The sequence below is a fragment of the Oikopleura dioica genome, chromosome PAR (genome assembly GCF_907165135.1).
Source record: "Oikopleura dioica chromosome PAR, OKI2018_I68_1.0, whole genome shotgun sequence".
Classification (NCBI taxonomy): domain Eukaryota; kingdom Metazoa; phylum Chordata; class Appendicularia; order Copelata; family Oikopleuridae; genus Oikopleura; species Oikopleura dioica.
In genome coordinates this window covers 9,199,322-10,175,602 of record NC_137293.1, presented here as the reverse complement: position 1 = coordinate 10,175,602, position 976,281 = coordinate 9,199,322, and the positions used below count along the sequence as shown (strand labels likewise).

The 976,281-nt window shown below is 41.4% G+C and overlaps 291 protein-coding genes, 14 long non-coding RNA genes and 4 other non-coding genes across 360 annotated transcripts in view; 154 read left to right on the top strand and 155 right to left on the bottom strand.

Moving 5' to 3' along the window:
* LOC145702758 (dedicator of cytokinesis protein 7-like) overlaps positions 1-5,301 on the top strand; it is a 6,854-nt gene extending 1,553 nt beyond the window's left edge. The window contains exons 3-6 of the mRNA XM_081780023.1: positions 1-3,410; positions 3,454-3,839; positions 3,884-4,108; positions 4,152-5,301. The exon at positions 1-3,410 is cut by the window's left edge and continues 956 nt beyond it. Of these exons, the coding sequence (XP_081636149.1) occupies positions 1-3,410; positions 3,454-3,839; positions 3,884-4,108; positions 4,152-4,382 (4,252 nt within the window). The 3' untranslated portion in view covers positions 4,383-5,301. The remainder of the gene's footprint in view (positions 3,411-3,453; positions 3,840-3,883; positions 4,109-4,151) is intronic.
* Positions 5,302-5,451: 150 nt separating this feature from the next.
* LOC145702219 (uncharacterized) lies at positions 5,452-10,812 on the top strand. 3 transcript variants are annotated; one of them, XM_081779433.1, is made up of 9 exons: positions 5,452-5,751; positions 5,795-6,042; positions 6,119-6,598; positions 6,802-8,864; positions 8,948-9,004; positions 9,047-9,880; positions 9,923-10,080; positions 10,475-10,528; positions 10,684-10,812. In XM_081779433.1, exons 1-9 carry the CDS (start codon positions 5,643-5,645, stop codon positions 10,791-10,793), a joined length of 4,113 nt encoding a protein of 1,370 aa, XP_081635559.1. In that variant the 5' UTR covers positions 5,452-5,642; the 3' UTR covers positions 10,794-10,812. The 3 variants fall into 3 exon arrangements, with proteins under 3 accessions (XP_081635559.1, XP_081635561.1, XP_081635560.1); XM_081779435.1 differs by lacking the exon at positions 8,948-9,004; XM_081779434.1 differs by lacking the exon at positions 10,475-10,528 and having other exon boundaries at positions 10,684-10,811.
* A 34-nt stretch (positions 10,813-10,846) lies between these two features.
* LOC145703957 (uncharacterized) lies at positions 10,847-11,798 on the bottom strand. The gene is made up of 3 exons (XM_081781373.1): positions 11,391-11,798; positions 11,045-11,348; positions 10,847-11,005 (listed from the first exon to the last, which is right to left on the bottom strand). Exons 1-3 carry the CDS (start codon positions 11,724-11,726, stop codon positions 10,887-10,889), a joined length of 759 nt encoding a protein of 252 aa, XP_081637499.1. The 5' UTR covers positions 11,727-11,798; the 3' UTR covers positions 10,847-10,886.
* Positions 11,774-17,136, bottom strand: LOC145701743 (uncharacterized). Its single transcript, XM_081778962.1, has 5 exons — positions 17,031-17,136; positions 16,910-16,982; positions 14,286-16,865; positions 11,854-12,148; positions 11,774-11,797 (listed from the first exon to the last, which is right to left on the bottom strand). Exons 1-5 carry the CDS (start codon positions 17,134-17,136, stop codon positions 11,774-11,776), a joined length of 3,078 nt encoding a protein of 1,025 aa, XP_081635088.1.
* Positions 17,137-17,214: 78 nt separating this feature from the next.
* LOC145703225 (uncharacterized) lies at positions 17,215-18,854 on the bottom strand. Its single transcript, XM_081780554.1, has 5 exons — positions 18,623-18,854; positions 18,265-18,576; positions 18,033-18,222; positions 17,818-17,990; positions 17,215-17,772 (listed from the first exon to the last, which is right to left on the bottom strand). Exons 1-5 carry the CDS (start codon positions 18,831-18,833, stop codon positions 17,657-17,659), a joined length of 1,002 nt encoding a protein of 333 aa, XP_081636680.1. The 5' UTR covers positions 18,834-18,854; the 3' UTR covers positions 17,215-17,656.
* Positions 18,855-18,889: 35 nt separating this feature from the next.
* On the bottom strand, positions 18,890-20,826 carry LOC145701742 (dolichyl pyrophosphate Man9GlcNAc2 alpha-1,3-glucosyltransferase-like). The gene is made up of 8 exons (XM_081778961.1): positions 20,611-20,826; positions 20,319-20,568; positions 19,895-20,277; positions 19,662-19,851; positions 19,620-19,624; positions 19,427-19,563; positions 19,151-19,387; positions 18,890-19,108 (listed from the first exon to the last, which is right to left on the bottom strand). The coding sequence occupies exons 1-8, from the start codon at positions 20,788-20,790 to the stop codon at positions 18,928-18,930; spliced, it is 1,563 nt and encodes a 520-aa protein (XP_081635087.1). The 5' UTR covers positions 20,791-20,826; the 3' UTR covers positions 18,890-18,927.
* LOC145705111 (cysteine-rich hydrophobic domain-containing protein 2-like) lies at positions 20,820-22,038 on the bottom strand. The gene is made up of 3 exons (XM_081782564.1): positions 21,797-22,038; positions 21,677-21,747; positions 20,820-21,457 (listed from the first exon to the last, which is right to left on the bottom strand). Exons 1-3 carry the CDS (start codon positions 22,028-22,030, stop codon positions 21,277-21,279), a joined length of 486 nt encoding a protein of 161 aa, XP_081638690.1. The 5' UTR covers positions 22,031-22,038; the 3' UTR covers positions 20,820-21,276.
* A 32-nt stretch (positions 22,039-22,070) lies between these two features.
* Positions 22,071-22,891, bottom strand: LOC145706155 (vesicle transport through interaction with t-SNAREs homolog 1B-like). The gene is made up of 4 exons (XM_081783678.1): positions 22,784-22,891; positions 22,655-22,739; positions 22,378-22,609; positions 22,071-22,338 (listed from the first exon to the last, which is right to left on the bottom strand). Exons 1-4 carry the CDS (start codon positions 22,855-22,857, stop codon positions 22,208-22,210), a joined length of 522 nt encoding a protein of 173 aa, XP_081639804.1. The 5' UTR covers positions 22,858-22,891; the 3' UTR covers positions 22,071-22,207.
* Positions 22,891-24,356, bottom strand: LOC145706154 (long-chain specific acyl-CoA dehydrogenase, mitochondrial-like). The gene is made up of 3 exons (XM_081783676.1): positions 23,853-24,356; positions 23,375-23,809; positions 22,891-23,329 (listed from the first exon to the last, which is right to left on the bottom strand). Exons 1-3 carry the CDS (start codon positions 24,348-24,350, stop codon positions 23,018-23,020), a joined length of 1,245 nt encoding a protein of 414 aa, XP_081639802.1. The 5' UTR covers positions 24,351-24,356; the 3' UTR covers positions 22,891-23,017.
* A 42-nt stretch (positions 24,357-24,398) lies between these two features.
* On the bottom strand, positions 24,399-28,289 carry LOC145705105 (equilibrative nucleobase transporter 1-like). The gene is made up of 6 exons (XM_081782557.1): positions 26,133-28,289; positions 25,943-26,087; positions 25,640-25,899; positions 25,092-25,526; positions 24,817-25,046; positions 24,399-24,772 (listed from the first exon to the last, which is right to left on the bottom strand). The coding sequence occupies exons 1-6, from the start codon at positions 26,368-26,370 to the stop codon at positions 24,614-24,616; spliced, it is 1,467 nt and encodes a 488-aa protein (XP_081638683.1). The 5' UTR covers positions 26,371-28,289; the 3' UTR covers positions 24,399-24,613.
* On the top strand, positions 26,802-28,417 carry LOC145705106 (uncharacterized). Of its 2 annotated transcripts, none has more exons than XM_081782559.1 (3): positions 26,802-27,085; positions 27,205-27,339; positions 27,384-28,417. In XM_081782559.1, the coding sequence occupies exons 2-3, from the start codon at positions 27,228-27,230 to the stop codon at positions 28,406-28,408; spliced, it is 1,137 nt and encodes a 378-aa protein (XP_081638685.1). In that variant the 5' UTR covers positions 26,802-27,085; positions 27,205-27,227; the 3' UTR covers positions 28,409-28,417. The 2 variants fall into 2 exon arrangements, with proteins under 2 accessions (XP_081638685.1, XP_081638684.1); XM_081782558.1 differs by having other exon boundaries at positions 26,803-27,085; positions 27,193-27,339.
* Positions 28,418-28,560: 143 nt separating this feature from the next.
* Positions 28,561-29,792, top strand: LOC145705107 (uncharacterized). Its single transcript, XM_081782560.1, has 3 exons — positions 28,561-28,703; positions 28,754-29,288; positions 29,333-29,792. Exons 1-3 carry the CDS (start codon positions 28,625-28,627, stop codon positions 29,790-29,792), a joined length of 1,074 nt encoding a protein of 357 aa, XP_081638686.1. The 5' UTR covers positions 28,561-28,624.
* Positions 29,793-29,831: 39 nt separating this feature from the next.
* Positions 29,832-30,783, top strand: LOC145705108 (cytosolic Fe-S cluster assembly factor NUBP2 homolog). Its single transcript, XM_081782561.1, has 3 exons — positions 29,832-30,126; positions 30,167-30,533; positions 30,579-30,783. The coding sequence occupies exons 1-3, from the start codon at positions 29,890-29,892 to the stop codon at positions 30,752-30,754; spliced, it is 780 nt and encodes a 259-aa protein (XP_081638687.1). The 5' UTR covers positions 29,832-29,889; the 3' UTR covers positions 30,755-30,783.
* A 24-nt stretch (positions 30,784-30,807) lies between these two features.
* On the top strand, positions 30,808-31,422 carry LOC145705112 (U6 snRNA-associated Sm-like protein LSm3). The gene is made up of 2 exons (XM_081782565.1): positions 30,808-30,991; positions 31,120-31,422. The coding sequence occupies exons 1-2, from the start codon at positions 30,823-30,825 to the stop codon at positions 31,260-31,262; spliced, it is 312 nt and encodes a 103-aa protein (XP_081638691.1). The 5' UTR covers positions 30,808-30,822; the 3' UTR covers positions 31,263-31,422.
* Positions 31,423-31,436: 14 nt separating this feature from the next.
* LOC145705109 (carbohydrate sulfotransferase 12-like) lies at positions 31,437-35,311 on the top strand. Of its 2 annotated transcripts, XR_014134554.1 has the most exons (7): positions 31,437-31,657; positions 31,726-32,105; positions 33,307-33,558; positions 33,608-33,751; positions 33,793-33,947; positions 33,993-34,271; positions 34,954-35,311. XR_014134554.1 is itself a non-coding variant. In XM_081782562.1 (6 exons), the coding sequence occupies exons 3-6, from the start codon at positions 33,474-33,476 to the stop codon at positions 34,212-34,214; spliced, it is 606 nt and encodes a 201-aa protein (XP_081638688.1). In that variant the 5' UTR covers positions 31,437-31,657; positions 31,726-32,105; positions 33,307-33,473; the 3' UTR covers positions 34,215-34,946. The 2 variants fall into 2 exon arrangements, 1 of the variants encoding a protein (XP_081638688.1); XM_081782562.1 differs by lacking the exon at positions 34,954-35,311 and having other exon boundaries at positions 33,993-34,946.
* A 44-nt stretch (positions 35,312-35,355) lies between these two features.
* LOC145705301 (mediator of RNA polymerase II transcription subunit 24-like) lies at positions 35,356-37,166 on the top strand. Its single transcript, XM_081782758.1, has 3 exons — positions 35,356-36,194; positions 36,237-36,553; positions 36,598-37,166. Exons 1-3 carry the CDS (start codon positions 35,371-35,373, stop codon positions 37,149-37,151), a joined length of 1,695 nt encoding a protein of 564 aa, XP_081638884.1. The 5' UTR covers positions 35,356-35,370; the 3' UTR covers positions 37,152-37,166.
* A 32-nt stretch (positions 37,167-37,198) lies between these two features.
* LOC145705302 (uncharacterized) lies at positions 37,199-38,477 on the top strand. Its single transcript, XM_081782759.1, has 4 exons — positions 37,199-37,924; positions 37,963-38,038; positions 38,081-38,253; positions 38,299-38,477. Exons 1-4 carry the CDS (start codon positions 37,280-37,282, stop codon positions 38,455-38,457), a joined length of 1,053 nt encoding a protein of 350 aa, XP_081638885.1. The 5' UTR covers positions 37,199-37,279; the 3' UTR covers positions 38,458-38,477.
* A 24-nt stretch (positions 38,478-38,501) lies between these two features.
* Positions 38,502-41,752, top strand: LOC145701741 (phosphorylase b kinase regulatory subunit beta-like). Its single transcript, XM_081778957.1, has 3 exons — positions 38,502-40,525; positions 40,583-41,173; positions 41,218-41,752. The coding sequence occupies exons 1-3, from the start codon at positions 38,503-38,505 to the stop codon at positions 41,709-41,711; spliced, it is 3,108 nt and encodes a 1,035-aa protein (XP_081635083.1). The 5' UTR covers position 38,502; the 3' UTR covers positions 41,712-41,752.
* An 18-nt stretch (positions 41,753-41,770) lies between these two features.
* Positions 41,771-43,033, top strand: LOC145705299 (U3 small nucleolar ribonucleoprotein IMP4-like). The gene is made up of 5 exons (XM_081782754.1): positions 41,771-41,878; positions 41,921-42,070; positions 42,112-42,310; positions 42,350-42,587; positions 42,853-43,033. Exons 1-5 carry the CDS (start codon positions 41,780-41,782, stop codon positions 43,028-43,030), a joined length of 864 nt encoding a protein of 287 aa, XP_081638880.1. The 5' UTR covers positions 41,771-41,779; the 3' UTR covers positions 43,031-43,033.
* A 55-nt stretch (positions 43,034-43,088) lies between these two features.
* LOC145705300 (plasmanylethanolamine desaturase 1-like) lies at positions 43,089-46,544 on the top strand. 2 transcript variants are annotated; one of them, XM_081782755.1, is made up of 9 exons: positions 44,039-44,167; positions 44,211-44,332; positions 44,373-44,968; positions 45,014-45,171; positions 45,214-45,588; positions 45,633-45,877; positions 45,921-46,140; positions 46,187-46,337; positions 46,383-46,544. In XM_081782755.1, exons 5-9 carry the CDS (start codon positions 45,532-45,534, stop codon positions 46,487-46,489), a joined length of 780 nt encoding a protein of 259 aa, XP_081638881.1. In that variant the 5' UTR covers positions 44,039-44,167; positions 44,211-44,332; positions 44,373-44,968; positions 45,014-45,171; positions 45,214-45,531; the 3' UTR covers positions 46,490-46,544. The 2 variants fall into 2 exon arrangements, with proteins under 2 accessions (XP_081638882.1, XP_081638881.1); XM_081782756.1 differs by lacking the exons at positions 45,214-45,588; positions 45,633-45,877; positions 45,921-46,140; positions 46,187-46,337; positions 46,383-46,544 and adding exons at positions 43,089-43,377; positions 43,420-43,593; positions 43,638-43,807 and having other exon boundaries at positions 43,854-44,167; positions 45,014-45,104.
* Positions 46,545-46,572: 28 nt separating this feature from the next.
* LOC145704681 (uncharacterized) lies at positions 46,573-50,019 on the top strand. The gene is made up of 8 exons (XM_081782153.1): positions 46,573-46,722; positions 46,764-46,851; positions 47,081-47,437; positions 47,477-47,824; positions 47,869-48,773; positions 48,815-48,976; positions 49,019-49,645; positions 49,737-50,019. Exons 1-8 carry the CDS (start codon positions 46,573-46,575, stop codon positions 49,854-49,856), a joined length of 2,757 nt encoding a protein of 918 aa, XP_081638279.1. The 3' UTR covers positions 49,857-50,019.
* A 39-nt stretch (positions 50,020-50,058) lies between these two features.
* LOC145704684 (DNA-directed RNA polymerases I, II, and III subunit RPABC4-like) lies at positions 50,059-50,404 on the top strand. The gene is made up of 2 exons (XM_081782156.1): positions 50,059-50,203; positions 50,250-50,404. Exons 1-2 carry the CDS (start codon positions 50,090-50,092, stop codon positions 50,331-50,333), a joined length of 198 nt encoding a protein of 65 aa, XP_081638282.1. The 5' UTR covers positions 50,059-50,089; the 3' UTR covers positions 50,334-50,404.
* Positions 50,405-50,440: 36 nt separating this feature from the next.
* Positions 50,441-51,974, top strand: LOC145701117 (uncharacterized). The gene is made up of 5 exons (XM_081778345.1): positions 50,441-50,658; positions 50,709-50,904; positions 50,944-51,200; positions 51,244-51,558; positions 51,726-51,974. Exons 1-5 carry the CDS (start codon positions 50,444-50,446, stop codon positions 51,805-51,807), a joined length of 1,065 nt encoding a protein of 354 aa, XP_081634471.1. The 5' UTR covers positions 50,441-50,443; the 3' UTR covers positions 51,808-51,974.
* A 228-nt stretch (positions 51,975-52,202) lies between these two features.
* LOC145701116 (cleavage and polyadenylation specificity factor subunit 3-like) lies at positions 52,203-55,010 on the top strand. Its single transcript, XM_081778344.1, has 9 exons — positions 52,203-52,417; positions 52,842-53,441; positions 53,483-53,629; positions 53,681-53,809; positions 53,854-54,071; positions 54,115-54,319; positions 54,362-54,552; positions 54,602-54,722; positions 54,779-55,010. The coding sequence occupies exons 1-9, from the start codon at positions 52,246-52,248 to the stop codon at positions 54,937-54,939; spliced, it is 1,944 nt and encodes a 647-aa protein (XP_081634470.1). The 5' UTR covers positions 52,203-52,245; the 3' UTR covers positions 54,940-55,010.
* Positions 55,011-55,505: 495 nt separating this feature from the next.
* On the top strand, positions 55,506-58,860 carry LOC145701740 (heat shock 70 kDa protein 4-like). The gene is made up of 9 exons (XM_081778956.1): positions 55,506-55,615; positions 55,659-57,003; positions 57,080-57,096; positions 57,140-57,308; positions 57,353-57,673; positions 57,716-57,843; positions 57,915-58,064; positions 58,113-58,268; positions 58,312-58,860. Exons 1-9 carry the CDS (start codon positions 55,520-55,522, stop codon positions 58,360-58,362), a joined length of 2,433 nt encoding a protein of 810 aa, XP_081635082.1. The 5' UTR covers positions 55,506-55,519; the 3' UTR covers positions 58,363-58,860.
* A 141-nt stretch (positions 58,861-59,001) lies between these two features.
* On the top strand, positions 59,002-60,310 carry LOC145705986 (uncharacterized). Of its 2 annotated transcripts, none has more exons than XM_081783492.1 (4): positions 59,002-59,299; positions 59,341-59,608; positions 59,653-59,767; positions 59,810-60,310. In XM_081783492.1, exons 1-4 carry the CDS (start codon positions 59,185-59,187, stop codon positions 60,269-60,271), a joined length of 960 nt encoding a protein of 319 aa, XP_081639618.1. In that variant the 5' UTR covers positions 59,002-59,184; the 3' UTR covers positions 60,272-60,310. The 2 variants fall into 2 exon arrangements, with proteins under 2 accessions (XP_081639618.1, XP_081639617.1); XM_081783491.1 differs by having other exon boundaries at positions 59,002-59,303; positions 59,345-59,608.
* A 62-nt stretch (positions 60,311-60,372) lies between these two features.
* Positions 60,373-60,929, top strand: LOC145704499 (uncharacterized). Its single transcript, XM_081781951.1, has 2 exons — positions 60,373-60,617; positions 60,657-60,929. Exons 1-2 carry the CDS (start codon positions 60,375-60,377, stop codon positions 60,900-60,902), a joined length of 489 nt encoding a protein of 162 aa, XP_081638077.1. The 5' UTR covers positions 60,373-60,374; the 3' UTR covers positions 60,903-60,929.
* A 3,532-nt stretch (positions 60,930-64,461) lies between these two features.
* Positions 64,462-66,312, bottom strand: LOC145701739 (uncharacterized). Its single transcript, XM_081778955.1, has 3 exons — positions 66,090-66,312; positions 64,906-66,047; positions 64,462-64,674 (listed from the first exon to the last, which is right to left on the bottom strand). Exons 1-3 carry the CDS (start codon positions 66,310-66,312, stop codon positions 64,462-64,464), a joined length of 1,578 nt encoding a protein of 525 aa, XP_081635081.1.
* Positions 66,313-76,760: 10,448 nt separating this feature from the next.
* Positions 76,761-78,046, top strand: LOC145701737 (oxidoreductase NAD-binding domain-containing protein 1-like; the record flags this gene model as incomplete). The annotated part of the gene is made up of 4 exons (XM_081778954.1): positions 76,761-76,982; positions 77,262-77,398; positions 77,527-77,718; positions 77,759-78,046. Coding segments are annotated over 4 exons (693 nt in total), but the record flags the coding sequence as incomplete, so codon positions are not given.
* On the top strand, positions 78,040-78,445 carry LOC145704683 (small ribosomal subunit protein eS21-like). Its single transcript, XM_081782155.1, has 2 exons — positions 78,040-78,176; positions 78,223-78,445. The coding sequence occupies exons 1-2, from the start codon at positions 78,060-78,062 to the stop codon at positions 78,382-78,384; spliced, it is 279 nt and encodes a 92-aa protein (XP_081638281.1). The 5' UTR covers positions 78,040-78,059; the 3' UTR covers positions 78,385-78,445.
* A 6,611-nt stretch (positions 78,446-85,056) lies between these two features.
* LOC145702305 (putative transcription factor Ovo-like 1) lies at positions 85,057-86,358 on the top strand. The gene is made up of 4 exons (XM_081779522.1): positions 85,057-85,215; positions 85,313-85,833; positions 85,884-86,052; positions 86,122-86,358. The coding sequence occupies exons 1-4, from the start codon at positions 85,136-85,138 to the stop codon at positions 86,195-86,197; spliced, it is 846 nt and encodes a 281-aa protein (XP_081635648.1). The 5' UTR covers positions 85,057-85,135; the 3' UTR covers positions 86,198-86,358.
* A 265-nt stretch (positions 86,359-86,623) lies between these two features.
* On the top strand, positions 86,624-89,260 carry LOC145701736 (uncharacterized). The gene is made up of 4 exons (XM_081778953.1): positions 86,624-86,631; positions 86,693-88,749; positions 88,795-89,024; positions 89,105-89,260. Exons 1-4 carry the CDS (start codon positions 86,624-86,626, stop codon positions 89,207-89,209), a joined length of 2,400 nt encoding a protein of 799 aa, XP_081635079.1. The 3' UTR covers positions 89,210-89,260.
* Positions 89,261-91,523: 2,263 nt separating this feature from the next.
* Positions 91,524-93,920, top strand: LOC145703110 (aurora kinase C-like). Its single transcript, XM_081780422.1, has 6 exons — positions 91,524-91,712; positions 91,764-91,822; positions 91,868-92,015; positions 93,092-93,306; positions 93,350-93,571; positions 93,616-93,920. The coding sequence occupies exons 1-6, from the start codon at positions 91,589-91,591 to the stop codon at positions 93,766-93,768; spliced, it is 921 nt and encodes a 306-aa protein (XP_081636548.1). The 5' UTR covers positions 91,524-91,588; the 3' UTR covers positions 93,769-93,920.
* Positions 93,921-93,949: 29 nt separating this feature from the next.
* On the top strand, positions 93,950-95,168 carry LOC145705591 (small ribosomal subunit protein RACK1-like). Its single transcript, XM_081783075.1, has one exon. It carries the CDS (start codon positions 93,950-93,952, stop codon positions 95,138-95,140), a length of 1,191 nt encoding a protein of 396 aa, XP_081639201.1. The 3' UTR covers positions 95,141-95,168.
* A 19-nt stretch (positions 95,169-95,187) lies between these two features.
* On the top strand, positions 95,188-96,173 carry LOC145705594 (katanin p80 WD40 repeat-containing subunit B1-like). The gene is made up of 4 exons (XM_081783078.1): positions 95,188-95,459; positions 95,497-95,657; positions 95,702-95,833; positions 95,909-96,173. The coding sequence occupies exons 1-4, from the start codon at positions 95,224-95,226 to the stop codon at positions 96,067-96,069; spliced, it is 690 nt and encodes a 229-aa protein (XP_081639204.1). The 5' UTR covers positions 95,188-95,223; the 3' UTR covers positions 96,070-96,173.
* A 44-nt stretch (positions 96,174-96,217) lies between these two features.
* On the top strand, positions 96,218-97,712 carry LOC145705592 (trans-1,2-dihydrobenzene-1,2-diol dehydrogenase-like). The gene is made up of 6 exons (XM_081783076.1): positions 96,218-96,363; positions 96,436-96,508; positions 96,655-96,839; positions 96,918-97,075; positions 97,141-97,309; positions 97,351-97,712. The coding sequence occupies exons 1-6, from the start codon at positions 96,238-96,240 to the stop codon at positions 97,567-97,569; spliced, it is 930 nt and encodes a 309-aa protein (XP_081639202.1). The 5' UTR covers positions 96,218-96,237; the 3' UTR covers positions 97,570-97,712.
* Positions 97,713-97,781: 69 nt separating this feature from the next.
* Positions 97,782-99,191, bottom strand: LOC145705593 (uncharacterized). Its single transcript, XM_081783077.1, has 4 exons — positions 99,041-99,191; positions 98,652-98,979; positions 98,133-98,272; positions 97,782-98,087 (listed from the first exon to the last, which is right to left on the bottom strand). The coding sequence occupies exons 1-4, from the start codon at positions 99,183-99,185 to the stop codon at positions 97,963-97,965; spliced, it is 738 nt and encodes a 245-aa protein (XP_081639203.1). The 5' UTR covers positions 99,186-99,191; the 3' UTR covers positions 97,782-97,962.
* Positions 99,192-100,918: 1,727 nt separating this feature from the next.
* Positions 100,919-105,769, bottom strand: LOC145703013 (cilia- and flagella-associated protein 74-like). Its single transcript, XM_081780319.1, has 4 exons — positions 105,551-105,769; positions 105,166-105,402; positions 104,575-105,088; positions 100,919-104,529 (listed from the first exon to the last, which is right to left on the bottom strand). Exons 1-4 carry the CDS (start codon positions 105,749-105,751, stop codon positions 100,961-100,963), a joined length of 4,521 nt encoding a protein of 1,506 aa, XP_081636445.1. The 5' UTR covers positions 105,752-105,769; the 3' UTR covers positions 100,919-100,960.
* Positions 105,770-108,519: 2,750 nt separating this feature from the next.
* Positions 108,520-110,049, bottom strand: LOC145703970 (ubiquitin-conjugating enzyme E2 2-like). The gene is made up of 6 exons (XM_081781386.1): positions 109,882-110,049; positions 109,762-109,839; positions 109,472-109,706; positions 109,332-109,427; positions 108,874-109,290; positions 108,520-108,598 (listed from the first exon to the last, which is right to left on the bottom strand). The coding sequence occupies exons 1-5, from the start codon at positions 109,951-109,953 to the stop codon at positions 109,253-109,255; spliced, it is 519 nt and encodes a 172-aa protein (XP_081637512.1). The 5' UTR covers positions 109,954-110,049; the 3' UTR covers positions 108,520-108,598; positions 108,874-109,252.
* Positions 110,050-116,065: 6,016 nt separating this feature from the next.
* On the top strand, positions 116,066-128,823 carry LOC145705595 (galactose-3-O-sulfotransferase 3-like). 2 transcript variants are annotated; one of them, XM_081783080.1, is made up of 5 exons: positions 116,066-116,199; positions 120,208-120,249; positions 125,226-125,330; positions 127,962-128,140; positions 128,495-128,789. In XM_081783080.1, the coding sequence occupies exons 2-5, from the start codon at positions 120,209-120,211 to the stop codon at positions 128,641-128,643; spliced, it is 474 nt and encodes a 157-aa protein (XP_081639206.1). In that variant the 5' UTR covers positions 116,066-116,199; position 120,208; the 3' UTR covers positions 128,644-128,789. The 2 variants fall into 2 exon arrangements, with proteins under 2 accessions (XP_081639206.1, XP_081639205.1); XM_081783079.1 differs by lacking the exons at positions 116,066-116,199; positions 120,208-120,249 and adding an exon at positions 124,914-125,093 and having other exon boundaries at positions 128,495-128,823.
* A 1,307-nt stretch (positions 128,824-130,130) lies between these two features.
* Positions 130,131-132,415, top strand: LOC145705596 (galactosylceramide sulfotransferase-like). The gene is made up of 4 exons (XM_081783081.1): positions 130,131-130,371; positions 131,222-131,307; positions 131,646-131,751; positions 132,332-132,415. The coding sequence occupies exons 1-4, from the start codon at positions 130,177-130,179 to the stop codon at positions 132,404-132,406; spliced, it is 462 nt and encodes a 153-aa protein (XP_081639207.1). The 5' UTR covers positions 130,131-130,176; the 3' UTR covers positions 132,407-132,415.
* Positions 132,416-133,969: 1,554 nt separating this feature from the next.
* Positions 133,970-178,366, top strand: LOC145705586 (BRO1 domain-containing protein BROX-like). The gene is made up of 6 exons (XM_081783069.1): positions 133,970-133,973; positions 176,758-176,990; positions 177,031-177,332; positions 177,380-177,723; positions 177,768-177,970; positions 178,017-178,366. Exons 2-6 carry the CDS (start codon positions 176,761-176,763, stop codon positions 178,174-178,176), a joined length of 1,239 nt encoding a protein of 412 aa, XP_081639195.1. The 5' UTR covers positions 133,970-133,973; positions 176,758-176,760; the 3' UTR covers positions 178,177-178,366.
* LOC145701735 (ubiquitin-protein ligase E3B-like) lies at positions 135,164-139,424 on the bottom strand. Its single transcript, XM_081778952.1, has 8 exons — positions 138,197-139,424; positions 137,336-138,137; positions 137,025-137,273; positions 136,680-136,981; positions 136,475-136,613; positions 136,022-136,178; positions 135,394-135,665; positions 135,164-135,278 (listed from the first exon to the last, which is right to left on the bottom strand). Exons 1-8 carry the CDS (start codon positions 139,393-139,395, stop codon positions 135,195-135,197), a joined length of 3,204 nt encoding a protein of 1,067 aa, XP_081635078.1. The 5' UTR covers positions 139,396-139,424; the 3' UTR covers positions 135,164-135,194.
* LOC145701734 (uncharacterized) lies at positions 139,419-143,930 on the bottom strand. Its single transcript, XM_081778951.1, has 9 exons — positions 143,793-143,930; positions 143,349-143,517; positions 142,735-143,073; positions 142,299-142,504; positions 141,461-141,656; positions 140,732-140,848; positions 140,581-140,687; positions 140,088-140,432; positions 139,419-139,544 (listed from the first exon to the last, which is right to left on the bottom strand). Exons 1-9 carry the CDS (start codon positions 143,928-143,930, stop codon positions 139,482-139,484), a joined length of 1,680 nt encoding a protein of 559 aa, XP_081635077.1. The 3' UTR covers positions 139,419-139,481.
* LOC145702598 (uncharacterized protein F54F2.9-like) lies at positions 143,774-146,948 on the bottom strand. Its single transcript, XM_081779836.1, has 7 exons — positions 146,783-146,948; positions 146,251-146,552; positions 145,658-145,900; positions 145,334-145,470; positions 145,068-145,251; positions 144,382-144,679; positions 143,774-144,311 (listed from the first exon to the last, which is right to left on the bottom strand). The coding sequence occupies exons 1-7, from the start codon at positions 146,912-146,914 to the stop codon at positions 144,261-144,263; spliced, it is 1,347 nt and encodes a 448-aa protein (XP_081635962.1). The 5' UTR covers positions 146,915-146,948; the 3' UTR covers positions 143,774-144,260.
* Positions 146,953-147,849, bottom strand: LOC145702599 (V-type proton ATPase subunit G 3-like). The gene is made up of 4 exons (XM_081779837.1): positions 147,734-147,849; positions 147,601-147,686; positions 147,323-147,436; positions 146,953-147,209 (listed from the first exon to the last, which is right to left on the bottom strand). Exons 1-4 carry the CDS (start codon positions 147,813-147,815, stop codon positions 147,141-147,143), a joined length of 351 nt encoding a protein of 116 aa, XP_081635963.1. The 5' UTR covers positions 147,816-147,849; the 3' UTR covers positions 146,953-147,140.
* Positions 148,133-149,788, bottom strand: LOC145704258 (uncharacterized). The gene is made up of 4 exons (XM_081781706.1): positions 149,145-149,788; positions 148,941-149,047; positions 148,436-148,568; positions 148,133-148,365 (listed from the first exon to the last, which is right to left on the bottom strand). The coding sequence occupies exons 1-4, from the start codon at positions 149,182-149,184 to the stop codon at positions 148,250-148,252; spliced, it is 396 nt and encodes a 131-aa protein (XP_081637832.1). The 5' UTR covers positions 149,185-149,788; the 3' UTR covers positions 148,133-148,249.
* On the bottom strand, positions 151,818-153,069 carry LOC145701733 (uncharacterized). Its single transcript, XM_081778950.1, has 3 exons — positions 152,833-153,069; positions 152,535-152,680; positions 151,818-152,059 (listed from the first exon to the last, which is right to left on the bottom strand). Exons 1-3 carry the CDS (start codon positions 152,901-152,903, stop codon positions 151,818-151,820), a joined length of 459 nt encoding a protein of 152 aa, XP_081635076.1. The 5' UTR covers positions 152,904-153,069.
* Positions 155,924-161,696, bottom strand: LOC145706110 (serine/threonine-protein kinase ULK4-like). Of its 2 annotated transcripts, none has more exons than XM_081783629.1 (9): positions 158,794-161,696; positions 158,575-158,753; positions 158,275-158,532; positions 158,082-158,229; positions 157,859-158,035; positions 157,618-157,814; positions 157,194-157,509; positions 156,555-157,148; positions 155,924-156,491 (listed from the first exon to the last, which is right to left on the bottom strand). In XM_081783629.1, the coding sequence occupies exons 1-7, from the start codon at positions 161,678-161,680 to the stop codon at positions 157,435-157,437; spliced, it is 3,921 nt and encodes a 1,306-aa protein (XP_081639755.1). In that variant the 5' UTR covers positions 161,681-161,696; the 3' UTR covers positions 155,924-156,491; positions 156,555-157,148; positions 157,194-157,434. The 2 variants fall into 2 exon arrangements, with proteins under 2 accessions (XP_081639755.1, XP_081639756.1); XM_081783630.1 differs by having other exon boundaries at positions 157,199-157,509.
* LOC145705585 (uncharacterized) lies at positions 161,734-163,389 on the bottom strand. Of its 2 annotated transcripts, XM_081783068.1 has the most exons (3): positions 162,163-163,389; positions 161,958-162,099; positions 161,734-161,911 (listed from the first exon to the last, which is right to left on the bottom strand). In XM_081783068.1, exons 1-3 carry the CDS (start codon positions 163,138-163,140, stop codon positions 161,820-161,822), a joined length of 1,212 nt encoding a protein of 403 aa, XP_081639194.1. In that variant the 5' UTR covers positions 163,141-163,389; the 3' UTR covers positions 161,734-161,819. The 2 variants fall into 2 exon arrangements, with proteins under 2 accessions (XP_081639194.1, XP_081639193.1); XM_081783067.1 differs by having other exon boundaries at positions 161,958-163,389.
* LOC145701732 (tRNA:m(4)X modification enzyme TRM13 homolog) lies at positions 163,423-164,728 on the bottom strand. The gene is made up of 3 exons (XM_081778949.1): positions 164,113-164,728; positions 163,792-164,053; positions 163,423-163,750 (listed from the first exon to the last, which is right to left on the bottom strand). The coding sequence occupies exons 1-3, from the start codon at positions 164,714-164,716 to the stop codon at positions 163,423-163,425; spliced, it is 1,194 nt and encodes a 397-aa protein (XP_081635075.1). The 5' UTR covers positions 164,717-164,728.
* LOC145701731 (histone-lysine N-methyltransferase EZH1-like) lies at positions 164,751-168,002 on the bottom strand. The gene is made up of 11 exons (XM_081778948.1): positions 167,852-168,002; positions 167,457-167,606; positions 167,202-167,414; positions 166,697-167,153; positions 166,354-166,619; positions 165,961-166,308; positions 165,738-165,918; positions 165,513-165,694; positions 165,320-165,472; positions 165,176-165,277; positions 164,751-165,131 (listed from the first exon to the last, which is right to left on the bottom strand). The coding sequence occupies exons 1-11, from the start codon at positions 167,996-167,998 to the stop codon at positions 164,889-164,891; spliced, it is 2,442 nt and encodes an 813-aa protein (XP_081635074.1). The 5' UTR covers positions 167,999-168,002; the 3' UTR covers positions 164,751-164,888.
* LOC145705579 (protein unc-45 homolog B-like) lies at positions 170,682-174,180 on the top strand. Its single transcript, XM_081783061.1, has 7 exons — positions 170,682-172,653; positions 172,693-172,955; positions 173,001-173,139; positions 173,184-173,321; positions 173,369-173,508; positions 173,552-173,794; positions 173,838-174,180. The coding sequence occupies exons 1-7, from the start codon at positions 170,743-170,745 to the stop codon at positions 173,911-173,913; spliced, it is 2,910 nt and encodes a 969-aa protein (XP_081639187.1). The 5' UTR covers positions 170,682-170,742; the 3' UTR covers positions 173,914-174,180.
* LOC145705589 (uncharacterized) lies at positions 172,614-256,984 on the bottom strand. Its single transcript, XM_081783071.1, has 8 exons — positions 256,708-256,984; positions 256,100-256,198; positions 255,961-255,993; positions 255,683-255,902; positions 255,447-255,602; positions 255,189-255,398; positions 254,863-255,148; positions 172,614-172,624 (listed from the first exon to the last, which is right to left on the bottom strand). The coding sequence occupies exons 1-7, from the start codon at positions 256,890-256,892 to the stop codon at positions 254,867-254,869; spliced, it is 1,185 nt and encodes a 394-aa protein (XP_081639197.1). The 5' UTR covers positions 256,893-256,984; the 3' UTR covers positions 172,614-172,624; positions 254,863-254,866.
* LOC145705584 (beta-1,3-glucosyltransferase-like) lies at positions 174,182-176,727 on the top strand. Its single transcript, XM_081783066.1, has 5 exons — positions 174,182-174,710; positions 174,753-174,919; positions 175,818-176,112; positions 176,157-176,432; positions 176,475-176,727. The coding sequence occupies exons 1-5, from the start codon at positions 174,190-174,192 to the stop codon at positions 176,635-176,637; spliced, it is 1,422 nt and encodes a 473-aa protein (XP_081639192.1). The 5' UTR covers positions 174,182-174,189; the 3' UTR covers positions 176,638-176,727.
* On the top strand, positions 178,411-181,092 carry LOC145701730 (uncharacterized). Its single transcript, XM_081778946.1, has 6 exons — positions 178,411-178,552; positions 178,596-179,627; positions 179,675-180,121; positions 180,163-180,390; positions 180,434-180,815; positions 180,859-181,092. Exons 1-6 carry the CDS (start codon positions 178,450-178,452, stop codon positions 181,076-181,078), a joined length of 2,412 nt encoding a protein of 803 aa, XP_081635072.1. The 5' UTR covers positions 178,411-178,449; the 3' UTR covers positions 181,079-181,092.
* LOC145705215 (SANT and BTB domain regulator of class switch recombination-like) lies at positions 181,138-184,619 on the top strand. The gene is made up of 6 exons (XM_081782669.1): positions 181,138-181,726; positions 181,769-182,226; positions 182,985-183,216; positions 183,262-183,319; positions 183,359-184,428; positions 184,478-184,619. The coding sequence occupies exons 1-5, from the start codon at positions 181,243-181,245 to the stop codon at positions 183,501-183,503; spliced, it is 1,377 nt and encodes a 458-aa protein (XP_081638795.1). The 5' UTR covers positions 181,138-181,242; the 3' UTR covers positions 183,504-184,428; positions 184,478-184,619.
* On the bottom strand, positions 182,322-182,403 carry TRNAS-AGA (transfer RNA serine (anticodon AGA)). The gene has a single exon. It is a non-coding gene; the product is annotated as a tRNA-Ser (tRNA).
* On the top strand, positions 182,497-182,578 carry TRNAS-AGA (transfer RNA serine (anticodon AGA)). Its single transcript has one exon. It is a non-coding gene; the product is annotated as a tRNA-Ser (tRNA).
* LOC145705214 (uncharacterized) lies at positions 184,648-188,052 on the top strand. Its single transcript, XM_081782667.1, has 4 exons — positions 184,648-186,748; positions 186,795-187,550; positions 187,591-187,709; positions 187,777-188,052. The coding sequence occupies exons 1-2, from the start codon at positions 185,173-185,175 to the stop codon at positions 186,848-186,850; spliced, it is 1,632 nt and encodes a 543-aa protein (XP_081638793.1). The 5' UTR covers positions 184,648-185,172; the 3' UTR covers positions 186,851-187,550; positions 187,591-187,709; positions 187,777-188,052.
* On the top strand, positions 189,577-192,746 carry LOC145705213 (SRSF protein kinase 3-like). The gene is made up of 12 exons (XM_081782666.1): positions 189,577-189,704; positions 189,759-189,954; positions 190,004-190,139; positions 190,181-190,386; positions 190,433-190,587; positions 190,631-190,847; positions 190,891-191,100; positions 191,142-191,234; positions 191,278-191,494; positions 191,544-191,761; positions 191,809-191,921; positions 191,967-192,746. Exons 1-12 carry the CDS (start codon positions 189,592-189,594, stop codon positions 191,977-191,979), a joined length of 1,887 nt encoding a protein of 628 aa, XP_081638792.1. The 5' UTR covers positions 189,577-189,591; the 3' UTR covers positions 191,980-192,746.
* LOC145703187 (apelin receptor A-like) lies at positions 193,357-198,720 on the top strand. The gene is made up of 9 exons (XM_081780511.1): positions 193,357-193,664; positions 195,769-195,851; positions 196,733-196,838; positions 196,975-197,050; positions 197,178-197,265; positions 197,390-197,645; positions 197,738-197,913; positions 197,963-198,084; positions 198,129-198,720. Exons 2-9 carry the CDS (start codon positions 195,784-195,786, stop codon positions 198,365-198,367), a joined length of 1,131 nt encoding a protein of 376 aa, XP_081636637.1. The 5' UTR covers positions 193,357-193,664; positions 195,769-195,783; the 3' UTR covers positions 198,368-198,720.
* Positions 199,548-200,699, top strand: LOC145703496 (uncharacterized). Its single transcript, XM_081780860.1, has 3 exons — positions 199,548-200,082; positions 200,126-200,279; positions 200,325-200,699. The coding sequence occupies exons 1-3, from the start codon at positions 199,576-199,578 to the stop codon at positions 200,585-200,587; spliced, it is 924 nt and encodes a 307-aa protein (XP_081636986.1). The 5' UTR covers positions 199,548-199,575; the 3' UTR covers positions 200,588-200,699.
* On the bottom strand, positions 200,769-202,730 carry LOC145701729 (uncharacterized). The gene is made up of 5 exons (XM_081778945.1): positions 202,727-202,730; positions 202,058-202,236; positions 201,933-202,016; positions 201,059-201,309; positions 200,769-201,015 (listed from the first exon to the last, which is right to left on the bottom strand). Exons 1-5 carry the CDS (start codon positions 202,728-202,730, stop codon positions 200,769-200,771), a joined length of 765 nt encoding a protein of 254 aa, XP_081635071.1.
* LOC145701728 (alpha-galactosidase MYORG-like) lies at positions 203,115-205,476 on the top strand. The gene is made up of 5 exons (XM_081778944.1): positions 203,115-203,629; positions 203,675-204,146; positions 204,189-204,407; positions 204,979-205,122; positions 205,193-205,476. The coding sequence occupies exons 1-5, from the start codon at positions 203,115-203,117 to the stop codon at positions 205,442-205,444; spliced, it is 1,602 nt and encodes a 533-aa protein (XP_081635070.1). The 3' UTR covers positions 205,445-205,476.
* On the top strand, positions 207,420-208,610 carry LOC145701726 (uncharacterized). Its single transcript, XM_081778943.1, has 3 exons — positions 207,420-208,206; positions 208,249-208,359; positions 208,465-208,610. Exons 1-3 carry the CDS (start codon positions 207,465-207,467, stop codon positions 208,608-208,610), a joined length of 999 nt encoding a protein of 332 aa, XP_081635069.1. The 5' UTR covers positions 207,420-207,464.
* Positions 209,963-213,965, top strand: LOC145705723 (uncharacterized). The gene is made up of 3 exons (XM_081783206.1): positions 209,963-210,051; positions 210,555-210,947; positions 213,032-213,965. Exons 1-3 carry the CDS (start codon positions 209,991-209,993, stop codon positions 213,607-213,609), a joined length of 1,032 nt encoding a protein of 343 aa, XP_081639332.1. The 5' UTR covers positions 209,963-209,990; the 3' UTR covers positions 213,610-213,965.
* Positions 214,044-216,663, bottom strand: LOC145705722 (uncharacterized). Its single transcript, XM_081783205.1, has 6 exons — positions 216,318-216,663; positions 215,789-216,108; positions 215,125-215,459; positions 214,443-215,043; positions 214,225-214,397; positions 214,044-214,159 (listed from the first exon to the last, which is right to left on the bottom strand). Exons 1-6 carry the CDS (start codon positions 216,426-216,428, stop codon positions 214,083-214,085), a joined length of 1,617 nt encoding a protein of 538 aa, XP_081639331.1. The 5' UTR covers positions 216,429-216,663; the 3' UTR covers positions 214,044-214,082.
* LOC145705721 (uncharacterized) lies at positions 217,329-221,681 on the top strand. The gene is made up of 6 exons (XM_081783204.1): positions 217,329-217,610; positions 217,652-217,734; positions 217,777-218,874; positions 218,913-220,441; positions 220,555-221,434; positions 221,499-221,681. Exons 1-6 carry the CDS (start codon positions 217,340-217,342, stop codon positions 221,550-221,552), a joined length of 3,915 nt encoding a protein of 1,304 aa, XP_081639330.1. The 5' UTR covers positions 217,329-217,339; the 3' UTR covers positions 221,553-221,681.
* Positions 224,334-225,919, top strand: LOC145702274 (phospholipase A1-like). The gene is made up of 3 exons (XM_081779491.1): positions 224,334-224,758; positions 224,800-225,496; positions 225,540-225,919. The coding sequence occupies exons 1-3, from the start codon at positions 224,647-224,649 to the stop codon at positions 225,727-225,729; spliced, it is 999 nt and encodes a 332-aa protein (XP_081635617.1). The 5' UTR covers positions 224,334-224,646; the 3' UTR covers positions 225,730-225,919.
* LOC145702272 (uncharacterized) lies at positions 225,946-226,758 on the top strand. The gene is made up of 3 exons (XM_081779490.1): positions 225,946-226,046; positions 226,091-226,355; positions 226,402-226,758. The coding sequence occupies exons 1-3, from the start codon at positions 226,005-226,007 to the stop codon at positions 226,710-226,712; spliced, it is 618 nt and encodes a 205-aa protein (XP_081635616.1). The 5' UTR covers positions 225,946-226,004; the 3' UTR covers positions 226,713-226,758.
* Positions 226,816-229,125, bottom strand: LOC145703062 (uncharacterized). The gene is made up of 5 exons (XM_081780375.1): positions 228,391-229,125; positions 227,734-228,329; positions 227,374-227,692; positions 227,044-227,324; positions 226,816-227,005 (listed from the first exon to the last, which is right to left on the bottom strand). Exons 1-3 carry the CDS (start codon positions 229,099-229,101, stop codon positions 227,443-227,445), a joined length of 1,557 nt encoding a protein of 518 aa, XP_081636501.1. The 5' UTR covers positions 229,102-229,125; the 3' UTR covers positions 226,816-227,005; positions 227,044-227,324; positions 227,374-227,442.
* Positions 232,075-234,367, top strand: LOC145702169 (uncharacterized). 2 transcript variants are annotated; one of them, XM_081779378.1, is made up of 10 exons: positions 232,076-232,493; positions 232,752-232,868; positions 232,962-233,108; positions 233,247-233,282; positions 233,362-233,415; positions 233,518-233,603; positions 233,646-233,705; positions 233,757-233,866; positions 234,110-234,194; positions 234,242-234,367. In XM_081779378.1, exons 1-10 carry the CDS (start codon positions 232,468-232,470, stop codon positions 234,301-234,303), a joined length of 783 nt encoding a protein of 260 aa, XP_081635504.1. In that variant the 5' UTR covers positions 232,076-232,467; the 3' UTR covers positions 234,304-234,367. The 2 variants fall into 2 exon arrangements, with proteins under 2 accessions (XP_081635505.1, XP_081635504.1); XM_081779379.1 differs by lacking the exon at positions 232,752-232,868 and having other exon boundaries at positions 232,075-232,493.
* LOC145702168 (uncharacterized) lies at positions 234,341-236,278 on the bottom strand. The gene is made up of 5 exons (XM_081779377.1): positions 235,654-236,278; positions 235,518-235,591; positions 235,321-235,423; positions 234,702-235,281; positions 234,341-234,657 (listed from the first exon to the last, which is right to left on the bottom strand). The coding sequence occupies exons 1-5, from the start codon at positions 236,138-236,140 to the stop codon at positions 234,384-234,386; spliced, it is 1,518 nt and encodes a 505-aa protein (XP_081635503.1). The 5' UTR covers positions 236,141-236,278; the 3' UTR covers positions 234,341-234,383.
* Positions 238,158-239,711, bottom strand: LOC145701725 (uncharacterized). Its single transcript, XM_081778942.1, has 7 exons — positions 239,666-239,711; positions 239,234-239,402; positions 238,993-239,188; positions 238,817-238,951; positions 238,422-238,731; positions 238,313-238,379; positions 238,158-238,266 (listed from the first exon to the last, which is right to left on the bottom strand). The coding sequence occupies exons 1-7, from the start codon at positions 239,709-239,711 to the stop codon at positions 238,176-238,178; spliced, it is 1,014 nt and encodes a 337-aa protein (XP_081635068.1). The 3' UTR covers positions 238,158-238,175.
* Positions 239,335-241,486, bottom strand: LOC145705217 (uncharacterized). Of its 2 annotated transcripts, XR_014134566.1 has the most exons (5): positions 241,143-241,486; positions 240,662-240,758; positions 239,964-240,067; positions 239,666-239,885; positions 239,347-239,620 (listed from the first exon to the last, which is right to left on the bottom strand). XR_014134566.1 is itself a non-coding variant. In XM_081782670.1 (4 exons), the coding sequence occupies exons 1-4, from the start codon at positions 241,269-241,271 to the stop codon at positions 239,730-239,732; spliced, it is 486 nt and encodes a 161-aa protein (XP_081638796.1). In that variant the 5' UTR covers positions 241,272-241,486; the 3' UTR covers positions 239,335-239,729. The 2 variants fall into 2 exon arrangements, 1 of the variants encoding a protein (XP_081638796.1); XM_081782670.1 differs by having other exon boundaries at positions 239,335-239,885.
* LOC145704854 (tubulin beta chain) lies at positions 242,200-244,370 on the bottom strand. The gene is made up of 6 exons (XM_081782323.1): positions 244,292-244,370; positions 243,875-244,052; positions 243,582-243,801; positions 242,975-243,507; positions 242,617-242,888; positions 242,200-242,540 (listed from the first exon to the last, which is right to left on the bottom strand). The coding sequence occupies exons 2-6, from the start codon at positions 244,045-244,047 to the stop codon at positions 242,404-242,406; spliced, it is 1,335 nt and encodes a 444-aa protein (XP_081638449.1). The 5' UTR covers positions 244,048-244,052; positions 244,292-244,370; the 3' UTR covers positions 242,200-242,403.
* LOC145704601 (uncharacterized) lies at positions 244,857-245,591 on the bottom strand. Of its 2 annotated transcripts, none has more exons than XM_081782061.1 (4): positions 245,457-245,591; positions 245,167-245,336; positions 245,070-245,118; positions 244,857-244,967 (listed from the first exon to the last, which is right to left on the bottom strand). In XM_081782061.1, exons 1-4 carry the CDS (start codon positions 245,471-245,473, stop codon positions 244,898-244,900), a joined length of 306 nt encoding a protein of 101 aa, XP_081638187.1. In that variant the 5' UTR covers positions 245,474-245,591; the 3' UTR covers positions 244,857-244,897. The 2 variants fall into 2 exon arrangements, with proteins under 2 accessions (XP_081638187.1, XP_081638185.1); XM_081782059.1 differs by having other exon boundaries at positions 244,858-244,968; positions 245,033-245,118; positions 245,457-245,589.
* On the bottom strand, positions 245,738-247,648 carry LOC145705583 (uncharacterized). The gene is made up of 6 exons (XM_081783065.1): positions 247,397-247,648; positions 246,836-247,356; positions 246,497-246,788; positions 246,142-246,455; positions 245,929-246,100; positions 245,738-245,886 (listed from the first exon to the last, which is right to left on the bottom strand). The coding sequence occupies exons 1-6, from the start codon at positions 247,579-247,581 to the stop codon at positions 245,751-245,753; spliced, it is 1,620 nt and encodes a 539-aa protein (XP_081639191.1). The 5' UTR covers positions 247,582-247,648; the 3' UTR covers positions 245,738-245,750.
* On the top strand, positions 247,625-250,748 carry LOC145705582 (putative pre-mRNA-splicing factor ATP-dependent RNA helicase PRP1). Its single transcript, XM_081783064.1, has 10 exons — positions 247,625-247,737; positions 247,841-248,621; positions 248,666-248,884; positions 249,248-249,558; positions 249,599-249,782; positions 249,832-249,943; positions 249,991-250,059; positions 250,109-250,253; positions 250,298-250,447; positions 250,508-250,748. Exons 1-10 carry the CDS (start codon positions 247,723-247,725, stop codon positions 250,631-250,633), a joined length of 2,112 nt encoding a protein of 703 aa, XP_081639190.1. The 5' UTR covers positions 247,625-247,722; the 3' UTR covers positions 250,634-250,748.
* On the top strand, positions 250,966-254,712 carry LOC145702958 (replication factor C subunit 1-like). Its single transcript, XM_081780259.1, has 9 exons — positions 250,966-251,947; positions 251,989-252,647; positions 252,685-252,822; positions 252,867-253,102; positions 253,149-253,371; positions 253,415-253,589; positions 253,647-253,868; positions 253,913-254,319; positions 254,357-254,712. The coding sequence occupies exons 1-8, from the start codon at positions 250,974-250,976 to the stop codon at positions 254,016-254,018; spliced, it is 2,733 nt and encodes a 910-aa protein (XP_081636385.1). The 5' UTR covers positions 250,966-250,973; the 3' UTR covers positions 254,019-254,319; positions 254,357-254,712.
* Positions 256,985-257,331: 347 nt separating the features above from the next.
* Positions 257,332-260,611, bottom strand: LOC145703692 (DNA polymerase kappa-like). Its single transcript, XM_081781077.1, is given in 5 exon segments — positions 257,332-257,629; positions 257,671-258,276; positions 258,318-258,789; positions 258,791-259,506; positions 260,325-260,611. Coding segments are annotated over 5 exon segments (2,286 nt in total). The 5' UTR covers positions 260,593-260,611; the 3' UTR covers positions 257,332-257,405.
* Positions 260,612-261,589: 978 nt separating this feature from the next.
* On the top strand, positions 261,590-262,123 carry LOC145703847 (paired mesoderm homeobox protein 2-like). The gene has a single exon (XM_081781245.1). It carries the CDS (start codon positions 261,629-261,631, stop codon positions 262,055-262,057), a length of 429 nt encoding a protein of 142 aa, XP_081637371.1. The 5' UTR covers positions 261,590-261,628; the 3' UTR covers positions 262,058-262,123.
* Positions 262,124-262,146: 23 nt separating this feature from the next.
* On the bottom strand, positions 262,147-265,212 carry LOC145703849 (uncharacterized). Its single transcript, XM_081781247.1, is given in 9 exon segments — positions 262,147-262,383; positions 262,461-262,710; positions 262,773-263,208; positions 263,250-263,362; positions 263,558-263,918; positions 264,156-264,226; positions 264,268-264,409; positions 264,536-264,630; positions 264,793-265,212. Coding segments are annotated over 9 exon segments (1,923 nt in total). The 5' UTR covers positions 265,188-265,212; the 3' UTR covers positions 262,147-262,323.
* Positions 265,213-265,223: 11 nt separating this feature from the next.
* On the bottom strand, positions 265,224-266,130 carry LOC145703848 (pyroglutamyl-peptidase 1-like). Its single transcript, XM_081781246.1, has 3 exons — positions 265,557-266,130; positions 265,434-265,500; positions 265,224-265,350 (listed from the first exon to the last, which is right to left on the bottom strand). Exons 1-3 carry the CDS (start codon positions 265,775-265,777, stop codon positions 265,264-265,266), a joined length of 375 nt encoding a protein of 124 aa, XP_081637372.1. The 5' UTR covers positions 265,778-266,130; the 3' UTR covers positions 265,224-265,263.
* Positions 266,131-266,220: 90 nt separating this feature from the next.
* Positions 266,221-269,871, bottom strand: LOC145705587 (cAMP-dependent protein kinase type II regulatory subunit-like). The gene is made up of 12 exons (XM_081783070.1): positions 269,687-269,871; positions 269,372-269,443; positions 269,014-269,093; positions 268,785-268,904; positions 268,602-268,740; positions 268,418-268,558; positions 268,292-268,375; positions 268,155-268,238; positions 268,011-268,103; positions 267,871-267,962; positions 267,659-267,760; positions 266,221-267,123 (listed from the first exon to the last, which is right to left on the bottom strand). The coding sequence occupies exons 1-12, from the start codon at positions 269,819-269,821 to the stop codon at positions 267,066-267,068; spliced, it is 1,200 nt and encodes a 399-aa protein (XP_081639196.1). The 5' UTR covers positions 269,822-269,871; the 3' UTR covers positions 266,221-267,065.
* A 3,870-nt stretch (positions 269,872-273,741) lies between these two features.
* On the top strand, positions 273,742-275,268 carry LOC145703596 (putative tRNA(His) guanylyltransferase). The gene is made up of 6 exons (XM_081780978.1): positions 273,742-273,896; positions 273,963-274,084; positions 274,153-274,216; positions 274,353-274,436; positions 274,580-274,617; positions 274,775-275,268. Exons 1-6 carry the CDS (start codon positions 273,844-273,846, stop codon positions 274,909-274,911), a joined length of 498 nt encoding a protein of 165 aa, XP_081637104.1. The 5' UTR covers positions 273,742-273,843; the 3' UTR covers positions 274,912-275,268.
* A 104-nt stretch (positions 275,269-275,372) lies between these two features.
* Positions 275,373-277,422, top strand: LOC145703595 (calcium uniporter protein, mitochondrial-like). Of its 2 annotated transcripts, none has more exons than XM_081780976.1 (8): positions 275,373-275,510; positions 276,009-276,189; positions 276,231-276,358; positions 276,404-276,550; positions 276,593-276,692; positions 276,744-276,997; positions 277,042-277,179; positions 277,226-277,422. In XM_081780976.1, the coding sequence occupies exons 2-8, from the start codon at positions 276,090-276,092 to the stop codon at positions 277,292-277,294; spliced, it is 936 nt and encodes a 311-aa protein (XP_081637102.1). In that variant the 5' UTR covers positions 275,373-275,510; positions 276,009-276,089; the 3' UTR covers positions 277,295-277,422. The 2 variants fall into 2 exon arrangements, with proteins under 2 accessions (XP_081637102.1, XP_081637103.1); XM_081780977.1 differs by lacking the exon at positions 275,373-275,510 and adding an exon at positions 275,760-275,775.
* Positions 277,423-277,801: 379 nt separating this feature from the next.
* On the top strand, positions 277,802-279,823 carry LOC145704054 (uncharacterized). Its single transcript, XM_081781477.1, has 6 exons — positions 277,802-277,912; positions 278,077-278,687; positions 278,767-278,905; positions 278,949-279,032; positions 279,078-279,179; positions 279,225-279,823. Exons 1-6 carry the CDS (start codon positions 277,907-277,909, stop codon positions 279,372-279,374), a joined length of 1,092 nt encoding a protein of 363 aa, XP_081637603.1. The 5' UTR covers positions 277,802-277,906; the 3' UTR covers positions 279,375-279,823.
* Positions 279,824-280,968: 1,145 nt separating this feature from the next.
* LOC145703745 (uncharacterized) lies at positions 280,969-282,613 on the bottom strand. The gene is made up of 5 exons (XM_081781137.1): positions 282,429-282,613; positions 281,868-282,086; positions 281,648-281,751; positions 281,323-281,604; positions 280,969-281,173 (listed from the first exon to the last, which is right to left on the bottom strand). The coding sequence occupies exons 1-5, from the start codon at positions 282,539-282,541 to the stop codon at positions 281,034-281,036; spliced, it is 858 nt and encodes a 285-aa protein (XP_081637263.1). The 5' UTR covers positions 282,542-282,613; the 3' UTR covers positions 280,969-281,033.
* Positions 282,614-284,561: 1,948 nt separating this feature from the next.
* Positions 284,562-285,636, bottom strand: LOC145701724 (potassium channel subfamily K member 10-like). Its single transcript, XM_081778941.1, has 4 exons — positions 285,605-285,636; positions 285,227-285,558; positions 284,688-284,806; positions 284,562-284,630 (listed from the first exon to the last, which is right to left on the bottom strand). Exons 1-4 carry the CDS (start codon positions 285,634-285,636, stop codon positions 284,562-284,564), a joined length of 552 nt encoding a protein of 183 aa, XP_081635067.1.
* Positions 285,637-297,914: 12,278 nt separating this feature from the next.
* LOC145701723 (acid-sensing ion channel 1-like) lies at positions 297,915-300,755 on the top strand. Its single transcript, XM_081778940.1, has 9 exons — positions 297,915-298,014; positions 298,447-298,617; positions 298,994-299,314; positions 299,356-299,407; positions 299,564-299,663; positions 300,198-300,240; positions 300,302-300,349; positions 300,405-300,466; positions 300,599-300,755. Exons 1-9 carry the CDS (start codon positions 297,933-297,935, stop codon positions 300,713-300,715), a joined length of 996 nt encoding a protein of 331 aa, XP_081635066.1. The 5' UTR covers positions 297,915-297,932; the 3' UTR covers positions 300,716-300,755.
* Positions 300,756-300,989: 234 nt separating this feature from the next.
* LOC145705599 (uncharacterized) lies at positions 300,990-301,283 on the top strand. The gene is made up of 2 exons (XR_014134613.1): positions 300,990-301,098; positions 301,141-301,283. It is a non-coding gene; the product is annotated as an uncharacterized LOC145705599 (long non-coding RNA).
* A 1,397-nt stretch (positions 301,284-302,680) lies between these two features.
* Positions 302,681-303,855, bottom strand: LOC145701722 (uncharacterized). The gene is made up of 3 exons (XM_081778939.1): positions 303,800-303,855; positions 303,522-303,755; positions 302,681-303,309 (listed from the first exon to the last, which is right to left on the bottom strand). Exons 1-3 carry the CDS (start codon positions 303,853-303,855, stop codon positions 302,976-302,978), a joined length of 624 nt encoding a protein of 207 aa, XP_081635065.1. The 3' UTR covers positions 302,681-302,975.
* Positions 303,856-304,436: 581 nt separating this feature from the next.
* Positions 304,437-306,582, bottom strand: LOC145705590 (uncharacterized). Of its 2 annotated transcripts, XM_081783072.1 has the most exons (7): positions 306,368-306,582; positions 305,829-306,318; positions 305,665-305,756; positions 305,540-305,605; positions 305,068-305,407; positions 304,901-305,018; positions 304,437-304,855 (listed from the first exon to the last, which is right to left on the bottom strand). In XM_081783072.1, the coding sequence occupies exons 2-7, from the start codon at positions 306,259-306,261 to the stop codon at positions 304,774-304,776; spliced, it is 1,131 nt and encodes a 376-aa protein (XP_081639198.1). In that variant the 5' UTR covers positions 306,262-306,318; positions 306,368-306,582; the 3' UTR covers positions 304,437-304,773. The 2 variants fall into 2 exon arrangements, with proteins under 2 accessions (XP_081639198.1, XP_081639199.1); XM_081783073.1 differs by lacking the exon at positions 305,540-305,605 and having other exon boundaries at positions 304,438-304,855; positions 306,368-306,579.
* A 287-nt stretch (positions 306,583-306,869) lies between these two features.
* LOC145705580 (transcription elongation regulator 1-like) lies at positions 306,870-309,709 on the bottom strand. The gene is made up of 9 exons (XM_081783063.1): positions 309,273-309,709; positions 309,171-309,228; positions 308,680-309,126; positions 308,410-308,636; positions 307,954-308,360; positions 307,702-307,911; positions 307,501-307,652; positions 307,204-307,452; positions 306,870-307,158 (listed from the first exon to the last, which is right to left on the bottom strand). Exons 1-9 carry the CDS (start codon positions 309,702-309,704, stop codon positions 306,905-306,907), a joined length of 2,436 nt encoding a protein of 811 aa, XP_081639189.1. The 5' UTR covers positions 309,705-309,709; the 3' UTR covers positions 306,870-306,904.
* A 24-nt stretch (positions 309,710-309,733) lies between these two features.
* On the bottom strand, positions 309,734-315,630 carry LOC145705598 (5'-3' exoribonuclease 1-like). Its single transcript, XM_081783082.1, is given in 14 exon segments — positions 309,734-310,003; positions 310,047-311,102; positions 311,147-311,488; positions 311,528-311,765; positions 311,807-312,241; positions 312,282-312,734; positions 312,775-313,923; positions 313,966-314,183; positions 314,226-314,434; positions 314,474-314,736; positions 314,817-315,088; positions 315,132-315,286; positions 315,330-315,379; positions 315,382-315,630. Coding segments are annotated over 14 exon segments (5,139 nt in total). The 5' UTR covers positions 315,617-315,630; the 3' UTR covers positions 309,734-309,939.
* A 19-nt stretch (positions 315,631-315,649) lies between these two features.
* LOC145705577 (uncharacterized) lies at positions 315,650-318,004 on the bottom strand. Its single transcript, XM_081783059.1, has 5 exons — positions 317,907-318,004; positions 317,732-317,864; positions 317,280-317,689; positions 317,033-317,226; positions 315,650-316,004 (listed from the first exon to the last, which is right to left on the bottom strand). The coding sequence occupies exons 1-5, from the start codon at positions 317,972-317,974 to the stop codon at positions 315,802-315,804; spliced, it is 1,008 nt and encodes a 335-aa protein (XP_081639185.1). The 5' UTR covers positions 317,975-318,004; the 3' UTR covers positions 315,650-315,801.
* Positions 316,194-317,028, top strand: LOC145705578 (uncharacterized). The gene is made up of 4 exons (XM_081783060.1): positions 316,194-316,443; positions 316,485-316,639; positions 316,685-316,833; positions 316,881-317,028. Exons 1-4 carry the CDS (start codon positions 316,288-316,290, stop codon positions 317,018-317,020), a joined length of 600 nt encoding a protein of 199 aa, XP_081639186.1. The 5' UTR covers positions 316,194-316,287; the 3' UTR covers positions 317,021-317,028.
* Positions 318,005-318,058: 54 nt separating the features above from the next.
* Positions 318,059-320,400, bottom strand: LOC145705575 (uncharacterized). The gene is made up of 4 exons (XM_081783058.1): positions 320,060-320,400; positions 319,744-320,018; positions 319,597-319,700; positions 318,059-318,698 (listed from the first exon to the last, which is right to left on the bottom strand). The coding sequence occupies exons 1-4, from the start codon at positions 320,395-320,397 to the stop codon at positions 318,234-318,236; spliced, it is 1,182 nt and encodes a 393-aa protein (XP_081639184.1). The 5' UTR covers positions 320,398-320,400; the 3' UTR covers positions 318,059-318,233.
* A 24-nt stretch (positions 320,401-320,424) lies between these two features.
* Positions 320,425-320,983, bottom strand: LOC145705574 (gamma-secretase subunit pen-2-like). The gene is made up of 3 exons (XM_081783057.1): positions 320,802-320,983; positions 320,641-320,756; positions 320,425-320,577 (listed from the first exon to the last, which is right to left on the bottom strand). Exons 1-3 carry the CDS (start codon positions 320,969-320,971, stop codon positions 320,552-320,554), a joined length of 312 nt encoding a protein of 103 aa, XP_081639183.1. The 5' UTR covers positions 320,972-320,983; the 3' UTR covers positions 320,425-320,551.
* A 27-nt stretch (positions 320,984-321,010) lies between these two features.
* On the bottom strand, positions 321,011-322,025 carry LOC145702175 (peptidyl-prolyl cis-trans isomerase A-like). The gene is made up of 3 exons (XM_081779386.1): positions 321,776-322,025; positions 321,491-321,732; positions 321,011-321,367 (listed from the first exon to the last, which is right to left on the bottom strand). Exons 1-3 carry the CDS (start codon positions 321,979-321,981, stop codon positions 321,216-321,218), a joined length of 600 nt encoding a protein of 199 aa, XP_081635512.1. The 5' UTR covers positions 321,982-322,025; the 3' UTR covers positions 321,011-321,215.
* Positions 322,026-322,132: 107 nt separating this feature from the next.
* LOC145702176 (uncharacterized) lies at positions 322,133-322,983 on the bottom strand. Its single transcript, XM_081779387.1, has 4 exons — positions 322,860-322,983; positions 322,612-322,760; positions 322,309-322,550; positions 322,133-322,267 (listed from the first exon to the last, which is right to left on the bottom strand). Exons 1-4 carry the CDS (start codon positions 322,914-322,916, stop codon positions 322,134-322,136), a joined length of 582 nt encoding a protein of 193 aa, XP_081635513.1. The 5' UTR covers positions 322,917-322,983; the 3' UTR covers position 322,133.
* A 47-nt stretch (positions 322,984-323,030) lies between these two features.
* Positions 323,031-324,553, top strand: LOC145702173 (E3 ubiquitin-protein ligase parkin-like). 2 transcript variants are annotated; one of them, XM_081779385.1, is made up of 5 exons: positions 323,031-323,231; positions 323,281-323,414; positions 323,499-323,849; positions 323,894-324,325; positions 324,370-324,553. In XM_081779385.1, the coding sequence occupies exons 1-5, from the start codon at positions 323,105-323,107 to the stop codon at positions 324,538-324,540; spliced, it is 1,215 nt and encodes a 404-aa protein (XP_081635511.1). In that variant the 5' UTR covers positions 323,031-323,104; the 3' UTR covers positions 324,541-324,553. The 2 variants fall into 2 exon arrangements, with proteins under 2 accessions (XP_081635511.1, XP_081635510.1); XM_081779384.1 differs by having other exon boundaries at positions 323,281-323,447.
* Positions 324,554-324,753: 200 nt separating this feature from the next.
* Positions 324,754-325,901, top strand: LOC145703140 (hyaluronidase-2-like). Its single transcript, XM_081780456.1, is given in 4 exon segments — positions 324,754-325,103; positions 325,144-325,444; positions 325,484-325,686; positions 325,688-325,901. Coding segments are annotated over 4 exon segments (1,038 nt in total). The 5' UTR covers positions 324,754-324,774; the 3' UTR covers positions 325,893-325,901.
* Positions 325,902-325,953: 52 nt separating this feature from the next.
* Positions 325,954-327,343, top strand: LOC145703977 (D-serine dehydratase-like). Its single transcript, XM_081781395.1, has 5 exons — positions 325,954-326,068; positions 326,107-326,404; positions 326,448-326,722; positions 326,761-327,007; positions 327,050-327,343. Exons 1-5 carry the CDS (start codon positions 325,995-325,997, stop codon positions 327,182-327,184), a joined length of 1,029 nt encoding a protein of 342 aa, XP_081637521.1. The 5' UTR covers positions 325,954-325,994; the 3' UTR covers positions 327,185-327,343.
* A 2,611-nt stretch (positions 327,344-329,954) lies between these two features.
* On the top strand, positions 329,955-331,439 carry LOC145705841 (uncharacterized). Its single transcript, XM_081783338.1, has 3 exons — positions 329,955-330,426; positions 330,470-330,781; positions 330,877-331,439. The coding sequence occupies exons 1-3, from the start codon at positions 329,955-329,957 to the stop codon at positions 331,287-331,289; spliced, it is 1,197 nt and encodes a 398-aa protein (XP_081639464.1). The 3' UTR covers positions 331,290-331,439.
* Positions 331,440-331,566: 127 nt separating this feature from the next.
* Positions 331,567-332,979, top strand: LOC145705843 (uncharacterized). Its single transcript, XM_081783340.1, has 5 exons — positions 331,567-331,687; positions 331,734-331,895; positions 332,123-332,417; positions 332,462-332,757; positions 332,845-332,979. Exons 1-4 carry the CDS (start codon positions 331,648-331,650, stop codon positions 332,754-332,756), a joined length of 792 nt encoding a protein of 263 aa, XP_081639466.1. The 5' UTR covers positions 331,567-331,647; the 3' UTR covers position 332,757; positions 332,845-332,979.
* LOC145701721 (uncharacterized) lies at positions 332,780-336,717 on the top strand. Its single transcript, XM_081778938.1, has 6 exons — positions 332,780-332,783; positions 332,845-333,358; positions 334,181-335,505; positions 335,548-335,818; positions 335,859-336,012; positions 336,055-336,717. The coding sequence occupies exons 1-6, from the start codon at positions 332,780-332,782 to the stop codon at positions 336,205-336,207; spliced, it is 2,421 nt and encodes an 806-aa protein (XP_081635064.1). The 3' UTR covers positions 336,208-336,717.
* Positions 336,718-336,802: 85 nt separating this feature from the next.
* On the bottom strand, positions 336,803-338,198 carry LOC145705842 (uncharacterized). Its single transcript, XM_081783339.1, has 4 exons — positions 337,936-338,198; positions 337,360-337,889; positions 337,230-337,305; positions 336,803-337,106 (listed from the first exon to the last, which is right to left on the bottom strand). Exons 1-4 carry the CDS (start codon positions 338,109-338,111, stop codon positions 336,989-336,991), a joined length of 900 nt encoding a protein of 299 aa, XP_081639465.1. The 5' UTR covers positions 338,112-338,198; the 3' UTR covers positions 336,803-336,988.
* On the bottom strand, positions 338,158-340,173 carry LOC145705840 (protein Smaug homolog 2-like). The gene is made up of 8 exons (XM_081783336.1): positions 340,089-340,173; positions 339,432-340,040; positions 339,276-339,388; positions 339,036-339,227; positions 338,775-338,989; positions 338,486-338,730; positions 338,382-338,442; positions 338,158-338,337 (listed from the first exon to the last, which is right to left on the bottom strand). Exons 1-8 carry the CDS (start codon positions 340,097-340,099, stop codon positions 338,236-338,238), a joined length of 1,548 nt encoding a protein of 515 aa, XP_081639462.1. The 5' UTR covers positions 340,100-340,173; the 3' UTR covers positions 338,158-338,235.
* Positions 340,174-340,211: 38 nt separating this feature from the next.
* Positions 340,212-341,430, bottom strand: LOC145705971 (uncharacterized). Its single transcript, XM_081783476.1, has 4 exons — positions 341,197-341,430; positions 341,066-341,132; positions 340,448-341,018; positions 340,212-340,403 (listed from the first exon to the last, which is right to left on the bottom strand). Exons 1-3 carry the CDS (start codon positions 341,371-341,373, stop codon positions 340,747-340,749), a joined length of 516 nt encoding a protein of 171 aa, XP_081639602.1. The 5' UTR covers positions 341,374-341,430; the 3' UTR covers positions 340,212-340,403; positions 340,448-340,746.
* Positions 341,431-341,459: 29 nt separating this feature from the next.
* Positions 341,460-343,799, bottom strand: LOC145705969 (transketolase-like protein 2). The gene is made up of 6 exons (XM_081783474.1): positions 343,632-343,799; positions 343,140-343,582; positions 342,252-343,096; positions 342,069-342,208; positions 341,913-342,023; positions 341,460-341,865 (listed from the first exon to the last, which is right to left on the bottom strand). Exons 1-6 carry the CDS (start codon positions 343,650-343,652, stop codon positions 341,698-341,700), a joined length of 1,728 nt encoding a protein of 575 aa, XP_081639600.1. The 5' UTR covers positions 343,653-343,799; the 3' UTR covers positions 341,460-341,697.
* Positions 343,800-343,827: 28 nt separating this feature from the next.
* LOC145705970 (CDAN1-interacting nuclease 1-like) lies at positions 343,828-344,836 on the bottom strand. Its single transcript, XM_081783475.1, has 3 exons — positions 344,630-344,836; positions 344,206-344,582; positions 343,828-344,158 (listed from the first exon to the last, which is right to left on the bottom strand). Exons 1-3 carry the CDS (start codon positions 344,823-344,825, stop codon positions 343,853-343,855), a joined length of 879 nt encoding a protein of 292 aa, XP_081639601.1. The 5' UTR covers positions 344,826-344,836; the 3' UTR covers positions 343,828-343,852.
* Positions 344,837-344,875: 39 nt separating this feature from the next.
* LOC145704089 (uncharacterized) lies at positions 344,876-345,872 on the bottom strand. The gene is made up of 3 exons (XM_081781523.1): positions 345,360-345,872; positions 345,181-345,311; positions 344,876-345,140 (listed from the first exon to the last, which is right to left on the bottom strand). Exons 1-3 carry the CDS (start codon positions 345,507-345,509, stop codon positions 345,041-345,043), a joined length of 381 nt encoding a protein of 126 aa, XP_081637649.1. The 5' UTR covers positions 345,510-345,872; the 3' UTR covers positions 344,876-345,040.
* Positions 345,873-346,420: 548 nt separating this feature from the next.
* LOC145704087 (kinesin-like protein KIF3B) lies at positions 346,421-349,619 on the top strand. The gene is given in 9 exon segments (XM_081781521.1): positions 346,421-347,015; positions 347,160-347,303; positions 347,343-347,533; positions 347,581-347,660; positions 347,766-348,116; positions 348,410-348,525; positions 348,608-348,793; positions 348,834-349,022; positions 349,067-349,619. Coding segments are annotated over 9 exon segments (2,199 nt in total). The 5' UTR covers positions 346,421-346,472; the 3' UTR covers positions 349,466-349,619.
* A 28-nt stretch (positions 349,620-349,647) lies between these two features.
* LOC145704086 (serine/threonine-protein kinase MRCK alpha-like) lies at positions 349,648-357,110 on the top strand. Its single transcript, XM_081781520.1, has 14 exons — positions 349,648-349,773; positions 349,818-351,923; positions 351,974-352,130; positions 352,210-352,653; positions 352,696-353,054; positions 353,099-353,281; positions 353,323-353,668; positions 353,709-353,983; positions 354,029-354,128; positions 354,172-354,385; positions 354,476-354,656; positions 354,701-354,909; positions 354,962-356,582; positions 356,628-357,110. The coding sequence occupies exons 1-13, from the start codon at positions 349,702-349,704 to the stop codon at positions 355,113-355,115; spliced, it is 4,800 nt and encodes a 1,599-aa protein (XP_081637646.1). The 5' UTR covers positions 349,648-349,701; the 3' UTR covers positions 355,116-356,582; positions 356,628-357,110.
* A 1,179-nt stretch (positions 357,111-358,289) lies between these two features.
* LOC145704088 (small ribosomal subunit protein uS3A-like) lies at positions 358,290-360,073 on the top strand. Its single transcript, XM_081781522.1, has 4 exons — positions 358,290-358,486; positions 359,141-359,404; positions 359,501-359,695; positions 359,906-360,073. The coding sequence occupies exons 1-4, from the start codon at positions 358,346-358,348 to the stop codon at positions 360,014-360,016; spliced, it is 711 nt and encodes a 236-aa protein (XP_081637648.1). The 5' UTR covers positions 358,290-358,345; the 3' UTR covers positions 360,017-360,073.
* A 22-nt stretch (positions 360,074-360,095) lies between these two features.
* On the bottom strand, positions 360,096-360,972 carry LOC145701720 (uncharacterized). Its single transcript, XR_014134280.1, has 3 exons — positions 360,957-360,972; positions 360,819-360,915; positions 360,096-360,262 (listed from the first exon to the last, which is right to left on the bottom strand). It is a non-coding gene; the product is annotated as an uncharacterized LOC145701720 (long non-coding RNA).
* Positions 360,973-361,444: 472 nt separating this feature from the next.
* LOC145705504 (uncharacterized) lies at positions 361,445-362,465 on the bottom strand. Its single transcript, XR_014134599.1, has 3 exons — positions 362,379-362,465; positions 361,803-361,947; positions 361,445-361,758 (listed from the first exon to the last, which is right to left on the bottom strand). It is a non-coding gene; the product is annotated as an uncharacterized LOC145705504 (long non-coding RNA).
* Positions 362,466-362,662: 197 nt separating this feature from the next.
* Positions 362,663-363,111, bottom strand: LOC145705695 (uncharacterized). Its single transcript, XR_014134626.1, has 3 exons — positions 363,001-363,111; positions 362,863-362,938; positions 362,663-362,742 (listed from the first exon to the last, which is right to left on the bottom strand). It is a non-coding gene; the product is annotated as an uncharacterized LOC145705695 (long non-coding RNA).
* Positions 363,112-365,216: 2,105 nt separating this feature from the next.
* On the top strand, positions 365,217-371,257 carry LOC145704084 (uncharacterized). 2 transcript variants are annotated; one of them, XM_081781517.1, is made up of 10 exons: positions 365,217-365,607; positions 365,975-366,027; positions 366,998-367,459; positions 367,531-367,657; positions 368,464-368,705; positions 368,867-368,938; positions 369,149-369,328; positions 369,687-369,771; positions 370,649-370,878; positions 370,922-371,257. In XM_081781517.1, exons 3-10 carry the CDS (start codon positions 367,196-367,198, stop codon positions 371,000-371,002), a joined length of 1,281 nt encoding a protein of 426 aa, XP_081637643.1. In that variant the 5' UTR covers positions 365,217-365,607; positions 365,975-366,027; positions 366,998-367,195; the 3' UTR covers positions 371,003-371,257. The 2 variants fall into 2 exon arrangements, with proteins under 2 accessions (XP_081637643.1, XP_081637642.1); XM_081781516.1 differs by lacking the exon at positions 365,217-365,607 and having other exon boundaries at positions 365,708-366,027.
* Positions 371,258-371,520: 263 nt separating this feature from the next.
* On the bottom strand, positions 371,521-372,239 carry LOC145704234 (uncharacterized). Its single transcript, XM_081781678.1, has 3 exons — positions 372,013-372,239; positions 371,819-371,969; positions 371,521-371,766 (listed from the first exon to the last, which is right to left on the bottom strand). Exons 1-3 carry the CDS (start codon positions 372,196-372,198, stop codon positions 371,645-371,647), a joined length of 459 nt encoding a protein of 152 aa, XP_081637804.1. The 5' UTR covers positions 372,199-372,239; the 3' UTR covers positions 371,521-371,644.
* Positions 372,240-372,574: 335 nt separating this feature from the next.
* LOC145701719 (uncharacterized) lies at positions 372,575-377,136 on the bottom strand. Its single transcript, XM_081778936.1, has 18 exons — positions 377,124-377,136; positions 376,882-377,013; positions 376,449-376,583; positions 375,523-375,810; positions 375,400-375,446; positions 375,230-375,289; positions 374,964-375,167; positions 374,809-374,908; positions 374,424-374,524; positions 374,291-374,367; positions 374,103-374,227; positions 373,952-374,010; positions 373,738-373,816; positions 373,460-373,545; positions 373,223-373,338; positions 372,903-373,183; positions 372,796-372,859; positions 372,575-372,738 (listed from the first exon to the last, which is right to left on the bottom strand). The coding sequence occupies exons 1-16, from the start codon at positions 377,134-377,136 to the stop codon at positions 373,051-373,053; spliced, it is 1,755 nt and encodes a 584-aa protein (XP_081635062.1). The 3' UTR covers positions 372,575-372,738; positions 372,796-372,859; positions 372,903-373,050.
* Positions 377,137-381,163: 4,027 nt separating this feature from the next.
* On the top strand, positions 381,164-382,467 carry LOC145705949 (uncharacterized). 2 transcript variants are annotated; one of them, XM_081783454.1, is made up of 5 exons: positions 381,164-381,370; positions 381,499-381,701; positions 381,750-381,849; positions 381,895-382,043; positions 382,085-382,467. In XM_081783454.1, the coding sequence occupies exons 1-5, from the start codon at positions 381,235-381,237 to the stop codon at positions 382,184-382,186; spliced, it is 690 nt and encodes a 229-aa protein (XP_081639580.1). In that variant the 5' UTR covers positions 381,164-381,234; the 3' UTR covers positions 382,187-382,467. The 2 variants fall into 2 exon arrangements, with proteins under 2 accessions (XP_081639580.1, XP_081639579.1); XM_081783453.1 differs by having other exon boundaries at positions 381,490-381,701.
* LOC145705940 (peptidylprolyl isomerase domain and WD repeat-containing protein 1-like) lies at positions 382,429-384,715 on the top strand. Its single transcript, XM_081783443.1, has 7 exons — positions 382,429-383,612; positions 383,678-383,800; positions 383,843-383,979; positions 384,021-384,105; positions 384,151-384,329; positions 384,374-384,475; positions 384,522-384,715. Exons 1-7 carry the CDS (start codon positions 382,487-382,489, stop codon positions 384,648-384,650), a joined length of 1,881 nt encoding a protein of 626 aa, XP_081639569.1. The 5' UTR covers positions 382,429-382,486; the 3' UTR covers positions 384,651-384,715.
* On the top strand, positions 384,716-385,675 carry LOC145705951 (ceramide-1-phosphate transfer protein-like). The gene is made up of 4 exons (XM_081783456.1): positions 384,716-384,868; positions 384,912-384,968; positions 385,011-385,279; positions 385,324-385,675. The coding sequence occupies exons 1-4, from the start codon at positions 384,727-384,729 to the stop codon at positions 385,429-385,431; spliced, it is 576 nt and encodes a 191-aa protein (XP_081639582.1). The 5' UTR covers positions 384,716-384,726; the 3' UTR covers positions 385,432-385,675.
* Positions 385,625-387,259, top strand: LOC145705947 (obg-like ATPase 1). The gene is given in 7 exon segments (XM_081783451.1): positions 385,625-385,783; positions 385,827-385,959; positions 386,003-386,301; positions 386,348-386,367; positions 386,369-386,584; positions 386,628-386,822; positions 386,869-387,259. Coding segments are annotated over 7 exon segments (1,179 nt in total). The 5' UTR covers positions 385,625-385,707; the 3' UTR covers positions 387,109-387,259.
* A 12-nt stretch (positions 387,260-387,271) lies between these two features.
* LOC145705943 (T-complex protein 1 subunit alpha-like) lies at positions 387,272-390,404 on the top strand. Its single transcript, XM_081783445.1, has 10 exons — positions 387,272-387,547; positions 387,590-387,793; positions 387,838-387,933; positions 387,978-388,206; positions 388,248-388,436; positions 389,222-389,352; positions 389,394-389,575; positions 389,622-389,733; positions 389,783-389,888; positions 389,929-390,404. The coding sequence occupies exons 1-10, from the start codon at positions 387,287-387,289 to the stop codon at positions 390,087-390,089; spliced, it is 1,671 nt and encodes a 556-aa protein (XP_081639571.1). The 5' UTR covers positions 387,272-387,286; the 3' UTR covers positions 390,090-390,404.
* A 508-nt stretch (positions 390,405-390,912) lies between these two features.
* LOC145705291 (uncharacterized) lies at positions 390,913-392,022 on the top strand. The gene is made up of 3 exons (XM_081782747.1): positions 390,913-391,446; positions 391,496-391,660; positions 391,703-392,022. Exons 1-3 carry the CDS (start codon positions 390,993-390,995, stop codon positions 392,020-392,022), a joined length of 939 nt encoding a protein of 312 aa, XP_081638873.1. The 5' UTR covers positions 390,913-390,992.
* Positions 392,023-395,071: 3,049 nt separating this feature from the next.
* LOC145705945 (transmembrane protein 161B-like) lies at positions 395,072-397,196 on the top strand. The gene is made up of 7 exons (XM_081783447.1): positions 395,072-395,626; positions 395,674-395,813; positions 395,857-395,998; positions 396,042-396,263; positions 396,305-396,424; positions 396,468-396,676; positions 396,724-397,196. The coding sequence occupies exons 1-7, from the start codon at positions 395,402-395,404 to the stop codon at positions 396,986-396,988; spliced, it is 1,323 nt and encodes a 440-aa protein (XP_081639573.1). The 5' UTR covers positions 395,072-395,401; the 3' UTR covers positions 396,989-397,196.
* Positions 397,197-397,224: 28 nt separating this feature from the next.
* Positions 397,225-401,642, top strand: LOC145705280 (Golgi apparatus protein 1-like). The gene is made up of 9 exons (XM_081782736.1): positions 397,225-397,266; positions 397,383-397,589; positions 397,636-399,574; positions 399,633-399,884; positions 399,928-400,004; positions 400,103-400,204; positions 400,246-400,394; positions 400,437-400,563; positions 400,605-401,642. Exons 1-9 carry the CDS (start codon positions 397,225-397,227, stop codon positions 401,235-401,237), a joined length of 3,528 nt encoding a protein of 1,175 aa, XP_081638862.1. The 3' UTR covers positions 401,238-401,642.
* A 1-nt stretch (position 401,643) lies between these two features.
* On the top strand, positions 401,644-404,077 carry LOC145705941 (transmembrane 9 superfamily member 4-like). Its single transcript, XM_081783444.1, has 10 exons — positions 401,644-401,844; positions 401,889-401,955; positions 402,001-402,156; positions 402,202-402,471; positions 402,513-402,660; positions 402,705-402,940; positions 402,988-403,464; positions 403,505-403,586; positions 403,634-403,752; positions 403,802-404,077. The coding sequence occupies exons 1-10, from the start codon at positions 401,659-401,661 to the stop codon at positions 403,909-403,911; spliced, it is 1,851 nt and encodes a 616-aa protein (XP_081639570.1). The 5' UTR covers positions 401,644-401,658; the 3' UTR covers positions 403,912-404,077.
* Positions 404,078-405,661: 1,584 nt separating this feature from the next.
* Positions 405,662-410,360, top strand: LOC145705948 (guanine nucleotide-binding protein G(I)/G(S)/G(T) subunit beta-1-like). The gene is made up of 9 exons (XM_081783452.1): positions 405,662-406,123; positions 406,564-406,633; positions 406,948-407,092; positions 407,374-407,523; positions 407,598-407,688; positions 407,740-407,835; positions 408,141-408,356; positions 408,403-408,555; positions 408,604-410,360. Exons 1-9 carry the CDS (start codon positions 406,077-406,079, stop codon positions 408,677-408,679), a joined length of 1,044 nt encoding a protein of 347 aa, XP_081639578.1. The 5' UTR covers positions 405,662-406,076; the 3' UTR covers positions 408,680-410,360.
* Positions 410,361-410,383: 23 nt separating this feature from the next.
* Positions 410,384-413,630, top strand: LOC145705938 (centrosomal protein of 120 kDa-like). The gene is made up of 9 exons (XM_081783441.1): positions 410,384-410,478; positions 410,528-410,641; positions 410,689-411,908; positions 411,951-412,043; positions 412,110-412,671; positions 412,718-412,965; positions 413,012-413,155; positions 413,194-413,266; positions 413,310-413,630. Exons 1-9 carry the CDS (start codon positions 410,436-410,438, stop codon positions 413,432-413,434), a joined length of 2,622 nt encoding a protein of 873 aa, XP_081639567.1. The 5' UTR covers positions 410,384-410,435; the 3' UTR covers positions 413,435-413,630.
* Positions 413,596-415,337, bottom strand: LOC145705946 (uncharacterized). 2 transcript variants are annotated; one of them, XM_081783449.1, is made up of 7 exons: positions 415,119-415,337; positions 414,914-415,024; positions 414,567-414,798; positions 414,406-414,520; positions 414,110-414,359; positions 413,831-414,068; positions 413,596-413,785 (listed from the first exon to the last, which is right to left on the bottom strand). In XM_081783449.1, exons 1-7 carry the CDS (start codon positions 415,303-415,305, stop codon positions 413,650-413,652), a joined length of 1,269 nt encoding a protein of 422 aa, XP_081639575.1. In that variant the 5' UTR covers positions 415,306-415,337; the 3' UTR covers positions 413,596-413,649. The 2 variants fall into 2 exon arrangements, with proteins under 2 accessions (XP_081639575.1, XP_081639576.1); XM_081783450.1 differs by having other exon boundaries at positions 414,567-414,636; positions 414,950-415,024.
* Positions 415,338-416,533: 1,196 nt separating this feature from the next.
* LOC145705954 (exosome complex component 10-like) lies at positions 416,534-419,749 on the top strand. Its single transcript, XM_081783458.1, has 8 exons — positions 416,534-416,613; positions 416,679-417,361; positions 417,404-417,753; positions 417,848-418,002; positions 418,051-418,165; positions 418,207-418,514; positions 418,567-419,425; positions 419,559-419,749. Exons 2-7 carry the CDS (start codon positions 416,803-416,805, stop codon positions 419,255-419,257), a joined length of 2,178 nt encoding a protein of 725 aa, XP_081639584.1. The 5' UTR covers positions 416,534-416,613; positions 416,679-416,802; the 3' UTR covers positions 419,258-419,425; positions 419,559-419,749.
* Positions 419,750-419,801: 52 nt separating this feature from the next.
* On the top strand, positions 419,802-420,277 carry LOC145705953 (mitochondrial import inner membrane translocase subunit TIM14-like). The gene is made up of 2 exons (XM_081783457.1): positions 419,802-420,119; positions 420,173-420,277. Exons 1-2 carry the CDS (start codon positions 419,802-419,804, stop codon positions 420,236-420,238), a joined length of 384 nt encoding a protein of 127 aa, XP_081639583.1. The 3' UTR covers positions 420,239-420,277.
* A 34-nt stretch (positions 420,278-420,311) lies between these two features.
* On the top strand, positions 420,312-423,745 carry LOC145705939 (rho GTPase-activating protein 12-like). The gene is made up of 10 exons (XM_081783442.1): positions 420,312-420,479; positions 420,522-420,606; positions 420,657-421,198; positions 421,247-421,292; positions 421,656-421,960; positions 422,005-422,171; positions 422,216-422,363; positions 422,406-422,852; positions 422,954-423,146; positions 423,245-423,745. Exons 1-10 carry the CDS (start codon positions 420,318-420,320, stop codon positions 423,427-423,429), a joined length of 2,280 nt encoding a protein of 759 aa, XP_081639568.1. The 5' UTR covers positions 420,312-420,317; the 3' UTR covers positions 423,430-423,745.
* A 32-nt stretch (positions 423,746-423,777) lies between these two features.
* LOC145705950 (protein YIPF4-like) lies at positions 423,778-424,614 on the top strand. The gene is made up of 3 exons (XM_081783455.1): positions 423,778-424,012; positions 424,052-424,289; positions 424,337-424,614. Exons 1-3 carry the CDS (start codon positions 423,782-423,784, stop codon positions 424,543-424,545), a joined length of 678 nt encoding a protein of 225 aa, XP_081639581.1. The 5' UTR covers positions 423,778-423,781; the 3' UTR covers positions 424,546-424,614.
* Positions 424,615-424,616: 2 nt separating this feature from the next.
* On the top strand, positions 424,617-426,924 carry LOC145705944 (prolyl 3-hydroxylase OGFOD1-like). Its single transcript, XM_081783446.1, is given in 9 exon segments — positions 424,617-424,776; positions 424,816-424,990; positions 425,036-425,092; positions 425,139-425,300; positions 425,346-425,546; positions 426,017-426,170; positions 426,215-426,461; positions 426,464-426,649; positions 426,695-426,924. Coding segments are annotated over 9 exon segments (1,527 nt in total). The 5' UTR covers positions 424,617-424,643; the 3' UTR covers positions 426,907-426,924.
* Positions 426,925-427,302: 378 nt separating this feature from the next.
* On the top strand, positions 427,303-433,733 carry LOC145705278 (cGMP-dependent protein kinase 1-like). Its single transcript, XM_081782733.1, has 7 exons — positions 427,303-427,435; positions 431,263-431,780; positions 431,820-432,160; positions 432,202-432,942; positions 432,998-433,179; positions 433,216-433,394; positions 433,439-433,733. The coding sequence occupies exons 1-7, from the start codon at positions 427,376-427,378 to the stop codon at positions 433,731-433,733; spliced, it is 2,316 nt and encodes a 771-aa protein (XP_081638859.1). The 5' UTR covers positions 427,303-427,375.
* Positions 433,734-434,567: 834 nt separating this feature from the next.
* Positions 434,568-435,570, bottom strand: LOC145705252 (uncharacterized). The gene is made up of 2 exons (XR_014134567.1): positions 435,494-435,570; positions 434,568-435,126 (listed from the first exon to the last, which is right to left on the bottom strand). It is a non-coding gene; the product is annotated as an uncharacterized LOC145705252 (long non-coding RNA).
* LOC145705249 (RNA/RNP complex-1-interacting phosphatase homolog) lies at positions 435,519-437,123 on the top strand. 2 transcript variants are annotated; one of them, XM_081782710.1, is made up of 5 exons: positions 435,519-435,696; positions 435,824-435,985; positions 436,325-436,422; positions 436,468-436,713; positions 436,756-437,123. In XM_081782710.1, the coding sequence occupies exons 1-5, from the start codon at positions 435,674-435,676 to the stop codon at positions 437,049-437,051; spliced, it is 825 nt and encodes a 274-aa protein (XP_081638836.1). In that variant the 5' UTR covers positions 435,519-435,673; the 3' UTR covers positions 437,052-437,123. The 2 variants fall into 2 exon arrangements, with proteins under 2 accessions (XP_081638836.1, XP_081638835.1); XM_081782709.1 differs by having other exon boundaries at positions 435,618-435,779.
* A 382-nt stretch (positions 437,124-437,505) lies between these two features.
* Positions 437,506-441,451, top strand: LOC145705248 (uncharacterized). Its single transcript, XM_081782708.1, has 7 exons — positions 437,506-437,843; positions 438,368-438,490; positions 438,539-438,668; positions 438,859-439,162; positions 439,328-439,385; positions 439,453-439,591; positions 440,481-441,451. Exons 1-7 carry the CDS (start codon positions 437,826-437,828, stop codon positions 440,666-440,668), a joined length of 960 nt encoding a protein of 319 aa, XP_081638834.1. The 5' UTR covers positions 437,506-437,825; the 3' UTR covers positions 440,669-441,451.
* Positions 441,452-441,912: 461 nt separating this feature from the next.
* On the top strand, positions 441,913-444,164 carry LOC145705250 (abscission/NoCut checkpoint regulator-like). Of its 2 annotated transcripts, none has more exons than XM_081782712.1 (6): positions 441,913-442,016; positions 442,077-442,400; positions 442,546-442,717; positions 443,109-443,231; positions 443,616-443,705; positions 443,980-444,164. In XM_081782712.1, exons 2-6 carry the CDS (start codon positions 442,273-442,275, stop codon positions 444,016-444,018), a joined length of 552 nt encoding a protein of 183 aa, XP_081638838.1. In that variant the 5' UTR covers positions 441,913-442,016; positions 442,077-442,272; the 3' UTR covers positions 444,019-444,164. The 2 variants fall into 2 exon arrangements, with proteins under 2 accessions (XP_081638838.1, XP_081638837.1); XM_081782711.1 differs by having other exon boundaries at positions 441,915-442,023; positions 442,148-442,400.
* A 35-nt stretch (positions 444,165-444,199) lies between these two features.
* LOC145705251 (ras-related protein Rap-2a-like) lies at positions 444,200-445,232 on the top strand. Its single transcript, XM_081782713.1, has 4 exons — positions 444,200-444,468; positions 444,556-444,672; positions 444,724-444,880; positions 444,926-445,232. The coding sequence occupies exons 1-4, from the start codon at positions 444,351-444,353 to the stop codon at positions 445,086-445,088; spliced, it is 555 nt and encodes a 184-aa protein (XP_081638839.1). The 5' UTR covers positions 444,200-444,350; the 3' UTR covers positions 445,089-445,232.
* A 142-nt stretch (positions 445,233-445,374) lies between these two features.
* On the top strand, positions 445,375-447,873 carry LOC145701718 (DDB1- and CUL4-associated factor 8-like). The gene is made up of 7 exons (XM_081778935.1): positions 445,375-446,145; positions 446,224-446,595; positions 446,630-446,888; positions 446,931-447,295; positions 447,335-447,494; positions 447,541-447,656; positions 447,701-447,873. Exons 1-7 carry the CDS (start codon positions 445,720-445,722, stop codon positions 447,794-447,796), a joined length of 1,794 nt encoding a protein of 597 aa, XP_081635061.1. The 5' UTR covers positions 445,375-445,719; the 3' UTR covers positions 447,797-447,873.
* A 34-nt stretch (positions 447,874-447,907) lies between these two features.
* LOC145705240 (uncharacterized) lies at positions 447,908-449,341 on the bottom strand. The gene is made up of 4 exons (XM_081782700.1): positions 449,052-449,341; positions 448,544-449,008; positions 448,205-448,498; positions 447,908-448,162 (listed from the first exon to the last, which is right to left on the bottom strand). The coding sequence occupies exons 1-4, from the start codon at positions 449,262-449,264 to the stop codon at positions 448,025-448,027; spliced, it is 1,110 nt and encodes a 369-aa protein (XP_081638826.1). The 5' UTR covers positions 449,265-449,341; the 3' UTR covers positions 447,908-448,024.
* A 366-nt stretch (positions 449,342-449,707) lies between these two features.
* Positions 449,708-451,325, top strand: LOC145705241 (regulation of nuclear pre-mRNA domain-containing protein 1A-like). The gene is made up of 8 exons (XM_081782701.1): positions 449,708-449,901; positions 449,944-450,105; positions 450,154-450,285; positions 450,336-450,636; positions 450,687-450,749; positions 450,790-450,898; positions 450,984-451,035; positions 451,082-451,325. The coding sequence occupies exons 1-8, from the start codon at positions 449,758-449,760 to the stop codon at positions 451,175-451,177; spliced, it is 1,059 nt and encodes a 352-aa protein (XP_081638827.1). The 5' UTR covers positions 449,708-449,757; the 3' UTR covers positions 451,178-451,325.
* Positions 451,326-451,383: 58 nt separating this feature from the next.
* LOC145705243 (exosome complex component MTR3-like) lies at positions 451,384-452,621 on the top strand. Its single transcript, XM_081782703.1, has 4 exons — positions 451,384-451,589; positions 451,631-451,972; positions 452,184-452,436; positions 452,481-452,621. Exons 1-3 carry the CDS (start codon positions 451,418-451,420, stop codon positions 452,345-452,347), a joined length of 678 nt encoding a protein of 225 aa, XP_081638829.1. The 5' UTR covers positions 451,384-451,417; the 3' UTR covers positions 452,348-452,436; positions 452,481-452,621.
* Positions 452,622-452,666: 45 nt separating this feature from the next.
* LOC145705239 (PAN2-PAN3 deadenylation complex subunit pan3-like) lies at positions 452,667-455,845 on the top strand. 2 transcript variants are annotated; one of them, XM_081782698.1, is made up of 13 exons: positions 452,667-452,780; positions 452,844-452,910; positions 452,955-453,032; positions 453,080-453,265; positions 453,311-453,753; positions 453,801-453,912; positions 453,955-454,055; positions 454,098-454,264; positions 454,310-454,533; positions 454,574-454,670; positions 454,717-454,821; positions 454,861-454,974; positions 455,018-455,845. In XM_081782698.1, exons 2-13 carry the CDS (start codon positions 452,847-452,849, stop codon positions 455,229-455,231), a joined length of 1,905 nt encoding a protein of 634 aa, XP_081638824.1. In that variant the 5' UTR covers positions 452,667-452,780; positions 452,844-452,846; the 3' UTR covers positions 455,232-455,845. The 2 variants fall into 2 exon arrangements, with proteins under 2 accessions (XP_081638824.1, XP_081638825.1); XM_081782699.1 differs by having other exon boundaries at positions 452,671-452,780; positions 452,847-452,910.
* Positions 455,846-455,921: 76 nt separating this feature from the next.
* Positions 455,922-456,958, bottom strand: LOC145705246 (uncharacterized). The gene is made up of 4 exons (XM_081782705.1): positions 456,729-456,958; positions 456,514-456,684; positions 456,186-456,399; positions 455,922-456,142 (listed from the first exon to the last, which is right to left on the bottom strand). Exons 2-4 carry the CDS (start codon positions 456,536-456,538, stop codon positions 456,046-456,048), a joined length of 336 nt encoding a protein of 111 aa, XP_081638831.1. The 5' UTR covers positions 456,539-456,684; positions 456,729-456,958; the 3' UTR covers positions 455,922-456,045.
* A 1,148-nt stretch (positions 456,959-458,106) lies between these two features.
* LOC145702807 (uncharacterized) lies at positions 458,107-460,147 on the bottom strand. Of its 4 annotated transcripts, none has more exons than XM_081780080.1 (8): positions 459,828-460,147; positions 459,566-459,784; positions 459,374-459,522; positions 458,842-459,330; positions 458,704-458,774; positions 458,503-458,663; positions 458,331-458,463; positions 458,107-458,289 (listed from the first exon to the last, which is right to left on the bottom strand). In XM_081780080.1, exons 4-8 carry the CDS (start codon positions 459,102-459,104, stop codon positions 458,198-458,200), a joined length of 720 nt encoding a protein of 239 aa, XP_081636206.1. In that variant the 5' UTR covers positions 459,105-459,330; positions 459,374-459,522; positions 459,566-459,784; positions 459,828-460,147; the 3' UTR covers positions 458,107-458,197. The 4 variants fall into 4 exon arrangements, with proteins under 4 accessions (XP_081636206.1, XP_081636205.1, XP_081636204.1 ...); XM_081780079.1 differs by having other exon boundaries at positions 458,109-458,289; positions 458,331-458,441; positions 458,475-458,663; XM_081780078.1 differs by having other exon boundaries at positions 458,110-458,289; positions 458,331-458,663.
* A 283-nt stretch (positions 460,148-460,430) lies between these two features.
* LOC145705173 (uncharacterized) lies at positions 460,431-461,338 on the bottom strand. Its single transcript, XM_081782628.1, has 4 exons — positions 461,079-461,338; positions 460,818-461,039; positions 460,609-460,773; positions 460,431-460,565 (listed from the first exon to the last, which is right to left on the bottom strand). Exons 1-4 carry the CDS (start codon positions 461,296-461,298, stop codon positions 460,486-460,488), a joined length of 687 nt encoding a protein of 228 aa, XP_081638754.1. The 5' UTR covers positions 461,299-461,338; the 3' UTR covers positions 460,431-460,485.
* Positions 461,339-461,640: 302 nt separating this feature from the next.
* Positions 461,641-463,321, bottom strand: LOC145703114 (uncharacterized). The gene is made up of 4 exons (XM_081780426.1): positions 462,408-463,321; positions 462,032-462,234; positions 461,836-461,987; positions 461,641-461,793 (listed from the first exon to the last, which is right to left on the bottom strand). Exons 1-4 carry the CDS (start codon positions 463,313-463,315, stop codon positions 461,674-461,676), a joined length of 1,383 nt encoding a protein of 460 aa, XP_081636552.1. The 5' UTR covers positions 463,316-463,321; the 3' UTR covers positions 461,641-461,673.
* A 436-nt stretch (positions 463,322-463,757) lies between these two features.
* LOC145702285 (palmitoyltransferase ZDHHC3-like) lies at positions 463,758-464,928 on the bottom strand. The gene is made up of 5 exons (XM_081779503.1): positions 464,756-464,928; positions 464,542-464,690; positions 464,382-464,500; positions 464,094-464,298; positions 463,758-464,051 (listed from the first exon to the last, which is right to left on the bottom strand). Exons 1-5 carry the CDS (start codon positions 464,889-464,891, stop codon positions 463,881-463,883), a joined length of 780 nt encoding a protein of 259 aa, XP_081635629.1. The 5' UTR covers positions 464,892-464,928; the 3' UTR covers positions 463,758-463,880.
* Positions 464,929-464,951: 23 nt separating this feature from the next.
* LOC145702286 (DNA topoisomerase 3-beta-1-like) lies at positions 464,952-468,133 on the bottom strand. The gene is given in 7 exon segments (XM_081779504.1): positions 464,952-465,401; positions 465,478-465,589; positions 465,634-465,864; positions 465,958-466,384; positions 466,449-466,871; positions 466,964-467,835; positions 468,002-468,133. Coding segments are annotated over 7 exon segments (2,589 nt in total). The 5' UTR covers positions 468,118-468,133; the 3' UTR covers positions 464,952-464,993.
* An 816-nt stretch (positions 468,134-468,949) lies between these two features.
* On the bottom strand, positions 468,950-477,572 carry LOC145703217 (uncharacterized). Of its 2 annotated transcripts, none has more exons than XM_081780545.1 (18): positions 477,278-477,572; positions 476,211-476,378; positions 476,099-476,165; positions 475,746-475,911; positions 475,656-475,706; positions 475,449-475,613; positions 475,113-475,312; positions 474,577-475,021; positions 472,513-472,562; positions 472,109-472,217; positions 471,791-471,940; positions 471,359-471,595; positions 471,219-471,275; positions 470,902-471,176; positions 470,678-470,849; positions 470,269-470,636; positions 470,064-470,225; positions 468,950-469,888 (listed from the first exon to the last, which is right to left on the bottom strand). In XM_081780545.1, exons 1-18 carry the CDS (start codon positions 477,297-477,299, stop codon positions 469,756-469,758), a joined length of 2,997 nt encoding a protein of 998 aa, XP_081636671.1. In that variant the 5' UTR covers positions 477,300-477,572; the 3' UTR covers positions 468,950-469,755. The 2 variants fall into 2 exon arrangements, with proteins under 2 accessions (XP_081636671.1, XP_081636670.1); XM_081780544.1 differs by having other exon boundaries at positions 468,954-469,888; positions 471,326-471,595; positions 477,278-477,571.
* Positions 477,573-480,013: 2,441 nt separating this feature from the next.
* On the bottom strand, positions 480,014-482,955 carry LOC145702329 (uncharacterized). Its single transcript, XM_081779551.1, has 4 exons — positions 482,862-482,955; positions 482,609-482,816; positions 482,115-482,565; positions 480,014-482,071 (listed from the first exon to the last, which is right to left on the bottom strand). The coding sequence occupies exons 1-4, from the start codon at positions 482,925-482,927 to the stop codon at positions 480,094-480,096; spliced, it is 2,703 nt and encodes a 900-aa protein (XP_081635677.1). The 5' UTR covers positions 482,928-482,955; the 3' UTR covers positions 480,014-480,093.
* Positions 482,956-484,259: 1,304 nt separating this feature from the next.
* Positions 484,260-486,619, bottom strand: LOC145702714 (uncharacterized). The gene is made up of 5 exons (XM_081779976.1): positions 486,492-486,619; positions 486,251-486,399; positions 486,041-486,208; positions 485,018-485,401; positions 484,260-484,598 (listed from the first exon to the last, which is right to left on the bottom strand). The coding sequence occupies exons 1-5, from the start codon at positions 486,614-486,616 to the stop codon at positions 484,291-484,293; spliced, it is 1,134 nt and encodes a 377-aa protein (XP_081636102.1). The 5' UTR covers positions 486,617-486,619; the 3' UTR covers positions 484,260-484,290.
* Positions 486,620-487,464: 845 nt separating this feature from the next.
* Positions 487,465-492,179, top strand: LOC145705275 (uncharacterized). The gene is made up of 11 exons (XM_081782731.1): positions 487,465-487,789; positions 487,839-488,368; positions 488,889-489,040; positions 489,086-489,185; positions 489,663-490,593; positions 490,631-490,850; positions 490,894-491,206; positions 491,248-491,569; positions 491,613-491,781; positions 491,823-491,921; positions 491,963-492,179. Exons 1-11 carry the CDS (start codon positions 487,465-487,467, stop codon positions 492,087-492,089), a joined length of 3,288 nt encoding a protein of 1,095 aa, XP_081638857.1. The 3' UTR covers positions 492,090-492,179.
* Positions 492,180-495,212: 3,033 nt separating this feature from the next.
* LOC145703718 (heparan sulfate glucosamine 3-O-sulfotransferase 3B1-like) lies at positions 495,213-495,983 on the top strand. The gene is made up of 2 exons (XM_081781113.1): positions 495,213-495,540; positions 495,582-495,983. Exons 1-2 carry the CDS (start codon positions 495,245-495,247, stop codon positions 495,946-495,948), a joined length of 663 nt encoding a protein of 220 aa, XP_081637239.1. The 5' UTR covers positions 495,213-495,244; the 3' UTR covers positions 495,949-495,983.
* Positions 495,984-496,008: 25 nt separating this feature from the next.
* LOC145705272 (uncharacterized) lies at positions 496,009-500,106 on the bottom strand. The gene is made up of 8 exons (XM_081782729.1): positions 499,690-500,106; positions 499,400-499,636; positions 498,244-499,344; positions 498,058-498,200; positions 497,811-497,985; positions 496,952-497,301; positions 496,465-496,910; positions 496,009-496,396 (listed from the first exon to the last, which is right to left on the bottom strand). Exons 1-8 carry the CDS (start codon positions 500,093-500,095, stop codon positions 496,009-496,011), a joined length of 3,246 nt encoding a protein of 1,081 aa, XP_081638855.1. The 5' UTR covers positions 500,096-500,106.
* A 366-nt stretch (positions 500,107-500,472) lies between these two features.
* LOC145703973 (uncharacterized) lies at positions 500,473-501,176 on the bottom strand. The gene is made up of 3 exons (XM_081781388.1): positions 500,844-501,176; positions 500,731-500,790; positions 500,473-500,660 (listed from the first exon to the last, which is right to left on the bottom strand). The coding sequence occupies exons 1-3, from the start codon at positions 501,157-501,159 to the stop codon at positions 500,569-500,571; spliced, it is 468 nt and encodes a 155-aa protein (XP_081637514.1). The 5' UTR covers positions 501,160-501,176; the 3' UTR covers positions 500,473-500,568.
* Positions 501,177-503,466: 2,290 nt separating this feature from the next.
* Positions 503,467-507,039, top strand: LOC145703690 (kelch-like protein 26). Its single transcript, XM_081781075.1, has 11 exons — positions 503,467-503,678; positions 503,730-503,798; positions 503,844-504,582; positions 504,626-504,902; positions 504,944-505,283; positions 505,323-505,644; positions 505,685-505,956; positions 506,003-506,365; positions 506,408-506,599; positions 506,643-506,766; positions 506,815-507,039. Exons 1-11 carry the CDS (start codon positions 503,652-503,654, stop codon positions 506,961-506,963), a joined length of 2,874 nt encoding a protein of 957 aa, XP_081637201.1. The 5' UTR covers positions 503,467-503,651; the 3' UTR covers positions 506,964-507,039.
* A 157-nt stretch (positions 507,040-507,196) lies between these two features.
* On the top strand, positions 507,197-507,731 carry LOC145705260 (uncharacterized). The gene is made up of 3 exons (XM_081782719.1): positions 507,197-507,351; positions 507,436-507,525; positions 507,566-507,731. The coding sequence occupies exons 1-3, from the start codon at positions 507,197-507,199 to the stop codon at positions 507,729-507,731; spliced, it is 411 nt and encodes a 136-aa protein (XP_081638845.1).
* A 136-nt stretch (positions 507,732-507,867) lies between these two features.
* LOC145705259 (transmembrane protease serine 9-like) lies at positions 507,868-510,248 on the top strand. The gene is made up of 2 exons (XM_081782718.1): positions 507,868-509,761; positions 510,241-510,248. Exons 1-2 carry the CDS (start codon positions 507,871-507,873, stop codon positions 510,246-510,248), a joined length of 1,899 nt encoding a protein of 632 aa, XP_081638844.1. The 5' UTR covers positions 507,868-507,870.
* Positions 509,807-510,988, bottom strand: LOC145703301 (uncharacterized). 2 transcript variants are annotated; one of them, XR_014134355.1, is made up of 6 exons: positions 510,891-510,988; positions 510,581-510,732; positions 510,413-510,540; positions 510,256-510,367; positions 510,165-510,211; positions 509,807-510,098 (listed from the first exon to the last, which is right to left on the bottom strand). XR_014134355.1 is itself a non-coding variant. In XM_081780641.1 (5 exons), the coding sequence occupies exons 1-4, from the start codon at positions 510,956-510,958 to the stop codon at positions 510,260-510,262; spliced, it is 456 nt and encodes a 151-aa protein (XP_081636767.1). In that variant the 5' UTR covers positions 510,959-510,988; the 3' UTR covers positions 509,807-510,211; positions 510,256-510,259. The 2 variants fall into 2 exon arrangements, 1 of the variants encoding a protein (XP_081636767.1); XM_081780641.1 differs by having other exon boundaries at positions 509,807-510,211.
* Positions 510,989-517,149: 6,161 nt separating this feature from the next.
* LOC145703438 (phospholipase D2-like) lies at positions 517,150-521,952 on the bottom strand. Of its 3 annotated transcripts, none has more exons than XM_081780795.1 (11): positions 521,829-521,952; positions 520,641-520,694; positions 520,375-520,533; positions 520,188-520,329; positions 519,972-520,140; positions 518,685-519,926; positions 518,380-518,603; positions 518,002-518,336; positions 517,673-517,961; positions 517,451-517,632; positions 517,150-517,409 (listed from the first exon to the last, which is right to left on the bottom strand). In XM_081780795.1, the coding sequence occupies exons 1-11, from the start codon at positions 521,940-521,942 to the stop codon at positions 517,194-517,196; spliced, it is 3,126 nt and encodes a 1,041-aa protein (XP_081636921.1). In that variant the 5' UTR covers positions 521,943-521,952; the 3' UTR covers positions 517,150-517,193. The 3 variants fall into 3 exon arrangements, with proteins under 3 accessions (XP_081636921.1, XP_081636922.1, XP_081636923.1); XM_081780796.1 differs by lacking the exon at positions 521,829-521,952 and adding an exon at positions 521,212-521,590; XM_081780797.1 differs by lacking the exon at positions 521,829-521,952 and adding an exon at positions 520,827-520,889.
* Positions 521,953-522,399: 447 nt separating this feature from the next.
* LOC145704064 (uncharacterized) lies at positions 522,400-523,025 on the bottom strand. Its single transcript, XM_081781496.1, has 2 exons — positions 522,598-523,025; positions 522,400-522,558 (listed from the first exon to the last, which is right to left on the bottom strand). The coding sequence occupies exons 1-2, from the start codon at positions 522,856-522,858 to the stop codon at positions 522,427-522,429; spliced, it is 393 nt and encodes a 130-aa protein (XP_081637622.1). The 5' UTR covers positions 522,859-523,025; the 3' UTR covers positions 522,400-522,426.
* An 806-nt stretch (positions 523,026-523,831) lies between these two features.
* LOC145703407 (phospholipid scramblase 2-like) lies at positions 523,832-525,406 on the top strand. Its single transcript, XM_081780766.1, has 6 exons — positions 523,832-524,021; positions 524,299-524,455; positions 524,494-524,837; positions 524,878-525,062; positions 525,105-525,171; positions 525,209-525,406. The coding sequence occupies exons 1-6, from the start codon at positions 523,988-523,990 to the stop codon at positions 525,343-525,345; spliced, it is 924 nt and encodes a 307-aa protein (XP_081636892.1). The 5' UTR covers positions 523,832-523,987; the 3' UTR covers positions 525,346-525,406.
* Positions 525,407-525,587: 181 nt separating this feature from the next.
* Positions 525,588-526,871, top strand: LOC145703787 (uncharacterized). Its single transcript, XM_081781176.1, has 5 exons — positions 525,588-525,867; positions 525,949-526,319; positions 526,364-526,548; positions 526,598-526,664; positions 526,709-526,871. The coding sequence occupies exons 1-5, from the start codon at positions 525,695-525,697 to the stop codon at positions 526,840-526,842; spliced, it is 930 nt and encodes a 309-aa protein (XP_081637302.1). The 5' UTR covers positions 525,588-525,694; the 3' UTR covers positions 526,843-526,871.
* A 135-nt stretch (positions 526,872-527,006) lies between these two features.
* On the top strand, positions 527,007-528,115 carry LOC145702957 (type II iodothyronine deiodinase-like). Its single transcript, XM_081780258.1, has 4 exons — positions 527,007-527,179; positions 527,221-527,374; positions 527,440-527,666; positions 527,712-528,115. The coding sequence occupies exons 1-4, from the start codon at positions 527,066-527,068 to the stop codon at positions 527,946-527,948; spliced, it is 732 nt and encodes a 243-aa protein (XP_081636384.1). The 5' UTR covers positions 527,007-527,065; the 3' UTR covers positions 527,949-528,115.
* A 757-nt stretch (positions 528,116-528,872) lies between these two features.
* On the bottom strand, positions 528,873-530,189 carry LOC145703608 (uncharacterized). Its single transcript, XM_081780990.1, has 7 exons — positions 529,966-530,189; positions 529,761-529,925; positions 529,649-529,714; positions 529,392-529,601; positions 529,288-529,346; positions 529,124-529,238; positions 528,873-529,062 (listed from the first exon to the last, which is right to left on the bottom strand). Exons 1-7 carry the CDS (start codon positions 530,147-530,149, stop codon positions 528,914-528,916), a joined length of 948 nt encoding a protein of 315 aa, XP_081637116.1. The 5' UTR covers positions 530,150-530,189; the 3' UTR covers positions 528,873-528,913.
* Positions 530,190-535,482: 5,293 nt separating this feature from the next.
* LOC145702711 (uncharacterized) lies at positions 535,483-537,814 on the top strand. Its single transcript, XM_081779971.1, has 6 exons — positions 535,483-535,652; positions 535,972-536,157; positions 536,457-536,587; positions 536,736-536,940; positions 536,983-537,117; positions 537,347-537,814. The coding sequence occupies exons 1-6, from the start codon at positions 535,602-535,604 to the stop codon at positions 537,578-537,580; spliced, it is 942 nt and encodes a 313-aa protein (XP_081636097.1). The 5' UTR covers positions 535,483-535,601; the 3' UTR covers positions 537,581-537,814.
* Positions 537,815-538,530: 716 nt separating this feature from the next.
* Positions 538,531-540,518, top strand: LOC145703117 (uncharacterized). The gene is made up of 5 exons (XM_081780429.1): positions 538,531-538,665; positions 538,914-539,510; positions 539,581-540,139; positions 540,177-540,367; positions 540,413-540,518. Exons 2-3 carry the CDS (start codon positions 539,316-539,318, stop codon positions 539,920-539,922), a joined length of 537 nt encoding a protein of 178 aa, XP_081636555.1. The 5' UTR covers positions 538,531-538,665; positions 538,914-539,315; the 3' UTR covers positions 539,923-540,139; positions 540,177-540,367; positions 540,413-540,518.
* On the bottom strand, positions 540,505-541,876 carry LOC145703115 (gap junction beta-6 protein-like). Its single transcript, XM_081780427.1, has 5 exons — positions 541,488-541,876; positions 541,271-541,443; positions 540,981-541,230; positions 540,832-540,937; positions 540,505-540,788 (listed from the first exon to the last, which is right to left on the bottom strand). Exons 1-5 carry the CDS (start codon positions 541,838-541,840, stop codon positions 540,558-540,560), a joined length of 1,113 nt encoding a protein of 370 aa, XP_081636553.1. The 5' UTR covers positions 541,841-541,876; the 3' UTR covers positions 540,505-540,557.
* Positions 541,877-546,277: 4,401 nt separating this feature from the next.
* LOC145705245 (uncharacterized) lies at positions 546,278-547,663 on the bottom strand. The gene is made up of 3 exons (XM_081782704.1): positions 547,588-547,663; positions 547,430-547,538; positions 546,278-546,484 (listed from the first exon to the last, which is right to left on the bottom strand). The coding sequence occupies exons 1-3, from the start codon at positions 547,623-547,625 to the stop codon at positions 546,290-546,292; spliced, it is 342 nt and encodes a 113-aa protein (XP_081638830.1). The 5' UTR covers positions 547,626-547,663; the 3' UTR covers positions 546,278-546,289.
* A 2,924-nt stretch (positions 547,664-550,587) lies between these two features.
* On the top strand, positions 550,588-551,578 carry LOC145705242 (protein Wnt-16-like). The gene has a single exon (XM_081782702.1). The coding sequence runs from the start codon at positions 550,596-550,598 to the stop codon at positions 551,523-551,525; it is 930 nt and encodes a 309-aa protein (XP_081638828.1). The 5' UTR covers positions 550,588-550,595; the 3' UTR covers positions 551,526-551,578.
* A 658-nt stretch (positions 551,579-552,236) lies between these two features.
* On the bottom strand, positions 552,237-554,091 carry LOC145702840 (uncharacterized). The gene is made up of 4 exons (XM_081780125.1): positions 554,014-554,091; positions 553,008-553,146; positions 552,726-552,907; positions 552,237-552,660 (listed from the first exon to the last, which is right to left on the bottom strand). The coding sequence occupies exons 1-4, from the start codon at positions 554,039-554,041 to the stop codon at positions 552,617-552,619; spliced, it is 393 nt and encodes a 130-aa protein (XP_081636251.1). The 5' UTR covers positions 554,042-554,091; the 3' UTR covers positions 552,237-552,616.
* A 1,962-nt stretch (positions 554,092-556,053) lies between these two features.
* LOC145705973 (protein bicaudal D homolog) lies at positions 556,054-559,524 on the bottom strand. Its single transcript, XM_081783478.1, has 10 exons — positions 559,408-559,524; positions 559,008-559,337; positions 558,674-558,964; positions 558,519-558,627; positions 558,391-558,476; positions 558,258-558,327; positions 557,994-558,210; positions 557,502-557,735; positions 557,236-557,458; positions 556,054-557,194 (listed from the first exon to the last, which is right to left on the bottom strand). Exons 1-10 carry the CDS (start codon positions 559,475-559,477, stop codon positions 556,872-556,874), a joined length of 1,953 nt encoding a protein of 650 aa, XP_081639604.1. The 5' UTR covers positions 559,478-559,524; the 3' UTR covers positions 556,054-556,871.
* Positions 559,525-559,556: 32 nt separating this feature from the next.
* LOC145705975 (tyrosine-protein phosphatase non-receptor type 6-like) lies at positions 559,557-561,704 on the bottom strand. Its single transcript, XM_081783479.1, has 7 exons — positions 561,574-561,704; positions 561,146-561,521; positions 560,830-561,101; positions 560,536-560,785; positions 560,239-560,491; positions 559,844-560,039; positions 559,557-559,795 (listed from the first exon to the last, which is right to left on the bottom strand). Exons 1-7 carry the CDS (start codon positions 561,611-561,613, stop codon positions 559,758-559,760), a joined length of 1,425 nt encoding a protein of 474 aa, XP_081639605.1. The 5' UTR covers positions 561,614-561,704; the 3' UTR covers positions 559,557-559,757.
* Positions 561,705-561,786: 82 nt separating this feature from the next.
* On the bottom strand, positions 561,787-565,153 carry LOC145705972 (uncharacterized). Its single transcript, XM_081783477.1, has 9 exons — positions 564,522-565,153; positions 564,205-564,480; positions 563,731-564,156; positions 563,559-563,687; positions 563,191-563,508; positions 562,916-563,147; positions 562,538-562,869; positions 561,998-562,495; positions 561,787-561,951 (listed from the first exon to the last, which is right to left on the bottom strand). Exons 1-9 carry the CDS (start codon positions 565,005-565,007, stop codon positions 561,868-561,870), a joined length of 2,781 nt encoding a protein of 926 aa, XP_081639603.1. The 5' UTR covers positions 565,008-565,153; the 3' UTR covers positions 561,787-561,867.
* A 485-nt stretch (positions 565,154-565,638) lies between these two features.
* On the bottom strand, positions 565,639-567,812 carry LOC145701717 (serine/threonine-protein kinase Nek8-like). The gene is given in 6 exon segments (XM_081778934.1): positions 565,639-565,811; positions 565,853-566,239; positions 566,282-566,582; positions 566,626-566,972; positions 566,975-567,167; positions 567,212-567,812. Coding segments are annotated over 6 exon segments (1,881 nt in total). The 5' UTR covers positions 567,692-567,812.
* Positions 567,813-567,826: 14 nt separating this feature from the next.
* LOC145701716 (uncharacterized) lies at positions 567,827-568,309 on the bottom strand. Its single transcript, XM_081778933.1, has 3 exons — positions 568,148-568,309; positions 568,004-568,103; positions 567,827-567,950 (listed from the first exon to the last, which is right to left on the bottom strand). The coding sequence occupies exons 1-3, from the start codon at positions 568,305-568,307 to the stop codon at positions 567,827-567,829; spliced, it is 384 nt and encodes a 127-aa protein (XP_081635059.1). The 5' UTR covers positions 568,308-568,309.
* Positions 568,310-568,342: 33 nt separating this feature from the next.
* Positions 568,343-570,307, bottom strand: LOC145705293 (noelin-2-like). Its single transcript, XM_081782749.1, has 4 exons — positions 570,076-570,307; positions 569,675-570,032; positions 569,118-569,627; positions 568,343-569,009 (listed from the first exon to the last, which is right to left on the bottom strand). Exons 1-4 carry the CDS (start codon positions 570,220-570,222, stop codon positions 568,645-568,647), a joined length of 1,380 nt encoding a protein of 459 aa, XP_081638875.1. The 5' UTR covers positions 570,223-570,307; the 3' UTR covers positions 568,343-568,644.
* LOC145705296 (DNA repair and recombination protein RAD54-like) lies at positions 570,301-572,945 on the bottom strand. Its single transcript, XM_081782752.1, has 5 exons — positions 572,315-572,945; positions 571,481-572,224; positions 570,784-571,407; positions 570,552-570,741; positions 570,301-570,502 (listed from the first exon to the last, which is right to left on the bottom strand). The coding sequence occupies exons 1-5, from the start codon at positions 572,909-572,911 to the stop codon at positions 570,396-570,398; spliced, it is 2,262 nt and encodes a 753-aa protein (XP_081638878.1). The 5' UTR covers positions 572,912-572,945; the 3' UTR covers positions 570,301-570,395.
* Positions 572,946-573,003: 58 nt separating this feature from the next.
* Positions 573,004-574,349, bottom strand: LOC145705294 (TIP41-like protein). The gene is made up of 4 exons (XM_081782750.1): positions 574,078-574,349; positions 573,963-574,025; positions 573,274-573,493; positions 573,004-573,225 (listed from the first exon to the last, which is right to left on the bottom strand). Exons 1-4 carry the CDS (start codon positions 574,342-574,344, stop codon positions 573,020-573,022), a joined length of 756 nt encoding a protein of 251 aa, XP_081638876.1. The 5' UTR covers positions 574,345-574,349; the 3' UTR covers positions 573,004-573,019.
* Positions 574,350-574,380: 31 nt separating this feature from the next.
* On the bottom strand, positions 574,381-575,111 carry LOC145705295 (microsomal glutathione S-transferase 1-like). Its single transcript, XM_081782751.1, has 2 exons — positions 574,632-575,111; positions 574,381-574,592 (listed from the first exon to the last, which is right to left on the bottom strand). The coding sequence occupies exons 1-2, from the start codon at positions 574,948-574,950 to the stop codon at positions 574,459-574,461; spliced, it is 453 nt and encodes a 150-aa protein (XP_081638877.1). The 5' UTR covers positions 574,951-575,111; the 3' UTR covers positions 574,381-574,458.
* A 15-nt stretch (positions 575,112-575,126) lies between these two features.
* On the bottom strand, positions 575,127-578,012 carry LOC145705297 (helicase POLQ-like). The gene is given in 5 exon segments (XM_081782753.1): positions 575,127-575,436; positions 575,479-575,748; positions 575,790-577,112; positions 577,115-577,343; positions 577,404-578,012. Coding segments are annotated over 5 exon segments (2,694 nt in total). The 5' UTR covers positions 577,992-578,012; the 3' UTR covers positions 575,127-575,152.
* Positions 578,013-580,942: 2,930 nt separating this feature from the next.
* Positions 580,943-582,672, bottom strand: LOC145702361 (DNL-type zinc finger protein-like). Its single transcript, XM_081779582.1, has 5 exons — positions 582,564-582,672; positions 582,386-582,516; positions 582,120-582,299; positions 581,271-582,074; positions 580,943-581,204 (listed from the first exon to the last, which is right to left on the bottom strand). Exons 1-4 carry the CDS (start codon positions 582,573-582,575, stop codon positions 581,954-581,956), a joined length of 444 nt encoding a protein of 147 aa, XP_081635708.1. The 5' UTR covers positions 582,576-582,672; the 3' UTR covers positions 580,943-581,204; positions 581,271-581,953.
* A 2,784-nt stretch (positions 582,673-585,456) lies between these two features.
* On the top strand, positions 585,457-592,596 carry LOC145702886 (unconventional myosin-Id-like). The gene is made up of 10 exons (XM_081780179.1): positions 585,457-585,760; positions 585,808-586,647; positions 586,719-586,886; positions 586,926-587,399; positions 587,447-587,608; positions 587,649-587,778; positions 587,821-588,067; positions 588,111-588,397; positions 588,440-588,607; positions 588,668-592,596. Exons 1-10 carry the CDS (start codon positions 585,491-585,493, stop codon positions 588,895-588,897), a joined length of 2,976 nt encoding a protein of 991 aa, XP_081636305.1. The 5' UTR covers positions 585,457-585,490; the 3' UTR covers positions 588,898-592,596.
* LOC145702891 (doublecortin domain-containing protein 2-like) lies at positions 592,365-594,609 on the bottom strand. Of its 2 annotated transcripts, none has more exons than XM_081780186.1 (8): positions 594,506-594,609; positions 594,192-594,462; positions 594,025-594,152; positions 593,815-593,979; positions 593,572-593,668; positions 593,433-593,526; positions 593,235-593,391; positions 592,365-593,107 (listed from the first exon to the last, which is right to left on the bottom strand). In XM_081780186.1, exons 1-8 carry the CDS (start codon positions 594,521-594,523, stop codon positions 592,934-592,936), a joined length of 1,104 nt encoding a protein of 367 aa, XP_081636312.1. In that variant the 5' UTR covers positions 594,524-594,609; the 3' UTR covers positions 592,365-592,933. The 2 variants fall into 2 exon arrangements, with proteins under 2 accessions (XP_081636312.1, XP_081636313.1); XM_081780187.1 differs by having other exon boundaries at positions 593,439-593,526.
* Positions 594,610-594,642: 33 nt separating this feature from the next.
* Positions 594,643-595,320, top strand: LOC145702895 (uncharacterized). Its single transcript, XM_081780190.1, has 4 exons — positions 594,643-594,787; positions 594,828-595,000; positions 595,042-595,139; positions 595,217-595,320. The coding sequence occupies exons 1-4, from the start codon at positions 594,670-594,672 to the stop codon at positions 595,278-595,280; spliced, it is 453 nt and encodes a 150-aa protein (XP_081636316.1). The 5' UTR covers positions 594,643-594,669; the 3' UTR covers positions 595,281-595,320.
* A 43-nt stretch (positions 595,321-595,363) lies between these two features.
* LOC145703481 (uncharacterized) lies at positions 595,364-595,996 on the top strand. Its single transcript, XM_081780843.1, has 3 exons — positions 595,364-595,523; positions 595,568-595,742; positions 595,783-595,996. The coding sequence occupies exons 1-3, from the start codon at positions 595,364-595,366 to the stop codon at positions 595,904-595,906; spliced, it is 459 nt and encodes a 152-aa protein (XP_081636969.1). The 3' UTR covers positions 595,907-595,996.
* Position 595,997: 1 nt separating this feature from the next.
* On the top strand, positions 595,998-596,620 carry LOC145703480 (uncharacterized). Its single transcript, XM_081780842.1, has 3 exons — positions 595,998-596,158; positions 596,200-596,363; positions 596,408-596,620. The coding sequence occupies exons 1-3, from the start codon at positions 596,023-596,025 to the stop codon at positions 596,540-596,542; spliced, it is 435 nt and encodes a 144-aa protein (XP_081636968.1). The 5' UTR covers positions 595,998-596,022; the 3' UTR covers positions 596,543-596,620.
* A 5,054-nt stretch (positions 596,621-601,674) lies between these two features.
* LOC145706149 (uncharacterized) lies at positions 601,675-602,045 on the top strand. The gene is made up of 3 exons (XR_014134656.1): positions 601,675-601,732; positions 601,814-601,843; positions 601,971-602,045. It is a non-coding gene; the product is annotated as an uncharacterized LOC145706149 (long non-coding RNA).
* Positions 602,046-603,093: 1,048 nt separating this feature from the next.
* On the top strand, positions 603,094-632,910 carry LOC145702888 (uncharacterized). Of its 2 annotated transcripts, XM_081780183.1 has the most exons (15): positions 603,094-603,098; positions 629,373-629,442; positions 629,522-630,085; positions 630,190-630,365; positions 630,454-630,683; positions 630,729-630,912; positions 630,953-631,133; positions 631,228-631,322; positions 631,365-631,662; positions 631,708-631,934; positions 631,981-632,061; positions 632,109-632,321; positions 632,366-632,456; positions 632,528-632,723; positions 632,769-632,910. In XM_081780183.1, the coding sequence occupies exons 2-15, from the start codon at positions 629,393-629,395 to the stop codon at positions 632,817-632,819; spliced, it is 2,637 nt and encodes an 878-aa protein (XP_081636309.1). In that variant the 5' UTR covers positions 603,094-603,098; positions 629,373-629,392; the 3' UTR covers positions 632,820-632,910. The 2 variants fall into 2 exon arrangements, with proteins under 2 accessions (XP_081636309.1, XP_081636308.1); XM_081780182.1 differs by lacking the exon at positions 603,094-603,098 and having other exon boundaries at positions 629,338-629,442.
* LOC145702625 (vang-like protein 2) lies at positions 606,342-609,461 on the bottom strand. 2 transcript variants are annotated; one of them, XM_081779875.1, is made up of 9 exons: positions 609,394-609,461; positions 608,758-608,913; positions 607,842-608,571; positions 607,491-607,661; positions 607,307-607,420; positions 607,062-607,258; positions 606,886-607,015; positions 606,740-606,837; positions 606,342-606,599 (listed from the first exon to the last, which is right to left on the bottom strand). In XM_081779875.1, the coding sequence occupies exons 2-9, from the start codon at positions 608,856-608,858 to the stop codon at positions 606,488-606,490; spliced, it is 1,653 nt and encodes a 550-aa protein (XP_081636001.1). In that variant the 5' UTR covers positions 608,859-608,913; positions 609,394-609,461; the 3' UTR covers positions 606,342-606,487. The 2 variants fall into 2 exon arrangements, with proteins under 2 accessions (XP_081636001.1, XP_081636000.1); XM_081779874.1 differs by lacking the exon at positions 609,394-609,461 and adding an exon at positions 609,032-609,164.
* LOC145702399 (poly(A) polymerase type 3-like) lies at positions 609,494-614,015 on the bottom strand. The gene is made up of 17 exons (XM_081779621.1): positions 613,998-614,015; positions 613,864-613,944; positions 613,537-613,631; positions 613,209-613,492; positions 612,891-613,119; positions 612,716-612,849; positions 612,424-612,672; positions 612,204-612,379; positions 612,038-612,160; positions 611,939-611,996; positions 611,810-611,890; positions 611,591-611,704; positions 611,445-611,549; positions 611,229-611,396; positions 610,541-610,594; positions 610,438-610,490; positions 609,494-609,765 (listed from the first exon to the last, which is right to left on the bottom strand). Exons 2-17 carry the CDS (start codon positions 613,866-613,868, stop codon positions 609,753-609,755), a joined length of 1,941 nt encoding a protein of 646 aa, XP_081635747.1. The 5' UTR covers positions 613,869-613,944; positions 613,998-614,015; the 3' UTR covers positions 609,494-609,752.
* On the top strand, positions 615,572-618,133 carry LOC145701715 (1,4-alpha-glucan-branching enzyme-like). The gene is given in 8 exon segments (XM_081778932.1): positions 615,572-615,583; positions 615,660-615,815; positions 615,887-616,112; positions 616,115-616,285; positions 616,382-616,981; positions 617,024-617,469; positions 617,548-617,757; positions 617,795-618,133. Coding segments are annotated over 8 exon segments (2,025 nt in total). The 3' UTR covers positions 617,999-618,133.
* Positions 618,153-620,034, top strand: LOC145705279 (enolase-like). The gene is made up of 6 exons (XM_081782734.1): positions 618,153-618,348; positions 618,393-618,643; positions 618,685-618,900; positions 618,942-619,107; positions 619,155-619,298; positions 619,343-620,034. The coding sequence occupies exons 1-6, from the start codon at positions 618,171-618,173 to the stop codon at positions 619,738-619,740; spliced, it is 1,353 nt and encodes a 450-aa protein (XP_081638860.1). The 5' UTR covers positions 618,153-618,170; the 3' UTR covers positions 619,741-620,034.
* LOC145702887 (uncharacterized) lies at positions 620,097-629,264 on the top strand. Its single transcript, XM_081780181.1, has 12 exons — positions 620,097-620,161; positions 620,371-620,546; positions 620,593-620,711; positions 625,159-625,360; positions 625,515-625,554; positions 625,604-625,856; positions 625,896-626,510; positions 626,549-627,024; positions 627,073-627,160; positions 627,219-627,480; positions 627,555-627,828; positions 627,875-629,264. Exons 1-12 carry the CDS (start codon positions 620,118-620,120, stop codon positions 628,209-628,211), a joined length of 2,886 nt encoding a protein of 961 aa, XP_081636307.1. The 5' UTR covers positions 620,097-620,117; the 3' UTR covers positions 628,212-629,264.
* Positions 632,911-634,379: 1,469 nt separating the features above from the next.
* On the top strand, positions 634,380-635,904 carry LOC145702892 (ATPase GET3-like). The gene is made up of 7 exons (XM_081780188.1): positions 634,380-634,555; positions 634,676-634,744; positions 634,789-634,905; positions 634,980-635,231; positions 635,314-635,484; positions 635,533-635,633; positions 635,679-635,904. Exons 1-7 carry the CDS (start codon positions 634,406-634,408, stop codon positions 635,833-635,835), a joined length of 1,017 nt encoding a protein of 338 aa, XP_081636314.1. The 5' UTR covers positions 634,380-634,405; the 3' UTR covers positions 635,836-635,904.
* A 30-nt stretch (positions 635,905-635,934) lies between these two features.
* LOC145702897 (ORM1-like protein 2) lies at positions 635,935-637,198 on the top strand. Its single transcript, XM_081780192.1, has 4 exons — positions 635,935-636,106; positions 636,172-636,315; positions 636,489-636,543; positions 637,066-637,198. Exons 1-4 carry the CDS (start codon positions 635,963-635,965, stop codon positions 637,188-637,190), a joined length of 468 nt encoding a protein of 155 aa, XP_081636318.1. The 5' UTR covers positions 635,935-635,962; the 3' UTR covers positions 637,191-637,198.
* A 394-nt stretch (positions 637,199-637,592) lies between these two features.
* On the top strand, positions 637,593-639,597 carry LOC145701714 (N-acetyl-D-glucosamine kinase-like). Its single transcript, XM_081778931.1, is given in 6 exon segments — positions 637,593-637,774; positions 637,853-638,067; positions 638,157-638,287; positions 638,289-638,361; positions 638,559-638,931; positions 638,976-639,597. Coding segments are annotated over 6 exon segments (1,005 nt in total). The 5' UTR covers positions 637,593-637,719; the 3' UTR covers positions 639,134-639,597.
* Positions 639,598-639,605: 8 nt separating this feature from the next.
* LOC145702894 (uncharacterized) lies at positions 639,606-640,687 on the top strand. Its single transcript, XM_081780189.1, has 5 exons — positions 639,606-639,721; positions 639,773-640,049; positions 640,090-640,196; positions 640,241-640,350; positions 640,391-640,687. Exons 1-5 carry the CDS (start codon positions 639,631-639,633, stop codon positions 640,583-640,585), a joined length of 780 nt encoding a protein of 259 aa, XP_081636315.1. The 5' UTR covers positions 639,606-639,630; the 3' UTR covers positions 640,586-640,687.
* A 77-nt stretch (positions 640,688-640,764) lies between these two features.
* LOC145702889 (choline dehydrogenase, mitochondrial-like) lies at positions 640,765-642,991 on the top strand. The gene is made up of 4 exons (XM_081780184.1): positions 640,765-641,859; positions 641,903-642,207; positions 642,251-642,653; positions 642,696-642,991. Exons 1-4 carry the CDS (start codon positions 640,765-640,767, stop codon positions 642,744-642,746), a joined length of 1,854 nt encoding a protein of 617 aa, XP_081636310.1. The 3' UTR covers positions 642,747-642,991.
* Positions 642,992-643,100: 109 nt separating this feature from the next.
* LOC145702896 (uncharacterized) lies at positions 643,101-643,798 on the top strand. Its single transcript, XR_014134340.1, has 2 exons — positions 643,101-643,217; positions 643,603-643,798. It is a non-coding gene; the product is annotated as an uncharacterized LOC145702896 (long non-coding RNA).
* Positions 643,799-643,974: 176 nt separating this feature from the next.
* LOC145702890 (uncharacterized) lies at positions 643,975-647,346 on the top strand. Its single transcript, XM_081780185.1, has 5 exons — positions 643,975-644,923; positions 644,968-645,079; positions 645,868-646,126; positions 646,778-647,101; positions 647,145-647,346. Exons 1-5 carry the CDS (start codon positions 644,120-644,122, stop codon positions 647,176-647,178), a joined length of 1,533 nt encoding a protein of 510 aa, XP_081636311.1. The 5' UTR covers positions 643,975-644,119; the 3' UTR covers positions 647,179-647,346.
* A 1,000-nt stretch (positions 647,347-648,346) lies between these two features.
* LOC145705428 (small conductance calcium-activated potassium channel protein 2-like) lies at positions 648,347-649,995 on the bottom strand. Of its 2 annotated transcripts, XM_081782906.1 has the most exons (7): positions 649,863-649,995; positions 649,199-649,340; positions 649,018-649,128; positions 648,843-648,970; positions 648,731-648,800; positions 648,605-648,691; positions 648,354-648,560 (listed from the first exon to the last, which is right to left on the bottom strand). In XM_081782906.1, the coding sequence occupies exons 1-7, from the start codon at positions 649,958-649,960 to the stop codon at positions 648,444-648,446; spliced, it is 753 nt and encodes a 250-aa protein (XP_081639032.1). In that variant the 5' UTR covers positions 649,961-649,995; the 3' UTR covers positions 648,354-648,443. The 2 variants fall into 2 exon arrangements, with proteins under 2 accessions (XP_081639031.1, XP_081639032.1); XM_081782905.1 differs by having other exon boundaries at positions 648,347-648,560; positions 648,731-648,970.
* Positions 649,996-650,619: 624 nt separating this feature from the next.
* On the bottom strand, positions 650,620-651,258 carry LOC145705433 (small conductance calcium-activated potassium channel protein 1-like). Its single transcript, XM_081782910.1, has 3 exons — positions 651,156-651,258; positions 651,012-651,107; positions 650,620-650,882 (listed from the first exon to the last, which is right to left on the bottom strand). Exons 1-3 carry the CDS (start codon positions 651,216-651,218, stop codon positions 650,706-650,708), a joined length of 336 nt encoding a protein of 111 aa, XP_081639036.1. The 5' UTR covers positions 651,219-651,258; the 3' UTR covers positions 650,620-650,705.
* Positions 651,259-654,660: 3,402 nt separating this feature from the next.
* Positions 654,661-657,284, bottom strand: LOC145701713 (uncharacterized). The gene is made up of 10 exons (XM_081778930.1): positions 657,154-657,284; positions 656,605-657,064; positions 656,363-656,549; positions 656,018-656,118; positions 655,933-655,981; positions 655,705-655,887; positions 655,501-655,630; positions 655,309-655,382; positions 654,907-655,055; positions 654,661-654,865 (listed from the first exon to the last, which is right to left on the bottom strand). The coding sequence occupies exons 1-10, from the start codon at positions 657,282-657,284 to the stop codon at positions 654,722-654,724; spliced, it is 1,608 nt and encodes a 535-aa protein (XP_081635056.1). The 3' UTR covers positions 654,661-654,721.
* Positions 657,285-657,975: 691 nt separating this feature from the next.
* Positions 657,976-659,108, top strand: LOC145704494 (uncharacterized). The gene is made up of 4 exons (XM_081781947.1): positions 657,976-658,106; positions 658,262-658,369; positions 658,419-658,561; positions 658,607-659,108. The coding sequence occupies exons 1-4, from the start codon at positions 658,058-658,060 to the stop codon at positions 658,772-658,774; spliced, it is 468 nt and encodes a 155-aa protein (XP_081638073.1). The 5' UTR covers positions 657,976-658,057; the 3' UTR covers positions 658,775-659,108.
* Positions 659,109-659,275: 167 nt separating this feature from the next.
* Positions 659,276-661,397, top strand: LOC145702448 (lysosome membrane protein 2-like). Its single transcript, XM_081779674.1, has 5 exons — positions 659,276-660,682; positions 660,721-660,809; positions 660,849-660,955; positions 661,002-661,071; positions 661,117-661,397. Exons 1-5 carry the CDS (start codon positions 659,335-659,337, stop codon positions 661,345-661,347), a joined length of 1,845 nt encoding a protein of 614 aa, XP_081635800.1. The 5' UTR covers positions 659,276-659,334; the 3' UTR covers positions 661,348-661,397.
* Positions 661,398-661,456: 59 nt separating this feature from the next.
* LOC145704875 (alanine--tRNA ligase, cytoplasmic-like) lies at positions 661,457-665,381 on the bottom strand. The gene is made up of 8 exons (XM_081782342.1): positions 665,172-665,381; positions 662,908-665,017; positions 662,686-662,867; positions 662,370-662,645; positions 662,214-662,299; positions 662,055-662,154; positions 661,785-662,009; positions 661,457-661,745 (listed from the first exon to the last, which is right to left on the bottom strand). Exons 1-8 carry the CDS (start codon positions 665,364-665,366, stop codon positions 661,584-661,586), a joined length of 3,336 nt encoding a protein of 1,111 aa, XP_081638468.1. The 5' UTR covers positions 665,367-665,381; the 3' UTR covers positions 661,457-661,583.
* Positions 665,382-665,391: 10 nt separating this feature from the next.
* On the bottom strand, positions 665,392-669,276 carry LOC145704876 (DENN domain-containing protein 5B-like). The gene is made up of 8 exons (XM_081782343.1): positions 667,207-669,276; positions 666,970-667,166; positions 666,696-666,927; positions 666,450-666,652; positions 666,149-666,311; positions 665,904-666,106; positions 665,671-665,859; positions 665,392-665,621 (listed from the first exon to the last, which is right to left on the bottom strand). The coding sequence occupies exons 1-8, from the start codon at positions 669,248-669,250 to the stop codon at positions 665,532-665,534; spliced, it is 3,321 nt and encodes a 1,106-aa protein (XP_081638469.1). The 5' UTR covers positions 669,251-669,276; the 3' UTR covers positions 665,392-665,531.
* LOC145701712 (cyclin-K-like) lies at positions 669,263-671,185 on the bottom strand. The gene is made up of 9 exons (XM_081778928.1): positions 671,026-671,185; positions 670,671-670,978; positions 670,559-670,625; positions 670,235-670,489; positions 670,077-670,190; positions 669,931-670,031; positions 669,713-669,883; positions 669,385-669,669; positions 669,263-669,274 (listed from the first exon to the last, which is right to left on the bottom strand). Exons 1-9 carry the CDS (start codon positions 671,180-671,182, stop codon positions 669,263-669,265), a joined length of 1,470 nt encoding a protein of 489 aa, XP_081635054.1. The 5' UTR covers positions 671,183-671,185.
* Positions 671,186-671,244: 59 nt separating this feature from the next.
* On the bottom strand, positions 671,245-672,461 carry LOC145705429 (COP9 signalosome complex subunit 7b-like). Its single transcript, XM_081782907.1, has 4 exons — positions 672,175-672,461; positions 671,914-672,122; positions 671,689-671,868; positions 671,245-671,648 (listed from the first exon to the last, which is right to left on the bottom strand). Exons 1-4 carry the CDS (start codon positions 672,441-672,443, stop codon positions 671,563-671,565), a joined length of 744 nt encoding a protein of 247 aa, XP_081639033.1. The 5' UTR covers positions 672,444-672,461; the 3' UTR covers positions 671,245-671,562.
* A 34-nt stretch (positions 672,462-672,495) lies between these two features.
* On the bottom strand, positions 672,496-675,732 carry LOC145705413 (ATP-dependent 6-phosphofructokinase, liver type-like). 3 transcript variants are annotated; one of them, XM_081782878.1, is made up of 8 exons: positions 675,536-675,668; positions 675,191-675,260; positions 674,476-675,143; positions 673,379-674,432; positions 673,018-673,338; positions 672,922-672,974; positions 672,768-672,878; positions 672,496-672,725 (listed from the first exon to the last, which is right to left on the bottom strand). In XM_081782878.1, exons 1-8 carry the CDS (start codon positions 675,565-675,567, stop codon positions 672,599-672,601), a joined length of 2,436 nt encoding a protein of 811 aa, XP_081639004.1. In that variant the 5' UTR covers positions 675,568-675,668; the 3' UTR covers positions 672,496-672,598. The 3 variants fall into 3 exon arrangements, with proteins under 3 accessions (XP_081639004.1, XP_081639006.1, XP_081639005.1); XM_081782880.1 differs by having other exon boundaries at positions 672,497-672,725; positions 675,191-675,313; positions 675,622-675,732; XM_081782879.1 differs by having other exon boundaries at positions 672,497-672,719.
* Positions 675,733-675,843: 111 nt separating this feature from the next.
* On the bottom strand, positions 675,844-677,113 carry LOC145705425 (uncharacterized). The gene is made up of 4 exons (XM_081782901.1): positions 676,910-677,113; positions 676,629-676,861; positions 676,338-676,587; positions 675,844-676,297 (listed from the first exon to the last, which is right to left on the bottom strand). Exons 1-4 carry the CDS (start codon positions 676,970-676,972, stop codon positions 675,932-675,934), a joined length of 912 nt encoding a protein of 303 aa, XP_081639027.1. The 5' UTR covers positions 676,973-677,113; the 3' UTR covers positions 675,844-675,931.
* LOC145705421 (uncharacterized) lies at positions 677,047-678,975 on the bottom strand. The gene is made up of 3 exons (XM_081782895.1): positions 677,663-678,975; positions 677,226-677,615; positions 677,047-677,186 (listed from the first exon to the last, which is right to left on the bottom strand). The coding sequence occupies exons 1-3, from the start codon at positions 678,516-678,518 to the stop codon at positions 677,047-677,049; spliced, it is 1,386 nt and encodes a 461-aa protein (XP_081639021.1). The 5' UTR covers positions 678,519-678,975.
* On the top strand, positions 678,767-680,652 carry LOC145705423 (histone deacetylase 8-like). Its single transcript, XM_081782896.1, has 5 exons — positions 678,767-679,137; positions 679,186-679,260; positions 679,306-679,380; positions 679,422-680,110; positions 680,157-680,652. The coding sequence occupies exons 1-5, from the start codon at positions 679,096-679,098 to the stop codon at positions 680,542-680,544; spliced, it is 1,269 nt and encodes a 422-aa protein (XP_081639022.1). The 5' UTR covers positions 678,767-679,095; the 3' UTR covers positions 680,545-680,652.
* A 1,302-nt stretch (positions 680,653-681,954) lies between these two features.
* Positions 681,955-687,068, top strand: LOC145705410 (E3 ubiquitin-protein ligase listerin-like). The gene is given in 6 exon segments (XM_081782874.1): positions 681,955-682,253; positions 682,255-685,802; positions 685,854-686,185; positions 686,258-686,581; positions 686,624-686,803; positions 686,849-687,068. Coding segments are annotated over 6 exon segments (4,683 nt in total). The 5' UTR covers positions 681,955-682,091; the 3' UTR covers positions 686,986-687,068.
* Positions 687,069-687,086: 18 nt separating this feature from the next.
* LOC145705416 (uncharacterized) lies at positions 687,087-692,646 on the top strand. Its single transcript, XM_081782883.1, has 12 exons — positions 687,087-687,211; positions 687,273-687,398; positions 687,444-687,692; positions 687,732-688,433; positions 688,777-689,170; positions 689,220-689,349; positions 689,412-689,529; positions 689,574-689,691; positions 689,740-690,007; positions 690,052-690,429; positions 690,472-691,107; positions 691,873-692,646. The coding sequence occupies exons 4-11, from the start codon at positions 688,163-688,165 to the stop codon at positions 690,859-690,861; spliced, it is 2,067 nt and encodes a 688-aa protein (XP_081639009.1). The 5' UTR covers positions 687,087-687,211; positions 687,273-687,398; positions 687,444-687,692; positions 687,732-688,162; the 3' UTR covers positions 690,862-691,107; positions 691,873-692,646.
* On the top strand, positions 692,609-699,155 carry LOC145701711 (unconventional myosin-Ia-like). Its single transcript, XM_081778927.1, is given in 13 exon segments — positions 692,609-692,724; positions 693,498-693,777; positions 693,861-693,940; positions 694,091-694,535; positions 694,612-694,797; positions 695,044-695,522; positions 696,276-696,569; positions 696,815-697,091; positions 697,133-697,877; positions 697,880-698,017; positions 698,226-698,513; positions 698,678-698,734; positions 698,825-699,155. Coding segments are annotated over 12 exon segments (3,327 nt in total). The 5' UTR covers positions 692,609-692,724; positions 693,498-693,547; the 3' UTR covers positions 698,933-699,155.
* Positions 699,156-699,176: 21 nt separating this feature from the next.
* LOC145705417 (procollagen galactosyltransferase 1-like) lies at positions 699,177-703,758 on the top strand. Of its 2 annotated transcripts, XM_081782887.1 has the most exons (8): positions 699,177-699,482; positions 699,529-699,723; positions 699,766-700,092; positions 700,137-700,372; positions 700,425-700,525; positions 700,569-700,957; positions 701,032-701,599; positions 701,645-701,763. In XM_081782887.1, exons 1-7 carry the CDS (start codon positions 699,216-699,218, stop codon positions 701,263-701,265), a joined length of 1,749 nt encoding a protein of 582 aa, XP_081639013.1. In that variant the 5' UTR covers positions 699,177-699,215; the 3' UTR covers positions 701,266-701,599; positions 701,645-701,763. The 2 variants fall into 2 exon arrangements, with proteins under 2 accessions (XP_081639013.1, XP_081639010.1); XM_081782884.1 differs by lacking the exons at positions 699,177-699,482; positions 699,529-699,723; positions 699,766-700,092; ... (1 more) ...; positions 700,425-700,525; positions 700,569-700,957 and adding exons at positions 701,809-701,974; positions 702,293-702,415; positions 702,462-703,335; positions 703,381-703,758 and having other exon boundaries at positions 701,263-701,599.
* Positions 702,014-702,085, top strand: TRNAW-CCA (transfer RNA tryptophan (anticodon CCA)). The gene has a single exon. It is a non-coding gene; the product is annotated as a tRNA-Trp (tRNA).
* Positions 702,168-702,239, bottom strand: TRNAW-CCA (transfer RNA tryptophan (anticodon CCA)). The gene has a single exon. It is a non-coding gene; the product is annotated as a tRNA-Trp (tRNA).
* A 248-nt stretch (positions 703,759-704,006) lies between the features above and the next one.
* On the top strand, positions 704,007-704,814 carry LOC145705431 (rab-like protein 3). The gene is made up of 2 exons (XM_081782908.1): positions 704,007-704,574; positions 704,617-704,814. Exons 1-2 carry the CDS (start codon positions 704,007-704,009, stop codon positions 704,742-704,744), a joined length of 696 nt encoding a protein of 231 aa, XP_081639034.1. The 3' UTR covers positions 704,745-704,814.
* A 51-nt stretch (positions 704,815-704,865) lies between these two features.
* Positions 704,866-709,328, bottom strand: LOC145705418 (SMAD family member 3-like). Of its 3 annotated transcripts, none has more exons than XM_081782888.1 (11): positions 709,198-709,328; positions 707,711-707,796; positions 707,401-707,531; positions 707,246-707,354; positions 706,593-706,697; positions 706,212-706,492; positions 705,801-706,028; positions 705,696-705,753; positions 705,433-705,646; positions 705,142-705,383; positions 704,866-705,096 (listed from the first exon to the last, which is right to left on the bottom strand). In XM_081782888.1, exons 1-11 carry the CDS (start codon positions 709,258-709,260, stop codon positions 705,075-705,077), a joined length of 1,539 nt encoding a protein of 512 aa, XP_081639014.1. In that variant the 5' UTR covers positions 709,261-709,328; the 3' UTR covers positions 704,866-705,074. The 3 variants fall into 3 exon arrangements, with proteins under 3 accessions (XP_081639014.1, XP_081639015.1, XP_081639016.1); XM_081782889.1 differs by lacking the exon at positions 709,198-709,328 and adding an exon at positions 708,389-708,472; XM_081782890.1 differs by lacking the exon at positions 709,198-709,328 and adding an exon at positions 708,051-708,210.
* Positions 709,329-713,547: 4,219 nt separating this feature from the next.
* On the top strand, positions 713,548-715,620 carry LOC145705424 (glutamine amidotransferase-like class 1 domain-containing protein 3, mitochondrial). 3 transcript variants are annotated; one of them, XM_081782900.1, is made up of 7 exons: positions 713,548-713,725; positions 713,801-713,988; positions 714,030-714,754; positions 714,793-715,009; positions 715,049-715,192; positions 715,242-715,385; positions 715,432-715,620. In XM_081782900.1, exons 3-7 carry the CDS (start codon positions 714,617-714,619, stop codon positions 715,494-715,496), a joined length of 708 nt encoding a protein of 235 aa, XP_081639026.1. In that variant the 5' UTR covers positions 713,548-713,725; positions 713,801-713,988; positions 714,030-714,616; the 3' UTR covers positions 715,497-715,620. The 3 variants fall into 3 exon arrangements, with proteins under 3 accessions (XP_081639026.1, XP_081639024.1, XP_081639023.1); XM_081782898.1 differs by having other exon boundaries at positions 713,548-713,739; XM_081782897.1 differs by lacking the exons at positions 714,793-715,009; positions 715,049-715,192; positions 715,242-715,385; positions 715,432-715,620 and having other exon boundaries at positions 713,548-713,739; positions 714,030-714,597.
* Positions 715,621-715,636: 16 nt separating this feature from the next.
* On the top strand, positions 715,637-716,641 carry LOC145701710 (uncharacterized). The gene is made up of 3 exons (XM_081778926.1): positions 715,637-716,140; positions 716,238-716,503; positions 716,549-716,641. The coding sequence occupies exons 1-3, from the start codon at positions 716,041-716,043 to the stop codon at positions 716,639-716,641; spliced, it is 459 nt and encodes a 152-aa protein (XP_081635052.1). The 5' UTR covers positions 715,637-716,040.
* An 84-nt stretch (positions 716,642-716,725) lies between these two features.
* LOC145704948 (uncharacterized) lies at positions 716,726-717,178 on the bottom strand. Its single transcript, XR_014134528.1, has 3 exons — positions 717,069-717,178; positions 716,939-717,030; positions 716,726-716,892 (listed from the first exon to the last, which is right to left on the bottom strand). It is a non-coding gene; the product is annotated as an uncharacterized LOC145704948 (long non-coding RNA).
* Positions 717,179-717,490: 312 nt separating this feature from the next.
* On the top strand, positions 717,491-718,711 carry LOC145705427 (uncharacterized). Of its 2 annotated transcripts, none has more exons than XM_081782903.1 (6): positions 717,491-717,615; positions 717,657-717,923; positions 717,991-718,073; positions 718,116-718,242; positions 718,340-718,455; positions 718,496-718,711. In XM_081782903.1, the coding sequence occupies exons 1-6, from the start codon at positions 717,552-717,554 to the stop codon at positions 718,688-718,690; spliced, it is 852 nt and encodes a 283-aa protein (XP_081639029.1). In that variant the 5' UTR covers positions 717,491-717,551; the 3' UTR covers positions 718,691-718,711. The 2 variants fall into 2 exon arrangements, with proteins under 2 accessions (XP_081639029.1, XP_081639030.1); XM_081782904.1 differs by having other exon boundaries at positions 718,116-718,176; positions 718,496-718,709.
* Positions 718,712-718,731: 20 nt separating this feature from the next.
* Positions 718,732-719,329, bottom strand: LOC145705432 (uncharacterized). Its single transcript, XM_081782909.1, has 2 exons — positions 719,189-719,329; positions 718,732-719,077 (listed from the first exon to the last, which is right to left on the bottom strand). The coding sequence occupies exons 1-2, from the start codon at positions 719,282-719,284 to the stop codon at positions 718,787-718,789; spliced, it is 387 nt and encodes a 128-aa protein (XP_081639035.1). The 5' UTR covers positions 719,285-719,329; the 3' UTR covers positions 718,732-718,786.
* Positions 719,330-719,500: 171 nt separating this feature from the next.
* Positions 719,501-720,909, bottom strand: LOC145703592 (tartrate-resistant acid phosphatase type 5-like). The gene is made up of 5 exons (XM_081780972.1): positions 720,821-720,909; positions 720,628-720,778; positions 720,382-720,585; positions 719,955-720,345; positions 719,501-719,916 (listed from the first exon to the last, which is right to left on the bottom strand). The coding sequence occupies exons 1-5, from the start codon at positions 720,907-720,909 to the stop codon at positions 719,504-719,506; spliced, it is 1,248 nt and encodes a 415-aa protein (XP_081637098.1). The 3' UTR covers positions 719,501-719,503.
* A 527-nt stretch (positions 720,910-721,436) lies between these two features.
* LOC145701708 (ligand-gated ion channel 4-like) lies at positions 721,437-722,426 on the top strand. Its single transcript, XM_081778925.1, has 2 exons — positions 721,437-721,879; positions 721,925-722,426. The coding sequence occupies exons 1-2, from the start codon at positions 721,437-721,439 to the stop codon at positions 722,424-722,426; spliced, it is 945 nt and encodes a 314-aa protein (XP_081635051.1).
* A 2,202-nt stretch (positions 722,427-724,628) lies between these two features.
* Positions 724,629-725,630, bottom strand: LOC145704171 (uncharacterized). The gene is made up of 3 exons (XM_081781612.1): positions 725,461-725,630; positions 725,045-725,416; positions 724,629-724,847 (listed from the first exon to the last, which is right to left on the bottom strand). The coding sequence occupies exons 2-3, from the start codon at positions 725,314-725,316 to the stop codon at positions 724,673-724,675; spliced, it is 447 nt and encodes a 148-aa protein (XP_081637738.1). The 5' UTR covers positions 725,317-725,416; positions 725,461-725,630; the 3' UTR covers positions 724,629-724,672.
* A 1,520-nt stretch (positions 725,631-727,150) lies between these two features.
* Positions 727,151-728,322, top strand: LOC145705426 (testis-specific serine/threonine-protein kinase 6-like). The gene is made up of 4 exons (XM_081782902.1): positions 727,151-727,317; positions 727,362-727,548; positions 727,626-727,955; positions 728,113-728,322. Exons 1-4 carry the CDS (start codon positions 727,167-727,169, stop codon positions 728,303-728,305), a joined length of 861 nt encoding a protein of 286 aa, XP_081639028.1. The 5' UTR covers positions 727,151-727,166; the 3' UTR covers positions 728,306-728,322.
* Positions 728,323-731,193: 2,871 nt separating this feature from the next.
* On the top strand, positions 731,194-732,083 carry LOC145704946 (uncharacterized). Its single transcript, XR_014134527.1, has 3 exons — positions 731,194-731,289; positions 731,335-731,461; positions 731,994-732,083. It is a non-coding gene; the product is annotated as an uncharacterized LOC145704946 (long non-coding RNA).
* Positions 732,084-739,648: 7,565 nt separating this feature from the next.
* Positions 739,649-742,985, bottom strand: LOC145703331 (uncharacterized). The gene is made up of 7 exons (XM_081780677.1): positions 742,801-742,985; positions 742,182-742,350; positions 741,576-741,794; positions 740,240-740,315; positions 740,036-740,187; positions 739,839-739,954; positions 739,649-739,792 (listed from the first exon to the last, which is right to left on the bottom strand). Exons 2-7 carry the CDS (start codon positions 742,323-742,325, stop codon positions 739,753-739,755), a joined length of 747 nt encoding a protein of 248 aa, XP_081636803.1. The 5' UTR covers positions 742,326-742,350; positions 742,801-742,985; the 3' UTR covers positions 739,649-739,752.
* Positions 742,986-746,406: 3,421 nt separating this feature from the next.
* Positions 746,407-747,508, top strand: LOC145704253 (uncharacterized). The gene is made up of 4 exons (XM_081781701.1): positions 746,407-746,543; positions 746,579-746,802; positions 746,849-747,100; positions 747,148-747,508. Exons 1-4 carry the CDS (start codon positions 746,461-746,463, stop codon positions 747,360-747,362), a joined length of 774 nt encoding a protein of 257 aa, XP_081637827.1. The 5' UTR covers positions 746,407-746,460; the 3' UTR covers positions 747,363-747,508.
* Positions 747,509-748,799: 1,291 nt separating this feature from the next.
* LOC145702876 (uncharacterized) lies at positions 748,800-758,269 on the bottom strand. The gene is made up of 17 exons (XM_081780166.1): positions 758,240-758,269; positions 758,095-758,158; positions 757,607-757,648; positions 757,299-757,325; positions 754,526-754,620; positions 754,265-754,346; positions 753,910-753,961; positions 753,797-753,831; positions 752,848-752,927; positions 752,661-752,739; positions 752,175-752,274; positions 751,851-751,891; positions 750,943-750,995; positions 750,530-750,689; positions 750,392-750,480; positions 750,093-750,196; positions 748,800-749,016 (listed from the first exon to the last, which is right to left on the bottom strand). Exons 1-17 carry the CDS (start codon positions 758,240-758,242, stop codon positions 748,878-748,880), a joined length of 1,245 nt encoding a protein of 414 aa, XP_081636292.1. The 5' UTR covers positions 758,243-758,269; the 3' UTR covers positions 748,800-748,877.
* Positions 758,270-763,568: 5,299 nt separating this feature from the next.
* Positions 763,569-768,081, bottom strand: LOC145701707 (sushi, von Willebrand factor type A, EGF and pentraxin domain-containing protein 1-like). Its single transcript, XM_081778924.1, has 13 exons — positions 767,946-768,081; positions 767,385-767,781; positions 767,003-767,314; positions 766,242-766,941; positions 765,659-766,040; positions 765,228-765,536; positions 765,103-765,151; positions 764,841-765,032; positions 764,500-764,766; positions 764,355-764,457; positions 764,135-764,286; positions 763,937-764,052; positions 763,569-763,882 (listed from the first exon to the last, which is right to left on the bottom strand). Exons 1-13 carry the CDS (start codon positions 768,024-768,026, stop codon positions 763,625-763,627), a joined length of 3,318 nt encoding a protein of 1,105 aa, XP_081635050.1. The 5' UTR covers positions 768,027-768,081; the 3' UTR covers positions 763,569-763,624.
* Positions 768,082-772,936: 4,855 nt separating this feature from the next.
* Positions 772,937-776,226, top strand: LOC145701706 (sucrase-isomaltase, intestinal-like). Its single transcript, XM_081778923.1, has one exon. The coding sequence runs from the start codon at positions 772,945-772,947 to the stop codon at positions 776,224-776,226; it is 3,282 nt and encodes a 1,093-aa protein (XP_081635049.1). The 5' UTR covers positions 772,937-772,944.
* A 366-nt stretch (positions 776,227-776,592) lies between these two features.
* On the top strand, positions 776,593-777,523 carry LOC145703838 (serine/threonine-protein kinase pim-3-like). The gene has a single exon (XM_081781236.1). It carries the CDS (start codon positions 776,599-776,601, stop codon positions 777,442-777,444), a length of 846 nt encoding a protein of 281 aa, XP_081637362.1. The 5' UTR covers positions 776,593-776,598; the 3' UTR covers positions 777,445-777,523.
* A 432-nt stretch (positions 777,524-777,955) lies between these two features.
* Positions 777,956-778,910, top strand: LOC145703547 (apolipoprotein D-like). The gene is made up of 5 exons (XM_081780917.1): positions 777,956-778,151; positions 778,196-778,382; positions 778,426-778,555; positions 778,605-778,705; positions 778,748-778,910. The coding sequence occupies exons 1-5, from the start codon at positions 778,039-778,041 to the stop codon at positions 778,853-778,855; spliced, it is 639 nt and encodes a 212-aa protein (XP_081637043.1). The 5' UTR covers positions 777,956-778,038; the 3' UTR covers positions 778,856-778,910.
* An 853-nt stretch (positions 778,911-779,763) lies between these two features.
* LOC145704376 (apolipoprotein D-like) lies at positions 779,764-781,300 on the top strand. Its single transcript, XM_081781828.1, has 3 exons — positions 779,764-780,602; positions 780,645-780,831; positions 780,876-781,300. The coding sequence occupies exons 1-3, from the start codon at positions 780,490-780,492 to the stop codon at positions 781,023-781,025; spliced, it is 450 nt and encodes a 149-aa protein (XP_081637954.1). The 5' UTR covers positions 779,764-780,489; the 3' UTR covers positions 781,026-781,300.
* Positions 781,301-781,392: 92 nt separating this feature from the next.
* Positions 781,393-786,878, bottom strand: LOC145705411 (uncharacterized). Of its 2 annotated transcripts, none has more exons than XM_081782875.1 (13): positions 786,038-786,878; positions 784,241-785,698; positions 784,082-784,192; positions 783,926-784,040; positions 783,788-783,880; positions 783,459-783,737; positions 783,286-783,405; positions 783,119-783,243; positions 782,689-783,068; positions 782,287-782,637; positions 781,929-782,174; positions 781,559-781,867; positions 781,393-781,513 (listed from the first exon to the last, which is right to left on the bottom strand). In XM_081782875.1, exons 1-13 carry the CDS (start codon positions 786,797-786,799, stop codon positions 781,498-781,500), a joined length of 4,365 nt encoding a protein of 1,454 aa, XP_081639001.1. In that variant the 5' UTR covers positions 786,800-786,878; the 3' UTR covers positions 781,393-781,497. The 2 variants fall into 2 exon arrangements, with proteins under 2 accessions (XP_081639001.1, XP_081639002.1); XM_081782876.1 differs by lacking the exon at positions 786,038-786,878 and adding an exon at positions 785,963-785,983.
* An 86-nt stretch (positions 786,879-786,964) lies between these two features.
* Positions 786,965-792,506, bottom strand: LOC145705412 (uncharacterized). The gene is made up of 15 exons (XM_081782877.1): positions 792,001-792,506; positions 791,663-791,769; positions 791,456-791,622; positions 791,130-791,219; positions 790,975-791,080; positions 790,826-790,926; positions 790,610-790,779; positions 790,151-790,396; positions 790,015-790,100; positions 789,124-789,670; positions 788,719-788,996; positions 788,470-788,675; positions 788,009-788,134; positions 787,765-787,954; positions 786,965-787,719 (listed from the first exon to the last, which is right to left on the bottom strand). The coding sequence occupies exons 1-15, from the start codon at positions 792,099-792,101 to the stop codon at positions 787,673-787,675; spliced, it is 2,568 nt and encodes an 855-aa protein (XP_081639003.1). The 5' UTR covers positions 792,102-792,506; the 3' UTR covers positions 786,965-787,672.
* A 738-nt stretch (positions 792,507-793,244) lies between these two features.
* Positions 793,245-797,642, bottom strand: LOC145705419 (ADP-dependent glucokinase-like). The gene is made up of 9 exons (XM_081782891.1): positions 797,274-797,642; positions 797,018-797,160; positions 796,367-796,477; positions 795,732-795,843; positions 795,355-795,455; positions 794,618-794,870; positions 794,007-794,237; positions 793,759-793,849; positions 793,245-793,711 (listed from the first exon to the last, which is right to left on the bottom strand). The coding sequence occupies exons 1-9, from the start codon at positions 797,606-797,608 to the stop codon at positions 793,592-793,594; spliced, it is 1,497 nt and encodes a 498-aa protein (XP_081639017.1). The 5' UTR covers positions 797,609-797,642; the 3' UTR covers positions 793,245-793,591.
* Positions 797,643-797,645: 3 nt separating this feature from the next.
* Positions 797,646-802,582, bottom strand: LOC145705414 (ATP-dependent RNA helicase DDX1-like). 2 transcript variants are annotated; one of them, XM_081782882.1, is made up of 7 exons: positions 801,291-802,582; positions 801,154-801,242; positions 800,978-801,103; positions 800,686-800,931; positions 800,474-800,529; positions 798,031-798,230; positions 797,646-797,972 (listed from the first exon to the last, which is right to left on the bottom strand). In XM_081782882.1, the coding sequence occupies exons 1-7, from the start codon at positions 802,573-802,575 to the stop codon at positions 797,752-797,754; spliced, it is 2,223 nt and encodes a 740-aa protein (XP_081639008.1). In that variant the 5' UTR covers positions 802,576-802,582; the 3' UTR covers positions 797,646-797,751. The 2 variants fall into 2 exon arrangements, with proteins under 2 accessions (XP_081639008.1, XP_081639007.1); XM_081782881.1 differs by having other exon boundaries at positions 798,031-798,239; positions 800,480-800,529.
* A 1,582-nt stretch (positions 802,583-804,164) lies between these two features.
* On the bottom strand, positions 804,165-806,832 carry LOC145702844 (uncharacterized). Of its 2 annotated transcripts, XM_081780129.1 has the most exons (4): positions 805,673-805,920; positions 804,948-805,607; positions 804,517-804,897; positions 804,165-804,466 (listed from the first exon to the last, which is right to left on the bottom strand). In XM_081780129.1, the coding sequence occupies exons 3-4, from the start codon at positions 804,870-804,872 to the stop codon at positions 804,298-804,300; spliced, it is 525 nt and encodes a 174-aa protein (XP_081636255.1). In that variant the 5' UTR covers positions 804,873-804,897; positions 804,948-805,607; positions 805,673-805,920; the 3' UTR covers positions 804,165-804,297. The 2 variants fall into 2 exon arrangements, with proteins under 2 accessions (XP_081636255.1, XP_081636254.1); XM_081780128.1 differs by lacking the exons at positions 804,165-804,466; positions 804,517-804,897 and adding an exon at positions 806,705-806,832 and having other exon boundaries at positions 804,966-805,607; positions 805,673-805,925.
* A 51-nt stretch (positions 806,833-806,883) lies between these two features.
* LOC145703940 (uncharacterized) lies at positions 806,884-807,704 on the bottom strand. Its single transcript, XR_014134397.1, has 3 exons — positions 807,394-807,704; positions 807,140-807,332; positions 806,884-807,094 (listed from the first exon to the last, which is right to left on the bottom strand). It is a non-coding gene; the product is annotated as an uncharacterized LOC145703940 (long non-coding RNA).
* A 933-nt stretch (positions 807,705-808,637) lies between these two features.
* Positions 808,638-811,259, top strand: LOC145702327 (uncharacterized). Its single transcript, XM_081779548.1, has 6 exons — positions 808,638-808,997; positions 809,166-809,432; positions 809,568-809,902; positions 809,946-810,247; positions 810,294-810,575; positions 810,628-811,259. Exons 1-6 carry the CDS (start codon positions 808,901-808,903, stop codon positions 810,890-810,892), a joined length of 1,548 nt encoding a protein of 515 aa, XP_081635674.1. The 5' UTR covers positions 808,638-808,900; the 3' UTR covers positions 810,893-811,259.
* A 1,229-nt stretch (positions 811,260-812,488) lies between these two features.
* On the top strand, positions 812,489-813,634 carry LOC145703318 (uncharacterized). The gene is made up of 4 exons (XM_081780663.1): positions 812,489-812,741; positions 812,841-813,218; positions 813,261-813,344; positions 813,391-813,634. The coding sequence occupies exons 1-4, from the start codon at positions 812,632-812,634 to the stop codon at positions 813,617-813,619; spliced, it is 801 nt and encodes a 266-aa protein (XP_081636789.1). The 5' UTR covers positions 812,489-812,631; the 3' UTR covers positions 813,620-813,634.
* Positions 813,635-813,686: 52 nt separating this feature from the next.
* LOC145703319 (uncharacterized) lies at positions 813,687-814,584 on the top strand. The gene is made up of 6 exons (XM_081780664.1): positions 813,687-813,778; positions 813,841-813,912; positions 814,018-814,076; positions 814,118-814,314; positions 814,359-814,390; positions 814,436-814,584. Exons 3-6 carry the CDS (start codon positions 814,062-814,064, stop codon positions 814,582-814,584), a joined length of 393 nt encoding a protein of 130 aa, XP_081636790.1. The 5' UTR covers positions 813,687-813,778; positions 813,841-813,912; positions 814,018-814,061.
* Positions 814,585-814,801: 217 nt separating this feature from the next.
* Positions 814,802-816,028, top strand: LOC145705253 (uncharacterized). Its single transcript, XM_081782714.1, has 4 exons — positions 814,802-815,540; positions 815,591-815,754; positions 815,803-815,877; positions 815,924-816,028. Exons 1-4 carry the CDS (start codon positions 814,808-814,810, stop codon positions 816,026-816,028), a joined length of 1,077 nt encoding a protein of 358 aa, XP_081638840.1. The 5' UTR covers positions 814,802-814,807.
* Positions 816,029-816,485: 457 nt separating this feature from the next.
* On the bottom strand, positions 816,486-817,850 carry LOC145705247 (somatostatin receptor type 5-like). Its single transcript, XM_081782706.1, has 5 exons — positions 817,673-817,850; positions 817,410-817,628; positions 816,994-817,221; positions 816,784-816,954; positions 816,486-816,720 (listed from the first exon to the last, which is right to left on the bottom strand). Exons 1-5 carry the CDS (start codon positions 817,750-817,752, stop codon positions 816,486-816,488), a joined length of 933 nt encoding a protein of 310 aa, XP_081638832.1. The 5' UTR covers positions 817,753-817,850.
* Positions 817,851-817,993: 143 nt separating this feature from the next.
* LOC145704883 (uncharacterized) lies at positions 817,994-818,454 on the top strand. The gene is made up of 3 exons (XR_014134514.1): positions 817,994-818,173; positions 818,228-818,319; positions 818,365-818,454. It is a non-coding gene; the product is annotated as an uncharacterized LOC145704883 (long non-coding RNA).
* A 478-nt stretch (positions 818,455-818,932) lies between these two features.
* LOC145702717 (PHD finger protein 1-like) lies at positions 818,933-822,152 on the bottom strand. 2 transcript variants are annotated; one of them, XM_081779981.1, is made up of 10 exons: positions 821,825-822,152; positions 821,639-821,711; positions 821,381-821,561; positions 821,198-821,330; positions 820,895-821,149; positions 820,569-820,796; positions 820,336-820,522; positions 820,111-820,293; positions 819,941-820,026; positions 818,933-819,894 (listed from the first exon to the last, which is right to left on the bottom strand). In XM_081779981.1, exons 1-8 carry the CDS (start codon positions 821,897-821,899, stop codon positions 820,244-820,246), a joined length of 1,182 nt encoding a protein of 393 aa, XP_081636107.1. In that variant the 5' UTR covers positions 821,900-822,152; the 3' UTR covers positions 818,933-819,894; positions 819,941-820,026; positions 820,111-820,243. The 2 variants fall into 2 exon arrangements, with proteins under 2 accessions (XP_081636107.1, XP_081636106.1); XM_081779980.1 differs by having other exon boundaries at positions 818,934-819,894; positions 819,941-820,065.
* A 304-nt stretch (positions 822,153-822,456) lies between these two features.
* LOC145702718 (uncharacterized) lies at positions 822,457-825,582 on the top strand. Its single transcript, XM_081779982.1, has 7 exons — positions 822,457-822,659; positions 822,830-823,748; positions 823,871-824,110; positions 824,454-824,578; positions 824,663-824,811; positions 824,858-825,143; positions 825,189-825,582. Exons 3-7 carry the CDS (start codon positions 823,984-823,986, stop codon positions 825,513-825,515), a joined length of 1,014 nt encoding a protein of 337 aa, XP_081636108.1. The 5' UTR covers positions 822,457-822,659; positions 822,830-823,748; positions 823,871-823,983; the 3' UTR covers positions 825,516-825,582.
* Positions 825,583-826,274: 692 nt separating this feature from the next.
* Positions 826,275-828,836, top strand: LOC145703440 (uncharacterized). Its single transcript, XM_081780800.1, has 4 exons — positions 826,275-826,331; positions 826,395-828,158; positions 828,220-828,381; positions 828,422-828,836. The coding sequence occupies exons 1-4, from the start codon at positions 826,299-826,301 to the stop codon at positions 828,728-828,730; spliced, it is 2,268 nt and encodes a 755-aa protein (XP_081636926.1). The 5' UTR covers positions 826,275-826,298; the 3' UTR covers positions 828,731-828,836.
* Positions 828,837-829,999: 1,163 nt separating this feature from the next.
* On the bottom strand, positions 830,000-831,344 carry LOC145705238 (uncharacterized). The gene is made up of 9 exons (XM_081782697.1): positions 831,174-831,344; positions 831,058-831,109; positions 830,957-831,018; positions 830,748-830,916; positions 830,646-830,709; positions 830,468-830,601; positions 830,307-830,425; positions 830,201-830,264; positions 830,000-830,158 (listed from the first exon to the last, which is right to left on the bottom strand). The coding sequence occupies exons 1-9, from the start codon at positions 831,245-831,247 to the stop codon at positions 830,000-830,002; spliced, it is 897 nt and encodes a 298-aa protein (XP_081638823.1). The 5' UTR covers positions 831,248-831,344.
* A 176-nt stretch (positions 831,345-831,520) lies between these two features.
* LOC145705381 (uncharacterized) lies at positions 831,521-831,918 on the bottom strand. The gene is made up of 2 exons (XR_014134586.1): positions 831,855-831,918; positions 831,521-831,811 (listed from the first exon to the last, which is right to left on the bottom strand). It is a non-coding gene; the product is annotated as an uncharacterized LOC145705381 (long non-coding RNA).
* Positions 831,919-831,997: 79 nt separating this feature from the next.
* On the bottom strand, positions 831,998-836,048 carry LOC145706094 (condensin complex subunit 1-like). Its single transcript, XM_081783611.1, has 11 exons — positions 835,789-836,048; positions 835,461-835,740; positions 835,153-835,423; positions 834,177-835,106; positions 833,808-834,114; positions 833,653-833,744; positions 833,477-833,601; positions 833,309-833,436; positions 832,916-833,267; positions 832,224-832,872; positions 831,998-832,179 (listed from the first exon to the last, which is right to left on the bottom strand). Exons 1-11 carry the CDS (start codon positions 836,034-836,036, stop codon positions 832,124-832,126), a joined length of 3,438 nt encoding a protein of 1,145 aa, XP_081639737.1. The 5' UTR covers positions 836,037-836,048; the 3' UTR covers positions 831,998-832,123.
* LOC145706095 (uncharacterized) lies at positions 836,048-837,991 on the bottom strand. Its single transcript, XM_081783613.1, has 8 exons — positions 837,801-837,991; positions 837,291-837,756; positions 837,022-837,234; positions 836,813-836,974; positions 836,685-836,770; positions 836,538-836,643; positions 836,240-836,490; positions 836,048-836,194 (listed from the first exon to the last, which is right to left on the bottom strand). The coding sequence occupies exons 1-8, from the start codon at positions 837,839-837,841 to the stop codon at positions 836,119-836,121; spliced, it is 1,401 nt and encodes a 466-aa protein (XP_081639739.1). The 5' UTR covers positions 837,842-837,991; the 3' UTR covers positions 836,048-836,118.
* A 3,951-nt stretch (positions 837,992-841,942) lies between these two features.
* Positions 841,943-844,236, top strand: LOC145703249 (dual specificity mitogen-activated protein kinase kinase 6-like). The gene is made up of 8 exons (XM_081780585.1): positions 841,943-842,052; positions 842,101-842,236; positions 842,314-842,575; positions 842,621-842,867; positions 843,111-843,256; positions 843,300-843,497; positions 843,542-843,884; positions 843,940-844,236. The coding sequence occupies exons 1-8, from the start codon at positions 841,983-841,985 to the stop codon at positions 844,125-844,127; spliced, it is 1,590 nt and encodes a 529-aa protein (XP_081636711.1). The 5' UTR covers positions 841,943-841,982; the 3' UTR covers positions 844,128-844,236.
* A 397-nt stretch (positions 844,237-844,633) lies between these two features.
* LOC145703935 (uncharacterized) lies at positions 844,634-846,236 on the bottom strand. Of its 2 annotated transcripts, none has more exons than XM_081781350.1 (5): positions 845,944-846,236; positions 845,611-845,902; positions 845,341-845,567; positions 845,008-845,295; positions 844,634-844,863 (listed from the first exon to the last, which is right to left on the bottom strand). In XM_081781350.1, exons 2-5 carry the CDS (start codon positions 845,621-845,623, stop codon positions 844,672-844,674), a joined length of 720 nt encoding a protein of 239 aa, XP_081637476.1. In that variant the 5' UTR covers positions 845,624-845,902; positions 845,944-846,236; the 3' UTR covers positions 844,634-844,671. The 2 variants fall into 2 exon arrangements, with proteins under 2 accessions (XP_081637476.1, XP_081637477.1); XM_081781351.1 differs by having other exon boundaries at positions 844,634-844,812.
* Positions 846,237-846,814: 578 nt separating this feature from the next.
* On the bottom strand, positions 846,815-849,143 carry LOC145705420 (poly(rC)-binding protein 2-like). Of its 3 annotated transcripts, none has more exons than XM_081782892.1 (10): positions 849,110-849,143; positions 848,500-849,067; positions 848,319-848,451; positions 848,195-848,268; positions 847,881-848,147; positions 847,691-847,840; positions 847,511-847,646; positions 847,344-847,468; positions 847,168-847,304; positions 846,815-847,122 (listed from the first exon to the last, which is right to left on the bottom strand). In XM_081782892.1, the coding sequence occupies exons 2-10, from the start codon at positions 848,806-848,808 to the stop codon at positions 846,999-847,001; spliced, it is 1,455 nt and encodes a 484-aa protein (XP_081639018.1). In that variant the 5' UTR covers positions 848,809-849,067; positions 849,110-849,143; the 3' UTR covers positions 846,815-846,998. The 3 variants fall into 3 exon arrangements, with proteins under 3 accessions (XP_081639018.1, XP_081639020.1, XP_081639019.1); XM_081782894.1 differs by having other exon boundaries at positions 847,168-847,298; XM_081782893.1 differs by having other exon boundaries at positions 848,500-848,825; positions 849,110-849,130.
* A 22-nt stretch (positions 849,144-849,165) lies between these two features.
* Positions 849,166-855,373, bottom strand: LOC145703168 (interferon-related developmental regulator 2-like). Its single transcript, XM_081780486.1, has 11 exons — positions 855,065-855,373; positions 854,831-855,012; positions 851,242-851,302; positions 851,039-851,162; positions 850,870-850,989; positions 850,728-850,830; positions 850,489-850,597; positions 850,264-850,440; positions 849,939-850,040; positions 849,731-849,862; positions 849,166-849,686 (listed from the first exon to the last, which is right to left on the bottom strand). Exons 1-11 carry the CDS (start codon positions 855,125-855,127, stop codon positions 849,582-849,584), a joined length of 1,278 nt encoding a protein of 425 aa, XP_081636612.1. The 5' UTR covers positions 855,128-855,373; the 3' UTR covers positions 849,166-849,581.
* A 40-nt stretch (positions 855,374-855,413) lies between these two features.
* On the bottom strand, positions 855,414-856,905 carry LOC145703170 (uncharacterized). The gene is made up of 5 exons (XM_081780490.1): positions 856,356-856,905; positions 856,004-856,308; positions 855,899-855,955; positions 855,672-855,796; positions 855,414-855,627 (listed from the first exon to the last, which is right to left on the bottom strand). Exons 1-5 carry the CDS (start codon positions 856,798-856,800, stop codon positions 855,510-855,512), a joined length of 1,050 nt encoding a protein of 349 aa, XP_081636616.1. The 5' UTR covers positions 856,801-856,905; the 3' UTR covers positions 855,414-855,509.
* Positions 856,906-856,979: 74 nt separating this feature from the next.
* LOC145701705 (membrane-associated phosphatidylinositol transfer protein 1-like) lies at positions 856,980-862,570 on the bottom strand. The gene is made up of 17 exons (XM_081778922.1): positions 862,479-862,570; positions 861,795-861,884; positions 861,513-861,687; positions 861,272-861,467; positions 860,991-861,225; positions 860,760-860,946; positions 860,395-860,586; positions 860,023-860,316; positions 859,307-859,795; positions 858,891-859,208; positions 858,466-858,587; positions 858,262-858,414; positions 858,026-858,218; positions 857,846-857,986; positions 857,623-857,800; positions 857,384-857,576; positions 856,980-857,340 (listed from the first exon to the last, which is right to left on the bottom strand). Exons 2-17 carry the CDS (start codon positions 861,858-861,860, stop codon positions 857,215-857,217), a joined length of 3,258 nt encoding a protein of 1,085 aa, XP_081635048.1. The 5' UTR covers positions 861,861-861,884; positions 862,479-862,570; the 3' UTR covers positions 856,980-857,214.
* A 1,237-nt stretch (positions 862,571-863,807) lies between these two features.
* LOC145703172 (dnaJ homolog subfamily C member 27-like) lies at positions 863,808-865,742 on the bottom strand. The gene is made up of 3 exons (XM_081780492.1): positions 865,477-865,742; positions 864,763-865,159; positions 863,808-864,717 (listed from the first exon to the last, which is right to left on the bottom strand). The coding sequence occupies exons 1-3, from the start codon at positions 865,738-865,740 to the stop codon at positions 864,575-864,577; spliced, it is 804 nt and encodes a 267-aa protein (XP_081636618.1). The 5' UTR covers positions 865,741-865,742; the 3' UTR covers positions 863,808-864,574.
* Positions 865,743-865,815: 73 nt separating this feature from the next.
* LOC145703166 (carboxylesterase 1E-like) lies at positions 865,816-867,775 on the bottom strand. The gene is given in 6 exon segments (XM_081780485.1): positions 865,816-866,180; positions 866,183-867,103; positions 867,154-867,319; positions 867,366-867,422; positions 867,470-867,652; positions 867,697-867,775. Coding segments are annotated over 6 exon segments (1,617 nt in total). The 5' UTR covers positions 867,712-867,775; the 3' UTR covers positions 865,816-865,905.
* Positions 867,776-867,969: 194 nt separating this feature from the next.
* On the bottom strand, positions 867,970-872,530 carry LOC145703164 (ubiquitin-like modifier-activating enzyme 1). The gene is made up of 11 exons (XM_081780481.1): positions 872,388-872,530; positions 871,498-871,632; positions 869,938-871,439; positions 869,687-869,892; positions 869,309-869,643; positions 869,099-869,268; positions 868,968-869,053; positions 868,782-868,925; positions 868,558-868,737; positions 868,295-868,515; positions 867,970-868,246 (listed from the first exon to the last, which is right to left on the bottom strand). Exons 1-11 carry the CDS (start codon positions 872,435-872,437, stop codon positions 868,111-868,113), a joined length of 3,165 nt encoding a protein of 1,054 aa, XP_081636607.1. The 5' UTR covers positions 872,438-872,530; the 3' UTR covers positions 867,970-868,110.
* Positions 872,531-872,532: 2 nt separating this feature from the next.
* On the bottom strand, positions 872,533-874,061 carry LOC145703169 (uncharacterized). 2 transcript variants are annotated; one of them, XM_081780487.1, is made up of 5 exons: positions 873,681-874,061; positions 873,434-873,640; positions 873,259-873,393; positions 872,908-873,084; positions 872,533-872,857 (listed from the first exon to the last, which is right to left on the bottom strand). In XM_081780487.1, the coding sequence occupies exons 1-5, from the start codon at positions 874,059-874,061 to the stop codon at positions 872,678-872,680; spliced, it is 1,080 nt and encodes a 359-aa protein (XP_081636613.1). In that variant the 3' UTR covers positions 872,533-872,677. The 2 variants fall into 2 exon arrangements, with proteins under 2 accessions (XP_081636613.1, XP_081636614.1); XM_081780488.1 differs by having other exon boundaries at positions 873,259-873,384.
* Positions 874,062-874,241: 180 nt separating this feature from the next.
* Positions 874,242-875,558, bottom strand: LOC145703171 (N-acetyltaurine hydrolase-like). Its single transcript, XM_081780491.1, has 4 exons — positions 875,480-875,558; positions 874,969-875,327; positions 874,493-874,924; positions 874,242-874,454 (listed from the first exon to the last, which is right to left on the bottom strand). The coding sequence occupies exons 2-4, from the start codon at positions 875,314-875,316 to the stop codon at positions 874,251-874,253; spliced, it is 984 nt and encodes a 327-aa protein (XP_081636617.1). The 5' UTR covers positions 875,317-875,327; positions 875,480-875,558; the 3' UTR covers positions 874,242-874,250.
* Positions 875,559-875,577: 19 nt separating this feature from the next.
* LOC145703165 (serine/threonine-protein phosphatase 4 regulatory subunit 1-like) lies at positions 875,578-881,216 on the bottom strand. 3 transcript variants are annotated; one of them, XM_081780484.1, is made up of 15 exons: positions 881,055-881,216; positions 880,441-880,694; positions 879,762-880,279; positions 879,239-879,526; positions 879,018-879,196; positions 878,501-878,766; positions 878,325-878,456; positions 878,154-878,282; positions 878,003-878,109; positions 877,815-877,927; positions 877,649-877,773; positions 877,292-877,604; positions 877,173-877,247; positions 876,788-876,936; positions 875,578-876,745 (listed from the first exon to the last, which is right to left on the bottom strand). In XM_081780484.1, the coding sequence occupies exons 1-15, from the start codon at positions 881,083-881,085 to the stop codon at positions 876,548-876,550; spliced, it is 2,877 nt and encodes a 958-aa protein (XP_081636610.1). In that variant the 5' UTR covers positions 881,086-881,216; the 3' UTR covers positions 875,578-876,547. The 3 variants fall into 3 exon arrangements, with proteins under 3 accessions (XP_081636610.1, XP_081636608.1, XP_081636609.1); XM_081780482.1 differs by having other exon boundaries at positions 878,501-878,793; positions 881,055-881,215; XM_081780483.1 differs by having other exon boundaries at positions 876,788-876,927; positions 878,501-878,793; positions 881,055-881,215.
* Positions 881,217-882,030: 814 nt separating this feature from the next.
* On the bottom strand, positions 882,031-884,121 carry LOC145701704 (formyl peptide receptor-related sequence 6-like). The gene is made up of 6 exons (XM_081778921.1): positions 883,847-884,121; positions 883,330-883,730; positions 883,010-883,283; positions 882,732-882,965; positions 882,246-882,683; positions 882,031-882,204 (listed from the first exon to the last, which is right to left on the bottom strand). Exons 1-6 carry the CDS (start codon positions 883,874-883,876, stop codon positions 882,148-882,150), a joined length of 1,434 nt encoding a protein of 477 aa, XP_081635047.1. The 5' UTR covers positions 883,877-884,121; the 3' UTR covers positions 882,031-882,147.
* Positions 884,122-887,281: 3,160 nt separating this feature from the next.
* Positions 887,282-888,753, bottom strand: LOC145701703 (acyl-coenzyme A thioesterase 1-like). Its single transcript, XM_081778920.1, has 3 exons — positions 888,565-888,753; positions 888,048-888,523; positions 887,282-888,005 (listed from the first exon to the last, which is right to left on the bottom strand). Exons 1-3 carry the CDS (start codon positions 888,658-888,660, stop codon positions 887,282-887,284), a joined length of 1,296 nt encoding a protein of 431 aa, XP_081635046.1. The 5' UTR covers positions 888,661-888,753.
* Positions 888,754-889,522: 769 nt separating this feature from the next.
* Positions 889,523-890,408, top strand: LOC145701702 (uncharacterized). The gene is made up of 4 exons (XM_081778919.1): positions 889,523-889,675; positions 889,912-890,032; positions 890,074-890,162; positions 890,208-890,408. Exons 1-4 carry the CDS (start codon positions 889,523-889,525, stop codon positions 890,406-890,408), a joined length of 564 nt encoding a protein of 187 aa, XP_081635045.1.
* Positions 890,409-890,567: 159 nt separating this feature from the next.
* LOC145706183 (homogentisate 1,2-dioxygenase-like) lies at positions 890,568-892,416 on the top strand. Its single transcript, XM_081783706.1, has 8 exons — positions 890,568-890,669; positions 890,761-891,171; positions 891,260-891,338; positions 891,381-891,833; positions 891,885-891,943; positions 891,988-892,070; positions 892,117-892,248; positions 892,288-892,416. The coding sequence occupies exons 1-8, from the start codon at positions 890,597-890,599 to the stop codon at positions 892,360-892,362; spliced, it is 1,365 nt and encodes a 454-aa protein (XP_081639832.1). The 5' UTR covers positions 890,568-890,596; the 3' UTR covers positions 892,363-892,416.
* On the bottom strand, positions 892,231-895,434 carry LOC145706182 (furin-like). Its single transcript, XM_081783705.1, has 10 exons — positions 895,092-895,434; positions 894,820-895,028; positions 894,369-894,749; positions 894,255-894,325; positions 893,902-894,139; positions 893,607-893,862; positions 893,234-893,565; positions 892,993-893,163; positions 892,725-892,951; positions 892,231-892,571 (listed from the first exon to the last, which is right to left on the bottom strand). The coding sequence occupies exons 1-9, from the start codon at positions 895,298-895,300 to the stop codon at positions 892,734-892,736; spliced, it is 2,085 nt and encodes a 694-aa protein (XP_081639831.1). The 5' UTR covers positions 895,301-895,434; the 3' UTR covers positions 892,231-892,571; positions 892,725-892,733.
* Positions 895,435-895,673: 239 nt separating this feature from the next.
* LOC145705255 (uncharacterized) lies at positions 895,674-903,079 on the bottom strand. The gene is given in 10 exon segments (XM_081782715.1): positions 895,674-896,045; positions 896,295-896,578; positions 896,629-896,726; positions 896,771-896,943; positions 896,989-897,047; positions 897,109-897,217; positions 897,266-897,399; positions 897,443-897,765; positions 897,768-902,858; positions 902,937-903,079. Coding segments are annotated over 9 exon segments (6,384 nt in total). The 5' UTR covers positions 902,835-902,858; positions 902,937-903,079; the 3' UTR covers positions 895,674-895,908.
* A 1,462-nt stretch (positions 903,080-904,541) lies between these two features.
* On the bottom strand, positions 904,542-906,311 carry LOC145702856 (uncharacterized). Its single transcript, XM_081780147.1, has 6 exons — positions 906,227-906,311; positions 906,050-906,100; positions 905,219-905,339; positions 904,920-905,121; positions 904,805-904,872; positions 904,542-904,760 (listed from the first exon to the last, which is right to left on the bottom strand). Exons 1-6 carry the CDS (start codon positions 906,241-906,243, stop codon positions 904,677-904,679), a joined length of 543 nt encoding a protein of 180 aa, XP_081636273.1. The 5' UTR covers positions 906,244-906,311; the 3' UTR covers positions 904,542-904,676.
* Positions 906,312-906,348: 37 nt separating this feature from the next.
* Positions 906,349-907,363, bottom strand: LOC145702854 (uncharacterized). Its single transcript, XM_081780145.1, has 3 exons — positions 907,228-907,363; positions 906,966-907,183; positions 906,349-906,923 (listed from the first exon to the last, which is right to left on the bottom strand). The coding sequence occupies exons 1-3, from the start codon at positions 907,300-907,302 to the stop codon at positions 906,482-906,484; spliced, it is 735 nt and encodes a 244-aa protein (XP_081636271.1). The 5' UTR covers positions 907,303-907,363; the 3' UTR covers positions 906,349-906,481.
* Positions 907,364-907,384: 21 nt separating this feature from the next.
* On the bottom strand, positions 907,385-908,360 carry LOC145702855 (ubiquitin-conjugating enzyme E2 2-like). The gene is made up of 4 exons (XM_081780146.1): positions 908,233-908,360; positions 907,942-908,186; positions 907,674-907,902; positions 907,385-907,616 (listed from the first exon to the last, which is right to left on the bottom strand). Exons 1-4 carry the CDS (start codon positions 908,287-908,289, stop codon positions 907,440-907,442), a joined length of 708 nt encoding a protein of 235 aa, XP_081636272.1. The 5' UTR covers positions 908,290-908,360; the 3' UTR covers positions 907,385-907,439.
* Positions 908,361-908,413: 53 nt separating this feature from the next.
* LOC145701701 (uncharacterized) lies at positions 908,414-910,509 on the bottom strand. The gene is made up of 10 exons (XM_081778917.1): positions 910,498-910,509; positions 910,138-910,348; positions 910,013-910,095; positions 909,818-909,923; positions 909,329-909,447; positions 909,036-909,225; positions 908,890-908,992; positions 908,779-908,849; positions 908,594-908,736; positions 908,414-908,546 (listed from the first exon to the last, which is right to left on the bottom strand). The coding sequence occupies exons 1-10, from the start codon at positions 910,507-910,509 to the stop codon at positions 908,427-908,429; spliced, it is 1,158 nt and encodes a 385-aa protein (XP_081635043.1). The 3' UTR covers positions 908,414-908,426.
* A 261-nt stretch (positions 910,510-910,770) lies between these two features.
* LOC145704937 (uncharacterized) lies at positions 910,771-911,431 on the bottom strand. The gene is made up of 3 exons (XR_014134525.1): positions 911,142-911,431; positions 910,934-911,022; positions 910,771-910,814 (listed from the first exon to the last, which is right to left on the bottom strand). It is a non-coding gene; the product is annotated as an uncharacterized LOC145704937 (long non-coding RNA).
* A 1,346-nt stretch (positions 911,432-912,777) lies between these two features.
* Positions 912,778-913,863, top strand: LOC145704326 (uncharacterized). The gene is made up of 4 exons (XM_081781774.1): positions 912,778-913,094; positions 913,136-913,353; positions 913,396-913,680; positions 913,731-913,863. Exons 1-4 carry the CDS (start codon positions 912,912-912,914, stop codon positions 913,801-913,803), a joined length of 759 nt encoding a protein of 252 aa, XP_081637900.1. The 5' UTR covers positions 912,778-912,911; the 3' UTR covers positions 913,804-913,863.
* A 511-nt stretch (positions 913,864-914,374) lies between these two features.
* LOC145701700 (uncharacterized) lies at positions 914,375-916,307 on the bottom strand. Its single transcript, XM_081778916.1, has 5 exons — positions 916,237-916,307; positions 915,873-916,169; positions 915,654-915,829; positions 915,251-915,612; positions 914,375-914,593 (listed from the first exon to the last, which is right to left on the bottom strand). Exons 1-5 carry the CDS (start codon positions 916,281-916,283, stop codon positions 914,375-914,377), a joined length of 1,101 nt encoding a protein of 366 aa, XP_081635042.1. The 5' UTR covers positions 916,284-916,307.
* A 417-nt stretch (positions 916,308-916,724) lies between these two features.
* LOC145703317 (homeobox protein ceh-30-like) lies at positions 916,725-918,621 on the bottom strand. Its single transcript, XM_081780662.1, has 5 exons — positions 918,452-918,621; positions 918,173-918,232; positions 917,900-918,051; positions 917,386-917,632; positions 916,725-916,900 (listed from the first exon to the last, which is right to left on the bottom strand). The coding sequence occupies exons 1-5, from the start codon at positions 918,516-918,518 to the stop codon at positions 916,803-916,805; spliced, it is 624 nt and encodes a 207-aa protein (XP_081636788.1). The 5' UTR covers positions 918,519-918,621; the 3' UTR covers positions 916,725-916,802.
* Positions 918,622-923,334: 4,713 nt separating this feature from the next.
* LOC145703061 (uncharacterized) lies at positions 923,335-926,979 on the bottom strand. Its single transcript, XM_081780374.1, has 7 exons — positions 926,741-926,979; positions 926,450-926,533; positions 926,185-926,404; positions 925,141-925,382; positions 923,936-924,028; positions 923,659-923,889; positions 923,335-923,612 (listed from the first exon to the last, which is right to left on the bottom strand). The coding sequence occupies exons 1-7, from the start codon at positions 926,915-926,917 to the stop codon at positions 923,364-923,366; spliced, it is 1,296 nt and encodes a 431-aa protein (XP_081636500.1). The 5' UTR covers positions 926,918-926,979; the 3' UTR covers positions 923,335-923,363.
* A 222-nt stretch (positions 926,980-927,201) lies between these two features.
* On the bottom strand, positions 927,202-927,663 carry LOC145705011 (uncharacterized). The gene is made up of 3 exons (XR_014134541.1): positions 927,457-927,663; positions 927,338-927,414; positions 927,202-927,297 (listed from the first exon to the last, which is right to left on the bottom strand). It is a non-coding gene; the product is annotated as an uncharacterized LOC145705011 (long non-coding RNA).
* A 159-nt stretch (positions 927,664-927,822) lies between these two features.
* On the bottom strand, positions 927,823-928,443 carry LOC145704732 (uncharacterized). Its single transcript, XM_081782201.1, has 3 exons — positions 928,295-928,443; positions 928,177-928,253; positions 927,823-928,136 (listed from the first exon to the last, which is right to left on the bottom strand). The coding sequence occupies exons 1-3, from the start codon at positions 928,420-928,422 to the stop codon at positions 928,009-928,011; spliced, it is 333 nt and encodes a 110-aa protein (XP_081638327.1). The 5' UTR covers positions 928,423-928,443; the 3' UTR covers positions 927,823-928,008.
* Positions 928,444-929,735: 1,292 nt separating this feature from the next.
* LOC145701699 (uncharacterized) lies at positions 929,736-934,164 on the top strand. The gene is made up of 5 exons (XM_081778915.1): positions 929,736-929,856; positions 929,940-930,153; positions 930,204-933,075; positions 933,117-933,941; positions 933,988-934,164. Exons 1-4 carry the CDS (start codon positions 929,736-929,738, stop codon positions 933,486-933,488), a joined length of 3,579 nt encoding a protein of 1,192 aa, XP_081635041.1. The 3' UTR covers positions 933,489-933,941; positions 933,988-934,164.
* Positions 934,165-934,171: 7 nt separating this feature from the next.
* On the bottom strand, positions 934,172-936,835 carry LOC145700965 (calpain-9-like). The gene is given in 11 exon segments (XM_081778188.1): positions 934,172-934,339; positions 934,382-934,572; positions 934,620-934,820; positions 934,867-935,134; positions 935,171-935,353; positions 935,397-935,681; positions 935,721-936,040; positions 936,083-936,232; positions 936,292-936,411; positions 936,493-936,679; positions 936,731-936,835. Coding segments are annotated over 11 exon segments (2,136 nt in total). The 5' UTR covers positions 936,806-936,835; the 3' UTR covers positions 934,172-934,183.
* A 4,433-nt stretch (positions 936,836-941,268) lies between these two features.
* Positions 941,269-942,272, top strand: LOC145703312 (enoyl-CoA delta isomerase 2-like). The gene is made up of 5 exons (XM_081780655.1): positions 941,269-941,522; positions 941,566-941,663; positions 941,708-941,803; positions 941,847-942,079; positions 942,130-942,272. The coding sequence occupies exons 1-5, from the start codon at positions 941,269-941,271 to the stop codon at positions 942,244-942,246; spliced, it is 798 nt and encodes a 265-aa protein (XP_081636781.1). The 3' UTR covers positions 942,247-942,272.
* A 1,303-nt stretch (positions 942,273-943,575) lies between these two features.
* On the top strand, positions 943,576-944,678 carry LOC145703173 (uncharacterized). 2 transcript variants are annotated; one of them, XM_081780494.1, is made up of 4 exons: positions 943,578-943,709; positions 943,778-943,920; positions 943,968-944,229; positions 944,278-944,678. In XM_081780494.1, the coding sequence occupies exons 2-4, from the start codon at positions 943,792-943,794 to the stop codon at positions 944,589-944,591; spliced, it is 705 nt and encodes a 234-aa protein (XP_081636620.1). In that variant the 5' UTR covers positions 943,578-943,709; positions 943,778-943,791; the 3' UTR covers positions 944,592-944,678. The 2 variants fall into 2 exon arrangements, with proteins under 2 accessions (XP_081636619.1, XP_081636620.1); XM_081780493.1 differs by having other exon boundaries at positions 943,576-943,920.
* Positions 944,679-945,099: 421 nt separating this feature from the next.
* Positions 945,100-945,850, top strand: LOC145701698 (uncharacterized). The gene is made up of 3 exons (XM_081778914.1): positions 945,100-945,123; positions 945,257-945,470; positions 945,520-945,850. The coding sequence occupies exons 1-3, from the start codon at positions 945,100-945,102 to the stop codon at positions 945,771-945,773; spliced, it is 492 nt and encodes a 163-aa protein (XP_081635040.1). The 3' UTR covers positions 945,774-945,850.
* Positions 945,851-954,909: 9,059 nt separating this feature from the next.
* On the bottom strand, positions 954,910-955,268 carry LOC145702190 (histone H4). The gene has a single exon (XM_081779402.1). The coding sequence runs from the start codon at positions 955,241-955,243 to the stop codon at positions 954,932-954,934; it is 312 nt and encodes a 103-aa protein (XP_081635528.1). The 5' UTR covers positions 955,244-955,268; the 3' UTR covers positions 954,910-954,931.
* Positions 955,269-955,964: 696 nt separating this feature from the next.
* On the bottom strand, positions 955,965-956,378 carry LOC145702189 (late histone H2B.2.1-like). The gene has a single exon (XM_081779401.1). It carries the CDS (start codon positions 956,354-956,356, stop codon positions 955,994-955,996), a length of 363 nt encoding a protein of 120 aa, XP_081635527.1. The 5' UTR covers positions 956,357-956,378; the 3' UTR covers positions 955,965-955,993.
* Positions 956,379-956,546: 168 nt separating this feature from the next.
* LOC145705930 (late histone H2A.3, gonadal) lies at positions 956,547-956,987 on the top strand. The gene has a single exon (XM_081783433.1). It carries the CDS (start codon positions 956,585-956,587, stop codon positions 956,954-956,956), a length of 372 nt encoding a protein of 123 aa, XP_081639559.1. The 5' UTR covers positions 956,547-956,584; the 3' UTR covers positions 956,957-956,987.
* Positions 956,988-957,042: 55 nt separating this feature from the next.
* On the top strand, positions 957,043-959,620 carry LOC145705928 (TBC1 domain family member 15-like). The gene is made up of 9 exons (XM_081783431.1): positions 957,043-957,357; positions 957,401-957,479; positions 957,550-958,183; positions 958,235-958,508; positions 958,559-958,712; positions 958,753-958,943; positions 958,984-959,133; positions 959,177-959,276; positions 959,320-959,620. Exons 3-9 carry the CDS (start codon positions 957,980-957,982, stop codon positions 959,462-959,464), a joined length of 1,218 nt encoding a protein of 405 aa, XP_081639557.1. The 5' UTR covers positions 957,043-957,357; positions 957,401-957,479; positions 957,550-957,979; the 3' UTR covers positions 959,465-959,620.
* Positions 959,621-960,777: 1,157 nt separating this feature from the next.
* On the bottom strand, positions 960,778-962,710 carry LOC145705929 (uncharacterized). Its single transcript, XM_081783432.1, has 9 exons — positions 962,405-962,710; positions 962,277-962,367; positions 962,009-962,076; positions 961,886-961,929; positions 961,449-961,777; positions 961,245-961,408; positions 961,114-961,198; positions 960,919-961,019; positions 960,778-960,874 (listed from the first exon to the last, which is right to left on the bottom strand). Exons 2-9 carry the CDS (start codon positions 962,289-962,291, stop codon positions 960,838-960,840), a joined length of 843 nt encoding a protein of 280 aa, XP_081639558.1. The 5' UTR covers positions 962,292-962,367; positions 962,405-962,710; the 3' UTR covers positions 960,778-960,837.
* A 2,319-nt stretch (positions 962,711-965,029) lies between these two features.
* LOC145705651 (uncharacterized) lies at positions 965,030-975,391 on the bottom strand. Its single transcript, XM_081783133.1, has 15 exons — positions 974,963-975,391; positions 974,303-974,552; positions 972,615-972,803; positions 972,396-972,563; positions 971,887-972,112; positions 971,610-971,809; positions 971,248-971,559; positions 970,892-971,203; positions 970,668-970,847; positions 966,956-969,743; positions 966,807-966,912; positions 966,295-966,723; positions 965,614-966,215; positions 965,241-965,567; positions 965,030-965,196 (listed from the first exon to the last, which is right to left on the bottom strand). Exons 1-14 carry the CDS (start codon positions 974,996-974,998, stop codon positions 965,288-965,290), a joined length of 6,078 nt encoding a protein of 2,025 aa, XP_081639259.1. The 5' UTR covers positions 974,999-975,391; the 3' UTR covers positions 965,030-965,196; positions 965,241-965,287.
* Between the last annotated feature and the right edge of the window lie 890 nt (positions 975,392-976,281).

Genomic DNA, 976,281 nt, shown 5'->3' with positions numbered 1-976,281 from the left:
GAACTTTTCAAATCATCAACGAGCGCGTAATATCGCCGTGCAAATTGAAATCAGAAACGAGTTCGAAACTTTGCCGGCGATTTTTGGCGAAGACGGAATCATGAAATCACACCATGTCTCGAGCGTCGCCTATCATCGCAGCCATCCGACCTTTCTCGACGAAATCAAGGTCGAAGTTCCTTCAAATCTAACTCCTGACCACCATCTTTACTTTACCTTCTTCCACATTTCCGTCAAAGAAGGCCGACAACTCCCCGTCGGTTTCAGTTGGCTCCCACTGATGAATGCTAATCAACACCTGATGAATCAACAGGCTAATTTACCCGTCTGCTCTCACCCACCACCAAGTGGCTATGGAAGAATCAGCCCCGATGCAAATTTGCCCGGCGTCAAATGGCTTGAAAACAGGAAATCTCTTTTCAAAGTAAACGTCTTGATCGATTCAAACGTCCATATTGAAGACAGAAATGTGCATTACTTTCTCAAATGCGTTTTGGCTGCAGAAAAGCTTGAAGCTGAAGACACATTTACGACCGTTGCGGGGAGGAGAATGCCAGTCGAGCAGCTTCATGAAGATCTTCTGTGCTCAATTCGATCGCTAGCGCAAAATTCTGCTATGAGCTCGGTCATTAAACATTTGCACACAGTTTTCAATCGAATAGTCTGGCTCATCGTAAATCCACCTTTGACGGAGCGAATTGTTATTGCTCAAGCAGCCTTCAACACTCTTGTTTCTCTCGTCTCAAGAATTCATGAAGATCATTCGTTGAAGAGGGACGCCCATGGGCGAAATCGCTATTTGGAGCAATACGTTTACTTTGTCCTGCGAGAAGGAATAATGGACGAAAGCTCATACGATCAAAATGTCCCAACTTTAGGGCGAAAAGACTGGATTCGCCACACAATGAAATCGAAAAATACCAGTTCCAAGCCAAGTGGTGCATCAATCAACCGCCATTCCAGCTATTCCGAAACTTTAGGACTTTCCAGGATGAATCCATCCGCTTCAAATCCTGATTTGACCCCGAAGAAAAAATCGACGATGAAAACATCCCCATCGACGATGAATCCTTCTAAAGATGAGATAAAACGACCGTTGTTCGAAGAACTCGCTTTTCAAATGGTCGTTTGCTCGAATTCCTCGAAGGAAAAAGTGCTTGAAAATGTCTGGTTCTTTTTGGAATTCATCACTAAATCGGCTACTGAGCATAAATTACAGCTCTCCAGCGAGAAGGGTAAATCGAACACAATTTCTGAACGCTTTTTCGATTATCTGAAAAGCATCGTGACATGGATCACTCAAGAAATCGCCAAAAGAAGTGGCAATAGATTTGAAGATGCGCGCCGAATGAACTCTTCGTTCGGATTCTTTATCCGAGATTTAGTCGAAATTCTCAGCAAGGAACAACTCTTTGACCTGATCAAACAATACAACGATATAACTAAAGACGTCTCCAGAGGATCTGTAGGAGACGATCAGCAGACGCATTCAATGAACATTCTCCGTGCTCGATTCTTCCGTCTCATCGTCTTCCACGGATCGTATTTTGAACTGATCGACGAGAAAAAAGCTTCAATAGATTATCTCGGGGAAGATCCTCTTTCGCAAATCATGTCTGATGTTATCAAGATTATGAGTACCAAGAGTCCTTTGGACGTACATGGACTAAATTACAATTTATGCTCGCTCATGAAGATTCAATCGGCCATTGACGCGGATAATCGTTACGATGACATGAGCGAAGAAATAGCTCGCCTTTTCCTTCCTTTTGTCAAATCAACTCTTCACAGGATACATTTATTCACAGACGATACGAAAGAAAAGCATCAATATAAGATGCCTGTCACGTCTGCGCAGATCCTCTTAGTAGTAAATTTGTGGGTGATTCGAAAGATCTGCAACAGCAAAGCGACATTTCCATATTTCATCAACGCAATGGACAAAAAAGACCTCATTCTGTTCAACCAAATGCTTTTGTCCATCACGACACTCCTGAAATATTCACCTGAAGCCGTTCTTGATAGGAAACGAAACCCATCGAATTCGAAGAAAAACATCGACCAACTGGATCTGATGAATAAAGGCGCTGGATCAGCTGTAAATTTACTGAAGCAGAAATCAGCGTCGCTAGGAAGATCTCCTGATCAGGCTCCTGAAAGTAGTTTCAGATCGTGGAAACAAATAAAAACTCGTGGATTGACAGCCACTTCGGGTTCTGGAAGAGCATCTGCATCGTCCATTTTCGACATCGATAAGACGCACCAAGGAATTATTCTTGATCTGGATAGCTCGACCGAGATATTCCAGTCCGTCATTGACATTCTCGAACAAATCTACGAACTGAAAGAAAAAGACGATGGCGATTACTGGCACCGTTCCTATTGCCAAGTCATGATTCATATCTTGACTTGTGACGGGACAGCTATCTGTTCATTGACTCGACTTATGAAGGTTTTGCGAAATCAGATGCCAAAGTTCCTCCCCTGTCTTATTTACACTCCGTTACTTTCCGCCATGTGTATCAAAATCGCAAATTTACTGAGCTCTGGCAACTTGGAGGTCTCAAAATCAGCTCAATTGACGATGATGAAAGTACTTTCCGATCATTATGTCCGATTTTCAACCCTCTCCTTGCCTGCTTACTGGATCAACGTCGGAGTTTGTAATCTTCTCGGGCTGAGAAGGTATCAGAGCTTTTCTGAACTGAGAACCGTCAATTGTGGCAATTTGTATTTCCATTTGAAAGAGCTGTCGTCTTTCGGATACTCGCAAAACGATTCACCCGAGTTTCGTCAACACTACGTCGAGTTTACTGAAAGAATCTTGAGTCTGGTAGAAGCTGTCGACAATTTCATCGATTTGAACTCGAAGAACATCTCTTCAAATTTCACTTTGATGCAAATCGCAGATTTACTCGCCTATTGCCCGCTATCAAGGATTGATGCGCTCACTGCTCTAGCCGAGGAACAAAAAGAAACCCATCCAGTTGAAGCAGGATTTTGCCACCTTCACAAAGCTGCAATCATTTTAGAAATCATCCGGTACGCTCCATCACCGGATAGTGACAATCTTCCTAAATCAGCAGCTCTCTTTTCACGAGATCTTGGCTTGAGGAGTTTAGAAAGCGAAGCATTTGTTTCGGACTGGATCAATAGAACTCTCGATTCCGCCGTGACTGAGCCTGCTAAACTCCGCTTGTCGGTCGGTCACGTTACCGCAGTTATGTTTGCGCAAGAGAGAGATACAAGAGTTTCACTAGACGGATTCAAGCAGTCCTTGGAGGCTGCTGCAAAAAGCTTCTCGAAGGGAAAGATTTCCGAGATATCCATTCGTTGTTACCAGACTCTGTTGAATCTTCTTTCGGGGGATGTAAATTCCATGAGAAATGTCACAGAAAAGCTTCTTCAAGGTATTCATGCATTGTCTTTTTGACAAGCTAAACATTTACTCAGCACAGCAAGAAGCAATCGAACAAGACGATCGCTACGGTGATGAACGATTCGGTTGCTATTTCAAAGTGCATTACCGAGGACCGGCCTTTCCTGTCACTCTCGCGAATAAAGATTTCATCATTCGAGAGCCCATGGCTTCAAAATTATCGGAAGTCTCAGATCGTGTTCGAAAATCAGCTTCCGCTCTTATTGGAGAGGATGTAGAACTCGTTATGGAAAGCGTTTCGCCAACTGGAAACAGTAATTCGGTGCAGGTAACCTTTCTAAAGGTTCATAGAAGAGAATGGCAGAAACCATTCAAGAACTGGCAAGATTTCGTTAATTTAACGAATTTCGTCTACGCAACTCCGTTTACTGCGTCTGGGGAAGCTCATGGAGATGTAAAGGTGACGCTTTACCATTGTAAGCGATCGCGTTAATTTGAGTTCAGGTTCAATACAAACGTAAAACATTCCTACAAGTCAGAACACGGATGCCTTACATTCTTGGACAAGCAGAAGTCAAGAGAAGCTGGACAGAGGAGCTCAATCCCTTGCAAGTTGCAAAAGAGGATATCACCACAAAGACTTTGGCGTTGTATGACTCGCTTAAATCTGACGATACGAGGATCATACAACTGCAATTACAGGGATCTATTCAAGCGACGGTCAATCAGGTAAGATTTATCTTGAAAAAAAACGTTAGTAAAATATTTCAAGGGCCCTTTGCACCTCGCGAGAGAGCTTCTCGGTCAAAAACCAGTCACCGAACAAGAAATACTCGACTGGGAAGACCTCCGTGATGCTTTTATCGACTTCATGCATGTCTGCCGCTGTGCCATTTCCAGAAACAAAGAACTAATGATCAATTCTCGCTCAGAATATCACCTCAACTTAGAACAGAATTTTGCCCAAATCCAAAAGGATATTCGGCCTCTATTATTAACCTAATTTATCTAGCTCTATATATATTTACCTTACTGTACTGTCTTACATTCCAATTCTCGCATGCCTTCAGTTACGCAAAAAATCAGTGTCCTTCCTTTTCAACTTTCCCTTCAGTGATTGATCTTCCGAGACCTCTCACATCTCAAAATGACTTTTCTTTGATGGCCATTTCCCGGAATGACTATCAGCGCATCTTATCAGTTCCATCAGCGGGTATCTATGTAATCAATGTTTTACCTTTGCAGGAAGCATGCTGTTTCTCAATCAGCTGTTCACGAACGATCCCAGATGGCCGATGGAGCTCTCTCGAGCACTGTAAATACGCGTGTGATTCTTCACATTTCATTCATTCACAAATACACAATCAAAAAAGCAAATACGAAAATGACTTTTTTCAACCTTCCTCTCTCCGCTGATATTGCTGTTTTCTCCAGCATTGTCTTCGCCTGCCTATTTCTCCTCATTTCCGGCATCCTTCTCGCTGCTTATTGCCTCCACAAGCATCGAGCTCGCCGTGAACGAGTCACTCGACCGATTCCTCAAATTTTCTCAGTCTCGGGAGCTCCATCGATGATGTCTGCAATTTCCACTTCCACACCAAAGACAAAGCGAAATCGAAACAACTCCTGCTTCGTTCATTGCCCCTCTCCTAACAACACCCCGACCAAACCCGCTTCCGCTTTCGGAACTATTAACCCAGCATTCCAAGACGATTTTGTTTCTGTCATCGTTGATTTTTAATTTGTTCTCATTGCACTACATGTAAAATAAAAAGATAAAAGATTAAATGTGTGTAATTAATTCTCTGATTTCCTTTCAAGCATTTATTTTTCCAATATCATACAGAGGACCTTTGATGTCTTATGATCTAATCGCTAAAAAAAAGAGGTCAGACGCAAGATTTCCGCAAATTATCTTACAATTCCGGAGCCATTATCATAAAACCGACTGATCAGCTGTATCAAGGTTTGTTATCGCGTGTAGATTTGATGGTTATCATGGTCAATAAAAAACTGCGGTCGTATATAAATGCCCTAGAGACCTGCTGAAGCTAAACCATTCTTTTCAGAAAACTTGGCATCGATTTCGGGTTTCTGTCTCTCGCGTGATCAATAGCGAGCGTGGGTGCTCGAAAATTCATCCCCACAAGAGAGCCGTTCAGATCGTCTCTAGATCCAAGAGAACAAAACAAAGATAGCTGAAAAGAAGAATCAACAGGAGGAATCTAAGAAGATCTCACTGGAGATTCTTCAGTGAAGATCAATGGGAGTCGTGAAAAATACAGGTTTTGATCTGACCTCCGTCAAAAGCTCCAATTCTGCCATTTTCCTACGAATAGAGCAAGGGAAAATCGATGAGGTCAAAATTCTAGGTAAATAAAATCGATATTCAACTAATTGAATTTCTTGCTTCAGCTAAAGAGCCCGAATCGTGCCTCGGAGTCAACGAAGAAGGTCAAACACCGCTTCATTTTTCAATCGAAAAGCAACAACATGAGATCTCGTTGTTTCTACTTAGACTTGGACATGAAGTCAATACGGTCGACAGATCCCAGTGGACGCCGTTGATTTCAGCATCCAAATTTGGTAATGTTGAAGTTGTGAGGGAGTTGCTCAAGAGAGGTGCGAAACAGAAGTCAAAAGATGATGACATTTGCGAAATGGTAATTTATCGTCAAATTCTTTAGTTCTTACAATTATAAAACATAGCCGAACATGATATTAATTTTGTAAATTCAGGGCGAATGGTCTGCTATAACATGGGCTGCTTATCGCGGGCACGGAAGAGTTCTCGAAGCTCTTTTGGAAAACCCAGCTACTCGTGGCGATCCAAATTTCAATGGCCTCGACCAGGGCGCATCTTACGGCGTGACCCCTCTTCTCTGGGCTGCGGGCCGAGGACATATTGATGCAGTAGATGTGCTCCTGCAAGATGGAAATGGCGTTGATGTCAATAAGACCGATAAATTCGGTTGCAATGCTCTTTTCTGGGCCTGTAGAAAGGGCGAAGCTGGGGTCGTCAAGCGATTGCTCAAAGCTGGAATTGACATCAATGCTATCGGTGCTCATGGCCAGAGCGCGCTTATTGTTGCGACTAGAAATATGCACGAAGAAGTCGTTGAGATGCTGTTAAGTGCGAACTTGAAAGGAAGCGATCCTGTCAATGTCAGTCATGTAGACTCGGATAACAATACTGCGCTCAACTTTGCTGCTGATAAGGTTAGACATTTTTATGAAATTTTATCCAATAAATTGTGTATTCAAACATGGGCACAAATGATCTAAGCACAAATAAAGTTTTAGACTAAAACTTTTAGTTCACATTTGATTTTCTCGAGTTTCTCGCCATCTTCTAGTATGTCAATTAATTTTTTTGAATGAACAACTAAATATTATTTACGCGTCGTTAATCCTCTTTTTAGGGCCTGACTGCCACGGTTCGTATACTTTTGGAAGCTGGAGCATCAAAGAACCATCAAAATAAGAAAAAACAAACTCCTCTCATTCTCGCCGTAAAGAAAGGTCATTTAGAAATTGTCCGACTTTTGCTCAACCACGATGTCAACGTCAATTTACTCGACAAAGAAAATCGATCCGCGCTGTATCTCGCTGTCAAAGAATCGACAATGGGAGGAAAGAATCCGCATAAAGAAATAATCAAGCTTCTTGTCAAGCGAAAGGACATTTATCTCGAAGCTTTCACCAAGATCAACGACAACAAGAAGATTATAACTGAAACCGCTTTATTGAAAGCTGTCCGGAATCGAAACGCATCAATTGTCAATATTCTTCTCAAGGCTGGCGCTTCTGTCGATGTCCGTGACCAAGACTGGAACAATCCTCTTCATCTTTCTATTCGATTTCGGGACAAGACTATCACCGAAATGCTCCTTCGAAATCCCAAAAACTCCAACCTGGTTTACAAGAAGAACAAGGAAAATGAAACTCCCCACGAGATCGATCTCGAAAACCCAGTTTCAATCCTTACCAAAATCTGGGGCGAGAAAATGGTAACTTCATCCACCAAGGGTCTCGCTGATGATATGAGCCAGTACGAGCTGTACACAAACTCTCTTGCCGATATTCTGGCTGAGCCAGAGTTGAAACTTCCAATCACTGTTGGTATTTTTGCAAAGTGGGGATCTGGAAAAGATTTTCTCCTCCTCACTCTGGCGAAAGTCATGGGCTCATTTGTTGGTGATGAAGGTGATGTTCATTACAAACCGCCATTTTCCGTCCACGTAACTTTTTTGATTATTCTTGGCTGGCTCTGCACTCTCATTACCGGCCTTGCTTATCCGAACACGTCTAATCTGGCCATCATCATCCCTTGCATCGGTGGGGCTATCTTGCTTTTCTACGGAATAATAATGGCTCTGGCAACTTATGGAAATGTCAAGTATATCGAAAATGATCGCAAGAAAAAGTGGCGCTTTTGCAATAGCATCGCAAAAGCTCTCACTAGATTTGGAACTCGCTTGAAGCTAGTGATGGCGATGCTTTTCAAGACTGGTGTGCCTAATCCGGATGCTTCCAAAACTAAGCCTGTCAAATTTCTGTTTGCGAATCAAGCTAGACTCAACATCGGTGCTTCTGAAAACTCCCTTGCAGAAGTTATTGGAGCTTTGAGCAAAACAGCTGAAGAAGCGTATGGATTTCTCCCTGTCAGAATTTACCGAGCAATGAAGCCAAGAAAAGAGTCTGTCGAAACTCGATCGTTTTGTTGTTTGCCTCTTCAGTCGATTTTCATCCTCTTCTGGTTGGACATCTTCTGTTTAACCTGCTGTCTCGCTTTTGGAAAGGACAACTTTCCAACACCAGCTCATTTCCAAACAGCAGCAATTTTGACAGGAGTTGTCGGTGGAATTCTTCTGGCCATTCTCACTGCTCATTACTGGCAAATTATCAAGCACATGATTGAGTCTCCCTATTCTCGAGTTTTGAAAGAAGCAAACAAGATTAAAGAAGGCGAGAAATCAGGACGAGAACAGCTCAAGAGAGAAGTGGACTACCTAGCTGCGATGGTCAAGGCATTTGATCAGTATGGAAGTCATCAAACTCGAATGGTTATCGTCGTCAATGGCTTGGACAGTTACAAGCAAGACGATGTCCTCAAGATTTTGGAACTTGTCAACTCTCTTTTCACCCAATCGCCTTACATCGTCATCTTCGCAGTTGATGATAACCTCATTCGAAAAGCTGTCGACAAGGATCGAAAAGACACCTGGGAGATCAGCGGCCGAGACTACCTTCAAAATATGATCCACCTTCCCTTCTACATGCATCAGCAATCCAATGACTTGACTCTCCGTCGTCGAAAGATTCTCCCAAGCGACAGTGACTCTCACTTCGACATGATCAGTCTAAGACCCTTTGATGATAGACATGGCTCTGTTGCTGGTTCTACCAAATCTATCTATGCACCGCAAGAGAGTCGCGACTCGCTTTTCAGCCCACAAGATGATCAGGGTCTTATTCGAAGACGGTAAGTTTGAGTGATCTGTTTTTAATGATCAGTTTTTGAATAGTTTTTTTACGTTTTCGAGTGTTTGTGACGTGTGGTTTTAGTGGTCGTGAGGGACGACGTAACACCTTGTTTGATGAAAATGGAGTGAAACTTACAGAGTAAGAATATTTAGAAAATCCGTCTTCTTTACAATAATTTAGCTCAACGCGAAAGTCACGATTCGAAAAGAGCAAGAATAACGAAGCAGAAATGCTCCTTGATGAAGATTGGCTCAGTTCCATCTCTCCCCAGATAATGAAGCGCATTCTCAACTCAAAATCTTTGACTGGACGACTTCTCCGTGCCAATTTCATCCCTGTTTCTTCCGATCGACTCTCTCGTTGGATAAAGTTGACTGAATTGGCTCCTTACCGAACATCCTGGATCATCTGGTATATCGAAGAGAACGAAGACCTCGACTTGCATCTACCTCTAAAATCAGTCTACCAAAAGATTCTGCCGTCCATTCCGAACTCAACTCAGGAGGACAAAGTCCTCGCGATTGATTCTGTCGACTCCCGAGACATGGAAGTGCTACTTTCCGCCCGAGATCCCAAGGACGCGTTGACTGTAAAAGACGTCGTCATGTTCCTTCCCAACACTGTCAATCTCGATCCTAACCTACGAGAATGGATCGACGATGTCTTCCACACTCGCCAGCTGAAGCTTCAGAGCCCAAACCAAATGCCACCTTCCGGTTCAAACCTCCTTCTTCAGCCGCTGACGAAAGTTTCCGAAACAACTGAAAGCTCATCCGAAACTCCGCAAATTTCAGCCCACGGAAACTTGAGTAATATGATGTCTCTAAGCAGCGTTCCGCCTGCCTCTCAAGTGTCTGTCTGCTTTGACATGAACTCTGAAGAAGTCGCGAACTGGGTTTTGAGCATTGAAAATATGACTGCCGGTGGAAAAGCGCGACTGGAAAAATATGTTCTTGAACAAAACATTACAGGGAATTTCCTAATGAAAATGCGAAACAAGCTCCAAGTCATCAAGTAAGAAGCAAAATTTCGCATTGATTTTTATAAAAATTCTAGGGCGGATACTCAGCTAAACCTCGGCGATTTCTTCCTGCTGGAAGAAGCGATTGCAAACATCAAACCGACAAATCGTCAAAACACAACAACTACCAGCTCGACTGGTTTTACTCCTCGATCAGAACGCCACGAGCCGCTAGGCGAAACGACGGAGAAAGGTTCCAAAGAGCGAAAGCTCTCTGTCAATTTTGATGTTCCACCGTAATTTCATTCCGTTAATTTTATAGAACAATTGATTCAACAACTGAAATATCATTATCAAAGATTAATCAATATTAATCTTTGTTTTTTATGTTGTGTGCTTGTTTTTTAAAAACCAAAGGTTGATTTTCATTAATGCTTCTTCTTTTAACTAAGCAGCTAAAGGAGGATCGACGATGCTTCCTGCACCGCGTAACAGTATCTTTAAACGGCAAAATTTGCAACCCGTTCTTGAGTAAGCGCTTTTTGCTTTTTTGGCTTTTGTTTGCTTCTTTCGCAAAAGGGAAATTTCGAAAGGCATACATCTGAAATTTCTTATGATTTGAATTTTCGTTGAACAAGTTCTTTTAGGAGAAAGTGTGATGAAAAAAGGCATTCCCATTATGACTTTGACTCCACCTGAAGGTTAAAGTAATTCCTCTTTCTATAAATTTTGTAAGTGAATTTTCCGCAGTGAACATTCCCTTGACAACTTTTAACCTATTCCGATCATTTTCCATAAATTATTGTTGTCCGCGTGCGTGTGCCTTACTGTAGTCTTTGCTTTTACAAAAACTTAGATACGAACTCAGCGGAACACCTCCCAATCAGTGAGTACCGCCAGGCACTAGCTGATTATTGGCGAATTACTGCTCTTGAAGATGAAAAGTATGAAGTTCTCAAAATTTGAATAAAGATTACAACAAATCTTGAAAGCAAATTACCATTAAATATTTATAGGCATATTTATTGGACTCACATGTGTCCTGTCAGGTTAAAAGGATCAGCAGGAGAGTTTTAGTTTTGATATCTGATGAGGCTCAAAGTCGCTTTGGGAACATTTTGTTCCAAACAGAATGATCTCTTGGAGAGTAGGAATGGTTTGAAGTAGATTTTGAACAACTAAAAAGATAAATTTGCGCTGACGAAGGTGAAACTTACTGTTTGAGGTTATTTCTCGGTTGTTGGAAAAATTAAGCACTTCTAGCTGACAATTTGATTCGAGATCGTCGAGGTTGTCCTCTATGTATTCTTGTTTGATATTGTTCTTGGAGATGTTCAGATGTTTGAGGTCTTGGACGGTGTCGAGGAAAAGTTTTGTCAAAGGCGTGACTATATCCTCAGAAGTGGTGATTTGCGCTGCTTCAAGGGTGTGTAACGAGAAAGAATCGCCAAGGCTCATTCTTATATTTTCCAGTCCCATCTGGCCGATCTTGAGGTTTTGCGAGATGTCGAGGTTGGTCAACTAACGTCGTTTATAAAAAAAGTCAAGACTTAGTTACGCTACCTGGCTCAAATCCATCCTAGTTTCAAAGGTAAGATCGGTCAGTTTCATCCGGCAGAGTTTCAGGTCCCTCAATTCTTTGAAATTCTCAATGATTTTCGACAGTTGTGGGCCGATGTCGCCAGTGACGTTTGCTTGAATGTCCAATGATCGCAGTGTCGGATGAGTCGAGTTTGCAAGCATATCTAGGCTTGACTTTGTCAGACGGCATTTTGCGAGCTGGAGACAAGCGAGAGATTGAAGCTCTGGCAAAGCTAGTGTGATCTTATCAAAGATCGGTTCCAAGTTTTGTGCGGATAAATTCAAGTCGACAAGAGATGGTCCAGAAAAAATGTTCATTATGGCAGTTATATGCGCACTGGGATTTGATTGAAAAACAACACCAGTCAGCGAGATCGATTTTGTTGTTTCTGATAAACGTTTTTAAATAAGTTCTTGGGCCTTTACAAGAAGGTAGATTAAAAACGATTCCTGATAATTGCAGGGCATTAATGCAATCCTCAGAGGGCTCTGCACCTGCTTTGCGCACAATATCACGATATTCCTCAATTGCCGTCGATGTACTAAATCCTGTTGACCATTCATGAATTTTGACAAAAATTATGTCTCCTTCATTCTTGTCGAAGTCTATTGAATCAGAAACGACTTCAGAGGGAGTAAGCTCCACACGGTCGTTTACATCTTCACCAACATAAATTGAAATCTGAGGTGTGTCGTGCTTCCGATCTTCTTTGCGTATAATTTCTTTGATGATTTTGTGTCTAAGACGAGTGATAGAGAAACTTACTTTGAATTCAAGTCAGTGTTGGAAAAAACCCGCCCGCGAACCCCGCGGGGGCGGCGGGCGGGGGCTGCGGGCGCCCGCGCCCCCCGAACCCGCAAAAAATTTCGGATTTGGCCCCCGCGCCCGCCCGCGACCGCAAACAATTTCTGATTTGGCCCCCGCGCCCGCCCGCGCCCGTACAAAATTTTTTCAACCGCCCGGGGCCCCCGGGCGTTGTTATAATTCTCTTCCCTCGCCTTGAATTGAGCTTGACGGCCCAAATGGCCAATTCCCCCCTTTTTCTCCCTCCTTGGTTTTTGAATTTAAGGGATCCCCCCTGTTTTTTCAACTCTTTATCACAGGTCTCATAGCATGTAAACCTTACGACGAAAAACCAAAATTTCACCCGCCGACGACAATTGTGCCATATATGGCACATGGACTTTAATGCCATCGTTTGACCAATAGAATTCCGAAAACCAAACCTTAACCCAAACCGAAACACAGCCCGAAACCTAAACTCGAACATGAACCTAGTGTCAATCCCAGACTAGTGACCAAAAATGAATGAAATAGAGTAACCGAAGTGATCGAAGAGAGAAAATGGGCGTTTAAAGTTTTTGTGCCATATATGGCACACTTGTCGTCGTAAGGTAAAGATTCCCTGTTTTATGAGAATCATTTTGATGTATCACACTATCCCTTAACAAACATCTTAACCCGAAATTTTGGCAAACGTAAAAATGCATATAAATAGTACTAAGCGTGAAAATCGCATTTTTCCGCTTTTCAATGTAAATGAAAAAACAAAGATCTTTCGATAGCTTTGAATCAAAGGAAAAAGAATATGCACTAGAATTTCGTCTTAGCCCTGTTCCATGATTTTTGAATTTAAGGGGCTTGACGGCCCTTCGGGCCGTCTCAGCCCTGTTCCATGATTTTTGAATTTAAGGGGCTTGACGGCCCTTCGGGCCGTCTCAGCCCTGTTCCATGATTTTTGAATTTAAGGGCTTGACGGCCCTTCGGGCCGTCTCAGCCCTGTTCCATGATTTTTGAATTTAAGGGCTTGACGGCCCTTCGGGCCGTCTCAGCCCTGTTCCATGATTTTGAATTTAAGGGCTTGACGGCCCTTCGGGCCGTCTCAGCCCTGTTCCATGATTTTTGAATTTAAGGGCTTGACGGCCCTTCGGGCCGTCTCAGCCCTGTTCCATGATTTTTGAATTTAAGGGCTTGACGGCCCTTCGGGCCGTCTCAGCCCTGTTCCATGATTTTTGAATTTAAGGGCTTGACGGCCCTTCGGGCCGTCTCAGCCCTGTTCCATGATTTTTGAATTTAAGGGCTTGACGGCCCTTCGGGCCGTCTCAGCCCTGTTCCATGATTTTGAATTTAAGGGCTTGACGGCCCTTCGGGCCGTCTCAGCCCTGTTCCATGATTTTTGAATTTAAGGGCTTGACGGCCCTTCGGGCCGTCTCAGCCCTGTTCCATGATTTTTGAATTTAAGGGCTTGACGGCCCTTCGGGCCGTCTCAGCCCTGTTCCATGATTTTGAATTTAAGGGCTTGACGGCCCTTCGGGCCGTCTCAGCCCTGTTCCATGATTTTGAATTTTAGGGGCTTGACGGCCCTTCGGGCCGTCTCAGCCCTGTTCCATGATTTTTGAATTTAAGGGCTTGACGGCCCTTCGGGCCGTCTCAGCCCTGTTCCATGATTTTTGAATTTAAGGGGCTTGGCTGGGAACTCTAAGTTGATCAATCTCAGTTTTGTCCCCAACCCCACCCACACCCATCGTTTGAAAAATTCAAATTATCTTAGTTTATCACTCTATTATGGTTTTTATCAAAAATTATTTTTTTTATTTGCTGATTTCTGAACCCGCGGGGCTTGCGGGCGCGAGGGTTACGGGCGCCCTCAACCCCCCGGGCGCCCGCGGGCGCGAAAATCTGCGGGGCCCCCGCCCGCGCCCGCCCGGCCCCGCACGAAATTTTTGAGTTGGCCCCCGCGCCCGCCCGGACCCGCAGGAAATTTAGGAATCGGCCCCCGCGCCCGCCCGCAACCGCGGAAAATTTTGAAATCGGCCCCCGCGCCCGCCCGCGCCCGCGGGAAATGTTGCGGGTTTTCCAACACTGATTCAAGTTACCTGAGGATTTCGATGGTGACACAATCTTCGATTGTGATCCGAAGTCTTCGCCGAGCATAATCCTCATTCAAATATGAGACCGTCAGTCGTCTCTTCTTGCTCGTGGAAGAAATATTCATGCTACTTGTTATTTCTGATGGCTTTGGATCACTATTGAGCGTTAGAGAAGATAGATGACTTCGGGAATCCTCATCTTCAGAGCTTACTATTTGAATCCTTTTTGAGTCTCGAACTTCTCTCTGTGGCGAGCTTTGTCTTCTTTTTCGACTTCCAGAAGAGCTTACTCTCGGAGAATTCCCTCCATTTGATTGATGTAAAGAACCGTAATCACTAGAACCACCAGAGCTTATCGATCCAGCACGCTTTACTTTTTTGAGAAAATGCTTCATTGGATTCTTTGCCTCTCGTTCATCCCTTTCTTGCTCATCATCATCCTCGTCGTGCATAAGTCTGCTAACTCCTTGAAGTCTTCTCGGTGCAACTTCGATCGCTTCCTCTGGCGTGGTCGGCCTCGGTGGTGGTCTTCGAGTACTAGTTGGCGTTGCAGTCGCTCCAGCTTTCCCTGATTTCGCGGCTTCTGCTATCATCCGAGGATTATCACGCTGAGCTTGAGTGAGCTGATACAAGGATGTCTGGACCGAATCGAGTTTGTTTTTCAAATCATCTGTAAGAGCAGATTTGTATTGGTACTGAATACTTTCCTTGATTCTGTTGTACGATTTCAAAGCAGTTTCATTCTTTGAGTTCTTTCTTAGAACATTTGGCCCGTATTCGACAATAACTTGAATGAACTCCAGTTTTTTAAGTTGAATATCAGATGATTCTCCAACCAGTGATTCAATTGCATCTTGAAGTGGTGTTATTGAACCCTCTTTCGTGCCTTCGCCAGACTCCTCTTTTTCGAATTCCATATTTGAGTGTGTTAAAGCATTGACCATTGCCCCATTTTTGAGCAGGATCTTCGCAACCTTAGGAAGGCCCCAATTGGCGGCTTCGTGGAGCGGAGTAAGACCAGTATTGTCCCAAACATTGACTGGATGCTTCTGGACAGTAATCAGCTGCTCGATTTCTGTTAACTTCGCTCTTGGCTCGTCAGTGAGTTTTAGATCAATCACTTTTCTCTGCAAAAGAGTTTCCCCGAGACGATTTCGATCAAGATCCCACCAGGGTTTGTTCGAGTTCGTTTGCTTCATTGGCTTGGGCAACTTCACTGATTTTATTCTGTCCTTGATGTCAGTGGGAGTAGCTTCTTCGTTGTCTTCAAGTGAGTCCAACTCACGCACAGACTGAGAGCTTGAAGACTCAAGCTGATCAAGCTCTTCTGTAACCTCAAAAATCATATCTTCACTGGAAGCAATAGTACTACTGTTATCGCTAAGAAACTCTTTCATTTGTTTCAGGACACCAATTTTCAACGCGGCAGAAGAATCGAAAATAGTCTTCACATCCTCGAAAAACTCAACGATACAACTGTTTGATTTCTTCGCATCCTGCATCGAAGTAACAGCTTCGTCCAGGAACTTGTAGCGCTTTTCAAGAGGAGTGGATTCTGCCTCCATAGCCAGCCTGTAGTGATCAATTTCACTTTCATGATCTCCTAGCTCGTTGTGGACAGTGGCTAATGTAACGTGAGCTGAAGCTACTTTTTCGGAATTCGCCTCTGTAAGAGCAGTTAATCGTTCTGTGTAACGAGCCAAGGCGCCAACGAGAAGGGTGCTTTTTGACACTCGGTTTGAAAATTTATCATGGAAGAAGAAGCAGATGTCGCCCATAATATCCTTCATTCGTGCGATCTCCTCGAAATCCACAGGATCCACAGCCTCTAACTCTTTCTTCTGGCAATCATTGAGATACAATACTTTATATATTTCTTTGCATTCCTGGTTTTTCGGGTAAATCGCATGAGCATCGCGATAGAGCTCCATCGCTTTCTGGAATTTATACTGGTAGATGTACATACTGCCCCAGCAGGTGAATAGTTCAAATTTTTTCTCGTTCACAACGTCTTTTTCTTTCAAGTGATCAATAGACGCCATCGCTTCCTTGAACTTCGTTTCTGCTGAAGAGTAGCACCCACGATTAGCCTCTTCTGCAGCGATGATATTGAACCAGTCGAACTTGTCTTCGTAAAGATTGTGCTCTTTGGATATTCTGATAGCGTTATTCAGTCTTGATTGACTCTTGTGCTTATCTCCTTCTTGATTGCGCTTTGTATAAATCATCGCAAGCAGTCCTTCACATTTGAAACGCATTCTGTGCATTTCTTCCTCTTTCTTCTTTGAGCACCCAAAAGCAGCAACACCTCCTTTTGCTTGAACAGAAATTTGCTTCAGCGCTTCCTTTACATCTGGCATTGCTTGATTTATAAACCCATTATCGAAGAAATGTTTTCCACGGGTGTAATATGCTTCGGATCGCTTCTGAAAATCGACGCAACTTGTATTCGCTTCATCCACAAGTTTGTGAAAGAAAGAGAGAGCTTCATTGAAATCCCCCAGCCGGTCATATGCTTCCCCAATGTAACGCAACTGAGCTGCGATTTTAACACCAAATTCTGAACCTTGTTCTAAAATATTTTTCCTATAAAGAAGCTTGATCAATAGAGATATAAAATGAAGACTGACCTCAACTCGATTTCCCGTTCAGAAAAGTCCTCTATGTCTTCAGTAGAATATTTGCCACTTTGTGTTGTTGCATCTTAATTTGATTTTAATTAGTTGAGCTTAGAATATAAAATATGCTTACAATATGCGTAGATATCTGCTTGCTCGAGTTGAATCTCTATGCGTTCTCTTTGTGTTCGACATTTAGTCTTTTTCAGCCTTTCGATGTCTTTTAATTTAGTTGGCATTCTAAATCCTCATATTTCACATTGAGAAAAATAGAGGAGCCTTGTTAAAAACAAGGATTCCTCCATAAAAATCGAATTCGAATTGTCTTTATTCTGGACTTCAAGGAATGGCAGCGCTTGTAGTGGTAGAGATGATCAAGTGAGGTAATTTTACATAAATGAGTTTTCTGCAATTTCTTTAGAGATTTATACAACTGTATGGTTTGTAAAGAGTTCATTATACAACTTAAATTTATATATTTACAATCTATCAGAACATGTGTGGCTTTAAATAATAGTGAAGGCAATGAGTGATGGATCCGTTCATTTTGAACGGGAAAAGTGACGCTACAAGGGGGCTACTCTAGATTTAAGTAGGAGATTTTTAGTTGAGGTGAACGCTAAATTTATTGTTTCATGTATTCCAATGCTGTTAAAAAGAAGTCAAAAAGAGGGAAACTGGAGATTGAAATAAGGCAGTTTGAAAATGAATACGAGGAAGAGATATTTTTAGGAAAAAAGAGCAGGTAATTTTTAAAAGTTACTCTTCGACGACCACTTCTGCACCTAGTCTGATTGCAAGAGCCTCAAACAAAGAAGTATCGCTAGCTGGAATGATTAGGGTAGAGCCTTTCTTTGATTTCTTGAAGAGGAGCTCTATAAGTAAAAGCTTAAAACTGTTATAGGAAAAATGAATCTTACTCTTTGAGTGATCGCTCTTGAAAGAGTTGGCATCACAGATTGCCAAAGCAGTGCGTCGACCAGAAATGCGCTTTGATCGAGCTCGAGTCGGTTGGGTGGGGTAGCCGACGAATTTCTCGAATTCTCTTTTCACATTGCTACCAACTTTTAGCGTGACTCTCTGCTTCTTTGTCCTTGAAATATTTGTAAACAAGGATAACGGGAAAGTGTTTTACTTTGGGTTCTTGTTTCCATCAAGAACTTGAATATCCATCGTGATGATTGGAGAAACTCCACGGTTCTGCATTCTGTCGACGATCAGCGGCTTGAAACAAGAGGTGTTGTGCTTGAAGCTGAGTTTGAGCTCCATCTTGCTTCCCATCAAGTAGTTATTGAGCACGAACTCCTCATTCACTCCACCGTAAACTAACTCAAAAGTAAATAATTTTCTCATAAAGCGGGCCTGACCTTGGTGTCCTTCCTTTCCGTTGATAATCACAAAGCCCGATTGCTCACTGCAAGAGCAACTGATAAGCTTCTCATGTCGGGTTTGAAGAGGAATATTCTTGTATCCGAAGGAAAACAGGAGGGTATCTCCCGCTTGAATACAATCATGAGAAATTTCGACCGTAGTGTGCTTGTTTTTCTCGACGAACAAGACGATCCCAGTTCTCTCAGTATCGGTGTGCTGCATCACGGAAGCAGCTGCTCGGGAGAGGATTGTGAATTGTGGAGGATCAAAAAGCTGGTGAGCTGGTGTCATAGGATAGGTGAGCTGAACTAGAATAGAGTACTTTAATTTCATTGTCTGACTTTAGATTCTTACGTGGGTAGGATTGTTCATACTGCATTTGTTGGGGAGCAGGACTTTCATAGATTTCCAAGGCTTGGGTATCAACGCTACTAATCGGTGAGAATGCTGGTGGTGTGGAGACCTCGGACATTCGCTCTCCCATGTTCGGGACCTGGAAGTCTTGATATGACGCCCAGGCGGCAAGGTTTTCAGCTTTGATGTTTTGTGGTGTCATTGCGTCCATAATTTCCGATCCGTTTCAATTTTTCTGAAGAGGATAAAATTGGGTGTGTGTTAGGTCAGAAGTACTTTGTGAACATTGGAAACTATCATGGAAGCTATTCAGTTTTCTTTAGGTTTCGGTTCTTTTGCCTCATGGCTAGGACTTTTTGCGACATCGCATCGACCTTTTGAACCTTCTCAGTTCTCAATGAGAAGTAAAAGAGAATTAAATATAGAATAACAAAGACACCGCAGCAGAAAGAAGAGATAATTACTGGCCACATGTCGGGGAATTTTCTAAAAGACTAGCTTATTGAAATCAACGAAGATTGATCTTACTTTGGAGGCACCACTGTATGCGTGACGTAAAGCATAATCTCCTGAAACATGAAATAGGCTCCGAAGATGGGCGCTAGTCCTCCGTTTCTCCCGCTGAGCATACCGGGTACAACATTGTTTATTCTCGTAAAGTCTCGTTTCATCTCGGTTCTTAGGAGGATAATCACCCCATAAGACATCAGTCGGAGCGCGAAGTAGTAGCCAACATTACTGTCTTTGACAGATAGTGGGAGTAAACTAGCGAAGTTTTTTTCATGATGGTCAAAGGTCAATTACCTGAAGAATGCTGTATGTGTAAGTATAAGGGTGAAATTGAGATTCGTATCCGCTAGAAGGAGCGCTTTCGAAGGTTGGAGAAATAGTGCGCCAGTGGGGCGCCAAACAGGCTGAACCCGGATCTGCGACCAGGTGGTCTTGATTCATCTCTAACACTCGCGAACAGGGAAAAAAAATCATTACAACTTCCAACCAATCCTGGGAGAACGAAGAGCAAGCATTGCTTTTCATGGACTTGGAAGCTCAGTAAAAAAGAACGCAAGCGCTGATCCAGTCATCGCATTTGCCATTGACTTCGCAGATTGATCCCATAAAAGACGAAGACATGGAAGAGTCGCACAAATGAGGGTCAAAAGAGCGGCGAGTTGAAGCTGGTTTTCAGGGGGAATCACATTTTTGACTTTGAAAAGAGTGTGTAAAAGGCACTAAACAATCTTATAGAACGTTGATATCGCTTCAGAATCACACCCAGACGTTGGCAACTTTGTCTTCAAACAGTCCCCTGGCGAAAGGAAAAAGGCGGTGAGCGATTTGACCAAGTTGAACTGCAGGAGTACTCGTATACAATAGAAACGGCGAAAGAATAACACTTGACGTAACAATAACAGAAGTTCCGTAGAGACCAACTTCTGTGAATTTTCCTAATAGAGTCTTCTGTTTAGTAGCTTGTCCAAGAAGAATGAAGAAAAATGGCAGTGCGTGGTATAGTTGCATTTGCTTGTAAAAGAGGGAGAGGGTGAAGAAGATTGCACCAAAGAGTCGTTTTGAGAGGCTGGCTTCAGTTACAAGACAGGCGGCAATTATTGCGAAAGATAAACTGATTGAATTGTACTGGTAGTGTCCGTGGTCGACTAGAAAAAAAATATCGCTAGAATCTAACCAACGAATGTACCTAAAATAAGACAGGGATTGAATAAAAGACCAAGATATGCAAGTTTTCCAAATTTTTTCTTGACAAGAAGAGCGGCAGGCACCAGAAGAAGTAAGTCACCAATAAGAACTGTTAATCTCATAAACACTTGATGCTCAAAAGATTCAAATCCTCGGGAGGAATGGTCAGCAACCCAAGATGGATTGAACAGTTGAGCGACTTTGCCACAGAGGAACATGTGGTATGCTGTTAGAGGAGGATAATCAAGGCCCTAGAGAATGTGTAACCATAGGATATTTTGTTCTTAATTTACCCAATATTCTAGGTCGAAGAAATACCACTTTGAAAGGGGGTGATGAACCGTGAGCTCCATCCAATGTCTCTGAGCTTCATAATCTCCATACATTGGCGGGGTATTCTTTCCAGAGTAGGGTCCCAGACTTACTACCCATCTTAGTAAAAACGACGCTCCTACGATTACAAAGTCCAACATTCTTATAATTTTCTTTTTTTTTCAAAAAATCATCGTGCACGGAGATAAATTTCGCAAGCAAACGGGAAAAATCAGTGCATAGAGATTTGGAGATTACGAGATAAGAAAAACGATTCAAAATGATGCTTTACAAATCAGTCCTTGTTCAGTTGTTTCTCATGCATTTTTCCTGCGTTATTTCAATTAATTCATTTGCAAAAGATGAAACACTGATTGATAAGACATCGAAAAGGTATATTTGAGCGAGAAAAAATCGGAAATTCTGTCCAGCAGTAAATACAACTCAAGTACGTAAAATGTGATAAAGCGGTAAATAATCTCTTTCGAGAGTTTTAAGTGGTAATAATAAAAGGAAAAACAGACAGCATACAGGTAAAGAAAGGGAACATTAAAGTGTTTTCTGAGATACCGAATTAAAATTTTTTCAATTTCAACGAAGGAGGAAATTTGAAGAAAAAAAGTTATAAACATGCCAAGAGAAATTTGCTAATCAGGATACGTGAGATGGATTTTAGGCAAGTATTCAATTTTAATTACATATTCAAACATTGGCGAGTCTTCGATTTGAAGGGTAACCAAGCCCCATCGGAGGCCCAGCTTGTGATACAGTCTGTGGTTCTCGTAGTCGATCAGCTTTTGGATTCGTAACCGAGTTCGTTTCGACAAGCTAAATAAGAAAAGTTCAAGTTTATTTTTATACGCGTCATAAGACCACCAGAGGAGAAATGACTGGATTATCTCTTGATATGAGGTGATAGCTATTAGCATTTTAGCAAGGAATTGTCAAAATCAACCTTCCAATGGTCGCCAGTCTGGCGCGACAAGTTATTCGATAATGATAATCTTATAATGATAGAAATAGCCAATATTTCCATTAACAACATACCATACAACTGGTAAAAATGAGCATCCAGCGCTGCAAACACAAAGGGCAAATCCAGCCACGAGCCATCGTAGCTAGAAAGGATCGTAATTGATGGTCTTCTATCATGAATAATATATTTACTTGAGAGGCCATGCTTCGCTTGAGCGCGGAGTTGATGCGATTGATCATCTTTGAAAACTCCTCGGGAGCGAGGCGACCGGATAGTTGGTGGGGAAACTCGTTGTCATATTTACAGCAAAGTCCGAAGATTGTCACTTCGCCGGTTCCTTTGAGGATGATTGGTGGCGGCACTTCTTGTGAGGGGAAACGAGACGAGGAGGTATCGGAGCCTTCTACTTCTTCTATTTCGTCCATTCAATCTGAGAACAGTATCTTTCAGGTTGTGAAACTAGAATTCTAGCTATTTAGCATTTGTATTGAATTGGAAGTTGTCAATGAGCGCAGAAATAGAATAAAAGTATAAAGAAGATTCTTTCCAGAGGTAAAGCACATGATTGGGGCAAAGAAGGAGGGTGAATAGATTCAGAGGCATTAGTTTCTGAACCACTTGATGTAGACAATCATTCCGATGATTAAAAGCTCGCCGATGATGATTCCGATGAGAAAAAGCTTGTTCCCTGTTAGACCCATCCAGATTCCGCGTATCAAACGCGAAGTTGACGCTAAAAATGGTTAGATTTTGGAGAAAGGCTCGTAACTACTGAGTTCAGTATTGGCTTCTTCAAGTCGATCGCGCGCGCCTTCAAGCCGCTCTCGTTGGATCGCCAAATCTTCCATCGTTTCTTGCCCGAGTCGCTCACTCTCTAACGCAATCGCCGTCGATCTCTGCAGGGAAGCGTCGACTCTGCTAAGACTCATGCGAGCCTCGCTTGGCAAATTGTCCAAGTTCTCGAACTGATTTCGGTAGTCTGCTACATCTGCAAGCATACCCGTCTAAAAGCAGATAATGGCTTTGTTTAATGCTAATGAACTTCTTACTCTGTACTGATATGGAGCGACGGAGGCTTCTTGATGAAGTGCACTGAGTACTTTTTCGACTTTTGTGACGTCCCTTGGTGTTATTCTATTAGAGGTGATTAAAAATTGAAACTTGAAGAATAGACTCACTGGTTTTTGAATCTGATATCATTGAACAAGTCTTCAAACTCATCCTTCAAGTTTTCAAACTTGAGTGAGCTCATTTTTACTCTAGAAAAATCTCATTTCGGAGAGGATTTTTGAACAAACGTTGATTTGAAATTTGAAAAGGTAAGGACGTGGCTACAAACTAACGAGATATCTGTACAGAAATGTCAGTACGGAGAAAATAAATAAGAATGAAAGGAGGGTTTCTTTTCATCTTCAGACAATTGATCGGGCGATAAGCTCCTTCATGATTTCGTTTGATCCGCCATAGATGGAGTAAACTCTCGAGTCAGCGAACATTCTCGCGATGGGGTATTCCCACATGTATCCCCAACCACCGAACATTTGGAGCATCTTGGAAACGTTTTCGTTGTTCTTTTCAGTCACCCAGTATTTGCCCATGGAGGCGGTGTTGTAGTCGAGGATGCCATCTTCATACATTTGAATGGAGGTATCGGTAAAGTTTCGTGACATGGCGATGTCGGTTTTGATGGCAGCAAGTTCGTGCTGGATCGTCTGCAATTTTGACTAAAATGAAGTTATTTTTTCGAAAACTGCTTCTCTCATTCTTACCAAAGTCTTGCCAAACGCCTTTCTTTCCTTGACGTATTCTCGAGTGCACTCGAAAGCGTATTCCATTGTGGCGCAAGCTTGGACAGTAATCAAAAGTCGCTCTCGTGGAAGCTCATGCATCAACATGCCAAAGCCTCGGTTCAAGCCTTTCTCTCCACCGAGAATGGCCGAAGTAGGAACTCGGAGATCATCAAAGAAAAGCTCAGCGGTGTCCTGGCCCTTGAGGCCGATCTTGTTGAGTTTTCGGCCCTTGTTGAATCCTGGCATACCGTCTTCGATGAGGAAGAGAGAGATTCCCTTGGCGGCAGATTTCGCAGTTGGGTCAGTGATTGCGCAGACGATTACCATGTCCGCGTGCCAGCCGTTGGTGATGAAGACTTTAGAGCCGTTGATGATCCAGTCATCGCCATCTCGCTTGGCGAAAGTTTTCATTCCCTAGAAACGAATAATAGATGCTTGATAGTGTGAGTAAGTGAACCTGGAGATCAGAGCCAGCTCCAGGCTCTGTCATGGCGATAGCAGTAATACATTCGCCAGAAATCATCTTTGGAATGAACTTTTCCCTCTGCTCAGGGGTACCGTACTGCGAAACGTAAGGGATAACGATGTCAGAATGCAGTCCCCAGCCAATGGAGCTGTTGGCGATGTAGCACTGCTCCTCCATAACGACCATGGATGATTTAAAGTCGCCACAGATGCCCCCGAGATCTTCGTCCATGCAGTTGACGCCGAGGAGACCCATTTCACCGGCGCGAAGCCAGATTTCTCGAGGAACATGGCCGACTTTGTCCCAGTCTTGCTGCACGGGCTCGACTTCTTCTTTGAAGAATCGTCGGACAGACTCTCGAAACATATCGTGATCTTCGTTGAAGATTGATCGAGTGCCAATTTCCAAGAGAGAACCTTCAGATCCCCAATTTGGTCGACGAGCTCCGGCAACGCGGGCAGAGGTGGAAAAACAACGTTTCATTGCCATTCTATTTCTATTCGTGAAATAAACCTTTTTAAGATAGATAAATATTATTTAGATCAGCTGAGCGAAAAAAAAACTTTGCTACAGAAAATTTGAAAATGATATTTTACCATTTCTACGATAAGCAAGTAAAGCGAGTATGAATTTAACGTTATCGAAAGTATGGCAACTGGAATATTGGATTTTGTCATGGTAACACTGTAAAACGAAAAAATATACTGATAGGCTAAAGAGAATTTTCTTATCCGGATTAGTCAGAAATAGTTTTAATTAGGATTCTTTCGGATGAGGTACAGAAATAAGCAGAAATGGAAGAGCGAGATAATTTCTAAATAGAAGAGAATTCGGTTTGCTTCCACGAAGCTGTTTGCGTTGGCGTATGAGAAGAGCCAGTCGGTAGCCTGAGCAGAGATAATCGTGAAGATCTAGAAAATGTTATGTAACGTTAAGATAAGAAGTGATTTCTTACCTGAGTCGTTCCGTAAAGCTTTCCAAAGTGCTCGTTTCGGAATGAAAGGCCGATAACAGTAGCGTTGATTCCGAAAGTAAATGATCGGTGAAGAACAGATAAGAAGAAAGAGGCGTACTGTAAAGTTGTGTTTGCGATGAGCGTTAGAGCGGTAAAAGAAATTCCCAAAATCGTTGTCAAAAAGACTCCAGCGGCGAGAGCTTTATTTTTTTCGCCAGTTTTGGCGAGAGCTGAAAAAGAGAATGAAAATCGACGGAAAGAGCTTTCGAACTGACTTGAATCAACGACCATGCCGTTCAAAAAAGCATATCCAACACCACCGAATTGAAAAATAGCAAAGTTCGTCATCATCGTTCCGGTAATCGATCCTGCTTCTTCCTGAGTACAGTTTTGATCGAGTTGAACAAGCTCTTTCGTTCCAGGAGCGATGCCACCGAGATAAAAGTACACTCGCGTCACTTGAATGATGAAAAACAACATCGTTGAAATAAAGAGCGGGGAGAGAGCAACTTCAGAGCTAAAAAATGCTGGAACTTCCTTCTCATTTTCCTCAGCTTCTTTCTTTTCCTCTTCGGAATGGGGGCTCTTTTCTTCGTCATCCAGGAGTTCTACGTTGTTCTTGTTTTCATCAGTTCCAGATTCAGGCTTTGAACTGAGCGATTTGTAAGCAGGGACAGTTTTATAATCGGCAGGAAGAGGCTTCACAAATGGTTCAATTAACTTATTTGGTTATTTGGTTACGAAGGCTCTTTTGTAAAAATATAAATTTAAATAATAATAATATTTTTAGGTTAATTCATTTGGAACCATAAATAAGGAATAGCGTCGATTGGAAGCAAGAAGAAGGTTCTAAAAATGATAAGAGCGGAGAGAGCAGCATAAATCGTCCATGTCATGGAATATCCAAGAGCGTTGTAGATTGTCAGGAAGAGCAGCGCAGAGCAAGAGCTTGAATCCATTGCACCATTGAAAACGCAGAGAACTCGGCCACGGGCAGCTTCGTAGTAGTTGGCCACTTGAAATTGAGTGACGAGCAGAAAGATACCCGCACAGCAGATTGATGTCCAGCCGTATTTTAAATAGCTTCAAGAAGAAATAAAATAAGCCTTCAATATGAAATTCCTACTCATCACTTTCGCCAGGAGTTGCAATAGTGACCATCATCGACCCAGCAAGGAAAAGAACAAGCCCGACAAGTCGAGTTTTCATCGATCCATAGCTGTCCATCAGAAAGCCAGCAAGAAATGCTGCAACGGCGAATAACGTCGTTGCTAGAATTCGCTTGATTCATTCCCGATTCAATTCGATTCACTTACCAAGAGTAAAAATAGCGGTAAATGCGGCGTCCTGAATCTCTTGGGCGCTTTTCTCATCTTCTTTGGCTGGTTCTTCTGGCGCTTCTGTAATCGCGAGAGAAATGTTCCCAGTCTCTGTCCAGTAGAAACCTTCTTTTTTCAAGATCTTGAGCAAGTTTGGCCAGCCGAAGATGGTGCCACAACAGAGGAAAATCTCTAACACTGTGAGCAACGTTTGCCCATTGTGGCCGAGCTGCATTTTCAATTTCAACTGAAAAAGGTATATTTTAGTATCTAAAAGAAGACACGGTCAAATGTATGCTTTTATTGCCAGGGAAAGGATCTGGGCGTTGCCAATATTTCAAAGTCAATATTAGTGATCGGTACGACCAGAGAAAATATTTTTACAACTTTATTGTTGGTTCAGACGCGGAAGACTTTGATTTTTGATCGTTAACATAATTATGACACCAGGTGTCCCAAATAAAGCAAAAAAATATCAAATTGGATTTTGTCAGATTCAGGAGCAGGTTCTTAGAAAAAATTAAGCTAAGAGGTTTATTTTATATCATGTAAAAAATCAACATAAGTGGCTATCTTCTTGAAGACTCTCTTTGCGTTTCATCCCTTTCTTTCTCTGACCCTTTCTCTGCGCCCGGGGCGGGTCAATGCGCTTCGATTGGCCGCGACCCGCTCTAACGCTCCTGAAATTAAAATTCTCAAGCTGTTGGAGAAAAAACAACCTGGACGACGCTGCTGTTGTGAGAAAGAAAAACCGCTATCGTTATCGTCTGAGAATGCTTAATAAATTGTTGATGCTGATGGGATTTTTATTTTTGCTGGAACCTGATAGATTGTCAAGAATCCGAGATTCTCAGGCTAATTAATTTTTTTCCTACCGGCAAATTATTCGTGAAAACGAATACTGTGGCCAAAATCTACATTTCTGAAATTAAATCCGTCTTCCGACAAAGGTCAGTCAATGTCCTAATTCTGAGGGCCAAGGTTATTTATTTCATAGTATGAAATTCATACTCTGCCTATTCTTTTGAAAAGAAAACATTGACTTAACACCTCTTAGAATTTGATTCAGCTTCATAATTTGCCACAAAGAAAATGTCAGATCAGGAAGAAGACGAGAAAAAATCGATCGCGTCTGTGAATAACGAGATAGTACCACTGAAAAATGTTCCAAAAATAACTGTTCGATTTCACAATAATACTCAAGGTACAGTTTTAAGGATAGTTGAACGTTATGAACAGTAAATTAAGTGTCTGTTATTGTGCACCTCTCGTCGATTGGCAGTTTTGTTCACGAGCAACGATCAGTTCCTTCCAATGCAAGCGTCGAATTTGAAATTGCTGAAGGTCTCGCTTTCGTCGTTCTGGCCGTCTCTTCTGAAAATGCGCCAGCTTCCATCAGGGAAACTTTGGAGAATCCTCTTCCTGAAATCGCTGATCGAATAAATCATCGAAGAATGATCACGACTTCGAGAAATAATAGACTGTTTCAAATTTTTGGCGGCCCGATTCAAGACGAAGCAGAGGAAAACTGGATGAAATTGTTCATTTGCTCCACTTATGACAGTTTCAACGACTTTCCGCGAATAAGAGCACTGCCAGAAACGAAAAATAAAGACGCTTCCGCTGGCGATAAGGCTCTCCGATTCGCGAAGAACAACAAGACTGCTCTTATCGCTGGAACTGCTTGTGCTGCTGCTGGTGCTCTTTTTCTTCCAGTCGCACTTCCTCTCCTCGGCTTCACCGCTTCGGGCATCGCGGCCGGTTCAGTCGCTGCCTCTGCCCAGTCCTTTTTCTACGGCGCTTTTACTGGAGGAATTTTCAGCGTTTTCCAATCCATGGGCGCTGTCGGTGTTTCCGCGGGAGTAACTGCCACCATGGCTATGTTTGGTTTTGCCACTGGGGCGGGAATAGGAAAGCTTGTTCAAGCAGAAATAATTCACCAAATTCCTGTCTTTCATCGAATAACTGGCGAAACGCGGATTTTGGTGGATCATCCCTTGTTCCGAAATCTCAGGTCGATCACCATTCTCATTCGCGAAGACGGAAATGAAACACGTCGAATTGGCTTCATTTGCTCATTCACTCGGTCGAATCAAATCTATCGCTACCGATTTCAATTTTCCAAAGCTCGCTTCGACTTCGAACTCCAAGTGCCGCGAGTGACTGGGGAAGAATGGCAGGAGTTCATCTGGCTTGATTTCGCGAATTTTGACGGACAGCAACTTGAGTATGTTTATGTTCTCAAACCTCGTCAGAAAAAAGAAGATAAATGAATAGTTATCCTGTGCCTACGAAAAAAAATACATTTGCACTTATGATTCAGCCCTGTGTTTAAAAAAATGGGTGGGCACAGCAGGTGTCCAGGTGACTCAACTTTCCCTTTTGTTATATAAACCGATTGGCTCTCCTCAAATCTTACAAGATTTTCCTCGTAAAACGGAAAAGCAAACAGAGGTGACGTTGACTTTCAGCAGCAACTTAGAAAAGCAATGAGTGGTCAAATAGTAGTTCCCGTCATGACAGCAGAATCACAGAGATATTCCGTCGAGTTCAAGAGCTCCTGTGAAGGTAAAAAGCCTAAATCTCACACTTCGGAAAACTATTATTACTTGTTTTAGCCCATATTATCGTTCACGTGACTTTCACTGGGGAGGAAACTCAACCAACTTTCGTGGCCCCTGGCGAGACAATTACACTTCTTCTTCCCTGTGGTCTTGCTGGTGTACAACTCGTAGCAACTGATTTGGGCAATCCAGATTTCAAGAAAATCCTCGAAAATCCTCCCGTGGAGCTTGTTTCTCGAATCAATCATCGGAATGTGATTTCTATTGAAAAGCAGGGTCACCGATTTCAACTCTCTGGAGGACCAACTGCCGGTGTTGCGGCTTCTGAATGGAAAGCCTTGAAGATCGACTCGAACTTTGACTTTTCTGCCAAGATCCATCTTCTTCCGAGAATGGTCAGTCACACCCCAGATGCTGGCGACAAAATCGCACGTTTTGCGCGAAACAATAAAGCTGTCCTGATCACTTCTGCTGTTTTTGGGGTTGCTGGAGCAGTTCTTCTTCCAATCGCCCTGCCCTTGCTTGGCTTCGGTGCTGGTGGAGTTGTTGCGGGATCTATCGCTGCTGGAGCGCAATCAGCAATTTACGGGTATTTATTGATCAATTCGTATTTTTTTTCAAACGGAAATTCAGTGGCTTCACTGGAGGAATCTTTAGCGTTCTTCAATCAATGGGAGCTGCCGGCGTTTCCGCTGGAGCCACGGCGATGATGACTGCTTTTGGCGTGGCCACTGGAGCGGGAATCGGAGCACTCATCAAAGAAGAAATCCTCCACACCATCCCGATCAGTCGAATCATCAAGGGAGAGACTAAAATTGAAATCAACTACAAGACGTTCCAAATCCTTGAATCCGTCACCATCGTCACTGGAAAAGACGGAGAAGGAAAGCGCAAGGCCATCTTCATTTCTACCTTTGGTCGCTCCGAGAAAATCTACCGCTATCGATTCGAGTTCACTAAATCTGCCAACGATTTTGAAATCCAAGTGCCTCAGACGTCAGCTGATAACTGGCGAGAGTTCTTTCCCATCGACTTCGACAAAATAAACGGGCAAGAACTTGAGAATATCTACGTACTCAAGCCTCGCTCTTGAATCATGAAATCCTGACTGTTTCGTTTGTTTCCTGAATAAAAGTTCACACCCGAATTTGTTTCTTGTTTTGGAAAATTTAAAACGATAGCTTCAGAAAATGGGTATAGAAAATGTAAAAACAATCGTGGCGGTTCTCTCGGGCAAAGGAGGAGTTGGCAAAAGTAGTGTCTCAGTTCAACTCGCTCAGGGATTCGCTGCGGATGGATTGAAAGTTGGAATTCTCGATTTGGATATTTGCGGCCCTTCGATTCCGCGAATGCTGGGCCAAGAAGGAGAGAATCTTCACGAATCGGAAGAGGGGCTCGTTCCAGTCATGCTTGGAGAAGGTCTTTCTGTAAGAACAACTGTGATGCCACGTATTGATATTTCTGTAGCTAGTTTCTGTGGGATTTTTGGCGGAAGCAGAAGAAGCGATTATTTGGCGAGGCCCAAAGAAGAAAGCTATCGTCTCACAACTAATTAATGATGTTCTTTGGGGAGCATTGGATGTTCTCGTCATTGACACTCCTCCAGGAACATCTGATGAACACATTGGTCTCGTTTCGACGCTCAAAGAGCTAGGAAGAAGAGATTCTGTTCGAGCGATTCTCGTGACGACGCCGCAAATGGCCTCCCTTCAAGATGTAACCAGGGAGATAAACTTTTGTAAAAAGACGGAACTGCCAATGAGCGGAATTATCGAGAACATGTCTGGGTTCGTTTGTCCGCATTGTTCAGAATGCACGAATATATTCAATAAAGGCATGTTTTGTTCGATCGAGGTTTTTAGAGATTGATCATTTTTAGGAAATGCTGCAAAGTTGGCAGAAAAGTATGAAACGAAAGTATTGGGCACAATACCGATTGATCCAAATTTCGGTTCCACGTTAGACGAAGGCAGAGATTTCATGAAGGCCTTTGAAAATTCTGCAACTGCGAGTTCAATCAAATCAATAGTGCAAGAAATCCGTTCGACCTTGTAATCGAAGGTCTTCTGCTGTAATTCAACAACCAGTAATTCTACATATTTCTTTCAGTTTTTCTTTTTAGAATGGCTGCTGTTGATTCCTTAGGCGACGCTGTTGTCCAAGCTTTGGTCGAGGAACCTCTTGATTTGCTTCGACTGTCGCTTGATGAGCGGATTTTCGTCAAGCTCCGCAATGAGCGAGAACTTACTGGTCGTCTTCACGCTTTCGATCAGCATTTGAACATGATTCTAGGTAATTCAAAACCCAATAAATCAATCCTCAACCTTATTCCTACAACATGCTCGGTCGTTTTTATTCAGTAATAAGCCAAATATTATTTTTCGCGCAAGGTGTAGAACAGGGATTAATAATAAATTAAGGAGACGTTGAAGAAACGGTGACCAACGTGGAAATCGACGACGAAACATACGAAGAGATTTACCGACAAGTGAAGCGCTCGATTCCGATGCTTTTTGTCCGAGGCGACGGAGTCATTCTCGTTGCGCCACCGCTGCGAAAATAGATGAAATTTAAAGCGTTTTAGTGGGTTAAAACAACCAACAACTTGACTTCGACTGCCCGTGATAGCAATATTATTAAGCTCACGTTTTTGTTAGAGAAACTTCATTACTTGGCGAATCTCTTTCTTTTCCCGTGCAAACAATAAATTTCCAATAGATCGATGGTGGATGCTCATGGCTGGTTTTCTTTAGAATGACGAGAGAGACGTAAAACTTTAAATCCAAGATATCAATTCTTCCAATTTTGAATAATTAGCAAAAATGCTCCAGAAAGGACTGTTTTTCGGAATCGTAGTCGTTTTTATCTTCAGCTGCGGTTATTATCTCGGCGTTTCGCAAAATGCACGAATAGAGAATGGACCATTACCTGCGGTCACGTCCATAGAAGATTTTAAAGGCATGGTTGATTCGGTTAGGATGAAATATTTCTAGTTTTGGGAACATTACAAATCAACCGTTGATCAGCCGATTATGTTCGTAAAGAAATTGCTTCACTGCGCCTTGAGTCGGAGAAAAATTCAAGTCCGAAAGAAGAAAGAATCAACAAAGATGATGAAGTTTTAGTTCCGCCAAGCCCCAAAGAAATAATACTATCGGAAGAGGATCTTATCGTCGACAAAAAGAAGAGCCAATTAAAGAAATTGTCGAAAACGAAAATGAAGCTCCGGCCATTGAAAATACTTACGATGCAAAGGCGGAGATCCAGAAACGATTAGAGGGATACAATAAGTACTGTGAAGGAAGGCGTAGAAGTCTGATTGGCGTTTCCTTTATCACTGGATACATTTCTCGATATGGAGTGTCTACTGGAGATGTTCATTTCTGGACCTGTTTTCTCCCAAAGGGTAAGATCTTTTATATAAAGACAGGTGGACTGAATGAATAGGGAAACTCGACGAAAAATGAGCTTTTTTTTGGGCTTAGTAGGGAGGGAGTATAATACATGTTTAGAAAGCCCAGGAGCTGGGGATCATTCTGACTATTGACAGTAAGGGGTTTGACTCATGCCCCGGGGCACTTTTGGCCTTCCAAAGAGGCAAAAATCCGGTACTCTCGGGATAAGGGACCGTAGCTTCTAGTATCCCGGGTCTGTGGATATGAAACCTATATCAGGTTGTAGAAGAGGCTCTGAAGATTCAGAATATGTGTAGAAAACCATCGTTAGGCCCACTCTGGAGGGCGCTAGAGGCTCTAGAACTTGAGGAAGTTGGCCGAAAATCGGCACTCTTGGTCCCAAAAAGTACGAAACTGTTATTCATTCGACTGAAATAAGTTTAAGGACGTTTTTTATCGATGAAAATATGTAAGAAAAGTATTTCTGGGTCATATGAGATATTCCGGGGTGAGTTACTACGAAAATCTCTTTTTTGTAAAATATGACCCCAAGTGACCTTAAATGACCCCAAAATACGTTTCCGACATATTATTGAAGGTTTAAAACGTTCTTAAATATATTTTACTCGAATAAAATATCAGTTTCGTACTTTTTGGGACCAAGAGTGCCGATTTTCGGCCAACTTCCTCAAGTTCTAGAGCCTCTAGCGCCCTCCAGAGTGGGCCTAACGATGATTTTCTACACATATTCTGAATCTTCAGAGCCTCTTCTACAACCTGATATAGGTTTCATATCCACAGACCCGGGATACTAGAAGCTACGGTCCCTTATCCCGAGAGTACCGGATTTTTGCCTCTTTGGAAGGCCAAAATAGCCCCGGGGCATGAGTCAAACCCCTTACTGTCAATAGTGAGAATGATCCCCAGCTCCTGGGCTTTCTAAACATGTATTATACTCCCTCCCTACTAAGCCCAAAAAAAAGCTCATTTTTCGTCGAGTTTCCCTATGAATGAAGCATTCAATTTCTTCTAATCTTATTTTATAGTTTCACAGCAAGTGTTTCAGGTAGCTAATTTCAGTAATTCTCTTCTTTCTAACATTGCTTTTGTACAGTATTTGTACAAAAAGCAGAGAAAAAATAGGTTTTATTTTTTAATTTTAACAAGTAGCTTTTTGGACGTTTTAGACAACTAATTAATTAAAAATTTAAGCGGCCAGTAGTTCGCTGTCAGTAACAACTCTTTTGGCAACTGGTTACATTCCGCTTGAGCACAAAAACACCGTCGAAACGAAGACTTGGGACGAAGGGCGCAACAAATGCAATGACAGACCTCTAGGGAAGGGGGAATTGTCTAATTGCCTGCACAAATACGCGGCAATGCCACAGAAGTACCGATACATGGGTGCTAATTTGGAGCCAGGCGATAAATTTGCATCCATTATTGTTGGACGAGAACCCATGTGTAAGAACATTCTGCATTTATTCAAACCCTAATCTTCCAATAACTTCAGCTCGACTTGTTTCTGCCTGGAAGGACAAGATCTATCGCGGCTCTGATCGAACTTTTTACTACAAAAAAGTGAAGACGGCTTTTTCTCAGACAAAAAACCCGAAATGCGCCAACTATGCTACTTCTGAAGCTGCCTGGGAAGCCGGTAACTGCCGTTTTTTCATTCGAGAAATGAAGATTTTATAGGTTGCCGGTTGGAATTCAAAGATTTCGCGAATTGGGTAGCTCGAGGAAATTTTGCTGCTGATGAGCATTGGAGACCAGCTGCTGATCTTTGTGCCATGTGTGCTTTGAACCTGTCATTTATTGGCCACTCTGAGCATTACGGAGAAGATGCACAGGTAAATGAACAAAAGTGACGTTCTCGTTGATAATTTAACTCACAGGTGCTTGCGGAACAATTGAATATCCCGAAATCTTATCTTCCTGACGACTATTCAAAGTCAAATGAACATGCTGCCGCGCTGAATGCAAATGCAAGAAAAGCCTCGCTCGACGAAATGTTCGCCGATATACCTCGGGAAACGCTTATCAGCTTGAGAAGGATATATGAGCCAGATTATATCATGCTTGGCTACGAAATGCCAGAGTGGCTTGCTAACGCCTAAATATCCTATCTTCCGGTTTACTTTTTGTACTGATAAAAGAAATGATGTGCAATCTATGTTAACCTTACGACGACAAACGAGAATTTCCCCCCACGACGACAATGTGTCGTATATGACACATTGCCTTTACTGCCCTCTAGAGGCGATTATAGAAGTCAAAGAAGGGCATTATGCCACATTGGAACCAAAATTAAACTCTGAAACAAAATTCAAGCCTCAACTCTAACCCGAACTCGAACCGAAATCCCCGAAAAAATGTATAATTTTGCCGGCGGAATATATCCTACCGACGACAATGTGTCGTATATGACACATCGCCTCTACCGCCTTCTAGAGGCCATTTCATAGGCCGAACTCCGGTCTAAATACAAGCTTTAGCCAAAATCAAAATCTGGGACGGAACTTAGACCCAGACAGATACCCAAACCCGACCCACAACCCAAAAATTCAATTTCTTCTCCGGCGGAAAAAAGTCCTACCGACGACAATGTGTCATATATGACACAATTTCAATGCATTCGTGTGTCATATACGACACACTAGTAGCGAAGCGAAATTCGCTATTCTCATCCATTTCTAGCGAAGCAGCGCCCATAAATTTGATACCACGTGAAAGCTTAAGCTAAAGCGAAAAGTAGGGGCATAAAGGGGGGTCAGCGAAATTCTCAGACCATGTTACAAATGAGTTACGGGCGTTTGAAACTCTTGGTGTCATATATGACACACTTGGCGTCGTAAGGTTAATAGCAGTCTTTTACTTCATGTATTCATGTGTGAATTCTGGTGAAATAAATTCTGTATGTCCTACTGTACTATTTTGATTTTCGCACTTTGAGATTAGATGAATCCTCTTTTATTTTTCTTTATACCGAGAGGCTCAAGCGTTTACTCCGAAAAACATAAAGATTTTGATACTTTCGGTATAAAAGCTTGATATTCTCGGCATTTCCCTTTTTCTGTTTCGCAATATTTGACTCGTATGATTCTTCAAACTCTCGTTTTAAAAGTTAGTTCCAGTTTCAAGTCTTAATAATTTCATAATTCAATTTCTTCCAGCCTCTTTGATACCAAAAATCATTTTTGAATGGAATACAAAAAAATTTTTAATGACAATTTAACTATATTTCGTAAATTAAGTATGTGCAACTGACAAAAAATGGCGACGGAAGTGATTATGAACTTGATTTACGATGCGACATCGAAACGACAGCCAGATTTTCTAGTCGCCACTCATCTAAAGAACATCATCAACAACAATAGAGATAAAGAATATGTCATTCTCGAAGTCGCCTCAGTTCTACTCGAGCAAGCGTTCCAGGGAACAATTACGAACAGTTATGTCCTATCATATCTCAAGTACTGTCTTCGAGCTCAGCTGATAACTCCTTGTTCGGTTTTTGGAAGCCTACCAGCGTTCAAAGCATTTGATGCCCCAGAAACATTGAATGTTCTCCTGGCTCTACTGGGCGATCAAATCACTGAATTCTCGCAGCAACGAGCCGATGATCCCGTTCCAAGATTATTTCAAAGCGTCATCACACTCGTTAACTGGCTGGTAAATGCGGTCAGACACCTTCTTCAGCGACTACAGGAGCAACCAGAGCTCTGGAATCGTTTGGGTGAAAATTACTCAATGATAGTTTCTTACCTTGCGATCATTTGCGAGAGCAAGAAGTTCTGTAGCCTTCTTTACATTGGAAGCATCGACGAGCCAGAAATGTGGAAAGGGATGACTCAATCTGTTGAGCAGCTGAAGTCTGAACTCGCTAGAATCGCGGAGACGATGCAGCGGCAGCAGTTTCACTTTGACCTCGATAATGTGCTGAACATGATGATTTCTAGCTTCCCACTTTTTGAAGAGCCCGTGCAGAATCTCAGTAGGATGCTTTGCCAGAGTGTCAATCATGATTCTAGTAGTGTCTCTATTCTCATGCCTCTTGAGATGATGCTTTGTGCTCCAAACTCGGTTCTATATAACAGGTGAAGCTTAGATTAACGACTAGAAGTCAACTTTTTCTTTAGCTCAAGCATCGAGAACTCCTTCCAATTTCTCCGTGAGATCCAAAATGTCCTGAATGTCAGCTCAGAAGACGTTCTAAAGACAATTTTCACTGTTGGAATGACCTCCGTCCCCTTAGACAGCTCAAATCTATTCCGATGCTCTGCTGTTATGCTGATTCGTGTTCCTCAGCTGATTAGTCTCTACCTGACAAAAACTGGAGAAAGCATCAATCTCTTTCCCTTGGTTGTTTCGTTTTACAATACTCACTGTAATAAACTGAAACGCAGCCAAGAAATGCAGATATTATTTGTTTCTTTCCTCCACGTTCTTGTCAATCGTAAGTTAAAATCAAAAAGGACCCGCATTGAAATGAATTCGTAGAAAATTCGATTTCTCATCAAGATGCAGCAAAGCTTGGCTACCAAGGGCAAACTGACATGTCAAAAAATCTCGCTGTTGTTCACGCTCTCTTCGAAAAAATAACGAATGAGAAGAAACCTTTGAAAGTCATCGATTATCTCGATAAAATGACGATCGACTTCGATACTCTTCTTTACGTCGGAGCGGCGGGAGGAAACTTGAATAAACTAGTGGCTCTTCTTATAAGCGTCTCGCAGCAGGAGACGACAAAAGATGCTATTTTCGGAAGCTGCTTTTTGGTCCTTTTTCGAATTCAATGCCTGTTCGGAAACGAGCCCTTTAGGATTATTTCCATGCAAACGCCAATTACCAAATGGTTGTCGACATTCTTCCTTGATACCAAATTAAAAAGATATCACGAAGAGCCAACTCAGCAGCAGCAGGAATTCATCGACCTTGTACTCACAAAACTCAACGATATCCCGAAAAAAGGTGTTGATCACGCAGGCCCAGCATCATCTATCTTGGAAATTTCTTACTCGCTGATAACAACAATTATAACAGGAGAGGATTAACTTGAACAAAAAAACTTTTGAACCGGGTTTTGTTTATTCTTTAAAAAGCGACTTCGCAAGGACTCTGCCCAGAAGAAAATGCTCACCAACTGTTCAGCAACCTGCGGGACCACTCTCGTACTGGATTCATGGCTTGTTTCCTTGTTCTCGCGCAAATCGCATCGGAGGGAAACTCTTCAACTGCCCTTATCGCCACGAAGATGATTCCACTTTACAAGTCCGCTAAACTAAAATCAAAACTAGCATCAAATTTGTATCAGAAAAACTGTCAGTGGATGGAAGATTATTTTCAAGTTAATTTGAAAGAAGACCCAAAGGAAAAACTTGAAGATTTAATCAAGAAACTCTCTATTTCTCTACGTTCATCTCAGCAACAAATGCACGATATCAAGCGATGCGCGGATGAGCTCGGAACTGATTTGTTTACGAAGATTCTAACCGGCTCAATTATGAAGCAAACGCGAAAGGATTTATCAGAACGAGCTTGCGCTGTGGCAATCGGAGCCAGTTCTGTCGATTGGGTAGGCGTTCCATTGTCGCTAATTTGGTACCAAGTTCCTGAAGTCATGTGCGCTGTTGAACATGCCTCTGTTGCTGATCCTTTCGCGCTATTTCTAGCTACGTCTCTTCACTTTTTATCAATTTATCAACGAAACAAGGGCTTTAATGTGATTCATGCTCCAACCGATCTTCAAAAAATGTTCATCGAAGTTGCTGGAAAGGAGCGCAGTCATTTCCATGGGCGGATGGGTGATCAACGAATGCTTTATACAGTAAGACTCATTATCATTCGCTATAATTACAGTTTGAGGATGCCAATAAAGTCATATTCGATCGCCTGGAGTCCCTTGCTTCCATCAGATTCCCTCCTGCCGCCACCACCAACGGTTTTCTCAATAACTCTTCTAATTAATATTAATCTCACTTAGATCCGCTGTTTATCATGAACGCATTTCATTCCCTGGGTCGAACCCTACATCTTTCTCTGACAAACAGTGGTCCTCATCTGCCTGTTGATTTTTGCATGACTCTTCTTGACAAAATCATTCGACGGAGCTTATCTAATAATATCAACATTGACAATGTTTTAAACATCCTTCAGGTAACAATCGACCATGCATTTTCATCTTTATAAATTAATTTTCAGTACCTTCCTTTCTCCTTTCTCAATGTTCTGCTGCAAATTTCTGGGATCAATTCTAACATCCCTGCAGTTCTTCTTTCTGTCGTCGATTTACAACTCCCAAATGTGCGCACTAAAGTAGCGCGACTAATTGCTCTCGGCGAAGCTCGCCCTCTGCCATAAATGTTCTTTTCAAAGTTCAATCCATCTCGCATTTCCAATAATAGAATGAAATCGAACTCGAAAGAATCCACGCTTCAGAACTATTACAAAACGGTCAGTGAGCTTCTTTTCTCTTCGATATCTCCTTGTAGCGGACTTGTTGGAGATGGAAAAGTTGCTTTTATTCGGGACTCGATTTACTCGGCGGCGGCGATTTGGACGCTCTCAATCGCGTACAAGTCGGTTTCCTCAGATAACGGCATACAATTCGAGCTGGAGCAAAAGGCGATCAAAATTATGAGAGGCGTGCTGACGAGCTTCATGTACCAGTCTGAACGAATAGAAGACTACAAACGAGATCCATGTCCAGCTCATGCGATTCGAGCTTATTTTGACTGGACTACTGGTCAAGAATGCGCTATTCCCGCCGAGGTCCGTTCCTACAATTCTCAGCATCATCTTCAACTTCACGCTGTCGCGCTTTTCCTCAACTATTTAGCACAAATGATCAAAGCAAAGCTAAAAATCATCTTTACCAAGTCCGAAATTTCACTTGTTCAAAACTTGGTCTATTACATTGAAAGATCTTACCGAACTCCCGACTTCGGAATCTGGGGTCGCGGAAGTCGACACAACAATGGAACTTCGGAACTTTCTGCATCATCTGTTGGCGCTGTGAAATCTGCGCTTTTCGCAATTGACGGTGTAAACTTACTCGGCCCAGAATGCGCATCTTGGAGCTCAATCTATGTCGACCGAGATGCCTTTTCGCGAAATCGAAGAACCCTTGAAGAAATTTTACCGAAAGAGTCAAAATCAAAATCAACCGACAGCGCGCTCATTTCAACGCTCTCTTATCCTTTCTTTTCGATTGCTTATTCAAGCTCCATTTATCAAGAGACCATGCAAAAAGTGCGCTCTGAATTGGAACGTCCCAACGGATACATTCGTTTCAGCAAAGACGGCTTTGGAACATGTGTTGAAGACAAAACTAGAGGTCACTATGAGCCAAACGAGCTTAGAAACTTTGACAAAATCGAATGCCAGTGGCCTGTGTTTGATGCTCAAATGCTGATAGCTTCACATTTTACCGGGAATCAAGAAGATATGGAATATTTTCGATCACGCTTCAGAAATCACTTGAATAGTAGCTCAATTTTCTTTCCAACTTTTTATTTTTTCGACGAGTCTTCTATTGATGCTGCTAGAGGAGGCAAAAATGGTATTAAAATGCATCCAAAACTCTTGGCAAATCATCAATGGGTTCAATCAGTGGCAATAATTGCTCTACTTCTTGACGATGGATTCGTGCGCGCTTCGGACATTGATCCCTTGCGAACCTACGATCGCGTTCGCGATGAATTCTCGCAGAATCCTGATAATGAAATTCGAGTATCACTTATTTCCGAAAACAGTAAGCTTCGCACAATGCTCTCTACCTTCGCTGTTGAATCTGAAACACCTCAACAACTAGAGCCTATCGTAGTCTGGCCCACGCAAGAACTACAGAAAGCTTTCGCACTGATTGGAGAAGATCGCGCGATGGGGCTATCAGGGCGACCGAAAAGACCTATCGGAGTATTGGGATCATCCTGTGTTTACAGGATAATGGGCCGAACGATCGTCACTTACCCACTTGTTTTTGATGTCTCAGATTTTTACATTTCATCTGATACCGACACACTCATTGAAAATGTTTGGTATTCTTTGGACTTTCTCCGACAACATCATGAAGACAAAGATCCAATTTTTCTGTTCGTTCTTCGTGAAGAGCTTTTCAAAGAACGCGCTCTTGGCGCCATCCTCGATGTATTGGCTTGCTTTCGGCGAGGAAATTGGCGAGGAATAAGAATTCGCCTTGGACGTTTGAACTCATTTGTAGTTAATTCGCGGCACAGACCTCTTTCTCTTGTCCACAATCTGCAGGAGAAGAACTCATTGATTCTTGGCTCCGAAGGAATTTTCAGAAATAATGAAAACAGAGGCAAACTATTCCGAGCCACTTCTGCAGCATCATTGTATTCGCAAAGCTCAAATCACGATAAAAACTTTGACGTGGTTGACGAAGAAGTTAACGCATTCGGAAAGGATTAATTTTTTATCAGATAAATAGGTTTTGCGTATTCTTTTTTGATCCTTTTGAAAGAATCAATGGAAGCCATTCACGATCTAAAAGAGTTCTACTCTGAAACCGACTCGCTTCACACTAAAAATCTCATATTGATGAAGCTCTCCAAACTTTATGGAAATGATTTCACTATGAATGACAATGTTACTGTGCGAGAAAAGCTCAACGGAATCCTCCGAATTTACACGAAACGCAAGGACTGGTGCAATGTTCGACTAATCGCCGCCTATTGTGAAAAAATTGTCGACTCGCTTGCTCCATCTGTCACTACTATTCTTTGCCATCAAAAGCACTTATCACTCGGAGTCTTCGGAGAAGATGATGTCATAATTTCATCGCCATTACCGCCTTCTGAGATCCAGAAAATTCTCTTTTCGAATGTCTTCCCTCACAGTCCTCAGGAAGCGGTGCTCCAGCAGGAGATCGTTCTCAATTTGGGCATGCGGATTCTTGTTTCAAAGCCACACTTGCTCGATGGAATACTCTTCTTGCGCGTTGGCTGGATCGTCAAAGCAATGAAGCTTCAGCTTGAATTTACTGGACATTCTGAGAGCGATATTTTTAGCCTTTCGCCATCAGAGGCTATGAAATTATTGGAAGAAGTTCTCGGTAAAAATTTAATCAAGAGCTATTTATGCTTACTTTTTCTCTAGCTCCTATGAATACAACGAACTCGTTGCATATCCGAAGACTTGATGGCGCTTTACAACGAGCACCAGTTTGCTTTTTCGAGCGATTCTGGATTCTCCTCCTTCGATCTCCTCAGATTCAACTTGGGAATGACCTGATCGATAGCAAGACAATAACTAATCAGCTCGATCCAAGTGATACCGCCTATAATCTTTTGGTCGAAAAACACTTACAAAACGCTCGAAAGCCAGAAAAGCGCTCGATCATGATAGAAACTTGCATGCTCATGGCGACTCTCCTGGAGCGAAATCCAGAGCTAGAATTCACTTCCACTTGCAATATTGATCAGATTATAACCCGAGCTCAAGAGGACTTCGCTCGAGACTGCCCGACAGAAGACTTCTACGCTGCTAGACCAGAAGACACCCTGAAATACCTTTCACATTCAATAACAGTTTTACTTGTGAGCGATGGGGAGATTTCCCTCGCGAACACTGCCGGTTGTAGAGTTCAGTAGACACGACGAATTTTACCTGCTAAATTAATATCTAATTTATTCAATTTATCGAAATTTTGAAATTAAGAATGTTGAAGCGACAGATTAGAGAACGACGAGAGTACCTCTACAGAAAGCACAAGGAAGAGGCAGAAGGCCGAATCAGGGATCGAAAAGAAAAGCTCAAGGTAATCACCTATTTGAAGATATAGAGGACTAACCCATCTCAGAGAGCTCTCGATGAAAACAAACCGATTCCCACAGAGCTCCGTGAAGATGCACTAAAGCTCCAAGAAGCGATTGAATACGACGATGCCGGAGGACAGACCTTCTCCTCGATTGATGATGAGTACAAATATGCGGGTGTTGAAGACCCCAAGGTATTTTAATCCTTCATTTTGCGTTCCTACCTTTTACTTAGATAATGGTGACAACTTCTCACGATCCGTCGGTAAAACTCAAGCAGTTTGCCAAAGAAATGAAGTTGATCTTCCCCAACTCGAAACGAATCAACAGAGGAAACACAGAAATGCCAGCACTGATAAATGAATGCCGAAAGAATAATTTCACGGACTTGGTTGTCTTTCATGAGACGCGAGGAAAGCCGGACGGAATGATTGGTACTATTTTCGAGAAATAAAATTTTGAATGCATTTTAGTCTGCCACTTGCCATACGGACCGACTGCGTATTTCAACCTGTCGCATGTTGTTATGCGGCATGATATCGAAGATTGCGAGAAAATGTCGGAAGCGTTTCCTCATCTGATATTTCATGGCTTCTCAACGAAACTCGGGGAGAGAGTAACTAACATCCTCAAGTACCTCTTTCCAGTGCCAAAGAAGGAGTCGAAGCGAATCATGACATTTGCTAACACTGATGACTTGATATCTTACAGGTTTACAATTTTTCTTTTTATTAGATTTTTTGAGCAGAATATTTAGTAAAATTCGAAATCGAATTTTTCCGTAATACGGAAAAAAATTTTCGATTATCGAAACATTCAAAAGCATATGCTATAGGGATGATAATAGCACGATACAACGCTTTTTATAGCCCAGAAGATGGCGCTTTTTATCAGATTAAATTTCAGCAGATGCTATTCTTTGCTTATGCAACCTACGAGGCTGCCATTCTTTGCAATTCTGACAGTTGTTTTCTAGGCATCATGTGTACAGAAAAGACGAGAATGGCAAGATCGAACTGAAAGAAGTCGGCCCCAGGATGGAAATTAAAATGTTTATGATTCGCCAAGGAACGCTGGACAAAGAGGAAACATCGAATGTCGAATTCAGAATCCATCCATTTATGAACACTGCGAAGAAGCGAAAATATCTCTAAATGGCTCACTGTTTCGAATCGAATGTGGCATAAATATGTAGCAAATAGTAGAAACAGTCTCTATTTTCAGATTAGTCAAATGTCGGACTCGTTGACGTTCGCTATCAAGTTTGACGAGAAATCCGAAGGCGGGCATACTTTGTTCATCCGAGAGCACAAAACAAGAGTCGAAGAGGCTCATAGGCCCACTGGGCGTACTATCATTGTCTGCAATATTCCCCCATGGTGCCCAAAGAATAGCATCAAAGCCAATTTCGTGCGATTTGGAAAGATCCAAGACATTCAACTTCAACTCAAGCCGGGAAAGAAACCTGAAGAGGAGGAAGATACGCGAAATAGATTTTCAGGTCTGTAAAGCATTTATTCGATAGAATTTGATCGTTTTGTAGTGGCATATATTGTCTACGCTGAAGAGGCGTCGATAGAAAAGCTCAAGAAAACCGCGAATGCTAAGAAGACGAAGACAATGTACGCGAGTACAGTCGAGCATACTGTAATTACTGGTTACCCACTTTTCTGCGCAGAGTACAACCAGTCTTTCCCTGATATAAAGAAGCTTCAAAGTATGGAAAATATTTTTTCATTCAAAAAGTAAGAGCTTTTTAAGCTGAAATTAACGAGTTCATGGCAAATTTCGACGAAAAAAAGACCGAAGAGGAGATGGAAGCAGAAGATGGCTGGCAAGTCGCTGGCAAAAAGAAATTCGTGCGTTTGACTGAAGCGGAGCAAAATGAGATGAAAAAGAAGGTCGCTAAAAAGCGAAAGAAGGATCAACAGGTGAATTGGATTTCGCTTTGGTCAGTCGTAACATTTGCTCTTTCAGTTGAATTTTTACTCTTTCCAAATACGCGAGAGCAAGAAAAACAAGATCGTGGAAATGAGGAAAAAGTTCGAGGAAGATAAGAAGAAGATCAACAGAATGAAGCAGGAGCGAAAGTTTAAGCCTGTGGCATCATAAATTTGCCATTGTAAATTTACATTTCTCAATGTAGCTTTATTTCTTTTCAGAAAAAATGGTTATCGATAGTTTGTCCAAGCTAGCGAGAAAGGCTTCTGAAGCCGCTGATGATCTTGCTGATAGAATCGACGACGAAATTAGCAACGCAATGGATAAGCCAGTAGAGCCGCTGCCCCTTGGTAAGACTTTTTAAACGTCATCGAATTTCTAATGACCATTTAGAGCAGCAGCTTCTCGTTGGAATTCCATGTGGAGCTTTACTAGGAGCAGTTGTTGGTCGTCAGTCGAAACAGACAATGATACTCGTTGGAGGCACCCTTATAATCGCTACCGCCGCTAATCAGGTTCGTGTGCTTTGCAATAATATTTCTCAAAGCTGATAAGGGCGGATTTCTCGATGACGTTGACAAAAAACAGCTCAAACGCGACGCTCGATCCGCCCGTCGTCAGCTCGACGATGAACTCCGTCGTCGCGATCTTCCCACAACAAACCAGATGAACCAGTTTTTCAAAGTGAATAAATCGATGAGCTTATCAGGGCTTGGAGCCTTCCTCGTTGGGGCCGCAATCTTCTTTAAATAAAAACCATGACCATACAGACTTTTTTCATCTTTGCCTAGACTACTACAAATTTGTTCTTCAGAACTTCACTTATTTTTTATTACCAACTTATTGAAATACTGTTTTTATTTAATTAATTAACTTATTGTCCACTTGACTAAAATACATAATTTTGATTTTCCAAAAGAATGCTAGCAAATTTGAACCGGGGAGTTGGTTATCAAATGCGTCATTTGCGCTTGAAAAAGTACAATGTTTCAGTCAAGCCGAGCCAGAAAGTCACATTGAAATACTTACAATCCTACGACAGTGAAGATTCGATGATGTACGGAGCGACACGGTCAGATCTTCTCGTTTTGGAAAAGTCCTTCCCGAATTTGTACAAAGAATATATTAATACAGACCTTGTCTTCGACGAGGTAATCCTAGTCAAATAATTGTCGGCTTGAAATCCTGTATTTTAGACGAAAGAGGCGATCATTCAATATTTGAAGACAGGCGAAGTTCAAAAGACGACGGGCGCGGGTCTCAATCCTGTGGACAAGTTTATGGCAAGGAACATAAATGAACTTTCAATTCTGCTCATTGCTTTGATGATTCCGATTTGCGTCGTGCCATTTTTGTAAGCAAAACAAGCAGACTTCATTTCTGAAGCTCATTTTAGAGTTTTGCGAGAATGGTTCGTAGAAAAGCAAAAAGTTATAATGCGCGAAATCCAGAAAGAAATGAGAGAGCTAAAGCGTGAAAAAGCTCTCATTTTATCAAACATGGAGCTGAATAAAGCAACTATTTCTATGCTAGAAAGTTCGTGAGAGCGCAATTAAACCAGTTCTTTACTAATATTCAGCAAATAGTGGTGTGATGGTTACCAAATTCAGAATGCAAATAAATCGAGCAAAGAGCGGCCAAACATGTCTCCGTCGCATTTTCTGGCTGAGTCACGGACCGCGGATGACCTAGTTGATTTTTTGAAAGAGAGATAATGGAAGAATATCGACCTGAAAAATTGAATGTTGTTGAACGAAAGAAGCAGTTGAAGGTGAGAGAGGCTCCTTATCTCTCTAGTTTTACGATTATTCTAAGGAACTATACACACCGGCGAAAAGACGACAGGAAATAATTGGACTGGCTCTTGCTTGCAGTCTTATAGGAATCCAGGCTTACTTTACCTTTTCAACGTTGGCCGAACAAAATTGGGACACTTCATTCTTGATCAAAAATGTCTTCGCGGTTATAACAGGCATTGTTATTGCGGATTTCTTTTCCGGCCTTGTTCACTGGGGTGCTGATACGTACTTCAGCGTTGATACTCCTGTCCTTGGTCCAGCGTAAGAGATTATTAATTTATCTCGAAATTGAATATAATATAAGGTTGATTCGCCCGTTTCGCGAGCATCACATCGATGCTACTGCCATGTGTCAGCATGATTTTGTTGAAACCAATGCGGACACTTTCAGTCTCATGATTCCGACGCTTTCTATCAGTTTCTTCAATTTTATGATGGGAAACAAACCCGATATTGATGGAGCGTTCGATCTGATGCATTTGACGATGGCAGTGTTTGTTGGATTCACAAATGAATTTCACAAAGTATACTCGCTTCAAAGACTCTGAAGAAAAATAACCATTTTTTCAGCTCTCTCATACTCATCGGGGCGTGTCTTCTTTTGTCCGATTTCTCCAAAAATGTTGGCTTATTCTACCACCGAATCATCATCGAATTCATCATGTTCGCCCCCACTCCAATTACTACTGTATCACTGTCGGATGGTTAGATCCGCTATTTGGTAAGATATCGTTCGTCACTTGAAAGTTATTATGACACAACTTAGAGCACATTCAATTCTGGCGGAAGGTCGAGAAAGTCATCTTCAATCTCACCGGAGCTATCCCGCGCTACGACGATCAGAAATGGTCAAAAATGTCGACTTCATCCTGATCAACTTCCTGCATTACACATGTTAAATTATTCCTCAAATAAAAAAGCGTTTCAGCACATATTATTTATATAATTCATAAGAAATGACTGTCGGGGGGAAGTTAATTGTCCTTCATGATTACGAGCCGCAGCAGGTCGATGAGCTTTCCATGAAAAAGGGAGACTTGATTCTTCTCAAAGAAGAAATTGAGGATGGTTGGGCCATTGGAGTCAAAATTAAAAGAAATGGAGAGGTAGGATTCCCTTCTCTTCCTTGATATCAACAAGAAATAAGGAATACGGTCCAACGAATTGCTTCCCGACAAACTTCACAAAGCCATACACTGGCGGCGTATCAGACGAAACAGAAGGTAGCATCAAAAGTAAGAAAAGCTCGAAAGTGCACTACACTCCTGGTGGCTTTCATAAATATGTCGAAATGATGAAGAGCCGTCCAAAAGCAGCTGGAAAGCGGCGAAAGCCATCGCGCGCTCATAGGAAACTTAAGAATCGACTAAAGTGGGGCGAAAACTCGTGGCAGTTTTTTGAGCCATGGAAGTCGTTTAGATTCAAGGAACAGGGGTACAAAGGATCATTAACATACGGCTTTAGGTGACTCTGAAACATTGACATTGACAAGCCAATCAGAATCTGGGGACGAGGATCTCTCTCTTTCAGAAGACGATACGGAGGGTATAAGTGAAGCTAATTTTGCACCCCCGGAACAGGATAAAAATCAGATCAAACGAAGCTCGGGCGCTTGGACGGGCTCTCTCACGTCCATCTTACGAAATCCAAGCCCAGATCGAAAGGGTGCAAATCGTCTAAGCGTCGCAGATGACAAGGCGAAACCAAAGGATCCAACAAATCGTGTTCCGAAACCCTTTTCACCTCTCGTTACTGAAGAAACACGAGGCAGATCTACAGAAAAGAAGTCATCTCAAGACAAGAAACGATTCGTATCATCAGGTTTAAAGATCTTTTGTAAGCTTCGATAGCATTCTCTAGTGACGATTCCGTCACTGTCCCCAGAAAGAAAGCCGTCCCTCCCCGAGGAACGAAAGCCAGCGAACCCTCCGCCAGCTCAAAAAACTGTTTCTATTTCTCGATCTGAAGAATCCATGCCGTCACGTCGCGAGACGCGGACTCCATCACCAGATCGACGTGATCAAGATCATTTTTACAATGACGACGAGTACTTCCGAGATCAGGGTCGAGTAGCAAGCCCATCACTTCCGAGTAAGCCGCCAGTGACGCCAGCGATGAAGATGGAAGAATTGAACCAGTATTATGAGTTTGCTGAAGATGATTCAATTCTTGAAGACTTTGAAGAGGTCGATGAAAATTTTCACCTAGGTAACATGATCATCATTTTGTCTTTTCTTTAATTTTATTAATAGACGAGACGAATTCCTTTCATTTTCGCGATCAGTACGTTCCAGACGATTATGAAGAGTACAATTCCGAAGGAGAAGAATATCCAATGGACGAGATCGAGCAGTACGAATACGAAATGAATCAAGCTCATTACGAGGAAGAATACGACGATGAGTATGCTGACGAGATCGAGCCACTTCCAGACTTACAATATCGACGCAGCAGCAATAACAACAACACTTATCGGTCAGAGCCCGATTATTCTGAGCTCTCCCGACGAGGACTTACTACCAAAAGCGATGCGATAACAGAATATGAAAACCGCAAAATTATCAAAGAACCCGGTCCTCGCTGGGCGAAACCGGTCATCGAAGGCCACAAAGGGTCAGTTCCAGCAAAGTGGGGCAAGCCTGTGATGGAGGAAATGACTTTTCCTTGGAATAAGAAGGACGCCAAGAATCCTAAAACGAAGGGCCATGGATTTCAGAAAAATGACCATGTCCACAAGCTCCCAAGCTGGATCTCAGAAAAAGGCAAACCGAAGCGAATCATTGCCCCGCTGCCAAAATCGCAAAAACCGATCTACAAGATACCCGACAAGCCTGTCAGGAGATCCGAGCCAGTAATCCCACGAAGACCAACCCAGTATGTGCCAAATCGATCAGTTCATTCCACAGTCAACAGATCCACTTTGAAATCGAATCGTTCGACTGGAACAATCGTAGACAAGTCGGCCAAGATCGACCCGAGTCAGTTCACAGGAATAAAATTCATTCGTAAAAATGGAAAGCTTTACATTCCTCGTCATCTCAAAGAAGAGTTCGCTCGACAAAAAGCGATTCAAACGATGGACCCGAGAAGGCGTCTAGTTTCTGATTCAACGATGAGATCAATGAAGTCAATTCAGTCCCAAGGAGAGCTGCCAAAAGTGATATTATTTTGATTGATATTTGATCAATACATTTTTAGAGCTCAACTCCAAAGAAGAAAATTGATCCTTCAAAGCCCATGTCAAGGGCGGAGAAAATTGAGTTTGTGAAACAGCAAACCGAGCTAGCCAAAAAAGTAGCGCTTCGTCCTCATCTAGCAGAATCAGATGTTTTGGCCGCGATTCTTGATCTGAACGACAAGGTAGAAATAATTTGAAAATAAAAGTTTCAACAACGAATTTAGCCCCCAGAGGCCGTGGCACCTAAAAAAGCGGCAACGCCATCTGATGACGCCGCTCTTCAAAATCATCCAATCTTCCAGCTCTATCCCTTATCCGCAGCGTGTCGAGCAAAGCTCGTGGAAATCGAGCTTTCGAACCCGACCATTCTCTACTCTCAGACATTTTACTCCATCGGTCACTTACTCAACACACACAAAGAAACACTGTCCATGGCTGACTGCAACTCAATTATCGCCAGCATTATCGTTATGAGACTTGTCTTGGCCGCAATACTTCGCGCTAGCGAATGTGGCGCTTCAAACGGAAATACTTCCAAACCAGATTCACTTCTTTCGTCAGAGCTAACCACCGTCCACGCTTTCAAAGAAATCTTGCCGAATTTTCTCAGCCCTCCCTCGAAAAAAGACTTCCAACGGCTCTCCCTTCCTACTCGAAAGTTCTTGGCAGACAAGAGTCTTTCCGATTTGAAAAAGCTCACGTGCGTCGCGGACCAGAAACAATTCCGCAACGCCTTGCGAAAATCGATGAATGCTGAAAATATGACATTTGGTGAACAAGCGAAGCTAGAGTTACTCTTTCAAAATATTTCGCTCGAGATGCTAGAAGAATCCGCACAAAGACTCAAAAAGGTAATCAATAACGAATAAGTTATTTTCCTCCTTGATTGCAAAGCGCGATGATGTTAATTCTGATTCTGATTGGCTGATTTTTATTTTTCAGGAGTTCCGTCTCGAGTTCAACAAGCCTAAAGGAGTGAAACCGAAGACGTTCCACTTGAACAAGGGAGAAATTGACAAACTCGTCGCTCAGCAGATGCTCAAATGCATGCAGAACAGCTAAAAACTAGAAACCCCTCGCATGCTAAATCCTGTCTTTATCTTTGTGCCTTTTAAATCCGAATTTTGCCTATTATAATCCATTTTACCTCTTCTTCTCTATTTTCTGTCTGCAAGCCCTTTCTTTCATAATAATATTTTCTGTTTCTTACTGATATTTTTCAACTGGTTCAATATAACTTATATTGGATTGATTACCATCTCCAAATTATTTTTGCTGACTTTTTAACAATAAGAATGTCGATGCAAGGTGGGGCCACCCCCGGCCGCGGGTTAACCCTTGACGAAGGGCCTCGAACGATGGAATACATTTGCGGTGAATGTCACTTCAACCAGGAAGTCAAGCCAAAGGTAATAATGTCTCTCTCTAATCTCTAGAACTATGGTTTTCTTTCAGGACCCCGTCCGATGCCGAGAATGCGGCTACCGAATCCTCTACAAAAAGCGAACCCGACGATTGATCGTCTTCGACGGCCGATAGAGAAGAAAACTCCCTTTTGCGCCTGCTCAGATTGATAGAGCTTATTTTCCCTGTCGGATCACTGCTCCCGTGAATAATGCGTCGTCTATTTTTCCGTTTTTAGAGCCGAAATGTCGAATAGTGCTATGTTAGAGACACTCGCGAAAGAGGCGGATGCGCTGAGGATGAGAGCATTGGCAAATGAGGAGCGAATGGCCTCGCTGAAACGAAAGGCGTCTGAGAATTTCAAGAATGTGCCTACCCCTGCGCCCAGACAGAGCAAATTGAGCATCACGGATGAAGATCGAACCCTGGAGCCAACTGCTCCAGCGGACAGCAGAACCAGGTTAGCATGAGTATCAATAAAGAAAAGGGACCAACAAATGATTTCACTAGCTTCAATGATCACGCAAATCTGACAAAAGAGGAACTCATTGAGCGTCTGGTGCAAATCGAAAACATGAACAGAGACTGGGTTGCTTACAATGATCAGCGAGAAATATTTGTTCAAGAACTTACGGCAAAATATCACTCAACTACAAATGAACTTAGCAACGCCGTAGCAAGTATCGAAACACTCAAAAACAATCAGGTAAAGACCAACACCCTTCCTTATCTCATTTTTTTCAAGAAACAATTAGCAGAAGAAACACAAAGAAAAGCGGACGTGCATCTTGCAAATGCTCGAAATGAAATCAAACGAAAAGAAGAACTCAATGAAGATTTACTAGCGCGACTCAAGGAAGCTCAAGAGCAACTCAAGCTCGAGCAAAAATTGCTATACAACGCGAATCAGAAAAATGAAAAACTCGAGGTTGAAATATCGAACTTAGAAACGGTGAATCAGAATTTGAACAGATTTCTTGAACATGATCGCTCCTCAAAATGGTAAGAATGTAATTCTGGAACTGTTTGCTTATTATTTTTGAAGGAATCAAACTGCTCCGGAGCCAACGGCGATCGAAGAAAAAATGGACAAAATGTCTCGCAAACTCGACAAGATCACCATTCAATCTGGTCAAAACACAGCACGAAGTACATCATCAAACGCGACAGATACATCAAAAGTGACAACACGCAGAAGCAAGGCAAAAAGAGCACCTCCGATCCCACCCCTGCCAAATCGTGCAAAAATCAATGATCGTCGATCGCTCGGTGTGGAAGTTTATAGACCAGATACGATTCTGAAGCCGCTTGATCCAAAGAGCACTAAATCGAGAAGATCTGTTGACACGACTGCGATCAGGTTAGTTCTATTGATTTTTCTTGATTGAGGGGCAGCAGAAAGCAGATTATGTCCATAAAAAAGTAGGCCAGTGCAGACCTTATAAGCGGGGTTTTTCATAACATAATTACATTTGATAAAATGAAAAGTAATCATCTGAATATGTTCAAAAATATGTAATTCTTCAGCTGCGAAAACTGTGGGAAGAAATGGCCGGTCTCTCAGCACGCTCTACTTCTCAAGCACTTGGACGAATGTGATGTCATCTAAGAATGAACCACTTCTATCATCATCCCATCACTATTTTCTCCACCATTTTTCCTTTTTTTATCACTCCCTGCCTTCTAGCTTGCAACATTCCATTTAGTTCGAAAAAGCAACCTCAATTTCCTCTCTATATTTATGTGATTTTCAAATACCGTATCGTATTCGTAAAACTGGTGAGAATAAAGGAAATAATTATAGAAAAAAATGGCTGATAATAATCCAGATGAAGAGCTGGTTATTACCATGTTGGGAGCTGGGCAAGAAGTCGGCCGCTCCTGTCATTTGATTGAATTCAAGGGCAAGAAAATTTTATTAGTTAGAGTTCTAGCAGCATTCTAATAAAACAAGGAGTTGAATATGTTCTCAAAGAAGCATTTTTCGAACTCATGAAAAGACATGGGCATCCACCCAGGCATCAACGGATTGAACGGTCTGCCATTCATGGATTATACAGAACCAGACAAAATCGATATTCTGTTAATCAGTCATTTTCATTTGGACCATTGTGGTGGTTTGCCGTGGTTTTTGACAAAAACGCAGTTCAAAGGGCGTGTTTTCATGACTTACGCGACAAAAGCTATCTACAGGTGGCTTCTGTCAGATTATATTAAAGGCAAAGGGTTGAAAATAATCATTTTGGCTACTTTAAAATCGAAATTTAATAAAACCTTTGAAAGTAACAGGCTTCAAATAAGTCGGACATACGATGTCTGTAACTTTTGATTGGGTTAAGATAATTACGATCTGTAACTTGCAGACTGTAGCCGGATATAAGTTTACATATTTTAAGAAGAATTGGTGTCAATAACATTTATGGTGGTGGAGTTATGACGTCATGAAAATGCATTATAGAAGGGCACTATCAACTTTGTGACGTCATTACACCACCTCCACATATTCAAATGACACCAAAATCTTATTTAACACACATCAGACCCTCCCCAACATGGTGCAAAAGAGAGAATCGAAATATCTCGACTCTAACACTTTCAAAATCGCTCCACCAATTTATGTCCGACTTATTTGAAACCTGTTAGTGTCAAATGTTGGAGTAGAAGAACTTCTCTTCACAGAAAAAGATCTTGAAGAAACTCTTGATAGAATCGAAACAGTGAAGTTTCACGCAGAAAAAAATGTCAACGGCATAAAATTCTGCGCTTACCATGCTGGCCACGTCCTTGGCGCCGCGCAGTTTATGGTTGAAATTGCCGGAGTCAAGGTTCTATTCACTGGTGATTTTTCGAGGGAAGAAGACAGACATCTTATGGCTGCGGAAGTGCCGCCACAAAAGCCTGATATTTTGATCATGGAAAGTACATACGGGACGCATTTGCACGAAAAGCGAGAAGAAAGAGAACATAGATTTACCTCCGTCATTCACGACATCATCAACAGAGGTGGTCGATGTCTGATTCCAGTCTTCGCCCTCGGAAGAGCTCAAGAGCTGTTGTTGATTTTGGACGACTACTGGGCACAGCACTCGGAGCTGCACGATATTCCAATTTACTACGCCTCGACTTTGGCAAAGAAGTGCATGAGTGTATATCAGACATACACAAACGCGATGAATTCGAAAATTCAAAAAGCAATAACAACGAGGAATCCTTTTCAGTTTAGACATATTTCGAATTTGAAAGGTATTTTCTCATATGGCCAAAAAAGAGCTCATCTGGTTTAGGAATGGAACAATTCGATGATGATATCGGCCCATCTGTAGTTCTAGCGTCGCCTGGAATGATGCAGTCTGGCCTCAGTCGCGAACTGTTTGAAAAGTGGTGTACGAACAAAAGAAACGGGGTTATTCTCGCGGGCTACGCGGTTGAAGGTAATATCCGGCCGACTCAACACCGCATAATCTATTAATTTCGTCTATTAGGAACGCTCGCTCATCAAATTAAAACTGAACCTGATGAAATTACGACCCTTTCCGGCCAAAAGCTGCCGCTGAAAATGCAAGTTGAATACATGTCATTTTCAGCTCACGCTGATTACAGGCAAATTTCGGGTATGAAATTTTTAAGCTTTAGTTTTGAGCTAAAACGCTGATAGAATTCGTGCGTGAAATAAAACCGCCACATATCGTGCTGGTACACGGAGAAGCAAATGAAATGGGAAGGCTAAAACGACAGCTGGATATTGAATACGAACACGATGCAGAAACGGATATTACGATTCACATGCCAAGAAATGCGGAGAAAGTGAAGTTCCACTTCAGAGGAGAGAAAAACGCAAAAGTCGTTGGATCACTAGCTCATTACTTGCCAAAGGTTTTGGCTTATCCGAAGCTTATCTGAGTAACATCAATTGTAGCAAGAAGACGAGATCGAAGGAATTCTAGTCAAGAAAAATTTCAACTACAAAATCGTCGCTGCTAACGATTTAAAAACGCACGCTGAATTGGAAACAACTCAAGTGAAGCAAAGATTGTCCGTCGACTTCCATGCGCCAGCGGATTTGCTCAAATTTTACTTGGAACAGTTGAGCTACGATGTGAAAGAATTCGGCAATCCATGCGGTTTGTTTTTCTGGCACAAGATCAGGACTAGTTGATTTTTAGATCGAAAGAAAGTGAAGCGCGGGGATGGGAAATGCGGTTTCATAGTTTTCCGCTGCATCAGAATAGTCTTCGACGAAGCGAATAACATGGTCATTCTTGAGTGGAAATCAACTCCAACAGCCGATGCTTACGCTGATTCTGTCCTAGCCATGGTCATTCGAGTTGATACAGAAGCAAAGGTCACTGCCAAGGTGAGAAAAGGCAGCAAAAGAAAATAAGCTAAAACCGACCTCTTTCTAGCCTCAAATTATCCATCCAGAAGGGGGAGAAAAGTTTCTTCAAGAGAAATTCGAAATGAAGTGCAGAATTTTATTAGAAACGATGTATGGAGACGGAGCAGTGGAGGAAACGAAAGATAGTGGTATGATTTTCAGAGAGAAAGATCATCGTTGTTGATTTGACTTTTTCTGTTTTTAGATGTGATTATTTTGCACGCAGACAACAAAAAAGTAGAGATCAATGTGAAACAACTCACGGTTGAATGCGAGGAAGACGAGAAACTCATGGAAATGGTTCTTGAAACGGTACACAGACTGTACACTGCTGTAATGCCCATTCCTACGCAGGCGCTCTGCTGAATCTGATGATTTCTAGATGAATTTTTGTTCACTTCAAAACTGCCAAGAAAATTAATAAAAAATATTCATGTGATGTTACGTAATAATCATGGAATTAAAGTTACCGTTCGAAATTTCTGAAATAATGCCACAGTGACTGTATCGATCTCCCCAGGGCATGACTTTATTATTCAAAAAACAACGTCGATTTAAACTTTTACGATTTGAAATTACGAAAATAATCATCTCACGAAAGGACCATATTTATCTTCAATATTCTCGGGCTTACTGGAACTTTCCAGAAAATTTATAAACGCCCAATCAGCGGTGAGATTTACTTTTCTCTCTCTTGTCTGACTCATTTTGGAGCAATTTCATCGTTCTGATCTGCTCGAGCTATTGATTTTTTGGTGCTGGGTGAGAGATTTTCAGAAAAAAAAATTGGACAGAGAGGTTCTTAAAAAAATTATTGCAAAGTCTGCATTTTAGAGGGTTTTTAAGAGATTCCAATTGACACATTGCATATAATCCGGGCGAATATATGCCATTTACTCTAATCTTCGTTCATAAAAAAAATTTCAAGTAATCAATTTTAGAAAAAATGTCCGTAGTCGGATTTGATTTCGGTAGTCAGACCTCATTCTGCGCCATCGCCAGACAAGGAGGAATTGAAGTCGTCGCCAATGAATACTCCAAGGTACTGTTTCTATTCTTTTTTCCTTTATTTAAAACAGTTATAGCGAGCCACAGAAACCGTTGTCTCTTTGGGCGACAAGCAGCGATTCATGGGAACAGCCGGAAATGAAAAGCGAATCTCAAAGATCAAATCCACCGTTCTCAATTTCAAACGACTCATTGGCCTCCCATTCGAGCATCCTGAAGTTCAAGAGCTCGTCACTGGCAAATTTCCCGCCGCCTACAAGATTGTCAAGGATGAAGCCACCGGTCTTGCTGCCGTAGATATCCCAGGCGAGGGGACTTACACGATCACGCAAGTAGCCGCCATGTTCCTCGGAAAAATGAAAGAAATCTCCGACACCAACCTTGGCCGAAGCACGGAAGATTGTGTCATCACTTGCCCCGTCTTTTACGGAGAAGAGCAGCGACGAGCACTCCAAGATGCCGCCGCCATCGCCGGTCTCCGCCCTCTCCAGATCATGTCCGAAACCACCGCCGCCGCCCTCGCCTACGGTATTTACAAGCAAGATCTTCCCGAAGCCGCCGATCCAAGCAGAAACGTCGTCTTCGTTGATTTCGGCTTCAACTCGCTCCAAGTCACCACTGCCGCCATGAACAAAGGCAAGCTCACCATCCTTGGATCCGCTTACGACAAGACCCTCGGTGGAAGCAACTTCGATAAGGTCATCTGGCAGTACATGAATGATGCATTCGTCGAAAAATACAAAGTCGATACGACCAAGAACATCCGAGCCCTTGTCAAACTCGTTGAAGCTTGCGAAAAGACGAAGAAAACCATGTCCGCCAACGCGATCGACATTCCTTTGAACCTTGAGTGTCTGATGGATGATAAGGACGTCAACGGCAAAATCAACCGGGATCAATTCCACGAGCTCGCGGCCCCGCTTCTCGAGCGAATCAAGGCCACTCTTGTCCAAGGTCTCGCTGCTTCCGGTCTCAAAAAAGAAGATCTCTACTCCGTTGAAATCATCGGAGGCGCCAGCCGAATGCCATGCTTCAAAGACGCTGTCAAAGCTGTCTTTGGTCTTGATCCCTCTACTACGCTCAACACCGATGAAGCCGCCGCGCGAGGTGCTGCGCTCAAATGCGCCATTCTCTCTCCTACTTTCCGTGTCCGCGAGTTCAACATCGTTGATAGTGTCATCAACGAAATCACCATCGCTTGGGCAAACGATGCCACTGGCACTGGTGGCGGAGACCTCAAGATCTTTGCCGAAAAGAACCCGTTCCCTTACACCAAGGCTTTGACCATCCATCGAAAGAGTACCGAGAAGTTCGAGATCTCGGCGAAGCTGACTGGCGCTGAGGGTGCAAACAGAGACCTTGGCAAGTATGAAGTCAGCGGCGTCAACGACCTTACCCCGAAGAGCAGGAGAAAGGAAAAAGGTTAAACTTTACTTCCGAATGGACGGAAGTGCTCTTTTCCAGCTTTCTGCTGCCGAGCAGCTTGAGCGATACGAAGAGTGGGTTGAGGAACCTGTGAGTAAAACGTCATTCGTTTAGAAATTAATCGTTTGTTTAGGTTGAACCAGTGAAGGGTGAGGAGAAGCCTGCTGAAGAGAAGCCAAAGGAAGATGCTCCAAAAGAAGCTGGTGACGAAAAGATGGACACCGATAAGGATGCTAATACTTCCCAGGATGGCGAAAAGATGGAGACTGACACGCCTAAAGAAGAAGGTGATGCTCCCAAAGGTTCAAAACCATCTTATTAGCAAAATCATTACCGCCTGTTTTAGAGCCTGAAATGCAGAAGGTCAGAAAAGTTCGACAGCGAAAGCTCGCTCTCGCTATCAATACCCCCTTCCAGCTCGGAAGTCTCCCAACTGCAGTGCTCAACAAGTACCTCGAGATCGAGTGCGAACTTAGATCCAAGGACAAGGAAGAGCGAGACAAGTCTGACGCTCGAAACGCTCTTGAAGAGCTTGGCTATGCCATCAGAGACCGACTCTACGCCAGATACGACGGCTACGTCCAGGAAGAAGAAAAATCGAACCTCTCCAAGACATGTGACGAGCTCGAAGACTGGCTTTATGGCGATGGAGAAGATGAAGCCAAAGGTACGAAAAAAATCAATTTCTTAGGATCTTAGGGTCATTTAGGAGTCTACGTCGAGCGAAAGAACGTTCTCGAAGCTCTCGTCCAGCCCATCGAAAACCGTGTTGTTGAATTCACGAAAAGACCTGCTGCCCTTGAGAAGCTGACAGCCACCCTCAACAAGTATCAAAAGGTAATAAAGCACGATCGATAAGAATCCGACGGATCTAGTTGATATTGAACCGAGTCTGAAATTTAATTAAGATCTGTGGTGAGGTCGAGGCTCAGGTTCCCGAGAGCAAATATCTCCATCTCGCCCCCGAGGACATCAAAAAGATGAACGATGCTCTTGCCGAGGGCTGGGGATTCTTCAACAGGACGCAGTCCGCACTGAAAGGCGTTGAAAAACACCAGGTATAGCCTTGAAGCCTTTCCAAGATCTGGTCATTATCGATCGTTCAGGACGCTTCTGTTACTTCCTTCGACATCGAATCGAAAAGCAATTATATTGAAAATCTTTGCAAACCAATTGCAAGCAAGAAGCCGCCAAAAGTCGAGCCGCCAAAGGAAGAAGAAAAGAAGGAGGAGGCTCCCGCCGCTGAGGAGAAGAAGGAAGAGGTAAAGTGAAAATACTTAGATTGATTTTATTCGATTTCTTTAGAAAATGGAGGCCGATCCAGCACCCGCTAGTACGAACGACGATCTGGATTAAAAAGTCGGCACTTCTCCTCGCTTAAATCATCGGTTACCGTATTAAAAATCAAGAAATACCTTTGATTACTCTCATCTCTGAACATTTAAATGCTTTGATGTTTATTGTTTCGATTAGTCAAATTTCATTTCTCTATTTAGTATATTTATCAACTTCTTGCTTCAAAGATTACCATTTCTCGCTCAATTTAAGTTGTAACTTTTCCTAAAAACCGAGATTCCCAACCCCGAATGACCCCATGAGAGGACTGGGTGAGGAGTGGTAGATAAGTGTGCCCATGTGCGGTCGTCCGGTTAGGCTTTTTCTAATGACTTATTAACTTCCTACTATTTCCTTGTTTTAATGATGAATCCTGTGCAAAATCCTTTAGTAGAAAACTTATTATTCATCCTTTTTTGTTTCTATTTTTTTGTTCAACAAATACAGTCAAAGCATGTCGATCTTACTTTGTCGATCCTAATTTTGGAATCAAAATACACGAAAAAGATATCTCTTCAATTGAATTGAGTACCAAGCAAAATCCCTGACAAAAAATACAGCCAGTTGTTAGCTAAAGACCAAGAATCAAAGTTACCATGTACACCAAATTTCTTCCTGATTTCTATCCTGGAAAGTAATCCTTTATGTCAGTGCGCTGAGGAAAATTTCGGAAATGGTGATTCATTATTTGAGCATCAATCGAACTTCATCCTCCTTAGTCTAAATTTATCAATCTTTCCTTCATTAAACACATGTCCTGCTCAGTGAATATGAAATATATATTATCGTAATTTTAAAATTAATTTTGCGTGTGAAATAAAACAAGTTTTTGGTTTCAGAGCAATGCTTCTTCAATCACTTCGGTATTGCTCCAGACCTGTGCGTTGTCTTTCTCTTCTTCAAAAAGGAACTAGAACTAGTGTTAGTCAAAAATGGACTCAGCAGAATCTCGTTTCAGGCAGGTTTCGTTTTTGCATGTAAAATATTCGAAATTATTAGTGAGATTTCGCCGAGGTACGCAAAGAAATAATAACCAAAACGCAGCTTTTCCTGTTGGTCATTATCTTCTCCATGGTTTTGCTCCGTTCATTCTCGCAACTATCGGTCTTACAGAAGGATTTAAATGGCTAAGGGAGAACAAGATCTCCCTGGGAGACGCTAGAATCGCCTGGTACGCCCTCGCCGGCTCGTGTTTAGGAGTCTATCTTGGCTGGCATTACGGGGCTTCCGCACTTATGTCTAGGTGGTTTCAAGTGTATGCCACAAGGTAATTTGTTCCTCCAAATTAATAATTGGAGCTACGGTATTAAGAGGAGCATTTACTGGCTGGCCAACTTGGATTCTATCCGGTTTCAGTCATATAAGTTTACTTCATATGGCGGTAAATTTGTTTGTTGGACATTCATTTATTCAAGGATTTAACAAGGTAACAATCTGATAGCGAAACAAATAGGGAATTTATTTATAGGCTAATAATTGGCTTGAACCTTTTCTTATCGGGGCAGTTTGGTCTGGATTCTTTTGCGTTCTCTACGGTTGCTTCAGGACGATAAACGCAGTAGGAGCGTCTGGAGGAATTTGCGGCATCATGGGCTATTTGTCCTACTTCATGTGGAACAACGAGCGCAAAGTCATCGCGCCAATGTTCCCCTTCAATCTCGTCCTGGAGCTGCCTCATCAACTGATTGAATCGACAGGGAGTCAGTACAACATCCCGACGGCTTTTTCAATGAAAGAAGCGACCCTGTTAATGATCGCTACGTCCCTGTTTTTCGGATTCAGACAAATTCAAACAGGAAGAGGTCTTTTTGCTCATGCTGGTCATTTGGGGGGCATTCTTGGCGGGCTCTTCACTGCTTATAATCGAGATATGGCAGATAGACATAAACTGAGGGAAAATAATCAAATTGCCAAGTTTCTGTTCAATTAAAAACATTATTCTTCTTTCAATAATAACGGATACATGATTTATACGGTATAAATTATACCTACTAAGGTACTAAGGTTATCACTTTTTGTTTTATTCAGAAAGAATGATCCTGTGGCGGCGAAATCTGAAAAAGTGCTATTACTCAGAAAACTCGGGGCCGCTACTCGCTGATTTGGGATTTCTAGCGCGTGTTGGAGCAACTGTAATATGCGTGCTTCTTCCGCTTGTTCTCGCGCTTCTGTCCGGCAGACTTGTGGAAGATTTTGACGTCAGACATATTGAAATGGACGCTCGATTTATTGAAGGAGTTTTGGTTGTTCATTCAAGCTCATCTCCGAGCATAGAGGTACAAAAAAGCATGAGGAAACGTTGAAGATAATTCTAGGTCTTTGAATTTTCACGAAATCACAAAACAATCAGCGATTCTTTCTCGTCTTCCAGCTTCACCGCCGCCAATTTTTCTGACCGCTTGGAAGTGACTCTTTCTACAGATTCAACAGACGTAACCGGATTCGACGTGTTCAGCTACATCCAGGCGCCGACAATTTCCAAAACCAGCCAGTTGATTTACTCTCAGTCTAAAATCGCCACAACTGCCGACGAAGCAGAAATTCACTACAACATACGGTAGGAATTCTCTTTCTAATGAGAGCGAAGATTTCACACCAGAGTCGTTAATTCCTAATTTTTAAAATGCTTGAGCGGGGTCATTCTGGCCGGCAGCCATTTTTCCCGCCGCCGATTCTCATTCTTTTTTTTTCCAATTTTACCTAATATTTTCAGACTTAGTATAGTAATCACGCATTAATAAATATGGTAACAGGAATATTCCCGAGCACGCGCAATTACTATACTATGGAAGACTCTGATTCGGAGAGTCGTGGTTATGGTGAGGGTAGTATGTAAGCGTGTGCTCGTTTTACCTACATACTATCGTTTCATTCTAGGGATGGAGGGTGGGTGAGTTTTTTGAGAGTTGTTCGAATTCTCGGCTGCGCGAGTTTGGAGGCTCTCAATAATTCTCTTAACCTTCCCTATAGATATTATAGCCTAGGGCTATAATTTTTGGAACTGAATTGCGTGATTCTCTGCAGCTTCTTTTTGTCACTCGCTCTCTTACGCCTGTGTCACCTTCCGCTTCTGGAAGTAGGTCATGGCGCTCCTGCTTCCTTAGCTGCTAATCCGAGCTCGCCGAGCCATGCAACTGCTAATCCGAATCCGATATTCGTATAGTAATCACGCATTAATAAATATGGTAACAGGAATATTCCCTCCCTACCATTTTTGTTATTCTCATCATTTGGAAAAAGTGGCTTACTTTTTATTTTTGAACTGATTAAAAAAGGAAAATTAGGCAGCTTTTGGATTCTTTAACCTTGAAGGCTTCAGTTTTCGTGCTGAATCGTGTCCGCACTTTCGTTTTTGCTGCTGCCGAGGCTGCTGTCTGTTCGTGTCTAGGTGGACGTTTTTGAACGACTTTCTTACCTATATTCTTACCTTTTTGGCGGGGACTTCGGCCTCCTCGTCATCACTGGGCACTGGAGTGCTTGCAGGGTTGGTGATGCGTCTCTTTGCTGCTCTTGCTTCTGCGATGGCTGCTGGTGCTCCGTCTTCCGCGCACTCGAGCCAGCATCGCTCGTAGTAGTCTGGCATCGTGCTTCCCGGTGCCCAGCGCATTGTGTGGGTGAGCGTTGTCTGGGTTTGGCCGGCTCGGCGGCCTTCGATGTAGAAACTGACGCGGCCTGAGTGTGCTGAAACCTGGCGGCGTTGTGTTTTTTTTTTTTATTTTGACTCCGCTACCTTTTTGCCGATTCCTACTTTGTCGCTGTAGCGTCTGAGGTAGTCGCCTGCGATGCTGGTTTTTTCTTCGAGCAGCGGGAAGAGCAGCCCTAGAAGAAAAATTGTGGCCATTGATGGTTTTTGGTGAATTTTGGATTTACCTGAGTCTTTGTCCCGGACTAGGTGTCGCAGTTCTTGCGCAAGTGGGACCCCGTGTTTTATATCCATTGGGATGTTGATTGTTTCCATTCGTTTACAGAATGGGTCGGTCTTGCTGCTTCTAATATGGAAACGCCAGAATTCTTTGGCGGCTTCCTTCATGATGCTTCTGTCTTCGATTCTGAGGCTGAGAGCTTCCCCCATTCTTGCCCCTGTGACGTAGGTGACGAAGAAGGCGATGGCTACTTCTCGCGGCTTGGGCTTATCCGTGTCCATTAGCCCCTTCCAGAGCTTCACCGCTTCCGGTTCGTCAAGTATCTCGGCTTGCTTAATGAGGTTGTGAGAGTTAGTTCTTTTTTTTTTAATTTCTGGTAACCTTGGGGTACTGAAGGGATTCTTTGGCCGATTCTCTTGCTCTTCGTTCGCACCAGAGCTTTATTTGTCTTTTGAGCTTCGAAGTGAGCGGCTTTTTGAGCTTCGCAGCTGCTACGTCCTGGATGATAACTACGCCTTTGCCATAGGCGTAGGCTTTGAGCTTCGGTTTGTCTAAGAGTCTGTCGAGGAAATTCTGGATGATTGATTCGTCATCCTTTTCTTCCTCGTTAGGGTTTGAGAGTGCCTCTGTGACGTCCCAGATTTCTTTAAGATGCTCAAATTCTAACCATGTCATGTCTAAAAAGATAAAAAATGTTAACTCTTGCATCCGAGATGGTTGGAGCGGCTTTCGGAAATATTTTGTTGTTTATAAGCTTTTTTTTTTGAAAAAGAAAAAGGAGGAGAGGCGCCTTGGCATGGGCCTGTTTTTAGAATAGATTAGCAGCTTTTAAAGATCTAATGATTGAGCGGCTTATGAGCGGCTTATTTTTTTTTTTGGTTGTTCTTTTACTCGACTCCTCCCTGGTCTTGGGGCTTCTTGGTGCCGCCGTTGGGATTGCTTCCGCCTCCTCGGCCACGTCCACGGCCTCGGCCACGACCTCTTCCGCGTCCTCTTGAGCTTTTGCCCTTTTGTTCCTCCGAGCTGTCAGATTTCTGACTGCTGCTTTGCTCCGTCTTCTGCTTTTTGTGCGTTCCGTAGTCGTTGTAGCCGCCTCGGCGACCCTTTCTGCTGCTTCCGTCTTTGCCGGTGTGACGCCAGTCTTCTGAACCGTCCATGGCCGCTTGCATCCACTTTTTGTGGTGCGGGGTTGTCCAGTTCATGCTAAGCATGTAGTCGAAATCGTGCTGGGTAGAAGCTGTCATAAGAGATGCGCATCTGAGCAGCGCGTTTCGTCTTGGCATGTCGGGCATTCTGATAAGGGTGTCGATAATGGCTGAGACGACCGGCTTCGCCGAGTGCTCTGGGCCCATGGCTTCTTTATAGCGTCGGAGAAGCTCGAGAAGCTCGGATCCCTTGAAGCTTCGTTGCTTCTTTGGGTCCGTGACAAACTGGCGGAATAAGCGGCCCATATCGTCGATGTTCTCGCCCTCGTGTTGGTTGAGGTCAACGGCCGCTACCTGGGTCTGTAAGAAAGGTGTTAGATTAGCCGCATGTTCTTTTTTTTTGAACTTACCTTGTAGTAGGATATTTTGCCCGTAATGGGGTCGACTTCTTTGTGAGTTGCTGCTGTTTCCCCTCTTTTGAAGGTGAGATCGGCGATTTCTGCTTCGCGAATCTTGATGGCTTTGAGCATACCGGATTTCGCGTTGTAGCGTTCCATTTTCTTGCTGCTTAGCTTCTCCAGAACTTCGCCGATCTCCTTCGGATTGTTCTTGTCGTAGAACTGGTTGTCCTCTGCTGAACGCTTCCTTGCGTTAGGTTCAGCAGCTTTAATGGCGATGCTTCTTTCGCGGTTTTCTGCGAGCGTCTTCATCTCGGCCTTGGGATAATATTTGTAAATTTATATGATAAAATAAGACTCGTTGGCTTACGATGAGTTCATCGGTGATAGAATCGTGCATTGCCAGGTCGCCGCGGATATCGTCGATTTCAAGTTGCAGCCGTTTGATATCGCCCGAGGTCTCTGGAGCTGTTTTTTCGGCCTCGTAGTCAGCTTGCGTGATGGCGAAACGGGCCGCTCTTGTCTTCGTATCGTGCTGCGTTGATGCTAGGTGCTCTTTCACCATGGACAACACATTTTGGCGTTCTGCCATTCTAGCTGCTTTGGCTCGATTCTGAAAAAAGGGGCTTCTTTTTAGCATCGACTTTTGTACGAAAAGAAAAAACAAATTTTAGATTTTGGATGGAAATTATAGTAATCAGAGCAGCTTATTTTTTAGAGTCTGTACGATATAGCTTTTACAGTTGAGATGTTTGATGCTGTTTTCCAGTATCCGGATGCTGTTTTGACTTTTGTGGGGGTGAGGATGGAATCTGCTGGAAGATCAAAGATTCTTAAACCTTTAGATCTGGCTGCTGTGATGACTGGAATCTCAGCTTCGTAGATTGCCACCAGAAGCACCCAGGGTGTTGGGATTTCCAACAGCCTCTTGAAGAATCTGTAAACGACTGCTTGCGGAGGGAAAGCGTATAGATTCTTTCCTATTAGTTTGTGGATCGGGAAGCTGAGGAAATCTGCCCCGATGGCTCCTTGTGATTCTCTGCGGCTTATGAAATCTTTGCATTTCGTATTAAGAATCTGAAAAATCTGGTTTTTCTCTCTTCGCCTTTTGGTTTTATTTTTAATGACGCGTTTGCGCTCTCTCTTTTTTTTGCTTACCGTTGCTGCCACGTCGACATCAAGCGCTTCTGAGAGATGAGATTGAAGATATGCGAAGCCGTTGGCCGTAAGGCGCTGCTCTCTTGAGTCGATGATTCTTGACGGCGCATCTGCTAGCTGCTTTTTGGTGCTAACCCAGTCGCATTTCAGGTCGATGCTGAATTTTTGTGCTGCTTCCCAGATTCTGACCAGGATGTCGTTCATTTCTAGGTCTTTACTTCCTGCGATTATTCCCTGGACTACTGAGTCGTTGTCGCAGAGGAAAAGAACTCGTTTGTTTTCGAGCTTTGGGCCGTACCATTCCACGGCGTAGAGGATCGCCAGTGCTTCTTTGATGCATATGTGTTTATCGGCCGCTTCCTCGTCCCAGGCGAATTTTTCTTCGAGCGCCCATTGTTCGATTACTATTGCCCCTGCATGTGATGACGCGTCGGTGTAAATGATTATACCCGTGTCTTGGCGGCTGTGCTGCGTCCAGATTCTTGAGAGGCCCTTTTCTTCTAGCTTCCGCCACCTGTTCCATTCCGCCTTGATTTGGCGCGTGAGCTGGATCTTCTCTTGGTTCTTGTTGTCGGCCTGCTTTATCAGAAGCGTCGTCTGTCTTATGAGAAGCCTCATGTTGGGAAAAACCTCCGCCATACTTGCCATTGTTCCCCTGATTCTTTCTAGCAGCTTCATTTCCACTAGCTGCTTTTCCAGGGCCTCGTTCATCAGTGAAATTAGCGCGTTCCATCTTTGCGGCGGGATTTCCACTGTTTCCTTGACTGTGTCAAGAATGAAGCCGAGGAATTCTATTCGCTGAGTCGGTAGAAAGGTACTCTTTTCGATGTTTACGTAGCCGCCCAGAGCTACTAGAGTTGCTGCTGTTGCCCAGACTTCTCTGCTGGTTTGTTTCCCTTCCAGGAGCTGCTTTCTTTCTTTATCTGATGCTGGTGTGACGATTAGGAGTCTATCGTCCAAGTAGAGCGTGATTTTGATGCCATTTTTCCGCAGGAAATTTACGCCGCAGAGATTCATTAATTGGTAGATGCCTGGAGCTGCCGGGAGTCCGAATGCCAGGATGTTGTTTCTAAATCTTTGGCCTCCCCATTCGAAGCATGCCATTTTTCTACTCTCCTCGGAGAGTGGCAGCTGATGGAAACCTGAATATCGGCGCTAGGTAATCTTCTTTTTCCAATAATTACCTTTTTTGTCATCGAACTTGTAGAGCAGATCTCCTTTCTTGAGCATCTGAATTGCCGTCCCCACTGCTTCTAGCTTGCATGGAAACGTGTACAGCTGTAGCGGCTTTAGGATTCCTCCATTGAGGCATACTCTTGTCTCCCTGCCCGGTTTATCTACCAGGATAAAGCCTGATTGAAGCCAGCAGTTCGTTGATGCTTCCGAGAGTCTGGAAATTGATCCCATTCTGCACCATTTTGTGATTTGGTCCACGATTTCGTCGTTTCTTTCTCTGACTGCTTCTTGACTAGCGACTTGAAGCTTCTTGAATCTTTTTCCAATTTTTTCGTAAGGTTTTGGCACAAATTTCGACAGCCGCAGGCGACCGTTGTACCAGGTTTTATGATTGCCGCCCAGCTTCTTCAGTGCTTCTGAGTTCGCATGATTCCTCTTCCATCTCGTTACCAGCTTCTTTTTCTTGAATTCAACTGGCTTCGTGTGGGGGATCGGCTTCAAATTTAGAAAAGGTCGGCTCCATTCATCACGAAGTGATAGATGAGCGGCTTTATTTTCTCTGGCATCTGCTGGATGAGTGCACGCCAGTTATCTTTGTTGTGTGTCCAGATTCCCGCGACAAAGTCTGATTCCTTTTTGAAAAATAAGGTGGACCAGTCCGGTTTTTCTCGATTGTTCAAGACGTCGAGGACTCTATGTAGCAGCTTTGATTCGTATAATTTCCATTCCTGGAGTGACCTTGGTCCTTTATGGGGTGATTCTATAATTGTGACGGGTGTGATGATGTTGAGGTTGATTTTTTCGAAAGTGCCTTTAGCTGCTAAAGCCGTCATTTCCGTCTTGATGTTCGTCCATGATGGCGGCTTCTTCGTTTTCTTCTCTCTTTCTCTTTCTTTGACGCTGGAATCCATTGTTCTCGTAGCTTCGTGGAATCGGAATGCGCCAGAATAGCTTCTCGTATGTTGTTCCGTTCAAAGATGCTGGAACCTCGATGCCTAATTCGATCCTATCATCGATCCCGCCCAGATTAAGGATCCTGTATTCTGCCTCGGGGATGTTTGAGCGATTAGGCCAAATTTTTCTTAGCGATAGAATCGCTTCCCAGGCCGTGAAGTTTGGGTTGGAATCGATGTTTATTAGGAAGACTTTCAGGCTGCTGCTGAGTGGGTTTGATTCGCCCAACATGATGTTGAGATGCGTCCACGCTGATCTCGCCGCGCTTGCTAGCAGCCTTGGGAAGATGCAGCGGGTGTTGGTGATTTGGAAAAGTATGTCTCCAAAGAGTGCCTTCGTGATAGCTGCTGCTAATTGCTGCTCGTTAGCAAAGGATGCTTCTCTTTCATTTTCCTGTCTTCTAAGTATCTGCTTGAATCTTATGTTCCAGATGTGGGCGAACATGACGAATCTTGGGGATGTTTTAGAGGCTATTTCTGGGATTTTCTCGCATTTCGCAAGAGCCATTCTGAGGATTGCTGTGGCTGAATTGCCCCAGAGTTTTTCCAGAATCCAAATGACAGCTTCTTCCAGTTTGATGAATTCTTCTTTGTCGACTGAATCTTGTTCCGTGGGCTCCATCATTTTTGCCCAGAATACTAGCTCCTTCGAGCAGAAGACTTGAGACTTGTGGACTTGCTTCATCAGGTTTTCTACCACCGGCCGCACCTTATTCTGCAGCATGCTTTGGCCTTCTTCGATTTCGATTTTGTTTGTTGAAGCGAGTCGGCGATTTATCTTAATTGAGATGCTGTGCGAGATGATCGCTATTGTTTGGAAGGCTTCTATCGTTTCAGCTGCTTCGGTATCTTCTTCTTCCATTTGGGCCAGGATTTTTCGCACCTGATTCGATGCTTCTTGAGACTCGGAAATTATTTTGGTGGCTTCTTTGACTAGATTTGTCATTTTTTCTGCCACTGTGTCACCGTAGCAAGCGATTCTTTTGGGTGGTACCGCAGCATTTGTGTTGAGGCTATTTTGAATGTCCCAGACCAGACTTTTGAGGATTTCTAGCTTGAGGCTGGATTTCCTGGCTGTCGTGTCCGCGACGTGAGCCTCAAGAGGGGGCTCATCATTGGTTGCTTCGAGGTCTTTATCGGAACCAATGGAGGCATTGCTGTCAAGAGATTCTTCTAAGTTTGAGGCTTTGTTTATTATATTTTCCTTTTCTATCAAAAAAAAAAAAAAATCATAACCCGAAGTTTTATGAGGTTGGGTCTCTTTTGAGTTTTGCCGCTCGGGTTTTGAAGAAACTGATGAAATGCAAAAACTAGAATCAGTCCTAATTTCAAAATTATCTCCTATAAAGGATTCTATTATAACCGATGCTAAGTAGCCTTTTCCTGAAGCTGAAGGCATTTGAAACTCAGCTGCTTCTGAGTCCTTTGCTGCTTCCATTTCCGAAACTAGGGTACGTTATTCGGCTTCTAAAATTACTGCTTCTTGAAACTTTGTTTTGTAATAAAGCTGCTTATTATTATATTTCTTTTTTTTTTTGGAAAAGAAAAGGCATTTGTCTTCTAGTGAGACTTGCTTATTTATTCTGGAACAGCTGGCTTTTGCCAATGAAAGGAAAAGAGTTTTTTTTTTTTCAATGAGTAAAGGATAAAAAGGATGCTAAAAATCTGAGGCAGATTTCAGAAAGTAGACAATTTCTGTCTGTAGATGCTTTTGCTGCTTTGGCTGCTTTAGTAGTCGGCTGATGGTGCTGCTTCGATGTTGATGCCTGGCAGCTGGATGTTGTGGTCGTGGAAGCATCGGACGAACATGTGGCGGATGAACTTGACTAGCTTCCCGCCGACGATCTTCATCGTGAAGACCATGAGGATGTCCAGACGCTGAGGGTCGATGAGGCCGGCATCTAAAATTAAGTGTTATTTCTGAGGAAATTTCCAAGGCTTGTTGACTTACCGTAAGCTTCTTTGAATCGCCGCTTGATGCCTCGATAATTGACGAATTCAAAGATATAATGGCACATCCGGATCTCGTGCTTGCGGATGAGGCTGGAGGCGTTGAAGGGTGGCTCGTCCTTGATTCGCCAGCCGCTTGGTCGGTGGTACTTGGCGAACTTGTGGTCAGGCTTCTGCGAGTTGGAGAACTTCTCGAAGCTGAGGCTGCTGAACCAGGCTTCCTTTGCTGCTTGTCGCTCTTCCGCGCTGAGCTTGTCGTTTTCGCTTCGTCGATGGTTGAGTGCTTCTCGAATGGCGGCTTTGTCCATGAGCTTGGCTTTTTCAAGGGTTAAACTTTATTGTTTTTGGAGGCTATTAGTCTTTCTTTATAATTTAGAGTTTTAAAGTTTTTCCCTTTCCTTGTTTCTTTGTGAGGTAGTAGTAGTTTCCACGCTCTCCGGTTTCGGCCACTTGGAAGATGCTGATGCGAGGGGATCTGAGTGGCTTGTCTTCTCCGGTGGCGGCTTCTGCGGCTTTGTCGGCTTTTTCGAGCAGCTTCTGTTGAGTCTCCAGGCGTCGCTTGGCCTCTCGTTCTTCTCGTTCTTTCTGCGCGAAGTATTCCTGGCGGATTCTTGTGTTTTCTTCCACTTGGCGCCGCGCTGCTGCTTTCGCTTCCAACTTCGCCTTTTCCTTTCTTGCCTCTTCCAGCTTCCGCTCGAGTTCCTGCTTCTCGGCTTCTTCCTTCTGCTTCAGGAACTCCTGGCGCTGCTTTCTTTCCTGCTCCTCTCGCCGCTGGCGGTTGATGGCTTCTTGGCGGCGTTGGGCTTCGGCTGCCTGGCTTTCGAGCAGGTTCTGGAGGCTTTCTTCATGTAGGCCGCTTCGTCGGTTGACTCGATTCATCTTTCGTCGAAGCTGGATTTTTTCTCGGAAGCTGGACGAATCGGACTTCTTTGGCTGCTCTTTTTCGCCGATAAAACCCTCTGGTTTGGGCTCTGATCCGAGGGGTTAAATTACTTGAGCTTTTATTTCTATATTGAAATTTTTGAGGAAAGGATTTCTGTTTCAAATTGAGAGTTCAGACTTTTAATTTTTGCTTCAAGTTTGTTTCTACCCCTTTCCTTCGATGTCCTCGTCGTCCTCCGAAGCTTCCTCGCTGCTGCTGGCCTCTGAAGCTGGTCTGAGTAGCTCTGGGTCGTAGGCCACTGGGGCGTCGAATTGTCGGATGTCTTTTGTTGAGGATTAAAGGATGTTTCTAATTTATTTCGAAAGCGTTTTTCCTTTGATCCTTTCCTGACTGGGCATTGTAGGATTCCTCCTCTTCGCTGCTGGAGACATCTCCGTCGCCCTCGGTGGTCTCCCCGTCGTGGAGAGTGTCGACGCCGCTGCTGTCCTCTTCTTCAGCTTTTTGGTTCGCTGGCTTTGCTGACTCAGCTTCCGTTTGCGCTGCTTTCTCTTCTTTTTAAGGTTTATCCTTTGTTTTTCGAGCAAGTCAGATTTCAGTTTTTTGAGCCTATTTTATCTTTTAACGTGGATAAGCCTTTCCTGAGTCTGTTTGGCAGGCCTGCTGCTGATGCTGAGCTGCTGTGGTTTGGGTCGCCTTGTCCTCTGGCAGGTTGAGGAGGTACTTGACTGCGTATGAGTTCGCTTTCGCGTACTCCCAGCCTTTTTCCCTCATCAGCTGCTTTCTGTTGGATCTTCTTGCCTCTCTTCTTTCGTCCTTGGAGAGCGGCTTGTCTTGCAAGAAGACGAAGTCCCGTCTGGCCCTGACGTCGGCGATTTTTTCCCAATAGCGGGGCATGGCTGCTTCTTCCTCTTCGTTTTCTTCGAGGTAGACGAGGCTGATGATCCATGGAATGTCCACATGGCCTCTGGTGACGTTCATGGCCGAGTAGAAGAGGGCTTCTGGGGTGAGGTGGTGGTGTTCTTCCTCCAGGTCTTCGTAGGAGTCTCTGACCATCTTCGACAGGATCACCGAAGCTTTGGTGATCGCATCCATGTGCTGCTGGAGCGAGAGGCTGACGCTGTCGCGCACGAGACCTTTTTGGAGGGTTTTAAAGCCTTTTATTTTAAAAGGATATATTATTCTTTTAGTTTTTTCTTTTTCATTTTAAACCCTGTTCCTTCTACGAGCCTCTCTGTCAGCGCTGTGAACTGCTGGACCACCTTCGCTCGATGCTGTTTGAAGATCTTGCCTTGTTCTTCGTCGATTTCCTCCTCCGGGTCGCCCCTTGCCTTCTTGAGGATGGATTTTGGCTGCTTGCTGCTATCTTTGCTGCTCATAATTTCGGTCTAGAAAGTAAAAATCTTTAGGATTTTGTCTAGGGCAAAAGTAATTTTTTCGTTTTATGGCAGCTTGAGTGTTTTTGCAGCTTAAAGAATCCTTTTTGTTAATTTACACGAGACCTAATTTATAAAGAAAGCAGCTCAAATAAAATTTTGGGAGGAATTTTTTGCAAAGAAACTTTTTTTTTTGAAATTTTGGTGAAGAATAAAAAATTTTGCAGCTTTTAACGGCCTGAGAGGCTTCAGTTTTTTCTCCGGGAGAGATTTTCTCTTTTCTCCGGCTCGCCGCTGCTTTTATTTCTCTGAATCTCTTTTTTGAGGAGTTTTTTCTCTTTTTGCTCAAGTTTTTTTGATTTCTGGCTCTGTTTCTCCTTTTCCTTTTTTCGCTTCTTTGCTGTGGCGCCGCGCGCTGATTGGCCCTCGCGCCGCCCAATGGCTTTCGCTCTGCTGCTTTTTGGTGAAAATGGCGGATTCTTTGATTTAGCTGCTGAATCTTGGTTGGAAATCCCTTTCTTTTTGGAAAATGGCTCGAATTAATTTAGATTAATGAATGGATATTGATTTCCTTCCTGAATACTAGTGTGAATGAGGCTTTTGGCGTCTTTTTTGTTTTAGTTGAGGAGGCGAGTGAGTCTTTCTTCCAGCGTCTTAAGATAGAGTCTTGGATGCAGCTAGAATTTCCTAATTTCAAGCTTCTGAAAACTTAATTAATTTTTTTCTTTGACTCTTTTCCTGCAGAGCTGGCGTCCAAATATTTGGGAAGAAGTTTTCGGGTTCAGCTGCAGGGAGGTTTTCTTTAGCTGCTCGATGGCCTGCTGCTTTGACTGCGTCCATGAGGATATCTCTGATGTGGGTCGTGAATGGGCCCCCGATGCTGATGTCGAGTCTTTTCGCCGCTGTCTCTTCCCATGAAGTGTTGTTGCTTCTGAGCTGTATTTTCGCTGCAGCGCTGATTGACCAGTTTTCCGAAGCTTGGCCGTTGCAGATTTTGAACATCAATTCTGCCACTTTTGGGTGTGCCCAACATGGCAGAAGGATAGATTCGTATTCTCCGTCGCAAGCTACAGATGCGACGTTCCAGGTGCCCGTGATTCTTTTCTCGCCGCTTTTGAATCTCGTGAAAGGCCCTTCGTTCTCGGCTAAGGACACTAGTTTTGCATTGTAGATTTTCTGGCAAAGCTGCTTTCGGAGGCTCTCCGCATCCTCTGTATTTGGAAGGACGATGATGATGTCTTCTAGAGTGGCCGCTGTGAGGCCTATCAGCGTCGCCACTTGCTGCCAGTCGCCGCTTTTGATCTTCGTGATGCTTTCTGCCAGGATTTTGAGTGGCTCGTTAAGCACATTCGCGCGATGTCCGATGGGGAACGCTGCGAATCCGTTTCTGGTGTATTGGAGGCCTTTGTGGTAGATAACTAGGCCCTTGAGGAACGGGTTCTCAGTTCTTTCGCGGCTTCTGACTTGTGCGTCTGAAGCTTCGTATTTTTCTGCAAAGTCTGATATTTTCTCCTTGCTGCTTCCGAGGAGGATTTCTGTGGATTTCAGGCTTCTATGATTGAATCGAAACCCTCTACTTCTGTTTCCTGGAGTTTTTCGATCAGAGTTGAGGATGCGGCTGCTGGCGAGTTTCCTTTGAAGATTTGTGACAGCTCTTGGTGAAGCTTCTGCCACTCCACACCGGTGATTTTAATTGTTTTCCGTTGAGGCTTCACATTCGCGATTGCAGCGGCTTTTTCTTCGTGGAGGACCTGGCAGTCTTGTTTTCTTTTTCCATCAATTTCAAGCTTTGAGCTGTGCTTTGTACACCAGGCTTCCTTCTTGCAGAGTGGCCAACTGCAATTCCAGCGTTTTTTAGCATCCGCGTCAGCCTCCACGGATAGTCTAGCATCTTCTGCTGCTTTCGTTCTGTGGAATAGCCACGCTTCTGTGAATCTTTCGATGATGGGCGAAGGGCTGAATTTTCCTCCAGCTGCCCACTTCCAGCCTGTAGTAAGGATCTTGAGGTGATGGGTGACTTCCCTCGGGATTTCCGGGTGCAGCTTGAGAGTCCTTACCACTCTAACCATCGTGTCTAGCAGCTGCAGTTGGATGTTCAGTGGTCTTGAGGAGCTGACCATGCATCTGTCATTTCTCCAGTAGTTTTTTGGGTTATTGAAGCTTTGAATGCATTCTTCGCAGCTGTTTTTCGTCCATTCCTTGGCCGCCAGTTTCTTGAGACTCTCCGATTCTTTGGAGTTCAGCGCCGGATGCTCTGCTAGCGCGAGGAGGGCTTTCTCGCGCTTGTTTGATGCTTCTCCGCCGTAGTACAGGATCCAGAGTTGCGGTGCCGCTTTATGAGGGATCCAGATGGTCCAGGTTTTTGTTCCTTCTCCTACTTTTTTAATTCGGAGGGTGGAATCCATCGGCGTGTATTTCCTAGCTGCTGCTTCAAGCCATGGCTTCAATGATCTTGCTTCCGTCAGTTCTTTCCACGCTGCGTGCCACTGGGTGGTCATTTCGCTGCAGTCGCCGTCTTGGCCGATGATGCTATCGTTATTGAGCTGCGTATGTGCGAGGTGGAGGATTAGCTGCGAAAGTATTTTCGTGAGCGGTGTCGAGCTTGGTATTTTGGCGTCTTGCTGCTTAAATTCCCCAATCACTTCCGGGATCCATGCTTTGTTGTTTTTTGGTGGCTCTCTGGCCCATTCTGTGTCACTGCCGTTTTTCAGAGTGATCCACGCGTTCTCTCGGTGGCAGATGCTGTGCCAGGCTCTCGAGGCTTTGAGCATTTGCAGCTTTGCGAGCATTTCCGCCGGGCTTGGTTGGGCTTCGATCTTGTAGATGGCATTGAAGATTTCCTCGGTCCCTTTGGTTATGAGCTTCCCGAGCCAGGAGCGGCTGTTGAAGCTTTGATGCTCGTAGTCTGCTTGCGCTTTTGAAGGGTTTTCTTTTACTATCTGGTAGCAGACGTCGTGCCAAAATCCCTGGTCAAGGATTTGATCGTGGTCGAGGTTGTCCCAGGCTGTGAACCATTCCTCCGAGCGCAAGGTTTGTCTTTTTGCGAATTCTTCTAGGACCGCCGTCGGGAACAGCCTGCTTGCTTCTTCGGGGCTCGGATCCGACGAGAGGCGGAGCTTGTCGTTTCTTCTGCTGCTGGGCGGCTTGAGAAGCTTTCGAGCTACTATTTTTAGCGGGACTTCCCTCTTTTCTTCTTCTCTTATTTCTTTCAGCAAGTCTGAGAAGGTCGGAAGTTTCTCGAGGTCCAGGCTCGGATGCAAGTCCTGTTCTCCTTTCATGACTAGCTTCGTTGGGCTTACTGCGGGGTTGAAGGGGTTCGGGGCTGATTCTAGCTGCCAGTCTTCCAGGGTTTTGCCTTCCGCCGCCGCTATGTTTTCCGAGATACGGTTTAATATCTCTGCTGGATTGCTTCGTTTCGGAGTAAGCCAGAGCGATTGTTTTCCGCTTGTGGAGCAGAATATTATCTTGCACCAGGACGAGAGTTCCTCGAATTGAAGCTTCGCTTTTTCCGGCGTCTTCTTATTGAAGACTAGATTCTGATTTGCGAGGAGGCTGTGAACGTCGGAGAGAACGAAGAGTCTAATGAGCTGCACATCTTCGTGTCCCGAGAGGAAAATCGTTCTTGAAATCCTTGTCCAGTCAATGATTGCATCTAGGATGAGGTCATTTCTTTTGGAGGTTTAGACTTTTTTTTTTTAGAGTCAAATGTAAATATTCAGGAAATTAATGTATCTAGGTTTTCCTTTTTGTCTGCAGAAACCTTTCCTGGAGATCGTCTTTCCAAGCTTCTGAAGCTGCTTAGCGGCGTAATCGAGTGGCTCTTTAGGTTTTGAATCCGACGCCAGTCCCCATTTTGGAGCATAGTTTCGAGCAGCTATTTCAAATGCTTCGCCAAACATTCACTGAAAGAGATTTTCGTTTAGCAGCTGCTTTCCGGTTTTAAGAAGGGGTTGAAACAGGGGCTCAAGGTCAGTTAGGTATGGGAGCTTGAGGGCAGTGAAATAGAGGCGTAATGTTCCAGTCGTAAATGATTCTTGGAAGCTTTTTTTTCTCTTTCGGAATCTCGAGAGAATGCTTTGTTCCCCTTTTTTCCTTTTGGGGGCTCTTTCGCCATTGGCTCCTGCTCCGCCGCGCGCGCTTTTCAAATTTGAAATAGCTGCTGAAGCTGCGGCGTCTCGGCGTGAGACTTCTTAGGCTGCTGATTAGTAAGCCCGCCCCCCCTTTTTATTTGGCTTAAAACTTTTTGGCTTTAGTTTTGAGCGGCTCAATCTCCTGTACTGCGCACTTGGGCGATATTTGTAGAAGGAAACGAGTATAGGGGCTGCTTTGTGTACGGAAGAAACCGAAGCAGTGAAATTATAGTCTGATGCTTTCTTAGCTTCTAAAGTGTATAGAAGCTGGCGACTAGAATGTTTATAGTCCTTGGACTTTGAAGAAATTTTTAGCTTCTGAGAAGCTTATTTATAGTCTTAGAGACTGGTAGTTTATAGTCTTTAACGGACTCGGGATGGTGGTAAGAATCCAAATGATGGTCTACCTTAAGAGTTTTTTGAGAGTTGTTCGAATTCTCGGCTGCGCGAGTTTGGAGGCTCTCAATAATTCTCTTAACCTTCCCTATAGATATTATAGCCTAGGGCTATAATTTTTGGAACTGAATTGCGTGATTCTCTGCAGCTTCTTTTTGTCACTCGCTCTCTTACGCCTGTGTCACCTTCCGCTTCTGGAAGTAGGTCATGGCGCTCCTGCTTCCTTAGCTGCTAATCCGAGCTCGCCGAGCCATGCAACTGCTAATCCGAATCCGATATTCCACAACGAAACAACGCTTTCTGGTTGAACCCAGCTCACGTGACCAGCGATGGGGACTACAGTTACCTCCCAAGTAAATTCCAAAACGTCTGGGACCCTGATCAAGCAATCAAAAACGCAACCGATCAGCTCGTTAGACTGACAGCTTCCGACAGGGTCAAGTGGTCGTTTAATGGTTCCGGCGCCGAGGGGTTCAATCTAAAGATGATTTTCTGGCACGGCGGCCGAATGCTTACCATGGCCGAGCCGACTACTGCCAGTCAGCTGTACAGAATTGTCATTCAGTTTATTTACTTTTGCATTCGTAAGTCAAATACCTAGAGAAAGGAGGCTAAAATTGTTTTAAGCTATTTCATGGCTGAGTATGAAAATTCTCGACATTTGCTTCGACAGCGGCTTGTTTAGCGCAAATTGCAAGATCGAAAAAATCAACTGAGAGATGCTCGAAAAGAGAAGATTTTTCCTGAGACTGCCAAAATTTTGATTGCTTTGTTTTCTACTTTTTTAATTCAGATTTTAACTTTTGTATCAACTCTTTTTTTAATTTTGATTTATTATAAGAATGTCGTTAGTTCGATGTCGGATAAAGCGGCTCGCCCAGCTTACATCGTCGGTAAAACAAGTTACACTCGAGGAAAATGTTCCAGAGACCCATTTTAGAGCCAGATCTGCAGGATCAAGGATAAGCTTTGGAACGTTGAATTGTAGGCTACAGGGGACGAACGCTTTAACTTTCAACCCGGCCAGTGGGTTGATTTCTTTCCACCAAATTTTCTCAATCCAGGAGGTTACTCGATTTCCTCGTCGCCGAAGGATGAGGAAATGGAATTGGCAATAAGAGAGGCTCACCACCCGGTGGTCAGGTGGATTTATGAAGAAGCAGAGGTTGGAGATAAAGTTTCGGAAAGGATGCTCAAACTGTCGATAAAATTAAAAGCATTATTTAAAAGTCGATTTTAATATTTTCTCTACTCTGTTATAAATTCAAGAAAATTGTCAAGAAGAAAATTCTGCTCCGTTTACTGACGATTCTGGTAGCAGAAGTCATCGCATGTGCGCAAAATTACTCATCATAAAAAAGTAGTGACTCAGCCCTGAGAGCGCCGTTCTTTCCACGAGCCAACCAGAGGCGCGGATTTACACGTGAATTAGAGAAATGGGAAATTCCTGCCTTATCGTTACGATGAGCGCTCAATTTTGCATCCTGAAGGTTAGGTTCAAGTCGGTGGCGATTGGTTCTTGAAGAAAAGAAAGAATGGACAGAAGAATCTGCTGCTAATCGCCGGGGGAGTTGGAATTAATCCGATTCTTTCGATGCTCAGGAAATTTGATAAAATCGGTCCTTACGGGGCATTTTTGAAATAGAAAAGTTTACTTATTTGATGCTCTTTTCATTCCAAAATAGATTACTGTCGATTTACTTGACGAAATCGTTTTTTAGTAGTTTTTTAAAATTTTGATTTTCATCAAATTCTAAAAGACATTTATCCTCCGACGACGATGGCTGGGAAAGCATCACATTACTGTATTCGGGGCGTCACTGGGACGATGTTTTGTATAAAGACGAGTCGCTTTTGTGCTTGGAAAGTCTGCCACAACTCAACATTAAAATATTTTTGTCAAATCAACAATCACTTGGAAACTTGGCCGATTCTCGTCGCGTTTCTTTTAGGTTCGCCATCTTTTTAGATGTTTTGATGACTTATTTTTAGATTGGGAAGAATATCGGAAAAAGAGGTGAAAGAATTCGACAACAGGGAAACAGTATCGTATCTCTGCGGACCTCCAGCGATGAGCGACGAAGTCAGTTCTTGGATAAACCTGGCAGAAGTCAATTACGAAAAGTGGTGGTGAAAACAACAAAGATTTAAGATCAATGATGAAGATTCTAAATGAACTAGACTATTTCAAATTATCAAATTTCTCTTTTTTGAATTCTTGATTTCCAAACTTTTTTTTCTGAAAAACTGTTTCTTCAGCAATTTTTCCTCTCAATTCAAGATTCCCTCATTGATGAAAATAATTCAGACCAGATTCGGACAAATTAAAATGCAGAACGACGAAGGACGCGTTGTCGATCTTTACATCCCCCGAAAGTGCACCGCCTCCAACCGACTCATCGGCGCCAAGGTACGCTCCACCCTTATCACTCCCTTTATCAACCCGCTTTGTTTAGGACAAGTCCTCTATCCAGATCAACTTCTGCGATGTCGATCCCGGTACTGGCGTCATGTTGAAGACCAACACCACCTTCGCCATTTGCGGAGCTCTCCGCCGAATGGGCGAATCCGATGACTCCATCTACCGACTCGCTCGAGAACAAGGTCTTGCCAAGTAAATTTGGCCCTTTTCTGTCCCTTCATTTCCATCATAAAATGAAATAAAAGAAAAAAGACCAATCTCTGGAAAAGTTGAATTATGAAGTTCTTCTCCCTTGGAGATTCTATAATTTAATGAGGTGATTAATTTCTGATTTGAGTTTTCCTAAATGCTTCCGCCTTGAACATGATAGACCGCAAAGGGGATAATATCGACCCGTTAAATTTTCGCAAATTGCACTTTGATCGTTTGATGGTCGACTTTAGACTGTTCTTCTGTCATCAAATGTGAACATTTCAAATTTATTTGAGCAGGCGCTGACTTCTGCAAATGGGAACTTTAAGATTTTTCCTACGGCTCCTCTCACAGTAGGCAAGAATGAGGACGACAGCTATCTGCTGGAGGTTGCTTCCCAGTCCCTAAGATCCGCACATGGGACATCTACGAGGTGTTATTTATGTGACATAAATAAATTATGTCCAGGTTCTGATTCTCAATTAAAAATAAGTGAAAAAGGCCAACTCAATCAAAAATATTTTATATGAAACTACGTCCCCGTTGTATCCGACTTACATTCCCGAAGACTTTTGTTTTCTTAAATAAATGATCGGATAAATAAAAAAGTCCACGGTGAGCTGTCAAAAATATAAAGAAAATATCCAAGTTTGACCACTATTTCAGGAAGCTATTCTCTCAAGCGGTGGCTTTTCCTGCCGCAAATGAGTTTTTTTGGGTGGGATAATGCTGTGAAACCGTTTAGGTGTAATATCAAAAGTGTAATTAGGCGATTCTGTGGCGTCGGTTTTCATGCCTCGCAAAAGGAAAGCAAAGAGCAGCAGAAACCGAGCGACTCTTCGGCATTCACTCGGCAATTAATAATGTTAAGAGCGTCAAGGTCGAGGCCTTTTCTAAATGAGTATAATTGATCTATAATGTCACTAATGGTTCACATTCAACTCTTCGGCATAGCGGACAGCTCAATTAGGGGAACCACTAGTTGACTTTCACCCACTCGTTTTTGGCACAGCAGGCAAATCGAAACCTCTCCCAAAAGGATGTTCAATTCGATTTCACGAGGACTGGCAAAAGTGGCTATATTCTGTCTGTGACTGAATGCTTATTTCTGAAAAATGAGGCATCGCTACAGACGTTAGCAATTGATAATTTGCTGAAGTTTCGAATGAAACGTTTCCAGTGACGAAATCATTGAAACTCATGTAAAATCAAATTAACTCTTCTCTGTGGCAAATGCGTAGTAAGGATTTCCTTTTCGGCAAATGCAGCCGAAAAGAAAATCATTTTGAAGGCATAATTGTGATTTACTTTTCGGCACACTGCCGAAAAGTATAACCATGTTTCACCTATTTATTGGAAAAGCTTTTCGGCACTTTGCCGAAATAGAAATCAGAATTGATTCATGTTAGAGGGAAAGTTTTTCGGCAGATCTGCCGAAAAAATTTACTTTATTTCATTCGTTTTTCGGAAAAGCTTTTCGGCACTTTTTAAACAAAGAATTCAAAAGACTAGAAAGAAGAAGACAGTATGTCCTTCTTGAAATTAAGAGTGGTGCATTAATATTTTAAGAAAAATTTAAATTTCCCAAGAAAGAATTAATAAGCATTATAGTTTTTACTGAAATAAAGGTTAGGGTTAGGGGAACTGGGCAAAATGACAGAACAACCTCACCCGAGGGGGATAGGCTAGGGTTAGTTAGGGTTACCGAAGGTAACCCTAAGTAACCATAGACTAGACCCCGGCATCTTAGGACCTAGGGGGCGGAGCCCCCAGGTAGGGGACGCGTGAATTTGAAAATTTTCTACTGTAAAGAAGAGCCTTTCGTGAAAATTTGAATAAAAAGGTCTGCCGAAAAGTTAATCCCAAAAAATGATTTTCATTTCGGCACTTTGCCGAAAAGCATTCATAAAATTACGATTTTCATTTCGGCATTTAGCCGAAAAGCTTTCCCAAAAAAGTGATTTCCTTTTCGGCACTGTGCCGAAAAGCTTTCTTGAAAATAGGCTTCAAACTGGAAATGCTTTTCGGCAAAGTGCCGAAAAGGAAATCAGAAAAAACCATCGAAGTTTTCGGCATTTTTGCCGAAAAGGAAATCCCTACTACCGGCAAATGGCAAGTTCAGCCATCATGAAAAACGCAGATTCGGCGGTTAGAAACTGGACTTTTGCCTGGAAAGACAAGTGTCATATTGACCTCTTCCGGAAGTGAACCTCGCACGGCGGTCAGTAGTGGTTGCTACCAATCTAATTGATTTCATTGCGATTCGCGTTTTTGAATAATTATTTCTTATTCTCAGAGTCTATTTGCCACATTTTAGGGGCAGTGGAGCAGAAGAACTTGAAATTGATGCAAATGAATTAAACGCGCACTTCGAGCTCAGGATCTCTGGCTATTAAGAGTTTATTAGCAGTTAAAAGAGAGGATTTCATTGCAGGTTATCATGCGTAATAAGACCATATGGTCGTATTTTGAATAAGCAAATTTAGAAGCTGATTGAAAGAAATATGTCCATCTTCTCTTTGATCTAAAATCTTGTAGAGTTTGTCCGGAGCTTCGATCATTGGTGACGATTCAAAAGTCACTGAAACGTTGGTTGATAAGATTTTAAGCTTATGATTGCTAACCTACAATCAGTTGTTTCAATTCTTCCTTAGGAAGTTTTCCACCCTCACCAGCATTCTCCTTGAATACTTTTAAAAGTGTCAGGAAAGGACCTCTAAGTGATGGCATAAGTCTTATATAATTTATGATGCGAAGGGCGACAGGACGATTGCTTACCACATTTACTTCCTGTCTTGTGTATCTCTCCAATGGGGAGTCCCCATGAATTTGTGCTAGTTGATAAGTGCTCGCGAGCCCAACAAGCATTATTTATGTCTCCAAGGCTCATAAATGAACTGTTATTTGAAATTATTTTCTGTATTAAAAAATAACAGTCTCGCTGGGGTCTAATTCAGAAGTCTCCGAATCGCGCCTTGGCATTAGGTGGGGCTAAATTTGCATGCTTAACTGTGCTTAAACAGGTGGTATTTGAGGACTCGGCGAAGAGCACCTCGGTGGCTCTCCAGGTCGCACGGTGGTGATTTTCGGCTTTGGCTGAGATCGACAACGGGTTGTTTGCGTTGTCGTTTAGTTGAACGCGGTGCGAGCGCAGGTTAACCCTCGTGCGCGCGGCTGAGCCGATAATGGCTGCCGTCAGTTTAGACGAAATAATCGGTAACGTGCAGGAACAAAGAGTACACGTTGTTTTCAATAACAATCAATCTCTGTTTTGAAACATTATTTTTTACGAAAGATTTTAGTTCACAGCTTATCCTCCTTGATTTTCTTTTACACTTCTTCAAGATTTAGCTGTTTTCTAGCGCGCCTTTTTAGGAAAGTTTCTAATCAATTTCCCTTGATAATAGCTCTAAAATCACTGATCAAAACTCTTCTCCGTGTGAAACTAATCATTTTTCAATTTGAAAAGTCAGTTTCATACATTCAATGTCAATTCCGCGCAGCTCCTGATTAGATTATTCGAAACATGGACCCACTCTCAATCAGGGCGATAAATGGAAAGGAGCAGAAAATCAGAGTTTCGGTTTTTTTAACACCACGAGACTTGAACCGGTGGCTCTAATTAAAAGCGACAGATTTGACAGCTTCTGCTAATACTCCGCGCCTGTTGGGAAAACGGAGCCGAATTATTTTTAGAGGGAGTTTTTCACATTTATTTGGTAAGAGTTTGTTGATGAAATTGGGCGCGTGACATTTTCTGTATACAATAATACCGCGTCTTACGGTTTCTAACGTGTATCATGATCAAATTCAATAAACTTTAACCCATGTCAAGGTCTCGCCACTATTTAGCCCTTCAACAAGATGACTACTATTTAGAATCTAGTGTTGATTATAGCATCAATCATTCGCGTTCAAAGTTTAAACTTCGAACCTTGGTTGTTTAAGTTTAATCGTCTTCGTGATTTTAGAAGAAATTTCTTTACCTCAGCAAATTTTGATTTTTGAGGGGCATAACATATTTGGCAATAGTGAGGGTAAACCGGAAGCTGATCCCGCTACGGCGGTGGATGGTGTTGATTGGGGCCTTAATCAATTTCATTGCGAGTTTTGAAATCTGTGCTGGGTCAGATACAAGGTGCCACCACCTCCACCACCATGACTTTGCTGCGGCTCGCCGCTTTCAGTTCAACTGGCGCTTTCTGCTTCAACTTGCCATAATTTCATTTTTACACGGGCTCGTTCTTTGATAATTAATGCCCCAGCTATCCTTTCGCGCATAATTTTCATTATAGAGTTCAGAGAAAACTTTATCATTATATTAGGATGACTTTGTTTTGTCGGATGAGAATTTTATTTACAGATTATAAGAAACCAGAGCATAATCAAATGGTGAACTCGAGTCAAGAAAGGAAGCATCTAAAACAGGCAAAGGAAGAGCAGGATTGACAAAACCGGTCGACATCTCTTCGTGATCGAGGATATGCTCGATGAGGCGATCTCGGAAGGAGAAGGCGGTCGAGTTGCAGATGTAGCATTTCATGAAGCCGTAGTCGTTTCTTTCGTGGTTGAGGAGGTGGGCTTTCAATCCGCCAGGTTGAGCGTAGGAGCTTTCACAGCCGGGAATGATGCAAGGATGGCGGGAGTGTTTAGGCCGAATTCTTAGTTCGAAACGGGCTGTGATGCATTCAGCGCAGGGGCAGTATTTCGATTTCTTGACTGGAGCTTTCTTTTTCTTCTTCGCTTTGCCAGCGTTTGATTTCCTTTTATCGCTAACTTGGAAGGACTGAGTTGGAAACGGAGGGGAAGGAATTGAAGCAGGAGAAGAGCCGATGGAGTTTGAAACAAATTCTGGAGAAGAAAAGCAGGGCGACTTGGTAATGGTGATCGGCGTAGAGCAGACGAGAATCTTGAATCGTGGTACTGGAGTCATCTCTGCAGGAGGATATGGAGAAAATGCTGGAGATGAGTACGCAGCCGGAGAAGAATGTGCAGAGTGATACCCAGGGGACGATGGATGAGGAGGATAGTAGTTGTTTCCAGGAGAAGTTTCGCGAGTCAGAAGATTGGCGATTGTCTCAAGATCAGCAAGAAGGCCGTTAGTTGCAATGTTCTCAAACATTTTTGGTTTTTGTTTGTTTTTTTCTGATTACTTGGAAATTTCCGACGACTTATACTTCCTGGAAAAGCTGTCGGAAGCTTATGCATCTGGTACCCATCTTCTTGATCAGAGAGATCTTTAGATGACTCTGATGAGCCCCAGGTGGGCGAATCAAAAGCTAATTGATCTCCACTTTAGATGAGGAAATACAGATTTCGAGACTGGGCTAATAATGATGATAATTGAATTGATAATGGTCCCACTAGAATATTTCCATGTAAAGGTGCTTCGTTAATCGATCCCTTTTACGGTCTTTACTTGTCCAAAAATAATTCAAAAATATTTAGTATACTTGTTTAATGTTTTTGTCGCTGGCGTGCTCTAAACGACATTTTTCAAATTCATTTTTAGAGTGTTTTCGCGACGCTTTCTGGAATTAGAACATCATTTATTATGGGCAGCGCGTTGGGCAGTCCATATTTTAAATGAAAAAATCAGGAAATAGTGTTTAGTGTAAAGCGCGCCGTTTGATATGGTCTGCGTAACGAACGGAACATCGACAAGAAACATCATTCGACTTCTAAAATACCGTTTCCATGATGTCAACACAAGCACTCAATTCATGCTTACTTTTTGACGTATTTTATAACGTGGGAAATACGATTTTTAATCAGTTATTTTTTAATTTAAAGCTTTCTTTTTTATCTCTACTCTTGCCTTTTTGATGGAAATAATGAATTTTAGGTCAGCAATAATGCGATTTGTCTGTCACTCCCAAATTATAATATTTGCTGGAAAATTTCTGTTGGATTCGGTGAACAAGCACGCAGTCTGAAACCGGTGACTGAGACCTTGCGCCCGATTTGCTCGGCGGTTTCACGCCTTTCCAAGGCCGTGATTAGAATAATCAACTAAAACAATATATATGTGTCCCTGTGGCACTTCGAAAGCCGCATTTTAGCGATAATAGAACGACGCCTGAAATTGACAACTTGTTTTTCTCCGAAAATGTTTTTGGATGATCTGCTCTTTGTTCATTTTCGAGGAAATGAGCTTTTCTTTTGGAAAATTTTTGTAAAGAAGCCTGTATTTTCCTGCACAGTTTCCTTTTACTGGTTTTTACTTTATAAATTATATTATAGATCCATTATATTTAGAGAAAGTTTCCTAAAGACCACGAAATGAGTGTTCTCATCTTTTGTAATATCTACAGAGCGGATACTGTCCTTGAGATACATTAGCTCCTGTATAATTTATAAGTTACCTTTCTTTCATGAAAATTCCCGCAAAATATCATCTCAGAAATATCTTCGCAACATAAAAATGGTGATAAGAATAGTCCAAAGTAACTGACATGACTAAACATTAGAGAGCTTATCTAAAATAAGACCTATATTTATTATTCATTGTCAAATGTTGCCTTGTTGAACTTTTTGAAGCTCAAGAAAGCTCGCTCTGCATAAATCCCTAGGTAGCGCGCTGATGATAACGTGAGCTTGCAATTTCTAGGTGGCGCTGTTCAAATTCGGAGAGCTCCCGCCGAGTCCTCCGAAATTCATTCAATCAATTTGATAAACCAAGAAAGCTATTTCTAAGAAAATCGTCTCCGAAAAAACATCAAAAAGAAGAAAGAGAAAAGAACTTTTGCAAAAAAATGTGTCCGAAGAATGGAAAACCCGTCCCGTTCTATCTAAATGGGATCGAGACAGAAGAAGAACCGACCTTTGTTGACAGGCAATGGTTATTTACTTTAACGATTTTACCGATTTGAAAAGATTCTGATCACTTTGTCAATTATCAAAATACGTGTCCATATTATAACCAGGGATAGCTTTCACATATCATCTTCCACCGAAGACTCTGGATGCGGGGGCTCATCATCGTCCGATGTGGACATTGAAGAAATCGACGTAGAATCGACCTCGAATTCCTCGACCTCGTCTAACTCGCTCAAAAGCTGCAATTTCTCCATTTCAAATATTCTCAAGGAAGAAAAGCCCAAACAGACCCTCTCTCCCTTTACGAACCCAGTTTATTCGCAATTCCTCCCCATGTTCAACCCACTAGCGCTTTCTCTCCAAAACTTCCCCGTACATTCCCAAAGTCCCTTCCAAGTCCACATGCCTGCGCAACTCCCCCGAACCTTCCCTGAAATCAAGAAAGAACCCTGTATCGGTGGCAACAGCGAAAAATCTCTGAGCTGCGAGGTCTGTGGCAAAACTTTCAAACACCTGAGAATGCTCAATCGCCATCGACGCAATCACAGTCCCTACAAGAAGTACAAGTGCGAGTTCTGTGGCAAAGGATTCAACGACTCCTTTGACCTGAAGCGTCACGTTCGAACTCATACAGGCATTATTCAGAATTGTTTTTGTTTTCGTGTCTGTAACACAAATTTTCAGGGGTGAAGCCGTACAAGTGCAGTGAGTGCGATAAGTCGTTTACGCAGAGGTGCAGCTTGGAAAGCCATCTGGACAAGATCCACGGAGTCAAGCACAAGTTCAATTACAAGCAGAGGAGAGAGAAGATTTATGTCTGCGAGGATTGTGGACACTCGACTCATGATGTGAGGTGAGTATCTTTTCTCGACGGCGAACAAAGCATGAAAGCATGAAAATTATTTTTATTATCATTATTCAGAGAACACTACAAGCATTCAAGAGAGCATCAAGCTGCGCGAAACAATCTAAAAAGCCAAGTCCCAATTATGGCTTAATTGAGCTTATACTGCCGCAAAGATGAAAACTGCTGACAGCATCCGGCTGTAAAATGAAAGTATTTGCCATGGAGTGAATATTTTGATTCACGAATTCCATGAAGATAGCGAGCCGTGGTGTTACTTACTGTACATAAACGTTTAAATAAATTTTAAATATGAAATAACGCGTCCAATCCAGTTTTTTTTGGCAAGCGATGAAGAAGGATTGAGGCAATGACCTTTTCGATCATGTGTGAGTTGGCCTGGTGCGGCGGATGGACCGTAACTCTGTCACGATTTAGGTTGATCGAGCCCCGGCGTTGCCCGTAATTAGCAAATACCTCCCGGCCTCTTTGATATTTTTTATTTCCTAACCTCGTAAAAACCATCAAAGTACTTGAAAACGACCAGCTTGGGTGTTCATTTCCAGACTAGAGCACGAAAATGAAGCTGTAAGTATTATTTTCGTTTTTTCAATTTTTTTCGTAGCAAATTTTCAACCCTTTTTTCTAGCGCACCGAGCTTATTGGCGCTAGCCAGTGGCTATAGCCGGTACAATGCACCCAGCTTCAACCTTAGTAGAGGATCTCGACAGTTTGATGCTGACTTCTCTCAGTGGCTCAAAGCACCCCAGGGTGGCTACACACAAGCCTCATGCAAGTGTGAGATTGAGTGCACTCCTGACAACATTGACGAGATCTGCGGTGCCGATGTCGTTATTGCCATCGATATGACCAAGTGCGAAGACGCCGATGACCTCAAAAGATACACCTCCTTTGTCGACTCTGTCATCAACAACCTCGAGACCGAACTTGGCCTCGGTGGCGACAGATCTACTGCTCGAGTCTCAGTCGGTCTTTTCGGTGCTGAACTCGTCCCAGTCATGAAACTCAGCGAGTGGAATGTCGATATCGCTGATCTTGACAGCGCTAAACGAAGCTTTAACTCTGAGATGAGGAAGTTCACCGAGGGAGGCAGCTGGACTATCTTCAATGGTGCCCAGCTCGATTTCAACACTGCGTTTGACTTTGCTTTGGAGGAATTTGACCGGACCGCACGAAACCCAGGTATCGACCAGGAAATGAGCGATCTTGGCTTTGAATCCACCAAGCTCTTCGTCATCTTATCCGATGGAGTGGTCTCCCAGAACACCATGAATACTGCTGCCAAGCGTGACCTCGAATACGCAAAGACCGAGATCAACAGCCTCGGCGGTAAGATTGTCACTGTTACGCAATCTTCTAGCGATGACATCCGATGCCTCCACGGTCAATCCATGGGATGCCCTCACCGAGAGTTCCTCCTTGAAGTTGGTGATGTTTTTATTGATGGTGCCAACGGAGTAAAGGCTTCTCGAGAAGTCGCTGCGATTGTCAACAGCAAGAAGTGCATCAAGCGAGGAGAATGCAAGCCGTGCAACTGCGAGTGCGAGATGCCCCGAGGTCCAGCTGGTCCAGAAGGTAACCTTGGTTGCGATGGTCCAGAGGGTCCCTGTGGTGAGCCAGGTATCCCCGGCAAAGATGGTGTCAACGGTGTTCCCGGAGAGAAGGGTCCCCAAGGACCTCAGGGTCCAGAGGGTCCATGCGGTGAGCCTGGCTACCCTGGTGAGCGAGGTCCCCCTGGTGAGCCTGCAACTCGAGGCGGAGATGCTGAAGAGGGACCAGTTGGTCTCCCTGGCTGCAGAGGTGAAGCTGGTGATGAAGGAGAAGTCGGAGACAAAGGTGTTCCCGGCTGTGATGGTCCCGTTGGTGATACTGGTGATGTCGGTGAGAAGGGTGAAACTGGTGAAGCTGGACAACCCGGTCCCCCTGGTGATCTTCTCCTACGAATCGGACATGCTACAGAACTCCAGACACCAGAAAATGTTGCTGCTAACATCCGTGAGATCGTAAAAGAATGGCTTGCTGATGAAAAGAACCGTGAATCTATCCTTTGCATCACCGAATGCGAGCCTGGAAGCTCTTTGAAGGAGTTGCCAGCTGAAAAGGCTCCAGAATGCGGACCAAACGAACTTCTTGACGAAGATAAGTGCCGCGGCGACACAAGCAACTGTAACCCATGCGTTCCAAAGCCCGATCTTGATGCTTGCCAAGAGCCTTTGGATATCATCTTCATGGTTGATGGTTCTGACAGTATCCGAGAAGAGGATTGGCCAAAGGTCAGCGACTGGATTTCAAAGTTGATGGAAATGATCAAACCAACTGAGCGAGCTCAGGATACCGCTGTTCTCTACCAGCAATACTCCGACTCTGCCGATTTCCCTCCATCCATCTTCGAGACGATCAAGTCAAAGACCGACCCCAACTCTGCCCAGTTCTTCTACGACGATTTGATGGACCGAATCCGAAACGAACGACAGCGATCATCTTCCACTCATACTTACCACGCCCTCGATCAGATCAACAAAGCTCTTTCCAACAACCTCAGAAGTACCGAAAACGGGCTCAACTTCCGACAGAATGGTTTCGATGAAATCACAACTATCCTTATCCATTTAACCGATGGTATGGCCCGAGATCCTGAAAACCGAAAACAAGCCGTCATTGATCAGCTCATCCAACGTGTTGACAGTAAGACATTCATCAACAATTTCATTTTCTTAATAAAAATCCTAGTTCGAGCCGCTGTTGCAGTAGGAGAATCAATCCACAGTTCTTTCAAGAACCAGCTCCTCGAAATGGCCGCTGATGAGGACCACATCTTCGAGTACCAAGACTACAGCAAACTCGGAGACTTCGCTCATGAGATCATCGAACTTATCAAGCAAGATTGCCAGGCGCTCAATTCCGACTCAATCTTCCCTCAGCGACGAAGCCAGCTTCCGGTCGGACGAGTGTTTGAGCACGTAAGTGATTTCATTTTACTATCTTTATTAATGGGTCTCTTCGACAACAAACTATTTACGATGCTCATTCTTCATTTTAGATGGACTCCAGCTCTTCGTTCTCATTCGAAGACGATTTGATGAGCCAGGACTTCCTCTCCTACGACAAATACCTTCCACGAAACGACAACCGTCACCGAAACTAATTTCAATTTCACTTTACCAATAAAAATAAGCTTTTGCCAGCATTTCCAATAAATTCGATGCTTGAGAAAAAAAAACTTTCAGCGTCTTTCACCTAAATTTCCAGTGTTTTGCAAGATAAATTTATACGACTTCGAGACTTTGAAGATTCTTAAGATTTTTGACTGAATCTTTTTCTGCCTATTACCGGTAGCTCACTGTCGAATTGATTATCAAAAAACGCCAAAAAACTAAAAAGCAAGCATCACCTATGAAACAAATGCTGGTGCAGGGACAATACTGTCAGTTGTTCAGAACAAATTATTTAACGTACCCCCCCCCCTAGCTCGCTCACATTTTGTGAGCATTTTTCCCTTGCTCGCTTAGTTAAATTTTATCAAAGTCCCCTTGCTCGCTCTCATTCTTGTTTCAGCGCGCTCCATTAGTCGCCATCCTTCTTTTTACCTCGCGCGCCCTTGTTCGCTCCTCCTCACCCATTTATCCCTTATTCGCCGCGAGACCGCCAAAGCCTAGCTCGGCTTGGGTCGCTCTTATAGCTCTTACTGTACTTTCGACTCAAGCTTTTCATAGGGAACTATATTTTCATTTTCATGAATATTTTGACAGTAACTAAACTTCATTTCCTCTTTTTAAAGCGTCCAGTTAAATTTTTATATCTTGTAGCAACGCTGTATTATGCCGTAAACTTGATAGTTTGACTTTATATGTACATTTATACTCAAAATAGTCGAATCTTCATGTTGACACTGGTTCCAGAGTTGCAAATTTGCTGAGCTGAGTGAGCTGAGCAGTCGCTCAGCTCAGTGATTTTGGAAAATGATCTGATCTGCTCAGCTCAGCTCAGACAATTTTCACTCAGCTCAGCTCAGCTCCATTATTTTCGAACATGATCTGTTCTGCTCAGCTCAGCTCAGCTCAGACGATTATCACTTAGCTAAGCTCAGCTCAGCTCAATGATTTAAATACAATTTTACTACCAAAAAACAGTAAAAAACAGCTCAGCTCAGCTCTAATTAGGGTCCGCTCAGCTCAGCTCAGCTCAACTCTCTTAAGCAAAAGGTCTGCTCAGCTCAGCTCAGCTCAATGACCTCTGAAAAAGGCCAGCTCAGCTCAGAAACCTCCGAAGTAGGCCAGCTCAGCTCAGCTCAGCTCAGAGAAATTTTTTCGCAGGTCAGCTCAGCTCGGAAAAATTAATCAAAATTTGCAACTCTCGAGGAAAATGGCATTTGATTTTTTATAAAAACAGTCTCAAAGTTTCAATCCATGTATTTCGAGTACTTATGTTTACTTAAAATGGAGTGTCCAAATTTCTTCTTATTAAAAAGATATAAAAATTTGACAAAATGGACGTGAAAGAGCATAAAAAAATAAGTTTGCTTAGAAAAAATCATGAAAATCGAATTTTAAGACCATTCTACGAGTTAAAAAGCCTTTTAAAAGTGAAAAAGAAAATGAGCTACGCGTTATAAAGCGTTCTCGCGGGGCTTCAGGAGCGAACAAGGGATAAATGACGGAGAAAGGCGGGCGAGCAAAGGTGCGCCGTCGAAACCAAGGAGGGCGAACAAGGGGTCGTAGGATGCAAAAGAAGAAAAGCGACCAACGGATCTTGGTAACAAAAAGCGAGCGACCAAGGGGGGTCTTGTTGGAGTTTAACTAAGCGAAAAAGGGAAAAATGTTCACAAAATGTGAGCGAGCTAGGGGGGGGGGGTACGTTATTCCATTACGAACTTAGGATGAGCATTTAGACGTAATAGGTACTTTCTTCTATTCAAAGCATTCATTATTAAACACGCATTTTGGAATGATAATTCTTTCAAAACTAGGTCAGCAGATGAAACATCAGTATGAACTTGTAAATTAACAGGATGTCTGCCATATTTCGTCGAAATAAGAGCTTCAAACAACGGAGTTTCTGACAAATGATTATCGAAATGCAAATATCCTTTATTTTATTTTCGGGCATAACTGGAGCATTTATCTTCAGTGGCTTTTACGATGCAATTTGCTGCAAAAAAGGCAGGAGAGGATATTTAATAAGCACGTGATTATATGATTCTAGCGTACCGCGAGCGATACCCATCAGACTGTACCCCACTGAAGCTTACTTACTGTCACCAACCTAGAACTGATGTTGATAATTTCTATTGAATAAAACAACATATTGTTTATTGTAAACAAAATGAACTGGAAACGGCAGATTTCGGGGAAAATCAGATTTTAGGTGGTTCATTCTTTCCAACGGGTTTTCTGAGTCACTCGAGCGCTCATTGGCTGATTCGCTTTTCGATTGGAAGCGGGCGTTATTTTCAAGCGCCTTTTTCAGCGCGCAAACTTGACGACACACCGATTTTTATAAAAGTAAAAACGGCACCAGCAAAAATATGCAGGCGGAAAACAAAGAGAACGCAGATCCAACTACGAGTGAAAAGAAAGAGACAAGAGATGAGTGGTCGCTAGCGAAATTTGACATTGGAAAGCCACTTGGCAAAGGAAAATTCGGATCCGGTAAAAATTCAGTTCTAACTTTTGTTGCAGTAGGATAATAAACAATTGTAGTTTATTTGGCTCGAACAAAGAAGGAACATTACATCGTGGCCGTGAAAATTCTCTTCAAGGTAACTTTTCCTAGGAATATCTTCAAAAACCACTCATTTTCTCAGTCGCAACTGGTCAACGGAGGGGTAGAATCGCAGCTGCGAAGAGAAATCGAAATCCAGTCGCATTTGCGTCATCCCCACATTTTGCGACTTTTCGGCTGGTTCCATGATGAAAAGAAGATCTTCCTCGTCCTCGAATACGCAGCTCAAGGTAAAGAAAAAACCATTCTAGTGCTTATTCTATAGCTAGAATAGTTTGTAATAGAAAAGTTCAGTTCAAATTCAATATTCATGCATTTTACAGTTTTATATCTTTCTGAACGAAAAAAGAGCCCTAGAAAACCAAGTACAGTCAGGTCTTGCAATTACGCGGTTTTTATTTTTGGGATTTTCGCCAAAAACCACGTAATTGCAAGCCCTAAAATGCACTAAATAGTGCAAATTGTGTATCGGATTTTCCCCAAAAACCGCGCAATTGCAGGTCGCGCAATTGCAAGACCTGACTGTACCCAGAGTTCAAAAATTTTCGGCTCCCGGGCAGGGGAGCGGCGGCCGGCCGGGCGCGGGCACGCTGCCCGCCTGCGCCCCCGGGCCTCGCGGCCTCAAGCGCCCGAGCCAGTCAGGGCCGCGGCCAGTTTTTATGATTACACCGTGCCCGCCTGAGCCCCCGGGCCTCGCGGCCTCAGGCGCCCGAGCCCGTCAGGGCCGCGGCCAGTTTTCGTAAAAGAAGAAGAAATTTTCGCCGAAAACTTTGAAAATTTAAATAAAAATTGAGACTTTTTTCGGTAACCCGTAAAAGAATTTTCTTCGAGAAAGACTCCAAAAATTGGCTCAAAATTTGGTCTAAAATCAAGATTCTCGCGAATTTCCGTACTTTTTTACCATTTTCGCTTATTTTTTGACGGCAAACTTATTCAAGTCATCGAATTGAAGCTGAAAATACCGATTGAAAGTAGGTCCCTCTGTGCTCGCGGGCGCGGCCGGGCGCGAGCAGGAGGGCAAGGGCCCGCGCCCGCGTGAGCCCGCGGGCACCTTCAATTTTTTGCCCGCGCCCGCGTAAGCCCGCGGGCACCTTCAGTTTCGGGCCCGTGCCCACCTGAGCCCCCGAGCTTCATCAATTTTGTGCCCGCGCCCGCCTGAGCCCCGACCATTTTTCCATTCCGAGCCCGCGCCCGCCTGTGCCCGGGCAAATCGCGGGGTTTTTGAACTCTGACTGTACCTACTTTGCTTGAATTCTTCCTTTCCAAAATTGTTAATGATAAGTGGTACTTTACTTTTATATTTCAGGCGAACTCTACAAAGAGCTGATGAAGAAGGGCAAGCTGAGTGAGTTCCGAACTGCCACAATCACGCACGAAGTGTCGGACGCGCTCAAGTACTGTCACGCGAACAAGATCATCCACAGAGACTTGAAGCCGGAAAACGTCCTCATCGGTCTCCAGGGCGAGGCCAAGCTCGCCGATTTTGGCTGGTCAGTTCGCACGCCCAGTAGACGACGAGAGGTAAAGAAAAGAAAGTAAAAAATTCAGTCTAAAAGATTTTCAGACCATGTGCGGCACTTTGGACTACTTGCCGCCAGAGATGGTTGAGCAGACCGACTACGACTTCACCGTCGATAACTGGACAGTCGGAGTCCTCTGCTACGAGCTGCTAACTGGAAGGCCCCCATTCGAGCACGACGATAAGAACGTGACTTATCAGCGAATTGTGAACACGCAATTCAGCTTTCCAAGTTTCGTCAAGGAAGGCGCTCGTGATTTGATCACGGTAAGAAAGGGCATTTTTTCTCTTTTCCTAACTATTGGTTCCAGCGATTGTTGCAATACAGAGGCAAGAATCGAATTCCCCTGGACCAGCTGCAGCGACACGCTTGGATCCGTGAGCATGCTGTCCCTCACCGATGGACTAAAGATCACTTCCCAGTCCGCGGGTACCCAAACTACGCCGACCAGCCGGAGAACTGAGTCTGGAAGCACCGTACCAACACTAGCACCACTTTCAACTGTTCAAATTTTACTTTTCACATTCCGGCAACAATTTATTCTCACCCTGCCCTACCGATTTTATTAAACACTATTCAAAATAAAACTCATCAATGATGACATTTTTAACTTGACCAGAATCGTTTATTTGCAAATTTTAAGCATGGGCGGTAACGGGAGAGACGTTTGTATTTTCCACGGTTCTGATCGTCTTCTGTCAGCAGTTTTTACCGGAAATGGGAAATTCTGCGCTACGGGAGGGGATGGACGACTCGCTACAGTTTGGGACACCTCTTGTGGCGAAGCAATTATGAAAATGCCCCCACATCTGAGTCCAGTTACCAAACTCGCGTTCAACAGCACAAATACTCTTCTCGCGTCTGGAGATGCTGACGGTCTTGTCAAAATCTGGGATTTGAAGGAAGCTCGACTAATGCGCAATCTCGAGGGACATCGCCTCGGAATTACATGTCTGGCGTTTTATCCAAACGAAGAAACAGTCGTTTGCGCTAGCGGGAGCAAAGATGGCAGGCTCCGACTATGGGACATCAAGCGCAAGGGCTTCTTTCGAACATTCGGGCGAAAAGGAGGAGCTGTCATTCTAAGCTGCGCCTTTTCTCCTGATGGTAGGTTGATTGCAGTCGCAGATGAGGAGAGTATCAAAGTCTACGATGTGAATTCTGAGGGAGCTCCGCTCGTAAATTTATCTTGTCAGAATCCTGGAAATGTTCAATTTCACCAACGAGAAATGATCATGGTTTATTCGACCTTTTCTGGTGGAGTCATTCCTGGCAATTCTTGCGTCAATATCTTCGACTTAGAAACGAAAGAAACAACGTCAAGCGTAATCAGTCCAAGCCGCGTCGAGTCGATAGCCTTCCATCCCGTAAAACCAGTGTGCTTTGCGCTGACAGAAGACGGATTAAAAGTTGTCGGGCTCGAGTCCAACCGCATCTACGATTCAGTTAATTCTCCTTTCCGACGCGTACACAGTGCATTCGCTCTTGAGAGCGAACTCCTCGTGATTTGTGATGACGCAAAAGCGCCGGGAAAATTAATGCAATTCGACATCATGAAACTTTGCTTGGAGCAGCCTGATACGCCGCAAACTGCTGGATCGTCGAGGGGTATTTTCGAGCAATCGAGGCCTGGGACGATGGAAAGTATGTACAACGTGGACTCGCCGTTCTCCGATGACGCTACTGGTGCCAAAATCGAAATAAAGGATATGCAGAAGTTCGCTGCGTTGTTCGACAAAAAAGCAAATGTAAAAACAGCTGGAGAAACATATGTTGTCCCACCAAGACAAGGAGATTTTAAGAATTTACCGAAAGTGTCAAAAAGGAACGGATAAAATTTAGACCTCATTATCTTTTGCGTTCTCTTCTATGTTATCAAGTATTGATTTTATCCGGAAATAGCGATTTCAATAACGTAATGAAACCGCAAATTGTCCAGCGCTCGATGATTGATATTCCGTCGTCGCGAGAACAAAGATTCGAAGAACCCTATCGACGAGAGAAAAGCGATGTCAGTGTAAGAAGCTCGGTTCCTGCGACTCGACCTCAAAAGAATCGAGAAGTTCCTCATGTTCCGCACGTACGCGGACGGGGAAGAGTAGATCTTGAAAAATTGGTGGACGGCTCTATCGGAGATATCTTAAGAAATAGAAGGTTCGTCTTGCTTCCTTATTTTTCTTACATTATTTAGAGAGAATCTGGTCTCAGCTTGCGAATCCTGGCCAGATGTCGAATCAGTGTTGGATAACACCATCGCACTCGAAGATGAAACCGTCCTCATTGACATCCTCAATGTTATAAATCGCCGAATCAACGTCTGGAATCTTTCCATGTGCCATAAACTCTTGTCAGGTTGGGTAAAACGCTGTTTCATTTGATCAAAAAGTCTTATTCAGAAATAAAACCGTCTCTACTTTCCCTTATAATGTCGAAAGAGGAGTCGACACTTGAGACAGTTCTTGATGGACTGTGTCTAATAGGACGTCATTTTGGCAATATCATACTGGAAAATCTGCAACAGGCTCCAGGTATCTTTCTTTAATTTTTCATAAGTTTATTGAGTCGCCTTATACGCATTTTAATATTAACAATTTTGAAATTAGGCGCACTCGACATTCAAGCGAGCGAAAGATACGAGAGGGCATTAACATGCTCCAACGGATTACGTCAGGCCAGCTCAATTCTCAAAAGTCGACAAGCAACCTTTCCTCCATCAATTTCTTCCAAAGTTCGATCTGCTATCATGGAACTCAAAGTCTTCTGATCTTCAATTAGCCTTACAGACATTCTTTTCTCATTCTTCATGACCTGGAATGCCGCGCACTTGTTTTCTTTCACGAATCTTTGCACTTATATTTTTCTATTCTATGATTATGTATTTTCCATTTAAAACCAATCCAGAATCTAAGTTATTAATTGTGAGAATTAAAGAATGCCCGAAAAGCCGCTAAAATGGGGAATCCTATCAGCTGCGAAGATCTGCAATGATTTTCTCGCGGCCATGACTACCTTGCCCGCTGGCGAGAATCTACCAGTCGCAATAGCGGCCCGTTCGAAGGTGATTACGAGTTTATCCCGCATTTTTTCAATTTGGATAATTAGAAATAGACTTTGACAAATCTTTCTATAGAAATCTGCTCAAGAGATGGCAGACAAGTTTAATATTCCGACTGTCTACGAGGGTTACGATGCTTTAGTAGAAGGTAGGTTCATTTTAATATCTAACATTATCGTTGGAAGCTTTTCAATGGAGAGTTTTAAAAAGTTAGAGAATCGCTGTTTTATTTACACTTGACTCCTAATTCAACCGTTCAAAAGATTGTGGAAGAAAGCCTTATTAAAAATTAAGACCCAAATGTGGAAATAGTGTACATTGGTACTTTGAACAATTTCCACTACGAATGGATCAAAACTATCCTCAACGCTGGAAAGCACGTCTTTTGCGAGAAAACCCTTTGCCTCAACGCTGACCAGGCGAAGGAGGTCTTTGCTCTCGCTCAATCAAAAAAGCTGTTTCTCGCTGAAGCTATGTGGGTAAGTCTGTCTGCTATCAATCATTTGGAAAGACAGGGAATTCAAAAGAGTCAAGTTAGCTTGACGATTTATCTTTAGAGCCGCTATAATCCGAACATAAATAAAATGCGCGAGATAATAAGATCCGGCTCGCTTGGAGCGGTCAAGACTGTCGAAGCTAATCTTGGAATCGACATCATCAACGTGCCAAGAATAAAAAAGAAGGAGTTTGGAGGAGGAGCTCTATTAGACCTCGGGTAAGAGATAACCTGCGTAATAAAGGTTTATTTAAAGGTTATCACTGCTTATTGTCTATTTTTAGCGTGTATGCTGTAATGGGTGTTTTAACTGGCTTCAACGATGAGAAACCGAGCAAAATGACTGTAACTGGTTCAACGGATAAAGACACTGGAGTGGATGACAAAGTGGAGATACAAATGGAGTTTTCGGATGGCCGAACAGGCATCGCGAAGACTTCTACTTTAGAGCAGGTAACTTCGATCATCCTCTTCAAATTTATATTTTCTTTCAGTACGATCAGACTTGTACAGTCACGCTCGAGCAAGGAAAAATTGTTCTTCCTGATTTCTGGAGCGGCTACAAGGTTGAAATTCATAAAAACGACAAGCCTGAAGATGTCGAAAAGTTAGAATTCCCCCACCAGAAGCAGAACAGCCGTTCAACTTTACCCACTCTGCTAATATGCGTCACGAAATTGCCGGCGTTAGAAGAGCACTTCAACAAGGCCTAACAGAACCTGTTGAATGGGACTCGCGAATGTCGATTTTGACGGCAGAAATCCTCACACAGGCGCGTCACGACTTGGGATACAAGTTCGACTTTGAAAAGTAAAATTCTTGATAGTTCAAAATTCGTTTAATGTTAATGTTCAATGTTTAAATTTCTGTATGATCTGATCTGCCCCTGATTCAATAAAAAGCCTTCGAAATTCGATAATTAAATAGACAAATAATTTATTTAAAAAGTGTTCTATAAAACAGGAAGCAGCGGACAGTACGGTTCAATTTCTCAAGAAACAAAGTTGTGGCAGTATGAGGTACAGTACGAGTTCCACGGTGAAATGTCAATTTACAATTTAGTGGATGGGTTGAATGACTGATGAGTGCTTGAAGTACAGTTTCTTTTATTCGCGGGGTATCGTCGTGTCTGAGAAAGTTCCATCCGAATGTGAGTTTTTCAGAAGGTGCGATCTTTCGCTAAGAGGTGACCCGACAGTTGAGTTTTCCGTCCGTCTCGGTGCATATTTTTCTAATAATTCTTTATTCACTTGCTAATAAAATATCTTCTACTTACGTTTAGTGACGCAAAAGGCATAAAGTGAGGCTGTCAAGAGCATGATAAGGCCACTGAGGAAGAACCATGGCGCCAATGTCGCGAAGAATTCAGAAGGTTCGCGGCAGTTTACCCTCGTCTTGATTTGATCCTTGTCCAGCCTGAAAAAACAGAATCATCAACTTGATAAGCTCATCATAAAATGATTAGGTTCTTTTTATGAGTACGCATCAAAGAATTTAAATTAATAATAGTTCAGGAATTCTATTGTGTATTTGTTATGACTATCAGCAGATAATAACTCAAGTTAAACTGTTGACACCTCGCTAGATTGACACCTGGGCTACTTTTATTACTTATTGTTTCGGATATTAACTCCTCTCGTGATGATTTACTAAAAGGTTTACGCACGAGGTCAATTAATTTTAACTTTGGCATTTTCATTATTCTGAACGGCTACTTTTTGAATAAAAAGAGATTCTTCTATAGAAGATTGAGGCTCTCTGTAACAATGATAGTATTTGCTGAGGATAAACTTACGTTAGCTCTGTATGAGCGAGGCGACACTGTTCATTGTACGACAGTTTTCGGTTCATTTCATCCAAGACTCCATCGTAGTCTTTCGACAGAATCAAGTCTTCGTCATTCATTGTTCCAGATATTGCGATATTGTCAAGTACTGAATCGACGATGGCTTGCTTCTGATTGTTTGAAGGGCTGTGATCTCTGCCACATTGTTGCTCGAGACATTTATCAGAAGATGTTGGGAACATTTGGACAGCTTTTCCGAACTGGCAACCGCCTGAGCAGAGGAAAAGGTGTTTGCAGAAGATCATCGATCTGTGATCTAATGAGTTGAAGTGATAGCCTACAAAAGGTATGAGTTTAAAATCCTTTCTTCACTTGATCTGATGAAATTTTAGACTTACCCATCGCACAAGTATTACAAGCTTTAGCTCTATATTCAGAGCTACAAAGATCTTTGCTCATTTCATATCTTCTCTCTCTTCTTATAGAGGCTTTAATCTCTCCGAATAGTAAAATAAATGTAAAAATAGATTGCAATTTCAACATATTTTATCAGTGTTAAAGTTTGGCATCTGGTCTGTAGACATACCTTTATGAACCAAGACTCACAACAGCGACATTCAGAGAGAGAGGGCGCCTCAGGCATCAGGCTCTCCTTGTAACAAATGCAATGAACATTGTACAGAGAATACTCTAGTCACATTTACCCCGCTAATCATGTGGTTAGAAGCTATGTTTAATAAAAACTGACGCCATTAGGAGCCGGGAATCTTCTCTGCAAAGAAATGTATATAAAAAAGGAGCTGGCTAATCCAAGATATCTGCATTCGACATGGCAGGTCTTGACCGTCAAGATAGAAGGCGATTTTAGATTCGTAGATATTAATCTGCTCGGACTTCGCTTGCTGCATATCAAAGAAATTATTCCGGTATATATGAGTCAAACTTTGTCAAAGAACTAATTATACGCTCTTTGAGGGAAGAATTTTAAGAACGAGCGTTTCTTCCGCTGATAAAGAGCGCAGAAGATTCTAGTTTTTTTTGGAAAGAATGTTAATAATAATTTAAGGAACTCGCCATATTTGGCAAAAGAATCGAGAAAGAGCGGAAGGAACGGCGGAAGAAAGAGCGGTGTCTCTTTGAAGATTGCGTATGTAGTAGGTGAGGTCATTTTTACGAGGCACGCACAATGGAACGCATGAATCCACAACCCTCAGAAAATGCTCAGTATCATTCATCAAGGCCTTTTACTGCGACGTGAAAGAAAGTTTGCTTTATATGATTCCCATGGCTTTATGAAAGGGACTTCAAGGGGACTTTGTTTCGTAAAATTTAATTATGCCTCGGTAAAAGAGAATTTCGATAGTTTTGAATCTCTGAAGCATTGATTCAGCTAGTGATTGTATGAACTTGTTGAACGTTGATAAGTTTGAGTGCGTTGATTTTACAATGAGCCGTCAAGTATTCTTCAAAACTATTTCAATGGAACGAAAATCTGCTAAATAAACCATCAAAAAATCAATTATTAGCATCCACGTGAACATGTTCATTATTCAGACCAGGAAGCAATTCATATTCGCAGGGGAAGTCCGGGATAAACAATATTAATAATGGACTAGTTTGGAAATCAAGGGGCTTACAGAGCTCGAGCAAATACACATGGACGAGTTGAATATAAAAGAATCTGTTTTGAATCAAAGGCATGTGATGCGCATTGAAAAGTTTAGAATCTAAACTTTGACGTGATAACCTCCATTATTAGTATCCCATTATAACCGTCCAAAAAGGAGAGTCCTACGTGCATTCCAACTTTAAATAATCAGGTAGTCTTGTCAAAGAATCTCAGACAATACCTGGAATTTGAAGAAATTCTTATTTTTGTTAAAATAGAATAGTGACGTTTTAGAAAAATCGTTGCCTAAGAATCCTCAGCATGATATTTCCATAAAGCATAAATTAAAGCTCTTGCTAAAAACAAGATAATCATGTTGCATGAGAATTTGACACGAATGCAACAGATGCCTAATAAGTCAATCTAGTCAGTACTTCTGAAAATTGCCAATCATCAATGAAAAACGTGATTAACTTGACGGGAAAAAGATGCCATCAATCCAACCTTTGACCGTTTCATCGTCTAAAATTAGATAGATGCGCTTCATAGGATTTAGACTCGGATCGCCTCGGTCAAAGCCAGCAAATGCTTCCGATTCTCAGAGCTCCGCCTTTTTCATTCCAATTGAACCGAAGAAGAAATAAAAAACACATAAATTATAAAAATAAATACGATTATATTATACAAAAATAAAAATAGATATATACAGTTATAAGAACAAAGAATTGGCAGGCAGCGCATCCCAGCTTCTGTCCATGTCTTCAGTGGCAAAGACGAGATTGTACTCACTGAGCTTGTCTCCTTTCAATCGAATCATGAACTTGTCGAAAGGCAACTTGATAATTCCGTCGAACTTGAAGAAGATTTCGAGATCGTTGCCAGACTCTACTTCTCCAGTGACGCCAGGGGTGATCGTAATTGGGTAGTCATCGAAAGTCTTGTCCTTGTCGACGCAAAAGATCTCGAATGTCGTCTTCGGCTTGTGAGATAGTGGAATTGCTCGAATCACAATTTTACCAACGTACTCCGTTATCACCTGATCTGGGATAGCTTCAAGCTTGACTAAGACAGGCTCAAGAATCTTCTGGTCGTTTCCAATATCGGCCTTTGAAAAACCAACTCCGGCTCCTTTTCGTTGACTGGAGTATCCGACGTTATCAAGGAAGGCTGAATTCAAAATCGCCATTCCATGGATGTGGACTTTTCCGTACTCTCTTCCGAAGAGGCGAAGGTTAAGTACATCTTTAAACACACCCATGTGATCGGGTGTGAATGAAATATTTAGCTTGATCTCATCTGCCATCGACAGAATTCCAAACGAAGGGGCGCAATTGAACAACACTCGTCCAGATCGGTTATTTGCGAGGAATTGATCGTTGTCGGAATCAAGGGAGATTCTGAACTTGATCGGGAACTCGGAGGTGTTACGGATGGTGATTGTTGTCTTGGCCTCTTGATTCGGTTGAACGATTCCCATGTTGATGGTCGGATCGCTGGGAAGAGTTATGCCGTTGTGAATCAGCGAGCAAGTCGGACGAAGACCTGTGCCAGTCATGGAGATGTCGAGAGTCGCCACATGTTCACAGTCTTCTTGAGTTTGATGCACTTGAAGAACTTCATGATAGGGCTTGTCTCTGATCGGACTGAAGGTCAATAGCAAAAAGTGCGTTTCGCCAGGTTCGAGCTCGCCTAAAGGATTGAGTAGCTGGAAGGGCCCATGAGGATCCAACAAGGAGGATTTCATTTCCACCGTTTGATCGGAAATATTTTCCACCAGCAATGTTCGCTTTTCAGTCTCGCCAATCGGTGCCGATCCAAAATCAACTGCTGGTTTTCCGTTGAAATTCTTGACGACTATCCAGGGTCGAAGTCTGCGAACGCGGACGTGCACCCAGAGACAGTTTTCATAGCGACACTGATCAGACGAGAGCGTCAATTCGGAAGTGGAACCTGGCGTTATAAAGCAAGGAACGGGGATGAAATCGTTGGTGGAATTGTAGCAGCGCGTTAGTTTGTCTCGTGCTACCCAATATAAAGGATTTCCTTTGTTAGCTTGGAAAGAATCTTTCGCAGCCTCTGTTCTGCTCTGTTTTCTTCCGATCTTGCCAACTTGTGCCATAGAACGCTTTCTGCCCAAATTATTTCGACTCTGCGTTTTGCCCAGTCCGCTTCCATCATCGCCAGTTTTTTCCATATGTAAAGCACGCATCATGGCAATAATATCGTTCTCCATCAACGTCGGGTTGCACATTATCGTGACGAACTGTCTTTCACCCGGATAGATTGTTCCAACCGCGGGAGAAAATATCAAGCCGCATGATTCCGGATACGTGAAGCAAAATGAGATCGGCCCAACGGGAAAGTAATCTTCTTTTCCAATGCGTGGAATGGATTGATGGAATTCGGCGATTTCAGTGTGATTGTTGTAGATGTAGAACGATTCTCGGTGCGTGCCATGGAGTGGCGTGGTGAAGTCAATATGTTGCTTGGACAATTCTAGCGGAGGATGAACAGCAATTCCTTGACATTCGATGACACCTTTGAAGCCTCTAATAGTTTCTATGACAACTTCAAATTTGTACTCGCCAGCTGTGGATGGCATGAAACTGATGTCGACATCGAGGTTTTCTTCCGGTGTGATCGAGCCAAATCCTAAATCAGGCCGAACTGATATAAAGTCGGGAATGTTCGGGAAACCAAAGTCTTGAATCAGCAGTGTCGGATTTGTTATTGTTACAGTGTGGTACACGCTTTCGTGAATCGTACAATAGCCGAAATCAATCTTGTGCGTGCTCAGCTTGAGTTCCATATCTGTTACGATTCCATACACGTAAAGCTCGAGTGGGCGTGTTTGCTCTGCTACCTTCAGTAGAACAGGAACCTCGATGATGAAATTCTCCGGATCGTAGAATGGCGATTCTTGCTCTTCGAGCTCAAGTACTGTATTTGCATCTGGCTGGAATCTGACATGAGCTTGCATCGAAGACTTGCCTTGGACATAACCAGTTTTTGGGTACATTTCTACCATTGACTCGAATTCTTTGGGCACGACGAAACTGACCACTCTGGCAGCGTTGGCTGTGTTGTGAACCGTGAATTGTTCTTGAAACATGAATCCGTATGTCATCACTCCGAGATCAAATTCGCTATTGGAAACCGAAACTGGTAGATCAATCGAAGATGCGTTGACAGCTACTATGAATTCTTCCACAAAGAGTGCCCCAACATCTTTTGAATCGTTGCTCTTCGTCTTGAATACTTTGATCTTCAGCTCGGCCGTTGTAGACCCAGGCATTTTCGGCGAGTATGTGAGCGTAATTTCTGCGTCTGAGCCAGCGTGAAGCAGCCCACCGTGCTCTGGGTACATGCTGATTTCGTCTATGATGCCAATGTGGTCAGGATCGTTGTCGGAGTCAGGATCGTTATCATCGTCTTGATGAAGAAGAGCTCTTTGTTCGTCGCCTTCGAACTGCAATTTGCACGTGAATTCGCCGCCCATGGCACCAATATTAGTAAGCGTGACTACGCGTTCGACAACTTCTCCGACAACTGTCTTTCCGAATTGAATTCCTTCTGGGCCGACGTCGATCTTTGGCTGGACGCGAGGAGGAATGCATTCTACTGGAATCGTCAAGCTTCCAAGAGGAGTTGTAAAGACGATAGATCCAGTTATAACTTGGATCAGAGCAGGGCGGAAAGTCAGCTTGAAAGAAGTAGCCATTCCAGGCGAGAGAGGCGCGCAAGGCTCGTATTCCACTGAGCAGAAGTCTGATAATGTCGTCGACAACGAATGATAACGAATAGAAGATGTATTGTGCGAAACGTTGATGAGCTGCACGACGACGGTGTAACCTTCTTTCTGGTCTAGCTTGAAGTCTACGAATTTAATGACATCAGGCTTAGAAACGAAGTCGGTCGCTTCGATGACTTTTGTTTCATTATCGCGATCTCCAAAGTCGAAGTCGTCAAAGTCGCCGGACGCTTTAGTTCCCGCGCCCCAAAGGCCATCGAATTCAGGCTGGATCAATATTCGCCCTTCATCTTCCGCTCGTTTCGCAGCTAGAGCTTTTTGACGCTCCTCTTCTTCCTCGTCCATTTCTTCTTCATCAGAACTGTCAGAATCATTTTGGCAGATTGTAACAGGTCGACCACCGAGTTTATTCATCATATTAATTTTTCCGACGCCCCATCTTGTGTAGCTCTTTACTCGTTGTACCCCACCGGCTTTTAATGGATTCAGTTGGGACGATGAGTCTTTATCTGATCCAATGTCTCCGACTATAACAAAAGTAAAATTTCAGTTCTACTAAACTTTGTACTCACGTGATCCAAAATCAAGCTGTTCTATCGGAGCCTCGACGTCAACTGCTGCAGTTTCTGAGTTATTTGACTGGGTCTCCTTCGCGAGCAATGGCTTGAGTAATTTTGGTCGAGAGAGATTCGAAATTTTTTCATCTTCTTTCCTCTTTTTCTCGCGGAAAAGCTGAATTTGCGCCGCTCTTTCGGTCAAACCGCTGGCCATGAGTTCTTTTATTCTGTTCTGTTCTTTCTCAATCTGCTTTCGCCTTCGTTCGCCACGTTTGCCCTCATTGGCTGTGATATCATCACGACTTGCAGAGATCGCTGACTTTAGCTTCATAATTTCATCTCTTCTACGAGTGTCAAAGTTTTGCTCCGCCAGCTTGGCGTTTCTTTTCTGCTGGCTGACAAGGTGAGCTGTGTCTTTTAAAAATGGCTCCAGTCTTTGGTGAGTAGTCAGGGCTCCGTCGATTTCGGTCATTATCTGATGAGTTTGCTCGTCCTTGTCTGCTTCTTGTATTCGACGGTTTTTATGCAGCTAAAAGAAAATATTGAGGTTCAAGAATTAACTGCGGAAATCAAGGAAGAGAACGTTGTTTTAAAATTTTGACTTACCATATGTATTGCTTTTTTCGCAGCATATTTTTCCTTGTTCAACCTCTTGTCGCGAATTCCATCGAGTTCTGCCTGCTGCATCAGCTCGAAGGGCTCATTTTGTTTCTGCAGATCTTCGAGTTTCGACAGCTCAATGCGCGCTTTTTCGAGCTCCAGTGTGATCACATCGTGGTCGAGTGCAAGTTTTTCTTCTTTCGCTACCTCGCCACTGAGCTCGGTCGACAGACATGTTCGTCCCTGAAAATTATCTCTAGAACAAACTTATTTTTTTTATAAAATCATGAGTTCTCTACCAAAAGCTGAAAATTGAAGGTCAAAATGACGTTAAAATATGGTTTTGTAAGGGTTTTTTAATAGTTTTTAGTCCTATTAAACCAATAGTTACCTTTATAAGTCTGTCGAGAATATGCTTTGGCGCGTTATTGTGCAGTTGCTTGTCGATGATTTCAATTTCGTCTTGAATACTTTTGATTCTGCATTTGATCTGTGTCTGCTCTTTCAGCACATTCTTCAATCTTTCTTCGCATTTGTGAACAATATTCTGCGAGTAGCTGGTCTGCCCTTTGTATTTTTCGGAGTTCAGCATTTTCTAAACGGTTCCGTTCAAACTGATTTCAAAATGAGATCAACATCGGTTCTAGGGATGCGTTCTAGAGAATTTCACCGTTTTTGTGAATTTTTGATAACATCGAGATAAGTTAATTTCGATTTTAATTCTTAGTATGCAGTTGTTTTACCGTTACATATGACCTCATGAAATCTCCAATTATTTGTTCTTCTGCGATTTTTATTTGATTAAAACTCAGTTGAAGCTGGCCCACTCCTCCAACTGAGGTCCTTTTTTAATGCCGCGTGCATGGATAAAGAGATACTTCTTTTGCGAATATTGTCAACTTCGACAGACAACAACTGCTCGTAAACAAACGGAAATCGAATGTAAGAGTTGTGGAACTATTTTGTATGAGATCGGAGACAAAAGAGAATACGGCGGAGATGGAAATCTCTTTGGTTACTTTGAATGCGTTTGTGGAAAATGGTGGGAGAGTGCCTATGCTCATGCAAATTACTGGCAAAGATGTCTTGAGTGTAACCGAGAGGTGTATCCAGATTGGATGAATGAGCTTGAATACAGTGGTGAACCTGATCTCAACAAACCTCATGAAAAAGCTTTATGTCAGAGATGTTTACTGGGAAAAACATGTGGTTATAAAGAACCTTCTAGTCGATCAACGAATACCGGTCGAAAATCTAAAACTTCAAAACAAACAACGAAGAATAATAAAAGTTCTCCCAAGATCTTCAGCGGGGACGGTTACTACATAGAAATTCCATCAAATTTGTCAATTCAGCCATCAATCACTGTGAATAATCGTTCTGTTGACTTGACGAACGATTTTAATGGCAATTTTCCTCCCTTAACTCAACGATCAGATGCCCAAGCTGTCAAGCCTAAGCCGAAGACAAAATCAGAGTCAAAAAAACCATCAAGCACAAAAAGAAACGCCACTTCATCGCGTTCAGTAAGAAAGGTTGGTAAAACAACAGCCAAATACGATGATCAGCTGACGACACAATCCGATAAAATTAATCAAAATAGACCAGTCCAGAAACTATCTGTTAGTTATGGCAGTGTCCACACTCGCACAATAGACGACTACAATCGATACAGAAGGTATCCGCCAAAAGAAAAGAAATCTGAAGAGCTTGAATTTCCGTGGATTCCGGTTATTGGTGTTACCATTATCGGCAGCTTCATTTTGTATAATCTGATGAAATAGATCACTAAAAAATCTATTGTCATAAAAAAACTCAATCAAAAATTCATTATTTATTTTCTAAAATTACCATAATTATGGATGGCACATTTTTCGAAATAAAAACTCTGAGAGAGATCGACGATTGACTGTTTCGCGCATTTTTCCCAAAGCGGAAGGTAAATCAACGCCTATCTTATCTTCTGTCAGTAGATGTGTAGCATAAAGATTTATTCGTTCAATAATCTTGAAATTTGAATTGTACGATTTTGCAGGCACCGAATTTAAGTAAAACGACGAAAGCCACCAGGGCAACAAGAATATCGAAGGTGTAAGAGGCGAGAATACGTTCAGGAAGCGTCGTGAAGAAAAGCTTGAGACGGCTCTCGGTGATCTTGAGCTTCGGTCTGCGTCTTTCAAGGGTGTCTTTCTTAGGTTCGTATAAACTAATAAGGGCTTCACCGCAAGATACCCGCCTTAGAATCGTTCTGCGAGGACTGCCATTTATTGAATTATTTTGTCCATACAGAGGACCGTGAGAAGCATCATCTGTCTGAGCACAGGGTTGAAAATGAAGAGACCGGAAAGATATCCGGAGATTTGATGAATATCCGTCTTGATATCCTTTTTAAGCACGTCGATCACAGAAGGTTAAGCTTGCATGTCAAGAGTAATTAATTGACATCAACGTGAGTCAGAAAGCGGCTTCTAAGGTCACTTGACATTTAAACCGTTGGTTTCTACTTTCTTTTCTATGAAACTTGTCTTCTTCATTTTCAACCCTTATTCTGATGATCACTTTCCGACTGGTACAGGACAACTGTTTCGTCTTCTGTTCCGGAGGCATCTGCAGAGAAAGGTTCTAATTATTCACCTTCCCTGGCGATAAAAACTCACTCTACGCGCCTTATCCGCCCCCTAGTTAGTCCGCCCTTATCGCCCAAAACGAGCACTTTCAATAATCATTTGAACCGTTTCGCCAACCGCCATGTGCTATTTTACATTTCCACTAGCACCAGGGCTAGATAAAAAACAAGTCGCGGTAAAGTTTCAACGCTACGTGATAACCACAGGGTTCAGAGGCAATCGCGCTAAATATGACATGAATGTTGCCAAAACTGAGTAAATATTGAGTGAACGAAAAAGACGAGGAATAAATTTCTAGCAAGCGAAAAATAAATAAATTTGAACCATTTCCTAAAGGCTCCTCCGCCAGTGGTCCAGCGGCGCGCGCTACCATATCGCTAAGAGCATCCCCAACATTGGCTGCTGCAGCGAAGAGCCTATTCCCAAGAGTGGCTCCTTCCTCTGGCGTTTTGGCACCCTTGAAGTTGAAGAAAGCGGCGGACGGATCTGGCGCGTTCTTGGCGTTGCGCTTTTTCTTCGCGTTGTGAGCTCTTTTAGACGAGCTTGAAAAAGAGCCTGGCTGAGTAGAAGTAAGCTGCGATTTGCCCCATCAAGGGACAAGTGGAAAAGGGCTTTTTCCAAGCTCGAAAACGTTCCTGAGATCAGTATAATTCGCCATGCCAAAACGAACTTTATTTCGGATTTTCAAACTTCCATGTACGCGATAAATGCGACAGACTTTTTGAATCCTCTCCTGGAGTCTTTTCAGCTGATCGAATGAGTCTTTCAAGCATTTGTATCTGCTGGTTGGCCTCAGAAATAGCCTTCTTATTCTGAAAATCAATGATGAAAAAATAAATCGAGTCCACTAAAGTTCTCCGAGTTAACGTGTTGGCACCTTTTAAAATGAATCTAGTTATAATCATATCCAGAAAGATGCTGTATCTGAGGAAAAACGCAGTTTCGAAAAACGAATTGGAAGAAAAACAACTCGCTGCGGGTAAACAGCAGCGGAGAACATGGAAAAATGTCCAAGTTGAACTGGTTGCCCTGTTTTTGTAGAGCTTGCAAGTTTCGCAAAAATTATGTGAGTGAAGGGTTTGCTTACAGATTTGCTGCATTTATTTGAAACGGCTGGTGTGGTGTATCTCCGCGCCGCGTTACGGTACTCTTTCAGCTTTTTTAGCATCAGCTGGGCATCTCTGATGCGCTGATCGAGCGTGTGCACTTCGGTGTAGCCCATTTTTAAAACTGAACACTTGCAAATAAATTCCTGCAATAAATATGGCAGTTCTAGAAAAATGCATTTCGCTTTTATTTGTTAATCAAAAAGGAATCATCATCATTTTTTAATGGGAGTAGAACGGTACTACTCGTAACAATCTGATACAAAGTTGGTAAAGTTAACAGATTCTGCTGTGGAAAAGAGTGGTAAAAGGAGGAATGTTCGTTGCGAAAGGTGATTTTTTCGATAGAAGGGAAAGGGATTAGCTGCTGTTCATCGAATTTTCGGCATATTGTTTGGCTAAAAAATCGTAAAACTCTCTCTAAGAGGTTAAATCTTACTGTAAAGTTCAGCATGCTTTGATTGTGTGGCATGAAGTCGGGTGTATTCTCGGGCTTTTTGGTTAAATCTTTCACGGTCAGACACAAACATGGCGACTTAAAAATTTCAGATGCGAAACAAGTCGATATAAATAACAAACCGATTTTCGCGTTACGTTCTCTCCATAGCAGGCCCTTGGGATCGTATAGAGTAGATACAAGTAGGTGAAGCTTTTTTTCCAGCCTCATGCACGGTTCACCATCATTAATCGTACTTGGGCAAATATTCCCTGCACTATCGATCCCAGGGTGTAATATTGGCGTCAAAAACGTCATTTTTACACAGTCAAATGGATAGTCTTTGTTGACCTTGATATCGAGCAAGAAATGACCTCCCTATAAGTATTTAGAATTACTTTATGTTGTTTTAATAAGCCGATGGAAAATTTACCTCATACAGGGATCCCTCTAGGCCATGGATTGTTGCGGTGAAATGGTAAAAATTGTCATTGATAGGACGCAGCGTAAACTTAATGTTCTTGATTTTATCCGTTCTCAGATATAAACTTACGAATTCAGATGGTTCTTTTAATAAAGAATGAAAATCCTTCACAAGTAATCTTTGGTACCTAGAGTTTGCCATTTCTCTGATCTTTAGCTATCTGTTTCTTTTCTCGTGTTATTGATATTCTAGGAAAACTGCGAGATATTTATACCTCGGTTTGCTACGACTCCTAGAATTTGAGACTTAGCGCCTACAAAAGTACCGGAAGGGTCCTTCTTCACTGACCGACTTTCCAGTCTAATCAGCGTGAAAAGTCTAAGTGGAGCGGAAACATTAAATCAACCTCTTTGTTTATTTGTATGTTTGTTTGATTGTTTGTTGGTGCATGCTTTTAAAATTTCTCCTACAAGAATTCATCGGGCCCCTTCTATTTCTCATTGGTACCCAATAAAAGCTTTAAAAGATATATTCACTTGGAATTTTCATCCGCACATAGAAAGACGAATCACCAGCAAGGAATGCATTCCAGTTGCGGTTCTTTCGTACAAGTTCTGAAAAAGCCATGGCTCGAGTACCAGAGCTAAACGTGAAAGTCATTTTTTCCCATGTTCACGGCCGTGTTTTTGAATCTTGGCGATTTCCGCATTTGTGGAAGAAAATAAAGATTAGCGTTTTTGTCTTGGATGCAAATTTGTACAAAGAAAGGAACAACTCTTCTGTATCATGTTTTACGCATATCATTTTCTTACATAGCTATGCAGCCCCACGGAACTTGCGGCGAAGAATAAGTTACTTTATGAGTTGTTTTCTAATCAGCTTTTGTGGGGTCGAAATTCGTTCCAGCTCATTTAGCTGGCTGCTCTTCCCGTACCGTGGTTTTTGGAGAACTACAGCGAGTTGCTTTGAATTATAAAATTTCCTTTCAGCACAAATTCAAATTACATCGTCATCTGCTCAGTCTACTTCAGAACCCAATTTCAAGGTAAGTTGCTACTAATCGAGTCAATTGCATATGAAATTTGTTATGTTAGTTACCTCTAGGTGAAATATTTTCTCATTACAGAAATCTGAACATGCGGCTTATCAAATTGGAAATGTGGCTTTTACTGCGGATGTACGTTGGTTACATCTCGCGCGCTCTCTCTCTCTCCCAACATGCTACTAATTGGTGAACATAGTTTATTTGGAAATATCTTGGGCAATTTAGCAAGCAAATTCAATTAAAAGAACGTGTCTATTGAGAACCAGTCGTCTTCCCTCACCTGTAGGCAATTATTTACTACATAATTAATTGTGATAATTACTCATAAATAATTGCTCAAATTAATATTAAATGATTCCATTAACGCTCACATGCTTTTCTAATAGTAGAAAAAGGATAGAATTAGCAACCCAAGTTCTCCACGCAAGGTCTTCATATCTCGGTGCTAATGGTTTATACGGCCCTGTGCTATCATAATTTGAGGTAATTGGCAAGTCTCCAGGTACTTTAAAAAACCAAAGAGCAAGACGAAAAGTACTAAAAAGTTCGACTCGGGTAATCCAGTAGGGTGCGATTCCCAGGCCCGAGAAATTTTCTAAAAATGAGAAGATCTCTGGATTACAGAATTTCTTCATCAGCGCCGCATTTCGAGGGCCTATTTCATACAAAGCCGCCCACAATTCTTGAGTCTGACAAATTCACAAAACTCTGCGGGTTTAATTTGACACTCTAAGGGTTGACTTGTCAATGTTCATTTTTAGTTTTACCCAGAAACAAACACTTTTATAAATAATATCAAGGTCGAGATTTGGGTAAGAGATTCCGGGTTTTGCAAAATACTGTAAAAGTTCTCTTCCATTAGCAAATACTTAGCATACTAATTCACACAGCCAAAATAGAGAAACAGCTACTTTTTTCTTTATGAAGGTGCATTATTCGCCTCTGCGAGATGCAAAGGTACGTGTAACGTTCGAACGAGTACTTTGATCGAGCACTGTCTCATTGCATCATGTCTGCGAATGCCGCCATTCAATCCGTTTCGATCAGGAAAAGAAGCTGCTCCATCAAGTTCAAAATTTCATGAGCGAGCAGACTCTCAATGCAGCAGACTCTAAAAATCATGCTCAAATTAATCGAAATGGTCTCGTTTCTAGGTCATGTTCAGAATTCTTTCCGCTATAAATAAATTTACCAGTTCACCAGGAATGCAAATACCAAAAATACCACTCGGCGGGTTTCTGGAAAACGTTGAAATTTGCATACAAGCGATATGGAAAATAATGGCCAAAACGCGTGTACTCATACATAAATTTACGAATATCACAACAAACAGTACGACCCCAAGAGCCCTTACGACGAGATTTGATAGAGAGACTGTAGCTTTCTTCCAGCGACTATTGTCAACATGGCTGTTATCTCGGGATCATCATCGTTTAGTTTTGATATACCGAAATCTCTCGGAGTCTCAGGATTGTAACCCTTACTTCTGCTTGCCTAAATGTCTTTTCCTTACGCAGAAAATTTTACTGATTGCGAATTTTTCGAAACTAACTCGATTTTCAGCCAAAACTCTTTATATATTTTATAAACAGTTTATTATTACTCAACAGGGATATTGAGCAAGGGTTGTGTCTTCGTCAGAACAACTTGGATAGATGTTTCGCTCAGGTTTCTAGCGTCAGTGAGCCAAGCCCGTGGAGATGATCTACATAAAACACGTAAATTGTTGATCACATTACAAAGCCTCTCAGAACCGGCGTAAGCGGCGCAATACCGTATGAAACAAATCTGGACCGCAGAAATTTCATTCCCCAGGTCAGCTTTATTTTCGGCAGCAACTCTTATTACCTTGGCAACTTACTAGTTGTAGGTCAAAAACACAGATAACATTTCGATATCAACCACTGATAGGGAGAACCTCACGTTCACGACACTCTAGAACGCGAATTTTTACGCCAGCTTATCTCACATGAAAGAGACTGTTTCTGATGCTGAGATATTCGACCGAGACGACTCAAAAAAGGCTTGTTATTTGGACGAACTTCTTCATGAGAATTCTCCTTTGAATCCCTGAGGTTTCTGGACAATTCTAGCGATTCGCACATCGACATCTCCAGCGAGATTTTTGCATTACTGGCAAATTGACTTGAGGTCGTAATCGACGAAAATATGAGTAACAACTATTTGAACTGCGAATTTTGGAAGAAACGTAGCTTTGTCTAATGCATTGAGTGCCGAACTGACCGCCGTATAAGTGCGAAATTATCTCGAGTATAAACGAGAAAAGATAAAAATAGACGCCGATTCTGGGTATTGTGAAAAGTACATAACGTGATTATCATTATTTAAATAACTCCTCGAACTTGAATGAAAGAATTCTGGGTCATTTTTATCCGCTGGATAATCGGCAGAGTTCCATAAAGACGACTAGTTTATTAGTCGCTAGAAAGCAGGGCGACCAAAAGGGGGTTGAATTTCGACACTCGCGGCTTGAAAAGTTGACAAGCTGTAAAATTCGGAGGAAGAGATTCGGTAAGACTAGGCTCCCAAGCAGTTCCCCGATTGCCGCAAATGTGAAAAGATTTTAATCCGTTCAAGGAGGGAGGAATTTTTTGAAGGGAACCGCCCGAATGTAAAGACGTGGAGAATACACATGTTTTCACAACCTGCTTTTGGAGAAGCCCGTCTAAGGGAGAATTCATTTACCAACGATTTTATCAACTTCTGTAGAATTTTTACAAAGCCCGTTATTTATCTTATTTTACAAGTTTGCGAGAAAATCGCTCTTGAAAAGAGCAGCAAGAGAGAGAACGTGATAATTTGAATAGAAATCTTCACTCGCACTCTGTTTGAAAGCTGATTATGTGCCGTATTTGCGCCGCAGAAATCTCCCCAGAATAACAATTTTGCGGGCGATTGGCTTCGGCGGCCTCCTCCGCTCAGGAACCAAGATCCTCCTTAGATTGTTTTTAAAAGTCACACAAACGTTCCATTGAACTGGTAAAATTTTGACTGAGCTGGAAATTGCCGTTTTCGTAATTCCTTGCTTCCAGGGGATCATTCAAGCTGGATAAGCCGCGTTATCTCAATTTTAGCTGCAAGTTTTAATGAAATGATTTAAGACGGAATAAGTGGCTTAAAATGAAAGATAAAAGCCTCATCAGAGATTTTAATTAAGAAATTGAGCAATTTTGGATTTCAATAAAAAAACTTTTCATGTATTTTTAAAACAGGGGCCGAATGAAGTTTGTAAAAGGGATGATGTTGATTCCAGGCAGTCGTTCGACAAGGGTGGATAAATTTTCGGCTGGTTGAGCGATCCGCGTTTCCGCTTGCTAAATAGACTACGCCTCAATGTATCCAGTGCTCCAGTATCCGAATGAGACTTGATCCAGTTTTAGATGGTGCTTCGGAAAATGAAAGATGAGTGAAATTCTGTTCCTCGATTTGATGATTTCAATGTTTTCGGCTTTGAATTACAAAAACCTGAAATTGAGCTGACACTCGCTATTCGCCGGACAGGATCAATGTCTGTAAGACTTTGCCATTAGAACTGCTTCAATTCTCCTTTTCGACTGAGTAATTTTGAGAATCTCAGAATTTTTCACTTATTGCAAAAAACTAATGTTTAGGGCGCGTCATTATTTGCCAAGTTGGATATTCAACATTACGTGGTGCATAATATTTATCTTCCGAAAATTAATCGAATCTGAATCTGAAAGCGATGAATCCGCGAGAAATCGACGCTGAAAAGACAAAAGTTCGAAATGAAATTGAAAAAGAGCAAAAACTCGTGCTCTTCAAGTCCTCCTTTTGACGCTTTCGGAAAAAGAGCTTGAGAAAAACTTGGAAAAATCGCTCTTTGTGGTGATTTCCCGGAAATTGGCTATCCAGTGGGTACTTTGAAGAAAGAGGCGGCGACGCTAAAAGAGGATATTGAGGAAAGAAGGTATTTTATAAAATTCTTGCGCGGAAATAGTTTTCAAGATCATCAATTATATTAACCTTCTAAAGAGAAACAGGAAAGGCCTTCAAAAGAGCGAGCAAAAACTGAACGAACTAAAAGCTGAATTGAAAGATTTAGAAGAATTGTACGACATGGCCAGAAAGACGGAGAAAGAAAAGAAGGAGAAAGAAGAAGAGGAAAGAAGAGATGACGAGAAGACCTGCTCAGTTTGTTACGAACAGTACGATGAGAGGGAGCACTGGAAATGTGTTCTTACTGTGTGTGGGCATCAGTTTGGGGAGTCATGCTTATTAAGAATTTCCGAATCTCCTAATCGCGCCTGCTAGGGATTTCGACTAACCCTAACCCTAAGCTAGAATAAAGAAATTTCCTCGAAACAATTTAAAAAATCCCGATCAAGTCCAAAATGCAACAAAGACATGAACGAAGGCTGTATTCTCCGACTTTATTAACGAAAAAGCTGCTTGCATGAATAAAAACACCACTGTCTATGTATACACTCATGTTTGAAAGAAGCTCTTTAACTATTCAGTTTTTGTTTCATTTTGTTTTAGCGTTGAGCTTGTTCTGACTTGAAAATTTGCATCCGCGTGGAACACGGCGCGCAAAATTCAGTAGACAAGTCGCCAATTAGTAGAATCTCTGGGGCACACGTTGGATCGATTCTAGTTAAAAGCATGGATCCGGAAGGGTGAATATAGTAGTGATGTTTTATTCGTTTGGAAAAGAAGAACATATCGCGCAAGTCAAGTTTTTGGGGATAATGAACCTTAACCGCTTATTTTTCGTTGATTTTGACGGCACTAGTTACAGTCTACAAAGACAGTTAGTGCACTTGAGATAACGGAAGGGCGATCAACCGACTTTGCATTGGTCTTATCAGCACTTAGTAGATGATAAAAAACGTCTGAATAAACGTGAGCTTGACGGAAGATTATTACTTACGCATGGATTTTATCGAAGTAAACTGCTTGTTTCTTGTATATTTACATTTCAAGTTCTCATTTCTTCGCTTTTTTGGATCGTTTTTCTTCGAAAAAGAAGGTATAATAAATAAAGATCGCTTACTCATACATTTGACTTTTTCAAAAAGCCCGAAATGAAATTTCCAAAGAAGTTATTTCTCATAAACTTGGCAGTTCACAGAAATCACCAGTGCAAATATCGCACGGTTACAAGAGCGCTCGCGATCTTAGCCGCGCTTTTCGCTTTCCGCGCGTTTCTCAAACAGCGCCGCGAAAATCGCGCTCTTTCAGGAGGCGCTCGCGAGTCGCAGGCGCGCAATGGGTGACTCTGCTGAAGATTGGATCTGCTGAGAATCTGAAATTGGAAAATTGATAATTTTTTTTAACTTGATATAGAGATTTATTTACGAAGATACGAAGAATCCGTGAATGCAGTTATAAAGCGTGTTTTTATTTGTATAGAGAAAAAGGTATATTTTTTGAATTTTCAAAAATCGAAAAAGATAGGAAAATGGGGCTTTTTTGACCCTTTTTCATCAAATATTTCAATCAAAAAATTTTCTACAATTTTTTAAAAATCATGTTTACCCATAAACAGCATTAAAAGTCTAAAAAGATACTCATAATATTAATTATAATGAGAAAGCTCTCTTGCTACGAAAAAGCTAATTGTTTGATATTACAGCGGTTTACACAAAATACTGATCAGGGTTTAGCTAATAAAGTTAAAATCTGAACTCAAATTAATATTTCTAAAACCCCTTATTTTAACACCTTGTTTTGCCACAACTTATTTTCCCATAACTCTTGGAACGCGAAAATATCTTCTTTCGGAAAGCCTCTTTTATAATAATTTAACTTAGTTTTATGCGGAAAATCTTTGATCAATCTAAGACGAGCTGACGAGCTTGACGGACTCAGCTCGAGAGCCATCAATTATTGAATTTTCGAAATTTTTGATGTAATCATTTTTCGAGTTTTCTGAAGACAATTCATTTTCCAAGGCATATTTTCTTACTAACCAAGCCTTAAAAAGACACATTTCTTTGTTGATATCAAATAGGGTACTTATTTCAGAACTTTTTTGGGAAAATCTGAAAGAACCACTTTTACAAAAGAATCGTATTTAGAAATGCGATATCGTCTCTCTTTTAGAAGCACTGGTCTGTTTCCAATCCAGTTTTGTCCGTCTTTTTTCGTAGATCGAAAAGTGCCCCTCTCTGTTTGACAAATTGAGGGGTGGGTATAATTAGGTTCACTCAAAATTTTGTAAAAGAATATCTCTCGTCTAACGTTGAAAGACACAGGACATGCGCCCGAGAAAATAGCTATTATGCTTACTCTCGCGAATAAGCGCAATTTTCGGACTGCAAGATTCTGAAGAAAAATAGCTGATTTTTCGGTTAAAAATAAACATATCACTTTATTTTTCTGAAGAAAAATTCTTCCATTTGATTTTCCGTGCTTTTAAACTTAACTGTAAAAATTGAGTTGCTGAATGAAATTTCACTGTAAAAAGTCTTTCTTGAATAAGACCGCCTTATCTCACGTTTTCGATCACATAGTATTAGACGCGTTTAAAAAGGTTCAGAGTTATCAAAAGCGAAAACGCTGAGATTAAAGATTCGCCACTGGGTTAGGAGCTTTTTCGAAACGCGCTTATCATAAAAGGCCGTTTTCTGTAAATAACCTGTTCAAGTGAAATCTTGCCCTGGATCTTCGTCGTTTAAGAATTGGTGGATCAAAGCCATTGAAATTTTTTTCTAAAACTTTTCGAGATCTTTTCATCAAGACGTAATAAAAAATCGAGTCTGCAATACACGTAAAACTGAAAGTTTATTACAAACTAAGGATTTCGCGGTTAGTAAGAGTCGAAAAAGCTATTTGCTTCGAAAATGGAGATGATCCTCTCAGAAGACCTTGAGCAAACAATTTATCTAAAAATGACCAAAATCGACCACTGGATCATCAAAACAATTATTTTTGTGCAGTCACTGCGTGTCCCCAGTGCTCGATGGTTTTTTCTCCTCCGTGGTTGGTTTTGGTTGAGCTAGAATTTTGTTTTCAACAGTTTCTTAGCAAAACACCGATTCATTTTTTTAAATTCTATCAAATGAATTTTCTCATTTTTCACTTTCAAGAAATGAAAGTTGAAACTTGCTTCAAGGTCGTTTTAGAGGTGGAACTTGCAAGTTGCAAAATTTCCAAACTGGTGACATAATTTCATCTTACTAAACGGCAATTTTATTTATCACGTTCTTGGCTTATCATTTCTCGAAATTATGATAATATATACTTGTCCAACAAGGTGGCCACGGGAAAATATTTTTACACTACAAGACGTTAATCCTCATTTCAACGCCAATTTTTAGACTAAAACAAGTCAAAAGAACACCGTTAGAAAACAACAAAAAAAGAACCACAATTCAAAATTGTCAGTGGAGAATCGCAGCATCTCATGTTTTCGCTTTTAAACCCTTTTAGATATCGAGATAAGTAAGGCTTGAGATTGAATTTCGCCTCTGAGAAACAACCCACACGTAGATGAAATACTGTATTCTCAGAATACGGACTGGGGAGAGGACTTAGAAACAAACCCGCCTGTAGCTTAAAAACTTTGGAAAGAAAGGAAAGTTCATCGAAATCATGGATCTTCAAGACGACTTTTATCATTGATTTAGCTGTGTGACACCCTTAATTTTTGTCGGCAAAAGCTGATCTTTGTTCGTTTTCTTTACAAAGTCCCAAATATAGCAGGGTTTTTCTATATCCTCGAACTAAATGAATATGGGGAAAATTTTCGTGTTAGAATTTCTGAATCTTAGAATGTTTTTTCTTCTCCGAGAAGCGGCTTATCTTTTTTTTTCACCTTCATTTTTTTTCTTGCAAAAAGTGTCTTTTACGGTGCTTGGTCGAAAATCGTATTACATTGCGGCTGGAGACAAAACGTTCCTTTACGCAATTAAAATGCCTTCTTTTTTTCTTCCGGAGCTCTTTTCGCAGATGTTTTCGCGTTCCTTCAATTTTCGTAATTTTCAACTTTTCATAATTTTATTTTTCGCGCAAAAGGTCGAAGAGGATGAGCTGGGGATGAAGCGGCGCGGCTTGCGCAAGAAGGTTTCGGCGTTCAGCGCGCCGACGGGTTAAAAGCCGCTGTAATGCTGTAACCTCCAAACTTGTATTGATCCGATCGCCTCAAGTACGACTCTAGCCATCATTCACCAGGCCACGTTCTGCTCTTTACCCAGCCATCTAAAATTTCAACTGATCAATTCGCTAATCTTCTCGATATTATTAAAAAAAGTTCTTAACCAGTTGGTTAAGAAGTTCATTTTAACTTGAGCCTGCGTTTTTTCATTATCGCGGATTAAGATGACCGAGTAGCTTGAGTTTTATCGTTAGTTACTTCTAATTCTCTGCGTTTTTTTTGTAGAAAAGCACTTGTTACGAACGTTTTTATCCGTTTGATCCTTTTTCAGGGCAAATCTGAAAGATGAACTTCAAACTCAAAGCATGTCTTTTAATAATTGAGTTGCTTTCAAAAGTTCTCCGGCTGAATTGACAATTGACCAAATTGTTATTAGCCTACAAACGTTTTCTATTTCTAGTGTTTATTTTACACAACAAAATAATCCGATGATTTCATGTCATTAATAATTAATCATTTATAATTAACCACTTGTTATTTGCAATAGCGTCAACGCAATAATTATTGCCTTCGGGTTAATATTATATATTGCTGTTGGGCTTGCTAACAAATCTTCATTCGTTTCAACTCGTGCTAGTGCTTGTCCTTTTTCATTATTAAATTAATCAATCCCTATTATTCCCGTATCAAATCATAATAACAGAATGCAGCGGACGATAATTACGATGGCACTGCATTGTTTTTATCGAGTTTTGATCGTATCGCAGAAGATTTAATTAACATGTTTAACAACAGTTTTTTGTCTTATCGGAGTCACCATTAACTTGTTCCATTATAGCTCCCTATCGAAAAGTAATTTTCTGATACTAGGGATAAAAATTTCTGTTGCATAAAAGAGAGAAAATAAACTCTTAATTAAACCTTGATTCGCGGCGGGGATGTTCGTTGATTATTTTCCCATCCTGCTCCGGATTGAAAATATCCGAGACATGACGAGGGTGGTTAGAAGGTTCTTCGGATCATTTAGGATACGGAAACTTGATTTTTTTAATCTCGCTAGGGGAAATTGATACTGATCTTGTGAAAATTTTGAAAACATAAAGGACTATTCAATTCAGGACTTTGACAGCTACGCTTGATTTTTAAATAAACTACTTCGATGAAAAAAATGTTTCAAAGAAAATCGACAATTTAAAATTAACGATAATATATAATTAAATAATTGGTAAGCTTATGTAGCATATTTTGTCTATAGTCCTTGAATTAGCGACTGGATTGGGGGTCCTTAATCAGATCGGAAAAGATGAACTTAATTAATGCTTATTTTCAGAATGTGGTGGACCTCATGGCTGCTGCTGTCCTCAAGTCAAGTGTAAGTAAAGTTTATCAACAGAGTATTTAATACTCTTATGTGATAACGAACGACCAAGTTGTCATGTGACCGGCAACGTGAATTCCTCCAGGAGATGTACTTGCATATTTTCTGTTTTTATCCGGCGCATATTGAGAGCGCCAACAGATAAATGCGCAATTCTGCGATCGATTGATTGTCGAAACTTGCCCGAGAAAATGACATTGATTCTGATTGAGAAAGAGGGGTTCTATTTACTATGATAAATTATACCGTTAGCTCGTCACTTAGCTAAGAATTATCTCCACGTTGAGAACGTTAGTTTGCGGTATTCACACTCTCATTAAAATTTTTAAAATGCTTCGTTGTTGTAAAAATCGAATTGCTAGAAGATGATTAAACCTTTTTGCATCTTTCTATTTCGTCCGAAAAATTGACCATTAATTTTTATCAACAGCAAAAAGACCGATCAAAAGGAGGAGAAGCCGCGCGGCTTATCTATATTTTTATCAAAGCCACAAGCGGCTTTTCGGTTGTCTTATAATCTCTATCGTCTGTCTTATAATATATATTATATCTGTCTTATAACCTCTATAAGAGTTGTTCAACTCATCCTCTTATTGACTATAAAGTTGATCTGGTGAAAATGCCACTTAAAATTCTGCTTCTCCCCTTTCGCTTTCTCTGGTTTTGTCTCAATGATTTGTGCAATGAACCGTTTTAGAAACTCTTTGTCTGCTTGAGATTCAGCAAGAGGATTCTTGAGAGAGTTGAGCGGCTGGAACATGTTTCGAAACAGGAAGTACCGGAAACGGCGCTTTTTGTTCCTCTGGCGCAATCTTCAAAGGGGATCCCGGAGAAAAGCCTTTTATGAAGCAGCTTCTGCATAAGTCGCTATAACTGAGTTTTCTTATCGGCTCTGGACACAAAAGCCACGACAGCTGGAGCGAGAGAGAGGGAGAGAAACTCGAGGAAAGACATGGGAATGAGGGAAGATAGGCTTCTTCCACGTGGAGTTATCACGTGATTATTTGCGACAACGAAAATCTTCGTTGAACCATTTTGAGAGAACATGCGCTGCGAAAATATACTTTACACGAGATTGTCGGATACGCCCTTAATTCAACACAGTCTTCGATTTCATATTAGAAAGAGGTTCATCCTCGAGTGTTTGTCGTCTGGCGGAAGAATAAAGCGTCTTTTTATTGACAAAATTAAGGTTAAAAAATTTGAGGGAATCATCAACAAAGTACTGCGTTCACTGAATGAACTACCAAATACATTCTGTGACAATTTTTCGCAAACATATATAAAATTTCGCTTAGAAGAGTTTATTCAATGAACTTTCGCGAAACCGTAAATTTTGATAAAGAACTTTATCAACTCAGATAAATGCCTCTTTTATGGAGGCTCTATCTTTAGATAATTCTATCTCTTAAGTATTAATTCAATATATAATCAGCATTAAACTCACTTTACTGATAAATTGAGTATTTGCATCGAGCATGATGATGATGCCACCATTGCTAGGTCGAAAAGTAACTAGAAATTCAGAAAAAACAGCAACTGTTGATAACTAAAAATGATCAAGGGTATTCTGGGGTGTGTTCCCTTAAGTTCCTTCTCTTCCCAGTAAAGCATCATTTAGGTGTTGCGATTATGAAGCCCACGAGTTGGATTTGGTGCGGCTAATCCGCGCCTCGCCCTCGTGCTGCCTAATAAACTCTTAGAGAGCCCTGAAATCAAACATTTCCTCCCAAAAGAGGAAAGGTGCTAAAACACACTCGGCGGACGTACGTGGCGGTAGATTTCAGAAGAAGTTAAAACATTTTTACTCTCAATAATCGGACACCTTCCATAATATTAACAAGCACAATATTGTTGAACTAGCTTTCTAGGTTCGCATTTGTAGATTTACAACTCCAAGTCCAAAATTAATCAGAAAGATTTTGATTAAGATCTATAATTTATGGATAAATTCGTTGTCTTCACAACATTTTTGTAAATCTCCTGGGCCAATCAAAATACTCAAAAACTGCCTCCAGCCTATCAGAACCGCTGGCTATCTAAATATTGAAATGGAAGCATTTTGAAAAGCCATTAATTTTTTGATTGACTTTTCTAGGGCTCGAAAAGGGAATGACGACCTAGGTCTAGGATTAGGGGTGACCGTTGGTGATCCAAAATAATTTGCTCAGGATGGATCACCAAAAAATGGTGATCGGGTTCTCCGATCACCAGAGGTTGGTGATCGAGGCCAGATGTGAAAATCAGTGCCTGTTATTTCTTCGATCAGCTTAATTGATAGGCTTATTTTGCCCAATATATAATAATAAGACCTTTTGCGTTAAAACTAGCAAATCTGCAATAATTTTCTGCTAACAATCACCAGCGGATCACCAGGATCGAGTCTCGATCACCAAGCTCTGGTGATCCGAGAAACCCGATCACCACCTTTTGGTGATTCATCCCGAGCAACTTTTTTGGATCACCATCGGTCACCCCCAATCCTAGACCTAGATGACGACTAGGTTCGTGAGGACTAGGTTCGTGTGACTTGGTTCGTGGTGGGTTCTGCCAGAGTATTGAAATCGGCCTATATTTTGGGGCAGTAAGGGAAATGGGTTGATGACTAGGTTCGTGTGACTAGGTTCGTGAAATTTTAAATAGAAAAATTTTGGGGCAGTAAGGGAAATGGGTTGATGACTAGGCTCGTGTGACTAGGTTCTTGAAATTTTAAATAGGAAAAATTTTGGGGCAGTAAGGAAATGGGTTGATGACTAGGTTCGTGTGACTAGGTTCGTGAAATTTTAAATAGAAAAATTTTCGGCAGTAAGGAAATGGCTTGATGACTAGGTTCGTGTGACTAGGTTCGTGAAATTTTAAATAGAAAAATTTTGGGGCAGTAAAGGAAACGGGTTGATGACTAGGTTCGTGTGACTAGATTCGTGAAATTTAAAAAATGAAAAAATGTGGGACTATATTTGCCAAATAAGTATCCCCCACCCCCGTATAAGCCGCTAGGCTCTCACAATGTTTTATTAAAATTTTTAATTTTAAAGCATAACCCTAACAAACAAAAAATAAACATATAAAAATCCAAATTCCACGAACCTAGTCTTCACGAACCTTGTCCTCACGAACCTAGTCACACGAACCTAGTCACACGAACCTAGTCTTCACGAACTTAGTCTTCACGAACCTAGTCACGCGAACCTAGTCATCAACCCATTCCCCTTACTGCCCCAAAATTTTCCTATTTAAAATTTCACGAACCTAGTCACACGAACCTTGTCATCAAGCCATTTCCTTACTGCCCCAAAATGGTGAAGATACAAAAATACATATAAAAATCCAAATTTCACGAACCTAGTCACACGAACCTAGTCTTAACGAACCTAGTCTTCACGAACCTAGTCACACGAACCTAGTCTTCACGAACTTAGTCTTCACGAACCTAGTCACACGAACCTAGTCATCAACCCATTTCCCTTACTGCCCCAAAATTTTTCATTTTAAAATTTCACGAACCTAGTCACACGAACCTAGTCATCAACCCATTTCCCTTACTGCCCCAAAATGGTGAGATACAAAAACATACAAATGAAAATCCAAATTTCACGAACCTAGTCACACGAACCTAGTCATCAACCCATTTCCCTTACTGCCCCAAAATGGTGAGATACAAAAAATACAAATGAAAATCCAAATTTCACGAACCTAGTCACACGAACCAATTTTTCCAACATGGCACCCACGAACCTAGTCACACGAACCTAGTCCTCACGAACCTAGTCATGGGTCTCCTCGAAAAGGACAACTTTGCTTTATTCGTTTTCTTGAGTTGGATAGAGCCTGTTTACAAGAGGTATATCATCGAGCCCCCTGTGTTCGAAATTCACGAGAACGGTGCCTTTCACCGCCATAATGTCTCGCGCAGCAGCCAGGTTTTAATAAATGGAATGATGAATTTGAAGTGTTTGAGTGATATGACGTACCAGTAAATTGTCTTGTACGACGCATTCTAAGTATCTAAGAAGTTTGTTCGTTCGATGAGACACTTTTCTTGCAGCCAAAGTTTAAATAATTTCCACAAACTTGGCAAATCTTTCAAGCCAACTTAGTTTCACTAGATTTGACTCTGTTTAAATTGATTTGATTGTTCTTCTTTCTCACATTTTGAATCGCGATCCATGCAAAATGTCATCACAGCGGGGGCTTATCAGCAAGCGATAATTACGTAACATTGTAACCTCTTTAAATTATGAGAAAGCGCGGGCAGAAATCGGGAAATTGACCATGGCGTTATCATCTTATTTGTTTAAGAAATTCGATTTCCACTCGAGCCCGAGCGCGCCAGCGGGATGAAATTTTGACAAACGGAGGTATTACCGGCTGGTGGTATTTTCAGCATTTCTAATAGACTCACACGCTTAGACATGCTGCTGAAAGTTAAGAAGGATGAGCGGGTGATCGGCAAAAGTTACCGAAAATTCGTCGATTTGAGTAAAAGACTCTCTGTAGAAATCTGACCTGATTCTGGTACCGAAAATGCTCGGAACAAAAATTAACGATTATTTTGATAAATACGAAGGTTTTATTGTCAGTAATGATTAATCATCACTCTCCCGAAAGAAAATGAGTTTGAGCAGCGTCATTAAAATCTTATTACCCCCATTTTTTATGTGAAGACTTTTCGGATCGGCATTTTGAGGGGAAATGAGAAAATGCGGACAATTACCTTATATAACTATTTTGGCTTTTATCGCGCTTTGGTACGGAGAAAATTATATTTTCAAAGTTGAATTTGCTTTGAGAGAAAGAAAAAAATTTGCAAAAGAAGAAAATGTCGGAGAAAATGAAAAGTAAATCATGGTATTTTCTCGTGAGAAAAAACGGGACCAACATCTTCTCTGGAATTCACGGCGGCGTGATTAAAATAATTCTTGATTGCAATAGATTCAAAAGTTAAAATTTGTTAACATAAACTTTTTCAGTATTGGAAGTAAAATAAGTGGAAAGCAATGCAACGCCCACAAGAATATTTTCTTCTTGAAGACGCACAAAGCCGGCAGCACAACTCTTCAAAATGTCCTTTTACGGTAAGTCCAAGTTGCCCAATGCATAAAACAAAGAAAGAGTAACAGAAATAAAGAATTAGAGAAAGATTTTTTCAAACGAGTTTACTTTTTTTGGTCCCGCCTTTCTCGCCGAGAAGCAGAAGGAAAGAAAGGAAACCGCAAAAAACGGGAGCGCACGTGGAGAATCATCCTCAAAGATTTTCCAGCGGATATTCAAAATGCATTCAGCTCCTCCAAGACATCTCAAATTTCATTTACTCTTGTTCCATTTTGGTCAAGGGGAACTTAGTTCATTTAATTTTTTTGAGTTTTGTAAATCTTCAAAAAAAATAATAGCTTTATTGAAAAAAAAAATAATTTCACTCGATGTCGCTATTTCTTGCCTAAAATAAATCATCGCCGAATTTTAGATAGAAATAAAACTTGTTCTGTAACAAGCAGCTTGTTCGAAAAACCTACCTTACGTTTATCACCCTGCCTTACCCGCGAAAATAAACGTGATTGAACCTTGTGAATATTCTTTTGACGACATGCGATAATACTACAAAACACGTTCGAAAATGTCCATGTATGCGATAAGGAGCTCCCGCTGAGCGACGCTCGGCGGGGGACAAAGGAGCTCAAGAAAAATTACTCGATCAGATAAGCTTTATACTACTTCCTCGAATAAACCCTTCGAAGTCGGGGCACTGCTAAACAACGTGTTAACATAGTCGAATCATTCCTTCCAGATAAATTTCAAATTGATAAGAGAGGGAGAAAGAGAGCTCGAAAGCTATTAGATCATTGTTATTGTTATCAGCGTAGCATTCTAGCTTTAGTTATCGAAATACGATTATGCACAATTAAACATATTCCATGGCTAGTCATGATTTAACCTGCTACAGCCTCAAAGCCTAAATTGTGCATTAGACACTTTTTTCCATAAATTATCAATTTTAGAGTACAAAGAGTTGATTCCATATGGTCGTAAATTGCTTAGACAGAAATCTCATTGTCTTTTTCCTTGTGGAGGAACATGAAAAGATAATTACATCAAACGACCCCGAATGGATCAAATTGAAGATCACAATGTGTTGATCAGTACCATCTTCTGTTTTCGCAACAAGCCAATTTTTAGAAGATGAGCTGGCTTTCAAAATAGCTAATTTCTCCCTAACATGACACGCCGCTTTTTGTCAAAAGAAGGGGGGAAATTTCGAGAGCTCTGTAATTGTTTTTGAAGCCGCAGAGCTAGTTATAAAACTATTGCGGTGTTCGCTTCACAATTTTTCTCGGTTTCGTGAAAATTGAAGCCACTCACAAATTGCGGGATAAGCATTTGATACGGCAGCTGCATCCTAAAAGGGGAGAGATATACAAAGAGTGCGTGATACTTTTCGCGTAAGAGGGAAATTACAAGAGTTATCACTTAGTAACGTTATTTAACCGGCTGTGAGTGCTTGGGAGACCCTTTTGGAGGGTTAAAGTTGATGTTCATCATCGTATATGCAGCACTGGTTCCAAATTAAGCGCTGAAGCAGCGGAAATTTCGTGCGTCAAAAACAAAAACTTCGTGAAAATGGGACGATTAAGTCTGGCTCGGAACGTGTTCCGCCAACACATACTTTAATCTCTCGTCAATTCGCTCTTCCGCGCTAAATCGAGTTCTTTCCTTCGAGATGCTCATTTCACGTGGCCTCGATTTTCATTAGATTTCGCCGATTTAGATTTATGAAGCGAGCGTCGCGAGGCAGTTAATCACGCCGTTCTCTCTCAAAATCGGTTTCTCACAATTAGAAACGCTTCCGAGAGCTGGCTCAGCTTCCACGTTCATTTTCCGCTTGTTTTCTAAACATCTTGAGGTCGTTTTTAACGCCGGCTTAGGGTCAGCTTTTGTCTGTGCGCTTCCGAGATTTTGCTTCCTCAAGCAATACCAACCTCTTTCGCCCTTTTGATTACTGTATTATATTAGCACCTGGGCAGCAGTTTCATAACCAGCCAAAAACTACTGTAGAAGCAGTTCCTGGATCAAATGCTCCGCGCAACAATATTGCCATTTCCAGTGTAAAGAAAATATTCCCCGAAAAGCACGTTCGAGCCTTACGCGTGTCTCCCTTCAAAGTCGGCTTTTGTTAAAGCAAATAGTATCCAAACTATACTGCGTTCCCAATTTTGAGTCGCATTTTGATTTGAGCTAAGATGGACTTTTCAGAGGGCCGGAGAGGGCCGCTTTTTGACCTCGTAGATTTAACGCGTATTTTAAAATTTAGAAATTGAGCATTTTTTGGTTGACCATGAAATTTCAACATGTCATAAGAATATCCGCTAGAAAGCCTCTAACAATCATTCTCGTCATCAACAATGTTTTTAAACAAGGAATCGCAACCACCGTGTTTCCTGATTCAATGCCCCCGTAGACAAGATCAAGCCAGCTTGCTCAATACCCCGATCCGGGAGCAACTATCTGCTGCGCGAGCAGACTTCCGCGTGTCCCAAATATATCCGAGTACGGAAAAACAATACGGAATGGAACTCGTCATTACTGTTTGTGATTACAACCCGGCTCTAATTAATTTTATAATCGGCGATCATAAACAACAGTTTTCGTTTTCTGTTAGAAACGAAATTGAACTTTGCCAGAATCATAACGCGTTCGTAATTGTTCTTTAGGTACGGAGAAGCGAATTCGTTGACATTCGCGCTTCCGAAACAGCCGGGAGCTCATGTATTCAACTACAACTTGAAGTTCAACTCCGATCTCGTCCGGCCAAGTCCATCAGGTTCATACAACATTCTCTGCAATCACCTTCACTTCGACGAAAAAGGTGTCAAAGAGACGATGCCCAAAGGAACGGACTATCAATGCATTGAACAAATCTAGCCTTAGATGACCCCATAAAAGAAATAATTAACGGAAACTAAAGGGATCTGTACGGGTGGCAAAGGATATAAAGATCAAACTTGATGAGATCGTTTGAGCAAAAAGGTTACTTGACAGTACCTCCTGGAAGAGTTCACATTTTTTTGAAAGTGAAACTTTTGAAAAGTTAACATAAATGCTACTAAGAGGAATTATGTTTAACAAAAAGTTTTGCATTTTTTCCCTTTTTTCAGTTAGTTATTTAGACTTGTGTTTATCGAATAATTTGAAAATAAAGAACTAGAATTATGCCTGTTCAACAAATTGATGGCCCCAACGAAAGATACAAAATATATTGCGATCGTGCGAAATCCTCTCGATCTGTTTGAATCGATAATGAGTTACTACACCGAAGAGGTAAGAGCTTTTCAGAGGGTTCCGGGGAGGGATATTCAGAGTAGGATGAAGAATTTCCTCGATGAGCCAAGCTAGAGTTTCAATCTCATTTAAATTTGATATCTAAATTTCCACTAAATTTGCATTTGAATATCTTTCTTCAGCAAAAGGATAACACGAGTTCGTGAAAAAATGTTTCCAAAACAGATTTTGAGCGATTCTGGCGCCAAGCAGTAAAAATTTCTTGCATAACATTTTCTAGTAAAATATTTAACTCAAAGTATTTAACAAAAATAGCTCTGAAAGTGAATTCACGTTCTCGCTTTTGAACGAGAAATTTAAATCTTCGAAATTTTCATAATTAACATTTTGCTCGATGCAAATCATTTTTGAAACTCTTTGATCAGTAAGTACTACGGCTTTGACGCGGCACACTACGAGCGCTTTGCCCGGAATGCTATGATGTGGGACTTTGGCTTCGTGAAGGATTTCGAAATGAATGTGACGCGCCGCAGCTGCTATGCCGTTTTGAACCTGAGCCCCATCGTTCGAGGTCAATTCGCGCGGTCACTCAAACATAGGCAAAATCGCTAATTGAGTCAATTTCTACGTTTTTGACCGACTTACCCGTTTTTGAGGTTCATCCTGTTTTTGCTCATGTCTAGAACGAATAGAAACCTTATCAATTGTAAGACCACAACTTCCAATTTTCGCTTTGGAATGCGTTTATCAACCTCCCACTTGGAGATTGTCATAAACTTTCTTTCCAAGAGACCTGTCATTTAGATTGACAACAATAGCGACTTCTATTCTAAACTTGAAATTTTTCACAATGAAATCCACAAACAGACAACGACGAAACAGACGAGCGCACCATCAAGCGGTGGATTGAGCGGTTGGATCAGATATTTGACTTAGGAATGTGTTCCGAATGACAGAGGTTAATCAGATGCATAACGGGCAGTTATTAGAGCAGCATGGATACGGCATAAATTTGGAACTCGTGCTCCATTCGAACTCGAAATTGGACGGGTTGGAATGTCAAAAGCAGCCATAGAGGGACACGTAGCTTCTAATTCATCCATTCGTTTTCAAATTGATAGTTACAGGCAGACACTGTTAGTTCAAGATAGCAAGCCAAATTCAGTTTTAACTCACGAAAACAAAATCACCTAACACTAGATGACAAATAGTCTCTCCAAGAGCAATCAGCTGCTCCTATTTTTGCCACTCAAAGCAAAGCCTAAGAGGAGCAGCTCTGGGGTGTTTTTACATTTGTCGAAAAAATTCAAATGAGCCCCTCATCTTCAGCTGGTTATCGCCACTTAGAGCGGACAGCAGCTCTGAAGCTTAGCTGTTCCTCGAAAATTGGTGAATTTTACAGATTTTTCGGCTACCTGGAGGGGAGATACACAAGTTGAGTAAATAAAAATGAGCTGGAGACTTGTGATAAGAATTTGGTTCAACTGTAAGTCCAGCAGTTTTCTTGCAAAGACTTGAAATCTTAGAAAAAAAAGATACAGAAAAGAAAGCTATTTTTTCACCAGTAAATAGTAGGTGATTTGCTACCGCGAATATTCTGTCGAACACGAATTAAAAGTCCTAATCACCGACTTCTTCGATGAATCGATGATTTTGCTCAAGGAGGAGCTCTGCTGGACGACAGAAGACATTACATTCATTAAGTCGAATTCGCGAAAGCTGGAGAAATCAAAATCATCCACCGCGGACTGGCTCAGCGACGAGTACCAACAGAAGCTTATCGACTGGAACAAGGCGGATTGGATGCTTTACCAGCATTTCAACACCACCTTCGCTAACAAAGTAAGTCAACAAATGTAGCAAACACTTACTGAAACATATTCACACTGAGTGTACTCGTAAATTAAAAGTAAGCGCCAATAAGTGAATGATCCTCAAGTTTATTTTGCATCGGAATATTATCACCTGAACCGAAATAAATTCAAATTCGCGTTAACATAAAATTTTACCACAAATAACATAATCCCTTTTTACGATTTTACAGTTTTTCAAGTTTACTAACTCAAAAAAACAGCATGAAAAAAGCTGTATCCAGCATGCAGCTTGTTGCTTTCAAGTTGAAAAGTTGAAAAGTTTCAACACAAAATAAAAATCGAAGAGGAATGAGTTGATCATGTGACTTCGAGAAACGGGAGCCTACAGTGACATGATGTTATTCTTCAACTTTTTCGCAGACAAAAAATCCCAGAAATCCCGATCAGCAGCTTCTAAAAAGCTTACGCGTGGCCGCAATTTGTCCTCTTAGGAAGTTATTAGAAGGTGGTGGCGACACCCTTAATATTTTGAATGCGCGGTTCTTCCTGTTGTCAAACTTGTCCTCCCACTCGATTTTTCTTTGGTCAGAGCACACGTTCGTGGATGCGGCTTAGGAAGTCTGAAATGTTTCTAAATAGCAACAAGCCACAAGCGGGAACACATAAGGGGATGCGCCCACAAAAAAACACTCGCCAATTTACTAATCGCTTGTAACCTTGTTGAAAAATTACCGTCTCGACTTTTTCTTAGAGCCCCGCAATCATCAATCAACCCGTTGACCTCCAATTATTGTATTACACCTGATATAACTTTGTGAATGATGTGTCCGTAATAATTACTTTCACAATTAACCTTTGAATTAACAATCGTCATCTAGGTGGAGAACTTTGGCCGCGAAAGGATGGACAACGAAATCAAATTGCTCAACGAAGCAAATCAAAAAATCGCAGATGATTGTCTGAGGTAAGCATTTTTCTATCCTTCTTCAAAGAATAAATCAACTCTCAGCTGGGTGATTGATAATTGAATCCAAATCTTTCGTGTGGTTCTTTTTAGCCGCAAAAATTTTTTCTCTAAACTCGATTTCGCACGTCTCCAGGATTTAATCCAATTCCCTAAAAAACTCTGATTCCAATTTGTGCGATTACGGCTCCCGAAGAAATTTGAACATGATGCAAAATCCCTAAAAAGGAGTTTTCTCTGAGTCTTGGTTTCCAATATGTATTTTTTCGCAAGAAAAAGAAATATTTAAAGTTCGTCGGAAAGAGGAAATTTTCTCGTTGGCTAAGTGAAATTTTTAGGGAAGAAACAACGACGAGTTACTTTCACTCTGTCCCGATCCAGCGCTACAAATTGAAGGATAAAAACGACAACTTCTGCTCTAATTATGTCCGCTCGGAACGTCAGGTATGTCCTTAACACCTTGCAGATTGAGAATGGCCTGACTGTTCATCACGTGGACGATTGTCGCGGCAAAATTACATACAAATTTTTCATTTTATCAAAGAAAAGTCACGGTCACTATTAACTTTCAAGAGCACTTTCGGAGAATAATTGACTTGAAAAATTGCTTACGATTGCAGCTGGAATTTGCACTTTTGATAAGTCAAAAGCTCAAAAATGATTAGAGGATAATCTCACATTTTACTCTTGCATCAAGAATTTAAGTTATTGTACTGAAAACTGAACGGAAGGATTGGAGCTCTCCGGGGCTTTGCGAAGATCCGGATGTTCCAACCTTTTTAGAATCTGCGGATTATCTTGCTTATATTCTTTGTTTAAAATATTACAGCGGAGCAAAATGCTAGTATAAAAGTATATTTTCGTCATTTCTTCCGGGAAAGTCAGCCTTCCCCAACTCAAAATAAAACAAACTCAAACAGATAAATCCCCTCGCCGCGATTATCTTCTAAAATCTCATTCTGGATCGAATTGAACTTTTGTGCTTATTTTTAGAAGGCATTCAACTAACCACTTGCTTATTTAGTATTTGAACAAAATTAATCAGCGACAAGAAGAAATGCTCAATCTGCTGCGCACCCAAACTTCGAACAAGCTGTAAAAACTTAAAACAATACTATGCAAAAGGAAGAAGAAGACGAAATACTCGTCAGACAAAAATTTTGATATGAAAAATTTTAATTTTCAAAAATACTTTTAAACACTGCTCTGTAGAAATTTATAAAGAAAACCCAACGCTGTACAAAGTAACAACCCTGCTATACTAGTAAATGTGTATGATATTAACGGAGTTCCAAGAAACTTTGAACAAACTGTATAAAATTGATTGAATAAACCGAAACTGCATCGTTGTGGACGGAGAAATGAACGTCCAGATGCATTTTACTGCAAAAACAAAACAAAGATGTGTCGTCATTAGTGTTCATAAGCATGAAAATTGAGGATAGCTTTCGGGGGCGTCTTGGTTTGGTGGACCAAGACGTGGCTGGACGCTTCATGATAAGTCCGACTATGGCGTTCGATTCCCGACAGCAACTCGAGATTCAGGTCGCCGACCTTTAAAACTGTCCAACCGAATAACCAAGTACGAATAACCAAGGTAGATAGAAGAGATAGACGGCTAGTACTAATGCAACGATGCATTGGTATCTAACGGAGGTAGCTCCCTCGAGGGAGTCTTCGTATAAAAACCGCAAATGACGAAGAGTCTCACCAACTCTGGAGGTTCTTTCGGGTCCCCCAGCTATAGACGATTCTAGATAAGTCTATAGAAAGAGGATAAATGGTCTTGACACTGCCTGGACAACAGTGAAAAGCCTAGGGATTCCTGCCGCCGCCCGAAAGTTTTTTTTTGAATTAATGATTTATGAGATAGAGGTACATGAATAGCTGGATATGGTAATTTCCATATCTCAAAGAAACACGTTGATGAGAAGAGAAACTGTTCACAAAATTCTCGCGGTGTGCTATCAAGTCCTTTTGATAAGGAGCACTTCCTAATTGGCGGATTTTCTTTAGGCAGACTAAGAGTTCCGAGATTCTCATGAAGAAACGCCGCAGAAGCGGATTCGATCAAAACACACGATTTCTTAGATTGCCGAGATCCTTGGTATCAAGTGGACAAATTGTCAGCACTTTCGAATTCTTTATTCCTCAAAATTGTAGAAACTAAATTTTCTTTGAAAAATTTTCGTGAACCCGCAAGGACCACTTCTAACCGGAGCTAAGTGGTGATTCAATATTCAGTACCGGCAATTGTCTTCCCTAAAAAGGGCTAGAAAGCGTCTCAAGAGCAAGATGACGATGCAAAATATTTCCGCTGAGACGCTCATCTTCTAGTAAGAATCTAGTTATAGTTGAACTCCACGTTAAACCGATCAGGACGCGTTTTAACGCGAATTTCTAGCGCTAGAAACGCTGTTCGCGAGGAGGTTTAGGCTGAGCTTGGGCCGTGGAGATTGTTTTGGACGAAGCTTTTTTGTTGAAATCTGTTTACGGGGGATGGTATGTAGCGTCAATATTTATCAACACTTGGGAAGCCTTGGAGTAATGGACAGGAAATTGATCAAGGTTCATGGAAGAAATAAAAAGGTGATCACAATGATTGAGAGTAGAACATTCAAAGAAAGAAGTTGGTAATTTAATAATTGTTGATCTGACGTTTTTGTGTGATAGATAGTCTCCCTGATCGTCCGGTCAATTAATAACATAAGACGTCGTCCTGTCAACTCGCATAAATAAGGGGCGACTAGAAATTGACGTGTCTCCTATTTTCCAAAAAGTTTTATGCGACAAGCTCGATGCAACGATGATTTGAACATGTAATAACCCGACGAAGGTCAAACAAAATTCGTTAGAAAGGTATAACTTCCAAGTTGAGAGATGATTTTTATCTTCGAAGATCTTCTAAAATCAAAATTAAAATTCATTCGGAATTTGTTGAGTTCGAACTTTCCATGGCCTTATGGCCATATGCCAACTTCAAGGAATCAAAATGGTTGGAAAACGATGATAAGCTCTATCTCGGTGCGTAAGGTTGCATCTATGGTCAGGCATCTCGCGTTTTCCGGGCTATATATTGGATTTTGGAAACTCAGACCGTTTTATCACTTCCTTAGCTTGGTCAGTGATGTCACCGTGCGGTCAACCACCTCAAGCACCTATCGTCGCCACTTGGAAACTATTTTCTAAAAGTAACGTTTACTATCTCCGCGACAAGAGCCACTACGTAAATACCCTCCAATATTGTTATTTGATAGTCCACGATCCCACTATTCCAAGTACCGGCATGAGTACCTATCTCCTTTTCCTAAATCGAAGAAAATACTGTTGCTAAAATTATCAAGGAATTTTCAAGACGAGTTTCTTACGAAATCAGCGAAAAACCAGAGGGTTCAACAAAGCCACACCTGTATTGATGATCATCATCGAAAAAGTCTGAAAACAAATACAATGACGAGGTTGTTACCACAAGATTTTACCCTGAGTACTATTTGCCCTTGTCGTGTTTTTTCTTGTTTCTAGTTCCAGAAAGCAAAGACTAAACAAGGCGAAGTGATCATGGGAAACTGGAGGCAGAATGGGCTCGATTGATGGCTAAATTATTATGAATTAGCGCGGTAAGACGAGGAAGCGCAAGTATTTTCCGACGACTCCGAATTTAAAAGGAACAGCCTAACTCAGTTAGTTGGGGCCCACTGTTATATTTGCTTTGATTGAGAAGTTCATGCGACGCATCTGCTCCATTGATGCGCTTGTTGTGAGACAGTAGTTGATCAATTAAAAGCCTAGTAAACCACCTGCTGCATTTAAGAGCTGACTTAGTTGAGCTGCGAATCAACGCGATAAAAACGATACGTTTTATTGAATGACAGAAATTTATTACGGAATCACGACAGTTCAAAGCCTGTATTCATGGTTATTGCAAGTCGAAGCTTTTCTCGGAGAATGGATTTTTTCGAATAGTTTGGCAGCTGAAAATTAAAAGTTAAGGCAAAGTTCGAGGAGGCTTATAAACACAAGAAATTCTTATGCTGGCCGATTTGATTCAAAGCTGAAAACAAGGTCTAAGGTGAAAATTGCTCATACCTTGAGCAAATTAAAACACGTGGAAGCAGTCGGCAAGCGACCCTGAACGACTTTCGTCTTTCGAACAGACAGAAAGCCTCGAAGAACGCTTCCAAGAGTGTCTCCTCGATCATCGTCATCGCCAACTTCTACGCATCGAATGGAGAATGGGGGTTGAAGATGGGCAAATCCAAGAAGCGGAGGGCAAGAGCAAGATGTTACAAATTTTAGGAAAGCGGATCGTTCATCCTTTTTGAAATCGTTCTCGAGAATATCCCAGAGCCAGACAATCACTAAAAACTTCAATAACTATGAGTAAAAACTTGATATAAATCATGACTGAAGAAAACTCCCATCACTGCGTTTTCTAAAGTCTCTACTTGGACATTCATTAGAGGGCAATTTTGAAAGAGCGAGAAAAAACGTGACGAAACTAGAGCCCTAATGGCCTGGGAAATAGAAGGATACCGATCTCAAGTAATTTTCATTCGCGCTGGAATATTATCGATTAGAATCGCCATGTAGTGCATCATTATTTTAAAGTTAGGTTTGCGTGGAAAGTGAAAATCTAATTTAACAGAAAACGGAGAACTCGTGAGGTTCTAAAATCAGCTGGGCGAAGAAATTGAAAGAAAAATAGAAAGAATACCTCGATGGCGGCCGTGAAAGCCGCCAAAGTAGAGCACGTGCTTCCTCAAATCGGCAAAGTCAATATCGCCGTCGTTGTTCCCGGAAATGAGTCGCTGCAGCTCAGAAGTAGAAAACATGGAGAGCCAGTCGCGGTTGATTAATTGATGAAATCCGGACTTAACAAATCGTTAGATGAACAAATTCATTGTTAAATAAGAATTGCATGTCAAATTAGATAAACGACTGGTATCATCGAGAAAAAAACACATTTTCCTTTTTTTTTTCAAAAAAATCATGATAAGAAAACCTAAAAACGGATGTACTTTAAGTTTTTATCGTGTGGATTAAAACCACGTCAGCACATTTTTCTGGTGATATTCAAAAAATCTGAACATGAAAAATGATAGCTCGCCGCAACTCGACCAGCTGCGGTTCAATGGGCGAAGGCTGACTGTAAGGTGTTTTTACTCACCGAGAATGCCGCGGATTGAGCCTTAATCTGCCTAAAGAGCCGGAAATGCGCCACACTATGGATATAAGAAATCCTATTTTGGTTTGTGACAGCGATGTCGCGCCCGCCAGTGCGGAGCTCGTAGCTTTTCATCTGGCCTGGTCGAGGTTGGATTAATCTAACCCTATTAAACTAAGTCAACAAAAATAATCAACAACCCGCTCCTAGAATATCTTCCGTCCACTCAAAATTTAGCCCCAAGTCTGCTGCATCTTCACAGTGCTTGACATATGCCAAGTTCTTCGCTAGTTCTGGGTCAAAAGCTGGCAAGTCGTCAATTGAGGAGTACAACGCATTCGCCGAGTGGTGGGAAAGATGTCGCAAGAAGAAAGGGGCAAAGTGGACGTCCAAAACAATACCTTCGTAAACTGCTTTTCCGAGCAGCTTTCCGATGTAATTGAAAAGCTCGAGGTCGGAGGAAGAAGATGCCATATGACTCGGGTACAAAGAATTGCCGAGTTTAGTTGCCTAGATAAATATGTCAACGATCTATTTTTGTTAGGAAGCTCACCTGGAAAAGGTTGAACTGAACATCAAATATCTTCGCCACTGTTTCTTCCAAAAACTCTTTGAACACACCATCCTGATCAATACCCGCTTCGGCAAGTCCTAAGTCATTGTAAAATTTTACACGGACAGTTGACTTCAGTTGATTAGCTCTCAGCCGGCTGAGTTGGTTAAAACCGTCTTCGATAAGTCGTGTTCGCTTGATAACGATATGATGCGGGATGTTGCCCGCGTCGTAGCCCCTGTTAGCGCCCTTTTAATAAGTTCGATAAAGTAGCTTTAGAAGTTTCGAAAGAGGTTTATTTTATGGTGAACCCGGTCCTTTTGGTCCGCCTGGATGAGCTTTCTAAAGCAGCTAACACGGTTATCAAAAGGTATGAGAAAAGGCATCTGCTCGAGGATTAAACGTGCGCGCGGTTTCCCTTTGTCAAATTCCCCCATAATCGTCGCCGGTTTCACCAATTTGATAAGCCAATGTCCCTTATCAGTAAAACTTCGCCGCGTGTCCTTATCATAGAACAGTACAAGGAGATCTAGGCCATGTCGATGGATCGCTGTAAAATTGTTTCGTTCCGTTCCGCCAACGACCCCTTTCCAGACGAGTTTGAACAAGAAATTCTTCAGAAACAACGATATCGTTTTCGATTCCTCCAGTGAGAACGGGTGCTGTTTTTCGAAGAACTCGTCCTCGTCGGCTATGGAAAGCAGCAAAGCGGAACACTGGCAGAAAAGAGATAGAACAGCCAAATACGGCGCATTAGCCTGTCTTAACTCGGGAGTATCCTCTTCCGCGATTTTTTCAAAAACATTGAGTCCTCCCGAAGGTCCCATTTCACAAATGAAGACCCAAAGGCGCTTCAGAAACGTTTCCACGCCAAACAGTCCCGTCAGAATATCCAGCTTTATTTTCTCCACGAATACAGACATGCAGAGTGTGTACAGATAACATGCTTTCGTAGTCATCACGACTTCTGGGTAGTTCAAATGTCTCCCGCCGACTTGTTTCATAGAAGTAGGAATGCCTCCGATCGCCCGTTGAATGAAACTGCCAACGGAAGTTTTTCCGAAAGAAGTCTTGCTTATCTTTTCTTTCGTCCGCTGAGCCATTATATCCGCACTTAAAAACGAGGTGCCAACTTGACCTACTAAAAAGTTCATGTCTAAAAGGCAGCCCCTTTCCTAGAAGGCTCCTTGAACGTCATGCCGTTCTCTAAACGCTCCATGTTGAGTACATCAAAGAAAAACATCGCGACTAGATTCTTCTTCCACATACACCCGAGCTGTTCCTGAATGAGAGCTAATTGCTCCGAGTCTGGTTGCGTCTCGTTCGAATCAACGCAGTAGCCAAGAATCGGATGCCAGGACATGTTGGACGCTTTGGAATGGTCAGTGTTTTCTTGGATGTGTTCCAACATCCGAATGAATAGTTCCAGGATCGGTTGTTGGATCGTGTAGTCTTTTTTGAGTGATAGGATGTAGAGAGAATTAGCGTAGATAGACAGAGCTGATGTTCCGGAGTACTTTGAAAAATCGGTAGAAAGATCAGGTAGCCAAATCTCGTCCCAGTGAACACTCGATTCAGGAGATTTTCTTGTGACAGAAAGCGTAACCCCAGGAATTGTCAAAATCTTCTCGAGATACAGAACTTTATCCTTTGCGCATCTTCTGATCAATACAGAAGCTGCGTTCAGCGTAGCATTTGAGAAAAGACCAGACGCTCGGGTCTGCCATAGAATCAGAATGCTCTTGATAGCGTCTAAGATTTCTTCCCTGACTTGAGCGAGATTTCGATCGATCATCGCAACGACGGCGGGTTTGACTTTTTCAAACTTCTTCAAACCCCAAAGCAGCCAGTTGCTTCCATCGGATAGAACCGCGAGAAGAGATAACGCGGCAGAAACACGAGATGACTGTCGAGATGTGGAGATCCTACTAAGCATGCTTCCAACAGAAATTATCAGCTCTCTCGCTTGTTTCAGGAATAACTTGGCGTACTTTGGATGGAGACACAGAGAAATATACCATGTTTTCTCGTTTCCTTTTGGATTCAAGATATTTTTCGAGAGAAGTCTGCTAATTTTCTCCAAAGAATCATCAAAAACTGACGAATAATTAAACGTCAAGCCACGAAGTGCCATAAGAATAACTGTGCTGTCGATATTATCCCATTCTGGGTGCTGTTCTATAAACTTTTCTATGGCTTGAAGGCGCGAACGTCGAAATCTTCGACGGTCGAGAAATCCTCGAGCGACCTTTTGGATGGTGATGGCATTTTCCGTCAAATGGCGAGACGTTTCGCGCTCAGAACGTTCGATGGCACGTTTTTTTAGGAACGTCTCCTTTTCCGACTTGGGCAACTCAGCATCTTCGAACATTAATCTTAAACAGCTTTGAGAAGTGATGAAATCAAAACTTTCAAAAGGCAATCAGGTCGTATCTTTTACAATTTACAGAAACTGACTCAGTTGCCGAATTTTTTCTTCTTTCTCGTAGGTCCTTCTTCCAATCTGCCTTTCTTTCCAAACTAAAAATAACAATGACTTGCATGAAGGTTTTTAAAATAAGCGAATTAGTTACAAACTAGACAAGTGGCCTTGAAAAAAAAATTTCTAAAAGATTTGCGGTAGATTCCGCTCACAACATGCACATTGTCCTTGTACTTGTTAATGTTACATAGAGGATCACCGCGAGGACAAGAATCGCTCGCGTTGTCCTCAAGGACCACTTGGTCGAGTTCCGTATTTGTACTTGGCGATGTTTGAAATATACCGAAAGCGGTGAATCCTACAACAGAGCTCGAGAGGCTGCGGTTGAACAGATTTCATCAAAATGTGAACGGCTGTCTAAAATGGAACTCTTCCTGGTACAGAACGTATTCGCGTAAAACAAAACAACGTCTGCTTCAATCTAAGCCTTCAGATTTCCTCTTCAAAGTAGATAAAAAATGCTAGAGCAACGACTATCCTACAAACAAGGTCAAAACTATTGCATCGCCTTTTTAGAAAAAAAAGTAAATTGCCAGTAACTGATGGCTATTTCCGGGCGCGTATAAAATTGATTTAGATACCTTGTCATTTGACGAGTTGTTTTGATTCTGCATCCACCTGTCTTTATTGCGGACAAATTCAGTGACTCTCAACTTCGCGTTCACATGGCGCCCAAATTGCGATTGTCCGAGCTCTTGGTGCACCTCGGCCAGGCATTCGCAGAGCACTTGTGTTACCTTCAGATTCTTTTTCTTCCAAATGCTTTCGACGGCGCGCGAACCAAAGCGTCCAAAAGCGATATCCGATATTGGCAGTGTTCTCAGCATTTCGCAGAATTTTTTATCGGGAATATTGTTGGACATGCTTTCTAACAAATAACTTCCAGCTGATGAGTCGAATATCGTTTTCAACTTATCGCTTTCAACCTGAAACAAACGCGTCTGAGTCAGCTAATTCGGCTTTATCGCTTTGATTTATTTCTTTGTCCGAACTTCGGATTAGAAAAGAAGAAAAACGGAATAGAAAATTCTTCGATCCATCAATGCTAGGGTCAACCATGAGGTGTTAATTTACCTTTACTAAATCGTCGATCAAAATTTTTCTTGCTCGTCCCTTGTATTCCATTACAGCCTGGGCGATTATACTCCCCTGGTAATTTACTTTTAATTCTCCATATTTATCTAAAACAAGCATTTTAGACGAGCTACTAATTAAACTCCCTCACTTTCTAATAACAAGTCTTCAACAAAATTGTCTGAGCTCGTGACCGCGAGTTGCAGCGTTTTCATCATTTCGATTTGCTTTTCTTCTTCCATGCTTCCGCATTTGCTCACTATCCTCGCTAAGAAAAAAAAATTGAATTGAGCGCAAATTGCAATTACGCAAGGCACTACGAAAAAACAGAAAATAGTATGTTTAGTATATTTTCCCCGCTTGTCAGAAGTGTATTATGAAAACAAATTCTCCTTTTAGCATTTTTAATCAAGTCGTGTTGAGATGAACTTAGAGCGACTCGGTGCCACGATAGTCGTGCTTTGATTTCAACTAGATATGATGTTATATTGTTTGGTGTTACTGGCATATTTTTATATTTAACTTTTGCGACCGTGGAATGATAAACCACGATAGGTAGGGGCAAACGACTACGTAGCTATTACGGTTTATTGTGCAAGTAAGGCCGTGAACTTCGCCCATCAAATTGAGCTATTTTCTAAATGCAAGACTAACGGAGATTTTTTTAAGTAGCCTAGTTATGATAATTATGAAATACTCGAATCATATATTTTCTATAATATATTTTTCTATAATAACAACATCGAGTAGATTGATTTTAAAGAAGTTTACGAATAAAAAGAAGTCCAGTATTTAAAATCCTTCATATTAATTTTCAGTGTTATTTGTTAGTGCGAATTTTTTTCTGTGAAGGCAACACTGCTTTGAATATTTTACGAACCTATTATGCCACCCTTTCCGTTGATCCATGCTTGTTTGAGTGATCCAAGCGCGTTCAGCTGGTTCATAATCAGCTTGAAAAGCGCGAGACTGGAATGCGTAATCACCCGTTGCAAAACAAAATTCCCATTCTGGTGTAAGACGAGCTCTTCAAGACGTCCTCGCATCCAGGTGTTGTAGAACTCTTTCAGCAGCTCCTTATTCGAGGGTTGATGACTCTGTTTAAAGTTCGTCCGAAGATCATTGTTTTTATTTGATAAAATAGACCCGAATAAAGTGAAATCTTCAGGAAGCTTACAAAGTGTTTGTTATTTTAGTTCATACTTTATAAAAGCCCTTTTTTCTATTTTTACGATAGACATCAGTTTTGGTAACAGTATTCTCCTTCTTTGTAACAGCACATCTTACACTGTATTGACTCGCAGTATTGAAACATTGAATAATATTCCGATAAACAGAGAAAAATATAAATACGGTAGAAAGAATGAGCGCCCTACTTTATAAGTTACTGTTTACTAAGTACTGTCGACGGATTTCTCCTAATCGAATAACATTGATAGTATCAATTGATACCTCTTAAAGTCCCTGCATCAATCATAACATTATGTAATAATAAGGAAATATAAAGAAATGTACCGTGATGTCTATCAAACACGCTACATAATAAAAAGGATAATTGCCTTCCTAAGTTTCTTAATAAGGTCATCTGAAAGGAACTTACAATATTTTTTCACAAAAGTAGTAAGAAAAACGTCTTATTCGTAAAAATCAAGTACCCTGGAAGCTGGAAATAAATTAAAAAACGTGTAAGAAAAAGTTCTAAAAGAGTGAGCCCTCGCCTCGTTCATTGCATAAATCAAACGTTCCAAGAAGTGGCTGGCAGCTGCCGATTTCAAATAAGAGTTGACAACTTCTTTCGAAGGCGTGAAGTGTTTTACAATTTCCGCTATCCAGTCTTCCCTAGACTCCTTGACGACAATTAACATTTCGCCAAGAGCGGGCGACGCTTTTTCGCACATTGCCAGGTCCGGTAAATTTTCCACAGCTTTTGAACGTTCAAAACTGCTAATTAAAATGTCCTCCATTATTTTCAAATGCATCACAACTCTTTGAAAAGCTTCATTTAGAGAGGATAATTTCAAGCTTTTTAAGGGTTGATAAAATTTTCATCCCTCTGATCTCTGAGAAACGCGAGCCTCTCTTGACAGCTCTATCTCAAATAAAAATCAGATGAGAACGAAAGTTAACGTGAAATTATCAGTTTTAGAACGGAGCCTAAAATCGCCGCGCAAATATCTCCGAATTGCTTCCTATTCGACTTTGAGAGTTCCTTGACGCGGCATTCGATTTCCGGTATTCCGTCGGGGCTTTTCTCGGCAGCGATAAGCACCCCACAATGTGCCTGTATCAAGTCGCGAAAGAGTAGCGATGAGTATTTATTTCGAAGTTTTTTGATGATGTCTTCTGAGTAGAGCTTCGTTAGCGGCTTCATCGACTTGGCGCATTTTTTCAACTCCTCGTCTTCTGCCGAGTTGAGGGAGGCGCAGAGGGAGACAAATTGCCGAAGAGCGGCGCGGATTACAAAGTAAGAGTGTTCACCGTTCACCAATTCGCCTGAATTATTTTACGTTTACGCACTCTGACCGCAGATTACAGCGCTTTATAAATTATAATCATGTTTGTTGAAGATAACCTATTCAACAGAATTTTATACGCGAACGTTTTTCGTCATCAAAAATCACTTGGACAGCTACTGGTATTCCAATTTGAAATTTATAAAACTACCAATTTCGTTGAAAGAATGTTCTTGAGTCGATTTTTCTAATGTTTCTTATTTTCGACGTATATTTTTGAGAATGAAAATTCATTGAAAAAACATAGGAACTGACCGAACAGATCTTCCTCGGCGGCGGAAATAGAATCGAGAAATGATGCGATTGCGTTGAATTTCGCGTCCTGGATCAGCCTCTCCACCACAAACGACAACTTGCGCCACTTGACGAGGCCTTTGATGTGTGGCCCAAGTTCCTGGATGCACGTTTCAACCCGCAGGGTTAGCTAACCGTCGCGTATGATAGTACCGTTTTTATCAGGCGTCGAAGTAAATTTGTAAAACGAATATTATTCTACGCCAATATTAATTATTTTTCGCATCAGTAAATAAGCTCTGACAGAACATGCCAATTCGGGTGCCCAAAATATTTTGTCCTATTCCCGGGAAATGGAATCATCCAAATTGGCATATCTTCAAGGAAACGAAAGAATTTAAATGTGAAAATCAAGCAAAAAGTGTTAGAATTCTCTAACCCCTTGCCTATGAGTGTTTGCTTAGCGTCGTCGTCTGTCTCCGCAATGATGTTTTCTGAAAGCTCGGAGAGATATTTCATCAACTGGTCGAGCTCTGGGTCGCGGTTGCGCCCGTTGTCTCCCCGCGTTTCATCAACCACTACCGGTCCTTCATCCTCAGGCATTCTTCAATTTAACTAATCTTACAGACAAATGGCTCAAGTTAATTTTGTGAGCCCTAAAACGTGTTGGCATCTTTTAAAACATTCTTCAAAACATCCGAAAAACAGACAGGCATTCTTCAGCTTGTTTCGTTCGAATATTAACAGATTCCACACTTATTCAGCGTGAGAACTTGAGTTACGAAATTTCAGGTGATTATGCCATTAAGACCCCTGTGAAGATGAAAAAACAACGAGAATTTTAAGAAAGAAGAATATGGTAATCGACTGTTTTTTATTGCACAAGAGATAAAGGGAGTGAACTGTAAGTGTAATTTGTAAAGCGAAAGACTTTTACTGGACTTTTTGGGTCTTTACTTGTTGAGCTTTGAGATTGTTTATCATGTTGTTTCTTTGATAAAATTTTGAAATGTTTAAAATTGACAAACCAAGTTCCTATAAATTTGTATCTAAGCATGCATTGCCTCTTCGTTTTCCCCTCAACTGTCTCGGCGATTTTATCCCATCGATTTTCCTCGTCTTTTCCGAACTTTTTCAGCGCGACTTCTAGGAGTTTCTGCTGCGTTTGACTCCACTCATTTACTTCTGGCTTTTCCTCTTTGTTCGTCTCTTCAGACTTGCCTTTTCTTTGGGTAACTACTGTAGAGCTACTGTACATGCTCGCGCCAGAAGTGTACTGATGCATCTTTTTCTGCGCTTCTTTGGTCTTTTTCGTGATTTCCGGAACTGTTCTGTCCATTTCGTCAGCGATTCTGAAAAACTCGTTTGTTCCAACAACAACGGTATCAACAAGAAAAAGTTCATCCCGTGAGCAATTCACAAATTGCGTTTTAAAATATTTTGAGCGCAATTTTATACGTTACTCGCATACTGCTAGCACTAACTGGCAAACCACTTTCTGGTATCTTTGTACGTTGCTAATTCAGCGTATGGGAAATTCCGAGAAAATATTCATGCCACAAAGCAGTCCACAAATATTCAGTATTTTTGCTTTCTGCAAAATGTGAGAACGGGGTTTAACAGCACGAAAAAGAATCTTTTCGGTGAAACAAGAATCTTTGAGATTCTTGAAAAGCCAGAGAAAAATATGAATAATGCAAACACTACTTGATAAATCCCTCTTATATCAGGCGAGCGAACCTGTCCCATCTATTAGAAGTTCCCCCGGGAAACTTAGCAAGCAATCTCGTCAGAGTGACCATATCTTCCTCCGTCCAAGGGCGCGGCCCGTCGCTTTTTCTTTTTTTAGTCGAGTCTCCGTAGAGATCCTCTTCCAACTCATCATAATCATCCTCTTCTTCCTCTTTCCTCCGCGCCTGCAGCTCTTAAAAATAAGATAAAAGGTGCGTCTAAGAAAAAACATCAACGGGTCTCAAGATCCGAGATCTTTGGTCAAGAGGAGGTACCTTGGATTTCTTTGAGTTGCTGAGCTCGACGCTCCATCTCAACCGCCTTTCTCTTCTTTTCTTTTTCCAGACGTTCTTTTTTCGCCTTTTCGCGTCGCACTTTTTCCTCTGCGATTTCTTTTTTCTCATTTTCAAGACTGAATAGATAGGATTATCAATGGCACTGATGGAAAATTAGAGGGTTGAAAATGGACTTTTGCTCTCGAAAAAGGACATAAAAGGTATTGAACTTAGACTAAACTACAGGACCTTTTGTCTGAGTCTCGTTTTAGAGCGTCCTTTGAGGTGGGGGTTTAAGGACAAAACCACGTGGTTAGAACATACGCTTCTTTCTCAGCTAGGACGCGTGCAGCCTCTTGCGCTTTGAGGTCACGAGCAGTCTTGATCGCCTCTGGAATTGCCTTGAAAAAAGCCACCGTTCCTCGGAGCATCAAAAACGGCAGCAAATTTCCCAGCGATGGGTACGGAATTGAAGAATGCGCTTGCTCCAGATGTTTCACCGCGTCTTTTTGCTTTTTGCGTTTCGATACGGCGTCGATTTGGTCCGCCAGGATCATTTTCTTCTCCCTTCAAAATTACAAATGACGAAATTGCTTGGGTGAATGTTTTTTTGCGAAATCGGAAATATTGTTACGTCTAAACTATTTTTTTACGTAAACATTAAAATCTGTTTTACAAATTCAATAAAATTTGAAATGAAGCTAAAGTTCTTGTAAAAGCGTCATTTTATTATGATACAAATTATTAGGCTCTGAAAATGAATAATTTGATTAGACAAGCATCAGTAATTGAACACATTTTTTCTAAAAATCGATCAATCACATTAGAACTCAATCACGACTGAAGAAATAGTGACCCTTTGAAAACTCACATCATCATCGAATCAATGATAATTTGCAAGAATATTGGCTTCTTACCAGTAACTTCCCCACATGGTGCAATAATGAATAATCGTGGCAATGCTAGTTAGCAAGATAGAAATTTCGAGCATCGACATCTTTCGCATTTTACGCATGTAGAATGCGGCTGATTTCCAATTAGGGAGGCCTTCAACTAGAACTCGGTTGTAACGCTCCCGCAATTCCTCGTTCTTCAGCACTTCGACGATTTGGGCCAGCTTGCGGAAATTCTCCGTCGCTCCCTCGGTAGAGTTCTTGTCCGGATGCCATGTCAGAGACAATTTGCGGTATTTAGACTTGATTTCTTTCGTAGTAGCGGTCTGAAAATTAGCTGATAAAAGGAAGCCTCTATTGCTAGAATGACAACTAGGAGAGCGAATTGACGAATTAGCGAAATCGAACGAAATCGAACGCTTAGAGTCACAGCATTTTTGGCGAGAAATGCCATGACTAAGATTTTGATGAAAATTGATCAGTTCCTTAATCCATGGAAAAGACATTTTTCCCAAAAATTCTTCCCTAGTTCATAATTTAATAATGTAAGACTAACCTGTTCTACACCAAGAAAATCGTAGAAATTAGCGTTGACGTCCTCAACAAGATCGAACAGATCCAATTCTTCTTGGCTCGCGCCGAATTGCCCGTACACGATTCCGAGAAGAATGAAAAACGCGTTTCTCATTCTAGTTAATTGAACTTTGAAACTTCAAGATTTTCGAAATAAAGAATTTATTGCACACACTTGTTTGATATAACAACGGACGTAGCGTAAATGAGTCTGTATATTAATAATAAGATGGGCACGGAGACATGTATGTATCTATTTGAAACCAATTAGTAGTAGAAGAAATTGAAGCCCAACGAGCCTGGGCGGGTCGCATTTTTTTTATAAATTTGGACATCAATGATCATCCACGGAAATTTCTTGGGAGCTGCGGCTGAATGTCTTGGACCGCGCTGACCAAATCGTGAATCACCTACGAACATGTTTCAATTCTGTAAATGTCGAGTTCCATCACGGGAAAATGTAGCTTGTTAATTAGCTGGATTCTCCGAGAATTTCAGCGAAAAAGTGTTAAAATGCACTGACCTGAGCTTGATACTGATTGACACGAGCGGCCATTTCGTCGATTTGTCCTTTCGTTTGTTCGGCGATCCAGCGTTGCAGCTCTTCTCGACCGCCCATTACTTCCGCTTCCTTCGCCTAAATCAACCTCATTAGCCGGGAAGTTTCAGTTCTCAACTTTAGAACTCCTTCCAACAATCCAAACAACATCCAGATTTTGGACGATAAACAGACAATTTAGAGGCCCATAGTTTCAGAAGTGCGTCTATTATTTTAAGCAAATTAGGAGCAAAGTGGCTAACCTTAAATTGCGCTTCACGTTCTTTGTTAAATTGTTGGATCTCGACTTTTGCCTCTTCTTTGGCTTGTTTGAGCTTTTTCGCCTTCACTAAGCAGAAAGAAATAGAGCCTTTTCGGAGTGCTGTTTATTTTTACCTCTTCGAGCGGCATCAACCTCCTTTTGGGCCTCTTTCTCGGCCTCAAGAAGTTTTTGGATCCCCTCGGACTGCGAAGCCATTTAGAAAAACTATCTAAATATATCAAAATCGTAAACAAAAATTTAAAGAATCTATCAGAACGCTAATTAACTTTAATACCATATCCGTGAAATTCTAAACCAATAAAATGAAACATAAAAGATTGAAGGTACAAGTTTTGATTATTGAAAACGAGATTTATCAGTAAGTTTTCGTCTACATGTTTTTGAGCTCTTCTTGCACATTTTCCTCTACTTCCATCCAGCTAACAACTTTAGAAAGGTTCATTTATTTATTTCTATTGAAAAACGAAAACAGTGTTCATTTGTGAACAATAAAATTGAACCTGTTCCTATATCTCTGAGTTTTTCCCAGTTTCCAACAGCTCTTGTATTCCGCAAAACGTCGATATACACCTCAAGCACTAGAATACGCCTATCTGAAGACATGCTTTCGGAGATATCGGCCAGGGCTGTCAGGCACTTTTCTTTGTAGCTAGCGTTTCCGGATTTCGATTCCCGATCAGCAAGTTTACATAATCGACAAAGGTTGGATCATCCTCTGCAAGCTGGCTTAACAAGCCAACAGCCTTTATTCTCGTTCAAAAAGTCAAAACCCCTTAATTACTCTAAAACAGAAATTTTCTTTAGAACAAGTTCCTCGAGCAGCTTCTCTTTTCCGTTGAAAAATCGTTGATCCAAGGCAAAGTGAACGGACTTGATCAATCTTCTAGGAACAACTTGCCTACTTTCAGTAGCGGCGCAGAGAGCTTCGATCCCCTGAGCACGAAAGTTCTAAAAATCAATTAAAATTTTCAATCTTGAAATATTCATGTTTCGGCATTCGAATGTTTGATCTTTTAAGAGAAGTTGTAAGTCGAAATTCCTTAGAAAATATCATTCGAAGTGAGAAAGCTTAATCTGTAAATCTTAGCGCGAAAATTGTTGATCAACAATTTTGTTTTAATTTTTGCATTCTTGAAAATTTTTTGCAAATGTGCCCCCTTGACGCCAGTAGGTGACCACTAAATATTTTATCCGTCCAGCGCATCATGAAGCGCAGCCGCTCGGTTTTACCAAGTGTGTGATCCAGCACCGATTTTACATCGGCGATGGGAGACCTTGCCTCCCGAAAATGGCCGACCGCAGAAGCACGTTCGAACTTACCCATGATGGTGAACGGGCGGCTTTGCTTGCTAGGTCGAATATTTCTTCGGCATATGGGCGAACTTGATATTCTCCGTTGTCCCAGCCATTTTCAAAAGAAGTTCCCTTCATCGAAGTTGAAGAATATCATTCAACAAAACGGTAATAAAATTCTAAGACTCCAAAAATTTCCCGTCACTAAATTCGATTTCAACTCTCTGTCCTGTGCCTTATCGAATCGGCCCAGCCAGCACAAAGCGGCCATCTGGGGCCGCTGATCCTCGCTGAGCTTCTTTACGGAAGACGCGATTGCCGAGCCAAGAGAAGATTCTGTGCCTGCCTCCGCGTATTCGAAGTAGTTTTCTCCACTCTGCTGCAGAAATTCGATTTTGTTTTGTCACTCGCGGCGCCGATCATGAACGGGACTGAAGAAGCTGCCTCGATTCTCAGTGCATTAGAATCGCTAGCAAGCAGAGCAAGGGTCGGAGCGAGAAGCTTTCCAACACCATCAGAAAGCGCTGTTTTCCATTTTAAACAAAGCCTTGCACCAAAGTTCAAGGCGACTCCTCTAGCATTGACTCCAACTCCCGTACGAATAATTGTCCCAACTCTGTTGCAGATTTCTTTCAAATCGACAACGGGGAAGTTGTCGTTGTCGACGATTTTGTATCCAACACGAAGGAACTCAGAGTGTTTAGTTTTCTCGAGTGTTTCTTGTTCGACTTCGGCGTAGTTTTGACTTCGTGTAGCTCCTTTGGAGATGTTTACTTGCTCGCTGACTGCGCATTTCTGGATTAGAATCGGGATCAGTTTCGTTGCATATGGGAACAAGAGCTGTTTTAGAGTTCAAGAAATTAAGGATATAAACGGGTAAACTGATGGTTGAAAGGCTCGGTAATCAAAATCTGCTGATGAATTTGAAAGTATAGCTTGTGCAACACCTTGGCGGTGCTCGAAAGTGAAGTGGCTAAGATTGCAAAAGGAAACATTCAAGAACTCTGGCGGAAGGCCGCGTTTGGATTCAGCCCACCGTGACACGAGAGACATACCGATCACCACGTTTGTTGTTGTTGCAGAGTCAAGATATTCATCAACAATAATGTCAAGCATGGGCTTGATCCAGTTCGGAATGACGCTGGCTTCATTAACAACGCGAATGGTGAATTTCATCAGTTCTAAACAGCTCGTAGTGGCGACGGCCTATAACGTGGACTTGCACAAATGATAGCGTGATGCCTTGAAATCACGCGTTTCCGGGGTGATTTTCTGGTTAATGCAATTTCGCGAGAATCGTCGCCAACCGTTGCCTAGGCATAATTAGTCATTAAAAGTTCAACTCATCAAAAATTCACGCCTTTGATGAAAATTCCACCTTTACCCCGGAGAATTTCTCGTTAGATTTTATCAATTTGTTGCTTTAAATTTGGCCTTAACATGCGATCGAGGTGTTTTCACGAGAGCGAAGGATTTCCTACTGTTGGGATTATTAGAAGATTTAATTAGCAGCCATGAAACCTCGAGCATAATTAAAGAAAATAAAGACGTGATTCTGGATCCTAACTCGTTTTTCACGAAGACGAGACTTTTCAGAAAACGTACTCATCTTTGACAAACTGTTCTTTTCTTCAAAAACGCGAGGAGGGTCTTTATTAAAGACACGGTTACTGTATAAAAAAATCACGTTGAGATAAATTCAGTTTTAAAAAACAAGAACGATATTTGGTGAAAACGAGCTTGAGGTTGTGATTAAAATTTTACGCGCGTTCTATTCAGCCCAGAGTCAATTTATCATCGGAAAGGTGGAGACGAGTTCTTTCTCGAAAAATGGGGATTATGAAGGCGGGATTAGTATTTCATCTAAAAAGGTTCCTCTTCAACTAAAACACGTCTGCATATAAAAAACTAGTCCGAAAAAGATACGGAAGATTGTCTCATCGCTAGGGTAAATCACTAATAATTAAGCTTTTTTTTCTAGCTTAGAAGAGTGAGGTTATAATACAGATTTAGAATCCCCAGAAGCTGGGGATCATTTTGACTATTGATAGTGAGGGGTCAACTCGTACCCTGAGGGCATTTAGGCACCTCTGAAGTCCCAAAATCCGGCCAACTTCGGAAATTGGAATTTTTGAACGCCCAGACCGCCCCTTTAGAGCCAGCGACTGTGCTAGAATTGTAGCCCAGGCTCTGACGGTCATTTTGAGATATAGAAAAGTACTGAGACCCAGGGGTTCCTGAGGAGCTAGAGGCCCTTGAAGTTCGAGAACTCGACAAAAATTGAGTACTTTTTCACAAAAAGTACACCATTTGTGTCACAAATGCCTCCAAAAGACTCTTTATCTATGGTTCTTCATTAAAATTGTTTAAGAAATCATTTGGGGTCATCCGAGGTCACTCTAGGTCAGAAATTATCAAAAATTTAAAAAATATCATGAGTGACCTCGGATGACCCCAAATAATTTCTTAAACATTTTTAATGAAGAACCATAGATAAAGAGTCTTTTGGAGGCATTTGTGACACAAATGGTGTACTTTTTGTGAAAAAGTACTCAATTTTTGTCGAGTTCTCGAACTTCAAGGGCCTCTAGCTCCTCAGGAACCCCTGGGTCTCAGTACTTTTCTATATCTCAAAATGACCGTCAGAGCCTGGGCTACAATTCTAGCACAGTCGCTGGCTCTAAAGGGGCGGTCTGGGCGTTCAAAAATTCCAATTTCCGAAGTTGGCCGGATTTTGGGACTTCAGAGGTGCCTAAATGCCCTCAGGGTACGAGTTGACCCCTCACTATCAATAGTCAAAATGATCCCCAGCTTCTGGGGATTCTAAATCTGTATTATAACCTCACTCTTCTAAGCTAGAAAAAAAGCTTAATTATTTGTGATTTCCCCTACTCATCGCCCCGCTCACAACAGATGTAAAGTCCCTTCCTTGACATTATCGCGTGTATCATCACAACATCTGAGCACGCAGTTCCAGAGGTCGATAAACCTTTCCGGCGGGAGTACATTGACATCCGCGCTCAAGTGTTGCAACAGGACAGGAAGTGTTCGATTCGCAGCCTCGCGGTAGTCCCCGTCGAATCCCTGTATCCGCTCTAGACACTTATCCAGACAATTTTTGAGCAAACTGTCAATTCTTTTTGATACTTCGAATGCTTACAGACGCGGTTGATGATGCGGCCGGTATGTCTGAGCTGACATTTTTTAGACTTGTGCAATAATTACTGTCTTAGTTTATTTTTTAGAGTGATAGCCTAAACAGATTCTTCGATCATCATTGGCATTTCTATGAAATAAATGAATAGCACGATCAAAATGAAGAAAGAAATTTGACAAATGAACGAGAAAGAACAGTAGTTTAAAACATTTCTGGACTGGGGGAGTTCTAATTCTCGTTTAGTTTACTACTGAAAGTACGTATTAGATACCGCACTAAGTCAGTAACTGCCCGGTTGTGTGAAAACCGCAGTCTTCCGGGCCTGGACACTCATCCTAACATCTTTCCATTAAACTGTCAGTTCTATCGGGCGAGCTGAAAGGCCGACGCGGGGTGATAAGAGCTGGCTTAATTTTATCAGCTCAAACAAGGCTCAATTTTAAATATAATTTCCGTGAACTGACAACCGTCTCCTTGAAAGATATTTTTGCCGATGCTTCTAATCGAGTCATTTTTATGGTTGACCATGAGAAGCAGATCGGGGGCGAGAAGTTTGATGCTCTTCTCATCGATATTCTTCACTGCGGTCAAGTCACCAGTCAGACCAAGGCTAAAAAATGAAAGCTTATTATCCAGACACTGGAAGATCTCTAAAATACACCGTAAATTGGATCAACACATTAGAAAATTAAACTTCTACGAGTAAACTTTGAGCGTCAAGAAAAGCCACCCTATCTTACTAATTTTCCCGTCGATAAGTACCTTAGTAGATCAAAGACGTGATCATTAATCTTCAATTCCAAAATGATCTTCAACAAGTCCTTCAAGCCCATAGCATCTTCTAAAGGAATCTTTCTTTCGGCAAGCTTTCCATCCTTTTCTGGCACTTTTCCGTGTGCGATGACGAGATTGAGAATATTCGAAAACGTCCTCCTCTGCTCCTCGGAAGAGACAGCGTGGAATTTTCGGAGACCTGTTTTGAGTTCAAGAGCTGGGAAAAATTGCCGTCAACACGAAACATTCAAGTTCTCAGGTTTGATTTAATTTTTCCCGCGCAGAATGTGAAGAATCTGAGTAGCCACGCTTATTTTATAAATACAAATCATCGTAGGTCTTACAAAAAATCTTCCTCGCGCAAAATTTTTGTCAATTTCAAAATTTTCATTTTGGCAGGGAGACGCTCTTACTAATTAGCGAAATTTGCTCTCTGTTTGAAACCACAATTTTAATGGAATAAGATATATGCTCTAAAAATATACAAGTCGACCCTGTTACCACCTCTTGATTTACATAACGTGATCCCAATTACAACTACTCTTCTGAAGATGTTGATAAAATCTGAATCATTCAATTAACATTGGTAAATTCGTGCGTATAGTTATGATGAGCTTTAGAAATAACTTCTAAAAGTAATTTTTCATAAAAACAAGATCTATTCAATGACAGGATTTTGAGGTAATTACTTTCAATTAAAAATGTAGCGACCGTAAACTGTATAATAAATCAGAACCTCATCACATCATTGATGAGCCTATCATCCAAAAAAGATGGTCCAATGTACAATACCACTAAAATTTTCCAAGAAACATTGAGAGTTGAAATCAGAACGAATTCTCTCTACAAATAGCTTGAACTCATTCCTTTGGCACAATAAGTGGATTCTTCAGAACTAAGTAAGAGTCTATTTAGCAGACCACAAAATAGCTGCTTGTTGAGTTCCTCTGACAGCTCACTCGTTTTTCCCGCGTCGCACAACGCGGCCAGCCAAATCCCAGTTCCTTTTTGCTTCCCCTTTGCCTTGTGGAATGTCCGATCCAGGATCGCTTCGACGATTCGCGGTCGGACACGGAGATCAGCACTTTCGATGTCAAAACCGTCACTTTCAACGGGGTGGGCAATTTAGTAACCAAATCATTTTTCCATGACTTGAAGAAGTCAATTCAAAGAAAGACTGTTTCAGTAGATTAGGTTGCTGAATCATTCAAACTCAAGATTATCGTTTATTTTAATTTCAACATCTATAATTCTTCGCTTAGCTATTAGGTAGTCATTCGCGAAAATAATCCACCCGCGCTTGGGGGAGCTCCGGTGGCCAAGGACACCACAGTAACACTAACAGCTAGTTGAGCTCGGGCTGAGTCGACGTTTTCGAGGCTGAGAAGTGTGTCTACCTTCGGGTTAATAAATATTATCGGCATTCTTGTATCTATGGTTGTACGTAGAACAAGGCCTTCGATAACCCGTGTCTAACAACAGCTCGACCGTGTCATCATCTTGCATGAAGGGGGAGCCCGAAAAGTGCGCCAGCGCGCGAATGGCGGCAATTTTGACCTTTTCATGTTCATGTGAGAGACATTTGCCAGTCTGCTCCACCAGGCTTTTTTCAATCTGAACACGGGAGGAAACGTAGCCCAAGCATGTTAACAGGCGCTCGAGAACAACGCCAGAGTGACTCGTCCACGGGTTGTCCATCATACTCTGGATTAATTCGATCGACCGTAACATACTCTCGTCATCCTTTTTCCGAATAAGAAATGTCACAACTCAGACTTCGACCGAAAATTCGACTGTTATCTTTAGTGAAATTAAGGTACTGGAAAGTCACGTGTAGTTTTACGTGACAACTAGTCACCCGAATTCCTTATCAACTGAAAAAGTTATATTCAATCTCGCGATAAAAAAGACTGGATCCCAATTAGCGGTTCATGCAACGCACGATTTCTTGAAAAAGGAATCGAAAAATTCTTATCTCAGTTCCTGCATGCGACCGCAGTAGACCGCCAAGGCCATTTGAAAAGCGGATTTTCGTGCCCCATCCACCTTCTCGTCGAATTCGAATAACGGCGCGTATGTGGCGAAATCCGTCTTTTTCATTTGCGTCGCGAGTAGTGACGAGGCCGCCATGTTGATAGCGAACGAGTGGCCTTGGAGGAACTGACAGATCTTCTCTGGGCGGAAAGTATTGACGGTTTTGACGATGAATTCAGAGGACTCAAGTGGGCGCTTTGCTCGAACTGTGCATTCCAGAAGCTCCAGCTGGCTCAGAATCTGCTCTGAGCTGGTCAGAGTGTTTCCAATCTGACTGAAGTTGAGGAGAATTTTCTGCAAGCTAACAATCATCCCTTCTTCATATGCTTTTAACGACTCAATAAAAACGCCTTTCCAATTATCCTTCTCAATCACACTCGGCATCAGCGAGGGTCCTTCACTCCCGCGAGAATTGACTTTTTCATGAGCGAAAGGAGTTCCAAAGAGGGAACAATGCTATCTCGCGTCGATAAGAAAGCAATAATGGGCTCAAACTTGACGATTCCGAGCAACTTGGCGGCCAATTCGCGCGATTCCGCAGGGACTCTAACATCGCAGATAGTGTCCAACAAGAAGAGTCGGTGTGGCCCCACGTCTGGATCAAACGGAACAAGAATCGCAACAGCTTCCAAAAGACAATTTAGAAACCATTTATTACCAGCAGGCGGCGATTGTCCATTTATCTTCATTAACAGCCGCTCACGATGTGGATCCGCAGACCCAATTTTACACAGTGCAAGAATCGGTGCTGTTTATCAAGTTTGAAAACACGTCATTCAAGTCGACAATTCGACTAAGTAAGGGCGAACAAGTACTTCAAGGACTTGGTTTTTCAAGTTTATTGAGAAACATTTAGAGTGCGTTATGACATCCAACGATGTCTACCGGTAATTAAATTTGGGCAACTACCATTAGTATCAAGTACTCTTAGTGTTGGTTACGTACTTAGAGAAAGAATTTACTTTCCGTTACTTTTTCTGTTGTTTTTGAAAACTGAGTTGTCAAATTTTTCAGCGAAAAATTCCATTTGACCTAACCGCTATTTGTTGAATTCGACGCTGTCAAAACTATTTCCTGTGACGGACGGGGTCCGATGTAATCCCTTCAGCAAAATATCCACAAGGTCAAGAATCTTTGAAGAGAATGCGGCGGCATTTAACTCGATCAAATACGGAATGAGATTCAAGAGCCGATCATCGTCAGTGGAGTCCTCTGCAGCGAGGATTTTGTAAATTCTTTCGAGAAGAATTGGAACGATCTTAGGGTTTATCGCGGACTCGGCTTTCAGATGATGGAGCCAGTCGTAGGCTACTCCTCGAGCTTGGGATTTTAGGTCGTCTCTCAGCAGTTCGAAAGTGACTTGCAGCGAGGCGGGAAACGTTTTGGCGGCGGAAGATGATCGTAATAACATCTTGGCAATGCTTATTTTGAGACGATCAGGTGCTTTGGCGTGGATCTGTGTCTTATCAGAAACGGGGTTCAATTCGCCCAAGAAAAGCTGATACAGGATGTTGACCATCTTTTGATCTTCTATCGAGTAATTGAGGCATCTGAGAGCGCTTTCTGAGTTTCCCTTTGGATGAAGAAAGTCGATGATTTTCAGAAGAGGAAGACTGAATTCTGAGAAAGGGAGGAAACTCGATATTTTTATAAAGCTCGATCTACGTGTAGTCGACCCTTTTCCTGCAGGTAATTGCTCGCTTCCAGAAATATAAGTCCAGTGGATTATGAAATGACAGATGGTCGATTTCTCTTTAATTTTTTGATCTGACGTGATCTCATCCTTGCGCGTAATTTGATTGAGCCGGGATTGAGCAATCTCCATCTTTTCTTTCGGCGATAAAATACAAAGAGGGCTCAAGTCGGAAACAAGGATAAATTTGATAAAGGTCGCGAATCGAGTGAGAAATGTAGGCCAGTCTTCGTCTGAGAACTTTCCTCTGAGCTTGGACACGTGCTTTTGAATGATCTTGCAGGACTCTTCTTTTCCCGTTGTGTTCAAAATTCTATGAAAGTTCAGTGACCACTGACTCATGAAGGGAAGATCTTTTGAAGTAGGCATCTGATAATGACATTTTCCAGCTCTTCCATGCTCTGCATTCGAGCAATGCCGATCTTCAAAAACATAGAAGAAAACATTTTCACAGGCGGCGAAGATGTACTTTCGAACAAGTCAAAAAGCGGCGCGACGGGCAGTTGAACTGTTTCCAGTGATTTTACGCGACTTCTTATGTGAGAAATGATCTCGAGTGCTTTTTCTTGTCGTACAACTTTTGAAGAGAAATATCAATTGACCCTTTGCATAAACTGAGTACCTTACTGATGTCGTTTATGATATCGACGAGATATTTGTCGAGGATCGCTTCAAACTTTTCATTTGTATCACACATGGTGATCTTGAGAAAGAGTTCTTCCCCAACCACGACCATGATGATTAACTTTTTCGACTTCTAAAACCTCTTTGATCGAGATTTATTTTTTAGAAAAATAAATTTTTCGAATAAAGAATTATAAAAGTTTTGGATACAGCATAAACAGGTTGAAAGGTCACTTTTGCTAAAGAAGGGTGTGTAATATCTCGCTAGCCAGTAGTTGAATATCTTGAGTGGATGAGGCAGATAGAGTTTTTATCTAAAAAGAAGACTTAAAATTCTGCCGAGCTTGCATAAAACAATTTCTCGCTTCTAGGATCAATTCAAGTGCCTTAGTGACAAAATATATCTTGGGTATAAAACTTACTTGGGAGACAGTTTTCGAATGTGCAGCGATTTTCGCCTGGGCAGATTTATTTTGAATTGACTTCCGGAGAAGCTTGAGAACCAGTCTTTGATTTCTCGTGTTTCCAACTTCGAGCAAAATCACCAGCTGGTCGAGATTCTCTTTATTGTAAAGGTTTTGGCAGCTCTCTGCGCCCCACATGTGAACAGTGAGTGAGACTGAAATCAAGGATGACTACCGGGATATCCAGCGGGATTTTTACCTGTTGAGCAAGCTAGACTGACTAGTTCTGAAGATTTTTCTCTATCATCTTTTACTGTTTCTATTGAAGAGGCAACAGGTGGGAACTCAAAATTTTGAAGAATAAAGGGAATAAGGCCTTCAAGTGTGGCACAGCGGTGAAGAAGGAAGTCAGCCATTTTTCCTGTCGATCGTAAGACTAAAAGACCGCTTTTGTTTATGCCTTAAAACGGAAACTACAGTACCTTGAGCTGGGGCATTTTGATTTTTCGCTTTCAATGCCACTTTTACGAATTCGGACACAGCCTGGACCATCGCTCGACACGTCCTAAAGATCTCAAGAAGCAAATCGTAATCGAAATCCTCGACGGAAGTGACGAACTTGATTGTATGCTAAAATTGATTACAATACTTCCATTTGGCATTGCTTGACCATACCTCGAGGATATCATTATCCAATAATGTTCTTACAATTGCTTCCGAATGAAAATTCCAGATCTGTGTGAGAATCGACATGAGTGCTTTTTGCAAGGATTGCTCGGCTTTCTCTGTCATTTGAATTTCCGTCAGAGTGACGAGTACTTCCAACACTCCAGACCGTGGTAGGATTTTAACGAATTCGTTTGGAGAGATTATTGCCAGGTGGTGAAGCGATTTTAGTGTCAGAAGAGGCAAAGGAGTGTCAGAAAGCAAAAACTAGATGAAAAAATTTGATAAAATCTATAAAATTGGACCTACTTGGGGAAAGCTATCAACAAGTTTTTCCAACTTTTCATAACTGATGTCAATTTCGCCTTCATTTTCTCCATGATCGATTAGATCAGCTCGAATGGCCAAAATTTCCGATAATAGTTTCATGTAGAGCATTTTGGAGTTGTCTTCTGTAAGTATCATCATTATCAGCATGGGAATCGCGGCTAAACGAAAACTTATACCAAAGTCGAGTTAAAGATATACCTTGAATGATGGAATGATTTGAAGACAACAATTCAGGTCGAGCGCAAGTCACTTCGAATACGGAAATGATCGAATCCAGAAGAGGCTTCCAGATATCATCCCCAAGCGAGTTTTCTATGCGATTATCGCCCGAGCAGAGAGTCGCCAAACGGCAAATATTATCCAAAAATTCTTCTCTTATCAAAGAAGGTCTGAAAACGCTGGACGACATCAAATGCGGTAGAACAGAAAGTCCTGGTAGTTTTTCTCGGAGCGATTTTAACTGCCCCGTTGATGGGTGTTTTCGAGCAGCAGCATCTTCCAGAGCTTCAGTGCAGTAGGAGACGATAACAGGGATCAGCGCATTGGCTTGTTCGATCAGATTGGCAAGGCAGAAATGAGAGAATGTCTTTTCTTCCGCGTCGATTCCTCCGATTCGTTTTGCTTCGCGCTCAACCACAGCAACTAGTTTCATTTTGCACATGTTCTGCAGATTTTCTGGCTGATTTTGGAGCATCAAAGACATGCAGAGAAACGCTTTCGCTCTTACAAGCCAGGAAGGACTGTCAGCAAGTCGGATCAACTTGCTGTGAATGTCACGATGCTGACAGACTCGATTCGCCATGGCTCGTGAACTCGCCCTCGGATTTGGGAGAAAGACGACGCCGATAATCGTCATCATGAGCGACTGGCACTTCTGAGGCGCTGCATACAAGGTGTCGAAGAACTTTGGAAGGCCGATTTTTTCAAGAATTGAGTTCGCTTGAAGCGGCGTTCTCGAACAAACTTGAGCAAGGGCACTGAATCCGAAACTCTTTATTGTATCCGAAGATGAACGGGTAGCCATTGACCACAGTTGAAGACCAGCTTCAGTCCCAGAGTGGCAAAACCGTGAGCGTGGGCTCAAGAATACATGATTTTCGATTATTTGTGCTGCAGCGGATTGAACCTGGCTCTCTTCCCCAACGCTCAAGCAACGAGTGACCAAGGAATAACAAGGTGGTGGGCAAAGAACTGGAGCTGTAGCTGTTTCTGAATTCGGACGTTCAATACTTTCGATTTTTGCGGTTATCAGAAGCATCTGTCCGAGAGGTGAAAGAAGCTGCAATTTTTGCTTGCCATTTCTCGAAAACTGCTCTCTCAAGGAATCAGCAAGAGATAAAAGCGCATCTTTGAAGTTCTTTTCTGTTGTGGAATCTTCAAAATCTAGTCGACTCTCAGCTGAAATCGCAGCTACTGCAAATACTCTTGCAAATCGACCTCTGTGCTCATTTGATTGTCTGATATTTTTGGAGAAAGTGCTGATTAGTTGAGCTTCAAGCCAAAATCGACGAGAGAATTCTGTCGATTTCGGAAGTTCGTTGGACAACCAATTCAGAGTTGCGATGAGAACTTTTGCCGAGGATTCTTGAACCGTGTTATTGATCAAAGAAAAGATGCTCTTCCATTGTTTTTCTTCGGAAACTTCTTCCAAATCGAGCTTCGAGATATCCTCTGGTAAATATTTCGTATCAGCTGTTGCAGAGTTCGTTTTGCGCTGCTTGTTCAAGAACGATTCGGGATCTGGGTTTTCTGATTTATGAATCATCATCTCAGAAAGAGAAGGTTTTTCATTCATGTTAAAGACGGACTTGTTCAGGGGCTGGCCTGCGCTTAGGGTTCTCTTTTTCGCCGGCATATTTTCCATGATTGAGATTTCTGTTTCATCGAGATTCTGGGATGACATCGCGGAAATTCTTGTAAGCGACTGGGTAGGAACAGTAGCTGATTCTTGTATTCCCATGTCCACAACCGACGCAGATACGAGGGACTTTGAAGCTCTCCTAGAATTGACACTCTTTAGTAACTCTGTTTTCTGTCTCCTTAGACTGTTTTCTGGCTGAATATCGATGCTTCTGTCCATCATGCTTTGAGTCAATGTCTTTTCAGCATCAGTTTCATCTCTCTTCGCGGTTTCTTGAGGATTTTTCGATCCCTTCGGCGTACCGAAGTCGGATTTACTTGTTGAAGACAACGAATTTTCGTTTTCTTTTTTGGCAACTTTTTTTCCCCAAAACGGATGATCAAGGACCGTTTCGATCGTCGGTCGTTTCTCGATATCATATTGAAGAAGTGATAAAAGAAGATGTTTGAAGTTTTCGAATTCTTCGGGCTTCGCGTTTTCGTCAAGATTTTTCAAAGCATCGATTTTCGATTTTGGTGATTCTTTTTTTATTTGCATGAGAACATCGTCTATTTCTTCGCCCTGGTACATCAGTTGCCCAGCAAACATTCTATACAGAATCGAGCCCAAGCTCCAAATGTCTGCTGGCAATGTCACGTGACCAACGAGAGCTTGGGGCGAGTGATGAGCGATGTTACGGATAGGATTGGTAAAAGCGCTGTCACCTCCTTCATCGAGAGAATCTGCTTCAATTCCCTGAGTGATTTCATCAACAACGCTTTGGTAAATTGCCTCGATTTCTTCGCTTTCAAAATGAGCGCAGGAAAGATTATTGAGCTTGACAACTCCTGGTCCGTCCAGAAGAAGTCGACTTGGAGAAAGATCGCCAACGCAAATGTCGTTTTTATGAAGCTGATGAACGCCACGGCAAATGTCAAGTGCCATTTTCTTGATTTCGGACAACGGTAGCCTTTCGTCCTGATCGAGAATGTCTTGAAGCGATCCACCAGTGCATAGCTCGAGAACTAGCCAGAGATGATTTGTGGTTTCGTACCACTCGTGAAACTGGACGACATACTCGTCGGATATTTGATGTGCGATTCTGACCCAGTTTGTGACCGCTGCCCTTCGAGATTTTTGAATTGACAAGACAGCGACAAAATTGATCGTTTCTTTTCTTCGACCCTTGTAGACTGTCGTCGCCTCGCCTTTGCCGATTTCCTCGTAAATTATATAATTCTCCATGTTTCAATTTGCATTCATTTCTTAATTTAATCGAATGTAAGTTAACAAGGTAGTGACAGACAATTATAATTAAAGCTCGGCAGTCTGAAGTCTAGTCTAGTGATTTTTCAGTGAACTTTCCAGTAGATGAAGAATAAAGTTAGATAAATATTTCTATCTTTTCTCCAATAGCACGTCCAATCTTCGATCGAGATTCGACCCAAAATGTTCTTTCTTCTACAACGGAGAGGCCTTATAAAAACAAGATAAATTAAGTAATCATTTATTGAGAGCTTACCGCTGTGGATGATGGGCTTCTTTACAACGATGCCATCTATTTTTTTCGTAGTATATATTTTTTTCTCGTTTTCATCATTGATAAATTCCTTTATATCCTGAAAGCTTATTGCCCAATTTTTCAGTGTCTTTTCGTTTCTCCACTGAATACCGTCATACCATGCCGCAATAGAGTGTTTTCCATCATCATAGAGAAAGCAAATTACCTCTATGTTCTCGTTCTCTTCACCAGTAAAAGCTCCGATGATGTCATAAGAACCATTGTCAACTTTAAATTTCATTCCAAGACGCTCTCCAAACATGAAAAAACTGACTCTCTCCACTGAAGTTCGTCGAGCATAATGAATTACTTTTTGTTTTGACAGAATGATGTGCCAAATATGGAACAGGTGCCCTTCTTTTTCTTTGACCATCAAAACATAGTTATCGGGATCCAATAGACTGAGCAGTTCAGAATCTTCCGAAATTCCATAAGGCACATACAGTTTTTTCTTCCAAACAACCTTCATCGATGATCTTCCGAAGCGAATACACTCAATAAAAATGCTCGATTGACTGGGGTCTTTCCAGATAGCTGGAAAGAGGACGCTTTCACGAAGTTTTCCATTTACACGATTATCGGTCCTGTAACTTGGACACCAGAGAAAACTGAACCCATTAGCTTCTTTTCCATCAGCTTCTTTGCTGATCTTCATTGCACTTGCAGCGCTGCGATTCGCAAATTCACTTGGTTCCAGAAGATTGAAAACACGAAAGTTCGCTGAATCACATAAATCTGCAATAAGAAACGGTTCCAAGAAGATAAAATTATGTGAAACGTATGGAAACTCCAACTGCTTTAAGGTGATGCCATTTGATCGTAAAATCTTATAAACATTCATCCTCGCAGCATCTACAAGGATGGATAGATGCGATTCGAACCATGCCCTCGTGCCTACGGCATGGTTGCAGACATTTTCGCCATCAATGATTGAGTCGGATACAATCCAGTCACTTCCTAGTTTGATATATTGACCGGGTTTTGGTTGAAAGTGAAAACTCGCTTTAGGAACCAAGGATTCTTCATTTATTTTTTCAAGATCGGCAAGAATTCTGACAATGTCAGACAAGCTTTGAGGTTCATTCTTGTATCTTCGCTTGAACTCATCTTTCAGCAGATCGATTACGTAATTTTCCCTTGCCATCACTCTTAAGATCCTCTTGCAAGCTGGCGCTTCTAGCAAAAAATCGAAAGGCCCGTATTCGTCGCCCTCTCTTTTTGGAAGCAGTTGATTTTTCGCCGATAGAAAAACAGCTGCATCTGCGCGCTCGAGTACAAGCTGGGCAAGGACGGTCCCTTTTGGATGAGCTGAAATGGCAGTGAGAGTCTTCTCGCGAGTCGGCGCGTTTACATTTTTTTCATACAGCTCATAGAGCTCTTCAAGCAGCTCTTTCATTCTTAACAAAAACGATTTGAATCAACAGTATTAAGAGAGAACGATAGCAGAACTTTCCAAACTTGTCTCAAGGCTACAGTACTGAAGAGTTTTCGCAGTCAGATGAGGAAACGTTTTCAACAAATAATCCCTCCTCGCATTATCAATAACAGCTTTTGCCAAGGCTCCAACTTCGATTTTCTCGTCAACTGTCAGTCCATACTTGTCTTTTTCAGAAGTATCATCGCTTTTCTGAAACCCACAGGTGAACCAGGAACTCAGAAGAGTCAGCAAGCGGAATCTCTTTGAAGATTTAAAATTTTCGTGAAGCAACTCGCGTGAGGAAAAACTCTGCCAAGCACATTTATGATGACAGCAGCTATAAAACATAACTTATATATAAGAAGGTCGAAAACTGACCTTGCAACAAGAATACCGCCGAAATTTTCAATCCTCGTGGCGCACTCAATCGCCAAATCGGTGGCCGAGCCGCAGAGATGTTTTGCGATGGAGATAGTAAGACTTTGAGAATTTTCGTCTGAAGATTTGGGAAGGAGCTTTGGATCAAAGTCAGCGATATCTCCCTTCACTCGTTCAAAAGCATTCCGCCCGTCATTGAGAAATGCGTTTTCTTTTTTCTTCCTGAAGCTTCCTCGATCAACGATGATGAATTTTGACTTATCTTCAAATAGAACATGTGAAACTCCCTATAGGATAAGATATCTTATTCAAAATAATCACCTAGTGCTTCAGCCACTTTCTCTGACAATCCTCCTGTCCCTGCTCCAAGCTCAATGAAGCAATTTCCATTAGTAAGAAGACCCTCTTTATCCATAATCTCCAATAATGAACTTTGCTGCATCAGATGCTTGAGAACTTTCGCATTACCTTTATTCGCTTCGATTTCCTCCTCCAGATTTTTGAAAAAGCTCGGTTGAAAGTTTTCCCTTCTCGAAAAATTTTCGACTTTTCCGTCTTTCAAGAGCTCAACGATTTTCTTGACATCTTCGACTTCAAAATCAGTCAGCTTCATATTCGCATGTTTCAAATCTTCCTCTGTTAGTTTGGTCTTGTCGAGGTTGACTTTTTCGTTGTAGTATTTTGGTTTGACGAGACTTTGAGTGTAGATGTTGCACTTTTTCATGTGTTTTGCCATGCGCGAGTCTTCAATCATACTCTTGCAATACACGCACTTCCGCCTCAAATTATCTTGCATGTGCTGGCCGCAGAACTCCGCTCCTTCCTTCGCAACCATTTTACAAAAGCGTTTTTTCTTTTCCGTCCAGAATCGACAACCGTTTGGCCCGACCCCTTCTACTCTTGCTACCTCACTTTTTACGCTCATCTCTATTCTGAAAGACAAGGGACTTGAATAAATAGTTCTTTATTTGGCAGTTTTAAATTTTAATTAAAAGTGAAGTGAAAAGTTGGCAGTTGTGTTTATCTGTAAAATTTCTAGTGATTTTTCTTTTGATAGATTTAAAATTCGCCTATTTGTTATACAATTTATATAAAAATCAATTTTCGTGCTTTCGTTTTCGCGAAGTCGGTTGAGCCGCTGCAACATTGCCATTCTTGCCAGTTGATGCTTTCTTCGCTGGGCGAGAGGACTTCTTCGCCGCGCCGCCATTAGCTCCTCCTCCGCCTTTCGCTCCTTTCTTGTTTTTATTTTTGCCGACGCGTTCGACACCGACGTACTTGGCGTTGTCTTCCTCGCTGTAGCGGTAGTTGAAGAAAAGTTCTTCTCCAAGTTTGATATCCTGCAAATCATTTGATGATTTTTCTTATAAGTTTTTGTTCTTACCTTTTTTGCAAAGATACCAATTCGGTGGTCGCCATTCACTCGCATGATTCGACACTCGCAGTTTGGATACAAGCTGTGATTTGCGTATCGAATCTTGTTTCCCTAAAATCCTCTATACAAATCATCAAAAACAAGGAAAACTACCTTTCTAGCGGCATCAACGCAATAGTCACTGTTGAGATCGAAAAGAAATGAGCACGATTTCTTATCGTAGAGCTTTCCTCGTCGATCGCCTTCGTATTGGGTGATGATTTCGCCACAGTACTCGGAAATCAAGTCGCCTTTTTCGGCAGTATCCTAACAAAGGTTTAGACGGATCGTTTCGTTGACGTTAAACCTTTAGGAAACATCCCCAGCCAGCAACATCAGATGGCGCCGCGAGAAGATGCTTTTTGAAGCCTTGTTGAAGCGAGACATTTCGACAGTTTCCGTTTCGAACCTCGGTCATTGGCATATACGACTTGCAAGAGAAGCAAATGTCGGGATCGCATTCTCGCTGAGCAGCAAAACATGGGCACGCTAAAATGAAATTAGATATTGAAAAAAATGGGGTTCGGTTTACATTTTGTTCCACAGTCAGTTTTGCAATTGCAGCCGGGAAAGCGATGGTGACACTTTGAATCGCAAATGCAAAATTTCTCGCAGAAGTTGCCTCTTTGGACACAAGTGCATCTAGCAGCAGTGCAGGGGTATCCTGGATGGTCGCACGGCTCGTAATGGTGTTGGTTCACTTGATTCTTGTGCTACAACAAGCTCGATATAAAGAAAATGAACGGAAAACGTACCTTCATGACTTTTTTCCTAGCTGGGCCGGCGGATTTCCTCTTTACCGGCGAAAAATCTTTGATACTTTCCAAATTGGCAATCACAATCTTTTCCCCGTCGCTAGCTGGAGCCGTACACATCTTCAGAACCTGCACGCAAACATCCAGGCAGGTTTTCCTGCTACCAATCAACATTTGCGCCATCGAACAAAAGTTTGTTTTGTACATTTCTTTCAGCTTCGCGAGTATGATTAAATCGTTGTCTTTCCACGGAGGCGAGTTTTCTTGAGATTTGAGGAATTCCATCGCGAAGTTGACCGATTCTTTGTACTCTTCTTCCTCTTCCATTGTCATGGACTTTTTCTTTCCCTTGAATTTTTCCTCAAATGAGAGTTTCAGCCATTTTGTCCTTACCCGTTGAATATTAGAAACGCATTTTCCGAGCCCCTCAACATGCAAAAAGCAGTCTTCTCCACATGCTTCTTCCGCGATTCTATTGAATCCTCGATCACTTAATTTATTCTCCTTGTTCGACTTTTCCATGAGATGCTCAATTTCAGGCTTTTGCTCGCCGCTGTGAAGAAAGCAGTCGTATTTTGAGCAGCGATAGCAGAAAATTTCGCGAAAGGAAGACATCAGTCCGGCCGGGCCGATTTGTTTTTCGGAGAAATTGTCATTGTCTTAGTTTTGCTTCAAAATGGATATACATGATTTGTGATCGGAGAAACCGCTTGCGGCTTTCGATTATTTTTGGAGCAATTTCCTATTGAAGGTAAGTTTTTGAGCTTCGTATCTAGTCTGGCCGTTTCTATCACCGATTTAATCTTCTCATCTGTGCAGCCGAGAATTTTGCCTATCAGCAGCATCAAGTTCTCATTCCGAACGTCCTCAAGATCTGCATGTTCGAAGCTGACTTTTTCTTGTTCAAAGACTTTTTTGATTATGGCCAGAATTTCGACGTCTCTGTGAAGTGTCTGGAAAGTGGTATTTACATTGCCGTGGATAGCGATTAGATCTTCGACGAATTCGTAGTCCAGATTGTCGCCCATGTAGGGGATGTGCGTGATGCCTTGCGAGTCCTCGCTCTTGAAGTTGTGCGACAAGGGAAGCCAGTTGATCGAGTTCGGAAGGCTCTTCAACTCGGGAAGCTGCTGATGCCGAGTTCGATCGGTGATTTTGTTCGTTAGCGTGCTTCGGAACAGACTCGGCCGCGCCTAAAAATAGTCAAGTCAGCTTTCATCGCATCACTTTCTGGATCTTACATTTTCATTGACAGGTAACATGTAACCGTCATTTAGTTTGTGATGAGGATGATGCGACGATCTATCCTCTTTTTTCATCATTTCTCTCGACCTGGCGCACTTTCGTTTATTCTTTTGAATTTTCCGAGCGAAATTCTTTTCCAGACTTTGCTCCGCCGAGGCTTTGAATTCATCGTGCACCTCCTCTATTCTCCGAAGACATTTTTTCTGCTCCTGAAAAAGATATAACGCATTGACAAGTGATTTTCTCCTTACAGGTGTAAATTTATTATCGGCGGAATCGGTCGACTCTTCCAGATTCTCTGAATCATCGCTGCCATGTTCCACGCCATTTTCGACGTCCTCATCTTCGTGTTTTTTCTCCTTGTTCTCATCGATTTTCATTTCTGAGGGATTCAGACTCTTCTGAAAAATAAAAACTGAAAGGCGAAAATTTCCAAAAGTGCCGCGCCAGCTCCGTTTTGGGCAAAATAAGTGACGTTTTGGTTCAATTGGAGATTCGAAAACTGATTTTATCAAAAAAAAAATCGCACAAAAAACCGTTAATATTTCATAGCCAAGTTATTGCAAGTCGTTATTGAAAGAAATTATTTCACGAAATATTACTATTTTTCAGAAATGCAAGTTTTATCGGGTTTTAAGTAAGTTACCGGGGCAAAATCGCGAAGAATGATTCTTCCCTCCTTCATGTCCTTTTTGACTTTTTTATGAAACTCGGCTAGAGTTCGCATTCGTCTGTGTTTAGCTAGATATCTCTGTAAAAAGCGGATTTTTTTAACTTTTGATATTCTTCCCATTTTTGCCGAAATGAGAGGCGACGAGATATCTAGACAAAATCTAGAAAGATGGTTTTCCGAAATTCTAGAAATTTATCATTTTTTTCTAAGAAACTACCCAGACCAGTAAGATGTGCAGAAAACCTGAGTCAGGGTCCTGAGTCAGGTTTTTTTAATAAAAGCCGCGAATATAAAAATATGAAAAAATTAAGCCAGTTTTATGAACGATTCGAGATTTTATTTGAACATGAATTTCGTAAACAATAAAGAATTATGAGAATTAATTTTTACGATGACAGGCTCGATGTGAGAGGGTCCATTAATTTTAAACGGTTCTGTTTTGTGCCCGGCCGTTATAAAGCCAAAACAAAAAAGCCTCGATACTCGTTTTTCTTTCTTTTCTCATCAAGCCGTAAAGATTCGGAGTTGAGCGCATAGGAGAGCGCTCTTTTGTGTTTTTTCTTTTAGTTTGAGGCCGGAGATGACCAAGCAAGGGAATACTTTTTATTTCAATAGAAATTTTCTCCCCTTTGCGAAGCGGGAAAGGACCGTGGGTATTCCTACTCAGTACACAAGAGCAAACACAGGCAGAGACATGAATAAACGCGGTGGAAGACCTTACACTTTTTACTGTAAGTTTTGTAAAAAGGAGATTCAAATTTTGAATTGAGCTTTGAACTATTTTATCGACCTCTTTAGCTTTTTTAGCTAAGCTAAAATTTGTCTTAGTGGCAGTATTCTTCATGATGACCAGTGCATTTCTATACTTCTCGAATTCCAGCCTCAAAGCCGAACTCGACCAAAGATCCGATGAAATATCAGATTTGAACAACGCCAAGCTCCAAAAAATGCAGGCAATTGATGTTCTTCAAGCCGAGGTGGGAAAAATAAAAATTGAAGATTTCACAAGTGGCTATGATTTTTACTAGCTTGAAAAGACTCAGCACGAGCGGAACATCGTCAAGAATGACCTTGATGAGGCAAATGAAAATATCGAAACGCGGAATTCGCAGATTGAAAATTTAAAATTCGACATTGGAAAACTGGAAAGCGAGAAAAGCAATTTGGAGAGCGAAAGGGACAATTTGAAGGATGACAAGCTCTATGCTGAAAATCAGCTGGATGATTTGGAGGAATTGAGAGCGAAGAAAAATGAACTGGAGAATATTGTCGAGGAAAATAAATTGGAAATGGAGAGCAAAAACGCGGAAATTGAAAAGCTCAAAAAAGATCTTGAAGATGCCGAAACGCTGTAAGTCTTTATAAGATTTTCGTTGAACAGAGATCAGTACCTAATCTACTGTAGTATTGCGAACATTGAAGGTCTCGCAACAAATGCGAAAGAAACGCTTCGCAAAAAGTAAGCGCTGATGATCAGCGGCTGACCTGAAATCAACGAAGAGAAAAAACTACCAATTTTGACCATCATAAACTTGTATCGTAAACTAACTTCGTTACAAACTTTCTGCTACAAAACCCATCAATAATTATGTTTTTATAGCGCGGCGGAAAACGTTGCCAAGGCCGCCGCCGCCCCAGCTCCAAAAATCGTCTCCCTAGAAGCCAAACCAGCTGAGCTTCAAGCTCCTGCTACAGCTGCTCCAGTTATCCAGGATGTGAATGAAATTTCTGATGAAGACGATGAGGAAGATAATGAAACAGTCTCGGAGAGCACTAGCACAGAAGTTCAAAAAGAAACCAGCACAGAAAAGAATTCAATCACAACAATGAGCGAAGCAGATCAATCTGATGATGATGAGGATGAATCTGATTTCAGTCTGCTGGACGAAAACGGCGATCTCAAGGATTTCGGTAATAATTGAACATCATTTAATCTATCTTTATAAATGAGGATTAGATGATGAGGAGGAACAAAACGACGATTTTCCATGAACTTATCTTGTCAAAAAACTCAGAAGCCGCGAGATTGAAAAACTTTGGACAAGACCTTCTTTATTAAATATTATTAGCCAAAATAGTCTGTGCAATACTCTATCTTACCTGGCCTTCCCCCTATCAACATTCTTTATGCAAAATATCAATACAAATTATTTGAAACTGTATACCTGAAATAAAACCCAAAAACAAGCAAGTACAGTAACTTAAAGTGTGAAAAGAAGCTTGAACTTTGAGACTGACGAAAAGTTACAGTAGCGAAACATTTCTCAACTCTTCGGCGATAAGTTTTCGATCTCTCTTTTTTTCATCCCTTCGCGAGAAATCTCCTATTTTCTGGATTCTTCTCGACCCTGGATTGGCCGCGCGGAGCGTGCGCGTTTTCCCCCGCGCGTGCTATTCACAGCGGTGAATGTGCTTCTTTATTTGGCTGCCCGCGGAGGAGCTTTTATCGCACAAGTCCGCGGACCAGTTGGAAAGATAGAGAGACAAGAAAGGGATGAATCAACTGACTCACTCGGCAAGGGACTGAAGAGCAGAGTGACACCTACCGAGCCAACTTTTGAAACAGCTGGAGCGATTTATAAATAGACCTCCGGGAGCAAAGAAATTTGTGAAAATTTTCGAGGAACACGAGCAAGAGATTTTAAAGAAGCTTTTTGACGAAAAAATATAAGAAAAATTGAGAAAATGCCGGCAACAGTTGATGCAGGAAAATGTCCATTATGAGGATATCATAGTAGTTGCGTGAGATGAGTTTAAATTAACAAAGTTATTTTGAATTTAACTTTTTTTCATAAAAATATCATTTTGGACATTCGAAAACAGGATGGAACCAAAAGCAGGAAGATGGAGACGGAGTCCGAGCGATGGAAGTCCAAGTGCCCGACTGCGACGAAGAAAACTCGATGAGTTGCAAAGAGCGCGGAAACTGGCATTTCAAGCGCGCAGAATACGAAGATGCTCTCTGCTTCTACACAAAGGCGATCAAGCTCAACCAGGGCGGCAAAGCTGCTCTCAATACTTTCCACAAGAACCGAGCTGCGTGCTATATCAAAATGGAAGACTACGATTCCGCAATTAAAGATTCCGTCGTTGCTCTTGGATACAACCCGAACGACTCCAAAGCTCTTTTCCGAAAAGTTCAAGCGCTTGAGCTCAAAAACGACCTTGCCGGCGCCTATGTTGAGTGCAAAAGACTCTTTCAAATGGACAGGTCGAACAAGGCGATTCAGCAGATGATCACTCGTCTCCGAGATCGAGTTGAACTGACGCACATTCAAGAACGATCAACGGAAAACAAGGTCAACAAAATGTTCGATATCGCCTTCGACACTAAAAACATGGACAAGAGCAAGAAGAAGATCGCTTTGAACAACCTGATTTATCTTTCCAGAGACGAAGCTGGCGCAGAAAGAATCTTCCAAGAAGGCGGTCTCAACGCTCTCAATGAACTCCTTCAAGACAATGATGAAGACTATGCTCTCCCAGCGATTCGTGCTCTCGACGGCGTTCTTGGAAATCACAAGGCACGATGCCACCAGGCTTTGTTGATCATTGGCCACGAACGAATCCGTACTCTCCTAGCTTCCAACAATGAAGATCTTTCCAATGCTACGATGTCCACCGCTCACAGAATTGTCCAATCTCTCAAATCTGATGTCGATCCGATTGTTCGTCACATGAACGAATCTGTTCTCCCTGAAGTTTCCAACGATTTGGCTAAATTCTACAACATGTTTATCGACATGATGCTCGACCGACAAGTCTCGAAATACGGGCGAGATAATGTCCTGACCCTCCTGGCTAAGAACGTTCCTCGAGACGATGTCAAAGGAGCTACCAACGAACGAGTACTAAAATTCATGGAACTGAAGGGTATCGAAAGATTGCTCTCCCTCGCATCTAGAACTTACAATGTGGAGAAGTCACCAGTTCCAATTTCTCCTAATACTCGATCGAACTGCGCTGTTTGCCTGGCGAAATTCTACGATGACATGGGTGGTGATCAGGCTCGACTTGAATACACCACTAGAGCCGAGAAATACATGAAAGCTCTTTTCGCCGAGGTCAATCTCGAAACCAACATGCGAGCGATGGCCCTTATCACTACCTGCCTCACTGGCCCATTCGATGTTGGATACAAACTCCTCGGTACTGCTGGTGTGATGGAGTCAATGGTTGCTATGACTTCTTCCGAAGAAGAAGAGGTGCAAAAAGCTGCGATTGAAGCAATCCTCAGTTGCATCAACAAAGCGTCAAATGTCACATTCGTGGTTGAAAACGGTACGGCGCTACTCAAAGAGATCTACAAAAACACCAAGAGCGACAGTATTAAAGTCCGCGCGCTTGTTGGATTGTGTAAGTTGGGCGCTTCGCACGGTACTGATGTCTCCCGCCGAGTGTTCGCAGAGGGTTCCACTGTCAAGCTAGCCCGCCAGTGTCGAAAATTCTTGGCGAATGAAAAGAAAGATCAGGACTTGCGAAAATGGGCCATTGAAGGTCTTTCCTATCTTTCTTTGGACGCAGATGTGAAGGAAGAATTGGCTGATGACACGATTGCCCTTTCGGCGCTTTATGACCTGTGTAAATCAGTTGATAAGAGTTGCACCTATTCCGTCGTGATGACTTTTGTCAACGTTGTCAATGCGTATGATAAGAAAGAGGACCCAATGGAGGAAATGAAGCAGCTGGCTTCTTTTGCCAAGCACCACGTCCCGGAAGAGCATCCCAAGGATAAGCCTGAATGTGCTGCAGAACGAGCCCACAAACTTCTCAAGGTAAGATATCTATTGAATTATATATTCATATTATTTAAGCACGGTGCATGTGCTGCTTTGGTCAATCTTACCCTCCAAGAAACCGCTCTCCTCACAACTTCTATCCGAGAACTGATTGCTCGATCCATTCTGGCCATGTCTCACCGATCTGATGATCGTGGAATGATCATTCAGCAGGGTGGTGTGAAAATGTTGATGGGATTTGCTCGAGAAGGATCTGTCGAGGGCATGCGACAAGCTGCCCAATGCGTTGCTCGAGTCGGCATCCAGACAAATCCTTCGCTGACTTTCCCGGGTCAACGGTAAGTTATTCCGAAATTGAATTCCATCTTATTTTGCGTTCCAAGATCCTTGGAAATTCCAAAACTGATCAAGATCTTGATGCACATCGACTGCTCTGCTATTCAAAACTACGAAGCTATGTGCTGCCTGACCAACTTGGCCTCGCTTGATGAAGAGCATCGACGAAGAATTTTCAAAGAAAAGGTACATCTTCGATAAAAAATGAAGTGACTAAGCATCGACTTTAGTACATGCACGAAATCGAGAGCTACATGATGGAAGAGCACTGGGAGCTTCGACAAGCAGCCACCGAGCTCATGTGCAACATGTGCCTGTATTCCGAAACTGTCAAGTGGTTCGAGGATGAGAAATACGATCGACTCAAGGTAACAGAAAATCCTGAAATTATCAGAACCTCATTGATTTTATTCAGCTTATGAACCTCCTTTGCGCGGAAGACAACGAAAAGACTCGACTCGCCGCTGCTGGTGCTTTGGCAATCATGTGCTCTGCTTCTGAAAAGATTTGCAAGCGAATTCGAAACTGCTGCAAATCTTGGCTCCAGAACTTGAGGTAATAAACAACTCCCCAAACAGCCTCTAAAACGCTTTTACAGCTACATCGCGTTGGATGAAATGCACGAAATCAAGCACCGAGCGATGGTCGTCCTCATTAACGTTATTACACACGACAAATTCGCTGCCGAAGAAATCGTCAAATCTGAAATTTTCGATATTATCACCGGATACGCCTCGCAAAAAGCCCCTGCCACTCCTGTTGTTGTTGACCTTGCGCTGGAAATTCTGCAGTTGCTCGTTACTGAGAAGTTTGTTGAAGAGACCGACAACCCCACCCCAAGGTACAGTTAGAATTACACCATGAAAATTTAATTATTATCATAGACGTGGTGGTGTTTTCACTGGAACCGTCGACGAAGAAATCGGAGATGATGACCATGATGATGGCCTTTTAGCCTAATTTAATAATTTTAATTAATTTCTATTGCCAATTAGGATTTCCTAACTTTTAACAACTATTGACCTGTCTTTTCTGATTATTTCTAGTCCGAAATTGCCTTGCACCAAAATTTATGTGCCTTCTTACTTCTTATGTTTATAGCTACGATTTTTACTGTAATTCTTCACACTTCTGAAATCACAAAATCAACCCATGTGCTTCAAAATTGAGTTTTTACCTGTAATGACCTTGTACAAAGTAGATACAAAATAAATGTCGAAAATAAGAGTTTAGACAATGAAGTTGTTGATTTGCCTCTATCACCTACTTATACAGTTGCAATTGTGCAGTTCTGAAAAGCCCAAGCTACATTTTTTCTTCCGCACCGCTCATCCCGACGTGAAATTTCACCAAAAACGCCTTGCCGCTGCTAAAGAGTCGGTGTTAACTCAAGCTAAAAAGCTGTCTGCAGAAAGTCGAGTCTTTGCGGATGATTTGGAAGACAGGAAAGACTATTACAGTCATTTTCTCATTGTGAATGCACTTCCGTTTGTCAAAGAACGATTGAAAGAAAATGCTGGATGGATATTTATCGGCGAAGAGACAACCAGAGTTGAGCTAGAATTTCTTCTGCCTTATATTGACGAATTGGAGAAATCTGAAGAGCCAGTGATTATTGGGCGCCCTTTGTTCGATCAAGAAATGACGATAATCCATCATTTCTTTGGTGCAAACGGGAGAGAGTACAAGACATTCGGATACCCTGATTACGAAGCTGGTTTCTTGATGAACATTCCTTTGATGAATGCTCTAATAAGGTGATTTTCAGCTTTATCTGGCATTTAAAACAGTAGTTTTAGCCGTTACAGCGACTGGGAAAATGACCACAATTTCAATATTGACCCAAAGCATGAGTTCATGAAGTTCGTCAAGACGCATTTAAATATTGAGCTGACCCCTTCGAAACATTTTTGCGGTGGAAACTGGCACCGTAGTCCGAAAACCTGTTATACGCGTTCGCACAAAGGTAATTTTCTAAATATTTATTTACATTTTTTTTGTACAGGGGAAATTATTTTTAAACAACATAATGAGAAGTTTTGGGAATGCTTCCTGCTGGTTTTGCTCGTGTGTGAGTTCGAGGACTGGGCGTGGGCATCTGGGGCTTTTTGTACTTTCTGTAGGCGCGGGCGACTTGAGCGTTCATCAGGCGATCTCCCTCTTCCGTAAAGCTGATTCTGGAGATTTCTTGAAGACCTGGAAAGTATCGATTTTTCTTGACAACGGTTGGGATTTCGGGGTACATCGTAGAGTGGATAATTTCTTCGTCATCTCGCGTTGATCGAGCTCGACCGCGGCGAGGATCCCTTTCGGGACCGATGATCTTGGCTCGGTATTTGTCACGTGATGCGATTCGATCACCGGGGATGAAGAAAGCTTCCAGATCTCGTGGAGCGTAGTTGTCGTAGTCAGTAGACTCAGTGTTTTCAGATGAGTTGGACTTTGTTCGCGCTCGGAAGTTGTCGTAAGAATCGGAAATTTTCTGGTAGCAGCAGGTCGGAGGGAAGAGGACAGCAAGAAGGACGATTAATGTCAGGGCGAAAATGAAGGAAGCTAGCATGAGGAAAACCTCGAGGCCGACAAGAGGAGTGAGATCGATGCTGAATTGAGACATTGTCTGTTTTGATGAGTTCTCCGAATGCCTGTCCGAATATATACTCGGGCAAGTAAGTGGATAGTGGCGCTAGAGCGAAAATCGAGAAGTACTTACCGGGCGATATCTCGCGACACTTTCACCAAGATCGTGAACTGATAAGGGCACGCAGCTGGGGGCTAAACAAGCGAGTCTTGATCATTATCTTCGGATCATGCTCCCACAATATCCCAGCTAAATTGAGCTATTTAGGTTGACAAAAATTTTTTAGAACTGCCAGATTGTGGACTCACAGAAAAAGAAAAACTGTTCGTTGGAGTTAAGACAACGCAAATGTTTCACAAAGATCGTCTGAAAGTTGTCAAGCGAACATGGGGACCGAAATTCGACAATATTATCTACTACTCAAATGTTACTGATCCTGATATTCCAACTGAACGATCCGGACCGAATACTGAGCGTGGGCATTGTCAGAAATTGTATCACATTATGGACGAATTCTTGAAGATGAATGGATATGACTGGCTCTATGTCGCCGATGATGATACAATTGTGTCTGCTTATAGGTAAATAGTGTCAGATGATTCAGACGAGTAAATAATAAAAATAGAATTCATCGCCTCAGTGCTTGTTATGACCCGACCGAGCCCGTTTTCATCGGCGAAAGATATGGCTACAACTTGAATAGCAGAGGGTACCCTTACATTACTGGCGGCGGCGGGATGCTGTTTTCAAGAGCAGCCGTTGAAAAATGGAAGAAATTGGGGTGCAAGTGCCCTGCGCCAGATACTCCCGACGACATGATGATTGGACTGTGCTATCATAATGGGGACGTGCCCATCGTTCATTTGAATAACTTTCACCAAGCTAGGCCGGATGACTACAGGTAACTCTCCAACTCAAGATTGCTTGTATAAATTTCTATAAGCGAGGGATATCTGGACAACAATACGCCCGTTTCTTTCCACAAGCACTGGAATTGCGATCCGCTGCAAATTTACGCTAATTGGTTCGGCATTGATGATACTAAATGGTGGGCCACGCGGGCGCACGATTTCAACGACCATGAGTTCAAGCATGACGAGCTTTAGATACATTTCGCATTTAACCTAAACCAATTTACTGCTGCTTTCGAAATTATGATTCTTTCTGTAGTGCAATAATGATAACAACTTCACTCGTTAAAATGTGCCATCCCTATTTTTCTTAAGAAAATGTCGCACTGGTTTCACAGAAATAAGCTAAAAGGCACGATTGCTCAGAAATTCGATGGAAAGGGGATCGCCGTCAAAACTCCCGCGGAAAAAATGCTGCAAGATCTGAGAACAAACAGGGCGAATCTTCTAGCGCTGTTCACAGATGAAGTTGCCAATCCAGCTACTGTAATGGAAAAAGCAAATTCGTATTTCGAACTGCTTGTCGGTTTATCTGATGTTACATCCAGGTTTAGACGATTTCAGAGGCAGAAATTTATCTTTTTCTAGCGACAACAAACTTCGATATTCTTTCCGTTTCAAATGGTCAGATACCTTGGTCATGGACGGAAAGCCAGAAGTCCATCAAGACGCCCAATTTGAACTCGCATCAATGATGCTCGAAGTTGCGATCTGGCTCTCAAAGTACGGAGCGAGAGTTTCAGCGAAAGAATCCATATCAGAAGACGACGCGAAAGAGGTCTTGAAGATGTTCAAAAAAGCTGCGGGAATTTTCCAGGCAATTCCGTCTCAAGCGGAAAGGCTCCTCGACAAGCCAGATCCAGGGACTGATCTTGATCATCATATTCTCGGTAAACATTTTCCTTATCTCAAGCATCTTTTTTCATCATCATTTTAGACTGTTACATGTTGCAGTCGAAAGCAGAAGCTCAAGAAGTCACTATCGCCCGCGCTGTCCAGCTAAAGCACAAAAGCTCTCTGATCGCGGCGCTGGCGAATGATACCAAACACTTCTTCGAGCAAGCGGATAAACAACTTGCCGCGATCAAAAACGACGAAATAGTTGGCAAATGGCGGAAATACCTGCAACTTAAGATCGCCTTTTACGACAGTTACACTTGGTGTTATCAGGGAGCTGCTGAATTGGAAAAGGAAGAGTGCGGAACTGCCGTCAAATGTCTCCAATACGCCAGAGATCAGTTTATCCACTGTGGTAAAGTCTGTGAGCAGTACAAAAAACAGGTATTTAGTATATGTCGATACTTTGAAATTTGATTATTCTTCAGAGTGGCGCTGGAAATACTGTTCATCCAGATAAAGCGATCTTCTTCCTGAACTACGGCAAAGAGCTCAAAAGACTACTTGAAAAAGCTGAGCGGGAAAATGGCTTTATTTACCATCAAAAAATTCCGGACAAGCTTCCTGAACTGAATCTAAAAGCTACACATGGCCTTGCTGAACCCGAAGCATACTCACTGCCTGAGAAAAGGTACCGTATGAAAGTGTAAATACAGTTTTCTAATAATCGTTTTTAGCTCAAGATGGGGACCCGAGCTCATGGGAGCTTTTGATCTATCGGAAATTTCAAAGCGCGAAGAACGAAAAGAAAAACGCTCCGACAATCGAGAAAAAGTCCCGGATATTAAAGAACCCGATGTAAAAGTCACAAAAGATAATGCCTGCTCGATTATGTAAATGTTTATTCTTCTTATTCTGCTCTTTTCTTTCAACATTCTAACCTGTTTCTGATACTTATTCTTATCTAATGTTCATTGTACTTTTTTCGAATATTTCTTCATGGAAAACTCCCTCCTCCCTTCGTCATTTTCATCTTCTTCATAAAAATCAATTTGCAAATGAATGAAAATAAAATTACTTCGTTGTATCTGCATGTTGGATCTTTTTCGCACTTATTTGACAAGAGTCTTATGCAGAGCAGGATTTCACAGGGCAGATAAATTGGTAGAGATGGCCTCTGTCGTGCCACTAGAGAATTCTAATCAAGATGGGAATGATGGATTTATTGAAGACGAGTACATTTATGAAACGAGAAATGACACAATCCTGCCGGGTAAATATCTTCCTCGAATTTTTCGCTCATATAAATTCTAAAGTTGCGGAGTCGCAGAAAAAGAAAGCCAGTGATTTAACTGACCAAGATATGACTGACTTGATGGTCGCAACGACTCTTGTTCAAGATGCAGTAAATCGGCGTTGTATTGAAATATACGAAGACAAAGACTCATTTATCGCGTGGAGGAATTACAACAACCCTGGTCTACTCTTCCTTCATCAACTTTGCTTGTTAGTTATTTTTTTGCTGCTTCTGGTTGAGGATCCCGCGGTGAAGAGACTAGACATCGAGCCGTATTATTATATTCCAATGTCGATCGAAGTTATCATCTTGCTTTTCTTTTGTTTTCGTCTTGATCAATTGCGAAGAGCTCAAGGTTATGAAAGATGGAAAAATCCGAAAAATTTAGTCTTCTCTTTGGCGATTGCATTAACTTTCATCGACATCATTGTTTACATAATACTCCGAGAAGTTGAAGGAGTCTCCGTTCGACCAGACACTGATGGCTTGGAACGACGGGAAATTTTTCGATTCATGCGAGCTCTAAGGCCTTTTTTTATCATTTGTTCTGAAGAAAAAGAATCTATACGACGTGCAATCACGAATATTTGGAAGACAATTCCCGATATTTTCTCTGTTCTCCTGCTTTTGATTTGTTCTATTCTTCTTTTCGCTCTCATGGCTTTGAAGCTTTTCGGCGAGCGAGATATGACGGAGAACGGAGCTCCAAGCTACTATTTCAAAGACTACTGGAACAGTTTCTACGATCTCTATGTTCTGATGACCACAGCTAACTCTCCAGACGTTTTCATGCCTGCGTACAACGACAATGACGGATGGATGATCTTTTTCATGATTTTCATCATCCTTGATACCTATATCTTCATGAACCTTTTCCTTGCAGTCATCTATAACAATTACAAGAACAACGTAAAGACTGATGTTGAATATATTCTTGGAATGAAGGAGAAGAAGTTGAGAAGAGCTTTTAGAATTTTTCAGCGAGTTTTTGGCCAAGTTGATTACGCGACGTTCAAATGGTTGATGGAACAGACTTCAAGTGATAGGAAAGGTTCCGTTATTTTAGAATTCGTTCTGATTTAAGCTTTTGCTAAACCTTATGGAGCAAAAACATCATTGCAGCTCGATGGTTGATTCTATCAGATGGAAGCGAAATCATTGAAGAGGAAGAGTTTCTATCAATCGCTGAGTTATTAAGCATCACTATCTTAGAAAAGAATCCCGATGCTTCTTTCTCCCTAGTTGAGCAGTTTTTCCCTCGTGTTTACAATAGTACGATTTCTCTCTGGTTCATCAGACTCTGCAAAGATGAACCGTTCAAAACATGGTTCCAGCGTTTCTTTGATCTGGCTATTCTTGTGAATGCAATTTGCATCGGCCTTGATCAGTATAAAGCCGAGTATTTCTTCTTGAGCCTGTTTTGTTTTGAGATTTTCTGGAGAATTTACGCTTATGGATCGGGCGAATACTTTTCAATTCATCGCATGTGGAATTGGTTTGATTTTCTTATCATCTTGGCTACTGTTATTGCGACTATTTTTACAGGTATAGTTTAGAGTGCAACATATTTTTTACGATTCTGAAAGGAATTGGGCCAGTTGCGGACGAGCCAAGAAACGCAGCGTTGGATATTTTGCTCATTCTTCGGTGTTTGCGACTTATCAGGATCTTCAATTCCGTTCCGTCCTTCAGAATCATTCTTCTGACAATTCGAAATATTCTTCCAAGTCTTGGAACTTACTGTGTGATAATCGTCTGTCTATACACAGTATTTGCTATTATCGGGATGGAAGCTTTCCAGGGTCTTGTTCGAGGTAAAACTTCCGTCTTTTCTGTTTCGTAAAATTGAACTCGTAGCTGATCAAAAGCATAACACTGAAGATGGTCGACTCGAGTACAAATGCGGCAATCCTGCTCTCGCTGATGATGACTTCGTAAAAGCGAACTACTGCAAGAACAACTTCAACGATTTCATCTCCGCTTTCGTCACCCTCTTCGAGCTGACCGTTGTCAATCAGTGGCATATTATCACACGTGGATATGTTAAAGTGAGCAATGGCGGCGCTTTCATTTACTTCATCCTCTTCCACATGCTTCAAGTTTTGCTCGTGATGAACATTGTCGTCGCATTTACCCTGGAAGCGTTCTTGTTGGAATATGAATCGCAAAAGACTAATTTGGAATCGCGAACTGCAAGAATGATCAAGAAATATGGATTGGAAAGCAAGAAGGGAATCAGGTTAATTCAAATTATTTCAGCTTATTTGATAAAAAAAATTCAGCACGACAATCTTCGACCGCGAGACAGACGAGATCGCTTCCTCTGTGCAGCTCAAGCTAGTCCGAGGAATGACTGGTATTGACGATCTGCTCGAGCGGATGTTCAACGAAGGACAAATCCAACTTTCTGAGAAAGAGGAAGTTCTTTCAACAGCGTCTATTCTTTCTGAAAAATCTCTGGCATTTTCAGATCAGCTAGAAACCGCGAAAGAGCCTGTATAAACCCCATAGAATATTCAAATGAACCAGTCCAAAATTCAACTTTTCTTTTCTTTAGAATGTCAGACAAGACCGCATTGCAGGAGCGAATCCTAGAAGATGTGCTCTTCGCGCTTATAAAAAATGACGAAATCTTTGACTTTGAGAAGCTTTGTAAGCTCTTTCCGATGCTTGAGCGAAGCTATATCCAGAAGCGCTATGAAGTTGCAAAATCGCGAACTGGTCTGTTGGACGAAATTCTTTCCAAGCCACCTAGAGTGAAAAAAGCGACAGTTCAAGAAGTTCAAACAGTTCTTTCTCAAGAAGAAAGCATTTCCCGGAGAAAGAGCTTTACGGAAAACTCGCCTAAATCAACAGACAAGCCGATTGTAACAATTCATGTCAGCGACGATAATCGGGAAAAAGTGACAGATTTCTCTTGCGGAGTCGATTTGCTCGTTCAAGAAATGCCGTATTTTGACGAATTGATACCAAGAAACGAAGACGAACTCAACGAGCTGGACATCAGTGTTCAATGTGATACGGACATCTTCTCGATTCTGATGCAATGGGTCAAGCGAAGGGAGTTGGATAAGCCTTTTGATATCACGAAGCCGAATATTGTTTCCGTCTTGATTTCCGCTAATTATCTTGGAATGACCTCTCTCATCGGTAAAAGTCCTCTAAAAAGCCATTTTAATCCTTTTGTTTCAGATATTGCTGCCCAAAAAGCTGCTGGATTCTACAACTCGATCAACTTGAACCCTCTTTCGAAATCCCGCGAAAAAGGATCCAAGGACTTACTGAAGAAAGTTCAACTCTACGTTTCTGCGCACGAAGCGCAAAATCTCCCCGATGGTTCAGCAAAAGAAGATGTTTTCCGCCGTCATGTGGCAAAGCTCATTGCGGAAACTAAATTCATCAAGTGCAAGTCTTGCGCGAAGATACTCCCCTGGAAACATCGATATGCACTGCCCTGTATTCCGAATAAGGCGCAAATTGATAGAAATGGAGATGTGCGATGGAATCACATGATCGAATTTGGATGGGACTTTGTCGAGAGCGAACTTCCATCGTTGCAGAGCAAGTTTGAAACGAAACAGCGTCTTTACTGGGGAATTTGGGGACTGGCGAATGTCTTTTGCTGTAGCGTGTGCAATATACAGTTTCAGGTCAGTTCAAAATTCTGTATTTCGTCCGCCAAACTTTAACGAGCTGATCATGCGTCTGTTTTCAAGGCATTACTGTAAAAAAAACGAAAAAGGATCGCTGCGAACAGGATTCGAACCTGCGCGGGGAGACCCCAAGAGATTTCTAATCTCTCGCCTTAACCACTCGGCCATCGCAGCACGACATCTGCTCTATAAAAGCGCTTGTTATCAAATTTGTACTTCGTAACATACGTAACACTTCAGATAGCACTTGAAAAGTGGGCGAGACGTGCTGCGATGGCCGAGTGGTTAAGGCGAGAGATTAGAAATCTCTTGGGGTCTCCCCGCGCAGGTTCGAATCCTGTTCGCAGCGTTCTTTTTTTCGTTTTTACGATAATTCCACAGACGCCCTCGATTATTGAGTCCCCATCCCGGATGGCCCATCCGCTCCTCTGATTTGATCATAAGGCGAGCCTCAACGCGTAATCGGTTATTTACAGGCCTGGACTAATTTTGAGTCGCGATAGGCGACGTCATAGCAGCGCCTCAGCCAGCTATCGAGAATTCCTATCATCTGGCCCACAAATCAGAAGGCTCACATTTGCGCGCGTTTTAAACTTCATCCTTGGGCCGGACGATAGGAATTCTTGATAGCTGGCTGAGGCGCTGCTATGACGTTGCCTATCGCGACTCAAAATTAGTCCAGGCCTGTAGATTGTCAAATCAGAGGGGCCGTCTGTGATAAAGCAAGGGAATAATTGTAATTGTTTTCTCTTCAGGCAGCGGACATACAAAACTGTATGTACCACCCAAAAGAAGACATCGGAGGCACTTATCTATGCTGCAAGCGGAAGAAACAGCACTTCCGGTCGCTGATGGCTCATAATGGATGTACTCACAGAGCGCACAAAATTGAGGATGAGAAGATTCAAGAGTACATGGAATTTATTGGCGTAGAAAGAAATTTTAAAGTCGGACCAATCGGCCCTGTCTGGAAAGAACCAGAAGAAGGTAAAGTGAAGATAAGCCGAAAAAGAGTGATTTCTCCTATTTCAGTACAGCAATCTCCCTGGCAAAGCAGCAAATCAAAACGGTGGAATCTCGACAATATCCGGTAGTTTGGCTCTCTCTTCATCCCTAATTCTTTTTCAAGAGATTCAGAGCGACAAATGTTCAAATCTGAGTCGGAAAGTTGTGCGTTTGGAACTGTAACGAACGTCCCTGCCTCTGGAATCTACACTGTTCTTGAAAAAGAGCGCGGTGCGAAATATCAGTCTTCCAAAAAGAAAAATTCTTAGAACCTTTTCAAAATCTACCATAGATCTATTTTTATACTTCAAATATATTTTCATACATTAAATCTTTCTCTATTCAATTTGTCATCAGAATGTATAGAAACGGTATCGGATTCGGAGATAACGACGCGGGGGTTGTTGCCAAAATCGAGAACAATGGACAGCAATCTTCATATGTAGAAGACCCGGCGGTAGATACCAAGGGACCTCAAAACTTCTTCATTACCGATGCTCAAGGAAATGTAAAACAAGTCTTTCTCGATAATACCGGTCCCGCTACTACTGCTCCTCGTGTTCCAATTCTTCCGGATGCCCTCTTACCAATCAAAGCGATCCCTCCAACTCTCCAGGGAAGAAGAAAATACAAGAAAGCTAACAAGACGAAAGCCAAGAAAGTTTCACCTCGGACGAAGATCTCTCTTGAGAAGAAAGTAGAAATCACTCTCTACCGAGAAGCGAATCCTCAGTGCAAGAATAAAGAAATCGGCCGCAGATTTGGAATTACCGGCTCGAGAGTGGAATCGATCATGAGAAGTGTTCGTTTTGGAAAAGCGCGAGTAACTCTACCGGAGAAACTAGAAATCATCCAATTCTGGGAAAAACTAACTGCCACAAATCAAAATATAAGCCGGGCGAAGGTTTCAGACGCAATAGGCGTAAGCAACGCTGCTTTAGATACTATAATCAGTCAAGCAGACGTGATCAAACGCGTTTTTGACTCCACATCCAAAAGCAGAGCCTGGAAAAGCGACAGATTTGGAGCTGAGTATGACAATCGGAGAAGTTTCAAAACTCGTTGCAAACGTTCTAAGTCACTGCGCATTCGATGCTTCTGAGCAACTCCGTTTCGTAACGAGTTTTCGAGAGCTGGTTGAAACGACCAAGGCACTTCCTCAGTTCATCACAGCATCATTCTTGCAGGATTCTGGTAAAATATAAATTTTCAATCGCGTTAAAACCTATTGAAATCTTTTCAGATTCTCAACAAAAAGAAAAGACTGAAGAAGAAGACAATATAGATATAACTCGTGACCCGACTTGGGTCCCCAAGTGATGATGACGGCTGTGAATGTTGACTGTAAAAATGATTGATGCACTGCCTGTAGCGGAATAAATGGATAAAAATCAATCTTTGTTGTCTAGGTCTCGGATTTGGTGTGACCCGCTGTGCGCTAAAATGAGTCCCCTGAAATGGCGCACAAAATGTTGTGCGCAGGATTCGCGGATCACAGAAAAGGCTGTGATTCAGTCGAGCACACCGCCAAATTTGCTGTGGCCGATCACAGCTCTCAATCACAAAATTCGTGTGATCCAAATGTTAGGGATGGGAATTCAGGCTTTCATTATGAGGGATTGATGAATCATCTCTGAGGTCGCAGCCGCGTTATCAAAAATTCCTATCATCCGGCCCTGGGATGAATAGTTTTCCTAATGAAATTCAGTGATAAATTCATGTGGCAGGCGAAAGAAATTCTGGATCACAGAAAATCTGTGATCCAAATAAGCCTTAATTTCTACTCTGTGATCGAGCCTCGATCACAGTTCCTCTGTGATCGAATAAACCTGCGCACATCTTTTTGTGCGCCTTTTCAGGGGACATATTTTCGTGCACAGCGGATCACACCAAATTCGAGACCTTGTTTGTTGTTGATTATAACTAGAATATCATAGAATGGATAGAAAAGGCATCGGAATCGGGAATAATTACGCGCGAATCCGGCCTAAAATTGCCCCAAAAGTCGATGATGAACAAAAACAATTGGCTAATTTGGGGCAGACGAATATCTATCCCCAGCATCTGAATCATCAAGAGGATTTTAAAAAAGTCTCGATTGTCGCTCCAATTCTCCTTGATACCCAAGGTACAGCCCAAGATGAGGTAGATAAACAACCGCAGGCAACAATTCCAGGAAAGAAGCAACTCACTCTTCAACAGCAACTTCATGTGGATCTTATTCTTTGGAAAGAAGCGCACAAAAATGAATCTTGGGAAAATGTCGCAAATAGATTCGGTATTCCGCGAAATCAAGCTCAAAGTATATACTACAAAAGAAAAGAACTAATGGCTTCGATAAAGCATGGAGAATTTTACAAAACTGAGAGAAAACAGACAAAGAAACCCAAAGCGAGCATTGATGTCAAATTGAGCTCAAAAAGTCAAGTCATCAAATTGAATGTCTCAAGTTGTTATGCACCAATCGCGCCTAAAATTGCTCCGAAAATCCAGAATGATGGAAATTATTCGGTACAATCCACACAGTCGAATGTCAGTCACCAATATTATCTTGATGCTGAAGGAATTATGCAAAAAGCCTCTGTAGGTCATCCCATTTTTGTTGGTCCCGATGGCAAAGTACTCCAAGAAACAAAGGATAAAGAACCCAGACCTCACGGCGGAAAACGGAATCGTCTGACCGTACAACAGAAACTGGACATTCTCCTTTGGAAAGACGAACATCCAGAAGATAATGCAGCGATGATCGCAAGAAGATTTGACATTCCTTCATCCACTGTACACTGCATTTTCAAACAAAGAGCGAAAATTATGGAATCGATGAAACATCCTACATTCGGAAGTCTCAAAAAACTTCTTCCTGAAACCAGCATCAAAATGAAAAAAGCGAGAATAAAAGCGAATTTGCCTGTTGCTGATCATGTAAAACAAGAAGTTGAAGAATTCCAAGCGAAAAGAAGAGAACGCGAAAGAAAGAAAGGCCCAAGAACATGTGTTCGTGACGGTCGAAGGAGAATAACGCTAGCTGAAAAAGCTGAAATGATAAAATTTTGGGAAGAAGAAAAGGCGAAAGACCCGAATTTAACCCACCAAATGGCGGGGAAAATGTTGGGTCTAAACAATGCTACGTTGAGAAGCATGATCATCATCAAAGACGAAATCAAACGCGCTCTTCTCATTCCCGAAACAGCAGACATGATTTCCATTCCCCAAGAAAAACGCCTCCGTCAAATGTTTGAAGATGCGGAAGTCGAATTCCCTCCTTTGCCCGAGAAAGAGCCTGAGCCAGAACCTGACATTCCACTCGACTATGAATTCACAATATCAGCCGCTGATATATCGAAGCTAATTACGCAGGTCCTGAGCAAATCCGAATTCGATGCTGCAGCGCAAATGCACTTTGTGATGAATTTTCGGGAGCTCGTCGAAACTACCAATAAAATTCCAGTCCCTTCTGGAGAGAAGTTTCTTCCAAAATTTATTCAGAAGACGAGTCGAGATGTTGCTGATCTAGGTAAGACTAAAAATCTATAATCTTGAAGACTAATTCTTATGTTTAGATATGATGGACCTCGAAGACGATGAAATTGTTTCTTGTGACGAAGATGACTTCTAAAAGACCAAATTTTTCTGAAATGAATAATTTTATTGAGCGTGGCTTCTTATTGAAATAAAAGCTTTTTTTCACATTGTGTCAGAAAACCCACTGCCTGTACATATTTATAATAAAGAAAAACATAAACTACTACTGTGTCTTTGGTTGACTTTTAGTTGTCCACCGCGCGGTTCATCCCTCGGGGCGATGTAAAAGGTTTGCAGGGAAATGCGAAAAAGATAGGGATTCTTCCTTAACTCATGAGAAATGAAGTTAGGACTCTGACTTTTGTTTGTGTCTTATTTGTTTTTTCAATATGTATAGTTTATTTTATATTTTTAATCAAGCCGCTTGAGCTAGAATTTGGAAAACAACCGATCGGAACTCAAGAGAGTATAGATACTTCAAAGCAATTTGGTTGTAATGCTTACGTTTCCAACTCGAACTCATCCGGAAATGCGCTGGAAGAGTTGAAATCAATGAAAACCCAAGTCTACAACAATTGTCCACAAAGCATACTATCCCTTTCCAAACCCGTCCACTCGATGTGGGTGCAAGATCTTCAACTAGATCTTCTCATCTGCGCTCCGTACAAATCTGCCTCAAGTGCTGTTCGTTTCTGGTGGTGGAGGCACTATCATATGCATCAAAATCCACACGACTTCTGGACAAAAGCGGAGGATCATGATTGGGGACAGACGAGAAATGCTCTTCTTCAGCGGTAAAGGGGAGATTTTAAGCATATTTCTACATTCCTTTAGGTTCAACAGTGGAAAGCCCGCGTTGAGACTGCTGAACTCACCATCAACAACTCGAATTGTTGTTGCTAGGCACCCGATAATACGATTCTGGAGCGCGTGGAATCAAAAATTCCTCAAAGGTCTATGGTTACGGAAACAACCAAAATTAACGGGTTACTGAACAAACCAAGCCCTAACCAACTCAAGGCCAACAAATCGGTGGACTAATTTGCAAACAAAGCCGTTTGCTTGAGCCAATTTGCCGGAGAAATCTGGAAGAATCGGAAGGCACTCACTTATGCTCGTTTCAAGAGTGGGCTGATGCATTTGTTGAGGAAAGGGAAAGATGGAAAACGATGAAGAACTCGGTGCCAGATCCTCATTTCGCAAGGCAACTGGATCTTTGCCCGTTTTGCCAGATGAAGGATGCGTTCGTTGTGAAAGTGGAAAATATAAATGAAGAGATGGAGGCGATTTTCAATGATTTAGGAAGGTTTTGAAACCAGAATGGTTAATTTTCTTCGATTGGTTACCAAATATTGAATTTTAAAAAACCTGGCAAAGTTGGGCTAAACGAGACTTTCTCATGTGTTGGCGCGGCTCCTGGAGGAACCCTGAAGGTATCTGTTTTTATTAGTTTAATAGGAATAATTTAAACATGTTCAAAGGGTTCAAACTCGGCAGCGGAAACTGTGGAAAAGGCGTTTGAAGACGTGCCCGTCTCGCAGCGAGAGAAAATTGCCGAATTTTATGCAGAAGATTTGAAACTTTATGGCTATAAATGGTCGCCCAGAGAGAATAAAATTGAGCCTTGAAGCTCCAGCGCTAATTTTAGTCGTTGTTGCTTCTGAGAGAATTTCTTCACTTCTTCAATTATCATTCTTACAAATTTGAAAATGAGTTGTTGCGAAAAGGATGAGATAAGCTGCAGCGAATTAATCATTTTTCATCCCCCGCCGCGCTGCCCCTGAAAATATGCTTATGCTTCAGAAAAAGTGCGAAGAGTAAAATTTTCAGAGGAATTCTGAAAATCAGAAATCTTCCCAAAGCGACACTCGCCGGCCAATCGATTCTTGGAGACAAGATGAGTCATTTCACTTCAACCAGGATTTTCAACACTTTGACAATTGATTTTTCGGAATTAGTACTTTTATCCCCAGAGATTACTTGTTCATCCTTGACTTCGTGCTTCCAGAAATTAGCTTCAATTGATACAGATGCGCGAAAACAGCTTTTTCGGGTCGAAAACTTCAATTTCCCTCTATTCTATTTTAGTTATCGTAAAGAGATAAAAAGGTGATAAGGCTTTTTTTGCGATTTGATTTTCAATGCCAGTAATAAAATGAGCCTATCTGATCTTTCTCTAGTCCTAAAAACAGCTCGTTTTCAGACCGATCATACTAACATCAGCAGCATCTTGTGACTTCCTTGTGACTCTCTATCGTGTGTAAATTCTTATGTAAAACTGCACCGTGCCAAGTTTTATTGAAAAGATTATAAGATTACTATTGCTAGAATTCTAGATTCTCGACGTCGTAGAGAATGAGTTCGCGGAAAGTGATGGCCATCCAGGCGCGTAAAAAGCGAAAAACGAAGCCAAAGAAGCCCGCGACTAAGAAACGAACGGAAAAGGAAATTGAGTTACAGACAGGGAGACAGTTAAAGTTCCTCACGTGAGAGTCCCGCAATATTTTTCGTTCATGAATTTTTGATGCGTCCAAATAACCCATCTCTCTGGCCCATGCTCTCTCACGTCATCAATCAATCCTCCATTTTTATTGTCTTTTTTGTATTCAACATTGAGCTTCAACTTTGAAAGATTGATCTAAAAGGCTCAAGCTTAAGATCTATCACACTAGTCTCAATACAGGGCGCTTATCACGTATTCTGTGACATTTATAGACAGGTCGTGATGCCACCAACAGCTAGAAAATTGGGCTAGGTGTATTTTTCAGCCCAGCTTTGTTAATTGACCTGATTGAAAATTGACTTTCCTTGTTTTTTCTTCGATTTTTTCTAGTTATGTTTATTGAGCTTGTCTACAGAGTCGTTGGTGTTATTACCACGCTCTCTGTAGCGATGAGGGATGAGAGACACTTTGCGAGAGTGATTGAAAACATTATTGGATCAGCAGGGTACAGTCTTTTACAGTCTTATAAGAAAAGAATGATGACGGAAGAATATTTTAGCTCTCTTTTTAAAAATGCTCTCTCTCGCAACTCTCAACAGCCACAGAAGATAAAAGACGAAGAGAAAAAGAAGGAGTACCACGAGGAAGAGCCCGAGGAGGAATACAACGATACGGACTCGGCTGGAGATTTGGACGGGGAGGAAATTCTCGGCTCGGACGATGACGAGCAAGAGAATCCAAAGGACTACAAGAAGGTAATTTTTCGAGCGCAGATTTTATTGAATTTTCAACACGTTAATTTAGGGCGGTTATCACCCCGTCAAAGTTGGTGATCTTTACAACAACCGCTACCATGTGATTCGAAAGCTTGGCTGGGGCCACTTCTCCACCGTCTGGCTCTGCTGGGATCTAACTGAACGAAGGTTTGTCGCCCTCAAAGGTACAGACACTCTATATGATCAAAAATAACCCCCTGCGTAGTCGTCAAATCGGCAGAGCATTATACAGACACGGCTGTGGACGAAATCAAGCTGTTGAAATGCGTGCGCGAGGGCGACCCAGAAGATCCCTTCAGAGAGAAGTGCGTCCAACTGCTCGATGATTTCAAAATTCATGGAGTCAATGGAACACATGTCGTCATGGTCTTCGAAGTTCTAGGTCATCATCTCCTCAAGTGGATCATCAAGGTTAGTTTTAGCTCTTTTCGTGACGCTATTTACGTTCTTATTTTAGTCTGATTACCGAGGACTCCCTGTTGGTTGCGTGAAATCCATCATTCGACAAACTCTTGAAGGACTCAAGTACATGCACGAGACTTGCAAGATCATCCACACAGACATCAAGCCCGAGAACATTCTCCTCTGTGTAAGTGACGATTATATCCGAAGGTAATAAAATAGGTCTCTATTTGATTTTTAATTTTCGCCTTAGAATCGCAGCAGACGCTCACGATTGGCAGCAAAATGGAAGTGCTCCGCCGGCCGGCAGCCATGTTTCAACTGCTCCAACTGCACCGCCCAAGCCTCTGTCAAAGAATGCGAAGAAAAAACTGAAACAGAAAGCGAAGAAGCAGGCGGCACTTTTGAAAAAGGTTGAGGAACAGATGATTGAGAAGGACAACGAGCTGCCCAACGGAGAGGAGCGTCTGGTAAGCTTTCCTTCTTATAGAAAATCGAGTAACTTTTTGCAAGAACGGGGAAGACGGCGACAAAAAGGATGGAGCACCAGATGATAAGACGGTAGAAACTACGCCTATCAGTATCGAGAAGACTCCCGCAGAAACGCCTGTCTATCAAAATGGCGATTTCATGCGCCAAAGACACGATACCGCGACTAGCAACGCTTCCGAAGAGTGGCGAAACAAGACCGCCAACGATTTGCTCATCGATCTCCTTGATCCTGTAAGATTTATCATCAACCTTTTTATGAAGCATTTTTTAAGGCAAACGCGGACAAATTCGTCGCTAAAATCGCTGATCTCGGAAACGCTTGCTGGACCAATCGTCACTTTACAGATGATATTCAAACGCGACAGGTTCGTCTCTTGTTTTTCAAAGTTATTTGATGATTGGTTTCAGTATCGCTCGCTGGAAGTGCTTATCGGGGCTGGCTACGATTGCTCCGCAGATATTTGGTCTACGGCGTGCATGGCCTTCGAATTGCTGACTGGCGACTACCTCTTCGACCCTCACAGTGGCGACAACTGGAGCAGAGACGAGGATCACATTGCACTCATCACCGAGCTCATCGGCACCCTGCCCAAAAGAATCGTTCTCAGCGGAAAGTACAGTCGAGGTAACACTTTTCATCTTCTTCCCCGCTTTTTTCAATTGGCATTTTCAAGAGTTCTTCAAAAAAGACGGAACCTTACGGCGAATCAGCAAACTCAAGCCATGGCCACTGAAGGATGTCTTGGTCGAAAAATATGAATGGGACGAGACTGAGGCCGAAGAGCTGGCTAGCTTTCTCCTGCCGATGCTGAAGGCAGACTGCTCAAGACGAGCAACTGCCGCCGAATGTTTAATGCACCCTTGGCTCAATCCTGACGCAGTCTATGTTCCCGTGAGTTTTATTTTGAAAATTTTTGATTCGTGATTGTTTGGGTTTAGGTGGAACAGCAAGACGAAGAAGTCGAGGAGCTCGCGTCAGATGAAGAAGATTACGGAGTATCTGATGACGAGGTCGTCGACGATGTCGCTGATCCCGCTGCCGAGCCATCCGAGTACGTGTAATTTTGTCCTAAAAGTCCAAAACCAAAATCACTCAGTATCACAATTTAATATCTCAAGAAAGAAAAGACGACTGAGTCAGCCATGTATCTCCTCCTGATTTATTGAAAAAACAAGCACTGAAAAGTGATCACTTACAAAAAATTTGGATTTTTAGCGACACTCCCTCTAACCAGGCGCACCCCTAAAATCAGTTTCCTGAAAGTTTAATTATCGTCCTACCCAAGCTTCATTCCATTGCGTTCACTCTCTTATCGAATGGCCGAGGGTGAGATTAACAAAATTCAAAAATGTGTAAAAATGTTAGTTGCGTTTTATTATTACTTTTTTCCTCTCTAATTTGCACCCGCCTTATATAAAAAACGGAAAACGATGGTTCCAAAATTTTAAACACAAGTCGTTGTTCCCTCTAGTTTCAGAGTTTTGCCATCGAATTGAAAATATACCTTGCCATTCACCTTCTTTTTTTAAACTCGAAATATCTCATTTTGCTTCGTCTAGCTTATACAATATTTCCTTCGCGAATAAATCTGTATTTAACCCAATTCGTTTGATTCTTTTTCCATTTGTACCGACCTGCAGCGCACTCAGACCATCAGAAAACTTCCGAAAAACGAAACTATTAACCAAACTTTTCAACAATTCCATTTCCCCATGTATTCATAAAAAAAGTCCAAATTTACAAGAAAAGAACTTGTGCCCACAAAACCAAAGAAATCACGGAAATGTAGCAAAAGTAGTGATGAACCGACTTGCGCAAACCTCGATAATGTTCTTGAGTGTTTACATCGTTGAAAAAATAAACTTTTTGAAGAATATTCTACTAGAGCATTATCTGTATAAGTCTTTATTCAAGACCCTACAGATTTTTGGATGACTTTGGATATCGATTTTTATGGTTGAAAATTATATACGTTCCCAGTTTTGGATAGCAGATGCCAGGCATTTCAAATTTTGAGCTCTTTGCATAGCAACCTTTTTTTAAATTGGGTTAATGATATTTAAGGACAAGATCGTCTCCCCAATTAGCCTAGATTCAGTTCATGAACTTTTTCGGTTGCCCAGTCGAACTTGTAGACGTCTAAGAAATCAAATAAACTTGAACTAGGTACGCCCAAACAAAATACTTTCATCATTACTAGCTCTTTAAAAATAAAGGGCTGGCATAACTGTCTTTTATAAAGGTTGGAAAGTGGGAAAAATAAGCCTGGTTTTATATTCTGACAGGAAATTAACATGCACTACACTTGGCAGGAATCAGATAAAGGTCTTTTCACAATCGTGTAAAAATTGATTTCAGATAGATCCACCATCAAAGCATCGTGACCAAGGTTAACTTTTTCATCCCTTTTTTGCAGATCAAGCAGCATGACCTAAAGGCAAGCTATGAGAAAAAACTTCCTCTGAAACCTCTGAAACATTTTTTACGTTAAAATGTTCTAAATTGATTGTTTCGAAAGCTCTCTAAAACAGATGGTTACTGAAAACTAGAGCTAGAGAATTTCAAACCAGGGGCGTCAATATTTGCCGATCGGTGGTTACTGGAAGTTTATTGCCAGCCGCAAACACAAATTCTAAAGCCGTGATCGAGATTCGCCAGCGAGAAAAATAGTACAAAGAGGAGCTTTACTGATTTTTCAATGAAAAGAGAGTGAAGTCAACCAGGAAGTCGCAAAAAGAAAGGGGAGATCGCTAAGTTCAGGGTAAAAAGAAGAAATTAAAAGAGCTGTAGAACGGTAAGTTAGGGAAAACACGAGTTCCTTGAAAATTTTTCCAAAGAGAATGATGCAGCAATTGGTCCCATGGTTTTTATCGAGTTAACTTTGGTTTATTGCCAAACGGGTTGTTCAAAAAACAGAGTCATGTGAATAATTAAATTTTCAGATTCTGGAAGGATCTTCAATAGCACGTGATTCCACGTTATGCTTACAGCGTTCTGTCTCTAAGACAGCCAATAATTTTAATGAACTTCCATTACAATTTTCGATCATGGTTTCTTCATCGAAATCAGGCCAAAATATCTTTTAAATTCTGTTCAAGCAAGTTCAGTACTTTCCCCTTTTAAATATTTGATGGGCTTACAGTATCACCCAGTCATTTGCCATGTGAGTCCGGGACCGAACAGGGCGAAAAGGTGGAACATTAACATTTACGGACTGCTCCAAATTAGACAGTTCGATCGAATTTATTTCTACTCAGGAAATAGATTTCGTTCCTCTTTCTCCCTAATCCTATTAAAATTGATCATCCCCTTTTTTCTGAAAATATAAACTACCATTTCAACGAGACACGAAAACAGATTTCCAAAATAAGAAAATAAGAGACAGAATGGCGCATCCGAATCCGTGTGCAATGATGGTAAAGTTAACCCTTAGTTAAATCCTTCAGCTTACCCCTTTAGCTTGTTTATAAGTTATAAATTATAACTTTATTTGCGATCATGAGACTCCGGGAATTGCTTCAGCGATGAACGGTTAGAGCCGTCAATTAAAGAGACTCTTATTGACCTTCAAAAAGTCCTTCAATTTTGCGTTCAAATAAACAGCTCTTTTATCCACGAAAATGACCGAGGATAAGCCATTGTCTGCTCAAAACCTACAGACACTTTGAAGAGGAAGTTTTTAACCTAATGAGATGCTGAGTTTTTTTTTATGCGAAAGAGTTATCATTCCCTTGAGTTCCTTATTTTTGGATTAACTAATTGGACAAGTCAACTTTTGTGATGCACGAGGAAAGCCTGAGAGCTTCATTGGCCGTGTCTTTTCAATTTCTTTCCCACAGTTTTAGAAGTTACATAAAAAGTGCCAATTCTGATTGGCCTACGTTTGATTGGAATAAATCCAGATTTTATTATTAGAGAAGGCTGCAGAAGTCTTGGTCCGTGATTTTTATTAAAATGACTCAAATTTGAACTGTTTTATTTGCAATTTGAATTTCACTAAAAATTAACGCAATAAGTTCGCCAAGAAAAACAGCTCAACCCTTTGCGAGACAACTTGCGCCCCAAAAAAGAAGCTGGAAGTCGAAAATAATTAATTCGCTCTTTGATCTGATGCGCGAGAAAGAGAGCCTGTGGATACACAAGGAATTATTGTCTTATTTAAAATGCATAAAGTTAATAGCTCAGAGAGCTCTGATGGCTGCCCAAGCAGCGATCCGCGTGAAATTCAAATTAAAAAAGGGTCGACTGCGCAGAGTCCCCAAATGCATCAAATATCATAGCTGGTTATGTGAACGCGTGCTTGTTTGCGAATTCTTGTTCGCGCTGGCTTCATTAAAAATTAATTTTTTATTCGATACAGTGAGAAACCGATTTCAAATGCGAGTGATAACTCTCAACAGACTAGAGACATACGTTCAGCTGCTCGATTTTGAAGTCGACGGAACGGGGACTAAGATGGATGAATATTGCCATGTTCGTATTTTACTCTTATGAAATCCCCATTTTTACGGGTAAAATCCGTTATATTGGATAATCGCTAATTCATAAATGAGGAATTTTCATGGTGAAATTTTACGAACTCCAATCAATTTTTTTGCCACGTGAAAACATATTTTTGAAGGTCTTTTTTGTCCAACAGTGATTAAATATTTTATACCAAAATACAGTGATGCTTTTGGACACAAAAGATTAAACTGGGCTTGAAGCTGTTCTTTTGAAAAGGGCTTTTATGAGTGACAAGGGTAGATTTCCCTCTCCGCTTGACAGGAGATGTTTTTGAAATCCAGACGCGCGCTTTTGTCTGGGGATTGTCCTCCTTGATATCAAATTATGCTCGTGCCACTTCCAGGCTTGACCGTGCGAGAAAAGTGATTTAATAAAACTAAGTGCATGTTCAGAATGACGACTGCTCGATGACTGAAATTGACGGAGAACTTCAGAATTCAACAACAAAGACGTTTCAAAAGCTCCACCCTGAATGGTAAGTCGAATTTGAACAAGTCGATTTCTAAGATCATCATTAACGAGCAAGTTTATTAATTAACTGAATAATTATTGTTTTGATAAACTTGACACATTGAGAACATCGCGGCTGACAGGCGTCTTCGTTAATAATAATTACTTATTGTCCCAGTTTTTTCGTTGCCGTCAAGTTTTCCACCCTCAAACCTCACTTTCATTTTCGGAGAGAAATCAAGTTTACCTCTTCTTTAGCCTTGATTTCTTATCGTATGATTTTACTTGCGAAAACTGACCCGGATTATCTTTTATTTCCCCGCCTTTGAGAGACTGTTAGCCTGCAACATACAGTAATTAACCTGGTTAGCAGTATAAAGCTACGTCAGAAATACTCCGAATTCATATCTAGTTCATGCTAATATGATGCATTAATCAGCTCAAAAGAGGCATCTTTCGTTTATTCTATATTTTATTCAGTTGCAAAGAGTATAAATAGAATTTTTGCCCTCAAAAATAGCCAGTTTACGTAGCGTCGAGTTTAAGTATTATTATTAGAAAGGTTCGAGATGACAGGCTAATCAGTGATGCCGTCGATCTTCGACATAAGAGAGGGGGCTGAATTAGAATTTTAATGGCGGCACAACTACTTTTGTGATGATAATTTTGAGTGGCAGAGCATTTTGATTTATAATTCCGCCGACATTCTGCGCTTTGTCAAACGGACAAGCGAACAAGTAGAATAGGGCTAATCAAGAGATAATCTGATTTCTTTCAACCTGTCAGAAGAAACATAGCTGATCAGCTCTGACTCCCCGTTTTTCCATGCTCAAACATGATTGAACCGCTTTACAACAACACACTGTATAGAGAAATTTAAAAAGAAGAAAGCTAACAGTTCTTTAGGTTCTTCAATCTTGTCGGAGCGCTGTATATGATTATCTTTACTGTTGGAGCTGTTGGAAACATTATTGTTATTTATGGTTTCAAAAGTAATAAGAAATTACGCCAGGAAAGGGATTTCAAGTAGATGTTGTTAAACAACTTGGCAAATAGAGAACAAGGAAGCACTTGAGATTCTCGGATGCTTTTTAAATGTTCGCTAGCAAGTTTTCTCCTCTAACATCGCTCGGCATCCCCCACAAAAGCAAAGCGAAAGTAACAAATATATTTGGCACTTGGCAATAACAGATTTGATATTTGTCTGCACCCTTCCATTCTTTGGTAAGCTATGTTCTCATTCTGAATTTGTGAAAAGAATCCACAGAAAGACAGGATATTTTCCAAGCTGCTATTTTGCGTGATTTTTTGGCGTTTAATAAGACAGCAAGAGACCTTAAAATGCATTTAGCTGTCGATTATTTCCACAAACACGTCTGGATTTTTGGGACATACTGGTGCAAAATATGTCGTTTTGTCTCCAAGGTCAATATGTACAGGTACTATATCACAGTAAATAACGTCTATAGGTAGTAGAGTATGACTTTTTGTTGTCGTTATTGCAGATTTAAAGACCTAAAAGATGCAATATCTGACAATAAGCAATTAATATCTTCTCCCTAGCTCGATTTTCTTCCTAACCGCATTGTCTGTCGATCGAATGATAGCAGTAACAAGACCGACGTCCTCTCTGTGGATTCGAAAAGCAAGAGGAATTTTTGTAACAAGCATTGCAATCTGGTGCTCCTCACTTGCCATGGCTCTTCCGGAAGCGATTTATTCAACAGACACGTGGCCAATGTTCAATCATACGATTTGCGGCATGAGCTTCCCAAAGAATTCTAGCTCGGAGGAATCGATCACGCGCTGGTACAATTTGGTAAGATTGGTTCAGTTATCATTAATTCAAACTGTAATGACGAACATTGACAAAGTCAATTTGTCGATGCTGTCAATCAACGATTCTTTCAGATGGGGATGTACGAGTTGACAAAATGTGTCTTCGGCTTCTTTGGGCCGATCTGCATCATCCTCTATTCGTATGCCGCCATACTTTACACTGTTCAATGGAAGCTAATCGGCAGCAAAGATGGGAAATCCCGCGCAACTAAACTGGCATTTCTCATCGTGCTTACTTTTATAATTTGGTGAGATTCTCAGTCTTTCAAGTTCGAGCTTAACACTATCCATATTTAGCTGGTTGCCGTTCCAGGCTTTGTCGCTTCAGTCGGCGTTAGGTGGATTTCTCGACGTAATTTACATGAGCGATAGCGCGCATGGGTTTTTTCGCAAAGCCATGCCGTATGCAATCTTTCTCGGTAAAGATCAAAGGAAGACGAGTTCACTCACGCGACCTTTTTAGCATATTCGAACTCGGCGCTAAATCCCATTCTTTACGCCTTCACGCTTCGCCCCTTCCGAGATGGTTTTTCGGGGGGCAAGTCCTTCTGGCTGAGGCAAAAGTCGGAGAAACAGAAACTTCTTACACCGCCAGCTCAAGCACCACAGTTAATAGTCAACAGTAGGATGAGTTCACAGAACGACACTGAGCTTACATCGCTCGGACTCGAACGAAATTCAGTCCGAGAATCAAACACCTAAAATCATTTTAATTTATATCAACCGATTTGTGCTTATATTTGAGAAGGAATTCTCGAGAATCCTTGAGATACCCTTAGACGAGCATCAACGAGAACAATCGTTGTTGATTCCATCAGACTTGATTCGCATGAGATAGTAGAATGAACTCTCTCGTAGCATCAATCACTGCAATAGTATGAACACGAACTCGACTTCTCTCACAGCTGAGGCAAAATCGTCCTCAATCAAACGAATCGTTTGAAAAAAACATCTCCATTCTTGACAAAATGTCCATCACATCAATTATAGAATTCTACTGTACATAAACTGTCAACTACCTGATGCCCACTTATTTATTTCCAATAAATTTTGAATATTTATGGCTGCGGAGTATTTCTATCTGGCAGTTGGAAAGCATCTGCGTATTTTGTGGATACGTTTGGCTTGAACACCTGTCTAGTTACCAACCATTTGGCAGAACTTCGATTTCGGTCCCATGCAAAGATCTGAAGCCACCCGCCCGGCTGCTGGAAATTTCGAAAATAGATGGGGGAGAAATTTTGCCAAAAAGGGAAAATCTTGAACGTAACTGCCGAGTGCCGTAAAATGCCAAATTAGGGATTGATCAAGTTCATGCAAAGTTCAGCCTTGAGCTTAGTGCTAATATGATCCCAGATTTCATTGTTATTATTAGTAAAAAGCAGTTTGCTTATCGTATAGGCAATAAGGCTTTTGCGCCTCACTGGTTCACAATGCATCCAGACAAATGTCCTCCTTTTTTTGGGACAAGTCAAGATATAAAAAGTTGCTGTGGGCATAATACTTTTGTTATTTCGTACACTGCTTTTGGTTTGAAAAAATGACAATCAAGAGAAGTGATTAGCGTAAAAAACTCTTCGAGAGCTCTTCTGATTCTTTTTTCAAATTTGAAGTTGTCTTACAAGTGCCTGAGACATGTGCAGCAGTTTCAATTCTGCGCTCGTCAACTTTTGACAGATATGGCCTGTAAAAGAATCATAACGAGAGGAAGGTAAACTAAGCGTTCGTATCCTGCCAGGTGGTGAGAGAAAATATCCCGCTGCGCTGGTTTCCACGCTGGGGGACAAACCAAATTTCGCGCGCATTAGACCGCCCCTAGAGGCGCCCCAGGAAAGGCATAAAATTGGCTGGAGGGGAAATCAAATCACTACCCATAAAATCACAAACGCATAAAAATACAGCATTTCGAAATGAAACCCACAAGCCAAAACAAGTTCAAGATGATTGACCTTTTTAACCCAATGCCACTGAAGACAAAGAAACGCAAATTGGAAGAAAGTGATCCCAAAGAACGAAAGAAGAGCAAGACGAAACATCATCAAGTTCTTTCTTCAGCTGCGCTGGAAGAAAAGATGAGGTTGAAGCAAGAGCGAAAGGAGCGACGACGAAGGGAGGAAGAACAAAGAGAGCAAGAACGACGAGTCCAAAAGCAAAAGGAGATGAAACGGAAGGCACTGGAGGAGAGAAAACAACAATTACTGGAGCAGGAACACCGCTTCCGTCAGAATCAAGAGAAATCCAAGAACTACTTAAAAGAACGAAGACAGAGCAAGCAGCAACGCCGCAAAGAAGAGAAACGACCTAAGAAAACACCCATGAAGCCGGCAATAAAACAATCTCGTGAAAGTGAGAAGCCATCATTTCAAGACGACGCTCCAATCTGGGATCATGATCCCGAAATCGAGTGGGAAGTTGAGGTAAGATTTTGTTTTTAGTTATTTTTTTAACTTGTTTATTTAGTATCTCGGGCCGATTTTCCTTGAATGGGGTCAGAAGCAGATCACGACATCGACTGGACAAAAGAAAACTGAATTCTACATCAAGTCCGACGATCATCATCGCATTTGGATAAAGTGGAAAGTTGATGATACTTGCTGGTCTGCCGAAGGACAAGGTAAACTTTTCTTTATAAAATACTCATGCTTATTTATGCTTTTAGAGAACCTGGTTGGAATTGACAGCGACCAAATCAGAAAAGTCCTCAGAAGAAAGAAAATCTGGCCAATGCCCTCTTCTGATGATGGCCTACCAAACTGGAAGGAACGTCTCCACAAAGTGATGCTTGCCGGATACACCGAATGGAAACATCCTTGCGAGAACAAAAACAACGTCAAATTTCATCAGGGCTCGCAAGTCGTGCAATCGACCAACGAAGTGATCATCGATGAAGAAAGCGACTACGAAACTGAGGAAGAGGACTAAATTGTGTAAAATTAAGGCTGCAAATACCATATCTTTCTGTTTATATTTTAAAACAATCGCACTGCCTTCTTACTTATGATTGTATAATTTCTTACTGCCTCAGAGATTTAAAAAGTACAAAAAAAAAATAAAAAAATACTAATTCAAAGCGCTTTGTTTATTGACAATATTTATATTATTGTCAGAAGAATCGGATACCTTCCAGCTGATATAGATGTTGCGACAGGACACAGGGCTCGCACCAGCAAACTGCGCAGCAAGTGCAGCAGCAGTCAGTGTCAGGGATGTGATATCTTGCGCGAATTCGATTCCGCTCGTCACAGAGCATGCAGCATGAAATGCAGGGGCAGAACAATTGCATAATGAAGCCAAAGCAGTAGCCCCCTCCCATCTTTTCTGAGGACTCTCCTCGTGCACAGGGCGTGCAACTTATAATTACGCGTTAGAATTTTTGATGAAAGTTAGGCTTACAAAATAGCATAGCATGTTTTGCCATCGCAACAAACGCTTCCCATGCTTCTTGTCCATCGTCCTTGCATAAAGCCGACGGGTTGAGTTAATACTGGCACAACTGGAGGTGGAGCAGGAGCTGCCGCTGGTGGAAGGTGAACATTTATTTGCTGCGTTGTTTGTTGGTTGTTGTAATTTGTTGGTGGCGGAGCACCAGGGGCTGGTTGAGCTGGCGGGGGATATTGAGCAACTTGACTCTGATTTTGAGCAGGCTATAAACATAAATACAGTGAAACCCCAACTTAAGGCCCAGCAACTTAAGGCCACTTTTTTGAAAAACCCCCGAAATCTGTCATCCAAAAAAAATCCAACTTTAGGCCACATTTTTTCAATTTTTATTCACCGTAAGTAAATCGCAGGAAAACAGGCGAGAAATCGGAAGGATAAGATATTTTTCGTAAAAATTTTCTTGGAATTTCTTTCAAATGTGTTATAAAGAAGCTTTTATAGTTGTAACTGTCTGTAGACATGATAATAACGAGAAAAAAATTCTAAATTTTGATTCATCAAGGAAAAATTAAAACCGTGAAATTTGAGTTTACGGGCCTGCAAAGCCTGTGAAACATAAAACAGGACCTGTTCCTGTGTTTTTTATCCTATCCTGTTTCCTGTTTCGCAGATGGGCCAAAAATAAAATCCCTGTTCCTGTGTACAGGATTCCGAGGCCAGATTCAGTCCCTTGCTCCAGAAATAGAAAAATTTTAGCGTCATCCAACTTAGTTGGAGAATCACCCAACTTAAGGCCACTTTTCAAATTAGCTGTCATCCAAAAAGTGGCCTTAAGTTGGGGTTTCACTGTAGGATAGAATCTAGCTTCTAGGTTTACTGAACACACCTGTGGAGTATACGGCGGTGGTTGAGCAGTGACCGGTATTTGCCCTGGTTGAGCCTGAGTTGGAGTCGGTTGAACCAGTTGAGGCTTCAATAAAATCAATGACCAGAAATAAGCATTTTTATAACCTGCTGGTAATACGGGGGTTGCTGAACAGGGACAGGGGCCGGTGCAGGAACTGGTTGAATAGGAACAGTTCCTGATTGAACTTGAACAGGAGGAACGACTGGTTGGACTTGAATAGGTTGAGCTGGAGGCTGAATTTGATTAGGATCAGGAGGAACCTGAACTGGAACTATTGGAGCAGCTTTAGAGAGTTCTCTTTTTATATTCAATTTAATCTTTTTATTTCGTTTTTGAAACTCTTTCCATGGTTAAAATAGAGTCTGAAAGTCAGACTTTAGAATTCTGAATGTGAGTTAAATTTGTTCCGGTTAGCCCAATAAATGCATTTTGTTTTCTTCTTGAGATTTCGGTATCGATGGAAACGATAATGATAATGACAAACATCTGAGGTAAATGAAGGCGCGTAAACATTCCTACCATTTCTTATAAAAACATATTTGATGAGCTTATTTTGGGGAGAAAACTGGTTATTGCTGATTCCGCTTGTAGGGACAGAAAAATCAAGGGAGTTAATCTTTGCTCGTTTTTACTGCCATGCAAATCTATTTGCAATCGCATTTCTTAGTGCAGCCGGTAAGTATTGAGTTCTAAAAAATGATCTTTCTTTTTTATTTCTTCTCTCTGATATCATCACAAGAGATAGCAGAAATCAACCTGATTGAATCAGTCACCCATTTTATAACATTTGAAGCAAGATACAAGGACAACAGTGTCTTCAGGATCCTGACAAACTTTCAACAGTTCGTTGACCCTGAGATTGTCCAGAATGGGAATACGACGTCTTACACCTTCATTGACCTTTATGGCACTAGAACATCATCTGCTCATGTGACCCGCCTGTCAGAAAGCGACTTTTCTTTCGAGTTCAAATCAGAAAAAGAAGCAGTTTGGGAAGATTCAATTGTGACGAATTGTTTTATTCCTTCTCACGATGCGTACACTTGGGGAGGGTCGACATCATTCAAAAAGGTTAACCAAGTTTGATCGTGCACCGAAAATGTAATCCTAAAGGAATTCTTATTCGTTTTTTTCTAAGATTCGTTTTAACCATATAAAAGCATGCCTGGTGGAGTTTCCGAATATGATATCATGCACAAGGCCGCCTTTGCTCCCAAAGATACCACTCGGTGGCGCGAAGTAAATGGAAATATTCTTCATCCTTACTGGATAACTCAATCAGCTGTTGGTTCGTATTCGATCTCAGTCGACCCAGATCGAATCATTCCTCTCGTCAATGAAGTTAAAGTGCGAGAAGCAAATGAATTCTGCCTCAGTTTCTACTTCGAAAATTCTGAGCTTCGAAAAACTCCAAGACCAACGATGGAAACTCTTCTTTATAAAATCTCCATCAAAGATACCGCCATTGAATTGCAAAAAAACTTTCTCGCGGAGACTTCTCGCCCAGTTGGTCTTCCGGATATGGAAATTCTCTACAAGCCGATTTTCTCTACGTGGGCAATTTTTAAAAGAAATATTACTCAGGATAAACTCCTGGAGTATTTTGAGGATATTGTTTCAAACGGATACTTGCCCAGTAATTTTGAGATTGATGATGGCTACGAAGAGCACTACGGGTAGATTTTCAATGCATTTTCGATAATTATTGAAACTTGTTTTAGCGATCATTCTTTCGACAAAGAAAAATTTCCGAATATGACCGACCTGATCAGTAGAATCCATGAATATGGTAGCAGAGTGACCATTTGGATCACACCGTTTATCAATATTTTTTCGACTAATTTCGACGAGTTCTCCGATAATAACTGCTTTGTGAAAGGAATCGATAGAAATGGTGAGGTCTTCGAAATCATCCCATGGTGGGATGGCCTTGGTGGCATGGTCGATTTTACATCTGATGAATGTTCTGATGCGTTCCATTCTGATCTGCGAGTCTTTATGGAGAGTAATGATTTTGATGGGTTCAAATTCGACGCTGGAGAAACGACTTACATGCCAAGTGATTTTATTACCAACGGAAATGTTTCAAGATCGGTAGACTGGACATCAGCTTACATAAACAGCATCAGCAAAAGCTCTTATGAGAGTGTTGAGATCAGATCTTCTTGGGCAGGCCAACACCATCCTCTTTGGGTAAGAGCTGTAAGCATATATTTGAAAGTTTTGTTTTTCTAGTTGCGAATGATGGACAAAGACTCAGTTTGGGGAACCGAAAATGGACTCCAAAGTCTCATTCCACATCTTATAACCGCTTCCCTGCTGGGTTATCACTATATTCTGCCGGATATGGTTGGGGGAAACGCGAATGAAGAGTGTTTTGGATGCACTTATGTCCCTGAAGAAGAACTTTACATTCGATGGATTGAGCTTACTGCATTCATGCCAGCAATACAGGTGCTTTTTTTGGGTTGAATCTTCCAACCTTTCGGGATCCCGAATGTTTCGGGATTTCCCGAAACGTTCGCAGTAAAAAAGGGCCTTTTTGTCTTCGAACCTTTCGGGGATGATTTTCAATAATTTTTGTCCAAGAAAATATTTAAAGCCAAACATTAACGTCAAAGTACATCTTTATTGAAGCAAATGGAGGCGGAAAATTAACTCGAAAAAATAGATCTATATCTCATAAAGTTCTCTATAAAACAGGCGCGGAGCGCACACATTCTCTTTGACTACAAATTCAACATTTATAAAAGGTCTGGCCTTCTTAGACCATCGAATTCGACGAAGGCAGATAGAGTTATCTTTTTGATTAGTGAAATGCTTTAATTAGGCACTTATGCCACTTTTTTTTAACGTTATCCTCAACAAAACTCCCGAAAGATTCGGGCGATCCCGAAAGGTTCGGGAAATCCCGAAAGATTCGGGAGTAATCCCGAAACATTCGGGAAATCCCGAAACATTCGGGATCCCGAAAGGTTGGAAGTGACAACCCTTTTTTGTTTGATGATCATAGTCAAGTGATTAGTTTTCTCTGGCACCCTGGCAATATGAATCCGAGGAAACAAGAAGGATCTGTAAGTACTGGACGGATTTTCATCATGATGTCATTGCTCCAATTTACGAAGATATTTGGAGAAAATTGATCAACGGCTCTGATATTTTACCAATTGCTCCGGAAAGGCTCATTTGATTCTACAAAAAAAGCAAAATATTTGCCAGTATAATGACCCTAGTAAAAGACATCTTATCTAGCTTCAGAAAGTGAAATTCTATCCCCCGCAATTTATAGGGAGAACCAGCAGTTTATAATTGGCGAAAAGTACCTCGTCGCACCAATAACAGAGCGAAATCAACGACAGAGACAAATTTATCTCCCCGGAAGAGCGAATATTTGGATGAATTACTTCACAAATGAGATTTTGCAAGGAGGAATTTATGTGACCCAGAACATTGAACTTGACGAAGTTTCATTTTGGGTGCTGGTCGACTAGTTTACTGCATTTACTTGTCGAATAAAATTGAATTCAAGTTATTCAAATCAAGCATTTTAATGTAAATGAACCAAAGTAGGAGTTCATGACGTCAAAATCGTGAGAATGACCTACTGATAGTCGAGATCCGTAGTGGCGCCTGGCTTCTTTGATAGAAATACTGATTCCAAAAACATTGAATTCTCACATGGTCGATGAGAACGGTCCGAAATTCCGCGCGAGATGAAAAGGTAGGAGTCAGAGGGAGGTCTGTCGACTTCCTTATCACCAGCTTTGTAGCGCCACTCGCTCTATAAAATCAGCTTTTCTAACCATGCGAGAAACAAGAAAAATCATCCAAACCCTCAATAAAAATATCAAAATTGACTTTTTGAAAATGATGTTTTTCAACCTCGCCAAAGAAAAGACTCTTGAATTCACTGTGGAAGAGCTTCCTGACGGAAAGTTCCGCATCAAGACCAATTACGACGACGAAATGAAGTTCGACAAGGAAGTGCTGGAAAAGTACTCGCCTGAATTTGTCGCGAAAAACCTCCGAATGCTCAAAGCCTTCATGAAAATCAAGGAAGAGAAGATCAAAAAAGGATCGCAGTAACACAAAGCCTACAGCTCAAAAGCGAAAACGGAAAAAGCTAATTCTCTAAAATTCTGTTTCGCCTTTTCTTATGTTATGAAGTTTTCTGCTTATCTATTCAATTATCGCCATTCTTTGCCTGTACTAACACCCCTGTAAAATAAATAGTTGCTCGGAAAAATGGCTGACACATTTAGCAAATATTACGAAAGCGCAGTCTTTGCAATCAAAACTTCCTCAAAAATGCGAGAATTTTTAATCTTGATACTTTTTTCAAATGTTCAAGCAGAAGGACCTTGTAATGCATGCTCAGCACCACCAATTACAAGGGGGATTCATACGAAAGACAGAGACTTTGTCGTTACGGATTCGTAAAATGCCTTGAAAAGCACTTGACTTTTGTGTCATTCAAGCCGATAATATATCTTTTGAAGAGAAACTGACACTTTCATTTGACGTTCATCTTATGATTAAACTTCTAAATTCTACAATTTAAACTACTACTCAGTCTTTACAAAGAACTCAGTCATATCGTGACTCTCTTAGTCTACGTAAATCAATTAGTTATCGTTAAAAATAATTTTGTGATTGTCTATCTGGCTAGAATCATCCTTTTTATCGTAAATAATCACCTGCAATTGACGTTATTCGTCTTCCTTCAGGGGAATGCATGTTTGGGAAAACAAATTAGCCCGCGAGTCTAAGATTTGCGTCATTTTGCGTCAACCTTCGTGCTTTTCTTACCGACCCTTGTCAACCTTTCCCTTGACGGTTAGACCCTTTGTTATGTCATTCTTACCTAGTCTCCGAGGCAAACTTGTTTCAGGTGAGTTTACAAGATTGCTAATCCGCTCTAAAGATTGGAGGGATTTAACTCAAAATAAACTGGTCCATGCTGTCAAACAGGAGTCCGCAATTACCATGCTTCGTGCCTACCTGACATTTAATAAGGGAACAACTCAGGTTTATATAATCCTTGAAATTATAACTGACGCATTTTAGGGGCATATTCTCCATAACTTCGATGTAACCCAGGCATGAGTTCAAAATACTAATACGGCTGATGCTATGAAATCATAGACGAATAAAGGCGCATTATCAAGACTCAACATAAAGGCGATCGACAAGCTAAACCTATTAACAGTTTGCGAGAAGAGATCTCTCTTCGTTTTGGTAGATGTAGCGTCTATCGTTTACATGGATAAATATGGGAAGTCATTTGCCGACACTCTGCCATTATTTGTATATCAGCTTATATTTCAGGCTTGGATAGAGCGGATTCTATAACACCCGAGGGAGGCTTTTAATTTGCTTTAGGAAGTTATATATTTTCTCATTTATTTTTGAAATCAAAAGACAGTATACTCATCCGATAAAAAGCGAATGTCACTCCTTCTTGATTTCGAATTCCGCGTGGCAGTTGCTCTCTATGGCAAAAACGTTAGAATGCTGGTTGATGCAACTTTGACGAGCGCAGAAGACATCGACGAAGTGATGGGACCCCTGGCAGATAGAGAATACATTCAAAAGATTTACGATACAATCCGAGAATCAAAAAGTTCCCTCACAGTTGAGAGCATGTCAGAAGCTCTTACAGAAGTTCTACCAGTACTGGAATCAACGCATGGAGATTTGCCGCCCTTTCATACTGTTCTTATTGCTGGCATGACGATTCATAGGCCTGAGTATTTCTTTCAAAATGGAATCGCCAGTCTCTCAAATATGATAATCTTCAGCAACTATACTGTGGTCCACAGAAGCTTCAGCCCAAAGGCGAAAATGAGAGAGCTAATAATTGATCAAGGCGCCGCGAATCTGACTGATTTCGAAGAAAGTACTGTTGCGTGGAACGTAGAGACTGAAGCTGGTTTCTGCGCTCCAGACCCAGAAAAACTCGCATATTTTGGATACGGAGCATACTATAACGATTCTATTCCTCTGCTTCGAGACAGACGAGACTTGATCAAGGCGAAGAAGCGCTGGATTCCAACAGTGCAGCTTTTCGGCGAAACAGCTGTCCCGAAATATAAGAAACCGAACTCCCCAAGGCTCTTTCATAGTGTCGTCTTGCCCTCTGATTATCCGATGCTTCGAGCTGGCTCTCACAGTAGTGCTATAGACTTGAACTACAGAAAACCAAATGGCGATCTACTTATCTCAGGAGGAGTCCTAACTAGGAAAGGGAAAGGTAAAAGTAGAACAACGGAATTGTAGGATAATAATTGTTTAGATTTATATAGTTCGCAGCGCGGAATAGCTGGAACCTTTGTTCAACGATCGAGTATTTTCCAGCGATCCTATATTCACCTACAGGAAGAAGCTTTCAAAGCTCACGGCAGAGGTAAAAGTTATTTCAGCGTTTCAAACTTCGACAATGATTATTGAAAGTTTTTCTAAACTGATTTTTTCATATAACATATTGATAGAGCTGTCAGAACCAATTAAGATCCTACATCGAAAGTGACGATAAACGGTCAAACATTTGAAAACACGGCTGCATACTCGACAAAATTCGCGACGGAGACAACCAGTGGACTTTATACTTGGGAAAGCGGATTTTTTATACAGCAGCCTTCTGAACCTGATAAATAAATGAAAAGACAATATCTGAATGCGATTGCAATACAGTCTTGAAGACATTTGGTGTCATGGTTACTGTATTCACGTCAATTTTGATAGTGATATCTGCGTTGAAGATAATGAGAGCATGATACACGCGTGCATGGCTTTTTCGCTGATGAGCTAGAAGTTATTTTCAAAAACGACTGTTAAATAAGACGGGCTAACTTGGGTTTCCTTCTTTCACCTCCAAAATGATGGTCCATTTTTTCACCCAGTCTTCGTTCATAAACTACGCCTTTCTATGATTTAGGAACATATTCATTTAAGAATTAATGTTCATATATTTACGGATTTGAATTGATATTCATAACGATCAAGGCAACACTCATAGGTATGTGATCTGTTTTTAGTGTTTCCGCCAATCGTAAAAATAAGCAAGTGATTATCTTCATAAAATTTTCCCTTTACTGAGATTTTATGAATTGCTTAGACGTCATCTCTTAAATTGAGCAAATAGATAAGATTGATTAAATCATAAAAAATATTTGTACAATGATTTTTAGTCTGCATAGTCTCCTATCATTCCTGAGTAAGTTTCGACAGCATCTCTGAGTAGTTTCTGAAGCCAAGATTCAGACATTTGGGCCTTGACGAAAGAAAAAATTGTGAAATAAAGAAAAATGAAAAACTTCATTTTGAATTTTTGAAGAAACTTATAAAACAACTAGTTCTTCATTTTTGAATACAGTCAATATGTCTGCTTGTTTTAAGGAGTAAGCGCGATAGCGCCTTTTCTCAATTGCTCCACCATCTTTATAAATACAGCTAGCTAACATGTCAAAATTACCGCGTATTTAATACGCAAAGTGGTTTTGTAAAGAATCTTAGGCCAATTTTATGCTTGTAATTATTTTTTGCAAGTTGCTATTATCATCAAACATTATGAGGTGTTAATGTAAATAATGAAAGGTGAAACGTGCAAACACATTTAACTTTCCTTTTTAGAGGTCAAGTTGTTTTCTTGAAGTAACTTTGTCGAGTTCTTCTTTGATAGTCACTCACATGGTACGCCGGGTACTACGCCCAGTCAATGTTACGCCCAAAGCTATCAAATATTTGCTAACTTTCCCTTTTTTCTTTAGTAAAAAGGGATTTTCTAGGAAAAATGACTATTTATTCGGGAGTGGTCTTGATCAAAATTTTATTGAATTTCAAGTAGTCCTCTTATCCCTTTTTGACAAGCATCAATACTAGCGCATTTGCGCTTATTCTGCTCGAGGCTAGTAATTGGTTGTGAGTGTTTGAAATGCCACGCGATTTTCCTTTTCTTCCATATAAACGGAGCTCCGCGCTCGCGAGCTCAGACCCAAATAGATCTAAAAGAGAAAATTTCTAATTTTAGCCCGGGCAATGTCTAGCAAAAATGAGGGTGGTTGTGATGTTGAGCCAGTAGCAGATGATGTTCTACGATGTAAGTTTATAATAATCAAATGATCAAACCTTCAGAAAGCAATTTTTTTAAATACAGTTATTTTCCTCTTTTGTGGACATTTTTTGTCCCAAATTTTCTCAAAAATGTCCACAAAAGTGGGCAAGAGTCTCAAAAAAAATGTCCCACCGTAGAGGCTTAAAATTTTTCGGTCCCATTAGTTTCTACGTAAAAATAGCAAATTTCATCCTTGAAACGCATTTTCTTTCTTATTTATTTTACTAAAGTCGGTTAAATGATCCTCAAAAGCCATCATTGTCTTAGAAAAAACAAAGGATTTTTGAAAAAATACGCTGTTTTTACCTCTAAATTTTTTTCACCAGGGAAAATGTCCACAAAAGTGGAACATCATCTTTGCAAAAGTGTCCCACATAAACCCCTTAAAATGAAGAAAATGCCCACAAAATTGGGGTCCACAAAAGAGGAAAAAAACTGTATTAAACGTCAAGACAATGAAGAAAATACAAAATTTATACATATTTTAGTCAAGATTGCTGGTTCAAAACTCAAGCATTCTTGCTTTCGCGTGGCATTGCCCGGGAAATCTCGGTTCTCGGGCAACGCCAAAGTCAATAGATCTGACGCTGACGTGACCTTTGCTTTTCATGTGTTGGACTACCTCTATGTGGTTATTCTTACTCTTGTAAGCGAAAGCCTACTGACTGTGGATATCGACTTTGGCGTTGATCATAATTTCGAAGAGACTGGTAAAGCTGAGTTCGTTGATGCTATTGATACTGACACTGCCAAGAAAATTAAATCAAACAAACCAAATAATAGTTTGTTGAAGGAGAAAAGTGGAAGGCTATTTTTTGAAATGAAAACAGTTAGCGACAACAGAATCAAAATTCCATACGACCCAGAACTCACGATAAAAGGTTTAAACTATTTTCAATAAGTATTTTTGAGTAAAATCTTGTTCGAATTGCTGGGTAACCTGTCTTTCTTTTTATAATTAACACAGCTTCTTTATAAAACTTTTGAAGAAAACAGGTGCGCGTTCATTATTTAGTAAAATTAACAAATCTAATGCGATGCGATTTTTTTGTAAGCTCCATTTTGGGCCGTCAACCACTTCAAGTCTAAAGTTATTGAATTGCAACCTAAAAAAACGCGTCTTAGGATTCCATATCACGAGGTCAATCTAGACCGCTACGACTTCATGGACGCGCTTTTTTTAAGGTTGGCCAATTTATTTCACCCACTTCTTGATTTTAATCCTGGAACACCATACGTATTTGGAATCAGCGGAAAAAATCTAGAATCAAGACCTTTCTAAAAAACTACTTCCGGTTACTATTCTAGGGCCGGAAGTTGGCGAAATTTTGCAAATAAAGTGTGACCTATATTGAAGCCCAGAAAATTCTGAGTCATTTCAGATCTCTGTTAGCAGCCAGACTGTGAACTGTTCTGCATGAATCGCAATGAGCAATAACTGAGTTAGGAATAACTGTCCAGCTTTTTGGACGCATGATCAAAGGTAAAATTTGATTACAAATGTCGAATTAGTATAAATCACATCTTTCCTGAAAATTTTTGAGCAAAAATGCTCATGATCCTCCGAAAAGTGAACCTTGTGCAGATAAGCTAGACCGTTGCAACAACCCTCTAATCATGATTTTCCTCGATAGATAAGCGATTAACCACTGAGCCTCGCTGTTTCCCGCAGAGTTGGGAAGTTCGGCCGTGTTGGCTTGTCACCCGCTTGGTCCGGTCATTTTTGTCGCCCGCCGGATTGGGGGGCAGGCGAATCCCTCTTACCCCATTTCATAATCAATTCATTAGAAAAATCAGTCTCAACCCTGGTCAGATCGACCGGTAAAATCATGAAAAGAGGCATAAATTACTGAAATTTTCTTCATTTTTTTCGGGTTAGTTTGTACGCAAATCGGTTGAATTCCGTTTCTAAATGACTAGAAATTTTCTAAGCTTTAATTTGATATGTCACACGCATGCATTTCTTAAAAATTATACAAATTTCCGGTTCTAGAATCGCAACCGGAAATGATTTTTAAGAAACAAAAGAGGTCTTGATTCTAGATTTTTTCCGCTGATTCCAAATATGTATGGTGTTCCAGGGTTTAAAATCAAGAAGAGGGTGAAATAACTTGGCCAACCTTAAGGGTACCTAGGTCGAGTTTTGGTACCCCCTAAAACCATTTTCTGACCATAGAATCGGATTCTTCAGATTCTGAGGAACAAAAAACTCTATAATGACCCTATAGCTATCTAAACGTTTTCACCATCAAAACCACTTTAAAGTTTAAAATCTACAGGAAATGCTAACAGCTCAAATTTGGGTGAGAAATTTTTTATCTCCAATTTTTCTGATGAAGGGCTTGAATGAAAGCTTATGGCCTGGTAAACATCGTGGTGACGCTTAAAATTGCCCGAGAAAATAAAATTCATTTCGAAATCGAGGTAAATGGACGCTTACCGAGCAAAAATCCGAGATTCGCGAAGGAGAGTCCATACTTTTTAAAATTTTGATAAAAACATCTTCGAAATCGAAAATTCTGCTCTGTCACGATTGTAGAGGAGGCTTTAAACTTTATAATTTCAAAAAGAAAAAAATACTTCGAATGAAAATTTTCGCCTGAATTTAGCGTTGAAGTTTGCAATTTTAGGCCGAGACGCCAACTTTGACGACATTTTTTCTGAAAAATCTTTTTGAAATTGAAAAAAGTGCTCTGTCACGATCCGAGATCTAGGATAGATCTATCGAATGAGCTCTTACAAAGCTTCTTTTGTTAGGAATAAAGGTTAGTAATTTACCCTCAAAGACGGCCAACTCGACCCAGGTAGCCTTAAAAAAGCGCGTCATGGCTTCACTCGCGTATTTTCGCGCGTTTTCAAACGTATTTTCTAATAAAAATAGGGCTGCCCGGATTTTACTCAAGAATTTTTATTGAAAATCTTCAAACTTATGAAAAGATTTTGATTTATTACTGATTATTTATAGACTTGAAGCTGCTGGTTCTTTGCTTCGCCCTTCACCGGGACTGGGAGTTTAACAATGCGTTTCACCTTTTCTTTATGGCGGCGGAACTTACCGACGATTTCCAGAAGCTTTCTCAAATCCCTCGATTTGGCCCTAACTCAGTGATTCATATCACCAACACTGGCGGACAAGGCGGTAGAACTTTCATGACCCCGTATTTGGAAAACTTGAATAACATGGAAATCTTGCTCCGAAATGCTAATGAATGCAACAATTTTGCTAAAAGAAATCAAAACGCATTGGAGCGCGACAGATTCAGCGAGCCCGTTTTTGGTACTGAATTGAATGATTCTTTCCCTTGTTTTGGTGATATAACGGAACGAATTGGAGAGCTTATGGTTTCTTATTCTACGCAGTTGAATAGACTTGCGGATGTTTTAGACAAAGACGAAAGACTCGTTCAAAATACCCAGAAATATGAGGAGACCAAACAAATAATTCAAAACAATCTCGACACCGCTAGATACGCCGGCCCGTTGATGAAGAATCTTACGTCTGTTAGAGTTTGCCTTACAAATAATCGACTCAATGCTTCTTGATAAATTTTGAATACTACGCGAAGGATCGTGGCTTGGATGGATGCTGAGATTTTTTCATTCGTAACTCGACTGGAAATTGGCATGTATATAAATTATATTATATAATTTATAGTTGTTTTCTTTTTAATCTATAGAGTTCTTATTTTTTTTTTTGATTTTTCTTTAATATTTACCTAATTATGTTCATTATAACTTTACTTATGGGTGGTCGCCAAGAACTGACTTTAACGAAGATTCAATGAAAACATACAGTGTGATTATTGTAACTCAGCCAAATGCATTCTTGATAAGAAAATTATGGTCTGGTTCATGTACCTTGAAAATCTTTATTGTCATCATCATTATTTTTTTGCTTTTTTTTAATAAAATACAACTTACGAAAAAATGGCTCAGTTGTCTTGAATATCGTTGGAAAACAGATGCAATTATCAACAAAATTTTATTTTGGCAAAATTCTAACATTGAAGATTTGATCATTTGAGCTTTAAATTTACAGCATTTGTGTCTTGGAGCGTCTTCTTGAACTGTTCTTCATCCGTTACGGGTTCATCTAAGAATCAAAATTACCTTCAGTTTCATAATAATTATGCAATTGCATTATGCAATTGTATTTACCATTGTGTAATAAGCAAGGAGATGTTGAATTGGAACTAACAACAGAAGCCATGCTGTGAATTCTGTCTCTTATTCTTAGCATAATCGAGTCTAAGTCGATATTTCGGTCGACCTCAAGGTCGAGATCAAGCTGGACATTGACACAAAGCCTCACCCTTTCGTTCAGACCGTTGCTATAAGAAGATGATCAGTAGAAAATCCAAGTGAAATCGTTTTACCTTTCTGGTGGAATCTTGACTTCCAATCGCTTCTCATCTTTTTTGTCGTTACATTGAATTTTTTGATCGCCCGAGCCTTCCGGAAACGGAGCTGATTTTTCATCGGACAATTTCGTCTTTGAAGAAGATTTCTTTGATTTCTTGCTTTTATCTGACTTGACACTTTTAACACTCGGCGCTTTGAGCTCTTCTTTCCGCGCCAGTGGACTGCCGTCAGCTACAGTATTATTCATAAGCGTTGTTTTCTTTGCTTCTTTGTCGAGTTTTTGAGTACTTGAGCCTCTTGAATCCAGGGATTTCGCTGATTTCGTCACGGGTGAACTCGATTCGAGCTTTGAACTCTTTGGAGAGAGTTTTGGTGAAGGCTTTCCTCCACTGGAGCCTCTAGAATTTTCCCGAGCTAGGGGAGGCGGCCGGGATGGCGGGGCGGGGCTCGAATTCATTCCCGCCGCTCCTGTAATACCAGCTCGGCGACCAGCAGCGTCTACGCCCGGTAAAGTGATTCCAGATTGAGCGAGCAGCGCCGAAATTGACGGAGAGGTTGATCGACCTTTGCTAATTGATCGCTCCGTTTCTTTTCGTGCCACGCTTTGTAGCTTAGCTTAAAATCAGTTTATAAAGCTGAAAAGTGATATTGCTGAGAATCCCTGGTAAAGCTCCCTGGTGAATATTTTTATCGTACCTGATAAGGGGGCCTCCGTCATATCCGAGGCGCGAAAATGTTTGGGAATCACTGGCGCTGCGACCGGAGTAAATCCCGCTTCACCATCTCCACCAACAGCCTTGGCAGTCGCCTTCTTTATCGGATTCGAATTCAAACTTGCCTTCACCTTTTGCGAAACACGGAAAACCGCAAATGGCGAAATTTCAATTAATGGGAATTTCGTCAATGGTATTTGATTTAACGGCGATTCCCGCAGAGCTTCAAGGTGGCGAATGTCGCGATGTCGCTCGATTTCTTCGGCGTTTTCAAGGGCGATTTCGATGAATTTCACAAAGTTTTCGGAACTGCCGTTTCTTAAAGAGAAGTCGTTGAGGAAACTGATTAATGAGCACTTGTCACGGCTAAACGCGCTGTTATTTTGGTCAACCACAAATGCGCAGAGATCGAGCCAGATTATCCAAAGAAACGACTCTTTTTTATTTCATAAACCGTAGCTTTATTCTCTCAAGGGAGATTCAATTTGGTGAATAAATTTTATGTCTAGACTCATAAAATTACCGCTTTGTTATCCTCAAAGTTGTCTAGTTGTCGAAAAATTGTTCTATGTTAGCATTTTCTTAAAACCTTCCGCGTTTTCAAGCAAGAACACTTTTCGAAAAAGGATTACTGGTTAGAAAGTTACCTGACCGCGGCGACTGCAAGGTTGTAAGCCACATCTGACACCCTTAGCGTAACAGCCAGTTGCAGAGGTCGGTAATCCACCAGTTCGTTCCCTCTCAAACTATCGAATGCCTTTTCATAGTTCTTCTCCGCCTCGTTGTACTGTCCTTGTTGATAAAGCAGCGTGGCAAGATGAAAGAATCCAATGGCGGATGTTTTGTCTTTGTTCACGAAAGTTCTGAGCGACTCGATGGCGCCATCTTTGTTTGAATTTTTCAAATGAAATCGAGATTGATTGAAGAAATGAATTCCCATCCAGTTGGCGGGAGCGATCTCATCGAGCTGAAGATTTTATTTAATGATAAAAATCGGATAAGAGTTTATGAGCTTGATATCTAGATAATTACGCCGGTGTCAACAAGAACCCCCGTAAATTGAGGCTAATAATAGCTTGTCCAAAACATCTTGGAAAACGTTGAAAAATGCAAATCTACGACTTGTGAAGTCAATTTCCTTGTAAATGTCAAATCACCCTCAAATCTCAAACTGACCTTTTCTAGTGCTTTCTGATACTCTCCTTTGTCAAAGAGCTCATTTGCTTGTAGTTGTATGCGCATATTCGCCATTTTCAACTTTTTCGATTTTTTCGACTTCTCTCCCATTTTGCTTGTTCTCTTGGAATTTTGAAGGAATAAAAAAGGCAAAAAAAGAAAAGGTGTAGAACGGAGATAGATTAAGGATCTGGTGGGATTTCCGAGGAAGAAATTCCTCAGCTTTCTCGATCAATTCACTGTTTAAAACGTGGACGACATACGATGCCCAGCGGGCGAATACTCAAAAACCCTAGTTAACTCCGGAATAAAAATACAAACCCTCTGAATAAATTCAATGACCGGGTTTTTACAGCAAGAATTAATATCGGTTTCTCATTCATTGAGTTCAACGTCGAAAAAACCTTCCTGAGAACTTCTTTGAGCCATTTTCTCCGTTTTTGTTTCTTTTATTCTCTCTTGAATTATGAAAGAAGTTAACAATGTTTGATTTCGTCCTTGAGTTTTACCAATCAGCTGGTGGCGTCTCGAGTATTTATAAAGCCATAAAAAAGCGATGATATCAGCGCGGAGATTTACGCAATTACAGAACGTAAAGGCGTTTTAAATTTGGACGTCAATTCCGATGACGCTCATCATTTTGGCAGGGTTTCATTAGATTACAATTTTTACGAGGTCAGCTTTACTCCGGATAATGATTGATCCAGAAATCAATTGGTTTATTGTTCTCCGAAGGTCACAGACTTGTGTCCATTACTAATAATTTTTAATGATCATTTAATTATCAACTTTAGATGGTTAGTCATTTCCGCCATGTAGAATTATGACTTTGATTTCTGGCAAACCGGTCAAATTCCAATCAACAGAAAATCACATTCGTAATCTGTTTTCAAAAAGCCGGCGTTTTCCGATGTAGATTGCAAAGAAAACTTTCCTGTTATTTCAAGAGCGGATGAACTCGTGCGGTTGATTCTGGGTTGTCAAAATCTCTTTCATCTTCTTACAGATTTTTTCACCGAGAGATGAAGTTGCTCGCCGCGTTTTTGGCGCAGGGCGTTCTCTCGAATGAAGAAGTCACGAGAATAAGAGTCGATGAGGGAGGGACGGTCACGCTTCCTTGCCAAATTCCTGCTGATGCAGTGTCGCCTGTAGTAGAGTGGTACCAGTCTGATGCTCGGATCGCAAAGAGGCTTGAAGAGCGAGTCAAACTTGTACGATCATCCCCACTTGTTGAGAGAGTCAAAGTCAGCCTCGTTCCTGGATCAGCTGATCTAACCCTCTCTGATGCATCAGGTAAGCAGAAAAAGAAATATTCGCCTTCAAATATTTTCTAGCTATTGATGAGGGAATATACAAGTGCGAAATATATTCTGCGATAACTGGACAAGTAGAAATCATCAACAATATTAATCTTGAGGTAAAGAGCTTTACTAAAATTTATTCGAAACATTTGCCATAGGTTTCAGTACAAGAGTCTTCTGGACAGTTTGATCCGTTGGACATGATAATTGAAGGCTCTGGAATGATGATGGAGTCATCTGGTTCAGACGACGTTCCAGTTGTTGAAATAAGCGAAGATGCCTTGGACGAAAGCTCTGGTGACGCTACCGTCATTCTTGAAGATGAACTCGAGCCTGACGTTGAAAATAGAGGTGAAACTCCAATAATCATTGGCGAAGAAAGCTGTGCCACAGCATGCAACATGAACGAGATCTTCTATAATGGAGAATGTCACGTTGTTGACCTTTGCAGTGTGCTTGGTATTTGCGACGAAAACTCCACTTGTCAAAATAACAAAAATGGTCCCCCCACTTGTCTTCCATTCGACCCATGTTCCGGAAATCCTTGCTCATCAATCGAAGGCTCAACCTGTGTTGGTAAAGGATCAGACTTTTCCTGCATCTGTGAAGACGGTGCAAAGGCAGAAAATGACACATGTGATCGAAATCCTTGCGACAACCTCTCTTGCCAGTCATGTGAGTCTTGCTACAATTTCGAATCTGGTGCGCGCTGCGTGAAAAAATCCGGTTTTGATCATTCCTCACCAACCTGCTCTGATATCGATGAATGCGAACTAGGGTATGATCGATGTGATGTCAAATCTAATTGTATCAATCTTATTGGAAACTATTGGTGTCAGTGTCATGTTGGTTATGCTAAAAACAATGGAAAATGTGCTGATGTCGATGAGTGCGCTGGTGAAAATGACTGCGATCACATTTGCGAGAACACAATCGGCAGCTACTCCTGCTCCTGCAACTCTGGCTACGCTCTTCAATCCGACGGCCGCACTTGTGAAGACATAGACGAATGCGCTGCTGGCATTTGTGGAGACAACGCGAGCTGCGAAAATATTCCTGGAAGCTACGTCTGTGAGTGCGATGAGTTTTACGAGCAAGATTTGGAGAAAGACTTCTTTCACTGTCTTGACGTCGACGAGTGCGCGTTTGACGAGCCTTACTGTGGTGTGAACTCTGACTGCCTTAACAATATCGGCTTTGAACCAACCTGCACATGTCATTCTGGCTACTCGAGTGAAGATGGAAAGAACTGTCAGGTATTTGTTATCGTAGATTGAGTCGTCAATTTTTTTAGGATATTGATGAATGCGCGCTTGTTGGTACATGCATGTGCCGACATGAAAACTGCCAAAACACGATTGGATCATTTGAATGCGTCTGTGATGCTGGCTACGAGTATGATGACCTTGGAAACTGTATCGAAATCGACGAGTGCCTTCTTGAACAATACAAATGCGCTGGAAGCCAAATTTGCGTTGATCATGTTGGATTCGCTGAATGTGTCTGCCCGGTCGGTTACACAGTTGAAGAGCACGGATGTGATGATATCGATGAATGTGCAGAGGAGCCTTGTGCGGAACACGAAATCTGCTTGAACAGCCCTGGTTCATTCAAATGCAAATGTGAGCATGGGTATGAAAAAGTATGCGACGACAACTCTGATGAAGAGGGTTCTGGATCTTGCCCCTGTGAGGATATTGATGAGTGCTCACGAGAAGGACCAAAAATCTGTTCCAGAAGACTCGGACCAAACTCAAATTGCATCAACAGTGATGGCGGTTTTGACTGTGAATGCAAAGCTGGATTTGAGTTAATTGATGGTAAATGCACGGATGTGAACGAATGTGCTGACGAGGACAAAAATAATTGCAGCGAGAATGCAAATTGCTCAAATTCGAAGGGAAGTTTTTCTTGTTCCTGCCAAGGCGGTTATGAAGGCGACGGAATTTCGTGTTCAGATATTGATGAGTGCGCCGTCGAAAACAAATGCCATGCAAATGCGAGCTGCCAAAATGAAAACGGATCTTTCAGCTGCACCTGTGAGTGGGGATATGAGGGCGACGGATTCATGTGCGAGGATATTGACGAATGTGCCTCTGGTGAACACATCTGTGGAACTAACGAAGTCTGCCTCAATATTGTGGGCTCTTACAGGTGTGAATGCCCTGATGGTTTTGATTACACTGACCTTGATGAATGTGTTGACGTGGATGAATGCAGTGTCGGAGACGATAATTGCAGAGACAACTCAAGATGCGTCAATACTATTGGAGGCTTCGAATGTCCTTGTTTGGTTGGTTTTGCTGACGAGAATGGCAAAAATTGTGTAAATATTAACGAGTGTTTGACTGATGCTTGTCCTCCAAATGCACATTGCATCGATACTGAAGGATCTTTCATCTGCGAGTGCAACGATGGCTTTACTGAAGGCGATGCAAATGACTGTGTTGATGTAGATGAGTGCCTTGATGACCCATGCAATCTTTTTGCCGATTGTAAAAATACCGTCGGCAGCTTTTCTTGCGACTGCAGCTCCGGATTCCGCCGCGCTTCTGACGGAATGTGCGAAGATGTCGATGAGTGCGCAACTTCGCCCTGTGATCCCCACGCAAGCTGCTTTAACAAAATGGGCAGCTTTATTTGCATGTGTGACCAAGGATTTGAAGGCGATGGAAAGACCTGCGCTGACATTGACGACTGCGCGACGGTTGACTGTGGGGAAAACACGGAATGCATAAACGTTATCGGATCTTACGAATGCTCATGCTTAGGCGGATTCGAAATCGGCGAAAATGGCTGCGAAAATATCGATGAATGCGCACGGTATGTAAAATTCTCGGATCGGGAGAATTGTGAAAACTCGAATTTCTTTAGCCAAGAGTTCTAAAAAATCATTTCCTGGATAGTTCTCTGACAGTCTTTGAACTCTTATTTAGATCTCCATGTGATGCTAATGAGGTTTGTGTCGATAGCGATGGAAGCTATTCTTGCAACTGCGCGGACGGTTTCATAAGAGAAGATGATGATGAAGAATGCCGAGACATTGATGAATGTGAGAATGATCCATGTGGAGAGAATTCTGTTTGCCGAAACTTTGACGGTAGCTTCAGTTGTTCCTGTCTTGATGGGTACGCTAAGTCGGAGAATAGTGAAGATTGCCTCGATGTAGATGAATGTGCCGATGAAGATGTTTGCAGCAAAAAATCAAATAGTTTCTGCGTCAACAATGAAGGCAGTTTCGTCTGTGACTGCAATCTTGGCTTCACAGAGGTTCTTGGACAGTGCGAAGATAATGATGAATGCTCAACCAACCCTTGTGACGCAAATGCCGAGTGTAAAAACTCAGTAGGAACGTTCGAATGCGAGTGTAGTGAAGGCTTCGAAGGCGACGGCTTCACATGTTCTGATATCGATGAGTGTACGGTCGGAGTATGTGCAGAAGATGTCGAGTGTAGTAACTCTTCTGGATCGTATGAATGTTTCTGTCTTGAGGGCTTTGCGCTTTCTGATGATGAGCAAAACTGTGTCGATGTCGACGAATGTGCAACTGGAGAATCTACCTGCGGAAATAACCAAATCTGTGAAAATGCAGAAGGAAGGTTTTTCTGTGAGTGTGAAAATGGTTATGCCCCAGAAGATGACAACTCCTGTATTGATATTGACGAGTGCCTGAGCGAGAACAAGTGTCACGAACATGCAGTTTGCCTGAACACAGATGGGGACTACGACTGCGAGTGCAAAGAGGGATTTAAAGGTGATGGCGTTGTCTGCAATGACATCAAAGAATGCGAAACGAATCCTTGCGGGGAAAATCAGGCAGAGTTTAAAATATAATTTCAAATTTAATCACTTATTGAATTGATAATTTTGAACTCTGAAGATTTGCATAGAAGAAACAGGCGGATTCAATTGCGAATGCGCCCTTGGATTTTGAATCTGAAGGTGTTTGTGTAGACTTCCCAGAATGTGATGAGAGAATGACTCAAAGTGGCAAAGCCATCTGTTTTGGAACTCATCAAACATGCGTTGAGACGGAAGGCTCATTTGAGTGCGCTTGTGCTGAGGGTTTCTCGATGGAATCGGGAAAATGTGTTGACATTGATGAGTGCGAAAACGATGTCTGCCCAGACCTCTGCGTGAATTTTGTTGGGGGCTATCGGTGCGAATGCAATGTTGGCTTCGGTGTTGTCAACAATAACGAGTGCGCTGATATTGACGAATGTCTCCAAGATGTAGACTCTTCTCTTTGCGTCAAAGACAGCAGCTGTGTCAATGGTATTGGCAGTTACGAGTGTGCTTGCAATCAAGGCTACGAAAAGAATGAAGAAGGTAATTGTATAAACATCGATGAATGTAAGACCGATTTGCACAAATGCTCGCAAAAATGTGTGGACACTGTTGGCTCCTACATTTGCGCTTGCGCTGAAGGATTCACTTTGGCCGAAGATGGAAAGACTTGCGTCGATATTGACGAGTGCGCCGATAGTGGATATTGCGGCGAGAGCGAATGCAAGAATTCGATTGGAAGTTATGAATGTTACTGCCTTGATGGATTCAGACTCAACGCGGGAAGCTGTGAAGATATCGACGAATGCGCACTTTCCCCGTGTGATGATAACGCTGCGTGCAAGAACTACGATGGAAAATTTACATGCACGTGCTTCGAAGGATTTCATGGGGATGGTTTCTCTTGCGAGAAATCTGCGAGTATGGAAAGAGCAGAAATACCGGAAGCACCAGTTTTATGTGAAGATATTTCAAGCTCATCGTCATCTTCTAGGTTTGAGAATACTTTAAAATCAGTATTTCAAGTTTTTCAGTGTGAGCTGTCCTCATGGTTGGTCACCAATCGGAGACGAATGCTTCAAATATTTCAACGAACAGTCAACTTACCACAAGGCTAAGTCAGTTTGCCACCGCTACGGTGCAAAATTGATTCAAGAATGTCCAATCTATGGAACGGTCGTTGATCGACTCAGGCTCAAAAATGAGATTTGGATTGGTCTTGAACGTCTTGATAATGGTAATATAATATTACTAATATTGATCTGAGTCGTTTTATTTTGACATTTTAATTCAGGAAACTGGACTTGGAGCGATGGCGCCGGGAACAAAGATGTTCGTTGGGCGAAGGGGTGGCCGCGAACTGATTCCCGTAGCATGACTGACGATGCTGCAGAGCGAGATTGCGGAGTTCTAGTGATGCGCAATGCTATCATGAACATGGAGTGCGATTTGACCTTCTCTTACATCTGCCAGGCGCCAGCATTAGAATGCGCTCTGCCGCAACAAGATACGTGGCCAGCCGGAGCAGTGGCTCAAACTTCGAATAAACATGCTTTTGCACTCAAGGAAAGCGTCACTTTTGAATGCCCAGAAGGCACAGTTCTCGTCGGGGAAAGGTCCATCACATGCGAAACTGATGGAGAATTCACACCCATTAGCTTTTCATGTGTTAAAGCATGTGATCCACTCCCTTCGGTTCTTGATGCGAAACCTTTGTTACGAGTTTTTGATAATCAAAAATAACTAGTTTCAGATTCTTGAGAATAGAATTCTATTAAAAACTCCGAAAAGTCGTTTGGCGAGGATCTTGGAGTCGGCACAGTAGTCGCCTTCGCATGCTTGAATTTCAACATTAAACCTGTTGGTAATCCAACTATTCGATGCCAAGAGGATGGTACTTGGACAAAGGCTGATTTTAGCTGTTCTTCTGTTTGCCACAGGCCAAATGAACTCCCAAACTCTCTGCAGTATCAGGTAATTGATGTTTCCTGCAGCTAATCTCAATATGAATGAAGCTTATCGGAAAAGATGAGGTTGCTCTGGACACCTCTGCTGATCGATTCAAAGCTGGAGACAAAATCATCTTCCGTTGCAAAGAAGGCTTCAAGATGAAAAACCCAGACCGTCTGTATACTGCGACATGTGAAAAATCCGGCTTCTGGAGCAACCGAAATGTCAAATCTTGCATGCGAGGCTGTCACGCGCATGATGTGCCAGATGTTCCTAACAGTAGAATGTTTGGAAAGAGCAAGAACAGAAGCAGAAGCAATCGAGTACACAAGATTGGGGAAAAGATTCATTTCTTGTGCAAAAAGGGTTACTTTGCTTTATCGCCCAAAGGTGCTCCAGCGCAACCTCCAACGCTCGAGTGCACGAAAAACGGATGGCGACATCAGCACAACTCGGAATGCGTAAGAAGAAATTCAGTAAATAATGAATGATGTGACATTTTTTAGTTCATTAATAATCCAAATCGAAGAAAAGGGAGAAAAGGTCGACAAGGTCGACAAGGCTAAAACTTACTTCTCATGACACTGGATAAAACGGACTTATGGCAACGGAAAACCTGTAAAACTTCATCAACTGACAACTGAATCTCGATAGATTCTGAGTTCAACCCTTCCTTTCTTTATTTTCTTTTTCTTTATTTCAACTGCAATTGGTAATAAATTACCACAAAAACTCAATCACGACCAAAAATTGTCGCCATTAAAATAATAAGACCCTTCTTTTATTCTGTGCTCAAGGGAATTAGCTCCTCTGTTCTGTTACTTGAAAGATAGATTCGAGAATTTGAGGAGGTAAGGCTTGTTTTTGAAAATTTTTATATGCATTTGAATCCAGATTCAACATCCCTGAATAAATAAAACCGAGTGGATCCTCGCCTGGTCATTTCGCGTTTTAAATTACTTTGACCTCGAGCCTCGGGGGTATTACCTCGTTGTGTAACGCCTCTGCGCTGAAAAAAAACCTTTTTCAATTTTGAAGAGAAAGACTTTCAGGAAGAAAGAAAGGAAAATGGGCGCCCTTGAAATCTGCAAATTTGTTTAGATCCCGCCCGCGAGAGAAACTATACAGACTGATGGATGAGAACGACGTTAATATGCCGCTGCTGAGTCCTAGGAAAGTCCAATTTAATTTAAATACATCGCGATAAAGCTTTATATCCATATAAAATTCATTGAACATTGAACAGTTCCCAAAGTGATGAGGAAAGAGGAGAAAGAAAAAGTGAAGAAAATATGTGCAAAAGATACATATTGACTCTGGGAAAGCAATTTTCAAAACACAGGAAGATCATAATAATAATATCATGCGTATTTACCTTCGTCGGCGCATTTCTTGCAATATTCTGTAAGAAATTTACATTTTATTTTTTATAAAAAATATCTTAGTCGTATCATTCCTGAACTACCACTGCCTAAACCTAGAAACCCACGATGTGGATTTGACTGCTTCGTTAAAATTTTACGACGGCGGATCGAACCTTACATTACTCAACTTTCCAGAGCAATACAACGATGAACAAAATTGCAGTATTGGAACACTTATCGGCATTCACGGATACGGAGATGCTTACAATACAGATTGGCTTGCCTACACAGCCGTGACGTTTTTTAATGAGACGGAAAACGAGGGATGGTGTTTTTTCTCCATGGACTGGGATGAAATCGCGCAGTACAACTACATAGCCTCCGCGAAGAAAGTACGATCTCTTGGCTTCTGGCTTTCTGAAACCATCCAAAAGCATAACCAAATATTTGATCCATCCTCTATCCAAATTATCGGTCATTCATTGGGCGCGCATATAGCCGGTTTTACCGGGAAAGAATTCTTCGCCGCTACTGGAATCAAGATCTCAAAAATATCGGGCTTGGACCCAGCTGGACCGCTTTTCCAAACGTGTGACGACCATCATCGATTGTCAACTCAGGATGCTGATCATGTACTCACCGTCATCACCAATTCTGGCTACTTGTTTCATAATGGATTGGTACAGTCCTTGCAAGTAGGTAAATCAAATCTGATCGTTAATGGCGGAGTAAGACAACCAGGATGCGGCTACTTCGAAAACGCATGTTCCCACAATAGGTAGCTAGAATTATTCAAGACAGTAATCTTCATACGTATTCAGAGCTCCTTGGGCTTGGCTCTTGAATGCTCAGTTCGGCTGCGTTCTGGAGCAAGATGATGGACCGCTGGTTGATGGAAAGTTCTTTGGACCCAACAAGCTGAAAATTTTGCTTGGAGATTTTACTCTCCAGACAAGAGAAGAAGATAGTTTAATTTACTGTGACCTATATGAAGATTATTTTCCACCTTGACGGCTTCAATCAAAACATTTTAACTATTAATAAAACGCTCTTGTTGCGAAATCGTTCGAAATTCATTGTTGAGAAATTTTAATACGCCGTCTAAACAAACAACTCAACCTTGGCCTCTCCAAAACATGCATTCTGCGCGACTCAAGCCGCAGTTTTCAAACTATTTATAGACTTAGTCTGCCAAAATATGTACTTGCCAAGGTTGTGCGTTGGTAGTAGACTATAAAAATGACGGTTTCTTGCTGCTCAATACCAACGGTGTCGTTTTTATCGAAATGAAGCTTGCACTTTTTGTTTTGGGAGCAGTTGCTGCTCAGGTAAGATACCATTCCTCGTGGATCGCCGTTTGAACCTTGTTAAGTACGAGTATGACGACTTTGGATACAAAAAGAAGAAGAACGGCGCATCCAACCCCTTCCACTGGAAGAATGGAGAGACAGATCCCTGTGGATGCACCAATACTCCCCGAAACTCTCCCGATGCCTTCGGCGTTTGCAACATGACTGCGACTGAACTCGCCAACCTCCCTTCAAACAAGCAGAAGGTCCAAAGGGCCCATGTCCGAATCTGGTGGACCTGCCCACGAACTGCTGAGCAAGGTGGCGATGTCAGTGTCCTCTACACTGGTAAGTTTGGCAATAATAAAACTCTGCAAACTTTCTTCAATTTCAGATCGATGCAAACGACTGAAGAAAAGACCTCTTTCCACCACCTTCCCGGAATGGCCTAGCCCATGCGGAGACATTTCCGGCAGTTGCAAGTGCCAAAACGGTATGACAACTTTGATGAGCGAGGCCGCTTGGGCTGGTGCATCATTTGAGTGCATTGATGATGGACGAAAGCACTCGACTTACAGAATTACCTGCGCTGATGGAACCACATCTGCTGAAGGTCGAGTCAAGTGCAAGAACAATTTTGTTCGCCGAATGAATGGAGATCTCCGCAACTTCTCATGTGCTGGAAGAGGAAATAAGAGAGGATAATGACTGCGTTCTTCGAAATGAATAAATTCTGGTGTTCAAAATTTGATCATTTTTATTCAAACAAAATTCTATACATAATGTACAAGGTTTTTAATTCTTATTTTTTACAAATTGCCCTCTAGTTCATTTGCTTCTTCGGCCCATTTGTTTGGTTTCGATCCACCGGAACTGCTTCCTGTTCCAGTTCCTGTAGCCTCTCCATTTGTCGATCCGGAATCTGTTGAAGTTGAGCTTGATGTTTCTTTTCCGTTGTTTTTGTCGGTCTGGACGAACTCAGGCCGGAAGATTTGAATCTTAGAATGATGAATTCGTGAAGATCTTTAAAGACTACCTTAGCTTGATATGTAATTCCTCCATCAGTCATGCACTCTCCATTCGATCGGATTGTCCCATCTTCTTCGCAGCAATTCTTCGAAGCGTAGTACATCTTGTAGAATCCATCGTGATCGCCGCAACAATGAGGATCCTCGGGAAACTCTGTGGCATTACGCCTCTCGCACCTTGTGTCTCTATAATTTTGGTACTTGGGCCTAATTGTAAAATTTTTCAAAGTGTTAGCGAGCTTCTTATCGCACTCGCAAATGGAGCGCTCCAGTGTGCCGACGTCGTTTGCTAAATTGTTCGCGTTAGAATTTTGATAAGTATGTTATTGTTAGATTACCGCAGGTCTGTGTATCTACGTCGTAGAAATATTTGGGCAGTTCAAGGTCCCCTACTTCGGACAGGCTAGTCAGATCGACATCCTTTCAAAGTTCAATTTATACTTCGAAATAAGGAATAATTTGGGGCACTTTGGCGTGTTTTGTTTGAACCTTTCCTTTGCGCATCTTATGCATGTTTTCCATCTAGAGAGAGCCTTGTCAGTGAGATCAACTGGTTTTCCAATATTGCTATGGAAAGGATCGAGAAGATTTCGCCCAGCACAGCCGTAATCAGTCAGTTCTCGATGACCGAATTCCGGGGCGATGAGATTCAACATACTAAAAGATTCATAAAATGTGATCTACCAAGTATCGGTCACCTGAAAACATCATCGACGTAATCGGACATCTTTAGAGAAATGCATCTTCGTTCAGTTTGTCTACCAGCTTTGTCAATCGCCAAGAAACAGAAGCCATGAAGTTTTTGCTCTCGCTGTTTCAGTGTTGGAGTCCAGGTACATGAAGCACGTCCAGTTGTTTTGTCAATATCAGTGCAGACCATTCCTTGCGGCGAGTTGAACTGGAAACGGCTCAGATCGTACTTTGGTTCAAGATCTTGGTAGTAAAATGCTCGCACGTCGATTTTGACCGTTCCGGTGACGTTGATCTGCGCTCCTGCTTCTGGCGATGGTGGAATGAGCTGTGGAGGCTCGTCGCAGTAGTAGAAATTGCCGGTATCAGGATTTATTCCTGGGACCTCTCGTCGCTCTCTCACCAACTCGTGGTGATCATCATGGCCGTGGAAAACATCGCCCCAGAAAAATGCTTCTGATTGTTCAATTTCTTCGTCAAAAATTCCCATCGATCGACCAGTCACTTCGACGTAGCTTCCTGAATATTGAGGCTCCCAGACTGAAGCAAGAAATTGAACTGGGATCGAAGACTTGATATTTTCGTTTTCGTCGAAATCCTCGACCTAAAATACAAATTTATAAAACTTAAAGTTAAAAAATGATAAAGAAGATATTCCAAGGTACCTGGATCGCGATTGGTTTTACTCCGGATGTGGTTGTGTCAATTGTTCCATCATAGTTGAGGACGCATGTTTCCTCATCAAGACTCAAGGAAGTGTAGTCTCCTTTGAAGTAATTTGCACTTTTTGCCTCGGCCTCAGTACTCCATCTGCATCGAATCGTGTCATTGTCTTTGTCCTCCGGATTCAGCGCCAGTGATTGATTTGGGCAGCCGGTCATGACTCGCCAGATTGGGGGAACCTTGACCTGTGGAGAATTGTTTTCTGTATCGTAATATCTTGCGTAGAGCTTGAATGGGCCGTCTTCGATAACTTCTCCTTTGTCATCCTTCAAGTCGACCCAGCAACAGTTTTGGAAGTAGTACTCGAACGATTCAGCTGGCTTCGGAATAGGCTCATCGATCGTACCATAACACCACTGCGAGTTGAGATGCCCCTGATTTTCTATATCTGTTACGACGTAAGTAGCATTCTGGATAGATACAGTTGTATTTGTAGAGGTGATAATGGAGTGCTCGTATTCCATCGTCGACGATTGTTTTCCCTTTCTCACGTGCCAGAAGTTGCAAGCCGGATCGTAGCCGGAAAATCCTCGTCGGTAATTCAAAGTTCTCGATAGGACCAACTCGGAATCATCCTTTTGTGAGAACTGAAAACTCCCGGATCGGAAGTGACTTGCACTAGCTGTTAGCACTAGAGACGACTTTAGTAACATCTTCTTTCTTTATCTTTTTAAAATGTTAAATAATTGGTAGTTTTGATTTGGTGAAGGGAGATGATTTTAGCGGGTTTATATGCGCGCTTTTTTCGAGAGCGCGCAGGGGGCGCTCTTAGTCGAGCGCGAAAATATTTCTAGCACAAGTTGTATAAGCGTTGAACTATACGATTTTATAGTGTCAGGAGGATTTTTGACGAGAATATATACAATCAAAATGACTAAGATGCATCTTGGTGCAATTATCTACTCTCAACATAGATTTCATTAGATTCGTGATATTTTCTAAAAATATTACCTCACACTTGCACTCCAACTCTTGGAATGTACTACGAGCATGTTTTCAATTGATCAATTGACCGATGAAAGACGTCTTACTAAAACTTGTGAAGAAGTACGGTGGTCTTTTTGCACATTGATCAATTCATAGTTTTTCTTAATATAAGAAGTTTCTCTAAAATTTAAAGATGAAGCAAGCATAACAATGATGCATCTCGTAGTAGCTGAAATTCACATGTTTCTGACGTGAAAACAAGCATCCGATACCTGGGCGTGAGAAGAAAATATTTTCACGAGAATTTTCTTTGATCGGATATAAAAGAATATCGTTGAAGAAATAACATTTTCGCCCGTCTTTGATGAACGTTCAATCCGATTATGATCAAGCTGGACAAAAAATCATTGTTTCTCTGTCTAAAAATTATTGTGCCGGGTACTTGTTCGCGCAAAATTGGTCTGTTTACAAACACCATGTTCAACTTTGATAGAACCGTTCACCCTACACACGTAAATCGACATATATTATAAACGTTCTCACAAGATGCGTGATAACTTGTCTATAAATTTTGGTAAAAATCATCGCATTTTGGGCTTAACGCAGATTTCAATTCGATGTTTGGGGGAAACGGGTTATTTCTATTTACTACAGGAGAGAATTTTCTTAATGTTGAAGCAGTACTTTTTCTGGTAAATCTCATTTCCCTTCTCCTTACCATGTTGGATTGAGGTAATCTTTCAGATGATTCGTCTAAAACGTGATTTAGTATAAATGAAACCACAACCACAACATCCTTCAGTACCGCAACTACCTGGTCCACACCAGAATGGTACGAAAACGTGGGTATAGAGGAAGAAGTGGTTGAAAAACCGACGCATGAATGCCTTTACCATGACTCGACCGCTCTTGCTCGACAGTTAAATATTCGTCTTCCGGGAGCCGGGTATGTTTGGAGCGATTGGAGTTGTACGGAAAATGCCTGTCGTAAAGATTTGAAAGATTGGATAAAAATTGCAATTGAACGAATTTACATTATTTGCCCTAAATTCTATAAGAATCGATTAACTACCGCTTGACTGAAACAAACTTTCTTCTGAAGTTACTTGCAGATGTCGCTTCTTACGTTTTGGGGGATGTAAAAGGGATGTAGTAGGGTCTTTGGAGTGAGCTGTGAGCGGAATTCGAGAATGTTTGGGTTTTAGAAAGTCAAAATTCGCGGCGGTCTTGAACCCAAATCAGGATGTTTTTGGTCTCGCCCCGGCCTAAGTAGAGCGTAACGATCCAGAAGTATGAAAATGAGAATTGATAATGATTCAATTCGCCCTTCCGTCGCATTTTTCGACACCTCACAAATTTGCCCAAGGATCAGAACCGTCGAAAGTGAACTCTGATTGAAGTCTGAAGCCGCCGGCCTGGATGATGATTTACGGTCGATAAATTCAAACACAAATTAGCGAGCTGCGCAAACTGTCCTTGTTGTTGAAACGCTGTCAGCGGAGATTCTTTTCGGCATGTTCGGAGAGTACTTAGAGCACGTTTGGTTGATAACTGCTTACGTAGGATAAGCTACCACTTTTCCTTTCAAATAAAAATTTTGACGAAACGCAAATATCCGTTTCAAGAGTTCATTTAATGAACTCAATAGTTCAAACTTTTCAGTTGCAAACTGAAAAATCTAAATTGAATTAATTTGGGAAACTTTTATGGGAAACTATGAAGATTAAATTTGAGTCCATCAGCTTTTTGTATTTGATTTGAAATTTTGAAGTGGCTTAGATTGATCCGATTCGACTACAATAATCTTTCCCCAAACTTGTTATGAACCAAGAAAATCGTACTTTTGATGAATTTTTCTTCCCCCATCATTTTTTTAAAGCCTGAGAAAAGAACTGATTTATGGGATAGATTCTTTATCAACTCGGTGACACACAAATTTGCTTTTAACAGTCCTGCTGTCAGTTCAGGCGTTAGGACAAATATGAATTTTGGAGATGCGGGGAAGCGATATCGCTAAGGAACGTAGACGCCTTAATTTTCTTATAAAAGTGAGAAAAAAATCGAATAATTTAAATTCACCATTTTGTCACCGGAAGAAACTAGAAAGCTGGCGACTTCAAGTCCATAATCAGAGAAAGATGGTGCCAAAAATGACAAGAGCGAAAACAGTCAGAACCGGAACTGATCAAAGAAAAACTCCACAGAGTTAGAATTGCGACTCTCACTATTACAGTCAACAAAGAGATTTCCCAAGAAAATGTTACTTCAGAGATGATGTGAAAGCTGAGAAAAATTATTCGTTTCGTAAGTTTAAAAAATCAACACTTCTCTAAATTAAATTATTCAAATTTCATCTAAATTTAAATGGTTCTGAAGATTCGTTCAAAGACTAGTTTTTGGCTTAGTTTTCTAGCTTAGATTTAACAGCTATTCTGATCAAATAATCTTTTATATAAAGGATTCTCAGCCGTGTAATCGTAAAATTTTTGGTTATGAAATTTTAGATGAACGCCGAAAAAGTTCATCAAACTCAAAAATCATTTAGATCAGTTAGTTTTAATCAAGGATCATAAACTTAATTTTCATGTTCATCAAACTCATCGCAACCAAGAACGATCCAGCTTCATAGAAACCGACCAGAGACCACGAAAACGCATCAAATTCAATTCCAACTTCAGCAACTTTCGATTTGCAGCCTTGTCAAAATTCAGGATTAGTGAAGTAACAAATTTACGTTTTTGGCTCCAGAAAAATCAACACAGCGCTCGATCTGTTTCTATCTCTTGCAGTACGAGAGTTAGCTGCGTTTTGATAGCGTCTAAACAAAATCTGGGGCAATTGAAAGACAGTAGCTCTGGCATTCTTCGTCTTATCGTCCCCGGCCCAAATTTGCTCATATTTTTGTTCTAGCTGGCCAAATTGTAACTGTGACGGGCGAGATAACGCTGTGCATGTTTATTCGACAATCTGTCCACTTTGACGTTACTGATTCTGTCTACATTTCCTTTTCAGAACTTTTCTTTTTCGAATTTTGCGAGATTTTTTGCTTGAAACAAACAAATTTGGGTCATTGACGCCGCTTTACCGGGAAAATGCGGCTGCGATTTTTGGACGAAAGGTACGTTCCAACGGGCAATTACTGTAATGAGGGGCTTAGATCTCATTGAGGGCATTTTCAAGGAGTACAAAAATACAGACCTCCTAAGGTTCATCTCGTCCTTGCACGTTTTTCGCCTCAATATCAAATAGATTGTGATTTTTGAGGAAAACCGTGAAATATATTTTCCCTGCCACTCAAAATCACAAGTTGTCAAAACCACAATTTGAGCCTTTTTTGTGAACGTGTTGATTTTTGTGGGGCGAGCAAGTGTTTTAGGCTACGCGCTCAAAACGCAGAAGAGGCCCGTAAATTACCGGATATTAAAGATGGGGCTTCGGAGAAATCGACAGAGTATAAACCCGCTTCGAAAAGAAGGGCTACTGTTGGAGAAGCGTAAGTATGACTGAGTTTTTTCATCATTTTTTATTGTTTTTTTTAAATTTTTGTTCATTTTGTTTTCAAAATTTCGATGATTTCCATTTTCAGCTTGTTAAAATCCGGCGACAACGAGAATCAAGATCCAAAGAAAGAAGGCGAAGATAGTGTGCCCGAAATCAAAACTGAAAGACGCAAAAGTATTTACAGAGATGGACAGGGCAGACTCTCCCTGCGTCGACTTTCACTGATCATGCAGTAAGTACCACTTGAAGTGAACACCTGTGTTCTCATAAAAATCAAGATCGTATTTATTTCCGCGAGAGTGGAATTGGTTTTACACTTGTGAAAAATAGCTAAAATGGACGAATTTTTGGATAATTTGGATATTTTTAGAGATGAGATCAACCAGCGAAAGAGAATTACAGTCAGGAAAGATTTTCTATAGACGATTTACAAGCTGGCTCAAGGAATATTTATGAAAAAAGTCACTTGAAAAATCGAAAATAAGACTCACCGAGTACCACAAAGAATTCGCCATGGACACTAAGTTTGCCGAGTACAGGTTGGTACAAATATCGCTTATCGTCCCATTTCCTCAAGCCGTTGACAAGTCCTGGAGATTAGAGCTATCCCAGGAAACAAGTTCCTCACAGTGAATATTTAGGCAGCGGCGACAATCGCAAATTCCTTTTGACATAAGAGTTGGAATCAAAAAGACTCAGGAGCGAGTTGAACCGACTTTTAAAATGGGTAAAAAATTTGGTTTTGTTTAAATTTCATTCTAGTTTTCAGAGCCTGATGAAAAGCCGGATATAAAGGCAATAAAATTTATGATGAGCCGGATCCTAAAAAGTAAGTGCTTTCAGGTTCAATATGCCACAGTTATTGTAATAACCCATTCAGAAAAATGCACCAGCATGAGCCGTACAAACCCAACGCCGCTAAGAGCCAACGAAGAGTTACACAACCAAATTAAGAATATCCTGCCAACACGATACCGACTCATTGTGCAGGTAAAACAAAATGCCTGAATATTTTTCGCTGCCTTGCACAAATTGCGATGCGTGGTACTTTGCATAATGGGGAGAACAGATCACAAATTTCTCGCATATTTGAGGACACATTGTGGCTTGTGTAGACATACTTACTGTTATTAAATTTGAGGGGTCCGTCATAAGTTGTCTTATTTGGCTTATTTTGGATTGGTTTGGAAAACAACTACCTTATAAAATAGTTTTTTTAATAACTGTTATTAGGTAATATCAGTTCGTGATGAAGGACAAACGTTCCGAAGTGCCTCCAATTTTCTGTGGAATCCAAAATACGACTATTACGTCTCAGGTAGGACTGATAAGACTGACAAGAGGACAACAAGAGTACTTCTTTAGTCGAGGTCAAACATGGAAATCTTATTTTGCACGGAAGCTGCTTCCTCATTTACTTGGAGTAAACAACAAACATATGCATTTTTTTATCTCTACTGCAAATTTATAAATAACAAATTGCTTCTTTTTTTTTGATTTAATTTCTTTAGCATCTGAGACTGTTTTGTCGTTTCTTGGTGAGCTTCGGCTTCCAGTTTCCTTTTGCACATTTGAATGTCGTATTGATCTTTCTGGGTTTGTTTGGGTTCGATGTTGGACAGTAGAAGTTGCAGTAATTGATGTTGAACCAATTATCAGGGTAACAGAAAGCAATTTCGTTAGAAAAACTTCTGAATTGATTCTTGTCCCCCACAAAGCTTCCGAAATCTGACATCGTTCTTTCTGACCTTCCACAGTCCAAATATGGGTTGTCTTCCTCTCTGAAATAATGAAATGACTTTTATATCACAACCTGTATTTGTACCTGTATTCGCTCCAAGAGATAGACTTGAAAACAGTATCTTCTGGGATGGCCTGTCTTCCGAACGACCATTTACCTCTGCTGCACTTGGGAAACTTGAAAGGCCAGACAATATCATCACCATCTGCTGGATGAAGCTCACACTTGTAATTAGAGCATTCAGCTCTGATTCCAGCTTCCAAGGCGGTCGGCCACGCTTCGTAAAAATTACCACAATTGGCTGTTGATCCTTTTGGGTAAGCAATGAGTTTGTTTCCTTGATAGTTCGGGCGATTTCCTTGGCACCAGATCCTTTTCGGAAAAACTTCGTGCCTCGACGGGTCTTTTGCTTCTAAATTGCAAGTGTTTCCAGAGCAGTTGAAATCAATATTGTCTGTATCGACTTCATTATAAAAATCGGTCAACGCCCCGCAGTTCGTGAAAACTCCTGTGTCTTCGGCACAGGTGATGACGGTGCCGCTCAAGAAAGGATTCCAGTTCCGTCGGCGAACATCGCAGTTAACTTCGCTCACGGAAGGAGTGAGTCCTGGTTGAGTACAGTGAACGGTACACATTTCCCAACTGCAGTCCAGAACGGCCCCACCTTTTGATAAAAATCATTCATTTATATTTCATATAATACCTTGAATTATGAAATAGTTCTCTGGGTCGGGGCATTGTGGATTCACGAATGTTGATTTGTCTTGGATTGTGCTCTGGATCCAGTCGACAAAAGCGCTTGTTCTTTTCCGTGATGCATAAGGTTCGCGCACATATTAAATTTATAATTTTTGTTATAATTTAATTTATAATTACATATTAAAGTCAGTCACGGTTCCTAGCATAGACACCTGGACGGCCTTCACGTCCACATCCTTCTCCCCAGGAGACGACTCCTCGAAGTACTTTATCGAGTTAACCACTGACTCAATTATCAATATATTTCATTTTCGATCGCAACTCTTTCCTGGATTAGTATGGCCATTGACGGTTGTCGATTTCTCCAAGCAAATCATAGGTCCGCCTGAGTCCCCTTGGCATGCATCGATTCCACCCTCAAGATGACCGAAGCAGCTCATCACATCGCGCCGGTAATACTCATTGATTCGTCCGTGAACTTCTCTAGTATATGCAGCCTCGCATGTTTCGTTTTTCAGAGCGTTGACTTTTGCGTCTTGAAGAATCGTCGGCAAGCTCATGTACCAGCCTTCTTGGCGATATCCCCATCCGGCGACAAAACAGTCATTGTTGTCTCCTTGTTCATTTCCGACGAAATCTGGGTAAAGAGACTCGAGAGATTCTCCTTGTTTTGGGAGACATGCAGGTTGGACAGTTTCTCCGTAGCTCAGCCTTTTCTTCAGTCGGAGGAGGCAGATGTCGTTGAGGACTGTTTCCGAACGATCGTAACCTGGGTGCGGAATGATTTCAGCAATCTCAGAGCATTGCTCAAAATCGTCCTTCATGTTTTTCACGTCTCGGCCAAAGCACAGCTCTTTGCCGTCAAAGTACTCAACCGGAATAGTACAGCAATGCGCTGCAGTCAAAGCCCAATCAGAAGCAATCAATGTCGAACCGCAACCATAAAAGTATCCGATCCAGCGCCAAGCATTCACTTGCGCATTCTCTCCGCCAATAATTCGGCTTTGCGGCTCATTTACTTGAACACCTCGACGAAATGAGGGTGAATCGAGGGTTTGGTCGTCGCACCAGTAGCCTCCATCGAGCCAACCCTTGTCTCGGACACTGCTGTCTCCGCTCAAAGTTAGGCTTTCACTTCCGATATCCCATGTGGCTTTCAGTGGATTTTTGAGAGCCTTATCTTATTTTTGGTCAATAATATTTTTCTTAGACATGATGAAAATCGAAAGAATTCATCTTGAATCATAATTTTTGGCCATTCCGTAAGCCCTAGTAAACTCTTTTTTCTCCTTCTTGTTCTTCCCTGCTGCCACGAAGCCAGCAATCACAAAGCTCTAAAGTTCAGAATCAATCTCTGTTATTAAAAATATTTATTTATACCAGCTTCATCTTGTGGAAACGTTTTTGATGGAAAACTATTTTGGGGACATTTGATGCTGGGTGTAGAATTCTTATCGGGAAAAGGCATGTGCAGCAGGTGAGAGCAGTCAGCTTTCTTCTAAATGATAGTCAAACATTATCAGCCTATTTTCTAAAACGAGTTCAATTTCGCACGTGTCTGACATGCATTCTGCGCATTTTAAGTCCGAGATTTCTTTCAGCGTATTTTAAGCACCTAGAAGAGTTGCTAAAAGCATCAGTATTAATTCGCGAAACAGTATTAAAAATGACAGGGGGCATGAGTGGGCAGCCTGTGCGTGAATGATAAATGAGCATTAATTTGCGTTAGTTTCACCAGTTACTTACTGAAGATTTCATATCTTTTTTTATTTAGAGGATGAAACTAAGTCTTGGGTAAGTTTTAAAACTAAGAAAGAGTTTTTAAACTCTAAGTTACTGTTTAAAAATCATGAAAAGATTTGAACAGCAATCAAAAATATATGCAAAACGGTCAATAGAGTTTAAAGCTGACATAACGTCGAACATGGAAGATAGATATGCAATGTCGATAGTGATAATTTTTCTCAATACACAGTTATTTAAAATGTCTGTCTTCCCGACAAACAGCCATTTAAGCAGGACAAGTTCCATGTATAATATCTTCGGAAACTCAGAAGAAGAGTAAGTCCGCTAATTATATTTTCATTCAAACAAAGAAGCATACTTTTTGAGTCTTTGAGTGCCCCCATCTAAACTTACTTTATTTTCGTCAGAGCTCAATTAGTCCGCATAAAGAATTCTGTTCAGAGAAAAGTAGATAAGAAGCAAACTGGCAACTTTAACAAAAGATATCCGATTTTGAATTCAGAGGAGGATTTTTTACAATGAATATGTTCAGTAACAGTGAAGACATAGAAGATGCACGTCACTGGATGGGCAGTTCCGCGGGTCGAGAGAACCATTGCTTGAAATTGGCTATTTTGCTCATTAGTCTGATCATTATGACGGCTGCGCCAGGGATCGTGCTTTTGATCATTGAAGAGGCGAAACTTACAAGTAAGATTCAATCTTTAATTTATTCTCGACGACATTACTCAGAGTAATTTACTCTGGTCGTTTTGTTCCTTTTACTTCTTGTCATCATCATGGCTGCAGGGCGAGAAGGTCATGTATAATACAGTATGTTATCTGTTATACAGACGTATGGTTCAATTTGACCTGATAAAGTGCGCATAAGCTACTGAGTGATGACCCAAATTTATGACTGAATATTCACTTGACAGAAGTTTTAATAATTTATTCAAGAAAAGGAAGATTTCCGCGAAACGGACACCTTCAAATGCCTCCAAAACGTCAACAATATGAGCTGCCTCACAAATAAATGAAAATCTGCAGCACGATCAAAGCTGCGCCCAAATCATCTTATCTGCTGTATACAAGAACATAATAAATCGAATATCTCAAATATTTAGTGCATGTTTATTCACAAAGAACGGCGAGTGGGATTTTCGATGGAATTTGCGCCACTGGCGGGCGCTGAGGTATTGCTGGCACAGCTAATGGAGATGTCCTAAAACAGTTTGAAGAGAGAGAATTTTTTTAACATTGATTGGTACCTGAGACCACCATTTGGTCGATCAGGTTGGTCCGCGGCTGACATAGACGTGTGTCTTGGAATTTTGACTAAAACGATTTTAAGCGCTTGTAAAATGCATCAAAGCTGACCTTGGAGACGATCAACGACTTCCGGTCGCTTAGGGGTAGAAACTGAGAGCGCTCGGCTAGCAGGGTTGTTCGTTTTAAGCGTAGAGCTGCTCACGTCAATGAAGAAAACATCATCATCTTCCTTCTCCGCGTTGGAGTTGTTTCTGGCGTAGTCTTCTAAAATAATCATGCGTTTGGGAGACCACTCGTCGACTGAATTCTCGACGGCAGGCTTTGAGGTAGCTATATTCTTGAGCAGAGCGTTTTGAGGCGGCTTGTACATCTTCTGTTGGTGATAGTCGAAGATGTGTGTTTGCGTGATAAACATTAGCTAGAAAATAAGGGTTGGGCGGTGATTTAACAAAATCCGTATTGTAAAAATAAATTTGCAAGAAATTAACTACTGTAGTTCTTACCAAATAACGAGCACGTTTGTGCGAGAGGCAAGAAAATACGAGTTTTCGGCAGGCAGGTTGATCTTCTTGGCGGAGCACGAATTTCTTATTTGAAATTCGGAAAGAGCATATTTGCGACCATTTGAAGTCAAAAAGCTAAAATTGAAATCTGAAGAAAATAAAAAGAGTTCCTTTACCTTTGTAGGAATTGAGTTTCGAGGAGTTGGTTTGAAAAATCGGATCCCGCCTAAGGCAATGTCGATTCTTGCTGCGGGGACTTTGCCGAGTTTGTTTTTGTATAAGAGGTAGCTGTTGCCTGTAGTATCTTCAATCTTGGAGGCAGCTTCGATGAAATCAAGTTGAGCTTGAAATTTGCTCTTTCCGCGTAAATTTCTGAACAGTTCATTTTCAGCTTAGAAGTGTTTTGATAACACTTACCTGTGCAAATGGCCGAGACACTTGCGCAGGAATCGCTCGCGCCCGAGTTCTAGCACTTTTTGATCGGAGAAGACCCAGGGAGGGAGGAAGTGAGCCAAACGAAAATAAGCACTCCCGGGACGCTTTAGATACGGCTCAGCGCTGTTTTTATTAGATAAGCAGACATTTACTTACTAAAATGGGAACTTTTTCCTTGTTACTAGGAATTTAAGAGTTCTGAAAAATGATTGAACATCATCGATTCCGGATTGTACGTCGCGAGGATCTCAAGAATCTCCCCGGAAGTTGTTCCATTTTGTTTAGCGCTAAATATGCGCCGCGCATTTCCGGCGAAAATCTCTGAGCCGCTGCCTGGAACTTGCTGGGATCCTGGTCGCCATACTCCGACTATAATTTCAACATTCCAGAGCTAATGAGACCCAATCAACAAACCTGCAGCGCGAAGGCAACCGTCTCCATAATTTGCTCTAATGGCCATATTACATTTGACTCAGACTCAGTTCAGAAAAAAAGAATGAAAGGTAGAGAGTAGAACTTTAAGAAAAGAAATGAACCGTTTCTTGGCGAGTTTATTCTTTATGGAGAGATAATAGTATCTGCGGCTTCCAGCGTCAAGCAGCTGCATTTCTGGATGCACGACAAAAAATTGCACCTAAACCAATCTCTCTAACGAATTTTCAAATAACGAAACCAACAATTTTGTCGAGCTATCTTTATAAGATAATTTTACCTTGAGATGAACGTCAAAAGGCTTTGGGTCTTTCCCATCTTTCCAGCCCTTAGGTGCCTCGTCTCCGATCGCCTTGTCTTTCTGCAGAAAATACAACTCTCCGTCTAAAATTCTCAAATTATCATAGCTCGCCAATTCCAATATCTTATCACTCTTACTCTCTAAGATAGCAAGATAAGCCGATAGGCACTAGAGTTTTCGATATCACAGGAGCATGTGCGTTTAATCCCCCAAAAGCCGGGTTGAGCTTTTTAAAATTCAACAGCGTGGAGAGTGTTTCTGCTTCTGAGATTTATTTACCGCAAGCAATGGCGACACAGTTATCAGATATTCAAAAAGTCGAATGCAAAGAAAATCGTTTGATCTTCAAAGCATTCTGTCTCACAGACAGGAAATTCTTCTACCATCGCTTGCATTACCGTAGCTGCGAAAATCTTCATGAACATTTATTTAAGCCCAAACAGAGCTTTTAAACTTTGCTCAATCTTGTTTTACACGATCCGCTCAAAATTCAAATCATGTTTAACCCGACACTGGATAATTACGTTTTTCACTTGTGGCGCATAAATTATGCAGCTGTCTATTCTTTTTTTTATAAAGTTTACGAAAGATCGTCTATTGCGGCTCATCTCCTATGTTGCGGCAATAGCAAAAGATCAAAGGAAGAAATGGGAAATGCATTGGTCACGGAGATTTACCTTTCTCTTTTGCCAATCCGAAAATGTAATTTTGGCGAATCTCCAGATCAGGAACTCGGCAGATCTCAAGCAGCACGGTTTTGACCGTCCATCTGGGCTGAATTCAGAATATTTACGAACAAGTTATTTATTCGACAAGGTGCGTGGTGGGGCAGAGAAATAAGTACGTGTGAATTTTTGGCCGCAATTATCCGACACCGCCTTGTTTCGAAGAGTCGCTTGTTCGCATCTCAATCAATTTTATGCTAATTAAATCAAGTCCCGAATATAATTGCAGTATAAGCTCTATTGAGGACTGAGTCTGACGTCTAAATTATTATGGATTGATGCATTGACTACATCCGATCTTGACAAACGATTAAGAAACTTGATCTTCAAACCACTCGAAAAATCGAGTTTCAAACTGTGTTATAACTCATTTTCCCCAGCTAGCAAGACAAGAACCCCTTGGTATTTCACTCCGAAAGCCTGAAAAACTCACATCAACCGTCAAAGTCGCCGTCCTGCTCCCATCAATCGTCGCTTCTAATTCAATTCTTATCGTGCGCCGTTCCACCCGTTTGCGCATCTTGTCTCTACTGAAAAACATTCTCTTTGCCTTTTCCAACATTTTTCATCTTCCCAACTCTCTCTGAAGAAAAAAAAGTTTTCCAAATTTCTGAGTCGGCCTCGAAAGGGTTTTCTCCGACTGAGAATTTTTCAACTGAAATATAGCGGAGTAGGGAGGACATGCCCACAAGCGGGGATAAAGCTAAACCAACAGAGAGTCCAGCTATATCACACAAAGCTCCTTTCAAACAACCTTAAACACTGTACAGTACCCGGCAGCATTAAGTTCTAAGACGACGGCTTATGCCCAAGCAGAAATTTATTTACGCCCGGATCAATTTAAATACCTAAAATGCGCCGCGTTTCGCGCGGTCTCACGACCTTTTAGAACGTGCGACTAATCAAATTAATCAAAAACAATAAATTTCACCGAAAAATTATTCAATTGAAAATTTCAACATTCATGTCATTTCATTTTTTACGATTCCATTTGAATAAATAGTAGTTGAAATCAATGATTTGCTGTCAAAAAATCCAATTTTACCGTAATCTATGTAATGAACATCTAATTTTCACATCAGAGGCGTACAGTAAAATTACCGTGACTTCTGATTCTGTCGTCATTTCCTCAAGCGATGACCTCAAAAAGTCGCACGCACTTACTAACCTGTCCGACGCCTGTCAACTGACTAATCTTCTAAGTTTGTTATCAGCCTGACGCGCCGCTCCAAACAGATTAATTACTCTGATCAGATACACGCTCCTGTTCAAATCTGTCCCGGGTTCAACTCTTACTGACGACAAGTACCGCGACTAGAGGTCTGTGATAAGAACGATGTAAATTAACAATTCCGCGGGCGGAAAGATAAAAGCTATCACAACGCGAAAGGTGTTCTAGCGGTTTTCTGATAACTCTCGTACTACCTATCAACCAAGACTACAATCAACTACCGACACGACCGGAATAAAATGACAAGTGACACAAAGGATAGTTTTAATTTAATTTATTAACACCTCCAAGCCGAAGCTAGGAGGGGGCAATAAAACTGCAGCTGAACTGTTGCAGATTTGAGGTTGGTGGTGGTTTTTGTACAGGGCACTTGGCTGGTACCCAGGCGCCTTGAAGAAGTGGTTTGCCTTCAGTGGGAAGGTTACCCCCCCACTGAAGGACTTTAGGTGTCGTCGCTCTGGATTTATGCGTCTTCGCCTTCTTCCTCGTCGAACTCGCCTTCTTCCTCAGCGGTGGCATCCTGGTACTGCTGGTACTCGGAGACGAGATCGTTCATGTTGGACTCAGCCTCGGTGAACTCCATCTCGTCCATACCCTCACCTGAAATTCAGAGTTAGAACTTGATTGAAAGAATTGATTCTAGTTATTCTAAGATAGAAATATCTAAGGGACTTACCAGTGTACCAGTGGAGGAAAGCCTTTCGTCGGAACATAGCAGTGAACTGCTCGGAGACTCGCTTGAAGAGCTCCTGGATGGCGGTGGAGTTACCGACGAAGGTGGCGGACATCTTGAGTCCTCGTGGGGGGATGTCACAGACGGCGGTCTTGACGTTGTTGGGGATCCACTCAACGAAGTAAGAGGAGTTCTTGTTCTGGGTGTTGAGCATCTGCTCATCGACCTCCTTCATGGACATTCGTCCTCGGAACATGGTGGCGACGGTGAGGTATCTATAAGTATACATTAGAGAAAAATTTCGTGATCGAAGATAATGAGACTATTATAAGGCCAAGCGTATTTTGAATGTTGAACTTACCGGCCGTGTCGGGGATCGCAGGCAGCCATCATGTTCTTGGCGTCGAACATCTGCTGGGTGAGCTCGGGGACGGTGAGGGCTCGGTACTGCTGGGATCCTCGGGAGGTGAGGGGAGCGAAACCGGGCATGAAGAAGTGGAGTCGGGGGAAGGGGACCATGTTGACGGAGAGCTTTCGGAGATCAGCGTTGAGCTGACCGGGGAATCGAAGGCAGGTGGTGACACCGGACATGGTGGCGGAGACGAGGTGGTTCAAGTCACCGTAGGTGGGGGTGGTGAGCTTGAGGGTTCGGAAGCAGATGTCGTAGAGAGCTTCGTTATCGATGCAGTAGGTCTGATCGGTGTTCTCGACGAGCTGGTGAACGGAGAGGGTGGCGTTGTAGGGCTCGACAACGGTGTCGGAGACCTTGGGGGAGGGGACGACAGAGAAGGTGTTCATGATTCTGTCGGGGTACTCTTCTCGGATCTTGGAGATGAGGAGGGTTCCCATACCGGCGCCAGTACCACCACCGAGAGAGTGGGTGAGCTGGAATCCCTGAAAAAATTATAAGTAAAGCTGTTCGTGCTTTTTTCTAGAACGAAAATGTTTTGCTAGATTTTTGGACGTACCTGGAGGCAATCGCAGGATTCAGCTTCCTTTCGGGTGACATCGAGGACAGAGTCGACGAGTTCAGCACCCTCGGTGTAGTGACCTTTAGCCCAGTTGTTACCGGCACCAGACTGTCCGAAGACGAAGTTGTCGGGTCGGAAGATCTGGCCCATGGGTCCGGATCGGACGGAGTCCATGGTACCGGGCTCGAGGTCGACGAGGACAGCTCGGGGGACGTATCTGAAAAAGGTCGGTTAGTTTCTAGAACCTCGATTGTTTTGGATAGTTTAAATCTATCTTGGTGTGCACTTACTTGCCGCCGGTAGCCTCGTTGTAGTAGACGTTGATGCGTTCAAGCTGGAGGTCGGAGTCGCCATGGTAGGTTCCGGTGGGGTCAATACCGTGTTCGTCGGAGATGACTTCCCAGAACTTGGCACCGATCTGGTTACCGCACTGACCGGCCTGGAGATGGACAATCTCTCGCATCTTTCGTGTGTTTACTGAAAGTCATACGTTAGATAAGGTTCTCTTCCATGATTGCATACGTAACCCAGACCCAGGTCAGGTTTAGAAAAAAAATGCTAAGTAAAAATTTCATAAGTAAAATTGAAGAGACCTCCGGTCCCCTACAGTAACTCTCTCATGTTAGGCATTAGTCTCTCTAACAAAAAATTTCGAAAAAAAATTTCAAAAAAAAAATTTGGCGAGGGCTCCGCATTTTCAAAAATAGCTCTTACCTGGTCGGTGTTTTCGACAAGAATGAGGAAAATCGGCGCGGAGGACGTTCTAAGGGATCAGTTCTAGAAAATTTCGAAACTTGAAAACACCCCGCGCCGGTCGACTTTTAAACCGGCGGTGATCAATTTTTCAACGGGAAAATGAGGGAATGCATGCTGGCGGTAGACTTGAATGCGTAATGGATGCACTTGAGTCTGCTCTTTCTAGCCATCTGAATAAAAAATTGATCGGCGAAATATTCGACGAGCTAGACGCATTTGAAACCATATTTCCATGAAAAATGGGTGTAATTTTGCCTTTTTCATTTTAAATTGCAGCTCTTCTGTAAAAGCATCAGGTTCTCGTGATTCGCAAGAAATTACAACAGATTTTATCCGGTACAGACTTCGTAATTACGATTTCCGTCCGTTTTTAGGCAAAATTTTGGTGGTCGAGTGGTTCTTTTTACATTTGATCTCGAGAACACGGACCTAGAATTTTCAAAACAACAAATTTGAAAACAGCAAAAAATCGATTTTTTGGCTTTTTGCTTAAAAAAGGATGAAATCTAATCATAAATTTAAAAATGTAATGGTTTATTGCGTGCTTGGTTAAACAGTTAGATCAAGAACTTCCAAAGAAACCTCCAAAGAATCCCTTCTTCTTCGGGCTCTCTTGGACACAGTCGTCTTCAAAAAGTTTAAAGATTTGTTCAACTGAAAAGTAAAGGCTTTAAATCTTTTAAACCCTTGTCAAAAGGATTCGCTGCGTTGGGGTCTTTCATTCCATACTTCGTTCTAATCGACTCGTATCTTTTCTGACGATTTTCATCGAAATTATCTGAAAAGTAGAAACTTTCGAGAAATTTTCGAATTTAATCAAGGAAACCTTCGCGGATTTTCAACCCTTTTGCGGCAGCAGCTTCCTTCTTGTACTTGTCTTTCTTTTCTTCCAAAGATTTTATCTTTTCTTCTTGATTCCTGATCTTGTCCTCGAGCTTTTCGATCTTCTTCTTTAGCTCGGAGTTCTCAAGAAGAGTGTCTTCCAGCATCGTGTCCCTACGAAGCCATTTTAGCGTCGAAAGAAAAGTTTTTAAGATTTTTGATTTAGTCATTTAGATAGAGAATCTTTCACTCAATCTTCTGAGTCCCTAAGTAATCAATTCCAGCCTCAATTACCTTCTCACTGAAGACATAACTCAACCAAGGCGCCTTCTTCACAACTTCCTGGATCTCTTCCAGCCAACTTTCAGTCAAAACAAACAAATTGTTCTAGAGACAGCGCTTTCAACTCTAACAAAAGCTCAATCGATGGTCAGGCAGCTTGTTACGGCTTTCTTCGATTTTACCTTTTGAATTAACGATTACTCATTCATCTCGTAATTACTACGTCTTTTTATAATCTCCTGCTTTTGCGTGCGACAAAAAACTGCTGTTGAAACTGCTTTTTGAAAGGATTAATTTATTAAACTTTCATTTTTCAGTCTTTTTCTTCAGAACTTGAGTATTTTTGAACTTGTTAGCAGTGGCTAAGTCATAATTTCGCATATGAAGATACGGCTTTGTCTTCGGGTAGGCTTTCTGTGCTTCTTTTTCAAAGAAATTATCACTTAAACATCGTCAATGGCCTGTTAATTTCAGGGATACTTACAGTGGCAGTGATAAGTTAGCGCAAATAAAGCAATTTATGTCTAACTCTTTCAGTTCTTCTAGCGTCAAGTCCGAGTGAATCAGAATTTCTCCTTTAGCCAAATCAACGTCCATGATCCAAGCGAACCCGTAGCAAGACTCAAAGCCATTATCGTACGATATCCTTCTAAAACCTAAAAATACATTCAAGTCTGTTTTAAAAAAGTTAAATTACCATCTCGATCTAATCTTGGAAAGTAATTTCTTTCAATTCTTCCCAATCCAACAAGCGAATGCTTCAGCAATGCAAATATATCCCTCACATTTCTATTCAAAATATTGAAGACGCAATCATTCAAGCTGATTCTACAGGGACTCATGTAATCCGGGTCGTTGAAAATTCGGTGGAAATAGATCGAATACAACGCGTCTCGTTTGTCCCGCGCGTGCCATTCTCGCTGAGAGCCTTTAGTGATTCGTTTTCGGTCAATAGCAGCTTTGACAGTGACGCTCAGGTCTTCTACGATTTTTACTCGGCCGTCATCAGGACTAAAGAGGATAAGGATTAGGTTTGTGAATGCATAACTTACGTTGGATAAGATAGATAACCCCTCGTAGCTAATAAGGCTTGTGGATCCATTCCATCAGGCAGATCATTCGAAGAATTCGCTTTCAGATAATAAACCAGTTCTACATTGCAATCTCTGATGATATCCTGTGTAAGGGCGAGGCCAAGTGCTCGGATCCAGCCCATGCCGTTGTAAATAACGGGAAGGCCCGAGTTTCGATAATGAAGTTTCAACTGTGATTGGAGAAAATTGACACATTGCATGTATCGTCGCGGATTTTGACCTGGAGAAACGTCGCCAAGAAATGTTCGAGCTACAAGCAATACCTAATGGAATTATGTCTTGGATAAGAAATGTTACCTCTTGTTTTGTAATATGCTTGACCTAATGTACAGTAACTAGGGCCGATTCGAGGTAGATGAACTTCAGTCAGGCTCATGAATCCGGGAACATCGAATTCTGGCTGTCCAGGATCGCATTCCACCCAAATCACTTTCCCATACTTCTTCAACATCATGTTGCAGGCATATCGGTTCGCAGACGACTTCCCAGACCCTTTTCCTCCGATGATCATGATATTTCTGAAGTGGCAGTCTTTGATGGACGAAATGACACCATTGAGCTCCTTTGGAACTACAAAGCCGTCTTCTCTCGTTTGATACAGCCCAGAAATAATTTCTTCTCCGTCAACTTTGTCTTTTACCGGAAACATGCCACTTTCCAACTCAGAAAAGGTCTTGACACGAGTTCCTCGGAAAAACTCGACAGTGGCGTCAGAACCAAGAGGAAAAATTTCAACGGCGTGGTGACCAGTTGGGGCGTAAATTTGAAACGCTTCGGAATCGGAGTCGAACTCGTACCCTTCGCAAAGCACTTTACCTCTAAAATAACATCATTCGTGTTTTATTAACTGTACTGTACTTGACTACTCTGCATTTTCCGAATCCTCTTACTGTAATTGATCTTCTCAGCTCTCTAACAACTCCTTCTCCAGAAACTTTTGAAATCTCATCTATCTTCATAGCCTCTTTTCTCAATTTTGTTTCGTACGCATAAACTTCTTCTCTTCTCGCAGAAATCTCAGTGTCCATCTTTTCTTCTTTCATCTTGTGCGAAATTTAGAAAAGAGTAAATTTTCCCCTTCAGAAAATTCGGGCGAAATCTCATTGGCCGCGCCGCCAGGCTTTTGAACGATTTTCGTTTCTCCCTCTTTATTGCCAATTTTAGAGGAGATTTTTCGTGAAAAAATGGGGGACTCTCAGGTATAGTCTTTTGTTAAAAATAAGCAAAAATACGTTCTGAAAAAAAAACGGATAAAAACATACTTCTATTCTCAAAAACTAATCATTCAATATCTTTTTACAGAGGAGAGGACATGGCATCGGCAAGAACCGGCAAGATTTGATCAACCCAATGACTGGCAATCCGTACACTCCACGGTACTACGAACTGCTCAAGAGCCGCCTAAAACTGCCGATCGCAACTTACAAGCAGAAATTCGACGAGTTGATGGAACGGCCCGAAGTTCCGGTAATCTGCATCACTGGCGAAACTGGCTGTGGGAAATCAACGCAAGTTTCGCAATGGTGCATGGATTATGTGAATAGAACTGCGTTGACTGGCGCTAGAAAGATGGTGGGGCACATTTTGCCCCGACGAGTGGCTGCGATGACTGTTGCTCAGCGAGTAGCAGACGAAGTGGATGTACAAATCGGACAGCAAGTCGGCTACCACATTAGATTCGAAGAAATGTTCAGCAAAATGACGCAGCTGAAGTTTCTTACCGACGGAATGCTTCTTCGCGAGATCATTTCCGACCCCTTCTTTGAGAAATACTCGGTCATCATCATGGACGAGATTCACGAGCGAACCCTCGCCACGGACATTCTCCTGGGCTGTTTGAAAGAGATTCTGAGGCAGCGAGACGACTTGAAGCTGATCGTTATGTCGGCAACGCTCGATGCTGGCAAGTTTTCCAAATACTTCAACGACGCTCCTTTGATTGCTGTTCCTGGAAAGACCTATCCCGTCGATATCTTTTACGTTCCAGAGCCGGAGAAGGATTATGTCGAGGCAGCAGTGAGGACGGTTGTGCAGATTCATTTGACAGCAGAAGAACCGGGGGATATTCTCGTCTTTCTCACTGGTAAACCATTTTCTTTGTCGCTTCTTTTTCATCGCGATTTTAAGGATTGGATGAGATCGAAGACACATGCAAGCGGATAAAAGAAGAAGTTGACAAAATGGGAGACGACGTTGGAGACATAAAAGTCTTCCCTCTCTACTCAACCCTTCCAATCAACCAGCAAGCTAAGCTTTTCGAGAGTAGACCGCCAGATAAAGCGAACGGCGCCAGGGGTAGAAAAGTTATTGTCTCGACGAATATTGCAGAAACTTCGATTACGATAGGCAGGGTTAGCTCAATACTGGGGACTGTTGTGCTAAAGTTATTCTTGTAAATCGGTCCGGGAATAAGAAGCGATATTGACAAGAATACTCTGACATCACAGTATTCTAATATCTTAAATAAGAGCAAAAATTTATCTAGTAGATAATATCTACTTGTATGCAATATAAATTGATACATCCACATGAAAGCCTCAAATATATTTCGATATAAAAGAGAAACACATAAATATTTACATTATTATAAATTATAAAAATTATAATTTATAATAATGTAAAACAAACCCAAAAATAATATTATCTCGTGATCGATCGGAGAAACATAATAACTGAATCACTCCCCGATTTTGCTAACCCTGCTTTTTGACGGAATCGCGTTCGTTGTCGACCCCGGCTTTTCAAAGTTGAAAGTTTACAATCCGCGAATCCGGGTTGAATCGCTACTCATTTCCTCTATTTCAAAAGCAAACGCGCAGCAACGAGCCGGAAGAGCTGGAAGGACTGGTCCTGGAAAGTGCTTCCGCTTGTTTACGGAAAAGGCGTACCAGTCGGAAATGCAGGATTTTGTCTACCCGGAAATTCTGAGATCTAACCTGGGAAGTGTTATTTTGAATATGAAGAAGCTCGGAATTGATGATCTTATTCACTTTGATTTTGTCGATCCTCCGTCTCCGCAGGTATGAAAAATCTTTCTGAAAAGTGGGGTCATTTTTGTAGTCGTTGTTTACCGCCATGGAAACTTTGAACTATCTTGCTGCGATCAACGACGATGGAGATATAACAGAACTTGGCTCAATGATGGCTGAATTCCCACTAGATCCTCAACTGGCAAAGATGGTCATCGCTTCCTGCGAGTACAACTGCAGTAACGAGATTCTATCCATTTGCTGTATGCTTACGGGTAGCTACTTTAGCATTAAAGACTTTTAGTAACCATCTCTATTCCTTAGTTCCTCAAGTATTCGTTCGACCGGCAGAAGCGAGAAGAGCTGCTGACGAGAGTAAAATCCAATTCGCGCATCTTGATGGCGATCATTTGACGCTACTCAATGTTTATCACGCGTAAGAAGAATTAATTATCGTACATTTGCCCTAAAAACCATCCTTAGATTCAAGCAACATGGGGACTCACCGCAGTGGTGTTACGAAAATTTCATCAATTTCCGTTCAGTTCAATCGTGAGTACCGTCATTAACACGACACAGTCCGTAACACACACATGTTCAGAGCTGATGGAATCAGACAACAGTTGTCCAGGATCATGGATCGATTCTCACTGCCTCGAAGGAGCTGTGATTTTACCTCAAAGGACTATTATACCAATATTCGAAAGGCACTCGTCGCCGGCTTTTTTATGCAAGTTGCGCATAAGGTACCCTTTTTTATCGCCAAAGAATTGTTATAAGTTTAATTTAGGAAAAATCTGGTCATTATTTGACGATAAAAGATCAGCAAATCGTTCAACTACATCCATCAACCTGTCTTGATCACAAGCCAGATTGGGTACTGTACAACGAATTCGTTGTTACAGCCAAAAATTACGTCAGAACAACGACCGACATCAAGGTAAATCCGGGATTTGAAACCCTTCTTCAATTTTCTCAAGCTCTTAAACTCACTTTGTAGGTCGATTGGGTCGTGGAAATCGCCCCTGCTTACTTTCAATCGGAAAATCTGCCCAACTGTGAGGCTAAGAGAATTTTGGAGAAGGTCAGAGCCAAACTCATCGCCAGAGGTCGCCTGAAAGCGTAGAAAGTTCTTTGAAGCGTCAACCTTTAGTCAAAATTTATGTGATCACTGCTACGGATAATTATGATCTATCAAACTGCCCCTTTTACATGCAATAACAAGTTTATGTTTAAAAGTTCGTTCCTTTTTTTGGTTTTTGATTGACTTAGATAAATGGTACTTATCTGAGAGTAGTCGATCCTGGAACAAAAATAATTCAGAGAGATAATTATCGGATAACTATTGAATTAAGTACGTAACTAGTGTTGATAAAAGCACGTGCATTCACGTACATCAGCAAGGTTGAAGCTAAATTAATTTTTAGCTCAATAAATCAATCAATAAAGCTTGATTCTTTTTCAGAATGGATATACGAAAATGGTTGAATAAGGGGATGACCCCTGAGTTCAAAGCCGAGGCTAAAAAGAATAAAAAAGCTCGAAAAGCGCTTGACTCGTCCGATGAAGAACCAGAGAAGGAAAATCCTAATCCAAAGGCACAGGCGAAGGCAGCAAAGCCAGCTGTGGAGAAAGTCGCAGTGAGCCCCAAAGACTTTTTCAAAAAGAAAAATAAAGCGGCTGAAAATTCGAAGAAACGAAAAGCATCTGGTGAAGCAGAACTCGTCGATCTAACACAGGCTCCGACGAAAAAGACTAAAGTAAGCTCGCCAGAAGTGACAAAACGAAAATCAACGGATAACGAAAGTCAGGAAGTGCAGAAAAAAGAATCTCCCAAAAAGAATCTGCCAAAGCCAGATCTTCCGAAGCCGGTCGAGAAAGAAAGGTCTTTGCCGAATGTTAAAGCTTTAGAAATCAAGAAGAATGCTTCTGAAGAATCGATGGAAACGGAGGCGCCGAAAACGCCGGCCGAAATTCGAAAGGCAAATTACTTGAAGTTCAAAGCGAAGCAGGGAGCCGGCGGTCCGAGAAATCCTGGTTCGAAAGAAATCCCCGTCGGCGCAGAAAACTGTTTGGAAGGGCTCACCTTCGTCGCTACTGGAGATGGAGACTCTTTGGGTCGAGAGGAGTTGAAATCGTTGATTCAACGATATGGAGGCAAATTTACAACCAGCGTTTCTGGGAAAACAAGCTACGTTGTCGTGGGTGAAGAACCCGGACAGTCCAAGTTGAACAAGGCGAAGGAGAAGGGGGTGAAGCTCGTCGATGAAGACTTCGTTCTTGAGCTCATCCGATCGAAACCGGCTAAGAAGTCAAAATATGAAATTCAAGCCGAGGAAGAAGCAAAACAAGAGGCGAAGAAAGCAAAGAAAGCCACGCCAAAGAAGCATGTTTCGCCGAAGAAAGAGGCCAAAAAGGAAGTCAAACAAGAAGCAAAAAGGTGAAACTTTCGTTCATTATCAAAATTTACCCGTTTTCTAGCGCGCCTTCTGCACCTACTTCGCAACCAAAGGATGAAAATGCTAATCCAGCTGTTATGTGGGTGGAAAAATACAAGCCTGCTGATATGAAAAAGATCGTCGGGCAAAATGGAAATGCTTCGTGTGCGAATAAGTTGCTAGTCTGGCTGAAGGATTGGGAGAAGCATCAAGCTTGTCCGAAAGGCCAGCGACCAAAGCCCAAGTTTTCCGGTGCTAAGGGAGCTATTGATCCGACTGGCATGACGTTTCGCGCTGCTCTTCTATCTGGACCGCCAGGGATTGGGAAGACGACGACGGCTCACTTAGTCGCGAAGTCTTTGGGTTTCGAGTTGATCGAATTCAACGCTTCTGATACACGAAACAAGAAGTCTCTCAGCTCCGTTGTCAAGGGAGTCATCACAAATAGCGCGGTAGATCAAGCCTTCCGAACCGAAGCAAAGAAGGTCGTTAGCGGCAAATATATTTGCATCATGGACGAGGTCGACGGAATGGCAGGAAATGAAGATCGAGGAGGAATCGCTGAGCTCATTGGGCTGATCAAGATTAGTAGCATTCCTATCATCTGTATTTGCAACGACAGAATGCACCCGAAAATGCGATCCTTGGCGAATTATGTCTTTGACTTGCGATTTATGAAGCCCAGAGTCGAGCAAATCACCGGTAAGATCCTTTATAATGATTCGATGGAAATTTTAAGGGGCGATGATGTCGATATGCTTCAAAGAAAAGTTCAAGATTGCCCCTGCTGCTGTTCAAGAAATCATCAGAAGTTGCAACCAGGATATTCGCCAAACCATCAATACTTTGAATATGATGGCGGTCAACAAAAAAGATGGTTGTTCGTTACTACATCGCTCTGTTTTTGAACTTTGTATTCAGATACAAAAGTTGAATACGACGACGCAAAATCAACCGCTGATGGCGCCAAGAAAGACTTGAAAATAGGTCCCTTTGATGCTCTACCTCGCATTTTCCGTATTGATCGGTCGAAACCACAACCTCAAATTATCGAGAAGCAGGAACTCTTTTTCCAAGACTACAGTCTCATGCCAAAAATGGTCTTTGAAAATTACATCAAATCAAAACCAGCTTCTATCAGCCACGGAGAAAATACGGTTTGTTAATATCTTTTTTGTACGTGTTTTATCGAAAATTTTTTAGAAACATCTCCAACTTATCGCCAAATCTGCCTCCGCTCTTTCTTACTCCGAGCTTGCCGAACGAAAAATCATGTCGAAACAAGCCTGGAGTCTACTTCCAACCGTGGCTACCTTTTCTACCGTCATCCCAGGCTCTCTCATGGGAGGAGGGTTAACCGAGCGAATCGACTTTCCAAGAGAGTTGGGCAAAATATCAACCACTAACAAAAACGCCAGAATTGCAGGTAAGCCATTTTTCTTCGACCTCCATCGTCACGATTTTTTAAGATCAGCTGAAGATGCACACTCGTCTACAATCAAAATGTGATCGATGGCAAATGGTGTCTACCCACGGGCCCACTTTTAGGGAGCGTCTTAGCCAGCCACTTATTCGCCAGACGAAGGGAGAACTTGGAGCTGGAGAAGGAGTCGAACAAGTGCTTCAATTCATGAACGACTACAGGTAACGGCGTATCCGTAACGTTACAGTCCGCGACTAGGTAAAATAATGAGTTTCAAGCTTGACGAAAGATGACATGGACAACATTTTCGACTTGACGCAGTGGGTAGGCAAAAAGGAGCCACTTGCAGGTGTTGAGTCCAAAGTCAAAGCAGCTCTCACCAGGGCGTACAATAAATCCAGCGCTCCAGTTCCTTTTGCCGTCGAAATGAAGGTCAAAAAGAAGAAAAAGACGGCAAACGTAGAAGGCGAAGAAGACGAAGAGGAAAGCGGAGAAGAAGAGTAGGAAATTTTTTCGAATTAATAATGACGGTCATTAATTGTAGCGAGGAAGCGATCATCGCAGCGATGAAAAAGGCCAAACCGGCGAAAAAAGCGGCAGCGAAGAAGGCGCCTGCGAAGAAGACCGCTGCAAAGAAAACAAAGAAATAGATGATTATGCTAGAGCTACATGTAGATATCGAGTGATTCTGCACTGCCACTTACTGAAAAAAGTTCAATTACAAAAATACACATTTAATTCCAAATCGCTCGTCATTTTTGTTGGAGCACACCTGTTACATTTATATTTTCAGATTTGTTCTTTTGCATAAAAATGGGTTCTAAGAGCAGATATCAACAGAGAAGAAAAGCAAGAGCAAAAAGTAAATTTAGAGGATGGAAAAAGAAGGACTCCAAGAAGAAACAGGCATCTTCGAATGAAGAAATCCCGGAGGTCGAATCTATCCCAACGGTTGGTGCTCAAGAATCTCCTTTTTTAATATCTTTAGGGGAGCGGCATAAATGCGATTGACCATCTCGATCAGCTCTTGTCTACACAATCAAAATTCAAGGAACCTGAAATCAAACAAGAATCACCGTCTCCACCACCAACACCAGCTTATGCTAGTCCTACAAGACAAACTCCTTGCAGTCCCTCAAAAAAAGAAGTGAAACTTGACAGTCACTTCCCGATAGATTTCCAGACCATAAGAGCTGTCACCAGAGCTTACAACAGAATGCTCACAAAGAAAACCGCTACAACAAAGTCAAAGAAATATTTCGAAAAATAGACAAGAGCGAGAGATGTAAATATCTACCTGGTAGATTCTACCAATTTTCGACTGCCACTTACTGTACTGTTCCATTTCAAAATATATCAAATTACATACAAATCGACGCACGATTGTGAAGAGTTCGACCGTTCTTTATTTGTGAGTTTCTTGTTTTTTGTGCAGAATGGCAATTTTACAGAAAGTTTATGTTTTTGGGATGGCCTGAATGTAACTACAAGCACTTGCTTACCAAAGCGAATCTACAGTAGCTGAGGAAATATCCGATTGCGGGCTGGAAAGAGAATCTTCTAGGGAGCTCGTTTCTCCCTTCAAATTGGGAATTATGTCTCCATGTTTTTGGAGAAAATCGTCAATAATTTCGTTTGTCGGGGGAACATCGAGTAGTTTTTCGATTATCTCCAAGTCTGTCGTCATTGAACGAAGCTCTCTTTCAAGCTGGAGCTTTTTGTGGAGGAGCTCGTTTAGCTTCGGATCGGAGGAAAGGTTTTCTGCGCGTCTTTTCATTGTCTAGGAAAGTTTCAGGAAGGATAGTCGCAGCACTTTCTACCTGTTTGCGAGTAAGGCCAGAAGTAATATCGACGACATCAACGAGCCTCATGATGTCCGATGTCGTGCTTTTTGACTTTTGCATTTGCGCGTTCTTCCGGAAGAGGGTTTCTTCTCTTGAAATCTTCATTTGAACAAGTGACATGTCGCTCAGGAGATCGTCTTCTTTAGAAGAAATCGATTGTCCGTCACTTCCAATTGACGCATTTTGCTTTAAAAAATTACGTTTATTCATTTCATTAGCATTGTTTCAATAAACTTTGAATACTTTTCTTCCACGGTTCATCCGAATCGAGCATGAATTGTATCTATTTTTTTTTATTCCAATAGTTTTGCATTCGTCAGCATCGTAGCCTATTGACGCGAGGGAGACCGCGTTCATCCAGCGGAACAGATCCTCTTTATCTTTACAACTTACGATAGCTCTAACGATTTCGAAGTTCTTTACGATAATTATAAATTATACAACTGCGCGTTTACAGTTTGAGCTTTCCTGAAAAGAAGATGTGTATGTGCCCCTTTTACGCAGAAGGAATGTTTCTTTCTTGTATAAGTTTCTCCCGGAGCGACAATATTCCCGATCAAGGAAGTCTCCATTACAGGATTAACGTCGTATTTCTCCGAGTAAAGCATAATTGTATCCTGGTGAAGAATCGCATAGTGGCGTTTCCAGCCCGTATCTCCAAATTTCACCCGCATGTAGCCTTTTATACTTATCAGGGTTGAAATGAAGCTTTCTACGATATTCTCTCTTTCTTATTTTAACCTTCCTTTTCAGCTGTGATACATCGGACATTGCAGAAAAACTAAAAAACGTTCAAGTAATTTTGAAGGTCCCGCAAATTCGCGTTCTCCAATGAGCGGCGCGCGGTACTTTCAAAAACGCCCCCTGCGCACGCTAATTTGAATTACCTCGATGTGGAGGTCCGGGTTTTGCTCATTCTGCCGAGCGAGAAGGAGGATTTGACTCGCAACAGTGGATTATCTCGTTTCTTGAATTCGCTCAGCGATCTAAAGCAACTGTCCGCGAAGATTTCACGCTAACGCAAAATTGCGTTGAAAAATATTTTTCTAGTGACGCTTGGGGCGAGGTATTTTGGTGATTAGACTGAGATTAAAATTGTTTCAATATTTGCATCTCTCATAATGAATTTCCCAAATTGTTTTCTTACATAATTAATAGGTGAACTGAAGGTTGTCAGACAAAAGTGATCATAAAAATAACTTGATATAAGTTATATGATATAATTATGATCTTTATAAGATATTTTAGATCTTTATAACACATAAAATATGTGACATATTATGCTCAATTTTAAATGTATTTTGACTATAAAAGAAAAAACTACCATTCTAAAATTTATATAAGAATTAATAGCCGTTCGTAAGAGAAACATTTTACTTGGTATTTATTTAAAGTCTATATAAAATAATTAGCCTCATATTCTCCAAGCAAAGACGAGCGCAAAAATTGCGCAAAGAACTATCGTAAATAAGCATCGATGAACCGCAGAACAAACCTATTCTGCGTAATCGAATTATTCTGAGCTTCTTGGCAGTCCATAAAACTGACGCTATAAATATGTGCATCAGTGGAGTAGCTTCTATTGATGTTCAAGCTCTGCGTTCTCTTGCTCACCCTTTCTTCGCTCTTCCGCATCTTCCTGAAAGAATTGCGGAAGTTCTTTGTTAAATCAGAAAACATCCTTTGGAAGGTCTATTTTTTCGATGAAATTTTGAAAAGTGAAACTGAGTTTTTCGCTGTCTCCAAGTCAGATAAGTTTTCGAGCGCCCTTGAGTAAGAAGACGATGAAAAAAATAACAAAAAAAAAGCCGTTGCGATGAAAAAAATCTGACAAAAAAGTAGCTCCGGGCCTACTTGACATTTCGCAGCTGACTTGATCGTTGCTCTTGCTAAAATTGCTCAGCTTGGGCTTGATATTCTTCTACATACTTATATGAGAACTTTAGGTCTTTCAAAATTACAAGATCTAATTAAGCACTTATCCTTTAGTTGCTTGATATTCACATAAAAGTCATAAACATGCTTAGAAAAGCTTTCTAAAAACCCGCTTCATTTTCACAGAGATTTCAACATAGGCTGAGTTTTTCAAAATTGAAATGCTCATAATCCCGTTTTTGAATATAATTTGAATTTTATTATCAGTTGGGAAAATGTAAAGAAAAAGTTATCGAAAAGTGTTGAATAATGAAAGAATCAGGATAAGATTTCAATGGTAGATGAATTGTGAGGTTTCTTGTTTTGAGTCAAGTTGGCTTCGTCGGATTTTCGCTTTTGAGCTTTTTGGAACATTTTGGAAATTGCACTGTCCTTTATGGAAGTTTTTGGGAGGGTTTTCTTTGTACTGGGACTCTTCTTTGTGGCTTTTCTTGAAGTTGGTTTTGGCTTGGATTTTTTTGATTGATCAGTTTTTGGTTTTACTAAATAGATTTTAACTCCTGGTCAATCAAAACTTGTTTACCGTAAATGGTCGGCTTGGGAGCTTCGTTTTGAAATTTTCTTAACTCCTCTAGCTCTTCTGGGCAAATAATATCTTCCAGGCGAGTTTGTAAGGCTTCTTCTCCCATATTTTGGTACTCTTCAACGAGCTTTGGCACTTCTCTGCTCATCGTTGTTCTTTTTTTGATCAGCAATGTTGACGAGCATGAAGAAAGATTTGATATTGTGGAGCTCCTTGAATCATCAGAAATATAGTCAATCTCGACGGCTCTAGCATTGCTGGTGGAAGGACCAGGCTCGTCAGCTTGATTTTCATGCGGCAAGTTCCAAAAATTCGGTCGTCCGCCAGTTGAAATGGTTGAACCTCGAGAATCGTCAGAGAAATCCTCAAGATCAATAACTCTTGACGGCCCTGGCTTTGACGATAAGGGCAAATTCGTTCTTCTGACGAACTTTGCTGGCGATTTTTTAGGGCTATTAGTTTTTCGCGTTGCTTTTGAAGATACATTTTCATCGTTCTCGGGAAGATTCCAAAAATTCGGCCTGCTTTCTTTCAAAGGAACGCGCTCATTTGCCGCTTGTTGTGGTGAAGTTTTCGTCCAAAATACAGCTTCATCCTTTTCTTTCTCTAAAAATAGATGTAACCATGTTCTCCAGCATTGCTAATACCTTTGTTTTTATTTTCAGAAGCTTCGAAAAACGACGTTATCATTCTATTATCACTCTTCTCCTTAAAATCTTTCAGCGAAACTCCAAGAAGTCTGTATTTTCGGCCTTCCCCGCCAAACTCTTTCATAAACATCTTCTCTGCAATCTTGAATATCTCTTCCCCGTCGTTGATGGCTCTCGGCAAATTCTTTGATCGCGTGAAAAGATCGAATTTGTCAGTTTTGACTTTGAGCGTGAAACCAGCTCCGGAGACTTCAGCCTTTTTGCAATGATCGCCGAGCTGTTCAGATAGCTCGCGGAGGATTTTAAGAAGTGTATCAACATCACTTTTTGGGAGTTCATGATTTTGCTTCAACAAAATGAAAAAAGAAGAATATTGAACTCTTTCTTGTTGCCTGAAAAGAGCTCTCTTTCCCTCTCGATTTTTGAGGTCCACTCTGTGGCACAAACGCACTACTATATCCGGCAATAACACTTGCAAGAAAGCCATGAGAGCTGCCACCGTCTTCATGCAAAAATGGAAGAAAATGTTGCTTATCCACCAAATCTCCAACAGTATTTATATCTAACGCAGTTTTCAGGAGCAAGTTTTGTCGTTTCCCTATTCCGGGAATTTTTCTAATGGCAAGGGGCCGTAGAAACTCAAGAACTGAGTTTTCATCATGTGCAACTGCGAATTGACCATTTGGTTTGTTCATATCAGACGCAATTTTCGACACCATCACGTTTGGCCCGTATCCAGCGGAGCAGGTCAAGCCTGTCGCTAAAAACACACGATGTCTCATTTCTTTAACTGCTGATTCGATGTCGTTCCCGTAGAGAACATTATCGAAGGTTTTTTGTTCATCAGTCATCGTCAGTCGAGCTTCTAAGTGCTCGGTGAAATCCATGTACGCTTCGTCAAGAGACATCATCGCGAAGTTCGAATCGTACTGTCCAAAAACTTCCTGCGCCTGCTTCGAAACCTCAGCGTATCGATCATGCCGGGTCGGCACAAGATGAAGCTTTTCTTTTGCCAACTTTTCAGCGAGCTTTGCTCCGATAAAGCCAGGCATTCCAGCGCGAATTCCGTATTTACGCGCCCTGTAGTTCGAAGTGCAGAGCATTCCCATAGAACCAACGGCGAATATCTTTTCTTTCAATGTTGGATCATCGAGCTCTTCAACTGCTGCAAAGAACATGTCCATATCTTCAAAGGATAGATGTTGTAAAATTTTGAAGGTAATAATTATCTCTTTAAATTATCAGGGTGTCTAATTTGGACGGACAAAATTGGATTGGATAGTTGGATTGGCCTATTTTGGAAAATAGCCGGAAATTGGTTGGATCTGGCCCCGGTTTTTGTTGGATATTTCGGATTATTGGGCATTATTGGATAGTTGGGATAAATTGGAAATCGGGGCTAAAATGGGCAAATTGGCGGCGAAAATATATTGGAATACTGGAAAATTGTTGGGCAACCAGCCGAATCAGCCGTTTTGATCAAATTTTAACCAAAATACTCCTAAATTTTACCGAATAATGGCTACAATTAGTGGAATAAGTGTACGTTTGGGTCCAAAGAGCAATTTTTAAAGTCTTTTCTTTAGTTTGTTAGAGAAGAAATATGATTATATAAATCGGAAAAATTTTTGGGAGGTAATTTTTGTCGGATTTTTATCGGATTCGGATTTTTATTGGAATCGGAAAATAATTGGAAAATTGGCTAGATTGGTGAATATTATAATTGGCTAATTATTGGATTATTGGGCTAAATTGGAATTGGATTGGATTTTGGCCGGTTCAAACCCGAAAAAAAATTATTGGCCGGAAAATGGTCGGCCAGACCCGGAAATTTTGTCCAATTTAGACACCCTGAAATTATGATCTACATTCTGATATTTTACTTTGATCCACCTGCACGTAAAAATGTCTATCTACATTTCTACTTATATCAATCCTGATCAAAGGTTCGTAAATAATAACGTTTTGAACATAAAAATATACATAACATATTTCTATCCTTGCCCACATGAACCAGCACTCTACTAAAGTCCAAGCCCTCTCTCGCTCGTTTAACCGCTTCTTGCATAGTTTTTCGTGCACTCTCGATTTCATCGGGGCTAGCAATTTCAACTCGTTGTTTTACAATTAGAGCATAATCGATATATTTTTGTTCTTGCTCTTTTTGTTTCTTTGTAAAATCGCTATTTTTTGTGCACTCTTCGTAAATACGGTTTATTTCTTCTTTCGGAGCTCCTTCCATTCCGGCCTTGTTCATATTCACACCCGTCATTTTTCGATGTCCTTCACGAATTTCTTAAAAATTATAAATTAGGTTATGCAAATGACAAGCATCCCGACAGGTGAGCAGAAAGAGAAAAGTAAAGAAGGCCCTGTGAACTAGTTTCGGAGCAGCTGATAGTAATCTGCAATTTGTAAACGAACAAAAATCACGAATTTGCATCACTTCCAAGCCCAGGTGATCGCTGATTGCAATCGCGCTTCGCATCGATTTCTGATCTACCTGCGCATAATGCATCTTAGAGTACTTCACACGGTCACGCCAATTATTTGATCTTCCCTGGACATTTTTAGTGAAGAAAATGTCCCCATCAGATATTTCTCAAACAATATCTCTTTGAATAATGCGACATTATTAATGCCCCTTGACTAAAAATACGGAAATTGAAGTTTTGGGGATTCAAAACCTCGGGCCTATTGCCGATAGGCAATTGGCCTATTGGGCCTCTCTCCTCTGAAGTTTAGAGACTTTCGAAAGCAGTTCCCTCGAAACGACTCTGGTTTGTCAAAACTTATTAGTAAGAACATAAATTTTGTTACATTATGTTCTTACATTATGTTCTTTGTATGTCTATTAGGCATAGCTATCGAAATGGGATTGATAAGAAATTACGAGAACTCTTTACTATTTTCTTGTTGTTGTTTATTATTTTATAAGATACATTAAAATTAGAAATTCAAATTACCATCCTAAGGAGCTCGGAGCATCTACCGCGATGACGCAAAAACTACAGAACTACAACAAGAATGATGGAAATATAACGAGTTCAAGGTGTGAAGATCAGAGACAAGTGATATGGATCTACCGACTGGCTGCAACGAGTGGCGGTGATCAGCGTCAATGCAAATTGGGCCATCTGGTGTAGCAGATAGTTCAATTTTGGCGCCGCCTGTCCCACCCTCCTTCGCAATTTGGCGCCATCATCTGAGCGCCGCGAGATCGTATAAAGTCACCGTCGACAACCGTAACATCACAATCAAAACTTAAACAGCTCGAATAGTAAATTAAACATCCAACCAATCCAAAAATGGTCAACTCTATCGAACTCGCCTTCGGAATCGACCGAATCCTCCGATGGGAGGAAATCAAATACGCCGCTGCTGTGCCTCTCATAACCATTCCCTGTCTCGCTCGACAACTCATCAAATCTGTGGATGTTCCTCTCCAACAAAAGCAAGAATCAATTTCGCCAAAAGAAAACCTTCAAAATTCACTCAACAGTCGAAACCGCCGCACTCAATTCAACTCGCTCCAGCTCAACCACCTGGAAGAAGTCTTCAAGACGACCAAGTACCCTGACCGACATCTCCGCGTCAAACTCGCTCAAATGATGAAGCTTGATGCTAAATCAATCCAGTACTGGTTCCAAAACCGACGAATCAAGCTCAGAAAGGCTCGAGAGCAAGCCGCTTCTGAGCACTCGAACATTTCTAGTGATGAATTTTCCGACTGCTAAATCACTTTCTCTCTCTGTTTCCATTACTCTAACTAATTTAAAACTGTACATTTTCTTCAAACGAATAATAAAACGACTAAAAATTCAAATTTCCGATATTTTCCGCTTATGTTTTAATTATCGTTGGAATCAAGGATGAAGAATATGGTAAATATATGGCAGAGTTTCAAAATTGCACAATGATTCGAATTTCTTGATGAATATTATAATTTATAAATATTCCCGCTACAGAATAAAGGTAAGAGTTGACTAGAAAGAAGCTTATGCTAATCCATGCTGGCTTCAGGAAAGTGGGGAATTATTTGTACATAAACATATCCATGTTTCTAAAATATATTGATTAGAGGCAACTAAAATATATACTACTTTTGTAAAGACTAATGTAAAGAAATGTAACAATCACCTGATATGTTTCTTTCATTTCAATCTCCCGCTGCTTCTCTAGTAAAAGTCCGACAATCGCTCCACCAGAGCCGGAAAACTTAGCTGAGGCGCCAAATTTTCTTGCGATTGAGATCATGTTCAAATTATCGTCGCCCAAACAAGCATCGCCGTACAACTTTCGTCTTTGCTCAAAGTTTTGATTCATCAGTTTTTGTAATTCCTCCCAGTTTTCGGACTCGATCGCCTTCCTTGCATTTGTTGTGAAGTTTCTAGAGCAAAGTATAAGCGAACGAATGATTACTTTTTCAATTTGTTGTTTATTGCTACTGACCTGAAATTGTTCATCCCATCGATGACTTCCTGATCGCCGGAGAGCCAACGATGCTTGACGTTCGAATGAATCTTCCCAGAATCAGACGGGTTTGGACAATAAACAAGAAAGAATGTAGGCAGATTTTGAACATGCAAATTTTCATAATTCCCATATCCTTGTTTCTCCACAAGTTCCTTCGCAAAATCCATGTCAACCAGGCCTTCATAAGTCTGAACGACTCTGTCTTGGAGGCCAGCTTGGATGAACAGCTCGGATGTTTCTACGTCCAATGCTAATGATGCTCGTTTTGGTTTTGGTAGATCGCTGTCAGTGAGATTGAAGAAGTTCATCAGACATTTGAGGGTTGAAGTTACGATTGCAGAAGACCCAGCGAGGCCGACTTGGCGAGGGATATTTGTATCGTAGCTCAAGGTGAAGTTCTTTCGGGAAAGGGCTCCAATAGATGTTCAATTGAATCGAATTCAGTTCACTTACCTATTCCGTTTCGATGGCAGTAGCTGTAAAAGCTTTTGCATGTGGCCTGCAGAAGCCGCAGCCCGCCAAAGTACCCTTCTCGGCAGCTTATAGCATGGAGATCTGCCATTGATCTAACAAGTGGGATAAAATTGTAAAAAAAGACTATTTACTACGTATCAAAGATTAAAATTAATAATTATTGCTGGTTAGAAGATTATGACATTCATAAATCAGCTTAGATAATCGACAAAAAGAGAAAACGACAAGAGATGATTGGCAATAAATGTATTATTTTATAATGCTCTAACTAACCGGTCTATCCCTGCCCAAACGATGTAGGATCATTCAAAGGATGAGGAATAAGATTCAGCGTTGGGGATTCTCGAATACTCGCACTCGCCCAAAAGTTTTTAATCGACAACGCAATTGTCTTTCCAAAGAAGCCATCGGACGGATTTCCCATCAACCCAACACGCGCATATGTCCTTGCCGTGAAGCTTTGATTACTCGTTGCATCGTTCTTCTTATTCTGAAAATAGGCGACCCATTCTTGATATTCAGCAAGGCCAACGTTTTTTCCTATAAGGCTGAATCGCGTTGGGATCTTTAGTCCGTAGAAAGCGCTTTTTTCTTGCGAAATTAACCAGGATAAGTAGTTTCCAAAGCTTTTAGAATCGGGCGTTGTCGCTTTTCTTAATTGGACTTTCAATTATGAAATATCTTTGAAGACGCCCTAGTTCTTTTCTTTCAAAGAGAACAAGTTATACTCAAGTACATGATTTCTTATTCTTGGACAATATAAAACAAATTCAGCAGTTTGTTTTACATTAAAGAATAAGTTTCATAGATTGTATAATAACATTTCAGTATGTAAGAACTTTCCTTATAAATTATAAGTTATAAATTATAACTTATAATAAAGACCATTCCTGAGATACTCTGGTAATGAATTCAGAGTTTTTCTTGAGAAAACGTAGAAGACAACTGAAGCAAGTCTAAAAAATCATAAATTCAAAACTTTCTCCAGTTTCCGAACCTCGAGGAAGTTTCAGTTTGAGAAGGTTTCTCGGCCAATTTCGTGATTCTCCCAGAATCGTCTACTTCGATAATCCCTCGAGTCTGGGTACTTTCGTTCTTTCCCATTTCATAATACATCGATAAGTTGGTGGGTTTGTCTGGTTCTTTAGATTTCTCGCAGAGCTGCGTCTCTTATTTGGTTCAATACATTTCGTCGATTTTCCGTCCGCGAAATTCCATGATTTCTTGGAATGTAGACTTGCATTAATTAAAATTAAAGAACCTTCAATAAAATCGAATGATTTGTGCCATATCTACCGATTTCTCTTCGAAAAGCATATCTCCAGCCACAACTAGTACGTCTTCCGAGATTTCGACAGTACTGAAATTATTTTAAATTATTCCGTCGATGACGAAAGATATCGCAGATTTCACGTCAAAATGAGAACAAAGCAGCCCAAGTCTGCATCCGAACACCCGTGTTTTGCGTCAATTAAGCTCATCAGTATGCGTTATTTGATGAAAATTTCACATTTTCACTCACTTGAGCACAAGCTGGAGGTCTTCTACTGCTCCAAGTGCGTTTTGGGATGAGGTGCTGCCGTCATTGATGATATTGCTGACTGGAAAGTCGTTTGCGGTAGCCCATCGTTCGTAATATTTGTACTCAAGTCAATTCTACAAAAAATTCTTCAAAAAAAAAAGATCTTCTTAAGATTCTATATTTTGCGAACATTCCTTATCGGCATTCGTGACCAAATAAACGTCGGAAAAGAGCGTTCGCTGGTTGACGATTTTCCACCAAATATCGAGAATCTTTTTCTTTCCAACAGCGGGCAGCAACGCTTTTGGAATTCCAACGAGCTCTTTCGGTCCTTTTTCTCGAATTTCATTCTCAAGTAGAGTTCCATGCCCAGCTACAAGGATCACGCATTTCATTCTCAATCAATTTTAGTCGCCTACTGACAGGGTAGATTCATAACATAAAGAGAAATGGGAATGATGAAAAGAGGAATCACAGAATCGTATCCAGATGAGTAGTAATAATCGACTCGAGGCACTTTGAAACTTCTTCAGAAGTAATTGCTTCAATTTTCGGGACTTTTATCGGCTGTGTATTTTGTACAAAAGAATTTTGACTACGCATTTTTCACTGTCTATTTATAGGAGTATCTGAGCCGTCCCGTGTACAAAAACACATGTTGCTTTCATTTCTAAGCTTTTCCGCAGGCTGGAATAGTAAATGTACTCGCTACAAAAATAAAATTTAGAGAGTTGAAAATTGGAGATGCTCGCTCGCAATTATACCATAAATACAATCCAGCATCGTCTGATGTTTCCAAGCGAGAATTCTGTGCTATTTCGATACATTTCTCATAGTCGAGACTCGTCTTGATCTCTTTTTGTCCATCGACAAATGGGCCCTGCGGTCGTTTCTTTTTCAAAACATCGAGTTTGTCATACGGTCCGTTTTTTGCCTTTGTCTCGATGGATATATTTGGTCTGCATCCGGCTACGCCAACATGCATCACGAAAAGGGGCTCTTCTGGGCTCTGCCAGATCTCTTCTACGCATGCGTCAACTGCTTCGTAGCTTACTTTTCAGGGTTAAAAAGATTCCTCTCTTATATTCATTCTGACTCTCTTTTTCCTCCTTTTCCTTCTACTTCGCGAATCTTCAACTGAATGTCCTGTCGATCCCAGATTTTTGGCAGAAGTTTCACTGCTTCCCAAAACAGGGCTCATCATTTTTACTTCCTTCAGAAAATATCCTGCGTTCCAAATGTTGGAGCCCTGCCCATGAAGGATTTATGTCAAACTGCGTTGCCTTATCTTCTGCTTTCGAGCAAAACGGCCCGTACCCTGTGACAACAACATGCTTCATTCTGAAGTGAGGCTTTTTTGGCGACAATGGAGACTCATTTGTTTTTCGATTTACATAATTTTTGAACGTATATTTTAAAAAATAAATACAGTTTATAATTGGGACTCGTCGACTCTTCAGGCAACGAAGACTTGGTAAGAATACTTGGCCGTAATTGGCATGGTCGATTTTTTTCTCATCAAAAAACATAATAATAATAGTAACGCAGTAGTTAAAAGAAGAGTTATTTGAAACGCCATTATTTTTATTTCGGCAGTTTCAAATTCGCGAGAATGGAACTAAAAGCAGTAAAAAGGGAGAAATCTGCAAAGTAAGAGGGTTGAAAAAATGGAGGGTTTCAAAATATACAACTTATGGAATCTTTGGAATTTTTAGGGGTTTTTTCTTTCGAATTTCTCAGAGGGAGTCTTTGAACAGAGGATTTTTGTTTAGTGCCTATCATGCGGGAAGGTTGGTCTTTGTTGATTTACTCCTGATTCTTTTTTTCAATTGTGGATTAATTGATTAGTTCATCATTTGTATTTGAAGAGTGGATTTGGTTCGGAGGTGTAAATTTTTTTCGTTAAAAATTAAGTTTACTAGGAATGAAGAGCAAACTTATAAATAATTTCATTTTCTAAAATTCATTCATTTTGAGGTTTTGTAGAGCAAGAAAGTTTATCCTCAATCTTTCTTTTATAAGAGCTGATTGATAAACTCTCGAATTAGAATATAACGAATTGCAAACTAGCTATTAGCTACGAGCAATAACTAGTAGCATGGCTACTGTAAGAGTAGTTAAGTATGCTGATATACAAAGTCAATAGTAGTAATAGTAATAATAAAAGTAATAATAATCTTGAAGTAGCAGAGTTTTTTGTAGTTTTTGTTGTGCTGTATATTTTTTGTTATTTTGTCGATTGGCTGGTGCTTGAATAATTATAGACCGTTAGGTTAGTCGCTTGTCTCGGGAGCATCAGAAGCTTCGGAAGCTTCTGCTGGTGGCTTGGAGCTAGAATAGATAGATCCAGCGGGAGTTTCTTGTTGAAAAAAAACGCCACGCGGGTTCAAGACAGAGAGATATGAAGAAAAATATCTTTCTGTCCAATGCTGAACCTCAAAAAAACTCAAAGCATGCAAGGAAAACGGAGGAAAGGGGTAGTTGGACAAGGTTTGTTATGCATAGAACTTGAATGTATTCAGATTTGCTAATGAATCTGAATCGCAAATACTATTGAGTATTTTTATCTATTCAAGGACCAAAAAATAAAATGACGAAAATTTATGTTCCCGCGCGGTTAGGGTGTCTTTACTTTGAAAATTTTACTATTTACAACTCTCGCCGAGCGGGATTCAGGAAGGCAAAATGAGTGAATAACTGTAATACTGTAATTGTTGGGTAAATTCGTTTGATAAGTGAGTGTTTGTGTGTGGGGTGATGTTTATGTGTTTGTGTGGAACTTTTTTGTCAGTTTCATAAAAAGGAACGGCAAAAGACGTTATTGAACGCGCACAGTTGTGTAAAAATTCATTCCAGAGAGACTTACGACACTTGCTCAAGTTCTTTGGCATAAAGATCGACATTTCGCTTCATAATCTCCTTGCAGGGACCGAGGAGACGCTCAAAGGCTTGCACATCCAGACAGCCGCTAGAAAAAATAGTGTTTCATTGTTGATTTAGCGATTTTATGAGTATCCAGTGACGTAAAATCCATGTCAAGGGTGTCAGGGGCTCTATAAATAAATTTCTTTGACTCACCATTTGGTAGCGCCGACAGCTGCGACCGTGACAGCTCTTGGTTTGTCCTGGATCAGCGCCAGTTCGCCGAAGTAACCACCAGTTGAGTCTCGCTGAAGATTTTAGGTTCCATCAGCTCATTCTTTTTGGAAATTTCTTACCTTGATTTCTTTCTCGACGCCATCATCGTCTGTAAGAACATATTTGACCTCGCCCTCCATCACAAAGTAAAAATAGTCGAGCTTAGTGTCGCCCTAAAATAGTCGCGTAATTATCAGAAATGATTTACAATCGTTTAGCAGCACCTGCTGAATGATGATCTCGCCATCTTCGAAGTCTTTTGGCTCCATGGCGTCTGCGACCTTCTGTCGTTCGAATTCTTCCAGCGTCTAGCGAGAAAAAGAAGTAATTAAGACGGAGCTTTTCGGACGGCCTTTCTTACTTGTAAAATATGGACTTGAGAAAGGAATTGTTCATATAGTCTTCTCTTTTTGGCGTTGGCACGTACAATAATTCTAACATAAGTCTGAAATATTTCGTTAGAATAGTTCTTGAAAAGGTCTTGTACCTGTCTGTCAAGGGCCCAAAGGGTTCCTCCGTCAACAGAGGACACTGTGGCAGCACGAGGGGCATTGTACATTAAAGCAAGCTCACCAAAGGAGCCCTGGTTGTCGTAAGAAGCGACTTTCAAATTGTCGCCGTTGATCAACTAAAACTATTGTCAACAGAAGAAAAAAAACCTCTTTCTCAACCTTGTAAACGTCATAATTTCCAGATTCAATAACATAGAAGTTGTCTCCATCATCGCCTTCGTTGATGACGTTTTCGCCTGGCTGGCAGACATGTTCGAACATGGCATCGAGAACTTGGTTGAATTGGTCTTTATCCAGTCTTAAATTTGACTTTAGCTTGAGGAGTCCATCATCGCGTCTTACCTGTTGAAGAGGAGGACTTTTTGGCAGGCGGCGATGAGTCGGTTTCGCTGTTCATCGGATTTGGGATTAACTATTCTTTCTTCGGCATCATCGTCCTCGTCATCTTTATCTGGATCATAACTAAAACAGCCGATTACAGTTTATATAAGCGGGTAGCACCAGAACTCTACGTAAGCTTGTGCGAAGTAATTTACTAATATCTACAATTAAAGTAGTTTTAAACACTCACCCTTCGGCAGAAACTGACTTTCTTCGGCCGTACTTTTGCTTCTCTCTCATTCTTCTGAGGAATTCTTCGTCTTCTGGCATCTAAAAACGGAATAAAAATGGATAAATATAGCTCCCTCGTGATTCTAAGATCATAAAACAGAGCGCTCAACCATGAAACGCCGAGATGATCCTAGATTGAGATAACATCCCCTCAAAGAACCGCCTTTAGCGCTTATCAATTAATTGTGGGCATCAGAACTAAGCACTTCTATAATCCGTCTTTGTATGAATCTTTCAAAAATAGACGAATACGATGGTTATTCTTTGATTTTCTGGCTAATATCGTTCATATAATGGTAATAAGGGGCCGAACTTACGTCTTCGTCGTCTTCGTCCTCTGGCTGCTCGAAATTAACCTTCGATCCGGAGCTCATTTCTTCTCTACTTTCCTAAAAGCCTCTGTAATAAGTATTTACTTCCAAACGCTCGGCTACTTTCGCCGCTCGGCTTATTATAAGTATCTAATTCTCGCTGGATTCTACATAGAGCCGACGTGTGTGCTACACTCAGTCTAGCTCCGAAATCCATCAGCCGATTCGGGATCGTCATGAATAATATATACAAAAATACACCGATTTAAATAGAATGCTGGCCAAGAAGAATAACACAGAAAATTATTGATGAAAACGAACCTTGAGCTTTGTGAAGTACTCAGCAGCCATGCCGACGACATCATCGGGCTGTTCTCGTAGGACTGTGACGACAAAATCTTGCATCAGCTGCTGGAGCCCTTGCGGGATCGGAATGTCTGGTCGTGGATCACCCATTTCGAATCAATTTCTGAACAGAATTTTTTTTAACCGACGGTTCGAAACGGTAAAAGCGCGAAGATTTCCAGGAAAGAATTTATCTAGAGAGCGCTGTTATTTTTTCTTTCTCGAAAAGTTCTTCTCACTAGAATAAAAAATGACGAGCTGAGTGACAAAGACGGTCATTCTGATGGACACAAAGGGTGGAATCGATGCACAATGGACCTTGTCTCAAGTGGACAAGTGCTAAGATAAGCTCCAAGCGCTTGTATCGATTTTCATAATTTAAAAACAAAGATAAAGATAACCCCCCTTTTAATGAAAGTCTTATATAAACTGTTCTATTTTGCTCTAATCTACGGGGCGTTATTTGGTCAGTCCCACGGGCGTTCGATAAAGGGTTAGCTACGTTTGCCCAACAATTATCCTTTTTTCTTCAAATTTCAACCGTTTTACCATCTTCCGGCGGTTCGAGTATTTGCTCTAGCGCAGTAAAAGTGACCCAGAGGCTCTGGGCCAGAGCGCGTGTACTCAAACATCAACGGGGCATCATCTTCCAGCTGGTCAAATTTGAACAGTATCTTACAACATATCTTAACATGATATCTAGGGTTATATATTTTCCTAGAATCTGAAATGAAAATTTCCCAAGTCGCCAAAATCAATGCTCCTCCTTGATTGCACCTTTTTAGATTTGATACACGCGAAATCGATTTGAGCCCGTTTGATTCTGTATCCCAAGTCTGTAATTATTCAAGAGCCCCAGTTTATCGTTTCTTCTTCCTATATCTATATTTTCTCTTTTGTAAAAAAGGAAAATGAAATCAATTTCGGGAATGAAAAGAAGGGAGAAAAACCGCTCGAGGAGGCCAGCTTTAGGCAGAAATAAACTCTGAATAATGAAATTTACATCCACTAATTGGCGGCGTTCGACAAGTGCAGCGACACCAGCCGGAGGCAAATTGCATCCTCTTTTCGCCAGTTATCAGACTGAATACTATTCGAACTCAAATTTGAAGTCCTCCCCGGAGTTCGCAAAGAAAGAAAAATGCCCGGCGCGCACTGCATTAAAAATAATTCTCACTCGCCTCGGGAGAAAAGACCTCCGGCTGGTGCTTACGCAGACGCCTTTGAAATAATTTTCTCTCTCTCAGAAGCAGAGGGATGAAAAGATTATCGAGCATTAGGAGATGAATGGCGAGAGAGCTAATCCCTCGCCGTTGGATTCATTCTGGGTTCTATAGAACGCATTATTTTTTCATGCAGTCATGTTTTTCCAATCGGCCAAAGCACTTTTTCGCCATCAAAAATGACTTTTTAGGGTTTTTTTTAAGAGTCTCATATTGATAAGTTTACTCTAATTGGGAAGAATGTCATTATCGGATGACATGGAAAATTCATGATCTTAAAAATAAATTAACCGATCGACAGATATCTCTAATTTTATACAGACTGTACTAACACTATACGTCTGCGTATGAGTTTTTTCTATATAAAAAGTACCGATGGGAAGATTCTTTATTCAGGACTTCTTTAGTAGAATCTCTTTAGTGTGAATATTTCTCTGCAAGAATAATTAGTTTTTGATATGGAAAAACGAGTGAAGGAAAAAATGACAGCTTCTTTTTGGAAATTCGTTGATTTTTTAGTGCGTTGAATGACTATTTACAAATGAAGGTGAAATGACGTCGTGCTCAAATGCCGCGGGTCAGGGGCCACTTGGGACTGGCGGAATAATACTGACGCTTTTCTTGCAACGAGCGAGAGCGCGCGCGCCCGGGGCAAGAAGCGCACGAGCCTTAGGCGGCTCCTTGTCGCTCTCTGCAGCAATCAGCAATCAAAATGACCACACGCGCAAATTGAGGGCTTTTATCGCTCATTTTCAGAAGTTTAATAGGACCACCTTTTCAAATACGAAAAATACTCTTTACTCCAAGCCAGAAAAGAATCTGTATTTTGTATTTAAAAATAATGGAAGTCGCCAGAAATAACGGACCAAGAAAACGTCAAATTAAGGGAATGGTTAAAGATAAGGCTACTTAAACTACAGAGGAATTTGTGTGCCCAATTCAAGTGCTTGGGCAAACAAGTATAAATGTTCCTGAATCGATCTTAATTCTGTAGAAATCGGACTCGATGAAAGAAGTCTTCCAGACTCTCTTTTCTTGTCGAGATTAAAATGAACAGTATTTGTAAATGGCTTGATATTTGAGCTGGAATCTCTGAAGTGCTTTGCGAAATTGTCAGAGCTGTCAATAGCTGGATTTGGCTCATCTTTTTAGAACGAGCTCAATATTTGCCTAGCCATGCTTCGTGAAATTCGAACAATCGAATTGACCGAAGATAGTGCTGAACACAAGTAAAAGTGTTTCAGTTACGCGTTTTTTCAGGGGGATACTCTGTAAATTTGACTACTTATTTGGCTGGGAAAGGCTAAAAGAACTTTCAGGACCCAGGCTGACTCAGGTTTTCTACACATTTCTCCAGCCCCAGATAGCGTTTTTTAAGCTTGAAAATACAAGGCTATCACTATTCCTTAAAAAATTAAATCCAATTTTTCATATAAATAGATGGAATGAAGCATTATCAATTGTTAGAATTGATAAAATAATCAATAATAATTGATAAGTATTTTTTCTTATTTTCTTTCTGTTCGCGAAGGCTTCTTTTTATCTCTATCAAAGCTGTTGAGAATTAATAAAAATCAGCATTTTCAGTTCATGTTCACTGAGTTTCAGTTTCGGTCTTTTTTCAATTTTTCTCTGTGGATTGGGCGCGCCGCTGGTCAACGCTCTGCGCCGCTTGGCCAATCAATTTTTTACTTTTTTACTTGTTTCACTCCCTCCTCTCCATTCAAGCCCAAATTATAAAATATTTATATCGTTAGATCAAAGATCACAGAGATAAAGAAATAAACCCTTCAGCCGCCCGAGGCGCGAAAAAAGCGCGAAACGAAGAAACAAAAGAAAAAAGCGTGAAAGAAAAATCATGGCCAAGTCCAGGTTCGAATACGTCCGCGATTTTGAAGAAAATGACCAAGTTCTGAAGCAATGCTACATTGGTAAGCAGTAATAGAGATGATATTTAGGACCTAGACTCAGGTTTTCTTAGCTAAGCTAACTAATCAATTGATAGATGAAAATGACTTCTGCGGAGCAAAATCGGGACCCCAATATTTTTTGTGCTGATCTTGTAGCGCAGGTTCTGAGGAGTCGATTGGTATAATTTTTATGTGTCCAAGCAACGAAATATCTCTAATTCTAGTGCTTAAAGTACCTGAAAATGTCAGGTCATGTCCCCCTGTATCTCCGAAAATTCTCAGAAATATAAAGAGATTTTGGTATCGTTGGAAAGCTCAGCTCAAACTGATTATGAGCACTAGTTGCGCAATTAAAAATTCCGAAAAAAATTTTTTTGAGAAAAGTTTTTGTCCCAAAAAATTTTTTTTTCGTCGAAATTTTTTCTTGCACACCTTGTGCTCATAGCCAGTTTGAGCTGGGCTTTCTAACGATGCCAAAATCTCCATATATTTCTGAAAATTTTCGGAGATACAGGGGGACATGCCCATTTTTCAAAGGGGGGCCTTATGACGTCATAGATGATGACTCAGACCCTTAAAACTATACCATTCGACTCCTTAGGAGTTGCTCTATCTAATGAGCACAAGAAATATGGGGGTTAGAATTTTGCTCCGCAGAAGTGATTTTCACGTATCAATTACTGAATAGATTAAAAATTAATAAAAACCATTGTAAAATTATAAATTAACCTCCTGCGCGTAAATTGTGTACTTGTGCGTATAAACTACTCTCAAAAAGTATTATCGCAAATTACACAGCTTTATTGGATGTTTTATAGTACTACGTATCGATGGCTCCAACTTCCATCGTTTCTCCGAAAAGCATCATTTTACGAAACCAAATGACGAGCGAGCCCTCAGAATACGGGAATAAACAACTATTTCTCTGAAGTAAAAGACGCTATTTTCTCGTTTGCGTATCCCCAATTAAAGATTGGCTAATCGAGCTGCCTTGGGAGTTATGCAAATCTTGCCCGACTGTACGATCGCGTATGGGCAATCTGACGAGTACAGGCAGGGCTTAATCAAGACGCTCATAATGGCGCGTTAATTAATGGTAGAAAAAAGCCAACTAAAAAGTTTCGTGCTCCGGCCGGACACGTCAGTTCACGGCCGTCGTCGACAAAAACTCGTTTCATTAGCCGTCTCCAAGTTCACCGCTGTCTATCAGTTCTACTGGGCGCACTTCTTCCCCAACACAGGTTGGGACAACCTTATTCAATTAACAGAAAGCGTATATCTGTGTAGCTAAATGCTGTCCCCTGGAAAGCGCTACTGTACCCAGCTGTCTTTGATGGGCGACTGGTCCTCTACCCGACTGAGAAAATACTAAGGTAATGAATTGATAATTACGATTCTGCTTCGCCGCTGGGTTGAAATTTACTCTCTCTTTTGGGGGAATAAACGCTGGGGCGTTGAAAATGACCTCCCCCAGGAACGCAGTAGGGTGTGAATCCATTTTGTATTTAGAGATTATCTCGCGTGGAGACAGGTCGATTGTCACATCAACAACCTTTACAACACCACCTTCCATGCGCTGATCCAGAAACAAGGAAAGTTCCTCTATCTATTCTTCATAAAATTGCCCATCGTTTCGGGCCGGTTGCTCTAAAAATTGACCTTTCTGAGGATTATATTTTTCTCGAGTTTTCTATTTTCTCTATTAAAGAATTCCCTTTGAAGAACTTGTGAACAGGTTTGACGCCGAGCGAGTCTGAAAAGCGCCTCTCAAAAACTCTCTCAAAGGGATCAGGTCTCTAAAATCGTTGGACAAAAAAGGAAGAGCTGTTGAATGTCTGACTTTTTACTCCATGAGAGCGTGTTATAGTCGTAAAGCGCGTAGCTGATGGTCCGAGTAAACTCGGGCTGCAACAATGCCAATGTTTATTGACCTGTGAAAAAGGAAAAGAATGAGATCCTGTTCCAATTAGGGATCAATTATAATGACGAGAAGGAAATATTCAAAAAGGGATCGGTTCTTATTGGAGCTGAAAATAGAAAGGACCGTTTGAAACATGAAAACTCGTAGCGACTCGTAAAGAGGCTTGCTCGGGATATTGATTGATTAATCCTTTGATGAGATGTTTCAAACATTATCAGGAGGATGAAGGAGAAATAGACTCTTGGGAAGCCCATACGAGCGAAGAAAAGAAGCACTTGCAGAAGCGTCAAGTTCTAGTGCTGCACGTCGACATCATAAAAGACTCATTTTGGGAGAGATATCCGAACCTGTTATTGCCGTTAGATGAGGTCAAGAAAGCCAGAAAAAGACAGTTAGGAGCTGCAAATGACTGTAATAAAAATGAATGACGTAAAATTACGTTTTTAAGGGTCTTCCTTGATTGCATTTTTACTGGACTAAAGCCCCCTTTTTTCGAATAATCAGCATTTCTGTAGCAATTTAAGCTCGAGCAAATCAATCAACTCGCCGGGAATTACAGTTATTCCTCGAGGCAAGCTTCGAACGTCAAAAACTTGATAGAGATCATCGATCGATCCAATTATATTTTCACATCTTTGTTCCAGCCACAGCTACTCGCCTTGCAGCTTGACACTTACCTTATCACTTATTTTTAAGGCTTGTATAGAGACCAGCTAGTTTAAGAGGATATTAACACGATAGTTAAGGTAATTCTAGATCAGAGTTTTTAATACAGATTTATTTACGATTTATGAAAGAAGAGAATACCAATAGTAAAAGAAAGTTAGTCGTTACTTCGTTCAACGGTCCGTTTGCAGAAACATAAAGCTTCATCTTGTCCGCATATTTACTTAATTACCAGCGCGTGTGTATTTTCAGACAAGAGCTCTTTCATTCACCTAAAAGCTTTTATCCATTCCAGCGAGAACTGATCCCGAAATTGCCTTTTTTTCTTTATCTTTTAATACACAGGTACTTATTAAGCCGCTCTTATTATTTGAAAGACCTGCCTAGTGAATCATTTGATTACTTGAGTCAAGTTTTTTTTATTACACTTGATAATTGTTGTTAAAATTGTTGAAACAGCGCGAATAAACTTTTTTCAATATTGAACTCATTGATAATTTAGCACATTTCGCCCCCGCTCTCAAAGTGAAGACAAAAAAGAAACTCCCGTAGTTCTTCTTCTTTACAATCGTTTTTAGTCATCCTACCCCAACACAAGCGCACAAAAAATCACAAAAGAAAGGAATTCGCCAAGAAAACATAGAGGAAACTAAAAGAAAATGAGGCCGTCAATTTTGGCAAGAAGAATCAATTTTTTGCAAAAGTCGGGAAGAAATTTAGCTGAATTAAATTTTCGCCACGGTCTTCCAGTAATCACAGGTAGAAACCAGTCTTTCTTCAGTCGTAAAACCTGTATTTAGTAAGCTTGCCATCTCGAAACGAGCCGGTAAGCTTCACCTGTCGCCCTGTGACGGGAACCATTGGAGACCTTCTTGAGCAAATCAAGGAAGAAGATCGTGGCGTAGATCACGCTGCTATTTATGCTCAGGTTCGTCATTTTCGTCATTCCTTCTTTTCTAATTAAATATATTAGGGCGAGATTCGTCTAGCCTCCGCAACGACTATCAGCCAGCTCCTGACGATGGGCGACTTCCAGCTTCGAATCAACGACATCCGTCATCAAATTCAGCTCCCAGATGATCAAATCGCCCGGTTGCTACTTGTCAATGAAGACAACGAGGTAAGTCTTCCCTCGAACAACTCCTCATAATGATGAGCTTAGATGGCAGCTATCAAGCAACTTGTCCACTCGCTTCACTCATCGCTCGGAATCGCCGAATTCCAGTTCCAACACCATAAGAAGCTTACTGCCAAACGAGATGGTAATGAAAGATATTTCATCTAAAACAAGTAGATGCTAATTTTAACATTAGAAATCATGGAAAAGTTGAAGAAGTGCCAACTCGTCAAGCAAAAAATCGACGAGGATGCGATTATATTCTCGAGCAGAATGCACACCGGAGCAATGATTGGAATGAGCGTTCTCTGGGGAATCATGGCCAGATTGACTTGGTGGGAGTATTCTTGGGACGTGATCGAACCCGTAACGTTTTTCGTCACTTATGGTGGAGCGATTTGCTGTTATACCTTTTATCTGGCGACAAAGACACTACCTGACTATGAAGACGTAAGAAATCGCCTTTTCACACGCGCTCTTCAATTATATCTTAGATGACGAATAGATGGCAACTTTTGAAAACCCATAAGCTTTCAAAGAAGCGTGGTTTTTCAATTGAAGAATATAACACTCTATCTCACGAATATGCTCTTGTATGTGAGCAAATTGACCGTCTTGAAGACGAGTTACAGGTATATGAAGACCATTATTCATTCAGTTTCAAACTTATCATTTTAGCTTTTACTGACAGAAGAAGCCGAGTACGAAGACGATGCCGAAGCAACGGACTCATTCCTCGACTTTTAACGACTTTATGAGTCTTAATTCTGTATATTTCCCGACATGAATTTCCAGAGATGCTTCCATCTGAAAACACTAGAATCGAATGGCACAAAGCTTGTTCTAATAAAATATTTTTATTGCAATTAAAAAAATTGTTTGATTGATTCTCAGCTGTAGAAAATGCGTTCTTAAAAATAAATAACAGAAGGCTGCTCTATGAGCTGTTCTACAAAGAGCCTCTTCGATGTTATAAAAACAATAACGAAATCAACCTGACTCAAAGAAAAATAATCCGTTGATATAAATTGATACAAATTTTGAGCTGATCTTTGCGTCATATTCAAAATATCTTTGACACATATTCAGAACATCATACTCTCGTCAATTGCGATCTCGTAAACGCTTACAAGCTAACACGTAAACATGTACAAATATCGTCTGAATTTCCCCTCTCAAAAATAGTACTTTTGATCGTAATGAATATTTGGCGCTAGCGAGCTATTCTTGGTGGTGGTGGAGCGCGGCGTTGTGCGGCGCGTTCGCGCTCTGAAAGTCATCCCTCGGCGTAAAGTTAATCGTCATAACGCCAACTGCGACTAAATCGAGAAGAGCAGGAAAAAACAGAGCGAAGTTACGATGAAGGTAATTTTATTCAGAGACTTAAAAAATAGAACAGAGCATTTGCTGTATTTGTTTTGTTTTGTTTTAACGTGTTAATCTGAAACGAATTTAAATAACAGAATCCAGAAATTATTGATATTAGTTGCATTTTTTAGATTTTCGACCAATTTTATCAATTTTTCTAGTTACTCGCCCCGTTAATAGCATCATCAGCAGTAGTACACGCAAATTTCTGGGATGGAGTCGAAGAACAGAATCACAGCACCTGGTATTCGGAAACAAACGTTGGTTTTTCCTCTGAAAACGACCCGGAAATGATCGCAGAAGCGACCCTAGACAGTGAACCCGACGATTTCCTCTCTACAGCTCTCATGGCGCGAGGAAAACGACAAAAGAAACCAAAGGGTTACTTGATTGATCAAGCCTGGTCGGACTACGATCTCAAAGCAGAACTTCTTCTTTCACAAATCTACCCAGGCTACGAAGCTGATCCAGATTTCCAAATGAACAAAGCCGAAATCCAGGCGGAAGATGCTCGAATCTGCAGTGCGGGTGTTGATCCTGTTAAGGGCCAGCCCGTTAAATGCTCGACCGACGAGAGAATGGGATTGAGTGCGCCGGTGACACCATTCCAGACCGCACCACGAAAATTCAGACAGCTGAAGCTGATGGTAATCTTCCTCCAGAAAGAGCCCGGATTCGGAAAATACTGCTACTACGGATGCTACTGCTTGCCAGAAGGTGCCCACGATCTCAGTGGCGGCGGATATGGAGAACCTGTCGATAGAATTGACAGGTAAAAATTTCTTCCGAAAAATATTGTCTAAATCATTTTAAATATTCACGAGTCCCTTGATTAATAACATTGATTTCAGAACATGCAAACAATTCAACCAGTGCTACTCATGTGCCAAACTTGGAAACGGAAAGCTTGAAGGAACCAGTGAAGAATGTATTGGAGAGTACACAAAGTACAGATTCAAGCTTCTCGAAGATGAAGAAACTGGCGAAAAGGTACCTGGAATTGTAAATATAATTTATGCAACGATTTTCTTAGACCATCCAATGCCGAAACAAACCCGGATCGTGCGCACGGCACATTTGCGAGTGCGACAAACGAATGGCCGAAGATTTGTCAAGGGTAAGTTGTTATCGTTATCTGTCAGTTTTGTATACGGAAACATAGTACGAAGACGAGTGGGATGTTACTTACCACACAGGAAGAAACAATGGCGAGTGGAAGTACGCTGACAACTGCAGAAAGAAGGGTCTTGGAAGATACACAAAGGTAGAGACACGTTTTTAAGTTGACAGGGATTAAGTAACTGTTCAGCCTGAAACATGCTGCGGCGATGAGTTTCCAGACATGCGACCAAAGCAGGGAGGGAAAGAGTGCTGCGGAAGCCAGCCCTGGGATCCCTCTCGCCAGTTGGATCGCCAGTGCTGTCCAGATGGACGTGTCCGCCCGAACGGATATTGCTAAGCATATATTTGAGAAGAGTTATCATAAGTAACTCTGATGCCTTTGACCGCTCATTGGCCTAAAGAAGAGCGGTAACTGGTAGTCAAGTGACTTTTGATGCTTGTTTTTTCAAAAAAATCGCTCGCCGATATTTTTATACGTCCAAAAAAGCGGCGTTCGATTTTCTCAAATACCTGTAATCATGAAGTCCTCGAGGACTTTTGAAAATTTGCACACTTTTGTATAGACTAGCACTTTGCACAAAAACTAGAACCGTTTTAAACCAAAATAACAAGCTGCAATGGCCCCTGGAACAATTTGCCGGAGCCAAGTCGCCGAAAAAATGACGAAGCAACATCATTTGCGATCAAAAAAACACAACGACGCTGCCCAAAAAATTTTTGAATCATCACTTTCATTCTATGCACTGTACATTTTGTCTAAAGTTGAATAAATATTTTAATTTTTAACTCGTGGAGAATTCTTGACAATTTGCAGGTATTTTATTGAGGGGAGGAATGTTGTCGAAAAGATGTTGATGACGAGAGTAATAAGGGTGGAAACGGTACGGAATATCCATCGTGGTTTGTGGAGTTGGAGACGAGAGTCTGCGGAATGTTCTCTTGGTATGAACAGGGAAACCAAAGAAGAATTCGCTTGGTCTTTGATGCTGTCTCATTTTTCGTCAGTGGTTACGGTTTTAATCTAAAACTTGAAGATCTTGAGAAGTTACCGTTGCAGCATCACTCCAAATAACAATACAGAATTTGGGTCAGTAAATTAAAAACGCGTCTTTTCAGCCACAAATTTATGCCCGAGAAAGTGCGTCTTATCCACGTGTTATTGAAATTTTTGAATTTCTGGAGGGTCGATTTTCCTGAGAGCAAGAATGAAATCATCAAGCCAATTTTGTGGAATTTCACTGGGTCAAAATTGGCGTTGCAATTTCAAACTTGCTATTCAGCAAGTTGTTAATGAAAATCAACGGGGCGACGTAAAATTGGCGGCGACGCAAAGTGTCAAGAGAGAACCTATCATTCAGAGCTATGAGTTCATGATAGATACCGTCTTGACCACCTCGAGTCCCGATTTACTTGTTTCATTGCCTCTTTGCCTCTATCTAGGTCTCCCTAGAACACGCCAACGATAATATTTGCTGGCTATCGATCTAAGCGGCACTGGGTGCGAAAATTAATGAAACGATTTTGCTTCAACATTTTGTTAATTTCTATCAATTTTTCAATAAAATCGAAGGAACAAGATACAGTTACCGACCTCGTAATTTACAAATTCCATTCGTCAGAAAATTGCTGAGAGAATGCAGTAAATGGGAGTTATCAGTAAATGCCCACTGCGTGTCCAATGTAGGAGATTGTCAAGTGTCTCATTGTCGATAAGCCTAAGCACGAACGTGCTTGATGGCCTTGCTGACCCAACTCAGTCGCCTAAGCCGGCTTCTAACGTTTTTCCAAGATAAACACACTGCATCTGTCAAAAGTTTAAAAAATTCTCGAGAACATAATAACACGTTACTTATCAAAATAAACTTCCAATGCTCGAAAAAATTCAACGAAAAAAAGGTTCTATAAAACGAATTTTATTTTTCTAGCAGTTAAAAGTGCAGTTCTGATTTCGCCTGCAAAGGTGATCACATGTCGATTGTTTTCAGTTGCAAGAAAATCAGGAGGAAAGAATCAATCGAGAAAGAGCTTCAGTAGGATCCGGAAAGTCGTGTTTCTCGGCCAAGATATCGTCCTCTTCATCTTCCCAGGTGGAGAAATCGGACTCGATACTGGTGCGGTCGTCAGCAGTGATGTCTCCTAAAAATTCATCTTGATTATCAAAAATTTCACAGCTTTCATAAATTCGGAACCGCCTCTTGTATATATTGACGCGATAGTGGGCAGTGAGATCGAGGGCTTTTAGTCAAAGTCGTAAAGTTTAGAACTTCTTTTGGTTTTTTACTCACCATCCGCAAAGGAATCGTAACCAGACTCAATGCCAGAGTGATCGATTTTAGAAACTCCTTCGTCTTCTGGAATCTTCGATTCTTCATTTTCCTCTTGCTTGGGCTCTCCAGGTTCCGTTTTAGATTCAACATCTTGTTCTGGAGGAACTGAGAAAGCACCGAAGACAGGAATGGTCACTTCAGTCGGAACACAAGCAGTTCCATTTTCTTCTGGATCGATAGAAACAACATTGCCCTCTTTGTCAAAGATAGGGTTTCTGTTGATAAAGCTCCTGAATTCATCTAAAAGCAAAACTACAGTAGAAATATTAACGATTCAACGCACCGTTGTTAACTGGCACCAGCCTTGTCGATGCTTTGTCCATGTCGTAAGTAACCTCTTTGATCTCGACTTGGTTAATGATCGACAGGTTTGCGGTCAGCACGAATCTTAAAAAGTTTTATTTTTCGGAAATTGTCCTCGTGACCTTTTAAAATTTTACACACGTTCAATTGATTAAATTAAAAGCTCGATTCTGCTCATTTTTGCTCGAAAAAGACCTTACCGTGTCTGCAAATTCATGAAAAGCTGCCCCTCTTCCCAGTAAAATCTTCTTGTCGTCTTCAATTCGGTAGTCTTCAAGTTCTGCAGATCAGATCTAGTCGAGCCAGGGCAAGAAACTTGTGGCTGAGCTTCAGAAGTGATCGTCATCGCTGGTTCTTCATTCCCGAATCCTTGAAGCGAGTAAACTTGCTCAGAGAAGAGAGGAACTTCCAACGTGAATCTGAATTTTCTTTTCAAGTAAACTGGATTTGAAGGGTTCTAGCGGACGTTGATTTTGATAGTTGCAATAAATTTAACTTCGGTAATAACTTTCGATCATAATTTTAATCCGCGGTCTATAATAAAATTCAAGCACTAAGTAGTTAAAGCTGATTGACAGCCATGACTCACAGGAGTTCCGACCAAATAAGGAAAAAACACCCCCAAAATGTAAAAAAGAACTATTAAAATATTAGTGTTTCAGATCTCCTTTGTCTCCCTCAAAATAATCATCTACGGTTTTCTGAAGAATAAATGTATATCTTTCTAAATGTGTATTTCCCCAATAAATATCCTAACTTACCGCAATGATTGAACGGGCTTTCCATCTTCGAACTTGATCTCTGGTTGTCCAGCCTGGCAGATTTTGAACTCGCCATTAGACTGCTTCGAGCTTATCAGCTTTAAGCTCTTCATTATTCTCGGCTCTATTTTTTCTGTCGAGTAAGCTCTCTGGTACTTGAGTAAGTTAGACTGGTGAGCAAGAGAGTAAAATGAAACGAGAGCCGTAAAATTCCATTTCGGTAAATCGTGGGCGGTTGTTAAATGGACAATTGCCCGACAGTGAAGATTTCCGGCCAAGCCCTGGCTTTTGCGGGAAAACTGCCACGCTAGTTTTCATTTTATGAATAACTGCGAACACGGTACTAGTTCGAACCCGTTACGAAAATGATCACATGTCAACGTCGGGGGAAAACCGTGTTTCAAAATAATGTTACATCTGTTTCCAACATAATGCTAACTATCGGCCCGTAATTGCCCTTATTAGCTTGGGTAGTAGATTTATTAGTAGTCAGCAAACGTGGATCTGTTGTTTTTATTGACAATTTGAAATTGCAGGCTAGGTGAAAATTGATGGCAAAAAAATCAAAAAAGGAGGCTCAAGGAGGATTTTCTTTTGATGAATGGTGATCCGTTAATGACACGTAGGGAGAGCCAAGGCACCATCGGAGTAAGCTCGTCTTTGCTTGGGACATCTGTAGGCAACTCACAGAATATTCACGAAAAGTGAGTTGAAGCTCAATAAGACGAACAGTAGAAATCATATTTGGAGTAAAAATAAATGTTACGACTGAGGGAGCCGCACCGGTATGACCGCAACAAGGAAGAAATATAAATTAATGAATAAGAAACATTTAAACAACTTAAAAATTACGTGTTGCTGTTACAGAAGTTAGTTGCCAATATGAAGGGAATTATTTTAGTCATAAAAAATGAGTTGCCTTCCTGTTTGGCACTTTTCTACTGATCCGGAGCTGCCCACGAATACTCTCACATCGGCTACGTCGGCTCCACGGGATTTCATTGAGCTTTTTGAGGGCTAAGCAACGGGCAGGGTTAGCAAAATTGTTGACACGAAAATAAACCACCTGCTTGTACAGTCTCGACCGTCTCCAGATTTGCCAGCCGTCTGCGATTTCTTTTTTCACCAGGTTGAAGAAAATAGTTGACAAAATTCTTTAAACCAGTTTGCATAGTTGCTCGCCCGTTAGCACCAAGAAAAGCGCATAAACGAACTTCTCAGAGTATCTAATACATGTTCGAGCTCATAAAAAAGGTGCTTAGCTAGCAATATTCTTCATCCCGGGTCCTGAAGTAGTCAAGAGCGAGGGAAATGATTCCTCCAAGCCACAGCAGTCCGAAAAGAATCCAGAAGAAAATCAACATTCGGTAGATGTGAAATACGTTATTCACCTAAAAAATGAGTTTTCTGAGAAGCTACTGGCATTGAGATTAAACTTACACGCTCCGCCCATGTATTGGGCGCGCACTTGGATGCCTCGACGTTCTGTGGATTGAAACCACCACTAAATTAATATTCTTTAAAATCTGGGCCGAGTGGGTTGAAGATTAGAATCTCCATTCCTCGACATGAAATATTCCAACGGGTTTAGAAAAATTCTCAGCTGCTCCAAAATGATATTCAGCACGAATGTTTTTCCTTTATGAAAGAATTTAGAACAACCTTGGTACTGGATTGATGAGCTCTGCCAAGCAAGCAGTGTCGTTCATGACATTCAAGGCCGACCAGAGTGGCGGTGTAGTTCGCGGTGTTAGGTCACCTAATCCTATTGATAGTGGATTTTCAATTTGCCCAGCTAGGCTTTCAGGTTTAAATTCAGGTTTTTGAAAATCTTGCCTATTGTTGAAAGCGAACTTTTTGAGAGGATGAAATATCTTTAACGAAAAAATAATTTAGTAAAATTGATAAACTGATATAATACCAGTGATATTTCATCCCTAAATAAGAGAAAAATAGATCGAGTCAAAAATCGACCAGCTTTCTATGTAATTGAAAATGAAGGAAGGAATCAAAATCAGCGAAACAACGCCGCACCCGATATAGATCCACTGGGCAATGTACTTTGGGCAGATGTGAAATCGTCGCCTGAAATTCGGATTCTTCCAGAAACTCAGGACAATTTTTATACGGAAGTTAGAATCCGTAGCTGATTTGGTCCTTGATGCTATTGACTGCTCTTTTGATATCTTCCGAAAGAACACGCTTACAAAGGGTTGTTTGAATTTTGCGACAGGATTTTTAGACTTCTCAAAATTCAACCCAACACGTTAAAATTCCAAAATAAGGAATTCCGATCAAGCTGAAAACGAGAGTGAAGACCTTTCCAGTATTCGTCGATGGAGCTATATTCCCGTAGCCAATCGTTGTTGCTACAGTTCCTGAGATAGAGCTGAAACATGAATGCGGGAATTATCCGACCTGAGAAGAAAAAGGCAGACTCAAAATCCCAGCGCGTCTCGCACGCTTCGTTCAGTTTCTGATAGTGATGTATGCCGAACTGAGCACTTTGTTTCAAAATTTTTCGCAGAGTCCTTGTTTGGATCTAACGTGCGCTCTAAAACCACGAGAATCGGGAAATTGCTACTATTGTGTTTTTTAGTTCATCGGAGTTCAAGCACTATTATCGTCAGATCCGTTCCTGCCAGATATCGTGAATACTTCTTCGTCGAACTTTGGCTTCATATCTCCTACGGCCATGATTGATTTATAAAAGTCGGATAGTTGGGGCGCTACTCGTGGACAGAAATGATGGTTTTACATCTTGTTAAGAAATAAAAAAAAATTTTTAAATAAAAAACCATTTCCAACGAGCTTCAACTCGTCCGTCAAGTGATTAAATGCGGCAAAGGTGCATCCAGACTCGAACCACTCCTCGAAAATCTCCACGAGCTCGGGATCGAAATACCCTGCCTGCCTATTAGCGGCCGCTACTCTTGGTATTCCGGAGCAGTACTTCAAGTTCAAGCCCAGATCGAAAATGTACTCGTTTCCAAAACGGTGCGTCTCTTTGATAAGTTCGTTCTTTGCGATTTCGCATTTTTGGTTTTCTTCTTGGTGCTCAACCTTTTTGAAGATAAGCGCTCCAATAATTATGTACACAACATAGCCAATAAAAAGACAAAGACTTCGCCTTAAATCCGTTTAGATTCAAACTATCTCAATCAAAAAATAATTACCTTTGCCTCAGCTGTCGCTTCAAAAATCTCATTCTTCTGTTTTTTTCTCTTGTAATGGCCTTTCATATTCTACGATGACCACATTCACTCGCCGCAAACTGCAATTTCAGCACTCAGCAGAACCACAATTTCTATCATTTGCGTTGATTTTATTCGCGTTCAAGAAATGTATATAATATGTAAGAATATTCAGCCTGAAATCATTCAGCTTCGGTAAATGGTGGCGATGATTCTTTTCGTCTCTCCTCTTCTGTTACTGTAGCTTTTCTAACCAGTGCCTGAAAAAGCGTTTTGATATTCTAACGAGATTCACTGAATGCGCGTCAGTTTTAAACTTTAATAAAGTTTGGTGAGTTTACTTCAACTCGAAATCTCAAAGTTAGAGATTCAAGTGGAGCCTTCAAACTTAAAAGTTCATCATTTTTGATGAAAATCCTATAAATAGGCGTGTTTTTACATAAAAATGACACAACAGTCTTCTGGCAAAAACTCCATCTTTCTAACCTGCAGATGTCCTTTCCTTCCTCCCTCAGGATTTTGCAACTGCCTTGAATCATTTCACCCAGTCGACACGCACTTCCACCGAGGCCATCTCGAGCTTCCATGTCCTGAATCGTCGAAATATTCAACCTCGATTCAACTCAATTAGAGAAAAATGCTCTTACGTGCCTGGAGAGTCTGCCAAAATAACTCTTTGACTGTTGCAAATGTTTGTTTCTTGATAAAATTCAGGGTGTCCAAATCTGTCATTTGCGCTGCGCTGTTTAACCCTCGGACAAAATCGGCTTTTTCAAGAAGTTGGGACTCGTTTTTCGCATCTGAGACTAACCAGACAACAAACGTGATCAATTTCGGATGAATGAGCTCCTTCGTGGCACTAGAAATGAACTTTTTGTTGAGTTTTTCGAAAGAAAATTTACCAAAGAAGATTGTCAGTGGCTTCAAAGTCGAAGAAGTTTTCGATGTTCGAGGCGTAGATGCTTCTGGAAAGCTCTATTTTCTCATCAAAGGTACTTTTCCATCGGTTTTAGATCTGCTGGTCAATGAGCCTGATAATTACAAGCTTATTGAAACCGCGAACCGATCCTCTTAGTAACACCAGCGATGGTAAAACAAGCGTCTGCGACCTGGCGCTGGCTGAAGACAACGCGATTTGGTTGCAAATCACCATCACTTCTAAAAAAAATCAAATCGAGCCGGATATTTTTTTTAGAACCCAAGACAGAAGCCATATTCGAGCAGCAGGTCATCATCAGGGCGCGAGCCATAGGAAATGAACAGTTGCTCCCCAGCTTTGATCGGACTGCTTTTTGGGTGAATAAAAGTCTTTCAACGAGAGTCTTATTATCCAGAGACCAAATCCTGATGCACGTGACTAAAAGTCGTCCTGTATTGTGATCGAATTCGAATTCAGCATTGTTGGACCGACTTAATCAGGAATCAATAAATTATGCCAATAAATTAAGCGCCGAATATTTCACCTTTTTCCTCAATTTGAAATTTCTAACAGAGAAAGTGTAAACTTGAATAAATGCTACGTGTTATGAATGCTTTGAATAACTACGATCGGTTTTGTGAAAAGCTGCGTTCCACGTGTCGTACCTGTGGTTGAGCATATCGAACCAGGGTGCTCAAAGGATTCGATAATTGCACTTGCAAAATTCGAGTAATTAATCCAATTACCAAATCACCACATTGTTTCAGAATCACAAATCCTTGCCTAGTGCCGCGCGGTCAAATTCCGTCCCTCGCTTTTTTGGGGTTGATTTCTTTCTGACTGTTTTTATTGCTATTTTCGGAAATTACAACGAGAATTTTGACGCTCTTTTTTGAACTTGAAGATCTGATTAGTCGAATAAGCGAGTTTCAAATTCATGGTCAACCAACTCGATCTGTTAATGATTGTTTTTGTTGAATTTCTAGCCATTTCACGAAAATAATGAAGGGTTCCGAAAATGTTACGTGCTTAGCTAGTGATGGCTCAACAAGGATGATGGTGATTTGGGAAACCCACGTTCTATGTTTGTACTAAAAACCGCGCGCCCGAAAAAGTTCATTAAACAACTCTAGTTCGAACACAGTTTCAGAAACATTTGGAAGTTCCAAATTGAAGTAAATCGCAATCGATTTCAACCCCTTTCCTCAAGCCAGCGGTAGTTTTTGTACTCTTGAATTTTTAACCCATCTGCGCAGAAAAAACGAGTTCTAATTGAGGATGATCTCAGAGAGCCCCGTCAAAGTTAACCCTGCTTTATATTTTTAGCTTCTATAAGAACACAGGATCATCTTCTCATCCTCAGACTTATAATTGCTGTCGCCCAGAGCCAGTCCTTTTTCAAATTTAACAAATTGATATAATATTTGTGTTCATGAAATTATGCAATTTCATCTCTTTGAACTCAAAAAATAGATCTTCTTTAAACTTTTCCTTCCAGTTAAGCGTTATAGGCAGACTCTGCCTTGCCTTTGCAACAAGCTGAGCCACCACACTTGGTTTTGAAAGCATATTTCACACTGCTACCGAGCGGTAACCCTAACGTGTTGCTGGCTTCCTTTCCTTTGACAAATTTTCGGCGTGTTTCGGCTCTTTCTAAAGGGACTCTAAAGACCTTTAAAATTGGTACTTATCAATCTTCTGACTATCCCATTCATCCTTAAAAGCGATCCAAATTAACGGAAAACACGTTTTCATGTTTTCTGTACGAAAAAGTTGCGTTTTGGCAACATGTTCCGCTCCACCCGCTTTAATAATATGCCCTTGTTTTTTCACTAAATTTAGGTCGTTAGCTGTCTCCTTTTCCTATCTTTCGCTGCTCGTTCCCGCACCTGCAGTGGAAGATATTGAAGCTACAATAATAATAGTGAAACAATAATACTAATAATGATGGTTGCATACCAAAGAAGGAGGAAATGTTAACGGAATCGTAAAATTTTTCGGCAATGTTTCTTTGCTTGGATCTATTACTCAACAAGAGATAAATTGCAAAAAGCCGCGGAATGTTTCGAACCCGCATTTCAAACTTGTTTCAACCCGTTTTTGCTTTTGGAAGGAAATTTCAAGATCCCATTGCCAGGAAATCGTAAAAATTAGAACTCTCTCCAGCCGCGCGCTGCATCATCAGCCAAAGAATCAGCAAATCTTGGACATCGACTTTTTCCGTTCTTTCGCTGGGTGGGATGGATTCGAAAGCTCCGGCGATGGAAGGGCAGTTTTCAAGAACATAAACTCCAGTAATGATGAGCGAGGGAGGAATGATGATGACTTTTTCGGAAACAACGACGGATTTTGAACAACCAATGCCTCGTCCAGTCGCCGGAAAGTTAACCAACTCGAGACGTGGGCATATCAAACCGCCTTTCTTTAGGTTCTCCCTTCGTAGAAAATAAACTTAAGAGAAAAAAGAGCAAAGTGAACTTTCTTGAGCGGCAATTACAGACCGCAGCTTTTTCTCCGCCCTATCAACTCCAATTCCACTCACCATCTTCTGACAATTTCTCTAAAATAAAAATGCGAACTGCATAATTTAACAAAAGACATAAATAAATCGACTGCCCAAAATTGCCCACCTGAAGTGATAAGCCCCGTGAGAAACAAAGGAAAAAAGGGCGAGTCAAATAAGTTCGCAAATGCAAAATCTGCGGAAATTTACTCATCGAAAATTACAGCACACGTTCCACTATGTTTTCGCTCTGGCGACACAGTGTTTTTTCAAAGGGCAACCAGGCTTGTTGAATTCGAAAGAATGGTGTTCCACGCGAGTCTAGACCTCTCATGTTCGTCAAAAATACTCTTATTTAGGCGCCAAGTTGGAATTGTAAAGTTGCTTCTTTCGACTTTTCAACTAAAGTTCATCAAAATCGAGTTCAAAACAGACGTAGCTTTTGTAGCTTTGTGGCTTTCTTTTACATGAAGATTTGCCGGAGCAAGAAGATCTCCTGTAAGAACCCAAAAGTCTGGTTTCTAAATTTTGTTCAACAAAAAAGTTTGGCTTTTTAGAAAGCCTCGGAATTTCTCAACATTTGGCGATATTATCTCAAAAGGAAGTAGACTGCGCTGGGTCGGTTCCATAAGCCGATTCCGCAACACCAAAATTCAGATCATCTCGGATATTTGGCCGATGTCTGATAAAAAGAAATCGACAGGTCCCGCGAATTCTGGCTGCAAGTGCCACGTGCAGGTGGATAGACGATTTTTCGGGGATATAAATGGATACCATAGAACATACAATTTCGTGAACGTCGTTAATCCAGAGACTGCACTAATTAAACTATTCTAGATCAATAAGGGTTGAATGAAAAGGGGAATGAAACCGAATTCTTGCAAATTTTGAGATGCCAAGTTCGATAATGTCAATTTCCGATAATTAACGTATCTCGCGTGGATTAGAGTTTGCATTCCCCCTCGGACTCTTAAATCGTCCCTAGGAGCCAGCTCACTTTTGATACCTTCGGCAGAAAGAAAGAGACAAAGAAGTGATGAAAGAGATACGTTTTCATGAGCTGTAGGACGTTGCTTCGTTGATCCCTTGTTTTATGTTCTCCTCGATGTCCAACTCCAGTGCTTGGATGCAAAGTATGTCCACCACGACAAGTAAGCTTGAGGTTTTTAAACAGTCAGAAATTTTTGTTAACGCAGCGACAGATGACAGCTCGGAGTCAACAAAAAGGTAATCGACATAAATAAAGTGCAAGCAACAAAAGACTCCAAAAATTCGCTTGAGAAAAATAGCCGTCTGAAAGAACTTCTCGTCATTTTGGCAGAAAGAAGAAGCTTTTTAGACAGTTTTTTAAATCAAAAAAGCTGTCTGAGAAGCGAAATTGACGCTAAAATGACGACTGCTTCTATAATATTTATAGATCAGCTTGATATAGGTTCAATTTTAAGGAACTTAAATGCTATGTCACAAAGCCTGTATCGCTTAGAACGGAGAATAAACTTAAAAATTAATCGCTCAATTGATTTCTATCCATTTTTGTCGGCGATGAATCGGCCAACCCTCGGATGATTTACGAGAGCGAATATACAAAAACCCCTTCTGAAGGAGGTCACTTAACAAAGTAGATTTGGAAAATCTATTTTGGAAAAAATCCCTTGGGCACACGCCGCGAGCAATTTTACAAGGGAAGTGGCTTAGCGAATTGGTTATTTACCAATTTGCGTTTTTAACATTTCCCAAACGGAGAAAGAGATTTTGTCGAGAAGAGATGACTTCTCAGAAACATCGGTACTCTTCGCTGGATAAAAGGCACATGTTCAGAAGGAACCTCCTAAGGGAGCGGGTAAGGAAATCGAGACCGCAGACAGTGTCTTCTAACAGAAGTTAATCTTTTTCTGACACAATTTAAAACGGAAAATAACGGTAACTCGCAGGCGGATTCGGCTGCCAAGTGAAATTAGATCAAAGTCACAAGTTCGTTCGAATGAAGTTTCATGAAGAACAGCAAAATTACTTCTGACAGTCTAAATCTAAATTGAGAGCAAAAATCATCAATCAATGAGTTTGAAAGCTCTGATCTTGAACATGCAAAATGAGTCAATATCATATTGGCAATGTGCTTTTGGTTATTCTTGCTCAAGATTAAAGCTTTCACGATATTTATTAAGAAGTCTGCATTCTGAACAGTTTCTCCATATTGCATGTAGTACAACATACTGTAGTATAGGGTTTGCTAGACTCTCGCCCACGTTATCATTATCTGATCGAGCGCAACTCCGGTCGAGCCCGATCAGAAGTGGCATTCGTAACTTTTACCTCCTCCGAGCAACTCGTTATTTATTTCCAACTTTTCTCTACAAAATATACAGCAACGATTACTCTACTACCGACTCTTCCTTGTTGTCCTTAGAGATTAGCAGGCATTCTTCCAGTGGGAAAAGGCAGTATAGCAGACTCCTTACAGTGGTGTCAAGAAGACCCAGATTCTGGAAAAGTGACGACTTCTCCGACGAGTAAATTTCGCCGTTTCGACCAATCAGAGACCGCGGATTACGAATCAACTCCTAATTTTCCTTGGAACCGCTAGAAACGCCGTTTCAAGAGAAAATTACGAAAATTACGAAAACAGAAATTCCCGCCGCGCACAAAAATTCCGTTGGCCCTGATCACCGCCATCCGAAATCGCCGCGAGAATAAAACAACAAACCCACGCACCGAGCAACGGAACACGCCCGCGCTACTCCTTCGCTCACCACACACACACCTCCAACACCTCGCGCGCGCCACCACGCCGCCGCCTAGGCCCCGCCGCGGACAAGTGACGCAACGCCCACCTACACACGCGAAAACGAAACACCACTCACTCTGAAAATAATCAGAAGACACAAAGCCGCGGAAACTAAAACAAAAACACAGAAGACAGAGAATTTTACGAAAACACTTCCAGCAAGAGAAAATTTGCCAAGAGAAGACAAGAACTCCGAGATCGACAACGCGTACATCGGCACCTCAGCGTCATTGTCAGTAACCGTAAAAAGTTGCTGGCTATTTCTGAGGGCCCAAAAGGTAAAACTTTTGATCAAGATCTCGTGACTTCGCACATTTTGAGCTATGACCGACAACGATCCGGGATCAATATACGAAGCGGGCGTCCGAATCTCACTACTTCTGGACATGAACCGCGACCTTGAGAGTCAGATACAAGCTGACCCGGCGAAAGAGCCAGTCTTGCGTCCGATTATCAACAAAAACATCTTGGAACGGGACCGGATAAACCAAATGATGGGAACCCTCTGCAAACACGAACTCAACCGTTCCCAGTCTTTCGCCCAAGGTCACCAAACAACCGCGGATTATCGAGAAGAAGCTCACATCACAGCCACATTTACACGATACATGACAGACACCTCCAAACTCGATGGAAGTTCACACGCAGAATTTACGAACTTCCTGGGCCGACTTTCAATATTTTACAAAGCACACGTCGAAGGTCACGCAAGCAGACTACAACCATTCTTGAACTGCGTTTACTCACACCTCGATATCTCCATCGAACGACAGATCGGTGAAGAAATCCTCCAGTGCTCAACCTGGGAAGACGCAAAGACAATTCTAGAAAAAATTTCGGCGATAGAAGCCACTTCTTCCTCTCCTTATCCGAAGTATGGGACATCGAATTCGACCCTACGAAGCCAACCGCGCACTACGCCGCGGAAGTCCAGAAAAAGATGAGAGAGGCGAGAGGGGCGATTAAAGCCGCTTTCAAATCTCACAAAAATCGAGACCTAGAAGCCGATGATGTCTTCGAAGTCATAGAAGCCATGCTGCTCTATCTTCAGTTACGATCCAACGAGCCTGAAGTTTTCAATCAGATTTCTCCTTCGCTGAGTAACGTCTTCTCAATAAAGGAACTTGCTCGCCTGGCACAACAAACGATCCAAAACAGAGTTGACACTTCTGTCTCCGTCAACTTCCAAAAGAAGAAAGGCGGGAGATGGAACAGGCGAAAGAAGAGCCCGAAAGGCGGAAACTCGAATAGCGAAGATACCGACTGCGACGACAAATCCGAAAAGAAAGTGATGAAGACGACAATTGAAGAACAACTGGAACCATTCCAATACTATCAACTGAAGTCGAAGAATTCAATCAAGACTAACTTCGCAGCTACAACCATCACGGTGGACTCTAAAAGTTTTGACACCATGATGGAGGTAGACAGCGGAGCTGCTTCTTCTACAGTTTCAGTCGATTGCGTACCCGACCAAATTCTCAAACAACTCCAACCCTGCCCATTCGACATTTCTGGATTCGACCCCAAGTCACCGCCGCAAAGGCCACTTGGTTTACTGGATTGCCGGTTCTCCTTCAACGATGGACCACAAATCAAGGTCGAGCTGGTGGTTACGCCCGCCGGTTTTCCGAATCTACTGGGCAGAGACGTTCTCGACAACGCAGCGATAGACGGACTCGCTGTCGACAACAAGTTAAGAACTCTTACGTTGTATTTCGACAACTCTTTTACGAAGACAAAGTCCCAAACGATAAAACTCAAGGGTGTGGCTCATAGTAGAGTCAAGTGCTTCCGAATCACCCACAATGAGCGATCTAAAGCTACCAACGTTACCGCGGACAACAAAAAGTTTACGTTAGCTGCATCACCGAATTCCCGTGACCAAGGATGCCCAGCGAAGCGAGTAAAAGAGGTGCTACACATCACATTTCCGGACAAGAGCGACAAGTCACACCAGGTAGATGAGGCTTCGCTGATTCGGAATGGTCAACCGGGAAAATTTCCGTTCGGGGCGGAAACAAAAGTACCCCTCCAACAACCGGCGAGACTCCTTGGCCGAGACATCACGCAGTCTGAGGCTAGGCCAGGCCCAGAAAATCTGTTGAAACCGCGGATGATGGAACCCCCAGGGAACTTAAAGGAACTCACGTCGGTAATTGAACCCCTTTCGGTTCGACCATTTTTTGAAACGACAGTGGGAGAAAAGAGCGCAACAGACAGCTTTTCTCATCGCATTGTGCCACTTTACTCAGTCAGAAACTCGGCGACTGACACAGCCGTTTCCAAATGGTCACAAAACGCGAATCTCGCGCTACAGGAGCTACAAATGCGATTGGCTCGCCCTCCAAAATGGGCATATTGGTTAGCCGCGGATTCCAACACTCACAAAGAACACTTTGCGATTGAATGGGGATGCGAGTGTCCGGAGATGATGCTAAATGGACGCCACTTCTACCTGCATTCCGATCGTCGCCATCTGCTCTTTCTACAAAACGGTAAGATGCTGGATTTAGCTTTGGCCAGCATCACCGAGCACAGTGGTCACGCTTCTCGACGACTCGACAATTTGAGATTCATCGACGATTTCGAAATGGACCGTAGTTTCCCTCACCTCACCTCGACTATCAAGTCGAAGGCTCATCAAATAGCTCAACCGCGAATTCCACCTCCAAAGAAATCAACTCAATCGGGTTCATCGTCTCAGGGGGAGAGGAGTTATACGCCCGTCAAAAGGTCTCAGGTTCAGACTATCAACCCAGATATCTCGCCTGTGAAATATGCCGCGGATGTTACTACTGGTGGAACCACCTGGGAAATCACCATCTCCGAATCAGCCCATTCTCAAGCTCTATCTACCCAGAACTTAGATGTCAAGTCGCGTGATGTGGCAGATCTAAATAATTCGTCAGAAAATGTCGCATCACAAAAGAGACCCACTCCAGTGCAAAAACGACGTCAAAAGCGAACTCGACCCGAAGCTTCTCCGAACAGTACAGTTGTCGAACTGCATCCGAAAGCGCCGCGGACATCATCTCGAGTGAAAACCCAAGTTCAACCGATGAACATCAATAGCTCCAGCAGCAAGAGCTACAACTATGCGAAAAATGCCGCCCCTTCAGGTCCAACAGAGCTCGCTCTGTATCATCGACCGGGGCCTGAAAAGGTTAGACTTTATCACTACAGACCGTCGCCGACCATTTATTGAGCACAATCCCTGATCCAGCCGATTCGCCCGCTCGCCATCGCTAGAAGAGCTACTCAACATATTCTGGTCTAGATTCATGCTTTTTCTCCCACGTGGTTTTTTAACGCAGAATCGAACCCAGAATGTAGCATTTTCTCAAGATCCTGTTCATTAGATGCGTCAAAGTCTTTTCCTGCCACTATTCTTATCATATGCTCAAGTCTCAGGGGGAGTATAGGGTTTGCTAGACTCTCGCCCACGTTATCATTATCTGATCGAGCGCAACTCCGGTCGAGCCCGATCAGAAGTGGCATTCGTAACTTTTACCTCCTCCGAGCAACTCGTTATTTATTTCCAACTTTTCTCTACAAAATATACAGCAACGATTACTCTACTACCGACTCTTCCTTGTTGTCCTTAGAGATTAGCAGGCATTCTTCCAGTGGGAAAAGGCAGTATAGCAGACTCCTTACAGTAGCATATTTTAAATTTATACAAAAGTAACGTTTCTGGAAGAAATCTTCTTTTGATGTAACTTTCCTGAACATCGTCCCAAAGACCTCACTCAGTGCAAGCTCATTTATCAAGCGCTCCTCCGTGCACTTTTCTCGACTTTGAACTTAGGGATGAAGCCGCTTCGAATGTACAGTACGAGCGGCGATGTTCCTGTCAACACGATCTTCCAGAACCCGACTACGACCACGTGTACCTTCCAAGGCATTTGTTACGCTCATTTTAGATGTCTCTGAGTTCGTATTCGTTTTAGACAACTGCCCTCTTTTTCCAAAGTCAAGTGGACAAATTTGGCCATGTGTAATTATCAGTCGTAACTCGGTTAGAGCACGAACAAGTGGCGAACTTCTTTATCAGCAGCAACAGGGGCTCGTTTAATAACTCAAGTACCGCATTTATCTAATTTAGCACTCTTACTAAGTGTAGCAATATTTCGCTTTTACTAATCACAATCAAGAGTAAAAAAAATAGACGGTACTTTGCTTACCACGTTTTATGCGTCAATCTTTGAACGCAAGTTTTTTTTCTGGAAAAGTCGGTATTTTTATAGATCAACATATTATCAAGCGGCCATCGAAATTACTAATCCCTGCTCAGAAAACATATCCATCTTCTTACGCAGTTCCAGCAAACGACTATTTTTTCAAAGCAAGCCCGCATTTTGAACACAAGGAACTGGCTTCAAAATCAACAAAGAGAACAACTTTTTCTTATTATAAAAAGCCAGTTGAAGATTGTAAATGAGCAGATAGGCCGAATTGGAAGAAATCAGCGTGATGTTGGTACACTAACAACCCCAGGTAAGAATTCATTAGAGCATATTTTTATCTTTGGTTTGGCTTTTGGCCTGGTGCTGATTTATTATTTTGAGAAGTGGCAGAGTCGGTTGCAAGCTCAGACGAAGAAAAACGAGACAACATTTGGCTAGGTGGCCACTATCGGTGATATTGTGATATTGATCACAAAAATGTAAAACCTAATCCGTAGATTAATCGGGGGCTTATTCCAAACAGGAACAAAGTGAATATTTTTCTGCCAATTTCAAATACATTTACAACCTTTTTAATATTTCTCGGTCGAATGATAGAGAAGCTTTTGCGTTACAATAAGAGAAAAAGTGTACTGTAAAGAGCTTTTCAAAGGAGATTTTAAAGCATCATCATTGATAAGAATTTAACCATTTTTAAGATTTTCAAAAATGAATTTATTTGAAAAAGCTAATCGAAGTCGCGCACATTTCGAGCTGCTTTCGGAAGACATTCTAGTGGAAAAATAGGCAGAAAGGCATCTCCAAATGCTCCTCTAGAATTTCGTTATCGTCTAAAATTTGATAAGGCTGTGTTTACTATTGCTGTAGTTGAGCTATTTTTTCTTGAATAGTTTGGGGAGCCCGATCAAAGGGCGTCAAAGAGAAAGAAAATTATTGTCTTGAAAAATAGCTCGGCGGGGGCTTATCATCGCTTGTCCATCGGGTAAAGATAACAACGTTGTACGAGTGCTCGAGTAGCTCGACGCTGCACGGCATTTCGAATATTTGTTACGCCGGACGCATAGACCTCAAGAAGACAGTATGGGCAGTTGTCTTCATGGCAGCTGTGGGCTTTTTCGCGACGCACACGCTCGAAGCAATCCAGCGGTTTAGGGAGTAAGTTAATCATTTAACCAAACCAAAATTTCTTTTACAAAACCAAGTTTAATTGGCGAATAAAGACGATAACAATAAGATTGATGTTCAGATTTGATTTTGGGGTTCGTTTTCTTTCAATTGATATATTCTTTTTTATCTAATATTTTTATTAGACGACCTCATACAACCATAATTGATGAGCTGGAGAGCGAGGAGCCAATGGATTTTCCCTCGCTGACGATTTGCAATTTAAACTCGAACCGCCTGTCGAAATTGACCGTTGATGATATCTTCCATATCGGGTTCATCAACGGCTTAATCACGAAGAACAGAACGTACTCTCCTTTTCTACAGGATAATACTGGCAAGACTCTCTCAGGAACATGTTTAAAAGAAAACTGATCGACCTTGCGTAAAGGCAAAAGTGGCTATTTCCCGACTTGAGATAACAAAAGTACCCTTTTTGTTTGTCTATGAATAATTATTCAGATGCACGTTGTGGCATCGCCTTTATTTTGAGATTATCTAAACATCTCCAAAGCCAACCTAAAGGAGAAAATCGCAAAAGTCGTCAATGGGTACCAAAGATAGCGGTTTCATAAATAAATACTTAGTCAACGAAGTCATAATTGCTTTGGGACAAAGCCCTTGACTCTAATTCGTCAATAATTAACCACGTTGGCCTTGACTTTAATAACAAGTTATTATTGATAACTTAAAGTTGAACTTGTGCTTCTCGAAGTGAACCGTCTCAAAGTCCAGCTGCCCAATTTGACATGTTCGAATATGCAGATCGGACTGGACACGAACTGAACTCTGTAATCGTCGACTGCAAATATCGCGGTGAGACTTGCAAAGGTACAGTTTTTAACTATCTGATTGCAACTTCCAACTTTTCCAGGGTAAATGATTAAGGACCCCCGTCAACAATTTTCCTCAAAAAATCGAAAATTTTTAAACAGCCATTTTTGGCTTCTGAGTGTACCTTGAAGTTTAATACATCATATAAACTTGTTCGGAGCAATTTTCGACCAAGAAAAATCTGATTTTCTAGCAAAAATAGGCCATTTTCATCACTTTTCGTCAAATAGTCCAATTTTTTAAGGCGATTTTGAGGTTGAAGGAGTCGAGATAGACCCCCAAAAAATGAAGCCTCAAAATCGTTTTTTCACCCGTAGAATCTATTTCCGGGGTCAAAATTTTGAAATTCCGAAAATAGATTTTTCGAAAATTGTTGACGGGGGGGTCCTTAATGAAAAGCAATCGATTCGGGAAAGAGGATTAATTTAGGAAGCGAGTTCTGGACTACTATTTTCACGCGCCATGGAAAATGCCTAACTTTCAACAATCCAGCTGATCCTTCAAAAATTCTCAAAACGCTCAAAGGTGGAATCGACAATGGCTTGGAAGTTCTTCTCAATTTAGAGCAAGAAGAATATATCCCCGTGTGGTCTGACAATGGTAACTATTTTTTTTTATTCAAAAGATTTAATAAGAGTTTAATAAAGGGCACAATTCGTTTTGAGGTTAATCAAAAATAAGCTTATCTGATTGAGGCAAAATATTATTCAAAATCGACAAATTTGAAAATAGGTGCTAGGGTTGATTTCGTCTAAGAGGGACAACATCAATTATCATTTGGGAACAAGGGTCGTGTCCTCCACTGCTCCCTTCCATTTATAACATAATCTTTTTCCCGCGATGACAGTAATTCATAATAAACTTGGCCAGTGCTCGTTGGATCTAAACGAACTTGAATTTTGACATCTTTTCTAATCAGTTATGATTTAATATGTTTGAGATGAAGCGGTTTTGAATAATTTCCATGAACCTTTAGATGAGTTGTCCGTTGAAGCGGGATTCAAAATCCAGCTCCATTCTCAACTGGAACCGCCGTTTCTTCACGAGCTCGGTTTTGGAATAGTTCCTGGCTTTCAAACTCTAGTAGCGACTCAAGAGCAGCGAGTGAAATTTCTACCGCCTCCATGGGGAGTCTGCAAGGAAAACAACAACAAAGAGGACCACAAGTATTTTGATAATTATTCAATATCAGGGCGGGATCCTAATCAGATGCATGATAAAATTCTCCACCCAATCGACCTCAGACACCTTTCACTTTTATTGAATTTGTTAGTAGCAACTCTTGGCCACGCTAGCCGCAAGAATAAAAGTTATCTAAAACAGATCCCATCTGATAAGCATGCCGGATCACGTGCGAAACAAAACAGGTGCTTGCGAAATGCGGTTGTAGGTGAGTCGTAATATTTATTCCGAGCTTATTCAAAAATACACGCCCTAAACAAAAATCGTTTGTTGCATCCTTTTAAGGAGTTATTGGGTCAATTTTAATTGATAAAATGACTGATTCTAAAAAATTATCGCTTGCTTCTGATTAATAATAATTTAGAATGGTTCATATGCCCTTCTTGCCCGATGAACCTCCACGCTTTTGTCAACCAAATAAATGGGAATGTGCTGATCAAGAACTTGATAGTCTTACTTCAAAGGTAATTTCTGTCAAAAGAAGTTTAGAGGTTGTGAAGTAGAAACGTTTTATATAATTATATCCACGTTGATTTTTTTGGCATAAAATCGTTTGATTATTTTGAAAGACGGGCTCCGCTCATCGGATTATGGGCGTTCAAAACACTTTTAACATCTCAGTAACTAAAAATCATAGTCTGAAAAATTTTACCGAAACATAGACGATGGCGAGGTAAATGAACAATTTTTTTCATCTCCATTCAGTCTTCACCAAATAATGCTGATTTTTAATTAACATTTAAAAAAGATAAAATAAGTGATTCTTAAGTTTGCATATCATATTTTAGATGTTCCACTCTGAGTGTTATTTGAATGCAAGGGTCAAAACTGGGAAGCGAATAACTTGAATTCAATTATTTGCTTCGCCATTACGTTTGTTTTGACAGAACCCCTAGCATTTTCTTTGTGTTTCAGATATGAACCAAATGTGGGCATGGATTTGAATAAGTGGAAGTGAACGTAGAGTTCATTTTTCTGGAATATAAAGCAATTTTCAGGACAACTCAAAGTGCGTATGCGCCACTCCATGTGATGTCCGTCGTTATTCAAAGGAACGGGTTTATTTTCTTGCGAGTCGTTTCCTTTTCTTCAAAATGTTGAGCCCTAGAAAAGGAAATTTCGTTGCTGAAACTACCGTCGAACGCGTCAGGTGGGAGCATCTTCTATTTTGTCATCGACCAAAGGAGAAACAACAATTATTTTAGTCGAATATTTGTCGGCGAAATACAAGAAGCCGCAGAACTACATCAGAAAAAATTTCGCAAAGGTAGACACTAGCCCTTCCCAGCCTCACTAAAATCCACTGATTGCCACGTGCGTTTGTTGATGCTTTCGCAAAGTAGGACAAATCCAACGCAGAAATAATACGGCGTAAATTATTGTTAGCTATTCCATTTAGTTGAACGTCTTCTTCGAAGCGCTCAACTACGAAAAGATTGAGCAGAAGAAGGCATATGAGTTCGGAGCGCTTCTGGGTGATATTGGTGGACAAATGGGCCTCTTTATTGGCAAGTGAAACAACTTTTTATTTTTTGTAATTTAAATTCAAAACGTGGCGCGTAACGCGGACCTCTAGAACAATAATTAACACTTAATTACTCTCCATTTTTGGTGATGATGCTTTCTTATCATCTAATTATAAAAAATGCTACAGTAACATTGAAATTAACTATCTTTTATGGTCGTTGAAGCTTATTAACGAAACACTCAAAGAAAACCATCCAGACATGTTTATAATTTATAGACGATTCAGTACGAAATGCCAATTCATTGACAACAATCATACTTTAGGCGGCTCGATTCTCACCTTGCTAGAAATCTTCAATTACTTTCATGACATCGTCAAGGACAAAACAAGGAGAAGGAAGTCTTCCACCGCCTCGACAAAAAGCGTTTCTAGTTTGTTAACATATTCAGACAAGAATATCAAGAGTCTTTCAGCAAATGAAAGGGAGTTTTTACGATTCGCCAGACCAGTTCCTTCTATTCCAAGCTGCAACCGCCACTGCATCGTCACTGACATCAACTGAGCCTTCGCTATTCAAACTGCGGTCAAGACTATTCAATAAAAATGATCTTCACAAGTTCATGTCTGATTTGATAAATTATGCTATCGTGGAGTTAAACTTTTTATTTCAAAATTGCTACGAAATCATTTGCTGACCCACTTCAGGCTCTCGAATTTCAAACTCTGGAAACAAAGATCTTTTATTAAACCAACACTATAAAACTCAACAAAAATTACTGCATCTGCAAATGTCAAATGTCTGACTAGTGTTTTGAAGTTCAAAAGATCCCGAAAGCAAAAGTTCTATAAAAATGGAAAATAAAGGAGAAGCTAAACGTCGCTATTTTGTATCGGAAATCGAAACAACCAAAAGAGCCGTAAAAGATCTTCAGGAGAATCTCGTCAACTCAAGGAAAGGAAGAAAAATCTCGAATTTTTAAACGTGCTCGGATTTTTCGGCCCTCAAAAAAGGCAACGGCTTGAAAGTTTGGAAGTCGGACTCGTGGAAGCTGAGGTACGTTGAGCCACTAGTACTGCTGATGTTTATCTTTAATCGAAGCTGGAAGCGAGCAAGGAGCGACTTGAAGAGCTCGAGCTTTTGGTTTTGCAGAAAGAAAAGCAAATCCTCCTGCTTCGTATTGAAACGCAGGAGGCAAAAGAGCAACTTGAAGAGGAAAAGTCTGTCTTTTGCCAAGCAAAAAAGAAATGGATTAAAATCGTTTCGAATTTCTTTAACCCTTCGCAAGTTGAGCTTCTTCGGGCTTTTCTAGTAGTAAAGATTTAGCGTGTCTGAAATTTAAGACAGTATGCACTCGAATACATAAGAATTCAAAGAAAACCATGACCGCAATGAGTCTCCTTATTAACCCAGTAAAGAGACTCGACCAATTAATTGAGGACCCACCAACCGAAATTGATAAGGGCTGTACTCAATGTCCGGAAGTCACAAAGACCACCGTGCCGAATGTACGCCCAAAGTCAGCCGTTAAATTCGATCTTGCCCAACTTGGCTTACGTAAGTTTATCTCTTCAATGAGCAGGTATAAATTAAGTCTTATCAAAGGACGGAAGCGCTATGAAAATAATACTGGTTACTTTGAAGACTTTGGCAGGCTTGAAGGTCTTCTGCAAAAAGAGCTCAAAGTTGGTAGAAATTTATTGAGGGAAAATACCGAGCAATACCTCCACGTGTGCCAGGCATACATCTCGAAGGAAAAGTGAGGAATAATTATTAAAAAAGCGCAAGGTGCGAACTTAGTCTTAATTTGCCGATGCAAAAGATATAAATCCGTGAATTCGTGTGAGTTTTCATTCAATTAACGTCTAATTAGGAGATTATCTCAGAGAGAAATTGCCTTTGGGTCTCTGTTTGTAGCGAAACATCAACATAATTACGTTCCTTTTTACAGTGCAAGCTCGCAGAATTAACGGAAGAAAAAGAAGGCAAAATTAATCGCTCAAAAGAAGCTCAGGAAAAAATTGCGCTTGTTGAAGAAGAAATGCAAAGTATCAAAAAAAGGATCGTCACTGTTTGAGTTTCGCCTGCAATCAACAAGGACAAAGAAGAAATGTGAAGTTTTTACATTTCTGTTGTTTATAAAACTTGTATTTTATTGATTATCTTTAATTTCGGAAAGGTGTTGAAGTTCAGATAATGAGTATCAATTGTAGGCACAATGAAGGAATGCGCATGTTTTTATGGTCAGTGTGCGGAAAATTTCCAGAAAAACTAGTCATTGAGAAGGTATCTGTGCGCGTCGTAAGATTCTTAGTCGCTCAGAAGCTGAGTGTAGTTCTTGGGTTGATCCTGGCTGTCATTATACTGTGGAAAGGCGAAGATCTGGGCTGTTGAGGTTGGCATGTTCGCGGCAGCCGTCAGTGGAGAGCCGACAAACTGCAATGTCGGAGAGATCAATCCATACGGAGTCATGTAAGAAGAATGCTCAGTTGGAACGACCTGGATGTTGTCAGAAGCACTGAGTTTTCGCATCATCTGGATCATTGAGTGTTCTTCCTTTTCATCGCCTTTGTTGCCCTTCTGGTAATTCTGAAGCTGTTTCCGAAGTTTCTGATTCTCCGTCTTTTCGGATTCGAGTGCTTTTCTGAAATATAATTTTGAGGGAATATATTTATGAGCAGTTCAAATATTGCGATATTTTTATACATCCATTACGTCTTTATAAAATTTTATTGACTTCCAGAACCAAAGAAAAACAGAAAAAATGACGTTTCGAGAAAAAGCGATGATTATGCGCTTGGAAACAAAGGGAAAATACACATATGAATACGTAATAATCTTATTTATACAACTCACTTGGCGCTGTCAAGTTCTCGCTCCAAATCTTGAACCCTTTGAATTCTTCTCGCACGGACTCGTTTCGCTGCTTCTCGGTTTCTCGCTCGTTTCAATTCTCTTGCTGCAAGCTCTTCTGGTTTCAGTTCTTCGTCGGGGATCCTCGGCGCTCGACCAGGACGTTGGACTTGTCGATACTCTCGGAAATCTTCGTCAAGAACTGGCTCAAGCTTGACATCTGTTGGGACGTAGAATCTAAAGAATCGGTTAAACGAGATCCTCGGAATCGGCTTTTTTACCTGTCTACAACTCCGTTTATCTCTGCCTGATGCATTGAGTAGTTTTCGTAAGTCATCTTCGTTGTTGATTTCTTATCAAGAGTACAGAGTTTTTTCTCTTTTCTCGTATTTCTCGGAAAATGAATTTTCCGAATGACGATAAAATGTTTACTCCCGGAGTGAATAGGCCGCCTTCGGTGAGACAGTGCGCTTTTATAGAGGCGCTATGTCATCTGGAGACATCGTGAATCACTCTCACGTAGGTCAACTTTCCCAATTTTATCGTCACAGACAACATAAGCCCACGACTTTTTCCCTTATCAACGAAGGTGTTAAGTCATGGGAAGATATTTCTCCAAAGACGGCCATCTGGCGTGGCTAAAAATACTCAGCGTGCATCAAAGAGCGCTAGGATTAGCACCACCAGAATTTCGGAACGATGTTAAATGACGACGTTTATCCTACTACTGGGGCTTAGGAATTGATGGGAACGAATGTTGCAAAGTAAGTTCAATTCAAATGCCACCAGATTCTCCTCTAAGTACGAAACTGAGAATATCTATCGTATAATTATATTTTTTACGATGCTGATTTCTCTATGCCAGATGGAGCAAATTAAAAAACAATTTCGAAGATTAATAGTCGCTTTACTAAGAGAATACGAATTTCATTTTTGGCAAATTTATTATCATAATAATTGGAAAGTGGCGAAGCAACAAACAAAATTTTATAGACTTGAAATTTAACCCGTAAACAGTACGAGTGCAATTGAAAGGAACAATGGAGACTTTTAGGTAAACAAAAAAGCGCTGAGATGATAAAAATATTTAACTGTAATAAATTTAAGAACGCGAAAAGATGATTAGAAAGAACTTTTCAGTAGCGTAGATATCAACGAAAAAGCAAAGAGTTGTAAAGAGCAAGTAGGGTCGAAAATCTTCGAACTTGTGAATTTTAGGGTCAGTTTCTGAAGTTTTCATGAGCTCATCTGGAATTTACATCGTAACATCGAAGACGTCTGGCATTCCAAGAAGTGGTCGGAGCTTTTCGCATCCGATGGGAATCCTGTAGATGCCGCTGAACAGATTTGTTACGAATATGAATTAAATCGAATGTTTTTACCGGTTTGAGAAGAGGCTGCTTGTTTTCTTGATGAGATCTCGAACTTTCTTCTCGTAGTTTTCTTCTTCATCTGGGACTCCGCGAAGAGAGGATACTTTCATGCCCCATTTGGATTCGGCTATAAAGAAATACAGGTATCAGAATTGAAAAGAACGAATATTGTATACCTAGATCGAAGTCCTCAGGTGTGTATTCCTGGATCACGAAGCACTTCTGCTTTCCAGATTTGGTTTTGGACATGACCACTTCATGCGCCAAGGCGTGGAGGAAGATGTAGCCTTGTCGCTCTTCCGTGATTCGATCTACGTCCCCTTTCTTCTCGATGAAGACGTCATGCTTATCGCTGCGGGTGTAGAACTGGACAAGAATCGAATCGCCACTGTGAGACTTGGTCTTCTTTGTGACTAAACCGTAGTATGGCTTTTCGTACATGGCGGCGATGAAGTCTCCTTCATTGATATCCTCGATTCTGTGGATGGAATCCTGGTATTTCACGACGACTGCATCCTAAAATCAATGTCAGTTTGTAATCGAAAAATCCTAGTCGACAAAATTTTTAGTGAGAAACATGCAATTTACGAACGGATCAAAATAATCACTGGTTATTCCGGAAGATCATTTTTGTAAAAAAAGATTTACCTCGTCCGACTGGGTATCGGACTCCGGCTCAGAATCTGATATTTCGATGGCATTGAGATCGGTAAGCTATAGAATAATTAACGGAACGCCAGAAAAAAATATTTTTTCATAAAAGGATTACTCACCTCGGGTATGTCTTCGAGCACCTGTGTTGCTTTGGTTGGGCTGCTGTCTACTCTCACTCGAGAAATTGACTTTCTGCCCTTCTTACGCGGAGCTAAAATATTTAAATAAAAATTCATCCTTGATTCTTCATAAGAGCTTCAAAATAAAAAAAGGAAATACTTACGAAGTCTGTCCCAAGCAGTTTCATTTGCCACCTCATCTGATTGATGTCGGAACCAGGCGTGAGCCATTTGAGAATGTCGTTCCGACCATGCAATACCGCTGTTTCCTTCGCCGAATTGGAAGTTGATGAAAGTGTTCTTGCGAGATTCTTCCATTGCTCGCTTGACTTGAGGATTTGCGCCGAATTCATCACGATGTTCCTCAAATTCGAACAGGTCTTTCTGTGGCAGCCAGGAGATTTGATGGCTCCCGTAGAAGAAGATGGGCCAGTGGAAGTCAGGATCAGTGTGGGGTGTTGGTAGATTCTCCTGTTCTCGCACATTGCATCTGCTAGGGCGGATCATGTCGATTCGAGCTGGCCATGGAGGGAATCCCTTCATCTTGGCGAAGACAATGTCGCCACAGCCGAAGGGTCTTCCTGGTGTCACTGGCATGGTTTTCTTTTTTCGTGTAGCTTGGCGTTCTCGATTTTAACAACTAGCTTTTGTGATCTAAAAATTAATGTTCATATGATCGGCTAAATATTCTCTGATCACTCACACGCTCCTTAGTGAAACGGATAGGAACTAGAGTCAATGGAGCGTGAACAGTGAGTTAAATCTAGAGGCCTTATGAGTTACAATTTTACTGGAGAGAAACTAGAAATTAGAAAAGGAACTAGTGATTCTCGAACAAATAAACAGCTCTACTCTGTCTGAAGGACAAGCGGGTAAAGACACTTTGGGAGGGAAGAAAAGAGTTTGCAAATCTCTCTCGCTGGGAAATGATTTTGTGAGAACGAGTTTGGATTTATTTCCCATAAGCGGAACACACGTTTGCCACCGCGTGGTCTGACGTAGGTTAGGCACATGCCGAGCAAGACTGTATGAGACTTCACGGGTCACTGCAAACAGCTGCTTGTTACGCTTGGTCTGCCTATCAGCGTAACAATCTTTATAGACTTCAAAGGGTGCCCTAAAGCCTAAAATGCCTATTTGCATATCTCGCCGTGCACTAGAAAATGTCTTCGACATCCTCGTCTGATTCCCATTCCTGTAAAATCAGACAGCTCAGTTGCGTATTTTCAGAAATAATGGTTTATTTGAAAGGTTGTAAGTTGTGAAGTTCAGGTTTTTTAACGTTGCTTGTTGAGCGGTGCACCGATAGGATTTCGCTGCGAGGCAGTGATGGGGGCAGGGGACCAGCACGATGCTTTTCACGGATGTAACCTCGGGTCATGTGCTTGCGCTCGGTGCCTAAACTCGCCAGTGCTTTCCAGCGAGTGTCGACTTTGAGCACTTCGACGATTTCGTTGAGGATTTTTCCAGGTTCGTTTTCATCGCGAATAGCTTCTACAAACGAAACTTTTAGCAACAAATACAACTGTTCATCATTACCTTCTGTTTCATAAGTTATCAGGCGACATTCTTCAAGCATTTCCTGGAACTCTTGGCGAGCTTTTGTGCCAAGTGAGTCGATATACTCGTTGAATTCTCGCTCTTTTTTTCTCTCTGAAGAAGAGAACTTTTGATAACGGATGTCTTCTTTGATTTTTCTTCTAATGTCTTTCCAGCTCGATGTCGTGTTGACTTTGGTTTCTGCTAATAATTGATGGAATGCCTTCTTTCTTTTTTCTTTTAAACTATCTACAAAAAAATAAATTTAAATCAACAGCCGAAGGAGTTTTCAAGTACCCATATGCTCATGAAACAACGCTTCCATTTCGCCTCTGTCGAGATCCGAAACTTGGCTCCAGCGTGATTCTTTTTTGAGTTTCGATTTTGCGTCGTCCCAATTATAATCTGTGCTTCTTATTTTTTCAGACAACATGGTCATAAAAGTATCCCTAAAAATGAACGTAAAGGATCCCTAAGATCTTCAATATCATTGCTTACTTGGCTGCTTCAGTTTGATGCTTTTTCCTTTCAGTATCCATTTGACGGCCGAGGGCCCCACGAGCTTCATCAGCTTCCCTTTTACGCTTTTCAATCGCTTCCTGCATGCGTCGCTTTTTCTCTTCAGCTTCGTGTTGTTTCAACGCTATTTTCGCATCTTCATCCTGCTCAAGAGCCAGTGTTTTGAGGAAGCCCACATACCAGGAACGCCTGAAAAAATTTCTTGATTTAGTCAAGGAGAATATTTCTAACCTTTCTTCTTCAGGTGCAGCTTTGAATTCTGAAGTGTCCTTCAGCTTTTCCTCGACCTCCTCCCAGTTTTTCAGTGTCTGACACTTCTTCTTGTCCAGAATGTCCATGAAATCAAGTTTGATATCTTCTTTCTTCTTTTTACTGTCATTGAGCGACTTGTCCTTTAATTTCTTTTTGTAAGAAAAGAAGAGCGTTTCTCTCTCCTTCATCTTGTCAAAGGCAAGAAATCGCTTATCACGAGCAAAACGAGCTGCGAATTCGGAGAATCTGTTTCCCTTCCAATTTTCGCACATTTCCTCGAACTTGGCAATCTTCTCGTCTTTTTGAGCCTTTCTCAATTTCACTTCTAGCTGCGCTTTGTCTGCTAGAAAATCGTCGAACGCTTGTCTTCTTGCTGTCGGGAGAAGCTAGAATATACCAATATCAAGAAAACAGTTCAAATTAATGATGTCTTACCAGGAGGAATCGATCATCTTTGTCGAGTTTACGCTCTTCTCGTTCATATGTTGAAAAGGCGGAAATATTATTCTCCCGCAATAAATCGTAGAATTTTTCTAATCTAACTTCCAGAGGCAGTTCTTCGATGAGCTTCGCTGCTTTCATCTCTCTATTTTTTCGTGCTACGTCGAAGTAGATATCGAGCTTCTCCTCGTTTTCTTTTTGCTTCTTCGCTGGCGGCTCACCTAACGAAATATTTCCATAAACGAAAAATAAGCATGACTTTACCTGTGGACTCATCGGGAATACTAACTGGAGTAGGGCCTGTTTTTTCTTGTGAAACTGCTGGCATCTCCTGCTCTTCTTCATCGTCTTTTTCTTGTTCTGGGCCATTTGGACCATCGTTGATCAATTTTTCGATATCAGATCTAGACTTCAGCTCTTCTGGCACTTCCCAGAGCGAGAGCTTCGCCGAAGGGTTGAAGAAGAAGTGTCGTCCGTCTCCAGTCCAAACAATCGCCCAAGGTGTTCCAGGGACGGCTACTTTTCCGACAGGTTTTCTTTTAGCCTTTTGTTCTTCCATGAATCTTTGAGCTTTTTCCGCTTCAAGTAGGGCCTGTGGTTTCGTCCAGCTGCTTTCTAGTGTTCGTTTGTTGTAGTAGTAGACTTTTCCATCGGCAGTTGTTTGTTGAACCCAATCATCACCTCTTGATGCGCCCATTCCAACGATACCCGCTATAAATGACTTTGAAATGAGATTTTGGAAAGATGTTCGGTACCTGCTGCCGGCGCCATCTGCATCAACATCGCTGGCATTGCCGCTGGAGCCTGAAAGCTCTAAGAAAAAACTTGTTGAATAGATTCGTACAAAGCTAGATTACCCCTGCTCCAGAGTTTCCAGTCGCTTTGGATGTTTGAGAAATCGCTAGTGCAAGGAATTGTTGCTGTGAGATAACTTGAGCTTTGCTCGGGCGCGACCATGCCGTTTTCCTTGTTTTAGCGTTGTAAAAGTAGACCTTTCCAGCCGGTGATCTTGTTTCCACCCAAAGCTCTTTGTTCGGATCTATCGATGGCGCGTTACCGGGGTTGTCGACGGTTCCATCAGCCAAGCGCGCCTTTTCTGCGTCGATTTTCGAGCGCATTCCCTGTGGAAGAACGCCCCGTGGTTGTTTTAACCTCTCGTCAGGATCTTCTTGGTCTGGCATAACGATTTCTGGCTTGTCTTTTTTCTTTGGAGCATTTTTGCCAGTTCGGAAAGCGGCGGTCATCGGGTTCCCACCATCGTGGAGTTCCCCGAATCCGAACGCCGACATTCTAACAAACGTTACTTTATTTTGACAACTCTTTTTGACGACTCGAAATTTAACCGTAGAGCGCGAAAACGTACAGTAACTTGAATCGCGCTGAATGAAAGTTAAGTAAAATTAAATGAAGAGAATTGAACCCATGATGCAGCAGTGAGGTGAGCTATTAATTTTTATACAGTTGTATATAAATAAAAAACGTAGCTCTTGATTCAAGATCCCATTCGATCATCCTTCGACTTTTTTACTTCTTCATGCCACCAAAATTCGCCGCCATCTTTCTGCGTGGGGCAGACTTCTTTTGACCCCTGAAATCACTAGTGAGAATAGATAAATCTGATTCTAACATACTTTTTGGTAGAAGAGTTTCCCTCCTCCTCAGTCGCAATTTTCAAATCAGCCTCAGAAAACTTATCGAAGCCATCCAAGCCTTTGCCATTCAATAAGTCCTTCTCAGAAGTTGAAGCAAGTGGCTGAGAAGCACTCTCCAGACGTTTTTTCGCCTCTTCTTTTTGCTTCCATTCAAGCCCGAGCTTGTCACTTTTCTTAACGAGTTCCATCAAGTAGTCAACAGCAGCTTGTGGATCTTCCTGCACCAACTTCTGATTTCTCTGTCGTTCCTCCTCCGTGGGCAGCGGCATCCAAGGCGGGCAGAAGCTGTCTTCATGCGCCTTGCGCGATGCTGGAGATCTTGGCTGAGGCTTGACGACTTCTTCCGAACCACTGCTAGACCACTCATCATCCTGGTCGTCAGTTGCACCGCGCATAATATCTTTCAATTCTTCTGATGCAGTGCCTGTCGAAGATGTATCTTGATTGGCCTCATCTCCGTCGTTTGGAACCGCCTGAGCATCGACCTCATTTGCCTCTTCCGTAATCTTTCTTTCTTCTTGAGCAGGTGCTTCCGGCTCTCCCACTACTCCAGCTCTCTCTCTTGCTTCTCTTTGCTTGAGAGCAATGTATTGCTGAATCATTTCAGGCAAGGGTTCGCCAGCTTCCCAATATCCTCGTTTAGTTTCTTCCTTCGCAGTTTGATCATCAATGTTTTCAGCTCCATGTGTTTCAGATCTGGGCGATCGAATGAATGCTTTTTTGAAACCCTTTGTAGTGTTATCAGGAGGACCAATGGGGAGGCGCTCGACGTTTTCTTTCACTTCTCTTGGTCGATTTGTTTCTGACCCGTTGGCCTCAACATTAGCTGTTGGAGTTGAGTTCCTTGATCCATTGTTTGAGGCTGCTGGAGACTCGAAGGGGCTACCAGAGCTTCGTCCAATTTTTAAGACACTTTTCAGAGCGTTTTCAGCGATTTTTGAGCTTGCCTGGCTTCTGTTTCCTGGGTTGTAGACTTGTCGATCTGGTCGTTTGTTTCCATTTTTATTCGCGGACTTATTCATCCCCATCATTTGCCTTATGTTTTTGCGTTAACTTGGATTTATGAACAAAAGAATTACCGAGAGTTGAGGTTCGCCATGATCTGAGTTGGCACCATTGCTGGTCCTCGTGGTTGGTTCATCACTTGAGGTGGGATGGTCTTCTGGTGATGCATCACTCCTTGAGGGGAAACGAGTGGATTGATCGGCATTCGGACCTGCTGGTTCTGGAAAACATTAGTCGGCGGCATCTGTTGGGAACTGATGATGCTCGGATCAACATGTGGAGCTGGTTTGATAGGTTCAGGTTTGAGGACAGCCTGTTTTTGGCCACTTTCCATGCGAGCGTTGGGAACAATCTGCTTCAGCTTCGACATGAAGTCGGCGGGCATTGTAGAGAATCCATCTCCGCTCTCACTAGGGCTGAGAATCATGAATATTGCCGTGAAAGTTATGTCTTACCGTTTATGGATTTGAACTTTTTTCTTTTCGGTGCCCTTGCGAGTCTTCTGTTCCCGATTTTGAGCTTGTCTCTTTTTGTTCAAATTGAGAAGACAGAACTCTGGAAGGCGGTATCCTCTTCTGGGAGGGCACATGCCGTTGAGATTTGATCCGCCCATGAATGGTTTGTCCCAAAGAATGTTGCACATTGGCGACTGAATTGAAGAGCCTACACCTGTTGTAGCTGCCTTCTCAGGAACTAAAACAGATTATTGTTCATCGTTTTCAGCCTGAGCTTACTTGTCCCAATGACAGTTCCTTGCCAACCAAGAGGAACAGCTGTATCGCCGCGACAATTCACGACCCGATCCCACAGAGTAAACTTCGTCTTCCCATCTGGATCAGTTCTGCCTACTCCATCAACGTGCGCGTACAAAAGCTTCGGGGAAAAGTTCTTCTTTAGGACAACTTTAGTTTCATTCGCCTTAGCATGGTCAACGAGTTTGACGAGAGCGTCGATTTCCGTCTTCGAAAGGCGCTCAATGCCACATTCAACAGTCGGTGACTGAGAGCACTCCAGGGTTTTTATAAATTTAGCCAATTCGTCAATGTTTTTGTTCACATTCTCGGAGTCTGGGAAGATGTCACTGGCAGTGATCTCGACTGAAGAGTTGTTTCTTCCGTCACCTGCATCGAATTTGTCGTGCAGAATGTCGAAAACTTCTCTGTATTCATCTAAATAATTTGATTTATCTGATCCTGGTTTTGATCGTACCGATATATTTATTCAAGCAATCAATAAGCGCCGACGAATACAGCCATTCAATGCGATTATCTTCCTCTTCCTTCTTCATTGTAAATCCTGGAGCTTCCATCCCTTTGCCTTTGTTCGATCGCAAGCTAAGTCCAATGTTTCGACGCTGATTCTTCTCGCCTGGCATATCAACATAGAAATGGCCAGTTATTCTGGAAACCATGTAAGAACTTATTCCAGTAGCTTGGGCCGCTCTCCAACCAGGAAACCATTTCAGCTCCCCCTCAGGGGTGGCTGATTGCCGTGCAACTTCGACATCGATGTGTTCGTGCTGTGTAACTTCGACGGAAACGAGACCGTCTTCGTTGATTCCCGTTACTAATGCGGAACAACCATAGAATTTAGGGGACAGACAGAAAACTCTCTTATCCGCTGTAAAGAGACCACCAACATCGTGGATCTTTTTATATGGTTCTAAAAAGCCATATAATCGCCGTTCATGATTTTACAATACCTTCAGTAGTCAATTCGCGGACACAAGTTTGCAGCGGGTACACTTGAACATCGCCGAAAACCTTTTCCACCTTAGGCTTAGATCCTGAATAGACCACTTTTCGTCCGATCAATGGCTTCGCATGGATCAGATAATCAGTCTCTCCGAGTGAAATCCCCCATCTCTCCTTCAGCGCGTCTTCAACGATGCCAAGCTGTTGCTCGAATCCAAATTTATTGTTATCAGAAATACCAACAACGTTCTTCCTTTCATCCGTGTTCTTGAAATAGGCGCGGTGCTTGACACTTGAAACTTCTACAACTTTTGCGCTGTAGCAGTGAGGCCAGCCAACAGCGACGTTCTTTCCAAGCCATTTTTTGCACATATCTTGCATTGTTTTTGGTATGTTCTTGCACCAGTCGGAATCAGGAAGATGCTTTCCAATGTAGAGCATCATGTTTTCTCCTCTCGAAGCCATATTGAAAATTTTGACGCCATTGCGCTCGAGCTCTGCGTAGTGCTCGATATGAAAAAGTGTTGGGAAACCAGGACGAAGAAGCTCCATCGACGGCTTTAGGAGGCCATAACGAACAGCTTCCAAGTTCAATTTCCAGATGCCTTCATGAGTGGGGACTTCATACGACTTTGATCTGCAAGCTTCCAAATGGGGAAAACTCTCGGGAATCGGAGACGGGTAATGGTAAGGTTCAATTTTCGGGTCATATTCGAACACATTGCACGGGCTGTGAATGTTTCTGCATTTGTCGAAAGGACTTAATTTTGCCAGTGCAGGCTTCATCGCTTCGTACAGTCGATTCTCGTCGATGAAAGGAATGAGAACGACTGCTTCCCAATCTTGCATTTTCCCGTTGAGGTCCGTTTCGAACTCAGTCGGATAAAAGTCAATAATTGGCGAAGAAGGACTATCCATCAAACTATGGAAGACTTCCGGCAAGGCAACTTTTCCCGATGACGCTGGTAAGACAGCCAGAAGTTGCTCGAAAGGAAGGAAGGGTTTACCGTAATCGTATTTGAGATTACATTCTTTCAAGTTAACAAGATCAGAAATAAATGGCGAGTAGTGGAAAGGAAAGTACCAGCCCCACGATTGAACACCATTGTAGTAGTAGTGCATGATCCACTGAAGAGCTCGGATGTACTCATTTTTCACTAGAAAAAGTAAGAATTGTATATTGATGACTTCAAAGTTACTGGTAAATTGGAAGTCCTTCGTCAATCGTTTGTTAAACTTCGCGTGATAATACGAGTTTCTATAGTCAACGAACTCCTGCTTCGTAACGTCGTCCCAGATGCCGAAGTCAGTGCCGATTTCTCGAGCGTCGATCGGAACCAAATCACCTTGCGTCGTGTCCCCCTCGAAGAGCCCCTCCTCTTCTTGCTCTAATGCTAGTGCTTCCAATTCATCTAACCTAGTAGAGTTCAGTATGGAATCTAAATTGCACGAGTCATACTTTTTCTGGATACGAGGACCGTGAGCAGTCGCACCGCTACCATGGCTTTCTTTCATCATGGATCTTTTACCGGCTAAGTATTTATCATCAGCCTGAGAATTTTCGAATTGTTCCCGCTCATTCTCAGCGAGTTCAAAGAAGAACTCTTCCAGTACATCCAGATCAATTGAGCCTCTCTCAGTTAGATATTTTCCCAGTTTCGGTACAACCTTCAAATTTTTATATGACTGCTATTTTTCGAAAATTACCTTTGTGTAACATCTATACAGAACAGGCAAGTGATCTTGTTTGATGTGCATGTTCGGTAAATGCGGAACAAAGTCATTTCCAACAAGAAAACCCATTAGAACCCAATCATCGATAAGTCGTTCCAAGTCGTACTCGATCTGTATTTCTCCGGCTTCTTTTCTGGATGCAAGAGAGCTCCGCAGATTCTTGAACTCATGATGGATATAGTCGCGCATCACTGATAAATGCAGGAGATGGAAGGTTATGTCTTCTGGGCGATTCTGTCTACCGGCACTGATTTTGGGGATCACAGATCAATTCAAAGTAAGAATTCCATAAATCAAAGAAGAGATAATCTCTGATCCCAACTTTTATCCTTCGATTTAGTGAACTGAATTTCCTCTCGTAAGAGAGAAAAGTTCGGTTCATGAGTAGCCAAGCCAAGCATGATCAAATCCGCATCAAGTCCGTAGAGACAATGACGAGTTCGAGGATCATGCTCAGGAAGAGTACGCTGGTGACGAATGTATTCCATGATTTTGTGCTCTCCTTCTCCAGGAGTCTCGTGTCCCGATAGAAAGACTTTGATGCCTCGCCAAGCATCATCGTGGGTGATTTTGTTGTTAATAAAATACCTACGGCTGGATTGAGGGGAAGGATAATCTCAAGATCTCAAACCTCAGCTGTTTGTCAAGTCTAACCATGAAGCCAGTTCCAGGAGTGATCACATTTGAATCGAACTTTCCTTCTTTAGGAAGAGCTTCTCCCTTCTCTCTCGCTTTTTTTTCATTCTCCTCAGCTTCTTTAGCTGATCGAAAACGTCGACTACGTTGCTACAGGATGGATTTTAAAACAAGTTGTGACTATAAAACCGACTTGATTCATTTTAGCTCGCGGTGCAACTCCATCAACTGCCATGAAAAAACTTTTCGGGGTCGAATTATTCGAAAAAGACACTCGATGTAGTGAAAGATGTCTTTGAAGATCTGCTCTTCCGTAATCCGAAAGTGGGGATCATCATCGTTTGGATGCGAGCAAGGGTGGATAATACCGTTCATGTCGAGGTATAAATTGTCAAACTCTGGAATTTGATGCTCCTTGATCACTTGCGAGAGGCAAGGATACCTCTCGGACATATAGCGATAAAATTTCGGGACTCCCATTTTTAGCTGAAATCAACTCGTGATGAAAATGAGTGAAAATGAATTGACTTGTATTATTCTTTACAAAAAGCGAGAATCAGGTGCAAATGGATGTTCGTGGAATATTGGAAGTGAGAAGAAGGTAGATACAGCTGACGTACAGAGAGGGGAAATGATGGATAAAGAAGCAAATTCGGTTTATAGAACTATTGAACTTGACACTTTTCGGTAGCGTGGGAAGCGTGTAGATCAAGGATTGTTTTTCGAATTGCTGAAATTTGGTCCATAAGCATCGGTAAAGTTTTGTGATCGCGATCGCGGATTGTCATGTGCAGTTCGCTGATTTCAGAGTCGGAGTCGTCGTGCTCAACTGTCAAGTCGATCACAGATTGAAGTTCCTCGATGGCGACTAAATAGGAATTTAAATGTGGGAACCGCTAGCGATTATCAGTGAACGCTATCACATCGTGAATAATGTGAGAATATGGCATTACGCTGGTTCGTTCGGGGGAATTTGTGATAAGTCTTCAATAGCGCCCCCAAATTTGCGGCGGATAAAAACTGCTTGATAGAGGGAGACATTCATCCGCCACATAAACCCACCAACCAAACAGATAGACAGTAAAAAAGCAAGAAGAACCAAAACTTTAAACTTTTTCGAATTGACTTAGAATATAAGCTCTATATTGAAAATGGGAGGCTGCTTTAGCGCTGAGCAAAAGGCCAACAAGAAACTCGTACAATACGAGAAGACTGCTGTTAACCGGGAAAGAGAGATCAAAAAATTGCGAATGGAGAAGCGGAAGCTAAAAAGTCTGCTCATGTGCCACTGCAAGAATAACCATGAGGTAAAGCACTAAACTTTGAAATTTTCGATTTTACTGATTAGAACACTTTCGTCCGCCTCGACTCTTGTGGCCACAAAATCTGCCGAAAATGCAAACGATTGCCAGACATGGGCGAATGCCCATTCTGCATCGTGAGTGAGAATGGACCACGGCTGAAATTCGACCGCGAAGTCAGCATCTCATGCTTTGCGTTTCCGTAAGTTATTCAAAATTGATATCACTGAATATAAATTTCGCTTAGAAAAAGAGCGATAAACCATCCCGTCCCAGCGGCAACGAGAAATCAACCAAACGCCCCATCCCTGAAACAAGCTGCTCCTCGACCGCCAATACCTAGCAGAGCAACAAGGATCCAAGAGGAAAAGCCCGTCCCAAGTGCACCAGAACAAGGTAAAGTTGTCTGTCAGCCACAGAATCATATTTTAAAAATTTCCTAGTTCCGATGGCCAAAGACCGTTGCTGGGGACCTCCTCCATCGAAACCGAACCGGATAGTTCGGGAATTCCCGCTCTCACAAAACGACCCAGCCACTCCAATGCCAACAATTCCCTCGATCGAAGAGGAGGAAAATATGTAAAACAAAACTCACTTGTAAGTTCTTCCTTGATCGCTTCCGGACAATTGCTTCCCGTCAAGGTTTCAATGTCTCTCCTTAGTTTTTCTATCAGCGCGTCTTTTTCGTATATATCAGCTTTTGATACTTCGACTTCATTATTTTTCTCTTTCAGAGCGTCCATCATCAGCTGGAGCGACTTCGACTGCTGACTTATCTCCGACTCGTATCTATTATTGTAAATATTCAACTGAAAAACAAGAACCGGAATAAATACTCTTACTTTTGAACCTCATCGTGTCTTTCTTGTCGTTCTCTTTTGAGTCTAGCCATGAGATTGGTCTCTATCAGCCTTTGTTGCTCGATTTTCTCTTCAAGAATCTCTTGGGAGTTGTTTTCTTTATTATCTATACTCGTCACATTCGTGCAGCAAAGCTTGTCTTCCAGCTCGCTTTTAGCTTGATAAAGATCGCGGATTTCCTTCTCCAGTTGATGCTTTTCGGTCGACATTGTCTGGACTTTTTCGATGTACGGTCCGAGTTTCTCTTTGATTTCACGAAAGTTGACTGTTAGTTCTTTATTCTCGCATTCTAGACGATCGCGCTCGGAGGTGACTTGGTGGAACTCGTCCATTGTAGGCAGCTTTTTCAGATACGCGTTGAGATCTTTGAATCGCTTGTCTCTTTTCGCAACCTAAATTTCTTTGAAAACATTTCTTTCTTGACAAATCTTAACCTGTGCTTTGAGCTTTTCCACAATTTGATCTTGGTCAATCGCGTCATTGAGTCTTTTCTCAAGTCTGCGGACTCTCTTGACAAGTTCCTTCTCTTTTGTCTCTCGTGATTTCAATTCCAACTGAAGGGCGTCTCTAGAAAAGCCATGAGCTTATTATCAATGAGCTTGGCCGAACCTTTCTCTTCGCATCTGTGTGAGTCCTGGATCGTAGCGGACTTGCATTCCATCCCCATGTGCTTGCATAACTGAGTCTACAAAAAATATAAAAATGACCTAAAGGATTATATTGACAATGGGCGATCGCACGGTACAGTTGAATCAATAGAGACAAGTTCTAGAAGATTTTATTTCGTCCAGTTTTAAAATACAATTGAAGCTGCTATTTTAACTCAGTGCTAGTAATCTGAACTGTTTCTTCTTCTTCACTATCGTCGGCAGTTGTTTCTGGAGCGGTCTGTTTGCTCGTCTCGTTTTTATCTGCTTTGGAGGGATTCAGAAAAAATTATAAAAAAAACATAAACGTACATGAAGCCCTCACAAAAACTTGTTTCTCACTGTCGAACCATTTCTCCGTCTCACTCCAGTTCGACTCCGTTTTCGGGGTGATCACTTCAACCTCAGTCACATCTGGCTTACTTTCGACCATTTCCTCGTCACCGTGTACCTCTTCATCCTCGTTCATGGGTTCAACTTCATTAACGATTTCCACTTCCGGCTGAGCTTCCATTTTTATATTGTTGATCTGCTCCAAAATATCGCTTATGTCTCCAAGATCGCCGAGATAAGAGTCCATTACAGTACAATTCACTCTTGGAATACGACCCTTCTTTCGTTGCTTGTCATCTTTTTTGATTGCCGTTTCTATCAGCTCTTGCAGATCCTTCACCTTATTTGCAGCAATCTTGGTACAGGAAAGAATTTGCGAGCTATCCAACTCGCGATTACCAGAGACTCGCATCGCGCAGATCTGAATCAAGAATTAAACTGACTGACTTCGAAATAAAATGATATTTCGAACAACATCCGGGCCCAGGTATAAAAGGCAGGGATCAACTCAAAGAAGATCACAATCAAGCTCATTAGATTTCTTTTCAAAAATGGAATTGATTAAACGATCCTTGGAAGTAAAGCGTTTTCTTTTCAAGAAAAAACAAGAGGAGAAAGAGAAAATCTTCAACAAAAAACTAGCAGAACGCGAGGCTTTGCTCAAGAAAAAAATGTCCTCACTTGATGCCCTGAAAGAAAAACAGCAACAGACAAGCCTTGATGTCAATAATCTTAACAATGCCATTGAAGCTATGCAAAAGATCACCAAAAGTTGTGAAGAAATCGAATCAAATAGCATAATTAACGAAGATGAAACACTCATCGCTGCTGAATATGGGAATCCTCAAGCTCCAATCATTCAATCATTTAGGGTCCATCTTAAATCATTTGTAATAATTCAAAAGAAAAAGATTGTTTCTCTCGAGAAAAGTGTCAAAGACAAAAAGGCATTAGAAATTGTCGCAAAGAAAGAAATCGAAAAAGCCGAGAAAGAAGTCAAGGAGATCCTGGCAGCCGACATTCCCGAAACATCAGACGCTGCTGATGATAATATACGTCATGCACCTTACCCTAACCCGTGGACTTTCAAACAACGACACCAAAAGAAGACCAAAGTAGAAAACTATCGCACTAACGAAGACATGGCTGAGGATGTTGTTCTTAACCCGTTAACAGGCGCGTGGCCGTCTCACGGCCACGCGTGGAAACGAGTAGCCAATCGCATGCCCGAATCCATGATTTCACTCAATCACAAACAGGCGTAGGCGAAATCGACCACCCTGTTAACGGGTTAAAAACCGCTATTTGAACTGACTTACCTCTCTATGCTTGTTGATAGCTATTGAAATTATTCCCGACAACACTTGTTCCTCCTGCCTCACTGGATCCAGGACCAAAATCTTTTGTCTATCTCCATCCGATTCTAAAATTTTCTCATCTTCAAATTTATCTTCTGCTAAATTCACCTGTTCGATCATCCTCAATATATCCAATCGTAACACAGAATGGTTTATGATGAAGGGTCAATCTTGTTGGTTCTTTTTCATCGGCAGTATGAATTTTTACATCGTGCCCATCTACAGTCACTTCTGGTCGCTTGAAATGCATGAGAGCGCCCATAGCAGCCAGACAAAGAGCATCGGAAAGGTTTCCTTCGTGATTTAGCGCAGTCACTTCTACTCGCAGGGTCCAGCATTGTTCCCCAGCTCGCACGCACAGTTCTTCGATATCAATGCAACGGCTAAACACAATTCAAGCCTCAGCAGGTCGATTTATTTTTACCTTTGAACAATAGCCTTTTCTAACAACCGGTTTAAGTCAATCGCAAAAGCAGACTTCTTATTTAGATCAAAACTGGGGGATGCTAGGGGCGGCAGCTCAACTTTGAAGACAATTTTTCCCTCTGACGGTCGAACCTCACTAGGCCTGTCCAAAGAGCAAGAAACATGCGCTAGGGCTCGTGTATTTCCTATACTAGCGACACAGGTGCCGAATTCCTGCCCAAATTCAATCGAACACTTGCGCATCTCAAGGTAGCTCCTGCCATCGAGTCTGTTGCCCTCGAAAATCGCACATTTGGCAAAGTTTTCTTCGGCTTTTGAAAATGCTGGCTCTCGCATTCTAGCAGCAATTTAACTTATTGAGGCTCATGTGGAATGAGTTTATTGGAGGGAAATTAAAGGCTCGAGTATTTTTCTGTACAGAAGAAAGTTTTGACATTGAAAATGAGTATTTTTTTGATGAAGAGTCACGCTGAGCTTCTTTTGCGGTATTCTATGGGATTCCGACGGGAATGTAGGCTAAAAATTAGCATAAGTTATGCAGCATAACTGACCATGCAAGGATAGAGATGGGGATATTACCTGATAAAACGTCGCCAGTTGCACCCCAAGACGCACGATTCATCTGAAAGACGCAGTTCCAGGCGGTCAGTCCCGCTATCCAAACCGTAGCGCCAATTATTGAGTACATTACATATCTAAAATTTAAGATACCGCAAATACCTAATAACTCGGTTTCTTACTTTCGAATTCTGATCTGCTCGTCGAAGGGCTCTTTGAAATACGCTTCTCGGAAGAACCAAACGCCGTTGACAAGCCAGAGCCAGGGCAGGAGTGCGAAACCGCCGAAGAAAAACTTGCGACAGATTTCAAGTTTATCCGAGTTTTTAACTTTTGGATCAGTCAAATCCATCCCGAGTTTATTCTGAAATTGAGAAATGCATTAAAAATGGGCTTTGGAAAGTTGGAACACCAGTTGGCATCAGAAAAAATAGAGTCACAGAAATCGGGTTAGAATAATAGGAACAAATTTGAGATGAATTATAGAATGGAGCTTCTTACTAAAAGATAGCTCTTGAATATATTGCACTGATAAATTTATAAATACACAATTTATAACTATCAAGAAGTTGGTCATGGAACCTGAGTTAGGAAATTTACAAGTTGCTGGAGTCAAGAGTGTACGAATGGTCTGGATCTCGGCAGCTAGATCTAGCGATTTTGACTTCTTTTCTTGGCGAATCTCGTCCTCTGGCACCGCCAGTCTCGACAGCTTCCATTGACTTTACAACGTCGAATCCAGAACTCACTAAAAAGATGAATCAACATTTAACTACTGAATGTAAGCCCCCTTTAGACTTTCTATGACCAGTTTTAACATGAAAAATTGATCAAGAAACAAGTGTTTTAGATGATTTATTTATCAAAGAACCTTTTCCAAAGACCACGTGTTTTCCATTGAGCCAAGGCGTAGGAGCGGTACAGATGAAGAACTGTGAACCATTTGTGTTTGGCCCTGCATTAGCCATTGAAATCATTCCAATAGCATGAGGAATGGAGAAGTTCTCGTCTTCGAATTTGTTCCCGTAGATGGATTTGCCCCCTGTTCCGTCTCCACGGGTGAAATCACCGCCCTGGATCATGAAGTTTTTGATGATTCGATGGAAAGTCGACCTAAAGTCATTTTGCTTTCTCGCACACGATTAGATGCACTTACCCTTCGTAAGTTCCAACTTCATGACCTGCAGAAAGCTGGCAAAAGTTGTCGACAGTTCTTGGTACATCCTCACCAAAGAGACCGATAACGACTTGTCCGGCAGTTTGACCGTCAATTGTTACGTCGAAAACTGCTTCTTTCGTGACTCGAAAAGATTGGTTTGCGCTGGCCAAACCAGCGAGAAAGAGAGACTTCAGGAATTTCATTTCTGAATGTTTATTTGAGTTTTCTGAATCGAGGGTTTTAGATATTTTGCTCAGTTTAGATAGCTTTTCTAGTGTAAAACAAAAGATGAAAGGTTAATAAAGTGGGCATAAAGAACAGAAGAGGAAAAGGAGAAAAACTAGGGAAAACGATGTTACTCTTCGCCGTTTATATCGATTTCGTATTGATCTTCGTTGAAAATTTCTCGGCAACTTGCTCTTTCGATTCTGAAGGTGTCGTATTTTCCATAGCGCTCCACTGTCTTCACGACATCCCAGCCGTCGACAACTATAAAAGGCTAGAAAAGCGAACAATAATAAAATTCTAACCTTTTCCGAAAACAACATGTTTACCATCCAGCCAGGATGTTTTCACAGTAGTGATGAAAAACTGGGACGAATTTGTATCTGGGCCTCTGTTGGCCATCGAAACGACTCCAGTGCTGTGAGGAATGGCGAAGCTCTCATCGGGAAAAGTGCGCCCGTAAATGGAGTAGCCTCCTTGTCCGTTGTGTCGGGTAAAATCGCCGCCTTGGATCATGAAATTCTCGATCACTCGGTGGAACTTGGATCTTAAGAGAATGTTAGTAAGAATGCCAGAGTGCTGTAAAATCTATCACCACGTACATTTACCCTGCGTATTTTCCGACTCTTGCTGACCCTGAAGCGAGTTTGCAAAAGTTCTTGGCCGTTTTCGGGACTACCTCGCCAAAGAGACCAATTTTGATATCGCCCACTTTTCTCCAGCGGTTGTAAATGACGAATGTTACTTCCTCAGTCACCTAAAAACAAGAAATTAAGGATGAAAGTGAGGAATTAAAAAATAAAAGCGTCATTTTTTGGTAAATTATTACAACTGCATGATAATTATGGCCTCTTACTGTATAACTTTCAGCAGCAACTGCAGCTAGAAGTCCCAAGGTCTTGAAAATCTTCATTTCTGGCGTTTTTCTCTTTCTGGCTCAAGTTTGGCGAGTTGTTCTCCATTTTTAGTTCAAGTCCGAGCGCCCGGGGAGGAGCTGAGTGACTCACAACTTGGGAAAATCGTGGGCGCTACGTCGAATTCTCAGAAATCTCTTGATGGGCGATCGCTGCTGATAAGAGAGTCTGGAGAAGAAAGGTGGAGATGGATGAAGAGCGGAAGTTGGTTAGGGAGAGAGTTCTTTGCTCGCTTCTGAAAAAAGAAAATGGGAAAAGGATCGATTTGGAAATTGAGCGAAACTGTTCCGTGAAAGATATTCTTGATTTGTGCCGTATGTTCACATTTTTGATCCTTCTTCTTCACCCATACACATCTTTCAGAAGCACCAGATTCACGGCTCATCCTTACAGGAGTCGAATTGACTCCAACGACCGTTCTATCCGATCTCTTCTCCTTGGAGCATTTTGAATTCATCCTCTTCCCGCCTGAATCTCGAGGACATATCCTTTCAACGGTAAAATTACCTTGCCCCGTACTGATTTTTAAAGTATGTCGTTTGATTTCCCTCAAAATGTCCATTTGTAACGTACTCTTTCAGTATTTGAATTCGATTGTCTTTGGCAAATCCGTTGAGCACCATCCTCACTTTCCTGAAATCAACTTCGCCATTTGCAAAGAATGCGTCAAAACCACTCGAAGCCCAACCCCTGCATATCCCAAAATCACCTGCTCTCAATGTCAAAGCTACCTCATCTCTTCAAAGCCCAGATGCTCCTGCGAAGTTCCAAATCCTTCGAAAAATTCAATTTGTACAGAACACGATCGTGACCAAATCATCATTCCACAACTTCGTCTTCCCGAGAACATCCGGCTTCAAGGAGGCGGTTCTTCAAATTTGTGCTGCATTTGTTTCGATGAAATAAGACTAGAACCCGTCGTTGTTTTCCAGGTAAACACGCTTAATTTCTTCCTTGATTTCAGTTCCATTTTTAGAAATCTGGACTGCCCTGTCACGTCACATGTCTTCCCTGCTACGAGCGTTACGCCGAACACTCAATCAAAGAACGAAAAAGCCCAGCATTATCCTTCAATTCCTCCGGCGTGATGCTCGCCTGTCCGGCCTGTCATTCAGTTCCTGATAAAACCTGGAAACCCCAGATTCTTCGACTCTTTGGAGATGAAATTTACGATCTCTACGGAACAATGTCGACAGAATTCTTCCTTTCCAAGCAAGAAAATAGGCTCTTTTGCCCAAAGCAAAGCTGTGGAAGTGTATTTCTTGTGGAGACAAAAGAAGGCGGCATTATAACTTGCCCAGTTTGCTACTACCAGTTCTGTGCTAATTGTAACGAAGAGGCTCATCAAGGCGAATGTTCGAATGCACCGAGTAATGATAATTCTAAGTCATTGATTGCAAAAATGAAGGTACAAGTTGGTCCGAAAAAGATTTCTGTTAAAACTTTTTTTAGAAATGCCCAGATTGTCAAACCCCAGCGGAGAAAATTTCCGGCTGCAACCACATGACCTGCCAGGCACCATTTTGTGATACAGAATGGTGCTGGATCTGTTGCCGTGTTTGGTCTCTTCAATGTCAATTGGAACACTGGGGACTTCATGATCCTGGCACAGAGATTGATTAACCGTTAAACAATAAAGTAGCACCTCTGTAAGTTCCAATACTGTATTGGTAATATAGTTATCTTAATAAAAATATTAACATAAAATCATATGTATATGCTCTAGCATCGTCAGTCGAAGCAATATTACATGATTTATGCAGGTGTTAATCGCTCAACCAACGCTAAGATCTAAACAAGCAAAACCATCTCGTATCGAAGGAAATCTCGGCAAATAACTAGATACTGCATTTTCGAATGAGAGAAATTCTAAAGTTTTTTGGGTTCCTTGGAGCCATCGAAGACCCGTCTTTTCGAGTTTTTTGGAACACCCCCTCAGAGAACTGTCCGAAGCATGGCATAGACTTGCAATTGGAAAAATACGGAATTGAAGCGAATGAGAATCAATCGTGGAATGGCTCTGTCGTAAATATTCTCTACTCGCATGTGATTGGAACGTGGCCTTACTTTGATGCAAATAGTAATGCTGTCAATGGAGGGCTCCCACAACTTGGCGATTTGGATAGACACCTTGATAGTGTCGCTAGAGTTGTTACCGAAATGATTCCAAATAAAGAGTTCAATGGGTAAATTGTCAAATATAAACCAGAAAAATGAGACTTTCAGCATCGCAATTTTGGACTGGGAGCAATGGGATCCACTTTGGGAGCGTAACTGGGACAGTCGACAAATCTATCGAGACCAGAGTCTTCTTCTAGCAAAGAAGATGTATCCAAATGCGACCGAAGATGAACAGTTAGATTATTCTCATCGTGATTTCAATGATGCTGCAAGAGAATTTATGCTGAAGACATTGAAAACTTGTCAGAAGCTTAGACCCGGAGGAAAGTGGGGATATTATAGATTTCCTGATTGCCATAATCAATTCAATGGAGAGATGAACTGTGATGGGAGAGCAGTGACATGGGTACTTTCAAGATAAATATTGATCGTATAAATCTTCTAGGATGACGAAACCGACTGGTTGTGGTATGAATCCACCGCCATTTTTCCTTCAAGTTATATTCCGCTTGCTCAAAAAAATTCTCCAAACATCACAGCGTATACGTTCTCAAGAACAGGCGAAGCAATCCGTGTTCGGGACAAATTTACACTGTCATCTCCAGTGTTTCATTATCAACGAGTACAGTATGCTATCATATCATAGCATTGCTATGAAACCAGAGTTTCTCACAAAAGATGACCTTGAACATGCTTTCTATGGCATAAAAGACCGAGGTGGAGACGGAATAGTACTTTGGAATAGCAACTTGGAAGACTTTCAATTGAAAACTGGGCCAACCTGTGAAGCAATGAAGAATTATATTGAAACGACCCTAGGGCCTCTTGTTTTAGAACTGAAAAGTTTGAAATAAACCGACAAAATCTTTATGCTTTTATTGCCAATAAATCGTGACTCAGAATCTTCTTTTTTTTAGCAAATATTGATGTTGGGTGAAAGATCGTAAGAGATAAAAATGAAAGCGTTTAATTTTGAAGATTTATCAACTCCTGCGTTTATCGTCGATTTAGATGTTGTCAAACGAAATTGGTAGATACAACTTGACATTTTTTGTAAAAAAAATTAAGTCAAAATATGATCGACATGGCGAAAAAGTATGACTGTGTTTTGCGTCCGCATATGAAAACTCACAAAACGCTTGAAATTGGAGAATTGATGGCTCCAAGTAAAAAGAAAATTTCAGTCTCGACTCTAGCAGAACTAGAGTTTTTCGCAAATGGTGGTTTTGATGACATCCTCTTTGCGATACCGATTACTGAGGACAAATTGAAGAGGGTGAAGGCTATTCATGAGCAGAAAGACGTGTCGATTTTGGTGAACACTGTTGAGGTTCTCGAGATTTTGGAAGATTGTAACAAGCCATGGGTAAACAGCGATATTACTGGATAATTTGATGACGAAACTTTAGAAAGTGCTAATCGAGGTGAGCACTGGCTATGAACGAAGCGGAATCAACGTCGAAGAGGAAGCTAAAATTTCCAAAATACTTTCACGATTATTAGCAGCGCCAGATCGGTTCACCTTCATGGGCATTTACAATCATTGCGGACATACTTATTTGAGGAATAAGGATTCGACAGTCGAGAAAATTGAAGAGATGAACAAAGAAACTGTGGCCAAGCTGAAAAAACTAAGAGATCACTTGGAAGATCAATTCGAAGATGCTGCGCCTATATTCATCGGGTACAAGACCAGTATTTGTAGGTTTTATCTTCTCGTAGCACTGGATCTACTCCAGGTTGTGGACAGCCCGTAGACGAATTCGGAGAGCTCGACGAACTACACCCTGGAAACTACTGTTTCTACGACTACTGCCAAGAAACTCTAGGAAGTTGTAAAGAGGCCGACATCGGCGCCTTCGTTCTATCTCGAGTTAACTCTGTGTTCGAGAGCTACATCGTCATTGACGCCGGATTTTTAGCAATTTCAAAGGATTCTCCCGAGCTCGATTTCGGAAAAGTTCTAGCGGTAGCATTTTTCTGATAGAAAGGACACTCTAAGATTTATTAGCCTAATGATGATATGTTCATATCTGGAATGAGCCAAGAAGCCGGAAAGCTCAAACTAAAATCTGGGGACTTTGACCTCAGGAAAGATTTCAACAACCAATTTTTTCACCCCCAAATTTATTATGACATGCTTTAAAATCATGCCAAAAGAACACGCTTCAAAGTCGGTGACTTCATTCGAATTGCTCCAGCGCACAGTTGTTTTACTGCAGCTCTTCATCCTGAGTATTGTCTTTTTGAAGAAGGAAAGTTCGCGAAGAAAATTTCGCCCTGCCGCGGCTGGTGAAGATAATTCTGAGAAAACAAAATTGTTTTGTCATCAGTCTTTAATATAGCTTTCGTAGATCTCTATCATTTTGTTGTGGGAAATTGGCAATTGCTTTCAAGTCAATACCATGACGACTAAAAGAGAAGCTTTACGATCACTTTGTTTCGTTTCTAATTATGAATTTCGTCAGAATCAATTATACCGCATGAATAAGTCGGAATTTCAAAGGTCTTAGATTTTCAATTCAATGACCTTATTTTGTCTTAACGGATCAGAAGTCGGTGCTGAAAATGGGCCATATTCACGAGTGACTTTTTAAGAGAGAAATTTTCCAACATTACCTCAAGCAAGAGAAATAAGCATGCTTACGTTCGATTTAACTTCAGGTATTTTAGACAATGGTTTCGGTTATAAAATGGGCCTTGAATGCCAAGCTCATATTTGGGGCGACGGTAACGTGGAGCTCTATAAAGCCAGATTGCGTTGCTGACTCTACTCAAGCGTGTTGTCCAGACACTGCTTGTGTTCTTCCAGCAGGAGACACTTACATTCTTGATGAATCGATGACCGTTGGAACACTCGATATTGAAGGTGATTTCAAATGGGACACATCTAAAGATGGGCTTGTCTTGAGCAGTTGTTGGGTTCTGGTCAAGCCGGGCGCAACGTTCGAGCTTGGAACAGAGGCAGACCCGATGGAAAATAATGCAGAAATTTATATTCGAAAACCAACCCCGGATTGGCATCCGATCAATAGCGACTCGACTGGATTTGGATTCCACGATGACTACGGCAGCAGATTTTTCGTAGCAGAAGAAAATACTGCTGTCTACATGCACGGAAGGAAACTCGACCGAACTTGGACTTTACTTTCAACCGATGCAGCTAAGGACACTAATGAGCTCTTACTACGAGATGATCCAACGACAATGGGCTGGAAAGTTGGTGATGAACTCGCAGTCGCCATGACCAACAGAGATCGAGGATCTAGAGGCATTATCACGGCAATTGACGGACGCACTGTTACTCTTGACACACCACTAGCAAGTACTCATTGGGGAGGAATGCGAGATATTCAAGGATACATGCTAGAAATGGCTGCAGAAGTCATTAATCTGTCACGAAATATCAAAATCCACGGACCCGACGAGAACTTCATGAACCAAACTCACCCTGATTGGCATAACGGATTTCATTTCGGAACATTTAATGCTGACAACCATGATGACTCTGTATTCGATATTAGATACGTAAGAACGCAAAACTGTGGCCAATTTGACGTAATGGGACGATACTGTTTCCATTTTCATTTGAAAAAACAATGTCCTCGATGCAAATGGATCGGCAACTCCGTCTTCAACGCTGTTCAAGGAGCGATGGTTATCCACGGTACTCATCAGTCGCTTCTCGAAGAGAACGTCATGTGGAACACAGCCTCAGTGGGAATATACACAGAAGACGGGAATGAAATGAACAACACCTTTACACGAAACGTCATGCTATGCGAAGATATTGCAATTTGTCGATACTCTCATCATCAGTGGCAAGGAGAGTCTGGTGTCAAAGAAGGTGGCTTGTTTTGGTTTGGCATGACAAACAACGCTATTGAAAACCGCGTAGCAGGACATGAGCACGGTCATTGGACTCGAAACACTGGAAATGGAAAGGGGCAAGCAGCCGGAAAAGTTTGCACGCAAAGTGCTCCATTCGGGATTTACGAGCGAAATACTTTCCACGATAATGGTCGATTCGGGGTTTACCCTGATAACCAGCATCCAAGACAACTTTCACGTGATGAGGACGGTTATGTTGATGATTTCAAGACATGCAACAGATTTAAACCTGATGGGTCCGACAATGGTCACGTGAGCTACATTGATGACCAGTTCGACTGGCACAACATTTTCAGCGGCCAGTACGACGCGCGCGATATCTCTTACCGAAGATTTGTATCAGTCGACGTCAACAGCGCCATCTACTGGAAACGCTCGAAAAACATGGCTGATCCAACCGCCTATCACATTGAGGACAGTCTTTACTTGAGCGAGGACTATCTTCACCATTCTCTTATTCCAGGAATGAATCATGTATTCCGAATTAAAAACACTACATTTTCTGGTCAGAAACAGCATGGTGGGGGTGGAGCTTTAGAAGCGCCACAACACTGCGGACTTGGAATGAAACAACATGGTTATTGCCTTGTGCATATTCTACTTGAAGAAGTCTCTTTCAACTCTCCTCGTCATGTTAAATTTGGTGCATCAGGTGGCTACCCTGTTGCTCCTAGTTACATCACAAATGATGATTCTCTCGGCGGATACTCTCAAGTAACTGCGCCTCAGATGAACGGTTACGGAGAATTTGCAGGATGTACCAACGAGGTTCCGGAATTCGTCGGAGGATATGCTTGCGATAATTCGGTGAAAAGCCGTATCATGATGATCTGGTCACCTGACATGGGAGAGTTAACTCTCTCTGGACCAGGATATGATCCGAACCTTCCGTGTGATGATAATGTGGGATGCATAAACAACGGTAAAATAATGTGGACAAACGATGGGGAACTCCTGGAGACTTGAAGTACGGAACTGGTTACGGTGCCTGGGTTAAAAACGGAGAAACGTACCATCTTCATGGCATGAGCTGGCAGGGGGATATCTACGTTATCTACTCAGATCCACTTCTTGCTACTTCAACTGGCGCTACTCCTGAGCAAGAATACATCGACCTTGTTCTCCATATTGGAGATCAAAATATAACGTGCCGCGCTTCTGCTTCAGACGATCGTGCTTTTGTTGCTCAGAACGGCGTCGCTCACGGCATCGTTGGTGGAGACTGTACCGATAAATTCTGGACACTTGCTCAAATGTCCGGAGTCACTACGACAACAACAACTACGACAACCACTACGCCAGTTACTTGGCACGAGTGTCCCTGTGGAAACACATTTTTCGATGCGAGATGTGAATTCGGAGGAATCGGATGTCATCACTGCAAATCTCATTGCAGAATTTGTGATGAAGATGAATCCGTTAATGACTCTATTTACATTCCCTGCTCGGACATCCCATACTGGCCTGACGGCCCAAATGGTCCAACAACGACTACAGGTTAAAAATTCCATGACACCACATTACGCGACATCTTATTTAGGAACTGGAACATCAACTACAACAACCGTTACTACAACAACGACTACTTTTGTGCCACCGCCACCAGAATACTCTTGTGACGAATGCGGTAACACCAAGTATGACTATCGATGCTGGGAAGGTAGCGTTGACGATCCTTTCGGTGGACTCGGTTGCAACCATTGCGGCCTTCCAAAGTGCCGACTATGTTACGATGGAGAAGCCGGAACGAAGCCAGACAATAATCCATATGTTTATTGTTTCCAAATTCCAGATGCACCTGGAGGCACAACTACCACGGTGTCTTCAACGACAACAACAGTAACCACAACAAGTAAGCTGACCATTTTTATAGTTCCAGCGCTATCTAGTCCGTTTCTCGATTAAAAATTTACAATTGATTTCGAACTACTATTTGATTTTTGTAAGCTCCCGAAGGACCAACAACACCACCTACAACTACCACCACTTCAACATCAACTTCTACCACCACAACAACTACAGTCGATCCACCTGAGTACACATGCGACGATTGCGGAGGCACAAAATATGATGCTCGATGCTGGAGTGGTTCTGATCCTTTCGGGGACTTGGTTGCAACCACTGTGGAAAACCTCACTGCAGAATTTGCTATAGCGGTGCCCCGGGAACAAAGCCAGAATCGAATCCATACATTTATTGCACTGAAATTCCAGATGCTCCCACGACAACGACAACAACATCCACGACAACTACAACTACGACGACGACAACAACAACAACGACTACAACAAGTACGTATAGATAGATCGGTGATCATCCACCACCAACAGCGACAAGTTATTCATATCAGAAAATTGTAATGTCAATGACATTATTCCAGAACTTGATAGATGTTTATAAATATGAATTTTTAATATTTTATCAAAGCCATTTTACGATTTAATTTCATGCGATTATAATCATCAAGATATATTTTTTAACAGGTAAGTTTAGTCAGAACAAAAATTTCAGGAGTACTTGAAATGTAGTTGCAAGTACAGTAAGATAAATCTTGGAAAAAAATCTCGGAAACTGTCTCCGGGATGTCGGACATTTCAAGTGCGCGCTGTCATCTACGACTGAAATGAGCGGAAATATATCTCAAGTGCTAGTCTATAAAAGAAAAAAAGGTTCAACCGAACTGCATCAAAAGAAATCCTACAAGATTGAACAAAATCGATGAGGATAGCGAGTTATTCCTCAGTCTTTTGTGGAGTAGGTAAGTTAGAGACATTCTGATGCCTGTTTTTTAACTTTTTTTAAAGCTCACGCGACTGCATCAGGTGGTATTGCTGGAAGAAGCGGTTCCGAGGCTGATGACCCCTTGCAGACATGTGCAGATATGGGAACAAAATGGGCCCCCGACGATACGGGATTGTCTTCAAGATCTGCTTCCCGACTCGGGAGAATCGACACAACCTTCGAAGGTTCAGGTTCAAATCTTTTTCAGTAAAACTCTCTATAGAGGTTAAAAGACTTCTTTAAAAATGTATTTTTTCTGCTTTTGAATGTATAATACGTGAGTTAAAAAAGCTCTATCAAAAATCTTGGAGTTTAGGACCTAAAATTTAGGGTTGAACCATAAAAATTTTTTGGCGGTAGAAAGTTGCGACTAGTGACATAAAATATTATATTTATTTAATATGATTTTTAGGAACTGTCTTAGAATTGCCAGACCGAGAAACATTCATGCTTCAAGATGTCTATCTTCCTCAATCACTTTCTCTTTACTCGGAATGGGAGGAAGAACCAGAGGAGCCAGATGAAGATCTGCTTCTTAGCAAAAAAGAGAAGAAAAAATTCTACAAAACGATGGTTCGTTCAACACGTGTTGCCAAAAAGAAAAAGAAAAAGGGCAAATACGAAGAGGAAGAGGAACAAGAAGAACGTGTCATCGGAGGTAAAAATGCTGTCGAAGATCGATGGACATGGCTTGTTCGATTCCCAAAGTAAGATTAACAGCGACTTTGTTTTGTGAACAACTATTATTTAGACTTGGCTGCTCTGGTTCAATTCTTTCGGAAAACTGGGTACTTACTGCAGCCCAGTGCTGCCAAGGCCCAAATCCTCACGCTTATGAAACCGTCACGAACGACTACGACCAGTATCTGGATACTGGAGATGAAAAAACCTACTATCCAGACCAAATTTTGAAGCATAAGGACTTCATGCGAACAGAGGAAGGAGAATTTGAGAATGACTTCTGCTTACTTCGCTACAAAACAGACTCATTGGATCTTAGTGACAGAAATATTACAGCGCCGATTTGTCTTCCAGCTCAGGAATGAGGTGTTCCCTAGTAAAAGCTTTTATGAGTTTTATTTTCTCAGAATTTTATACGACCTGAACTGTATTATAACCTCAAAAAGGATGAAGCATTAGACACGAACACTACTACTGCAGACTGCTACGTCGCTGGCTGGGGTCTTACTGATGCGACTGATTCTTCTTCTTTCGAAGGTAGACTTCAAGAAGCGCATGTCGATATCTTCGAGGATGCCTATTGCAACAGTACTACGAGATACAACAGAACGATACACGATTCCTTATTCTGCGCTGGAAACGGCGACGGAACAATCGATACTTGCAAGGGTGACAGCGGGGGTTCACTGATTTGCGTTGAGGGCGAGTCGCCAAAATTGGTCGGAGTTATCTCTGGCACAGGCTGTGGGGACGAGGACAAACCAGGACTCTATGCAAAAATTGCTTCTGTGCGAGATTGGATCGACGATATGATCAATGGCAACTGGACTGACGACACTGATTACACTGAGCAAACTACTAACATAGCTTGTGGCGGAGACGTTATTGGCTATGATGGAACGATTACGATCGGGAATGAGTTCACGAACAACGAGACTTCTTTTTACCATGATCATCTTCAGTGCACGTGGACAATCACTAGGCTTATTAGATGAAAATTCGGGTCATTTTTATAAGTTAGTTTAGGGGTTAAATGACACAGTTTTGGAAAGCCCAAAATCTGAGCTTTCATTTGGGCACCAAATCAAGGGGTCTGGTTTATGCCCGCAAGGCAATTCATGAGACCGGAAGTTCCGAAATCGGCACTAGATCTCTTCAATCGAATTTTTCAGTACCGGTAGTCACTCGAAATGTCTCCAGAATAGGCGCGTTAGAAAGCCTAGTGTCTGAGCTTTCCAAAACGCAAATAAAATCTAGCTGCCCTGCTACCTAGTGGCCGCTAGGGGCGCTAGAATAGTGAATTTTAAGGATTTCTAGGAAGAAAACGGGATAATCTTGGTCTCAACCGGTTGGTTTTGTCACTGTTAAACGTCACTTCTGAGATGTTTACGTCTTTATTAACGAATTCAAACCTTTAATTTCGACCAAATAAGCAAGTTCTAGTGCAAGAAATCCCATTTACGGTGCCAAATTTGAGTTTCTAGCGCCCCTAGCGGCCACTATGTAGCAGGGCAGCTAGATTTTATTTGCGTTTTGGAAAGCTCAGACACTAGGCTTTCTAACGCGCCTATTCTGGAGACATTTCGAGTGACTACCGGTACTGAAAAATTCGATTGAAGAGATCTAGTGCCGATTTCGGAACTTCCGGTCTCATGAATTGCCTTGCGGGCATAAACCAGACCCCTTGATTTGGTGCCCAAATGAAAGCTCAGATTTTGGGCTTTCTAAATCTGTAACATATGACCCCTAAACTAAGCTAGAAAAATGGGCCAAGTTTTCATCTAATAAGCCTAACAATCACTGTTCCAGAGGGATCTCAAGTTGAATTGGAGTTCACCGATTTTGACATCGAGGAGCACGAGAACTGCATATTCGATCGGGTACAAATTCTTGATGGCATTCATAAAAAGTGGATCGGAAGCGGCACAGACTCTGGATCAAATGGAAGATCGTTGAGATATGATGAAGACTACGATAACTGGGTTGATGAAGACGAAGACTTCGTTATTGCTGGAGGTCTTTGCGGAAATCAAACACGTGAGCTCCCTTATCAATCTTCAGGAAACACCATGACGGTCATCTTCACCTCCGATCTTTCTGATGGAGGCCTTGGTTTCAATGCAACCTGGAGAGTCGCTGAAAACAAACAAGATGACAATTGCGGAGTAACAGTTGCAAACGGAGTGACTGGTTCTTTCCCCTCTCCAATGGGCCCAATGAAACCGGGACAGCCGGCAGTTTACAAAAGCAATGCAGACTGCCAATGGACAATCGACGTTGGCGAACTCCAAGAAGGACAAGTCGTTCAAGTTTGGTTCGACAATGGTTTTGAACTGGAAGAATCAGAAAACTGTCAATATGATAGTGTCAAAATAAGCTCGGAAGACTCTTCTCTCAGCCCGCCCTCTGATCCAACAGAAGACAGAATTATCTGTGGCAAGAAACCTGAGATTTATACATTCACGAGAAAGACCCTAAAGATCCAGTTCACGTCAGATGCTCGAACAGAGTTTGCTGGGTTCAGGCTCAACTGGGCTGTCAAAGACACTATGTTCCACTTGACAGATCCTACCCTTGGTATGTCGTGGACAATTTTCACTCGCCCAAGAACTTACCAAGAAGCCGTTGCAGACTGCGAGGGGATTGACAAACAACTTGCCAAGATCGACAGTGATGTTCAACGAAAAGCTCTGATGACGGAGCTCGCTCGAACCGGTATCAATGGCGACTTTTATTTGGGTCTCAAGAGAGCCGAACAAATTCCGACACTTTTTCAATGGGCTGATGGTCAACCAATTTCCGGCAAATACTACAGCAACTGGCACTCATCAGAGCCAACAAAGCCATCAGAAGAGGCACTGAACTGCGCTTACTTTGGAACTGCCAGTGCAAAGGGATATCAACCAGGAAAATGGATATCTGCTAAATGTCAAGAGCAAAGAGGCTACATCTGTGGAAGGAAAACGATCGCGCAGAAGGATTGCACCGAAGACCAACTTCCTGAAAACACAGGACTTGTTGTTAAGAGCTGTCGAGGAAATCTTCCTGGGTTCAGAGGGTCAAGTTGCCTCATCGCATGTTCAGAAGGAATGTTTTTGCGCCCCACTATTCCTGGTAAGAAGTTCGATTAGATAGTTACCTTTAACTATTCTATAGGAGGCAAGCTGCCGAAAAAAATTAAGGCTACATGCACGCCACTTTCAAAGAAAATCCCAGACAACTTCCGGTGGAACATGAAAGGTCTCGGAACATTCATGTGCTCACCAGATTGTCCCTACGCATCACCACAGCCAAAAGGAATGGTTCAATTTGTTGAACGAGATATTGACAACACAACTTCAACAACCGACTCTGCACTTCTTGTTCGATTTCAGTACCCAATGAAGCTCCCAAGCAACGGCTGGTCTGTTGTGCTCAACTTTTCGAGGTAGACTAAACACTCAAATATTATCTAAAATTATTCCCAGAAATATCACGATGGCAACATTTTCAAGTGAAGTTGCTGAAATTGCCAAGATCGACTCGAGTAAATCAAGAGTTGTTCTGACGAACAAAGATTACAACTCAACTCCAGTCACTTCAAAAGTTCGCGGCTTTTCCTTCATCGTTCGGGTCTCTCAGGTGAAATTTTAGCTGAAATTCTTATCTTATTATTTTGTCTAGCCTCTGAGTGATCTGGAACATCCTGATATCCTGCTGGACAAACTTGATCCTGCTCAGAGTGCAGAACCTGTAAATCTTGAAGAACACTTGATTTCAACCAAGTTTATCGAGGGGCACGTAACATCAAGCGTGAACATGACTTGCATTGACTGAATGCTCAGCCTTCGAATTGATTTCGAACAAACTCACTAACAATTTACTAACCCTACTAACAATCTACTAACACAACTAACCCCACCAGCTTTACTAATTTGTACAAACTAACAGCACGACTAACCCTACTAAGCTATTCCACTAACACTCGAGCATCTGGAGAAGCGCATGCTTGTATATTTATCATTTATGTGTATATAAGTTCTTTCTTTCTACTTCTACCAATTTGGTAGTACCAAACTCTATCTTTTTTCACTTTCTTCTCTTCTACAGTACAAAACCACTTCTATCACAAAATTACTCTCAGACAAACCAACAACTCACTTGCACACAAAACTACTCACACTACAGAACTACAAAACAACACAAAAACCACCACCTCCATCACCACTCCACACAAACATACATCCAAAACACACTACAACAGAAACACAAACATCACTTTTTACAGACGACACAGACTTTTCCTGATCTGCGAATGAAAACAATAAATCAAACTTATTGAACAAACGTATTTTTTTCGAAGAAAAATAGTTGAGATGAGAGAGAAAAACCAGTGCCTAACTTAGCAAGGCTTTGATCTTCTCGCTATAAATTTTGATGGTTTGTCTTTTATTTTTTAAATATCGTGCACTGTAATCGTTAAAATAAGTTTACTTCTTGAATGAATTTTATCCATTTTGAACGAAGCCTTCAAGTCAGCTAGTCTTATAAGGAACGCGCTAGAGCAACAAAAAAAAGAACGAGTCACAACTTGGAGCTGATACGAGCAGGGGATCTTTTAGTTCAAGAGCAAATTTTTGTATTTCTTGGGATCGAGTCGCTCGATGACAACTGAGCACTGTCTCATTCGCCTGAATTTCCGACTACTGATGCCAGCTGGAAGCTTGAGTTTTTTCCTGAAGGTAGACATAAATTGCAGCTTTAAATTCTGACAAAAAGTGACAACGAAGAAGCAAGATGTTCGTAGATGAAGATAATTTATTAAGTGTAGCAGTGATAAAGGTAAAGAAGAAACTTACTTTAATTTAACCTTTTTAGATCTGTTGATAACCGATATCCGTTCGGCGGCTTTTTCTCCGGAAGCTCTCTTTCGTTCTTGATTTTTTGTTAAAAATAGTGATTGTAATGGATATCCAGTTTGTTTCTTACGGTGATTAGCTTTGTCGGGTATTTGCTTCAGCGGGGGGTTCTTGGGCCGTCTCCTCGTTAAATTTTCACTTCTCGACCCCTTTCCGTTTAATTTTCCAGGAATCATCGTAATTTCCATGTCCTCCTCTTTTTTAGTAATCGACCTGGGCATAATCTCGAGGGACATAAAGAGTGGGAGATCGCCGGCTTCTTTCCTCAATTCTCTTAGATCTTTACGAGGGTCTTTCTTCATCTCCGGTTGAAGGCGAATACAATTGTTCGGTTTGTTGACGGGGAAATCTTTGTGGAACTTCTGTTTCTTGCGCATATTGAGCATGCCCATCATCGTGGGGAAATTGGGCGTCTGGCAAGTGAGAAGATGGTCGACGAGAAAGATCGCTCCCTCTCGGCGCGAGAAGCGAGAGTACGCATCGGATTTGTTCAGAGTATGATTTAGTAATTGGAAGGACTGTTTGATAGCCTTAAAAGTGTCGTTTGGCTTCGCTGTTAGCCGAGTCTCCTCGATAATATACTCGTCGTCTTCGTCAGGACTAAAATATGCTTGAATAAATGAATAGTGCTAATGAATGAAAGTACCTATACTCTCTGAATTTCATGTTATCGAATAGCCCGACGAGATCAGCGAGCGCTTGCGAAATGGAGTCTGCATCGTCGAAGTAATCGTTTATCCGACGTACTGTAGCAAGTGGGCCATTTCCAAGAGTAAATTTACGTCCAACAAAACCACTTGCTCTACTCGATTCGCTAGTCATCGCCGCATTTTTGGTTCCGCTCCAATTTGTCCAAAAATATTCAAGTTCTGAAAACGAAATGGCGTAAATGGCTTGTCAACCCATTTGACTTGAATGGTGCACAAACATGAACTTTCTTTTCTTTCTAGCTTGGAAGATAGAGATATGAGTTGGAAATGTTCGAATCAGGATCATATCTGTTGCTGAAATCTCCAGTAAGAGACGCTGTCGAGCTTTGAAGGGATGGCTAAAAACAACGTCACAAATATCAATCAGTGGCATGAGTCTTACATGAGGACGAGTTAGTGACTGCTGTGAACTGTGTTGGATTAGGGACTCTTGAGACTGATGACTAGAAAACCCGGTTAAAAATTCTTTAAATTTGCTATTGGAACCTTGTTGAATGGTGAACCATGTGGGTGACATCGAGACTAGAAGCTCTTTTGTGGAATATTTTTGGTGACATGGAGCCAGAGGCGTTGTTGAAATTATTGTATGGGTTGGTCCAAGGAAGAGATTGATTCTGTCCTTGCGTTGCTGGCTGGCTAATTCCTCGCATATGCCGAGACTTTCCACGAGAATTCGACCCTCCTCGAGACGGGATTCGGCGATTTTGGAGCGAAGACATTTTTGGCTTCCGCTGAAATTAAGAGCTGAGATTCAGTCAACTTTTTTCTTGTTTACCTTTGGCATGTGCTGATAGATAGCGTAAATCTTTTCGTACCAATTTCGAATCTGTTCACGCTGCGCTTCAGTCAGACAAGCTTTTCTCATTGCATCTTCTGCGATTCCAACGAATGTTTTCAAGTTCTCTTCGTCGCTTTCATAGAAATGGATGTTTGCGTAGAGTTTTCCAAGGGCACTTGTAAATTGACCAGGCAAATCTTCTTCATTCGCAACTTAATAAATCGAAAAATAATAAAATAGCGAGATGAAATACGCTACCAGGTCGCTTTAGTGGGGTTTCGATAATCTCCTTCATTTCTTTCAGCCTTTCCCGAAGCTTTCCAGCTGATAGCGCCGAACCATATGTTGGAATGTCTTTTTCGATTTCTCGGAGCTTATTTGAGCGCTGCCGGAGCTTGGCAACTGAAGAAGCAATTTTCTTCCTCGCGCCTTTTGTCACATTTTGTTCCGCTGAAATGAGAAGTATTACAAAATATTAAGAAATCAGGTTGCACTCACCTAGTCTATCTTCTGTCAACGCCAACATATCTTCGTAAGTCAGCTTCGCAAAAAGATATTGGTATTTATGCAGGCGCAACGACTTCAGCCAGTTCGGTACGTCTTCCATTCCGCTAATTTTTCTGTTAAAATAATGCTTTTTGATTAAAATGATACCTGTCCGGATCGAGGAATGTATTGATATGATCGAGATGAGCGAACTCATTTGGGTCATCCGAGTCGCTGGAGCTAATAAAATTATCAGAGAGAAACTCTTCTTCTGAGAATTCGTCCGAGCTCGTCACTTCGATCTTTTCCTCCCTCTGCTCGCGGAATATCATCTTGCTCTGGAGAAGAGCAGCGAACTTCTCGAGGTCGCGTTGGTCGTTTTTGAACATTGGGTGAATAATGGCGATGGAGAGAATCTGACGAGACTCTTCAAGCAGTTTCTCTTCCTTGATTGCAAATTTGAGCACTTTGCTCACAAGATCCATGTAGCGTTGCGAAAGTGAATTTCCTTTCACTAAGGGGAGGTGATCAATAAGAGCAGACGCAATTTTCGGCGCATCTTCTTGCAGAAGCCGCTCTGACCAAAGTGAGTTATTCGCTGCGCCCTCCAAGCTTCTCGTATCTTCGTCGACATTGTTAGCCAATTCGGACAAGATCGTAATCACGAATTTCTTGTCGATATCTCTGGTGAGTAACTGCGCCAGAGAATAAATAGCGCAAACTTGCTCAGAACTTCCCCAGCGCGAGTTCCAGTTCTTGAGCGTCTGAATCTGCTCTCTACAAAATATGAGCTCAGGTTTCTGCGCTGCTGAAATTGCAACTAACCTGTAAAGCATTTTCCGGTCGAGTAGCTTCGGTACCCACCGCCCGGGGGAATTCAACTTGTAGCCAACTGATCGAGGCCAACAAAATCTGAATAATGCAGACTTGAGACTACTCAAATTTAAGTGGATTCGGCAGTATTAAATCAGAAATGAGCACAACAAGAAGGTTAAAAGTTAGCTAGAAGAAAAATTGACTGGTCCCCTGATTGTTTGCTATTTTTAATGAGGCTCAGCTGTTTATTACTGGCTGGATCACGAAGAAGGGCGTGCACAGCTTTTATGCTGCGCGGTTGAATGCCTCCGTCAAGAATTTGCTCTAAAATTTTGACTGAGAAACTACATCAGATCAGGATAACGTACCATCAACAGTAAAATAAAACTTCCTTTTGAGAGCGTTTGTTACCAAGAGAAGCACAAGCTCGTTCGCCAAACAAATTAAAGCTTCTACCACGATATCTGACAGTTGAATTTTTGCTTTGTCGGTTCCTCGTAAGAAGTCAAGAAAGCGTTCGACCTTGACCTTCCGTTTTACGAAGCCATATTTTTCCATCTTCTGATTTTTCAACGGGAAATTCTTTTTACTGGGGTCAATATGTCAAATGACTAGAATGTAATTGGATAAACAAATGAGCAGAAATGAAATGTGAATATTATTAACCTCATCTTGAATCTACCGCATCATTAGTCTTGAAGATATTATTTCTCTGTTGAGTTGCGTATCCATAAAAGGATGCTCGTTGACAATAAACATGATGCTCATATTCTTGGGCCGAAAGAACATTTATTCTATCAGACATGATTTGCAATTTCTTTAGCTTCAACGGATCATGACTCGGATATCGTTTAAGTTCTCTTTGGATGGACTTCTTAAAGTCCCAGATTCCAATTGCTTCAAGAACTTCTCCGACTCTATCTTGTTTACTGGCTTTATCTAAATTCGTTTCTGTTAGACACTTCTCAGAGTGCATGATTACGCACCTCGCCCTCCGGTATCAAGCGCGTGCATAAACTTAACGATCCTCAAAATTAGATTCTTCTGTGATCTACGTGATGGATCTCAACTGACTTTAAATGAAAGTTATTCTGCTGAACAAGTGAGATCCGTGTCTGAGAGCAAAAAGGATATCTGAGATCGATGGCTCGACGATGGAAGTGTCCGCAATGACCCTTTTGATCTCAAGACGGACGAGTTCCTCGATGACCTGGGCAGACTCAATGGAAGGGGTCTCAATATCACCAAAAACGAACATCATACAGCGAACCTCGGCAGAGAATGAAGCCACCATGGCTGAATTACAGTTTATATTTTTCAGTACAACTGCTTTTTTCCCGAATTATTCTTTCAAACATAGAAACGTTGAAAGTGTAAAGATAGAGCTCAATCTGATTTTATTTCATTGCATGAGCGACAGTATAATTGAATCAGAGAGCAATTATTGGTGCACCAATGTTGCGTGGCAAATGAATTTGAACTTTCCGAGCGAAGGAGAACACGTAATTTTTCTAGAGTATTGTAACTTTACGAAACATAATTTTGTCAGGGCAGTTCTGTCGCGCCTCTTGAAGGGGTTGATTCAGGAGGCGATGATTATTCTTGTCATGGAGCGAAATTAAAAAGATTTGACGGCTTCGATGATAGCTGCGGCATCAATTTTGGCAGCGGCCATAAGCTCGGCGGCCTTACCGGATCGGGAGACGCCGGGAACAGCGAGCGATTTGACCTTGGCGCCGAGGCCTTCAGAGCAGACGACTTCGGAGACTGCAGAGTGGAGACCACCCTGAGAGACATTACTTCAGTTAACTGGATTCAATTTTAGTGACTTACATAAGCGTAATGGTCTTCGACTGTAATGAGCTTGCCGCCGGTCTCTGCGACGGCTTCTTTGACGGCGTTCACGTCCATTGGTTTGATCGTGAATGGATCAATGACGGAGACCTAATGAATCGGATCTGCTAGAGAAACATTTCTATGGTTGAGTACCTCAATGCCTTCCTTTGCGAGGGCCTCGGCGGCTTCAAGAGCGTTGTGGAGAGTGATTCCAGATCCGAAAATAGCAGCGGCTTTACCCTTTCGGACAAAGTGAGCTTTTCCAGCTGCGAATTCAGCATCATTAGCGTGGACTGAAATTATAATTTATGAGGTGGAGATAAATTTGCGTAGCACCATTGACTGTGGCTGGCCGAGAGGTTCTGATGAAGCAAACACCCTCAGTGTTGGCGGCGATTTCAACCGCTCGCTCGCAGGAGACAGCATCAGATGGGTAGAAAACGGTAGATCCAGGAATGGCGCGGAAGAAGGCAAGATCTTCGAGAGCCATCTGAGAGGGGCCGTCTTCTCCGATGGAGACACCAGCGTGGGAGCCGACAAAGTTGGCGTTAGTCTTGGAGATAGCTCCCATTCGGATCTGATCCGCAGCGCGGGAGAAGAAGGCCGAGAAAGTAGAGGCAAAGGTAATAGCTCTGTTTCGACAAGCAGCACCGATAGTGACACCAGCAAGAAGCTGCTCGGCGATGAAGCACTCGCCAAATCTTTCGGGGTATTTCTTCATGAAATCGATGGAGAAGGTAGAGTTCTTTGTGTCTCCGTCAAAAGCGATGACCCGATCGCAGGAGTCGCCGAGCTTGGTCAAAGCGGTTCCGTAAGCCTTTCGAGTGGCAACCTTGTCAGTCTTCTCGTAGCTAGGTGGGGAGGAGAGCTTGACATCAGTGGCGAAGGATCTGTTTTCAACAGCGGCGACTGGAGCTCGAGGGGAGATTTTGGCATCAGTGTCTTCCATGAGTCCTTCGATGTGTTTCTTGATTTTGTCGCAGAAGTCCTGGCTCATGGGCTTGCCATGCCAGTTGTCACGATCCTCCTGCTCGGGCATGTGTTTACCCTTGAAAGTCTTGGCAACGATAAGAGTGGGTTTTCCTTTAGTAATCTCGGCTTCATGGAAGGCCTTGTCGATGGCGTTCACATCGTGACCATCGATCACGATTGTGTGCATTCCCCAGGCTTCACCTCGCGCTCTTGATTTAAATTGATCGATAAAATTTTCACAGCATTAATTACCTGTAAATTTCCATCTCGTGGCCAAGAGCAGTCGCTTCACTCTGTCCAAGTCGGTTGACATCGATGATGGCACAAAGGTTATCAAGCTTGTAGTGAGAGGCAAACTGCATCGCCTCCCAGACGGATCCTTCGGCCGATTCACCATCTCCCATCATGCAGAAGACTCTGTAAGGGGCCTTGTCGACGTTCTTTCCAACCCAAGCCATTCCACAAGCGTTAGCGAGACCCTGGCCGAGCGAACCAGTGGCGACATCGACAAATGGAAGGGTCACTGGCGGATGGCCCTCGAGATCAGATGTATATTTTCGAAGGTTGGTGAGTGGCTCGGTCAAGTGACCGACTTCCTTCATCGCGGCGTAAAGAACTGGGGCAGCGTGGCCCTTGGAAAGGACGAATCGATCGGCAGCAGCGTCTCCTGGGTTGCTGACGTCGTATCGCATGTACTGAAAGTTGCATAAAGAGATAGAATATAATTGCCTTCGAAGTTCAAACCTTTTTGAAGCAAACGGACATGATGTCCGCGGCAGAAGTGCAAGAAGAAGGATGACCAGATCCGGCAGTGGTGGTGCTGATGATTGAATCGATTCGAAGTCTGTGGCCAGCGTTCTGGAGCTCGATAGCCTCGGCCTTGAAAGCTTCTGATACTCGCTCATGATTGCAGCTCTGAAATTGATCGATTTGAGTAAAATTTGAATAAAAGTGGAATGTTCGAATCACTGAAAGGGGTGTTCAAAGTTTGGCAGAAAATGGGCAACTTGTACTTCGGGAGCGAGTTTCTCTATGTTCTCTTCGTAGCCAGCCCAGTAAATAACGAGTCCAGGGCCGAAGCGATTCCAATAAGATAGCAGCTGAGTGTCCAGGTAAGATTTGTGGCTTTTAGCGTCGCCGAAGAGGGCTTTTGAATCGATCCAACAAACTGGTTTTCCGTTTATAGCTATAGGTACCGTCAGCCGGAAATCAGGAGTAACGTCTTGGCCCATTCGTCGTTGGGCTTCTTCGTCAATATACGCGATTTTCTTCTGAATATGAAGGTTAGGGGCTGAAAGAAAAGGGAAGAAATTATTACCTCTTTGAGCTGCCTTTCAAGAATCTGCTCGTAGTCCTTTCCAACAACGTGCCTCAATGAATCAGTAATAATTCCCTGTAGCTGGTCCTGTGTTGAGCAAACTATCGCCTCTAGTTGGAGCTGAACATTCTTGATCGAATGCGGATTCTTGATGTATTGTTGAATAATCTTCTTCGAAACGCTAGCGCCAGCTTCTTCCGCTAGAAATCGTGTCGCAATCGCTTTGAATGTCATCCAAGGAAAAAGTCCTCGCTCTTCTGCGAGTTTTGGGATCACCGGCTGTCTCCGTTGATTGATTTTGAGGCCTTCTTCGACTCTCTTTTTGTAGACATCGTACAGTTTGTCACAGTAATCGTCATCTGTCAATTTCCTCCCAGCTAAAAGTTCGAATTTAAATATTTTTGAACTAGAATCTTCGATCTACCTGCTGCATATTTATTTCTGATGCGTTGAGAATATATCGAGTACAATGATTCTTTCGGAATACGAGGAAAATTCTCCTGCAGTTGATCGAGAACTCTGTTCGACGGCGTTTTTCCTCCCTTATCAATTAAATCGTGCACACTCTGTAAAATTGTCGGCGACAAAACTCGCATTATTGAGTCGCTCGTTTTACTCATCCCCTTTTTTATAATCTAAAATAGACATTATTAGAAATGATTTTGTAAATTTGAATGTGTAGTGTTTTTATAGAAAGTACAGGAAGATTGAAGAATGTCGATAAGAGTACAGAACAGTACAGGAACATATTTTTTTGAACGCACACATATGTGTTAGTGGCGTCCTTAGCAGCTGCTGCTTCGGGCGCTTTTGGTGTTTTCTCATTTTTTTGTTTTCACTTGTCGAAGATATAGTCTGATGGGTAGCGATCGACATAGTGGAATCTTCGACGGACGTAGGTCATCAACGAGTCTTCTTCGCAAACAACCATTGGGCTAATGAAGGAAGTTTTTACTTTAGATTCTTTCGTCTTACCAAGTAAGGGCAAGCATTGGCCAGGCGTATTCTTTCAAGCCGACGGGTTTCAGCTTGGATCGTTTCACTTTGTACATGTTACCCGAACCTGCCTGGACGTAGAATTCGTTTGCTTCGCATCCATCTGCGTCCTGAGTGAGTTCATACAGTCAATGAAGTAATAGCAATGTTTATTTTACCTTGAAAAGGTTTGACTGATAAAAATCAACGAAAACGTCTGGTCTGTAAAGAGTCTTTGGCTCGGCAGGAACTTTGAATCCGCTCTGGTAGTCTTGAGAACTCGCAAAATTTTGCTCCTTTTGGTCTTTTTTCGAGAAGTAGCCTCCCATTTTTTTCTTCTTCTCTTTAGCTCTTCGTCTTGCTCATTTATTCCTTGTGGGGTGAACTGAGTGGAAGGTCCTTTTCAGCAAATTAGACAGAATTTCTGACGCGGCCAATAAGCGCGCGCGTAGGTTGTCTGCCCTCTGAAAATTTACGAACTCTGAGAATCTCCTGATTCTCGAAATTCACGCTCCGTCAACTGAGTGGGAAAAGTTGATGGTGAACTTGTCTTGCTGTTCTATTGTAAAGTGTTAACAATTTGACGATGCTAGCGAGACTTAGCCAGATTTCCGTTGATTGTTTCAAAAGACGAATAATTACTACTTGAAAAATTTATAAAACTATCAGTCAATCATTGCGAACGATTTGCAGACTATCTGTAGATGGATTGTTCCGTCTTATCACTTTCCAGTTTACTACAGTTCATTGACTGAACGAGGCGCTATTGGCGCATCGTAGCCAATAAACACTCCTTTGAGAAAAATCTTTCAATTCAAAGGATCGCCGATAGGAGATTCTAGGGATTAACAGCTTTATATTCAGCTTTTACTTAGAGGAGAAACTCTTACTACAGTACGAATTTTCACTGTTTGTTTAGTCACGATTTTGTTGTCGAGTAATTGCAGTAATTTGACAACTGTACGTGTGATTCATTATTTCAAAAATCACAAGATAGAAAACTCAAGCACCAGAAACACACGTCACAGTTGAAAATTCAACAGCTTGAATGATTTAAATTTGAAAAAAAATGAAAATAAAGTCACTTGCATTGATCGTCATGAATCAGCATTTTTTGTGATAAGAAGACACGAGCACTGCCCAGTCTCGAGCAAATTTGCTTTGAAAATGCCGCAACTAAGACGAAGAGAAATAAATTTGAATTATTCTCTGTACTTTTACTAATAGTTGATTATTTCAGAAAGAAATCGAGAAAGAATTGAAATATTGAAAAATCGTGGAAGAAATAAAAAATGGGTAAGCGGGATGAAGATTGCGTTCGCGTACTCGTGCGATGCCGCCCAATGTCCTCGAAAGAGCAGCAGCAGGGACACAAACAAATCGTCCAAATCGACCAGAAAATCTGCCAGTTGTCGATAACGAATCCAAAAGTGCACAACGCCGATTCCGAGCGAACGAGAACATTTACCTTCGACTCCGTTTACGGGCCAGACTCGACGCAAGAAGAACTCTACGAAGAAAACTTCCGAGGACTGGTGAATTCTGTCCTCTCGGGCTTCAATGGAACGGTCTTTGCTTACGGCCAAACTGGCACAGGAAAGACCTTTACAATGGAAGGAGTACGATCAGATCAGGCGCTAAAAGGGATGATTCCCAGAGCATTTGACCATATCTTCACGCATATTTCCCGAACCAAAGATGAAAAATACCTTGTCCGAGCGAGCTATCTTGAAATCTATCAAGAAGAAATCCGGGATTTACTCTCAAAAGATCAGACGAAAAGACTGGCGCTGAAAGAAAGAGCAGACACTGGTGTACAAGTTAAAGACTTATTGGCACCGGTTTTACTTTCTTATTATTATTCTCTTTATTCTTTTGATCATCAAAACACGAGAAGCCGCAAGCGGCTTGGAGTATCAGCGAAAAGATGCAATTCTAAGACGCTAAATGATGACAATTGTCAAAAACCGCGATAATAGTCTTACGTCGTGAAAAATGTGCAAGACATTGAGCACGTGATGAACGTTGGAAATCAAAATCGTTCAGTCGGCGCGACGAACATGAACGAGCACTCTTCTCGATCTCATGCAATCTTCACCATCAATATCGAGTGCTCAAGCAAGGTAAAAGCGCTCTCCTCTACATCAAATTGATGATCTCAGAATGCAATCGGCGAAGATCACATCCGCGTCGGGCGGCTCAACATGGTCGACTTGGCGGGATCGGAGAGGCAGGCGAAGACTGGCGCCGCTGGTCAGCGTCTCAAGGAGGCGACGAAAATTAATCTTTCGTTATCTGCACTTGGAAACGTCATCTCTGCGCTGGTCGATGGCCGAGGACATATTCCCTACAGGTTTGATACGATTAATCAATTATTTTCACTTTCATGGTCAATTTTAGAGACTCGAAGCTGACCAGACTCCTTCAAGACTCGCTGGGTGGAAATGCAAAGACAATTATGATCGCCAATCTTGGCCCAGGTAAAATTGGAACTCAGAATAAAAGAATAGAAGAATCCGAATAATGACTGCATGTCAAACTTTGAGATACTCAAGACGCTTGTGCATTTATCCGCCTTTTTATAGCCAACTTTAATTACGACGAGACAATCACGACTCTGCGTTATGCGAATCGAGCGAAAAGTATCAAGAACATTCCGAAAATCAACGAGGACCCGAAAGATGCGATGCTCCGAGAATTTCAGGAAGAAATTGAGAAGCTCAAACAGAAACTCGCCGGCAGAGGCGGAATTCCTAGGAAAAGCTCTTTGATTCTAGCGCAAGAAACCGTTTTCTGAAGGAATCGTAGAGCTTGAATAAGTGGAATGTCTGAAGAAGAAGTTCTCGAACTCAAAAAGAAAGAAATCGAAGAAGCGAAACACCAAACAGAAGAAGAAAAGGCAAAACTTATCAAAGAAGCAAAAAAGAAAGCAAAAGGTTTCCTTGTTTTGTCATTTCGGTTTCAAAATTAGAATAATTAATCAGGTGGTTATTTACTTTTATTTGGTAAGAAGTGAATACAGACCGTATATTCTTCAAATATAACCATATCTTGCGTGAATATTTTTTTATTTCCGCAGTTTGGAAATACATTCTACTACCAAACTACTTGATTTTCCGTAGCAGTATTTCTGTAGCAATTCAAAAGTCGCCAGTTCTTTTCAGAAACATAAAAGTTAAAGTAGGCTAGCTTAAAAATCTCTTTTCTTTGGCAAAACTCTCTTTTTCAGAGCTGGAAAAGCAAAAAGAGAATCAAAAGCAAATGGAGAAAAAGCTAAAAACAATGCAAGAAAAGCTTCTTATCGGCGGAGTTACGATTCTGGACCGGACGACGCAGCAAGAAAAGGTCAGATTGTAAATTATAATTTTGAATGTTTAATGAGGCTAATGCGGGTGAAAACAAGTGCTAAAAATAGGTTGTTTTATAGGAACTAGAGGTGAAAAGGAAAGAACTAGCGGAACAAAGGTTGAAAGAGCGAGAAATTCAACTGAAGCTAGAAGAAGCAGCTGAAAAGGAAGAAGATGCGAGGGAAAATTTTAACACGCTACAACAAGAAGTCGAGATAAAAACGAGAAAACTGAAGAAAATTTACAGTAAACTACAGAACACAAAGGTAGATCACATCATGTTTCGTCAAATAACGCTTTGGAAAGGCTGAGATTGATGAGATACAAGAAGAGCACAGGAATCGAATGAGAGAGCTGGAACAAAACCTGGATCAGCTGATGCGCGAGAGCAAACTTTGCTCCGTGTTTTTAGACAATTTCATTCAGCCTTCAGACGTCGCCAAAATCGAGAGTCGCGCCTACTTCGACAAAGACAAAGATATTTGGAAACTAAAGGTATCTCTAAGCTCTGTTCTTTTATCATTGAATTCTCGCTTCAGCCGCTTGCTTCTGGGATGGATACGATGATGAAGCGTCCAGTAAGCGCTCTTGGCAATCGAAGACCAATGAGTCGATTTTCACGGGACATGGCAATTGAAGAACCGACCAACCCTCGCTATCGATGCGACAATATCCTTATTCTCGAACTAGAACTGCCAACGCGAACAACGAGGGATTGGGAAGGGCCGGATCCAGATGGACAAGGTCTCCTCAGTCTTGAGAGGGGTGGAGAGCCGGAACCAGATGAAATGGTAATTCAAGCAGCTCCAGGAGTCTTTAGAAGCAGTTCCAATCGGCAAAAATCGTCGAAATCGCACCACAGTTCAAAATCCTCCCGAAGCTCTTTCAAAGCGACCGACCAAAACTTCCCTAAATCACGAGGCCTTGTTCCCAGATAAATACAGCTATTACAGAAAGAAAGATCAAGCTATTTTTCTTCAAAACTGCAAAACTGTATGATGTCGCTAGGCATATTTTTATACTTGAATCATGAAATTATTTTCTGTAAACACTTTTAGTTCTACTGTTTCTACGTTAAATGTTTATTTTTCACGTCGCGAAATCTGAGCCCAGAATTTATAGATGTCGAATTGAGATCGGACATAAGTGAAAACATAAATCTCGGACATTTAATATGTCAGATGTAGCAGTTTCGCCTCCAAGTAGCAGATTACAACTACTTGAACAACTAGTTTTATGCGCAACGGTAAATACCGCCCCTTGACTGGTAAACTTAAATGAGTTTTGAAGACACTTGACAGTGGCGACCAACGAGTACATGGATTCTCATACGAGACACTCCTGGATGTCCTGCAACTTATCCACAATGAACTTACAGTCTCAAACATCAAAAACGAGCGCCATGTCTCGGAATTCCTCGACTGGTCGCGAGCCTTCACCCAGAAGGTCAACGAGCTCAGGATACGAAGATCGGACTTTGATTTAGTCCGAGTCATCGGCAGAGGCGCTTTTGGTGAAGTCGCCGTTGTTCGAATGAAGGGCTCGAAAAAGGTGTTCGCTATGAAGACGCTATCAAAGTGGGACATGCTCCAGCGAGCGGAAGTTGCTTGCTACAGAGAGGAACGAGACGTTCTAGTGCGCGGTGATAGTCCCTGGCTCATAAAGCTACACTTCGCATTCCAAGACCCGCGGTACCTCTATTTTGTTATGGACTACTACGCTGGCGGTGATCTGTTGACTCTCATCTCCAAGCACGACGACATTCTTGAAGAGCACGTTGCTCGATTCTACTCCGCGGAAATGGTCGTCGCCATCGATGCACTGCACGGAATGGGATACGTTCATCGAGACATAAAGCCAGACAACGTTCTCATAGACAATCGCGGCCATATCAAGCTCGGAGACTTTGGATCTTGTCTACGAATGCGTCGAGACGGGACGATCTGGTCACGCACGTCAGTAGGCACGCCAGACTATATCTCGCCAGAAATCTTGCAAGCTAATGAAGACGGCCACGGGAGATATGGCAAGGAATGTGACTGGTGGTCCTTGGGTGTCTGTATTTATGAAATGCTTTTCGGAGAGACGCCTTTTTACGCTGAAGGTCTGGCAGAGACTTACTGCAAGATTATGAACCACACCGAACGTTTCTCCATCCCAGATGATGAGATTGAAGTTTCAGAAGCCACAAAGGAGCTCATTAGAGGTCTTATCTGCGATAAAAGCACGCGAATGGGTCAGATTGGAATCGACGAGTTCAAATCGCACCCTTTCTTCGCTGAAATAGCTTGGGACAACTTGCAGTCCATCAGACCGCCATATGTTCCAGAAATCGTTGGAGAAACGGACACGTCAAATTTTGATGTCGACGATGAAGATGCCAGAATAGAAGCTCATCCACCAAGTCTCGGTAATGCTACTTTCTCGGGAAAAGATCTTCCTTTTGTCGGTTTCTCTTTCAACAGAGAGTCGAGACTATCCGATTGCGGAATGGAGCGACTGTTTAACGCTGGAGCTGGAGCATCCAGCCGGCAATCCGAATCAAGAGCTAGAAATACCGACACGCAAGAAATAAAAGATCTGGAGGACAAAGTACGTTCGCTTGAACTTGAAAAACAATCATCACGAAAAGAGTCCTCCGAGCTTCAGAAACTCCTTGAAACGCTAGAATCGAGGCTGTCCTCCCAAAAGTCTGAGATTTCAGAGCGTGAACAAAGCGCGACCGAGCTACAAACGAAAATATCATCTTTAGAACAAGAACTTGAAACGTTATCAAATGAGAAGAACCGCGACCAGATAAAAATCCAGCATTATGAAAGTTACGAGCGCGACTTGAACGCAAAAATAGAGTACTTGCAGCAGGAGCTGCGCAGCTCTGAACATTCCAAAAATTCACTTTCCGACGAGCTTAATATTGTACAGCAGCAGCAGCTTAATGATCAGCAGCGTATCATCACGTTACAAGCCAAATTCGAAGAGCTTTCCAACGAGTCGGCTTTCCATCGCACCAAAGGCAAAGAAGTCAAACACCTCCAACACGAGCTCGACGCCGTCAATTTGCGTCTAGAAGAAACCTCGCAAAACCACTTATTAGAAATTTCCAAGACAAAACGCGAGTACGAGGAGCAAATCAACGATCTCCGCCACAAAGTTGAAGAAGAAAAGAACGAAAAAGAACAAATCTACAGAAACTCGACAAACGAATTCGAGCTGCTTCAAAACGACCATTCTCAAACGAAAGAAAAGCTAAAAGAAGCGACTGCAGAGCTTGTCGCACTTCGACAGAACTTGAAAGACTTGGAAGAACAAAAAGCCAAAGAAAATGAAGGCGTCGCGGAGAGAAGTGAATGGGAAGAGCATTTGCGCTCTATTATTCAGTGGGTTCATGATGAAAAGGTACTTTCTAGGGGCTTAATTTCCGTTTAAATTGCATCTAATATTTATAGGACGCCCGCTCTTATCTGGACAATCTTGCCATTCGAATGTCAGATGAGCTTGAGTCCATTCGAAAAGCTCGCAAAGAAAACCCAGAAGAACCTATCGCTCATTTTGAAAACAACGTCCAAAATGCAAAAACTCAAGTGACCCCGGGCGACTCTAAAGGTAGGAAATACAACGCTGATTAGCTTGTTAGCTATCAGTTCCGCCTTAATGGAACTTTAGTACTGACACTTGTGTTTAGAAAACTGGAAGACGCTACGTCAAACAAAAGTCAAAAACGCTCAGATTTTGGATCTGAGGAGCGCTCTTCAGACGCAACTCCAGAAAACGTCGGAAGTAGAGCATGAAAACACCCTCCTCAGAAGAAAGCTTGAAGAAGTCGAGCAAGATCTCACCCAAGCCAGGATGAAGATACAGGACATCGAGCAAAGCTCCTATCATCACAGCGTATCCGATCATTCGCCTTATCCAGACAATGGTCGATTTGGATATGAAGATTCTGACTCTCGATCTGGTCGCTCTAGTCCCGTCGGGCAAAAGTCTGCGCCGTCTCAAGTTGGAAAACTGACGGACAGAGATCTGTATAATATACCAGCGCGGGGTATTCCAGCGAAGCAACACTTGTTCATGGTTCGGACATTTTCAGAGCCAACTCAATGCCAAATCTGCGCTACATACATGACAGGTAACTCACTACCTTTTTCAAGATAAAAAACTTTTCAAATAGGCTTATGGAGACAAGGCGTCATTTGCAGCGAGTGTTGGCTTCCTTGTCATATTAGTTGCGCCAAAGACGCGCCTCAACTTTGCCCCGGATCCGAAGAAAATCAAACCTGGCCTAATCAAGTTGGATTTGAAATGATCGATCTTGCCAGAAATCAAGGCACAGTCATGAGCGGCTACGTGTCTATTCCCAAGCCAAAAGGGGTGAAAAAGGGATGGCAGAAGCACTTCGCCGTCATTACTGGAAACCGATTGATCATGTTTCCGCTGAAAGATACAAAAAATCAGGAAATTCTACAAGTGCCAAATATTGTCGTTGATCTCAAAGATCGATTTTTAACCGTTGAAAAAGTTGTCCAACAGGTAAATCTTTTTTTCAATTAGATTTTTTTTCAAATTCATTTTAGGACGTTATCCATGCAAATAAACGAGACCTTCCCAATATCTTCAAGTTGAGCTCATGTTCTATAAACAGAACAGTTTTCGAATCTGTTCCCTTCCAGTTCAATTCCTTCTTAATAATGTGTGGTGCCGGAGACAGGCAAAAATGGATCTCTGCGATAAAGAAAATGCACGACTTGTTGATGAAGGTTAGACTCGTTCTGAGTAACTGATCGTTATTTGTTTTCAGCATCGGACTGAGCTGGTCCCATCGCTGGGATTCTTCGAAATTTACGATCCAAACTTGGTTCTTATCAAAAACACTCACTGTGCCAAAGTTATCGACAGAAATCGAGTTCTTCTTGGCACCGATGATGGGCTTTATTGTGCAGAATTGGCAAAAGATGAATTTGTTAGGATAGCAGACAAGCGTGTTTCGGACATCCGACTGTGTCTCGATGTTGATATCATCACGATTATTTCTGGAAACAGAAAAACGGTCCGATTGTTTCCGATTTCTGCTGCTATCAGCGGCCATTATGACCAAGAGCCGCCAAAACTCGAGGAGACCAGAGGATGTTATAATATGGCAACAGGTTATTTTTGCTATTCTACCTCTTACGAACTCAATTCTAGGGATGTATAAGCACGGGCAAGTAGCGTTGCTCGCTGTTGCGAAACCCAAACATGTTCTTGTATATGAAATGTTTCCCTCGACGGAGCTTCGGACGTCTTTACCCCGTTATCGCAAGGTCAAGGAGATTCCCTGCGAAGCTCACGTTCAGTTCCTTGAAATATTCAACGACCGCGTCTGTATTGGTACCGAAACGGGAGTCGCTTTTTATTCAGTACAGGCAACTGCGCCGCTTTATTTGCTCAATACGCAAAACAATAACCATCCTTTGTACCAGGTATTTGTCTGTTAAAATTTCCTATCTCCTTACTATAATTATAAGCTTCTAAATTACCGACCAATGGACGTCCTCGCTGTTGTTGATCTGAGCCCCGCTTACGAAGAATATCTCGTCTGCACTTCCTCCTTTGGAATCTACATTTGTAAGCCTAAAATTTAACAACCTTTTAATCTTGGAACTTCTAGCGCCCGATGGAAGCAATCGTTCTCGCCAATCTGAGATCATGTGGACCAGTCCACCGATTTCAATAAGAACGCTTCGTTTGGATGATGGTTCTGAACAGCCACAATGTTTAGTCGTTGTTTACACCGAGTCAACTGTAGATATTTACGATGGGTACAAGGGAACCTGGATGCAATCAATAAATGCTAAACGAGTTCAACCTCTCGAAAGTTCTAGGCGAGGGTCTATCAGCATGTATTTTCAAATTTTCAAACGTAATTTTAAAATATGTAATTGCATTTGATTTCAAATATAACCCATTCTAAGTGCACAGTTATCGATACACACCTCCGATGAGGACCAAAAGCGCCTGTGTATTCTTCATTTTGAAGCTCAGTCAGAAGAAATTCATCTACCACAGAAGATTCGCCCGAATGGCAAGCGAAACCTCCAGAGAGTCGGAAAGCGGAAACTTATCTACAAATCAGCTGATGCTGAAAGATCAAAGGTAAAATGGCAATTGGTGAACTAGAAGCATGATTTCATTTTTAGTCGCTGCGTGGTCAAATTCAGGAAGGTGGGAAGGTGAGTCTCATCTCCGGACCATCTGATTTCCGTCACGTGACGCACATGGGCCCCGAGTCTGGAATCCAAATGATGTCAACAGAGCCTGTTGCGGCAAATCGAAAAACAAGCTTCATTTCCGGCCCCTCAAATTTCAAGCACGTCTATCACTACGGCCCGGACGATGCTAATCCAAGGTAAGCGCCTGTTCTAAAGCCTATTTTCTTAACAATCATTCACCATCATCAGCCAGTCTCTGCAAAGTACAGAACGTTCTCTACTGACCTCCCGTACGAGCCTAATCAGGAGTACGAATAGCTCTGAGCTCTCCGAAAAGTCGCCTCAATCGAATAGCATTGAAAAGCGCTACGCCCGTCGATCTGGATACTTTCCCGAAGACTGAAAAGTCCAGAAACAAGATTTTGATACTCTTTAAAGCCTATACTATCAACTTATGAAAATGAGTTCTAACTTAGAACTTCTAAGCCTCTTTTTTAAAGCATTATAAAGCCGAGTTTACTCATAAGTACCATTCAAATAACAAAAAAAATATTCAACTGCATGCAAAGCTCCAAATTAAGACCACTTTTGCTTTCTGTAAATTAATTTAAATTACTTCCTATCGCCGCTTTTTTTCATTGAATTCCACTGTCTTCATTTGAGTGTCTCCCAATTCTCTCAACTTCTAGTTCAACTTATTCTTCTTATTCTCTTATGCCTGAACATTTACAACTTTTTGACTGACGCCCTTACTTCGTATTGGCACGACACACACCCATGCACTTCTAAAAGGTTCAAATACGACACGATTTAGTTTAATTTACTTATTTAAAAAGAAACTTCCTCAAACTTTACTATCAACTCATCAATATTATGTCCACAATAACTTATCCGAAAATTATTTTATCGTCCTTTATTTCTTGTACAGTTGCTGATTGTCCATGTAATTTCACTATTCACCTCTGCCTCAAAAGCTTTACTTACCAGTGCCTTATTGGCTTTTTACTTTCTAATTCTAAACTAATGGATGCTGACACTTACTGGCAAGGGATGTTGATCGTGGTATGAGCTCTTTGTCGCTCGACTTTACTAAAGTACTCATCTTCGATTTTCATCCTTGATTCTGACTGAACTTTGGTTGGAAAACGGGCAAAAAGCTAATGAAAACCAACTTATCATATCATAGTTTTCTGAATAAAATACTAGCGCCCAGTCTCATTCCGGCCCCATTTCATTCCGGTTCTTCAGTGACCCATCCTCCCCCTTTCTTCGGTCCCTCTAATGAATCATCGAGATTTCATCATTCTACAAAAAAATCAACGTTACTATAAAATTTAAAAAAGAAACATTCTCGCTCCTCTAACTCTTCTGTTTGTTCGAGTTTTCTTCAATTGAAATTTCTTTCTTCCAATTTTTCGAAGATTTCTTTTAATAAAAATTTTCTTATTTTCTTTCCTAAAATTGATGATACCAAGTTTGTTAACTCACTTCTATTCCGAGACTAAACAACTTGTCTCAAGTGAAAGCAGAAATCTCAATTGACTTGAGAAAACAATAAACTTCAGATATTCTTACTTCGTATTATTCAAAACGATTTTAAAGACGAATGTAAAACGAATCGTAATCGGACCAGAATCGGATAGGTAAAGAGTGCGAAAAATAAGAATGTCTGGAACAGACATCTCCCAGTATGCCTCTACTTCGTCCGAGCCTGAAGAGAGCCTCGACTATCTGTCAGACGAAGAGACGAGAAAACTGGAGAAATGCCCGATTTGCCTAGTTTCGCCATTTACATATGTGATGACTTTGTGCAGCCATAAGTTTTGTCTCAGGTGCATGTTGAAAATGTGGGAGTCGGAGAATTCCGAAAGTAAGTTCTTCACCCTCTTCTCTGTTGTTTCTGTTCAATTTTCAGACGAGGGAGAAGAGTGGGTTCCCTTCTTCTGTCCAATCTGCCGCGAAGTCGTGACACTTCTGAGTTGGACTTCAACCGACGCGCCGATTCCTCAAGAACTCCGGAATTTCAACTCGCTCTATCGCAACGATTCGGGCTACTCTCGACGAACTGTGCCCTCAAGACGACCCTGGATCGTCAGTTTTCTCGTCTACTTGCTCGTTTTCATCCAACTGATGCCTTTTCTCTCGACACGGTTTACGCTAAGAAGCACCGCTCTTTCGAAAAATTTTAAAACCAAAAAGTCCGCGGAAAAGGACTTTTATTCATTTCGATAAACCGGATGATAAGCCAATTGTTGGATTCCTGTACCCACAAACTTCAGTCAACCCGAATCGAGGTCATCTGGGATGAAAATAAAAACCCTTTCTACAAAAATAACTTCAAAGTAAAAGTAGTGTTTTCACACGAACGCTGTATTCAATAAAAATTTGCTAAAACTTATTTTCTGGTATCTTATTATTTCCCGCGCTAGAATGGGAAGAATCGGAGTCGGAAGATCACGAATAAGATGAGTTTACGAACAGACGATTGTCCGATTTGTCTGGAAAACTTGACGGAATTGGAAACCTCCTGTGGCCACCGCTTCTGCAAGAAATGTCTTATTCAAGTAAGACCCCAAACTCGAGGAATCGATGAAGAGATTGTAGGTCTGGGAAAGCGGGCGGCTCTTTTCTGCGATTTCATGTCCTCTCTGCCGGACGGAAATTTCAACACTTCAACCAGACGAAACGGAAAAACCCTCCCTCGATGAGCGAATTATTCTGTACAACTGGAAATTTGGAACCACTGCCTCTTGGACAGATTTCGTCCGCAACTTGCCGCTTTTACTCAGGGACCGGATTTTCTTTCCGATTTCTAACAATTTCCTTTTCTCGGAAAATCTCTCGAAAGATTGGCGCTTCGTGATTTTTGGCACTTGTGCATTTTGGGCGTCCGGGATCAAAATACTGGAACCGAGCTGCTTGCTTTCTTCGCCTTCTTATTCGTGCATATTCTGTTGTATTTATCATCATTCAGTTTCATTGCGTTTATCTTGACGATTCTAGTGGTCTTCATTCCTCTCTTCTTTCATATTATCTTCGTGCAAATCGACACTGATACTTAGTAACAGCTTGATTATACTGGTGAAAATTAGGATTTGATTAAATGTGCAATAAATGATCGAAAACACGCTATTCAAAAAATTTCAAGGAAATTCTTATGAATCCTTTCGGCCAAATGTTTTCGTCGTAAAAGAACCTCATCTTCGAAAACTATTTAAAACGAAAAATATGGGTAAATGAAGGAAATTTTTTCTCGAATCTTCAAGAGCCAGTTTTTCGCGTTATCGAATAGTAGAAAATTCGAATAGTAGCGTTTTCCTTCACAATCTCGCGTGACCGTAACGTGGGCGCCTGGATCAGCCAATGAGCGCACGCGCCAATAAATGCGCTCCGAGAATTTTTCTTTTGGCTTGATCGCCGATTTCTTCCTTTTCCCCATTGATTACTGTAAGAGAGATCTGACTCATAGAAGATTATTTTCAGAAAAAGAGATATTATAAGAAGATCTCCGTCAATTTTTATCGTAAAGGGGGCTTTTCGTTTAGGGGAATTCCTTTATTTCTCGGGACAGATTTAAAAATCACAGAATTGATTGTTTTGGGTTGTAGACTTGTCTCGGACGATTAAATAACCATGGCCACTGCTTCTGCCAACATCTCTAAGAAGAGAAAGCACGTCGCCGAAGGTGTCTTCCGAGCCGAACTCGACGGATACCTCCGAAAGGAACTCGCTGAGGATGGCTACTCCGGCGTCGAAGTCCGAATCACCCCCAAGGTTAACAAAAGACAAAATGAATGCTTTATCAATTAGTGAATTTTGTATATAGATAACGAAAAGATGAAGTAAAGTCACATTCTCAGGGCAAAATCCTAACCCCCAGGTTTCTCATGCTTATTAGAAAGCTCGTGATCTGAGGAGTCGAATGGTATGTTTTTTGGGGTCTTAGTCATAGAAAATAACGTCATTCTGGGTGACTGAAGAGGCATATGGGGACCGGAACCTGTAATTTTTAAGTTCTCGAGCTGCTCTTTTACATGAGCCTAAAATCAGAATACTTTTATATACAAAATTAAAAGTTACAGGTCCCGGTCGGTTTCAACCAATAACACGGAACCTATGACGTCATTTGTGATGACTAAGACCCCTAACTTATACCATTCGACTCGCCAGATCACCGGCTCTCAGAAAAGCATAAGAAACATAGGGGTCAGGATTATGTCCCGAGAATGTCATTTTCATTCATCAAAACTACCCTAAAATTACAGAGAAAAGAGTTGTTGATAATTTCTCTAAGACAACAAAGTTGAAGATCTATCACTGAAGATTCCGTGAAATCAATTCAAACTTTATTCTAGTAAATTGCTTGAATTTTCCATAAAAATTTTTTTGTGAAGATTTGAATTCAAAATCATTGACTTGAAATTTTAGCGAACTGAGATCATCATCCTCGCCACCCGAACCCAGAACGTTTTGGGAGACAAGGCCAAGCGAATCCGAGAATTGACCGCTTTGGTCCAGAAGCGATTCCAGATCAAGGACGGCGCCGTCGAGCTCTTCGCCGAGAAGGTCGCCAACCGAGGTCTCTGCGCCATCGCTCAGTGCGAATCCCTCCGATACAAGCTTGAGGGTGGTCTTGCCGTCCGACGAGCTGCCTACGGTGTCCTCCGATTCATCATGGAGTCTGGAGCCAAGGTGATAAGCAAATCCATCTTCTTTATTTTCTTCGCGGCCTCTCGATTTTAAAACCGCGAATAAAAGTAAATCGGGAATTATAAAAATCAGTTTTAGGGTTGCGAAGTCGTCATCTCTGGCAAACTGAGAGGTCAGCGAGCGAAGGCCATGAAGTTCACCGACGGACTCATGATCCACACCGGTCACCCCGTCACCGAGTACGTCGACACCGCCGTCCGACACGTCATGCTCCGACAGGGTGTCATCGGACTCAAAGTCAAGATTATGCTCCCCCACGACCCCGCTGGAAAGGTCAGTTTCGCTCCTTCCAAAAGATATTCGATTTCGCACGTGCGCCGCGGCTACAACGTCCGGCTTAATCTTAGAGAGCATGACGTGAACCGACTTTCCCACAGCGAATAATACTGGAAAGCGTTGCGCAAGTCGAACAATCATTATTCAGAGCGTTTCTAAATGCTACAACGCGTTCAAAAAGGAACAAAAGTGACCTCAAATTTCTAGGTTGGACCTAAGACCCCCTACCCCGATATCGTCGAGATCCGAGAGCCCAAGGAAGAGGTCATCCCCGTCGAGCAGCCAGTCGCCGCCCCAGTTGTCGAAGCCTCCGCATAGGGCGCTCCCTTTTTGTCTTTCAAATAAATGTAAAACAGAAAGCGGAAATAAGAAAAATTGTCGTTTATTGAATCGCACTTCAAACAGGTTGATTGTGAAAGCAGTAGACTATTTTAGTTGTCAGGTGGATCGTCGATCATTCGAAAATTCGACGCTTTGTCCAGCATCTGTTTTGTCAGGATTTCACTCAGACGAGAGATCTCAGAACGCATTTCACTTTGAAAGGACTCTTGGCGCTCTTGAAGTCTGAATGATAAGTTATTAGCAACAAATTTTAGCATGGAGATGAACCCTAGGGTTTCTCTCTTAGGTAATTGCGGGTCATCATCGCCCGGGCCGATCAGGGTTCGGTATTTTGAATTCGTCGAAAAATTCGCCAATACACGCAGCGAATATGCTCTTTTCTTAAGCGAATGAGCGATTGTTCGCGAATCGCCTATTCGGGCGAATATTCGCTCGAAATTGAGCGTACAGCCCTGGATTGGCTGAACTCCAGGGCCGCGGGCGAGAAAAGGGTGGCGCCCGCGAGCTATAAGGTTATTTGGGGGGTGAAAATAAAATTATAGGCTGCGCAACGTCAAAGCCCGACCAATCAGAGCGCGCGGCAAAGCGAATATTTGAGAAATTCGCTGAATTTCTGAAAAATTCTCCGAGAAAATTCGTTTTCATTCGTTTTGCATATTCGCTCATTAGAGAATATTCGTAAACGAATAAATATAAATTCAAATGAAAAACGAATAATTTTGCGAATTCAAAATACCGAACCCTGGGGCCGATATTCATTCCTTGAAATTTTTCTCACCTGTCTAAAAACACATTAATGCTTGAGCTGTTCGACGGAGCTTTCTCCTCTTCGACAGTTTCGTGAATGCTTGACTCGTGCACGCTCACCCGCGACTCTAAGAAGAAAAATATAGTGTCAATGAAATCATAAAGGAACCTACTTCGCCGCGCATTGAGAGTGGAGTGCGATTGAAATGAGTTCCGTCGCATCAAGCAAACTGCAGAGTTGCTCTTTATCTTCTCCTGAACATGGCCGTCCTTCAATTCGGCCTGTGACACGACGACGTCAATCTTTGGCAAAAGCGGATTTGCAAGAGACAGCCGCCGACCAACACTTACGTAGATTCAGATTTTCAATCCTCAATAATACTTATCTCTTTGTCTCTTTAGTGAATCTTTCCTGCTGTTAATTTCGAGCTGGTCTTTTCGAGGATCTTGAAGGTATGCAGAAGATGATCGCTTGACACCATTGATTTTTTCTGTCGAGCCTGCCTTTTCTTTCTGCGATTTGGCCTTTTGAACGGCTCTCATCCAACGATCAGATGTTCTTTTCGCCGTTTTTTTTCCGGAAGAACGACGCGTCGGAGAGGATTTGTCAAATATAATCAGTTGAAAAATTATCAAATTGAAAATCCTGCCTGTAGAAGGAAATCCACTTCACTGTAAGTATTGTGTCTAGCAAGCTTGTCCTCTTGCGTTGTCGGTCCAATCTTCACGATTTTTTCGAGCTCGTCAAGTTTTTGCGAAATGAATCGAGTCTCAAGAGCAGTATTCTCCTGGATAAACTCTTTCTCCATAGATGCTCTGTCGAAAAGTTTCTAGGTCTGTTATTTTTCCTACGAAAGAGTGGTTGGAAACTGTTTCTTAGTTGATCAGTTTGGGCTTTGATTTTACGCCATCTCCACAAGCTATCCGCAAATTTCTGCGTGAGGTTCCGCTGTTGAAACATTGAGTTGTATCTTAACAGACGATCCAAATTCATTTCACTTGCGATAACAAGAACCTAAATTTGATCTTCTCGGTGAATGAGTTGTCCACGATATTGCCAATGCTTATCCGCTTATTCTGCAATTCAACGTCAAAGCGAAACTGTTTCCAGGCGCTTTGGATAAGCTGTGCCGCAGCGTGTTGGCGAATCTTATCTGAACCTTAATATCGTTATGGAAATGGCAAAGTAAGCGGCGGAAAAGCAAAATGGTAAATCCTCGTTTTGGGCATTCAAGACCTTATTAACTACAAACCAAAAGATACGTTGCAGTTGTGACCGAAAATACGACACTGTTTTTGGCACTGATTTTTCAGTTTTTTTAATCGAGTTCGCCAAGATCATCAACGGTCGAAAAGTTGCGATTTGACACAAAATAGCCCTTCTAAGAAAATTTTGACGACCAGTAATTGAGGTTGAACAGCATCTAGATTCTAGAATCGACGAAATTGAATTTCAGAGGTAAATATTTTGTGATTTTGAATCAAACTCGTGATGTGTCTTATTTGCGGCCACGACTGTATTCAATTTCGCAAGCATGTCTTTGCAAGCGTGGGTATTCAACAAATACATGCAATATGGATATGTACGTACGTTGGTGTTCCATCGACACCAAAACTCTTTTCTCTTCCGTTGGAATTTGTAGCGCTTCCGAAAGCACTCCAACAATTAGGGCTGTCAGCACGATGCCAGACAGAGAAAGGATGGAAATAATCAATCTACGTTAAAAGTGAGCAGTAGATTTCTACGAATAAATCACCTTGACAGGCCGAAGTAAGGCGTAAAATCTCCATAACCAAGATTTGTAAGCGTCACACCTTGAAATGTTGTACCGAAATTCGATTTTCTTTGCCTTTTATTAAATTTTGCACCAGTTTACCTATCAGCCAAATCGTATCTCGATATTCCATGCAGCTTCCATAGACACGTTCGAGCGCGAAAACAATGTAGCCGACGGCTTTAAAAACGAGCTATCGCTTGAAATTATCTCCCAAAAATAACTACCCAGTTTCTTATCGAACAATAATGACAACTAAAACGTACTAGAGCAATTTTGAAAATAAGATCAACCCGCCACCTAAAACATTGAAGAGATAGATAACGGTGAGTACAGGGAGCGGCTTCTGGAGGAAATAACTCTTTATCAGGAATGTCTGAAAGGCTCGATTAGTGAATTGCCAAGTCATCGACAAGTGTCGAAATCTTTGGATCGAACCTTGGAAAGCTTGACACAGGCAACGACTTTCAGTATCTCCGTCATACGGTTGTATCGCATCGGGTGATGCTCGCGCATAAACTGATTTCCGTTCAGTATACGAAGCATACGTGTAGTACCCTTGCTTTCGACTTTTTGTGGCAAATTGCAGATTTAGCTAGAAGTGTATGCTTTCGTAACTGACAGTCCTTGACAATGTGATAGAGCTTCAAAAAACTGAAGAGCTGCACTTCGGCCGGCCATGGAGATGGAAAAGGAGGAACGTGGAGGGCGTTTAGGACTCATCATAGTTTCGATGAGGATCTTTGAATAGAGGTTTTCGGTATTTTTCTTTTAGAAGAAGCTGCATTGAAGATTTCATTTTGTACGAAACTAGTTCAATCATGAGATTCGTCGTGAGTGGTCCAAGAAGCAGTGACGATTGTTCCTGGAGATGATGTCTCGCCACAAGAAGTCGTCTCTCGAGCTCAGTATACCACCAAATTAGCCACATGTTGCATACTACCGATCATTACTCGGTAAAACAAAGAGTTCTTACGTGTAAGAAAAAGAATCAGTGATCGCGTGAAGTAAGAGAAACTCATCATAATTGGCTGCGCAGATGTCTGGTTGAAGTGACATGGCGCAAAGACTCCAGCTGGATGTGTTACAGTTGGGTACAGGCGGCGTGGTGTAATCAACTCGCCGAAACGTGAATAATAGAACTCCACGTCGATGACACTGGAATTTCGATTCATTATTAACCTTACGCCGCCAAACTCGAATTTCACCCCCCGCCGCCAAATGTGCCATATATGTGCCATATATGTATTCGATGTGCCAAATATGGCACAACTCTTAAAAAGTCGGCTGGAGATGTTGAAAATAGGAAATTTTTTGTCATGCTTCCAAATGTTAGACATTTGACATTATAGGATATCAGACGACATCAAATGACATCAGATTCATCTCGGAAATGTTTATCTTCTTCTTATAAGGGAAAATTCCTTACAATGCATTTTAGGCGGAAAAAGTCCCACCGCCGCCAAATGTGCCAAATATGGCACATCACAATACATTCTTGTGCCATATATGGCACACGAGTAGCGAAGCTAAATTCACTATTTTGACGCATTTGTAGCGAAGCTAAGCCAACCAAAGGCCTACCACGTGAAAGTTTAGCGAAAAGTAGGGGTATAAAGGGGGGTCGGCGAGACTCTTACTCCAAGTAAAAAAAAAAATTACAGGCGGTTTAAAGTCTTGGTGCCATATATGGCACACTTGGCGGCGTAAAGTTAATGGAAAAGCACGTACCTCAAGAAGATGATATTCATTGTGACAACCAGAATCGCCCGGGAAGTCAGCTTTAGTGATTTGTACACACGAACTTTGAGTAATTCCTTTTTTCATGATCTCTTTATTAATGTCTCCTAAAAAATTCCACAAAGCCGAAGAAAATTGAAGACCATTTCCTTGCGTTCGAACTCTGCCACATCTCTCCACTGCCTAGCTCGGCAGAAAAACTCATTTGATATTGCCTAATCACGGCTTCCCAAAAATTGTTTTTATGTGCTTTAAAAGTACCTTTGTATCCATTGAAAACTCGTGTTTTTCGAAAAAAGGATTGTTCTTTGCTGAAAAAAATGAATTTTTAGAAGCCTGTTGACTGATCCCACATGCTCTGCCTCGGTCTCTCGAAGGTTCTTCTATCATTCTTTTGGGCAGATGGGTTTGAATCATCCCCCATTGTGTTATCTCTTAGAAAAGCAGCATTTTCTTACACAATGTGCCGTTGGAGATGTTTTTAAGCAGTTTAAAAAATGAATATTCAGGCAGTAGATTGGAATCAACCATTCATCCATAATTGAATTCTTGCGCTGTTCTCGCGCAAAAATAAAGTGTTCATTTATTTTACATGTCATGTGCCGAACTGATTGTTGGAAGTACTGAGTACGTTTCGTCATAAAATGCATTTTGCTGGAATATCCGGAAACGTACAGGATTGTATAACTTATACAGTATAAGCGAGATTTATGAAATTGGATCATAGTCTGATGCGAACGCAAAGATTAATCTTTACCGAATCGACATTAATCCAAGTTAGTGCTTGGGCGAAGAAGCGCCGTGTAAAAGTATGAGCTGCCGAAAGGTAGAGAGGGCGATCGAGAGTCGTGCTCAGCATGAGCTGTCAGGACCAACTCTAGCTACGATCTCATATTGCATTGTTTACGCGTTAAATCAAATGTTCTTCTAACAACGAGGAATGACTTTTTAAAGAGATTATGCGAAGATACTAAGAAACTGTTTACCCAAAGAGAGAGAGTTTTCTCAAGAAAAATTTGAAAATCAGGCATGGTCAAATAAATTGTTTCATTTTCCGTCGATGATGACATTTTTCTATTCTCATTTTTCGTATGAAAGTCTACATATTTCTCAAGCTTATATTTTTAATCATAAATTTCGAGCTAAAATTACGATTCGAGTTATTTCTAAATTGATATGATTACTAATGATCATCGTTTTTAATCGAAGATAAGCACGATTTTGGCACATGCACCAAAATAAAACATTATTTATTACTACTATTATCAAGAAGCAATGCAATTGCCGACCTAAAATAAGCCTCAGGTATAGTTTTAGAAACAAGACGTCTTGCGATATTACTCGCCAGCGAAAAACACACTGAAATAGAAAGCATTTTGCTGTTACATTAGATCATTTCTAATTTTGCTCTGTTGGACTTAAAATAGCCGTCTTTCCGATTCCCGAATTCGCTTTTAGAATATCCCAAAAATGAAAATTGCACGATTGTCTCTAAAAATTCGAGTTCAAGCTCGCGAAGCCAAGGAACAAATAAAATTAAACGTCCGGTTGGAAAAAAATGCTTTCTGCTGATTTTGACTTTGAAGACCAAGCAATTTTTTTCGGTGCAGAAAGGCGGCTATTTTCAGTTTTCATAGATTATCGGCTGCAAATTTCCTCACAATAGCTTTAGAAAGAAGACTCCAATCCGGCAGAAGAAACAGATTATCTATAAAACAATTTCAGGCGAGGTTGCATATACAATTGTCGGCCAGACAAAGTTTACGAAGGATCAATTTTTGATGCAAATATAAACCAAGCTGCACCCATTATCTTGGACGTATAATCCGGGATAATTTAGTACCCCGAACTTGGCTTTGGAAAATGTCGAAATTCAAAGTGCTGAAAGCAAAAATTTAAAGCTTTGTCTACCAAATTTCAACGTTTCTTTCGTGGACAACGCGTTAATCAGCGATAAGGGGAGTAATTCCAAAAAACTGAAGTGTTCGGGTGAACGGAACAGCATTCCTCCCTGTTCGGGCGGTTTAGGGCGATTCGTCTTCTCTGAAATTTTATTCGCCCTTTGAGATTTTCAATTACCATTTTCGGCTCTTTTCTTTATTTTCGCTGAGTTTGTTTTTTCTAGCGTGTTTTCTTGAATTTAATCCCACATTATGTGACGCATGCTGATAAGGACGCTTGTCTATTAGACAGGGAGAAATTAAGGGGATTCTTCGATGAAGTGAATTTAATTTCCATCAGTTCATTTTTCCTGTTCAAAAATACATGACAGCAATAACGCTGCGCGGCACCGGTGCCGCTAATAAAAAAGCAATTTCCTAGAGAGTGTTCTAACACTCAAGTTTCCAAGTATCGCTCTTGACGGTCCTTAGCCGGAACTGGCATTCTTGATCCCCGGCTAACGTCATATCTGGTTACTTAGGAAAAATCATTGCGAATTTAAGAGGCGAACCCTTTCCTGAACTTCTAAAATTCATAATTTTCAAAGAACGATCTTAAAAACGTTAACTACAATCAGAAACGAGAACTAAATCGAGGTTCGAAATTCTCAAAAAATGCGAAGAAAGATGAATTTCAAAATATCAAGGCGGTTAATAGAATTATATTTTGATTCCTGGAGGAGGAGCTCCTGGGGTCTGGGCGGTTCGCTACTCATTCCTATTTTGGCCAAAACGATTTTGCATCCTCAAAAAAGATCTACGGAAGTTCAACGTGTCCTGGAAGATGTTTTGACCGCAATGATCAATTCCACGTTGATTTGGAGAATTTTCAATTGCAAGCTAAATTTTTTACTTTAAACGTTTTTAGGTGCTCAAGCGACTTCTTTTACTAAAGCATTTTTTTGTCCAGGAGAGCGCAGTTTTTTCTAAAAGCAGAGAGAGGTTAACTTTTCATGGTGCATGCGCAGGAGCAATCCGTGCAGGAAACTCAGCTGGCAGCCCTTATCTTCACAGGAGCCGCCCTTGCTTGCATGATGGTGGTCATCGTTAATAAAATAAGCTGTTTGAACGAGCAGCGTCGCATGAATCAGCAGCGGGAGGAGCAGAAGAACGACGTGGAAGCAGGGCGAAGTGGTGGCCTCTGCAGCGCGCTGTGTCTCTGCCAGACGATTGCCGACGTGATTTGCGCGCCCAAGGACAAAGTTGACCGCGACCTGGTTTGACAATTTTATTCTTCGACTTCGAAACACTTCCTATGCTTTAACCTCAAACTTAAACTTTTACTCAGGACTATTATGACCGGTGCTATGCGGAAACTGTTAAGTCGATGGACATCTCGGAGTCGGGAAACGACAACGTATCGCTGCCGCGGGAAGTGAATGCGGCCGCTCTCGCAACTGCTCAATTTCTTGCAGGTATTTAGACAAGCACTGAGGCCATCACTTTCCCAAGAAACAGCTTGAACCCTCTTTGAGCGACAAAAAATGTGTCCTCCTGGCGCTTTTACTAGTAGCTTGTCACGAGAGAGTTTTTTTAATTTGAAAACTTTGGTCGACAAAGTTGTTCGTCCTCACGCTGTGATTCCGAGAAAATAATCATTGCGAAAAATCTGTGTTATTTTTGATGAAGGAATATAATTTACGCCACCCAAAATTATGCTTTGCTAAGCTTAAAAAATTCGTTGCGCTCCAGGTATTACTCCAGGTATTACAGTCGAAGCCCAAAATTTCGCGGCTTTTCAGATAACGAAATTTATTATCAAAAAAGAGGGCACATTTTTCTTTGGATAAGCAATAGATTTTCGTAAAAAAAGAGCTTTTCTTTACTAAAAATATGTAGGACAAGATTCGACTTTCAACTGAGCAATAAGATTTGCGGGAACACGGTCTAATTAGGATATTTTTTGCAGTTCTAGCGCAAAAAAATAGCGTCTTAGTCGACGAAATCAGCAGTACACGAGACAAAAATAAAGAGAAAATCATGTTTTACACTTATTTTAATGATTTTCCATGCTCAACACGTTACTATTTATTTGACTTTTGAACGAAAAAGTAAACTCGGTTTTCTGATCAAATGAGTTCTACTTGAAATGAGTTTTGTCCTTGCGGAGGGTTTTTTTCGATTAGCCATCGCGGGGAACATGACCGCGCCGCTGTTTAACATGCGCTTTTTTCTCTTTTCTAACCAATTTTCCTCGTATAAAAATGTTTTTTTTCTGTAGCCGAGGGAAATCTAAGCAGCTTGACATCGTCGGAGCGAAGCCAAATCGCCGAGAATCGTCAAGTGATGAAGGCGTACTTAATCTCAAAGCTCGTCGCGCCAAAGTACCGAGTCGAAGACGGCAAGATCAACATGCAAAAGAATGTTGGCCACTTGGACAGATTCGAGCACTTCCACAGGCAAGAGGCAATGTTCCAGCTTGTTTTCAACGGTCAAATCGCCGTCGACACAAGAGCAACCAAGGAGGGTTTCTTATCTTATCAAGGGAGAGCCACGAGCCCAGGGTGCGTACAAAGAGGCGTGACTGTTGGCTCACTTGATACTAGAATGCATAGAGCGTCTAGAACGGAGACACGCTAATGAGATAAGCGTGGTTATTGAAAAGATAGAAAACCCTTTATCAGCGACAACAACGTGAAGCTATCAAACGCCTGAAGAAGTCATCAAAAGATCGAAAACTCGAAAAGCAAGAAAAGGTAAGAAAGCGACTTTTTACAATTTCGAGTTCTGCCGTACGCGTCATTTTCGCGAGAAAACGAAAATTATCGCCGTTGGGCTCATTACCAGCATCGTTATGCTTCGCATTACGTGAAAAAAAACTTGTCGTCACAATCATCTAAAACGTTCCCACGAAACTATTTTTTCGTTGAACGGAGAATTTCTCTTTTGCATTTCTCATTTTTCAGATCCCAGAGTCGGAGAAAGAAACCTCTGGCATCGGAACTGAAGTGAATTTCCCGTCACCGTCCAACCACCAAAAAGGGGCGGAAACAAGCAACAAGCCTATCTCCAAACCGCCAGTTCGCGAAAAACCAAAGAGGACGGAATCTGGCTCTTCAGCGTCCACGCAGAACTCCCGTCGAAAGAAAACGGATGAATATGTTTTTTTTTTGTTTGATTGATTGAAATGATTGATTGAAGCGCTGAAGCTGGTCATCATTTGATGGAGCTCCAGAATTAGATAAAAAAATAATGTCTACGCGGCATTAAATCAGAAGATTAAAATGAACACGAAAATAGTTTCTTCCAACATTGATACATAACTTATGTAACATAAGATAAAAAAATATTAAATAATATTGAATCTTGCGAAAATAATTAATCTTTCGAAATGAAAAGAGGCTGAAAAGAGGCAGATTTTAAAAGCCTAAGTTCAGTCTCAAAGTAGTCTTAGGCTTGAATCGAATGAGCGAATTTTGAAGGTGAAATTCTATCCTCTCAAAGCCGATGTTCAAACGCCTTGCATCAGTCGTGCGAAACAAGGGACAAGACTCGGCCGTCGGATCTTCCATTGGACAATACGATGCTGGTAAAACAATTGATTCTAAAAAAAGAAAAGAAAACTGCAAGGCGACATTTTCCCGATTATCGATTATAGAACGTAAAAGATCTAGTCTTCCGCATTTTTTAACCAAGAAATTATCATCTTGAAGACCGCCATAATGAATATTGATGAATTATTCATAAGCGCGGATCGTGGATGCTAAAAATTTGAGTGGCCAGATCGAACATAGAATTTCCCTTTTTCTCGAAATTTATTAGAAAAAGTGGTTTTGCTCAAATTGAACACAGTATTAGAAAAGGGATATAAATTATATCATATAATTTAATCTGCGCTTACCTGGAAGTTGCGCAAGGGCTCAATTTATGAGCCATTTTGGTTAAGCGGCAGTCCAGCCGTGCGTGTAAACATGCCCCTGTCTTGCCTTCTAAAATTGCTACACACAGAAATATATAACTTTCAGATTTGAAAGCAAAATACTCGAGGGTCTAGTCTTGACTTGAATCGATTCTTGAGCAAGTTGTCGTGTATGGAAGCTTGTTCAAAAATTTCAACCTCAAGCACGTTTTTGAATAAATAACTTTAAGTTGAGTAATACTCAATCGCCAAAGACTAGATCTTTCTTTTTCTAAAAAAATTAATTTAATTTTCAAAAAAAAAAATTGTTTATTGTTCGTTGTCGTGTTTTATAACCGCTTGCGAGTGTTTACGTCTCTTCATCAGAGCAGTAAACATCTTGTAAAAACGACGTGTAAAAACGTTACGCATAAACGGAACGATTGAAACTCAATTATCAATTTCAATTAGGGTCAAATTAAATTATTTCAAATTAACTTAATTTTCGCTTTGTTGTGATCTTATGCATCTAATTGGTGATTTACTACTGAGTTGATTTATTTTGAAGACATCGAATCAATCGAGCGAGCGAAAAATCGTCCACTGCAGGGAACACTTCAGCGCGCTCAAGACCAGAGTCGCACGTCTTCTTCCGACCGGGAAACCAAAGACGAAGACCTGGAGCCGATCAGAGAAGAAACATGCACCAAGGAAGCCGTGAGGAATATCGAGCCGAGGCCGATTTTCTCTCAGTCAGACTTCACATCCACTAGCAGTCAAAGTCGAACTGTATCAAAGGTACGAACATCGTTCATTACTGTAACTGACTGTAGTCTTTCAGAACCCCTCTGAAACTTCATGCGACTCAGAAGAATCAAGCAGCAGTTCCAACACCAGTGGCTCGTCCACCATCACTGTCTAGCTACGAAAGCGCAATAGGACCCGATGCCCATCTCAGACAAGAAACTAAATTTGCAGAAATACGAAAGAAATTTCCACGAAAGTAAAAAAAACCGCAGTGGTGTAAAAACACTCAAATCCAATCTGTATATATTTTATTTCTGAATTCAAACAGAAAACAGACAAGAGTCCCCAGTCTATTGCACCAAAAATACTTTGCTTGTTCATACATTTTGAATATTTCGAATACAACAGAACTCGTTCTCTTTTACTGTTACCTACTGTCGTTTCAATTTTTCCGCAGTGAGTTTTTTTACGCAAGATAAATATTTTTCAGTAATAAAAAACGCCGCTGAAAAAGCTCGTTCAAAGCAGCATGAAAAATTTCTGAGGTAATTTCGGTCTGCTGAGTGATCCCGCATTCCAGCGATATTTTCAATTTCGTAAAAACGTAGGCCAGTCCGTACTTGCGCACGTTCTCCGCACATTTGTTTGAGTTCTTTATTACTTTTCAGAAAAACGTGGCGATTTTTGTCGCGATTTCTTATTTATTTTAGATACATTGTTGTCATACAGGAGCTTTTCTTTCGTACAGAATATACAGATTGCATACACAGTCAGTTTGTTATTTGTTTATTTTTTTAATCTAGCTTCGTTCCTTTATTCATTCGTGGTTCATGTTCTCGTATCCAGTGCCTGAACTCTGTCGGAAGCGAAACCAAGTGGCGCCAAAAATCAATCCGGGCACGATTAAAAGGCCAAAGAGGCACATCATCGCGACTCCAACTAAATTTTTATACCAGTGGTACACACATTCTACGTAGTCTTATCTCCTTACCTGGTTTGTAACCTTTTTCGTGATGAATACGAGTGATGACCCGAGTCTTGTTACTCACAGGCTCGTATGTTAACCCGCCGTCTTGAGAAATCGCCAACGAGTCCTTGATCGTGAGGAATTGCAGATCCTTTTGGTTCATGAAAATCTCCACCTAAGTTTTTATTGGAAGATTTCGCTTTGAAAATCGGACTCACTTCGAAATATCCGTCATTTATTGGTTCTGAAATGCGCTCCATGAATTGATCGTTCGAAAGGTCCTTGTAGGTTCCATCCTCGTAGCTCGCAACTTGCGGCAGTAAAGAGAACTTGATGATGATTTCTGGATTCTCGATTTCGAAATCAGTGAACAAGTCGCACTCGAGGTGTTGCAGCCTTGACATAAACTCCAAACCGGTCTGGACTTCCCGAGGATCAGCAAAAGAAAAGCGCTGTCTTGACTTGCCAAGGCCTGAATTCTCGATCCTCTCCTTGAATTTGTGTTAGGACGGCATCTGCGAAAATCTGCTGCATATTTCCGAGAGCGTCAAAGGGCCCTTCGCTAGAGATTCGAGAGTGTTTTTTTCGTGCAATGCAAATTTATCAGTTTCAAAAGAGAAGTCCTCATCAAAGATATAGTCTCGAGCCGTGTGGTCGGCAGCTGGAAATTTTAGAGGAAAAAATTCCACAGCCGATTTCAAAAATTTTGAATCACAAGGCAAGGACCGCCCCTTTCATGGAATCTCGAAAACCAGATTGTTCTCAATCCCTTTTCTGTCATGGAAAAGATGATGTCATAAATAGGCGAGTCTCCAACGGATCCAGAAGAGAAACAAGGAGTCAAATCGAATTCATCCGGCGCAAAATATCGATTCCGCGAACCAAAGTTATTTGCTGACGTCTGAAACTGTATCGAGCCGTTCCCGTAGCACTGGTTTTCATAGCTTTAATTAAAATTGTAAGTTGGAACCTTTTAAACTCTAAAAATGAAGCGTAAATACCTGAGGAGCATTCCAGTCTCGGCATTAAACATATCAGCATTGTCTTGTTGCTCGAGCCAGACTCCTAAATTAACATAAAACCACGATGGATTAGGCGATTATCCAACCTGGATAATGGTAAATTGCGACGCACGTTGCGTTTATCCCCTTCCCAGGACCGAAGTCGAGCTCAGTTTCGTAAACGTCTTGCCATGCATCGGAGAAAATATTTTGTCGCACGTCGGATGGCTTTTAAAATGAGCTCAAAGCTGCGTCTTAATCAATATGCTTCAGATAAGTCCTCATTTCCTGATTATAGAAAGCTCCAGTCGGCACTCCAAAAATATCTGCTGGTGATTCTGGCCCCTTATTCTTGATCCAGTCGAAGCTCTCAATTAGCTTTGACACCCTTAAAATCATCATTTGGAAACTTGTTTGTTGATCTTACTTGCATGAGCCAGTACTCATGTCGATGGTGAATTGCGCGTCTAAACTTTTCATCTCAACAACTCTGACATTTGCTTTTTCCTCAAAGTCGTAATAGTCCATTCTAGTTAGGTTGTTCTAACAAAGGATCAAAAATGCGCGAAGAGCATAGTTGCGATTTTCCGTATAGCCGATTTTCCTTCATTTACGAGAAATCGCATGTGGCGGAAAATCACATCTCCGATTTTTTGATCCTTTCATTTACATCAAATCGCAAGTGCGAGGCATAGACATTTTTCGACTGAACATTGACCATTTCAAGCTTCGTATCGACATTTTTGTTGGCTGAAAGATACAGTTATCTAATTGCGATCAATTAATTCAGAAGCAAAACGCAAGATCAACCAATTCATGCGAGTGCAGCACGATTCTCGGAAGCATAACTCGGGCCTTAGGGTTAAAGTATAAATGCATTTTTTTCTAAAAGAGTTCTTGATAGATTTTTGATCTCTACTGAATCGGATGACTTGGACTTACCTAGTGAATCGGGAGTCGAGTTGATTTCCATTTGAGTGACGCCTTTATCGCAGTCGCCGAATTTTGGCGAGAAAAAGCTTTTCAAGTTTATCCTTTTTATCCAGCCGTTGACAGTGCTCTATAATTGCGCCCGGAAACCACGTTTCAGGTGTCAAGACTTCACTGTTCTCAAAGCTCTCAAAATTGGCAGCTTCGCTCGGAGAATAACTTTCCTAGAAGAACGAAATGGATCCTCTCCAACAATCGAGTCCATCTGGTGTCGCTCAAATTTATCTTTGATGGGTCCAAGCGTGTGATTTTCATGAACATGGGTAATAAGGATTTTTAACAAGAAAATCGGTTGTAAAACGTGGACCCCCGCTTGCCAATCATATAGAAAATGTCCCAGCGAGTTGAGATCTCTATTTCATCGCCTTCCCAAGTTCCATTTTGCTGGAATTCTACTAGAAGAGGGACAGATCTGTTCGAGAACGTGGTGAAATTCGGATGGCTTTCGAAGCGGATAAACAATTTTTCCTTCAAAATACATAAAAAGATGAATAATTATCCGTTCATGAAGTACTGATTGATTTGCGTTCCATCTCCAAGTGCAGAGGACCACTTCTCTGCGGGAAGGCCACGAACAGTCGTCTGAAAAGATCACGATAGCAAGGTCTAAGGTCGAGGAGCCTTCTTATCAGACTCACCTCTTCAACAAATTCGGACTCGAAATTTTCCCCGTAGAAAAAGTGATCGGCGCCAGAGTGAGTTGTATAATTTGAGTTTCTTGAACCGCCGTCAGTTTTCTTTTGAAAGGCGCTGGATGGTATTCTCGCCGCCCCAGATAGGTTTAATTTCTAATACGTTAACTTCAATTGGAGCAAAATACACATCTCTGGAAAAACACTCAAAATTCAGCAGCGCGTTATTCCGGAAACGAGAACGTGGCGGTCTTCGTTGAGGAGTTTCTTAGAAAAATGCCGCCGCGACCTTGTTTCTGAAACACGTGTTCCATGAGCAATGCTCACTTCCGTCAGCGAATGTTATTCGCAGTTATCTTGTTTTTACGATAATTTTAAACGCCTGATCCCTCAAATCCGAATTTCCAATCATCGGGCAAGATCCGTTCCGTGTTGCAAATGTTGTTCAAAACGTCATACCCATAAGAAGTCGTTGTGAATTCGAACAAAGACTAATCAGGGTTAGGGTTAGCCTTAAGATCAAGCATAAGAGAGAATCAGTTTCACCTGAATCCAGTAGTCATAACTCGTATAAAACCACTCATTGGTAAATTGATCGACGGGATAAGAATAAGACTTTGCAAAGGCATCTGATCGAAGCATTATTTCTTCTTGGTAATCATGAAACGAGAAATTCTTCCATTGAGGCTCAAAGTCCGGGTCTAAATTCTCCACTCTCCACGTTTGTAGTGGGGCGTACTTGTCCTTCGCCTAGAATGACTGTTGAGAAGCACTTTTTCTTTCGTGACTCAAAACATGATAAAAATTCTTACATTGACATTTCGCACAGTAGTCACCGTCGCTTCTTCTGTGAAGTTGCTCGCTGCGAGGACCTATTAAGAGACTTGTTCATGATTTCAACATAACTCGTTACGCGTGTAAAGGAATGCGATCATCGCATTGCAAGGGTCAGGCGTCACGGATTCAAGTTCCTCGGGCTCACCTTATTTATGGCTTTCGACCAGAGCCTGGCGTCTTCTGAGAAGTGCCTTTGAAAAGGGATGAAGGTAATTTCGACCTAGTTTCGACAAAATAACACGTTGATGATCATTTTAGATCCCCTGGCAATATTGCTGACTGCGTCCGTCAAAATCGGAACCGTCTCGCGACCAAAGTGGTGACAGGGTCACATCCGAAGTATCGACATGGTAAGGGTACGTATGATTTCGCCAGAGCGAGACGAACCAATTCGTCGTGTTCTTGTCCATACTTCCATTGCCAAAATAACCAAGAACTTTGTGAGAGTGGTGCCTTTTCGGGTTAATCTCCTGCGTCTCATATCCCCAGCCGAATATTCCTCGTTTCGCTGGATCCTTCGTGATTCCTGGAATATACTGCACAGTTGCTCCACTTCCTGAAATTTTCCTTTTTCAGAACAATAGGTACTTTGGCCCAAAATAAGTTTAAAAAGGTGACGCAAAACTGAAGTGTTTCCGCGCACTCAAATACGGAGCTACTATCGTCGGACGCAAGTGGACACTCAGACTAATAAGCGGGCTAGATGCCGTTGTTGATGTCACAGATGAAGGATTTAGTTGCTGTTTAAAAAGCTTACAGATAACTCGAATACGAAAACTCTCGAGCTAAGCCCGTCTGATGATTCTGTAAACAAGAAAAATTTTTAGATCGTAGAGCGGGTTAAAAAAGTTGCTAGCAAATGCTAAGCTGATTGAAAACAGGTGTTGGTTCTTCAATAATTAATTCGAAAAACTGTTATTGAAAAGATCGGTTTTATACTCGAGCAGATTCTGGAGAAAAATTCCCCTCCGCTGACTTGACTAAAGAGCAGTTTATTCTCTTATTAAACTTGAGTTTTCCAACTCAAGAAACAACTTCTGCGGTGCACTAAATTCATCTCATTTCACCAAACAAACGTGAGTTTGTTTTGAGTAAAAGACCGCCATGCGCACTTTCACGAGTATTCTCCTCGACGAGAATTTTTATTTAAGAAATATTTTGATAGCGCTTGTCGAGCTGAGTAGTACTGCTTACCAGACATTGTAAATGTCAAGTACCAGGTATACACTGGAGCGGGAGTAGTCGTTGTCGATGCTGTGCTCGTCGTTGTGGAAGCTGTTGTCGTTGTTGCTTGAGGAGTGGTTGTATTCGTATCATCTCCGAATTCGCCTGAAAAGTGTCTAAGTAATTGCCGTGGTCTAAAAAACAAGGGACGCTCCGATCAGATTTTCAACGAGCTATCAGTTCGGCATTTAATCAACGCGACTTTTAGCGCTCCTTTTTCGTGTGTCCTAAAAACCGGTCATCCACAATGTCATCATGTCTCAAAATATCATGTAAGCGTTAAAATTTCTGGACCCCCTCCCTTGATATTAATAAGCAAATCTAATTGGATTTTATGCTTTTATGGTAATTCAAACCTTACGAACGCTGGGTTTTCCTCCAATCGAGGAGGTTAATTCCTTACCTTTGGCGGCGCTATCTATCTCCTCAGATATAAAGCCTTCCCCAGTTTCTTCAAGTTCTAACGAGGTTGAGCGAGAGTGGATAAGATGCCACGACCCGGTTATCTTGAACAAATGATTTCCGGCTTGTGCATCTTGATATACAATATTATCGCTTGATCCCTTCCTAGACTGAAATACTCGCCAAAGAGGCCGCGCGACCTTTTTCTGGCTCTAAGAGGAAATTAGAAGATAAAATTGCTACCTAAATAAGCCATCTATTTTGGTACAAGCGACTTTTAAGTAAAAGATCGGCAGTTTAACTCCCCTCTTCATAATCAAAAGAAAAAATCCTAAGGAGCCTCCCAACAGTAACACCGATTTTCATGCACATGTTTCTACCCCTGTTAAAATACTAATCCTTTAATTTTGCTGATAAAAAGTTGTATTAGACCATTATCTCCAAAATAAAAGATCTCAAAATGTATATTTTTTCAATATTAGTAATATTATATTACTCTATATTCATATATTAGAAATTTGGATTTTGGGCTTTTAGAAGACCCTGATAAGAGGTTAATTAAGGGTTATCTTATAATTAGACAACACAGGGGTGTCATTATAATAACTTTGGCGCATGAAAAAAGGGATTACGGATGTGACATCTGTGATGTCTACCCAAACTCGCAAACGTCACCAGTACAACAAAAATGTTTCCTAAGAACGTCGAAGTGCCATCTCCTGAACTCGCTGCTGATTTCAGTGTATATGATAAAGTCATCCGAAATGGGAATCTTTCGAACGGTTTGAACATGTGTCACGGCTCTTGCGAGTCGAAATGCACGCGATTGATAAGAGTGTCCGCACTGCTTTTTAAATACTCTGCGCCCTGCCGACGCCTTTTTCGAGATTCTAGGCGTGAATATTGTGTTATCAAAAAATTCGTACGCTGGCGTATAATAAATAGGACTGAGGTTCAACCATTCGCGCTTGGGCATATTTGCAAAAGCCTCAAACGTGTCCGAAAATGATAAACCAGTCCCAAAGTGATGCAAAAAGCGGGCTTTATTCACAAAACGTATTAGCCAGCCGGGAAAAAAAGGGATCCTATCCCGGCCCCTGTATTTACAGAAGTTGGCCGTTAATTTTGCAAATTTTGCGGCTACTCTTTATCTTCGATTCTGATTTTTTCGCGGGAATTTTGTCAATTATCAAACACCTCCGATCCATTTCGTTTTCATTCGCGCGAATTTTTTCTCATACAGTAAACTCTCTCTCTCTTTTTACATCATAAGTCTCGGGGAGTATTAAAACCGTGCCAGAGGCTTCTGTGCATCAGCAGCAATCGAAAAAAGAGCAAAAAGGGTCGAGAATTCGACCTTCATTTCGAGCAGCCAAATGCCTGCTCTGCCCGACCGGCCGAGATATTGCACCTCGGAGATATTAAATATTTGCTTCTTGCACCCTCAGCTACAATTTTATATTTTCTTGTTCTGGAATAGTAAGTAAGAATTCTGATTTCCATGTTTCATTTTCTTGCGAAAAAATGCCAAGCAATGCAGATTTTGAGTAATAAACTCAATTGTTAACCCTTGTGTAAATTAAACAAATTAGGTGTCATTCTAATACCTTGCAGTTTCCTCCTGCTCGAGTGGAATATTAAGGCTTGGACTTTGTATGCAAATATATGCCCCCTTGGGGTCCCTCAACATTAGAAAGCGCGGTACTAGAGTTTTCAGAAAACACACGCGCTAACTTTCCCGTGTTTGTTGCTCACACATGCTCCACATTTCCGTCCACATCATCTTGCAAATACTTTCTAATCGAAAAAACTGGACAAAACAGTACTTTGCTTTTATATAAAAATATTTGTCCGGAAGCTCCCGAAAGTACTCAACAAGCAGAGAATTTTTACAGCCAGTCGTAAATTGAAAAATTAAACGAAAATCTCGGGCGATTTATAGAGCATTAGGGTGCACGTCGAAGTTCCTTGACTAAAGTCTTAAAGTATTTGCGACCGCTAGTCACGTGGTCCCTCAAAATCGCCACCAACAATCATATCCGTTGGCAGAAAAAGAGCTGCGGAAATCCAGTGCAGCTTAACCAGCTCATTTTCGTCGACCCGACTAAACTCGATCGATAAAAAACTATTTCATAAATGTTTCTTTCCTTTTTTAATACAGCAACATACAGCAAGAACTACTTTCAGTTATTTAATGGAAAAAACTGGACAAACTGGCGAATACTCAACGTTTTATACATCCATCAGGATAATATCAAAAATTATTAATTTTCTTTTTCAATCAAATTCTAACTAGATATTCTCCAAACCACAGAATTCAGTCCATTCTTTTTCAGGTAAAACTGCTAAATTATCAATGGGAGCAAATTCTTTAGTCAAAGTTAAACGATTCTATCTGTTCTCTGGAATCCTTTCAGCTATTTTTAGCAAATCAGATTAGATGCCCCAGAAATGAACTCTCCGAATATAATAATTTGGAATATCTTGACTTTCAAGTACTCTTTCTCGACGTTTTCTCCTGTCCAACGACTTTTTGTCTGACAAGTCTTTTTTATTTCTAAAGGCATCGAAAACAAAAACTGGTTCAAAATGGCTGGCTGCGTCTTTAATCTGGAGAGAAGGAACCTACAAAACCATAAGTATTGAAAGCGATCTGGTGTAAGCACTTTGAAAATGACTTCGTGGTCGGATTTCGAGTCTGAGGCGCTCGGCCAAATGCACAACAGGAAACCGAGGGAGCGGAAACGCGCAGCACTGAACTTCGCCCCAATTGTCGCATTGTTGAGCGGTGGGAGGAAGAGACGCCCGGTTGTGACGAAAATGAACGGTTCACGTGGCGAACGTTTGTTTACTTTAGGCACGGCTCACAAAAGCTAGGATTAGTAGCAAAGAAGCCAATGCAGCTCATGTAAAGATCAGATTATGCTGTTTTTGTGAGTTTGCTTCCCAGCAAGACATTCGACCTTCGTGGCGACCAACGATGCACTTTTAACGGAATAACCGTGGCTAGAAGTAACCAAATTTCATTCATACTTTTATATAGAAAAGCATTGAAGAAGAAGGACGCGGCGGGGAAAATTATAGATTCTGCCTCCCCGGTCTCATTCAACGAACTTTGTTATTTTTCTTGCGGCTAATTTGTTGTTTCTGGACAATCATTTAGCATCTTGTTTATTAACCACGTCTCACTAGGCTAAAATAGAAAATTAGGCTTATTCAGTATTGTTCCTGATCTCGAATGCGTCGTTCGTAAGAGCCGAAAATAAGAATAAAGAAAAGGTAAAAAGGGAAAACGGCGGGGACGAGTAGCGCAGTTAGTCGTGCCGAATTACTCGGAGGGAGAGTTGTGAGTTCGAATCCTGCTACGATTGGGTTCTTTCTCCTCTCAAAAAGGTTCTCGTCCTCATCGCCTGTTAGATTGGGTCAGTAAGACTGTTATCAACCTAGCATCGCTATTGTCGCACGAGATCAAAAACCGTAAACTGACGAAAGGCAGCACGAGCCCTGAGGTTTCTCTCGATCCCTGTCCAACCGTACTCTCAGATTAAAGAGGTCGTATGGCTGCAGTCAAAGACCCACCCGTTATGATACCTGGACAGATAGTACCCTCTCGAGAGTTTTTGATTCTTAAATATATTTCGTGTAAAAATCCTGTCGGACTCAAAGAGCTACTCCTCTATGTCTTCTTTCCAGTACTTGCGAATGATTAATTGATAAGAGACAGACGTTTTAGAGAAATTAGCGAAGGAAGCGACTGTAAGTGTGGTCTACCCAATCCACAATCTAAAAGTACGTGCTCACGCTGCTTCTAACCGACGAAAGTGCGATAAATGCAGCGCGATAAATGCACCTGAGTGGTGTTGAGGACGGGACTGACTCAGTCACTTTCAGCGATAAATTAAGTCAATCCCTCAATTTCGGTTTCGCGAAAAAAGCGTGAAACTCCGTATATTGAAAACGCACTTGCGAGCATGAAATTCGAAACACTTCAATACCACAATATCGTTACCATATTATCGAATACGGTTTGTGATACAGACTGTCAGAAATAGTTACTGTTGTTTCAAACTCAACAAAAACCTTTAAAATTTTTATTTCAATGTTAAAATCAGACTTTTATATTGTACTTTCATCAGGCAGACGCTCAAATATCTTTTCAGGAATCTTCCTAAGCTTCTGCTTCCAGCAAATGTCTTCCAGCAGCGGAGGAGCTCCGAGAGCAAGGTTCTCACGAGTCGGAGGAGCGCCTCGCAGCACTGTTGCGTAGGCGCCGGAGTGATTTGAATTTGGCGCGCAATGCTCTTTGACTCGTCTGGCCAATCGATCTCGGCAAATCTCAAAAACTCAAAAAAGAATGGAAGAGGAAAACGTCCAACGATTGGAGACCGTGAAGCAAACCGTTGAGGGTGAAGAGTATGAGGACCCTGCCGCTTCGGAAGAGGATGTCCACGAAGAGCAAATCATCTCCGAATCACAGCCACAGGCGATTGGTGAGTTTCTTATCATTACTGTCAGATGCAGTATCATTATACAGTCGGTGGCAGTTTGACAGAAGGGTTGAATTTATAATCACTTAGTTCAATCGTGAACGAAATCTAACAAACGCCAGAAATTTCAGAGCTAAATCTGGAAGAGCAACAGGTCGTTCACGAGCAAGTGGTCCATCAAACAGAACCCGCTCAGATCATCCACACGAATGAGTCGATCTTCACCGGTCAGAAACCCTTCCGTGAACAAGACATTTTCCTTCCGATTGCGAACGTAGCCCGGATCATGAAAAACGCCATTCCCGCCAATGGCAAAATCGCCAAAGAAGCGAAGGTAACTCTTGTCTTTCAATGAACCTTATCTTTTATCAGTAATTTATAGGAGTGCGTACAAGAGTGCGTCTCTGAGTTCATCTCTTTCATTACTTCCGAAGCTGCCGAAAGATGCCAGCAGGAGAAAAGAAAGACAATAAACGGAGAAGGTGAGCCAATGCCAGAATTTTAAATCATTCACTAGAACTTTTCAGACATTCTCTTCGCTCTGACAACCCTCGGTTTCGAACCTTACGTAGAGCCGCTGAAGATTTACCTGGGCAAGTACAGGGACTCGATAAAGGGCGATAAAATGGAAGATGCACAGGAAGAAATCTCGATAAACACTCCGCAAATCGTCCAGGTAGTAGAACTCGGCGAAATTCAGAGCTTTATCAATCCTAGATTGCCGGAGAGTCGGGTGTAACTCAACACGTCATAATTCAAGAAAACGGGCAGATGATTCAAACAGCAGATGGCCATCAATTAGTGTTCAAGACCGACTGAAGAAAACGTTCCCTTCATGATCATCTTTCTTAGTATTTTGTCTCTCCCTCCTCTGCATCTGTCGATTTTCCCGTGATGACGACTGAGCTCATCTTTCGCTTACACTTTCCTTTTTGCTTAATTCTCCGCTTTCTTTCGTGTTTTCGAAAAAAGCACCGAAAAAAAATTTTGAAAAGCAGCGGCCCAGTCGGCAAAAATTGTTCCAAAACAAATTACTGCCCAAACAGATGTTACTCGAAAAAAGCTCGTTCTATTTTGTAAATAAACTCTTCAGAAAAACACTTTTCTCTCTCTCTTTTAATGACGGTTGACGGGGAATCGGGGTCGGCTGTTGCAGAGGCAGCAGTGGCAGAAGCAGTTCCAGTTTGTAATCGTGAAAATGCGGATCAAGAGATGGACGAGCCAGCTGCTAAGAAACGAAAGGCCGTGAACGTCCAGGAATTGAGATTGCTCGAGGACCTCCCAGCGGCCGAGAGATACGAGAGGAGTTACATGCATAGAGATGTCTTGTTTTCCGTCCATTCTACTCCAACAATGTTCATCGTGACGGCCTCGGTGGATGGTCACGTGAAATTTTGGAAAAAGCGGGAGGTCTACATTGAATTCGTCAAGCACTTCAGAGCGCACATTGGCGGCCTCATCCACACGGCGGTCTCGACCGATGGTAGTCGCTACGCAACAACGGCGACGGACAAGAAGGTCAAGATATTCGACGTCGTCAATTTCGATATGATCAATATGATCTCGCTCGACTTTGAAGCTTCTTTGATCGAGTGGATTTATACCTCCGGCTCGACAATCCACGGAATCTCAGTCGTGGAGAAGGAGTCTCACATCATCCGAGTGTACGATTCGACATCTTCCAGTGCCTCCGAAAATGCGCTCCTGGACAAGGTTCATTTCAAGGGATCGACAATCACTGCGATGCGATTTTGCCCACTTCACAAAATCGTCATCACGGCGGATTCGCAAGGAATGATCGAGTTTTGGAACTCGGAGGCGCCCTACGAGATCAACGAAGATCTTTTTGAGTTCAAGTACAAAATGCAAACGGATTTATACGACTTGGCAAAGAACAAGGCTTTTGTTATGCATCTATCAGTATCTCCAGATTGCGAGAAGTTCTCCGCGTATGGATCTGACAGAATCATCCGCGTTTTCAAGTTGAGAAAAGGAAAAATCTGGCGACAATTTGACGAAACTCTGAAATCAATTTCCGAGCAGCAGAAGAAAGAAGAACTGATTAACGAGATGGACTTTGGGCGGAAAATGGCGAATGAAAAAGAGTTACCAAAACACGATAAGTTGCGGCTATCGGAAGCGATTTTTGACCAGTCTGGCAAGTTTTTTCTTTACTCAACACTCTGGGGAGTTCGGGTGATTTCATTGAGGACCGGCGCTTGTATCAAAATTATTGGACTAACAGGCACTGTTTCAAAAACCGAACCTTTCTCATTTCATGAGGATAAAAATTTTTGAAGCTGAAATAAGAGACCTTTCGACCACTTAGTCTGGCATTGTGTCAGGGCTCATTGACGGAGGACAAGCGGACGGCGGCGCTTACGCTTGACATGAAAGCAGCGGCGAACCCAACTCTGGCAGAAAATGTGAAAGGTTAGTTTTTGGCCCGTATTTTTCGAAAACAAATATTTTCAGATCCGACGCTTTTTGTTACTGCTCACAAAAGCAAACGATTTTACCTTTTCACCCAGCGAGAACTCGACGGAGAAGCGTATGAGAGGGACATTTTCAACGAAAAGCCGACTAAAGAGGAAACTATGGCTGCTGCACAGGTATAGTAAGATTTTTATACATTTCCTGATCGTTTTCCAAGACCGCACAGGCAAGAAGGCTTGCGACAAAGGTCTGTCTCCGAACTTCCATGGGAGATATTTACATTAAACTTTTCAAAGACAAAGGTAATTTTTTGTCTAGGTTTTTTTGACTGAGATCGTTTTTTGTAGTCCCTAAAACTGTCGAAAACTTCGTCGTCCATGTGCGCAACGGTTACTATAACAACCACATATTCCACCGAGTTATAAAAGGATTCATGATCCAAACGGGCTGTCCTCTCGGAACTGGAACGGGAGGCGAGTCGATTTGGGGCGGAGAATTCGAAGATGAAATTTTACCAGAACTGAAGGTTTGTTCATTTCGCTTCATCCGCAAGTTCTAATCTCTTCTTAGCATAAAAAGCCTTTCATGGTGTCGATGGCAAATGCAGGGCCAAACTCGAATGGGTCACAGTTTTTCATCACTGTTTGTCCCTGTCCATGGCTGGATAACAAGGTGAAAAACCACTCTATTTATTCTAATTCGTTAAAAACTCTTGTAGCATACGATATTTGGAGAAGTTTATCAAGGCATGGAAAATGTGCTCAAAATTTCCCAGGCGCCGGTAAATAACAAAACGGACAAGCCTTGGGATGATATGACAATTTTAAACGCAAGCGTAGTGAACTAACTCTACTGCCGCAATCGAAAAAAATAGAATAAATTCAACTGCCACTTTTCTCATTATTACTAGAACCTCCTCGAACATGCTCGAATGTTCTAGAATGGCTACCGAATCGTCCATCGCAAGTGACCTTTTGTACGATCTAAAATTGTGCCTCGATGAGTCCAGAGAGAATGATGTGCACTTGCCGACTTATATTTTGATATGGATTCACTTGAAAAAAGGTTTTGATGATCTTTTAAACTTTTTGTTAAAAACTTTATTTAGTGCTGGATGCGATGGGTTCAGTCTTCAAATTTGTCTCTTCTGACGTCGATGACAAAAGTAACCAAGCTTTTTCAAAATAAATTCACAATTGTTCTTCAGTCAAAATCTTACAAAGAATCGAAAAGGTCCAAAACTTCATCACAATCGAAAAAATGATGAAGGAGGAAAAAGCAGCGGGGAGCATCAACTACGAGAAACTAGACGAAAAGAACCCATCTGCAAGTAGAACGCTCCTGCGGCTCCATCGTGCGTTCAAAATGATTTCCACATTGTTGGGAAAGATCTCAAGAAATGAACATGACGGGAAGATGAGCACGATCGCGTACGAGTCTTATCATTCTAGTCCGATGCCTGCTCATCATCCCTGGGTAGATAAAGCTGCAATAAAACTATCCTAAAAGAGTTTATTTAGGTTGTTCGCAAATCAATCGGGGTGGCCGTGTACACTCTTCCAGACAGCAAAACCTTTTGTCAAAAAATCGCGCCAGAGCTGAACGGCGAAGAGTTGAAAAAACGCTAAAAGAAGTAGAGGGAATTCTCGAGGAGATCTTCTCTCGCACCGATCTTCTCTACATCAAGCACGAGCTTGACAGCATTCCCTAGATCGCCCAGTAGAAATTTATTCCGTGCAATTCATCTGCTATAGCATATGCTATCCTCATTTTCCAATTATCAGAAACAAAAGAATCTTCATTTACCAAGTATCCTTAAATCCGATCCAATTCGTAAATTTGACTTCAATGCGCTTACTTCTAGCAAAATCATTTAGAATCTTTCTAAAACGAATCCTTTCAGAATGCCACCAAAGAAGAAGGTTGTCGAAGAGGAGCCCCCAAAGGTCTTGGGCCGAATGGGAACTAACCTTCGAATTGGTCAGTAAATTGTCATTAGACTCATCTTCATTTATAATTGAAGGTATTGTCGGACTTCCAAACGTCGGAAAGTCAACCTTCTTCAATGTTTTGACAAAATCCTCCATCCCAGCCGAGAACTTCCCCTTCTGTACCATCGATCCCAACGAGGCAAGAGTCACTGTTCCAGATTACAGGTAAGAATTTCATGCGTTTTCACGTGGCGATGAAAATCTCTAGATTCGATATGTTGTGCCAAGATCACACGCCAAAGTCTCAAATTCCTGCTTATTTGAACGTCGTTGATATTGCCGGACTCGTAAAGGGCGCTAACGAAGGTCAAGGTCTCGGAAACGCTTTCCTCTCGCACATCTCCGGCTGCGATGCTATCTTCCACATGCTTCGTCTTTTCAAGGACGAAGACATCACCCACGTCGAGGGCGAGGTCGACCCCGTCAGGGATATCCAGATCATCAACGACGAGTTGAGACTGAAGGATATCGCGCTCATTGAAAAACCTCTCCACGACATCGAAAAGCGTAAGAATGATACAAAAATAAAAATTCTCTAGAAGCGGTGTTTTAGTTTACGTCCGCGGAAACGACAAAAAAACTCAAGGAAGAATACGAGGTCCTGAAAAAGGTAAAAGAAGCGCTGGAGGAGGGCAAGCACGTTCGATTTCTGGAATGGAACGAGAGAGAAATCGTCATTCTCAACAAGTACCTTTTCCTCACTGCGAAGCCAATGATCTATTTGATGAACATGAGCAAAAAAGAGTACCTCAAGAGAAAGAGCAAGTTCTTGATGCCTCTCAAGCAAAAGGTAACTTAGCCTGGTTTTATTTTTGATAAAAAACCTTTCAAAGATCGACGCTGTCGATCCCGGAGCAACCTGCATTTTGTACTCTGCTCAATATGAATTGGAATTTATGGATGCCGACGCGGCCACCCAGGAGACTATGGCTAAGGAAGCTCCCTCTCAACTCGAGAAAATCATTACCAACGGTTTCAAGGGCCTCGGACTCGAGTATTTCTTCACTGCCGGAGAAGACGAAGTCAGAGTAAGTATTCATTCGTATCGCCAGTCGTAACGGTTGATGATTTTAGGCATGGATTATTAAGAAGAACACAAAGGCGCCCCAGGCGGCTGGACGCATTCACACTGACTTCGAGAAAGGTTTTATTATGGCTGAAGTGATGGACTGGGAAGCTTGGGAGCAAGAGAGATCCGAAGCTAAGGTCAAGGCTATCGGAAGATATCGACAGCAGGGCAAGACCTACATTGTCAAGAACGGTGACATCATCTTCTTTAAATTCAATACTCCCAACGCCCCGAAGAAGAAGTAGAATCAAAACTAATAACTAGAGAGCGTCAACTGGCAACCGATATTTAGGCGGATTTCTCCTCCGTGTCCGAGGTGTTTTAGGCTAATTTTTCTAATTTATTGACTCTTCGACACGTGACTTATTTCTGTGCTAAATTAAAAATGATGGGAACCTTGTTTAAAATTATTTTATTTTAGAGATGAATACGGCCGAGAGATTAGTACTTGCTGGAGACAGAAAAACTGGCCAGAGCGTGCGATCTGAAAATGTTACCGCCGTTGCCGCAATCGCCAATATTGTCAAGTCTTCTCTTGGACCGGTCGGACTCGATAAGATGCTTGTCGACGAGACTGGCGAAACGACCATCACCAACGACGGAGCTACCATCCTCAAGCTTCTCGACATCCAGCACCCTGCTGCTAAGCTTCTGGCACAGATTGCCGATCAGCAAGATTACGAGGTAAGAAACAAGATCAAAATGGATCTGATGGATGATCATTAGGTCGGAGATGGAACTACTTCCGTCGTCATTTTCGCCGCTGAGCTTTTGAAAGGAGCCGAAGAGCTCGTCCGACAAAAGATTCACCCCAACTCTATCATCGCAGGTTACACTCTCGCCTGCAAAGAAGCGATCAAGTACATTCGAAGTGCTCTCACCATTCCGATGGGCGAGATTAACCGTGACTCCATCATCGCCGCGGCCAAGGTTTTCTACTTATTTTTCTCACCGATATTAATCTTCAATTTTAGACCTCAATGAGCTCGAAGATCATCAACATGCACTCTGAATTCTTCGCCGAAATGGTTGTTGATGCTGCCTCCCTTGTCAAGTTCACCGATCCCAAGGTAATCTCTATGGCAGTATTAAACATATTCTTATTTTAATTTAGGGAATTGACCGATATCCTATCAAATCCATCAACATTTTGAAAGCAAATGGCAAATCAGCTAAAGAAACTCAGTTGGTCAGAGGATACGCTCTCAACTGCATGCTGGCAGATCACCAGATGAAAAAGAAAATCACCAAGGCTAAGATTGCCTGCATCGATTTCTCCCTTCAAAAAACGAAAATGAAGATGGGAGTCCACGTCATTGTTGATGACCCAGAGAAACTCCAAGGTTGATTTTACCAAATCTTATGAAATTGACTAATTTTGTAGCTATTCGACAGCGAGAGGCTGACATCACGAAAGAACGTGTCAACAAGATCCTGGCGTCAGGAGCTAATGTTATCCTTACCACCGGCGGTATTGATGATTTGAACACGAAGTATTTGGTCGATGCTGGTTGCATGGGTGTCCGACGAGTCCTCAAAAAAGACATGAAACGAATTGCGAAGGCTACTGGAGGTAAATAGTCAAGAAACCACCATAATCAATTATATAACCCGATCTATAATTATTTTTTTAAACGGTTGGTTAGTGCTATGATTACACCTTTTCTTTATCATCTTTCGGGGCTGACCACTGTGATGATAGCATAACACATCATGAGCACACTATCCGTACCTAACTCCCAGATGGACGTGCTTTTTTTAAGGTGGTCCAATTTATTTCTCCCATTTTTCCTTTTTTGACCCAGAACACCATACAGATTTGGAATCAGTGGAGAAAATCTAGAAACTTGACCGTTTTAGTTTTTTGAAATTCACTTCCGGTTACTATTCTAGAGCCGGAAATTCACGAAATTTACAAGAAAAGCATGCTTATGAACTATCAAATTGAAGCTTACAACAAATCCAGTCATTAATTATCGGAACCGAATCCAACTCCGGTCAAAAACCGCCGGTAAACGACCGGTAAAAATTGAAAATTTTCTTATTAAAGCATGCTTTTTTCATAGTTTTACCGGTCAGTTTTGATTGATGATGAGATGACTGAGAATCTTCTGCGCAGCAATATGATAGGTCACACTTTACCCTTACTCCAAAATTTTGCCTTCTTCCGGCTCTAGAATCGTAACCGGAAGTGAATTCCGAAAAACTAAAACGGTCAAGTTTCTAGATTTTCTCCACTGATTCCAAATCTGTATGGTGTTCTGTGTCAAAAAGGAAAAAATGGGAGAAATAAATTGGACCACCTTATAAAAAGCACGTCATGGAACCTATTCATACTCATCCTACTTCTATTTTCAGCCACCATCGTCTCATCCTTGTCCAACATGGAGGGAGACGAAGTCTTCGAAGCCTCATCTCTAGGACACGCTGAGTCTGTTGAGCAGGAGCGAATTTCTGACGACGAGCTTATCATGATCCGAGGAACTAAGGTAAGTTATTAATAAGTTGTCTTTCATAGAACTCGTTTCAGAAACAAACTTGTTGCTCTATCATCGTTCGAGGCGCCAACTACTTTATGTGTGACGAGATCGAACGATCTGTGCACGATGCTCTCTGCGTGGTCAAGCGTGTCTTCGAGTCTAAATCTCTTCTCTGCGGTGGTGGTGCCGTCGAGGCTGCCCTGTCCATCTTCCTTGAGAACTACGCTGACAGGTTTGTCCTCCTCGTTTTCCCATTAACTTTATTCGTATCTCTTTAGCATGAGCTCACGAGAACAGGTCGCCGTTGCCAAGTTCGCCCAGTGTCTTCAGGTCATTCCAAAGACTTTGGCAATCAACGCTGCTCTCGATGCCGCCGATCTTGTCTCCAAGGTAAAAAAAAATACTGTCCAAGTGTTCGTAAATAAACGATATTTTCAAGCTGCGAGCCTTCCACAATGAGTCCCAGATCAACGAAAAGCGGGCACACTTTAAATATTGCGGTTTTGACTTGGAAAAGGGCTGTATCCGAAACCAGAAAGAAGCTGGTGAGATCAAGCAACTTGGAACTATTCTAAAATTGTCTAGGTGTCTTTGAGCCAACTAAGATCAAGACAAAATCGCTCAAACTCGCCACTGAAGCGGCCACTACCATTCTTCGAATCGACGACTCCATCAACCTGCATCCCACCGAAGGCAAGCAGAAGAGCTACTCCGATGCTCTGGCTGCCGGTGAGCTCGACGGATAAACACCTGTCCCAACTAGACTATGTATCTTTCACTCGTAACCGACCGCCTTTATCTTAGGTTAATATTAATGATTTACTCTATGATATAAAACAGTTTATTTTTTTTTCTTATACAAACCAGAGTACCAATGGGACTATTCGTTTATAGCGTTTATTATTAATATTTTTTTCACTCACTACATGTCAGCGAGTAGATTAGTTCCGTAAGTTCTGATTTTTTTATTATTTTTTTTCCAATTTCACTGACTTCAATATGAATACCTCGAGTCTTTCACATGCCTGTCACATTACTACAAAACATTGAAAATATATTGTTACTTGATAAACAAAGTCTTGATCGTGTTTTCTTTTGTCAGAATGAACGGAATTGTGCCGGTGAAATCACCGCAGCCAACGCAGAGATCTGGGATGAGTAGATTAGAACTGACAGGCAGAGTTTTGAAGTTGAAGAGTGGTAGTCTGTGGTAGTTAGTTTAAAAACTTGCAGTTCTTCAAAACCAGTTGCAAAGTACCCGAGCCGAGTCTGATAGCCGAGTTCAGTGCAGAAAACTTGCGTACATTCCACGCTCCGCCAGTCGACCATTCCGTTGAGACAACTCCTGTTGCCAGATTGAGCTCAACTCAGAATGCCTCCAGTGCTAATTTGAAACAGCCGCTTCGAGTTTCATTTGAGAAAAGTGAAGTTTTGACGCCGATTCTTAAGAACTCTAATAACTCAAATTGCCAACGCTTAGGAGAGGTGAAAGAAATAAATGAATCCTATATATTGAAACTGATTCGAATTTGAAAAACTTGATCTTTTTAATATTCACCTGATGAATAGACAATTCATTCCAAGACAACTATTTTCCGGTTCCAAAGTCGCCTTCTCCGACCTCTCCTTCCCCACAGACAAACGGAACAATGGAACTCATCGAGACTATCCGTAGCCAGGAGCTCGAAATTCACAAACATAAAAAAGCTAACGAAAAGCAAACTCGTCAACTTGCCCAGCAAGCGCAAATCATTCAACAGCTCAAGGATGAAATCGAGAAATATAAAACAGAATCAGAACAAAAAACAGTTTTAACAACTTCAACTGCAGAAAAATCTTCAAACACGGAAGTATCTTCATCTCAAGAAACCTCTTCTCAAACAGACCCTGCACCTTCAAAGCAACCTACAAAAGAATGCTCAATCCAGACATCAGACAGTTTTGTCTTCAAGCAGCCACAAGTACAAAGCACCAATAGTTCTCAAATGCAGTACTACGAGCGTTCACGAGAAACATCCCTGGCGGCTTCGACAAATTTGAACTACTCGAACGCCCATTCTCGTCAGTCAAATCACTACAGCACTGATACAGATTCTGACTCAGGTTGGAAATCAATACGGCTGTCTCGGATTTTTCAAATTTCGAGTTTCAGACGCGGAATTACCGCCCGAAGCGCTGGCCGAACTTGTGGGAAAGCTGAATCAAACCATTGCGAATTGCAATCAGGAGCATAAGCCGCAAGAGGTGCAGCAAGGATATCAACAACAGAATACCACTGCGCCGGCCGCTATTAATCATATTCCTCCAATTAGTAATGGTTAAGAACGGCAAATTATTTAGTTTGTAAATGAACCCTAAGATCATTTTACGAGTTCATCTGCAAGCGAGGACGATGAAGAGGATTATCCAGAAGGCGACACGATGTTTATTCGAAATATCGCACCCTCTTACGGCACTAGAAAAGAAGGCCAACTTCACCACGTCAGCCAATATGGAGAAGAGAGTGTTTGCGCCCAACTAGCGCGTAAATACGGCGTCCCGACTCCTTCTTCTGCCCCTTCTTCACGAAGTCAAAGCCGCTACCGGTACATGTCAACTCCGGATCAAACTTTCAACCTGCACAACTCCTCTGATATGTCTCTCGCGACAGCAAGGAACTGGTTCTTACATAATCGCTAACAATGAACAAAAAGTCAAGGGAACTTTCTGTTTGGGAAACATGTGGTTTTCAACACCTTTGTTCAGAGTTCGAAATCCCGCGTTTGCCCGGGGGAAGATACGGGCACGGGCAAGAAAGTGAAGATTCCCGAGGGCAAAAGCGGTCACGGGCAAAAAAATGAATTTTCCCGCGGGCCAAGCGGGCACGGGCACAATAAAAAATATTCCCGCGGGCAAATTCGGGCACGGGCAAGATTCCCGCGAGCTTAAACGGGCACGGGCAGATTCAATGCACCTTATGAAAAAGTGTTAAACCATTTAAATAGCGTGGAAATAGACACCAAATACTTGAGGGAGTATTTTGAAAACTAATCTGCATACAAAACTGTTATGACGTGCTTTTTTTAAGGTTAACGAAGTTTTCCAGCCCATTTCCGCCTTATAGAACCCCGAACATTATACCTTTACAAATCAACAGAAAATTTTGAGAACTTAAACGGTTCAAAATTCTAGAAAACTCCACTTCCAGTCGGTTCTAGAGCCGGAAGTTGACGTAATTTAGGTGTTATGGTGAAGTGTGACCTATCAAATTGATGCTCAGACGATTTCCTATCATTTAAGACCAAGAATCAAGACCAACCGCGGTAAAATAAACCGGAAAAAAGTGAAAAAAAATCATCACTTTATGCCTTTTTTACATAATTTTAACGGTCGGTTTGACCAGGTTTGGGACTGTTTCTTCTGAAGTATTGATTTTAGGATGACTCGAAATCTTCTGAGCATCAATTTGATAGGTCACACTCTACCATTTTAACTAAATTTCGTCAATTTCCGGCTCTGGAATCGACCGGAAGTGGAGTTCTGTAGTCTTCTTCTTTGCTCTAGAGTTCTTTGCCCAAATCGCCGTTTGCCCAACTTGGAGAAACGGAGATCTTGGGCAAACGGCGATCTGAAAAAAGTTTATATTAATTGATCATTAGACATTATTTGGCTTTTTTTAATGTCAATCCTGGCTTCTTCAACGCCAATCCTGGCTTCACCAACATCAATCATGTTTTCTCCAATATCATCGACACTATATCAATTATGGCTTCTCCATCGCCAATTCTCGCTTCACCGACTTCAAATATGGCTTCTCCAATGTCCATCCCGGGTTCTTCGACGTCAATCCCGATTTCTCCATCGTCGATCCCGACTTCTCCAACGTCGATCCCGGCTTCATCCATCTCCATCTCGGCTTTTTCAACGCCAATTTTATCTTGAAGAAGCCATGATCGACATTCGAGAAGCGATGATTGACAACTGAGAAGCCGGGAGTGACGTTTGAGAAGCTTGGATTGAAGTAAGTGACGCCCGGATCAGCATTGAAGAAGCCGGGATTGACGCTGGAGCAGTGTTTGAAAAAATGGTGAGCGCGAGCCACGAGCGAGCGCGAGCGAGTGAGCGAGCGCTCATGCTCACTCACTCACGTTGATCTCGAGAACCTTTGCTCGCGCTCGCTCACTCACCATAAAATTCCAAGGTCCCTGCTTGCACTCACTCGCGCTCGCTCACGGTTATTTTAAGTGAAGTCACCCTCATGACAAAATCATTTAATATTCATGAAATCTATCTTGATTTTATCTTTTCATCTCGTAAGAATACACATCATTAACTTATGATAGTTAAAAGTCCTTCAAATTTGAAAGTACTAGAATTTTTCAAGAAATCACTCAATGAAAACGTTGTTGAAAAGCTGCGAGTGAGCGCGAGCGAGCGAGGGAGCGCTCACGCTTGCTCACTCATAGAAAAATCCTGGTATCTGCGCTCGCGCTCGCTCGCTCACGAAAAAATCAAAAGAGTCTGCTCGCGCTCGCTCACTCGTGTTAAAATTCTGAGGGCCTCTGCTCGCGCTCACTCGCTCACGAGAGTTTTAACCATTATTTCAAACACTGCGCTGGAGATGCCAGGATTCAAGTTTGAGCCACCAAGATTGACGTCTGAAAAGCTAGGATCGAAGTTTTTGAAGCCGGGATTGAAATAAGTGAAGCCGGGATTGACTGTGAAGAAGACAATAAAAGTTATATGATCAATCAATTTAAATTAATTCACATCGCCGTTTGCCCAAGTCGCCGTTTGCCCAAGTTGAGCAAACGGAGAATCCTGAATTCTTCAACGCCAATCCTGGCTTCACCAACTTCAATCATGTCTTCTCCACTATCATTAATATTATATCAATTTTGGTTTTTCCAACGTCAATTCTGGGTCTACATCGTCAATCCTAGCTTCACCGACTTCAATCATGGCTTCTCTAATGTCAGTCCCGAGTTCTTCGACGTCAATCACGACTTCTCCAACGCGAATCCCGTTGACGTTTGAGCCACCAACATTGATTTCTAAAAAGCTTGGATCGAAGTTGTTGAAGCCGGGACTGAAGTTGGTGAAGCAGGGGTTGGCTGTGGAGAAGCCAATACAACAAAGTTATATGATCAATCAATTTAATTAATTCACATCGCCGTTTGCCCAAGTCGCCATTTGCCCAACTTGGGGAAACGGAGACCATTCGGTCGTAGTTTTTAACTAGCCCCTAAAACTTGCGATATAAAAATCCGAAGGGTCGTTTTTATTTTATTTTCTTATTTTGAAAAATATGCTTGAGATTTAGCAGTAGAAAAAAATGTTCCCCCGGGCTGCCCTCGGGAATATTTCGTGCGGGAACGCGGGCAAACCGCCCGTGCCCGTTTATGCCCGCGGGAATCTTCTCATTCATGCCCGTGCCCGTATCTGCCCGCGGGAAAATTTATTATAGTGCCCGTGCCCGCTTGGCTCGCGGGAAAATTCGTTTTTGTGCCCGTGACCGTTTTTGCCCTCGGGAATCTTAAATATTCTGCCCGTGCCCGCCCGCCCGCCGCCCCCTTGCCCGGGAGCCGCAAAAATTTCGAACTCTGGCTTTGTTGATGCGCAAACACCAAGACCTAAATTTTGATGAGCAAAAGAGGCCCTGAGCGCCCGCGGGCACCCCACGATAATACGCAAGCATTTCAAGAGGCATTGAACTAAAAATAAAATTTCGAAACTTACTTCCTTTCAATCCGAATGCTTAAAATAAGAACCACCGTATCAGATACATGGAGAGACACTTGTCGAAGCCACAGCGAAGAAAGTCCGACGCCAGCGTCCCGCAGCGCACATCAAAGCCGATCGTAGACCTAACAGAGCTGGATCGCCTTGAAAACTTCAAATGAGCCTGAAACGAATTCATTCCAATTTTACACAAATTGACGTGGCGCACTGTCACGCTTTTCTCTCCTACTGTGCCTCAGCTGACGTCTGTCCGCTCCTATATTTTCGTACTTTGCTGCAATTTCTTATTTTCTCAGTTCCTAAATTTCTCTAAAAAGTATTCTCTTTTCCAGGTTAAATGGCTGTTTTCGGCTTTAACCTGACAGTGTCGATAATTGGGCTGTTCTTCCTGCGGAAGCTGATACCTATTTTCGATCTACCGAGCAAGCTTCTTACCGGATTTTACCGATTCTATGCACCCTCAGAGAATGATTGCAGACAAGCAGCCCAGCTCAAGCCCAAGAATGTGAAGACTTCAAAGAGAAATCAAAATGTTCAAAGCAAGGACTTTGTCATTCCAAAAGTAATTCACAATAATAAATTTTGCAGCTTATTATCGATTAATTTTAGGATGCTGAGGTGCCTTTGTATTTTGCACAAGTCAAGGCTGAAGACTGGAGTTTCCTTCATTTTTACCCGGAGTTTTGCTGGCTCATCGAGTTTAGTCTAACTACGCTATTTGTGCTCGCGGTTACCGAATTAGTTCCAAGGTAAAATTTCTAGCTCGTTGATTAATTCTTCATAATATTCAAGTGAGTTTAAATGGAGAGGTGAAGCGATTCCCGACGAGCTGAATTTATCCGTCATTTGGGTCGTCCTTGCCAGTTTGTTTTGCTCAATTAACCTGGCTCGATTATCCTCGAAGCTGATAAGAAGCACTGGCGAGCGCAGCCTGGTGAGTAACCTTATCAAAATGCCAAAAGTAATTGTTGAATTAGCTCGTCATGTTCGGCACTTTCACCTTTGTCTCGAGTTTGAGCGCGCTCACGCTCTCTTCTGAATGGATCGAGCTTGGATTCCATGAACTTGTTGCGAACCTCGAGAGGATGTCAAAACTTGGTCTGACGCTGATCATCTGCCTCTTTTCTGCTTTCTTCGGCTCAGTGTTCTCTTTCTGTGGATTTAGAGTTGCTCAAATGAACCGGGATGCTTCTGAAAACGTAGGAAATCTTTCACGATGAAATTTTATAAGTGCTTCTAGGAAAAAGGACTCAAGAAGATGTTGATTCATGGCTCGTTCTTTTCTGGATTGCTTATTCCTGTGACCTTTTTTCCCAAACTTTTCCGATACCGTCTTCAAGAACCGAGCAACATCGAAAACGTAAGCGCTTACAAACGGATAATTACTGACGAGAAACTTCTAGTTTGAGTGGCTCCCAGGCGGATTTGACGACGTACTCATCGACAGAATCCAACTAGGAATTATTATTGGGAGCTCTATTTGGACTCTAGTGATGTGGCGATCCCATATTCAAGCATACCTAGCTATTGCGAAAACGAGAGTCGAAAGAGCGCGAAAAATGAAGAAAAATTACACACAGCAGGAGATGAACAAAAACGTTACTCTTATCTGGTTAGTCTTCATTTTGAAAAGTGGCTAAAGAAATTAATCAAATTTAGGTACTATACATTGGTAACTGCGCTTCAATATATCCTGCCCACCGTCCTTATGCTTTTCCTCAGTCTCTTGTATAAATCAGCGAGCGGACTGACTTGGTACGGCCCACAGACTGAGCCCTGGTCGAACCCATCCGGCCTCGAAAGACTTCCCGAAGGAACTTTTGTCGTCGCCATCAAGTACCTGCTCTGGCTGGTTTCAAACGCACAGGCTCTCTCAAAGATCGGCGGATACATTTTCCACTCCGTGATCGACACTGACCTCTAGACTTATTTTACAATTATCACTGACAGTTCTTCATCTACCTGGAACCTTTTATTTCTTGTTTATTTCTGGCTTCAATCTGACTCTGTGTTTACCAAACAGTCCAATTTAGTACTGAGTATCAACTTGTAAAAATTGTAAAGTCGGAATTTCTTTACAATTTTGGCCGAGTGCTTATTTATTTTGAAATTGATTATTTCTTACGTGTGAATCGGGGATTTAACTTGTAAATTTAGAACATGAAATTGTCTCTGTTAGCATTCGTCGGGTTGGAACAACTGGTTTCGGGCCAAGCAGCCAATGCCAATGACCCTGCAGCTCAGGAATGATTGAAATACTCACGTTTTCTTGCTCCTATCTAATTCACTTTTCTCAATCGGAAACAGGGCGCTGAAAGACAAGAAAAACTGACTCGATTGACGATATTTCAGTGAGTGAGTCCACGTTACCTCCCATTGCCGAGTCTGAATTTTGCGCCGCGCAAGTTCAAAAGCTCTGTCCAGCCAAAAGAATCCGCAAGGATGACTATTTAGTCTACAATTGTCTTGAAATCGCCGCATCTGAAGGAAAACTTGTTGATGAGCAGTGTCAGCACTTTTTATGGGTATTTTAATAGCACAAATAATCCTCTTTTATCATAAATTTCCTAGATCTGGAAGCATTCGCAAACTGAAAGCAAAGAAATCCAAAAACTCGTGTCTCAAAAATGCCCGCAAGATTCCATCGCCGGTGTTGCCTCCGAATGCGCTCATTACTACTCCGAACCATTCGGAGCTGACAATAAGCTCATCCCTTGTCTTATGGACTACCGCCTTCAAATAACTGACGATCCTAGCTGCCGAAGTTACCTAACCGATATCTCGAAGGTCGTGTTTTCGGATTTCCGACTCATTTGTAATTTTGTGAATCAATGCAAAAACGACATCTTCAAGTACCAATGCGGGCGAAATGACTTTGGCCAAAGTCTGGACGAAGACGAAGGCATCAATCCTTGGCTTCAGCAACATTCCCAAGGAGCTGTTGTTCAATGTCTCGAAAATCATCTCGGCGACGATGAAGAAATCAGTGAAGGGTGCCAAAAGGAGCTTGTGAATCTGGCCGAGCTCTCTGCTGACGATTTTACTCTCGACAGGGCTTTTTACATGGCCTGCCGAGATGATAGAGATAATTTCCCAGATTGCGCAGAGATACCCGCTGGAGATGGAAAAGTGTACTCTTGTCTCTTCCGCCACAAGTTCGACAAAGCGATGACCGAAGACTGCCAACAAGCCATTACTATTCGCGAACGATTGATCTACTCTGCGGATTACAAGGCGGGCTACAATCTGCACAAGACATGTAGAAAATCATTCCGCCAATTTGGATGTGATACTGCCGAGTTCGATAACCTCCAAATGGGTGGTGAATTCGCAGGTCTTTCGGACATCCTCATGTGCGTTGAAAAGAAGTTGCGAAAAGAAAAGAAGGATAAAAACGGAAAATTGCTTGCTGTTGAAGGCAGCTGTGATTCGGAACTTCTTGCTTACCGACAATTCTTGATGGAAGATTACTCTCTTTCGCCAGAAGTCGTTTCCGCATGCAAAATTGAGATCAAAACGTACTGCGATGGAGGTATTGTCAAAGGAGGCGAAACGCTCCACTGTTTGATGGGACTCGACACAGACCCAGATGTCGACGAAGATATTTCCGACGATTGCGAAGATGCTCTTTACGAGCTTATCGAAGAGACCGAGGCCGACGATAGTTTCAGGGTCGACAAGCGACTCGACCATCTCTGCAGCCCGATTGCCGCTGAACTTTGCAAGGATTCAAATGATGATGACGCTGAAGTCTTGTCGTGTCTGCTTGAGAATCTGCACTCTCACCAAATGGTCCAAGAGCATCCACTCTGTCGAAAATCACTCTTAGAAACCCAGTACTTCCTTTCAAGAGACTTTTCGTGGGATAAGAAATTCCGTCGCGCTTGTCATGAAGACGCTGAAGATCTCTGTAATGTCGGAACTTTCAATGAGGTCGACGACGAAGAAGAACTTCCAATTCCTCTTTCAATGGTGATCGGTTGTTTGTACAGACATAGCCATCCATTCGAGGAGGATGTCGGTAAAAACGGAGCAGGAAGAACCCTTAAGGCTAAATGCGCCGAGCAAGTGCACCGTGTCATGAAACAGCGAGCTATGGAAGTTGAACTCAATCCCGAACTGGAAGCTGCCTGTCGACCTACTTTAGGAAGCATGTGTTCAGAAGAAGATGCTTTGAAGAAAGTCGAGTTTTTGTGCCTCCAAGATCATTATGAAGATATGAAGAAGTCCACTCGAGCGCACGACCAGCAGTGTGCCGAGCAAGTCGCCAAGTTAACTCAAATTGCTTCTGAAGATCTTGATCTCGAGCAAGTTCTTTTCACTTCTTGTGAGCCTATGGTCGAAAAGTTCTGCAAGCCTGCACTGAAATCTGAAGATGAAGGAAAGGTTTTGGGTTGCCTCATCAATCACAAAAATGAGCAGGACATGGACGAGAAGTGTCAAGCTGGTGTTTTGCACTTCCAGATTATCTCGATGACGGACTATAAGCTTGGTTACGCGTTCTTCAAAAGTACGATATCGTACAAAAATTATAATTTTTGCCAATTTCTGATAACAAACAACTTTAGGTTGCAAAAAGGATATCCAGATGTACTGCCATAATCAGGCGCAGCAGCAGTCAAAACCGCAAATTGTCCACTGTCTCTCCGAGAGAATTCGAAACGCGGTTTTGTCAGAGAGCTCGCACGATATTTCTGATGTTTGCCGAGCGCAAGTTAACTTCGAGCTCTTGTCTGAATCTGAAGACGTTCGTCTTCGACCAGAAATTATTAGAGCTTGCGCTTTGGACATCAAGGTTCACTGCAATGATGTCAAACCAGGTTCGTGCTATGTGAGAAAGATAGTATTTAATTTATTTGATAGGAGCTGGCAGAATCGAAGAGTGCTTGAAAGAAAAGAAAGATGATCTCAGTAATAAATGCGCTGGAGTCTTATTCGAGGTAAAGATTTGGTTGATAGCCGAATTATGACAAAGTTTTTGATATGATCTGGTTATGTTCAATATCATATGTTCTGACGCGACTTTATCTTTTTTGAGGACATCGAGATCGAGGCGGATAACCCGGCTGTTGACTACTTCCTTATCAAAGCCTGCAAGCCTGTCATCCAAGCTCACTGCGGGCAAGCTTCCAATATGAAGGTAGAAATCAAAGATGACTAGATTTGTTACATAAAATTCAGAATGTGATGCCCTGTCTTGTGGAGCACGTTGGCGATGATCTAATGTCGAAGGAGTGTCGCATGGCGGTCAAAGCGAGACAGATGATGGGAGCGGAAAATATCAAGCTCAATCCTCAACTCTCAAAGGCTTGCCACCTCGATATCCAAAGGTTATTAATTTTATGAGTCCTAGACTAATTTTTTGCTCGTAGAGTATGCCCAGCTGAGTTCGGCGAAATGAAACAGCTCGTATCAGAGCTAAAGGCAGATATGAATTCAGACAAAGGAGCTCTTTTCGAAGGACGAGTTATTTCTTGTTTGAAGAACAATTTCATCAAGGTTTCATTTTTCATTTGACCATTTCTAAATGATCATTTTAGCAACAAGCGTCAAAGGATAACAAACTAATTCTTACGAAGAATTGCGCTTCCCATGTTGAAAATTTGATGAAGCAGGAGATCAAACACTACGAACTTGACCCAGAGCTCAAAAAATTCTGCAACAAAGGCCCCATTTCCCCACTGAAGATTATGTGCTCTCCTGAGTCCGTCGAAGACCCGATAGAGTGTCTCAAAGAAAAGTTCAACAATGAAGAGCTCAAGGAAAGTGAGCCGTGTAGAATTTACATTGGCAAGCTTATCCAAGAAGGTGAGGTCGATGTGAATGTGGATGCCACTCTTCAAAATGCTTGCGGCACGGATCTAAAAATGTACTGCACGGACGTTGAGCCTGGACACGGACGTCGAATCAACTGCCTTGTCAATATGATGAAGAAGAAACCGAAGAGTCTTTCGGAAGCTTGTCTCTCTAAGCTGCACGAGCGACGGGACATGTGGCAGAAAGCACAAAGCATGAAGATCGAAGGCGTCGAAGACCTCTACTACTCGATTCAACGGTCCAACCACTCGCACTACTTGTTCGCGGTTCTCGCCGGGCTCTGCCTTGTCCTTCTCGGTTGTGGAATGAGCCTTGGTCGAGTGACTGCTCGTGCCAGAGAACGCAAAGCGCTTTGAACAAAGAATATCCCAAGACCGAGTGTTTTCTATTGTGACTTCTTCCCAAAACCAAACTGCACTTTCTGTTTCAATGCCTATCATCATCGCGATCGTGATAGTCCTATCTTTTGATATAAAAAAGACCTTAGAGCCATTGCCAAGCTGTTCCTGTATCTAAACTTAAAATTTATTTAAATGTAACTTCACCTATCGATTCACAAATGAGCAAAGTTCTGAATTTATTTGTCGAATTCCGAATACTTGTTTAGTTCAATTATTCTACTCTTGTCAACAAATACATATTTTTTCCATTCATTCATTTTCATTTCATCATCTTGCCTTTTCCTGTTACGTTTGCTAAAGAAATGCTTTATGTGCAATATAACTATACATAAATTCGAATAAATCCGATAAAATTTCTGATTGATTCTTGTTAAGCATGGCGAAGGGGCTGTGGGGTTTAGTCGCACTCCTGCAGCATGCGTCTGCATTTTACGTGCCAGGAGTTGCGCCAATCGACTTCGCTCAAGAAGACAAAGTTGAAATCAAAGCTGTTAAAATGACTTCTTCAAAGACACAACTGCCATACGAGTACTACTCACTTCCTCTTTGTAAGCCGGAAAAAGTAATGAACAAATTTTAGCTTCATTTTTTAACATTCGATACCAGGTTGTTTACCAGACAGAAAATCTCGGAGAAGTCCTCCGCGGTGATAGAATCGTCAACACTAACTACGGTATACTAATACACAGGAAAGTATAGTAATTGTTTCTCTTTTGAGATGTGCGAGTTGGAGTCGACCAGGAGTGCACAATCCTCTGCACTCAACCAATTACTTCTGAAGAGCGAGACGCTTTCGTCAAGAAAATCAAGGAAGCATACACTGTTCACCTCCTCGCTGACAATCTCCCCATTGCCACCAAATGGAAACTTGAAGGTAAAAACTCATCTTTTCTATCTTATTTTATGGGCACAAAATAAGACGATGTAACACAATACGAGCATGGATACAAACTCGGTATCGTCGATGGCGAAGATTTATTCATCAATAACCACTTGGAGCTCAACATCAAGTACAACAAACAATTCGACGACGTCCTTGGCGAGCAGTATCGAGTTGTTGCATTCGAAGTCAGTCCGAAATCCGTAGCTACAACTAACCCAGGCGACGACAACTCTTGCTCGATCGATGTCAACGATAAACACATGAAAATTGATGATACGGTCTCTCAAATTAGCTTTAGCTACTCTGGTGCGTTCTTATAATATATCTTCTTTATTAATGTTTTTAAGTTCATTGGGAAGAGTCACAGATCCGATGGGCGTCAAGATGGGACACTTATTTGGAAATGGGAGATGTTCAGATTCACTGGTTTTCGATTGTCAACTCCATCGTTGTTGTCTTCTTCCTTGCTGGTATTCTCGCCATGATCATCGTCAGGTATAATATTCAAGCTCTTCCTAGCTTAAATTTACCTTTTCAAGGACGCTTCGCCGCGACATCGCCCAGTACAACAAGGAGGATGACGAACTGGACGAGGCGATGGAAGAAACTGGCTGGAAACTTGTCCACGGCGACGTTTTCCGACCACCGCAGTACTCTTCAATCTTGTGCGCATTTATTGGCTCAGGAGTACAAATTGGCCTTATGGCTATGATCACTATCGTTGTTGCTATGTTTGGAATGCTTTCGCCGTCAGCAAGAGGCTCTCTTGTCACAGGTGATATGATTTTTTAACAACAGTATTCGAACGATATATTTTCCTAGCTGGTTTTTTCTTGTTTATGTTTATGGGCATCTTCTCTGGATATTTCTCTGGGCGACTTTACAAAACAGTCCGGGGCCAGAGCTGGAAGAGCGCAGCGATTTGGACGGGTCTTCTCTACCCAAGCATCACTTTTGGAACTTGTTTCCTTCTCAACTTCTTCATCTGGGGCCAGAAGTCTTCTGGCGCTGTTCCTTTCACAACAATGCTCGCTATTCTCTGCATGTGGTTCGGTGTTTCGCTCCCTCTCGTCATGACTGGTTATTACTTCGGCTTCAGAAAGCAGCCTTACGAAGCGCCCGTCCGAACAAACCAGATCCCTCGACAGGTGCCAGACCAACCATGGTACATGAATTCGTTCGTTTCTCTTCTTATGTCTGGAGTGCTCCCGTTTGGTGCAGTATTTATTGAGCTCTTCTTCATCTTCACGGCCCTATGGGAAAACGAATTTTATTATCTCTTCGGATTCCTTTTTCTTGGTAACTTTTCTTTTATCTTCTTTGTTTGAGTAAATTATAGTGTTTATCATCCTCATCATCGCTTGCTCTCAAATCGCCATCGTCATGGTTTACTTCCAGCTCTGCGCCGAAGACTACAACTGGTAAAACTAAAATTGTTATTAACAATTTTAAACGCTGATGTTAATAGGTGGTGGAGGAGCTTCTTCGTCGGTTCGGGAAGCGCATTCTACGTCTTCCTTTATTCAATTTTCTACTTCTACACCAAGCTCGAGATCACCTCGTTCGTGCCAACTCTTTTGTATTTTGGTAAGTAGTCACATGCTAATTAAAGCTATTCATTTAATTTGTAAAATAGGCTACACGGCTCTGATTACGTTGACGTTCGCAATTTTCACGGGCACGATTTCATTCTACGCCTCCTTCGCCTTCATCAACAAGATCTACGGCCAGATCAAGATCGACTGAGCGCAAATACTCCTGGTGTGTTTATATCCGACTCTAGAAAACAGTGCAATATGAATCAAGTTCCTCATGTAGACTTACACTAAACCACTTTGCCATGGGCGGCGCATTCTCCTTCCTTCTTTTCTTACTGAATTCATTCTGTTTCAAAAATCGAGAAAGCCCTCGGCGAGACTATATATATATATAAACTTAACATTATAAATTATTATATGATAAGAAAAAGTACAATCCGCATTCAAACCAAAGTCGTTGTATTTTGATTTCATCGCATTTTTCGCAGGAAGAGTCAGTTATATAAATATTTACTTGCATCGAAAAAAATGATGGCATTAATCGCCTTGTATTGTGGGGTTGACTATTCAAGTTGAAAACTTGTGTGTGTTCGTAATAACTAATGGCTTACTGCTTCATATGATTATTTAACGAACGTATTGCAACGCACGACGAAAAAAGGAGAGTTCTGGAGGCACACGCATTCGGGCACGCACGCAATCGCCAGCGTGGGCGTCTGTGGGCTCGGGCACAGACTAGTTATTCCGACTTTCTTCATCTCGCGCTGCATTTTAGCCGGTTTATCGGTCAGCTGAGCGCTTTTTTCTTCTTCTTTTGCTGCGCCAGGCGCTCCGGCCGTTTTCCAGAGATCGAGCGACTTGTAGAGATAGTAAAGAAACTGTTTATGTGTTTTACGAATCGTAGAATATCTAGGACTCTCACAGCCATTTTTATTGGAAATCGATGTCAGAGCCTAGAGTAAGGCGAGCTAAAGGGCCAGTGACTTTCTGGCTGAGTCGTAATCGAGCGCCGCAAAAAACACAAACTCATAGAGTTCTTTACAGACTTGCTTGATACTACCAAGGCGCAGAGATAGTCATGATTAAAAGATGTATCTAACTTAATAATGGAGAGACGCCGGGGTAAGTCGAGCCGCTTCGCCGAAAATTGAATATCGATTTTCAAACCCGTCAAAAGCCATGGCACTTTCAGCAGGTGTCTCCTCACAATGTACAATACAATGTCCGAAAATGTCTTTTTCGCCTCCAAACCATTAGATATTCCGAATTTGTTTGATGATTTTTATCAAAGGAAATAGTGATCATCGACTTTTTTCGCAAAATTCATACCTACTTGTACAGTAAAAACCGCTGGTTTGGGACAGTCGGGCGAATTAACGATCAAAGGCACGCGGCCACGGGGGTGTTTTTAAACTTACCGCTTTACCCGGAAGGCGAAAGTGGCGCGCGAGAGCAAAAGTGAAAATACTTCTAGTTTGGGACACGTGGGTGGACTAGGGGTGTCCCAGACCAGCGGTTTTTATTGGACTTATTGTTGGTATGAGAATCTCATGAGGTCATGAGATTCAAAAATTTACGAGCTTTTTTCCCAGTGAGTTCGAAACAGGAAATTATTTACTTGAAAATATTGTTCAAAGAGGAATAATTTTTGACCTGAGATTAATTTATATTTCCCAAAACGAAGATTCCTTAGGTAGGAGAATTGTCGATAACCATTCTGAAAATACGCAAAAAGAAGCCACTCGGAGGACGCCGTGGTCTGGTTTGCGTTAGGGTTGGATGAGCTTAGGGTGGTGGCGCTACCGCACCGAGCTACTACCGAAGCGGACCGCCCCCGCGTTTCAATTTTGGAATTCACTGTTTTTTCCCGAACTCGAAAAGTTCACCGAGAATTGGGCGGAAGACACCCACAGACCACCGGAATAATTTAATAATTACTACAGCTGCTATTGCAAGAGTGCGAACAACGAGGACTAACGAGCGTGCGTGCGTTTAGAGATTGATTCGTGCGAGATTCAGACGTGCTCGGAGAAGCGAGCTGCACGGACGAAACGACCAGTGGGTGGATCAGTCGGTGCCCGAGGCGAGTGAAGAGAAGGAACGAAATTGAGCGGAATTGACTGGCGCCGAGTGAAATTGAGCGCGCGATCGATCGCCGCCCAAACACAAATCTACGCGAGGCTAGTCGAGGATCGTGACACCACTCGCGACCTGCGCACCCGACGCACACACACAGAAAGAAAGAAATAGAAATCCAAAGAGAGAGAGAGGAGAGACTGAGGGAGAGAAAAAACAGCGGCCAGCAGCAGAAAATTAAAGAAAGAGAAACAAAAAAGACGGACGAAAAACGAGCGAGGAAAATAAAACGCCGAGATGACGAACTCAAGCAATCCGCAAGCCGAAATCGAGGCCATGAGGAATGAGTTACAGACTTTTTCGTCTAGTAAATTAAATTTAATCATAGCTTCATCTTTTTCTCGATTAAAATTCTGTTTTGAACTTATCAATTTTGTTGAACAAAAGTGGCATTTTCTTTAGAGAAAGTGAGCAAGTGCGTAAATTACGGTCTAATTTTCCGCTCCAAGTAATGTGCGAACTCGCAATGATGCCATTAACAATCGTCATATAATTTTCACAAGTTTATGCTAAATATCAAAAGCGTTTATCGATTCTCCTGACGTCAAATATTCCAACTCAGTCGATTTTTTATTATAAAAATGAAAATCTTTATTTCTTTGACAGAATAAGAAGATCATAGAATATTTTTATTTAATATATTGTGGTTTTCGACTACATAGTTTAATATGATTTTAAATATAGTTCTTTGAAAGGATTAAATCTGAAACTCTCGGAAAAGGAAGCAGGCAACTGACATCAAAGACGAAATCAAACAGAAGCGGAGGGAATGCAGAGATACAACAATGCAACAGGTACCGTTTTCAAGCTGTGTGTTTTTATTTTTCTTGCGCTCGAAGTAGAAAAAATCGATTGAAACGTAGTCTCAGTGCTCATTATTTAGTGAAAGTTTATCGATTGCTATTTTGTACTTAAAGTTTAACAGACTTTATCCATGGAAAATCCATTTTTATTCTCAATTTTACAAGTTTCAAATTTGAGCAAAATTGAGTTCAAATATTAATACTAAATTGAGCTGCGAGTGCACTTGCGGCTCTCGTTTAGAAGATAGCAATTACAGTCAGCTTAATTGAATTGTTGCTGATTTCAATATGAATTGTTCGTTTAGGTTTGCATCAACGTAGATCCTCTTGGGAGGGTGCAGATGCGAACTCGACGGACATTGCGTGGCCATCTCGCCAAAATATACGCCATGCACTGGTCCACCGACTCTAGAAATCTCGTCTCCGCTTCGCAAGATGGAAAACTTATCGGTAATTAAGCGGCCTGAGAGCAATACTGGAGTTAAATTGATTTGTATATTGCGTTTTTAAACAAATATATATGTCCGAGTGAAATCGCCATCGCGCGCTCAGAAGTAAAATCGATAAAAAGAGAGTGAAATACTCGCCCGTAGAAAGAGTTTCTCTTGCCTAAGGGCCTCTCTCCCCTGAGAGCCCGTCGTCTGGTAATTGCGCCGACGATGTCTTCCAATAGCGATCTAAGCGGCCTGCTTCTGCTGCTGCTTGGTAAAGGAGCTTTATGCTGTTTTCAGTGTGGGACTCGTATACGACTAATAAAGTACACGCGATTCCGTTGCGCTCCTCATGGGTCATGACTTGTGCCTATGCGCCTTCTGCCAACTTCGTCGCCTGCGGTGGTCTTGACAACATCTGTAGTATTTACAACTTAAAAACCAAAGAAGGTAAGTCATGATTCTCTTCAATGTTTTCAATTCCATCAGTATCCATTTGTAAAATCATTCTTATCATCGTTTAGGCACGGTGCGCGTCTCCCGTGAGCTTCCAGGTCACACCGGATATTTGTCCTGCTGCCGTTTCATCGACGACTCTCAGATTATAACATCTAGGTAAGAAAAGTGACGGCCGCTTTGATCATCGTTGCTGACCCATTCTTTTAGTGGTGACATGACTTGTGGACTTTGGGACATCGAAACAGGACAACAGACAACCGCCTTTGTTGGCCACACAGGAGATGTCATGTCCGTCGCGCTTAGGTAATGACGCAATTACAATTTATCAACTGTATTTTCCCCGAAAAAAATGAGCTTGACCTAAGTAGAATCCTATTTTTCGGATAAACGTTCACATTTGACAGGGGTCAAAAATTTCCTCCTTTTGTGGCGTTTTCTTTTATTCAGGAAAACGTGCTCTTGTGCTCTTTGAGACGCCTTCATTAAGGATTTATACATTCAAAAGCCACAGAATTTAGACACTTGCTCTTTCTTATTTACAGTTTCTTATGAGCCACTGAAATATTGATGTCACTTGCGAGTTCTCGCGTATAACGATTTTTTTGCAGCAACGATCGTTTCACTTTTGTCTCGGGCGGTTGCGACGCCGCCGCCAAGCTTTGGGACGTTCGAACTGGCAGATGCATCCAGACCTTCACTGGCCACGAATCGGACATCAACGCTGTCGCCTACTTCCCCAACTACCAATCCTTTGGAACTGGCTCTGACGATGCTACCTGTCGACTGTTTGATATCCGCGCCGATCAGGAGCTCCTCATCTACAGGTTTCTTTTCCTACGAGTGTAAAATCCCAAACTTGCTCTTTTTCAGTCATGAATCTATCGTCTGTGGAATCACCTCCGTCGCCTTCTCCAAGTCTGGCCGTCTCCTTCTCGCCGGTTACGACGACTTCAATTGCAACGTGTGGGATACCCTCAAGGGTGACCGCGCTGGTGTACTGGCTGGTCATGACAATAGAGTCAGGTAGAATGCGACCATTTTGTGTTGTTGGTTTCATTCTTGAAATTTTAGCTGCCTCGGAGTTTCCGAAGACGGCATGGCTGTTGGCACTGGTAGTTGGGACTCGTTCCTGAGGATCTGGAACTAATTTCCGGCAGTTTCCACCCTACAGCAAGCAGTCACTTCGAATCCGGGAGAATCCAGTCATCAGTAAACCATTTTTAAATACCTAAAATCCAGCTATAAAAACCGCAACATATCCGCAATAGTGTGAAATAACATCGTTTCGAGAGAAATTCAGAAATTCCCAGCATTTATATCTTGTTTCTCCCATTTGCCCTTTTTTCAAGTATACACTCTTCAAGGGACAAAACCTTCAATTCCCTCTTTCGCCTCTTCTTTCCTCATTCTATTATTTTTTCTTCGTTTTCCCTAGCAACATTATAAATTGTACCATTCTTGAAACTCTCATTTTTGAAATTTCAATCATTGAGACCCCCTTCATTTAGAAATACATCTATATATACTCGAGGCGGTTGTGTTTCTTTTAAATTACTCGCCTCGGCCGTTTCCTTTGTACATCGTTATTGAACCAGTCTTTTTCCCGATTCTGAAATAGGCACTACTGAAAACGTAAGACACGTATCATCGAGTGGGAATAATGAACAAGCCCGAATGTAGAGTGCATGCAAGTGTGTAGCTATATCCCTCTGTTCAAGTCTTACAGTCTCCCACAACAACAGTTAAAGTGAGTGGTTCTCGGTTCAATCTCTATCTCAGAAACTAACGCCTTTTCCTCCAAATGCCACCTCAAAAACCCTGAAAGAAGCAAATTTTTTCTTCTGTGGATCAACAAGGATATACTGAAAGGATACAACTGTAACATATTTTATAAATATTTAAATTCTTTTGCTTTCAACATTACCTCACCATCTCTGGCAAAACACACTCACACACGATCCTCGGAAACACACTTTTTTGGGGATCCCACACGCACATACTACACGCATTCAAAAATTACGCTTACCCCGAGTAAATAATCTTGCCCTATTTCAATATACCTTTCTATCTCCAATTTGTAAAAAGTAAAACCCGGAAAAAATTATTAAAACATCGACAAAAATCAACCACAACAAAAATAAACGAAACGCAACATCCGATACATCAAAAAATTGATACAAAAATAAGTCTCTAGAATAAATATAACTATACATGTTTCTTTCTCGCCGTCGTCAACACTATTTGTCCGAAAAAGAGTCAGTCGTACATCTACCTGGTCTCTTTTATTTCTAACTTCGTGCAGAATTAAGATAAATTAAGCAGGGCATTTCGAAAATCCAGTTTGCGGAAGTGCAGTTTACTTGAGTTTAGTCTTCAGTTTAGCCGCATTTTCGAGTAATTGCTATACAGTTGAGCCTTTACTGCTGATTGCTAACTGCGACAGAGGTGCATCTGATATTAATTTTAATCCTCGTCCTTTCTTTTTGTCATAAATCATTTGTGTATCAATCGGAATGATCAGCTACGATAAAATGCTTATTTTAAAAGTAAATCCTTCTCTCTTTACTATGAGAGTTACGCTTACCCTAAGAAGCTTTAGCTGAAGGAGTTTCTTCTGGTAATTTGATTAACCCTTCTTCCCCCTTCTGATCTAAGCAAAATTGACTCAACTTAACCACAATTCTCCACTAAGTTTGTGACTGTTTCCATTCTAAATTCCCAAGAAATACCATGCCGAGCTTCTTAATTCAGTAATGGCTTCAAAATAATAAAAAAACAACCGCATCTCTGCTAAAAACCTGAAACATCCTAATAAATTTCATTTCTGATTTTCTTTTTATTCAAAAATTTAAGATTGAGGCTTGAAAACTGAATGAAAAGCTCGTGAAGCAACTTTTTCGATCATGGCAGAGGAAAAAATTATGCTTGTTGTTTCAATAACATCAGGTAAAAAGATCTAGGCTTTATTCCAGCTTGGAATTTTACTCAATATTAGGAAGGAATTTCCCGCAGTACAAAGACAGACAACTTATAGTCGAAGGAAGATTTAACGATGAAAAACTATACAGTGATCCTGTAGCGCATCTTCCCACGCCTCAAATCAACACTGGTAAGTTTTCCCACTACAAAATTGCGATGAGTTTTGAACTCCTTTAGAACTGGCTTGGGAACTCGATCGAAAAGCAGTCCATCATCATAAGATTCAACGGACGCCTATCAAACTTAATGTGTTTGCAGGAAATCTTTCTTCTGATAAAAATGAGTTGATTGGTTACATTGTGCTTGATCTTCGCGGAGCAAGTTCGACCACATCACAGGCGAAATGGATGCCTTTACTTTCCTCAAAATACAGCAAGTTCAAGCCCGAATTGTCGGTTGTACTGACTCTCGAAGAAGAACCAAGTGCTGGCGCAAACAATGTGCTCCAAGAAAACAATTCGGGAAAACTGCCAGTCGAGACGAAGGAAGAAAACGGAAAGCCATTCCTGCAAATTGGAAAAGGAGGCTCGATGTACGTCTTTTCTTTGAGTCTTTTATCCGGCGAGCGATTGGTGAATCTGATGCCTGCTAATCGTCCTGTTCATGAAGGTTTCTACTGGTTCTACCAACTGAGAGGCAACGACGTAGTTCACGAGCCTTTTACAGAGTTGACCGCACCATTTCCAGTCGAGCGGGCCTCTCTGAATCTGCAAGGGCTAAAAAAGAACCTCTGTCGATTTTTGACAGCGGAACTGTGTCCGATTGAAATTCACTTGTGCAGCGGCGAGCAATCCCTCGGCCATGCCATGGTGCAGTTTGGACAGCCGTTGACTAAAGCGTTCAAAGAGCTCGATCTTACGAAAGACGTCGCCAGATCTAAGATCACAGTACCCATGAAGCCGAATCCATCGATGGGCGGAATCAAAGGCGCATCGTTGGTTGTTGAACTGTCAATTCGAGCAGAAAACGTTCCTCAGACACCGCTTAATTCGACCTCGGAGCAGTTGGCACAGCCTGTCCCGCGGGGATTGCCCAAACCTCTCGCTCCAGAGCTCTCAGAAGGTCAAAACAATACAGACCACGAGATTGCTGAAATTGACTATTCTGAACCGACTACAACGAGCTCACATTTAGTCGCCCCTCAAGTTCAAGTGCACTATTCTTTCTCAATCGAAATACAAACACTGCGAATGAAGGAATATCATCAAATATCCGTGTATGTTAAATACTCATATCCATTCTTTGGCTCGTCAAAACCGATCTTTTCCGGGGCCCCTGTTCCGCTACACATGAAAAATCAACAAGTAAAGCTCACCGAGCCGTTTTGTCAATTTGATTTTGCCTGTGCACCAAGACAGTTGGAGAATCAGTTCAGATCAGTTCCACTCGTTCTTGAGGTATTTCTAATTAAGCAACCAGGCGATTCAATATTCAATTAGGTCTGGACAAGAAGTCAGAACGAAGCGGATCGCGCAATTGGAACAGTTGTGATCCCAATAGAAAAACTTCTTCCAGCAAACATGAAACCAAAGGTCAGTGTTTTTCATAAATGCCAAGCTTATTTGCATTTTCGTCAGTTTTCACACATCAGTTTGTAGATTGCAAATGAAAATCTGGCCGTAGCTCTGGATAACCGAGTAGTTGGCGACATAGACGTCAAGTTCTGGCTTGAAAACAAAGGACCTATCAAACAACAAATCATCATCCCACCCAACGAAGCGAGCAACAAAGAAGAAGAGCTGAAGCGAATGCAGGAGCAGATGAACATGTCCATGGATAGAAAACGAGAAGATCTCGAAAAGTTACAGTTCAAAACTGCCCTTGACCTGCAACTGTGGAAAGACGAGCAAGAAGAAGAGTTCACCAAGTACCTGAAGCAAAGGGAAGATGAAATGATCAAAAAAATCGCCGGAGAATTCACGCGACGGGAGCAAGAAAGAGACCAAGTGATGAGTACCCGTGTCTCTCAGTACGAAAAAATGGAGAAGCAGCTGCGAAAAGCTCTTGCTGAGGCGAAAAAGGCTGAAACAAGGGTTTCTGATCAGGAAAAGGAGCTGGCGAGGCTGAGGGACGATCTCCAAGCTGAGAAAGATAGGATTAGACAAGATGCTAAAACTGCATTTGAGCAGCAAAAGCGTGAGCTTCTAGGAATGCTAAAAGGCAAGATTTCAATTGTCGAGGGTTTCTTTATTTTCATAATATTTAGTTGAGCGTGCAAAAACAGCGGCAGCAGAAGAAAGAGCGTCCAAATACAGACTTGAGCTGGACGAAACTGACCACAAATACAAATCGCTACTCGATGAACTTGAAATTTCAAAGCGCCAAGCGCCGGATCCACATTTGCAGGCCGAGGTTAAAAGCCTCCTTGTTGAAAAGAACGAGCTCGAGAAACGCATAGATTCACTTTCAAAGGCGAAACAGCACTATAAACTTCAGTGGAGCAGGGCTATAAAAGTAAGATATTTCCCCCGTTTCAGGAGGGTCTTTAGCGTGAGTTTAGGAAGTGGCAACGATGAAGGAGCGTGAGATTGAAAGTGCAGAAGTAAAATTGCGTCGGAAACAAGAAGAAATGGAGGAAATGCGAGCAAGATACCAGGCTGCACAAGATCATCAAGAAATGATCGCAGAGCGCGATACTATTCGGGTACTCTAATTCATTTTAAACTCCTCTTAACTTTTTAGGCGATGAAAAACGAATTCAAAAATACGCAAAAATCCTTTTCAAACTTTCATGGTCAGCAGTTCGAATCAGAAGGTTAAGTCTTAAATGGAGAGACAGCCACTCAAGTAATTTATAGACACTGGCTATCGGAAGCTCCTTGACGACAAAGAACAACTGCTTAAATCAGGCGCATACACAGAACAAGACCAAGTCATCCAAGAAATCAACAGAAAACTTCGTGAAATGTCCTGCAGTGGCTGAAACGCGACTTTTTTCACTTTTCCATCGTAAAATTTAAACTTTTTTGCATTCCATATAAACTGCCTCTGTTTCAATCTCAATTTTTACTTTCGAATTTTCTTAATCTCTATTTTTTTCTTTTTTTTTTACTTTCCTACTGAATTAACATGTTAAATCATAAATTCAAAAAATAAAAATTTATATTTTCACAATTGTACAGTTTGATCTTTTCTTTGTTAGTTGTCTACCGAAGACAAGGAGCTTTCTGATGAAGCGGTGGATCCTTCCAGCTGGGCCAGATAGTATTCTTTCGCAAGGTTGAAATACTCGGGTGTGATGTAGAAAGCTTCCTTGGGGTTCGCTCCCTCGATTCTAAGAAAAATGATGAGCTAATTTGAAATCAACGCGGGTTTTTACGTGACATTGCAGATAAAATCGATGTCAACTGAGTTGGAGTCAGCTTTTGTTATTGTGCCTGGGTGATAATTCCAGCTTTTCTTGTCCGAGCATGCGATCACGTGATCTCCTGTCTGCAAAGATTTCGCCTTCGAGTACTTGCCGAAAATGCAGGAGTAATGCTGGATCGTGCTTATATTGTCCCCACGCCACTCGATCACATACTCGTGTGCGTTTGCGACTCGTTCTTTTACAGTTCCTAGATTCAAGTTAGACTCGATTTGAGACCCATTTCCTTGCCTAATTTATAGACTCCGGTTTTGTCATCGCGCGCGACGACGCTTTCGTTAACCCATCTGCTTTCCAGTTGAATGATGTTGTCGACAAAATCCTCGAATCGTTCAAAATCGACAAGGTGTACTTCGGCTTTTGGAATGATGCTTTCAGTGCCGTCGTAGAATCGAATCTGCAGTGGACCTGCGCAAACGATAACGCCAGGCGCGTAAGTTTGTTGATAGTGCGGGTGTCGAGCGATTACTGTGGCTTCCGCCTAAATTAGAAACTGTGAATCTCGAAAAAACAGTTGGTAACGGCACCTCAAGTGGTTGATCAGGCGCAGTGAGCTTTACAATATCCGCCATTTTGACATCGATTATTTTGCTGTTGTAGGAAACTCGGACATTTTCACCATTTACGCTTACCACTTGAACACTAGAATAGTTAGAAAATAATTAATGAGACACTCTGAACGATTTACCCGTAAAACCACCCATCCTCAACTTCTTGGGTGATTCTTGAGAGAACTTGTTGGTTGACTTTCAGCTGGTCTGAATTTTCATCTTTTAAGGGGATTTCGGTCACAACTGGCTCTGGGCTCGGTGTCTTCGGTGGGGTAAGAGATTTAACCGAGGACTTCTTCGAGCTCGCTTTTGACACTGTGGTTATCGAGGAAGAGGAAGAAGAAGATAAAGATGGAGATGGGGAAACCGCTTTTTCCTCTATCTTTTGTTAGTCAAAACGCACTCTGGATTACTGTTTGCCAAGAACTTAGCTCAAGTGTTAAACAAGGTAAAACATGTTATTCAGTAGCAGTGTTAATTTGACTAACATTTTCTTTGTCATCGGCGGAAGCGCTCTTACTTATCAGCTCGGCATGTCTCCTTGCTTTATTATCCTCCAGTTCCATCAACTTGTTGTTCAAGCTTTCTTCGTGATCTTAAAACAAAATGTTCTTCCGCTGTCATTTTCTTATCAAACGGGGATATTTGCTTATCACTATTTTGTGGCAGCAGTGATTGATGTCGTGTACCTCGTTGTATTTGAACAAGATCGCCGGTTTGTTTCTGTAGTTCGACGAGGAGCTCTTTCGTTGCTCGGACGTCGTTCATTGCCCCCGATTGGATTTCTTTCATCATCTCTTGCTGCTTTAGATACAGTTCGTGAAATTTCAGCAGCTCTTCGTGGTTCTTTTTGAGTTCTAGCTGGACCTTTTCCATCACTTCGGCTTTGATTGTTTCTGCCCGCGTTTCTTGCTCAATTTAGGATGATAATTATATCTTTGAATTAAAAAATAAAAATTCTCAAGGATCTAAAATCAACACCATCCCTTTGCGAGCTCTGCTTGTTGCTCAGCAATTGTTGTTTTTTGTTTTGCGATTTCCATCCGCAGCAAATATGCAAGTTTGAGCGTCGCAGAACCTTTCTCTCGCTCACTGTCCAGTTCTGTTCTGAGGATATCAAGCTCATTCTGGTGCTCGCCGAGAATTCGCGTCCGATGACTTTTTTCTTCTTCGAATTTCGCGTCAATATATCGCTTTTGATCATTTCTTTCTCTTGCCTTTTTCAGCTTTCAAAAATATTTAAATAACTAGTGAATGAAATTTATTTTGAAACATTCCTGTTGCTTTTTCGATCTTTTCTTCTGTGATTTTCTCTTCGGCTTCTTTTCAAGAAGCAGTTGCTCGACGACATTGTTCCAGTCGTGGACCAACCGCGAGTTGCGCATTAGCCATTCGCAACGGGACCTATACATTTTCTTTGGTTAATTCAGTCGATAGATCATCCACGCGGAAGTACGGCATGATAATGCCATTGTTGTCAATTCAAAAAGTTGCCGACCCTGAACATCTTTTGTCGGATGATCAGCAGTTTACACTTTGGTGGAAATAATGTATACAGACACATCAAATCTAATTATTATCTGCCCATATTGATTCATGATAAAATCTTTAAGATTATCGTTTTCTTGCTAGCTGCAATCACAGAAGTATACGTCAAATCAATAGTTTAGTTTGACTTCATTTTTGAATAATGAATATCAGCGATCCTTTTATTCCCCATTATAAAATGAAATTGATTATTAGAATCTTCTTTCGTATAAAAATTATGATTTCAAGCGCGACAATAAAAATTGCTAACCTCGTTGAAGTTGAAGCGAACGTATGCTCTCGGGTTACAGGGAAATCCATACCCTCTTTTCAGGCAAGCAACTTTGCCTGACAATAGCTAACAACTGTAAAGCAGAAAATAATGTTAGCGTTCGGAGAACTAACTCGTTGCCAGGGACTACGCGCGCATGAAAAAGTGTTGACCTTCTATAAAAAAAACTTGCTCATTTCTTGCCCCGATAGCAGTGAATTATTCACGCGTACTTCGCTGCACCGGTCTCTATTCCCCCGGCACTTTCCTCTTGTTCTAGGCTGAAAACTCAATTTTCATCATTATTTTTATTGAAGAATGTCGAATGGTGAATCGAAAACGGGGTCCTCTGATGCTCCGGACATAACTGAACTATGCAAAGTTATCTTGCCAGGAAAGGATTGAATTTGAATCAAGAGATTTCGTTTCTAATTAAAGAATATTTTTCAACCTTTTGAGCGACTGTCAGGTCCGTCAGAAGTTCGGCATCTCTTCCTTCCGCCGGGGAAAGCTATGACTTCTATCAGACATATCCGTCATTTTCTTCGTTCCAGCGTCGGGTCAATGAGAAGATCATGAAAATTATCACAGACCTGAACCTGCTCCATGGAAGATCAACTAAGCGAGAGCCTCTTCCTGACGATCTTGTTGAGAGCATCCTCGAAGCAAACGACCAGATACTCGAGGGCGTCGGAAACAAACTTGATGAAGCATCTGGGATCAACAAAGATGCTGGGCCAATTATGCCAGATGGACAAGTCGCAAACTCAAAAGAAAAAATTATCGCCGCTTCATGGAATCGCAGATCAACAACGATGGTGCAAGATAAATCGAAATTGAAGTCCGCGGAGAATATTTCTAAGCCTCAGCTTTTGTTCCGCGAGAAACCGGACAATACGATCATTCCCTTCGTCCCCCGTCTTTTCGAGAAGCCCCACTCGATAAAACCCCTGCCTGAGCAGCTTGTAAAAGTCAGCGAAGACAGACACAAGACGGGAAAGCCACTTGCTTTGATTCTTAAAGAATTGGGCTCGCAGATCGACACTTCTATTTATTCGCATCCCTACGAGGAAGAAATTAAAAACTGCGGCGTGCCGAGCGCTTCGGATACTGTAACTGAATCTCAATCGCTTGGTAAGAACTTCTAAAATTTCTCCGTTTTTTTATCGTTTTTAGATGAAACCCCTCTTTCGGTCGTCGAGTCAACCCTTAGCTTCGATCTGATGCTCCAGGAACTTCGGGGAGAGTCTGAGCTCGCTGTAGATCTTGAGCATCATCGATATCGATCGTACCAAGGTTTCACTTGCCTTGTCCAAATTTCTTCACGTAAGAAAGATTACATCCTTGACCCTTTGGCAGTATGGGAAGATATGTACAAACTAAACGAAATTTTCGCCGATCCAAACATCGTCAAAGTATTCCACGGCTCCCGCAACGATATGGTTTGGCTACAAAGAGACTTCGGGGTCTATGTAGTGAACTTGTTCGATACTTTCTTTGCTGCGAAGAAGCTTGATTTGGCCAAGGAACGGGTTGGATACTTTTTATAAGAAAAGGCCTTGCGAGGTCATAAATATAATAAATAGTCGTAAAATATGATGATAAAAACCCTTGATAAAGAAATCGCTTGATTATCTTCTCCAACATTACTGTAAAGTGCGCTTGGACAAAAGATTTCAGTTAGCAGACTGGAGAATGCGGCCCATTCCGCCAAATATGCTTAGATATGCTCGACAAGATACGCATTATCTTCTCTATGTTTACGATAGATTGAGGTACTTATATTTTGCTGAATTATCCATAATCTATGTGATAATATTTAGGGTCGACCTGGAAAAACTGGAATTCGGAGGAACAAGGGAAGTTTTTCGTCTGAGCCGGGAATACTCTTTGTCTAAATATGAAAAGCCAGTATTCTCTGAAACTGATTACAAAAAGGTATAAAGAGTCTGAGAATAATGTTTGATTGTCGTCAATAGTTGTACGAGAGCAAGAACCGAAAGAAATTCAACAATCAGCAACTGGAAGCGCTCAAATTTCTCTACGCGTGGCGTGATCAAGTGGCCCGTTTCGAAGATGAAAGTACGGAATACGTGATTCCAAATCATATCCTGCTTCAAATTGCTGAAATTCTTCCTCGAGAGCAGCAGGGCATTCTTGCTTGCTTTTCTTACCAACCTGTCATTGTCAAGCAAAATCTTCATCTCATTCATAAGCTGATAAAACGCGCTAGAGAAACGCCATTACAAGAGAACGATGATCCAGCAGAGCTTCCAATCAAGAAAATGTAAGTTAGAAATTCATCGTGGTTGGACGATGCCTTTCACACGAAATTCTAGTTTCATCCAGGAAAATGATGAGGACGAGCTTCATGACATAAAGGATGAATCGACAGAGTCTGGTATCGAAGAAGACATCGTTCCAATAAAAGTGAAGACGTCATCGGCAATGTCCGCTGTCTTCAATTTCAGCAACGACCCGCCACCTTCGAAGAAGGCGATTTCGAAAGAAGTCAACAACACTTTTGCTGATCCGTTGAATGAACAATCAATTCCGTACCAGCTCTATTTGAGGCCGCAGAAAGTAGAAACGATTGATGCAGAAGATAGACCAGAGAAAATTTGGAAAGTGCGTCCGGCAGCGCCGCTGAAAGAGGAAAAAGAAGAGGTCGAAAATTCGAATTCTTCGTTGCCGGAGCGTGAAAAAGGAGAGCAGAAAGAAGAGCGAATCAGTATCAACGAAATGAAGGGCAAGAGAAAGAGCGACGGGGCGATTCCTAACGCGAAGAGACAAAAAGTATCTCCTGTACAAGCTTACAACTTTGGGAAAAAGGACTTTAAAATATTTGGACAACACAAAGTGGTCGAACAGATGAACCAGAAGCATCAAAAGGGGAAGAAGGGAAAGAAAGCAGAACGAAAGAGCGCTCCAGGCGCCCCTGGATTTTTCACGGAGCCGAACTTCGGAAAGATGAATCAAAAATCGAAGGCGATGAAGAATGCGGTCAAAAGTTTCACTGTGAAAAGATAATGTCTCATTTTCTGTGAAATCTGAGAAAACTCGTAGCATATTTAATATATAAAGATATTTTTTAGAACTGATGTCATCAAGATCGAAAATAGCGCTGGTTATTACTGGTATTTGGGCTGCTGGGGGAATGGCCTACAACCAAATTTACGACCAGTCTCAGGCCAAACGGTAATTTCTTCCTTTCTTTTTTCAATTTGCTTTGATTAATTCGGATCAGAGATTCATTAGTTCATTATGGAATAGATTAAATTGATTCCATTCCCTCACAGTTGATTAATAATTCGATTGAATTTGCTTTCAGGAGGAGGCAAAACATCTTGAACGATATTGAACGAAATCGGGAAAAACTCGAGCTGCGAGAGAAAAACAAGGCTCTTCAGGACGCTCAGATTGCTCTACGAAAAGCGCTTGAAGAAGGGACTAAACCTGCTGAAACTGTTGTAAGCTCTTCATAAGCTCCCCTATTTATTAATAAAGGAAACGCCTGTTCTACTACCTCTCATGCTATAAAAAATCTCTTCTAAAACGCCGAATTCAAATTAGAATGGAATTCGCGTTACTTGCAATAGGAGGTGGGTTGATCGCGCTGAGCAAGAGCAAAAATGTAGCGCAGATGGAAAATGCGGCGAAAAACATCTCAAGAAACATGGGCAATAGCAAAGGCTTGATGGACAACATCACAAAACTCGTCCAGAGCCATGAGCACGCCGGTGGCTTCAAAGAGCAAATGGACAAAGCCGAAGCGTTAAAAATCCTCGGCTGCCCGCTCGATGCCGAGAAAGATCAGATCAACAAACACGCTCGAGTTCTGCAGCTCGCTAATCATCCCGATCGTGGAGGATCTCCTTATATTTCAAACAAGGTAAACAATGCTTCAAAATCGCTAACAATTGATTCTTATTGGATTATTCTTAGATCAACGAGGCCAAGGATTTGTTATTGAAGAAAAATCAAGGCGGCGTTTTCGGCGAAAAGAAGTAATCGGCTGTACATGTTATTTATTGAAAATGATCGAGCTCATCAATATTCATTTCTGATTGATATTTTTAGAATATGACTTATGGATGATATCGGACATGTTCTACAGGCGAATTACGCCCACACTTATGAAGCTGAGAGCTCGAACGGATCCAAACGCACGATCCGAATAAAGCCTGGCGACAAATACATTCTTCTCAAGAAGACAAACGATGACTGGTGGGATGTCATCCCTTATGATGAGGTTTGTAAAGTTCCTCTTTTCTCAATTCAGAGTTATTTTTAGGATCCCGGCGTGAAGCATTTTTATGTCCCAAGTACATTCGTAAAGCCCGTCGATCGACCCAAAGTCGAAGCTTCAGACCATCCAGGTAAATTTATATTTATTCCTTTTCTCTAAAGAACTCATCATTTTTCCAAGACTTTAACAAACAGCTCCGAAAGATCAGAAAAGAACAAACTCGTCGTCCACAGTCAACATTTATCGACGGCGCTACTCTCGCATCGCCAACTGGTCATGAATCTTTCAACTCGAGTCTTTCCCCTCATCAAGTCAGCTATGATCAGCGCCGCTCGACAAGTCCCAATCCGAAGACATTTGTGGACATGAGTACCTCTACCCTTTCTACCTCCCAAGAGCACCTGGACGAAATGTCGAACGCGCTAACTCTCGGTGTAGCTGCCCTCCCGTCCGGTATCGCTGGACGAGTCACGCCAGTCGTCCCCGATCGCGCTTTGAAACCGCGAAACGATCCGTACGCAGATATGGACATTCGCTGTACGACGCCCGATCCAATGCGTCCGATCTCACCAGATTATGAAGATGTGCTTTATTATGAGCCTCCAGCAGTGACTGACGATGAGAACATTGATAGCTCCGGTCCCAAAAAGAAAACAAGGGGCGGAATGTCGATGACGAAAAGGACGCGTCAGAGGCTAGCCGAAGCGCCGGCCCCAGTAAAGGTAAGACGCAAGATTCAGACGAGCTTTCATTTTATCTCTCACTTTTAGCCAGACAGAAAGAAGGAGCATTTTATCGCACCTCCCGCGGAAAAGGAGCGGCTATGATTAGATCAGCCCGAAGCGGAAACATTTTTCAATTAATTATTCATTCTTAAAACCATCAAAAACCTGACACTGAAATCTTCGAAAATGCAAAATGAAAAGTTCCGGAATCTATTAGAGAGTCAGTTGCAGAAAGGAGCTAGAAATAGAGTAGTGAAAACAAGAGAAACGAGGAAGTCAGATACTTCTATTCTCCCGAAAGTTAGTAAGCGATCGCTGATTTTGAGAGAGCGTCGGGCAAGAAAAGGATGAAAATTTTGAGTGTAATAAGTCGTTTGTCTTTTTAATCCTGTCTATAAAAGCGCAAACGAGAGTAAAAAGTCGCAACGAGTAAATCTCCTAGCCGATCTAAAGGTTCATCAGCGAACGACCTCTGCTACCTCGGAAAGTGACGTCTTCAGTGGTGAAATATCGAATATAAGACCAGAAGGATACCGCTTTGAAGTGCGAGATTCGAAAAAAGCCTGGGTCAATGTTCAATCTGGCGAGGTTTGGTTGGAAGAGTATCAAAATCAAACTGGAGATGTTGTCTACTATAACGAGAAGTCTACGCAGCTTCTCTCCGAACTTCCTTCGCCGAAAGCTGAAGAGCCGAGTCCAGTTAATCTTGTTTTCAAAGAAGGATCCATCCAGTGGGCCAAATTTGAAGGGTCAAAAAAGGTAGTTCACAGTTGGATTTCTTTGTACAAATAGAATATTTTTAGGCAAGCAAGCTCATTTCTGGCTGGGGAATGATCTACGGAGATCAATTTCTCATTCATAAAAAAGCTCCGCCAAGAAGTAACAACGGCACGATTTTGTTCGGCAAAGCAGATGAACCGCTGATCTCCATTAAACTTCACAAATGCGAGTTGCGACAAGACTCTGACAGGTAAGCCGCCTTCTCTCAATCCAAGATCTTTACAGTTTTTTCAGATATAAGAAAGATGATCCCGTTGGTCACATCATCGACAAATCGAGAAAGGAGCATTTTGGCGTGATCTTTTCTAACTCGAGTGAAAGTAATGACTGGTTTCATCATCTGCATATGCGTGCCTCACAATTTGAAGGGCCAAGCTATAAGGTACTCGTGACTTAGATGGAATTTTCTGAATAATTATAATAGAAAGCCTCTCAAAAAAGAGCGACCTTCCGTCTGCGATCGGTGAAGAAGTCTGACCCGGCACAAATCCAAAAAGAGCTCTCAAAAGTCACTCTTCAGCGATCAAAAAGAAAGTCCATCGATAAAGAAGAAAATGCAAAGCAGAGTACATGGGATTCCTGGTTCCGAAGGCGCCCGAATAGAGACAAACTCGTCAAAAACGGAATAATCAAAACAAACTACTTTGGAACTACTCTCGCCGATCTCTACATTCGCGACAAGCTGATGGTTCCGCATTTCGTGAATTGGTGCATCGAAAGAATTGAAACTGACCTCACACAAGACGGCATTTATCGTGTCGCTGCAAATCAAAGTACTGTACATTCCCTAAGGATGCAGGTGGATCAAGGAGTCGATGCAGAAAAATGGAAATATGGAAATGACACTCATGTCCTATGTGGCACCCTCAAGGTAGTTTATTATTATACGATTCTGGCAAATTATCATTAAAATTCTAATATTTGACGCTTCATTGATTTCGTCCTTTGTAGAGAATAACAACTTTTATGTAGCTCTTTTTCCGTGAGCTGCCGACGCCGCTGATCACTCCCAAAACGAGAATTCAATACAATAGATGGTGCCAAATTCCTTCATTTTTCAACGATGATGACGGGCTCATCGCCGAACTCAAATCCCTCATAAAGGAGTCTCTTGATGAGCCTTCGAGAATGACAATCAAAGTTTTATTTAATCATTTTTGTAAAGGGAACGGGGAAAAATTAAATTCACGAGTACTTGTATTTCGAAATTTTACGTTCTCTTCCTTGATTTCAATGAACTTTAATTATTACCCCTAATAAAAGTTGCTGCTGAAAGCTCTCGAAACCGAATGGCAGAGCATAACCTGGCCGTAGTCTTTGGTCCCACGCTGATCGGCAATCCAGATGGAATTGTCTCGTTCGAGAACATCCTGACGCACAACAATATCGTCCAGACGCTGTTACACATCTATCCCAAGTTGCTGGAGCACAAAGTCTTTCCGCAGTAACCGGCCTCCTCCCGTTTCCCGAACTAAAGATTCTTATATAAATTATAATTCTGATAACCGTTGATGAATCACTTTCTGAAATGAACTAATTTCAATTTCTAATCTCGCTCTTATTTCATTGTGCCTATAAAGTATTTTTACTATTCCCTTCAGAAGTTCAGCTTCACTTTCTTCACAAAAAAAGAACTCTTTTACGTAATAGTTCATTACCACTTGAAGCAATTTATATATATACAGATCCGCTCATTTTCGAAAAGATGTCCTTATTAAATGATTCCGCGCTACCTAATTAATCTTGATTGACTAAAAAAACAATCGCTCAAAAAGCTCTCACTGATATTCTATGTCTCAGATGTCGACCGAAACCGAGACTTCCGTAGATCATCTCGGCGTTACCGTCCTTGAGCGTCGGAGAACTGATATTCCTCAATGGTTAGAAAAGCTCAAGCTTGGCTGGCTCCTAGAGACGGACAATGCACATGAGCTTTTCGATAATCGCCCGCTGTTAGAAGAACTGGATATTGATCCAGCGGAAATTTGGTACAAAATACGCTGTATTCTGTTGCCAGTTTTTATATCCAAGGTACCCTAGCCTTCTCCACACTTTTCCATCAATCATTAGTGGGGCTATCAAAAGCACGTTCTCCGCGATAATCCAGACTTCTGGGGCCCTTTACTGAGCGTCACCATTTTCTCCGCGATTTCTGTTTGGGGACAGAGCCACGTTGTTGGCTGGATTTATACGTTTTGGTTTTGTGGTTCTGGATTGATATTTGCACTTGGAAGAGTTCTTGGAGGAGATGTCACTTACTCCCAATGCTTGAGTATCATTGGATACAGTTTACTCCCACTTTCGACAGGTTCTTCAAAGGCTACTTTTTCCTCTTTTAACTGAGCCTTTTTTAAGTGTGTTTTACGATGATGCTGACAGGAAGCACAAATGGAAATGGAATGAGCTTCCTCGGATACATCCTCTGGCTGTTAGGCATCACATGGTCCTCTTATTCCGCAGCCTCTCTTCTCGTTGCCGACGAGTTTCTCGACAAAAAACCTCTGATCGCCTATCCAATTATTCTCCTGTACATCTACTTCATGCATTTTTTCACTGGTGTTTAAATTTTTCTTTCACGATATCTTCTTTCACTTCCTTTTTTCTGTAACCAACCAATAGTGCAATTAAAAATATATCTTCATCGTTAATTTCTCAGCGTCTAATGGGTAAAAAACGCGTTGTTACGAAGGAAGAAGAGGACGAGTTGGAAGAGAACTTGAAACGCGCGAAAAAGCCACTGCAAGCTAGAGAGGGACTTCTCTCCAGAACAGAGTATCTTCGCCAAGTCTTTCAAGGTCGCTAAATTTTGATGGGTAAGAGTAAAGCTGTTTTAGGGGAGCTTGACAAGTACGAAATCGACTGGCTGTCAGCCGAGAGCACTCCCTTCCCAGTTTGCCAGCTTTCCGATTTTCTGAGCTCGCCATCTTTTTCTCTCAGCGAGCTAGAAGATCAATGCGCGAAATTAGAACTGAAGCTCAAGAAAAATGATCTCTACCAATTTAGCCAAAGGTATTCAATCATTTTTATCTCGATTCTTCTGAAATCGTTTTCAAGTCAAGAGTTGATGACTCTTTCGGAGGTTGATCAGTTGCCACGCCTGTCTGAATTCAGGTATTGTGCATCACTGCTCTTCTTGACCATTCAATTTTCGCTTCAGAGGCTTGATGAAGGACTTGTGGCCATTGATGTCGGCTATTTCAGGGCATGAAATCACCGATATGAGCATGTTCTACGCGGAGTACAAATACACGGACCATCTCTTGCCTCACGAGGACGACCTTGAAAATCGCGTTGTTGCCTTTGTATATTATCTCAACAGGTTGATTTTGCCTGAGACTTGTGTCTTAATGTATTGTTGTTTTAGCGACGACTGGGTAGAGAAAGACGGTGGTTTCTTCGACAGTTATGTTTCCGATGAACAGGGTCAGCCTGTGCGACTGCATAAGGAATGGTTGCCACGCCGCAATTACCTCAACTTCTTCAAAGTAACGGATTCTTCATTTCACCAAGTACGCGAAGTGACTTCCCGCTCTAAAGTGCGAAAAAGCATCAGTGGCTGGTTCCAGGGTGGCTATTTTGGACAAAATTTCGGGGTCTCGCCATCCAATTTCCATCCAATAAATTTTGAGTCGAAGCTATCCATCCAAAATCCAATCCAATCCAATTTTACCCAATTCCCCAATAATCCCCAATTCCAATTGGATCCAATTGGGTTTCCAATTTTTCCAAGGCTTCTAGTACTTTGAAAAGAAATGAAACAGTAAGTTTTTTTCCGAAAGGAGGATCAACAGAGCCAAAACAATGATTTTTTTAACTGAGATTGTTCATTTTTATCATGAAAATGACCCTACTTTGCATAGTTTAGAGATATATTTTTTATTGGATCCAATTTCCCCAATTTCCCCCAATTGCCCAATTTTCCCCAACAAAATCCGGTACCCTGGCCATCCAAATTCCATCCAAACTTTATTGGATTGGATCCAATCCAATTCCAACTAACCCCCAAATCCAAAATAGCCACCCTGGCTGGTTCCACACATCTGACCCGCTTCCGCCAAGAGAGCGAGTTGTTCCCGTCGCCCCAAAGTTTACCTTGAAGAAATTTAACTTGCCCGATGCAGTCGATTACAGAATAGAAGAATGGATTTCTATGCGTTACCTAGATCCCAATACGATGGGCGACATTCAGGTTTGAGAAAGTGTTTGATCAAAAAGAAGTAACAAAAATTAAAGGTCCAATTCGAAGAGACCTCCGAAATTCAACTCGAAGATATTTTGGTCCCTCAAAAATATCAAGAGATTCTTGAGTGTTTGGAAAACCGTGATTTCAAAGAAACTGGTCCTTTTCAGCGAAAACTAACGCTGGAACTAGGCGAAAAAGAGATGTTTGAAGAAAAGACAGCTTTGGGAGAATTTATGAAATTTCTTGTTTCGGATCATTTCTTCCTGCTCCTGTCTAACTGGACTGGACTGAAGCTGCACCGGAAGCTCCTGTCGATGACGAGGAGGAAGAAGAAGAAGAGGATGAAGTGGCCCCTACTGGAGGGGCGTACAGGTGCCAAGTTAGAAAGTGGACTCACGGGAACTACACGCTTTTGCATGACGCTGACACGGAGGAAAGAGGCAGTTTGGATATGTTTATGTACTTCTTTTCAGAAGCATCTGCGGGTAACTAACGATTTTGTCATTAACTTGGCTAGTTGTCCTGTTTAGAAATGCATCAAGACGGTTGGGACGTAGGGAAAGGCGGTGCAGTCAGCTATATTACGAAAGGAGAAGACGAGGAACTACTGACAGTGTGTCCAAAAGCAAACTCGCTGTCGTTAGTTTTTCGCGATGCGGATACCTTACGATTTTCGAAATTCTTGAACAAGAAAACTGCCAAAGACGGCTACTTCGACGTCTTCAACTGTTATTACGAGTGAATAAAACGGAATAAAAACGAAAAATGATAATTTCACAATCTTACTCTTCCTTGATTGTGAGAAATAATAGCATCTTCGATAACAAATATTCATCATGCATATTTAAAAGGACGCATTGGACCGGCAACTTTCGTTATCCAATATATTCATCGAGGAATCTTGTATCTTAAAACAGAAACATCAGTATATTTCTTCTCTAGAAGAGTTTCCGATAGAGCAGGTTTATTACAGATGCACACGTTTGCGATAGATTATCGCTGATAATTGACGATGCTACGGGGTCGAGCAGAAAAAGGTAATTCCTCATCATGGAAAATTGGAAATATAAGATTAAAACGGATTGCCTCCTGAGACTAATTCCATGAAATGACATATTAATTGCTCTGCTACAGTAGGCAGCGACAATCGGCAATCAAGGCAGAACGGAGAAACTGCAATTAAGGATATTCTTGAAAAGAAAAGCAAGAAAATGAGCTTTGGAAAGTGGAACTTCAAGGCTAACAGAAAAGATCAAAAGTATTTGGATCAGGTAATTACATTTGCATTATTTAGCAGGTCGATGACTGAAAATTGGAGAAGTAAAGAGCTTCTTCATCGGACTACGTCAACAGATCTTTAAAAATTTACACTCTAATAGTTCATTTTTGAGAACATGGAGGAGAAAACAATTTTTCCTCGATTCTATTTCAGGTCACCTTGACAAATTCCTAATTGAACTCAGTAAATTATTTTGGGCGCGCCCGAATCAGAGACGACATAGGAAAAAGCTTGTATTAATTAATTTGCTATTCTGATCTTGCCGATTTGAGTACCGTGGGCGAGAGATTTCACGACGGAGAGCGAAATAGATTGGGGCATTTGCGCGTGTTTTTCTCGTCCCAATCTTTTTGCTCTTTTTGGCGCGCATCTTGCGCCACGTGGGAGTGGGTCCTCCGCGAAGAACAACAACAACCCCCCGTCTAGAAACATTTTTCACAATTCACCTCTCTCAATAATTGACCTAAGAAACTTCTTCTTCCTTCAATTTTTATAACTTTGATTTTGTTTTAATAATAAATAAATTAAATAATAATAATTTGTAAATAATAATCAAAGAAAATCTTTAAATTGATAAAATATATTCAAAACCATAAAATAATTGAAAACTTGATCAATTTGAATTTTAAAAACGATGGGTGTGGGCGGGGTTGGGGACTGAGATTGATCACCTCGGAGTTCCCAGCCATTGTCAAGCCCCTTAAATTTAAAAATCATGGAACGGGGCTGAGACGGCCCGAAGGGCCGTCAAGCCCCTTAAATTTAAAAATCATGGAACGGGGCTGAGACGGCCCGAAGGGCCGTCAAGCCCTTAAATTTAAAAATCATGGAACGGGGCTGAGACGGCCCGAAGGGCCGTCAAGCCCTTAAATTTAAAAATCATGGAACGGGGCTGAGACGGCCCGAAGGGCCGTCAAGCCCCTTAAATTTAAAAATCATGGAACGGGGCTGAGACGGCCCGAAGGGCCGTCAAGCCCTTAAATTTAAAAATCATGGAACGGGGCTGAGACGGCCCGAAGGGCCGTCAAGCCCTTAAATTTAAAAATCATGGAACGGGGCTGAGACGGCCCGAAGGGCCGTCAAGCCCCTTAAATTTAAAAATCATGGAACGGGGCTGAGACGGCCCGAAGGGCCGTCAAGCCCTTAAATTTAAAAATCATGGAACGGGGCTGAGACGGCCCGAAGGGCCGTCAAGCCCCTTAAATTTAAAAATCATGGAACGGGGCTGAGACGGCCCGAAGGGCCGTCAAGCCCTTAAATTTAAAAATCATGGAACGGGGCTGAGACGGCCCGAAGGGCCGTCAAGCCCCTTAAATTTAAAAATCATGGAACGGGGCTGAGACGGCCCGAAGGGCCGTCAAGCCCCTTAAATTTAAAAATCATGGAACGGGGCTGAGACGGCCCGAAGGGCCGTCAAGCCCCTTAAATTTAAAAATCATGGAACGGGGCTGAGACGGCCCGAAGGGCCGTCAAGCCCTTAAATTTAAAAATCATGGAACGGGGCTGAGACGGCCCGAAGGGCCGTCAAGCCCTTAAATTTAAAAATCATGGAACGGGGCTGAGACGGCCCGAAGGGCCGTCAAGCCCCTTAAATTTAAAAATCATGGAACGGGGCTGAGACGGCCCGAAGGGCCGTCAAGCCCCTTAAATTTAAAAATCATGGAACGGGGCTGAGACGGCCCGAAGGGCCGTCAAGCCCTTAAATTTAAAAATCATGGAACGGGGCTGAGACGGCCCGAAGGGCCGTCAAGCCCTTAAATTTAAAAATCATGGAACGGGGCTGAGACGGCCCGAAGGGCCGTCAAGCCCTTAAATTTAAAAATCATGGAACGGGGCTGAGACGGCCCGAAGGGCCGTCAAGCCCTTAAATTTAAAAATCATGGAACGGGGCTGAGACGGCCCGAAGGGCCGTCAAGCCCTTAAATTTAAAAATCATGGAACGGGGCTGAGACGGCCCGAAGGGCCGTCAAGCCCTTAAATTTAAAAATCATGGAACGGGGCTGAGACGGCCCGAAGGGCCGTCAAGCCCCTTAAATTTAAAAATCATGGAACGGGGCTGAGACGGCCCGAAGGGCCGTCAAGCCCCTTAAATTTAAAAATCATGGAACGGGGCTGAGACGGCCCGAAGGGCCGTCAAGCCCTTAAATTTAAAAATCATGGAACGGGGCTGAGACGGCCCGAAGGGCCGTCAAGCCCTTAAATTTAAAAATCATGGAACGGGGCTGAGACGGCCCGAAGGGCCGTCAAGCCCTTAAATTTAAAAATCATGGAACGGGGCTGAGACGGCCCGAAGGGCCGTCAAGCCCCTTAAATTTAAAAATCATGGAACGGGGCTGAGACGGCCCGAAGGGCCGTCAAGCCCTTAAATTTAAAAATCATGGAACGGGGCTGAGACGGCCCGAAGGGCCGTCAAGCCCTTAAATTTAAAAATCATGGAACGGGGCTGAGACGGCCCGAAGGGCCGTCAAGCCCTTAAATTTAAAAATCATGGAACGGGGCTGAGACGGCCCGAAGGGCCGTCAAGCCCTTAAATTTAAAAATCATGGAACGGGGCTGAGACGGCCCGAAGGGCCGTCAAGCCCCTTAAATTTAAAAATCATGGAACGGGGCTGAGACGGCCCGAAGGGCCGTCAAGCCCTTAAATTTAAAAATCATGGAACGGGGCTGAGACGGCCCGAAGGGCCGTCAAGCCCCTTAAATTTAAAAATCATGGAACGGGGCTGAGACGGCCCGAAGGGCCGTCAAGCCCTTAAATTTAAAAATCATGGAACGGGGCTGAGACGGCCCGAAGGGCCGTCAAGCCCTTAAATTTAAAAATCATGGAACGGGGCTGAGACGGCCCGAAGGGCCGTCAAGCCCTTAAATTTAAAAATCATGGAACGGGGCTGAGACGGCCCGAAGGGCCGTCAAGCCCTTAAATTTAAAAATCATGGAACGGGGCTGAGACGGCCCGAAGGGCCGTCAAGCCCTTAAATTTAAAAATCATGGAACGGGGCTGAGACGGCCCGAAGGGCCGTCAAGCCCTTAAATTTAAAAATCATGGAACGGGGCTGAGACGGCCCGAAGGGCCGTCAAGCCCCTTAAATTTAAAAATCATGGAACGGGGCTGAGACGGCCCGAAGGGCCGTCAAGCCCCTTAAATTTAAAAATCATGGAACGGGGCTGAGACGGCCCGAAGGGCCGTCAAGCCCTTAAATTTAAAAATCATGGAACGGGGCTGAGACGGCCCGAAGGGCCGTCAAGCCCCTTAAATTTAAAAATCATGGAACGGGGCTGAGACGGCCCGAAGGGCCGTCAAGCCCTTAAATTTAAAAATCATGGAACGGGGCTGAGACGGCCCGAAGGGCCGTCAAGCCCTTAAATTTAAAAATCATGGAACGGGGCTGAGACGGCCCGAAGGGCCGTCAAGCCCCTTAAATTTAAAAATCATGGAACGGGGCTGAGACGGCCCGAAGGGCCGTCAAGCCCTTAAATTTAAAAATCATGGAACGGGGCTGAATTTTAAGGGTCTTCCAGGAAGGCCGGTCTTCCACCAGAAAAGGTCCTCCAGGGGTCCTCCAAGAGTCACATGATCAAGATTTTTTAAAATGATTATCTATTTATTAGTAAAGGATTAAATAATCTTAAAGAGTCTAGGTTAGACCTATCTTCCATCAATTGTTTCTTCCACCAGATAAAAGTCCTCCATCAGGCATGGGAAAATACTTGAATGTGCGCGAAATATTCAAAACCCCGGCCCGGGCCCTCAGACTCCGTCGTGATATCTCTCGCCCACGGTATTGGTATCTTGACCGACAGATAATATTTTTGATATTTAAGATTCATTCACTGGAGGCAAAAATAAACAACTACGAAGCTAGGACAAGAGATATCTTCAAAATGCACAACGAAGAGATACGCGAAATGAAGCACGACAAAGATGAGTTGCAAAAGAGAATTGACCGCCAAGCCAAGAAAATTATAGAACTAGAATCAGAAGTAGCACGTCTTCAACTGTACAATTCTACGTTGAGTGAAGAATCGGGCTCGTCAAGTATTGTATTAGTAAAGTACCAAGAGGCTATCAAAAAACGGGATGATAAGAATAACGCTTTACAATTCGAGTTGCAAAAGCTCAAAAACACTTACAACGATGAAATCAACAAGTACAGAGTAACGCTAGCGACGAAAAAGCAGTTGAACGAAGAAGAACCTGAAGCACCGGATAAGTCACTACTAAAAATGAAGCGGGAAATGTTTAGTCGATCAGGAATTTCTGGAGAAAGAGTAGATATCGTCCATCAGAAAGATGCGAATTCAAATGCCCCTAAAACACAAGATGAGAGCGACTTTCTAAGGTACCGATTCTTTTTTGGTGAAACATAGAAGTTTTTAAGGAAAATCTTGGTGAAGCAGCAGTTCTTCAAAAATCTTGAGGAAGAACAAATCACAAATTTAATCGATTGCGCCGAGAAGCAAGCTTACTGCAAAGGATCTGAAATAATTGTGGAAGGAACCGAAGGTAATACCATGTTCATTCTCATCTCTGGAAGCGTGAAAGTCATGAAGAACGGACTCTACATTACATCAATGGAAGCTGGTGCTTTGTTCGGGGAAGTTGCTTTGCTCTATAATTGCATGAGGACGGCTCAAGTCGAGGCGGAAAATGATGTCCATGTTTGGAGCATCAACAGAAAGACCTTCCAGAATGCCATCAGATCTGCTGGTCAATCTAAAGGTGCATTAGATCTTTCTATATTCTATTAACGACTGTAATAGACAGAGAAAAGCGAAAGCTTCTTTCTTCCGTCGATGTTCTCAAAGATTTGAGTAAGCTGCAGATGACCAAGCTCGTTGAATGCATAGAAGAGGAAATCTTTGAGTCAGGACACCAAATTATTCGCCAAGGTGACCAGGGCGATTTATTTTATGTCATTCGTTCCGGAAAATGCAGTGTTACTATCAATCAAAAAGACGGATCTGAACGCGTAGTCAGCAAGCTCACTCGTGGAGACTTCTTCGGAGAACGCGCACTTTTGAGGAAGGAGGTTCGAGCGGCGAATGTATACGCTCTGGGGAAAGTAACCGTCTACTCACTCGAACGTGATTATTTTGTTCAACTTATTGGTCACCTAGACAACTTGAAACATAAGGAAGCAAACGAACCGGTCGAGGAAGAAGTTAAACGAGTGATTAATCCGCTCGTGCGTCGGGTTCAACTGAAAGACTTGAAGATCGTTAAAGTCATCGGACGAGGCTCCTTTGGTCCGATTAAGATGGTCAAAGTCCCAGGCATTTCTCATAAAAGCTTTGCGCTAAAATGCATCAAAAAGATCGAGGTCGTAAAAGAAAATTATCAACCGCACATTCAAGAAGAACGAAAACTCCTCGAATCCATGAACTCGCCATTTGTTACCTATCTTTTGAAGAGCTTCAAAGATAAAAGAATGGTCTACTTTTTGACTGATGTTTATCTTGGTGGAGATTTGCTCACGTTATTAATCAGAAAAGGACCTTTCAGTTGAGGATTATAATTTCAGGTCGACTCATTCTAATGTTAATTCTAAATCCTCAAAAAGTGACACTGTGGCTCGTTTCTACGCTGCCTGCGCCATCGAAGCTATCAGCTATCTTCATGAACGACTCATCTGCTACAGGGATTTAAAGCCTGAAAATCTCCTACTCGATTCAAACGGATATGTCAGACTTGTCGATCTTGGATTCGCTAAACAAATTCCAGCAGGAACAAAAACTTGGGTGAGAATCAATCAGTTCTGGCAAGCTTATTTTTAGACCTTCTGTGGCACTCCTGAATACATTGCTCCGGAGATCATAACTTCTGCTGGGCACAATCACGCTGCGGATTTTTGGTCACTTGGAATTTTGATTTACGAGCTTCTTACCAAGTCGACGCCCTTTGCAGCAGACACTGATATACAAATTTACAAGAACACTCTGAAAGGAATACAGAGGTAACAATTTCCTCGAAAATCATCTGTTAACTGCTGTCTGTAAGCATCGATTTTCATTTCCCGTCAATTTCTAAACGCGCTGGTCATCTTGTTCGTTCTCTCTGTCACCTTTCTCCCTGTGAGCGAATTGGTTACGGAAGTTGCGGAATCGATGGCATTCGCAAGAATCACAAATGGTTTGAAGGATTCGACTGGGAAGCGCTCAAAAATCAGAAGATACTAGCGCCAAATATTCCAAATTTGAAGAATGTATTCGATTATTCGAACTTCGGCAAGTTCAAGGATGAAGACGACAAAGACACGCCAATTGAAGAGTCTGGCTGGGATGAGCATTTTTAATTTGCAAATAAATCATTTTATTAAGTTGCAGAAGAGAAATCAAGGAGGAAAATTGGGATTTTTTCTCTTTACAAACATTCGACACTGGAAGTCCACTTGAACTGCTTCTTGCCTAATTTTTCGCATGCGACTTCGGTAGAACTGGGAGTCTTTCCATTCTTGCAACTTACTTCGCAAAAAGTCAGTTTCTTGAAGATATGTGCAAATCGCTTTGACTCTTTTTTCGCACAGTTAAAAATCTTGACATAAGGATCCAGGGGCTTGTCGCAAGAATATTCTGCCTTTGGAGGTTTTCGCACAGATCGGAATAGATGACTGATAATGTCCTTTTCTTTGTTAGGTTTTCTGTCGCAGGAAACATGACTAGTCAAGTCTAAGTCGCATCCATCTTCAGTACAAATGCAGTTGGCACTCTCTATATTTGCAAGTCTGAGTTTGTTCTTTCCACGGCATACGAACCCAACTTGAGAGCAAGTTGAAGATTTGCAATAAGTAGTTACATCGGGGCCAATGAAGGGATTTCTGTTCAAATCTTCAATCCAGCATGTTGGAGTCCAAACAAAGTCCCACATTGATTCACTCTCTGCCACCAGAAATGCAACAAAAATCAAAGGAAGTAACTTCATTTTGCCTTTCAGTTTTTCAAACTAGGCAAAATGCGACCTTTCGAACTAGTTATAAAGGCTTTAATCAGGACCGAAGATAAGCTGCACCTGCATGAAATCGAAACGAGTTCCTAGTTCTGTTGAATCTAGCGGTTTATAGATAAAGCCGATTTTTGACAAACTTTGAATGACGACCAATTTCGCAATTTAGTTGAAATATATATAGGGATTGTTGTTGAGCAAGTCTTTATTTTGATAATAATAACTCGCAGGGTTGAGCGAACTTACAGTTGATAGTTGGTAGTTACGTTTTGTTACAGTAAGTATCTACTATCGTAGAAGGTTCAGCCGGAGTGGGTTTAATAGGTGGTTTAAACGATGAAGGAAGCATCAAAGATCCGGATGCCAGCGTCCGATCTTCGTTGGAAGATGAAGAGCATCTGATTTTTTGAGACTTGTTGGGTTTTCGCAGAGCAAAGAACTAGAAAATTTTACAGTTCCATAGTTTCTTCGCATCGCTTGAGTTCAGTTTATGTTTTGCTTCTTTTTTGGCATCTTTTGAGGTGATGACATTCTCAAATTTCTCGTAATAGTGAACCTGCGCCATCGAGTCTCGTTTATAAAGCGTTGGAAATTATACGTAACTCGTTCGTGTAGCCCGCTGATTGCTTAGAAAACGACCACGTGTAACAAAACTCAACTTGTCATCCCCTTTCCTTACGGTATCTTCTATTATTCGTGAAGCTCGTTCTCTACGATGCCAGTCGTGCATTCGCCCAATTCGATATCTGAATGAATACAAGATCAAATAAAAATCGTTCACACGTTGACGAGAAAAGGTCTGTAAGACAGTATTTACAGTGACAGACTGTTTATCTTTGTGCTACGGGGGTAGATAAGTATCTGCTAAAACAAACTCGAATAAAAAGATGTCGTCGTCGGGGTTATTTTCACAAAAATATTACTGATGTTGGCAGTGGTGTGGCGCCCACGTGTTCCTAGAAATTTCTAGAGAATTCTGGAGAGAACCTAGAATATTCAGGAAACCCGCCAGCCTGGTGATCGATGTCAGGGGTTGTTTGAGACACAAAAGGATTCTTCGCTGAATGTTTAATTAAAATTTTAGTTAATTTAAAAAGCTCATTTATCAATTACCTCTTAGAATTTCTTAAACATCCGGCTCAGTATAGAAATAATCGGAATAAATCAATTTCCGTATTGAAAACTGGCGGGCGCTCCCACGCTTATTCTATTGGCTCGCCTCTTCTCTTTTTCAAAAGTCTAATTTTGCGTCAAAGAGAAGTTTCCTTTTTCTCGAGACTACAACTGTTAGCCATGAAGAATAGGGATTTACTACGGTAAATTTTTAAGGCTTTCGTTTTTAGACTAGAGGAATGACCAGAGGAAAAAGACCCGGTCAAACAAAGTTGTTCAAACTCCTGTTAGTAAATTTACAGCGACTTTCTCGCTTATCTCGAATTTTAGTGAGTGGGATCTTTACACAAATCATGGAAAGCCGATCGAAGGGACGAACATTATCCTCTGCCGCACTCCCCTCAGGCAAACGATGTTCCGGAACAACAAGCTTCGCGCAGTTTGGACGCCAGAAATTATGATCAAGACAATCGAAGAAGCTTATGGAAAGCCGTAAGTTTAGAAAAACGCTTTATAATTGTTAAATTATCAACTTTGCCTCTTTTTCTTTTTCGTAGTTTTATTAAAACTTGGACCCCACCGGGGCTTAGCAGCAAAAACGGCCTGCAGGGCTGGATACCGCTTACCGAAACGGAGAATGGGTTAAAGATTTTTAACCCACCGCCGCGCGACTCTGAAAGGGTCGTCTGAAACGATGAAATCGTTGAACTTGAAAGAGAGTGACATGCAAAAAAGACTATTTATTCAGGTACTAACGTTTCTAATAGTCTTCTGCTGCCATATTTTATCAAAAAGGGAATAGGGCTAACCTTTTCTTTTAGTGAATTTTAGGATTGGACTGGTCATCGACATGACTGCTACATCCAAGTATTACTACCCGAGCGAGATCTACAACGCTGGAAAGGACTACTACAAGCTTCCCATTCCAGGTAATTCGGCAACTGTTAAAAAATCTGTATGAAATGGAAATCAAGGAGGAAAACCGCCACCAGAAGGCTACGTCCAACAATTCATCCGCGTCATCGATTCCTTCTTGCTCTACCGCCTAAAGGGCGTGAAAAGAACTGTCCCCAAGCAAACAACTGGAATCGACGATTTGAACATGGAAGAGGCAGTTGTGAAGACATTGGAACCAGAAGCGGCGGAAGAACATTTCGAGATGATGCAAAACGCAGATTTCAACATCGTGATTCATTGCACTCACGGAGTCAACAGATCTGGTGCGATTTAACGTCAAATTTTATTTATAAATGACAATTTAGGATACGTTGTGGCGCGATATTTAATCGACAAACTGGGAATTTCGGCCGAGGACGCGATCCTGCGAGTAGAAGACTCACGAGGGCACCAAATGTCCAAGTACAGAAATGTCCTTTTAGACGACGATCTACGCGTTTATCTCCGAAACCGAATGAGCTTTTTCTATGGCGTGTCAACTCTTCTTTTCCATCCCTTCACGCCAGATTCGAAAACATTCGCCGATCAAGATAGATTTTCCGCTTTACTGCCACACGAGCTCGAAATTGAAGTTCCAACCACTCCTTCTTGTTTTTTATGAAAGCAATCAAGTTCTGTCGGTTGACTGAATACTCACTGCATGCTCCCCGAAAATAAATCAATGTTATCACTATTTTGCAACGGAAAAGAGCAGACTCGAATGGTTACTCATTTCCTTATTCACTTTTTGCCCATAAATTTTATGTATTTTTATGAGACGGTTTTACTTTACCAATTAATTTGAAAATGGGCGTTTACATGACGTTTTATCTGACGGGTAAAATAATAATGAATATTTATTTATGACGGACCCTAAACTAATCCAAATAATATATTTTTTTTCTGGTCGACATATCTAACTTTCAATCATCATTTCCTGGTTTTATTTTCACATCTAACCGTTAGTTTTATTAGTCTCCGATCTAAAAACACAATCTTCCTTCTGTAAATTCCAAAATCCAGATTTTTCTTTTATTACTCGTCGAGTAATACTCGATTATTTAAGATCTTCGAAAAAAGGTTTACTTTTAAGAAAAAAAAAATGTTTGTGATTATGCCGGTCTGGTAACTTGAATCGGGAAAGTGGAGCCGCGGGGCAGACAAAAAGCGGAGTACGAAATAACGCTCTGTGCGACCAACAACTCCTGCGGTTCAGAAGCAAACGTTCAAAAAACAGCAATCAGAAGAATTGAAAAAATTGAGATACGGTCGTTATTGCCCAGAGGAATTTTAAAAGAACAAGAGAGCGCGCTGCGAAAACCAAACGAAGAAACCGATCTAAAGAGGGATGAGACGGTACAAGTGACAGAAACGAGCATAACTACGAACCCTAATTATGGTTATTAATGACCAGGTAATGCGTAAACAAGAATTGTACAATTTTAACGGAATAATTCTCAAGACGAGAATCTCGCCCTTCATCGAAATCGAAATTTTACGCTACATCGAAAATTAAACAAGCTCGTTTTTTATCTTTCCCGATTTTTGCTGATTTTAATGATTTCTAGTTTGAGAATATTTACAATTTTGCTAGTAAATATAAATCAATTTTGGTCTAAAAATGTTCCTAGCCAAATTTCTAACAAAAACGGTATGAAAGATTTTCGGTTGTACGGTCAACTGTAAATGTTGAGCTGATTCAATTGAACCAGTTCGAATTACTTTTCAACGGGTGAGTTTGATCTAGCTCTGACTCGTTTAAAAATTATGATGAGAGATTTCTTGTGCTGCCCCTTAGCAAAATTACAAATCCGCAAGTATAACCCACAATAAAGGGCGCTTCTTAGCGTCACTCCCAACTACTAATTACTGTTTTCTTACGAAATCGATTTGAAATGAATTTTTCTTCAATTCTGCTTTTGAAATTGCATTTTTTAGGCTCGTCGATCGCTCTACGCGGCGATCTTTTACGGAGTATGTTCTGGTTCGATGAACTTTTTGAATAAGCTCGTCCTTTCTTCCTGGCACTTTCCCTCGCCCAACTTTCTGATGCTCGCGCAGGTGACAGATTAGCGTCCATTTGGCACTAGAAAGGAATTTCTTTTTCAGATGATAGTTTTATCCGTTGGGATTGATACGCTCAAGGCTCTTGGAAAGTGCAAAGCTGTTGACTATACTTGGGCTCATGGGAGATCCTGTCTTGTTTTGTCCTTTTTCTTCGCCATTAATACGGTTATCGGTGAGTACTGTTAATCGTCATGACAGACCAAGAATTAGCATTGCGTGATTTGAGTTTACCAAATTGAACCTATCAAAAATTTTGATACAGAGATGGATTCTCCTAAACTTATAGTTTCCAAAAAACACTCGACCTTGGGCCGCCCCCTCTTGAATTTGTAAGAACTGCTCATTTAAAAAAATTATTCCAGCGCTGTTCGCGTTGAACGGGATGAACATTCCGATGTACAACGCAATGCGTCGCTGTGTGCCCATCGCTAATTTATTGCTCGGCGTCGTTTTCTTGCGCGTGCGGCCTTCCCGTGGCATCACGCTCTCCGTTCTCACCATTACTGCTGGCACGCTCGTGGCTGCTTTTGGCGATTTGAATTTCGACTCGACTGCTTATACTTTTGGAGTTATTTCGGTCATTTCCAATGCTGCTTATTTAACAACGCTACAAAAAACGGGCATGGAGAAGAATCTTGGTGCAATTTCCATCGCCTACATTAACAGGTAAACTTACAACTAATAATCCGAAAACTGGATCCTCGCATTGTCGCGTCGTTTCGATAGTCGCCATCACAAGGTTTTTTACTAATAGAAACGGAGCAACAGTGCGAGCGTCTCGTTTTGTATTGCCTACTTTATCTCATCTGTTTCTATAATAACGGTTTTTAGTATAAACTGTATGCCCGTCATGACCTTAGTCTTATTTATTACCGGCGATATCCCAAAGGAAGGATTTCATAATATGATTTTGAAAATGAAATAACCAAAGAAAGGGTTGAAATCTCAAAAAACAGATCGTCGCCTATCCACACTGGTCTTCATCCTCGTTCATTTTTTCTTTCCTGGCCGTCATTTTCTCCGGATGCATTTTTACCTACAGCATGTTCCTCTGTACTACCGTCAACTCAGCGCTAACTACCTCCTGCGTGTCTGGTAAGAGATTATCTTTCTAGATAGCATTTCGATGTATTCGTTATTTTCGATATATTCAAAGAATGAAATAATAAAGTGGTTGATCTTGAACATGATAAATAGCATTTCAGAGGGACATGTCAAGTTCGAATTTTATGTCGAGAACTTCTTCCGGGGTTAATTCTTCATCTTCTTCCCCGAATACAGAAGTTAGAATCTCGTAAAGTTTCCCTTGGGCGGCTTCAATTTTGTCCTCTAGTTGAAGATGCTTGAACTGTCTCTTTCGCAACTTCTTTTTCCTCTTTTTGATCAAATTGGCCATTACGTCTGTTTTTATCCGATTTCGTACGAGGCAGGAGTTAGTACTGACTTCCCGTGGCTTTCTATAATTTTCCAGTCGCTCAAGATCTGCCATTCGACTTTCGACCTTTTTGATGCTCTTTCCGTATTTTATATTTAGCCGGGATAGCTTTCGAGAAGTCTTTCTCATATCATTTTCCTCTTCATTCTTTTTACCCGTAATTTTATGAAGAGTAATTTTGGCTTCTTTCTCTACTCTGAAGATTTGGGCTCTTTTTGAATAGCTTCTTTTACCCATTTTTCGATGTGGAATAAGGTTTTTTTATCGCAAGAAATTCTAACTTGTTTCTAATGTAGTTTTTTCTTAGTTGATTTATATGGGGAATATGGGGTGGTGGCGCTAGAGTGAAGCACAATCGCCTCAGCGGGTGATTGACTTTTACATCAGATAATCACTACCATAATCGCCCCTGATAATGATCAAACTCTCATAGATCAGCAGTGATAAGAACGGAAATAACCACACTTGTGCTACCGAGTATTTCAGACTCAAAACCCGAGCTTGAAATACTCGGTACAAGTAGGCAAAGACTCACCTAGTTGATTTTAGTGCTCAAATCTGCATTCACCACTTGGATCGGCATGTACACCTTCGGAGGGGTCCAACCTACCTTTTTCTTTCTGTTGGGCCAAGTGATCAACTTTACTGGCGGCTGTATGTACACCCTGGTGAAGTACCGCAACTCGAGAGCGAAGAAAATTCTAAGTAGTGAGCAAAAAACGCAAGCAGTACCATAACTTATGGTCCATAAGAGCTGTATTCTTATTTTCCGTCATCATTTCTGTAATTTTCAATTTTGAACTTTACATATATTTTTAAAATATCTCAATTTGCTACTAAAATCTTCCTTGAAACCGCTTCCCATAGAATTATGATTGACTTATTAAACTGGGTATCAATACTATTGGTTTTAAAAAACACGAGCGGTGCTGCTATCAGATAAAAACTTAAAAAAGATTAAACCTCTAGACTAGCTTCTTCCGTTAACGATTTTTTTCATCAAGCGCGATTTTCCTGACTGCTCGAGCCAGGCGCACAGCTGATTAGTGAGCTCGATCTCGATGAAAAAATTCGTTATCGGAAGAAGCAAGTGTAGTATCTCGAAAATGAGATTTTTTCAAATTTCAAGTTGAAGAACTTTAAAAAGAATCAAAGTCCGAATAGTTCCATCTTCATTTTCGAGAGAATCTCATCCCAATAATAATTAATAAGCGTTATTAATTACTCACGGGATCTATTTATTTCTGTGTTCTATTTTTCTTTGGAAAGATCTATTCATATTTAATAATAGGCCTTATTTACTAGTGGACTGAATCCTTATCATCCGCCTATTCTTTTATTATTATTTTGCTAATTTTTCTAATTTCTGTAATCCTACCACTCCTGCTTTGAGCCTCGCTCAATCTGTGAATTTCCTGCCTTTGACTTCATTCTTCCATAGAAGCTTTTTTTCTTTCGTTCACGATTATTATTACATTATTTTGCGAAAAACAATGTGACTTAAAAATTCTAATTTAAAATACAAAAAAAATTATATCTAATAAAAAATGAATAAAAATTATAATTAAAAAACGCTTGTCTTTTTGTTTAGTCTTGAAATGAGTTCCATGAGCGCCGAAAATCCTGATATAATAGCGTTGCTCAACAAAAGGGATGAAAAAGGGGAAACTCTGCAGGAGATCGATGACGATATTTTGTTGAAAATGGCCAATGATGAGATTGAGCAGCTCTTGAAAGATTTGAAAGGTGCCTCTTTTGTGTTGTGTTACAGTAATGACTCGATTTAATAATAGACATTGATGATCATACAGAAGCCACGCGCCTTGAAGTTCAAAAAATCTATCGCGACATTGGGAATTTAACCCGCGGACGCATGACACACATAAATCTCGAATAACCTTTCTTTTTTAACACTTATGTTCTCTTTCTGTTCAAAAATTGCAATTTCGAATTCATAAAACTAATTTCAATTCATCTAATTGTTTCTCCGCCTAGGAAAAAGAAAAAGGGATGTCTTCGCAGTGCAGCATTTGCTTCGAAAAATTCGGGTTCTTCCGAGGATCGATTGATTGTAGTCAATGTTAGGCAATGGGTGAATCATCTTTTATTTGCAATTTTTTCATTATGAGATTTCACCCGGAAAAGGTTCGCGAGCATTTCTTCTCCTGAACAAAAAATCAGCGTTTTGTTGAACCTATAAAACAGTAAAAGAGCAGTTTGCGCAAAATGCACAAAGAAAAAAGTCTGCCTTCACTGTCGGATTCCTGGGACAGTCCCTTCCCAGCCCACCGAACCGCCAAAGAACCTCTACGGCCGTTCCTCACAGACGCCATATGATAATATGATGGAGATAAGCTCGAAGCTAAACAGTCTTCCTCCACCGGGATTGGAAGAAACGGAGGAATACCGAAAAGGAAAGAAGGAGGACGAAATGATTGAGCAAAGACTGCGCGAATTGAGAGGAGAAACCTTTACCAAGTTCGGTTAGGCACTGTCCGTACTAACAAAGACCGTCGTTCTTGTTGAGAAGCCGCTTGCGACTAAATAATTTAAAAATAGTTGACAATTTGTTTTCCGTTTTATCGTTTTTTCTTCAAAATTCTGATTGTAAAACCGAAAAAGAGCCGTCGAAACCGATCGTTCGCGTAATGAGCATCGCGGACGACGAAATGGATGAGGAAACCGCCGTCTCCAACATTATCCAACGAACAGTCGATGAGATTAAAGTCGAGGAAAGTGACACCAATAACGAGTTTACCGTGGGCTTATCCGAGCGGGACAAACAGGTGAATAATAATACTCACGGATTAGAATTTAAATGCGACACACACATTCATCCCGTCTACCTTCTATAGACCAAATGATTCATAAAACGAACACATAAAAAAAGAGAGAGGGAGAGAATTCGACACTTTCTTGAAAATTCATGAATTTGAATAAGAGATAAACGAAGCTTTTTGAAATAATTTTAGTAATTATTTCCTTAAAATTTGTATTTTATCTTAGTTTTTTTGACTACGAGTGTAAGAGAAGTAGAAGGAGTGATTTTTGAATAAATAATTGTGTTTTGACGTGCGCGCCTAAAAAGTAATTTTCAAATGTGCCGCCCTTGGCGAGATTGGAGCTTATTGGCCCCGGCGCTCAGTTCATTTTTCAATTTTTAATAATGTGGCTAAGATCGAGCAGCGTCTCGCCGCGCTAAGGAAGGATGCGAAGACGGTTCCAATTGATCATAAATGGAGCTGGCAAATTAAAGCAGAAGAGGAAAAGAGGAAGGAGCAGGAAGAAATGGACAAGTGGGTGAGTGACGAGTTTATAGCTTTTTAGCAGCTTGACTATCGACCATTGTTCCGGGAGAGATTGATTATTGCCAAGTCAGAATTCAAATCAGAGGAATTTTAGGACCTGAAACTCATTCAAACTGAATGATGATTTTTTGGATAAATTAAGAATGGGTGAAAAAAAAGTTCACATATTTTCTGAATTTTATTTTTGATAGTTCTTGTTCATTCAAGCTTTCTTTCATTAACCGTTGTTGATTAATATGTTTATAAATGTCAAGCAATAAAAAACGAATACACCCGTATTCTGTCGATAATTTTAGTAGCACACTTTCTTTGAAAAGAATAAACGACTCGCGCTGCTGTTTTTGATAAAAGTCTCTTTACAATTAAAATTATTCAGTGCTGTATTTGCAACGACGACGGGAGTTTGCGTTGTCACGGCTGCGAAGAGGACGTCTTTTGCCAACGCTGCTTCAAAGAGCAACACAAGGAAATTGGCTACTTTCTTTTCAATCTCAAATTTGGAAATTACAAAAACGAGCAAATATTTTTTTGTTTTCAAAAAATGCTGCTTTTCAGCATTTCAGAATTTCCTGAAAAGCTCAATTTTCTCCTGAAAAGGGGAAGTAGGGGAATCCTGAGTCAGGAATTTCTAATTTCAAATTTGTATTCAGCGTTTGTTTTATCTCGATGGGCGCATTTTTGACGCGAACAAAAGGATTAACGAGCCTCGCGTTTTTTTAGTTTCGTAGCCGCCTTTTCAGTACTACGACATTACGGATCATAAATATTCACGCATTTGAGAGATCGCGAAAGAGAAAAAATTCAAACTTTCCTTCATTTTCTTCGTTTTCTTTTCAAGTTCAAATGTATTCAAGCCAAATAATACGCTCCTGTAACGACACGCATGTTATGATTAATTTCAAATCAAATACTTTCTGCTTTTCAATCCATCCTGATCGATTTTCTTTTTCAGAAAAAAACGAGACTACCTTCAAAATATCTGAAGAGATTGAGGGTAGTTGAATGATTGTCGATTTCGAGAAATAAGCAACGGAAAATAACAAAGAATCAGAAGAAGAGAAGACACACATTTGAAGCGTACGATCGTAAAAGATAAATACACAAGAAAAAAATGCAGAACCGAGAGTACAAAGTTGTGATGCTGGGATCCGGCGGCGTTGGAAAATCCGCGCTCACTGTCAAATTTGTTACCGGTCAATTTGCGGAAAGATATGATCCGACCGTCGAAGGTAAGCGCATAATTTGCATAATAAGCATAAATTCTAGCGTAACACCGTATAAATTTTATCATTGAAACTCATCATTGTATTCTTCAGATTTTTACAGAAAAGAAATCGAAGTCAATCGAGAACCAGCAACGCTAGAAATTCTCGACACAGCTGGAACCGAGCAATTCGCATCAATGAGAGATCTTTACATACGCAATGGCCAAGGTAGCTTTGAACTTAGTTGATGAGAACAGATTCTCAAATTGAACTGTTTAGGTTTCGTTCTGGTTTATTCGATAACGTCGATGCAAAGCTTTTTGGATATAAAATCAATGAGAAATCAAATTTGCCGTGTGAAGGGAACAGAAAGAGTGCCTATCGTCCTCGTGGGAAACAAAGTCGACCTCGAGCGTGACCGGGAGGTTCAGAGAAAGTAAGACCGACAAAATCCGTCCTGATTGTATAAAAAAACTTGTAGCGACGGACTTGGACTGGCGAAAGAGTGGGGCTGCTCGTTTTACGAAGCCTCGGCAAAAGCTAAAATCAACGTAGACGAATTATTCCAACAGGCCGTCGAGCAAATGAACATAATGGGAAAAAACAAGGGCAAGCCAAACAACTCCTGCTGTATAATACTTTGAAAAGTGAAGAGAGTCAACTTGAAAAAAAAAACTAAAATTCTTTCCTACTGTATAACATCTTATCATCACGATATTACTATTATTGACCTATCACAATGAAACATGAAGCTTTATTACTGACTGCAAGACATACCAAGCAATTTATATATATACGCTTTTTTGGCTTTATGACTCTAAATAAGACGATAAATGAAAAGTACGCCAACTCATTCGAATAACCGTGCCTCTATTTCAATGAAAACAATTAGTTTTTGCAATTGCATTTTTCAGTTATCACAGCTTTTATTTCATTTGCATTCATTTCTTTCGCTTTTTCGTTTCTTTATTGCTTTTCATCAAGTCATTTTTCCACCCGCTGCATCACAAAGATCCACCTCCGAACCAACCAACATGTAAGACCTTTTCTCAAAGACACGCAGTTACTAAATCATTCATCATCAATTTTGAATTTACAGAGTCCTAAACTCAAGAAAAAAGATAGGTAGAACCGTGTTGAATTCCGCTGTCTACCTCGCTCAAAAAACTGTCACCTTTTCCTGCTCTTCCCAAGATAGACTTTCCCTATTAATTCTATTATTTCTTTCAATTATTCTGAATTACGAATGTAAATATAAATTTAAACTAAATATTGATGCATCATCAGAACATGTCGGATTCAAGCTCGAACGAAGCTGAAGAAGAAACTCGAGAATTTATGACAGTAAGAGAGGAAAGAGAGGCTCGGGTGGACATTCAGCAAATGATACAATCCGCTAACGAGCTTTTGGATTCCGCAGGTCTTCCCGAGCAACCGCTGCAGCAAGAAATGATGGAGGCTGGGCAAAACAATGAGCCCGAAAACAGCGACAGCGAAAGCGATGATTCCAGTCTTCAAAACAGCTCTTCCGACGAATACGTCGAAGGGGATATTTCTTTAGACGACATCATGCCTGCAGCTTTGGCGAGGAGAATAAGACGGCACGACGAAGAACGAGAAGTGCCAGAACGGATCAATGTCCGAGAAGCGGAACTGAAAAAGGAGTGGATGCGAAAACTTGAGACTTTTCCGATGAGATATGTATGAATTTCAAACAAATTGAAAATTTCTAAGCGGTGATAAATACGAGAATATACTGTTTCTAATCCTGATTTAAAGAAGGCCGAAGAAGCAATAAAAAAGTCTTTTCCTGAAGAATCACCCTTGAAGAAATTGTTCACTCTTCCGAGCGCCCTTCGTTCTCGTTGCGCAAAACGCCCACGAACCGGGTCTTTTCAAAACAGAGTTTACCTCGATGCGGCTTATAAATTCTCCGATACCTGCATGACGGAACTAACTGGACATACTGGCTGTGTGAATGCGCTTGGTTGGTCTGGTGATGATCAGTTTATCGTCTCCGGTTCAGACGACAAGTGTATTAACTTATACAAAGCGATGGGGAAAGAAAAGAAACCGCAGTTCAGATTCTACACAGGTCATCAAAGCAATATCTTCCAGGAAGGCGGCTCAATCAAAGAAAGAAGCTTTTCAGTAAAAATAATGATTGAGCCTCGAAAAGTCAAAGTTCATTCCCTACCAAACTAATAGAAAGATCGTGAGCTGCTCGCGAGATGGAGCAGTTCGACTTACAGAGCTGGATAACGGTGGATGCCCAGTTCGCCTGTCCGAGGAAGAGCCAACAAAACTACTTGTGAAGCATCGTCTTTCTGCGCATAAGTTGGCGTTTGTCCATGGAACCAGTGTCATCCTATCAGCGGGAGAAGATGGCCGAATTTATCAGATAGATCACCGAGAACCGCCCAAAAATCCTATTATTCGTCTAGGTTAGATATTCAAGCCTGACCATTATTTATTATCAAGCTCAGATGATAAAGTTATGTACGCGATCGACTGCCAGCCAAACGGATACGAATTCGCCGTTTGTGGCGACTTCGCACACGCCAAAATCTTTGACCGCCGATATCTGACGTCTGAAATGACGCTCGGCAGTTCAGAAAACAACGCTCATTCAATCACTTGCCTTCGATATAATCACACTGGTACAGAGCTCTTGTTGAGCTACCAAAACGGCGAGATTCATCTGATGAACATCAATGAGAAAAAAGTGATCAATACTTTTACCGGACATCAGAATGAGCAGACAATTAAAGGGGTTAACTTCTATGGCAAGAACTGTGAATACGTCATTTCTGGCTCTGATTGTGGCCGCTTTTACATTTGGGACTCAAAGGTGCCCTCTCGTTTTCAGCCGAGTTTAAATTGTAACTAGACGGGCGCACTGGTCAATTCTCAATTTGCGGATGGAACGGAACTCTCACCAGGAGTAGTTAATGTCCTAGAGCCAGCGAAATCGATCCCAATGCTTGCCACATCCGGTCTTGATTCGGAAGTGAAGCTGTGGACTCCTTCCGATGACGTGTTCCTTGAAGGTAGATTCAAGATTATTTATACGATTTAATCCGTTAAACTTTAAAGACGAGGATCGGGTATCTGAAACGAAAGATCAAATGACAGAAAACATCAATTCAGGCCGCGCAAGTCGCCGCGCCCGATTTTCTTTTCTTGATCGACTGCGTCTTCTCGAATACATGGTTGTACTCAACCAAAAAGAAAAATCTTTGACAGTTATTTTTAGGCGAGACGAGAGCGAGCTGCCGATGACAGTTCCGACAGTGATGAAGATACTGACGACGACGAAGAAGAGGGTGACCGAGGTTGTCGCCAAATGTAACTTTCTTATCACTTCTTCACTTTATTCATTTCACTCAAGTTCTCACCGAGAGGCTGTTCTGTTCAATAAAAGTTCAACACGACATTTAGTTTTTATCATTATATTTTTAGATATCGAGTCGGTCTGAAATGGAATATTCACAGTATGTGTTCATAAAAATATATAATGACTGGCATGAATTTGAGCTTTCGCTGTGTCGCTTACGATAAAGAATTATAAGGTTAGTATTTATCCTTCAAGCGGAGTTGCAGGGGCTGACTTTGCCAGCTTCTCGAGTTCAGGTAGTTGAAGATACCAGCGAAGTCGATGAGAAATATGGAGTGGAATGGATGGTAGGAGTTTTGAAGGGAGGTGCTGTCGAATTACCTGATAAAAAATGAAGTTAAGAATAGTGAACTGAAAATGTACCTTTCGCGCTTGAGCTCTTAACGAACGAACTTGAAGTTTAGAGCTCGCAATTTCATCTAGCAAGGCATGTTTATGCATCGACCCGTAGAATGGTCTATCAGGAACATTTTGATAGGGACTCATTCCGGCAATAAAAAGTGCCTTCAGCCATTTTACTTCTGATCCATGCTTCAGGAGACCTTCCAACATTGAATTCGTAAAGCCAGGTTGAATCATCAGCAAATCAGGGTTTGCGCCGTATCTTAGTAGCTCGATGAAAATTTCAAATTGGTCGTACACTATCGCAGTATATATCTAAAGCAGATGATCATTCAGCTGTCATGAAAATATACCACTTACAGGAATAGTTCCAAAGTTAACGCGATGCTCAAGCCCTGGTCTTTCTCCATCGGGCGATGCTCCGTACTTTAATAGTAATGATGCTACTTTTGGCATTCCGTCCCTCACTGAAACATGCAAGGGGCTCTCTGCCGAGTCAGCAGATCCATTCGGATCAGCTCCGTGTTCTAGCAGGATCTCAAGCGACCTTGTGTGGCAATATTTCGCAGCTGCAAAGACTGGAGTTTGTCCACGGACATCTGGTGCGTCTAAATCTATATTTTTCATTTTCACGAGGTGCAGGAGCGTTCTTTCAGTCCATTCAAGCTCAACACTAGCGACGATCCACAGTGCACTGCGTCCGAAGCTGTCTTTTTTGTTGATTAGGGAGGGCTCCCTTGCAGCGATGTTATCCATTCTTCTTGTGTCGCCAGCGCGAGCAGCGGCGTGGAATTCATTTGGCTCACCACAATCGGCAAATCTTTTCTAAAAACCTATTGAAAAAATATTGTAAAATGATGTACCGTACCTTTAGTAACAACGAAATATCAATAGCAGCATCTTCCACGGAATTCTCTAATGTAACTTCACTGAATGTAGCTGGAGGAAGAGGCAAATTTGCCGGCGGAGGGGGTGGTGGAGGAAGAGATATTTGGGAACTAGGAGGAGGTGGTGGCGGAGGAGCAATTTGTTGCGTATCTGTTTGACGAACCACGACTGTTTCAGAAACTCGAATGTCCATTTTTTTCTTTTCTTTTTATTCTTGCATTTAAATTTTGTTTTGACCTTGCGTAGTTTCTCTTTTTGTGCAGTTTATAAGTACATTGGCGCGTTAGCACCCTTGACGAGTGGCAACTGACGACACAAGAACCACGATCAGCAAAAATAGATTCGGATAACACCTTTGATAACGCAAGTGAACTTGCCGCTTACAGGTCTCCCGCTGTGACTCGCGCTTTTCATTCAAATTTTGAACTTCAAAATATTCATGCTCGAAATAATGTTTCTTTTAAGATTAACCAAGGAAAATGAAATAACAGAAGCGTCGGGGTATGATCGTGAAGGCAGAATGTGATAGTTTAGAAATGTCTTTTTTATCTACTATTGTATTTGAATGAAGAAATGTGATTGAATCTATAAGAATTTTGATACTCTGAAACAAAAATGAATCAATAAAATTTAACACTAAAATTTTCTTTAATTTCAGAATAAATTCGGACAAGAAAAGGCTCGGGATGGGTATAAGCGAGCCCTTCAGTGTCGATGTCCTCGACAACAAACTCAAGAATGAACTGAACAAAACTCAGGAGTCCGTGCAGAGCATTTCTCGCTGGCTGATTAAAAATCACGAGCATGGCGATGTCATTGTCAAATCATGGGTAAATTTTCTTCTCATCAATTGAACTTTCCATTTTTTTCAGCTCCGTATTTTACTGACGACCGACAACAACTCAAAGAAAAAGTCTCTGGTCTACTTGGCGAATGACCTGCTTCAAAACGGACTAAAACGAAAGGCACCCTTTCGAGAATTTTTCCTTCCGCATTTGCCCGGCGCTTTTGCTTCTTTTGGAATTTGTGACCAGGTAGCCTCGCTTTTTCGAAAACGGAAATTTTCAATTAATCAACTTTAGCGACTTTTGAAATCGTTGATGAATGTTCTTGCTGTTTGGGAGAATCGAACTGTTTTCACTGAAGAATATGTAAAAGGTCTGCGAGGAGTGCTCTTTGCGGAACAGCGGCGCCAGTTAGAGAACTGTATTGAGGTAATTTTTGAGCGCTTTTTTGGCTTGCCAGCTAGAATGTGGATTTTTAGGAGCAAAAAGGAAAGCCACAGATAGAAGATGCAAGCATCCTCGAAGAGAGCTACAATGTGAACACGGAAATGAACGAAACTGCGAAAAAGTTGTCGGAATCGCTGGACGAGGCATCTAGCACCGTGAATCGAAACAAACATCGCGAGGCGAAGAGAAAGCGAAAGAAGGAAGAGAAGAAAGCGAAGAAATCGAAGAAGAAAAAGCGAAGGATTGAGCTTGGTCCGCCACCAGAGACAAAAATCGACTTATCAAAGCTGGAGCAAGACATTATTCAGCTAGCGGAAGACGCAGCAAGCTCAGGCAAATTTAAAAATTGGTTTTTATTCCCTCAACTTATATTTATTGTGAAGATATTGCTGAAAGACAAAAGCTAGCTGCGCTGCCAAATGAAGTGCAAGATGAATCCACAATGGGTAATAATTAACCAGTAGACGAGTTTGACGGTATTTTTAGACTACATCAATGAGTGGGGAAGTCTGGAGCTCATGTATCAACTGGTAAATCGCGCGGGGAAATTAGTCGGAGCCTTTACGGATCGAGTAATGGACGAGCAGAAATACAGGGGCGGTTTTAAATGTTTGAAATAACAGAGTCTGTTAAACAGAATCGTAAAGTTTTTTATGAAAAAATTTAAAAACAACCATCAGAACTGTCCTGACAAAAACGCTGATGCACGCGAAGAATGAACAACTCGCTGTGGTAAAAAAATCTGATCTATCGCTCAAAAACTCATCATCCTTTTCAGTTCAAGCACCAGAAGAAAGACTTGAAGAACAATCGCCGCATCATCGAAGCGTTCAGTAATATTCTCGACGGGCTTGATGAGGAAAAGCAAGCATAGCACCGATTAGGCTTGATCACGACTATTTTCACCGCCAGATAGTAATTTTTCAAAAACTGAAAGAAACACGCATCTTTGACATTTCTGACAAAACATTCAGTTTATTTCCCTTCTTTCCAAAAGAGTTAAAAACCATCATCTGTTAGAAAAATTGTTAATTTTGCATTAAAATTAAAACCCTTGTCTGTAAAAATCAATTCGCGAGTAAATCATGAATCATTTCAGGGGATAATAAAGAGCATGCCAGATCAGAGGAGACTGCCCTTCCCGGAGGATTCTGTTTCGTACAAATTGTACATGAAAGACAAGGGAGTGAAGAAAAGCGAAGAGGGAGAGGATGAGATTTTGTTGAATTCTTCGGTCATTAAAAATGCTAATGGAAGCTCGTATGTTGAATACAACGGCGCTAAAGGTTGATAAGGAGAAAAAAGTCTGACTACGGTTGGTTTCTAGTTATGGTTGCTTGTATTGGCCCAAAAGATCTGGCTAAACGTGAGGATTTCTCGCTCAGCGGACTGTTGAAGATAGAACTGTCATTTTGCGCCTTTGCGTCTCGCACAACTCGACGCGTCCCCTCTAGAACAACGGAAGACGAAAAAGAACAGGCCCAAATCATCGAAGAAGCACTCAAGTCGGTGATCCTGCTCAAACGCTACCCAAAGAGCCAGATTGACATGCGAGTTCAAGTGATCTGCGAAGGGCTGGCGGAAACGACCACAATGGCCGCCATTGTCACAGCGTGTGGACTCGCCGCAGCTGATGCCGGCCTTGATATGTACGGCCTCGTCGTGGGAGGTAACGGCACACACATTCGGATTTCGAAGAGAGAGATCTTTTTGAAAGATTATTTGTGTCCTTTTTAATTTTGAAAAAATCCCAGTTTCGATATTTTCAGATGCTAAAATTTTTAGCCTAAAAATAAATATTATTTTATTTTCAAAAGTCCATTTTGCGTTGTAGTAGATCTTCCCTTCTTTGTTCGACTTGATTAAAAAGCCATTTCTAGCGGCGACAATGGGAACATTCGCATCGATCATGCCTGAGCTGAACCAAGTGACCGGAATCCTTTCAGTAGCCGAAAATATAGAGGAAGAAATGAAGGCTGTAAATAAGCGAGCGCAAGCCCTTTACCCTGCCATTATGCAACATCTGAAACAGAAAGATGTTTGACTAGAATGAAGGCGAAATTTTTAAATTCTTGTATTCAGAATGCCTGAAATGTCCGATTTTCGATGGCAAGATGATATTTATCAAATAAGGTTGCTTGTAAAAAAAATCGAATCGTCCTTCAACGAAATTTTAGTGAATTACTCAACACAGGTCTTGATCGAGAGACTCTCCTCGCTGCTATCAACTGCATCGAGCTTGGCGCAAATCCACAGGCCGTAGCCAAACTCATCCGGGACGTGAAGTCCCGTCCATCTTCTTGAATTTTCTTTGGAACTGCCATTTATCTGATCAAGAATAGCTTGTTTATTTTCTTAAAAGAAACTTGAAATTTGCGTATTTCAGACGAAGTTAGACAAAGTGTGGCTAACGGGCTTACGAGCCCGGTGAGCTTCTGACAGATGGGAATGTGAATTTGAGCATAAGCGACGCTCTGGTTAGTTTCCTTAGAATTTTAATCCATCCATTATTATATAAATGGAGACCAAAATTTATTCAGCAGATGACTTTCGATTACGGGGAGCCGTCAAATGCTCCGAGCTACAATCTGCAATCCGAAAGCCGAGGTTAATTTTTTGCTATTTATTCCGATCACGAATGTTATAAATAGGATTAAATGGGTCGCACCAGAATCAGTTTCCGAAGATGGAATTTCTTCCGGGAACACGTTTTCCTGGTGGCAAAATCGGTGAGCATAATTGTGAAAAAAATTACTTCTTAATTCCCATCGTCTAGGTCCTGGAGGCCAAATGATCCCGCAGCCAACTCCTCCACCGTATAATCTCCAGAATAACCACTCATCATCAAGCCCTGGTTTCTCCCCCTCAAATTTGGACACCACAGCGTTCAGCCGTCCTCCCATTTCTGCCCCCGCAAATCCTTACTCGATGCAGAGCCAACTACCGCGCGTTCCCGACCCCTGTTAGCATCAAGTGTCTTATGTCAAGGCTAATAAACCTTTTATAGTGATGGAGAACAACTACAATAATTTGATGCAGAATAACCTGCTTCCAGCACATCTGCATCATCATGCGCCGGGCGGGCATCCTCTTCAACCCGCGTTCAATGCTCATCACCAGCACCCAGGGCATCACCCAACTCCCCATGCTCATCCACTTCAACATCCTCATAATAATCGCTCCCTTCAAAATCAAAACGGCGTCGGCCAGCTGTACAACTCGATGATGTATGATTACAGCGGCGCCGACTATAACTACGTCCGCCCACCTCCCCAGCCACAACGACCCTCCTTCTTCATGGATGAAGACATCCGAGAGCGACTCCTAAACCAACAGTTCCTTTGCCAACTTAGTCTCCATGACAGTGGCGAGGAGCTGCGACTGCCACGAGAAGTCAATACGTATCACCTGACAGAAAAAGGAAGTATCCTCACAAATTCTTATCACGAGGTAATTCTGCACTCCCCTCAATTCGAAATGCAACATTTCTTTTATAGCTGTATCCACTGAAAAAAGAGCAAAAATCATCTACACTTCATCCCATGGTCACATCATTATTCCGGGCGAATAATAGAGACGGCCTGCAATACACCCTCAAACGAATACACGGTATTTTCAGTATAAAAACTTCCATTTTTATATTCTATTTAGCCTGTACAAGTGTTTCAAGGTCCGGGCAACAAACGATAGATAAGTGGAAGAGTATTCGCCACGCAAATATTGTCCGTCTTCATGAAGTTTTCACGACGAAAGTAAATCGCTTTCCTCCGTCCATTTCGCATTGATCTTTTAAGGCTTTCCAAGACAACTCATTGGTGTTAATCTACGATTTTCATCCAGCAGCAGAGTCGGCACTCGATCTTTTCTTCCGACAATCGCACCATATGGGCCCGAAGCACAAACCTCTCTTGAAAGAGAGTGTTATTTGGTCCCTTATCATACAAATTACTTCTGCTCTTAGGTAAGATAACCTTTATTCTTCTGCTTTATGAAAGATTCAAAATAGAACGATTCACGCGCATGGACTTGCCTACCGATGTCTGGAACTATCGAAGATAATTTTTATTGGCAAAAAACGAGTGAAACTAGCCGGAATAGCAGTGACCGATCTTCTCCAAGGAACTGGAGAGAGTCTAGCGAGGAATCAGCAACGAGATCTAACTAGCCTTGGCTACGTTATTTTGTCTCTCACGTCAAATAATCTGATCAAAGGGCATCATGAGCAAATCGGTAATTTTGACCCCCTTCTCTAAAATAGTTATTTTTGTAGGAAAATTACTAGACTTTGTGTCAAAGAAATACTCCAAAGATCTCCACTCCTTGATCTCTCAACTCGTACTTAGCGGCGCTGGAATGCCAATGAACAGGTTATCTCATCGTTTTATTCGATGATTGCAAGATTGTATAATTCAGGAGGATACGAAATATCAACGACTTGATGCCACTCATCGGAGCTCGCTTCTACACGATGGTAGACGACGCTCTTGTGAGAGGAGACGAGATTGAAAATCAGCTTAGGTAAAATGATTCTTCGTTCTTTTATATGATTTTTGATAGTTATACGCTCGAAAATGGTCGACTCTTCCGGCTGATTTGCAAGCTTGGAGTAGCAGACCGCGGAGAATACGGCCAGTACGAAACTGGCGATCGCTATTTGCTCAAACTCTTCAGGTTTCACTTAACGTTTCTTGAACTTTCTAACACGAAATCCAAGAAACTATTTATTCCACCAAGTCGGCCCAAACGGCACTCCTTTCATGGACCTTTTCCATGTGATCAACTGTCTGAACAAACTGGACTCGGCGAGCAGCGAGCGTTTTGTGATGAATTCGCGGGACAACGAAAACGTGCTCGTCGTGTCTTACGCCGACATCCACCACGCACTTCAGAAATGCTTCCAGGAGCAGCTCGACCACCCACCGTCCTGATATAATCAAAACATCGAAATCTGGTAACTTGGCTCCACTCGTTAAACTTTTTTTACTTGCTCAAATCGTCGATTTCTCTTTTGTTCCAACTTTATCGCAAGAATCAAGCAAATTCATTTATTTATTTAATGATTCTGTTTATATTTTATCCTCCTTACTGTCACAGCTGTTTTTAAAGTCGCTCTTCATTCTTTTTTTCTTTCCAGGGGAAATACGTTTTCAAATATCCTGAAAGAGCATTCTGCTAAGTTACTGAAAATCCATGTTTCTATGTACAGTTAAACACCGCCACTTCTCTCTATAGCTTCAAAAGTGTATTCAGTAGAGGGTCTGTAGTCCCGTAGTAGTTCAACAAAACTTTGCGCCGGCGTTTCCGAATTCCGAGTTTCGCCATTTTTTTGTATATGAATATCCTTCTTTATTCAGCCATTTATATTCATATTTTATTTTCTATGCATTGTAACCTGCAATCTCCCAAATCACTCTTTTACGGAAAACTCTTGGGTTCTCAAATGCAATTCTCGATGATTTTACTTCATGTTACATGAATCATGTATCGACTGTTCCACTTCAACAAAAAGTTACTCCTACAAAAATGCAAAAAAAGCATAAAATGTTATCAAAAATTATCGAACTAAAGTTTGATAAAATCATCAGACTTTTGTTATTGCAGTATTTAAATTCTTGAATGGTTTAAGTATTAGTTAGACAGGCAGTAACTTGCTTGCAGTAACCCAGACGCCCAGAAGCTTATTTAATAAATCTCAACTCAGTTTTATGTGCTTATATATTGCGAAACTTGTTGCAGAACTTGTTAAACTGGTTTAGGAGAGTCGGGTTTTGAGGCTGCATCCCTTGGCAGTCGTAATAAAAGATCCTGAGCATCAAGTCGATGTTCTAATGTCGATCTTCTGAGAAATGTATGAGTACGACTAATAATAGTGTTTTTCTTACCTTGTTGGTCTGTTGTTCTTCCCCTTTTTCATCATCGCTTTCTGCGCTCTCTTTCGTCTTATCATTCCAAGGGCAACGATGATCAAGCAGACCAGGAAAAGACTGGCTCCACCGCTGATGAGTATCCAGGTCACTGGCAATCCCATCGCTATTGTGCCGTCTCTCGTCGTATTTTGTGATTGATTTTCGTGAGGGATGCTCTCCGTCAACGTCTCTAAAAGAAACTCAAAATTAATAATGCTTAATAAATAATCATATTTGTATTGATTATTAATGCTTATCCCTTAGACATGAAGGCAATTTTTCCTCTCCACCGATTCGCCCTTACCATTCTTTCGTAGATCTCCATCCATCAGGAAGTTCAAGTCTAAATTGCTCCAAAGAGGATCTCTCAAATAAATCGTCTTGCTTGTTTCAACGATGCGATTTTCGTAAACACTTAGGTAGTCAACTTGACAATGAAGTGCCGTCTTTCGCCCAGAATCGTAAATTTCCAAGTCTTGGGCAAAATAATCAACGATTATCGATGATTTATTCGCTTACCTCGTGAGCAAGGGCAGTTTCGACTGTTTCTCGCTAGATAAATCGACGAATAAAAAATTCTCTTTGAAAAAGTTTTCGCTCTGGTGCAGACAAAATTTCCGTTTACGAGTTGGTTGGGTTTTACGAGAAGGTGTTGTTTTATGTTTTGACTGAATCAGAGGGAAAGATAGCTACAATTACTCGACGCTTTTGTTAGATCGAGCGAGGACCGTTTCCAATCACCCTGGCAATTAGGCGCTTTGTCTTCGATACAGCTGTCGAACATCCACTCATCTTGGTTGCTGCAATCAACGAGGACTTTTATTGAGGACTGACTCGAGCTCGTGAAAATCATTCATCTTATGAATCTCAATATTCACTTCCTGTCCTTGATCACTAGCGGAAAGCCATCTGACTTTCGGCGCTTCTGGGAGTTAGAAACATTTTTTCTATCAATAGAAAAACAAGGTTCTGAACTTTTCCTGGAAAACTGTGGTCTATTCGACATGTCGATTTGGATATCGCTGTTTCTAGCTTGACAAATGCAGGACTATGAACTGTCTTTCGGTCACTTTTCTGTTATGTATTTTGAGATTGAAACTCTTGACCAAGTTCCTAATCGAAGAATAATTCCTTTTCTCCCACAGCTCAAGATAGTTCCATCGTATATTGTCGCGAGATCTTTCAGGAGATACTCATCCTCCCCTCGCTTGATAAATTCTGGGCATATTTCATTCGGGCATGCTCGAATTTTGAGCTTTTTCTGGCATTTGATAGCAGCGTAAGTTTTCTTTTTCAGGATCATATTTTCAAATGACAGAAATAAAGGTAGAGAGCGGGTTTTTAAGCGGCCTATTTCGTTTTTATTTCGAAATTTAGTAAAACTCAATCAACGTGGAGAATTTGACCCGTTCCTCAGATAAGTCAACAGCAAAAACGTCCCTTTCTAAAAAATCGAATCTTCTATTTTCTCTCATAAAATTATCTGCAAAAGAAAAAAAAAATCGCCCTTCACAAGAAAATCGCGTACTTCATGAATCAGAAGCGGATCATCCTCTGAGATTCCCTAATCCCAAAAAGTTAACTTTTTCGCTTGGCTGAGTGACAAACTCTCACCTCGCAGAAAATGTTAAGGCTAATAGTTGGATCAAAAGATTTATCAGAATCTGCAAGTTGAAAAGTTTCTAAAAGATGAGAAAACCTGTATTGTCGTCCAGTACTTCGTTGTCAACAAAACTCATGAATAAATTTTGCTCTTATCTAAGTTTTTTGTTCAAAGAAATAAGGACTCAAGCGTTTGATTTGACGGTGCTTCATCAATTCTTGACATTATATCGGAAGGGGATTTTCTTTTATGATTTATGAAAATCCTTCTGAGTCCCAGGTTTTTTTCCGGACCTACTTTACTGATATTTCTTTCCCTATATATCCCCTCTTTATGTCTGAGCTTATCTATTTCAAATCAAAATAAGAAGTTTTTGTAACAGTGGTTAGGCATTTGAGTCGTATTTCTTACAGATCTTGAGACCCACTGTTAGAAAGTAAAGGCATGTCGCTGCAAAAGCTATGTTCAGCATCATCACTAAAATATATTTTTAAAAAATATCTTGCTTATTAAATTACTTATTGCTTCTGCCCCTGTAAACCAAGACAGACGCTCTTCGTTCGTTTTATAAACTGGTGGCGGCTCTGGCGGAGAGATGTAGGCAAATTGAGCTTGTGCTTCAGGAGGAGGTGGAGAGTGAATGGGATTCTGATAAAGGGAAGGCGCTTGAATCGTTGTTGTTTGTATCTGCTGATTTGAAATTGGTGAGCTGGGATTTATTTGTTGATTATTTTCCGTGGTTTGTCGAGCATTATTTTGTTCATTGATTGAATACTCCTGTATTTGCCTATTTTTCGCAGCACAGAATTGATGAATCGCCTGGCCCATTAAAATATCAGAAAAACCAAGTGCTAGAAAGATAATTTATTGATTAAAACGGCAAGTGTTTACTTAGGCTGGTTATTGAAAGAGAAGCTCGTAACATCGGCCAAGGCACATTTTTATGGCCGTGGTTACTGTGGTTGTAGGAGGATATAAAAGTAACCGAAAGTATAGTAAATTAACTAAATTCTTATATCCGTTCCCTCTCCATGATCGTTATCGCTGTAATAGTCGGAGAAAATAAGTATAATGATCAAAACAGAAGCAATTAGGTTGAGAATACAAACGAGCCAAACCAAAAAATATTCGGAAAACACATTTTTGTGCGTCACTTTGTTTCCAAAAAGGAACGAGACTGCAAACAAAAATATATTGTAGAAGATCCAAAGACAGGCAGGGATAAATGCCCCAGCAATGTCTGCATAATAACAATAGCCGCGATCATCAATTGCAAGTAAAATTTCTTCCATCAAGATCTTGATGAAAATACAGCAGTCTGAAATTTATTCAAACGTTTGCGTGCTCTCTATGAACAAGCTAAGAATGTTGACGAAATGACTTTTCAGTACAGTAAAAGTTCAAATTTGAAGTCTTGAAAGAGTCATTAGGCGTTTGAGTCGTACTTCTTGCAGAGCTGAAAACCCATTGCAAGATAGGAAAGGCTGATTGCAGCAAAAGCGATATTAAGAATCATCACTAAAATATTTCTTAGAAAAAATTCATACTTGCCCTCAATTACTGAAAGCTTCGGCCATTGAAAAGTAGCAAGGTGTTCTTCGCTTGTTTTATAGATTGGTGGCGGCTTTGGTGCAGTGACGTAGACAGTTTGAGCTTGACCTGGCTGAATTAATTGAACCTGTCCGTTTGGAAGTTGAATATAAGTCGGAGCTAAAAATATCGTGAAATATGTTACATATGTTTTCGGAACAACCTTGTGGAGTACCCTGAGGTAGCGATTGATTAGGAGGTGCTTGAATCGTGACTGTCTGCTGCTGTGGATATGCTGGAGGTGGGACTATATCTGATGGCTGATCGACTGCAGTTGTTTGAGGAGCATTTTGATTGTCAGAGTACTCTTGGATTTGTTTATTTTTTGCAGCACAAAATTGATGGATGACTTGAACCATCAGAATTACTGAGAAACCCAATGCTAATAAGTTTTAATTTATCAATTTAAAATGAATTAAAATTACCGAGAGTCGTCATAGAAATTGTAGCTCTAAACATCGGCCACGAAATTTCGGAATTATAGTAAGAATAATCGTAATTTTTACTGTAGTAGCCGGAGCACCAAAGAACGATGATCAAAATGCACGCAACAAGGTTTAGAATACAAATGAGCCAAACCAATGAATATTCGTAGAAGACATTTTTATGTGCAACTCTGTTTCCGTAGCAGAAGGAAATTCCGAGCAGCACTTTATTAAAACCAATCCAGATGCAGGCGGTTACGAAGGATCCACTGATATCTCCATAATAACAGTAGCCGCGATCATTAATTGCTGGTAAAATCTCTTCCATTACGATTTTTAGGAGAAGAAAGACGCATACAGTTCATTATAAACGCGACTATTTGCAAACTCTTATTTGACGATTTACAGTTGTTGACATTAGGTGAGTATGTAGAATCTTTACTAATCGTAGGACTCAAGTTCCTATGATTAATTTATCGTTGACTATGGGTAAGATAGCAACTCAGTTACTCTCTCTTCTCTATTCACTCGAGTCTGCGCCAAAGCCTTTACTTTTAGAATGTTCATTATCTATGTCACGAAGATCCGAAACATATTGGAGATTTATTTTAGAAGCAAACTTTTATTCTAGCAACTGAATGTTTGGGACAGAAAAATCTTAATAATAATAACATTGATCCAGACCATAGGCAAGATATCCAACGCAAATTGCAGAGAAGGCAATATTCGTCATCATTACTGAATTGCTATATTCAATTTGATTTGAAAACTAATGACTTACAGAGAGTCTGTGCTACTGCGAAGCTATAGAAATGTTGTTCGCTTGTTTTCACAGGATAAACTGGTTGAGGTGCTGGATTCGTGACATACACAGTTTGAGGTGTTTGCTGCTGTACTGTTTGTATAAGCTGAAGCTGACCATTTGGTAATCGAACGTATGTCGGTGCTGAAATAATGATGAGTATCTTATTAATCTAATTGCTTGCTTACCGACTGGTGGTGGCGGTGGTGGAGCAGCCACAGTCTGAACAACGACAGGTTGTTGCTGAGGCTGAGGTTGATTCTGGTAAGGTGGAGGAGCAAGATTCCCGTTTTGATCAAATTGAGTCGTAGCATTTGTCTCAGCGACAGCATTCGCCCGAACTTGCTGGTTTTTCGACATGCAAAGCTCTCGTATGACTTGTATCGCTAGCAAAGTAGAGAAAATCAGCGCTAAAATATCATGCAGCTAAGAAGCATAACTTATTTTACCTAAGCACGACATTGCTAGACTTCCACGAAGCATACTAATCGCACCATAATCGAAGTAGTAGGTAAAGATAAGACAGCATGCAATAAAGTTGATGATACATATAAGCCAAACAACAGCATACTCGTAAAAGACATTTCTGTGCGTTATCGCGCTTCCATAACAAAATGAAACTCCTATGATCGCTTTGTTGAAGCAGAGCCATATCCAAGCTGTGACCATTGCACCAAAGACATCATATCTTCTGCAATTCCAGTAAAAAGCTGCAACTTCTTCCATCTCTAGTAGATGTCTATAACTAATCTATTTCTCCAATGCCCTTGCTTTTTATGCAGCCATATTGACATGCTCTTATTAATAATGCTTTCTCAACGAATTTCCGTAACGAAGAAGAGAATTGTCATTGTGTAGGAAAGTCTTCTCGCCTAAGAAATTAACGTTCCACAGATCGCTATATTTTACGAAATGTCAAATCGATATTACTCTGCAAATATTCTGAGGAATCCTCGCTTCATAGAGACTCGCGCATTCGTTTTTGTCATCATGTTTTATTTCTTTGATGAAATACAATTTATACAGATAGGCAGTTAAAATGGTTCATGCTTTCAGCATGGAATCTGTTCGTGAAGGTTTTCTGGTTTCTGACAAGAACAATATACTATCAGTAAAGTATATGATTGCGAAGAGAGCGCCAGCGCAAATTATAGAATAGAATCCCTGAAATAAGTTAACACTGAGAACTCGCTACTGATTTCTTACCCCAACGGAGCAATGAGCATTGAAGGGAAGTTTATCTTCAAATCGCCCCGGAATCACTGTCGAAGATTGAACCAGATTGAAGCCATAAATGTTCACTCCAGAAATGCAACAGAACAGCATCGACCCGAGGATAAAGCTTCGGATGTTCTCATCTATGATTTCAGTGAATACGTTTTTCAAATCAATTGAGTTGTACCTCTACTCTTGATCTTTTGAAAAGTAATTACAGCAAAGGCAATCGCCAAAATGTACCAGATTCTAGCAAGACGAATGCCTGTTGGGACGGGGTGATCCCAACTGGCCATCTGATCTGGATACTCCTCCCAACGAACACAGTCCCAGTAATCAACTTCGCCGTCCCTGTTACACATTCCTACGCAATAGTTCCACATGTCGAATCTAAATAAAAATCTATTTGAGTTCACTTCTTTATTTGTCAAGAGCAAATTCAACAATGTCTGAACTCGAGTCTACCTCGAGCAACAAGTGCACCTGCTGGAGTGTAATCTATCTGTCAACAATTCGCGAATATGCGAAATCGATGAAATCTTGATTCGCTGAAATTGAATTACCTTTTCTGACAACGCTCTAGTTTCAAGTTAGGAAGTGTAGGAAGAGTCGACAGGCTGATTGATGGAAGAGTTGGACTAAAAGTGGGCAAGGTCGGCCTCGAAGTGGACATTGTTGGTCGACCTTTTGTCGTTGTTGTAGTAGTCGTCGTTGTTGTCGTGGTAGTTGTTGAGGTTGTAGACGTGGTTGTTTGGTTAAAATTATGGAGGTAAAATTCAGATGGACTATTATCAAATCTGCTCGTATCGTGGATCCAACTTGGGCCGGTGAAAACTATCAGCATTACAGCAAAGAACGCAAAGAATTCGTACATGAACCATATTCCTCGATGACGAAACTCCATGTTACTGACTTTTGTATCGCTGATAAAGAAGCATATCAAAATAAGATTCGTCCCGACAACATTGATCCACCCATCTCTTCCGAATTCGTCCAGACAGTTGCAGACGAGAAGACCCGAGCTGGTAACTACGCCAAGTGCGATGGAAGCAGCTGCCATATTGAGACCAAATCCAATGAGATAACCCTCCGCAATAAAAGGATGATCTCGAACTCGCTTTTTCATCTGTGTAATCAGCATTGCCAGGCCAATGAAGAAACCGACGATGATGCAGCCGTTGGAGAGTTTAAAGCCACGAGTAATGTTCATCCCTGCTACGTCTGTAAATGATTTGCACTCTTCCCCGCCCGTGAGAAGCAATGTTCCATTCTCTGCTTCATAAAACTCTGGATAGCAAACTTTGAACAATCCTCCTCTGACACGGACTTCGAGGAATTCACCTTGGATCTCAACCTTGAAATTAACGATGTCGAACCAAAGACTGCCAAGCAAGCTCTCTAGGATCAGCAGCGAACCAGCAAAGTTTAAAAATAGCCTGATATAATGTTTATTAAAAAATCTACTAAACATTTTTCTTTTAAGACTTTTGTTATGGCAGGAAATTTGATGTCTGCCTTGTTTTATAACGAAGCTTTTGTCAATATTGGTTGGAATGCACTGGGTTAGCGAAAGTGAACTCATGCGACTCTGGTCACCTTTCATATTTATCTTTGCGAAATAGAAACTGTCTGATCCTGAGACTAGACAAGGTCAAGCTAATGCCATGGACACTTTTCGTAACTTTGGTATAACAATCATGCGATTCCGTTAAATTGCCTGTTGAGGAATAACTTATTCCGAAAAATTGGCTATAACATACTTCTAATTCGTATTAGTAACTAATTAGTAACTTCTAATTTTTGTTCTCCGAACATTAATAATTTGTTGAAAGTAATTACTAATATTGACGATGCAAAAGAAGAACTCACACATTTTATTGAGCAATACCGATGAGCCCAATATTTTCGAAAAGTGAAAATATAGTTTATATTAACCGGGAGTATTGCACAGTAACATGGGATGCAGGGTAAATACCAAGATAGTGAACAAAATATAAAAGGGCAGCATAGGTACTTTGATAGAATATTTATAATATTTAAATAAGATGAACATAGCCAGTAGATCGCTTTGGAATTGGGATGAGCCAAGTCCAATATGCACCAGGGCCAAAGATTCCACGAAGCAGCGCGATTGGAGTTGGCTTTTGGGTATTTGCGGCTTTGGCTGCTAATTTGCCACGGCTTCTTTTCATATTTTCTACAGCAGTCTATGTGTTTTCGTTAGATGATTGCCAACACGATAGTTTTACCTCGTCAGAAATGATAGAAGAGACTTGATCCATCAAAATCATAATCGAAAACACGCCCATTAGAGACGCTTCTATAAGAAGACCCATCGCGTGAGGGGCATGTGCAGAGTATTCCATCTCCCAGATAAGTCGCCAGCTCAGTGCAATAACTATGCCAGCAACTGCGCAAAGCAGAAGCGTGTAAACAAGAAACAGGACGAAGAATCTTAACGACGGTTTTTAATCTTTGAGACGCTTATTTTCCATGATTGTCTACGAGTACTATAAATTCATGCTGTCTATTTTTACCTCTGATTCTTTTCGCCAACACAGTTGTTAACCCATGGGCAGTGATGGTCCATTTTTCTCACGCAACGTTTACATACTTTACAGTGATAGGCTCTTGGTGGTCGCCACATCTCGCATCGCTAGAAAAATATAAAAAATTGAAGTGTAAAGGGACTCTTACCTGGCAAACAGTCCAATCATCATCCCTTACTTTTCTTGAACCAGTATCAGAAAAGTCAATTTTGACATCAGGAACCGGGACGTATCCAGGATCATTGAGCATGCACTGTAGGTGTGACGCAATAAGGCCGATAGAGAATACAGCAAATACTGAAGTACAGTGTGTAAGTAAAAGGAGACAGGTCTAGTCTGCCGGAAACAAATAGTTTACTTACTTATACAGAAAGTCAAGGCTGCTGGCAATGAAAAGCATGGCGAAGCAAGATGAAAGATTACGACGAAATTAGCATAACCGACGAAAAGGTACACCAGCGCGATGCATACCAACCCGCCAATGTCCGAAGTGAGCATCTAACGCTTCAAATCATTCTGAGAAGAAAAATGGCTCAATGAAAGAATTTTGAACTGTGAAGTGATAACTTTTTTCGTAATTCAATTTGAACTAAAGTTTAATCAAACAAAGTAGTTTGCTAAGTTTGACATCTTATCTCGCGGTGGTTTGCCTCTGCCACCGCCTCTTGCTCCTCCCCTTCCACGACCTCTGCCTCTCCTCGATCTTCCTGCCTGAGCAGCTGTTCTAGCTCTCGTCGCGCTTCTGACAGAAACGAGCTTGGAAAAGATTGCGTCGCAGAAGATACATCCTTTGTGCGTCGAGGCACCTTCCAGCGCTTTCGGTTCCTTGCCATTTTTAAACTCGCAGAACAAGATCTTCGTTTCACAAGTTTTGCAGGCTTCATCCAGGACGTCTACTTTGTGCGCTCCCTCGAATATTTTCACAACAACTTTACAATTTGTGTTGTTACACGAAAGACGCCACTTTGGTTTTGAGCTTGGGTCCAAATAAATAATTCCATCATCGCACTAAAATTTAAAATATTACTGAATCAAAGTTCCTCGCAAAATAATAAAAATGCCGCTCATATAGTTTTTATTCTACCTCAGAACACGCAGTGACCCCCGTTCGCCTCAAACTTTGCGAGCAACTAGGATGCAAGCAAGAAGAACAAGGCGCCGGATCTGGCATACCCGGGAACGGTGGATTATTATAACTACAAATTCGCGCATTATGTTTCTCAGAATAATTTTGTCTTACCAATACGGACAGATGGCAAATCCAGTTGAGCTAGAGCCGCCAGACGCGGCGAGCAGAAGCTCAAAATCATCCAAAGGACACTTTTTCTCCTGATATAACTTTATGTGGAGGCCACTTGGAAGACTGTAAGTGTCGCTACATGTAGGGCAGTATAAGCGCACCGGCTTTGCTTCGATTAGCTTCATGAAACGTCTACATTTGCCACACTTTGAAAACGGCTTGCCAGCTGAACTAAAATCAGATTTTATATTTAAATTGAGTTAAAATATAAGATAAAGATGCTTTTACCTCAAAGTTGCTTGAGCAACTCTTTGAGCAGCTTACCTCAAAGAAGTAAATTTGGTCTCCATGAGCGAATCCATCATGTTTATATGATCCACAAAGTAGTGAAACTTTCTTAGCATAATATTCAAGACATAATCGACCATCGTTTTAAAATCCGTCTTTCCAAGGGCAATCAAATCAAGTTGCTTTTCTACTGACGCTCTCATCTGCGGTTTGACCAAATCGGGATCGATCTTCTTGTATCCATGGACTAGAACGACCCCCAGTTCTGTCGGCTCGAGCTTTCTTCCCGAAACGAGCTGAACATAGTTTCTTTGGACGATGTTATTGATGTGGACGGGGATGGAGGCGTCGGTTCCGATTCCGTGTTTTTCCATAAGGGTAATTAAATCTGACTCTGTTAGGTAATCTGGAGGGCCAGTGTATTTTTCTTCCAATTGACATGATGATACATTTAGCGAACTTCCTAAATTGATTGATTAGGCTTTATTTTTGGGAAGAAAAGAGCATCATTCATCTCGATTCTTTACCTTTTTGAACATCCGGTAAAACGGATTCCTCGACTCCAACATTTGTCATCGCCAGAGCAAAGCCTTTTTCCTTCTCCCGGTTCGCCGTCAGATAAAACGTTTCATTGCCCACTTTGACAGTAATTTCCGTCTGCTCGTACTTATAGTCTTTCATCAAGGAAGCCAGGAAGTGGCTGGCAACGTAATTATAAACTCGGTAAGCTTCACCGCCAACTTCGGACTCAGAGCAATTTCGTTGAGGAGTGATTGGTGGATGGTCACCTTTGTCTTCGCCTTTTCTTGGGTTGGGAGAAGAGCCAGTCAGTAATTCTTGAGCAGCGGCAGAATGAGGGCCGGAATGCTGCAGCATTGAAATGATAGGGCGAAAGTCGAAGTTTGGAGAGTATGAGGTGGTTTCTGTTCGAGGGTAGGAAATGTAACCCTTTCGAGAGATCAAAACAGACATTATTTTATGATAAATAGAGGATGAGTCTTTGGAGAAGTCAGTTTTATTTTAATCTTTCTGTCTCTTTCCTGTGTATAAAGCCTCTCAGCACTGACCATCGCCTGAGCAGGCCCAATTCCCAACTTGGCCGAGCAAACCCTCAACAGCTCGACTGTATTCAACGCAACTGGTCTTTGTTTCGCTTTCGCTTTCTTCGTTACACTTTGGACAATCGCAGATTTGATATTCTTCACTTTGCTATGGAGCATATTCGCGATGCCTTGGTCAAAAATTCGCCCTCGTTGCCATTCCGCATATAAGTTTCCGGAGTTTTCTGTCTGCACGGCTAAATTCATTCTCCAGAATTTCTCCGGCTTGAATTTCGTGATTTGATCGTGTCGCTCGACGCAGAATCCAAGGGTTGGAGTTTGACAAGGCCCGTATGAGATGCAATTTGAATCCAAATCTCCATATTGGCCCTGGAAGAATTTCGTCTGAAATCGAGTGAATGCACAGCCGATACGAAGGTCTAGTTCTTGTCGAGCATCGACAGCTAGGGACTCGAGTTTGTTGGGAGAGCCGAGATTGTTCATTGCTTTTTTGATGTCTTTGTCGGTAATTGCGGAGAAATGAGCTCTTTTGACGCTGTTTCCACGAATGTGAGGGATGCAGCTCATCACTTCAAAACAGATATTTTCTCCCTCTCTATCACAATCCAGCCACAAAACCAACTCATCGCAGCTGGAAGACTCCGTCTTCAGATGCTTTCTCATGTGCATTTTTGGATTTGCCTCGTCCTTCACTGTCCCCGCGGAGAACAACTCGGCCGGGTCGGTCTTGTCCCAGTTGTTGAACTTGGACTCAAAGTCGATTGAGAAGACGTGACCGCAAACCGAGGTGACTTTAAATGTCGCTGGCTTGCCTTTATACTGTCCCTTGTACTCGTGAACTTTGCATGGGCCGCTTTTGCGGTTGAATTTTAGTAAGAATCATAAAGATCCCGGCATCTTACGGACAACAAATTTCATCGTCGCCATTGTCAGTACTGTGAGGAAAGCAAAATCAGCTAGACATCTATCACGATGTATGAAATATGCTGCTAGATGGTATCTGAGTAATATAAATGAACGAAATTCAACCATTCCCAGTCTTCGCCGGCCTGGTAGACATATTTCTGTTTGACAAGATCTCCGCAATCGACTGCGCTAATGATGGCTTCTCAGCCACCATTAGTACATTCACCATCGTTTTCAATCCTTCTAAAGCCGTTTTTCATCAAAACATTTTCTTTCTTTGAACTTTGAAGGTTTTCCACCTTGATTATTAGTTTTTTAATAGTTGTTTGAACAGGATTCTGCAAATTTAGCAATTTTGACAAATATTTTACATAGAAATAGAAGGAATAAGATAAATTCAATACTTTGATGAGTTTTTCATTCATGATTTTCATTCAATTTTAGTGGCGAAAAGAGCAGTTTTCTGTTTAAGGGACCCGGGCGAGTAACGCGAAGGCCAACTTCACGCGCTCGCCATTGATCTTTCAGAAAAGCTTTTTTGAAATTTCTTTTTGCTAAACATATCTTCATTCCCTCAGCTTTCATCTCCTACTTTCAGACTTTTTACATCATGATTAATTCTTGAGCTAGAGTGAAAAAGAGAAGTTCAACTTCAAAAGGCATCAACTCCTGCAAACTTCATTTTATTGACATGAAAGCAGCACCATTGAAAAGCCCATTAAATTCTGAACAGATCATACTTAATGCGCTAAGCTAGAACTGTACTAATTGCCCTGAACGCGCTGATAAACAAACAGACTGAGCGCTCTCAGCAAGGCAGGACACTCCGATCGGGCTATTTTGGGCTCCCGGGACATGATTCCCGCTGCGCCCGCACCAAGTTTTCTTGTTTATCTGGCCTTAATCGCTCATTACTGCAGTTTCAGCTTAGCGCATTAAGTATGATCTGTTCAGAATTTAATGGGCTTTTCAATGGTGCTGCTTTCATGTCAATAAAATGAAGTTTGCAGGAGTTGATGCCTTTTGAAGTTGAACTTCTCTTTTTCACTCTAGCTCAAGAATTAATCATGATATAAAAAGTCTGAAAGTGGGAGATGAAAGCTGAGGGAATGAAGATATGTTTAGCAAAAAGAAATTTCAAAAAAGCTTTTCTGAAAGATCAATGGCGAGCGCGTAAAGTTGGCCATCGCGTTACTCGCCCGGGTCCCTTAAATAATTTAGTAAATGACTGTCCTAGACTATTTCGATCACCTGATCTGAATAGGCTATTCACCATCACATAAATAAAGGAAGATAAATTAGTTGGAAAAATAAATGCTGATGGTTTCATCTAAAAGAATGCGTCAAATCTTGACGCTAAATCATAATATTAAACGATTCCGTTATTAATCGTTTCCTGCGGGCTTATGCCACTGATAAAAATGCTGCTTACATAGATAAATGAAAGAAAATAAAAGAAATAATGGAAAGATATTTTTTCAAAGGCGTAGTTACGGGATTCTCCCAGAACACGCAGGTTTATTGAACTCATAGTAGGAGCTTGTTTTGTTTTCTGTTTTCAAATTTATATATATAGAAGAAGAGTTTTAAAATCAGCACCATTTTTTAAGGTTAAACTGAACTACAGTTACACAAATGAACAGTCGATGGTCTAGATTTTTTCGATGAAGTGAGTGTTTAGTAAAAGTAAAATAATACACATGTTTACCCTTATTTATGAGCAGATAAATAATAAAGAAAGTCGAAATTAAGGAAAAAGATTAAGGAAAAAGGAAGGAGAAAAGAAAGAAAGTCAGGCTGGACGAAAGATTCTTTTAAAACTTGTTGATTCTTCTTTAAAAATGAGACACTTTTGAAGGTCATAATTCTACTGAATCAGCTTGTTAGTAGATTCAAATGCGCCATTGAGGGGCATTTCGTTATCCAGAAAATCCAAGCAACCTAGGTCACTGCTGAAGTCATTTGAGCCAAGAAGGGGAAGTGATAGATCCTTCAAATCGCTAAAACGAAAAAGGTTACGTTCAATATGTTCATATCAAGTTTGCCAAGTTTTCTACGATATATTGACAAAGCAGAAAAAACACAGTATTGCAGTCTGCATCTTAGTTGATACAGTATCAATATTTTAGAAGTATCATTATCATCATTGATGAGTGTCTATTTTTGTCTTCTTACTTGGATAAAGTAGACTGTTGATGCTGTTTTTGCGGAGCCATCTGTAGCGCGTACTGTTGCTGATGGTTGTTGTTTGTCATTCGATTTTGGGCTGGAAGTGGTTGTGGATTTGGGCTCATCTGCTGCGAGTAGCTCATTGGATGGCTCATTGAAGCAGGGATACTGACAGAGTTAATGGATTTGAAGCGGAAACGAAAGAATCTACCGGTTATGCTGCTGCTGAGGCTGGTTGAAATTCGGTCGACTCTGCTGAACTGTGAATCGTTGTTGATTGTTTCGCTGAGCGGGATTCAAAATACCAATTATGTTCGGGTAGCTTTGAACAGTCTTGTGCGAGCCTTGAACTTGGTGCATTTGACCACCATTATTGCCTTGTTTGTTATTAGGTCCTTGCTGGACAGAAGAGACACGAAGTGGCCCGCTCATTTGTGAGGTAGGATGTCCGAAGAAGTTCTTTTGAGGACCCATCACTGGGCTCATCATTGGCCCGCTGGGAGAAGGCATCGAACTCGCGTAAGGGGATACAGGCCCGCCCATGGGGGACACGGGTGATTGGAGAGGCGATGTCATCGACTAAAGAGGTTTGCTTTTTGAACACAACGTCAAGGTATTACCTGAATTTGCCCATTCAAATCGGTTGGAGGAAGCGATTGATTTCGTGAACGGTTCGGCGGCGCAATAAATTGGTTCTTGCTCTCATCCTTCGCCATCTGAAAGTCCGCATTTTGCGGGAAATGAGGTGACATCGGAGAATTAGGGACGTAATTTTGGAGAGTGTTGACGTCTCTGAAGTTAAGTTTAGATTTTTTGAAATAATTTCAGGAAAAATTCGCAGTACCCGTAAGAACGCCGCCTTTCCATTTGAACATCTTGAGGGCTTCGTTGTTGATAACCACGTGGGGAGACTTGGACGACGTTGACGACTTCGAGCGGCTTGCCTTGATTGAATTGATTGTTCATTCCAGGCTGAGGGGAGAGCTGAGGGGGTTGCAGATGTTGCTGATGGTGCATATGCTGTTGAACTTGGGGTTGACTGTTCATACTATTGCTAGGTACAGATCCAGATCGATTGAGCCGCTTTGGCGCGTTAAGGTTGTGAGCTCCGCGATTTGGCTGAATATCTCAATAATGGATGATCATGGGCGCTTCTCTTACCTGAAAGACGGCGGGGCCGTCTTTACTGACTAGCATCCGTCGGATTTGACTGTCACCCTGAAAGGAGCGGGGTCATTAGACGCTTCCAACTGGATTTTTAATCTTACCTCTTGAAAGGCGCCCTTGGACTCGGTACTAACCATCGGTTGAGAATTTTGTCGCTGAACGGGAGGACATTGAGAAGTCGGAGGATTGGGGGTCGCTTGATTTACAGAAGAGTTTGCTTGTTGCTGTTGTTGCTGTTCCATCGCCGCTCTTGCGCGCTTGCTAAAAGCGGTGACGAACTTGATGTATCGCTCTGTTTTTTCTTCCTCCAGCTTGGCCTGCTTTTGCTCTTCAGTGAGTTGAGGAGTGGGTGAGATGCGCTGATTCTGATTCTGCTCATATAAAAGTACAGTTTACAAAGTATTTATGAAAATGTCTTAAAGGTCAGTCTTTGTTTAACACTACGCTGTTTAATGTTTAATTTTTCTGTCCAAAAATAGAAAATGTAAAGATCTGATTACGTCAGTGATACCTAGAGTTATAAATATAGGTTTTTCTTTTCTGTGAAATATAGACAGTGGATTTACCTGTTGGAGCATCATGGTATTACTGGAGCCAGAATCATTTGATCTGCAAGATAATGATGGTGGCGGCGGGCCATCGTTTAAACCAGTATCTCGCGGTCCCGAAATGAAGTCGTCGTCTTTTGGACGCTTCGTGCCGCGCCTTGACCTTGGCTAAAATTGGAATCGTTAGTTCGTATCGGTTATCTACGAACATAGATAAAAACTTCCTCATTGATTATTAGCCATATCAATTTTGTTTAACCCAAAATATTGCCAATATATATTCAATATTGAATTATTTAATATCACTTGATTTCGACCTCGTTATTTCGTTCTTACCGTCGATTCTTCGTCGTTCTTGCGCAAGAGTTCTTTTAAAATCGGCGTATCCTTCTCGGCAATCATTGGTGAGCCTGCCGACTTGTCGGACTTTCTGCTATCGGACCCTTTTTTCAGACTTTTGAATGTTTTATTAGCAGATGCAACAATAAGAAAAAGAATAGCGCATTTCAGATCAAAGAAACCTAATGGCATTAATTTAAATTTTTAAGCTACGCGGATTACATAATATCTCCGAAGAAAGAAGCTAACCTCAATATATATGGATCTATAATTAGATCTGTCTGGTTTTGCATCAAAATAATAGCGCAGAAAACAAGTTTCTTGTGCTGTGTCTTTAGGGCATTCATCATACATCTGAACACTTTAACTCTGCTCTTGAATGATGTTCTAAGTCCATTCCTGGTGATCGAATTGGACTCTTCCTCGATCTTTCCTTCTGACTTTGAAGATACTAGAAAAATCTCGTAAATGAGCGCTCAAAAACTAAAGTTTAGAAATTGAAAAGTTGGAGGTTTCAGAATAGCGAGCCTAATAACACTGAATTTATGATGAAGAAAGGGGCACTAGATAAAGTATATTCGGCCAAGCGTTACCGTTATCAGTCTCTCATTCACAGACTTCGGACGCTCAAAAAGCGTGTACATATTGAAGCTTTGAGTTTTCGTTAATTCTCTGTGTTTTATTCTCTTGTATGTTGTCGATTAATTTATTGCTGTTCTTCAATTATCAAACGATTAAAAATTGCAAATGATTTAATTCTGATCGCGTGACTAAAGTTATGTAACTAGTTTAACAAATGTCGCGTTTTCCCTCTCATTTCAAGCGCGAAAGCCGCTTATTTTGACCAAAAACAGAGAATAAATGAAATCGTCCACAAGAGTTCTCTTTAGTCGTTAACAACGCGCCTTGAACATGTCATTTTCCAATGACCCTTTGACGCCATCAACCGAAAAAAGGAGAATCGCGGGAGCAAGCAAAGGGGGTAGTTAACTTTGGATGCAAAAGGGGTTTATTTGAAACAGTAAATTTTCAGTTGCTAATTGACCTATATTTTCAACAGGTAGGTTTCAATGTCTATTTTTTGGCCAATCATCAAAATCAACAGGAAGCAGGCCGATACCGAGAAAAATTCAAATGTTAAGAATTAAATATTGCACTGTACATAAAAAAAAATATAAATAATATTACATAATAAACTTAGAACTCACTAGGTCCTCTTTACTATTCCCGTAGTTCCTCTACACTGTAGAGTCAACAGGTACTTCAACAACTCATTGTCTCTCATTACCCTCCCAACAAACTCATAAAAAATCATATCACAAGTTTAGTCCCACTGCCTGGAACTATCTACTCAGCATTATCGCTCGTTGCTCGTAAACATACCAAACATTCGAGTAATCTTTCAAAACCGCAACCATTAACCAGAAGAGACACGCATTTTTCCTATATTCTCAAAACCATATGCATATTAATATGGCAAATGGACGGTGAACCTTAGGAATGACGATTTCTCTCGACTGTACCTCGTTATTCAGCAGTTGCGCATGATAGTGGGCGTAAAAGTCGTTTGGGTATAAAAAAGCATCCTTGAAGAGATCTTTTCGAAACATCAAAACTCGACGTTTCGGTTTTTAATGAGTTTCAAAAGTGAATAAATTAGTACCTCGGAGCAGCGCGAACGGAAGTCATTGAATCATTTCAGTGAAAAAAGGATTACAAAAAGCGCTCAGGTTAGAATATGGTGTGCTTGCGCTTCGCTCCGGGCCCCACGGGAAACTTTAGTTTTATGTTGCCAGAAGCATATTGTGCAATTACCAAATTCGTGATGAGACTGCAGACAAGCCCCCTTGAACCGAGTTGGAAGGTTCCTGTCTAGATTTCTTTCCTTGATTCCTCAACTCTGTTTTTTGAAGGAAAAAAAAAGAAAATCTCTTTAACGATTCTGTAGTTTGAAGAAAATTTGCAAAAGAACCAAGTTGACAACGGATTACTTTTTCGACAGAAGTGTAATTTTCATAAAAAAAGATGTTGCACTAATGAGCTTCATCATTAATTTTCACTCTCAAAGATGCTATGTCAACCTTTTGAATTATTCTGAGGAAAGGTTTTTTTCTGAGATGCACCTTTTCTGATGACATAATGAGATAACATAATGATTTTAGAGACATTTTCCTTCGGGCTAGATTAACTTGTATGTTAAGTTGAGTGTCCACTCAGTTAATTGCAATTACTGTTTTTCGAAAGACATCTAGGGCGTAGACTCTACGGTATTCACAAAACATGAATGGTGGTAGTCTACTACTGGTAGATGACTCTGAACTTGACGGCCTTATGTCACATCTTTAAAAAATCAGAAAAGGTTAAGAGTAGCCACTAACCCTTAAGCCTAACGAAGGCAAGGAACCATCCAACTTTTCCTATTCAACAATGAATAGTACTCATTCAGTACCGTTATCCTACTGTACCTCTGTATAGAACGAGTTGGAAAAGTTGTCATCGCTCAGTAGCCTGTAAATGACTGTTCCTTTCGTATTCCTGGGCGAATTTCTCTTCGGCCTCGAGTTGGGCGTTCCTTTTACGACCGAACTGCCAGCTTGAGAATTCTTCGCCGGTGAATTTTGGTTGTTTTTCGAGCTGCTTTTGCCGCCGCCGTTTGATTTCATTTGTTGTTTCTTTGGCAGTGAACGGGTGGCGATTCGGAGCACTTCATTTGGGATTGAGATGCGGTGGTTGAACTCCATCAGGAACTGGTTCGATTCGGCGCTAGAATTACTCGCGCTCTTCGTCGCTTCTTCTAGCGTCACGTATTCTTTCTTTGCTTGATGCGATCTCTTGTTGATGACGATCCTGAGGGTTGTGTTGATAATCAGCTTCAATCGCTTCAGCTCGTCTTCGCTGATGCCCGTCGCACTAGAATTGAAAATAGAGAAAAAAGAAAACTGAGTTTTTTTCTTTTCAAGTTCAGAATGTTTCGAGGATCGGGAGACGGTTTTTGACATACCGGATTTTTGACAGGAAGGATTCACGTTTGTGCTGATGCACCTCCATTGAACTTTGCTCAAGTTGGGTGATATTTAGCACTGACGTTCTGTTGTCCGTCTCTCTGCTGGGACTTGAGCGCAGCGTGTGCCACATGTTGTTCATTCGCCGAGTGCTTTCGGTCGAGTACGAGCCGATAAGCTCGCGGAAGATGATGTCCTTTTACCAGGATCGACAAAAACTGGGCTCGGCAACTTTGAAAGACTGTAACCAAACAGGTTCATAGACAGAGCCGAGCCAACGGTAAAAGTCTAATTCTAGAGGTATTTCTAGCGAAAAAAGATTGTCTACGATCCTTGAAGGTGTCGATAAATAAGTCAGTGTCGGTATTTCGGAGAGACTTGCTCGGTGGATTGTGAATTTCAACGTCGGTGATCCAATTCAGCTCGGATTTCTTCCCGTCTGTAATTGACCAAAACTCAATGTCTTGCTGTTGTCGAGGTAAGGAGGTGGTTATTGTTAGCTAAAGAAGAGGATTATTGCTGAAGATATTTTCGCGTTTCACCTGGATCCAGTCGTAACGAAGGCAAAGAAGTGAACAGAATGATGAAGATGACTAAAAATTTGAAAACGAGTAGAAGGAGGAACTTTTTACCTGGGAGAATCTTTTGAAAAAGCAGTCGAAAAGGCAAAACTTATGATTATGTCGAGGTGTCTTGGGAGCGGGTTTGATTCTAAAGCTGATTTTGTGCCCAGCAAGACCGTCGCCAGCGACGAACTCCTGTTGGCTCAGAATGCAGCGAACTTCGTCACTGTAACCACTGTCTGTTTTTTCGAGTTTTCAAAAATTAAAAGCAACGATTCTCCTATTTTACCCGTTTTTCTGCGTAGATATTGACTTTTATTAGCTTTTGGCTAAAATGAGCCAATAAGAACGTAATTCTGATTGGTTATTTTTTTCAAAATGCTAATTTTTGATTGGATAAATATTAATTTTATTTTGAAAACTTTGCTAAAAGTTCATAAATATTAGAAATTTCGTCGCTTGAGTACTCAATAAACGTCTCCATCGGACCTAAAACGCTGTCATCAACCTTTAATTTGGAGCAAAAGAAGAAACCATAAATAGAATGAATCGATCCATCAGGAAATACGTTGAGCAGAATCCCATCGACGAGTGAAAGAAGATTGTTGAGCCTGGTCAAATCGTCATTAGCAGCGGATTCGGCGCCCGTCCAGCCCCGCTGCTGCACGATCTCGCGAACATAATTTTGAAGATATGAAGCATCTAAAATAATAGATAAGCAACTCGCTGTTACTGTACATTTGGAGTAGGGGAGAACCTGGAGTTCGCATATTTCGAATTTGGTTAAAAAGTTTCACATTTCGGGCCTGGCTGCTCTCTCTTTTTCTGATTACGGGTTAAATATTTGTGCTCGCGCGTTTGTTACTTACTCAGTTTACTTTAAACTTACTTTCATAACTTGAGCCAAGATAAATAAATCAAAAACCTGAGCTCGGCAACCTGTGTAGGAAACCTGGCTCAGGGTCTGAAAGATCTTTAATGAAAAGCCGCGTAGCGGTTTTTTTATTTTCAAAAGTACTATTCCATTATATTTTCAAAATTTGGCTTTGCCGCTTCGTGGCTTCGTTAAAATAAAAAGCCGCGACGCGGCTTTTCGTTGAAGATCTTTCAGATCATGACACAGGTTTTTACACAGGTTGCCGAGCCCAGAGGACACATAAATCATTTCCTAGAAAATTTCTAGCACACAATTTAAAATCAGCGTTGATTTGACGTATTGGTTGAGTCTGTGGGAAAAGATTTATTCATAAAATTGGAATTATTCGAAAATGAAATTACAATAATCCGAGAATATTCTTAGAAATACTTTTATTAGTATAAATACGCCAGTAATTACTAGTTTAAACGACGAGAAATTTCCAAAATTTCGAGTACTTGCTTCTTTTTCTTGAAAAGTACAGTCTTTTTAGCTAGAATTATCTAATAATCGTGCTCTTAAAGAACCAGAAGGGAATAAACATCAATATTCTATGATTTTTTCTTGTAAAAAATCTGAGAAATTCTAGGAAAACGCAGAAATTCCCATCTTTAATCATAAAATCGTTCAAAATTTTTGTTTATGGCCAAGAAATCCAAATTCTTCAAATAAAAATCGACCTTACCATCGTGATTATGAACATCCATGATACACAGGGGTTTTTCTTATCCGCAAATCTTCGATTTCTTATCACCAGCTGGTGCCAGTTCGAACGGGTTCGTTTGCATTTTTCTGTCTCTCACTCTCTTTCGCGCTCTTCTGATTCTTCCTTTCTGCACTGACAAGTCTCTGTCTGACTAATCTTCAGCTGTGTCTGTACTGAGTACTGTAGCAGTAGTGTACTTGAACCGAGAGGAACGCGCTCAAGCTAAAAACGCGCCGCGCAACTCGAATTCGCCCAAACAGAAAATGAAAAACGCCCACGCCAAGAAGAGCACTCTGAATTTTGACAAAAAAAGAACGTAAACCCAAATTTTACTACCGCCGCTAGAAGTTCGACTATGTGAAAACGACATCAGTCTTTAGAGAAAATTGATCCCAAATTAATGAATTTATTAGTTTCAAATAATTATTACGAACTTCGTAGTCTTAGATTTCTCAACTTCAATTTTCTCTGCCAAGAGTGACCTTCCTCGGTCAAAATTCCAGCTGTACGTCAGTAAGAAAAACAGTAAAGAATGTGGCAGTTTCTCAAATGTGTAAATTAAAATAGGTCACTAGTTTTTGATAAAGCGCAGATTCTCCGAAACATTCTCTTGATTCCGCAATTCAGGAGTTCAATTCTCTGAGAATCGACGTAGCCAAGCTTGAATACGGTATCTTTATCCATCACTGGCTATTTTTCTCAGTGAGTGGCGTTCCACACGATCGAAATCGCGATGAGCATGAAAAAATAAGGAAACGCGGCTTCTTCAAAAAATAAGATTGTCTTTTAAATCTTTATTGAAAGAAATATTCTGAGGAACCAAATGGTTTATGCATTTTGCTGATTTCAAGTTCCACATGAATAGCTTCTCGTTCTTCTCGTTTGTTGGAGGCGCTCCTTTTAGTGGAATTTCGAAAACTAATTATGCAGGATGTAGAATTAAAAAATGCTTTCAGAAAACTGTCCTTGCGCGTATTCCGCTTATGAACATCCCAAAGCTCAGATGTCGATTGCCGTGGACTTGCCCGGCCGTTTGTGTTGTTTCGAGGCTAAAAAATGTCACTTGAATCACTGGATGTCTTTCTTTTTCCATGGTTCACAGACGGTTTAATACCTCGACCAAAGGAACAGCCAGTCTAGCGAGCATCCGGTGTGACGATCGTCTCCTTAACCCGCCATCAGACATCTCACCTGGCATCGATGATTCCCGCAAATCGGCTGGGGTATACATTTTCCCAATAGGACCACAAAACTCCTTCATGTCCGTTATGTACTTGCGCTGCCAAGTTGTCGCTATAATTGGAATCGGAAGGGACACGCAAATGATGCCGAAAATAACTAAATTATGTATTGACAACTTAGGTTGATGGTCAAAGTCGGAGAAAAAAATAAGGTACCTGCAACGACGCTGCATAGTTTTCCCGGAAGAGTTTCCGGAACTTCTGGGACTCCGTAGCCAATTGTCGCCATTGTAGAGCTAGAAAATAGGAGGAAAGTCAGTTATTCAGAATGCTTACATGACAAATTGGATTGATTGAGGAATACTGTTGAATTCTTCCTTTGTTTCTGAAAGAATTCATCACCTTTTAATCCATGTTTTTATATTCTTTACCGAAGGAATAAACAAATGTGCCGATTATACTGGACGTAAATAAATTGATAATTATCACGTGTCCTATCATTGTCCGCGTGTCGTAAATAGAAATGAGCAAGTGTCGCAAGTTTCTACAAAAGCGCTCCAAAAGCAGGACTCGGAAAGAACGCAAAAAGTTGATCACTCGCAAAAATAGTCGATTCTCATTTCCACTGAACCACGTGTTGATGACGAGGTACTGTATGCTTGCTTGTAGCGAAATGATGTTGATGAGAAACATGAGCTTGTCGAATGTTTCAAATTTTGGCGTGATGACAAACTCGCCAAAGAGCTGCATTGAAAACCAAATGCCAAAGAGAAATTCTAGTCTTTTCAGGTTCTTATCGAGTCCTTCCGATCTATTTTCTGCTTCCAAGTAGCCAGAATCGACGATAAACCCAATGGTCGCGATCGCAACGATGAAAATGCTCAAGTAGCGGACGAATATTTTCCGGAAATTCTTCCATTTTGAGAAGGGGTCGTCATCCTCGTCGAGTTTCTGGAGGCAGATGAGCTCGGAAAGAATCCGTTTAAATTTTGTCCGTGACTGAATGTTGCTCATTGGATCCTTGGCGAGGATACATTCGGACATGAGAAAGTCGTTGATGACATCTGCTTCGAGGGAATAAAATTTAAGCTCGTCGACAATCACGCGTAGGGGTACTTCCTCTGATCTTTCAAGCACACCTTTAACATTTCAATCAAAGCGTATCAGAGATCCTAACCTGTCATATAATAATCATAAATAATCCAAAATGTCGGCCGATGTCGATCAAGAAAATACTCGTCTCTTTTGACATCGTAGAATTTTATCAATGTTTGAAAATTTCCGAGCGTCGTTGATGGATGCTTGAGCAAATTTTCAAGAGGAATATAAAAAATTTCACCCGACACATTGAAGCGAATACTTCTCATTTAGACGGATGAATAGACAGTTTCCTCGCCAAGTTACTTCATGAATAGTTCGTATTAATTAATAATGCACAATTTTAGTTTAAACAAAGGATGAATATTTTTAAAGAAATAAGAATACGAAGTATCCTTTCATATTTTCGAAGCAAACAATCGTTTTTTTTGTCAGAATTTATTCAGGATCAGAGGCAAGTATTTTACAAAGTAAACTTTACGAACAAAGAGGACTAAGAATTCATTCTTAGATAAATTAGCAGTAAGGATTCGTGATTTTTTCAATAAACTTAGAAACTCGGTGAGTTTGTCGGCTCGTTTTCTTGTCCATGCAAGCGTAGTTGTCAACCCATGCGTTCAAGCCAGCCTTGACAGTCGTAGCTTGAGTGCAGTGATCTTCGGATCGGACAGCTTGCTTTTCCCAGATGGCGAAGTCGTTCTTACCGATTCGGTCAGTGTCGTAGGCGGTAGTGCAGTTGGCATCGTAGCTAAGAAGGGCGTTTCGAAGAAGTTTGTCAGTTCGGACTCGGAATTTGAAAGCTCGGCCGTGATCAGCAACAACTTCGTGGGTCATTGCGATCCAGTCTCGGATGGTTGACATGGCGTCGTCGTAGGACATAGGCAAGCAGATGCATTCGTAAGAGCCGATCAAGTTGTCACATCGTTCTTTCTCTGGGTGGCAGGTGTCGATTTCTCGGGCGCACTCGTCGATATCAACGCAAATTCCGTCAGCTCCTCGCTCGTATCCGCTGGAGCATGGGCAATCGAATGAACCGATTGTGTTGACACAGGTTTCAATAGTCTCAGTGCAGGTATCAGTTTCTCGGGCACACTCGTCAATGTCGACGCAAACTCCAGCATCGTTTCGTTCGTAGCCAGTCGAGCATGGACAGGTGAATGAACCTATGTTGTTGACGCAAGTTTCGATGGTGGGAGAACAGGTATGAGTTTCAGCAGCGCACTCATCAACATCGACGCATGTTCCTGATGCATCCGCAGAGTATCCTAAAGCACAAGAGCATGTAAAAGACCCAGGATTATCGTTGCAAACTTCAGTGATATCGTTACAGCTATCAGTTCCTCGCGCACACTCATCAATGTTGACGCAGACTCCGGCATCGTTTCGTTCGTATCCACCAGAGCAGCTGCACGTGAACGATCCGATGTTATTGACGCACGTCTCAACAGTGGCAGCACAGGTATGCGATCCAGAAGTGCATTCATTGACATCAATGCAAGTTCCAGCGCTGTTTGCAGCATATCCTGTGGCGCAAGAGCATGTGTAAGATCCTTGTGTATCGTTGCAAACTTCCGTCACATCATTACATGTATCTGTTCCTCTGGCGCACTCGTCGATGTTTACACAGACTCCACTTGCGTTTCGTTCGTAACCACCGGAACAGGGACAAGTGAAAGAGCCGACTGTATTAGTGCATGTTTCAGTTGTAGCGCAAGAATGAAGCCCAGCAGCGCATTCATCTACATCAACACATGTTCCCGCGCTGTTAGCAGAGTAGCCATTGATGCAGGAGCAGAAGTAGCTTCCCGGAGTGTTATTGCAGTCTTCGATAGCACTGCATGGGCCGGAAGCGCACTCGTCGATATCGACGCAGTTGCCATCAGCATCTCGTTCATAGCCGCTGTTACAGATTGGAAGACAGACGGAGCCAACTCGCTCGGTTCCAGGATCGCATGGTGGGTAGACACGAAGAGTCACACACTGTCGATCGGAAGCTCGACCGTATGGATCATAGACCACGACGCAATGAGGATGTTCTCCTTGGCTTGCTTGTTCGGCTGTTGGTAACCACCTGCAAGTGGCTTCTCCATCGCTGTTAAATGCTGAACAAGTCATTCCTGTCGGACGACTGAATTGGTATCGGGAGATATTGGTAAGCGTATTTCCACCAATAGAGTAGGAGGTGGCCCATTCAACAACTATTTCGAGGCCTGGTACCCAAACCCAAACTCGTTCTTCGCCTTGTGCAGGAGATTTTCCACCAAAAGACGGTTTGCCGAGGCAGTGATCTGGCTCAGTTGATCGAACGTGGCGAGAAAGAGCTGGACTGAAATGGTCTGGCGATCGTCGTCGTCGACCTTCATCATGATGCTCGTCATGGTCGTCAGTTCCTTCGATCAAGCCAGCGTAGAGTGGATTTTTTCTCAACGATTTTCTGGATGCCTCGATGTCTGGCGTGAAAACAACGCCAACAAAGCCCAAGGGGACAGAGTGACTAAATTTTATATAGATTAAGGTAAAATATTATTGAGACTTACAGAAGGTTTCCATCAGAATCGAAATCTTCGACCTGGACGGCGACTGGCTTTGATCCTTGTCCATACAAATCGTATTCAGGATGGTAGGTGACGATGCAGTTTTCTTCGTCGAGGGAGAACTGCTGGAGATTACTGTTCCAAGCCATTGCGTGGGATTCGCTAGATGTTGACCATCGACATCGAACGGTGTCGCCCTCGGGATCGACTGGGTTGACGTGGTAGGTTTGTCCTCCGCAGCCATCCATGATGTACCAAATTGGTGGAGAGGTGAACTGGGGCGAGCTGTTGTTGACATCTCGGACTTGAGCTTTGTATCCAAAGCCACCGCCGAACGTGCTTCCATTATCTCCTGTAAGAGTGATAGTGCAGCAGCCGCTGTAGGTGTGGTCGAAGCTGGTGACGCTGCCCAAATTGATCTCGAAGGTGTAACTTCCAAAGCAGAAATGTGAATCTTAAAAATAATATTGGAATACGCTAGTAAACGAATTACTTACTCGAGTCCACTGTTGGAGAGTCTTCGATGTTTGTCACGGCGTAGGTAGCCGAAACACTTCCGATTCCGCTGATGTACTCAGAGCCCATATTAGCGAGAGTTCCAGCGTCAATATGAGCTTGGGTGCATCCGCCGTAGCCATCGGCATATCGTCTCCAGCCCATGTATCGAGTGACCTCCATTTTTCCAGGAGTGCTCGATTTTCGATACTTGAGAAAAATATTAAATATTATCGTTGGAAAGTTTCTTTTTACCTGAAGACTGCCAGCTCGGAAGTGAGAGGCTGCGGACAAGCCGAGAAGACCAAAAGCAATTTTCATTTTTTAGTCTTTTCGAATCTAGTTATTCTAGCTTTTAATTTGATGAAGAATCAGTATCACCACTCGAATATATAGGGCAGTATGGTGCGCAAGAGCTGACCTCAAACCCGGCGTTGCTCAGCGCCACCACCACCGAATTATTATGCTGCGTGAACTTTAACAAGGTGACCTACTGCTAGCTTGTCATCTGATTGTGCATTATTGTTGCCAAATTTTAAAAGAAAAAAAAATCATTTTTCTTTCAATGCTCTGTGTCCGAAATTTTCAAACTGCTCAAAATATTTTTTATACATAGATCTTAAAATGAATCTTCATCTGTGAAAAGTTTTCAGAGTCGGATTATCAAATTCTCGACAAATAAAATCCAAAGTTTGTGTCTAAAATTCCGAAATTTTTAGCTAAAAATTTTTAATTTCGCTTCTATTACTTAGTCAATCATTCAACTTGGTAATTTAAATTATATTTTTTTAATTAAAAACGGGGATACAATGGCTCTCGTTCTATGCTGGTACGTGGAGGTATGTACTACATAGATGCGCTTTTCGTCATTTTTGAAGATTTACGGCTTTCGTTATCTCTATACGGCAAAGATGGAGCCTCCATCAGCGATACTTCCAAATACGTAATCTGTTCCTTATCAACCAGCTTTTTTATTCAACCCAAAACGGCAATGATTTCGGACACGACAAGTATATTTTGCCTGTCAAACTACGGACTGTCTCAAAGAAGTAAAAGTGTCAGCTTTCGTTGCAGACAAAAATTCGACATTTTTGCAATCCATTATTTGGCATTTCACCTAAAATATGTTTTCATCTGTTGAAAAGCTGCTTTAGCTTTTCAACAGCTTTTTTTTACGGTAGAGTCTACCGGGTATCAACGTGCTCTTGATTGAGATAAATTGAAAATAGAATGTAAGCATTCAAGAGTTTCAAGTGAGAGGAATTCACAAGAATTATTGTTTTTCATAAGGGTTCTAAAACTGATCGCAAAGACCCAATGCATCAACTGCTTTGTAAACTTTCTTTGAGAAACAAAAAAAAACGTTATTGAAAACCCGGACGGAATCTCTAAATCTGTCTTATGCGGTTACCCGCTTAGGTTTTCTCCCATTTCTAGCGATAAACACAACCAATATACCATTTCACCGTGAAATCGGACAGTTCAACTAATGTAGTTAGAATATAGATACGCTAGGGTAACGTTTTTCTTATTGTCGTTGTGGTCTTGATACTGTTTTCTACGATGTACCCGCTACGATGTTCGGCAGTAAAGCATATTAAATTATGGAGAAAGTAATCAAAAAGGGTTCAAGTTGAATACTTCTATCTATTAAAAAAATAAAATTTATTTGTCGAGAAATAAATCAACAGCAGAATTGAAAGTTATGATCAGACTGAGACGACTTTTTCATTTGGGAGAGTTCCTTCATGAGTTCAACAGTTTCTTTCGCTGGAAAGTCAATTTTTGAAAATTCAAGATGCTCGATGATGTTTCGCGTGTTGTAGATGATCGCGCTGACGATTGCATTGAAGCCGTCCTCGCCGATTGGATTGCCTTTGATGTGGAAGTGAGTTATTGACTCGTTGTTCTGGAGGCCGCGGCAGAGCGTCATCGCGCCTGTTGGATCGATTCGGTTGTTGTTGACGTTCAGTTGCTGCAAGGTGTTGTTTGCTTAAAAGAAGAGTTGAATAATTGCAAGAAAAAAGGTGTTTCTAGTTTAGAAAGTTTTCGGCAAAATTCGATTTTAAAAGAGTTCTGATATGACGGAAAATTGCCGGGAACTTTGAAAGGGTACAATTATGTGCGTAACGGGCATATTCCAATGGCCAAGACATCGTCAATGATTGTGACATTAATGTATGCCTGAACTCGAACTTTACTTTTAAACTCAAATACGTGTCCTTCTTCTAATCTGAAACTTAGATTGATTATCAATCATTGATAGAAATTTGTCAAGGCTAAAATTACAGATGCAAGTTGCATCATGCTGCATGATTCATGCAACACCAAATTGCTTGCGTTGCGTTTCTACCGCACCATCTAAAAACATGGTCCATTGACCATGTGATCAGAAGCATAAGAAAACTTACTTGTAAGAACATCTGCAAGCTCGCCGCAATGACGAGATTCAATGCCATTCCAACTGAGGTCAATATGCTTGAGGCTGACGTTTTCCTTTAATCCACTGATGACGCTTTTCATCCCATCGAGCCGGAGCATGTTCCAGTGCAGCTTCAGCGTCTTGAGCGACTCGTTTTGATTGATCAGCTGGCCGATAGCTTGGGTCTCGCAGAACTTGTTCTGTGAGAGATCCAAGTACTCGAGCGTCAGGGAGCCCTTGATTCCATCGCAGAGTATTTGCGCGTCCTGATCTTGAAAGTCGTTGTTTCGCAACGAGAGATATTTTATTGAACGGTTGTCTTCGCACATTTTTGAAACGCATTCTGCCCCAAAGGAGCCAAGATCATTGCTATCTAAAATAAAGTTACAAGTCGATAGAAATGATTTTTGTTCGAAATTCTTCTGTTTGCGAAAGTTGACCCTACGAAGACCCGCAGAAACGTGTTCTTGCACTTTCGGTAGTATGCATAAAAGTAAATAGCTAGCATAACCCTTAAAGATATTCATTACGCGGCAACAAGTCTTTTTCACTGTTTTAGGGCAAAAGCAATCTACGCTTATCATTTTTCGTAAAACCAAATTTTCTTGCTGTCCTGTCATAAAAAAACCAACGTAAAAGATATGAGAGGTACAAATTGAACTCTTGTACCGTTAGAGATACAAGAGGGCCCCTCTAAAAGTGCGGCTTTATCGTTAGCTTTGCGTCTTTAAAGTGTAGGCCTATCTTCGGAAACTAGTGAGAAAATAAGCCTTAGATTTTGAGACAAACTTTTCACAGTTTTTTCTTTTTGAAGGTAGAGTCTACCAGGTAGCCCAATACTTTAAGACGCAAAATCTAACGATAAGTGGAGCCCTCTGTTAATGGGCTACAGGTAGGAGTCATTTCCACAAAAACCTTAATTCCTCAGAAGCTCATTGCCACGTAGGAAGTTACGTCAATTATATGAACGATTACAAGCTACTGAAGGCAAGCTACAGGTCTTGTGACTCACCTAAAACCAATTCTGTGATAAAGCAGTTCTCCTTCAGCATGTTGCAAATACTGTAAGTTCCATTGCCACCAATCGCGTTGCTGGCTAATTGAAGTCTGATTATGCTTGTATTGATGATGAGAGACACTGACAGCGCTTTTGTTCCTCGTTCTCCGAGGCCGTAGTCATCTAAGAGTAGCTTGTTGTGGGAAAAAGTAATTGAGAACTCACCTAAATTGCAAAGCTCCTGATTAATATTTCTGATGAAAGGAGTGACGGGAGTGCAGCCGAGTTTCCTGCACGCCCAGAGGTAAACTTGTTCGCAGGTCTCGTATTTTGAGCGCAAATCGGCTGCTTCGTCCGCCAGGTCTTTTATATCACTAAAAAGGGCTATTAAAATTTATGCTAATTTGTAGCCTACAAATTTTGTAGGTATTAGACTAAAGCTATTCGTTATACCGTGAAAACTTACATTTTATCATCAGGAAGAATTATCTCAAAGGGATTTCCTTCTGGGTCCTCGATGATTGACTGAAGGGAGTCTGGATTGAGCCCTTCTGTAGCAGAGGCGGAAATCCCTGCGCGTGTCGGGTCCATTTTTACGCTTTCAAACTGATCTCGGTATTGAAAAAATCTAACGATAATAAGTGATGTTCTAGAGATAATATTGAACTCATAAGAATATAACTGAATATAGAAATACGTGTCGTTTTTCCGTGACATTAACTATTTTGTAAGATTTAGAAAACACAAATTATAGTCAGCTTTAGGTTCCACCCATTCTATGAGTTCTTGTAAAAAATTCCGTGCATAATCTTAACAAAATCTCCACCTAGAAAAGTGCTAGAATTATACAACGAGAAAAAATAACTATTTTTTTACAAGTAGCACATCTTCAAACTCGAACTTTTTCATCGAAAATTAATATTTATATGGTAACTTACTGCTATTTTGATGCAAATTTCCAATGTTGGAATTAACAACAAGCATACCACAAGCCACATACACAGTATTTGGGCGTACCCACTTTCGCTTATCCTTCGTAGGAAAAAATGCTTCCCACAGAGAATGTTTGATTCCCTTTGGCCATCACTACGATGTTTAGACATTGCCGATAACAGCAATTGTTAGAACTTTATTTATTCTCGTGTCCATTGACAACTAACCCTCCTCCTGACAAATGCCGTCAAAAACTCATCTGATATCAAAAAATGGGCTGCTCGGAGTCAAAAAATGTAGTTGAACCAGAGAAAAATAACCTTGTTGAAAAGCCAAACAATAAGGATGAAGATAAGCGAGAAAAACCAAAAACTCAAGGAAAAGTTTTTATCACTAGACTTTCTTAAAATTAATGAACATTGGTAATCAAAATGTCGATCGTTGGTAATTAGTCGGCTCCCTCCGCAAATAAGCGCAAAATATTCATCCCAGTAAATTGTGCGAAAATGCAAAAGAGATCTTTTCAAAAACTTAGACGAGAAAAACCAAAGCCTAAACCAAAGACTCCACCACCACGATCACGAAGTCCAAGCCCTCCACCTATTACTCCACCTCCTCTTGGAGCAAGAGAAAGAGTAGATAGAAGTCCTCGAGAAATATTATCGATTCATGTTGGTCAGGCGGGAATTCAAATCGGCGCCGCTTCTTGGCAGCTTTTTTGCTACGAACATGGCATCAATCCTGATGGAACCATTCCTGAAGACTCGTTTTCGACCTTTGACAACTCATACGAGACTTTTTCTATCAATCAGGAATTGTTGAATATGCACTGTATATATAATGTACGAATAATCAACAGTTCAAATTTAACCCTCTGAAGCAACTGGAAAAGCGGTTCCACGGGCAGTCATGGCCGATTTAGAGCCGAATGTCGTTGATGCTGTCAAAAACTCGATCTACGGATCTCTTTACAATCAACGGCTCATGATAAACGGCAAGGAAGACTCTGCTAGTAACTATGGAAGAGGACATTATACGATTGGAAGGGAAATAATTGAGCCTCTGGTGAAAAATGTAGAAAGCGCCAAAGAACAGTGCGATGCCCTTCAAGGAATAATTGTGTATCATTCTCATGGTGGTGGAACTGGTTCTGGCTTGACGGCCTTACTCCTTGAATATATCAAGGAAACTAAGGTGCCGATTATGGAAGTGCCGGTTTTTATTTCGCCTAAATTTGCGTCTTCTGTGGTCGAACCTTACAATGCCCTCCTGTATGCTGGAAGACAGTACGGACGCAATCTTTCTAGCTGTTCAATTATGTTCGATAATCAAGCTTTATATAAAATATGCCAGAATTATTTGGACGTAGAAATACCGAGCTTTTATAATACGAACCGCCTTATTGCACAGGTAAAACATTCTTTCAGCATAAATATTCTTCATGTTTGAAAGGTGATTTCGTCAATTACAGCATCTACAAGATTCACAGATCCATCGATAGCAAACTTTTCAAATGTTATCAACAGTCTTGTTCCGCAGCCAAGGATAAATTATCTTTCATATTCATGTGCTCCTCTTATTTCTCCGGAAAGCCAGAATACTGCAGAAAACAATTCGATTCATGAGATGAGTCGTTTTTGCTTCAAGTCTGAGGTTAGAAGAATAATTTTGTGTTTGCATCTTTATTTTTTTTAGAATCAATTCATTTCGATAAGTAATCAAAAGTCAGAAGGTCCATTTTTGAGCACTTCTTTATTATACCGTGGAAATGTAAGAAGCGAATCTATCAGTAAAACAATACAGAAACTGAAGAAAGAATTCAATTTTTGCCAAAATAGGACTCAATCTGCAAATTGGAATCCTGCTCGAATTCAGGAAGAGTTCAAAAATAAAATTACGATAAAAGTCACTTGCATTTAACTCTTCGAAGTCGCAACCACCACCTCTTCCAAGAACATACGATCTGCAGTCTTCTGATCCGTCAGTTTGCTCTGTTACAAATAGACTTGACATCGTAGAAGTATTTAAAATGGTCAATCGAAAATTTGATTTGATGTATGCAAAGAGAGCATTTGTTCACTGGTAAATTCATCAGTACTAATACCAACAAATTAACATTCGTCTAAGGTTCGTTGGTGAAGGTATGGAAGAAGGCGAGTTCTCTATTGCTCGTGAAAGTTTGGCAAGATTAGAAAATGAATATGCGAGCTTAGCGTCTCCCGAACAAGTGAAAACTTCGTCAGAAAGGAACGAAACTATCTACGCCAACGACTGTAAAGAGTATTATTATTCTCCGCATAAGAGACAATAAATTTGTACAGTCTATTTTACTTATACAGTTCATATTTCAGAGATTCTATCACTGATAGTCTATCAGAGAAGGTCCAATCTTTCTGATATTGGCTCATAAACTTAAGGACTCATTGATGTCTCACTATCAATGTTTAACTTTTGGCTGGAGCCTCAGGTGGTTGTCATAACCACGGAACTCAGCATTTTCTTTCATCTCACTGTCAATTGTGTTGTTAAATTTAAATGACACCCCAAATTCACCTTTGCGCGTGAATACGCGTTTTTACTATTTCCGTTTTTAAATTTTTCCAAGAGAAAAATGGGCTGCAACAGCTCAAGAAGCGCGAATGTAGCTCAACCAAAGCAGGCAAGAAATGGATCAGAGACAAACAACTTAATTTACTGAATTAAGACAATCCAACAGCCCCCTCAAAGCGTCAAAAACACATCTAAACTAGACCCGAATTCCATCCAGCCAGATTTTTCTCCAAATGAGTTTCACGATGACGAGATCATTCTCGCCGGGCACTTGTTTCAATCGACGCCGCTGATACCATTCAAGACTTGGGAAAGTGGCTTACACATCCGACGCGATCTACTTGAGTTTCTGAACGATGTTTACCAGCGGAAAGAGTTCGAGGTCAAGCTAAATCGATTCGATCATGAGTTGAAGAGCGCGCACAACTGCGAATTCGACGAAATCAAAAGATCCGAGGAACACCTCTATTCAGACATTTTTCAAGCGTTCAAAGATCTCGAAGATACGTCTGAAAATGTCCAAAGACTCAAACTCGCGCGACTCGCTTCACAGCTTGATCTCGGCTACATGACTGGAGAAATTAAATACAAGCTTTTGCGAGATGCTGAGCATCTCTTTTCCGATGAGTTATCGAAATATAAAGCTAGAATCGAAAAAATTCTGAAAAACCGTTTGGCTCTTGCGAAAATATGGGTTTATCGCTGGCAGCAAAGAAAGTCCGACTGGAACACGGCGAAAGAAAAGATCGAAAGTGATCTAGATTCGATTGCAACAGAAATAAAAATTCCCCAAAATCGAAAAAAGGAAATGCTGAATTCTGTTCTCGGCGAAATTCTACAAATTCGCGACGAATTCAACAACTTGTTGGACGATGCTCTTGACGATCATGAAAACGAAATCGTTGTTGATTTCAAAAAAGCAAAACGAGAGTTTATCGCCGATCTTCTGGCGAGAAAGAACTTGAAAAACATTGACTTGAGCGAGTTTTTGGATATTCTAGCGGACTTTGATCTTCAGAGTGCGTCGAAGCTTCTGAAAGATGTGGCGAACATTGAAGCTCAAATGGCTAATAGAATTTGCTCAGGTGAATAAAAAGATGACATTGAAATAAAAATTTTTAGTGTTTCAAAACTACTTGTCGGACTTGAAAATGGACCGCCAGAAACTCCGAAAGCTTCAAGATTTTGTCGATGAATCAGAAAATCGACGAAACAGAGACACGAAAGATTCTCTCGATGAATCGCTTCGAAGAAACACAAAGAGCTCAAAGTCTTCAAGGCCAAAAGCGAAGAAACTCAATAGGTCGCTCTTAGAACTTACACTTTCTAAAGAACAAAAAAGGTATAAACATAGATTACTATGCAGTCAACTATTCCTTTCAAAGAGAACTGCAAGAGCGACTGGAAGATGAAAGTAGCACGAAAAAATTTGCAGAAACATCATCAAATTTCATTGTTTCTTACCACCAAGAATTCGAAAACATCGTTCGTGACAGGTCCTATTCTGATCGCCTCGTTGACTACGAAGAAAAATGGACGGCTTGTTTTATAAAAACTACAGAAGAACTCAAAGAGATTAAGAACGAAAACAATCCGAGAGGAAGTGATCAGCTTTTTGTTCAAATATTTGGCGAGATTCTAGTGCAAGAACGCGTGAATGGACTTGAGAAAGTCTTAAAATACAAGGAAATCTATCAGGTAAAAATCTATCTTAGAACATTTGCGTATTTATGTTTTAGACCCTTATTGACCTGAAAGGGATTCTCTTTGTTACTGCATTTGAAAACCGATTGAAAGGAGTTGAACCGAGCGACATTGTCCGCCTTTACGAGTCTTCGAAATCTGAGCAAGCTAGAATTGAAGAGCATGCAGATATAGAACGAGAACGATCGTTTTCGAAAAAAGATGATTCGGTGACGAAGCGAATCGATTCTCTTGATGACAACGTCGACCACATCTCATTTGATGGCGTCCTGCGCGATTCTGCTCTTGAGCAAATTAAGTTCGAGGAAACCTTCAGAATTCAGAATGAGCGTCAAAAAATATCTGCAGATCTAGCAGGTATGTTTTTAATAGTGAATCTTCATTTCTTTAAACATTCAAGCTAAAAATATGAAGACGAAGGCAGCGCAAGAAATATCTGTTTTGCAAAAGATTTGTGGTGTGATGCGACTTTCCGAGGCGAATCTAACGATGGTGATGACAGACATGAGCAGCTTGAACGTAGAAATCATCGAAGATCTTGCAGAACAGCTGTCTACGTCTCACAGAGGGTGAGTTGTCGACTTTATGCGCCTTTTTGAGTCGCTTTTAGTGCTGATCCGAAGCTGATGGATGCGATAGAAGCGATGGCGAAGACTTACAAGACTGACAAAGCGAAAATGTACGATTATATCCAACATGGAATAACAAGGTATAGTTCGGTCATTTCAATGAATGCTCACAAGATTCTAGCGCGATGCGAGAAAACTCAAAAGTCAGGCTGAGAATACCGTCAAATGATTTCCGCGCTTCGTCAGTTCAGAATCCCATTCTTCGTCCAAGATCTTCCGGAGGAAGAAGAATATCGCCCGAGTTTTGAAAATTGAATAAATAACAAGCCTGAATTTCCTTCAAGTTTCAAATAAAAACGCTTCCAAAACAGTTTTTTATTGGACAAAAAATAAATATATAAAAAGCCTGTTCTTAAATGTCCTCAAAAGCCATCGACTGATTCTTCGACGGGGTCGTAATCTGGCGTTCACCATTTTTTCAATACTTTTTGCTATCAATCTAATTGCGAACCCCAAACCTTCATAAATACAGTCAGAATCACGTCGAGATGAAGGTGGCCTTGGAGAGTACACATCTAGTGATGCCATTCTCATTGGCGAGCGGGATCGTTGCTTGTGAAGCTGAGGATGTGGACTCTTAGGCAGATTTGCTATGACGTTATCATAACTGCTTGCTGCTTGGACGCCATAAGAAGAATCGTACGATTGTCCGAGAGAAGAGTGCTTTGAGTACGGCCAGCCTCGACGAGCTGTTCCGATGGATCATTTATTTTAAATATTTGAATATTTATAAGTTTCAATTGAAACTATCATATTTATGATCCTTAACTGGAAGTGTTCGTTGGCGATGGATGCGATTTTTCGCTGGATTAGCAGAGTCGTAAATTGACTCGTTTGGAGCTCGCTCGAGAGCAAAATCGTATCCTGAAGATGGTCGGATTGAAGCCCGTCGGGAGTTGTACCGAGATGAGTGATTGGAATGATGCGATACAGAAAACGAGTCGTACTTTGAAGCTTTTCCGGGCAGTTCAAAATCTTGTGGGATGAATTCAAAATGAAAACAAACCAGTTCCTATATCATTCATGCTCTCCTCGAGGCGCCTTTCCATCGCATCTGCCAGGTTGTACTAAAATATTTATCCCAACAAACGGTTTTAATTCTTGTTTCTCACTTTGAAATGTCGACTAGTGGCGGCGTTCATGGATATGTCGTCGAAGGCTTCACATTCGCGAACTCTTGGTTTGCACATTTGACGTCCGCTTTCTTTGAACTTATTCCTCAGTGACTCGACTGTATGAGTGCATCGCGTTGGCTGGACACCGCTTGTATTAAGCTCTAAAAATTATACAAGAACATTGATGGCAAGAATAAAACTAAATAGACCTTTACAAGATGAGCAGTTTGAATGAGTCGGGCATTTCGATCGCCTGTGCCTGATTTTTTGCATCTCCGAATCTCGATTTTGATTAATCCGATTCTGAATCTCAATCGCTTCTTTTCGTATTCGTTCAAGTTCTACTGGATCGATTTTGTTGTAGTTCTCTTCACTACTGTTCGATTCCGCTTTCGAGTATCTGTACAAAGTAACCATGAGTCCAACGACCCAGCTGAAGAAAATGATGTACATTGGGATGTCTTGGGCGCTTTCAGTTGCGCATTGGACATTTTCCTCCGTCAAACTGATCAATTTTCGCAGCGGAACAAGATCTCCAAAAGTATCGCAAGTTGCTGCAGTGGGGCCATCGACAAAATGAATTTCAGAGACAATCGCTGCCAAATCGCAAGAGCACTGGAATGGATTCCCGTGAAGCAAAATAACCGCTCGAAGCTCCTTGAGATTCCCTGGAAGGAACAATAACATGTTCCAGGACACGTCCAGCATCCATAAATTTTTCAGAGACTGGAGGTCGTTATCGATGGAGGTCAAACCAGTGTTCGAAGCGTTGAGTACTTCTAAATTCGTAAAATCGGCGATTCCTTCCAAGTTGTTTGACAAAGAAGATTGACTGATTCTGAGCCGCTTGATTCGGAAGGGACCGGGAATTTCAGAGACGTGGATGAGCCGCGAACACGTAATATAAAAAGCGTCTTTCGAGGGTCGAAGTTTGAAATCAAGGAAGAAAACTGGCTAGTTTTATCAAGATTGCAAATCGAACCCTTCCTGACTGATTCAAATACGGTTTGACCTCTCTCTTCCCTTCAACATGGCCGAAACCAATAAAATTGCAGTCATCCCAATTCTTACATGTAAAACAGTTCTCCACCATCGCTAAGCTTGATCGAAGGAGATAAGTAAATAAAACATTTTTCATTGCTCTCTTGTGTTTCTTTTCTCGCGACGTTTGAGGACGAGAAAATGTTTTCTTGAGAAAGTTCGACAGTTGTGGATGAAAATTTAATGCTTGCGCTGCATTGCTTAGTCTTTAATGACCAAATCGAGTGCACTGGTTTTTATAGAACGCATTACTAGATTGCTTATACGGATAAGCCTCGATTTTATTGCTTTTTTAGAAGAAGACTCAGGGTCTTTGTGGACCTTAGGATTTTTCTGTTGCCTATATTTTTCCTTTTTAGTTGATGCTGCAATCATTTAGCCGGAAAAAAAGACCTCAAATCGCTTAAAAAATACTAGAAATATCCTCGGGGCGGTTTGTACCCCTCACTCAAAACATCACTTATCATCCACGTTCATCGTTAAATTGACAAGAGAAAATGTCGACTGAAAACAATTGGAAGAAATACTTACCGTTTGAAAACAAAAAATTGAACATTGCTGCGATTGTTTTCTGTGCTGCAATTTCCGCGCATAATGCGTATAATTATTTCAACCCGGAAATAAAAAACGATGCAATTTTGGACGCATACTTCCTTCATTCGCACATCAAAAAAGAGGAATTTGAAGAGCTTGAAAAGTATATTTTGAAGCATGTGCCAGCAGAGGATTTTTCAGCAATAAGAAGAAATCTAAAACCGACAACGATTTTGATGGAGGAGTCGAAAGACAAAGCTTATCATGAGGGGGCGGTTATGGAGCATGCCTGTCCCGTGGAAATCAGAAAGGTAAGCTCGATTCGAGGGCCTTGAAGATTTCTATTTATTCTTCCAGAGCCTGGAACCTCTCGAGCGACGTTTACCAGACATAATCGGCGTCGGCTTCGCAAAGTGTGGGACTGGAACTCTTCAATTTCTCGACTGCCATCCCAGTGTAACGATGAAAACGCTTGAACCGAAGTTTTTCAACAATATGATCTCCCAAGATATAATCAGAGGAAGGCCAGAGCAGTATGAGCATTTACTGAAGATGTACAAGTCTTCTTTGCCGGCTGTGGCGAGGGATGAGATTTTGATTGAAAAATCACCCGAGGAAAGGATTCAATAGACTATTTTTCTGAAGCAAATTTCTTCGGTTTTGAATCCAAAAAACAGTATTCTGGCAAAAGTGCCGCATTTACTGCCGAAGCAATGAAAATCGTCGCACCCAACACAAAAATCATTGCCATCGCCTGTGACCCGATTCCGAGAGTATTTTCTCAGTTCAAAATGAAAGATCGTCGGACAGAAATCAAGAAAGAGAACGGCGACTCGGAAATGGAATTAAAAAGATGCAGAGCTTGTTTGAAAGGCGGTTTAGACGAGGAGATCAAGGTTTTTACGGATGAGGTGAAATCAAAACTTGAGAATCAAGTTGATGGGAAGACAGTAAGTATCGGTTTTGACGAATATGTGCATGCAATTACACCTTTTATTGAGCAATTCGGGTAATTTAACGCGTGTTTTGCCAACTGCAATGGTATTTTAGTGAAGAAAATGTTCTCCTCCTTGATGGCGAGAGCTTAATCTCCAATCCCAACGAAGAATGGGGTCGTCTCCTCGAATTCATCGGATTGGAAAAAGATTCTTTGCAGTTCTACATAGATGAAGAAAAGGGATTTCCGTGCCTCTCCAGCCCGATCAAGTACTGCCTCAACGGTGCAAAGGGAACGTCTCGAAAAATCAACGTCAGGGAAGAGTACCCAGAGGAAACGGCTCTTTGGCGAGAGTTGTTTTCGCCCAGAATTAAGGAGATGATTACTTTTCTGAAAATATGCAATGAAGTTGATAAAGAGTGCTGTCAGAAACTGAAAGACGGACGATTTTCGTGGGCCTATGAATATGCCTGTGACTAAAAAAGTATTTTCTTGTTTATTTAAGTGAAGTAATAATAAATGAAAATAATAAGAGTTCAGCTATTTTTCAGCTTCAAATTCAGTTATGTCCATGACCATCGCTCTGATTATGTGTTGCTGTTGGACCGGTTTCGTCCGAACCATCACGGGTGCCAACTTGCCAGCCTCTTCCTTTTTCAATTTTGGGTCATCTTCGAGTTGAATTTCAGCCAAAATTGGGTTGTAGTCTTCATCCCCTTGGAGCCGAAAGACTTTCTGACGGTGCATATGTCTTTCTATTGACACTTCAGCTCGACTGTATATTCGTCTCTTTTCTTCCTTGCTTAGTCTTTGGACGAAGTCAAACTGTTCCTGAGCAGATTTATTCTTCATGTCATTGTAGTTATTCATAGTCTTTTTATTCCGACCGAAGATGGGTTTTTGAACTGGATTTTTAGCATCAAAACGCCTTTTACGAGCTTGAGACCGATTTTTCCCCTTGAAATAAAAGAAATAGCATACTTAGTTTTTCTTTACTCGTTCCTTTTTGCGATGAAGATTGGCGGATCTGGATAAGTATCTGTTCCAACTTCTTTCGAATTAACAATACTTGCTTTTTCCGCTGAAATTGGAGCAGATCTAAAGAATCTTGAGAGCTTTTCAAGCAAAGTAGGTTTCTCCTCTAGCTGTCTGAAATCCGACCAAAACGTTTCTGCCTCCCTTTTTTCCTTGTTGATTTCTTCAAATCTTTGCTTGATCTTTTTTCTATTTTTCTCCATTGATTCACGTGTCGGCTTCATGATTCTATAAAGACACGAGCAAGAGAGCTTTCTTGAACTGTCGATTTTCTCGTAGAGTTCTTGGATGTCTTCTTCTCTAACATTGGTGCCAACAGTCCTACGATTGCCGTCCCTTGCGCCGCAAATGATTGGGATAAAGTTTTCAATTTCCATCCAGTCGAGCACATACGGCCAGCTAAATCTCTACAAGATAAGTGAAGCAACTGTTTGATAGAAATACTTACAAGGAAGATGAAGAAGCTGACAATCGCAAGGAGAGCTGCAAAAATAAATCCAATGAATGCTCTTTCAGTTTGATTGATGCAACCAGCTGCAAATGGAGTCGGAAAAGAATGAAATTTTGGAGGGTCAAAGATTGGGTCGACAATGGTCTTGACGCAATCACTCGAGCGTTGCCTGTTGTCAGACAAGTCGCCAAAGTTGGAACGAAAGAAATTCGCCAGTCCCTCTGTTTTGTTTTTGAGCCGGCCGTATTCGTTGTTGCGAAAGCTAAATTTAGCGTATCCATCATCTTTAACTTCCTCGACAATGAACGCTTTCGGATCGTACGTTGTTGGTTCGAATTCGTTGATTACTTATTAGGAATTTTTCAAACTACTCAAAAATTATTTTTTTTTGCTATAAAAAAGGATCCCATTCCTGCGCCGAGCAAATTTTGAAATAAGGACAAGTATTTTATGGACGGAAAGCAAATTAAAAACGGTGAAATTGCAATCGTCGCCAGGCTGATAATTCTTTTCTTGTAGTTTCTGAGGTCGGAGCCAACCCTATCTGAGCCCATAGTTTTTATTAGAGCGAGGTACGACTTTAAATGAGAAAAGAGGACGAAGATAGCTTCAACGCCAGACAGCACTATTTCGATGATGACTTTCAAGAGGTCGAGAATCGCCTGTTATGAAGCCCAACAGACTCTATCTCAACCCATTCCTGTAACTCGAATTACAATACTTCCGGCCTTGTATCTCGTCATATAAAAATAAGTAATGAACAACGATGGAATATCCAGCGCCAACGACTGTATCACATAAATGCACATCGCCAGCGGAAAAAGCACGAAGATCGGAGCTCCATTTGCTTCGAAACCTAGAATGACCGCCCACCAGATGAAGACCAAAAGTAGCGCGAGAAAAGGATTGGCGAATAAGTACGCGACAACTATCTCCTCGGGCTCATGAATGAGTCCTTTGCTTGTGGCATAGTTTATCGCATTGTCGACTTTGTTGTAGTTGCTGTACATTCGCGAGAAGAGGATAAAGGTCTTTTAGGAGCTCATAAAATTGTAAAAAAAATGAAGTAGCATATAAATTTTTGACCGCTTCTTTAGAAAGACCCAGTGTTTCGGCTGCGCGGTCTTCGTCACATACATCGTTGTACAACAAATGACAGTAGTAAATACCATGAAACAAATAAACGCAATTTTTATGGAAAAAAACTCAGAAGCGTTTCTTGGCTCCGTAAATTGAATGGCTTTCGCTGAAACAGTAAATCTGTGAAAAATAAACCTTGTTTTTTTTACCTTGAAAATTTCGCTCCTTGCTTTTAATAAATGTCCTTTGGTTTTTGATTTCATTAATTTGTAAAACCTGCTTAACGATTTCATCTTCGTTTTTAATGTATTCAATGTTTCTGCTCTTGATTATTTGCTCAAGTTGCTGTCCGATGGAATTTGTGACGAACTTGAACATTTCGGCGAAATTTGTCGTATCGGTATTTGAATAAAGCGTGATTACAATGTCTGAAATTTGCCCAGTACCATATTCAGTTGCGAGATCAACCATGTCTCCATAATTAGGACTGATTCGACGAAAACCAGCGTGTTCGATGTTGAATATTCGGAAGCCATTGAATCCGTCGCTTATTCCGTCGGTAAATGCTTCCATGATATCTTTTGCCACGATTTTCGAATCAGCTTTTATTTGTGCCGCTTTTTCAGGGCCAATTGCTTCTTTGATATCTTCAAGTTCATTTGGGTAGTAGAAAATCTTTGAGTGCAAGATCGGAAAATTAACGTTGATTAAATCCTGCTGCTGAGCAAGTGATTGATCCGCCTTCGCTCCGGCAGCGAGGCAATCAGCTTTTGATAGAAAAGCAATGACAGTGCCTTTTTTAACCTTATCATTAACGTAAATGAAGAATAATTTTAAAGTTGTTTTCATCCATAAATTCTCGATTTCAGACAATGTGACTTTTAGACTTCTCGTTTCTTTCATAACTTGGACCAGGATATTCTTTTCATATTCAAGTTTCTTTTCTCTTGCAGCAATCGCATCTGCCGAAGCTTCGATTTTGTCCAAGTTCGTCGAATTGAGCGGAATGCTGATTGAAACCTGGTCATCTTCCTCGAGACAAAGATCAAGCGTTACTTTGTTGCATCCTTGGACGACAGTAGTGAAGATATTTTCTTGTCCCTGTTTCTTGAGTTGTTCGCAAATACCAGAAACAATATCGTTTTGAACGGATTCGTCAGTAAAATCAATCGATTCTGCGTCCAAGAATTCCAGCTCCAAAAGCGCATTATTCAACGAGTTCGAAACAGAAGTATCTGTTAGGAACTCTCTTCCCTGGTCCTTCAATCCATCTATTACGTCGGTGAAAACTTGAGAAATGCCTGAATTTCCTTTATTCTAAGGTTATGCAATCAAAGAGTGCAGACTGAGCCCATTTTTTGCGACCTTTTCCTAAATCTTTGTAAGTTTCTTTAACCAGAGCAACCAGCGCCTCGTCACATTTAACAAACTCTAGCCCACATCGAGGATTTTCTTTGCTTATTCCAGCTTTGGCGAGGATGCCTTCATCGAATCCTTCGAAAATTATTGCATCGTGGATAATAAATCGCTCGATTGTTTCATCAATAACGCCATCTTCCAGACTCATTTCTATCAGTTCATCTTTTGAAAGTATTATCTGTCCTGAAGAGTGGTTTTAATAAAATCGTCATACCATCTCAAGATCATCAACCTACCATTAATGACAGTCAGTGGATTCAGTGAAACAGTTTCGATTGGATTCCAGTCGCATAAAAAATCATAAATATCACCTTGCTCATCGTAGTTTTTTCGAAACCTTTCTAACTTTTCAACAAGACATTCTAATTCTCCAGCTTTTTCCATGGAAAGAACGCAGAAATCATCTTCGTCTCCAGCCTCTAGCTTGAGAACTCCATCGATATCTCCATAAGCGTTGTCAAAGAATAATGCGGCCCTTTCAATGCTGCAGTAAAATGAGACTCCGTCGACTTTCTCGTCGTATTTTATTCTTTCCCATATTTTGTCTTCTGTCAATTCTATCTCGATTATGCAAAAAGTCTGGCGAAGAAAAAGAAGCAATGAAAGTGCTCTCAAATAAGGTGATCTGATAAAGAGACACATAAATTATCGTATAAGATCTGGTTTCATTTTTACAAATCTGAGAAGATTCTTTAAATCGAGAGTCAATGACGAAAGACCTAGAAATGACATTTTTATTATGATAAAACTAAGACTAAAGTTTGGCACTAAGTCATCAACTCATTACTCCATACGGTTAATAAAATTAATCTATTTTGGCTTTTAAACAATTTAAAATGCATCTGTCATGCAAGACTAAAATCACTGATCATTAGCCCTGACCATTGCTGCTTCTTGACGATCGATTCTGTTTGATATTTAAACTTATGCATTCAAATTGTTGAACTAGACGTCGTTTTATTCATGCGTCATGATGCGAATATGGAAGGACTAGTTTCAAAACATCGAAAATAAAAGAGAGTATTTATTCACTTTGAGAACTTTGAGAAAGATAATAAAGGGAGGGAGCATTTTCAATCGGCTGATAATCATCATTACGATTTTTGGGGCGATCTTCACTCTCCACAATATAGCTTATTCGTTGATACGATTTCGGAAGCGGTAAGTCGACGTAAATCAGCGTAAGTGATGAAGTTTCCCGATGTCGCTTTGCACGGTTTTCGATTTGAATTTGCGAGTGATTGAAAGTATAACATTATTCGCTAGAAAACCTTGACCTGGAGGAGGAATGTAAGGAAGCGAATAGATTCCGATAAGTTTTTCTCTTTGTTCTTTTTCTAAAGACCAAGATTAATATTATTTTAGTCGGCGTTTTGATTCAAAACAACACCTTTTGGATTAGCTTCGAAGTAATTAACCCTTTCTTCTTTCGTCCAAGCCAATCCGTTAACATGAACTTCGCGAAAATATCCATTTGGTAGTTGATTAACGATATCTTTGTACCACGCGCTGGAGGGGAAAACCATCATTCCAAAAATCAAGCCCATCGAAAAAAAGTTTATCCTCGCGGAAAACGTATTCAGACTTCTCGGTCGGAAATGATCAATAATTTTGACAACTGTAAATCCGGAGGAAACACCGGCCGCCAAATGCGCATTTGCTCGTTTTCGCGCTATTTCTTCCTCTTCGGGAAACATCGGAGGCATTTCATCTACCAGTCTTCTCTCGCTCATTTTTGAATTTGAAAACTGAGGTCTTTTTGAAAACATTTTTGTTGAGCTTGCATGCACTAGAATCGTTGTTTTTGCACTTGATCGGGATCTACTGTAGGTGTGAGCCAAATTTTAACGCGGCAAAATTAAAATTTCAGCAAGAAAAAAAAAACTTTAGAACTTCGACGATTTCTCAAACCGAACTGCGTCCTGACGCGGAAGAATCGGTCTTTCCGACAATCATCCTCTGCTCGGATTCAATGCATTCCAAGGTACTATTGCTTTCAGACCCTTTTATGCATGAATATTTTTCAGAAACGTGTGCAGCAGCTAAAAGGAGGCGACAAAATCAACATCATGAGCTTGTACGGCGACTACGGAACTTTCACTCAAGAAGAATCGCAACTTTCTCAGCTCATTCTTCAAAAAGCAGCCTACAACATATCCATTCCAGATACGCTGATTGAGAAAGTGAAGAAAAAATGGGAAAATTTCAGCGGTAATAAGACCAGCATGGCTAGTTTAATTTTTCCTCAAAAATAAGATTTGAGCATGATGGAGTTTTTCTACCAAACGAGACCTCAATATTTTCTTATCGAATGTCAGGCAAGGGGTTTATATTTCTAAAAATCATGGAGAAAGCCACAAGCGTTCTAATTTTGCCCCAATAAAGCTCCAAAACATCGACTGTCTCGATTATTGGGCGCCAAAGTGGACTCTAATGGGTTATTGTATCGAACTGAACTTGGCGAAAATCAAAGCGCAAAAAGAGCGGCAATCGAAACTTGCTATCTTATCGACTCTTCTTATGGGCGGATTGTCGGGAAACAAAAAGGATCCGCCAGAACAGAAGCCGGCGGACTTGATTAAACGACTTGAATTGACAATCGGGTACAATAGAAGCGACAGTACTTTTGGCTGGAACGGATTCAACAACGCTCTGAATATGTACTATCTTCATCCCGAGGAGAAGATCATCAAAGAGTCGCACTCGGTCCCCCTCGTCAAGGATTTGACTCCAGTTGTAGACATCATTCAAATTGAAACGAAACTTCTAGGGGACCCGTTTACGAGATGCGAAAAAGGCGAAAATGTACGAAACTGTATTTTTCTTTAAAATTTAAAGTTTAAATCAAATATCTCTTTTAGTACACTTTCGATCGATGCAGCTACAAGAACTTTCTACAACAAGTTCTTGATGTTTGCGGCTGCTACCCAACTTACGCTCAAGTTCAGGGATAAGTCAATTATCAAGTCATTTACAATCTGAATCTATTAATCCCGTATGCAGACGGATATGAGTTGTTTAACATCACAAACTTGCCAGAATGCGATTTTTCCGATCATGCAATCTGCGTCAGCACAATCAAGGTCAATTTGGCGGAGGTTCAACGACTAATCGGAAATTTTAGATGGACCAAGAAAGCAAGGCGAATGATTGTCCTCCTTCATGTCATCACAAAACTGTTGCTCAAGATAATATTCATGTTGATAAAGTTGCATAAAAGCAGCTTCACTATCGCCATTTTAGTATAATAAACTAGACGAAAAGAAGATCGAGTTCTTGCGCAACAACAAAATGGGCATCGGCGATGACGATTCGGACGCGAAAGAAAATGTGGAACACATCGAAGTTACAGATATAAAGCTGATTTCTGTCAAGACAACGATCTCAATTTTCTCATTCTAGCATTTCATAAATTGCTAATTTTGAGCTTGGAAAAGATCAGAATGTCCGAAGTCGCTGGAACGATCTATACAGAAAGAGAAGACTACAGTCGAGTTGGCTTACTGTCTGATATTGGAGGAGCTTTGAGTCTGTTTCTTGGGTTGAGCATCATTGATCTCATTCGAGGTAAAATATTCTTTAATTTTTTACTAAAATCGATTCTTTAGGTCAGCAGGTGTTTGCAAGGCGGTTTATCAGATATATCAATTCGCACTATACCTTTGTTTACAAATATATTTCTGGAAACAACTCTCCTCGCGAATCAAAGCCATGGTTTTAATGCATTTTAAAATTATTTTAAGAAAACCTAAAAATCACCAAAATAGGGAAAAGAAAAGGAAAACCCACCATTGACGCCTTTCAGAAGAGGTCCGCCACCTGCTTATATGCCGTTAAAGCAATCTGCAAGCTGTGAAATTAATTTGAATATTTGATCGTGTGAATAAACGTTTAGCCCTAGAAACTTATTGACAACAACCTTCTCAAGAAGCTAATAATCAGATAAAAGAGTCCAATAAAGCGCTTGAACTCCCCCTTTTCGCACCCTTTCTAATCTGATCAAGTCCCAGCTCGTAAAGGACTGATAAAACAATTTTCCCGAAAAAATACGCGCGAGCAGCGATTGGCGAGCGTTAGTGCCCTCTTTCGCCCCCAGGTAGTGGTGGAGTACCGATGCTTGGTGCAATCCCCATCGACGCTTATCTGAAAACACGGCGTTGAAGAAATTCCTTGGAAACTCAATTTTTGAGTTGCTACGATGCCGATTACTGGCTTATTCAGTGCGGTAAGCTTTCATTTTAGAGATTTGTAGAAGAGATTTACGGGAATTTTGAAGGTCAGACGAAGACTGGGTGGCCAAAGAGGTGAAGAACTGACTTATGAAGGTTGGCCAAATGAGCTTCAGGTATAGAAAAAATGAGAAGTTTGATTCTATTCTGATATGTTTTAGGAAGAGCTTAGAATTTGTCGCGACGCTAGAATAGCAACAGATATTGACTTCGGCAAATACGGCGATGCTCATTCCCAAGTCATTCTCGCCATTGGAGGCGAAACTCTTCTCAATAAGGCCGTCAACTTCGTATCCAAACTAAGCGACGAAGAACGAATCAAACCAGAGCCAGAAAAAGATGAAGAAACAACCGATCCAGAAGCTCCGCCAAAATACGAAGACTCGCAGGAAAACAGAGCTTTTGCAGAGAAGAATCTGAGAGACTTGCAGGAGAAACTAAAGGTTCTAGAAGATCTGATGGCTGATCATCCGGAGCCAGAGCCGGTTAAGAAAAAGATGGACCAGGTTCAAGCGCCGCCGGAAGGATATGAAGAGGAAGAAAAGCTGGTTGATACAGGAGATCTCGAAGAAAGTCATCCCTCCGAGCCACCAGCAGTCGATCGAACCGCAAAGCCTGATATAAGTGTTGAAGAAATCGAGGAAAAAGCTGCTGCTGTTTTGGAAATCACTGAAAAATCGGAGGAAGCAGAAGAAAAGAAAGAAGATGAATCAAAACCAGAAGAGTCCCTCGTGACACTAGAAGCTCCACCTACAGAAGACTCTGTCAAAGTAGAAACTGATGAATTAAAGAAATCCGATAACGATGGGAAAGATACAGACAGTACAGAAATGTCGATCGAGAAAAAAGAAGCAGAAGTCATCGCAGCGGCCAAATTTCAAATGGAAAATGATGGACCAGGTAAATTAATTATTGAATTTTTCTATTTTCTAAAAATTTTCAGATGATCTTCCACCAACTTACGAAGAAACAACTAAAAAGGAGGAAAGTAGCTTCACAGCTTTCCCCGATCTTGGTGATCTTCCTTCGATTCCTGCTCTTATTAACTTCTTTTACACTGGCGAGCTTTTGATCTCGAAACGGAACCGATCAGATCTGATGGATCTGGCGACGGAATTCTCACTTCCGCTCATTATTACAGGCTGCGAAGAGTATGATAAGATGCTCGGGCCTGATAAAGACGAAGAGTCCGATATTTCTGGCATTCGATACAAACACAGGTACTGTTTATCGTCTCGTTTTCATCTTCAAAGGTCTCTAGAAACCACAAAGAAGCAGCTCAATTCATCCATCTTGCACTCACCGCCCAGTGGCGACAGCAGAAAACCCTTCAAACTGACACAGAAACAAAGTCCGACTTGAGCTGGTCTCATTTCGACAATGTTCTCGCGCATAGATTCATCCTTGCGTCCGTCTCTGGCTTCTTCAAGAAACAAATCGAAGATGACGTTGTTGATCTCGACCTGACTTCCGGAGCATCGAAAGAGCTCTTTGAAAAGATCATCAACTTTTTGTACACGGGAACAATTTCTAATTTGACTCAGACGATTGCTCGGGAGATGCTTATTCTTTGCACGGAACTTGATATCAAACGACTTTCGGTAGGAAATCTTTAAAGAACAAAAAATTATTTTCGGTAGGATATTTTGATTGACTGGCTGATCAGCCGAATTCGTCCCGAAAACTGTATCGAGCTTCAACTTCTTGGTTCAAATCACGAGATCGCATCTTTGACCGAGCGTGCTCGATCCTACACTCTGAAAAATTTCATCTCTGTTGCCAAGACCGATGCCTTCAAAGAACTGCCAATCGATTGGCTTACTGACTACATTCAGGATAATGACATTGAGGTGGAATTTCCCGCTTCAAAGGGAGAAGTCAACCTTTTCAACCTTGTCAAACGATGGGCGGATGTGAACGCGGATGAAAGAGCTGATGACTTCGCTGAAGTTGCTACCAAAGGTTTTGATCATTTGAATCGCCCTTTTTAAAATGTTAATAGCAATTCGGTTTGACTTGATGACCCTAGCAGATCTCGAAGAAGTGATTTCCAAGGACATCATGGTCATCGGTTCAGCCAAGGTTACCGAAGCCGTCGCACAAGTCATCAAAAACAAGAAAAACAACTGCGTTCCCTGTGGAAACATGCGTGGTGCAGAATCACTAGTCATTACTGGCGGGTCTGTCCCCATCATTGACGAGTTCAAAGGAGGAATTTACGACGGCGAGGATCACCATGTTTATGATAACTCAGTTGTAGCGCTCCACCCTAAGGCAAGTGAAAATATAAACGATTACAAATATATAACCTCCGTTTTAGACCTTTACAACAAACACAATCGCCCGCATGCCAGAAAAACTATGCTTGCATCAATGTGTTGTTGTTGGTCCCTGTCTTTACATCGCCGGCGGTTTCGACAGCTTCTCAGTCATCATCGATGAAGTCTGGCGACTCGATCTTACTGACGGGACTTGGAAGAAACTGCCATCGATGAAGACCCCAAGAGCGTGTTTTCAGCTCGTTGCTCTTGGAGAATATCTCTTTGCCCTTGGTGGATTGACTCCAGCTGGCTACACTAGATCTATGGAGCGGTTCGAAATGATGACGGAAGAGTGGGAATTTACTGCGCCATTGAATGAGTCGCTCTTCAGACATGCAGCTTGTATTACACAAGCTGGAAAGGTAGACTATGGTTGGTAATGATGGGTAATAAAAGGCTTTTAGATCATGGTTTCCGGAGGTATCACATCCACTCGCGAGACTGGAATCGAGGACGTCTTCGAATACAACCCAGATTTTGATCGATGGATGGAACGTGCGCCAATGAACAATCCTCGCGATTCGCACACAATGATTTCGCACGGATTCAAAGTCTTCGTTGTTGGCGGACAAGAGCAAACTCGCGCTGGAGTCGAGGTAAATCGTTGGAATCATATTTGACGCTTATTGAATTTCGCAGGTTTACAACACGAAATTCAACACCTGGCTTGAATTGATGACTGCGCCGAGAATTCAGTATATGTCGGCTTGTGGAATGGCTGACAAAAAGATTTTCATGGTTGGCGGATGGGAGAACGATACAGGTTTGAAAATTTAAGTTTCTTTCGGATAATAATTACTTATTATTTTAGAATCTCTCGATGTCGTAGCTTCTTATGACTATGAAAAAGATGAGTGGGGCGAAGAAGGCGAGATGGGTCTTGCGAGAGGCTCCGCTGATGCTGCTGTTATCCGACTACCACGATTATACTGGTCCAACAAACTTTTTAAATCACCATGAAAGCCGATCGGAAATATACATATTTAACTGCTTTCTTCTTTGAATTATTGCCTCGACAGAAATAAAGATAAGCTGATTTCCAAAGTCCCAAAGTATATCATATACTGTATATGTACTGGTCATGATGCACCTAGAGAGCCAATAAGCACCTGTGAACACGTCTCAGGGAGATTTACAAATCGAGTTGCGAAACTTTGGCAAATTTTTTTTTATACAAAGTTAAATAAATAAAGATGGATCTTTGTCAAACTGCTCCGGGAACAAACTACAAGAGAACTTTTACTCCACAAAAAACAATTACAAAAACCATCATCAAAAAACCAGAATCGGCTAAAACTCCGAAGAAAGAGCCTGAAAAGACTTCGTTGAAGATTGATTATTGCGACAGGTACGAAAAAACGGGAGCTGGACCAAAAATTTTAAGGAAAAAAGGTTGAAACTATTTGATATTCGGCTTATTCAATTATTGTAGCTACCACCACCGGCAAAGCTCAGGCAGCTTATCGGGAAATGAGCGATACAACATGCTTGTAGAACGGCTAGAAATGGAATTCGAAGAAAAGTAAAACTCTCTTGAAATAATTATCTTTATAGATTTTTAGAATCGATCTTATTTTGATGACCAAAACAAGCGAGAGCTCCAACCGAGGAAAATTTGACATCTATCTCGACGGCAAGCTTCATCATGATTCCGTCGAGCATGGTATTCCTGGACCAAGTGCTATTGAAAATCTTATAGAAATTCTGCGAAAACGGCTTTCGAAATAAAAAGGATTTGTCTATCTTAAATAGTAGTTATCTGAGCGTATAAATAATGATATCGCGCTGGGTGAAAAGATTATATCTCCGAGAAAGCTGATCGGACAAGTCGTAAGGATAAGCGTCAGAGAGAGAATCAGAGAAACTAATGAAGAGAGGGGTGTTCTTTCTCGGCTTCATTGCCAATGCGGCAGTGAGTGCGGGTTTGATCGACAATCAGCTTTTCTGCTACGACCCGATTGAAGGAACATCTTTCCGCAAAGAAGAGTTCAATACTGATATTGTCGGTGGCATCGTAGGAGGTACTGTAGCCGATCCTTTTAGTTGGAAGTGGATTGTAAAGATTGATCTTGGATGCGGCGGATCCATCATTCATCCAAACTGGGTCCTTACTGCTGGTCATTGTTGTTTTTCAACTTCCACTCGCTATTTAAAATACCGCTACAACGCTTTCGACTTGAACAAGGGCGAAGAGGAGATCGTCGTCATCCCTGATGAGATTGTTCGACATCCCCTGTATGATGGAGCTACTTTGAAAAACGACGTCTGTCTTCTTTACACAAAAACGCCCATGATCTTCAGCGAGAAAGCGTCCCCAGTTTGCTTGCCATCCAGCTACTCTCCCGATCGAATTCCTGCTGCAGGAACTCCATGTTTTGTCGCTGGCTGGGGCCGGCTCAGCGAAGGTGGAGATGTTTCACAAGTTCTCATGGAATTGATGATTCCAGTCATTGATCATGAAACGTGCAACTCAAAACCAATCTACGATGGCCAAATTTACAAAAGAGAAATGATGTGCGCCGGTTTTTTGGAAGGGGGAAAAGACGCTTGCCAGGGCGACTCGGGTGGACCAATGATCTGTATTGAAAATGATCAGCCAATTCTGCGGGGTGTTGTCAGCTGGGGAATCGGTTGCGCGAGGGAAAATAGCCCTGGTGTTTATGCTCGAACTTCGACTTACAGACAGTGGATTATTAGCGAGATTTCGAAGAGAGCTGAATCTCCTGTTACTCTCCCTGTTCATTCTACCAAAGCTCCGGAGTCGACCACAACTACAACAACAACGACTACTACAACAACGAAGAAGACAACGACAAAAGCAACAACCAAACCACCAACAACAGCAGCTCCAACAACGACCACGACAACAACGACCACGACTCACTCAGATGCTTCCATCTCTCCTTTGGCTGAAGATCTCTTCTGCTCATCCCAAAATTTTAATAAAAACAGAATCGTCGGTGGCTACGAAGCTCAGTCGAACTCGTGGAAATGGATCGTAAAAATGAAATACGGCTGCGCTGGATCAATTCTTAACGAAAACTGGGTGCTTACCGCTGGTCACTGCTGCCCCACAACCGACCATGCAGCTCAATTTAACAAGGATGCCTACTCATTCACCTACAATATTCATGACCTGAATAAGCCTGAGCATTCAGTCACTCGTGTCCCCGACTATATTGTCCGCCACCCTGAATTCGATAACTCAATGATGCTTAACGACGTCTGCTTGCTTTATGTCAAGGACCCCATAAACACCGAACACAAGGCGAAACATATCTGCTTGCCTTCTCCACTAAATGTCTTTGGCACCAACACCGTCCCGGACAATAAACGTTGCTACGTCGCTGGCTGGGGTCGCATCGTTGAAGGTGGAACTACGAGCAGTGTTCTTCAAGAACTCAGTGTTCCGATCGTCCCACACAATACTTGCAACGGTGTCAATGCATACGATGGATTTTTATCCGGATTGAAGAATCAGATGCTTTGCGCTGGATACATGCATGGCGGAGCGGATACTTGCCAGGGCGATTCTGGTGGTCCACTTCTTTGCATCGAAAACAACCAACCAGTTCTCCGAGGAGTAGTAAGCTGGGGAAATGGATGCGCCCGACCGGGAGCTCCTGGTGTTTACGCTCGAGTTGCGAACTACGTTGATTGGATCACATCTGAAGTAGACAAGAAGATTGAAGAAGAATTGACAACAACAACGACTACTACTACCACTACTATAACGACTACCACAGTTCTCGCTCAATGTAAGTTTTTCTATCAAGTAAGTCGGTACATATTTATCGAGCAAATAATTTTGTTTATAAAATTTAATTATTGACATGCATGAAGATAATTTACAGCTAGAAAAAAGGATGTTAAAAGCTTCAAGCGGCAGGTAGGGCGAAGATGAACAAAAGCAAGAAAACAGATGAGAAATAAATCCGTCAAAATCAGAGGAACTTGAAATAACATGAAAAAGGCCAGATGGGAAAATGAAAACGCAGAAGTTTCATTCTGGAGGTGGACAGGCCGTGCCAGACCTCGCTTGAATTTTTAGTTGGAGCTTTCATTTTCTTGTGTCTATCTCTCTTTCCAATTCTGCCGATTCAAGGTCATCACAAAGGTCAAATACATCCCCGGCTTAAATCTTCTGATGACCTTTTCCTGATTTCCAAAGCTATTTCTTCTTTCTTTCAAGGTACGTAGGGCTGTTTCTAAAATACGCTTTGATCTTTGATTTCAGTTGCTTGAAACAAACCTGTTTACTCGGATGCCGGAGCTTTTTTGTGAGTCACAAGACGTTCACGAAGACGAGCGTAAAAGGTTTGGCCGCGCTTAGTTTGTTCTCTCGTTCGATTTCGTTTGCAATCCTTTTCATTCAGTTAGATTTCTCGTAGATTGACATAAGCACAAACCTTCAAATATCGCTTCTCCCAGCGACTAGCGGAATTGGACAACGATTTGATGCGTCTTTCAGCTGCACTCTTTGGCGGTGCTCGTCTGGTCCTGCTCAAAATTGGCATCAGCATCTCGTCAACTCCGCCTAAAAATATCAAAATGGCGAAAGAAGAAAATTTTCATACGTTTAGTTCTTCCAGCGGGAATACCACATTTGATCGCCCGACGCTTCGTTCCTTCAATAAATCGTTCAAATTTCGGCTTCCAATGTTCGGCCACGCGCTGCTTGAATGTTCCATCAAGGAAGGCGAAGGCTTGCTTTTTGATTTTGTTCAATCTGAATTAAGAAATAAAACAGTGTTTCATTTCTAACTGTAGAAACGAATCAGTCATGAAAACCAGAAAAGTTTGAAATTCTTTTTTTTTTGTTTCTAATTTTCAAGCTTTTTTCTCTTTCAAAGTCTTCAAAAAAAAGTTCTTTCTCTTATCCTTTACCTATTGATAGGTGATCGTTTCGATTTGGCCGAAGCAAGGGCTGCCAAAATGAGCAGTACCAACTTCATCGCTGGTCTGACTAACTGGAGAATGAAGCGGTCGCGATTTATGGCCGGCACATGGTGCTTGCTCCAAACGGCGCCCTCTATTTACGGGAACTGTCAACTTTTAAACTGCCACATGCTGCGAACACCACGCGCGATTTGAATAATTTCACTTCACAACCATGCAATGCTGATCGCCTAACATAAGCAAATTAGGCAGCAGTTCCCAATCGAACTTAGTTGTCGTAAAACATCCTTGCTTCATAATAACATAAAAACGATAGTTTCTGAAAGATACTAAAAAGATACTGTAGATAGGTGAATTCTGTCATCCTTCCCGGAAACGGAAGCCTCAACTAAAAAGTCTTCAGGATAATCCGAAAATTTAGATTGAAAATTTATTTTCTGAAGAATTTAAACTCTTCATTGAAAAAATGACCTCTTTATCCAAAAATTCCTTGACTTTATCAATGTTAATTGGCTTTGGGTTGATTTCATGATTACTAGACATCTTTTGAAGCGGTTAGATTTAGAAATTATGAAAAAATATTTGTGGAATAGAAAGCCTTCTCAAATAAGAATGCCAGCGGTAAACTCAAATTCCGGAACGAATGCTTAAAATAGTACAATGTAGCTAGTGAGGTTGTTACGTCTGCATCAGTTTTTTCGCAAAATTCACAACTCGGGAAGAAGTAAACATTTCATTCTCCTGCATTATAAAGTCGCGCTAAGACTTTTTGGCCGTGAGCACCTTGTCAAAATTTTCATAACTCTATTTTCTCTGAAGTCAACCCTTTTTTGATCAATTATTACGGTGATTAATTATTTATGATTTGGGCAGAACGAAAAGTTTAGCAGAAATGACTCTTCTGATAATATGTTTATGCAAATGTTTAAGCGTTGGACTGCGACGGCGGAAACCAACTTAGCCAGCTCAAAGTCCTAATAAAATCTGCGCAAATCTGACTGTTCAAGTCCGCCAAGCTGGGCTCGCTGGGGATAAACGTTGTCAAAAGTGAGGATTTGGCGATTTTCTTGAGAAAATGGGGGCGACATTGATATATTTTCAAATTTTCACATTCAACAAATTTCCAGTTTGATTTCTTTCTTATCGCTTGGATGAGAACAGCGCGGGAACTGTAATTTGCGGTCGCATTATTTTTGAAATTGATGGTGGTCAGGGAATATGAACAGAATCAGTAACTGTAGTAACTGAATCAGTTACTTCGTCGTAAGCTGGAGGCGACTCTTCATTAGGCAATTCCGATTCTTTGTGGTAGATCAAAGTGACAAAGTCCTATTTTTCTTTTGATTTTCTTCTGAATTCTCTTCTTGATAACAAAGCGGATTCGTACGCTTCCTGACTGCAAGAAATTATTAGAGATCAAACATGTGCTTTTTGGTCGATATTTATTACTGCAGCAGATTAAAAATTTTCGTAGGATAATTGTAGGAATCGTATTCAAGAAATATGACAAAAGTTTTCAAAAATCTTGGGACTCAGTGACTTCATCGTAAGTTGGAGGAGAATCATCATCCTGAGTAGTCTTTTGATCAGATAGGGGTTCGCTGCGAACAGAACAATCATATGGATAAGAAACTGGTTCTATTTCACTGTAGGATCTTCTTGAACAATCTTCTCGTTGAGCACTATCGTCGTTTTCAGAATCTTCCCGGGATTTTTCTTCGGGCAAAAGGCAAATAAGAATTTGAAGAACTATTGCTAACAAATGATTAAAAAACAGCGTAATTTATAGTATAAATTTTATACGATTGATATAAATATCAATGATATTTTAATCACAAACCTAAAGCAACTAAACAGGCCGTCACAATACCAAGCCATCCAAAGAAACACCCAAGACCCATCAAAAATGTGCCGATAACTTCAGTCAAGATTTTTTACCGCTGGATGTCTATGAAAAAAAAACTTTTACAAGCCTTAAGGGTGTCCCCAACGATCGGGTTCGAATGTTCTTAGTCGGTTGACCAAACTATTTTTAGTTATTCAACGAAGCTGATTCTAAAGCTTTTTTCAGATCTGGAATATCTCATCTGGTTCTCGAGATATTACTGTTTCTATGACAGCGCTAATGCATTACGGCTCGATAGAAATGCACTGTAAAAAGTGTCATTTTCAAATTTTTGATTTCATATATCGAGTTATATATTTCCTGAAAGCTTGAAAAATTCTCTATCCAATGATACCAATATCGATACGATAACACAAATTTTTCACTTTCGAACAGTCCGCCAAAAGTCGCAAACACCTGCATCTCGGCGCCGGAAAAGGGGATTAAGGGACTTATCAGCGCAAAATCTGAGCGTAGCGGGAGATTGTCAATAGGTCAAACTATTTTCTATGTAATAATGAGAAAAATTGAACTTCAGGAAGACCCCTAAAATCGAGTTCAAACTTTAGCAAAATCTTTACTTCAAATAATGCATCGTATCAGATGCATACAGATAAATTTTCGAAATCCGTCAAATTTATGGCAGAGAAAAGCGTTTAGGGAATCAGGATCTGGCCGAAATTTAAAATTGAATTTGTACAAGTCGAGAAAAACGATCTGAAAGATTGGTCAGAATAGAAAAATCAGAACTCTTTGAAGAAGCGGTAGGGGATTAAATAATTACAATTTCGAAATTCTGCCAAATTTATGGCATAGAAAAGGGTCTAAATAATAATGAATATATTTCTTTTAACCGAAAAGCCTCCAGGAAGTCCTATAAAAATGAGCTCAAAGTATAGCCTGTTTCAAAAAAATCGTTGGGGACACCCTTAAGGCTTAATAAATAAATTTATTATAAATTTAACCTTTTTCCTTTATCATGATCGCAGACGCTCTCTAGAACCATTTTCTAAATTTGAAAACCTCTTGAACGCTATATGAACGCTGTATGAAAATTGCGGCATGATATCTGGGTAAAATTTTATTAGAAGTCAAATACATGTTTCATAATCATTATTAATCACTCTCGCAGATGAGAAATTTTCGTAGGATCGATTTTTCACAAATTTTTTGACTCAGTGATGTTTTCGTAAGCTGGAGGAGAATCATCTTGAGAGTTCTTCTGATCAGGCTTGGATTCAATGAGAACAGGATCATCATATGGATTAGAAATTGGCTCTTCAGGATCGTTGTGTACTTGATTATCTCTTTCAATTCCTCTGAACCACAACTCCCAGCAAGTTAAACCCTTGTTTTTTTGGTCCTTACATTCGATAACGCAGAGTACCACCGCACCGATTAAATCTTACTCATGATTAAGGAATATATTAAAAAAACGGAGGTTTGATCAATTTTAATCACCAATATAAAGCAGCTACGCATGCAGCTACGATACCAAACCATCCAAAGAAACATCCGAGACCTTTAAAAAACACGCCGAGACCTTATCAAGATTTTTTAAATGTAAGTTTTTTTACTGAAGCGCTTCTGTATAAATTATACTATAAAACCTTTTGCCTGGTTCCGGTTTGCACACGCTTTCAAGGACCATTTATTAAATTCGAAACTCTCTTGAATAAAAAAAGTGCGGCATGAAATCTGATGTTATTAGAAGTCAAATAGCGTTTCATGATTCTTTTTATTCTTGGTTCACAGTGTTTGATTATTGCCAAAAGTGTAAGACAGTACATTATTTTTCATATGGGTTTTTGACTGATTTTTCAGGTTCTTCAGGGTCTTCAGGGTCAACATTTACTTGTTTTTCTTTTTTTTTTCTTCATGCAGCAATAGAAATACTCGCGGCTTGGTAAATTATTTTCGGAATCATTTTGTCTTCTCTCCAGGTATGGTGCGATGTAGAGAAATAATAGTCCAATAAAAAGTCCTGAAAATAGAGCGGAAAGAATAAAGGAGAGTCCTTACCTATAGCTGCAAGACATGCCAGAACAATGCCAGTCCATCCAATTATGCAGAGCGTCCGGTTTCCAATATAGCCAGGCCCTTGTTCTGGGAAACAGACATCTTCCAGTACCATTTTAAAATGTAAACTAAATTCTCTTTACTAAGACTAAGTCCAAGAGGATAGAGTGCGGCTTTAAATAAAGGCGTCAGTTAAAAATTATTTAAAGTCAAATAAATCTATCACAGCCAGACTTATTCATTCTTACGATTGAGAGGATTATTAGGACCTATCTAACAGAAACCTCATAAAAATTGACGCTTTCAGTAAATAATTATGGTAATATACGAAAAACAAACACATGTTTCCTGTCCGGGAATGAGTTAATCAGAGTTTGTTTATTCAAAATGCAGAACACGTTTTACCCTGTCAAATTGAAACGGGGGCTTTATTCGTCGCTTGAATATATTTCTGGCGGGTGCTTCCCCTCGTCCGAGCCCTCTAAAGAATGCGAAAAGACGGCAGATGAATTTCCCACGTCAACAATTGTCAATTGCCGCCCTAGTAGCTGACACCAATCGGGATCGTTAGAACGTGATTAAGATGAACTTACGGACAATTTCCGGGACAAATTCATAAATGATCAAAATTTGTCTTGAATTTGAGTTTTGTCTGAAAGCTTTGGGTAAAAAAATGAATAATTTATTTACTTTCAATTGACTGTTGTATTAATATTTTATGAAATGTATAAAAAGAAGTTGCTAAATTGAAAAATTACGAAAAGAAAAAATATGTGTGAGGAAGGCAAAGAACTCTCCTGGTCCTGGGAAGATAGTTTTTGCAGTGTTTGCGAAGCCGGTTACGCTTGCCCGGGCGGTTTTGAGCAAAAATATCGATGTGGAGCAGGAATGATGCTTGATAAATTGAGAGTTTATAGAGAAAGTAATCAGATGCATTCCCTGAAAAGGAACGTATAGTAATCGTGGATGGGCGCATTGTGAAGATTGCCCAGTTGGTCATCGATGCTCCTGGGGAAAGAAATACCCATGCTCGACTAACGAGTATCAGGACAAAAGAGGAGCTACCAGCTGTCATCTTTGTCCAGATGAAAGTTTTTCTGAAAAAGGAGCCTCAGGTAATTCTTGATGAAATCAAAACATTTACGAATATTTAACAAAAAGTTTGCCTAACTTGTCAGAGCGGATACTTTGTCAATGCGTGGCGCAACGGCTGTGATTCTTGCTTCTGTTCAAAACTTAGTAACAATTTATATCATATAAATGTTGAACAAATTTTTGAACAATAGTAAAAGTACGCCTGGGCATTACTGTGTGAATGCATATTCATATCTTTGTGAACCAGGATATTATCAAGCCGAATTTCACGGAGCAGAGTGCAAACCATGCCCAGAAGGACACTATAATCTTAGACAAGGAATGACTCAAGTATGCTTTTAACAGATTTTATATCCGAACGTAACGGATTAAGTGCTTTGAAACACCACCTGGATACGAGGCAAGAGGCAATGCTTCAACTATTCCAACGTAATTGCCTTTAGAAAATCTCTTATAACGCTTATCAGGTTGTGCGAAAGTGGAACATACAAACCGTCGTATTCTGATGATTTGTGCTCACCCTGCAACCCCGGTTATAAATGCCATGGCGCAGGACTCACTCGCCAAACCGATTGTCATCCTGGCACATATCAGGTTTGAGCTAATTCACAGAAAGATATTCAATAATTTCAGCCGGAAGCTGGCCAGAGTATCTGTTTGCCGTGTCCTCCAGAGCATCTCTGTCCGAATTCTACAATGGCTGAGGCGATTAAATGTCCTGCTGGTTCCTTTGCAACTGATCCAACGGCAACAGAGTGCGGTTTATGCGATGTAAGATTCACGATTGACGATATGGTTACAGAAAATGAAATTGAACATGGAATTTTTCCATGCAAAATGATTGTTGATGGCTTTTTTGCTGGACTGCTTGATGCTCCTCGTCCATGTGCATTTGATGACTCATGCTTTATACAGGTACTGTTTGAGAACGATTGTACATGAAGAATTTCAGGGGGAAAATATTGGTGATAAAAAAATTTCGTGTCGAGCGGAAAAGATGAAATTTCCGAAGATGCACCACTACCCTTTATCAGGTTTTCTTAGATTGTGCTGACACAGTGTGGTTTCAATTGTTTTATAGAGCAACTGTTTATCAAACGATCAAAAATAGCTCTTCATCATCCGCGATCGAAAAAAGAAATCGACAAAGCTTGCTTTATGCTCTGCAGATTAGAAGAAAACTGCTTGGGTTTTTCTTACGATTCGATAGAAAACGGCCTCAATTGCATGCTTCTTTCTTCGCATTCTTTATAATAAATATGTATCTGTATTTGATAATCGGGAATGAGTAGCTACAGGAAAAGATTGGCAGCGTTGTGAGTTATATTAACTCTAGCGACAGAAGTTTCGATTTCTCGGTTGTTTGAAGCAAAACCAGTTTGGTATTTGATGAGGAATCCTTGGAATTTTTTGAGGGCTTCTAGTTTTTGCTCCGTCGGGAGGTTTTCTTTACGTTTGTATTCCTCTTTCCATTCCAGCCAGGACGGATCGTGAGGGTTCATATACTCCTAAAAATGATAAAGACTCTGACGATTCTGAAATTTTGAACCTTGACTAAATCATTCGGCAAGTTGTGGAAGGCTTCCCAAAGCGCGGCAGAATTGGCGATTGAAACTTTTAGCCAGTGATTGAAGAAAAACTCGTCTTTGCTCGGGCAAAGGTCAAGGCCGTTCATGGATCCAAGAGCCGCAGACCAGATTTTTAGACGGAGAGAATTACAGAATTCTCGTCCTGAAAATAGATCATTTCTTGCTTCAAATGAAGAACAAACCATGAACAAGAACGGCAGTTTCAGAATCCCTATCGCCAAGCATAGACCTATCGTTAATATTTGCACTTCCAATGATACATCTCTCGTCATCGACAATCATCAGCTTCGAGTGAACGTAAATCGGTGAGTGAAAGAGCTCATTGTTTCGTTCTTCCCATTTGTGAAACGCGGCGATGGAGATGTATTTGTGGAACATGATTAGCTTGTTGGGAGTCTTTGACTTCATCTTTGAGGTGTGCAAATCTAACTGGTGTTGAATTGAGTGGATTCCTTCTGTCAGGCCGTGGCGCTAGAATTTGATGAGATAAATACAAGCGTGATAAATTCACCTGAAGATGGAAGAAAAGCTCCTGTTCTGGGCAGTTTCGATCCTCAAATTTTCCAGGAAAACCAGCTGTTTCGGGAAGCACAATGTAAACTTTGAAATCTTCGCCCTTCTCAAAGGCAATAATAATTCTAGCGGCGATCAAAGATGCGATCTTGTTCTGTATTCTGCTGTTAGAGTGGGGAGATTCTCGGGAGTCGATCGTCGCGTCAGAAACGAAGAATTGGTTTTCGATGTAAATGAAGCGTTTTGAAAGTTTGATCATTTCCGAATACGCGCGGTAGATCGAGTTTTCCTTCTCTTTCAACCCCGCAGATGTTTTTCCGACAGATCGTAGAACTGAAAATAATGTTACTGCTGCTCTTCGATACAATTACAGTACCTTGAATACTCTCAACATCCGTAGCAAGATCAAAATGGCCAGAAAATCTCGCTTTGATCTTGTAATCTGCTTTTATGCATTTAGGAAGAATCATTGGTCGATCATACTCTGTTCTAGTTTTCTTCAGCTTTCTTTTCGAAAAATTCCAGCGCTGGATAAAGTGGCGAGCAAGATCACGTGCACTTTCTCCGAAGATTTGACAAGCAATGTCGTGCCACGGGGTTCTGAAATAAGCGATAAATAAATAGCCACATATGGATTCATATTAACGATCATGACCTCAATTGATAATCAAGGTAATTTACCTTTTTAAATCTTTCCTAGGCTGCTCCCAGTCGAGCACTTCGTAGTGGTTGAAATAATCGTAGCCCGTAAATTTGTCGTCTGAGTCGTCAAAAAGCGGGTATTTACCGTGCTCCTCATATCTTCCTATGCAAAGGTCGATGCCACCAAGCAACGCAACACTTTGATCAACAACCAGCAATTTTTCATGATGCGCCCATTGCAACCCGGCGACGTCTTTTTCCGTCGCTGCCCGGATATCAGGATAGGCCAAGTAATAAATGTCACCGTCGACGGAGCCAATTTTATTCTTCACTGTCGCGCGGACGCGTTTGACTAAATTCTTGCAGTTGATGTAGTTCATCAGTTTGAGTTGACTCTCCATATTCGAGTTGAAGACAAGGATGAAAATTTTGACGCCCCTTTTGACCGCATCGGTCAGTGTTTCCTCCAGCGTGATTCGTTGATTTTCAGTTCTAATCAATTCTATACAGGGCATGAACCACCAGTCAGCGATGAAGATTTCTTCTTTCGCTAAATCTATCGCCTCCTTGATTGCAACGAAATAATCTTGCCCGCAAACGAACCATCTCGCCCTTGAACCTTTTCTCACCGGTGCAAACGAGCCATGGGAGTTTTCATTTTCCGGCATGTAGCCAGCTTCGTTGTCCTTTTTGATAAAGTCGATTTGTTTCTTCCAAGTGGTTGCTTCGGCTTCGTCTTTGCATTTGATAGTCAAACGTCGTTGGAGATTTTTAATCTCAAATTCTCTTCCATACTGCGTGCAGCTAGTTTGATTGTCGAAAAGCATAACGAACTGCATCGAGTTTTCTTTGAAATACGCAAGAAAGGAGTCTCTCAGGATGAACCATCGATTTCTCCAAGTTTTGAAAAGATCTCCGCAGTGGCATCGAGTGAGGCTTTTTGTGAAGCTTTGTCGCTCTCCTCCAGAGCGTTTTTGAAGCAATCCTTCGTAGCCAACAGATCCTAGATCCCGAATGTACGTGAACTGACTCAATCCGAAAAATTCCTTGAACTGCTCCATGTTTCGATAATTTGATCGTTGCTTCGAATTGAAAATTCGCTCAAAGTACTCCTTTATCTGTTGCGCTCTTCCTTCTAGTTCTGTTTCTTTGACATGCATGTCCATCGGGCTTTTAGGGAAACGAGCGGTTTTTCGAGTTTTTGTTGAATTTCGGCCGCGACGGAAGGTTTCTCTCCAACGAAGACCCAGGCGGCTTTTCTTCGTTGATTGCGGATCATGACTAAAATGAGTCTTTTTTGATGGAATACATGATTTGAAGACTTGCCTGATTGACTTGCTGAATCTTTTTTGAGCGGAAGCACCGTTGGGAAGGGTGGAAGAGGGTTGAGTCACGGAACTAGTGCGATAGGCTTGAGAATGCGCGGGAAGATGGTGGGAAGTGTGCCGAGTTTGCCGGCTGATAATTTCTTTTTCTTTTATTTCTTTCTTTTTATCTGAATTTTTCATAGTTTTCCGTTTTTTTTTTAATTTTGATTTCTACCTTCTCTAAGTTTCATTCTGCTTTTTAGCTGCGTCGCGATGTGCAGATGCAACTTCCACAACTCGTCCCATTTGCACTCTATCGTTCTTTTGACATACCCATCATGCTCCAATGAAATCGTGTACATATATTTATAAAACGCCTGACAGGAGGGTATAATAATTAAAAAATGAAGATAAGTGAGTACCTGTTTGATGCCAGTTTCAGCTACTGTAGCGTTTATTGGTTTGATGGAGATGAAGAAACTCATTTTTCCAGTAAGGATGGGGGCGAAATTGTGCTTGCAGCGTTTCTTGTTGTTTTCACGGCTTGTTGAGGGGTAAATTGTTGCCCAGTCATCTGTGTACTAGAATTAAAAGTTCTACAGAGGAAGCTTGGGATAAAAAAATTTTCCATCGAGATGGGCCGCTCTGATTGGACGAGCTCAAAATTGCCCATCAAAGAATAACTTACAAGTGCTGAGTTTTCAACCCTTTCATCCACATCGATATCGTACTCTTCGTCGTCCTGAATTAACAGTTTCAGTTTTCTCTATTAGTCACGATTCTTCTGAGAACCTCTAACGACGGAAGTACATGTATAATATTCATTTGACAAACTATTTTTATTTTGACAGACAGTTATTTTTTAGTTACTCACTTGAGACAGGCCATAAAAAATCATAAAACTCGTCCTCTCGGGATTATTATGAAAATGCTAGACGGGTAAACTCTACACTGTAGAGTCTACAGAGCTCATCTGTGGAATCTGCCGGTGATTCAGGCTAAATTGCTCGCTTACAGATAACTTTGTTAAAATTACTCGAAACAAAGGCCTTTGGTCGGTCTTGTAAATGGCTCGGGCGAGGCTTTATTGAATTAAAAGGAGACAATGTCAAAAATTTATTGACGCAAATTTCTACTCTTTTCGTCAGAAAAAGCTCTTAGTATTCATTTTTCATTATATGAATACAGAAGATAAGAGAGAATTATTCTCTTTTTTTAAGAATGAATTCCTAAAATACCTCTCTTTTCAAATAAGGTACCTCATTAATCAAAGACGCCTCACTGAGAACATCCAAATCGTCAAGTTTAATTTCAACTTTTCCCATTTTTTACGAGATTCTTTCTCAAATCGTCTTTTTTTCTCTTTGGCTGGACATATTTACTCTCTGCTATTGCAAATCACTGGCCACGATTTTTGTCAAAAAATGGCAAACAGAGCCCTTTTTCGGCGACCACGGTTTGTGATTCTGAGATCAACTGCCTCCGGGCTCACAATAAAAAACTCATCAGTAGAGCATCCTTCTTTCAAAAAGAAGCTATTGAAGAGCTACACGCTTTTTCAAAAAAAAAATCACTTTTGTTCAATTTTTTTGAACGTTTTTTGAAGTGTAAAGCCTCTTTTTTTGATTGACAGAAGATTCTAGCTTGTTGAGAATCTACCAATTTAGTTTACAAAGAATTATTCACTGGAAGATTGGAAGTGCCCAGTTAAATAAATAGAGCTTTGAAAATTGAAAAAATAAATATTTAATTGGGATCTCACGACGATTTTGAAGCATAAAACGTTTATGACGTTCCTTTTATTTAATTCCTCTTATTCAGTAAAAAAATCTAGCTCTCTTCCCTCATTGTTCATAATTGCCGATTGAAAACTTACACCAAATATAAAAGCGCCGTTTCTTATCGACCGTGTTCCCTGAAATTCTCCATCAAACGGATCAGCAAGGAAAATCCTCTGAATCGGTCGATTTTTTGACCGAATCAAGCTCATCTCTGTTTGCCGCTTTTAGAAATGATCGCTTTTGGGAAGATGCGCAACCGCCGTCATCTTCCATCAGTTTCTGAGCGCCGCCTTTTCGCCAGAGAAAAGTCAGAAGGATTTTCTTGTCGCCTGTCAGTGAAAATTGAGTCACTTTCTTCTCCAAACGTACATCTAAGTTAACTCTTTCGACAATCTTTTTTGCTTTATCAACTTTTTTTCTCGACCTATATTTTTTATTTGCCCGAAAGAAGTCGACCTCAAGATATTCTCTTTTTGGCTATTTGCTATTCAATAAAACCTCAGAGTTCGACGAGTGCTCCTTCCTTGCCAAAAGCAACACTCAAGGTCGATGAATACATTTTTAAAAATCTACCGTGGCTAATTTGAAACTGAAGCCTTTGCAAGCTGATTTTAATACGACAAGGCACAGAGGGGAAGACTGAATAATTGATTCTTTCCGTTATACGTTTTTTCTTATTTATTTAAAAAAGGCTCATTTTGAGGCGGACAGAAACTTCATCACGTGGATGTTCCACTTTTCCCATTCTTGGTCGACATCGTCGTGTTCGTGGGTCAGCATCTTCATGATTTTTACTCCGCTTTCGTCTTCGTAATCAACGAATTTCTGAATCAACTGTATCTATCCTAACTGTCAATTCTGTACCTTGTCATAATGATAGAAAATAAATCCCTGTTGATCAATCGGAATCGGATGGCTCTTCGGATTTCTACAGTGATACTCGTCAGTAGTCCTTGTTGCTCTGGAATAAAACTGCGCTTTGATGCTCTTCTTATTCTTAGAAACGACTCTTCCATAAAGCGGCCTGTCAAACATCATCCCAAAAGAATCATCAACCTCCAAACTCGCCATCTTTATGAAAGTATTTTCGTCCTTATGAAGCTCTTCAGCACCATCAACTTCCATGTCCGACTCTTCTGAGTCTTCAGAGGAGCCAGAATTCGTTTCGTTGACAAGCTCGTCCCATCCGGTCTCAAGTTTTTCTTCCGAAAGAGCGTCCAACCAAGCGTTAATTTTTTCACGCTCTGGCTTGGTTGAACATTCTTTGAACTTTTCACAGGTCAAAAAAATGATTTGATTTTTACAATTTCTTACAAGAAAATGATATTTTAACCTGTCCCTGAAAATCGACCAAAGGTTTGGTAAATGCTTCGACCATCGCTTGCCTGAAACTCTTCAGATTTGAGGCGGTTCCGAGCTCTTTTCTGTTGGCTTCAAATGGCTTCAGATTTCGATCATGAATCCACAAGAGCTCATGTGTTCCATAGAAGAAAACTGGCCAGCTGCAAATAATGGTGAGGATAAGATTCGCTATCAGACCCTTACTATATCGAATTGGTTGGTTGATCAGATTGAGCCCCATTTTTGTAGGCTGAAAGTCGGAGGCAGTCGATTCTAGCTGGCCAGAATGGAAAATCTTTGACTTTCGCGAAAACCAAATCTCTAAAATCAAGGTTAGATATTTTGGATTTTCATTTTATAAGATGCAAATAAGAAATATCTAACCCGTGCCCAAATTGAAAACGGCTTTCCTCGATCATTTTTGAAGTTTCTCTTGAATTACTTTAAACTGCGAAATAGAACTTAGTGAGCTTGGAATGTATAAAGGTTTGCCCCGGGGTTACTGGAGTCATTCATGCATTGGCAACACGCAAATATAATTCTAGTGCTGTTTGAGTACTAAAACCAACGGAATTCTACTCAGTTGTCCTCTTCTCAATTTCGAACAGAACATTCTTATTGAGGGTCCGATGATTTTGATAAATTTCAGATTTTTTTCTGAAATTCAATTCATGACAAGAGCCCTCAATTATGATCGATTAGGATCACCATTTTCGAGTTTACATTTCGGTTCAAAATTAGCATCCTCCCTGCGATAAAGAGCCGAGATAAAGAAAGAGTGCACGCAAGCGTAAAGTGCCAGACTCAAATTGCAAAACCTTCAAAAGTTAAAAAAATAGAACTTGCAAAACAGAAAAAACGACGTTTTTTCTCTAGAGCTCAAAACCGAAAGTTTGATTACGATTTCGTGGAAATGGAGTCGATCGAGATGGGAAAGGGAAACCAAGGTAATTAATTGGTAATTATTGAATGTTTAAATCTGAAACAATATATTTTTGGGATTAAAAACTGATTGGGATTTATAATTCATTCTATTTCTAAATGCGGGGTGCATGATTCCCAAATCGATATTGCAAACTCAAGAAAGTAGAGAAAGTAAACTGTCAGTCTACGTGCCATGAATTCTGTTCACCCTATTCAAAATGGTAAAAACCTTCAATTTTCAATGCACAAAATTTCAATTCATAAAAATTCTGACTCCCTAAGAATGAATAATTTGTTCAGAGCCGATAACAATCCAGCCAAACAGCCAAAGGTTCAAGGCACAGATTTCTGATGCCGAGGCAGAGAATTATGGAAAAGTGGAATATCTTGACGGAGTCAGAAGAGTAGTAATTCAACAAAGGCTTTCTTTGATTGAAGCCTTCACTGATTTTGACCGGTAAGAGAAGCTGTACGAAAAGTTGAAAAACGGATTAGCCGCAATAAATATGACATGTGGGACGCAGACACAGGCGAAACCCTCTTCTTCGGGCATGAAAACGAGATCGGCAGTCGTTGTCAAGGCTATTGTATTCGTGGCTGCTTTGCCGGCCACCGAGAGGCTGAAATCCCTCTCCAAATGGCCGTCAACGATGTAAATGAAGCATACGGCGGCAAGGGAATGTATCATCTTTCCAAAGCGAGAGCTGTTGGCCTTCAGCCGTGTGAATGCGAATGTGTGGCTAGCTGCCATCGTTGCTTTCATGGCTGTGGCGGACTTTGCCCAAGAGACGCTTGCTGTGGCACTTGTTGGATGGAAAAGGGACTTGCTCATCTTTCAAGTACGAATATTGACCGTACTCCTCGTTGATTTCCGTTTAGCATATTTCAAGGGAAACGAAACACACAAGATTCAACAACGCGATGGCGGTTGTGGCAAAGCGAGCTTTTTCATCACTGATGAAGTTTCCAAGCGAGTCGTTTTTGAAATCGTCAAAGAAGAATTCTGCACGTCAGCAATCTGCTGCAATGATGTTCCTTACCCTATTTTCGACGCCAGCGGATCAGTATGCAATAATTTGGTTCTTTAATAATAAAGTTCTTTTTAGCAAGTAGGAAGCATCACAAAATACTGGGCTGGAGGCAAAACTGGTTGCTCTGCTTGCTGGCAAGAAGGTATATCATTTACCGCTGCATCTCTTGAATTTTCTAGCGAACAATGCATCGACCCACGTGATTTCTTTCCCACCAACTGCGTCTCATACGGAAAAATTGGCAATCATCGGACAAGCCATTCTCATCGACTACACTTACTACCAGCGAAAAGACGACAACAACGGTGGCCAATAGATGCTTCCTCTGACTGTATAAAACAACTCTCAATCAATAAAAATCCAATAAATTTTCTGCAATTATGAATACAAAAGTCAGAGAGTCTGAAATTCAGACTTTGAATTGTCAAAATAAACTTTCAATTTTTTGCTTTGTCCGATTTCTACGCCAATTGACAGCGATTATTGCTAATTACAAACCCACGGAGCTCGACTCCTAGAGTTCAACCATTGTTGATTTTTTATTCATCACTCGTCTGAATGAGCAGATCCCCTTTCAGCTTTAAACTTTGCGAGCGAAAGAGGAAATAACTAGAGTGAATCCTTGCTCGTAAAAATAACAACGAGACGAGTAAGAGGCAACACAAATGCCTTCATCAGAGATGGTGATTACGATCCAGCCAAATAGCCAAAAATTCAAGGCGCAAGCTTCTGATGCCGAGGGGACGAATAATGGAAATGCAGAACACTTGGATGGGGTAAGAAGAGTTGTTATTCAACAGAGACTTTCGCTGATTGAAGCTTTCACTGATTTTGACAGGTAAGTTTTGGTTTTTAGCTTTTAATTGATCTATCAAGATTATCATATAAATATGAAAATCTTCATAAAAACGCTCCTTAGACGAAATAAGTATGACATGTGGGACGCGGACACGGGTGAAACCCTCTTCTTCGGCCAAGAAAACGAGATCGGAGACGGTTGCCAAGGCTACTGTGTCCGTAACTGCTTCGCTGGCCACCGCGAAGCTGAAATCCCACTTCAAATGTCCAATGTAGCGACTCATGCGGCATATCCTGATCAGACAATCAACACCGAGTATGGCGGGAAGGGGAAGTATCATCTTTCGAAAGCACGAGCTGTTGGACTAACACCTTGTCAATGTGGGTGCTGCGCTCCTTGCATGACAGCTTGCTTCGGTTGCTGCGGTCTTTGTTCGAGAGAAGCGTGTTGTGGACTTTGCTGGATGGAAAAAGGACTTGCTCATTTGTCAAGTGAGCAGCAAAACATTCTTCCTCTTTGTTGATTTCATTTTTAGCGTATTTCAAGGGGAGTGAAACGCACAAGATTCAACAACGCGACGGCGGTTGCGGCAAAGCCAGCTTTTTCATCACAGATGAAGTTTCCAAACGAGTCGTTTTCGAAATCGTCAAAGAAGAATTTTGCACGTCGGCGATTTGCTGCAATGATGTTCCCTATCCAATTTTTGACGCCAACGGACAGGTACAAAGTCATAAGAAATTTTACAAAGAAAATTCTTTTTTTTTTTCAGGAAGTAGGAAGCATTACAAAGTATTGGGCTGGAGGAAAGACTGGCTGCTCTGCTTGCTGGCAAGAAGGTAGTGTTTTTTTCGTTTTACTTTCTTCTATGATTTGAATTAAGCAAACAATGCATCTACCCACGTGATCGCCTTCCCAGCAACTGCTTCTAATACAGAAAAATTGGCGATCATCGGACAAGCAATTCTTATCGATTACACTTACTATCAGCGAAAAGATGACAATAATAACAACTAAAAGTAAACTTTTACTCTGTAAAAATGATTTCTCAATAAAAGAAAATTACTGAAAATTTTATGTTTCAGCCAAAAATGAACTAAGGGAACCCCCATTTTGCAACCATGAATATATAATGAGAGCAACGAGAAAAGTAAATATTCAAACAAAAAGATCGCCTCAGTAGATCTTTCGAGAACGTTTTTCTCTCTTTATTATTGTGGCCAAATGATTTGAACTTGAGATGGATGCAATAAAAAGAGAAGTGAAGGCTTTTGCTGGGGCACTTTTCAGCTCGGTTATCATTCTCGTCCTCGATTACTTGCCCAAGTTTATCAAACGAAAACATCTTGAAGGAGTAAGTAGTCAAAAAAATCTGATCATTTTTCATTTCAAAAGGAGTATCATGGAGAAGCGCTAGAAAAACGTCTCGAAACGAAAATTTTTGGAGGATGGAAAATGTTCAAAACGATGTATGAAATCAACAAGCTTGAGCCACTTCTGAAAACTGGACAAAAGCTTCCACAAAACTTGGAGATCATCGATCCTTATGGTCAAACTAAGGAATGGGTTCAAAAAACAAAACGATTTTCTCAAAAATGAAGGCAAGTTTTCGAGCCGCAAAAAAGCCAATACGATCTTTTCTCGATGAAAACGACGGGCTTACTGTCCTCAACTTCGGCTCCTGTACCTGACCTCCGTTCATGGCTTCCCTGAAGAAATTCAAGGAAGCGACGAAAAAGTTCTCTCACGTGAACTTTTTGGTGGTCTACATCGCCGAGGCGCATCCAACAGATGGTTGGATAATCCCCCTCGAGGATCAGCCTGAAATTTCATCGCACCAGGTTGACAGCTCACTTTTCAATTAGATCTTAGACGGAAATTAATAGAACGCGACTGAACGACTTGTTGCATCGAATCAACTTCGAGAGAGGATGGCGGCTCAAGCTGGTCTTCACGCGAAAATTTTATGCGACAAAATGGATAATCGACTGTCCCTTCTATTCGCGGCCCACCCGGAGCGACTTGTCGTGCTCAAAGGCGATCAAGTCGTCTTTATTGGCGGAAAAGGACCGTTTGATTATTCAATCAACGATTTGGAAGATTTTCTGCAAAAACAAAAATAAGAATAAATCAGAGTTTGATCGACCGTAGCTGCCAATTCTTCTCTTGAACTTGTTGAGCGAATGACGTGAGAAAATTAAACCCGTTTGGAGGGACTTTTCTACACTGACAAATTTCATCAAGCTCGAGGTTGTTTTTGGTGGCTATGGTTGTTGAAAGTTCAGATTTTCAATCAGTTTATTTGTATTTTTGGCAATTTGGCAGGATCAGTTTTTAAAACGATGGCGATTCGGCAGTCCTCGTTTATTTCGTTACTGAGAGCGCTGCATCTGAAAAGATGTTTTAAATTCCATCGTTTTCGTTTAAATAATTACCTGTTTCTTCCGTTTGGCGCTGACTTCAAATCGCATCTGGAAATTCGGCTTCGGATACTCAGAATCAGGGATCCGATCAAGGCGCTTTGCAGTTTGAATTCGTCCCTTGCCCCGTCTGTTCTTCATCTTTCGCTGAAACAAATTCACTCAGTTGAAAGAAAAGCACTGAAAGACTTACCTTAGCGACCATCTTGTCGACCTGCCTAGCCTCCATTTTGTCTCTTTAGTTTTACTATTTCACAGTATTAATTGAAAGGGACTCGGACACGCCGCTTATATTTCCTCATCCTCGGAGTTGTTAATCCCTTCGGTTGCCTTCCCATTTTTGACCCTTCCGCGGCAGAGTTTCGTCTGTTCCCAGACCAATTTTCGCTTTTTGAAGGAATAAAAAGGTTAAGTAAGCAATTTATCCGCCGATTTCTGCCAACCAAAGTCAATTTTTATTCGAGTCTTGTGGATATTTCCCACTTCTAGCAAAAAAGCTGAGTGGGAGAAAACAAAAATTATTATATAAATGGCATAGGACATCAATATCTTATTATTTCAAACATATAATATGATAACTGAATTACCTTCGACTAAAAACTCTGTTCAAAAAACTGCAAAATGAGCTATGGTTACTGATATTTTATTCTAGAGCTTTATCAGTTTATTCAAAGAAGTGCCAGTAAAAGAAGAACTAAAGAGCTAAGAAAAGCAGTTTCTGCGGCGCTGTATTTGAAATCGTTGCAGAGATCGTTTTCGCACTCGAAAAATTCCTCAAATTTCTTCTCAGTCTCGTCGGTATCTGGGGCATCGGCGGCTAAAAAGCGCTTTTAGCTGAGTTTTCATTCTGACACCAAGAATAACATTGGATTACGCACGTGAGCAAGTTCGTTCGACTTGTGTTTGGAATCCGGAACCAGATTGAAAGCCTTGGGTCATTCTTGCGATGCAGCCATTGTCGCATACTTCTTGTTGGGTTGAGTCAGACGGGGTCTAAAGTTGAAAATGGAAAATTCAACAGTTGAAAGTTTTGTTTTCTTACCCAGCAATCACCAGTAGAATCTGAGCCAGTTTGCGAGCAACTGTAGCAGTTCAAAACAGCTATAAATAGATTTTAGTTTGAAAATTGCGAAGAATGATTTTTACGCGGAGTTGTTGTTGTTGTTTTTTGAGTAGTTGTTTCATCATCTTCTACAGAGCGAGCATGGCGTCTTCCTGGAGTTGATGAGGTAGTCGATGGTGTAGTTGTTCGGGATGTTGTTGGAGGCGTTGTTGTAGTCGTTGTTGTTGTTGTCGTGGTGGTTGTAGTGGTGGTGGTAGTGGTCGTTGTGGTGGTTGTAGTTTTATCATTTATATCTTTTGATAAATTGCTTGGAAATTAATTATTTACACAGTTATCTTACCAGCAGTGATGAAATCGCTTGCACTGTCACCATTGCAGTTAGAATTATCCAAACAAACAACGTTCACTTTAATTATTTTCGAAAAAATGTCAAGAAATGCGAAAAAACTGACCATCAGTGTTGTTTTGATGATATTGACCATTGATCATTCCAGGGTTCTTTTTGTCTTTTTTCCCTCTTGTGATTTCTATTTCGACGATTTCGCCGTTTTTGACTGTTCTCTTGAAGCTGGAGAAACAGACGTGGGTGATGTTTGTATGGGCCAGGTTCTCATTGCCTTAATTTTCTTTTTGGTAAATTATTTTCAAAAATTTCACCTTCAAGACAAGATTTCTCTCCAGTCTCCGTCCCATTCGCGAACATTTTATAAGAACAATCATAACAAGCTCTCTGAGGAATCACAGTTGTAGTCGTTTCGGCTGAAGTCGTTGTGCTCGTTGTCGTTTCTTCCGCCGAAATAAGCGAAACAGCAAAAAGTAAAATCGAAGATAATAGCTTCATTTTTTGAGTTTGACGGAATGACTGGTCCGAGTCGATTGGAGCTGGTGATTTCTTTCAAATAAGTGTGAAACGTAACGTTTTTTTCTTTTCCAGAAAGACAAATACGAGTCATCTTCAAATGCAAAAATGGTGAATATACGGCGAATTAATATTTCTATCGACATACGAGGTCAATGTTTAGGATACCAATTTATAATTGCTTGGTTATAAAAAGTATATTTCAACTTCGAAAAAGCTCGAATAGGAACAGAAAATTGGTCTAAAAAATCGGACTCTTCTCGAAGAACACGATTATCTACACAAGATTGTCTCGTCAGGCGATCACGTGGCAACGTGTTCTACGAGAGCACCGAGCACTTGACATAATCTCTAGATCTTTTCACACCTTCACGGCTCCAGCTATTATTTATGGCTCCAAAAATACATCATTGAAAATTTAAAATAAAAAAAAATAAGGAGACTTATAGACTATAAGTTATAGTTCAAACTTAACTGTATCCATTTATTGTTTGTTTACTAACAAGGTAGAGGGAGAGATAAATATTTGGCGTGAAATGACGGTCCTATTATGTTGATAATAGGATTCGAGGATTTCCGCCTCCGATCTAACTGCGGTTAGACCGGAGATTGCGCGCTGGCAACCGGCTGGTTCTTCTTTTTTCGTGATCACGTGAATAAGCAAGTGATCTAAAAAATTCTAGTTCTTGGTGATTAATCTTGTCAAAAAAATTGTCGAAAAGTGCTCGGGAGCATCAAAACAAACTTGAAACCGAAGCCGGGGAAATTCTTGCTCGGTGAAGTTCGTGACGTCAATTTGTAATCTGACGTCATGGCCAGATTCTCAACCCTTTTTTGAAGGTACGTGACGTAATGCTTTTTCTGACAGGAGAAATGCAATTCTTCAAATACCTCTCTTTCCTCTCGATTTCTAAAAAGAAGGAGCATGAGTGTTCTTTTTGTCCAATTATCGGTTGACGGTTCATTATTATGGGGATAAAAATTATTTCAGAGAAGGTCGAGGACGCGAGGAGCGTCTATTCTAAAAATCAAAATTGTTTTGGAACCGAGATACAAAGCAAGAATTTTGTTAAGTTCATGATTACTGACTCACTCAACATATTTTTGTGGTAAGTTCTTGATGAGATAAGATGTAATCTAAACATTCAAGGAGTAATTTGAGAGGCACAGTAGTACTTACCAATAACGAGGTCTTCCGAAAAAGCTGCTGTGACGTCAATTGGCGAATGAGGTTTTTTGAGCTTGAATGATATGAAAAAATATTTAGGAATTTCCACAAATACACGAGATTCCAATTTCACCTTGCTAACTGCACACTCATCCTGTACTTGTTGTTTTCGAAGGAATCGCTTTCGACCGTGGCACACCCACGGAGGAAAATTGGACTCATCATCTCAAGCTGGTCAATTTGAAATTGAAAACGTGACATAGTCAATTTCAATGGATGAACTTTAAATATACAGTCATTACATCTTTGTTGTTGAGTTCAGACGTCAATTTGTTCAACATGTTTTATTTTGATATAGAGCCATTTTTACATGATTATTATTCACTTCCGATTCAATTTAAAAAACAAAAGAAACGTAAAAATTCACCGTTAAATTTGAAAAATTTCTTGAGTAAAAAATCTCAAAATTCAAAATTCTGACTACGTCAATCCTCGAAGCTAGAATACAAAGAAGAAAGCACTTAGAACCAAAGAGCTAAAAATATTTACACGTTCTAGTGCTCGCCCAGCAGAGTGTGATCCGTCAGATAGCGGCGGCTTTTCGTGAGGACTTCTTCTTGAACATTTGCAAGTCCTGTTGTTTCTCAAGAAGAAACAAAATTTTTCGCCGAAAATAGAACTCTCTCAGAAAAACTCTCTTCAAGAATTCTTACGTCAAAAATGTTCAACTGTCAGACTTCTGATTTTCGCTCCAATTTCTAAACAATCAAATTTGTAATCGATAAATCATCAACGATGCTCTAAAAGGGCTCGAAATACAAGAAATTCATTATGCTTCACACTTTAAACCCCCTAGAGTCGTGATTTTCGGCAGCAAGATTGATCAAAATTTAATTAAAACGATGAGTAGCCTATTTGAATTTATGGAGGAACGAAAGGGTACTGTAATTTCGAAATGATCCATTCCTAATCTAGGTGACTGGAACGCTCAGTGGGTCCTCAAAACCGCTAAAGCTCGGTTATCTCGAACGGTTGGTGTCAAAGCCAAAGCACTTGGGACAGAAAGGTGTGGAGGCTCTAAAGATAATGCTCAAAAACACTCATTCTCTAAAAAAGGAGGTTCCTAATAGATATTTCGTTATATCACGTGGTTGCTTGGGACATTCATGCAAGATTCCTAGCGCAGCAGAAATTCTATCTTTCAGAATTCATGTTTCTGTCCTCGTCGAAATCAAAATCCAAAATCAATGTCATGCCGGTCAAAGAAACATCTCCGTTGTTTTGGGACTTGAAGACATAAACTCAGCATTGATAAAGCCGGGGGAGATAACTTCGATAACGCACCAGAGCGAGCTTTAATGACGGAGTTGTTGGTGTTTTCAAAATAACGACTGACAAGTGCAAGGTTCGCGCCAAAATCGAACATGAAGAAATTGAACGAGACATCTTTTTATCATGTGACATTTATGAAATTATAAGACGAACCGCAGGAATGGACTGTCTCTGCGGTATCTTGCGAAGGGCCCTCTCCAAGATTGCGAAGAGTGAATCGACATTGGGAGCCCAGGATTGACGATAGAGCGCTTTTGGGTATTCGAGTTTTTAAGAATCTGAGAAAGTTGAAAAAAGAACACCTCCCCAGAAACCCAGATTTATTGAACACGTGGAATCAAATGAGTAGAAAAGTTTTCACGTGAGGTTTTAACGTGTTTCTGATCGTGATTTCGAATCGCGAATCGATCAGCTGCGATTTTCAAGTGGACACAGGGTGGTTCCATCAGGTGAAGCCGGATCACTCTTTGTTCATTTATGCTTCTTTTAGACAAAAACTTATCAGAAGCACAAATTACCGTAATCATAATTCTAGCTCCTTTTTCTTCTAAGGAACAAATTGTCATATTGAACATGGATTTTGAAACGACGAGTTATGTAATACCATCCTTAGAGATCAAGAAGCCTCATTAGCCCAGCTATAAAAAGCTATGTTATCATGGGCCAAGGATATCCCGGATTTCCCCAGCGGAAAGAATGTTTTGGACCATCTCCCAAATTTGAACAAGATATAAACCGAGTTTGTTAACACCAACAAATTCATGGAAGGTGCATCGAAAATATGTTTGTCGTGTAACTTAACCAATGTGTCGCGAAATTGGATTATGGCCATCAAATTATCAAATATCAAAGACGAAAGACGAAAGCGCTATTTTCGGAAATAGTAATTTTTCCAATGCTCGCGCTTTTTTGTTTGTGTACAGTTGAGCTCATAGAAATCACCGGCAATAAGATTATTTTTGAATTTCATCAACTGTAAACTTTTTAAAGAGCTTGTTTTTGAAATAATTTTTGAACTCTAATAGAACTTGATCGAGCTTTAATCCTGACTTTTGCAATAAATAAGAATCAGTAATGACCAAAAGAGGGATTTTATAAGGCTGTCGACATGGAAGAACATAAAACAAATGACTATCTTAATCGCTTTCGAAGATCTAAAAACGCCTATTCTGGTTCAAAAAAGACACTATAATCCACTTTTGATCTTATAAAAGAAGTGTGCGATCCTTGTCGTTTCATCCTCCTTCCCCGTCGACGTGTCCATAAAAATTTTCAAAATCAGTCGAAGCCGTAAATTTCATAGCATCAATAAATGGTATTTTAGCATTTTTAATACCTCCTGATGAGAAAATTGGGGGTTCAAGAGCTTCTTCTCGCCGGACATTGTTAAAGACTTTGTTCTTCGACTAATTGAGTTTTATGCCTTCTAGTTGGATATATACCAGCTGCCGGCCAGTTCTTGGGAGAGATTATGTTTTTCATAATTATCGCTTGTTTATGAACAAATAGATAGATTGCCAATCTAAGATTGGTCGCTGGTGATCTGGGAAGTCTTCTAGCCAGTTTCTAGTTGACTTTCCATTTTAAACCCTTTCCTATGTTCGCCTATCTGCAGTATAAAAATCCGGACAGGGAGTTAGTTAGTAGATTTGGGTCTGTGTTATCATCATGTCCTGTGGTTACTTTATCTTCAGAATCCTGAACCTGACTTGATTGAACTTCGAAGAGCGGATACTCAAGACGCCAACTTTGACTATCATAAATCGGGAATCATAAATTTAGACCGTAGATCGTGTCAGACTCAGAAAAAAATTTGAGCTCAAGCCAAACTCACAAGTAATTACATTTTAATGTTATTTACAAGATTCTTTCTTGAGTTCAATACTATATTTTATCATCACTTGCATATTTTGCTAAGAGCCTTCTTTAGAAAAAGGACTCGAAAGTTGAAATAAGAGCCGATATCTAGATAGATTTTAAGTCTTCTAAATTTTATAAGTCAGATAATCCACTCTTGTCCGGGTTTAATTCAAACTGCTTATCGACTTGTAAACACTTATGATATCAACCTCAAAAAGAAATAAATTGGATGATGGATTCCACTCGTAAAAATGAATGTGTGTATGGGTGTGTCTTTATCCCTACCGTAAAGTCAGAAGAATTCCGCTGATAACGGGTTTATCGCTTAGAGAGCATCTTTTTGGTAAAGATCGTGCGAGTTTATGTAGAAATCGTGAATCCATGCTGCAAAGACCATGCCAGGTGTTTATATACAGACTTATCAAAATGAGACTGCATGTCTCCATAATAAGCACTTCAACCTTCTTGCTTGAAATCGAGCATTTAATGGCTCTGGCCGCTCAAGAGTCCACTTCCGGCCGAGAACTCGGAGAAACACTTTGATTTCTTAGACTCGTTTCTTTCTGCATGAGCTTTCAACTGGCGTATCAGTATTGGCTTATTTTGTTTAGCAGAAATAAGGGAGTAGCAAAATTAAATCTGAGAAAAAATTCTGCAATCTAGGTAAAGATAATTCTTTTCTTATAATAAGGGACGGTTCAGTCCCTTATCGTAAGGACCTTATGTGATTCTCGGCCTTCTATGATTCAACCCGAGCCCATAATTGGTACCAATCATTAGTTGATTAACCCAGTGGGCCTGGCCTTGTGTCTACGTAAAATATGAAGAGAGAAATGAAAGTGATTGTCCAGTTGGTGGCGCGCGCGCTTATTCACCGCGCGTTCAAAGTCTGTTTAGCGCCGCCCAGCCTATTTAAAAAGCAACGTGTAACCCTCATCCCATAACTTTCTCCGCTTACTCTTCCACTTTTTGATTAAACAACACTTTCTTGCTTCGTGACAAAAAGAAGAAACTTTTTCTAAAGACAGGAAGTTGCCGCAAGTAAAAAAAGGAAAGAAAAAAATAGTTAAAACGATGAAATTTACAAGTGCTGCGCTGCTAGTTTCCGTTGCTGAAGGAGCTTATGTAAGTAGCTACTGTCAGAGATAGAACCTGATTCTTGAAAAGAGATGAAGAAAAATTTGTATAGCGAGCTTTAATTAACTGTTCGGTTACAACTTGTAATTGTTGTTTGTAAAGATAAGAGCCGTATAAGTGCTTTTCTTGCTTATCATTTTTTCCGGACTGCTCAGAGTCTAAGACAAGCAAGAGACATCTGTTTCTAAAAAGACAATATGCATCACTAGCTCTTGAAACTACCAACTGTAAAATAACCCTAACCCTAACCTTACTAGAAGCAAAACCCGAGTTCCTTGTTATCACCCTTTTTAATCGTCAATTTCAGCCTGCAATCAGAGACCTCGTTGTCGTCAAACCCCCAGTAAACTCCGAAGGCACCTGTGGCGAGAAATCCCTCTGGGCTGCTTGGAAACAGACATCTGACTGTTGCAATGGCCCTGTGAAACAACGAATTTATTACGAACGAACATGCAAGAACACGGATTGCGAGTGTTACGGCGCGACAACTGCTGTAAGTGGATTTCTTTTTCTAAATTGAATTTGGTCTATTAACGTAGCGCTAGTTTAGTTCTTTATTTTTTATCAAACAAGTAATCAAAAGAACCAAACACAGCGGGAAAGAAAGACATAGAGTATCAGGAGTAAGCACGTTTCCTAGCTACTCCAAGCGCCCGAGGGCCCTCCTTGTGACGTCAATACGATGGAACTAGAGAGGAAGAAGTTAATTCAGACTACTTTAATTCCACCCAATTACCGACAATCCAATTTCAAGTTCATCAAAGAACAATTTGCTGAATTTCCACTTTCTAGTACGTTCCTTGCTCCACATCCTGCTACACGACACCCACACCAGCTCCAACGCAGCCAACAACTTTCTGCTACTGGACAGGATGGTCCGAGTGGGAATCTGCCGAACAGAGCTGTCAACAAACTGCACTCAGGTAAACTTTACCACAAAACTGCCCTCTAGGTTATCTTAAGGGTATACAAGGTTTTATGTCAAGGATACCGTGAGAGGTTGGGGTTGACACTAACCCTGAGAGCGAAAGAATGAGAAAGGTGTAACATTAGCTCATTTTTTGTATTTAGATCATGCCAGACAAATTCGTACGATAAAAATTGCTGCGAAGGATCTCCCTACAAAAACCGACCGATTCCCGGATGCAATTTCAATGGCAAGATTTGGGGAGACTGGAGCAACTGGAGCGATTGTGTCGGAAATGTGTCTACTAGACGACGAGATTGTGTTTCATCCAATCCTGATCTTTGCCAAGGATACTTGACCACTCAAAGAGTAAGTTTGAAGAAGTAAAATTTGTCGTTATCGGTATTCTAGAGCTGCGGAACAAGCCTTCGAATCTGGGGCGACTGGTCCGCCTGGTCCTCTTGCTACGACTCCAAAAAGACGCGAACCCGATCCTGCGTTGCCAACGACGCATCAATCTGCCAGGGAACCCTTTCCGTCGTCGAGGTAATTTTCAGAAAAATGACAGCGCAATAAAATCATCCCTTTTTCATCAATCGCGCGCTCGGAAGTTGTAAGACGCGATCATAAAAATTTTTAATCCGACTGGGGAAAATTTTTTTAAAGTGTCTAATGACCGGATAAAGGAAGCTTTTTGGGGATGAAATCTTCCTTTTGTGGGATTAAATAGATACGATTTCAGAAAATCGCCAACGAAAATAAAACTGATTTTTAGCCCTGCAACTCTACACGAAACCCAACTACTCCATTTGACGCCAGTTTCTGCACTTTCATGAACCGCTGGTCACTGAGCTGGTGCCTCAACTACAACATCAAGTGCAGCTCGTGGCTGACAAACAACTACGCTCAAAAAGGTCTCGCCTGTGCCTCGCGAACCTGGGGATTCAATCAAGCTCAAATAGACCGAATGTTCTCCATCTTTGGCGTTTACTTGACCAGCAGTCCTTGAAGAAGGATTTTAAAGCCATTAATTTTCTGTTAAAATTGCCCATTTGCTCTATCGCATCCTTCCCTTTTTTTGGCAAAGCCATTTTGAATAATTCGAAATGGCTGTTTTGATAAATTTAATCAATTATTGACAAAATAATTGGTTGTGCCAAAAATACTGCTGTGTATTTTAACAATTTCTTCCTCCTACTCACTTGTCATTTTTGTCCATTCCCAAAATAAAAATGAGAAAAAAGAAAGTTGTTTTATTTACTCATTATGAAGATAGTTCAGGTACAAAAGACTCAATGGATTTTCTTTCTCAGTTTCGTGAAAATGAGTGGCTCGCTTCCACTTATTATTAACAGATCTGACCATTTTTGAAGGACGGTTGTTCCACAGCGAAGGGTCAAATAGACTCAAGTGTACGGCAAAAATTTCTGAAAAGGGATTTGTAAATTTTGATAGAAAGTGATTCTTACCGTGAAGAAGAAAGAAGAGGAAAAAAATCATAGCTTTTGAGTTTCTTTTTTTCTGATTCTTTTTTTTTATTTTTCTTTTTAGTTTGTTTGATTGTACTCGGTTTAAATACGAGGGAGATTTTGAATTATGCAAAATAATAAGAGGGATCTGCCGCTGATTGTCACTGAAAATCATGTTCGTTCTAGCGGCTGACACGTTGCCTGTGGTGACTACTGTAAATATTCAAACAAGAAAATCCCCGAAACAATTGTCATTTTGCGATATTGATAAGTTAGTCATTGTACGTAGAAAATTCGGCAATATTTTTAGAATTAAATTGGGAATTCCTAGTTGTAAGATCAGCGTGGCGCTAATAATAACTCGGTAGTACGGATTATTTCGCCTAAGGCGCTCTCGCAGCACTAGAATCTGCAATGGAAGGTCTGCACGGTAGCCAATGGCGTGGCCAAGCACGTAGGTCCTTGCTGGTGGAGCAGATGCACCAACGCTCCAGTTTCGTGCGACTAGAGCCAAATTGTATAAAAACGAAGATAAAAGAGAAATAAAAAATGAAACGAGCAAAAATTTTGATATTTCTCTTCTTTGCACAAATTCAAGCTTACGATTACAGATGGGAAATTGCCAGTAAGTCTTATTTTTACACAATAAAAAACCGAATTTCATCGAAGAGCAAGTTTAAAAAATTAAAATTTTACTCCTGATAAAAGCCAAAAAAATTATACTTCTGAATTTCTTCTGTAATTTTTGTGAACTCAGAAATCAAAAAGCTTAAAATTCGTGTGCGAATTCCTTTAGGATGTTTGGAATCTAAATATGCTGGGCTCACCCCCTATTTGACCTGTCTGAACCACTCTCAACCCTTTTTATTTAAGGATGTCAAAACGAAACGATTCGGGCGGAGAAAGAACGGGAAATGTTTTTCGTTTCTCCTTCTTTTCCAAACATCAACAATGCCCAATTTGACTGTACTTGGCGTCTACAGGCGCCGGAAGGGATGAGAGTCAAGATTAGATGGCCTGTTTTTCACCTTGATAGCTGTGGAAGCAAAAACATGCTGAATATGCCAGGAGATCAATCGTCAAGGAAAAGTTCTGAAAAATAAATGCACTTCTTTTGTCTTGATCAGTTTCTGATCGATTCAATTTTCGAACTTCGAAAAAAGAGTGATCGTTTTCGACGGAAAAGCAGAAACCGCATTTGACGAAGAAATCTTCTGCGGAAAGAATACTCCCCCGCCGTTCATTTCTACATCGAGAGATTTGCACATTCGCCTGATGCAGCCATTACAGGAGCATGGAAAGGGAGTCAAAATCATGTGCGGCTTCACGGCGACGAAGATGCCTTCATCAAATATCCGCGCCAGACCCAACTCCGGCGAGATGGCAAAAACTCCGGTTCGACATTCAAACAGACCAATTCAAAAGCCGATGCCAAATGTGGAGAATCAGAATAGAGCTCCTGCTTTTGTCGTAAGTTTTAAACATCAAAGACATTACCAGACTCTCTGAATTTTGATCATTTATTAAACTTGAAATCAAGGAGGAAAACTCAGTCGAAGTAGTTGGAGTTGAGCAAGGTCGATTTCCGGACAGCTATTATTACGACTACGAAATCCAGCTGGAACGCAAACAAAAGATCCTCAACAACCTGAAGATGAAAGAAGAAGAGCGTCGAAAATCTACTCTTTCTTACAAATTCTCAGCGATGGACAAACAAGACCAGTGGGCCCTAATCGGCGCGGCGCTCTGCCTCGTCGTTATTTTGCTGGTAGTGAGCTACATGCTATACTTGAGGCGAAAACGACTTGCGGATGACATTTCAGTGGAGAACCGACATTCGTTGGACAAACGATTGAGGTCGACTGAAAAACCAGCGCTCTAAAAATTTAAAAAAAAAAAAACATCTGAAAAATACCCTGTGAATAATAAATATGCTTCAAACATTCAAACTGCGCCTTTTTCCAAAATTCTAGAACACGCCTTGAAAAAAAATTTATTCGCACTTGTGAGTTAGTTAACAGAGCCGCTGAATGAGCTTCCTTGGCGTAGATTCCGGTCAGGATGACAGAGTCCCGACCGTATCAATTTCGAAGCAACCAGTAAGTCTTCGTTTTCAATCGTTATTCATACTTTCAGTACAATCTAAATGCCGTTCCTCCGCAAAAAATCTCCGCATCAAAGACCGATTCCTATGAACCCAAAAAACGAGAAGCCGAAACGGATCGAGTCGACTGGATAGACGAGCCACAACCACGTGACACAAGACTCTTCATTGACTTCGAAGGAAAACCGCTCAAAAAACATTGCAAGCACTTTTGTGAAACTCGGTAAGAACTCAACTGTATTAGCATCTTCTAACACAATGTTTTCAGAGCCGACAAAATGAGAACGATTCTTTCCGTCGTAATAGTCGTTGTTCTTCTCGCATTTTTTGTATTTTATCAATAAAATAAAGCAAATCATCTTCAAATTGTCATCAAAATTTATTGTGAAATCGCGGTACTAGCAGTGGCAGAATTAAATACCAATAAGAACAGGTCCTTCCGGATCGTCTCCAATCTCGTCTCGTTGGTGATCGACTCGAGTTCCTTGGAACTGGACGAATCCACCGCCCTGGACGTATTGTTGCTGAGCGAACTGTTGCTCCATCGTTGAGACTTTGTAGTCTTTGGTGATGTCGATCTTGCGGTTCTTGAACGACACAAAGCAGTTGCCCAATCCAAGGGTCCACAATTCCAGGAACCCCATCTAAATCAGCGCGTAACAGAGTATTTTTGAAGAACTTTTTTACAATGATTGTGAAGAAGGAAAAGCCAAACATGAACCAAATCGTCAAGGTCTTCGAATAAGGCCGTTCAACATAGCATTCGACGATACCATTACAAGGGCTCAAGACTCTAAAAAACAATTTGATCTGATTCGTCAAAAAAACATTCTTACCCTCCGTCATCAGCGTGGCAGAGATAGACCATCGGCATCACCATGAAAAAGTTAGGGTAGTAAAGCATGTAGTAAAAGAAGCAAAAAGAGATCTCGATCGCCGTTCGAACCATGACCACGCAAAAGTACCAGAAATACAACATCGGGTAGTACTGGTTGATAGCATGAGCATCTCCGAATCCGAAGTCAGTGTCGGTGTTGACATCTTTCTCTGCCATTTCTTCTTCTTCCATCGTTTGAAAAAGTTGCACTAAAAACTATTACAGGAGAAATTAAGATCTTTCGCTTACTAAAGTATTTATCCTCTCGCTCAAGAAGTAGTTTTTCCTCCTCTTCTCGTTTCGCCCGAGCTTGAGGTCTGTGCCTGAGCTTGTAGAATTGCACCTTGTCCTGGATTAGATCGCCTTCGACGTCCTTGAGATGTTCTTTTCGCTTTTCGAGCTTGGTCAAGTACGCTTGTCGCCTGAAATTGCGATAACTCTTTGGTAAAGATCTGTTTAAATTTACTTTGGGTGGTTTTTGTAATCATCATCCTTCTTCTGAATCGCCAATTTGACCTTGTCCACTCTCCAGTTTGAGTACATGACGAAATAGCCGATTGGAATTATCATCGCCAGAAGCTGCATTTCCCAGAGAGAAGTTGGATTCAGCGGCCAGAATTTGTTTTCACAAAGACGGGCACAGCCGGGCGTGTCAGTGTTGCATTCAAGTCCGTGTCCTCCCCAGGCCGGCTCGGCGATGGAAAGGAGGAACATGAATCGGAGAATGGTGAACATGGAGATCCAGTACTTGCCGATCTTGGACGCGCGGCCAAGGGCATCGCCGTAACTCTCGAGATAGTTCTCGACGATATTCCACATTTTCTCTTTCTCTCTGTGAAATGAAGATAGAGTCAAGTGGCGCGCTATTCATGCCCTGTTTGGTTACTATTCAAATGCCAAATTCAAAGAGAATGCAAATATTGGATGTTTGAATGAGAGTAAATCAGACATCACGAAGCTTGAAAATCATGCACGTCTCATTTATGCAATTACAGGCAATTTTTTAATAGCATAAAAGCACTTTTATTAAAATTTAATAAAATATACATTATTTATAAAGCTAGCGTCAGTTTTTGTTGTTTTCGATGTCAGGTAAATAATGATTTTAAAATTTTAAACTACAATCCCTTAACTTTCACTTTTTTCTTTTTCACTAAATCTTGATATTTAATCATTCTGAGCCGAGGACCAAAAAGAAGAATAAATCCAAGAAGCAAAGAAAGTCCACTGAATGCTTTAGGTCGTTTTCATAAATTTGTAATTTTACTGTTTCGAAATGAAAAGAAAACTGTCCCATGAAAAGATACTCAATCTTGTTTGAGCAACCAGGTGCGAATGGATAAACGACTGTTTGAAAGTCAGAGCCGTTTTTAGTCAGCTCATTTTCAACACAGAAACCATTTTCTTGAATTCGCCTGCGATACCAATCCGTATCCCTGGCAAAGCTTTTGCAAAAAGAAGTTTCATAGTTCTTGTTGATTCCTTCACTGATTTCCAAACAATTGTCCACTATTTCAGCCTGAATAACTTCGAGAAGGGAGCAGATCAAATTAACAACTTCCATGCCTAGAAACACCAAGCCCATTTTCGTTGACCAAAACTTGTTCGTCCGCGTTAGTCTTTTCTGTTTCTTGTGGAACTCGAGCCATTTTTCCAGTCCAAGTTTCGGGAGAAATGATTCCGCGAAGAATTCGACTATGGTTGCAGTGAAAACGATGATATTTGCCATCAAGGAGAACCAGAAAGCAACGGTTATTTGACTGCCGGGAATCATATTTCGTCCCATCTTTAGGAATTCCAATATTTACGAGTTAAACTTCATACTAAATTATGTCACATGAATCATGTGACTTGATAACATTTCATTATGAAGAAAATTATTTGGAATCGTACGAAAAAGTAAAGGAGAAATTTTTGAACATTACCAAAAATAACTATCAAAAGGCTTGTCTCCACGATCAAGTTAAACGCTTTCTTCACATATTTATTGTTTGTTCTTTCTAGCTTTTCTTTTGCAAAGACCAACGAAATAACAACAACAAAACTGACAACCTTCAACACACTGAAAATTATCAAGAAAGCTGAAACGACTGGATTAACTGCCACTGCAACTTTATCATCCGTATTGTACTCGTACCAGGCGTAAAAATCAGGATAAATGTCAAAAACCTGCAAAAGGCCCATCAACAAAGAATGAAAAAGAGTAGACCATCCTTCCTTCCACACATTCCCAATGATAAGGGAAGTACCACCCATAATTACCGTCACAACAGCGACCAGTTGAGCCGCGAAATATACCTTTGTCGCGGGAGAATACGGAATAATATTTAGAAGTTCCAATTTTCGTTCTCGAAGCACCGTTTCCAGATTATCCGAAAACATTTGTTCTTCGACATGAATTTTCGAGCGTAAACTGAAAGTGACTGTCAGCAGCTCTTGAGTTTCAGTCAAGAATAGCTGTCGATTCAAAAGATTGCAATAAATAAAATCATCGACGAAGGTGAAGCTCATAAAAACTCAACTCGTATATCTTTCTATCTAATTGACTGTGTAGGATTTGACTTTTTCCTAGAATTATTTGATTCGAGGTTTTTTGCAGCATCTTCACAAGCGTCAACTAGAATAGTGTCATTGTAGTCTTTTACAAAAATTGCTCTAACTTTAACTTTTAGTAGGATTTTAATATCCAATGGATCATTGCCAATGATTCATTGGTAATGATCGAAAAGTGAATTTATCCTTTTTCCTTGCTTTTCACTTAGCTTTCGATTTCTGCTTTTCTGAAAATTAGAAGGGTTGAAGACGATTGTTGGCCCATCTTTTCCTTCTTTGATGAGCGTTGATGTAGTCGCCAATTTTGTGACTTTTCCCAGCAAAGCTTTCCCCTCAGCAATTGTGCTCTCAGCGATAGCTTCGTTGATCGTGTTTTTGGCTGTTTCTGCTAAGTTATCAACTTGCTCGGCTACATCGCAGCCCACCGGTATCTCGTAAGAATCATCAGCGAGATCGAGTTTAACCGGATTCTCACATGTTTTCTCAAGAGGAATCTTGTACGTCCTTTCCTGCTCAAAATCAGCTGTAAAGGTCACAGACACTTCGTAAGGTCTAACGGTGTCATTATTGAGGATAATATCAGTCTCAACTTCTGTTACACTTTCAGCAAGGATTATCAGATCACCAGCATTCAATGAATCAATAACAGCTTCCTCGAGACCATTAACTGTACCTTCAAAGGTAGCCTCGTCATTCACCTTGGCGTCGGCTTCACTTTCCCTCACTTTTGCTGAAGCGTTGAAATTGATATCGACTGATGCCTGGACAGCATTTTCTTTAGAATCGCTGGAGAAGGGTGCGAATCCTGTAACATGAACATAATTAAATTTCGAGTCGCCAATATCAAAATTAATTTCTTGGAAAATTTTCTTTACTTCTTCTTCTAATCCTTTTCAACAGATGAATTCAAAGTTTTCATCCAGGTTTCCTCAAGAACCATTGTTGCAGTGACAATTGCGGTACAAAAGACATTTTGGTTGCTTCTTCTGTTGGACTTCTTGCCTGTCTTTTTTCGTCGACGAGTGAAAGTGAGCGTTTTCGAGCAGCAGAGAATCTGCCAATTGAAAGATCAACAAAGTCTATCTCATCATTCATTAAATTGGAGAGATCCTGCACGAGTGGAGAATTCGGAGCAGCAAAGCTTTCGAAGACAATAAACATACCATTTACCTCCGGATCGTAGGCGATGTTCATGCTGGACGTAAACAATCCGTTATCAATGGTTCTCTCTTTCAGAGAAAACTTCATATTGAGGGTGATTGAAACTTTAATTTTCAATTCTTCTTCCAAAAAATTCGTCGTTTTTGTTGTTGTTGTTGTTGTTGTCGCCGGTGTTGTATCGATATTCTCGGTTGTGTCTACAGGTACAGATCCTTCTTCAGACCGAAAAATACCATCAGAAAAAAATTGTGCCTGTGTAAAAAGAATAATCGAAAGAAGCATTCTCTTTTTTTTATCTCTGGTGGATTTTTGATGATTTCAACATAAACAACAACAATTAAAATCGACCGTGTTAATCTTCAACTTCCTATAAATTCATGTTTATAACCGGGTCTAATTAGCTTCCTACAAGTGAGAGTAGTCAAAAGTTTTTATATTCCCTGCGAAAATTTGTAAGAAACTATTATCAGATTGAAGAGAATGGATGACTAGCTAATTGCCCTGCTTATTCCGGCATATCTTTTCGCTCTCGCTCAGCAGGACACGGCGATACTAGAATCGATATTGTTCTTTTTCAATCATTTTCAGCTTGATTACGTCGTTAATGATAATCCGCAATTGGGAGTTTATCTTCTTATCTCTGAGGCGAGGAAAGATCCACTCAATCAAGGGCCTGTCAAAATACACTGGCGCGGAACCTGTTTTTCGCGACAACCGGTCGGGCAGACTTTTTTGTGTTTTCCAATTCAAGCGCGAAGGTGTTGATGCGACAAATTTTCCAAATGCAATTTTTCTTCTTTTTCGCATCAGACCCTTTCTGAAAAGACCACGGCTAATCTTGATCCCGAAACACTTTTAATTGCAAGCGTAAACTTTCTTCTCCAAAAAACTCTTTTTTCCCGAATCCGTATCAGTCCATTAAAAATCGAAGCAAGTAGCGTAAATATGATCTCAATGTTTTTCGAAAAGCAAGTGGCTCTAAGTTAATCCTCAGCTCTGCTGTTTTGGCAAAAACTGCGCGTCCGTAATTTTGCACATTTCCCTTCACGAAACAGTTTTTGTTTTTCCCAAGCCATAGTAAATATCGATTTTAGTCACGTTGGACGGTAACTTTCAGCCCAAAAGTAGGTTAGTTTTTATCTTTTAGCATGTTAGGGTTAGGGTTAGGGTTAGGCCCTGTACTTGAAGACTCATTTTTTTCATTATACTGTAATAATTTTTAGGTAGAAAAGTCCAACTAGGAGGTCGCTGCATTTACAATGATGCATTGTCAATGGATCAAGTCATACCTTTCACTACACCTGCTAAAGACAGCGTCAGCCTCTTGAAAGTTTTCAACATTTGTAAACAAGTGTTACCTAAGATGCAGATTTTGGTTTGTTTAGAACGCGAGTGGGATAAACAGCAATTTTGGCAAGAAAAAAGGCTTGATGCGGGCAATTTCGTCCATGATATAAAAAAAACTGCGGCGTCCCGCTGAGGCACCCCGCTGTGAGCTGCTTTTTTGAACCTGCAGAAATCGATGTAAATTCTAGAGCAAAGGGGAGTTTTTATTCACATAAGGGCGCAAGAGTCTTTGATGCTGACGAGGAGAGGCTTTGCCATGTCTTTTTCTGTAATCTCGTGGTCCAAAAAGCGCGTTCCCACTCGCCTCTTTTCCATCGCCGCCAATTTCTGAGCGATGACGAGATGTTCCTCTTTGTAGTGGTTGGAGCTGGTTGGAATGTTCGTTTGTTTTCTTCGCACGTACTTAACAAATCCACTTATGAATAATTCTAGTAATTTTCTTGGGAGCGGTATATTTTTCTTTGTAAAGAAATTTGATGAAAATTCTTGAGTTCCCAGAGCACGGACATTCTTCACATTTATATAAATAACTCTCTTGATAAGATGTGCATTTTTCTGCGGCGGGGAAAAATTTCTTTGAAAGAAAATAAAAATATTTTATTTTCAACATTTTCGATTCATTTTCACGCTCTTCTTGTCAAAAAGAACTGGAGCTAGAGAAAAAAATTTCATAAAAAAAAAAGTTTTATTGAAAAGATTCTACTGATGCTCTTGAGCATAAATCTTGCATTGCCAGACGCTTCTCTGATTGGTCAATAGAAAAAAAGCGCCATCAAGTGGCCGTAAAAAATGGGGATACCCTCCGTGTGCCGGGAAAACCTCCGTGTGCCGGGATTCTCGGCCAAAATCCCGGCACACGGAGGGTGGCGTTCTAGAAATCCCAAAAAGCCGTTGATTTTGACAAAAAAACTCTTCATATCGAGTGTTTTTGAAGGAAAACTAATTGTAAAATAAAATTCAAAACAGTCTTTGTCATTTTTTACCTAACCCTAACCCAAATAAAAGAAGAATACAGTCGTAAAAGATATATAATCTGCTTGACCGTCATTAAAGTCAAGTACAGATCTGAATACTAATTTCATGGATAAAAATTTACCAAACTCTTATTAGAATAAAAGATTGACTTATCCTTTGCATTCGTACATAGAAAAGTATCGCCAAAACAATATCGATCTCTACCGTGATCAAATATTATAGAAAAACTCTTAGAAAAACTTTTAAATGCCGGAAAGGGGAGATTTCTAGAACCTCTCGGATTTGACCCTCCGTGTGCCGGGATTTCCGGGTTTTTCCCGGCACAAGGAGGGTACCCGAAAAAATGTATTTTCAAAGTAAAGATTTTCGCACCTGAATTTTTCTGTACTCATTTATCGTCGAAGTTTTTCGCCAAAAATCAAGCGTCGCTGATCTCGGATTCGTGTGATGCGGTGAAGTTGCTTTTCTCATCATCATTTCTCTAAAAATATTGTCAAAAATAGCTCTTAGGAGTGATCCTCAGTGAGTACTGTTCCCCAACGACATAGCCAGTCCAATCTGTGTCCATTTTTTAGATTTTTCAATTGCTTCAGAATTTATAATCAGAATCGGAGTTTCCGGGAGTGAGCAAGTTTTAGTCCAATGCTTCAAAATCCGAGAATAAGGAGTGCCCACAGGCAGGAAAGAAGCATCAATCGATTTTACGCTGTCATTTCATAAATTAATCTTTTTTTTGCATAATCAGAACTGAAATTATCAAAATATACGGTCTAGGTTTTGAAAATGTAAAAGGACTCTTTTTCGGAAACACGTTAATTTCATCTATTATCTTGCTAAACATGCTTCAAAAATTGACAAAATAAATTTCATAAGACGCTTTATTTGGCATTTTGGGCCTACAGAACTTGCTCTCTTCTTTTGCCGAAAGTTTTCAGTTTAAAAATGTAAAGCAAATGATTCTTTTACTCCTCAAAATATCTCTTAAAATATGCAGGTGTGCTTGTAATTAAGATAGCTACTGTAGCGCCGCGCGGCTTATCAGGCGAGCAATACAGTAATACAGGTACCTACTGATTGCCCCTGCCCAATCAGCTGATTGCTGTCCTTTTTTTATTGTCATTTTCTACTTTATCTGTTCGATTTATTGTTGATTCTTCGCCTTAGGTCGCAACTTAGAAAGTATTGGATTTATTGCCAAGATAAAATTTCTCACTTCTCCGATTGGAGATTTCTCCGGTTTTTTATTATGCGGAAAATAGAACCCAGTTGACCTGATTAGGTCAGGTAATACAGTTGGAGTGTCACCACCCGCGTCAGGGATCGAAATAATCCTACCGCGCCGGCCATGTTCACCGCCGTGTTCCCACGGACTCAGAAAGATTCAATTCTTTAATCAGGGCTCGATTTGATGTGCAATAATTCAAAAGGGGGTAATCATGTTTTCTGCAGTTTTGGTCTGGCTTTTCAGATTTCTGCGCCGATTCCTGTTCTCAACAAAAAGAGGATTATCACTAAAACATTCTTCGATTCTTATTCTTGTCAAAAAAAAAATAATTCTTGCTACGAGGAATTTAAAATCAGCAAGATCCAGTTTCAACTGATTGTTGGAAAAACAGAGATTATCTCTTTTTCCGAGTTGGCAGCATTCTTGATGAGCAAGAATCAAAACTAGCAGGTCCATAAAACCTAAAAATACAAAATCAAATCAAATTGAAAATAAGTCTGCATCTGTATTATTGGTAAAGCACCGCCGGTTGAACACTGGAACGTCGGTCCCATTTCCGTTCCACGAAAAGCAAAGGCGGCGCCGATGTGTATCCGCCGCAGCTGGTTCAAATTTGCGCCCGCTTCGGGTTAAAATTTTTAAATGCGCATTCGCCGAAAATGCAACCAGCTGTTTCTCCATCCTTCGACTCCATCCGGACACAAATCCGTTCCATTTTCAAAGCTTCAGAAACAGAAAAAAGGCGAGAAGTTTATTTCTTTTCCATCTCCTTTTTGCCCTTTTCGAAAAAAGTATATTTGTTTTTTTTCTTTGCTAATCTACCCGAACAAGCGCTTTTACCACCTGAGCACATGCAAAAACAATCGTTTCATCCCTCTCTCCTAACAACAATAAATCTTTACTACACGTGTCTCCTTTCAATTTTCCTTTTTATATTTTTTTTTCTTTTTGATTGATGTTCCATTCGAGTTCAGACAACTTCAAAAAATTCAATCGAGACAGCTATCATAACAAAGTTGGTAAGATCAATAGCGCGATACTTTACTGTAGCTGACCTGATTCTACTGCGGTCGAAACTGCCCTTCAATCAGCCGCGGTTGATAGGGATTTATTATGTTTACTTCCGTCGGCTTGAAAGTTGGTTTATTGGAGATTATTGTTCTTCAACGAGAACTTGTTATAATCTCGGCGATTTTTACACCACAAACACAAGTAGATGGATGACTACTGTAGGCGAAAATTAAATGTCTTCTCCCTAAAGTCAGTTTGAGTATTTATGCCTTCTGCCTTTATCAATCATTTTTTTGTTAGACAAATTTTGGGGTGAGATAATCTGAACCCCCTTTTTCTTGATAGCAAGGAAAAAATACTCTAAAAACGAAAGAAAACTCGCATTTCAAATCCAAATGTTTGATAATACATCACATTTTTATTAACGAATATCAGATTTTTTTCAAATTTTTCTGCCGCAAAAACATCAATTTCAATTTCGTTAATCTTGAGAAAACACGACCCCCAAGCTTCATGTTACAAGTAACTTTCGTAAATTTCGAGAAAATAGCATTTGACACGGAATGAAGCATTTCTACAGTGTTAGTGTTACTGTGGTCAGCGTTGCTCACCTTCTACAATTGCGTCTTTTTCAAAACAAAACATTTCGTCGGATAATTATTTAAAAATAAAAATAGAAAAGGAAAAAGCTAATCAAGTTTGAGTTTCGGATGAAACACGTTAAGAACTTATTTTTGCCCAAAAATCTATTTTTAACAAAGTAGGTTCTAAATCGAGATTACGAAGTAGAGTCCTCAGCTTCAATCGCGAATGGAGTTAATGTTTTTGTTACGAACCATTATTACTCGTTAAACATGCTCCGATCAAGCATCAATCCTATTTCAACAACTTGTAATCCAAAACTCCTTTCTTTCTATGCTCACATAAAAATTAATATCGTAATAAACATTTTAGTACAATAATTAAAAGCAACTGCGAAGCATATTTTAGAAAATATTCTCAAAGTCAAGATTACAGAATGACTCTTGATTCATCCTGACCCTGAAATGCTCTCAAACAAGAAAGTGACCCACTGAAGGTCATTCTTTTAACCGCTTTTAGCGCGGCTTCCGCCTATTTTCAGCAAACTCGCCGCCCAGCTGGTCGCCCGCCTGGCTGCACTCTTACAGGCTGCTGCTTTCAGGCAACAGCGCCACAGCCGACCTGTTTTTCACCTGATGGCGCCCTACTTCCCTCTGCGCGCGAGGTATAAAATCCATCCTGTAGCAGCACAATCAAATCAAAACAACAAAAACACAGAAAATGAAAATCACTTTTCTCTCCCTCCTCTTTTCTACCACTTCCGGCCTTTCATGGCTCGGCCTTCACAGATATTCAAACGAAGAAATGAACCTCTGCGAATTCGAAGGCCTCACTCGGCCTCAAAAGAGACTCTGCCAGAAGTACCCGCAGTTCCAGCCAGCACTCAAAGCCGCTTCCCTTTCTACCATCAACTTGTGCAAATCGACAATGAAAGGCCACCTCTGGGGCTGTCAAGGCGCCGACAAACTGCCCGCCGTGGGTCCTGAACTTTCTCAAGCAACAAGCGAAAGCGCATTCGTCCACGCCCTTGGAGCAGGTCAACTTCTCGCCGCGCTCAAGAAAATCTGCCGCAGCGGAGCCACTGGAAGTTGCGACGAAGCTGAGCTGAGGATGTTTGCGATTCAATTCACCGACGTTTTGGCAATGTCCCGCCGCGCCAAAGGCCAGAAAACCGTCGAGCTCCACAACAACGATGTCGGCCGTACCACTGCGGATCGCCACAGCCGTCTGGTCTGCAAGTGCCATGGTCAATCCGGAAGCTGCACCCAGAAAACCTGCTGGAGAGGAAGCCCTGATCCCGAGAAAGTAGCTACCGAGCTCAGCGCAAAATACGAATCCGCCGCGAAAGTCCGCGCTCAGGACGAACTGCCAGCGATCTTCAGACAGTACGTCGTTCGCGATCGACTTCTTTACATCAAAAACTCCATCAATCACTGTGAAACCACTCATGGACGAGAATGCAATCCTGAATCAACCGAAAAGAACAGCTGCGATCGACTTTGCTGTGGCCGCGGCAATATCCAGCGAGTTCTCAGAGAACCCCGCCGCGAGTGCAAAATGGAAACGATCAAGGTTGATGGATCTCTTTGGCCCGCCGGAATCAAGTGCAATACTGTTTACGATGAAACTACTTCTTTTATCTGTCGTTAAAACCTCTTTACTTTCAACTAAATGTACATTTTCTTTCTCAAAAGTTCAAGTAATAAAAATATCAAAATTATCACACGCATTTTTCCTATTTTTTCACCATTTAGCAGTTTGGTAAAGCCTTATTTATTTAGTTATAGTTAGAGAGATAAAGCAATCATCCAGTCTTACAAAGCAAATTGAATTTTCGTTACCACATAGAACGAAAATTAATCATGTTCTGTTTCACAGTGTCTTTCTAAAACACAAAACTCACGTTACCAACCCTTTGAAAAATAAGTTATCATCACAAACATTACACAATTAGGCTGAAGGAAAACATGAATGCCTAAACATCTTGGCCAAAATTTTTTCACTCTCGATTCTTTCAAGTTCTGATGACACCAAGAATTCGAAAATCACCACCGCGTAAGGTTGTGGTTTTGTTTTACGAACGCCGCGTATTAATTTTTTCTATTCTCAAGAATTTCACTGACTAGTTTTTTGGTCAACGATCACTAGAATAGAATAAAATCCCCCGACCCTCAATGAATTTGTCGTTTTTTTCTAACTAGCTTTCCGATATTATACCCTTAACGATAATTTATAAAAATCCTTGTACCAATTTATCTGATAATTGAATAAGAGTTAGCCAGTTTATTAGTCGGAAGGGGGTTAAAACTAAATTCAATGATCATTTTCCTGCTCAGGAAATAACGAAACAATCTGTTTTTAGATAAATTAAACTGGCGCTTCAGTTTTTAAAGCCGCCAGCAGAGTTTTATTTCAATACAAAAGTAGTTGTATAAAGTAAAAACAGGTTCTCGGTGTTCGAGATTGCCCGCGTAGAATAAACTTCGAAGGAAAGCTTCTTTCTTCATCGAAAAGTCGACGTCATCATTCTGGCTTCCTCGTTGCTCGTAAAATGTATAAAACTGTATTTGATCCTGATATCAGGTGCCTCTTTTTTTCGGAGGAGCTCGAAACTATGCATCATAGCGTGAAATTAGCCTTGAAAAGTCGAAAAGCGGAAAAATTCACTGGAGCTAGGGTTTAAGTAAATTTTGTTAATTAAATTATTTTTTAATGATTTTGGACTTGAAGAACATCAATCTTCAGAGCTTTCCATCGTCGCTGAAATCGCAGGAAGGGAAGATCACTTCTATGGTTGACAAGAATTGGTTCTTTAAAAAATTTTTGTTCTGCAAATTTATCAACCAATGCCTTCAACATTGAATTGTGGAACGTATCCAATTCCAGGAGTGTGAAGAAGTGGCATCCATTCGCCCTCGTAGCATCCGATCCGTTCAGAAGTGTAAACACTTGGTTTACCCGGACATCGGACTTTGACGCATTGTCCTCCTTGAGGGAACCCTTCTGGGTACAGCGCGTGGTCATCAATAGTTCTGAAAAGGGTTGAAAAGATGGCCGAGCATTCTTCATTGAGATCGAGATTGATTGAAAAATGTAAATTAAGGGTGTCGGCTCAATAACCCGCTTTTTTACCTGAAGACTCCAGGAAGATTTTCGTTCGCAGTCTGGAGTTTGTTCTTCTTGTCTCCCTCCATATGGCAGCCGACCAATTCGTAAAAACCGGCATCGGTTTTGAGTTGCTCGAATGAACATCCGTTTGAAGCAACAGCAGCTAGAAGGATAAATACAGTTAAATCTCCGAGAAACTCTAAAAGGAGCGGTCTAAAGCTTCGAGCCACGTCGGATTTCAGCCGCGGCTTAAAATGGATCTGAGCCAGGAAGTGGCGAGAGCAGGAACTCCGAAAGGTTCCGATCACCTTTCAGAAGCAACGTTATTGTTGGTAAAATACGGTCAAACAGATCTAATTTGCTAGTTTACTGAATAATCGAAAATTTAACTTGTTTTGGCTACAAACTGCTGCTGCGCCCGCTTTGACTTTCAATAATAATATTTAACTTTGAAATAGAAAAACATATTTTAGAAGGAGATATTTACATACAAAGGACTTTTGATGTAAATCATAACTTATGTCTCATTTCTTATATGAGTTATATCTTAAAACATATTGTTATCCGAATAATGAACTCGATTATAAGAAAAACGGAGCACGTAGAAATGGAGACGCTTATTTCCATCAATTTGTACCTGCTTCCGAATAATATGAAAAAATATTAGAAGGTCTCATGAAAAATAAAGAAATAAGTATAGTTAGGGTCATTTTTTATTGAGGAAAACTTGAGCTATTATTTAGACAAAATATCAAACTAATAATGCCAAAATATAATTGTGAAATCGTACTCAGCTCTAGCAAGAAGCCAAAAAATGATCGGATACTCAAGAGAGGTTCCATCATTCTACTGTGCTTTCTTGAATTAGACTTTAAAGTTTAAAGTTTAAACCAAGAAGATGGTACCTTCATGTGCAAAAATTCCTACTAGATATAAGCTATTACTAATATCGAAGTACTAGTATCTTAGCGTCTTTCGAATCTGTTGTACTTTTTTCTTGAAACATAAATTTCTTTCTCTCTCTACTTACAAATGATAAGTGCCATGGAGATCTTCATTTTTCAAAAAATCAAAAAGTGCTCAATATTTGAACGGTATTTTATTCGCTTGACCTTATCGCTTTTTTCATTTTTATAAAGGTACCGCGCGGCGCCACCTACCGCGCTAACGGTCCCGATCCTCGAGATGACCTACCGAGCAGCGTAAGCATGACTCTTGTTTTCCCCATAACGGGGAGGCTAGCAAATCCTTTTTTGTAGCATCATACTTCGCAAATTAAAAGCGGTTTCCAGAACTCAGTCACTTTCAAGTGTGTTTCTTCAAAACAATACTCCTGATTTCGTGGATTAACATAAGTCTCCAAGTCAATTGACAATTCTACATAGACTGTCAAATTGAAGGACTCCATTTGTAAATATCATTTGATTGGGCCAGCTGTATTGGTGAACAGGTTGTTTTTATCGAATAAATAAGTACGACCAGTTTGAATTTTTGTTTATTAGACCGACTGTCTGTGAGATATTGAGTCAAAACACAGTAACTGAAGAAAACCTTCTAAGAACAATAATTAATCTATGAACCAACAACAAATACTGACGACGATCTTTATGGATACACGACGTTTTCCTCAAACCGACGTTTTCCTCAACCGACGTTTTCGTTAAACCGACGTTCTCCTCAATGATCTGAACGTCGGTTTGATCAGAACGTCGGCTTAATGAAAACGTCGGTTTTCCCGAAAAATGCGTGGGCGCCTTGAATTTGGCTAAGACTTAGTTTGAAAACCGACGTTTTCGTTAAACCGACGTTTTCATTAAGCTTATAATTTTAAATTATGAAGAGTAAAAGTATTGAATACTGAAAATTTTCATTTAATGAACTAAAACAATTTAAATGTATCTTTTTAAAAAATATACAAGACCGTCGGATAAAATGTAAGAATATCATTTTTACTGCATATATTATGTAGACTCATGTTTGTCTGATAAATATATCGGCTTTAAATGATATTTTATTTTTTTTTTACTTTTTCTTTTTATAAATAATTAATTTCGTTATGATTTTAAAAGTTTACAATTTAAGGAAAATGTCGGTTTAAGAAAGACGTCCGGTTTTTTATCCAAAAAGAGCCTCATCTCATTCGCTCTGATTGCCCCCGCATTTTTAGGGAAAACCGACGTTTTCATTAAGCCGACGTTTTGATCAAACCGACGTTCTGATCATTGAGGAGAACGTCGGTTTAACGAAAACGTCGGTTGAGGAAAACGTCGGTTTGAGGAAAACGTCGTGTATCCGATCTTTATACATGGTAAAAACGAAGTCTAACTACTAGAAGATCTGGTTCTAAAACTGAAATTTTGGCAAATTTCGATAAGGAATTCTAATCAGCCGATTCTTTAAAATAGATCAGACCACTAGAATGCCGTATGAAACCCAGTGCATTCTACCTAAGATCTGCCGATAAAGAGCTCAATGTTCGAAATTTGAGAGAACCCGATTAAAATTCTCAGGTTTTTCTCGTTTTTTTTTATAAGCTAGCACCTGCATATGAAAACTACAAGAAGCATTTATTAGCGGTTGTTCGTTGGGCGAGGCCGTAAACAAAAGGAAAATATATGAAGGTTTTTAAAGAAATATTTAAGAGCGGCCAAATTTACATAAAAATAATTATGTAGTAACCGTCAAGAAGCTGCTGAGAAAATACAAGATTCCTAACAAAGGAACATTCGCTGAAATATTTTTTTGCATAGGTGACAAAAACGAGCGCTGCTTCAAGTTCAGCGAATCCTTCCGCAAATCACATAAAACGGGCAATTTTCGATGACGGTACTAAATTCCAGCTTCGCGGCAACAAATAAGGAAAGTATTAGGAATTCCGGAGTAAGAGCCGGATATGCTCAATATTAGAAATATACGCTTGATTTGAACTTTTCTTCTGCTGAAGATGCTCTTTATCGTCTTCAATGGATTCTCTTACAATTTTTGGGTCAACTGCTTTTGCAAATTACAAGAAGAGAAGGAGAGCTCTGTAGATTTGATTTGACTACAGAAACTCATTCTTATTTTTTTGCATACATATAGTTTATTTACGGGAGCTTGAGCATCCTCTAGTTCTGTTTGGAGGAAAATTATGGACAGGCAAGATTGGAATGTCAAAGAGAGAGAGAGAAAAAAAATGGAGTCGAAACCTTTTGAGTTCTATGAAATTGGGTTGTATAAAGATACGTTCTATATAATTTATATTATACGATATAATAATATAATATTATATTCATATTCAGGTAGATAGTATTATTTTCAGAGGTGTTTTTTGTGAGTTCGAGCATGCAAATTTTCGAGTTTTCAAATAAAATAAGAGAGAGATAGATAGAATTTGTTCGGAGTTAGTTAGAGGACTTGGTAAGTTGAAGAGTTAATAAGTGGATGATGGAAATATTTTTTGATGATGATACGGATAATCGATTGTTAGCGCCGCGACAATTGACAACTGAGAAATTGTGGCTAGGGTTATTTAAAATACAATTTCGAAAATTAGCAAAGTTAGAAGAAACAACAACCTGGCAAATTCATGGCATAAGCTTCATTTCAGCGAGCATTTCATTTTGATCATGATTGTTTTCAGCCCAGTACTACAGGTAGTACTGTCAGAAGTGTACAGACATAAATAGTAAATAGTAGATAGGTAAAGTGACTAAAGAAAGGTTCCTTTGAGGGGCCAGAGTTCTTCATCTTGAGCATTTTACGACTCGGCAAAAGATCTATCTTCGTCCATTTTTGCTGATAGTTTCATTTTTCAAACTGCGATAGTGTAATTTTATATTTTTGTTGATAGGCAGCATCAGCCCTGTTCGGTTGTTTTATTTTCGAGGATACTTTTGGAAGAACTTCTCATCTTTTTGTACTAGAATTTCGCAGCGTTTCAACTTCAAAGTTAATATCGTCCAGTTGCTGCGTCAGAGCGAGTTTTTGCTCAATCGCCATTCTGAGCAATCGATTGAGCGTTTTCTTTTCTTCCTCCGCCGCCTTGAGCTGTCGGGTTAGCTCGTCGAGCTGGAGGACGTATTCGTCGCAGCGGGCGGAGAAGACGGAGCGCAGCGAAGCAAAGACGGCTGCGTCTTCTTTTAGTGTGCGAAGTTCGCTTCGAAGCTTCGCCATTGTTTCGTTGACCATTTCTCGCTCGTCATCGTATTTTTGACGCAGTGATGCAAGCGCTAAAAAGTTAAGAAGTTAAGCAAAATATGAGTTTTTGTACCTGATTCGGCAGTAGTTTTGTTCGCTTTGAGTACAGTTCGCAAAGTGGCGATTCGTTCGTTTTTCGATGAAATGAGCGCTTTTAGGCCGATGACCTCCGAATCGCGGTCGGCTTCGGTCTCGTCTGGCGCTGCGTTTTCCTTGTCCGAGCTGCTGGAAGACTTCGAATCGTTCATTTGATCGTTGATCGTCGACTTTATAAGTCGGACTTGTTCATTCAGCGTCTGAAAATATCCACTTAATTCGTTCTCTTGATTTGTTACTTACTTCAGCGATAGATTCGACTGTTGAGGGCGATTTCAATTGAGTCTGTTTTTCATCCTCAACTTTGGGGGCATCTTTAGGCATATCTTCGGCCGATTTTTCTTCTGCGCCGTTTTTGTTCAGTGTCTGGTTGCAATTTTGCACAGTTCGGCGGAGAAGAATTCGTTCAGGAACTGTTCCCTTTGAGAGACAGAGTAGATGGTACATTGACGCGATTTGTTCCGATACGGAAGCGAGCTAAAATGAATCCGTAAAGGAGAGAGAAGAGTGGAAATAAATAGATACGAAATCGAATAAGAGCTAAATGTTAACATCAAAACTAGAGTGGGGGAATTTCCTAGCTGATTTTTGACCAATCAAATGTTCTTTCCCACCCTAGATAAGTACAAGTACAAAAAGCTAAATCTTACTTTCGCGAAGGAAAAATTACAGGTAGAGCATGCCTACAGACAAAAAATCGATAAAAAACTGACTTGTGTAAGAATGCCGACTTACATGATCCCTAGCTTTGAGGACATCCTTGTCATTATTATCCGCCCTTTCTTTTTCGACATTGAATTGTTTCTGGAGATCTGAGAGGCGATTTTCAAAGTGATCAGCTGTCGCTTGTTGCTTTCGATTTTCATGCTGGTCTTGCTCGAGTTGCGCGATCCTCCCCGACAATCGAGAGTTTTCCCGTTTCAAGCGTTCGAGTTCACCTTGGGCCCGTTGCCTGAATCAGGTTAATTAGCATAACCCGCCAACATCAAAATAACAAACCTGATCATATCCATTTCTGAGGAGTTTTCCAGCTCGCGCAGTAAACATTCTTTTTCGATTTCAACTCGCTCTGATTATAATAGATTTAATAAATCAACCGACTAAATGGATAATAACACGATAATCAACTTACGGATCTTGTCGCTCATTCGCTGTTGATCTCCGTCTTTACCGGGACTATCCGGAAGCATGACATTTTCAGGATTCAAGAGATGATTTCTTAAGCAAAACTTAAACTCATTAATGCCACAAATAAATGACCTCTTTGGAGACGGAATATTAATTTCATTGAGCTCTCTCCTCAGGGCCATTTTTTCTTCCCTCTCTCTTTCCAGACTCGTAAGACACTCTTCAAGCTGAGATTGGAGCACTAGAATCAAATTTTATCAATTATTGATTAATAAATTCTGCGGGACCATTTTTGATTGATTCTTCCTCTTCCGACTTTGCTTTCCAAAAGCTCGAGTCCTCCTCAAGCCTGGCAATTGCATGTTGAAGCTCGTCAACCGCCAACTGTTGCTCCTTGTAATAAACAAGGCTTCGCTGCAGCTGGCAGTTTTCTTCTTCTATTTCGTTGAAATCCGAAATGAGCCGTTTCTCCGCCTCTTTCGCTTCTTTTTGCGCCTTCACGAGAGGATCGACTTTGGCTTCCAGTCGCTCGAGGTCAGAGTTGAGGATGTTGTTGACTTTTGTCAGTCTTTCTACCTCTGATTCAGTGTTTTAAATTTCAGCAATGGGAGAAATTATTACCTTGTCGATCATTATGATTCTGCTGCCGCGCGGTTGAGAGTTCATCCCTCGCCCTTTTCAACTCGTTTTGGAGCTTGTCTTCCAGCGCCATCGTCCCCTGAAGCAGCGTCTCTTCGTTGACGATCGAAGTGAGCATCTGATTCCTACGGTTGTCGTGCGCTGATTCGAGAATTTGCTCCAGCTCTGCGTTTTTCAATTCAAGCTCGGCTCGAAGCTCCTCGTTTTCCATGAGTGCTTTGCCGTTCAGCTCATTTGCCTGGGCTAGATCGCGTTGAAGTTGGGACTTTTGTTGAAGCAGGAGGAGACCGTGTTCTGCTGCTTGTTCCATTCCTAAAATTTGATTCAATTTCGCATAACAAAAGCCGCAATCAAGGAAGATAAACTCCAAACTGTGGCTTACCAAGAACAGCTTCATTTTTCTCCCGCTCGAGGAAGGAAATCTGCTTGAGCATTTCTGTCACCTCACCCATGATTTCGCTATTCCGAATCAACTAGAAGAAAAGAATTTTGTAAAAAAAGAAATCATCAATTTTTAATTGAAAGTTGAAGTAGAATTTCCAAGTATCGTTTTTTCCGAAAACTTGGGAACAGGAATAAGAATCATGTAAAAGAAAAAAAGGAAGGAAAATTAGCGGATTAAGGATTTGGAGCAGTAGTAAGTTTTTAGTCGACTTTGGTTTGAACAGGTTGATTTTTGAAGGAAAGCTTGTTGAAGTAGAATTGGCGTGATTCATGTTTTTCATTTTTTGATCATCTTCGAGTGAATTCTTTGGACTTTCTCGCGATCGCTAGAATTTAAATTTCAAAATGCTCCTCTTGTAAAAAAGGTGGCGTACTTTTTGCTATGAATTTATATTGCTCGATGGTTTGTACCATCCCGTGACGGTGCTTGCGGCAATGTGTGACTGTCTTCTTGATGTCAATGGTTATATCTCCTTGGTAAAACTCTAGCTGATCTGATATCATATCGATCACCATCACTGCGCCCGAGCGTCCAATCCCAGCCGAACAGTGGACAACAGTTGGTGCTCTCTGAACTATTAGGTTATTACTTATTCAAATTTGGATTACTGCCGGATTAATAGGAGGATTCACTTAATTACGGAGCTCAATCGATGGATCAAAAACGAGCCTGAAAATAAGTTTCTGTATCATAAGCTACTCTGAGCGATTTTATTGCTTTAATTTAATTAACTACTAAATAAATTGCAATCAAGGAAGAGAGTCTGACCGTATTGAGTGGCACTCCATTGTAGTTGCCCTCTCTCGTTATTTGTTTAACTCTGGCCAAGTATTGTAATACTTGCTCGATGTTTCTATCATCGGGCGTACTGAAATCGGGCCAGAGGATGAACTGGAATTGGACCACGTGATGAGCTTTTCCATTGATCTCAACGCGGAGTAACCGTTCCCAAAACGCTGGATCGGGCTGACGAGCGGACAAAAGAGTTACTTTCGCGTTTCCCCAGATTTTTGTCTCGTTACTAAGAAAATATTCAAGTACATTTATCAGCAGTTTATTGCGTACACATTATCTGGCCAGTACTTCTCGCACTTTTTGCGCTCCTTTTCGACTTCATTTGCGATCATAAGAATTGCTGATGATTTTTCTTGCATGACCATGAACCAGAAATCCTCGACAGTGTTCGGCAAAGGACCTTGGGTTGAAATATAGCTTTTCCCTTTTTGCTTGCCGATTTCTTCGTCAAAGTGGCTGACTTTACTGCCATTTATGTAATCTGTAGGTCTGAAGGTGCTCGTTCTTTGGTGTGGCTTTTCTGAAGAGAACATTTAGTATATTTGTTGAAATTGAAGAGCTCACCTAGAATGACCCGATAACTGTCGTACGGTAAAATATTTTTGTACCGATTTTTAGGAATGTTTTCTGGCTGTCTCGCGACTGCGATATTCTCCCGCAGTTTCATGCTGGTTTCATGCTGTGTAAGTTCTTCCCACTCTTTTTCGTGGCCGTGGCGTTGCTGATTGCGGATGAGCCATCTTTCGAGATCATTTGCTGGAATGGAGCTTCTATTTATCGGATGCTTTGTGCATATGAATTCACTTTGGGAGTCGACTAGGCCGCCTCGGTAGTGCCTTGAAAGTTCTTCATACAATACGCTCTTTTGTTCGATTTATACCTTACTAGATCTTCGAGGCAAACAAAGACTTGCTGATCGCTCTCTAAGTGAAATCTCCTTGGGTTTCCTTCGGCATAGATTTTAATATGTTTCACTCTATTATTCACTTTCACTGTAAGAGCGTAGTTGCCCAGACTTGTCCTACTCTCACGCACGAGAAACGACGAGTCCGGCTGGTCAATTAATAGTTGTTCAGCGTCTCCGCCCAGCAATGTCCCGTGATACCAGAGTTCACTCGAAGGCGGCTGCGAGTCAAGACGAAGGGGGCTTCTGAGTTGGACTTCGTGTCCATTTCGAGGATGGATTTTATTCTCAAGATAGTGTTCGATCAAATCGTCAATCGTCGCGAATCTTTCTCCAACAGAATCAGAAAATTCTAAAAAGGAAATTCATTCGCATTACATTCATTTATTCAACAAGAACCATACGAGTCTCCATTCCAGCCGATTCGAATGTGCGAAACTTCATTTCCACTTCGATACGACAAAGTATTTTGCCCTTGAGTCGACGATGACGGGCGCACTAGAAATGATCCGTCTCCACCGACTTCCAGTAGAATACGTTCCGACTCGTGCAGCCCAATTTTATAGAAACATTTGTACCAAGACATGTCTAAAAAAGGTACAGACTTCGACTTTGAGATTCATGTGGGAGTGATGACAGCCGAAATAATGTGGAATGTGGTGAGTAAATACGGCAGTGTAAATGTGAACAGTGATCTTTCAAGAACTTTCTTGTGAGTCAGGCTTTCTCTTGCCCGAAGTGCGCTTCGATCGTCTTGAACCTCGTCGTTCCTTGGGAATTATCTGAAAATATGTTTGAAATTCTCTTCCTTGTCTTTAGATTTTTTACCTCTGGCGGCTCCATCTCATTGCCGGATTGCTCATTGGCGGATTGAGACGATGCCGGGCCACTTTTAGCGCGGGAAGATCGAGCCTTCTTTGCCGGAGTTTTCTTTGCCTTCTTTGCTGGAATTGGCAGTTCGGCGCCGCTAGAACTAGCCTCAAGATCAGCTGGCTCTGGCTCCTGGCTAGAATCCGGCGACAAATTGATTTGCTCGATTCCTTCTTCGAGTTCTTCTTCGGGGACACTCTCAAGCGACTTTTTCTTACCCTTCGACTTTCGTTTCTTTTCAGCTTTTTCAGCCTTTTCTTTCTTTTCCTGCTCTTCCTGTTTCATTACTTCTATTCTTTGCTCGACTGCAACAATAACTTGCACCTGCTTTTGGAAATTACGAAGGAGATCTCGAACCGCATCTTTCGCATGTCGCTCTTTGATGAGAGGTTCTAGTTCTTCTAGCGCCTCGATGATTCGGTAGATGTCCTCCCTCAATGGAAGAGTCTCCTCAAACTAAAAACTGGTTTTATGTTGGTTAAAAATTCGAATGACTACCTTTTCTTCGTTACAAATAAGTTGAACCGGCATCGTGATATCAAGTTTCTTGCAAAGCTTCAGAAGTACCCAAGTGACGCTAAGCAAGCCCATGTGCTCCTTGACAGTTTCGAGAATGACGAGAGATAGGCGTAAGGGGACTCTTACGACGTCAACGATCTGATTCTTCATTCGCTCATCTGATGCCTTGTGGAAGGCCTCGGGATTCGCGAGAGTAAAGATCAGAGGAAGAAGACGTTCAGCACTAGCTCCATCAAGGTCCGCGAGATTGTCTTGGTTAGCAATGATGTGTCGGATACCAAGGCGCAGTGTGGATTCGAGCATTTTGAAGGCTAAAATATCAAACAGTGACATCAAGGAAGACTATCGAGCAGTTACCTTCTTCGTTCAGAACAATTCGCATCATCGCTTTTCGATAATCTGCCATATCATGTCCATGGTACTCTTTGCTGCAAATGTGCAGGAGAACTTGAAGCTGGAGAGCAGCAGACGGTGTTCTATGAGCCAACTGAAGGGATACCAGCCCGTCGATGGCGATTTCCTGAGCGTCCTTGTTTACTTCATCTCTTCTTTCTCGTAGAACTCTGACGAGCAATTTAGCACAGGTTGCCTAAAACTCTGTTAGAAATCATATTCAACGGACACGGCTCTACCTGCGGACCATCTTCAATCACTGAGGATGCGTTAATGACTGTATCTCCCCATGTGCTCTCATTCTTCGTCGACTGAAGAATGGAATCTAACTGCGTTGTATCCAGGTCTTTCGTCAGCTCACGATCGTAGATAAGTGACAGGTCAATTATTGAGTTTATTGCCGCACAACGAGTTGCAGAGTGAACAATCTCATTATCAACTTCATTTTGAGCAATAAATACCAAAATCGCAAAGTATTCTTTGGCAAAAGTCAAGTTCATGCTGCAAACAAGACCGAGGAATTTGATCGCTTGTTCTTGCAGAAGCATCGGTTGTTGCTAAAAAAATGACGCTCAAAAACATTGAAACCCTTGGTTTCATATTTTACCTTTTCTCCAGTCATCTCGCTCATGGAAATCTTCATCAATACAGGAACGACAAGAATTTTAACGAACTGATCAAGCCCAAGTTCGAGCTTTTTCAAACGCGACATATGCCCGTTTAGTACGATGAGAGCCTAAATAATCCTAACGGAATGCGTAAAAGAACAAAATAATAACCTTTGTAGCAGAACTGTATGTAAATCGATGCTCCTCATTTTCCGCTGTCTCATTGATGGTCGATGGAAGCCGTTTAGTCTGATTCTTTCTAATTTTGAGCTCATCTAAGTCCGCCTTGAATGGCTTCATTTCTTCCTCCAATCGACTTGCTTCTGCAAAGTTTTTCTCTTCAATTGCATCTTGTTGTGCGCTCTGCAGTTGGTGGATCTTCATTTGTACATCTGCGATTTCGTTTCTCAATTCTTCTAGCTGTTCCTCAGTTATTTGCGTGCTCGAAGGCTGACTTTCATCGTTGGTTGCTGCTTGGGTCTGTGCAGATCCCTGCTCTCGGAGCTCTTCGACGAGCTCTTTCACGATATCATTTCGTTTCCGTTTCTCGGCTTTTGCTACTTCTGTCACGAGAATCGCCAAACTCTCAGAAAATGCCTGAAAAAACAGTTTAATAACTGTTACAGTAAATAAGCTTTTGCATACCTGCAGATCATCTGGTGACATCTGAAGGACGATGTAAGTTACCAGGCTTTTGAGCTTCTCACGATTCATAGGATCAAGACTGATTTCGAAAAAAGACACAGCTTTGATAAGCCATTTAAGCTCAAACAGATGATCTTCTAGCTGGACATGCAAGTCAGAGTAATCTGGATTTTCGGTGTAATCTTGTGAACTCTCGGACATCAAAGCTTCTAGCTGCTCGCGTATGTAAATGATCTTTCCGGCGCGTTCTTCAATTAGATCGCAATACTCAGGAAACTAAGATATTATGTAACAACGGACAGAGCTGCTAACTATACCTGTGGCATGTATTGTTCGGCATCGCCTAATTTTACTGCTCTCTGGATAAGATGATACCAAGTAAATGCTACAGCTGTGCCCAAAACTCCCTCACCGTCGACATTCGGCAGCATGGAAGAAGTAACCAACCTCTCCGACGCCTTGCAATAATGTTGAATCAAGTCCTCTAGATTCGACCATTGATCGAAAACTACTTCAATCGTCTCTCGAGCGGTTTCCAATGAGTTCGCGTCAGTCGATGATGGGTCGAGGGTGATGACGAGGTCGATTAAATTGCCTTTTTCATTTTTAGTGCCGTTCTTTCTGATGTGTGCCAGCCAGGAAGGGAGAAGGCTAGATACAACAATTTGGCGAACTTGTTCTTCATCTTCAAGTCCGTGCTTGAGGAGCGAAAGAACTTGTGCGGGGGTCAATACATGGTGTTTCACTTTTCCAGCGATCTTTTCAACGCTTCCGCTCGAACATTCACGTCTACATCGAGACATCTATCAATTGTATCCAACAACGTCTCTTTATTCAACGAGCATCGCTTGACAGCCATTGCGCGATTCTCCGCAACTGGCTCTGATCGCATGGATTTCAAGTACTGCGCCATTACTTTACAGTCGCGATCTCTGAAATTTTGAAGTCTGGTCATGGCGTCCAGGGCGAGAAGACGGACATGAGAACTCGTATCGTTAGCACGGACTATCAGCGATTCAGTCAAATTTGTAATCAGCTAAAAATGAATCAGCGAATCAGCGAAACGATTGAAAACGAGGAAGACTGCTACTTTACTTACAGGAAGAGTGAGCTCGTATTCTTGTGGGATCTCAGTGAGAAGCAGACCAGTAAGCTCACAAGAGCGGGATCTGATAACAGCGGATCTGACGACCATCATTGAAGCAAGCGTCTCCAAGACAATCTCAATGGCGTACGAGTCTCCATTCAATTCAGGGTCGTTCTCTTGGTCCTCAAGATCATTTCGCGCATCCATGTCAACTTCTGTGATTTCGATGCAAAGGCGAACAAAGAATTTCAAAATATGATCGTGCTCATTTTTTGTCTTCTCGTCGGATTATAAAAAAAATCAATAAAAAATGGAAGGTCATTGCATTTATTGAAAGTTGATAAAAACTATGATTTAACAGCAACAAGAGTGATTCCGTCACTCGAAGAGACAGAAATCGCATTGTCAATATCCACGCGGCGGGGAGAGTCAGCTGGCTCTGGGTTGCGCCCGAGTTGTCCGCGAATCGCCCGACCCCATGTCCAAATTGTCCCGTCTTGGCACAGCGCACAAGTATACGCTATATTGGAAGCTAATTTTTGAAAACGGATCGTGATGTACCTATTCCCACGGCAACTTGGCTAACCGGGCAAGCTAGTTCTCTCAGCACGACTGAACGGGAACTGGAAAACGAATCTCCTAATGCTCCATGCTTGTTACTTCCGACAAGGTAAAGATTTCCGAAATTCGAAATCACTGCCGAATGATTTTCGCCAATGGTGATCGATTTGACAGGGAAATCAAGCTTCACTTCTGTAAAAGAGTCAGCAGAATTGACCATCGAAGAAGGCCTGTCAAGCATGAGCCGGTTTTCGACATTCCGTCCTCGGACATACAATCGGCCCGTTTCAGTGATAGCGGCGGATGCACCAGGGCCACAAAAAATTTTCTGAGCGGGGGTATTTTGGTTTTTGTTTAGCGGGCAAAGCTCGGGCTTTAATCGCTTGACTATACGACTTTAACAAAAGAAGCACTTTCGGTTGTTCTCACCTGTTGTTATGTCCGTCAGCTTATCATTGAAAACACACCATACTTCGCCCTCCGCAGTGAGAGCGATAACATGTCTTGGACCGGCAGCAACTTGAGTACAGTCCATACCCAGGAATGACTCGACAATTTGAGGGTCAAAATCAGGTGCCTTTGCTACGACGAGAACTCCTCGATCAGTAATGGCGGCGAGAAACCCTTGACCCGCTGCCACATCTCGAAATTTGGACTTGCCGATTCGCCTTGGCTCGTATTGAGCCAGGCCGTTAGCCGAGACTGAAGCATCCCAGGCGAGAACGATGTCCTTATTTTGAAAATAACTTCAACATTATAATCTGACAAAGAACCTGATCTGTCGTTCCAACCCTAACACCACCACTGATCAGAACATTGTTCACAACTCCAACATCATTCGGCACTGGTAACTCTCTTGGGGTCAGGTGCCCATCGCCCCAGAGAAACACCTTACTCGAACGTAGATGAGATTTGATTGGATTTGACTGGGCGCTGCTGTTCTTTACTTTTCGCTTGTTGGAAGATGGAACGTACGCACCAATGCTCGCGTAAAGCGGAAGCATGGATGAGAAAAGAATCGGTTCGCAAAGAAGCTGACTTGTCGTTGGCCGACGATGAGGTTCCAAGGAGAGGCACTTTGAAATGATTCGTCGGAGGTTTTCTGAGTAAATCGGTGGCGGGGATCGTAGTTTGCTCTCATGATCTTCATCACAAGCGCAGGAAGAGAGGCAGCTTCGAACGCCCTTTTCAGCATGCACAGCTCGTATAAAATGCATCCAAGCGCCCAAATATCGGACTTTTGATTATAGGGACTCTTGTCGCAGACCTCTGGGGAGATGTAACATGGTGTTCCAACGACAGTGAGCGCTTTCGACTACAGTATTAGCTAGATAAAAGAAGTGGGAAGAAAGAGTTCACCTTTGAATTCAAAACTTTCGAAATGCCAAAGTCAGAAATCTTGACGACTTGGTGGTGTCTATCAATAAGTAAATTTTGCGTTTTCAGATCTCTGTGAAGAATATTTTTTGAATGAATGTGGCTCAATGCGACGGTGATTTGCACGAAGAGGCTGATTATTTTTTCTTCTGGGATATAGTCGTCTTTTCTTCGTTGAATAAAGTCGAACAAGGTTCCGCCAGTGACGTATTCCATGACAATGACGATGGCGCGGGACTGGAACTCCGAATCGATGTAGCGCACGATATTCGGATGATTGAGAACTTTTAGAATTTCTACTTCATTTCTAGCTGATTCGCGTTCTTCCTGGCTCATCGTTTCCATTGGAATTTCTTTGAGAATGCATGTCTGAGCGTTTGGACCACCATCTTTTCGCCTGCAAAGAAAAACAGTTCCATAGGCGCCTCTTCCAACAATTTGCTCCTTCGTATAATTTTCCATTTCTCTTGTTATTCGCAAAAGTTAAGAATAATATTTGCAGAAAGTAGGGGCTACGGCCCTGGGCTCGAGTGGCCTTTTACAACAATAGGGTTTTTTTCAATCAAATATTTGGCCAAGCTCATGACACAGACAGAGCTAGTTTGTGTAATAATCCGATTCCTTTTTATTTCCTTTTTCGTTCTCGCTCAAAAACGCGAGGACGATTTTGAGATTGTGCAGCACGCATTCGATGAACTTCTGGCGATTCGCGAGGCTGATGCTAAAATTGAGGGAAAATTGAGGCTCTCTTCCTTGATTTCGAAAATTGCTCACCTTTTGTATTTATTTACAAGAATGTCTCGCTGAGTATCGCTCTGGGTATTAGGATCTTCTATCTTTTTGAAAGCCTCCCAAATAAAACGAGGAAGAGGGTCTAAAAAGGATGAAAACACGGCCTTTTCAAAAGCTTATTTGTACCTTCGTCGACGTCCATGAAAGACCTTGGCCTGATTTTTAGCGTATCATTCTTCGATCGCCTTGGTCTAGCAGGAGATGGACGGACAACAACCTCCGGTCCGTTTGCCTCTTCATCAGACTGGCTCGAGAGATGCGGCCGAGACGCACCTGCTCTCGGCATTATTTCTGAAAAAAATTACTCATACTTTTGCAATTTTAATTTTACTAAATAAGAAATCCTTTACAGAAAAAAATGATATCGATAGCCGACTTCTAGCGCTCATCGCCACAAGGAGCGCGTAGGGCTTCGTATTATAGAATTAGTTACAGAAATTTTATACTGAGCGAAACAGAAAATAGAAGTTATATACGAATGGAGCAGGTAAAAGTGGATTGAATATACTAAAATTGGAGCTTGGATTATATAGAAAATGTTTCATAAATACAATGATCGAAAATGGAAGAGGAAGACAAAACGAGTTCTATACAATTCAAGAAGCAAGAAAATATTAAAGAATCTACAAGTCCAGTGCACCCGGCTGATTGAGGTGCATCCAGGTATCAACAGCAGTAGAAGAGAAAAACTCGAGATCATAGGCAACCAAGTGCTGATTGTCCCAGCCGTAGAGTCGTTTCTCTTTGTGATTGTAGCTCAAACTAGTCATGGCGCCGTAACGAATTTCGAAGGGTATTTGCAAATGGCGATACTGTTTTGAATGGGTGTCGTACGCGAAGTTTATGATCGTGTTCTTTTGATCGTACTTTTTCAGGACGTAGAGGACGCCACATGCCATAAACGCGTTGCCCGACCACTGCTTTCGCCAGTTCGTTCGGAAAGATTGAACGATGTGCAGGTCATGAGTAAGCTTGGTAACAACAATGTCTAGAAAAACAGTCATGATTGGGAGACAACAAGGATAATTTCAAATTTTTCGGCTGTCTTAGAATCTACTAGTAGTAGTTTCAAGACGTGGCTCATCCGCGCACTTACCAAGGGTATTTTGGTGCGTCGAATGGATCACCCACAATCCCTCTTCATCAGCAGCGAAGTCAAAATCAGTATAAGCACTGACTTGATACGGCCCAAAATTAGCAAAAAGCGCATCTGGCAAATCTGCTTCCAAATAATCGTCTGTTTTGAGATCGTACTTGACCATGGTGGAAGAGTTGAATTTGTTGAAATAAATGGAGTTGTTGTAAGCGATGTGTCCGGTCCCTGCCCACGGATATTTGAGCTTGTAAGCCCGTGAACTGCGGTGAGCAATCAAATCGGATAACGAGGCGTACTCTTGAAACTCTTTCGTTTTGTAAAAATTGGGCATCGTCCAGACAGTCTCTTCCTCAGAAAGTGGATCGCCGAACCATGCGCCGTAGTGTTTCAGTGACTTTCCGAAGTCCTCAGGAGCCGAGACGAAATTTAAGAGCCCGCACTCGTGTGGATGATCCTCGTGGTCGTGCGGGGGCTCAATCACGTTGTGGAGCTTCACATTCGTCAGATCATCTACAAGAGAAAATTGAATGAAAAAAAAGGTTTGGTTATGGTTTTACCTTGAATGGCGTACTGCGTGTTTCTCAACTTGACAGCTCTTCGTAAAAGTCGTTGCTTTGTCGCATGCGAATGCAGCTCCGCCATAACAACCCGATTGAATCCGTCCTTTTTCTTGCCAATTCGATTGACTCTTTCAATATCTCCTTTGATCAGATCCTCGCCGAGGTATTGAAAGAGTTCAATCAACCGCTCCTCGAGGACGATATTCGTTTCGTTCACCTCTTCGGCAAGACCTTTGAGACGAATGAAACGGCTGCGGGAGGACATGGTCAAATCGCGCATGTACTCGAATTGTTGGGTCATTGCTCGGCGTAGATCGCGGTTGGACTTTTCCACGTGAAAGTGCACCAAAGAGGTCTTAAAAGAAAGTGAAGCAAAGAAAGAGGGGGTATAATTGTACTTTTGCCTGTTCATAATGGACATGAGAAAGGGCCTCTTGAAGATGTGTGAGCGAGGTGACTAATTTATGCTGTTTGTCAATTAAAATGTTGAGAAGAAAGCATCCTAGAATCGTGAAAATGAGCGGCCACCATGTCCAGTTCCACATTTAGCTTTTCGGAACAGCCGTAACCATTTAAACCCCCTAATTCTAGCTTGGATCTAAAAATAGTTTGAAGATTATTCAGGTCTGAAATTCTGAGGCAAGTTTTAATTTATTTCTGCAGGAATGATGTGAAGTCAGAAAAATGTAAGTGAAAAGAAAAAGAGGTTTTCAAAATATTATTTTTGAACAACTTGTTCGTGGCTCTGTTGGTGAAATAGAAAAGAAACGATTTCTTTCTGACGCTCCCAAGATTTCTTCAGCACTAAGTCTGGACAGAATCGTGCTATTAGAAAATGAAAGTCATTTACATTGTCTAAGAATATTTCTCTTACGCTGAGTTGCATGACTCCAAGTGCCCAAATCGGAACTATCACCAGATCCCTTTTTCGGTGGCGGCTTTCGTTCTGTTCCGCCCTGGCATCTTTTACATTTGAGAGACTCGTGAATCGAAGATGTGGTCTCTTTATAGCTGAAGATTTCCTTCATATCCGTCGAAGAGAATCGCCTCGCATCGTCCGCTTCCTGAAGACATAGAGGAGTCACTTCGACTTAGTAATCTCTCACCTGTGCATCAACAACGACTCCCGATAGAGCCTTTTTATGCAATTGTCGTTGTAGCATTTTCTCTTCAATCGTTCCCGCCGCAACAAGTCGATAAATAAAACATCTCTTTTTCTGACCATCTCGCCAGACACGGGCCATCGCTTGATCGTCGTTTGCCGGGTTCCAGTCAGGATCAAACATAATCAATCTATTGGCGCCGATGAGATTCAACCCGCAACCGCCTGCTTTTGAACTTAGCATGAACACGTAGTCGCTGCTCTCGGGAGAATTAAACTCAGCAACTAGCTTGGAACGCTTTTTTATTGCCATGGTTCCATCCAGCCTTACATAACCATATCCTCGCAGCTTACAAAGCTCTTGACAAGTATCCAAAGTCTGGGTATAATTCGAAACGAGGACGAATTTATCATCAGTGTGCATTTTGGTCACCGCCAAAATCAAATCGAGGAGAAGAAACTTTCCGGAAAGAGTTGGATCGAATTTAGCTGGATCATAATCTTTGTAGTATGGCTGCAAGAATTTGTATTCTGGATTATTGATGAGTGGGTAAACGAGAGCAGGATGATTACAGAGCTTTTTCAACGCAGTAATTGCCTGTAACGATGATGGGCCTTGCATTCCTGTGTCTAGGGTGCGGAAAAATGACTCTTGCGGCTGTGTCGCAGCCAATAGAAAAAACTAAAAAAATCCACCCTATTCCTTCAGTATCTAAAAGCCTCTTTTTCTCCTTGACAAATTTGATGTAACTTTCTTTTTGGCCCCCAATGAGAGGAATCGTAATGACCATCTCCACTTTCGGCGGGAGATATTTCGACAATATATCATTCGTTCTTCTTATCATGCATCTATTCACCACTTCTAGCAGCTGTTTGATCTTCTGTTGACCTTTTTCCTTCTCCTTGTCGGTGCAATCGGCATCTCGAGACTTTAAAATTGGATTTTCGTATTGTTTTCTAAACTCAGCAGAAGTCCCAAGAAGATTTCTATTCACAAAGTGAACAAGAGAGTAGTACTCGAGCAAATCATTTTGAATCGGCGTTCCGGAGAGAAGAACGCGACGCTGGCAGTCCAACTGATCGAGGGCGAGGTAAGTTTGACTCTCTGGATTCTTTAGGCGATGCCCTTCGTCGCAAATTAACAGCCCGATTGGGCGCTTGTTGATCACTTTGGCGTGGAGACGAAATGTCTCGTAGGAAATGAACATGACTGGCGTATGAACTCGGCCGAGAACTTGCTGAGAACAGAAAGCTTCGAGTTTTTTGTCGATATCCTTTTTCCCGCCACCGTCGATGGCGACTGTATTGACGCGTTCGCCAAGCCATTTCTTGAACTCATTTTGCCAATTTTTGACAAGCGAACTGGGGGAAACAACGATTGCGAGAGGAGCAATTGGTTTGCAGTCGGGCCCTTGCCGCACCAAAGTCCAAATTAATGAGACGCACTAGAAAAACAATCGATGTTTTTGTTGGGATTAGATCTCATAACCGTCACAATAAGAGGAGTCCATTTAAAATTATTGAATAAAACATACCTGAAGAGTCTTTCCAAGTCCCATATCATCGGCCATTATGCACCCATTAAATCCCTCAATGGCTTTTCCAGTGACGCAATCGTACAAAAACTTGACTCCCGCGCGTTGATGAGGTCTGAGAACGCGTGATAATAATGGGTCAAGGAGCACATGAACGGGATATTTGCTCAGGTCGACCTTGAGCTTCTCTGTTTCAGTCAAAGTCGGCGGTGCGTAGAAAATGAGCGCATGCGGGTCTTCAGGGTCGTAAAGTGGCCTTCGAATGCCGCCAGCTCGTGCGCCCAACGGTTTCCCACTGAAGTAGTAGCCGGCGATCACCATTTTGAAAGGACGAGAAAGGCAACTTTTGATGAATTCTTCGTGCACGTCCCTGATGCTTTTGTTCGTCTTGATTTCGTGGAATCCCGAGACGCCAGCGCTTTTCAACTCTTCGTTATAATCCTTGACGACATCATCTAGCCCTTCGTTTTCCTCGTTTTCGTCCATTTCGCGGTAGTCAACTCGTCTTTTCTTCGTCCTGTTGGAGACAGAACTTTCACTCGGCGGTTCATCATTTCGTTTTCGATTCAAAACAGAAGGTGCATTTGACCGAAGCATTCTGGAATCAGAAAATACTGAAGCGTATTTTTTTGCAGGATTGAATTTTCTCATCAAGCTCGCAGATATTAAGAGAAAAGGAAGAAACTGGGTGAAGAAGAAAGTTGTTTATTGCTCTAAGAGAATCCTGTCGGAATATTTGTATTCAAGGTCTAAAAACTTATCAACAGCTTCTGGAGTTGTCAGGTGATTCATTGGGACTCGACAGGTAGTTGTTAGGTAGCCCCATTCGCCGGATTTTTCTGTGTATTCCCGGATGATCTCATTCGAACCGAACTTGTGGAAAACTCGACAGTCATTTAGTTTCACTTTCACTACGAAAAAATCCATTACAGATCGAGAAGTTTATGATTTTACTGCACCTCTATCGACTCTGAGGTAATATCTCATCAGCACTAGAAAACAAGAAGGCATGACTCTCGTCTTTACATGCAGCGTTGCCATGCCATTGTCATCCAGTTCATCGTCGAAAAGACGAATGTCGCGGTAGTACTCGATCGGCTCCCTTTTCTGGAGCATGTCCGTGTCTATTTTTGCAGCTGGATCAGGTTCGAGTTTGAAGTTGCCCTCTGGTGTTCCAAGCAGGGTGGCTATTTTGGACAAAATTTTGGGGTCTGGCCATCCAATTTCCATCCAATAAATTTTGAGTCGTAACTATCCATCCAAAATCCAACCCAATCCAATTATTACCCAATTACCCAAAAATCCCCAATTCCAATTAGATCCAATTGGATTTCCAATTTTTCCAAGGCTTTTAGTACTTTGAAAAGAAGCGAAACAGTAAGTTTTTATCCGAAAAGAGGATCAACATAGCCAAAACAATGATTTTTTATCCGAAATTGTTCAATTTTATCATGAAAATGACCCTGCTTTGCATAGTTTAGCGAGATATTTTTTATTGGATCCAATTCCCCAATTTCCCCCAATTGCCCAATTTTGCCCAACAAAAGCCGGTACCCTGGCCATCCAAATTCCATCCAAACCTTATTGGATTGGATCCAATCCAATTCCAACTGACCCCCAAATCCAAAATAGCCACCCTGGTTCCAAGATAGCGAGTTTTGTACGTCCAGTCATACACTCGCTTCGTAGGTCGTTCTTTTTGAATGTCTTTCTAAATGGCGCCATGAATTTTCATTTTTTGAAGTCTAAAATGTCAAATTTACCCAATTAGCAGCAGCAGCAACCTCGACATCGGGGCATTTATCCTTTTCAACAGTCTTCAGTGCTTCTTTGACAGTAAACAGTAGCTTGAACTTATCGCCATATGCAAACTCAAGGAAGTTTTTATCGTAGACCATGTCCGGCGTTGACATGAGACCGATGTCTTGTTCTAATGTTTCCAGATCAGCCTGGCCCATGATGCTCGAGCTGTTTGAGTCAATCGTCCAATTACCCCTTTTCATCGGGTTTGGGCCGATCGGAGCGCTCATTCTATAGAAAATTAACATGTGAGGAATTACTTTTAAATCATTATATTTGAAGAAGGTTATGATTTTGCAATCATTCGAAAATAATCGGTTGCACTTCTTTGAGCAATGATTGGACTAGTGGAAAAGGAATCTTTTCAGTGAAATAAACAAAACAACGTAATGAGTGAGCGAGCAAAACATGTTACATAGTGCTCTGGAAGGTTGAGGAGTCGCTCTGATGTAGAAAACAGTGTGAAGGCAGCGAGCGACTAGAATTTCGAATAAAAAATGGGAAAATGGCCACTTGCCTGTATACAACAACATCGTATTCCGAACAGTTCCGGCTTCCGCCCCACTGACGATGAAAAAGACCATCGCGAGCAAAAAGTTTACAACGGCTTCCAAGTCATTTCTGTGCGCTCTTCTGATTCTTTCCACTTCTGGATTATCTTCTAGCGCAAGCTTGACTTTGGCAGCTTCAGTTGTTCCAAGACGGAATTTCGCGTCTTCGGGCGATCGGAGAGAACCTTCTCGGTATCGAGCTCGTGAAGTCAGAGGAGACATGATGAGAATTTTGAAGGCGAGAATCGGAACATAGAAGCCGAATGTGTGGAACGCCTCTTCCATTCTAAAATGACAGAAGATATTTATAAAAAGTTCTGAGTTGAAGTGTTTGAAAATTGAGGCAGTATATTAGGATGGTGGAATGGATCTAAGGCGGATTCAAGGCAATCTGAGGATCAAGAAGATTCATCTCCATCTCTTTGATGGCGTCTAGCTTCGTCTAGTTTCTGCGTTTTCAGATCAAATCCTTTTGTCATAAAAATATCTAATATCGAATTGATCGGCCTGTTTCCTGTAACAAATTCTTCGCCGCGGAAATCAAGCTCTTCGTCTGCCTAGCGTTAATTTTATCGATTTTGCTCTTCATTTCTTGTTCCGAAGCTTGGGCGACATCTACGACCCTACAGTAGCCCGCCGAAAACAGTTGTCGTGCCCGGCCTATTTTCACTCCAGGAATATTAAGAAGATCAATTAATTCTGGCGTTGAAGAATACGAAAGTTGAATAATTAGTTTGTCGAAAAGTGCTGAGAAGAATTGCATTTTCTTGTCTGAAATCAACGATGAGAATGTCGCCAAATCTCAACTCTCACCAATATGGGCACAATATGTCGACATTCGGGCGCACTCGGAAACAACAGCCGTGAAAAGCGACTGTATCTCCCCGCGATCGATTCCAAATTTTTGGGCGACTTTTGCAGGGTGCTCTCCTTCTCCAATATAGCGGAGAATAAGCGTTAAGTATCCGATGAAATAAGTCTCTTTTTCGTCTTCGTCCATCTTCCCGATATTCGCTTGCATTTGAATCAATCGTGTTGTGTTGATCCGTTTTGTTAAATCCTTCTTTTCTGCTCCCTTTGATCCTGAAAGACTTCAATCACGAGTTAAAGGGTCCTTGTATTACCGCAAATAAGAGTCATAGCAGACTTTTCGTGCGAAGATAACACTTCTTCCATCTCCTCATAGTATCTATCCCAATCTATTCTCATGTACTTGTACTGCTCTAGAACATCATCTGAGATCGTCAAGCTTATCAACTGCAGCGTATTCTTTACGTTCAAATTCATCATCGCCGTGTCCAACCGTTTCCAAATATTCCTACAATACTTTAGCTCAATTCCAGAGCCCACACTGGCCCTGCCAATCGGCGTCACCAAATAATCAATTTCGTCTTCGATAACCACTCCATCCTTTTCTGCATCGCGGGCGACAATCACTTGGAGTTCTTGAAGATGAACGAGTGTTTTTTCAATGAGTGTCGCAAAGTCCGAATTTTCTCCTCGCTGGAGGCCGACGAGGGTGAACTTGGTGAAGAAATCGAGTAATTCTGTTCGTGTCAAGGCAAGACCAAGCTGCAAAACGGAAAGAATCACTTCGTACACAAGGATGTCCAGTTTGCTTTCTGCTGGGTTCATTACTCCACCGACAAGTTCCAGGCATCGTTTTCGATCCTTCGGCGGCGCGATGATGAATGCTTCGCCTATGGTATCAAAACCAGCTCGACCAGCACGGCCCGCCATTTGCCGATACGTAGAAATCGGAAGCATCGATCTCCCTTGCGTCAACGCGCGGATTATCACCCTTCTCGCAGGCAAGTTCACCCCCGCCGCCAGTGTTGAAGTACAACATAGAACACATAACGTACCATCACGAAAGCCTTCCTCGATCGTTGTTCTCTCTGGTCCACTAAGGCCTGCGTGATGAAAAGCGATTCCGAACCGCAGGGAATTGATGAAATCTGGATCAACGCCACCAACAGTATCAAGTTCTTCGACAAGATCGTTTATGAGCTTCTCCCGCTTTTCCGCCAAGTCATCCGGGACCATTTCCATTTTCAACTGCCCAGAAAGAAGCTTCATCACGCTCTGACAATTCCTCCTGGATGAGCAAAAGATCAGAACAGAATGTTTTGGTATAACTTCAAGAACGAGTGGCAAAAGTCCATCAGGGTCGAGTTTTTGGTCATGTGGCTTGATTTGACGATCGAATTTGGTCATTATCTGCTTTCCATCATCCTCCACTCGATAGACGAAATGAGAGAGTTTCAAGTACTGCGTAAGTGGGATCGGTCGAAAGTCGGAAGTGAATAATTCGGCCCGGGTGAAGTCGACAATGTCTTGCAAATTTGGCAAAGTAGCCGACATCCCAATCAACTGACATTTCCCCTTTCCTTGGTTCGTTGCAAAAAGAATTTTAGCAAGAGCAGCTTCTAGTCGAGCCCCCGAATTCCCTCGCCAATCATATGTAATTCGTCAACAACGCAGCAGGATATCCATGGGCCCTCTCCGTTGATCGCGCAGTTGATGATTTGTGAAGCTTTCTCGATCGTTGCGATGAATAAAGCGGGCGTTTGACGCCGCTTGATCGGCGGGATTCGTCCATTTCCAGCAGCGTATTCTTCCACAACGAACTTTTGGCCTGTTTCAGTTGCCAAAGCACTCAGCATCGCAACTTTTTCCTATTTCCGGGTTGAAATGATTTTTAAGGATTTTCGTTGAATAAAAGAACCGTTTTATACCCATTCCTGAACGATTGAAACAAAGGGCAAAACAAGCAGTCCATTCTTTCCTTCCAACAAATGTCGCAAAAGATACACCTCTGCCACCAAAGATTTACCGGCAGAAGTTGGTAAAGAAAATATAAGATTCGCTCCCTTTATCACTTTTTTTATCCTCAAACAATCATCTTGCCATTTATACAGACTCTTCAAGCCTTTGATCTTCATAAACTGATCCATCTGAGCTGGAAGAAGTGGAAAATCGCGCTTGTTAACTTCTTCTGGCTCTTGTGATGAAGGAGGAGTGACCCATGGGTCGATAAAAGATGATGAATTTATCTGCGTGCTCACTTTCTCAATTGTCGTTTCAAAAATCGAAGTGTCAAAGTCATCATCGTCGAAGAAATCATCGTCAAAGTCATCGCTCTTGAGCTCCTTTACTATCAATTCTTCTGGCTTTGGAATAGGCGAGGGAAGACGTTCCTCAGATGCTTCTTTTTGAAGAGAAGAAGGGGCGACCTTTTGCTTTTTGGAGCGACGAGGCCTGGATGGCGTCGAGGTGCTAGAAACATTTTGCATAATGGAATGACTTCGGCGTTTTTTAGACATTTGAAGTCCGAATTCGAGATGTTTCTGAAATTATAACTCGTAAATGTCCGTTTTCTGTTGGCGTGGAGTTTTATTGAAGTGTAAAATTAAAATATTCTATACAGTTAGACAAGAGTTTACTCTTCGAACTTTGCGATGAGCTCCTTGAGTTTTCTGAGCATATCTTCTTTGTTCTCTTTGTGGGCAGTGTTCCTGAGGTATCCTTCAATCTGACACATCGCTTGCCGGAATGGACGAGAGAGATGGCATGGAGGAAGGGCAGGCGAGGGTTGACGGTCAGTGAGCTTCTTCAAATTCGAACTTGTTGTTGGAAGAGGCTGAGAGTGAAGAGTTTGAGTGCTGCTCGGAAGGATTGGCAGTGTCCATTCTCGTTGTGCGTCTCTTAGTTTACAAATTGAGATGTTAACAAAAGAGGGAAAACTACCTGAGGAAACGCTCTGTGTCTTCAACTCTTCGAATAGGCGATGCGATTTCCACATCCAATTTTGCTACAGTCATCAGAAATACTCGATGCCAAATGTGCATGTTACTGTATCTCTTGATATTTTTCAGTAAGACGTCACTGTCACCACTGAATTTCAACTCTTCCGAAACCTAAAAAACATAATTTAAATCAACAACGACCACTATGGTTAGGGGGTCCACCGTGGGAAAATTCGATAAAATTGAACCTTTAAAAACATTGAAAAAAATTGATGGAATGAATTCAACCGATACTGAGGATCATTCTTTTTCATTATGACCAAATCCGAAAATCCCTTTTTCATCCCTAAAATAACAAATGAAGGCTCGAGATAACACTAATTTGTATTTTAAAAAAATCCTCCAGAAGACTCCAAGCGGAAACCCTTATCATTTTAATCTACAGAAAAAATGCTACATTTTGGTGTGTTAATCAGATGGGGCACTCCGGGGCAAAAAATTCTAGAGCCAATTCTTTCTCTAAAATCGCTAAATTTTGAAAATCGAGATGTTCGATTCCTGACGATGACACTTTTTTTTCATCCGATATTTTGACTTTTAATTCGTCAAAAAAACACAAAATAGAAATAAAAAGGAACCATAATTATTGTTCGAGAAAAAACAATACGAATTAAATAGAAAATGGGTGAGGGCGGGGTTGGGGAACTGACAACTCAGTCAACTTCGAAACTTGAAAGGTAAGAATTCACTGCCATTGTCAAGCCCAATTTTAATAAAAAGCCAGGGAAGGGGGGGAGACGGCCCTTCGGGCCGTCAAGCCCAATTTTAATAAAAAGCCAGGGAAGGGGGGAGACGGCCCTTCGGGCCGTCAAGCCCAATTTTAATAAAAAGCCAGGGAAGGGGGGGAGACGGCCCTTCGGGCCGGCAAGCCCAATTTTAATAAAAAGCCAGGGGAGGGGGGGGACGGGCCCTTCGGGCCGTCAAGCCCAATTTTAATAAAAAGCCAGGGAAGGGGGGGAGACGGCCCTTCGGGCCGTCAAGCCCAATTTTAATAAAAGCCAGGGAAGGGGAGACGGCCCTTCGGGCCGTCAAGCCCAATTTTAATAAAAAGCCAGGGAAGGGGGGGAGACGGCCCTTCGGGCCGTCAAGCCCAATTTTAATAAAAAGCCAGGGAAGGGGGGGAGACGGCCCTTCGGGCCGTCAAGCCCAATTTTAATAAAAAGCCAGGGAAGGGGGGGAGACGGCCCTTCGGGCCGTCAAGCCCAATTTTAATAAAAAGCCAGGGAAGGGGGGGAGACGGCCCTTCGGGCCGTCAAGCCCAATTTTAATAAAAAGCCAGGGAAGGGGGGGGTCATATATATGGGTCAATCATCCCCATACGAGGATGATAAAAAAATCGATTTTCCCACGGTGGACCCCCTAACTATGGTCCATAGTCTATGGAGGCGAAAAAAGAAGACTTACGGTAAGAGAACTGGCCATGGAAATGAATCCTTGAAAGTCAGAATTGTCGGAAGACTTGAAATGTTTTCGCCAAAATCGGCCCTCTGCTTTTTCAATGATGAATTCCAAGGCTTCTTTGGAGAGGACGTTTTCTAGCACGATGCAGAATGGAGCCATGTTCGCTTTTCTTGTGTCCGAGGAAACGACTTTGTTCGCGGATAGAAGAAGCTTGACGATGCTGTTTTCGTTCAGTGCGATTCTTAGAGCGAGCGTGAGAAGATAGAGTGTTGATTTTCGATCTGTCGCAATGAAGTACTTCTGGACAAGCTCAAATGCAGACTCCTTTTTCTCGCCGATGGACAATTCTTTCGCCACCAAATGTGCAATCGCTCGAAAGACATTTTTGTCGCTGTCGAGAAAGTCGAGTGAAATCTTCTCAAACTTTTCTAGCAGCGTTTCCAGCTTTGGCGTTCGAGCAGATTGAAGAAAAAGGTGAGTCGCTGGCGAATCGATAAATTGCTCAAGAGTTTCTACATAGACTGCGGTTTTCAGGTCTTTGCGATGGTCAAAAAATGTTCGAAAAGCTGCCGAAAACAAGTTTTTTTTTCACCAATTCCTTTCACATATTCGCAAAGCTCCTCCATATTCTCCTTCGCATTGGCCTCCCGAATGTACGCTTTGACATTTATCACCATGAACTCTTTTCCAAATGCCTCGCAAGAAGTCTTTTCCTTCAGCATAAACAGCATCTTCTTGCTGTTTTTGTCCCTCTTTCTCAAGCATCTTTGCGCGACTTTTCGTAAATGCTCTCTCGTGTGATCGGTAAATTTGCATTTTCGCCGAACATTCTCGTCTCTCAAAGTGTAGTGCCAAACCTGTCCAATCAGGCCCATCGACAGCTCATTGTCCATAAGGTGGTTGAGGAATTTAACAAAGATCGCGCGGTCAAAACTCAGTTCTCCAGGTTTGCCCAGAAAGTTACGGAAACTTTTCAAAGTCTCGTTCATTTCGCTGACGTTCGCATTCCGAGGTGGAAAGTCTAGCATTCTGAATGTCGCAGAATAAGCTTTGACGATCTATGAAAATTGGCTGTTGAAAGAATTGTAAATGAAGTTTCTGAAAATGAAGGTACAGAAAATGTTTGAATGCAGACTTAAATTTCAATAAGTGCCTGTCTTTTGCCTGCACCGTTTTCTATGTCGACGCAGTCTTGGGCGACATCTTCTGGAGAGATTTCTTCGGAGAGAATTTTGACAGCGTAGTCGGGCTCATTTTTTAATTTCACAGCGAGTTTACGCATCTGGCGGCGGTATTTTTTATTAACCAGACTTTTATTTTTTCGATACACTAAAATTTTTTAACCAATCAGAAATAATTATTTTTCCCAGCAGCAAATCAAAAACGGGTATTTACCTGCTGCTTCAATTTTATCCGCCAAATCTCTTCTAAACTCTTTCATTGCTTCAATTTCCTCTTGCTCCTGCATTTCTTCTTCATCGGATTCTTTGGTCAATTCGTTGAAAATATTGAAAACGATGTCGATGCCGCTGCTTCTGTATTTTTCCGTCGCCCGATCTCCTTTTACTCTCATCAGGGGTTTGCTTTCGCGCTCTTTCAAAAAGTTCTTCCACTTTTTGTAAACGAATGTGGCCTTTTCCGCAACATCCGAATCGGGGTGGTTTCTGAAGTCGTTGAGAATATGGCCAAGACCGGTTTTTCTGATGATTTCTCTAGCAAGGCTCAAACTTGTAAAACGGAATTTTCTTATTTGATTACTAATAATAGCATTCGAAGCCCTAATCTTGAAGGATTTTTCGCTCCGAGCGTAACTATCGCTTCTTTAATCCTCTCCACATCAGAAGTTTCGTCTTCGAGAATTTTCTTGCATCTGTCAATCTCCTTCAAAACCACCACCCGCCCTAAACTCTCAATCGTCGCCTGTTTCAAGACTTTTTTCTTTGGTTTCGGGGCTGCAGAAGCCGGTTCTTGGGAGCCCTCGGGTGGAGACGTTTTCTTTTTGAAAAAGCTTCGGATGTCTTTGTTTTTGTTGCTCATTCTGAAAAGATGAAGAGATGAGTTCTCAAGAATCAGACTAATCAGCTTATGAGTTTTTTCACATCTTCAGTTGATAAAATTTCATCGCCGATTTGCAGCTTTATCACTTCTTCTCCTTTCTTTTCCAAAATTTCTTCGATGTTCGTTGCTCCTTCCAAATCGCTAGAAAAGTGGTTTTATGATGTGAAAGAGTTGCAGGAAAAGTACCTGAACCAGCCGAGATTATCGGCGATTATATGATTATTCTTGCATTCTGGGCATCTGACAATAACTACTGTTTCGTGATACGCTTTTTTGGAGATTTCATGGTTGCTTCGGTGGCCACACTCACGAATTTCTCCGTTTTCCCCTTCGATTTTCGCGGTACAGGTGAAAACAAGGTTGTATCTACAAGAGGTTTACACAAAGTCGGAGATTTTCGCGGTCGAGAAATCACTTTTTTGAGTCAAAAAAAATCCTCGAACAATTTTTACCTCGGCTCAATTTTGACACTCGCATTCCTCCAAAAATCTCTTTTCGGTCCGAAATTCCAATTTGTTGACAAAACTCCGAAATTCTTTCTTCCCGCGATTCTCGAGCACAAACTCCTGCTCAAAGTCCTTCTCTACAATTCACCGTTACCAAAACATAACATCTCGTTTCATTTCTTACAATTTGGTTCATTCTTTCGGTTTCGACTGGATTTTAGTATTCTTCCAATTTTCCGCGGCGCTGATTGGCCGCGCTGCTTGGAAAGTGCCCCTGGGTCAAAGAATACTAAAAAAAAGACTGAAAATGAGGATTTTTATAAAATGATATCAAGAACCTGTCTAGATCCAAAAGAAATTTTTAGTGCGAAGAGAAATTTCGAAGAAATGATTTATCACTTATTCTGAATTCATTCTATTATTTTGTTTAATAAATTATCAAAATGAAATAATTAAAAAATATTGTTGAGAATTATTTTCAGTCAGTGGACCAATACGTCACAAATAAAAACAATCATTTATTGTAATTTTTATTAACGCTGGAACGCATGAAATAGATTTTCCCCGGAACGCATATCGACCGATTTTTGGGTGAGAGCCCGTAGACCGGTTTTTTGCCACACACCAACCCAAATTTTATCATAAATATGATCTTCAGACTATAAACTACAAGAATCGATACATACCATGTCTCTCATGTGTTGTTTGAACACTAGAAAATGAAGATTTCTGAAGCGATATTTCAGCGCCTTACCCAAAAATGGGTCGATATGCGTTCCGGCGTTAATTAGAAATTTAAATTAGCAGGGTCGAATTCGTCCATTTTGCTTTTTGGATATGTTTCTTCTTTCGGGTGAATGATTCGTAATTTACGAATAATAAAGCCCCTTTTGTTTTGTTTACGCCAGATCTGGTCCGCAGGGTGCTCGATTCGTCCAAAATTTTTAATTTTCCCGGACGAATGACGGACGAGGACGAAAAATCCTCCCCGGACGGACGAAAAACGGACGAAAACGAGGACGAAAAAAAAACTCGTCAAGCTCGTCGAACCGAAAACCGAAAAAAACTCGTCTAGTTCGTCCTGCCGAAAACCGAAAAAAAAACTTGTCCAGCTTTAAGCTATTATCCAACCAAGGGTCGGCACTGACCATTCCGACCAGGTCGGGCTGTCGGTTTGTCTCGTTTGGATACAATACTCTGACCAGCTATTTGAAAAATGAAATTAGTCGGGTGGTCAGTCAATCTGATAGTTCAAGATAATGTTATTTTCAGCTCTATACTCCCCAGGGTGGAACGTTCGGGCAAAAATATTGAATTTGGCCGCCCGATTAATTTTTTTTTGTCGGCGCCGCCCGATGGCCGCCCGACTTTTTGCCCGGGCGCCGACTTTTGCCCGGAAATTTCGGCGAACCCAAAACCAAAAAATATGTTAATTTATTGAAGAAGAACGCGTTTTATCAGAAATTCGATTTTTTCAAAGCGAAAATTGAGGATGTTTCACTAATCAAGATGAGTGAAGCATGCAGGTTAAATTTTAACAATATATTAACGGAAACGAAAGTTATTGTAATGTAATTTTTGCGATTCAGGGGCCCCATTTTACTCAGTTTAATACAGAAATCTCGGTTGGACGAGCTGACGAAAAATAACCAGGGCGGAAAAAATTTTCGGTGAGACGAGCGGACGAGAAATTTTCGTCGGACGAAAATGAAAAAAAATTCGTCAGGACGAGTTTGGACGAGGATTTTTCGGGTACCGGGACGACGAATTGACGACGAATTTTCTCGTTTCGTCTCGTCCTCGGATCGGACGAATTTGACGAGACGAATCGAGCACCCTGTGGTCCGCCCAGGTGCTCCTTGTAAAAACATCTTTTTATTACTTCAAATATTTGAGTTTCAGAGCGGCTCGTTTTCACGAGTTTTATACCAATATTCATATTTGTCTTCAATCAACTTTCAAGTTGACTTTTTACTAGTCAATTTTTTTATTTTTGATAAAATGCGAGAGGGCGCTCGGCCGTAATAAAACGGGCTCAATTGGCAATTGCTCGAAAATTGGCCTCGTCAATCTTCAAATAACGCTGCTGCTGAATGAGTGGATTTTTTGACGTTGTGTTTGAAGAGAGATTCGGCAGATCAACGCTCCTACAATGCGCTCTTGACAATTACTAACGAAAATACAGTTCGAGAGACATCACTAGAGAGCATTATTTTGTACAGAAATGATGATAGACAACTTTCGTTCACCAAAACTTCGGCTCTAGAGACAATAAGGAGTAGGAAAAAATCCTAGCGTCCAATAAGAATTGACGTTGATGATTTAAGCTAATCCGTTGGAGTTGATTATTGAAATATTGTTGTTTATTTTTGTTGAATTTGTGTAAATAATCAAAATGTTTATTTACGATTGTCCATCTGAAATTTATGTTTGATCGATTGTTTCCCCTTTGGGAAGGGTACGTCATGAATCACTAGTCCTGGTTGGTAATAAATCCCCGTGGATGACTGGCGGCATCGCAAATATTGTGCGCTTGAATTTCGCTGAATCACTTCATGCCGCGCGAATTCAGCAAGTAGTGACGGCCCGTTCATCTAAAATTGAATTTCTGCGGTCCCGGCCGCTTCTTATTTGAAAAAGCGGAGCACAGAGAACTTTGAAAATTGCTATCGTGGCATTAATTTTAGGACTGGCTCAATATTTATTCTGGTACTTTTTTCAAACAGCGGAATTTCGAATTTCAGTGGAAGAGAAAAAGTTAAATATGGAGCAGACCTTTCAATTCGAAAATATCAAAGCTCGCCGGGCTAGAACTGTGAATTCGCCCTGTAGGACTCTTTTTGGAGGAAAAGAGAAATAAGTTGAGAGAAAAAATTTAACCAAGTTTAGAAAATTAATAATAAAGGTTTGTTTTTGATATTTTTCTGCTAGTAAAAATGCTCGAATATAACTTTCAGCGAATAAGATCTCAGAATCATCAAAGCACTTTTATCATGAAGTTAACTATCTCAATAAGTAAAATATTCTTTAGTAATAACTATTGTTCAATATTTGTTAACGACACCAAGAATTGAATTCTAACAGTTCATTTAATTCAGACTGTAAGTAGCGATGGCAGGTCTGGTGAGCCCGTCAGGCCTGTCAAATGATTTGACTCTTCTGGACAATATCGACTCCGACTCGGTCGTTGACATTCTCGACAAGCGATTCCAAACTGCCAGTCCTTACACTTACATTGGCGAAGTCGTTGTTTCGATCAATCCCTACCGCCAGCTGAATATTTACGGAAACGATGTTATCAACGATTACAGAGGCAGAGAAATGTGGGAAAAGCAGCCGCACATTTTCGCGCTCGCTGAATCTGTTCATCAAACTATTAAGGTAATACTGGACTTTTCCCTTGTTTTCTCTCAACAATACAATTCTAGCGACAAGGAAAGAATGCCTGCGTAATCATTACCGGCGAATCGGGCTCTGGGAAAACCGAAGCTTCCAAAATCGTGATGAAATACCTGGCTGCAGTTTCTTCCCAAAACGATAAAGCAGAAATTGAGCGCGTCCGTGACATTCTTCTCCGAACAAACGTGATTCTCGAGAGCTTTGGAAATGCGCGAACCGGGCGAAATGACAACTCTTCTCGATTTGGCAAATACATGGATATTTCTTTCGACTTCAAGGGGACGCCAAACGGCGGGAACATCCACTCATATCTTCTCGAAAAATCGCGAGTTGTTCAACGATCCGCTGGAGAACGAAACTTTCACTCATTTTATCAACTTCTTGCCGGGGCAAACGACCAGCTGTTGACGTCGTTATCGCTCAACAGGAGCATCGCTGGTTATCGCTACACAAAAGGGGACGATTCTCAGGCAATGAAGGTCGGCAGCGGCCCTGGCACTGATGATCGCAAATTGTTTAAAGATGTGGAAATGGCGATGAAAAACGTCGGCTTCCAGGAGCACGAGATCAAGAGTGTTTGGCGATTGATGTCTGCGATTCTTCACATGGGAAACGTGAATTTTCACGACGATGGGGACAGCGCTGCGGTTTCCAACGAAGGCGATCTAGCCCGAGTCGCCAAACTGCTGGACGTTGATGTTCAAGCTCTGAAAGATGCGCTCACTTCCAGAACTGTTTCTGCTGGAGGAGATATTATCAGCGCAAAACACAGTGCTGAGAAAGCTGAGCATGGAAGAGATGGTTTTGCCAAGGCAATTTATGAACGATTGTTTAGTTTTATTGTTGGAAAAATCAACTCGAAAATCCAGGTAGTGAACTGAATAAACGATTGACTAGTTTAGAGTTCTGAGATCTTTTTATTTACTCTTTATTTTTCTAGGTTGACAAACGACATACGCAATGCGTTATCGGCGTGTTGGATATTTACGGTTTCGAAGTTCTGGGCATCAATTCCTTCGAGCAGCTTTGTATCAACTATGCTAACGAAATGCTCCAGCAGTTGTTTATCCAACTTGTTCTCAAGCAACAACAAGAAGAATACATCAGAGTAGGGCTTTTTCCTTGATGCATTTGTTGATTCTTTTAGGAAAACATCAGCTGGGTTGATGTTCAATACCACAACAACGAGCCAATTTGCCAGTTGGTCGAGGGTCGCAGAGGAATGCTCGCTCTTTTGGAAGATGCTGCTGGCGGTGGACTGGGAAAAGCCACTGATGATGGTCTCTTGGAAACTCTCGATTCTCAATTCAAGTCGAATAAATTCTACACTTCTCGACGAAACGATCCCCAAGACAAAACGCTGGAGCACGGCCACCAGTTCCGAATCCGTCACTATGCCGGAGACGTGACTTATTCAATCAATGGCTTCATCGACAAGTCGAAAGATTTAGTGTTTCAGGATTTCAAGCGACTGCTCTTCAGCTCCAAGCAACCTGCTATTTCTTCAATGTGGAAAGACGGCGCACAGGCGAAAAGTATCGTCACCAAAAGGCCGCCTGCTGCCGGAACGCTTTTTAAACAATCCATGCAGGAGTTGATCAAGAATCTTTCATCCAAAGAGGTGAGCTTCAAAATGAATAGGGGAACTTTATGATTATTCTTTTTCAGCCTTTCTACATTCGATGCATCAAGCCAAACGAAATCAAATCCGCCCAACGATTCGACACCAATAGAGTGAAGCATCAAGTCGCATATCTCGGTCTGGTTGAAAACATTAGAGTCAGAAAAGCTGGTTTCGCTGTTCGTCAACCTTACCATAGATTCCTACAGGTAATGGTTAGTTTTTTTTCTTATCACCAACGATTTGTAGCGTTATAAACTTATCTGTAAAGATACCTGGCCGAACCACAGGCTGGGCAGTGATAAGAAAGCGGTAGAAGTCTTATGCAATTCGTTGAAGATCAAAAAGGATGAAGACGTCGCCTATGGAAATTCGAAACGTAAGGGAATCTTTTCCGAATCTTTTTGACCCGCTTTTCTAGTGTTTATTCGCTCAGCAAAGACACTAAATCTGTTGGAAGCGCGCCGAGAGGTCAAAATTGTCGACGTCATTATTTTCCTGCAGAAGCATTGGCGACGAACTCTGGCGCAAATCCGCTACAAGAAAATGCGAGCGCTCATGACAATCATCGAATATTACCGAAAATTCAAGCTGAGGCGCTACATTTCCGATCTGGAGAAAAAGTTCAGAAATGTTCGACAATTGCCGGACAAGGGAAAATCCATCGCGTAGGTCTCTCCTTTTCATTCCATTTTCTACCAATTTCTTCAGTTGGGGGGCCCCTCCAAAAGCGATCGTAAGCACTGTCGATTACTTCAAATTGGTTTATCGCCGCTGGTGCGCTCATTTCGTTATCAGCAGATTGCCGAAGGAAGAACATGAAGGGGTGAAAATGAGAGCATCGATTCTGGAAGAATATCTTGCCACGGGCCGCCAGGGCTGGCAACACGGACAGTGGAAGACAGATTACATCGACAATCCAGAATTCAATATGGCCGTTAGTACATTGAGAACAAAAGAAAAAGAGGGACTTGGAAGGCTGCAATTCGCCGCTGAAGGTAATTTTGTTTAAGTCTCTCTCAATTTACTGATCTTTTCAGGCCTGAAACTGTCTTCAAAAGCAAAGGGAACTCCTCGCGCCCTGCTGATAACAGACAAATTCGTGTTGAAAATGGATTCGACAAAGAAATATAAAGTGATGGACAAGAAGCCTGTGAAAGAAACAATCACGGGGATTTCTGTTTTCACCGATCCAGCCAGTAAATCAGGTAAATATCTTTCCCTACAGAGCTTCTGCAGAATAACTGATGTTTTATCTATCTTTTTAGTCGTTCTTCATTGCGATGGCCGAAACGACTTGGTAATGGCTTTCGACTCCGGAAACCCTGTGGAATTAACAGCTGTTTTGCGATACAAGCTCAATGTCCAAAAGGTAGCCGTTCAAAACCGAATTCCAATCACAGTCGAGAAGAAATCGTCGAGTCTAACCCGCGAAGCTTCGATAGACCAATCTGCATCATTCCAAAAACGCGGCAATGACGTCGCAGTTCTCGATTAAAACTTTTTTTTTAATTTCTGCTAACATTTAATCGCCCCGTTTCTCACCATATTCAGTTCCAGTAGCTCTGTTTTGGCTCTATTTTTAGTTTAATTCTGTGAAATTCTTTCTCAATCCATCTATTTAGTTTTTTTAAATTCTAACCGAACTATCAAGCCATAAGCTTCTTCAATGCGTCATTTTCCGAATCTTATCAATCCTTTTTTATATAAACGTGCCTTTTTCCTCCTCGCTGCCTTATCATCAATTGACCTGCAAATTTCTATTTCTGCAAAAAAACTGCAATTTCAATCGTACTTTTGTATATTTTTCAAAATTGTATCTTTGAGAGATTTTTTAAATTATGTCCTTAGGGGCCTAAATGATTGAAGATGGGCTTTTTTGGACAATCAGAAGCGCTTATTGATTGTCAAACCAATCAAAAGCCATTATTGGTCTTATGAAAACTTTTCATTGAAAAGTCTTTATGAATCAAAGCCCACCTCCAATAATTTCGACCACCACATTTTCCGCCTATCAAAATCCTTCTAACCTTCGTTCAGTATCAAACTTCTATCAGCTTATAAGTTATAATTATCTATTATTTAATATCTAAACAATACTGATTCATTCCGCATAAATTGGAATAAACAACAAATTCAAACAATCTTTCTGTATTTTTTTCATTCTTTATTCTTTCGATTATATACAAGTATTTTTGTGAGTTTATTGCAGTTTGCTGAACGTTTTCGGTCGGTTGACCATCATCAGAGCTTGTTCCTTGATAAACTTGAAAATTCTTAAAGGAAAGCGTACCTTCTTTTGTAAGACTGCAGAACTGATTTAAAAACCAAAAATAACTTGTCCCAGACTAGTGTTCTAGAAAAATAAATGATAACTTTTTACGGTAATCGATCTTTTTATCAGAGGCTCCTTACCAGGTTCGAAAATGCCTCTGATCGGTAAAACAATTGAATATATTTTAATCTTTTAATCAACCAGTCCTTTAAGGACTGTGCATTTAATTTAGATTATATAAACTTGTTGATGTTGAATTTGTTTATTCAACGGAGGATTATGAAGACGAATCTCTAATGCTTCCATTTGTACTCTCTTTTTGTATGCTAAGTTTCGGTGTAAGACTGAAAACATTTTACTAAGATAGTCGAATCTAGATTTAAAATTGTTCTGCTCATATTCATCATTGAATCGAGTTTGGAAAATTTCACAGTTCTCAGTATGAGAGAAAACTGCTGTTTGTTTGGACCTTTGTTGGTGGTCAATAATTCTAGATTTAAGGCATTCACTCTCACCGATGTAAACTGCGCCGCAGTGACATTCAAATCGGTAAACAGTATTAACAGCCATTTTATAATCAATCTTAGGTAACAGATTGGCAACAATTGAATTACGAATAGATACTGTCCTCAATGCCGTGTGCAGATTGTAAGAAGGGAGAAAGGTTGAAATTGTTTTTCGCAATTCACTTGTTATTTTACTGACTCGTTGAGAAGTGAATGGAATGCATATAGTAAAATTTCTTTCAGGAAACTCGCTTTTTCGAGTTTCCAATCTTTCTTCTCAATTTTACCTTCTTTAATCACTCTAGTTGCCTCACGGATAATTTCTAAAGGGTAACCTTGGGCATGATATTTCTCCTCAATTTCTTTTCGCTCTTCCTCCAGAGTTTTCGGATCCGAGTGTTTGAAAATTGATCTTTTCAGTTCAGAAATCAAGACCCCTTTTTTCATGGATGTCGGAGCAACATCAATTTCAAAATTCATTGGGATAGTGTGTTTTCTATTATTTCGTATTCCAATCATGTTTTTGTCGTTAACGTACACATTAAAGTCTAAAAATTTAATACCTTCCGGGCATGATTTTTCGACAGTAACTTTAATCTGAGGATGAAGATTTTGGAAAATATGATTGACTTGTTCGAATGAATTACGTTTGAAAAAAACAATTGTATCGTCTTGAAATCGCCTGTATCCTAAAATTATTTTCTGATCAATTAATTTTTGGATTTTTTCCCGCTCTAAAATATAAAGAAAGAAATCAGCCAGAATAGGTGAACTCGAATCTCCCATCGCTAGACCACTAACTTGTTTGTATGTTCGATCAAAACATCTAAATGATGTCAATCTTTGTAAGACTGATTTCAGAATTGGCTTCAAAATTGTTTTAGGAATTGGTCGTAAAAGCTTATTATTTGAGTCTCTATATCTAGGTAAAATTTTTGTCGGTGAATTTTCAATATAAATATATTTGATCAAAAATTCAATGAGATCATCTGTACAGACGTTGGGATATAGTTTTGAGACATCAAATGAACAATAATCAATTTCTTTAAAATCAAATTTTTGTGATTGAATCCAACTCGAAAATTCTTTAGAGCTTCGGAGAGAAAATCTAGTATTTACATTTTTTAATAATTTGGATAAAAAATTTCGATGAAAATTTTCTGTGATCGAATTTCGAGCACTGATGATAGGCCGCATGTTTTTCTCTTCGTCAAAAGAAGATTTATGAACTTTTGCCAAGCCATATGCTACTTTTATATTCATTATTGGTTTATTTCTATTGTAAAAATTTTTGTCTGTGTAATTTTCTAAACTACGTAAATTTCTCCTCATCTCCGCTGAATCCTCTTCCGTCGGATCATTATCTACAAGAATAAATTTTTTCTTGTCAGAAAATTCTCTTAAAAGTGATTCCTCATATTTTTCTCGGTCCAGAATAACAATGGCCGAATCCTTATCTCCAAGTACGAAAACTATGTCTGGATTGTTTTTAAGAAAATTTTTAATTTCCTTATTTGAACAATCTTGGCCAAAACAGCAAGAGAGTTTTTCATGAAATACAGATATTTTCGATTTTAAATGAAATCGAGATAATGGTGTTAGAGCTTTAAAATCATCATTTTTTTCTAAATGTTGCAATAAAGAATCAAATTCACTAAGAATATTTAATGCATGAGGCCGTCCACCTGAGGGTGCACGCCAACCTCTTTCTAGAATCGAAATGATGTTTTGAGGTATGTTTTTCTTTGAAAAATTTTTAATGCTAAATTTAAGGGGTCCTTTTGATGAGTTAAATTTCTTTAATTTTTCTAGTTTTAGTTTCCGTTTAAAATCTCTATCTTCATCATTTACTCTAGCTCGATTTTCTAATTCAATAATAATTTTCATTCGCTCTTTCTCACATGTAATATCTTGATTTTCGAAAAATTTTGAAAGATTTTCATTAAAAATAATGCGCTTCTCCTCTACCTTCTTAGAACATTTATCCAATTCCCTTAAAAGTATTTTTTGTCTTTCCCTATTAATTCTAGTTTTTCCCCAATTACAAAATTTTACCACCGTTGCTGGAACTCTAGTAAAATTAGGCTTTAAATCATTTTCCGCACAGTCGTTAACGAATTCTAGTGCTTTCCTGGCCCGATGCAATCGACTTGCATGGTTTTCCAAGTTTTTCAAAAGTTGACGTCGTGTTCCATAAATTGCGTGATTGATAAGTGACATCGTAAAGATAAATGTGAGTTTATTGCAGTTTGCTGAACGTTTTCGGTCGGTTGACCATCATCAGAGCTTGTTCCTTGATAAACTTGAAAATTCTTAAAGGAAAGCGTACCTTCTTTTGTAAGACTGCAGAACTGATTTAAAAACCAAAAATAACTTGTCCCAGACTAGTGTTCTAGAAAAATAAATGATAACTTTTTACGGTAATCGATCTTTTTAATTTCGAACCTGGTAAGGAGCCTCTGATAAAAAGATCGATTACCGTAAAAAGTTATCATTTATTTTTCTAGAACACTAGTCTGGGACAAGTTATTTTTGGTTTTTAAATCAGTTCTGCAGTCTTACAAAAGAAGGTACGCTTTCCTTTAAGAATTTTCAAGTTTATCAAGGAACAAGCTCTGATGATGGTCAACCGACCGAAAACGTTCAGCAAACTGCAATAAACTCACATTTATCTTTACGATGTCACTTATCAATCACACAAGTATTTTTATATACAGTTCGCTCAAGCCTCAAGCAGAAGTTCCTTCCGTTATTTAATAGCTTTGTTTCGATGGGTGGTGGGACATGTACTTGTCGGAGTAGAGCACCTTCTTCTGCTGGATCTTGGGCAGATGGACGCTCATGCGTTTTTTCACTGGTCGGTCAAAGTCCTGCTCGTTCATTTCCTTGATGGCGCCGCTGGTTGTTCGCACCGGTTTGATAGCTCGCTAAAAATAGTTGATAAGAGTCTTTCTTGGTCCTTAAATTTGCTAAAGAATTCTTAATTTTAGTGTCATTTTGATAACGAAAAAATTTCTGAGGGTGTACCGGTTAAAATGAGTAAAAGCTCTTTACCTGCCAGGGGGCTTGGAGGTCAATGTCCTTGCCATACTGTCCGGGCTTGAGCTTTTGGTCGCCGCAGACAATGTAGCATCCGTTATTCTTGATGTTTCCGGCGTTCTTGATGCGTCGGCCCTTAAGGGAGTAGAGTCGTCGCGCAGCCATGGCGCTCCTATTAGACTATGTTTAATATCATCGAACGGAAGTACTCACGAAGACCTGGTACTTGCGAGCTTCTGGCCAACCTTCTCCGAGATGTAGTTTAAGATTAAACGGAATGACTCCTCGCCAGCTTCTGCAAGCTTTCCTGAATGAAAAGTTACAGTAAGATCAAAATTAAGGGAGGGCTTACCTTTGAGTAAAATTTTTGTCGAATCGACCGTATTCCCGTTGCAAAAAATTGTGATCGTTTTGACTTTTTTATCATCAATATAATGTGACTTTAGGTCCTGAAGAAAATTCGATAAAAAAGACTTCTGAGCCTTCTATTGATAACAAAATTATTTCATGCGAGATCTGATAGGTAGTTTTCTATCAAAAGATCAGAATAAAAAGATTTGTTTTTTTTTCAGAAAGCGATTCTAGTTAAACTTACGGAAGCTTGCTTGTTGTAATATTTGGAGAACTTTTGCCAGTGTCTCGCCGGCTCGGTGAACATTTGCGAGTCCTTGCGCAGCTTGGACCAGGTTGTGTGGATTCCACGCTGGCGTGCCTTTATTGAGTCTTTCCGCCCGATGGAATCGTAATCAATTTTGATAAGCTATGAAATAATCTTATTTTTCTGCGAATTTCTAGCAGAACTTACTCGATTTCGATGGCAGGCTACGTATTCGCCGCCATCCTTTAATTCTGAAAGTGCGTTTATTCGAGTGCCTCCATAAGGTGTAAGCAGGTGGTAAATGCTCTCTCGGAATTGGAACTTTTCGCGCAATGCTAAATGCAAATTAGTAACAGTTATATAAATTCACTTACAGTCAGTCAAGTAGCTCATAAATCCGTTGATGCCCGCAGGTTCGCTCGCCTTTTTCGCGTTCTTGGGAATGATGAACTGCTTCGCCGGGCTGTGACAGTCGCCATTGACGAAGATGTTGACCTTTCGTGCAGCGGTGAAGTTCGTCTTCGAGAGACATTTCGATCCTTCCACATGTCTCACTACTTTAGGAGTCTTGAGTGGCTTCTTCGTTTCCTCGCGCACGATGCCATTTAAGCCGTACACTGGCGTCTTACTCCGTGGAGTACGCTTCTACAGCCAATTTTAACATCAAAGAGACAGTTTTCAAACATACCTTTCTTAGCCTTTCCATTAAAAAATGGGACTTTTTGTGGCCTGCCTCTCGACGGAAAAATTAAAACTGACGATTTTTCCCAATTTTCGACCGACAACAACCTCTGTTCTAGAGAATCATCATCCTTTTTTAGAATGCTTCGAGTTAGTTGCAAATTGAACCGGATGAACCCTGTAAGAAGCGCTGTACAGTACGTTTTGGCGGAGAGAAATTCTCAGGGACAACTGAAACCAGCGAATATTAAAAATCTTGATGGAGAGTCCTTTGGAATTTTCACTCAATGTAAGAATGGAAGATGAAATTTTACTTTACTAAATTGTAGTAGAAACAAATCAAGGAACGAAAATGGCGCGTATTCAAGGATTTCGAAAAATTGTTCACAAAAATATCGCCGGAAAGATCACCATTCCTGAGAATTTAAAAGATATCGTTGATGGACTGAGTTCTGGGACTATTCAAGCGACGGTAGATGGAAAGAAGAAAGAATTTCCTTACGTAAGAACTTGAGTTTGAGCTTCTGAAAGTGATATATCTAGTATGAAATGGATGAGGAACTATTGCAACTGCCGATTTTGCAGCTTTCGACGATTGTAGTGGCTTTTGATGTTGTTCAAATTGGAAGTTTTAAACAAGCCAGGGATTATCAAATCACGATTGCTCGAAATCTAGAGCAACACTTGTTCAAGGATGATAGGAATCCCCTTCATAAGCAATTAATTTACGAACAAATCTTGACATATCGCAGCCAAAACGCGAAAACCGTAGACGAAAATAATTTGAAATACTTTAAAATGATGCAAAAGTTATTAAAGCCATTTGAATAAAAATGACGATATTAACTTTTTTTCTTATTTAGATATGTTGACGAGGATCGTCTCTCGAGTTGTTCGAAGAGCTGCTGGGACCGAGTTCGTTCTCGCAAGAAGAGTCGGTGATGAATTGGTAGAAGTGAAATTCTCAGAAGACGATGCTGAAAAACTCAAGCAACTTGCTTACAACTCTGGCCTGACTGCTGATGGTATTTTCACTTCTCGATTACGACCAGTGTTGAGTTCGTTTTAGTTTTGATGAATGGAGAAAAAGCTCTAGCACGCCTTGGTGGATTTTCTACGGTTGTAAAGACGAATCAGAAAGGAACGGTCAAGTACTGGCGACAAGAAAAGTCAAAACCAGATTGGGGCTACATTCAGCCTCTAAATATGATGGAGGATTCTATCGCTTTCAATGCTGCTGACAGGTTTGCTCGATTCTCAATATCAGAATTAAGTTTTTTTCAGCGATGTTGCTGCATATCAAGTCAAAGGAAAAGCGATCACATACGATGTCGTTGCTCGTGTGGGTCAGACAAAATCCCAGAAAGCTGTCAATATCAACGTTGACGAAGACGAGCTCGATGCCTGATCTTATTCTTCAAAAAAGAGCAAACCAAATTTCTGACGAATCCATTCTTCCTCACAGCTGCCAAAAGCTCAAACTTGTTCATATCCTCAATCCTTCCTCATTTTTAAAAAAATAGAATGTTTCGCCAGATTTTGCGGCGCTGTAAATCCGATTTTGTGCTTGCGAAGCGCGCTCCTGATGGAAGCTTGAAAATTGCCGACATCAAAGCTCTTAATCGAGATTTGACCTGGATGACTCCATATTTTGCAGAAGGTTTTTCAGGCATTGAAATCAAGGAAGACTTAATATTGTAGTTGAGCTGAATGAAACTAGATCATTGATCAAACTCGACGGAGTCGCGCAAATGCAAAATGAGAATCTCGTAGGAAAGATTTTGAGCATGAACGCCAATCCGGGTGGAAAATCGGCCCCGCACGGATTTATCAAAGACGGAGAGCAGAAAGAATACTATTTTCAGGTACTTTTATCAACAGAAGAGAAGGTCTTAAAACTTCTATGTAGCCTAAGAAATGCCCGATCGGTTTGACAGAGGCTGTTAGAGCTCATGAAGAAGCACTAGAAGTGACATTTGACGTCTGTGAATTGGGCAAGACGGGATTGAGAGCCTTGAATGTGCGAGTCAAGGAGTCAAAATAATTTTCTGACTGTAAATAAAAATGAATATTTCTACAGCACTGCTATTTCTACAAGCCTCACAAAATTGAAAATAAAAGATTCAAAACATAAATCCGCTGCGTGGAGGAATTATTCGTTGAATATTTACTCTTTCTTCAGTCGATAAAGCAATAGTTTTGCAGATAAGAAGAAATTACAGTGAAATCAGAGCATAAAGCTCTTCTGAATAATAAGTGTTTCTCCAATTGCGATTAATTATCGAGAATTAAAGAAGCGTCGATTTTCAATATTCAAATGAATAAAAGAAAGTCATGACTCATGGAGGGACTTTCACGGAAAAATCAAGGTGCTTCGATCACTGTGAAAATTTATCATCTGATACAGTTTTTTTCGCTGATTCCAAATATGTATTTACTTTTTACATAACTGCACTTGGTGGCGCTTGAGAGCGCTGCAAATTTACAAAAATGGAACACAAATTTAAAGTGGAGCGATTTTTCACCCAAGTTTTCCAGGCCACCTGCTAATTTTCTTCTCAAAATAACTTAGCAAACATGAGCCTTCTACTTCCGGGAACCTTTTCCTGTTAATCACCCGGTGTTATTTGCATCTGATTCCAAGTACTGGGTCACAGTAAGCACCCACTGAGATTATGGCGCGCGCTAATGCTTTTTAGGCTTCCCGCGCAGCGCGCGAAGCACTAGCCCGCTGTCACTTTTACTCACTTATCTGATGATTTTAAGCGACCCGTAAGCCGACGTAAAAAGATTTTTTTAGAGATTGAAGAGAAACGTCTGATAAAGAACATATCTAAAGAAGGATGACCTGGCAAGGCATGCTCTATATAATTCAACTCTTTGAAAGATAAATTTTGTGTTTTTCATAATATTCAAAATTTTTTTGTCAATTTTTCAATTATATTTGGAATCGGCAGGTAAAAAAACATAATTGCCTGAAAAAAAGAAGAAAAATGGATGAGTATTTCGGGTAGTTGGGAAAGCGAAAATTGGGCTCTCGCGCTCCCGTGATAGTCCCTAGTCATGAGTTCAAGCAGAAAAATCAAGTTGAAACGAACTTCTAAATTATCAAGCGCTCGGTATCAAAAATTGAGGACGAGTAAAACATTCAAAAGGACTGAAAATCAACATGATCAACTCAACTTGTGAACATGATTACTCCACGTTGCGAACACGTGAATATCATAGTAGCAGGAGCTTTTAAATCTTAGATGATGCATGCGATTTGTAAATTATCTCTGCCTTCGTTCTATCAATGAATAACAAGTGATGATTATCCGTAGAAGCAAATAATTCGTTAGAATTAGCGAGAAAAAAAAATAGCCGGGGAAGTAAATTTGCGTTGTAAAAATTGAATTACTGCGTTGAGCCCCGATTTTAGGAACGTTTATTTTATTTGATGGGTAATCGCTTCACGATTTTCCGATTTCGTACGCTTGAAACGCCAACTTTTCTTCCCTCCTTCCAAAAACGCCTGTTTCGCATCGATTCAAGATTTATTATGCTCACGTGCTCTCGTGTCTTGAATATTAAGGCAGGCAGATACTGTTCATCTAAACCACGCAAATGGAGCACGATAAGTACTCTAAGTGTTTCAGATAAGAAAAAGATGACCCGAACGCCTCCGGCCTCTCATACTCAATCAATCCGCTGCTCAAAGCTAATTTGAGGTTTCCGTAAGAAAGAATTCAAGTTACGAGCTGAGGGCTCGGAATGGAGCCCGTTCATTTTTTCTGACAGGCGGCAATTTCAAATTTCCTCTTTCCTAAAAATCGAATTCAGTATTATGACAGCTTATTTCACCGCGTTCAATGAAGACTAGCAACTGTTGTATGAATAAATTTATTGTAGTTTTAATGGACTTTAACTAAAAATAGGTTTGATCATTTGCTCCGAAGTAAAAGGAGTTCTGCAAGTTGGACAAGTTTTTGGTACCACTGCATCCAAGCAGCGAGAACAAAAAGTGTGTCTGCATGATAGGATGCTCATTGGCCGGAAAAAATATAAATTTTCGGCCTTCGAACAGCCATAACTCACGTGATACTCTTTGAAACCAGATGATCCAAGTATCAATGGAAAGCTCAGATTCTGAGGATTGGGGGAAAGCAAAAATTTTTCCGAAAAATCGGTTTTTGCTGATTGGCCAAGAAATTGAAATATTAATTTTCGTCATTCAGAATCGATTTTTTTCAAATTTCTTTTCTTTCCCCCAATCCTCAGAAGCTGAGCTTTCTAAAAATATATCAATCACGTGATTTCCTCATCTGTCACGTGAGATATGGCAGTTCGTAGAAAATTCATAAAAATGGCCTCAGAATCGCCCCAGGCTATGAAAAAAAGTTTTTTCCAGGTGTTTTCTAGAGTTTAGACGATGACAAAAACGGTCAAGATAATGATTTATCCCCAAGTTGAAATTTTTGTCAAAATTGAAAATTTATATTTTTTCCGGCCATTACTCTCGTGACATCATTGTAACGTTCTCTACACACACAGCAGATCATTCGTTGGTCAATCGCATCATCGTTCAGCTCTAAGTTCACCGGTTTTTTGAAAGACTCGATGCATTTCTTCTCTGCGGCAACGAAGTCATCGTACTTTCTCTTTTTCGCCCTAGCTACTTCGAGCGCATCATCAAACTCTCTTTTTGCACTCTCCTTTCGTGCGAGAATATTGTCTCAATTTCATTTTTAACGCCAGTTTAAATCCTGTTTTACCTAAGATGTGCTTCTTCGTTGCTTCTGTGCAGCAAGCGTTCGTTAAAAAGAGTTCTTCTGTCAACTTACTTTCACATCCATTAGCAGGGCAACGATAGATCGCAGTTTCTTTGATCGTCTTATTTTTGTTATCAGGGGACGCACAGTCGATGCATACGAACTCGTATAGCAAATGTGAATCCAGTTCCGGATCTAAGCCAGTTTCGGAGAGAATCGCCTTCCTTAGATTAGTCGTGCTAAAACAATGCGATTTTGCTTTTCAAATTTTAACTACCAGTTGCAGCGCAAACAATAATAATGATCATAATCGTAGTGCAAAAATTTTTTATCTACCCATTAGGAGTTTCTCTCTTTATAAGTGAAAAGATTTAGGGGTGTGTACTTCTGACTCAGGAATTATCGCTGACCACGAGAAGCAGAAGATATTTAAGCTTATGGGGATTTACTGCAGTTCGCGTCCTTCTTTCATCGACAAAGATTTTTATAAATGAATTCATCTCAATAGCTAAAGTCCGGCGAAGAGCACTTCGAGTCCTAAAACTTTGTTGACATTCGGTTTTGTCCCCTCACTTGAGAGTTCTATTCGAAACTTGTCATGCATATTTTAGCACTTTTCTCAAGTCTGAATGCTCCATCCGATGAATAATAAACTACCTCTGGAATTTTGATTTAAAAGCAGCGCTTTGGCTCAAGGACGAAATCACATTTCAATTGTAAAACTATCGAAGATTTTTTATAATTTCAAATTAAAAGAAATGGGAAACGAAAGCGCTAAATTTAAACCTCAGCCGATCGAGATCAGAGAGACCTCACCCGCGTCGGATAAAAACGGCGAAATCAACTACAACAGCATCATGAATTTGAACAACACTTCTTACGTCGAATGGTTTGAGCAGCAGAAAGAGTACTGGATGCCCTGGCCTGAGCCTGTTTTTTACAAGCTCTTTTTGGACCCAGAAGGGCGAAATGCAAGGATTGGTTTAAAAAGAGGTTTCCTTTTGGAAACATTCGAATTTTCCGATTTCTTGAACCAAGAAAAGCATAAGCGCCACGAGAGTAAGTTTTGTCCTCCTTGAAATTCAACTTTTGGAAGCTCAATTCACCAAGCCACCCTTCATCCCTTCTCTACGTTTTGATCCACTGCTTTGTGGTTTTTCCCTCGCTCTGATTTTAATCCGCGGGGTTTTCACGGCAGAGTTCTAAAAACGCTCAAACTTTAGGTGGAGATTTGGAGCCGAAACTTTTTCAGCGAGGAGGTCTTTTCGATCTTTAGGGGAAAGTACATCGGCGGCAAAACAGATAAGGAACGGGGGAGAGGCTGATCGAGTACGGGATCGGAAGGGATCAGCGTGTACTTTGTATCCGTTGATCATCCACGTGGGTAGCCCTTATCGTTCAACCGATAAGTCTATCTCAGACTTTATTACGGTTGTTTATCGGAAACTTCAAGTCATGTTTGGAGAAACCTTCATAAAATTGTCGAACAAGAGATACTCTGAATCCAGATTTTTGATTGGCTGAGTTACAATTTTGCAGTTTTGAGCCAATCAAAGTCTTGATGGTAGTGTTCGATTTTCTTTGTATCCTCCGTAATCAGCCAGGAAACATGTTCTTGTTTGACATAATGAAGTCGGGTTGGGAAGACGCAGCGCTCGAGAGCGGAAATAGCGAGATCAACTTTGACATTGGTAAGTGCTTCCTAATTTTGCAAATTCTAGCAGTGGCGAAACGTGCGTAGAGTATTTATTTTGAACTGTTTCCTTTTAGTTATGAGCCACGCGCCGCTTATGCGAACCTGCATCACGCTCTACAGCTACGTTGAGCTCCAGCAGAGGTATTTGGAATACAAAGGATTCCAAGGCAGCATAAACGTGACTATGCGATTTGCTCATCCATCCTCCTGGGATGTTCACAACTACGAGGCCAAAGCGGCACTTATTGGAGGTGAGAATCACGGGCAACAGTGATTATTTCTAGCTTACTATCTTGAAAAAAGCTCTAATAATGAGCACCTTTTGTAGCTACTTTCGGTATCTTTCTGTGCGGTTGACCAGCACGAGTAGTTTTTTTTTGGCATCAAAAAAGGGATTGGGGAAGAGCTGGCCCCCTCTAATCTCGTTATCATGGTCAGAGTAGCGTGTAAAAGGCCTTCAATTACCCACTTGAATGAAATCAAAGCACTGGTTCATAATCATCATTTTTTGTTTTAGCGATGCAGCGACTGGAAGGCGTCGGTATTTCGATCTATGTGATGGACACGGTCGAAATTATGGACGAAGTGAAAAACGATGGGTTGTACAAAGTGGAACGCTCACGGCCACGGGCTCGAATACATTCCTCAAAGGGCGAAATTCAGTTACCAAAGGAATTTCTGAATTTCAAACTCCTTTTTATGATTTTAAAAATGAGTATTCTTGGCAAAGAAATTCCGATCTGCAATGGACAAGCGCTCAAAATGGACTGGCGATGGCAAGAAACCGGTAAATATCGCATTTGACAAATGTTGATTTTTGATCATCATCAGTGATGAAAAGAGTATTATCCTGACTTGAAAATTTAAGCCACCAAAAACACACCGATCTGGTGCAGGGGTAAATTGCTTTTGATGTGAATAACCGCTCTTAATTTCATTTGAATGATTAATTTAAAATCGTGCTTTGTCAACAATCAGAGTCCCTTTTCAGCGTCTGTTTTACTGATTTAATTTGAATCATTTAGAACCGCCCAATGACAAAGTACAGACATTTGAAAGAAAGAAATCATGACGATCGGGTGCAAAGATTTGGATCTCAGGAACGGGAAATCTTTACTTGGGTTTCTGATTTATTACTATATAAAAATAATCAGCGGTTGATTGAAAAATCGCTGAGAAATTAATAAGAGTGTACGTGTCAGTGCATCCACAACTCAAGTGATCCCGTCATAGATGTCTCTTGGCAGTCAGTTCGAGGAAAGCTTCAGTCCAGAAACTCCGAAAATCCGGTAACAAATAGGCACCTCTCAGCGCCTCCCACTTGGCTGATTGCATGCATTTGGTTGAGTGGCGTTTTCTTGAAAAGCTCACTTTCCACTCAAATCGACGCAATTACCGGCGGAATATTATACTTGCTCCAAGTCGCATTTCAAAAGTCTGAAACTCAGACCATTTTTAGCAAAACTTTACGCGGCACGGACAATTATGCAGAATGGGTAAATGCCAAGTTTGAAGACTTACTGTATGGAGACAACGATTCGATTAAAGAAAACGTTTCTTACTGTCACTAAACGACTGCTTTTCCTCCTTCCTATATATTGTTGACGATGTTCAACCCTTTTTTTTGCTTGAGAAATATAATTTAAAATATAAACCTCTTAACATTCATCGAGCCTCTTTGGTTTGGAATAAATCTGGGGTTAATTTTTGGAGAGTTTTTAGAGGAAGCAGCTTGAGTCAGATCTTGGAGGATCGAGTAAGTAGCGAAGCATGGAGCGGTTGATGGCCACAAGTGGCCGAGAAATATTTTCCACGACGTTGATGAAAACTGTTTTCAGTCGATACATTTTTACCCTACGTCATTATTTTACAAATAAGTCGAGTTGGTTAAATTTATTTAAAAAGCCAAAGAAAGAAAGCCAATAAAAAGGGGGCAATAACTGAAAGTCCATCAGCTCCGGCAGTGTAGCCACATGCCTCAACGGAACATCCGGTTTCTTGCGCCGTAAAATTGAGGAAATCTAGTCGATGATTTAAATATCTCTGTTTCCTTGTATTTACTCAACTAATATCTTCCGAGAAATCATTAAATATATTCAAATTTTTGATGATATTTAAACAATTTCTTGTATTCCATCGAATTGACTATCATTGTATTCGAAGATAGTCCAGAACTCATCGCTTTCAAGAACATCGCAGCCGAAGCTCTCTTATTTTTAATCTCATTATTTATATTCAAATTTCATTTGACAGTTACCTACATTAGAGTCGATTCCCTCTTGCGCGACGTCGCAAAAAATTGATCGAGTTTGATCATCGAGGAAGTCCTTCTCGGCTTTTTCTTTGAAAGAATTCATTCAGAAATATTTTCTTGGTTATTTTTGGAAGAAAGTATCCTAACACGAACGAAAAAGACCAGTTTAAATGAAGTTTTGTAGGATTAATAAAACTCAGATGTAAAAAGGATAGGAAAATACAAAGGATTTACGCAGCTATAAGAATTTTAAGATATATGTAGGAAATGTAGGCAAAAATTCTCTGTGAAAGAATTTTTCGGCGTGATGATTGTGTTATATCCGCGCGTGTGATGATAAGGGCGCTTATACAATATGCGGGTATAAATCTGCATCAATCTACGTCTGGATAAGGCGGAGGCCAACTCACGATAAATAAAGAAAGCGTGTCTAACTTCGCGCTGTGCGGTGCAGTTTTTCTAGAGCGCTCGGGCGGCGCGCGAGAGCATCTGCGATCCATCACCCCGGTAATGCGTAGAAGGGAGGAAAATCTTGACCTGTCTGAATTTTGAGGATTTCACCTTGCTAGGGAGCTGAAAAAAGTCTGCCAAAAAGAAGTTGACCTTGAAAACTGAGAGATCTAAGAATAGACGAAGGAAAAATAAGAGAAAATGCAGTTCAAGGAAGAGTTCTTATAAAAATTAAGATACGTGAACGATAAAAAAACTCTGGTCATTATAATCTTATATGGGCATTATTTTCTTTATCATTAATATTTTTTAAATTGAATTTGGAATACTTTATCCTAGAATTTCGAAATGAAGCTCGCATTTTTAGAAAATTAAAGCCCTGCTCAAATATTTTCCTTTCTAAAGTGTCCACTTTTGACTTTCATTAAAATGAACTCGCTGTGAAAGACACTTTTGGGATTGATGTTCGTTGCGAAAACGAATCAGTTCGGCATTTTCAGCGACGAGGATGATGTCAAGATCTTCACTCCCGAAACACGTGAGCGTGGAATAACCATGTCAAAATTCATCAGACACTGCTCGGCAAAGCCATGTGGAATTCACAGTTTTAATCTTATTACTCAAGCTATGGTTGAAATCAAAAATGCTTTTCGATCTTTTTTCTTCAATTTTTTCAAGTTCCATGACGTGATTTCTATTTACTCGAAGTGCTTAAAATCTATTTCCAAGGAGTTCCTTCTGGAGTTCCGCGAAGACATGAATTTTCGCATTAGCTTACTCGACACTATAATCAACGAGTAGGTGCACCAATCGTTACGCTCCAAATGCACCACCAAAATACACGGTCCGGGCCTCTGTTAATTTCGTAAACTACTTTTTACGTGAGTGCAACACGCCAACAACTCTTGACAATTATTTATTGATAGACAAATCCACTCAAGGAGGAATTTTGGTAGAGTTCATTAAATAGACAAAAAGGCTAATTAGATTGATTAAAAACGACAACTAATAATTTGTAGCTTGAAAGAAAGAAGCTTGATTAATTATTGTTGGAGTGGCCATTTTCGTAGGAATTGAGTTTTTCGAATTCTCGGGCGCTCTAAAACGCTAGTATCTTGAGAAAAAGATACGTTTTTACGCGCCCAGAAATTGGTACTAGCAAAGAAAGAAAGACAGCTCGCATAATCGCGAAATTGGCAGGCTGCTACTTTTCGAAAAGAATCGCAAAGTCAATTTTCACGGACGGGCGCTCTTTTCTGCTGAAAAAACATTCAACAAAATTACCTACTAAAGTAAACTTGTTCCTGCCATAAATTCAACCGTAGAAAAGACAAGGGACATGCGAGGAAGCTGTGGTTTGATTACAGTAATTGTGCGAAGATGGAGAATCCCAACAGATCGGTGAAGAGTTGTTATCTCCAACGAAGCTGTAAAGAATAAGGTTCAAAACGAAACAATCTGATCTTCTGCAGAGGCTTCTTAGAAAAAACGAATCGATTGACAATTGGCCAGATAAAAAATTGAACCTTTGAAAGCCCGATTACTCGAATGCGTCTCCCACTAAAGACCACTTTTATCCACAAAAACAGGCTCTAACCTTTTTAGATTTTTTTGAAAATATGAAATCGCCTCTAATTTTTTTTTATAAATAAAACTTAAAGCTAGCCAGCGCACAAAATGCTCCTGAGCTACAACAAGAAAAAATGGTAAGTGGTGAAACGTTTTCTTCGGCAAATGCGGTTACGAGAGATAAATTTTTACATTTGTAACGCAAGTCATCGCTTTCCCACAAGGGCAACTTTGGAAATTAAATAAATTTCTGTGGTCGGAAGACTCACGACGAAACACCCATGACCGGGGCGGGAATTTCTTCAAGATTACAAATTTTTATTGCGAATTCGTTTCTTGCTGTCAGAGCAGCGAGAATTTCGTATAAATTAACGACAAAAATTCAATTTTAGCTTATTATTTATAAGGGTTCGCTTAGGATTAAGTAATAATTGAATGTAACCATAAACGAACGGGAAAACTATCTTTTGCTCTCTAATAATAAGAGAGTGATAAGAGAATATCTCAACTGCCTGACACATATTATCACCGCCTTTCCTAAAACCCTCATTTGCGTCCGGATCCGCTAACTGTTCTTTAGCTTCGAGTTCTAAAACTCCGAAGACTCAAAAAAGAGATGCTTGACGATTCAAGTCCTGCTTTTTGCTGCCCAGAAGAACAAAATTCAACAAAAATGACAACTGTAAATAAAAAGCACCCTGTTCATGACATCTTTGCTTGATTAATTGCATCGAAAAGAAACGGGATAACATGGATATTATGCATTTCGCAAGTAGATCCACTTTCAGGTTAATGCGTTAACCTTATTCCATCTTTTATTTTGGGGAATACAAGCGCACGTTTTTTGGTACAGAAAATATTAACAATTTTTGAGAATTAACAATGATTTGAATAATGGCATAACTTGAGTTTTTGGAAAGAAAAAAGTGTGTAAGGCACTATTAATTTTTTAACGGAAAAGTTCGGAATTCTCCGCAACCGTTATTTACAGTAATATGACCTGAAATATCGTAATATTAGAAAATGGAAGGTAATCTGAAAGTTATTTCTTTGAAAATATATTTAGAATATTCTCAATTTTCTATATTGCTATAAAAAACTATGAAAAAATGAAATCAAGGAAGAGAGAGAATGTAAAAAGTTTAATCGTTTTGGGCAGTCATAGATGAACGAGGAGTTTTGTTTTGTTTATACAGGTTGTTTTTGTCAAGATACAGAATTGTACAAGAACTTGGGAGAAGAGCTTTGGGATAAGAATATGTTAATTTTTTATACAGATGTCTCAGAAGAATCCATTCTGAGGACGAAGCGGTGAGAAGCTGGATCTACGAATTCTTCGCGGAGGGCGAGTTTCGGCGCAGTTCGACATGTGACCACCAAACTAGAGCGAAAAGGGTTAATTGCAGCTCTTGAAAGAAGAGTAGGTTTTATTTTTACAATCTTACTCAAATTCTCGAAACTAACAATTTAGGGTTCTCTTTCTGACGATTTATTTACAATCTACGAGTTTTTCTGATTTACCTGTAGTCTGCCTGTTTTATGCTGAAAACAACACCCGGCCTCAAGCTTGAAATCATGGGGTAGTCACATGTCACTGACCAGTCAACCGATCGCATAATCTAAAAATCGCGTAAAGAAAGAGAACGAAATGTGTTTGAATGTCACACCTGTCCGGGATACGCGGTAGGGGGCCTCTTTTCCGTGTATCTGTTCAGAAAGGCGTTGGCGCCCATATCGTAGCGGATGCAAAAGGCAAGGTGGTCGATGATATCTTCGATTGTGTAGTGCTGGTTTTGTCTGTTGATAAATGGTTTAGAAAAGGAATCGAGCTTGAGGCGATTACCTGGTCGTTCGAAGATATTTTTGCATGGAACGCGCGATCGAGGGGAAAATAATCTCCGCCGTTTGTCGTGGATCCATTGAGTCGTTTCCGGCCAAGCTGGCATCAGGAATCAATTGGCGACGGACGTGAGAGAACGCGTCTTCCGCCGCCTCGGTCAGTCGAGCTTTTCGTTTGCGAACTCGTCTTTCTCGTTCAACCTGAAAAGTTGTTCATTCGAAGATTGATTGCTGGATGTCAAGTCTTACCTCCTCGTAGTATTTCTCATTGTGTCCAGCGTCCCTTCTTCTCGCAGCTGCGGTGAGAATGGCCCTTGTTCGATCATTTTTCGATTCTTCGCCACCACCATCAACATTGAGTACCTACACGTGACCGTTATCAAAAATGAATTTCAAATGCTCTGGCGAGAGGAAATTGTAAATTAAGTCGCACCTGGAAGTTAGTGACGTTCTTGAGCTTCGAGGTTTTTGACGATTTCAACAAGGCTGGATTGTAAAGATGGAAGTCGACGTAATATTTCTCAAGGACCCAGGAGGCAGCCTCTTGAATGGAGACCGCGCCAATGTTATAAAATCGTTGAGCGCCGTCTGTCGTTCTCACCACCTGAGAGGAGTAAGATTTCGAGTAGCGAATTAATTACAGAAGATAAAAATACAGTATTTGATATCGATTTTGCAATTATCCTAACAGATGATCGAATTACTGTCCCAAAATTTTTCTTAATCGATTCACAATTGAAGTTTAGGCTGTCTCTTCAGCCTACTATTGAATGAATTTACGTACCTCAAGAAGATAGATTTCCTGATCTTTTCTCAGGTACAAAAGGACAATCGCCAGGTAGTGTACGAAGAGCAAAATATCGACGAAATTCGAGGAGTATTTGACAATCGGTGGGTAGTCGTAGTTTTCCCAGTGGATGACCTTGTAGCTGTAGAAGATCCAGTAAACGGCAGCGACGAGGAATGTGAGAAAGTTGACCCCGGTACGGTAGAGGTTGATCTGCGGCATTTTCGCCTTGGGCGTCCTCCAGAAAAGATAAAGACTGGCGAGGGAAAGGACGAGTAGTCGAACTGCGATTGCGATAATTTGACCCTCACAGCCGATATCGCATTGAGGGGATTTCGCGCCCGGCTGCGGATCCGACAGCGCTTTGGGCAGGACGAGGAAGAAGATAGGCGTCACATAGGCGAATAGTTGCGTTAAGACGATGGATAAACGCGCCGGGTTGAGATATTTGGAAACGTTGAGTCTCGCCCCAAGATCGGCGTGGAACTTGCCGAGGTCTTCGTTTGAGATGCGGGTGCATTCGGACGTGGCAAATGTATCCGTCTCGCCTGGCCAGCGGCGGGAATCGTCATTTTCTACAAGAGCTCCGCCTTCTTCGTCCCCACTGGCGTTCTCCTTTTTTCTGCGAGAGTCACTCTGGCGTGACCTTTGGGGCGCCTTGATCGACACTGACTTGTCCTTTGAACTGTGGGGCCGACGAGAGCGGCGGGACGCGCGTGAAGTTGCCCTAAAACCAGCTCAATTAAAAAAGAAAGATTGATGATTGATGGTTAGCCCTAATAATCCCCCTGCAAGCGGCGGGTTTACCGCGCTCTAGTTATAGAATTCGTAAAGGTAAATATTTATTACGCCCCGCTTTTGAAGCATTTCAAAATTGACATCAACGACGAGTATGGGAAAAGGTGAAGCTAACCTGGAAACATCGGAGTAGACAGAACAATTATCGCCAATTAGTTTTTCGTATTCTGCATTGGTCTCTGGAACGCGCTGTGGAGTACTCGTAAGTTGCTCCATTTTATGTTGGAAAACGGAATTGAATTAGTGTCCAAGTGTGCTCATTGATGCGCTCCTAAAAGTGTCTCTTAAAAATTAACTCAAAAACGCCTTGTTGGTAGATTTTATGACTGTTTTTGGGAACTAAAGGTTTACGAGAAGTAATTGGCCGTAATAAAATTCTTGATGTTTACCTTCTTTACTAAAAATTTTAATTCTATCTTCTTTGCAAAATATCTCTTATTTCTTTTCAGTTCTTAATCTCTGATAAAAGAAAGTGTTCGATTTTTTTATTTTCAAATTTTTTGTACGCTTTGGCGGATGAATCAAATCGTTGTGAAATTTGCGAAAAGCGCGTGGGCGAAAAGTGCGGCGCCCGCGAGCTGTTTAGCGCATGGCGCGAGTTCAAACGCTGGCTGCGCGCGGCTTCCGCTTCGGATCAAAAAGCTGCCTCTCCGCCGTGAGAAAAAAGGCCTACTGGCTTGCATATGCAGCCAAACTATGTATGGAGCAAAATAGCGGCTCTTGAATTTGAATAAGCCGAATTGGCACCTACCGGAAATAGGAGACTAGCCGGAACTTTGAATTGAAATATTCAATTCCAAAAACGGGAAGTTTCAATCTAAAAATATGCTTTTGAAGAATTTGAAAAAAGGTCTTGAAATTGTGGTGTCTATTAGACTGATCCCGAAGAAAAACAGTAAATCGAAAAGAAATTTTAGATTTTTTCAGTCCTTTTGAAATAGATTCTATTTACAGAAAAACATGTTCGGCTGTTTTCGAGTTTAAATGTTTGAATAACTGAATTTCTCCTCTTCTGAACTTGAATTGTTGACTTCTCCGTTTTCTTTCTTTTTTCGATAAGTGATAGTGATGGCAGTTGAGCGTGGCTAGGGTGCTACTGGAGAGTTTCTGTTACTGGGCGAATCTAAAAATTGGATCGTAAGAAAGAGCATTTTCGATGAATTACCATAAGAATTTTTCGGCCGAAAAAATTATTTTTGAGATAATGGCATATTCTGAAAGCCCATAAAAAATTAGACAGAATGACCAAATTCTAGGGCCATGTGACGTCATTATGACGTCATCCGGCTCATTTCAAAATTTTATCTTTGGAACGCTTTTTAGAGCCAAAAACATTTTTGAATCCTTATTTTCTCAGCGGATTCGGATTCCTCGTGAAAAAATACGTGGGGACCCGGGCTCAAACCATCATTACCAACCGGTTCTAGTGTCCGGTAATTTTCGAAACCGGTCGGTTCGAAAAATTAACCTCGGGTCCCCACGTAATTTCTTCTGCCTAAAAACATGCTACAAGCAGAAAAATATATTTCCAACGATAACCGCCTCAAAAAGCGTTCCAAAGTCTCATGAATTCGGAGCCTTTTCGGACAATTATTAATCATAAATGACGTCATAATGACGTCATAGAGCCCTAGAAATTTAGGGATCGACGTATTTTTACATGGGCTTTCAGAATATGCCATTATCTCAAAAAAAATTTTTTCGGCCAAAAAATTCTTATGGTAATTCATCTTTCTGTAGTTTCGCAGAATTTCTTCTCGATAATTTGACGTTTTGGGCATTCTGAGCGACTTACTTGAGTTGGATTGTCTTCGAAATCATGTTAGGGTCGGCTCCTTCAGACATTCTCTATAATAAAAGATGAACTTTTCTGTTTCTTTCCCAAGTGCTCTCTATACCTTCTTTTCACGAAATATGTCATTGTCTCCATCGTCGAGAGCTCGTTTGCGGTTCTTTAAAGAATCATTTAATAAGAATTCTCAAAATACAGTAAAATTTATTTAGGGCGTCTCGTCGCAGCAATTCAGAAGTCAAAAGAAGCTCAATTGCGACATGAGAGCCCCTTTACTCGTCAAATCTCTATTTACTCGAGCTCAAAGGCACAAATATTTAAATACTGATAAGAATTGAATGATCAACTGTAGGTAGTTTTCTTTGTTTTTTGGTTTTATTCATATTCTTTTTTTAGTTGGGAATGAACTGGAACTATGGATGAATTCTTTACTAAGATTTAAAAAATGAAGAAAGGAAAAGTTGACATCAGATTCTGACAGTAAAAGACAATAGTAATAAATAATATTTTTGGCAATTCTTTTCAACTCTGCTACAGTATGAGTTTTTTTATTTTCAAAAAGACTTGAAGTTGGTTTTGCCACCCTCGATGCTCTGTTTTAGTCCCCGGCGTAGTTGCACTTTTCGATGGTTTGTAAAAGAGAGCATCGGGAATCCCGATTCGGGATAGAGTTGGTTTTAGGCAGTTTAAAGTTTTGTAAGTTTTTTAGGTAGAAGAAGGTAGATTTGTGTTGTGTGTCATTTGACAGAAGTTGGGGTTATCGAAGAACTGTGGGATATGCTAGCGGGTTTTACCTCTTTCTGGACAGTTTTTGGCGGATTGGCGGCTTTTTCGACTTTGGGGAGGGAATCGCTTGATTCTTTTTCCTCTGCGTTTTTGACCGATCGCTCAGCGCGCTGCCCCTCGAAATTCGTCGTTATGGCGATGTCTTTCGCCATTGTGATACTCGATTGATGCGTTTCCTGAAATTATACAGTCGTTTCTTCTAATCCTGGATCAAAGCGAGTTACCAATTTCTCCTTGCTCTCTCCTTTGGACTCTTCTTTCTTCGCTGCTTCCTCGGTTTTCTTTGCCTTTGCCGAGTTCTCCGCGTTTCCGTTGTTTGCATTTGTTTTCTAAGAAAAGCCTCAAAATTGTGTGGAAGGGAACAACTTACAGATTTGCGACCTTCTTTCGATTTACTGAGCTTGAGCGTTTTGGCCAGTTCCGGCGTCAAAAACTTCACCAGGTTGTGTCGCTTCACATATCGCGCTTCCACCCTCATGTCCGGCTACATTTGACAGGTTATTTACCAAAAGATGATCAATGATTGTCTTGATTAGGAGATGAAAAGAGAGTCAACTTCTCTTTTATTATTGAATTCTAAATGTCTTACAGTGTAGTTGTTGTGGCTAATGGCGGCTTGATGAAGCAGATCCGTAAATCGCTGGATGTCTTGGGTCAGGTTGATGTTAGGCTGAAAATTTTTAGAGTAAGACATGTTTCCGTGCTTTTCAATTTTTACCTTGACTTCGCAACGATGGAAAGAAAGACCCAGGAACCAGCGACAGACGTAACGAGGACTTGAAATCATAGAAGACAATTTCAAGTCAGTTTTTCTTACCTTTGACCTTCTTCAGCTGGATCAAGCTCAATTGATTCGACATTGACGTGGGCGATGAGAATGTACTCGTTGCGTTCCAAATCGTTGACCAGTTTTCGAATGTTTGACTCTACCAGTCCGATCCTAAGGAAGTAGATGAGGATCGAAGAAGAAAGGGCGGAATTACCATTTTTGATACTGTTCTTGTTGATCAGCAGTGGCGGAAAGGACTATAAAGTGTTTGTATTTGTTGAAAAAGTCGGTCTTGTTGAATAGCTCCGCCCAGAGTCGAGTGTTCGGCTCATCCGGATTTGGAGTTTTTTGAAGGATTTGTTTGGTCGTTTCATAGGCGTCTTTGATCTCCTAAAAGGTGGATTTAGCTCTAATCTTGGGAAGAGAAATGTTACCTGCTTCATGACAGATAAGGTACTACGGGACACGTTGAAGGTTGAATTTTGATGTGGGTAGGCAGGAGTGATAATGGGCATCAAGTGGGATCGGTCGAGGGGGTTGAAACGCGGATCCCAAACTGGGTGGGTGAAGCCGGGCGGCGCGTCTTCGGGGACTTTGAGGAAGACGGGCTTCGGCCAGTCCCATTTCGAGAAGAGAAGGAAGAATTTCTCAAGAAGTGTAGATGGGGCAGCATTTGGATAAAGCTAAAAATAAAATATAGCCCTGTTGACTAGGGAAGTCTCTTACTTGGCAGGTTCTAGCGACAAGCATGGCCCAACAGACACCACCGATAAATCCGAGGGCGTTTTTGTAGATTCCTTTTCTTCTAGCCCATAGTTTGACAGCTCTGAGCGTCAGGCGGAATGTTTCAATGTTCGGCACTGAGTTAAATCAAGATCTGGTCGGAAAGAGTGAATCTTACCGAGGTGTAAAATTTCATCAGTAACGCGGCAACCGTTCAAGCTTCGGACGCATTTCTCGTCCAAATTTCGCAGAATTTCAATGTTCCGCAGATCCTGGTCTTCTGGCACTTTGCTGTTGTTGGCCAGCCGCGCGAAGAGGATATCCATATCGATGCCGTCGAAGTAGAGCTTAATTAGGGGAACGAAGGCTTCTCGGATGTCGCGGCACTCAGTTACGCCTTCCGTTTTCTGAAAATGATATTAGGGCGAAAATCATCTAATGGAGAGATTAGCTACTCCTATGCGTCACGCACCAACGCTCCGAGTTGATATTTTACCTTGAGCATATCCAGGAAAATCGTAAAGAAATGATGTCTCGTAACATGTTGTGGAACGACGCAAAGTGTATCAATATCACCATCTCTTGTGTGAACACCCAGTCTGTAAGATCCAAAAGTGTAAATCTTTCCGCCGAGCTCTCCGTGAAGATGTTCCGGCAGGCGGCATTCCTTGGCTACTTTTCTCACAAATTCTTTGACCAACTCGTTCAATTTCGTCAAAACTTGGATGCGATGCGAAAGGCCATCTGGTGTATCGAAGGATCCAAAAGGCTCAATCGTTTCTAAAAGCGTTTATATGCCCTTAGAATCGAAAAAGTGGACTTACTTTGAAGATCTTCCGTCATTACTTTGTCCTTTTCTGTTGGCCCTTCCACGGACAACGCAGAAGTGATGCCGAACATTCGTTGAGCAGGACGGCCACTAGAATTTCATAAGTAATGTTCATCAAAAAAGTTATATGGAAAAGCCCTTATTGAAAATTTTCCTGTGAGAGAAAGCTCCGTTGAGAAAGAAATTTCTATCAATAAATTCAAGTAATCCGTTTTTTCCCATTTTCGATAAAAATAAAACGTATAAATCTAGTTGGTTTATATTGTTTTTGAATAATCATGATTATTCGCAAATAATTTGGATAATTCTTTTGAAAATCTACCTCATTTTGGCTGTTTTTCTTCTCTTTCTTTCGACAAAAAGGCTCTTCTTTTCTTTGCGCTAGGATCGCATCTCTCACTCTCTAAAAATGAACTCTGCTAGTAGGACTGGCAAATATTAATTCTCTGAACATACAGATGATAAAGTTTCGGAAAGTCTTTACGGGGTTTATGAAATTTTACTACGCGATGGAAGAAGGGCGACTTTTCCTTTTCTGAGAGAGCGGGAGTCCAATCACGGGGCGCGCTGGACGTCGTGGGCGATTCCCTTCTTTCAGATAAAGGAAGAACCGCATTTCATTAGATGCAGTACTTACTGAAAAATTTTGCAGTTTATCTGGACAATAGAACAATTAAAGGAGTAGATGAATAGTAAATTAATAAAATTTATTACATACTCGTATCTCGGAAACTGCGAATGATAAAATCTCAGTTTCTACTGAAATTTCTACAATATTTTCTACAGTAAATGCATAGTTATTGCCTTACTTACAAGTTAAGACCACATGGAACATCGTTGAAAATGTCGAAGATTGAGGTCTGGCGTTCCTAGAACCCTAGTGGGTTCTTCCACGGCTTCCAGATATTTTCAACGACTCAAACAGGGGTCTAAATTCGCAGTGCGAGTTCGCTTTAGTGCGAAGCGAAGCGAGTTCGAAGAAATTCAAGAATTTTTTTTTGTCGAAGCAGAGCGGAGCCGTGACGGCTCAGCCGTCAGCTCCGCTATCTCCGCTGCGCAAATGTACAACTCTGCTGAACACAGTTGACGTCCTTGGATCTCTTCTCTGACTCACCTGATGCTCCAATCTCACTGTCCTTTTTCTCGTCCTTTCCCCCCTCCCTTCTTCAACCTGCTTTCAAAGCTGCTGACAAAGCTGTTGCTTCTGGTGGTTCTACTGGAATCAACGAAGCTCTTGAGATGCAAGATAATGGTAAGAACTCACAGCTTTCACCAATTTTTAATCTTTACTACTCTCGTCAAAATCCTTTTTACCTCGACACACCGCCACCTTAGAAGAGCTCGAACACCAGTGTTCCAGTCTATACTGTAGACTTTACAGACAAATTGAACAAGCGCATCGAAAGTCACTCATTCCTTTTTATCTTGGCTTGCTAGAAAAGCCTGTTTTCCGCTTCTCGTCATCATCTACACTGTACCTTTCTTCACCTCCCTCCATCCTGTAACAATTACCCGTTTTTATGCAAAGATTGTGAGAATAAATCAGAAAATGAATTTGAGTTTCTGCTAAATTCCGAGAGGGAGGAAATCAAGGAAGAGAGAATTGATGAAAATTATTGTTCGAGTCCTCCTCATTCGGCAACGCCCCTTTTAATTTCTTGTTTTCACGAAAAACGTAATCGCTCTCGGTTGGGCGACAAACGTAACTTTCCCGTTTTTCTATAAATTTTCCCTCGGGCGCTGATTGGACAAGAGCTCGGCGCCGAGCCGAATCAGTTCTATCAACTGTCCGAGAAAAGAGTCCACTTTCGTCGAAAAAGGCCAGTCAGAGATCGCAAGAACAGAATTAGATAATTTGAAGGCAATTTGATGACTGTTACGTAAGAGAGGATCCCTGGAAACGTGATTTTCGCCGTATATTTACATCGCCAAAGATTTGAGCAATTTTCATTTTTCAGAAAAAAACCGTGAAAAATGACAGAGAAAGAAGAGATTCTAGAGCTTGGATTATATAAGGAAAGTGATGAGAAATGCTACCTATGGTAATTCTAGTAATTCAACTCAAAAGTAGATGGTTAAAAATGATTGAATTTTATCAATTTTCATCGCTAAAAAAAGAATGACGAATATCTTCAACCCTTCAAATCTGACATCGATCGTCGCTACCGAAAATTCCTCTCGACCAAGTCTGAAATCGAAGCTGCCGAGACGCTAGAATCGTACACCCGTTCTTACGAAAAATTTGGGCTCCATGTGACTCCGGATAAAGAAATCGTTGGCTTGGGAAACAGGTCTCAAAAATTTATGCCTTCAACATTTGATTTTGATTCTTTTTAGTTGAAAAGTTTGAAGACCTGATTTGAAAAGAATGGATTCCAGGAGCCGAGGCAGTCTGGCTCAGAGGCGATTTTAACGATTGGAAACGCACGGAATACGCGTTTTCAGCCGAAGATTTCGGAAAATGGAGTATTCGAATTCCACCAAACGAAGATGGTTCATGCCGAATTCCGCACAATTCGAAGATCAAGCTCACTATCTTGGTCAAATCTACTGGTCAACTGATCGACCGCATTTCCCCTGGGCAAAATACGTTTTTCAAGAACCCAAAGAAGTCGTCTACGATTGGCATTTCTACAACCCTGGAGAAAGAGAAAAGTATGAAGCGAAGTTTGACAGGCCGGAGAAGCCCAAAGCGCCGAAAATCTACGAAGCTCATGTTGGTATTGCTTCTGATAAGGAAAGGGACATGAAAACTTGAAAACAGAGACATCTTTCCGAAATTCAAAGCGGCTTTTTATTAATTTCTTGGGCAAATCGTGACCCTGAAATTCAGAAAGGAATCAGCTCTTACGCAGACTTCACAAACAACGTCCTCCCGCGAATTGCTAAAAACGGTTACAACGTAATCCAACTGATGGCCATCCAAGAGCATGCCTATTACGCAAGTTTTGGTTACCAAGTGACTTCGTTTTTCGCACCCAGTTCGCGCTTTGGCACTCCTGATGAACTCAAAGAACTGATCGACTGCGCTCATGGTTTGGGAATTCAAGTTCTTCTCGACATTGTCCATTCTCATGCGAGCTCCAACGTCGCGGACGGGTTAAACGAATTTGACGGAACTGACAGCTGCTTTTTCCATGGAGGAGCAAGAGGACATCATGCTCAGTGGGGCTCTAGAATCTTCAATTACAATGACTGGGAAGTCAGGCGATTTTTGCTCTCGAACTGTCGATACTGGGTCGAAGAGTTTGGATTCGATGGATTCAGATTTGATGGAGTCACGTCAATGCTTTACCATCATCATGGAATCGGAACTGGCTTCACTGGAAATTACTCGGAATACTTTGGATTGCAAGTTGATGAAGAATCGATCCTTTATCTTCAATTGGCTAATGATTTTCTACATAAAACTTATCCATTTCTTACGACCATTTCCGAAGGTAAGCAATTTTCAAATGATTTGATTCGTATTTTCTTGCTAGATGTTTCTGGCATGCCAGGAATGTGCCGACCAGTTGAAGAAGGAGGAATCGGCTTTGATTTCCGCCTGGGAATGGCCGTACCGGACATGTGGATCAAGCTACTCAAAGAACAAAAAGACGAAGATTGGAACATTGGACACATTTGCCACACGCTGGAGAATCGAAGATATGGCGAGAAAGTCATTGCGTACGCAGAATCACACGACCAAGCGCTCGTTGGAGACAAGACGCTAGCCTTCTGGATGATGGACGCGCAGATGTACACGAACATGAGCGTTCTTAGCGAAAGAACAGACGTTATCGACCGTGGCATGGCCCTGCATAAGATGATAAGACTGCTGGTCCACGCGCTTGGCGGAGAAGGATATTTGAATTTTATCGGAAACGAATTTGGCCATCCAGAGTGGCTAGATTTTCCGAGAAAGGGAAATGGCGAATCTTATCAGGTAATCATCGATTTTTTAGAATCAATAATGATTTGCTTTTAAAAATATTCAAGGCCAAGTTTTAATCGATTGTTTTAGCACTGTCGACGACAGTTTTCGCTTGCTGAAGATTCTCTGCTTCGTTATCAATTTTTGGAGAATTTTGACTCGGCAATAAATGACCTGGAAAAGAAAACATGTTGGCTTTCTGCTCCGCCTGGTTATTCGACGAGGAAATCGGAGGGTGACAAAGTGATCATCTTCGATCGTGCGAATTGCATCTTTGTATTCAACTTCCACGCTTCCAAGGTACTTTCCTTCTCCTATCTCATTTTACCCTTTTCAGTCGTATTCCGACTATCAATTCGGCGTCCGGGAGCCAGGGAAATACCAACTCGTTCTTGATTCAGACGAGGAGCGTTTCCACGGCCACGCTCGACTAGCAAAAGATCAAGAATTCTTCACATCTCCCGATGAATCTGATAATTGTGCCCAATCGCTCAACATTTACCTTCCTTCCCGCGCTTGCATCGTCCTCCAGAAAGAATAATCCGAATATGAATTGAAATTACACTTTCACACTTCTAGCTTTTATCTATTTATTTAATATTTTCTATTGCCAAGTTGAACTACAATCACCACTTTCTGTAACTCTAGCTTCTTCTTTTTTTTGCCAAAAAGATTGGTGCAATAACTAAAAAAATTGAAATCAACGAGGACTTATGTTCAGAAAAAACAACATGGTTCTCGTCAACGCCCTCAAAGCCCGACAGATCTTCGATTCCCGTGGCAACCCAACTGTCGAAGTCGACCTCACCACCAACATGGGAGTCTTCCGAGCTGCCGTTCCTTCTGGAGCTTCTACTGGAATCTATGAAGCTCTTGAGATGCGAGACAAGGGTAAGAAATTATCACCTTCGCCAATTCTTAAGTTATTTCTCTAGTCAAGTCCGAATACCACGGCAAGGGTGTCTCAAAGGCCATCGGTAACGTCAACAACGCCATCGCCGGCGAACTCGTGGGAAAGGACCTCGACCTCGCCGACCAGGCCGCTATGGACAAGATCCTTTTGGACCTCGACGGAACTGCCAACAAAGAAAAGCTCGGTGCCAACGCCATCCTCGGTGTTTCGCTTGCCATTGCCAAAGCCGCTGCTGCCCACACCAAGGTCCCACTCTACAGACACATTGCCAAGGTGAGAATTACTCATTCCTCCTCGTCATCACAATTCCTTAGCTCGCTGGAAATAACTCCGAGAAATTGACCCTTCCCATTCCTGTCTTCAATGTGATCAACGGTGGCTCTCATGCTGGCAACAAGCTCGCCATGCAGGAGTTCATGCTCTTCCCTCACGGCGCCACCTCCTTCACTGAAGCCATGCGAATGGGCTCCGAAACCTACCACCACCTCAAGGCCTTGACCAAGAAGAAGTTCGGCCAGGACGCCACCAACGTTGGTCAATAGTTTCACCATTGTAGTTGTCATCTTTGTAGGTTGGTGATGAAGGTGGATTTGCTCCCAACATTCTTGTCAACTCCGATGCTCTCGACCTCATCGTCGCTGCCATCGAAGCCGCCGGCTACACTGGCAAGATCGGCATTGCCATGGATGTTGCTGCTTCTGAATTCTGGAAGGGAGACATCAACAAGTACGATCTTGGTAAGTCACTAAAAACTCTCAAATAGTTCATAACCATTTTCTTGAAGACTTCAAAAATGAAGATGCTGGAGATCTCAACGACGAGTCCCGATACCTTACTCCCACTCAGCTCGCTGATGTCTACTGCTCCTTCATCAAGAACTACCCCGTCGTTTCCATCGAAGATCCCTTTGACCAGGACGACTGGGAAGGTAAGATTATCCAAAAGAAACTGATCACTAATTTTAAATATTAGGCTACGTCGCATTCACCGAGCGTGTTGGCAAGGACACCCAAGTTGTTGGAGACGATCTCTTGGTCACCAACCCCACTCGAATCCAAACCGCTTTGGACAAGAAGGCTTGCAACGCTCTCCTGTTGAAGGTTAACCAGATTGGTACCCTCACCGAGTCCATCAAGGCCGCTCAAATGTCGATGAATGCCGGCTGGGGCGTCATGGTCTCCCACAGATCTGGCGAAACTGAAGACTCCTTCATCGCCGACTTGGTCGTCGGTCTCCAAACTGGCCAGATCAAGACTGGCGCTCCTTGCCGATCCGAGCGACTCGCCAAGTACAATCAGATTCTCCGAATCGAAGAAGATCTCGGCGCCAACGCCGTCTTTGCTGGTTCCAACTGGAGAAAATCCGCATAAGTTCAATTCTAATTATTTATACAACCATCGAGAAATTTGTTCCTTTCGCTAGTTCGTTATTTCACAAAAATCGAAGGGACCTTCTCAAACCAAAAAGAACATGTCACATTCACTTCCAGCCAGTTCAACAATCCAAATCCAATCTTCTGTGTTAACTAGTCTATGTTTCCGTTTTTGAAAACATGTTTTGTGTTTTGTTTGATTTCAAATTTTAAAACCAGTTTCCCAATCAGTTTGAGCCCCAGTTTGTTTGGCCGAAAAGATTTTACGAATAAAATATATTCGAAAAGAAAACTTGTCAATGTCTCGTCTCGTCAGAAAAATAAATAATTATTGATGTTGTTTTGTTTAGAAATTATATTGAAAAAGTAATATTTATGTCGACAGATGCCAGGGTCGACGAACAGGAAGCAATCGATATCTAGGGCTCTATAATTGTCAGTTTTTAGCAGCAAAATATCCAGTCAGAACATGATATTTTCGCGATTCACAAGTGTGATGTTTATCGATGAAAAAGTTTTGAGATATTTTGTGATAAAACCCGTATGAGATGAAAACATACTATTACCACTCTTTTCTTTATTGATACCATTTTCGAGAAATTACAAATAAATTGAGCCCTTTTCTCAGGGTTCGGACTATCCACAGCACAGACTTCCAGAAGCTGAAAAGCAGTACAGGCGGAAGTTACTACAGTAGCATGCCGAAGGCCTGGTCGACTCCGCCTGTCGACTTCCAGAAGCTGATAAAACAGACTGAAGGGCAGAATCTAATCGGCTGTCTCAGCGGCCCTGAAGGTTATAAAGGTTTGAAAATTGATTATTTATGCGGGTGGTTATATTTTTATTTCAGGGCTTTTGTTGGAGATCGGCACCTTTTCGGAAACTGAGCTGGAGCAAATTGAAAAAGCGCTGCCAACATACAAGGAACAGGAAGAACAATACAAGAAACATGCGCAACTTTGGCTGAGGGTAATCCATTAATCAATTAATTAATCGTATTTATTTATGCATTTTTCATGAGTACCCCGTATTACTGTACTTGCATTTGTGTACAGTGGAAAATTGTATCACTGTACTTGTATTAGTGTACTTTCGACATTATTGTATCACTGTACTTCTGTTTTACTGTACTTGTAATAGTGAACACAATTTTTTTGTCTTCACTAATACAAGTACAGTGATACAATACTGTACACTAATACAAGTACAGTGATACAACGGCGAAATTTTAAATCCAGATTTAATAGGGCTAGAATAAATTTTATTTCTATTTTTTTAAATTATAATTTATTTTTCATACAATTTTTATATAATGCGCGCGGCGCGCGCGATCCCTATTTTCTTATAATTTTAATGAACAAAATTAAAAAAATACAATAAATTATATATATAATTTCTTATACAATTTTTATTTATTGAGCGCGGCGCGCGCAAATCCCTATTTTTTAATAATATTAATGAACTAAATTAAAAAAATACAATAAATTATATATATAATTTCTTATACAATTTTTATTTAATGCGCGCGGCGCGCGCAAATCCCTACAATTTATATTCCAAAATCTAACAAAATATGGGGGGACTATATTTTGGTAGCTAGGGCGGGGCGGGGGTAGATTCCACAAGGGCTATTTAATGACGGCCTATATAGCGTTTTTACGTTTTTTCCCAAAAGTGTGTTTTATTGTACTGCAAAAAAATCTAGAATTTATGCCCCAAAATCTAACAAAATATGGGGGACTATATTTTGGAAGCTAGGGGCGGGGCGGGGGTAGATTCCACATGGGCTATTTAATGACGGCCTATATAGCGTTTTTCACGTTTTTCCCAAAAGTGTGTTCTTCTGTACTGCAGACAAAATAATAGGCCCCACTTCTAACTTTCTAATAGCTATTTTATTTTTCATTCAATTCAACTGTGAAAATGCGATATTGTGTACTGCTGAAAATTTATTTTTCGTTTTAGACTAGGCATGTAAAGACCAAGGTTGAAGATGAACGTCTAAAAATGAAAATGGCAATTATGAAATAAAGAGACAGGCAATTGAAAATTACCTGGAAAAGGAAGATATTGAGACGATCTTGGGCATCATCTTCTGGCGCGGAGTAAACATCGCTGGAGAGAGAAATATCTAGCAAATGAACGGAAATGAAGACCCAGTGATCGTCCGATCGGAAATCCCCGTCGAAGCAGACAATTGACAGTTCCTGACCGCGGAGGCGAGACTCGCCGCCGAGATGATACGAAGTAACTGGGTGGCGATTAAAGATCGGAGGCCAGTGGCGCTGGTACTTGTCGTCGTTCGATTTTTCTACAGGGCCGCGGCGTTTCTCTTCGTAATTCGAGCTGTGAGCGAACATGCTGCGGAAGGCCTCGCTGCCCGTGTTGATCTGTTGCTTGACGAAGTCCTTGACTTTGCGCCCGCCTTGGACGAGATTCTTCGAATTCGACTTGCAAAGAAGAAGATCGACTCGCCCCAGCGCATGTCGATGTTCGCCTTTGCCCGTGGAGGACTCTCGTCCAACAAGCTCTCGTCGATGACGAACAGTTGTGCATCGCTCAGCTTCGAAAGTAGAATTACTGTCGAGTGGTATTCCAATCGCAGGCTAACTTCATCCAGGGAGACCTAAAGAGAATACGGTTATTTTTCGAAGCTTATCAAGGGGCCTATCAGTAAAATCTGACTTTCTTCCAACCCTAACCAAAATCCTAAAGAGTTGACAAAGATTTACCTTCATTTCGTGAGCTGAATCTTGAGTGCTTCGTTCTCGCCAAAAACAAGCGCCATTGAAACCACTTATCGAAATCACTCCTCCTAGGAGTCCTGATCGCGACTCGATCTTCGTCTTCGCAAGAGAAACCAAAGTCTTGATGTCATTTTTTCTACTGCTTCTCATGTCAAAAGCGCCATGATATGCGAGTTGCTCTGTCACCCAAACCGTCTTTCCGAGAACGTTTCCGATGTTCATATCGACTCGCAACTCTCGGAGAACTGTGGAAACTCTAACAGCAGTTTCCTTTTTTTCGTTATTATGATTCGGCTGGACAGGAGCAGCTTCGTTTGTCGGCTTCGCGCGGCTACTTTCAATGAGGAAAAGGCGTCTTGCGATGGATCTATTGTACCAAGCTTTTGGAAAGCCGAGGATTTCCGACAAACATCTCATGTCGTAGTTGATATTTGCCTGGCCAATGTCGGAGATAACAGAAATTGTGAGGAGCTTTTCAGAGACGTGCAGTCTCAAAATGTTGATTAAAATGCCTTCGAAATTCAAGTGGAAACATCCTTTTGACGAGTTTTCGTAAAGATGATTCACACGGAGAGCGAAATCAGACAGTTGAATCGCCAAATTCAATCCGGACTTTTTCGCGTCAGGTCGACGGCGGTGACGAGAAGACCATGTTTGTCAGCAGTACTCGGAGCGTGCATTCGACCTTTCCTTTAGGTTGACAAGAGAACAGCACGGTCGAGGGCTTTACTTTGGCGTGGACGACGACGTCGACGGGGAAAGACTGGACTGAACTTTGCTCGAAATTGTGATCGGCGCCGCTTCGTAGATCAATTTGATCCGTGTCTTCCGGCTCCTTGCTAGTGTTGACTTCGTTCTTGTCCAGAATGTCAAAACTTTGACTGAGATATTCGAGGAACAAGGATGAAATGCTCATCTCTTTGGGCATGGAGCCGATTACGACGTTTGGGTAAAGCTTCGCGCGGCGATGAGTTTCCCCGCTTCCATGCGACATGTAGTTCAAATCGACGTCCAATGCAGGAAGAAAAAAAGTTGTAACGCTAGAGTCAGTCGAATTCACCGCCGAATTTCGCTTTCGCTCGCTTTCGAGCGCAAAGTGATCGAGTTTCTTTGAGTTTCCACCTGGGAGGCCTCCCAAGACGTCGAAACTGGTGTGCCTAATCCGGATGCTTCCAAAACTAAGCCTGTCAAATTTCTGTTTGCGAATCAAGCTAGACTCAACATCGGTGCTTCTGAAAACTCCCTTGCAGAAGTTATCGGAGCTTTGAGCAAAACAGCAGAAGAAGCGTATGGATTTCTCCCTGTCAGAATTTACCGAGCAATGAAGCCGAGAAAAGAGTCTGTCGAAACTCGATCGTTTTGTTGTTTGCCTCTTCAGTCGATTTTCATCCTCTTCTGGTTGGACATCTTCTGTTTAACTTGCTGTCTCGCTTTTGGCAAGGACAACTTTCCAAGAATGGATAGCATTCCAGTTTTCCAGTTTTGATCGTGATCGTCGCATTCAAAATCAACTCGATTTCTCCCTCGCCACTGTTGCTTGAATTGCCTCTGAGTTTTTCCTTAATTTTGACCATTCCCGCCATTTTCAGGCTCCGGTCGCCGCTTGAGTAGAATGTTACATTCTGAATGTACTCTTTCTTATATTCCTTGTCCATCTCTCTCAGCGACAAAACCAATTTCATGTTCATTCTTCTTGCGCCCGTGTTAACCCTCTTCAGCAAACGCGCGGACGGTTTGAAATGAGTTAGAAATGAAAAAGATTACTCATGCAAGTAGATACACAGCATGACATATAATTCACAGCTACTGCCATAGATGTAAACTATCTGACAAACGTCGTAAGTACCTAGAATAAGGGCCGTCATTATCTACCCCCATCCTACTCCTAGCTTCCGCTAGTATTTTGCGGTTGGAAGTCAAGATACTTTTTTTGCAGTACAATAAAACACACTTTTGGAAAAAAACGTAAAAAACGCTATATAGGCCGTCATTAAATAGCCCTTGTGTAATCTACCCCCGCCCCGCCCCTAGCTACCAAAATATAGTCCCCCCTATTTTGTTAGATTTTGGGCATAGATTCTAGATTTTTTTCGCAGTACAATAAAACACACTTTTGGGAAAAAACGTGAAAAACGCTATATAGGCCGTCATTAAATAGCCCTTGTGGAATCTACCCCCGCCCCGCCCCTAGCTACCAAAATATAGTCCCCCCCATATTTTGTTAGATTTTGGAATATAAATTGTAGGGATTTGCGCGCGCCGCGCGCATTAAATAAAAATTGTATAAGAAATTATATATATAATTTATTGTATTTTTTTAATTTAGTTCATTAATATTATTAAAAAATAGGGATTTGCGCGCGCCGCGCGCATTAAATAAAAATTGTATGAAAAAATATATTGAAAATTTGAATATTAAATAATAATTTAAAAAAAAAAAATCCTAGCCCCGTAAATTCGCGATTTTAAATTTTTGCCGTTGTATCACTGTACTTGTATTAGTGTACAGTATTGTATCACTGTACATTGTAAGTTTGTACTTTTGAGTTCACAGGGAAAAGTACAGTGATACAATACTGTACACTAATACAAGTACAGTGATACAATTTTCCACTGTACAATATTACAAGTACAGTAATACGGTGCCCTCTTTTTCATGCTTTATTTAGAGTGAAAACTGTCAACTACAAGAACAAGATGAACACATCAAAATTCATGTGGAAACAACATGTCTTCCAATACCAACAGAAACGCCGAAAATGGAAATCAGGGCATCTCCCACAACAGTAAAAGCTCCAACGCCAGAAAACAAACCCACCAGAGCAGAGAGACGTATTGATCCTGAGTTACAGAAGCTCAAGTGCGGCCAGGGTAAGTTACTCTAGCTAGAACATTTTCTCTACTTTCTGGCCTTTCTTTGATCCCCAAAAAGAGGTCGGATGGTGGAGAGAATCTTTTTGAAAATGCATGAAGAAAAAAATCTACAGAGAATTTTAGAGGGTAAAAATTCTTATAAAAACTTTAGGTGGTGCTTATCGGTGGTCAATGAGCAAGCAATCATTCAAGTAAACACTCTTCCAAATCCGTTTGCAAATAACTCTCGTTTCTTTTCAGTAAAGTTGTGTGTCCCTTCTGCATTCGCTCCGAAGATCCGTCCAAGAGCGGTATCAACTTTATCCGCGCCGATTACTGGCGGCGGCACATTACGGAAGTTCACAAAAAAGAGAATGAAATTGAGCATTCGAAAAATCTCGTCCTTTGCTTGAAATGCTATCATATTGGAATCGACAAGGCGAAGGAGGCGAAAGAAAGTGGCCTCGGCTTGCCCGATTTCTCAAGCTTATTTTTTACACTCGACCAACGCCAGGTAGAGTTATTTTTACGTCTCAGATTTAGACGATTTCAGGAGCATGAAGAATTGGAGCATAAAGGCGAGGAAATAAAATTTGTCTCCGCTTGGGAAAAGAAAGAAGCTTCACAGTCGCGCAGAAAACGGACGTCTCACCATAGCACGGACAAAAACTCACACTCGGCGGCAAAATCGTCTCCCTCGCCGCAGAAAAGCCCTCAAGTTCCTCTCAAGCACGTTCCTCCCCCAACTTCCACTTCCTCCTCCTCTACTACACAACTGCCCTCGCACGCTTCATCTCCCCGCGTTTCTTCCTCCAGCCAGTTACCAAATGTCTCTCCGATGCAGATGTCGCCACCACCACCGAAAGTCCAGCAGCAAAGGCAACCGACAAGCATGGGCATCCAGCAGCAGCAAGGGATTCATCGACAACACTCTGCTCCTGCTCAGATTAAATTGGAACCACCATCGCCTGGTCCTGGTGATCCAATGTCGGTGGTGCCTCATCAGATTCCTATTCGTCTGCAGCAAGCTTCTTCGAGCAATCAAATGCATCATCAACACCATCACCATCATCAACAACAACAACCACAGCAACATCATCAAACGCACCATCATCAACATCAAAATCAAAACAACTTACAGCACTCCTCAAAAATGGACACAATTCAGGTAAAACTCACCTAAAAACAATATATCAGGGACTTTAGATTATATCCAACTCATTTCCTCCACCACAGCGTTCGCAGTCGACCTCGCTGCCAAGTCCGGCCAGCATGAAGCAAGAAATCAAAACGGAGGAGCCCTCGTTCCTCCGAAGCCCACTCCAATCTCAGTCACAGTGTTTACCTTCCCAAAGCCCCCAAAGCACACAACAAGCTATCCGAACCACACCGATCCGCACGAATCAACCGGGAACATCGCGCCAAGCTGTGGCGATGATGGACGTTTCATCGCATCATGATAGCTCGTCGTTGAACTCGGTCAAGGCGGATCCTGCTTTCAATTTCACGATTAATGCCGAGCACAGCCTCAATCTCGATATCGACACGAGTTTCGGTGACTTCGATATCGCGCTGCCGCAACACTTTGAACCGAACCTTTCGCTCAACAACCCAGACCAAAATCGCCAAAATCATCATCACCAACCGCAGCAGCAACAACATCAATCTTTTATGGCGCGACCGTAAGCTAAACAATTTATGTTAAACTTAGATTAACTTATACTTTCTAGGCTGCCTAAGGCAGGTGATAGACAACCGAACCAACAACGAATACCTCAAATTCTTCATTCTCCTCAAGTTCAGCCTGCCCATCCAAACGTAAGAACACCCTCTTCGTACCCACTTTTCAAGTTGAAAATTTCAACTCTTTTTTCAGTCCACCATGCACATGATGAACGCGCATCATATGCAAGTGAACCCGAACAATGCCCATATGATGCAAGTGGACCCTCATCCGCACCAACCACAACCTATGCAAGTCTCTCTCCAGAGGCAACTCTCCCACGATCCGAATAACACAAAAATGAGCAACAATTTACAGCAGCACAGTTTAGCAACTGCGCAAAATATTCAAGAGATTTTGGTCAAGACAGAAGACGACCAGGAGGAACGGGACGCCGAGAAACAACGAAAGAAAGGTAAAAAAGAACTTCAACCGACTTAACCCTACCCAAACCCACACATTAGTTATTTGACAAAACGTAATATTCAGAACGCATGCCTAAACTAAAATGCGAGCGCGGAGAAGTGTACGTCTGGAACGCGCGCCAATTCTACCAGAAGATCATCTGCCCAATGTGCGACGATCGCGGCGGCGGCTGCAAAGAACTCACAGTCCCCCACTTCCGCAAGCATCTTGAGCAAGTGCACACGATCGAGGAAATCGAGTCCGTCGAAGTATGCCGAATGTGCCATCGAAATTCCGTCGCTCAGAGGTTGGATATTTTCCGAGGACTCGTCGCGGCGAAGGATGATAATGACAGATTGTAAGTTGATCGTTTTCTTTCTGGTTTCTTTAAAATTCATTTTTAGTGCGCACTTCAAAAAGATCCACCCAGGAAAAGCAATGCATCCGACAGAGCCATTCATCTCTATTTTTTACAAACAACGAAAAAGTCCCAACGACGACTGGGGCCTTGACGGTGTCGAGCGAGATCCGAACAAAGTCTACAAATACGCGACAAAGAGGAAGAAGGACGAATCAGAGGCATCGCGGAACTCACAAAATAACAGCAGCAATCAGACAGTACAACAAGTCAGCCAGCAGCAGCAACAACAACAGCCGCAATTTAACCCTCCGCCGCAGCAGCAGCAACAGGCGCACACTGTCGTGCTCCAAAGTGCTCCTTCGTTTACCAAAAATCACTAAAATAAAATAAAACAGACTGAAACGAACGCGTAAAAGAGACTAGATTCATTTCATTATTCTATATTTTCTTCAACAAAAAAGGCCGCAAAGCAGCTTTTCCAAATTATTCTCCAAAAAATACATGGTATCTATTTTCAACGCAACTCAGTCTGATTTGTTCTTTTCTCTCTATTTTAATTATTGATGCAATTTGTATGACAGTAACCTAATCAAAAATCCGATCCGCCGGTATTATCTCACTCCTTTCTTTCCTCTCACAATTGCCGTTATTTGTTTCTTCTTGTCGACCAAAAATGTAAAGAAATCGTGGTCGAGATCTATTTACCAGGTTGCTTGTTCTTTTCCTATTAAAACTCATTTCAAGTAATATGCTGCCAGATGATGAGGTAGTTTTGCGACTTTTTATGGAAATAGAGCTTTTATCGAAGGCTTTTCTTAGGATTCACTTGCGGTTTGAAATCCGTTTTATTTTGCTTTATTCTCCATTAAATCTCGCAAGATAAACATGCCTTCAAATAAAATAATCTTACCTTCACCCTTTTTTGTGTGCAAGAAGAAATAACATCATCACGTAATCTTATCTTTCTGATTGTAAAATTCATAAATTAAAAATACCTTCTAAAGGAAAAAACTCGTACGTTTTTCGTATTTCTCTGAATCTTACTTACCGCTTGAAACTTGACAATTTTTAAAAAACGATTCTTTTTAAAATGAAGAAAAAATAGCTTCGCGCTGCCCTGAAGACTTTCCCTAAAGTAACACTACTTGACTACTTTCTATGTTGTTTCTCGTTTTATTTTTTCATTCTTTCCTCTCGAATCACCTCCCTCATTTCTTCAAAAACGATCCATTATTATTATTATTTTAACATCTAAGCCGAAAGCGCTCTGATGATAAAAATTCTTCTTCCTTTTTTCAATTGTTGTAATTATATTTCAAACAAAAAACCTTTCATCTTTCGAAACTTCCACTCGCGGGAAAGTTTGTTTTCTCTCTTTTCCAAACTCTACTACTTTTTCTTTTGTACTATAAATATACTACTGGTAAATTGTCTATTCTGTTTTTCAAGTTCCACTCTTCTTATTTGACCAACCCATAAAAATATCCGAAAAAATAACAGAAATAAATCTTTATTGACCACTAGAATATGTAAGTGACAAGCATTGGTTGTTGACGCAAGAATGATCGGCACGAATGGCCGCAATTTTATCGGCAATGAACACGATCGAAGGTATTTTTCAAATAAACAATAATAGATAACGATTTTTTTAATTCCTGAACGATCAAATTCAATTAACATTTCTTACTAGATCGTTATCTGGGACCGAGACCTCCTACAACTGCTACCCCGTGTACGAAAATAGCCACAACGGCTCGCAAATCCTCTCCCCGTCATCCTACCACAGCAGTAGTAACCTAAATCTCCCGCCCACGGCACCACAGCAAGTTAACCACCAAGTGGCGCACAATTCTCCCGTCGCGCACCACCACGTCCCTTCCCATGTGCATTCCCTGTCCCCATCCCCCACACCTATCATCTCCGAGCAAGCAATCCAGCGGCTGCACTCGTTGATCATCGAGTTCGTCCGCGCCCGCAATCCTCCATTGAACACCTATCACGAGCTCGGCCAGTGTCTCGAATACATGTACAAAAAGACCACCTCCGAGGACTCGGGCTCGCTCAACGACTTTCTTCAAACATTGAGCCGGATTCAATACTACTGCAGCGAAAAAATGCTGCAGGAGAAAGTCAACCGCTTCAACGGAATCATCAATACTCTCAAACAAGCGGCGCAGCTGGCGAATAAGCAAGAAACATTCCGACAACTTGAGTTTATTTCACGGTCCTTGTTATCTGTAGAAAGCGAATTAAGGTAACTTCAAGCTCTTTCTTTCATCTTCTCACATTTGGAACTCCAAAGGCTTGTTTCTTTCGATATAAGTTTATAACCATGGATATAAATGGTTAATTTTCTAGCGCTACAATTAACCCAACCACTCTCCGTGACCAGCAAGCTGCTGATCATCAACAGAATCTGAGTAGCATGGGAATGGACCCGATGCGTCGTCATAATCCGGCCTTCTCTGGTGGAAGGTCTGGAAATATGATGAGCAATCTGATGAATGACTTGCAACTGCGCGACGATTATACAGGAACTCGTTTTCATCCTTTTTTTCATAAATTTTTCTGAATTATGATAATTCAATTATCAATGGACAAATTTGAGAACGGAAAGTACAGTGCCTCGACCAAGTTGTCACGTGCGCGAACACTCAATGTACACCTTATCTGATAAATGCCTTCAAATGTGCGAGGCAATCAAAAGCCAAACCGCCAGACTTCGGGCCAAGTCTGGCATCAGCCCGACAGACATCGTTAATGCTCTGCACTGCTCCAACACCAACACCAAAAACTCTGCGCTAGAAAAACTTACCAACAATTTTCAAGTTGCACTTGACGCATATCTAAATGTAAATGTCTTCGAAACTAACCTCGTCGATAGTTCTCATTTTTAGCAATTACGAAGATTAATAAAAGTCAGCGAATTTATCATGCCGGCATGTTTCCTGACTTATCGACCAGAATCTCTCAAAGAACTCTTCAGCGGATGTTGTGACCCTGAAACCACCCTTCTTGTGTTACGAGAGACGAACAACAACTTCGTCGAGCGTGAAATTCCCGATATCCAAATCGAAATCGGTTCGTTTCTATGCATTCTCAAATCCTAAAACATCTTCAGCGAATGTCTTTTTCCCGAGCTACGCAAAGACAAAAGCGAAAAACGGAGATCCAAAGCTGTCATCTCGATCTCTGTTGCAACACAAGCGACGAGCTGTGGAGAATTTAATCCAGTCAATTAGCCCTAATCTCGTTGAAGATGCGAGAGCAAGTCTTGCCAATAAAATTCTGAACGAGCTTTGCTAGGGATCATCATTAATTTTAACCCTTTCATCCATTTACAAAGCCATAGAATTCTTTTGTGTATATTTTCTACTCTTATATGATCCCTGAAAGTCCATCTCGTTGGGTTCAACTTTGTAAAGCAGCGTTGAGCGTCGCTTTCGGCAATTTGGGCCTTGTATCTTTCGCCAAAATGGAAGACTGTCGCGGTGAGTCCTCTATGTTTTCAATTCTATTTTATCCTCAAATAGGCAAAGCGACGATAACCAAACAACAGCACTTCGAGCGGAGCGACGGCAAGACAGTGCTCGTCTCAGTTCCGTCGCGCTGGCAGATCAAAGAAGATCCACAGCGCGTTTCACATCTGCAGCGCGAGCTCAATCCAGAGTCCGCCATTGCAGTTGTCAAAGCAACTTATGAAGTCGTCTTCTCTGCCTCGAAAAATATGGACGAGCACGCGCACGAGTTCTGCGGCAAGTTCAAATTCAGCATTTCTTCTTCCGACTTTAAACAAAGACACCCAAGTCTGTCCCGTCGTCAAGGATCTAGGTAATAAATTCTTTACAAAGATGCGACTCAAAACTGAACTTGCAGACTCGGGAACGATGTGAGCACCGTGGCTTCACTTCTCTCTGGCGATTTCTCCTCTTCCTTGTCGAAGACAGGGAGCATTTCTCGATCAAAGTCCTCGTTGATTTCAATGGATTCAAAGGGCCCATCGAGACAGACATCCGACATCAGCATTCGCTCGGAGAACTCGCAGTCGCACTGTTCCACATCGACGCATCGACCTGTGATTAAGCAACCTCTCCATCCACAGAGTAAATATCACAATGCCGCTTTGAAGCTCACTTTTTGTTATTTCAGGGCAGCAGCAGGCGAGATACGAGCACGCTAGCTCTTCCGAACGTCTCGCTCAGGGAAGACGTCACTGGCCGAAGCCGATAAGTAATCGAAAAAATACATTTATTATTTAACAATCGTCGAAATTCTAGGGCCGATGCAATTCCGCTCGGACTCGTTTCAATCGCACCTGAACGAAAGCTCGCGACTCGGGGACACTCATAAAACGCAATTGTCGCCCATTGGCGATTGCTACCGTGACAATGAGCTCGGCGGCGAGTTTGGCTCAGTTTCGTCCAACTATTCAAAACCAAACTCGTGGCCGCGGCTGCCACATGGACAGGCGCCTCATTTGCCTCCTACAGGTTCAGTAAAACTTCCTACGAATTTAATTTTATTAATTTTCTAGGAGATCCGGAAGTAGATCGTTATGCTAGGAGGCTTCACATCAATAAACAACCTGTAAAACCACCTCCACCACCGGGAATGGAAGGATCAGAGTAAGATCATTTGTTTATAGCCTCAAAATTCTCTTTTGATATCCAAAGTTTGAATTTCAAACCGTTTTTAGGAGCTATTACGACTCTTCGAATAATCTGGAGTGGTCTACTCCGACAACTTCTAGTGGCTGGAACGATTCGACAAAAATGGAAACTTGGAATCCCCAAGCGCACGAAAATACGATGCTCGAATCTCCCTCGTCCAATGATCTTAGTTCTGTTGGAGGACTCAGGATGCCAGACCACGGATCTACCGGTCATTTATCGGTAAAAAATGACACTTTCTTGATCCCAATTGAGCTATTTTTTAAGAGTAATTCGTTCCACCGGCGAACAAGCAGCTGGAACGAGCACTGGAACTAGAGTTTTACAAATAAAAGAAGAAAGAAAATCTTCCTTCTTCTCGAAGCTCGTTTTTTATACTTTTTTGATACCTTTACTTTCAAACTTAATTAACAACTTTACTTTATTACTATTTCAATTTATTCTCATTCAGCAGCATCATCATATAGTTCAGTCTGTGGCCTTCTTTCCAAAAGATAAAAAAATCTAAAAGACGAAAATTCCCAAGTTCAAAGAGAAAAAAAAAACATTCTTCGCCATTTTTGATATTTTGATGAAAATTCTTGCGATTTCGGAGATTTTGAAAACTCAAAATCTTCGTCTTTTTTTCCAATTTCAACTGTCGCTGGCTACTAACCTGTTTTACAAAAAATTAAACGTTACGTAATCATTCTAGTTCTGGTCCTTAGAAAGGACCGAATTATGACTTCACAAAAATTATATTTTAAATTTTTGTGCGTTGTATTATTCTTTTTATTTCACTTGGCTGATGATCAGATTTCGGTGTTTTGAAAATACCAAAAGGTCGATCATTAACTTTCTACACCAACTTTAGGGTTATTTCTTTATTCTTCCGAATTGATAAAAAAACTCCCCCACTCTAGCGACTCACCGGTCGACCCGTGTAAGTCCATACTCACCATGCTGTGCATGCCATAATTTTTTGTTATCTTTCCTTGCTTGAAGCTTGCGTTATTTTTTCCTACATTTCATCCCTTTTTTTCGTTTTCCAACGCTTTTTTACGACGATTTCTAAAAACGACGGACAAAATCGAAAATTCCACTTTCTAGTTCAACTAATAATCACCCTGCTGGCTGGGGTGGGCACATTTCTTTTTAAAAATGGGGTTCTTTGGGCCTTAAGCCAATTAGACATAAGTATTCGTTGTTTTGGCCAATCAAAAGCCATCTTAGCCAACATCCACCCCTGAAACCAGAGAAATGTGCCCATCCCAGTTGCTAGAATTATAAATTTTACAACTATGAAATTAAAATTGGCCTGCCAACATTCCTATTATTACTTTAAAGTTTTAAAACTCTATCACCTTTATCAAACCTCCTGTAGCGAATTATGGCCGTGGCGATTTCGAGTTTGATTTCACCCCTGAGGGGCGTTTCGAAAACTAATCAAAACGACCACAACACACAATACAACCACACGTTTATTTATTATAAATTTTCCTTGCTTACTACTGACTTTCCGGGTGTTTAGCGCTTCCTGTGATTCTCAGATTCATATTTTTTCCTCGTTCTCTTTTGCAGTTTCGGCTGTTTACTGGTTTAAACTGTCGAGTTAAATGATTAATTTAAACTGCGAAAAGTTCATTTCTAGCCTTTCTTACGCGAGAATTTCTTTCCTACCGGCGGCGTGTATTATTAGACCATAGTCTTAAAACAGTCTTTGCCGATAGCTTTACCAATCTACAATCAAATAATAATTGACTAGCAAATCACACCCAATAATTAACTAAAAATTAATTTAAAAATTAACGCAGAAAAATCGGCAGAAAATGCCGAAAGTCTAAACCCTCTTTTCTCAATTGAATTCAATAGAAAACTGAAAACCAAAGCGTTTCTTAAAATTTCAAAAATTTAAAGAAAAGAGAATGGCGGACGAGTTTCACGATGCTGAAGATAGTTTTGAATTTGAACCGACGCTGATGAATGTGTTGACACAGGAGAGTTTGAAGTGGATTTTTGTTGGAGGAAAAGGTGGAGTCGGGAAGACTTCTACTTCCTGCTCGTTGGCAGTTCTGGAACGGATAAATTTATCATAGAAATAAGATCAAGTTCCGAAATCTATATTGCTACAAGACAATAAGGGCGTCACTCCGTTATTCTTGAAAGATCTAACGATGATTTATCCCTTTTAAAAGATGTCTCATGTCCGAGAAAAAGTGTTGCTGATCTCAACAGATCCAGCTCACAATATTTCTGATTCTTTCGTATGTATTTTCTGTCCGTTCCGACTTTCAAAGCCTCTTTTTAGGACCAGAAATTTTCAAAGGTTCCGACAAAAGTCAACGGGTTCGATAACTTATTCGCGATGGAGATCGATCCAAATGTAGGAGTCGAGGGACTGCCCGAAGAAATGGTCGCTGACAATTTTGGGTCATATAACTTCTGGCTCTTTTTATTACATTTCTACTTGCTTAATTTTAAATGACCCCGGAAAACAGTGGTATGAAAAAGATGATGCAGGACTTTGCCCAAACCTTGCCAGGCGTTGACGAAGCAGTCAGTTTTTCTGAGGTTATGAAGCTCATTACAGACATGCAGTACAGTTGTGTCATCTTTGACACAGCCCCGACGGGACATACGCTCAGATTGTTGAATTTCCCTGGAACGGTTGAGAATGGAATCGGCAAGATTTTGGGGATGTTTGATGGCTCCTCAAATAGCGGATTTGGGCCCATTTTAAATATGGCCAAGGTGCATTTCCTTGTTCTTATATTCAATTCTATATGACTTTATGTAAAGGCTTCTTGCTTCTCTCGTTGCAACAATATTTTAGTCAATGCTGAACTTGGACTTGAACTCAGATTTTATCACCGAAAAGCTCGGGGACATTCTTCCTACGGTTCGAAAAATGAAAGAAGAATTCTCAAATCCGGACTTGAGTACTTTCATATGCGTGTGTATCGCTGAATTCCTCTCTCTGTACGAAACCGAGCGCCTTATCCAGGTAACAAAAAGAACCAAAGTTTAATTTTTCATCCTTTTTTTTGACTAGGAACTGGCAAATATTGGTATTGATTCGAGAAATATCGTCGTGAATAGACTTGTGCCAACAATGAACGCCCACAATTGCCAAACTTGCAAAGCACAAACCAGGTTTTCTTTCACTGCTTTTTCCCCGTTTTTACCCCAAGCTTTTAGTTTACAGAAAAAGTACTTGGATCAAATTGAGGATCTTTACTGCGATTTTCACATAACGAAAGTGCCTCTCTTCGACACAGAGGTTCGCGGACAGAGCCGACTGTACGACTACTGTGACAAACTGGCGCCAGGAGTCGCCAAGAAAAAAGAAAACTGATAAAGAGAAAAACAATACACTCACACACGTTGCTTTCTTCACTTCCACTTACAACCGTTCAATCAACTTTTAGGAAATTATAAACAAGTGACTAATTAAACAAGGAACTTTGAGAACGAGCTCTAGAATGGCTGGAGTAGTCGGAACGGCCCACAGCTGCGCAAATCCAAACACAAACGTCTGGAACTCAAGAGGCATTTGGATATCCTACGTCCTCGTCGTTCTCTTGCTTCACTTCATTATTCTTTGCATTCCAGGATTGTTGAGAATTGTAGAAGTGTTTTCTTCATAATTAGCATTTTATATTTTCAACGAGCGAAAGTACTCACTGTCGAGTGGTGCTGGACAATAACAAATGTCGTGCATTCGATTCTCATGTACCTGCTCATGCATTCCGTCAAAGGAACGCCTTTCCACACTACAGATCAAGGATCCAGTAGATTTTTGACTGGATGGGAACAAATGGACGGCGAAGAGCAGGTCAGAAAATTATTCTACCTATAGAAAGTGCTTGAAAAAAATTTCTAAGAACTAAATTTGCTTACCTACGCATGATTACTAAATCTGCAGAACACATTTTGTTCATAATTCAACAAAAGTACAAATCCTTGCCGTAATCTTGTCAGAAGGGCGCTTTAAAACTGTCATTCTAGTTCACCGAAGCACGCAAATTCTTTCTCTCCGCCTCCATTGTTCTCTATTTACTCGGTAAGTTACATGTGATTATTGAGAATTAGTGTTTTCAGAATCAATTGATTCAATAAATTCTGAATCTCAAAAATATGCTGAATAAAAGTGCCGCTGACGTCAGGGGCTTCGGGATCATTAAATGTTTTGTGGCTTTTGGGAATCTTTAACTGTCCATTAAATTGGACTCAACGTTTATGCTTTGCCTTTGATTTTTAATAGACACGTCATGGAAATATTCGTCTATTTGATTGCCAATTTATTCGTTTTCAAAACTTTTGATCAGAGCATATTTGAACTCTTTTTGGAATCTTAACGCTGATAGTCCTCCTTGATTTTATTGCAAAGCTCCGTATAAATCAATATTCATGATATTTAGTCTTATAAAATATTCCTAGTAGGTATTTCCTACAGGGAACTTTGAAAAGGCCATGAAGCTATCTTGTTTGTTATTATGCTTATTTTACTGCCTCTTCTGACGTCAGCATCCATCAAAAGTCGTCCCAACAAGCCTCCAAGCTTACATAATTTCTCATTTTTTAGCTTCTTTCTACACCAAATACGAGTACGAACACTTCCAGTGGAACACCGCCGCCCTGTTATTAAGTGTACTTCCCAAGCTCCCACAATTCCATCGCGTCCGCGTTTTCGGCATCAACCGATACTGAAAAGCAAATTCAGCTAAAATAAATCAATTTGGCCGCCATAGTTGCTTCACTACTAAAGCGATCACTTCTGCCTCCTTTCTTCATTCTCGTGCGGACTTTGCCTGTATCAAATCTTTTATCCTTTTTCCTTTCCCTGTTTGTTATATTTTTTATTATTACAGTCAACTAAAAATTATCTCCGATCTAAAAAATCTTTCGAATCCCTCAAATTTTTGGAATGAAATCTCGATGGATTAAAAACTCGCATATTTGCACGACTTTCAAAAATAATAATTTCTCTGAACGCAAAAGAAAATCTAAAAAATGACCATTTATGAATTATGATAGAGGGCGCCCCGCGCTTCGGACTATAAAAGAAAAACTCTACCACAATTCGTTTCTTTTCTGTCTGCGTTTGATTTTTTGACAAGGAGAAAATTTTGAAAAAAGTATCTTGAAAAATTTGGACGCGTGATTTCAGAGTCTTTCTACTGCTGACTGGAACATCAAAAAAGTACTTTTTGCCCGAGGCGTGTTTGTTGATTATTTGATGCCTTTGTATGTTGGAGTTGAAGGTGGCGGGACCCATACAACAGCCATCGTAGGTAAATACTGGCATCTTCTTTGTTCTTTTCCTATACAGGAAATCGTTAAGAACTAAAGTAATGATGGGCATCTTTAAGTTAACGAGCATGGAAAACAACTCGCAGAGGAAATCGGCGAAGGAACAAATGTCCATCTCATCGGGCTCGAACTTTTGACCGACAGGTTGATGGAATTACTAGAGAAACTGTGGCTCCAGCTTAATGTTCCGGAAGGCACGCAGTTTGACTGTGTTGGATTAGCGATCTCAGGGGCGCAAGATGGGATGGAAGTTTTAATCAAGGAGCACCTCCAGGTACAGTATTCCAGGTATTTTTCGGCCAATATATCGAATAAGACTGGACTTTCCCATTTAACTCTAGCCCGAAAAATTTCTGTTTTCAGGATGCTTGTGGCCAGCTCTTCAAAGAAATCTCAATTTACGACGATACATATGGCTCGGTCTTTACATGCTCCAACGGAGGCATCGTCCTCATCGCCGGTACTGGCAGCAATTGTCAACTGATTAACGACGATTTCTCCGGCGCGCTGCGGCGGCTGGGGCCATTTTATCGGCGATGAGGGCAGCGCGTTTTTCATTACACATCGCGTACGTAGAATTCTTTTACGAATTACTTTAAAAGTTTTCAAATGCCGCGTCGAATTCGTCAAATAGTGATTTACGAGTTCTTCATTGATGTTCGCCCAGTAGTGCGCTGAATTGTGGAAGATTGTTTGAGCAATCTGTAAATCCGCATTCTTCACCAATTCAGTGCCTTTTGTTCTTTACTCAAAAAGCTCCTTTAGGCCCTGAAGACTGTGTTTGACCACGAAGACAATCTGATTGAATGCGAATACCCAGTCGACCGCGTCTTCGAGGAAATGAAAAACTACTTCGGCGTCGAAGATCGGGGCCAAATGTTGGACGTCTTCTACGCCGCCAAATTCGACAAATCAAACTACGCGGGCTTCTGCAAGAGTCTCGCGATGCTCGCGAAGGAGGGCGATGAGTTGAGTCTGTCATGCTTCGCTGAGGCCGGTAGGCTGCTGGCTCAGCATGTGGTGGCCATTCAGCGCAATATGACGGAGGAGATGATCTCGCAGAAAGGAGGACCGGTGGTGATTTGCGTTGGCTCGGTTTGGAAGTCGTGGGGATTTATGAAAGAGTTTTTTGTAAATGGTAAGTTTGAAAGCAAAATCAAGGAAGACAACCGGCCTTTTTAGTTCTACAAAAGACATCGAAGTTAAAAGAGTTAACCCTCGTCCGACCAAAAGTCACCTCAGCCTATGGCGCCGCCCGACTAGCCTGTCGCGAGGCAAAACTCGAGCTCAACATGGACCTGGAGAAAAACTACGAGCTTTTCGACAAGCTCTCGTGGTAGAGAAAACCGTTCTCCTGTCGTACTATCTATCACTTCTAATTGCTCTGTCTGTTCATCTTTCTGTTCTAGTTTATCGCTCAAAGAACCTATGATTTGTACATTTGAAAAAAAAAACTAAAAAACTTTATTTATATCTTCCTTATTTATGAAAAAGTGGTGCTGGTTCCTCCTAACAAAAAAATAATGCAATCGCTTCTTTATCTACCAAGTTCAATGTTAACAATAAGCTGTATTCAGTAAAAACGCGCATTACAACATACATAAATTCTATTATCCATTCTATCCCACCATTCAAGTTTCCTCACTTTCAACTTTCACCACTCTCTTTCAAAAAGAAAAAAATACGCAACAAAAACATTAATTTCTGTGAATCGTTCTCTGAATCGTAGTTTTTACCTGGGTTGTAGCAATCGTGCCTAAAATCGAGTGATTATGCTCAATATTTCAAGTTTTAAGTTATTCTACTTTCTTCCTCGTTATTTTTTCATATTTTGAAGATGGATAAAAGTATTGAAAGGGATGCTCCGGTCCCATCGGTTAGGTCGAGTACGGGAGGCCTTACGGAGGAGCTTGATATAAGCGATATTGGTAAGAAGGAGAATGGTTAACAAGTACAATAGATTAACTATTTTGTAAAAGACGAAGAGCATCAGACAGACGCATCAACAATCCGTTCTCTGACGGCTAGCACAGCTCCATCGGAATATCGCTCAAAATCGACCGTTACAAAATCTTCTGACCTCGAAATTACGCAAATAGACCCACCACCTCAATCGAGAGCGTCAACTTCAGGGGCAAGCTCGTTTAAAAAATCATCAGACTTGGAAATAACAACGTACGATGAAGGCATTCCAGACATTCCATTAGTCGCGACGAATTCTACCCAATTACTGGTGCAGAATATCGAGCAAATAAAGTAAACTTAACGTTTTTTTTCGTATTTCATGATCATTCAGGCAAGAAAAATTCAATGCAAAGGAGCATATTCTCAAATCAGATGTTTTGAAGAAGAGTGTGAGGGACAAAGCAGTTCAAGAACTGAATTTCGATCCGTATGATAAAAGTAGATCCTCACAATTTTACAAAGAAATGAACTTATTCTTTCAGTTTATAAGGACTTGATCGGGCTTGATGTCAACAAAGAGAACCTTATTGAACAAGAAATCAAAGATCGACTTGGGAGAGTTGAAAAAGTTGAAATGGCAAAAGCGATTAAGGTACCATCATCTCCATTTACCGGTTTAATGATTCTCTCAGTGCTCCTATGGAGAGCCAAACATTCGCGATTTCGAGTACATGGAACAAACCAGCTTCGGTTCTCTAACGATGAAAAACCACGCATTCCGACTACCTCAAATCGAAGAGCAGCCCTCAATCACCGCCTTCGAAGTCTACGAGAAAATCCAGGCGGCGATCGAGCGCATCAGCCCCGAATCTGAAGAGTTCTACTGAAATCATTTCTATGCCTTATCTTCATTGCCGCATTCCATACTCTAACCTCCGATTTTTTAAAAGAGCAGAATATAGTTTTCTACAGTTTTTTCTTCAATCAAAGTGTTGTTTTAACTCGATAGAAAGCAGGGTTCTTTATAACTTTGAAACCATGGAAGAGTACGTTTGCTGTCAAAACCATGCCTCAACTTGTTTGTTTCATCATTTATTTGATCAAAATATCAAATAAATGCATTTTTGCGCGGTTCCAAAAACCGAAATCTGCCCGAGAAAAAATGCTCTGGCTGAGAAAAGCAAGAAAAATTGCAAAAGTAAAGTACGATTTTATAATTTGCGGTGGAGGATCAGCAGGATGCGTGCTCGCAAATCGACTTTCCGAAGACGGATCCAAAAATGTTCTTCTTTTGGAAGCTGGACCGTCTGATAATATTTTCGCAAAACATGACTCCCGACTGGGAAAAATACTGTCGTGGAAGATTCACATGCCGGCTGCGTTGCAGTACAATCTGCAGGATGAAAAATACAACTGGTTCTACGAAACTGTTCCTCAAAAGCACGCGAATAATCGTTCCTTCTATTGGCCGCGTGGTAGAGTTATCGGAGGCAGTAGCTCGTTGAATGCGATGGTTTACGTTAGAGGCCATGGAAAAGATCAGGATCGATGGGCGGAAGAGATTGGGGATGAAAAATGGAACTATGATCACCTTCTGCCTTATTTCAAAAAATCCCAGAACTTTTACGCGGCAGAAGAAGATGATTTCTACAAAGGAAGAAGTGGACCACTTCATGTAGCTGACGGTGACTTTAACACTCCACTGTATGAAGCATTCATTCAAGCAGGGGTTGAAGCAGGCTATGCGAAAACAGAAGATATAAATGGCTATCAACAAGAGGGTTTTGGAAAGCTGCCGATGACAGTTAACAAGTACGATGGATCCCGAGCCAATGCTTCTTCTTGTTATCTGGACCCAGCGCGAAAGCGAGAAAATCTAACGATCCTGTCAGATTCTCTTGTAGACAAAGTCGTGTTTAGCGGGACAACTGCTTCTGGCGTGAATATTTCTAGCTTCAAATCGCGAAATTCGTTTGGAGAAAACCTCTTCATCGAAGCTAGTGAGGTAATTCTATGTGGAGGAGCAATCAATTCGCCCCAGATGCTTCAACTTTCTGGGATCGGAAACGCAGTTGAATTAGAGAAGGCCGAAGTTGATCCGATTGTTGACTTGCCTGGCGTCGGTGAAAATCTGCAAGATCATATTGAAATCTCCGTTTCTGTAAGTAACTAAAGCTTTGATGCTTTCTGAGCTCAAAATTTAGCATAGAACTCTACCCGGCCTTTCACTCCAAAAGTATCAAAAATCGCCATTGATGCAGCTCATCGGAGCCGAGTGGTTTCTCAAAGGAACTGGCATCTGCGCGACGAATCATTTCCACGCTGGAGCGTTTATCAGGACCAAGGCGGCGGAAGAACTTGATCATCCAGACATTCAACTACATTTCGTGCCAAGCCAGTATCTTGATCACGGCCGTGGGGAACTTACTGAAGAGGCTTTTCAAGCTCATGTTGGAACATTGCGGGCTAAATCGACGGGGCATATCAAAATTAGATCCAATAATCCAAGGTGAATTTCTTTTCATGTCTATTACAAGTACTTTTATTTTCAGAGAGCATCCAAAAATCGATCCAAAATACCTGTCCCACCCGGAAGACCTGCCCGATCTCGTCGAATGTTTGAAACTTACGCGCGAGATTTTCGCCCAATCAGCATTTGACGAGTTCCGGAAAGCCGAACTCGTCCCCGGTAAAGAATTCAAAAACGACAAAGAAATAGAAGAATGGATCAAATCGTTCATCGAAACCGTCTATCACCCAGCCTGTTCCTGCAAAATGGGGAAAGAAGAAGATCCGATGGCGGTCGTTGATTCAGAATGCCGCGTTTTTGGGACACAAGGATTGCGCGTCATCGATGCTTCAATAATGCCCAGCATAGCATCGGGAAATTTAAATGCTCCGACGATTGCTATTGCCGAGAAAGCAGCGGATATCATTCTAGGAAAAGATCCATTGGTAGGGAATTTATTTTATTCATATCTCTTAAAATTGCTTTAGGTTATAGCAAACTCTCCATATTTCCTTGCCGATACAAGATCTCAGCGATGAACTTGCTAACTTCTGTTAAAAATATCATGAAGAAAGACGAATAAAAGATGACTGTCCTTCTTTCGTTTTACTTATCACGTTTTCTTCGAGACAATTCTAGTTCAGCTGCGCTGCAAACTAGGATTTTTCTCTAGAGCTCACGTGTAACTGGCACTATCCGACCACTCCTCGATCAGAACGAGAGAGTAAAGAGAGTCAAATATTTTATCCTGAAAATGCGAATATCCTTGGGTTTTGTGTCTAAACTTTTTACAAGGAATTCCGCTAATATCACTGATATTATATCAGCAAGGTTAACATTTTTATAATCTCTTCCTCATTTGCTTCAATAGTTATTTTTCTATCAATTTGATACTTTTAGATCATGGTTAAGCTCGAGGAATTGACTGACGAGCAGGTGAAATGTGAGATCGAAAAAATGGAATCAAAGTCCGACGAAGCCAGGCCGACAAGCCCGACGCCCTTCGAAAGGTAAACGCTTTATCTAGAATCGAATCGACCGAGAAAGATGATTAAAATAGGAGACTGCCTTAATCGTCGTTAAAACGTTGCATCGGCTGCCTTAATCGTCGTCGCTAAAACGTTGCATTGGGCTGCCTTAATCGTCGTCTTGGGAGAATCTGGAAAGTCTAGAAACACTCTGAAAGCGCTGGTTGGCGCGCGCCTACCTATCTTGAAATTGAAAAAGGCAAGATGAGTCAGACGACGATTAAGGCAGCCCATGCAACGTTTTAGCGACGACTAAAGCAGTCCGATGCAACGTTTTAACGACGATTAAGGCAGCCGATGCAACGTTTTAACGACGATTAAGGCAGTCACCTATTTTATTGAACTTTTCGCTGAATATTTTATTCAGTTGCTGTCTGACTGGCTTGAAGATGAAGGCGAAGATCCGGATGAATTTGAATTCGAAGTCGAAGCGGCTGAATCCGTCGCTGAGGTAGCCGACGAGACAGTCGAGGAAGCCGATGAGGCTGAGGACACTATCGTAGCTGAAGACGAGGCGGCAGCTGAAGACGAAGCGGTAGCTGAAGAAGCAACTGAACAAGAAGCCGTAACAGCTGAAGAGGAGCAAAAGAAACTACCGCTGCCGAAGAAGCCGAAGAAACCGCCGAAGCTGAAGAAACTATGGAAACGGAAGCTGCTCCAGTCGAAGAAGAAAAGCCAGCAGAGGAATTTGAAGAAATCCAAGAATCGGAAGTCGCAGAAGCCAATAAAGCCGCGGAAGAGCAAGCTGCCGATGTCACCCAGGAGGTCGCAGAAGAACCTGCACAGGAGCAAGAATCCGCAGAAGAAGCCGCTGCTGCTGAAGAAACAGGCGATGCTACACCCAAACGACCTGATCCAACAGAGGAGCCAGCAGACGAAGAAAAATGGAGACAGAAACAGCACCGGTGGAAGAGGAAGTAGAGCCGGAAGAAGATCAGCTTACTCTTGGAGTCGAGCACGATGATCTCTCCGAAGAGCAAGCGGAAGAGCCGAAAGCCGCCGAAGCTATTTCCAAGCCCGCTGAAGCTTCAGAAGCACCGGCAGAAGAAAAGAAAGAGGAGGAAACTCCTGTTGCCGAAAAGGCTGCGTCGCCGAAGAAAGCTACTCCAAAGAAAATGACCAAGGCGGAGAAACGCAAAGCCTGGCAGCAAAAGAAAAAGGAAGCGGCCGAAAAGAAGCGACAAGAACAGCTCGCCAAGAAAGCTGAAAACGGTGGAACTGCCCAGCCAGCTGCTGAAGCAAAGAACGGTATCTGGATCTGCGGCCTCCAGAAAAGCGTAAAAGCGATGACGATCAAGGAGTTCCTTGTCAAAAATGAAATCAAGGGTACTGTTCTAGCATTGAAGGTTGCTCTCCGCCGCGCAACCCAGGAAAGCTTTGCCTACATCGAGCTCAAGGACAAGCCCGACCACGAGCTTGCCCTCAAAGTTTTTTCCGAGACTACTGAGTTGGGAAAGATCACCGTCGAGCGCGTCGATGCCGATCCAACTTTAAAGAAGGCTTCTCCCACCAAGGCTGCACAGAAACGAACTGCAGATGCAGCGAACAACGCGGTCAATGGACTCATGCCTAAGCGACAGAAAGCTGACGATAGTGCTCCAGCCAAACCTTCGCCCGTCAAAAATCCGGCCAAGCCAATGCCCCAGAATACCGACGCTCAGATGGAGTCGAAGATTAAACAGACCAAGGTACTCCGCGTTGTGTCCAAGATCCGAAAACTTACTAACTTTAGAACGAAACTGACCAAAAGAAAAAGGCTGTGCTCGATGTCAAGACTCGACTGATCAAGGCCGAAAACGAGCTCAACAATGTCCGCAGTCAGCACAAGAATCGCACCCGCGAACGTAAGTTTTTCACTCCGTTTCTATTTCTCTATTGCTTTGCATGTAACTGATGCAGCGGTTTACAACAGATGTCAGCATGGAGCTTCTACTTCTAGGAGTTACTCTTTATTGCCCTACCCCGCCTTGAAAATTTTCGAGTTTTTATAGAGCTGAATGCCGGAAGAAGTTCTTGATAAACGTGGTTTACTGCATCCATATCAGTAAATTAGTGAATCAACAATCATCATAGAAAAATTACCTTCGCACTAAAAGCTCGGAAGGGATTAAAAAGGACAGAACCAAATTTAGCTTGTGTTTTACAATTGGTTTGGAGTCCAAACTTTGGACAGGAAAGAATAAAATTATGTTTCTTTGGCACCAATACTTTCTCAAATTTATCTAACTTTTTACACTCTGATTTGAAGGAATGCGGAAATTTAGCCTTTCAAATTCTCGGTATAAAGTTCGATTTACTCATAACTCGCTATAGAATATCTCAAATCGAGGACCTCGATTTACTTCGCGAGTTAATCTGGTGGTAAATAATTGCCTTAAGGGTGCTATTCAGTGCATAAATCAGAACCTGGGAGAGACTTCTCCTAAAATACCTTGATGCATTCTTTGAGAACCATTTACCACCTCTGAGACAGTCCTTCTTTTTAAATATGTGTACATCTCAGCAGGAATAAGTACAGACCTTTCTTAAAGTTCAAAACGATGTATCGTAGCTGAACCTAGAAGGTCCAATTCGGCGGGGTAGGGTTAAGAGTTGATGATAACGAGTTTGCTTTTATTCAAAAAATATTCAGTTAGAGACATGCAAGCGAGCACTACAAAATATAAAAATGACCTTCGGGCCATGGAGAAGGATTACAGATTCGAGAAGACTAACCAAGAAAAAATGATGCGTGAAAAACATGGTTTATCTCACGACATCAAGAAGCTCATCGACGATAACAAGCGTCTGGAGGCGGAGATTCACGCGCTTCAGTCCAACTTCGAATCTGAAAAGATCCGAAAGGAACGAAACGCGCTTCGCCTCGAACGAGAACGCTTTGAGCGAGAAAAGTACGACTTCCAAACGTCAGACTTTCTTGTCTTGACTTGACTTTCTTTCATTTATCAACACACATTTATCAACCGGTTGGGTCGGGCAATTGAAAACTTGCCGCTTTTTATTCACAAAAAAGTTCCTGGGCGAGTTCTTCTCTTACAGCAAAGAGAAATAATTTTCTTTCGAGCTTGAAGAAATCTTGGTAGCTTCTTCTTTGGAGACTTATTTATTCGAGTTTGTTCACCTGCCGAAGGCATTTGAATCGGTGACCGTCAAAAAGTGACTGGACTTTTCTAAATTTCAATATATGATATGAATCAATGGATCGAGTTTTACGGGGTATTTTATTGATAAAAAATCATAAAAATTTAACTTTTTCATATTTTCATTATATAATATATCCGGCTCATCTAATCCCGCTTATCCTGAGGGATAAATTTATTAAGATTAAAGAAATATTGAGGGATAATTTGCGAAACAAATACCTTTTTGCTAATGAAGAATTTTTGAGAAAGCCGAAAATTAAAAAGGCTTTTTGGATGGAAAAAATTTTAAAATGAACTCAATGATAAAATCATAGTAAAAAATTTCTGATTTTTTTTATTCGAGAAATTAATGGGTCGGCTATTTTCCCAATCAATTTCACTTGATCACAAATATTTTAGGAAGCAACTGGAGGCCGAGCGAACTCGCTACACTGCCCCGTCTTCTTCTTACAGCGGCGGCCCTCGAGGAGGAGTCGGTGGCACTACAGGCTACGGAGCATCCTCCGGATCTCAGTACCAACCACCTGGTCAGTCTCGTCCCGCTGCAGCTGCTCCCAGTGGCGTATCCTATGGAGGCCAGAATCGTCCAGCTCCACAGGGAGCGCGAGGCTACGGCGGCCAAAACATGAGTGGATCGTTCCAGCAGAACGTTGGTGGACCACGACGACAGCCTAACTTCGGCGGACCGCAGGGAAATGGAAACTGGCCCATGCCTAACCGAGGGTAAGTTGATTTCTCTACCAAATCATACTCAAGTAAATTCTAGTGCGATGCCCAACCGAAACAACCGCCAGTATTAAATAAAAAAAAGAAGAAAGAAAGTTTATAGAAAACTTGTATTTGTCTGCCAGGCTCAGCAAGAAGCCAATTTCACTTATACGTCTACTTGTAGGAAAATCTCATTTAGAAACCTTTTTTTTCCTGCGAAAATCCTTTAACGAACTTGAATAAAAACTTGTAAAACACAACCGTTTTCAACTTTTTGAACAGTTTTTTTGAATGTTCAAAGTATCCTTTTCTAATATTTTCATTCTAAGGCAAAATCCATTCCAACGCAATAACCGACAGTATCGAATTTGTTTGTGCTTGAGTATCCACCCCCATAAATCGCAAAGTACATCGGAGTTCCTTCAATATAGTCAGAAAGAGTTCTTGTGTGGACTTTACCTGGCTTTGAAACGAGAAAATGAGCACTGTCAGTTCCAGGGCAAATTTTCGAAGCTCCTTTTCCGAGTTCTTTTGCGACGCAATCATGGAACTGTTGACCAGTCTTTCCAGAGCAGTTGTTTTTCTGCACCTTGTTTTGGTTCTACATTTGTGTACTCTCCACAGCCGATAAGGCCGTAGTTGTCAATTTTACCCCACCTTCTTAGCATTTTTCACACTTATCTATTCTAATGCGTATTTAAGTTATATACGTCAGACTAGCGCGTTTTCGTTTTACCCACGACATGAGTTACTACGCTGGTTTTAGTCACAGTAACAGATAGATAGTTCTTTTTTGTTAGAGAGACTTCGAAGGTAGAACATGGTCATGTGAGAAATTTGATTTAAAAATACTCTTCAACCGCTATTGTTAAATTTCTCCATAAAGATCTTTTGCATTCTGAAGGCGAAGCCGAGCAAACAGAGAATAGATTTTGGGGAGAAAAGGGCATCATTCTTGTTGTTTCGCTTTCGTGCGTGGTTTTGGCAATGGCATTTTTAGCACTGTATTATCTTTGCTCTCCGTTGAAAGGTGAAAAATATGTCATTTTCTTCCTTGATTTCAATGTTTCAACTCGAAGAAAACGCGAGAAATGACGATCAGAACGACGAAAAAGCGGATCTCCAGATTCAAATCGATACTCAGTCAACAAAAATCACTGTTGTATGACTGCTGTATATTTGCTGTATTGGTGCCTCTGTCTCCGACATGAATAATAACTGTAATAAAGAGAATTCGTTTTGGATTGAAGGCATAAGTGGATCTTTATTCTGTACAGATAGCTATTTTTAATTGTGTGACAAAGTTTAAGGCACTTGAATAACTATATTTGCAAAATATAAAAAGTTGAGATCTTTGTCAGCTTGGTGAACTTTGGGATTGTATTTTTTCTGTTTGCTTCTCGGCGAGTTTGAGCGCCACCAAATCAGCGATTTTCGAAGGAAGACGGTCAAGATTTACCTGTAAGCTCTCCATCTAAAACCTCTGAGAAAGAGTGCCTTCAGTATATATTTAATCACCTTGCTTTCCATACGCTCTATCCTCTCTTCGACGATATCTGTCCGTTCGTGGAGATCATTGAGCAGATCAGACACTCGTAATTGCATCTAAATTCAATTCAAGATCATGCTTCGTTCAAATCTTACCTTGGCGAAATCCACAAGAGTGTTAGCCTGATCATTCAATTTTCTCTGCTCCATTTTGTACGTCCGCAGCCTTAATAAACCATTAGCCAAGGTTACCGTGAAATCATTATACTGATAGATAGCCTGTAGAAATTTTCGTTGATGTTTTCTGACTCGAGTTGTGTCGACTCTGTCCGAGAGCTTCGTATTTTTGTAAATTAGCCATGTTTCGCGGAGCACATTCGCAGCTGCATTTTTTACCTAAAAGTAAACAAATAAACGTTTTTTAATATAAACTAGTATTTTACCCGCTTTGTCAACTGCGTGTCCATCATAAAGTTGTGAACGTGTTTTTCCGCCTTCGTCAATTCTAGCTTTCGTGCCACCACCGCGACGACAAGGGCGGTACAAGCAGCTCCCTAAAAATCCAACATTTCATCGCCTTCTTCCTCGTTTTTGTCTGTCTAAGGAATTGCGCTAAGTACTCACCATGATGCCTGTCATCAGACAAACTCCCTTCCCGCAGTATGTGTTGGGAACCATGTCTCCGTATCCAATCGAAAGAAAGGTGATCGAAATTAGCCACATTGCAGAGAGAAAGTTTGAAATCGATTCGTGACTGTCGTGGTACCTTAAAAAATTCCAAATGGAAAGAATTCTGCCTGATTAGGCTTTTCTAGGGTCGTTCTCATTTCGCCTCATTGCATATCAAATTTCCATCATTTGTAGAAGAGGATTATAATTAATAAATCTTTATGAGAACGCATTGAATCTTTATCTGTTCTCTTTGTTAATAAATAAAGAGACATACATCCTGCTCATACATTTCTAAATAAATAAATTATATTGATGCATTGAAAAACCCAAAATCCAAATTCATCTCCATTTTACCGCTAATTATATTTTCAAAATTTAAAATATCAACAAGATTCAAATGTCGTGGCGGAGCCTAAAATTATTCAGCTAACACTTGTTCTATCAATACTTATAAGAAGAACGTCCTGCCTCAGTGGTAATGTCTGGTTGCTAATGACAAGGAGCTACTGTCACGTGGATGGGATATTACTGCTGGTAAAGGGAAAACTATTCATCCCACGGGCCCATAAAATCATCTAAGCAGCTGAATAGAATAAGCCCTCTGGGTGATGTTTACCTCTCACAGGCTCTAATTGTCCAAGCGGCTATGATCCACAGCGAAATAGAGAAAACTAATAAAACAGTCCCCGGACAAATCGTCATCAGCGTCTTCATTACTTTCACGGGGATAATCAATCAATTGTTTCTGTTTTTAAGAAGCATCTAATTAACGAGCGAAAAGGAGAATTAGAATGTCAGATGAAGGCTAAATTGAATTTCAATTTGCTCAATTTTGTTATCCCTTCCGAATCTGGTGTTGAAGTTGATCTTGTTTAGCGCACCGATGCTTCTGCTACTGGCGTCGGTGAAAAGTCTGGAATGTAGAAGCATCACTCGTGCTATCAGATACAGTCTTTCAAGGAGAATTGTCAAGTTGATGCAAAGCAAATTGCTTCAAAAACTAGCCTTGAAAAAGGCTGGATTGATATTTAAAATCAAAACTCATTTAATATCGTGATTTCGCCTCAGCAATTAATCTTTAATTTATTGCGAGCGAAAGTCACTCCACAATGGCAAATTCTTTCCTGAGAAACATCGGAATCGAAAGTAGAATATCAACATCAGCAGCGCGAGTTGCTTTATCCCGGGTCTTTATCATTTTTCAAATGTATAATTTGTTTTAATAAAATTATATTAAGGAACTTCATCGAGCCCTGAAAAATCGGTTTTGAAAAGAAGCAAATTATTTATTATCTGCAGCTCAGTTCCTCGGTATCGGCATTGTGCCAAATATTCAATGAAATGAGATGACCCTGTCCTCCCGTGACTGTCTTCTGTATCGTGCTCTGTAGATTCCACTTTGTCAAGATCAGCATGATTTATGAGTGCAATGTCAATCCTCTTTTGGATCAACTGAAGCTCACTTCACAAATTGAGCATTTATCAAAATAATACGATCTGAGATCTTTGGCTTGAATTTCCAGTTGCCAGGAATAGGATGAATTGCACAAATAAAAAGCTCCAGGGAAATGTAGCATATTCTTTCCCAACTCATTGCTATTCTCCAATCATCTGCACCATTGTCAATCATAAATAACTTAAAATTGCATCTGTGATTGGTTAAAGAAAAAATGATGACTTCTTATTGGCTAAAAGCGTTCACAGAATGTGGAAGAAGCCGGTAGAGTTCGAAATAGGGGCTGAAAGAAAATGAACTCCACTTTACCTGAATTTCACGAGCATGGTAAGCTATAATCAGCCCGAGCAGGATAATCGTTGATAATGAAATGAGGCACTTGAGGACGAAGCTGGGAGTATGGCTCTTATTTTTATCAATTAAAAAAACAAGGCTAGAACAGAAGTTAACAACCTTGTTGTAAACGGCGTCGGAGGAAAGCTCGGTCTCAATGACCATAATTACAATGCCGAACATGCCAAATATTAACGCATAATCAGACAGTCTTTTTCTTCGTTCGAACTTTCCAAGTGTCTTTAACACTCATTTTAACTGGCTTATGTTTGCAATTAGTGAAAGTTGTGGCCCGGGTGATTTGTGAGAAGGGGAAAGGAAACGTACCAACCTGTGCTCATGTCATTTCAGATTTGAGAGCAATAATTCTCAGGTGTGGAGTTTGGGAGTCTTAAATTTATTAGGTGTTACGGGCGTTAACGATATTATAGGCTCACAGGGGCATTTAATCTGTAAAGACACTTGCCAGAGTCCGCCGGTAACCCAGTCGATATCCAATGTTCGTATTCTTCTGTGGTTTAGGCTTGAAAAGATAGTCTATTACTCCAAGTGACATAAACTAATCAGCCCTTCCTTTGAAGAGAGGGAGAATGAAGGCTTATGATTTTCATTTTTCGTCTTTCGGCCGCGACCGACGACGACTTTCCCGGGCACTTCGGAGGTTCGCCCTTTCGCGGATCGATTTAAACCAAACGAGTCCGAAATAAGTCAGAGGTTTTGTATAAATAAAATGATATTGATCTAAGCTTTCATTCAGCAGTTGTCGAAAACGGTTATAATCTCGATTTTGTGAGTCAATACAAATTTAAAAATTAATGAAATCAATAAATGGAACGAATACAAAAAAGATAGACTGTTTACGCTCTTCTCGATGCATTTTTAGATTAGATACTGTTCATTTATGATTCTTATGTGAAAAAATCACTAAATTTCTAATTATGACAATAAAAATTATTTAAATAGTAATCAAGAATGTTCCAAAAACGCCAATTATCAATTGATGAAAACTGTAAATGAAAATCGGAAATGCAGAAAACAGAAAAATGACTGTATAAATACGAGTACTGGAGTCTCAAAGAATCGGTAGAAGACATGGCCGATGTTCAGATATAACCGCTTGTTATCAAGTATTCAACGTGACCTCTTCCTCAATCCAATAAAAATCTAAAACGTCCTTTCTTTCTGTCAATATCGACAACGCATATTCCTGTCAAAAATGTGCCCGATCCTTCTGAAGGGGGTCTGAGGGGCAGGTTCTCAGACTGGCCCGAGTCCTGCTTGACCGCAGAGCCGTTTCCCATTCCCGACGCACCATAAAACCACCTCAACGCGGGAATTCAAGTACTCGAGCCGCGGAAGCGCGTTTTCTCCGTTCTCTCCCGCCGAGAGGTTCTCTTCTATGTCTCCAAAAGAGCACGGAGCTGGGAATTTCTTCTTCAATCTCTGTTTAATTCGAGCAGCTGTTTGAAATATTTTTTTCGAGGGTAAAAAGTGTGAGACAAGGTGTGTTCACATGCGTCACAGCAGAATTAAAATTGAAGAAGAGAGAAAAGGCGCGCGAGAGTAAAAATTGGGCCCACAGGCTATTGCCCTGACTGTACAATAGGCAAGACCGGATCAAGTGCGACCTCTCGTCAACTCTGAAGGACATTTTCTTATGGGGTCCTTGTTTAAAAGGGCTTCTCCTATGCTTCTATTTTAGGTGCTCAATTTGTACATTAGATTTACGCATACTAGGTTAACTACTCAATAGAAGAATCACATCTTCTGAAAGTAAAATAAACCTAAAACTTCAAAAAGAAGTTCGCAAGTATAAAAGGCACTGTAAAAGTTCTGCCAAGAGGCTATCAACACCTCGATAAGTGATCACAAATGACCAACGAAGTTCTTTTATCAGTTAGTAAAAGGATTAAAACCCTTTTCAATTGACGCGAGTGCTATTTTATAACGTTCTTTACTGCCCAAACTTTGTCTACAGTGATTTTCTGATTGTCAAATTGATTTTAATCATGTTTGATCCCACACAAAGAATTTCGAAATCGACAAAAGTTCGAAAAAATAGTCTTCATTATTTATGAAACAGTGAATAATCCATCGCATATGGACAAAGCTATCGAATATGGATGAACTTTGTGTTGATGAGACTTGTTTATAAATAAACGACTGTCGTAAAGTTAATACAGTGCGAAAGGCGAAGGTCACTTCGACTTTCTACTCTGACTGATTTAATTTCCTAAAAACAGACAGAGTCTGAGAGGGAGGAGATTCTGTTTAATCCAATTCAGAATTCTAAATTATCGGGTGGACGTAGCCAAAAAGGATTTTGGTCTAATTTAAAAATTGTCACAATAATGCCTCATGAATGAATTTACATATTTATGCCGAGAAAGCTTCGCTAAAACGCGACTGGATCAACATGTGAAAACGCGGCTTATAATAGAAAACATCGTAAAAAGTAGCATCGACTTCAGTTGATTTTAGAGTGGGATGAATCGATCCGATCCTTGGTTGCTTCCAAACTTAACAAAGTGCTTCTTCTTGACTTTACCATTTTGAACCGGCGGGCTAGGCCTCGACAGCCGGCTTATCCAGACACTCTCAGACATTACTGGATCATTACTTCAGCCCTCATTATCTAAATATTTCATCGTTTTGGTTTTTTCAACTTTGCTAGGTTTATTTTTGATTTCCATTTTGCTGTCGCCTGTAATTACCTTTGAGCCTGTCTAAAAATTGATTGAATTGAATTTTAATATTTATGAAGCCAAGACAACTAATTCTCCTTTTTTGAAATCAGGTTGTGGCTCATTTAAAAAATGACTTTTGCAAGAAAAAAAAACTGTAGTCCACTACTGTCGGACAGAAATGTTTTCTCTGGCTACAGGAAATGGCTTTCTGTTGCCACTAAAATGTCTAAAGTTCGCGTTTTTTATTCATCATGGAACAACCCCTTTTCTCTTTGTTTTCTTACCGTTGCGAACTGATGAAGAGTTATTCGTGTTTCGTTTGCTCTTGACGCTCTTAGTTTTCAGTTTAGCCAAAGTTGTGGTTTTGCATGTCAGCCCATGCATGCCTGTTGGCCGCCGGAGTACCCCTGCTTACTGGTGTCGATTAATCTTTCACGACGTGGACTGAATACATTGCAACTTTAAGTGCTCCACTTTATCGCTGATTGCATCTTCGTTAAATGCAGTCGACTGAACTACAGTGGCTCGGTGAGAATTTATACAGCCATTTCAAACGGATAATGGAAACGAGATCGATCTGGGAACAAGTTTTAGCGAGATTAAATGAGTGTGCATAATACCGTATAATTTCCTTACTGCCGAAAATGTCTATTTATGTGAGTCCTTATTAAGCAACTAAGGGTGTCACTGTTACTCGGTTACCCAAAAAGTGTGCGTCAACCATATTTAATATCAAAAGAATCATCAAATATCAGAAAAAAAAGAAAGCTTAGATTTTATCTTATATTATGAGATTAAAGTGTGATGCAGATCCCTGACCTGGATCATATTATGTATCAAGCTGTATTAAATCCAGCATAATTAAATGATCATCTTTCTAAACAAATTCAGATAGATAAAGCTGCGAGAACGACAAGTCATGTTTATTCTTTTAACCTTTGTACAAAAATGTATATCAAAATGGGTAAAAAAGTAAATGCAAAAGTATTAATCGATAGTTTAGTAAAAGGGACGAATTTCTTCGGTGAAATCTTCATAAGAAAGCGTCCACATTTTTGTTTCTTTTGCTTCCAGCTTTTTCCGCCTCTGCCATTCTTCGTAAGCACGGCGACCGTTTTGGATTTTTTCGTCTTTTTGGATCATCTAGCACTTTTTTAGGACGAATATAAAAGTTTAAAAGTTACCTGAGTTTGGGTTAATTCTCTTTCTAGCGCTTGTTGCTCTTGTTTTTGCTTCTTGATTTGTTTTTGTTTTTTCTTCTCCCATTCTGTTTTCATTTTCGCGGACTGAATTCTCTTCTCCATTTTTGCCTCTTCGAGTTCTCGTTGTTTTTCTAAAAAGGCATGTCAATATTGGAATTTGTATATTTTTTCAAAAGATCATATTGAATTCATATCTTTTTAATGAAACAAAGTCTCGGTGGTTAAAAAATTTAAGCGAAATTCGTTACATTTATTGAAGCGAAAAGACGTTCAATGCATTATAAATTCAAATACACTAGTTCTAGTAGTACTTTTCGCTGTAAGAACACGACTGCATCCCGTCACAAGAACATGTTCCAGCAATGTTAACAAGAAAAAACTTACCTTGTTCAATTTCACGCTGTTTTCGAACCTTTTCCTGATATTCTTTTTCCTTTCTGATTTCAGCAAAGAGAGTCCTTGATAGTCCCCTGGATTACGAAAGATTATTATTGAACGGACAATTCTAGGTCTACCACTTGAATGGCTTATCGCCTTAATCTTTTATGCTCTAATCTTTCTTGAGCAAAGTGAAACCATTCCTTGCGCTCTCGATATTGCTTTACGAGCTTCTCGTTAGCTTTTTTCTCCTCTTCTGCTTCCCTTTTTTCTTCCGCTTCTTTTCGTTTCTTCTCTCTTTCCTTTCGAGCCTTTTCGTTGAGGTATTCTTCCTAGAGCAAAGTTCAACAAAGACTTCAGCGAGTAGTTTTCAAAAATCTCGTTAAAAATGAGTTGAACCACGTTCCTTATTCTTGAGCCAGCCTTCCGCAGCTGGACCCATTGTTTTTGCGGCTTGAACAGTTTTTGGCTTAGGTTTATTCTTTTTTGCCTGTTCTTCTTTCTCCTCTTTTGCTTTCTTCTTCCGTCGTTCTTCTTCTTTCTGACGTGTCTCTTCTTTTTTCTTGAGCCAAGCGAGATAAGCCACTGAAAGATTATTTCACCACTAATTTCAAGGTGGGATAGACTTACTTTTTCGCTGACCACGGGCACCATTCAGCTCCTCGTTTAGCCCGTTTTCCTAAAATTTTGATGAAATACTTGTAAGCGGCTGTACCTTAAATTTTTGCAAATCCTCCAAAGCTCTGGTTGATCCAAGTCCGGTGTAATTTTCAGGAAGTTTTGCGGCGCCTTCCGCAGAGCCATTTCTTCTACTCTCTTATCTTGGCTTATTTTGGAAGCGGTGTTATTTGAGGGCTTATTTTGCAAGCAATAGGGTATCAAATGAGGCAGGGTAGCTTGGAAGATAACGGTATAGCGGTAGCCAAAACTATTTAGAATTGTATGAGTGTCAGAGCCTGAGACAACGTGGAGAAAAAGGGCTTTAAGTACAAGGACTTCAAGTGGCTCAGCTGCTCCTCTAAACACTTTCTTTAAGAAAAAGCAAGGGATCAAATCTAGCCTATTCCTATGAGTTTCTGCATCCGTCGCCCAAATGCACTATCGGGTCTCTTTTTCTTTGTTACTGTGGCTTCGGTGTTTTCGTTTTCGATCGCCGTGGCGAAGATTTCTTTCAAAGCTTCTTTCTTTTCCTCGGCGATCGGAATCGGATTTTCAGATTCTTGGACGGGATCAGGGATTGAAGAGGTCTAAATAAGCTCCGAAAAAAGTTCGAAGAGAAATTAAAAAAAAACTGAGACTCACCTTGACATCTTGGCTCTTTTCTTCTTTGGTTTCAGGAGCTTCTGATGAAGCACGTGATCTTGGCGCTGGGACGGGAAATCCATCCGATGTCGATTTTTTGAGGGATGATCTTCTTGAGCTGTCTTCGTTTCCTGCTTCCGGATTAGACAACACATTGCTTCTGGCAGAAATGAGAGGTGGACTTGAGCTTTTGCTCTTTCTAGGCGATTGGGATTTGGATGATTTTGGAGATTTCGGCTCTTCAGCGATTTCCGCAATCGTTTCATCCTTTCTCGGCGTTTTCTTGAGAAACGGGTTCGAAGCGGCGAGTAACTCATCGATGGAATCATCGACTTTGGCCGATTTGTTCGTTTCGACTGTTTTGGAGAAGGGCTTAGAAGTTGCTTGCAGATCATCGACTGAGCTATCGTCATTATCTGGAATCGATTTCGCCGATCGAGAAGATTTTAGAGATTTTGGGCTTTCGTCGCGTTAGCAAAAAAAAATAATTTTAAAGAAAAATACGATAATTCCCTTTTAGAGAAATTGAAAATCATTCTAACATGATGCCTGTCGATCTTTGGTTGAATGGTATCTTCCGACTTCTCCGAAGTAGCAAAAGAGTCGTCAGAGTAATCATCTGCGATCGACTCGGTCCCGGAGGCTGAGCCCGAATCAGTGTCCAGATTTGCGACCTTCATCGTCTTAGTTGTCGACAAGGCCGTTTTTGGATTCTCTTTTTTCAGAAAATCAAGATAATCATCATCCGAGTCTTTTTTTAGTTTTAGTCAATCAGTCCTGAACTCCTATCTTGACATTTGTGGCATTATTTCTTGATAATAAAACTCCCCTGAGTCTAGCAGTCCCATCTTCACTTTCCTCTGCCCAACTGCTGCCGATAACTCGCTCAAAAGACTTCTCTGACCCGGAGTTGGAGTATCTCCAGTATTAAACATTGATTTTGCACGAGTTCTTGCTGACGATGAATATTTGAATTTGTAAAATTACTCAGCGACGTTCGAAATTTTTGTTCAAAAAAAGAAAGATCAAGGGAGTTGTCTCCAGGACAACGCAGCGCAGAATTCGCGCTGGAAGTTATTTTGGCTTTTGAAATAATCGATATTTTGGCCTGGGAAAAATATTTCATTGGCGAGTCTGATACTTTGGCTGTTCAATGTAATCCGCTTACCAGCAAAAGTGTTTTCTTAACTACGTAAGGTTAATCTGCATTAGAAGCTTATTCGCGGCTAAGTGACTTTGTTTCTCATCCATTTCCTCGTAAGGTTCAGAAGCGAACAATCCCTTGAGCCAAATTCAAAATTAAGAAGCTTCGCGGCGGATTTTCAAAAGCTCCTCAAATTTCATCCCTCCGAACTATAAGTACTCAAGTAAGCATGTGGAGCCGCATTCAGGTTTTTAAAAAATCAGAGCACCTCTTCTCCAAGCTTTTTAAGACAAATTTTATAACTTCAATATGAAAGTTTTTGCATCTCTCATTGCTGCCAGCGCTGCTCAAGATTTGTGTAAGTCCTCCTTGATTTTTAAATAATTCTATAAAGTCCTCAATTTCAACTTGAAAATCTCGAGTATAAAACAAAACAGCAAAGAAGCACAAGTGATCTTCGGTTTAATATTCATCCGAGCACTTTTTCTTCTCAGAATAATCACCGTTTTCTAGTGACAAGTCTCGACAAAGCAAACAGGTACGTTCGACGACTTGAGGATTGGCGAGAAGAGTGGATTGGCACCGAGGGCAAGTTGGGCACGTACGGAAAACTTGAAAAAGGTAGCTTGAAAAAACCCGCTATTTGACATTTTCTAAATGAAAATTCTAGTCACGAGAAGAATCGAAAATACAGGAGACGCTTTTAGAAAAAATGTTCTTCTTTGCAATCCTGAACTGGCTTCTACTGAAGTTGGTGAAGAATCCTTCATCGTTCGAAATTCCTGCAGTGGCGAGAACTGCTCCCTCATTAACGTAGGTAAGAGATATATTTTCAATTCTAACGGGTCTTTCAAATAGAGCTACAAAAACATCCAGAAGATGGAACAACTGATCGACGAATCAATCCAATGTGATGGCGATATCGGACGAAGTCTTGATATTCGACGTGAGGGATTGAGACGGCGAATCACCAAGCTCCGCCGAATTGTCGTCAATAGGAAAGGGATGAAATTCGAGCAGCTTTAGACACGATTTCCAGCGCACGCTGCTTAGGATCAAATTTTTCGGATCCTGTCTGAATTTCGAAATATCATCCCTTTTAAAAGTGTTTGCAAGCTCATCCACGAGGAAGATGACAATACTTGCGATGCTCTCCCTACCGATGTTTTTGAAAAATACGACGCTGTGCTTCAGATCATGGCACAACAAAGCACCTCATCAGCTTGAGTCCAAAAAACCTACCTGATAAAACCTCTGCTAACAATTTAGCGCTGTAACAATTTTCATTTTAAAAAATAGTCAAGAACGCTTCTTGTCTCTTTTTGCCCCTGTATCTAGCGCCTGATAATAAAACTTTCATACAAAATACAATCAACGTTAAATTACCTTGATTTTCAAGGTCAATCATACAGTTTGGCAACGCCTCTTTTTGCTTTGATTTTATAATAAGTTAACCACGCCCGGCGACTATTTGCACTACTCCGAAAAGCATGCGTTCTCAATAATAATTCCATTTTGCATATTTACCCAGACCGAGCAACAAGTACTTTTTTGACCGGCCATAGCGAACTTATTCTAAAGAGAAAATGGGTTGCTGTTGTGACCGAAGAGCAGTCTTCGGCGGCACCGGACTGCTTTTCATAATTATAGCGTCTGTTATGTACCCACTTATTGATATTGTGACAGTATCGGAGCTGGAGAAAAATAATGTTATGAAAAATGGAACGATTCTTTACGAAAATCTCCGAAATCCAAGTCCTCTTGTGCTCTACGAATTCTACTTTTGGAGTCTGGAAAATGGCGCAGAATATGTCGCCGGCACGGATGAGAAACTTTCTTTTGTCCAAAAGGGGCCTTACACTTACGTGGAAAATTATGGAAGAGATCAAATCGAACAGAATAATGGAGATTATGAAAATTCAACTTATTATTCTTTCCGACAAACGCGATTGTTTACATGGAGCCAAGAGTATTCCTGTGAAGACTGTAAGAAAGACGATAAACCAGTGACTGCAAATATTGTTGCAAACGCCATCCATGGAATCGTCACCGACATCTCGCGAAAACGAGATTGGAAAAACAACGAAATCATCATCGAATGCGACAAGGGTATTTCAGAACCAACTGCTGACTGCAACTTTGCGCTTTCAAAGCAGAATTGTGTCGGGTTCCAAGCGCCAAAAGAGTGCTACGAAGAAAACCTTGAGAATTGGTTGATGATTCTCGCTGAAGACGTGTTTGTCAACGCAGGAGCAAAATTATACGACGACGAGAAAACCGTAGACCAGATTCTTTTTGGCTTTGAAGACGATATTTTCAAACAACTCGGCCAAAACCTCGCCGATCGGGCAGCTGATCAAGCCCCGGTCTCGCCAATCAAACCGATCCTAGAAGATCTTTCTGATATCTTCATTAACCTCACCTACGGTCTCTTTCAGCCAAAGAACGGCACCGTCGAAGAACCAGGAAGTGGCTGGGATCACTTCAAAAATCGAAACGGAAACGGACAGAGCTGCTTAGATGGACAAACAACTTGCGCTTACCGAGTGAATGAAATTCTAGAGTGGGAAGGAAAAACGGACCTTGCGCCTTGGTACGGCGAAGACAAAGTCAATTACTGTAATAGAATCGAGGGTACAGATGGACAATCAATTTTCACTGACACTCGCAAGGAAGACACTCTAAATTTTTTCATCTCTGATCTTTGCAGAACAGTTTTCATGGTTCCTGCAAAAGTTACAGTGAATCTTGAAGGTGATGGCTACAAGATCCCGTCGGAAGTTTGGTTTGGCCCGCCAGATGTTTTTTACACAAAAAGCCGACCGGAAAACAGATGTTACTGTTCACCAAATCTTCCTGAAGGATGGTGCGAAAAGTATGATGGCCTTCACATGATGGATCAGTGTCAAATGGGAGCGCCTGCAGTTGCCACTGGTAAAAGAAAATTAAAAACTAAATCACATCGAATTTAGGTCCGCACTTTTCCGGCGGCTCACTCCGATGGAGAGAAGATATTGAAGGGATGAATCCCCACGAAACTCCATTTTTTGAGTGGGGAAATGTAAGTCACCAGTATTTTCAATGAATAAAAATTTCTCAGTCTGAGCATACTTCTTTCAACGGATACGACTTGAATTCTGGTGCAATTACGTTCAACTCAAAAAAGATCCAGATCAACTTTTTGGTCAAGAAGGATAAACGAATTAGGTACGCACGATGTTAAACCTAGGTAGTTGAAATGATCGTTTTCTAGCATTCTTGATCAAGTCAAAAATGAAGACGCAGTTGTATGGCCGATTTTCTGGTCAAACGAAACCATGAAGGTATTTGCAAAAAGGCAAATTTATAGTTCAAGAACAAATTTATAGCTTGACGACGACACTGCCCGATCGCTTTATGAGGCCTCCGTAAAACCAATGAAGATTGGAAGCTCTCTTCAATATACGATGTTTGCTCTAGGAGGATTTCTCATCCTTATTGGCATTGTGGAGCATTTTAGAACTCAGAGGAAACAAGTTGACGTTCCGGAGAAAGAATCTGTTGAGGCAGCCGTGGACGACCCTTTCAAACAAGAAGATAATAAATCCGAAACTTTGTAAAATATGATAAGATAGAAGTCTTGTGCATAAATGCAAATAAACAACTGTAAACACGACTGTTACTTCTTTTATCTAAAATAAGAGAAGCAATTTACCAATTTTGAGATAATTCTCATTTATTCGACACCTGCCCCTCAAATTCTATATCAATAGTAATTTGACATAGAGATAAGTTAGTTTTCAGTAATAATAACAGACAGAACTAGCATCATGCTAGTTAGCATCAAGTTGAACTTTTAAAGATTCGCTGCAGCAAATTCCTTTGCCTTAGCAAGGGCATCATTGAGCCCAGCAACGTTCTTACCCGACGCTTGCGCTTGAACGTCTTTTCCACCACCTCGTCCATCGATAAGAGGACTAATTGAACCGACCCATTCGTTTGCTTTCAATGTTGAGCCCTTAAAAACGCTAGAATGAGAAATAAATATAGTCAAGACCTTGGGAGTTTGAGCGAGACAAAGGACTTTCTTGGCGGTGTGATCCGCACTGAAGAGTAACACATGCGACTTCGGAGATTTCTTTGCGTAGAGTTTGAGAATTTCATTGAGAACTTTGTTGTTGCTGCCTGCATCAAGGAGGAGTACTTCTGGCTCGGCAACATCTCCGGCGTCGATTCGCTTTTCGGTTTCAGATTTTAAGTTGGCGATTCTTTCTTTTTGCACCTAATTTGTAATCAAGAATGAATTTAGTCAATATTACAATCATACCTTCTGTTCATATTGAACAATCTCCATCTTTGCCTTCTTCACAGCATCAACAAGTTCAGCACGTTTCCACGCAGAAATCGGTGCAACTTCCATTGTTTTTCTAAAAATAATGAATAACTGCAGCAAATTTAAAATGGAGCGTTTCCGAGCATTACTTACCCAAGAGTAATTGCACGTTGATTAGCATCCGCGGTGTTTTTCGCTTGAATTGCTTCTTTGACTTCCACCTTTAGCTCATTCACATCCTTTTCTATTTTGAGTTGAATGATCTTTGCGTCCCGAAAAATTTTAGTAACAAATAAATTCAATTTCAACCGTCCCTAATCTCTGAGCCTGTCGATCTGCTTTCTCTGCTTCAGCACCAGTGACCGCGATCATTCGTCGGATACCCTTTGAGATGGCCTCTTCCGTAGTTATGATGAGTTTTCTTGCATGAGAAATGTCTCTCAAGTGAGTACCGCCGCAGAACTCCACTGATGTCTTGTCAGCAGCACCAGATGTGGGATTCGAAAGAAGTTCATTAACTGGAACACCGATTGAAACAACCCGAACTGGATCTGGATAAGTTTCGTCGAACATAGCTCGCAGACCCTAAATTCGATTTAAAATGATTACAACGACGGGTACCGACCTGAATAGCTTTTGACTGAGCGAGTGGAGAGACTTGGCAGTGGACAGCTCCACCTCGGGTGATTACTTCATTGCAGATTTCTTCGACCTGTTTGATTTGAGCTGGCTTGAGAGCTCCACCTGCGGTGAAATCGAATCTCAGTCGTTCGGGAGCAACAAGAGATCCTTTCTGATCAGCCTCGCCTTATAAAAGGTTATCGAGAGGATAAATAGAATTTCTCACCAAGGACACATCTGAGGCCAAAGTTGAGAACGTGCGTTCCAGTATGGTTTGGCATAATGTTCACTCGTCGCTCAATATCGATATTGAGAACAAGTTCATCACCAACTGCCAATTTACCAACTAAAGTTCCTACATGAAGAACATATCCAGCTCGAATCTGTACATTTTTGACGTTGAACTCAAAGTCATCATCATTCTCTCGGGAAAAGTAGCCCAAGTCATAGATTTGACCACCTTGCTCAGCGTAGAAATTCGTCTTGTCTAAGACGATTCCTACTTCACAGCTGTCACAATTTTGGTGGAATTCTTTGTTGAATCGGAGGGCCAAAACTTTTGCTTTGATCGAATTGAAAGAGTATTCACCAGCTTCGTTTGCGTCGTAGTTCTGCTTTGGCGAATCATCAGTTGTTGGAACACCATCGTCCTGGAGCTTCGCAAGAGCATGGACATCTAAATTGATACTTTCATCAACACCAGCACCAGCTCCCTTCGATCGTTCGATCGCTTTCTGGCGTTCTTCTTCAAATTCGTCACAGGATAGAGTCAGTCCGTGTTCCTCAGCAATAAGCGTGGTCAAATCTAATGGGAAGCCATAGGTATCATAAAGAAGCCAGGCAACGTCTCCAGGAAGCTTGTCAGTGAGATTGAGCTGTTTGATCTTTCGCTCTAGAATTTTTTGCCCTCGATCGAGAGTCTTCATGAATTGAATCCATTCTTCCTTGAGGATCTCTTTGGTAGACTCAGGATCTTTCTTGAGCTCTGGGAAAGCGTCGCCGAGTGACTCAACAACGACATCGACAAGAGCGGTAAAATCATCGACCTTCATGTTCAATTTTTCGTGACCATAGCGAATTGCTCTTCTGAGAATTCTTCGGAGGACGTAGCCTCGACCGACGTTATCTGGTCGACCACCGTCGGCGAGAGCGATGGAAAGAGTTCGAGCGTGATCAGCAAGCACTCGGTAGGCCATGTCGACACCGTCTTTGTCTTCCGCGCCGAAAAGACCGGTATATGCGCGGGTTTCGGTTAGCTCCTGGATTTTCTTAAAATATGGAGAGAACATGTCCGTGTCGTAGTTTGCGCGTTTGTCCTGTAAAACAGAGACAACTCGCTCAAGGCCCATTCCAGTATCGACTGATTTGGCGGGAAGGGGAATCAAACTTTTGTCAGGCTGTCGATCGTACTGCATAAAGACCAAGTTCCAGATTTCAAGGACATCTGGATCGTCCATGTTTACCAAGCTGGCTGCGTTTCGTCCGCCGATTCGATCGTAATGAAGCTCTGAGCAAGGGCCACATGGGCCAGTGTCACCCATTTCCCAGAAATTATCTTTCGCGTTTCCAGGGAGAATCTGATCTGCAGGGAGATATTTTAGCCATTCTTCACGGGCTTCATTGTCGGGCTCGAGTCCAGCTTCGGGATTTCCTTCAAAGTAAGTGGCGTAAAGACGATCAGCTGGAATTCCCCAGACTTTGTTGAGCAACTCGAAGGACCAAGCGATTGCTTCTTTCTTGAAGTAATTTCCGAAAGACCAACTTCCCAGCATTTCGAAAAATGTATGATGGTAAGAGTCCTTTCCGACATCGTCCAAATCGTTGTGCTTTCCTCCTGCTCGGATGCACTTTTGAGAATTAACAGCGGATTTGAGCTTGGCCATTGGGGAAGATGGATCAATCGTTCCAACGAAGATCGACTTGAATTGATTCATACCGGCGTTGGCAAAGAGAAGAGTAGGATCATCATGAGGGATGGTCGAGCTCGAGTGGACATAAGGGTGCTCACGCTCCTTGAAAAATTCAAGAAATTGCGTTCGCACCTCGTTGGCGGTGATATTCGTGTTCATTCCCGCTGGTGGTGGGGTGTAATATCTAAACGATCCGAGTTTGGCGGAGTTCTGCACGAGAACTGTTCGAAACCAACGATGCAGATTGGCGAAGTCGGTTTTGATGCGATCTTCTGGGTACTGGGTTGAAAATGCAACGGCTAGTTCCGAGAAAACTGCGTAGTCAGCAGTTGTTGGGCGTTCCGCAACGAAGAATGTTCGGTCGGAAAGATGAGCGTCGAACTTCTTGAGCCAGTCGATGAGGACTTCTTCGTACAATCCAACTGTCTGAAAGAAAGCCCTCAAAAAAGAAAAACTTTACAAGAAACTTATGAGAAGACTGGTTAGTTTTCTTCACAAAGTACAACAGAAACAGATACATCACAATAAACATGTTAGAAAAACTGCATTCAAGCACTTCAAAAAGCTTGAAGTTTTGAACCTTCTTATTTTTCGCCGCCGCAACTGCTGAAACTGCATTTCGCAAGTCAACAGTAGCCAATTGATTGAAATTCAAGAGCTTGGCCTCTGTAGCGAGATCGATCGGAATTTTGTTAAAAGTCGGAAGTCGGCTTCTAACAGCACTGGCGCTCTGAAACGACATTCTAGAGCTAGAGCGCAATATTAATCGGTTCATCTTCCATGCTAGGACTTTTTAGATGTGTAATATGAAATTGTATTAGTAGAATTAATCACAGGAGTTTTTTGAAGAAGCAAAGGTCAGTAAAAATTGCACGATGAGAAGGTTGGTTTTGAAGTTGCGTTGAAAAGAAAAAAATGAAGAAAAGAGTTTAAATGGATTTCAAACGGAAGATTCTGGCATATGCTCTAGCGGTATCGGACTTTCATAAGTTGTCAGGTCGGGTGTTTTCAGCTCAACTTTCTCGATTCCCTAGAAATTAACATTAATAACACATGCCATGGCGAAGTGCTCCTTTCACCTTTGTTAACGAGTCATCAACAGCAAGAACTTTCACTGTGGCTAGATAAGAGAGCATTTCTTCAAGGAAAATCACAGTTGATTGCTCGTAAAGAAAAGCTGACGATGAGTAAAGTTCGTTGCAGCAATCTCTAACAATCTTCATAAACTGTGACATCACTTTGTCTCTCAAAACGACGCATACAAATGTCTTGAAAACTCTCTTTTACAATAAATTTTCAATGAATTGTGAACCTGAAATTTGCCCTCTTTTCCTCCGTCAGAGCATTTATTTTGAACTTCATTGAATACGTCCAGGAATTTAGAGCGGATTTCAGGATCTCCGGAGTGAATCGGCTCCGCAATGATCTGCTGCGCTGTGTGGTAAATCGCATCCCAAGCAAAGTTCGTTCTCAGTCGACTTGTTTTCATTTCGTGAACAAAGATGTCCGAAAAATCTAAGACGATTACATTCGATTTTCTCAAAAGAGTGATTTTACTTTCAACGAGTCCATTTTCACCACAAAGTAGACCATTGATCGCTTGGGCTTGGGGGCGTTCCATGTTCATGAGGACTTGTATTTTGTTTACGGTCAGATGAAAGTTCTTCTGAAGGTCGTCTCTAGACTTTTCTTTGGAGCGGGCGCCTTGTGTTGTTTGCCTATTCCTGGTTTTATAAAAGAATTAAATATCATTCCCCCAATCTATTCTAATAATCAAGCAAAGATTTTCATGCTCATTCTCTTTTTCCTAAAGTCACATGCTCAAGCAAAAAAAAAATAATTTCATTCAACCATTCCTTGTAGAAATCGAGACGACTCTACGCTCTTTCGACATCGTCAATCCCAACCTTTCTGCAGTAAGAATTCGCTCAAGAGCTCCATCGCCAACTGATTTTCCAATCGGTTTGCCGCATGGAAAGTTCCAAAAAGCTCCAGTTACCTCGTTCCGAACTAGCACTTTTTTCACCTTCCAAGCAGGGAACATCCCCGAGTTATCGTGTCCTAATTTTAAGTAATTTTTTTTCATTCAATGGTTTTCTATTACCAATTGCGAGAACAACCAGGCGTCCCAAGTTATTGCATTCAAATTCCACTTCTAGGGTAGTTTTGTTATGAATCGGTATTCGAGGAGTTTCATCCTTTTCGCCAACGAGTTTCACATAAATGTTCGCAGTAGTTTCGGAGATACCGATAAGACTTTCTCCGGGAAATATCCAAATGCGGTATTTTATCGTTGCTCCGGGAAAACCATCGGTAAAACAATTAAATTCGACATCCTTATGAAAATAATTCATAACAGTTTCAAGAAAAATCAAAACCTGTGTCTTTCCAAGCGTCAGAAAATAATTCAAGCATTCTTCCCATTTATCCCTGCATTGTATCAGTCCGTACGATTTGTAGTGTTCATTGACGATCACAGGATTTGAAGTTATACAACTCAAATGATGAGAAAGAAGACGCTTTTCAACTGCAAGTCGTATCCATGCTCGAACTCGACCTCGATCAGATTGAATTCCTGGAGAAATTAAATATTCCAATCCTTAATTTTCTTTCACCTGTCATTTTTAGAACCGTATTCATATCAGCAACAGGCGACCGAACAACTGGTTTGATATCTCTAGTGTACTCCAGACCGGCGATTTTCTTCGCGAATGAACGAAACACACCTTGCTGGTTATCCTCAGCGGTTATTATTTGAGGAGTTTCTGGAGGCGCATATTCTCTGAAACTAAGGAGAAAACTCCAGAGAGCAGATTGAGAGCGTTTTGACTTGCTTCCATGTCTGAAAATACGCTCGAGCAGATCACAAAGTTGCCCGATTTGGACATTTTCTTCGGTTTGGTGGCAGTACTTGACTTCATGGCCCCACTCGGACGCGGTTTCTCGTCCCAAGCGGCCGAGAAGGATGCGTTTAATCAGCTTGTTCACGTCTGAAACGACCCGTTCGATGAATTTGACGTTTTCTTGAAACATGATTTCGGGATTTACAGAGCTTTCATCAACGCTATTCGTCCCAGGATCGGCTTTTGAAAACATATCGTCCGGTCCAGTAAACGGCATTGTACCGGGCGTTGGAGTTAATCCGTCGTCAGGTACAAGCTTATCATTGATGCTTAGAAGATGAAACAATTCGGCGGAATACAGAGATGGAAATTCCGTTGATGGTGTGTCATTGATTTCAATTTCCACTTTTTCCTTCTTCACTTTTGGCTTGAACAATGGTTCCTGAGCAATAAGAGATGAAAGGGGAAGCTCTTCACTGCCATCCAGAGTCGAGTGAAAACTCTGGAATCGATAGATCATCTGCTCGAACTTGACCACGTGATGCATCGTGCTCGGAAGACTACTTTCCCTGCAAAGCTCCGCAAGACGGATTTTTTCTTTCATGAATTCAGCAAACGGTTGACTCTCGAGGAAATTTGACAAGAACGCCATGTGACTTTCCGGCTGCTCGGATAAGAATGCTACTTTGTCAAAAAGACTTGAAGTCTCACGAGATCGAATTATGTCCGACGATTCGTTGGAATTGATAACAAAGTTTTCGAAACCAGCAAACATGAATGCGAAGGCGACTTTGAAGGGCAACGAAAGAGCTTCATTGTGAATTTCATCTAGCAAGTCGTCATTGTCTTCAGGAATGGATTTTCCATGCAAAGAGAAGCTATTCTCGCGCTTTTTCAATCGCTCAAGTTCTTTTTTGTTGATTTCGTTGAACCGGCTTCTGGCGAGATCGATGACTTGGTCTTCTAAGGGAAATTTAGGAAGAGTTTCGTCAACGATCAGGGTTCCATCATCCATATCAAAAACTGTTCGACCGCTCGATTCGAGCAGCAAGTTTGCCAAGAAACCAGGTGTCATGGACTGAGTATAAATTCCCATGATATACGGAATCGGCGCCTCAAGATAGCTCTCTGCTCCGGCAATGCAAGGTAGCAAGGGGATGTAGGTGTCTGGCATAGGGAAAGGAAAGAGGAGGAATTTTAACGACTCTGTCAGTAAAGCGAGTTCTTCCATGTTGGATGAGATGATGACGACTTGTCGTTCGAGCAGCAACGAGCAAATGATTTTCACAATTTTGACAATTGGGACTTTTTCGAAAGTTTTATAAAGCGAGATTGAGGAGGAATAACGAGGCGGGATGACGATACTGTCGATGCAATTGACTTGGAACGAGGTGATACTGGACGATTCTTTCAGAGCAAAGACATTGTTCAATAGCTGCTGCAGCGAGTCCAAGGGCAAGCCGGATATAAAGACAAGATCGTAGATGAGATTAAGAATTTTATGAGAGCAAAGAATCAACGCTCGTTTTGAAATTAGCGCAAGCGCGTGGCTTAGGCCTCCAGAAGGGTTCCAAAATTCCATTGCGTGCACCCAAGAAGATGATCCATCTTCCTTTTTCCAGATAAACGAATGACATGATCGAGTCGAGTTTTCCTTCAACTCTCTGCAGCCGAGCGGGAGTGATAACACCGCAAGATGTGCCTCATTGTCCCATGTGTTTCCCGGAACCGATCTAGGCACGTGAGCAAGAATTCGAGGACTATTCGTTTCCGGCGAAGGGCCAACGATGTAAAAGTAATCGTAGCAAGCTGCCATACCTCGTTCTATTTAAAAACCATTCTGGGAGAAGAGTATTATTTAAAATTGTTAAAAATGAAACTTTGGACGAATGATATATTCAGGCAGAAGTGGTCAGGTAAAGGAAAATAATATTGCTTATCTCCATTGACTCTGGTTTTGATAGCCTCCTTTTTGGATTCAATAGAGCTTTCAAAATGAAAAGTTAAGGTGACGATTAAATCCTTTCCTTGTCCGAAGCTATTACCAGAAGGCCCGTAGCCGCGCCTGCCTCCGCGTGGGCCAGAAGGAGTTCCATTCATCTGTTGTTGGTTTCTAGTGTTATCCCAGCCGCCATGTTGCGCTGGGCCTCCACCGTATCCCTGATGCTGCATTGGAACTGGGGGTCGTTGCACGCCTTGCATTCCATATCCTCCATGAGGTCCTCCCTGATTCATCTAAAGTGACGATTCACAAATGCGATAAAAAGAAAGAAGCTACATTTTGAGGAGTAGAAGGTCTCCAAGCACCGGAAAACTCCTGATGTCCTCCCCTTTGAGGTTGTGGTGTATGAAATTGATTTGTATTGAGATTTTGCTGGAACGGTGGCCGCTGTCCATGAGCTTGAATGGGAGTTGTTGGAACAGAAGCGCTCATCGGCTGTGGTCGGTGCTTAAAATCAAACGAGTTCTTAGAACTGGAAAATGACGGGTATTTACATCGTGAGGTGGCTGTGAGGATATGCGAGGTGTGGGCGTTTCGGAAGCTTGATTTTGTTGTTGCTGATTGTTCGCTGCGTTTTCTGCTTGTGCTCGAACGACTTAAATATCGAGGATAAATAATGAAAGAAATAAAGTCTTTTTACGTTCAGAAAGCTTTCCAGCGTCCAGATTTTGAAGAATGAGCTGCTTAAGCATTCCTTGGTCGACAGTATCCGCTTTCAGTCGTTTTTCAGGCGTTCCTTCAGTATGAACAACATCTTAAAGATAAAGGAAGAGATCGAAAAGAAGAGAAAAGGAATACCTTTACGCTTGGGTGTTTTACTCTTCTTCATCTTTGAGCTCTGATAAATATCGAGCACAGAATGGCAAACTGACTCGATCAGTTCCATGCTCAGATCTGGAATGAACTTTTCCCACCATTTCGTTGACGCTGCGAGAACTTCAATCTTTGCCAACTTTGCTGATAAGAAGATCATTGAGATCGCGATAATTTCGGGCTCCCATTGAAGGCAAAGCGTCGTTTGAAGAGAATCGTTGGTAAAGTTCCAGCTTTGCTTCATTTTCAGATCATCATTTTGTTTTTTTAATTCATAACAAAATTAACTGAAAATTTATGATCATTTCTGGACAAGATTTTCCATTTGCTTCTCTTCAATCCTTCCTTGAATATCATTTCTCAACTGCTCCGCGTACTAAAAATGATCAAAAACAACTCACTTTTATGAGCATTTCTTTACCTCAATAATATATTTATAAGGATGAACAACGTTAAAGTCAAATTTGATCGCTTGTAGCAAAACTCTTTCCATGGCCATCACTTCCTCCCTGGCCGTTACTTCCGCATTTGGGCCTGAGCCACCAAAACTGGCAAAATGTTGCTCGGAAAGAAGCTGTTTCGCGAGTCGCACAAGATCTTTGCATTTCTTCGGCGTTTCTTCGACCTTTCCAGCTAGAAAAAGGCAGCAAGTGGCAGTAACATAGCGCTGTCGGAACTTGACGAACGAGTGTTGTTGGTAAAATCGATGATAGAAGACTGCAGCGGTCGCTAGAAATCAAATAAATTAACAAGGAAAAAATTAAAAAAAGAATTACCAAGAGTATCGTGATGAAGCTTTAGTTCGAGCCCGAGTTTGTGAATGAATTTCGCTCCTTCTTTTCGATACCTAGCTTCGTTTTCTGCCGAGAGTCCTTGTTGCCTAGATGGCGAGTTTTCAATATCTTTTCGATCCCAATACCAACAAGGTAACATCTTAACAAAATTATTGTAAAAAAAGTGAGGCCAGCACAAACGGGCCTCTTGTTTGGAAAAAAGACTTTATTTCAGTTGTTTACCAGTACTAACAGAGAAATAATTTTTTGGCAGATTTCAGATTGAAAAACAGGCATCAATTTTTATATTTACTCTGTAGCTGCTTCATGTATTTCTTCCACTGTTGCGCTGCGTCACTGACGGTTAGATCGTAGCTACGATGAAAGTCAGACTGAGTCTTCACGGTAGGGGTGTTCACTGTTGGAGGCTCCCAGCGGGTCATCTTCAATTCTGAAATTGCGCGTTCGAGTGAGAAATTAAGTGAAGAGTTCTCGAACAAAGAAGAATATTTTTTATCAGCAGTGTTTAAAATTTTGAATTCATGTTGTCATCATATTTGTGGGCTTGACTTTTGTCTTCTTCGTTCGTGGCTGATTTGAAGAGCTACTACTTCCTCCCGCCTGAGCTAAAACTAATTGAATTTTTGAAGAAAATTGGTATTTTACCGATCATTTGAAGCTTTACATATTGAAAAGTCTTATCGAGCTTGTAAATGTGATCTTCATTAGCATTGAATTGTGCGAGGTCTTTTTGATCTGCCTCGAGTTCCGCTTTCCGCATTTTATCGAGCTTGTTTTGAATTTTCTCGCACCAGGACTTCGCCTTTTCTGCGAGCTGTTCTGCTTCTATAAAAATCATTTTCAATATTTTTTCATGAAAGATCTTTTAACCTGAGAGTCGCACATCACGGGTGAGGATATTTCTGATAAAGACAGTTTGTTTTTCTTGGTCGACGTAGCCACTCATCAACCCCCGCTGGGTCACTCCGATGACGATTTGCTCGAGCTCCCAAGTGTTCCCGTGTTCGACGCCGAGTCTTTCGTATAAAAGATCGTATGGAATTTCTCCTGTATTTAGCTGTTTTCTTGCCGTCATAAGACTTTAGAAAATTATTGAAATAAAGGATTTCCTTTGTCGTTGAAAGAATCTACCTCAAAACCTTCAAATTCATTGTGCAAAGTTCATCGAGCACGAGATACTTTCCATTCTGCCTTCCTCTCACATAATCTTCCCACGTTCCGTATGCGAAGAGCTCCACCGTCTCGTAAACCATATTCCACTTGTCGTTATTATATTTCACCCTGCACTCTTTCACGCGCCTGTCGTTCAAAACCTGCGCAAAATTGACGGCTTCGGGATTCTTGATCGCGTCAAATAGGTACACTAGAATTTCATCGTCGGTCATTCCATGCGATCCCATTTTTTTCAAACTCGATATTCTTTTGAAAGAAAAAAGTCAGTTTTTGAAGCTTTGAACTGATAAGAAAACTTATATTTTTCATTGTTGGTGTAATTTTTGTTGAAGAAGCATGTTTTTGTACAGTCATTTTTAAATAAACAGGAAGAGGATAAATCTTAATCAGAGTCTTCATCGGAGTCTCCGAGCAAACGAGGGTCAAAGTTGAAGGAACCGGCGGTGTCCAACGCGCTTGGAGGACGAATTGGCATCGTCATCGGCGGCTTGCCCATTTCGCTTCTAAGACTACAGAGTCAGAAGAAAGCAGAAATCGGATAAAATTGTTACCGTCTTGGAGCGTCGATAACTTCAGTATGATAGTCGAGGTTGTGATAGTGCGCCATGATTCGCTGCATGGAAACGAGATTGATCCACCACTGCTCCTCGGATTTTTGGCGGCTGAAAAAGTAGTTGATTTTGGCATGTGAGACTTTGAAATTACCGTTTTGGAGAGTCGGAGATAGATTTTAGATCGGAGAGTTCAGTAAAGTCCATCTAAAAACTCATAACGGTTCAAAATTCTGAAATCAGATCTTACATGACGACGGTTCATGCCAACAAGGTAGGCTTTTCCTTCCGGCTTGCCGCCTTTTTCCAAGATTTCAATAATTTTCTTCGCTCCATTATGTCCACATTTAGTTCCATAAGATCTGTCGAAGGGAGAAGGCGCACCTCCTTGCTGAATATGGCCAAGAGTGATCGTTCTCACGTCGAAAACGCCCTTTCCCTCAGCGGCGTAGAGATTGTGCAAGAATTCGGTGTTGTAGTGCTTTGAAGAATTTTCATTTCGAATGACGATGCCGCGCTTGATTGGCCCTTTCATTTTTTCGATCAGGCTTCGTACGTTCTGAGAAATTTCCTGAAACAAAAATGAAAAGAGAAAAATCTGAGATCCTTACAGAAATATCTTGAGGAATTTCATTGATGTAAACGGAGTCCGCTCCAGCAGCGATTCCAGCAATAGTCGCCAAATATCCACAAAAGCCACCCATTGTTTCAACGATGAAAACTCGTCGTCGTGTTCCAGCCGCAGACGTTTTCACTTTATCCAAAGCGTCGATGATAGCATTGAGCGATGTATCTGGACCAATTGAGAATTCAGTGCCAGGGACGTTGTTTGAAATCGTCGCAGGAATCACGACGACTGGGATGGAGAGCTTTCCTTCCATCAGTTCTCTCGCTGCTGTGCAAGCTTCGTAGCCGCCAATGATCAAGAGACCATCAAGTTTGTACCCTTTGATGGCTTCGATGATCTTCGCTGTTCCGAAATTCGATGGAACTTTTCTCGACGTTCCGACACTAGTACCTCCATGAGCGGTAAAGTTTCGCACATCCCACCATTTGTACTCGTGGACATTGTTCGGCGTCAATAAACCTCCGATTCCGTCCTTGATCACTACTGGCGTTTGGTTCTGATTGATGCAAGTTCGGACGACTGCTCGGATCGCCGCATTCATGCCTCCAGCTGGCGCGCCAATGTTCACAATTCCGATTCTCTTTTTTCCAACACTGTCGAGTGGAATTGAAGGATCACGTGTTCCCAGCTCACGCCACATTTTTAAATTCCTGTTGAAAGTTCGTCCACGGAGCTCGATAGCTCGGGCGAAGTTCTTTGCCGCAATCGCTTTTCCTACTTCTTGCGTTTCAGCGACCGCCTCCATCATTGGAATTCTCACCATTTGGTTTCCTTTCAACGCGATGACTGCCGCTTCTGTTTCGTCGGTAGAATCGAGGAGCGCGAGAACGGCTTCGCAACCCATTCGCGTTCCGAGAATTCGATCGAAGGCAGATGGTCGGCCTCCACGCTGGATGTGGCCGAGGACGGTAACTCGTGTGTCTTGGTTCAAACGCTCCGTACAGATCTTTTTCACATAATCAGCTGAAATCGCGTTGCCATTTCGGTCGATTGCACCTTCTGCGACGATAATAATGTTCAATCGACTGCCGTACTCTCTGAATTAACAAATTATCATCACAAATTACAGATCGACCCTACCTAGCTCGATTCAACCGCTCACACATTTGGTTCTCCCATCCTTCTTCTGGCGGACTCTCCGGGATCAAAACCCAATCGGCGCAACAAGAAAGCGCCGCACACAACGCCAAGTATCCACAATTCCTTCCCATCACTTCCAAAACAAATGTTCGCTGATGAGAATGCGCAGTCGTCGCAATCGAATCAACACAATCGACGATTCTGTGGAGAGCCGAGTCAGCGCCAATCGTCATGTCGGTGCCGCAGAAATCATTGTCGATCGAGCCGACGATGCCGACAATGTGGAGTTTCTTGTACGTCGCTTTTTGCTCGACTGTGATTTTGTTCAAACTGTGGAGCTCTTCCACGAGGGAAGTCCATTCCTCTCGCAGTTTGTTCGCGCCGGTGAGGGAACCGTCGCCGCCGATAACGCACAAATGGGTGATCGACCGTTTGATTAAGTTCAAACACGCAGTTCTTCGACCCTCGCGTTCTTTGAATCCCATGCATCGGGCGGAGCCGATCACTGTTCCGCCAAGTTCGATGATGCCCGAGACGTCGAACCACTTTGTTCGGTGGATTTTGTCGCCGCCCTCAATCAGTCCTTGGTAGCCTTCTTGAATGACGTAGACATCCGAACCGCAGTGAATTCCCATTCGAACGACGGCGCGGACGGCAGCGTTCATGCCCTAATTCGGTCATCATTTTTACGATGATTACGTAAAACGAAACGTACCTGAGCATCGCCACCAGAGGTTAAAACACCGATTGTAATGTCTCTTCCAATATTTCTCGTCGAGGAAATACTATCGGAGGAACAAAAACATCTTCCTTTTCGGGACTCTCTGAGAGCCTCCGCCTATAATTATCCATAATTACGATGTTCCGTAATCAAAAAACAAGAAAAAATTGATATTTTTGCGCTTGCTGAGTACAACGATCAGATCAATCGACGGGGATCATTGCGCAACTCCCACGCGTTGGCATGTGCCCAAATGCGCAAGAGTGAGAAAATAACTAACGCTTCTTATGCTACAGACGCCCCTAAGGCTCTTCTTTTTATTCTTGTTCATCCCCTAACCCATGATGCGTGTGCGGAACTCGCCGAAACATGGTGTTTTCTCTCTTTCTCTCACGTTAAAAATTATGCTGTTATTTCAAACTCACTTTTGAGAAGCAATGAGCTTGGGATCGACATCGGTTAAAACGGTTTTTCGCTCAAAAACTGGTGTCGCCATTTTTTGGCGATCTTTATCAACTCCCCAAAACTGACTTATTCGGAGCATTTATGGACTCAGCGAAAACAAATTGATTTTGAGTTCTCGAGAAGAAAATTTTAAAGTAAAAATCGATAATTTTAACAGAGCGGAAACTGATTCGTATGATAAGGATGAGCTTTATTATTTTGGCAATGACTGTAAAAATAATTTAAATGAGTAATGATAATAAAATAAATGGCAGTTTCAGTTGATCGACTCTAACTGGTCTCTTCACTCGTATTTTCTTGCGGAATATCGTCGTACTCTTTGTTGTATTCTTTCAAATAGGGATCTTCCTCCTCTTCCGCTCGAAACAGCACCATCCCTTCTCGTCTTGCCGTTTCCATCATTTCCTTGTCAAACGCTTTTTGGTTTGCCTTCTTCAGCGCAAACGCGTAAACTTTTTCCAGACTTCCCATTTTCTTCCTTGAGAGAACAGGTATTGCCATCAAGAAGAACATGAAAAACGAGAAGAAGGCTCCTGACCAGAAAGCGACGTTTTCCAAGAAATCTAGACTCGATCTGAGCATTTGACCGTTGACTTCAACAAGATACATTGAAACCGTTTCCCATTTCAACTTGCACTTTAAAAAGGATTATTTACAGATAGAGAAGAAACCCTACTTTGTAAATTCCAGAGTGGGTATAATTCAGTCGCTCGATGAACAACGAGTTGTCTGGTAAAATAAAGCCAAGATACGGATCCTTCGAAAAACCGTTCATTCTTGTAAGGGAAATCGCTTTCGTCCCATCATTTGGTGAAAATTCCCAGCCGAGAGGCGCATTCATCAAGCTCTTTTTCGTTCTACTCTGGCACAAAAGTCGCAAAGAATCACCGGCTGTTACGACTTGAGTTTGCCAGAAAATGTCATGTCTACAAAAGCAAATTCATATAAATAAAAAAACGCTTCTTACTTGGTCATAAGATCAGGAATGCCGTCCGTAGCAGGAACTTCGAAGGCGTCTGATAGATGGAGAGGACATTGCATCGTGCAAGCAGCAATTTTTAACTGGCTATGGACTTTTTTGCAAGGCTCTTTTCCTCCTGGCTCGAAACAAATCGCCATTTGTTGGATTTCACCGACCAAATCGCCACACATCGAACACTTGTCTCCCTCCAACAGTTTCCATTCTTTACTTGAATCGAGCTGAAATCATTGTCAAACAAACTGACACTGCAGAATGAACAGTCTTACATCATAATCGAGCACTATATCGATCTTCTTCAGCTCCACAATGTGCAAATTAATCTCTCCCATAATATCAGTTGTTTTAATATCATCCTGCTGTCCAGTTTCCTTGATACAAAAGTATTTTCCGGCATCATAGCTCTTCAGGTTTTTATCTCAAGTTGGCGATCCATTTGGCGGATTTTAACACGTGATCTGATTGTTTCGTGATTTGGGCAATGGCACTGACGTCGGACGATGTGCTGACCTTCGCAAATTGGAACATCCGTGCCTGTAGCACTTCCTGAAAACATGTTTGAGACGGAATGGTTGAAAAAAGGACCTGAAAAGCCTATCGTCGGATTTTTGGAAGCACAGGCTCTGTATCTAACGCTCATTCGCGAACAGTCACTAGCGCAATCCGACCATTGCGACCAATTCTGCCAGATTCCCTCAGTAATCGGCTCGGCGCACGGACAGTAGCCCCAATCGTCGAATCCGCGGACATGCCTCTTGATGCCGCACCAACAACCAGACTTTGTCGATTTGTAGCCTTCTTGATGAATGCAGTACAAAGTTGAGGTCGAGAGCTTTTTCAGAAGGGGGAGTTCGTCGTTTTTCATTCTTAGCAAATTGACGTACTTCTCGGGACAGTTGTTGAGCACGGGATCGAGCGAGCAACAGTAACCATTACAGTGATCGCAGCGGCCATTGTCGTTGAAGCTTGAAAGACCTGATTTTTTTATGTATTCCGGATTTTATTGAAGATTTATTCATTACCTGAACAAAATCTGTAACACCCTTTGAATATCGACCCGGCACTCAGTTCACTATCATGTCCACTTTCCACATCGACCCAGAAAAACGCAGCGTTGTTGATTTCCGGACTCGGGGGAGGCAAATCAATGCACTGATCATACAGTTTCCCTCTGTAAACAAACGGAAAGACGCATTTAGTTGGCTTCCAAGGCTTCCCTCGCTCCGCGTTTGTCCAAATTTGAATTCCTCTCTGGTGCTTTTGGCATTGGCAATTGTCCCAAACAGTCTTTTTCTGAATAGCCGTCGCTCCTTCTTTAGGAGGAATGAAGCCTCGTTCTGTTTCGGAGGTTGGAAGTTCGTCGATTCTAGCGCCAGGTTGAGTTGCGCACCAGCAAAGCTGATTATGTCTCCCAGATGCGACACACTGATTGAATTCTCGGCCATAATTCGTGAACGGAAACTGGCATGTTAGATTTCTAGCTGTCTTTGGTTTGTGAATCTTTACATAGTGGTCGCTTGGGGGTCGATCGTCGATCATGAAGGGAGAGAGAGTGTTGGAGCCACCGTTTTTCGGTCCATAAAAAGCTGTCTTCTCCGGTTTTCGGGTGAGATTGTTGATTTCTTCCTGGGTCTTGGTGAAGTTGACGGCCCAAATAGCCCCGTGCCACTTCTTTATCTTCTTGTGACATTGACAGTCCAGCTGGATATCGGTCCCTTCGAGGCCCCAGCGATCTGTTGGGTTCTCATGCGCGTCGCAAGGAACTGTATCGTCCCAGGCGTCACCGTCTTCTTCGAAATGAAGAATCGAAGCAAAAGACAGATTGAAAAAGAGTAACAGCAGCATAAGCAGTGATTCATTCGCAGAACTAACTCTCATAATTTTACGAACGAAAGCAGAAAGCAACCCAATTTGAATTTAAATAGTCACATCTAGAAATTTTCTTCAATTTCAAATGCGATTTCTCCATATTCTCTTCCAATCTTGAATTTCTGTCCATTCCTTTTTTCTCTCGATCAGGAACCATAATGACTTTTTTTCAAACTTCGACTATTTTCTGCGCGCTCTGATTCGTCAGCAGCGGAAAGTGCCTGAAAGCATACTTCACTGTCGATTCAACTTTTCGGGAAGAGAAATTTCTTCTTGATCCTTTTATGATTTTTCAAACTAGGCTTCTAATGAATATTTGTGTTAAAACAGTTTTATCTTTCAAAAACTTTCATCTTTTGTCCAGTTAAAAATGCTTTTATTTGTGAAAATTCACTATTGATTCGAAAAATACTCAGTTTTCGTATCGATTCTCTTCGTACAAACGCCATTACCCACATAAAAAATAATAAAATTTCCCATTTTTTGAAGTTCTAACTTTCCAAAGTCACCTGACTCCGAGGATCATCTGTTCAACCAAGCGTAAAAAAGGGTTGAGCATCCTTATTTTCATTTTTCTTTACTAAAAATGGGGTTTTCAAAACTTTTACATGATATCTATCAAAATGCGGTAAGCTAGATTTTGAGTAATAGAATGGTATAAAAAGCAAATTCCAAGTACATGGATAGAGCAGAGCTGATTGAGGAGCAGATAAAGCTGTCCCCGAGTAAATCGCCGAAGAGATTCGTTCAGGTACCTCTCCCCTCTGGAATCATCCTCTAGCTGTCCGCTTTTTAGACCGGACTGATCTATCCATCCGATGCAGAGTTAGAATTGATCGATGATACAATCAAAACTAAAGATCGGTGCCAGGTAGATTTAGTATTTTATACCCTTGAGATGACTCTTTTTAGATGACATACAGTCTGATCAAATCATATGGCTTGTTGAATCGCATTTACATCCACCGAGTCGACCAATGCCCAGCCAAAACGATGTCACTGGCCCACTCAAACGAATACCTCCTTGCCCTTCAAAAATCAAAAGACGAAGAGTACGAGGAAAAATACGGGCTCGCATACGATTGTCCTCCGCGAGACAACCTTCTTGAGCGTGCTTCTCTTCTCGCTGGAACATCATTAACCGCCGCCCGGTTGTTGACCGAGAAGAAGCGAAAAATCGTACTCAACTGGTGCGGCGGCTGGCATCATGCGTTTGAAAACAAGGCCAGCGGATTTTGCTACATCAATGACATCGTCATCGCCATCAAAACCCTCCAGACTTTCAGCAAGAAAATCATGTACATTGACCTCGATCTCCACCACGGTGATGCGGTTGAAAAAGCGTTCAAGAATTCAGAAGTTCTAACGATTTCCGTTCATCATTACGCTGTCGGTTTCTTTCCTGGCACTGGTGGACCGAATGATGAAGAGAAAGCGACTTTTGCGGTGAACATTCCTTTGCCAGAATTAATCGGGGATGAAGAATGGGTTGCTTTGACAAAGTATTCGATCAAGAAAGCTTTTTCTATTTACAACCCGGATTACGTCGTCTGCCAGGCTGGAGGCGACGCTCTTTTCAATGATCCGCATAAATCGTTGAGGTAAGTCTTCGTTGTCACCACCAGAAAAAACTTCTTTCGACTTCAGGGTGACGCAGCAGGGCTATCTTGACATCATCCAATACCTCATTTCCACTTCCTGCCCTTTGATGATCCTCGGTGGCGGAGGATATAACGTTCCAGCCACAGCAAAGCTTTGGACGCGAATAACCGCAATGTGCTCGTTTCTCAAAGTCCCAGACGAAATCCCCGACGAAGATCAATTTTACTTAGAATATTTCCCAAACACCAACTTGAAAGAATCAACCACTTCCGACACTGCCAAGAAACTCCCAAATGAAGAATTTGCTGCTATTACTAAACATATTGAAGAAGTGTTCGAAAATATTTCGACTTTTTACAAACGAAAGTCGCCGATGAAGGGGCCGGGAAAACCTGCTTTTCGATCGAAACGAAGAAAACTTTGCTTTGAATAGAAAAGTAACGAATAAAACCCAACTTATTTTTGATTTTTTTTATTTCTTTGGTTTTGGTATTATGGCAAATAGGAAGATAAGAATGAATGAATTGAAATTGGTGCGTGGAATCTGAAAATAATTACGGAAGAAGATGGTTTGGAAAATTGAAAGCAGAAAAGGCAGATGCTCGATATTTTATCGTCAGTCTGGTTGGTTGAGAAGCTTAGTATTCAGGAGATCCGACAACAGGTCGACCGCCTTGGACTGGTCCTTCCTCGCTGTTGATAAGAGTCTTTGTTCCGTCAGGGTTAAGCTGGAAAGTTCGGTAGATGGTCTGCTCAGGGCGCTCAATGTAGACAGGTCGCTGGATGTAAACAGGTCGCTGGACAATGACTGGTTCTGGCGTTGGCGCTGGAGTCGTGATTTCTCGGTCAACGTAGACAATGGCTGGTTCGGGAACGACTGGGGTGGGCTCGCAAACGGGCTTGGTTCCGTGCATCATCATGTAGAACATGAGGACTTCGTTGCTGCTGTCACCGCTCATCAACATCAGAGGAAGCATCATGTTGCTGCCGATGGCGGTTTCGGGCGACTGCGATTGCATGGTCAACATGAGGATGAGAAGACTGTCATCGTCGGCGATGTTTGCATCATCAGCGAGGAGAAGGGGGAGGAGCATGTTGAAGCTGTTAGCGAAGCCCTGCTCAGTTTCCAAGCCGCCGGTCATTGAGGAAAGAAGAACCATCATGAGGAGGGCTTCGTTGGAATCGTCAGTGGTGTTGGTGTTGTCGAGGAAGTCAGGAAGGAGAAAATAAGGCATAACTTGGTCCATGCTGAGAGGATTGTCGCCCATAGTCTGGAACATGAGCATGAGCAAAAGCGAGTGGTTGGGATCTGCATTGTCCATGAGCATCATTGGCATGAGGTTCTGAATGGCCGTGTCGGTTCGAGTTGCGCAATCCTGCTGGAACATGTTCAAAGCGAGGAAGAGAGTGGAAAAGTCGGCACTGTCGTCGTTCAACATGATGAGAGGAAGAAGCGAGTCGGTTTCGAGTGGCTGGCCTCCATTTTGCATTAACATCATCATCAATAGCTGCTGGTTCTCGAAGGCAGTTCCGTTCGAATCTCTTAGCATCAAAAGTGGGAAAAGCGTGTTGAGCTGGTTATTCTGCATCTCACTCGGTTGTTGCTGCTGCATCATCAGTAGCATGAGCATCTCGTCCAAAGCCGAAGCGAAGGCGAAGAAAAGAGCAAAAACTCTCATTTTTGTGTTCTTTTGGAATTCAAAAAAGGAATTAAAACTTTTTTTGTTTTGTTTTTGAAACTGTTTCGAGTTTGATTCTGATTTCTGGCTGCCTCGTTCCAGCTTATATCTGATAGACGGTCACGCTTGAAGTGCAACACGAAGGTTCGAACCTCTTTTTACAACAGGTGCCGTAACTACTCAGGTGTAGATTAATCGCTCCGGATCAGAGTAATGTCCTAGTTCCACGTAATCAATCTACTGGAAAGAAAGACTCTTCCAAAATCGCAGCACTAGATATATTTCTTTTTAGACAGTTCAAATGGGTCGGCAGAAAGGAACCGCCGAGCGAAGCAAGTACAAAGCAGCAAGTTCTAGCGCGAATTATGAACAAAATCAAGCTGGATTCTTTACTGGCTTCGGACAAGAACAGCTCGACCAAGACCTTGATCCTCGGCTGAGAGTTGCGTTTAGAAAGAGTTCGAAAAAAAGATGCAACGACGCGAATCAAGGCTTCTGAAGAGATTCTTGGGATATTGGAGGATAAGGAAAGCGATTTGTCTGGGACGATAACTGCGATGCTGAAAGCGTGGCCTCGCTACTACTCGAAGTCAGTTTCAGATCCGGAGCCAAGAGTTAGAAGCCAAGCGCACAATGTCACTTTACGCGTTCTTCAACTTTCTGGAAAGCAATCTGCTCCTTATTTGAAGTCGATCATGCCGCCACTTATCTACGGTACGGCTGATGAGTACTCGATCTCTTCCACGACTTGCTCAAAAGGTCTTGATCTGATCTTCCCAGATAAAATTAAACAAGTCGTTTCGCACATCTCATCAGAACTGGTCATTTACTGCTCAGAAATGGTGCTCAAAAAACCGGAAAAGGGATCAATAGATTCTGAGCTCGAAGTAAATCGACTTATTTCTCAAGGTCTCCGATGCCTGGCAAGATACAACGACACTGGAAAGACGCCGCTGGATATTTCAAATTTATTCGATTCCAAGTCATTCTGGAAGCTTTCTCGCCACAAAGAAGCGAGCATCAGATCCGGTTTCTTCGAACTAGCCGTTGCAAAACTAAAAGAAGAGGACGCAACGCATATCAGTGAATGGTCAAAATCAGTTCTCTCGAGCCTGGCGGAAAATGAACCGAACTGCGTGAGGCCACTTTGGGCAGGAGTTTTGCTTTTGCTCAAGAAATCCAAAAACGACTCGAGTGTTTTTGAAGCAGTGAACTTCCTGAAAGCATTCGTCCCTGGTCTTTGGACAGTTCTCCGAGGAGGTGGTTTTGGGTGCGGAACACTCATTTATCCTCACATGCTTCCACTGATTGCAACGATTCCGTCAAATTTAACTGGAGGCCCTTTCTTTGAAAATTTCTTTGGAAACTATTTGACAGGAATGAAAGAAATCGAAGCAAAGATCGATCTGAAAGCAGCTGTTTCAGCTCTTCTGGAATGTTTACAGTACGCGCAAGTGAATCAAATTATCGAGAACTCGGCGGAAATCGTTAGCGATCTTCTGGTAGAATGCATAAATGGCGGTTCCTGTGCTCCAGTAGAAGTGGCAAAGCCTCTTTACAACTTGATGTCGCAGTGGAAAGCCAGCCAGAAAGACTTATTCAACGCATTGCTAGAATCAGTTGAGAGCTGCTTTCAATCTACAATTTCTGAGTTTGCAGAAAATCCATCCGACAAGAACGCAGCGCGGGTAAAGAAATGCGTTGAACTCATCAAACACATGGTAAATTGTGATCGACCAAGGGGAGTAGCGTTCAATAGAAATCCAGAAACAGAAAATTCAACTCCAGAAGACTCGAAAACCTCAAGACTTCAACGCGAAATGATCGATTTGGTTGGAATACTGGTTTCAAAATCTGATCGACTTGAGCCTGAATTTGCCTTGCTTCAGCTCGAAATTATCATTATACTTGCGAAAAATGCTACCAAAGATTTCAAAAACGCAATCTACAACTTCCTGTACAACGAAATCGCCGAAGAGTGCGAAGAGAATTGCCAAGGATTGAAAACAGAACTAGAAGATATTCTAGTGCGCAATCATGAGTTGGTCTCTTTGTGGCTTCTTCCTAAGTACAACTTATCCCGAAAAATAGCCGAGAAAACAGCGAAAGAAACAATCATAGAAGTAGCGACAGAAAAAGGCGAAGAAGCGGATGTAGAAGAGCCTGAGAATCATCAATTTCGATTCTCAAAGCCAAAGACCAGCATTTTCGATGGAGTCTCAAACATACTCCTTGATCTTGCTCGCGGATCCGCTTCGTCCTGCGCTTCTATTCTCGAAGAAATGGCGGCAGAACCGGAATCATTGGAGCCACTGCTCAAAGTTCTATTCGATGAAATTTCAAAAGCTACTGATGATCAAAACAGCCAGTCGATTGCCGAAAGTTTTACAATGAAACTATTCCAAAGACCGAGGAGCAGTGTCTGGCAAAAGTGCTGTGGTACGATTTTGAAATACAGTCACGTAAACTTGAAAGACAAGCTCAACTCAGAACTAGAACTTGCGCTATCCGAAGTTTCGAAACTCGATGAAATAGTGATGTTGACAGAAATCCGGCTTTACGACCCTCGGGCGGAAAACGTCGCCGTCTTACCGCAAATCGGCTCCAATCTCGCCCGAGTTATCTCGATCACTTGGGACTTCGAGGAAGCGGGATTATCAAATTTAATCAACACTGCGCATTCAAACTTGCCAGAAACCTTTGAAGTCGTCATCAGGTGCTTCGTTTACGAACTTCTCAAGTTCTTCCACACTGATGTTTCAACAATGTCTTATGCATGCTGCATGAGGGTTTTTGAACAACTAAAGTTCTTGTCGCATCAAACTCTTGACGAAGACGATAATGAGGAGCTATTCACCGTGGACGAAAACGTACTTGGATTCCTAAGAGCTGTATTTGACGATTTAACGATAGCGTTTAACATGAAAAACAATATTTCAACCAAAATCGCACCACTTTCAAAGATCTTCGGTCGCGTTTATCAATGCCCAGACGAGAATTTTGACTTGTGCGCGAAAGACTTGCTGCTTCTCCTGCTCATCGAAAAGGGACTTGCCATCCTTTCCCTCCAGTCAACACAGCTTACAAAGGAAATCTCATCGCTCGTCAGGGACTATCTCAAACCTTTTAATAATTTCTCCGTTCATTCACTAGACGCTTTCAAAGCCATTCGACTCTCGAACGAGTCTTCTGTAGAAATATTGTCTTATTTCATCTACGAAATCAATTCTTCCAGATCCTCTGCTGAATCCGAAGCATCTAAATTTATCAAAAATACCGATGGAGAATGTTTTGGGTCATCAGAAGATGAGCTCGATATTCGGGTTTCTGAAGTGCTAACAGCAGAAAATCTGGAGCTGGATTCCGTGGAAGAAAACATCGCCGTCATTGGCCGACTCTCCGACGACCCCTCAAGAGTAATTGGGGTACTAGCGCAAGTCGTTGAAAATGGAATCGAAAACTGGAAACTCGAGCAGCAACGAAATTTAGCGATGCTGCTGAATGCGGCCGTCAAATTCGCACGAAGTGATTTGACAAATGAACAGTGGGATTTCGTGCTTTGCAACATTACCAGTTGGTTGGAAAATCTCAGCTCAATGGAAGACACGTTTGGAATAGAAGCACTCTGCCTCATGAAAGAAGTTCTAGGAGTTTTGGCTACGCTGACCGAGTTTTTCAACTCTCCCGGCGCTCTTGCTGACCCAAGCTTACCGGCAGACATGCTCGATACCTGGAAAGAGTTCTTTGTCCCTCAGATTTCTGGAAGCATCCTCACCATTTTTTTCAAACTGGTTTCAAGCAGAAATGATTTTCCCGAAGTCGTTCTTTATTCGATCATGCAATCTTTGAGTGACAGTATCTCCAAAATTGGCCTTGATGAGTTGCAAAACTTTGAACCGACGCTGAAGCTGAGTGTGGACTACAGTGATGTTTTGCCGGATGAGATTAATTCTTTGATCAATCATTCCTTCAAGTTCATCACCGATGATAATTTATTCATTGCTTTGACCGGGTAAGTCCATTTTGTATAAAGTTCTTTCTTGTGAAATAACGCCCTTTTTAGCTATCACTTTTTGAAGCTCCTGATCCCTAAAATCCTCGCCCTTTACGAACAGAAAGAAAAGTCACCGGAGCCACCCCGCGTTTACGTTGAAAACTCGCTCAAGATAATTTCTCAAATCGACGGCGCAACCGATTCTAATTCAGTCAGAGCAAGCGTCCTTGCGGTTTCCATTTGCTTGGAAATTATTCAAGTGTCTGGATCGCCCAGTCATGTTCACTTTTTCTTGGACTCGGAGCATTGCTACCGGTTATTGGATCAGATTTGGCCGCTGCTGCCGGAAGAGAATATTAAACCCAAGGAAATGATGAGAATCGGAGGAGAAACTGCGATAGGTAATTAAAATGAACACTCTCGCGAGTTTCCGACTTTCACAGTTATCAAGTCCTCACACTGTCGATTTTCAGGATGCAGCGAGTACAATACTCAACAATGGTCCTTATGGGGAGTAAACGAAATCGCCCAACGTTGCCCCGGTGCCGTCCGTCTCTGGCAAAAAGGATTGACAAACAGAAGCTTACAGCGTCACATTCAGGATTACACGCAGCAAAATCTTTCCCAGCTTCTTGTCGCGAGAGAACTGAAGTCTGTAAAGGTGATTTCCGGAATCACGTGCATTCCGTACTCGAAATCGAGGAGTATTTCTGCTTCTTACACGAGGGATGATCTGGAAGTCGAAATTATGATCACGCTTCCGGTTGATTGGCCGCTCTCTCAACCTTCTATTCAAGGTATAAGAAAAGACTGAATAATATTTTACTATAAAACGGTAGGGTTGAAGTCAGTGGGCGTGAACGCTTCCGAATGGCGATTGTGGCTCTTTCAACTTGAGCAAGCGCTGGCAACAGGGGCTGGTCTCGCGTCTGGTCTGAGAAAATGGTCGCAAAACCTTCACAAGCGATTTGACGGGCTCGAAGAATGTTACATTTGCTACAGTATTATTTACGGAAAAGGTAGCCAGTGCTCACAACAAAACAACGAGAGAACAAATCTTTTAGGTCAACAATTACCGCGATTACCGTGCAGAACGTGTGGCAAGAAGTTCCACAAAGAATGTCTCTACAAGTGGTTTTCCACGAGTAACAATAGTACCTGTCCACTTTGTAGATCGCCAATGATCTTTTCACAAAAGTAGAAGTAAAAAGAGTTTCTGTCTGCCATTTCCTGTTTGTGTGACGGATATTTAATAATAAAGGAAATTTGGAATGGAAACTTTTTTGCAAAAAAAATGTTCAGAATCGTATGTTTGGTCGAATAATCCGTACGCTCTTCAGATTAAGCGTTCTTCTAGCATATATTAAAGCCTTGAGATACACATCATTAGTGAACGAATACACGCCCCAGCCAAATCCATACAAAAAGTAAGTCAACTAAAGAAAACCGATATCAGAAAGAAACTTCAAAACTTATTAACGTTTGAAGATATGGAGGTGATTTTCGAAAAGGATCATATTGCTTGGTTGTTCTTTCAACAATCAATTTCATTCTGCTGATAATTGACGAGTTCTGGCGATCAAACTCGGGCTCCAGATTGCGTAAAGTGTCAGGGTAAGATTTTCTCGATTGATTTTGAAAATAATCGTTTTTCAATAGAAAGTTGTTCGTAAATGTGACCCGGCCGTGCTCTTTGACATTCTGCACAACAGTCTGGTTCTGTCTCCTTGTTAATTTCAACATCTCCTGGGTCAATGGATCGAGATGGTTCCCCCGCTGGTACGGGCACACAATGTATACGTTGCCCGCTTTCTTCGCCCTTGTGGAAAGTTTTTTCGCGCCACACGACACGGATGGTTTTGGAAAAGCGATGAAACGATCATTCGGCTCCTTAGGATTTTTCATTCTGTAAGTTGTTTTTGAAGCTTTCATTTCTGACCAGTTTAGGTGGCAATTGAGCATTTTAATATTCGAGGGTTCGGCACAGACGCCTCTTTTAATGTCTCGCTGGTGGCAGCTAATGTTGCTCGCGCTTGGCATCTCTACAGTTAATTTCATCATGCTTGGCATCGGCTACATCATCGACTACGCAGTGCACGGCCTCCCACTCGAAGTCGAAGAAGTAGGAAGTCTCAAAGAAGATTAGATCAATTCTTATTTCTATTTTCAATTTTGTGTAGATGGAATCAGTCTGTTCAAGTTCTACAATTTTGGTAGTCTCCTTCATGTCAATGTAGATTTTACAATTTTATTTTTCTAACTCGACATTTCTTCAATTTTACTCTGCCAGTTACTCTCCAATTGCGTCAATTTCAATAATTTGATTTGAGCTGAACAAGTTTCATGAAGTTTTCACTTTAGAAATCGGACACTTTTCAATGTGGCGGCCCAGTGGAAATCGCGGAGGAAACAGAGGAAGAGGTTCTCCTGGACGAGGCGGCTCGCAGAGCGCAAGCCCTTGGCCTGATAGTAATAACGGAAGACAAGGACGAAGAGGATACGGAGAGAATCAAAATAATCAGTTTCAGCAAAAGAGCAAGAGCGACGATCCTCGAAATCATGTTGGAATGAGTTTTCGCGGCAGCGGGCGCCCAGTGACGAGGCCAGAAGCTCCAGGACCGAATGCGAATTTGAGCAGCGGTGGATTAGGTAAGTTCTTCTCCTGAATTTTTATTTATACGAGGATCGGTTTTAGGGACGAGTCTACGAGAGAATTTCAAAGGTCAACTTCACAAAATTTCAATTCACAATCATATTCAATACAATTCATATCAAGAAATTCCAAACATTTTTGCGTTCTTTTCAAACATTTATCTTCCTCAGAGAAATTCACATGAACTACTGCAGGAGTTGCTCAAATGTTATGTCACCGCACAGTACTGAATGAAAAGTTTTGAGAACAATTGATATATAAAAACCGATTAGAATAAGAGAACATCAAGATTTCTAAAGACAAGAGATTGTTTGATACATTTCCAGAGACTTAAAAAAGTTCGTCCACCAGGACCGGCCCGGCCCGGTGGTATGCCTCAATTGAGGGGCCGGGGACAGGGGCCAAGATTTGGATCGGTGCCGCGTCAACCCCAACAGCTAAACACCATCTATCGTTATCCATCTGAGCCTGGGAGAAATCCAAGAGGGAGAAATGCAATGGATCCCAATTTTCAAGCTAGCTGGTATCAAGGAAAAGAGAGTCAAGAGGAGGATGCTCACGGAGGATCATTTCACCAATCAAACAACCACTTTTATGGACCATATCATGCCAACAATTCTTTCAATCAGAATAATCAGCAAAATAAATATGATTTCAACCCGCATCAAGGGCCAGTTTCTTTCCGAAAAGATCAGCCAGCCCCTCCACCAGAGCCTAGTTTTGCACCACCTAGGTCTGTCTTACAACTGTTTTACTGAATTGTTGAGAAAATAAATTAATAGTGAACCACCACCCCCGCCGATTCCAGAATTCGTCGAGTGGGAGCTCAGGCATCTCCAAGGCCCGCTAGGTGAGAAAATGCGGAAATATGCCAGTTTGGTAAGTTTTCGCAAATCGAGCGAAGAATCTCAGGAACCGGTCTTTTTTTATATTCACAATGGCCTTATCGGGGTATTGAAAAATGTCGTTGAAAGAGAAGAATGTGGAATATCGAACTCGACCGACACCGGGAAATCATGAGAGCAGAGGCTCAAGCAGAAGCGCGCCTGATCGAGCAGGAGCGCCAAGCTAACATGCCAAAAAAGCAAGCTGGTATTTCTCGAAACTAAAATGATTTTGGCATGAAATTATCTTAGGTGGCTATGCGACGATTTCAGATAGCGATAGATTGAAAAACATTGACTGGAATGATCTTAAATTACTGACGGATAAGGACCTAAATTTGAAGCTGGACGAAATGAAAAATCTCCAAGAGTAAATTCTCTCGTCATTTCTTTGTTGTTGAACTCTCAATGTTTTCAGGAAGTCAAAGAAAGAGTACTTCGACTGGAAAGAAGACTGCGAAAAATGGAAGAATCAGCACGCCAATCATCCGAATAAAACGCTCTTTCAAAATTACATCGACCAATGGAAGGAGCAAGACAAGACACTGATGAAAGTCCAAGAGGATCAAGCGAAGAAAATAGAACTGATCCGCGACGAACTTTATCGTCGAGATCCAGGCCCTCCAAGTCCGCCAAAATTCTTTGATTTGAAAGGAGGCGATGATTTTCCAGCGAATCTAATGAAGGTAAAGCGATCTTATATTTATAGCGTCATCATTTTATGTCTAAGAAAGGCACGATTAATTTGGCTAGGGAAGATGTTGTCTCACATAAAGGAAGAACATTTGAAAGACCACCGGCTGGCTACGGCATGCCTCGCTGTTTCAGTAAGCAAAAAATGGTGGAACCAAAACGGCTTTCTGACGAAACCGGCCCACCAGTTTATGAGCCTCCAAAGGAGCCCGGGTCGCTGAAGTTGCAAGGAATGGATGACATTCCAGATCTGCCGAGCAGGAAGAGAAAGCCAATACAAGCAGATGTGACCAGCTCGACGTGTAATTTGTTGGATTTGGACGTGAACAATTTGAAGGATCTTCTTTCGAAGGTTCAACAAAATGTTCCTCCTAAAGAGGCAGAACCACCGCAGGCGGAGAATGCCGAGGATCCGGTAGTTCATTTCTCTTCTTCTTTTCAAATTTATGTGTTTCAGGAAAATCCATCCGGGCTGCCAGACGACTATCAATTACCAGTTCCGATGCCCGAAGGTTTACCAAGTGCTATTCCTCCTGTTAGAGTTGTTCAAAAGCCCGTTCCTCCACCAGTAATTGTCGCCCCAAATGCACCACCAGTTTTACACCATCAACCAAGACTACGACATCCCCGACCACCAATGGTGCATCAGCGCCCACCAAGGCACAATAATCCGAGATACAACCATCCAAGACCTCCTTTTCATCAGAAGCAATATCGACCCAGATTGACTCAAGAAGAAAAAAGCCTTTATGAAAGAGCAGAACTCGCAAGATCGATCCCTCCGAAGCAGGAGAAGAAGGTTATAGATAGGGTTTTCATAAAAGTCATAAGATATAATAAAAGATAAAAAAATTTCTCATAAATTTTGAAATCCCCATTTTACATTGGACCCAAAACCGTCCACCTGAGCCAGAACCAGAAGTTCGCGCATCTCGTCGGCCGGCGAAAGTAGTCGACTACAGTGCTCCTGAACCTCCAGCAGCGCCTGAAATAATTGACAGAGACAGTCGAGAATACAAGAGTGAAAGTTCATTTTCCTACGAGTCATATCGTAAAGAAACGGAAAGTAAACTGGACGACCATTATGACACAGGCAGGGTGCTCGATTCGTCCAAAATTTTTAATTTTCCCGGACGAATGACGGACGAGGACGAAAAAATCCTCCCCGGACGGACGAAAAATGGACGAAAACGAGGACGAAAAAAAAACTCGTCAAGCTCGTCGAACCGAAAACCGAAAAAAACTCGTCTAGTTCGTCCTGCCGAAAACCGAAAAAAAAACTTGTCCAGCTTGTCCAACCAAGGGTCGGCACTGACTATTCCGACCAGGTCGGGCTGTCGATCGGTCTTGTTTGGATACAAAACACTGACCAGCTATTTCAAAAATGAAATTAGTCGGTTGGTCGGTCAATCTGATAGTTCAAAATAAAGTTATTTTCGGCTCTATACTCCCACAAAACGAGCTTTATCAGGAATTCGGTTTATTCTAAGCGAAAATTGAGGATGTTTCACTCATCAAAATGAGTGAAGCATGCAGGTTGAATTTTAAAAATATATTAAGGGAAACGAAAGTTATTTCAATGTTATTTTTGCGATTCCGGGGCCCCGTTTTACTCAGTTTAATACTAAAATCTCGGTTGGACGAGCTGACGAAAAAAAAACGAGACCGGAAAAGATTTTCGGTGAGCCGAGCGGACGAGAAATTTTCGTCGGACGAAAGTGAAAAAAAAATCGTCAGGACGAGTTTGGACGAGGATTTTTCGGGCACCGGGACGACGAATTGACGACGAATTTTCTCGTTTCATCTCGTCCTCGTATCGGACGAATTTGACGAGACGAATCGAGCACCCTGGACACAGGGACAACTACTAGTAGAAGACGAAAATACCGATCGCGCTCACGGTCCCGCTCAAGATCACCGTCATATGATCGGTACTCGCGCAGATCAAGGAGGAGAGGATCAAGGTCAAGATCCCGCTAAGTTTAAAAAGTGTTTCAAAAGACATTTGTTTATGAGCCACTTATCGTTTCATTTATCGTGCAAGAAACATTCATTTAATAAATTCAAAGTTCCGTAACAATCCGAGTTTTGTGCTTTTCTCATTCAAAATCAAAGCAATTTTTTGATTTGCTCACTTTAGTAGGAGATTCAATCTTTCGATCACTAATGCGATTTCATGGCTAATGCTAACCCCGATGTGTTTCAATTTCTCAGCGGTAGAAACTCTTCTCTAAATTGGCGATCAAATTTTGAGCATCAAAGTTTTGCCAATGTCATCAGTTTGACATAAACTTTCGCCCGGAAGTATTTAACGAAATCTAACTCGAGTTTCAACCGCAAAGGGACTATCGGTAATAATTTTTCCCAAAGCTGCGGACGTAGATAAGAAAATGGTAGAAAATGCACGGGTAGGAGACATGTACCAACGTTAGATTTCATCACGGTGGAATGTGAGAGGAATTTATATATTCCATGGCAGATTTTTTGCCATCCTTCTGGTCCCTTGGCGGGATACAAAGTCATTTGACGGACACACTCTGAATTGAGAAACAGTGTAATCCCTTTTTTGACACGTTGGTGGCGACTTGAGGATAGTTGGCTCGAGTTTTAGGAGTCATCCCTTTTTCGGGTATCTTTGGAGAGAAAAGGTTTTATGATTTGAGAACAGAGAGAATTTTTCCTGCGTGTTTCTCACAGGATACTGTTACAGGTGCGCGACATAAAATTCATGAATCAGCATTTCAATCTTCAATTCGATACCTTCGTTAAATCTTATTTGGAAACCTGACAATAGAAGGGCTTTAAATAGTCACTTGTCTTGAAAGTTATTAATACAAGTCAATTTCCAGTGATTTACAAATGCCAAGGGCGGAAAAACAAGAAAGAAAAAGCCCGGCGGTAGTATTTAAGCAAAGAAAACTAACAGTCGTAACTTTTAAACGACCTTTTTTCTGCATTTATGTTCTTGCAGCGCTGGCAATTTCCCTCGATACACTCTCATATATCGCCACAAAATAGGTCTAACGTCACTGTTGTGTAAATTTCACCGCAGCGCTCTCTCTCTTTTTTTAATAAGCTTACTGTAAATGCTTAGCGGGTCTTACTCTTCAATTTTCATTTTCATAATGGAACGCGGAATTTTTTTCTGCCGATTCTGAATCGATCATTCAGTGGGGTCGCTGCGGGCCAGAATGTGGAGCACCAGAGACACCTTCATTTCCCAGAGATCGCGCTAGCATCAAAATTCATCGTGAAAAAAAAACGTATATTATTTTTCCAAAAGACTTTTGTTTACAAAATAGAGCTGCTATTCTTATTCTGAGACAATATTTTTATGAGATTGAATGATGAGGATTGATTAATGATTATTGAAAATGGCATTTTGAAATATTCATCAAATCTGAAATTTATGATCGGTATTTTTGCTCCCGGGTCATAAATTTGAAGATTTTTAGGGAGAGCGAAATTGAGAGAGAGTTTCAGAATGAGCTGCTAAAAATCGGAAAGAGAGAAAAGTTCAACAAGAAATAGCGATGACATTTGTGACTGGGACGAGTTTCCAGCTGGATCTGGGCGACAAAGGCACCGGCGTCCAGGATCTCGTCCTTCTTGAAAACATAAACGAGGAAGCGGTGCTGGAGAATTTACGGAAGCGCTTTGCGAAAAATGCAATTTACACGTACATTGGCCCCGTGGTTATTTCCATCAATCCGTATCAGAACGTGGCGATATACTCCGACGACATTGTTCGAAAATATAATGGGCAACGGTCAGAACAAAATAATCCATTTCTATCTTTGAAACGAGAAAGTAGAAAGTAAGAAACAGTTTGTGACCGCAAATAAGTCGGAATATGTACGAAATGCCGGCGCATCTGTTTGGGTTAGTTGAGGCCGCATATCGACAAATGCGCACGTTCTGTAAAGGTAAAATTCAAATGTATACCATGTACTACTCAAACATTTGGTTTTGAAAATTTTCGAAAAGAAACTTTTTAGAGAAAATTCTTAGTAGACGTTTATTATCGAAATAAGTACTATTTTCTTATTTAAATAAGAGTTAAATTACTATTGAAGATCAATGCATCCTGATCACGGGCGAATCCGGCGCCGGAAAAACGGAGGCATCGAAGATAATGATGAACTACATTTCGACGGTAACGCCGATGCAAGTGGGGATAGATCGGATCAAGGATCAGCTTATCCAGAGCAATCCGATCCTGGAAGCTTTCGGAAACGCGAAAACAATGCGAAACGATAATTCCTCGCGCTTCGGCAAGTACATGGATATCGCCTTCGGCTTTGACGGACAACCGGTCGGCGGCCAAATCAATAACTATCTCCTTGAAAAGTGTCGCGTCGTTTTCCAGTGCGCGGAGGAGCGTAACTTTCACATTTTTTACTTTCTCATTCACGGAATCGACGAAGCCGAACTCGCCAGCTTCCAATTGACAAGGCGTGCGGTCGACTACAACATCCTTGCTCGTGGTGGAGTCGAGCACGTTCCAGGCATTAATGATAGGTACACCCATATTCTAATTAGTTACGCTTGCACCTAAAATTTGGCCATTTTCTTTGTATGTAAATCTCGTTGTTAGTAAACGCTGGGAAGAGTTAGTAAGCGCGATGGTTACGATAGGTTTTGCGGAGGAAGAGATTGGCGCAATCAAGAGAATCATCGCGGCGATTCTGCACCTTGGAAATGTGCAATTTACTTCTAAAGGTGACGACGAGTGCCAAGTCAAGAACGCTGAAGTACTCGGCCGGGTCGCCACCTTGCTCAGGTACACTCTTTTCTCTCTTTTTTTTTTGTTTACTCAGCAGACTATTTTAAGAGTAAAAACATCTATTTTAATAAACCAATTTTTTCGCTTTATTATACAGTGGTCGTTGATGAAAGTAGAACCTTCGATTTCGCTGCATAAAATAAAAGTGTCCCAGAGTAAATCGGGATAGAGCAGCTGCATCTTCTTGCAGTTAATGTTCAAGGCAGAGCATGCAATTTCGTCGGCTAACACGTGGTATTTAAGGATCCACGAGGAGAGCCTAAGTGAGGCTCTCACCAGAAGAGCCATCAAGATCTCCTCGGCAAAAGGCGAAACAGTTCACGTGACTCTTTCGGTACCGGAAGCGGAAGCCGTCCAACTGTCCTTTTGTAAAGCTCTTTACGGGCGCGTATTCGACTGGTTGGTCCAGCGACTCAACGCCTTTCTCAAAATAGAAAAGAAAGAAATTAGAAGCGTGATCGGCGTTTTGGACATTTACGGATTCGAAGTGCTCACAGAAAACTCCTTCGAGCAGTTGCTGATCAACTATTGCAACGAAAAGCTGCACCAAGTGTTCATCGAATTAACGCTGAAGCAGGAGCAGGAAGAGTATCAACGCGAAGGAATCCAGTGGCAACAGATTGAGTACTTCAACAACGTGCCCATTGTTAATCTCATCGAGGGGCGCCCCGGGGTACTCGGCCTACTCGATGAAGAATGTCTCCGACCAGGAATGGAATTGAATTTTTCTTTTATTTTAAAATTTCAAAATTGAAAAATATTAATTTCGAAATTTACTGCAGGTCGGTTGAGTGAATAAGTCCTCTATCTCCTCCCCTTATCGCACATCCTGATTAATTAGCATCGAAAGCGTTTATCTACCTAGTCTGTTACCCTGGGCTCGGCAATCTGACCTGAGTAAAACCCTGAGTCAGGCCCCTGAGTACTGAGTACACAGGCCCTGACCTGTGTGCCTGAGTAAAATCGAGGCCCGAGAAAAAAAACCCTGAGCCTGACCCTGACCTGAGTTAAGAGACAGGCCTGAGTTGCTCACACAGGGCCTGAGTAAGCGAAAAAAACACAAAAAAGGGTCAATTTGCAATGTCAAGGCGGTCAAAATACAGTAATTTTCCATCTTATGGGCGATTTTGTGATTAAAGGTTATATGTAATCTGCGAAAAATGGAATTGTTAAAATTTTTATGTGTGGAAAAACCCTGAGTTTTGGCCTGAGTCAGGCACCTGACCCTGACCTGAGTTCCTGAGTCTGAGCAGGCCTGACTGAGTACCCTGAGTACCTGACTGAGTGAGAAACCCTGACCTGAGTTCCTGAGTAAATATCAAGAAAAATTTTTCTAACCCTGACCCTGACCCTGACCCTGTACTCAGGTTGCCGAGCCCAGCTGTTACCTCCCAGGGGGTAAACATCGTTATCCCTCTTTAAATTCTACTACTTTCCTTCTATCGCTTGAATCGTCTCTCGATTTCATTGAACAGGAGAAACAGGTGATGCGCAACTTCTTCAAAAATTCGACATCTATCTTCAATCCAGCAAATTCTACCAGAGTCGAGAAAACAACAACAATTCTAAAAGCAACAAAGCGACCTCCAAAAACTCGAACAAAAGTGCAATCCTAAGCTCCACCGACTTCAGTATTACGCATTATGCGGGCACCGTGAAATACTCGATTATCAATTTCGTCGAGAAAAATAAGGATGTTTTATATAGCAGCCTGTCAGCTGTCTCTTTCAATTCGTCGTGTCATGTCCTGAAACAATGTTTCCCAGAAGGTAAATCTTTCGAGTTGATTTTCCATTTGATAACAAATGTTAACAAGAAGGAGTGACACATAAAAATAACTAGTTCATTCACAAATCAGTTTATCAAATAATTTTTAAAAGAAATAGTTTAGAAATTAATTATTTTTTATTCTAATAATGATAATTATCGAAAAAATTATTATAATTAGTTATTACTATTACTATTATTACTATTAGTTATTTACCAGTATTCATTAAAAATAATAAATTATTAGGCGATCCGAAATTCGACAATCGAAAGCGCCCACCAACTCAGGGTCACCAGTTCAAATTGTCAATGTCGACATTGATGAAGAACTTGCTCCAAAAGCAACCACATTACATTAGGTGCATCAAACCGAATGAACAAAAAGCCCCAAAATTGTTTGACAAGGGCCTCGTGACCAGCCAAATCAGATATTTGGGGCTTGTTGAAAATGTTCGTGTTAGACGAGCGGGATATTCCTTTAGGCAGTCTTATCCCGAGTTTCATAATAGATACAAAATGATGAGGTAAGAAAAAGAATTCTTAAAAATATTTGTAAAAATCAAAGTGACTCAACTTGGCCTTCATCAAATAAAGCCCACCGGGACGCGGTTAAATGCATTCTGGAAGACACGAAGCTTTCCAAAGACGAGTACGAGTTCGGTCGATCGAAGATCTTCATCCGAAGTCCAAAAATGATCTTCAAGCTGGAAGAAATCCGTTTGAAAATGCTCGAATCCATCGTCGCCAAGGTCCAAGCGCAGTGGCGATGCTACGTTCAGCGAAAGAAATTCACGGCAATGAAAAGCGCCCAAATTTCTATTTCGTCGCAGTGGAAGTGCTACAAGCAGCGCCGTCTGTATTTGGAAACGAAGAAGAGTACGCTGACGATACAGTGCTTTTTTCGGGGAATGCGGGCGCGCGCCGAGCTCGCCAGACTCAAACTTATTCAAAAGCGGCATAATGCCGCGACCACTATCGCCGCTGCGTGGCGTGGGATGAAATGTCGCCGTGAAACGCGAAAATTATTCAAAGCCAATGCTGCCCCCATAATCGCCCGTTTTATGGACAATCTATCCGTAAAGAAGTACTTACTTGCTTTAGCCAAGTCTCTTCCTTCCTCCTCTCCCACAGATTCTTCCTGGCCGATTCTGCGCCACAAAAAACTCGCAGAAACCGACTCCTTGCTCAGAAAACTCCATCACAAATGGCGATGCACAAATCACATCAGAAAACTGACGCCCAGTCAACACAGGCTTCTGGTTGACAAAGTTGAGTGTGCAGAAATGTTTGAAGAAAAGCGCTTTTCCGATCGCAATTGAGACTTGTCTACAGAGCCGATTATATCAACCTGAATTCGGAGAAGAAATGGGAAGACCTGAGTACGAAGAACCTTTTTGGCGATATCCTTTTTGCGGATATCATGCAAAAAGTTAACAGAAAAGATGGAAAGGTAAAAATTTTTTAAAATATGAGATTATTACTAACAAGTAGAAAAGTGCGCAAGAATGAAATTAAAAACATTGTACGTCAGACTTGCTAAATTCGTAAATTCCAGAATAGGCGGAATTCGACTAAACCGCGAATCGCAAATTCCACCTCCCGAATTCCAAAATAAAATAATTCCACTTTGCCTGGCTAAATTTACCTTCTCGCTTTAGACGCAAGAAGTAATCGTCGTTTTGACATCAGCTGTGTCGATCCTTGCGGCCGACTCGCTAAAACTCAAGAGCACAATTGAAGTCAAGAATATCCACAGCATTTGCATGTCGCCTTACGATGACGGGGTCTGCACACTTAGAGTCAAGCAAGATGGCCTCAAAGGGGACCTCCTTCTCACGGGCAGGTTCGTCCTCGAGTTCGCGTTGCGACTAGGACAAATTAAACGAAAGGAGGGCAAAGAGTTGGATATCATCATTCAGCCAAATTGGAAAATTCTGTATAAACAGGTACTTTTTTAAACACTCGTTTAAAATCATTCTATCTAAAAATGGCTTTTGTAATCGAATAATGTACAGGGGTGAGCTCTACTGTTTAGTTCCAACTTGGAAATTGGTGTTTTTGCTTGAAGTTAAAAGTAGAACCAGCTCAAATTTGATTTTTTGAATTTCAGGAAGGACCATTTCCAAGAAAAGGAATTCTCAAGTGTTGCGGCACTGTTAATTTTCAAGTAAGTACAGTAAGACTCCCCCTGTATGTGTACATAGTAACATGCCAAAACTTCCCTTGTGAAGACAAGCCGATATCTAACCCATTTCAGCACGAACTAAGTATAGCCGTCAGCGAGTCCTCCTCCGTCGATCTGCCAAGCTACAAAAAGAAAAACAACCATATAGAAATTCATGTTCCAAAACAAGTCAAAACCTAGCAAATATTATTTCATTGTCACTTCGCTCACTTTCACGTTGTGCCTTCTCTTCAAAATAAAATATTCAACTCAAATTCAACCCTATTTCCTTTCGCCCAAAAATACATAAAAAAGATGCCCAAATCGAACCAGTTTATTACAAAAATAGCTCTCCCGCTGTGTTTCGCACTACAAAACAGTCCCCCATAAAATTTTTTTCTGTACAAGCCGAAATTTCTTCACAAAAAAAAATCAAAAAAAAAAATTTAAAGAGAAAGAAACGCTAGAATTGAAATTGTTAAGAATGCTGCTAACAAAGCTGATAACGTTAGCGGTAGCTGGTGTATTGCAGGTGCATGGACAGTCGGAATGGGATGGTGAGGCTGAATTTATCCCCCCGTCGATTTTGATTCCCGTTTTTGTGCGTAACAAGGAACATGCTTTGCCGTACTTTTTCGGTGGCTTAGAGCGGCAGAATTATCCTAAGAGTAGGATTCGCCTTTGGTTTGTCACCGACCACAACGCGGATAATTCCTTGGAAGTGATCAAGGCCTGGAAAGAAGCCTGGGAGGTATTCTTTGATAATATTTTTCTTTTGTCGCTATTCTGTTCGATAGATGGAATACATGGACATCAAGATAGAAATCCGCGATCCTCGAAAAGGGCACTGGAACGACGCTCAGACGGAACTGAGCTGGTCGCCGAACCGGTACGATCATATTCTAAAATTGCGGCAGCAAGCGCTCAACCACGCTAGAAATATGCTCGTTGATTATTTGTTCATGATCGATGCTGACAACATCCTTGTCCAGGTAATCGCTCAGGAAACAATCAAATCTGATTTACTTTTACAGCCAAGTTTATTGCGAAAACTGGTCCTTCGAGATAAGCCAATTGTGGGGCCTATGCTAGAAACCGGCGTTCCTTTTTCCAATTTCTGGTCGAATCAAAACACCGAAACGGGCTACTACGAGCGAGGAAATGACTACTACGACATTCGATACTACGAGCAGGAGTTTCTGAATGTCCACAAAGTTCCAATGCTCCATTCGTGCTATTTGATCGATATGAATCGCAGAAAATCGCAGCTGATTCAATATTGGCCCAGAATCGGAAAGTATTCTGATGAGCTGCCTTACTGGCCGATGGATGATATTATTTATTTTACTGGAATGGCCAAGGTACCGTCCAACTGTTAAATCTCTTTTTGATTCTTCATTTTCAGTTGAACAAAATTGACCTTTGGGTGGATAACACGATGGCTGCTGGTTGGTTTCCGTACCCGGTTCAATCTGGAGAATTGCCCGACGAGGTGGCCATGTTCAACCACATGCTGATGGAAATGAATACGCTACCGCCTGTCGGTTGGGATATGATCCCGCAAGCATCTGCCGCCACGCCGCCAGTTTGGCCCGTTCAAACGAAACATGGCCTCTCGGAAATTTTCGTCATCAACCTCGAGTACGGCCCTTTTTGTTCATTCCTTTCCTTTTAACTAACCTTATTTCTTCAGGAGAAGAGTTGATAGAAAAGAAAGAATGGACTTTTGCATGCGAATTCAAGGAATAAAATATACTCTCGTTCCCGCTGTCGATGGGAAAGCCCTAACTCAAGGTGAAAAAGCTTCTTTCTAGAGCTGTTTACATTTAATTTTAAGAGGACATTGACAACCTCGGAATCCGACAACTACCCGGCTTCTCCGACCCGCACAAGCCACGGACAATCACTCGCGGAGAAGTCGGTTGTTTCCTCTCTCATTTCTATCTTTGGCAAAAAATGGAACCGGGAGAAATTTATTTGGTCCTCGAAGACGATGTTCGATTTGGACCCGATTTCGTCGTCGATTTGCGACGCGTTCTTAGAGAAGCGAAAACGATCGAAAAGTGGGACTTGATTTATGTTGGACGAAAACGCGGACCAGGAGCGGATAATGATGTAGAAGTAATGGTCACGGAGAACATTTCCAACGTGACGTACAGTTTCTGGACCTTGGGATACATCATCACTGGAGAGGCAGCGCAAGTGTTGGTCGATGAAAAACCCTTGGTAAGTTAATTTTAGAAAATGTATTCTTAGCAAAATTTACACTAAAATCCTACTTTTCTAAAATGCATTTTCAGGAAAAGCTGATCCCAGTCGATGAATATTTGCCGATCATGTACGGAGCGCACAAGATCGACAGCTACACGAAAGCCTTCAAGAACAAGAACCTCAAAGCGTTCTCTGCCAATCCCGTCCTCGTCCAGCCAACGCACTACACTGGCCAAGAAAATTATTTTACCGACACGGAGCCTTCCACTGACGATGACATTCTTCAATACGAAAATCTAAATGATGCAAAAGAAGAGCTTTGAAAATCACGATTCCTTATTTTATTCTCTATTCCATCATTTACTATTGCTTATTTCTGTTTCAACTGACCTTACTGACCTTTCAATCTTCAAGCTATTAATTCGAAAAATCGTTGCAAAAATCATGTCTCTACTTTCTCATGACTCTTCAGCAAAACATGCCTTACAAAACAATAATACAGAACAGCGCCTAAACAAAAATATCTTACAAGGTTCTTTCTTTAGCAGAAAAGAGTTAAAAACACACAGAGAAATGCCCGATACCGACGATGAAGAGGATAAATGCCCGATCTGCTTGTCGGAAATCGTTAATCCGTCGCAGCCCGAAAATTGCAAGGTAAAATCATTTACGAAATTTCACCAGCTAATTCTTCTTTCAAAGCATATCTTCTGCTTGGAGCACCTGAGAAAATGGGCCATGGAAAAGACTACTTGCCCCTTGTGCAATGCGGAATTCAAGAAAATCAGATACTCGCTCAACAAGAAGACGGGGAAATTCAGGTAGGGCCTTTTTCTTTCTTCGAAGAGTCGACCGATTCCAATTAGAAAAGCTGAAGAGCTTCAAGCTCCACGGCCTCCGGAAAACATCGTTGCTCTCGGACTCGAGAACTCTTGGCCACGACTTTGGGCAGCTCGGCGGGACGAAGATATGATCGACACTGTACTTGAAGAGTTAAATGCTCAACGAGAGCGAAGACAGAGATTGTGGGAGGTAATCATTCATAACCAGCCTTTACGATGGCCCCATCAGGACTCCTTGGCGCAACGGTAGCGCGTCTGACTCCAGATCAGAAGGTTGCGTGTTCGAATCACGTAGGGGTCAAACTTTTTTTGATTTTTTTACGTGAAATGTCACCTTTGCATGCGAAAAAATTCACCTGCGATTGCAAAAAATTTAAAAAGTTTGACCCCTACGTGATTCGAACACGCAACCTTCTGATCTGGAGTCAGACGCGCTACCGTTGCGCCAAGGAGTCCTGTTCATCGGCGCCGGGAATAGATTATAAGAATCAATCGTTAAATTTTTCAGGCTCGATTTGCTCGATCGACGCCATCCTGCATTAGAGCAAGGCGAACAGTCTATCGAACTGGTAGAAGAGTTGAAATTCAATTTAAGCGAGAATTCAGTGCAGAATTTTACCAAGCTAATGAGGTGAGTTAGTTTCTACAGCGCTAGAATCATTGCAAACTTTTTTCAGGCTCAAACACATCGGCTCACCCCTTGGATTCGGCGAGAGATCGTGGCACTCTATGGCTCAACTGACAGACGATACTTGAACGATTTGATCATCGACATTCAGCACCAAGCGATCGAACTCGGAATCGAATCGCGTCAGTTCCGCGAGTTTCTCACTCATCACATGCACAACTACGCCACACATTTCATCCACGAGCTCAAGGGGTTCGCATCAGCGAAAGAATACGACATCCGATCGTATGACCGAAACGCTCGATATGCTCCAGCAAAACGTATGGGTACTCGGCGAAATCCTCAGACAGAAACACCCGGTGCCCCGGAAAGAATCATGCCTATCGATGACCCCGACGATCCGACCCCGATTCTTATTGAAGACGATGATGAGCAAGCGCCAGGACCTTCTGGAATCGGTCGAAGAAATACAAATCGACAGCCGAGACGGCGAACAACGACTAATGACTTTGAAACACTCGTTTTGGATCAAGAAGATTTGCCTCCTTTTGCTCCAGATTTTCCAGTCGTTGATTGGGATGATCCAGCCTTGGATGGCCATTCCACAGACTCTTCAAACGCTGATGGCGACGCGGAAACTCCTCCTCGACTTGAGCCTGAGTTTCCTGATCGTCCAGGAACATCATCGTTAAATCGCCAACCCCCTCAACGTCGACAGGGAATCCAGATGGCTCGAGTGTCAAACATTCCCATCGGCGATTCCAATCCCTTGCTCAACCCGGTCAACATTCCCATCCATCCACGTGAGGGACGAGGTCATGCTTTTCTACCTCACCGTCGCCAGCGGCCTATGAACACTATCGCCAGCAGGATTTACAATGAAATGCAGAGTCGAAGAGAAGTTGTCGATACAATCGTCATAGGTAGAAAAACGATCATTAGTGATTGTTGATTAAACTCGTTTTTAGATGATGATAGTCCTGCTCCTCGCCGCCCAGTCGTTCATCGTTCCCGACTGGAGCTAGAAATTGAGTCGCGACAGCAAGTAATAGACCTCGTTAACTCCAGCGACGATGAAGAAGCCGTAAACTCCACAAAACCAAACAGATCCTCAGACGCTTTCAACCCTGCCTGCTCGCCCTCTCCGCCCCGAATCCCAAAGCGCCAAAACACGACCGAGGAAAATCGCGAGGCAATTGTGATCCTATCTGAATCGGATAATGAATCTGATATTGAATGCGTCACTCCACAGCAGAAACGGCCTCGATACTCTTTCCACGACTGCTCTTACGACCCGGAAGACATCGATCAACCGGGCCCGAGTAGCCTTAATTACTTATAAGTTCTTCTACTATCTATCATTTATATTTGCGATCTCACGTAGAGAAAAATCTTTTCTCAATTTATAATTTTCCTGGCACATCAAATGCTCAGAGTTTATCTTTCTAAGATTCTTCTGAGCTTTCGATTACCATCATAATTACCATAAATACCTTCATAAGAACTTTCTTATGGACTAGTTTTTATTCTATTTGAGACCTTTCCTATATTTTACCGTATTTTGAAGCCATCACTGATCAAAAATCTCACAAAAATGCTCATAAGTTATTATTTGAATTCAGAGATGTCCAATTGCAAAGATATTCAAATAAAAATCCTGGTAGTTGGCGATTCTGGCGTTGGGAAAACGCATTTGTCGTCAATCCTGACTGACGTTTCCGGTTCGATGAAAAATGCTCAGTGCAACTGGACGATTGGTGCCAACGTTGAAATTCTCATTCACAAGTACAAACAAGGCACAGCTGAAGAGGATTTGTATTTCTGCGAACTATGGGATGTTTCTGGAAATCTTGCGCACACAATGTCCCGTTCCGTGTTTTTCAACCAGTTTCATGGCGTCATTTTCGTGCACAATCTCACCAACAGGAAGAGTTTGGAGAACATTCGAGGCTGGTCGGAAGAAGTGCTCGATGGGGACCAAGAATCGGGGGCGAATGTGCCGCTGATTTTGGTAGGAACGAGGATGAACGATGTCATGAAGGAGAAAAAGACGCTGGTAGAGGAGAGATCAAGAAGAATGGCCGAAGAACTTGGGTCGGTGCTCGTTAATCTCGATTGCTCAGATAAAAAGGCCCTTTCTCCTGGATCTGCGGTTAAAATCGGTGCGGAAGAATTTGTTGCTTTGATCCTAACACTTATTTTAGCTTTTAGTAAATTCTTCGACAGAGTTGTTGATCAAACTAAAGCACGCCAGCAACGAGCCATGCGCATTTCTACCGGTTGGAGTACGTCTGCTTCGACATCTTATAGAGGAGGGAAGAAATCGGACTAACTTTTTTTCTAACTGCTGTTCTTTCAGTGCAATAAATAAGTCTGTAAATATACCCAAAGAAAGCTTGAAACTGACTAAGTCGAGGAATACTGATTGACTGAAATTCAAATGCAAATTTATCATTGCAGAAGTTTATTATTGTGATAGAACTTTGAAGAGAAAGAGAGTGGGTGTAACTGTTTTCAGTTTTTTGATACAAACTATTTCTGACTTTTTCTGTCAGGGAACTTTTTTTGGTGATTTGTAAATGTGGTATTTTCGTTGATGTTGATGTAGGTAAACTTCAAGTTACAAAGTTCGAGAGTCCTTTTGCTACTCATTTTTACAGCTTTAGCTGATCGAGCCCATTGTGCTAAAAGAAGGATTAAGTACTGCAGTCGTTGTGTAATGGGCTTACCTCTCCCAACTTTTGTGCATTTCGCGGAGTACCCTGTCTAGCCACTGCAGCGGTGAGTTGAGATGAATTTCAATCCAACAAGGTGCTGACGTGATATGCGCGCGGCGATAGTCGGCTCCCCAGCCCTTCACAAAGCTCAATCGAATGACGCAGAAGTTTTTGAGCTTGTAGACAGCTTCAAAGCCGAGGTCGACAGACTGGCGGAGATATTTTGCGAAATCAGTGTTGTTGAAGATGATAGCCTGCAGATAGATATTGTCATTCAAAAATCATTTAGCGGTTTTTGCTTACCTGGTGTCCTGAGGGAATCTTGATGACTGTTTGTGAACGCAGCTGATGCGTCTGGTTCATGTTCGTTGATTGAACGAATATAGAAGTGGGAGAGGTGTTTCGAAGTTGGATTCTTCCACCTTCGTAGCGAAGCTCCACGCCTTCGTGGATTTGTTTCCGGGCCATTCTGGACTCGTTAGTTCGAATGTCGCTTTCGATGGAGCCAAGACAAAGTCTATTAGTAGTAATTAGTAAACATTTCGGATTCTAAGAATGGAACGCACCTGTTGCCAGGAACAGTTTGCTGAGCGGAGCCGTCCACTCTCACGGTCGTGCTCTTTCCTGAATATTTGCGTCAATAAGCACTTAGATTTTGGATAAGGTTTTACCTTCAAATGGTTGGCCCTGTTTTGAGTTGAGCTCGTAATAGTGAATGGTGCACCAGGTCTCCATCTCTTCGTATTGAACTTCTGTGGCTTCTGCAGCGCCTGTAGGTTGTGGTTGCGGAGCTGCCATCTCACCGCTGTCCTCGTTGTCCTCACTGCTTTCAGCGGTGCCAGTCGAAGGAGAACGCGATCCTTCATCACCTTCGCTTGATGGCCCAGCGAAATGGATAACTAATAATTTTTTATGAAAGATCTTTACTTTGCTGATAAATATGCTTTACTTTGAACTCAGTTGGTATGGCAATAAAAAGAAATATTGAATTAGATTATGTAACACAATTTATGCTCAAAATATTTGCGGCAAAAATAGGCGAATTCCAAGACACGCATTTCCAAAACCATGTTCGTGCTTACCTGATGTTCTGCTGCATTCGCTAATTTGCGAGCCAGGAGAGGAGATTGGCGAATGCGAAAAACGCTGCTGCGAAATGGCAGACCCCATCGGAGACTGCGGATAATCAGAGTCCTCTGATAGCAAGTCGTCAGGCAGGAGATTCTCGGGCGATGGAGGAACGAGATTTTGAAGATCGTGATTTGGCGCAACGACGTAATCCTCGCTCGATTCGTCCCTGTCGTTCCATCCTTGGTAGTCCATGCTTGTCGGCATTCCACCGCCCATGGTCCCGTTTTGAAACCTTAAACTTGGATTAGTGCTGTATTTAGCTAATTGACGTTGAACCGCACTTCGGCAGTTGAGCCGCTAAGCCAGTTACAGTGAAGGTCACTCAAACTTACAGGTTTGGACAAATTCGCGGAACAAGTACAGGCGGCACATGTGTCGCTGCCATTCTTTCATAATGGAAGGGGTTGATGCAGGTGTCATCACGCGGTCGCTGGTGGCTAGAATTTTAAGTATTATTCCATTTCTATCGATAATATTTGAGCAGCAGTGGTAAAATATATATTAATATCGAAATTGTTTTTAGGGTTTCGCTCTTAGCGAATAAGAAGGGAGAATTTTCTGCCTAACCCAATCAGAAAAAAGATAACCCAAGGACCCTGAACCCGCTAATAATCGAAAGTTACAGTTATTTTCTTTACCGGATTCTTTTGAAACGCTTTTTCAATTTCTTCGAAAAATGTTCCATTTTAAATCTCTGTAACTAATCAGTGAGTGCTTTCTCTGAGAAAGACTGGACAATCGCTCAACGATGCTATCAAAAAAGAAAGAACGCGGAAAACTGTGTATCTGAGCAGCCGACTCCCACGAATGTTTCTTTTACGTGTCTTACTATTTATTCAAACCGTGTTTGTCTCGACCTTGAAAAGAAGCCGTCTCAGTGTAAAAGTACAAAAGTTCTGTTGATGCAAGGGATTTTAGCATCTTCAGAAATCGATTTCAAAATATTTATTTTGACTTCTACTCATTTTCATTTTCAATTCTTTACCTTGGGTGGCAGCAATTTGAAGACGACCGCAATTCATGATGATTTTTCAAGTCCTGCCATCGCCAAATTTGACAAAAGAGTAGATGAGGAATGATTTTTCGCTGGGCCACTAAATTAAATTTTATGAAGCTGAGAATATGGCGTAATAAAGTTACCTTGCATGCGCCCGTCAAGACTTCTTGGAATCACAACACATGGTGAATTCTTATTTCCTTCCTGTATTGCTTTTATCAGGTCTTTGACACTGTTTCTTTGGCCATTCTTTTTCAGCTTCCGGACGAGAGATCTAAAGAAAAACGGTTAATGATCTAGGCTTTTTACTCGAAATAAGATAGAGACACCCTTATTTTTGAATAACGAAAGTTCAAAAAAGAGACAAATAAATCAATTTTTTCTTTCGTCAAAGTCAGACAGTTTGATAATAGGATGTTAATCTCATTATAAATTAAGAACTGATGATCCAACCTGATTGCTTTTTCAATAAACTGTTCGTCGTCTAATCGCCTCGCTCGGTCCTTGGCAAGTTGAAGCAATTCATCGATATTGTTAGTCTAAATTTATCTTCAATATCATGTTTTCATCAAAAATAGACAAAATAAGCGGCCCCATTATTGCAAAGCGTATTGCCGGAGATGATTATATCATATAATTTATATGTTAAAAAAGCATCTAAGTACACATTTTTGAGCTTCTTTTCTCAGACCCAATGTTTAGGTTGGAGCGGTTTTTGGTATATTTACATGTCTTTATTTACTCTTAACAGTCCCAACTTAGGTTTTTTAAAAATAAAATCGTCCTTGTTCACCATTGATGCTCTGTTGAACAAAGCTTCGCGAAAGAACGACATTTTTTTCGTTTCTCTATCCTCCTTCAAAAAGTGACTTTGGGGAATCTCCAAGTGAAACGTTCTGGAGTAAGAGAATGTTCCATTTTCTTGCCCAAGGCGATGGAATATGGTGCCAGCTAAGGCTCTTGAGCTAATTGATACAAAAACATCACATTATATTCCAAAGATTGAAGCTCATCAAAACATTTCTAGTTCGAAAAATTGGAATCTGCCATAAAAAGACGAGATAAATTTAGTCTGCAAATGACCTTCTGCACCTTATTATGCAATCTCAGCAAATATTACTCCTAGAATACCTTCGCTCTGTTATAAAGATGTGCAATTTTTATCAGCTCGCTCATTACGGTATTCTATTTCATTCTCGAACAACTACTAACGGATTTCTTGAGAAACGATTAGTCTGGTTTGTGTTTAGTTTGAGTCTACAAATATGTTTAAATATTTGAGTCGCTGTCTAGAGTGCATAATCGTCAGTTTTTAAAGAAAGGGTTAGGGACTGCTCGCACTCAAAAATGATTTCCTAATCAATATTTTCTTTGTCATCCTATTTGTAGCAGTATTGGGAGTTGCTATAAGAAGTCATGTCATCATAAGTTGGTATGATGTTTTACATATCGATAACAATTTGTTTACAGCAAAACTAAAGTTTACATGAAGAATAAAAAATGCGTTCTTGTTTTACCTTCAATGTTGTTGTTACTCACAATAAAGAAGCTTTTCTGCACGAAATCATTTATGGATAGATGTGGTTTGAATTTTATTCATTATTTATGATAAATATTGAATAGGCTGCCACGTATTGTCCATTTTTAGGTGTGCGAAAATAGGCTGCATGCATGGGCTCACAAACAGCAGTTCGAAAATGAACCGCGAGAAAGTTCAAGTTATTACTGTCTATTAGAGCGATGTTATTAGTTGGACTGGGAGTGAACTCGTATCAACCCGGCTTGAATTGACGCTGAGGCGTTCCGAAAAACTGTCGCTGTCACCCACAAAGTGCACCAGACTGACTACCAGTTGTTTGCCGAGCACTCTTATCAAATGTCAATGGAAACAATTTGAGGCATAGACTGTTTGCCGAACAGTGTTCCATTACGGTACTTACAGATGATCGACCAAAGTTTGTCAAGTTCCAGGAAAGGTTGTGTAGGCCACTGGGCATCGGCATTTTCGATTCTGCGCAGTTGGTTTTTCGATGGAGATATTTCTCTTCCTTTTTTAGCGATCCCGATTTTTAATCTTAAAATGCAACTTGAAGATTACAATAATCAACAATTGATGATTCAGAGAAGGTGCGCCGGAAATGGTGCTAGATGGCGAAGTCTAAAAAGTTGTGGCAATTTCACTCAACAAATTCGCTCTCGAGCAGTTGCTGAGGAAGTCTGTCTGAAGCTTAGTTGAGCAGAGATTAACAGTTACTCAGACAGCTTAAGAAAGTACAGTATCACCGCAATAATCAATTATTACAATATTGCTCGTTTTCAGAAAATGAAAAAGCAACGAATGAAAAAAAAATTGTTTTAATCCTGTTTTATAGGGGGAGTTCTGACCAGCTCTTTTTGAAGATTCAATTGATGATCTGATAAGATGCATAACTAGTATTTAATGATATTAATTCAGAAAATAATTTTATGATAAAAATTTTATCAAAGAAGTTCAGCTCAAATAGTGCTCTTCAGGAGTATTATCACTGATAAAAAGTATGGCTGTAGAATCAACCGTGAATAATGAAAAGATATCCGTCCAGAAAATTATATTATTTACAATGGAAGATAGCAAATGATTTTCCATTAATTATGGCTGATAAAAAATACTTATTCTATTGATCATTACTTGGTTTTCGTCTAATTGTTTCTCTCAGGAACGTGCACTTGCTCGATCGAATACAAGTCTGGTAAGGGCAAAAGGGCAGTAGTCGCATTGGCGCAGACAAAGACCTTACCCGCGCGGACTGATTAGTGCAGAGAGCGATCAGTGGCTCAACCCCCCTTTACGGGGGCAGCGCTACTCCTTCGCTCAAAGGAGCCCATAATAATCAACGAAAAGCGCGAGCTATTGTGGCGACTTCAAAGCGTGAAAACGCAACGCTGAAAATCCAAGTATAATTTGCGGCAGAGCATTTCGTTATTTTTTTCATAATGAAATGATTTCTTTTATCTGATAAATTAAGGTTACTCTCTGGAAAGTTATTAATGGAAAAATTTATATTCATCACGCGCGTTCTTAAATCTCTTTATCGCATAATTTTATTGGGAAGAATGATATACAATTTTTATATTCACGGTTTGTGCCGCTGAAACACCGCTTTAGCTGTGTTTGATATTGAACAATAATTCTTAGGAGCGACCTCATCTGCCGCTACATCAAGTTTTTGCATTAACGATTACTGTGACTGTCCATCAATCTCTGAATAAACCCGCCAAATGAATATATGATTATCATTTCTCTAAACGTTGAATTCGATTTTTTTATTGTCTGTTTTACTCTCAGACTCGCGTAACAATTATCGTAAAGATCGGTTAAGGTGGCATATGTATCCATCACTCTGAAAAGATCCTTTCTCTAGCTTTTCTTTTCGAAGTCATCCAATTCTGTTAAAACAAAAGACACGCTCAAGTGCAAAAATACAATGATTCTTCTGAAAAAAACTCGATTAGAGTATTTTGCTAAAGAAAGAGTATTATTTCTCCTGCCAGCAAAATAAGACTTATTTAATAAGTTACTTGAAAATTAACCCTTAGGCTTTCTTGTAGGAACGTACTTGTATTACATCATTTTTACAGTTATTACGTGATGGTAGAGCAGACATTTAATAACCGAAAAGGTCTGTTTTGAACAGTCTGACTGCGCTAAACCAATGTTTGAGCCAACTCCTTTCTTGCTAATTCGATGAAAAGTGACTGAAATACTTGATACAATTTGTACCCTTGTTTACGACTAAGAGTGTAATATGATATTATTATATGATATTACTATTTATTATTATATCCTATAATGTCAGTGGATTAAAATGAGATACTCTTTAATGTTTCCAAAGTCACGAGGTAAAATAAGGAAGTATACAATTAGCCTGGGTCTCAGACCTAGGATTCGTTTCAAAAGTGACGCCTGGGTCTCAGACCCAGGATACCCCCTCAGAAGTGACGCCTGGGTCCAAAAATTAGGAGATAAGCGTTATTAGAAGAAAAAAAATAATTTTCTCCCATGAATAATTGATAAAAAGTCTAGTATTTACTATAATTAAGGTTAGTGTTAGGGGGCACCTGCAAAAATGACGGAACAGTCTCACCCGAGGGGGATAGGCTAGGGTTAGTTAGGGTTACTGAAGGTAACCGTAAGTAACCCTAGACTAGACCCCGGCATTTTAGGACCTAAGGGGCGAAGCCCCGTGGTAAGGGGCAAATAGATCTGAGAGTTTTCAGAGAATCAATCGACGAAGTCTGCCGAAAATGCCCATTTTTAAATTAATCCTGGGTATTGGACCCAGGCGTCACTTCTGAGGGGGTATCCTGGGTCTGAGACCCAGGCGTCACTTTTGAAATGAATCCTGGGTCTGGGACCCAGGCTAATTGCATCCTTCAAAAAAAAAAACGTTCTCACAATTTTACCTAAGGTTAGGGTAAAAGTTGGATTTTGTTCTCTGCTGCTTATGAAAGAAAATGCGTTGCCGTTCTCTCTCGTGTAAGACTGCCACTGTTAATAAGACTGATTCTTCCTTGAGGAATCGTCTGAAAAAAAGCGTCTTGTCTAGACTAATCTGTCTTGAAGTTTTTACTCGCTTGGAGATAGGCGTTAGGCGCTACTGGATCGATAATGCTGCGCATTTCATCCCTCACCGTCGGACAAGCTGCAACACGATCCTTAGTATTAGTAGCATCTAAGACCGGCAGATCCGTTTTCGCAAATAGCCCATTTTAAATAGGCGTTCTAAGAAGACCGATAGTGGCCTCTGGGCACGAAACCTTAGCCTTCTCAATTACTTCTAAAATTCTTTGTAAACTGACACATATCTATTTATGAAATCATAGAAGAGTACAAATGCTGATTTTCGACGATTCTCTTTTTTGATATCTTCTGCAATACCCGACTTTTATACTGCCCTTTTACCTTCTACTTGACCAGTTTCTCAAGTCCGTTTTTCAACTGAGGCTCTTCAGTAAGATGAGGGCCACCTCAGAAAGTTGAGACCACCATGAAATAGAACTTTTATAAATACCTTGAATAATAAATTCCTCGTAAATATATTCTCTTGATAATACATAGTGAAAATAATAAATAGAATAAAATATTATAATAAGATGTAAAATATAACAAAGAGCTTTCGCTTTGACTGATTGTGACCTGCCTGTAGCCGTTCTTTAAATAGGGGGGGGGAGCACTCGTAGTGACAGACGCTTTCCGGAAGAGCAAACTGTTACGCCATCCAATGTCGATGGAGTCTAAAAACCGAGTCTGCACTCTCGCGTCTGAACTCAAGTCAAGAGTTCAAGGTCGTCCATGTACAAAATTTAAACAACATCTCAATACCGGAAGCGTTTTACAGATTTCCGCTACTTAAAACGCCCGGGCTGTATTTGCTGGAAAGAATAGCTAGGAATTGGTGGGAACTTTTTGATTAATTACGTCTGCCAGGCCACTTAGACTGCGATACCTGTCTGGCTGCCTCGTGGGACAGACAAGCTGATGTCTTTCTATTTCGGAACTGATATTTTATTAATTGACAATTAATAATTGTTCATATTCAACTTGAATCTTTGGAGGAGCTGATTCTTGTCTTCTGAGAGGTTAGTGACCATAACTGATGGTGATTTCTAAGGGTGTAGCCTTTTCCGTGAAAGAGAATCCGACAATCAAAAATATTTCATTATCTAAGAAGTAACCTCGAGTAACCAAATTTGAACCAAAGCAGGTCTCGAAGATTTGTGCAAAGACTTCAAAACTTGGGCCCTACTTACTACGTTGTCGATTTTTGAAAATATTACAATTATGGAAACTTCGGTCGTTTATGTGTATAAATTCACGACTGGGGGTACGAATATTTACGGTATATGATGAATGAACAGTATTTGCGAATGCTTCGAATCTTTTTGAAAGCAAACTTCCACGCCCTGAAGTTTTTGACCCAAGTTGGTCGAGTTCAGTTCCATGATGAACACGAGTTGAGTACTTGAAGTTCAAGACTTGAGCTGTTTCAAGCAATTCAGCTTGAACTTCAGACCTTGGAAACGATGCCAGATCCATGTTTAGAATTCAAGAAAGACAGAGGGATCTTGGTTCGTTCTGAATTTTCGCCGCGCTGATTGGGCAAGACTTGAAAATTATAAACGAAATGAAGAGATAAATTGGAACTTGAAGTTCAACGATAATTTAAGTCATCTGCCTCTGTAATCTGAAAAAATCCCTAAAAATGAGATTAATATTAATTTTACTTATCGTGTAAAATGTGTTTAGAAATGTATTTTGTATGAAACTATTAAACTCGCAGCTTGACATTACCTTTGAAAACCCTGGCAAAGATGATGCTCTTGCCAAATTCCAGGATTCGTTTTCCTCCGGCCCAGTCTACTTCGAGCACTACATTCGATCTCCAGCTACATTCACCATCAAAGCGCCACTGCCGATGATCTTCAAAGGTATAAACATAAAGGTACAACCCCCATTTTCTCAACACTTTTCAACCAAAAACAACTCCAATTAAAATTCTTCAGGCGTCGAATTGTATTCTAAAACTGGACATTTCATCCGAGGGAAAAGTGTTCAAAAACTTGTCGACTTTGACTTTTCGCGGAAGTGGCCAAAATTACTCGTTGCACAAAAGTAACGAAAAGGTCTTCAAACCAAGGTGGACATCTCAAATCCTTCCAACGCGTTTTTCCTTCAAATTCGTAAAACTAAGGTTTGCAAACGAAAGAAAATTGAAAATAATAACGAGAAAAGATTTCGATTCGTGAAAATGCTCGCTGGAGGAGTCCTCGGACTGGAAGTGCTTCAAATCTTTGGCGATCGATTCTCAGCAAATTCAATTTCTATGAGAACTTTGGGTCGGCAAGTGGACTGGAAAAGCGAGCAAAAATGTCCTGTTGAAGATTCTATTAGTGAAAAGCCCAAAATCCGAGCCTTTTTTGGAAGTTACGATAACGAAGAAAAGAAAGGTCCACCCAAAGAAAGCGATGCTGAAGAAGAAGCTTCAACTTCTCAAAGTCTCAAATTTCCCCATCGAATTCCAATTTCCGAGCGCAAGCTTCCTCCCTGGGCGATCGATTCTGTCACCTGTTTACAAATGGTTCACCCTGTTCTTCTCCCATCTGGATATTGGGTCGATAGAAGCACATTGGAAAAGTGGAAGAAGGAAAGTCGCCTGTGGTCGCGTCCCCCGAGCGATCCTTTCACTGGAATCGAACTGCCAACTTTTGAATTGCCCGTGGACGAAGCTCGACGGCAGCAGATTTTTGACTTTGTACATTCAAATTCTTTCACTTTTTCAAAATGAAAATGAAACGAACGACGTATCTAACGGATAAGAAATGTTAAGCCTGACTGTTCGAAGAATGGCGAGCTCCCACCGCGTCGCAGTTCTCCTCGCCGGAAGCGGAGTCTATGATGGAAGCGAAATTCACGAGGCTTCAGCTGCTCTTGTCGCTCTTTCTCGCCACAATGCCCAGGTACTACAACCTTTATCTTCTGCTTTCTATCCCTTTAGATATCCTGCTTTGCTCCAGACAAGCCACAACTGCACGCGATTAACCACTGTGCAGGAGCACCACACGAAGAGAATCGAAACGTTCTCCAAGAAAGCGCTAGAATCGCCCGTGGAAAAGTCACTGATCTTGCTCAACTCAAAGTCGAAGATTTCGATGCTCTCCTCGTTCCAGGTGGTTTCGGCGCGGCGAAGAATCTCTCTGACTGGGCTCTCAAAGGTAAAATTCAGAAAAAAAGATAGTCAAGAACTTTCCCAGGTCCTGATTGTACGGTCGATCCAACTGTAGCCCAGACGATCACTCAATTCCACGCAGCAAAGAAGCCACTTGCTTTTTGCTGCATTGCCCCTCATTTGGCTGCGAAACTGATTCCTGGCTGCACCGTTACTGTCGGTTCCGCTGGTAAGAAAAGCCTAAAGTGCTAGAATCGTTCTTTCCTTTTGAATTTTAGATTCTCAGGGCGGCAAGTGGCCATATGCTGAAGTCGCGGGAGCGATCGAAAAATTGGGATGCAAGCATGTCGAAAAAACCGTCGCGGAAACTTGCGTTGACGAGGAGAACAAAATTGTCACCACTCCCGCCTTTATGTATGAAGGTAGTTTATCTCCAGTAGAATCTAAAGGGTAAATTGTTCTTTAAAGGTGCGTTCCATGAAATCCACGATGGAGTTTCGAAGATGGTCGAAGATCTTCTCAAACTCTGCTAGAGCCGCGCTACATGTTACATGTTTAGTACTATTTTTTGCCAACCGGATGTGTTTCAGATGCATCTTTTCCTGTCATTGTCAGTTCGAGAGTTCAATAAAAATAAATTATCGGAAAATTTAATCATCATTTTTTAAAATTATTCTTTATCCAAGCAAGTAAGACTGTCACTGACGGGACAAACTTTAGAAACGGGCTTTACCAGACATCGATAAAAAGAGCAGTTTGTCTACCAGACACCGACAGAGACTCGAGACATACACCCGCCAAAATTGTTCATTCGACAGAAATCGACAAAACTCACGACAAAGAAAAAAGAACCATGAAACGGCGAAAACAGCCCTCAGAGAACATCATCAGACATCATGTAGATTGGGCAAGAGTTGCTTTTTACCAGAGGAAACTCAAACGCGGCGAGGATTTCATAGGGAAGGCTCCAATTTAAGAAAGAGTCGACGAGATTAATTAAAATGAAGCCTTGTTGAAGCCAGAAGTCGATCGTTCAAAATTGACGGAAATACTGGCCCGCGTTGCACGACTACTAGAATGCCTCTAGGAATAAGAACACTTGGGCTAAGAGGCTGTCCGGACACGGATAGGGTTTTGGAAAGTATTGGTCATGGAATAGTACTTGAAAATTCTGAAGGTAAGGAGCAAGATATTACTTTTAGTTTAACTTCAATTGATATCAATTAATAATTATTTTCCCTTCTTATGAATTTGATTAATAATTTATACTTAAGCTTCCGTCCTCCTGAGAAACGTCTCCCCAATTTCCGTCTACGTCAAATCTCCCCAAATGGATACAACTCCCGTCCGAATTCCCCCTGCTCATGAAGTCGAATTATTTTACTACGAAGAATTTTCTCAAGCAATTGCCGAGCGAGAGTCGCTCAGCGATCTTTGGGAACTGAGAGAGCACTGTACAATTTTTATCTCCTTTGGACTGTGCTGGGGAACGAGTACAGTTCAGATTCAAAAGGTGGATGGACTGCCCTGTTGGTTAAAAGTAAGCTTGTTACGTGATGAAAACGAAGTAATAATTTTTTTTCAGTTGGATTTACAACACTGCTGGCGAGAATTAAACGTAGCACTGGAACATGCACCACCAATTAAATCTGAAAGCTCTGATTTAAATCAAAACTGAAATAAACATTTAAATTATATAAATTTTTAAAGATTGTCTTTGAATCCAAGTTTCACCGACATGAAATTTTAGCATCACTTTTTATTCGAAGAAAAATATTTAACGCAGTCAATAATTTTACAGCTATCCCAGCTTCCTCCAATTGTAAAGCACCAAGGTCCGCCTAGATCATCATCCGGGTTTCTGCAATATGGCCCGTTTAGGTCGCTTTCGGGGTACTTTTCTATCCATCGGGGGAAGTCCCTCCAATCCTAGAATCAGAAATATATGGGAACTTGCTGGAAGGATGGTACATACCTTGCACGGCTTGCCAGATTGTGTTAATGAAAGAGTTCCTCTGTAGTCGACCCCTGTCCTCGTATTTTTGCATTCTCTTGGGTCGAAGTTGTCTTCGAAAATAAAAGAAATATGAAATTCGAAGACTTACCGGAGCTAGAATAGGATGAAATGTAGGCAGAGGCATCACTTGAACTGTAGTCGGGACCGAAGAGTGTGATTCCAAGGGCTTTGAAATCAAGGAGGAGTACAACAAGTTTCTCAAAAAGAAGTTTAACTTTCTCAAGAAGACAAGTCTTACCAAAAGCATAAGTCTCTCAATTTCAGCAGTTGCAGTTTCAGGAGTGGTTATAAATAAATGAATTAGGCTAATTTGACCACTGTCCAAGTCGTGCGGGACGCTTGTCGGTCGTTATCACCTCTTTGCTCTGGCTACTTCCGCTACCTACCCTAAGGTCGAACGCATAAATTTCACAATTCTCAAATTGATCAATCCTCTAATCTGAAAAAGGCGTTTTGCATCTCTAGAACATCTGCCGAGATGGGGATGTTTTTTCAAAAGTCGTCAGTTTGAAAGGATCCGCTGTGGGGGCAATCGCTGCTGAAGAAGAACAAGAAGATCTAGCGCGAGAAAATGACGGAGGCCACCCTTACCTCAATTTGCCCAGCGAACAAAAGTTTCATCGAAACTACAAGAGGTACTTTTCTCAGCTAGCTTGGTTTCTATTGAAATTTCTAGTGTACAATAATCCTCAGCCTCGAAAAAAGTCCTACAAAAGTGTTCCCACGCATGGGATCTGCTTTGACAAGGACACGCTGGTCGATTTGGCCTCTGATGGAAAAGAAAAAATGTACTCGGATGGAGTCAAGATTGGTAACTGGTTCGAGGACAGAAAGAAAATTTGCCAGAAGAACTGGTACTGCGATCAAAATGTCGACCTGAGCACAAGAGATGTCACTCCATCGAGTCACGTCGATTATAAGAAACATAAATGCGTAGGCTACGGTAAGCCAACCAAATTTTTTCATGCATTTTTTCTGTCAATGAGAAATGTAATGAATTACAATTTTAGAATACTCAACTCCCGCTCACGTGTCCCGAGAAATTTATACCAAGCCGCACTTTCTTTTCAAGCATCACGGAAACCGATATGAGGTAAAATGGCTTCTGTCCATATTTTTCAATCCTTTTCTTCAGACAGCAGAGATTCGCCACATGTCTACGTACGAGCGCGAGTGCAAAGGTGGCATCTTGTCGCGTGAGTTGCGCAAGTGGAATAGACACAGTCTTCATTATTATCCAGAGCAATCAACAATTAAACAAGGTTGTAATTTTCAACTCAGTTTCTTTGCTGTTCGTTTTCGATCAATTTTCAAGCCTGCTGCCTCTTTACCGTTCATTTGGACACTAATTTTATTCAGAAAAGCCAAGAACGGACTTTATGAACAAGACGGCTGCTAGACATGCTAACGAACGGGCTGAAACTAGAGCTGTTAAAAAGTCGACTGTTCACGCTTCTTTCCAGCCTCATTCCTTGGTAAGTTTACGATATCTTCCTCTTTAATTTCACATCTCAGGAGAACAAGGAAAAAGCAGAAGCGATCCCAAAGAGCTACAGCTCCCGACTGGAACCCATCTCGCGAATCAACAAAAACCTCCACTTCCGAAACCGTCGAACCAACCTGGTGCCCGACTCCTTCCCAAACATTGAACTCATCGAGGCCAAACTGGCGCACATCAAGGCAATCCGCGAAGCTAAATCTTCTGCATAAACTCTTCCTTTACTCAACAATAATAAACGTATATTTTTTAAAGCAAGCACATGTTATTTTCTGTATTTAAAATGAAGCAGGGTTGATGATAGAGAGTTAGAGAGCAATTTGCGATAGAACGTATTCAGGAACAGTTTCAGCTAAAGAAGCGCTCTCTGAAGCGTCAGAAGAGAACAAGTCGCAGCTAAATTGTGCGTCTGTCATCCAGCTGCCGAAAAAGTCTGCAGGGAGATAGACTTGAGTAGTGAGCTCTACTCCTTCGGATGAAACAGATTTGGCTCCAGTGAGTCGGTCGATGCAGGAACAGCTTCCCTCGATGCTACAAACTGGTCCAGTGAAGTAGAAGCCGTCTTCAGAGCAGTAGGGAAAGTCGACGCAGTCAAAGTTCTAAAAAACCGATTAATGAGGCTCAGAGTTAGACTGAGAAGCACTTTGTAAACTCAAAGAAAAAAGCTTAACGATAAGTAATCGTCGATAACTGACATCATTTTCACTCACCAAAGAACATTCTTCAACAGCCATATCACAAGGTCTCATTTGTCCAGTTGAAAGAGCAGAGGCAAAAGAAGCAATATTGAATAAAAAAACTTTCATTTTTAAAATATTTTTTTGTAGAAATTGTTGAAAATTGAATTTCTTTTCTACTAGATTTGAAATAGCGCATAGAATTGGCAGCTGCATTTATGAGAAGGTGAAGAGAGCACTGGGAGGACAATGTTTGTAAATTTTACCAGAGAAAGTTTTTGTCGCAAGACATTCTCGAGGAATCTGTTATTGGATTGCGTTATCAATTTCTATGTCAATGTTTGTTTTTTATTGAACATTTCTAGGAGGAATATCGAATTCGTATCCGATGGAAAACTTGTCGTCTTCATTGATTTTCTCGGAAGTGACGAATCGGACTTGCGCTCGATCAGCGGAAATATTCACTGAAGTAAAGCCGCTATCAGCTTCTCCATCATTCTTAGTCGTCGCCCAGTAGTAATGACAGACAGTTCTAGAGTTGTCATTTCCGTTCTCTTCAAATCTGGGATGGCAGCCGCTTCTTCCCGGAAAGCCTCCTGTCAGCTGTTGGAAAATGGTGGACTCGGTGTCATAAAGAGAACCAGCTCCAGTGGTGAAGAAATGAACGGTGCCGGGGGTTTCTTCGGCTCCTGCTGGGACGAGTTTTGGTGATCGAACGGCGTGTTCTTGTGTGTGTTTGTGGCCCTGGAAGAATGCGCTCACTAGAAACAGATAAAAAAGTTGGTTTCCAGCGATTTACCTTTGTACTGTTCCATGAGTGGCTCAAGTCTTCTGAAAAGCTCCCAATCATAGATGCCGCCAGTATCAAGAATCATGTAATGCCCGGTTACGAATAAGTAATCCGCGTCCCCTGAATTCGCGAGTTCTTGCTCAACCCACTCCCAAGCCCACTCTGCAATTTCTTCGTCGAGAGGATGAAGAGCTCGGAGCTCACAGTCAAGGTTGTACGGATCGTCGCAGTTTTCATCAGAGTGAATGGGTCGGGGGGCTCCATCGCGGTACTCGCCAGTGAGAGTTGGAGTGTCGACCAGAATGGTTTTGACTTTGATTCCAGCGCTGGTTGTGTATTCAGTCGTGAAGAAAAGATCTGGGTGCGTCCATCGACCAGTTCCATGAGCAGAGTATTCAATCTAAGAATTCCTACCTGAAAAAACATTCACTCTCACCTGGGCCCATCCATTGCCTTTCTGTCCACCTTCAGTTCCCTCCGGCAATTTTAACCAATCATGATTACCCATTGTCGGATACCAAGGGACCATCATCTCTTGAGAGTCGTAGACATTCTCAAATGTCCTTTCCCAAGCTCGATCTCGAACTGTCTCGACTCCGTTGTAGTAAAAATGATCGCCGATCGAGAGAACATATTCTGGCTATATCAACGTTTAGTCGTAAAAGAGATGACTTTTACTTACGGGATTAATCTTTGCATATTCCATGAGGGCCTTGGCACCGTTCAGTTGAAGCTCACTGGTGTATGCTGGTGGAGGAAGTCCTCCCCAGTCTCCGAGCACGACAAAGTTGAAATCTTCAGCTGGAAGTTCCTTTTTGATAGCATACGTATCTCTACAAACTAATAAAAAAGTAAATCTTTATATCCAACAAAACCTTGTTAGTCCTCTGGAGTCAGTAAATAACCCAGTCGGATCGACGATTTCTGCAAAAATGTGAGAAAATGCTGCTACTAGGACTCGCATGTTTGGCTTTTATGCAGATCACATTCTTGAGACCATTGTGAGAGAAACAGATGCTGAATCCCACTCGAAGTTCAAATTTTCGACGACTATGTCTATTTCATAGCAACTATTATTTACACAGTGGCTCAATGAGTATTTTAACTTAAATGCCGATTTTTATCTTTTATGTCAACGAGACATTGTTCAGGAATAATAATTTTGACTTGTCCTCGCACCCAAAGACCCGACTCCGGAAAGAAAGCTTCCTTTCAAAAAGTAATTATTTGCAAAAAACCATTGTTACATTTCAAGCGGCATTTGTTTTCTGGCGTGAGTTCAGGATTCTTTTCAAGTCATAAAAAGATTTTTATTGTTATTTTAAGACTATTGCTTTATTTTTTTTTTCTCAGAAGCTTATTTTCTGAAAATAAATTATGATTTTTCTATTTTTTCTATTTTTCACGGAGATATTTGGGCAGAGAGATTTGTGGCCGAATGAAAGGTTGAAAAGAACCCTTTTGGACGAGGACAATTATGACTCTGATACGATGCCAATCAATGAGGTTTACGATCCTCTAGAGGAAAGTGATGATTTTACGGGGATCTGCGAACGATGGATAACGAATATCTACGACTTCTACTACCAAGATGACCAATACGACTTCGAATCTCTTGATGAAGACGAAAAGAACTCCCATGCTGCTGATTTCTTTTACTGCATCTACGACTCAGCCGAAATCCCGGCTGATTTTACAAGATCCCGCGCTTGTCAGCAGTATATCAAGTCATTTTATTTCTTTGACAGTGCAGAGCTGGCTTCGTACAAAACAAGTGGAGGCAAGTGTATTGAAGAGAACGGCGAATCTTATGAAATGGAGGATGAGCTTTTTGAAATGCTCGAAAATTTGATTTATACGTCAAAATTTACTCCGATGAACATCGAGGCGTCGATGGAAGTTCAGAGCATTAATGAAGTCATGATTCATGAAAGGTAAAAAATTCCTCAGAAATCAATTTTATAAAGTTTACAATGTAGCTCGATGGATTCAACAATAATCATCTATCTCTCCTGGACTGACGAGCGTCTCACCTGGAATGCTTCTGAACACAACGAAATCTACTCTATTTTCGTTCCTTACGAAAAGATCTGGACACCACCGTTCGAAATCGTAAACCTGGACGAGTACCTCAATGAAGGTATAATTTTCTACTACGACGCAAAGATAACAACCAACGGGGACGTCTCCACGAAGATCAAAATGCGCCTCAAGACTTCCTGTGAGATCGTTCAAAAGCTCTATCCTTTCGATCTTCAAGAGTGCGCTATTGATTTGGCAACGCCAAACTTAGACACAACTTTTCTCAATTTCCGAATTGGAACGTGGAATGAAGTTCAAAAACCAAAAATCTCTCGGACGAAAAATGAAACTTCGTACAACGAAACTGACCTGAATGTGGCCAAGAATGCCTTTTTCGACGAAAACCCAGAGTGGAATTTGAAAGCATTTAAATATTCTGTCTCCACGAGCTCAAAGTAAGTGGTCACGAAAAAAAATCATCTTTTTTAATAAGTTTTTAGCAATAAAAACCAGCAGTTCTCAAAGCTATCAACTTCATTTTTTCTCCAACGGCAGATTGCATTTTACGAAATAACTCTTTTGCTACCAATTGTGTGCCTAAACATCCTCGTCTGTGTTGGCCTCTGGATTCCCATAAGCAGTGGAGAGACGATAAGCTACCAGGTCACCATGCTACTGACCATCGTTGTCTACTTGGATGTTCTTTCTTCTAACATCCCGGTCTTCAAAGAAGTTGCAAATGCACCTCAATTACTGATCCTTTTTATTATCAGTTTAATCGCCAGTGTGGCCAGTATGATTATCTTGAGTAAGTCCTTAATAAAAAAAACTCCTCGAATAACTTTTTTAAGGTGCAACGGCAGAGTGGTCTCCGTTTGCCCAAGTCGCCGTTTGCCCAAGTCGCCGTCTGCCCAAGATCGCCGTTTGCCCAACTTGGGTAGACGGAGACTTGGGCAAACGGCGATCTTGTGCAAACGGCGATCAAATTGAAAATATAATCATAATTCAATTTAAAGAAATTAATTCAAGGTTTCAGATTTTTATGAGCGCAAAGGAGACTTTGATTTCAGTTTATAATTACTAAAATCGGGAAATTTCTCATCTTGAATTATGAAATCAAAACCAGCAGGATAGGATAGATTTTAAGTGGTAAAGTTAAATCGCTAGTTTTACGTCCGAGGCCCATAGATTGAGGAAACGATGGATGCGCCGAGTCCTCACAAGCGCTAATCCCCAACTTGGTTGAATTGATGGTTTCCCATATTACTGTTTCTCGTGATTCATTTTCGGTCCGTTCTATTTTTGGAGTTATTTCTGATTGAAACTGAGAGAAAACAGTCATTGTGAGTAGTAGGAAAAAGAGAAAAAGGGGAAAACTGATGAAACTCTTCCCAAAACCTCCTCCCAGCGAAGAGGAGTACTCAGGCTTGATTTACAAACACATGCACAATCTTATGACAACCGAATTACGATCCAGTCTCAGTAAACCGGAGCCTTTTTTCTTCTTGATTAACTCTTCCGGGAATTGTTTATTAGGAGTCCTAATTAGAAGTCCTAATTTAGGACTTTGATTGAGAATTTAGCGACTCTCATAATTAGACCATATATAATATATGATATATAACGAAGGCTCCTCGTTATCAATGTAAACGATGTCATTTCGGAAAGCTTCCGTAGAGTCAACGATACTGTATTTTTCATTTCGTCTCTTATTTATGTGTTTGTGCTCAAGAATTTATTCGAAAATCGTATATAACCATTGATTGGTGGTCTTGTCAAGAATCCACGGTTAATAACCGTTCAAAAGACGTAACAGGACAACCCTTGTTTTCACCTGAAACTTTCAGGCTGAAAGTCTCTGCAAATCAGACCGCAATCAGCAGACTCAGTGATGATAATGAAATTGTTGTCTTACTTCTATCATTTTATGATCAATCAATTAAAAAAAAATCACATCGCCGTTTGCCTAAGATCTCCGTCTGCCCAAGTTGGGCAAACGGCGACTTGGGCAGACGGCGACTTGGGCAAACGGCGACTTGGGCAAACGGAGACCACTCGCAACGGCATGGTTAGAAGAAAAACAATTCGACCAATTGTACTGCTTCACGCAGAGAAAAGCAAAGTTTGCACTTTTCTCAGCAAAAATTTACGAAAAAATTCACGGTGACAAATATCTCATCCCTGAAGTTATTCTGAAGATATTGAAGCAAAAAGTAGAGGACAGCAAAGAACGGCTGGCAATTAATCTTGAGATGCGAAAAAGCTCTGATTTGGACCCAGATGAATGGACAATTGCGTGGAGATTTTATGGAAAAATGATTAACCATCTTTTTGCTATTTTACTGACAATTTGTGTGGTAGTTGCGAGTTTCTACGTTGTTATAAGTATTCACGTGAAAAATTATAATGCGAAAAGCGATTATCTAACCAATCCTTAAAAATATGCATTTTGTGATAAAATACATTAATTTTATGAAGTTATTAATTATTCAAATGCAGAGAGGAAGAACGAAGAAAAAAATTATCGAGTTGGAAATTCTCTTTGTTGATTTCAGTTTCTCGTCACGGTCCGGAATGACCTTGAAAAGAGCACCTTCACTGGGCTCAACAAAGCTTGGAGTACCACCTTGGGAGTAAAAATACGCTTCGTTTATTTTTTATTAACAAATTGTAGTAGCAGTTAAAAGAAAACAGTAAAAAGCAGTTTATGAAGTTATAACAGGAGTTGACCCGCGGGCGGGCAAATACGGTATCAGCGGACTTGAAATTCCTTGAAATAACTGATTCACTTGTGCGACTCTTGCTCGGTCATGTTCTTGAATCTCCACTAGAATTTTGACTAGCTGTTCTTTCGCTGCTGTTTCCTCTGCCAGCGCTTTCCTGAATAAGAGTGTTATTACGAGGATTTGTAAAAAGGTCAGGGGGAGCATTTTGAGTGGTTTAATAATTTTATACCCATCTTGGGAATTTCGAAAATCATGAAATATACATATGCATAGCTTTAACTTTTCGGTATTTTCTAGGCAATCTTAATAAATTATGAAAATTTTTTTATTGAGGTTTTTTTTTATTTTTACCTGGTAGGAGCCGAAGCAATCTGATAAATCGCCACAAAAAACACGCACAGAAAAATTAATCCCGAGATCCACAGAATCGCCCGGCACCACGGCTTCAATCTCCTCTTCGTCGCACTCCGAAGTGGGGGTGTTTGCGTTGCGGCCTCGGCTGAAGTGCTGTAATACTTGCTTGAATCGATGTAAATCTCCTCGTGTTTGGAATTGTGGCCGCTTTTTCCGCCCGCCAAGTAGGTTTCTGACGTCCAGCTTACACTGTCGCGCTTTCCAGGCATTTCTTGTCAGATAGTGACTTTCTTCCACAAATGAAAGTCAGATTCGTGAGTGTTCAACTGTTGGTTGATTGTTTGAAATGTATCGAAGTTCCAATGTTGTCTAAAAATCAAAATATGTTTCTACCTACCCTAACCCTAACTTACATCTCACTGTCTGTCTCTTTTTTCGTTTTTCTTGTTTCTTCCAAAGTAATGATTTGACTCTTGCTGTTTATGATTCTTTGTGTCTTTCCAAAGGGCAGCTAAGCCCTCCTTCTTTTCTCTCTTGAGGAACTACTACTCAAGCTACTACGTGGGAGAGCTGCCGAGCTCTAGCGCTCTTTACGACAGCTGTTCTCTCCAGTTTTCTTCCCTGTTTGACTTCAAAAAGAAGCAAAAGCTCGACAATCCCGAAACAGCTGGCGACTTTCCCCCGCTGCGAAAACAGTTTGTAACTTTAAAGTTAAGTAAATTTAAAAACGGGTAAAAGTATTTGAGGAAAAAACAAGTTGTAACGCCGCGCTGAGAAAAAATAAGAAGGGATCAGGTTATTATTCCTCATTAGACTTAATTTTGGCCAGTTGTGTGCTGCGCCAAACTTAAATTTCAACCCATAATTGTTCCGACGAGGAAGAGCGAGAGGAATTCTTTGCCAAAAACGATTAAAGAAGAAATTCGCATCGTTTGAAATTTCAAAAATAAAAATTTATAAAATAGAAAAGTACAGTAGTGATAAAAATAATAGATCATGAGACTGATATCAAGAAATATTTACTGATAAAACCTCCAAACCACGTTTCAATAGCTAAATCTCGGCCTGCGTCATGTCAAATCCAACATGTGTACTTGCGCAAAGATTGACACAAATCCCGATGCCCCGAATTTATTATCAGCTTATAGAAAAGCAAGTGAATGTAAAGCGCGTGAAAGTGCAAAGTGTGATGGAATTGGTGAACGGCGGAGAAAGGACTAAGCTGGCCACAGGCTGGGATTTCCAAAACCATAATCACACGCCATGTCGGGGGACAGAGAACTTAGCGACTTTGAAAAGCAACTACGGAATGAGATGATTAAAGAAATGATAAATGGTTCAAAAACGATCATAATTTTTTAACCCCTTGCTGCAAAGGGAGCCATTTTCTTGGCGACAAACTTTCCAAGATTTTCGACTTTTCAAACCAGTACTAGATTTATCAAATGATGACGGAGCACGATCTCGGGGGCAAAATAAAAATCAACAAAGACGACGCCTCAGATCTTCTCATCAGGTCTCGATGCCCTAGAATTTAGAATTGAGCCTATTTAGAACGGAAAAAGAGCAGAACATCCGCTTAGCGCTTTTTCTCGCGCTTCCGGCCGCAATTTTGTTTGTCACGATTCTTTGGCTATTTTACGATTGGGTCGGCTTGGTGTACTACATTCTCGATTTCAGTATGATAAAATGGGTTGACGAAAAAACGGTTGTTTTCAGATGAGCGGGAAAGGAAAACGCTGCAGAAAAGGGAGAGTAGGATGGAAACGGAGTTGAACGATTTCGTAAGCAATTCAGTTTGCGCTGCTGGAAATAAAATTGATAAGGGTCTCTCTTTGATAACGAAAGCATTCTCAGAAAAAATGGACCTTGATAAAGCTAGTCCATCGTTACGAACAAAGGCCCCTCAAACGCCAAAAACTCGAAAATCTCGTATTTCAAAAATTGTATAATTTTTTCCTTTTGAAAATAAATGCATCTCTAGAACATGTTTTTTCTTTTCACGCTTTTGGCCAGATTTCAGTCAGTTTCGCCCTCCGGCGCGTCGGTCATCTTCCTAAGGTAAGTGAAAATTTATTTGAAGGCTTTATTGATGGCAGTTCAGTAAGGAACAGAACTTATGGCCAGTAGGAGGCCGAGTGAAGATGCCAACAACGAGCTGACCAATGTCGGAATCACTTTGGGCAAGGTGATCGGGGGTGGCAGTTTCGCAAAAGTCAGCGCGGCAAAGCAAGTTATCAATGGACAGGAGCACAAACGAGCAGTCAAAAGTAAGTCTTCATTAGCAATACATACAGTAGTAAAACGATTTAAGTAATGAATTTGGATAAAATCAACGATCCGCGATTTGAGTCTACTTTCCTGGCGCGTGAATTGGAGATCCTCAGACTCGTCAATCATAAACATATTGTCAAAGTGCACGACGTGATAGAAAGCGGCAGATTTGTATATGTAATAACCGATTTATATGCATGCGATTTACTTCAGTACATTCAACAAAGGTAAATCAACAGAAAGTGACTTAATTTGACCAAAAATGGCACTACATGCGGCGATAGGTTAACCATTTTTCTTTCAGAGGAGCGTTAACAGAATCCGTTGCTCGACGCGTAATACGAGAACTGAGCCAAGCTGTTATGTATCTGCACGATTCGTTGGACGTAGCACATCGCGATTTGAAGACAGAAAACCTCTTCCTCAGTTACCACGGGCGGCTGATCCTGGGCGACTTTGGCTTCGCACGAAAAGTGGGAGGCGAGTTGTCTGCGACGCGTTGCGGCTCCGATGGTTATATAGCGCCAGAAGTGGCGGCTAGCACCAGACAGATTGATGCCAAGCTGGGCGACATTTGGAGCGTCGGGGTTATCTTATTCAGTGTTGTTACTAAAAGTTTGCCATTTGATAAAAGGTATTCCATCAATGTTCTAAGGCTTATCTCGGGGGCTCACTTAAATTTCAAGCTCACTTATTCGGTGTTTTCGCTTGTTTTCTTAAGGGTATCCCCAGAAAGCTTAAATTTAACGCTTTCTTCCTTGATTTCACGTAAATCTAATCCTTTTGTTCAGAGAATACAAAATTATGAACAAGTACAAGCGCGTGAAGATTCGGTACCCTCCAAATTGCGAAATCAGCGACTGTCTAAAAGATCTTTTAATGAAAATCATGCGTTTCCCGCCCGCCGAGCGACTGCCCTTAGCCGACTTTTCGAAACATGCCTGGTTCCGCGATAACCGCGACGTTACCCCTGATTCTCTTTAGTTCCCAAAATGTACATATTCTTTTAATATTTTTTAATAAACTTATTTAATCTCTAACAGAAGAAAAAGTGCTGAGTTGATCACTTTGTCCCGGACAAATAAGGTTTCTTAATTTCGAGTTTGCGGCTAGCAAGACAAGCATAAGCGGATGACAAGATCTTGAGCTGTTGAACTCGTCGGATTATCGATGAATTACATCTAATTCGGTTCTTCGATCAAAAATATGTTCAGCGGGATTTTAGGAAGATGAAGGTGGGTTTTGAAGAATATGTCCTGGAGAAATACCAAAAGCCATTAACAATAGATCTTTTTAAAGTTTCCAAACCCTCCAATATATCCAAGGTTTGAAGTTCCAATTATATTTGCTACCGTTAGCATTTTTCAATAAAAAAAGGGAAAACGCGGCTCCCGAGCGGTGTAGGTTCATCCTTTGTTCATCCTTTCACTCATTTTGTTTTTAATAAGTCTGCCGCTCAAGAGAAAAAAAATAGAGGGTACATTTCTAAGCAAAATGCTGCATTTTCAATTCATGAAGGTACATGCAATGTGGTAATAAAATTTTTTAAGAGTGTCGTTATATTTATTTGAATTATTATTACTATTATAATAAATATGAGCTTTAGATGAATTTCCATAAGAATTTTTCGGGCAAAAAAATTTTTTGTGAGTTATCACCATAGTCTGAAACCTCATATCAAAATTAGTAGATTGCCAAAATTCTAGCACTGGATGACGTCACGATGACGTCATCAGTGTCGATTGAAGGTCCCGAACCCTGAAACTTTAGGTACGCTTTTTGAGGCTGGTTTCGCCGGAAAATGATTTTTTTCTTTGCAGGAGGTTGTTCAGCATCGAAAACTACGCGGGAATCCGGCCTCTAACCGGCCATAACCAACCGGTTATTTTGGCGGTTCGATTTGTAACCGGTTGGTACGAAAGAATTCTTCAGGATTCCCGCGTAGTTTTCGATGCTGAACAACCTCCTGCAAAGAAAAAAATCATTTTCCGGCGAAACCAGCCTCAAAAAGCGTACCTAAAGTTTCAGGGTTCGGGACCTTCAATCGACACTGATGACGTCATCGTGACGTCATCCAGTGCTAGAATTTCGGCAATCTACTAATTTCGATATGGGCTTTCAGACTATGGTGATAACTCACAAAATATTTTTTTGCCCGAAAAATTCTTATGGAAATTCATCTTTAGAAAAAAAATAATCGTGAACTCCTTATGCATTCGGTCTAAAAGAATGTACCCTCTATTTTTTTTGAAAAATGAGTCAGTTCTCTGATTCAAGAAAACAGGAACTGGAGAAGATGAGGAATGATCTCGGACCACTTGGAGGAGCAGGGCATTATTTTGATATCGACACTTCCAAAACCGATAGTCCTCTTTCTTCACCTCTTTTTTCACCTCGCGCTTGTCTTGCTCCGCGAATAAGAGATGCTATGAAAGATGAAGAAATCCGCAATGTTCTGAAGCTGCTGTCGTTGGGCGAACGTCGAATCAATTTAAAGGGACTGGCGTTTATTTATTTCAAAAAATACAGACTTTTCTAAGAAATAAAACCCAAAAAGTTTTATAGATGTGCCCGACGCGCTCTTCCAGAACCAGACAAACTCAACTTACTAGACTTTGCATACCCATTCGATTCATATCCCAACAATTTGGATGTCACCGAGTCTGGATGGAGACTCGAGTTCAGGAGTGTGCTTGAGACGATTCCCATCTTCAAGAGTGGTACCTGGTCTATCTCACTTTGGCTGTCTCACGAAGGTTTTTAGATTAAAAATTAAAAATTGATTAATTGAATTTCAGATCGAGAAATTCCCTTCAAAGCCATCGCGCAGCCAATACGTGAAATGAACGGAAAAGTAATGGCTGTCTTCGATGAAACTCTTCGGCGGAACAAGGGCATTCGACACGACCTCATCAGCAGGGTCGATGACGATGGGCGACATGTTGTGAAACTTTCGATGAAGGATGATGGTTTCATAAGATTCAATATTATTTTGCTGTAAAATTTACAACGAAAATGAACTGAATAAAAATAGCGAGAAGAAAATTCTATTCCATTCTGCGCTGCAGGTATTCATCTTTTGATGAAAGGGATTTCGGTAAATCGGATCTGTCGGGTTTGAATTTGGAAGCAGATTTTTGCCTGTTCTTGGCCCAGTGTGATTTGTGTCTGTCATTGTGCGGCTTAATCGGTTCTACGTCCCGGCGAAGAAAAAGTTTTTTAATCTCGCTTTTTCCCCGTCCTGCGAGTTGTTTTTTTTCCCTCGCGTTCAGTCTTTTTCGCTGAATAAATATATTTTTAATTTCGCGCCAGTTTGGCTACAGTTCTAAATTATCAAAAATTAAACGAGTCTATCGAGAAATTGGACATGTAAGATTAGTTGTGGAGAGAGAATTAGCGAAGATAAGGGAATAGCGTGGAGGGGATGAAAATCGAGATCTGGATGTGGACCGGGATCGGGATTATTCTAGCGCAGAATGAAGAGATAAGAGAAGAAAATAGAGAGCGCATTGGAGAGGGTATGAATTATGGAGGTGAAAAACACCAGTTTAAAAACGCATTTTCGGCGATAATTTGCATGGTGACGCCCTTATTTTAACCGATAAAAAGTGAAACCGCAGTCTAGCAAAGAACTAAGGATGTCAACACGGTAAAATGGGCTGTTTAAATTGGGCTTTATAATTGTGATGCCCTTGAATTAATAAGGCACCTAGTGCCGCACTACATCTTTTTTTTCATGAGTTTTTTTTGATATTTTTAAATCCTTTTCTTAGACTTTATTTTAGGGATCGATAGGCGTTTTTCAGGTATAAACGTGTGTTTCTCCTTTTTTTCTATTTTTAAAAGTTCAGTGGCGTGCAGTGACATCTGACGTGTTTCCAAGTTTGAGCGCGACCAACTTCAAATATTTTTGTTTCAGGTTCCTGCTTTGAGAATCCCATCCTCATCCGCCGAAAGAATCGAACTAGGTACCTTTTGAACGCTCCTTCTTTTCGTTGAAATTGGGGTTTTAGGCAGCCTTTGGAACTGATAGATTTCTGCTGCAAATTATGTTCGGAAAAGGGATGTTCCGCTTGTGGCGAGGAAGATCCGGCTTTAGCAGACTGCCCAGCGGAAGTCTCACCCTACTTTATTTATAAGGTCAGTTCTAAATGCAGCAAATTATTGGTATTGGGAACGCAAGAGAACATGATTTTACCAAATATGAAATTAATAGTGAGGCTTGTTTTTGGTTGTAGAACGTGTCATCAGCTTTTCCGCTGATTTGATGATTTTCAAATCATGACGCTCGGAAAAACTACACCGACTGAGTAGCTTTAATCGCGTCCCAAGGGAGACCACAAGAAATCAGATTTCGGAGGCACAGATTTTTAGCTTTTTCTTTTCTGAGGAATATTTAGGATAAGGCAGCGTTAACCTGTTTTAGACAGTCGAACTTGAAGCTCGAGGAATCCTCAATAAGAATTTCAAGTATATTTTTGAATCGATCAAAGAGATGAAAACTTACGCTATCAAGTACTTTACTCGAGAACGCTCTATTTTCAAGTTTCTGATGTAAGTTCGAGGAGGAACAAAGTGAAAGTTCTCTTTAGCCCACCTTTTTGTGCTTACTCATACCGTGGAACTCTTCAAAAGCCCAAAACAACATCGAAAACTAACTTGTATTCTTCAGAATCCGCAGACGGGTTGTTATGTCAACTGCGTATGCGTCGATCCGAATAAACGCATCAACTGGTCCGTCATGTTTCTGAGCTCTTTTGGACACTCGTTCACAAATTCTAGCTCCAGCAAATTTCGAGTAATAAGCTGAACCCCCGAATAGATACTGTATCTTACAGGACAATTCGGTAACGAGCAAACAGAGCACTGCTAATCGCGCTGAAAATGGGCCAGTACTTGGTGTACAAAGTGGAGAAACTCTCGAAAAGGCAACACTCCTTGAGCAGCTCAATGTTAGAGCGAAGCCGCGCTCCGACTGCTGGCGAGAGTGAGGATAATCCAGAAAGGACTCACATGATCAAACAAACACTTGCGCTTGATACAAACCACAGACAAAGGACTTCGCTTGAACATACAAACCCAGCAAAACAGTGTACTTATAGCGGAACTACTCGAAACTAGAGTGCGAATTTTCAAACCCACGTACTGCCAGAGTTTGAAGTAAGCGCTAGAATTACTCAAGTACTGTTTTCGTTACAACAAAATACTGAACTCGAAATTTGTTGCGAGGGAGAATGTCTACGAGTTGCAAAATAATTGATACTTGCTACAAGTTTTGAGCAATTAAAATAAGGGTATCAACATCAATCAATTTTGAAGAAATCGTAACATGAGCTTCTACTTTTCTTCGGATAATTTTCTTGAAAACTTTTGTTGATACCTAGGGTAAATCACTAATAAATCGACTTTTTTGCTTAGTAGGGGTCATATAATACATTTTTAGACTCCCCAGAAGCTGGGGATCATTTTGACTATTGATAGTTGGGGTCATCTCTTGCCCTGGGGGCATTTAGGCACCTCAAAGTCCCAAAATCTGGCCACTTTCAGAAATTTGAATTTTGAACGCCTGGACTGGCCTTTCAGGGCCAGCGACTATGCTAAATTGTAGCCCAGGCTCTGACGGTTATTTTGAGTACCTCAAAGTACTGATTACCCCCATTCCTGGGCGCTAGAGACCTCCGAAGTTGGGAAGTCAACCGAAAATAGGTACTTTTCATGAAAAAGTACACTTTTCCTTCACTCATGCTTCGAAACGCTTGTAGTAGGTCGTTATTTACATTTTTAACATAATGACATAGTTTGGGGTCATCTGAGGTCACCTGAGGCGAAAATTACAAAAATACTTGAAAATTCCATTTATGACCTCAAGTGACCTCAGATGACCCCAAACTATGTCTTTATGTTAAAAATGTAAAGAACGACCTACTACAAGCGTTTCGAAGCATAAGTGAAGGAAAAAGTGTACTTTTTCATGAAAAGTACCTATTTTCGGTTGACTTCCCCAACTTCGGAGGTCTCTAGCGCCCCAGGAATGGGGGGTAATCAGTACTTTTGAGGTACTCAAAATAACCGTCAGAGCCTGGGCTACAATTCTAGCATAGTCGCTGGCCCTGAAAGGCCAGTCCAGGCGTTCAAAAATTCAAATTTCCGAAAGTGGCCAGATTTTGGGACTTTGGAGGTGCCTAAATGCCCCCAGGGTAAGAGATGACCCCCAACTATCAATAGTCAAAATGATCCCCAGCTTCTGGGGATTCTAAAAATGTATTATACGCCCACCGTTCTTAGCTAGAAAGAAAGCTCAATTATTAGTGATTTCCCTATTGATACCCTTATTTTAATTGCTCAAAACTTGTAGCAAAGATCAATTATTTTGTAGTTCTCAGACATTTTTCCTCACAACAAATCTGGCACTTACTTTCGCAGGTAGTACAAGTGGTAAAAATAATCATCTCAAAACTTTTTATCATTTAGACACATTTAGTAAAGTTCAAATTTTATTGCCTTGTTGATCGAATGAGCCAGGAAAAGCGCTTTTGGACATCTTTTAGGGAAAATAATATTATTCAAAGTAAAAATTAAATCTGATATCTGTATCTTTTCGATCCCTTCATTACTTTCATAATCTATGAGATTTACAAAACAGCTTTCGCTTCGATTATGCAGTACTGCTTTAATGATCCTTGCCACTAAAAATATGCTTTGCAATCACGTGAGACGGATTCATGAACTGCTTATTTTGCCAAGCAACTTGACGAGCTTATCATCGTGTTGTTACTCTCAATACGATTTTTTAAAGAGTCTTCTTGCGAAAAAGTGTTTGGACAAAAAACTCTCCGTCTTCCCCGAAAAGCGAGTTTATTGATGCCTGAAACAAGCCACTTTTTTGGCTGGCGCTCGTTTGGGTTTGCGTCTTTTCGTGTATTTCATTCTTTTTCGCAATAGATGTAAGCTAGATTGTTGAATGTCGAACATTTTCGGAGGTAGAATAGTTGGGTTTTGGAGTGTTCAATCGAGATTCAAGGAATAGAAGGTTTTCATGGTTTCAGGAAAGGATTAAAAATTAAAAATAGAAAACTTCTAGGGAGGGTCCTTCCTTAAAATCGCCCATTATGAGGATTTTAAATTAAGGGCGTCAGTTCCTTAATCCTTCAAAAAGGGTTCGACTCTTCGCCGCGAGCGTGTTGGAGAAAACTCCACGCTGATCAATTCAAATTCTGGCGCCAGTCCTGTTTCACTTCAATAAACTTGAAAAAATCAAATGATTTCAATATTTTTCTGCCTCTTTCTAAATCAAATCTTCTATGTAACGGAATAAATCGGCCGGCTAAAGTGGTCATTAATGGTAAAATTGCGTAATTACATCAACTCGCCCGGAATGCCCTTAGCACATCTGACATGCATGCGATAAACTTTCTCATGCAAATTTACTCGTTAGAATATTATCCTAAGTAAAAAATTTATTGGTGACAGGAAGTCTTTTAAAGTGAGTCGCGTCCTTAATATCCCTTCTTTTTCTTCTTTCTAAAATACTTGCTGGAACTAATGAACAGATTTAAAACGTTTTTCGTTTAATAAATATTTCCGATAAGCGCCTTAATTTGCTCTCTTGAAAGTATTTGATTCCAAAACTCGTGACGCGTTTTTATTTTGTTTCGAGCGCTGGCCCAAGAGCTTGTTACTTATACTTAGTAGTGCGTCTTTGGAATTTTAAATCTGTATTCAAGAGGCAAATGAGTAGGATTGTCCAGGCAAGGACCATTCGTTCGCCGGAGCTACATTCGCTGATTCTAAGGCTGTCCATTGATTGAGAATAAAAAGAAACATCGGCCCCTGTCAAACGCTAGTGCATTTTTTGACGTCTTCAAATTTACCTAGCGAAGCGGAAAAATTCAGACTCGCCAGATTTTTTACGAATTTCGCATTTTATGAACACTTTAGAAAGCAAAAAAAAAATGTGTAAAGGGTTGAACTCTTATTGCTTGTGAAAGGCGAAACCAGTTTGGTGTATTTACAGTGGCTATGATAACTTACTGGAGGATTTCCATTGGGGGATTTTGCGGGCGGATAGATTTCTGTCCTCCTGGCGAACTTGGTTTTTTGAGGATTTTCTTTGTTATTGCTAATGATTTTTCAAGTCCAAAGAAATATTGAAGACTCTCTTCAACATTCTTCCGTTAATGTTAGCTCAAGAATATTGTCCGATTTTGGGGTGCGCCCAAAACTGAATATTCAATATTGCTTCTTAGTTTCTTCATCGAAACTTCGAGCCCGGGCGCTATCAATCTCGCCCAACCCCTCTTTTCATTATTAACCCTTTGTTACGAAAAGCGCAATCTATCTGGACAGCCCGTGACAGTCAAACTGGCGACAGAGGCCGAGCGCTATTCTCGGTTTGCTCCAGCTTTCCATCACCTGCAACTCCTTCTCGATTTATACAAACTCGATTTAATTTTGATTCTACGGAACACATATGAAAAAAAAAATGAATTATTTCTCCGAGATTATACAAAGACCGAGATTTTTTCAAGGAGGTTTTTGAAGCTGGAAGCTGGCAAACGTTTTCCTCAAAAATAAGTTCTAAAATATGCTTAGCCCATTTATTTTCCGAGTTGAAAAACGCAAAAAATTGGTTCTTTCTAGTTTCAAAAATCTACTGTAGAACTTTTCCTTGAACAAGAGCATCAGCAGCACCATTTGCACCATCATAAACGAGCTCTCTAAAATCCAATGTTGAATTGAGGATGATCCACTTTCTCAAAAAAAGAAGAGCGTTTTGACAAGATAGCTTGTCTTTTAGTGGCAACGGGCACTTAAAAAAATTCTCGGCAGGTTTTTTTGCTATCTCGTGTACTCTAGTGTACTCAGCATGGACTTGATTCTGACTCAGTGCTCACTCGCTGGTCTAAAATTTATCTCTATTATTTATGATTATCTGATGCCGGTGATCGGAACCAGCGATCGTGCCAATTGCCAGATTCCTGAGCCCAGAGTTAGAGTGCCACTTTCGTAAATAGCCCACTTCCTTTTTTCGTTTTTTCAACTGACCTGGCCTGGGAGACGGCAGCGATGAGAGTTTGACATTGATCAGTCTCTGACGGGAAAGGCGACAACGTGGTCAAAACAAGGGATATTCAATCATAAATCATCCTTCTTTACATGGAAAAATACAGCAGTGAAATTGAGTATCCCTATTCGTAGCCGGCTGAATTTGATTCAGTAGATTTGTGAGTTGTTGAAGTGCGGCTTTTTAGAGGCTTGAAATCTACCCTAACCCTAACCCTAACCAATATTTTGATTTTTAATACTAGAAATTTTATAATTTTAGGAAGCCCCTTGACTGCCATTTTTCGGCTCTCTTTTTGTTTATGTTTAAAAAAATTCTGAGAGTGAAATGGCACTTTGATGGACCTCCGTTGCATTGGAAGGTTGCTATAGGAAAAAGGCCGTTTCTTTTTCTAAGGAAAATCTTGAGCAAATCAAATTCTAAACTGAGAAAACACTCGAGTGCTGGCACTTTGCTCCGACTTCAACGGTTGACGTGGTAGTCCAAATCCAGTAACTTAGAGTTGTCAACCAATTATTTTTATCAAGTGGCCAAGTTGACTGAAAACTAATTAATTTATTGGAAGAATGAGTTCTCTCCTATTATAATTATTGTTAGCCTTGGGTTAGCTGAAATTATTTGACAATCAATGTCGAAAATTTCTGAAGGGTAAAAACGAAAGAACAAAAGAAATTTTTCGAAATTGGCGTGGGAGGCTCCAAAATCTGCCCGTCGCATCTGCTCTCCGCCGGATTATCCCCTGAGAAGCACAAAAACTAAAAGACTAAGCTTTATCAAAGTCTTCCGGGGCACTTCTCTTTCGTTGCAGATTGCAGCTCACGTCAACCGATGAGCCAGCTTCTCAATGGTTTCTAAGCACCTAGCGATAAGAAATCCTTCTCCCTCGCTGCTGCTGACCAAACTCGACAAAAAAAGCCACAAAAGGGCAAACGGCTGTTGTGGCTTGAAACTTTGGCACGTTAGCTGCGTTTTTTAACGTGAAATTTAATCTAAAAATGTTGATTTTGGATTGAAAAATCATCGATTTTTTCAAGAATTTATCAAGTTTGATGTTCAATTTTTTGAAATTTCAATTCAGGAAAGAAATAAAAAAATGCCTGAAAAAGGCTTGACTCACTTTTGGCTGTTAGAGATAAGGCGTTATTTTTGTAGGCAGTTGACATTTAGAACATCAGCCGTCACGTGCGTCGGTTATCGGACCCTCCCGAATTCAAACGAACAAATTTCCAAATTTCCTTCAGCGACGTTTTTTCCAATTTATGCAAATTCAACAAAACTCTTACCAATTTCAAGACGCGCAGTTTCTTTTAAATATTGTGCCCGTCAATTATCCGCTGATTTCGCCAGTTTTTTTTAATTTATTTAACACGTTGGCTCAATATTTTTATACCGAGGGGCTATAATTATCTATAACTACAAATAGAGAGTCGACAAGTACTAATACGCTTTGGAAATGGTTAATATAAACAGGAGTTAAAATTAACATCACCACGTGCTCATGACAAATGATCAAGAATAGAGCTCTTCGAGCTACTTATATTATATTATATTATATTATATTATATTATATTATATTATATTATATTATATTATATTATATTATATTATATTATATTATATTATATTATATTATATTATATTATATTATATTATATTATATTATATTTTTATCACTACCGAAACCTAACCCTTACCTCTACTGTTTTTGATAACCCACAGTAGGATTCCTACTGTATATCCAAAAACCTTTGAAAGTAGAGGTAGCTTTAATCTCATGGTGAACCACTTAGGGCACTCGTTGCTTTTCTCCTGATTCCACTCTTAGTACTTGAACATGTCCTGAATCATGATATTCTGTCAGGAGCCGTGTCTTTCCAAGACTTTCAAGAGAGATTAAGGAGGTATCTACAGAAATGCACGTTAAAAGCTGCTTGTTTATGCTTTTCGGTTTTAGTGGCCCTGCTTGAGCGTTCTGTAGACCTGTCAATTTGCACAAAAGGAGGCTTTGTTTTGTTTTGAAATTTTAGCTGTTTGTATATTATCGACAGAATTTTGCGAAATCGACAGAAAAAGTTCACTTTTAGAAAGCCACGGTGATTGTTCTTCACTTTTCGAAGGAGATTCTTGCTTCATCGTCGGTTTTCTTCAAGTTCTTATTTTCGCTAGTTTTTTCGCTTTTTTGAAAAAATGAAAGAAAATATTTTTTGCTAGGAATATCAGCCTTAGGCCGTTTTTAACGCAAAATTTCGACTTGTATCAAAATTACGGACTTAAGGTGCTCCCTCGCGAGATTTTCGATCGAACGGGTTTCATTTTTAAATATTATTGATTCGATATTACAGGGTGAGTTTATACAGGGAGTGTTCTTTTTAGCGCGAAATCGTACAAAATAGGCGGTGATCTGGGTGTGTGGGTTCACTTGACTTGTTAACTCCCGAGCACCACCAGCTGGTGTAAAAATAATACCCGCCATGGTTTGGCGGGAAGGGGTGCTTCTAGGGATGTTTTCTAGAGTACTGTAGTGAATGAAGGATTTTTTCTTTTTTGAATTTTTAAATTAATAATTATTTAGACTTATGTACAACTTTATGTCACAATTTGTGCGGCAGCGGTCATGTCGATTCGTGTGTAGCTTTGTGGTGCGATTGTGGTGGTGGTGGTGACTTTGATTCTGTGTTCGTGACGTCAGATTTGGTGAAAAGGTGTCTGAAAAGAGGGATTAGTTAATTTCGTGTCAGGGATGAAAGCGAGATGGATTGAAGCGATTTAAAACGGGTTTATAGATCCGTCAAGGTTACGAGCGACTTAAGGGTGTACCACTCAGCAATTTTACAAAAAAATCGCTCATCATTCTTTCTTTTTTAGACGATACAGTTTGACAGTCGTTGAATTACTGTAAGATCGGTTTTTTCCCGAAGATTCACGAGAATTGGCGGTGACGCCCTTAAGTTCTCTAGAATTCGATTGAAGTTTATACCCGAGAATCATTGAGCCCAACCCATAGTTGGATTATTTTCAAATCTCTTGGAGATAATCGCTAAGCTTGTTTGATCCAAGTATTCGAAATTTGAGTTGAATACGGCTCTATCGAGAGATATCTTTATTTTTTATTTTCTGATGGAAGTTGATTTCATTGAGTTCAAAAAGACAAGTGAGCGGCATCCTGCGAGACAAATCCTTATTCAGATAAGTGGCACCCTCGTAAGTCCCGTTCAAACCCGCGTAGAGCTCAACTTACCGAGTAAATCGTCGAGTATTGTCAGTGTTGTAGAAGAATATAGATACAAGAGGAGGTGTGTAGTCGTTGTTGTGGTTTTGTTGTTGTTGTGTTTTGTGCTTGCTACCGTTTATATATTAAATTTAAAATTTACTCTTCTTCCTCTTCTTCTTCGTACTCGTATTCACTCCTGAGTTCGATTTGTTAGTTACTAGTTGAGCGACTAAAGGACTCACTCTTCGGCACAAGGAGAGTTATCTTGGTCGATTCTGTAGACTTTCTTTCCGTTGGCTCCCTTGACACAGCACTCGACTCCGTCGTTGTATTCTTTCTGGCCGCAGCAGGCATTTGGCTGAATGAAATAATGAGCCAAGTGCAAAGAAATGGTGCGGTCTTAGTTCTGTCGTGGTTCGAAAATAATTTGATTTCTTACCACAACATGTCCAGTTTGAACATCGAGCTGCATGCCTCCCATTCTGCCGAGTGGTCTCTGTTTCTCTTTCTTTGCGTTTTCGCCTTCCAAAGCCTGGGCAAGCTCAGTTTCGGCCTTGTTGGTGATCTTTTTCAAGCACAAGTTCAAGTCCTCTGAAAAAGAAATTCTCCGTTAGTCTTTCCTTCATTGCTGTTTTTCGCTTACCGTAGCAGGTGACGAAATGATCAGTGCAGCAATCGCCGTAAACAGTGAAGCAAGCGACGTCGCAGTAGCAGCCAGCCTAAAAACAAGAAAATGAATACTTTGATGGAGAAATCGAAGATAACGTTTGTTCAATTTCACAGCGAATAATCTTGAATTTGACGCGGCCGCGAAATTAACTCGCGAATTTGTTGCCTTGCGTCATTTGAACAAGTCCACCTGCTCGGCCGAGAAAAAATTAAATTTATTAGCAACACGTCTTGTCTAGGCTTTTTCTAGCGGAAATCATATAAAAATTATTATCATTCAAGATAAGACGCTTTTCTTACTGAAGAAAAGGGAGGAAATTTCTCTTATTGATAAGTTATTTTCGTGACGGTGAAAATCATCACTAGAATTATGGAAGAAAGGGATGAAAAGAATTCCTCGCGCGGCGAACTAATATTTTTTACGTTTTCGCGGGTGTCAGAATTTCAAAGAAACCTTTGTTTCAAAAGAAAACGCAACTTTCTCCGGAGTTAAACTTGACTCTCGCGAAAAACGAACACGTTCTTTTCGCTTTGAAATAATTTTGGCAGATTTTGTTTTTGAAAATCGCGGGTTAAACAAATGGTTATAAATATGATGCGTCTCGCGACCACAAGTCAGGTTGGCCGCGGTTCGCTTCATAATTTGATAATTGTTTCATTATGTCAGGCCAGCTGGCTGTGAAATTTGCGAACACGTTAAACGCGCCCCGAAATTTGCCAAATTTTCTTGAAGAAACGGAACGGAATAATGGTTCAGCGGTCACGTGATTAGATAATAACATGCGCAAGGAGGATCGTTAGGCCGATCGTTTTCCAGGGAGCAAAAGGACACAGGCTTAGAATTTTGTAATTAACTGCAGGCAGCAGCTGCCTTTTTTCGAAAAAAATAAGGTCGCCCCTTGCAAGTCGTAAACTTAAAATTATACCAGGAAAATTTTCGATGCAAAAAGTTTAACTCGAAAATTGCAACCTCAAATTTTTTCAAACAAAATATAATGACCTGGATGCCCTTAATTCCTCGCCAGAGTCACGGGATGAAAACTGAGATGGTTTCTCTAATACATTCGCACTCGCCTGTTTCAAAAAAAAGAAGGGCGTGGTTGTTGCCAATTGGAAAGCCCGGTAAAATAGAAATGATCAGCAATTTTTCGATTAGCGTTAGTAAACGAGTAATGCTGTTGAAAACTGATGTCATACGAGGCGAAGAAAATTTTAACGATAAAATTCGAGTGAAAGTTCAAATGATCGCAGGCGTTATCGTAAGGGTGTACCGCTTGTTTTATCGTAAGGGCCTCTCTTTCTCTTCTTACCTTAGTGTAGCAGTGGTCATCCTCTTCTGTACAGCACTGGCCTTCTCTCTCAGTTCCTGCTTCTCTGTATCGACAGTAGTGGTCCTTGGTCAAGGCGCCAAAGTCGAAATCTTCGGTGGTTTCTCCATTCTCTCCCGATTTCTTGATGATGTTGTCGTTGGTCTCTGGCGAGTACTCGAGACCGAACTTGGCCTTGTACCATCTTCGTGGTGGTGGACCCTGAAAAGTTGTTTTGAGCAAAATTTAATTATGGAAGATTATTTTAAACTCGGCGCAATGGCGGATATAGTCTGGATTAGTAGGTTCCTTTTTCGAAAGGAGCCATTTCCCCATTTCTATTTTTGTTATTGGTAATTTGCCGCGGCTCGCTTGGCATAACACTCGCTTGCCACAGCTTATCAGCTACTTCTTACAGTATTAAGACGAACTTCAAAGAAAGCCGAAAGCTACGAAGCGAGAATTTCTCTCTGCCTTACAAGTGATTATTTCTCCAACTACTGAAGCTAATTACTATTGCAGTACAAGTCGAAAAGAATGTGCTTCGCCGTGGCAACAAAATTCCTCCACTTTCATTTCACCGAGAATTATTTAAAAGTTGAAACTCACCATTGTGTAATTCCAGGCTGTGATGAAGCTGGAGAGATCGACAGAGCCGATTGTGTAGTCTTCAACACTGGCGTGGTGGGTACCTACTCGGCTTCTGATGGCGGCATTGGTGGCTCCGACCAAAGCAAGTCCTTTCACGAGCATTTTTTCTGTTGTTTGTGTTTTCTTGCTGAAACGGATTTTTATAATTCAAGAACAAAAAATTTCGAAAATAAAATCAATTTTCGGAAATTACCGCGCTATCATTTTCACCCTCATAATATCTAGAATCTAATAAGATAAATAATTATTTAATTTTTTTTAGAATTCATGTTAAAAGGACTCTAATTACTGATTCTGGGTTAATTGATATTTACCGCTTTTTAAATTTGTTGCACGTGATAAATTTTGAAACAGGACTATCAAATTAGCATTTGAAATTTAAAATAACATTTAAAATAACAGCGAAATATTTAAATTTCAATTATATTTTCTTTTACGATAATTATTCACTGACGATAACCATGGATTCTAAATTGAAATCAAGGAAGATAACTTAACGAAATCAAGTTTTGTTTTACGTGTTTTCTCTATTTTAAGGGCGTCACCATCAAATTTCTATTTTTAGATTAGCACGTACCTTTTTTAGAATAAAAAGTTATTGGAGTTTGTGTAGCGTTGATTTATGCGTCTTTTTCTCTATTCTGGCTTCAACAATCTCTGTTGTGCGCCGTTTCGAATATTTACAGCGGTTTTACAAAAGGTTTTTTCGAAATTGAAACGTCTCAATGCTTGTGGATGGGGCGATGCACGCGGCTGGTGGTGGTGCGCACAAGAGGGAGCCACTCGTTCGGCAAGTTTCTTGGTGATACGGGTGGCGGTGGAGCTCGCTCGTGGAACGCCTCGGAGCAACAACCAGAGCTCGACCTCAGCAGGCGGCGCCACCCAGCGTCGTAAAGCAGGGTCGGGAAAAGAGACCAAGCGTAATACCCACCACGGTCCTACCTCTCATTCCGTATGCATGTTGCCGCTAGGGTGGGAGAAAGATGATGACCAATTAGTAATAACTAATATTTGTTGAATTTAGTGATGTCTAAAACTCGGCTTTTCAAGAATTTAGACAATCTTCGATACACAAAAAATAAACCATCATCTCGATTGATAATTAGAGATTATTTTATAATTAAACTGTAGCTAAAAAAATGAAGAAAGGGCTCATCAAATCATTATTGAAGGATTTTGTTGTGGAAGCTAATTTTTTTATTAAAATAATTGCTAATGAAAATAAAAATTGAACGTTGTTGAAAAGTGAAAATTAATGAGCCAAAGTTATTTATAATTAAAGAACTTCGCAAAATTATCAACCACGTTTTAGTTCGTAAGGATTTTTGCTGAAAAAGATTTTGTTTTTCGATGAAATGATTATTTCTTATTTTAGTTTTGGCCTTTTTTAATTCTTTGAATCAAATTTTTGATCTTAGAATTTTACTGAAGTTTCTTTTTGGTGAAAGAGTTTGACCCAGTTCTGCGAAAAAATCTGGGCCGAGAAAATATTGAATCACTTTTTTGCTAAAAACGTTTATTAGCTTTGCGTCAAGGTGGAGACCCTTGTCTGAATTAGTGCTGCGGTGGTGGTTTTCTGGCCGCGGGCACTCACTGTCCATCGAATTTAGTACATTCGGGATCGTTTCTAGCTTTTCAGCTACTAGAAGCACCAGGTAGCTTAGTCATTTTGAATGCTTGAAAGATAGAACCAGCTTCTTTTTTGATTCATCAAAATTAAAGTACTCATGTTCCATTCTTTCGCATTACGTGTCCTTCTTTCTTTATTTCTAAATGGGTATCGGCTCGGCTATCTGAGATTTGATAAGACACTTTCAGATCTCTCTCTTTCTCAAAAAGAGGGAAGAGGAGGAAGTTCCGCTCCCACTCAAGGACCGCTTCAAAAAAGGGAATGACTTTTCAGAATAGCCATGCAACCTCTGAATTTATTATGGTTGGTATTGCGGAACTGAGCTTAGGTAAACTTTTGGAGTCGATTCAAACTTGAACTTTTTCGCTGCTAATTAGGATTAATCAATTAATAAATAATCCCACAAGTGGGAAGCACAGTTTTATCACGTGGCAGAAGATCCGCAACGAAAATTTTAGTGATCGATTTTTCTAAAAAAAGCGTGTTGCCAAAAAATTTTTTTTGTTCAAAAAAGTGAGTTAATTTTCGTTGAATATTGAATATTACTTTTTCAATTTTCGGAAATGCTTCGTAGTCATTAATCTAACACGGTGGATTTTTGGAATGTCCGAAACCTGGCCGCAAGATTTTTGTTTGGGCAGATATGGAGCGCGCCTTGAGCTTGATAAATTATGTATTGCTTGGGCCGATTAGATAGTCAATTCTGGACTTGACGAGATACACTTTTTCACGACTCGTGCTACACGTGCTACATCCGACAGAAAGAAGTGGATAACATTGCCCGAGAATCCGAGGCTAACACGTCCCTCTGAATTTTTTTTCTTATCATTTTGGACTGTCACTGGCAGTTTGATTCCGTGTTTTAGCTACGAATGCTTTGCATATTCGATTCTTTTGCGGATTCAACGATTCGGTTTAACGAAGAAAAGTTACGTCGTGCTCTTTTTTCGAGGCTCTGGGAAACGTGTTCATCGTGGATTTGGAAGAAGATTTGGGAGATCATCATTTTCAATTTTGCGGAAAGACTTGTAGCGCCGGAGATTTCGCGCGAATTAATCAAATTTCTAGGCTCAAAAAGGATTCTTATGAAATTTTTCTATAAAATACGCGAAAGGCGTTTATCCGCTTTTTAAGCTCGCCGAAAGGGTTCCTTGAGCGGTCGCAGTGGAAGTGATAAGCGCCTGGCCGCTGCATTTCGCCAAAATTAGATAAGACGCGAAAATTTTTCAGTATTCAAATTGTGGTCGCCCTGTCCTTAGACCAGGTAATATGCTAATTTGTCTTGTTCCTTGAGTTTCTCCTCGAGTAAGTTCATTTTCGATAATTGCTCGCTGTGTTATTACTGATAAGAAAATCATTCATCCGCGCTTTCTTCTGACAAGTAATCAGCAAGTCGAAATCGATGATAATTATAAAATAAGTTTGTGTTTTAACCATAATCAAGCAGCTCCGCCCGCTCCAAATTTAACAAATTATCGAAACTACTTCTAGCGCTGTTTTTTACGAATGAAAATATTTATAAATAAAGGGCGATTATTTATAACTAAATGTAAATTGACAGGGTTTTTCTTTTGAGGATTTCTTTTGATCAATTCTTGCATCAATTTGTCAGGTCAGATTTTGTAAATTCAAAAAAACGCGTGTGGTTCATCAGATTTTACGAAAATTACGCTCTGCGGCAAAGATCAGCGACCATAATTGGGGCCACTTTTAGAAGAGTGAACATTTTTCATTTTTTCATTTCGGGGATGAGAGATTTTTGAGTCACGACTCACAAAGATAGCTACTGGATTAGTAGTAATTGTCGAGTTATTTTAAATTGCCTTTCAATGAATTGGCAAATCAATATCATTGATTTCAATTGATATCAATATCATAAATCAATTTTTGGATTTAGAATTAGCTGAATTAGATCCATTTAAGTTAACACAAAGCTGCTTCTAATTTCAATTCAAAACGATTTTTTCGATATAATCAGCGGAGCAAAACCGGGCCTCTCCCGCCACATGGCCGACTTAACCTTATCTAACTCGACCTCGGACAAAATAACACGTTTGCTTAAGCTTATTTTATCAGCTCAGTCCAAACCAGCGTTCATTTAGAAGCTGCTTTAGCTAAATTATACAAACAGCCATATTTACTTAGACTTTCGATCAAAACTGTCTTCATTAAAAAAGGTCGTTTCTTTAAAACTAGACTAACTTGGCGAGGAGAATTAAACGGATTACATCTCAGGCAAGAATTTAAGTAAGTAGGTTAGGACTCTGTCAGAAGGCTCACTTCATGAAATCATGACCACAGAGACACGTGCGCCGGTCAGGTGCCCATGTTCGACGGCGAAAATGGATTATATCATCCTATCCTCTCCTCTCTGGGGGTTCTTTTAGTGCTCAACTTTGATGAAGGAATATCCTCTGAAAATAATTTCCCTTATTATAGGTGTGGGAAAGATACAGAAATAAAATCGTTCACATGGAGCGACGGTGTAAGAAAATGATTCATTTTGATAAAATCAGTGACTGACAGATCGGGGTAGATTCTAATTGGGTGTAGAATAAAGTTTCATAGATTTTTATAAATTTACCTTGTTCAATAAAATAGAGAAAAATGGACCCGCCTACAAATTTTTGTCCGAGTCCTAACTATGAAACATCAATTGGTTCTTTTCGAAAATGTGAATTCTGCAACCAGTATGTATAGATGAAAAATCTTTTATTAGTTTTAGTTTAACAGAATCGACCGCCGAATATGATGGTCAACGAATATGTGAATTATGCTCTTCTTCAAAATTTCCCGAGAGAACATTCACATTCAAGCAATCTGACGCAAAATTCAAATGTCCTGCTCCCCTATCGCGTCTTGAGGATAGTGGCGCCAAGGAATTATCTTACCGTGACTACTGGATTGGATCTTGCTGTGAAAATGCTTTGGAAAGGACTCATAACACAAGTGAGTTCGATAATTGTCATATCAGTTCATAATACATAAAACATAGGAAACTATGACTGCTTTTCGGTTGTCAACAGATATTTCTATGAGTCAAAAATGGAGGAAGATTCTGCTAAATCCAAAGTAACAGAAGCTGAAAAAAAATTGGTCGAGGCCAAAAAACAAGTCGAATTAGCAGAAAAAAATGTGCAGGCGGCGAGTGAAGAACTCAACACGAAGAAAATATGGCGTAAGAAAGTTCAAAAACGGGCTTACATACTCGCCATGGTGGCATTGAAAGATGATGACAGTGATTTAGGTAAATGATTCAAGTAAGCAAGTTCAAAACTTATTTATCTTTTTAAGGTACTCCAGAAGAAGAGAACAAACCGATGGAAGACAACGAAAAGCTTAAATGCAAGGTCTGCTTCGAATTATACGACGATGACCACCTTCAAGCAGCAGTTTCTCCATGTGGCCATAAGGCTTGCTTCCAGTGCCTTTCCTCTCTTCCTCAGAAAACCTGCCCGACCTGCCGAGCCGATTTCACTGCTGACCAAATCCTCAAGCTCTTCGATTAATTCCTTTAGGCCTTCGGTCTCTTTCGAGAGCGTGTCCTGCGCTCCTTGAGTTTGTAACTCTTAATCACGGAAATATTATCCGCAACACTTGGGAAAGCACTTTACTACCGGAAGCGTTTCTTCGTACAAAACGTGATAACGCTTGAATAAACTCTTTATCAACTAAAACACGTTTTTTCTCATTCTCTCTATTTTCATTCTTACATAACCCGCAGCGCATAATCCCAGGGAGAGAGAGAGAAATTCAAGGGAAAGTCGGATTAGGCGTCTCAGCCGGAGAGAAAGAGCAGGAGGATTAATAGACTGCGCCGCCCGTCTTGAAAAACAAACTCGCTTTGAAATTTTTTGTTTTTTCGCGGGGCAGCGGATGAAACATCTGCTCCTGAGAAAAAAACTGACAGCGAAGGGCTCTTATTAGAAACTTAGAAACAGGGATAAGGCTCGGACGAAATTTTGTTCGAATTTCGCAAAGTATTCATTTCTACAGTCCAATTTTAAACAATGGTCGAAAATACTTTGCGAGTGTTTCTGCTAGTGAGAGAAAAAAAAACTGAATAAGTTTCGTGTTCAACTTTTCGTGAATACACGCGTTTTTTAGAAAAAAAAGCTGCCTCATCTCCATCCAAAATTTGCATAATTTTCTTCTCGAAATTCTAGCAATCTCGTAAAATCATACCAAGAGCACAGATATTTGTCTTGCCTGTTTTTAGTTCTTTCCTGTTCTGAGCTGTCCTTGGTAGAGAAATCTTGTAGAGAAAGATCGAGCATTTCCTTAATTAGACATAAATCGACCGCGGAGAATGTTCCCATTTCAATTCCGCCAATTTCAAAAAGTCGCTGCCAATTCGTCCTTCTAAGCCTGCATTTTGTCATTCCGACAGTGAGAGTCATTCCTTGCCAAATTCGTTGAACCTGACATTATCGAATCAAGCCAGGAGTTGCGAATCCTTTTACTTAGATTTCAGTAGCTTTCTTTGATCAGACGCGCACGCAGCCGGCCACAGTAACCGCATCAAGCGTCAAGCATGGGTTGACGACGAAAAATACTCTGATTCAATTTCATCCAGCTTCTTTGCGGGAGCTGATAAAATAGCGGATTCCCTTGCCTAAGGACTGATAGAATCGCCAATCCTCAAACTGGATTATCCAAATATTCGCTTCATTAGAAATCTAAATGATTTAGCAACGTAAAAGCTCCAAAATGAACTGCAAGTACCATTCCAAAATATTTTGAGAAGTAACCCGCTTTAGCTATTCCCCGCGCTCTCTCCCTCTTAGGGCTGCAATTTACTGAGCGTTGTCAAAATATTTGAATTTCAACATGCTAAAATATTCAGGTGATGACCTCATTGATTCCCCCGAACTTCTTTTTTCTTTGACGCTAATTAACTCTTTCCTCGGATTTTTGGATTCATTGAAAACAGAAAATTAGGCGGATTTGAGTTCGAAAAGATCAAAAATTTAATCAATTTATTTTTTCAGAAGAGAATAATTTTTTTAATAAAAGAAATGTTTTTAATAGCCGACCAAGTAAAGATTTCGCGTGAAGCAACCGTCCTCCAAGTTGTCTGCCCAGTCGCAGTAGCCACCCTTGGTGTTGTAGACGAGTCCATCGGGGCAGTGGAACTTGTCGGATTGACCGGAACTCTGGCATCTAAAGCAACACTTATGCAAGTCGATGATGATGATATTGGGAGGGGCTTGAATTTAGAAACGAGAGACAAACTTTATCAAGGTGGCATTCAAGTCAAAATCTGTTTGTTTAAAAACAAACAAGACTTTCTCAACTAAAAATGATGAAAATGATAGGTATTTTTCTTCATTGAATGCTGACAGAAGAAAAATCGTATTTCGTCATTTTTAACCAAAGAATGGTTAGCTTGAAAATCCGCAGTACGCGTAATCGACGGAAGCACGGACCCAAGAAGCGCTTTGTTTTTAGGATTTTTGGATGAAAATCATGATTCAAAGACGATTTTAAAATTCATTTTTCTTTGAAAAGTTTTTTGATTTCTTGCTGCTTGGTTGAAAGTCAAAATAATCCCTCAATTTATAGCTTATATTTTGGTCGGAACTCATCAACGTTTGTCGAAAGGGCTGTAGATCCGGATGTTCTGCGGAAATCGCGAAGCAGTAATTATATTTTAAATCAAACGAGTCGATCTTCCTTGGAACTGACTTAGAAAGTAGATTCGCTTGGTAACATGAAATCTTTAAATTAGCCATCTTGACCCAAATTCTAGCCGATTTCTCAAATTCTGGACTCGGGACATGGTTAGTTAAGGTGAAATATAACTTTATCTCGATGTTTAGAAAGCTCTCTCACGTTTAACGAAAGGATTATCTAATCTGGCATCTGTCGGCACCGCGTAAAAAACAGAAGCCGAAAAATCTTGTCTACAAGCATCTTTTTCGCTAACCGTACATAATGTCATTTATCTCCGCCTTTTCTTCTTTTGTAATTTTAGATCAAAGGCGACAACTTTAGCTGCAGCTGTATTACGACGCTACTTGTAGGAGAAAATACTGAGGTAAAGCTGGAACAAGGGTTATGAAATAGAAGAATACCGAATCGAAAAAAAGACAAATAAGAAAACAAAGATTTTAGCGCACCCTTTTTTTTAGCTAGAAATAATTTCAATCTTGTATTTATCTAAAAATTGATTTAATTTTTTCGGCCGAAAATTCGTTTTATGGTGGTCTTCCCCCTTAAAATCGCTGACAACTTACACATAGAAAACAGAGCAGTCATTCGCATGGCGATGGGTTCCCACTCCATTTTGTTTGCAAAACTCGTCCGCATCGTTGATCCACTGGTCCTCGAGAATTTCTTCCTGAAAAGTTTCGTTATTTTTTATCTGAAAATTACTTAACTCTTCCCCGAGCTCAATATTTTTTATCGCAAGTCAATCGGATTTCCCTTTTTCCCGAAAATATCGAAAATAAAACATCGAGCGCGGCTTTTGTTCGATAAAAATGCTAAGCGCGCTTTGAGTAGGGCATCATTTAGGTCATTCTAGAGCTCTTACCTCTTCGGGGACGTTCGGTTTCTCGCCCTTATTGTACGCGGGCTTGTTGTTGTGACAGGCACCCTTAACATTCTCGGCGAAGTCGCAGACTAGAGCAGCGATTATTTGAGAATTTTAATGAGGATGTTTAACACGTGCCTTTGGTCTCGGCGTCGAACACCAGCCCAGTGGAGCACTTTTTGACGCGCCCGCCGCGGCCACCCATCAGTGCAGAGTCGTAGCACTGAACGTACTGCTCGCATTGTCCCTCAATAGCGTACATTCCTGGGCCGTTTCTTTGGCACAGCTCCATGGGGTCTTTCAAGGATTGAAAATTTCATGCGAATACGAAATTTCATTGTATGAAATAATTGGTAGCGCTGTTTGAATTTTATTGGGTATCTTATTGGTTGAGCGACCGACATTATCTTATTCGGAATTTATCGACCAATCAGATACTAAATTAAGCACGAACAGCGCCACCAACATTTCAAGCCAATAAAATAACGCCTTTATGCAGGCTTCTAAAAATAAGCCTTTTTAAATAAAAAAAAATATTTTCAAGCCATGACAAGAAGCTCCTCCAAACCAATCGAATCAGCTTGACTTAAACAAGATCGTGTCTTTAGTAAAGATAACACTCACGCGTTCCCACGTCAGATCCCTATTTTTGCATCAACACTTTCCCCATGCGTGTACTCTTTCATTTTTATCATCGTCAAATTTTCGTTAAATAGGTGACACTCAGTGAGTGTCAATTCGCGAGAAATGACAATAAACACTAAAAGCATTAACTTTTAATTAATGTCACTCTTTCATTAATTAAGGGTCTCCCGATCACCAAACGCATTATCATTGGCCCTTTAATTAGGAGGTACTAATTTGATTAATATTTATTTTATAAAATTACAACTCCCAAAACTTGCGGTTTGAAATTCTAGTGCCCCACGTCGTCAATTGAGAATATTTGGATAAGTTATCAGAAAAGAGGCCGGCGAGAAATTGGAGTCGATTCATCAAAAATGAGAAGGGAGAAAATTATACCGCCAGGACTGGGCAAGGCGCCCGAGAAGGTGAGCATTACCAGCTCCGGCACAGCTGCCAATTGTGGTTCAATTCGGACGTGGACTAAACGATCCTTCAACTTCTTCTTGATGAGTCAATGTTTCTTAGGAGGGTTATGTAAATGAGCCCTAGAAAATGAGCCGAGAAAGAAAGTGTTTCTAAGGAACGGCCATTGTTTATTTTCAACTGTCTCCGGAACCCCTTTTTATCTGTAACAATTTACATGAGTACGCCTGTTAAATTAGCATGAAGACAATAAGAAAGAACCCAGAGCTTTTTCATCAAGACCTCCCCTCTGCATTTTGAGCTAGGGACAGATCTGCTGTCAAAAACAGCGGAAAATGTCACCGAATAAAATGGTTTTTAGAACCTCGATTTCTAAAAAAGACTTCTTTTGGAGAAATTATCCGTTCCTGATCACCAAGAGTAGCAGGATGATCGCAGGTCTGTTCACTTTGATCGATCAGAATTTTTAAATCAACTCATTGAAATTTTTAAAATTAAAACTTCAAAGAAAATCGCCGCGGCCTTCGAATTTAAAACAAGCTGAGAAATGCGCCTGCCCCGCGAGAAAATTGCTCGAATTGATGCTCCTATTGGAATTCCTCCAGTAATAAGAAACATTCCACGAGCATCATTCCCAGGGACTCGCTCTTATTTAGAAACCTTCTAAAGTTGTCTTGCTTGAGTCATTAGCATTCGCGATTAGCATCAAGTTCGATTTTCTGACCGATTTCTTGGATTCCAAACGAGAGTCTCGTCAAGTAAATTCTGTGCAGATTCGCAGGCAAATTCACTTCCGATTTGGCTCCAGCACTTGATATATCGGCCGCAAACACCTAAGAGAAAAAATTTTTAAAAACCAAAAAAATCAAAGAATCCGGCATGCGTGTTCTAAACTTCCTCCCTGGCTGTAGCTTCTAATGATCTTGTCAATTAGTAGCCAGTCGTGAGTTGGTCCTTTGTTCTCTACTTCCGGAAGTTCTTGACTTCCAACTTTCCAAAAAATAATGAAGAAATGAAAACGCTCTTCAACTCGCTCTTCTTATCTAACTTTTTTTCTTCAAGGAAAATTTTTATAAAGAGCCCTCTTGCACGTCACTTGTGCGGTTTTTCATCTTTGTTTTTGTATTAATATTTTCGAAAATTTTGAATTTAGAGAGATTTTTTGCTTTTGAGGATTTTTTTTCAATTTTTTGATCTTTGGATTAAAAATTGCGCTCACCTGGATTTACATAATATCCGTCTTCCTTTTCGTCGCAGAAAGCCATCGCTTGGGTGGTGACCGGGTTTCCGTAAACCTTCTAAAGCCGGCACGTTAGACGCTGGTTACTTGAGCCAAGCAAATTTATCCCTTTATTGATCTTTTCTATTCGTCTTTACCCTTCTCCGCTAAATGGGCTAAATCTTACCTTTGTGGGGTTGCAGTAGTAAGACGTCACGAAGAGATCATCCGAGCACATTTTTCCCACCTGATCAAATCCGAACCCAGCTTAAATACATTTCACCACCTGGTGGGCTAAGAGAGCAATGTTTGATACTATAGCCATTAACCCTTTATCTCGAAGAAATGAGAGACTTTCTATGAAAAATCGAAAAAATCATCGAAGAAACAGTCGACTATGCAAAAATTTCTAGCAATCAAGCTTCAGCCAATTAGAACTCTTAATTTTCTTTGCAAGCCAATCAAATCTTCGAAGACAATCTATCAAAATTTTTGTTTTTGGCTGTTTACCGTATTTACAATACGGTGTAATAAACACACATGGCGCTGTTTCTAGATGGCGCTATCAATCTCCGGCCAATCAGAAAACCAGAATTATATTCCTTTAACGAAGTTCAACAGTGCAACGTGATTTTGAGCAATTGCAAAAGTGGCGCATAAGCTGACTTGATCTTTGAATTTCGTCCCTGTTCCCGGGAGAAGAAATGGAAATCTTCAACCGCTCTTTCCGCTAGAATTTACTCGCCATCAAATAATACTGACGTCAAAGCAATTTTTACATGACGCAAGAGAAAGTTTCTAAAATGAGGATCTCTTCCAAGGAGAAGAAACGCGGCCGCGTCATTAAAATCCGCTCACGTTCTTTTGTCTACATACGAAAGTCTCCTCGGTTACAGGTCAGTGCGATAAGCGAGCTTCAGGTGTTGGAAATGGCAGAGAGCCTTATCGGAAAAAACGTGAAAATAAACCATCCTCGGGTAATTTTTGAAAGATGGGCAAATTGTGGAGAGAGCCCTAAAATGAAGGAATATATTCTGCAGTTAACGTAGCGATACCCTTATTTAATTTATGAGAAAAGCGTTGAAACCTTATTCAAGTTCATTCATGAGTTTCAATTTTGACAATTTTTGCTGTACCTGGGCATTTTCCGAAGTACTTTTGGCCCATGTAGCTTTAAGACGCGGGATTATGACTTTAATTCTACGACGAATTGAAGGTTAAGCCGATTCTAGTCCTCATAATCCCGTACCAGATAAAGTATTCTTCGCAGTTATGATGATGCGCATAAACGCCATCGCCCTATCCGTCAGGATTACTTTGATTTCACACTCGACATTATGCGCTTGATTGAAGATTGATCATAAGCTCAGGCTCTTACGCTCCTGGCGAAACTATCCGCAGCTAATCTGAATGGAACGGCCCTTTTTAAAAGCCAAATTCTAAGAGTCTTAGACCGCTGACCAACAAGCAGTTTTTTTGTTTTTGTCAAGTGGAGATTATCAAATTACGCAGTCACTTGGAACTGCTGAAATTCTATCCCTTCAAGCGCTTGTTTCTTTTTAATTTTGTGTAATGGAGGGATGATTTTGTTATTCCTGATTCCTGTTTGCAATCTTCATGAGTTGGCTCGCCAGTTTCCAGAGTTCCACAGGGAGGAGGAGTGTTGTACGCGTGGTCGCAAAATCCCTGAAGACGGAAGGTAAGGATCTACCCTTCTCACGTTTGTATTGTTTGTTAGACTCCGTGTCTATCAGACAAAGTGATAGACATGAGACAAAACAGCAGTTGTGGATACGGCTGATCAGGAAATGCATCATGATTCGTCTGTCAAAGTCCTCCAAGAGCTCCGTTTTATAATCCCTTACCTCGATCGAGTTCCAAACAGTCCCAGGAGAGCAGGGCATCACGTGGGGAACAGCACCGCTTCCTGGCTTTTCGCAGTGGATGTAATGATCGCAAACTAGAAAAATGAACCTTTTAAAAATCTTGATTCAGGGCAAGAAATCACAAATCAGTGAAGAACGCGGTTGAAAATCGGGATTTTTCGCGTCTTGTTTGAAGAAGCATGTTCATGGAAAAATTATGCGATCTTTGAAAAAACGGAAGCTTCTTCTAAAATCATTTTTTTGAGAGAGTAAGGTCTTTGAAAAATCGAAAAAACTGGATCACGTGGGAATGAAACCTATTATTGTTGAAAAGATATAATAAGGGGGGGGGTTCACCTTATCTTAGTTCCACGTTCAGAGTGCTTTCAGAAGCGTCACTCAGCCAGGTATTTTATCTCTTTGGAAATTTTAAACGCATTCATCACATTTTTTCGGGAATTTGGCGATTAACGTTGAGGATTCTCCAGAAAAAGCAGGCCATGGATTTGGCCATGTTCGACACGAATGCCTCGAATTCGTCAAAATGCCCTGGTTCTTTTCTACTGTATGGATCTGTCTGAATTTGATTGGCCTTTTAAAGATACGATGTTCCACGTTAGGAAAGAGCCGGAATCGCCGAGCGCTGTTAGAATTTCATTCCCTCGTCGGTGGCCTTTGCTGCTAGGCCAAGCGCAAAAGTTCAACCCGATCATCGAGACTCTTAATACCAAAATTCTAACGAAAGATTATTCCCCAGTCTATTTTTTCGTTTTACATTTTGACACGTATCGATACCGGTATTCAAACTGCCGTATTTCCGAGCTGAGGTCATCCTTGTTTACCCTGTAAAAACGTCAGATCTAGCTTAGCGTGAAATTTCTTGGGGTGCATAATTTGCACCCGCAATGGTTAAAAAAGGTGATGATCGCTCGGGTCGTCTTCTTTTTTTCGCCGGAATTGTAAATGCCCATTTTCTGCAAAAATTATAAAATCAAGTTGGCGCGCGTTATGAGTTTGCGGTGGGGCTTGGTTGAGCCGCTCGGTTTTTCCGCCCTTCCGCTGCTGCTGTCATCAGCGCGTTTTTTGCCCTTTAGAGGTCGACCTTGACTTGTGGAAGCGCAGCACTTCCACTCGATTGGCTGATTACTCATCTCGGGCAAATTCTAGCTCCAAATTAGAGTAGATGACAGATGAAGGTTTCACGGAAGAGTTGCCCGTTCTGACACTAATTCGACGGGCGAGGAACAGCTTCAAGGAGAAATTTTTTCGACCGAGGATTATTCTCGACAATTTGAGCTTGATTTTCCCAGATGTGGGGATCAAATTATTGTTCATTAAAATCGTGCTTTCATCAGTAAAATTAAACGATAACTGATTGAGGAAATTTCAACTTGACATGAAATTTTCGCTTACTTAATTCAGATATTTTAGAATCGTTTTCATTTACTTACTAATATTTCGTCTGACTGTAAGAAGCATTATCTAATAGAAGGAACCGGAAATGATTCTTGTCCCCTCGATCGAGTTACTTAGCGCTACTTGGCTAACTGGATAGTTTTTGCTTGTAATAAACAACATCAACTGAAAAGGTCGCCAATATACCGCTATTTGTCCTTTTAAATGGCAGCCAAAAAGACAGCGTCCATCCATCTTGAGACGCTTTATTCTTGAGAAATTCGTCTTCAAATTCAGGTGGTTGAAAAAATTAACCAAGAACAGCATGTCAAAGCTCAAATACGAGTCGAATTTTAATCCAAACACTCCGCAAATTTATCAACATGGGTCAAGCGCCGAGCGGAGCACGTGGAGCTAATTGAGGGAATTACAGCATAATAAATACTGAAGCAGCAGGCGTACATAATAATGCTCGACATGTTTTTCTTTCCAAAAGACAAGATCTATTTTTGTACGAAAAATGCTGATCAGGTTAATTCGCATCGACTTTAAACATTTTTCAAGAGTTACTGACGCTTCTTTTTATAGCGAACTTTTCATTCAGACTCCTGATTGGTCAATACGACCAATTGAGGATTGAGTTGAAATATCCGGGAAAATGATAAGCTGCTTTAGGTTTTATGAAATTTTGTACGTTCTGTAATGCAGCAGGTATTACAAGCCAAGTATTTCAGGACGTCAATTTTATCTGAACTTTTCCCATCTTGCCACGTTTTCGGCTCATTGTGGCTCACCTCCGACTAGATGAGGAGCCAGTATGTAGTAAACTGCGATACGGAAGCATGCTCAGCCCTGCTATCAAGCCCGCGAATTAGAACAACACCCACATGCGGACACGGTTTTGAACGTATAACGACCAGATTACACATGGCGATAAGGTTTTTTCTAATCTCCCAAAGTAGGAAATTTCGGACATGCTTTTTTATCGTTTTATTCTGGGAACCAGCTCTATTTAATTGTTCCCTGTACAAGTATAAAATGATCTTTTATTGAACTGCTACTGGAAAGTGATTAAGGGTCTCTCGAAAAAAGAGAAAAAAAATGAGTTTTTCAATTCGTTCGCGTCCCACTCTTAAAATTCGTGTTCAAAGTAGCCTCGTTCATCAAAATTAATCCCCGGCTAAATTAGTGTCAATAAAATGAAACCTGGGGTCCCATGAACCAGAAATTCTAGCCACGAAGGAAGAATAATTAAGTTCTCGAGTTTCGAAAATTTTCAATAAATAGATCACCGAAATCCCGATGTTACGCAGGCCGATCAATTACGGTATAAAAATAATCAGTTCGTTAATAATCAACGTGGCGGGTTTTAACTTACCGGAATCGCTATACGCGTAGGAACCTTATTCTTCTTGTTCACAAAGTCAAATCTTGTTCCGCAACACGCCATCGGGTTAAATTCAAAATTTGGGAACCACGTGCGCCGACGAGTTAAATCCGATTTTTCATTAAAATCTTCATCTTGTTTGAAAAGCCAGCTCTTTTGTTGACTTTCTCATCCGGGGATTTAAAGCTGATTAGGAACTCAATCCCTTTTAGACATTAACTTGTCGGCTTCACGATTTTCCCGATTGATGATTTGAAAATTCAAGGCGGAAACAGATTGTGACTTTTGTGAACTTCCTTCGCCCTTCTCTGCACAGACAGTATCCACGTACTCCTTGTCCACTGAATAAATTGTTTATCGGTAGAAGGGAAGGGGATGAGGGAGGGGGGAGCGAGTAATCCTTCCCAAAGGAAGCTCTATGGTCGGATCATGTGGCTAGCTAGAGCCAGAAATTTATATAAGATAAGACAGGAACTCTCGAATTTAGAGTTCCGTGCGTTTTAAGGGGATAGCAATCGATAATCTTTTTTTTTTATAAAAATGACTTTTGTGCAAAGTATGCTTGAGAATTCAATTAAGAATGTCGACCTCCCTAAAGTAACGATGTTTCTTAAAATCTCGAATAGGGAAAATCTTAATCAGTGAGAATTATTGACAAAATTAAAAGTTCAATTAACAAATTTATTTATTTTCGGAGGAACGAGACTTGTTGTTCAACACAACACTCAGTAGTTAGAAAAGAAAGAAAGAGACAGAAGGTGTTTGTTGTTTAGGCCGTACACGTTACCTATAAAGTCATCGCGTCGTGTGTCGCGGCCGGACGCGGCCAAAATAAACGAGCAAAGCAGCTTAGTGTGGTTGCCCATGCTCGAACTTGAAAGCAAAAATTTCCAAAAAGCTATCGAAAAATAAGCATCGAGCCACCTGTCCTTCATTTTTCTCTCTTTCTCTCTTTTTTTCAGAATAAGTGACGTTCCAGTGCGCACTTGGGGGGTTCACCAACTTGCTCGACATTTGAGCAGCAATTAAAGTCGAGATGGAGAATTCCAGACGGTAAAATGTCATGAACAGAATTTTTATAGCTGCACGGAATTCCTTGTTTTGAGGTTTTGTTGGCTTCAAAACAACTCATTTGTACAGTCAGAGCTCTAAGATTGAGGACTTTTTACGTCCGAAATTGTCGACAAAACCTCGAAAATTAGACCAAAGATTGCTCACTTTAGATCAATGATGATGATAGTATCTTAAAATCACCGATTTTTAAGGAAAAAGTTTTCATTAAGAAAAGTTTATGTCAACACTTTGGACTTGCCTGATGATGGTCCAAAAGGTTGGAACCTTAATCACCTCCTTATCAGTCGTGGATTTTGGTCTTAGAGGTCAACTCACGGGTCTCTTATCTGTCGAGCGCTGAAAAATCTACGGTTGCGTGTTCTCGCTGAGATAAGCCACCACAGACTGGAAACTACCATTTAAATTGCTACCATTTTTTCGATACTATGCAAGTTTCGACCATGTTAATCATGTTGTGGTTAAACTTAGACTTTATTGCTACTTCAATTTGTGGCGCGAGAAAGATGTAAGATAGTCAAATTGCTTGTTTTCTACATTTTTAGACTTTATCAATTTCATTCAACAGTGCATTACTGAATATTTTTTATTGAATTTTACCACTCATTTAGAATATCATCGTAACTTGGAGGTAAATCTTCTTTTCCCCTCGAGACGGATTCTTGAATATTTTTAGTAATAAAAACTTCTTTCATAAGAATAAATTCGAAGCTATGGTTTACCTTCGGGAACTTCGGGCGCATCGATTTCTATTTGACTTGGTGCTATTGGCTCCGGGCGAGTATCACTGTCAGCAGAATTTGAACTCGGCCTGGCTTCTGCATCGGCAACTGGACTTTCTGAACCATTTGAAGACGAAGTTCTGATTTTCTTTAATTTCCAACAGCATTTTAGAAGATAACTGAAACCTGAAAAAATGTTAATTATAAACATTAAAAAAATGATCTTACAAACTAAAAATGCAATCACTGCTATTACAATCATAAGCACCTCCCAACCTTCCATCTTCTTCTGCTCTTTTTTTTCCAAGATTTCAGTGAATTTTTCTGATATTTTTTCGTCTGCATCTGATCGCAAACAATCAATATTTGCAAAAAATGCTTTTTGATTTTAATAAAAATTTTCCCAAAAAATATTTTCTGAAAATTAATGACTGCAGAGAAGAGCACAACCTTTGAACAAAAAAAAAGCATGAACCGTTCACGTGTTTTTCGAGCCTTGATGAAACGAGGCGATAAGAGAGAGTTGGAGCCCGTGCCGAAGTTTTAACAACCGCAGAAACAAGGTAGTAACGCAGATAGTAGCTCGCCAACAACTCAGAATTAGAAGCACCTGGATTGCTTCACACTAAAGAGCCGCAGCTCTGGAATTTTGTACAGAAAGGCGATTATTGGCGAGAAAGTTCAAAACTCATTTCCATTTCGCTGCTCCGTCGCCTTATTTTTTGTCTTATTAGGTACTTAATTTGTCCGCCACTTAGTAGGAAAGAATGCTATCTTGCCTTTTAATCGACATGTCTATTGGCAGCTTGTTTCAATTTCCATGAATTTGTAATTACTAAAAGTGTATAAATAGAATCATTTTCTAACTTTGGCTTAAGTTTTTCGGCATTTTTCAGAGTTTTTAAAGATGAAATATTCTTTCATTATTTTCCTCTTTGCTTTCGTTGCTGGAGACGGAAATAGAGATCATTTCCATTCGTAAAATTTCATTGTGTATAAATATTAATTATAATATTTTAGAGAGGCTAAAAATGGTCGCTTCAAATCCTTGCGTAAGTCGTCATTGATATACAAAATGACTGTGTTTTAGTTTCGTTCATGAGCAAATTTGATGGCCTAACTCTGGGAAATTATGCTAAAAACATTTTTCAAGACTGAAATTTTAAATTGAAACTTTTTCTGAAAAAAGAATAAAAGAAATAAATGATAAGAATCAAAAGCAAGTGGATTCCGATTCAATGTATGGTTTTTTTTCACTACTAAAACCGACTAAATGAAGCTTTCGATCACTTTTTTGGCTTTTCTTTCAGCAACTGATGGAAGCGGAGCTAGACATCATTTTGAATCGTAAATACTTAAATTTTTTAAGAGTTTATCAAAGAATTTCAGGGAGTCTGGCCGCGTGAAATCACTGCGTAAGTTATTGATGTCAAATTTATATGGCAAATTTCAAACAAAAATAGTAATGCCTTAGTTTCGTTTATTCAAAAAATTGATGAGATGTCTTTCGGGAACTATGCAAAAAAACTCCTTCAAGGCTAAAAATATCTTTCTTCTAGCCCTGTTTCAATTTTCGTCCTTCACTCAAATTAATGTCTTAATACTAATGCTGTTATTTATAATAAAATGTTTCTTCTATTTTGTGATACCACTACTTTTCACTACTAGTAGGTCGATATTTAATTTACTTCTTATCAAAGAATATGGCCCATATTATATGGGCATAGACATCTGTTTTCGATGTCTTGCTCCCAATCGGATGCTCGATTCAATCCAATGAATTTTAAATAAGTTCATGTTTAAAAGAAAGTGTGGAATTCTCTTTGAGGACAAATAGGCAAGAAGTTTTAAAATGAATATTTTCGTCCCTCTTCTCTTTTTATATTCGATCGCTGATGGAAGTGGAGCTAGGCATCATTATCAATCGTGAGTACTTTTATTTCATGCTTGTATATGATGCTTTAGGGAGTCAAACGGTCGTGTGAAATCATTGTGTAAGTCTTATACAAGTGTAGCAGTCGATATTTAACATACTGTATCTTCAAGTGTCTTTTATGAAAAAATTTGATGGCCTCACCCTTGGAAACTACGCGAAAAAACTCCTTGAAGGATGAAAAAAATGAATCGAAAGCGAAATCAAATACGCTATTTTGAAAAAATGACTCAATGAAAAAAGTACAAATTACACTTGGCTTCGTTTTTGCATTAGCAATTTGCATGGAGAGCCGCTTTCGTGAAGAAAAAAGCTTTTCTGTCATTATCGGATGATCCAGCGAGACATCTGCAGCGGCAGGTTCCTACAACTGGTCGAGAAACTATTTTCTCAGCAATTTTCTTAACAGCTATTTTTTGAATCGCAGACTCACTGCTCGAAATTCTAGTGTTCACCTGAATAATGGTTATTTGAGTTTTATTTGAGTTACACAAAAAAGATCGAGTTCACGCGAAAAAACTCGTTGACCAATTCTTGCGGGTTTTGTTGACTGCGACATTCCAGTTCGCCACTCTTTCCTTCTGTGAGATGCACTTCGCCGAAAGACACTTTTGGATACATAAGATAAGAAGGAGGCCGGCCGCAGAGGTATCCTGACACTAGAACTTTGAAATTCCTCCACTTCTTTGTCCGACACGGGTTCGGGCCCGGCCGCAGAATCGATTAAACCCAGCACCGCGAGACTCCACAATTTAACCACGCAATAAAAAATTCCAGCCAGCTCCACAAATATGCAAAGAAGAGTATAACTAGAACGACAGTATAAAATAACTTTTCGAGTAGAAAAAACTGATGATTTTCGCGCTATTTTTTTTTTTGAGAAAATGACGATTTTTCTAAATTCCAAAAAAGCAAGCTCCCATGCTTTTATCTCTCGTATACAATTGGGAATCGAGAGTCGCCTCTGATAGTAGTTGAATTGACAGGATCGATGCATCTGGCGGGCGCGCCAAGTCAACAAGCCCCGGCCGCAGAGTGAGTCTCTGAATCTTTGAATCAAAACCGCCAAAACGTGCCACCGACGATTTATTTTGCAACTTCCGAGTGATCAAGCCAAAAGTTTACAAACCCGTACTTAGCAGTTCTCGTCAACGAAAAGGATAACAAGGCTCTGTTTCGAAAATGTATTAGGATAAATATCGGGCCTCAGGTGTCACAAGCCTAATGCGATAATAATTCGCGTCCTTCGCGAAAACGTGTGAAGTAAATAATTAGCCCTTACGCTGCCCGCCCGTTTTTCCAAAGACTCTGATTCATGGGCTAATTGACTCCCGGGTGAAGATCTGCTCATTTGCGGCTTGATTTACGCGCACCGGTTAACTCAACAACTCATGCATTAGAAATATTCGAATATAATTTTTTCGCGAGAGCATATTTTTGTTAAAATCATTTAGTAAACGCGGCGTAAATCGTGAATATTGGCGGCTTGATTGCAGAGGGCACAGCGGTTCACACTCTGTAAATAAGCTCGAATGCAGTTCTCCCCAAACGCATGGCCACATTTGAGAGTTGCTTGAAAATGCTCCTCTGTATCGTAAATCTCAAAACATATACGGCACTCTGAATAAAAATCATTTCTTAAAAAAATTGAACGTTTAATTACCAAATTTTCCCTCAAAGTCTTGCTTAATATTGATCAATTTCTTATTTTCAGCCTTCACTTTTCTTAATTCAAATTTCAATTGTTGATTCTCAGATTTTAAAATTTCATTTGCTCTTTTGGCACAGTTCAATTCTTCTTCAGCTGGAGATTTTTGAGCTTCTCTACCGGGAGGGATTAATATCGACTGACTAGAGCTGATATCGTAACGCGATTGAGAAGATGTCGGTGTTCCATATTTCGAGCTGTTGTAGGTTTCCCTGGACGGAGAAATGCTCGGTAAAGTATTGGTCACACAAGTGCTGCTTGTGTACCGATTGTAAAGGCCCGTGGCCGGACGACGCAGATAGTGGGAGCTCGACGTTGATGTGTTAGATGGGGTCGACGAAGATAACTTGAGCGATTTCAGCTGACTATCCAGGTCCCTATAAGATCTTATTCAACTCTGTCAAAAGGGACTTCTTCACCTCAAACTATCGGTATATCTTGTCGCTGGGCGAAATGCCTCCGATTTTGTCCTCTCCAAATCAGAAGAAAAACTGTAAGATGGCCTACTCCTATCGGCTGACGGATCGTTAGAAGGTGTCCTACCACCGAGGATATCTTTCACGCCATATAAAGAGGCGCAACTCGCTCTATACGAGTCCGAGGAGTAGCGATTGTAAGAATATGGCATGGATCGATTCTTAATTATCGATAATAAAGTTTTCTCTAATTATTACTCTTGCATTAAAATTAGCATAAATAAACCCGGCAAGTTTAGTTCTCTCACGTTTCCTATCACACTTTTTAATTTGAATTACTGCCTACATGAGCAAATACTGCTCTAGTCAGAAAACAAACAGCAAGTAAATCTTTAAACTTATGAAAAGCTCATATTTATTGGGAAAACCAGCAAGACAAAATTTTACATCTTCATATTATTCAAAGATTATTCTTCAACTGGAACATCGCAGCAAAATTCAACATCTTCTCTCTCGGCCTCACTGAGTTGATATCCATTCTCCTCAATCCATGCGAAGAATTCTTCAATATTCTGGCACTGCATTAATTCACAAACGACCTCGTCGATCACGTCGTCTTTTCCATCTCTATTTCGTGGAATGACGCTTATTTCAACCGCGGAGCGCCAGTTGGGTTGGTACTCTAACGCCAAATTCGAAATCCATCTCGAGATCATGATGCGCACCTAGAAACGCGGTTCAAATTAATGACAGTGCTCTCGCAAAGCGCAAATTCCCACCTTGCAGTCGGGCAGTTCTTCTTCGCTCCACGAAGCCGAATCAAGACATTCGGTCGAAGTTGATCCGATCAGTTTGTAACCGGTCGGACAGGAGAAGGCGCAAAATGAGCCAACCTGTTTTCAAGGGTTTATTTTTGCTTTCATAAATTTCTGTGAAATCAACTTGGCGATAGTTATGCTAAAAATAGACCCTCTCCTTGTTGCCTTGCGTGCATTCGGCTTGCACAATAGGATTAGTCTTCAAAATCGGGCAATCAGCGAGTTCCTCCTCGGGAATGGGTAAACAGCGCGGGACAGTCGATGACCAGCGACTTCCCGATAAGCACGTGACCGTGGCGGGCCCGTCAAGACTGAAAGGAATGTTTGAAATGTTGAAATTTTGAGGAAGATAGAAGACGCATCTCGCGCCGGATGTTACCTGTAGCCGTCGTTGCATTTAAAGTCACATGTGTCTTCGTATTTGCTCCCCGTGCATGCTACTTGCCCGTTTTCGATCATCACCAAAGTAGGGCAGAGAGTCCCTAAAACATAATTAGAAGTTGAGTTTCGTAACAAAATTGTACTTTCGCAAACACCGAGAAGTCCATCCCACTCGGCAACTTCTTCGAATGCTTCAACTTCCACATTGAAACTCTTCCTGTTCGACTCATTACTCAACAACACCTTCTCCATATCAACTTTGACTTTGCTTGTGGAACACGTGACCGCCTCGTTTCCGGCCAGTTGGTAACCCAAGTCAGCACACTCGGCCGTGCAAATTGAACCGGCATTGTTGCCATTATCGCAGGAAATTAGTTTTGCTTCCGTCTTGGGCAATTGGCGGCAGAGCGCTAGAAATCGTTGAATAATTCATGAGACAACAACAGGGAAACACGTCGCTAGAACACGATAATTTTCAACTTACGTTTGCATTTTGGAAACTCATCCGACCAAACTGGCTCTCCGCTTATTTCATCAGCGATACAGTCGACAGATGCTTCACCTTCCATTGTCGTCAATTCGTTACAGGCGAAACTACATGTGGAACCGATGTCACGTCCACTGGTGCATTCAACAGCCATCGGTGGTGTATGAATAGTTCGCTGGGCGCAAGTGGCTACGAGTTTGTTAAAATCAAGACGACTATTCGTAGTTGTTTTTCGTAGAAGAATGATCCGGGTACTTACGAATACAAGTTGGACGAGAATCGGACCAGTAGGCTCGGCCGTTGAAGTCCTAATTCGAAGTCAACAGATTTGATCACTTAGATGAGAATAAGTAAATCATGAGAGTAGAATCAGTTACTCCGTGCCTTTTTGCAGACAATACTGTCATCGCCAACCATTCTCGACATCGCGCCACATTCAAACTGACATTTGCTATCAACGCTGTATGTCGCCCTGTCTCCGTTATCACATGTTCTTGTCGCTCCCTCTATCACTGGCGGTGTTCCACAAACTGGCTCACAACTTGGTGGAGCATTAGTCCAGCTACTGCCACCGTCAGTGACTGTACACGTTGTCGATTGTTCTCCTCGAAGCTCGTAGCCAGAGTTACAGGAGTATTGGCAGACTTGGCCGGCTGAAATTCCGCTTTCCTGGAACAAGGGTTGAAGATCTTTCTAAAATTCATCTTTTCCAGGAATTGGAGAAGGAAAGCTTTCTATCTACGTAACCCTAGTAGAGATTTTCGCTTTCGATAAATCATAATTTCAAGGGAAGAAAAATTAAATAGATCGATCACAAAACCCGCATCCTGACAAGACACCTCGCCGTTTTCAATTTCAATTGGCTTATCACACGTTCGTTGACATCGTGGAAGTCCTATCTCCCAGTTAGCAGTGCTGTCGGTGACATCCAGTAGACAAGTCGTTGTTGGTCGGCCGACTAGTTCAAAGCCCCTCTTACATACGTATTTACAGATGGAGCCAATGTCTGTGGCACTGTCGCAAGCAACCACTGCATTTTCAACCTTAGGCACTTCTGGGCAAATCGGCTCACAACCAGGGATCGGGCCAGACCAGCCGAGGCCATTTTCCATCGTCCGATCAAGCTGGCAAGTAACAGAGGGAAAGCCACGAAGCTGATATCGCTCGTTACAGGAGAACTCGCACTTTGAGTTTATTCTAAAATCACAAATAAGTTAAAGAGTAACACAGAAATTCGATGTTGTAGCTCTTGTCAAACATCAAAACAATGGCAAGTTTAACAATAACAACGTCTGGCCACGTTTGACAAGTAAACTTTTACTCCAATAGATCCATCATCACTTTACATAGACATTGTCAGTTTTAGTCGAGAATCTTATGCTGGCCCTTTGAACGTACCTTGATCCATCGTTGCAGCTTGTGGCCCCGTTTGCAATGTCGACCAATGGCTGACAGATTGGCTGACAAGTGGTCGTTAATGCCCCGTCCCAGTCTGCTTTTGCGGGGCCGGTCTCGACGCAAGTCTGAGAACTTGGCCCGTTGCGTTCGTATTTTTTGGCGCAGGATAATGAACACTTTGAATTCAGAAAATTGTCGTTGGTGCAATTTATTTCGCCGTTCTTCAAGGTGAGATCGTCGCAGACTGGTTCACAAAGTGGCGCTTGAGTAGTCCAATTAGCTAAGCCACCGAATCCTGTACAGGTTGAGGCCTTATCGCCGATTAATCGAGTCCCAGCGGGGCATGAAAATGCACAAGTTGAGCCTAAATTGCGCCCGTCTGTGCAGCTACTCTCGCCGTTTTCAGGAACAGGGATTGCTTCGCAAATCGCTTCACAAACTGGAAGCGGGCCGGACCAATCGAGGCCATTGGAGCTTTTTCCGTCTTTTTGACACGTGATAATAGGAGAACCTAGCAAGCGGAATCGATCATTGCAGGAAAATGAACACTCGGAGTTGCGTTTGTTTTCGTTTGAACATGATGTTGATCCGTAGGGGATGTCCGTCAGGGCTTTGCAAACAGCCTCACAGGAAGTTTCACCGTTACCGTCCCAGTCAGCCGTGTATTCCCGGATTTGTTTGCACGTTTGCGTGGCTTTTTCTGGCGTTGAAAAATGTTGAGAATAAAATGCAAGCGAAAATTTCAAGCGCCTTTCCTGGACCGTTTCGCTCAAAATCCCCATCACAGGAAATTTGACAAATGGACTCCAAAAAGTTCCGATTCGAGCAACGAACATCGCCATTTGCTACTTCCAGCTCATCACAAATGGGTTCACAAGTCGGTGCTTCGCGAGTCCAACTACCATCAGCCGCACATGTGGTTGACTTTGAACCAACTAATCGTGTCCCTTCTCGGCATGAGAATTTGCACGTTGACCCGCTTCGTCGACCATTTGAGCATTCTTTGCTACCTCCTTCGAATTCGATTGTTGGACAGTTTGGTACGCACTTTGGCTGCTCGGGAGCCCAGGTAGCTAGGAAAGTTTTCAAATAAAAAGAAAGGAGTAAGGAGTAAAAAGTTCATTCGATGAACTTCCGCCTTACCCATATTATTGCAAGAAATCTTCGTCGCTCCAACGAGCTCGGCATCTCCAGAGCACTCGAAGGAACATTCTGATCCTATTTCCCTCATTTTTGTGCATTCCATGTCGAGATTCTTTCTCTTCTCCAGTTCAGGACATTTCGGCGCTTCCAGACAAAAGATGTCCTCCTTGTTGCACCCGTCTCTATCATCGCAGCAGCAGCGGCAGACGGAGTTGTAGGGGTTGAGAGGGTTGCATTGGGACGGAATCCACGCTGCTCGGTCGTTTTGAATTGAGTTGTTCATACACGCCATTCGCTGCTTACAGCCCTTTGCGACAAAGTAATGTCGAGAATGAGAACGCACTTCGTTTTGGCAGGCCCATTCTTGGCCGTCGTTTGGGCATTTTTCAAGCGTGCACTAAAATTGTAAAAATATGACTTTGGCTTCGAAAGTCAGTAAGTAAAATTTGACCCTGCAAACTTAGCTGTTCGATTATCTAAGCATTTGAGAGTAACTTAGTTTCAGTCTAAAACCGCCGCTCTGGAATATCCATTCACTAAGCGGTGAAATTTTTAACTTACCGTGGAAGGATCTGAAGTCTGACAAGTATAGCATTCTAGCGCCGACGCTGAAGAAATCACCAACAATGGTGAAAGCTTCATTTTTCTCGTTTGTTGAACCTTTTTTTCGAAAAAAGTTCAAATGAATAATTTGTCACAATCGACGATTGCTTTTATAAGAACCGAACGATGCGGGACTGAACCGGATCTGAGGCGCATTTTTATCGGATTATTGCCAGAAATCATCGTTTTTTTACGAAGTGTTACATTTTTCCGCGCGTTCGCTATAAAAACTACCGGTGTTCCGGTCTGAAAACTTTCCAAAATTCCAAATTGGCGACCGAGTGCCTTATTTATTACGATTTCCGCGATAATAAGTAGCGAATAAGTACACAAAAGTAAGTGGCAGAAAGTGGAAAATATTCATGATTCTAGTGGTTCGCTTCGAAATGGCTGATTGCTGAGTTTCAGGATTTACATGAGGAAAAGAATTTTTTTAAAAAGACTTTTCTAAAATCATAACAGAAAAAACTGTATTCTACTGAAGGCTCATCACTAGAAATCTACATTGAGGAGCCATGATTGTAGTTAAAACTTCAGAATTCGAGCCCAAGAATGTCAACTTTTCGATCCAAAACTCATGGAATGATAGCTGATTGGAAAATTGACAGTAGTTTTGGGCTCGATTTCGATAAGTTTTTTTAACAATCTTGGGTTCATCAATGTCGATCGTCAATCAAAGTCTCCGGGATGGACCCCACGTGATGTCACTGCCGGAGATTTTCAGTAGTTTCCAGGGACTCCCCCTTTTTTAGGAGGTAGTGTGCAAGAAGCGAGGGGTTCGGTCGAATTGCGCCGTGTCCTTGTCATCTGACGGGCAACGAGCAAATGGTCGATCATATCGTGAGTTCTAATATTCTCATCAGGGTCATCAGTGAAGAGACATGAGGTAGAAAATAATCACTTCTGGTCACTTTACCGCCACTCAAAAGACCAACCACTTTGGCGCACGCTACAATTATGGTTTTTTGGAAAGGTTTGAGTCTTTTCTCAAAAACTCAAAAACGTTAGTTTTCGTTTCTCAACTCATTAACGCTCGATTACAGGTTTTTGAAATGGAAAAGAATTGTTACTGCTGCAGTTCTAGGAGGTGCATTTCTAATTGACTAAAATGGGAAATCAGGTGCAATCCAAATTCCCGACTTCCGAGGCTGTTTATAATTAGACCAAAAACGGATTGAATTCAGTAAAAAATGTAAATCCTTCCTTTAGCAATCCAGTCGGCGAAGTAACTCGTACTGGCGTATATTCCCGGCTCCTGTTTTTTCAAGTTCACAAAACAATTTTTTTTCAGAAGATTTGATTATGGTTCAATCGGGTTAAGGCTATAACCTCTCTTTTGGCCTCTCTGGAAAACGGACTTCCCTTGGTCGATTTCAAAAATTAAAAAGGCTCATATACTCAAAATCTATCGTAGATTTCAGAAATTCGATCAAAAATTATTTTTTCTTTTGAAATTTTGGCTTTATAATCATTTAAAAAACGCCATTCGGTTTTCCGAAGAATTTTACCATTACAGAGGTAGATTTTTTTCGATCAATTAATAGATTAAAGCCTTCTCTACAATCCCTATGGAAAAAATCTTCGATATCTATTCAATTTTTCATTCTAGCGCCATGTTAGTGCAGGCACCTGAGGATAAAAATGCGCGTGGACGCGCTGCGCGGAGTGCTATCCTCCAGGCCAAAAAGAGAGCGCTGTTGGCGAGCGTGTGAGTCAAGCGATTCATCGCGCTCTGATTGGCCGCGTGGATCTCAAGCGTTCGTCTATAAACAAAAGAGATTTAAAAGAAGAGAGAACTATAATCATAATTTAGGCAATTTCTTGATATTTTTTCCATAGGGATCATAGAGTTGTCCCTATTTAATATTATTATCGGATTAATTTTACCTCAGAGCTTCCAGTTTTCTTGGAAAACCGAATGGCGATTTTTGAATGATTCTAGAGTAAAAATTTACGGACGAAAAGTATTTTTTGATATCATTTTTGAATTTTTTAGGAGAAAACAAGTATATTTGTCTTTTATATTTTTGAAATCGACCAAGGGAAGTCCGTTTTCCAGAGAGGCCAAAAGAGAGGTTATAGCCTTAATCGAGACTAATTATCCTCCCATCGCAAATTGGGCCCAAATTGCTCAATCAGAGGGAACAGGTTAAATAAAGTATTTTTATGAACTTTTCCTTGGCCACGCCGCATTTGTATCCAAAGCTCACTGAATTTTATACAATAAATTTTAAAGGGAGTTCTAAAAAGTGTTTACCAATTCCGAGCTGGAACCAGACGACGTCTCCATTAATCTGCTTAGCTGAGACTAAAGGGCCGCCGGAATCCGCAACACAGGAATCTAAAAAATGCTCCCTTTCAATCCGCCACCGCACAAAGCCTCTCACTTAGCCTCAGACTGAGGTGGCCCTTTTTATAAAAAAATATATTGTGGAAAATAGTTTTCTATTGACTATTGTGCAATAATATGACGATGAAGAATGAAGAAAACTAGGTTCTAATAAGCTCGTTAAAAAGCAATCAATTGAATTGTTTTTGCTCTAGAACTCTCACGAATGCCTTGACGTAGAAAAAGAATGCGCCCGGGCGAGTACTTTCGACAGAAGAATTTTCCTCCGCGTCAACGAAAATGGCAGATGCGGGAGCACCTTCCTTTGCCGCCTGACTCCAGCCCAGCGCAGAGCTGATCATCCAGCATTGTGTGATCCTCGCCATACCAGTCCTGAAACGCAAGGGATTTCGATTTTTTATCATTCCTTTAGGTAGATTTATTCGAAAGCGACATAATTTCAGAAAGCCATCATGAAATTCCCCTTCCTGGCATGTGTCCTGCGCGATATATTCGACTTCTACCGAATTGAGTACTTGAGAGCTTTGGAACTCCTCCCCATTGTCAGTGTCTCGATTCTGAAGTTGGCGTGTTTTGGAGTTGGATCCGATTACTTCCAAACAGTACGGGCCGCGATTTAGAAACTAAATATTATCATCTCTGCGGTTGATCTCTCAATGTTCCTCGTCTCGAAAACACACCTTGCCTGAGTGTCTCCAAAACCAGAAACATGGACGCGACTTTTCAGAAGTTTTGATTAATGCTGAAGTCTTCAAAGCCAAATGTCTACGAAAAACAGACATCAATGACAATAATGGACTTTCAGAACTCTTTCCTTCCACCAGTTATTTCTGAAGTAAAAGCAGATCCGATACAGATTGGCATGATCTTGTCTGTCCACTGGACATCTTGAGTCATTCTCATCAGAGCGATGTCGTTTTGGTACGTATCCTCATTCCACTGAGGATGTTTGTAGACAATCGCATTTATTGCTCTCCAGTGTCCACCTTTTTACGATTGAAAATTAAAAACCATTTTAATTACAGGCAAAATTTTTCAACAGTAGCTTGGCCCAAGACGCAAGAATTGGTACTTGCGCAACTTTCCACGCTAGGCTGGTATTTGATTCCGAAAAAAGCCTTCCAGTCGGCTGGATCATCGGAAGCTTTGCGGCAGTGTGCCGCGGTCAGGAGCCATCTGGTGGTAATTAATGAGGCGCCACACTGGTGTCCCGTCGCCGCACTATGCATCGACACTTGCCAGGGGTAGTCTTCGATTTCCGCAGGATCGCCGCCGAAAATTCGCCCGTCTTGACTTACCCACAGTCGATCTTGACCTGAACTCTTCTTCCTCGTTTCTGTGATGTTCAGGGATTTCTCCAAGCGCCCTCCATTTGATAAATGCTGCGAGTCGGATGTCTCTCCCGGTTTTCTGTACCAATAAGAAACGACTGGATCGGCGTGCTTTGGAATCGAACATTCCCGGAGCTGGATAGCTTTTCTCGGCTCATATTGTCGAAAAAACAATTGTTATTTTATTCTGTGAACCTTTCCTAAACGAGGTGGAATTTCAAGCGGATTCGTTACATTTCCATTTTCGGGTCTTATTAATTATCGTTAAATTTATAAATTATCTAATTGCTTACATAAGGAAGTTCTTTATCGTATTCACCTGCGTGCCAATAATTGAGAAACCAACGATAAGAGCGATCTAAATGAAACAGATTTCGATTTAAACAACATGGGATGCCATGTCAAACTGACCAGGATAAGGAAATTATTGATGCCAAACACGATTGCTGCTCTTGGCTGCGCGTTAATCGCAACGATTGAGCCATTTACCCCGCCTCCTCCGCCACCGGTTGTTTTTTCTTTGGGCTTGGTTCCGTCTACGTATTCGTATTCTGGCGCCTCTAAATCTGGACTTGTCCCGCCTGAAGGCCGAGGCTGACGAATAGTGCTAAACGATGATCTTACTGTTCTTCTATCTGTAGGAATGATATATAAACAAGACGGTAAGATCAATTCCTAAGAGACTCGACTCGTTTTGGGGTTTTAGGTAAGCTTTGTCTTTGCCATCTTTGATCACTTTCTTGAGAAACAGATGCTGAAAACGATCTTCGACTAGACTGGCTCCGATCAAGAGAATTGTGAGAAACGGATCGGTGGGTCATCCTTCCATCTGGAGATCTACTCCAATCGTCGTTTGGCAAAACCGCGTATTTTAGAAGTCGATCTGCCAGATCGCGCTTGCTTTCTTTCTTTTTCTCTAGTCGCGATTTTCGAGTGCTTGGTTCAGTAGATGACATGATACTGTATCAATGATACAGAGAAGCAATAAATAATCAAAGATGATCATAGCTTAATTCTAGAATATTTCATTACCATGAACTTGATACACTCAATCTTTGAGTATAGATGAAATCAAGGAAGAGTTTTTGCAAGTTTCCTGAATTTGATAATGAAAGCCGTTATTGAAATGTAACAATAAATAAACATCGTTAATCCATTGAAAAACAAACGACATCTGCTTATATTTGCTAACTTGTACGGTGCTGATAAAAACTTTGCTTCACTGGCGTATCTGCTCATTAGAAACACAATTGAATTTCGATTTTTTTAAATCAGCATGAGGTTGTCCAGCAGCCTTCTAGCTGTTGCGGCATACGGATCGTTGAGCCAGATAAAGAAGCATGAAAATAAAATAGAAACAATTGAAGATTACTCGCGAGTGAACGCACTCGGCCTCAAAGTTAACATTGACGAAGATGGAAAAGCTACTGGCGATTTCTACAGGGATTCAGGCAATTATATCGATCCACTCAAAAAGGGTGAGTACACTCTTGTTGAATTCGACTTCCACCATAATCAGCTCCAATCATCTGTCAAGATGGGAGGAATCGACACAGAGATTCACGAAGAATATGGAACCAAGCATCCACTTGAGTTCACTCATTTTCAAATCAACGGTCTTGATGGTACAGTCAGCGATGTCTTCATTAACGGTAAAGCGCTAGAAAAAGAAGCATGGGAACAAAAAGAATCAAAAAGACTGGTCATCAAGGATGGATTCGTCAAACTGAGCATAATCCAACAGTTTGATATCAGCATAGTGGTCGGAGATGTCAACGATCGAGTTGACTGTACTCCAGGCCAAAAAGACATTGGTCCAGATGAATGTGCCGAAAGAGGATGCACTTGGTCAGAATTACCATCAACACCCGATGCTCCTTCGTGTTTTCATAATTCTTCGATAATTAACCACGGATACATATCTTCGAAATTCGGAGCTTTGACTAGCCCCAGCGAGTCCTTTTCACTCAACAGACCTGCTGAGCTCAATTCTATCAGCAAATTCTCGGAACCTGTTACAAATCCCCAAGTCACTATGGTAAAGCTGTCGAAAAACGCTTTCCGAATGAAGATTTCCGCCGAGGGTCGATTCGAAATCCCAGATGAAGCTGAAATTCATCAACTCCCATTTGAGGGCACTACATCTGAATCTGATTATTCTGTTGAATACGGACATGTCAACGACCGATTTTTCTTTAAAATTTCTCGAGATGGACAAGATTTAATCGACTCTTCTCATGGCCCGTTGATCTTTGAAGATCAATATTTGGAGACCAGCTTCGCTCTCGGATCCTCCAATTGCTACGGTCTCGGTGAACATAATCACCGACGATTTAGACACAGTCTTAATTGGTATCGATGGCCGATGTTTACTCGAGATAATGCTTTGACGTTTGGCGAAAAGAACCTCTACGGCGCTCAGCCATTTTTCATGTGCGGCGAGGGCAATTCCTTCTTTGGGGTTTACTTTCACAACTCGAACGCTCAGGAGGCCCAGTTCTCTCCGAAACCGGCGATTACCTGGCGCTCAACTGGAGGCATTTTTGACATTTCGATCGTTGTGGCTGATTCTGCTGAAGAACTCGTTCAAGTTTACACATCTCAAATCGTAGGAAAGCCATTTTTGCCTCCCCAATGGTCTCTAGGATTTCATCTCAGTCGGTGGGGATACAACTCTGTCGATGAAATGAAAAAAGTTGTCAATGAAATGATCGCTGCTAAAATCCCACTTGAGGCCCAATATGCTGACATTGACTACATGGATGGAAAGAAAGACTTCACCATCGATCCGGATAAATTTAGCGGACTAGCTGATTTCGCAAAAGAACTTTTGGAAGATCACAACATGCACTTCATCCTTATTCTTGATCCTGCAATTGCGAATATTAACCCTGATACGAAGAAAGAGTACACTGAGGCCGAGTATCCATCTTACGCAAGAGCCAAAGCGGCTGATGTCTGGATAAGAAATCCTGACGGAACTCCTGCTCAAGCTAGAGTCTGGCCTGGTTTGACTCTTTTCCCTGATTTCACGGATATAAACAAAACTGAGCCGTGGTGGACTGATGAATGCCGAAGATTTCTTGATGATGAAGGTGTCAATTTTGCTGCTCTCTGGATTGACATGAATGAACCAAGCAATTTCAACAATGCCCGAGATGATCCTCCTCAACAATGCCTGGATAAATGGAGCAACCCGCCTTTCATTCCTAACATTCTTGGTGCAGAAAAAGGTCTTTTTGCGGGGACACTTTGTATGGATGGAGTTCAGGCTTGGGGAAAACACTATGATGTGCATTCACTTTACGGCCATTCGATGAATCTGGTGACGGATAAAACTTTAAAAGCATTGTACCCCGATAGACGAAGCTTTATTCTGACCAGATCGCAGTTTGCCGGTACCGGCCGTGTTGCAGGTCACTGGTTCGGCGACAATCAAAGTACGTGGTCCCAGATGAAATGGAGTATCATCAGCATGCTTGAGTACTCGCTCTTTGGTTTTGCTTTTACTGGAGCTGATATTTGCGGATTTTTTCTCCAGACAACTCCACAATTGTGTCAGCGATGGCAGCAGCTTGGAGCCTTTTACCCTTACTCGAGAAATCATAATGCAATTGGATGGGCTGACCAGCATCCGACCGCTTTTGACGATGACATGATCGAATCGACGCGAAATGCACTTCTTATCAGATACTCCCTTATTCCAAGTTTGATAACTATTATGTACGAGTCTAATCAGTTTGGCAGTACAACTGTACGATCGTTGATGGCCGAATTCCCTTTTGACAGGAACGCAGCTGACTGCTCGGACCAATTTCTTTGGGGACGTGGCTTCATGATCGCCCCGGTGCTGGAAGAAAATGCAGTCAGTCGAGCTGTCTACTTCCCCGCTAACGCGTCCTGGTATGATTACCACAGTTACGAAGAAATCGTTGGCTCAGGAAAGACAAAACTTATCCAGGCAGACATGATGACGATTCCTCTCTACGCCCGAGGCGGTACTTTCCTCACTTCTCAGACTCCGGAGGTAACAACTGTTGCTCAACGATTCAATCCAATTACAATCACTTACTTCATGGACAAGGTCAAGCCAACAGAGCTTAGAGAAGGGGCGATCTTCCGCGACAATGGAGTGGGATTACTCAATGAAGAGGGAGACAATTACATGAAATTCAATTTCAACCCTATCAATGGTGAGTTCACTTCATTCTGTACAAAACGCTGCGTTGCGGGTAAAGAAGACGATCTTGACATTGAAAAACTCGTCATTGTTGGCGTTGAACGCCGCTTAACAACTGTTTTGGTCAATGGTCAACCTGTCAGCTCGACTTTTTCCGGAAATACAGTTACCATTGAGTTGAGCGGAATTAAAATCAGTACCGAATGGTCCATTGTCAGTCCTGATCTGATTGTTGGTGTGGAAACAACAGCTACATCTTCAACAACAACCTCCACCATTGCGAGCACAACAACAGATTCTGATGATGAAAACAGTGCTAGATCTAACGGAATTTTCACCTCTGTTTTGCTCATCTTTTTAGCACATTTTCTTGCATAAAAGAAAGAAGAAGAATTCAAATAAGTACTAAACTTTTTATAAATAAATATTCCCTGCGAAAATATTTTCATTCTGTGTATTACAAAGTTGTTTATCGTGTTTTGTCAAAAGTACTTATTAACAATACTTACCCACAAAGACCAAAGAGAAGCCGTAACTTTCAAAGTGGTTGCGCCGCGAGCGAAAGCCTGAAATAATGTCAGCTGGTCATCAGTTTCCCTTCGCGGAATAGGCGCTTTGACCTGATTGTTCACCTGGGTTGACCTGATTGCCACCAGTTGACTCTGGCGCCCTTTTCTGCCCATCTATATAAGCAATCTCCTGTCTGTGAGAATTATCACAAAAACAAAACAAAAGCCAAAAAGATTAAAAATGTCTCAACACTCTATCGAATCCGGATACACTTCCGAAGAAGAAATTTTCACTTTCAACAAATCTGAAATCATCGCTGCCGATGCTAAACGATTTTCGAAAAGCTTCACCATCGAGGAAGAAATCATCAAATCCGCCAATGGCATCGTCTACTCTGGTTTCGATATTTCAACTGGCGAAGCTGTCATCATCAAGCAAATTCCAAAGACCTGCGTCTCCGAATACATCGCCATGGACGGTCGTCAAGTTCCTTCCGAAATCTACTTCCAGTTCAAAGCCGCCGAAGCTTCCGCAGCCGTCGTCCAGCCAATCGACTTCTTCGAGCGAAAATCGTCTTTCGTCCTCGTCATGGAAAAAGTCGATAACGTCACTGACCTCTTCGATTTCGTCCGCGAACACGGCGCTCTTTCCGAAGAAGCTGCTCTCTTCATCTTCAAACAAGTTGTCGAAGCCGTCGACGAAATGAAAGCCGTTGGCATCTCCCACCGTGATATCAAGGACGAGAACATCCTCATCGATCCTGAAACTCTTCAAATCTTCATCATCGATTTCGGCTGCGCTTCTATGACAAGCGAATCCTCCACTCCTCGAGGAACTCCCGACTACTGGGCACCAGAAATCTTCACTACTGGTGTTTCTTCAACCGAATCAGCTGACTCCTGGGCGCTAGGAGCTCTTCTCTACGTTTTGCTCACCGGAACATGGAAATTTGAGAACAACCGAGTCATCCGAAACTTCATTGCTGAAAAACATCTTCGAAAAGAAATGCGATCGATTTTCGACCAAATCTTCCACCCTACTCCTGCTAAACGACTTTCTCTTTCTGACATGCTTGCCATGTTCTAATTTTATTGCTTTTTCCCAACTGTTCATATTTTTTCCAAAAAGTTCAATACAAACATTATTCAAAAATTCAATTCTTTCATATTTCTTTGATCAGAATATTTTTGTTCATTTCCTGTTTTAAGAACAACGCCCTTCTATTCATCTAACACGATAAGACTATGGATCTGGATTCAGTACTTTTCTGTAGCATTTATTCTTACTCGAGAAATCTTGTTATGTCAACGAAAATAAGAGATAATTTGACAGAACAAAGCTCGTTTTACGAGGATAATTGGGAAGATTTCGAAGCTAACCAGTAAAAGTAATCGAAAGCAGCTTTTGTTATCGCTTGAATGACCCTGGAAACGAGGTTATGAGCCCTGATAACAGATCAAGACGCAATCTTCGCTTTACAGTTCATATAAAACTCGGTCAAGCCTAAAAAGAGCTTGGAGGCACTCCAGTTTGTAGTGCTTTGACTCATCCACTCTTGGGCGACCGCAAATTCTAGCTTTCAATGAATAAGACCCTCGATGACCCCCAGTTTGCGCAACAGCGCTTTTCATAAAGCCCGATTTTGTTACGATTTTCTCATAAAAAATTGATCGGACAAAAATGAAACTTTTCGCTTTTTCCGGAATATTAGCTTTTACAGAGGCGAAGCAGATTTGGTCCTGGGGGAAGAAATGCGTCGAAGCGCCGGTTATTGCTGACTTTGATATTGAAAGGTAAACGTAGAAAAGTATGAAGAGGTATTAAAGATCTTGTGAAGATACAAGGGACAGTGGAATGAAGTAGCCCGCTACCCAAACAACTTCCAAGACGAAGAGGGTCAGTGCAACCGAGCTACGTACACGGATCGAGATGAAATCTCAGTGAAAGTGAACAACACCCAAATCATTGAACGAGATGGAGTTCGAGAAGCAAACGGAGCTTTTGGCCAAGCCATCCAAGAGATTGTAATTCTTCCATCCTCGCATATAATTTTAACGGTTATTTTAGGAGGACAAGCCGAACTGGTTAACAGTAACGTTTAACTTGGAGTCTGGATTTGCAAACTGGATCTCGCGATTGTTCACTTCCAAGGGCAATTATAAAATGATGGGCACTGATTATGATAACTACGCTGTTGGTAAGAGATTTTGAGCATTAACAAAGTCATCCTTCAATAAATTTTTCAGTGCTCAGTTGCCAACGATACTGGTTTATTACCGTTGAACAAGCTTGGTTTCTCGCTCGCGATCCTAACTTCCCACAGACAGATCAATTCAGAGAATTGATGGTAAGATAACTTACAGGAGAAAATGAACTTACGCAAAATTAGGACGATGCTGTTGAAAACTGGGGAGTACAAGAAGATCTTCTTGTTTACTCAGATCATTCCGACTGCTCTTGGGACATCAACACTCAGTTCGACTGGGGAGATGTTTGAATAAATTCTTTTACTGCAAACTTGAACATTTCAAAATAAAGCAAAACGCAAGCCACCCTTGTATCCCTTCATAAGTTGAGTGGTCACAGAAAGTCTTCAACATCAATTATAACGACCCTCGATGGAGAGAGGCGATTTTCTGGCAGTTAGATTTTCTGGCAGTTAGACTTTCTGGCAAAGGCGATTTTCTGGCACTGCCAGAAAATCTAACTGCCAGAAAATCGCCTTTGCCAGAAAGTCTAACTGCCAGAAAGTCTAACTGCCAGAAAATCGCCTCTTTTGATTTTGAATCTACAGTTAATGATCCTGGAAGGTAAAAAAACGGAGAGGGTTTTCGACAGTACCACCAATTTTTTCTTACACGTTTTTTTTTTAAATTCATTGACAAAAGCAACTTTTGACCCAATTATTTAAGATTATTGGCTGTAGCAAACATAAATCAGCTTCTTCCGGGAATTTTTGTGTTAATCACCAGGTGTTATTTGCATCTGATTTCGAGTACTTGGTCACAGTGGGCACCCACTGAGATAATGGCGCACGCTAATGCTTTTTGAAACTGAACTTGTTATAAAACTCTCCAGAAAATTCTTCCTCAGGTGGTGAAATCGCCTTTATAGGATGGATATTATTTGAAATTCTGCAAGAAACTCTTTTTAATAAAATCATTTTATATATTCGAAAAACTGGTGATTATCACACAAATTTCATTTCGGAGCAGTTTCAGCAGGAGTTTGCACCTTTCGACGGGAGCGTTTGATCTAAAAGCCGACTATTCAGGGCGCTGAAAAAGACTACGAATTAGGAATTGAAATTTCTGCGCTAAAAATAGAATGAGGGTAGTTCGTTCTAGCTGTTTTCGGAGTGACAAACGGGTTCACAGGCAGCTGAAAAGTTAGGTTTTGATTTTTTTTGAGAAAATGGAGAATGATAAGGAAGAAAAATCGTATAGAAAAAATATTGAAAATGACACCGATTCCACCACCTTCTCAGGAAGAATTTTCAGGAGAGTTATATAAAAAGTTCATTTTCAAAAAGCATGAGCGTGCGCCATTATCTCAGCGGTTGCCCACTGTGACCAAGTACTCAAAATCAGATGCAAATAACACCGGGTGATTAACCTGTTAACACCGTGGAAATGAGTAGCCAATCGTATGCCCGGATCCATGATTTCACTCAATCACAGACAGGCAAAAGCGTAGGCAAAATCGTCACCCTGTTAACGGCTTAACACGAAAATTCCCGGAAGAAAGCTGATTTATGTTTGCTACAGCCAATAATCTTGAATAAGTGGGTCAAAAGTGGCTTTTGTCAATGAATTTTCATAAAACATGTAAGAAAAAATTGGTGGTACTGTCGAAAACCCTCTCCGTTTTTTAACCTTCCAGGATCACCAACTGTAGATTAAAAATCAAAAGAGGCGATTTTCTGGAAATTAGATTTTCTGGCATATTAGATTTTCTGGCAGTGCCAGAAAATCGCCTTTGCCAGAAAGTCTAACTGCCAGAAAGTCTAACTGCCAGAAAATCGCCTCTCTCCCCTCGATGACCCCCATCAAAACGCAAACGCGGAACAACGCTCTTCATAAAGCCCGATTTCTTTACGATTTTTTCCATAAAACTCGTGACTGAGCAAAAATGAAACTTTTCGCATTTTTCGGAATTTTCGCTTTTACAGAAGCAAAACAGATCTGGTACTGGGGGAAGAAATGCGTCGAAGCGCCGGTTATTGCAGACTTTGATATTGAACGGTGAGTTTCGAAAAGTTTGCAGATATAAATTGTATCGAAAAGATATAAAGGGCAATGGAATGAAGTCGCCCGCTACCCAAACTACTTCCAAGACGATGATGCTCAGTGCGTTAGAGCTCTCTACTCAGATCGAGATGACTTCTCTGTGAAAGTCAACAACACTCAAATCTACGAGCGCGATGGAGTCAGAGACCTCACCGGAGGTGTCGGACAAGCTGTCCAAGAAATTGTTAATTGCCCACTGTTTTCTTAAATTTCTAGCGTTAATTTTAGGATGACAAGCCAAACTGGTTGACAGTTACGTTCAATTTGGAGTCTGCCTTTGCCAGTTGGATCTCGAAATTGTTCACCTCCAAGGGCAACTATAAAATGATGGACACTGATTATGATAACTACGCTGTTGGTAGGAGTTGTCGGTCGTAAAAGTCCTCTTAAATTATTGATTTAGTTATGGGTTGCGAACGATATTGGTTTATTACAGTCGAACAGGCTTGGGTGCTTGCTCGTGATCCAAACTTCTTGCAGACTGATCAATACAGAGAGCTAATGGTATTCTAAGTTTGAGGAAAAAAACTAATCTGAAATAGGACAATGCTATTGAGAACTGGGGCATGCAAGAGGATCTGCTTGTTTACTCTGAACATTCTGACTGCTCCTGGGACATCTTCACTCAGTTCGACCCAGATTCTCCTTGAAACCTTTGAACTGCAAACTTGACATCCCCCGAATAAAGCAAGAAACAAGTAAACTCAAGTATATTTTCATTAATTGAGTAATTTCAAAGAATGTGTTGAATTTTAATTATTATATATTTGGGCAGTGCTTAAAATGTGCAGAAAATGGAATGTGGAGAAAGGCGGTTACATATGAGTGGCAGAATCCTAAGTTGACCTCTTCATTTTCTCAGGGACCTATTGAATTTTTTTTAATTATTTAGTTATTACTTTTTGTTTTACCTTCGCTGCGCCTTCGCGGGTGGTTTAGTAAGGGTCTTTTGCTTCTTTGGAGGAGCTCTTACTTTCTTTGGCGACTGAGAATCGGTGCTTTGAGAGGCAATGCGTGAAGAAGAGCGTCTTGAAGAAACTGAGCCAGAGTCTGATTCCTGGCTTGACTGGGAAGACGCTGGCTTGCGTTTTCGTCGATTGTTAGTCACATTGCTATCATCGATCTTTTTTTCTTCCAGTCGAGTTCGTCTTCCTCGCTTCGGACTTTCTTCATCTTGCGATGACTGGGAGGTGTCTAAGTTTATCGTCTTCTTTCGTTGACTAAAAATAACTCTTAGTTAGAGTCTCAAACAAGAAATCGCTACAAAAGCTCTCTTTGTACCTTTTTCCGCCCAAGTTCTCTTTATTTTCCTTCTTATCTGGAACCTTTCTGGCGGCCTTTTTGGGAGTTTTTTCCGCTTCCGATTCCGTCTCGGTTTCTTGAGAACTTGGGAGCTTTCTTCTTCCTCCCATAGTCTTTCTCTTAGATTTCGCCTTGATAACCAGCTCTGGCTTCGAAGTCGTTCTTCGTGGTCTTCGAGTAGGAGGTGACATCATTCCATCCTCGTTTGCAGAATCAACCTCCATACTATCCTGTTCACGAGTTTTTACAAAAGTATGAAAGCTACAAAGGAGGAAGCATAAATTATGACAAATTTATGACAATGACAATTCAAATAAGCTATAATTAAATCTGAAACTCTCCCTGTGACGTATCTGCCGATGCTTCTTCCTCCGCTTCTTCCTTCTTCTTAGCATTTCTTTTTGATCGCACAGGCTCCTTAGCTTTGGGCGTAGCTTTCTTTACCGGAGATCTGCTTCGGCTTCGGTCAGAGTTTCGCGACGAGTTTCTGGAAACAGTAGAGATGTCGGACTCTTCAGAAACAGTGGAGGCGTTCTGACTCTTTTCAGCATTTTGACTCTTGTTCTTCTCGTCTTCTTCTGTTCCATCGATGATCCTTCGACGGACAGAACGGCCAGATCGAGTTTTGGTTTCTTTGGGAATGATTTGTTCTTCTTCTCGATTCTCTTCCTCCTCTCTGTTTTCATCGCTGAAACAAAAGCGATTAGAACCCCATATTTCTTTTTAGTTAAAAAATTACCTATCATGATCATCCAGCTTCATCTTTTCAATATCCTTCGGCTGCTTTCTCTTGCCCGCGCTCGTGCCCTGAGTTGCGTAGACCAAATACTCGGGCATATACTGTGATTGATCGTTGTTGATGACTCTGCCTTCTTTGGTCTTTGCGATGCTGAAGAGTTTCTTGGAAAACAGCCTCAACATTTCGTTCGGAAGAAAATGATCAATGCTCATCTTTGATTCTGCCGATTGACGGCGAATTTCTTGCATGATGATCTCACAAACGGTGTAAGTTTTCTCAGTGACTTTGATCGTCGTACAACCGATGGTTAAAAGATGGCGGCGACAGACTTGCGCGATCCCGTAAAGAATTCCGTACGAGCGAGAAAATTGAGACCAAAGCTAGAATTCGACAAGTTTAATTTTCTGAATTTGAATGCTAACAAATCTACCTTTTTTCGATCGCTTTCAGTTTTACGCAGACCATACGACGGCGGAGAAGTGAACGCAGAAATGAAAATACGCAGACGGTCCTGGATGTCTTCCAGCTTTCCTTGACCTTCTGGACTTTTCAGCTCTAAATTGATTTCGAACAAAAGGCTTATAGTTGAACAATTACCTTGCAGAGTAAATGACATCTGTAAGAGATCGATGACGTAAACAAGAACTGTTTCAGGCTCATTCGTGATGTCATTCGTAATTTGCTCTCTGTAAAGCTTTACGACTTGCTGAATTTTCGCTAGAAGAAGACAGTTAATCTCTTTCCCTGAAAAAAAAAATGAGCAAACATACCAACCCACGCAGAATCGTTATCAAACTCCAATATGATCAGGATAGAAATCCACATGAGCGGAACACTCTTGTTTCCAATGTACTTGAGGGCTTTTGCTTTCATTTTAGCCAGCTCGAATGAAATTTGGCGAATATCGTTTCCACTCAAGCTGGATCGAGCGGCCTTGTAAGTTGATAGCCGGAATAGGGCGACTGTAGCGGCTGTTTTCGCCTCACCCTTGTTTCGATGAAGCTGCTGGGAGATGAATTGGATCAGGCGGTCACAATTAGTAGTTCTCTCTGAATTTTTGGATTAAGGTTACTGTAAGAAATTTTAAATAAGGCTTTACCTTGCAAAATGAATCGCAAATGTCTCTCGCAGCATTTGATGAAGGCTGCGGCATTTTCCGGAGGCATTTGTAAGTTTTTACCGACCACAAAGTCTATTTTGTTTTATCAATTTAATAACTGAAATCAAGGAAGAGTACCTTCAAATATATGCAAAAACTGGCCACGACTTGCGCTCGTAGTATCCGCCATCACGCAGCCAAGAATCAGGGCCGCTTTATTGAACTCATTGTCATAGTCTCCAGAATTTAAGCACTAAAATTGGTTTAAGAATCGAGATCAATGGTCTGACAAACCGATTTGATCTTTCGAATAGCGTTTCCAGATAGTCTTTGAAGAATTTTCTGAGTCGATTTTACACAGATATCGCCTTCGTTGCCGATTGAAATCATTGCCGCAATAGCTAACTATAGAATAATGTGTGATAACTACAGTAATTGAGAGAGGGTACGTACCTTGGACAATTTGTAATCATCGCCTTGTATCAAATCTTCCAGAACGCTGCAGAATCGATTGAGAATCGAAAGATCCAGTTCCGCGTTTTCATCCTCTTCAGCTTGTTTTCGACCCTCGTAGACCTGGTTCAACAAACTTCCGATATTCTTGAGCAGCAAGAGCATCTCTTTGACTGTATCGCCCTTTTCGAGGATGCCCACAACGACCTCAAAGACTTCGAGATTCGCAAAAGAGTATTCGTGAGTGGTTGAAAAGTAATAAATCAAATTCAGTATGCGCTCTTTTTTCGCTTCTTCGGTTGAGTTTGAGTGCAGTTTGAAAAGCTTGATCACAGTTTTTGGCTCCATGATGCAGTCGGTCGATCGTTTGCAAAGCTCGGAAAGCGCAGTCAAATTGATAGTTGAATCTGCTGATCGAACCGAGTCGATAAATTTCTTCTGTGATTTTACTCGTTGCTTGACGCTCATTTCAAGGTACGTCATTTTTCTGCCGATGTCGAGGAGATTATCATTCTGGAGCATTACTTTCATCAGCGACTCGTTCATACTATCCTTAGCTTTGACACAAGTAGCGTTCAGAGATGACTTGATCGATTCTTCAATCGGCCCTTCTTCGACAGACTGGTCCATTATCATTTCCAAAGAGCGCTCAAACGGCTTTCGCATCGAGTACAACTCCAGAAGCATCCGTCGGATGATTTTTTCGATCTGCGGGTCATCGTCCAGCCAGATGTTCGTCATATTGACGGCTCGCTCTTCTGCGTCCACGGAATCGCCTCCAACGATGACGGTTTGAAAAGCCATCATAATTTCAATTCGCCCAGATTCTTCTGAATCCGTCAGCTCCCCTTTCGAACCTTTTGACATCGCAAAAGACCAGTAAACCTTCAGTAACTGGCGGAGCAACTCTTTCATCAGTGGTAAATGTGATTGAGAACGATGTGTTTTGTAGACATGGGCGATGCTTCTGATTCCAGCAAGTCGGACTTTCAGTGACACTCGATCTGTACTCACTGTACTCAGTATTTTTACCGATTCTTCTGTTATAAAGTCGACGGAAGAGCTCATGATCGCTTGCAGTCGTTCAGCGACGGTTTCGCGGACATTATCCTTTACATCGTTGTAGAAGTTGAGCACAAGTTTGAGAATTTTTTCGTCCGGCCCATTTTTGAGCAGAACATCGGAGCACTTTTTGACAACCATTTCGCGAACTTTCGGGTCATCGACTGGGTGGGACAGGGCTTTGATTATCAAGTTTTTGATTTCGGAAGGCAGCTTTTCTGAAGAATAGAGCTCGCAGACACACGAAAGGGCCTTTGATCGTTCTGCGACTTTAGTTGTGTTTGAATGGACAAGTTCGAGGACATGTTTGACGGTTTCTTTGGAAATCAGATTGTGGTCGATTTTGAAGAGAGTGAGGAGCACTTCGTGCCATTTGTTGGCGACTTTGATCGGGATCTGAACAGATCAATTTAGATTTTAAAAGACCGGAAAAGGTAAGTATTAAAATCAGATGATTTTGAACCAAGAAAGTTACGATATTATAAATAAAGTCACGTATATTTTTACAAGATACGATTGACACTTGACGATTGATTGATTTAAAAAACAGAATTCATATTTATTGTGTTCTTAAAAATGATCAATAATATTGATTCAATATGAATATAATCACAAAGTCTGTTAGTCACATAATCACTCTCTAAGACTCGATCGAATCACCTGAAACAGCATATTTTTCAGTTCCTGATTTTGAAATTTTAGTGAAACCAGTAATCCTAAAAAATGGAAGCTTACCTTGTCGAATTGAACGAAGACAGTGTTGAAGAAGAGAGCTAGAATGTCGGCAAAGTGCTCTCCGCTTTCGGAAAACGCGTCTTTAACGACTTGAGCCGCGTTTTTGTTGTAATTCGGGACGCCGGTGATCAGGTACGAGAGCATCACATCGATGACATTAAAGTCTTCGTGCTCGCTGACGATGATAAGCTCTCGGAGAATGTTGGAGAGCACTTTTCGCTTGCCCGGGTCTTTCATCTTGCATTCGATGATGTTCTTAATCGCCTTGTCGATGAATTCGTTTTCGCCAATGTCCTCTCCCTCGAGTTTGAAAACGCAGTTGAACAGTTGAATCGTGTTGATGTACTCGATCGCGTAGCCGATTTTCTTGTTCGCTTCTTCGTCATTTGCGTGGGGGAAGAGATCGACAAGGAAGTTCAGCGAATCTAGGACACGTTCTTCGTCGACTGTGGCTGTGTCTGTGAGGCAAAAGGGAGGAAAGTTCGGGACGTAAATTCGGAAGGCGTGGACCATCGCTCCGGCGGTAGCGGCGCGCACGACCAGATCGTCGCTCTCCATGAAGCAGGATTTTCCAATGCAATGGATCGCCACGGCCAGGGCATCGCGACGAGTTGTGTCGTCTTGGTCGATCGATCTAAGGTAGTGGACAAGTTTGACAATCGACTTTGTCAATAGCGCTTTGTCATCATCCTCGGTCAAGTTGCAGAGTTTTCGGGCGATCGCCTGGTACGAGGCGAGATCTTTCTCCAACTGTTCCCCCATTTTCGTCAAAAGCTCATCGATTTACCTCTTATTTTTCTCAAAATAAGGCTCTTGAATTTCTAAAGAAACAATGTCATGGTCAGGAGGTCAAAAAATTGCAGTCAATCTCTGTGCAGACATCCGCCCACGCATTCCTCTGTCTACAAGTCTGTCTGCTTTGAAAAATGCATGGGTGGAAGAAATGGCTCAATCTCCCCAACTCAGCAAGGGAGCATTCTGAGCCACCTGAGCTGAGCCGTGTTGGCTCAAAGTTCGGCTCGTCAAGCTGACTCACGGATTTGAAGAGCTCACACGAAAAGCCGCCTTTGAGCTCTTCAAGACCCTGACTCAGGTTTAAAATACAGATTCCCGACCTTAGGTTCAAACACTTTGGAACTCAATAGACGATACATTTCATCGTTGTTGTTGTTTTTTGGAACTATAGCAGGAACTAATGGCCAGATTATAAAACAGTTGAACTTTTTTGGTAAAAGTTGGTAAGTTGGGTATTTAAGTTAAATAATAAGCTGATAAAAAGCTAATTACTGTAACAAAGTTACAGCTAGTAGCTACAGTAATTCTTTCAAAAATCGAAAAGCCGATTTCAAAAGAAATGAAGATAAAGTATTGTTGAAAGTTTTCAAGGAAAAGATAATAAATTGAAAAGCAAATTAACGAATATGAATAAAGTTTCCCCTCTTGGAACTAAAAACAGGTGGAACAGTATTAACAAACAGGAAAAGGCAATGGCGGAATGTGGTCAAGAAACGGGCTACTAAAGAAAGAGATGAATTTTTTAAAATATTCGCCTAGGCTCAGTATTTTTTGATGTTTTTCGCGAGAGCTTCATTATTGTGCTTTCTTTTTGTGTTTTCTTTGTATGCATTTTTGCGTTTAATTTCCTATTGGAGCCGGTCCAGGGATAAGCTGAAGATGTTGGCCTGGAAGAGATATGTTTGCTGAGTGTTCTTACAGAAGGTGCTTACCGTTGAAATTGTGGCTATTGGCTGGCTGGGGAACGAGTACCACGGCAGGGGCAGTCTGCTGGGCATGTTGAGGAGTTTGGGTGATATAAGGAATTCCTATGAAGGGCGAGGGCGCGTGTTGGATATAACCAGCTTGCGTCGAACTTGGACTTGCCAGGTACATCACGTGTTGAACTGCCGGTGCGCTTGGCTGTAAAAATTCGTGAATTTTTTCGTTCAAAAATTAAAAGAGCGGCACACTTACAGTATGCGGTTGAACCGGTTGTTGATTTGGGCTTTGATTTTGATCGGCGACTTCGGGCTCTAGCCGCCCGTTTCGATTGACCATGATGGGCAATTCGGGAACATGGACGTATTTGGGCTTGTTTTCCTGAAACAGTTTCAGTCAGATACAGTTAGATAAAGGTTTTCTCTTTTTGCATATCAGTATGGGATGCAATGATTGGTTATTCAAGCGTTTCAACTAAAAAGGATTGAATTTGTTTTGTTTCGCCGCGGGCAATTTTAATTAGGTGGGAAATTAGGTGAAAATTTCAATTTCCTGTTTTTAATCTTTTGATAGAAAGGATGAAAAAGGACGAATGAGAATTCCTATTTGTAACCTAATCAAGAGTCTTTCAAAATCTTTCAAATATTTTCAATAGTAAAAAAACGTAAAAAATTTCGCAGCCGGAAGAGATTTACTCCGATCAGTCTGGCTCTCACCTCATCAGTCTCACGATGACATGGCACGTAGTAAATAACTTTATCATTCTGGCGCTGTTCGACGTTGCGCTGGACATGCGTTGTGGAGGGGTAGAATGGGATCGTCGAGACGGGCAACACGCCGCTCTCGCCAGTGTGGTAGCTCACTTCTTGCCCGTTCGGCGTGACGAAGTGCAGCCCCGGTCCAGCCGCTACTTGATTTAACACTGAAAACCCCAATGAACAAAAAGAGAGGAAAAACCAGAAAACCTTGTGGATCTTGAGGATGGACAGCAATATTCAGCTGCTCGGGGCGTTTGTTCTGCGGCAAGCGCACCTTTTGCGGCGAGTACTTGCCACTTTCGTTCCCCTCGAAGGTCTGATTCGCCGGATTTCGCTCATCCAGGGAGGAACGAAGAGTTTCCCGTGGTCGGTTGCTTGGATGTTTGAACTTTGGACGAGGAAGTTTTGTTCCATCTTCTGATTTTCGGTACTTTTCGTTCGGCTGGGAAGAATCGCCGCGGTCTTTGAAGTGATGCTTTGTTCCACTAAGACAAAATATATCAATCAGATTATCCTAATGTGCGAAAGCCGCATGCAGCTCTAAAACTTAATAGCGGCTTTTCAACTTAAAATTTTTAACGATTTAACCACTTTTTTCTATTAAAAACTTACATGGGCTCGTTTCTCAATGCAGGCGGTTGCATAATAACAACTGGTCTTTTGAAGGGCTCGGAAGGAATGCGTTTCTTCATCTTTGGTAGCTGAACAATCGGCGTGCTACTATGATGCCCTTCGTGGGGATTCGAAGAGGAATTACGCTGCCTCATGATGCTGGAAATGTCACTGTTCGGCGGTCGGTTGTAAGTCGCGATGTTTTTCTCGTCTTCTTCGACGATGGCTAGATTAGGAGACTTGGCGATGTTGTGCTGGAGATTTTCGGAGGTTAATCCTTGTTGATTTCTGCTCGATTCTGCGCTAGCTTCTTGGAGGATTATCGACTCCGAATCGCCGATTCTCTCCGGCGAGCTTCCTGGAGAATATTCTTTCGGAAAGACCTGCGTTTTATTCTGCGGACTTATCGAAACTCTTTCGCCGGTTTCGAAACCCGGGTCGACCGGGCCGTGATAACCGCTCGTCTCCGTCTTCGTGTCTTGTTGAATTTGCTCTACTTCAAAGATCTCCCCCTGGTCGATGCTCAGCAAGTTAGCGTCGCTCATTGCTACAGAAGAAAAGTGAATAAATTCTATTCCGCCACACAAACACAGTCGAAAGTGTTTGGGATAAAAAGCCAATTAAAAATTCCGGAGTATTTTCTGCAAACTAGACACAACGTGCCCCCAGGCTACCAAAGTGTGCCTAAGTCGAAAGATATATGTCGTCTAATACTGCTATTTAACCCTTATTAGAAACTGAAGCAATTTGCGAACAACCGCGATTATTTGTTATATAATTCGATAAGAGCCGGTTGGGACCTTTAGGGAGAAAATTTTCTATTTCTAAAAAGTAGCAAGCGGCTTTTCGACACAATAGAGTGTACTTTTAGAGTCTTCTTTGAATAATTACCTTGTGAAGAGTTTTTGGAAGTCTTAAAATCGGCCGGGAATCGTTGAAAAAGATCAATTCCATTAGACGGGTCAGTTGGTCGATCGCTTAATAAATTAGTTAATTATAAAAATAACTTTTCTAAATATATGTTTACCTGATAACTTGGTTAATCCAGAGTATAAGCTCTCTTTCTTTCTTTTGAACTAGCAAAAGCGTGGATTTGCACCAGACATAACCATTATTGCGTTGCAGCCAGCGATAGTAGCGGGTCGCGCCCTGGGATTTCTGCAGGAATTGGTTGTGCGTTTCGATAAGGGTATCCACGTCATCCGGGTGGATCATGCTATAGATTGACACGTCGATCATGTCTTCTTGCTCCAGTTCGATATATGTCGAAACGCTAACAAAGAGAAAAGTCAGACAGAAAATGGAAAGGTAAGGATGTGAATCCATTAATTTTAGTACAGAGTGGATAATGGGCGTGACCTTATTTTGACAAGATAAAGTAAGGGTGGCGCTTTTTTAATTCCAGGAGAAAAGCCTGCAGGAAGATTCGCAAGGCTCTCCCCTAGATTCTAGGGCGTAGAATGCGCTTTGGTATCTATCAACTTACCTCCTGTCGACTTTGGTGACCACAAATTTGTCATCCGTAAGAACGTAGAAACTATTTGGCGGAAGGGGCATATCCCGGACGTTTGTCAACATAAGTGGGTAAACCGCGCAGACGAGGCCCCGCGCGTTCTCATGCTCCGAATACCGCAAGTAACCGACCACTTGACAGGCCTAAATTCAATTCATAATCTTCCCTTTTTCCATTTGTTCGTTTCACCTTTGTTGGATAGGCGAGTTTTCCCTTGGTCAAACCAGTGTTGCGCTTTTCTTTTTGACTTTTGAAGCGGAGGACGATGTTGACATAGTCCGTCGTGTTTTCTAGAGACAGACTTAAACACCCGACAAAGCGCTAGAGTGGACTCCTACCATCTTTGAGCGCCAAGTTGTGAAGACCCCTCAAAAGCGACTTGAGCTCCTGGTGGTCTTCTGGGTGCGGAATCAGCTCGCTAACAGCCGAGCCGGGATAATCCGTCTAGACGGGTTTTAATTAAGCAGGAAGAAACAGAATAATGCAAGATTACCCAGCTCAGGCCGAGATGATCGTGGACAGTTTCAGAGAGATAGAGGATCTTGCAGTCGGTAGAAATCACCATCAGGAAACCGTCCATCGTCTGAAAATCGTAATATTAGGCGGAATTTATTGAGAAAAAAGCCGCGTGCGGCTCTTCATAACGACAAAATAGCTCCACAAAAAGTCAGCTTAGTTATTTTAAAAAGCCACTTTCATTCAAGCTCTTCATAACCTGACTCAGGCTTTCAGGACAAGTTGCTGAGCCAAGATATATTTTATGGATCAAAAAGCCGCAAGCGGCTTATCTGGGAGATTCGGCAGCAATTCTGCGCCTACCTGAAGAGTAGATTTGCAAAGATGTTGTCGCATTTGCTCGTCATCGTATGGCGGCTCCTTGAAATGAAGATTCCAGTCGGTGAGTCCACTCCCCGCGAATTTGCATAAGCGCAGAAACGCGATCGTTATTCTAATTGCACTTGCTTTGTCCAGATTATTCGCAGCCACTGAAAACGCTTTAGAAGAGAAATGGCAAGAGTTGGAAACCTTCGTCGATGGGGAGAAGTTTCTTGATTTTTTCATATTCGTGGTTTTCATTCGCGCGACGTTCTTTTGCCGCTTGCGCTGATCGTTCTTTGCGAAGTTTTGAAAGGCTGAAATTATTTATTATTCAATTAATAATAATCTAAGGCGAATATAAATCAGATTCGATAAACGAGAGGAAGAGGCGCTGAGAAATAAAAAATCAATGGATCTCGAGCTCCTCTGCTCTCTTTCTTATTGTATGCTTTCAATTAAATTAATACTGTCACAGTATGAAGTGCTGGGAATTGAAATTGCCATTACAAGCGCAGTAAGTATCGGTATCAGAAAAGAAGACTTACAGTTCAGATCGTTGTTTTTTCTGGCACTCAGGAGTTACAATGGGCTTAGACTCTTCCCCTGATTGGCGGACGACGAACGAGTCGATGCCCTCCTCGGACATTTAGATCGGACCGCGCTCTTCGGACCGGCCGGTACGTGACTCGACCGGAAGCTTCTTCTTTTTTTTTTCTTTTCTCTAGATTCGATGATCTAGGAGGCACGCGCCTCTCTCGGGCTTCTGCTCTCTGGGCCGTTTAGGTCCGAATTTCGGGCCGAATCGGACCGGACCGGGGGTCACGTGCGTGTGACCGACCGGTTGCTGCGGCTGGGCGAGTGCTAACCTAACCAAGGTTATGGCAAAGTTGCTTGGCACGTGCCGAGCTGCGCGACTGAGCTGAGACCAAACGAGAGCGGCGCCTCGCACCGGCTCAGCCCACGTCAAAGCACCAAACATCACGTCCAGCGCGCGGCCAATCACGTGCCCCCATTTTCGAGCCAAAAATCGAGTCGAAAATAAAACAACACGGATCATCACAATTACCCACGGAGAAGACGAGCAGCATGACTCACGCTAATCGACAAGAACGAACCAAAAGACCATCAGAAGATCATCGTCCTTTTATGCAAAATTTAAAAATCATAATCTTGTTTTTCGGCATATCTTTTTATATCAAAATAAGTCATCATATTATGGCAATCTAGTTGAAAAAATTGAAGGTTCTCTTGTGCCTCTATACATACTCGAACGATTAATCAATATCGAATTGAGAAAATTCTGAAGAAGTCATACTCCCTGAACAATAGTCTGTATTTTACTGATTATAAACTTATTAGTTTTCGTTCTAAGCTGCCTCTAGCTGATCCTTATCGACGGTCATTTATGGATCGAGCAATCCATTTTCGAATGGTATAATACCAAAATAATACCAAAAGAATTTCTTTTTCCGAAATGTGCTTGAAAAATTTAATCATCAACAAACTTTTCGTTAAAATTCAAGTGCGTTTTAATCAAATAAGATTGGTTGTGTGTCCGGAGCTGGGTATAAGACGTGCGCGTCGAGATTTACGTGTTCTGTTGAGACGTAGACCAGTTCTCCCCAGTCGATCCGTGAATTCTCCCAGCTACTACTCCTGCTACTAACCCTGCCTTCGAAACTCAACAAGGCATAAATGCAATTCAATTGCAAGCAAAAAGCCCTTGTTTTTTCTTAATCATATTTTTGCATAAATCATGCGTAAAAATGTATATTGTTATATTAAATATGAACTGTATTTTCCATGTATATTATATTGTATAGAAGTTGAAGCAGAAATACATACAGAGAGAATAATTGAATAAGTTGAAGTGTTTGGTTGAAGAAGTTAAGTGAACTGGAACTACTGGTAGGAGAAGATGAAAGAGAGCGATGGTGTTTTGAATGGATTGTTTCAGGATGGATTTTTTGTATACTTTGATAGTTTTTTTAGAGCGAAGTTTGTTTTTATCTGTTTAGTACAGTAACGATAAGTTGCAGCGGCGGTCAGTTGATTATTTTTAGAAGAGAAAAAAAAGCCACCACGTTGAACGAAATCGAAAAAAGTGACAGTAATTGTAACAGTAGACAGGGTAGTTTAAAGTTGCACCAAAAGCCCAGCACCGGAAATATTATCCCCGCCACCTGCAGTTTGCTTGACATTGCGGCAGACAAGGACTGGCGCCACGCAGATTTTGAACGCGTCGCCTGCGATTGTCTGAAACGAGCGTTTTGACGTCAACGGGTTAATTATTTCAGTCTCACCTCTTCCCAACAGGAGACAGGCTTCTCGGGATTCAGATGGATTCGGCCATCCGCCAGGCCAAGAATTGATTTACTAAAGCTTTCGTCCATCTTTCTAGGGTTTACTTTTTGCGTGATAAAAGCCGCTTGCGGCTTTCTAAGAGAATTTTAAAACTTGCTGAATGTCGCTCTTTGATTATCCTTATTTATTCTCTAATAGAAGCCGCGCGCGGCTTTTAACATATTCCGATGATTCAGTAACCCTTCACAAAACATCCGCGTATTTCAAATCGACATCGTCTGTCTGGCAGACATGTCTATGCGCCGTCAAGGAGGAGATCGCCGTCGCGGTCATGGTCTTCCTCCAGCCTGCGCTCTTCCGGACCGCGATGGCTTGAAACGCGATATTGTGGACGTGTAAGCGTGATAATAGCCGAGGATAATTTTGAGCTTTCGTGAGCTTGTAGATCTCGCGCATCTGATCAAGGACCGAGGCGATTCTGAATTTAGTGGAAAGAATGACAACGGAGAATTTCAACGAGTTTCTTAGTTTCCGCTACTTTTTCCTTTGCCATTTTTTCTATTTTTAAATGGGACGTCATCATCCGTGGGCTGGTCACTTCCTTTTGAGAAACTTAAAGTCATACCCACGCAAAACTTGTGAAGCTTTATCTTTAATTGTATCTTTAATAGATCCAGAGACACTTACCCCTTTAATTATAGGATTAATAACATTCTTCTGATTTAATTCAAAGTATAAAAATCCATACTTTCTTCCCAGCAGCTTGTTTTAATCCGCTAATAAGCTATTAATCTGTCCTCTATGTCTCCCAGTTTCGGATTGGGAATATTTAAATTGGCAATTTGAAAGATAAATTACCTTGGGTAAGCATCAGAGACGGAAATAGCTTTGCCAGTCTTCATCAAACTGAGCAGATTTGGCAATTCCTGCTCGTTCATGCCGATCGAGTCCGAAAATGGAATCACGCTTTCTTTGATGTTCTGAAGAATTTCCTCGTCGACGAATGATGCGAGCTCGAAATGGATCCTGGTCCTCTCGTCCACTTTCGAAAGAAGCTCTTTGATCGACGAAAAGTGCTCTTCGCGTTTCCTTTCTGGATATTCGTAGCCCTCTAAACGGGAGAATCAAGACAAGATCAAAAGGAGAAGCGGAAATTGACGCCAGAAATTAGTTTTACTTTTGGATAAACGAGTTTAATGGTTGCACCAAATCATTATTATGAAAAAGAGTTCTTCTTCTAGTCATTTAATTTAGAAGAATGGATTCTAGTTAGATACGCAGTTAAAAAAGATTTAAAGAAATCTTTATTGAGAATTTCTGCAGCAACAATTAAGAAGTCTATATTTATCAAAACTTATGTCAAAAATCAAAATTTATAACTGTGGAAAGCGTTCTTACATAACGCACACATGGCATATAATATACTGTGCGAGACTCATATTTTCCTAAGATTCTATTTGATAAAGATACGATCTCGAAAGAAGAATCTTTTTCAATAAAAACTCAAGGAGGGAATCCTCCTTTCAAATTGAGAGCCTCTCAATTTACGTATTTTGTTTCGCTGATTTATTCGGAAATCGAACATTATTACGTACCCATCATCTGCAGGCCTCCTATAACGAGCCCTTCTGGTGGAGAATTTCTCTCATCCAGTGCTTTCCTGAAGCTTTGAAGTCCTGCCAGGACAGGATTGTACCTAAAAACACATGGTGAGGAATCTAGGTCAGAAATAAATAAACAATCGATGATTATTTTAAGAATTTAGTGGAAAAATACTGAGATCCTACAATTGCTTCAGTGGATAATGAATATATTCATCAAGCCGTCTGATTGGCCATCCTCAAAATATCTTATCGATTTCGACCAATAAAAAACCATTACTTGATAGATATAATCGCTATCGAAGGAAGCTTCTGTTGCATAATGCAGCTTGCATTTTGAATCATGGCTAAATGTCGTTAGAAAATGTTACCTATCAGAATGAACGATGAACCGATTCGCACGGCTAGCGGAAGATTCTTCAAACTTCTCATCCTTGTCATATTCTAAGATCAAGTGAATGTCGCTCGAGTCCACAAAGGGGCCTAATAAAAAGTTAACGATCGAGAATATCTTCCAGAAAGTTCTTGAATCTACGCATTTTAATACAAGTTTAAAAGAATAATTATGCCAAATCAATCCATAAAAATTATATCATCAACGCAATACCTAGCCGTTCGAACGGATAGTATTGTATTGAGGATTGTGGGAAGTATTCAAAATCGACTTCCGGTAATTGAAGCGATTTTATGCTTATGAAAAACAATACTTCCGATTGAGCTAAACATTGATCTGATAATTGACTTTCTGTCCGGATCCAGCCACGACCGGAAAACCGCTCAATTTTACAAAATAAAAAATGATTTCCCAATCTCCTGGGAACTCAAATTTAATCATTTATGTATTGCAAATATAGCTGAAATTTGAAGAAGTTTTTATTAATAAGTTCTTATTCTTTAGAAAAAATATCTTTTTACATTGAGGATTACTATGTCGAAACAATAAAATATCAATATATTTTCAAAAAATATAATTTGTTAACAAAAGCAACCCTGGTTCCCGTTTTACCTGACGGAACGACCCTTGAATCGATTGGTAGGTCAGCTGCATTCTGCGCACCTAAAACGACGTTTCCGCCGTTTTTCGCGATTCGTTGAGCGATGACAGGCGCATTTCCGCCTAAAACGATAATTATCGGCGCCGCAAAATCTGCGAGGTTGATAAGGTAGAAACAGAAGCCCCCGCTTTGTTACTGTCGGCGTCCAGCTGAGCAGGGAGCAGCGCCACCGGGAGTGGAGCGCTGCTCGCGCCGCATAAAATCAACCTCGATCCAAATTTTCCAAAATAAAAAGTCGATAAAAATTAGCGTCGAAAAATAAAAGGATGGAGTTGAATTCTAGCACCATGAGCAGTCCAAAAATCGTAAAGGTCCCACTCAGCGAGGAAGAAAAACTCAGAAAGAAGAAAATCACGAGGGCAATCCGAAGAGTGATAACTGGTGATAACAAGAGCCCCCTACCGCCGAGGAAGAAATACGAACTGGGAATGGAAGGAGAAAACGCGAAAAATTCATCGAATTTCTCGGCGAGAAAGAATTTAAAAGGTTTGACGCTTTCTATCGCGGAGAATTAGAAGGTTCAACAGTTCCAGTTTTTGTAAATACGATTTTTTGAAGCCAGAAGGCTTCGTATGCTTTTGTATCTTAGAAGTAATCGTTACCTAACGCAATTTTGACATCATCTGACTGCTTCGCCGTTTCTGTTAGTTTATCGAAAAGTTCCCTGTCTGATACGTATCTTTCTGCTGCTGCGCCTTTCTTGAAATAAAACATGAATTCTTCCATAAGATCTGATTGTTTTCTGTTTTATCGCGATCGAAAAACCACCCAACTGTAAATCTAAGTCATTCACTTCAGAGAATTCTGATTCTATATCTAAGTTACAGTCAATAGAGTCATTTTTGAACCGCGTTCCTGAGAACACCATGTTCTTTTTCCACATTTGGTTCCGCGAAGCCAAGCTTTTTGAACAACGGAATCGCTTTCGCGAAAACGTCAACGCAGCTTCCGAATCCAACAAAAACCGACGGAGCTGGAGATCGAAGCGTAAAACTTCTCTCAATCGCTTCAAGTCCTTTTAGAATATTCTCCTGTCGCACTGCATCGTCATTCGTTACTCTTGTTCCAAGATAGAGCTGAATTCCAACGGCGATGGAGAGGACAACAATCGCCCCAAGAGAGAATTTCTTGAAAGACTTTCCAAGAAAGGAAGAGTCTTTTCTTGTTGAGTGAGTCGATTTCGATTCTCCCATTTGACTAAAATTCTGAAAAAAAGGGTTGACTTGTTACTTGGATAATTGAACTTTCTATCTGTTAAGTGTGAACTTAAAATTAATCTACCATCAGTAACAGTACAGTTAAATGTCGCAAATGAAGAAAATGACAACAACAAGGACTACGCAAAAATATTTGTTCCACGAGTGCAGAGTTCAATGAACGAGCCCTGCGCACTTTTTTCTAATCGCTTCAGCTCGTTTAGCGTAGGAAGTAGCTCGCGGTAGTGCCCAGTCAGGATGTTGTTGGAGCCCTCGATGTTCTTCCTTCCATAAACGACTTTTCCGTCGAACTCGTTCACTGGAACTAACATCGTTTTTGGGTCAATGTGTTCAATCGTGTCTTAATTCAAACATCCAACTCTGCAAAAACCAGTGCACTCCCATAATATTATTTTTACCTTTCAAATGATCTTCTACTTCGCCCAAAAGTGCCATCTCGTTGTACCAAATCGTACATCCACCGTGTTTGATGTCGTTTGTGTTGAAGCAGCCGTTTCCCCGGGTCCTACAATTGGAGTGATACCAAACCTTCTCTCTTTGTTTGGCCACGAGGGAGATTGCTAGGCCCATACAATCGGCGCGGCCAACGCGGCCGATACGGTGGAGGGAGGTATCGGAAGGTGAGTCGGCCACCCAGACCCGATTTTTAAAAATGATAACAGCTGCATGAGCAGCTCGGAGCTTCAAAGACCAACAATGCCAAATGCTACCTGCTGAGTGATATAGATCTGCATCGGCCAAAGAGAACACTGACTCGAATTTGGAAATTTGATGATATATTTCAACATTTGAAATATGATATATACATTTATACATTCAAAGATCGCAATATTTTGAAGGAAATTCGATGAGATCTGTTTCCAAGTCAGCAAATTGAGAGCAGATTTTGAGAATATTGCTAAATTATTTAAAATATTTAAATGATTTCTCAAAACAAAAACCTTTCTAGCCAATCGTCTTCCTGTTCCAAAATCAAATCTAACAATCTTCGAAGACAATAGTGTCTTTTTGCAACTTTCTTCTTTCGCCGACGTAACTGATTGTTGCAGACTCGATTCAGGTTTTTGACTTTGAATTGCCAAATTGTCTCAACACATCTTCGAAGGGAATTACGGCCTCTCACATTTTTGTCGTGCAACGATGAGTGATAGGCCTTAGATTTTATAAAATAATAATTGCTTCAAAACTCACTTCACACATATTGTTGGTTAGGCAATAATCACCAACCATAATGCGCTCAAAATGATTCCACTTCGATTGACTCTCCCAGTATTGTTCCTAATAAAATTTAAATTAATGAATTAAAAATATCTAATTACATCAAGATAATCGCAAAAAAGCAAAAGACTTTTTCGCGTTACCCCCTCTTGTTGTTCACAAAAGGTTCTAAGCTCATCAAAAGCACATTTTAGCAAATGGCGCGGAATGAATGGAAGACCTTTACAGATATCCCAAGCTTTTTTTACAGTAGAATTCTTACAAAGTTTTGACCTAGTCAAACATTTCAGCTTACGCTGCCATGCTTGCAAGCAATGAAAATGACACCAAGTACACTCACTTTGGAAAACATCATAAAAGCTTTTAAAGATATTGACTTCCATATCGGCAATTACTTTAGGGATTTTTAACTCATAACCAAAACGAGAGAAGAAGGTATTTTTCAGATAAGTCAAAAACTCAACGTAACATTCATAGGATTTGTCTACCATCAGACAGGAAATCAGTGGAACAGATAAATATTTTGTCTGATCATCAGGATCTTGACAAAACTCACAAATAGTCAGGAGTTGATAATATTTCAAAGATCGACAAATTTTGAAGGTTGCATCGCAGCCGAGGGGCATTACTGAACTTTGACCATTTAACATTCTAGTGCCAATATCTAAGCGCTCAAGATCTCGCTCTAGATAAAATACAGTTATGGATGGAGACTGATATTGAAGATATGGCTCTTGAATATCGCTTTGATTTAAAAATGAAGATAAATCCTCGGGAAACATTGGTATTGTACGATAAGCGAATGGAATTTCATTGCAATTCACTTTTCGCTGCGAAAGTTTTTTTTGAATACTCCAACTCTCCCGGGTAAGATCAATAACTCCGCGTAAACGCTGAGAAGAAATTTTAGAAATTTCAGAACTAAAATAAGTCAGATCAGTTTGATCCTTCGAATAGTACAGAGATTGTTTGGTATTTTCAGCTCGGAAAATATTTTTCAATGATTGGTATGGACTTTTTGGACAATGATCAGAATGTTTAGTTTTAATTTTTACAAATTGATAATTATTTACATTGGCGAAGTCGGGATGAGAATAGTTAAATTTATAGCGTTTTTTAGGGCGAGGTTTTTTACCACCACAATCTTGAGTGAATTCAATCAGTAGATCATTATTTAAACATTTGAAAACATAGCTTGCTTTACAAGATTTATGTACACACGATAGAACGAAAGAGGTTCTATATATTTTGTTTTGAGAAGAATACATATTATAATTAGTATTTTTTCCTTGCCAAAGCCAAAAATTTGCGCTATGAGCTCGTTGCCCTGATGTGATACTATACAAGACCGGAGGAGAAGAAGAACATCGACTGTAAGTGGCAGCAACTGCAGTTTTTATCTCTTGGTACGACGGATTAGAGAAAGGAGGCTCCATTGAAAACAGATTTTTATTTGCGAATGCGGCCCTTTTGCCCTGCACAGTACCGATTTCCTATGCTGATTACAGTCACTTGCTCCCCTGGGCGATGATTGATAAGCCGCGTTGTGCTGAGAGAACGCTCCAGCTGTTATCATTTTTAAAAATCTGGTCTGGGTGGCCGACTCACCTTCCAATCCCCCGGTGGAGGTAATTCGCTTTGTCGTCAGGCATTGTTACGTTGATTACATAAGGCACGCCCTACAAAAATGATGTGAACTTTTTGAACCAGAATTTAAACTAGCTGTTTATAAACCACATCGAGAATCATTCAAATCTCTCAGAACGCTTTCAGGCATCCAGCGATCTCCATAGATTCCCCTTGATGTACTCGATATTTTATATGAAAAATTTTACCTTGACGTCGATTCCTCGAGCAGCAACATCCGTGCAAATAAGAAACCTAACTTCATCTCTCTTGAATCGCTCAAGATTCGCCTTTCTTTCATTGGGTTTTCTATCTGAATGAAGGCAGACGCAGGAGAAATCAGAGTTTCCCTTGGAATAGGGCCCGCCGCCGTAATTATTGATGAAGAGTCGCTCCAAATTGTCGCAATCCAATTTTGTTCGGCAGAAAATTATCGCTTTCTCCATTTTATGCGCCTTGAAAGAGAATTTGAAACTATTTTCTGCTGCAAGAAACTCTTACTTTGATAATTCTAACGACGTACTCGCCCTTGAGCTTTTTAATCCCTTCTGAAACGCTTTCGTCAGAGCAGTTTTGGCCGGCATTCGAGACTTGGTCGGATTGATGCACCCTGTCTGTGATAATTCCCTAAAGAAGAAAAGTAGATCATCGGCTAATCGCGTGCTCAAGAACTAAACCTTTTTGTTTCGATACAAATCAAACCAGGAGCGATCTTCTGTCGGATCAACTAATGCCACACAGTGATGTACTGTATCCGGCACAGAATCTGAATGAAAATGTTAGTTATAAGCAGAATTTTTCTAAATGAACTTACCTTCGCCTTTCAAATCTACCCAAGTCGGGAAGCTCATCAATTTCTGCGCCAGTTTCTTTACATTGAAATTGTGCAGCGTTGCTGAGCAGACAACCATCTGCAAACGACGACCTTCGGGCGAGATGTGAGGACATTTTCGATGGATATTTTCGATGAGTCGCTGTTGATTCTGCGCGAGAAGCGCGTCGCACTCGTCCACGATCAAGAACCTGACGTTGTCCAGTTTCAATACGCCTGAATTAATAAAGTCTTCCAATCGACCGGGCGTTCCAACCACGATGTCGACGCCTTCTTCAACGATTTGCTTTTGGTATCTCGAGTCGCCGCCTCCGACGAGGCAGACTGAATTTACAGACGGAGAGGGAAGATACTGAGAGAAGTCTTCAATGCATTGTTCAGTCTGCTGGGCGAGCTCACGGGAAGGTTCAAGAATGATCGCCATAGGAAGGCCCTTTGTATTACCAGTTTTGACGGAAGGTCCTGCTCCAGCAGCGAATCTAACTGAAGCATCCATCTTCCCATACGCAGTGAAATTCCCCCCTGGAGGGTGCTTGAAAGGGCCATCGTAATTGACTGCCACTTCTGCGTTTTTCAAGCAGCAAATGGCATAAAGCGGCTCTTTATTCATCGAATTCGGGATTTGAAAAGCGACGCCAAGGTCTCGTCCATTTTTAAAATACTTGATTTCGTTCCTCTGTCGATCTATCAAGCAACCGATAATGTCTCCTTGTCCGAAGGGCTCCCCATAACTGTCAAATTGTCGGCGATTGGATTTCTTTCCAGTACCGCCGAAGCCAAAACCTTCAGGGCACGTTCCCAGGTTCAAGTCGCATGTGATCGTCCCAAAGCCGAATCTCGACAATCCCTCGTCGGTGCATGTCACTTCGTAAAAAGCAACAGCGTTTTCTTTAGTCGCCCAAGTCGATCGGCAACCGCCCCACAGTCGGAAATCACGGCACTGCATTTGCAATCCGTCGGGCGAAACGGCCACGATATCCGATCGCTCTTCCATGCTCAATTTGCAGGACACTGACCCCGCAGGCTTGGAGCGTTTTATTTGTGGCTTGCCAGACTCTTGCTTTGTCTCGTTCACGATTTGAATGACTGGGAGACAGAACGCTCCAGTCTTGCCAGATCCTGTTTCGGCCGCCATGAGAACATCTCCTCCTCCAAGAATCAATGGAACAGCTTCTGCTTGAATATCCGTAGGAAGGGCCCATCCAATCTTGTAGAGGCCTTGCACGATCTCATCACAAACGCCAAGTTCGGCAAAAGCCGAAGACATTCTCTAAAAAACACCATCAAAAAATTGAAAAAAGTTCAGTGAATAACACATGAAAGGAATTTTGAGCGAGACAAAAGAGCACTTGAAAGTTGATGAAACGCGTTCTTTGTTGTAAATAACTATAAATTTTATATCTGGCGAAACCGCGGGAAATCAACAGTCATAAATGTTTGTGGAGAAGCCACAATTTAATGCATAATTGAATCAGGTGAGTTATGACAATCTCGCCAGATGGCGCGCAGCTCTGGCGGTTATTTTTTCGCCGCGGCTACCTAAACGGATTAGAAAAGGACGAGCTTTCACTTTCTCTTGTTCTTTTGATTCCTGACTCGTCCTAAGAAATTATTGAAGAGAAGAGTTCTTCCGAGCTTAATTCGAAGAAAAAGGTTCAGGAAGGCATTTGATTAATTTATCAAAGAACAATCATTTCATATTTACAGTAAGAAATCGGGACATTGGGCAACACATCAATTAAGGGACGCAGTAGACTTATAAAACTATTAAAAGACCTTCTCTGTGGCAAAAATAGATATTGGCATCGCCAATATATTAGCATATTGATCAGATGTTAAAGATATGTTTTTATGTTGTTTTATATCTCGACTTCTCAAAATTAACAAATACTGTTGAACCAACTAAAGGGCTCAAAAACAGCAATTGAATTATCTTTGGATGGACGCACGATCATAATGGATGCAGTAAGTAGTCTACTAAGATCCTTGAGAGTATCCCACTCGGACATTAAAATTAATTTCTAAATCGGATCATCCATTTTTCTGCTGCTGTTGTGAACGCATTCCATCAGCGAGGCATATTCCGCCTCGCATGGAAGGCAACAGCGGCAGGAATATTTTTAAAGACTTTTTTCAGATACAGGACGATTCCAGTATAAGCGAGGAAGATTTACCTATAAAGGTGAGTTCGAATTTTTTAGCGGAGGAAATAATTTTAATTTTTGTAATTATATTTTAACAAATCGAAATTCCGAAAAAAAACGACTTGGACAAATCATAGTACTTTCAATTTTGTCAAGGAAAGGGCTTCCTAACTAATGCAATAAGAGCACAGTTTAACTTAATTTAAGCTGCGATGTCTATAAACCGCTTTTTTTAGCTCGCCAAAAATAAGTTAATGTTTTAGCAATTCGCGGAGGATCAAGTCGGCCGCTCGAAAGAGTTTTGTTTGACAGCTGAAAAGGAGTATTGTCAAGGGTACAAGATTTTAGATGCAACGCCATTACTGTGTATTATAGATTTATATGTCGACATTTTAAGAATTTATTGTTGATTTATTTATCAGAGAGGAGAAGCGAGATTGATGAAAGATAATTTGTCAGACCGTCAATTCTTTTAAATCTAAAATCTTGCAACAGCGATATCCCCAAAATCTTATTGTACATAATTATCGTCGCTTTTGCTATGTCTATTGTCGTCCTGGCGTGTTATCTCAACGCCACTTCGAAAAAAAGCAGAAGGGACGAGCTTGGGTATATTCCCAGAAGAGCCAGTTTCGATTCCGAAAGCCACTTCTCCAATTCAAAAGAAGTTCCCAGTAACATAACTAACCCGCCACCTGATTATCAGATATAAGGAATCACTCAACGACCCACAACATGTAAAGAGAATTAAACAACTGTTCATTTTGACTTTCAATAAATGCTTTATTAAAGAATTCTGACTGATAAAAGACTAAATTCTAAAGCTTAGTTTCAACTTGAAACTTTCAAGTTGAGAATTCTGGATTCGCAACAATTTCATCTTCACTTTCGTCTTCGCTGTAGCTCTCGTCGGAGTCGTAGTCAGGGCGGTGGAGAATTTCGCCGAGCTCTTGGCAGCGTTCTTGAATCGAACGCATCTGATTCTCCAAGATCGCAGAAAAGTTAAGAACGTTGCTGAACGTTCAGTAAAAATTTCTGAAAAAAAAACTAAATTGAAACACAACCTTAAGCACCTCCGGCTCCGCTCTCTCCCTTCAGGATCCTCCTCTTCTTCTTCCTCTTCACTTTCTTCATCCATTTCGTCCTCGTCGCCATCATTTTCCTCCTCTTCTCCTTCATCATATGCATTCTCGTCGGCATCTCCCTCATCTTCGTCATCCATATCCTCCCACTCGTCATCGTCTTCAACATCAGTGAGTTGCTCCCAATCTAGTTCCATCTCTTCATGGACTTCTTCGTCCTCCTCGAGAACCTCCTGGTTCTGTCGATTAGCAGCAGCCAAAAGCGGGTGCATCATTTCAACATCAGATTCATCCGAGTCGGAGAGAGAATTGATCTTTTCTGGCTGGTGAGGGGGCATTTTCTCGTTTTCTCTTTCCTCGGAGCTTGAAAAAAAAACAACTTTATAACTTAAAAAATCACCCGAGGAACTCACCTAAGAGCAAGAATTTCAGAGTGAGCTACATCGCGAGCGGGGAAAAACAAGTTACCCGGCCTATCTAGAACGAATTCTCTCGCTTTCAAGCCGGAGCTGTACCGGTGTTTTTAAGTCTGACAGACTCATATTCCCTGTAACCTAGGATTAAAATCCGGATAAAAACTTCTCAGACCTAAGAAAAGAACTGATGATTTTCTCAACTTTACTGTTTGAACTCAACCTTTTATTTTTCTCAAATTTCGCTTCATTATTTGCAAAAAAAGCAAGGCGCTTAATGTTTATGATGATTTAAAATGTTAAATGGTTCCTTTTTATTAAAATAAAAATAGTTTTGTTTTCCAGTCGATATACAGTCAAGGGCAGTTGAACTGAAAAAGAATCTACAGGTACTCGCTCATGGTTCTTTCGGCATCTGGCTGGATCGCTGCATCATTTTCTTTTTCGTCCTCATTTTCCAAGCGAATTCGTTTTTCCTCTGGCTCTTGAAGTTCCGATTCTTCTTCAGAATCAGACTCGTCGGGTGGAAGCATGATGATCCGATGACGATGAGCTCGACGACGACCAGCTCCTTCTCTTTCCATATTTTCTTGATCTACTGTAATCTGCTGATTTCCTCTTGGACGATCTTCGTTTCCAATCTCCCGAAGCTGTGCTACTCTTATTCAGGGCTTCATCTTATCATTTGAAAAGTGATTCTTGTTGCTCTGCGATAGAAACCGAACCTTTCTCTATTTTGATTATTTCGTTCTTCCTCCTCTTGCTCTTCGGTTTGCAATCTATCGCTTTGTTCATACAACACCTCTTCTTCAGACTCCGATTCAGAGGAATTAAGTTGCGCTCTTTCAATGAAATTTCGTTCTTCAGCAATTTCCTGCGCTATAAAATCCTCAATCGTTTGATATCTTTCAATCTGAGTCAAATCTTCTTCTAAATCGACTTCTTCAGGGAGAATATCTCTGTGATGACCAACAAGAGGTGGTATGCGGTAACGTGGGATTTTAATCCTGTGCACACTCAAGTGCCTGATGTGGGATTTTTAATCCCACGTTGTTAATTTCACTGACGTGGGATTTTAAAATCCCACATCGAGCACTCTGGTGGACGTGGGATTGAAAATCCCACATGACCGCATTTCAGGGGGTCGATCGACGTGGGATTTTTTTGCTCAAATTAACAACAACAAGAGTCATCCATCTAGAATATTTTTACAATTATTCCGTCTCCCCGGGCTCTTTCATCAGCTCGGACGTAAATATGGATGTTTTTACGTCACAAATAGCTAATTTGATGTACAACGAAAAAGAGTTAACCGAAAAGCGAACTGTTTTGACTAAATGCGCGATTATAGAGAAAGATTTTAACCTCAAAGATGAGTTTCTCTTTCAAATCAAGCGCGGAGCGCATACAAATCCCTGATTTTACACAACATAACTTAGGCGTGCAGGAATGGAGATAAACCCCTAAAAACAAGCTTATTTTTGGCCCGTCGCGTACCTTGTCCTGCAGTTTTTGTCTTATTTTGTTCTAGAGTTGTTTGTGTCATTGAATTTTGAGCAGAAAAAAATCCCACGTCGATCGACCCCTGAAATGCGGTCATGTGGGATTTTCAATCCCACGTCAACCGGAGTGCCTGATGTGGGATTTTATAATCCCACGTCGACGAAATCATGAACGTGGGATTAAAAATCCCACATCAGGCACTTGAGTGTGCACAGGATTAAAATCCCACGTTACCGCCTACAACCCAACAAGAGGGTGCCACTCATCTTCGGAAAGATCTGATTCGGAAAAATATTCTTCCTCTTCTCCTTCTTTTGGAATAAGCGGCGGCATTTTTCGAAGAGCCCGATTTCAGATTCCCTACTTTAAAAATCTGAAAGAAATTTGATTTGAAATGATATTCAAGAAAAATCTATTTTGAGAAAGGCGCACACTCTTTTTAAATTTAATTTATTAAGAATTTTTCTTAATCAAAATAAAAACAGTTATATTTCTGTAGTGAAGGCATTTCCAGTAAGGCAGTGAATCTAAAATAGGGGCAAAATTTACAGGTCTTCTTTTACTGGCGATTTTTCTCTCTTTCGTCCTGTAGCTCTTCGAATTCTTCCTGTTTTTCAGAATCGTGTTCCTCCTCGTCTACGTCACTAAAATTTCAAATATCAACGTTTTTCTCGCGCTTGAAAGAGAACCTCCGCTCTTCGACGAACAAAGACGCCAGATGCTCCAACAAATCTCCCTCTTCTTCTTCTTCTGAATCTGCTTCCATCTCCTCGCCAGAAAACTCGGAATCTGTAGAATAGTCATCCTCTGAATCTTCTTCTCGGCCCCAAAAAAGACGACCAACATTCTCCTAGCCTGGGCTCGGCAACATGTGAAGAAAACCTGAGTCAGTGTGAAATATAGTGAGATATTATTCTAGGCGAAAGCGCTTATTTAGTAAAACCTTTTCAGGACCCGTAGTCAAGTTTTCCACCCGGTTGCCGAGCCCAGCTCCTGCAGAGCGATTTCAAATAGATGAAGAATCATTTCGACATGCGAAAATTCATGTTCGTCTTCAGAATCAGACTCGATGAAACGAACTGCTCTCCGACGATGCCGATCTACCAAAGGGTGCCAGTCCTCATCGTCCGAAAAGTCCTCCGAATCGGAGCTAAACATTTCTTCTTTTCGAATTAGCGGCGGCATTTCGGTGAGTCCGATTTCGCGAATCTCCTCGACGAAACTCTGAAAAGTTTCACTTGAATTGACAAATTTAAAACAATAAAAGGAAAAAGAAATATGTTTTGTATAAATTTCACGGCGCCTCGGAAAGAAAGGATGACTAGAATATGAATCAAGAACATTTTAGAACATCTCGGACAAAGTGCCGAGGGGTGCTTTTCGCTGAACTTTGAGAATATGGAAAGAATGATTGATTATTGAGAAGACTGGATTTGTCACTTTGACTCAGTGTTGAAGATTCTTGCATCAGAAAAAATGATGAAAATTTTCTCTTCTGAAATGTGTCGATTTCAAGCAAAAAAACCAGACACGCCCCTTAAAATTTTCTCGAATTTTCGAGAAGAAATTGTTTTCTCTAAAATTCTTCCTCTTCTGGTCAATATTTAGAAGGGGTCTTCCTTTCCTTTCTCTTCAATTATTGTTTCAAAAAATATTTTAGGGTCGAAAATATGAGATTTCGACGAGGAATAGCCGGTAAAGACGATTTTCTCCTAGAAAAAAGCTTCTGGAATATTCTCGCAAAAAGAAGCTAAATTCGCCGTGAGTTAGTCTCTCCTTCGATGAGTCATAAGTTCAAATTAGGGTGCGCCAACTTTCTCACGCCCTCGTTTTCCCTTTTCAAGAATTGCTTTCAAAAATGTCTTATCGGAGGTTCTCTTCGACGAGATTTCTTACTTTTGATAAAGTCAATGCACAAAGAGTACTTTTATTTTTGAAATTATCGAAAAAATATCCTTTTAACTTCGGCTTTAATAAAGTTTCCCGAACTTAAAATTTAGTTAAGAAGATTTTTATAAATTTCTCTAAAAACACAATTTCTTCTCAAACATAAAGGTTAAAAATATAATTTTTTGATCTCCAGATAATTTACGCGTTTTTACCCTATTTTTAGCTTTCCCTTTTTTCCGCTCTAAAATGGTTGTTTTCGTCTTTCTTACAAAATCAAAATTGCCTTTCGACTCACTAAAGCGAGTGAATAAGCCAGTGTTTTTGGCTATCCGACGAAAACAGCGCGTAAACCGTATCTGGTGAGTTTTGGATTGGTTCGTTTCGAGCAGGATCGAGCGCGATCGTGAATCATCGACTAGGCCACGAAGCCGAGGGCTCCCCTGCTCTCTCCCGTCTCGGACGCTCATTCCCGTTTTCGCACACACGCGGAAAACATCAAATAATTTTATCAAATTTTTTAATTATCCTAATCAAGAGATAATCTGATCAAGAGAAGACGAATGAGCATGGTTCTCAAGGAAGTCAGAGGGCTCCACAGAGCCAATTCCAACACTCAGCCAAACTCTGTCAAGGTTCCTAGGGACGAAGAAGAAATCGGTAAGTTTTCTTTCAAATTAATTGTTGTCCTCTATATTTATTTAAATTAAATTAAAGGTTTATTATGAAATATCAAAGATTATCCATTCAAAATATTTTTTTGAATTGAAATCATGAATGACTATTTTCAAATCCTCAAAAACATCACGTGAGCTAACCTTTCTCTAGAACCTGAAGAATTCGATGCTGGAAACAACAACGACTCCCAGTCTTGTATGAACCAAATCGCCGGACAGCAAACTCTTCTCCTTCTCCACCATGAAGGTCGAGGGGCCTGGAACTGGGCCCCAACTGAACCTCACCTTTCGGAAAGTGAGTATTCTCCGTCAATCTCTCCTGCTCTCTCGCTGACCCCACCGACGATGACTCCTTCCAATCGATTCGCCGCAGGACTTCCGCAGGAAATCTTCATCCAGATGATGCAGAATCTTAGCTGTAAGTACCATACCACGTACCATTCATTTGCAATTCACTCCCATTCTTGAGCGATTAGTTGCCATTTTTCATCTCAGGGGAAAGGAATTTTCCTTTTTTCATCGCATCAGCGTTTTCTGAAACTTTATTTTTTAGCGAAAGATCTGAGCTGCCTCCCATACTGGATTGAAGCGGAGAGAATGATGGCCACGTTCAAGCTCTACAACACCGCCTATTTTACCGAAGCCGTTCTCCATACCACCATCTCCAAGTGGAGAAACGCGCCGCCAGAGGAAAAAGCAGAGCTGAAGAATGGAGTCGTCCACGGAACAGGTCTCGGCCAGATTGTCAAAGAAACCATCCATGCTATCCGAGCTCATCCAGAGCGTTTCGACAACAAGCGAAAGCTAGAGATCGCTTATGATTTGCTCCAGATCGGTTACTCGTTGAAGAAGAGCGACATTGCCGTTCTGATCAACTTGTGCCACTACGTAAGTCTTTGCTTTTCTTCCCCTTTTACGAGATCTGTTTCAGGAGGAAAGCAACATCGTTCCATTGGAGGAAGTCATTCTCTTCTGCAAGACGAACTTCTCCCACTTCCTCGTCCGGGAAATCAAACCAGAGCTCAAGATGACGATGATCAACTCTGCCGCCTGCTGGCTCGGCTCGAGCACGTACCCGTTCACCTGGCCCGAGTACGATCTCATCCTCCTCACCAAAACACTCGGCGACTACATTTGCTGCGAAGAATTCCGCCACATCGGACTCGAGCGAACTATCCCCGAGATCTTCCTCAGCATTGACATTTCTTTTGATAAGAAGCACCCAGATGGACGGTAAGTTAAAAATACTCCTTTTTCAGCCCCTTATAACTTTTTTCAGACTTTTGACGATTCACTGGCTTGATGCCTTCCACCGGGTCTTTGGAAAACGGGCCGAGGACCACGAGCTCTTCAAGCAAATCGTCATCCGTTGCGCAATTGTCCTCCACGCCGCCGACTTCAACAATTTCACCCAGAAGGATTGGAGCTGCATCATTCGCGCCTGTGGTCGATTCTCGGGAGAGCGCGTGGTACATGATCTGCTTTTCAAGCTGGCGAAGTGTATTCCAGATTACAATCCCAACGTGAGGGACATTCTCCACAACTTTGTCAAACTCGATCGGTAAGAAAAAAAGTCGTTGTTGATTCCACGGGGTTAACTTTTATCATTTTAGGGCTGAAGTCAAGTCGCGAATTCTCCGAAACTACGTTGCCGCCAGCTTGACTAAATTGGGAAATCATAATAAACTTGCTCTCTGCGAGTGCAAGACCACACTCGGCCACGTCCGAAGCTGCTACGGAGTCAAGAAAAACGAGCTCCTCGACGCTATGGACATCATCATCACTTCCGAAGGATTTGTCAGCAAGACCGTCATGGACTTTTGCCGAAACCTCAGCCGAAGCCGATCCCAAAGCCGAGCGTCCGTCGTCTCCTGGTAAAAAGGTCCTAGTTGAACAGCCACTTTCCTAGTTTTTTCTGAAATTCCTACCGTTACCGTTTCTTTTTTCCCGTTGCATCGTTGCAAATTTTACCTGTTTCAATTTTTTTCACCGCTGTTTTGTGCTCTGAGTAGGAATTCGTTCATTTTCTCTCGTACTGTATTTCCGCATGAAATTTCCTCTTTTCGCACTTTTCTTGCTTTTTCCTCCATTTCGGAGTCCTGAAACTTTTTCTTTTCTTGTATCCAATGTTTTTAATTCATTGGCGATAAATTCGTCCCACTTCGATCTTTGGCCTAACGCCTTATCGAACATTTCTTGTTTTTATTCAAACTGTGTCATCAGTAAATAAAATATTTATTTTAAAAAGTAATCAGAAGCTGAGTCTTTCTTTGAAAATGCATTATTTGAGCAGTTTACACATAAATACAGGCATGAATAATTGAAAACGAAGTTGATTCCTCGGAGCATTGAAAATTGATGTCGTGGAGCAAGCTTGAGATGAGTTAATCCGAATGAGCTTTTGCCTTCTGATTTTCTTTCAGAAGCAATCTACCTTTACCGAACACAACAACAATTTCCGGCCTCTGGTTTCTCAGCGTGTCAGTGATTATCTAATCGTATTGGCTTTTATTTCTGACTAGAATTTATCAGAAGATCGATCTCGTTTTTGAGCTCTTAGAGAAGTTTTTTGAAAGGTAAGAATTGATATAAATTACAAAAATCAAAAATCCTTTGAACCATGCTTTGCTCATGTAAAATAAGGGTGTCATTACTATAACTCAGGCAGAAAAGTCTGCTCCGTAATCGATCGAGATTCTTGATGTCTACTCGTGAATTCAAAAGTATCTTCCCATGCATCGTTTCTATTGTCTTTGAATCCTCTAATTATTACTGCGGATTTGGCATTGACGGATAATTTGACCTCGTAACTTTTTTTTTCTTTTTTGTTGTTGCAGTAAGAAAGTCGACCGCCTGCTTCCCGGGCAAAGATGGAGCTATAATAAGAAGAGGAGAAGCAATTATCCGAAAGCCCTAAAAATTGGCTTAGAGATGGTAGCGAAGAATTACGAGATTGGAAAGATGCATAAGTCAGAGCTTATAATAAAAGTGAACAAAATGGAGAGAAAAGATTCAGGAAGGGATTAGAGAAGTTAAAATTTTCTAAAAAAAACATGTTGAAAATCTCGATGAAAGATGAAGATGCTGTTTTCGGTAAGAGAGAATCTCCTGACTGCGATTAGAACAAAGAAAGAGCTGCTCATGACTTTGAGATTTTAGATCTTTTTAACTCAAATCCGCATTTAGCAAGTAAGCGCCCGCCGTCGCCGAAAACACTTGATCTGGCGGAGCGAACTGACCAGGCCTACCAGCGGCATGCGCGAATTTCCAGCTTCAAGGAATTCAACCAGCGCCTCTCAGGTACGAGTCAAAGTAGCTTTCGCCTTTGGGCTGCGTCCTACTTGTAAGAGAATTTTTTCTTCAGATTCAAGCGTGGCTAATAACAGGAAGGGTTTGAATCTTGATCTGGAAGAATTAAAAAATCCAGCGATTTTTGACCCAGCTCAAGCGCGCAAAACATAGGGGTCCAAGTCAACACGACGTTAATTTCACCGACTAGTGCTCAGCCAAAGAGAGTTTTTTTCTGCGACTCATCGACCCAAACTACTGTCACCGAGTCATTTACGGATATCTCCGATCGAACTCACGTCAGCATATCGAAAACGAATGACAGCGAAATGAAACTTGATGAGTTCCCAATGCCGCCAGTCGAAATTCAGAGAGAAAATGAACCAGATAATAAGAAAAGAATCGAGGAGGAACTGAGATCTGTCTCTCGATCTTCTAGGTTTGTCAAACAACAGTTTTCATTGATCAAAGTTCTAAATTTGCACTTTGAGTAGTTTTAGAAAATAATTTTTACATGAAAAATTGATTTAATTTCAAGCTCCAGCGAGGAAAATTCCTCAGAGGCGTCTACTCGCAGCTCAGAATCTTACAAAACTGCTGAGAAAGAAGAAGAGCGAGGGGATGAGCTCATACAGAATAGGGATGAAGATATAGCTGTCGAGTTGAACGAGTACAAATCCGTTCAATCGGATGGTAATCCATCGCACTTGGACAAAACCGATATCAATTATCCACAGCCGAACGAGACAAAGGAGGAAATCCTTCAGAACAAATCGCAGCCGCAGTCCATCAAGACGGCGCTGCCAAAGGATTGTTTAGAGCAAAAATTCCATTCGTCCGAAATTTCTGTTCTAAACTCGAGAAAGAAAGAGAATCTGTATTTTCACCGACGAGATAGTTTTCCACGGGGCTTCAGGTGAAATCAACGAAGATAGCGAAATTTTCAATCCTTTTTTAGCATAAAAGATCGGCTGAAAAAGTGGCAAGACCTTGAGCAAAACTCTCAAGGAATTCAGACGGAAGATCAGGCGCCTCAAACCCGGTAGGAAATCAGAGAGGACATCCTCGAGGACGTAAAGTTATTTCAGGGAGGAGGAGCTAGCGCCGCCAGTCTCAAACAACAGCTCCTCAAGTAATGTTCAACCAGCACTAGAAACAACAGAAGCCAGTGAAAAGGAACCGAGTGCAGAGCAGAATCAGATAGAAGAGGCATCAGAAGAGCAGAATCCAGCAACTGAAGACAACGAGGAAGAAATGAGACTTCAGAGAGAAAAAGGACAGGATTTTTATGATGAGCTTAAATTTTCAGCTTGTTAAAAAACATTTTCACGCGCAGCTTTTTCATCTGCACTTTGAAAAAATAATCAATGATCCCTTGAAAAGGCTCAGTGCTCAAGCGATGGCCCGAAAACGAGCCGGCTGACGACGGTAACGCCTCGGTCGCCAAAATCATTTCAAAATTTCAAACTGGAAAAGGTACAGGAAGCAACCGACCTTTTCTGCCTAACAAAAAAATGCTCCATAAAAATTGAATTCAGCTCAAAAATACGCCAAGACGCACTTTACTTGTGGTAAAGTGCGCCGATTAGTGGCACAGTTTCAATCGACAGGTATTTTTATGTTGAAAGAAATTCCAAATCTTTCATTCAATGTGGTCTTGTAACATCTTTATCGTTAAAACTGATCTTAGATATCTGTTGTATTTTTAATTCTAGGTTGGAGAGCGCAACAGAAGAACTCAACTGATTATACTAAACGAATGGTCGAGATCAAGGTTGACGTTTTGGTCATTCTTGAAAGAATAATTTGATTCAGGACCAAGAAAACAGCGTAAGTAAAATCACATCATCTTGGGAGTCTAAAAACGCTGGTTATTTGGATGATTCTTCTTGGATGGACAGAGCTAAATCTCTCTCGGAATCTCATCATTATGAGCCAGAAGAGCTCTTGCAGAATGAAACACAGAATGAGGCTCAATCATATGCTTCAAGCTCCAGCTCTAGCTCTTCCAGGTAGTCTTCCTTGATTCCGAACATTTTTATTACCGATTTTTCAGTGATTCCGAGCACGAGGACATTCAGGAAGCAGGTAACATCTCATCCCTTTCAAATGAAAGCATGAGCCATCTTCAAGAGTCAATTTATCAAGAAGAAAGAGTCGAGTCTCCAGAACTTTCTCAACGAGCGGAATCTTTCGTTGTTGAATCACCATCTCCCGAAGTCGATGAAAGCTCGACAACTTCTGTCCATCAGCTCAGATCCTTCTTCGAAAACTGTTTCTAGTTGCTCAGCAACTGTTGCTGTTAATAGAACTTCGATTTTAGATCTTGAATAAATAGAAATCTTTGGCTTTTTATTAATTCTTCAATATTTTAAAATTGGACTCAATCCAAATAGTAGATCACTTCAAAATTGAAAATTCAATTTGCTCTTGTAATAATCATTACTATTTACACAATGCGTACGATGAACGTTCGGGCAGCATTTTTCGGCTCTATAAAAAGAGATGCATACTTCCGAGCTTTTTGGTTATTGCGAGGCGGATTCCTTCCTTGAGGAGCCACTTCAGGAAGTTCGACTTTTGACCGACATTGTTTTGACGTGCTACTGCCCCGATGATGCTGAAAATTGTAAAGTGACTTGGACATATTTTTGCAAAGAGGATTATGTGGCGGGATTTGGCGAGAGCTTGATTATTTCGAGAGATCATTATGAAGAAATTTCATCTGTCTATGAAAACGTCTTCGGCGAAGAAATAGAATTTCTCCCTGTAGTATGCAATGTAAAAACTAACGAGACGCACACGGAGAGAGAAGGTTGGCTGATTAATCTGGATATGGATTACGAAGGACCGAAAATAGAAGGGACGGGGGCTTCAGCTGCTGCCACAGGCGTCACTTGGGCGATTGGACTCATTTTGATTATCTTCTTGGTCCTCTTTTTGGTCAAACATTGTCTGACAACAGCAAAACTTTGGTGGAAAGACCGACAGGCGCGGAAATCGGACAAGGGCGACAAAGACATCGATATTTTCATGGCGGCGACTTACCACGACAGATTTCTGATCAAAGAGCTCTCCCGGGATCTTGATAGTCTTGGGTACACCGTTGAGTCTTCCACAGAGACGATCATGAAGGGGGATCATTTGACAAGCGAGTTTGAAGAGATGATCAAATCGGCAAAGGTTTTTATTTACATAATGTCCGCTGGATTGGTCAAGAGAATCGATGAGAAAATGGGTAAGCCATTTATCTGGTTTATTGTATAATTTTAATTCAAAATAATTAAGGGCATGACGATAGCGAGCTAAATAGCTACTTCGAGTCATTTCTGAATAAAGGACTGGAACAAATTCAATCAATTTGCAAGGAGAATCAAATCAAGCCAGTCATCATTACTGTTTATGCGCAACAAGAAGGACACAAGCCTCTCCCGACTGAGCATGAGCTGAAGGTTTTAATTCATAATATCTTATGAATACTTTACAAAAAACTTATCTAGATCAAGCAAAAACTCGAGGAAAAACTCAAGGTCGTTGGTAAGGTGCCGATCGTCAATTTTTCTGAGGATTTCATGGTGACGTTCAAAATCCAACGGACCTGTTTATTTACTGATTGTTTAGGAAGTCCTGAAAGTCGATGAAGAGCTAGAACTGTCGAATCCTAATGGTCCTTACGGAATCGACCAGGACTACCGCAAATCGGTGGATAAACTGAGGGAGGGATAGAACCGCAAAAATACACTAATCTTTTTTCGATAAGAGGGGTTTATCCTAAAATTGACTTCACTTGCCGCCCCCAATGCACAAAAAACTGAAAGAAGTCCAAATCAACTACAGGTACATAGAGTTCAAAACAATTACATAATCAGCTAATTCAAGACCTGAAACGACGATCAAATCCGAGCCCGATCTTGAAGCCGGAGATGAGAAAACAGCGATGATTCCTCCTGAATCTGACAAAACAAACGAAAAACTTGTTGAATAAAGTTCATGTTTTATTACCGCGCATAACTGTGCTTTGATTGTGCAAGCGATTTATTTGTTTGCCGCGTAGAGAGTTCAAGATCTTCAGCGGTAGTTTTGGCTTCGAAGCGATGTAGACTTTTTATACGGATTTAACCATTTTTCACTACCAATTATAAATAATAAATGACGAGTTCTATAGTTGTACAAAGCTAGCCTTTTAAAAATCCGAGCCTAAGGGTGTGACGCAGGAATTGCACATTGCCAGTATTTCGCTCAACTTCGAAGTAATTATGAACACGTGATAGGTTGCGTATGAAGGGTTGAAGGTATATACAACATTTAAAATCTGATTAGGCGTCCAACAAACAAGAAACGCGATGATGATGCAGAATGCTGTTCTCGTCAATTTCTTGTTTGCATTATGAAAGAATCGAATATCACGGATTGAATGCCTAAAAAACTTAGTTACCAGGAAGATTATTCGAAACAAATAAGGATCGTGAATCAAGGAATACCTTCTTTTCATTGAATAATTTCCTCGAACATCACTAGCTTTTCTTTGAAGCTCATCCGAGCCCAAATCATCGTGTCGCTTACTGACAGTAAGGAATATTTTTATATAGCAGTAGATAATTACAGCGACGGGAAGAATGAAGCCAACTGTGATTCGAAAGACAAAATACAACCTAAAATGAGGGAAGGCTCAGAATTTATTCTCCTCTCACGATGACATGTGTTCTTGAAACTGCCATCCACACATGCAGCTGACAACTTTGCGGAAGAAAAACGCCTTGGCAGCGAAGCCGGATGCGACAACCCAAGCGACTGTAATTGCTTTCCAGGCGAGTTGCTTTGTCCGAGTTGCTATCGCTTTCAATGGATAGACGACGGCGAAGTAGCGATCGACTGACATTACCATCAGAAGAGCAACAGAAGCGTACAAGTTCAAGAGACTAGAATTCTTGATGAGCTTGTTTCTTAGCGATTTTTCCTTTTTGGAAAATTATTTATATATGTCAACTAAGTCCTGTGGCTCTTGATAGAGTCATAGAGATGTCATATCAATTAGATATGTATGTCAGTAATGCAACATTATCTAATGTTCTGCCCGCGCAAATTATTTATTGGCACCAAGACATACCTGATAAAAGTGGCAAACTCGCAAATAAATTCACTCATTATCCAGATTCCCTGGTAGAATCTTTCGACTGCCCAAACTGGTAGAAACGAAGAAAATAAAAAATCAGCGATCGCTAGGTTCCCGACAAAGATATCCGTAATTGATGATTTTTCAAATTTATGCACGCAATAAATAACCACTGAGTTTCCAATCACACCGAGAATTGATAAGCACAGCAGGCTAGAATTATAAAACTGAGATTCTCTCTCGATCCTCTTATCTACCTAACACCAGATCCTATATTTATCGATGCAACTGTCTTGGCGAAATTCAAATCGCTGTCGGAATAATTCATCCGCGCCATATCTGTCAAATTCGTTCTGCCTGCGAAAATCTCTCTTGAATATCGGGCGAGGATTTAATCAAACGGCTTGGGGATTCTATTTCTAGCGCCCAACTTGAACTTTTTCATTGCTTATTCAAACGAACTTTCTCTCTTTTCCCGAGTTCCTGCAATCTGTCATTATTTCTATTTTCTTCTAAATATTTACTCTCTCATGATTCCCAGAAGAAAAAAAGAGGTCTTATTTTTCAAAAGAGCAAAAACCAACTTCTTCGAATCTTGTATTATTTTGTGTTCTGGCTTTATGATGATGAAGGGATTAATTTTTCTGGCTCTTTCTTTTGGAGGAGCCCGCGCGCAGAATACGCGACTCTCTTCTTTTCCTAGGGGCTTTGATCGCGCCTGCCTGGCTAAACCCTGCGATGATGCGACTTTCTTCAAGGTGCGTCAAGTCAACCGAGTAAACTACTAATCCTAATTATCTGTTTACTGGTAGTTCTTCCCCGTGGACTTTACCAGCGAAGACAATACGAATGTCATGCTGCATGCACAGTATCAAGTTTGCGTCGACTTCATCGAAAACCTCAAGTAAATCAAAGTTATTCAATTACAGTAACAGGAACTTTGAAAAAGAGGTGGATGCCCTGAAGTCACGAAAATGATCACCCAATACCCTGAACTTGTCAATGTCATTATCAGACTCTCTTCCAGCCCAGGAGTCAGTCAATGCGGTTCCAAAATGCATTAGCACAGTTTTCACTGTTTCCCAAATGTATTCATTATCGCGGTTGCTTACGACCGCGAAAATTGTCTGCAAGAACAGTTTTCCAAGACTAAATTAGGTTACACATACGGTATATCATTTAACCTTCCATATTTATGCAAAAAACTTGAATCGCGAAAAGAACATCTATTGATGGAAGCTACCAGATGTCTAACTATGCTGAAGGAACAGGTCAATTAGGAAGTTACCCCAAACATATTGTCTAAAATGACTGTAACTGACCGCGAAAAAGCGAAACTTCGCCGGCAGTGCATGAAAGAATCCTTCAACTTTGAAACGTCTTTTGAAGAACCCTGATAATGCTTTCAGAAATTTGAACAGAAATAAACCAAATTATAACACGATTAAAATCGCTTTCAAGGCCAAATACACCTCGCAAGTCAACTCCGTGCGAGTCAATTAGTACCTAAGTACGGGTGTATTTCTGGCTTTTTTGCTCATTTGTTTTGTTTGCGTCATGTTTTCAATGTACAGCAGAGGAGAAAGAGAAAGCAAAAAGCTCACTGGTTTTAGTTTAAATAAGCGGCACTGTATAAATATAAATACGATCTCAAAGACAGGTTCTATCCGACTCAGAAAGTAGAGCGACGAAAAATAGATACAGAAGCTATTTGTCTAACTTTTAATTAACTTATAAAAAGCTTGACAGTACAGTTGTACAGTAGTTTTAAATAGTTTCTGTCTTTATTAAGCCAACTGTCAAGTCGGAAAAAACTAGGAAAAAAATATGACAGGTTTTCGTCCAGCAGCTTTGTGGAAAAAAGAGCGGTAGAACTGCAAAAATAGAAAATAAAAATGGAAAAAATGCGCTTGGTCTAACGAGTGTGTTAAAAAAGTGATGGAATTCGCGAACGATTCGCTGAATCTTTTGAAAGATTGGTAATGAAAAATGGTGTCGGTGTTTTTTTTAGAGCTGAGGATGTTACAGTTCCTGGCAGTAGGGAAAAATGGGGAGAGGGAGAGGGAGAGGGAAACTTCGAACTCTAAAACTAGGTTGTGAATGAATTAAATATTATGATACTGGTTTGAATAAAATATTCGCACCCCCCTTACGCTCTAAAATGTAAATAAGGGTACGCCATATTTAACAGCATATAAATAGATCTATTTGTGGCGGAGTTTCAAATGCACCGAATGCATTGATCACGCTTTGGACGAATGAAAATTAGTAGTCGACGTTGGAGTTTTGTTCCCACTCGATTTGATAGGAAATGATACCGGATGGTTCTCGCCGGCGTCCGAGAATGCGGAACCCTTCGCCAGAGGCCATTCTCCACTTTGCATCGAATTTCGGCTGTTCTTCAATAGCGCTTGAAAGGGTAAACGGGGATTCCTTCGCTTTTGCATTTGGCGTTGGCGAGATTCGCGAAACTGCGGAACTGAAACAACAAAATGTAGAAAAAGGTCAAACAAGGAAAAAAGTACCTCGTAGAACCAGTTTCGGTCGACGACTTTCCGACTTTTGAACTTGATGAACCTTTTTTGAAATTCTTCGCGAGTGTTTTTGGCTTCTTGACGGGGGATTCTTTCTTGGCGACTTTTCGTAAGCTCTAGAACCAACCTCAATAAAAGGGAGGGAAAATGACGTAGATTACCGTGGGATGAGGAAGTTTCGGCGAGGAGGGGGACCATTCATTTGGCAGGGTGGGGGTGGATCCATTTTTCGGCAGTTTTTGGGCAGGCGAGTAGTTTAGTTTGAGCGGATTTTTCTTTATACTGGTAGGCGTTCTAACAGGGGATTGTCGCATATTGTTTTTCATGAAAACATCGTCGGAATCCTGAGAGGGAGCTTTACAAAACACAATTTCGATAAATGTCACCTCGGAAATTGAACTTGAGTGGCGTTTTTTTGGCTTCGTTGGTTGAAGAGCTCGAGGGAGAAAGAGAAATCTTCAATTTGAGCTTCCCGTTCGTCTCCGACGTAGAGCTGGATAGGGTGCGGGAAAGAGGTTCCTTCAATGACATTTCTAGCGCCAATCGTCGCGTTTTTTTCGATGGCTTCGGCGGCTAAGACAAAAAATCAACCCAAAAGATCATCGTCACTTGATATTACCGTCGATTCGTCAAGCAGTTTCCAGAGCTTCATTAGCTGCCCATTTGCATGTTTGTATTGCCTGAAGATTTCGGTAGAAGACGTCATTGCTTCGACAATCTTTTCTTTTCTTCTTTCCCAATCGGGCGCTTCTTTCGACAGTTTCACGAGTTGAAGATCGTCCCAGACGAGTTTTGTGTAACGCATGATGTCTGTGTCCAATCGAAAGTACTGTTGTGGCGCGACGAACTAGAAAAAGAGGTTGAAAATTGGACAGAACGGCTTGTCGGTTAACTCAGGGAAGAAAACAGGACCTTTCCAGATTTTAACACAGGGAAAATGATCACCTTTAAATTGTAGAAAATCAACTGCATGGCTTCAGTCCAGCTGAGATCAAGCCGTTGAATGAAATCTTCTCCTTTCTTGCACGTGGCGCATTTGTAGTTGTAATACAAATCCGCATTCATCAATGGCTTCTTGAGAATTCTTCCTTTTTCCAGGCAAGCTTCGTGAAACCACTGACGGCAATCGAGACATTGGAGCATTTTCTGATTCCAGTCGCCAGGAGCGCCGCAGTAACAGTACAACTCTTGCTCGTTTATCTAAAAAGACCATTGTTTGTGGAAAAGAATGCATGTCATAATGCTTACCCTGTAAAGAGCATCCCAATTCAGCGCTTGTTTATCGTAAGCAAGCGACATTCGCACGCGTTGCCACTGAGATCGCAGATGTTCTGGAACAACAGCTCCTCCTTTTCTTGAGCAAAGCGAGAAAATGCAGAATCTAAATTTCAAATAAGCCAAATTTTAAATTTCCAACAAAAAGCAAATTACCTGCAAAGCCATTTTTGTCCATCCAAATCGGCAATGGTCAGATTCGGGCGATGACAACTTGCGTGGAATCCTTCTCCGCATTTGTCGCAAACTTTCAACTTTTTTTCATCTTCATCACCGGGGCTGAAGCATTCTCTACATCGAGAGGCAGAGGAGCTTTTCTTCTCCAACAGTCGAACTTCTGAAAATTACAATTTTCATAAAAAAAAACACGAATTCTTTATTCTTAATAGTTTCTTCAATTTTGAGCAAGTGTACCTGAATATCGTTGCCACAAAATCTGCTTATCATCATCGAATTGTAAAGAAACTTCAAGTCGTTTTTTGTCTGTCTGAAACCCGTAACATTAGCAGTTTTTAGCATTGAGGAAAGGTCAAAACTAAGCCCGTCGATTCCCGACGGCGATTTCTACAATAAAACCAACGAAAAATTGACAGACTGTACCTCTATGATAACTCCAGTGTACGCGATTCCATCTGATGTCCGTGCAACGACCCTGTCCCCAACTTCAACGTTCATTTCTTCATTTAATTCTCCAATTCGATTTTCTTCGTTTCAATTTTTCATTTTTGGATCTAATTTTTCGTTCATCGTTTTTCTTCTTTTCGCGGCGCTCCTCTCTCTTCTCTCGTTCAAGACCCAAGTCTGGCAGACAAAGATGGAATCAGACAGAAGGATCAAAGGCTTGATGTAGCCAGACGAGGTTTTCTTGGTCTTCTCGGAGCTCGAAAATGGACGAAAATGGCGTGGGCGCGGCGGCCCAACTTGAAGTGAGGAGGCGGCATACTACTGCCAGGCGAGCCCTCCACCAGAACTGGAGCAAGACTCCAAAAATGACATTTCCCAAGAAATTCTTCACTTATCAGCAGTTTCCCTCGAACTGAAGAAAAAGCTCGAAATATGATTCAAGCAACAAATTTCTCAAAAACCCATCTTCATCGGGCATTTCAAAAATCTTCAATTATCATCGTAATTACTAATAAACAAGTCGTTGAATTTATTATTGGTTCGATCAGAACTGATGGCTCGATCGTTGATAATTCACATTTGCCCTTATCTACCCGTGAGCGCGTGTGGCAGTCTGGGAAAGATCGGTTGATGCTGATAAAGCGGAACACACGGGTGCGCTCTCGGTAGGTTAGAAATGCTGATTTAACGAGCTTGGCTTAATCATATTCTTTCAAAATTACGAGTCTTGATTGGAGAAACGAGAAAAAGAGCACAAGAAATAGAGTTTACACTATAGCGTCGGATGAATCTTCCAGAGATGGCGATGAAGGTTCACGGTTGAAAAAATAGCCTTTTCCATCGAGGATAGAAATTTAATTTTGTTTCAAAAGTCCACTTACTATCAAAAGGAAAGTCTCACTAGCCGATTCTACTCTTGCCTGCTCAGGGCTGTTTCTTATCTTTGCTAATTGAGAATTATTTTTCAACCGTGGTAAACAGGAATATGAACTGAAGACAACAACGAGAGACTGGTCAATCGAAGTTGCAGCCATCACGGTCTTGACCGTGGCGATCATTATCATTAGCGGGCTCCTGAGACGCATTTTCTGTCATGCAAAGATGCATGAATAATTGTAATAATTTCAACCAGATTTCAAATAGAACTTCTTTTTTCTGTATTTTGCACGAGACTAATTTCTAACAAACAATTCAAAAAATCAATCAAAGTAAAGATAAACTAAAAAAATCAAATCACCCTAAAAGCACTAAAATCAAAGTCCAAATCAGTCTGCCCCTTCATTTGCATCCGATGTCTTCGATGGCGAACCTCGAAGGACAGTTCTGGATCTGCAAATAGCTCACTGGAAGCAATCAACAGCGCATACAAACACCTCCAGACACGCGAGGAGCTCTTTGATCTCACCGCGAGTAACAGTGTTCAAAATTCATTAACATTTTTCAAAAAACAAAACTTATTGAACATCAATGTCAGCCAACCAACTTTCATGTACAGACAGCTTTCTGAATCTCCCTCCTCAATTTACACAGAAGACTTTTCAAACTGCAAATTTTCGCCGAGCATTCACGAGATCATTACTGAACATTGCTCTGAATAAACAAGCACTGACACACCGTAAATGACTTAATTCATTACTTATGAAAAAAATATGCTAGCTTCAAGCTTGAAGCACCAAAGAAGGCCATTTTCTCCAAGATTCATGGCAGCAGTATTTGATATAAACTGTCATAAATCCATCCTAAAGGAAATATTTGTTTTGATGAGGCGTTTTATCAAGTGTTTCCCACCCTAGCACCGCTAGAGTGTGTTTGGGTTGAATGGCTAATTGACGTGCTCACTCCTTAGCCAGTGAACTAACGCGAGAAAAGCGAGAAAAAAATCCTCTTCAACAACAAAAAGGTACAAAAACAAAGGGTAATTCCTGTGTCTGAAAAACTGGTTCTGTGTGTGTGCTTTGGTGGGCTAGTAAATGATCACCATTCTCGCGCAGATGACGCAATCGTAAAAATCTATTTTTTAAGTAACGTGAAGCTCCAGCGTCTCAAACAAGAAAAAAATATTTCCTCCTTTTGAAGAGGCAAAAAGCTCACAAAAGAAAGAAAAAGACAGGAAAGCTGAATGAAAGAAGTCCACAATGGGAGGTCTTACTGATGACGAGCTGCTAGAGAAAGATCTGTTTGGCATTCTTGGCGTCGACAGAAAAGCTACAGATGATGAGATCACAAAAGCGTACAGAAAGAAAGCCCGGAGAATTCACCCAGGTAAATCGGAACCCATAAAACAACTAAATTTCTGACCGAATGGAGTTTTATTTTTAATCTCATCCACCAGCCCATTGCAAACTCTAGTTTCCAAATCCCGAGTGTGCGGCATTCGTCGAGCAAGGCTAGCCGTATGCCTCCCAGATTGCCCCGTTCTAACTAGGATTCTAGAGTCGTTGTCACTTGACCGTTGCTCACCCTATAAAAAAGCAAAAAAACTGAGGTCCCAAACGGACCGAGGCGGCGGTTTTCTGGGCGGCAGACACTCGGGTAGCAAGTTTTCACGCGCCTTTCGGGGCGCACTTTTCCTCAACCTTCAAGAAAGACAACCCGAATTTCCTAGACCGGAATAATTCTCCGACCGCTCATGAAGACTTCGCGCTTCTAAATGCCGCCAAAGATGCCCTTTTACATTCCATGTTCCGTCTGCGCTACGAAATGCATCTCGCCTCCAAGGAAAACCCTCAGGAATGCGGTTCTCAATAACAGACGTAATCGTACAATCACGAGTGGCGGTATTTGTAGACCATTAACTGAGAACCCATCAAATAGCAAGACGATGATGCACAGTCATCAGCGAGCTCGGAGGGGTTCTTGCCGCCTGATCCATTTATCTCGGGGAATTTTCAGACGGCAGATGTTCCGCCAGCACAAACAAATGGAGTGCCACCTCGTGCAGCGAGATCACAGACTATGCCCAGGTACATTTGTCGTTTACGAGTCAAAATTAACAGCTCTAATATTCAGGGGCTTTGGCGGGAGCGCTCCACCGCGACCTCCACCGCCATCTGGACCATCTCCGGCTCGAGAAAGTTCAAATACATTCACTCAGGAAGCCCAAAAACAAAACAACAGTCCTTCGAAAGAAAAAATCCTGCAACAGGAAATCGAGCGGCTGAATAAAAAGGTCAGCGAAATGGAATCTTCCATGATGCTGCTACGTGATATGAATGAAAATCTAACAACTTATAATAAAAAAGTGGTCAATCGAAATGCTGAGCTGGAGAAGCAGGCTGATGAATTGAGCAAACAGGTAGTGAAGGTTCTTTTCCGCTTTTTTTTTTTATCAAAGTGTTAGCTCCAATGGCTAGTTTCTGGCCAAGCAACTCCCGAAGCTCCCCGTCAAAGTCCCCCAGGCGTCGTACACCCTTCATCTCGACCCACATCTTCCCCAAGCCAACCAAAACAAAAACCTCCTCGTCCAACTCAAACACAGACACGACAGATGATGGCTCTCTGGGACTATAAAGGCGACCAAGAAGGTGACTTGCAGTTCAAAGAAGGAGATGTCATCAACGATGTGAAACCCTCTTCACTTGGCTCAGACTGGCTGCAGGGAAAGTGCAATGGAAAAAGAGGAGTTTTTCCCGCGACTTATGTTACTGAGCTTGTTGCTTCACTGTAAATATATCTCTTTTTTTGAAAAATCTTTCAAAAATTTGAAGAATCATGATACAAGAATAAAATACTGATGACTTTATTCCGCTTCAATGTCCACTTCAGCCAAAAATGTTTGAGTTGCATTTTTTTCTGTAAAAAATTAGACGTCGTTCGGCCAAATCGTGTTAATTTTTCCGAGCCGTAACGGGGTTTATGAAATAATCAGCTCTTTCTAACACTTTATTTTCATAATTGTCTTGCGCTCATCCTTCAAACTGGAATTTTCACGGGTTCGTTTAGGGACGTGTTTTAGGGCGTCTGTGTTACGGGTGCATTAAGGAGATATTCTAACATAAATTTTGGGAATTAAAAATTCTTCTTTTGAAAGTTTTTGGAATTTGAAATCTTGAAAAAGATTTTTCTATTTCAAAAAGTGCATGGAAGGATTCCCGAGAGCGGATGAGAACGATTTTTGCCGCCAAGACATGTTTTCTCTCAAGAAAGGCAGACTCTGCTAATCTCTTTCTCGAAGCAACAAACATCGGCTCTCCGAAATGAACGTCCGGTATAAACAAAATAGACAAAAACTGAAAGATCACCAAATCTCGGAAATTCTTCCGCGACTAAATATATTTTTCCTGTGTCATAGAACAGTGAAGCGGCCATCATCGACGCTTATTATTCCACGAAGTTGCGCGAGAGCATCGAAATGAAGTCGCGAAAATTTAGAAATGAAAACAAGCACGTCCTATAAAAGATTCGCGACGCATGAATTTTGGCAGAATTCAGACTCAGAAATAATCTGAGCATGAAGCTTCTTGTTGGGCTGTTGGTTGCCAAGGCAAGTGTGATTTTTATCAAGAGAAACGTCGAAAAACAGAGAAAATAACTGGGGGTATTTTAGGCATCCGCGGATTTTGAGTTTTCGTGCTGGACGGTCAACAACTCCACCTCTGAAGGATCCGGAGATGGAGAATACATCGGTGACTTTTTCAACCACGGAGATGGAACTTTTACGATCGAGAGCGGCTTGTACTCCGGCGAGTGCATTCTCGAGCAAATGATGGGTTGCGATACTTATCCTGTCGTCGCCGCTACAGAGATCAACTGGGGACTCGGGGAAAGAAACAACGACACCGGTCACTGTGACAATACCATCATCGTGGACTCAACCTATTGTTCGGACAACATCAGCAATCTTTTCCAATGGAATTCCTTTGGAAATTCAATCTACTTCATCAACGAAGGAAACAATTGGGGAAACGACACGATGTCGATCACCTTCCAGTACGCGTGCTATGAGGACCTTGTTCCACAACCAGATTGTGTAGATCTTGGTCAATCCCTCTTCGGACTAGTCCAGTACAATGTCGCGGAAATTGGAGGAACTGTAAGCAGCAATTTCATCATTGATCCCAACCCCTCCATCACCAACATTACCTCAATGTCTTGCGCTCAACAATGTGTCGCCACAGCTGGCTGCTTCGGATTCTCTGAAGATGACAATGGATGCCTTCTCTCCTCAAACTCCTTGAATTTTGACGGTGCCTCTGTCGGTGCCCTCACTACCGGTCGCTGGGACGACTACTGCCCAAACACTCACGTGTGGAACTACTCCTATGAGGGCACATTCTACTGCCTCTTCCGAACTAGCCTTTCGCAACAAGACTACGTAGACCAACTCAACGCCCAAAATCCAGGCGGAGTTCGCAGCGGAGTTCGAAGTTACACTTCGAGTTGGAACGGCGTGACATATGCCTCATCATATTCATACGAGTTCGAGTACTTTGTAGGGGAGCCAAGTTACGCTGACCGCTTTAATTATGGACCTGGTTACGTTTGGGTCGGTTTCAAATACAACGGAAACTCGCGATGGGGTCGAGTTTATGATTCCACAACATCAACAATCACGGCAAGTCGAAAGCGTCGACAAGTCCAAGCTCCAAGTGAATTCGAGGAAAGCTTTGAAGAACTCGACAATGTTATCAACGATATTGCTGGGGAAATTCAAGAGGAGACCGCGACCATTGTTCCCAACGTTGACCCTGACGCTATCCTCGAAGAAACAGGCGATGTTGAGACCACTGTCTCACAACTTGCTGATTCTGGTGATGTTACTGGAACCTTCAGCTCAGATGGCGCTTTAGTATGCGAAGAAGGTGCAGAACTTGCTGAGGACGGCAGTTGTCAACCAATCCTTATCACTGAATTGCCAACCAACGAAGATCCACTCAACCCAACAGAACCACCACCTACACTCGACTGCGACGACGGCAACAACGGTGGCTGCTCCCACTTTTGCAATCAAGATCTCAACGTCTGCGAATGTCCCTCTTGCTGGGTCCTCCGAGACGATCAAGCCGAGTGTACTCCTAATCCAGAGAAAATCCACATCTCTTGCGAGCAATCGGCGATGAGCCTTGAGCTCGATCGATGCATCTACTCCAGCGACGTCTCTGATGATATCGTTTTGTCCTTCAATGACAATGCATGCGAATCTAACGCATTTGGAACTGATGCCTTTGCCATTTCCACTGGCCTCGACGAATGTGGAACCGCCCTCAGCGTCGATGGAGACGAAATTATTTTTGACAACACGATCGGCGTCAAGAGCAGAACAAACAACCACGGCATCGTGATGAATACTAACGTTAATATCGACGTTCAGGAACGGGTGATCTCAATTCTTGATTTATTTTAAGGATTTAGTATTGGGATATCCGGGTTAGTGTCGATTCTCTTCTTACGTAAACGATGTTTCATCATCCAACTACACCAATTCCGATGCAACCCAGGATGTTGGTACAACTGGAACTGGTACCTTCCAGTTCGAAGCGGCATTCTTCTCTGATGATAGCTTTGACTCTGAAGCTGGAGCCGAGGATGAACAGGTAAAACTTCAAAGAGGACCATAAATTCACAGATATTTAGATGGTCGGCGAAGCTGTCTTCTTCGGCCTCTCTCCATCCATCCCCGTCGAAGACCTCACCTTCATCGTTGACGATTGCTTTGTCACTGACGGTACTAACAACACCTTCTACGTTTATGAAGACGGCTGCCCCAATCCCGTTGTCAACAATAACGCCATCAGCCAGTCTTTCGAGAACATCGACCAGTTCCAGCTTTCCTACACTGCTTTCCAGTTCTCTGGCAACTCTGAAGTCCAGTCTATGGAAATGCACTGCTCCTTGTACGTCTGCATGGTTGGTGTTTGCCCTGTCACGGAGCCAACATGTTAAATCATGGCATCTCATCTAAGCGGATATTAAAATTACTGTGAACATTTTTGAGCCCTGTTATTTTGTCATAATACCTATTTGTGAATAAATCAACGAAAAAAAAAAATACATTCTGACTTTTTATTAAGTAGCTTTTAACAGATATTTGCGAGAACTGAGGGATCAATTTGCGTGAAAGATTCTGAAGTCTTGATTCTCTCGCCGTTTGGAGCTCTCTGCTTCTCTAACTCATTGTAAACGGAGTAAAGATCCTAAAAAAAATATCAACGAAAATCTTAGCCGGAAATTACATTATGAACAATTGCAACTTCTCCGTGTTGAATTCCTTTGTGAAATTTTGTTTCCTCTTTACTGGATCTGTTTGACCAACTCCAAGTTGAAGGTGATAACAGCATATAAAGACACGATGATAGCAACCAGTCAATAATACCAACAACGGTGGCAAACGACATTCCCAACATCAGTCCCGCTGCTCCACCGATATCGCTAAACAGCTGATTCTTTTGCCCAGTTTTTTTAATTGAACCTCAAGTTAAAGCCTCAAAATTATGAAACCGTAACTGAGAGTACTCGGCTACTTCTTCATCGACTTCAGTAACTCTGTCAAGATACAGCATCATAGAAGCCATTACCATCGGTGTTTCTTTTGCAACTTTTCGCCAGTCGTTTGGCGAAAAATATTGACTTTACTCGCGCTTTTGATAAATCAGAGTATAACTTATACAGTATAAGTTATACTGTAAAAGGCATTTCCGTGTCTTTAAAACGCACGCCATATTGAACAGCTTCATGATGCGTGTCCAGGTGATTGCACCGCGGTGGGCATTTACATGTTCCGTAGTTAAAGTTTTCCAAAATTGGCGCAACACAGACGGCATGCGTGGTGAAACTGCATAGTTTCTTTGTTTTCATGTTTGTCTTCAGGTTTTCCTGTAATAAAGGCTTTTCAAATTGAATATTTCACGATTTCAAAGCATTTATTGACTCGAAAGCCAGGCTTGAAATACGGAGCGCTACAATCGCATTGTTTATGTACATCTTCCATCAAGCATTCGAACAAGCATTGATTTCTTGTGTAATTTCTAAAAATATATAGAATTTTTCCCCGTTTACATATTAACCGGTAATGCGTCATGCTGAAATCTGCAGTGTTGCACTCAGAATACGGATACCCAAGACGCTTCGTTAGTCGTTGTCTTCCCAAAGATTCCAATAAGTAAACATATGGAAAAATCAAAAGCCGAAAAGCCGACATTTTACTTTAAAAAATCATTCTGGAACCTGTCTAAGTGAAACGATTGGCACTCCTCTGGTGACATCTGTAAGAAGGATTGACTTGGCAGGTTCAAGCGCTTCATCATCTGCTGCACTGTAGTACAGTGTGAAGCCTTCCAGATAATTGGCCCATCCAATATTTGACCAGTCGGACTAAAAATGAGCTAACAACTTACTCAGCAACTAAAAATCTACCTTGTTGAAGGAAACGACAAGTGAAAGGGACGCAGTTCGACCTCCGTTATTGTTGTCATCAGTACTAGTGAATTTATGAGAACAGTCATTTACAAAGACCGTTTACCTATTCATAAGTATACTTTCTCTTTCCGTCGTTGCGGGATTAAGCTGAAGACAATATCCATACATCGTTAACGCTAATCTCCAATCATTTATGCAGTCTCTTTTCTGAAACATGCAGGCCTTTTTGAGCCCTTAGAAATCATTATTGCTGTCCGGGTTAACCTGAATGTAATATGAAGGGATTGTATCAGTCATGACATCGAGCATATCGAGTGAATCCAAATATGACATGTTGATTCGTTTGTAGATTTCTTCGGAAGGATCAGCTTGGCCGTAGTAAATTGGAAGAATCTCAGCTGGTCGTTATTCGTTATTTACAAATAAATTAATCCGAGAGTACCTAAACCAGGATAGGTCCGTTCAAGCGATTCATGAGAGTGCATAGAGTTGAGACAAATAGTGACCTAAAAACGAAAAAATCCCGAAGCTTGACTGACCTTACTTTGGGAAATTCAGCTCTGACTCCTTCAACCGGCTTGATCATAGTTGGATAATTGTAAAAACGTATGGTGTTTTTGTAAATCATATTGACAGAGAATGAAATTCCACCAAGAAACGCGATAGCCCAAATTATCCGGCGATATTGGTGGATTTCTTTGTTGACAATATATCTAAAATTATTGCTCTCCCATGATTTCTAACGCTGATTACCGCAGTCCTTGTGGACCAACAACCTCGGCAAACTTTTGGAAACCAGTGTACACATCGTCAAACTGAGATTGTTTAAATTCTAGTGCTTTCGATGCTTTTACCTCGTGTGACCTCCGTTTTTCGTTGTTTTCTCTGATCATCTTCTCGGTCGAGCTGGGAAAACTCACCATGTTATTACGATCTCTTTCTCTGACATTCCTGTATTTATTATTTTTACCTTGTGCTGCCATCTAAATAGCACTCATCGTCGAGTCTTTTATGATTCCACAAATGCGATTTTCTGGAGCTCATCCTTCTTTAGAAAATCTGCTGTTTTCGTCTTTCCTCAAGGTGAACGACGAAAATTAGCAAGAAAACGGATTGGTAGCAATTAACGTTAAAAACTCATTTCGGAGGGGAGTCAGAGCGAATGAAGTCAAACGGAATTGATAAATTGAAAAACGGCTCTGATCGACAGATAGATATGTTCGATACCCATGTTGAATGGCTCATTTCTGGGCTTATTGTAGGCTATAGTTTGCGGTTGATGGAAACTGAAGATGGGGGTCAAGCAACAAAGTGAAATTCTAAAATATAGAATATGGATTTATTCGAGTATTCAGGCAGCGAATTGTGTAAGCATCATTTCCCTTGGAAATTTGGAGGCTTGTATTTGAACTTCCAGAGCTTCTTCCCGGAATTGTCGACTTCTGTGACATAAACATATCCATTCTTCTTTTCGGTTATCAAATTGTTATCAGCACCGTAGTTCTTTTTGGCTTTAGCGTACTTCGATGTTGCTGGGGGACTTGGAATGTGATCATCGTTTAGTTTCTTTTTCAGTTTGCGTTTGAAAAGTTTTCTTTGTACATATTTCTAATAAAGGTGTTCGAAATTAAAACGTCAAAAAAGCACTCACGTAAAGAAACCAAATAACTGCGGTAGCAACAACGAACAAAATAAGGTACTGTTTCCACTTTTTCATCCTCTTTAGAATGCAAACAACAAAAACAAATGAGAAAAGCTTCTGATTCTAGTAACTTTTCAAATTCGAAATTGATTTTCAGAGTGGTTTTTATTTCTTTTCCATCGGCAGTGGATAATGAACTGTCAGTACATGTGGAGTAAGGGGGAATGTGAAAAGTGAAAATGAGTATATTTCTGTGTCTGTGAAAATGTGAATCAAGCTCAGCGAGCTCGAGATCGACTGGATCGCTTTGGTACTACTTCTTCTTCCGGAGATGCTAAAAATTTTAATTCAAATAAGTTTTTAACGATTTTCAGATACCCGCGCCGTCGTCTTCATCGGAGGACCAAATGTCCGCATTTCGAGTCTTTTTCGCAACTTTTCCCTTCCTCGCCGATCCTGGCACCTGTTGAGACTGTTTTCCTCGTTGAGATTTCTTCATCGGCGTTTGTGGAACGGGTAAGGTCTTATCGCCGAGAATGACCTGCTCCAGCTCGTCCACTTCCGAAGTGAGTTTTTGCATCAGCTTCGTGTTTTCTCTTGCTTTGTTGCAGACCTCGTGCAGATTGTCGCGAATCTCCAGGTCCGATACTTTGTCCTGGAACATGAAGGCGCATTCGCTGAGTTTTTTGATCATGCGCTCGTTGACCGGCATGACCGAGATTGTCAGCGCTACTTGTTTCCATGTATCTTCAGCGTCTTGTTCTCGGAAACGTGAGCATAATTTCTCGACGAGCTGCTCAGTCTGCTTTTCTTTGCCAGAAAGCTGATCGAACAAGAAGGTCGTGATTTCCTTGAAATCGTCAGTGACAATTTGAAGCTCGTGGAGCTTCGCAAGAATATCTGGCAAGTTGTTGATGAGTTTCGTTCCGTGGGAGCTAAACTCAACGAAGAAGGTTTTTGCATCTCGCTTGATGATTGGATTCTGATCGAGGACTAGTCGCGCTACTTGATACAGGCGTCCTCGTGGCTAGAAAACCCATTATTTCCAAAACAAGTTTTGAGCTTCAAACCTTGACCAGATCTTTGACGATCAAATCTGAAATCATCGTCAGCGTCGAAGCTCGAACTTGATCATCATGATCCTCGAGTTTATCGAAGACATCGCCGACCCATGTATCCATGATATTCGGGTGTCTCACAAGCAAATCAGGGAAGGCACTCAAAATCGTCTGCTCAACCGAAACATTTTCTGCTTTCTGCAAAATCGTGAAGATCAAGCGCGAGTGGTTCTCAGCATGGTCAGCAGAAGCCGCCATGAATTTCATCAAGCAGTTGATCGCGGCGCACTGGACATTCGAGGGCCATTGCCCGGCTTGGACAAGGATTGACTTTGCGAAAGCCGTGATTGCTTTGAAAGGGCCCCTAGAAATCATAATCAGCTCAAAATGAATCGGGTCTATTACCTATTCAGCTCATAGTTTAAAACTCTGATAATATTCTCCTCTTCATATGCAGCGTCGTCGATGTTTCCGAACATATCCTCAAGGTCATCATCATCCTTTGGCGTCTTGTCGCCCTTCTTCTTTTTGGTCTAAAGAAAAATATTACCTCAATACCTCCCCTTCAATAACCTTTTCTGTAAGTTTGGGAACAACAGTACATTCAGCCCAAATAGCCAGGTTCAAGGCATGATGACCAGCTGCGTTGAGCGCAAGAGCAACTGATGGTAGCGCTTTTTCTGCAGTGTACTCATTGTCTGAATTACAATTTATTTTCCTCAAATTCAACATCTTCGCAGAGATTTTACCTTGTCTTTCTTTTGCCTTTTTGAGTCTGGAAATAGCCATTTTGAAGGAAGCACTGACGATATCAGATACTTGCTGCGACGGATTTGCGCTTTTCATGGCTTTTTCCTTATCCTTTTCAGTTATTCTTCTAAAACGTAGGGATTAGCCTTTCCTTAGATAGTAAATGAGTTTGATAGCGGCGAGGACCATGTTGTTCATTTCTGGGCCACAGTTTTTCTTCAACAACTCGTAAATTCGGTTGATTGTCGCTTCGAAAATATCATGGTCGGTGTCAAACGCTCCATCTGGCATTGGCTTCTTTGCATCTTGTCTTAGATTCGTGAGGACTCCAAAGACTTCGGTAAGAACGAGGGGAGGGCAATCAGGGTCCCGGATCATGTAGACAAAGGCATCGATATTTCCTTCTGTGAGGACTTCCGGTTCGCTCTTGCTTGTCATGCAAATAATCGCCATCGCAGCCGCTAAATTACGGTAAAATCACGCTCTTCTATGATTTCAGCTTATTATAAAGGAGAAAACAAACCTTGAAGATGCGGGGGCAATTTTTGATCAGCTCTTCCTAGCGCGTACTTCCAAATAAGCTTTTTCGCCTCTTTCGGAATCTTAATGGACTGGACCATCTTCCCAATCGAAAAGGCTTCAGCGTTAGAACTCTCTGCCACTAAGTATATGAGTCCGAAAGCCGTTCGTTTTGGATCCATCTTATCGTTGAAGTAGACATCTTTGTAGCAGCACAAGACTTTTTCGCGGATTTTCTCTTCTTTGTTCCATACATGCGTGGCCATTTGCCGGAATCCGTCCAACGTCGCTTCATCAATGCCAATCGTCGTGATTTGGTAGAACCAGTTTATGGCTTCGATCACGTCTGTCGTCAAGTTTGAGTGAAGCAAGTTATTAAGAACAATCTCCGACCCTTTCTTGACCAGATCTAAGAGCTTCTCACAATCTCGGAGGAGCATGACTAGTGCTTTCTTGACCTCTGGATCCTCGCATTCATCAACTTGCTTTCTCAACTCTGCCGGATGCTTCAACTGATCCAGAAGTCGGTTGTTGTTGATGATCGCAATAAACGCATTCATCGCGCTCTTTCTCACCGTCGATGTATTATCATCAAATCGCCCAACGATCTTTTCCTGGTACTCGCCAATGTGAGGCAGTGGCACTTTTTGAATCATCTTTTCGAATATCTTCATCGCAAACGATCTGGTGTACGCGTTTCGATCGTGGATGTGCTCGGTCAAGATCATAAACGAGCGCTGCTTCGGGTCCAAATCCGCGCTTTCTTCCTCATTATCGCTGTCAGCAAGCGCGCTTTGGTTCATTTCCCGCCCTACATCGTCCGCCTCAAATGCGTTGTCGCGCTCTTTATCTTCTTCTCGCACTTTGAACATGTAAATTTCCGACATGATGTTCAAGCACGCCTCTCTGATCCAGTACTTGTTATCAGACTCAGCTAGAAAACTCTCATAAAACGACGATCAACAGTTTTGTTAACTTACCGATCAGCTGCACGGTCATACTAAAATGTCTGATAAAATCTTGTGGCCTCTTCTTTGCCAAAGAGCCCATAAAGTCGACAAGACCTTTTTGCGCCTTGACATCTTTCACCTCGTTGATTTCGCACAGAATAGAGTTAACCAATCCTCTCGCCTCACAGTCAGTTATCCACGTGACAACACGCTCAGCGAAGAATTCCGCCAAGGACTCGTCTTTCTGGATGAATTTCACGATGTTAATCGCTACTTCTTGCGATCCCACAGTTTTGATAACCTAAAACATTAACAATAAGCTCTTTTACTACCACTACCTTCGAAATAATTTCTGTAATATCTTTCTGCACCGACTTATTCTTCTTGCAAGAGCCAAGAACTTGCCAACAGACGCCCATGATCATCGAGGCAGCCTCGGGCGAGTGGATCTCTCTTCTGCCAATGATTTCGAGCTGCTTGATCCATCGCTTGATAAAGAGCTCTATCAGAGTGTCTTTGACTTTTGTGGAGGATTTTTTGGTCGTTTGGTCCATCAGCTGGCAGGACAGAAATAGAGATTTCATGAGTGTATCCTGATCAGGCCTTTCTCTGTTATCTCTGAAAGAAAAGCTGACTACGGCGAGAGCAACAAAAGTTCTCCCTTACCTGTAACCTCTATCAATAACATCCCACAGGTCACCGGTAACATCATCTTTCAACTTTTGATAATGAAAGATCGCAGACATCAAAACCCCGAAGGTCTCCTCCTCAACCATAGGTGTCAATCCTATTTTCCGAATTTTCTGATTGACGATATTCAATTTTGTCGGAACTTCTGGAATCGTGATGATGTCGACATTGAGCTCCTCCAGAAGATCGTCGATGGAGTACCCCTGGGGTACGTTCCACGGCATTTTCTAAAAGAAAAGCGATGAAAATACATTTATTTGGGTTTATGTTTGTTGAAAATTGAATTCATGGCAGTTAAAATTTGTTCTAATATCGACCACTTCTGCCACCGAATCCGCGCGGCATTCCTTGGTATGCATTTCTATCTCGATCTTTTCGTCCCCTATAATTGTAATAGAATCGAATCAAGAAATATACGAGAAGATACCTGTGAGAAGAGCTGGAAGAACTCGGGCCATCGTCAAGTTCCCTCGGGTCTCTACGCTTTTTTCGAGCAGCAGGGCTTCTGCTTCGGCTTCTACGATTACTTCTCGAAGAACTTCTTTCGCTTGAGCTCTTTTCTCCGCGACTGCGTCCTTTGTAGTTGTCGATTGCTTTTCTGATTTCTTGTAAGTGTTTTGCCGGAATTCGAGGCAGCATTGTCCCGTACCAGTGGTTTTCCTCTAGCATCGCCATTATCTAGAAATAAACGGTAAGATAAACAACTGGAGAAGCTCCGGACTTACAAGCTCTCCCATAGTCATTGGATCACCACCACCAGCTTTTGGGTCGATTTCTTCTGTGTCTTTGAAGTAGGGCTCAAGATATTCCAGGAGATTTTCAGGCGGTAAACTGAACAGAAATTTATCCCTAGAAAGTAACAACATGCATACCTGTATCGAAGATAAAGGAATCCGATTCCCCGGATGTATGGAGAGTCCACATGGTCGCACATCAATTCTACTTGTTTTCTGGTCAACTAAAACCTTATAAATGCTTCTTGTTTCAGCCTTTTTTCAACCTTTATTGTCCAAAGTTTATACATGCAGCAAAAAGGGGTAGAGACAATTCCCCCTTGACCGACTCCTCTGACTCCAACATAGTTCTGAACTCCAGGGATGCTTGAATACGCCATTCCTCTTTCAGCACCCGTCGCGCTGCCGGTAAAATGCTTTCTTGATCCCTAGAATCGAGCTTAGATTGATCAGATCGCGTTGAATATTTACCGACTTTTTCCCAGGGCTCGAGGTGCGTTACTTTGTAGTAAATTTCGTCGATCATATCGTCGTATGTTTTGATTTGAAGCAGATCGCAGCGGAAGTAGGCGGATTCAGTGATGTTTGCCAGCACCATGTGGTTCAGGTTCATTGTTCGTTCATTCCCATGGACTGGCAGTTTACTCCCGCGGTGTTTTTTCAGTCCTGGAACTGATGCCGCCATGTACTAAAAATTGAAAGTTTCATTGATTGAAATTTTAAAAGAACGTTCATTGAACTTACATCTCGAAGCTCTTTTGCACTGAAAAGCTCCTTTTTCTGGTCTTCCGTGTCGATCTTTTTCTCACTCTTGTCTTTTTTCGGAACCGGGGCTGGGAGATCGTCATCATCGTCGTCGATCATGTATTTTCCCATGTCATCATCGTCGCCTGATTCTTCTTCTTCTTCCGTCGGTTGCTGCATGCTCCGTTTTTCCTCTTCCGACATGATCTTGAAAAATAGATTTTGGGCTTTGAATGAATTTGATTCGGTGAAATCTGGGTATATTTTGGTTGAAGAAATAAATATTAGTAGGTCAGTAAAAGATGATTCTTTTGAGCGAGGATTGAACTTTTGAACTGGAATTAAAGAAGAAAGGGGATGAAAGCTTTTCGCTCTTTTGGGTAGTCGTCGAATTTGTTCTTGTACCACTGGTGATGGGAAAGTCCTCTTGGAAGGAGATTCGCAAGAGTGTACGTCGCAAAGGCCGCTAGAAAAAAGAAGTTGAAGGTTGTTTGAAAAGTAATTTCTCACCAGCTGGGAAATTCCAACACGCAATGGCAAAACCAATCCATTCTAGACTTTCGCAGAAGTAGTTTGCCGCGGAGACGTATTCGAAAACCCCGCCTCTCGGAATTTTGTAGCCCGATTCGCCAGGTTTTCGGAGATTTCGAAGAATTGAGTCAGAATGGATGTTTCCAGCGAAGCCGAAGAGGAATAATCCGCTTCCGAGGATAAACTGAGGTGAGCTGCTCCAGTTGGCGGGATAAGAGTAGACAGATGATAACGCCAGACCCTGATAAGAAGAGTTGAAAAGTTGAGAAGACGCTATTTTTAAGAGCTTCTGGCTCTTCAAAATCAGGATTAGAGCGTTTTTGAAGGAACTGCTGAAACACGAAAATACCTGCATAAAACCGTTGTACAAGCAGAAAACGAAGGCAAAGAAAGTGATAGAAATAGCGACGTCGTTTTTACTCCGTTGCTTGAGAGCATAGATGAACGATCGCTGAAAATAATGAAGACTCATCATTCCCAAAAGAATCTGATTCGGAAGAGCAAGATCTGGAGTCGTTAGGAGGTAGTAGAAGGGAAGAAAGAAGGCCGGGCATTCTTGAACGACCCAGGAGAGCTTCGCTGAAATAGAAAACCAGGCTTTTCCGCTAGAACACGGGATTAAACATGATTTTTGAGCTGAGAAAACCTGTATCGGCCGTAGTAAGCTGGCATTATGTAGGTTAGGATTGGAGCTACAAACAAGCCATTGACAATCATGCCTACTCCGAGGTATGATACCACTTCCCTATCACTAAGTGCTGATAAGAGTTTTTTACTGCAGTTTTTTCATTGATTGAATTATTAATTTTAAAAATAAAAATCTAATTTTAACTAAAAACTCGTTTCCTAGGGCCCAATTTATCAGCCCCTCCATTTTCGTGAATTCGTTAACTCTTTTTCTCCAAAAGTCGCAAAAATTGGAAATCGAAAAATCAAACGGGAGCGGCGCGCGCTGATTGGCTCAAATCTCAGATCAGCCCCAGCAATCGCGGGCGCCATCGATCAATTGCAAGTCAATTTCCAATTCTCCGATAAAAAAATATAAAATAAAAAGAAGGCATTTTTTAAAATAAGAAGTCATCTTCACTTCCTCTTAGAGATATAAAAGTTAAGAAAAAAAAAGAATCTAAGAAGAAATCTCATATTAGTGAGTTTTTATTAAAAAAAAAATCTGATTTTCTGATACTTAAATTAAAAAAATATTTTCGTTAGTATTATTTCGTTATTCATGTCATTTTTCTATGAAAGAATCTTTAAATCTGAAAACCTAAATTTCTGTGGGCTAATTCGGAATTCCTGAAAATTAGAATATTGTGAGGCTTGAATTGCATGTCTAGGGAATTTATGCTGATAATGATTTTGCGACAAATCCGGAAGTGAATTCTTCCGGCTTCGAATCAACCAAACATTTTTACGATCTCCGGAAAGAAACTTATTTTCTCACGCATCCTTTTGAGCACCTAAAATGTCAGAATAATAGTTAGAGATATCTTCATTCTAAAAAATTCCGGTAGCTTCGTTAAATTTGCAAAAGCTGCGTCAGGAAATTTGAAATTTAGAATTCAAGGCCAACAGATGACGATTTTATGGGGCAATATTTGAGCTCTCAAGAGAAATTAATGGTTCGTTAATTTTTATTCTATTGAGAATTTTAGCCAAATGTCAAGCTAGAATTTCTTGTTTTCAAACAACTTCATCAATTTTTTGGCACAAACTACCCCGGACGGTCTTTTTTCGATCACCAGGGTTTTCTTCCGATCAGAAAACTCGACAGTGGTCTAATAAAGAGCGTCGGGTGTAGTTTTGTAACGAAATAAGTCGGTCAATGAAGATTTCTCAAAATAAACAGTTGACCTGAGTAGATGAAAGTTCAAAGAAACATGCAATTCTATAACGCGACAATTTATTTGAAAAATGACTAAATTGCTATCTGCTAGTGTCAACTTTTTGCGATTTGCCGATTTGTCTGTTTACTAGGATTTATTTACATTTTTTCTGCTTCTTGGTAGCATGAAGTTGCTATCGCCATAGTTACAAATAGCGCGAATTTCATGCATCCGCTTGGCGGATCCACCTGGCAGAGAATTTCGATATAACTTCGCCTTTATTGTCCGCTTGTTTTACGGTAGTTAACGATTTCCCGTGCCATTTCTGTATTTGGACAATTTTGAGCTCTCACGTTCTTCGTGGGTTAAAATTGAACGTTTTTGGGTTAAAATTAACCTTTTTTGACCGATTTTGTGCAAAAGTAAATTCCGGCTTTGGATTAATTCACAGGCTATTATTGTAAAAGATGGGGATTAGTTTCTATTTGGAATTTAGGCACTTCTGAATTAACCTATCAAAGAAATGGTGCCATAAAAGTGTCATGATGCGTAATTAATTAACATAAAACACGTGAGTGTCTTTTCCTTTACGATTAATGATCAGAATGGCGCCATGAATCTAGCTCTAAATTTAGTCCGCTTTATAAATATCATGTGATATACTTAGTTTACTCTTCGGAATCTAAATGACCAAATAATTGGCCGATCCGAATCTCCACTGATAACTTTCCACTGTCTAGATTCACGAGCTCGTTCTTAGTCAAAACTCATGTGACCTTGGAATGCGCAGACGTGTGTTTCCGGGAGACAGTTATCACTATTTACAACTCGTTTAGCGAAAAAACTCTGAGCGTTTCTCACAGCTTTTGGCGCTCGTAAATCGCCCCTCGCCCAGAGTTTCAACAGCGTCAACAAGTTCGCCAAAAACTCACAATAAATCACAAGAATCTAAATATAAAAGCGCGTCGTAGAGAGTCATAATTATCCGCCCATCGTGGAAACATTAAGAACAATTGCGAATTCACAACGAAGCGAGTTTTATATTTAGAGAAACTTCTTTCTTTTTATACAGAAACGGTTACTTTGTTACGAATTGAAGAATAACTATTCAAAATGAGCGCGAAAAGATTTAAGGTTAATCAAAATGTAGATTTTCGTTCGTTCTTTATTTGAAATTCTTTCATTCAATTTTGAAAACTTCCAGATTGTAATAAGCCTGTCTATATTCAGTGTACATATGTAGACGATCCGCATTTATATGATATCGATAAATGATATATGATTTGTCACGCGGAATAAATTAAGACTTCTCTTTTCACTGGCCAAAGACGGTAAAACAAGACAGACATCAGAAAGAATCCGCCGCTCTCTCTTCTGAAGAGTTTTATAGATTTTCTGCCCAGCGAAAGATATATTGATGCTGTAATTACCGCCCATGAGCGCAGGAGCCTTCCTACTGGATTATCATAATTTTTAGCTGAGCAACTGAAACTGGAATTTTTATTATTTTTATGAGAGAATAAATTTCTCAAGTTATTTTGGCCGTCTAGTCACGTAATGATTTTCAATTGAATCATCTTCATGTGAAAGCCAACAAATCTATTATCTTTGAAAATATAATTAGCTGGGTGACTGAGAGACTAGTCAAACCATATTTCCGAATTTTAGGACAATAATCAACGAAGAAAATCGACAAAATCAAAAGTAGCTGCCCATTTTTTAACTGTGAGAGCTTTCTTTGATCCGAAATGGCCATAAACATAAGATTTAAACTTTTTTATAAGGCCAAATCTATGATTTGACGCAAACGAAGAAGATTATATATCCTTTTTGAGCTCAGAGAATATCGTCGTTATAGCTGGAAAAGGATGTAATGAGAGGATAATTTGAATTTTCCTTTTTATTGATATTGGGGCTCATTTGGGTCAAGTGAGCCAGAATAATTGGAAATATAAACTGGTCGGGGAGGGAGAGGATTCCAAGCCCGGCCTTTTTTGGAAGGTCTCAGTCAAGAGTAAACAATTCGATTTTTTCTTGATTTTATTTGCTCACTTTCACTATTTCGCCGCGATCGACTTTCAGAAGCAAGTTTTCCTCAACAGAGAATTTTCGAGCCCCAATTTTTGCAAACTTGAGAAAACCCCCTTTATCATTGAAAATCTACGGTAAAACAAAAGCCAAAAAGGAAACCAAAATTCCATTCTTTTCTCCATAACCACGCTCCTCTGACCATTCTAGCTCAAGCGTCCTGTTTGCGCGCCTTTTCTTCCTGAACACATGTATATTGTCCCCGTATTGTTCGCTGAAATAATAACGACAAATTTGCTTTTTCAGAATGAGCGACATCAACTTGGCGAGTTTCGTCGCGCAGATTGACCAAATGAAGGAACAGATTCAGAGTCAATGTAAGAGAACGAAATCTTCTAATTGAGAGATTCACAGTCAATTTTCAGCTTCTTCGAGAAGGCCTCGTCCTGCGCCTACGAATTTAAACCTCAACTCAACCAGGCCGTCCGTCCCTTCTTCTCTCTCGCTCACTTCTTCCAGGGCGAATTCTAGCACCGTCACCCCAAGAATGAAGCCTGGAAGGTAATTTTTCATTTGACGGATTTCTTGGAAAAATCGCAATTGCGGACTGATTTTTCAGAAAGTTAATTTTTGTCTAGTTTGGACTTTTCAAATCGGAGAAATGGATTCAATACAGCACAATCCTTCGAACCTCAGAATGTGCCAATTCTCGGCCTTGGGACTGTAGAATTAGACAGGGTCCCTTATCGCAACGTCACGGAAAAGGATTTCACCTCTCACGACACTTCTGCCTGGCTTGGGAGTGGAACGAGCGGTACAGTCTTTAAAATGAACTTTATGGGCAAACGACAGGTCGCAGTTAAGCAAATTCCAAAGTCAGATGATCCAGACGAGATTAAGGTAAATGGCCTTTCTCACGCTTTCGGAAATTACAGTCGATTCTAGCGGCTGCGGATGGATCTCGGGGTCATGATCAAATCGCGAACCTGCCCACACATTGTCAAGTACCTCGGCGCAGTTGGAAGCGATGCTTCAGTTTGGATTGTCATGGAATTGATGCTCTGCTGCTTCGAGAAAATCCTTAAAACAACACGACTGCCAGTCCCTGTTCCTGTCCTAGGGTCGTTGACCTACTCCGTCGTTTCAGCTCTTCACTACTTGAAGGAACATCACTCGACGATACACAGAGATGGTAAGAAAGCCACATTATTATAAGCAGAAAATAATCATGAGTTTTACCGACTGAATCGAAAAAGTTGCTTGCGGCTTTTGAGTCTCTAAGACATGTCACTTTGTCTTCCCAGATACATGATGTAGTCTATCAGACTCTGGCAGATCAAAGTAATAAACAAAGGAATGCAATAAATCTTTCTCGCCTTTTTTCTTTCTTTGAGGAGTTTGTGACGTGAACTTTGACGTAATGGCATTAATTCAGTAAAACCATCGAACGTGCTTGTCGACCAACATGGCAACATAAAACTTTGCGACTTTGGCATTTCGGGTCGTCTTGTGGATAGCCAGGCGCGAACTAGAGGAGCTGGCTGTGCTGCCTACTTGAGTCCCGAAAGAATCGACCCAGAGGTAGGTCTTGAAGAAAGCTGAAGATAACGAAGGCTGTTTTCAGAGAGGAACGTATGACGTCCGAGCGGATATCTGGAGCTTGGGGCTGAGTTTAATAGAACTGGCGACAGCGCAGTTTCCTTATTCTGGTTGCAAATCGGATTTTGAAGTTTGCGCGAAAATCCTACAAGCAGAAGCGCCAGAGCTCGGCCCTTCTTTCCCCGCAGATTTTCGCGAATTTGTCAAATTACTTTGTATAAAGGTAGTTACTCATCAAACCCCTTTTCTTGTCTAAACCGAGTTTAGAATGTGGAAAAGCGACCAAAATACGCTCAACTGCTCAAAACAAAGTTCTTCGTTGCCAATTCAAAACGCAGCGATCGCAATTCAACAACGAAAAAGTGGCTTGAATCCGTCAACTTCCTCGAGCCCGCTCCTATCCCAACAAATGGCCATAAAAATAGCAATTCAATAAACGGATCATCGACGAATCCGTTCTTATCCAAGTCTTCAAACAATCATACTCCGGCTGGTACCAATGCTAGCGTGAATGGAGCAGTTCTTACCAATGGAAACACGAGTAATTCCACCACAAATGCCAGCTGGTTTGGCGCTTCTGCGTGGAATGATATCAAGCCCAGATCTCAAGGTCAGTCTTGCTTCCCTAAGAAATAATAGTCATTATTTTCTTATCAATATTTTAGCCGTTCACACGCCACAGCCGATTCGCGTTGAGCGTAACTTCTTCTCGCCGGTAAAAAGCGATCTCTTCGTGACCGGCCGCGAGAACTGGACTAGCTTTGGCTCAACCCCCAGCGCTCCGGTGGCGATCAACTCGGTCCCCGTCCAAATTGAAAATCAAAGTACGAGCAAAGACCTAATATCTCTTTGAACGCCTCTTATATTCAACACTTTCTGTTCTTTGTACTTATTCGACTCAACCCTCTCTTGTTCCACTATTAAAAAAAGTATTCAAAAATATAATTCAACAGAAAATCGTCGACTTTCGGTTGGGCAAAAGGGTCAGTGCGACAACGCCCTGTCTTAATTTTAAACTCTTTAAAACAAAACGTTTGTCTCCACTGTCACTTTTGAAACCGGCGTTTTCCTCTTTCGTTTGTTTTTTGGATCTTGGTGTGTCACGTTTCTCTGATGGATGCGTTTGGAAAAACATTGCCCTTTTAACTCTTGAAGAAAACGACTTTTGGTGTCGGTATTGAGCGGAATTACGACCGAGCTGCTCGGGAAAAACGTTTTACGAGCGAGGCATTATCGGTGCGAGAGAGTGGTAGAGAGGGAGCGCGGCAATTACTCACTACTCCGCCTCGATGCCTTTTTAAAACAATAAAAGAAACGATAGTGAATATTATTCGCAATTGTTATCCTTCTAATCGGCAATTTTTATTCGTTTGTTCAAAAGTGGCAGGATTTCAATTTCAAAATAAGATACCATCGGGATAAGAGTCCTCGTTGTTTCCCAGGCGGCGCTGCTTGGCTCCAGAGCAGCCAGCCATTAGCACGTCGTTTTCGCTCATCTTGCTGAGTTGATCGTATGAGACGAGGGGTTCCGATGGTCCCTGAAGTGGTTCAGGTCCGAGTTTAGGCAAGTCCGTTTTAGGCTTCGTTTTCTTTAGCTTAGTTATATAACGGTTGGACAAAATAATTCATCAATCTTATTTTACGTAAATTTACAATCGGAAAGTTATTTACAACAAATAAAATATGTGAGTTGATGCTTTGAAGCCTCAAATAAATTAAATATTGAACTGAACCTGTCGCCACAATCGCTGGAGCATTTTGTCATAAAACCGAAGCTCTTCGGGACGCGATCTGATGAGTTCGTTTTCTTCCTCTTTTCTGTTCAAAGTTCGCGTCGGCAATCTCAGCATTTCAGAGTAGAATTTGTAGTCTTTACTCCGAATGCGTGGCTCAACCTTGGGTCGAAGTTTGAGCACTGGTCGTTGGCCGCGAACAAGGAACTTGTTTCCAACGGGGAACTTGGTCACATTTCGCCAGGACAGATTCTTCTTTACCAACTTGGTAAGCATGTCTTGACGCCACTGAAAATGCATAAGTAAATAAAAAATTGATTAAGACTGGTTTACCGGGGATGTTACTTGATGTGGAATTAGTCGTCTTCTGTTCTTACTCATCTCGGTGCAAGGATTCTTGAAAGAGGCATCTTCCCACTTGGGATTTTCGCAGATCGTGGAGACAAGTCCCTTGATGAATTCCCATTCTCCTTTGAGCATTTTGTACGTTTCAGGAACTTTATTCAGCAACTTTCGCACACTCGCGAAGTCATCGACTCCGTAATCTGTCGCGAGATAAGCTTAAAACACTATAAGTAACAGAACGTTCCCCTCTAGAGTTACCTTCTACTTCCATGAAGTCGAGTACGGTTTGATGTTCAAATTTCTCCCTCTGGCAGTCGTGGAACACAAGAATAACTGTGTTCTGCAGCTCTTTTTCCAAAGATCGATCTGGGACAGGTTAATATCCTTTGTCCTGGCTCTCTATTTTCTTCCATGGAGTTCGGGGACCGCCTCGTAGATTCGCTACATCTGACATGAGTAATATAAGCATTTCCAGGTCGTTTTGTTTGATCCATTGCTGGATGTCGGCCATCATTTCTGGTGTGGTTCCAGTCGGATCCAGAAGGTCAGACTATGTCAAAATCAGTTTCGCGGGCTCATGAGAAGACTTACCTGTAGTATGCAATAAATGACTGTATCTGGAACGTCTTCTGCCTCATTTACGTATCGCAAGGAAAAGTAGGAGTTGAAAATCTCCTGCTTGCTTCAAGTGAGTTTTCAAACAAACTTATTCAAAAAGACATTATTCGATTATAAAACCCTAACTGTCAGTATACATTCCGCAAAGATTTGAATCTCCAAAGATGATCTTTCTACCCGAGAAAGATCTCTCGCAGGTAACATCTCCGTCTTCCTGTGACGCTCTCTTTTTGAAGACGAAATTCTCCATCTGAGCTCAATTTCCACAGCTCTTCTTTTTTGCAAATAAAGCGCAATCGGAAATTTCGAAAGGGATCTCGCTAAATCTAGAGAGAAATGGACGCGTTCTGGAAAGAAAGGATTTATCGGTTTCTGATTCAAACACTATCGAAGATTCTCACCGAAAATTGTCAAACTTCAAAAGGAAATTCCGCTGGTTGAATCAGGGCTGATGCTGTATGGCAAATTCCTCCCCTTTCAAGTTTTTCTATGACTAATACAGGGAAGTTTTTGATTCTTGTCTTCAGTTGCCATTGGGCTCCTGATTTTTTAATTGCTGCGATTTAGAAATGACCAGCTTGGTGCTATAAAAACAAACTTTTCCTCGAAAATTGCTGTCTTTAAAAGGTGCGAGGAGCTATTCTATTTCCCGGCTTCCTTTCATGTTATAAACCGCCGGGTTTTCGGACTCAGTGCGCCCCATAAACCCAACTCATAATTATGCCTTGCTTGATTGAATTCTCCATCCTGCCATATAAATTTGCAAATTGAGTATTCACGACTAAGTTGAATTGTTCGGATAATCTTTATTTTCAAAGAAAGCCCGATTCTTTCTCGTATAATAATTAGCGATTTCTTTGGCAAGAAACCAATAAACTTTTTATTCAGCGTAAAAGTGGACACATAAGTTGAATAAATTGAGCCTTATAAATTCTTTCTAACAGATGTGTGAAAATTTTTAAATGAACAGAATGAAAGCGTATTCAGGACAATGTTGAATCTTCTTTAGGTTGTTTCTGTTTTCTGTTTTAGTATTGGCGGAATTTTTCTCGCTTGTGGCAGGGGATTTCGGAGTCGCCTTCGCCGGTGTCCATTCCGTGAGTGTGGTCAGCTGGGCGCTTGTTTGGTGGTTTTCTGTTGTAAGAGGGCATTCTGAAGCATTGTTGGTACTTTTCCTTGATTTCTGAAAAGCGTTACCTTGGCGCTGGGGGTTGGTGGGGATGTCCCGCAGCGTATCCATATCCGTAGTCCATATTTCCGTAAGGGGGTTGTTGGTGATACGCTCCTGTTGGTGGCATTGAGTGGTGTGCATCGTGAGCGTGCTTTGGCTCCATCTGCGCATGATTTACTTGTAAAATTGGGAAGGGATCTACCTGTGGTGGTTTTCCGCCACTTTGCGCATATTGAACGGCTTGGAGAAGAGAGAGGTGGCCGACTTTGTCCTTTGGTTCTGTGAACACGTTGACACAGACATGGAGTAGCAAAACGGCCTTGTCGACTGAAAAGGGTTAAGATTAGAGTTTTCGATGATCTTATTTACTGTGATTTTTGTCTCCAGAGATAGTTATCCTTCTGAAAGTACTGTCACCATCAACTTCATGGATTTTAATATCATGCGTCGACAACATTCTGACTTCGCCGATTCTTGAGCCTCCACGGCCAATGACAGCTCCCATCTGTAATTTTTGTTAGCACCAGAAAAACTGGGAAAAGCTCTTACGCAAGTTTTGTCGACATGAACTTCTAAGACACCCTCGGAGAGAATTTTCTGACTCAATTTTACTTTGAAGTGATCTAAATTCGTGTCGCGAAGGATGAAGGCTGGATCGGATGGATTCGGATAGCTGGAAGCGCCATAGCCAGGGTAAACCTAGTCGATGATAAGATTAGAGAACTTGTTTAGTACGTACTTGTCCGTAAGCAGGAGCAGGGGGGTTTGGCATGGGCGGGTGGCCAGGAGCCCAGTTTGGTGGGTAACCAGGCTGAGCTGGCGGGGCAGTTGGTGGAGCGCCTGAGTGTCCAGGATAAGGGTATTGCGGCGCAGCGTTGCCAGCCGGTGGTGGAGGATATTGAGTCGCGTTTCTAGGCATGCCTTCCATTCCAAACACCGGTGAGGGACCATACGAAGCGGGAGTGTAAGGTGTGCACTTTCTTTCTTGACCTTCTTCGATCATCACCTTATTTTCAAATGAATAACTGGTTGATTACTGAATGTGTTTCTTACGTTGCAAATTGAGCCGACGCACTGCTGAATAACTCTGGGTTCGCCATACAAGGTGATGAGTTTTTCTGTACTGCCTGTTTGTAAAAAAGACGGTCAATTCACTATTGTAGGCATAGTAGAGTACCTGGTAGCAGCTCGTTGGCAATTTTGACGTTACAACCTGTTTTCTCTCTAATTTCCTTGATTCTGAAGCCACCTTTGCCGATGATGGAGCCGCATTGGCCAGTCGGAACGATCATATGAAGAGTTACAGGTATCTTACAGGTAAGTAAGATTTATTGACTATCTTGACGTTTAGAGTTTACCTTTGTTGTTCTGCCAGTAAGACCATCATTCAAATCTGCTTCAACAAACTCTCCCACCTTTCCGATCGCTCTGGTGACACCGGCCGGTGATCCAGAGACAGAAACAATTCTTTCAATGTCCTTTTCATTTCCTTTAATTTTGACCTCGCAGCCGGATTCTTCTCGGATCTGCATGATTTTGGAGCCTTTTCGGCCGATGAGCGTGCCGACTTGGTTGCCCTTGAACAAGAGCCGAATGGTTACACAGATTGTATCGTCTCCCAGATCATCCTGCTGACCATTGTCGTAGGGGTTGCTGGGGTTTTCCATATTTTTGGACTCTTGAACTGAATCGGTTAAGTTCAAAGTTAGGTTTTTCGAGGGAACTTGTGCAAAAGAAAATGAAATAATCGCTCGGGTTTTGGTTTGGTTTTCGAGGTACAGGAGGTAAGGTACAGGTAGTGGTTTGTGGTGCTTTTGAATCCGGTCCGGTTGGTGTACTTTGGGCAGCGGTTGGTTCAACTCTTGAGAAGGGGGAGAGTCTCAATGCAATTCAGAATCTCAATTTGCGGGTAAGATTTGGAATTGGCTGAAAGGGCGAGTAAAATGGGATTAAATGGGTGATTTAAACCTGGTACGACCGAGCCTCATCGTCCAATCTATAAAAGATGAAACTAACTAAAAAAAGTTATCAAATCGGAAACATAATTTATCACACAAAAAGCAAAAAAGTACGGAGCACCATGTTTCAATTTTTTCTTTCAGTCTTTTTTTAAATCTATCGTTGAATAAAATATAATTATATTTGGAGTTAGAGCAGAAGAGAAGTGATTTTTTTGAGAAAAAGAGTAGAATTGAATATAAATATACGTTGAAGATACACGGGTTACTTAAATGTTATCGTCACGATTTCAAAAAGGAGGATAAAGTTTTTTAGTTACTAGCAAAAGGTAGTATGACACATTCTATGTTGGGTATTTCAGAGCATATTTGTTGAACTGCTGGAGATTCAGAAATTTTAAAAACGAAAGCACAAGTTAAATATAGTCGGGAAGATAAGCCTTATGGCAAGGTCTGACATGGCCCGAGGGGCGATAGATCTTTCAGTCGTAGTAGTGGTCGTCAGCTCGATTCTGTCGCTCTTTCTTGATCTGATTGTTGCGATTCTTGTCGATTTGGCCGCGGATGACTTGGCGGTGGAGCTTGTCCTTGGGAGAGGGATAAGGATGAGCGCTGGTAATTGGAAACTTACGATGGCATCGAGTTTATCCAATTTGGTGACTCGGGGTACAATCGATCCGAGTTCGAACCAGTCCGCGTTTCGTAAAAGCTCGTTGTAAGTCAAGTGCATGTTAATCCCGCCTTCCAAGCACCAGCAAATTCCCTGATTAGATTTGATAAGACCTGTGTTTATAAATATATATAGCGTAATTGGATATAGAATTATATTGAAATGAAACCTCATAACGAGTAATGTCACAGTAGGTATCGAGCTCGAGAAGTTCTTGGATTGAAATTTGAACTGTTTTTACATCGGCAGGTTCTCGATCGAGAATCAGGTCCTAAAATAACTGTTAGGCCTTCCGGCAACTGAAGTAGAAGAATTCTCGATCTACTCAGCTGTGTATCTCCATTTTTCTTATAGCGACAGTTCGTTTGTTGGTGAAAACATTGTTGGCTTTCACAACGGGATCAATAAGTCGCAGAAAACACAGAATAAATAAATGGACGATTCTTCATTTTAAAGAGTGATTTTGTAGTTTTCACTATTTGAAGTGAACTTACTCTTGTATTTCTAACTGTCAGTTTCTGGTTCTTTCTGTCGTTTTTCTTAAGCGATTTGACGGAGCCACCGCCGACCGCTGTTCCTTGAGCAAGATTGTCAAGACAATCCAGTATGTCGTCGACATTGTCAAAGTCAAACTCATCGCCTCGGAAGTCTCGGGCCACTTCTGTCACTATCTGCAAGCAAAAGAAAGATAAAATAAATGAAGTAAAAAGGGAAATTACCGCTGCGGCTTCACTAGCTGCCAATCGGACCTCCACAGACGCTGAGCGGAGAATTCCAGGAAGCTCTGGAGAAAGTTCGTCGATTTCTTTTTCGATGAGTCGACGAAAACTAAAATTCATGAATAAACTTGATAGTAATCGACCGAAGAAAGATGATTATGAGCGAGAAAAGCAATTCTTTCCGATTATATTGAATAGAAGGAAGATATCAAAAAACGTTTGATAAATTAAGGACCAACCCTCCATAATGTGAAGAAGCAGCAAGAAGATAAGTCCAGCTCTCAAGGCAGGCTGTGATAAGCGTCGATTCAGTTCCTTTCAAAACAGGTGGCTCATCATCGCCTTAATTTTTGTTACTTTCTCTTCGGCTATTTTTAGTACCTTTCAAATAAGCGCGTTTTATTATATCTCTATATGCAGCAAAAGTTGGCGCAACGAGGTCTGGGTTGAAGCAAGTTGATGAGACGATGCCCAAGGCAAGGGCGGCGTCCTTGACTTTATCTGAATTTTCACAGTGCTCAACACAAATTCAAGTTCAAGGACATTGCACCTTTCAGAGAAGCGAGCAACTCGCGCTGCACGTCTTCGAATATTTCGTTGGCGTCTTCTTCATCGAGAGAAAGAAAGAGCACAGCAAGGCATTTGAGAAGCATCAGACGGAAATCACCTTTCGCCTATAGATAAAATTATCTAAGCGGAAAAAGAGTCGTTTTCGAACGAATCTTGAATTTTTGGAATCAGGATTTTACGAACCTTTCTCAACGCGCGGTAAAGCTCAGTAGACAAGGTCAGTTTTTGCGATGAAAGAAGGGTACCGTGGGCGAGAGATTTCACGACGGAGAGCGAAATAGATTGGGGCATTTGCGCGTGTTTTTCTCGTCCCAATCTTTTTGCTCTTTTTGGCGCGCATCTTGCGCCACGTGGGAGTGGGTCCTCCGCGAAGAACAACAACAACCCCCCGTCTAGAAACATTTTTCACAATTCACCTCTCTCAATAATTGACCTAAGAAACTTCTTCTTCCTTCAATTTTTATAACTTTGATTTTGTTTTAATAATAAATAAATTAAATAATAATAATTTGTAAATAATAATCAAAGAAAATCTTTAAATTGATAAAATATATTCAAAACCATAAAATAATTGAAAACTTGATCAATTTGAATTTTAAAAACGATGGGTGTGGGCGGGGTTGGGGACTGAGATTGATCACCTCGGAGTTCCCAGCCATTGTCAAGCCCCTTAAATTTAAAAATCATGGAACGGGGCTGAGACGGCCCGAAGGGCCGTCAAGCCCTTAAATTTAAAAATCATGGAACGGGGCTGAGACGGCCCGAAGGGCCGTCAAGCCCCTTAAATTTAAAAATCATGGAACGGGGCTGAGACGGCCCGAAGGGCCGTCAAGCCCCTTAAATTTAAAAATCATGGAACGGGGCTGAGACGGCCCGAAGGGCCGTCAAGCCCTTAAATTTAAAAATCATGGAACGGGGCTGAGACGGCCCGAAGGGCCGTCAAGCCCCTTAAATTTAAAAATCATGGAACGGGGCTGAGACGGCCCGAAGGGCCGTCAAGCCCCTTAAATTTAAAAATCATGGAACGGGGCTGAGACGGCCCGAAGGGCCGTCAAGCCCCTTAAATTTAAAAATCATGGAACGGGGCTGAGACGGCCCGAAGGGCCGTCAAGCCCTTAAATTTAAAAATCATGGAACGGGGCTGAGACGGCCCGAAGGGCCGTCAAGCCCTTAAATTTAAAATCATGGAACGGGGCTGAGACGGCCCGAAGGGCCGTCAAGCCCTTAAATTTAAAATCATGGAACGGGGCTGAGACGGCCCGAAGGGCCGTCAAGCCCTTAAATTTAAAATCATGGAACGGGGCTGAGACGGCCCGAAGGGCCGTCAAGCCCTTAAATTTAAAATCATGGAACGGGGCTGAGACGGCCCGAAGGGCCGTCAAGCCCCTTAAATTTAAAAATCATGGAACGGGGCTGAGACGGCCCGAAGGGCCGTCAAGCCCCTTAAATTTAAAATCATGGAACGGGGCTGAGACGGCCCGAAGGGCCGTCAAGCCCCTTAAATTTAAAAATCATGGAACGGGGCTGAGACGGCCCGAAGGGCCGTCAAGCCCTTAAATTTAAAAATCATGGAACGGGGCTGAGACGGCCCGAAGGGCCGTCAAGCCCCTTAAATTTAAAAATCATGGAACGGGGCTGAGACGGCCCGAAGGGCCGTCAAGCCCTTAAATTTAAAAATCATGGAACGGGGCTGAGACGGCCCGAAGGGCCGTCAAGCCCTTAAATTTAAAAATCATGGAACGGGGCTGAGACGGCCCGAAGGGCCGTCAAGCCCTTAAATTTAAAAATCATGGAACGGGGCTGAGACGGCCCGAAGGGCCGTCAAGCCCCTTAAATTTAAAAATCATGGAACGGGGCTGAGACGGCCCGAAGGGCCGTCAAGCCCTTAAATTTAAAATCATGGAACGGGGCTGAGACGGCCCGAAGGGCCGTCAAGCCCTTAAATTTAAAAATCATGGAACGGGGCTGAGACGGCCCGAAGGGCCGTCAAGCCCTTAAATTTAAAAATCATGGAACGGGGCTGAGACGGCCCGAAGGGCCGTCAAGCCCTTAAATTTAAAAATCATGGAACGGGGCTGAGACGGCCCGAAGGGCCGTCAAGCCCCTTAAATTTAAAATCATGGAACGGGGCTGAGACGGCCCGAAGGGCCGTCAAGCCCTTAAATTTAAAAATCATGGAACGGGGCTGAGACGGCCCGAAGGGCCGTCAAGCCCTTAAATTTAAAAATCATGGAACGGGGCTGAGACGGCCCGAAGGGCCGTCAAGCCCCTTAAATTTAAAAATCATGGAACGGGGCTGAGACGGCCCGAAGGGCCGTCAAGCCCCTTAAATTTAAAAATCATGGAACGGGGCTGAGACGGCCCGAAGGGCCGTCAAGCCCCTTAAATTTAAAATCATGGAACGGGGCTGAGACGGCCCGAAGGGCCGTCAAGCCCTTAAATTTAAAAATCATGGAACGGGGCTGAGACGGCCCGAAGGGCCGTCAAGCCCCTTAAATTTAAAAATCATGGAACGGGGCTGAGACGGCCCGAAGGGCCGTCAAGCCCCTTAAATTTAAAAATCATGGAACGGGGCTGAGACGGCCCGAAGGGCCGTCAAGCCCCTTAAATTTAAAAATCATGGAACGGGGCTGAGACGGCCCGAAGGGCCGTCAAGCCCCTTAAATTTAAAAATCATGGAACGGGGCTGAGACGGCCCGAAGGGCCGTCAAGCCCCTTAAATTTAAAAATCATGGAACGGGGCTGAGACGGCCCGAAGGGCCGTCAAGCCCCTTAAATTTAAAAATCATGGAACGGGGCTGAGACGGCCCGAAGGGCCGTCAACGGCCCGAAGGGCCGTCAAGCCCCTTAAATTTAAAAATCATGGAACGGGGCTGAGACGGCCCGAAGGGCCGTCAAGCCCCTTAAATTTAAAATCATGGAACGGGGCTGAGACGGCCCGAAGGGCCGTCAAGCCCTTAAATTTAAAAATCATGGAACGGGGCTGAGACGGCCCGAAGGGCCGTCAAGCCCCTTAAATTTAAAAATCATGGAACGGGGCTGAGACGGCCCGAAGGGCCGTCAAGCCCCTTAAATTTAAAAATCATGGAACGGGGCTGAGACGGCCCGAAGGGCCGTCAAGCCCCTTAAATTTAAAAATCATGGAACGGGGCTGAGACGGCCCGAAGGGCCGTCAAGCCCCTTAAATTTAAAAATCATGGAACGGGGCTGAGACGGCCCGAAGGGCCGTCAAGCCCCTTAAATTTAAAAATCATGGAACGGGGCTGAGACGGCCCGAAGGGCCGTCAAGCCCCTTAAATTTAAAAATCATGGAACGGGGCTGAGACGGCCCGAAGGGCCGTCAAGCCCCTTAAATTTAAAAATCATGGAACGGGGCTGAGACGGCCCGAAGGGCCGTCAAGCCCCTTAAATTTAAAAATCATGGAACGGGGCTGAGACGGCCCGAAGGGCCGTCAAGCCCCTTAAATTTAAAAATCATGGAACGGGGCTGAATTTTAAGGGTCTTCCAGGAAGGCCGGTCTTCCACCAGAAAAGGTCCTCCAGGGGTCCTCCAAGAGTCACATGATCAAGATTTTTTAAAATGATTATCTATTTATTAGTAAAGGATTAAATAATCTTAAAGAGTCTAGGTTAGACCTATCTTCCATCAATTGTTTCTTCCACCAGATAAAAGTCCTCCATCAGGCATGGGAAAATACTTGAATGTGCGCGAAATATTCAAAACCCCGGCCCGGGCCCTCAGACTCCGTCGTGATATCTCTCGCCCACGGTAGTCATTGGCATCTGTTGCATCTTTGTGAAAACGAATTTGAGCGCAGGCACCGAGGTCTTCGAGTTTTTGTTGCCGATTCCGTCGATCATCATTTTGAACTTAGAATCGTCGTCGATGTATTCCACGTGGTCGGATTCGGAGCGCTCTGAAGCCGCCGTCGAAAATGACATCATGGAGGAGACCTGGAAGTAAAATTGTAAAGTTAACCCCCTGCCGCATGCGAAGAGTACTTACATCGCTCATATCGTCTCCACTCGTCGCAGCAGCATTTTTATTTCGACGATTTTTCTTTCCCATTTCGGGATTTGCGTTTGGGATTGATTTACTCGGGATTCAAATAAACAGAAACTTTTTTTGCTCTTTTTGATTTGGTTTTTGGATAAATTAAAAGATTCTAGCAAGAAAGGATGGATAAATATTTATAAATAGATGTGTATATAAATAGATATTGTAAATATTCTACTGTTGAATAAGAATAATATTAGAAATGATAACAATTAGTAGGGTTATCGGGGAAAAAAGAAGCAAAAGTTTTCAAAGACATTCTGAAACGGAAAGACGATTTAAAAGACCGAATTTTGTGAGAAAATATATTTAGTGATAGAAAAATAAAGATACATGAACAGGTAAAAGGAATACAGTAAAGTTTACTGCAAATCTGGCGAGTATATTCGAAATTTCAATCGTCGTCTTCGTCGTCGTAAATGATTTGTTTGTTGTATTTGTTGTAGTCGTTGACTTCTTTAGCCATGAAGATGTTTTTCAAGTTTTGGATTCGTTCGTCTCGCTCCATGTCACTAGAAAATTTCGTGAAGAAGGGGTTGAAAGAGTGAAGACTTACAGAGTTTTTGCAGGTGGCTGCCAGCCTTGACAAAACGCAGTGCCCCAGGAACCGAGAATGGTGAAGGCGGTTAATAAGATTACTAGCCATTGGTAGGGCGAATCTGCTGGAACAGCGTAGATAATCTTAAAGAAGAGTTTACTGCCTTAGTTGACTATGAATACGTCTTTGAATAGATTTTTTTATCTTTGAACAGGCTAAGAATCATTAAATTTGAGAATACTTACAGTTATGATGCCACTTATTCCAGATAACGTTATGAAGCTGAAGAATATGAACATCAACTAAAATACTTCTTGTTAGGATTATTATCCGATGAAGTCCAAGCTTACATTTAATTTGAGAAGATCTTTTCGTCCTTGTTTTTCCATGAGCGTTTCTTTCGTTTCAATGATGACCGCCTTTTCCTTGTCTTTTGCGTTTTCGTCTTCGTCAATTGATTGAACCACATCTGGAGTAACTAGCATTTCAAGACCTTTTGGCATTCCACTGCCCATCGATGACTCTCTGCGGCTGTTGCCAAAGATCGAGCCTCGTTTTGAGACTCTTCTCGTTGCAGCATCATTTTCATCGGTCGAACCAGCTCCGAGGACGCTGAATGATTCTCTTCTGTTTTTGATTTCCGAGCGATTTGACCCTAAAAATCATCATCCAAAAAATTTCTTCATAAAAGTTTTCATCTACCTGGAAGACATTCGTCCATTGAATGCAGCGCAACTGAAGCTCTTCGTATTTTAATAGATCTAACGCCGCCAGACTGGCTCATTGTTGAAGTTCGCTTCGGAATGACTGAACCCGGCGCTTCATCATTTTCTGCAACTCCGTTTTCAGGAATTTGATTTAGATTTGAGACTCGTCTCGCCACGTCTCCAGGTACAGGCGCCAGGCCAAGACTCATCGAAGCTCTTCTCATCTCTGATGTTCGCCTGAGGTCTCCTTGTTCTGGATTCATCGTCGACGTACGCCTTAGCTGGCCCTGTTCCGGATTCATCGTCGAAGTTCGTCGGAGCTGGCCTTGTTCTGGATTTATTGTTGAGGTTCGTCGCAGCTCGCCAGTTTCAGCGAGATTGGAACGCGCCGATGCTCGGCGGGAGCCTCCATCGTCAAAGTTTGGATTTGGATTCAGCATTGAGATTTTTGATTTCTGCGCAACTGACGATCTGTCTGTAAATCAACAAGATCCCAGCGCGCATTCTAGAGATCGCCTAATGAAACAAAACATTTTTGAAGATTTTTTTTTTGGAATTTTGAACTTGATTGAGAAGAATTCGAAAAGGAAAGTAGGTAAAACAGCAGGATGCAAGGATTTTTATGAACAAAAGGAAAATTTTAAAGGTTGAAAATCAAAGTTGATGAAAATCAGAAAGCAATAACTAAATTGAAAATTAAATTGAGGTGGAATCGGCAAGAATAGTATAATTGAGAAGAACTTTGAAAGCGATAAATAAATAGTAAATAAACATAAATAAAGAAATAGTCGAGTTGAAAATATGGGATTCGGAAGAAATAAGCAAGTAAACAATTCAATCAGTGAAGAGCTTTTTCAATGTAAGCAGGTTGTCTGGCGTTTCAGAATCAGTCGGGAGGCGGAATTAGCGGACTGCGGCAAATTTTGGAATGGCGAATTTCGAAGCCAGTCCAGGTGGACATTGTATCCTTCGGAAAGGACCTAAAGTGCCATTAGTGCTGCTATGAGAATTTGAAGGACTTACGGTTCCCATATTTTGAATTTTATTCTTGCCCTTGCTCCCAACGACAAAAATCGACCTCGTTGGGATATTTATTGAGCGATATATTTGCAAGTCTTTTGGCCCCCCATAAGCAGCAGCCACGTCAAGTTCGCTGGAAGAGATGATTTTCTTGAGCATTTCGCACTTTTTCGCATAAGGATCATGGTGGATCCCCCTGAAAGAGATCGAATTAGGGTGGATTGGACGATCTTTCTCTTTACTTTTGGAAAAATGTGAAGCCATTTGGAAAATTGTGTTGTTTGAGCCAAGAAACGACTCTATTTTTCATCATGTCGGGTCGGGAGGAAATATACAAAATTAGATAGTCGTTGTCGTTCCAAAAACGCGCTACATCCACCGAAGCTGGCCGTACTTTCGGATCCGTTCCCAGAATCGATACTAAAAAGAAGCCTCGATTAAAATCTGGATGGGGTTTTGGCCTACCTGATCCAGCAAAAGAACTGTCAATGGAGAAAACGACGCATTTGGATTGACGGGGGACGATAGCGAGAGAGCAAAAGCATGAAGAATTATCACCAGTTACGTTTAATCGGAAATGATACAATGCAACAGATTTGAATCGACCTAGAACATCATCAGTTGAAGCAATACGAATTCAATTACCAGGAGGAAGGGTGAAAGAAACGCGGCCATTGGAGTCGGTATCCTGCGAGTCTATCGTCTCCCACCCAGATTCGGAGATGTCAGAGCGAATTTGAAGCTCGACCTTTTCTCCCGTCAGCATTGCTACGTCAAAGAAACCGTAAGAGAATCTGCCTGAAATCACAGGAGAGCTTCCTTCAGTGGTAATACAGTCCTAAAAGTGCTGTTGGGGTCGAAAGACTTTGGCCTTCGCTAACCTGTGCTCTGTGATTTGGCTCGAGATTTCTAACTTTGAGTGTGGTACGTCTTCTCTGCCACCTTGTGGAAGTCTTGTGTGGATTAAGGGTATCCTCATCGTTCGCATGACCTGCATGCGTGGACTCGACGTAAATAGCTTGCTTGAGCAGGAGCTAAAATTGAAAGCAAAATGAGCCGATTTCTAATGCGATTAATGTTTTTACCGAAGCGGCGTCAGCTGATTCCCAAAACGCAGCGTAAAGATATTGTGGGAGACATTTAGATGACATCGTCGCTAACCCGTCCGGACAGGAGAGCATGTAATCAATCCGCGGGCAGCCGGTATCTACACCAATTTATTAAGAAAAAGGTTAGAAGGACAAATAATTGAAGACATTGAATCACGTGACGATATTATGAAAATGATTCCATAATCGAGTGCTAAGGGTGCCTTATGAAAAAGTGCTACATGTTTTCTATAACACGATCTTCATGCTGGATTGCAGACGGATTTCTACGAGTCATACAAAATCAGGTCTTCCCCGTTTTTGCGGTGGCTATGTTTTGTTAGGCCCAACGCGCGTAAAAGTTTGGTTTTCAACCTTTTTGCGCGTTGACAGTTTGTTTTGGACGGGGATGTTCTATTTACCAATAGAAGCAAAGTCCGATGCGGAAAGGACGGTTCCAGTAGACGAGTGACATCGTCGCTTGTCATTAGAATGAAAGACTGCATTTTCCGCAGAAGAGGTGTTTTGTTGTGAATTCTCACTGTTTCTCGTCTCCTGCCTCGAAACTCCGGGACTCGAGGCCGTAGAGTCAAAGGATGACTTTTTTGCTCCCGTGCTTCGCGTGAAAAACGACCGCAAACTGCCGGTCACTAGCCTCCGGCGTCTGGCCGTTGGCGTGCTCGCCAAGGAATCAAACCCACTCCGGCTTGTATGAATGCTTGTATTGAACAGTGGTTTCGCTGAAAATAGGAATGTTGCTAGAAAAAAGTGGTGCCAGGAAAAAAACTCGGAATCATGTCCAAAAAGGAAGACAACAAAGAATACTATTTGTTCTTACATAAATCTCTTCTGCAGAGGAGAATCGGCTCGTTAGGGCACTCATCTTGCATGAAAATCGGCTCAAGTCGGGCAGCGTTTTGGTCGATAGGGTAGAATAGGTTGAAAATCGGAACGTGGATCGGAGGTACTTTCATTCCGGAGTACTTTCGCTGAAGAATCATGTATGCAAGGGGGCAGTTGAATAGCAACAATCCTGCAAAGTCGATTCCGTATTCGAATGAACCAGTCGAGGAATGTGAAGCCTGTGACGTCTGGGAGCGCTCAGAACGAAGAGAATGCGATCGGCTGATCGAAGGATGATCCATAGAAGATCGCTTTGAAAAGACAGGATTGCCTGCCGTTTGAAGACTATTTGTTTCTTGCTTGGACACATTATCGTACAAGTGATTTATCATATCGTAGCAAACTAAGCCGCCTAAGACGTCGCCGACCAGGTAGACCTGTCCTTCGAACTTGCGTCGACGAGAGAGGCGATCAACGATGGATTCTTTTTAAAGGGTTCAGTCTCCGAAACTATCAATACTTTTAAACTTTCAATCAATAAGTCTCCTGGTATTTGGGGACAAAAAACGCCCATACTTACACATTTAAATTTAAAGCTAAGAATTTAAGCCTTAGACCCTTTTTAATTACGCCGATATTTTCAGAAGAAAATCAATTTATAAACAGGGAAAGATTATACTCTGATCTATTTTTTGTCCGCAAATAGTCGGCTTAGCCGTAGAGCCCATTTTCCTATTTTGAATTGAAGCTCTTCCACAGTATCTGCCCAGCGATTGTCAGACGCGGCCAGTAATGGAATTTGTGGCGAAATGGTCGTGTTAACGGCGCAAGACTTTGCTCCTCGGATGAGCTGCTCATTCACGTGCGATAAGGTGATCTCCTCAACTTGGACCATGTTCGGGTTAATCGTTGGAAACTGCGATTTGAGCACCGCTTGAATTGTTCCGCGAAAAACTTGCACATCATCATTTGCGGTCGCTTCGTAGCCGAGAATGTTGGCAGTATGTACGACGGTAAATTGGCTTTTTACAATAGTTACCCCTTTGGCATATGGTTATTTATGCAAATATGTTCGATAAAAAGCCCTCCCAATTATGAGATTGGCAATTTCGGGTGGCTCCTGTTGATTAGCTCCACTGTCTGGACTGACGGAGAACTCATCACTAGCGTAAATCGAGTGGAAAGTCACATCAGATCCACGCCGATTCGTCATTGTTGCCTCCGACATTCGGGACATTGCATCAAAGAACTCATCGTCTGAGCTCTCCGACTCGACTTTTTATGGGTTAATTTCAAATTATACCTTATTATAATGAGCATGCAAATGAATGAAACATAAACACAAAAAGAAGAATGAAATGAGCGCGGATAAAATGTATATTTCTATTTACAGGAAGCGTTGTTTTTTAAACGAGAACGAAAAGTAGTGATATATTTTTAAAATTAACCTGAGCCTTGCTCAAAGTTTGGAATAGCCGATTGCAACTCATCGGAATTGCAAGTGTTTTCCATCGTCGTTGATGAATTTTGGAACTTGAGTGCGAGCTTTTGTTGAGTTTCCTTTTCCAGTAACCGGATATCTTCCATGGTCAAATTGAACCACTCGTCTTGCCAGGTCCAGGCTTGCTGGTGACCCTGAAAATATCACTAGAAAGTGGAATTTCTATCTTCTTCAGAACCTTTAAAATTGTCTTTCTAAGAGCAAGGTCTAAGATCCAATTTTCCATTTTTCGCTGAATCCCCCAGTACTTAAACTCCACTTTGACTAGTTTATACGAGCACATGACATCTCCCCAGCTATTCGCATCCTTTTGCTGAGTCTCCTCTAGCCAGTTTTCCGGCAAAGGGCCTCTGCGAGTTGTTTGCGAGACGTATTCTGTTGGGTCTTCTTCTTTTCTACCTCCAGTTTTCTCCCTGAGAATCGAGAATATTTTTATACAGCAAAGTTAACGGTAATTACCTGCACATGTCCAATACATCAATCTGAACATTTTCCCTCTCGTGCGGCGATAGATTGAATACATTATCGGATATTCCTGGGTCGGGCAAAAACTTCGTTTCAATATCGATATTGAATTTATCAAGCGCGGGGGTTGTAAAGACCGTCTTTGTGTAAGGATAGGCGTTCCACGAACATTCCTTGACTGTCAGCGAATCTACAGCGATTCTGGATTATTGACTCTTGAGATTTGTCGCTTTACCTTTTGGTAAGACAGCTTTGACCATGCTGGGTAAGTGCTTCTGCACGTAGTAAATCTTCTCAGTATACTGTCCGCAGCCGCCAGGGCCGTCAGTATAAGGCTCGTTTTTGATGATTTGGACTCCGCTATCTTCCCCCTCGCTTTCTTCTTTTGACTTTTTCATGATCATATAGAGCTGAAATTCTAATTAACCTCATCAATAACAATCTCAACTAAATAGGGTTGACTAAATTTTCTTCGAGTTCAGAAGACGTGTCTACGGTAATTAGCTTTTCAAATTACCTGTGCGCGTTGGTACTCCTCGACCTTCATCGGCATCGCGATGCGAAACTCTTTTACCGTCACCATTAGTGATTCGTTGATTCTTGACCTCTAAACTCTCCTGTTAAATTGAACCTTCAAGATTCGCGATTCGACTAATTTTCTCACTTGTTTTTCCCCTTCCAACAACCTTCCAACTAAGTATTCAATGCACTTTGCTCCTCTTCACGGAGAAAAAATAGAAATGGAACTAGAAAGATCGCCTCTCGCGATCCTCCCTGGTCTGCGATTTCGCGATTGACTGTGAATTCAATTCACTCAAGTGAATTTATTATTGCACTGTTTCTCATACAGGAGGATCGCTGCTGGGCTAAGAGAGTTCTCTGGGTTAATCGATATTTGAAATAATTCGTCTCTCGATTGTCCAGCGAAAATTATTATTAAAACTCTGATCTCTCGTTTCCTGTTTCCTTACCTATTTCTATCCAAATAAGCTTGTGTACATTTTTGTACTAAAAGTAAATATAATTTTTTCCCTCTCTTGTCTAGTAAAATTACTCCTAGCGCAGAAATAACTATAAAACTCTATTGACGAATGATTTAGCATTGAAGTAAAGATAATTATTTTAATAAAGCCGCCTAGAGGAAACACTCAAGCTCATAAATTTAAAATTGTCAAAACTTTCTCAAGAAGAGAATACTCACAGTGAAAAGAAGGTGGTTGCTTTTCGTGTCTATCCAGGCACTTCTGTTAATTGATTTGGGCCCATTTTCTTTTCACGATATCTAAATTATCTTTGTCCATTTTCTTCTCTTTTTTAGAAACAGCGACTGCGCCGTCTTTTAAAAAAAGGGGGCATTGAAAGGTTTATATCAGCATATAGAAATCGATCTTCTTGTCAGTAGTCAATTGCAGTAAACCTATGAACTTGTCACTATCAAAATAAATACGAATGAAATGGAAGATTTTCTTCAGCAATAAATAAATAAAGTCTTCGAGAATAAAGTCTCTCATCGTTGAGTAAAATAGAAATAAGCGCATTTCTCGCGTTTGGTCGATATGCTTAGTCCCGCGGTCAGTTGGGAATTCTCTGAAAAACTGTATTTAAAAACTGTGTGATTGCATATTCTGGCAGATATAACTACAAGCTCCTTTCTCTCTTTCATCCAGTATCAGAAAAACGACATGGCTTTGGTTGCATTATCGACAATTTCTGGCCGTTATGAATATTTATTTCAGTCTGCTCAGCCGTGTCAAGACCTGTCAATTGAGCCAAGATCTAGTAAAGGAAAAGCAAGGAAACTCAAAAACACTGGGACGAAATCAAGGAAGAATACCGTGAACTTCGGCTTTTAGTACCTCTCAGAAGACGTATTGTACGTCATAATCGCAGCTCAATTTAAAAAGTAATCTTTCTCCTTTCTGCCATCGTTAATTTTAGCCTTTTGAGCTAATCCCTCCAGCTCCTCCTTGACGCGCACACTTTCGGCGAATGAATCTACGACAGAGTCCTTCATCTCGCGCGGGATAAAATACCGGTAGATCATGTGATCCCAAAATCCTTGATTCCAACAAAGAGCGATGAAATAAAGATGGCGCTTGCAGCGTTCGAAGCGAGCTGGATTATCTCCGTATACGTAGCAAGCCTGGTGCCAGCATTTGTCCTCGTAGCACATCTCGTCCAATCTGTAAATGGGGAATAGGCAAAAATGTCAAGATAGCCTTGGCATGTGTCTAATCAGCATTCCACTGTGCCTGCATATAAAATAACAGCCGAAAAGAAACAAGTAGCCAAACTGCCAATACGTCATCCTGGCGGACTTACTGCCGAAGCGGCTTGTAAACACGAGCTTTTGCTGCTTCGCGGTCACTAATTGATCTTCCATGCGATTGGCAAGGGCGGGTGGAAGGCTGTCCTTGATCCTCAACGCGGTTTGAAGTCGCATTGTGGCTGAAGAAAGGTCAAAAGATGATGGTTTCATTCATATATAATTTTCTAATTAAACCGCTTGAGAAAAAAGGTAATTGATAGATCTGATGACCTTGGCTAACTGATGTCGGATCTTCTCGCCCCTGGAGAGATCATTCCAAATTACTTGATGAACTTGTAGCGCGTACTCTTGATCAAATTTTCGCCGCGCTTGTATCGATCCTAAAAGGTTCTCGACTTCGTTGACTTCGGCTAGACTTTGTTCTAGCTTCGCTATTTGATCATTAGCAGTCGCTATCAGAGCAGAATCAGAATCAGGAGTTGAATTAGCATGAAGGCGTTTTTGAACATCTTCGATTTGAGCTTGATACTGCCTTCTTCTCAGACTGATTGTATCGCGTATTTCTTGCTGCGTTGCTGTCTCAGGGATATTCAGCGCTTTGTACGGGCTATAAATCCCTCTAATTTCTTTCAGCAATTCTGGGGAGTCTTTTGCACCTTCCAGCAGAGCCTTCTCGATCTTGCGCATTTCTTCGCTCAATTCTACTTCTTCCTTCATTCCTGGAAGCTTGACCTCTTCATTTCTGAAATTATACGCTCGTAGCTGACAAAGTCGTGGTCCGATAATCCGATTCGCTCTCAGCATCGCTAAATGATTGTCGATAGATTGTGTTGAATTTAGAAAATATGCGAAAAAGAAGAGAGGTATAAAGATGTTAAAAATATGTGAGTTTGAAGAGAATACAGAACAAAATCTACAACCAAGTGGTAACGGTAACCCAGGCACTAGCGGATCTATAAGGAAATAGTAGGTCGCCACAAAATAATGTTATATACAAGAGGAATGTCACTAAACTAAGAACTTCGGTGCTATACGGTGCTCTTTTTGAGCGCCTCTTTGGCTTTGTTAAGCCGCTGTATCGCCTCATGAGCTCCTGGCGCTGAAGTTTTATCCGGATGAACCAGTCGGCAGAGTTTCTTCCAAGCGCGATCCACATCGTCCCGATTAGCTCCTAAAATTATACTCAAAAAAGCATACAAAAAAGAGCATCTCTTACTTAGCGTTAGTCCGAGAACGTCGTAGTCATTTGTTGCGTTGCGAATTTTCTGCACAGCCTCGAGCTGCTCTCTCGTGCAATTAGAATGAAAGCTCGGCCCTCGTTTCTCCATCAGCGCAGCGGAGCATATCAGCCGGAAGATGTCCTCCACGCCTTCGCCAGTTTTCGCCGAAGTTTTCACAAATTTAAAGCCATTTTCCTCCGCCCAAACTTCCGCGTCCGTCAATTTTCTCGATGAACTCAAGTCCGTTTTGTTCGCAGCGACGATGATAAGACATTTCTCTAAGTTCCCCCCGTTTTGGAGAAATTCGCGCTTCCAGCGTTCCAGCGTGGCCACGTGATTCTCGCAGCTTGTGTCAAAGACAATAAGCGCTGCTTCCGTTCCCTCATAGAATTCCTATCACGTGATTAAATTTAATGATGGAAATAATCGGGGCCGTGTACACAACTCGAAATGGGGTTAACTCCAAATGATTTTTCTCCAAATGTCTTCTACTCCAAATGCACGAACTCCAAATGAAAAAGTCATGGATGGCGCACTCCGCGCGCATATATAAAAAAAAGACATGAAAAATGGTTGAGAGGTAAGTTGGGAAAGTGGACGCCATTTGGAGTTCGTGCATTTGGAGTAGAAGCCATTTGGAGAAAAATCATTTGGAGTTAAACCCATTTCGAGTTGTGTACATAAGCCCAAATAATCACATGATCAATTACCCGTCGAACTTGGTAGAATAAATCGTGTCCTCCAACGTCAAATATCGCAATGGAAACGTCCTCCTGGCTCTGTTGATGCCAGTCGCGTTTGATTTTGATGGCGCCGTAATCAATACCAATAGTTTGGACGTAATGTCCGACGAAGCGTTTTTCACAGTGCCGTTTTATCAATGCTGACTTTCCACTCCCACTGTCGCCTAGAGAGATCATGCGGACGCGCGTTGGTGGGACGAAATCGTCCTCATCGGACATTCCATCCGACATCAAATCTGAATTTGAATAATCATTGAATAGTTTTAGTATAAATAAGGTTATTTAACAATCATGGAAAATCACAGAAATAAGGAAACTATTCGAGCACTGAAACAATTGTATAATTAGAGGTAGCAAATTGAAGGTTAGGGTACACTAGTCGAAATTTTCGTGTTTTTATATTTGTGAGTAGAGCTTAAAGCTATGGACATCAGGCTTTTTGTACATTTGGTCAAAGAGCCTCACTCGTTCGATGAGATTTTCGTCCTCTCCAAATCGACCCATGGAATCTTCTTCATCGAAGAACTTGATTCCCTTGTTTTCATTATATCTTTCCCAGCCAGGATTCCCTGAGCGAGCAAAGTCGGCCCAAGCTTTCATCATTCTTCTGGAGAGATTTTCCTCTTCAGGCGAAAATCGCACATCTCCTTGGGCAAATTTTCCGGATAAAAGGGAACGCCGAACATGAACAAAGTATCATCACAATGATCAGACCTCGACCAACCTGGCTTCAAATTCAGCTTCCCAGAGAAATCAGGATCGTGGGAATGCTTGGGTATAACCTGCATTTCGTACTGGAAAACATCGCCACCTCGTTGAGAATATTCCTCCGCTCGCTTCAGCGGGCCGATTCCCAGCATCAAATCTCCCCACCATCGACAGAAGATTTCGGAGTAAATTTTCTCCGGGCATCGCAGATCTTGAGAATAGACATCAACTATTCTCTGAATGTAAAAATCCACATTTTCCGCGCATGATGGAGCTAAGCGATCAATCGTGCCAGAAACGACCATTTCGAACATTTCTTTGCTGAAACCTTCGAGAAGCCCACATTTGAGATACATTGGAATCGTGGCTGTCAAAAGAGCATCTCCTTCTCCTGAACATCGACCGAGCATGTATGGGACTGTCGCTTCCTCATCCGTCATATCTTCCGGAAGCACAGGCAACACATCATAATCGAGGACAGGCCCGAACGGACCACGGCCGAACAAACTTGCCTCCGCCCGAGAAAAATCTTTGAGATTCAAACTGAGAATATGACTTTTCAATTCGACGTCATCGGGCTGTTTCAAAACTTCGCGGTACTGCTCTTTCGCTTGGAGGAGATCACAAGGAGCAATTTTTGAATAAAGGGTGCCCGATTGACTGATTGCCTTGTGGAAGAGGCCTTCGGCAAGAGGCGAGTGAACTAAACAATCGACACTCATGCCACCGGCAGATTCGCCAAAGATGGTTACGTTATTCGCATCTCCGCCGAAATCTTCAATGTTTTGGTGAACCCATTCCAGCGCCAAGATCTGATCTCGGATGCCATTATTTCCCGTTTCTTCTGGAGCGAACCCATGCGCGCCAAGGCGGTAGTTTATCGCAACTTATTTAGAATGTCAAAAAACTCAACTTTCAATCGACAACTCAAATTACCGACAACTACATCTTCAAAGTGCACGAGCGCCGATGGATCAAACTGAGAAGCACCTCCGATGTAAAAACCGCCCCCGTGGATCCAAACCATCACGGGTTTTTTGACTGCATTTGGTGGTCGAAAAATATTCAAGTGTAAATCGCCAATGTCTGCGTAACCAGCAGCCTAGATTTTTTGTCGAAACTAAACCTTGAAAACATGATTTTTCTACCTTGAATCCGCGAATTAGAGACTGTTTCCAGGGCAGGTAAGTAACCATGAATTGAGTCTGAATTTCAAAACTATCCCAACGAGGAAAACTAGCGGTTTTTTTACCGGGACAAGATTTTGCGGAAAGAAAGGCGCGGGTTTCTGAGCATCGATCATTCCGGAAGGATAAGATGAGACAATTTCAGGAGGCTCGAATGGCTCATACTTGCCATATTTGATGCCCAGAAATGCTTCAACATAACCGCTCTGGACTTTCAAAGATTTGCCAAGGAAAGCGCCAAGTTTTGACTACACAAGTTTGGAGTGATTCTGCTGAAAATTCAAGCTTTTACCTTTACGCTAACCATTCTTTCTGTTCTTTATAAGCAACCGTATGTACTGTTTGTAGATTTAGCTCATTCTAGACGTTTATCTTTGCATAAAAAGAGGCATAAGCTCTCCCGCATAGCCAGTTTTTTTCTTTATATTACTTCTTTATTTCAATTTAATAGATCTTTCATACAGTCAATGACTTGTAGACTATAAGTTATAGTACTAAGATAGAAATGGCCAAGGGTTTGTAATTTTTCAATGTATCTTCTTGGGAAATTGCAGCTAAATTTAAACAGGCCGTGTTTTACGTGTAGAAGTGCACAAGTAACAAGTAAGCGCGGATTATCATTAATGGTATGAATGCACGAAATCGAAAAAGGGAGTTTCTGTTTAAAATTTTCATGTTTTTTCAATTGGTTTATTGAACTTTTGAACTATCGGAAACGATAGCGAACATATGGAACGTCTTGATCTTCTTCGGCTTCTGTCAGGTCATTGCAGCAGACGTCAAGTACGAGGTATCGCTCGTGCGCGCCGATTTCTTTTTTGCCGACTGTTTTCACTGCCTCACTAGAGAGAATGAGCATTTAGCTACAGTAACGATTGTAGAGAGCTTACCTGACAGTCATGGCAAGTCGGTCCTGCTTCTTCTTCGGCGGGTTGAGGAAGAAGGAGTAGAGAAGTGTAACTCCAGAGCTCAGCATCTGGACCTCAAGCTTCCTATCATTCTTGAAATGGTCGAGGAGCTCGCCAATTGTCATCTCTCCGCCATTTTCTTTTCGTCCGTCGATATCAAATCGATCCCAGAGGGTCCAGTGCTGGTCTCCCAAATAAGTGTTCTAAAGTTGTATAGTATAAAAGAGCTACATTTTCAGTTTTACCTTTGGTGGAGCCATGGGCTCGGAGAAGGAAAACGCTGGAATCGCGAGATTCATGAAAGTATTTCGATACTTTTCAATGTCGTCGATTCCGTTGACGATCTTGTAAAGCTCGGCAGAGATTAGACCGGCGACAAGGGCGGTTGTTGTCGCGATAGCAGGAATAATTCGGCCAGCAATTCGCTGAAAAATGGGATGAAAAGACTGCAGAAACTAAAAGCAAGTACCTTAGATTTTGAACGATCAGCTGGCTCGATTCCGTAGTTGGCCGCTCGGAGATTCGAGCAAGCGACGATGAAATCGATGTGGCGGTTCGAGTCATCGTCTTTTTCGAAGTCAGCTGGGACGATCTGTGAGTTCAACTCAGCCACCTGAGAACGTTAAAGCTTTTTTCTATGATAATTCAATCTCACCTTGGAAGCATCTGATGGGAGCTTGGCAAACAAATTGTTCAGCTGATCTCCATCAAATCCACCACCAGCTTCTGCCTCGGCCTTTGCTACAATAAATGATTAGAAAGCAAAATAAAACTGGTGGTTTGTACCTTCAGCGTCGGTGGTAGCGATCTTGACCTGCTTTGGCTTGAATTCCGCAACCTTGACGCCAGCGGCGAACTTGGCAAGTTCGTCATTGGACATTTTTGTCGGCGCAATTGAGTAGTTTTCGGCTCTCAAGTAGGCAGCAGCAACGACGTAATCACGGTGAGTTGCGTCGCTAGTATTCGATTAGGACGGAGTCTTAGTTTTAGACTTACGCAGGGTCGAATTTGAGCGCTTTTGGACATCGCTTTGGACCAGACCAGAATGGAGCACCTGTGGAAGTCTTCTGATCTGGAGGGAAATTGTGAAGAAGCTGGAGAATGGTGGTGACGTAGTTCTCTTCGAATCTGTGGCGCGCCCATTCGATGCAGTCATTGAAGTCATTTGGTTTTTGGTCGATGAGGAAGTCAACGACTCCCTGGGCAGTGGTGATTGGCTCGTTGCCGGGCAGCTTCTCAGTTTTTGCGACAAAGTCGGCGGGATCGGAAAGGTACTGTTTCGCAGAGCCAGCCTGTCCAGTAAACAGTCCTTCAAAGTTATCTCGCGCCCACTAAAACAAGTCATACTATTACCAAAATAGGCTCAAAAGGTACCTGAAGGCAATGCTCGATGGCATTTGGGAAATTTTTCAAAGTACAGATGGGAATGGATTTCTCTGGTGGATCGCGGGAGGAGCCGTAGGACTCGGTGACTCTTGGGACAACGATTTGAGTGTTGCCCATTGTTCCAAGGGTGCCAGACTCGAGAAGAGGCTTACCGTAGTAAACACATCTTCTGTCCATGTACAGTCGTGCATCCACTAGTAACAAAATCAGCAAAGAGGGATTAAGAAATTTTCATTTACCGTTATCAAGAGCGTTTGCAACACCATCGAGGGATTCCATGAACTCATCGTTGTAGATATCCTGAGAGTCCTCGCCAACGCGGTTGTTCTGCGCCTCGACCTTCATATCAGGATTCATTCGCATGACAACCTCGGCAGCGGCCTGGGCCTTGTGTTTACCGACATCCCAAGAGCGGAAGAGGAACTGTCGGTTCAAGTTAGATCGTTCGATTGTGTCCATGTCTGTTACGATTAAATTTCCAAGTCCCATCATCGCGAAGTTTTTGAGCAATTCGCAGCCGATCGCTCCAGAGCCAACAAGGAACCATTTTTGCTTGAGCATTTTATCCTGGAAGCCTTGGCCAAAAGCGGCGATTTGAGACGCATATCGGTTATCAGCAACCTTGGCATCAGTAACCGGAGTGCTCGGGAGACACTCTTGGAGACAAACGTACCACCATTGCTTGATAGGTGAAAACTTGCCAGAAACGGCCTTGACAGCTTCCTGGGCAGCAATAGCGCCAATGGCTGAGGAAACAGGCTGAAGTTTAGCTCGAGCCGTGAAGGCGAACTTCTTTGCCGCTTCTTTTTCGGCTCCATCGAGTTCAGATCCGTGGATTCCATTGACAAGGTTGATGAATTTCGTAGCATCGGCCTCGTCGTGCGGCTTTGGAAGATCGTTGGCTTCAGCCTGGAACTTTGCAAGAGCTCGGAAGCAAGCGTGGTAAGTGGCTGGCCGCTCGAACTTGCCAAAATCCGTGAGGACAAAGTCACTGGGCGAGGTCATTTCCTGTCGCAAAGTGTTGAAGCTCAAATTGATCGGCTTTTTGACTTGATGAAGCCAGCCAGTTGTTGTGCTCTTTTCTCCAGTAATTCCATCGGCTGGGATGGTGAAGCCAAACGGCCCAGTGACACGGATTTCGAATTCTCGGTTGAGAAGGCCTTCGAGTCCTTGAATCTCGGTAAAAGACACAAACTCGCCGGTTTCAAGCTCGTGGCGGACTTCGTCGTGACAAGAGACGGTGAAAGAGTCGCCATCACGAACGACAGAGGAAATGAGAACTTGTTTGGGCTCTGCGCCGTCCTTGTCGACAACGGTGTGGTTTTGCCCGAAATCGCAAAAGACTCGTCCAGCAAGGCCAGCAGCTTCGGCCAGAATAACGCTGGTGTTACAGGCTCGGCAAAGATCTCCAAGAGCAAGGAGCTTTTCTTCATCTTGTCCAACGACATTGATGGTGTCTGTAAGCAAGAGAACATTGTGTTCCGTGATCATAGCTTCAGTAAGCTCAGGCGAGTCAGAAATCTCGACGGAGACGTAAGGATTAAGTTCCTTGAGCTGCTGGAAGGAGCAAGCCGCTCGGTTCTGGCTGGAAGTGACGTCGGCTTCTTTCATGTAGTAATGAGCGCCCATGTCGAACCAGGAAGCGTTCTGATTGTCCCAGAGGGTGACCTTTTTCACTCCTCCGAGGATGATGTTCTTTGCTGCTTCCACGCCGCAGGGTCCCAATCCAGCAATCAAAACGCTGAAAGAAATTGAAAATTTCAATTTGAAATCAAGGAAGAGAATGCTTTGCCCCATACCTGGACTTGGACATTTTTTTCATCGCATCGGCTCCAAGAACATAGAGCTGCCGTGAATACAGCGACTCATCAATCTCTTCAGCGCCATTGGTAGCCATCTCGTGGTCGTGACCGTTCGAGTTCTCTTGTGACGCGCTAGAATTTTCACTCTCATTATAATAGTAAAAACTAACAGGTTCATTTATAACGGGTGATTTGCTTTCAGAGCAACCCATTCTCAATTTCTTGGGGGACAACAAGGACTACTGATATCTAGGATTGATTTAATCGGAGTGGTCAATATTTAGACAGCGCTTTTTTATGTCGAGATCTGTTACAATAGCAAGTCTTTCTCTAGGAGTTCTTAAGGGCGGATTCTGATGGCTTCAATTAGCAATAGATATAGACTGTCAAAGAATCTATTTCAAAGGCAATTAAAATCTTTCAACCAGAAAATACCAGATGATGATCTGATCAAGTAGTAATTAAACCCGCAGAGAAAATGATATTTTCTTTCAATCGGTACCGTACCTCGTTACTTATTGTTGGTATGCTGAAGTGCTCTCTCTAACAAAAAGGATTCTAGTAGCCTTTTCCTTTCCCTTTTGAGTGTGTCTGAATGTGCGAATAAAAGCGCTGACGTAGGGTGACTCAAGAATCAAAATATTGCCCTTTTCCCAGGATCAATATTGATCGAGCAATTTTGAGTTCGAGATCTCGAGCGAGGATATGAATTTATTTTAGATCAGTAAAACGCACACACAGTCAACTGAACTGGTCGATAATTACACCTGTCATTAATCGATACCCAGCTCAACTACTAATAATACAACTTATATTATATAAGTGTAGCATTGTTACACTAGTGTGACCTCAATAATATTTTCGAGGTAAAAATTGCTTGTACTCACGTTTTTCCGTTTACAGTTTTACGATACTTCTTTGGGGGCGATTGGGACATGAATCGAGCTCCACTCCAAAGGTTAAATTGTCATACAGTGCCCTTTATCCAGGACTTTCGGGTCTAAAAGTCCTCAATTGTAAGTAAAATGTTTGACAGCATTTTTTCAGATAGTGAGGATCCAAAATATTGCACAGGACAATCTGTGGTGAAAGATAAAGGAAGAAAACAAGATTATTTGCGGTGAATTTTGTGGAAATGTGAACGAAGAAGAAAGGCAGTGAGGAACATTAGGATGGTTCATTGGTTCATGCTGAAGACTTTTTTCAAGTCGTCGCCAATATCCTTGAATTCAGAGGAAAATTGAACCAGACCGGTTTGCTCATCAGTGATTAGCATGCTGTGCATGATTTCGGACTTCTGAAACATTGTTCCTTTTTCGTATCGATCGAGGAGGTCATCGAGCACCAGGTTGTTTTTCTTATTGAAATGAGTCAATTACTAATAATTATTCATCGCGAAAGACTTACTTTGAGAACTTCAAAGGCGCTGAATTGAGCTAAAATCGGATCAAGCAGAGGTTTCATTCGAAGAAGAGCAGCGTCGAGAACCTCCAAGTTCTTGTTCCCAATTTGTTTTATTCCTTCGCGGATTTCTGACATTTCTAGCTTGAGTGGGACAGGAACAACTCGGTCGCCTTCAATATCCTAATTTCAAGTTAGCTCTCAAGTGTGACTGATACCGTATCAGTGATACGTTTGAAGAAATCAGATGGGGAGACCTTGTGCCTAACAAAGGCCAGAATTCGTTCAGGCGGACATGCAAACTCAAAAACATTCTTTGCTGCCTATTTTCGAGCCTGATATATAATAATTTCTTACCTTTGTTTTCTTGTAAATTTCCAAGAATTCGAGGAGAACTTCATTTTTCGTCTCGTCTTCATCGCTGAATCTCTTCACGGCTTCATTTCGTTTTTCCAAAATTTCAGCTTTTTGTAGATTAAGCTTCTTCAAACTCTAATAAAAAGTCAACTCATAAACAGCAGGTGGAACAGACCTCATAGTTAGCATGGGAAATGACTTCTCCATTGGCGATACTCGCACATCGCCACTCTCGCGTTTTCTCAATTTTAGTTCGGGTTCGTTTTTCTTCTAGAAGCTTTTTCAGCGCATTTTCTTCGCCTGGGTATCTCGACGCAACAGTGTTCATGACGGACAGGAAGTTTTGGAGAACTTTTTCTACTTTATCAATGTCCAGTGGCTCCTAGAAATGATCACCCTACGTAAAAGAATATGTTGGTCACCTGATTCTCCTCTTCCAGTGCATATTTTTGACTGTAAAGCAGATTTTCTTGCCCAGACTTGGCAATTGCCCAATTCAAAAACCTTACTCTCACAAGCTCCTTCTCCGCTTCCCTTTGTCTGTTGAGATTTTCCTGCGTTTCTCGCTCAAGTTTTTTCGTATTTTTCTCAAGGAAGAGTTTCAGTTTCTCGAGTTTCGGTGAAAAATCCCTCTTCTCTGAAACGTCCCGGTCCGAGCCCATCTCTGAAAATGATAAAAAGTGAGTCTTTTTTTCTGTTCTCGAAATCTGCAGTCGCTGAAATTGTGATCTTCTTATTGGTCGCCGTGTTACTCTTTTGACCGGTTCATGCAGCTGTCTCTCCGACGGCGTAAATAATAACATGTTCGAGAAACTTTTTCATTTTTAATCAAGGAGATTGAATCAGAATTGGAAAATGGAAAAAAAGATTGAACTGAAGGATTGAAATGAAAAATCTCTAAATCTTAGAGCATGATTTGAAATCAGAAAGGAAAAGGGATGAATCACAAGTTGACAAAGTAGAATCATCCTCATCATAAGCACAAGCTGCTTCTAGAATTGAAGAATCTTCTGCGGATTGATGACGCCGAGTTTGTTCCACTGCTCCTCGCTCACGCCCACGACGCTCAAAGCATCGCCCTTGACAACTCGAAGAAGATGCGCGTAACCGTGGCCGCCATACTTTTCCAAACGGTGTTTTGTGTGAATATCGTGCCCGATCAGCAGCTTGTCTTCGAATCCGTTGTCCATTAGGTGCTAAGAACGGATAGACAATTGCGATTTGTCCTGATTACCTTGAGTCGGTTGAGCCGTTCTCCATCGCTCGGGTAGAAACAATTCGCCATTTGGTAGTGGGAAGTCTCCACTCCGAAAAGATCGTATTGAATGAAGCATTTCCACTCATCGGCCAATCGCACAAGCTCGTCGTAATTATGAATCGTTCGATCCATGTGGCCCATGATCACTCGTTCTGGCCTAGCCCCTGCTTCTGTCAAAATCCGCATGATTTCAAACGGACTTTCCGGCGCTCTTCCAGGATGAATGGTTATTGGAACATTTTTTATTCCCTCTACTTCGTGAAGTCCTCCAGCAGCGCGCAAATGATTCACTTCCCACTCAGCCATGGGTGCAGTAACGCCCATTTCGCCAACGATGCCAGGGTAGTATTTGCCTTCGAAACCGTGGAATCCATTCAGGAGCTCGTCGGACATGAAAGTTTGCATGCTCTAAAAAGGGATTAAAATTTTATTCTTTGAAACTTCCTTTCTACCTCGACGGTGAACTTCCTCGTCGCTTCTTTTTGCATCGAGTTGACATAATAGCCGGTTCCCATGATGACATTTAGGCCACTCTTTTCCCCGAGTTTGGCGCATCTTTCAACGTCTCGCTGCAAGCCAACTGTAGAAACTTCAACAACAGTACCTCCACCGAGGCGTTTGTACTCCTTCAAACTCTCGAGCACTGCGTCGTCGTCGGAAAATTGTAAGTTGTCTTTGAAGTGGTAGGGGAATTGCCGGACAAAGTAGGTGTCTGGAATGGACATGTCTTTCAAGAGCTTTTCAGAAGGGATGCTGGAGCCAGGCGCGTGGAAGAACATGCCACCAAAGTCGATTTTCATATGTTCGTGAGCTGATTTAGGGTATTTCTGGAGGAAAATAGACGCATGAGTAGCAAATAATATTTATGCGGGAGTATATATAGCTGTTTATATTGAATAAAAGCAAATAAAAATAAACATCTGATTGAATATATTTTATAAGTGAAAAAGAAAACACCAAGACTAGAGTGAAACCAAGCTCCTCCACGGGCTTTCGCCCCTGTAGCGTCATTGCACTCATGATAAGACAATAAATCCGACTGAAAAACAACTTTTGTGATATTGAGTTTGAATTGTTTGTAATTTTTATTTGAATCGGTATAATGTAAATTCACATGGGAAAAGAAGCGTGGAAACACGAACAGGAAGACGCGATGGTCTTGGTTGCTTCGTACAAAGTTTTACACTTTCTACAGTAAGTTTTTTTGACTTTACAGAGGTAAATCAAAGAGATAAAGAGCAGAATGAGTGAAAACATGACATGATGATTTGGAGGGTCGAAAAACTCAACCGGAGCTCTTATTTTCTTATTGCATGTAATAATGGTTTAATAAATTAAAGTTTTTTTTGGTTCTTCTTGGACTTTAGGACTGTTGGATAATTCAAGATTTAGCGGTCTTCAGCAAGTCGAGAGAGTGGCTAGTTTTGAGGTTAAAACATGTATGAAAATAGGGACAGAAATATCGGTTCAGTTGAAAAACTGGTAGTATAAAAATGGTATTGATGAGATATCTCGGTGGTCAATTTTAACTCAATTTTTATTTGATTGAGGCGGCTAACTAACGTTTTTGGCTTGCCACATAACAACTGTTATGATTGATACTTATCAATCTGGTTTCTAGGATTCGAGTATTTTCGATAAGGGGATTCGAATAGGGTGATTAATACATTTTAAACACCGTTAGTCGATTTTTTTTCGACAATTTCTTAAAAAACCAGACCTTACTAAGATTGTAATTTTGAAAGCGCAAAATTTTCAAAAAAAAATTTTCATCCTGCTGATTGAAATTGCGATGAAATTAGAATGAATATTGTTGAAATAGAATAATGTTCATTTGTTTTGTTTGTTGGAATGGATGTTTTTTGCAGGGAGAGATGAACTGAGGAGCATAACGGCTTAACGGTTTTAGATGAATGAAGATTTTTCGTTGTTGTTTTTTAGAATTGAATTTATCCGCACCAGAAGTCAGAAAAAGAGTTTTTTGAAATTGGGAAAGAGTCTAATTCTGTCTAAAAGGTAGAAAAGTTTCTTTTAGAATGTTTCTTCGTCGTCCTCTTTTGACTTCTCCTTCTCTTCCTTTTCTTCTTCTGGGTCGGAGGTCGGCGAGTTCTCGAGGTCTTCAACGATTATTGCTGGTCCACCAGCGGCAGCGGGGATTGGGACGGCGGCGGAGACGAGTCGCTCTGGTTCCAGATTAGCGATGATGGGTTCGTTCTCAGGTTCGGGCGACTACAGAAAGGTTGAATGAAGGGAGAGGCAGAGAGTCCTTACCCGGGGGTTATAACTTAGATCCTCTGACTCAGAGTTGTTGAGATTTTGAACCATGTCGTTGAGCTGTTCTGGTGTCAGATGTTGGATCACATCGTCGTCGAAATCATCGTCATCGTCGTGGTAGTCTTCAACTTCGTCTTCTACCCATTCTAGGGTTGTGTTAAATTTGTTTTTAGTAATTGTTCCATTAATCATTGCGGACGGTACGAGACGGGCCTACGAACTCCGAAGCAGAATGTGGAGAGAACCTTTGATGAGACAGAAAGTTTCAATTGAATACCGAATAAGAGAAGGCATCCAAAGCGACAATCTGACGTTATCCTAACTTCCTACGCCCACGATTACCCACCAACCGCTTTGATTGGTTGGAATTTTATGGTTTTACCTTGAACAACCATTTTTACATCTCGATCCTTGTCCGTTGCTAATCGCTTGAAGACGTTCTCCAGAATAACTGTTTCTGAAATCAAACATGAGTAATTCGGTAGAGATAAGGCTTTGTACCTTCGTTTTCAGCATTTCTTAGGTACTCCTCCTCATCTCTGACTGCTTTCAGACACCTGGCGGCGCATATCCTAATGTTTACAATACTATCTCTCGAGAGAACGACGAGTGTGGGCATCAAATGCTCGATAAACTCTTGAAGTGTGAGCACGGGTGAGTAATCGCGGCCTTCCTCGGGCACGCCGCCTTCGGCGTCTTCCTCGGCCGGGAAGGGCACGCGCGCTGGGTGCATGCACGCGGCACTGTAGTAACAAAAGACTGTTCTGTGAAGCCATCTGTGGTCTTTGGATTCTTGCTCTGTGTGGCTGATGAGCTGAAGAAAGGAGTTAACAACGGAAGAAAAAAGCTTTGACTTACCATTCGGATAAAGTCTATATGTAACGTATTATTTTTATCTGTCATTAAATGTCGAGTAACAGCAGCAGCAAGATGTGCGCCCTGGATGCGGACTGCAGCGATTTGATCATGAAGAAGCTTGATTACTAAAAAACGCGTTTTAGGAGTGGCTGAAAGTGGAAATTACCGATAGGTACGTGGTGGTCCATAACTTGTTGGGGTGTGTATAGCGATATTACTTTCGATAATTGATATGCTAATGTTAATCGGAAGCGCCAGTTTCTGATATTATCAGTTGTCTAACCAAGGTTCCCGATTTATTCGGAAGTAATTAGATAATCTAATTTAGATTTGAGGGTGATCTGGAACCTTGTCAAAAAGTCACTCATTTGTGTTAAATACGTTGTTTTTACATCTTCATTTGTTAAAGCTAGAAAGTCGGAAATGTGGCAAAGAAGACCAAGTCGAACCTCGTCCAAATCCTGAAGAAAATGAATCAGATATCGCTTGAAAAGATTACACATACGCTCAAGAAAGTACGGAAAATTGGCTCGAGTTCCTTGACCGTCAATGTGTCTCCAAGAATTTTGGCAATTTCGTGAATAGATGAGGCAAGTGTGCGGCGGACTTTCCACTGGACATCGTTCGCAAGAGTCTAATCAAATTATTTATATGGATAAAAAGAGTGTGAGTGTACCGAATAGACTTGGCGCAGGCACTTCCAATTCTTCTTTCCAAGGGTAAGTGCCACTCCGGGAAGGGAGAAGGCGCAATGTCGGGCGAGCTCAGAATCGTGGAATTCGTTGCCGAGTTTTTTAGGCGTCGTCATCTTTAAAGATATGGCTTGAATGATATTTTGGATGGGGATAATACCCAGATGAAGTATTTGAGTAGCACTTCTGGAATGACATCCTGCGGCTCGATCTGATCATTAGCATCGTCTAAATTATCGGGAGTGTCGGAGCGAAGGGATGAAGCGGAGAAGCCGTCGTCGTTGCCGAGGTAAGTGTTGTAGCCAGGGTTTCTATTGGACAGTTCGATGTCTACATCGTCGTCTTCCATCCTTTCCGGGTCGAAGGGATCGGGAAGGGAGGTGTTGGCGTCGCCAGACTCGTTCGCTTGCTCGTCAAGGTTCATGTCTGTGAAGTGATTCAGTAAGCTACCATCTGAGAGACAAGACGGTTAGTCAGTGACGTGGTGAATATTTAGTTAATAGATTAGCGGCTAATCTCGTTTAACCAAGGCTCATGGCAAAGAGAAAAGGCTCGAGATTTAGCTGGATCACGTGGGAAAAGTAAACGCGATTAGAATCAAGCAAAAAAGATACAAGTCGAGCTGCGATCAATTGAGATCAACAATGACAACCTCCGGATGAACGACCGCTACTTACGACTTTCATCTCCCTCTGCATAATTGATAGGCACGTCTTCATCATTATCAACAAAGACGATATTATTTTTGATTGACTGTTCGAAGGTCTGTTTCTTCTGATTTTCGCCTGCTTGGATGTCTTGATCAGCTTCGGGCAAGGCGCTCTGATCTGCTTGATCGTTCGTTTCAGACTCATCGCTAAAACAAACGATAGAGACGTCTCCTAGTCTCGTGACTTACCTTGAATTGTCTTTTTCCTTTTCTTCTGTTGGATTTTTCACGTCTTCCAATGGCGGTGGCGGCTCCTCGCCCAACAAAAGCGCGTCAAAATCGACTTCTGGAAGATCTTCTTTCCAAAACTTCATTGCGTTGAATTCGGATTCTTCGACCACGAAGCTTTCATCCTTTGCTTCATGCGGTTTGGCAAAAGTAGCGATGAACTTTCCAAGTTCCTGGTATGAACTGATCCTGACCCAGCGCGACTCGTCGTTAAGAAGATCGACAAACATCGGGCAGAGTTGCTCTTCCCTCGGGAAAAAGTTCAAAACGTCCGTTCGCTAATTGATTCTGCCAACGCAGATTGGGAAGCCAAGGGCACAGTTAATTGATGATATACTCGAAATACAGTCTCTCGGGCGCAAGACTAATTAATGTTTGATGTGCAAACATTAATCGACTTTAGGTAGAATCAAGTAACATTATGCAGTAAAATTTCGATCCCTTATTTAAATAAAATCCCTGATAGAAGCTTTTTGAACTTGACCTGACTGTAGTCGAAACATGTTCCGAAAGTGCTGCCATCGAGTCTGAACAAGCCTTCCTCACTCCCCAGACAACATCTTCTGCCAGTTTAGCAAAATGCGGAAGAATCATAGTTTCTGTCAATGATGGGCCAATGAGCTTGGCGACTTCTGGAGCTTGTTGGGCAGCAACTTTTCTCACATGGAATAGCTCGTCTTGGCAGGCCTTGACGTATTCGGGCAGTATTTCTTCGACTGTGATTTGCTCGCCAAGAATAGGGCACAACTTGGCCAGCAGAATTACTGCTTCCGTTCTGTGGTCATCGTTTTGTTTGCTCGAGAGGGCGATGATGTTGGGCAGGATCTTCTTGTGACAGACTTCGTGCGAGAACAAGTCGAGAATGTTGACAAGCGCCGCCTGGGCAGTTTTTCGAACGTTGTTTGTGACATCTTCGAGGTAATTAATAACGAGCGGCAGGATCTCGTCCTCGATCATTGATGGGTCCAAATCCAGCTTAGCGCACCGATCGTTGCAAATCCTTCGCCGAAGAGTTCATCAATTTTATTCCACAATTACTTCGATTACTAATGATAGAATATAACAGATTTTCGACAAGACATCGTCATCGAGGGTCCAAGATTTGATATCTTGTCGACAATCCTGGTTATCAAAAAATTATTTGAAAAATAAACTCGTTTCCTGACTAGTCCGGGGACTTTTTCAATCAATTCTGCCCTGACAGAAGGCTCTGGATCAACAGACAACCTCGAAACGAACATCATCGCCGAGCTAAATTCATCTTTCGTGTCGCAGGATTCCGCCGCATCGCAGAGAAGGCGACCTGCTGCCTGTCTTTCAAATACATTTGTGCTTTCTACGTATTTCTTGAACTTCTCCAAAGGGGTCAGCATTTCTAGCGCAGTGTACTGGTCCAGCATTGATTGATCCATGTCTTCTGAAAGAGCAAATTACTATTACTAACTACTGAGCCAGAAATTCAGGAATATTTAATTTAAAGATAAGCCGTTTGCGTATTTTTCAGACAGACAATTATTTACAATATTTCCCGACTTTTCTCGATCCATATCGAAAGACATCGAATCAAAATCTATTTTCTCGACAATAATATTGAGCTTATAACCAATTATTCAACAATAAATGCAAAATTCAAGCGATAAAGCCGTATTTTTTGCAGTTTCAGGTCGCATCGAAAGCCGCAGGCGGCTTTTCTGATGAACCTATGCTTTAAATATGATCAGGAATATATTTTGTTGAATAAAAATCAAGAGAATCACTTCAACCTTTCATAAATTACCTTCATCAGGATCATAACCGAATCCTATCATTTTCTCTTTTCAATTTTGAGCAATTTTCCGAGTTATTCTCTCTTCGATTCGGAAATCCGCTAAAAAAGTTCCTCCGGCGGTCAACGTATTTTTCGCCTTGACTCAATTGAAAGCAGACCAGGGAGGCGACGATTCGCTAAAGGGGAGCGAGCGGGGCGCCTGATTGGTCGAGCAGGGCGCTCGTAGTAACGCGCGGTGGCGCCATCGCGCTCTTTTTGTAGACCCGCGGCCGACGCACAGTGCGCGCGGCGGTCACGCTTCGCAAAACTCGTCAGAAGACGACGCTCTTCACGATTACTCATTCGATGAGCATCGCTTATGTAATTTCAACGATTTCAGAGCTTTTATTAGAAAATAAATGCTAATTTTTATAATTGAAATCAGAAATAAAGTCTTCAAAGTCGATGAAATAACATTTTTCAAGCTCATTGAATAAGTAAGACTCAGGCAGCGTCTTCTTGTGATTTTTTACCTGTTATACGAAGTTCATGATATGAAATCGTATAAAATCAGGGGTTACGAAAACGCCGGGCCACCTAAGTCGATCCTTCCAATTTTACGGAAGCTGTGTGAGCGTTTTGACGATTAAATTTCATAAACCTAATCGTATCCTGGGACGCGTAAAATTGATTTATATCCGCAGCTTGTAGATTTTCCATCTTTCAAGTTCAGTCGCTCCGGTACTTAAAATTTACCGCCCATTAGATTTATCAGAATGAATAAAAACAGAAGTAGACATTGATTTTCCTTTTTTCCTGTTTATATTTACAGATTAAATACTAGCAGCTCACCTTATGCTTCAAAGTTCAAGGTGAAAACTCGGGTCGAATCAGAATCTTTTCACTTACAGTAGCTTAAAACTAACAAAAGCAATCGCTCAACCAGGGCTACTTGAGCATGACTTTCTTGGCCGCTCAAGAATCTCTCAAGCGCTCAAGTGTCGGAAAGAATGAGACAGCAGAAGCTTGAGACGCAATAATTTAATATCAACATTATACAGTTTCTTACAACGTGAACAGGATGAACTTTTTTCGGGATGCACTCATAAGTCTTTAGCAGATTTTAGGCTTTTTCTGAAGAAGGAAGAAGATCTGGAAGGGCCTTTGTCGTTTTAGTTCCCTAAAAACTGTTAACTCGAGGTAAATTAAGAGCGATCTTACTGATAAGAGGTTCTTTTCTTCTTCAGTTTTCATCATCTGGAGGGAAAGTTCATTCGTAGTATTTACTGTAGCTCGACTTTGTTGAGTGTACTCGCTCGTAATCATCGGCTGCTCTTGCTTGATGCATGGGAAAGCCGCCATAAGATCTTTTCTAAATCTTCTGCCGAGGAACGAGTATAAAATCGGATTCAATGCAGGCCCAATCCACAGCGAAGTTTCCGCGAATCTGCTAAAGCCGTAGCAAAACCTCGGTGGAAAATTAAATCCAAAGATGCGGATAATCTTCCAGATTACAACTGGAAGCCAGGAGATCACGAGAACAGAGGTGAATAATTTAATAGAACGGCGGAGGGTCTGATCGCCTTTTCCGCCCCGGCTATTGGATTGGCTTTTGGAGGAACGGCCGATGCTCGTGATGGATTGCCGGATGAAAGAGACCTTGAAAAGAGGGTTGAAGAAGAGGTTTTGGTGGACAGATTCTCTTACCTTATGTAAAAGGCCTGTATACAACAATATCGTTCCAACGATCGGAAAAATAATCGTCACTGCGTAGATAAAAATTGTGTATGTCCTCTCGATTTCTAGCAGTGGCTCATCACAAGAACCGATTCCTCGCGCCTCTGGGCAGTGACCAAGCTCGAAATCGCTGCTGTTGTAGATGTCTTTGCACTCTTTCTCGGTTTGGAAGATCCAGGAGACTTTGCACATCGTGTAGTCTACCTTAAAAATCAGTTCAAGAAACAGAGAGCATTGTTAAATCTTACCTTTCCAGTTTCAGGATCAACATCTTTCTGAACAGTAGTAAAGTATAGTATCGGGGAACAAAGAAGCAAGGACGTCGTCCATACCCCCACTGCATACGCTGTGTATTTGTGTGCACTTGACTTGGACATGGACGAAATCATTCTGTAACGGTCGAAAGCGATTGTGGCGATAATCAAAATTGAGAGGATGAAGAAGAGCTGCTTCACGGTCAGATAATATTTGCATAAAAAGATGTTGCTTAGCCACTTTTGTACCCCTTCATCGTATGTGTTTCTGAATAGATGAATGTCAGGCGAATAATAAAAAAAAACGCGATTACCGTGAGACTTCAAGAGGGACACTCAATAAAAGTAGAAAATCCGACAGCGCTAAGTTGATAACGAGCCAGGACGAAGAGGGCAGTTTCTTTCGATTTTTGAATGAGACGTAGAGAATCAAGAAATTAGCAGGAACACCGATAGCCATCATTATATACAATAAAACGTGTTTGGCCATGAGAAAGTGATCCTGAGGTTCGCCGAGCTCCGCAATAGTAGGTACTCTGTCGCCAGAGCTTTGAAAGTCAAGGTCAGCATTTGCTCCCTCAGCTGATGTTTCAGAAGAATATGTGTTCCAGTAGTCGCCAAATTCAAAAGAAGAATCAGAAAAGAGATCTCCAACGCTTTCTTGTTGAAGACGAATCAAGTCCGGATGCGACTTCTGGCCGTAAATAAAGATACACTTCCTCAGGGTCTTTATTTCAATCTCCAAGGGAGACAAAAATGCAAAGTTGGGAATTTGCGCTCCTTCAAAAAGAGAAGCTTTGTTTTTCTGAGATTAAATTAACGACCCCAAACCTGACAGAACAAGGAGCTGGCATTATTCATTTTTACTACTATCTTTTTTATGTTGGTTTTCTCTTCGTGTTTGAGCTCGGAAGTAGTGAATTACAACTTGTAACAATGGTATCCGTATTTCTTCGATATTGTTCAGAGATTATTTCTTCCGTCGGATTATACTCTGAAAAAAGCGAATTCGTCGAGTCGTTGTTTGAACAGAATCAACTCAGGATAGTAAATTTTATAGAGCCTCGTCTTCAAGTTCGAACCCTCGCGCTTTTTTCTCTCGCTAAAATTGCTCTCTTCCTTGATTTCTAAGGCCAGATAATTTGATTTCATCTTCTCGAAAAGGGAAAAATAAGGAAAGCTTCTTCTCCGAAACGACGCTTTCAAATGAGCCCAAGTCAGCTTTATAGCTGGAGATTTATCGCTTGGGGCGAGTGCAAGGGCGTCTTCTGAGAGATTTATGGCGGAATCACTTGGGCGAAAGATTGGGTGAGTTTGTCTAGCTCTAATTCTAGCTCTGAGTCATTTTTCAGCAGAAGCTTTTTTCTTTGACAAAAAAGAGAAGCTCAAACATAGATCTCCTTCTGTACCCTTTTTACATAAGAAAAACCGCGATCGTGGATTAAATTAAGAATTCAAGGGTCTCAAAAATTGGATCAAGATGGCCCTTACCTTCATATAACTGTATTAATAATACAGTAAGCTAGTGGTTTTCCTCTCTTAGATAAAAATTCTAGACAGATCAGTCTATGCCGAAAATAGTTTTGATATGAAAAAATGGGCTCTGTAAAACGAGATTCAGGTGCAAAAGATAACTCACGTACCTCTCGTGTGGCTGATCTCTTTCAGTGATATTGGAGAAGGATCATCTGCGCAAGCATGTTCGACTTTTCGTATTCCACCTTGCTGATTGAATTTGCCTGATCCAAAATTGAGTTACGCGCAATTCAATTTATAGAGAAAAAACTTGATTCTATTAATTTGCTTATTCCTTTTGCGAGTCGCGTCTTTGTTGTTTTGTATTGTGCCTCTTCTGACCCACATCTGGCGTTTTAAACGTATGCCCAAATCCGAAATCTGTCCGCGCGTGGTCGCCAAACTGACATTTCCAAAAAGCCCGATAAGAAGAAAAAAGCTCTCCGAATTTACAATAGATCTTCTCGGTGAATCTCTTGATGCTTCTTCTGAACTCGTTGACTGCTTGAAAATGGTGACAGCTAGTAATTAGATTAGAAGGATTAGAACAAATTACAAGATGCCAGGGTCGTTTGAATGACAGCATCGATTTTTATCGTCTTTGTTGTTTTTGAAAAGTTACTTAAATTATGAATTTTTGGAGAAAAGTAACGAACAATTTTGACTGAACTCAAATGAATAAATTTCTACCTTTTGCTTCTACTCTACCTTCTACTCCAATGCTTACCCTCGATTTTTTCGTAACAATATTCTCGTGACCTGGTATAGAAATAATCGTCCTTGCGTAACGCTTGTTCAAACCACAAGTTCGAAATTATTGAGAAATATTTCACTTATGAAAACCGCTTTTATTGGCAGTTGATCGAAATATCGGTCATGAAATGAAATCAAAGAGCTTCGTCCTTCGTTGGTCCAATATTAGCCAAATGCAGATTTTCATGAACGTCCATAATCGAAATAAAAAAGAAAAATCAATAATTTGTCAGGTAAAATAAATTTCAGTAAAGTTTTTATGTAGTCTAGTATCAATGAAATTCATTCGCATCTTGCAAAAAGAGGGAAAAGCATGGAAAATGGCCGAAGAGAATTTTAAGTGGGACATTAGCTTTCTTGTAACCCAATGTGATCGTAAAAGGTAATTTGTAATAAAAGCGAAATATCTTTAATTATCATCTATTGATAAGATGGAAGTGGACAGCCTTCTGTTACATTTTTTGTTGTTTTACGATATTTTCTATATTTAATTGTGTTCATTATGCGGTTTTTTGGAACGGAAAAATTTAGAAAAAAATAATATTATTAAACATTATTATCATATATCATATATGATATATTATATACTTTATTATATATATTTTATATATATCATATATATATATATGATAAATAATTTATATGTTATATTTGTTTTTTTCCGAAAAAGGACGCCAATTCATCTTGCTCGAAAACTATCAGGCTATGTGTGTCAGCTGAGATTGACAAAAATTGAAAAAAGACGGAGACTGGTGATTGTACACATAACAGCACTGATCTTTTACGGACCTATTCTATGCATTGTTGTTTTGGCGACTAATGATTGGGGAGGCTCAGAGATTTATATTTATTATTTTCTTCCCGGCACAGCAATTCCAACGTTGTTGGCGCTTGTCGCTTTATTACCACCAAAATTATTTAGAACTATCATTCCAGTGATCAAATGCTTTCATGGTAATAATAAAATACTTCAAAATTTAATGGCTACCCCAATTTTCTGGAGTTTGAAAAATTTGGAGTACTTTTTCTGGAAGTTGTAAAAAATTTCGTAGGTTCCGTTTGGAGCAACGAAATTTCAAATCGATTTTTAAGGGTGTTAGAGTAATAATTAAGGGTACCTGACCCCGGCAAAAGAAAGAACGGGCCCGGGCCCACATTTTTGTCGGGGTTTGGAGGGGCCGGGAGGCCCTTAACACCCTTAAAAATCGATTAGAAATTTCGCTGCTCCAGACGGAACCTGCGAAATTTTTTACAACTTCCAGAAAAAGTACTCCAAATTTTTCAAACTCCAGAAAATAGTAGCAGCCAAATTTAATGATCCCATAATAAAAAGGCTAATGTATAGGGCAAATCATTAATAAATCAATTATATTTTCTTGACTTTAAATAGCATCCTTAAAATTTTACTTATTAATTATTTATTCTATCCATGGAAATAAGCCTCTAAGTTATTCAATTTTAAACCAAGATATTTAGACGAAGAAAATATAGAGACAGAAATAAGCTCTTCAAGTGCTCAAAATACAGTAGTCTCCTCTCAACCAGAAACTTTTTCGCATGTCCAGACGCCCGAAAGGACGCATTCAGAGAGTACGCTAGGAAGTCTTCCTGTCATTAATACTGGCGAGTTTATAGATGATTATTTTCAATTTAAATATTAAAGCTACTTGTAGTTTCTCTACCAGATGACCCGCTTTCACAGGCAAATGTACAAAATAATGGTCCTCTAGAAACGAAGATTATTCCTCTCGACGGTGTAAGTCTTCAATCCGAGAGTTCGCTTGGCGAATACCGGACCCCGTCTGTCAATAGTGGTAAGTTAAATATTTTTGAATTCCTATTAAAGCAAAATTAGTCGTCACTGAAAAAAGTATCGAAGAGAGGTTTCAAAAAATAGAAGCGTTCATGGCACGTATGGAAGAAAAAATGAATGCAGCTGACAATAATTCGGCAAATCAATCAATTGTGTGAGAATAAAATTTTTATAATTTCAAGAGCCTAAAAGTTTGCTTTCAATATTTCAGTTATTTTTTTATAAACTCGTCGGTGTTCATTCGTTTCTTTGATTCTATCTTCATTTGTCGAGTTACTTGACCATTTCATCTCGCATTTCAGCCCAGCAAAATTCATCACAGACTTTTCTACCACTGGTATTTCTGGAGTCACAGCTAGATGACCCGAGTGAATAAACTCAATTTCAACGTTGTTTTTATCGCCGAGAAAGTATTCAGTTGTTTCCATCGCTAGTTCAGAATTTGGTGCCATTGTTGGATCATTGAGAGTAGAGAAGAAAAACATCTTGTTCATTTGATCAACAGGAAATGCTTTGTCTTTTATGCTTCGCGCAGATTTTTCGTTCAGTAAAAATTTTCCATCCTCCTGGTTGTCTTCTAAAAACAACGGCCCATGATCTCCTTTCAAAGCCAGAAAGGACCCGTATTTGAGTCGAAATACATCATTTTCGTCCTTTGGAAAAGAAAAGAACTTCGTTAGCTTCATCAATTCTTCTGCCTGCAGATAATTTATCTCCATGCCTTCCCAGCGATTTCCTCGATAAGACGTTTCAGTAGCGACTGGAAGTTGAGTCGGTCCAGCTTGAGCGATGACAAATTCTACTAGATCTGGACGAAGAGAGCCAAAAGCAGTCGCGATATCGGTCCCTTTGCATTGTCCCATCAAAACTACTCGATCTCCATAAGCTCTCTCGTGCTTCAATATCTTTCTGAAGAAAATAAACGCTAGAAAAAAAAAGATTTTTTCTTACATAATTGCGTTCTCGACATGTTCCAGTGGGAAATCTTTCCTCGTAAAAAGCACTGGTTGGCCATATTCTTGCACATTGTAAGCTAGTTCTAAAACGCAATATCCTTCTCGAGCTAGCATCGTTGAACGAGAATCTTGGATATGATTGATTCCGCCATTTATATGCACAATAACGGGGAATTTTCCCTCTTTGCTCGGGTAGAATAAATTACCGACGAACTCTCCTCGCCATTCTTCTTTGATTATCTCACCGGATTGCAGTCCAGATTCAACAGTAACAGTTTCAGAAACATCATCAAGGATGAACTCCATTTGGGTGGACTCAAATTCTTTGAGAATGAAAGCAGCGCTTGGCTTTTCCGGGTTAGAGGTCGAGATCAGGTTTGAAATTTGCTCCGCTGGTATATGAAGGCGTCCGAAAGAATCACTTTTTGTCGATAAAGAGTTGACGAATACATTTCCCATCGTATCATTGTACTGAATTTTCTAAGAACGAAAAACTCTAATCAAATGAGTACCTTAATTTTAAGAGTTTGTTTCGTGGACGGCGCTAATCCTTTTCTGTAGTAAGCGAATCTCTGCCCAAGAAGAATTCTCTCAGGAACAGCTCGCATTTTTTCAAAGAAAATAATTTTCTATGAGAATTCGCACTTGTAGAAGGGACGCCTACGCAATATTATAGCGCGAAAAGGAGGTTGGCAACTTATCAAAAAAGTTTTATAAGAGTTGACTATTTCATTTTATAAGCGGGTAATCTGCATAAACGTGGATTAAAATGGCATTTGAAAGGTCCTGTGACGTAAATTTTGACGTCAGAGCACCACCATGCACCAAAACACCGCCGCAGGAGAAATGAACAATCATCCCTTTTTCATAAAAACTCGAAGAACATGGTGGCAATCATTTAGAACGGTGAAAAATGAAGATTTTTCTGACATTTTTCGCACTCACTGCAGCTCGATATCTTGAGAACGATGGTCAGTCAATGATGATACGAATTGATTCGGACTTGGGCGAGAAGAGTATTTTCTACGAGTCACGACAAGTGGATCTTCAGAACATCTTCGGGAAGCAAGAAAAAGAAGAGAAATTTGGGCCTAAAGTTCAAGAACCATAAAACGTAATCGATGATCTTTGTATTTCCCGAAAATTTCAATAAATTACTATCGACGGTTTCTTAAAACAATTTTTTTTCAGTTCCATCGTCTCATTTAGAAAGCAAAATGACTCTCGCACGCATTCTTCATTCATGATCGTGCCAATTTAAGCCTTCTTGAAGCCATAAATATTCTCCAACATATGCACTAACCTGTTGCAATTAAAGTAATTGACAAAATGCCACTTGAATATAAATTTACTCGAGACGCTCCTTTAGACCACAAAAACGACCCCCAAACTATCCCTTTTTCTTCGCCTCTTCTCAAAAAAGGATGACACGTACTTAGCTCGTTCTTTTGAATAATAAATATGGCGAGAATGATTGTTAGAAGAGATGACACCCAAGGAGGAATACTGAAACACTCGCCAACGCAGAATATAAAAAGTTGCGTCAAAGAGAAACAAAAGCTGCGATTTGAAATGAAAGATTTGAAGAAAGAAAACGGCTCTATGCAGCATTTTGATCAGCTGGTAGTAATTCCTCCTTGACTTCAATTCTGAGCGCGATAAATGTCCAGCCGCCAGCAATAAGCGCTCAGAGTCACTGTATTTAAGTTATCTAGATACAGTAACAGTCAGAACATGCGATGCAAATCAACAAGCGATGCATGAGACAGAACGCGCTCATCGGCGAAATAATTGCATTCTCAGGGCTTTTAGGCACTGTGCCACTTTATTATGAATGATCAACTGATTGCTTTTTTTAGCAGCTGCCGCAAACGCACAAAGTCGAGACCGAAGTTGCAATTGAACAGAAAAACTCGAGGAAGAGATTCAGAGAGATTGTGACCAAAAAGATTACTTCCAAAATGAGCTCGTTCATCGACTGTAAGAACATTTATTTGTTCAGTAACTTTGATTTCTACTAGCGGCTTCGGTAAATGGGTCCCCAAAAAGAAGACAGACAATTTTTGACTTTTCTGCAAAAGAAAAACAGAAGATGAACGACGAAGTCAAGGTATCAATCGTCAAATTTCTCTTTCTAAAGGATTTTCTTTAAAAGGTCGCGATGAGAAAAATGCCCGTCAAAAAGGCCAAGATACGAATTGACATTCCCGAAATCAACCAAGACCACTCAAATATCGTTTATGGATTGGTAGCTGTCTTTTCTGGCCTCGTTTTTTGGATCCTCCCCGCTTTCTATTCCCGCTACGCCCTTCCATATCTATTCGAAGAGCTGGCACCACTATATGAGTCAACTTAATAATCTCTCTTCTGCCACATTTATGATCATCCGATGATGGATCAAATAAAAATGTAAAATAAAAAAATACACGATTATGAGTAAAGTGGGCGTTGACGATGAAAAAGACGGTGCTAAAAGCAAGCATATAAGATCATTTCGCAACATAACCAGACAAGAGAATTAAATATAGAAAACGGACACCTGGGATGTGGGAAGGAATTAAATACCAGACTGGTTTTGGCTCTGAATTTGCGTCAGAAGATCCTAGAGCTCCAGTTTTGTGGTTTGAATTTTTAATTATTTTCCGACTTCGCTAGCTAAAGCAAGACATACTGGCCCAAAATCAAATCCAAATCACTTTGAAAAGGCGCCCTTCCTCCTTGCCAAAATACTCCTCAAAAATGTCCTTATGGCCTCTACGCAGAGCAAATCTCCGGAAGCGCCTTCACAGCTCCAAGAACAAAGAACTCAAGAACATGGGTGTATCGAATGCTTCCATCCGCCAAGCACAGGCGATTCGAGCGACTTCCTGAGCGCGAGGATTTCACCCACGATTGGAATGAAGAGTATCCAGATCCTAATCAGAAGAGATGGCTGCCTTTTAAAATGCCAGAAGAGGAAAATGTTGATTTTGTAGCGGGACTAAAGGTTGTTTCTGGCGCTGGGGATCCAAAGTGCAGACATGGAACGGCAATTTATGTTTACACTTGCAATTCTTCAATGGAAAATTCTGCGTTTTACTCTTCAGATGGAGAGTTTTTGATTGTCCCTCAGGAAACGGGCATTTACTTCATTATAATTTTATTTTCAGCATATTTCTGCTATTTCTACTTACCAAAGAATCATTGAAAAAGCCTCGAGACAGGAAGGAACATTGAGAATTCAAACAGAACTTGGTCTACTCATTGTCGAACCTGGAGAATTGGCTGTCATTCCTCAGAACATCAGGTGCATCATTAACATTCCTCAATTGTGTTCACTCAAGACTAGATACGCCGTTCACGTTGACGGTCCAGCACGTGGCTACATCTGCGAAGTCTTTGGTACTCGTTTCACCTTGCCGAATCTTGGTCCTATCGGGGCTAACGGTCTCGCCAACCCGAGGGATTTCCAATATCCGACTGCGTTTTACGTCGAAAAAGAAGGACTATTCAAGATCTACAATAAATACCAAGGAAAACTATTCGTCTGCGAGCAAGATCACTCCTGCTTTGACGTCGTCGGTTGGCACGGAAACTACTCGCCGTATAAATACAACATGTGGAAGTTCTCCGCCGTTAACTCGGTGACCTTCGATCATATGGACCCTTCGATATTCACCGTTCTCACGGCCCCTTCTCTGGAAGAAGGAACAGCGGTTGTTGATTTAGCGCTCTTTCCGCCTCGTTGGTCGGTGCATGAACATACTTTTAGGCCCCCTTATTATCATAGAAATGTTATGAGGTAAGTTAAATAATCTAATTATCCTGTTTTGCCAATTTCAAATTCTTCTAGTGAGTTTATGGGACTGATTTGCGGCAAATACGAAGCTAAAGAAGATGGTTTTCTTCCAGGTTACAAAAAATCCTCCCTTATCCTGATCTAATTATTTTCTCAGGTGGCGCTACTCTCCATTCAATCGGCACACCGCACGGTCCCGATGCTGAGTGCTTCTCGAAAGCCTCTTCAGCTCCGATGGAGGTAACGCGCGATAACAACGCTCTAAGCGGCTCAATCTCATGTTTAGCCTCAATTTATCGGCAGTGGACAACTGGCATTCATGTTCGAAACATCGCTGATGCTGGCGATTACAAAATGGGGACAGAAAACGTGCCAGGTGCTTGACGACGCATATTACGAATGCTGGCAGAAATTACAGGTAAAAACCTATTCGAAGCCGACCTTTTAATGAATAAAGAAAAACTTCTCGCTGGACGACAAGCCAGATGAAAACGACAAGAATTTCTTCCGAAACCTTGGGACTGGAATTTAATTTGAACATATTGTCCATTGAAATAAAATGAATAAAAAAGAAGGCGACAAGATATTTACATTGTAAATAGTCTCACAGGCTAAGTTGTACAGGCTTTTTGATACAGTATTACAGGCAATAAAAAGATTTACTCGAGCGTTTTTCCAAAGATGATTTCAAAGAAGTTCTTCCCGAGCTTCTTCGGCAGACTCCCATGCTTCGATAAATAGCTGCAAAGGGTTCATAAATTTTTTCTTGTCATAATTTTAGTGAAAATCAAAATGCGAAAAATCTTTCATTTTGATAGCAACTTTTATTTCAAAGGCAATAAAAATATATTTTCTGCGCTTTAGAAATATATTTTTAGATGAAAAATGCGGTACCTCTACCATTTATCCATGATACCCTGATCTAAGAACGGCTGGTTTGAGCTTGGACTTGGGTGTTTTAACTGCGGACTTCAGGAAAGAATGCTTCTCAGTGTCTCCCTTTTCGTTTCGGTAAAGATATCGAGGGTTGGGGAGGCGATAGGCGCGATTGACGGCGGGCCAGAGACCGTTACGGATTTCATTTTTAGTTTTATTTCTTCTTTTTGTGCTCTCAGGCATGTCTAAAGCTAAATTGAGTTAGAGGAAAAAGATGGATACAAACCTCCTTCTCTTGTTCCATGAATTTGCAACGAAAACTGCCGTAAAAAGCCGCTAGAATTGCTCCTTGCTCCATGATTCCAGGTCGCGCCCATGTTCATAATCTTCAAATGCCACTCGCCATAAGGGGACTCATCCCACATGTGAACCGTCATAAATTCGTGGCCATAATATCCTAGAAAAAACCAAGTTATGCAATCGTAAAGTTCACAATTTTATTGAAAACAATAAAAACGATAAATAACCTTGTTTCGAATTGTCGTATCGCCTCGCGCCCACAATAACGCTTTCAGTTCCTGATGGTGAGACAAGAATCATTTGCAAGTCTCCGCGACGGCTAAATGCCGCGTTCATTTGAATTTTGACGTGTTCCATTTGAGTGATTCCGGCGGGGCAGTCTTCCTGTGACACGTGAAAACTGACAATGATCGGGTTGTAGAACGAAGAGGAAGAATAGATGGATACTTGACTGCTTCCACTGATAACGTTGCGCTCGCAAATGAGCTGTCTGGACACGCGACTCCAATTTTTCGCCAATTCTGTCATTGCTCCTGCATCCATCAATCCAAACCCATATCTTAAAAGATTTTCAATTTTCCAACAAATTGTTCAATTGACCTGTGAGAATATTGTCTCCCGGCTCCGTTAGTAAGCCAGCCAGGATTAGTCGCTCCTCTGGGATCATAAAGACCGGACGCTTTAGAAGTTTGAACGATGATATGCTGAACATCTCTCCATGTCAAATTCGGATTCGCCTCGAGCATGAGTGCGATCATTCCAGCGGCCATCGGAGCTGATGCTGACGTTCCTGTGTGTTCTTTTGTGCACATTCCTCTGAGGTCTGTTGTGACTATTTTCGCTGATGTGAATCCACCTAACGAGTTGCTCAGTAAATTCTCACAGAAGAACAAACCTGAAGAATAAGTCGTTGTCATCGTTGAAGCACAAGATTCCGAGTACCAAGGAACATCTTCATTCATCGTCGTCGAGCTGACAGAAACGGTGTAGATACTCGTTGCATAGCCATCACAATTACAATTGTCATCGTATTTGCCACCATTGCCAGATGCCCAAACAAAAATTGAGCCAAGTCCATTCCGTCCTTTTTGAGCGCCATATTTGAATGCCTCAGTGGCCAGCTTTGCCGGGCCATCGGAGGGATCAACAAATCTGATATTATTTTTTCGATAACGAGCGTGTTTGTATAGTTTAAGCTCATGTTAAGTGTCCGACCTTGGCAGGTCCTTTTTAGATGATCCCTTAGCCGTCAACTTTACGTCCATCGTCATCCGGGCCCCAGCTAGCGGAGTAGATGTCGATGTGGTCTGGATTCAGCCCTAGAACCTCGAAGTGAAACAATAAGTCGAACAATGGCTTTACCAATAGATTTTGCTTCAACGAGATCAGTCACATCTCCATCCAACATTCTGATCCCTCCAACTTTTGCGTTGTAAGCAACTCCTGGAACACAAAGACCATTATTCGCAGAAGCAGCAATTTGTCCAGCACACCGAGTTCCATGCATGTTAGTCTCTCGTTCATAATTGCGAAGATCGCTGGTTAATCGAAGCTCTGGATTTGACCGGGCGTTCCACTGTGCAGTTGCATAGTTGAAATTTCGGTTGAAGGCGGAGTATCGAGGAGTTGGATCAGGATCGTTGTTGTTGATGTCATAAGAAGCTGCGGGATCGTAGTTTTCAACAAGATCAGGGTGAGTTTTTTCAACTCCATCGTCGAGTACTGTGACTACTATTCCCTTTCCTTTCAACAGGATGAAACTTTGAAAATAAAAAAAGTGCACTTTGTTAATTTTGAAAATTCAAACCCGCGCCTGTGTAACCTTGAGCCCATGCACCTGTGATATTCATATGCCTCGTCGCATGAGCATTTCGCTCTTGCCCGGTCCGCTCATTTACATAATTAGGGTTTATGTACCACATTCGATCCCAAAGAGGATCGCTCATTGAAACATCGCGTTTGACACGTGAATGGATCTTTTGCTGCTCTGCCCAGATGACTTCATCGTATAAAGTCAGATTTCTTGAGATTAAAAATTTGGAAACGAAACTTTCAACGCCGTGATCTCACAAATTTTCAACTTGCCTATGTGATTCAGAAGCATCGGCGGATCTTCTTCTTAATCTATGGCCGCGGAGATGCCAGAATTCTGGTAGAACTTCTTCAACGATCTCTAGTTCATTTTCAAGAGCAATACTCTCTATGATTTCTCTGCCATGTTTGGAGTGCAAGACAAAGTCATTTGTATATTCCGCCGATAGTAATGAAAGAAGAGTGCTAGCTAGCAGTTTCATCAAGCTTTTCAGGAACTCTCAAAGCTACAGGACTCTTCCTTAGATCTTTTTATTCGCGGGTGAGATCAAAAAAGGTGAAAATTTGTTGTAATGATCTGTTTGGGCTTGGACGAGCGTGGCTAAGGTGGCGACATGAGGCCTAAACACGGCTCGACGCGAGACAGTTTTGCGGCGCATTCCTTGACGCTCGAGAGCGCCCCATGAGAATTTTGATAGATTGCGACACGCGCTTATCAGCCGGAGCGGTAGAAATTGCCCTTGATGTCAAGTTTGACTTTCGATAATGATTGAATGCTTCATGACCTGCTCAAGAAATATGATTGAACCGCATAAAGCCTTGATAAAAATCTAATTGTCAAGGATTCCGAAGGGATTTTAGAGAGGGTTGTTGAATTGTATTTGAAGTGAAAATTGTCCTATTTTATATTTAGGGTTGAAACACATGGACCAAATGTGGCAGTGAATAAATTACATTATTATAAACTATAGTTTTGAACGTAAGGGAGGTTCTGGGGATTCATGGTGAGGTGGGGAGGGGTACGGTGCTTTTCTTGAACGCATATATAAAGCAGATACAGTAAAACAAACTTAAAACATTCTTCTTTCAATTACGGAGCTCCAAAGTTGAATCCTTTCGGAGCAGCATTGCCAGAAGCCGCTGCGCCGAAGTTAAATCCTGTTGAGGCTGGCTTGGGAGCAGGCGAGCCAAAGCTAAATCCACCGGTAGCCGCAGGAGCAGAAAAACCTGAAATATGTTCAATAAATATTAAGAAAAAATATGATAATAGAAGTTGATTCTCGCAAGCAGATTTGGGGTATTCGGGGCTGAAGAGATGTACAGGCAATCTACGCCTTCGAAAAAAGGGTTTAGGGAAAATGGACTAAAATCAAAGATCAAAGACAGCAACGAGCTCAAAATACCCTTTGAAGAGTTCCCTTCACATCCAAAATGGCCCAGAATGCCCTAAACCGCTCATTCTTAACATAAACGCACCGGTGAATGAGAAGGCTGGTCCAGTCGAAACTGGCGCTGCTTCTTCCTCCTTCTCCGGGGATTTGACGGGCTCGGGCGACTTGATGCTCTTTGGCTCATCTTTCTGGACGAAAACGGGGGCGATTGTTTCGGCATTCTTTCCAGCCATGAAAGCAGTCTTGAAGAAACCGGCGATTTCTTCTGTCTTGAGCCTGAGAGCAAAGCTAAGTAGCTCGCCGCTCTCTGACGCAGTGACTCCTTCTTCTCCAACGACGTTCATGTCTTTCGATTCTGTCGCCATTCCACTGAAAGAGATTTTGATATCAATAATTCTCTAATGATAGCTCCAGTTTACCTGAAATCGAGGCCGATAAAGTTGACCGCCTTTCCGTTTGAATCCTTCTTGTCTTTAACATCCGGGGTGTCCTTATTGATCGGCATGTTGAGACAAACCTAGAAAGAAACAATGGATATCAAAAAGCAACTTCTTTTTTTACCTTCATGACTTGATCTCGTCTCATAACAATTCGGCTAGAGCCATTTTTCGACAAAATCTTGACTCCGCCGAGACCTCGTTCTTTCCACTGCTCGTCTTTCCAAATGTACAGTTTTCCACGAGACGCGAAAACGACGGTTTCTTCCTCTTCTCCTGTCTTTTCATCAATGAGGTCTAAGCAAAAGTTAGTATTAAATTTCAAATATTAGGAGGCCTTACCGGGCAATTTCTCAAGAACAGGCGTAAATGAAACATTTGCTTCTTTCTCCGGGCTCTCTCTAAAAACAATCAATTTAATTCTCAGTTCTCGATCGTCCTAATAAAATAATAAACACTCACGTTTCATCTGCCTTATTGGCAATGACCTGCGGCGTTGGTAGAACGCTCTTGGTTCTGTTGAGCTTTTCCTTGTGCTGCTTGACCAAAGGTGTTATACTTCCATTTTCACCTTGAAAAACAAAATAAAGTATTTGTTCTTTTTGAAAGGTTTTCTTACCGAGTTTGATCTCTTCATTCTTTTCAAATTTGTCCTTGAAGTAGTTAAGCTCGTCCTTCATTTTATTGACCTTCTCTTCGTTGATCGCGATTCTACTTTTGGATATTTCCTCGGAGTCCTTTCTCGATGGAGTACTAGAATAAGCCGTTAGACACTATGTAACAGAGTGGAACTTACTTCATTGGTATATTTAGCAGGCCAACTTGGCACTCCTCAAAGACCTTCTTGAAATTATTCGCAATTTCTGAGTTTTTGAATCTGATGCAGAAGTTTTGAACTTGTCCAATAGGCTCGTTTGGATCGCCGTAATCCATCGCAGTCCACATCCACGCTCGATCAGAGTTGCTGTTTTGCTTGAGTGACATTTCCGCGGTGATGTAGTGATTCGCGCAGATCTTGAAGACTTGTTCTCGTCGCATCACCACACGGTAACGTTTTGTGGTCTTATTCTGAGTAATTTTGACGTCGCCGAGGCCTCGTTCTTTCCACTCAGGGGCGAGCATTCTGATGCAAAGCGGAAGAGTTTAGCTCGATGGGAAAATAGCTCTTCTTCCTCCTCAAGGCCGGTTTTCACCTGGATCTCTGGCGGAAGCTCCTCAAGAACTGGCTTGAAGGTAGCTGTGCATTCGTCACCGTCGCCGTTCTGACCATCTTCCCCATCGTTTCCGCCGAAAAGAGCTTGTCCAGCGTTTTTGAAGGCGTTGTTAGGAGAATCAGTTTTGAAGGTAAAACCGCCGCCACTTGACTTGATGCTACCGAAACCACCGCCAGATGAACCGCCACCGAAGTTGAAGCCGCTCGATTGTTTCGCTGCGCCTCCGAAGTTGAAACCACCAGAGGCAGGAGCAGGCGTTGTTTGTTGTCCAAACGAGAACGAAGGTTTAGGGATCGACGCCGTTTCTGTCTCCCATGGGAAGGTATTAGGCTCAGAAGGAGTTCCTGCTTCGAGGTAGTTGTAGAAGGTCTCTGCAAGCCCAAGAGAGATGGCTTTTTTGACGAGTTCTTCAGAAGGCCGACCAGTTAGCTTCTTGAAAAGCTCGCAATCAGGGAGAGCAGCAACTTCACTTGACTCAACTTGGATTGAACTTTCATCTTCGGAATCACTCGCTTCGCTATTCACGCCAAAGAGCTCATCCTCGTCGACTGAATCGTCAGCTTTAGCAGCTCCGAAACCGATGTGACTGTAATCAGCTTTTCCAGCATCTTTTGAGCCAAAAGAAAATCCAGAGCCTCCAGCAGGTGTTCCAAAGGAAAAGGTCTGATTTCCTGCTGGCTTGCTAGCTGCACTACCGAAGAGAGTAGGAGCGGGTGCGGCTGAACCACTTGTAGCAGGAGCAGTAGACTTTGTTCCAAAGGAAAATTTGTTCGATGATGCAGCAGCTTGCAGCTCTTTAGCGAGTTTCTCGCGCTCGAGTCGTTGCGCCATTTCAGCTGGAGTCTCATTCTTTGGCGGAGCGGATACCTGACCGAACCCAGTGGCCGCTGGAGCGGCGGGTTTTGGTGCTTCTGTCTTAGCGCCGAATGAGAAACCAGTTTGTTTAGTCTCTGTTTTTGCTCCGAAAGAGAAACCGGTGGCTTGTTTTGGTTCTTCTTTCTTTTCAGCTGGCTTTGGTGGATCTTCGGTTTTTCCATTTGTAGCGGGTTCATCAGACGAAGCTCCAACAACGGAATGATGAGGAGCTCCTTCTTTGAAGCTATCGAATGCGGTCTTGAACTGCTTGGCAAGATCAGCGTTCTTAAAACGCACGGCAAACATCTCAGGCGACGCTGCCCCGTCAGCATAATCCATCGCCGTCCAGCTCCAAGCCTTATCTGAGTTGTTCAACGGTTTCAACTCGGCGTTTGGATCGACGCCATGATTACACGCCAATTTGTGAACCTGTTCACGTCTAAGAATCACGCGGCCGTCGCCAGTTGCTGGATCACGGTAGACTTTGATATCGCCGAGACCGCGTTCTTTCCACTCTGAGGTTTCCTTCGCCCAACGGAACAGCTTAGCTCGGTGAGTAAAAAGAACCTCGAGGCCTTCTTCGCCAGTCTTGACTTTGACCAAATCGGGAAGGTCGATGATCGGAGCGAAGTAGGGATCAACCTCAGCATCTCCGTCGCCTTCATCGCCGTTTTCTTTCTCTTTAGGAGCGCCAAAGATTGATGCTCCTTTTCCGGGCAGATCGGCTTTTCCACCAGCGAAAGCGTTGGAATCTTTAGCGATGGAGCCAAAGCCGCCAGTTGATTTAGCAGAGCCAAAACTGAAACCTCCTGAAGCTGGTTTCGATTCGGTAGATTGAGACGCGAAATTGAAGCCTGAGTTTGTATTTGAAGGGGTTCCGAAAAGAGATCGTGCAACCGGCGATGCGGCAGCTGCTGCTGGAGCGGGCTTCCCAAAGCTAAATGCACCTGCTGATGGCGCTGGTGTTGCTTCGGCCTTTGGAGCATCGCCACTCGCGTCACTCTTTTTGAAGCTGAAGTTGAATCCAGGAGCGTTAGTAGTAGCACTGCTTCCTAATCCGGTCTTCATAGCAGTCGCGAGTCCGCCGAAAAGATTCACTTTCGGCTTTTCTTCTTCTTTAGGCTTTTCGGGAGATTTTTGAATTACTTCCTCTGGTTTCTTGGTGAAAATAGCAGCTAGATTGGTCTTGAGACCCGAGTAATCCTTCGCTTCTTCTGCCTTTGGAGGTGGCTTTGCGTCAGCTGCCGCAGTTTTAGCCTTGGATCGAGAGGCAGTAGCGATTGGTCTAGCGGGAGGTGCTTCCTCTTTTGGCGAAGTCTTTGATTCCTGAACCTTGAATGGGTTAAAAACACCGCTGCTGGTTCCGCCGGAGATGTCGAATCTGCCAGAGGGCTTCGGTGATGGCTTCGCTGGTGCTTTTGTTTCTGCTGGTTTCGTTGGAGTAGAAGCTTTGGAGCCAAGAATGAAGGCCTTTTCGAACTCTTTTGCTGTTTCAGCGGTTTTAAAGCGGATGGCAAACTGCTGAGCAATGATTTCGTGTTCTTTACCCTCTTCTGGGTTGTTGTCCATGGCGGTCCAGATCCAAGCGGTGTCCTTGCCAGCCATGGGCTTCAAAGAGTAGCTTGACTGGATCAAATGATTGCAGCAGATTTTTAAAACTTGCTCTCGCCTCATGAGACATCTGTACTTGCCGTTCTTCGGGTTTTTCATGATTTTCATGTCGCCAAGACCTCTTTCCTTCCACTGAGAGTCAGCCCATCGGAAGAGCTTTGCTCGATGAGTGAAGATGACTTCTTCGTCTTCTTCACCAGTCTTGACTTCGACGAGGTCAGGAAGAGGAATGACAGGCTCGAAATGAGGACCAGCATCACCATCTTGATCATCTTCCTCGCGCTCTTCTTGTTCCAGTTTCGCATTTTCTTTCTCCATCTGCTGAGGCGATTTGAATGAAAAAGTGTTGGTTGCCGCCGGTGCTCGAGCAGGAGTGGAGCTCAAGAAACCACCAGTAAGCGGTTTCGACTCAAATGCAGAGGGGCCATCTTTTGGCTTGAACTCAAACTTAGGCGGCTCTTGGGTCTTGTTTGGTGTTGAGAACTGAAGAGGCTCGGCTTTTGAGACAGGTAGAGTTGGCTTTGGAATTTCAGCCGCTTGAACTGGTGCTTGAACCGGAGCAGCTGCCTGTTGTGGCTGAGGGACCATTTGTGGTCGAGCTGGTTGAGGTACCATCATTGGCCGAGGAGGCATACCGCCTGGCATAGGCTGTCCAAATCTATTAATCGGCATGCGCATTGCTTGCTGCTGCGCTACCATCGGATTCTGCATGGGCACTGGCTGCTGACCTTGTTGCATCGGCAGACGCTGCATCTGCGCTATTGCTTCATGCCCCGGCATGGGTACTGGTGGTCTTTGACCACCCATCACGGCCATATGATGCATCATCATTGGTTGGGTCGTGACGAGCAAGTTGGTGATCAGTCCCGTGAGTTGACGGATGTTGTCTGCGTTCGACTGGACATTCTTCGTCAATTCATCGATTTTCGTATCCTTTTGGATCACTAGTTCTTTCAATTCTTTGATGGTGTTTTCGAGCTCCTTGTTTTTGCTGGAACGAGACGGCGTCCAACGAACTTGAGGAGTTGTATAGACACTTTCGACTGTCGAGTTCAAGGTGCCATTGAGCGTTCCGTTGAGCGTTCCATTTTGAGTTGTTCCGTTGGTAGCGTTAGCGGCCGTGCTGTTCATCGTCATTTTGCTTTCATTCAGCACTTCTGACAACTCAGATTCGACTTCTTGAAGCAACTCTGTCTGATTTGCATCTGGCTTTAGCGTTTTCGCCTTGGAGCAGTAGTGGAGCGCGCGTTCAAGAGATTCTACGCGGGAATCTTCGCTATCGTCAGTTTCGATATCACGGATCATCGAAGCTGCGTTGATGAGGGATTCAGCAGTGTTAGCCGCTTCGTAGAATGAAATAGCTTCTTCAATGTTTCCTTCTTCTGCTTTCAAATTTCCGCGGGCGAGCGCGAGGTCTGCGACGGCTTGTCCAGCTGAAACGCAGTTGAGTTTCACAGCTGCAGATCCGAGGAAGGTCACTTCGGCTTTTGAACCAAGGATTGCCTTATCCTTTGAGAGGGAGATCAGCTCATTTTCGACGGATTCTAGGTACTTGAGCGCAAAGCCTGGTCGATCAGTGTGAGCAAAATGTTGACCAATCTTTGTGACAATTTCTACAGATGGATTTCGCCCGGCAAGTCGGATCACGTTTTTGCCGTTTTTCAATGTTCGTCGGAGTTGAGCCATGTTGCTCTTCATCGCCTGAGACTTGTAAAGCAGAACTGCTGCGTCCCAGAAATCTCGCTGCTCTTGTTTGAAGATGATGTTGTTTTTGGGAAGCGAAGTGGCGATCGAGGAAGCGTCGACATTGGCGATGACGGCGACGAGGAAGGACTCAATGTCGTACTGGCTGATTTGATTGGCATCTGATGTAGTGGCTATCAAAGTAGCGAATTGAGACTTGACATATCGCTGGAGAAGAGCTGGTTTAAACCCTCCGGCGGCCAGGGTCCAAACGAGCGAGTCAAGATCGTTGCCGAAGTTGGCCACGATTTTTTCCATTTGAAATTGGACATCTTCAAGTTTACAGTCGTCAGGTGTGAGCGCCACGGAGAGATATTTTGACTTTGGAAGGAGATTGGCCGCAAGCCTGATGCGCTGCTCTTCGCCGGAAAGCTGGAGCTTGAGCTCCTTTTCGATGGCGGCGGGGTTGTTAGCGGCGGAACTGAGGTACGCAGCAGCAATTGCGATTTTTGACGAGTCGACTTCACGGAGGAGCGCGTGATTTGGTAATTCATTCGAGATATTAGCTGGTTTCGCGAGACTTTGGTGGAGTAAAACACCCTGTAAGAGGCTGCTGTTTTCGAGAGAAGCGAGGGCGAAGATAAGAAGCTTCGTTCCGAGCTTTTTAGTTGTCCGTCGCTGCTGTAGTCCAGCAGGAAGGTGTCGAGGTTCAGCAAGTCGTTTTTGGTGATGATTTGTCGGAGGAGTTTTAGCTTGCAGAGGATTATTTGCTTCGAGAGACGCTCGGATTTGTCTTTTGAATACTTTGCTGTTTCTTCGAGCCATTCAACAGAGCCCATGAGAACCGTTCTGAATTCGTTAGTGAAACATTTGAATTTAAGTTGGTAATTATACATATTTAGGATAAGCGCTCTATTACAAAATTACCTGGATACGGCGTCTGATTCTAATTTTCTAATCTGCGGGGCGATCGCTTCTTTCAAATTCTTCTGGCGTTTGAAATGGTGCAGCAAGTCGATGTATAATTTTGCGCATCGAGGCGTTTGGCGAAGTTGATTTTGAATCAGTCGCTCGATCTCGATGGGTTCTACTTCTTTCGCGGCGATGCGCTGTTCGGTGAAACTTTTGCGCACTTCGTACAGCTCGAGACTGCCTTGGTTGAAGTTCTCGGCCTTGGCGATCCAGATCTTGGCACTGGAGAGGTTTCGCGTCTCGGCACGGCGAACAAGCATATCTGCCACTTTCAACGCCAGGGCGGGCTGGCGAGGGCGGAATTCGAGGGAGCGCTAGAATTCGATTTAGAATCATACAGAGAGGAAGATTTACCTTGTAGCAATCAAGCGCTTTTTGATAATTTTCTTTTCCGAATTGACAATCTCCATACAAGGAGTAGGCATCTGCATCTCTTCCTAAAGAAAGACTGTAAGAAGTAAAACATACTTTCGGACAGTACCTTTAACAGTTAAAAATTTATCCAACCAACTCATTGCTGAGTCGTATGCTTTGACTTTGATGTACATATTGGCGAACATCACCCCTCGCATGGCCGGGTTTCCGCCAGACCTGGCCAGCTCATTTACTTTCGCGTCGATTTCGTCTTTCTCCATCATCTGAAATTACTTGGCTTAGATATTATCTAGCAATTTAATAAGTAACAATCACTATAAATTAGTCAAAAAGTGAAAAATTTCTCTCCAAAATCTTCATTATTTTCGTTATTTTTCTCTCAAAAACTCGTTAAAACTCAAAAGCGCCAAATAATTGGCTCTCGTGCAGATTTCCGTTACTCGACTTTGCGCGAGCCTGAGACGAAGCGATATCTGAATCTCACTGAATCTGGCACGTGATTGGCCGCCGCCGCGCGCCCTTCCCCAGGGCTAGAAATTCCGTTCAGTCACGTTCGAGGATTCCAGTCAATGAGCTCAACCCTCTGAATTAGGCGACTGATCAATCGGGATTCTAGCGCTAATCAACCGTGGCAGTAGTGGTGCAATATCAATTTTTCAAGCTAGTAGTGGATTTCCCAAATTCTTGGAGAAAAAAAGGGAAAATTTGATTTTAGTTTCGACTTTTCAATTTTATTTCCGGCCTTCTGATCTCCTAAAATTCGGAAAATCCGCTAAGGGCTTAAAAAACTGACATAAACCACTACTGCCGAAGTTAGTTCAATTTATTGGGAGCCAAGATTAGGTTCTTTATTGCGGCTTTTCTTACCATAATCGGTGAATTTGCGTTGTCGCTCTCAAAATTTCAAAATAAAAAATGCCCAAATCTCGGTCCTGCCCCGTCTCGGACTGAAAAAAATCTGTTGTTGAAGCGCTTTTTACCCTCAAAAAAATGGCGCAAACCGATTATTATCTAAAAATAACCGTTGCTAACCTTATCCATGTCGAGTACAAGTCCCAAAAAAGAATCTTCATTCTGGTGGTTTTCCATCTCTAACTTAGCGACGGGAACTTTCATTTTCAACATTGAAAAAAGATGATTTTGAAAATCTCGAATTGGAAGAATTCGTTGTGAAAGATCTAGAGAACTTTTCATCGAAAATGCGATAAATTGCTGTTTATTAGCGGTTGTTACTCGTTCTATTTACAGAGGTGAAAGAGCAAGGAAAATCGTGAAATCTTCATAATTTAAAAGTCGCCAGAATCGTCAGAAATTTAGAATTCAGAAGTCGGACTCGAGGTAGCTGTGGCTCTTGATTGAAATGCCGACGAATTGGCCGTGATCTCGGCACCATTCCACAATCCTCTAAAATGTTTCTCAGTTTCTTTCCATCCCTAATTTAGCCTTACATTAGCAGTAATCTCCTTTGCCAATAAACTCGTGATGCAAGACAGCTGAAATTCCAAATCCTTCAGTTCTGAAAACCTCTTTTTTCAAACCAAAAAAAAAACGAGCAAATTTTACCTTGAGTCAGATCTCTTCTTTTCAGATTCAAGTCGGCTAGTTTTTCTTCTGTGACATCTCCCGCTGGTTTCCGCGGTTTTCGAATTGATACTCTGCTCAGGCCCCGTTGAATGTTCGCCGTCACGATCATTTCTTGAAGATCCTCGTCTTCATGCTTCGAATCGTTCGGAGCTTTGGACTCGTCGACTGTGCTCTGCTTTGTCTAGAAAACAGCTTGATAAGTTTAATTTCCTATTGACATTTTAAGCCCTCGTGGAGCTCTACAAAGGTCTTAACTATTTTTAATTTAAAAAACTTACGATTTTGCTTGCATTCTTCTGTCTAACATTTTTGACTGAATCTCTCGTCTTTCTCCTCCCCGCTGCTGGCGCTTTTCTGTCGTTCTCCATTGCGATTTTTCTCTGGTGAAAGTTCTCAACTCTACAAATTCGCAACTGTTATCGTCAAATATTGGCACGGGCAGCCCTAGACCCTTGGATAAATGAATAATTACTCAGCCAAAAGGAAAATAGCTTTCTTTACGAGCCGAATACCCTTTTGTCTTGAATGAATTTTACATGACGGGAGAGATGTTTTGGAAAGTTCAAGGCTGGCCACACTTTCAAAAAGCCTTTTTTCGAAAGAATTTTCAAATAAAATAACTTCTCAACGGGTTAAAATGAGTTAACTCATTGGCGCGGGAGACGAAAAAATTGGTGTCGATAAAATTGCCATATCGCGGTAATGGGTTAATAAATTTTAACCTGTTGAAGATTTTTCTTTTCAAATTTATCTCTAAAAGCTTTGTTTTAAAAATGAAGATGTTCGAACACTGGTGCTATAAAAATTTACTTGATGGGTCAATAATCCTCGTTGACAAGAGCCATTATGGCAAGCGTTATTAGTCGGGTTTTTATTTGCGCCATTGCCCGAAAAAACGCATTTGCAAATGCCTCCTTTTTGTTCTGAATTGACTTACAGTGCGATTCCACTGCTCATTTTTTCTCGAAAAAGTGTTGGATAAAGATTAATCTCAAATTTCGTTACAACTTTTGGAATTCGCCTTTAGGGCTAAGTAAAAGTTCCAAGCTGCCAGATTTGTTGGTCAAAATCGATTCCACCCGCTGAACCTTTAATCACTGTGGACTTACTTTGCATTTGCATTTCTAAATGAGTGAGAAGCAATCACACATTTTTCCTCGCTTTTACTGAAGATGCTTATCCCTTCAGCCGAGTGTGAAACCAGTAAATCTACCCAATATGCGCATTAGAACACATTAATTATTTCTTAACGGCTTCCAAGAGCTTCAGTATTTTTGCATCTTTGCCTTATTTTACATCCCATCGTCGTGGAAATTTTCTCTTTTTGGAGAAAGCGAAAACTGAAAATCAAGCTTGAAAATCAAACTGAAAAGATGAAAGAATTGATATCAAGTGGACACTGTCCACTGGACAGTGCTCGGAGGCGGCAATTATGATACTTCATGTCAGTAATAAGGCCTATCTCAGTTTTCTTGCTTCTTGAGAATTGATATGATCGCATTAAAGAAGACTGTATTGAAAATGATTTCAGTGAATAAAAATTAGGCAGAGTTACAGAGCTTTTCGTAATGAGAAATTTTCTTGTCGCAGTTTCTGATTTGTTCCTCGAGCACTCTTTTTCGCTCATGCAGCTTTTCCAGCTCCTCGTCAATTTTGTTGTTGTCATCAGTTGTTTTCTCTTCCTTGATTTTCTTTTCCTCGATTTTTTTCTTGTCATTCTCAGCTTTTTTGGCGAGATTCTTTACAATGCCGAGTGGATTTTTCGCTCGTTTTTCTGAAAGTGTTCCTGCTTTGACGCGTTTTTCGACGGTCTTTATGAAAGCCTCGAATGCGATCTTCGGAATCTCGATTGGTTTCATTAGAAAAGCTTCTTCCTTCGTGGTCGAGGCGTCGTTTTCGCTTTTAGCTTTTCCATTGATGATGAAATGGTAGTAGAGTGCTGTAATAGGCAGGGAAATCGGACATGCGGGAAACCAGTTTGTACTGTTCAAAAATAAGATAAAAAGAACCATGATTATTTTTTACCTGAGAATCTTGAACGGCGCGACATTTCCTCCAAGAAGAAAAGGAAGTCGAATGTCTTCATCTGCAGTATAAATCATCGGAGGATCGAACGGATAGCCCTCGGGAAACTGGACAATGAAGGTTTGATTCTTCCCTTCGAAAATCGTTCCCGGAGGCCCATGAATGATCACCTTCCACATTTGGCCCCGGAGCTTCAGAATAGACATCTTCATCTCAGACTGAAAGATGATTTTCTAGCAGTAAGGACCCTTTTTAATCCTACCTTATCGATAAAATCGTGGATTTCATGAAATTCTCTGTTCAATCTGCGCATTCTAGTGACATCGTCGTTCTCCATTTTTGAAAGCTAACTTTATGAAATCAACGACCCTAATTGCACCACAACATGTACTGCTGATTATTCTAGAGAGAACACTCAATTAAGAAAATAGAAAATTTATTCATATCAAAATACAGTTAAAGTAGACAAAAAAATCAGTTATCGGAATCTTCCTCTTCCTCTTCATCTGCTCGCCTGACCCCTGCAAGTCTTCGACGCTTTTTAACAGCCTTTTCAAGCTTTTTTCGTCGTTTTCGAAGTTTTTTCTGCGCTTTTTTCAGCTCGCTCATTTTTTCTTGAACTTCTTTCAGCTCGTCTTGTTTTTCATGGAGCTTGAAAACGGGTTCAAATTTTGAATTTCAAATAATGAAAATGTCTTGAAAACTAACCTTGAAGACTTCTCGTATTTTATCATTTACTGGCAGCTCAGGTTGATCGAGATATTTGTCGATGGCTGTTTCTGGTATTTTCACATCGAAATTCGGCTTTTTCGTTATTCTTGGAGGCCTTGAAACAAGATTTTCCTCAGGATGCGTGCAAAGATGGCTCAAGAACAAATCATGAATGCCAGTGATTACAAGGGAAATCGGAATCAGAGGGCTCCAAGCAGACTTGTCCCTGAATCTGATGAAGTTATTTTACTAATATTTTGCTTACTTGAGTTGCTTGAAAGGAATTCGATTTCCTTCGCCAAGAAATGGGTGGTTGACAGCATCAGTGCAGTAGACAACAGGAGGCGCGATGGGATAGTCCACTGGAAACTCGATCATGATCGTTGATACAACATGAGAGTCGTTTTCTGCTAGATCATGAACAGAGAATAGAGGGCTAAATATCTTCACTTTCCAAGCGAGAAAGTTGCCAGCGGAAATTCTGCTCACCGATGCATTCATACATTGAGACTAAAACAGTGATGGTAGAGAGCAATTTTCAAAAAGAATGCCTTACATCTTCAATAAACTGATTAATATCCTCGTATTCCTTTTGTTCTCTAGCAGCTGCCATGCCGAAACTGATTTTTTATGCGTCTAACTGCTGAGAAAATAATTTTGGCATTGAAGGTAATCAAGGTATCTAGAAAATATTTACGTCCTAGAGAACATAATCGCTTTTTGCATTGTTTTATTGAATTGAATGTACAGTTATTGGGAACAGTATCGGATCAGCGTTCGTCTGAGTAAATTCAGTCGCTCCTTGAGGCTGCCATTAGACTGTTCGCTTCGCATCATTATCTCCACTTCCGATAGCACTGTTTGCAGTATCTACGAGGTCGATTTTAAACTCGAGGTTATTCAGTTCTGGGCGTTACCTGTTGAAATCTGTTGTTGTTTACTTCGCTGTCTTGGACGAACTGCTCCGCAATAACACGCAGTTGTTTTTCTTGTTTCAGCAAAAGCGCGAGTTCGCTCATTTGGGACTGTACTTTTTCACGTTCTGCCTCTTCTTGGGCCACTAGAATTTATATAAAATGAGGTTCTATAGGTCTATCCTCACGTTTTGCCTGAAGACGGTCTGCATAAACTTGCTCGACCCCGTTTATTTTTGTTTTCAAGCCTTCTTGAATCCTAAAAATCCATTCAAATACTTGTAAGTTGAAGACCATACCTGGAAATGCAGTTTGCCAGCTTTCTTCTAGGGCCAAAAAGATTAATCCCAATCTCTTTCAGATCTTGCTCGCTTAGGGTTAAAAATACTTGCAAGTCGATATCTAAAATGATATTTACACTTTCAATTTCGCACTAGTTTTTTACCTTGCTCAATAAAAACAGTTTCATATTTGGCCAAACCAATCGAATCAAGAATTTCTTTTATAGACCCAAATCCATCCGCCGTTGGTTGAGGCATCATCGGATTTTGATACTGTGGCATTTTATGAACTTCTGGTGAAGGTTGCTTTACTGGAAGTCGCTTTTCGGACTTGTTGATTTTCAAATCGCGCAGCTACGATACTCTTTTTTACGAAAATAATGACTTTGAGCGTGTTTGATTAAGGGTGTGATAGGTCGATTTAGGATTTTAGGATTTCGAAAGTGAAAATATTTACCTTTTGTTGGAAGATCTCGTCGTCGACTTGAAAGTTGTTTCCTCCTCCTTGCGCCATCATGCGATCAAACTCTGCTGGACCCTTGTTTATTGATGGAAGTGAATCTCCAAGCTGATATCCTTAAAATACTTCCTTTGTCTAAGTGGCACAAAAGATAGTATATTTGAATAACATGACTGTAAAGCCGATTTTCAATAAGCAATGCCTGACTGTCGATGTTGTTTTCGAGCTTTTCTCTCTCTGAGAAAGACCATAATGTTGGTCATATAAAACGCAAAATGTCACTGGGCCCAAGTAGGAAATAATGAAAATGGCCATTTGGTAAATAATTTTTGGAGGTCACTCATTCTCCTCAAGGCCGCTGTCAAAGGAAGTCTGGAAGGTCGAGCATTGTCACCTCATTTTTGTTGCTTTACGACTATTCACTACTGTCAACGGTTTGTGTTTGTTATTTACGCGCTGGATTCTCATTGAGGCAATTTCGCTAACCTGAAGGATGAGTAGATGAAGCAAATAGACGTCTTCTACTAGCATCGGATAGTAAATCGCTTATACGGTGAAATCCGTGTTGCCGGGCGATGTCCATACATGAAAGCTAAAACATACCTAGTAGTTGATCGTTTTTCAACCAATTGGGGGAGAAAGCCCAATTTTTAAGCGATAGGGTTAACTTTGGTCACTTACATTTTTGAAGTTTTTAACATCCGCATTCGCACCTTCTTCTAGCAACAACTGCACCACCAATTCATGTCCATTCGCCACCGCCTCTAGAATCTACTACATAAGCTCGTCTTCCTCAGAAAACTTACCCATAAGAGGGGTACATCCATAGTGATTCTGGGCGTTTATATCTGCACCATTCAACTTCAGAAATTTAATAGATTGATAATGTCCATAAGTAGCAGCGTAATGAAGCGCAGTATTCTTCTTTTTGTCCAAAATGTCAAGTCTGGCACCAGCTTGGAGCAGTACCGGAATACAGTCAAATGGGCCGGAAGCAATTGCTAATAGTAACGGTATCTTGTTCAAGGCTTATTTTGATGTCTTGGACACAAGAAATGGCTTGAAAATATTTGCCCCGTCCCTGTCCAGCCGCAGATAAATTCGGATCTGCACCAGCCTACAGTGAAATTTAGCAACAATAAACCTTGGTGTTCGAAATTCTTTACCTTTAGGATCATTTTGATCATCTCAAGGTGTCCCGAATGGCTTTTATGCGGCTCGAGAACAAAGTTAGGAAAGGTTATTTCCGGATAGTTTTATTGATTAATTGTTTCAATGCCGTTTCATGCATACAGTAACGGTGTCCATCCACCTTTATTGCGAACATCTATTTTAATGATTTTCAAACGTTAGGGATCGAAACGGAACTGAATTGACGTAAAAGCAACTCTTTATTATAGTCTATAATTATATTCTATAATTTATAGAAGAATCAGTTCCTGGGTTGTTCACATCATCCGGGTGATGGTTTTTACGAAATGAACTGAAAAGAGGTTGAATTACTTTTGAATCACTTTTTACTTTTTGAATATCAGTGATGTTGTTCACATCTGTACTGTAAGTAACTGTCAGTAGAACTTTCTGCTAGAACTTTAGAATCACCTTAAATATTTCTTCAGGGGTCCACTTTCGCCAAGAAACGCCCCTGTCCAAATGTCGACATGAGCATCGCTTTCTGCCGCCAGTCTTTCCTAGGAGCGTCATTTTCAAAAATTAGTTTCACTAAGCAAACTTCTCATCTAAGTTTGCCTTTCATCGAGAGCTGTTAGAGCAAGTTCGCTAACAGTAGAAATGAAGTTTTGTTACTTACTAAGAGTCCACATGACATTTTCTTCTATGTTTTCTCTCTTTTTCTCTGTAATGAAGTTGGCAAAATAATGCTTAGTTTTGAGCTCTAGCCAAAGTAGACAAATAATGATGGCGAATAGTTGTCTCACATGGAAAAAGAAAGATCTTTCCATCAATTCACATTCTTTCGCCAAATGTCGCCCAGTGAGAATTTACACGCCGCCGGCGCGTTTTCTTTCTTTCACCCGAACTAACTCACCAGCCGATTATCCTGGAAAGTTTTCTTTCTTTTGTTTCGCAAGACGCTTTTTAAATAAACTATCACAAGCGCGGATTTATGTTGAAATTTGAATAGCAAAGTTCATTTCCGATTTTGAATATCCAAATACACTAGATTTCTCAATGCAAACAACAATGATTTTTCAAATAATGGCTCATAAACAGACCGTTTTTTGACGCAGATCTCGGCCCGCGGTGGCCGGTTGGTATGTTTACTAGCCAACGAATCTCCAGGTTGCGAGTTCGAAACATGAAAAATTCTCCCAGTAACCGGGAGTCCCAGTTGAGTCCTGGATAAGTCGGAACTCCTGGATGCCCGGTAGAGACTGCGGGCTCTCCGGATGACATATTTAAGGGTAGAGAACCTGTTCAGGTGCTCCCCTTCCAGATGATCAGGCCTTCGATCATCTTCCTTCGGTACCTTAGGAACTTCTCTTATAACGCGCGCTCCCCCATTCTTACACCTCCTCTCGCCCGCAAATGTTCTCCGGAACACTTTCTATGGTATAGAAAGTTGGGCAAACTAAAAACTCGCCTCAAGAATCTCCAGTACCCGGGCAATGACTGGTCAAGAATTTGGCGAGTTCTTCCTACTAGAGGAAAAATAGGAAGTTTTTGATGAGCGAAAAATTCTCTAGACAACTTCACTTTTTCGCTTCTCTTTTTTCATTCTCCAACAAACTAGAGAAAAATTCCGTCAAAAATGAGCGACTTAGTGAACATGTCTGGATAATTTCAAAAAAATTTTTGCGGGTCTGAAAATCGTAAAAATTCTGAAAGTGCAGTTTTCTTCAGCTTGTTGAGACGAGTCGAATGGTGGGTCAAACTCTTGATAACTCCAAGGATTGACCGGTTAACCGGCTGGTTACCGGAAAATACGTTTCCGGTCGCCGTTTTTGTTCTAGAAATGCTAGGATGATGAATGAACCCGGAAACTGATCCTTATGGTCAGTTCTACTGTGGGCAAAAAGATATTGGTCAAATATATAGCGAAACTTTTTTTAACGATAAAAATTCTAAATTTTGTATGTATTTCGTTGTTGCTGCACCTTCCTAATTTTCGGTCCCATTTTCATAAGAAAATAGAATTTTGGTGATAAACATCTTATGGTTAGAGATATGATTCTCATTTTTTCACCCACAGAATAACTAATTTCAAGGACTGGTTTCCCGCTTTTTTTGTCATTCTAGCATTTCTAGAACAAAACCGGCGACCAGAAATATATTTTCCGGGAAATTGCCGGCTAACCGGTTAATCATTGGAGTCATCAAAAGTTTGACCCATCATTCGACTCGTCTCGACGAGCTGAAGAAAACTGCACTTTCAGATTTATTATGATTTCCGGACCCGCAAAAATTTTTTTGAAATTATCCTGGTTTCGACTATGATTTTTACGAAGACGAATTCGACGAAGAGCCAGAGTATGGAGGGAATACAGAGGAAGAAAAAGAGAAAGAAGTAATCGTAATTGATGACGAAGAAGATGACGTAGAAGTCGTCGACGATGTGAATATGGAACGAGATAATTTGCCACAGCCGAACTTTGCGGAAGAACATAGGCAACAAGAAAACAATGGATATTTTCACGAGGACGACTTTGGTTACACTCCCAGAAGGCCGAGAACGCCGCAGAATGTACCGAGAATCAGTAGAGAAGAAACAGAATTTGACGAAATTCATGAATTCATCAATGAGGTACTTTTTGATATTCAACCCTTTTTTACATGTCTTTTTAGGCTGGAATGAATGCATCAATATCTCGAATCGTGGACACCAGTGCCATCGCGTGGAAGATGACGATCCATTTTCCACGTGGTACGATCACCGAAATGTCCAACGTCATCATAAAGTTTCCAGTTGATTATCCTCACGCTCCACCAGTACTGTACTGTACCGACAACATCGATCATCCTTTTCTTGGGCTCAGAAATTTCATTCCATTCAAGCGACTTCGGTAATTTCTAAAAATTATCTCTAACCTATATTTTTTCTCTAGAAACGAGTACTGGGCCGAGTGGATTCCGATTTCCGTCGTGATTGTTGGCGTTTACGAATTGTTCAAAGACCACCTCTGCCGACGAAGAAAACAAGTCGACGAGAACATCAACCCTCATTTGATCAAGATCCCAGAAAGCGCGATCGACACCTATTTGCGGATAACAAAGGCGAAAATATCAAGAGATACTCCATTTCAACAACTGCCAGTTGGGCTGCATATTCGGACGTACTTCAAGCTCTACGAAGAACAAGAGGAACTCGCTCAAGTCGAGAGAAAACTCAGGTAAAAAAATGACCCTTTCCCATTTGAATTTTCAAATTGACCATTTTTAGCATCTTGAACGAGAGAAAAAGAAAGCTGACGAAGAATATTGGAGAGCACTTGAAAAAATTTAAACAAAGTTGACGTCAAAAAAGCTGATTGAAATAAAAATCATTTATCACAACTCACGCTTACTTCAAAGAATTTCTTATTAGGAACTGTAGAAAGAGTATAAATTATACTGTATAATCGTCTCAAACTTTTCGTTAATTCTCCCGGGTTGGCAATTAGTCGGCTCGTGCGACTTCCACGATCCCCGGTGGTCAGTAAAGATCGGTAAGTCGGTTTAATCATAGTAAAAACATTCGGCCTCCTCTTCGTTGTGCATTACCGTGGCCCCGGCATTTGTGACGCGCGCTGACGGTGTCGAAGGTAATCCAACACCGCGGCCGAATTTGGCGATAGAAAATTAATTTTAGATCCGAAAAGATAATTTCAGCCAAATTAAATAATTACTCTTTTGTCGTTCGGGTCTAAGACTGTTCCTAGCACTGCTGAATCAGCTTTGCCGTCGAGGATGATGATTCCTCGTTGATTTCATTGTATTTTCGTTACAGATGCACAAAGATATCGGTACGCTCATTCTTTGCATTTAATCTCATGACTTATGTATTGTAAGTGAAGTACAAAATGAAATTTATTTGAATAAAATATTCTAAGCGCACATGATGGTGTCTGAAAAGATCATTGGCGAGTAGTAGAGATTCAAATCGTTGGTATCAGGAGCATAAATCGACTCAGACTCAACATTGTCGCTCGTCAGGGTGAATTTTTCGAGGTATTCTTTTCCAACATAAGCATTTCGGCCCATTTGGAAGGCAGAGTTGACAAGGGCCCCGGTCAAAACTTGCTTGACGTAACCAAGCTCAGACCACTTATAAAAAAGTAAGGGTTAGTTCTAAGGCTGGGGTCGGCGACCCATCTTTCAAACAAAAGATGGGTTAGGGAAAGATGGGTTTTCCCGAAAGATGGGTAAGATGGGAATGATGGGAAAGATGGGTTTCAAAGATGGGAAAGATGGGTAACCGAAATATGGGGAAGATGGGTTCCAAATATGGGAATTATGGGCAGAGGTCCGCAAAAAATGTCCTGCCGTAGCTTCTTAAATTTTTTATTACATAAGCTTTCATAGACGCGAGATAAAATTAATCGTCGAAGCGCCTTATTATAATAAAAAGTTGCTTAAAAAAGCTCTCGATGACATTTTTCAAATCGGGAGCGGATCCCTTAAATTTATCATTAATGGAGGAATAAAACTGTACATCAGGTTTAGATAACAAGATAGAAATCCGATCTTCAAACTGAGTGAAACCCATCTTACCCATCATTTGAACCCATCTTTCCCATCATTTGAACCCATCTTACCCATCTTTGGGAGACCCATCTTTCCCATCTTTCAGAATCAAAAGATGGGTTATGGAAAGATGGGTTTACCCATCATTCCCATCTTTCCCAGCACCCATCATACCCATCTTTCCCATCTTTGAAAGATGGACCGCCGACCCCAGTTCTAAGGATAGTTGTCGGTTACCTCTCCATCAAGAAGTCTGTAAACTTGACTGTTGACGGCTCCACGCACTTTTCCGCCAAAGAGATAGATTCCTGCTCCATCTGTGGTGAGCGTGTGGCCGTAAATTTCCCATCGAGGGAAGTTGGCACCGGTTTTCCATCCTCCCTCTTCGGTGTAAAACTCTACCATGTTGTTGCAGTCGATAATTGAGCCACATCCACCGACGGTCATCAGTTGATCTTGGTAGTTTATCATGCTCGACCAATCGTGGTATTTTGTTGATCGCTGCTGGACGACAGTTTGATTTTCGCCGTCCCATCTTGTACACACGTCTTCGCCCAGATTTTCGTGACCGAAGCACATGTAGACTTCGTTGTTCAAAGCTAGATACAAACTGAATTAGCGGATAAAGAAATTCTCTTACCGCCACAAGAGCCGTAAACACCGTCAATGTGACCGACAGTGAGAACGTAGCTTTTCGGTACAACACTGCATCCGACCAAATTCGCGATCTTTCGTTCATTGAAATATCCTCCTAAGAACCAAGTTTGGCCTCGAAAGATGACAGTACAGGTATCTTCCATGTCGAAGGCGAAATCGCTTGAAGTTATTTTGCTGGAATTCTGATCGGAACTCGACTTACTTGTAAGAAACTTGAGCAACTCGAATCTCATCCGTAGCCAAATTCAAGCTATACGCTCTGTTTGAGCTTCCCCATCGTTCGTTTAAAATCAAACCAAAGCCCGTGCCGCCGCAAACTGGATTTGAACAGACCATGCATCCGTTTGGACAGCCACTGTTACATGGACACTCGTTGAGACAGTCAAGCCAAGTTCCTTGGCATCGTGACTGGCAACTTGTATCGTTTCCGCAATCTTCCACGCATTCGTTTAACAAGTCTGTACATTTGTCCGAACAGAGCTTTTGAAGGTCAGTATCGCTGAAGGTCGTTTTTAGAGCGAATCACATGATAGATGGCTCGCGAAGGACACAAATTACACACTTACGGGCATTGCGCGGAGAAAGCTGAAAAATAAAGAGGCAAAAGTTTCATTTTCCGAGATCTTCTGAAACTCGAACTGGACACGTGGGATCTTTGATGGGCAATTTCTACCAGCAAGCAGCTGTCACGTGCTTTTTTCCCATAGAACTGTGCGTTCTTCTTTCTTTTGCTTATTTAATGCGGGTTTTTGACCGGGTGATGTTTGTAGTGAAAGTCAAAGAAAGAGAATTTCCTCCTGAATTGCGTATCCATTTAGCTTCCATCTGTAGTAGGTCTGGGCCTGATTGAATTGGCCACTTCCTGCAGCTGAGACATAAAGCGGCTCATTTTTTCGCAAAAACGAGCAACTGCTTAATTCGCTTAGCATTAGCCAGATGATATCCTCTTCCTGCCAGCCATCATACAAACTAAAGCTAATTCAATAGAATTTCATACACACTTTCCTGCTAATTATCTTATTGTATAAAAAAACTGTTTTTTTTCTGGCGAGGTTTTATTTACAAGGCAAATTTCGTTGTTTAACAGTGAACTTTTCAGGTAGTTTTTTTTTTGCAATTTTTGGAAAAGTCTTCATTCTGACTCGGGAGCAGTGGCGGCTAATTGGCGGCTTTGGAGATTAGCCGCGGCGCATATCAGCTGCAGATTCGTTGGCACAGTGAGAGCAGGAGCTAAATTCAGTAAATTACTCTGACGGCCCTAATTCCAAGTAGATCGCGTTACAGCGTTCGCGGTAATGGAACCGCCGATGTGACTGAATATGGAAATTCCGGTAATTGTCCGACATTGTCGTCAAAAACGCACATCGTGTTTTTCCACACGGTTCGTGACGGCAATCGCAGATTACATTACGATGAAAACATATCCTACTAATTCATTCCGCTTATCATAAGAGCGCATCAGTTGACCCACACTTTTTTATACTTGGGATTTGATTACTCCCGTAGAAACTGGACAAATTCCATATCATATGAAAGATCAGTTTCTGGTCATGTTATGGGATCATATGGGGAGACATACTGATATTCTCTTCGATAGAACACGACGGTCACAAGGGAATACAGTCATCAAGGGCGAATTCTGATGGGGAATTGGTACTTCATTTTCAGAAAGTTCAATTGAAACTTTCTTTGAAAAGGGTCTGATATTGACTTACCGGCTAAATGATGGGATAACAAGCTCAATTGAGGATGATGCGGCTGGTGGTGGTGATGAGGCAGCGAGTGAGGGTGTGGCTGGGCGGAAATGGAAGCGGGAATTGATCGTGAATGAGTTCCAGTAGCAGCTGCTTGCCCCGCTAGAACGCCATGCATAGCGTAATAACTCTGATGTGACCAAAGCTCCCAGTCAGAGAGATATTCGCGTTTCCACTTTGTGCGGCGGTTTTGGAACCAGATTTTGATCTAAATGAGCGTTAGAATTGAACCTTCCATCAATGCTATAATGAGGTATGAGGCCACTATTGCGTGTGCCAAGAAAGGTGTCAACTGGAGGGGATGAGTTCCGCCTGCCTGGCGCCCGGGCACCCGATCGGAACCGTTCACACCCGATCAGAACACGCGATTAGACGTGTTATGACAATTGTACATTTAACAACAATCCCCTGTAATCGATGCTTAATTACTCTTCATTTGCCAAGACAAAAAAATAGAAGCGCAGTCATTGTTTACCTGAGTTTCACTGAGGCCAAGACTGTCGGCTAGCTCGACTCGTTTACCAACAGATAAATATCGGTTCTTCTGAAATTCTGATTCCAGGGTTTTTATTTGATGAGGCGTGAATGCTGTTCGGGGTCGCTTTTTTGGATCTATCGCTCCTCTACCTGAAAAAAGGTGTTATTCATAATTTCTAAAAGAAAAGTAAGGGTTTCAGTGAGCTAACTGAATCCGACTAAGAAACATTTTTGAGAATTCCTTCATAAAAATTTCAATTTGAAAATTCACCTGAACTTTTCTTTGAAGTGGATTCGTCTTCTGATGAGCTTTTATCTTGAACGATTCGTTCTACAAAAAAAAACTGATTTAGCAATATTTCTTTCAGCGAAAAACAAGTTGGAGCAAACGAGGGTGCTTAGCACAGGTGCAGTTTTTCGGAGACGGAGTAATGAATATTATATCGAATTTTTTATCGCACTAATAATTTATATCGCCGTAATGATGTGCCACCTGAAGCAGCTCGAAAGATCATCAAAATGTACTTTTCATAAAAACAAGCGTTTTTACCTGGGGATGAGACGGGCGAGGGGCTCTTCTTGAGCAGGAAATCGATGGAGAACTTTCCATTTGACATCTCTGACTTTCGAAGTTGGAGAAAGTTTGAGTTTGAGGAGGAGTTTTGAGTATTTTCTATTTTAATTCGAGAGTTTGTCGACTCGTCGGACTAATGAGCTAAGTCTTTGGGGGGCGATTATAGAGTCGCAATTGCCCCTAAACAGCGCCTTTTTTCGCACTCTGAGCTCGTTATTTGTGGCGTACGCGAGTAGTGCTGCGCTAGCTTCAGAGGATTTTCCGGCTTCGACCTTTTCCCCGAAATCTGGAAGAGTTTGAAACTCAAGACCGGACTCACGAACTGATGATGTAAACCTGTGGAATCCTGCCAAAAATGGGATGGGGCCATTTCAGGAAAGACAAATTAAGGTCTACGAAATAGTTCGACGTCTTCGTTTCTTTGTCAGATGATGAAGAAACAGAATGACGTGCTTTTTCGGAAGTAATTGAGGTTACCATGTTCCTCATGAGGTTTCTTTCACGTCAGATTTTCGAGCTCGAAAACACGTGAAGTCTGTTTTTGAGCCGAAAAATGAAGAACCGGTCGGTGAAAATGGGGACTTTTTCAAACCGCGGTCAACTTATTTATGCAATGAAAGCATAAAGCCCAAAAAAACTTTGCAAGGAAATGAAGTAAAAATCGAATCACTTGCGATAGCGATAAATTCTGACGGGGAAATATGCACCAATCTGTTCGAAAATTGCTTCTCTTTTTTCGAACGATTTGTAAAGTGCGCTCGTAACTCCCCGTTTTTTCGCCGTAAACGATCAATTAGTGAATGTCAAAGCTCTATTATTAATCGCCGTCTGATATTTTCTTGAGTGGCAGGATTCTGGCAAGATTTATGCCCCCGCTTCCAAGTGCAGTTATTGTCGTCGACGAATTATTGCTTCACTTAGTCAAATCATAAAATTAAAACTCTCGGGGCACCTGTGGCTCCGATGAGCTCGGCAATCATGTTCAATAATATCGAGACAGCGCTAGAATTATCTTTTTGGCTTACACTTTGCAAATAATTCTAATTGCGGCGCTTTTGAAAGGGTTTGGGTGTGAGTGTAAACGCGTGTGATGATTTTTGAGAATTTCCAAAATTAAGAATGCTCAGGTGTGGTGTTGAAGCACTTGAGCCGAGTAGCTGCAATGATGAGCCGAAATGAGCCGCCCGCTGGTGAATTTAAATTCACTCTACTTGTTTTGCCATAATAGCCAGCATTGCGGAATGACAATTCTACAGGTGCGAAAAAGTACTTCGACTTCTCCAAGCCAATTGATTTTACAGTAGCCAATTCACTCATCAGCGCTTTGGATGCATTTTTCCAACTAAAAAAATACTTGTTTCAATTCGGTAGATTAAGGGTATACAACCATATAATCAATTTTTCAAATCTAAAGTTATATGAATTACGCTCCTAATAATATTAAAAGATTGATGATTTTTAAGGAGGTAGATATCAAGAATCGGGGTTTTCTGGCAGACTTTTCTCCCAATCCTAACATAGTGACCTATGATTTTTTTTGTTTTAATAAAAAGTTTAGGCCCTTATCTCGTGCCTATGGAAGGCCGATTTCTAAATTTCCAGAAAAAAAACGGTAAAAATGGCGTTGAAAACTCGGAAATCGCTAAAAATGACCATTTTCTTGGCAGACTTTCCTCGAAACCCTTATATAGGGCGAAATTTATTTTCTTCTGAGAAGTTAGATAAGACCCTTGTCTAGATCCTATGAGGGCCAGATTTTAAAATTTTAAAAATTTTTTTAAGAAAAGAATCGATTTCCGGTTTTTCACGATTTTCAACGAAAATATAAAATTTTGAATTTTTATTCGGGAGTATTTAAATCATTCTATAAATGTTCCCAGGGGTTTTTGTTAATGTTTTTTGGACGAAAGCTAAGTAATTACTTATTAAATTACTAAAAATTTGTCGATCTATTATAAAACGGGCAAATTTTCGAGATTTTAGCGGCGATTTTGTGAAAAATCACGTGGTCCAATCAAAAAATTTTTGCTTACAAGTTTTCTCCTCAACCTCGAAACTATACGTTGAAAAAGTTTGAGGCGGAAAAATGGAAATTTTTTTTCTTGATATCTACCTCCTTAAAAAGCTAATGACCCGCTGGAAATCATGATGCCGCTCTCAATTGGCATATAAAACTCTATAATTGAGCTATTTCCTTCTGTCTGTCTACAAATGGCACAACAATCGCTTTGATCCGGCTGGGCGCAGTTAGTGCTAATTTTATCTTTCCACTACCCCAAAATGGGCGATTATTATATTTTGAATAACCGGTAATGAAGAAGCCCTCGAATGAAATTTCGATCGAGCGCTTCCTCAAGAAATTATCCGAGGAAACAGACGCGACGGCTTCAAATTTAATTTTATTAAAAGATCGGCAATATTCAAGATGTCTTTTTCGGTCTCTCAGGCCCAGCTATGTCATATAATTTCGGCTCTGTTTCGACTAAAATTTACTCGATATCATCCTTTAGCAGAATATTTTCCAGCTGAGGAATCATTCTAGCGCTGATCCGCTGTTATGACATCGTTGTTTTCTGGCCCTTGATTTATAAAGTGTGAGAATCCAGAACACCGATCTCACCAAAATTGCTTTCACGCCTTTCTATGTCCTCTGCTACTGAAGTAAATTGGCAGCGATGGGAGAAAAACGGCCTAAACATTGCGAATTTCATCCCTTGATCCATTTTGTTTGATAAAATCATCATCAATCAAGGGTAGAGCTGACGCGCCGAATCGCACAAGTAATTGCCCGTTTTACTTCTGAACAGATCCAATTCCAAAAAAAAGAGTTGAGTTCTGTTTACAAAATTCGCATCTATCGCTAGTTTAATGAGGAGCAAGTAGAGAGCTATTACAAGCGCAATGGCCCATATAAAATTCTGCACCTGTAGACGGCTCTATAAACAGATCCATAACACAAAAATTGTCATTCCAGCTGTTTTTGCAAAGGCTCGCCCTGGCGTACTTTGTTCCCGTCTAATACACGAAAAAAATTTAACCTGTTCGCGTCAGTAGACCAAAATTGTATTCGTTGTATGAAAAATCATATGACTGACTCGGTGAATCTAAATTCTAGCGCCGCGTTAAGTCCCCCAGCCGCCTAAAGATGTATTATTTCCACAGCCACTCGACAGCTTTAGCAAAAAAACGGGTTGATATCACAAGGGCGCGGTCATAAATATTATGACTCCTGAAAATTGTGGGAAAAAGAGGATGACTTTAATCAATGTTTAAATTGGGCAGTACCGGAGCCCTTCACTTTGTTTGAGATTTTCACTCTAAGAAAGTACCTCGCCAAAAAACCACAGGCCACTTGAGCGTGTTTGCTGCCTCTTTCGTATTTTACTAAGCTCGCTTGTATTCAAGAGTCGCCACAGATTGGCCAAGGGAAACAATCAATTACGGCCAAGTTTTTCTCGACTGCTCTCAGAAGAGTTTTAATTGGCATTTGTTGCAATTTGCAAGTGGGAAGTGAGCATTATGCTGTGATTTATGATGGCAATGCATTACGACGCAAAAGGCCAGCTTTTATGATGTGAGCCAAATTAACCAATTTCCGCGTCTCAGGGCGATTTTAACGACACCCTGCTCCTCGTTCTGCTAATGATGCATTTAGAGTTTCCATTTTTTCGTTTTATGTTGTCTCCAGTAATATAACATGAAAATTTCAATTTCAAAGATCAGGTTTACAATGGATACCCCATAAGAGCATCTTGTTGTCCTTAGTAACTAGATCTTCCCGTGTTTGATACAAGTACACCTGTTCTAATCAAAGGGTCTTGGCCTGATTACTCAGGAGCGCGTAAAGAATTAAACCAAACTCAGAAGATCGGCAAGCTCAAAGTTAATCCATCGAATTACGGCCTTGGGGGGAGAGTGACACTTTAAAAGTGTAATAATGCGGAATGTGTGCCGCCGGAATTTGTGATCAAACGAGGCGCATTGCGAGTTCCCTACTTTAGGGTGCACCTGCTCAATCGTCATTTGACGCGGAGCGGGGCTAACTACTCGCAGATTGATAATTTTTTGCGGCCGAACGGACATACCTAAAGTAGTTTTGCCATTGACGAGGTCACCTACCACTCTCATCAAACGGACACACCTGATCCCAATTCAGCAACATTTCCAAAAGAAGGACGAAATATTTCTATTAATCGAAAACCCCAATTCTAGCGCTTGAAATCGAGCCAGCAAGCCGTGCTAGTACGCGATAAATCCTCTTCTAAAGCAGTGAATAGCAAAGTAGAAGCAGTGGAAAAGCGGATCGCTCTTTTGACAAGACACAATATTTAATAATAAGCTCTAATGAAGGTGTAAATTTTTAAATCAATTAAGTGATAATCGATTGCGGCACTAACTTTGCGCAACTTTTGCTCCCGCAACCGGTCCTTAATTTTCCTATTAAAAAGTTGTGCGCTTCATCCTGCTTAATTTTGTATTCAACACGTGATAAGGAGGTCGATAATCGACAATTGCCACGAGTACTGTGCCTTATTCTTGATTTATCGAGCTTCAAATAGACAATCCTTCTACAGTATCAATCCTTTTAGAAATTTTCTTTAACCAAATATCAATTCTAGAGTGCCTCAGCTTTGATTTTCTTCCGAGATCCTATTCATAAATCTATCGAAAAAGGAACCTGTTGGAAAAGTGGTGGCGCTGTTAGAGAGGCACTTGTAAAAAGTAATTGGCCTATTAGTATCGAGCGCCCTGATTGGCTCGCGCTGCTCTCTTGGTGCTACGGTGGTGCATTTCCACCGCTTTTTCTGCAATGAAGTCTTTGATTGAAAATCTTGAGTTTATTTAATATATAACAGAATCTATTTACTATTACAGTTAGATGAGACAGTTACAGTAGATCAGGAGACTTAGCTCCATCGGCTTTTTCAGTCGTTGATTCACTTTCTTTCAGGATTTCTGCTGGTGTCTCGCTCTCCACTTCTGTGATTTTAGGACTTTCAACAGGAGAGGTTTGTCTTGAAGATTCTCCTGGAACGATTGGACTCTGAGGGCTCATAGACGAGGATAGTGAGCTTGGGAGAGACGTCGGGATCGAAGCGGCAGACGTTGCTGCAGCGAGATGTTGCCAAGGAATTCCCTTAATTTAATTGCTGAAAAGAAGTTTCGATAAAAGTCGTATTCACCTGTGGTAAGCCAAGTCCACCAGGAAGAGCTTGTGGCAAACGTGGAATGCTCGAGCCTCCAAGTTGCGCTAGAAGCTGAGGGGGAATCAGTGGAGGCCGAGCTGGAATAGTTGGCAGAGACGTTGGGCTGGAAAGTCCTGCTGTTGAACTTTGCGGAAGTCCAGGCAAACGTGGGACAGAGTTGTAAAGAGGGTTTTGTGGAGTGAGACTGTTTCCAGGAGAACCGATTCCCTAAAGACATCGGTTAGAAAATGATAAGAAATAAGGCTTGAACTACCATTGCGTAGTAATTTTGATGGGCCCAGAGCTCCCAATCAGACAGGTACTCTCTCTTCCACTTGGTGCGGCGATTTTGAAACCAAATTTTGATCTGAACAAGTTTTAGTAAGGGGAATTAGTCGGATGATCTCGCGGTGAGGGAAATCTTCAAAATATTTAGAATTGTAACTGTCAAGCGCCAGCCGCTCGGTACTGGCTATGATATGCCAATTTAGCACGTCGGATTAGCATTTCATTTTGCCACCGCATTGGGATTAACGTCACTGGCCATTCAGCCGACGCCCTTTTTAGTTAGTTTAAAAAGGGATGAGTATTTTAGTGTACGTTTGTAAAAAAAAAGGATCAGTCCCTGGGAAAACGTAAAAAGAGAGTAAACTGACTGTAAATGATAATTGAATTAAATTCCAATTATTCTTCCGCACGGGGCGGCCCGGCCCACTTGAGTCCCGATGAATGATCCGCGCCCGCAACATTTTCAAAATTAACGGTTTTTAATTAATCGCACCTGTGTCAATCTTAAATTAACGCCACTTGACGGCAAATCGCGCCGATCCCGCCAAAACTTTGTGCAGCTTGCCATACACACGAACATAAATATCATTAGAGCTTCAAACTCTCAGAATTTTAGCCGATGAGTCAATCTTTATAAAGCGCGAAGATGATCACTTGCGAGGAGGGAAGCGGTAGGACTAAGGGTGTGAGAGTACTTCTAGGGCTGGCAAAGGTTGGTGGTATTGAGGAGAGTAAGCACTCGTGTTATTTTGTTGAATAAATTTGGCCATTACGCGGGATCAAGTCACCTTCAAGTGGCCCAAATTGAGATCAAAGTGTCCCCTCCCGCGAAAATCGCCTAGCTTAGCTAATTTCGTCTTTAAGACTTTCTGTCAGTTCACTTTAGATATACACCGAACGCGGGTTCTATTCTAACTCTACGTTTTTTGACGGTTAAAATTGCCAGAAAAATTGAAATCAAGGAAGAAAATCAACACGTAGAATCTTTTCTTCCTTTTGAAAGAGGTACATCTGCATATTGGTAGTATATTTTTAAACTCGTAATGAGGTAATTATGAGCCCGGTGCCAAAATGTCTGTTTAGCCGAGGAGCGTAGACGAGCTGACGCTTGAAAGGCTCATTTGCACCAGGGACGGGCGAAGTGCCCCTTTTAAACATGCTCAATTAGCTGGGCCCTAATTTTTTGCTTACCTGAGTTTCGGTCAAATTCAGCGCCTTGGAGAGTTCCATTCGTTTCGCAACAGATAGATACTTGTTCTTTGAGAATTCAGCTTCTAATCTCTTGATTTGCTCGGGCGTGAAAGCTGTTCTCGGTCGTTTCTTTGGCACGTCGGATTCTACCGATCTTCGGGGCTCTGGTCGAGGCTCTGGAACGATTGGCGCGTTTTTGACTGGAGAAGGAGTTGGATCGGGAGTTGGAGCTTTAGGGATTGCTGAAAGATAAATGATGATGATTCAATTTGTTTGAATAAATTCTGTAGAAAAGGCGAAGCAGAGTGTATAAAACAATCGAATTAGAGAGGATGGACTATTATTGCCTCCTTTGTCGAACAAGTTGTTTCAAAACATGTTTGTCCCTATCGATTTATCACGCTATACAACGAAATGGCTAAATAGATATTTTGTAGCGCGGGGTTAGCCACTTACTGTCCAGCTGCAGCTGGGGCCTTTTTACCCGGACAACTCCTTCATTAGCATTAAACGTGTTGTTAAATGTTGTTGATTCAAGCACAGACGAAGATTGATACAGTACGAATTTTCCTACTAGAGGTTCTATGGGGATATACCATGATAATTTTGGGATAAAAATCAGCTTGAAAATAGATTTTAACGATGTCTAGCCCCCTTAAAAGAGGGGTTGATTGAGCGAATTTGTGTGATAGGCGGTTTATTGAATTAGATCTCACTTTAAATATTTGATAATTGTCCGAGGGCGAGGGAATGATTTTAATATCCAGCTGCGGATAGCCCTCTCGTTAGCGGGGAGTCAAACTCGGCCGGAAATATTCCATCCGATTTGGCACCTGAGCGAGGCGCAGTATTTTTCTATTTTCAATTTCTGCATAATTATTGCTCCAGCTGCACCTTAGCCCAAAGACCTATCATCGCTCTCATTATACGACGGAGAACAAAGCAGATGTGAATATTTGCCAATGTTTAGGTTAAAATTAGATTTTTTAAGAAAAAATTCACGTTGTTGAAGATTCCTTGCTGACTTTTATAATAGGCACTTACTTGGTTGTTCGGGCGTCTTGAGGTCATTTTGGATAAAGTTTCTGAACATTTGTGGGACATTGGGAAGCTGGCTAGATGCCTGGCTCGACGTTGGTGGGAGAAGACGTTGGTTGAGCTGGGCGAACTGGCGTTGAGCGACGGCTGCGAGACTGAGCTGGGCTTGGACAGCTTGGTTGATTGCTAGTGGATTCAGGCCTGATGCTAGGAGGTTTCCTCGAGCCTTGAGAAAAGGTTATGCCAGGGAAATGATCGGGGAGAAACTAACCTTGGAAAGGATGAAATCGATGGAGAATTGAGGGTTGTCAAGAGCACCGAGGTTGAGTCCATTTGGGACAACGTTTTCAGTCCCCTAACGATCAAATTTGATAATCAAATCATCAATAATTTTTCATATTAATAATATGATATTATATGATATAATATGATATTATAAACTTATAACAAAAGATCGAAATACAGTTAGAGAAGACCATTATTTTGTTGGAGGATTTGCCCTTGAAAATTTTTTCAAGGCCACAATCTAACACTGTGATCATTTTATCTCTCTCTTATTTACCTTGTCAGAAGAAGAACTGTGGTTACTCTTTGGCGATTCTGAATTTCTCGAGTTACTCTCCTGATTGACCTCTTCAATCGTCTTCGAATTTCCGTATTTGAGCGCATTTGCTTTCAGCTCTGCTAGCTGCTGGGTTTGGCGGAGAAGCGCCGCTAATTGCTCTGCTTGAAAACTCATGGTTTTATTGCTGTTTTTTTTGCTTTGTTGTGTTGATAGTTGAAAAGGGTACTGGCGATTAAGAAAAGTACTGGATCATCAAGTGACGATAATAGCGCAGAGCATGGATTGCGGCGGCCGACCACGAGTGGATTGCTCGCGAGCGCCGCAGCCACCACCCGGTGCTCGGTGTAAATGTTTTATTTTTAACAATTAGCATAAGCCTACAGCGCCATTCATCTTTCACGTAATGCGGTACTTGCAGAGAAAGGTAGTGATATTTTTTATTTATATTTATTTCGAGTTTCGGAAGTAAGAATCGACAGCAGCAACTACTCCTCCAGCTTTTACTCCCGCTACCGCAAAAGCTTCTTTCGCGCCTATTGATTGAAGAAGAGGAACTGAAATAGTTATAATTATGAAAAGGAACATGTCAAATACAAAACGTGTTTGGAGGAATATTTCCAACGGTGTTCTGATAATAAGACGCCAATGATTGAGGAAGTATTCCTGTAGGACTAAACATTTTTTTTTGCTTTTCAATCATCAAGTTATATTACCCGAAGCCAGCGGTCGATAACAAAGGGAGGAGAAAACTTGAAATTCCAGAGGAAGACAACATCGGAGCGCTTTTTGCACCGGCAAGCGCAGAAGCCCAAGAAAAGGAATCCAAATGAGACTTACTTTGAGCTTGGGTGAATTGAAATGGTTTAATCTTCACTTCACCATTTTCGAAGTCGAAATACTTCTCATCGAAGATCATTTGGCTCCTGAAAAATCTCTTTGAATACTCTGATTGTAAAAAGGGAAAACGTCGTTTGATATGTTTGCAATTGGAAGCAAATCGTTAAGATAAGCAAATCAAAAATTACTCAGCGTACAAATACGAACTGAATAAACTCTCATTATCAGAGACCCTTGACAAAGATAATATTTGAGCAAAAATATGCACAGTAACCGATGATGCCGGCAGGTTATATCTTCAACAAATGGGAACTTGGATTTATTTGGAGTAAAATGAGTAAACTGAACTTAATGAATTATGAATGGATTCAAAGGGAAAGAAATTATTTCTAATGAAGATTTGACAGCGTTGAAAAACTCTGATGGATTCAATAATTTGGTCGTTTCTTGTTTCGCTTCTCTTTGGATGCTTCATAAGCAGCAGCTCCCGCGGCTCCAGCAGCGGCTCCATAAGTAGCGGCGGCGCCAGTTGCAGCGGCTGACTGGAGAATTGCAACTAAAAATATTCTTACTAAAAATCGTCAGTGTGACTTTACATGTCGATCCAGCAGCAACGTTTCCAATGGCACCTTGAGCAGCAGCAGCGGCAGTTCCAGCAGCAACGCCTCCAGCGCTTAAATCAGGCTTATTTTCCTGAATTTTTGATGTCTTTACGTGAATCCGGCTGCTCCTAGAATCGCTGGACCAGCAACAACGCCGACAGCGGCGCCTCCAAGAATCTTTGCACCAGTCCAAAGCCAGCTATCATCATCGGCGCCCATGACGGCCATGGAAAAGATCATGATGGCGACGATAAATCTTTGCATTCTAAAAAGAAAGATTTAGTTATTTTTCGGCATATACCTATATATTGCTCTAAACTCTGTGAGATCTCTGTGAAGTAAATAACCGTCAGAAGAGAGATCAAAAATATATTTACGAGCTCGTTTTCTTTTCCCTTTTACGCAACTTTAATTGCTCAGTAAAAACTTGATAAGGAACCATGTTGAAAAAGTAAAAGCTTTTCCCTGACCATTTCTAAGACTGAAATTTATTCAAAAAATAATTGGACTAAAATCTAATTATTTCTCGTTATAGATCGAATCAGCAAATGTTACCTGGCAAGAGGCAACTAATGCATAGACTAACTCTGTAAATATTCGAGTATTACTCACGAAAATGAACTCTGGGGGACATTTTATTGACTTTTGCAAGAGCAAGGGACAGTATTTTTCTTCATGCAAAAGGTTTGATTGGAATTAATATCGGACGCGGCGGTTTCCATATTTGTCGTAATAGTAAGCTGGTTTCTTTTCTTTCGCCGCTTCGTGGACGGCGGCGGCACCAGCTACGGCAGCAGCTCCATAAGTAGCGGCGGCGCCAGTTGCAGCGGCAGACTGCAATAAAGCAACTAAAAATGTCAAGTAATGGTTTTTATTCTTAGCTTACAGGTAGATCCAGCCGCAACATTACCAATAGCAGCCTGAGTCGCGGCGGCAGCAGAACCAGCAGCAATTCCTCCAGCACTAAAATAATAATTCAGATTCGGACCGACAAGGTTTCCTTGCGTGAATCCGATTCCACCAAGAATAACTGGACCAGCAACAAAACCAGCAGCGGCACCGCCAACAATTTTCATCCCGGTCCAAAGCCAGTCATCATCGCTGGCACCCATGACGATGGTGGAAAGAATCGTGATGGCTACAAGAAATCTTTGCATTCTAAAAAGCTTTATTTTCAATTTAATATTGGTGCAGTATATATGAGCAAAAATATCTCTCAAAATTGTTCTGTCTCTACTTCTGTTACCGTTGAGTAGCAGAATATGTAAATTTACGAGGTTACTTTCCCTCTCTCTTATCCATATTTTTACGACTGACTGAGTATCATACTACCTATAAAGATTATATAGATTAGTACTTTTCCGCTCTACTGTGTTCCTAGCTCAGTAACAACGAAAATATTTGATGCAAAAAGAATGTTTTCAACGTGATCGCAAAATTCTAGTACATCAACTTATAAAAAATAATCGAAGGATCAACTTTCGCGCAAAAGTTCTCTAGACTCTTCGTTGTTATCAGCGCAGTTTTGGTAAAAATGCTTATTATTCCAAATCATGAGAATAGTCGCTGTACTTTTTCTCATTGGGTCGGCTTTGGCTTACGAAGCCGAAAATAGAGATATCGACGACGACTACGATTATGACGATGTCGAGGACATCGCTGACCTTATGCGCTGTTGCGAGCAGATTGAATTAGGAAAGCGGATTAAAAATATTTTTTTTAGAAAGTCGCAAGAATAAATTTTACCCGCTGAAAAGCGAATGAAAAAGGTCAAGTGCAGAAGAGCCTCCGTTTTACAAACTTATCGCTGGACAAAGATGGAAAGCCCAAGTTAATTTACTACATGTTCGATAGAAATCGTAAAATCGATCGCGACGATGCGGTTATTTTCAACTTGAAGCAAAATATTTGGTATAACTTTGATGCACAACTAAAAAAGACCAAGTTTTCTGGGCCAGCTCTTCCGGAAAGGCTTTCATATATATTCATTCGTTTATAAATTTTATAATATAAAAAGTAAGGTTGAGTAAAAGCCAATCAAAGAATACTTGTGCCAACGTGAAGAAAATTGAGTTGAAGACAAAAGATTCTCCGATCAAGCTTTATTTGAGTTGTTCAAATGCAAAGCCTTCAAGACCTGCGAAGAAACCAGTACGACCGTCCAAAAGACCATCGAAGAAGCCAGCATTACCACCTAAAAGACCGGCCAAAAAACCAACTCGACCGTCAAGAAGACCTGCGAAGAAACCAGTACGACCGTCCAAAAGGCCTTCGAAAAAGCCAGCATCGCCACCTAAAAGACCCGCCAAAAAACCAACTCGACCGTCAAGAAGACCTGTAAAGAAGCCAACGAAAAGACGTTCAATTACTTTCAAACCAACTGGAAAAAACGTTATCGTCGGCGGAAATACTTTTGCGTTCAAAGGTATCAGAAGAGACGGCAACCACAAATACTCCAATGGCAGGTCTTATCTGGTGTTTAACCCGAAATTCAAACACTGGTCGCTCAATAACGTCGGCAAGGGCTGGGCAAGTGGAAAAACAGGCGAAACCTGCCCGATTCTGAAATTCAGAGGAAAGCTCTTTGCAGTTGGTACTAAATGCTCTCTTCCGAAAAAGAAAACTAAGAAGAAACCAGTCAAAAAACCGACCAAGAAAACTAAATCAAAGAAACAAAGTCCACTAAAGAAGAAGAAATCTCCAATTACGAAAAAAAGTAAAGTCAAGAAATCGAAACTGAATAAGAAACCCATCACCCTCAAACCAACTGGAAAGAAAGTAATCGTCGGTGGAAACACATTCAAATTCGAAGGAATTAGAAGGGATGGTGTGCAAAAGTTCTTCAATGGAAAATCGCGGCTGCTATTTTACCCAAAAGTTAAACAGTGGTCACTCAGAAATAAGGGTAAAGGCTGGGCAAGCGGACAAAAAGGCGTTACTTGTCCGATCCTAAGATTCAGAGGAAAACTCTTTGCAGTTGGTACTGAATGCTCTCTCCCGAAAAAGAAACCGGCTACCAAGAAACCGACAAAGCAAACCAAACAGAAAAAAGGGTCAAAGAAACAGAGTCCTCCAAAGAAGAAGACGCATAAAAAATCTTCGAGAACGAAAAAGAATAAATCTAAACCAGCGAAACCAGAGAAAAGAGAGCAAAAGAAATCAAAACGGGCCCAGAAAAAACCTTCAATTACCCTCAAGCCTGCTGGCGAGACGAGAATCGACGGAGGAAACAATTTCAAATTTAAAGGCATCAGAAAAGACGGCGTGCACAAATACGTGAATGGAAAATCGCGACTGCTGTTTTATCCGAAAACGAAAGCATGGGCACTTGCAGAAAAGCAGGGCTGGGCTATTGGAAAACGTGGTGATAGCTGCCCCAAGTTGAAAAGACGAGGAAAACTTGTTGCTACTTTTGCTGATTGCTCGGAAAAAGCTTCGAAGAAACCGCCGCCAAAGACGCTTAAGAATCAAAATAAGCCTAAAAAATCAAAGCCTTCAAAGAAGAGTCCTCCTAAAAAGATCGTCTTGAAACCTACTGGAAAGAACAAAATCGTTGGAGGAAACACCTTTGGATTCGAAAAAATCAGAAAAGACGGTAACCACAAATACGTCAATGGCAACTCATATATGTTGTTTCATCCTAAGGTCAAGAAGTGGTCGCTCAAAATCAGGGGTAAAGGCTGGGCTATTGGCAAAAAAGGCGAGAGTTGTCCGATTCTGAAGTTCCGAGGAAAGCTATTTGCTGTTGGATCTGAATGCTCCGTAAAATCATCGTCAAAGAAAAAGTCAACGAAGAAAAATAAACCCGCGAATTCGAAGCAGGCAAGGAAGAGTCTTCCAAAGAAGAAATCAATCACCCTGAAACCAACTGGCAATAACGAAATCAACGAAGGAAACACTTTCAAATTCAAAGGCATCAGAAGGGACGGCCAGCACAAATACGTCAACGGCAAGTCATATCTGTTGTTTAATCCGAAAGCCAAACAGTGGTCGCTCAATAATGTCGGCAAGGGCTGGGCTAGTGGAAAAGCAGGCGAACTCTGCCCGAAGCTGAAATTCAGAGGAAAGCTCTTCGCAGCGGGAACAGAATGTTCTGTCGAATCATCATCGAAGAAGAAGGCCTCCAAAAAGTCTGCAAAGAAAAACAGGCCGACGAATTCAAAACAGGCAACGAAGAAACCAAAATCATCGTCGGAGAAAAATACCTCCAAAAAGTCAACAAAGAAAAATAAACCCGCGAATACGAAGCAGGTAAGGAAGAGTCTTCCAAAGAAGAAATCAATCACCCTAAAACCTACTGGTAATAACGAAATCACCGGAGGAAACACTTTCAAATTCAAAGGCATCAGAAGAGACGGCAACCACAAATACGTCAACAGCAAGTCGTATCTGCTTTTTAATCCAAAAGCAAAACAGTGGTCGCTCAATAACAAGGGCAAAGGTTGGGCTAGCGGAAAAGCAGGCGAAGTCTGCCCGATTCTGAAATTCAGAGGAAAGCTCTTTGCAGTTGGTACTGAATGCTCTCTTCCGAAAAAGAAAACTAAGAAGAAACCAGTGAAACGACCAAACAAGAAAAACAAATCGAAGAAGCAAAGTCCAGTAAAGAAGAAGAAATCTCCAATTACGAAAAAAAGTAAAGTCAAGAAATCGAAACAGGCTCGGAAGAAGCCAAAATCATCGTCGAAGAAAAAGACCTTCAAAAAGCAAACGAAGAAAAATAATCAAAAGCAAAATAAGATAGCAATACCAAATGGTGTGAAAAAAGTATTGAAGTTGGAGACTGTTGGCGGCTACAAAATCGAAGGAGGAAACGTTTTCAATTTCAAGAAAACTCGCTCTGACGGAACTATTGTGTACTTCAATGACAAAAATGTGGAAGACATTAAACTCCAGGTAATTGATAAGCTCGCACATGTTTTCTTACATCATTCAAGCTTGGACCAAAAGGCAGAAAATGGGCACTGAAGGACAAAAACGGCTGGGCTGTCGGTCGATCGGGAGATAACTGCCCAACTCTAAAGCGAAGAGGCAGAGCAGTTGCAAAAGTAATCTGCAGAAAAGTTGCCGAAAAAATTCTCGCGCCTGCCAATGGATTGGAAATCAAAGGAGGCAATACGTTCAAATATGTGACGACATGGAGCACTGGTGTTAATGTATTTACAAATCCGAAAGGAAGCAGGCTAACTTACGACGGAAGACCCGATAAAAAGACGTGGACGTTGAAGGAAATGGTTCTAAATAGAAATTTTATCAAGAATATTTCAAATATGAAATTAAAAGTTATGAAAGTTTTGATGAATTTATGAACCGTTCAAAGGATCCAAAATACGGATGGGCTCATGGACAGAAGAACGAGATATTATGCCCTGTATTCAAGAAGAACGGTAAAATAATCGCACGATTCCAGGATTGTACGCAATCTTCGAATGAGCCAGCGAAAAAATCGAGAAGAAAATCGCCAGGAAAAATCACCAAAAGAAAGAAAACAAAGAAAAAGTCAGCGAGAACTATGAAGAAAGCATCGAAGAAATCAGTCCATAAGAAAAAACCTTCAAAGAGAAAGAAACCGATCCAGAAAAAGTCAAAAGTCAAATCTTCAAAGAAATCAAGGCGAAAGAACCGACAAAAAGGAAAGAAAATCAACTCAAGAAAGAGCCAAAAGAGAACCCGGGGAAAGCTTGACAAAGAACTCAAGGCGCGACTTGCCTATCATCGATACGAGAAACTTCTTCAAGACTCGATGAGCGGAAAACAAATGAGTATGACCCTTTCTCTCTCTTCCAAAATATTTATCATGCTTTTTAGACTTCGACAAACTTGCTCAAGTTTACCAGTACGCGAAGAAGAACCAAGATCGAATCTTGAAAGAAATGGTCGTCAACATGGCTCGCGAGCAACTCAGAAAACGTTAGAAGAAAATATTATACTCTCTGCAATTTATTTCATTTACTGCCATACTTATTCAATAAAAAAATCTGTTAGAAAAAATTTATTTCTTAGTTTATGAATAGATAATGAGCTGTAGCCAGTCATCAATCGACATTTCTGGTTGGATTCGGTTGTATCTAATGATCGCCTGCTTCAGTCTGACAGCAACAAGGACGAAATCAGTTAATGATACGACTCTTTCTTCATTCGCGTAACGTTGGACCACGACCTTAAAACCACTTTTAGGAGTGCGACAAACTGAATACTATACCTTGAGAGCTTTAGTAGATAAATTCATGCCCGCATGTCGAAGAGCAGATCTCAACTCGTACACGTCGAATTTCCCGGATTTGTCTTTGTCAAATTTGATAAAGATTTCTAGCCACCTTCGAACGCCGAGCCAAACTCGTCGGAAATCCTCATAACCTAGCTTTCCGATGCATTGGGGATCTCCCGCAGCGACTTGAAAAACGATTTGCATCATTTCAAAGGTCTTTTAAAATCTTTACCCAGAGCTCGACAAGTCTCAATCGAAAACGCATCATCCATTCTGTAGCATCTTTCTACAACACGATTGAGAACCGTTTGCAACTCCCATGCGGAAATGGCCAAATCTCTTCCAGAAATATTTTGGAAGTGCCGGTAGAATGCTTCTTCGTTTTCTTGAGTAATTGGTCGATCGCTGTCGTCCTCGTCGATCGAAGTTTGGGCTGAGAGTTCGTTGCGGAAATCTGTAGATAGGAAGTTTCAGCAAACTCGGTTCCAAAAGAAGCTGAGTTTTTGCTCCCTTTCCTTGCTTCTTTTCGGTAAAGATTCTGAGGACAAATGCACTTTCTTCTTGTGGCTGGAAAGTACACGGGACGATGACGTAATTTCCTGGATCAAGGAGAAGTCGTTTTGTGACCTCTCGTGAGTTGCAGAAGTCTGATCGCCCGATCGATCGATGAGATCTGAACCATCTAACATCTAGTGGCTCTCGCTGGACATTTTCGTCGCCGAGTTTGTAGACGATAAAGCCAATAGTCTAAAAATTAACAATGTTTTTGTCGGATAATGTTACCAGGAGATCTTTGTTGTCTCGTCGTCGATTAGCATCGGCCTGAATAAGCGAGATAATGGCCGTGCACTTGGTCTCGTCATCTTCGTCGACGTCAACAAGTCCCATTGGAAACTGTGGATTATCAGGAAAACCAGGTCTAGTCGTCATGTAGTTTGTGCATCCGCCGGCGCTGATGTTTCGAGTCTACGATCATTTGATCAGTTGCTTTTCTACTTTTTTTTCTTACCCATCGGCCTTCGCAGAGCTGTGTCACCCAATTTGCATGAGCTTCTTCAGCGTTTCCAACTGCTTCTGGAATCGAACACAATTCCAACTTTGAAAACCACGTGAGAAAGTCTTCGAATTCCATCCAAAACTCGCCATCGTCCTTTGACCGAAGTCTTCCGCCAGTGAGCTGAGACACTTCATCAGCAACACTGACCCATTGTGGCGAGCCGTCAGAATATGCTCCGTTCCATTCAGCTTGGCCCCATGGATTTCGGAGACAAATCAGCTTTGTTCCGTCGGAAAGCTAAAAATGACTAGCTTCATCTTTTACAGAAGAACTTACTGTAAGAGCGTTCTGAACAGAATAAGCATGGCCTGCGATAAGACCACCTTGAGCTCTGGATTCGACGCCAGAACCTTCGAATTCCAAACTGGCACCTCCGACGGCGCCTTTTTTGAAAGCCTTGGCGGTGATTTTGAAGAGATCATCTGGAACAGAAGAAGTCTTGAAACCGTGATCGCCGAGATCATAGGTCTCGCAAATGCCACCAGTGAAGTCGCAAAGAGCTTCAGTGATTGATCCGCCTCTCAAAGCCTCGTAGGAGCCATTCAATTTGGCGTAGGCCTTTTCGATGATTGCAGACCAGAACTCGTTTTTCGAGGCTGAAATTGTTATCAAGACTCAACTCTGAGACGATAACGCACCTGAGCTCAAGTACACCAGCTCGCCATTGATCGTCGGCAGTCGATCATCAACAATCACGTCCATCCACTTTCCATACTGCCAGATTTGAACAATAAAAGCACCGCAGTACTCGCCATGGTTGAAGCTCTGTCCCGGTTTTAAAACGACGTCTTAGCCAAGGCTGAAAACGGAACGAGCGCAAAGATGCGTCGTCGTCCCGCTTTGAAGCCCTAGTCCATGATCTTTTCATGCATGGAAATCGAGGCCATAGCAGCGAGGAGCCAACAGTCTCCAAGGCTGCCCTGGACGATGTCGTATTGAGAGTAGCCATCGACCTTCAATTTCGGGTCTTTACAAAGGGTTTTTCGCAAACTTTTTTTGATTATTTCAATTCAAGGATAAAAAGTCAAGGAAACCCAAACAGGCAGGCCAAGAATCTGACAAATATCTCTTGGTCTTAGCCACTCAATCTGGTCAGCATTGGCAGGTCGATTATAATTTGTGCAAAAGAGCGATCCGGGAATAGCAGGAAACTCGGGGTCTTCATAAAAATCCTCAAGATGCTGTTCTCGAATTTCTTCAAAAGTTCTTCTCTCAGTTCTCAAACCCGCATTGAGCTTAAAATCAGAAAAGATTAAATTATCCATTTTGATTTTTGAAAATAATACTTGTTGAAATCGTCTCGGGGCAATCGCCGCGTTTGCTTGTCGACTTTTCGGTACGATTTCTTCTTCTTCACTCATTTTTTGGCTTTCTTTACTATAAGTTTTTGCAATTTGCAAATCTGTGAGTGACTGTACCCACCCTCACGTAGCGCAGCTAAATCTTATCACTTGCAAGTCATCTCCTCTCAATGACATAGATATTTTTAGACTGCAAACATTTTACTCTTCAGAATTATCTAGTGGTTCATTCATTCGATCCATTCAGACCATTTTATTATTTTTTTTTTATTGAAAAGTTCATTAAAACAGAAAGAATAAAACTCAGTCTTCCCAAAACTCAATACTATGAATCGAGTTGTTTCTTCTGAAGACCTTGAGGCCCTTCTCCTCCTTGATTTCGCGAAAGTTCTTCTTCAGGGAAAAGAATTCCTTGAGCTTCATCAAGCTATTTCTTCTGTTGATTTTCTTCTTTGGCACTTCAATGTTGAGAAGATCGCTGGATGCGTAAGAGAGTGGGCGTTTGGTGCTTTTCATCGCTAAGGATTTTCGTCGAAGAACTGATGATTTTGAGGGAACTTTTGTATTGGTCATGTTTTTGTTTTTTTTGAGTTTTCAAATTTAATGATTTCAAAGGAAAAGAAGGATGATTATATTCTCAACAGAACAGCGCCTCCAAGGAAGGCGCAGGAAGAGCAGGTGGTCCCGCTCGGCGGGGGATCAAGCCCGTCTTGATTGCTACAAGCTGATCTCTGACTGATAGACAAGGTGCTCCGATGATCGTGCACCTTGCACTTTGAATATGCATCAATATCAAAGGAATGGTGATTTTTCTTTTCGCTAAACAAGACTTACTTCTAGACTTGGGTTACGCTCTAGATTTGCCGCCCGGCTTTTCCATGCTCAGCCATTTTTCTGTCACTCATTCACTTCGAGTCAACATCAATAAAAATTCGCATAAATTTTGAGAGACATTTTCATTATGCAGCATTTAAAAGATATGTGGGAGAATAAAATAAGAGAAATCAACCGAGAACACCGAAAAAACGTCCCCTGCCTTATCAAACAACTGAAGGACATGCGGAACAAAAAACGCCAGGGGGAACCCGTCACTGAAGTGGACATAAAGAAGTCGTTGTTTTATGCCAATGAAGTGGATAATGCGGACAATTACCGAATGTGCATTCGAAATTTGTTCCCAAAACGTCTTACTGATGTAAATTCAGAGGTTAACGCCTCCTCAACTTTAAACGGATTACTTCCCGACCGGGAAGCTAATCCCACATCAAATGCCTCGGCAGAGGTAAATCAACAAGGGACCAGTTCCCGAAAACGTAATCATTCAGTTGATTCAGAGGACCAAGTTCCTAATGCTGTTGGAGAGGAAACTCTCAGCGAATCTACAGCGAATTGCTGCACTGACAAGAATTCGACCGAATTCTTTTCACCTGATGCCTACCTTTTGGAATCCGAGTTTCCAGCGAAGATAAAGGAAATTCGACGAAGTGGCAAGTGTGCCATAAGAGTCCTTATTGTCCATTACCTCATGGACAATGAGGCTGGCATTGAAAAATGGTACACCGGAAGAGATGTTAGGAAAGACGGCAAGATTTTGGTAACATGCGACGGGTCAGCATAATAATAATTATTTAAATTATTAATAATAATTTATTTTGCTTAAATTTTGTTTAAATAATGATTAGACATGGATGTAAAGTAAGATTTGTTCTTATGATCCTCAACCCGCTGATGGTAACGCTTGAGAAGAGTCCTACTTCCGAGAGAGAGCGTCCACGGCTAGATTTCCAAAGCGAAGAGGTGCTCGAAATCACTAATTATGAAATCGAGTCTTTCAAACTTCAATTTCATACTTGTGATGATCTTCAGGTAAAAAAAATAACATAATGTTAAAGGGAATTTCCCTTTCTTAAATATTTTTAGGAAATTCCGGATCTTGAGAAGGCTGGCGACAATATGGACTAAGAAGGATATTCAAAAAAGAAAAAGTTTCGGCCGAAATAGTTTTTCCTTCAAAAATTTGGATTTATTAAATTTCTGATTCGATTTACAACCAATATTATACAATAAAATTGTTCGAGATAGAATTTCTTATATGAAGTTTATTATGCAGGGTAAAAGCAAGTCTATCAATGAGATTTCGCCACGTTTTCTCTCCAAAGCTCCGACTTTTTAGAAATAATCCTCCTTTCAAGCAGCGGTCATAAAACTATCTCAGTTCACGAAAGTAAAACACTGCCATTTGAAATGGGCTCAAATTCATCAGCTCCTTACAAGTCCGAATATCATTTACCACCTTTTAATGGAGGTCAATGCATAAAGATTAATGGTAGAATTCACCAAGAAGTCAGACGTATGTTGTTTTTTGTGAGAGAAAATTTGACGAGTTTTAGTGGCGGGAATTGAATATTTCAACTTGGATCCAAAATGTGAAGTTTTCTGCATGGGTGAGTCAGCTTTCTTCTTTCAAATTGATAGTTGTGTTTCTGAAGATTGCGACAGAAGAATGACAAACTACGATATCCGAGTATTTGACCGGCGGGTATTTCTTGTTCTGCCGCCTGAAGCTCCTCCAGAACCAACGATCCCGGTCGTACCTGCTCCCGTGGCATTTGATTTATTTTCCAAAGTTACAACTCGCGCTCATCGTTCTTCAAGACTGGGCAGAATCTGACAATAAAGAATACACAAGGGTCAATTTGGACTGTTTGCATTATCTCACCAATTGAATAATTTCTTTCTTGTAAACATGTTAACTGAACTCTGCAAATATTTGCTAGGTACGTAGCAAGCAAAAAGTAAACCGAATAGTTTCTCTCGTATTTATTCACAAATTAATTAGAACTTTTGCTTGGCAGAATCGGGAAAAAGCTCAGAATATGCAGGTAAAGGCATTGGTTTGTATGGCGGCGGATCTCTTTGAAAATTTATTCTTCCATCATTTTCTCTTTCAATTGTCGTCGGTAAAATTGGCTTCACAACGTGTCTCTTGAATCTTGAATAGCTAGGAAAAATAATCATTTCTTTGCTTGAGAAAATAAGCTTACCAAGCGTGACAGTATTTTGTGACGATGCATGTTAAAATTAACGAAGCAAAAACGATGAAAATGATAACAAAAACTTCTTCTAGCGTTTCCATTAAATTTTTCGAACAAATAAAAATACAAAAAAATTAGTGTTCCGAATTTAGGTAGTAGAATGGAACGTGTGAAGATCCATTTGGACTGAGGCTGTTTATATACTACGAGAGCAAATAAGTCTCAACTTGAAAACAACTCTCTATGAGTCCGCGTGACAAAACGAAACGCCCATATTTAAGTTTTATAATTCTAAATCCTTTTCATTTCTTCGACGAATTTTCTGTCCAAATATTGACCTGAGGTTACGGTGTGTTACTACCATTCTTTCTTCGAGTCTTTACTGCATGAAATCTACTCCCACCAAATGAACTCTAAAATAAACGTCCAAAATATTTGCTTTTTCGCAGCCTCTTTAAAAATAAAATCTTATTTTCTTGATTAGGGTCAATTTGAATCGTTTTCATAATTTTAGACGAGCAAATGTCTCGTCTAACAGAATGGTTTATTTACAACAAATTCTTTGGAATGGACAGTAAAAGCTCTCGCGTCTTGAATTCCGTAATTTCATTACACCCAATTGTCTGAATTTCTTCGTTTATTCTGTCTTCGACAAAGGCAGACGCATAAATATAGGAGAAGAATCAGACCTAAATTTTTTCCTCAAGAAACCTTTTTGCTTCTACCTGTAACAGAACCAATAGCTGCTAGGGTTGTGAGAATATTATTCGGAGCAACGATTTCATTCTCTAATTCATTGCTTGATTCTAGTTGAGTTTCCATCCAAGCTGTGCAGGTTTCGTTTATCTAAATTCAAAATTCTCCCTCTTTTCTTGCCCATAAATGTTTTTTCCGAAGGTTTTTCTCTCTCAAAACGGAGTCTGCCAAATCTGAGCGAAGAAACTCTACATTATTCAGACAGCATATTGTGAACACAGTAATACTTATTCATAATGCACATATGTTGTCTGCTCATTCTCATTGAACAAGAAGAAAATTGAAGTGTTTTCTTTCTTACCGAAGCTTCGAAAATCGCCTCACAAGATGTCGTTGATTTTCTCATACAGTTACAGCTTAAAAAAAAAGTGTTACTGTAATTGAAGATTTTTAAAGAAGAATCTACACATACTCTCCACAATTCAAAATAGTCGACATATTTTACCTCTAATCATTTTTTCCGAAAGTCCTTTTCACAGCCTTTTTCTCCGAAAAAAATGAAGATGGATGGATGAAATGGGTAGCCTAATGCCAAATAATGACAAAATGCAGCACCAATCTTCATTACAGTAATGAAGACGTCGATAAGTCAGGTCATCAAGGTAATCACCGATAAACTTGACTCGACCGCACTTGACCGAAAATTACAATTCATTTTTGAATTCTGAAATGCAAATAAATCTCGCGCCGCACCTTCGCTCAACAAACAGAAAAAAAAATATTATTTCAAAAATGAAAGTTTTTCAAAAAGCCTCAAGTCGATTTTATTCAACAATCTCTGTCGGTCTAAAAGAAAACTATGGAAGAATAGCTTTTAATCGTCCAGAGAAATACAATTGCATCAATATCGATACTTTTCAAGAAATTCCACTCGCGTTGAGAAAACTTGACGAAGATGAGAGCGTAAAATTCGTGGCTTTGACAGGAGAAGGAAAATTCTACAGCGCGGGAAATGACATCAACAACTTCAGCTACATCTATGGCAGGTTTGAAAAGAAAAATAAGTTCCATTTTCCGACACGATTGTAGTGAAGATGGAACGGAGCTTTCCCGCCAAGTGATCGACAACTTTGTCAAAGCATTTATTGAGTTCAAAAAGCCACTGATTGCAATTTGCAATGGACCAGGTGAGTGGATGCTTAGCTGAGGGGGAGGTTATCATATTTTTCAGCTATTGGAATATCCGCTACGACGCTGACTCTGTGCGATGCTGTTTGGGCCAGCGAAGATGCCTATTTCTTGACACCGTTTACTAAGCTTGCCCAAGGTGTTCCTTTTTAATTTTTTTTGCTTTTATCAGGACAAATTAGGTCCCGAGGGATGCAGTTCATCAACATTCCCGAAAATTATGGGATCTTCTCTGGCTAGCGAAATGCTTTTATTCAACAAGCAAATGTCCGCTCAAGAAGCAAAAGATTGTGGCTTGGTCAGCCGTCTAATCTCTTCCGAAAACTTCGAGGAGCAAGTCAATGCGATGCTTGAAGAAATTGCTGAGCTCCCACCACAAGCGATGGTGCTCGGGAAATCTTTAGTAAAGAATCAGGTCATTCAATTGGTTAAAAATTTATTATTGAGAATGAAATATTTTTTAAGGCGAAGGTTGAGCATTTGCTGAAAACAGCTACTGCCGAGAATTATGGATTGAAGGAAAGATGGGAATCGCCAGAGTGTAAAGGAAGGTTCATAAATGAAAGTGGATTTTTACAATGAAGATAATGATGATTAGATTATGATAACGAAAGGATATGATAAGATGAAATATTGAACCTGAAAAGACGCTGTACAAGCCTTTTTCAATCGAAAATGAATAAAATTATATGAAAGATTTTCAAACAGACATTCTTTTCTAACGTTATTTTAAACGTAACTTCCAGTAGACAGCTTTCTTTCATCAATAAACTTCTTTTTTCGTGAGTTTGAAGGAGACGAGAAGCATTTCTTGAAAAAAGGAATGCCGATTTTGAAGATTGCTAGAATTAGCAAAAGTCCGAGAAATGCAGTGAGAACCATGGAGAGTGTGAAGAACATTTGTCCTCTCTCAAGTTTGATTCTCACTTCTTCTTCCATCGTTTGCTCGCATGTTAGATCTGATTTGGAAGTGGCGGACGAACCGCAGTTGATTGTGGGAGCGCAATTGCAAGTAGGCTGGTTAGATGACATTTTTAGATTTTTTTTCTCTATTTACATGGTTTCCTGATTTTATTGAAAATGCGGGTCTAAAGTGAGTTCCCGAGCCTTTTTATACTGAAGTTGAGTTTTCGCGAGCGGGAGGGATGATTCTTCAACTAACATTATGAGCAGCTGTCAGTTTTTTTATTCGAAGCAACTATTGCAATAAAAATAACGAATGATTTCGGTGTTTTCGTCTGATACTGTACAAATACTCCAAATCTGCTGATCATGGGAGGTCTCTACGTCAAATTTTGCGTCAGTCCTTGATTTCGAAGGTTTTTTACGAACATTTATTCAATGACCTTGAAAAAGCACGGAATCAACATTGAAAAATTGGGGCAAATAACTTCCAACGTATGAATTTTACGTCACGGCCTTGAAGTAAACATACTGTTGTTTGAAAAATAAGAAGGTCGGTCAGTTCATTTCGAAGGACTTTTTGGAACATGGAATCTTTATCTCGAGATTGAGACTATTTGCCAATCATGAATTTCTTGCATACTCATCAATTATAAAAATTAAACAAATATGTAAAGTTGAAAGCAGTTTTTCGTGTAGCCATGGCTCCATTATTATAAAACGGAACTAAAGCGGAAATTGCTACTGTGCCTTTCAAGTCGATTATGAATCGACGATTAATTGACTTTTTCTAGACCATCTGTTTTTTGTACAGCTCAGAACTTTTTAACCTCAGATTTCAAACACTCAAAAAAGAGATCTTTTTATTCTAAGGTAATTGTCACAAGAGAAACTTCTGTTAATTAGCTAACTTGGTTGTTTTATGAGGGTGAACTTGGCCGTACTCGTTCAACAAGCCCCGCTGTTAAAAACATGGTCCGATGCTGATTTACCCAGATTCCAAAGTTATAAAGACGATATTTTATAGAGTGAGAGAGAGTGGCAGAAACGTCCTTCCCAGAGACAGCTCGCGAAAAGCTGACGTTCCAGTGATAAGAAAAGTCTCCATCGAAGAAGTTTCAAGGCCGGCGCTTGCTCCCAAGGTCTGCCAGTAAATAATCATCAATCGAGAAACGTATAAAAATGGGGGTTACCATCACTTTTCTACCAGAACAAAACTGTGAAATGAAAATGAAGAGTTCAACGATTCAACTTATCAAAGACCACCTCGTCGGTATTCGAGCGGGTTTTATGCTGGCGTGGCTGCTTTACAGCTACTTGATCTTTCGGGAAGATCCAGAGAATAGATACAAGGTAAAATATTTCAGTAACTCTTCGTTGATTTTCATTCTCAAATTTAGGGACAATACTACTTTGACTACGTTTCCAACGCGAACGAGTTCTGCTGCGCTGTGTGGGCCGTCCTCACCCTCTTTTCCCGACATTCTACGAACAAGCGCCTTCTTTTTTGGGAAAAGTGGCTTTCTGCTCAAACAGCGACCGGTTCCTGGCTCATCGCTCTCGTCTACTGGGTGATGATGGAAACGACTGATACGCACTTTCACAGCTTTTGGCAGCATGGCCTTCTTGGTGTCGTTACATCCATGGATTTCCTATCAAGAGGTAAGAAAAAAACAGCGACATGAGCGAATTTTCAATTGAAATTTTCAGAACCATTTGCTTACAAGTGGATTCTTGCACCGGTCCTTTACTGTGGCCTCAACGTTCTCTACCTCTTCTCGATCGCCAACTTGTGGCCCGAGTACCGAAGCACAATGTACTCCTTCACCGATTACGGGCCTCTCGGCAGCGAGCAAATGTGGGGAGTTCTCAAGCTTCAATCTGCACTTACGTTTTTGATTCAACCCTCGATTTTCTCAGCCTTGTGGACGCTTCAGCACATTATCAGTGCAATTCGAAGACGAATGAAGAAAGAAGATTATGTGATGACAAGCGACAGCGAACAAGAACTCATCAAGACGTAATTTTGCTTTTTCACTGTGCCTAGATCATACCTTCTGTATATTTTTATTCAAAAAGAAACGTTTTCAATAAACTTCATTTATTGCTTCCTCAGTGATGTTTTGATGGTCATTTCACGAGAGAACAATTCGATAATCCCCGAGATTTTCACTTGTCGAAATCCCGGAAATTGTCCTCTGTTCAGGCGACAAATATTTCTAAAAATAGCAGGCTTATCACTGTACGTGAGTATCGGTTCGTTCTCTGAATATCGGTTCGTTCTTGCCATTGATTCAACTTTATAAAACGGAGTCACAGTTATATTTTCACCAGAAAAAAATTTTTTTCAAAAATTCGACATTTTACGAAAGCGCTGCCATTGAATAAGAGATTAACCAACGCATATTATGCCTTTAAAAGGTAAAAATCCCAATTCAAGGATGGACGAAGCGAAGAGACTTGAAAGGAACCGAAAGAATCGTCTGCGATACTGGACAAAAAAACTGACGCCTGAGCTTGGAGCTGGTCACTATGAAGGTGATGAAGGCTGGCCTGGTAAAAATGAAAATGGCCGCAGTCATTTTTATGACGAGAACATCGAGAATGTGTTGAAACTACTTGACTTGAATGGGCGTTAACCAAAACAATTTTCTTTCGAAAAAAAAACAAGTGAATACGCCAACAAAAGTTCTACTCAACTGGAAAATACTTAAAGTTTTCTTTCCTGCCTGGGAGATCTGTAACGGAGCCTATCATCACCAAGAACGAGCAGCGCATTTGCAGTAATAACGTAGATATCGAAGCGTATGGATGGAGAGTCAGATTTGTCGGCTCTTGCATAGACTTGGAAACTCATGAACTCCTTGGCGATGGATTTCATCACTTTTTCCTCGAGAAACTCGGTAAACAGTCAATTATTTTTATGACAATTATTTTTCGGTTATTGCTTAGATGGAGGTCCAAAAATCAAAGTCGAGGCAACTGAATACTGGTGGTACTACGATTTTGTCACGGGGTCGCAGAAGACGAAGATCTCTGAGAATGGGATAGTTGAAATGAAATTGAAGCGAACAGTTCGAAACGCCTACATTGTGGTCAACATCACGATTTTGCCGAAAGATTCACCAGAAAAGCTGACCGAAGATTCTTCGGATGAAGAACCCGACCATGAAGCTGCCATCGAGGATCGTGGAATTTACCGATGAAGAGCCAGATCATGAAGCTTCGCCAGAGAATTACTCTATCATGTGAAAATTCAAAAACGAAAACTTGTCACTGCGAACATATAACATGTAACATTTTCCAGTTTTTTATTGAATAAATTATCAGCAAGATTTTACAGAATCACTGAGAGGTTTTATAAGTGTCTTTACGATTCTTATAGAATTTCCCAGTCTTTGTCCTTTTTGCCCTTTTACTTCGTAACTTTTTAATTTTTTCTGACACAAGACTTAGCCAGTCTAACTCGAGCTCATCTTCTTTCACGCTTTGATTTGTATCACAAATTATTGCCACAATAACGTTCATCGTCAGGTACATCATCGAAAGATTCAAAGCAAAGTAAATAAATTTAGCAAGAAGCCGCCAATTCGGATCGGGAAGTTCATCGACTTCGATTCGCATATCTTATCAAAGATGATTTATCATAAAAATGCATAAGTTACCTGAAGGCTTGAGATAGCCCTGCCAAATGATGACAAAGAAGGTTTTCCATAAAGAACGGAAAATGAAGGACGAGTAGCGAAAAATGATAAAGACGACGGAGGATAATCCAAATTGAACCGGCAGAAGAGCCAGAACAAATGGAGCCAGGGTCTTTTTCAGCTGTTTGAGGATGCTCTTGTACTCTGAAAAAGTGGGTTATTTTTTCGGGTTCAACTAGCGTCTTACGTCTGACGGCATTGAGAGTCGATAGAATGTGGATGAGCAAGAAGCTGTGTAGAAAGAGAGACATCGCGACGAGTGAAATAAAATGATGCTGGATTAGAAATACTTTCGAAAATTTAGGAGCGCCCTTCGGATCCAGAATGAAATTTTCGATAGCTTTGGACAGATAATTTGACCGAAGGATAATGAAAGCCAAAATTACGATGTCAATCATGGTCAGAATGATTTTGTAGAGTGAAAGAAAAGTTATTTCACGATTCTTCGTAATTCTAAAAACCTCGACCGTTTCATAAAGAAGCAGAGTGATGAAAACAATAAGGTTGAATGCAAAAGTGTAGTCGGTCAACTCCACATTTTTGAGCTGCTGAATCGTCAGGGACGGGATGATGGCGCCTCCCTCAACGAACTCGAATACCACTCTCAATTGGACAAACGCGTTGATGTTCATGTTCAAAAAGCTCTGCTCGAAGATGAGAAGTTTTGTTTCTTGGTCGAACCAGGCGTTTTTGCGGAGAAAGTCGGTCATGTAATCGGCACTTTCTTTTGAGGTTCCAAGAATGGCTGAGAATGCGCAGGTGGAAGAGGTTATTCGATTCGGAGTTTGAAGAAAGATGTCAGAAGAAAGGGATGATCTGGTGTTTGAAAAGTAGGAGGATAGAAGGGGCGATTTGATGACCTTTTCCATAGCTCTTTCTGAAGCAGTTGGTTGTGGATTCCAGTAAGTAGTGAAAAAGCCGCATTGATCGCGATGCTGAGTCAATGAGGCAGGACCAAGGCGGAAATTGACGTTGTCTCTTGCAAAAGCTCTGTCTTTCAAATTTGCTTTTTCGCCATTACTGGGATTGCCAGAGTGGATGAGAGGAACGATTTCGCTTTGAATTAATTCCCACGTTGAAGTGATATTGAGTTGGGTTTGGCTCGGAATGATGGATATTTTGTCGCGGAAGTTTTTGTCAAGAAGGAATTTCTCAGTCGGTAAAATTACTGTAGAAAGCCCGTATAAACTCAACGTCAAGAAAAAGTAAGAAATAAATCGTCGCATTGTGAGGCGAAAGTCAGCTTTGTGTTTCGATTTGTAAACGAGGTCAGTAATGGCTTCTTTGTTTAAAATTGATTTCTGTAGTTTTTGATACAATCCGTTTTCATATGCTTCTGATCTGTCAAAAAATGTGTATTCGGGTTCACTTTTGTCGGTCGTTTTTCTTAGAGAGACGATAAGAGGAATCAGGAACAGTTCAAAAACGACGATGAAGTAATTTCCTGTCATCCATAAATCGAAATGCATTTCACTGTTTTCGGTTAGTATTTTTATTCGTTATTTTCTAGCTCATTTTACTAGACCTATCCTGAGGGATGATGTTTGAATGAGCATAAATCCACAAACAGATAAAATAAAAATCCCGGCAAAAGTGTAAACAGCAAACTTTTGTATAAACCGCAATCTAGCAATTTTTAGGAGAAAAGAGCGACTGCAAATCTGTAGCAATAGCACCAGAAAAATAACGAGAACAAGCGGCAGTTGAAGAGTTGAGAGAGTTAATGGTCCAAATAGCAGAAATTTCACAGGAAAGTAAGCTTCAAATAAATCCGATAAGTAAAAGAAATGAAGAAAGGAGAGAAATATCGAAGACAACAAAGAGAATCCAGCTAAAATAATTCGCGACGACCTCGAAATTTCATTTTGTCTTCTCGATAAAATCGGGCCAAACCAGTGGCTATTGTCAATGAGTTTTTCCTTGAGACAAGTATCTTCTTGATATTTATCGTCCATAAATACTTTTGAAGAGCAAGCTTCTTCAGTCCCAAGAACAGAAATCACATCGTCTTTATCAAAAACTACTGTGGATTCATGCCCAGCGATGTTGCTAATAGACGCCTTTGAATTTGATTGTGGAAATTGGTCAACTTTGAAGAAAGATATTTTCTTTGGCAGAAATGTTGCTTCCAGTTCTTTGTGGATATTAGTAGATAATTTCAAGCTCTTGATCTTCATAATCGGAAGCGTCATCAAAAAATGGGATATTTTTCCGTTTTCAAATATTCTGTTGTTTTCTGAGCCAAGATAAAATTCGACAATTTGCTCTCTGAGAAGAAGATCGAGAAAGAAAATTTCCAATTTGAGCATTTTTGGTGCTCTGTTGAAGGAAAATCGCGAGTCGACAGAAATAATATAAAAACCAGCAACGTGCTGAAAGCTTTTTCGGATAACCAGAGCAGGAGGATGAAGAAAATTGCTTCGGTTGTTCGAGCGATCCAAGAAATGGCTTCGAATGAGGATGCAAACCCAGAGAAAACCGAGGATGATGGGGAATAGTTTCACGCTTAGGGTTATTATTTCGTTTACAAAGACTGTGTAGTAGTCTGCCACAGTTGTAAAACTTCCTGATCGTGACGTGATCTTGTCGCCAGAGGAGATCTTACACGAGCATTTAACATTTACAGCGGTGGAATCACTCATAACTTCACAAAAGTCTCGGTTCCATTTTTCTGACTTATCGGTTACGCAGGATGCAGAAACGGAGGTTATTCTTAGGTCGAATTCTTCTTGATCAGAATCAAGAGAAGTTGATCTGATGAGGATAAATATTGAGCATTTATCGCGAGAAAAGCAGTGCTCAACCTCATTCTTGTCAAAATGTATCCCATAAGGATCACCAGAGCAGTTCTTCTCCGTGCAAATTGTAGATGATAAGTCAGTTACATTTTTAAACGATGGGAGATTCGCATGATGTCGGAAGGAAAGCAGCTTTGGATCGGGCTGGTACCAAAAGTCAACGAATAATTCGAGATGGAGGTTTTGAAGCTCAGAATCAAAGAACACGAAAAAGTCTTCGTTGTTTTCAAGGTCGAATCGGATAATCTCGCCCTGGTCTGGTACCATTTTCTTCTTAATCGTCTTAGCTTCCTGTTGAAAAGACATTTGAGCGGAGCCCTCATAGTTGGCAGAGTAAAGGACATTTTTGGCAAGTCGCAAGTCGTCATCAGAGTAGATAAAAGGATTGAACTTTATCTCTGCAAACATTCCTTTCTCGCTGCTTTTCGTTTCTTGGAATAAAACAGGAATGGTTATGTTTTCTCCAAAGACGATAAACTCAGTCGACGGGGAGTCTTCAGAAACTGCATCAAGGAGCAGATTCAAGCCTTTTCTTATCGAGACCATGTTTTCACTGTTCTCCAGCAGTAAGTCAATGCTCGAAGAACCGATTTTTTTCAAAAACGCATCATCGCCGCTTTTCGGAGCAAGAAGATTCGACAAGAGATTCCCCGTCCTCGCGGAAGCTTCTCCTATTGCTTCTGATACCAATTTCGAATCGTTGGTCAATTTTATTGCAAGTTGCATTTTATCGCGAATAACTATAAACTCATTTTCAATCATTGTTTTGAGTTCATCATCGTCCATTTTACTCAGATCTTTAGAATCGAAGATGACCTCTTCGCAACCAAAAAAGCCAATCTGCCGCATTTGAATAGGACAAGAACACGTATAATTACCAACAGTGTTCGTACAAATCTCATCGCACGAGTGGCTTCCAACTTTGCATTCATCTATATCTGCACAGGCGAAACTTGAGCAGTCTTGATAACCGGAGCAAAATCCACCATCAAAACCAGTCGAACAGGAGCATTTGAAGCTTCCTAGGAGGTTTTCACAAGTGGAAAACGCTGGACAAATGTCTTCTTCAAATAAGCACTCGTCAACATCAAAACATTCATCGTCGATCATATTCATGCCGTCAAAACATTCACAAGAGTAACTTCCAACTGAATTCGTACATGACATATTTTCACCACAAGGCTCAATTGAACATTCATCATCATCAATACAAACAAACGTACTGCAATCATCATGTCCACTGCAAGTATCTTGAACGAAGCCAGGATCACATACGCATTGAAACCCCGGAGTGTTATTCTCGCAAGTTGAAAATTGAGGACAAGCTTCACTTTCAGCCTCGCACTCGTTTATGTCTTCACAAACACCATCTACACGATTATAGCCATCTATGCAGTCACATTCATAGCTTCCAAGGGTGTTCTTGCAGGTTTCTGTTGTCGAACATGGATTTTGAGTTGTGCATTCGTCGATTTCGACGCATTGAAAGGTTCTGCAAGCATTTCCGGCGCAAAACGCATTTTCGTATCCAACTGGGCAGGAACACTCGTAGCTGAATTCAGTATTCGAACATGTCATTATTTCTGATGGGCAAATCGGCTCTTGAAGACTGCACTCATCAACATCTACGCATTGATTTGCATTTGAATCGTAAAAACCACCATTGCAACATTGATACCCATCACAATCAGCCGTCAAGCAATAATCTATGAATTCATAGTGAAAATCAATCAAAAAATAAATTTTCTTACTTTCATAAATTGTACCAACATGACAAGTGCACGTAAAATCTTCAGCAGAACACAACGAGTCAACTGGGCAAAAGGTAGGATCGTCACAGATATCGTTGTCAGTAAGCGTTTCAATGTAGAAATTTCGAACATGGAAAGCTGTTGCTGCACTATGTTCCGGATCTGAAACGTGAACCTCTATTTGGTCACCGTTCGGAAGAAGTTTTGTCGGATGCGAGTCGGAATAGATCTCAACTCCATCTTCGGTTAAAGTGTAGTTTGTTGTTGCAGGATCATCTGGGTCTTGCTTCGAAATGAGCTCATAAGTGTACCATCCTTCATCACAGGTCGTATCGTGAATCGCTTCATGTCCAAGGCGCCCTAGAACATTCGGGTTTTTTGGACTATTATCCGCCTGGTTCATAATAAAGCGAATAAAGCCAGTTGATGATCTGTAAAATGTGAATATTCGATGACCATTTTGGTGATAACCAGCACGATTGCTAACCGAAAAAACCCCTTCCCACTCACCAAACTCATCAGAATTGTCACATTTTACATCCACACTGATAATAAAATTTGGACCAAATGTGTAATTCGCAATTTTAACGCCCTAGTAAAAAAGTTAGGACGAGATTGTTTAAGATTCAGACCTGTTTTGGCGCTCTCTCACAAGCTTGCCAGGTCATACAGTTGCTTTTCCGGGCGGATGGAAGAGCAGAACAAGCTTCGGGACACTGTTGAAGATAAAAGTTGCGAATTTCGCAATTTGTTGAGCCAAGAGTCGATGGACCTGTAAAAACGTCCCGATTATAAGTAGGAGAATGACCCACAATGCCTCTGACGACGAAGTTAATTATCAAGCCATCTTGTTGAAGCTCGGACTTGAAAAGTGGTCCCATCTCTGTACTTCCATCCTTAGTTTGATGGACTTGATAATTTTGCCTTTAAAATGGATAATTTCGTGCCTTGTTAAAGATTCTAATTGGTTGATTATGGTGATACAGCATTTATTATCCATTACAAACGTCTGGTATAAACGATACTAGGTTATGAGTACCTGCTGTCTGGTTGTTATAATCCCTGTTAAAATATAGCTGATTATTGCTATTGACTCCAAATTCTCTTCTTATTTCCAAATATAAAGGATTAAACGACGAAAATTTCGCAACGCTCACAAGATTGTTCGCTTTCCCAGCAGGTTGATTTGCGACTATTTCCGTCGGACACATAATATCGATGTTGATCTTGAATGTTAATGTTGGTAAGTACATCACGCCAGCTTTTGTGCCACTTGTTGGCGTTACTTCACAAGAATCGACGTAAGTCACGCAGTCATCAAGGCGATAGCAAGGATCTGGACAGGGACCCATGTCAGGAAACGACTGATGTTTTAGATTTCGCACTTTCTGGTAGGGAAAAACTGTTGAATAATCGTACACAGGACGCCCAAGGTAAACAAATATTGGACGATCTTTTTTGATAGAAGATTTTGAGTAAGATTCTTGATAAACAACGGTGCTATTCTCTCTGGACGACATCAATATGTCTGTTTCCCTCTCTCGAATCTCAAAGTCCACTCGCATCCATTCTCCGTTATTGCAGCTTGACGGTAGAGGAACTGTTATTCTCTCAGAATGGCTGTCAGATACAGTTATGAAATGTCTAGTAAAGGCAGTTTTGGTGATGCTATTGGAATAAGGATCTGTTCTCAAATCAAAATATCGCCCTGGAACGTGGTTCAATGGCTCTCCTTTCAAAAAGATGAATGAATTTTACTTATATTAAAATAAAATGTTGGGATATTTTCTATCTTTTCCTGCTGAATCATGTTCAGTCATATAAACTACAGTTCTGGCTTCTCCATCCTTTTCACATTTATACTCAAAGCTTATTTTCATATTCATACTCGCTATAAAGTTTCCAAACAACAGCTTGTTGATGTTCGGTCCAACATGAGCTTCACAGGAATTTATGAAAGTTGTGCAATCTTCGTACCCATCACATGGATCTAAGCATGGTTCGAGCTCTTGAAAGTAGAAGTTTCGAACTTCTGCGAGCTCTCCTGCTGTATTGTCGGAATCTTGGGAAAGGTATACTTTGACTACGTCGCCAGTCATGGTGTTTTGAACATCTGACAAGTCTTGATGAAGTATTTCATCGCCGTGCCTAAAAGTTCGGAGCGCTTTCCCGGGCTGAATTTCGCGCTGTTCAATTGAAAATTTTTGCCAATATCCAGGTTTACACTTGACATTCATTCCTATGCCCCAGTAGTGTGGGTCGTCATTTTGCTCCACAAATCTTCTCATGGATATCTTTTTAATAACAGAAAGCGTCGTGATGAAAATCTATCCATTTCCTAACCCAGAAATCTTCATTAACTGTGACTCCATCAGAGCTAATATGATCAAGCCACATAGCAAAGAGTCTTTTCCCTTTGTTCGAAGAGTTCCATTCGTTATTTATAATGTAAAATATGTTCAAATCTTTCGATAGAGTAAATGCTTTTGTTCGAATTTCAACACTGACATAAAAATTCAGTGGAATCGTTATGGAAGTAAGGAGGTTATTTCGTTCTGGAATCGCTCCGCAAGAGTCCACAAACTCAGTGCAATTTTCTTTAAAGACTTTAACCCAGGAGTTCTCATAATCTGTAGAAACAACGAAATCAGTCTTATGACGAAGCGTATATATTTGGCCATTATAAATGCTTGTTACTCCGCCGCAATCACTTGTCATTGAGCATAATCTCTATCAAATAAAGGTCTTTTCATAATTCATGATCTTCAAAAGTCTTACCTGCGCTTCTTCTAATGTATCCTTCTCAATCAATCCAGTACTCGGCGGATAATGCCGCAAAAATTGGCCCTCCCCATATATCCATTGATCCTCTTCCACGCAATTGCTGTAGCAACCTTGGTAGAATACGTTTTTAATAGCAGCCGTATGTTGCTCGTCGTTAGCACCAAAGGTTGATTGCCAGGTCATGACATTCAAAATTTCTCCGTCAAGAACATTGCTTGTCTGGTACTCTTTTTCCGCCAGAAGTTCTACATGCTCCGCAATAGTATCTTCTTTCCATACTTGTTGGCGAATAACTCCAGGTCGAATCTCGCGTTGCTCAAGAGTATATTGATGCCATCCGTGTAATTCACAGGGAATTCTAGGGGAAACCTCTTGTCCGCAATTTGAGTTTATTCCGTAGCCCCAATTTTCGGGAGGATCTTGATTGACGTATCTATTTTCTGCGATGAAAAATTATGAAAATCTTTCTCAAAAAAACAAAAACGTGTTTATGAATTTTTCATCCGTCCGGGAGGTACAGTGCACCATCTACTATAGACAAACCGAAAACACGATTCTCTCTCGGAGATACTTCACCGTAAGGGCACGGTCCGCCAGCAGTAAGTTCGATAACTCCAGGCCAATGAAGGTCACACTTTCTTATGTGAGTGCCGAAACTGAACTCGTATTCTTTCGTTATTGCAAAAGATCCTCTATTTTCAGCAGGAGCGGTTGTGGAGACGTGGCACGAGTCGATGAAAGTCTGACAATTCGGTTTATCTTGACATGGATCCACACAAGATGCAAGAACTCTCGGCAAAAATATAAAGTAAAAAACATGATCGAGCATATTTGATAAAAGTTCTGAAGTGTGAGTTTGCCAACAAGTCGGAATAAAAGCAATTTTAATAATTTAGCAGTTTCTTTATTAAAAAAAACCTACTCTTTTGATGCACCTGGAAATGACGAAGGTAAGTCCAGTGTTTTTGCTAATGAATGAACAAAAACTTATTAATTCGGAGAAATTTATTATTAAACTTTAAGAACATCCGCTGTAAATTCTCAAATATTGTCTCAACAATGGTCTTTCAGCTCTGTTCTGCTTCTTCGACGGCCTTTTTTGAAGAATGCTTGTTCACATCTTTTCTTATTCAATAATTCATTGAAAATAAAATAAACGATTTTCAGCATCATTTTATTTTATTATTAGTTTATCTAACATAAAAGAGAATTTTTATGACAGCATTTTATTAACACATATGAAGTTGAAAAACGAGTAATTTGTGGCCCTGAAAAGGGCCGGTTGGCAATGTTTGAGCGCTAGGCAAGTGAAAAGAGTATGAAACCCTTATCCACCGAAACCGTAGAGGGTTCGGCCCTGTCGCTTGAGAGCGTAGACGACGTCGAGGGCGGTGACAGTCTTTCGCTTGGCGTGTTCGGTGTAGGTGACAGCATCGCGGATGACGTTCTCGAGGAAGACCTTGAGGACACCTCGGGTTTCTTCGTAGATCAAGCCAGAGATTCGCTTGACACCACCTCGTCGAGCAAGTCGTCGAATGGCGGGCTTGGTGATACCCTGGATGTTATCACGAAGGACCTTTCGGTGACGCTTGGCGCCTCCCTTTCCGAGTCCCTTGCCTCCTTTTCCTCGTCCGGACATGTTAGAAAATGTTCAACAAATTTTACTTTGTGATGCACTCTGCCTGGCGACGGCGGGTTATATTTGCGCGGAGCGGCCGTAGTGGAGACAACCCCACCTCCCCAGGGGGCGAGATTATTGACAGTGCGCTTGGCGGGCTAACTGAAAAAATCGTTGAGCCGTGACGATGCGTGCTGTTGGACACAGTTCAATATTTTCAAAGGTAGAAGACCCACTTCAAAAATAGATTGGCGGATGGGAAATTCGGAATTTAAAATTCCGGAAAAATATAACAGAAGTCTGGTCACTGATCTTAAAAATCTGCCTTGAATGTAGGATAATATCAAGAATAAACGCATTCAACAAATTTTAAAATATGGTACAATAAGTGAGAATAATACGTGCTACTGGAAATAAAGGATTTTTTGCCCAGAACTCAAGGATATTCAATCGAAGATGAAATATTTTTGCATTACTGCTTTTGTTTCATTGAGTCAAACAAGAAAATTATATCAATTCATTCATTTATTTTCATATCATTCACATAATACCGGTAAACGGTTGTATAATGCAGGTAATTATCAACAATGATTTGGTCATCCGGCCTTTTGTTCCTGTAACACTGGCATCATTTTATAACCAATATATTTCTGGGGATAAGACTGAAGTTCGGCAAATTTTCTTTCAAGAAAAGATGCTGGCAGTTTTTCAAAGAAATTTTGAGAATTTGTGGCCCTAAAAAGGGCCGGGTTTGTCGAAGTAAATCGAAATTTACTTGGAAGAAGTGTACTTGGTGACGGCCTTGGTTCCTTCGGAGACGGCGTGCTTGGCCAATTCACCGGGGAGGAGAAGTCGGACGGCGGTCTGGACCTCTCGGGAAGAGATGGTCGACTTTTTATTGTACTTGGCGAGTCGGGAGGCCTCGTTGGCGATTCGCTCGAAGATGTCTGACACGAACGAGTTCATGATGGACATGGCCTTCGAGGAGATACCGGTGTCGGGGTGGACTTGCTTGAGGACCTTGTAGATGTAGATGGAGTAGGACTCCTTTCGCTTAGCCTTTCGCTTCTTCTTGTCTCCGGCTGGGGGAGCCTTCTTGACGATAGCTTTCTTGGAACCTTTGGTAGCGGCCATTTTTTTTACTTTTCAAAAAAGTGGTGAAATGGCTGCGCAGCGGCGCTTTATATGGCGCCGGGTGAGAAGCCCGGGGCTCTCGGGTTGTCTCCCACACTGCTTTCTGACAGTTATTGATGCGTGTGGCGCGCGAGAGCTCTTTCCCAGCCGCGCCTTTATAAACGATCCGCGATGCTCAGAGCTCACCACATTATATTTTGTGAACTCAAAAAAATCAATTTTTGAAAAATGTCCGGAAAAGGCAAAGGAGCTAAGGCCAAGGCGAAGGCAAAGTCCCGATCCGTCCGAGCTGGTCTCCAGTTCCCCGTCGGTCGAGTCCACCGAATGCTCCGAAAGGGCAACTACGCCGAGCGAGTCGGAGCCGGTGCTCCAGTCTACCTCGCCGCTGTCCTCGAGTACCTCAGCGCTGAAGTTCTCGAATTGGCCGGAAACGCCGCCCGAGACAACAAGAAGACCAGAATCATCCCACGACATCTCCAGCTCGCCATCCGAAACGATGAAGAGTTGAACAAGCTCCTCGGCGGTGTCACCATCGCTCAGGGTGGTGTCCTCCCCAACATCCAAGCCATCCTCCTCCCCAAGAAGACTGGCGACAAATAAATTTCTCTTCACTGAGAAATTCTCAAACCCGGCCCTTTTTAGGGCCACAAACCTTGTTTTCAAATTGATCCATTGAAATCTTCGATTTCAAATCAATATTTGAAATCATCAATAACTCGATCGTCACGATTCCTTATTGAACACGAATGCATGCCTCATCGATAAATCTTCGTAGAAAGGTCAAAAAATCTTTTCCCTTTCATCTGATGGGACGAGACATGCGTGGAAAGTCTTGACCAATCGACGATCGAAGAGCAAAGGATAATTTCTCGTGATTGAGTTCGAACCAAGTTGCTTCAAAACACACAGAAACTTACCTTGAAATCGGAGAAAAAAATACTGAAAATTAGAAATTTACAATTTATAAATGAGAATTATATTTGAGGAAGAAAACGTTTTAGGTATTTTTAACGGAAAATGGACATTTTTTATTGGTTTTTGTAGTTCATGGAAATGCAGTGCCAGAGTCGGGAAGAATCAGTATAATTGAGCATGATAGTTCGCAAAGAAGAGAATTTGTTTGGTGAGTTTCCAACTGAAATTTGAAATTGCGAGATTTTAGCTACTTTTAATTGATTTCCATCGATTTTCAGGGAGCCGATCGCCGCTGGAGATTGGACCTTTCTCGGCGGCTCCGCGTTCGACACCGGTTTCCGCCAAGACCTGAATGACATCTCCGAGTACTTCAAGCCAAAACGCAACGATTCCGGCCTGCGATACTTGGTCATCAAGCTGCGCGACGGGGCAACTCTTCCATCCCTTCACTTCGGCCCTGGAGGCATCGAAAGGGTTGAAAGCGCGTTCCAGGCGTTTTTTGTTATCAAGGAACCCGGATGATGAAAAGAATCTTAGGTTTTTAGTGCCTGCTGAGTCAGAAGTTCTGAGTCAGCGGGATAAAAACTGACGTTTCGTGACATTTCTCGTCTCCGTTAATATCATCGGTGGCGCACTTTTGGGAGTTGTTTTTTCTAGCTTTACTTCTTTTTTTTTCTTTTCGTTTTCAGTCGTCGAATTTATTATTTGATGGAAAATGGAGACTCGGGTTCAAGCGCCACCGACGAGGGTTTTTCCTCATCCGGTAATCAGGAAGTAGGCTCTGGGCAATACAAGCTTGAGTTAATCGAAGAACCGAAAGATGCTCGACTATCGCTTTGGGAAGACGATCCTGAACCGAGAATCGCGTCTGGAAGAGATGTTCTGAACCGCGGCTTTGGCATTTTCTCAAAGGTGTCTGTTTTATCCCAACTTCTGCGCGCGCATTTACACGAGCAAATTCAGATCACAAGAGCCATTTCGTCGAATATTCAAGAAGAAGTAGCAAGAAGCCCCATTTCTCGAGCATTTTTTAATGAAGGTCAACCTGAACTGCCGCTGGAACGACCTGTGGTTATTCGAGCAACGCTGGTGGATGAAGATGACTTCCGAGACTTTGTTTTGGCGGGACGGTACAAGGCGATCAAAGAGAAGATTTTCAGAGGTGGGCTGACGGGCGGAGCAAGACCTTTTGCCTGGAAACAGCTCTTGGGTTATGAAAGCATTAAAAATCCTGAAGGTAGGAGCTTTCCCTCTTATTCTTCCTTGTTTTCAATCACCAATGTTTAGAAAAATACCATACTCTTCGAGCGCAATGGGAAGGCCTAACAGCTGAGCAAGAGGAGTACTGTACAATTCTTCGAGAACGAAGAAGCCTGATTGCCAAAGATGTCACTAGAACAGATCCTCATCGACTTAATGCTGAGCAAATCCAACGCCTTAGGTTTACCAAGTTTTTCTGTTTCTTTTTACGAGATTCTTAGTGAGTTATTGACGACTTACTGTATCTACGACCAGGACATCGGCTACGTCCAGGGAATGTCAGACATTGCCGTGGTTATTTTGGACATTTACCCAGACGACATCGACGCATTCTGGGTCTTTGCGAAATTCATGTATCGAGTCCGCGGAAACTTTGAAAGATCACAAGAAGCAATCAAACGACAATTCGAAGGTTCTTTTTTCATAATTTGAAAATCTAAAACAATTTCTAGCGCTGCGACGAGTACTGGCCTTCACAGATGGAGAAATGGTGCGCTTCCTCGACAGAAAAGAGTCCGGACACATGTATTTTTGCTTCCCCTGGTTTCTCATCCTTTTCCGCCGTCTTGCAACACACGAGACGCTGCCAACAATTTGGGATGGTAAGAGACAAGGGTACAATTTCCGACTTATCTCCTTTTCTAGCGTGGCTTTGCTCTCCCTGCGCGAATTTCCATCTTTTGATCGCCGCCGCTGTCCTGGATCTCAAACGAAAAGAAATTATGAACGAAGAGTTCGGCTACTGGTAAGACTTTACAAAGACGAAACCACTGAGTAACCCTTTTCAGCGAGATTCTCCAGGTCGTTAACAGGCTCAGCGGAAATGTCGATACAGACGAAATCCTCGCGCGGGCGCAGTCACTCCTCGTTCAAATCTCCCGTTCTCTCTCGACTCCTCCGATTATCAAGCAACTCCTGAACCTATCCGATTAGAGTGGAAAATTCGCTCTTCCCATCTTCCATCACCGAAAAATTACTTCGATCATCGATTTTTCTTCTTTTTTTTCATTCATGCTCACTGATATTTGCTAACCGAATCCCTTTCTTCTTTCACGGAAAATAAACTCATGAAAAATATAGTAAAAATAAGATACTTTGTTCTACTTCCTCATCAATTTAAATACTCGCTGATATACGCGATTCCTTAGAATTCTATTCAACCGGTTTTAATTCGTCATCGAGATGACTTGCTCTTCCCAAGACACTAACCTCCCCAGAGACCCACAAAATCTCAAGTATCCTCAGAGAAAAAGGTCACAAAAAGAGGGAAGGGTTCTCAAATATCACAAATTTATTCAATTTTGAGAGATTTGCGTTTGACGGTCCCCTCGATTGCGCGGCGAACTCTTTAGAAGTTTCGCGTTATTGGAACAATGGTTCGATTTATTTCAAATTTTCATATCAGATTCGGCTAAAACCGCAAAAAGCGGAATTCCGTGATCAGTGAGCCGGGAATCTCTCTTTTAGCGGGAAACGAGAAAGTTGGCAAAACTTTTCTCCTTTTCCGAATAAACCTCCTGATATTTTGAAAACCCTACCTAAAAGTGAAATGGAGAAGCTGCTTGTTGATAAAGTGATTACATTGAAGAATCTGAGAGAAAGAGGAAATCGTCATCTGGGTCTTGCCGAAGACAAGGAGCTTGTGGTGGACCCGAAACCTTTTTTGAAAGAGAAGAACACTTCACTCAAACTGAATCTCTTCGAAGACCCTTGCACTGGAATGAGGCTTTCTGACCAGTTTTGCTCGACGATTAAACTCAACATTGACCGCGCCCAAGCAGATCTTACCAAAGAAAAGAAGAAAAATATCTTCGCGAAAAATCGTTGGAATGTTGGCAAACCTGTTAAAATCGTCATTCCAAGTCGTAAAAAGAAGAAACAAAAACCGGAGGATTCTGATAGTGAGTACGAAGATTGTGGGGAGAAAACCTTATGCGAAGCGGTACCAATCAAAGACCGAGGATCAATTATTGCCCTGGGAAAAGATGGAGAAATTCACCGCTTTCCAAATATGATATTACCCGGCGAGAATGGATACGAACTCTTACAGTTTCATGATTAATAAAAATAAACTCTTACGAAGAAGAAAATCAGCCGTACAAGCAGCTTTGATTACTCAAAATACTGCCCGTTCAATCGATCAAACTTTCATAATAAGGATAATGTTAGACATATTTTGATCCCACCTGAAGATGATCTATTCATGTCAAATGATTTGCATGCAAAATAAAAATGGTTCAACGAATTGCATTTATTTCAAAAATAGCAATGTTTGGGCAAGTCAATTATGAAGATAAGAAATTGCTTCATTCAGAAGGATAGCCGGTTATTTTCGACATTTCTCTGAAAAATCAATTTCTGGTTCTCGAAATATCTGATTCTAGTACCTGCTATGCTTTAGATGAACAAGTCTTTGCAGGAGCTGCGATTGCATTGCCGGGCTATTTTGAAGCGTTTCCATTTCCTGAATTGGCACTGGGCGATTGCTTTGAAGAGGGAAAGAATTTATTGAATTGAAAAGGTGAAAATATAAAAGAATGTTACATAATCTGACAAGCAGCAGCTAGTAAAAGCCTTTTCCTCTCATTGAGTCTGGGGACGGCCTGGCAATCGTCCTCAAGGGTTCGGCTGATTGTCGAGAGAGAGCCACTTCCGATAGGGCTCACGCTAGAAAGTTGAATAAAAAAGGATGACTCTTGCGAAATAGAGGAACCTGTAATGAGAGCGGGATTCGATTCCATCATCTCCATTGAGCGTTTCGTCATCTGATCCGGAATACGATTCGCCGGAGCTTGAATCTGTCAGCGTCGATTGATCAAAAGTCGAAGATAAATCCGAACAACTTGCAGCAACGACAGGAATTCTGACGAGTTTTTCCTAGCGAAAATGGAATAATTGCTTTTCCTTTCAAATTTACCGATGGAATTTCATCTCGAGGCAGCGAAAAAGACAGATTTTTTCGATGATCAACAACTTTTGTCTGAATCGGGACTGGATTCGAGATCTGTTTCTTCAACGAATGCCCCGTCGCTTCGTAGTGAGAGGGCATCGACATCGTTGACTGATGGTTTTGTCTTTTGAAGAACATGTCTTCTTTCGATTCAGAGAGCTTCGACAAGAGAGAAGTTGGGAAGGAGCTCCTTGATTTTCCGCTGCCAAAGTTGTTTCTGTAAAAAGAAAGCTCTTGTGTTGAACAAGCAAGCTCTTTCTCCAAGTACTCAAGTTTCTTCTTCGTCGTTTCCAAGTCTGAAAGATGCGTAAGCTATACGGAGATTTATACAGTCAATCTTGATGGCCTTTCACCTGTGCAGGTGGCAAACCACAAGAACGCAATACAAAGAATAAAATATATACCTTGGCTGAGGTTTTTTGTCCTTTCCTCGACGATAGAATTGATCTGGTCATGTGTTCAAGAGGCAGTGGATTACTCGAAAACGAGGGAAAAAGTAGTGAAAATTGGTATTTTGAACACGTTGCAAGTCCTTGATGTTGGCACTTGAAGGGCGTTGGGGCTGGATCACGGCCACAGGTCGGGATTGTGCCCTTTTTTGAGGGTTCAAGGGAGTTGAGGGAATATCTGCTCTTAAAAATGTAATTCACCTGTCTACAGAGAGCTTTGTTCTCAAATACGACCCGAGGAAACGGTCTTGTTGTTTTTCATTTTCGCTTACTTCTAACGTTATTTTCAACTGTAAATATAAAAAAACAACATGGCTGCCAGGAAAATCACATGAACCCGAGTCCTGGAATGCTGGCTCATCGATTTTTGAATCAGATCAACAGTCGACTGTGAATTCGGAAACGCTTTTTGAGTCCTTCCTCGTTGTTTCCGTCATCTTTCGAAGTCGTAAACGCCTTTTGATCTTTATTTACCTGGCAAGTTTATGATTTTAACTTCTTTGGTGCAATAATTTCCCATCTGGAGCAATTTTCAATGGCCAAGTATTCAATGTGCTTTTTCTCTGTATAATTTATTCTCAGGGGCGATACAAGCAAATTCAAGTTTTCGAAAAAATATCTACTAATGAAATGCAGGGAGACCACCACTCACGACAACGTTCGTGATTGCCAAAGGTGGACTGGTTCTTCTTTTTCCTTGAGCAGTTGAAAACTATCACGTAGCATCGTTTAGGTGATAAGCTAACTCATTTTTCAAATTTTTGACTTATTGACACTCAGCATTCTTATACTAATAAGAATCAAAAATGTTTGTAACATGGTATTAGGCACATCCAAAATATGAATAAAGTACACCACTTCAGTTTCTTTATGCGCATCACGCCTTGCTTGTGAACATAATAAAAGAGGGCCTTGATCGTTAAAAATTACGAACATTTCAAGTCAGAAGATCATTAAGATTTCGGAGTTTTATTAAGAAAAAATAGAGAAAAGATTGATATTTTAATTAAAAATTTCAAAGCTAAAAATGAGTGACGACTACGATGATTACTCTGATGCTTATAAAACTATGCCCGGCTTGCGGAACCCTGTTGGAGGAAATGAAGAAGATGATACTGACCTTGTTAATGAACAATTACCGGCATTGATTATTAATCGAACGATTTGGCAAGAGCTTGCTCTGTCGCAAACGAACACTTTTGTTCTTGGACCAATGATTACAATTATTTTCATTTTCGCGTTATTTATGACAGTGACTCTAAGTTGCGGATACAAATTTCGACAAACAATTACTTTGATCAAAATATTGTCGACAATTGGTCTCTATTGTTCCGACATCGGGTAAATAAAACAATTTGAAAATATGGTATAATTTTCAATTAACAAGGTCCGATATTTTGCTGGGAGTCAAATATGTTACGACGGAGAACTATTTTTGGGGACTGTTAACAATTTCTATTGTGCTTTTCGCTGGCATTCTATCAGCTTGGACATCATTTAACTCTACTAATTTATCAGATGAAGAGCGAAAATCACTCCTGGTCATTATTCTCCACCTTTTTCTGTTGGGTCCTGCTTATCAGATGTGGAAAAATAACGATGCAAAGAATAATATTGCAATTTTTAAAGAAGTTATGAAAATAAGATTCATTGAAGCTGCTTTGCAAGCCGCTCCTCAGGTTGTTTAATTTGAGTAAAATTTCTAATCATTCCATCAAAGGTTTTTCTTCAATTTCACATCCTTAATGTTTGTCGACGAACAGAAATTATAGAAAAAGAAAATATATTCTGTGATGAGATTAGAGAAGGCAAAATCGGAAATGTTTTACTTCCAATTATCTCGATGTACATATCCTTGATTTCTTTCTCATGGTCGGTAACCTCGCACAAAAAAATCTTGCAGTACGACAATAAAGTAAATGCATTAAGAGTTGGATTTATTTTTATCATGGTAAATTATCTATTCTAACAATCAATTTGTTACAAATGCTTTCAGTTCGTCCTGCAAATTTTTACAAGGGCATATATTATGATATTCATTTTGAACGAACTCGATGAAATTTGGGGACTCAAAGGAATATTTGTTGGTTTTGGTCTTCCTCTTGCTCTTCATGCGTTATTGATTTGCTTTTTCGAAAGGAAAAATCCCACAGAGAAATATTTTTCTCGGTTTCGAAGATATTTTTCTATGATTTGGATGATGACAATGCAGTTTTAGTGAGAAATTTGAATCTTATATGAATATTATAAACGGTTGAATCTTCCAACCTTTCGGGATCCCGAATGTTTCGGGATTTCCCGAAACATTCGCAGTGAAAATGGGCCTTTTTGTCTTCTAACCTTTCGGGGATGATTTTTGAATGATTTCTGTCCGAGAAAATATCTTAAGCAAAATAGTAACGTCTAAGTACATCTTTATTGAAGCAAATGAAGGCACGAAGGAAAAAATAATTTACACGAATAATTGGATTTATAACTCATGAAGTTCTCTATAAGACAGGCGCGGAGCCCACACATTCTTTTTGACTGCAAATTCACAATTGAAACAAGGTATGGCCTTCTTAGACCATCGAATTTGACGAAGGCAGCTAGAGTTATCTTTTTGATAAGTAAAATGCCCGAATTCGGCATTTATACCCTTTTTTTATAACCGAAATTCCCGAATGATTCGGGCGATCCCGAAAGGTTCGGGAATTCCCGAAAGATTCGGGAGTAATCCCGAAAGATTCGGGAAATCCCGAAACATTCGGGATCCCGAAAGGTTGGAAGTGACGACCATTATAAACTATTTAGGGGCTCGTCAATACAATAATTCATCATGCCGAGCATATCGGGACTCTCGTTGGCGGACACTTTATCTTCAAATTTGTGAGAGAACTCACTCCAGAGCTCAATATTGTTCCAATTATACTCATTTCCCTTAGCCTGTTACTTAATTTACTTTGGTTTTATCTCATCTCACCTCGATCCGCGGAAAATCGAAAAGAAACTGCTTATTCAAAAGGACATCCTGACACGTCTTCTTCGGAAATCATAAAGACCTGACAACGTCAGGCTGATATTCCCCCTGACAAATAAAATCATAATTATTTTTAACATCAAAGAGCATATTTATTAAACGACTCAAGCAGCAATCTGTACAAATTTTAAATATGAACTGAAGAACATTAATTTTTCGGCTTCGACTTTTTCGTGAGATTAGAAATGGAAAGAGGTTGGTAAGGCAGTTAGTCGGAGGACTTTGTTATGTAACAATTGGAGTATTCCTAGAAAACAGGGCTGAATAAACGCTCCAGGAGAGAACATTTACCTTTGTTAGAGGTCTTCTGTTCTTTGAATATTCAGGTTTATCAAAAATTAAAACTCATCTCCAGATCCATCTAATTCGATAGATCCAAGATCGGAGAGAACATTATCTGAGTCTTCAGTGGCGAAGCTTGGGGCACTAAAAGTGTTTTCGCTCAACGGACCGGCGAAGGGATTTGCTCCCATGGCGAATGGTGGCAAGCCAAAATTAGCTTCGATTGCTGGAGCTTCATCGCAAGTAAGGACTCGGAAGTTCAAACAGGCAGTTCGCCCGTAAACGGAAACAATGCTGATGCGGATTCGATCAGTAGTGATTTTTTTGGTCCAAAGTCTTTAAAATATGGATAAATAAAGGAAGCAAAAGATGGACGGTGTACCTTTCAACTGATGGTTTTCCAAATGGATCGGCCATGTGCTGATCACTGAAAACTGAAATAGTATCAGAATCGACTGACTGAACTGGAGTCCATTGTCCGTCTTGGTTGTATTCAATCTTGACGCTTTTAGTCATGTATCGCATTGATTGAGTTTCTGAGTCGAATGGATTCGTAAGATTTTCATTGACGATGTTAAATTTGACACCAACGATGTCGACATCTGAGGAGTAATCGATAACGAGCCATTGATCCGAGTCACTTGCTTCGGCGCACCAACCACTTGATAATGCTTCTGTCGCATGGAACGACTGTTTTCCTTCTTCAGTTTGTCTGAAGCTGCTAGAGATGAAACTAGTTGGCTCTTCTGATAATTCCACGACATCGCAATCTGGTTGCCCAAAAGTAATGCTATCGAAGAGACGGTCAAGTTCCGCTTCGAGCACTGTTGTATCGGTGTTTTCAGCTGTCGTTGTTGATTCTACGGTGGTGGTCGTCGTCGTTACAGGAACAGCTTCAGTTGTAGTGATCTGGAAAGTCGTTTGAGTGCTGGTCGAAGTCGTTTCCCATTCCGTAGTCGTTCTCAGAGTTGGTTTAAAGTCACACTAAATGAATGTAATTTTATTTTCTTTGCTTTTATGAAAAATAATCAAAGCTTCGTTTTGATCGAAAACGATTTGTTACCGCAGGTGTGACACAGCTGATGATTTCTTCAGCATCTCCGGCCTTGCATCGTCCACCCATGCACTTTCTAGATCTGCTTCTGATTCCCTTGACGCCGTCAGTGTGGCAGGATTTGTTGCATTCTGACCAGCTGGTCCAGACGTTCCACTCACCGCATGGCTCGCACTCGATCGTTTCCGAGGAAGGGCCTTGGCAGCCACCTTCTGAGGGGATTCCATTGATACACTGTCGTTCCCGGAGTTTGTAGCCGCCACAAGTGATTTCACAGTTGTTTTCCCTAATCTCCCACTCGGTCCACTCGCCGACGTCGCTGCACAGCCCAGCGTAACAATTTATGGTTTCGACGTCTTCGCCGCGAGATCGTTCACGATGTCCTTGGCCACATTCGGCGCTACAGGCGGACCACTCGGACCACGTTTCGCACGGCGTCTAAACCACCGGAATCAATTATAAGTCGAAATAAGCTATCGTCACGTTGGCGATTACCACTTTGATCAAATTGGGCTACTTACGTAAAGACATGCTGAGACTTCTACATAATCGTCCAGAGGACACCCGTCAGAGCCAATGGCCCCATTGACACATTCATGCGATCTGGTCTTGAATGAGACTCCGCAACTAAAATTGATTATAGCAACAAATAAACTCGTCGATTTCGAACCTTTCTGAGCAAGGTGAGTAACTGCTCCACTCGCCCCATTCAGCAACAACAGGGCAAGCATCTTCATTACAAGCCATAACTCCGCTTGGAGCACCAAGACTTGCGCATTCTCCTTCAATCGAACATTCTCGCTCTCGTCGCATTTCTCCACCACCACATGAAACGGAGCACTCAGACCATTCTGACCAGTCAAGATACTCAGCGCACTCATCAAGCTCGCAATCCATCGTTTCACTTGATTTCTCACCGCAAGCACCTTCTACTGGGCAATCGCGAGAGCGCGTCGCAGTTGCGTTTCCACAGGTAGCCGAGCAATCGCTCCATTCTGACCATTCATTAAAAACGCAGGCGCCGGCACATTCCTGGGACTCCTTTTCCACCCACTCACAGTCCTCTGGCTCGTTGCAAACACGTTGTCGGGTCTGAGTTGAGTTATTTCCGCAATCAGCGTCGCACTCAGTCCATTTTGTCCACTCGTAGAAGCAAATTTCAATGTCGGGACAATCGTCAGTTTCAGAAGCGTCACCTTCGCATTTGCCCGGTTTGTCTTCATTAACTTGAATGCATTCACGTGAGCGGGTACGTGAACCGCTACCACGACAAGTGGCAGTGCAGGTGCTCCACTCGCCCCATTCACCATAGTAGGGTTGACAGTTGTCGCACATTTTTGGACAGCCTGATGCGATGTTCGGGTCGGAGCAGAAGTTCACACCCATTCCATCGCAGAATGGCTGATCCTCGCAAACAGTGGGTTTGGGAGTAGTCATGACCGCTTGCGTAGTCGTACATGAGATCTTATTGCAAAGCCCAGTATCGCTATCAGAGCCGTATGTACAGGGCTTATAAACGGGTGCTTTACAAGTTCTATATCGTGTTCTTTCTCCACCACCGCAAGAGACCGAGCAGGCGCCCCACTCTTCCCAAGCTCGCCATCTCTTTTCAAGCTCGTCAGTGTTTTCAGGAATAAGATCTTCATCCCAGTACTCTGCGCAGACATCAATCTTGCACAAGGTTGGACAGGTGTCTCGGAAATCCTGAGAGTCCCGACAGTTAATTTCCCAATTTCCTGCGTAATGAGAGCACAAGGGTCCGTCGAGACAGTTCATCGTTTTTGGCGAAGTTGCAACTTTTGTGGTTGTTGTAGTCGTTAGGGGGGCTTTGGTAGTCTCTGGAACGCAAACTCCACAAGTAACAGGGCATTTGGTCTCGAGAATCTCCCTTTGTGTCTGGCACATTGACTTCCACCTTGGACATTCCCTAGATTTGTCCATACAAATGGGAGACATCGTTGTCATTGGAGCCTTCGTAGTCATGGCTTCTTCAGACATTCCACAAGTTCCGCATGTTTCTCTGCAATTTTTCTTCAGCCAGAGATTGTTGGTGCATTGAGCTTTGATTCCAGCGCCTTTACAAGCTGGTGAAAGATCTTTACAATTGCTTCTGGTGCTATCAGCATCAAGTGATGAGTTATCGACGGATTCCTTCGCAGCTTTCATGCAGGTATTGCACGTCTTAGGGCAGAGATACTGGAACTCTTCCTTCTTGCAATTAGCGCTTTGAGAGCAAACATAGGAATTCTTGTCGACACAAGTGTTATCAACTGGGATATCGGCGGGACATGAATTGCACGTGAACTGACAAGCGCTCTGGACGGATTTGCTCTCGCAGTGAGTTGTTAGATTAGGGCAATAAGGATGTTTGTCTTTACAGTCGGCTCTGGAAGAGGCTGATTTGTCCTTGCATGGAATGTTACAATTCTCAACCATCGTGGTCGTATCGTGGCTGCGCTTTCTCTTGCCGTTTCCACAAACACCACCGGGTACTTCACACTTACTCCACTCACTCCATTGAATATTAAGTCCCATACAAAGCCTACAGCTCGCCTCGCAGTTGTTATTCATCCAATCTCTGTACTGATTATCAAAGCATCGACCTTCCAGCGCGTATTCATTACAATTGTCCGACTTATCCGCGCATTTGAAGAACTCATCAACGTAGCAGTCAAAGCCGATCGAGCATGGAATTGTTTCCGAGCTGCTTCCATCGCATTTTCGACCGTACTCACCACAACGTCTTTCACGAGTTTTTTTGAATCCACCTTTGCAAGATCCTGAACAAGCAGTCCATGCGGTCCATGGCTGCCATTTGCCACCGCCGACGGTAGGGGCAGAAATAGCGGCAATGCAAAGTCCACACGATTGTCTACAACGAGCAGCGACTTGAATTGATGATCTGCATTGAGATTTGGCAATTCCAGAGCACCAGGTTTCTTCATCTTTGCATTCTCCTTGGTACTTATTGTTTGGCGTTGGCGCCGGCTTGGTAGTAGTTGGAGGAGGAGTAGGACAACTCTGCATATTACACTGTCGAGTTTCAATCGGTGATCCGATGCAACCAGATCCGATCATTTTCCTAGACCTAGTTTGCGCCCCAGTCCCGCAAGAACGCGAACAACTGGTCCAAGACATCCACGAATTCCAAATACATGCGGGCTTGGGCTTGCAGAAGCCGCAAGCCTTGGCGCAGCTACTTTGCATCGTTCGCAAAATAAGAGCGGAAGAGCTTTTGCAGAAACCCTGTCGGACAAACTGCTGACAGGCAATTTTATCGAAGCACGTTTCAGATGTCTTTTTTGGCTTCAAAATGTCAAAGATCGATCGTCGTCGACGTCTTTTTCGTTCTCCTTCGCCGCATTTGCCACATGTAGCCGGGCAAGTTTTCAAAATTTGAGCGTTGCCACATTTCGAAGCGTATTTTTTGCACTGTGGGGACTTATCTCGGCAAACAGCTAAATGGAAACAGTGTTTTTTTATGTTGGCAAAATAGTTCTCGTCTTAATTTATTTTGCGTAACAAAAGGGTCAATTTAAAATTAAGTGAACACGTTAAGCTCATGCGTGTTTTCTACAACAAGAAAAACGAGTCATGTGATTGTTGTAACCGTTTTATTTTATTTAGACGGAATAGTTAATGCATGCTGTTTCAATATTTTAATAGGTCACCAAGCGAGGTCAAAGGGCGCGAGCTAGCGGTCACTAGTTGTGTTCTCACGGGTTCTGAGGTTCTTGAGAATCAAAATTAACCGCCAAAAGTTTTCGCCAAAATCACTCGCGAACTTAGAGGCTAGTTCAAGTAGCAATAGATACTGAATGCTTTTGTACAGTACGAAGGAACGTTTCGGAAATTGAATGATAATAATAAGACTGCGGGTTATTACAGAAATGATCTAAGAAGTTAGTACGCTTTTTTGAGGTCCGGTTTTCCAGGGAGAGTTTTGTTATTGTTGTGGTAGGAGTTCCGGTTCGAGTTCGGGTGAGTTGGTTAGGTGCAAATTGCGCATTCTTTCTGGCACATTTGCTTCATTACTTGAAGCTCTTTCGGTTTTTTCGACGTGCATTTTGCAGAGTGCTTACTGCAAAAGTTGGCACCAGCGCGGTTCGAGCACGTTTTCGCAGCTGAACACCGAGTTAGTTCAAGAATTAACGTCGGGCACACCAATTATGAGTGGTAGTGAGTTATGGATGAAGTTTTTTTAATCACAAAATGTCACGCGAAGGTTCAGGTGACCTTTTGGCAAGGGTGAAGTGGGATTAATGTTGTGGGGGGAGCATGAGTATGATGGTTACTAGAATATTGAAACAGAAGCATGAATTTATATTCCAGATGTTGATTTAAAAAATGTGGGCTTGTTTTTATATGTGGTTTGCGCTCACCTGGCTTAGCGGCGCCCGAGCTACTGCACGCGGGGATGTTCTGGTTTTCCTCAGCCGGGCAATCTCGGAACTGATAGAGCTGGGTCTTCGGGCAAGGAGCTTGCAGGCACTTTCGGGCTTTGTACTGCTTGCATTTACTGTTGCACTTGGACCAGCTAACTGACCATTTTCCGAATTTTTCTGAAAAGTCATTTTACGATTTGAAAAATGAAATTCAAACTAACCGGACGCGGCAGGAGCTTGAGTTGGAGCAGAACCGTCAGCAGTGCAGAATCCACAAGTGAGGCTGCATTTTTGCTTGAGAACCTTTTCGTACTTGGCGGAGCCACAGTATCGTTTCATTTTTGGACATTGAGCGGGAACATTATCCTTGCACACGGCGCCAGTTGAAGCTGGGGCTTTGGCTTCTGGTTTTGACTTGACACAGACGTTGCACGTTGCCGGGCATTGCGATGCGAGCTTGGCTTTGTATTTGGGGTTCTGGCAGAACTTCTTGTATGACGAGCATTTTGTGCTTTTGTCTTTGACAGGAGCGCCTTAGAGATATATTTAAAACACCATAAAAGTGATTATATCTTACATTCAGACTCAGCCATAGTAGTAGCAATGGTGGTGCTAGCTTTTGTAGTGGGGGCTTTTGTCGTTGTTGGGGCAGCTGTTGTGGTCGTTGCAGGTTTTTGCGTAGTCGTTGCTTGTTTGGCTGGAGCATCGGCTCCGCAGTGGCCACAGGATTTCTTGCAGACCTTGGGGATCTGAGTATTGGTGTTGTCGCAGTAAAGAAGGTACTTCTGGCAGTCAGTGCCCGGAGTATCAACACATGCATCCTCCGGTGTTTGTTCTTGGGCCGGAGCTTCGGTAGCAGCCGCAGCAGGATCGTTCTCGCTTCCTTCGGCTAAAGAGAGTTCATGTAACAGGATGACTACAGTAGCGGGATTGTTTTACCTTGACAGAAACCGCAAGTAAGAGCACATTGCTGAGCCATCATGTCCTTTGTTTCTGGCTTGTCACAGTATGAAGATAAACTGCCACAGTGCTCAGCGGTATCTTCGCATTTTGTTGGACCAGCTGGTTCGGACGTTGCCGCTGGAGCAGAACCGTCGCCCTCGCAAACACCGCAAGTGATTGGACACATTTTGATGAAGCTAAATTGATCGAGTTATAGAACATTGAGATGAAGGAAAATGAAGAAACACAAGAAAATTATTTTAATGATACTTACGGGCCCTTGTACTGTTCCTCTTCGCACATAAATTGAAGCTGATCACAGTTGGGATATTTGTTCTCACATGCGCCTGAAGCTTCATCGCCATCACCGGCAGCAACAGCATCTGCACTGCAGAAGCCACAAGTCTGTTTACAATAAGTTTCAAGAGTATCCCTGAAGTCATCTTTCTGGCAAAGCTCAGTCACACCAGAACAAGCCATTGAAGCGTCAACGCAGGCATCTAAAAACGGCCCTGAGAACTTGCCCCTTTGATAAGAAAAAAATTGAAAGATAAGAGAGAACTAGAATTTTTTAACATTTTCGCTCGACCACAGACTTTTTGTCACTTGCGGTTGCGGCATTTTCTCATTTTTTTATTCTTGTAATAAACTATCGATTTCACCTTTTTATGCACCTTGTTTAATTTTAAATTAAGGCAACACCACTTTCTAAATTTGAGTGGCTCAAAATGCATGAAAATCGTCAATTTTGTCTAAACGAGGGGTCTGAATTCTAAAGTGTACCGGCTGGTGGAGCTTCTTTGAAGGGCGCTTCGGTTGCGTCAGTTGTCCAGTAAGCTTGACAAGCGGCCACTTTGCACGTGACAGGACAGCTCGCCTTGATCCTCTCTCGGAGGATCTCTGAGTCGGGGCAGTATGGAAAGTTGACACAAAAGTCCTCGTCTTCGCAGGCTTAATAATTGCGTTAGAACCGCGCGTTTTCACGAGTTTAAGTTAATTTACTTTGGACAACACTATCGGCATCGGCGCTGGCTCCATCGGTTCCAACTTCGATCGCTTCTCCGCAAGAATCGCACGTTTTTCGGCAGTACAATCGCACTCCTTCATAGTTCGGATTCCCACAGAAGCCCTTCATCTGCTCGCAATAGCCGAGTTGATCTTCACAACCGCTGGCATCACTACTGGCGGGCTCTAGAAGAGTTAGTTGAGAGGGGACGTTCGCGAACGGAGAAATCGTTCCGTTCGCTCATGGTGTGTTCGAGTTTTCAATGCATTTTGAGCCTGTTTTTATCACCCAAAAAATGTCTTGGTTCATTTACTCTCTTGGAGATATTTGAAAAGAGGAGATTGTTTCATGTCGTCGATCATTTTCTGCTGCGCGAGATCCACTTCGTTGGAGTAATCCTTTACTGGACTTGGGAACGAAAAACCAATTGATGGAGGCTGCGAGTCTCGTTTCTTTCCGGGAGTCAAATGGTCGATCGAGGCTTTTCCATCCATAATTTCAATCGCCGTTGGTGGATAGGCGAAATCAACGGGCTTGGAAGTCAAGGTCCTTCCTTTATGATGGAGTGGGATTCCACCGCCGCCAATAGATCCCCACGCGACCAGGAGATAAAAATTATCCTGATTCAAATCGAACATCATCGCGCCATCTTTTCCGATGGACTTTTCTATTGCCGCCTTTCGCTATTCTAGAGCTCAAGATTGCCAATTTAGCTAAGAAACTATTTTGAGATAGAGTTTTTGGCAAATTTTCAAGATAGATTTTGAACCCTGGCTGAAAGCGGCACTGCAAAACGCCACGTTTAAAGTCGGCAGCATGTGAGATAATATGCGTCATGGGGAGCATTTTTGGCGGCGCTCGGCCGTAGGACATCGCCGATTTGAAGCGACTCATGCCGTTAAAGTGCTCGCTATGGAACGGGTGCCAATTTTGTGGTTTTAAATTACGAAATCAGAAAAATAAGAATCTAAGGTGCTCGTTTGCGCGGCGAACTAGCAACCCGCTGGCAAAAGTAAAGGTCGTCGTTGCCCATGCGCTCGTCTAGACTGAAGCCGAAGCCGACCCAGCCGGAGTCCATTTGTCCGATATTGCCGGAGACTATTCGTCGGTTTTGCATCGGGCACGGACGGATAAGCCTCGCCTGCCCGATTCAAACCCGTTCCTTCGAAAGTGTAAATCTGCCCAGTGGCATCGTCTCTCCTCCACGAGACGAACATACACCCCGGATCTTCCAGCCAGCAGTCTGGCGGCGATCGGAAACATGACTGTTCATCGTTTCATAACAATATAAAACACAAAAACCAAACTGTTTACAAACATGTTCGAAAAGATCATTCTTCTAAGGAGATTCTTTTTAGAATCTAGTATTTTAACTCTTTAAAGCTTTCGGGTACATTTTATGCCTTTGGAAGTAATTTTTAAAACTATTGCTTTATAAAACCAAAAGAACATGTTCTGAAACAATCCTTGCGGCCTTCACATTCTGGCACAGAAAATTGCAATGGCCCTTCGCGCATTGCATTCATTTCTGAGAAGATTAAAAAGATTTGCGTAAAAACGAAAAAGGAAGGAAGCTCAAATTCAAATTCGAATGAGTATGGGTAGTCAACTTCACGTAACATACTCGTCAAGGCTTGAAATCACTCTGCACACCATGGGGAACGGTAGTTAATGGGGTACTTACCAGGTTCGGAGGAGGATGTATCGCAAGTATTGCAGGAAGCGGCGCAAGTAGTGGCGAATTGGACATTGTCGCAATATTCGGCGTACTCGTCGCATCGAGGGTGGTTGTCCTGGCAATCATCAGCCTGCCTCCTCAATCGTCGCTCATGTCGACCGAAGAGAGCGGAAGGAGCAAGCTTTTCAACGAGCCACTGGTTCTGGATTCCGATAGCGTGGATCTCGCGCAGGTCATCCGACCAGTCGAGCTGCGCCTGAAAGCGAAACAATTACGATTTTTGTTTAGGGGGAGAAGCCGCCTAATTATAAATATTTTCATTTCGAAAAAAACCATGACCGACATTGATAGTTCAACTTTGTGAGCATGAAAAAGGGAAAAAAAGATACGATGGACATTGTTTTTGGGTACACGCCAAAAATGTTGAATCATCAAATGAATGGAAATTTTAAGAAATATTTACGAACTTAAATAAAGTTTAACATCATTTATCGTATTTAAAATATGCGTCTTAGTGATTGCATAGATGCAGGAAAGTTACTATTTAGAGAAAAAAATTAAAAATGATAATTTTAATTCAAGCTTTTAATTAAAAAAACAGATGTTCAATTCTGAAATTTGATTTATTTTTGCTAATTTAAATATATTTTCTTATATAATTTTTACCGAGACTGTAGCAGCTAGGGCGAGGGCAACCCTCATTGTCTGTGTAATTTCTCCCTTCTACTCTCTATTCAACCCTCTTCTTCGGGTTTCGTCTCTCTTGTTCAATATTCCTTATGGAATTTTCGTTTTTTTTTTTCTGGATGATTTTACGGGAAATGGCGTTCGTTGAGCCCGTGCGCTAAACGTAAGCACCGCGGGGAGAGGATTGGTGGTGCTGTTCACTGCCCGTCGCCAAAATCTACCTTGAGCTCTCTCTCTCCCTGGCTCGGTGGTGTAGTAGCACCAAGTACTGTACTCCACCGGGTGCGGTCCCTTCCTCACGATAGCGTCTAGATAGAAAGAGCGAGGAATGTTCTAGCGCGTAGAATCAAAATAGCACCGCTCTTTCGCCCAAAAATCGGAATTTCTCGGATACGATTTAACAGAAGATCCAATCGCATCGGTTCTTATATTCGGGAAAAATACGCCACCACGTGGCTCATGATTGGAATCAATCGGCCGCATCTCGAAAAAAAGATTAGGAGCCTCCGACTTTACGGTCCCTGCACATCTTTTTTAGTCGCAGTAGATAAAAATAACACCTGTTTCGTCCTTCGTCCTCTGATTTTGCCTTCCGCTGGAGTTACTGGCCCGTGACGACCTGTAAACATGATCGATGGCATTCAAAAATATAATGACCTTCTTATCAACACATTGTTCCGATTTATTGTCCGGAAAATACGAAGAATACCGAAGATCCGGAATTTTTTTCAATAAAAATTATTTCTTAGAATTCATATGTATGAACTCCTGGACCTAAAATCCAAGAGTTCTTCCGCATAAAACATTGTTATTCTTTCTTGTCTCGATTCCCCCTAGTTCCTAACTCCAACTAGCGTTTTTCTTCCGTTGAGAAAGATAGTTCGTAACGGTGTTTTTGGAGAAATATTGCCTGCGACCCAGGAAATAGCATGAAGTTGGGCTTTTTAGCTTGGACTAAACACGGAAAACATCCTTTTTCTCAACTTTAGATTGTTTACGAAAATATTCTTCAAAAAAGAAAGATCGCAAAAAGTAATAATTCGATAATATCCGAGCTTCTTCTCAGCGGCTCATGCTTTTGGGGGATGGAAAAAATAGTCTGGGCCCGAGACTTTAGGGATTATGAAATACTTTGTTCTTAGCCGAAAGAATAACAAATATCCTCTCGAGTAACCGAATTAATCAAAAGGAAAAATAAATAATTATCCAACTTAATGCATTCCGCCAATAAACAGGGCTAGCCGGAATAGACAACTTGAAAGAGAACGGATTTTGTTTTCTGAATAAACTTGGCAGTA

Bases quoted from the DNA above. Each gene is read 5' to 3' on its own strand.
- LOC145704064 (XM_081781496.1), bottom strand. From the start codon at position 522,858: ATGGAAGTTGATGGTGCTGAAGAGCTTCATAAGGACGAAAATACTTTC. The intron at 522,559-522,597 runs GTACAGAATTGA...CAGTTGATTCAG, and splicing joins TTTTCTATCATTATGACAAG to AAATTCGTTGATTACGAAGA.
- LOC145705213 (XM_081782666.1), top strand. From the start codon at position 189,592: ATGTTTATTGAGCTTGTCTACAGAGTCGTTGGTGTTATTACCACGCTC. The intron at 190,848-190,890 runs GTAAGCTTTCCT...ACTTTTTGCAAG, and splicing joins CCAACGGAGAGGAGCGTCTG to AACGGGGAAGACGGCGACAA. The intron at 191,101-191,141 runs GTAAGATTTATC...GCATTTTTTAAG, and splicing joins TCATCGATCTCCTTGATCCT to GCAAACGCGGACAAATTCGT.
- LOC145705412 (XM_081782877.1), bottom strand. From the start codon at position 792,101: ATGTCCGAGGAGGGCATCGACTCGTTCGTCGTCCGCCAATCAGGGGAA. The intron at 788,135-788,469 runs GTGAGAGCCAGA...AAACTGTTTCAG, and splicing joins GTCATCGTGAGACTGATGAG to GAAAACAAGCCCAAATACGT. The intron at 787,955-788,008 runs GTAAGTGTGCCG...GAATTTTTACAG, and splicing joins AACCGGTTCAACCGCATACT to CCAAGCGCACCGGCAGTTCA.
- LOC145705578 (XM_081783060.1), top strand. From the start codon at position 316,288: ATGGGAGGCTGCTTTAGCGCTGAGCAAAAGGCCAACAAGAAACTCGTA. The intron at 316,444-316,484 runs GTAAAGCACTAA...TTTACTGATTAG, and splicing joins ACTGCAAGAATAACCATGAG to AACACTTTCGTCCGCCTCGA. The intron at 316,640-316,684 runs GTAAGTTATTCA...AATTTCGCTTAG, and splicing joins ATCTCATGCTTTGCGTTTCC to AAAAAGAGCGATAAACCATC.
- LOC145703168 (XM_081780486.1), bottom strand. From the start codon at position 855,127: ATGGGAAAGAAAAATCGTCGAAATAAAAATGCTGCTGCGACGAGTGGA. The intron at 850,831-850,869 runs GTACTAAAAATA...ACAAAAATTAAG, and splicing joins AAAACGCGCTTATTTGAAAG to GCGATGATGAGCCACCTGTT. The intron at 850,441-850,488 runs GTAATTTCCCTT...TTTTGCTTGCAG, and splicing joins CAGCTAGTGAAGCCGCAGCG to ATAGTGACAGAAGTGGCCCG.
- LOC145705112 (XM_081782565.1), top strand. From the start codon at position 30,823: ATGGCTGCTGTTGATTCCTTAGGCGACGCTGTTGTCCAAGCTTTGGTC. The intron at 30,992-31,119 runs GTAATTCAAAAC...TAATAAATTAAG, and splicing joins GCATTTGAACATGATTCTAG to GAGACGTTGAAGAAACGGTG.
- LOC145705215 (XM_081782669.1), top strand. From the start codon at position 181,243: ATGCTTGAGCGAAGCTATATCCAGAAGCGCTATGAAGTTGCAAAATCG. The intron at 181,727-181,768 runs GTAAAAGTCCTC...CTTTTGTTTCAG, and splicing joins TGGAATGACCTCTCTCATCG to ATATTGCTGCCCAAAAAGCT. The intron at 183,320-183,358 runs GTAGTTTGGCTC...TTCTTTTTCAAG, and splicing joins TGGAATCTCGACAATATCCG to AGATTCAGAGCGACAAATGT.
- LOC145701710 (XM_081778926.1), top strand. From the start codon at position 716,041: ATGCCTCTAGGAATAAGAACACTTGGGCTAAGAGGCTGTCCGGACACG. The intron at 716,141-716,237 runs GTAAGGAGCAAG...TTTATACTTAAG, and splicing joins AGTACTTGAAAATTCTGAAG to CTTCCGTCCTCCTGAGAAAC. The intron at 716,504-716,548 runs GTAAGCTTGTTA...ATTTTTTTTCAG, and splicing joins GACTGCCCTGTTGGTTAAAA to TTGGATTTACAACACTGCTG.
- LOC145703312 (XM_081780655.1), top strand. From the start codon at position 941,269: ATGAAAGTTTTTCAAAAAGCCTCAAGTCGATTTTATTCAACAATCTCT. The intron at 941,664-941,707 runs GTGAGTGGATGC...CATATTTTTCAG, and splicing joins TGCAATTTGCAATGGACCAG to CTATTGGAATATCCGCTACG. The intron at 941,804-941,846 runs GTGTTCCTTTTT...AGGACAAATTAG, and splicing joins GTTTACTAAGCTTGCCCAAG to GTCCCGAGGGATGCAGTTCA.
- LOC145705954 (XM_081783458.1), top strand. From the start codon at position 416,803: ATGAAAATTATCACAGACCTGAACCTGCTCCATGGAAGATCAACTAAG. The intron at 417,362-417,403 runs GTAAGAACTTCT...TATCGTTTTTAG, and splicing joins AACTGAATCTCAATCGCTTG to ATGAAACCCCTCTTTCGGTC. The intron at 418,003-418,050 runs GTACTTATATTT...GATAATATTTAG, and splicing joins TATGTTTACGATAGATTGAG to GGTCGACCTGGAAAAACTGG.
- LOC145704054 (XM_081781477.1), top strand. The intron at 278,906-278,948 runs GTACCTGGAATT...CGATTTTCTTAG, and splicing joins ATGAAGAAACTGGCGAAAAG to ACCATCCAATGCCGAAACAA. The intron at 279,180-279,224 runs GTAGAGACACGT...GTAACTGTTCAG, and splicing joins GTCTTGGAAGATACACAAAG to CCTGAAACATGCTGCGGCGA.
- LOC145703440 (XM_081780800.1), top strand. From the start codon at position 826,299: ATGAAGCTTCTTGTTGGGCTGTTGGTTGCCAAG. The intron at 826,332-826,394 runs GCAAGTGTGATT...GGGGTATTTTAG, and splicing joins TTGGGCTGTTGGTTGCCAAG to GCATCCGCGGATTTTGAGTT. The intron at 828,159-828,219 runs GAACGGGTGATC...TATCCGGGTTAG, and splicing joins ACGTTAATATCGACGTTCAG to TGTCGATTCTCTTCTTACGT.
- LOC145705416 (XM_081782883.1), top strand. From the start codon at position 688,163: ATGTGGCGGCCCAGTGGAAATCGCGGAGGAAACAGAGGAAGAGGTTCT. The intron at 689,171-689,219 runs GTCTGTCTTACA...ATAAATTAATAG, and splicing joins CCTAGTTTTGCACCACCTAG to TGAACCACCACCCCCGCCGA. The intron at 689,530-689,573 runs GTATTTCTCGAA...AAATTATCTTAG, and splicing joins CATGCCAAAAAAGCAAGCTG to GTGGCTATGCGACGATTTCA.
- LOC145701734 (XM_081778951.1), bottom strand. From the start codon at position 143,930: ATGCCTGAGGATGAAGGACCGGTAGTGGTTGATGAAACGCGGGGAGAC. The intron at 143,074-143,348 runs GTCAGTTCCTAT...AAAATAATTCAG, and splicing joins CGCCGAGGAAGATCTGTTCG to GCGAATTGGTGAACGGTGAA. The intron at 142,505-142,734 runs GCTCCGTTCTAA...AACGTTCAAAAG, and splicing joins TATTTGCGCGGCGATTTTAG to CTGTGGAAAATTTACCGGAC.
- LOC145703718 (XM_081781113.1), top strand. From the start codon at position 495,245: ATGAAAATCGTCGCACCCAACACAAAAATCATTGCCATCGCCTGTGAC. The intron at 495,541-495,581 runs GTAATTTAACGC...ATGGTATTTTAG, and splicing joins CCTTTTATTGAGCAATTCGG to TGAAGAAAATGTTCTCCTCC.
- LOC145705971 (XM_081783476.1), bottom strand. From the start codon at position 341,373: ATGGTGGCTTCATTCTCTGCCGAGGTTCGCTGTATGATGTTCGTTTTT. The intron at 341,133-341,196 runs AGACACGGATCT...GATCCATCACGT, and splicing joins CAGATATCCTTTTTGCTCTC to AGATCACAGAAGAATCTAAT. The intron at 341,019-341,065 runs GTGCGTAATCAT...AAACGAATTTAG, and splicing joins GCTTGATACCGGAGGGCGAG to ATAAAGCCAGTAAACAAGAT.
- LOC145705299 (XM_081782754.1), top strand. From the start codon at position 41,780: ATGTTGAAGCGACAGATTAGAGAACGACGAGAGTACCTCTACAGAAAG. The intron at 42,071-42,111 runs GTATTTTAATCC...CCTTTTACTTAG, and splicing joins CGGGTGTTGAAGACCCCAAG to ATAATGGTGACAACTTCTCA. The intron at 42,588-42,852 runs GTTTACAATTTT...GTTGTTTTCTAG, and splicing joins GATGACTTGATATCTTACAG to GCATCATGTGTACAGAAAAG.
- LOC145704499 (XM_081781951.1), top strand. From the start codon at position 60,375: ATGATCCTGTGGCGGCGAAATCTGAAAAAGTGCTATTACTCAGAAAAC. The intron at 60,618-60,656 runs GTACAAAAAAGC...AGATAATTCTAG, and splicing joins GCTCATCTCCGAGCATAGAG to GTCTTTGAATTTTCACGAAA.
- LOC145705250 (XM_081782711.1), top strand. The intron at 442,401-442,545 runs CTTTACCAAGTT...TGATTGTAAAAC, and splicing joins CGCGAATTGAGAGGAGAAAC to CGAAAAAGAGCCGTCGAAAC. The intron at 442,718-443,108 runs GTGAATAATAAT...AATGTGGCTAAG, and splicing joins TATCCGAGCGGGACAAACAG to ATCGAGCAGCGTCTCGCCGC.
- LOC145705722 (XM_081783205.1), bottom strand. From the start codon at position 216,428: ATGGGAGAGAAGTCGAAAAAATCGAAAAAGTTGAAAATGGCGAATATG. The intron at 216,109-216,317 runs GTCAGTTTGAGA...TAAAATCTTCAG, and splicing joins ATCAGAAAGCACTAGAAAAG to CTCGATGAGATCGCTCCCGC. The intron at 215,044-215,124 runs GTACGATAAAAA...ACTGATTTTAAG, and splicing joins GACGGAGGCCCCCTTATCAG to CTAAGCTACAAAGCGTGGCA.
- LOC145705721 (XM_081783204.1), top strand. From the start codon at position 217,340: ATGAAGTTGCTCGCCGCGTTTTTGGCGCAGGGCGTTCTCTCGAATGAA. The intron at 218,875-218,912 runs GTATTTGTTATC...CAATTTTTTTAG, and splicing joins AAGATGGAAAGAACTGTCAG to GATATTGATGAATGCGCGCT. The intron at 221,435-221,498 runs GCAGAGTTTAAA...TGAACTCTGAAG, and splicing joins ATCCTTGCGGGGAAAATCAG to ATTTGCATAGAAGAAACAGG.
- LOC145701729 (XM_081778945.1), bottom strand. The intron at 202,017-202,057 runs GTTATAAAAATG...ATTTTATTGAAG, and splicing joins AACCCCCGTATTACCAGCAG to CCTCAACTGGTTCAACCGAC. The intron at 201,016-201,058 runs GTAAGCCTAACT...CGTAATTATAAG, and splicing joins AAAACATGCTATGCTATTTT to TTGCACGCCCTGTGCACGAG.
- LOC145705251 (XM_081782713.1), top strand. From the start codon at position 444,351: ATGCAGAACCGAGAGTACAAAGTTGTGATGCTGGGATCCGGCGGCGTT. The intron at 444,673-444,723 runs GTAGCTTTGAAC...TGAACTGTTTAG, and splicing joins TTACATACGCAATGGCCAAG to GTTTCGTTCTGGTTTATTCG. The intron at 444,881-444,925 runs GTAAGACCGACA...AAAAACTTGTAG, and splicing joins GACCGGGAGGTTCAGAGAAA to CGACGGACTTGGACTGGCGA.
- LOC145703187 (XM_081780511.1), top strand. From the start codon at position 195,784: ATGACTGAAATTGACGGAGAACTTCAGAATTCAACAACAAAGACGTTT. The intron at 195,852-196,732 runs GTAAGTCGAATT...ACAGTTCTTTAG, and splicing joins CAAAAGCTCCACCCTGAATG to GTTCTTCAATCTTGTCGGAG. The intron at 197,914-197,962 runs GTGAGATTCTCA...ATCCATATTTAG, and splicing joins GTGCTTACTTTTATAATTTG to CTGGTTGCCGTTCCAGGCTT.
- LOC145701730 (XM_081778946.1), top strand. From the start codon at position 178,450: ATGGCCTCTGTCGTGCCACTAGAGAATTCTAATCAAGATGGGAATGAT. The intron at 180,122-180,162 runs GTATAGTTTAGA...CGATTCTGAAAG, and splicing joins TATTGCGACTATTTTTACAG to GAATTGGGCCAGTTGCGGAC. The intron at 180,816-180,858 runs GTTAATTCAAAT...AAAAAAATTCAG, and splicing joins GAAAGCAAGAAGGGAATCAG to CACGACAATCTTCGACCGCG.
- LOC145705579 (XM_081783061.1), top strand. From the start codon at position 170,743: ATGGAAGTCCAAGTGCCCGACTGCGACGAAGAAAACTCGATGAGTTGC. The intron at 172,956-173,000 runs GTAAGTTATTCC...TTGCGTTCCAAG, and splicing joins CTGACTTTCCCGGGTCAACG to ATCCTTGGAAATTCCAAAAC. The intron at 173,795-173,837 runs GTACAGTTAGAA...TTATTATCATAG, and splicing joins ACCGACAACCCCACCCCAAG to ACGTGGTGGTGTTTTCACTG.
- LOC145703117 (XM_081780429.1), top strand. From the start codon at position 539,316: ATGCAGCCATTACAGGAGCATGGAAAGGGAGTCAAAATCATGTGCGGC. The intron at 539,511-539,580 runs GTAAGTTTTAAA...CTTGAAATCAAG, and splicing joins ATAGAGCTCCTGCTTTTGTC to GAGGAAAACTCAGTCGAAGT.
- LOC145705418 (XM_081782888.1), bottom strand. From the start codon at position 709,260: ATGCCGATGCCCAGTGGCCTACACAACCTTTCCTGGAACTTGACAAAC. The intron at 707,355-707,400 runs GTAACTTTATTA...AATTTAATTTAG, and splicing joins TCTTGACGGGCGCATGCAAG to TGGCCCAGCGAAAAATCATT. The intron at 705,754-705,800 runs GTAAAACCTTAT...GCAAATATTCAG, and splicing joins ACAGGGCCAACCATTTGAAG to GAAAGAGCACGACCGTGAGA.
- LOC145703838 (XM_081781236.1), top strand. From the start codon at position 776,599: ATGTCTCAACACTCTATCGAATCCGGATACACTTCCGAAGAAGAAATT.
- LOC145703173 (XM_081780493.1), top strand. From the start codon at position 943,750: ATGGGGGTTACCATCACTTTTCTACCAGAACAAAACTGTGAAATGAAA. The intron at 943,921-943,967 runs GTAAAATATTTC...TCTCAAATTTAG, and splicing joins ATCCAGAGAATAGATACAAG to GGACAATACTACTTTGACTA. The intron at 944,230-944,277 runs GTAAGAAAAAAA...TGAAATTTTCAG, and splicing joins CATGGATTTCCTATCAAGAG to AACCATTTGCTTACAAGTGG.
- LOC145702855 (XM_081780146.1), bottom strand. From the start codon at position 908,289: ATGGCAGCTGCTAGAGAACAAAAGGAATACGAGGATATTAATCAGTTT. The intron at 908,187-908,232 runs GTAAGGCATTCT...TCACTGTTTTAG, and splicing joins TTAATCAGTTTATTGAAGAT to TCTCAATGTATGAATGCATC. The intron at 907,617-907,673 runs GTTAGTTTTCAA...CCCGTTTTCAAG, and splicing joins AAATACGAGAAGTCTTCAAG to CTCCATGAAAAACAAGACGA.
- LOC145705574 (XM_081783057.1), bottom strand. From the start codon at position 320,971: ATGGATTTGACTGATCCAAAAGTTAAAAACTCGGATAAACTTGAAATC. The intron at 320,757-320,801 runs GTAAGAAACCGA...CTTAAATTTTAG, and splicing joins GAGCAGATCAGAATTCGAAA to ATATGTAATGTACTCAATAA. The intron at 320,578-320,640 runs GTAATATCCCCA...GCTAATTTTTAG, and splicing joins AACTGGCGACGTTTTATCAG to CCTACATTCCCGTCGGAATC.
- LOC145705243 (XM_081782703.1), top strand. From the start codon at position 451,418: ATGCCAGATCAGAGGAGACTGCCCTTCCCGGAGGATTCTGTTTCGTAC. The intron at 451,590-451,630 runs GTTGATAAGGAG...GTTGGTTTCTAG, and splicing joins TGAATACAACGGCGCTAAAG to TTATGGTTGCTTGTATTGGC. The intron at 451,973-452,183 runs GTAACGGCACAC...AGCCATTTCTAG, and splicing joins GTACGGCCTCGTCGTGGGAG to CGGCGACAATGGGAACATTC.
- LOC145703957 (XM_081781373.1), bottom strand. From the start codon at position 11,726: ATGAACATTTTTTCTGGACCATCTCTTGTCGACTTGAATTTATCCGCA. The intron at 11,349-11,390 runs GTAGCGTAACTA...AAACGACGTTAG, and splicing joins CTAGGATGGATTTGAGCCAG to TTGACCAACCTCGACATCTC. The intron at 11,006-11,044 runs GTAAGTTTCACC...TTATCTTTTTAG, and splicing joins CCGAGAAATAACCTCAAACA to TTGTTCAAAATCTACTTCAA.
- LOC145705929 (XM_081783432.1), bottom strand. The intron at 961,199-961,244 runs GTTCCTCTATTT...TCAACTTTCTAG, and splicing joins GAATCCCGCTCTCATTACAG to CGTGAGCCCTATCGGAAGTG. The intron at 960,875-960,918 runs GTACTAGAATCA...TTGATTTTTCAG, and splicing joins GTTCATCTAAAGCATAGCAG to AGAAATGTCGAAAATAACCG.
- LOC145701721 (XM_081778938.1), top strand. The intron at 333,359-334,180 runs GTGGACAATCAC...TCATCTAATAAG, and splicing joins CATGATCATCTTCAGTGCAC to CCTAACAATCACTGTTCCAG. The intron at 335,506-335,547 runs GTAAGAAGTTCG...ACTATTCTATAG, and splicing joins TTTGCGCCCCACTATTCCTG to GAGGCAAGCTGCCGAAAAAA.
- LOC145705108 (XM_081782561.1), top strand. From the start codon at position 29,890: ATGGGTATAGAAAATGTAAAAACAATCGTGGCGGTTCTCTCGGGCAAA. The intron at 30,127-30,166 runs GTAAGAACAACT...ATATTTCTGTAG, and splicing joins TGCTTGGAGAAGGTCTTTCT to CTAGTTTCTGTGGGATTTTT. The intron at 30,534-30,578 runs GCATGTTTTGTT...GATCATTTTTAG, and splicing joins CACGAATATATTCAATAAAG to GAAATGCTGCAAAGTTGGCA.
- LOC145705291 (XM_081782747.1), top strand. From the start codon at position 390,993: ATGGAACTCATCGAGACTATCCGTAGCCAGGAGCTCGAAATTCACAAA. The intron at 391,447-391,495 runs GTTGGAAATCAA...TTCGAGTTTCAG, and splicing joins TGATACAGATTCTGACTCAG to ACGCGGAATTACCGCCCGAA. The intron at 391,661-391,702 runs GTTAAGAACGGC...ATGAACCCTAAG, and splicing joins TATTCCTCCAATTAGTAATG to ATCATTTTACGAGTTCATCT.
- LOC145705941 (XM_081783444.1), top strand. From the start codon at position 401,659: ATGGCGAAGGGGCTGTGGGGTTTAGTCGCACTCCTGCAGCATGCGTCT. The intron at 402,661-402,704 runs GTATAATATTCA...TACCTTTTCAAG, and splicing joins CTCGCCATGATCATCGTCAG to GACGCTTCGCCGCGACATCG. The intron at 402,941-402,987 runs GTGATATGATTT...ATATTTTCCTAG, and splicing joins AAGAGGCTCTCTTGTCACAG to CTGGTTTTTTCTTGTTTATG.
- LOC145703301 (XM_081780641.1), bottom strand. From the start codon at position 510,958: ATGAAGTTGGTACTGCTCATTTTGGCAGCCCTTGCTTCGGCCAAATCG. The intron at 510,733-510,890 runs GTAAAGGATAAG...TTCTTAATTCAG, and splicing joins AAACGATCACCTATCAATAG to ATTGAACAAAATCAAAAAGC. The intron at 510,368-510,412 runs GTTTGTGCTTAT...CTGAATGAAAAG, and splicing joins GGGAGAAGCGATATTTGAAG to GATTGCAAACGAAATCGAAC.
- LOC145703013 (XM_081780319.1), bottom strand. From the start codon at position 105,751: ATGCTGAACTCCGAAAAATACAAAGGGCAGACCAGCTACTCGCAGAAT. The intron at 105,403-105,550 runs GTAACTATTGGT...GATAATTTTCAG, and splicing joins TTCTCGACAGACTTATAAAG to GGACGAACATGTCTGTCGAC. The intron at 104,530-104,574 runs GTGAGTACAAAG...CTTTTGTTATAG, and splicing joins ACAGCTTGATTTTGGATCAC to TCGGAGACATTGGATCAGAT.
- LOC145705975 (XM_081783479.1), bottom strand. From the start codon at position 561,613: ATGAAGTTTCGCACATTCGAATCGGCTGGAATGGAGACTC. The intron at 561,102-561,145 runs GTATAAATCGAA...AGAACTTTCAAG, and splicing joins TGCCTCGAAGATCTAGTAAG to GCACTACCGAGGCGGCCTAG. The intron at 559,796-559,843 runs GTACGCCACCTT...TTTAAATTCTAG, and splicing joins ATATAAATTCATAGCAAAAA to CGATCGCGAGAAAGTCCAAA.
- LOC145705278 (XM_081782733.1), top strand. From the start codon at position 427,376: ATGAGCTTTGGAAAGTGGAACTTCAAGGCTAACAGAAAAGATCAAAAG. The intron at 433,180-433,215 runs GTGAGAATCAAT...GCTTATTTTTAG, and splicing joins CAGCAGGAACAAAAACTTGG to ACCTTCTGTGGCACTCCTGA. The intron at 433,395-433,438 runs GTAACAATTTCC...GCTGTCTGTAAG, and splicing joins ACTCTGAAAGGAATACAGAG to CATCGATTTTCATTTCCCGT.
- LOC145706154 (XM_081783676.1), bottom strand. From the start codon at position 24,350: ATGGCAATGAAACGTTGTTTTTCCACCTCTGCCCGCGTTGCCGGAGCT. The intron at 23,810-23,852 runs GTTCACTTACTC...ATTCGTTTCTAG, and splicing joins GAGCTGGCTCTGATCTCCAG to GGAATGAAAACTTTCGCCAA. The intron at 23,330-23,374 runs GTAAGAATGAGA...ACTTCATTTTAG, and splicing joins AGGCGTTTGGCAAGACTTTG to TCAAAATTGCAGACGATCCA.
- LOC145704601 (XM_081782059.1), bottom strand. The intron at 245,119-245,166 runs GTTTCCTTGATT...TCTACTTTTCAG, and splicing joins AGGGTTGAAAATCCGCGAAG to ATAATTTCGATGAAAATCGT. The intron at 244,969-245,032 runs GACAAGGGTTTA...AAACTTTTTGAA, and splicing joins CCAACGCAGCGAATCCTTTT to GACGACTGTGTCCAAGAGAG.
- LOC145705241 (XM_081782701.1), top strand. From the start codon at position 449,758: ATGGGTATAAGCGAGCCCTTCAGTGTCGATGTCCTCGACAACAAACTC. The intron at 450,899-450,983 runs GGGCGGTTTTAA...AACAACCATCAG, and splicing joins ATGGACGAGCAGAAATACAG to AACTGTCCTGACAAAAACGC. The intron at 451,036-451,081 runs GTAAAAAAATCT...CATCCTTTTCAG, and splicing joins AGAATGAACAACTCGCTGTG to TTCAAGCACCAGAAGAAAGA.
- LOC145705253 (XM_081782714.1), top strand. From the start codon at position 814,808: ATGCATACTTCCGAGCTTTTTGGTTATTGCGAGGCGGATTCCTTCCTT. The intron at 815,541-815,590 runs GTAAGCCATTTA...AAAATAATTAAG, and splicing joins GAGAATCGATGAGAAAATGG to GGCATGACGATAGCGAGCTA. The intron at 815,878-815,923 runs GTGACGTTCAAA...CTGATTGTTTAG, and splicing joins ATTTTTCTGAGGATTTCATG to GAAGTCCTGAAAGTCGATGA.
- LOC145705275 (XM_081782731.1), top strand. From the start codon at position 487,465: ATGCAAAAGAGATCTTTTCAAAAACTTAGACGAGAAAAACCAAAGCCT. The intron at 490,594-490,630 runs GTGAATAAAAAG...AAAAATTTTTAG, and splicing joins GGCTAATAGAATTTGCTCAG to TGTTTCAAAACTACTTGTCG. The intron at 491,207-491,247 runs GTAAAAATCTAT...TTTATGTTTTAG, and splicing joins AATACAAGGAAATCTATCAG to ACCCTTATTGACCTGAAAGG.
- LOC145701722 (XM_081778939.1), bottom strand. From the start codon at position 303,855: ATGACTTACGAAAACTACTCAATGCATCAGGCAGAGATAAACGGAGTT. The intron at 303,756-303,799 runs GTAAAAAAGCCG...CCGATTCTTTAG, and splicing joins ATAAACGGAGTTGTAGACAG to ATTCTACGTCCCAACAGATG. The intron at 303,310-303,521 runs GTGAGTTGTATA...ATTATATTTCAG, and splicing joins CGAGAACTTGACAGCGCCAA to AAAAGCACTCGAATCCGAAA.
- LOC145705414 (XM_081782881.1), bottom strand. From the start codon at position 802,575: ATGTCTTCGGCTTTTGCCGAACTTGGCGTTTGTGATGAGATCGTGCAA. The intron at 798,240-800,479 runs CCTCCACCGGGG...TTCCGATACCTC, and splicing joins CCTGACGACAAAGCGAATTA to CCTCCACCGTATCGGCCGCG. The intron at 797,973-798,030 runs GTAAAAATAATA...GTTTGAATTAAG, and splicing joins AGTAGAAGATCATTTGAAAG to ACACGATTGAACACATTGAC.
- LOC145705651 (XM_081783133.1), bottom strand. From the start codon at position 974,998: ATGAGGGTTGCCCTCGCCCTAGCTGCTACAGTCTCG. The intron at 971,810-971,886 runs GTAAGTATCATT...CGATCAATTTAG, and splicing joins GAGGAACAGTACAAGGGCCC to CTTCATCAAAATGTGTCCAA. The intron at 969,744-970,667 runs GTGAGCGCAAAC...GTTTCCATTTAG, and splicing joins CTCGGGCGCCGCTAAGCCAG to CTGTTTGCCGAGATAAGTCC.
- LOC145705589 (XM_081783071.1), bottom strand. From the start codon at position 256,892: ATGTTTTCTGATTTAACAAAGAACTTCCGCAATTCTTTCAGGAAGATG. The intron at 256,199-256,707 runs GTTTGTTCTGCG...CAGTTGCTTTAG, and splicing joins AATTCGATTACGCAGAATAG to ATCGCTGAGCGAATTCAAGA. The intron at 255,603-255,682 runs AGGAAAGCTCAA...AGAGCTATCGTA, and splicing joins CACATACACATCTTCTTTTC to AGTTGTAAAGATAAAGAGGA.
- LOC145705239 (XM_081782698.1), top strand. From the start codon at position 452,847: ATGACTTTCGATTACGGGGAGCCGTCAAATGCTCCGAGCTACAATCTG. The intron at 453,033-453,079 runs GTGAGCATAATT...CCCATCGTCTAG, and splicing joins TTTTCCTGGTGGCAAAATCG to GTCCTGGAGGCCAAATGATC. The intron at 454,975-455,017 runs GTTTCACTTAAC...ACGAAATCCAAG, and splicing joins TATTTGCTCAAACTCTTCAG to AAACTATTTATTCCACCAAG.
- LOC145706094 (XM_081783611.1), bottom strand. From the start codon at position 836,036: ATGCCGTGGAACGTACCCCAGGGGTACTCCATCGACGATCTTCTGGAG. The intron at 835,107-835,152 runs GTAAGTTAACAA...AGAGTTTTCTAG, and splicing joins TATGACCGTGCAGCTGATCG to CTGAGTCTGATAACAAGTAC. The intron at 834,115-834,176 runs GTTTGTTTTCTC...ACCGTAATTTAG, and splicing joins ATTGCCCCCGCATCTTCAAG to CGGCTGCGATGGCGATTATT.
- LOC145705431 (XM_081782908.1), top strand. From the start codon at position 704,007: ATGCTCATAAGTTATTATTTGAATTCAGAGATGTCCAATTGCAAAGAT. The intron at 704,575-704,616 runs GTGCGGAAGAAT...CACTTATTTTAG, and splicing joins TGGATCTGCGGTTAAAATCG to CTTTTAGTAAATTCTTCGAC.
- LOC145705577 (XM_081783059.1), bottom strand. From the start codon at position 317,974: ATGCAAGCACATGGGGATGGAATGCAAGTCCGCTACGATCCAGGACTC. The intron at 317,865-317,906 runs GTTCGGCCAAGC...TGGCTTTTCTAG, and splicing joins ACACAGATGCGAAGAGAAAG to AGACGCCCTTCAGTTGGAAT. The intron at 316,005-317,032 runs GTGAGTTTTGTT...ATTCCTATTTAG, and splicing joins GATCAAGGAAGAACTTACAA to TCGCCATCGAGGAACTTCAA.
- LOC145703438 (XM_081780795.1), bottom strand. From the start codon at position 521,942: ATGAGCTTGATTCGGTCAAAAAATCGACCGATTCAGAGGATTTTCCTT. The intron at 520,141-520,187 runs GTAGAAATCAAA...TGAAAAATTCAG, and splicing joins CAGAATGAAACTTAGAGAAG to ATAAAAAGAAAGAAATAAAA. The intron at 517,962-518,001 runs GTGAATTTATCA...ATCAAATTCTAG, and splicing joins AGCTTTTCTTCCATCTTCAG to CGCCACGGCCTGACAGAAGG.
- LOC145705592 (XM_081783076.1), top strand. From the start codon at position 96,238: ATGCCCGAAAAGCCGCTAAAATGGGGAATCCTATCAGCTGCGAAGATC. The intron at 96,364-96,435 runs GTGATTACGAGT...ATCTTTCTATAG, and splicing joins CAATAGCGGCCCGTTCGAAG to AAATCTGCTCAAGAGATGGC. The intron at 96,509-96,654 runs GTAGGTTCATTT...TTAAAAATTAAG, and splicing joins TTACGATGCTTTAGTAGAAG to ACCCAAATGTGGAAATAGTG.
- LOC145705279 (XM_081782734.1), top strand. From the start codon at position 618,171: ATGTTCAGAAAAAACAACATGGTTCTCGTCAACGCCCTCAAAGCCCGA. The intron at 618,901-618,941 runs GTTGGTCAATAG...TCATCTTTGTAG, and splicing joins TCGGCCAGGACGCCACCAAC to GTTGGTGATGAAGGTGGATT. The intron at 619,108-619,154 runs GTAAGTCACTAA...ATTTTCTTGAAG, and splicing joins CATCAACAAGTACGATCTTG to ACTTCAAAAATGAAGATGCT.
- LOC145702599 (XM_081779837.1), bottom strand. From the start codon at position 147,815: ATGGCTTCGCAGTCCGAGGGGATCCAAAAACTTCTTGAGGCCGAGAAA. The intron at 147,437-147,600 runs GTTAGCCACTTT...AGGTTGATTTAG, and splicing joins AACGTGAAGCGCAATTTAAG to GCGAAGGAAGCGGAAGTAAT. The intron at 147,210-147,322 runs GTCAGTGCATTT...ACATGTTCGTAG, and splicing joins TCAATCAGTATCAAGCTCAG to GTGATTCACGATTTGGTCAG.
- LOC145702327 (XM_081779548.1), top strand. From the start codon at position 808,901: ATGAGCATGGTTCTCAAGGAAGTCAGAGGGCTCCACAGAGCCAATTCC. The intron at 808,998-809,165 runs GTAAGTTTTCTT...ACCTTTCTCTAG, and splicing joins TAGGGACGAAGAAGAAATCG to AACCTGAAGAATTCGATGCT. The intron at 809,903-809,945 runs GTAAGTCTTTGC...GATCTGTTTCAG, and splicing joins TGATCAACTTGTGCCACTAC to GAGGAAAGCAACATCGTTCC.
- LOC145705843 (XM_081783340.1), top strand. From the start codon at position 331,648: ATGAGGATAGCGAGTTATTCCTCAGTCTTTTGTGGAGTAG. The intron at 331,688-331,733 runs GTAAGTTAGAGA...CTTTTTTTAAAG, and splicing joins CTCAGTCTTTTGTGGAGTAG to CTCACGCGACTGCATCAGGT. The intron at 332,418-332,461 runs GTAAGATTAACA...ACTATTATTTAG, and splicing joins TGGCTTGTTCGATTCCCAAA to ACTTGGCTGCTCTGGTTCAA.
- LOC145705583 (XM_081783065.1), bottom strand. From the start codon at position 247,581: ATGAAAGAAGAAAAGATGGACACTGAGATTTCTGCGAGAAGAGAAGAA. The intron at 246,101-246,141 runs GTAATTTAACTT...ATGTATTTTTAG, and splicing joins TCCAAGATTAGATCGAGATG to GTTTTAGAAGGATATCGTAC. The intron at 245,887-245,928 runs GTAAGTATCCCT...ACGATGTTTAAG, and splicing joins GCTAACTTATCACTGCCACT to TGATAATTTCTTTGAAAAAG.
- LOC145705575 (XM_081783058.1), bottom strand. From the start codon at position 320,397: ATGCGAGAGCCAGCATTTTCAAAAGCCGAAGAAAACTTTGCCAAATGT. The intron at 319,701-319,743 runs GTGAATTTAGCA...AGAAAATTTTAG, and splicing joins TATTGAGGATGATCGAACAG to AATCGGATGGAGATAGACAA. The intron at 318,699-319,596 runs GTAAGTCAGTTC...TTCTTGATTCAG, and splicing joins CTATCAACAAGCATAGAGAG to ATCTGCGCGATGCGAGTCTC.
- LOC145701713 (XM_081778930.1), bottom strand. From the start codon at position 657,284: ATGAAGGTCGCAAATCTGGACACTGATTCGGGCTCAGCCTCCGGGACC. The intron at 656,550-656,604 runs GTGAGTCTCAGT...GAGCTTATTTAG, and splicing joins AAAAGAGCCAAGATGTCAAG to ACCTCTTCAATCCCTGATCC. The intron at 655,982-656,017 runs GTACAGCCGCTT...TCAAAATTTTAG, and splicing joins AGGATTTGCAAAAATTTAAG to GAAAACGGGCTAAACGAGGA.
- LOC145705841 (XM_081783338.1), top strand. From the start codon at position 329,955: ATGAGCTGGCAGGGGGATATCTACGTTATCTACTCAGATCCACTTCTT. The intron at 330,427-330,469 runs GTTAAAAATTCC...CATCTTATTTAG, and splicing joins TGGTCCAACAACGACTACAG to GAACTGGAACATCAACTACA. The intron at 330,782-330,876 runs GTAAGCTGACCA...GATTTTTGTAAG, and splicing joins AACAACAGTAACCACAACAA to CTCCCGAAGGACCAACAACA.
- LOC145702718 (XM_081779982.1), top strand. From the start codon at position 823,984: ATGGGAGGTCTTACTGATGACGAGCTGCTAGAGAAAGATCTGTTTGGC. The intron at 824,111-824,453 runs GTAAATCGGAAC...CGAATTTCCTAG, and splicing joins AGCCCGGAGAATTCACCCAG to ACCGGAATAATTCTCCGACC. The intron at 825,144-825,188 runs GTAGTGAAGGTT...TCAAAGTGTTAG, and splicing joins CTGATGAATTGAGCAAACAG to CTCCAATGGCTAGTTTCTGG.
- LOC145701743 (XM_081778962.1), bottom strand. From the start codon at position 17,136: ATGCCAACTAAATTAAAAGACATCGAAAGGCTGAAAAAGACTAAATGT. The intron at 16,983-17,030 runs GTAAGCATATTT...AATCAAATTAAG, and splicing joins AGCAGATATCTACGCATATT to ATGCAACAACACAAAGTGGC. The intron at 12,149-14,285 runs GTAACTTGAATC...CACTCGTCTTAG, and splicing joins GTCACCATCGAAATCCTCAG to ACACAAAATCATCAAAGAAA.
- LOC145702892 (XM_081780188.1), top strand. From the start codon at position 634,406: ATGGCGGACGAGTTTCACGATGCTGAAGATAGTTTTGAATTTGAACCG. The intron at 634,556-634,675 runs GAACGGATAAAT...CCCTTTTAAAAG, and splicing joins CCTGCTCGTTGGCAGTTCTG to ATGTCTCATGTCCGAGAAAA. The intron at 635,634-635,678 runs GTTTTCTTTCAC...CCAAGCTTTTAG, and splicing joins ACTTGCAAAGCACAAACCAG to TTTACAGAAAAAGTACTTGG.
- LOC145705245 (XM_081782704.1), bottom strand. From the start codon at position 547,625: ATGGACACAGATTGGACTGGCTATGTCGTTGGGGAACA. The intron at 547,539-547,587 runs GTACTCACTGAG...CAATATTTTTAG, and splicing joins GGCTATGTCGTTGGGGAACA to AGAAATGATGATGAGAAAAG. The intron at 546,485-547,429 runs GTGCGAAAATCT...GGATTTGTTAAG, and splicing joins ATGAGTACAGAAAAATTCAG to TACGTGCGAAGAAAACAAAC.
- LOC145703170 (XM_081780490.1), bottom strand. From the start codon at position 856,800: ATGCTGAATCCAAATCCAAACTTTGACGATGGAGGCTCCCGCCGAGCA. The intron at 856,309-856,355 runs GTAGATGAAAAC...GATGATTTTTAG, and splicing joins AATGGACGAATGTCTTCCAG to GGTCAAATCGCTCGGAAATC. The intron at 855,956-856,003 runs GTAAGCTTGGAC...GAAGTATTTTAG, and splicing joins AAGATCTTCTCAAATTAAAT to TTGATGTTCATATTCTTCAG.
- LOC145705969 (XM_081783474.1), bottom strand. From the start codon at position 343,652: ATGTCCGTTTGCTTCAAAAAG. The intron at 342,024-342,068 runs GTACTCAACCAT...CCGATTCATTAG, and splicing joins TCGCAAAGGAAGGCATTGAG to GTCTCCGTCATTGATCCATT. The intron at 341,866-341,912 runs GTAAGTCACTAA...AATGTCTCTCAG, and splicing joins TCGAAGACCATTACGCTTAT to GGTGGTCTCCACTCTGCAGT.
- LOC145705425 (XM_081782901.1), bottom strand. From the start codon at position 676,972: ATGGGAGAGATTAATTTGCACATTGTGGAGCTGAAGAAGATCGATATA. The intron at 676,862-676,909 runs GTAAGACTGTTC...CAATGATTTCAG, and splicing joins ATATAGTGCTCGATTATGAT to CTCGATTCAAGTAAAGAATG. The intron at 676,588-676,628 runs GTAAGAAGCGTT...TTGCTTTTGTAG, and splicing joins ATTCCTGATCTTATGACCAA to ACATGACATTTTCTGGCAAA.
- LOC145701724 (XM_081778941.1), bottom strand. From the start codon at position 285,636: ATGAGATTTTTGAAGCGACAGCTGAGGCAAAG. The intron at 284,807-285,226 runs GTTTTTTATTTA...GCTCTATCTCAG, and splicing joins GTTGAAGCTCGTTGGAAATG to GAACTGTAGCAACAACGATT. The intron at 284,631-284,687 runs GTTGAATTTTGA...ACCCTTTGTAAG, and splicing joins TTGGAATTTTAACGTGTTGG to CGTGTTCTTTCGGAAGATAT.
- LOC145704258 (XM_081781706.1), bottom strand. From the start codon at position 149,184: ATGGCCGCTTTGTGCTGGCTGGGCCGATTCGATAAGGCAC. The intron at 149,048-149,144 runs AGGACAGAGAGT...CAACTTCGATGA, and splicing joins GGGCCGATTCGATAAGGCAC to AGGGAACTTCTTTTGAAAAT. The intron at 148,366-148,435 runs AGGAACTTGTTC...GAACGAGAATAA, and splicing joins CGGAAAAGAGAAGCTGCTCG to AGGCTGTTGGCTTGTTAAGC.
- LOC145705417 (XM_081782884.1), top strand. From the start codon at position 701,387: ATGTCTCTACTTTCTCATGACTCTTCAGCAAAACATGCCTTACAAAAC. The intron at 701,600-701,644 runs GTAAAATCATTT...CTTCTTTCAAAG, and splicing joins CGCAGCCCGAAAATTGCAAG to CATATCTTCTGCTTGGAGCA. The intron at 702,416-702,461 runs GTGAGTTAGTTT...AACTTTTTTCAG, and splicing joins AATTTTACCAAGCTAATGAG to GCTCAAACACATCGGCTCAC.
- LOC145705429 (XM_081782907.1), bottom strand. From the start codon at position 672,443: ATGGGATCGCATGGAATGACCGACGATGAAATTCTAGTGTACCTATTT. The intron at 672,123-672,174 runs GTAGATTCTTTC...AATTTTCTAAAG, and splicing joins ATGAATTTGAAGGTTTTGAG to TCTTATGACGGCAAGAAAAC. The intron at 671,869-671,913 runs GTTAAAAGATCT...TGATTTTTATAG, and splicing joins CCGTGATGTGCGACTCTCAG to AAGCAGAACAGCTCGCAGAA.
- LOC145701702 (XM_081778919.1), top strand. From the start codon at position 889,523: ATGATTGTTAGAAGAGATGACACCCAAGGAGGAATACTGAAACACTCG. The intron at 890,033-890,073 runs GTAAGAACATTT...GATTTCTACTAG, and splicing joins AATGAGCTCGTTCATCGACT to CGGCTTCGGTAAATGGGTCC. The intron at 890,163-890,207 runs GTATCAATCGTC...TTTCTTTAAAAG, and splicing joins AGATGAACGACGAAGTCAAG to GTCGCGATGAGAAAAATGCC.
- LOC145703496 (XM_081780860.1), top strand. From the start codon at position 199,576: ATGAAACCCACAAGCCAAAACAAGTTCAAGATGATTGACCTTTTTAAC. The intron at 200,083-200,125 runs GTAAGATTTTGT...TTGTTTATTTAG, and splicing joins AAATCGAGTGGGAAGTTGAG to TATCTCGGGCCGATTTTCCT. The intron at 200,280-200,324 runs GTAAACTTTTCT...TTATGCTTTTAG, and splicing joins CTGGTCTGCCGAAGGACAAG to AGAACCTGGTTGGAATTGAC.
- LOC145705106 (XM_081782559.1), top strand. From the start codon at position 27,228: ATGTCAGATCAGGAAGAAGACGAGAAAAAATCGATCGCGTCTGTGAAT. The intron at 27,340-27,383 runs GTACAGTTTTAA...CAGTAAATTAAG, and splicing joins ATTTCACAATAATACTCAAG to TGTCTGTTATTGTGCACCTC.
- LOC145705109 (XM_081782562.1), top strand. From the start codon at position 33,474: ATGCCACAGAAGTACCGATACATGGGTGCTAATTTGGAGCCAGGCGAT. The intron at 33,752-33,792 runs GTAACTGCCGTT...AAGATTTTATAG, and splicing joins TGAAGCTGCCTGGGAAGCCG to GTTGCCGGTTGGAATTCAAA. The intron at 33,948-33,992 runs GTAAATGAACAA...TTTAACTCACAG, and splicing joins ATTACGGAGAAGATGCACAG to GTGCTTGCGGAACAATTGAA.
- LOC145705428 (XM_081782905.1), bottom strand. From the start codon at position 649,960: ATGAAGACGCTGATGACGATTTGTCCGGGGACTGTTTTATTAGTTTTC. The intron at 648,971-649,017 runs GTAAAATACTAG...GTTTACTTTTAG, and splicing joins ACACGCAGTTGACAAAGCGG to GTAAAAAATGCAGCTGCGAA. The intron at 648,561-648,604 runs GTGATTAAATAT...CAGAGGTTTTAG, and splicing joins TAGAGCGTATGGAAAGCAAG to ATGGAGAGCTTACAGGTAAA.
- LOC145705580 (XM_081783063.1), bottom strand. From the start codon at position 309,704: ATGTCGGCGTTCGGATTCGGGGAACTCCACGATGGTGGGAACCCGATG. The intron at 307,912-307,953 runs GTTAGAAATATT...AAATTTTTTCAG, and splicing joins GCTGCACCTGAAGAAGAAAG to GCGTTCCTGGTATGTGGGCT. The intron at 307,453-307,500 runs GTACTTGAAAAC...ATTTTTTTGTAG, and splicing joins GTTGTTTCATGAGCATATGG to ATAGTTTAAAAGAAAAAAGA.
- LOC145705973 (XM_081783478.1), bottom strand. From the start codon at position 559,477: ATGGGTGAGGTGACAGAAATGCTCAAGCAGATTTCCTTCCTCGAGCGG. The intron at 558,965-559,007 runs GTAATAATTTCT...ACACTGAATCAG, and splicing joins GAATCATAATGATCGACAAG to AGGTAGAAAGACTGACAAAA. The intron at 557,459-557,501 runs GTAAGTAACAAA...GGATATTTTCAG, and splicing joins CAGTCGAATCTATCGCTGAA to ACGCTGAATGAACAAGTCCG.
- LOC145704854 (XM_081782323.1), bottom strand. From the start codon at position 244,047: ATGCGAGAGATTGTCCATCTCCAGGCCGGTCAGTGCGGTAACCAGATC. The intron at 243,802-243,874 runs GTAAGTGCACAC...GACCTTTTTCAG, and splicing joins AACGAGGCTACCGGCGGCAA to ATACGTCCCCCGAGCTGTCC. The intron at 242,889-242,974 runs GTAAGTTCAACA...GTATACTTATAG, and splicing joins TGCGATCCCCGACACGGCCG to ATACCTCACCGTCGCCACCA.
- LOC145702190 (XM_081779402.1), bottom strand. From the start codon at position 955,243: ATGTCCGGACGAGGAAAAGGAGGCAAGGGACTCGGAAAGGGAGGCGCC.
- LOC145701739 (XM_081778955.1), bottom strand. From the start codon at position 66,312: ATGGGATCAATTTCCAGACTCTCGGAAGCATCAACGAACTGCTGGCTT. The intron at 66,048-66,089 runs GTAATTATTGGA...GCCGATATTCAG, and splicing joins CAAGTTCGATGACAAAAAAG to GTTTCCATCAGCTGCCACTC. The intron at 64,675-64,905 runs GTAAGCAAAAAA...AGATTCTTCAAG, and splicing joins ATGTCGACGTGGCAGCAACG to AGGCTGTTGGAAATCCCAAC.
- LOC145702175 (XM_081779386.1), bottom strand. From the start codon at position 321,981: ATGAAATTCCTGAAGTCTCTCTTTCTCGCTGGTTTGGCCAGCGCAAAC. The intron at 321,733-321,775 runs GTAAGTGCATCT...AAATGACTTTAG, and splicing joins GAAGTTGGAACTTACGAAGG to GTCGACTTTCCATCGAATCA. The intron at 321,368-321,490 runs GTTCTTTGATAA...TCATCTTTTTAG, and splicing joins ACACGTGGTCTTTGGAAAAG to TGAGTTCTGGATTCGACGTT.
- LOC145702272 (XM_081779490.1), top strand. From the start codon at position 226,005: ATGAAGCTTGCACTTTTTGTTTTGGGAGCAGTTGCTGCTCAG. The intron at 226,047-226,090 runs GTAAGATACCAT...AACCTTGTTAAG, and splicing joins TGGGAGCAGTTGCTGCTCAG to TACGAGTATGACGACTTTGG. The intron at 226,356-226,401 runs GTAAGTTTGGCA...CTTCAATTTCAG, and splicing joins TGTCAGTGTCCTCTACACTG to ATCGATGCAAACGACTGAAG.
- LOC145703787 (XM_081781176.1), top strand. From the start codon at position 525,695: ATGCCTTCATCAGAGATGGTGATTACGATCCAGCCAAATAGCCAAAAA. The intron at 525,868-525,948 runs GTAAGTTTTGGT...AACGCTCCTTAG, and splicing joins GCTTTCACTGATTTTGACAG to ACGAAATAAGTATGACATGT. The intron at 526,320-526,363 runs GTGAGCAGCAAA...TTTCATTTTTAG, and splicing joins AGGACTTGCTCATTTGTCAA to CGTATTTCAAGGGGAGTGAA.
- LOC145705426 (XM_081782902.1), top strand. From the start codon at position 727,167: ATGGCCAGTAGGAGGCCGAGTGAAGATGCCAACAACGAGCTGACCAAT. The intron at 727,549-727,625 runs GTAAATCAACAG...TTTTTCTTTCAG, and splicing joins CTTCAGTACATTCAACAAAG to AGGAGCGTTAACAGAATCCG. The intron at 727,956-728,112 runs GTATTCCATCAA...CCTTTTGTTCAG, and splicing joins AGTTTGCCATTTGATAAAAG to AGAATACAAAATTATGAACA.
- LOC145705411 (XM_081782875.1), bottom strand. From the start codon at position 786,799: ATGGGGGAACAGTTGGAGAAAGATCTCGCCTCGTACCAGGCGATCGCC. The intron at 782,638-782,688 runs GTAATTTTTTAA...CTTTTGTTTCAG, and splicing joins AAGCTGGATGATCATGATAG to CGATGAAAACAGAGAGGAGG. The intron at 781,868-781,928 runs GTACAAAGAGAG...AGTTATTTTTAG, and splicing joins GAGAACTTGGGCGGAAAAAG to TCAACGAAAGAAGACGATAA.
- LOC145705723 (XM_081783206.1), top strand. From the start codon at position 209,991: ATGTCTAGCAAAAATGAGGGTGGTTGTGATGTTGAGCCAGTAGCAGAT. The intron at 210,052-210,554 runs GTAAGTTTATAA...TACATATTTTAG, and splicing joins AGCAGATGATGTTCTACGAT to TCAAGATTGCTGGTTCAAAA. The intron at 210,948-213,031 runs GTTTAAACTATT...GATTATTTATAG, and splicing joins CCCAGAACTCACGATAAAAG to ACTTGAAGCTGCTGGTTCTT.
- LOC145703592 (XM_081780972.1), bottom strand. From the start codon at position 720,909: ATGCGAGTCCTAGTAGCAGCATTTTCTCACATTTTTGCAGAAATCGTC. The intron at 720,779-720,820 runs GTTTTGTTGGAT...ATTAGTTTGTAG, and splicing joins GACTCCAGAGGACTAACAAG to AGATACGTATGCTATCAAAA. The intron at 720,586-720,627 runs GTAAGTAAAAGT...ACGTTGATATAG, and splicing joins AATATGCAAAGATTAATCCC to CCAGAATATGTTCTCTCGAT.
- LOC145704234 (XM_081781678.1), bottom strand. From the start codon at position 372,198: ATGTCAAGGCTGCAACACCTCGAGTGCGACTTGTTCACTGATTTCGAA. The intron at 371,970-372,012 runs GTGAGTCCGATT...ATAAAAACTTAG, and splicing joins TAAATGACGGATATTTCGAA to GTGGAGATTTTCATGAACCA. The intron at 371,767-371,818 runs GTAAGGAGATAA...ATAAAAATTTAG, and splicing joins CGAAAAAGGTTACAAACCAG to TTGGAGTCGCGATGATGTGC.
- LOC145703970 (XM_081781386.1), bottom strand. From the start codon at position 109,953: ATGGCAAACTCTAGGTACCAAAGATTACTTGTGAAGGATTTTCATTCT. The intron at 109,707-109,761 runs GTAAATTTTCCA...AAATACTTATAG, and splicing joins TAGAGGGATCCCTGTATGAG to GGAGGTCATTTCTTGCTCGA. The intron at 109,428-109,471 runs GTTTGTTATTTA...GAAATTTTTAAG, and splicing joins AGAACGTAACGCGAAAATCG to TCGCCATGTTTGTGTCTGAC.
- LOC145703062 (XM_081780375.1), bottom strand. From the start codon at position 229,101: ATGTTACTAAAGTCGTCTCTAGTGCTAACAGCTAGTGCAAGTCACTTC. The intron at 228,330-228,390 runs GTACCTTGGAAT...TTTGTATTTTAG, and splicing joins TAAAACCAATCGCGATCCAG to GTCGAGGATTTCGACGAAAA. The intron at 227,693-227,733 runs GTGACCGATACT...TGAATCTTTTAG, and splicing joins TACGTCGATGATGTTTTCAG to TATGTTGAATCTCATCGCCC.
- LOC145701718 (XM_081778935.1), top strand. From the start codon at position 445,720: ATGCATCATCAGAACATGTCGGATTCAAGCTCGAACGAAGCTGAAGAA. The intron at 446,596-446,629 runs GTAAAAATAATG...GAAAAGTCAAAG, and splicing joins TCAAAGAAAGAAGCTTTTCA to TTCATTCCCTACCAAACTAA. The intron at 447,495-447,540 runs GTAGATTCAAGA...TAAACTTTAAAG, and splicing joins CGATGACGTGTTCCTTGAAG to ACGAGGATCGGGTATCTGAA.
- LOC145701116 (XM_081778344.1), top strand. From the start codon at position 52,246: ATGGATTATACAGAACCAGACAAAATCGATATTCTGTTAATCAGTCAT. The intron at 52,418-52,841 runs GCAAAGGGTTGA...GAAACCTGTTAG, and splicing joins TCTGTCAGATTATATTAAAG to TGTCAAATGTTGGAGTAGAA. The intron at 54,072-54,114 runs GTTTTGGCTTAT...CATCAATTGTAG, and splicing joins TAGCTCATTACTTGCCAAAG to CAAGAAGACGAGATCGAAGG.
- LOC145702714 (XM_081779976.1), bottom strand. From the start codon at position 486,616: ATGGACCCGACACGCGCAGGGATTTCCGCCTCTGCTACAGAAGGGCTC. The intron at 486,209-486,250 runs GTGAGTTCTCAA...AGCTACTCTTAG, and splicing joins TCAGGAGCTTTGCAATTTAG to ATGACTACGGCCTCGGAGAA. The intron at 485,402-486,040 runs GTGAGTCACAAG...ACTTTATTTTAG, and splicing joins TATCACAGAATTGGTTTTAG to ATAGCAATGATCTTGGCTCC.
- LOC145703745 (XM_081781137.1), bottom strand. From the start codon at position 282,541: ATGAAGAGCTTAAAGCTGATAAGCTCGAAGCAGTCTAATGGCGAGTTC. The intron at 282,087-282,428 runs GTAAGTTAGGAT...AAGAAAATTCAG, and splicing joins AAGCCCGTTCAATCATTGCG to ATTCACGTTGGAAGTTCCTC. The intron at 281,174-281,322 runs GTGAGTAAAAAA...ATGAATTTTTAG, and splicing joins TTACGATTCCTTTGCGGATG to GAGACATCACTGCTGACGAC.
- LOC145705585 (XM_081783067.1), bottom strand. From the start codon at position 163,140: ATGGCAAGGGAAAATTACGTAATCGATCTGCTGAAAGATGAGTTCAAG. The intron at 161,912-161,957 runs GTAAGCTCTCAA...TGTTTTTATAAG, and splicing joins GAAGCCCATCATCCACAGCG to GCCTCTCCGTTGTAGAAGAA.
- LOC145705930 (XM_081783433.1), top strand. From the start codon at position 956,585: ATGTCCGGAAAAGGCAAAGGAGCTAAGGCCAAGGCGAAGGCAAAGTCC.
- LOC145701726 (XM_081778943.1), top strand. From the start codon at position 207,465: ATGCTGGTTGATGCAACTTTGACGAGCGCAGAAGACATCGACGAAGTG. The intron at 208,207-208,248 runs GTAAAAGTAGAA...ATAATTGTTTAG, and splicing joins CCTAACTAGGAAAGGGAAAG to ATTTATATAGTTCGCAGCGC. The intron at 208,360-208,464 runs GTAAAAGTTATT...GAACCAATTAAG, and splicing joins TTTCAAAGCTCACGGCAGAG to ATCCTACATCGAAAGTGACG.
- LOC145705240 (XM_081782700.1), bottom strand. From the start codon at position 449,264: ATGGACATTCGAGTTTCTGAAACAGTCGTGGTTCGTCAAACAGATACG. The intron at 449,009-449,051 runs GTACGGTACATC...ATAGGTTTTTAG, and splicing joins ATATTTCGTTGTTACTAAAG to AAAAGATTTGCCGATTGTGG. The intron at 448,163-448,204 runs GTACATTTTCAG...ATTTTTTATCAG, and splicing joins TAAGAGCTCAAGCGCGAAAG to GTAATTCGACAGCACCTCCC.
- LOC145705590 (XM_081783072.1), bottom strand. From the start codon at position 306,261: ATGCCAGTGACACCAGGAAGACCCTTCGGCTGTGGCGACATTGTCTTC. The intron at 305,757-305,828 runs GTAAGTATTTCC...TAAATATTTTAG, and splicing joins AACTGCTTGGGACAGACTTC to CTCCGCGTAAGAAGGGCAGA. The intron at 304,856-304,900 runs GTAAAAACATTC...AAATCTGTTCAG, and splicing joins AGCAGCCTCTTCTCAAACCG to CGGCATCTACAGGATTCCCA.
- LOC145705940 (XM_081783443.1), top strand. From the start codon at position 382,487: ATGACGGTTGACGGGGAATCGGGGTCGGCTGTTGCAGAGGCAGCAGTG. The intron at 383,801-383,842 runs GTTAGTTTTTGG...AAATATTTTCAG, and splicing joins TCTGGCAGAAAATGTGAAAG to ATCCGACGCTTTTTGTTACT. The intron at 384,476-384,521 runs GTGAAAAACCAC...AAACTCTTGTAG, and splicing joins GTCCATGGCTGGATAACAAG to CATACGATATTTGGAGAAGT.
- LOC145702189 (XM_081779401.1), bottom strand. From the start codon at position 956,356: ATGGCCGCTACCAAAGGTTCCAAGAAAGCTATCGTCAAGAAGGCTCCC.
- LOC145704732 (XM_081782201.1), bottom strand. From the start codon at position 928,422: ATGATCTTTTCCATGGCCGTCATGGGCGCCGATGATGATAGCTGGCTT. The intron at 928,254-928,294 runs GTAAAGACATCA...GCCTGATTTAAG, and splicing joins CTAGGAGCAGCCGGATTCAC to CGCTGGAGGCGTTGCTGCTG. The intron at 928,137-928,176 runs GTAAAGTCACAC...GAATATTTTTAG, and splicing joins CGTTGCTGCTGGATCGACAT to TTGCAATTCTCCAGTCAGCC.
- LOC145705948 (XM_081783452.1), top strand. From the start codon at position 406,077: ATGACGAACTCAAGCAATCCGCAAGCCGAAATCGAGGCCATGAGGAA. The intron at 407,524-407,597 runs GTAAGTCATGAT...ATCATCGTTTAG, and splicing joins CAACTTAAAAACCAAAGAAG to GCACGGTGCGCGTCTCCCGT. The intron at 408,357-408,402 runs GTTTCTTTTCCT...GCTCTTTTTCAG, and splicing joins CAGGAGCTCCTCATCTACAG to TCATGAATCTATCGTCTGTG.
- LOC145702399 (XM_081779621.1), bottom strand. The intron at 612,673-612,715 runs GTAAGAGACTTC...TTTTATTTTTAG, and splicing joins TTGTCGCTAGAACCTGCCAA to CTTTATCCAAATGCTGCCCC. The intron at 611,550-611,590 runs GTAAGTTGTTCC...GGCTTTTCTTAG, and splicing joins CGAAAGAAGGTCGCAAATCT to AAAACAAATGCAAACAACGG.
- LOC145702173 (XM_081779384.1), top strand. From the start codon at position 323,105: ATGGATGAAGAGCGGAAGTTGGTTAGGGAGAGAGTTCTTTGCTCGCTT. The intron at 323,232-323,280 runs GTATGTTCACAT...CACATCTTTCAG, and splicing joins AGATATTCTTGATTTGTGCC to AAGCACCAGATTCACGGCTC. The intron at 324,326-324,369 runs GTACAAGTTGGT...AACTTTTTTTAG, and splicing joins CATTGATTGCAAAAATGAAG to AAATGCCCAGATTGTCAAAC.
- LOC145703164 (XM_081780481.1), bottom strand. From the start codon at position 872,437: ATGTCCCAATCGCCCCCAAAGAAGTATCGTAAAACTGTAAACGGAAAA. The intron at 869,054-869,098 runs GTACAAACCACC...CATTTATTGTAG, and splicing joins CGCTACCACCGACGCTGAAG to CAAAGGCCGAGGCAGAAGCT. The intron at 868,926-868,967 runs GTGAGATTGAAT...TAACGTTCTCAG, and splicing joins TCCCATCAGATGCTTCCAAG to GTGGCTGAGTTGAACTCACA.
- LOC145703318 (XM_081780663.1), top strand. From the start codon at position 812,632: ATGAAACTTGATGAGTTCCCAATGCCGCCAGTCGAAATTCAGAGAGAA. The intron at 812,742-812,840 runs GTTTGTCAAACA...TTTAATTTCAAG, and splicing joins TCTGTCTCTCGATCTTCTAG to CTCCAGCGAGGAAAATTCCT. The intron at 813,219-813,260 runs GTGAAATCAACG...ATCCTTTTTTAG, and splicing joins AGTTTTCCACGGGGCTTCAG to CATAAAAGATCGGCTGAAAA.
- LOC145705928 (XM_081783431.1), top strand. From the start codon at position 957,980: ATGGAAAATGGAGACTCGGGTTCAAGCGCCACCGACGAGGGTTTTTCC. The intron at 958,184-958,234 runs GTGTCTGTTTTA...GAGCAAATTCAG, and splicing joins GCTTTGGCATTTTCTCAAAG to ATCACAAGAGCCATTTCGTC. The intron at 959,134-959,176 runs GTAAGAGACAAG...CTCCTTTTCTAG, and splicing joins GCTGCCAACAATTTGGGATG to CGTGGCTTTGCTCTCCCTGC.
- LOC145702274 (XM_081779491.1), top strand. From the start codon at position 224,647: ATGTGCAAAAGATACATATTGACTCTGGGAAAGCAATTTTCAAAACAC. The intron at 224,759-224,799 runs GTAAGAAATTTA...AAAATATCTTAG, and splicing joins CGCATTTCTTGCAATATTCT to TCGTATCATTCCTGAACTAC. The intron at 225,497-225,539 runs GTAGCTAGAATT...ATACGTATTCAG, and splicing joins AACGCATGTTCCCACAATAG to AGCTCCTTGGGCTTGGCTCT.
- LOC145703115 (XM_081780427.1), bottom strand. From the start codon at position 541,840: ATGTGGAATATCGTCGAGAACTATCTCGAGAGTTACGGCGATGCCCTT. The intron at 541,444-541,487 runs GTAAATTTAAAC...TCGCAATTTCAG, and splicing joins GATTACAAAAACCACCCAAA to GCGACAAGCGTACTTGACCA. The intron at 540,938-540,980 runs GTAAGAATGTTT...ATTGTTTTTTAG, and splicing joins TGCCACGCTGATGACGGAGG to AGTCTTGAGCCCTTGTAATG.
- LOC145702169 (XM_081779378.1), top strand. From the start codon at position 232,468: ATGCGGCTGCGATTTTTGGACGAAAG. The intron at 232,494-232,751 runs GTACGTTCCAAC...CAAGTGTTTTAG, and splicing joins CTGCGATTTTTGGACGAAAG to GCTACGCGCTCAAAACGCAG. The intron at 232,869-232,961 runs GTAAGTATGACT...TTCCATTTTCAG, and splicing joins AGGGCTACTGTTGGAGAAGC to CTTGTTAAAATCCGGCGACA.
- LOC145702219 (XM_081779433.1), top strand. From the start codon at position 5,643: ATGGGAGTCGTGAAAAATACAGGTTTTGATCTGACCTCCGTCAAAAGC. The intron at 6,599-6,801 runs GTTAGACATTTT...TCCTCTTTTTAG, and splicing joins TCAACTTTGCTGCTGATAAG to GGCCTGACTGCCACGGTTCG. The intron at 8,865-8,947 runs GTAAGTTTGAGT...GTGTGGTTTTAG, and splicing joins CAGGGTCTTATTCGAAGACG to TGGTCGTGAGGGACGACGTA.
- LOC145702711 (XM_081779971.1), top strand. From the start codon at position 535,602: ATGAAATTTACAAGTGCTGCGCTGCTAGTTTCCGTTGCTGAAGGAGCT. The intron at 536,588-536,735 runs GTAAACTTTACC...TTTTGTATTTAG, and splicing joins TGTCAACAAACTGCACTCAG to ATCATGCCAGACAAATTCGT. The intron at 536,941-536,982 runs GTAAGTTTGAAG...TCGGTATTCTAG, and splicing joins GATACTTGACCACTCAAAGA to AGCTGCGGAACAAGCCTTCG.
- LOC145704876 (XM_081782343.1), bottom strand. From the start codon at position 669,250: ATGGCAGCTTGCTACGATTACTTTTACATCGTTGGCCCTTCGCCGGAA. The intron at 667,167-667,206 runs GTGAAAGAAAAT...TAATTTCTCCAG, and splicing joins TACGGTTCTAAAAATGACAG to GAATTCAATCTGATCGAGGT. The intron at 666,653-666,695 runs GTAATAGAAAAC...ACTTAAAATTAG, and splicing joins CCTGGTTGTTCTCGCAATTG to GACACGATAACTCGGGGATG.
- LOC145701742 (XM_081778961.1), bottom strand. From the start codon at position 20,790: ATGTTGGACTTTGTAATCGTAGGAGCGTCGTTTTTACTAAGATGGGTA. The intron at 20,278-20,318 runs GTACATTCGTTG...TTTTTTTTCTAG, and splicing joins CAATCCCTGTCTTATTTTAG to TCGACCACGGACACTACCAG. The intron at 19,388-19,426 runs GTAATTGACCTT...AAACTTCGCTAG, and splicing joins ACACATACAGCATTCTTCAG to TTTACTCCCACTATCTGTCA.
- LOC145705591 (XM_081783075.1), top strand. From the start codon at position 93,950: ATGGGCGGTAACGGGAGAGACGTTTGTATTTTCCACGGTTCTGATCGT.
- LOC145701735 (XM_081778952.1), bottom strand. From the start codon at position 139,395: ATGTTCGAAGATGCTGAGTTGCCCAAGTCGGAAAAGGAGACGTTCCTA. The intron at 138,138-138,196 runs AGGGGCTGCCTT...CTCGTTTTTAAG, and splicing joins TTCAAGGAGCCTTCTAGGAA to TGCGGATATAATGGCTCAGC. The intron at 136,179-136,474 runs GTGAGTAAAAAC...CGATTTGTTAAG, and splicing joins CTCAATCCGCGGCATTCTCG to TCCGGATTTCATCAATTAAT.
- LOC145705421 (XM_081782895.1), bottom strand. From the start codon at position 678,518: ATGAGAGTTAGTTCTGCGAATGAATCACTGCTTATGCTGCTGTTACTC. The intron at 677,616-677,662 runs GTAATGAATAAA...TAAAAAAATCAG, and splicing joins GTGTTACAGATTTTGTTCAG to GTCTTTCAAGCTTCAACGAC. The intron at 677,187-677,225 runs GTCCTTTTTTCA...ACATGTTTTCAG, and splicing joins TCCGACGATAGGCTTTTCAG to GAAGTGCTACAGGCACGGAT.
- LOC145702168 (XM_081779377.1), bottom strand. From the start codon at position 236,140: ATGAAGGACGATTTTGAGCAATGCTCTGAGATTGCTGAAATCATTCCG. The intron at 235,592-235,653 runs CTAATCCAGGAA...TCAGTGGTTAAC, and splicing joins GACAACCGTCAATGGCCATA to TCGATAAAGTACTTCGAGGA. The intron at 235,424-235,517 runs AGGAACCGTGAC...GCATCACGGAAA, and splicing joins GCCGTCCAGGTGTCTATGCT to AGAACAAGCGCTTTTGTCGA.
- LOC145703165 (XM_081780482.1), bottom strand. From the start codon at position 881,085: ATGATAGGATTCGGTTATGATCCTGATGAAG. The intron at 878,457-878,500 runs GTATTATCCCCA...ATATCTTTAAAG, and splicing joins TACTCAAATACTTCATCTGG to ATGACGACGCCTAAAAAACT. The intron at 877,605-877,648 runs GTAAGTCAAAGC...TCCTTTCTTCAG, and splicing joins ATATAGACTTTATCCGAATG to CTCATCAGCCACACAGAGCA.
- LOC145705938 (XM_081783441.1), top strand. From the start codon at position 410,436: ATGGCAGAGGAAAAAATTATGCTTGTTGTTTCAATAACATCAG. The intron at 412,044-412,109 runs GTCAGTGTTTTT...ATCAGTTTGTAG, and splicing joins CAGCAAACATGAAACCAAAG to ATTGCAAATGAAAATCTGGC. The intron at 413,156-413,193 runs GTACTCTAATTC...TTAACTTTTTAG, and splicing joins CAGAGCGCGATACTATTCGG to GCGATGAAAAACGAATTCAA.
- LOC145706183 (XM_081783706.1), top strand. From the start codon at position 890,597: ATGTGGGAAGGAATTAAATACCAGACTGGTTTTGGCTCTGAATTTGCG. The intron at 891,172-891,259 runs GCATTTACTTCA...CGAGACAGGAAG, and splicing joins GATTGTCCCTCAGGAAACGG to GAACATTGAGAATTCAAACA. The intron at 891,834-891,884 runs GTAAGTTAAATA...AAATTCTTCTAG, and splicing joins TATCATAGAAATGTTATGAG to TGAGTTTATGGGACTGATTT.
- LOC145704086 (XM_081781520.1), top strand. From the start codon at position 349,702: ATGTCAGATGTAGCAGTTTCGCCTCCAAGTAGCAGATTACAACTACTT. The intron at 351,924-351,973 runs GTACTTTCTAGG...TAATATTTATAG, and splicing joins AGTGGGTTCATGATGAAAAG to GACGCCCGCTCTTATCTGGA. The intron at 352,654-352,695 runs GTAACTCACTAC...CTTTTCAAATAG, and splicing joins CTGCGCTACATACATGACAG to GCTTATGGAGACAAGGCGTC.
- LOC145703481 (XM_081780843.1), top strand. From the start codon at position 595,364: ATGTTGACGAGGATCGTCTCTCGAGTTGTTCGAAGAGCTGCTGGGACC. The intron at 595,524-595,567 runs GTATTTTCACTT...AGTTCGTTTTAG, and splicing joins CTCTGGCCTGACTGCTGATG to TTTTGATGAATGGAGAAAAA. The intron at 595,743-595,782 runs GTTTGCTCGATT...AGTTTTTTTCAG, and splicing joins GCTTTCAATGCTGCTGACAG to CGATGTTGCTGCATATCAAG.
- LOC145703973 (XM_081781388.1), bottom strand. From the start codon at position 501,159: ATGCCTCCGATGTTTCCCGAAGAGGAAGAAATAGCGCGAAAACGAGCA. The intron at 500,791-500,843 runs GTGTTGTTTTGA...CTTGGTCTTTAG, and splicing joins CTTCGAAGCTAATCCAAAAG to AAAAAGAACAAAGAGAAAAA. The intron at 500,661-500,730 runs GTCAAGGTTTTC...AACCGTGCAAAG, and splicing joins TCCTTACATTCCTCCTCCAG to CGACATCGGGAAACTTCATC.
- LOC145702894 (XM_081780189.1), top strand. From the start codon at position 639,631: ATGGATAAAAGTATTGAAAGGGATGCTCCGGTCCCATCGGTTAGGTCG. The intron at 639,722-639,772 runs GTAAGAAGGAGA...ATTTTGTAAAAG, and splicing joins GCTTGATATAAGCGATATTG to ACGAAGAGCATCAGACAGAC. The intron at 640,351-640,390 runs GTACCATCATCT...TGATTCTCTCAG, and splicing joins AAATGGCAAAAGCGATTAAG to TGCTCCTATGGAGAGCCAAA.
- LOC145705949 (XM_081783453.1), top strand. From the start codon at position 381,235: ATGGAAGAGGAAAACGTCCAACGATTGGAGACCGTGAAGCAAACCGTT. The intron at 381,371-381,489 runs GTGAGTTTCTTA...AACAAACGCCAG, and splicing joins ATCACAGCCACAGGCGATTG to AAATTTCAGAGCTAAATCTG. The intron at 381,850-381,894 runs GTGAGCCAATGC...AGAACTTTTCAG, and splicing joins AAAGACAATAAACGGAGAAG to ACATTCTCTTCGCTCTGACA.
- LOC145702840 (XM_081780125.1), bottom strand. From the start codon at position 554,041: ATGAAGATCTCCATGGCACTTATCATTT. The intron at 553,147-554,013 runs GTAAGTAGAGAG...TTATCCTTCTAG, and splicing joins CTCCATGGCACTTATCATTT to CTGCTGTTGCTTCAAACGGA. The intron at 552,661-552,725 runs GCATTGGTTGAT...CAACCATAGAAG, and splicing joins TCCACAATTCAATGTTGAAG to TGATCTTCCCTTCCTGCGAT.
- LOC145702888 (XM_081780183.1), top strand. From the start codon at position 629,393: ATGATCGGCACGAATGGCCGCAATTTTATCGGCAATGAACACGATCGA. The intron at 630,086-630,189 runs GTAACTTCAAGC...TTAATTTTCTAG, and splicing joins TCTGTAGAAAGCGAATTAAG to CGCTACAATTAACCCAACCA. The intron at 630,913-630,952 runs GTTCGTTTCTAT...AAACATCTTCAG, and splicing joins CGATATCCAAATCGAAATCG to CGAATGTCTTTTTCCCGAGC.
- LOC145705946 (XM_081783449.1), bottom strand. From the start codon at position 415,305: ATGGAAAAGGTCCAGCTAGAACTCAAAAAGAACCACGAAGAGCTGCTG. The intron at 414,360-414,405 runs GTGCCGTTACCA...TTTCTAATTTAG, and splicing joins CGCCTGATCAACCACTTGAG to GCGGAAGCCACAGTAATCGC. The intron at 413,786-413,830 runs GTAAAAACCCGC...CATTTTTCTTAG, and splicing joins GATTTTATCTGCAATGTCAC to AATCGAGGGAGCGAACCCCA.
- LOC145705260 (XM_081782719.1), top strand. From the start codon at position 507,197: ATGGATCTTTGTCAAACTGCTCCGGGAACAAACTACAAGAGAACTTTT. The intron at 507,352-507,435 runs GTACGAAAAAAC...CAATTATTGTAG, and splicing joins AAGATTGATTATTGCGACAG to CTACCACCACCGGCAAAGCT. The intron at 507,526-507,565 runs GTAAAACTCTCT...ATAGATTTTTAG, and splicing joins GAAATGGAATTCGAAGAAAA to AATCGATCTTATTTTGATGA.
- LOC145702854 (XM_081780145.1), bottom strand. From the start codon at position 907,302: ATGGAGAACGACGATGTCACTAGAATGCGCAGATTGAACAGAGAATTT. The intron at 907,184-907,227 runs GTAGGATTAAAA...ATCATCTTTCAG, and splicing joins TCCACGATTTTATCGATAAG to TCTGAGATGAAGATGTCTAT. The intron at 906,924-906,965 runs GTAAAAAATAAT...ATTTTTGAACAG, and splicing joins GCGCCGTTCAAGATTCTCAG to TACAAACTGGTTTCCCGCAT.
- LOC145701725 (XM_081778942.1), bottom strand. From the start codon at position 239,711: ATGGCCATTAGAGCAAATTATGGAGACGGTTGCCTTCGCGCTGCAG. The intron at 239,403-239,665 runs GTTTGTTGATTG...CATTTTAGTAAG, and splicing joins CGGTTGCCTTCGCGCTGCAG to TAAATGTCTGCTTATCTAAT. The intron at 238,267-238,312 runs GTACCAATCAAT...AAACTGTTTTAG, and splicing joins CGACCAAATGGTGGTCTCAG to GACATCTCCATTAGCTGTGC.
- LOC145703480 (XM_081780842.1), top strand. From the start codon at position 596,023: ATGTTTCGCCAGATTTTGCGGCGCTGTAAATCCGATTTTGTGCTTGCG. The intron at 596,159-596,199 runs GTTTTTCAGGCA...TTAATATTGTAG, and splicing joins GACTCCATATTTTGCAGAAG to TTGAGCTGAATGAAACTAGA. The intron at 596,364-596,407 runs GTACTTTTATCA...ACTTCTATGTAG, and splicing joins AGAAAGAATACTATTTTCAG to CCTAAGAAATGCCCGATCGG.
- LOC145702856 (XM_081780147.1), bottom strand. The intron at 905,340-906,049 runs GTAAGTCCACAG...GCGAATTTGTAG, and splicing joins TTTAGAAATGCAAATGCAAA to AGTTGAGAACTTTCACCAGA. The intron at 904,761-904,804 runs GTAAGGCTAAAT...GAAACATTTTAG, and splicing joins CAAAGGAGATTACTGCTAAT to AGGATTGTGGAATGGTGCCG.
- LOC145701117 (XM_081778345.1), top strand. From the start codon at position 50,444: ATGTCGAATAGTGCTATGTTAGAGACACTCGCGAAAGAGGCGGATGCG. The intron at 50,659-50,708 runs GTTAGCATGAGT...TGATTTCACTAG, and splicing joins CCAGCGGACAGCAGAACCAG to CTTCAATGATCACGCAAATC. The intron at 51,559-51,725 runs GTTAGTTCTATT...GTAATTCTTCAG, and splicing joins GTTGACACGACTGCGATCAG to CTGCGAAAACTGTGGGAAGA.
- LOC145704089 (XM_081781523.1), bottom strand. From the start codon at position 345,509: ATGGGAGGCTACTTCTCGAAAAAAGACCAAAAGGAGCAAAATTTTGCG. The intron at 345,312-345,359 runs GTAAAATAAACA...GAACTCACTCAG, and splicing joins ATCAGTCAAACCTTTTCAAG to GACGCAGATGGATGCGAAGC. The intron at 345,141-345,180 runs GTAAGACGAAAG...TTCCTTCATTAG, and splicing joins CCAATGCTTGCCCTTACTTG to CCCAATGGTTGTTTGCGAAG.
- LOC145702329 (XM_081779551.1), bottom strand. From the start codon at position 482,927: ATGAAAATTGCTTTTGGTCTTCTCGGCTTGTCCGCAGCCTCTCACTTC. The intron at 482,817-482,861 runs GTAAAAAGAAAC...ATTTTTCTCAAG, and splicing joins TCCGAGCTGGCAGTCTTCAG to TATCGAAAATCGAGCACTCC. The intron at 482,566-482,608 runs GTAAGTAATTCG...ATTATTTTTAAG, and splicing joins CTCTCCAACAGTGGACTCGA to ATTCACATTTCTGCTTTGGA.
- LOC145702844 (XM_081780128.1), bottom strand. From the start codon at position 806,783: ATGCCGCCGCTTATTCCAAAAGAAGGAGAAGAGGAAGAATATTTTTCC. The intron at 805,926-806,704 runs CTCTTGTTGGGT...ACCGCATACCAC, and splicing joins TTCCGAAGATGAGTGGCACC to CTCTTGTTGGTCATCACAGA. The intron at 805,608-805,672 runs GTTCGGTTTCTA...GCCCTGAATAAG, and splicing joins AATAATCAAAATAGAGAAAG to AGTAGCACAGCTTCGGGAGA.
- LOC145706095 (XM_081783613.1), bottom strand. From the start codon at position 837,841: ATGGATTGGTTTTGCCATTGCGTGTTGGAATTTCCCAGCTG. The intron at 837,235-837,290 runs GTAAGTTCAATG...TTCAATTTTTAG, and splicing joins GTGCAAAAGAGCTTCGAGAT to TACATGGCGGCATCAGTTCC. The intron at 836,491-836,537 runs GTAAGTCCGGAG...GTTTATTTCTAG, and splicing joins CAATGACTATGGGAGAGCTT to ATAATGGCGATGCTAGAGGA.
- LOC145702890 (XM_081780185.1), top strand. From the start codon at position 644,120: ATGGAGACAGAAACAGCACCGGTGGAAGAGGAAGTAGAGCCGGAAGAA. The intron at 646,127-646,777 runs GTACGACTTCCA...CAAATATTTTAG, and splicing joins GAACGCTTTGAGCGAGAAAA to GAAGCAACTGGAGGCCGAGC. The intron at 647,102-647,144 runs GTAAGTTGATTT...AGTAAATTCTAG, and splicing joins TGGCCCATGCCTAACCGAGG to TGCGATGCCCAACCGAAACA.
- LOC145705582 (XM_081783064.1), top strand. The intron at 249,783-249,831 runs GTAGCTACTTTA...TCTATTCCTTAG, and splicing joins CATTTGCTGTATGCTTACGG to TTCCTCAAGTATTCGTTCGA. The intron at 249,944-249,990 runs GTAAGAAGAATT...AACCATCCTTAG, and splicing joins CTACTCAATGTTTATCACGC to ATTCAAGCAACATGGGGACT.
- LOC145701728 (XM_081778944.1), top strand. From the start codon at position 203,115: ATGCCTGGTGGAGTTTCCGAATATGATATCATGCACAAGGCCGCCTTT. The intron at 203,630-203,674 runs GTAGATTTTCAA...AACTTGTTTTAG, and splicing joins GGCTACGAAGAGCACTACGG to CGATCATTCTTTCGACAAAG. The intron at 205,123-205,192 runs GCTCCGGAAAGG...CCCTAGTAAAAG, and splicing joins GCTCTGATATTTTACCAATT to ACATCTTATCTAGCTTCAGA.
- LOC145704681 (XM_081782153.1), top strand. From the start codon at position 46,573: ATGACTGTCGGGGGGAAGTTAATTGTCCTTCATGATTACGAGCCGCAG. The intron at 48,774-48,814 runs GTGATATTATTT...ATACATTTTTAG, and splicing joins CCCAAGGAGAGCTGCCAAAA to AGCTCAACTCCAAAGAAGAA. The intron at 49,646-49,736 runs GTAATCAATAAC...TTTATTTTTCAG, and splicing joins CCGCACAAAGACTCAAAAAG to GAGTTCCGTCTCGAGTTCAA.
- LOC145705953 (XM_081783457.1), top strand. From the start codon at position 419,802: ATGGAATTCGCGTTACTTGCAATAGGAGGTGGGTTGATCGCGCTGAGC. The intron at 420,120-420,172 runs GTAAACAATGCT...GATTATTCTTAG, and splicing joins CTCCTTATATTTCAAACAAG to ATCAACGAGGCCAAGGATTT.
- LOC145701698 (XM_081778914.1), top strand. From the start codon at position 945,100: ATGAAGGTGATGAAGGCTGGCCTG. The intron at 945,124-945,256 runs GTAAAAATGAAA...CGCCAACAAAAG, and splicing joins AGGTGATGAAGGCTGGCCTG to TTCTACTCAACTGGAAAATA. The intron at 945,471-945,519 runs GTAAACAGTCAA...GTTATTGCTTAG, and splicing joins CTTTTTCCTCGAGAAACTCG to ATGGAGGTCCAAAAATCAAA.
- LOC145703061 (XM_081780374.1), bottom strand. From the start codon at position 926,917: ATGAGTTTTCAAGCAGAGCAATTAGCGGCGCTTCTCCGCCAAACCCAG. The intron at 926,534-926,740 runs GTAAATAAGAGA...TTTGATCGTTAG, and splicing joins ACAGTTCTTCTTCTGACAAG to GGGACTGAAAACGTTGTCCC. The intron at 926,405-926,449 runs GTTAGTTTCTCC...CCTTTTCTCAAG, and splicing joins TCGATTTCATCCTTTCCAAG to GCTCGAGGAAACCTCCTAGC.
- LOC145701705 (XM_081778922.1), bottom strand. From the start codon at position 861,860: ATGGTGACGGTAAAAGAGTTTCGCATCGCGATGCCGATGAAGGTCGAG. The intron at 861,688-861,794 runs GTAATTTGAAAA...TTAGAATTTCAG, and splicing joins AGGAGTACCAACGCGCACAG to CTCTATATGATCATGAAAAA. The intron at 857,801-857,845 runs GTAGGCCAAAAC...GCTTCTTTTTAG, and splicing joins CAGTTCTTTTGCTGGATCAG to TATCGATTCTGGGAACGGAT.
- LOC145701716 (XM_081778933.1), bottom strand. From the start codon at position 568,307: ATGCCGAGAGCAGGTGCGTCTCGGCCGCATCTCTCGAGCCAGTCTGAT. The intron at 568,104-568,147 runs GTACAAATAAGC...CATCCTTTTTAG, and splicing joins TTTCATGGACGTCGACGAAG to ACCCTCTTCCTCGTTTTATT. The intron at 567,951-568,003 runs GTGAGCAATTTT...CCTCAATTTTAG, and splicing joins CTTGTAAATAAATACAAAAG to CATCAGCCTCGCGAATCGCC.
- LOC145702717 (XM_081779981.1), bottom strand. From the start codon at position 821,899: ATGAACGTTGAAGTTGGGGACAGGGTCGTTGCACGGACATCAGATGGA. The intron at 820,797-820,894 runs GTGATCATTTTC...CTCTTTTTCTAG, and splicing joins TGATTTTCTACAATTTAAAG to TTCGTCGCGCCACAACAGTA. The intron at 820,294-820,335 runs GTGACATTTATC...GCTCCCTCTCAG, and splicing joins ACTCAAGTTCAATTTCCGAG to GATTCCGACGATGTTTTCAT.
- LOC145705294 (XM_081782750.1), bottom strand. From the start codon at position 574,344: ATGAGCGCTCCGATCGGCCCAAACCCGATGAAAAGGGGTAATTGGACG. The intron at 574,026-574,077 runs GTAAATTTGACA...GGCGCCATTTAG, and splicing joins TTGCTGCTGCTGCTAATTGG to AAAGACATTCAAAAAGAACG. The intron at 573,494-573,962 runs CTTGGAACCAGG...ATAGCCACCCTG, and splicing joins GGACGTACAAAACTCGCTAT to CTTGGAACACCAGAGGGCAA.
- LOC145705433 (XM_081782910.1), bottom strand. From the start codon at position 651,218: ATGTTCGGCATTGTAATTATGGTCATTGAGACCGAGCTTTCCTCCGAC. The intron at 651,108-651,155 runs GTTGTTAACTTC...GATAAAAATAAG, and splicing joins CCGACGCCGTTTACAACAAG to AGCCATACTCCCAGCTTCGT. The intron at 650,883-651,011 runs GTAAAGTGGAGT...TGCAATTTTAAG, and splicing joins ACCATGCTCGTGAAATTCAG to TTATTTATGATTGACAATGG.
- LOC145705586 (XM_081783069.1), top strand. From the start codon at position 176,761: ATGTCGCACTGGTTTCACAGAAATAAGCTAAAAGGCACGATTGCTCAG. The intron at 177,724-177,767 runs GTATTTAGTATA...ATTATTCTTCAG, and splicing joins GTGAGCAGTACAAAAAACAG to AGTGGCGCTGGAAATACTGT. The intron at 177,971-178,016 runs GTACCGTATGAA...AATCGTTTTTAG, and splicing joins TACTCACTGCCTGAGAAAAG to CTCAAGATGGGGACCCGAGC.
- LOC145702889 (XM_081780184.1), top strand. From the start codon at position 640,765: ATGCCTCAACTTGTTTGTTTCATCATTTATTTGATCAAAATATCAAAT. The intron at 642,208-642,250 runs GTGAATTTCTTT...TTTTATTTTCAG, and splicing joins ATTAGATCCAATAATCCAAG to AGAGCATCCAAAAATCGATC. The intron at 642,654-642,695 runs GTAGGGAATTTA...AAATTGCTTTAG, and splicing joins TTCTAGGAAAAGATCCATTG to GTTATAGCAAACTCTCCATA.
- LOC145703847 (XM_081781245.1), top strand. From the start codon at position 261,629: ATGGTCAACTCTATCGAACTCGCCTTCGGAATCGACCGAATCCTCCGA.
- LOC145702305 (XM_081779522.1), top strand. From the start codon at position 85,136: ATGTGTCCGAAGAATGGAAAACCCGTCCCGTTCTATCTAAATGGGATC. The intron at 85,216-85,312 runs GCAATGGTTATT...AACCAGGGATAG, and splicing joins GAACCGACCTTTGTTGACAG to CTTTCACATATCATCTTCCA. The intron at 85,834-85,883 runs GCATTATTCAGA...ACAAATTTTCAG, and splicing joins TCACGTTCGAACTCATACAG to GGGTGAAGCCGTACAAGTGC.
- LOC145705248 (XM_081782708.1), top strand. The intron at 439,163-439,327 runs GTAAACTTACAA...AACGGTTTTTAG, and splicing joins TCCATCGCCTACATTAACAG to TATAAACTGTATGCCCGTCA. The intron at 439,592-440,480 runs GTAAGAGATTAT...AGTTGATTTTAG, and splicing joins AACTACCTCCTGCGTGTCTG to TGCTCAAATCTGCATTCACC.
- LOC145705970 (XM_081783475.1), bottom strand. From the start codon at position 344,825: ATGAGTAAAACGAGCGACTCAATAATGCGAGTTTTGTCGCCGACAATT. The intron at 344,583-344,629 runs GTAGATCGAAGA...TCGAACTTTTAG, and splicing joins CAGAAATAAATATGCAGCAG to CTGGGAGGAAATTGACAGAT. The intron at 344,159-344,205 runs GTAATAATTTCT...CTTCATATTCAG, and splicing joins TTGAAAGGCAGCTCAAAGAG to AAGAAAATCGCGTATATTGA.
- LOC145705423 (XM_081782896.1), top strand. From the start codon at position 679,096: ATGGGGTTTTCAAAACTTTTACATGATATCTATCAAAATGCG. The intron at 679,138-679,185 runs GTAAGCTAGATT...GCAAATTCCAAG, and splicing joins ATGATATCTATCAAAATGCG to TACATGGATAGAGCAGAGCT. The intron at 680,111-680,156 runs GTAAGTCTTCGT...TTTCGACTTCAG, and splicing joins GATCCGCATAAATCGTTGAG to GGTGACGCAGCAGGGCTATC.
- LOC145705249 (XM_081782709.1), top strand. From the start codon at position 435,733: ATGACCAGAGGAAAAAGACCCGGTCAAACAAAGTTGTTCAAACTCCT. The intron at 435,986-436,324 runs GTAAGTTTAGAA...AGTGAATTTTAG, and splicing joins GAAGAAGCTTATGGAAAGCC to GATTGGACTGGTCATCGACA. The intron at 436,714-436,755 runs GTGCGATTTAAC...ATGACAATTTAG, and splicing joins TCACGGAGTCAACAGATCTG to GATACGTTGTGGCGCGATAT.
- LOC145705272 (XM_081782729.1), bottom strand. From the start codon at position 500,095: ATGTGTCTCTTTATCAGATCACCTTATTTGAGAGCACTTTCATTGCTT. The intron at 499,637-499,689 runs GTAGGTTGATGA...ACCACTCTTCAG, and splicing joins TCCACTGACTGTCATTAATG to GACAGATAATACTTTCAAAA. The intron at 496,397-496,464 runs GTAAAGAAAAAC...AGCTCGTAAAAG, and splicing joins TTCATCGCAAAAAGGAACGA to GCGTTTTGATGCTAAAAATC.
- LOC145703547 (XM_081780917.1), top strand. From the start codon at position 778,039: ATGAAACTTTTCGCTTTTTCCGGAATATTAGCTTTTACAGAGGCGAAG. The intron at 778,152-778,195 runs GTAAACGTAGAA...GATCTTGTGAAG, and splicing joins GCTGACTTTGATATTGAAAG to ATACAAGGGACAGTGGAATG. The intron at 778,556-778,604 runs GTAAGAGATTTT...TAAATTTTTCAG, and splicing joins TTATGATAACTACGCTGTTG to TGCTCAGTTGCCAACGATAC.
- LOC145705214 (XM_081782667.1), top strand. From the start codon at position 185,173: ATGGATAGAAAAGGCATCGGAATCGGGAATAATTACGCGCGAATCCGG. The intron at 186,749-186,794 runs GTAAGACTAAAA...TCTTATGTTTAG, and splicing joins TCGAGATGTTGCTGATCTAG to ATATGATGGACCTCGAAGAC.
- LOC145702895 (XM_081780190.1), top strand. From the start codon at position 594,670: ATGAACCCTGTAAGAAGCGCTGTACAGTACGTTTTGGCGGAGAGAAAT. The intron at 595,001-595,041 runs GTAAGAACTTGA...TGATATATCTAG, and splicing joins AGAAGAAAGAATTTCCTTAC to TATGAAATGGATGAGGAACT. The intron at 595,140-595,216 runs CAGGGATTATCA...CCCTTCATAAGC, and splicing joins ATTGGAAGTTTTAAACAAGC to AATTAATTTACGAACAAATC.
- LOC145705296 (XM_081782752.1), bottom strand. From the start codon at position 572,911: ATGCTTCGGTCAAATGCACCTTCTGTTTTGAATCGAAAACGAAATGAT. The intron at 572,225-572,314 runs GTATGTTTTATT...TTGTTTTTCTAG, and splicing joins GACTTGGAAAGACTCTTCAG to TGCGTCTCATTAATTTGGAC. The intron at 571,408-571,480 runs ATAGGGTGGATT...CGCACCCTAGAC, and splicing joins GGCTTTTAGATACTGAAGGA to ACAGGAATGCAAGGCCCATC.
- LOC145701707 (XM_081778924.1), bottom strand. From the start codon at position 768,026: ATGAAGCTTTCACCATTGTTGGTGATTTCTTCAGCGTCGGCGCTAGAA. The intron at 767,315-767,384 runs GTAAGGCGGAAG...AAACTTTCCTAG, and splicing joins GATTTCTTGCAATAATATGG to CTACCTGGGCTCCCGAGCAG. The intron at 765,152-765,227 runs GCACGGAGTAAC...ACTTCGAATTAG, and splicing joins ACAGTATTGTCTGCAAAAAG to GACTTCAACGGCCGAGCCTA.
- LOC145702598 (XM_081779836.1), bottom strand. From the start codon at position 146,914: ATGAGAAACGCGTTTTTCATTCTTCTCGGAATCGTGTACGGGCAATTC. The intron at 145,252-145,333 runs GTACCTCCTCTT...CTTATTTTTAAG, and splicing joins GCAACTCAAAGAAATCCAAG to AGCTGCAGGCGCGGAGGAAA. The intron at 144,312-144,381 runs CTTAGATACAAA...CAAAGAAACAAC, and splicing joins AAACGAAGAGGCAATGCATG to ATGATAAACAATCTCAAAGC.
- LOC145704326 (XM_081781774.1), top strand. From the start codon at position 912,912: ATGGAACGAGATAATTTGCCACAGCCGAACTTTGCGGAAGAACATAGG. The intron at 913,095-913,135 runs GTACTTTTTGAT...ATGTCTTTTTAG, and splicing joins TTCATGAATTCATCAATGAG to GCTGGAATGAATGCATCAAT. The intron at 913,354-913,395 runs GTAATTTCTAAA...TTTTTTCTCTAG, and splicing joins ATTCCATTCAAGCGACTTCG to AAACGAGTACTGGGCCGAGT.
- LOC145705247 (XM_081782706.1), bottom strand. From the start codon at position 817,752: ATGGCGCGGATGAATTATTCCGACAGCGATTTGAATTTCGCCAAGACA. The intron at 817,222-817,409 runs GTATGTCTTGGT...CAAGAATTCTAG, and splicing joins GAGTTTGCCACTTTTATCAG to TCTCTTGAACTTGTACGCTT. The intron at 816,721-816,783 runs GTATTCCTTGAT...TAAGTTTTTTAG, and splicing joins AATTATTCAATGAAAAGAAG to GCATTCAATCCGTGATATTC.
- LOC145704683 (XM_081782155.1), top strand. From the start codon at position 78,060: ATGAAAATAATTCAGACCAGATTCGGACAAATTAAAATGCAGAACGAC. The intron at 78,177-78,222 runs GTACGCTCCACC...CGCTTTGTTTAG, and splicing joins ACCGACTCATCGGCGCCAAG to GACAAGTCCTCTATCCAGAT.
- LOC145703848 (XM_081781246.1), bottom strand. From the start codon at position 265,777: ATGCATGTTGGCGTAGCCGGATGCAGACCAAATATATCCATCGAGACA. The intron at 265,501-265,556 runs GTATAATTGCGA...TTATTTTTGTAG, and splicing joins GATGCTGGATTGTATTTATG to CGAGTACATTTACTATTCCA. The intron at 265,351-265,433 runs GGGACGGCTCAG...CAGCCGATAAAA, and splicing joins CAACATGTGTTTTTGTACAC to GTCCCGAAAATTGAAGCAAT.
- LOC145701699 (XM_081778915.1), top strand. From the start codon at position 929,736: ATGAGAATAGTCGCTGTACTTTTTCTCATTGGGTCGGCTTTGGCTTAC. The intron at 930,154-930,203 runs GCTTTCATATAT...ATAAAAAGTAAG, and splicing joins GGGCCAGCTCTTCCGGAAAG to GTTGAGTAAAAGCCAATCAA. The intron at 933,076-933,116 runs GTAATTGATAAG...ACATCATTCAAG, and splicing joins TGGAAGACATTAAACTCCAG to CTTGGACCAAAAGGCAGAAA.
- LOC145701708 (XM_081778925.1), top strand. From the start codon at position 721,437: ATGCCAATCAATGAGGTTTACGATCCTCTAGAGGAAAGTGATGATTTT. The intron at 721,880-721,924 runs GTAAAAAATTCC...TTTACAATGTAG, and splicing joins GAAGTCATGATTCATGAAAG to CTCGATGGATTCAACAATAA.
- LOC145705173 (XM_081782628.1), bottom strand. From the start codon at position 461,298: ATGGTCACAGCTTGGATATGGCTCTGCTTCAACAAAGCGATCATAGGA. The intron at 461,040-461,078 runs GTAAAATAAGTT...ATGATATTTTAG, and splicing joins TCTAGCAATGTCGTGCTTAG to CGCTGATTTTCTCTACTTTG. The intron at 460,566-460,608 runs GTAAGTCATTAG...ATAGCAATTCAG, and splicing joins CGCAGTAGCACAGACTCTCT to TAATGATGACGAATATTGCC.
- LOC145702886 (XM_081780179.1), top strand. From the start codon at position 585,491: ATGGCAGGTCTGGTGAGCCCGTCAGGCCTGTCAAATGATTTGACTCTT. The intron at 587,609-587,648 runs GTAATGGTTAGT...AACGATTTGTAG, and splicing joins CTTACCATAGATTCCTACAG to CGTTATAAACTTATCTGTAA. The intron at 587,779-587,820 runs GTAAGGGAATCT...CCGCTTTTCTAG, and splicing joins CGCCTATGGAAATTCGAAAC to TGTTTATTCGCTCAGCAAAG.
- LOC145701741 (XM_081778957.1), top strand. From the start codon at position 38,503: ATGAAATCGAACTCGAAAGAATCCACGCTTCAGAACTATTACAAAACG. The intron at 40,526-40,582 runs ATTAATTTTTTA...TCCTTTTGAAAG, and splicing joins AGTTAACGCATTCGGAAAGG to AATCAATGGAAGCCATTCAC. The intron at 41,174-41,217 runs GTAAAAATTTAA...CTTTTTCTCTAG, and splicing joins ATTATTGGAAGAAGTTCTCG to CTCCTATGAATACAACGAAC.
- LOC145703596 (XM_081780978.1), top strand. From the start codon at position 273,844: ATGCAAATCTTGCCCGACTGTACGATCGCGTATGGGCAATCTGACGAG. The intron at 273,897-273,962 runs GCAGGGCTTAAT...CCAACTAAAAAG, and splicing joins GGGCAATCTGACGAGTACAG to TTTCGTGCTCCGGCCGGACA. The intron at 274,085-274,152 runs GTTGGGACAACC...TCCCCTGGAAAG, and splicing joins GCACTTCTTCCCCAACACAG to CGCTACTGTACCCAGCTGTC.
- LOC145702958 (XM_081780259.1), top strand. From the start codon at position 250,974: ATGGATATACGAAAATGGTTGAATAAGGGGATGACCCCTGAGTTCAAA. The intron at 251,948-251,988 runs GTGAAACTTTCG...CCCGTTTTCTAG, and splicing joins GTCAAACAAGAAGCAAAAAG to CGCGCCTTCTGCACCTACTT. The intron at 253,372-253,414 runs GTAAGCCATTTT...CGATTTTTTAAG, and splicing joins CAAAAACGCCAGAATTGCAG to ATCAGCTGAAGATGCACACT.
- LOC145703114 (XM_081780426.1), bottom strand. From the start codon at position 463,315: ATGTTTAGTAGATTTTTTAATAAACATTATATCAGGCTATTTTTAAAC. The intron at 462,235-462,407 runs GTAATTCAATTT...ATTTTTATTTAG, and splicing joins CTAGAGCGTTGTCAGAAAAG to ATTCGACATGTGGAACTATT. The intron at 461,794-461,835 runs GTAAGAAATCAG...AACTTATTTCAG, and splicing joins ATGCTCATTGCTCCGTTGGG to GGATTCTATTCTATAATTTG.
- LOC145703595 (XM_081780976.1), top strand. From the start codon at position 276,090: ATGAGGCCGTCAATTTTGGCAAGAAGAATCAATTTTTTGCAAAAGTCG. The intron at 276,693-276,743 runs GTAATGAAAGAT...TTTTAACATTAG, and splicing joins GCTTACTGCCAAACGAGATG to AAATCATGGAAAAGTTGAAG. The intron at 277,180-277,225 runs GTATATGAAGAC...TTATCATTTTAG, and splicing joins GTCTTGAAGACGAGTTACAG to CTTTTACTGACAGAAGAAGC.
- LOC145705301 (XM_081782758.1), top strand. From the start codon at position 35,371: ATGGCGACGGAAGTGATTATGAACTTGATTTACGATGCGACATCGAAA. The intron at 36,195-36,236 runs GTGAAGCTTAGA...CTTTTTCTTTAG, and splicing joins AACTCGGTTCTATATAACAG to CTCAAGCATCGAGAACTCCT. The intron at 36,554-36,597 runs GTAAGTTAAAAT...ATGAATTCGTAG, and splicing joins CCTCCACGTTCTTGTCAATC to AAAATTCGATTTCTCATCAA.
- LOC145703319 (XM_081780664.1), top strand. The intron at 814,315-814,358 runs GTAGTCTTCCTT...CCGATTTTTCAG, and splicing joins TCCAGCTCTAGCTCTTCCAG to TGATTCCGAGCACGAGGACA. The intron at 814,391-814,435 runs GTAACATCTCAT...GCCATCTTCAAG, and splicing joins CGAGGACATTCAGGAAGCAG to AGTCAATTTATCAAGAAGAA.
- LOC145705217 (XM_081782670.1), bottom strand. From the start codon at position 241,271: ATGTTGGAAAAGGCAAAGAGAATGTTTTTCAGTAGAGACAAGATGCGC. The intron at 240,759-241,142 runs GTGAGTTTTTCA...TTCTGAATTCAG, and splicing joins CGGCGACTTTGACGGTTGAT to CCCAGATGGACGGTCAAAAC. The intron at 240,068-240,661 runs GTAAATCTCCGT...TGAGAATTTTAG, and splicing joins CGGATTGGCAAAAGAGAAAG to ACGGAGAGTTGTATTTTCTG.
- LOC145703317 (XM_081780662.1), bottom strand. From the start codon at position 918,518: ATGTCAAATGGAAAGTTCTCCATCGATTTCCTGCTCAAGAAGAGCCCC. The intron at 918,233-918,451 runs GTAAAAACGCTT...TTTTTTTTGTAG, and splicing joins CTCGCCCGTCTCATCCCCAG to AACGAATCGTTCAAGATAAA. The intron at 918,052-918,172 runs GTGAATTTTCAA...ACCTTTTTTCAG, and splicing joins CACTTCAAAGAAAAGTTCAG to GTAGAGGAGCGATAGATCCA.
- LOC145705238 (XM_081782697.1), bottom strand. From the start codon at position 831,247: ATGAGCTCCAGAAAATCGCATTTGTGGAATCATAAAAGACTCGACGAT. The intron at 830,426-830,467 runs GTTAACCCGGAC...GGGCTCAAAAAG, and splicing joins TCCCTTCATATTACATTCAG to GCCTGCATGTTTCAGAAAAG. The intron at 830,265-830,306 runs GTAAACGGTCTT...TAAATTCACTAG, and splicing joins GAAAGTATACTTATGAATAG to TACTGATGACAACAATAACG.
- LOC145705943 (XM_081783445.1), top strand. From the start codon at position 387,287: ATGAATACGGCCGAGAGATTAGTACTTGCTGGAGACAGAAAAACTGGC. The intron at 388,207-388,247 runs GTTGATTTTACC...CTAATTTTGTAG, and splicing joins TGACCCAGAGAAACTCCAAG to CTATTCGACAGCGAGAGGCT. The intron at 388,437-389,221 runs GTAAATAGTCAA...TTCTATTTTCAG, and splicing joins AATTGCGAAGGCTACTGGAG to CCACCATCGTCTCATCCTTG.
- LOC145703249 (XM_081780585.1), top strand. From the start codon at position 841,983: ATGAGCGACATCAACTTGGCGAGTTTCGTCGCGCAGATTGACCAAATG. The intron at 843,257-843,299 runs GTAGGTCTTGAA...GGCTGTTTTCAG, and splicing joins CCGAAAGAATCGACCCAGAG to AGAGGAACGTATGACGTCCG. The intron at 843,498-843,541 runs GTAGTTACTCAT...AACCGAGTTTAG, and splicing joins TCAAATTACTTTGTATAAAG to AATGTGGAAAAGCGACCAAA.
- LOC145701740 (XM_081778956.1), top strand. From the start codon at position 55,520: ATGTCCGTAGTCGGATTTGATTTCGGTAGTCAGACCTCATTCTGCGCC. The intron at 58,065-58,112 runs GTATAGCCTTGA...TCGATCGTTCAG, and splicing joins AAGGCGTTGAAAAACACCAG to GACGCTTCTGTTACTTCCTT. The intron at 58,269-58,311 runs GTAAAGTGAAAA...CGATTTCTTTAG, and splicing joins CTGAGGAGAAGAAGGAAGAG to AAAATGGAGGCCGATCCAGC.
- LOC145705840 (XM_081783336.1), bottom strand. The intron at 339,228-339,275 runs GTGAGTGCAACC...TTCTCATTTCAG, and splicing joins GTTGACAGAAGATAGACTAG to CGGAACAAAATGTGACAAAA. The intron at 338,990-339,035 runs GTAGCGTATTTC...CGATTTATTAAG, and splicing joins AACCCCACTAAAGCGACCTG to TTGCGAATGAAGAAGATTTG.
- LOC145705587 (XM_081783070.1), bottom strand. From the start codon at position 269,821: ATGGGTGATCCACGACCAGACATTCCGATCCCGCAAGGGCTCCAGCAG. The intron at 268,741-268,784 runs GTAAGACGCGAT...GTCAAATTTAAG, and splicing joins AAAGTCCTCCTCTTCAACAG to ACTGGATAAAGACCAATTCA. The intron at 268,104-268,154 runs GTGCTGCTAAAC...CGACTATTTTAG, and splicing joins GCGAGATCATCATTCAGCAG to GGCGACACTAAGCTCGACTA.
- LOC145703407 (XM_081780766.1), top strand. From the start codon at position 523,988: ATGGAGTCGATCGAGATGGGAAAGGGAAACCAAG. The intron at 524,838-524,877 runs GTACGAATATTG...ATTTCCGTTTAG, and splicing joins GGGACTTGCTCATCTTTCAA to CATATTTCAAGGGAAACGAA. The intron at 525,172-525,208 runs GTATATCATTTA...TGAATTTTCTAG, and splicing joins CTCTGCTTGCTGGCAAGAAG to CGAACAATGCATCGACCCAC.
- LOC145705842 (XM_081783339.1), bottom strand. From the start codon at position 338,111: ATGACTAGCGAATCGAGTAGAGCAAGTGGTTTTGTTGGACGTAAATTT. The intron at 337,890-337,935 runs GTACTTTCATTC...AGCATATTTTAG, and splicing joins ATGAAATTCAGAGAGTATAG to TCCTGACGAAGACGACGAGT. The intron at 337,306-337,359 runs GTAAGAAACAAA...CAAAAAATCAAG, and splicing joins ACCCGACAAAGCTAATCACC to AACGAAAGAGAGCTTCCGGA.
- LOC145706155 (XM_081783678.1), bottom strand. From the start codon at position 22,857: ATGAGCTCACTCAAGTTTGAAAACTTGAAGGATGAGTTTGAAGACTTG. The intron at 22,740-22,783 runs GTGAGTCTATTC...CACCTCTAATAG, and splicing joins GATATCAGATTCAAAAACCA to AATAACACCAAGGGACGTCA. The intron at 22,610-22,654 runs GTAAGAAGTTCA...ATCTGCTTTTAG, and splicing joins TCGCTCCATATCAGTACAGA to ACGGGTATGCTTGCAGATGT.
- LOC145705300 (XM_081782755.1), top strand. From the start codon at position 45,532: ATGGAAGAATATCGACCTGAAAAATTGAATGTTGTTGAACGAAAGAAG. The intron at 45,878-45,920 runs GTAAGAGATTAT...ATATAATATAAG, and splicing joins ACTCCTGTCCTTGGTCCAGC to GTTGATTCGCCCGTTTCGCG. The intron at 46,338-46,382 runs GTAAGATATCGT...GACACAACTTAG, and splicing joins ATGGTTAGATCCGCTATTTG to AGCACATTCAATTCTGGCGG.
- LOC145704875 (XM_081782342.1), bottom strand. From the start codon at position 665,366: ATGAACCGATTAATATTGCGCTCTAGCTCTAGAATGTCGTTTCAGAGC. The intron at 665,018-665,171 runs GTTCAAAACTTC...GCTTTCTTTCAG, and splicing joins CGGCGGCGAAAAATAAGAAG to ACAGTTGGATTGTACGAAGA. The intron at 662,300-662,369 runs GTTGAAATTGAA...AAAATAGAAAAG, and splicing joins AGGCTCAGAGATTAGGGACG to GATGTGAATGAGCTAAAGGT.
- LOC145701701 (XM_081778917.1), bottom strand. The intron at 909,226-909,328 runs GTAAATATTTTC...AGAGTATCGTAG, and splicing joins ACGAGATCTTCCAACAAAAG to CTGCGCGATTTGAAAATCAA. The intron at 908,850-908,889 runs GTATGGTCTTCA...ATGGATTTTTAG, and splicing joins CTGGCAAACTGCATTTCCAG to GATTCAAGAAGGCTTGAAAA.
- LOC145703172 (XM_081780492.1), bottom strand. From the start codon at position 865,740: ATGTCGGATGGAATGTCCGATGAGGACGATTTCGTCCCACCAACGCGC. The intron at 865,160-865,476 runs GTAATTGATCAT...ATCACGTGATAG, and splicing joins TATTCTACCAAGTTCGACGG to GAATTCTATGAGGGAACGGA. The intron at 864,718-864,762 runs GTAAGAGATGCT...GTATAATTTTAG, and splicing joins CGTTCTCGGACTAACGCTAA to GAGCTAATCGGGACGATGTG.
- LOC145702876 (XM_081780166.1), bottom strand. The intron at 752,275-752,660 runs GTGAGCGCAATT...TTTTTCTCTTAG, and splicing joins CGGATATTATGTAAATCCAG to GTGTTTGCGGCCGATATATC. The intron at 750,481-750,529 runs GCACGTGTTAAA...TCGCTGCTCTAG, and splicing joins GTTCGACGCCGAGACCAAAG to TCTGCGACTTCGCCGAGAAT.
- LOC145705986 (XM_081783492.1), top strand. From the start codon at position 59,185: ATGCTTCTTCAATCACTTCGGTATTGCTCCAGACCTGTGCGTTGTCTT. The intron at 59,609-59,652 runs GTAATTTGTTCC...TACGGTATTAAG, and splicing joins TTTCAAGTGTATGCCACAAG to AGGAGCATTTACTGGCTGGC. The intron at 59,768-59,809 runs GTAACAATCTGA...ATTTATTTATAG, and splicing joins TTATTCAAGGATTTAACAAG to GCTAATAATTGGCTTGAACC.
- LOC145704253 (XM_081781701.1), top strand. From the start codon at position 746,461: ATGGACCCGCCTACAAATTTTTGTCCGAGTCCTAACTATGAAACATCA. The intron at 746,544-746,578 runs GTATGTATAGAT...TATTAGTTTTAG, and splicing joins AAATGTGAATTCTGCAACCA to TTTAACAGAATCGACCGCCG. The intron at 747,101-747,147 runs GTAAATGATTCA...TATCTTTTTAAG, and splicing joins AGATGATGACAGTGATTTAG to GTACTCCAGAAGAAGAGAAC.
- LOC145702285 (XM_081779503.1), bottom strand. From the start codon at position 464,891: ATGCTCACTTCGGACATTGGCGGGTTGGTATGCATCGCGCTGGTGTAC. The intron at 464,691-464,755 runs GTAAGTAAACTA...ACTGTACTTCAG, and splicing joins AGCCTTGACTTTCTGTATAA to TATTTGCTGTATTCTCTATC. The intron at 464,052-464,093 runs GTAAAACTATCG...GAAAACACATAG, and splicing joins CTTCTATCATTTCTGACGAG to ACTGCTGTAGAAAATATGAA.
- LOC145704494 (XM_081781947.1), top strand. From the start codon at position 658,058: ATGAAAGTTTTTGCATCTCTCATTGCTGCCAGCGCTGCTCAAGATTTG. The intron at 658,107-658,261 runs GTAAGTCCTCCT...ACCGTTTTCTAG, and splicing joins CAGCGCTGCTCAAGATTTGT to TGACAAGTCTCGACAAAGCA. The intron at 658,562-658,606 runs GTAGGTAAGAGA...TCTTTCAAATAG, and splicing joins AGAACTGCTCCCTCATTAAC to AGCTACAAAAACATCCAGAA.
- LOC145705295 (XM_081782751.1), bottom strand. From the start codon at position 574,950: ATGGAAGAGGCGTTCCACACATTCGGCTTCTATGTTCCGATTCTCGCC. The intron at 574,593-574,631 runs GCAAGTGGCCAT...TCGAAATTCTAG, and splicing joins TACGATGTTGTTGTATACAG to TCGCTCGCTGCCTTCACACT.
- LOC145705427 (XM_081782903.1), top strand. From the start codon at position 717,552: ATGACGGAGGCCACCCTTACCTCAATTTGCCCAGCGAACAAAAGTTTC. The intron at 718,243-718,339 runs GTTGTAATTTTC...AATTTTATTCAG, and splicing joins GCAATCAACAATTAAACAAG to AAAAGCCAAGAACGGACTTT. The intron at 718,456-718,495 runs GTAAGTTTACGA...TTCACATCTCAG, and splicing joins CTTTCCAGCCTCATTCCTTG to GAGAACAAGGAAAAAGCAGA.
- LOC145702625 (XM_081779875.1), bottom strand. From the start codon at position 608,858: ATGGAGCAACTTACGAGTACTCCACAGCGCGTTCCAGAGACCAATGCA. The intron at 607,421-607,490 runs GTGCGACTTAAT...GGTCACGTGTAG, and splicing joins AGAACGTCACTAACTTCCAG to GTACTCAATGTTGATGGTGG. The intron at 607,016-607,061 runs GTAATCGCCTCA...ATTTATCAACAG, and splicing joins AAATATCTTCGAACGACCAG to ACAAAACCAGCACTACACAA.
- LOC145704684 (XM_081782156.1), top strand. From the start codon at position 50,090: ATGTCGATGCAAGGTGGGGCCACCCCCGGCCGCGGGTTAACCCTTGAC. The intron at 50,204-50,249 runs GTAATAATGTCT...GTTTTCTTTCAG, and splicing joins ACCAGGAAGTCAAGCCAAAG to GACCCCGTCCGATGCCGAGA.
- LOC145705419 (XM_081782891.1), bottom strand. From the start codon at position 797,608: ATGGGAGAATCGAAATCGACTCACTCAACAAGAAAAGACTCTTCCTTT. The intron at 795,844-796,366 runs GTAAAACGGGAA...ACTTTTTATTAG, and splicing joins TTCAAGGGTCGTTCCGTCAG to GCCCCTTTGTGGACTCGAGC. The intron at 795,456-795,731 runs GTAACATTTTCT...ATGTGTTTTTAG, and splicing joins TTCATCGTTCATTCTGATAG to GTACAATCCTGTCCTGGCAG.
- LOC145701723 (XM_081778940.1), top strand. From the start codon at position 297,933: ATGTTCGAATATGCAGATCGGACTGGACACGAACTGAACTCTGTAATC. The intron at 299,664-300,197 runs GTAATTTCTGTC...AGCAATTTTCAG, and splicing joins TTGATAGTCTTACTTCAAAG to GACAACTCAAAGTGCGTATG. The intron at 300,241-300,301 runs GTTATTCAAAGG...CAAAATGTTGAG, and splicing joins CACTCCATGTGATGTCCGTC to CCCTAGAAAAGGAAATTTCG.
- LOC145703977 (XM_081781395.1), top strand. From the start codon at position 325,995: ATGAAAGCGTTTAATTTTGAAGATTTATCAACTCCTGCGTTTATCGTC. The intron at 326,069-326,106 runs GTAGATACAACT...AAAAAAATTAAG, and splicing joins GATGTTGTCAAACGAAATTG to TCAAAATATGATCGACATGG. The intron at 327,008-327,049 runs GTAGCATTTTTC...AAGATTTATTAG, and splicing joins ATTTCGGAAAAGTTCTAGCG to CCTAATGATGATATGTTCAT.
- LOC145705584 (XM_081783066.1), top strand. From the start codon at position 174,190: ATGAAGTTGTTGATTTGCCTCTATCACCTACTTATACAGTTGCAATTG. The intron at 174,711-174,752 runs GTGATTTTCAGC...CAGTAGTTTTAG, and splicing joins TTGATGAATGCTCTAATAAG to CCGTTACAGCGACTGGGAAA. The intron at 176,433-176,474 runs GTAACTCTCCAA...AATTTCTATAAG, and splicing joins GCTAGGCCGGATGACTACAG to CGAGGGATATCTGGACAACA.
- LOC145705413 (XM_081782878.1), bottom strand. From the start codon at position 675,567: ATGTTTCGGCGAGTTCCGCACACGCATCATGG. The intron at 672,879-672,921 runs GTAATTTCAAAG...CTACTTTTTCAG, and splicing joins ATCTCCGACTCTCCAAAACG to CCGCCAAAAATCCGAGGAGC. The intron at 672,726-672,767 runs GTAACAATTTTA...CTGACTCTGTAG, and splicing joins GTTATCGACGCTCCAAGACG to TCTTAGAAGCGAAATGGGCA.
- LOC145703225 (XM_081780554.1), bottom strand. From the start codon at position 18,833: ATGGACGCAATGACACCACAAAACATCAAAGCTGAAAACCTTGCCGCC. The intron at 18,577-18,622 runs GTAAGAATCTAA...ACTCTATTCTAG, and splicing joins GTATGAACAATCCTACCCAC to TTCAGCTCACCTATCCTATG. The intron at 17,991-18,032 runs GTAAAACACTTT...AAATATTTCAAG, and splicing joins GATGGAAACAAGAACCCAAA to GACAAAGAAGCAGAGAGTCA.
- LOC145701719 (XM_081778936.1), bottom strand. The intron at 375,811-376,448 runs GTAAGCAGTACT...GGAAAATTTCAG, and splicing joins CTTGACATTTACAATGTCTG to GAAGTGGAGCAACTGTGCAG. The intron at 373,546-373,737 runs GTAAGTCCAAGT...TGTATCTTTCAG, and splicing joins CTCGACTCCCGATTCACTAG to CCAACAAAAATGTCGATACG.
- LOC145705432 (XM_081782909.1), bottom strand. From the start codon at position 719,284: ATGAAAGTTTTTTTATTCAATATTGCTTCTTTTGCCTCTGCTCTTTCA. The intron at 719,078-719,188 runs GTGAGTGAAAAT...TCGGTTTTTTAG, and splicing joins CTGTTGAAGAATGTTCTTTG to AACTTTGACTGCGTCGACTT.
- LOC145705107 (XM_081782560.1), top strand. From the start codon at position 28,625: ATGAGTGGTCAAATAGTAGTTCCCGTCATGACAGCAGAATCACAGAGA. The intron at 28,704-28,753 runs GTAAAAAGCCTA...TACTTGTTTTAG, and splicing joins GTTCAAGAGCTCCTGTGAAG to CCCATATTATCGTTCACGTG. The intron at 29,289-29,332 runs GTATTTATTGAT...ACGGAAATTCAG, and splicing joins GCGCAATCAGCAATTTACGG to TGGCTTCACTGGAGGAATCT.
- LOC145704084 (XM_081781517.1), top strand. From the start codon at position 367,196: ATGGTGCATGCGCAGGAGCAATCCGTGCAGGAAACTCAGCTGGCAGCC. The intron at 368,706-368,866 runs GAGGGTTTCTTA...ACCCTTTATCAG, and splicing joins TCGACACAAGAGCAACCAAG to CGACAACAACGTGAAGCTAT. The intron at 369,772-370,648 runs GTAAAACAATTG...TTTATTTTGAAG, and splicing joins CATTGGACAATACGATGCTG to ACATCGAATCAATCGAGCGA.
- LOC145705246 (XM_081782705.1), bottom strand. From the start codon at position 456,538: ATGGATGGAGATCTACGAAAGAATG. The intron at 456,400-456,513 runs GTAAGGGCGAAT...AGTTTCTTTTAG, and splicing joins TGGAGATCTACGAAAGAATG to AGACGTTGACGGAGAGCATC. The intron at 456,143-456,185 runs GTAAGAAAAACA...TACATTTCTCAG, and splicing joins AAGAACAACAGACCAACAAG to AAGATCGACATTAGAACATC.
- LOC145705105 (XM_081782557.1), bottom strand. From the start codon at position 26,370: ATGCAGCTCGGCCACAATGGGCAAACGTTGCTCACAGTGTTAGAGATT. The intron at 26,088-26,132 runs GTAAGTGAATCG...AGCGAATTCTAG, and splicing joins TACCGCTATTTTTACTCTTG to CAACGACGTTATTCGCCGTT. The intron at 25,900-25,942 runs GTAGGAATTTCA...TTCTTCTTGAAG, and splicing joins ACTCCTGGCGAAAGTGATGA to CTATTTAAAATACGGCTGGA.
- LOC145705259 (XM_081782718.1), top strand. From the start codon at position 507,871: ATGAAGAGAGGGGTGTTCTTTCTCGGCTTCATTGCCAATGCGGCAGTG.
- LOC145705293 (XM_081782749.1), bottom strand. From the start codon at position 570,222: ATGTGGAACTGGACATGGTGGCCGCTCATTTTCACGATTCTAGGATGC. The intron at 570,033-570,075 runs GTACAATTATAC...CTTTCTTTTAAG, and splicing joins TCCATTATGAACAGGCAAAA to ACCTCTTTGGTGCACTTTCA. The intron at 569,628-569,674 runs GTAAAACCATAA...TTTCTCTTGTAG, and splicing joins CACGCAGTACGCCATTCAAG to ATGATCTGACGAATGTGAAG.
- LOC145705420 (XM_081782892.1), bottom strand. From the start codon at position 848,808: ATGGAAAACCCCAGCAACCCCTACGACAATGGTCAGCAGGATGATCTG. The intron at 848,452-848,499 runs GTAAACTCTAAA...CTTACCTGTAAG, and splicing joins TTACTGGCAGAACAACAAAG to ATACCTGTAACTCTTCATAT. The intron at 848,269-848,318 runs GTACTCTACTAT...TTTTACAAACAG, and splicing joins TGCCAACGAGCTGCTACCAG to GCAGTACAGAAAAACTCATC.
- LOC145702897 (XM_081780192.1), top strand. From the start codon at position 635,963: ATGGCTGGAGTAGTCGGAACGGCCCACAGCTGCGCAAATCCAAACACA. The intron at 636,316-636,488 runs GTCAGAAAATTA...CTGTCATTCTAG, and splicing joins AAATGGACGGCGAAGAGCAG to TTCACCGAAGCACGCAAATT. The intron at 636,544-637,065 runs GTAAGTTACATG...CTCATTTTTTAG, and splicing joins CATTGTTCTCTATTTACTCG to CTTCTTTCTACACCAAATAC.
- LOC145701731 (XM_081778948.1), bottom strand. From the start codon at position 167,998: ATGGGAAGAATATCAAAAGTTAAAAAAATCCGCTTTTTACAGAGATAT. The intron at 166,309-166,353 runs GTAAGGACAAAA...GAAAAATTCAAG, and splicing joins GCGTTTCTAATATTCAACGG to GGAAAGAAAAAGTCCATGAC. The intron at 165,919-165,960 runs GTACGTTTTCCG...AGCTTGTTGTAG, and splicing joins CTAGGAAAAAAGTCATGAAG to CACAAGAATCAAGTGAACCA.
- LOC145701732 (XM_081778949.1), bottom strand. From the start codon at position 164,716: ATGAGCGTAAAAAGTGAGGTAGCAAGAGTAGAAGGGGTCGGGCCAAAC. The intron at 164,054-164,112 runs GTGATTATTTTG...TTCTATTTGAAG, and splicing joins GAAAGTGGCTGAAGCACTAG to ATAAGTCAAAATTCATCATC. The intron at 163,751-163,791 runs GTCAGTTTTCGA...TATGTTTTATAG, and splicing joins GGCGGTATTCTTGTTGCAAG to CTGCTGTCATCATAAATGTG.
- LOC145705302 (XM_081782759.1), top strand. From the start codon at position 37,280: ATGGCTTGTTTCCTTGTTCTCGCGCAAATCGCATCGGAGGGAAACTCT. The intron at 38,039-38,080 runs GTTTTCTCAATA...AATCTCACTTAG, and splicing joins TCCTGCCGCCACCACCAACG to ATCCGCTGTTTATCATGAAC. The intron at 38,254-38,298 runs GTAACAATCGAC...ATTAATTTTCAG, and splicing joins ATGTTTTAAACATCCTTCAG to TACCTTCCTTTCTCCTTTCT.
- LOC145705111 (XM_081782564.1), bottom strand. From the start codon at position 22,030: ATGGACGAAATAGAAGAAGTAGAAGGCTCCGATACCTCCTCGTCTCGT. The intron at 21,748-21,796 runs GTAAATATATTA...GATCCTTTCTAG, and splicing joins AGCGAAGCATGGCCTCTCAA to CTACGATGGCTCGTGGCTGG. The intron at 21,458-21,676 runs GTATGTTGTTAA...TTTCTTATTTAG, and splicing joins TCATTTTTACCAGTTGTATG to CTTGTCGAAACGAACTCGGT.
- LOC145705594 (XM_081783078.1), top strand. From the start codon at position 95,224: ATGAAACCGCAAATTGTCCAGCGCTCGATGATTGATATTCCGTCGTCG. The intron at 95,658-95,701 runs GTTGGGTAAAAC...AGTCTTATTCAG, and splicing joins GTGCCATAAACTCTTGTCAG to AAATAAAACCGTCTCTACTT. The intron at 95,834-95,908 runs GTATCTTTCTTT...TTTTGAAATTAG, and splicing joins AAATCTGCAACAGGCTCCAG to GCGCACTCGACATTCAAGCG.
- LOC145706182 (XM_081783705.1), bottom strand. From the start codon at position 895,300: ATGAAACTGCTAGCTAGCACTCTTCTTTCATTACTATCGGCGGAATAT. The intron at 894,750-894,819 runs GCGCGGGTTTGA...TCCTGTTGAAAG, and splicing joins ATGGGCTCAAGGTTACACAG to GAAAGGGAATAGTAGTCACA. The intron at 894,140-894,254 runs GGCTAAGGGATC...GATCCCTCCGAT, and splicing joins ACGATGGACGTAAAGTTGAC to GGCCCGGCAAAGCTGGCCAC.
- LOC145702887 (XM_081780181.1), top strand. From the start codon at position 620,118: ATGTCGACAGATGCCAGGGTCGACGAACAGGAAGCAATCGATAT. The intron at 626,511-626,548 runs GTAAAACTCACC...CAGGGACTTTAG, and splicing joins CAAAAATGGACACAATTCAG to ATTATATCCAACTCATTTCC. The intron at 627,481-627,554 runs GTAAAAAAGAAC...CGTAATATTCAG, and splicing joins CGAGAAACAACGAAAGAAAG to AACGCATGCCTAAACTAAAA.
- LOC145701706 (XM_081778923.1), top strand. From the start codon at position 772,945: ATGAGGTTGTCCAGCAGCCTTCTAGCTGTTGCGGCATACGGATCGTTG.
- LOC145705951 (XM_081783456.1), top strand. From the start codon at position 384,727: ATGCTCGAATGTTCTAGAATGGCTACCGAATCGTCCATCGCAAGTGAC. The intron at 384,869-384,911 runs GTTTTGATGATC...AACTTTATTTAG, and splicing joins ATGGATTCACTTGAAAAAAG to TGCTGGATGCGATGGGTTCA. The intron at 385,280-385,323 runs GTAGATAAAGCT...GAGTTTATTTAG, and splicing joins TGCCTGCTCATCATCCCTGG to GTTGTTCGCAAATCAATCGG.
- LOC145701736 (XM_081778953.1), top strand. The intron at 88,750-88,794 runs GTAAGACATTCA...TAAAAATCCTAG, and splicing joins GCTCATCCAACGTGTTGACA to TTCGAGCCGCTGTTGCAGTA. The intron at 89,025-89,104 runs GTAAGTGATTTC...TCTTCATTTTAG, and splicing joins TCGGACGAGTGTTTGAGCAC to ATGGACTCCAGCTCTTCGTT.
- LOC145702448 (XM_081779674.1), top strand. From the start codon at position 659,335: ATGGGTTGCTGTTGTGACCGAAGAGCAGTCTTCGGCGGCACCGGACTG. The intron at 660,683-660,720 runs GTAAAAGAAAAT...CATCGAATTTAG, and splicing joins AGCGCCTGCAGTTGCCACTG to GTCCGCACTTTTCCGGCGGC. The intron at 661,072-661,116 runs GTATTTGCAAAA...ACAAATTTATAG, and splicing joins GGTCAAACGAAACCATGAAG to CTTGACGACGACACTGCCCG.
- LOC145705424 (XM_081782897.1), top strand. From the start codon at position 713,557: ATGAAACTATTAAACTCGCAGCTTGACATTACCTTTGAAAACCCTGGC. The intron at 713,740-713,800 runs GTACAACCCCCA...AAAATTCTTCAG, and splicing joins TCAAAGGTATAAACATAAAG to GCGTCGAATTGTATTCTAAA. The intron at 713,989-714,029 runs GTTTGCAAACGA...TAACGAGAAAAG, and splicing joins TTCAAATTCGTAAAACTAAG to ATTTCGATTCGTGAAAATGC.
- LOC145704171 (XM_081781612.1), bottom strand. From the start codon at position 725,316: ATGCCTGGAAAGCGCGACAGTGTAAGCTGGACGTCAGAAACCTACTTG. The intron at 724,848-725,044 runs GTAAAAATAAAA...ACTCTTATTCAG, and splicing joins ATTGCTTCGGCTCCTACCAG to GAAAGCGCTGGCAGAGGAAA.
- LOC145703690 (XM_081781075.1), top strand. From the start codon at position 503,652: ATGCCGATTACTGGCTTATTCAGTGCG. The intron at 503,799-503,843 runs GTATAGAAAAAA...GATATGTTTTAG, and splicing joins GTTGGCCAAATGAGCTTCAG to GAAGAGCTTAGAATTTGTCG. The intron at 506,767-506,814 runs GTTTGAAAATTT...TTATTATTTTAG, and splicing joins CGGATGGGAGAACGATACAG to AATCTCTCGATGTCGTAGCT.
- LOC145702891 (XM_081780186.1), bottom strand. The intron at 593,527-593,571 runs GTAAGCCCTCCC...CTTTTCATTCAG, and splicing joins GACAAAAATTTTACTCAAAG to GAAAGCTTGCAGAAGCTGGC. The intron at 593,108-593,234 runs GTAAAGAGCTTT...AACTATTTTTAG, and splicing joins ACCTCCAAGCCCCCTGGCAG to CGAGCTATCAAACCGGTGCG.
- LOC145705593 (XM_081783077.1), bottom strand. From the start codon at position 99,185: ATGTTGAAATTGCAATCTATTTTTACATTTATTTTACTATTCGGAGAG. The intron at 98,980-99,040 runs GTAAGTCTAAAA...TACCTTTTGTAG, and splicing joins TTGTAATACTTGTGCGATGG to GCTATCACTTCAACTCATTA. The intron at 98,088-98,132 runs GTAAGTAGAAGA...AAGAATTATTAG, and splicing joins TGCCTTTTGCGTCACTAAAC to AAAAATATGCACCGAGACGG.
- LOC145703217 (XM_081780544.1), bottom strand. From the start codon at position 477,299: ATGGATGTTCATAATCACGATG. The intron at 475,707-475,745 runs GTAAAAAGTTCC...TCAAATTTTTAG, and splicing joins TTTTCAAAAGATTCTCCCAG to TCATCTTCATCATTCTGTTC. The intron at 470,850-470,901 runs GTACTGCGAATT...ACTTAACTTCAG, and splicing joins GAAAGGCGGCGTTCTTACGG to AGACGTCAACACTCTCCAAA.
- LOC145705950 (XM_081783455.1), top strand. From the start codon at position 423,782: ATGTCGACCGAAACCGAGACTTCCGTAGATCATCTCGGCGTTACCGTC. The intron at 424,013-424,051 runs GTACCCTAGCCT...ATCAATCATTAG, and splicing joins TGCCAGTTTTTATATCCAAG to TGGGGCTATCAAAAGCACGT. The intron at 424,290-424,336 runs GTTCTTCAAAGG...GCCTTTTTTAAG, and splicing joins TTTACTCCCACTTTCGACAG to TGTGTTTTACGATGATGCTG.
- LOC145701703 (XM_081778920.1), bottom strand. From the start codon at position 888,660: ATGCGAGCTGTTCCTGAGAGAATTCTTCTTGGGCAGAGATTCGCTTAC. The intron at 888,524-888,564 runs GTACTCATTTGA...TAGAAAATTCAG, and splicing joins AACAAACTCTTAAAATTAAG to TACAATGATACGATGGGAAA. The intron at 888,006-888,047 runs GTAAGAAAAAAT...TATTTTCTTCAG, and splicing joins CATGTCGAGAACGCAATTAT to AAAGATATTGAAGCACGAGA.
- LOC145701733 (XM_081778950.1), bottom strand. From the start codon at position 152,903: ATGGGCTTGAAGGACTTGTTGAAGATCATTTTGGAATTGAAGATTAAT. The intron at 152,681-152,832 runs GTACTTATCGAC...TTCATTTTTTAG, and splicing joins CACGTCTTTGATCTACTAAG to CCTTGGTCTGACTGGTGACT. The intron at 152,060-152,534 runs GTCAGTTCACGG...AAGCATTCGAAG, and splicing joins TATCTTTCAAGGAGACGGTT to TATCAAAAAGAATTGACAGT.
- LOC145705595 (XM_081783079.1), top strand. From the start codon at position 124,948: ATGAGAAAATGCGGACAATTACCTTATATAACTATTTTGGCTTTTATC. The intron at 125,094-125,225 runs GTAAATCATGGT...AAACTTTTTCAG, and splicing joins AATGTCGGAGAAAATGAAAA to TATTGGAAGTAAAATAAGTG. The intron at 128,141-128,494 runs GAACGGACTATC...CCCCAACGAAAG, and splicing joins CAAAGAGACGATGCCCAAAG to ATACAAAATATATTGCGATC.
- LOC145705242 (XM_081782702.1), top strand. From the start codon at position 550,596: ATGAAAATCACTTTTCTCTCCCTCCTCTTTTCTACCACTTCCGGCCTT.
- LOC145703935 (XM_081781350.1), bottom strand. The intron at 845,296-845,340 runs GTAAACCAGTCT...ATGCATTTTCAG, and splicing joins CACATCAAGTAACATCCCCG to TGGCGTCAAGACATGCTTAC. The intron at 844,864-845,007 runs GTTCAGTTCAAT...ACTAAGCTAAAG, and splicing joins TCCAGCGATTGTGGCGACAG to AAAACGAAGCCTAAAACGGA.
- LOC145701704 (XM_081778921.1), bottom strand. From the start codon at position 883,876: ATGAATAATGCCAGCTCCTTGTTCTGTCAG. The intron at 883,731-883,846 runs GTTTGGGGTCGT...ACCCTGAGGAAG, and splicing joins CCAGCTCCTTGTTCTGTCAG to TGTATCTTTATTTACGGCCA. The intron at 883,284-883,329 runs GTAATCGCGTTT...TCATCTATTCAG, and splicing joins GTCCCTCTTGAAGTCTCACG to AAACACATACGATGAAGGGG.
- LOC145703169 (XM_081780487.1), bottom strand. From the start codon at position 874,061: ATGTTATTATTTACGCCGTCGGAGAGACAGCTGCATGAACCGGTCAAA. The intron at 873,641-873,680 runs GTGACCAACATA...GATCATTTCTAG, and splicing joins CACTGGAAGAGGAGAATCAG to GAGCCACTGGACATTGATAA. The intron at 873,394-873,433 runs GTCTGTTCCACC...ACTTTTTATTAG, and splicing joins TTTCCCATGCTAACTATGAG to AGTTTGAAGAAGCTTAATCT.
- LOC145702361 (XM_081779582.1), bottom strand. The intron at 582,300-582,385 runs GTAAAAATTGTT...AACCTCTTGTAG, and splicing joins AGTGTCAAAATTGAGCCGAG to ATACAACCTTGTTTTCACCT. The intron at 582,075-582,119 runs GTACTTTTCCTG...CCACTTTTCTAG, and splicing joins GATAATCTCGGCTGGTTCAG to CGATTTGGAAGGAGCAACGA.
- LOC145703171 (XM_081780491.1), bottom strand. From the start codon at position 875,316: ATGAAAATCGACTTTGGTGGCATGTTCTTCCACGCGCCTGGCTCCAGC. The intron at 874,925-874,968 runs GTAGAAAGGAAG...ATCCCTTTTTAG, and splicing joins CGAGGAAGTTCACCGTCGAG to AGCATGCAAACTTTCATGTC. The intron at 874,455-874,492 runs GTAATCAGGACA...ATCCGTTCTTAG, and splicing joins AACGGCTCAACCGACTCAAG to CACCTAATGGACAACGGATT.
- LOC145702807 (XM_081780078.1), bottom strand. From the start codon at position 459,104: ATGGAAGAAATTTTACTTGCAATTGATGATCGCGGCTATTGTTATTAT. The intron at 458,775-458,841 runs AGAGGGAACGGA...ATCCTCCTACAA, and splicing joins TACAGCGATAACGATCATGG to CCACAGTAACCACGGCCATA. The intron at 458,290-458,330 runs GTAATTTAATAA...AATATATTTTAG, and splicing joins TACAGGGGCAGAAGCAATAA to TGATGATGCTGAACATAGCT.
- LOC145704376 (XM_081781828.1), top strand. From the start codon at position 780,490: ATGAAACTTTTCGCATTTTTCGGAATTTTCGCTTTTACAGAAGCAAAA. The intron at 780,603-780,644 runs GTGAGTTTCGAA...TGTATCGAAAAG, and splicing joins GCAGACTTTGATATTGAACG to ATATAAAGGGCAATGGAATG. The intron at 780,832-780,875 runs GTTAATTGCCCA...CGTTAATTTTAG, and splicing joins GACAAGCTGTCCAAGAAATT to GATGACAAGCCAAACTGGTT.
- LOC145705972 (XM_081783477.1), bottom strand. From the start codon at position 565,007: ATGTCTCGATGTAGACGTGAATGTTCGAGCGGAAGCGTTGAAAAGATC. The intron at 564,481-564,521 runs GTATAGTTAGCA...ATAATATCTTAG, and splicing joins CCGAACAATACATGCCACAG to TTTCCTGAGTATTGCGATCT. The intron at 561,952-561,997 runs GTAAAAAATCTA...ACATATTTTCAG, and splicing joins ATGAGATGGAGCCGCCAGAG to ATAATTCCCAAGGAACGACG.
- LOC145705596 (XM_081783081.1), top strand. From the start codon at position 130,177: ATGATTTTGCTCAAGGAGGAGCTCTGCTGGACGACAGAAGACATTACA. The intron at 130,372-131,221 runs GTAAGTCAACAA...ATCGTCATCTAG, and splicing joins ACACCACCTTCGCTAACAAA to GTGGAGAACTTTGGCCGCGA. The intron at 131,752-132,331 runs GTATGTCCTTAA...TTGCTTATTTAG, and splicing joins ATGTCCGCTCGGAACGTCAG to TATTTGAACAAAATTAATCA.
- LOC145706110 (XM_081783629.1), bottom strand. From the start codon at position 161,680: ATGGAGAATTATATAATTTACGAGGAAATCGGCAAAGGCGAGGCGACG. The intron at 158,754-158,793 runs GTATATCTTTAA...GTTTTCGTTTAG, and splicing joins AAATCATTCCATCATTCAAG to CCGCGATTCCCATGCTGATA. The intron at 157,815-157,858 runs GTAAAAATCCCG...CCTTGATTTCAG, and splicing joins CAGTCTAGCTTGCTCAACAG to TCTCACTCACTGTTCACATG.
- LOC145705945 (XM_081783447.1), top strand. From the start codon at position 395,402: ATGGCTGTTTTCGGCTTTAACCTGACAGTGTCGATAATTGGGCTGTTC. The intron at 395,814-395,856 runs GTAAAATTTCTA...ATAATATTCAAG, and splicing joins GTTACCGAATTAGTTCCAAG to TGAGTTTAAATGGAGAGGTG. The intron at 396,264-396,304 runs GTAGGAAATCTT...AAGTGCTTCTAG, and splicing joins ACCGGGATGCTTCTGAAAAC to GAAAAAGGACTCAAGAAGAT.
- LOC145703608 (XM_081780990.1), bottom strand. From the start codon at position 530,149: ATGAAGCTATTATCTTCGATTTTACTTTTTGCTGTTTCGCTTATTTCG. The intron at 529,926-529,965 runs GTGAAATTTTTG...AAGAAAATTAAG, and splicing joins AGAGAAATCTTGTCTTGAAG to GCAATGAGAACCTGGCCCAT. The intron at 529,602-529,648 runs GTAAGATAACTG...ATTTATCAAAAG, and splicing joins AAGCGATTTCATCACTGCTG to ATATAAATGATAAAACTACA.
- LOC145703110 (XM_081780422.1), top strand. From the start codon at position 91,589: ATGCAGGCGGAAAACAAAGAGAACGCAGATCCAACTACGAGTGAAAAG. The intron at 91,823-91,867 runs GTAACTTTTCCT...TCATTTTCTCAG, and splicing joins CCGTGAAAATTCTCTTCAAG to TCGCAACTGGTCAACGGAGG. The intron at 93,307-93,349 runs GTAAAGAAAAGA...AAAGATTTTCAG, and splicing joins CGCCCAGTAGACGACGAGAG to ACCATGTGCGGCACTTTGGA.
- LOC145702176 (XM_081779387.1), bottom strand. From the start codon at position 322,916: ATGAAGATTTTCAAGACCTTGGGACTTCTAGCTGCAGTTGCTGCTGAA. The intron at 322,761-322,859 runs GTAAGAGGCCAT...TCTTGTTTTTAG, and splicing joins TTGCTGCTGAAAGTTATACA to GTGACTGAGGAAGTAACATT. The intron at 322,551-322,611 runs GTAAATGTACGT...CATTCTCTTAAG, and splicing joins AGAGTCGGAAAATACGCAGG to ATCCAAGTTCCACCGAGTGA.
- LOC145701712 (XM_081778928.1), bottom strand. From the start codon at position 671,182: ATGTTACCTTGTTGGTATTGGGATCGAAAAGATATTGAAAACTCGCCA. The intron at 670,626-670,670 runs GTAAAGAAATGC...GATCATTTTTAG, and splicing joins CTTATAAATATATTATTGAG to TACGCGGAGCAGTTGAGAAA. The intron at 670,032-670,076 runs GTAAAAAGACTT...TCGATATTTAAG, and splicing joins CGCTGGAAAGCTTTCTGAAC to TCGTTCGAGCACAAGCAGAA.
- LOC145703331 (XM_081780677.1), bottom strand. From the start codon at position 742,325: ATGCTCGTGAAAGGACTTGCTTTGGTCGGAGCCACCAATGCCGCCATC. The intron at 740,316-741,575 runs GTAAGAAGAGAA...TCTTGTTTTTAG, and splicing joins ATGACCACTGCTACACTAAG to GCTGGCTGCTACTGCGACGT. The intron at 739,955-740,035 runs GTAAGAAATCAA...TATTTCATTCAG, and splicing joins TTCAAACTGGACATGTTGTG to CCAAATGCCTGCTGCGGCCA.
- LOC145701700 (XM_081778916.1), bottom strand. From the start codon at position 916,283: ATGAAACTTTTGCCTCTTTATTTTTCAGCTTTCTCCGCGCAATGCCC. The intron at 916,170-916,236 runs GTAAGTGTGTAA...AACGACCTTCAG, and splicing joins GCTTTCTCCGCGCAATGCCC to CGATACTGACCTTCAAAAGC. The intron at 914,594-915,250 runs GTAACCGACAAC...CTTTTTTATAAG, and splicing joins ACAGACTTCTTGATGGAGAG to TGGTCTGAGCTTGGTTACGT.
- LOC145705939 (XM_081783442.1), top strand. From the start codon at position 420,318: ATGGATGATATCGGACATGTTCTACAGGCGAATTACGCCCACACTTAT. The intron at 420,480-420,521 runs GTTTGTAAAGTT...AGTTATTTTTAG, and splicing joins ATGTCATCCCTTATGATGAG to GATCCCGGCGTGAAGCATTT. The intron at 420,607-420,656 runs GTAAATTTATAT...CATTTTTCCAAG, and splicing joins CGAAGCTTCAGACCATCCAG to ACTTTAACAAACAGCTCCGA.
- LOC145704088 (XM_081781522.1), top strand. From the start codon at position 358,346: ATGGCCACTGCTTCTGCCAACATCTCTAAGAAGAGAAAGCACGTCGCC. The intron at 358,487-359,140 runs GTTAACAAAAGA...TTGAAATTTTAG, and splicing joins AAGTCCGAATCACCCCCAAG to CGAACTGAGATCATCATCCT. The intron at 359,696-359,905 runs GTCAGTTTCGCT...TCAAATTTCTAG, and splicing joins CCCACGACCCCGCTGGAAAG to GTTGGACCTAAGACCCCCTA.
- LOC145705280 (XM_081782736.1), top strand. From the start codon at position 397,225: ATGAAATTGTCTCTGTTAGCATTCGTCGGGTTGGAACAACTG. The intron at 397,590-397,635 runs GTATTTTAATAG...TAAATTTCCTAG, and splicing joins AGTGTCAGCACTTTTTATGG to ATCTGGAAGCATTCGCAAAC. The intron at 400,205-400,245 runs GTAGAAATCAAA...CATAAAATTCAG, and splicing joins GGCAAGCTTCCAATATGAAG to AATGTGATGCCCTGTCTTGT.